Source organism: Vicugna pacos, chromosome 12 (assembly GCF_048564905.1).
Source record: "Vicugna pacos chromosome 12, VicPac4, whole genome shotgun sequence".
NCBI lineage: Eukaryota > Metazoa > Chordata > Mammalia > Artiodactyla > Camelidae > Vicugna > Vicugna pacos.
Window position 1 is genome coordinate 1,300,800 of NC_132998.1, and position 867,993 is coordinate 2,168,792.

At 44.3% G+C, this 867,993-nt stretch overlaps 10 protein-coding genes, 6 long non-coding RNA genes and 2 pseudogenes across 25 annotated transcripts; 6 read left to right on the forward strand and 12 right to left on the reverse strand.

Annotated features, from left to right (window-relative positions):
• Positions 1-2,358: 2,358 nt before the first annotated feature.
• On the reverse strand, positions 2,359-17,644 carry LOC140700010 (DNA primase small subunit-like). Its single transcript, XM_072972470.1, has 13 exons — positions 17,470-17,644; positions 16,667-16,824; positions 12,044-12,150; positions 11,903-11,976; positions 10,731-10,867; positions 9,912-9,970; positions 9,161-9,270; positions 8,574-8,665; positions 8,263-8,404; positions 7,013-7,082; positions 6,488-6,576; positions 3,985-4,083; positions 2,359-2,469 (listed from the first exon to the last, which is right to left on the reverse strand). Exons 1-13 carry the CDS (start codon positions 17,570-17,572, stop codon positions 2,450-2,452), a joined length of 1,260 nt encoding a protein of 419 aa, XP_072828571.1. The 5' UTR covers positions 17,573-17,644; the 3' UTR covers positions 2,359-2,449.
• Positions 17,645-41,177: 23,533 nt separating this feature from the next.
• On the forward strand, positions 41,178-51,489 carry LOC140700361 (integrin alpha-7-like). The gene is made up of 14 exons (XM_072973872.1): positions 41,178-41,309; positions 43,030-43,179; positions 43,796-43,911; positions 44,472-44,664; positions 44,747-44,827; positions 44,934-45,013; positions 45,153-45,227; positions 45,361-45,463; positions 45,974-46,150; positions 46,311-46,448; positions 48,257-48,370; positions 48,579-48,677; positions 48,766-48,891; positions 50,944-51,489. Exons 1-14 carry the CDS (start codon positions 41,178-41,180, stop codon positions 51,172-51,174), a joined length of 1,815 nt encoding a protein of 604 aa, XP_072829973.1. The 3' UTR covers positions 51,175-51,489.
• A 148-nt stretch (positions 51,490-51,637) lies between these two features.
• TMT1B (thiol methyltransferase 1B) lies at positions 51,638-54,223 on the reverse strand. The gene is made up of 2 exons (XM_031683410.2): positions 53,424-54,223; positions 51,638-52,366 (listed from the first exon to the last, which is right to left on the reverse strand). Exons 1-2 carry the CDS (start codon positions 53,919-53,921, stop codon positions 52,130-52,132), a joined length of 735 nt encoding a protein of 244 aa, XP_031539270.1. The 5' UTR covers positions 53,922-54,223; the 3' UTR covers positions 51,638-52,129.
• Positions 54,224-75,628: 21,405 nt separating this feature from the next.
• On the forward strand, positions 75,629-139,897 carry LOC140700022 (integrin alpha-7-like). Its single transcript, XM_072972491.1, has 15 exons — positions 75,629-75,880; positions 113,818-113,956; positions 131,392-131,541; positions 132,158-132,295; positions 132,809-133,001; positions 133,084-133,164; positions 133,271-133,350; positions 133,490-133,564; positions 133,698-133,800; positions 134,310-134,486; positions 134,647-134,778; positions 136,588-136,701; positions 136,910-137,008; positions 137,097-137,222; positions 139,256-139,897. Exons 6-15 carry the CDS (start codon positions 133,147-133,149, stop codon positions 139,484-139,486), a joined length of 1,155 nt encoding a protein of 384 aa, XP_072828592.1. The 5' UTR covers positions 75,629-75,880; positions 113,818-113,956; positions 131,392-131,541; positions 132,158-132,295; positions 132,809-133,001; positions 133,084-133,146; the 3' UTR covers positions 139,487-139,897.
• Positions 85,195-89,732, reverse strand: LOC140700377 (olfactory receptor 10P1-like). Its single transcript, XM_072973887.1, has 2 exons — positions 89,662-89,732; positions 85,195-86,230 (listed from the first exon to the last, which is right to left on the reverse strand). The coding sequence occupies exon 2, from the start codon at positions 86,212-86,214 to the stop codon at positions 85,276-85,278; it is 939 nt and encodes a 312-aa protein (XP_072829988.1). The 5' UTR covers positions 86,215-86,230; positions 89,662-89,732; the 3' UTR covers positions 85,195-85,275.
• Positions 94,167-95,042, reverse strand: LOC116279502 (olfactory receptor 2AP1-like). The gene has a single exon (XM_031675741.2). The coding sequence runs from the start codon at positions 95,040-95,042 to the stop codon at positions 94,167-94,169; it is 876 nt and encodes a 291-aa protein (XP_031531601.2).
• LOC140700378 (olfactory receptor 2AP1) lies at positions 104,672-105,601 on the reverse strand. Its single transcript, XM_072973888.1, has one exon. It carries the CDS (start codon positions 105,599-105,601, stop codon positions 104,672-104,674), a length of 930 nt encoding a protein of 309 aa, XP_072829989.1.
• Positions 115,677-119,529, forward strand: LOC107035142 (olfactory receptor 6C2-like; annotated as a pseudogene).
• A 52-nt stretch (positions 139,898-139,949) lies between the features above and the next one.
• LOC116282789 (uncharacterized) lies at positions 139,950-141,075 on the reverse strand. The gene is made up of 2 exons (XR_012078221.1): positions 140,739-141,075; positions 139,950-140,660 (listed from the first exon to the last, which is right to left on the reverse strand). It is a non-coding gene; the product is annotated as an uncharacterized lncRNA (long non-coding RNA).
• Positions 141,076-155,463: 14,388 nt separating this feature from the next.
• On the forward strand, positions 155,464-348,636 carry LOC140700343 (mitochondrial inner membrane protease ATP23 homolog). Of its 7 annotated transcripts, none has more exons than XM_072973847.1 (7): positions 155,464-155,761; positions 331,910-332,139; positions 334,944-334,989; positions 335,657-335,738; positions 339,366-339,503; positions 345,673-345,756; positions 348,257-348,636. In XM_072973847.1, the coding sequence occupies exons 2-7, from the start codon at positions 331,953-331,955 to the stop codon at positions 348,503-348,505; spliced, it is 786 nt and encodes a 261-aa protein (XP_072829948.1). In that variant the 5' UTR covers positions 155,464-155,761; positions 331,910-331,952; the 3' UTR covers positions 348,506-348,636. The 7 variants fall into 7 exon arrangements, with proteins under 7 accessions (XP_072829948.1, XP_072829943.1, XP_072829944.1 ...); XM_072973848.1 differs by lacking the exon at positions 155,464-155,761 and adding an exon at positions 331,803-331,818; XM_072973846.1 differs by lacking the exon at positions 155,464-155,761 and having other exon boundaries at positions 331,741-332,139.
• LOC102528168 (small ribosomal subunit protein eS8 pseudogene) lies at positions 191,357-191,983 on the reverse strand (annotated as a pseudogene).
• On the reverse strand, positions 205,422-215,872 carry LOC102527912 (17-beta-hydroxysteroid dehydrogenase type 6-like). Its single transcript, XM_006219468.4, has 4 exons — positions 215,560-215,872; positions 211,324-211,582; positions 207,971-208,134; positions 205,422-205,639 (listed from the first exon to the last, which is right to left on the reverse strand). The coding sequence occupies exons 1-4, from the start codon at positions 215,870-215,872 to the stop codon at positions 205,422-205,424; spliced, it is 954 nt and encodes a 317-aa protein (XP_006219530.1).
• On the reverse strand, positions 326,060-328,551 carry LOC140700023 (uncharacterized). The gene is made up of 3 exons (XR_012078222.1): positions 328,403-328,551; positions 327,854-327,937; positions 326,060-326,273 (listed from the first exon to the last, which is right to left on the reverse strand). It is a non-coding gene; the product is annotated as an uncharacterized lncRNA (long non-coding RNA).
• Positions 348,637-379,440: 30,804 nt separating the features above from the next.
• Positions 379,441-412,985, forward strand: LOC140700346 (uncharacterized). 2 transcript variants are annotated; one of them, XR_012078758.1, is made up of 3 exons: positions 379,441-379,548; positions 411,115-411,305; positions 412,535-412,985. It is a non-coding gene; the product is annotated as an uncharacterized lncRNA (long non-coding RNA). The 2 variants fall into 2 exon arrangements; XR_012078759.1 differs by lacking the exon at positions 379,441-379,548 and adding an exon at positions 410,953-411,028.
• LOC140700345 (uncharacterized) lies at positions 401,040-596,094 on the reverse strand. Its single transcript, XR_012078757.1, has 5 exons — positions 595,954-596,094; positions 595,675-595,774; positions 570,214-570,410; positions 536,214-536,423; positions 401,040-402,005 (listed from the first exon to the last, which is right to left on the reverse strand). It is a non-coding gene; the product is annotated as an uncharacterized lncRNA (long non-coding RNA).
• Positions 596,095-596,158: 64 nt separating this feature from the next.
• On the forward strand, positions 596,159-848,687 carry PPM1H (protein phosphatase, Mg2+/Mn2+ dependent 1H). Of its 2 annotated transcripts, none has more exons than XM_072973841.1 (10): positions 596,159-596,897; positions 685,404-685,569; positions 703,155-703,499; positions 712,340-712,452; positions 752,123-752,207; positions 766,614-766,732; positions 789,815-789,878; positions 793,729-793,836; positions 806,432-806,583; positions 846,483-848,687. In XM_072973841.1, exons 1-10 carry the CDS (start codon positions 596,653-596,655, stop codon positions 846,511-846,513), a joined length of 1,428 nt encoding a protein of 475 aa, XP_072829942.1. In that variant the 5' UTR covers positions 596,159-596,652; the 3' UTR covers positions 846,514-848,687. The 2 variants fall into 2 exon arrangements, with proteins under 2 accessions (XP_072829942.1, XP_072829941.1); XM_072973840.1 differs by lacking the exon at positions 846,483-848,687 and adding an exon at positions 819,556-824,153 and having other exon boundaries at positions 596,165-596,897.
• On the reverse strand, positions 765,481-773,491 carry LOC140700348 (uncharacterized). The gene is made up of 3 exons (XR_012078763.1): positions 773,423-773,491; positions 766,811-767,019; positions 765,481-765,751 (listed from the first exon to the last, which is right to left on the reverse strand). It is a non-coding gene; the product is annotated as an uncharacterized lncRNA (long non-coding RNA).
• LOC140700347 (uncharacterized) lies at positions 797,695-867,656 on the reverse strand. 2 transcript variants are annotated; one of them, XR_012078761.1, is made up of 4 exons: positions 867,474-867,656; positions 799,279-799,379; positions 798,171-798,788; positions 797,695-798,075 (listed from the first exon to the last, which is right to left on the reverse strand). It is a non-coding gene; the product is annotated as an uncharacterized lncRNA (long non-coding RNA). The 2 variants fall into 2 exon arrangements; XR_012078760.1 differs by having other exon boundaries at positions 797,695-798,788.
• Positions 867,657-867,993: the final 337 nt, after the last annotated feature.

Consider the following 867,993-nt stretch of genomic DNA (forward strand, 5'->3'; position numbering starts at 1 on the left):
TTATTAAACAATACCAGATGCCACAGAGATTGTGTTTACACCGTTTGAAGGTAGCCGTGACCAAGGGCAACCCTCAAATTATTTTGCTCTTGGAATACAGTTTAGACTGAAATTATTATGAAGGTTTAAATTCCCCTCCTCAGGAAAAGGAACATAGGCACGGAAACAATTCCTTTCCCCTCTATTTTGGATGCGATATCCTGAAACTCAACTGTTCTAGGGGCCCAGGATTCCAGTTTATACAGCAGGATTCTTGAAAAGGCTAGGAGTCCTGATTCCCATATCCTCCCTACAAAAGAACCTAAACTAGCTAACGATATTTGAGCTACTTACTGGCTTTAAAACAGTTGTGGCCACCTTTTAAGATAAGCAGGAACATTTAAAATGTTTTGAAAGCTACTTTAAAATTTGTTGTGTCTTTACAAATAGTCAAATGAATATTAGTGAATTAAGATTAAATGAGATAATGGAGTTTCACAGCAATGAAAAATTCTTAAGTTCTCTTCAGATGGGAGAGGCAATATTGTGGACTGATACAAGAACATGGATTTTGACTCCAGACTTTGTCTGAATCTCAGCTTGGTTACCTAATGGTGACCTTAGGCAGTTTAATATACTTACGACTCTGCTTCCTTATCTGTAAAATGGGGATAATAGTAGCTACGTCATAGGATTGTTAGGAAGATTAAATTATGTACAGAAAAAGTTTTTATTGTTATTATTAAAAACTGTTGATAGAATTTCTACCTAAGTAAATAAGGATCTGGAAGATTTGTCCATGCTATCCATTTACCTTCAGAAGGAAGGGCCAATGATAGCCAATCAGCTCCTTAGACAAAACTACATTTTGACCATTTCCCTTTCTTTCCCAGCAAGCCCACTGATTTTTCTAATTCTTGTTAATAATTAGCTAAGGAAGGATATATTTTCTTTCTTTGGGTTTCTTCATAAACTGGGCAAGTGTGGAGATGGAAACCAGCTCTGTGCTGTTAGTTTCTACAATTCTCATACATGGACGTGTTGGCAAATCAGTAGTCTTCGAGCATCTTTCTGCTGTCTTCAAGGATTAAACACTCTTACACAACCAAAAATATTCCATAATTTATTATATGGGCTAGTATACCAGCTTTTATCAAGAGCTATAATATTAAAGCATTAAAAATGCTTCAGTGCTAAACATACTGGATGCCTAAAACATCTCTTGTTGAAAGCGTAATACCAGTCCTTCTGCTCTTGTTCTGAGTACTTAAGATGGACTGATGAGTCTGTAGTAATTTTGTATTCAGGAGTTTTAATTGACCAGTCACCATTTTCCAAACCTGAAGACTGAATAATACATAGAAAACAAGCTCAAAAAATGAGGAATTTTGCACAATCATCTTTAATATTTTTTTCTTAAAAAATTGGAAAAGAGAAGGAAATGCAAGGCATTTCAGTGGGCTGACTGAATTATGGAATCTGTTTTATATAAACCAAAAGATAAAAAGAGACTGGCTGTGGAGAAAATAATGTTATAGGAAATGCAAAGGAAGGAAAATTTTCATAAATCACAGCCTAATAGCTTGCTTCTCAGTGTTTGTCAAAAGACTGAATGTAAGCCAGAATGACTGTTCTGTTTAGACTGGCTGTAAAACAAGGCAAAAAAAAAAAATCTGACACTTCAGAATCTGTCACACAAAATCAAATACAGAAGAAATGAAACCTTTAAAATTAAACAAGTGGCTGGAGATACAGAAAATCCAAGTGTTTTGACAAGTTCGAAAGGTTTTATGCTGGTCAAGTTGGTTATTTTCTCTAGGTTGCTTAGAAAATTGTTCTCTGAGGGAGGAGTTAGGAGCTATAATTGCCAACAGTTGTAAAAAATACTCTACTAGTTCCTGATATTGTAACATAATAACTCATTAGTTTTGAATTAAAGTTTTAGGTATGGATGACCATTTAAAAATGATTTTTAAATGACAGGCAGTGGAGTGTGACCTGACCAATAAAAATATCAGTAAGCAAAATTAGGAAGTGACTGAATACATACTCCAGGTATAATTAACTTAAGCATCTTAAGACAAAACCCTCATTCACCTAGAAATATGGAGGCTGTATCCAGTGAGCTGAGGTTAAAGTCTTGGGCATATTACTGCTCACTTACCTCTATATATGGCAACTGTAGAAGTGAGTATCTATATCAGAAATCTTAGAATTATAATATTAAATTTTGCAAATTTATCTGCAGTCCACTTATATCCTCCCATTATCGCTCATTCCAGGAACTTAAGACACTCTTCTTTGGTGGTCTCAAGAATATTTTAACGTAATTATTTTTCAAGGAAAGGAAATTTTGCTTTGAGCATTAAGACACATACATAGTTCTGCTATATTTATTAAATGGCTTCTGAAGTATTTGATTCTTGGTTGAAGATAGAAGATATCCATGTTGGTATGAAGGGAGTTATCTTCAGAAGTCTTTTTGTAAGTCTAAAATAGAAAAGATTTTTATCAAAGGACAGTAAAGGAAAATAAAACAAAGCCCATTTATTTCACATTCTGATTTGCTTAATGCTTCTATTAAGTTCACATCATGCATAAAGATCTGCTTTCACATTTGCTGAAGCCCACATTATAGGCTAAGCTAGTACAGAAGAATACAAAGGACTTAACATGGCCAGTTGGAATGGCAGCTTCAATGAGGCTTTCCAAGTTCAGAGTCATCATTGTTCATTCAGTAAGCACATATTTGAGTGTCTACTGTGAGTAGAGAGCATTATCTTAAGCACTACTCTTTAACCATCAAAAATGAAGTAGAAAGGGAGTTTGTATTTCTATAATGTTGCCAGTTTTCTATGGTATGTATCAATCTCTTGAATAATATTCATTACTGATTTTTTTTCCTTTTGGCTTACACACATGCTCAAGGAGACACAATATGTCTCCTGCTCAAATGACTCTGACACTGCTATCCTCTTAGCACCTCCTTCTAGTTCTCAGATCCAGCAGGATTTTATCAGTTCCCTACTGTGTTTGACACTTGATACATCTCCTTGAAACTTGCCTTTCATTTGGCTTGTGACACTTTTACTTTCATCTTTCATCTCTCCAACTTCCAAAAAATCATTTCTAAGTCCCAAGGATGGCTCCAGTATTTGCACTTTTTGGAGATCTCCAATGCTGTCCTAATGCTAATAGCTCAGCTGACCTCTCGGGCTCTAGTCTATCCCCCACCTCTCCTCAGATACACTGTTGCTAGATTTATTTTTCTAGATAAAACTACAAATCATGACACTCCCTTTCTCAATCACCTTGAATAGCTTCCCTGTCCCATTTGAATTAAACTCTCAAGACTGGAATTCAAGGCTGTCTATACTCTGGCTTCAGACTGTCTCTTCAGATTTCCATCCCATCACTTCCTCACACATCTTATTCCTGATTAGCTGTACTACTCGATGGCCTCTAAAGTGATCTGATACTTTCCCTGCCTCTATGCCTTTGTTCCTTCAAGAGGGAACAACCTGTCTCCTTTTTCCACTCATGTACTTTTATTTCATCAGATCTCTGCTCGCAGAAATCCTACTCATATCTCAAGGCATGGTATATTGGCACTGGGGATGAGAATTTGTACAGCAGTTCACTGAAAAGAGTTCGAATACCATCCTTTTCATAAAAAATCTTCTTAGGTTATCTCAGTCAGATAAGATCTCTTTCTTAGCATTTTGTACTTTGTTTTATACCAGTTAGTGCTCTCTAAAGGTAGGGAGCTATGGTATGGAATTCATCTTTGTATTATTTATCTTTGTTTCCCTTGTAGTACTGTCACACAGAAGGTTGTTATATGAGTATGTGCTGAACTGAATTAAGGGGCTTCAGTATTCAGAATACTGAGGATAATAAGATAAATTAATAACTTTGTGGGATGGCAAAGACTAGAGCTCTAAAAATTGTTCACTGCCCATACTAAGATCTAAATATCTAAAAGGGAAAGGTGTAGAGCCTTACCACTCTTCTTGAGAAGTTCTCCTTTTCGGGATTTATCCAGGTTTTCAAGAAACTGTTCAAAAACTTTTACAAAAGGAGCTAGACTGGTCTTCTTGTAATCTAAATTATGAAGACCATGCATTATAATTAGCATTTTGACAGCAAGAATAACATTAAAGTATAACTTTTAAGTTTCTTGTAAGAATTCTTTAGAATAGTGGTGTCCAATAGAAGTATGAGACTTGTAATTTTAAACATTCTAGTAGCCACATTAAAAAGGTGAAATTAATTTTAACAGTATATTTAACCCAGTAGATCTAAAATATCACTTCAACATGTGATAAACATTGAAATATTTTACATTCTCTTTCCTTCTAAGTCTTTGAAATTTAGTATTTTGTACTTAAAGTACATCTCAATTTAAACACCATATTATCATTAGAAACACTTGATCTATGTTTAGATTTAAATTATATAATATACAGTTGAAAAGGTAGGATACACACACACACACACACACACACACACACACAATACAAAACAATACATAATTAAAGGCCAAACAGGCATATGGATAATAACAAGTCCAAAGATTGACCAATGAAAGTTGACTGAAGTGGCTGTGAACTGGGTCTTAGAAAAGAGATATAATTAGATAATCAGACAAGAGAGTGGAGAACATTCTAGGATTTGGGAAGTAGAAGAGAAGGAGCAAATGATACTAATTTGAAAAAGGGCAAAGGTTTAGAATCACAGAAACTAAAGAAATCATAAGGAACTTATATATCATCTATTCCAGCCTCCCACCACCTCTAACACATTTCTGATTTACTGATGGCTACTAGCCTTTATGAACACTTGAAATGATAGGCAGGTCAGTTTATTTTTGAACATTTTTATTTATTAGAAAATTCCTCCTTATAGGGAACCAAAACTTGCTTTTTAAAACCTCTGAACATACAAAAATGAACATATGTATACTTATGTATGACTGAAGTACTGTGCTGTACACTAGAAATTGACACAACATAGTAAACTGACTATACCTCAATTAAAAAAAAATCTTCATCCTCTTGAATAGCAACTGCTTTTTTCTTTTCTAGCACTCATTTCTAAAAATGAGTACTTCCATTGTTACTTAGAAATCTAAGGCCATTCTTCCTAGTTCTATGGGTTGTTTTTTTTTTTGTGGGGGGTGGGGTAGTAGGAAGGGGTCTGAAAGCTCTTAAGATCTTCTGTTAATTCTTAGTGTTAAATTTCAAAATGCTGTGCCTTGGTGTAAGTCTGTTTTATTATGCTGAGCCCTTTCAATAAAGGGCTGATTTCTGGGATATTTTCCTATATAATTTTGACAATTTTTCCACCCTGTTTTATTTATTTATTTTCCTGAAACTCCTGTAGTCAGATATTAGATATCCTGAACCAGCCTTCAATTTATCTTTTTCCTCCTTAAAACCACAACAAACTTGTCTCTTTTGTACTTTCTAGGAAATCTCAACTTTTCTTTTCCAGCTCTTCCACTGAACTTTTCATTCTAATGATTATCTTTTTGATTTCTAAGACCTCTTTCTTCTTCTCTGAGTGTTCCTTTTTCATACCATTCTGACCTTGCTTCAAGGATACACTATCTTCTCTTGTTCTTTGAGGATATTAGTGTTTTTAAAAAAGGTTTCCTTTGTTCCTTGCACTGCCTGTTTTCCCTGAGTTCCTTTTTCCAGTTTATTATGACTTTTTTAGTTAGAGACTTTTTTCCATTATTTTAAACAGAATGCTTGTAAATCACTCTACAGACATTGATGGTGGAACGTACTATATTTAGGTATTATGGTAGAGCTGGAATATACGAAGTGAAAGGTCGTTCAGAGATCTGCACTGTTCATTATAGTAGTTACCAGCCACATGAAGCTATTAAAATTAAAATTAAATGAAATAAAACATCTAATTCTCACATTTCAGGTGCTCAAAAGCCACATGTGGCTAGTGATGATCATTTGGGCAGTGCGTAACATTTCCATCGTCACATAAAGCACTATTGGATTCTATCGCTATAGAGCGTCTCTTGGTGTTGGTGTAAGAAGATCTGACTTCCATGAACAGGAAATTTTGTATTCCTAGCTCCTTCAAATTCTTGAATATACAATTCAATCACAGTTTAGACATATATTTAACATAACACTCATGTGGATGTAAAAACAAAGAACAGAACAGAAGTATTGCATACAGTTAAATAGCTGCTGAATCTAAGACTGTGAGAGTCAAATAACTATCGATACCAATCAACAATTTAATCTTACAGTATGGATCCAGATGTTACTTAGTAAATATCTGTTGGATTCAACAGCACCATTTGGGCAATTGATAAATAACAGAAACATTGCTGTAACATTATTTGTTACTGAGCTGGTTTCAGGATAAACATTGATCCATTTTGGGCTGAATCCAAGAAGAATCCATTGCTGGAGTGACAGAAGGATGTCCTTATAAAAAGCTTATGTTAAAGTGAGACTTCAATATGTTAACCTACCTCTGGTTCTACGTTTGATATCTGATTCAGCTCCATTCTCTTTTTCGTCTTCATTAGTGGTAATGGCATCCAATTCATGGCAGATGGAACTACAAATAATAGAATAAGAGAATTTTAAAGTTGGTTCTTGGTCAGCATTACTCAGTGTATGATAGCACATGAATCCTACAAGATTTTATGTGAAAAAATTATGTGGCCAACTAAATTTTGGAGATTCCAAAAACCACAGTCTCTTCTTTGAGTTTTCCGTGCATATTAGCATATTAAAGACTGGGAAAGACAGTAAAGAACTTTTAATCTGTTTAAGTCAGCATTTCCCAAACTTATTTGAACTTAAAATCTTTTTGTTTTTGCATAACAGCAGCTGAAAAACTTGTGTTCTGTGGAACTTACTGTGAAATGTTGCTCTGCTAGGGCATCAGCATATAGCCTCAGATAAGCTGCCTCTCTGGGAGGGATTTCATTGTATATATTGCAAATTTAGAACAATAATCACAAAGGAGTGATCAATGATTTGGAACATACCTTATGGTTGGAACAGTAAACGGATCAAACTGATCCACTTTCTGTAAATCAATAGGCACAGAAATGCGACCTGTGAGAACCAAAAGTTATAAATTGATGACTGTGAGATACAACTCATTATAGGCTGTCTCCTATGAATTATTTTTGGCTAAAATTTTAATCTAAGGCTTAGAAAGAGAGTTAGACTTATCTGTTAAGTACAATATTTAGAAATATAAATTAAAAGTATTTTCACATTAACTATGCCTTTTATTTCTCTCAACAAAATACCAAAAAAATAGGTGTGAAAGTCTGTTGAGATTTAACCTACTTGCTCTTATTTCTATTTTTATTTCTATCTTTCTCTTCCCTATATCCTCCTGTATTTAAGTACAGAACAATCTCAAATTTAGTGAGTCCTGAAAATGGAACAGAATAGATGGAAATAATTCATTTCATTACTTTGATTTATTTGCTGAGATCAAAACAGACACCTATATGTTGGACATCTTTGGAAATAAAATAGATGACATTGTATTACCCTTTTACAGTATCTACAACTGGGGCACCACACAAAATTCACCATATTTCAAAAATGAGATAATGAGTTTAAAGAATGCCAGGTGACTAACAAATAAAATAATAAGGGAATTGGGAGCTACTGTTTGAAGACAGAGTAAAAAGACTGCAGCTATTTAATGAGAAAAGGATATAATAAAAATGTACACACTTATGAATGAATGTAATTATTTACCCAAACCTTGAATATTAGAATAAGGGGATACTCACTGAAGCTTTAAAATTAAGCTTAAAACAAATATTAAGAGAATATCTAAAAGAAATGTGAAAGAGGAAAAGCTACGCCTATTGAAAAAGAACTGAGGGAAGCAGCATAGTGAAAAACACACAGAACGCTGAGTTTTAAGACCTGAACTCTGCTCCTAGCGCTGACACAACTTGTTTTAAGACTGTGGACAAGTCATTTCTTGGGTCAGTGTTTTCTCATTTGTACAATGAGAGCTGTTGTTCTGTGATTTCTAAGATCCTCTCCAACTCTAAAATGGAGCCTCAGAAACCCAGCTGCAAATTATTTACATACTGGAAACTCATCTGGTAGCTACTAATCGACAACTGAAAAATAAGTTAACAGGTATTAGCTGACAGAATAATTCTTCAACCTTTACTATTTCAGACATTCACCCCCAGTGACATGCTTTAAAAAAAAAACTTTGATTTTTCTTTTAGTTTTCCTTACTTCCTTTACATAGTACCTGTTTTAGGATGAACACTAAAAGGGCTCTTCAATAAATGATTGATTCCTTTGCTAACATTGACATCCAGTCGTGGAAAACAGTACTGGAGCATGATCTCCCACTCAAGCCAGGGTCCACATTTGTCATTTTTGTTGTTACTCTGAAAACAGATGCAAATCCAACATGAGGAGCAGTAGGAACTTTTGAGGATTTCGTTAAAGTGGTTAAAATATGACCTTCAACCATCTTTAACTTACTTAGCAAAATAATCAGAATTTGATAAAGAATTGTATTATTGTATTTGTAATACAGATTTCAGTGGATTATACCTGATATTTGCTGATTGCTTTTTTCAAATGCTCCCAACGCTGAAGTGAATTGTGATCCTTTTGAAAGTTCTGTTGAAGTTTATCATGCATTGGTGATGGGTCATTAAGGAACATACTCATTTAGGGCACATCAATGAACAGCTTATTTTCATATGCATTACCACAAAGATGTCTAAAGTTTAAAGTAATCAGTGTTTTGTAAAATGCAAATATTAAACACATATCCTTAAAAACATTCCCTGTAAGAATATATTAGTGATATAATAGAAAGAATGCCAAAAATAACTATATGGTTTAAGGTAAAACCATTCCCTAGTCTGTACATATTTTGATGATGATTCAGTATCCTTTAAATAGTCGTTAATTTTAGGAGGATCAACTTCCAAAATGAGGAAGTTTATTTACAAAATGGCCTCACTTCTTATTGTATTCCAGACTAGAGATAATAAAAATGCAGAATATAGATGTTTTGTATAAAAAAGATTAAACATAAGAATAAGTATATGGGAAAATGCAGGCAGAACATACTTATAACAGCATAGATCAATACAATTAGCTCTCATAGAAATGGTTTTGGGAAAGGATATTTTCAGGAACAAGGGCTAAAATCTTATCCCAGCTTTCTTTATTTCCAAGAATATCTTGATCAACCAAGGCATATCTTTCAAAGTCTCTTTCAATTATGTTTATAGATTTTCTGTAGGAAAAACAACAGTCCCAACACTCTTAGCCACATATACGCCACATAGCTTGCTTCAGCATCTCAACAATTATATGGTGCTTAGCAACTTGCAAATAGACTTCACATTTACCGTATCATTTAATCTTTGCCACAACTCTGTAAGATAGATGGAGTGGACTTCATTCTCCCCACCAAACTGATAAGAAACAGAGGTTCTGATATTTTGTCAGGGTTGTATTAAAGTGGCAGAATATGGGTTCTTACTCCTAATGCAGTGCTCTTTCCATTACCCCAGAGGAGTAGTGAATTCAGTGGAAAGAGTATGGTTTTTGGAGTCAGGCAGACTAGGACGTGAATCGGAATTTAAAAATTACTTATGTGAAGCCAAGCAAATTACACAATCTCTCCAAATCTCGCTTTCCTCATCTGTAAGTGGAGATACCATCATGTCCCTCATGAGGTTGTCGTGGAAACCAATGAGAACATTTATGAAGCATGTATCATGAATACTGGAGCATAAAACAGAGACTCAATTAACTCTACCCATTATTACTGTAAAATGCTACCCCAGCAGGGAAAATTGATAAGGTAATTCCAAAAGCACATGCAGGTAAATCAGACACAAGTTAAACTGCATGGAGTCTTTTCCGACAGACCTGACAAAAGGGTGAATTTTTTCACTTAGGTGAACTTTCTTTTTAACATCTTGACCACCCTGAAAAACAAGCCATCAAAAGAGAACTTCATGTAAATTATATAACATAAGTGAATGAAATAATTAAAAATTTCTTTAACATGTTCCAAGATATTAATTAAATTCTGTGAAAGTATAGAACCTTGGGTGCTATTTTATATGGTCTCAATAGCTGTAACTTTCTGGGTTAACTCTACTTGACATACTTGAACCAGAACATGCTCCTAGAGAATGTCATTCTAAGTGAAGTAAGCCAGAAAGAGAAAGAAAAATACCATATGAGATCGCTCATATGTGGAATCTAAAAAACATAAACAAAAACAAACAAACAAAAACAAAGCATAAATACAGGACAGAAATAGACTCATGGACAGAGAATACAGACTTGTGGTTACCAGGTGGGTAGAGGGTGGGAAGGGATAGACTGGGATTTCAAAATTGTAGAATAGATAAACAAGATTACACTGTATAGCACAGGGAAATATACACAAAATGTTATGATAAATCACAGAGAAAAAAATGTGACAATGAATGTGTATATGTCCATGAATGACTGAAAAATTGTGCTGAACACTAGAATTTGACACAACATTGTAAAATGATTATAAATCAATAAAAAATGTTAAAAAAAAGTAGCTACTATGATTTTAATTGACCTACTGATAAAACATCTACTCTGAAATGTGGATGCTATAAAAGATAGTTCAATTTTGTTACCAAACATACCAGTCTTGGTAATATCTAGCAAACAAAGAACTGTAAATTGTCATTAGGACCTTACCTTTACAAGACTCAAATATTCAACTATCCCAGAACGTACTGCAGAGGACAGTTTTCTGACTGATTCATCACAGACCCAACAATGAACACCTCTCCTTCCGGAATATACCCAGAGACGATGCTTAAATCCAAAGTCCTCTGAGGAGGGGAGAAATAATAGGTTTTAAAACAAATATATAAACTTCTGGTTCCTGCTTACTTCCTTAGCTTCATTTTTTCACCTCCTATCCACATGTACTTAGCTTAAGTAGACTACCACTGACCCTTGAACAAACTGGGGGGTTTAGATGCCAACCCTCTGCAGATGAAAATCTGTGTATAACTTAGAGTAGGCCCTCCATAGAAACAGTTGCTCTGCACCAGCAGATCCTCTTTATTCTCGTTCTATATCCGTGGACTCAACCATCTGTGGATCATGCAGTACTCTAGTACTTACTATTGAAAAAAAATCTGTAATACGTGGACCCGTGCAGTTCAAACCCATTGCTGTTCAAAGATCAACTGTACGTTACTTGTAGCTCTTGCCTTCAGCTATTTACCTATCCTGGTCTCTCTGCTAAGAATTTCTTCCTGCCCGAGTACTTTCATTTCTCTCTCTGACCAACTGCCAGATATATCTTCAAAGACCTAGTCTAGGGATATTAAGAGTTGATAATTTTAAAGTGTTTAGAACAGAGCCTGGCACATAATAAGCCCCTATATAAGCGTTAGCTATTATCATCATCATCATCCTTTCATCACCTCTTCTAGGAAGCCTTTTCTGATCTAATCTCTTCCCATTCCAGTATGTACTCCTGCTGTTCTATATTCCTATAGCAGCCTGTGCATAATAACACAAATGTAACCCTCAATTTTCTTATTTGTTTCCTCCTCAGATCGCATAACCTACGTGAGGTAAGAATTATCTTTCACTGTTTCCCTCATCTGGGACAGTACCAAGCATACTGAGTTGCTCAAGAGATAAATGAGTTGGGGAAAAACTCAGTGATCTGATCAATAGCTTTACTGAAGTTTCAAGTACAACTTTATTCTAATCTTTCATTTTCCTATCACGTTTCAAAGAAACATGTTAGATACTTATGAGATTTGATTATAAAATGGTACAGATAGACTAATATTCAGCAAAAAACAGATTCTTGCATTTGACCCCACTCAGACACCGTCAATACTTGCCTTTCAATGCTCGGTCGATGATGTGTATGGCCATCGTCATGAGGGTCCAGCACTTAGAACATATGTCTGCAGAACTGGAACAGAATCATCATTACCTACTGTCATATTATCCAACCTACCAGTAAACCATGCGAAACTCACCTACAACATCTCCTCACATCGTCATAGTCTGTCATGTCAATGTCAAATACCAGTTCTTTTTCCTGAGCCTGGAAAGCTCCCAGCTTCACTGTATTGTGCTGATTGGGCTACAAGTACAAAATATCAGTCAGTTTGTATAAGAAGTGCCATGCTGCCAAATATGCTTATCTTCTTCCCACACGGAAAAAGTGGCCAAAGAGAAGTGAAGAAATCATATAATGCTAAGTCCATGTCAGGTGAAGCTCATTCATTCAGATCCTATACATCCAGAAATGATGACAGTGTAACTTTCATCTACTTAAAAAAAAGGGTTTGATAAATACATGTTACCATAAATATTTAGTTTTTTCTTGTTCTACTGAGATATAATTGACATATGACATTGTATAATAAATATTTGTTGATCTATAGAAATCATAATAAAGATTTTTTAGGTTTCTGACATGGAAAAGTACATACAAATAATTAATGACCTATTACAAGGTGTTTTGAAGACCTTTAATTGTTATTGGGCATATAAGTAATAAAAATGTATTTAAAAAGTTTCAATAATTCAAAGAGATCTCCCCAGTTAGTTTGGCTCAAACTGTAAGTAACCTCCTTTGAGGCTATGGACTACTAGGTAAAGAAGGCGGACTGAATACAAATACTTGGTTCTTTCCATATCTGTGCAAAAATAACAGGTTCATTAAATTAATAAATATATTAATTAATTAAAGAAAGGCACAAACTTTTTAAAAAAGAACCAGAGAGGAGACAATACCAGAATTTTTATAAGGAGGCCTATAAAAGCTAAATTTTCAGCTCTCAGTAAAGAAAGATTAAGAAGCAACCCAATTTACATCTCAGCATCCCTAAAAGTCTCAGGAATAAGTTAACAACTGGTATCTCTGCAGCTGGGATTAAAAATAGGAGGATTGGTTAAAAATCTATTTATGAAGCAGTTAGTTCCCATAATCCTACACTTACTCTGCAGAGGCAGGTGACTATACCTCCATTTCCCTGGCAAAGACACCTGAATTATTATCTGGAGAGCATAAACAGATGGTCTCTGAACTGAGGGAACAACAGGCACAGCTGAAGAAGGTTGTATTGTACTGCTACTCAGGGGATTAATTAGACATTTATGTGTAGAATGTTGAGCTCCAGCCTTCTCCTCTATACCCTTCCACTGCCACCCCAGGCAGGAGACAGAAGATTCCTTTCTGAAGGCTCTGACTGGGTGTGTCAGGCACTATTATAGGCTCTAGGAATAGATCAGTGATCAAAACAAAGATCTCTGTATCAGTGGAGTTTTCATTCTAACAAAGATCTAGGGAAACTGACATCAGAGCTTGTCTCCCCAATAAAATGGTCCAGCCAGATCACTCTATAAATCTCAGCCATGTATACAGAGCTTCCAATCAGCTTTTTAGTACTCTATTTTTTTTAACATTTTTTATTGAGTTATAATCATTTTACAATGTTGTGTCAAATTCCAGTGTAGAGCACAATTTTTCAGTTATACATGAACATACATATATTCATTGTCACATTTTTTTCTCTGTGAGCTACCATAAGATCTTGTATATATTTCCCAGTACTCTATTCTTAAATATAAGCCACAAGCAAGAAATTACCAGACATACAAGGAAAGCCTCTGATATAAAAGAGGAAACAGAAAAAAAGCAACTTAGAGAAAACAGACTGTGTAACAAAAGAAAAATTAAAAAACTATCATTGATATCCTCAGTGAGATAAGACATACCAATGAGAAAAGTACAGAATGCTTTAAAAAAAAAAGTTCTTGGAAATTAAAATATAATAGCCGAAATGGAAACCCAAGGAAATTCTCCAGAAAGTAGAGAAAATGGAAATAGAAAATAGGAAGAAAAATATGGAATTAGAGGACCAGGCTAAGACATAACATCTGACTTTAGGGTTTTTAGAGAGACAAGAGAAAATAAGTAGGAAAAATTATATTCAAAATAAAAAGGAGAGGGGAGGGTACAGTTCAGTGGTAGAGTGTGTATTTAGCATGCCTAAAGTCCTGGGTTCAATCCTCAGTACTTCCATTTGAAAAAATAGTAAAACAAAATAAAAAAACCTAATTACCTCCTCCCCCTAAAAATTTAAGAATAAATAAAGTAAGATTTAAAAATAAATTTAAAAAAAAGCTTAAAAAAAAAAGAGAGAGCCTTAAAAATAAATAAATCAATAAAAAGGAATATTTCCCAGGATTGAACGACACAAGCTCATGATCATAAAGGCCCATCAGTTATCCAGCACAACAGATGAAAAAAGATGTACACCAAGGAACACCACTGTGGAATCATAGAACGCTAGGGACAGAGGGGATAGACAGAAAATTCTAAGAGCTTCCAGGTCCAACACAGTGGGACAAGAATCAGAATGGCATTAGTCTTCTTAACAGCAATACTAGAAACTGGAAGACAATGTAGCAGTGTCTTCAAAATTCTGACGGAAAATGATTTACAAACTCAACCATTAGTTAAGAATAAAGGTAGAATGAAGACATTTTCCAGATGAAGAAGATGTCAAATATCTTGTCTTCCATGCACCTTTTCTTAGGAAGCTCCTCAAGGATGTGCACCACCAAAACAAGAGCATAAACCAAAAAGGGAACGTAGGATCTAGGCAACAAGAGATCATAGGAGAGAGGTGAAAGGAAACCAAGGTGACTATAAGATCATATTTACCCTTCAGGCTTAGAGAGCAATCAATCCAGACTGGAAGTCAGAAGGCAGCAGGAGAAATTTCTTCAGGATAAAACTGACAAATTACCTGACGGGTCTGAATACATCAGGAGATTTAGACAATTGGCAGAGTTTGGGGTTGAATTAGTGATCTAACCCTAATTCTTAATCTAACAAACATACTAGGAGCATGTGGGAATAGGAAGGTTCTATGTGTGGTGAGGGTAGGGGGTAAGATTAAAAAAACCCCTAAATCCTCATCTGCTAGAGTAGAAAGTTAGTAGACAATGCTTAAAATTGAAGAAATTTTATTTATTATTGTTTTTTTGGGGGGAGGTAATTAGGTCTATTTAATTAATTACTTCTTAATGGAGGTACTGGGGATTGAACCCAAGACCTCATGCATGCTGAGCATGCACTCTACCACTTGAGCTATACACTTCCCTGAAAATGGAAGAAATATAAGCATGTTATTTAGAGACATGGAGGAAAATATCTTAAAAATTAACTAAAAGAAAGTGGTTGCCTCCGGCCAGAAACTAGGGGAAGAGTAGGAGACCTTAAAAAAAAAAGCCTAATTAATAGAAGTAGTTGATTTTGTAAACTATGTGCATATATAACTGATAAAAATCATAAAAAAAATACACAGAAAAGGTCTATAGATGCCTCTGTCTGGGCCCAATAAAAAAAACGAGAATTTTCCCCTCTTCAGTGTTAGGGGAAAGTTGCAGAGTGACACCTTGGCTGGTCTATAGACACTTCAGTTTTAACCTCCACCCCTAAAAAAGTAACTGTTCCAAAGCATTTTTCCTGCCTGCCTTTTCTCCTTTTTCTCATCTGTTCTCCTCTTCCCCTGAGTCAGAAAACCCAGGTTCAGGTCCCATCTCCCTTGTTTAGAAACTGTGTGGCCTAGGGCATATTTATTAAAAGTTCTCCAGTCTTGTTTTTCCCTTTGTAAAAAGAATAATGAGGATGGATATGAAAAACAAGTTATACAACATAAGAAAAAGCTCCATAGAAAAGCCATTATTCCACGTGTGTATTTTTCCTCCTTGTGTGTATCTTTAAGAAGAGGAAGAGGGTGATTTTGGTATGTTCATTCATTCAACAGATATTGAATGTATTCTAGGTATTCTAGGCACTTAGAGTATATCAGTGAGAGGCGGGGGTAGGAGGAATTGCAGGCTGCAACAGGCCTTATTGAGTAAGGACTTGAAGGAGGTGAGGGAATGAACCAAGAAGATATTTGGGGAAATGGGTTTTAGGCAGTGGAAACTGAGCAAGGGCCAGTGTGGCAGGAGCGGAATGAGTGAGGGGGACAGAGGGTCATTTATTGAGTGAAATGGGGAGCCACTGGAGAATGGTTTTGAGCAGAGGAATCACAACAATCTTACTTGTTTTAAGAGTCCTTCTGGCTGCTGTGTTGAGAATAGAGTCTAGGGGTCCACAGGGGCAAATTGTTAGGAAGTTTTTACAGTATTTCAGATGAGAGATGATGATGATGGTAGTAGCACTGGTAGCAGTGGTTGGATTTTAGATATTATGGTAGAGCTAAAAGAGATTTCCTAATGAAACAGATACAGGTATGAGAGAAGTAGAGGAATCAAGAACGACTCTCTCCAATGCTGGGAGAAAATGTAATTCTTTCCCTTAAATCATGCTGACTTCCTCATTTAGTCTTTTAGTCAGATACTCAATTTTTTTGTCCTTGTAAGAATACAGTTCACTTCCGAATGATTTCCATTCAGTAATGTACAGTACCAAAGAACAAAAAAATTACAATCTACTTGCAAAAACAGTTAAAGAGTGGCTCTTCAACTAGAAAAAACTCTTAAAATTTATCTCAAAATACCCGGGACACCATTCCATTCTTAGTTTAAAAAACAACAAACGACATTAAAAAAAAAAAACAAAACAGATTTCTTACTCTGTGCGAATATACCGCGCCTATATCAATCTTATATGGATTCATTTTCTGCATCTCCTTTTCCAGATCACTCTGGTTGTTGAAGGACTGGTAGCGAATGTAAATATCATCTTTCAATGTGAATGAAAATTCACGGTGTTGAAAGTAATTCTTTACCACTGCAAAATAAATGTACATTTTAAAGTTAATTTAGTACTTTATCCAGCTCAGAGCATTAAAACATTAACTACTGAGAAGATATTTTTAATGAGCTCTCCGTGCCCAACACTGTGCTACATGTTTAAAACAAACAGAAGACAAGAGCTCGTCCCTACTTCGAAGTTTACCATCCCGCATCTAATAGGAAAAAATAAAAATGAGGAAACAGGTGCTGAAATATTTTCAATATGTAATACCACGTCTCTTGGTGGGCACTAAAGAGTTCAGCTGGGAAGAGTTAAGGACCTCTTCTCTTCTGGGAGCTGCCCCTCTGACCCTGATACAGATCACGCGTCTGCAGCTTCCTGCTACGACGCAGTAACTTCCCATGGCTCAGACACCGCGGCAGGTAAACACTGCACCTACTAGGTCGTGGTAGGAGCAGCGGCTCTGCCTTTCAATGCGTGGCGCAGACTGCTCATTACATCCTCTCGGCTTATTTACACCTCGGAGGTGGTGGGGAGGGCTCGAGATAACGCACAATGCCTGGCGCACAGGAGGCACTTCATACTGTCATCCCAAGTTTCCCTCCCGGAATCTCCTTATACTCCCCTCGCGACCCACTACTCCCCCCCGCCCCCACTCCCGCTCCCGGCCTCCATCACCTCCGCCATAGTTGAGCCAGCGATAGTACTGGGCGTAGGGAAAGAGCCTCCGATAATAAAGCTTAAGCAGCTCGGGCAGCTCGGCTGGATCAAAAGTCTCCATGAAGCGCGGAATTCAACTCAAGTAACAATACCGCAAGAATTGGCGGGAACCACGCAGCCCGAGCCCCCGCCACTGCGCAGGCGCGTCGTGGTCGCGGCCCGCGGTTTGCAGGGGCCGCTGGGAATCGTAGTTCCCATTTGGAGACCGGCCTGAGCGTGAGAGGCGCTCCCGGGGTCTCCGCCCACCCGCTTCCACACTAGGTCCACCGCTCCCGTCGTCAGAAAGAGGGCGCGTTCGTTCCTGGAAGATCTGCGGAAAGGTGAACCTAGAGTATATTGATTTAGGTTATAAGATGAAGTAAAAAAGATGTTCTCCACTAACTTTATGACTGTTTTAGAAAAAACATATTCAAACATTGTTAACCAATACCTGTTTAAGAGGGTTTGGCAATTAGTTCTTCATAGAATTACTAGGTCCAATATGTGGAAATTAACCATGACCAACCAACCATGAGAAAAGCAAAGACTATTTATTCAAGAGCTTGCTATATAGAAAGGGAGTCTACCACCGTCCCTTGCGTTTTGGCAGAGACTCAAAGGCAGGCAGAGAAGTACGAAACCTTTATAGTGGAAAAGGGAGGCTTCCGGTATGTCCGGATTCAAGACTGTTTGCATGGGGAAGCCGTAGGTGGACCAACTCCTATGTGATTGGTTAGGGGTGCATATTTGACTTTCTCTTGTTGATGCTAAGTTGGAAGTGGGGACAAAATTAGGAAAGCTGTCAGTTATTTATTTATTTATTTATTATTTTTATTTTATTTTATTTTTTTACCATGGATATCATGAAAAATTTTTTACAATGTCAGTTACAATGTGTCAATTTCTGGTATACAGCACAGTGTCCCAGTCATGCATATACATACATATATTTGTTTTCATTAAAGGTTATTCATTAAAGGTAGTTCCCTGTGCTATACAGAAGAAACATTTTTAAAATCTATTTTTTTATGTAGTAGCTAACATTTGCAAATCTCAAACCCCCAAATTTATCCCTTCCCACCCCCTTTGTCCAGTAACCATAAGATTGTTTACTATGTCTGTGAGTCTGTTTCTGTTTTGTAGATTACTTCATAGTATCCTTTTTTTTTCTTCAAGATTCCACATGTGAGTGATATCATATGGTATTTTTCTCTTTCTGGCTTACTTCATTTAGAATGATGATCTCTAGGTCCATCCATGTTGCTGCAAATAGCATTATTATTATTTTTATTTTTTGTTTTGAGGGGAGATAGTTAAGTTTATTTATTTATTTTGGGGGAAAGTAATTAGGTTTGTTTATTTACTTAAATTAAATTATTTAAATTAAATTAAATTAAATTATTTAAATAAATATTTATTTAAATGGAGGTACTGGGGATTGAACCCAGGACCTCATGCATGCTAAACACACACTCTACCACTGAGCTATACCCTCCCCCCTAAGCTGTCAGTTATTAATCAAATCCTGGCTATATTGGGCCAATTGTTATAGGGGTCATTGTTTGGTTTCCTAGACTATCGCTAGAGACAGCAGTCTGACTTCTTACAAGTCTGACTTAAGGTTAGCTTCTTGGGCTGTCTATTATAGACAGGGGGTTGGTTTCCTGGGTAGGCTTCAGGCAGATTGTGGGTCAGTTTTGTTTTATATGTGGTCAGGTCATCGATTATTTGTATATTCAGTCTCTCAAATAGAACACCCAGGAATATGAAAATCTGAATCAGAGGAATATTGTAGAATCACAGAGAGCTTTACAAGTATGAAAAGAGCCTGTTTGGTATTCATGTGCAGATCTGCCAATAATTCTTACCAAGTAAAGATACATCCCATTGCAAATGTGGACTAGGGTGGGCACTCTGATAATCACATTATGTCACTTGAAAAGTATCATTTTCATGAATTTTATTTTTACAGTAATAGTAGGAAAGCAAGGAGAAAGTAGTCTCTAGTAAGTTATTATTAGCCAAATCTTGAAAGTGATCATGGTCCCTTAGTTCCTATGGGCAAAGTGGTCAAAATGGGCTCTGGGCAGTTCATATTTATTTGAATATTCCTAGAAATGTGGTTTCCTGCACAAATTCTAGTTGATTTTCACAGTCCCCATGCATCCTGTTTTGGGTAGGATGAATTTCATTGCTGGAAAGTTCTTCACTCTAATGACAGTAAAAAGAGTGCACTGTAGAATTTTCTTCTCCAGAGCTACATGTCCTTGGACACTTTAATGGAGGAGTCTCAGTTTCTTTAATGGAGGTTCCTCATTGCTGTGCTTAGGAGCTGACTTCTTTGGACTTTTGGGAGTCCCCCACTTAAATTTCAGGACTACCAAGAAGGGCAACACTTTAAGGAACTGAGACATAAGGGGTGAAAGCAAAGTAAGTTATATTTATTGAATTCCTACTGTATGCTTGATTTACTTAACATTAGTTTTCTCATCAGGAAAAAGGGCATAATAATAGCTAACACATATAACACTTGCTATGTCATCAAGTACATGCATGGTAAGCACTAATATTATCCCTATTGTACAGATGGGGAAATATGTAGAGAACTTAAGTAATTTGTCCAAGGTCACAAAGTTAGTAAGTGGGAGAGCCAGACATCCTGGCTGCAGTCTGGGTGATTAACCCCCGTGCTACATGCTATATCTCTACAAGGGACTGTTGTGAGGGTTAAATGAAATAAAGAAGGAGGTGCCTGGCACAGTCATAGCCCAGAACCACTCAATGTGAGAAAGCCATTATTTTGTGGAAGTGCTCTGGTACAGAGAGTTTTATACCAAGTGCCACTGGGAGGCAGTATTGCCATTCAGTTAGTTACCCCTTGTGATTTCATCCTCCTGGGTACAAAATCTCTTTGTCCTTCAAGCTTTACACTATCTACCATCCTCTTTACATTTACTACTTATATTTACTATCTACCTCTTTGTGTAATCTGTCAGGCCTAGGTCTCTCTCCCCAAGTTCTTTGCAGACTTGGACACTTACAGACTTCATTATTCTGGATATTTTTTACCATGTAAAAGAATGATCTGTTTTCTTGTAGTAGCTCACAGTGAAAAAGAATATGAAAATGAATATATGTATATTCATGTATGACTGAAAAATTGTACTATACACCAGAAACTGACACATTGTAAACTGACAATAACTCAATTAAAAAAAAAAGAATGATCTGTTTGGTGAAGATATGGTTCATTCAGTCACTCTAACTTACTCATTTATTTCACAAACAATTAATGACAATTTGTGTTGGATATTTAGCAAGGCTCTGGGGAGAAATTTTAATGACATGATTTCTGCTTCCGAGAAATTAGTCTAGTTGGGGCAACTGACACAAATCAAAAAGTATAATGAAGTGTTACAGATGAATTTATAATCCAGCTGTCCATTGGTGTCAGCATTTGTTTTTAATGCTTGGACAAGATTGGCACAGGGAGCACAGACACAAAAGTGTAAATGGCGTGGTACTTTCAGGACGCTGCCAATAATAGTTCCACATGGTCAGAACTCAGACTTCAAGGGAAGGCATAGTAAGAGATGAGACTAAGAGGCAAGCTATGGCCAGAGCATTGCATGCCAAGCTAGAGAGTGTGGAAATAAAATTTATTCGTCTTACAGTTTTATTCAGCTTTGGTTAAAATTAAAATGAGAAGTCTTGGGAGTAAATATTCTTGAAACAAGTAAGTTGAAAAAAAATTTTAAATTGAAGTATAGTTGATTTATAATGTATTAGTTTCTGGTGTATAGCAAAGTGATTCAGTTATATATTCTTTTTCATATTCTCTTTTGTTAATGGTTTATTACAGGATATTGAATATAGTTTCCAGTACTATTTGGTAGGACCTTGTTATTTATTTATATATAGTGGTTTGTATCTGACTAATCCCAAATTCCTAATTTATCTCTCCTCCAACCCCTTCCCCCTTTGGCAACCATAAATTTGTTTTCTATGTCTGTGAGTCTGTTTCTGTTTTGTAAATAAGTTCATTTATATCTTATTTTAGATTCCACATATAAGTAATATCATGATATTTGCCTTTCTCTGTCTGACGTATTTCACTTAGTATGATAATCTCTAGATCCATCCATGTTGCAGCAAATGGCATAATCTCATTCTTTTTTATGGCTCAGTAGTATTCCATTGTGTGTATGTGTATGTGTCTATCTATTATCTATCTATCTATATCTTCTTTATCCACTTATCTGTCAGTGGACATTTAGATTGCTTCCATGTCTTGGCTATTGTAAATAATGCTGCTATGAACATTGGGGTGCACGTATCTTTTTGAATTGGAGTTTTCTCCAGATATACACCCAGGAGTGGGATTGCTGGATCATGTGGTAAATCTATTTTTAGTTTTCTAAGGAACCGCCATACTGTTTTCCATAGTGGCTGCAACAGTGTCGGAGAGTTCGCTTTTCTCCACACCCTCTTCAGCATTTATTATTTGTAGACTTTTTGATGATGGCCATTCTGACATGTGTGAAGTGATACCTCATTGTAGTTTTGATATTCATTTCTCTAATAATTAACAGTATTGAGCATCTTTTCACATGCCTCTTGGTCATCTGTATGTCTTCTCTGGAGAAATGTCTTTTTAGGTCTTCTGCCCATTTTATGATAGAATTGTTTGTTTTTTTGTTATTGAGTGGTATGAGCTGTTTGTATATTTTGGAAATTAAGGTCTTGTCTCATCATTTGCAATTATTTTCTCCTAGTCCATAGGTTGTCTTTTCATTTTGTGTGTGTGTATATATATATATATATATATATACATACAGTGGAATATATATATATATATATTTTATTGAAGTATATTCAGTTTACAATGTTGTGTCAATTTCTGGTGTACAGCATAATACTTCAGTCATATATGAACATACTCATTTTCATTTTCATATTCTTTTTCACCATAGGTTACTGCAAGATATTGAATATAGTTTCCTGTTCATTTTGTTTATGGTTCCCTTTGCTGTGCAAAAACTTATAAATTTGACTAGGTTCCATTTGTTTATTTTTGCTTTTAGTTCTTTTGCCTTGGGAGACTGACCTAGGAAAACATTGCTATGATTTTTGTCAGAGAATGTTTTGCCTGTGTTCTCTTTTAGGAATTTTATGGTGTCATGTCTTATATTCAAGTCATTACAACATTTTGAGTTTATTTTTGTGTATGGTATGAAAGAGTGTTCTAACTGCATTGATTTACATGTAGTTGTCCAGCTTTCCCATCACAACTTGCTGAAGAGGCTGTCTTTACTCCATTGTATATTCTTGCCTCCTTTGTCAAAGATTAATTGACTGTAAGTGTCTGGGTTTATTTCTGGGCTCTCTATTCTATTCCATTGATCCAAATGTCTGTTTTTGTGCCAATACCACACTGTTTTGATTACTATAGCTCTGTAGTATTGTCTAAAGTCTGGGAGGGTTATGCCTCCAGCTTTATTTTTCCTCAGGATTGCTTTGGCAGTTCTGGACCTTTTATGGTTCCATATAAATTTTAGGATTATTTGTCCTAGTTCTGTGGAAAATATCATGGGTAATTTGATAGGGATTGCTTTGGGTAGTACATCTATTTTAGTAAGTTGAAGATGTGAAGCACTCCTGTGCTAGTTATTTTCCTCTGCTGTAAGATAAGAGAAGATTAGAGAATATATGTTGACAGAGAGCATAATAAACAAAGGGAGACTATCTAGGTGGGGCCATGGTCATATTTAAGTTTAATTAGGATAGGTTTTGTCTCTTGTTATCATAAACTACTGAAAAGTAGTAAAGAGTACCCTCATATTTGTTTAAATGCCAGTGTTTTAGTGTGCTCTGCTGTCTGACCTGAGCCTTCGCGAGCCCCGGCAGCCCTTGTGGCCGAGTGGAAGTAGGTGCCGGGCTCCAGGAGCGGGCTCTCCCTTTGCTACCTGCGCCCAGGCTGAAAGTCAGCAGCCACTTTCTCTTTCTTTAGATTTCTGTGTATATGGAGACACTCGGGCTGAAAACACCTTAGACTCAGAAACTAATGCTGTGTATAGCGTGCTTTATTTGTACAGTTTAAAACTGGGACATGTAGATTACTTACACATTATGTCTATTAGAGGCCGAGATTTCTGTTTCAGAATTCTTTATAAGAAATGAATCTACTGTGACTGTACTTTTTTTTTGGTAATTCAGAAGTTCATTTCTGCAAACTATACATGTTTTTGAGCCAGGCAGTTCAGTTACTATAGCATCATTGTGGTTTATGTCACTGGTTGTCTAATCTCCCTGAAAGTATTTTTCTCTTCATCTCTAAAGAGTTAATTTTAAAGATTCTTTTCTTGACGAGATTGATATGGGAATAACTGATGTCAGTCAATTTTACTTGCCTTTGTGAGTCACTGGAAAATACTCTGTGTAACTCAAGAGTCCATTTAGGAGTTTAAATGTTCTTGTGTCTGTTTTTTTGTTTGTTTGTTTACATATTCTTTTTCATTAAAAATAATTACAAGATGTTGAATATAGTTCCCTGTGCTGTACAGAAGAAATTTGTTTTTATCTTTAATATTTGCAAATCTCAAACTCCCAAATTTATCCCCTCTCCCAACCATAACATTGTTTACTATGTCTGTGAGTGTGTTTTCAGATAAGTTCATTAGTGTCTTCTTCATTCCTTTTTTAGATTCCACATATGAGTGATATCATATGTTATTTTTCTTTCTCTTTCTGGGTTACTTCACTTAGAATGACAATCTCTAGGTCCATCCATGTTGCTGCAAATGGCATTATTTTTTCTTTTTTATGGCTGAGTAGTATTCCACTGTATAAATATGCCACAGCTTCTTTATCCAGTCATCTGTGGATGGACATTTAGGTTGCTTCCATGTCTTGGCTATTGTAAATAGTGCTGCTATGAATATTGGGGTGCATGTATCTTTTCAAATTAAAGTTCCCTCTGGATATATGCCCAAGACTGGGATTGCTGGATCATATGGTAAGTCTATTTTCAGTCTTTTGAGGAGTCTCTATACTGTTTTCCATAATGGCTGCACCAAGCTGCATTCCCACCAACAATGTAGGAGGTGGTTTTTTTTTTTTCTCCACACCCTCTCCAGCATTTATCTTTTATGAACTTTTGAATCATGGCCATTTTGACTAGTGTGAGATGATATATCATTGTAGTCTTGATATGCATTTCTCTGATAATTAGTGACATTGATCATTTTCTCATGTGCCTGTTGGCCATTTGTATGTCCTCATTGGAGAATTGCTTGTTTAGGTCTTCTGCTCATTTTTGGATTGGTTGTTTTTTTTTTTTTAATTAAGTTGGATGAGCTATTTATATATTCTGGAAATTAAGCCTTTGTCAGTCTCATTTTTTACAAATATTTTCTCCCATTCTGTAGGTTGTGTTGCTTTGCTGTGAAAAAGCTTATAAGTTTAATTAGGTCCCATTTGTTAATTTTTTATTTTATTTCTATTGCCTGGGTAGACTACCATAGGAAAACATTGCTAAGATTTATGTCACAGAATGTTTCTCCTATGTTTTCTTATCGTGTCTTGTCTTATATTTAAGTCTTTAAGCCAATGTGAGCTTATTTTTGTGTATGGTGTGAGGGAGAGCTCTGACTTCATTGATTTACACGCAACTGTCCAGTTTTCCCAGCACCACTTGCTGAAGAGACTGTCTTTTCTCCATTGTATGTTCTTGCTTCCTTTGTCAAAGACTGTAGGTCTGTGGGTTTATTTCTGGGCTCTTTATTGTGTGCTATTGATTCATATATTTGTCTTTATACCAATACCACACTGTTTGGATTACTGTAGCTCTGTATTATTGTCTGAAGTTTGGGAGGGTTATTCCTTCAGCTTTGTTCTTTTTCTTCAGTATTGCTTTGGCAGGTCTAGGTCTTTTGTGATTCCACACAAATTTTAATATTATTTGTTCTAGTTCTGTGAAAAATGTCCTGGGTAATTTGATATGGATCATATTAAATTGGTAGATTGCCTTGGGCAGTGTGGCCATTTTAACAATATTGATTCTTCCAATCCAAGAGCATGGGGTATCTTTCCATTTTGTTAAGTCATCTTTAATTTCCTTAATTAATATTTTGTATAAGTCTTAATTTGTATAAGTCTCTATGTATAAGTCTTTCACCTCCTTGTTCAGATTTATTCCTGTTTGTTTTTGATTCAATTTTAAAAGGGATCATTTCTAAACTTTCTTTTCCTGCTAATTCATCGTTAGTGTAGAGATTTCTGTATGTTAATCTTGTATCCTGCTATCTTGCCAAATACTTTCACCATCTCTAGTAGTTTTTGTGTAGAGCTTTTAGGGTTTTGTATATATAGTATCATGTCATCTGCATAAAGTGACAATTTTACATCTTCTCTCCAATTTGGATCCCATTTTATTTCTTTTTCTTGCCTGATTGCTGTGGCTAGAACTACCAAGACTATGCTGAATAAAAGTGTGTAAGAGTGGGCATCCTTGTCTTGTTCCAGATTTTAGTGAGAAGGCTTTCAGTTTTTCACCACTGAGTATTATGCTGTCCGTGGGTTTGTCATCAATAGCTTTTACTATGTTGAGATATGTTCCCTCTATACCCACCTTGTTAAGAGTCTTTATAATAAATGGGTGCTGAATTTTATCAAATGCATTTTCAGCATCTATTGAGATGATCATGTGGTTTTTGTCCTTTCTTTTGTTGATGTGGTGTATCACATTGATTGATTTGCTTATGTTGAACCATCCTTGTATCCCTGGAATGAACCAACTTGATAATGGTGTATGATCTTTTTCATGTGCTGTTGGATTCTGTCTGCTAATATTTTGCTGAGGACTTTTGCATCTATGTTCATCAATGATACTGACCTGTAATTTTCCTTTTTGCTTGTATATTTGTCTGGTTTCAATATCAAGGTGATGGTGGCTTCATAGGATGAGTTTGGGAGTACGCCTTCTTTTCAGTCTTTTGGGAGAGTTTGAAAAGGACTGGTATGAGTTCTCCTTTGTATGTTTGGTATAATTCTCCGATGAAGCCATTTGGTCTTGAGCTTTTGTTTGTAGAGAGGTTTTTGTTTGTTTGTTTTTATTGCTGACTCTATTTCATTTGTACTGATTGGTTGGTTCAAGTGGTATATTCTTGTTTCAGTCTTCATGGACTGAATATTTCCAGAAACTTGTCCACTTCTTCTAGGTTGTCCAATTTGTTTCCATGTGGTTGTTCATAGTATTCTTGTATGGTTTTTTGTATTTCTGTGGTATTGGTTGTGATTTCTCCTTTTTCCTTTCTTATTTTGTTCTTTCTCTTTGTTTCTTGGTGAGCCTAGCCAGAGGTGTGTCAATTTTGTTTACTCTTTCAAAACAGCTTCTTGGTTTAATTGTTTTTTTTTCTGTTTTTTAATCTCTATTTTATTTCCTCCCTGATCTTTATTATCTCCTTCTTTCTGAGGAATTTAGGTTTTGTTTACTTTTCTTTTTCTAATCCTTTTAGATGGCAGATTAGGTTACTTGAGATTATTCTTGTTTTTTGAGGAAGGCCTGTATCACTATGAACTTCCCTCTTAGGACTGCTTCTGCTGCATCCCATAGCTTTTGTGTGGTTGTGTTTTTCTTGTTTATTTCAAAGTATTTTTTAATTTCTTCTCTGATTTTATCATTGACCCATTGTTTTTTTAGTAGCATGTTGTTTTATTCCTCCTTTGCTTTTCTGTGGTTGATTTCTAGTTTCATGGCATTATGGTCAGAGAAGATGCTTGAAATAATTTCTATCCTCTTGTCTCAGTCCTAGAGTCTAAAATACTGAGATCAAGGTGTCACCATGGCCATATTCTACCTGAAGGCACTAGAGAAGAATGTGTTCAAATCTCTCTCCTTGACTGTGACAGTATAACTCCAATCTGAACATGGTTTTATTTCTGTGTTCTTAACTAATTATTTCTGTAATGACCCTATTTCCAAATATGGTCACATTCTGAGGTACTGGGAGTAAGAACTTCAACACATAAATTTGGGGGGTCACAATTCAGCCTGTAACAGTAGTGTATTAATTAAAATAATTTTCTTCACAACATCTGTTCAGATGCCTCCTCTGCACTAATGAAATACTATCATATTTTATTTGTACTTGTTAGTTTTTAATGAGCTTAGTGAACTCTGCACTTGTGATAGGCACATTTTATTATATATAAATTCAACAAAATATATTGGGAGTACATTTAAGAAAAAAGAAAGACATGGTAAGAACTTTGAATAAATATATGTAGAACTAAATTTCTCATCTTCCTAGACCCTCAAAACTCTAGACTTAAGTGCACTTTAAAGAATGTATGATAGTAATTTTGTGAGCCATTTACCATCACTGGGGGTCAGTTTCTTTTATTTCATTTCAACAAACATTTATTGAGTTCCCACTCTGAGAAAGACTGAAGGATAATGGTGAAACAGACAAAAGATTTCCCATCATCAAGTAATTGTCTAATAGAGTTTGAAAGACTCCAGGAAAAACTATTTCAAGGGCAATTAAAAAATATAAAAAGGTTCGCTAGGACAGGTGACGAAGTATAATCATTATAGTAGAACCTAATATTGTGCCTGAGATATAGGGCAGAAGAAACTTGTAAAAGTGTTATTACAGAGTAATTAACACTTGAAGGCAAAATTAGGAAAAATGGGTACAAACTGAGCCCCTTACTCCTATTTGAGTCCTTTAGTACAGCAATGTATCCAAAAACTGGTGGCTGTAATATTTTAAAACAGCTGTGAGTTTGGACACTAAATGCAACACACTAAATGCTCTTGAGGCTTTTTCTGTCATAACTAGTAAAGGAAATGGTGTGAAAGAGGGATTAAATTTCCTAAGTAAATTTCTAGGTAAACTTTGTAGGCAAATGGGAATTTAAGTGCTTTTCTTCGGAGGACTTTGATCTTTCATTTGCTTTCTAGATAGTAAAGCAAAATATACAATGACAAAAACAGCAATACCTACCAAAAACTGTAGTAATTAAGAGGCTTAGAATCCTGTCTCTGCCACTTATTATCTGTGATCAAGTCACTTAGTTTCTTCTTAGCCTTAGCTTCTCATCTGAATATGGGAATAACTGCAGTGCCTACATCACAGAGTGTTTCTGAGGATGACATGCGTTCTTTATATAAACAACGTTGAAATTCTTCAGGGCATAAATAGTCAATGAATATTTATTATTATTAGCTAAAGAGTCACATGTCCTTTTGCATACTGTCTAGCATTTGGGACAACTTAATATACATTGTTATAATAATATTCATTACTTTAAACTTCACTTTAATTAATAATGATTATTATGATTTTAAATTCAGCACTGCCTATGAGTTCTGATATAACAAATATGTACTCAATAAATAAGCAAAAACACACATCAAAAAAAGAAACTGAAATTGTCAAGTGACCTGACTTTTTGTAAAGCAAACTAACACTTTTCAAAATAAATTTTGGACATATAATTCAGTATTCTGCAAATGACATATAGACTAATATAAAATAAAAACATTTTATGTGGTAAGAAAAAGAAAAATTCTCATGCAAAATGATATAAATTGATCAGGAAGTATAATGGAATAGAGGGTCTTTTTTGAAAGCAAAATCAATACTCTGCTGTAAAAGATTATGGCTCATTTAAAGTGAGACGATGCACAGAAAAATACACTAGAACACATGTGAGCGCTGGAAAACAAGTCAGGACTTGTCAAAGGAAGGAAATATCAGCAATTCAACTTGTAACAAAATGGCTCATTTTCCCCCCATACATTTTAATTTAGAGCAAAATGACGTTAAGGAAGCCAACAGAATGCTGAAAGCAGCATCAGTAGTAGGAATGTGAGATGTAAAAGCAAAACATGGTAAGTGAGGTTTGTTTGATGTCAGATTATCCAGTTTCAGTTATTGACCTTGACTGTCTGCCAATTGTCAATCTACATCTTTTCTGTTTGCCAGCTGATCCCTGCAAACCATGTACCTACACACACACACCCACCCACACACCCACACACACACCCTCGAATAGAACATGAAACCCAACTCACTTGAAGGGAGAATCCATAACAGAGACCTGGAAACCACTCTGTGGACAGCAGAGTTGTGAGAAAAGCAGAAAGTTATCTCCCTGTGAAAAAGCACCTATTCTGGAGGCGACCAGGGGACTTTGTCCTGGTTATTAGATTTTTTTTTTTAATTTAAAAGAAGTGTTTTTTTTTCTTGTTTTTTTCAATTTCTTGTGTATAACACAATGTCCCAGTCATGCATATACATAGATATATTCATTTTCATATTCTTTTTCATTAAAGGTTATTACAAGATATTGAACATAGTTCCCTGTGCTATACAGAAGAAACTTTTAAAACTCTATTTATATGTATAATGGCTAACATTTATGAATCTCAAACTCCCAAAATTTCTTTCTGGATTACTTCACTTAGAATGACAATCTCTAGGTCCATACACGTTGCTGCAAATGGCGTTATTTTATTCTTTTTTATGGCTGAGTAGTATTCCATTGTATACATATACCACAACTTCTTTATTCAGTCATCTGTCAGTGGACATTTAGGTTGCTTCCATGTCTTGGCTATTATATATAGTGCTGCTATGAACATTGGGGTGCAGGTGTCTTTTTGAATTAGAGTTCCTTCTGGATATATACCCAGAAGTGGGATTGCTGGGTCATATGGTAAGTCTATTTTTAGTTTTTTGAGGAATCTCCATACTGTTTTCCTTAATGGCTGCACCAAGTTACAGACTCACCAGCAGTGTAGGTTTGATAGCAGTGGGCCTCGAGAAATTTTCAAAATGTTTTCAGAGGCATGAAATGTTATACCAATTTATGAAACTGTGAGTGTTAGTGATTGGAAACACAGAATTCCCTCAGGAGTATGAGATTTGAGGACAGAAAGGTCTGCACTGGAATGAGATGTCACTTAATAGCTGAATGACCGAAAATTAAATGGTCCAACGTATTTAATTTCAGAGATGTTGTTTCCTTTTCTGTAAAATAAGGCTATTCATTTTACCTGAAAAAATTCTTGGAAGTTTTAAATATTATAAAATTCTGGCTCAATACTTCACCTATATATGTTCCACATTTGTTATATATGGAACATGTATTATAGAAGATAATTTTTGCATTATTTTCCCAAAGAAACCTATTACAGTTTTTGTTAGAATGTCTATCTTTTTTAATTACTTTTTTTTTTTTTTTTTTACTATTTTGCACAATGCCTGCAAGGGAGAGAAAGCCAAAGAAAGTGGAGAAGTGCAGAGGGAAGAAAGGGAAAGAGGATGAGCAAGAGAAGAATGATTTCTGGCACCCCAGGCACACAGAGCTGCTTAGCCTTTGGGTACAGCATGAAGACTTCTGCAGCTCTGAACTTTTGAACATTTTGGAAGGGTTACTTTGCATTTAAAAGTGCAAATATGACTCAATAACTCTGAACTGTTTTGTGTAGTTGAATACTTCATCCACTGGATAAAGAAGATTTATCTATCTATCTATCTATCTATCTACACACACACACACACACACACACACACACGCACAATGGAATACTACTCAGCCATAAAAGGGAATGAAATAATGCCATTTGCATGGATGGACCTGGAGATTGTCATTCTAAGTGAAGCCAGAAAGAGAAAGAAAAATGCCAAATGATATCACTTAAATGTAGAATCTAAAAAAAGACACAAATGAACTTATTTACAAAACAGAAAAAGATTCACAGATAGAGAAAACAAACTTATGGTTACAAGGGGGGGAAGACATCTTCATGTGCCCCTTCCAAACAACAAAGATTTAGCATCTATTTACAGACTAAAGTGCCTTGAGAGAGTTATGGGATCCAGCACCATATGCCATGGGACCCAGGAGGAGCCTTGCCCACCTGCACAGTGAGTAATAGGCTTGTAGACCTTGATCTTGGCTGTTGACCCTGAAGTGGTCCATGAACTAGCTCCCGTTCCTCCCAGCCATGATCCAGGAGCCCCTGGAGAACCCTGTCTCAGACAATCACTCACACATGAATGAGCCTATCTGGAAGTCCAGGTTTCGAATGGAGAAGTGTGCTGGAACAAAAAAGTATGAGTTTGGATGCATTGGAGATAGAAGAAAATTTTGACTTGACCCACATCAACCCTTCCCCAAGGTGGCACAGTTCAGGGCCAAGAGAGATCATTTCAGCTCATAATTTCTCCTACTTCAGTACTTCACTTTCAATAATGAATAAATCATCAAGATCGAAAAGCAATAGGAAATATTGGACTTGAACTATACTTTAGATCAAATTGACCTGACAGACATAAAGAGAACATTCCTTTCAACACAGGCAGAATGAATATTCTTGTCGAACACACACAAAACAAAACATTCTCCAGATAGATATTATAGTTTTTTTTTTTTACAACTCAGCCTCATTTTTTCAATTGAAGTATAATTTATGTACAATATTACATAAGTTACAGGTTTACAACATAGTAATTTAAAATTTGTAACGGTTATACTCTATTTATGGTTATTATAAAATATTACCTATATTTCCCGCATCATACAATATATTCTTGTAGCTTATTTTATACCTAATAGTTTGTACCTCTTAATGCTCCATCCCTATATTGTCCTTTCCCCCTCCTCTGTTCCCACTGGTAACTGCTAGTTTGTTCTCTATATCTGTGAGTCTGATTCTTCCTTATTGTCTTCACCAATTTATTGTATTTTCAGATTTCACATATAAGTGATATCATACGCATTTGTCTTTCTCTGTCTGACTTCTTTTACTTAGCATAAGACCCTCCAAGTCCATCCATGTTGTTGCAAATGGCAAAATTTCATTCTTTTTTATGGATAAGTAATATTCCATGGAACTTTCAGAGAATTAGAATAATTTTAAAATTTGTATGGAAATGCAAAGACCCTGAATAGCCAAAACGATCTTGAGAAAGAAGAACAGAGCTGGAGGAATCATACTCCCTGACTTTAAATTTTACTACAAATCTACAATAATCAAAACAGTATAAAACTGGCACAAAAACAGACACACAGATCAATGGAACAGAATAGAGAGCCCAGAAATAAACACACACACCCACAGTCAACTAATCTTTGACAAAGGAAGCAAGAATATACAATGGAAAAAGACAGTCTTGCAGTAAGTGGTGCTGGAAAACTGGACAGCTACCTGTAAAAGAATGATACTATAATATTATCTTAACACCATATACAAAAATTAAAAAAAATTAAAGTGGATTAAAAGCCTAAATGTAGGAACAGAAACCATAAAGCTTCTAGAGGAAAACATAGGCAGACTATTCTTTGACATAGATCATAGCAATACTTTTATCTGTTTCCTAAAGCAAAGGAAATAAAGGCAAAAATAAGCAAATGGGACCTAATTAAACTTAAAAGTTTTTGCACAGAAAAGACGACCATCAACAAAACCAAAGACAATACTGAATAGGAGAAAATATTTGCAAATAATATGACTTATAAGGGGTTAAAATTCAAAATATACAAGCAGTTCATACAACTCAAAAAAAATTTTTTTAAATGAGCATAAGTTATGAACAGACTTTTTTTTTTTTCTCCCAAAGAAGACATGCAGATGGCCAACAGGCATTTGAAAAGATGCTCAGCATCACTAACCATCAGGGAAATGCAAATCCAAGGCACAATGAGGTACCACCTCACATCTGTCAGAATGGCTGTTATCAAAAATCACAAAAAACTAATGTGGAGGATGTGGAGAAAAGGGACCCCTCACACACTGTGGCCAGTGAGCCTGGCCGCCGGGACCTTGAGATGACCAGTCCCTGGGCTCCCACTGGGGACTGCCCCGTGGAGTGACTGCCCCCCTCCGCCAGCCCCACCTCCACACCCCTTCCCTGACATCACTGAGCTGAGCCTGCCGCCCCCCACCCCCGACCCCTCCCGCCAGCCAGTGAACCAGCCCCTCCGAAGAGATCTCAGACAACACCAAGGCAGCCCTCAAGGCTGCCCTGCTCAAGTCTTTGAGGAGCTGGCTCCGGGTGGCCCCAGCGCCCCCCTGGAGGCCCCTGAGCCTCGGAAGCCGGTGACACCCGCTGGAGCGGGAGGAGAAGCGGCCGCGGCGGCGGCAGGAGCAGGAGCGCAAGGGGCCTCCTTGGGCCCCTCCGCCGACCCTCTGGCAGGGCTGGTGCTCAGCGACAATGACCGCTGTCTGCTGGAGTGCTGGACTTGCATGGCCCGGCCCCCAGCCACCCTCCCCCCCCGCAGCCTGGCGCACCCCTGCCCTCCTGCCTGCCCCCCACCACAGCCTGCCTGACCTATCCCGGCCTGCGCCTGCCCTTCTCCAGGCCACCACCACCTCCGGCCTCCTGGCCCCCCAGTCGCTGGTGCCATCCCATCCCCCCGCCCGGGCTACCGGGCCCCAGCGCCCTGAGTGTTCTGCCTTACTTCCCCTCTGGCCCACCCCCTCAAGATCCTGGGGGCCCCCTCAGCCCTCCGCCTCAGAGTCACCCGACAGTCAACCTGGTGACCCAGCTACTGTCTAAGTCGCAGGTGGAGGACCCCTTGCCCCTGTGTTTTCGGGCACACCAAAGGGCAGTGGGGCTGGCTAGGGTGTTGGCCTTGACCTGGAGGAATTCCTAAGCTACTTTTTCGGTGTGGGTGTGGCTGATGGGCCCTAGGATGGCCAGGCCGACTCGCCGGCTCTTGGCCTCCCTCCTTGCTGACTGGCTTGAGGGCCATGGCATGATCCCTGCAGACGTTGAGTCCCTGCAGCGTGAGATCCAGATGGATGCCCCTATGCTGCTGCCTGACCTGCCTGTCCTCCAGGAGCCTTGAGGCCCACAGTCTGTGCCTTGCTGCCAGGGGTGGACCCAGCTCCAAGACCGCAGGAACGTTCCCCAGGGCACCAGCCCGGCAGGGGAAGCTCATCTCAGAGCCACCCTGCAGCCTTAAGCAGTCCCCTGAGCCATCAGCGAGCCATGGGCAGGATTGGAAGAGCCCTACCTCCGAGAGGGTATAAATTGGTGTAGCGACTATGGAAAGCTGTATGGAAGTTTTTCAAAAAACTAAAACAACCATATGATACAGCAACTCCACTTATGGGTACATATCTGAAAAAAACAAAAATACTAAACTGAAAAGCTTCATGCATTCCAATGTTCACGCTAGCATTATTTACAATAGCCAAGATATGGAAGTAACCTAAGGGTCCATCAACAGATGAATGAATAAAGATGTGGCATATACACACAAAATAACTCTTAGAAAATTTAATAAGATTGAAATCATACCAAGTGTATGCTCTAAGCACAAATTGTGTAAGACTAGAAATCAGTGATAGAAACTAAACTGGAAAAGTCCAAACATGTAAAAATTAAATAACACACTCCTGAACAAAAGAAACACACTTCTGGGTAGAAGAAAAAACAAAAAGAGAAATTAAAACATGTCTTGAAAGAAATGACAATGGAAATTCAATATAATAAAACCTGTAGGATGCAGTAAAAGCAATTGTAAGAAGTTTATCACAAACTAAGCAACAAACAACAAAGTAAGTAAGTAACTAACTAAATAACAAAGAAACTAAGCACAAATTTAGCAGAAGAAAAGAAATAAAAAAAAGATCACAGTAGAAATAAGTAAGAGACCAGAAAACAATAGAAAAGATCAATGAAACTAAAATCTGGTTTTATTGAAAATATTTCTTATATTGACAAAACTTTTAAGTATAAGAACTAAAAACAGAGAGAGAAGTCTCAAATAAATAAAATCAACAATGAAAGAAGAGACATTACAAGAATACCACAGAACTACAGTGATCATAGGAAACTACTGTGAGCAGTTATACACCAACAAAGTGGTTAAGCTAGAAGAAATAGATAAATTCCTGGAATCATACAATTAACCAAGACTAAACCATGAAGAAACAAACAAAAAAACAAAAAACAAAAAATGAACAGATAAATAATGTCTAAGGAGACTTAATCATCATTAAAGATCTCCCAACAAAGAGAAGTCCAGGACCAGATGTCTTCACTGGTGAATTCTATCCAAAATTTAAAGACGAATTAATACCAATTCTCCTCAAACTTTAAAAAAATAAAGAGGAGTGAACATTCCCAAACTCATTTAATAAGGCCAGCATAATCTCGATAGTAAAGTCAGATAGGGTAACTACAAGGAAGCAAATTCCTAGCCGGAGCAATTAGTCAAGGAAAAGAAAGAAAAGGCACCTGAATTGGAAAGAAAGAAGTAAAACTATCTTTGTTTGCAGATGATATTATCTCATATATAAAAATCCTAAAGATTCCACCAAAAAATGGTACTAATAAACAAAGATTAAAATTGCAGGGTTGAACATCAGTGTACAGAATCAGCTGCATCTATATACACTAACAGTGAGTTATCTGAGAAAGACACAAATAAATGAAAAGATATCTTGTGTCCATGGATTGGAAGAAATAATATTGTTAAAATGTTCATACTACCCAAAGTCATATATAGATTCAATGAACCCTTTATCAAAAATTCCAGTGGCATGCTTCACAGAAGCATAAAAAAAAAAAAAGAATCCTAAAATTGATGTGGATCCACAAAAGACCCTGAATAGCCAAAGCAATCATGAAAGAAGCTGAAGGCATCACACTTTCTTTCAAACTGATTTGAAGCTATACTATTTGAAACCCTGTGGTACTGGCCACATGAGACCAATGGAACAGAATGGAGAGCTTGGAAATAAACCCTCTCACATGTGATCAAGTAATATTTGACAGTGGAGCCAAGTTTACTCAGTGGGGAAAGAATAGTCTATTCAATAAATGGTGTAGAGAAAACTGGGTAATCACATATAAAAGAATAAAATTAAAGCCCTACCTTATACCACTCAAAAATAAACTTGCAATGGATTAAATACTTAAATATGACATGAAACTCTAAAACTTCTAAAGTAAAAGAGGAAGAAAGCTTTTTGACTTCAGTATTGCCAATGATTCTTTTGGATATGGCACCGAAAGGAAAGGCAACAATAACAAGAATAAATAGGGAGGCTATATATTAAAAAAAAAAAAACCTGCACAAAGATACAACCAAAAAAGTAAAAGACGAATTATGAACGGGAGAAAATGTTTGAAAAGCATGTATCTGGTAAGGGCTTAATATCCAAAATATATATGGAACTCATATAATTCAAATGGAAATAAAATAATCTGTTTTTAAGGTGCCAGAGGAACTGAATAGCCATTTTTCTCCAACAACTACGTACAAATTGCCCAGATTTGAAGAACTGCTCAACATCACTAATCATCAGGGAAATGCAAATAAAAACCATCATGAGATAGCTTATCTATCATGTCTTACCTGTTAGAATAGCTACTTTAAATAGGAAAAAGATGAGTGTTGGCTAGGATGTGGTGAAAAAGAACACTTGTGCATCGTTAATGGAAATGTAAACTTTTGCAATCATTGTCTGAAAAAGAGTATGGCTATTCCTCAAAAAAGTTAAATATAGAGCTATCATATAATGCAGCTAAAAGTGTTCTGTACCCCAATTTCCAATGTGTGTGTGTGTGTGTGTGTGTGTGTGTGTGTGTGTGTGAGTGTGTTTGTTTACAACAAGCAATTTGCCTATCCCAGCTGGATGTCCTACAATTCAACTCAGTTCTGACTACCAATCAACAGACAGCATCGGATTCCACTGATTAAGAGTGCAGACCCACAAGACTGTCCAATTTAGATGCCAATAACTAGCTGATGTTTTCACTTGTGCTCCTGACCAACTGGCTACTGATTGGAGGGTCCCATGACCCCTCCTTGTATTTAATTAATTTGCTAGAGTGGCTCACAGAACTCAAGAAAGTCATAGATATATTTATTACAAAATATATATATATATTAAAGAATACAAATCAATAGCCAGATGAAGAGAACAAAGGAGTTTCTGTCCTCATGGAGTTTGGGGCCCACATAGCAAAAGAAAGAAAAGAAAAAGACAAATGAACATAAATACAAAACAGAAACAGACTCATAGACATAGAATACAAACTTGTGGTTGCCAGGTGGAGGGAGGTGGGAAGGGACAGACTGGGAGTTTGAAATTTGTAGATACTGACAGGTATATATAGAATAGATAAACAAGATTATACTGTATAGCACAGGAAAATATATATAAGATCTTGTGGTAGCTCATGGTGAAAAAGAATGAGACAATGAATATATGTATGTTCATGTATAACTGAAAAAACTGTGCTCCACACTGGAAATTGACACAACATTGTAAACTGGCTGTAACTTAATTTTAAAAAATGTTGTGATATATTTATACAATGGAATACTACTCTGCCATGAAAAAGAATAAAATAATGTCATTTGCAGCAACACAGATGGACCTAGAGATCATCATTCTAAGTGAAGTAAGCCAGAAAAAGAAAGAAAAATACCATATATCACTTTCAATTTTTATTTCATATGTGGTTCAAAAAAGTGTAATGAATGGATGTTGTTTGATCCAGGTTTATGTGTACTCATGCATAACAGCACTGCCTGTGCGAGCAGTACAGGCCACCGAAAAGGCCATAGGAAGGAGGTTATAAGTGGAACAAGTTTCCTTCCGGTTCAGCTGTGGTCTTCAGGCTGTTTTGCATTAAAATTCTCTAATGAATTTTGAAAAACTATGAACCTCTTTATTCTTTATAAAGTGTGGCATATAAATATTTTAATTCAAGATTAGATACTTGCTGTCTATTTTTTGCTCTTCTAAAAGCATCCATCCATAGAAATTCAGTGTCCGGGATCATTCATATAAATAAGCATATGATTAGCTCTTGCTCAACAGTTGAATGTTTAGCATCTTTCCTCTCTCTGAACTCCTGTTTCCATTCTCTTTCCCTTATTGGTATTTATCAGGAGGTAATTTATGTTTGAATATCTTTATGGGCAGAGACGTCACCTTATCATTTATTTATAAATCATGTGTGTACATTTCATTGCGGTCTAATCTAGAGATCGCTAACCTCTAATCTTTTTAAAAAATCTTATTTTTTCTAATCTCTAAACTTCTCTTGCTCTAATAGTAAAGATTTCTATTTTTATTTAAATCTGGAAGCCACTGACTCTTTCCCACTAATCTGTGTTATTTTCATGAATAACTGTAATATAAATTAACTACAAGTAACTGCTTTTTGAAACTGCATTAGGTGCTGGGCTATTATTTATACTGGCATAGAAACTGTGTACTGATGTATGCACAAAGGACAGTGATATATTTTGGTGACTAGTTAGACTCATGTGTGTGAGTAAGACGTTTTGTCAACTCTGTGAAACTCAGTGCTGTTTCGTCCCATTATGACCAACCTCAGGTTTATGTCAGGCCCTGCTGCGTGGAGTGCCCGGCCAGGTGGGCCGTGTTGCCCCCTCGGGATCAGAGGACACTGACTCGGTCACTCTCTGGTCTCGCAGCTGGTCGAGGACGTGAGAGGGGACTCTGCTGGGGTGGCTCCTGGGAGCTGGATCCCACCCCACCTGAGCTGCCGCCCCGCAGTCCCTCAGTGCCCTACTAATCACCGATTCTCAGCTCCGCCTCTTGGAAGCAGCCACTTCCCTCCACGTCCGCCAACACCCTCTGGTCTCCCAGTTCCCACCTGAAAGCTGCTCTGCCTTGCTCTGTCCAGCCAGCCCTGCTCCTCCAACCTAGAGCAGCCAGAGCAAGTCCGCCCCCAGTCCTGTAGGTCTTCTGTGGCTCTAAGCGCATGGCCAGCTGTCTGCGCCCCCTCTCCCCGTGCCCCCACCCAGCAGCAGAGAGTAGAGCTCCTGCCTCTGGTCCCTCCCCCGTGATCGATCATCCAAGGCCTGCCCCATGCAGGACCCTGGGGTGGAGGGGCACTGCCGCCGTGGCTGGAGGGCAGAGCCAGAACGTCAGGTGGAAACCTAAGTTTTGCGACCAACTGGCTGCCTCAGGCCGGAAGCAGTCTTTGGAGAAACACCGGGAGCAGACCTGCCAGCTGGTTTCTCTCCGTCCAAAGGCACCCCGCTCGGCGCTGGCACCAGGAGGTCGGGCAGGGTGTCGTGGTGCTGGCTCTGTAGTTCACAACCACGGAGGCACCTGCCTAGTGGACACCAGCCCGCTGAAGGGTGTGAGGACTCCGTGCGATGCGGTTCCTGGGGCCCCCATCACTCGTGGACACGTTTTGCATTCCAACACGTTATTTATTGACAATCCACATACATGGGAAGCTCTCCTCCCATGCCCCCCACCCCCTTCCCCCCCAACTCACCCCCCCACCCGAGGGGAGAGTTAAAACACCTCGTGGAGCAAACCCTCCAAGGCCCTTTTGATCTCATTGACCTCAGCCTCCTGCTTGCACCACCACTCCTGCTGCTGCAAGGCCTCCGCTTCCCAGTCCAGCTCATAATTCCTCTCCAGCAGCCTCTGGAGCTCAGCCAAGGACTCCTCCATGCTCAGGGCCAAGGGCTCCGATGGAATGTGCCCACGCCCCTCCCTCCCTGCCACGACCCGGGGCTCCTGTTCTGCTGGCCCCTTTCTCCTCCCCAAGATGACTCTGAGGACAAAGATGACCCCGCAGGTGTTATGGAACCAGGACGGTAGGTGGAATGTGGCCCCAGCCCAGGGGCCTGCCGGCGCCTCGGCCCAGTGACCCATGAGGAGGAGGACCACGCTCTCAAGGGTCCCGGGCACCGAAATGGTGACGTTGGAGTGCCTGCCCTTGCCAAAGCCCGTCGCCGCCTCCTTGGACCGCCACTGACGTGACTGCTCTGGCCACAGCAGTGGTATATCGAGCCTGGCCTGGGCTGGTGGCCTGGGATGTTTCCAGTCCACGTCAGGGACAGGACGGCCTTTGGGTCCAGGTTTCCGTTTCCGGTCTGTGTCTTGGGCTCCGGTCTGGCTGGCTGGCTGTAGGGCAGGCTGGACTGGTGCTACCCGTTCTTCCCTTCGTGGAAGAGGTTGGGGCTGAGAGTCAGGGAGGGAACCAGGGCCAAGGGAGCCAGGGCCAAGGAAGGGGACGGCACGCGTGAGGACCGGCAGGATGTCTTCCTCATCCACTGTATAGCAGCCTCTTCCTGCCAGCTGACCCGGGACCGGCAGAGGTGCCGACGGCCAGAGGTAAAGGATGACGCGCACTGCGTCCACATGAGGCTTGGGGCCGGATACCCGCAGCTCAGTTGGAGGAGGTCCTGGGAAGTGCGGCACAGGAGTCAGCAGCTGCCCTCTGTCCAGTGTGTCTCCGTGGTCACTCGGCTGGCTGGTGTAAAGCCGTGTTGGGACAGCAGAGGCCTGGGAGGGACAGTCCCAGGATGGGCAGGGGTTTGCTGTGGTCTTGTTGGTGCCCGATCCCCCACCATGGGGCTGGAACCAGGAGAGGAGCCAGGCCAGCCCATGCAGGTACAGGAGGCGCCGGCTGCGGGTACGCGGGCTTGCTGGCCCGCAGAGGGGCCCGAAGGCGGACCCTAGCGTGGGAGTAGGGTGCTCGGTGTGGGTGAGGGGCCCGGGGCAAGAGGAATGGGCATGGAGTGTGTCAGAGGTGGGTGTGGAGAAGGCGGTCGAGGACGTGGCCACAAGTAGCAGGAGAACCAGAAAGGCCATCTCTGCTATGGCTCACCTTGGCAGCGGCGCCGGCTTTTATAACCGCCCGTGGTGCATCACAATGCCTCCCTGTGACCCCTGCGTCCTGTCCGGCCAATCACCAGGCTGCTCTCAGCAGGCCACGCCTCCGGCCAACTGCCAGGAGGCTGTCGCCGTGTCCCTCTGTAACGGAAAAGAACAAATGGGACTCCATGTTGGATCTGTTCCTGTGGCTTTCACCACTGTGCCTTGTTTTCCAGGCTTCGTCTTGCTAGCTCTGCACCTTTTGTAAAGCAGTGTTGCCTTTAGCCTGAAATGTATAGGAGAGCCTATTCTCGGGACTCTGACCTTTAAGGATGTTAGCATTTCTGCATTTATGTAGAGATGGTAAATTGCAAAACAGAAAATAACCTTTGTTTTGTTGGAGGTTTACAGGGACACCATGGCCTGACCCACATGGACGGCTGCAGGAACAAAGACTTCCTGCAGCGAGAACTTTGCAACATCCACACCGCCTCCCCTATTTTTCTGTATAAAAGGAGACTGTACTCTGACTGGAGTAGGATGGTTCTCCAAGACATTAGTCTGCCAACCTCTTGGTTGGCCAGCTTACCGAATAAAGTCGCTATTCTTTGCCCCAACACTTTATCTCCCATTTTATTGGCCTGTCGTGTGGCGAGCAGAACGAATTTGGACTCAGTAACAATTGGGATTTCTGGTCACTGAAGATGGGCACCACGGGAGGTGCAGGCTTTAGGGGCGGGAAAGCAAGGGCGAGCTTTACCTCAGACGAGCGAGGTTTGAGGTGCTATTACACGTCCGAATAGAGCTGTCAAAAGCACAGTTGGAGATATGGGTCTGGAGTTCAAGAAAAAAGTTAGAAGGACAAAGATGGTAACTTGGAGGCTCCCGAATTTCCCTTCTACCACAGAGGCACAGAGTACATGGCTTTTCATGTAGCAATTGCCTCTGAGAGAAACCCAGATCCTGGCTCAGTGGTTCCTACACATCGCGTAACAGAAAACACCCACATCAGAAGGGGTAGGAAAGGCACATCCCCACCATCAACCCCACCCCCAGCGCAGTGCCCTGCAATTGAGGGGCCCCCCAACTCCCAGCTTCTCCCTGTGGAGCGAGGGGTCTAAACTGAACAACTCACACCCTCCTCAACTTTAAGGCTTCCATCCAAGGGGTGAGCTCCAGGTCACTGAGCTGTGAAAGTCAGCAGGGCCTGTGTCCACCATTCCCACAGGAATGTGGCAAACAGGAAACCAGTGGGAGCACCAGCACCCGCGGGGCTACTCCCCGAGGCCCCAGCTCAGAGGTTGCAGGTAGAAATGTGATCTTCCTGCTTCCACTTGCCTGGAAGGGGTTTGGTTGCAGACTTTGCAAAGGGCCGCCTGGGGCCCAGCATCTAGTTAGCACACACCCTGGTGCCAGCTGTGACCCTCCCCAGACCCCTGCCTTCTCCCTCTGGCTCACCCCAACAGTAAAACCAAGCATCTCCCTGGGAGGAGTCTGTCCACACAACTAGTGCCCCAGCTTTTACAGCTGCCATTCGAGGATTGGGCCCCCAATCACCCAGGTTTGGTAGCCTGCAGGACTTACACTCCCAAGTCCCACAGAGCTGAAACAAAGACACTGACCACCCCCACCCCCCAACCGCTGCCTTCTTGCCTCTCCTGTTAAGCTCGGTCCTCCCTGCAGATGGTGACAGCAGGTTGAGTCTTCACATCTGGTTCTCAAAGCCCTGCTCTCCTCCCTTATCCACCCCAGTCGTTCTCCCTCCGCCTTGCCCAGTTCTCCACCTCTCTCCTGCACCTCCCTGAGCCTCTTTCCGAATTTCGGGATCTGTCTCAGGTCTGGCTGGGGCTTTGGGCAGGGCTGGGGCTGGGGGTTGTTCTTGTATCCACGCCTGTCTTTTCGCTTCCCAGGAGAATGTCAAAGACAAGCTTCGGGCCATTGTGGTGACCCTGTCCTGTAGTCTCCCGACCCCTCGGCTCCGGCGACAGGCTCCTGGCCAGGAGCTGCCCCCAGTGGCCCCCATCCTCAATGCCCACCAGCCCAGCACCCAGCGGACCGAGGTGAGCATGGGTTCCAGCTTAGCCCAGGAAAAGGAGCCGTGGCCCCTCTCCAGTGACACTCACTCACAGCTTGCAAGACTCTTTCACCTGTTACCCCAGTATTTCCTCCTGTTTCTAGATGCTGTAACAGGGTGGACCCCAGATGAAACATGGCCCAAGTGATCATGAGTTCCTAGTTGGAGGGGACAGGCAGGCATTCAGGGGCCCAGGGTTGTGGGGCTCTGCCGTCTTCAAATGTGGTCTCCAAGGCCATCTCTATCCCAGCCTGCTGGAGGGGAGCGTGGCGCTCCTTGCATGGGATTCACGGCCGGTCTGGCAGTGGCGCTCTTCACTTCGCGTTCTAAGTCTGGGGCTCAGTTACATGGGAGAAAGGCCGAGGAAATATGGCCTTGCTCTGGACTAGCCTGCTAGCCTCTACTGCGACATCGTAATACTCCCATCATTTTGCTGATGGGGCCCCAGCTCAGAGTGGTTGAGTGACCAGCTCGATATCACACAGCTGGGAAGCCGCAGATCTTTGAGTTGAACACAGGCTATTTACCCCTGTGATCCTCCACCCCACCTAGGCAAGGCACATTCACCCCCTAGTAATGACCCTCCTCGAATCTCTCCTCAGATCCACTTCCTGAAGCAAGGCTGTGGGGAAGATAAGATCTGTCAGAGCAACCTGCAGCTGGTCCACGCCCGTTTCTGCACCCGCATCAGTGACACCGAGTTTCAGCCTCTGCCCATGTGAGGCGGAGCAAGGGAGCAGGCGGGGTGGGAAGGCAAGAGCTCCAGGATCGAAGGAAGTCCCCTCAGGAGCGCCAGTCTGCAGGGAGAAAGCGGAAGGCTGGGGGGGACCTGCTGATAATTCAGAAGTTTGCAGATGAGGGCAGTGGTGGACCCACAGGGGCTCCCCTGGCAAGGAATGACAGGCCTTCACTATATATATACATATATATATATATATATATATATATATATATGTATATATACAAACATGCAGTTCACATATCATATCTCTCTCTTTTTAGTCTTCACGACCCTGTGAGATAGGAATTCTTGTAAATCCCACTTTATAAATGGAAAATGGAGGCCTAGAGAGGTTAGGTTACTTGCCCAAGGTCAGTTAGTGGTGGAGCTGGGACCAGAATGGAGGTCCCCTAACTCCAAGTCTTGATTCTCCTAAGCCTGAGATTTGGGAGACCCAGGCGGGAGGAGAGGGGGCATGACCTGGGGGAAGGAGGCAGGAGAGGGGGAGGCGGGGGGAGGTGTTCAGATCTTAGAGTGAGTGGGATCTGACCCTCCAGGGACGCGGATGGGACGACAGCCCTGTTTGCACTGAGTGGGCAGCCAGTCATTGGCCTGGAGCTGAAGGTCACCAATCTGCCCTCGGACCCAGCCCAGCCCCAGGCCGACGGGGATGACGCTCACGAGGCCCAGCTCCTGGTCACCCTCCCTGCCTCTCTGCACTACTCAGGAGTCCGGGCCCTGGACCCTGCGGTGAGGACCTGGGCAGGGTAGGCGTGGGGTGTTCAGGGGCTCCAGCAACCCAAGCTGACCTCTCCTTCTCTCCCGACTCCAGGAGAAGCCACTGTGCCTGTCCAATGACAACGCCTCCCACGTCGAGTGTGAGCTGGGGAACCCCATGAAGAGAGGCGCCCAGGTTGGCACATCTGCCCCTGTCTGTATCCAAGTGGCTCTCTATCCCCCGATCCTTCCTCAAGCCCCTTGCCCTTCTGAACTCTCATCCTGCTCCGTCCTTGGTCCAGGTCACCTTCTACCTCATCCTTAGCACCTCGGGGATCACCACTGAGACCACAGAGCTAGAGGTGGAGCTGCTGTTAGCCACGTAAGTCTGGTGGGACCAGGGTGGGTGATGGTGGGGGAAGTTGGCTGGAAGTCCACCTAGAAGGGGCTTCACTGTCCTCACTTGACCCCTTGGGGTGACGTCTGTGCCCGCTGCCCACGCCCGCTCTGCCACACGCCAGGATCAGCGAGCAGGAGCTGCGTCCGGTCTCTGCCCGAGCTCGTGTCTTCATCGAGCTGCCACTGTCCATCACGGGGTAAGCCCTGCCCAGGGGGGCACTGCCGCCAGAGGGGTGGGCACTGCTACTCCCAAACCCAGGCCTAGGCTCTGCCTCACCCTCCATCAGGCCTCAGGCCTCCTGAGCCCCCGTTTTGACCCCTCCTTGCCAGGGTGGCTATTCCCCAGCAGCTGTTCTTCTCCGGTGTGGTGCGGGGTGAGAGTGCCATGTGGTCTGAGCGGGATGTGGGCAGCAAGGTCAAGTACGAGGTCACGGTGAGTGTCCTGGTGAGGCCCCTCCTTCTTGGCACAGAGGAGGGGCTGAGGTCTGCCCCAGGAGCTGTGGCTCTTCTCCCATATGGCCGCATGGTGGTCTAGCAAGTTTGAGGCCTCGCTCAGCTCCTGGGCCTTGGCTGTGGGCAGGTGTTTGTGCTGGGGCCTCAGTTGGCCATTTGCTGCTCAGCCCTGGCCGGCCGTCTCACCTGCTGGTCTGGGGAGCCCATGAGGGCTCAGGGCAGCTGCTCTGCCTAGGGCCTCAGCTGGGGGCTGGGGACTCAGAGGCAGGGCTGCTGTCTCTCTCCCGGACTCTGCCCTGGCGCGGCTGGGGCCTTCCCACACCTCTAGTGGCATCTCTAGGTTTTCCTGGGCTTGGCGCGGGCAGAGACTGGCTCCTGGATCTAGGATCCTGGGTCTTTGTCGAGACTCTGCTCTCCGAGGCCTCCCCGCATCCCGCGTGCTCTCCATCCCCAGGGATTTAGTGGCCTTCACGCTCGCTTGTGCCCACAGGTCTCCAGCCACGGCCAGTCACTCAGCACCCTGGGCTCTGCCTTCCTCAACATCATGTGGCCCCACGAGATTGCCAACGGAAAGTGGCTGCAGTACCCCATGCGGGTGGAGCTGGAGGGCGGGCAGGGGCCCAGGCAGAAGGGGCTCTGTTCCCCCAGGCCCAACGCCCTCTACCTGGTGAGGCTTAGGCCGGGTGGGCGGGGCTGCTGAAGCAGGGTCGGGGATGGGGGGTAGACTTGGGGAAGGACGCTGTGGGCTGGGAGTGTGTGGGTAGGAGATGCCAACTCAGGACTGCTGCGTTTGGAGGGACCCTCACTGGGCCCCCTCCCCACCTCAGGATGTGGACAGCAGGGACAGGAGGCGGCGGGAGCTGGGGCAGCCGGAGCAGCCCGGCCCTCGTGAGCAGCCGGAGCCCAGCACGTCCTGGTGGCCAGTGTCCTCTGCCGAGAAGAAGAAAAACATCACCCTGATGCGGGCAGGGCAAACTTGGTGCAGCCAGGATGGGGGAGGGGGCGCGTGGTATGATAGAGGATGCGGGTGGTGGGGAGGGAATGGTGTGTCAGGATGGTGGGTGGTGCGTGTGGAGGTGCGATGGTCTGACACCAGGGCAAGTTGACAGGACAGTGCACAACACACCTGTGAGGCAGCTGCGGACGCCAAAGTACCACCCCTCCACGCTCAACAGGTGCTTACTCCAGGGCAGGCACTTACCTATAGCCTTTTCATCTTGTGGATGAAAGTTCACGGTTTATAGAGGTGGGATGGTCTTAGCCACCTCTGAGATCTCTTTGTTCTTCTTTTGAATTCTTTTTCGACAAAAAGTCAATTTGCATAAGGAAACCTGCTTGATTTTCACAATTTCAAGGACACTTTAGGTTTTTGACAGTTCTAGCAATTAAATTGGTAGTATATTTACGTGATTTATTGTCTCTCCTTTTTGAGCAGTGTTGCCCCCCCTTTTCCTACTTGTGTCACCTAGCTTTGTTCCACAAGCAGACTTATTGAGCAGATTAGCGCATGCTCTGTGCTGTCCCTTGTAGGGCCGTGCTGGCAGGGAGAGTGAGCAGGGGACATAGGTTAGCGGGGTACTTGGTCTGGTGGCAAGGGGGTGAATCCCAGGTGTGGAAGGAAGGACAATAGAGGCAAGAAGAGTCAAAGAGGCCTTTGCAGGGGAAGCTAAGCGGCAGGGCCAGCTCTGGTGTCAGCTGTCTGGGAGGGAGTTCCACTGCCACACCCCATCCCTCTCGGGGCTTCCTCAGCTTCTCTGCTGGCCCGAGAGCATGACCTGAAGCAAACGAAGGCGCCTCAGGGATAGTAAGAGCTTGTGTCATCGCTGTTTCCCTGACATATGGCTAGTCCTGGCCTTCCCCATGTGGCTGGTTTCCTCGGAAAGCCCTCCCTTTCTGATAAGAACTTTGAAATGGATTCTTTTACTAGAAATGGCATTTAGACAGATTGACCAAGGATTCTTGAATTGCACCAAAGCGGCAAAATAAAGGATGACGCAAGGAATTCAAACACTGTCAAAGCCAGTCTTCTGTATATGAAGTGTGATAAATAGAATTTTAATCTTAGAGAAATGGGCCATTAGCTGGGATTGGGCCAAATGGTTTTAAGTCAGGCCTGGAAGGAGCAGGGCCTAAGTCCCCTGCCCCCCAGCGGCTCTGGGGCAGCCTCATCCTCCTTCAGTGAGTCTGGGCTTAGCAGAGGAATGCGGCTTTGCCCGCTGTGGACCTGGGTTCAAATATCTACTCCACCTCTTAACAGCTTTGTTAGCTGTGTGACCTGAGGGAGGTCACCTGGCTTGTTTGAACTTGAATTTCCTAGTTTGAAAGATGGAGATGATGGTAATATGCACGTTGCAGAACAATAGCACATTTAAATGGGGTAAGTACCTCGCAGATAGTAGATGCTCAGTAAATGGGACCGTCATTAGGTAGCAGAAGCGGCACCTGGGGAAGCTGCTCTGCCTGTTGCTGTCCTCCCTGCTGTCCCCCCCATGCATCTCAAAGCCAAATAGCCCAGAATTGGGGTAGGCTGCTGTTTTGGACCAAGGGTTAGTTTGGGAAGACTTCCTGGAGGAAGGGGGCTTGAAGCCAAGTAAGGAAAATGGGATAGATATTGAATGAGGAGCCAAGGGAAAGGGGGGCTCAGGGAGGGATGGAAGGAAGGCTCTGGGCAGACTCAGTGTCTGTGTGAGCACGACTGTGAGGGTGCTGGGCCCTGAGCAGCTCAGTGGGGTGGGGCCACGCGGCTCAGAGCCTCACCTGTCCTGGTCCCCAGGACTGCGCCCAGGGCACGGCCAACTGCGTGGTGTTCAGCTGCCCTCTCTACAGGTTTGACCGCGCGGCTGTGCTGCACGTCTGGGGCCGCCTCTGGAACAGCACCTTCCTGGAGGTGAGCGCACGGCCGGGGCACCGGACTGGGCGTCCTCTTCCCCAACAGCCCCTCGGGGACTCACTTCTCCTCCCACCTCCTCTGTGTCCAAATGCAGCAGACTGGGCCCAAGACAGGCGGAAACACCCTCTTCCATTTACAGCTTCAGAAGCTGGGGGAGGGGGGCCTTAGGCATTTAGGAGGAGGGTCTCCTTCCCTGCTCCCCTAGGAGTACTCAGCTGTGAAGTCCCTGGAGGTGATCGTTCGAGCCAACATCACCGTGAAGTCGTCCATCAAGAACCTGCTGCTCAGAGATGCCTCCATTGTGGTGAGCTGCAGGGCTGGGGAGGAGGGGCTGGGGCGTCTCTTTTCTCCTGCCGCGCCCGCCCTCATTCTGTGAACCCCTCCCTCCCCAGATCCCAGTGATGGTATACTTGGACCCCGTGGCGGTGGTGGCAGAAGGAGTCCCCTGGTGGGTCATCCTCCTGGCTGTCCTGGCCGGGCTGCTGGTGTTGGCGCTACTGGTGTTGCTCATGTGGAAGGTGAGGCTTGGGGAGGGGGAGGCCGGCAGGGGCTGGGCTCCTTATCAGTCAGGTGGCCTCTCCAGGTGTGGTTCTCTCACCCACACTTCCATTTCTTCAGCAGATCTTCACTGAGCCCTTACCCTGCACGTACCAGGGACCCTGTCGGGCCCTGGACCATTCGGAGATAAGGCAGGCGCAGATCTTGTCAGAGGTTTTATAGTCTCGTGGGGGAGGGGAGCCTGTGGTGAAGGACAAGGCAGTGGTACTAAGTCAGGAGAGTGCAGGGGGAATTCAAGACGGGAGCGCTTGAGAGCCGGGGGCCTGGAGCTGGGCCTTAGCAGGTGGGGTAGCAGGGTCTGGATGTGGGGAGGTGAATGGGTGGGTCTGCGCCTTTCAAAAGGACCATGGGAGGCAAAGCCATGGAGGCAGGGAAATGTGGGCTGATTTAACTAGAGCATGGCAAGTAAGGCTAGGAAGGAAGCTGTGGCCAAGATAGCCAACCAGTGTGGAGAACCGCCTCCAGGGAACTGTCTCCAGGACCGAACTCGGATCCTGCACATTCCAGGCTCCACGTGGAACCATGCTCGTGCACAGAGTGTAGCCAGAACCACGTGTGCATCTGGGGCTGCACTGGGAGCACATAAGAGCACATGTCAGTACAGTCACACCCGTCACCTGCGGTCATCCCCTGAACCACATGCTACGTTTGCGGAACCACGCACGCCCTTGGGGCTTTACGGGGAACTGCCCCTCCCCTCCTCCCGGGGACCACAGACCAAGCACACGCTCTGGCACATGGGAGTCATCAGGGGACCAGGCCTCTGGGCGTCCAGGCTGTTGGGAACCTTGCCAGCTCTTTTTAGGGGAGATTGATGCCTGGGAGAAACTGGCTCCCGGATCTCTGCTTCCTGCTCGCACGGAAGAGGGGCCGAGCAGAAGTGGGGGCCCCCATCTTTCTCCAGTCTTCCCATCCTCCACCTCTTCTGCTCCCCTCTTCCCTTACATCCCAGTGTGGCTTCTTCCATCGGAGCAGCCAGAGCTCATCTTTTCCCACCAACTATCACCGGGCCCATCTGTGCAGCCCTCGGCCATGGAAGCTGGGGGTCCAGGGACTGTGGGGTAATTGTGTGTGAGCATGTGTGTGTGAGCATGTGTGTGTGCGTGTGTGGGGATGTATGTGTGTGAGTGTGAGATACTCCCAGTAGTCACGGGAGCGGGAACGTGCAGGGTGAAGGAATGAGATTGCACGGGGGCCGCGTGAGTTCTAGGAGCTGGGGTGGGAGGGCCTTACCAGGGTGAGGTTATGAGGGTGAGTATACACAGCCAGGGGCACGCACCAGGGTTGGGTGGGCTCCTGGGGTGTGAGCATGTGGGAGTACAGGGAGGTGCCATGCATGTCTTCTGGGGGCATGAGTGTGCAGACAGTCGTGCAAGGAGGTGCCGTGCAGTCTGAGCATGTAGGAGTCTTGGGCAGTCCTGAGTGTGAGCAGTCCTGAGAGTGAGTGTGCAAGGGGCGCATTTCCATCTTGGTGTGGAAGGGCCAGCATGTTCATGATTTAGGGAGGGGCCAGGCCATTTTATTCACAGATGGGAGGGCCCAGCCCGAGGTGGGTGCTCCCAGCGCATGAGCACACAGGCTTGAGAGGAATTATTCCGGAGCTTCCACGGGTCTCGGAAGCCATGTTTTCCCTCCAATCTCGTTTGTGTTCCTGGGGATGCTACTGGGCCTCTTAAAAGCTTCGGGGGGTGTGGGAACCTTTGGGGTCAGCGGTCCTGATGTTCTACCTTCAAGCCCCTCTTTCAGGTGCCAAGGGAGATGTCCTTGGTCCTGCACCTCAGGCCACCTCCTGGTCTTTCTCTCGCTGTGAATGAGGACCTGGGGACCCAGTATGGATGGTGGCTCTTGTGGGGGCTGCTTGCTGTGCTGGCTGCCGCCCAGCCTGTCTCCTTCCTGCTGCCGTTGGTCCTTTCTGTCCCAGGGACGGTGGGGGCAGGCAGCTGGCTGTGCTGAGCATCTGCCCCAGGGACCAGCCCCGCAGGCTCCTCACGTCTGGCCTGGTGTCCTTCCAGATGGGATTCTTCAAGCGAGCGCGGTACCCCGAAGCCACCGTGCCCCAGTACCACATGGTGAAGGTCCCGCGGGAAGACCGGCAGCAGTTCAAGGAGGAGAAGACGGGCATGATCCTGAGGAACAGCTGGGGCAGCCCCCAGCGGGAGGGCCCCGAGGCGCACCCCATCCTGGCTGGGGATGGGCAGCCCGAGCTGGGCCCCGATGGCCACCCTATGCCAAGCACTGCCTAGCCTCCTTTGTCCCAGCTGGCCGGGGGCCCCCGCCACCCCTTCCCCAGAGATGGCTCCTGGGGGTGAAGAGGGGGGACCCGGTCGCTGGTGTCCCATCAGGATTTGGCAGGATCTGCTTCCTCAGGGCACAGACCTCTCCCCCCATGAGGACCATCCCCCAAACTTCCCCTTAGGATGCTGTTAGGTGAGAGGGGAAATCAGGGGTGGGTCATGGGGGAGGGTGAGGAGGGCAGCGATGTTTTTATGCAAAAGTGGGGAGAGGGGAACCTAATCCTTCCCTCTCCTATTCACCCTGTATAACGGAAACCCAAGGACCTGTCTCCCCAAAAGTGCCTTAAGCCCAGAGGGTGGGGAGGAGGTTATGTCGCTGACTCAGGGGCTCTTCCCTCCCTAGCTTCCCCTCTCCTCTGACCTTAGTTGGCTGATCCAATCTAGCAGATTTTGTCTATTTATTAAAAAATACTTGAGGATAAAACTTGGCTCCTTTACTGAGTCCGGCCGCCTCCTGCCCAGGGTCTGCAGGAGAAGGCAGATTTTCTCTGCACACACAGAGCTCAGGACAAAGGTGGTGACGGGAGGGAGTGCTGGGGGCCTGGCACAGACACACGTATCATGACTTGTGTGACCAGGTCCTGGGGCACTTGAGTGTGGTCTCAGAAAGAGGAAAGGGCAGCTGTCCTGGGGTGGGTGGGCAAAAACTGGGAGACCCAGTCCAGGAATTTGCAGCTAGGGGTACGGCAGGGTGTAAGTGCTCCCTCCCCGCGGTCAGGGGAGCAATAGCGCTTTTCCACTGAAGAAGGAAGGGTTGGAGATTCCCCTGGCAGAGGTGGGGGGAGGGGCAGGTAGGGGGAGGGGTGCTGGGGGATGGCTTCTCTCTGCCCAGATCCTCTCAGGAGAAGGCAGACTCAGCAGATGGGTGGGATCATTCCGACCGCAGGCAGGATTTGGGGAAGGCTTACTTCACGGCCTTCCCCATGATGTGCGGCCCAACAGGCAACCACTTTAAGGGAGGGGGCTGTCGTTCCATTTGGAGTTCAGAGAACTGGGCACTTTCCAGATCTTTCCAGGTCTCTCTGGTGAGGCGGCAGCCATCCCCGATGTGCTTCCAGGTGGGCTCGGCAACTTGCTGCCACAGGAAGGCCCAGCTCCCACGCGGCTCAGCCACATGCTCCCAGAAAAAGAACAATCCTCCCTGGGAGAGAAGAGCGTGTCACTCACCTGCTCCTCCCGCCGCCTGCCTCTAACCTCACCTCCGTCCCGCCGGCCACGCCTGGCCGTAACCTCTCGGTGAAGAGGGAGGTGCTGGTCTTCAAGTTCGGGGAGCAAACTGTCCTGCTCCGTGACGCCTCCTGCGCCCCGGCTCCAGCTGCCCGCCCAGAGCATGTGACGAGCCTCCCGTGACTGAGTGGGGATGACTGGTGAGACATTCTCAAAGGGCGGCCAGAAGGACAGCATAACCGAGGGCAGACAGACGGGCAGGTGGAGAACCAGGAGCATAGGTCTCACTGGATACAGAGATGCTCGCCCAGAGCCCGACACAAGTGTCCTGGACATCTCAGCCAGCATTTTGGGGAAAACTTGCACTGGGCTTCTGATTAAACTCAGCTTCCTCCAGCGCTTTGCTCCTCGCTGTGCCTTCCCTAGGTGATCTCATACACCTGTGTGATTGGAATTTACCAGCTAAACCTGGTGACTTCCAAATCTGTATCTCCAGGCTCCCTCTTTTTCTGACTTCCAGATCTGGACCTCCAACTGCCTCTGGGTTCTCTCTGCCGCCATGGCACCTCAGACCTAAAGAGTTCAAAGCAGGTTTCTCCTGTCTTACAAAAGGCATTTCCCTCTACCGTCCCTCACTCCATCAGCTGGTCATGCCAAAAACCTGGAAACTGTCCTAAACTCCTTTGTCTCCACACCCAGTTCCCAATCTTACTGGGATTCTACTGCCCCTAATAGCTCTACCTGGAACACTGTCACTTGTCCCACTCCCTCCAGCCCCTGCTTAATCCCTTGGATCTCAATGTAAGCATCCCATCCTTAGGTGTCCTCCCCTCTTCCCCGACTTCACTGGGTAGCTCCCTTGTGGGCTTCCGCATCCAGCCCTGGTCATCTTTCCTTCTCACCAGCAGATGGGGGCGGACGTGTGTGAGATGCACTAGTTCACGGGATTCCCCGTCCTGGGCGCCCCGGGCACTGGGGTGGCCGGTGCTACGTTTGCTGCCCCGCACCCATACCCTTCCCCCTCTGCTCACCGGCCTCAGCACTCTCTGGACCTCCTGCAGGACCTTCCTCGGGCTCTGCACTGAGCAGAGCACCAAGGTGCAGACCACCACGTCCATGGAGCCATCGGCCAGCTGCTTCATGTCCTCTCCGAAAGCCACCACAAACCGTTCATATTCGAGGTGTCTATTCTTGGCCATACTTTTTGTCAGGAACTTCTCAAAGTTGGGGTTCGGGTCCAGGCAGGTGATCCTGCATCCAGATGGGTAGAACTGGAAGTTGGCACCAGTGCCGCAGCCCAGCTCCAGCAGGGCCACCTTGCCCGAGGCCCCCGCAAGCCCCTTTATCTGGCTGAAGAGCTCCCGCTTCTTGCCCTCCATCTTGCGGTTGGTCTTGGCCACCAGCACGGCCATCAGGTAGGGGAAATAGCTCTTGCACAGGGGCTCCCAGAAGCCCAACAGAGCCATGATGTGCAGGGGCAGGGTCAGGAGCAGCACCAGCAGCTGCAGGAGCCGGACCAGGGCGTCCATGGCAGCCCGGCTCGGAGCAGTGCTTCCCTGGGGCCCGGTCTTCCCGCTCTGCCCGGCCGCTGCAGACGCGCGTCTCTTTTTGCCCGGCGGTAGGACTTTGCTCCCTGTCTCCTACTTGGCAGTTTCCTCCTCGCCGGGTGGAGTGGATCTGTGAAATCCCTCCAGAGGGCACAGGTCCCAAGCCCCCACAAGCTCTTCAGCAGATTTTACGGGAGGCGAAGGAACAGGTGGCGCCAGTGTGTCCTGAGATCGGGGCACTCTGCCCACTTGAAGAGGATGGTGTGTGCTGAGCATCTCAGAAGGGAGAGAAGGGGGAGGGGGGTATGTCTCTGATCACAGTTTGCGGGGGCCAAGTGCCCAGGCAGAGCTGACTCATGCTGGCCCGCCCTGGCCTGATTCTGTTCTCAGGTTCTGCTCGGTTTACGCAAGCTGGAAGTTCTGGTTGGGTGCCACTGGCACACCCCCAGGGCTTTGTAAACGGTAACCTGCCTCTGCCCCAGATACGAGCCAAACACAGAGAAGAATGTGTCCTAACCAGGGGGTGGGGGTGGGGGTGGGAAGGGTAGGGGTGTGGGGGTGGGGGGTTGTCACAGGAATTTTCTGCTGGGCAGCGGCACAGGGGCCACTCAGGCTCCAGTGGCACAGTGCAGGAGACGCCTTCCTGAAATAGTTCATCCCCGCCTGACTCAGGGTTTGTCCCCAGACCTCTTCTCTGAGGCCCCCAATGGCCGGGATGGTGACATCAGTGGGTTTGACCGGTAGGACAGAGGCAGTGGACTTTGAGCTTCCGTCCCAATCAGGGACTTTGTTTAAAATCAGTCCTTCCCCAGAGGTCATCAGTGGCCCTGGAGAATGGTCCTTGTGAGATTTCAGATTGTTATAATCCCCCTCTTGTATAATGCTAATGCATAATGGTGAAGGAAATTTTACTTAAAGAAAATCAACAACTTGGCATTCATTTTATTGCTGAATAGTATCTCATTTTGTGGATACACCACAAATTATATGTCCATTCAGCTGTGGATGGGCCTTTGGTTTGTGTCCAGTTTTTGTCTATTACAAACAGAGCTGCTACGGACATTTATATACGTGTCTTTGTGTGGACAAATGTTTGCATCACCTGCTTGTGGAATGGATATTTATTCATTTATTTAAAATGTGTAACTATTCTTTTGTTTTGACTGTGTCATTGAATTTTGTTGTTGTGGTGGTGGTTAGAGACACATAACATAAAACTTACCATCTTCACCATTTTAAGTGTACAATTCAGAGATATTAAGAACATTCACACTGTTGTGCAGCCACCACCACCATCCATCCCCTTAACTCTTTTTATCTTGTAAAATGGAAACTCTGTGAAACAGTAACTCTCCATCCTCTCCTCCCAAGCCCCTGGCAGCCACCATTATACTTTCCATCTTTGTGATTCTGACTGCTCGAAGTACCTCATTTAAGTGGAATGATGCTGTGTTTATCTTCTCGTGACTGGCTTATTTCACTTAGCATAACGTCCTCAAGCATTGCAGCATATTGAAGAATTTCTTCCTTTTTCAGGCTGAATAATGTTTTGTTATGTATATACACCACTTTTGCTTACTCATTCATCTATCAGTGGACACTTGGGTCGCGTCCATGCTTTAGCTACCGTCAGTCATGCTGCTCTGCACGTGGCTGTACAAATGTCTGTCTGAGACACTTCTTTCAATTCTTTTAAAGAGCATGTACCTAGAAGTGGAATTGTTGGATCATATGGCTTTTTTTTTTTTGGTATTCTATTTTTGATTTTTCTGAGGAACCACGGTACTGTTTTCCACAGCGGCTGTACCATTTTATATTCCTACCAACAGTGAACAAGAATTCTGATTTCTCCACATCTTTGCCAACACTTGTTGTTTCCTGTTTGTTTTTTTTTTCTTTTGATAGCAGACATCTTGATGGGTTTGAAGTGATATTTCATTGTAGTTTTTTAAAACTTATTTGTTTATTTATTAGTGGGGGAGGTAATTAGGTTTGCTTGTTTATTTATTTGGTGGAGGTACTGGGGATTGAACCTGGGATGCTAAGCAGGCACTCTTACCACTGAGCTATACCCTCCCCTCTCACTGTGGTTTTGATTAGCATTTCCTTAATGCTTACTGATGTTGAGCATCTAGCATCTTTTCATATGCTTATTGGCCATTCGTATACCTTCTCTGGAGAAACGTCTATTCAGGTCTTTTCCCTAGTTTTGAATTGGGTTGTTTGTTTTTGTTTTTGAGTTTTAGGAGTTTTCCATGTATTCTGGATAATAAGCCAGTAACATTTATGATTTGCCTTTTTACTCTGTGGATAGTGTCATTTGATGTACAAAATTTTAAAAATTTCACAAAGTCCAATTTGCCTATTTTTCCTTTTGTTACCTGTGCTTTTAGTGTCTTACCCAAGAAATCATTGCCAAATCCAATGTCCTGAAGATTTTGTCTTGTTTTTTCCTAAGGTTTATTGATTTAGGTCTTACATTTAGGTCCTTGATCCATTCTGAGTTAATTTTGTGTGTGTGTGTGTGTGGAGTTAGGTAAGGGTCTAACTTCATTCTTTTGCATGTGGATATCCAATTTTCCCAGCACCATTGGTTGAAAAGACCGCCCTTTCCACATTGAATGGTCTTGGCACCCGTGTCAAAAATCATTTGACCATACAGTTGAGGGTATATTTTGGGGCTCTCTACTCTATTCCATTGGTCTATACATCTGTCTTTATTCCAATATTATAGTATTTTTTTCTTTCGTTTAATTGAAGTATAGTTGATTTACAAAGTGTTAGTTTCCAGTGTACAGCAAAGTGATTCAGTTATGCATATCTAATATCTAGCTACCTATATATCTATTTCTCTGTCTATTCTTTTTCAGATTCTTTCCCATTACAGGTTATCACAAGGAAATGAATATAGTTCTCTGTGCTATACAGTAGGTCCTTGCTGTTTATCTGCTTGATATATAGTAGTGTGTGTATGTAAATTCCAAACTCCTAATTTATCCTCCCTCCCTCCCACCCACCATGGAGTTTTGATTACTGTAGCTTTACGATAGATTTTGAAATCAGGAAGTGACAGTGTTCCATTTTCAGGTTTTTTTTTTTTTCAAGATTGTTTTTGCTATTTGGGGTCCCTTGAGATCCCATATGAATTTTAGGTGAGTTTTTCTATTTCTGCAAAAAATATCACTGGGATTTTGCATTGAATCTACAGATCACTTTAGGTTGTGTTATTGACATTTGAACTATGTAAGTCTTCTAATCGATGAATCTGGGATGAATTTCCATTTATTTATGTCTAATTTCTTTTGACAAAGTTTTGTAGTTTCATTGTACAAGTCTTTAACTCCCTGGTTAAATTAATTCTTAAGTATTTTATTCTTTTTGATACTGTTGTAAATGGAATTGTTTTCAGATTGCTCATTGTTTGTGTATAGAAATGCAACTGACTTTTGTCTCTGCCACTTTGCTGAATTTATTAGTTTTAACAGTTTTTTCCTGGAGGAATCTTTAGGGTTTTCTACATGTAAGGTCAAATCATCTGCAAACAGAGATAATTTTACTTCTTTTCCAATGTGGATGTTTTTAAAGCAGGCTTCCTCTTGTTCCTTATCTTCAACGAAAAGGTTTCTTTCTTTTACCATTGAGTATGATGCTTGTTGTGAGCATTTTATTAGGATTGTATTAACTATAGTTTAGAGAGAACTGACATATCTTTACTTTTTTTTAATTTGTGAGATATCTTTTTATACAAGAGTATATCTTTCCAAGTATTCACATCTTGTGTCCCCTCAGCAGCATTTCAAAGACACTGAACATGTCTTTGGTGATTTCTAGTTATTTTACTTTTTTGGTTAATATAAGAGGGAGTCTGTATCCTCTAATTGGTTGCTATTTGCGTATGTGTAACATCCTTTTTGATTTCTGTATATCCATTTTGTACCAAGTCATCTTACTGAATTCTCTCATTGTTTACAATAATTGTTTCTATTTAATTCTTTGGATATTCTGGGCATAAAATAATCTGTGCAAATAAAGATAATTTTACTTCTTCCTTTCTAATTTTTATATCTTTTCTTTCTTTCTTTTGCTTATTTGCTTTAACTAATGCCTTCAGAACAATGTTAAATAGTAGTTTGGATACTAAATTCTTTTTCTTGCTCTTGGGATTAATGGGAATACATCAGTGCTTTCCCCGGATTATAACTATTTTCTCTTAGCCTTTCCCCCGCCTTTTTATTCTTTGCACTATATTGCTGGGACTAGGAGTCTGCAAACTACATTTACTTGGCTTTCATCCTTGTGAGTTCTGCCAATGGTAAGCATTTGAGGGAGATCAGACTGTGGGAGGCACAGGGCATCTTCCTGCTTCCAGCTGGACAGCGTGGCAGTTGCTGGTAGTGGCGGTTCTGTAGCAGCAGTGAAGGTGGGTGAGTCAAGGCTCCATCAGCCTGACCCAAAGGCTGCAGTTTTTCAGCAATTCCAGCTCTGCCCTCTTTGGCAGATGGAGAACACGTGACAGTGTTGGCGACAGGACAGCAGCGGGGGTTTGTGGGATCCAGCTCAGGGCTGTACACAGCTGGTGATCTGTATTTCATTTATGCAGTGGTCAGTTGATGTTCACTTGGGTTGCTACCACTTTTTGGGTATTATGAACAGTGCTGCTGTGAATTCTAATCTTAGTTTTATCTTCTCTCTCTCCTAAGTCATCAGTCTCTACCTCTTCATGGATCTTTCAGCATACTAATATGCTTTCACATATGTCAGGTTAACAGAAACTCAACTCTCGGGGGGAGGGTACAGCTCAGTGGTAGAGCACATGCTTAGCGTGCACCAGGTCCTGGGTTCAGTCCCCAGTACCTCCTTTAAAAACAAACAAACAAACCAACCTAATTACCTCCCCACCCCCACCAAATTGAAATTAACTCACTTAAAAAAAACCTTCAACTCTCTCTTGACTCCACATCTCCCTTTGGCTACCAGCTCACTTTGTAGGTTGATGTTGGAGTCATACTTGCTGAGTCTGTACTCATGTTATCTCAGTTTCCTCGCCTCCCATGTACTTTTCCTCTCTCTGCAATCCATTGCTCTAATAAAAACTGTTCTCATCAAGACCGTCAGTGATCTCCACATCGCCAGATCTAGTGGCTGTTCCCTGTTCTTGTCTTATTTGACCCCTTAACAGCTTCAGAAATGCTGGCTAATACTTCCCCCTTGGAAGTCCCATCTAGGCTACCCCAGCAACACAATCTTCTTTCCACACCATTCCCGCGGCGTTCCCTCTCAGACTCCCCACCACCCCTCCCTTTAAAGGTCTTTCTCATCTACTCAACCCTCTAAATTTTTGTTTCTTTGCATTTAACAATTTTGTCTATGTTTCAAAATCTGCTGTTTTTGCTAGTGAGTTCGCTCCACGATGCCAGGCAGCACATGTTCCTCCTCGTTGCTGTGTCCTCGGGGCCATTTCCAGTTTCTGTCTCAGGGACCACTCCACATAGCTTTATTGGATGGATGAATAAAAAGTCCATATCGTTGAGGGCCTGATATGCCGACCCAATGGATTTGGATCTTTTCCTACAGGCGATGGGAACCAGTCATATGGTCTGATTGGCTTGTTGGAAACATCTGACAACTGATTTAAGGAAAAAAGACTGGAGGCTGGGACACCAGTTGAGTGATAATTTGTTATAGTCTGATGAAGGGATGGAACACCTATGGAACAATGGTGGTGGGGACAGACAGGAAGAGATTTATCTCAGAGGTGTTAAGAAGGTAGCACTGATAATTACTTTTTTCATTAAAAAATTTTTGTTAAAATATGCATAACACAAAAGTAACCATTTAAACCATTTTTAAGTGTATAGTTCAGTGGCATTAAGTTCATTCTTGTTGTGCAACCATCACCGTCATCCACCTCTAGAACTTTGTGCTCTTCCCACCTGAAAGTCTGTACCTATTAAACATTAAGTCCCCAGTAGCCTTTGGCAACCACCAAGCGTTTGTAATTCTTAGCAGATTACTTTAAGGCTTCTAACTTGGGTCACTGGATTCAATTTATCAGAATAAGAGATTTGTTTTTGAAAGATGGTGAATTTGGTTTTGGCATGCTTCAGGTGATCTGTCCAGTGAACAGTTAAATATAGGAATTTGGAACTTTGAAGAACATTTTAGGCTGGAGATTTGAAACTCATTAGCTTAGAGGCTAGGTTTGGTCCTGAACTCCGAACAAGCAAGCCTTCTTGTCCTCTCTGACTTGGGTCGAAACAGAAAATACCCCAAGCCAAGCGCTGGGAGCCCTTTGCCCTGTGTTATCCCCCTGTTGCCATGCAATAAAGCACTAGATCTTGCCATGCATTTCCAAATGCCTTCTAAATAGATCTTGAATCTGTCTCCTCTTTTCTTTTTTTTTGGTGGAGGTACTGGGGGTTGAACCCAGGCCTCGTGCATGCTAAGCACCCGCTCTGCCATTAAGCTATATCCTCCCCCGTCTCATCTTTCTCAGCCCAACCACCAGTGCTTTAGTTCAGGCCCAGGTCATCTGGTTTCTGGACCCTGAAAAAAGCTTCCTAATGGGTCCCCTTGTTTCTAGTTTTGGCACCTTGAAGTCCATTCTCCACACAGTCCCCAAACATGCTTTACCTAAAACCCAAACATAATCATGCCACACCTTTATTTAAAAATCGGAGTTGTTTCCTCGTTGTCCACAGGATGTAGCCCAAGCTCCTTAGCGTGGCAGACAAGGCCCTGTGTGACTGGCTCCCGGTGGAAATCTCAGCCTCTCCTCTGAGGCTTCCCCCCTTGCTGACTGTGGTCCGCCAGCCCGGAGCGTGCGCGGCTCCCTCCTCTCCGGCTGTTTCACACCAGAACCTGTGCCAGGCGGGGCCCCTGCACCTCACTTGGCTCACTCCTGGCCTTTGTTAGATTCAGCTCAGGCTCTTCGGTGCCCAGAAAGGCTTTCCTGATGACTCCCTGACCTGATGGGCTCTAGACCTCTTCTCCCTCACACTATATACAGGCACTATATTCATACTCACTACATTGTGCGGAAATACCTGTTTACATATCTGTCTCCCTTAATGGCCCGTTGAGCACAGGGACCATGTCTTATATCTTCCTCTAGCCCCAACACAGGAATACTCGATAATGTCTGCAGAATGGATGAATGCTGTAAAGGAACCAGGTGCCTGAGTAGTAAACGAAATACACCTGTAGGAAACTATTAAGTGAAATGCAAAGCAGAATTGCATGTGATTAGCGCCAAGTATGCAGGGGCAGGCTCCGGACGCTGTGGGCAGGAGCGTTCTGTGAGGGAATGACTCCCTCCCCTTGGTGGAGATTAGGGCTCTTATTACTATGAAGTGGGGTTTTTTTTCTTTCAATTTTGCAAAACTGTAGTAATTAGTATTCTGAAATCTTTCTCCTCAATTGTGTTCCCTGGACCAGTGATGTTGGCTTCGCCTGGGCATTTGTTAGAAATTCAGGGTCTTGGGTCCCACCCCAGAGCTGCTGAATCTGAATCTGCATTTTGAACAAGACCCCAGGTCATTCATATATGCATCCATGTCTGAGATGCTCTCTCTGGAGAAAACATTTTGTTGGCTGGAGCTCCACTAGATGGAGTTGTGAGCTCAGGGTCCTTGGGCCCTCTCGTTCCTCTGGGAGGCAGTGCTCTGTGTGGCTGGCTGGAGGTTCCAGGGCCTGACTTCAAGGGGTGGGTGGTGGCAAAGGACTCAATCTAGCAGCTGTGCCCAGGTGGGCAGGTCTGCAGACGCAGCCCCTCACAGGCAGGGTCAAGCAGGAGCTGCCGGGGGCCTGGGACTGGCTTCGGCTGTATCGGCCCCAAAGGAGTCCAGCAGGATCAGGCAGGGGCGGTGTGGCAGGAGGTGGACCTGGATGGAACTGGTAGGCGAGACAGGCAGAGGCCAGGTCAGTGAGCGTGGGTCAAGGCTGGAGGATCAGATGAGAGTTCCTGGGACTGAGGCAGGGGCTGGGGTCGGGCCCTCAGCTTCAGGAATGGGGCGAGGCTCAGGGCTGGAGTAAGGGTCAGAATGTCTGGTGTAAACATCGTTCCTGGTGATCCGAGGCAGCCTTTTCACCGTCTGAAGGCACAGCTGCGCTGAAACGCCTGCTCTGCGCCGCAGCTGGCCGGCTTTCAGCTTAGGTCTCCTCCGGTCCCAAGGACACTCGCAAGGCGCGGGGAGGGGAGGGAAAGAAGAGTGTGTGTTCTCCGGTGACCCAATGTACACTTCCTGATCCGTAGGTTTGTTGTGTGACCTCTGCACGCACCCTCTTATGTTCAGATGTGGTGTTTGGTATTTCATAGCAAAAGTAATGGAAGCCACTGGATATGAGTTAGAATGGGAGCTATGACATGTGTTAAAATGTACTGAGATCTCTTTTTCCCTTGTGTCTGGGAGGAGGGTTGTGGATTGAAATTTGAAGGTGGCACCTGACCTGGGAGGGGCTGAGGAGCCCAGCAGAGTGAGTGTGGGCTTGGGAAGAAGGCACGTGTTCCTTAGGACAGTTATGTTAGGGTTATCATTTTTCAAGGAATAGCATCAAAATCTTATTAGGGATAATGTGTATTTTTTTAGGAAAAAAGTTTACTTTTTATTAAAATATAATCTTTAAAATTTTTATTATAGTATAATTGATTTACAAATAATACTGTGTTTTAGGTGTACAGGAAAGTGATTCAGTTATATGTATATTTATGTATATATGTACATTTTTTCACATTATTTTCTATCATATGTTATTCTAAGATATTGAATATAGTTCCCTGGGCTGTATAGTAAATCTTTGTTGCTTATCTATTTTATGCATAATTTGATCTGTTAATCCCATACTATTAATTTATCCCTCCCCCTCTCCCTTTCGCCTTTGGTAACGATGTTTGTTTTCTGTGTCTGTGAGTCTCTTTCTGTTTTATATATATATTTGTTTGTATAATTTTTTGGAGGCCACATGTAAGTGATATCATATAATATTTGTCTTTCTCTGTTTGACTTATTTCACTTAGTATGATAATCTCTAGGTCTATCAATCTTGCTGCAAATGGCAATATTTCATTTTTTATGGCTGAGTAGTGTTTCATTATACACATAATGAACATTGGGGTGCATGCATCCTTTTGAATTAGAGTTTCTGTCCTTTCCAGATTCATGCCCATGAATGGGATTGCTAGATCAAATGGTAGCTCTATTTATATTTTTTAAAAGAAATCTCCATACTGTTTTCCATAGTGGCTGCACCAATTTACATTCCCACCAGCAGTGTAGGAATATCTACACCCTCTCTAGCATTTATTGTTTGTAAACTTTTTGATGATGGCCATTCTGACAGGTGTGAGGGGTGATACTTCATTACAGTTTTGGTTTGCATTTTCTAGTAATTATTGATGTTAAGCATCTTTTCATGTTCCTGTTGGCCATGTATATATCTTCTTTGGAGAAACGTCTATTGAGGTCTTCTGCTTGTGTTTTGATTGAGTTGTTGTTCTTTTGATATTGAGTTGTATGAGCTGCTTGTATATTTTGGAAATTAAGCCTTTGTGGATGGCATCAGTTTGGGTTTTTTGTTGTTGTAGTTGTTGGGGAAGTAATTAGGTTTATTTATTTATTTATTTTTAGAGGAGGTACTGGGGATTGAACCCAGGACCTCATGCATGTTAAGCATGTGCTCTACTACTTGAGCTATACCCTTTCCTCTTGGGTCGCATTGTTTGCAAATATTTTCTCCCATTCCATAGGTTGTCTTTTCATTTTGTGGATGGTTTCTTTTGCTGTGTAAAAACTTTTAAGTTTGATTAAATCCATTTGTTTATTTTTGCTTTTATTTCTTTTGCCTTGGGAGACTGATAAAAGAAAATACTGCTATGATTTACTGTCTCAGAATGTTTTGCCTACGTTCTCTTTAAGGAGTCTTATGGTGTCATGTCATATTTAAGTCTTTAATCCATTTTGAGTTTATTTTTGTATATGGTGTGAGGGAGTGTTCCAACTCCACTGATGTACATGCGACTGTCCAGCTTTCCCTACACCACTTGCTGAAGAGACTGTCTTTTTTCCATTGCAGTATATGCTTTCTCAATATGAAATCAGAATTTATGGACTTGGGAGAAAAATTAATCCCTGCTATGGTGAGATGCGCTTGCTTTTTAGATAACTTGTGGGGAAACTGGCTACAGCACACAACATCTACTCCATTTATGAAATCAGGGAGCTCCTCTCCACTTTGGATCTGGTAAAATCTGGACAGAGGAAAACTTCTATTAGCTTTTGGCTAAAATCTGAAGTTTGAACATGGGTTGAGAAAGAAGAAGGCGCCACAAGAAACCCTTTCCATCTTAAGATCTAGGTCTACAAGCGCTCCTTTGCTCGTGTGATGCAGGGAAATGAGTTATTTAGATAAAGCAGCACGTCTAGTCCTTTTATTCTCGACCGCTCTGCCATAGTTCCCCGGCCAGACAGCAAGGAATGGTGCAGATCTCCACTGTGGCACCGGGAGTGACCTTTTCCCCTGGGGAGGCCTGGGGGAGGGCAGGAGGATGCTGGCAGGGGCTGAGATACTGCTCTGTGTGGAGCAGGATGCACTTGTCCCCACCTCCTTGGGTTTGCTGGGAGGAGCCACCACGTTGATCTACTGAGCTGCAGGTGCTCTCCTGGCAAGAGAGAACTTGAGGTTGATTTATCGAATTCTTGTTCCCTTCCTCCCATGGAAGCAAAGAAATCGCCAGCAGGACGGAAAAGAAGGGTCGTGTCACTCCAGCAACCGGGTGAGCTTATTGACCTGGGCTTTGCATTCGCGACGGGCTCAGCTGTAGACTGCTGTTACTGCTACACAAGGTCGCCGTGCCTTTGTATTTACTGGCTGTATTCAAAGTTTGGGTGGTTAAAAAAATACCTAAAATACAACAACATTTTAGTAACTCTGTTCTGGCATTTCTTCATTTCCTAATATACCCACAGTCTGAAAAGTGAGAGACTAGTCCTCTGTCACCCTCTGGGGGGCCTTGCCTGCCACATGCAGGTTGTAGACAGAAAGTGCAATCATTTGTGACAACTGTAGAAAGTTAACTTCTGGTTCTGTATGTTCTGAACCACTGTCAAAATTGCATTTCCTTTTTCAAGAAAGGCACTAAAAACAATGGAAAAACGTATTCGTATCACAAAAACTTGTGACCTCGCTCCTCACCCAAGCAGCGCCAGTCCTGCTTGGCTCCTGAGGCGGCCCCAGAGAGCTGACCCCCAGAGAGCTGTCACGGGTTGACCTTTCTGGGAGATCCCCGGAAAAGCCCGCTCGCAGGGCTTGTCCTCATTTGGTCAGTGAGGAGAGCCCTATCCTCAGGGCACTGGTCAGTCAGCGACACTCGTGCTCAGGGCTGCACACCCCTCACTTCCGGGGGAACTGAGGCTGCACGTGAGCAGAAGGGAGGGTTAAGGTCGAGCTGGAAACTGCTCCAGCCCACGCAACAGCCCCTCGGAAGGGCTGGGACACGTAATGGTCAGAGGCATGTAAGGAAATCGCTCTTCAATTATTAGCTGACTCCTAAGCTAGCCAAGTGGCCTCACATGGCACAGAATACAGACTTTATAGAGTTACTTCTGGAAAGTCACAAACAAACGAACAGCAGCAGCAGCAGCAACAAACGGCAAAACTAATCCTTGAGGGGATGACACTCTGAGCTCCAGGGCTGCTGTGTATATTATTTAAAATGTCGAGTTTAACGAAATATTGTGAGACATGCAAAAAAATGGCCCATATACAGGGGAAAAAAAGTGATCAAAGGATGTTCCCCCAGGAAGGCCAAACATTGGACTTTCTAGACAGAGAGCACTCCCTTACAATCCTTTTTTCCCCCTGTAAGTTTGGTGGTGATGTCCCATCTTTCATTTCTCATTTTAATACTTTGATTCTATCTTGTTCAATCTAGCTAGAAGTCTGTCGATTTTGTCTTTTCAAAGACAACTTTTTGTCTTGAACTTCTCAATGTTTTTTTTCATTCTCTATTTCATTTATTTCCACTTAATGTCTATGATTTCCTTCATGATATACTGAATCTCTCATCATTACAAGAGCCTTCTTTATCTCTAGTATTAACTTGTGTCTTAAACCCTTTTGTCTGATGTTAGTACAGCCACCCAACAACAGAGCCTCAAAACACAGGAGACAAATCCAGACAGAATTGAAGGGAGAAACAGCCGATCATCAGTGACAGCTGGAGGCTCTGACACTCTGCTCTCATTACTGGAAGCTGAACAAGAAAACAGGAGAGAGACCAGAGCAACACTGTAAACCAACAAGACCTAACAGACACCTGCAGACTGCGTCCCCCAGCAGCAGAACACATTCTTCTCAGGTGCACATGAAACAGCCTCCAGAACAGACCACACAGTAAGCCAGAAATAAGGTTCAATCAATTTAAAAGGATTAAAACTATACAAAGTGTCTTCTCTGACCACAATGGAATTAAATAAATCTATAACCGAAGGAAATTTGGGAAATTCACAAATATGTGGAAATTAAACAATATGTTCCTAAATAACCAATGTGCCAAAGAAGGGAATTTATAGATGTAAACACCTGTACATTGAACTTCATCAAAATTAAAACCTTTTGTGCTTCTAGGGGCACCATCAATGAAGTGAAAAGACAACCTATATAATAGGAGAAAACATTTGCAAACCATTATCTGATAAGAGACTTGTATCCCAGATTTATAAAGAAGTCTTATAACTGAACAATAAAAAAGCTAAATAACCCAATTGAAAAATGGGAAAAAGATTTAAAGACATTTCTCTAAAGAAGATAAACAAATGGTTAATAAGCACACGAAACAGGCTCAACATCATTACTCACTAGGGACATGAAAATCAAAACCACGAGATGCCACTTCACACCCACTAGGATGACTGAAATAAAAAATAAAGAAAATAGTGAGATGGATGTGGAGAAATTAGAACTATCATTCATTGGTGCAGGTATTTTGGAAGACTGGCAACTGGTCAAAATATTAATCTACCACACCAACAATTCCATTCCCAGGTATATGCCCAAGAGAACTGAAAACACATCTCCACTCAAAAATTTGTGCATGAACGTTTATGGCAGGGTTATTCACAGTAGTCCCAAAGTAAACAAACCAACCCCCTTAAAACTGATGAATGGATAAATAAAATATGATACATCCATACAACGGAGCATTATGTGCCAATAAAAAGGATATAAATACTGATGCATCTACAACGTGGATGAACCTGGAAAACGTCAGGCTACGTGGAAGAAGTCAGGCCCAGAAGACCACATACTGCATGACTCTATTCATGTGAAACGTCCAGAAGAGGCAAACCATGGAGGAGACACTAGGGGGAGGGACGAATGGGAAGTGACTGCTAAGGGGTAAGGAGTTACTTTTTGAAGTGATAAAATTGTTCTAAAATTAGATAGTGGTGACGGTTACACAGTCCTGTGAATATTCTAAAACCCACTGAACTGCGTACTTTACATGAGTGGATTTTAAGGGAAGGGTGTAGCTCAGTGGTAGTGTGTGCTCAGCATGCATGAGGTTCTGGGTTCAATCCCCAATACCTCCTCTTAAAATAAATAAATAAACCTAATTACTAACCCCCCCAAAAAACCCTAAAAAATGAGGGGATTTTAGGGTACATAGATTATACTCATAAAGCTGTAAAAAATAATAAAAATGCAACCAAGTTCCTCTTTGCCGCTCCATATTAAAAAGGAAATAAAAGGAATGATTTCTACCCTTGGATCAGTGGTTCTCAACTGGGGGTGATCTTGTCCCCCGAGGGACGTCTGGATACTGCTGACTGCCCTGCAAGGCGAGAACAGCCCCCATAACAAAGGATGATCTGGCTCCAAACGTCAGTCACACCGAGACGGGGCGCTCCTGCCCAGATGCGGCTCCGGCAGGACAGAGCAGGGCGCGCGCTGCCTCCCGTCGCCCCCACACCTGCTGAGGTCCTCTGGTGCGACGGCATCCCCTGGGTCGAGGACCGTTATGAGAAGCCATCCCAGGAAACTCACTTTTAAGGCAACGGTAAGGACGTGAGGCACAGTCGTCTCTCTAGGGGTGTCCTTGGGAGAACCTTCTGTCCGGTCTTGGCTCCGAGAATGGCTGTCCTGCCCTGAGCAGCCTGTCTCTGCTTTGTCTCACGGACACCGTGAACTCTGGGCCTGACCGCACTCTCCTTTTTGGGTTCGCTGTTGAGCCAAGCTTGTAGCCCACCCTTAGGAAGGGCGTAGGTCTTGGTATTTTGCCTGTTTAAGTTTTATTTCTGGTTCCATTTTATACCCCGAATTTCTTTTTCCTTTTTTAACATTTATTTTCTCTTTATTTCCTTTGTTCCTACTTTTAATTTTTACCATCTTTTTGTTTTGTCTCGTTGACACGTCTTGGGTCAGCTATTGACACTGCTCAGCGAAAAACAAGGCACGACTTCGACACGTGTAAACGGCGAGTCTCAGCGCTGGGAGGGGAGTGGGAGGCAGGAGAGGCAGTTTATCGGGCAGAGTTGGGGGGTGTGACGGAGGCAGTGAGGGAGCCCAGTGACCTCCCCATGGGGTGCCCTGGTTCCTGCTCCAGAAGCCCGGCTGGGGGTGCGGGGGGCAGGGGGTGATGGAGTCAGGGGACCCTCGGGGGAGGCCGGCTGTTCCTGGGCTGCTGTGTAGGACACTGTGGCCTCTTGGTGCTGGAAGGAGCTGCGCTTTCAGAGGATAAGTCACAGACGTGGGGACAGAGCTGGTAGGAGAGGGGCCCCCGAGACGGGCAGGACTGGGTGGTGTATCAGGGTGTCCTGGACCGGGAGCCAGGAACTTGGCTTCTTGGTCTGAAGTCCCGGCTCCACCCTCGTTGGCCAAGGGGCTTTGCAGCCACGTGGCTCCTTAGTTTTCCTGCCACTGAAACATGGTGGTCACGCTTGCGGGGCCTGTCTCTAGGGTTGATGTGAGGACCAAGTGAGATGATGAAAGGAAATTGCTGAAGTGCTCTATTCATTGCTAGGCTGAAAACTTTTTCTTTTCTTGTTTTTTTTTAGTGTTGTGGGACAAAAATAATGGAGGCGTTACTGCGGCTGTGATCGCCGCTGCACTTGGGGAGACGTGTCACTGGGAGGTCATCACTGTCGCGGGCGCCCTGGGGGTTCCAGCTCCACGGAGCAGGCCTGGGCGAGACCTGGCTGACCCTGGGGAGCTAGGACTTACTCAGCAACCCTGGGGAGGAAGTTTTTGTTAGTCATTCAGTTGCGTGTGGACGTCTGCAAGAGAGTGCCGAGACTTTCAGAGCCGACGGGATCTCAGGGGCGTGGAGAGGCCGGCCTCCTGCCCAAGCTCTCTCTCCGGAGCTCTGGGAGCCCCGAGCGCTGCGCCCTGTGTCCTCCACGGAGGGAGCTCGGCCCGCGAGAGTCCAGAAGGGCTGGGGTTCGGGCACACGGATTTCCTGGCCTCACGTGGTTTTTGTTGTTGTTGTTTTCATGATCTCTGGGGTGGAGGCTGCTACAGTTCTGGCTTCCCGGGTCTAATCCTGCTGTTTTCAGCGCAACATGGGACCAGCTTCATCTTTGGGGTTGGCTGACAGCCACGAGGCCCCTTTCTCTCATTTTCATGTTATTCTTCAGTTCGTTTTCCCTCTCCTTGGCTCCCCACAGGTTCCCCCATCAACACACACCCCAGATATTGCAGCCGACCAACTTCTGTTTTCACCTGAGTAGAAGTGTTCTTCGGAGGAAGGTCGCAGGATGTGACCAAGGAAGACGGCTCCTTGCCCTCGAGGCTGGGTGGGGGGGGCCTCCTAAACCTTCCCTCCACTCAAAGTAGTAACTTTCAAGGTACTTTTCCTTCAATCCTCTACTTTCTTCGACCTTGGTATCCTTTGGGTAATTTTCTTTGGCTTTGAAATCTTGCTGTCTTCCCAGACCAGGGTGGACATGGGCTGGTGAGCTCGCCTCCTCTGTCTCCCCCGAGCCACGTGACGTGACCCTGACCTTCGTCACACCCCAGACGTCGTGCTGAGCGCTCCTCCTACACTGCGTTACTTAATTCCTACAACAACCCAATGAGGCAGGAATTATCTTCGTTTTGCAGGTGAGAAGACCAAGTGTCTGAGAGCTTAAACCACGTGCCCACGGTCACACGCTTGTCCGTGGTGAAGCCCGGAGGCTAGCTGGGGAAGGGGTCAACGGCACACAGCTGAGGTAGAAGCGGCATTGGCCTTGGGGTCAGAGGCTTGGGTTCGCATCCTGGCTGGATACTGACCAGCGGGATCTCGGCAAGTCACACCCATCGCACCCCTTGGCCTCAGCCTTCTCATCTGCAAAGAGCTAATTAATTGGCTCACTAACTAGGCGGAGGATGAGAATTAGCCGCAGTGATTACCCAGCCTAGGGCTAGACTCAGCAGATGCTCGGGCCGTGTCTGCGTCACAGGGCTGCGCACGTGTGGCAGGCAGCCCCTAGCCGGCCCCCAGACACACTGCCTCCTGATGCTCTGGCCCTCGTGTAATGCCCTCCCCTTGAGTAAATGGATACGTCACTTCTGTCATGTGGGGCTCACAACATGACAGGTGCCTTCCCTCTGTGTAAGGGAGGGAGAGAGAGAGAGGCTTTTTTTAACCTGGACCTTCTGGGTCTAGAAATAGGGACTTGCTTCTGAGTGTGCAGGGCCGATCCATGTAGAGGCCCAGACAGTGAGTTCTGCTGCTGCGCGGGGGCATGGAGAAGGCTTCTTGGTTGAGGCAGGTCCTTTTTTGTGTCCCTGGGCTTCTTGTCCTGGGGGCAGCAGGGGGTGTGTGGCTTGAGCTCTGACTATTAATAGGATGTCTGACCATCTAGTGGCTTCTTGTGTCCCTCTGAGTCTTGCACACTGGACTTTTTGGCAGTAGGTCCCTGACACTACACCCACTGAAGCACCCTCCATCCCTCAGGGCCCCAGCTGTGGAACCTTGCCCCACCCACGGCCCCTTTCTTCCTTTAAACTCTTTCATCTCTGACTCTGACTTCAAGGCTCTGCAGAGGGACAGGTGCTGATCTGAGAAGGTCCTGGTACTGGTGGGGATTACCCTGGGGCTTTCTTGGCTACCCTTCCCACTGTAGGATGGTCCCTGCACACACACGTATGTAACACACAGGGACACATGCACACACATGCAGGCACACATGTGTGTACACAGAGCTGCAGTAGGACAGAGGCCCAGGGGCGGCACTGGACGAGGAGCCTGGAGACGGGGGCTCTAGCCCGGGCTCTGACCCTTGGTGACTGTGGAACAGCACATCTCCCTTCCATCTGTTTCCTCTTTTGTAACATGAAGGAATTAGAGCCGGTATTTCCAAGGCATCTTTTTCTGTGATTTAGATGAAGACATGTTATAGGGACACTCAGGGTGGGTGTTGGGTTTAGAGGCTGGGAGGGGGTTTATACTGTTCAGTTACACTGGCCCTGGGGACAGACTGTGTCTGAGTTCTGGCTCTGCTGCTGCCGGGCTGTATGACCTTGGACAAGACACTTCACCTCTCCCGTTTCATCAGTAGGGTGGGGTTAGTTAAACCTCATTGTGTCAGGATCAGGTGAAGTGATTTTTGCCACAGCACCATGCACTGTGAGTGACGCGTGTTATTACTGGGCTCAGCTCTGCCTAAAAGTCACTGAGCGATCTTGTGGAAATGGAATGAGCTTTTCTAGACCTCAGTTTCCTCCTCTGTAGACTGGAGTTTGGACAAGTAGAAGATCTTCAAGGCCCCTTCCTTTCACCATCTCCTCACCCAGAGCTCAAATAGAGGGGATGACATTGAAAGTGGCTATTTAGAGATTCACCACACGGGGGCGATGAGATCCTATGCCTTGTATCCTTGCCACCATCCTCGGCGTCGTGACATCCCAGGGACGTCGGAAAATCTTCTCTACCTGTTCCTCCCAGACCTATTTGTGGTTGTGCTCTTTTTGGGACGGGGACAATTGCCAATATGAGGCCAGGCGCAAGCTCCTCTCAGGACAGGGACCAGATCCTTGCCCTCTTCCACACGGTTGTCACTCCCATGTTCAACCCTTTCGTCTACACTCTGAGGAACAAGGAGGTCACAGTGGCAGTGAGGCAGCTCACGAAGAGATACCTTTGGAGCTCTTGACCCCTCAGGTTCTTGGAGATAAGGGCCTGATCCTTGGGGATTCTCAAGGAGGAGGGAGCAGCTGGCGGCTGCAGCCCTGGCCCAATCGGTGTGGTCTGTGTAGGGGCCCCTGCCTGCCCAGCTCAAGGACCCAGGGCTCTGACATGCTGCTCAGAACTCAGCTTCTGGGGCCTGTTCTTACGGCCTTGACCTGACTTGTTTGCAGGCAGAAAGCTGGAGAGACAGGCACTTGAGGGGCGGTTGAGGAGGGAAGGCGCTGTGCCCGTCTTGTGTGATGACTGAGCAATTCCTGGTCTTCCCTGTGGTTTGGGGCGCCTTCCTGGGCCTAAGATTCCTGGAGACACTGCTCTTCCTCCTTCTCCCAGAGTCCTCACTGCAAACCTTTCTTTTTTGCATAAGTCACCCCTGATATGACATGAGCACCTTTGCTCCAGGTGGGAGGTCTGACCAGGGTAGGAACGGGGCAGGGAATAGGTGGTCTGGCTTTGGCCATTCAGGTGCTGAGTCTTGCCCGATGCCGCTTTAGGTCTGGAAGCTTCTGTCTAGTCACTTTTCTCCTGACTTACAGCTCCTCTCCTGGGATCCCTGAGATGTTGATATTCTCTCCTGAGCTTCTTTCTCACCTGCAGCCTGGCTTGCTGGTCATCTTCTCGTGTGGTCCTAGGGTAGAAATGCACCTACATCTCTCACTCTGACTCTGATCAATCAGAAGGGCTGATCTGGCCCCTGGACTCCCAAGATGATGCTTTTGTTTCTTGCAAACTGTCCACTCGTTCTACTTGAAGCCACCTTCATTTGCCTGCACCATTTTACTTTCCCTGGGAAGCCCATTCTTGCTTGTTCATAAACTCTCCCTTAGCAATAAGCTGCCAGGGGGAGAGGATAAGCAGGGAAATCACTCAAAAGGCACAATAAACGAGGGCCTTGAAAATCGCATTGATTTTCTTTTCCAATTTACAAAAGTAACACTGTTAATTGCAGAGAATTTTGCATTCAGAAGAAATGAAAATAACCATTAACATTTTGGTGTTAATTATGTCTGGTTTCCCTGTGTGTGTGTGTGTGTGTGTGTGTGTGTGTGTATGTGTACACACATCTATACATATTTTTAAAAACTAAAAATGGGATGATATTGTCTAAATTGCTCATAACTTTTGTTTTCCACATTATTAAACTATATTGTAACATTAAGTAGGCTTCTAAAGCATCATTTTAATATCCATATAGTAGCCTACTATAGGAATGTACTAATTTTAAACAATCTTAACAGACTCACAGACATAGAAAACAAACTTATGGTTACCGGGGGGAAAGGAGTTGGGGGTATAAAAAGGGAGTTGAGGATTCACAGATACCAACTACTGTATACAAAACAGATAAACAACAAGGTCCTACTGTACAGCACAGGGAACTGCATTCAATATCTTCTACTAGCCTATAATGAAAGAGAATATGAAAAGGAACATATACATATGTATAACTGAATCACTATGCTGTACACCAGAAACTAACACAACATTGTAAATTGACTATACTTCAAAAAAAAAAAAAAACAAAACCAAAAACTAAGGACGAACCCCACAATCTTCTATTATTAGAATTAAAATTTTTTGTTATAAATATTGCTGAGAGAGATGTCATTGCGCTCATATCTTTGTATGTTTATGCTTTTCTGAGCACCATCTTCTAGGAATGGAATTGTTGGGTGAAAACATATGCACAGTTTAAGAGTTTTTGAAGCATATTACCAAACTGTCCTCCAAAAGAATTTTTATAGCTTTACAGTCCAACTGAGGGCAGTCCCATTTGCAGGGGAAGGAAATGGACTAAGAGTCAGGAAGGAGTTAGGGTTAGGGAGCCCGGGGAAGAGCAGGACTGGGGACATATGGGATAGTTAATATTCTTGTAGTGCAGAAAAGACCTTACAAGGAGGACACGAACTCATTTACCCCCAGTCCACCAAGCACTGTGTGAGACATACTTGGACTGAGAGTGCAACGTGAGGCATCAAAGTTAGACTCAGGCAATGACTTCCCTATAGAGTTGGTATCTGAACAAGACAGGGGGAGAGGCTTTTTCCTCATTGTTGTGAGCTGAGGGCGGGGGCAGGAGGAGGACATGAAATCCGACTGGCTTGTCCCTAAGTGGGTTTGTGCGTCTCTCACCTGAGATGGTGACCATCAGTTCTTGAGGCTGAGGCTCCCTATTTATGGGGTCCCTAGACAGAGTTGCCAGGAAAATACTGGATGTTCAGTTAAATTTGAATTTCTGATAAACTACAAGTAATTATTTGGTATAAGTGTGTCCCATGAAATATTGGCCAGAAGGATTTTGCACCACTTTATCTTTCTGGGGAAAGAAATGTTTGAAACACAGATACATTAAAAATTATTCATTATTCATGAGAAAATAAAATTTAACTATATGTCTTGTATTTTTATTTGCTAAATCTGGCAACTGTATCCCCAGGTGCTATTCAAGCAGGGCTGGAACTGCAGTTGGATGTGAGGACCTAAGCAGAAAGCTCTGATCACCTGCATTCAGGAAGAAGGAAACTACCTGGGAAATAGAGCAATTTCCCCTGATATGAGTCCTTTGTTGGACCAGAGACTCACTCTTGTTACTTGTGTGAATGTTGGCCATCCTATAAGTGCAAAAGAGGATATGGGAGGCTAGGGACGGAGGAGTCCATGTCTATCCTTGGGAATAAGGGGCATTAAAGAGTGGAATAGTGTCCCTTATTGTATTGGAAATTATAGGAGTGGGGAATATGGAGCTGCCTAAGAAAGGTTGACCAGAGGACTGGATACAGATGGCACTATGACACAGTGGTTTACAGCATGGCTGTGGTGCTAGGAGGCTCCAAAATCGAATCCTTGGAGGTTTCTTACCATTTTTATGCCTGAATTTCCTAATCTGTAGAACAGCAGTTACAATAGTTTCTATGCTTCACGGAATAGTTGTGAGAATTTAATGTAGACCCTCTCCAGGCATTCTTTGTTGCACAGTCACTTAACATTATCGGAAATCAATTTGTTAATGGTTTCTCATCTCTCACTACATGTCCCGTAAAGGCAGGGTTGCTGCCTGTCTTGTTTACCAGTGTTTTCCTAGTGCCTGGCACATACTAGATGTTGAAGAAATAGTCGTCGAATAGATTACAAAAAAAACTGCTTGGCAGTGCATGGCAAGTAGTGAAGCGGTAGTTACTTTTGATTAATAGTAGGAGTGCTACTGCTATCATTTGCATTTCTATGAACTTCAGTGATAACTTTCATTGAGGTTTTTAGATGTCTTAAACACTTCGGGGCAGCGTAGGCCTGAGGCCGTTGGCGTATACGCCTCTTCCCGGGACCCGGACACGCGGCGGCCGGTTGAGCGGCCGAGCGGGAGGGCGGGGGCGCGGGGCCCGCGCGCGGGGAGGGCAGGGCCGTGCGCGGAGGTTGTCGAGGGGCAGCGCGGAGTCGGGGGCGGGAGGCCGGCCTGCCGGGCGGGGGGGCGGGGCCGCGCGGAGTTGGGGGCGGGGGGGCGGGGCCGCGCGGAGTTGGGGGCGGGGGGCCGGCCTCGGGGCACACGGGCCGCGGCCGCTGGCGCCGGCGCGGGGGCTCCGGGCGCGGCGGGCGGTTAGGGTGAGCGCAGAGCCCGGGGGCCGGGGGTGCGTGCCTCGCGCCCACCCGCCTCGGTGCCGCCGAACCCGGCCTCTTCCGCGCGTCCCCGCCGTTTTAAACGGCACATCTCCTGCGAGCGGGAAGCGTCGTCCGGACAAGAAAGCATCGCCGCTGTTAAGGCCTCCTGCGGGCCTCGGAGGTAAGCGTGGGCGTGGTTGGGGTTTCGGTGGTGAGAAGAAAGCCCCGCGACCCTCGACGGGGCCCGGCCGCCGCGGGGGGACGAGGGTTGGTCCCACTGTCCCCGCGCCTTCCCTCGCCCGCAGCCGCGCGTTGGGGGTGGACTCGCCTTGGGACGTGTGTACTGCCCGTGTGAGTGGGCCGAGGATTAACTTGACAAAAACGTTGGGACCTTCTCCGCTAAGGAGCCTCCCAAAGTTGCAGGAAAGCCGAAAATGTGTTATGTTGTGTTACGTCAGGCGGAAGCTGTGTGTGGACTTTTCGAAGAGAGGGGATTTGGAAATGCGGAAATCCTGGTGCAGGCTGAGTGCAGGCAACTCCGCAGGGGGCATGTGGGCCCCTTCCTCTGGGCCTTGGGAGGAAGGGAAAGGGGTAGCAAGTGAGCAGTTCTGGGGGGAGAAAAAGTGACTCCGCTGGTCGCAGAGCTGATAGGAATCCTGGAGGACCAGGCTTGGGGAACGATCTGGAACCAAGAGACACCCAGAGACGGGAGCCAAGTCAAGTTTTTACCACAGGGGTGGTCTGGCTAGGATGCTGCTGGCGCGGCCACCATTGGTTCTTGGTGCTTCTTTGGCATGTGTGGTGCTGCCGCCTCTAGGTCCTGGGTGCCCCCACTGCCGTCACCAAAATGAACTGTGAACTTTCCTCTACTCTCTGCATCACTTGCACCTGATTGAAAGTCTTAAGCAGATACATCCACGGGGACTAGCTAAGGTCACAGGCCTGTGACTTGGCTGCTAGAGTTTAGGGAAAGCCAGTATTTTGGCCGTGTTGGCTTCTGTAGAGGATGGGGGAGTTCTGTCTTCTCGCAAAGCTCTTAACCACCAAATAAAAGTAAATGTCAGAGAAAGAAATATTGTATGATATCACTTGTATGTTGAATCTAAAAAAAAATACAAATCAACTTATTTACAAAAAGACTCACAGATGTAGAAAACAAACTTATGGTTACCAAAGGGGGAAGGGGAGGGGGAGGGGTAAATAAGGAGTACGGGATTAACAGATAAACACCACTATATACAAAATAGATAAGCAACCAGATTTACTGTATAGCTCAGGGAGTTATATTGAATATCTTGTAATAACTTTTAATAGTACAAAAGAATCTGAAGCTGTACACCTGAAACTAACACAATATTGTAAATCAACTATAATTAAATTAAAAAACCCACCAAACAAACAAAAAAACACCAAACCACAAAATGTATGAAAGATTTTTAATGAAACATTTGAATAAAAAAAAAAAAACCAAAGTGGAATCTCAGCGGTGGGGTCAGTGGGTTGGCTGGTGAGGAGAAGCTGCTTTTGTGGAGTTCATGCCCGGCCTCCTTTCCTGCCATTATGGCCGTTCTATTCACAGGCCCATTCAGAACGAACTGAGTATGATTTGTTGAGGAAGGAGGTAGATGCAACTTTCTTGTGTCTTTAGGACGTGTGCTTGGGCCCTGTCTGAATTCAGCACTTCTGCTTGTTGGTGAAGTGCAACTGGAAATTCCTAATTTTAGGCTGGATGGATCAGCTATGTCCAATCTATGGTGACCAAAAGAGTTCAACAGATGGTCACCTGGTCTTCAGTGGTCAGATGTTCAGTATGTACTGTTGCCTACAACGAGCCCAAGAACAGTTTCACAAAAGGATACTGATTATTTGCCCCACAGGCCAGGGCTTGGCTCTCAAAACCTGGGTTTGGTTCCCAAACCTGTGATTTGCCTCTTGGACTTACTAGAGCTTCCAACGCCATGATGTTGAGCATCCTAAGGTGTGCTGGGTGTTCAGGAGGTCCAGATGGCAGAACTGCAGCCTGGACCAGCTAGAGAGCGTTTTCTTGCTCTGACTTGTGAGACATCTGCTAGAGGGTTTGAAGCAGCACACCCAAATGGGCTGTATGTTGCTTCCCAAATCCAGAGACCCGCAGGAGGTCATTTTCTTACCCTACAGAGAAAAAGGTGAGGCAGCTTGTCCTTAACATTTGAGGAGATGTCTTGACATTTCCAGAGAACCTTCACTGAGGTGCCAGGTCTCTGAATTTGATGGGGCTTATCTCCTCCCCTCTGGTATGAGCGTACACCTAGCATACCTGCTGTGTGCTTCTCTCCAGGTGCTGTCAGCTTAGTCTTATCAAAATAATGAACTGGTGTGGTTCCTAGAGGAAAATGAGATGCTGAGGTTGGTGTGGATTAAATGATGGTGCAGAGTGAGAGCTGGTGTGACTCTGAGGCAAGACAAGAAAGGCTAACTTCCGTCCCTGCACTGATTCTGGAGTGTTTTCCACTTACAAGGTAGTGAAGAAATGCATTTCTTACTCAGTGTTTGCACATCTGGTCCAGATGAGGAGAAGTGGCTTTCTGGTGGCCCAGGCTGTCCTGCTCCTCCTCCTCTGTGCCACTAACCTCCTTCCACCTGTCGTTCTGCTTATTTTCATCAGCTCTTTGTTCTCATCTTTCTACTTTCTCTAAACTCACATTATCAGAGGGAAAATTAATAATGTAGAGAGTGAAAGTGCCAGCTGTAGAGTTGGAAACTCTAGTCGTTATTTCCTAGCTGTGTTACCTAGGGAAAGTTGTTCAACATCTCTGTGCCTTGGTTTCCTCATCCTGTTGAGATTGGTTTAATAATAGAGCCTTCTTAGAGGTGAACTTACTGTGAAGCTTGAATTCTGGGGACTCCAAACTTGTATGGGCTCCTTAAAAGGGCCAGGAATTGCTAGCAGTTATGTTCCTATGGTCACATTTTAAAATATAAATTGCCAAGTTTTATTAAAAATTGCAAAGTGATCTATTTTAACTGAAGTCTTTTGTAGCTTCTGTCTTTCTCCTCTCTGACTTTCTCTGTCACATTTCCCCTTGTGATGGGTCATGTTGAAGTGACCATGGATACTTTCGGATCTAAGTCTAAGTTGAGTTGGTGATTAAGTTTAAGTTTTATGGGATGGTAGCATCTGGGTTTGTGTGGTTCACAGTCACTTTTGCCCATAGTTAAGTCATTGCCAGCTGTCTTGATGCAGGAATGACTTCCAGGAACACACCTTCTACCCACGGTGCCGTATCATCAGCATTATGACACAAAGTTTAGCACCGGATGTTTAATACAGCAAAAATGTGTCTGATGGTGCCGGGCACTGAAAATATGTGGTAAGTGGAGGAGAAACCAGGCTGGAGATCTAGGGATTGATAAGTGAGTTTCTGGCAAAAGACCTTTCCAACCATGACATGTGTAAAGTTGTCAGCAGGATTTGATTTTCATCCTCTAAGTAAAAAACAAGTTCTCTCCTGTCAGAAATATCCTTGATGATGCAGGAACATATACACTTATAAACAAAGCATTAATTTTACTCTTTTTTAAAAAATGGGAATGGGGTATTTGATTAAACTTAAATACTTCATTTTAACTGAAATTTCAAAAGATGTTTTGAGTGTTTCAGTTAAAAAGTGAGAAATTAAAACCACCTTTAGAGTGCTGGGTATTTGAGCTTAGCCACCTGTTCTCCTTGCCTGACCCTGAATAAACCTGTCTCTGCTCAAAAACAGAACAAAACCCAAAACAACTTTTATGGATTTGGATGTACATGAAGGTAACTGCTTTGGTCATCCTCAAATTTATTTTTAAAAGAACTAAGAGATGAAAATAATGAAATATGAAACAAAAGCAATAACAATGAGTGATGAAGTTATTCTTACATTCAGGAACGAATTATAATGGAAATTTCAAATTGTATTAAAAGCTGAAGTTTGTTAAGAGGAAGAGAGAGATTCTGCATGAAGTATAGGCTCGTGGATTACTTGATAATCTGTCTCTGACATAGTGTTTTCCAAAGATGGCAGCAGCAGTATCTCCCGTCCCACATGCACGTTTGCAATGTGACCTTGTCACCCTCCTATATCAAGAGGCGGGGTCTAATCCCCCTACTCTTAAATCTGGGATTGTCTTAGTGACCCACTTGTAACCAACAGGATGTGCTGGGAATGATGCTGTGTGATTTCCAGGGTTAGGTGGGAAGAAGCCTTGCAGCCTCTGTCTTGGCTCTGGGAATGTTTGCTCTGGATGTCTTCTTTGGGGACACTCCCTCTTGGAATCCAGCTGCTAGGCTGTGAGAAGGCCGAGCCACATGGAGCGATCACGTGTAGGTGTTCTGGTCAGTAAACCCAGTCATTACAGGCACCCGACATGGGAATGAAGAAACTGTTAGATGATTCTGCTCCCAGCTGTTCAAGTCACTTCTACCTAGTGAGTCTGATGACAGAGACATTGTGCTGCAGAGACGAGAATCCTTGTGCTCTGTCTAAATTCCTGACCTACAGAAATTAAGAGCACAACAAACTGATCATTGTTTTATGCCACTGGATTGGGGTGGTTTGTTATGCAGCAATAGGTCACTTGAACACCATCCAATTAATGAAGAGAGTGAATCAAATGAACACATTGGGAAAAGATTTAGATTTCTTGCTGATTAGACATAAATACTGACATCAAAGTAGGAAACATAAAATTTAATATGCTACTGCAGTGAGACCCTGGAGAGCAAAATGGCTAATGAGTGAGGTCAGTTCAGAGACTACTTAAGATAATTCATTGTACAGGAAAACTTGAAACATTGTGAAAATTTACAGCTAATATATGAAAGAAATTTGATACAGGTTTGATCAAATTTGACAACAGTCCTAAAATCTAACATAAAATTGCCAAAAATGAGTTGTGAAGTTAAAAACTTTTCCCCTAAACTACCAATTAAAACAATACATTTCAGTCAACCATGCAAGGGGTAGGACAAATCATCTCTCTAATCTCTTTACAGAAAGTATATAACAAAATCATTGTCCTGTGAATAGGAAGGCAATCAAAGAGTGCACAGCAAAAAACATAAGAAAAAATGAATTCCAGAGGTGAGCAGGGAAAACAAAAATATATTGTTTTCCTGGATTGTATCATTTGTGGCATCTGCCAGTTTAAAAAATTTTCTAATTTTAGTAATATATTTTTTCCTTTAAATGAACATTGTACTTAATTTTATATTTCTGTCTTGTTTTATTAAATAGGGCTGTCTCAAAGGATATAAGCTTTAGGCCCCACATGTCTGGGATCCATCCCTGCATCTACCACATAGGGTTTTTATGGGAGTTAAATAAGATAATCAAGTCAAGGGGTTTGTATTGTATGTATTATGCTCTCAAACAATCTTAGCTGTTGCTATTGCTGTTCATTATAGCTCAGATGCCCTTCTGTGCTTCCTGTTCAGGCCCTAATCAGTTACTTTTTGCCTCGAATTCCCACCGGCCCAGTGTGGATGGCTCTAGGGGGCAGCTGTGACGTCTTGTCCCGAGTGCCATCAGTGTGCGCTGGGCAGTGGCATATGAACCGAGCTCCTCGTGTCAGTGGTGTGGGTCCTGGGCTGTTGAGTGTCATCTTTGCTGCACCACTGAGGACCTTGGCTCTCTGTCCCCACCTTGGAGATTCCGTGCACTGTTCAACCTTCAAATAATTCCCCTCTGCTTGAGATGAGCAGATTGGAATCTGTTGTTGGCAACTGGGCACCATCGCTGATAAAATGGTTAATGATCTCCACGTCTCTTTTTCCTGCCACTGTTACCTACTTTTCACACCACTAGAAAGATTTTTAAAAAACCTCACATCTGGTCTTGTCACTCAGGATGAGTCCCCAGATTCTCAACTGACCCCCACATCCTTCATGATCTGTACGGGGTGGAGGTGGGAGCACAGCTGTTACCTGGCTCCTTAGGTTTTCCATGAGATGAAAGGATTTTTTATCCCACTCCCAGAAGGGAACAGGGCTGGAAACACTTCCTGCCTTTCTCTCTAGCCCCTCACTCACTTCTTCAGGGGAGGAGGAGTGAACAGCCTGGTGATGCTGTAGAAAGCCCTCTTTGGCTTTTGTCTCGGGCTGGCCTGTCTTAGGCTGTACACACTCTTCTCCTTCAGGTGGTGAGCTGGGGGCCGGCCCGCTGGGGTGACCAGCAGTTTGTACAGAACCCCTGCCTGTAACTGGGGGTGGTGGTGAATGTGGGGAGTAGGAAGCTCATTTTGACCTTGGGTTCAAGCCGTCTCCCCCAGCTCAGCCTGCCTGGTAATAAAGCTGACCTTGTGCTCTCTCCCTAACTCCAGTGTATTCTCCTCGTTGGCAGAGAACCCAAAAGGGCGAGCTGTGAGGTTCACTGGGCCTCTTCAGACCCCAGCAGATTTGGGCACTGCTTACATTTCCCTCCTCTCTTGTCAGTTCCCCGTTGCCCACCACACACACACACACACACACACACACACACTCGTAACTGTAATAATCGCCCTGCGGTTCCTGGAGTGTGTGCCATGCTCCTTGTCACTGATGGACCGTTGCACATTCTATTCCCTTTCTTACTTCTTTCCCTGGATAACTCCTCCCTGTTATCTAGACTTCAGCTAAGATATCTCCTCCTCCATGAAGCCTGCTCCATCCTCTCAGGCTGGATTAGGGACCTTTCCCTTGTGCTCCTCACCGTCCTGTCTTGCTGCTGTGTTTGGCACATGTCTCATATAAAATTGTGAGACTGCAGTCGACTGTTGGTCTGTCTGTCCTGTTTGGTTGTGTTTTATTCCCCTTTGCCCCAGATCCCTGGCACACTTCCTGATGTAGTATTTTCTGAGTGAGTTATTGAACTTGAGCATTCCAGTGGGTGCATCATGGCACGCTGGGGGACCACACGGATTGGAGTGATCTTCTCAGGCCTTGGTTTCTGCACGTGTGGACTCTTGGAAAGGATGGAGCTCCCAGGCCCACTGCATCTGGTCATAAACAGCCTTGCCTGGGACCCTCATGGGGAAGCCCAAAAGGAGTGGGGTTTGGCATTAAACTGAGTTTCCTGAGGTCGCTGAGAAAAACGAGCCATAGCCACTGCTTGGCCTCGGTAGGAGGAGGCAGCCCATGAAGTGCTCTGAAGCCTTCACGTCTTCTCCTGGGGCCAGCTCCCCGCTGTCCCCTTACCCTCTGTGGGCGAGGGGCCTGTGGAGCTGTGGAGGAGGTGGGCTTCCACGTGCCTGAGGAGCACAGTGCACAGCCCAGCGTGTGGCCTGCGGGGGTCGGAGGGTGGGGAGTCCGAGGGGCGTCCTGAGAGTTCAGCTCTCCGTAGTGGACCTGAATCTTGTCTGCTGCCTGCTCACGTGCCCTGTGGCGGTGTCTAAGCCGGCCCCGCGTTCTGCATGTTAGCGCTCCAGCAGTGCTGCACCGAGGCACTTGACGTGAAAAAGTATGATTGGATATGAAATTCTTTTTCATTATTAACAAGAATTTTCAACACTACCTTTGCCCATGAAAGAAAAGGAAGATCTAGTAAATATAAATATATATATATTTATGTATAGTTTCAACTATTGCAAAATTTCGAATGACTTTGTAAAAGGTTTTACATTTTTTATCACCCATTTCTGTGAGTAATTTTCATTCACGATGACCATAGTTATTTTAAGAAATCAATACTTAAAAAATCTTGATCAGGAAGTGTTTACTGTGTCAATTTTTAAACACAAAACCTAGTATAATATAAAAATTATGTTTGCAGAAGCAAGCTCAAGTTTCTTATAAAAATTTAAATTTTTATTTGTAACTTTTATGTAAAACCAGTATTTAAAAACTTCCACAGTACTGTATACTTTTTTTCTCTTATGATTGTATTATAAGAAGTGCAATGAATTTTTTCCATGAATTCCTGTCTAGATGCCTTCAAATCCCCTTCTGTTTACCCTGGTGTGTCACTCAAATCTCAGCACTTCCTATGTATGCCATAATGGGAGGAAGGTTGGAAGTACTGCACTGAGTCACTTCTTCCAGGAAGCCCTCCAGAAACACCTGCGAACTGTAATCGACCATTAACCTTCTACTGCATGATTGCACATTTTGTAGTTACTCATTACATGTTTCTGCTGGTTTGTTTGTTTTCACTCTATTCTCTCCATGGCCACCCCCATTAGATTAGGAGCCCCATGAGGGAAGGACCTTCTCAGTTTTGTTCTGAAGATTAGGAGAGCTGTATAGCTCTTGGTTCCTTGACTCTGTGTCTGTCTGAGGATGTTCTCTGACCCAAGTTCCTTTGAGCTGTTTTCTCTAAGCGGGGGCTAGACGTTTCATTCCTAGGAAACCAGGGTTAAGGTTTTCCCTCTGCTGCCTCCAGCCGCTCAGCTGATGGTATCAGTCAGAATTCTTGACGGCAACAGAAGCAAGCTGTCTGGATGATGAAACTGAGAAGTAATTTATTAGCAAAATATAGTGTTGGGAGGGTTGAGGACCATGTCAGAGGCTAAGCTTCCAGGAGTAACTCCCAAACATGAACTGGCCAGTGGAGGAAACCACTGGTGCTGCCACTAGGGACCAGATGGCACTTGTATGCCAGAAACTTGCTGCTGCTGCAGCCTTCTTTGCTATTGCCAGAGAGACAGGGAGAGAGCGAGAGCGAGAGCGAGAGCGCTGCTCTCTGCCTCTTGTGGGCCCGGGCTACTCAAGGTCAGGCAGCAGTGCATCCAGTTGGTGGTACCAGCTCCCATACGTTGGAGGGGTGTTGGAAATGTTCTCAGCTCACAGAGGGAGGTGATTTTTTCTCCTCAGCAGACTTGTAAAGTGGAAAATTCTCTGAACATTGAAGGAGGGTCAAATGCTGGGTGGCCACAGTGACTGTTAAGTGTCCACTCTCTGGTTCCTATCCAGGACGGCCTCAGGGCTTCGCCTAGTCTAAGAATGCACGGGATCCGGCTGATGATGCATGTTGGAGAAGGACAGGGAAGCCAGGGAGATGCTCTTGTCCAGTTGGACATGTTATCACCAGTTAAGGATGAGGTCAGAAATCAAGGATGGGGAAAGGCAGGGAAGAATATTCACATGGAATGTCTCAAGGAGGTAGCAGTTCCCTCTCTTCTAAAAGGCATCAGGGCCTAAGACTGCAGTGTGTTTCTGGGAGAAAACTAGATCAAAGGGCCAGGTAAACTCCGCCAGGGGTTCTTGGGGGGGTCACTGAGTTGGATGTCAAGTTCATAGACATCTGCCTTCATGACTGACATGGACCTCCGACTGCTGGTATACCATGGCAATCAGCTTGCTCAGGGATCCGGAATTATCCAGAAGATGTTAAATACTCTTCCCCCTAGGCAGTATTCCCTTCCATTCTCCCCTGGTCTAATAACTCATGCTCTGATAGTGAGGCTGGAGTGTGGGAGAGGAGATAAGATACACATTTATCTCTGTTTTAACTCCAACACTTTCTGCAAGGAGGCCTCATCTCTTTGAGGTGCTGCATGGTTTCTGTTAGGCTAGGGTTTAAGTCCAGCACCTGAAGGCTGAGAGGAGGAGCAGGCAGTGAGTCAGCAGACAACCCCTGAGTCCCTTCAGGGTGAGGGGACCTGCCTCTTCACCACGTGCCGCAGGGCCCTTGTCACCTCCTTGTTCCGAAGGGTGTGGATGATGAGGTTGAGCATGGGTGTGATGATTGTGTAGAAGAGGCTGAGGATGCGGTCTGTGGTGACAGAGGAGCCTTCCCGGGGCCGGATGTAAGTGATGCTGGCCGTTCCAAAGAAGAGGGAGACCACAAGCAGGTGGGAGGAACAGGTGGAGAAGACCTTGCGGCGGCTCTGGGTGGAGGCCATTGCCAGGATGGCACCCAGGATGTGGGCATAAGAGGTGACAATCAGAGAGAAGGGGACCATGATGAAGACCACGGTGGCTGTCATCACAGAGATCTCACTCCTGTGCTTCCCAGCACTGGCCAACCTCAGTACTGGCAGGATGTCGCAGAGGAAGTGTAGGATGGTTGGGCAGCTGGGGAAAGGCAGGGTGAAGATGAGGGAGGAGTGTGTGGTGGCCATGATGATGCCCACGAGCCAGGAGATGCCTACCATGGCCACGCAGGCCTGCTGGCTCATGAGGGTGGAGTAGTGCAGGGGCCGGCAGATGGCGACGTAGCGGTCATAGGCCATGGCTGTGAGCAGGCAGCACTCTGAGATGCCCAGGACAATGAAGTTGTACATCTGGGCTGCACAGCCCCAGAAGGAGATGGCCCGGGGGTGCGGGGAGGCCAGGTCAGCCAGGGTCCTGGGCATGATGTCGGTGGTGTAGAGGACCTCCACCATGGAGAGGTGATGCAGGAAGAAGTACATGGGCGAGCGCAGGGCGGGGCTGACCTGTGTGAGGAGGATGATCAGGAAGTTGCCCAGCAAGGTGACCAGGTAGACCAGAAGCACCACCCAGAACGGGGGGCCCTGCAGGGCCTTGAGGTCAGAGAATCCCAGAAGGAGGAATTCAGGCAGAGTCTGATTCGCATTAGCCATCACTTCAGGCTAGGACCTGTGGCACAACCAATAAAAGAGAAGTTTATAGAGGAACAATCAGCATTTCTGTAACTTAGTAAAGCACTTTTCATATAGTCCCTCTAGAATCAACGGAGACAGTTAGGGTCCCCCACTTTATGGATGAGACCATGGGTCTCTGAGGGGTTAAATAATTTGCTGGAGGTAATAGGCAGGGTGTGGCAGGCATGACTTGAATCTAGGTTTCTTGACTCCAAGTTCCATGAATTTGCCACTGTTCCCTGTGCTCTGGGTCCTGTGTGCAGGGCCCGACTCCCATGTGTACTTGGGCCTTTCTCCAGAGCAGGGATGGAGCAGCTGCCATGTCTACCCCCTTTGTACTCCTGGGACAGAAACCCCAGTCTGGAAGAAACTACCCAGAAACCTCTGCTGTGGACTGAGCCAGGGACTGTCCCAAGCCTATCTCTAGTGATCACTGCGGTGGGCTGTGGATTTCGAATGCCACGCTATGTTGTGACTGTGTGTGATAATACTGCCCAGTTGTATCACACTTTGGGATTCTACAGACTCTTTTAGTAGGTTATCAGGTTCTGTCACCTGCCCTGTGAGCGGAGTTGGGCAGAGACTGGCCATGTTGCACGTTGTCCTTTGCTCTCCTCTTATCTGGGCCCTGTGATCAGCTGTACCAGCTGTCCGCACTCTGTTCTCCCAGGTCTCCATGCATTCCCTAGAGACTGCCCCCGACAGGGCATGTTACTATGCATTCTCTTAAAATCCCACTCCTCCTTCAAGCTCAACTCAAGGTCTACCTACCCCATCGCAGCTTCTCTGCTCCTCATGGTTAGAAATAACTACTCAGGACAATTCAGGATTAAAAGTGACCTTAAAGATCATACAGTTCAGCATGACAATGCTCCAATCTTATCTGCAACATCTTAGAAGGTTGCTGTCGTGTCTGTTTGAACATCTGCAGGGACAGGAACTCACCATCTACTGAGGTAGCCCCCTTTAGCTTTGGCCTCCTCTGCCTGTAGGAAGAGTCTTCGTTATATAGATCTTGGCTAAATTCTTAGTATTTTATAGAATGTCTAAGCCCTTTTGCACCAGACAGCCCTCCCAGTATTTAAAGAAAGCATCTTCCTGCATGCTCTCACGAGACATTACTTGTGCCTGGGTGCAGAGTCTCCACTGTAAGATCCTGCAGGGCAACTTGGATTCTTCTTTCTTTCTTTTTTCTTTCTTTGCTATTTTAGATAATGGTGCAAACAGTATCTTTGTAAATGCCTCATTTTGCTTCTGTTAACTTATCCCACTCCTGGAAGTTCTGCCCCAGGGAATAAGTGGCTAAGGGCATGGACTTTTTAATGGGTCTTGCCACGTGCTGTGTGTTTTTGGCTTTCTTGTAAGTGGACGCTAGTGGCAACCCAGCCGCCTCTCCTTCCCCGAGTAAAGCTGCGGTTCCTCTTCAGCCTGCCCTGGGCCTCCTCAGCCACCTCATCTTTGCCGCACTGTGAGTGCCTTTCTCCTCTGTCCCCTAGGTACGTTCTGCCCAAGATGCCGTCTGTGAGGGTGGACAGAGAAGTTTCTCCTGGGTCGTCGACTCTTCCCTTCTCTGTTCCTCAGCTCCCATCACCCCTGTTTCCACTCTGCCTCCGTTAGTTTCCCTCTTCAGCTTCCCTTTACCTCCTACGCATCCTGGCAGAGTTGGGACGATGTTCAGAGAGACACTGGCCCTGAGGCCCCAGGTATCCTTTTCAGTCTCGCAGAGAGACAGGGAGCCCTTCTGGGTCATAGAGAGGGGCTGAGGCTCTCTTTAAAATAAAATTTATTTTTTATTGTGGTAAAAAATACACGTGGTGAAATTTATCATCTTAGCCATTTCTTCACATATAGTTTGGTGGTGTTAGTACCTTCCTTGTTGTGTAACACATCTCCAGAACTTTTTCCCTATTGAAAAATGAGTATAACTCTATGCCAGTTAAACAGCAACTCCCCATTTCTCCCTTCCCGTGACCCTTTTTAATGCAGACCCTCCTCCATCTCCAAGTATGCTTTCAATAAGTCTTAATGAGACAGGGAGATGGAGATGGATAAACTGGTCAGTTAATGGGTATATCAATGGAACAACAGGTAACTTGTGGATAAATGGCCAGGTGGGCAGAGGGTGAGCGGACGAAGTTGTGGCTGGCTAGCTGTGCTGCTGGTCGCTCGGAGAGCCCTGAATGCAGGGGCTGAGGCTCCTAAGGGGCCCAGGAATAGGAAGCGGCCCTTGAGGGGGAGATTCGTCATCTTGTGGGCGAGGGAGCTGGGGTTCTGGAGCCTGCTGGGGGATGTGGGAAATGGGGGGAGGACAGCCTTTATTAAGTCAGGGAGATCTTGGGGAGCACAGGCAGACAACTTATCATCGTTCTTTCAAATTTCGTGGTTTTCTCTGAAGTATTAACGGGAGCTGTGCATGGGGGAGTGTGTGTGTGTGTGTGTGTGTGTGTTGGGGACTATATGGAACAGCAAAGGGGGAAACAGCCAGCTCTCTGTGGGCTCTGAGATGAGGACCATTAACAGGAACCTGAAAAGACTGTCCTAAGTTTTCATCAGACACTGACCATAGGCAGGATGGAGGCTATGAATGCCTAGCTGATGTACATACCACTTATCATCTCGCAGACCGGCACTCACTATCCACTGCCTCACCCCGACCACGTCACCACACACACCCCACCCTACTAGACCCACTTCACACCTGCATATCACATGATCGCCACACTTATCACACAGGACGGCCAATCCCACAGCACAGCTGCTCGCTCATGTCATACCCAGGTTTGCATGATCTGAACATATATGCACTTGCTGTATTGTGTGCAGTTTTATCTGGGAGAAATTGTCCTAGGCTCCCTGTCTCCTCCTCATCCCTTCTCCCTGTCCAGCCAGGCTGGTGGCATCTGAATCACATCTTTGCACATCTTTTTACGTGTCTTTGCAGTCGTAGGGATTTGGGAACCCTGCCCTGGACTCTTCTCCCATGACCAGGTGCCGTTATTGGCTTCCAGCCCAGAGAGAGAGGTTGTAGGCCCTAAGTGGGCCCTGATATACCCACTGTTCCTTTTCCACTCCTGTCCCTGGACGGCCCAAGGCTGCCCAGCACTGTGTGGGCCGCTTACCTGGGGCCGATGGAAATGGCCACCCAGCCAGGGTGGGGCCTGAAGGGCGCAGGTTCGGGCTCTGCCGATTCCCTCCTCCTCTGGAAGACTCAGCCCCGGTGGTGCCCACAGTTATTCTCCAGCTGCTGCTGTAACTCACCCTCTGGGGGCCTAGGAGGCCCTGACTCTTGGGGGTTCCCTGAGTATCTCTGTGCTGAGGTGTGTCATGGGCTGGTGACTCTGTCGGGGTCCCCCATGACTGCTGTGTCCCCTTCCCTTTCACTCATTTTTTCCTGGCCGACCTGTGTCCTTCTCCCTTTCCTCTTACCTTTCTCCCTCTCCTGCCAACGTTTGCTGCCTCACTCATTGTAGGGTCTCCTTGGTCACAAATGGCAGGAGATTTGAGAGTCCTCCTCCCTTATGTCTAGAATCTCACCATGGGTAATTCATTTCTCTATGTGAAATCTTGGCTCCCTTTTAAATGTAGAGGCTTCTGGAAAATTCTAGAAGTTAATGACAGTGAGATGTGGTTAAGTCACATTGATTTCCATGCCTGGTTTGCTTTTGATGAAAAGTGTTTCCAGGGAAGACACTGCCTGTCTGGTTACCCATGGGCTCATGGCGGGGGTTTCAGGGTTCCCATCAATCTCCAGGTATCTCATGCTCCTGCAGATGTGCTTAGTGGGGTTCTTTACAGAGGGTTAGCCTTCTGAATGGCTTTAGTCTGGGGAGGGTGGTGGAATTTGGGAGTAGAACAGAGGTGCTACCTGGGATAGCCTGGGCCTTCCCCTCAGCTCCTGGTATCTTCTGGTTGACACGTGCTGTCTCTACTTTTTACCTCCCATTTTCTCCATTTGTCCCTATATCAACACTGACTCTTTCTTATCAAGGTCACCAACAGCCCTCATGTTACCAAGTCCAATGGATAATTTTCAGTCTTTATCTTATTCAGTCTCTCAGCAGCATTTGAAATATTTGATCCCCTCTCATCCTTGAAACACTTCCCTTTTTAACTCCTGTGACTCCCAGATATACATCTTTGGCCCTGGCCTCTCGTATATAGAGTTAAGTATTGCCCCTTAGATGTCTTAGAGGTATCTCATACTTACTTTGTCTCAAACAGCTCTCTTGTTCTCCCAAACGTCCTCATCAGCAGTAAGGGCCCTGTTATCACCCAATTGCTCAGATCAAAAATCTGGCTGTCCATTTAAATTCATATATTTTCTTAATATTCCATATGCAGTTTCTCAGCAAGTCCTGTTAGTTCTGCATCAACAATTGAATCCCAGGCAACCACCTCTCACCTTTATTGCTGAATTCCCAGTCCAGCAAATTGTCCTTCATCAGAGTCATTCTTGTTCCATATCTTGTCTCCACCTAGCTCATGTGATTTTTCTCCAAGTGTAAGTCAGATGATGTCAGTCTTCTTTAAATCCTCCAATAGCTCAATAGATTCTCATTGTAGGTAGAATAAACTGCAGGCTCCTTCACTTGATCTATAGAACCCTAGTGATTTGGTCCCTGTGTTTAAGCGTGTCTTTTTATTCTGATGTTTTGACATGTAGAATCCTACTAACCCTGGGTAGACTGTCCCTCCCAGAGTCAGCTAATTCCTAGAGGTAACAAATGACTTACCTGCAAGCATGCCTTCTATATGCAGATGAAGCAATCCAGAGTCCATACCCAGAGCCACCACCTTTACCGAGTTCTGATAGTCTGGGCCAGTATCCTCCTGCCCTAATCATCCCAAAGCCAGGTACCAGACAACCAGAGACAGCCCCTAAACCCAGAGCCCACTGAAATTCAGATTAGCTAGTCCTAAACCTGCCTACCCTGCCTCACTCAGTCCTTCCCATGAAAAGCACAAAAAAGTCTCTTGCCCACATCATCCCCTAGCTCCCTCTGCCTCCTGACTGACTGTGGTATTTCTTCATGCAGCTCCACGTGGTGTGGCATGCCCCCTCCTCTTGGGAACTGTGAGCAACAGACTATCTTTTCAATGGCAGTTATCTCCTGATCTGTAACCCTCACTTGTTTTGTGGCCTAGCATGTGATTGCACATATTTTTGAATGTTTGATACTGTCTCATTGCTCTAAAATAGTCTGCTTTTTTCTCACACATTTTCCTCTTTGCTCCTAATTTGGATAATTTCTGTTGACCTTTCTTCAGTTTCATTGATTCTTTCCTAAACTCTGTCCAGTAGGCGTATGAGCTCACTACAGAAATTCTTAATTTCTGTTGCTGTGTTTTCTAGTTCTACCATTCTATTTTACTTTAAAAAAATGTTCTGTTAAAGTTCCCCAGCTGATTCTTCATGTTGTCTGCCTTGTTCATTAGATATTTTAACATTGGCCTCATAATGATTTTATAGTCCCTGTAGGATAATTCTGATACATGTGTCATTTCCGAGTCTGGTCTAAAACTTTATGTTTTATTAATGGGTTGTTTCTTCTGGCTTTTTTATGTGTCTTGTAATTTCTGAATGCAGGTTTAATATCCTGTGTAGGCAAACCATAGAGACTGAGGTAAATAGTATTTGTACACAGAAATGGCCATGCATTTTGTTGTGTAAGGCTGGTGGTCGATAGCACAAGTCCACTGAGTCAGGAATTTAGTTTCAGATGTTTAGTTAGTTGTTTAGTTGCTGAGTTGAGTTTCAGTTGTTGCTCTCGATAGTTTCAGCTCACTGCAGACTTCAAAATCCTTCAGGTGTGGGCTGGTGTTACCTTGTGTGTAGTGTGGTGGCTCAGTTTCTAATTGAGATTCCCTTGTGTTGATCTGGAGAAATGTCCCAATGGAGAGGAACACAGTGGCAGATGTGATGTTGCAGGCATTAGAAAAATACAGAGGAAAAATGTCCAGAAAGACAGTAGAGTTGACTGGTTGATGCTAAGTTGTATTGATGCCTCGAGGAGGGACGAGAGTCTAAGTGCTGTTACCAGTCAGTTCCTGGGTAGGTATGAGAGCTGGGGGCCTACCTCTGCGGTGGGTTACAGAGAGGCCCTTATCTCTGTAGTGGGAGGACAGACATAGTTGAGTGGCATGTTCATCTGCTTGTTAGAGGCACAGAGCTCCAGAGGCATTTGAATGCTTAGCCAGGCAGGCCTGTTAGGAAGCTCAGGATCCTGATGGTGGAGACATGGAAAAGGCATATCTGGATGGATGCTTCCGAGAATTTTAACTTATCAACTTGTTACGAACACCTTGGATTTGCAGAGGTGGCCTCCCTTCCTTACTAAGAGCTGCTGGAAGATGCTTAGGAGGCCTCTTCCCCACAAGGAACCAGGTGCTTCCCTCAGGAGCTGTCCCCAGCTCCTCTCTGAGATGCCGGGCTGATGATTAGGGTTAAACCCAGCATAATCCAGCTGAGTACATGCTGGGCTTGGTAAAGGAGGAAAGATCCTGTACACTGAAGGAATGAGGGAAATGGGCTAGCTTGACTGGCTCAAGTCAGAGACGTGTTCGAGGGATTGGCTTTTGATGAGGGCCCCAGAATGTACTACTGGCTGAGCAAGAATTTACTGACTTGGGAACACGTTCTCAGGGTGTCGGATTTAACACCCTAGCAAGGATTTCACCACTGCTGGGGGGGACTCCTAGTGCGTGAAAAAGTGACGTCCAACACTCAGTGACACGGAAATACGTGAGTTGCTCTGGAAGGTGGTAAAGGAAGGAATAAAAAGGCTGAGGGAGGTGGGAAAGATGGAATGAATATATGAGGCAAGAATGTAGGACCTCCTAGAAGATTGTTCCATAGGAGGGCCCGAGGACGCATCTGTCACCTAGGCCAGGAGAAGTGTGTTGTGGAGCGGGACACCAGCATTATGAAAATGTTCAGTGATGGCTCTCACTTACCGGAGATGCTGACAGGACAGATAGTCATGGAGACGGGCTTGTTAGTATTCACAGGAATGATGGGGCCTGAAGTAGTAAGGCCAGGTGGCTCCACTGAACTGTCAGATGCAGTTACCACATGATTGGCAAGGTCAGAGGGGCAGTCAAGGGGCTTCAGGTGCAGGAAGTTGTGGAGGAATTTGATAGACCACAGCATCCTAGGTTTCCCTAAGAAGCGTCTGTGTAACACTCCTAACCTCCTCAGGTCCGTCTGTAAACGTAGCTGCTGAAAGTCAGGTGTGCCTTGCCACACTCTAGGTTCTACAGATTTTGGTCATTGCCAACATGGCCTAAGATATCTCTTCACCTGAATTTTCCTTTAAGTGAAGTCCAAATGATTCCTTGATAATAGTTTTCATTCTAATTTCAGCCCTCAAATGAGAGTTAGAAATACTCTTATGAACAATCACAAGGTCCCACACTGTGCCTTACAGTAGGAAATATTTTCTGTAGGAGATGCCAGAGAGATGCAGTCTTTAAGAGTTGCTGGAGGGAGAAGCTTGAGAAAGAAAGTTGTTTAAAACCTGAGAAGTTTATATGAAGTAGACTTCTTTTGTGTATGTGACATCATGTATAATCTCTTCTGAGATAGCGATTGGTAAGATTAAGAGCCCTTCATGGGAAGGTGGACTTAGTCACTCAGCTGATCACCACAATTATGATGAGTAAAATCATTTTTAATCAGACAGTTCTGTTTTTTATGTACTCTAAATATATTACTTTCCTAATTTGCCTTCTTTATTAAGAGATACCTAATAGAAAAAAAATCTGAACTTTTTTGAATACCTCTCTCTTGCTGGCAGGTTTGAAACTAAATTTCCAAATGCGATCACAGTTTATCTGAGAAATAACTTTTACAAAAGCAGATATCAGAAGCTCAAATTATCATTTGGAGTAACTTCATGAATCATTCAGAATTTCCATTGATTTTGAGGCTATTAAAATGAATAAAGATGCCCTATTTTTCTGGCCATATTATTGAAGGCTTGTTTTACTTGCTTATTCCTTAGGGTGTAAATGAAAGGGTTGAGTAAAGGGGCAATTAGTGTATTGAGCACAGCCACTCCCTTATTGAAGGTAACTCCTTCTTTTGCTGAGGGTTTTATGTACATGAAGATGCAGCTGCCGTAAGAGAGGGAGATGACAATCATGTGGGAGGAACACGTGGAAAAGGCCTTCTTCCTTTGCTGAGCAGAGGGGATCTTCAGAACGGTCCAGATGATGTTTGCGTAGGAGAGAATCACCGTCACCAGGGTGACCACCAAGGTCACAACTGCTAAGATAAAGTCAGCCAGTTCCAGGAGTCGTGTGTCTGAGCAGGATATTTCTTTGAGAGGTCCATAGTCACAATAATAATGATTCAGCATGTTGGAGGCACAGAAATCCAGTTGACTGGTTAGGACGATTGGGGATACAATGATGAGGAATCCCCCCAGCCAGGAGCAGAGAACCAACTGGATGCAGACTCTGTTGCTCATGATGGTCGTGTAATGCAGGGGTTTGCAGATGGCAAAGAAATACTGAGTGAAGCAGCCAGCAAAGCTGATGCTCCTGTTTCCGGTTGAGATGCTGAATAGTAGCCTAGGAGTAAAAGGGGTTGTAAAGAAAATTTCTAGGAAGGAGAAGTTCCAGAGGAAGAAATACATGGGAGTCTGGAGATGGGAGTCCAGTAGCGTGAGGGTGATGATTGTCAGGTTACCTAAGATGCTGAATACATAGGTGAGGAAGAGAAGTATAAAGATTACAAATTGAATCTCTGGAATGTCTGTCAGTCCCAGCAGAATGAATTCTGTCATATAGGTGTGGTTTCTCATTGCTGCCCTTTGCTGCCTATGAAGGTACAAAGGAAAGAAGTCAGTGATGAGAACGGAAGAGGAGCCCAGGAGCATTTAGAAGAGGTTAAGCTTTTCTTGTTGAATTGGTTCAAATGCCTTTTTTTCCTGTCATTTTGACGTGGATGAGGTTTTCTATGGGACAGAGGGTGACTCGTCACGAGAATGATTTCCCTGAAGTCTCACGTGGGAGGGTGTCCTCCACGGCCCCTTCTCAGGCTCCTCCTCAGCTCTCCTAGCCTGTCTTCTAAACCAGTGCCTACGTGATCTTTTTCTGTTTTCTATTTTTATTTCCATTTTGAATGATAGCCCTAGTTTTGCTCTTTCATTGCTTCTGCTCATTTGGCAGTGACACCTCATTCCTGTAACTTTCTTGTTCTCTGTGTGAGAAGGAAAGCTCACCTGTTAGCTGCAGTTGAGGAGCCTTTAGGAGGGAATCAGCAATGCTGTTGTAACTGTGGTGACCAAAGATGGCCTAACTTCCCTTTGATGTTTTTGAATTTGTGGACCATTGTAACTAATATTATCAGTCTGTAAATCTTTGCTGCCAGTGTCAGCTTTCCCTCAGGCCCTAGTTCTCCTGTCTTAGATGGTTTTAGCAGAGAAATAGATGGTACCTCTCCAATCAGATCCCTGCTATAATTTTCTTCCGTATCCATGTCTGTTATATTAATAAGTATGTGATATTCCTCTGGCTAGAAAATATAACTGGAATCAAAAGTTGCAAGCCTCATTTACAAGTTTCTCATGAATAACTTGAATGATTAGTTAGCCATTTATACCATACTTTGAGAATTCAAGTAATTAGTTTTTGCTTATTGATAAGGAACAGGTTTCTGAATATTTACATCTTTTTATTATACATTTTACCATAAATTTATAATAAAAGTTACTTAACTTCTGTTTAAACTTCTCCACAATTCTCAAGTTCTCAAAGCCATTTTCAGCAGATAACTTATGTACAATATTTGTCTTTTTGTGACTGGCTTATTTCGCTTAGCATAATGTTCTCAAGGTTAATCTATATTGTACCATGTGATAGGATTTCCCCCCTTTTGAGGTTAAATAATATTCCATTGTACATATATATTACATTTGTCTGCCTATTTATCTGTAGTGGATGTTTGGGTTGCTTCCATCACTTGATTATTGTGAAAATGCTGCTGTAAACATGGGTGTGCAAATATATCTTCAAAATTCTACTTTCATTTCTTTCGGGTGTATACCCAGCAGCATATCTTGCTGGATCCTATGATAATTCTATTTTCAGTTTTGCTGGATACCACCATACTGCCTTCCAGACTGGCTGCACTCTGTGTGGAATTTTTACATCAAAATGAGTATCTGAAAATCTGTGACACAGAATAAATGCAGAGAGATGTCTGATTCTAAGATAAGAATTAACACATAGGATGCATTCTTTTCAGGCATTGACCATTTTCTGTTTTCTGTGTATATGTCACCTTTCCCCAAAACAGACTGTGAGTTCCTTAAATGCAGAGGAAAGGCAAGAGAACCAACACCTGCTGAATGACTGTAGTGTTGGTTTTATGCCAGGCTCTTCATAAATACATTCTTTCTCTTTTGATGTTCTTTTACTCCTCAGTAACATTGGCAAAAACACACAGTATAATCAAAATACATGGTTATTAAATAAATGAAAAAAGGTGGTGCCCTTCTCTTTCTTTTACCCCCTCCCCCCATTTTGTTCTCTGTTTACCCTTTGTCCATATAAACTGTGCATTTTCCTAGCTTTTTTTGGTCTAACAGTGAATAGGAACTTTCAAGAGTTAGTCTAGGGTAAAGTCTCTTCAGTCTTTAAATTGATGTTACCACTTCCCTTCTCTCTTCCACTGATGAATGATCAATGAGTCATGTCGTCTCTGGTGAGATTTTAGGAGCTGAGAGCCAGGCCTCTGTTAGCAAGGCTGTATTTTGAGATTTTCCATGTTCATAGTTGGTGCTCCTCTATCCCCAAAAAAGAAAAATCTGTATTTCTGTTATGTGTTACTGAGGGTGAAGGGGGATACAATAATTTTTAAATGACTTAATGCATGTAAAGTTTGTTTGGGCACAGAACTCCTTCATGCTTTGTTTTCGTAATACTGACCTGTGACTGATGGAAAGAGAAACCTCAGAGAGCACATGATTTCAGGAGGGGCTTTCAGGAACTACTTTAAATTCTTACCCCTGACACTTAGAGGGAGGTGTTCATTTGTACCTGGACTCCTCCATCTGTGCTCCCTAAGCTCCCTGGATGGGCTGAGTCACTTTCCATAAGATACAGGTACAGCCCGAACACAGAACCAGGAAGTGGGCTACCAGATTATGTGGTCATAATATTCTTTTTCAGAAATGTTGGCATTTATTCCAAGAAAGAAGCTTTGAATTTTAGAATCAATTAGGCATTTTCATATTGTTCTGATTTTTTAACTTTCCTGAAATAAAGAAATCCTTAGCCCCGCTCCGTATATCCCTGGCCCATGTGCCTATCTGGAACACCAGAGAGCCATCTTTGCCATTGTCCCTAAGAATGTCCCAATCACAGGATGTGTGGAACCTGGAAATGTCATCCAGTACCTGAATGTCCAGGTTCTTGCACTTCCTGGTCATTAATTGTTGGTCTTTGGTGAACAGATATATGTTATCATTCAAAATTTCACATCCATATTCTATATAAATTCTATGATAATTCTGTTTCAATCATTTTACAAGGACGTTCATTATAGCCTTGTTTATAAATGTAAAAATTTGGAAACAGTTAAAATTTCCATCAATATGGAAGCGACTAAATAACTTTGGCACATCCAAACTATAAAATGCAATACACCAATAAAAATAAATGGGAAATATTTATGTGAACTCACTTGGAAAGATATATTTGATATATTGCTAAGTGAATAAAGCAAGCTGCTGAACAGTAGTGTATTATCCCATTTGGGTTAAAAAGTATATATCATACATGCTCTAAAACTATATTTTTATGTGCGTGATCACATAGATCTGGAGAAATTTTCAGTATTGCTTTTATGGAGTTAGATGAGGAAGTGGAGGACATAAGGGGAGCTGTCTCTTTTTACTTTATATTTGTCTGTGTTCCATGAATACTGTAAAACAAGAGTGAGTTACTTTTTAATTAAGAAAAATCACAGTAATATATTTCATGCTCTATAATCACAAACAGGTAACACTGATTTAACTGGAAGCTGAGAATATACTTACACTTGACTTTCAGGGCAAGTTCTGTAGGGTTTTACCCGTGCACCTCTATGGAATGAATCGCAGTTTAGAAGTCAGATGTGGAGGAAAGGTGGCATAAAACTGAACTTGTCTGCTTTCCCACCGCTACTTACTGACCTAATTCATCTCAAAAGTTCACAAACTTATGACAATTTGGTAGAAAAGCTCCTACTCCTCCTGCTGTATATCAGCTTAGCTGTCATTTGCCACTTGTTATCTCCACATTAAATGTAAAATGCCCCCCAGCCAGCAGGTAATCCTTTGAGGTGTGATTTATTTAAGTTAAATGTGTTTATGGTAGTGATAATAGAAACCACCCTCCCTTCAAAGTCTTGTTTCCTCCATTCTGACTCATCTGAGCCTGGATATGTGCTGCTTCTGATTTTACACCAGATGGAAGCATATTTTAAATATTCTGTTCTGGGGAGACCTCAGCATAATCAGATGAGGAAGGAGAGAAAAGATCCCAGGAGACCCCATTCAGAGCGTGCTAGTGAGCCCTATTTGCTGAGAACTCTGGAATTGAACTTTTAATAAGGGACTGGGGAAGAAGTCCAAAGAGACGCTGAGGAAGTTAGCAGGAGAGCATCAGTATAGTTCAAAAGCCTCGTGGAAGCTGGAGTAATGACAACGATGAAAAATAATCGTGGGAACTAGAACAGTATATTTTTTGAGCCATTTACCATGTGCTACGCATAACACTACACAACACACCTTCATTATATTGTGCATAATGCTGGACAACATACCTTAATTATTTGTTTAATGTTCCTAACACCATATGCCTCCTAAAGAACAAGGTGTAGGAGGCCATTTGCCTTCTGTTGCCTTAGTAATCTTACATTGGTCAGGTAACACGAGCTATGTAGAGGGTTTAGTGTTTTCCCCATTAGCCCCTTTCCCTTCACTTTAGTCTTCTGTGCCCTGAAAAGGAAAAGTCTACCAAGTTTCTGATGTGCGTGGTGGATGTGTGTGTTTGCTGAAGGAGACTTACGGCGAGCACTCAGTCATAAGGTATTACAAGTGTCCTCAGCTTCAGTCACACTGTGAGAGGTCCATCCTTGTTCCTCTGCCCCAACTTTTTTTTCATTCCAAGTCTCTGATTATATAGACAAACCATTATCTTCTAAGCACTGAATGGTATAGGTCTAACCCTCTAGACATCTCTCCTTCCAGACAGAGTGACAACTGTTAATATCAAAGTTCTGCTGGTGGGATGATTTCCCTTCCCAACTACTGTTCATGGCCATGCCTAATTGGTGTTGTAACACCATGCTAGTCCACCGCTGGCTCATGTCAGTATATTGCACAGAGCCATCTGTAAAGAAGGCTTTATTTTCTCTTCCCTAGTCCATTAGTCATTGGGAACCCGCCTCCCTGACCCCCACCAAACATGAAGTTACAGGTGTGGTTTGAGGTAGGAGAGGCACCAGAGGAAGAGTTAATACATCAGGAGTGCGAGCCTTCTGCTTGTGCACGTTGCTTCTGCCTTGAAGGGTCTGCATGAGCTTCATCTCCTATGTCTCACTTCCACTTGAAGCTGGGGCATTTTCAGACACTTCTATTTTTATGACTTAGTGAAAAATATTCACTCAGTTCATGATGAGTAGTTCAAGGTGCATGTTTTTAGCTTGCCCCATGAATAGACATTCAGTCTGTGCTAGGCCCAGTAATGAGCAAAACACTTATTTCTCAAAACAGCAAGTTAATTGCTAAAGATGGTGTGGATTTATCTTAGGGGGTTTGTATTCAGACTTACCTACGGGAGCATGCCACAAATTCTACACTGTGTCCTGATCTCCCACTGACACTTTGAATACAGTGAAATCCACAGAGTCATAAGGACTCTGCTTGCATCAAAGTCTGGGCCATCTGGAGAGCTTTCCCTTATTATGAGCAGTTTTATGGATTACTTAGTACGTGGGCCAGAACAGCAGTCACCAATGTGGTGTATGTTACCTCATCAATGTAGTGTATTGTACTTTTTGATTCCTCTTAGGAGGTACAAAATGTAGTAATTTTTATTCTAATTTGAAGGTATACCCTGATATGCCCTTAGACACCCGGAATCCCAGAAACTTCACTGAGGAAGCAGGGAACGACAGTGTCTTGGAATTTATCTTCTTCCCCTGGGCAAGCGTGTGTCTTACCATGGAATCCAGCTACTTGTTTCTTAGGTCCTCTTGTCCTCAGTGTCGTGAACAGACCCACAGCTTGAAGTAGAGCCAGCCAGCTGAGCCAAGCTGAGTTCACCAGCCCACAGAACATCACACTGGTTCAGTGCATCAATCTCTGTAGCTATTCAAGTCACCAAACAATCAAACCAGGAGTAAGTGGTAGAGTTGGGGTAAGCCAGTTGCTAAATTTATCAGTGAACCAACAAGATACCTGTGGGAGTAATTGAACAAGGAGTGAAACAATCTGATGACATGTGCTTTAACGGAATTACAGGTTTTGAAAATAGAGGACGATGGTCTGTAAGAGGCAATGGAGAGAATGGAAAAGAATCTGAAAAGAAAAAAACCATGTATGTGTATGTATAACTGAATCGCTTTGCTGTATACCTGAAACTGACATTGTAAATCAACTGCACTTCAAAAATTTTTTTTAAAAAGGAAAAAGAAATATTAAATTTCTCTTCTCTCTCCAATAAGATAATTAGTTTTAATATCATCCATGTGTATGATAATGAATGGGAATATGACAAAAGAATGGAAGAGAATTAAGGATAAGAGAATACATATATGAGATGCTCCCTAACTTCTCCAGGTGGTAGTATCTGCTCTGTCCTCTCCCTTTTGATTGCGTTGGTGTATTTCTGCTATAATACTTACCATGAGGTCTCCTACTGGTTATAAGGGCCTTGAGGGTAGAACCATGACTTTTCACCCATTTATCTGCAGCGTTTTTTGCAGTCTTGGTGTAAGTATACCATCAATAAATGTTACTCTACTGACTATCTCATGAATTAAAAAAAAAAGGCAGTGGAGAGGCAGGAGGGTACCTGCCTCCTCTCCAGGATCAGAAATATGTGAAGGACAGGTGTGCTGAGAATTTTCAGAGGATTTTGAAGATGACAGATCACTCGGGGGTAATGAAGGATGATCTAGAGAGTTTTCTGGTAGTGATTAAGTTGACAGGGAGGAAATAACAGGATGTAATTCGTTCTGAAGTTCTCTTAGGAGAAGGAACATCAGCTGTAATTGTTACCTCTTCTGGGCCTGTCAGTCAGTGCCGAGGGCAGAGTGTTGAAAGAGCTGGGCCAGAGCTAGTTGAGGTAGTGCCTTGTGGACTGTGGTGAAGAATTTGGAATTTAAGTAATGGGAAGCTCTCAGAGGGTTTTAAGAAAGAAAGTGACATATGATTTCTATTTTTAAAAGATGAAACCATGAGACATTGTTTTCCTCAGTCTGTCTCACTACAGTTTTTGTTGTTTTTGTTTTTTTAACATTTTTTATTGATTTATAATCATATTACAATGTTGTATCAAATTCCAGTGTAGAGCACAATTTTTCAGTTATACATGAACATATATATATTCATTGTCACATTTTTTTCTCTGTGAGCTACCGTAAGATCTTGTGTATATTTCCCTGTGCTATACAGTATAATGTTGTTTATCTATTCTACAATTTTGAAATCCCAGTCTCTCTCTTCCCACCCCCACCACCTTGGCAACCACAAGTTTGTATTCTATGTCTGTGAGTCTATTTCTGTTTTGTATTTATGCTTTGTTTTTTTTTTAAGATTCACATATGAGCGATCTCATATGTTATTTTTCCAGTTTTTGTTTTTAACTGAAGTATAGTTGATTTACAATGTTGTGTTAGTTTCAGGTGTACAACAAAGTGATTCACTTATACATAATATATATGTATGTTCTTTTCAGATTCTTTTCCATTGTAGGTTATTAGAAGTTATTGAACATAGTTCCCTGTGCTATACAGTAGGTCTTTGTTGTTTATATATTGTATATATAGTAGTGTGTATATGTAATCCCAAAATTAATTTATCCCCTGCTGCTCTCCTCTTTGGTAACTATAAGTTTGTTTTCAGTGTCTTTGAGTCTATTCCTGTTTTGTAAATAAGGTCATTTGTATCATTTTTTTAAGGTTCCACCTATAACTGATATCATGATTTCTCTTTCTCTCTCTGACTTACTTCACTTAATATGATAGTCTCTAGGTCCACCCATGTTGCTGCAAATGGCATTATTTCATTCTTTTTTATGGCTGAGTAGTTTCCCATTGTATATATATATGCCACATCTTCTTTGTCCAGTCATCTGTTGATGGACACTTAGGTTGCTTCCATGTCTTGGCTGTTGTAAATAGTGCTGCTGTCAACACTGGGGTTCATGTGTCTTTTTGAATTAGAGTTTCCTCTGGATATATGTCCAGGAGTGGGATTGCTGGATCATATGGTAAGTTTATTTTTAGTTTTCAAAGGGACCTCCATACTGTTCTTTATAGTGGCCACCCCAGTTTACATCCCCACCAACATTTCACTACAATTTTCATGGCGGTAATTTGCTCTGCCAAATTTCTTTAGCCAGTTTTGTTTACAGGACTTGGCTGTCATTTGGAAAGAAAAGGTAACATATCCTAGCCTATAAGGTGTTTTCATCTTTTGCTCACAAGTTCTCATGTTCTCTTTTCCTTCTGTATGTGTGGGGAGATCACACTGCTTGGATCTTTTGCATTTGTTGACACGTTTCGGCCAGTGGGTTTTAGGTGGAGCTTTGAATTGCAGGTTTGAGACATTTCCTGTTTTGTGTGTTTCCTTCTGTGACCCTTGAAGCATCTCATGTGGGGATGGCAGCATTATAAGATGATGCAGAAGTTACCATGTGGAGCAGAGTTGGCTGCTGACCCACACTGAACATATAGTATGAGAGGTTATAAACTTTGGTTATTTAAGTCACTGAGATTTTGAGGCTGTTTACTTCTATAGTACACTGGTACACTGCTTCTCTTGATTGCATTTTAATAGGAAGAAGACTCAAAAGAAAATAATTTAATTCCTAATAGTAGATCGTAGATATAAGGGATAGATTAACGGGGAACACACTTTTATAAAAGGGTATGTGCGTCTCTTAGACTCCTGAAAACATGCTTAGACAGCTTTTGTGAAAATCTGATTCTCCTTTTAATTTATTTACCTATAAATATCCCTGAGAAAAGGAGAAAAAAACTCTTAAAATAATGTTAAACAAGGTGACATTAACAGAGGATTTGTCTGTGGATATCTCTACAAAGAAATAACTATGTGGTTCAAAATAGGCTTTAAAGTGTTCAGGAGAGAAAGAGTTTGGCCCTTTAAAAAACTAGTAGATGATAAAAAGGCTTATGAAAGCTTACTTGAATCCTATGTAATAAAGACATCATTTACTCATTTTTTAAATTAATTGAGCATTTATTGAGTGCCTGTTATAGGCGTGGCACAGTGTTACATGCCCTCAAGTCTAGGAACCAAAGCCTCTGACCCATACTCTTGAAATTCCACGTTACCATTTCTAGCTTTTCAGCTCCTAACCACCAGTATCCCACTGTAGTCTGACTTCTTCCTACCCCACCCCCAAGTTCCACATTTTCTGAAAATGGCTGTGATCAATAACAGTAGCCTAATTGTCAGTTCTCACGCTTTCATTCTTCATATTAATTGCTCTCTGCAGCATTTCACATTGCCAAATAACCTGTGTTTCTTGAGACATTCTCTTAGGAATCGCACAGTTCTGTGGACTTTCTTATCTTCTGCCTCTTGTGCTCTTCAAATTATGAGAGGATGCTAAAAGTTTAGTATTTGAACTTCTGTACTTGCTTCTATTCGTGGCCGCCTCTGTTTCCACATCAGTTGCCATCTACATGGTAAGGATTTCTAAATTCACAGATCTTGTCCCAAATCCAAATGGCTTGACATTTTGAGCATTTTATTTATTTAAAATGGGATTTAACTTAATTCAAAACTAAAACTTTTATCTCCACAACTCTTTTCCTTCTCTGTTTTATTTAACTGAAATGAATGACAACATTTCCTCAATCTTGTTGGACTGAAAATTTGTGCTCCCACCCCCAGTATTCTTTCTTCCTGTTTCTTTCTCTGTTGTTGCTTGCTTAACCTATTCCTACTTGTTAAGACTCAATTTAAATGGCACCTGCTCTGAAAACTTTGACTCACTAACTCAGATTGAGCTGCTTTTTCATTAATAAAACCTAATCATTGCTTTATATGAACACTTAGGTTGTACTTTTTTAATTTCCAAGTCTCTCTCACTGTCCTGGAGTTTAACTCTTCATTGAATATCTAGTAACTGGCAGAGAGTTTGGTACGTAGTAAGGATTCACCCATTCAGGTTTTAATTCTGAAATTCTTTAAAGTTTCATAAGCTTCTTGACTGTATCCTTGAAGGCTTGTTTTACCTGTTGGTTCCTTAGGGTGTAAATGAAGGGGTTCAACCAAGGTGCAGCTGAAGTAATGAGTAGAGCGGCTCCCGTGTTGAATGAATCCGCTTCTTTTGCTGTGGGCTTAACGTACATGAAGAAGCAGCTTCCATGGGAGAGAGAGATGACAATCAGGCGGGGAGAACAAGTGGAAAAGGCCTTTGTCCTTTGCTGGCCAGAGGGGAGCTTCAGAACAGTCCTGATGGTGAACGTGTGGGGGAGAATCACTAGCACCAGAGTGACCACCAGGGTCACTGAGGCCACAAGGAAGACAACCTTCTCTATGAGGCTCGTGTCTGAACAGGAGAGTTCCCGAAGGGGCTCATAGTCACAGAAAGAATGATTCAGCCTGTTGGAGGCACAGAAGCCCTGCTGACTCATCAGAGTGATGGGTGGTATAATAACCATTAACCCAGCCAGCCAGGAGCAGAGAGCCAGCTGGGTGCAGGCTCTGCTGCTCATGGTGGTCGTGTAGTGCAGGGGCTTGCAGACGGCCACGTAGCGGTCATAGGACATGGCGGCCAGAAGGTAAAAGTCTGTTGACCCAAGGAATATGGCAAAGAAATACTGAGTGAAGCAGCCAGCAAAGCTGATGCTCTTGTTTCCTGTTGTGATGCTGATCAGGACCCTAGGAATGAAGATGTTTGTGAAGGAAATTTCTAAGAAGGAGAAGTTCCGGAGAAAGAAATACATGGGGGTCTGAAGGTGGGAGTCCAGCAAGGTGAGGATGAGGATCGTCAGATTCCCCATCATGCTGAGCAAATAGGCAAGGAACAGAAAGGTGAAAACCACCCCCTGGAGTTTAGGGACATCTGTTAGACCCAGCAGGATGAACTCAGTCAATACGGTTTTATTTTGCATTGCTGAAAAAATTTTGAGTCTCAAGGTAAAATGGTAATAATAAAAGGTGAGAAAGGAAGAGGTATTCTGAAAGGGACGTGAAATCTGAAGAGAACAAAAGGAGAGGGACCATGAACTTTTCCTCTGATGACATGACCCAGCCCAGCAGCCCATTTGAGTGGTGTTGGGTTCTTGCCAGTCCTGTTTGCCTTATATAGAAAGTTCTTACTATGATTTCTCCAAATGTACTCCCCCCAGTGCCAATATGAAATAATCGCTTTGTAGATGGTGTTTAAATAGTTTTTGAAAAGAGTTAATAAAGGAATGCCTGCAACAGCTGTCTCCTCCCAGAAGTTACTAACTTTCTTTCCCCTGTATTCACTTTCCTTACTTCTCACTGGTTCCACTTATTGCCCTGCTTCCTTTGCCTGCCTAACTCTTCTTAGATGAGCTCGTTTTCTTACGCTTCTCTGCCATTTTTGTTTTATTTTTCATACAATCATATCAGCCTCTCATTTTCCTTCCTGTTCAACTCCCTCAATTCCCTCGATGCCAAGAGTACCAGCTCCTCACTTCTTCTTCAACAGACCCTCCTTCTCTGTCTGTTAGAATTCAAAGATTGTGTATTAGAATGAAAAGTCTTCTGTCCTTTGAACCATTCCATATACCTGTCTACAGTTCAGCAAATATTAGATTAGAATAAAAATCTCCATTTACGCAAATGCATTCAGAATCTTTAGATCTAGAACTTTGCTTTCCTTTAAGGACAGGCAGATGCTATTACATTTCAAGGAAATTTTAGGAGCTTCAGAATATTTCAAGCAGGAGTTCTAAACTAGGGATCTGTTAATTCTAGATTGGATTTACCATGTCTATGAGCCCACTAAATCGTGTAAAACATTTTGGGTATGTGGGTATAGAAATTTTACAGGAAAAGTATATAAAAACTATGATCCGGGGTTTTCTAAGGAGTCTTCATGTTTAAGCACTTCAAGAACATTTCAAGTCTCTACTGATTTGTGAGCTCATGTTGTTTAAGAATCACATTATATGAGAGCATCCTTGCTGGCTTATTCAAGATTTTCTTTATGTATTGTTTTTACAAACATTTATAGGGCAGCTGCTTTCAAGCATTTTGACCATAATGTATTCTGCATTTTATATCATTTTCTGGTGAACTTGTATATGTCTAACTTAAATAAAGATTTTACAGAACACTCCTTATTACTGCATGTGGTACAACATAGTATTTTAAATTTTATTTTACTAAAAATTTTTTTTCAAATGCTGATTGCAACCCATTAAATTGATTCCATAAGCCACTAGTGCGATGCAGTCCACAGTTGGAATCAGGGACCAGGAAAAGTTACACAGTGCTCTGGATGCCCTTGCCCTCCTGGTTACCAACCTGAAATCTTCAGGGAAAAATTGAATATTCACATCTGCATTGGTTTCAGGCTTCGCGGCCACAGAGAGGTAAAATCAATGAAGCTGTAAAGAGGAAATATACCTCCTCACTTGACTATCCAAATGGCTATAGTGAGGTTTTAGTCCTAAATATTCTTAGAGGTATAGAAAAATTATAAGGGTATATTATTATAAGATAAAATAAAATGTATTGCATTTTCAATGTTATCTGCCACCACATCCTATCCAGCATTTCACAGAAGTTACAAAAACTTCCAGGGCTTCTCTTGGTAAGAAATAGTCTTTTCCACTTTCTTACCAGTTTAGTGGGGATTTGCCCATTTCTGTTTTTCCACTCATTAAGACTGGGACTGCATCAGAGTTTTTGGATAGCCTGTCTTTTAAAAGTGGAGCCAGTATAAAGGTTAAAAGAAGGACTTTGAGGAGCAGAGTAGCCCTGGATTTTTCTGTTCTAGGAAAAATGATGTTAATGACCTCAGAAGGCAGAATATAAACTCCCTCTCCCACCTCAGCTGTCCTTTACCCAGAGTGACAAAGGTGGTATTTGCTCTATTGAGAGAGTGCACTGGGGGAGTCAACTGAGTGAGGAAGCACAAGTTGCCTTGGGGATTCTTGTTTGGAACAGGCTAATGAAAGTTCTTTGTCAACAACTCTGGGAACAAATTTTAAATATATGGCTAAGCGATGAGATCCACAGAGACTAGCTTGGAGTGGGGTGGGTGGTAGCCAGAGAGCAGGGAAGACTGTGGAGTCATGACATTTGCCTTTCGCCTTGGGTGGGCAGGGCTGGACTTGGCTGTAGACCAACAGCTTAGGTAGAACTGTTTGCAGGTCACAAATGTCCTGAAAAGTCACATTTGATAAACATTGTTAACCTGGTTGTAATTAGCCCATTTATAGACTACTGGCTAAAGACAGTAAGCAGTGATTTTCATTTTTCGAAGTATGTGCATAAATGAAACATAGAACATATAAAAGGGGAATGCTCAGATTGAGATAGGGGTGGGATCCCATTTGACTTGTGAGTCTCTTCTGAGAAAACACTTGCAAATTTCCAGTTTAAGGTAGTGAAGAACTTAAGATATGTATATATTACCTGGGAGGGCTAACCCTTTGCTACCCGAAGACATCTTCATAGCAGTTAATTTATCAGATTCATCACCTGTTTTTCAATAGAATTCAAGCATCAGAAGAACCAATGCTAGTGAACAAAATGCCAGAATTAGGAACAAAGTACCCACCGTACAAATATCTTATAAATGGCTTCCTTATACATGGCTGCATATAATTCTCATAGCAGTGGTGGGGCCCAGAGAACGAACATGGTCTCACCAAATTTAACACAATAATCACCTCCACCTTGAGTGACACAGGAAGCTCCATCTCTCTGGTTCTCACTATCCTCTCCTATAAAATGGGGACCATGGTGCCCGTCAGATAGGCTTATAATTGCTAAGTACCAGCTACACAGTATGCGCCTCACAGACGTTTCCCACTTTCTTTTCTCCAATGAGGGAATTACTATACAACTGTATTTAGCAATTTTCAGTTGTTTCTTTCAAATGTGTTTACAGACAAGAAAGCCAAAGTTACCAGTGGAAACTGCTTGAGTCTGACAGATTGCGAATGGTCTATTTGGGTTAGAGTGAATCTCTTCTTTAGAAAGGGGAGGGAGAGGAAGTAAGTTGAGTGACAGGTCATTGATGAGTCAGTCTAGGCTGCAAATTGGGCAGGCTTGGAATTTGGGAACAAAGATCAACATAAAATAAAACGAGAGCAAGAGGTGGAAATCTGCTTAAGAAGTGATTCATGGAGGAAATTATTTGATAATGAATTATTTGGAAAGGCTACACTTTTTTTTATGGCTACCCTTCTTTTTTCTAAAAAATTGAATACAATTTTAAATCTTAGTCCTTAAATTAAAAGAATTTATTTCCTCCATGATCTTTATTATTTCTTTCCTTTTGCTGGCTTTAGGTTTTGTTTGTTCTTTTTCTAATTTTTTTAGGTGGTAGGCTAGATTGTTTAATTGAGATTGTTCTTGTTTTTTGAGGAAGGCCTGTACCACTATGAACTTCCCTCTTAGGACTGCTTTTACTGTATCCCATAGATTTTGTGTAATTGTGTTTTCATTGTCATTTGCCTCAAGGTATTTTTTAATTTCTTCTTTGATTTCATCATTGACCCATTGGTTTTTTAGTAGCATGTTGTTTAGTCTCCATACAGTTGTTTTTCTCTCATTTTTACCCCCAGTGGCTGATTTCTAGTTTTATGGCATTGTGGTCAGAAAAGATGCTTGAAATAATTTGTCCTCTTAAATTTGTAGAGGCTTCTTAATACAATTTTTTATAGATTACTTTCCATTTACAGTTATTACAAACTATTGGCTGTCTTCCCTGTGGTGTACAGTGCATCCTTGAGCCTGTCTTACACCCAGTAGTTTGTACCTCCTGCTTCCCCACCCATACACTGTCCCTCCCCCGCTTTCCTCGCTGGGAGCCACTAGTTTGTTCTCTGTGTCTGTGAGTCTGCTTCGTTTTTTGGTTATATTCTCTAGTTTGCTGTATGTTTTAGATTCCACATATAAGTGATACCATAGAGTATTTGTCTTTCTCTGTCTGACTTACTTCACTTAGCAAGGTGTCCTCCAAGTCCATTTATGTTGCTGCAAATGGCCAGATTTTGTTCTTTTTGGGGGGCTGAGTAATATGGAAAAGCTACGCTTCTTTCTAAAGTTTAGGAAGTACCTCGACTGCATGATAAGGAAATGACTAAGGTAACTGTGACTGATGGAAGATGGTTATTTTGGAAATGATGACTTTTTTTCAGGAAGCATTCTAATGTCAATAGTTTTTGCTTGCTGATTTTATAATTAGTATATTTATGATGAAGAAAGTAGAACTTAAATTTTGTGCATGAGATGCTATAATAAGAATTAGTAAACCTTTGGTCATTTCTGATCTGATGTTGGAATATTTTAGTTCATAATGTTACTGTTTAAAGTATTTAAATCACTTGAGCTGATCATGATTAGTGCCTTGTATCTAAAGGGCAGATCTTGATAGATAATAGGATAACACTTTCATTGATGAGTAAATATTTGAGTACTTACCCTGTGCAGGTACTGCTGTGGGCACTGAGTATATAACTGTCAACAAAACCACTGAAGTCCTTGCCTAGACATGGCCTAGGGACAATAAATGAATGCACAGGTAAATGTAAAATAGGTGAGATGATCATAAATGTGACAATAAATAAAGCAAGGTGGGTTCCTGGTGGAGCAGTCCTTTTATCATTACGTAAATGTCTCTTGCTTCCCTTTTGTAATTTTCTTTGCTTCTGTCTACTTTATCTAATACTAATGTAGCCTTATCTGCTTTTTTTCTTGATTTTTCATGGCATAGCTTTCTTTATCCTTTTACTTTCAACCTCAGTATGTTGTTGATTGTGAAGCAAATTTCTGATAATATCATACAGTTGGGTTGTTTTAAAAAATAAATTCACTCTGCCAGTTTCTTCCTTGTAATTGATGTATTTAAACCATTTACATTTAAGATAATTATGTGTACAGATTTGTCTTTTTATCATTTGTTTCTTTTTATTTTCTTTGTTTCTCTTTTTTTTTTTTTGCACATGTGTAGGTTGTTTGAACACTTTTTAGGATTCTATTTTGACTAATTCATTAATTTAGTATTTTTTAAAAAGTACTATTTATTTATTTAGTTTTTTCCTTCCAATCCCCAGGAGGTACTGGGGATTGAACCCAGGACCTTGCGCATGCCAAACACATGCTCTAAGCTATATACCCACCCTCATTCAGTAGTTTTGATTGTATCACTTTGTTTGATTTTCTTAGTGGTTGCTCTGGGTATTACAACATACATATATTATCACAGTCTATTGGCATAGATGTTTTAGCATTTCAGGTGAAATGTGGAAATCTTACTACTATTTAGATCACTTTACCCACCCCACTTTTAAATATCATTGTCTTCAGTATCAGATGGTGTTAATTTTTGTTTGTCATCATACATGATTTGTAAAACTCACGAGGATGAGGATAGTCTATTTTACTTACCCATATTTCTTCTTCCATTTTTCTTTCTTCTTTCCTGTTGTACCAGGATTTCTTATCTTGTAATTTTCTTCTTCTTTGAAGAACTCTTTTTACCTATTCTTTATAGTATGTCTGCCATGGATAATTTTTCTTTGCCTCCCTCCTTAAATTATGAGGAGAGAATTGCTTGCTGACATTCTTTTTAGAATTTTGGAGAAAAATAACTTTTTGGCTTATTTCAGCTACAATACTTTTAGGTCTTGTTTTTTCAGCAGTCTGTCCTTCTATAAGACTAATATAAAAGTTCATACTATAAGTGAAGTCCTGTCATAACAAAAAAGAAAATATATGACATTAACTCAGTGGATGGATAAGAGGTGGTAAAGAAAAATATATTGCAGCCTTGGAGCTGGAGATTCTTTTTTTTTTTTTAACATTTTTTATTGATTTATAATCATTTTACAATGTGTCAAATTCCAGTGTTCAGCACAGTTTTTCAGTCATTCATGGACATATACACACTCATTGTCACATTTTTTTCTCTGTGATTTATCGTAACATTTTGTGTATATTTCCCTGTGCTATACAGTATAATCTTGTTTATCTATTCTACAATTTTGAAATCCCAGTCTATCCCTTCCCACCCTCCACCCCCCTGGTAACCACAAGTCTGTATTCTCTGTCCATGAGTCTATTTCTGTCCTGTATTTATGCTTTGTTTTTGTTTGTTTGTTTTTGTTTTTGTTTTTTAGATTCCACATATGAGCAATCTCATATGGTATTTTTCTGAGATTCTTAATTTGCCACAATACAACATTTTATAAAATTGTTCCCTGTAGGGACTAGTCTGCTGAGTCTCTGGCTCCGAGAGGCATTGCTGGCGTGGCTGAAAGAGTCAGTATTTGTTCGATGTTCTCTGCTAGGTTCAGCTAATGGTTTCAAGAAACATTTGAACTTGGGCAGTAAGTGGTTGGTTTGCAACTAGATTAGACAGTAAGAGATTGCAAACATTAGGGACATCATAGGTTTTTGCAAAACCAGCTGGTTCTGGACCTCAAACAGTCAGAGAGAAGGTTGCTAACTTCCCACATGAGCCTTCTGTTTTGGATGGTCCCTAGAAGTAGATGCCATTAATGTAGAGAGGCGTGAGGAGAAGTAAGTGAAGAAATAAAGCAGGTGTAAGAATTTAGTCTGGAAAGGGTTTTTGGTTTGGTTACTGGTGCAAGGCACTGCCTGGAGGCAAACAGATCAAAAGCTTCCTATGCTACTTTTATTGTGAAATACGGAAAAAAACAAGTGTCCAAGGGCAGTGCATAGAACACTGCCAGGACCCCACAGGTGCCTTTTGTGCCTCTCCCAACCACTAAAATCCTTCTCGCTCCCAAAGTTAACCACTCTGCTGACTTTAATAGTAACAATTAAAAAGTTATAATTTTCTTTGTAGTTTAACGAAGTAAGCAAGCATTCCAAAATCTGTCATTCAGTTTTGTTCCTTAAATTTTTTTTATACAGGCAGTGATACCGTATGTATTCTTTTTGTGTCTGGATTCTTCTGCTCAGGACTGTGTTCGTGAGATTTGTCCTTTATTTGTGTATAGCTCAGGATTGCCTGCTCTTGTTGCTACCCACTTTGCCATTGTATGAACATACCAGAATGTGTTCATTCCTTCCCTTGTTGACAGGCATTTGGGCTGTTTCCATGTTTTGGCCACTATAAATAAGGCTGCTGTGAACATAATACACAACTCATTATATATGTGTATCAAATTCTTTGTGTAATTTAAGATGGAGATAATTAATTTCTATCATTTCTTCTTTTGTGGTATGATATTTTTCCCTTAATTTAAAAAATTGTGGTAAAACACACATTTAAAAAAGGAAGAAAATTCTGACATACGGTGCAACGTGGATGAACCTTGAGGACATTATGCTAAGTGTAATAAGCCAGTCACAAAAAGACAAGTGCTATATGTTTTCACTTACATGAGGTATTTAAAGTTGGCAAAATAATAAAAACAAAGCATTAATGGTAGTTGCCAGGGGCTGGGGGATTGGGAAATTGGGGATTATTGTCTAATGGATACAGAGTTTGAGTTTTACAGGATGAAAAGAGTTACAGAGATGGGTGGGCGTCATAGCTGGACAACGTTGGGAGTGTATTTATTACTTCTGAACTACATATTTAAAAAGGCTAAGATGGTAAAATAGTATGTGTATTTTACCACAATAAAACAAATTGGAAAGAAAGCATGCAGAATGATAACATTTATGCAAAGTTTAAAACACCCACATACAAGCAGTATTACATATAGTTTGCATTTGCACAGGAATGCAGTCAAGGCAGAAAGGAGCACAAGAAAATCAGAAGTGCTCAGTTCTAGGTGAGAATGCTTCTGGAGCTTGGGAGACCATGGCCATGATCTTTATAACAGGGACTCGCGTTGTATTGGAAATGTTTAATAAGCTGAGCTTCCGGTACATCATGTGTTTCTTTGTATTATTCTCGGTATGTTTCAGTTATTTTCTAACAGCAATTCAGAATCTCACACAACTCCAGGCTGTACATTTCCCTAGGATCCTACTATGGGCTGGGCTGCATTCTCCTCAAATTCATACGCTGAAACCCTAACCAACCCCCATTACTTCAGAAAGTGACTATATTTGAAGATAGGATCTTTAAAGAGGTAATAGGTTAAAATGAGGTCATTAGCGTGATCCCTAATCCAATTTAATTGTGTCCTTCTAAAAACAGGAGATTAGGCAGATGGTGCACAGAGGGAGGATCGTGTGAAGACACAGGGAGAAGACGGTCATCTACAGGCAGAGGAGAGAGGATTCAGAAGAAACCAACCCTGCCGGCACCTTGATCTTGGACTTCTAGCTTCCAAACTGTGAGAAAACATAGTTCTCTTGTTTAAGCAAAAAATGAAAAAGTGTCTTCTTCATCTTTTGGGTGCATTTCTACATATATCTGTTACTCTCCTTATATACTATAGTGGTCAGATCTTCATTGCACACGCTCATTTCTTTTTCTGCTTGTTCTATTAATTAAGAGAAGGATACTGAAAAGCTTACTGCTCTCTTGCTGCACCTGCACTTTGTAAATATATATGTCATAGGAAGTATGTGGTCTTTGTCCCTGTTCCTGGCACAGCGCTCCTAAAACTCTCGAAATCTTCTGATTGATAGGGGTGTCTTTTGTTACCTTGTGTTTATGCTCATAAGGAAACTTAGGGTGGGGACCCTAGGTAGCCTCAGAATGGGGCTGATCTTTAGAAAGACCAAAGGACTAGAGGATTGAAGCTGGCAGCCCTGTCCACTGACCTCTGGGGCGGGTGGGTGAGAGATGGAGATTAAGTACCACACAAACTCTTGAACAGGGAGGTGAGGGGAGCTTCCAGATTGGGGAGCACATCTAGATGCTGGGAGGGCTGAGCATGGAGACTCCACGCTGCCCCATCCTCCATACTGCACTCTGTGAAACTCTTCCATTTGGCTATTCCAGAGAAGTGTCTTTTATAATAAACTAGTAATAGTGCAGCAGTCACATGTTAATGGTAGGCAGTATTTGGAAGGAGAAACACCAAAATAATAATGTTTATTCTGGATGTTACAGTTTCTATGGTTTTCTTTTTTCAGCTTTTGTATCTATTTTTGAATTTTCTATATTAAATATTGTTATGGGTGTAATTTTAGATAAGAAGGCTATCTTGTTGCATTGCATAAACCATGTGTGAACAAATAATTAGAAACAGGTTTCTGATGGGACACTGGAATCTTCCTGTTTTTGATGCTTGGACTGAGCTTGTTACTACTGCTGCATCTTTTTCTCTCTCAGGAAATTATCTTTATTTCTTGGCTTAGGATTTTTTTTTGTAAAGTGAATTACATTTTTAATTCAATGGAGAGTTTTGAATCAGGTCCTCCTAGGAATTTTTTATTCACACTTATTTTGTGCACACCTGTTGGAAATGATGGAAATAAACAGGGTCATAAATGTAAAAACGTGTTTGAGCAGAAAAAATCAGAACATCCACTTTCGTAGAGCCAGAGTGTCTTCCTAACTCCTCCTTGCCCTTTGGACTTTATCTTCCTTTCAGTTACCCAGAGTGCACAGAGATACATTTTAATTTTGGAGTAGGATGGTATTATATGTTTAGTAACCATGTGTATATATATGGTGACTGTAGGTTCCCGGGTGAGGGGCTGGGAATGCACTTAGACGATCCTACTAGTAACTTTTTGTTTAACTGTGAAGCTCACTGAGGTCATTTGAGGTGTAGCCTCCTGGCGAAACGATGAAGAATGTCAGAGGTGAGTACTGGGGTGTTTTCAAGCCAGGCCTGTTTCAGCAAATAATTTATAGAGAAGGCGTTTGTGATTATGTTTCACTCTAGTAAAACAAATGATTACTAGTTTCAATATTTATTTGTCTTTGATGTTTTATTGAGAAATCCAGTCATTTCTGAGGTTATTTATAGAGCTCATGAACCTTCACCAGTTGGAAACGTGGGCAGGACTCATTTAATGCATCGTTAAGCTGGTGCAACACCATGTGCCGTGGTCTGACTGACACACAGGGAGCCGTTCCTGATTCCTCTCTCTCTGCCGGTCTTTTTAAAATTTTTTATTTTCATTGAAGTATAGTTGATTTACAATGTGTATTAGTTTCTGATGTACAGCATGGTGATACAGCTATATATATACATATTCTTCTTCATTATAGGTTATTACAAGCTATTGACTATAGTTCCCTGTGCTATACAGTCAGACGTTGATGTGTATCTGTTCTGTACATGGTAGTTTGTATTTGCCGATCCCAAACTCCCAATTTATTATCTACCTCACTTTCTCTTTCCTTGTCTGTCTCTGTCTCTTGTTTATCTATTTTGTCTCTATGTGTTTATATTATATACCTCAATTACCATTGGTAAATGCTCCATTTTTAACATCCCCCCATCTTTCAGTACCTGTATCACCTCTTTGCAAACTATTTGTCTTATAAATGCAGGTTAATGTCCCTTTTCTTTTGCAATGTCTGCAACCTGGCAATGCACAGCAGTAAGTCTGTACTTGGTGGGAGTTGATACTTTTCACCTCCCAAAGACAAAAAAGAGCCTCATTTTTTCAGTTTCAGGGAGCATACGCTTGAAAGTTACTTGAGGGTTATATTAAAAAAGAGTGAAAGCCATTTAGAAAATGAACTCATTTGTCTTAGATCCTTTTTTCAAAATTCCACAATGTGAAAGAATTTGAAAACCTAGAACAGTATAGTGCAACAGAAACATAATGTGAGCCTCATTTATAATTTATAGTTTTCTGGTCATATCATTCAAAAGGTAAAAAGAAGCAGATGATCTTGATTTGTAATAATGTATTTTATTTAACTCCATATATATGCAAAATATTAACAGTTCCACTTGTATTCAGTATAAAATTATAAATGGTATATTTTACATATTTGTATTCTAAGTCTTGACATCTGATGTGTATTTCACGGTTATAATACACCTCAGTTTGAACCAGCCACATCTCAAGTGTTAGATATATGGCTGATAGCTATTGCATTGAACAGTGGAGGCCTGGAACATTGAATGAAGAGAGAACATTGAATGAAGACAAATAGCTGAATAGACCAATATAACTATTATTATGGGCTAATGCCCAGATCTTGAATTACCACACACTTAGGCAGTGGTCTCAATATCACATTGAAACATAAACTGAGTAGACAGAAATTATATTAATAAAGAGGTCAGTTACCAGTTTGGAAGATATATTTTATTTTTGAATATGTAGATTAACACGTTTCCTAAAGTAAAAACTATATAAAGAGTATAGTGATTGAAGTGTCACTCCCTACGAGTATTTTTATGGTTTTTTTAAGTATAGGGTCATACCAGAGAATGTTTGTATGCTGAGGAAATAAATCTAGAAAAGTGGAAGAAATTGATGATACTGACAGAGAGAGAGAGAGAGAGAGATGTGCTCCTAGTGGAGCTAAATGCCTTCTTGAGATAATGAGAAAGATTGGCTTCAGAAAAAAAAGTGTAATATTAATCATGTGCTCAGTACTATTGTAAACATTCTGCGTGGTTTATCTCATTTAAACATCATAGTAACCCTGTGATGCAGTATGCATTCCCGTTGACTCCACTTTATAGATTAGGAAGTCCGAGTACAGAGAGATTAAATAATTTGCCGAAGGTCGCTCAGCTAGTAGATGAGAGAGAGATGACTTGATCCCAGACAAACTGTTCCAAGGTCCATACATTAGCCCCTGTGAAACATGCATCACACTTCTGCTGTCATGGAGGAGGGAAAGCAAAGTATATCTTGATATCCTTCAGCTATTTATCCTTTTTTACCTATTTCTTCAAATTGCATTAAAATAGTCATGCATTAAAGCTCTGCTGAGGACAGAGATGGAAAATAAGGAAATAAGAGGAACTTAGAGAAAGTCCGGAGAAAGGGGCCATCGAATGACTATTTTCTGGGAGAAATCTAACTTGACCTTTAAATAATGCTTCGTTCACTGGAGGAAAGATCTGGAGAGACTCTGCACTTCGGGCATAATGCCATCCTCCATATATTTGCATTTTATCAGGCACCATAACTTAAAGCAAAGGAATTTTAGGGTTTAGCTTTTGAGTACAAATGCTTTGGAATAAAGAGACTCAATGACCAGTCAGAGTATAGCTCAAAAGTGGCCAACTTCTGATCCAATAGGAGATGTCTCAACCGAAGTATGGACTTAAAAAAAAGAGAATTGGAAATAGTGCTGTGAATTGGGAGATCCTAGAATATTTAAAACAATTTTAGTAGCAGTAATTTTCAAAAGAAATTTCCCCGAAGCTTAAACTCCCTGTGGCACATTTCAGTGGATTTGAGGGAATCATCTCACTAAAATCGGATTGTTAAGTTCCAGGACATGCATGTGACTGGGTTTGCTTGGTATTGTAGATGCGGTCTGCTTCTGTCATATTTTGACATTGCTCTTCAGATCTAATTTCTGTGCCTTTTATGTGAAGCAGTCTTGAACCAATGGCCATAGTATGAAGTCAGTGATGAGAAACCGTTCGGCAGTAACAACGTTCATCGCCCTGGGTTTGACGAATGACCCACAACTAGAGATTTTGGCCTTTAGCTTTCTGTTGATCACATATATGTTAAGTGCAGTTGGGAACCTGACCATAATTTCCCCCATCTTGGTGGATTCTCATTTAAAAACAGCGATGTATTTTTCCCTTCAAAATTTTTCTTTCTGAGAGATCTCATTTACAACTGCCTGTGTCCCCACGTACCTCTACATCATATCAAGTGGGAACAAAACCATCACCATCAATGCCTGCTTCAGCCAAATATTTTTTATTGTCCTCTTTGGAGCTACAGAATTTTTCCTCTTGGCTGTGATGTCCTTTGACGTCTACGTGGCCATCTGCAAACCCCTGCACCACGTGACCATCATGAACAGCAGAGTCCGCAGGAATCTCATCGTCTGTTGTGTATCTGGCTTATTGATTATTCTCCCGCCCCTTGGCCTGAGTCTCCACCTGGAATTCTGTGACTCTGTTATTGACCATTTTTTCTGTGATGCTTCTCCAATACTGAAGAATTCATGTTCAGATACATGGTTCATAGAGCAGCTGGTTATATTCTGTGCTGTGTTGACCTTCATAATGACCCTTGTGTGTGTAGTTCATCAGGATGGTCCTAAGATTACCCTCTGCTCAGCAAAGGAAAAAAGCCTTTTCCACGTGTTCTTCCCACATGATTGTGGTCTCCATGACCTATGGCAGCTGCATTTCGGTGTATCTCAAACCTCCAGCTAAGGATGAAGTGGCCCTTAATAAGGGAGTTTCCCTGCTCACTGCATCTGTTGCTCCTTTGTTGAACCCCTTCATTTATACCCTGAGAAATAAGCAAGCAAAGCAGTCTTTCCATGACGTCTTGAAAAGACTTGCATTTCTTTCAAAGAAATATTAATTGAAATATATTTCAATTTTCATATTGGGAATTCAAATGAAAACAGTAAGTTACTGGCATCTGGGTGGAAACTGAGGCATGGCTGTTGTGGATGTGGTCTTCTAATGCAGAGGAGCAACCCGGAAGTTGAGAAGAAAGTCTAAGAAAGAACCGTGAGGAACCTAGCATCATGCAGAAAGGTAGTTCTCTACTTTTCTGAAACTTCTTTCTAATCTGTATTTCAATCTTTTTTGTTTTTAGTTTTCTCAAATACACGTTATTTGTTAATCTTGCATATTGAATCTGTTCTTTCCATGTCATGCTTCCCCTCTTTGTAACACAGCCTCTTTCAAAGTACTTTCCCTTTTCAAGAGGATAAAAACATTGTTTCTTAGGAAATATAAGCTGCCTTTATCTTCAAATCCAACTCATTAATACTGTCTCAGAATAAGTATGTGGACTTTCACAAAATTATAATATTCCTTGCCCCTCCTAATAGGGATTTATTAAAACATATGCCTGAAAAACATAACCAAGTGGTCTTTAATCATAGTTGATAGACTTTCTCTTCTGACTACAGGCATACCTCATTTTAATGTGCTTCACGTCTGTGCTGAGTACTATTGTAAACGTGTTATGTGGTTTATCTCACTTAGACCTCATAGTAACCCTATGATGCAGTATTCCTGCTGACTCCGTAGCTTATGGAGTACAGAGAGGTGACATAATTTACCCAAGGTCACTCAGCTAATAGATGAGAGAGAGGTGACTTGATGCTTTGCAGATACTGCACTTTTTACAAATTGAAAGTTTGTAGCAACCCTTTGTTCTCAGATGATAGCGTTTCTTAGCAATAAAGTATTTTTAAATTAAGGTAGTACATTGGTGTTTTAGATATAGTACTATTGCAAACTTAAATTACAGTAAAGTGTAAATGTAAGTTTAATATGCACTGGGAAACCAAAACATTTCTGTGACTCACCTTGTTGTGATATTTGCTTTATTGTGTCTGGAGCTGAACCCATAATAGCTCTGAGATATGTCTGTAATTGTCTCAAACAACCAGCAAATACGGGTAAAACACAAAAGTTACTGACTTACAGTCAGACTGTGTTTGAAACAATGAGGGTCAGAGGGGCTGAGATCCTAGAAAAGACAGAGCTGTGGGAGGAGGGGCTGACGTAGACGGCTGCTTTGCCTCTTGGCCCTGGTGGCCCTTGAGGTCCTTTGCAGCTTCATGACTGTGAGGGGTAGTTTCTTCCCTCCCCCTTTTCATCTTGACTGGCTCTGTGAATTGATTTTGACATTAGTTATAGAAGTGAAGTTGTGTCATTTCAGAGTTTAGATCACTGGAGACTTGTAGCTTCTCCCTTCTGTTTTGGAACATGTGCTCTGTGGGGATCCAGGAGTCATGAAAAAGTTCAAGGGGGAGAGCATAGCTCAGTGGTAGAGCGCATGCCCCGCACGCACAAGGTCCTGGGTTCAGTCCCCAGTACCTCCATTAAAAAACAAACAAACAAAAAAAACCAACTATTACCCCCCATCTCCCAACAACAACAAAAGTTCAAATACTGTGAGATTGCCGTGCAACGAGGACGCTCAAGCCAGCCTTGCTGAATAGAGAGATACTTGGTCAGCCCCCGCCTCATTCAGCCGTCTTAGCTGTAGTGACCTGTGACCTAAGTCATCTTGGACATCAGCTCAGTTGAGCCTTTCCATGATTCCAAATGCCGTCACCACCAATTACAGCTAAATGAAAGGCCCATGTGAGAGCCACCCAGCTGTCCCGTCTCCTCTCAGAATTATAGTGATAAAAATGTATCTTTTCCACCAAAATTTGGGGTGACAGTGTTACACAGCAACAGATACTAACGAATAAGATAGAGTGTTTTGCCCGGGTGGTGGGCCGCAGGGACCTGGCAGGACACGGTTGGTCTTGTGAGGCCGGGGAAGCTGTGCTGGTCATTTGAGAGACCTGAATGGAAAGTCTTAGGCTTTAGAATTTTGAGATTTTTTTTTCCTTTCTGTAGGTACAATATGTTCAAAAAATCTTGAAAGAAAACAACAGTGTCAGTGTCTCCATCAGGGCACATGATTTCTTTTCTCTCTCTTTCATTTGGCTGGGCTTATAATTTACTTTTGATCATCAGAGCAGAGTAGAAATAAAGTTGCAAGATTTAGGATGTCATTCAAGAACGGCCCCCACCACTGGGGTCCTTGTAATTAACTGATGTTTGTCAGCATTTTGGACCATCTGCAATTTTGTGCACCTGTTTTCACAAAGCCTTCCAGCAATGGGCTGATAGTCAAAATATTTATGGGCATTTTATATATCCAAGTGGTTGTAGCTGCTACTCTGAATGTATTTTGGAACTAGATGTTTTAAGCATGTGAAATACTTCTCCTGTTCATGTGGAATGTTTCTAATAAGCAACTGCTACCATTAGGACAGTGGCAATGGGATGAGTGCATCACCTGTGTACCTCTGACCTCCCCTGACCCAGACATGTGGTCAGTGTAAATCCGTGAAGGATAGTAGGGGCGAAAGAAACTACTACATTGATTATAGAGATGGTAGAAGCAGGTGTGCTTAAGAAGATCATCCAAATAATTTTACAGAGCACCCTGCAATCAGGTCAGTTAGTCTTTTTCTAGGGACGGGGGTGGTGTTTACCTATCATTTACTCATTGTGATGAGTAAAGTCCAGGTATTTCCTTAGTGATAGGTGGTAGGAAATCCTGGGCTCTAGACAAACATAGCACCAAATTAACACTTTCTGTCCATTCCATTTCATAAATTAGTTACATTCAAGCAAATGACTGCTTTAGCATACAAATAGATATGAATGAAATTTTGCATTTTCATTAAAATGTCTTATTTTTAAACAACTTTCTGAAACTTTAATAGTAGCCTCTAACTCCTGTAGACCCAAAGTGCTATTTTCAGTTCAAACCCTTAATTACCAGAATACATGAAAGTAAAATTTATAATTTTGGTAAAATAGACTTAAGTGTGTCTATTATATATGATACATTCCTGGATTTATTTATTATTGCTTTTAACCCAGTTTGAGTTCTGTGTCTTTCATTATGGGATTCACTGATATGTTCTTCCCATGATGACTGTTATATAATTGGACTGATGTCTGCCATCTTATTCTATATATGCCATTTATTCCACTAGTTACTACTATTAAAAATCCTTTCCTGTCTCTCATTGGGTGGGTACTTTTTGTTTTGTTGAGTTGTAAATTATATTTTATTTTTGGGATTGATACCTTAAGATTCAGTTTTGTTTATTTTCATCTACTGATTTCTTAAACTTAGGCATTTCTATTTCTTTCTTGGATCACAACAAATATATTACCATTTTTGTATGTTACTTTGGTCTTTCTTCACAACCCCACCATTTACATGTTTTCTAGAATTTTAGTTCTGCTTTGGATATAGATTTTCTTTTATTCACCTTTGAGTCTTCTGCCGGGGTCCAGCCCCAGCGGGTTCAGGAACCTGAGGGAGGAGTAGCGTCGGCGCGAAGAAAGACACACTTCAGCAACTCATGGTAGCAGGTTCTCCGCCAGTTTTATTCATGCTGTGATATTTATACTTATGCTTACAAGCACTTGCGGTTGCAAAATACAGAGGGGGAAGTACAGTACTAACAATTTCAGCCTTTGTTACGCTTCCGCGGTTAGCTCTTCCGGAACAGTTCAAACAATCTGCGCCTTCACTGTCCTTTTACTTGTTCCACTTGGCCGCTTCAATGTTCATGAGGATCTTGATTTAATCTTATTCTCTTCCCATTAACTCTGTTGTACCAGAACGTTTAGACTGACCAATTTCCCTTTATTCTTTTTGGCTCTGATTAACAGGTTGACATCAGAATTCTTTGAAGCCTGATTTAAACTTTACTTAACCCATTCAGTTAGAGTCCTCCCTTCAAGATACGCAACAATAACTATAGCAGCACCACGGAACATTCGATGGTCCTCCAACCCAAGCCCAATTTCCTCTAGGTATCCTTTTCGCCCTTACTCTGGCTCCTAATAAAAGAGACAGCTCTGCACAGATTTCTTGGGACACATTTATATGGAATTGCCCCTTAGTCATGTTTGCCCCAGTCTTCCCCTGAAATCCCCCATCTTGTCCCCGTAGGGACTCCCTAGAATCATAATTCTTAATATATCCACATAGCAAAGCAAATATTGAGCAAAATCCCAAGAAGATGCAGAGAACCTCGCCACAACTTTTCTTACCACTGCTGTGCAGTGGCCCCCTCATAGGCCTCGCTGTGCGTACAGCCTCAGGGTCCGGTGGCGTGGCTCCCGACAGTCTTCCTTTTTTAAAAGTTAAAAATAAACATTATGTAATTAATATGTTATATTGTAATTTTTATGTTTCATATTATTTGCATCATCCTTCTGTTTATTTATCCTTTTATTTGAGTATTTCTTTTAGAAGTGTTTTGAATTTGTTCTTTGTGCAGTAAGCCTTCTAAGCCATTCTTTTATTTTACTATCACATTTAAATGTCTGGTTTCTTGAGGTGTAAATTTTCTCTATCTAGCTTGTCTCAGCGTACTCAGACATACCCACCTTTCTCTAGTATAGGAAATATATTATTATTTCATTTTTTCTCTTCTCTTCACCTGCAATGCTTATTCTCTGGATTTTGGCATCTACAATGGTCTTTTGGTGCCTATTTATCTACCTACCTACCTAATTTAATATCTTTATTGTTTTATGTTATCTACCTAATATCTTTATTCTTTTCTGTTGCTTTTTGGGAGAGTTTATCAGGTCTGATCTTTTTGGGGGGCGGAAGGTAACTAGGTTTATTTTATTTATTTGTTTTACTTTAACGGAGGGCCTTGTGCATGCTAAGCACGCACTCTACCACTTGAGCTATACCCTCCCTCCTTATGAGGTCTGGTCTTCTAGCTCAGTTTTAATGAATGTTTTAGTTCCTTCTCTCTTGGTATTAGCCTCATCTTTGTTTCATTTATTAGGTTTTTCAGCCATATTTTTTACCTAGTTATTTTTATAATGTCTTGTCCTTCATGTTACCAGTATCATTCTTATCTTTTTGAGATTATACTTAGTAAAAAAAATTTTGTATATGTATATATATATTTTTTTCATTGAAATATAGTCAGTTTCCAGTGTGTCAATTTCTGGTGTATAACATAATGCTTCAGTCATACATGAACAGATATATATTCATTTTCATATTCTTTTTCACCATGTTACTATAAGATATTGAATATAGTTCCCTGTACTATACAGTATAAACTTGTTAAATTCTTGATGTTTCTGTTCCTATAATTCTTCCCTTCCTCTGTTGTCTTGTGTGTAATCTTGCTCCCCACCCCAGCCCCCAATTCACAGTGGCTGTATTCCTCAGATGGGTGGTTATTGTGGCTTCTGAACTCATAACCCCTGCAGAGCTTCAGCAATACTGTCTAGTGATGTGTAAGGGCTGAAGCTTAAGCCCTGGTTTGTGACCTTCTGGGTGAATCTAAAGAAATGACAAAGATGATCCTTAGGCTGGAAAACCCAAATCATTATAGAACTGTTGTTACCTTGCTTGACTTCTTAAAAAATTCTCTCCTTCCCTTTTGAATTTTATTTTAAACTCTTTGCAAGAAGTGGCTTTGGGTTTAGATTTATAATTCATAAGCCCACAAGCTCTGGGGGCTCAGGGAGAGAGGAGAGAGGAGTGAACGCTTGGCGCAGTAGGTCCGGTCTCACTTGCTTTTATTCTCCCCTCACCCCAGCCCTGCTGATACTATCCTGGGAATATGAGGCTGTAGAGCTGTTTCTTTTGATTCTTTCAACAGCGGTGACAGGAGGATGAAACCCATCAACTTAATTAGACCCTGAATGCCCTAAAGGTTCAGCTGCAGAATTAGTAAACTCATTCCTTTGCTCTTCTGTGACTTGGGTTACATTCCAAGTCAATATTAACATAAAGATAGCCAGGTGGACAGTTTCAGAAGAGCATGACTTGTCTTTTTCTTTTGTCTTCTGGGCAAGCTCTTGTAGAAGGTGACACATTCCCTCCTGATTTCATTTCAAAATGCTTTTATTATGAAGACTGGGTGGAGCCCTGGCTCATATTCCTGGACTTTGACTTGCACAAGTAGTCTTCTTCTTTCTCTTGGCATACTTGGCGTCTGGGGCGCGGGGAGTCTGTGGTAGCCCAGTCCTAACAGTCCGCTGCCGGGTGTTCTGATTGGCTTTATCTGAAGCGCGGGTTAGACCTTCACTGACCTGGCTAACCGAGGATGCAGCTGGACAGAAGAGGAATGGAAACAAGCTGGCCTTGCGGCAAGTAGAATGGCCAACATCTTTACAGTCTCGGGTTAAACCAAACAATTTAATACTTATTCTTACCAGTTAAGCCTGAGTTTCTTGAAAAGGACATTGGTTATTATTACCATACTGTTATAATGGATATCATTTATTAAACACTTAATAATGGCTTTAAATTTTTTAATACTTACTATCTCTTTAATGCTCAAAACGATCCTAAAATATAGACAATATTATTATACACATTTTAGAGTTGAGAAAAGTAAGCTTTAGAGAGGTGAAAAACTGTTGCAAGGAGACTTGGGTAAGAAGGTTGAGAATCCGGGATTTGAGCAAAAGCCTGTATTTTCAATCACAATGTGGCTTTGTCTCCCACTTCATCATAGGATTGGTAGAAATGTCGATTTGGGGGAACTTAATGATTCAGGAGTGGCTGTTTAAAAACATTTCTCTATTTATTAACAGTTCAGTGAAGTTGGAATAAATTGAAAGTCACCACTAATCTCTTAGCTTATCCATCAAGGAAACCCAGATATTCAAAACAGCAGTGGCTTTATATAAAAGGCCATTTATTAAAACTACTGTACACTCTTCAGTGCTTTCTGGGGTTCTGGGAGTTTGGTCTCACGATCAGTCCAGTACAGTTTGCTCCTTAAGTGCTTGAGGAGCATTGTGCCATTCAGTGTTCCTACCACGTATAACAGGTGTGAATACATCAGATGATGTTCCATTTGTACCCCAAACAGTAATCAGCATTCTGCAATGAATTAGGATAGTACCAAACAATGTACAAATACTCAGATTTCTAAAATGTCCTGTTCCACTGACATTGATTCAAATTCAATTTGCTCTCCCTTTGACTCCATGTAGAGTTCTTGGTAGGGTAGTCTATTTCCAGTTGGTTGCAGAGACTCAAAATTTGGAACATTCTAGACATAAAACTGTATGAATACCTTATATTCTTCTCTACTTTATGAAACAGTTATCCATGGCTTATGCTTTTTTTAAAAAAAAGCAAAAATTTGGGAACAAGTTAAACAAATGAAGTCATATCACAGAATTTGTCCTCTATAATACCTAACAAAATAAACAAAAAGATCAAAATAAAATCACAATAGAAAAAGAATTATGCGAGACTACAAAGAGGGAGAGTCAGTGATTCATAACCTTAAAAAATGTCAGTTTATGAAAACCACCAATAGGAGAAGTGAGAGGATTCTAACCTTCCCTCTAGAAACCTAACCATAACTTCTAGAAAACGGATGTGTAAGTTGACAAAAATCTTGAGAATTTTCACCTCATTTGGAGAAAAGTGGATCAAATGTAAAGCTTTTTTTCTTTATGGGAGGATGGAAGTTGCAATGGCTACAGTTGAAACAGAAATGAAAAAGGAAAGGAGAATAAAAAATTATTGACACTTTGATAGAAGCATGGTCTCCAGCGCTCCACAGTGAAGAGCAGTGCCCATGCCAGACCGCCTTGCAGACAATGCTGATAACATCACCTCCTTTCTTAAACGTCTCTTGGCTCACCGAGATCCAGCTAACTCCACACTTTGTAATAAATACCTTTATGATCTGGCCTCTCTTTCTTGCTCTAAATTTTTACTTTCCCACTCTCCTAAATAAGCAGGATGTTTGCCTCTTAAATTTCAAGTGATTTCCAGAAAGCAGTTAATTCTTTCCAATTGTTCTTTTCAGGGATCCTCAGTCAACTTTCTCTAATAACACTTGCCATGTTATTTTTTTTAACTTATGACATCAATTTACAGTTTATACACATTTCTATCACATTAGATCGTAGGTTCCTTGAAATTAGGGCATATTCCCTTTATACTTTTGTCCTCAAGTGCTGGTTCAGCACTTGAAATGTAGTAGACATTCAGTACATATTTATTAAGTGGAATGTATTTCCTTGAGATATAAATATATAAATATATATATTTAAAGCTTCACGGTCTTTTTGATGTTGTCCTTGAATGCTTGCTTCACTTGCTGATTTCTTAGAGTGTAAATGAAAGGGTTTAACAAGGGAGTAATTGAAGTAACGAGCACAGCTATTCCTTTGTTGAAAACACCTTCTTCTTTTGCAGAAAGATTAATATACATAAACATGCAGCTGCCATAAGAGAGAGAGATGACAATCATATGGGAGGAACTATGGAAGAAACCTTTGTCCTTTGCTGTCTCAGGCCAGAAGCAGTCTTTGGAGAAACACCGGGAGCAGACCCTCCACCTGGTTTCTTTCCATCCGAAGGCACCCCGCTCGGCGCTGGCACCAGGAAGTCGGGCAGGGTGTCATGGTGCTGGCTCTGCAGTTCACAACCACGGGGGCACCTGGCCAGCAGACACCAGCCTACTGAAGGGTGTGAGGACTCCGTGCGATGTGGTCCCCAGGGCCACCATCACTCATGGACACGTTTTGCATTCCAACACAGTATTTATTGAGAATTCACATACATGGGAAGCCCTCCTCCCATGCCCCCCCACCCCCTTTCCCCCCAACTCACCCCCCCTACCCGAGTGCACCCCCTGCTGCCGAGGAAAGAGTTAAGACACCTCACTGAGCAAACACTCCAAGACCCTTTCGATTGTAAGGACCTCAGCCTCCTGCTTGTACCACTCCTCCTGCTGCTGCAAGGCCTCCACTTCCCACTCCAACTCACAATACCTCTCCTGCAGCCTCTGGAGCTCAGCCAAGGACTCCTCTATGCTCAGGACCAGGGGCTCCCCTGGGATGTGCCCACGCCCCTCCCTCCCTGCCACGACCCGGGGCTCCTGTTCTGCTGGCCCCTTTCTCCTCCCCAAGATGACTCTGAGGACAAAGATGACCCCGCAGGTGTTATGGAACCAGGATGGTAGGTGGAATGTGGCCCCAGCCCAGGGGCCTGCTGGCACCTCGGCCCAGTGACCCGTAAGGAGGAGGACCACGCTCTCAAGGGTCCCGGGCACCGAAATGGTGACGTTGGAGTGCCTGCCCTTGCCAAAGCCCGCCATCGCCTCCTTAGACCACCACCAACGCACCAACGCGACTGCTCCGACCACAGCAGCGGTATATGGAGCCTGGCCTGGGCTGGTGGCCTGGGATGTTTCCAGTCTGCGTCAGGGACAGGACGGCCTTTGGGTCCAGGTTTTTCTTTCCGGTCTGTCTCTCGGCCTCCCGTCTGGCTGGCTGGCTGTAGGGCAGGCTGGACTGATGGTACCCGTTCTTCCCTTCGTGGAGGAGGTTGGGGCTGAGAGTCAGGGAGGGAACCAGGGCCAAGGGAGCCAGGGCCAAGGTAGGGGACGGCACGCGTGAGGACCGGCAGGATGTCTTCCTCATCCACTGTATAGCAGCCTTTTCCTGCCACCTGACCCGGGGCTGGCAGAGGTGCCGACGGCCAGAGGCAAAAGATGACTTTTGGCGCGTCCATATGAGGCTTGGGGCTGGATACCCGCGATTCAGTTGGAGGAGGTCCTGGGGAGTGCGGCCTAGGAGTCAGCGGCTGCCCTCTGTCAAATGTCTCTGCGTGGTTGCTTGGCTGGCTGGTTGGAAGCTGTGTTGGGACAGCAGAGGCCTGGGAGGGACAGTCCCAGGATGGGCAGGGGTCCACTGTACTCCTGTTGTTGGAGCCCGATCCCCCACCATGGGGCTGGAACCAGAAGGAGAGGAGCCAGGCCAGCCCATGCAGGTACAGGGGGCGCCAGGTGCGGGTACGCAGGCTTGCTGGCCCGCAGAGGGGCCTGAAGGTGGATCCTGGTATTAGAGTGGAGTGCAGCATAGGGGTCAGCGGCTGCCCTCTATCGAATTTCTCCACGTGGGCACTTGGCTGGCTGGTTGGAAGCTGTGTTGGGACAGCAGAGGCCTGGGAGGGACAGTCCCAGGATGGGCAGGGGTTCGCTGTGCTCCTGTTAGTGCCCGATCCCCCACCATGGGGCTGGAACCAGGAGAGGAGCCAGGCCAGCCCATGCCGGTACACGGGGCGCCGGCTGCGGGTACGCGGGCTTGCTGGCCCGCAGAGGGGCCCGAAGGCGGACCCTAGCGTGGGAGTAGGGTGCTCGGTGTGGGTGAGGGGCCCGGGGCAAGAGGAATGGGCATGGAGTGTGTCAGAGGTGGGTGTGGAGAAGGCGGTCGAGGACGTGGCCACAAGTAGCAGGAGAACCAGAAAGGCCATCTCTGCTATGGCTCACCTTGGCAGTGGCGCCAGCTTTTATAACCTCCAGTAGTGCGTCACAAAGCCTCCCTGTGACCCCTTTGGCCTCTCCAGCCAATCGCTAGGCTGCTCTCAGCAGGCCACGCCTCTGGCCAACTGCCAGGAGGCTGTCACCGTGTCCCTCTGTAACGGAAAAGAACAGGTCGGACTCCATGTTGGATCTGTTCCTGTGGCTTTCACCACTGTGCCTTGTTTTCCAGGCTTCGTCTTGCTAGCTCTGCACCTTTTGTAAAGCAGTGTTGCCTTTAGCCTGAAACATACAGGAGAGCCCGTTCTGGGATGTTAGCACTTGCACACTGATGTAGAGATGGCAGGTTGCAAAACAGAAAATAGCCTTTGTTTGTTGGAGGTTTACAGGGACACCAGGGCCTGACTCACATGGACAGCTGCAGGAACAAAGGCTTCCTGTGGCAAGAAGTTTGCAACAACCATCCACGCCGCCTCCCCTGTTTTTCTGTATAAAAGGAGACTGTATTCTGACTGGAGTAGGATGGTTCTCCAAGACATTAGTCTGCCAACCTCTTGGTCGGCCAGCTTACCAAATAAAGTTGCTATTCTTTGCCCCAACACTTTATCTCCTGTTTTATTGGCCTGTCGTGCAGCAAGCAGAACGAGTTGGACTCGGTAACAAGTGGGATTTCTGGTCACTGAAGATGGGCACCACAGGAGGGGCAGACTTTAGGGGCGGGAAAGCAAGGGCGAGCTTTACCTCAGACGAGCGAGGTTTGAGGTGCTGTGACACATCCGAACAGAGCTGTCAAATGCACAATTGGGAGATACGGGTCTGAAGTTCCAGAAAGAACATAAAAGGACAGAGATGATAATTTGAGGCTCCTGAATGTCCCTTCTACCACAGAGGCACAGAGTACATGGCTTTTCATGCAGCAATTGCCTCTGAGAGAAACCCAGAGCCTGGCTGAGTGACTCCTACACATCAGGTAACAGAAAACAACCACGTCAGAAGTGGTAGGAAAGGCACATCCCCACCATCAACCCCACCCCCAGCGCAGTGCCCTGCAATTGAGGGGCCCCCAACTCCCTGCTTCTCCCTGTGGAGCGAGGGGTCTAAACTGAACAACTCGCACCCCCCCTTAACTAAGGCTTCCATCCAAGGGACAAGCTCCCACGTCACTGTGCTCTGAAAGTCAGCAGGGCCTGTGTCCACCATTCCCACAGGAATGTGGCAAACGGAACCAGTGGGAGCACCAGCACCCGCGGGGCTACTCCCCGAGGCCCCAGCTCAGAGGTTGCAGGTAGAAATGGGATCTTCCAGCTTCCACTTGCCTGGAAGGGGTTTGGTTGCAGACTTTGCAAAGGGCCGCCTGGGCCCCAGCATCTAGTTAGCACACACACAGGTGCCAGCTGTGACCCTCCCCAGACCCCTGCCTTCTCCCTCTGGCTCACCCCAACAGTAAAACCAAGCATCTCCCTGGGAGGAGTCTGTCCACACAACTAGTGCCCCAGCTTTTACAGCTGCCATTCGAGGATTGGGCCCCCAATCACCCAGGTTTGGTAGCCTGCAGGACTTACACTCCCAAGTCCCACAGAGCTGAAACAAAGACGCTGACCACCCCCACCCCCCAACCGCTGTCTTCTTGCCTCTCCTGTTAAGCTCGGTCCTCCCTGCAGATGGTGACAGCATGTTGAGTCTTCACATCTGGTTCTCAAAGCCCTGCTCTCCTCCCATCTCCACCCCAGTCGCTCTCCCTCCGCCTTGCCCAGTTCTCACCTGTCTCCTGCACCTCCCTGAGCCTCTTTCCGAATTTCGGGATCTGTCTCAGGTCTGGCTGAAGCTTTGGACAGGGCTGGGGCTGGGGGTTGTTCTTGTATCCACGCCTGTCTTTTCGCTTCCCAGGAGAATGTCAAAGACAAGCTTCGGGCCATTGTGGTGACCCTGTCCTATAGTCTCCCGACCCCTCGGCTCCGGCGACAGGCTCCTGGCCAGGGGCTGCCCCCAGTGGCCCCCATCCTCAATGCCCACCAGCCCAGCACCCAGCGGACCGAGGTGAGCATGGGTTCCAGCTTAGCCCAGGAAAAGGAGCCGTGGCCCCTCTCCAGTGACACTCACTCACAGCTTGCAAGACTCTTTCACCTGTTACCCCAGTATTTCCTCCTGTTTCTAGATGCTGTAACAGGGTGGACCCCAGATGAAACATGGCCCAAGTGATCATGAGTTCCTAGTTGGAGGGGACAGGCAGGCATTCAGGGGCCCAGGGTTGTGGGGCTCTGCCGTCTTCAAATGTGGTCTCCAAGGCCATCTCTATCCCAGCCTGCTGGAGGGGAGCTTGGCGCTCCTTGCATGGGATTCACGGCCGGTCTGGCAGTGGCGCTCTTCACTTCGCGTTCTAAGTCTGGGGCTCAGTTACATGGGAGAAAGGCCGAGGAAATATGGCCTTGCTCTGGACTAGCCTGCTAGCCTCTACTGCGACATCGTAATACTCCCATCATTTTGCTGATGGGGCCCCAGCTCAGAGTGGTTGAGTGACCAGCTCGATATCACACAGCTGGGAAGCCGCAGATCTTTGAGTTGAACACAGGCTATTTACCCCTGTGATCCTCCACCCCACCTAGGCAAGGCACATTCACCCCCTAGTAATGACCCTCCTCGAATCTCTCCTCAGATCCACTTCCTGAAGCAAGGCTGTGGGGAAGATAAGATCTGTCAGAGCAACCTGCAGCTGGTCCACGCCCGTTTCTGCACCCGCATCAGTGACACCGAGTTTCAGCCTCTGCCCATGTGAGGCGGAGCAAGGGAGCAGGTGGGGTGGGAAGGCAAGAGCTCCAGGATCGAAGGAAGTCCCCTCAGGAGCGCCAGTCTGCAGGGAGAAAGCGGAAGGCTGGGGGGGACCTGCTGATAATTCAGAAGTTTGCAGATGAGGGCAGTGGTGGACCCACAGGGGCTCCCCTGGCAAGGAATGACAGGCCTTCACTATATATATACATATATATATATATACACAAACATACAGTTCACATATCATATCTCTCTCTTTTTAGTCTTCACGACCCTGTGAGATAGGAATTCTTGTAAATCCCACTTTATAAATGGAAAATGGAGGCCTAGAGAGGTTAGGTTACTTGCCCAAGGTCAGTTAGTGGTGGAGCTGGGACCAGAATGGAGGTCCCCTAACTCCAAGTCTTGATTCTCTTAAGCCTGAGATTTGGGAGACCCAGGCGGGAGGAGAGGGGGCATGACCTGGGGGAAGGGGCAGGAGAGGGGGAGGCGGGGGGAGGTGTTCAGATCTTAGAGTGAGTGGGATCTGACCCTCCAGGGACGCGGATGGGACGACAGCCCTGTTTGCACTGAGTGGGCAGCCAGTCATTGGCCTGGAGCTGAAGGTCACCAATCTGCCCTCGGACCCAGCCCAGCCCCAGGCCGACGGGGATGACGCTCACGAGGCCTAGCTCCTGGTCACCCTCCCTGCCTCTCTGCACTACTCAGGAGTCCGGGCCCTGGACCCTGCGGTGAGGACCTGGGCAGGGTAGGCGTGGGGTGTTCAGGGGCTCCAGCAACCCAAGCTGACCTCTCCTTCTCTCCCCACTCCAGGAGAAGCCACTGTGCCTGTCCAATGACAACGCCTCCCACGTCGAGTGTGAGCTGGGGAACCCCATGAAGAGAGGCGCCCAGGTTGGCACATCTGCCCCTGTCCGTATCCAAGTGGCTCTCTATCCCCCGATCCTTCCTCAAGCCCCTTGCCCTTCTGAACTCTCATCCTGCTCCGTCCTTGGTCCAGGTCACCTTCTACCTCATCCTTAGCACCTCGGGGATCACCATTGAGACCACAGAGCTAGAGGTGGAGCTGCTGTTAGCCACGTAAGTCTGGTGGGACCAGGGTGGGTGATGGTGGGGGAAGTTGGCTGGAAGTCCACCTAGAAGGGGCTTCACTGTCCTCACTTGACCCCTTGGGGTGACGTCTGTGCCCGCTGCCCACGCCCGCCCTGCCACACGCCAGGATCAGCGAGCAGGAGCTGCGTCCGGTCTCTGCCCGAGCTCGTGTCTTCATCGAGCTGCCACTGTCCATCACGGGGTAAGCCCTGCCCAGGGGGGCACTGCCGCCAGAGGGGTGGGCACTGCTACTCCCAAACCCAGGCCTGGGCTCTGCCTCACCCTCCATCAGGCCCCAGGCCTCCTGAGCCCCCGTTTTGACCCCTCCTTGCCAGGGTGGCTATTCCCCAGCAGCTGTTCTTCTCCGGTGTGGTGCGGGGTGAGAGTGCCATGCGGTCTGAGCGGGATGTGGGCAGCAAGGTCAAGTACGAGGTCACGGTGAGTGTCCTGGTGAGGCCCCTCCTTCTTGGCACAGAGGAGGGGCTGAGGTCTGCCCCAGGAGCTGTGGCTCTTCTCCCATATGGCCGCATGGTGGTCTAGCGAGTTCGAGGCCTCGCTCAGCTCCTGGGCCTTGGCTGTGGGCAGGTGTTTATGCTGGGGCCTCAGTTGGCCATTTCCTGCTCAGCCCTGGCCGGCCATCTCACCTGCTGTCTGGGGAGCCCATGAGGGCCCAGAGCAGCTGCTCTGCCTAGGGCCTCAGCTGGGGGCTGGGGACTCGGGGGCAGGGCTGCTGTCTCTCTCCCGGACTCTGCCCTGGCACGGCTGGGGCCTTCCCACACCTCTAGTGGCATCTCTAGGTTTTCCTGGGCTTGGGGCGGGCAGAGACTGGCTCCTGGATCTAGGATCCTGGGTCTTTGTCGAGACTCTGCTCTTCGAGGCCTCCCCGCAGCCCGCGTGCTCTCCATCCCCAGGGATTTAGTGGCCTTCACGCTCGCTTGTGCCCACAGGTCTCCAACCACGGCCAGTCACTCAGCACCCTGGGCTCTGCCTTCCTCAACATCATGTGGCCCCACGAGATTGCCAACGGAAAGTGGCTGCAGTACCCCATGCGGGTGGAGCTGGAGGGCGGGCAGGGGCCCAGGCAGAAGGGGCTCTGTTCCCCCAGGCCCAACGCCCTCTACCTGGTGAGGCTTAGGCCGGGTGGGCGGGGCTGCTGAAGCAGGGTCGGGGGTGGGGGGTAGACTTGGGGAAGGACGCTGTGGGCTGGGAGTGTGTGGGTAGGAGATGCCATCTCAGGACTGCTGCGTTTGGAGGGACCCTCACTGGGCCCCCTCCCCACCTCAGGATGTGGACAGCAGGGACAGGAGGCAGCGGGAGCTGGGGCAGCCGGAGCAGCCCGGCCCTCGTGAGCAGCCGGAGCCCAGCACGTCCTGGTGGCCAGTGTCCTCTGCCGAGAAGAAGAAAAACATCACCCTGGTGCGGGCAGGGCAAACTTGGTGCAGCCAGGATGGGGGAGGGGGCGCGTGGTATGATAGAGGATGCGGGTGGTGGGGAGGGAATGGTGTGTCAGGATGGTGGGTGGTGCGTGGGGAGGTGCGATGGTCTGACACCCGGGCAAGTTGACAGGACAGTGCACAACACACCTGTGAGGCAGCTGCAGATGCCAAAGTCCCACCCCTCCACGCTCAGCAGGTGCTTACTCCAGGGCAGGCACTTACCTATAGCCTTTTCATCTTGTGGATGAAAGTTCACGGTTTATAGAGGTGGGATGGTCTTAGCCACCTCTGAGATCTCTTTGTTCTTCTTTTGAATTCTTTTTCGACAAAAAGTCAATTTGCATAAGGAAACCTGCTTGATTTTCACAATGTCAAGGACACTTTAGGTTTTTGACAGTTCTAGCAATTAAATTGGTAGTATATTTACGTGATTTATTGTCTCTCCTTTTTGAGCAGTGTTGCCCCCCCTTTTCCTACTTGTGTCACCTAGCTTTGTTCCACAAGCAGACTTATTGAGCAGATTAGCGCATGCTCTGTGCTGTCCCTTGTAGGGCCGTGCTGGCAGGGAGAGTGAGCAGGGGACATAGGTTAGCGGGGTACTTGGTCTGGTGGCAAGGGGGTGAATCCCAGGTGTGGAAGGAAGGACAATAGAGGCAAGAAGAGTCAAAGAGGCCTTTGCAGGGGAAGCTAAGCGGCAGGGCCAGCTCTGGTGTCAGCTGTCTGGGAGGGAGTTCCACTGCCACACCCCATCCCTCTCGGGACTTCCTCAGCTTCTCTGCTCGCCCGAGAGCATGACCTGAAGCAAACGAAGGCGCCTCAGGGATAGTAAGAGCTTGTGTCATCGCTGTTTCCCTGACATATGGCTAGTCCTGGCCTTCCCCATGTGGCTGGTTTCCTCGGAAAGCCCTCCCTTTCTGATAAGAACTTTGAAATGGATTCTTTTACTAGAAATGGCATTTAGACAGATTGACCAAGGATTCTTGAATTGCACCAAAGCGGCAAAATAAAGGATGACGCAAGGAATTCAAACACTGTCAAAGCCAGTCTTCTGTATACGAAGTGTGATAAATAGAACATTAATCTTAGGCGAACAGGCCATTAGCTGGGATTGGGTCAAATGGATTTAAGTCAGGCCTGGAAGGAGCAGGGCCTAAGTCCCCTGCCCCCCAGCGGCTCTGGGGCAGCCTCATCCTCCTTCAGTGAGTTTGGGCTTAGCAGAGGAATGCGGCTTTGCCCACTGTGGACCTGGGTTCAAATATCTGCTCCACCTCTTAGCAGCTTTGTTAGCTGTGTGACCTGATGGAGGTCACCTGGCTTGTTTGAACTTGAATTTCCTAGTTTGAAAGATGGAGATGATGGTAATATGCACGTTGCAGAACAATAGCACATTTAAATGGGGTAAGTACCTCGCAGATAGTAGATGCTCAGTAAATGGGACCGTCATTAGGTAGCAGAAGCGGCACCTGGGGAAGCTGCTCTGCCTGTTGCTGTCCTCCCTGCTCCCCATGCATCTCAAAGCCAAATAGCCCAGAATTGGGGTAGGCTGCTGTTTTGGACCAAGGGTTAGTTTGGGAAGACTTCCTGGAGGAAGGGGGCTTGAAGCCAAGTAAGGAAAATGGGATAGATATTGAATGAGGAGCCAAGGGAATGGGAGGCTCAGGGAGGGATGGAGGGAAGGCTCTGGGCAGACTCAGTGTCTGTGTGAGCACGACTGTGAGGGTGCTGGGCCCTGAGCAGCTCAGTGGGGTGGGGCCACGCGGCTCAGAGCCTCGCCTGTCCTGGTCCCCAGGACTGCGCCCGGGGCACGGCCAACTGCGTGGTGTTCAGCTGCCCTCTCTACAGGTTTGACCGCGCGGCTGTGCTGCACGTCTGGGGCCGCCTCTGGAACAGCACCTTCCTGGAGGTGAGCGCACGGCCGGGGCACCGGGCTGGGTGTCCTCTTCCCCAACAGCCCCTCGGGGACTCACTTCTCCTCCCACCTCCTCTGTGTCCAAATGCAGCAGACTGGGCCCAAGACAGGCGGAAACACCCTCTTCCATTTACAGCTTCAGAAGCTGGGGGAGGGGGGCCTTAGGCATTTAGGAGGAGGGTCTCCTTCCCTGCTCCACTAGGAGTACTCAGCTGTGAAGTCCCTGGAGGTGATCGTTCGAGCCAACATCACCGTGAAGTCCTCCATCAAGAACCTGCTGCTCACAGACGCCTCCACAGTGGTGAGCTGCAGGGCTGGGGAGGAGGGGCCGGGGCATCTCTCCTCTCCTGCCGCGCCCACCCTCGTTCTGCGAACCCCTCCCTCCCCAGATCCTTGTGATGGTATACTTGGACCCTGTGGCGGTGGTGGCAGAAGGAGTCCCCTGGTGGGTCATCCTCCTGGCTCTCCTGGCCGGGCTGCTGGTGTTGGCGCTACTGGTGTTGCTCATGTGGAAGGTGAGGCTTGGGGAGGGGGAGGACGGCGGGGGCTGGGCTCCTTGTCAGTCAGGTGGCCTCTCCAGGTGTGGTTCTCTCACCCACACTCCCATTTCTTCAGCAGATCTTCACTGAGCCCTTACCCTGCACGTACCAGGGAACCTGTCGGGCCCTGGACCGTTCGGAGATAAGGCAGGTGCAGATCTTGTCAGAGGTTTTATAGTCTCGTGGGGGAGGGGAGCCTGTGGTCAAGGACAAGGCAGAGGTACTAAGTCAGGAGAGTGCAGGGAGAATTCAAGGGGGGAGAGCTTGAGAGCCGGGGGCCTGGAGCTGGGCCTTAGCAGGTGGGGTAGCAGGGTCTGGATGTGGGGAGGTGAATGGGTGGGTGTGCGCCTTTCAAAAGGACCATGGGAGGCAAAGCCATGGAGGCAGGGAAATGTGGGCTGATTTAACTAGAGCATGGCAAGTAAGGCTAGGAAGGAAGCTGTGGCCAAGATAGCCAACCAGTGTGGAGAACCGCCTCCAGGGAACTGTCTCCAGGACCGAACTCGGATCCTGCACATTCCAGGCTCCACGTGGAACCATGCTCGTGCACAGAGTGTAGCCAGAACCACGTGTGCATCTGGGGCTGCACTGGGAGCACATAAGAGCACATGTCAGTACAGTCACACCCGTCACCTGCGGTCATCCCCTGAACCACATGCTACGTTTGCGGAACCACGCATGCCCTTGGGGCTTTAGGGGGAACTGCCCCTCCCCTCCTCCCGGGGACCACAGACCAAGCACACGCTCTGGCACATGGGAGTCATCAGGGGACCAGGCCTCTGGGCGTCCAGGCTGTTGGGAACCTTGCCAGCTCTTTTTAGGGGAGATTGATGCCTGGGAGAAACTGGCTCCCGGATCTCTGCTCCCTGCTCTCACGGAAGGGGGGCCGAGCAGAAGTGGGGGCCCCCATCTTTCTCCAGTCTTCCCATCCTCCACCTCTTCTGCTCCCCTCCTCCCTTACATCCCAGTGTGGCTTCTTCCATCGGAGCAGCCAGAGCTCATCTTTTCCCAACTATCACCGGGCCCGTCTGGCTGTGCAGCCCTCGGCCATGGAAGCCGGGGTTCCAGGGACTGTAGGGTAATTGTGTGTGAGCATGTGTGTGTGCGTGTGTGGGGATGTATGTGTGTGAGTGTGAGATACTCCCAGTAGTCACGGGAGCGGGAACGTGCAGGGTGAAGGAATGAGATTGCACGGGGGCCGCGTGAGTTCTAGGAGCTGGGGTGGGAGGGCCTTACCAGGGTGAGGTTACGAGGGTGAGTATACACAGCCGGGGGCACGCACCAGGGTTGGGTGGGCTCCTGGGGTGTGAGCATGTGGGAGTACAGGGAGGTGCCATGCATGTCTTCTGGGGGCATGAGTGTGCAGACAGTCGTGCAAGGAGGTGCCGTGCAGTTTGAGCAAGTAGGAGTCTTGGGCAGTCCTGTGTATGAGCAGTCCTGAGCGTGAGTGTGCAAGGGGCACATTTCCATCTTGGTGTGGAAGGGCCAGCATGTTCATGACTTAGGGAGGGGCCATTTTATTCACAGAGGGGAGGGCCAGCCTGAGGTGGGTGCTCCCAGCGCACGAGCACACAGGCTTGAGAGGAATTATTCCGGAGCTTCCACAGGCCTTGGAAGCCATGTTTTCCCTCCGAACTCATTTGTATTCCTGGGGATGCTATTGGGCCTCTTAAAAGCTTGGGAGGGTGTGGGAACCTTTGGGGTCAGCGGTCCTGATGTTCTACCTTCAAGCCCCTCTTTCAGGTGCCAAGGGAGATGTCCTTGGTCCTGCACCTCAGGCCACCTCCTGGTCTTTCTCTTGCTGTGAATGAGGACCTGGGGACCCAGTATGGATGGTGGCTCTTGTGGGGGCTGCTTGCTGTGCTGGCTGCCGCCCAGCCTGTCTCCTTCCTGCTGCCGTTGGTCCTTTCTGTCCCAGGGACGGTGGGGGCAGGCAGCTGGCTGTGCTGAGCATCTGCCCCAGGGACCAGCCCCGCAGGCTCCTCACGTCTGGCCTGGTGTCCTTCTAGATGGGATTCTTCACGCGAGCGTGGTACCCCGAAGCTGCCGTGCCCCAGTACCACATGGTGAAGGTCCCGCGGGAAGACCGGCAGCAGTTCAAGGAGGAGAAGACGGGCATGATCCTGAGGAACAACTGGGGCAGCACCCGGCGGGAGGGCCCCGACATGTACCCCATCCTGGCTGGGGATGGGCAGCCCGAGCTGGGCCCCGATGGCCACCCTTTGCCAAGCACTGCCTAGGCTCCTTTGTCCCAGCTGGCCCGTGGGACCCTGCCACCCCTTCCCCAGAGATGGCTCCTGGGGGTGAAGAGGGGGGACCCGGTCGCTGGTGTCCCATCAGGATTTGGCAGGATCTGCTTCCTCAGGGCACAGACCTCTCCCCCCATGAGGACCACCCCCCAAACCTCCCCTTAGGATGCTGTTAGGTGAGAAGGGAAACCAGGGATGGGTCATGGGGGGGGTGAGGAGGGCAGTGATGTTCTGATGCAAAAGTGGGGAGAGGGGACCCTAATCCTTCCCTCTCCTATTCACCCTGTATAACGGAACCCCAAGGACCTCACTCTGAAAAAGTGCCTTAAGCCCAGAGGGTGGGGAGGAGGTTATGTCGCTGACTCAGGGGCTCTTCCCTCCCTAGCTTCCCCTCTCCTCTGACCTTAGTTGGCTGATCCAATCTAGCAGATTTTGTCTATTTATTAAAAAATACTTGAGGACAAAACCTGGCTTCTTTACTGAGTCCGGCCGCCTCCTGCCCAGGGTCTGCAGGAGAAGGCAGATTTTCTCTGCACACACACAGCTCAGGACAAAGGTGGTGATGGGAGGGAGTGCTGGGGGCCTGGCACAGACACATGTATCATGACTTGTGTGACCAGGTCCTGGGGCACTTGAGTGTGGTCTCAGAAAGAGGAAAGGGCAGCTGTCCTGGGGTGGGTGGGCAAAAATTGGGAGACCCAGTCCAGGAATTTGCAGCTAGGGGTACGGCAGGGTGTAAGTGCTCCCTCCCCGCGGTCAGGGGAGCAATAGCGCTTTTCCACTGAAGAAGGAAGGGTTGGAGATTCCCCTGGCAGAGGTGGGGGTAAGGGTGGGGGGATGGCTTCTCTCTGCCCAGATCCTCTCAGGAGAAGGCAGACTCAGCAGATGGGTGGGATCATTCCGACCGCAGGCAGGATTTGGGGAAGGCTTACTTCACGGCCTTCCCCATGATGTGCGGCCCAACAGGCAACCACTTTAAGGGAGGGGGCTGTCGTTCCATTTGGAGTTCAGAGAACTGGGCACTTTCCAGATCTTTCCAGGTCTCTCTGGTGAGGCGGCAGCCATCCCCGATGTGCTTCCAGGTGGGCTCGGCAACTTGCTGCCACAGGAAGGCCCAGCTCCCACGCGGCTCAGCCACGTGCTCCCAGAAAAAGAACAATCCTCCCTGGGAGAGAAGAGCGTGTCACTCACCTGCTCCTCCCGCCGCCTGCCTCTAACCTCACCTCCGTCCCGCCGGCCACACCTGCCCGAAACCTCTCGGTGAAGAGGGAGGTGCTGGTCTTCAAGTTCGGGGAGCAAACCGTCCTGCTCCGTGACGCCTCCTGCGCCCCGGCTCTGGCTGCCAGCCCAGAGCGTGTGACGAGCCTCCCGTGACTGAGTGGGGACGACTGGTGAGACATTCTCAAAGGGCGGCCAGAAGGACAGCATAACCGAGGGCAGACAGACGGGCAGGCGGAGAACCAGGAGCATAGGTTTTGCTGGATACAGAGATGCTCGCCCAGAGCCCCCTCCCAAGAGCCTGAGACACGTGTCAGCCAGCATTTCGGAGAAAACTTGCACTGGGTTTCTAATTAAACTGGGCTTCCTCCAGCTCTTCGCTCCTCGCTGTTCCTTCCCTAGGTGATCTCATACACCTGTGTGCTTGGAATTTACCAGCTAAAGGTGGTGACTTCCAAATCTGTATCTCCAGGCTCCCTCTTTTTCTGACTTCCAGATCTGGACTTCCAACTGCCTCTGGGTTCTCAATGCCGCCATGTCACCTCAGACCTAAAGAGTTCAAAGCAGGTTTCTCCTGTCTTACAAAAGGCATTTCCCTCTACCGTCCCTCACTCCATCAGCTGCTCATGCCAAAAACCTGGAAACCGTCCTAAACTACTTTCTCTCCACACCCAGTTCCCAATCTTACTGGGATTCTACTGCCTCTATTACCTCTACCTGGAACACTGTCAGTTGCCCCACTCCCTCCAGCCCCTGCTTAATCCCTCGGATCTCAATGTAAGCATCCCATCCTTAGGTGTCCTCCCCTCTTCCCCGACTTCACTGGGTGGCTCCCTTATGGGCTTCCGCATCCAGCCCTGGTCACGTCTCCTGCTCAGCAGCACACAGGTGTGAGATGCACTAGTTCACGGGAATTCCCCGTCCCGGGCGCCCCGGGCACTGGGGCGGCTGGTGCTATGTTTGCTGCCCCGCACCCATACAGGGGCGGTGTGGCAGGAGGTGGACCTGGATGGAAGTGGTAGACGAGACAGGCAGAGGCCTGGTCAGTGAGCGTGGGTCAAGGCTGGAGGATCAGATGAGACAGTTCCTGGGACTGGGGCAGGGGCTGGGGTCGGGCCCTCAGCTTCAGGAATGGGGCGAGGCTCAGGGCTGGAGTAAGGGTCAGAGAGTCTGGTGTAAACATCGTTCCTGGTGATCCGAGGCAGCCTTTTCACCGTCTGAAGGTACAGCTGCGCTGAAACGCCTGCTCTGCACCGCAGCTGGCCGGCTCTCAGCTTAGGTCTCCTCCGGTCCCAAGGACACTCGCAAGGCGCGGGCAGGGGAGGGAAAGAAGAGTGTGTGTCCTCCGGTGAACCAACGTGCCCTTCCTGATCCGTAGGTTTCTTGTGTGACCTCTGCACGTACCCTCTTATGTTCAGATGCGGTGTTTGGTATTTCATAGCTAAAGTAATGGAAGCCACTGGATATGAGTTACAATGGCAACTATGACATGTGTTAAAATGTACTGAGATCTCTTTTTCTCTTCTGTCCGGGAAGAGGGTTGTGGATTGAAATTTGAAGGTGGCACCTGACCTGGGAGGGGCTGAGGAGCCCAGCAGAGTGAGTGTGGGCTTGGGAAGAAGGCATGTGTTCCTTAGGACAGTTATGTTAGGTTATCATTTTTCAAGGAATAGCATCAAAATCTTAATATTAGGGAGAATATGTATTTTTTTAGGAAACAAGTTTACTTTTTATTAAAATATAATCTTGAAAAATTTTATTATAGTATAATTGATTTACAAATAATACTGTGTTTTAGGTGTACAGGAAAGTGATTCAGTTATATGTATTTTATGTATATATGTACATTTTTTCAGATTATTTTCTATCATGTTATTCTAAGATATTGAATATAGTTCCCTGGGCTGTACAGTAAATCTTTGTTGCTTATCTATTTTATGCATAATTTGATCTGTTAATCCCATACTATTAATTTATCCCTTTCGCCTTTGGTAACGTTTGTTTTCTGTGTCTGTGAGTCTCTTTCTGTTTTGTGTATATATTTGTTTGTATAATTTTTTGGAGGCCACGTGTAAGTGATATCATGTAACATTTCTCTTTCTCTGTTTGACTTATTTCACTTAGTATGATAATCTCTAGGTCTATCAATGTTGCTGCAAATGGCAGTATTTCATTTTTTATGGCTGCATAGTGTTCCATTATATATATAATGAACATTGGGGTGTATGCATCCTTTTGAATTAGAGTTTCTGTCCTTTCCAGATTCATGCCCATGAATGGGATTGCTAGATCACATGGTAGCTCTATTTATATTTTTTAAAAGAAATCTCCATACTGTTTTCCATAGTGGCTGCACCAATTTACATTCCCATTAACAGTGTAGGAATCTCCACACCCTCTCCAGCATTTATTATTTGTAAAATTTTTAATGATGGCCATTCTGACAGGTGTGAGGGGTGATACTTCATTAGTTTTGGTTTGCATTTTCTAGTAATTATTGATGTTAAGCATCTTTTCATGTTCCTGTTGGCCATGTATATATCTTCTTTGGAGAAACGTCTATTGAGGTCTTCTGCTTGTGTTTTGATTGAGTTGTTGTTCTTTTGATATTGAGTTGTATGAGCTGCTTGTATATTTTGGAAATTAAGCCTTAGTGGATGGCATCAGTTTGGGTTTTTTGTTGTTGTAGTTGTTGGGGAAGTAATTAGGTTTATTTATTTATTTATTTTTAGAGGAGGTACTGGGGATTGAACCCAGGACCTCATGCATGTTAAGCATGTGCTCTACTACTTGAGCTATACCCTTTCCTCTTGGGTCGCATTGTTTGCAAATATTTTCTCCCATTCCATAGGTTGTCTTTTCATTTTGTGGATGGTTTCTTTTGCTGTGCAAAAGCTTTTAAGTTTGATTAAATCCATTTGTTTGAACTAAGAAAATACTGCTACGATTTACTGTCTCAGAATGTTTTGCCTACGTTCTCTTTTAGGACTTTCATGGTGTCATGTCAGATTTAAGTCTTCAATCCATTTTGAGTTTATTTTTGTATATGGTGTGAGGGAGTGTTCCAACTCCACTGATTTACATGCGACTGTCCAGCTTTTCCTACGCCGCTTGCTGAAGAGACTGTCTTTTTTCCATTGCAGTATATGCTTTCTCAATATGAAATCAGAATTTATGGACTTGGGAGAAAGAGTAATCCCTGCTATGGTGAGATGTGCTGGCTTTTTAGATAACTTGTGGGGAAACTGGCTACAGCACACAGCATCTACTCCATTTATGAAATCAGGGAGCTCCTCTCCACTTTGGATCTGGTAAAATCTGGACAGAGGAAAACTTCTATTAGCTTTTGGCTAAAATCTGAAGCTTGAACATGGGTTGATAAAGAAGGCTCCATAAGAAACCCTTTCCATCTTAAGATCTAGGTCTACAAGCGCTCCTTTGCTCGTGTGATGCAGGGAAATGAGTTATTTAGCTAAAGCAGCACGTCTAGTCCTTTTATTCTCGACCGCTCTGCCATAGTTCCCCGGCCAGACAGCAAGGAATGGTGCAGATCTCCACTGTGGCACCGGGAGTGACTTTTTCCCCTGGGGAGGCCTGGGGGAGGGCAGGAGGATGCTGGCAGGGGCTGAGATACTGCTCTGTGTGGAGCAGGATGCACTTGTCCCCACCTCCTTGGGTTTGCTGGGAGGAGCCACCATGCTGATCTGCTGAGCTGCAGGTGCTCTCCTGGCAAGAGAGAACTTGAGGTTGATTTATCCGAATTCTCATTCCCTTCCTCCCATGGGGGCAAAGAAATCGCCAGCAGGACAGAAAAGAAGGGTCGTGTCACTCTGGCAACCGGGTGAGCTTATTGACTTGGGCTTTGCATTCGCGACGGGCTCAGCTGTAGACTGCTGTTACTGCTACACAAGGTCGCCGTGCCTTTGTATTTACTGGCTGTATTCAAAGTTTGGGTGGTTAAAAAAATACCTAAAATACAACAACATTTTAGTAACTCTGTTCTGGCATTTCTTCATTTCCTAATATACCCACAGTCTGAAAAGTGAGAGACTAGTCCTCTGTCACCCTCTGGGGGGCCTTGCCTGCCACATGCAGGTTGTAGACAAAAAGTGCAATCATTTGTGACAATTGTAGAAAGTTAACTTCTGGTTCTGTATGTTCTGAACCACTGTCAAAATTGCATTTCCTTTTTCAAGAAAGGCACTAAAAACAATGGAAAAACGTATTCGTATCACAAAAACTTGTGACCTCGCTCCTCACCCAAGCAGCGCCAGTCCTGCTTGGCTCCTGAGGCGGCCCCAGAGAGCTGACCCCCAGAGAGGTGTCACGGGTTGACCTTTCTGGGAGATCCCCGGAAAAGCCCGCTCGCAGGGCTTGTCCTCATTTGGTTAGTGAGGAGAGCCCTATCCTCAGGGCACTGGTCAGTCAGCGACACTCGTGCTCAGGGCTGCACACCCCTCACTTCCGGGGGAACTGAGGCTGCGCGTGAGCAGAAGGGAGGGTTAAGGCCGAGCTGGAAACTGCTCCAGCCCACGGAACAGCCCCTCGGAAGGGCTGGGACACGTAATGGTCAGAGGCATGTAAGGACATTGCTCTTCAGTTATTAGCTGACCCCTAAGCTAGCCAAGTGGCCTCACATGGCACAGAATACAGACTTTATAGAATTACTTCTGGAAAGTCACACAAACGAACAGCAGCAGCAGCAGCAACAAACGGCAAAACTAATCCTTGAGGGGATGACACTCTGAGCTCCAGGGCTGCTGTGTATATTATTTAAAATGTCGAGTTTAACGAAATATTGTGAGACATGCAAAAAAATGGCCCATATACAGGGGAAAAAAAGTGATCAAAGGATGTTCCTCCAGGAAGGCCAAACATTGGACTTTCTAGACAGAGAGCACTCCCTTACAATCCTTTTTCCCCCTGTAAGTTTGGTGGTGATGTCCCATCTTTCATTCCTCATTTTAATACTTTGATTCTGTCTTGTTCAATCTAGCTAGAAGTCTGTCGATTTTGTCTTTTCAAAGACAACTTTTTGTCTTGAACTTCTCAATGTTTTTTTCATTCTCTATTTCATTTATTTCCACTTAATGTCTATGATTTCCTTCATGATATATTGAATCTCTCATCATTACAAGAGCCTTCTTTATCTCTAGTATTAACTTGCGTCTTAAACCCTTTTGTCTGATGTTAGTACAGCTACCCAACAACAGAGCCTCAAAACACAGGAGACAAATCCAGACAGAACTGAAGGGAGAAACAGCCGATCAGCGGTGAAAGCTGGAGGCTCTGATACTCTGCTCTCATTACTGGAAGCTGAACAAGAAAACAGGAGAGAGACCAGAGCAACAGTGTAAACCGACAAGACCTAACAGACACCTGCAGACTGCGTCCCCCAGCAGCAGAACACATTCTTCTCAGGTGCACATGAAACAGCCTCCAGAACAGACCACACAGTAAGCCAGAAATAAGGTTCAATCAATTTAAAAGGATTAAAATTATACAAAGTGTCTTCTCTGACCACAATGGAATTAAATAAATCTATAACCGAAGGAAATTTGGGAAATTCACAAATATGTGGAAATTAAACAATATGTTCCTAAATAACCAATGTGCCAAAGAAGGGAATTTATAGATGTAAACACCTGTACATTGAACTTCATCAAAATTAAAACCTTTTGTGCTTCTAGGGGCACCATCAATGAAGTGAAAAGACAACCTATATAATAGGAGAAAACATTTGCAAACCATTATCTGATAAGAGACTTGTATCCCAGATTTATAAAGAAGTCTTATAACTGAACAATAAAAAAGCTAAATAACCCAATTGAAAAATGGGAAAAAGATTTAAAGACATTTCTCTAAAGAAGATAAACAAATGGTTAATAAGCACACGAAACAGGCTCAACATCATTACTCACTAGGGACATGAAAATCAAAACCACGAGATGCCACTTCACACCCACTAGGATGACTGAAATAAAAAATAAAGAAAATAGTGAGATGGATGTGGAGAAATTAGAACTATCATTCATTGGTGCAGGTATTTTGGAAGACTGGCAACTGGTCAAAATATTAATCTACCACACCAACAATTCCATTCCCAGGTATATGCCCAAGAGAACTGAAAACACATCTCCACTCAAAAATTTGTGCATGAACGTTTATGGCAGGGTTATTCACAGTAGTCCCAAAGTAAACAAACCAACCCCCTTAAAACTGATGAATGGATAAATAAAATATGATACATCCATACAACAGAGCATTATGTGCCAATAAAAAGGATATAAATACTGATACATCTACAACGTGGATGAACCTGGAAAACGTCAGGCTACGTGGAAGAAGTCAGGCCCAGAAGACCACATACTACATGACTCTATTCATGTGAAACGTCCAGAAGAGGCAAACCATGGAGGAGACACTAGGGGGAGGGACAAATGGGAAGTGACTGCTAAGGGGTAAGGAGTTACTTTTTGAAGTGATAAAATTGTTCTAAAATTAGATAGTGGTGACGGTTACACAGTCCTGTGAATATTCTAAAACCCACTGAACTGCGTACTTTACATGAGTGGATTTTAAGGGAAGGGTGTAGCTCAGTGGTAGTGTGTGCTCAGCATGCATGAGGTTCTGGGTTCAATCCCCAATACCTCCTCTTAAAATAAATAAATAAACCTAATTACTAACCCCCCCAAAAAACCCTAAAAAATGAGGGGATTTTAGGGTACATAGATTATACTCATAAAGCTGTAAAAAATAATAAAAATGCAACCAAGTTCCTCTTTGCCGCTCCATATTAAAAAGGAAATAAAAGGAATGATTTCTACCCTTGGATCAGTGGTTCTCAACTGGGGGTGATCTTGTCCCCCGAGGGACGTCTGGATACTGCTGACTGCCCTGCAAGGCGAGAACAGCCCCCATAACAAAGGATGATCTGGCTCCAAACGTCAGTCACACCGAGACGGGGCGCTCCTGCCCAGATGCGGCTCCGGCAGGACAGAGCAGGGCGCGCGCTGCCTCCCGTCGCCCCCACAGCTGCTGAGGTCCTCTGGTGCGACGGCATCCCCTGGGTCGAGGACCGTTATGAGAAGCCATCCCAGGAAACTCACTTTTAAGGCAACGGTAAGGACGTGAGGCACAGTCGTCTCTCTAGGGGTGTCCTTGGGAGAACCTTCTGTCCGGTCTTGGCTCCGAGAATGGCTGTCCTGCCCTGAGCAGCCTGTCTCTGCTTTGTCTCACGGACACCGTGAACTCTGGGCCTGACCGCACTCTCCTTTTTGGGTTCGCTGTTGAGCCAAGCTTGTAGCCCACCCTTAGGAAGGGCGTAGGTCTTGTATTTTGCCTGTTTAAGTTTTATTTCTGGTTCCATTTTATACCCCTAATTTCTTTTTCCTTTTTTAAGATTTATTTTCTTTCTCTTTATTTCCTTTGTTCCTACTTTTAATTTTTACCATCTTTTTGTTTTGTCTCGTTGACACGTCTTGGGTCAGCTACTTACACTGTTCAGCGAAAAACAAGGCACGACTTCGACACGTGTAAACGGGGAGTCTCAGCTCTGGGAGGGGAGCGGGAGGCAGGAGAGGCAGTTTATTGGGCAGAGTTGGGGGGTGTGACGGAGGCAGTGAGGGAGCCCAGTGACCTCCCCATGAGGTGCCCTGGTTCCTGCTCCAGAAGCCCGGCTGGGGGTGCGGGGGGCAGGGGGTGATGGAGTCGAGGGACCCTCAGGGGAGGCCGGCTGTTCCTGGGCTGCTGTGTAGGACACTGTGGCCTCTTGGTGCTGGAAGGAGCTGCGCTTTCAGAGGATAAGTCACAGACGTGGGGACAGAGCTGGTAGGAGAGGGGCCCCCGAGACGGGCAGGACTGGGTGGTGTATCAGGGTGTCCTGGACCGGGAGCCAGGAACTTGGCTTCTTGGTCTGAAGTCCCGGCTCCACCCTCGTTGGCCAAGGGGCTTTGCAGCCACGTGGCTCCTTAGTTTTCCTGCCACTGAAACATGGTGGTCACGCTTGCGGGGCCTGTCTCTAGGGTTGATGTGAGGACCAAGTGAGATGATGAAAGGAAATTGCTGAAGTGCTCTATTCATTGCTAGGCTGAAAACTTTTTCTTTTCTTGTTTTTTTTTAGTGTTGTGGGACAAAAATAATGGAGGCGTTACTGCGGCTGTGATCGCCGCTGCACTTGGGGAGACGTGTCACTGGGAGGTCATCACTGTCGCGGGCGCCCTGGGGGTTCCAGCTCCACGGAGCAGGCCTGGGCGAGACCTGGCTGACCCTGGGGAGCTAGGACTTACTCAGCAACCCTGGGGAGGAAGTTTTTGTTAGTCATTCAGTTGCGTGTGGACGTCTGCAAGAGAGTGCCGAGACTTTCAGAGCCGACGGGATCTCAGGGGCGTGGAGAGGCCGGCCTCCGGCCCAAGCTCTCTCTCCGGAGCTCTGGGAGCCCCGAGCGCTGCGCCCTGTGTCCTCCACGGAGGGAGCTCGGCCCGCGAGAGTCCAGAAGGGCTGGGGTTCGGGCACACGGATTTCCTGGCCTCACGTGGTTTTTGTTGTTGTTGTTTTCATGATCTCTGGGGTGGAGGCTGCTACAGTTCTGGCTTCCCGGGTCTAATCCTGCTGTTTTCAGCGCAACATGGGACCAGCTTCATCTTTGGGGTTGGCTGACAGCCACGAGGCCCCTTTCTCTCATTTTCATGTTATTCTTCAGTTCGTTTTCCCTCTCCTTGGCTCCCCACAGGTTCCCCCATCAACACACACCCCAGATATTGCAGCCGACCAACTTCTGTTTTCACCTGAGTAGAAGTGTTCTTCGGAGGAAGGTGGCAGGATGTGACCAAGGAAGACGGCTCCTTGCCCTCGAGGCTGGGTGGGGGGGCCTCCTAAACCTTCCCTCCACTCAAAGTAGTAACTTTCAAGGTACTTTTCCTTCAATCCTCTACTTTCTTCGACCTTGGTATCCTTTGGGTAATTTTCTTTGGCTTTGAAATCTTGCTGTCTTCCCAGACCAGGGTGGACATGGGCTGGTGAGCTCGCCTCCTCTGTCTCCCCCGAGCCACGTGACGTGACGCTGACCTTCGTCACACCCCAGATGTCGTGCTGAGCGCTCCTCCTACACTGTGTTACTTAATTCCTACAACAACCCGATGAGGCAGGAATTATCTTCGTTTTGCAGGTGAGAAGACCAAGTGTCTGAGAGCTTAAACCACGTGCCCACGGTTACACGCTTGTCTGTGGTGAAGCCCAGAAGCTAGCCGGGGAAGGGTCAATGGCAGACAGCTGAGGTAGAAGCGGCACTGGCCTTGGGGTCAGAGGCTTGGGTTCGCATCCTGGCTTGATCCTGACCAGCGGGATCTCGGCAAGTCACACCCATCGCACCCCTTGGCCTCAGCCTTCTCACCTGCAAAGAGCTAATTAATTGGCTCACTAACTAGGCGGAGGATGAGAATTAGCCGCAGTGATTACCCAGCCTAGGGCTAGACTCAGCAGATGCTCGGGCCGTGTCTGCGTCACAGGGCTGCGCACGTGTGGCAGGCAGCCCCTAGCCGGCCCCCAGACACACTGCCTCCTGATGCTCTGGCCCTCGTGCAATGCCCTCCCCTTGAGTAAATGGACGTCACTTCTGTCATGTGGGGCTCACAACATGACAGGTGCCTTCCCTCTGTGTAAGGGAGAGGGAGAGAGAGAGGCTTTTTTTAACCTGGACCTTCTGGGTCTAGAATTAGGGACTCGCTTCTAACTGAGTGTGCAGGGCCGATCCATGTAGAGGCCCAGACAGTGAGTTCTGCTGCTGCGCGGGGGCATGGAGAAGGCTTCTTGGTTGAGGCAGGTCCTTTTTTGTGTCCCTGGGCTTCTTGTCCTGGGGGCAGCAGGGGGTGTGTGGCTTGAGCTCTGACTATTAATAGGATGTCTGACCATCTAGTGGCTTCTTGTGTCCCTCTGAGTCTTGCACACTGGACTTTTTGGCAGTAGGTCCCTGACACTACACCCACTGAAGCACCCTCCATCCCTCAGGGCCCCAGCTGTGGAACCTTGCCCCACCCACGGCCCCTTTCTTCCTTTAAACTCTTTCATCTCTGACTCTGACTTCAAGGCTCTGCAGAGGGACAGGTGCTGATCTGAGAAGGTCCTGGTACTGGTGGGGATTACCCTGGGGCTTTGTTGGCTACCCTTCCCACTGTAGGATGGTCCCTGCACACACACACGTATGTAACACACAGGGACACATGCACACACATGCAGGCACACATGTGTGTACACAGAGCTGCAGTAGGACAGAGGCCCAGGGGCGGCACTGGACGAGGAGCCTGGAGATGGGGGCTCTAGCCCGGGCTCTGACCCTTGGTGACTGTGGAACAGCACATCTCCCTTCCATCTGTTTCCTCTTTTGTAACGTGAAGGAATTAGAGCCGGTATTTCCAAGGCATCTTTTTCTGTGATTTAGATGAAGACATGTTATAGGGACACTCAGGGTGGGTGTTGGGTTTAGAGGCTGGGAGGGGGTTTATACTGTTCAGTTACACTGGCCCTGGGGACAGACTGTGTCTGAGTTCTGGCTCTTCTCCTGCCGGGCTGTGTGACCTTGGACAAGACACTTCACCTCTCCCGTTTCATCAGTAGGGTGGGGTTAATTAAACCTCATTGTGTCAGGATCAGGTGAAGGGATTTATGCCACAGCGCCATGCACTGTGAGTGACGCGTGTTATTACAGGGTTCAGCTCTGCCTTAAAGTCACTGAGCGATCTTGGGGAAACGGAATGAGCTCTTCTAGACCTCAGTTTCCTCCTCTGTAGGCTGGAGTTTGGACAAGTAGAAGATCTTCAAACCCCTTCGTTTTACCATCTCCTCACCCAGAGCTCAAATAGAGGGGACGACGTTGAAAGTGGCTATTTGGAGATTCACCACACGGGGGCGATGAGATCCTATGCCTTGTATCCTTGCCACCATCCTTGGCGTCACGACATCCCAGGGACGACGGAAAATCTTCTCTACCAGTTCCTCCCACCTATTTGTGGTCGTGCTCTTTTTGGGACGGGGGCAATTGCCTATATGAGGCCAGGGGCAGGCTCCTCTCAGGACAGGGACCAGATCCTTGCCCTCTTCTACACAGTTGTCACTCCCAAGTTCAACCCTTTTTTCTACACTCTGAGGAACAAGGAGATCACAGTGGCAGTGAGGCGGTTCACAAAGAGATACCTTTGGAGCCCTTGACCCCCTCAAGTTCTTGGAGATAAGGGCCTGATCCTTGGGGATTCTCAAGGAGGAGGGAGCAGCTGGGGGCTGCAGCCTCGGGGGTCTGGTCCACTCGGTGTGGTCTGTGTAGGGGCCCCTGCCTGCCCAACTCAAGGACCCAGGGCTCTGACATGCTGCTCAGAACTCAGCTTCTGGGGCCTGTTCTTACGGCCTTGACCTGAGTTGTTTGCAGGTAGAAAGCTGGAGAGACAGGCACTTGAGGGGCGGTTGAGGAGGGAAGGCGCTGTGCCCATCTTGTGTTATGACTGAGCAATTGCTGGTCTCTCCTGTGGCCTGGTGCTCCTTCCTGGGCCTAAGATTCCTGGAGACACTGCTCTTCCTCCTCCCAGAATCTTCACTGCAAACCTTTCTCTTTCGCATAAGTCACCCCTGATATGACATGAGCGCCTTTGCTCCAGGTGGGAGGTCTAACCAGGGTAGGAATGGGGCAGGGAATAGGTGGTCTGGCTTTGGCCGTTCAGTTGCTGAGTCTTGTCTGATGCCGCTTTAGGTCTGGAAGCTTCTGTCTAGTCACTTTTCTCCTGACTTATAGCTCTTCTCCTGGGATCCCCGAGATGTTGATATTCTCTCCTGAGGTTCTTTCTCACCTGCAGCCTGGCTCGCTGGTCATCTTCTCGTGTGGCCCTAGGGTAGAAATGCACCTACATCTCTCGCCTCTCGCTCTAATCAATCAGAAGTGCTGATCTGGCCCCTAGACTCCCAAGATGATGGTTCTGTTTCTTGCAAACTGTCCACTCTTTCTACTTGGAGCCACCTTCATTTGCCTGCACCATTTTACTTTCCCTGGGAAGCCCATTCTTGCTTGTTCATAAACTCTTCCTTAGCAATAAGCTGCCAGGGGGAGAGGATAAGCAGGGAAATCACTCTAAAGGCACAATAAATGAGGGCCTTGAAAATCGCATTGATTTTCTTTTCCAATTTACAAAAGTAACACTGTTAATTGCAGAGAATTTTGCATCCAGAAGAAATGAAAATAACTATTAACATTTTGATGTTAATTATGTCTGGTTTCCCTCTGTGTATGTGTTTGTATATATATATATATATATATATATATATATACACACACATATTTTTAAAAACTAAAAATGGGATGATATTGTCTAAATTGCTCATAACTTTTGCTTTCCACTTTATTAAACTATATTGTAACATTAAGTAGGCTTCTAAAGCATCATTTTAATATCCATATAGTAGCCTCGTATAGAAATGTACTAATTTTAAACAATCTTAACACACTCACAGACATAGAAAACAAACTTATGGTTACTAGGGGGGAAAGGAGTTGGGGAGGAAAGATGGGAGCTGGAGATTCGCAGATACCAACTACTATATACAAAACAGATAAACAACAAGGTCCTACTGTACAGCACAGGGAACTATATTCAATACCTTGTATTGGCCTAAAATGAAAGAGAATATGAAAAGGCACATATACATGCGTATAACTGTGTCACTATGATGTACACCTGAAACTAACAACATTGTAAATTGACTCCACTTCAATAAAAAAAAAAAACTAAAGATGAACCCCCAAATCTTCTATTATTGGAATTAAAATATTTTTTGTTATAAATATTGCTGAGACAGATATCATTGCGCTCATATCTTTGTATGTTTATGCTTTTCTGAGCACCATCTTCTAGAAATGGAATTGTTGAGTGAAAACATGTGCGCAGTTCTGGAGCTTTTGAAACATATTGCCAAACTGTCCTCCAAAAGAATTTTTATAGCTTTACAGTCCAACTGAGGGCAGTCCCATTTGCAGGGGAAGGAAATGGACTAAGAGTCAGGAAGGAGTTAGGGTTAGGGAGCCCGGGGAAGAGCAGGACTGGGGACATATGGGATAGTTAATATTCTTGTAGTGCAGAAAAGACCTTCCAAGGAGGACACAAACTCATTTACCTCCAGTCCACCAAGTACTGTGTGAGACATACTTGGACTGAGAGTGCAACGTGAGGCATCAAAGTTAGACTCAGGCAATGACTTCCCTATAGAGTTGGTATCTGAACAAGACAGGGGGAGAGGCTTTTTCCTCATTGTTGTGAGCTGAGGGCGGAGGCAGGAGGAGGACATGAAATCTGACTGGCTCGTCCCTAAGTGGTTTTGTGCGTCTGTCACCTAGATGGTGACCATCAGTTCTGGAAGGTGAGGCTCCCTATTTACAGGGTCCCCAGACAGAGTTGCCAGGAAAATACTGGATGTTCAGTAAAATTTGAATTTCCGATAAACTACAAGTAATTATTTGGTATAAGTGTGTCCCATGAAATATTTGGCCAGAAGGATTTTGCACCACTTTATCTTTCTGGGGAAAGAAATGTTTGAAACACAGATACATTGAAAATTATTCATTGTTCATGAGAAAATAAAATTTAACTATATGTCTTGTATTTTTATTTGCTAAATCTGGCAACTGTATCCCCAGGTGCTATTCAAGCAGGGCTGGAACTGCAGTTGGATGTGAGGACCTAAGCAGAAAGCTCTGATCACCTCCATTCAGGACGAAGGAAACTACTTGGGAAATAGAGTGATTTCCCCTGATATGAGTCCTTTGTTGGACCAGAGACTCACTCTTGTTACTTGTGTGAATGTTGGCCATCCTATAAGTGGAAAAGAGGATATGGGAGGCTAGGGACGGAGGAGTCCATGTCTATCCTTGGGAATAAGGGACATTAAAGAGTGGAATAGTGTCCCTTATTGTATTGGAAATTCTAGGAGAGGAGAATATGGAGCTGCCTAAGAAAGGTTGACCAGAGGACTGGATACAGATGGCACTATGACACAGTGGTTTAGAGCATGGCTGTGGCGCTAGGAGGCTCCAAGATCGAATCCTTGGAGGTTTCTTAACATTTTTCTTATGTTGGGGGTTTCTTACCATTTTTATGCCTGAATTTCCTAATCTGTAGAACAGCAGTTACAATAGTTTCTATGCTTCACGGAATAGTTGTGAGAATTTAATGTAGACCCTCTCCAGGCATTCTTTGTTGCACAGTCACTTAACATTATCGGAAATCAATTTGTTAATGGTTTCTCATCTCTCACTACATGTCCCGTAAAGGCAGGGTTGCTGCCTGTCTTGTTTACCAGTGTTTTCCTAGTGCCTGGCACATACTAGATGTTGAAGAAATAGTCGTCGAATAGATTACAAAAAAAACTGCTTGGCAGTGCATGGCAAGTAGTGAAGCGGTAGTTACTTTTGATTAATAGTAGGAGTGCTACTGCTATCATTTGCATTTCTATGAACTTCAGTGATAACTTTCATTGAGGTTTTTAGATGTCTTAAACACTTCGGGGCAGCGTAGGCCTGAGGCCGTTGGCGTAGACGCCTCTTCCCGGGACCCGAACCCGCGGCGGCCGGGTGAGCGGCCAAGCGGGAGGGCGGGGGCGCGGGGCCCGCGAGCGGGGCGAGCAGGGCCGGGCGCGGAGGCTGTCGCGGGGCCGCGCGGGGTCGGGGGCGGGAGGCCGGCCTGCCGGGCGGGGGGGCGGGGCCGCGCGGAGTTGGGGGCGGGAGGCCGGCTTCTGGGCGCACGGGCCGTGGCCGCGGGCGCCGGCGCGGGGGCTCCGGGCGCGGCGGGCGGGAGGGGTGAGCGCAGAGCCCGGGGGCCGGGGGTGCGTGCCCCGCGCCCGCCCGCCTTGGTGCCGCCGCCGCTTCCCCGCAGGCTCGCCCCGAACGCGCGGGGTCGCGACCCTCGGCGGCGGCGGCGTCAGGGCTGCGGGGCCGCCGGTGCGGCACATCTGCGAGCGGGAAGCGTCGTCCGGACAAGAAAGCGTCGCCGCTGTTAAGGCCTCCTGCGGGCCTCGGAGGTAAGCGTGGGCGTGGTTGGGGTTTCGGTGGTGAGAAGAAAGCCCCGCGACCCTCGACGGGGCCCGGCCGCCGCGGGGGGACGAGGGTTGGTCCCACTGTCCCCGCGCCTTCCCTCGCCCGCAGCCGCGCGTGGGGGGTGGACTCGCCTTGGGACGTGTGTACTGCCCGTGTGAGTGGGCCGAGGATTAACTTGACAAAAACGTTGGGACCTTCTCCGCTAAGGAGCCTCCCAAAGTTGCAGGAAAGCCGAAAATGTATTATGTTGTGTTACGTCAGGGAGAAGCTGTGTGTGGACTTTTCGAAGAGAGGGGATTTGGAAATGCGGAAATCCTGGTGCAGGCTGAGTGCAGGCAACTCCGCAGGGGGCATGTGGGCCCCTTCCTCTGGGCCTTGGGAGGAAGGGAAAGGGGTAGCAAGTGAGCAGTTCTTGGGGGAGAAAAAGTGACTCCGCTGGTCGCAGAGCTGATAGGAATCCTGGAGGACCAGGCTTGGGGAACGATCTGGAACCAAGAGACACCCAGAGACCGGAGCCAAGTCAAGTTTTTACCACAGGGGTGGTCTGGCTAGGATGCTGCTGGCACGGCCACCATTGGTTCTTGGTGCTGCTTTGGCATGTGTGATGCTGCCGCCTCTAGGTCCTGGGTGCCCCCACTGCCGTCACCAAAATGAACTGTGAACTTTCTTCTACTCTCTGCATCACTTGCACCTGATTGAAAGTCTTAAGCAGATACATCCACAGGGACTAGCTAAGGTCACAGGCCTGTGACTTGGCTGCTAGAGTTTAGGGAAAGCCAGTATTTTGGCCGTGTTGGCTTCTGTAGAGGATGGGGGAGTTCTGTCTTCTCGCAAAGCTCTTAACCACCAAATAAAAGTAAATGTCAGAGAAAGAAATATTATATGATATCACTTGTATGTTAAATCTAAAAAAAAAAACAAATCAACTTATTTACAAAAAGACTCACAGATGTAGAAAACAAATTTATGGTTACCAAAGAGGGAAGAGGAGGGAAAGGGGTAAATTAGGAGTACGGGATTAACCGATAAACACCACTGTATACAAAACAGATAAACAAGATTTACTGTATAGCTCAGGGAGCTATATTCAATATCTTGTAATAACTTATAATAGGACAAAAGAATCTGAAGCTGTACACCTGAAACTAACACAATATTGTAAATCAACTATAATTAAATTAAAAAACCCACCAAACAAACAAAAAAACACCAAACCACAAAATGTATGAAAGATTTTTAATGAAACATTTGAATAAAAAAAAAAAAAACAAAGTGGAATCTCAGCGGTGGGGTCAGTGGGTTGGCTGGTGAGAAGCTGCTTTTGTGGAGTTCATGCCCGGCCTCCTTTCCTGCCATTATGGCCGTTCTATTCACAGGCCCATTCAGAACGAACTGGGTGTGATTTGTTGAGGAAGGAGGTAGATGCAACTTTCTTTTGTCTTCAGGACGTGTGCTTGGGCCCTGTCTGAATTCAGCACTTCTGCTTGTTGGTGAAGTGCTACTGGAAATTCCTAATTTTAGGCTGGATGGATCAGCTATGTCCAATCTATGGTGACCAAAAGAGTTCAATAGATGGTCACCTGGTCTTCAGTGGTCAGGTGTTCAGTATGTACTGTTGCCTACAACGAGCCCAAGAACAGTTTCACAAAAGGATACTGATTATTTGCCCCACAGGCCAGGGCTTGGCTCTCAAAACCTGGGTTTGGTTCCCAAACCTGTGATTTGCCTCTTGGACTTACCAGAGCTTCCAACGCCATGATGTTGAGCATCCTAAGGTGTGCTGGGTGTTCAGGAGGTCCAGATGGCAGAACTGCAGCCTGGACCAGCTAGAGAGCCTTTTCTTGCTCTGACTTGTGAGACATCTGCTAGAGGGTTTGAAGCAGCACACCCAAATCTGTATGTTGCTTCCCAAATCCAGAGACCCACAGGAGGTCGTTTTCTTACCCTACAGAGAAAAAGGTGAGGCAGCTTGTCCTTAACATTTGAGGAGATGTCTTGACATTTCCAGAGAACCTTCACTGAGGTGCCAGGTCTCTGAATTTGATGGGGCTTATCTCCTCCCCTCTGGTATGAGCGTACACCTAGCATACCTGCTGTGTGCTTCTCTCCAGGTGCTGTCAGCTTAGTCTTATCAAAATAATGAACTGGTGTGGTTCCTAGAGGAAAATGAGATGCTGAGGTTGGTGTGGATTAAATGATGGTGCAGAGTGAGAGCTGGTGTGACTCTGAGGCAAGACAAGAAAGGCTAACTTCCGTCCCTGCACTGATTCCGGAGTGTTTTCCACTTACAAGGTAGTGAAGAAATGCATTTTCTTACTCAGTGTTTGCACATCTGGTCCAGATGAGGAGAAGTGGCTTTCTGGTGGCCTAGGCTGTCCTGCTCCTCCTCTGTGCCACTAACCTCCTTCCACCTGTCGTTCTGCTTATTTTCATCAGCTCTTTGTTCTCATCTTTCTACTTTCTCTAAACTCACATTATCAGAGGGGAAATTAATAATGTAGAGAGTGAAAGTGCCAGCTGTAGAGTTGGAAACTCAAGTCTGTTATTTCCTAGCTGTGTTACCTAGGGAAAGTTGTTCAACATCTCTGTGCCTTGGTTTCCTCATGCTGTTGAGATTGATATAATAACAGAGCCTACTTAGAGGTGAACTTACTATGAAGTTTGAAATTTGGGGGCTCCAAACTTGTATAGGCTCCTTAAAAGGGCCAGGAATTACTAGCAACTGTGTTCCTGTGGTCACATTTCAAAATATAAATTGCCAAGTTTTCATAAAAATTACAAAGTGATCTATTTTAACTGCAGTCTTTTGTAACTTCTGTCTTTCTCCTCTCTGACTTTCTCTGTCACCTTTCCCCTTGTGATGTGTAATGTTGAAGTGACCACAGATACTTTTGGATCTAAGTCTAAGCTGAATTGGGGATAGATTAAGTTTAAGTTTGATGGGATGGTAGCATCTGGGTTTGTGTGGTTCACAATCACTTTTGCCCATAGTTAAGTCATTGCCAGCTGTCCTGATGCAGGAATGACTTCCAGGAACACACCTTCTACCCACGGTGCCGTATCATCAGCATTATGACACGAAGTTTAGCACCAGATATTTATTACAGCAAAAGTGTGTCTGATGGTGCTGGGCACTGAAAATATTTGGGAAGTGAAGGCGAAATCAGGGATTGAGAAGTTAGTTTATGGAGAAAGACCTTTCCAACCATCACATCTGTAAAGTTGTCATTGGGTTTGATTTTCATCCTCTAAATAAAAAAAGTTATCAACTGTCAGAAATATACTTGATGATGCAGGAACATATATAATTATAAACATACCATTAATTTCCTTCTTTTTAAGAAAATGGGATGGGGTATTTGATTAAATGTAAATACTTCATCTTAACTGAAATTTGAAAAGATGTTTTGAGTGTTTCAATTAAAAAGTGAGAAATTAAAACCACCTTTAGAGTGCTGGTGTTCTGAGCTGAGCCACCTGTTCTCCTTGCCTGACCCTGCAGTAGACCTGTCTCTGCTCAAAAAAACAAAAACCCAAACAGCTTCTATGGATCTGGATGTATGTGAAAGTATCTGCTTTTGTAATCTTCAAATTTATTTTTAAAAGAACTAAGAGAAAATCTAGATGAAAATAATGAAATATGAAACAAAAGCAATAAAGATGGGTGATGAGATTATTCTTACATTCAGAAATGAGTTATAATGGAAATATCAAATTGTATTAAAAGCTGAAGTTTGTTAAGAGGAAGAGAGAGATTCTGCATGAAGTATAGGCTCGTGGATTACTTGATAATCTATCTCTGACAAAGTGTTTTCCAAAGATGGCAGCAGAAGTATCTCCCATCCCACATGCACGTTTGCAATGTGACCTTATCACCCTCACATATCAAGAGGTGGGGTCTAACCCCCTACTCTTAAATCTGGGATTGTCTTAGTGACCCACTTGTAACCAACAGGATGTGCTGGGAATGATGCTGTGTGGCTTCCAGGGTTAGGTGGGAAGAAGCCTTGCAGCCTCTGTCTTGGCTCTGGGAATGTTTGCTCTGGATGTCTTCTTTGGGGACACTCCCTCTTGGAATCCAGCTGCTAGGCTGTGAGAAGGCCGAGCCTCATGGAGTGATCACGTGTAGGTGTTCTGGTCAGTAAACCCAGTCATTACAGGCACCCGACATGGGAATGAAGAAACTGTTAGATGATTCTGCTCCCAGCTGTTCAAGTCACTTCTACCTAGTGAGTCTGATGACAGAGACATTGTGCTGCAGAGACGAGAATCCTTGTGCTCTGTCTAAATTCCTGACCTACAGAAATTAAGAGCACAACAAACTGATCATTGTTTTATGCCACTGGATTGGGGTGGTTTGTTATGCAGCAATAGGTCACTTGAACACCATCCAATTAATGAAGAGAGTGAATCAAATGAACACATTGGGAAAAGATTTAGATTTCTTGCTGATTAGACATAAAAACTGACATCAAAGTAGGAAACATAAAATTTAATATGCTACTGCAGTGAGAGCCTGGAGGGCAAAATGGCTAATGAGTGAGGTCAGTTCAGAGACTACTTAAGATAATTCATTGTACAGGAAAACTTGAAACATTGTGAACATTTACAGCTAATATATGAAAGAAATTTGATACAGGTTTGATCAAATTTGACAACAATCCTAAAATCTTACATAAAATTGCCAAAAATGAGTTGTGAAGTTAAAAACTTTTTTCCTAAACTACCAATTAAAACAATACATTTCAATCATCCATGCAAGGGGTAGGACAAATCATCTCTCTAATCTCTTTGCAGAAAGTGTATAACAAAATCATTGTCCTGTGTATAGGAAGGCAATCAAACAGTGCACAGCAAGAAACATAAGAAGAAAAGAATTACAGTGGTGAGCAGGGAAAACAAAAATATATTATTTCCCTGGATTGTATCATTCGTGGCATCTGCCAATTTAAAAAATTTTCCAATTTTAGTAATACATTTTTTCTTTTAAATGAACATTGTTCTTAATTTTATATTTGTATTTCTGTCTTATTTTATTAAATAGGGCCGCCTCAAAGGATATAAGCTTTAGGCCCCACATGTCTGGGATCGATCCCTGTATCTATCACATAGGGTTTTTTTGGGAGTTAAATAAGATAATCAAGTCAAGGGGTTCGTATTGTATATATTATGCTCTCAAACAATCTTAGCTGTTGCTATTACTGTTCATTCTAGCTCAGATGCCCTTCTGTGCTTCCTGTGCTGCCTGAGAGTCTGGGCAGAGGTAGTTAAATCCGGGTATTTCAAAACTTTATAGGAAGAGGACTAAATTATTTAATTTAATAATTTATTTGATAAACTGATTTAGTGATTAGCTTATTTAATTTTTGGAAAACTAAGTTTTTTTTTAACTGCTAGAAAAAAACCCTGTACATCTAAAGTAGAACACCACTAATAACGTGTGATTCTCAAGTTAGTAGCTGTGACCTTGCCCACATCTTTTACACCATGTTGTTAAGAGACCCCATAACCCTTTACATTTTAATAATTCTCTCAGTGCAGTCATCATCCCACACTATGGAATCCAGCTAGAAGGTAAGTACCATCAGGCAGGGGCCCTGTTTGGTGTACAGATGAATCTTTAGCACCCAGAACTCTGCCTGGAATATGGGAGATGCTCACCGAGCATTTTTTGAGAAAATGAATATGGAAATTTGTGAACTAAAATATGGCATGCTCCCTGTTGAAGTAGGGAGCTACACATTCCTCTGGTTCTTTCTCCTTTCAAGAGGAAAATCTGACTTGTTGCCCCCATGTAGCATCAAGTGTTTAGTTTGAAACTGTAGACTACACAGCATCAGCAGGCCTTACTGAATTTGAAGTAAGATGAAGAATGAAGTCTGCCACTGGTGTTGGTAAATAAGACAGAGGGAGAGAAGCACTTGGCGTCCCAGCGAGCAGAGTAGTGGGTCCGAGGCTGAACAGTGGTCAGGGCGTGCTCCATGCAGTTAGTGACCAGGCTCAGATTCTTGTCCTTTAGAAACAAGTTTATTAAAATACTGGCAATCTGTTATAGAGGGACAATGTTAGAGCTGTAAAAACACGTTAACATGAAAAGAAGCAGGATAAAATACAAGGTACAAACAGTATTGGAGGGGTGGGAGAGTGCAGGACAAGAAGAGGAGGGCTCTGTGTTCCAGGTCTGATGGCTGGGTGGTGGCTGCTGGAGGGCTCTGTGAGAGGAGGCGGGCACAGGGCTCGGGGCACAGGCTTGCGGCTGTGTTGTCCCGTACAGCAGCCGCAAGCCACATGTAGCGATTTAAAATAAATGTGGCCAGTGTGATTGAGATGTGCAGCAAATATAAAATTCACATTGTGTCTCAAAGACTTAGTATGAAGAAAGAATGTAAAATATCTCAATTGCAATTTTCATATTGATTATTTGCTGAAATGATAGTATTCTGGAAATGGTCTGTTCTGGATTAAATTCACCTGTTCATTGGTTTTTGTTTTTTTTTTTTAATGTGGCTTACGTTTGTGGCTAGCATTCTATTTCTATTGGGCTAATGTCTAGAGCAACATTGCCGGGGTTCAGTTCATCACTTTGCACTGTTTTGCTGAGTGATCTTGGGAAATCACTCAACATTTCAGGCCTCAATTTCCTTATCTGTAAATGAGGACTAGCAGCAGCACTTTCCTTCTAGGGTTATGAAGACTGAGTTAATCCTTCCACAATGCCTCGTGTGTGTTGAGTATGTGTTGGGGCTCAGGGGAAGCCGGCAGCCTGGGCGAGGCAGGAAGGGCAGCAGCAAGTGAGCCTAGTCTCGGACTGGCATGGAGCAAGCAGTCAAGAAGTTTTCTCAAGTTAATAACTTTGCCATCCTTGCTCTGTGGGGACCTAGGAACTTACAGCCTTCAAAGTACTTGTCTCGGTGACTCTCCTTCACCTCTGGGGACGCTTGACCCCAGATCCCCTTGAGTACACCCTGTATATTGTCATGGCAAATGGATGTTTTAAATTTCCCAGGTGCTGTGATAGCAACATGAACACCAAAAGGACAGAGCTCCCTTCTGAAACACAAGGCAAGGGACTGTTAACCAGGGAAACAGCATCATTTTGTGACCTAATCAGTCCCACCCCTTCTTAAACAAAGATTGCTCCAGGCAGTGTTTCAAGAAAGGCATTTAGGTCAAGGAAGAAAATGAAAGAGTACACCCAAGCATCTGGGGAAGACGTTCAAATGAAATTCAAAGGGTCAACACCCATAGACTGCATTCTGAGAAGCTTCAGATCTGGGCTGGAGGCACTGGTGCTGCCTCTTCCTGCCCACCTCACACCTCTCTCTCACAGACCCACCCTCTGTGACAGCTCCTTGAACCCTCAAGCCCCTTCCTGGCCCCTGCCTCTTCCTCTTTACCTACTTGCTCAGTTCTTTTGTGAGGCTTAGGCCTCCTTTGGCCTCTGCTGCACAAAAAGGTAAGTCACCCCCTCATCATTGCCTCAATGCACCTGCACACACCCGTGTCCATATTTGCTGTATACCCACTACAGAAGATTTTCTCCCACAGAACTGAGTTCAGATTCTGGTTTGACCTCATACTTAACCGTAGAGAATCACATTTAACACGCAGGTTTTCTGTAAGGAGTAAATGGAGCACTTGGCACAGAGCTTTACCTTTAAATTAACCCACCAATGTTCATTCTCTTCTCCTGAGAACCATCAGTCAGCTTTAGTGACTTAAAGCACTTAGCTAATAAGGCAAATAATGTGTTAGTAATAAACTCTTAACATTCCCATATGGGATATACATTATATACATAATATTCATATATATATGAATATAATATATATATATCTTACAGAAATACATTAAATTTGTTTGAAACATATAGACATCTTACGGGAATAGCAATAAAACAAAGTAAGTCAAAAGAATATGAAAAGGAGTGTATATGAATATATATGTATAAATGAATTACTCTGCTATACACCAGAAATTAACACAACATTGTAAGTCAACTATACTTCAATTAAAAAAAGTCCTAGTATATTTTTCACATTCTGTAATGTATGACCTTATATTATCAAAAGATTTAGACATTCCATTCCCAAAGTCCTTCATTTCATTCAGCACCAATATATCTGGAACCCAGGCCCATCACTCGCAGATACACTCCCAGCCACAGTCAGGTCTTCTTCAGAGGCTGGTCCTTGCCTCAGGCTGTCAGAAGAGGCTTCTACACCATATTTAGAAATGCAGTCCACCACCCAACACAGACATTCTCCTAGTTGGGCTAGAATCATTGACTGTTCTTCCGCTGGCCTTTCTGACCAGGGGAAGAAAGCTCAAGGTCACCTCGATGAGGCCAATCAAGTTCACATTCAAGATCTTTAAGAAGTCGTCTTTGGTCAGCCATTGATTTGGGACAATAGGCAGGGCAATGCCATCATTGTTCACCAAACCCAAGAGGCCTGGTAAAAGCCAAAGAGTATTAGTTAGAAATAGGAAACTCATTTAAGAATCATTTCAGTGTTCAAATTACATTCTCTTCAGGAAGATAAACAATAAACTCAATAAATTGGTAAGTTATAAAGTATATTAGAAAATGAAAAGTCATAATGGATTAAAAAAAAATGAGCAGGTGAGGAATGTGTGCCATCATACTGAGTCAGCTGTACAGGACAAGCTTCCTTGAAAAGTTGAGAACTGAGCAAACTTGCAGAAGGAAAATGGGTCAAAGGGACAATCTGGAGCAGGTAGTTCCAGGGGAAGAACAGCTGCAATAAATACCTTAAGGCCGGGGGATGCCTGGCCTGTTGGAGGAGCAGTAGGAAGACCAGTGTGTCTGGGGCAGTAGCAATAGTTGAGAAATTGTAGAGAACTGGTCAGGGAAGCCATGGGATGCCAGGTCATGCAATGCTTTGTACGCCATTTTAGAGTTTAGCTTTTACTTCAGGTGAAAAGGGAAACCACTGCAGGGTTTTAAGTAGAGTTGTGACTGATCTAATTTATTTTTAAAAGGTCGTCTGTGTCTGCTGTGTTAAATTGACTGAGGGTAGACAAGAGTAGGTACAGGGGCAGCTAGTAGGAAGTTACTGCAGTGATCCAAGCATGAAATGATGACCGTTAGAACTGGATTGGTAGCAACAGCAGTAGCAAAAAGAAGTCGAACTCTCAACAGATTTTAAAGACACAGTATAAATTTCTGACTTTTTGAATATGGTGAGGGAGAGGAAGAGTGATTTTGCTGAAATGAGCAACAGAATAGAGTTACCACTAACTGAGATGGGAAAGGTTTGGAGACGGGCAATAATCAGGAGTTCAGTTCACTAAGGTTAAATCTGAGACGTCTCCCAGATATTCAGCTGGAAATATGGAGGAAGCTTTTGTATATTTGAGTCTGAAGCTAAGGAGAGAGTTCTGGGTTGGGGTTGGAGGTACAAGTGTAGATACCTTGGAGATCCAAAAATTGAGGCCTGAGGGCATTCTACATTAAGGATCTGGGGGAAGTGGAGGAACCAGCAAAGGAAGCTGAGTGAGAACATTGAGGGAAGAGGAAATACGTTCTAAGAGAGTGGTGTCCTGGAAGCCATAGAAAGAAGATATATATCAAGAAGGAGAGAGAGAGAGAGAGAGAGAGAGAGAGATCAAATGTTGCTATGGCAAGTAGGGTGAGGCCTGAGAATTGACCTTTAGATGTAGAAGGTGAAGGTCATTGGACACCTTGTTAAAAGCAGTTTAGGAAGAGTGGTGGGTGTTGGTGCATGATTGGAAATGCTCCAGTAGAAAATAGGAAGAGGGTCTGGAGGCAGTGAACATAGATCCATAGAGGAATTTTGTGGCAACAAGAAAAAGATTTCATGGTGGTGATGGAGGTGACAGTCAAGGGACAGGAAGATGGGAGAAATAAATAGTAGAGAGTAAAAAGTTAATGATTAAAAAAAAAAACGAGAATAGAATTGCTGGAGGGCTGTGCTGAACAGGCTGAAAGGAGTATGCTCTAGAGCACAAGTAAATGGCCTGGGTTTACACAAGGGGAAGGTAGGACAGGCTGTGCTGGTGCAGGTGATGGTAGGCAGGTGGAGGTGGTAGGAAGAGTCCTGGGGAAATTATCTTCCAGTTGCTTTAGTTTTTCTCAGTGAAGTTGGTCATCAGATCAGAGCTAGGATAGGAGAGAACAAGTTGGAGGTATGAAGAGAGGAAAGATTTGAAATGGTTGTTTGGAAATTAGGACAATGAATGGAGTATCACCATATGACAGTAGCGTAAAAGCCCACTAAAGGTTTGTGGCCATGAATTTTTCATAAGACTAATCATGTGTGGATTCAGGTTTCTCCATCCGCAGTCAACTCCGCAAGGTCAGGCGTGGGGAAGTGAGAGGTGGTGGTTGCAAGAATAAGTTGCCTCATGCTTCTAGGAGTGAGACCAGTAGGCCTCAGCTCCACTGCCCTGTCTGTGCTTTGAAAAACTTGCAGAGCTCAAAAAGTATTTATTTTTATAATTATTAAGCTTTGCGTGCAATATCCTGCAGCAGGGTGGTATCATGCCTCAGATACTACCTTTCTCACTCTCCCATACCTGAGAGATAATGGTACTACCCTTCCCTTCCTTTTAAAAACCAATTGGGATGTGATTGGCCAAAAGAGAGTGAGGTCATAGATAATTTCAACTCCTTTCCAATCTGTCTTGAACCCCATACATCCTTTGTAACTCAGATTTTAAGTGTTAATAAATTGCTGCACTGTTCCCATGACTTTTGACACAGCCTGGTAATTTCACACACCCTGACTAAGAATTGCTGATATTAGGCAGTGTGCAGAGTGATCTGGCGCAGGCAACAGGGTCCTTGCAAAGGGACAGTGACTCAGGGAAAACAGATAAACAGATTGCAATTTGCAAAAATAAACATTCATTCATTATCTCACAATTCCTGGTCTTCTTCCCACTAGCCTCATAACCCAAAATGACTGGAAGGAGAGGGATTTTCTCTCTTGCTTGGTGAAAATGGCCCTCGGGTGCTGACTTTCCAATGTCAGTATTACTTTTTCTTTGACAATAACTGTATTCCCTATTTTCATTTTTTAGAACTTTGCGGGGATGTGGGGAGGTGTGACTAGAAAAGAAGTGACATCTACCACAATTTACGCCCTTGGCTTAAAATCCCAACAGAAGCCACTTTCCGCTAGAGAGAGTCTATGCTCAAAAGGGAGAGGGTGAGGGATCCATGCTGTGTCTGCACGGGCAGACACCTCACAGGGAAGGTTAACTGAATCTTACGTACTGATGTCTTCCAGTCTTATAGGAGACCATATGCATAAATAGGGCATCTGTAAATGTTTTTTAAGACATCAGTCCTTCTCTGAAAGGGATTTAAAACTTGTGATAAAAGTTATGTTGGTAAAGGGGAATACATGAATAATTATTTCAATCAAGATTAAATACCATAAGAGTCAGAAAAGTATATGTAACTAGATTTATAAAGAAGGCTTTATGCTGGGGGGTGGCCTTTAGAGGAAAGACTCCAATTCAGCATTGCAGTAAGAAGAAAAGGGGACCACAGGAAACCATGGACATCAGCAGTCCCCAGACGCATCAGATTTAGCTCCTTAAGTGTAAGAGGCTTATTTCTGAAATGTTGACCATGTGAGGTCTTGTGGCTTCAAACTGTCATTAACACATGCAGACTTGTCTCTGGAAGGGCCAAGCCCCTTTTTCATTTTTCTCCTATTACCACTAGAGAGAGAGAGAAAAGTGTAACTTCAAAGGAGACACGCATCCTGGGGCCTAAGGAAGTTTTAGGTGTTTTTGGAAACGCTGGAGGCAGTAAAAGGTCTTTTATTCACAGTAGGATCTTGAAGTAAAATGACCAAATAGAACCCTTATTGAACTAAATGATTAAAAAATGTGCGTCAGCCTCGTTGATGGTTCACTGTTCTGTAAACAATTCAGGAGTTAAAATTCCTTACATCAACAGATTTCTGAGTGTGTGTGATGATTGCTGTAGAGTCACAGCCAATCACCAATTGAAATGAATTGTGAGTAGTTCCGGTAGGTAGTTTCACTTTTAGCACTAGTTTATTTTCAAATAAAACTTTATTTTAAAATTTATTACTATCTAAGAGAAAATCTTTTTTTTCTACGTGGGTATGGATGCATTTCCATGCATTTGACTTGGTGTGTGATGCATGGCCTCCACGGTAACCTGCTGGGCATCCAGGCTGAAGCGAGGCAATATCTTACCCTGTTTTATTTGGCCTCAGTATCTACGCAGCTCAGACAGAAAATTTAACCAGTTTTCATGTCATGAATTTAAACTGGAAAATAATGCTGCTGTCAGTAATTGTGAACAAGCATTGTTGCAAAAGCCCCAAAGGAAGACATTTAACTCCCCCACCCCAAAATGGCCCCAGTGCCTTATACAAAAATGGTAATAAAGTGTTGTTGTCATCCTGCACGGCCAGGACTGGAGCCCTTGGGAGTGGGAGGACCACACAGCGTGGGCAGAGGGGATTAATTCTTGATCTCCTTCTCAGAACTGGGAGTGGGAGGGCTCTGCAAGGAAGGAACATGCAGGAGAATCTGAGAATGAATTACAGAGAAAGCAGCAGTTCCTTTATGGATAGCGCAGCACAGGAGGAGGGGCCGACAGCATGCCTTTCCTTGGCACAGCCTCTCCCTCGGGGATTCCCTGTGCTCCCACTCAGAGTTCTTGCCCAGGATGCATTTGGGCCAAGGCCAAGTGAGTGCAGGAAAGGGAGAAAGAGTCAACACCTAAAGCTACTAGTCTACTAGATGCTCACTTAGCTGTCCTTGGTGGTTTCTCTGCTTCCAGTTCCCAAATGGTCCACCCTGGACTTCCTTCTTGAAGACTGGGAAGTTTGTCTGCTCCCTTGTCAGAGGTCAGGCACCTGCTTAGGCTCACAGGAAACCCTCTCTGCTCCTTGCCTGAGTTTCCTCAGAACCTCGTCCCAGGACTGATAAGAGGGGATAATACACAGAAAGATGTTGCTCCGGTCTTGTGATCAGAGTTTCGGTATAACTTGATCTTACTCATTTTCTCAAATTACCTCATCATAAATTCACCTGTGGGCACCGGTGAGCAGTAAAGACATTCCCAGAAACCCTCCTGGATGCAGTAGGTTTTTCTGATTTTCATCATCTGCTGAGTTTGAGAAAGGTTTATACTGTTCTCAGGAAAAGACATATACAGTGACATGTCGGCAGCCTGCACTAAAGGAACCAGAGTTGACATTTTTACTCTGGATTTTCAGAGTATACTACATCTGCTAATTAAAGTTTCTACACCACAGTCACTCTTTCTTTTCCTTCATTGCCCTTCTACACTAGAAGGAATCAGTAGAAAGTATTTGAAGATGTGATAGCCAAAAACTTACCTAACCTGGGAAAGGAAACAGACTTCCAAGTCCAGAAAGCACAGAATTTCAAACAGGATCAACCCAAAGGGGAACACACCAAGACACACTGTAATTAAAATGGCAAAAAATTAAAGACAATATTAAAGGCAGCAAGGGGAAAGCAAAAAGTTATGTACAAGGGAACTCTCATAAAGCTATCATCTGGCTTTTCAGCAGAAATTCTGCAGGCCAGAAGGGAGTCACATGATACACTCAAAGTGGCAAAAGGGGAAAACCTACAGCCAAGAATACTCTACCTACCTAGGCTGTCATTCAAATTTGATAGAGAGATGAAAAGTTTTATAGACAAGCAAAAACTTAGAGTTCAGCACCACCAAACAAGCTTTACAAGAATTGTTAAAGGGACTTCACGAAGTGAAAAGAAAGACCACAACTAGAAATATGGAATTACAAAAGGAAAAAGGCAGATATACAATAAAGGAAGTAAATCAATCATATCAAAGCTAGTAGGAAGATTAAAAACAAAATAGTAAAATCATTTATATCTACAGTAAGCAGTTAAGAGGTATACAAAACAATTAGATGTAAAAATGATGTCAAAAACAATCATGAGGGAAGGAGAGTACAAATGCAGGGTTGCTAAAATGCATCGGAAATTAAAAGATTAGCAACATCAAACAATTATCTATCTATCTGTCTGTCTGTCTATCTCTCTATCTCATGGTAACCACAAACCAAAAATCTGTAGTAGGTACTCACACAAAAAAAGAGAACAAAATCCAAACACAGCATAAAGGTAGTTATCAAATCTCAAAAGAAGGGAACAAAAAAGAACTATAAAACAATCCTAAAACAATTAACAAAATGGCAATAAGGACATACATATCAATAACAACGTTAAATGTAACTGGACTAAATGCTCCAATCAAAAGTCACAGAGTGGCTGAATGGATATGAAAACAAGACCAGTGTATATACTGCTTACAAGAGACTCACTTTAGATCTAAACGCAAACACAAATTGAAAATGAGGGAATGGAAAAAGGTATTCCATGCAAATGGAAATCAAAAGAAAGCCAGGGTAGCATTACTTACATCAGACAAAAGAGAAAATAAAGACTGTTACAGGAGACAAAGAAGGACGTTACATAATGATCGAAGGATCAATCCAAGGAGATGTAACAATTGTAAATACGCATGCACCTAACATAGGAGCACCTAAATACATAAAACAAATATGAACAGACATAAAGGGAGAAATTGACAGTAACACAATAATAGGGGACTTAACATGCCACTTACATAAATGGACAGATCATCCAGACAATCAATAAAGAAACAGTAGTCTTAAATGACACATTAGACCAGTTGGACTTAATAAATATCTACAAGGACATTCTACCCCAAAACAGAAGATTACACATTCTTTTCAAGTGCACATGAAACATTCTCCAGAATAAATCACGTGCTAGGCCACAAAACTAACCTCAAAAAGTTTAAGAAAATTGAAATCATATCAAGCATCTTTTCCAACCATAACTCTACAAGACTAGAAATCATTTAAGAAAAAAACTGCAAAAAAAGAAATACAAACACGTGGAGGCTAAATAGTATGCTACTAAACAACCAGTGGGTCACTAAAGAAATCAAAGAATATCAAAAAGTACCCACAGACAATTAAAATGAGAGCACAATGATTGAAAAGATATGGGACACAACAAAAGCAGTTCTAAGAGAGATTATAGCAAAATAAGCCTACTTCATGAAACAAGAAAAACTCAAACAACCTAATCTTACACCTAAGTAACTAGGAAAAGAAGAACAGAAAAGCCCAAAGTTATTAGAAAGAAAGAAATAATAAAGATCAGAGCATAAATAAATGAAATAGAGATTTTTAAAAACTAGAATAGATCAATGAAACTAAGAGCTTTCTCTTTGAAAAGATAAACAAAATTTATAAACCTTTAGCCAGACTTACCCAGAAGAGGGCTTGAATAAATGAAATCAGAAATTGGAAAGAAGTTACAATAGACATCACAGAAATACAAAGGATAATAGAGAGATTACTATGAACAATTACAAGTCAATAAAAGGAGCAACCTATAACAACTGGACAAATTCCTAGAAATGTGCAATCTCCCAAGGCTGAGTCAGGAAGAAATAGAAACTATAAACAGACTCATTACTGGGAATTAAGTTGAATGAGTAATAATAATTTTTAAAAACTCCCTAAAAACAAAAGTTGGAACCAGCTAACTTCACAAGTGAATTCTACCAAACATTTAAAGAAGAATGAATGCCCGTCCTTCTCAAACTATTGCAAAAATTGCAGAGGAAGGAAATCTTTGAAATGTTTTTCACGAAGCCAGTATCACCCCAGTACCAGAACCAGACAAAGACACCAAAAAAAAAAAAAAGAGAAAATGGCAAGCTAACATCACCAATGAACATAGATGCAAAAGTCCTGAAGAAAATCTCAGCAAACCAAATTCAACAATGCATTAAAAAGATCATCTACCATGATCAAGTGGGATTGTACAGTGATGCAAAGGTAGTTCAATATCCACAAATTAATCAATGTGATACACCACATTGGCAAAATGAAGAATAAAATCTTATACAGTTATCTCAACAGAGTAGGAAAACCTTTTGCCAAAACTCAGAATCCATCTGGAGAGATAAAAACCATTCAGAAAGTAGGTATAGAGGGAACATAGCTCAACATAATAAAAGCCATATATGACAATCCCACAGCTTACACCATACTCAATGGTGAAAAGCTGAAAGCATTTCCTCTGTGAGCAGGAACAGGACAATGATGTCCACTCTCACCACTTTTATTCAACACAGTCTTGGAAGTCCTAACCACAGCAATCACACAAGAAAAAGAAATGAAAGAAATGCAAATTGGAGAGAGAGAAGTAAAACTGCTACTGCTTGCAGATGACATGACACTGTATATAGAAAATTCTAAAGATGCTACCAAAAAAAAAAAAATACTAGAACTTATCAATGAATTTGGTAAAGTTGCAGGATGCAAAATTAATATACAGAGAGTGTCTTATTTCTGTACTCTAGCAACAAACTATCAGAAAGAAAAAATAAGAGAATAATCTCATTTATAATTGCATCAAAAAGAATAAAATGCCAAGAAATAAATATAACTAAGGATGTAAAAGACCTGTACTCAAAAACTATACGACAGTAATGAAAGAAATGGAAGACAACACAGATGGATATACCATGCTTATGGAGTGGAAGAATTAATATTGTTAAAATGACCATATTACCCACGATTTATAGAGTCAATGCAATTCCTATCAAAATACCAATGGCATTTTTCACGTAACTAGAATAAGTAATTTAAAATTTTGTATGAAACACAAAGGGACCCCAAATAACCGAAACAATCTTGAGAAAGAAGAACAAAGTTCAGAGATACTCCCTGATTTCAAATATACTACAAAGCTACAGTAATTAAAACAGTATGGTACTGGCACAAAAACAGACACATAGATTGATGGAACAGAATAGAGAGCCCAGAAATGAACCCACCCTTATATGGTCAATTAATCTATGACAAAGAAGGCAAGAATATACAATGGGGGAAAGACAGCCTCTTCCATAAATGGTGTTGGGAAAACTGGACAACTACATGCAAAAGAATCAAACTGGACATTTTTCTCACACCATATACAAAAATAAACTCAAAACGGATTAAAGACTTAAATGTAAGACTTCTGCACAGCAAAGGAAGCTATCAACAAAATGAAAAGTCTCCTTACTGAATGGGAGAAGATATTTGCAAACAATATATCCAATAAGGGTTGTTATCCAAAATATACAAAGAACTCATACAACTCAACAACAAAAATACAAACAACCTGATTAAAAATGGGCAGAGGACCTGAATAGACATCTCTCCAAAGAATACACACAGATGGCCAACAGGCACATATAAAGATGCTAACGTCACTGATCATCGGGGAAATGCAAATCAGAACCACAATGAGATATCACCTCACACGTGTCAGAATGGCTATTATCAAAAAGGCAGTAAATAGTAAGTGGCAGGTATATGGCAAATCATTATTCTCTGTACCTTAAATTTACACAGTGCTGTATGTCAATTAAAACTCCATAAGCCTGGAAGAAAAATATGGATAAATCTCATAAACACAATATTTAAATGAAAGTAGCCAGACCTGAAGAAATATATACTACATGATTCTATGTATATAAAAATTCAAAAATGGACAAATTAATCTATGGTAGTAAAAGTCATAATATATAATTTCTTCGAGGGAAGAGATTGGAGAAATGACTGGATGGGATAGTAAGAGAAGCTTCTAGGATACTATTAATGTTCTATCTCTTCATCTGGATTGTAGGTAGCATTTGAAATAATTCATGAATTGAGTTCTTTTGAAAGTGTCTTTTCCAATAGATGAAATCTCCAGGTTGCAAGTTGTGATGCTTAAGGTCTTCATCTCCTGAAAGTCCACTGTGAAAAGATTGCTCTACCAAAGCATAGTTATTTTTAATGGAAACAATTCAGCCTTGGCAATACTGGAGTATCTCTCCTTTTCATCAATTGTAGGTCAAAAGAAGCAGAAGCCAAATGCATTGGGTGTCCTGTGTCTCAGAGGGTAAGAGTTTGTAAGTTCCAGAAGTGGTAGGTCTGAGATATAGAAGGACCAATAGCAATGCTTTCTGCCAAGGTATTTGAAGGCCTCTACCAATTTTGGCAAATGAGTCTTAATAATGTCATTAGTGCATTCAGCTAAACAGGAGAATTGAGAGTAGTAAGCGCAGTAAAAGTGTTACAAAAGTGTCTAAACAGTGCAAACTTGTCAGAGTCCCTGGCCAGCAAAATGGGATCCTCAGTCACTATGAAGGAGTTCCCCAGGCAAGGAGGAGTTCCCCAGGCAAGGATAATCTTTTCCAAATAGACTTCAGTAACAGAAGAGGCAGTAACCTGCCTGCAGTAGAAGGCTTCACTCCAGTGTGGAAACATGCAGACCATGACTAAAACATATTTATATCCATTAGACAGAAGATGTTGCAGGAAATCCACTTGCCAGACCTCCAATGATCCATTAGGCAGTTTTAAATGTTAGAAAGCAGGCCAAACCCACAGCCAAATGGATATCCAATCCCACCCACCAGCAGGCCAGCACCAGCGCCAGGACTTCCAGGCCGTACAGCCAACTGTGCCAGAACCCAGTCCTGCTTACCAGATGCCCACATTAGTCAGCCCTACCTCAACAGGAGGGCCCATGCAGCCCCCATGGGGGGCAAACTTAGAGCATGTAGCTCTGGTGACTAGGAGGGAGTGTAATAAGACCACTTCTCCATGATTGGGAAATAAAACCAACCTACCTAATACATAGAAATAAAAAGAATCAGGCAAAATGAGGAGACAAAGGAACTTGTTCCAAATGAAAGAACAAGACAAAACCCCAAAAGAAGAATTAAGCAATATTGTGAATTTTGCCAATATCATTTGGAGATTTTGTCCATAAGGAGGATAGTAGCTGATTCAACAGGGACAAACAGAATCAGCTAACTAGCTACAGTGTTTCCAGATTCATCTCTAATACCATCAGAGATGGAACAAATGAAAGATGTCAAAGTGTCGTTCAATTCACCTAGTGGTTTACTGTGATGATTATTGTCAAATTCTAAAAATTTTTTCTCCTTTTGAAGGAAGAAAATTCTAGCAGAGTACTTCTCTAAGAAGCTTTGACCTGATAAATGGACAGGGGCAGAGGAACTAAGGGGAAAGGGGTGTTTATCTCCCAAAGGGCCTAAACAAAGAGAACAGGCTCAGAGACGAACCTCCTGAGGTTCATTAGAGATCCCACGTTTGAACTCTTAGTTCTCTGAGGCAGGGACCAGTTTATAGCAGTGGGGTTGAGCACCAAGAGTGTGGCCCCGGTGTCAGTTAGGACTGCAAGAAATTCATCCTCAACCTGGATAAATGTTTCTCAAAGCTGATTAAGAGGAAGTACTGGGGAGAGCCCCTTTAGTTCCTTGGAGCCCTGCCATTAAGAATTGGGAGGAAGCTGGAAAGGCTGGTTAGAGGGCCAAAGGCATCTTAAGTGCTTAAATTTGGAACAATCTCTTTTCCAAAGTCCTGGCTCTTTGCAATAATAGCAGAAACTAGGAGAGTTTGGGTTTCATTTAGGAGTCTTCATTTTTTAGAATTGAAGATTAAGAATTGTGATGATCTTCCTTGGAGGTGACTCAGGTACAGTGTAAGAAAGCTGGTTTGCCAGATTAAGTAAATCTGGAGTGGAGTTTCTGATTCCATCCTGGTCCTTTTTACTAAGTAAGGGAAAAGCATCCCATTGATAAACATAGAATTAAAACTACCTGGTTGTAATCAACATCTGAAGGTAGGATAGTAAAGAGAGTTAAGTAGAGGAAGTGTTTTAGACCAGAATTTTCTTTAAAAACATTCTGAAGTTGATTATAATCGTTATGAACAGGTTAATCAGATTTTTGTGTGCAAGCGTGAATTTTGTTCCAATCAACAGGCTTTGGAAGAACCCTAGGAATTTCTTGATGAAGAAAAATTTCTAGTGATTGCCTGAGCCTGACAATATAAAAAGCAGGCTGGTCTCCTGGTTGTAAGTCTAGAGAACTTTCAGGACTTTCCCAATTAGCAATTTTCATCCAATGCTGGGCCTGCCCTTCACCAATAAGCATATGAATTAGCTGATACAAGTCAGAGAACCCAGGTTGATATGGTTGAATGACTATATTAAATTCCTCAGCAAATCTATGAGGATTTTCAGTTACTTTGGGAAGAACTTTGCCTGTGGCTTACAGTTCAGCTTTAGTTCAAGGAATCTGAGAAATTAATTTGGTTACCCTCTGGATCCTTAAAAGGCTTAATTTTAAAGGGACAGGTTCTGACAAGTTCAGAGGAAAAGGGAGTGGGAAGAATTTCAGAGAAAAGGGGAAGCTTGTCAAGACAGTATGGGAGATTTGAGGGTATAGAGGAGGCATAGGGCGGGAGGGAAGGAGGAAGGCGGTGCCGGAGGTGGAGTCTGAGTCAGAGATGCCAAGGAGGAAGAGCCTGAGTCTTTGGGCACCATTTTACCTTTCTCTAAACATTTGTCTGCCTCAGTTAGTCATAAAATCTTATTTTGCATAGAGGTAACTTTAGACTCCTAATATCATTGGGAAGCCTCAAAATCCCAATCAAAATAAGCATTCCACTCGGTTCTAGAAATTTTTGAGCTATTGTAGTCCAATTCAGTTTTTAGGAAATTAGGTTTGGAGGTTTCAGAAGTTCCCTAAAATGGCCATTGATATTCTAGGTCGCCTTTGGTCAGGTTGGTCCATTTACTTAGAAATGCACATGAGAAACGACCATGTTTTTTAAACATAAAATCAGCCAGACTCCCTGTAGGGAAGGTGCCCTCAAAATATTTCGATAACTGGGCTCCCATTTCTCAGAGGCCTTTCCCTGGAGTAAAAGAGCGATTTTCAAACAGCTTAAATAGCTTACAGCTCAAACAACTCAATTCAGTTTGTGAGCTAATCTTAGCCGATTCTAAGGAAACAGCTTGGTCCCAGAGGAGCCAAGCCAAAGGCCGGTTTCCAAAGGATAGCCCCCTTCCAAAGGAATAGGCCAAAGGCTGAAAAACTCCTGTTCACAAAGGAATGAGCCAAAGGTGCTTTCAGCCAGCTTCAGTTGAAACAATCTGATCTAAAAATCAGACCAAAATGCCAAACAGGTACTTGCATAGAAAACAAGACCTTAACCAGAAACACAAAACCTTAAAATATATCCCAGATAAAACCTGAAGAACTTCAAAAACAAAGAGAGCATAAGTCTGGATCCAGGTGAAAGATTTATCTTCAAACTCCAGCATCAGCAAGAAATGCAGTGAGCACGATGGGCTCCATGTGTGGGTCCTGCCCCTATTTGCTCACCAGTCCTAAGGCCTTCCGGGGCCCTCTCTGGTCCCTGTTACAGTCACCAAGTGTTGACCTAAAACAAACAGGCTGCCAGGTATTTCTCTGGCAAAGATGAGTTTATTCAGGATCAGCATAGAATTACAGGGCGACAACCGTGGTGAGCCACATGCAAGTGCCCACATGGCAAGGGAAGGAGAACACTTTTATAGACAGGAAAAGGCAGTTGGGAGGGCTGTAGTAAAAAATGAGTGAGTGGCTTTTAACTGGCTGAGTTCTTGCCAGGAAAAAAGAGGAATCTTTTCTTCTTCCTGTCATGCTCTGTTATCTTTGCAGGGCATGAGAGCTCCCCATTCTGGTCTCCTGCCTCTATTTAATTGAGGTTTTTGTGTATTAATTTTTAATATAATCTATAGATTTTTTAATGTTTACTTTTAAATGTTTAATATTTATACTTAGTTCATCTGGATTTTGTATGTTGTATAACATATGGATCTTATGTTTCTTTCCAATTGGATTCAGTTAGGAGACAGAAACCACACAGGTAATAGAAGGAAGCATTAAGCTGTCATAGAAGACACTGTAAGTGTGTATAAGTTCATTAAGATAACTCCAAAGGCTAGCTGGGGCTGGGGGAGAGTACCCAAGGAAGGATGAACTTGGAACAAGGGCTCTTTCTCCGGGGCCAGGACTCAGGTGTTCCTGCAGTCCATTAGATGGCAGATTTCTTTGGGTTACCCTGGCTAGAGCTGGTCCACAGTTGCCAGGTGAGCAGGAACACATATTGTCTATTTCCAAGAGGGCCATTGGAAACAAACCTCAGAGTGCAGGCAAGCAGTGGGTGGTTTGAATAGACAGAGGGAGTTGGAATGCTATGGCCACAGGCTCAAGGCCTGGGACAAGAGCTGTCTGCATGGAAAAATAAACAAATGGGGCCTAATTAGACTTAAAAGATTTGCACAGTAAAGTAAACCATCAACAAAACAGAAGACAATCTACTGAATGGGAGAAAATATTTGCTAATGATACAACTGGTAAGGGTTAATATCCCAAACTATATAAACAGCTCATACAACTGAAGATCAAAAATACCAGTCTGATTTAAAAATGGGCAAAAGACCTGAATAGACATTTTTCCAAAGAAGACATACAGATGGCCAACAGATTTATGAAAAGATGCTCAACATTGTTAATCATCAGAGAAATATAATCTAAAACCACAATGAGATATCACCTCACTCCTGTCAGAATGGCTGTCATCAAAAAGAATATACATAACAAATGTTGGCAAGGATGTGGAGAAAAGGGAACCCTCGTATAGTGTTGGTGAAAGTGTGAATTGATGCAGTGTGGAAAACAGTATGTTAGTTTCCCAAAAAACTAAAAATAGAACTACCATATGACCCAATAGTTCTACTCCTGGGTATGTATCTGAAGAAAACAAAAAAGCTAATTCAAAAAGATATATGCACCCCCAATGTACATAGCAGCATTATTTACAATAGTCAAGACATGGAAGCAACCTAATAGTCCATTAATAGATGAATGGATAATGGTACAGTATATATGTACACAATGGAATACTACTCGGCCACAAAAAAGAATGAAATGTTTCCATTTGCAAAAACATGGATGGACTTGGAGGGTATTATGCCAAGTGAATAAGTCAGACAGAAAAAGGCAAACACCATTTGATGTCACTTATATGTGGAATCTAAAAAAATAAAACAAAGTGGTGAATATAACAGAAAGGAAACAGATTCACAGATATAGAGAACAAACTACTCCAGCGGGGAGAGGGAAGGGAAGAGAGGCAAGAAAGGGGTAGAGGGTTAAGAGGTACAAACTGTTATGTATAAAATAAATAATCTACAAGGATATATTGTACAGCACAGGGAATACAGCCAGTACTTTATAAGTGAAGTATAACCTTTAAAACTTGTGAATCACTATGTTGTACACCTATAAATTACATAATATTGTACATCAACTTTATCTCAATTAAAAACAATTTTTAAAAAAGAGCTGTCTGCATTGAGAGAGCTGAGGTAAGGTGGTCACCAGGCCTATACTAGGGCTGTGAGGTCCGAATAGCCATGGAACTTATACACACACACAAATCAAAGAGGGACCCCTTTCCCCCTCCCCCTCCCACTTCCCCTTTGGTAACCATAAGTTTATTTTCTATGTCTGTGAGTCTGTTTCTGTTTGGTAAATAAGTTCATCTGTGTCTTTTTAAGATTCTACATATCGTATGGTATTTTTCTTTCTCTTTCTGGCTTACTTCACTTAGAATGACAATCTCCAGTTCCAAATGACATTATTTTATTTTTTTATATAGCTGAGTAGTATTCCCTTGTTTAAATATACCACAACTTCTTTATCCAGTCATCTGTTGATGGATATTTAGGTTGCTTCCATGTCTTAGCTATTGTAAATAGTGCTGCTATGAACACTTTGGTGCATGTATCTTTTTGAATTAGACTTCCCTCTGGATATATGCTCAAGAGTGGGATTGCTGGATCATATAATATCAGTCTATTTTTAGTTTTTTAAGAAATCTCCATACTGTTTTCCATAATGGCTGCACCAAACTACATTCCCACCAACAGTGTAGGAGGGTTTCCTTTTCTCCACAGCCTCTCCAGCATTTATCGTTTGTGGACTTTTTAATGACGGCTATTCTGACTGGTATGAGGTGATACCCCATTGTAGTTTTGATTTGCATTTCTCTGATAATTAGTGATATTTAGCATTTTTTCCATTTGCCTATTGGCCATGTGTATGTGTTCACTGGAGAACTGCTTGTTTATGCCTTCTGCAAATTTTTAATTAGGTTGGTTTTTGTTGTTGCTGTTATTAAGTTATATGAGCTGCTTATATTTTCTGGAAAGTAGGCTCTTGTCAGTCTCATTTTCTGCAAATATTTTCTCCCACTCCATAGGTGGTCTTTTTGTTTTGTTTATGGATTCCTTTGCTGTGTAAAAGCTTATAAGTTTAATTAGGCCCCATTTGTTTATTTCTACTTATACTTCTATTGCTTGGGTGGACTCCATGGGCAATCATTTTAATCACTTTCTTGTTTATACTCAACTCGCTTGCCTAGCTCTAGGAAAATTGTAGTCACAGCCAAACCTCAACCCTGGTTGAATCCAATTCTGTGTCTGTTCCACACAGCTGAACATTACTGAAGAACAAGTAAGCTGATGTACATTTAAATTGACAGACTTCCGTTGGGCCCTGAATGCTGTCCATCAGGCATATTATACTTCCCTAGTCTGTTATCTCCCTCTTCCCTAGACAACTAGTTTATACCTTCTCCTGGCTCCTTGCACCTCTAATATGTCCCCCACCTACTTTGAGTTAATGATCCTGCTTCCTACTTGACAAAGAAAATCGAAGCATTCTGAAGAGAACTTCCACCACTGTCAGCACTACATCACCCACCCACCAGTGTCTTCAAGGACATAGCCAGACTTCTCACCTGTCCCTGGAGATGAATTCTCTGTGTGCCTGTCTAGAGCCAATCCTGCCTGTGTAGCAGGTCCTCCCCTCTGTCACACTCAGTATCTTCTCTCGCCCTTAAGCCAGGACTTCTGTACAGAAACATGCTGTTATTTCTCCCAACTTACCAAAAAGAAGAAGAGGAAGGGGAAGAGAGGAGAAGGAGGAGGAAACAGTAGCAGGAAACAAACAAGAATGAAAACTTCTCTTGACTTACTCCCCTCCAGGTAACACCTCACTTCTTTGCTCTCTTACATTGATCACTCCCCCGAGTAGTGGTCTATACATGCTACCTCTGGTTTCTTTCTTCCCATTCTTTCTTAAGCACATTCCAATCAGGCTTTGCCCCACCACAGCCCTGGAAATGTTCCTGTTGAGGCCACAAATGACCACAGATAAATCTAATAGTCCGTTCTCAGTCCCCATCTTACTTGACCTATCAGCATTTGACATAGCTGATCACTCCCTCCTCAATGTGCTTTGTTCCTTGGATGCCACACTTCACATCGTTTTCCTCCTTCCTCCCTGGTTCCTCCTCAGTCTCCACTGATGGCCCCTTCCCTTCTCCCCGTCTCCCAGTTGGGTTCAGTGCTGCTCCGTAATGCAAGATGTTCAGCTGGATGTTTGGAAAATGAATCACATCCATGAGCTTGAGGAGTTCGAGGCCTGCAGAGAAGACAGGCAGGTCAATGGTCAGTGACAATGCAGCAAGTCCTCACTGTCTGAATCCAGTGGGCACTGGACTCAGGGAAAAAAAAAACACTGTGGCTCAGAAGGTAACTGTGTTTTGTGATTTCTGACTCGTTAGTCACTGAAATCATCTCTCTGAGACTGGGTCTGTGCCTTTGGCCCAGAAGCTGGCCCAAGGCCTAGCACAGGAGTGTACAACAAATATTGGTTGAAGAAATGCTGATACATGTATAAATATCAGACCATTAGAGAATCAGTAAGGAAGACACGTGATTTCCTTTGGGGCAATAGATCAAGGAGAGACAATGGATCTGAGCTGCCAACTAAGAAGTAGGTGAGGAGAGTGGCAACAGCCTGTGCAAAGGCGTGGAAAGAGGGTTTACAAGAGCTCAAGAGTCGAGGGAAGTGAGTGGCATACAGCATGGCTGTTGCTGAGGGCAGGTCCACAAGAGAGGCGTGAGACTGGGCTAGAAAGAGGCAGCGCTCTCACCTTCCTCTGCCTGAAGTATCTTCAGAGTTTGTAAGGAAACTCATTTCTGTCTTGTGCCTTTGAATTGCAATCTGGACATCTTCCCCAGCTGCCTGGGGTTTACTCTTTCATATTCTTCCCAAAGCACATTGCCTTGGGCATCTTTGGGGGATAGGGCAGGATTGTTCACAGGCATTCCTAGGTTTCCCATGGTTCATACTCTCTTGCCTTGTGTTTCATGAGAGCTTTCTCCTTGTGAAGTTCATGTGGCTATCACAGAACCAGGCAGCTCTAAAACAGATCTTCTGAAACCTGACAACATACAGAATATGCTCCAGGACTGCAGGGCCCCAGCAGCCGCAGCGGGTGAAGGAAAGCTAGGAGACAAGTTCTTTGAGGGCTACAGTTCCCTCTTTGATCGCCCAGGAGCAGGACGGCAAGCATATTTGTTTAAACAGCATTTGTTGAGCACAGTTTCCAGGCTTACTTGCTGCTCCTCCCTTGTGCCTTGGCAGGTCTTTTCCCTGAGTCTCAGTGCTCAGTACACTTGAGTTACATGTTAGGCATTGTTCTAGCCACTTCATCAGAGTAACTCAGTACATTTTCACAGCAACCCAGTGCTGTAGATGCTCTAATTATTCCCCTTTTGTTAGATGAGAAAACTAAGGTGAGAAATGTCAAGTTATGTGCACAAAATAACCCAGCAAGTTTTGACAAATTTGGGAATGGAATCCAGGCAGTTGCTTTAAAAAGTTAGCTTTAAAGATAAACTATTCTCCACTCAACAAACTGGGAATAGAAGGAAAGTGTCTCAACACAATAAGGCTGTATATTGAAAGTCCACAGCAAACATAATACTTGATGGTGAAAGACTAAAGCCTTTTCCTCTAAGATCAGGAACAAGGCAAGGATGCCCCCTTTCACCATTTCTATTCAACACAGTAATGGAAGTTCTAACCAGAACAGTTAGTCAAAAAGAAGAAATGAAAGGCATCCAAATTGGAAAAGAAGTAAGATTATCTCTGTTTATAGATGCCATGATTTTTATATATAGAAAACCCTAAAGATTCCACACAAAGAACTGTTAGAACTAATAAACAAATTAGCACAGTTGCAGAATACAGAATCAACACAAAAATATCAATTGTGTTTTTATACACTAACAATAAATAATCTAAAAAGGAAATTAAGAAAACAATTCCATTTACAATAGCATCAAAAAGAATAAAATACTTAGAAATAAACTTAACCGAAGAGGTAAAAACATTTGTACAGTAAAAACTATAAAATATTACTGAAAGAAATTAAAGAAGACACAAATAAATGGAATGGCCTCCTGTGTTCATGGATTGGAAGACTTAATGTTGTTAAGATGTTACTACTACTCAACGAGATTTATAGTGTCAATACAATTCCTATCAAAATCCCAATGATGTCTTTTACAAAAATTTTAAAAATCCACCCTAAGACTTACTTGGAATTTCAAGGGACTCCATATAGCCAAAACAATCTTAACAAAGAAGAATACAGTTGGAGGTCTCACACTTCCTGATTTTAAAACTTGCTATGTTAATCAAAATAGTGTGGTAGTGGCATAAAGACAGCCACATAGACCAACTGAATAAAATAGCCCAGAAATAAGCCCTTGCGTATATGGTCAGATGATTTTTGATGAAGATGCCAAAACCTTTCAATGGAGAAAGGACAGTCTTTTCAGCAAATGGTGCTGGGAAAATTGAATAGCCACACACAAAAGAATGAAACTAGGCCTCTACCTTATCCCATATACAAAAAATAACTCAAAATGAATCAGAGAGCTATAGAACAAAAACGATTAAACTCTTAGAAGAAAATATAGGGGGAAAATTTCATGACATTAGACTTGGCAATGATTTGTTTTGGATATGACACCAAAAGCATAGGCAAGAAAAGGAAAAAATACATTGGGCTACCTCAGAATTTAAACTTGTGTGCACTTTTGGCTTTCTTATTATATATTTTGCTGCCAAAACAAAGAGTTTGGGAGCTCAGTGTATCCTCTGATGGTTGGGTGACATTGGCAGCTGCTATGTCTATCACAAACACATGACTTCCTCTGAAAAAGAAGAGTAATTGTGCAGCCAGTTATCCACAGATGGCATGAACTCCTTCCTCAATATTTCTCCTTCAGATTTTCAGGGACAGTTTTGATTCATTTGCTTAATAATACACCAACTTTATAATTGACACTATAACAAAAGGCAAATACCTTAAACCATTCCTGCAGTATGTTGGCCAGTTGATCAAAGCATAAATGGAAATTGATGAATCAAATCCTTCATTGGGGTAGGGGGAAGGTATAGCTCAAGTGGTAGAGTGCATGCTTAACATGTGTAAGATCTTGGGTTCAGTCCCCAGGACTGCCTCTAAAAATAAATAAATAAACCTAATTACCTCCCCCGACCAAAAAAAAAAACTGAACAAAAAAAGTTTGACAAAACCTTCATTGGGGAAATTATTTTTCCAGAGATTACCAGTAGTCTAGACAAAATTCTGTTTCCCTAAAAAGTAGTCAACTTACAAGATGTAGTTAAATTAATAGTGATCAATATTGTTGTTCCTAATTGTCATGAATGTTTTCCCATGTTCCAAATACAGATCTCCATGATCTCTCAGTTCACTCTCAGCCTCCCTCATCTCATTTAAACAATAAAAAGATTATGACTGCTTTTATTATCTAGGTTAGGCAGAATGTCCCCTGAGTTTCCACCAAGTTTTGATTTTGTCAAAGAAACTTAATCACAGTTCTTTTAAAAGCCCATCCAAAGTAATCATTCTTCTATGCTGAATTTTCTGACTGCCCAGTTATCTTACGGTTTAACCAGAACAGGCAGATTTCTTTGACTCATCCTTATTTACATTTAATGAAGAGTCATGCTGTTAAGTTCCTGGTAACTGATAAGAGCTGAAACTAGGCTCCACTGAAGGCCATGGATGGTGCAACTGGTTGGCCCTGAATGACCTCTGAACACCAGTGAGAAGGCAGGAGGAAGCAGGCCCAAGGCTAACCTAGAAGAACAGCCTGTACCTTGGAGCAGGCAAGTCAACAGATTATATGTAAATGGCTCTATACTGAAAGACAGTCACTTCTCCAGGGTAAATTTTCCCTTTAAAAGAAATATGCATTTAAATGAATTTTGAGATTGGTTTCCATCATTAAACAAAAAAAATTAGAGAGGGAAGCAACAGTTGGGCAGTGTTTGCCTATGAAAAGTTAACCTGATCTTAATGTTTTTCTTCCACTTTTTCTAAAGTTGAATTTCTCTGCTGTGTAGCACAGCAGGCCTTAAGTGCAATTCTGTTCAGATTTGTAAGTGATGTTTTCATTTTTAAAATCATTTTTTAAAATTAAAGTATAATTGATCTGGACACTGTGTTCACTCCAGGCACACAACATAGTGACTTGATGTTTTTATAGGTTACAAAGTGATCACCACAGTGAGTCTGGTCCCCGTCTGTCACCATACGAAGTTACCACATTATTGACTGTAGTGGGGAGGGTGTAGCTCAGGGGCAGAGAGCATGCTCAGCATGCATGAGGTCCTGGGTTCACTCCCCAGCACCCCCATTAAAAAATATTAAACAAACATTATTGACTGTAACCCCCATGCTGTACATTTTATGCCCGTGACTCCTTTATGTTGTAATTTGAAGTTTACCTCTCAATCTGCCTCACATATTTCTCTCATCCTCCCACCCTCTTTCCTTCTGGCAACTACCAGTTTGTTCACTGTATCTATGGGTCTGTTTCTGTTTTGTTATGTTTATTCATTTGTTTTGTTTTTTAGATTCCACACACAAGTGAAATCACACATACGTTGTCTTTCTCTGTCTGACTTATTTCATTTAGCATAATACTCTCTGGGTACATCCATGTTGCAACGAATGGCAAGATTTCATTCTTTTTAATGGCTGAGTTATATTCCTCTTCTTTATCCATTCATCTACTGATGGACACTTAGATTGCTTCCATTTCTTGGTTATTGTTAAATCATGCTTCAGTGAACACAGGGGTTCATATATATATTTTCAAATTTGTGTTTTTATTTTCTTCAGAAAAACACCCAGAAGTACAATTTCTTTATCATATGGTAGTTCTATTTTTAGTGTTTTGAGGAACCTTCATACTGTTTTCCGTAGTGTCTGTACCAATTTCCATTCCCACCAACAGTGCACAAGGGTTCCCCTTTCTCCACATCCTCCCCAACACTTGTTATTTATTGGTTTTTGATAATAGCCATTTTGACAGGTGTGAGAATATATCTCATTGTGGTTTTGATTTGCATTTCCCTGATTATTAGTGACATTGAGCATCTTTTCACGTGCCTATTGGCCATCTGTATGTCTTTAGAAAAATGCCTATTCAGGTCCTTTGCCCATTTTTTAAATCAGATTGTTTATTTGTTTGGCCTTGAGTTGTATGTGTTCTTTGTATTTTTTGGATATTAAACTCTTGTCAGATACATCGTTTGCAAATGATAAACTTCTCCCATACAGTAGGTGGCCTTTCCATTTTGTTGATGGTTTCCTGGCCCACTGGTGGGCAGGGCTGGGACCTGGCATGGCAGACTGCACTGCTCAGGGAGTCCTGGGGATGGTGCTGGTCCACTGTGGGTGGGGCTGATTTCCACATGGCTGGCTCCTTGGCCTGAGTTCTGGGACTAGTGCCGACTGGCTGGTGGCAGAGGGGGTAAGCCCCCAGCATGAGTAGGCTAGAGAGAGGACTCCAGAATGGCACTTGCCAGCATCAGTGTCCTCATGGTAGAACAAGATCCCCAGAATGGCTGCCACCAGCATCCATGGTCCCAGGGGCATCCCAGTTGCCTCCTGCCTCTCTGGGAGGCACTCCAAGATCAACAAGTGAGTCTGACCCAGGCTCCTTTCAAATTACTGCCTCTGCACTAGGTCACAGGGTATGTGAGATTTTGCATGTGTCCTTAAAGGGCTCTGTTCCCTAAGCCCTCTAGTTGAGGATAGTATTCAAGCCCCACTGACCTTTAAAGTCATACGTTGTAGGGGCTTATCTTCATGGTGCAGAGCTCCCAGGCTGTGGAGCCCAGTGTGGGGCTCGGAGCCCCCTCCTTTGGGAACACCTCTGCAGTTGTGATTACCCTCCCATTCCTCAGTCACCTACCAGATAGTGTGGCTCTTGACTATTACAGGTCTCTACCCCTCCTACCCATCTCAGTATGGTTCCTTCTTTATAACTGTAGTTGTGGGAAATCTTTTCTGCTAGTCTTCATGTTATTCTCATCAATAGTTACCTGTAAATACTTGCAGTCTCAGTGAATGTGAGGAGGTGAGCTCAGGGTCTTCCTACTCTGCTATCTTGGCCACTCCTCCCATCCCAGGGGAGACTTCCTTCTTCTGACTTTTTCATTTTAGGTTTCAAATCTTCAAATGGGATATGAGATTTTGGATTTAAAATGACATGGACTAAAGACAGAAAAGTCTTGCCCCTTGGGAAACCATAGGCAGAAGTAACTAGACATCGAAGACAGGAGTTTGGCCTCACTGGGAGGGAAGAGGTACAGAGAAAGAATCCAGTCATGAGAAGCTCCTAAAGACAGCTCCACCTCAGCCAACGTGGGGTTAGAAAACTTAGTGGATGAATTTAATATACAGCTTGTGGCTATGTTAGTCTTAATCACATTGATGCTTTGGAAAGTTTCTTCTCAAATCCACTCCTTTTCTGTTCCTAAAGTACATTATTCTGAAATAATGTGAAAACATTAATCTGTGAAAACATTAATTCTGAACATTAACCTGCCCACTCAAGATAAACATCTTGATATTTTAAAAGTCTTTTTTAATTCAAATAGTGCATGTGGTATCTCTGCCCAGAGCAATGTGACCCATGACCTATGTTATCAAAACCACCTATTTCAATACATTTGTCAACATATCATGTTTGTAAAAAAGTGTCAGTGTTATGTAAGTGTTACATAAGTTGAGCTTGATGTTTTCCTAACTGGAGTTACTGAATTTTGTCAGATAGTTTATATTCTAACCTAACTCCAAATTACTTTATCTTTTATGAAATAGAAGCAAAGAAACTTGTTTGCACTTATACACACTGAACAATTTACAAAAGTGCACAAATCATATCTTATAGATGAGAATGATGATATTGGTAAAAAGAAACACCTTTTCACCTTTTCATAGAAAAGTATATGGTAAGTGCTCAAGATAATTACACTTGGTCCATTTTAAATCACTGGAATCCATCCTCACCACTTTATATAATGTCACCAAACCCCACTCATTCTTTCCTTGCAGTGCCTCTAGGATGCATTTTTTTCTATCTGTTTTGATTCCTCTTTCTCCAGTCTTACCCTCTTCTTTTCCCACTAATTTGACATAAAAGACCTTAAGTATCTTGGTCACAAGTGTATCTCTTCTCTGGGACATGGAAGTGATAAAAAATATGACAAGCAAATACTTAACAGCTATATCATATAAAGATCCACGCATGTTGGTAGACAAAAACATCAGAACACCATTAGATAAAGGGGCATAGAATTATGTACCATGGGACAGAAAATAAATGGATCTATGGAGACCTCAGGCTCCTTTACTATAATTTAAAGGAACTTTTCTATCTTCAGCTACCTGTTAAGAAGCTATAAAAATATTTATGCTCCCTGACCTCCTCCCAAGAAAATAATACAAAAGACAACAGATCTATAGTCCCAGTGTTGCTAACTGCAACATTATTTACAATCACATATATTTTTTATGTCCTAATGTCCAATTACTAGAAGTTACATGAACTATGAATTATACTACAGTTCATTAAGACATGTAAAGATTGTGTAGAATGATAGATTATTAAGTAAAAATAAAACATTATTTTGACACTATAATTAAAACATTAAAATTATGTCTATGAAGTGACAAGAATTAGAAGGAAATGTGGAAAACTCAAACTCTGATTTTTGGGGGTGTTAAAGTGGCTTCTTCTCTTTCTTTTATTTTCATTTCCATGAATGCTGTTCATGCAAAATTCTAAACTGCTTTTTTTTAAAAAGAATCTAGCTATTGATTATTTGAAAACAAAGTTATTTTGTTATTTTACCTTCTGTAAAATAGGGATAAGAACAATACACACCTCACAGAGATATTGAGGCTTAAAATTAGACTTTTTTTACCAGCATTTTGGAAACTGCCCAATAAAAGGCAAATGTAGAGACTTACTACATGCCACTGTGCTAGGAGCTGTCTGCATTCACGCACATACACACACGCATGCACACAAACACACAATCTCATTTATCTTCATTCTGTTCCTGCCCCTTGCAGGCCCCATCTTTTCTGTTCAACCTGATGTCTCATCAGGGTTCCCCAGCATAAACTTTCTTTTTAGGGAAAGTTCCTTCAGCCCGCACACAGCCAGCTGCACAGTCCTGCTCAAACACTTTGACACGTGTTGTCCAGTCTAACAAGTACCTATTGAACAGCCACCGAGAAAAATGATACAAACATATAAAGATTGAGTTCCTTGCCTAAAAGAGTTGTCAGTCTCATCTGAGAAACCAGGTAGACTCTAAAAACTATCTACTTAGGGAGAAAAGTTATCTACAACTTGGAATATATAATTTATCATCCAAACCAATCCATTTTTGAGAGTATGAAGGAAGGTATTAATAGTTATGCTGAGGCAATAGGAGTAAACTGGGCAAAAAAAGGCATACAGACCCCATAAGGAGATCAGATCTGGGTAACTGAAGGACCCTTTGTTTGCTGAGCACCCAGAGGGACCTGGGTTTGCCACCTGGGGCAGGAAATGGGACCAAACTAAATTAATCTACATGATGGAGAAGTTGATGTTTCCAGGGGGAAACCCAGAGCAATGGGAAGAAGTCAAAAGGCTGGAAGCAGGGGGAAAAGCTTCAGGCCGAGAAGCCCCTGTGATGAAGGTAGCAGAGGAGAGGTTTGGGGGAATCAAACCAGCCGATTATGGACTTTAAATTGCTTGCTTCAGGGCATGTGAACACCTTCCATCTTCTCCCCTACAAAATCCTCAGTAAAAGCTGTGTTGCCCACTCTACTCTTTTGTAAGTGGATTCTTTGGGAGGAAACTAGCAAGATTCTGAGTTCTGCTTTGGGGTTTATGTGGGGGCAAAACCAAACATTCCTACCAGAGCTAGGATACAGAGCTAGATCAATCAATGAAAGCAACTCTTTTTGAGTTTATCTTATGTTTTAAACACTAGGCCCTTTATATACATTTTTGTTCATCTTTAAACAAGCTTCAGTCCTTGCTTGCACAGTGCCAAAGTGCATCTTATAGACTGTGAGTTCCACAGGGAGCAAACTAGGAAGGAAGGAGTTGGGGTGAGAAGAGTTAGAAAAGGCTTCCTAGAGGCCCACAAAAGAAAAGGGAAGGGAAGACGATCCAGAGGGGATGGCGTGAACAAAGATGGGGATAAGAGTGAGCTGGCATATACAGGGAAAGCGAGGAGGCCAGTCTTTTCTGCTAAGGAGTGGGGAGCCATGTGAAGGAAGCTGGATAAAGGCTTCAGGATCTTCGGTCAGCAGAGTTAGAGAAGGAAAAAGCACCTGCTACAGCCTGTTCCCCAAATGCCACAGTGCCTCCTTTTATGGCCAGGATGCAGCTCCTCCGTTCCAGAGTGTTCCAGAGCCTGAGATTCCCTGAGGCTTTCATGTTCTGTAGCTTGGCTTCAGCCTCTTAACCCTCAGCTACCCCTGGCTGCTGGCGGTGCTGCCATGGCAGCTCAGGTGAAAGTCTCAGGCAGGGGGGGTCAAAGAAGCAGCAAGTCAAAATCATTTTCAAGCAATGTATCCCCCCACTTTTTAATTATAATTATTTGCATATGCAAGAGAATATGTGTAGTGTGCATAGGTAAGTTCAGAAGCAAAATAACTAAACAGCCATGAGGCCTCCACCAATCTGAGAACTAGAATATTACCAGTATTATTGAAGTCCCACATGACTCCTTCCCATCCCAAGCTCCTTCCTCTTCCAGAGGTAACCATCATTCTGAACTTTATATTTTCCCCTCTTTTTCTTTGTATACTTACCCCCCACACACATATATACACATTCCTAAACAACATATTCTTTCTGTTTTCTTGTGTTTAAACTTGATAGAAATCTTTTCATACTACTGTCTTCTAAACTTGCTTTTGTCCCTTAATCTTATATTTCTAAGATTAATCCACTGATGTTAGACAGGACAGTTCATTCATTTTGACTGCTAAATAGTTTCCATTTTATGACTATACTGCAATGTATTTCTCCATTTTTCTACTGATGGTCACTTTTTGTCTTTTAAAAAATTTATTGTGAGATTACAAATGTAAGATGTATTTGTTGTAGATAATTGGAAAATACAAAAGATGATAAAAATTGTTTGAAATCTCGCTACTGTCAGCATCTTGATTTATATGTTTTCAGTCATTTTGGCTCATTTTTTAACAAAATATGGATTATACTGAACATAATCCACATTTTACTTAACCATATGCCAGGAATATCTCACTATTCATTAAGCTTCATCCTTCTACAACTTGATTTTTTTTTTATTTAGAATAAACATCTTTATTACATGGCTAAGGAAGGATTTATTTGCCTTTCTCGGCCTTGATCTTCCTCAGGTAGCACTCCAGCTCCTTGCCCTCTAGCACGCAGCCGTCTGCTCGGCCACACTGGCCCGGCCTTGAAGCTACGCATGCAAGAAGCTTGCCCTGCTGGAACTGCTCCTCTAGAAGACTTCTGAGTTTGGCATTCTTTTTCCGTTCATCATATTTCTTTTGAATTTTCTTTGATCGTTTTTTGTTTAAGATCTCTTCCTCCTCAGGAGTCAGCTTGGCCCCCTTCCTGCGGCCCAGGGGCAGTGCATAGTGGGACTTGTACCACTGTCGGTACGGTGTGCTGTCAATGAGCACAATGCAGTTCTTCACCAGGGTCTTGGTGCAGACCGGCTCATTGCTGGATGCATTGTAGACAGCATCTATAATCCTTGTCTTGCGTGTACAACACTTGGAGCCCCAGGAGAAGTTCCCCACGTCCAGCCTCAAGGCCCAGTACTTCCTGTTGCCTCCCCGCACACGGACTGTGTGTATGCGGTGAGGGCCAGTCTTGGTGTTGGCCGCGGGACGTCCCGGCTCATACTTGTGCTTCTTGTGGTATGGCTTTCTCTTGCCCCCAGTCTTGCTGTGCTTGTGCTAGTTGTCCCGAGAGGTGCCCATTGCTTGGCGCTGGCTAGAAAGAGTACAACTTGATTTTTAATGACTATTTTTTACTCTCTCACAGATAATGGACACCTGAAATTTTTGAGGAAGACAGATGAGGTTGTCATGAAAAAGTATTCTGAAAAGAAAATTGGGGCAGAGGAAGCTAAATGTAGAAGGCCACTTCAGAGGCCATTGTAATTATCTGTGCCCTGGCTGCCTTCCCAGTGCCTTGGGAGCTCTGGGAGAGACCTTGAGAAATGAAAACAGGTCTTAGCCCTCAAGGGCAGCAAAGCAGGTGTGCACAAGAAGATGTACAGTGCAAAGCACCACAGGGGCGAATCCAGGAATAAGTACTGTGAGAACTCAGAAGAGGGTAGGAGCCGGGGTCTGGCAGGGCCTCCCAGAGGAAAGGGACAGGGGGTGGCAAATGGGACAAGAGGGCTCAGCAAGTAAAGACTCTCTTGAAAAATTATGTGTGCACTTAGGCCTTCTCCCTTCTGTCCATCATCTGTTAGTCATCATTTTCTACTCTTTCAAATGAGAGTAGGAAGTCCTCTTCCTTACTCCTCTTTCCATATGGAGACTCGTTCTCATTTATTTTCTCACAACTCCTTCAGAGAAAGACCAGCCTGAAGAACCTACAGCCACAAGGAGGGTGATTCAGCATAACTTTTAACTGATTTAAAATCCTTGAAAATGGTCTTTGGCAACTTCATATTTGATCCATCACCTGCTTCATACTTTGTCAATTGCTACTTATAAGCACACACAAGTCGCTGCTTATAAACACATACAATTTCCTTGGCAGCAAATTTCTGCTTCACTTCCATGGCCTAGCTCATCTCTCTGTTACATTCGCTGAGAAACCTTCCCCCAAGTTCTTTTCTTTCCTCCTACCCCTCTAAGTAATGGCTCCTTTCTCTGAGCCCCATTGTCCCAGTACCAGCCATTGTCACCCCACCCAGGGTTATAGTTGCTTGCTGTAGTCTTAACAATATGTTCTCCCAAAGGAGGGATCCTGCCTCCTTGGCTCTGTGCTCCCAGTGCCTGGCTCCAAGAAGCTTAGTATTGTTAAATGGACACTACTTCAAAAAAAATAAAAGCAAAAGGCATGTAAGAAAAATTTAGGGGGCACAATATTTCCTTGGGTGTAGACTAAATAAAGAGACGTCTCCTCTGGGTAACTTTGTTACATAAGCACATAGAAGTTTTTCATGGCACTATTTTCCATCAAATTGCCTCTGTGTCCTGCATGTTCCACATAAAACCACCATCTTATTATCACTTGCACCCATGCCAAAAACCTGCAGCACGTCTCAATAAACAACCCTTCATATCTGCAAAGCTCTGAAGCGCCTGTCTCTGCTTTCTCATTAGATGAATATTTATTAAGCAACTATTATGTTCAAGGAACAATCTCTTTTGATGTACCCTGCAGCCCCATTGAGACCCACTGCAAGAGACAAACAAAAGTGCTATTATAAAGGTACACCCAGACACTGAATAATGATGGATGAGGGTGCAGCCAGCTTTACTTCTGCAGCTCATGTTCTCAAAGTCATTACATGCTGTACTTCCTGTGTCCCAGTTTTCCCTGTGTCTTTTAAACTTTAATAACAGGATGGCAGCATGATACAAGCCATCTAGAAACAACTTTTAAAAGTAAGGCTGCTAAAGTTTAGGAAAATTTTATTGTATACACTGTATTTTCATTTCAGCTCCTATAGCTAGTGAGAAGTGACTAGAATACATAAGAAGTAAAGTGTGTCCTCAGACCAGCACAACTAAAGAACTTGTCTGCTGTAACAAAATGCATCGCTCTTCCTCCTAAAATGAAATTGCACAGAAATGGAAGTTCAATTTCTCACTCAATAAAGAAGTTTACAAAGTCGGTTCTTTGTGGAGAACAAGGTTGGTGTGAGGTGAGGGGAGCCTGGGGACACACAGAGGAAGGAGCTTTCCTCAAAAGAGACTTCTAAAGATGTGATGTTAAGGAGAGGTCTCAGGAAGGAGGGGCCAGTCAAGAGACAAATACTATAGCAAGGTCAGTTGAAGTCAAAGCTGATTAGCATCCATTAATCTTTTAATTTGGAGGTTACCAGAGCAGCTGTGGTGCTGGCAAAGAAAAGAGCTAAATTAGACTAGACTGAGGTGGGTATGAGGGTGAAAAATTAGAAAGGAGAGAAGAAACTCCTCCTTTTGAAGAATTTGACTTCGAAGGAAAGAGCAAGACAGGGCAGTGTCTAGAAAGAGATACCAGGGTACAAAGGAAGTGTTTTCAAGATGGCACAGATGGAAGTGTGTATCTAGACTTGAGGAAAGAGCCAGTGACTGGAGTGGTTGAGAATAAGGCTAGGGAAGGAGTAATTGCTAGAGAAAGAATGCAGGAAGGGACTGGATTCACAACACAGGAGAAGAAATCCTCCTTACATAGGAGGAGAGACACTTACTGCATCAGACTGTAGGGGAGGAAATTATGTTGGTCAGCAGGGAACTCAGGAAATGGAGGGATTTCTCATTTAGTACCCTCACTTTTCTCTTAGTATGACAAGAAGATTGTGGGATTCAGGGCATTGAAAACTATGGTGAATGTTTGAAAAAACTTCTAGGGAAGTGGGAGGCAGCTGATTAGGGACACAGAAGCTGCTGCAATAGCTTGATATTAGACTTCAAACTCCATATTTTAGTAGCAAGAGACTGACTAAAACAGTGACCCAGATGTCTGTTCTGTCCTGGGAAGAGGTGAAGGCAGCAGCAGGTTCACAGATTGGAGAATATAGAGAAAAGGGTCAAGGAACCTGCAGTCTACATGAGATCAAAGAACAAGAATTTGGGAGGATAGAAAGGAGAGTTCTGGAAACACAGGACCACGTGATCAGAAAGTTGGTACTGAAGTTTAAGACTTCAGAGAAAAGAGGGGAAGGTATAGGCCAAGTGGTAGAGCGCATGCTTAGCATGCATGAGGTCTTGGGTTCAATCCCCAGTACCTCCTCTAAAACAAAAGTAAATAAACCTAGTTACCTCCCCTTTCAAAAAAAAGCTATGAAGAGAGGTGGGGAAAAGTCTCTTCCCCTCTTACACCTCCTCTCAATAAAAAAACAGAGAAGAAATGATCCTGACTGTTAAAAAATCCAGAACAAGATTATGACCTGTAGTTGCCTGAAATAGAAATGGCCACTGAAGTTAGGAAGATCAAAAAAGTGTTAAACTAAGATATCTTCATGAGCACCGAAGGCACTGAGACTGATGGCAGACCAGAGGCAGAGAATCATGTGACAGAATGTTCTGGAAATGGTGGGCATTTGGTTTCTGACTTCCCAGTCTTCCTCTTTTAATACAGCACCTTGATTTCCTTTGGGGGAGTTACCTCTCCCATGGTCTGCAGACTCAGTGGATGTGCACATCCCAGCTCCTTGCCCTCCTCTACCTGAGGGACTGGTGCAGCACCACAGTTAGACCAGTGGGAATCCCTCTCTCTCTGTCTTCTGTCTTTGTGTCTGTCTCTCTCGCTCGCTCGCTCGACTGTGAGCAGTACAGAGCAGTACAAATGCAAAGGACGGTTGGGACAAATTATTTCAGAGTGGTGCCCTGACAAAACTGACAAGGAGTTCTTGGGGCCGAGAATCCTTCTCCAAGGCTGGCTTTTTAGCTTTCAGTCCTGTACCCACCCACCCTGCAAATTCTTGCCGTAAGTTGTCTTCTTGTTTAGTTAACCGGAGTTGGTTGCTGTTGCTTAACGTCTAGAGAAGCCTGTGAGACGCATTCAGTCCTGAGCTGTAAGTCTAGGGGGCAGTGAGGAATGCAGGTTAGTGTACCTGATAAATGTACAGGAAGCGAACTGAGTGGCGCTGCTGGAGTCCGAATGCTCTTGCTCTCAGTGATCTTGTACGATATAAACCTACAATTTAAAAATTTTTTTTCACTTTTATTGAGGTACAGTTGACATACAACACTGTAAAAGTTAAAAAATTTTTTTTCTTGTGAGAATTCTTAGGATTTACTCTCTTAACAATTTTCACATATAATATACAGCAGTTAATTGTATTTATTGTGTTGTACATTCTATCCCTAGTACTTATTTATCATATAATTAGGACTCTGTACAGTGACTGCCTTCAGCTAATTCCCCCTTCCCCCACTCCCATCTCTGGTAACCACAAATCTGATCTCTTTTTCTATAGGTTTGTTTGTTTGTTTATTTGTTTGTTTTAAAAGTATAGTTGACAGGAACTATTACTAATTATATTTCCCACACTGTATATTTCATACTCGTGAATCATTTATTTCGCACCTGGGAGTTTGTACCTCTTAATCTCCCTCACCGAATCTACAAATACTTATTGTATTGTTTGATATTGCTTTTTTATTTTGCAATTAAACCTTTGGCAGCAGTGAGCTTTAAAAATTCATATTTCATTTAAAATTAAGGGGGGAGGGTATAGCTCAAGTGGTAGAGCACATACTTAACATGTGGTCAGTCCTGGGTTCAATCCCCAGTATCTCCTCCATTTCATTAAACAGTTAATGTAACTTGCAAATATTTGTTAACAACTGGGAGCCATACTAATACCACTGACCAAGCCAGAAAGGCAAAAGAAGCATCTCCATCTACTTCAAAAGTAAGTCCTTCTTTTAAGAAGACTGCACCCAAAGACATAGATTTGCCACCTGCAGCTACAGGTGATACATTTACATTTCACTCTATGAAGAGTCACTTTTCATTTTGAACAAATGACAATTTTGATTTCAAAATTTTTCTTGTGGACATGTGATGAGGCCAAAGTTGTTAATGTGTCAACTCCTTTAGCAGAAAAACATTATAAACAGCTAACTAATGCCATTTTATGTCAGTATTAACATGTGATTCAAGTAGAAAATGAGTTAATTTCAACAATGCTTTGTTTTTTATCCAATTATTAAAATGAAAGTAAAGTTTTTGAGTTAATTCTGTCAAAGTTAAAAAACTTTGTGACATTGTAAATGTAACTGTAAATTCAACTTAAAAGTTCAACATTGAAGGTAAAGTTAATTAGTTTGGGCAGTAATAGTTACAAATACAAAAGTTGATAGAACACACTGTCATAATGAGAGCAAAGTCCTCTCTGAATCAAAAATTATGGGGAAAAAATGTACTTGGCCTTGGTTGTAATATACATAATGTTAATGATTGCTTCCAAACAAACTGTGATCTTCTACCAATTCAAACTTGAGGTTATATCTTTCAAAATTTATAAATATTTTAATCTATATAAAGAATAATTGAACTATAAAATTGTATTGTGGTAGAACTGATATTAAAAAATAAATGCTCTGTATAAAAATTAACCACAGATTAGGCCATAAAGCAAATCTCAGCAAATATCAAATTAAAGAAAATAAATAACTTTGAATGGGTACAGGTTTTCTTTTTAGGGTGATGATAATGTTCTGAAATTAGGCACTGAAAATAGTTACATAGCTCTGTGAATATACTAAAGTGTATACTCTAAATGAGTGAATTTTACGGTATGTAAATTATATCTCAATAAGGCAGTTTTTAAAAAATACTTTAGCGCAGCAAGACACCCTTCTTCTCTTTCCTGCCTGCCATTAATTAGATTTAAGAGATGTGTGAGCTTTTGAAGAATTACCTTGTAAATCAGTCTGTGCCCTACATTTTTTGCTTTTTTAAAAATGAGTCTTCTCAATTTTATTGAATTTTGTTCAAAAAACATTTGGAAATATGTATTCAATATTCAACAAATGGAAGAGTGTTATTAAAGCATTTAGTAAACTGCAGCTATTGAAAACACTGTAAAGAGCAAGACTTTTTTTGAATATATATGTTTTTACTGAAGTATAGTCAGTTTACAATGTTGTGTCAATGTCTGGTGTACAGACAGCATAATGCTTCAGTCATACATGAACATACATATATTCATTTTCATATTCAAAAACAAGACATTTAAACTCATCCTTGCAAAACAAAAGAGGAACAAAACAAGTTAAAAGTAAGAATCCAAACAGCATGTAAGTTTTACTTTTGAAAATCTATATTCCATAATTATATTTTGGACTCTATGGATTTATGGGATGAATCTTTTACAGAACTCCAATTTTAATGGATGAACTTATTATATTCTGTACTGGAATGCAAAAAACTGAGGTTATGATTTTGCAGCATCTAGATTTGGTGGAACCATAGAGGCAAGTTTTTGTCAAAAATAGTTTTTGAATGTAGCCCAAAAGAAGTATATATGAAATTATTTGGGCTGAAATACACATACTTTTCAATACAAAAAAAGATTGAAAATAGATTCCATTTAGTAGAATTTCCTCCGAAGTTACTAGTTATGCAGCACCTATAGAGAAAGTATTCTCTCAGTTTTATGAACTACACATCACTAATTACTAGAGGAATATGAATCAAAACTACAATGAGGTATCACCTCACACTGGTTAGGATTGCCATCATCAAAAAGTCACAAATAATAAATGCTGGAGAGGGTATGGAGAAAAGGGAACCCTCCTACACTGTCAGGGGAATGTAAATTGGTGCAGCCACTGTGGAAAACAGTATGGAGTTTCCTTATAACACTAAAAATAGAGCTGCCATATGATCTAGTAATCCCACTCCTGGGCATATATCCAGAAAAGTTGAAAACTAATTTGAAATGATACATCCACCCTGATGTTCATATCAGCACTATTCATAATAGCCAAGACATAGAAACAACCTAAATGTCCATCAACATATGAATGGATAAAAAAGATGTGGTACACACACACACACACACACACACACATACACACATATACACAATGGAATATTATTAAGCCATAAAAGGAATGAAATAATGCCATTTACAGAAACATGGACGGACATAGAAATTATTTGTGTGAAACTAACACAATATTGTAAATCAACTATAACTAAATTTGAAAACCCACCAAACAAAAAAAAAACACCAAACCACAATATGTATGAAATATTTTTAATGAAACATTTGAATTAAAAAAAAAACAAGTGAAATAGGAAGTGAAGCAAGTCAGGCAGAGAAAGATAAATATTATGTATCACTTATATGTGGGATCTAAAATAAAATACAAATGAACTTATTTACAAAACAGAGACTCACAGACATAGAAAACAAACCTATGGTTACCAAAGGGAAAGTGGGAAGGGGAGGGATAAATTAGGAATATGGGGTTAACAGATACACACCACTATATATAAAATAGATAAAGAACAAGGATTTACTTACTGTCTAGCACATGGAACTATATTCAGTATCTTGTAATAACCTGTAATGGAAAAGAATCTGAAGCTGTACACCTGAAATTAACGAAGTATTGTAAATCAACTGTAGTTAAATAAATAAAAATTTTAAAAAATATATTCTGGACTACAGAAGTCAATGTTTGTCAACAATTTCAAATTCATTGACCAATTATGCGCAATTTTATGAAAAGTTTAAAGTAATAAGACCATATGGAAAAAACATATTCTTCAAAAACAATTCCAGTCATTCAGTAGAGACAGACATAGCTGATATGCTGATTAAAGAATGTGAATAAGTTCCAAAAATAAGAATTCTGGTTAGGCCATTTTAATGTTTAAATAATCAATATAAAGAATATTTTATGCTTTAATATTCACAGACCTATATTATTACATTTAGAAAAAATATTTTGAGAACAGATTTGACTACAACTACTTATGACTGTATTTGCTCCTTTTGCACTAAGAAGCTGTACAGGTGGTAAGAGCATCAACCTGGCCCTTAAATTACTATAATCTCCCCAACCACCACCCCATCGTCTACTCCTAGTGTCTTTCCCCTGTTCCCTAGAAGCAAAACCCCACCACACTGATTAGCAGACTGGTTTTCTGGCCTGCCAGGAATGTGTTAAATATAAATATCCTCCCACCACAAACACAATATAAGTTACAGAAAACTCAAACAGTATAAAAATGTACAATGCAGAAAGTGTAGGTCCAACCTCCAACCCATCTCTGAGATAAACATCAACATTTGGGATTATTTCTCACACACACCCACAAGCTTGCATATAGTGTATGCACATATATTTATTTTTATGTAGGTTTCATACTATTATAGGAGTTCAGAATAGGCCTCCCCAAAATGGCGTGTGGATTATTTTGAGCTAAAGGCAACGGAGGCCCTGTGAGCTCAAGATAAACTATTGCTCCTCTTAACTACCTAGAAGAATTTAAATTTGGGATTTTTTTCCCAGGGAAAAAAAAAGGAGTTATTGTCAGATACAACTTTTGTCTAAGTGGGCCCATGTATATGGCAAAGAAAACATCTAATTACTAAACATCTGCTCTTCTTACCATCCTATGAATGACCCTCCTGTCCTTGGAAGTGTGAGGCCCCTATCTCATTCCTTAGGTCAGGATGGCATATCTGCCTCTTTTTACTTTCCTGTCTGATCCTCTCATGTCTCTGGGGTTCCCATACATATGAAATTAAATTCAGCTTTCCCCAGTTAACCTGTCTCGTGTCATTTTAATTATTCGACCAGCCAAAAAGAACCAAAGAAGGGAGGGTGTAAGAGAAATTTTCCCTTTCCCAACACTGTATGTGCTACTCTGTATTTTTTGCTGAATAATGTATGTATCTCAGATGCAGCCTTCCACGTAGATAAGAAGTTAATGATTTGGAGATTTTGCTCAAGTAATTCATTAACAGGAAGATCAATGTTTCGTTTATCCTGTCCAGCAGATCTAAGTGAATGTTTAGAGGCTTCTAGCATTGCAAAACTGTCTAATCTATGGAAGAAAACTCCTAAATGTGCATAGAGCTCTCTCACTTTTTTGTGTTCCAGTCAGCAATTTAAATTGTGATTCTTGTTTCTAGGATTGCTAACTTCTCAAGAAAACCTCCCTCCCAAAGCATGAGAAAAACAGCATTTACACGTTATATAATTTTGTATTTCCTGTATTTGCTGGATTCAACAAATATTTATTTAATAACTACTACGTGCAAGGTCCTAGAGATTAAAATTTTATTGACACATTTATTGATGATTTCCTTCCCAAGGACTAAGCTATTTTGTACTGCTGCTACCCTCTAAATATTCTACACTTCATTTACATCATTTGACAGGATAAACCGGTCTTCTTGTTAGTGATCTACTTGAACAAATCTTTCAAAACAGTGTCTGGCTGCAATTAAATTTCCAGCAACATCCACTAAGAAGAACATAGCAAGACAGATAAAAATTACTACACTTTATTGAAAAACTATGGTTTATTTTTTACGTTCAACAAGTGTTTTTTACTATTTACTATACACAGGGCATAGTAATAGGTATTTAAAGAGGTCATTCCTACACTTCGAGATTACACAGATTATGGCGTTTTTAGATTTAATTTTTATTATTACAAAATAGTGTAAGCATTAATTAATACCTGCACCTATGTATCTAACACCCAACTTAAGAAATGCAACAGTATTATTTCAACTGACATCTCTAATATACTCTTAATAAATCATCAAAGATTATTACCATCAGGAATTTGGTGTTTATTATCCTCATAAACTCTTTAGTACTTTTATTATGTAGATTTATCCGTAAACAATATATAGGACTTTCTGTAAGTTTTAATACTTTAAACAGAAGATATCATACCACTATTCATATCTTCTGCAACTTATTTTTTTCAGTCATTGTGTTCTTAAAATTTACCCACGTTAGTATATGTAGCTTAATTTTGTTCACAGTAACCATCAAATGGACGGATAGATTGATAGCTAGCTAGATAGATAGATACAGACAAGCTGGCTGACGATTATATGAACATACTACAGTTTATCCATTCTCCTGTGAATGGACAGATAGGTTCTTCCCAATTTATGATGATGCAGACAGTAGAGCGATGAAGATTCTTGTACAAGTCTCCTTTTGTACATGTATGATATTAATGATCTGTATCTGGGAGTGGAACTGTTGGGTCATAGGGCAAATGTATTTCAACTTTATCAGCTATTTCCCAAATAGCTCACCAAAATGATTGTACAGATTTACTCTTGCACCAGAAGTGTATGGTCTCCCATTAATCTACAGCTTCAATTTTGGTGTTAGCTTTTTAATTTTGGGCAGTATGATGAATGTGAAACTGTATCTCGCTGTGGATTTACTTTGCATTTCTCCAGTTATGAGTTAAAATGAGCACATTTTGCAGTCAAATGCTCTACCACTGAGCTCTACCCCCTAAAATGAGCATATTTTGTATGTTTATTGGTGATTTAGATTTTCTTTTCCTCTATCCATTTTTCTACCAAAGTTTCTTTTGCTTACAAATTTTGAGGAGTTATTTCTATTCTTATTAAAATTTGTGGTTGTCTCTGGTGTTAACATATCTCCCAACTGGTGGCTTGTCTTTTGACCTACATAAGGAGTGTATTTGATGTAGAGAAGTCCTTAATTTTACTGTAGTCAGACTTAATACTCTTCCTTTATGATTCTGTTTGTGCATGTATCTTGTTTAAAGAGACTTGCTTATCCCAAAGACGTAAGTAAATATGCTTTCAATGTTTTAGTTTGATATGTTTAAAGTTTTGCTTTGCACATTTAGGTATTTGTTCCTCTGGAATCCATTTTTGTGTGTGGGATGGGGTAAGGATCTAATTTTATTCTTCTCCATAGGAAAAAACAGTTGTCTTATCACCATTATTGACTTGTTTCCCCACTACATCCTTATGATACCACTGTTAGATCTAGTTCTGCGTCTCTCAGCTCTCCACTCTGTTCTTTACATCTGTTTGTCTATCTTTACTTTCCATCTATTTGTTTATATTATTACAGTTTTATAGTAAGTCTTGATGCTTGAAGAGGCAAGTTTCTCTCACCCTGTTTCTCAAAGTTCTCTTGGTTCTGCATGCCCTTTTGCTCTTCTAATTAAATTTAAAAACCATCTTCTCAATTTGAATAAAATGCTGTTGGGTTTTGACTGGTTTGGAATTATTCATAAAGTATTCAGGGGAAAGTTGATGTATCTTTTTCTGATATTGAGAATACCTATTCAGGAATATTGTATGTTTTTACATTAACTTAGGCCTTCTTTAATGCCTTGCAATAAAATTTTATAATTTTCTATGTGAAGATATTGCTTATCTTTTGTTAGATTTATTCCTAGGTACCTTATTTTTTATAGTTGCTATTGCAAATGGTAACATTTGAAAAACTACAGTCCCTATATGATGTCTGAGATTTCTTCAAAATAATTTAGGTTGGACTTAGGATCATGTTAATGTTTTATATATTCAAAGAATAAAATTAAATCAATAAGAATATGGGAGCAGGGGAGGAGGCCAAATTAAATACTAACAGAAGTAGAATGAACCAAACTATATTTCAAATAAATAATAAAAACACACTGAATGGGAAGAAAAGACCCAATTTTGGAAGTTCTGTATATATTTTCAGTTTAAAGGCAAAAAGAACCACAAGTAAATATTGAACTTCAAATAGTAGATTGGATTTTTTTAGTGCAATAGGTATAGGAATTATAAAAATATGAAGCATTTAATGACAGAAATAGCTTATAACCAGTTGAATAAAATAAGAATCTATGACTCCATTCTTAATAATAATTTTTTAAAAGGAGATGGAAATTTCAACTTGTAAATGTAGATGAAATGATGGAGTTAAAAATCACCATTTGCAGCCATCATAGTAAGAACTGATTTTAAAAAGAATTATTTAATAATTCTAAGATTAGTGAGTACAAGTTTAATGAGGAACAAGACATCCATATAATGTCAAAATATCCTCACAAGTTACTTATTAATTACAAAGGAAAACATATTAACCTTACAGTAGAAAAACTTGGCACTCTACTTTAACCAAGGGTTCTAACTTAACATCACCAACAATGAGATAAACTTGCATTCTGTGCCTACAGGTGTAATGGCCTGAGAGGGACACTCTATCACTTCTGTGGCGTTTCTGCCAAAATGCGTAACCTGGATATGATCATGAGAGCAGGTCATACAATCCAAATCGAAGGCCACTTTGCAGAATAACTGGCCTATACTCTTCAAAAATGTCAGAAGCATAAGAGATTTTTTAAGTTTAGAAACTATTATAGGTTAAATGGGAGTACAGGGACATGAAAAATCAGTGTGATCCTATATTGGATCAGTTGACATGCAGTGGGTAATTCTATGCTCCATTTAACTGTCGAGAAAATACTACTGGTAGTGTTCTAACACCAGAGAGAACAGCTGAAAAACAATACATACACACACACACACACACGTATATACCACATCTTCTTTATCCATTCATTTGTCAATGGACATTTAGGTTGCTTACATGTCTTGGTTATTATGAATAGTGCTGCTATGAACGTTGTGGTACATGTATCTTTTCGAATTAGACTTTTCATCTTTTCTGGATATATGCCCAGGAGTAGGATTGCTGAATCATACAGCAACTCTATTTTTAGTTTTTAAGGAACCTCCATATGTTTTCCATAGTTGCTGCACCAATTTGCATTCATCCCAACAGTGTAGGAAGATTCCCTTTTCTCCACACCATCTCCAGCATTTATTGTTTGTGGACTTTTTAATGATGGCCATTCTGACTGGTGTGAGGTGATACCTCATTCTAGTTTTGATTTACATTTCTCTAATAATTAGCAATATTGAGCATCTTTTCATGTGCCTATTGGCCATCTGTGTGTCTTCGGAGAAATGTCTGTTTAGGTCTTCTGCCCATTTTTAATTGGGTTGTTTGTTTTTTTGTTACTGAGTTGTATGAGCTGTTTGTACATTTTGAGAATTAAGCTTTTGTTGGCTGCATCATTTGCAAATATTTTCTCCCAGTCCCCAGGTTGTCTTTTCGTTTCGTTGATGGCTCCTTGGCTATGCAAAAGTGTGTACGTTTGATTAGATACCATTTGGTTTATCTTTGCTCTTATTTCTATTGCCTTGGAAGACAATTCTTTTCAAGTTAAGAAGAAATATATTCAAAAACAGCTGGCAAATAGAGAGGAGAAAACAAAATTAAATATTTAAAAAAATTACCAAGTACACCCATTTCAAGTAAAGATAAAGAGACCCACATACTTCTTAATGGTCCCTGAGCAATAGTTCCTCACATCATGAACAGCTATTAATTTACATAAAGAAACAGTATCAAAACAAATTAAATTGTTTTTAGTCACTCTGTTTAATAAGACAAGGAAGAATGATGCATTTTGAAAATATTGTCATCAAAAACTGTTTAAAATAGTAAAGATTCATCACCTATAAGGAATAAACTTTGAATATCTGGAATATAAACATGCTGTTTCTCTGATGATGCCAGATAAATGAGTTTAGGCAATAAAGCTTATTGTTGCCGAAAATATAGATTTTAAGTAAGGATTACTGGAACACTAACACTCAATTTCAGATTTTTGCCTTCTTCATTTCAAGAGCCACAAAGCAAGTTTTCTTTAGACTGCCTGGGCTGGTTTGGGCCAAGATCTAGTCAATATGTAGTCTGCCAGTGATGTAGGTAAATAAGATAGAGGGATGAAGAAAAATTGAGCATCCCAGCCAGCAGAATATCGAGTGCGGGGATGCACAGATGTCAGAGCGTGTTCCATGCAGTCAGTGACCAGGTTCAGGTTTGTGCTACTTTGCAACAGACTGCTTTTCACGTTCTCAAAATCTGTATACAAAAAGATAAATTGTGGTCAGCAATTTTATTCCTTATATTTTAAGATCCTATTGCACTCAGCCACAGAAGTCTAACTATATGTAATTTCCACAAGCATTAGGCCGATCAGACCCGTACTTCCCAATATAACAGTCACTAGACACGTGGAGGTGTTGAGCACGTAAAATACAACTACTATGACTGAAAATTGAACCTTTAAATTTTAATTAATTTTAATTTTAAAACTCCATTTTGTTATTGGAATACTTTTAAGTATCTTTGGAATAATGTAGGTATGTTAATCTACTTTTTCAACTGGAAATTTTTTGACGTCTCTATTGAGACATAATTCATACATCATAAAAATCATCCATTTATAGTGTGCAAGTCAATGACTTTAAGTATAATCAGAGTTTTGCAGCCATCACCACAAACTAGAGAGCATTTTCATCATCCCCAAAGGAAACCCTGTACCCATGAATAGTCACTCCCATTTCCTGCCAACCCACCCAGCTCTAGGCAACTGCTAATCTATTTTCTGTCTCTATGGATTGCCTTTTATGGACAGTTCATAGAAATAGAATCATACATTGTGGTCTTTTGTGACTGGCTTCTTTCACAGAGCAAACTGTTCTCAAGGTTCATCCATGTTTCAGCATATATCAGTACTTCATTTCTTTTCATTGCCGAGTAATATCCCATTGTACGGCTATACCACACTTTGTTCACCCATTCAACATTTAATGAACATTTGAGCTGTTTCCACTTTGGGGCTATTATGAAATAATGCTGCTGGCAACTATAAATTGTATGAATCTAAATATAGATGAAGTATGTCCTGGGAAAGTTTGGCATCCAAGTTGAGGTGTGCTGTAAGTGTAAAACACATACCAATTTTCAAAGACTAACGGGAAAAAATATGTTAAATATCTTATTAATAATGTTTATATTGGTAATAAATGTAGAAATGGCAGTATTTGGGGGTATATTGGTTTTAAATGAAATGTATTATTACAATTAATTTTACCTGTTTCTTTTCCTCTTTTTAAAAGTAGCTATTAGAAAATTTATTATATATATGACTCTTAGATAGCTATTGGACAGTACTGACCTACTGACCTAGATTATTCTGATTCACTGACAAATAAATGAATAATGTCAACTCCTTTTAAATCATGAAATAAATACATCCCTCCTCTTACATATAGTCACTTCTTAGTAAATTCTATTTTGCTTTGATTTCTGTTGTAAACTATATGTACCCATAAGGGGAAACAAATTCCCTCTTAGTTTAAAACTTTAGATGGGGAGGAGCTTAGAACAATGACTGGCCTCCTGGCATGGTAGGAACCATAGTTCCCTAGCTTGAGTTCTGAGAAGCTCGCACAGTTTTTTGTCAGACTTTCCTTGATCCAATTTCCCTCCCCCTGTTGGTGGTGACCCTCTTAGGCCTGATGAACCCAGAAGACAGGGTTGTAGGTCGGAAATCTTCTGTCTGCGCATTGCCCTTCACCTTTCCTCTGTACTAAGACATCGTCCAAGGCCAGGGACAGGGCTACTGCTACCCACCCCACGGCCTTTTTGTGAAATGGAAAGGAGAGCTGCTCCCTTTGGCCTTGGCAAGCTGCTGACTTCCTTGTGTGGGAAAAAAAGCATCCCTTCCCCCAGGAAGGTGCCCCACACCGGTGTGCATGACTTACTTCTACTAGGAAGATTGCCTTCCATCCACCCCCAAAACTGCCTCCTCCTCCAGGTCATCAGAATGATATTCTTACACAAAATTGAACCATCTCACTCTTACAAGCCTGCTGTGGCCTGCACATGAGGTCCAGCCTCTGGGAATGGTCAACAGGGCCCTGCAAATCTGGTCCCCACTCACTTACCTCTGCCCACCTACATACACCCTCTGCCCCCTCACAATGAGACATGGAGTTTGTGGCCAGGCCCTGCTACCAAAAGGGTAGGTGATACTGCAGGCTGCGCTTTCCCTGAGCAGGCCTCCCATACCAGTCTGGCAAAACAATGAAGAGGCACATCCCTCTCAAGACCCAGAGACTCCATGCCTCTAACCGTGTAATACCTCCCTGTGCTAGGCGGCCAGGCCCACAGGTGACAAGGCAGGGCAGGCCCTGGCCCTAGGCTGCCTGTATAGTCTCTTCCCCAGCCGCAGCAGCCATCACCAAGTCAACCATGAGGGCAGTGGGCATTTCTGAGCCCCTCCTATCTTGGGAAGGCTCTGTTTAAGGAGCTTTATTCTCAGAGGATCTGCCAATCAATCCCCACCAACCCTCTTTGCCCTTCTCATGCGAGACTTTCCATGATCTCCTCAAAAGAAAAACTCACAGGCATCAAAAAACTTCTGTCCGTAGGTCTCCTTGATATGAGGAGGGACTTCTTTCCAGACTTGCTTCACTATCTCTGAGGCCTTCTGCAGATCTGTCATTTCTGTTCTGAAGTAGCCAGGTTCAACTATGCTGACTTTCACCCCAAAATGCTGAAGCTCACGCCTAGGGAAAAAACCCTGAAGTTAACGCCTCTGATTGGAAGATACCATAATTTCAGTGTTCTCAGGGAGGAAACAAAACATAGTCATGAAAAGCACATTTACTGAATATTTTAAGGAGAGGAAAAAAAGAAATTTTAAACATCCCTAGATGCAACAGCCGGGACATGATTATACAAACTACCAGAACCATTCAACAGTTCTCAACACATCCACTCTTCTAACAGAGTTATTAAGTACCTACCATGTGCTAGACACTGGAAACATGAAGAATATAAGGAATAATAATGAAAATTAGCATTTTCATGGTATCTACTGTGCTACATGCACAATCTCAGTAAATTAAGACTCTGCTCCCCACCTCAAAAAGCTCACAGTGAGTGAGTGCGTCTAACAAGTAAGCAAATAATTGCAATATAATTCAAAAGAAGTCTAAAGGAGAGGTATTCAGAGGGCTACATAAGTAGAGCAGGGGATGCAGACTTTCTGAGGGAGGCAGAGCAGGCTTCAGGGAAGACAAAATGTTTCAGTTGAGCCTTGAAGAATAAGGAAGGACTTTCCCCACGAAGAAAGAGGAGGAGTGGAATATCAGGCAATGGAAACTGCACACAGAGAAGCAGGGGGCTGTGAAAAATTACAGTGTATTCAAAGACTGCAAGAGACCATTAATGGAATAGGATGTGGGCCTTAAAATTACAAGTCATTGGTCATTCCAGAATATTCAAGGCAGTTCAAAAAACAGTTCCAAAAATACTTATCAGAGGTTGTGCATGTCCCAGGCACTGTGCTAAGTGCCGCTTTTGCCAAGTGAAGTAAGATGATCTTGTGCACCATGTTAGACGCATACTGTAGGCACTCCAGGGAAAGTGATGAGGCTCCCTAAACTAGAAGTTCAAGCAGCCTTGCTAGGGAAGATGAGCCCAAGCTGATGTCAAAGAGAAATGTTTGGAATAATGGTCCGTAAGAATGTAAAACACAAAGCATCATGACCCTCTAAAGCAATGAATGGTTCTCAGAGTGTAGACCCAGGACAACGGTATTAGCATCTGGGGGCTTGTTAGAGACGCACATTATTGAGCCCCAGTCCAAATCAAAAACTCTCCAGATGAGAACCAACAGTCTGTTTGAACAAGCCCTCCAGGTGGCTGTGAGGCGTGCCAAAAGTAAAAAACCCCCGTTCCAAAGGAGAATCCTCCCTCATTGAACCAAAACATAAAACCCTCCAATTTAGAGCTTCAGAAAATGATTCTCCAGGTGCTTGAGTGTGCTGGGGAAGGGGAGGGGCTGTGCAAGCCAGGGGCGCTTCTGCCCTCTACATTCCCTTCCCCTTGCAGCTTGCTCACAGATTCCCAGCACATCACAACATCTCCATCCCCTGTCAAACTCCAACTCAGATGTGGGACAAAACTTCCTGTTTCTGTTGATCCCTAGCACAATTAAGGCAAATTGGAACTTTGTAAAGGAATTAGTGATTTGAATGCTGGAAGAGCATATCTTTGCTCTTGGTCTGGGAATGAGTCAAGGAGTCCAAGAGTCATGAGTGGTGGTAAATCAGCAGGGAGAAGCCCTGTGGAGGTGGACAGGATGTCGGGCAGACAGGAAGCCAGGCAAGGTGCCTGCCACATAGTAACAACTTGTGCAGTGTCCTCGGTTATTTCCCTACTCCCTTCCTAAGCAGATAATGTACTTTGCACATTGTAATTGATACATACCAATCATGGTATGTGGTGGTAAATAATGGCTCCCAAAGATATCAGGTCTTAATACCTGGAACCTGTAAATATTTGTTACTGTAGGTGGCAAAGACTTTGCAAGTGTGACTGAGTTAAGGATCCTGAGATAGGGAGATTGCGCTAGATTATCTGGGCATGCCTTGAATGCAATCACAACTATCTTTATAAGACAGGCAGAGGTAGATTTGAAGGCCAGCAGAGGAAGAGAAGACAATGTGATCACAGAGGCAGAGATTAGAGTGTTGCGGCCACAAGCCAAGGAATGCTGGCGGCCACCAGAAGCTGGAAGAGGCAGGCAACGAATTCTGTCCGAGAGCCCTCAGAAGGAACACGGCCCTGACAACAACTGACATTGTCCAAATGATACTGACTTCAGACTTCTAGCGTCCAGAGCTCGAGAGAATAAATATGTGGTGTTTTAAGACACCATACACCATAGATAAATTACTTCTGGTAATTTACTATGGCAGCCATAGGAAGTTTATACGTGGTGCCTGTAATATTTACAGCTCGTTTCCAAATGGAATTGCCCTAAGGTCAGCCGCTGCTAAAGGGTAGTTTGTGCAGCACCCTAATGTCTACAGCTGACTAGATCGGGAAGGGTGCTTGATGGGAGGGGCGTCCCTCCCAGGCCTGGACAGTGACTCTGCCTGTTAATACCTATATGGCTATGAGAAATTACTGAACCTCTGTACCTTGGTTTCCCTAGATGTACAATAAGGATAAAAATAATTCCTTCCTCACTGGGTTGCTATGAAAATTAAATGATTTAATAGATGCAAAGTACTCACAACAGTGCCTGACACATAATAAGTGCAAAATAAATCACGTGATGTGGTGTCACCTGGCATACACAAAAGAATGAACTCAGCTAACAGGATTCTCTCTCTCAGAAATTGAAATATCAAGGGAAATACAAAAAAAAAAAAGCAGCTGATAGACATGAACCTGAAATGATGTATTAAAAAAGATCCAGGAGGTAGAGGCACAGCCATTAAGGGTTGTGGCAAACTGAAGTTATAAGATAGAAAAGAAGCTGTTAGATAAAGAAAAGATACAAAAAGTAAAGCAAAGGAATAAGTTAGTTGGAAGCAGATAAGCACCAGAAAGAGTCGCCATGAAGAAACAAAGACAAGTGGAGGAAAGAAGACAGTCATCCTCTCTTCAGAAATGAAATTGTATCAAGGGTAAATCTTGAATTAAAGTGTGATGTGGTTACACGAGACAAAGACTGCAGACAAAACACAGGTCTACCAACTCCTGATTGTGGCAGGTGAACGTTGATAAAGATACTAAAATCTGAGGCTCACTTTCCTGTGTGAAATAGACCAGTAACAATATCTACAGATCGGATTTTGAGGGTGATGAAATAAGATAACGTAGGTGAAAGTGACGAGCATGGTATCGGAGACATGTTTAAGTGCTCAGTCGTTGCTTCTGTTTTAACTTAAGAGTGTTACCTCAGGACATCTGAAAAGGCTTCCACTCCATATTTGGAGCAACAGTAGACTGTTCCAAAGAAAGCAAGCCTTCCCAGAATGCTGGAGACATTGACGATCCTCCCCTGCGCTCTCTTCACCAAGGGAAGCATGCTCAAGGTCACCTCTATCAAACCAATGAGGTTGACTTGGAGGGTACTCATGCAGGCGTCAATCTTCAGCCAGTCAGTGTAGCCAAATGAGTGAAAAGTGCCTGCGTTGTTGACCAGACCCCAAAGTCCTAAAACAATAAAGGCAAAGCAGGAGTTTAGTTTCAGACAAAAATGAGAGACTTCTACCTTGATCATTCTTCCTGCTGAAAACAAAATGCTAGACAAAATATAATTTTTCAATCTTCTTAAACACATCTATCAGTAAGAAAGTATAGAAAGGTCAGGCTAAAAACTAAAACAAGGTAGGAATCCAGGGAAGGTAAACAGAACACTGATGCTAGCTTTTTGATTCAAGAAAATTTGCCAACCAGTGTGAAATTGAAGTTCAGTACCTATAGCCTCAAAAAACATACACATTAAGAAGGTATGAAGTCCAGGGCCCACCTAAGGTAGGGAATCTAATGAAAGACACTTTCTTCATTAAACTGGGATGCTAACTGGCTACACTGTCACATAAGGGTGAGATAGAAAGTCCTTCCAAAGGACTGAAAGTATAACTGCCTGTCTTGAACTCTGGTGTTGGGAGAATTGGCCCTGAGGAATCATAACCACAGGTCATCCCTCATAAGAGTTTGTGGCTGAATTCACACTGAGAGGCCGAAAAGGCAAAAAACAAAAAACTTCAAGACAAGAACTAAGTTTAAGGTGGCCAAGTGCCCCCTGGCACCTGATGGAAGCAAATGTAGATCCTCTCTGAAGGAATCTTTACGTCAGGCCTTGAAGAATCACTGAGAGAGTTACTAAGAAAAATAGCAGTTCATTGTCATCAGTCACTACATACGCAAGGTTAACAAAGCATCACAGGCAAAAAAAAGCAGAAACCATAGGCAACAGAGAAAGGCTCACAAGGACTTTAGATACCAAAATTTATAAGACACATAAAGTAAAATATGTTTGCTAAATGTGAGTTTTAAATAAAAGGAATTGAAAATATTAATCAAGACAAAATACTATCAAATTGATCAAGAAGATTTAGAATGAACCAAATAGAAGTTCTAGAAATAAAAGTTATAATAGCTGACATTCAGTGGACGGATTAATAGCAGACAGAAAGAGCAGAAAAGAGAAAATAGTGAGCTGCAACATAGAAAAAAGGAGACATTTAGAATACAGTCCAAAGAAAAAAGAGATGGAAAAGAGCGAAAGAAAAGAGACACAAGAACAAATTAAAAACATCTACCGTGTATCTAATCAGATTCAGGAAGAAAAAAGAGGGAAAATGGAATAAAGGCAATATCTGAAGTCACAACAGATTAGAATTTTCCAGACTCGACAAAACACACTAACCCATAGAGTCAAAAAGCCAAAGAAACCCCAAGCAGTATAAATAAAGAAATTCACATCTAGACAGACTAAAACAAAGCCTTAGTAAGACCAAAGGAAAAGAATATCCTTAAATAGTCAGAAAGAAAAGACAGATTTACAAAAGGTGAAACAGGCTGACAGCTGACTTATCAATAGTAACAACAGAAACCAGGGGACAGTGGAATGGGATCTCCAGTGGGCTGAGAAAATAACTGTAAACTTACAAATGCTTATCTAGGCATGAAGGTAAGGACATTTTAAGAAATGTAAAAAAACAAGAAGAAGAAGAAGGAGGAGGAGGAGAAGAAAAAGGAGAAAAAAAAGAAAATGAAAGGAAAGGAAGAAAAAGAAAAAGAGAAGTTTTACCCCTAACAACTTCTAAATTCTAAAGAATATACTTAGTCAGGAGGAAAGTAGTTTTAGATGAAACATTCAAGAAGGAATGATGAAGACAGAAAACAGTAAGTAGGGAATAAATCTAAACATCGTATATTGTAGGGCCAAAAAACAGAACTAAAATACATACTAGCAATAGCATGTATGTCAGAGGAGGTGATTGAAGTTCAAAGTGTTCTGAAGGCCTTAGATTAATCAGGAGAAAAAAATAATAAAATGACAATTGGTAGAGTAAAGATTCAGTTAAAATTTCTAGAGGAACCACTAAGTACATAGGAATAGAATATGTTACTTTCAATTTAGTAATGGAAAATGTGTAATAAAAATCCAGTCAATTCACAAGAGGGAAAGAAACAGAAAAAATAGGACAAATAAGCACAAAATAAGATGATAGAAATAATTCAAACATACCAATCATTAAGTAAGTGTAGATGAATGCAATGTTCTCGTCAAAAAGGCAAAAACTGTCCAGCTGAATTACTTTGTATATCTAGCTGTATGCTATTTACAAAAGACTCATATAAAATATGGAGATATAAAAAGTTTGAAAGTGTAAAGTCAGAAAAAGGCTCTGAGGCAACAATCTTTGTCAGTGAAGGGATGGTAGCATACTCCCCTGAGAGAAGGGCCAAGGAGAAAAGCAGGTGTGGTGAAGAGAAGATAAAAAGACAGAGTCCTCCTTTAGATTTTATGAATTTGAGGTTCCAGCAGAATTTGCAGATGAGAAAGCCAGCAAGCAGTTGGGAGTTCAGGTGTGAAGAACAAGAAATAACATAGAAATCAAGGGCGTAAAGGTAATGGTTAAAACTGTAGGTAGGTGGGGTCCATTCAGCGTTGGTTGAGCCCGTAACATGTACCAGGCAAGATGTCAGAAACTGGAGTTATAGCAATGGGTAAGAGAGGTCTGTGTCCTCAGGGAGCACACGCTCTAACTGATGGGAAAATAATGACAACAACAACACTGTGGAAATAAACTGCTCCGAACAGCACAGCACAGAGGCTGTGACTACCTGTAACTCCTGGTTCTGCCTGGGGGAGTCAAGAATGAGCTCAGGTGGGAGTAATAGTTTAAAGTGAATTTTCATATTTAAAGTACATTAAAAAAAATTAAACATTCTGCAACCCAAGCAAAACAATTTTATTGCCAGTTTGCAACTCCTAGGTTGAATAGACATTTAGGAGGTCCAATTAATAAGATGTATTAAATCATAAAACAAGGGGGAGGTACAAGAAAGAGGTTAAAGAGGATTTGGATAATATCCAAAGAAAATGCAACTTAGAAAAGAGGATTTCTCATAATTGCCAAAAATTGAAAACAACCAAGATATCCTTCAATATGTGAATGAAGAAATAAACTGTGGTAACTACAATAGAATATTATTGAGCAATAAAAAGAAATGAGCTGTTAAGCTACAGAAAGACATGGAGGGACCTTAAATGCATATTGTTAAATGAAAGAAGGCAGTCCAAAAGGCCTTACACAGCATGATTCCAAGTATATGACATCTGGTAAAAAACAAAACTATGGAAACAATAAAAAGCTGAGGAGTTTCCAGGTTTGGGGGAAGCTGGTGACGGAGGAAGAGATGACTAGATGGCTCACAGAGGATTTTTAAGGCAGTGAAATTATTCTACATTATGCTATTAATGGTAGATATGCAATAATTTCTATTTCGCAAAACCCATAGAACTGTGTAACACAGTGTGGATCCTAATGTAAACTACAGACTTCAGTTAATGATGATGCAGCAATATTGAGTCATCAAATATAATAAATGTGGCACGCCAATGCAAGACGTTAATAATAGGAGAAACTATAAGGTGAGGGCTGTATATGGGAAATATGTACTCTAGGAACCACTCTAGGAAATGCAGTTTACTAATTAGAAAAAATATAAAATAAAAACTTTTTTTTAAAAAAGAAGAGGACCAAAGGCTGACTTTAGTGAATGTCTATATTTTAGATGGCAGCCAAGGGAAGAAGAATTGATTTCTAAACAACACTTTGAAAATTCTTCAAGCAAAGAATTGTGGTTGTAAACATTCCAGTTGCAAGGTGGGATAATAGCATCAAATCCATTGGGTTCATTTTTCGACGTGAAATTGTTAAGAAAATGAAACAGCACAGAAGATCAAGACTGTCCTTCAAATGACAAAGACAGCATTTAAGCTCTTCTTTTGAGATTTTATATATATCTAAAATATGTGATATAGTATATATATACACATTATATATTTGAGATATATATATATATATATATATATATATATATATATATATATATATATATAACTTTAACATCTTCATGCCTAAGTAATGAAAGAAGAAAATAATTCTCTATACCTCTGTCCCCCACACGCTCTTTCACCCACTGGGTGGCCGCAGCGATGCTGTGTGTGTTGGTGACATCCAGGATCACCGTCTCCACTCTATCTGACGTCTGGCCCTTCAGCTTCTGGGCCCCCTTCTCCGTCAGACACGCAGCCAGCACCCTGAGTCCTCGCAGGTCCAGCTGCCTGGCCAGCAGGTTCCCGAAGCCCGAGTCACAGCCCGTGATGAAGACGTACTTGTCCCGGAGGTGGCTCACCACCTGCCTCTCCCGGTACCAGCGTAGGAGGTAGAACAGGCCCACCAGGGCCGCCAGGTACAGCCACATGGTGAGAAGATCTCCTTCCCTTTCAAAAGAAAAAGAACAGTTTTATTTTATTCCTTCCTTTTTTCTCTAACCAGTATTGAGTATTTACTATGTGCCAGGCATTGCACGAGGTGCTGGGACTCTTTATTAACTAATATTTAGTCCAACCCTCTAGTCACAGTCCAGGGAGGGAGTCAGGGAAGTAACCAAATAAATGCACTGCCTTGTGATAGGTGCCAACAAAAGTGTACACACAGTCTAATGAGGCTGCAGAAGAGGGCCAGTGACCCACTGCCTGCAGAGTTAGAAACAGCTCCACAGAGGCGGTGATTTTGGAGCTACTTCCTACAAGATAGTTGAGTTCAAAAAATGGACAAGGATGAAAGGACACTCCAGGCAGCAATAATGTGCATGTGAGTGGAGTGGTGTGCAACATGAAACTTTCTGATACCGACATGCAGCTCAGCACGGTGAGGCAGAGAGCACACAGAGGAAGACGTGGAAGGTAAGGTAGGGAAGAGTCGGGCCAGGAGGGGCCCGTGGGCTGCACTAAGGCATCGGGATGCTGTCTTGCAGGCGACAAGGGTGTGCTACTAGAAGGTATTCAATGCAGGAGTAAGATGGCCAGACTTAGCTTTAGAAAGCTCTGCCTCACAGTGGGGAAGGAGGAAAGATTAAACAGGGGTGTGGTGAAGGCAAAGAGATTAGTTAAGAGACCCACAATTTTGGTGAGAGATAGTTTATAAATATAGACCAATCAGTTGCATTGTTCAGAGATGAGTGCTGGGTGTCCAGAGATGCCTACCTGTCTGTATGTAGTTCTGGAGAAACATCTACCACTTTGGGGCAATCTACAGTTGTTGGCTGAACTAACACATGATTCGTAAAGTTATAGGTAGAGGTCAAAGGCGGGCTTGGGCCCACTAGGACATCATAAGGCCCACACAGTGCCTGCCTTAGCTTGGCTTTACGGCCTTCCCAGTGCTCTGGCCCTTGACTTCCCCCTTAGCCTTCTCTTTGACCACACTTCTTTTACACCCTACCCATCAGTCATAACACACACCGACCAGTACCCTACACACTACAGGCTTTTCATGCCTTGGTACACAATTCTATGTACAGTTCCTTCTTTCCCAGCTCTCATCCCTTTGAGAAATAACATTCGTCTGTTCAGGCTCCACTGAGTCATCATTCTCATTCGGCAGACGTCAGTTCAGCAACTACTATGAGCCAGACACAATGTTAGGCACTGATATGTGACAGTGAACAAAACAAGGTTCCATTTTCACTGAACTCACAGTCTTAAGTGTAAAGACTGGCAAGAAAACAATGCGGTATACAGTCGTCCGTTGGTATCCACAGGGAACTGGTTCCAGGACCCTTCGCAGATACCAAAATCTGAGGATGTTCAAGTCCCTTATGTAAAATGGCATAGCAGTTGCATTTAACTTATGCACATCCTCCCATATACTTTAAATTACCTCTAGATTACTTATAATACCTAATGCAATGTAAACGCTCTGTAAATAACTGCAAGTACAATGTAAATGCTATGTAAGTAGTTGCTGGCCTGCAGCAAATTCAAGTTTTGCTTTTCCGGAATTTTTTCCTAATATCTTTGATCCACAGTTGGTTGAGTCTGCAGGTGCAGAACCTGTGGATATGGACAGCTGACTGTAACTGAAGTAAGGGAAGGATGCTGCTTGAGCACTCAGGAGAGGCTTCCAAGCCAGTCTAGGGAGATCTGAGAAGTTTCCTAGTGAGAAGTAAATATAACTTGGGATCTAAAGCACAATCAAATGGCAGTAAAGGGAGATAACACTTGTGTAGCACTTGGTATGATGTCTGTACCTGAAAAGCATTCAACCTACTCAGTAAAATCTAAGTCATCTAAATCCATGACTGGGCCTCAGCCTTGTCTCCCGCTGCTCCCACTCACACAGCCTGTGTTCCATGCACACCGAGGAGATTCCTGCTCTCCATTTATTCGTGCGCTGCTCTTTTCGTGCTCCAGATCTGTGCTCTCACTATACTTTTGCCTGTAATGCCCTTCTTGCTCATCTACGCATGTCACATACTACCGATCCTGCAAAGCTCAGCAAATCACAGTTCCTCCATATAAAGCCTTCTCTGAATTATCAGCAGTAGATCTGCTCTCCCATAACAATATACTCAAACCGCTCCTGTGTAAGTCATCACTCCAACTGGGCTGGTACCCCTGGGGCAGTTCTGTGACTGATTCATCTTTGCAACGGACGAAGTACCTACTTCGGGGCTTTGGTCCAGCATATAACTAAATTGGATAATGACCACTTCTGAAAGAGCCTGTTAGTAACACATATTCAGCACATAAGGCTACTTTGCCCAATTGATGGGCTATAGTTAAATGTCACTGATTTTTGGGGGGGGTAATTAGGTTTATTTATTTTTAATGGAAGCACTGGGGATTGAATCCACGACCTCGTGCGTGCGGCGCATGTGTTCCACCACTTGAGCTGTACCCTCCCCCCATATGTCACTCTTACGCCCTGCATTCTTTTTCTTTTTCTTGAAAGTAGCAACAACAATATAATACATAGTAAGTGTTTTTACAAATCTTTTACTTTTCCAAAGATGTTTAGAAAGTGTCTAACTTCACAAAGACACACAGAAGCAAATGTAAGCTAAGACTGTGCTTATTCAACCTGACCATTCCGCTGGTACCTGGGGACAAAAGCCTTTGACTAGTTTTTAGCATCTCCATCTTCCTCATTCTTCATTTTCAGGCACATTCCAAACCCTGCAGATTCATTAATATTCTGTCTCACATCTCCGCCCTTCCTTATGTTCTAGCTTGGTTTTCACCTTCACTCTGCTCTCCTGGCCTAAAGCCTCCTACATGGTCCCCTCACCTCCCACTCATTCTGCACACGACTGCTGGATTAATGTTTCTCGGGCCCAGTCTTAGTCAGGCCATTCCCTCCAGCAGTCCCCACTGTCCACCAAAGGGCAAACTGACCAGGTAACTCTAGGCCCTCCACCTGCAGTCCACTCACAAATGTCCGCTTGCAGTCAAGTTGGGAAACTCGCCATTTCTCACACCTGCCAGCACATTTCGACCTTTGGAGCTTTGCTCTTGCTATTTCCTGTGCTTGTCCAATGAATCCAATATTTATTAATTACAACCGTGGACCAAGTCCTGGGTCAGCGCTGCGAGTACAAAGATAAGTAGAACCCAGTGCCTACCGTTAAGGAGCTCACAGAACTAGTGGGGGATATACAAACAGAATTTGACACAACAGTGTAAAATGACTACAACTCAACAAAAAATATTTAAGAAAATAGATAAAAAACTGTATTTCTTCTGTGCAGCACAGGGAACTATTTATAATACCTTGTAATAATGTTTAATGAAAAAGAATATGAAAACAAATATATGTATGAATATGGATGCCTGGGACATTGTGCTGTACACCAGAAATTGACACATTGTAACTAACTATACTTAAATTAAAAAAACGCACAATAATTAAAAAAAATTATTTTTAAAATGTGGAAGGGCGGAGGGTATAGCTCATTGGTCGAGTGCATGCCTAGCATGCATGAGGTCCTGGATTAAATCCCCATTACCTCCATTTAAATAAATAAAATAAATGTAATTACCTCCCCCCGAAAATTAAAAAAAAATTTTTTTAATGTGGAAAGGACAACAAGAGAAGGTGCTTATTTTTGACTAAGGTGTCATGGAAAAGGTCGCATTAGAGGTGAACAGAAGTTCAACAGCCTGAACAGGGTGAAGGGGAGCACAGCCCAGGCAGAAGGAGCAGGATGCGAGATGGCGCACAGGTTTATAAGGAAACATAGGCCACGGAGTCGCAAGAGGCAACGCTAGAAAGACAGGTAAGGGCCTGATCAGGAAAGCCCTTGGATGGCATGCTGAAGAATGTGGACTGTGTCCTGCATTTTGTCATTCATGCATTCAGTGAACATTTGTGAGCACCCCCATGTGGTAGGCACTGTGTTACACTGCTGGTGGGAAGGTAAAGTGGTATAGTTGCTTTGGAACCTTGCCAACATGCTCAGTTACAAAAGACCATATATTGTATGAATCAGCTTATATCAACTTTCTAAAATAGGCAAATCTATAGAGACAGAAAGTAGGTGACTGACTGACTAGGGAAATCAGGGTTGGGGGAAATTAGGGAGGGTTACTGCTAAAGTGTAAGGAAATTGTTTGGGGGTAACGCAAATGTTCTAAAATTGATTGTGGTGATGGTTACACAAGTCTGTGAATATGTTAAGATCTACTGAATTGTATACTTTAAATGAGTGAAGTGTATGTGTAAATTATATCTCAATAAAGCTTTTAAATAAAATAGACATAATAAATGTTAGAAGAGGGTGTACACTTTGGACAAAAGAAAAAGAGCAGAGTAAGGGGGATCAGGAGGGCTGAAGAGGAGGTAGTTTGCAGCATTAAATAGGGTGATCAGAGAAGGCCTCACCGAGAAAGCCACATCTGAGTAAAAATATGGAGGATGTAAAACAGTTCAGCATAACAACAGGTATGAGAAGAAGGGAAGAATTTGAAATATACAAAAGGCAGGTGCCCTCAGACTCAGTGATTAGATGAGGGAGTCCTAGAATAATTCCCAGTTTCAAATCCCTGAGATACAGGATGGTTCAGTATACATTCTTATGTGTCAAGAAATGTGATGCAGCACATTAATAGAAGGACAGATAAAAATCATATGATCATCTCAAAAGATGCAGAAAAAGCATTTGACAAAATTCAACACCCTTTTAGGACAAAAACTTGCAAGAAATTGGGTATAGAATGAGCAGATTTCAACATAATAAAGCCATCTATAGATCTAATACAATCCCTATCAAAACTCCAATGCCATTTTCCACAGAAATAGAAAAAACAACCCTAAAATCCTTATGGAACCACCCTGAACAACAACGCAATTCTGAGAAAGAAGAATAAGGCTGGAGGCATCGCACTTCCTGAATTTAAACTATACTACAAAGCTATCGTAATCAAAGCAGTATGGTACTGGCATTAAAAACAGACACACGGACCAATGCAACAGAATCAAAAGCCCAGAAACAGACTGACACATAAGTGCTCAAAGTAATATTTGATAAAGGAGCCAAGAATACTCAATGGGTAAGAATAATCTTTTCAATAAATGTTGGAATGTTCACATGCAAAAGAAGGAAACTGGACCGTTTTCACCACTCACAGAAATTAATTCAAAATGGATTAAAGACTTAAATGTAACAACTGAAACTGTAAAACTCCTAAAAGAAAGCATAGGGAAAACTTCCTTGGCATTGGTCTTGGCAACAAATTTTTGGATATACTATTAAGAGCAAAAGTAACAAATGCAAAAATAAGTGGGACTACATCAAACTAAAAAGCTTTTGCACAACAAATGAAACAATAAAATGGAAAGGCAACCTATAGAATGAGAAAAAATATTTGAAAACCATGTATGTGATAAAGAGTCAATATCCAAAATATATAAGGAACTCTTACAACTTAATGGCAAAAAAAAAAAAAACCAAAACAACAACAACAACAAAAACCCTAATAAAATCCAGAGAAAAATGGACAGAGAATCTGAATAGAGATTTTCCTGAAGAAGACATGTAAATGGCCAGCAGGTAGATGGAAAGATGCTCAACATCACTAGTCATAAGGGAAATGCAAGTCAAAACCACAATGGATATCACTTTAGGCCGGTTAGTATTAGCTGTTATCAAAAAGACAGGACATAATAAATATTTGCAAGGATGGGGGGAAAAATACACCTGTGTCATCAGTCTCCAGGCAGAACAACTAGAACAACCTGAAGGAGATTAGGAGAAAGGAAGGGAAAGGCTGGGAGGAGCTTCAGGGAAGTGGGTACTACTGAGGGCTGGGCTCTGCTTAGCAGGCATCTTCACTGAGCCACCTTCTTGGGCTGAAGGTGCTCAAATCCAAACATGTCTCTGTAGGTGTTACCCTTGAGCCTTTTCTTCACCAACAGGGAAGTCATTGGCCCATTCCGTCTTGGAGACTTCATCCTGAGACTATCTGCAAGGAACTATCGAGGTCATCTGGCCATCTGCCAGCCTGAGATTCCCTTTCTGCTCTCCCCACTTAGCAGAGTGAGCGCTTCTCCAAGGGAAGATCATTGATTTTTGTGGATGGGGCAATGTAAGCATGGGGGAAAAGAAGAGTAAGGTAGGGGAAGAAAAAAGAAAAAAAAAAAGTGTGAGGAAGTAGAAGGTGTCCAGGAGCTCCAGAAGGAAGGACAGATGGCTTAATCTGCCTAAGCACCCACCAGGTTCTCCCTTCTTTGTCCCTCCCTCCGCATCATCAGTCTCCAGATCCCATCCTCACCAGCCCCGGTGGTGGAGAGTGACAGGGCCCCAGGGCGGAAACAGGAAGGTTTGGGGCCCCATGAATTGTCCTCTCTGGATACCTTGGAACCTGCGGCAAACACAGGGTCCCAAGCCACTGGTGTGAATATTAGAAATGTCGGTACTGACTACTACCCATGACTGTTTTCTCCACAACCAGGAAACCCAATAGAAACTAACCATGATACCATGTCATCTGTCCCTCTGCAGAGCAACCATAAAAACCTGGCACAGGTGTGGGGGGAAAAAGGGAAAACCAAGGGAAAATCCTAGGGAGACGGTCAATCCTTAGTGTGAGGCTCTCTGCTAACCTGGGCTTACTCCTCCAGCCATTGTGCTTAACGTGTGCCAAAGACTCTCACATCCAAACCTGGAGGTGTTGCAGGCTTCTGTGATGTTCCTCTTCAGCAGCAGTGCAGAATGTATTCCATTTGTCAGAACGCTTTTGTCTTTTTTTTCTTTGGAAACTTATGATACCAGTGAGACTACCTGCCTAGGTACCTGCCTACTCTGCCTTTTCTTCCTTTCCAAGACTCTCTCTGCATGACTTCCTCTGCCCCCAACACCCTGATCTTGTGATAACACAGAATCATGAAAATGGATTCTAAGGCCCGATTACCCGGGTTCAAATCCTGCCTTTACCATATACTAGTTGTATGGCCTTAGGCAAGTGAATTAACCTCTCTGTCCCTGTATGCTCATCTTCAGCATAGGGAAAGGACACTTCCGTGATCTGGGGGGAGAGTTAGGTGAGTTAACACATGTAAAGCACTACATAATTGTTAGATATTAGTATTATTTTGGTGGTGGTGGTTTTATTATAGCCATTCTAGGTCTGTAATCCCTGAGCCCTACCTCTTCCTCCAGGCTTTAACAGAAGGAAAATTTCACCAAGGGAACTCACGCTATCTGGTGCATTCAGCCACCACTTTTTCCCCATATGTGTAACTGCAGGTATTGCAACATCCTTAATCATGTCTGTGTGCCTTTCATCACTGCACTGGTCTGTGCTAGCTCACCCTGACTTCTTCAGTTTCAAGCAGAGGACCTCTCTCTCTGTAATACAGTGCTTGGCAAAGTAAAGAATAGCTTTTATTCCCTTCTTTTAAATCTTCAGACCTGGGCTTGTGTATAAGCTTCAGTCAGTCTAGTCACTGATCCTAAGAGTGAGTCTACAAACAGCAGATGGATTCATGGACTGATCAGCTGTGACATTCTTTGTTCTCACACTGGGCATACAAACTAGGTGTTACTTGTAAAAGAAAGAATGTTGCCCATGGGCCAGTTCTACAGGGATCAAGTCATTAACCCCTGCAGTCGCTGGCCAACAGCACATCCTGAAAGGAATTCAGGAGGAAAATGGGATAAGGCATCTCTGCGCTTTGGAAAAACAGACACCTTAGATAGTTAGAGATATCTAAGGGAAAAAAATTTAATGAACATGTATTGTCGCATTTTCCGATACATAGAAAAGCAGTAAAATCATTACCTGAGATACCTGATCCTCATGACTAGTAGTAACCTTTTACTGAGATGTATGCTTGACTCCACACACTCTCTAGCCAAAATCACATATGTACTGGCTTCTCTCTCTACCTCTTTGGAGCAGTTCCTCAGAGCTGCCTGAGAGGCTGCCTCCCAGGCTATAGCCCTCAGTAGGGTCTTGAATAAACTCAACTCACAGCTCTTACATTCCGTGCTTTTCTTTCAGTTGACATACTTAAGCCAACAATTGTTTATCACAGTTAGATGCTATTATGCACCCACCATAATGTTTAAACTGAAAAAGGCTGACAGTGTCTGTTGTTGGCAAGAATATGGAACAACAAACATTAGTACTGAAAGTGAGTTGACGCAATCAATTTGGAGGCAAAAATGGTCGGTCCTTATCCACCAAAGATAAAGATCCACCTTTTCTATACTCAGAGATTTCACTCTAGGTATATAACCACCACAGATACGCACATGGGTACCATAAGACGTATTTGCGGCAGCATTGCTTGTAATCGCCAAAAGCTGGAAACGACTGAGACGTACACCAACAGTAGAATGGATAAGATAGTTGAGATATGTTCATACAACGAATGCTACACAGTGACAGAAATGAACAAACTACAGCTACACACAATTACACAAATGAATCTCACAAACAGACTACTGGATACAAAAGAACGCATACTATGTGATTTCATCTACACAAAGCTTTAAAGAGACAAAACTAATCTGTGTTGCTACAAGTCAGACTGCTGGTTGTCTTTGGGAAGGAGGTAGGGCTTAACCAATGAGTAAGGTATTAGTGGGTTGTCTGTGGTGCTGGTAATGTTGTATTACTTGACAGATGTGGCTGTACAGAAGTGCTAACTTTGTGAAAATGCATTGAACTGTCCACCTATGATCTGCATGTTTTCAACTCAAATCAGAAAAATTAAAGTACCTCTCTGATTAAAAAAGAAGAAAAGAAACAGTGTGAGGAAAATCCCTTCTGAATTTATTTGCTGTAAAATTCTTACCAAGAACACTGTGCATCTATATAAATCCAGTCATGCATTTAGTACTAGGAAAGAGTTTGTCTTTTCTAAGTAAATAGTATACTATGGATTATTTTGAAACTATCTAGTTTTTCATATTATCTTAGAAGTTCAAGGCCAAATTTAGTTTTCAATCATAGTAATTCTCTTAGTCCTCGAAACAACTTTTTTTCTTCTCTCTCCTCTTACATCACTTTGATTTTTCTATTTCTTTTTATATTGCATTTGCATTTCAATAATCTTATTGTATATGTGTCATTTACTTCAGGTAACCTGAAACTCTTTTGGAAGATGCTACACTTGTCCAAGAATTAAAACTTAACAGATTCTCCAATCTCAGCCTTATCCCAAAAGCTGCCTCACTCAATCCCTCTGCCAAGTGACAAAAAATGAAAAATTAGCAAATATTCTGGAAGCGGATGCTTTGTACTGGCATTGAGATATGCATCTATATCTCACTTCATGTCATATCAGTATATAACATTCAACATAGAGAAAGGAAAAATGTTACCTGAGGAATTCTTGTTTGGGAATATCTGTCAGATTTCAAATACTTCTTGTTTAACTGCCTTTGGAATTTTACTTCTCTGTTCTCCACAGGATTATAATGTTACAGGTGAGAGGGAATAACGGGACTATTTAAACCGTTGCTTACTGGTCACGTGGGTTAAGACCAAAATAAAAAAAGAAAGAAAGAAAAAAAATCACCATTCCCACTGCAAGGACCTTGTTCACAGTGGGAGATGGGGGTAGGGTTAGGGCGGGACCCAAACTGGACCATAGAATTTCAGCAACACAATTTTCATGGCTGAATTACATAAGGCCCCATTTGCATACCCAAATTTTCACAAACTTACCCCACAGCTCTCAGCATTAACCATGAAAGAGCTAATTTTCCCCACTGTCAAGAATCTCAGTTTACAGAGCATACCAAGGAGGTCCTATTTGTAAATATAAAATCACCCCCAACTTCTATGCAGTACTTTCCCAAACTCCAAAGAGTAAAGATCAAAAAAAAAAAAAAAGAGAGAGAGAGAGAGAAAACAATGGTGATGAAATTTCTTTCAGGAATCAAAGTTGAAGGATCTTTTAAGAAAATTGAAAACCATAATCAAGACCTCTCTCTGAACAGATCTTATCCCCAACCAAACACACACACACAAACACACACAGATTCATTTGCTCGGGAAGAATCCAGTCCTGGAAACTGAAGAGGACTTCATGAATCCCCACCGGGCAGCATCCCCTTCTTTTCCCCCCATGCTTCCCAGCCCCACCTTCCACACCGCTTTCACAACACCTTCCTCTTGTGGTCAGAGTCCAGGCTGCTCCCCTCCCTTGTGCTAAGTTGGCAGTTCTCACCAGGGTCATCCTTGCTCAGCTGGAGAATCATATCTGATATAGCCAAATTAAAAAGCAAAAGAAAGGAAAGAGCTGCCCTAGCCAGCCAAGGCGTTGCACCTGCCCTTCAGCCCCCATCCTCCGAGTTGGAGCCTCTGCTGGAGTCAGGGAGCAGAGAAGCAGAACCCACACTTAGACTGCCAACCTGAGACCAGCCTTTGCAAACTGGGACTCTCAGCCTTAATGCTGTCAGACACCTTTTCAAAAGAGCTGCAGCTGCTTCGTGTCCTAGTCCACTCTAGCCAATTAGGCAAACCCAAGGAGGGGGTCGTGGGAACCTTTGATTTATAGCCAGTCAGTCAGAAGCACAGGTAACAACCTGGGCTTACAACTGGCTTCTGAAGCGAGAAGGGGAGGCTTCTGGGACTGAACCCTTAACCTGTGGGCTCTGACACTATCTCTGGGTAGATAAGACCTCCAGCTGGTGTACAAAGAACTGGTATGGATGTGTGAGGAAACACACCCATACCCAACGTTGGAATTGACATCAGAATCCTTCAGCACCCTTTCATAACTCTTCTCGGGGCTCCTGTGAAACTCTCTCCTAGTTCTCCCGCTTCTATTCCTATTCATTCTCATTGTCCTTTGCTGGCTTCTCTTCCTCTACTCAAGTTTTTAAAAGTTATTTTCTTTTTTGGGAGGGGAGGGAGGTAATTAGGTTTGTTTATTTAATTTAGAGGAGGTACTGGGGATTGAACCAGGGGCCTCGTGCGTGCTAATCATGCACTCCACCACTTGAGCTATGTCCTCTCCCCCTACCCAATTTTTAAAATCAGTATCCTGAAGATGTCTATCCTGGCCCTTCTTCTCTTCTCACTGTACACACGCTCTTTGTTTGGGGACCTCAGTCATCATCAGCTTCAACTCTAATCTGAGTGGTGATAACTTGAAATCTCTTCCTTCAGTCACGATCTCTCCTGACGACTAGCTCCTCGTATCCAACTGCCTGCTGGACACCTTCCACCCGAATTCATCCATTCATTCCATAAACATAGGCCGCTTACTATGTGTTAAGTCCAGTACTCGTTACTAGAGATATTAGAGATGAGTAAAGTACACATGATAGTTGAAATCTTAGAACTTACAGTTTTAGTGGGGAAAACAGACATTGTGTAGTCTCACAAATAAATATGTAATTATACACTATCATGAAGCTATGAAAGAAAAGCATGGAGAGCTTAGAGAGTATCACAGCAGTAACTCAACCTCAACTTTTCAAAACTGAAATAATAATGATTCAGTACAATCTGATCCTTCTCCTTATTGTCACATTATTTCCTTGTGAGAACAGGGGGTGGGCGGTGGGAAGTAGTGGGCGGGCCTAGTGGGAACAGGGGGCGGCCCGTACGAGGCAGTGGGCGGGGCGGGAGCGCCCAGGGGCGGGACCGCGTGGGGCGCGGCCCTTTCCCAGCGGGTAGGTCGAGTCCTTTGGGCTGCGCGGTGGTCCCGGTGGCGACCTCGAGAGAGATTGGCGGCGGTCCCGGGCGGTGCTCCCGAAGGACACCGCGCTCAGTCGGGGTCCCGGAGTTTGGGTTCGGTGCCGGCGGGACCGCGGCGTCAGGCAGCGCGGAGGCCAGGCGGCTGTGGCGGGAGCGCTGGTTCTGGGAGAGCGGGCGCTCCGCGCCGGTACCAGGCTACCCATTATGAATTCTCAAAAATAATCCTGAGAGGTTGAGTATTTTGAAGAAAACATGTAATGCGACGATTTGACCGGGCGGAGCTGAGTTTACTTCCTTTTGGCAAACACGTGGACCCCCCCCCCCAGCGTGCCAGTGCGCAGTCCAGGACCCCGGATCCCGCGCCAGGAGCCCGGTTCCCAGGACAGGACGGGAGCTCTGCGGTGTGGGGCATCCTGACCTCCCCCAGGGTGACCTCTGACCCGGAGCTGGGGGGTGTCCAGCATTACCCGGTGGACATGAGAGGACAGAGCACTGCGATGTGGGACGTCCTAACCTCCCACGGGGTGAGCTCTGTGACCTCTGACCCGGAGCTAGTGGGGTTTCCAGCAGTAGGTGGTGGCGAAGATGCAAGAAGTGTGAAGCTGGAGGTGTCCGTGGCCTTAGTTGAAGCGGAATGAGGAGGGGGGGATGAGGAGGAGGGGGGATGGTGCAGGGTCAGCGTTTGTGCCCAACAATTCGTTTTATCCCAGGTACCTCGGAGCTACTGTGAAGGTTTCTGGGTTTTTTTGAGTGGTTTTTCCTCCAAAAATTTTGTTTTGAAAATTTTCAAACCCAGCAAACCTTGAAAGTATGAAATCAGTTCATTGCATATTCATATATTGTTTTTCATTTCTTCATGGTATGTGATAAATACTGTAAAAGTCAATATTTTAAAAGGCCAAAGTCAACTTACTCATGGTACCTGCATAAGACATGGAAACATTTTAACTATGGGCATGATCAGGTCAGTCATCTAGATTCCAAGATTCTACTATATTAGCTTCATCTATACTTGGGTATATTTTTTCCCTGCAGCATGTGAAAGTAGGATGCAGAGATTAGGATACTCAGATACTTCAACATGCAGCTCCTTAGAATAACACCATCTCCAACACACCAAGACAATCACAATACCATTATCACAGCCAGGAAATTAGCAACAAATCCCTGATATCATCTGAAAATTAGTTCATATTTAAATTTTACCAGTTGTCAACAAAAAAATCTTTTGCTGATTTTTTGTTTTTAAACCAGGTTCCCCCTTTGCTTCCCTACCAGATTGTATTAAACTCTATCACACACTAATGCTTTTGACTATGTCCACTTTGGGGGCTTCCAGTAAAAGCACGAGAGAATAATGAACAGCTGATTTGCATATATGTATTTTTTTGCATCTTAGAGGCACATAGCGGTAAGTATTAAGATCAGCATTCTAGACCTAACTCTTTTTGATAGCTGCATATGACATAACACATAAAAGGGCTTTAATTGGGATCCTATTAGGACTGAGGTCCCCATTCCATTGCTTTCTTGATGGCTGTTTACCAGGGACTACTCAGCAGCTAGAGACGGTCCTCAAGTCCTAACCACCAGGCCATCTCACAACAGAGTAGCTTACTGCTTCAAAGCCAGTCGGAGAATTTCCCTTGCTTTTCCTTGAATCTCTCTGACTTCTTTTAAGAGGATATGTAATTAGTTCAAGCCTAGCTACCTTAATGTCATTGTTCATGAAGGCAAAGTCAATTGACCAATAAGGTTATCACGGAAGTGAAATCTTCGGTACTCAGAGTCCAGCCCACACTCAAGGAGAGGCAATTATACCAGGCACATTCATCAGGGCCTGGGAGTCTTGGGGCCCAGGGGTTTGCTGCCACTTCCCGCTGTCGCTGCTGCCACCCTCTGCATGCCCACAGCACCGCACCTGCCTCCCAGCAGCAGGCTGACCTGTACCCAGCAGCCTGTGAACCTGGGGCAGCAGAGGCCACCACCAGAGAAAGCTGTGGGGAAGATGGGAGCAAGATGACCAGAGTATAGCCTCCGAGGCAGGCCCCTTACACCTGCCTCCGTCCCCGCCCCCTCGACCCGTGACCTCACCGCGCAGTCCTCCCAGGAGCAAGCTAACCAGGAGACATGCGTCCTACAAACCTAGGGAAGCAGATGCTGCCCCCAAAACAGGTTTCGGGGGAGACTGAAACAAATCCAGGGGCTCATACCGGGCAGCACCGCCTCCAGCCACAGCTACCGCCGCCCCCTGACCACACCGCACAAGGCTCCGGAGGGGCTGGCCCACCTGGTGATGTGCCTCTGGTGAACCTGGGGCCAGGCCGCTGGGAAGGTGGGAACATATCTCCCGGCTCTCACAGGGCAGTCCCCATTGTTCCATCTCCACTGCTGCCACACCTGCATCGTCCCCGCTGCTCCCTGACTGGACCACACAGGCCTCTAGGGCGCAATGTGACCTAAAGACAAACCCGGGGCAGCAGAGACCGCACCCCACCAGGCCACGGGGGAGATGGGGGCAAATGACTGGCTCCCACAGGACAGCCCCCCTCCCCACGCTGCCACCACCAGGGCTACGACCTCTGCCATCTTCCCAGCCCCCTGGCTGCACTGCGCTCATGCCATCTTCCCAGCCCCCTGGCTGCACTGGCTAAAGTGGGTACAGAGGGAACATGTCTCAACATAATAAAAGCTATTATGACAAACGTACAGTCACAATACCCTACAAGACAGCAGAAAGCCTTTCTGCCAAAATTTGGAACGAAACAAGGATGCCCACTCTCACCACTTCTATTCAATATCATTTTGGAGTTCCTAGCCATAGCAATTAAATGAGAAAAAGAAATAAAAGGGATCCAAGCTGGAAAAGAAAAGGTAAAAGTGTTATATGTGGGTGACACGATGCTATATATAGTAAACTCTAAATGCTCCACACAAAAGCTACTAGAGCTACCTGTCAAGGTAGCAGCACACAACATACACACAGAGACATCAGGGGCATTTCTTCACAGGAAAGTAATAAACACTTTAAAAATTGCATCCAAAAAAAGACAACACTTACGAATAAATCTGACCCAGGAAATGAAAGACATGTGGAGAACTACAAAACCCTGGCAAGGGAAATTAAAGAGGACTTCAAGAAATGGAAAGATATCCCAGGTTCTTGCACTGGAAGAATTAATCATGTTAAAATGGCCATACTGCCCAAAGAAATCTATAGATTTAATGCAATTCTGATCAAATTACCCAGGACATTTTTCACAGAACTACAAGAAATCATCCTAAAATTTACATGGGAATCACAAAAGACCCGGAATTACCAAAGCATTCCTGAAGAAAAAGAACGAAGCTGGAACAATAACCCTCTCACACTTCAGACAATACTACAGACCTACAACCAAAACAGCATGGTATTGGTACAAAAACAGACTTATCGGATCAATGGAACAGGACAGAAAGTCCAGAAATAAACCCACGCACGTATGGTCAATTAATCGATGACAAAGGAGGCAAGAATACACAACGGAGGAAAGACGGTCTCTTCAATAAGTGGTGCTGGGAAAACTGGACAGCTACCTACAAAAGACTGAACTTAGAACATTCTCTGACAGCATGTACGAAACTAAACTCAACATGGATGAAAGACCTTGATGTAAGACCAGACACTGTAAGACCAGCAGTCAAAATACAGAACATCTCTCTCATCCCAGGAAGTTCCCAGCGGCCGTTTGCAGTTAATCCTCCCCCTCTGCCCTGGCTCCAGACAGCCTATAATGATTATGCAGTCACTATAGGGTTGTTTTGAGGATACTTACTTTTAAAGAAGATCACTTTTGCTGCCACTGAGGAATGAATTGGAATGAACTGGATTGGAGGGGACAAGAGAAGCAAGACTAGAGATGATGAGAGAGATGTGATAATACAATTATAGAAATCAGAATAACTAGCATTTGTTGGGTATCTATTCAGTCGCAAGCACTGTGCCTATTGATTTCCATATGTAATCTACTTAATCTCTGCAATAAGCCATGTGGGTTTTACAGAGGAGGAAACCAAGACTCAAAAAAGTTAAGTAATTTTCATAAATTACATAGCTAACAAATGGCGGGGTCAGAATTCCAGCCCTTGCAGCTCACTGTACACCACAATAGCCAACATACAGTGCTTACTGCATGCCAGGCACTCTTGTAAATAAGAGAGAGACATTATCTAGTTATAAAATGTGCTCTGTTTTTAAAAAAAAATTGAGGCATAGTCAGTTACATTGTGTTAGTTTCTGGTGTACAGCACAATATTCCAGTCATACACATGTATACATATATTCATTTTCATATTTTCCATTAAAGGTTATTATGAGGTACTGAATATAGTTCTCTGTGCTATACGGAAGAAATTTGTTTTTTTTAATCTGTTTTTATATATAGTGGCTAACATTTGCAAATCTCAAACTCCCCAGTTTATCCCTTTGCACTCCCTTTCCCCCTGTAACCATACGATTGTTTATTATGTTTGGGAGGCTGTTTCTGTTTTGTAGATGAGTTCATTAGTGTCCTTTTTTTTTTTTTTTGAGTTCACGTATGAGTGATATCACATGGTATTTTTCTTTTTCTTTCTGGCTTACTTCACTTAGAATGACAATCTCCAGGTCCATCCATGTTTCCACAAATGGCATTCTTTTATTCTTTTTTGTGGCTGAGTAGTATTCCATTATATAAATATACCACATCTTCTTTATCCAGTCATCTGTTAATGGACATTTAAATTGCTCCTATGTCTTGGCTATTGTAAATAGTGCTGCTCTGAACACTGGGGTGCATGTATCTGTTTGAATTAGAGTTCCCTGTAGATATATGCTCAAGAGTAGGATTACTGGATCATAGGGTAAGTCTGCTTTCAGTTTTTTAAGGAATCTCCATACTGTTTTCTATAATGGCTGTACCAAACTATATTCCCACCAACAGTGTAGGAGGGTTCCCTTTTCTCCACACCCTCTCCAGCATTTATCATTTGTGAACTTTTAAATGATGGCCATTCTGACTGGTGTGAGATGATGCCTCATTGTAATTTTAATTTGCATTTCTTTGATAACTAGTGATATTGAGCATTTCTTCATGTGCCTATTGGCCATTTGTATATCTTCACTGGAGAAATATTCTTTTAGATCTTCTGTCCATTTTTTGATTGAGTTGTCTGTTTTTTTGTTATTGAGTTGTATGAGCTGTTTTTGTATTTTGGAAATTAAACTCTTGTCAGTCACAACATTTGCAAATATTTTCTCCCATTCTATATGTTATCTTTTTGTTTTATTTATGGTTTACTTTGCTGTGCAAAAGCTTATAAGTTTAATTAGGTCCCATTTGTTAATTTTTGCTTTTGTTTCTATCGCTTCAGTAGAGTGCCCTAGGAAATCATTGCTACAATTTACATCAGAGACTGTTTTTCCTATGTTCTCTTCAAGGATATTTATGGTGTCTTGTCTTATGTGTAAGTCTTCAAGGCATTTTGAGCTTATTTTTGTGTACGATGTGAGGGAGTTTTCTACAGCTGTCCAGCTTTCCCAACACCAGTTGTGAAAGAGGCTATTTTTTCTCCATTCGATATTCTTTACTCCTTTGTTAAACATAATTTTTTTATGCACTGGAAAACCCCAAAATTTGTGTGATGTGCAATGTTGTGGTGGTCTGGAACTTGAACCTGCAGTATCTCTGAGGTTTGCCTCCACTAAAAAATACCAGATAGCTATAGAGTGTTTCCAAATTTAATTCAAAATAGTGATAACTCAGCATTTGATTTACTTGACCATCTGTATACTTAATTCTAAATATTCCTGGACATCTAAGGAGGAAGAAGGAAGTTGTTTCCTCCAGGTAGTTGCCAATGCCTGGTTGTGTAGCTGAGGTTGCGTGTGGCCCTGAAGCCTTGGAGTAAGGATACTTATAGCTGAGGACGCTGTCAAATGATGAAATGAAAACAACTTAGTAATGAGTGTAATATCATTTATTCAAGGGAAAACAATCCATGGATTGGGGGAGTGCAGTGGAGCACCGTTCTCAAGAGATTTGGGGCAACAATGAGTTTTGCAAAGCATTACAAGTTCCAACGTGGCAACAGGGCATGTTTGGCTGGGGTTGCATATTTGCCCAAAAATCAGTGGATAAGGAAATGAGTACAGACTCCTGAGCTGGCCTGGTGCTTGGGAGTGGCTTACTGGGTTCACCGTGTTCCTGGCCACGAGGAGCATTTACAGAAACAGAAAAGTTCCCTTTGCTGATGTACACCCTTCCCACTCCCTGCCCTCCTCCTTGACAGGAGCAGCTCCATCTTGGACCTCGAAGTTTATTTCAACAGCATCTAGGATGAGTTTTCTCACAGTGATGGAGGGCAAACATTACTAGAAGCCTTTTTTAATGTCCCTATTGCCAGATAAGGGGATCTCGCACAATCCCTTGACCCTGCATTTGAACGTGTGACCCCTAATTTTCACATCTGATTGATGCCTACAACTCTCACCCACATGGGATCCAGTGAGTCATTTCTGATTATAGTCTAATATGAATAATTTTCATATTCTGCCTATCTGTGGTGAAACAAATCTTAAAGATATTAAAATGACAACTGTTTGGAATCTGTAAAATCTAGGTCTGTCTGATTCAAAGTCCCAAATTCGAAGGTCATTCTTGTAACAACAGATAACACTTTTTTTTTTAAACCAAGGCAAACAAAATAAGTACAAAGTTTTAAAGTTACTTCAATAAATAATCACTGGTAGATGGTTTTTGGCCAAGTCTTTAGATGGGATGGTATCTGTACTAGACCAGAAGGATGGGATACCCAGGCTCAGATGCTGAGATCCCTGAGACTTTCTCACTGAAGAGGTTGAGGGCCACTGTCAGAAGCCCCTGCAGTGCCCTTTGGGGGAAGTTCCAGGGATCCTAAGCTGCAGACCCAGGAATCCATCCAAGTGCAACCGGAGTCGATCCCTGATCCCTGTCGCTGCTTCGCATCCTCCAGTGTCATTTGAATGTTATGGCGAGGCATCCTGCCTTAGGCTTCGTTTTCCAAACCTGTCACTTAATTCCCCCATTACTCAACCTCAGATTTGTTTTGGGGGGAAATTCAGTGTCTGGGTGCTCATGTCTTTCAGGCCATTGTGTACAGTTGTTTGTATGTCACTTTTTCTCTCTGGGACGCGCTCACTCTCACACTGCTCTGGCAAACTTGTACATGTACACACACACACACACACAATATCACATACAGACAATATCTCATCTGGCTAAGGTTTTCAAAAATTATGAAGATAATCTGTTTCATCAGTTGGAATGAGTTGCAACTAAGATTGTTTGCACTACTGGATCTGGCTCTGATGGTTTGGATTCCTTTCGGCAAACTCCCGGGGTTCAGCATGTTTATTTACACTAGTGTGACAGCACATTAACAAAGATGGAGCCATCTGAATTGTAAAAAGTGAACTAAAGAGGAAGAAATATGGACATGGATATATTTTGGAAATATCATATTAATTAAAAAACAAGTATGATTGATTTTTATTGCTTTAAAGTGGGCATTCTTCACTGTTTCCAGATCGTTGTATGTATATTTTTATCCATTTTGTTTTGTTTTTGCCAAATAAGGTGTCACTTTGCTCCTTTGTTGGTAGAAGTTATGTTTATATAAAACCAGTCAGGCCCTAAGTGCAAAAAAGTTCCATCTTGATGCTTATCACTGTTATAATGATTATTTTTGCTTTTCTAACTTTGCTCTTAGAAGCATAAATGTTTGTAGCTTTATGGTAATGGAAGATTTCTAGTCACATACTGTCAAAAATTTTTTTACATTGTACACGCAAAGAATGTTTTCAGAGTTAAGAGATTGGTATTAATGTATATAGGGTAGAATTATTGCAGTATTTAAAAATGATTTTTCTCAACGTGGTGTTCTTTTAATTCTTTGAAAAATATATGAAAATGATAAACCTTTAGTCAGAATAATAAACAAACAAACAAACAAACAATCAATCACTGGTAATTAACCAGGTTTAATTCAACCACAGATTCCTCCTTTCCTTCTTTTCTCCCCTCTTCTGCAAACCACCACAATCGTATCTTATCACTTCCCTTGTAAATGTAGAATCCCTAGTTAATTGGCGCTAAGTGGGGAGATGATCTCAGAATCTGGAAATAAATTTAGAAATAATGTCACTCTCTGAATGTGAGGTGAGTCACTTTAGAAGTTACCCTACCCAAGAGATAGTTTGCTAGAGTCACTGTGAAGCGTTACAAGAAACTAGTGAGTTTTATTTGGGTGAGACAAGTCCCCAATAAAGCAAGCCTGGAATGTGATTTGTGTACATTACATGCAGACATTACAGAAGCTGCCACAAGAGTATGGCAGGGTTCTGACAGAGGAGTGACAGGTTACATGGAGCCTAGGAGAAGACAGCCAAAGAGGAGAGCCATTCCAGATGGTCTGCTACCCTGCCCTGGAGAGAAGCTGCTCTGGCTCTGAGGGCTGCTGCTGTTCATCAGGACCCCAAAGTCCTAGGATGGAGAGAGGGAAGTTCACTTAGTGTACTAATTTATTGGAGATATTCTTTAAAAGCATCTCATTCCTTTGGTTCTGAAACTATCATCACGAAACATTCTCTGATCAATTATAGAGACTCCAGGTGTTCTAGGTCTTACCCAGAATCAGTCCTATGATAATGCCCTCCATAGCTTTAATACCCAGAAATAGCTTCCCCTGTAAACTGGGTTCTTGGTTTGTAAATCAGCCTCTTCCCAGAGTTTGATCTTCTTGGGTAATGGCTGGAACTGGATATAAGGACCAGCAAAGCAGAAATACAGAACTGACTGAGGGACCCTTTAGCATCAGAGCCCACCAGTGAGGTTCAGCCTGAGGCAGGAGTCCAGTTTACCTCCCTGCTGATTTTTCTTTGCTATACTTTGGCTATGAATCTGGTGAATGTAGAATTCAGAATCAGTAGGTTTTGATCTTTCGATGGAATAAAACTAATTTATATGGAAGTGGAAAGGAAAGTTCAGTTAGGGAAGAAGTTGATGACTGGCGAATGGAGACGCCATCATATCGGGAACTGGTGAGTCTTGTTGAGGCTTGGGGAATAACTACTTTATGTTCATAGCAGAGACAGAAAGAAGATGAGTAGCATTTAAAGTTGCATGTTATTCCTAACACAGCATGCTGTCTGAGGGGCTGCCCATTTTCATGGTGAAGCACGTGGTGCCTGGAGCTAGCTTATCCAGAACTGAATCCTCGCTCCAGCACTTACCACCTATGTAACATTGGGCAAATAACTTAACTTCTCTGTGCCTTGGTTTTCTTAACTGTAAAATGACTTCTTGTGAAGATTAAAAGAGATGATGTGCACAAAATGAGTAAAACTGTGTCTAACATCTAGTAAGATATATTGCCATCTAATAATAATTGTGGAGTAGCTTATTTCTCACGGATTGGTTGGGAAAGAAAGCCAACCAGCAGCTTGTTAAGAAGGTAGCATAAAGAATGGAAAAAATGGTTCGCTAACTCTTAAATCTGTAATCTTAGGTGAGTAGTAAAGGGCACAGACTTTGATTTGAGTCCATTCAAACAGGATTTATTTCCATTAACCAGGAAATGCACCCATCAGGTACATTACAAACACTAACTCATTTAATCTTCCTTAACAACAGTTTGCTGTTATTAACATTCCCATTCTACAGATGAAGAATTGAGTGAGAGGAGAACAGGGTTTCAACCCCAGCTGTCAAGCTCCAGAGACATGTAGGATGCTGCTCACCACCCTTCTTCACACAGGATTGCAACTTCAGAGTAGTGGACTCAAGAGGCTGGAGTCCAACCCCAATAAACAGCTCGAGGGAAAACATTCTCTCAGCTGTTTGCCTTGTTTAATTTTTTCCTTCAATCAGATTGGGATAAGTCAAAGCTTTGGCTTTCTTGACACATTTGGGTTTAAAATGTGCAGGATTTAATTTTCTTATTAGGATTATAAAGCTGGGAGAAACAAACCACCTGGGGTCATCAGGTCATTGCCCTGCCCCAGCTTTGTAGTGAAGCTGTTACCCACCCTCTTGAGTCAGTCCGCGCAATAAGGATTCTTCTGCCCAGCGTCTTTAGAGCGAACAAGACGAGACTGAGTTTGGTTCAGAAAGTGGAGGGGTTGGAGCTTTTCCTCTAGCATGCATGCGCTCCCCGACAGGCCGAGGGCAGCGAAGCTGTGTGATCTCCTGGCGGGGAGGGGCGGAGCTCCCGTGGGCGGGGCGCAGCGGCCCTGCCCACAGCTCCGGGCCGCGGGGCGGGGCGCCGCCGCTCTGCACTCAGCCCGCTGCCGCCATCTTGAGTGGCGGAAGCCGGGCGCGTCTGCGCGCGGCACACGGAGCGAAGGGCCGCGCGTGGCGTCTGTGCACAGTCCGCCCTCGCCGTCTTGAATTGCAGGTCCTCTGCATAGTCTGCCCTCGCCGTCTTGAGTTGCAGGTCGTGTGCCCACTTCTCCACACGACCCACCTCCGGCTGAGCTGTCAGACGCAGGTGTTTTGCACTAGAAACTCTAGTCTGAGGTGCCGGCTGCAAGGCCTCTGCCTGTGACACCCTCTGAACAAGTGAAACAAGACGAAGCTCAAAGGGCGAAAAAAAAAGGTTAGACTTTATTTTATTATCCAGATTCTGTTTTTATTTCCTGAATTGTTCATGGGCTTTGCCAGTGAGAAAACCGCAATGAGGATAACGGTCACCCTTAGTTACCTCAGCCCAAGTAAGGGCTGTAAGCACTTGACGTTTCATGCTGGTGGCAAATGTATAATAAGAATTAAATTTGGTAGATTCCTGATTAGGCTGTAGTGTGTTTCGTTTTGAAGATATGTTACTGGCCTTGGCAAAGTTTCTTCTCCTTTTAGAACTTTTGGAGCTACAGAGATTAAGTTTAATAAATTCAGTGTTGGTTTGTTAATATGAAGCAGAGGGACTTCTCGAGGCAATTAAAATACCATGTTCCTTTTACCTCTATTAGAGTAAGTCTGACCTATGAGAGAGTTAAAGAACAGGGATTGTGTATCTTTGTCTCCATGTTCTTAGTACCTAATACCTAGCACATAGTAGGTGCTCAGTTCATGCTTGGTTTGTTTAGTTGAATCTTGGGCTGCCACAGAAATGTGCTAGGTTAAATGCTCAGCTTGGAGGAATTACACTGAATCTCAGCTGAAATTTTAATAGCAATTATCTTTGGGTGGTGAGATTCTAGTGCCTTCTGTTGTTTTCTTTATCCTTCTGATAATTTCCCCCAAACCACAGCTTTAGTCTTTGCAACAGACGGCTACTTACAGAAATAAGAGTACCCTCTCCCTATGTCATTCCTTTTTAAGTTGTCATTTTTATTTTTACAAGATTGATAATTTAAAAAAAAATGATTTGGGCACAGATATAAAGAGCTACTGAGGACAACCTTTTGGATTCTTTTAGTCAGTTATTGTGGTATTTACTTCTGTTTATCTAAATAACTTGCTTACGTTGCTTGTTTTTGATCTGAGTATTTTCCATTGGTTTCTCTATGGGGGGTTGAGATGAACCAGTTTCAACACCACTCCGACTCCATCCCCAGGTACATTCCAATCACCCCCATCCTGGCAGAAATTTGGCCAGATTGATACTCAGTGTTGGCAGTATGCTGATTTGTGTAAACAATTACTCTTGATGTCTTACACATTTTATTTTCTCCAGAGTTAATAATTACCTTTGCTTAGTTTTTGATGTGTTACCCCTACATTGACCTTTCTCCCTCTCCACCCCCTATTTTATAAGTCACCCCCCAGTATGTTAAACATGTTAGGCAATCTGTAGTTTCATCTTCCAGCATGATTACCTGGAGCCTCTGGACTAGCTCCAATCTGAGAGCTATTTGCTCACACGGAAGAGTGGGGAACTAAAGAACTGCAGATTGGTGCTGCTTTTCAGTTACCCTCTTTGCTATTTTTGCTGTGACTGGACTATTTCAGTGGATACCTGATATCAGTGTTCTAGGCTGTTTTTATTCCCCTCCTTGGCTTTGTCAGATTCCCTAGGGAAGTTCCTCCAGTCTCCCACCTGGAGGGCATATGCCTGGCTGCCACCATTTTGGTTGCTAAATGCAGGAAGAAGCCTGGGCCCACCTTCTGTTTTATGAGTCTCTTTATGATGCATTCCGTACACAATATACGTGCCCTCAGCTCTGCCAAATGCCTGATCCCACTCTCATCCAGTTACTCATTGCTGTATATTTATATTGTTGTATCTACACCCCCTCTTCCCTGTTGTGAGAGGAACAGTTTCTGTACATGTTTGGGAGGGGATTCAATGGTCTGTTTCTTGAATAGGCTTTCAAACAATCTTTTTCTCAGTCCCTTGTTTACCCCTAATTCCAGAGCTATCTGGTGCTTCAATTCTTGAGCCTTTAGAAACTCTTCAGCTAAACTGAGTTGCTTCTTAGGTTCCTTATTGCTGGCTTGTTGCTCAACATTTTTAATTCTGTTAAATCATTCACCTCTTTGCATTTGCTTTCTGTCTCCTAAAATTACCCACAGTGCGGTAGAAATCTTCTCATAGCACTTGTGGTTTTAGTGTTTTATTTTAAAAGGTATTTACTATCATTTTAGTGGGTTGAAAACAACCTAAGATCTGCTTATGGATGAATGGATGAAGAAAATGTGATGTATATACACACATACACACACACACACAGCACATAGTGGAATGTTATTTAGCTATTAAAAAAGAAGGAGATCCTGCCATTCATGACAATATGAATGGACCTTGAGAGCATTATGCCAAGTGAAATAAGTCAGACAGATAAAGACAAATACTATATGTTATCACTTACATGTAGAATCTAAAAAAGCTGAACTTAGAGACAGTAGAATGGTTGTTGCTGGGAGATACTGGGAATGTAGGAAATGAGGAGATGCTTGTCAAAGGGTATAAACTACCACTTATAAGAACAAATGAGGGGAATCTAATGTACAGCATGGTAACTATAGTTAAAAATACTGTATTGTATACTTGAAAGTTGCTAAAAATAGATTTAAAATATTATCACACACACACAAATGATAATTATGTAAAGTAATGGAAGTGTTAACAAACTTTAGTGGTAATCATTTCACATTATATACATAATTAAATCATGTAATGCATCTTAAATGAACACAGATGTGTGTAATGAGTTATATCTCATTAAGCTGGAAAAAATTTTTAAATTAAAAAGCAAGAAGCACTGCTTAACAATAAATAATAAAATTAATTAAAAATGAAACAGATTGCTCCACACCAACAGTTAAAAGATTAACAAATTATACAATTTATTAATTTAGTAAATCGAGGAGTCTAAAATTAAAATAACAAATACTCTGAACAATAAAGGTAAAAGAAAGTGACATTAAAAGAGAACTAAAATGGTAAAAAATATTTTTTAAATCACAGGGAAAATAAAATACAAAAGATTACATATATAGAAGTCAAAGCTTAGCATGTTGATCACAATTACGATGAATAAAATAAAGGTAAACATAAGATTATTGAGAGCAAAGAAATTGTTAAATGGAAAAAAACAGTTAAAATGAAGAAATGATTATGAAGGAAATTTATGCTGATTAGACATAAAATATACAATACAATCAGAAATATAAAAATTAAGTAGGCAAAATATGTTTAAACAATGCAGAAACAGATGAACAATTTTAGAGTTTAAGAAATTAAAGATGTAAAACTTTACTGAATTAAAAGAGATAGCAGCTTACGTGCTTAAGGTTAACACCTTGCTTCAAGGCAAACAGGGTTTCTGGATAAAGCCAGCCTCCTTAGTTGGGACTGAGCAAAGAAATCTTGACATTCATCTTCCTCAAAATGGCAGCTCACAGTGCCTTTATCTCAAAGATTATACAATACCTATGGGAGAGGGATGAGTGTTCACTGCCAAAAGGCTTTGTTAGAGAGGTTACATCTAGAGCTGAGCTTCTGAGAGCAGCCCATACGTGCTATCTACCAGGCTGTAATTGACACATGAGGCTCCAGATTGGCTGGCAGGCTAGCTGGCAAAAATATCTCTGTTCTCTATAACCTCTGGAAATAAAAGTCAAAGGTTGCTTAGATAATAGAATCAGTTACAGAAGAAATATGATGATGATTTTTAAATGTTTGATGTTGACATGGAATAACATGTGGTTTAGAAAAGACTATTTTATACTCATGTTACAGGAGAAATGAGGTCAAAGTCCACTATAGAAATTACATAACTGAACAGAGAGAGTAAACAACCAGAAAAATGGAGGGTAGTAAAAAAAAAAATAATGATTCTAATTCTGTCTCATCCATTACCTATAAAGATAAGAGTGCGTATTTTCTTAGGTTAAGAATTGCTAATTTTTCAGATTGAAGATCTTTTAAAAATCAAAACATTTGCAGATTCCCATAGCAAAATAATTCAATAGACATTAATCATGACTTTTTTATCATAATCTATATTTGGATAATGCATTTAATTATATTTATCCTTTATTTGTCTGAAGAATTCTCTTTACACTTTAAAAGATATAATATACATGTGTGCAAGACCTAATATGCCTTCAACCTAGGGGGAAAAACCAGTATATATATGGATTTTTGCATGTATTCTTTGCAATAACACGAAGATCTCTATGAGTACATGTCCCTGTGCTCTAGAACCACTGATTTAAACTGTATATTTTGAGTAATTAAAAGTATAAAATCCAGGGTATGACTGTATTGTCCCTAACAATGTTGTACTCATTATTTAAGTGAAAAAGACCTAAGATCATACCTTTGCTTTCCCACTATTGTTGTCTTCATACACTGATACCAAGAACTTCTCCTGGTGTCATCCTTCGAGTATCTTTGTTAAAAAATGTGATATGAGACAAAGCCCGAGTGTCAGCCTTTGAAACATTCTGCATTATAAAAAAGACCCAGGAGAATTAAAATAGCAGGGAATTTCATCTGTACTACGGATGAAGCAAATCAAGTAGTTGACACAAGATATTATAGACAATGTAAGAGAGTAAATAGACTCTCCAGCTCTAGTCACTGTTGAATGCAGATTAGGATGTATGACGGATACTGATGGTCACAGCTGCCTCTGCTCTGCCTAGCATTGTAAAGCAGGACATCTGGATATGGACCACGTTGCCTGTCAGTCCTTCTGGAGGGCCATGGATCATAAACTCAGAGGCTGATGCAGCCAGCAATAATGACTACTCCACACAAAGAAATACACAAACAGTGCCTGCCCTGGAAGGATTTACAATTTTCTTAATCTGATAAAACAGTTAGGAAATAGAATTTTTAAAATAATTACATTTAGATTGTATGTTTGAGCTTATCACTTTTGTGTTCTCTACTAACTGTATCCAAAAAAGAATATTAATGGAAATGAGCTGCTCTGGTTTGAAATTTGAGAAGAGAAGTTTCATCCACCCCGAGGATGGGGCCTGGCAAAATGAAATGTCAGTTTGGAGATAGATCTTCCAGAATGTTGAGCAGAGCAATCAAGATAGATAGATAGATAGATAGATAAAATATATTATGCAGATATATTAGTCCTTGTTGCACAGAGTGTGGCAGAGTCACGGTGAAGGGCCTTCATCCTGTCTTTAACATAGACTCACAATAGGTTCAGTAGCCTGGGTCTGGAACCCTATTATCCTATCTGGCAAAGGAAACCAGAGTGGGAAAGAAAGTTATTTCAGGCACAAGATATAACAGAGGTACTTTCTCAGTAGAGTTTTCCAACAATCTGGATTCATCTGGCGTTCTGTTCTGGGCTAGTTAGGCAGGGAGAGCCGCCTCAGTCACTTGGTAACAAAAGGAAGTTGGCAGGTGTAAGACATTTAGAAATTACCTTCGTTTTACAGCCAAAGGAAAGAGGGGTAGGGAGATGAAAGTAGAGATTAGCTGTTGTGCTATTAATTCGCACCTTAAAGTTGCCCCTAGGCAGGTGATCTGGGGAAATACTAATACTTCAGATGAAAAGTATTATGGGAGGACACAGAAGACAGTTAATTTGCAGGTGAGGAAGTCTGAGAAGACAGCGCGCAAGAAAGAGGCAGGGTAGAAGGTCAGCCCTGTAGGACACTGATGACCTCCCAGTCAGTCTCCGTGCATCTGTGCCTTGCCAACTGGACATTCCTTCCTAAAGAAATCACAGAATAAGCAAGAGGGTGAACCACAGGACTCTTATTCTCTAGGGTAAATCATAGCACACTGCATTTGACTTGTAACTGAATGCTTACCAACCATCTTCTCAGTTAAATTGAGCATCCCTGAGTCTTGGTGATCTCTGTATCCTCAGTGCCTAAGACTGTGTTTAACTGTTGAAAATTCCTGATAAGTATTTGTGGGATATATAAAATACTAAATTGATGAAAGGGTAGTTTAGAAAAATCCTGCTTTCTCACTTCTCAGATATATTTTTAAACTAATTTGATACCAAAATTTATTTTTGCTCATTAAGGTTATGAGCATAGGCATTCTGGCATCCCAGCATGTTTGAATTAAAAAATGCAAATATCTCATTCTCTGACTGTAGAGACCACTCAGGCCCTTAGAGGCTTCTACACTACAATGAATGGGGTTTTCAGTTTGCACAAAAAGATTGCAAAACTAATAGTTCTTACTTCTGCCACTTCTCTTGAACTCTTTCAAGTTAAAGAGGTTCTGCAGAAATAAATAAATAAATAAATAAATAAATAAATAAATAAATAAATAAATAAATAAATAAATTGGATTTACTACAGTTTAAAGTAACACTTGGAAATCTGATTTGTCAGGAAACATTAAAAGTCATGGACTAGACATATACAAACATAGCCATGTCGTTTTTTGAATCTATAGATAAAGAGGCATTTTTCAAATAAAAGCTTTAAAGGAACTGTGGATTGCCAAATGTGATATGTGAAGTCTCTCCTTGATTGGTGATGATCGTTCTATTCCATGTACAGTGAATACTAGTTCTCATGGCTTCATCCCATCTAATTATTACATGGCCACCACTTAAGCTTACCTGTGCTCCCGTCTCTCCGCAGTGACATCCCTCATAATGTTCCAGATTCCCTTGACTCTTTATGTTATTTATTTCTTCTGCCCGAGTAGGCATTGGATTATCTCACCACTTCACAGAAGCTAAATTGGAATGGAAGTATTCAATGAACTTAGACCTCATTAATACTAAAATATATTTTTCTTGCAATGCTGTTTCACTAATGAAAGTTTGAGAGGTTAATACTTAAAAATCAATACTGCTATTCTGCTTCAACTTGCTCTTCTATTATTCATTATACACTGTTTTCAAACCTTTTTTTCTCCCTTTTAAAATTCTCTCTCTCTCTCTCTCTTTTTTCTAAGTTTTATTTCTACATAGGCATTAGATAGATAAACTCCTTAAGGACCACAATAGATAACTGATACTCCATAAACCACAGTGCCAGAGAGGTATGAGCAAGATGAAGAAGCAGAGAAACCATTCCCTATTAAAAGAACAAGAGAAATCCCCTGAAAGAACAATCAATGAAATAGACATCGATAGCCTACTAGATCAAGATTTCAAAAAAGGAGTGATCAAAGTACTGAAGGAACTAAAAGAGATAGTGTTTAGAGATATAAAATATGTCAAAAATGAAATTGAAGCTATAAAGAAGAGCCAAGTAGAATTGGTAAACTCATTGGCAGAGATGAGAATGGATCTAAAGGCTGTGCAAAGCAGACTAGCTAATGCAGACGAACAAATTAGTGACCTAGAAGACAGGACACTAGAAAGCAACCAATCAGAACAGCTACAAGATAAACAAATAAAAACAAATGAAAATAGCATAACGGACCTATGGAATAATATAAAGCGTGGCAATCTTTGCATAATAGGGGTCTCAGAAGGGGAAGAAAGATCAAAGGGGATTGAAAAGGTTTCTGAAGAAATCATGACTGAAAACTTCCCAAACTTAAAGAAGGAATCAGATATCCAAGTACAGGAAGCTCAGAGGGTCCCAAACAGGAAGAACCCAAATAGACCCACACCAAGACATATCATAATCAAGATAGCCAGAGTCAAGGATAAAGAAATGATCCTAAAGGCAGCAAGAGAAAAGCAAAGAGTGAGTTACAAGGGAACCCCCATAAGGCACTCAGCTGATTTCTCTACACAAACACTACAGGCCAGAAGGGAGTGGCAAGATACATTCAAATTCCTGAATGAAAAAAAGATGCAGCCTAGGATACTGCATCCATCAAGGCTATCCTTTAGGATAGAAGGAGACATAAAGAATTTCACAGACAAGAAAAAGCTACAAGAGTTTAGCAACACTAAACCCATGCTAAACGAAATATTGAAAGGTCTCCTCTAAATAGAAAAGCAGCAGGATGCTACAGAAATGAGGAACTCACAACTGGAAAGGTGATAACTCATGAATTACAAATAAAATAAACACAAAATTATAAAACAAGACATACAAGTCAATGAGAGTGGGAGAGGGAGGCAGGAAAATATAGAACTTTTTCTTTCTTTTTTAAATTTTTTGTTCTCGGTAGGATGGGTTTGAGATCATGTTACTATCAGTTTAATACAGTAATGGGCTAATAGACTTACAAAAAAAGGGTAACCACAAGCCAGAAACTTACAAAGGAGTCACAAAAACTAAATAAAATCCATGATAATACAAAGGAAAGTTACCAAACCACAAAAGGAAGAAGAAAGGAACAAAGAGGAAATACCAAATCAACTGCAAAGATAAGTTCAAAATGGCAGTAAAAACATCTATCATTAATTACTGTAAATGTCAATGGACTAAACGCTCCAGTCAAAAGACATAGAGTGGCAGACTGGATAATAAAGCAAGAACCTTCAATATGCTGCATGCAAGAGACCCACTTTAGGGAGAAGGACACATATAGATTGAGAGTGAAAGGATGGAAAAGGATATTCCATGCAAATGGACAAGCCAAAAAAGCAGGTATTGAACTACTGATTTCAGACAAAATAGACTTTAATAAAAACAAAGGCCATAAAGAAAGATAAAGAAGGACATTTTATAGTGATTAAAGGAGTAATACAAGATGAGGATATTACACTCATTTATATATATGCACCCAATATAGGAGCACCTAAGTACATAAAACAATTACTAACAGAGATAAAGGGGGATATTGATGGGAATACAATCATACTTGGAGATTTTAACACCACATTAACATCACTAGACAGATCTTCCAGACAGAAAATAAATAAGGCAACAGAGAAATTAAATAATGCAATAGAAAAATTAGATTTGGTGGATATTTTTAGAGCATTACAAACCCCCCAAAAATAGGATATACATTCAAGTGCACATGGAACATTTTCCAGGATTGATCATGTACTTGGGCACAAAAGAAACCTCAGCACTTTTAAGAAGATAGAAATTATCTCAAGTATCTTTACTGACCACAATGCCTTGAAACTAGAAATCAACAACAGAGAAACAAAGGAGAACAAAAGGAAAGCATGGAGATTAAACAATATTTTATTAAAAAACCAATGGGTCAATGAGGAAATCAAAGCTGAAATTAAAAAATACCTTGAGACAAATGAAAATGAAAGCACAACCACACAAAATTTATGGGACACAGTAAAGGCAGTGCTAAGAGGGAAGTTTATAGCAATACAGGCCTTCCTCAAAAAAGAACAATCTCAAATAAACAATTTAACCCACCAGCTGAATGAACTAGAAAAAGAAGAACAAAAAAAATCCAAAAGGCAGCAGAAGGAAGGAAGTTATAAAGATTAGGGAGGAAATAAATAAAATACAGATTAAAAAGACCATAGAAAAAAATCAATCAAACCAAAAGCTGGTTTTTTGAAAAAGTAAATAAAATCGACAAACCTCTGGCCAAACTCACAAAGAAGAAAAAAGAGAGCTCACAAATTAGCAAAATAAGAAAGGATAATTGAGAAATTACAAAAAATAAAATAGAAATACAGAATATCATATGAGAATATTATGAAAAACTATATGGAACCAAATTGGATAACCTAGAGGAGATGGACAAGTTTCTGGAAACATACTGTCAACCAAGACTGAATCAAGAAGAAACTGACCACTTGAACAAACTGATCAGTAGAAATGAAATCGAAATAGCAATAAAAAACCTCCCTACAAATAAAAGTTGAGGACCAGATGGCTTCACCAGGGAATTCTACCAAACATACAAAGAAGAAGTCATACCAGTCCTTCTCAAACTCTTCCAGAAGATTGAAAAGGAGGGAATACTCCCAAACACATTCTATGAAGCCATCATCACCCTGATACCAAAACCAGGCAAAGACACTACCAAAAAAGAGAATTACAGGCCAATATCACGGATGAACATAGACGCCAAAATCCTCACCAAAATATTAGCAAATAGAATCCAACAACACATAAAAAAGATTATACATCATGACCAGGTGAGGTTCATACCAGGGACACAAGGATGGTTCAACATACTCAAATCAATCAATGTAGTACATCACATCAACAAGAGAAAGGAGAAAAATCACATGATCATCTCAATAGATGCAGAAAAAGCATTTGATAAAATTCAACACTCATTTATGGTAAAAAAAAAACTCTCACCAAAGTGGGTATAGAGGGGACATACCTCAACATAATAAAAGCTATATATGACAAACCTACAGCCAGCATAGTACTCAAGGATGAAAAACGCAAAAGCTTCCCACTAAAATCGGACTAGACAAGGATGCCCACTATCACCACTACTATTCAACATAGTCTTAGAAGTCCTAGCCACAGCAATCAGACAAGAGAGAGAAATAAAAGGGATCCAAATTGGAAAAGAAGGGGTGAAAGTGTCACTATATGCCGATGGCATGTTACTATATGTAGAAAACCCTAAATGGTCCACACAAAAGCTACTAGAGCTTATTGAAGAATTCAGCAAGGTAGCAGGTTACAAAATTAATGTTCAAAAATCAGTTGCATTTCTTTACACTAACAATAAATCAACGGAAAAAGAAAGTAAAGAAACAATCCCCTTTAAAATAGCACCCAAAGTAATAAAATATCTGGGAATAAATCTAACCAAGGAGGTGAAAGAATTATACACAGAAAACTATAAACCATTGATGAAGGAAATTAAAGAAGGCTTTAAAAAATGGAAGGATATTCCATGCTCTTGGATTGGAAGAATCAATATTGTTAAAATGGTCACACTGCCCAAGGCAATCTACAGATTTAATGCAATCCCTATCCAATTACCCAGGACATATTTCACAGAACTAGAACAAATCATAATAAAATTTATATGGAACCATCAAAGACCTAGAATTGCTAAAGCATTACTGAAGAGAAAGAAAGAGGCTGGAGGAATAACTCTCCCAGACTTCAGACAATACTATAGAGCTACAGTCATCAAGACAGCATGGTATTGATACCAAAACAGACATATAGACCAATGGAACAGAATAGAGAGCCCAGAAATGAACCCACAAACTTTTGGTCAACTCATCTTCGACAAAGGAGGCAAGAATATACAATGGAATAAAGACAGTCTCTTCAGCAAATGGTGTTGGGAAAACTGGACAGCAGCATGTAAATCAGTGAAGCTAGAACACTCCCTTACACCATACACAAAAATCAACTCAAAATGGATCAAAGACTTAAACATAAGACAAGATACAATAAACCTCCTAGAGGAAAACTTAGGCAAAACATTATCTGACATACATCTCAAAAATGTTCTCCTAGAACAGTCTACTCAAACAATAGAAATAAAAGCAAGAATAAACAAATGGGACCTAATTAAACTTACAAGCTTCTGCACAGCAAAGGAAACCAGAAATAAAACAAGAAGAAAACCTACGGAATGGGAGAAAATTTTTCCAAATGAAACCGACAAAGGCTTGATCTCCAAAATATATAAGCAGCTCATACAACTCAATAAGAAAAAAATAAACAACCCAATCCAAAAATGGACAGAAGACTTAAACAAGCAATTCTCCGAGGAAGACATACAAATGATCAAAAAGCACATGAAAAAATGTTCAATATCACTAATTATCAGAGAAATACAAATCAAAACTACAATGAGGTATCACCTCACACCAGTCAGAATGGCCGTCATTCAAAAATCCACAAATGACAAATGCTGGAGAGGCTGTGGAGAAAAGGGAACCCTCCTACACTGCTGGTGGGAATGCAGTTTGGTGCAGCCACTATGGAAAACAGTGTGGAGATTCCTCAAAAGACTAGGAATAGACTTCCCATATGACCCAGGAATCCCACTCCTGTGCTTGTATCCAGAAGGAAATCTACTTCAGGATGACACCTGCACTCCAATGTTCATAGCAGCACTATTTACAATAGCCAAGACATGGAAACAGCCTAAATGTCCATCAACAGGTGACTGAATAAAGAAGAGGTGGTATATTTATACAATGGAATACTACTCAGCCATAAAAACCGACAACATAACGCCATTTGCAGCAACATGGATGCTCCTAGAGAATGTCATTCTAAGTGAAGTAAGCCAGAAAGAGAAAGAAAAATACCATATGAGATAGCTTATATGTGGAATCTAAAGACTTATGGACAGGGAATACAGACTTGTGGTTACCAGGGGGGTAGAGGGTGGGAAGGGATAGACTGGGATTTCAAAATTGTAGAATAGATAAACAAGATTACACTGTATAGCACAGGGAAATATACACAAAATGTTATGATAAATCACAGAGAAAAAAATGTGACAATGAGTGTGTATATGTCCATGAATGACTGAAAAATTGTGCTGAACACTGGAATTTGACACAACATTGTAAAATGATTATAAATCAATAAAAAATGTTAAAAAAAAAAAAAAGAATTCATTGACCTCTGTGGAAATACTCATGATTTACTGTTAAACTAAAAAAAGCAGGTTGCAAAATAATATGTATATTATGATCACATTCTAAAAGATATTACTAATATCTATGCATACAAGCTCATTTATGTTTTTATGATCTTAAAGAAAAGTATAGACTATTTGCCTAAAACGGTTAACTGTGGCTTTCGGGGAGGAGTGAGCACAGGGTGAATTCTGGAGACAGACTGTGGGCCTAAGAACCTTTGTATGCTTGTGTTAGATTGGGTTGCAAGGACAAAAACATTTTTTGGTGTTTGAAAGAAAAATCCAATAAACAATTTAAATAAAAAGAAACCCAAACACATTCCTGTGAAGGGGGAACCTGTTTAGACAAATTAACTCCCAGAAAGGCGTTTTGTTTCAAGAGGATTAGGTGAGTCAGCATGTAGGGGTTGTTGAGAAGTACTTAAGTGTTTGTTTGTTTTTATATGTGTTTATTTGTACCTACAAGTGCTAGCTGTGAGAACTAGGCATGGTCATTTGGTGGCATATTCCAGTATCGCAGTCATATTTCTATTCTAGTTACCACCCTCTTTGGTTCAGTTCCCATCTCATGCCCCGTCTGTGGTAATATTGTTATGTGTGTAATAGTTGTTGTGTCCTAGTGTGTATGAATGTGTGTAAATACATATTTAAGTAAGTGACTTAATTATTCTTTGTAACTGATTGATTACTCTGTATCCTGTCAGTCTGGCTTACTGCTGGTGGACCGTATCTTCCTGAAATGTGGCTTTGCCAGGTAACTCCAGCCCTGGAAGCCTCACACTGGCAACTGCATCAGATCTAATCTTCGTTTTGATTCCAGGGATCTCTAAAATATGCGCCCATTCTATCTACATAGCCTGGTTGTTTCCTGTTCCCTAACGTGCACCTTTTTCATTGATGTAAAGGATGTTGCTCGTGCATGCACTTTGTGGTCGGCACTGGGGCACGTTTACACCTCTCGTTCTTCTTCCTGTGTATGTGTTCTGATTATTTATTTTATTTTGGTAATACCTCCCACCCAGCCCAACTCTGTTACTAACATTCTGCCTTTTTTTTTTTTCAAAAGCTCAACTTCGGTCTTAGCCTTTTCTTCACATTTCTTGTAGGTTCTCTGATCTTCTGTGATCTTTTTCTTCTCTGAATTCCTGTTGTGTTTCTCATTACCACCCACTCTTAATTTTGCTTGTGTGCTTCTACATAGGGGAAGGGAGGGAGTGCTGTGCTGGGAGTGGCATACTTGTTGTCCCATTTAATTCTGTAACCCCCCTGAATTAGCAGACTGTGGTTTCTCTACTTATCAGATAAGAAACCCAACGTGAAGTAGCTTGCCCCAAGTCACAGTTTGGTATTTGAACCTACTTCTGTCTAACCCCGAAGTTGATAAGATCTTCTTTTTATATGATTTTCTTTTTTTATAAGATGTGTCTTTTTGGAGACTTAAATTGTAAAATTATTCAGCGGTTCGGGGGTGGAAAGCGATCTTCTCCCACTGACTTTGGTTTGGGGTCCTCCCAGACTTCCTTGTTCGTACAGCACGTGTAAGTGCGTACACCGAGACCCAGTCACAAATGGGGTCACGTACATGCCTTGCTCTGTTTTAAAAAAGTATTTTCATTGAAGTACAGTCGGTGTACAATGTTGTGTCAGTTTCTGGCGTACAGTGCAGTGTTTCGGTCATACATGTTATTGCGGGTAGACCGCCTGCAGTGAGACGAACCTGAGTGTGATCATCATTCTCTTTTGCCCTTTTCCTGACCGCTCCCTGGTGGAATTCATTGCACTCTCAGTGCACATGCTGTTAGAAGACGGGTGCATTTCCTTGTAGGTATTCGTCTAAAAGTATATTCCTACCACCTCATGAGCTCAGGGGCAGAGAACTGTGTTTCATTCTTCTACTTAAAATGCCTTACAGGAACATGGGAAGGAAGTTAAACATCTGTGTAGTCCTCAGTAAATACCTACCGAACTGAACTCAGAGGTTTGGGGGTTTTTTTAAGTAATTTAAAAATTAATTTTAGGTTACTTTAATGTAATATTTGCTTTTTAAAAATACACTAGAGAGATAAGAGGAAAAAGTAAAGCTGGTCACTTTCATTCTTCTGAAAATCCACTTCCCTGAGGAAGACACTGTTAAGAGATTGGTCGCTGTCCTGTGTGTCCCCTACACATGCCACACAGTCATAGTCACGGAGAGTTCAGGTGTGTGATGGACATGAACATACTTTAGAGAAAGGAGTGCTCCATGCATGCTGTTCTGGGCCTTTCTTCTTTCCCTTCACTGTGTACGCACGGCGAGGTCCTTTGTTCTCCCTGGCGGTGCGCAGTATTCCAGTGCTGCCAGCGGTGACCTCTGACCAGGGCCCTGGATGGATATTTAGGTGTGCAGGTTTAGATGGATGAGCAGTGCTGGGGTAAATATCCCTGTGCATCTCCGTTCATGTTCATGACACTTTATCTACAGGATAAATTTGAAATTGCAGTTGCTCTTTCAAATGGTAGGTGAGGATAAAATTTTTACATTCTTTGCCAAGTAACTGTAATCAGCTTTCTCACAAGCAGGGTGTGCAGAGACTGGCTTCCTCACATTGACCAGCACTGTTTATAACTTCAGTTTTGTCAGGTTACCATGGTACCTTGTTTTAATTGCTTTTTTTTGATTTGGGGGAGAGTCGTGTGTGGTTTATGTGTTATCGGCTTCCATTTCCTCCCTCACTTCCCTTGCCCATCTTCTGTCCACCTCTTACTCTGGCTGCCGGTGTTTTTCTCAGTAATTTTGAAGAACTGTTGTATCTCAGAGAACTAATAATCTATCAGTTTTGTTGCAGGTATTTTCTCAGATAATCATTAAGCTTAATTATATGTTTTGCCATCCAGCTGTTTTAAAATGTATATAGTCACCTTTCCTTGTGACTTGTGGGTTTCGTATCATGTTTTGAAAGTCCTGCTTCAACCAAAGAGTATAGAAAATTGCCCTGTGTTTTCTTCCTTCATTTTACAGTTTCATTTTTGCATACTTAAAAATGCTGTCTACTTGGAATTGTTGTGGTGTTAGGAGTGAGGTGGCTATTCAGCCTTTTTACGTTCAAGTGGCCGGCTCCCGAGGGTGTGTTCATATGAGATGAATGGGGGGAGAGGGGAAAGCCAGAGATGTCGCCCAGATTTCCAGCCTGACTTTTTCCTGTCATGATTTCTACTTATAGAGAAAAGTTACGTTTAAAAACAAAGGAACGTCACTCATCGTCATACTATACTAAAATATGAAGTATTTCCATTTTTGACTCTTCTCGGGAAACTTCTTTCCCTGTGCATTCTGACTTGTAGGGATCCTTCAGTAGCAGCGTCCTCCGTTCAGTCTTAGCACGGGCACCGCACACGGTATGTACGTCAGTTGGCCTGAATATCTACTTAATGTTAGTCACATTAATTACCGTGAAATTAAAAATTGCAGCCTAATTATTTTAAGGATTTAATTCTCTTTGTCCCAGATATTCCTGAATCCTTTTAATGATCAAGGAAAGACTACTGTGAAAGGTAAATTAAAAAAAAATAACGGATCTGATTCACCCCCCCTAGATTTTGGATGGGTTTGTACAGATGTTTGGCCCTGAAGCATGTACACGACATAAAAATTCTTCATTGAGACATGAAATCACAGACATGTTGATTCTGTCACTGACGCCTTCTAGGCGGTCGTGGACGTGGGCGTTGTCTCGGGCCGGACTGGGTGGGCTGGATGGCGTCTGGGTCAGACTGTCTCCCCATCACTGCCCCCTTCCCTGTAACCCAGGAATCCTCCTCGCAGGCAGCCTCCTCTTTCTTGGTTTCCTCTCTCTTTAGGATGGAAAAATCCTAAAAAACGGTTGTGTGGAAGGTGTATTTTTTGTGTGTGTGAAAGATTATGTATTCGAAGATGACTTTATTCTCTTACCTTAGTGATAATTTGGATATAAACTTCTAAGTTGGCAATTGTTTTCCTACAGAATTTTGAAGATGTTGCTCATTTGTCTTTCGGCTTCTTGTGTTGCTGTGTAGGAATTTATGGCTTCTTGCCCTTGTTTCTTGTCTCTGGCTGACTGTAGGATATCCTCTCTGTCCCCATTGTTCTGAAATTTCGCAGAAATTTGTGCGTACCTGAGGCTCCGTTTTTATTCATTGTGCTGTGTACTTTTTTTGGGGGGGAGGGAAGTGGAGCTAATTAGGTTTATTTATTTACTTCTTACTTAATGGAGATATTGGAGATCGAACCCATGACGTGCATGTTAAGCTTGGACTCTGCCACTGAGCTGTGCCCTCCCATTCTGTGCTATTTTGAGAATGTGCATTTCCTTTAGAAATGTTCTAGACAATGTTTAGCTGTATTTTTTCAGGCAGTATTCCTCAGTGGCTACTTTCACAGTCATCTTCTGGGTTTTTTTCTAGAGAGGTGCTGGAGCCTCTTAATCTGTCCCTTCAGATATCTTACTTTTTCTTTCACATTCTACCTGTTTCTCTCAGTTGTATTCAAGATCAATTTTTCAGCCTCCTTCAAGTTAACTAACTAAGCCCCTTTCTGATTTTGTGTCAACTAGTGCTTATCTCATCTCTTTCCCTTTCTATTGTAACGACTGTGTTTGTCTCTCCAAGATGTCTAAATGGCTTTTCATATATCTCTGTTCTTACTGTAATAGGTTTTTGTTTCATAATGTCGTGTTCTTCTCAAATGCATCTTTATTTCTTCATTTGTTTCTTTGCTATTATATAAATATATTTACTTGAAAGTTTTAATTGTATAAAATTAATTCTGGAGTGACTTTTTGTTCTGATTATTTTGTTGGTTGTTTTTCTTTGTATTCGATTTCCTCATGTGTATTGGATTTTGCTGGGGGGTAGGGATGGAGGTGGATGTCCCCACAGCTTGCTCATCTTTGCATCAGGATTTCTTTCACTGCTCCTGGCTGGGGCTCTCAGTCCCCAGAGTTTGGGTGCAGGGGCGTTGTCTCCTGGTGTCAAGGCCATGCATCTGTCTTCCTTCCTCGGTAGGCCTCTTCTACACCCGGATAGCCCAGGATGAGTGGTGGGAAGAAGAGGAAGAAATGAATATGCTGTCTCCTGACCTCTGCCGCTGACTGCCGTTTCAGACCATTTTAGTGCCTTTGACTCAGCACCCCCTTGGCCATCTGTGGCTGTGTGTGCTTGACTCAGACCCCCTGCTGACAGCGAGAGTCGGTTCATGTTGCCCAGCGAGTTCCTGGCTGCACTGTTGGATGATGGAGCCTGGAAACCGGGAGCACACTTTCTGTTTGTGGATGTGCCTCTTCTGGACGCTCTGTGTAAGTGGGTCATGTGGTTTGTGACTGCCTTATTTGGAGTTCTGGGCTTCCTGGGTCAGGACGTCTGCCTCTCTCCCCAGTTTAGGGAGGTTTTCACCCTTATTTCTTCAAATAGGCGTTCTGCCTGTTCTCCTCTCTCCTCTCCTCTGGGACCTCTATAATGTACATGTTCACCTGCTTGATGGTTCCTGAAAGGCCCCCTAGTATCTTCACTCTTCATTCTTTTTCCTTCTTGTTCTCTGCTTGAACAAATTCTACCGCCCTGTTTTCTAGTGTGTTGATCATTCCTTTTGCTCAATTTAGTCTACTATTGAACCTCTCGACTGAATTTTTCAGTTCAATTATTTTTATTCTATTTTTTACTTCTATGATTGCTGTTTTCTACTTTTCAATATTTTCTATCTCTTGTTCAAGTTTTCACTTTGTTCATTAATTGCTCTCTTGATTCAGTGAGCATCTTCATGACTGTCATTTTGAACTCTCTCTCTCTCAGGTTGATCATTCTGGTGAGTTTCTGGAAATCTAGCTTGTCCTTTTGTTTGGAATCTATTCCCGTTTCTTCATTTTCCTTGACCCTCTCTGTTGGTTTCTGCACATTAGGCAAAACCGCCGCCTCTCCCAGTCTGGGTGGAATGGTCTTCTGGGGGAGCTGAACCCAGCCGTCAGCCAGCCCTGAGCTCCTGGTTGTCTGTCTTACACCTCTGCCATTGTCCAAACTGCTCTCTTTGTTTTAGTGGCTCCCTAGACCCATCAGTTTTCCAAAGGGGAAACTCTCAGGCAGAGCCTAAATGTGGGTTGATAGGAAGTTGGACCCTCAGACAGGACTGAGAAAGTGTGTAATACAGCCCTTTCTATAGAGAAACTGGGAGACGAGTGTTTTGACTTCCTCACCCGGTGCTGAGCTGAGGGGGGGTATTCCTGTGTCCATTTAAAAAGCGCACCTTTCTTTCAGTCCTGTTGGACTCGGGAGTGGAAGTCCTACAGGCTACCAAACCTGGGTGACTAAGGGCCCATCTCTCGAATGGCAGCTGTAAAAGCTGGGGCACTAGTTGTGTGGACAGACTCCTCCCAGGGAGATGCTTGGTTTTACTGTTGGAGTGAGCCAGAGGGAGAAGGCGGGGCTCTGGGGAGGGTCACAGCTGGCACCTGTGTGTGTGCTAACTAGATGCTGGGCCCCAGGAGGCCCTTTGCAAAGTCTGCAGCCAAACCCCTGCCAGGAAAGTGGAAGCGGGAAGATGGCATTTCTATCTACATCCTCTGAGCTGGGGCCTAAGGGAGTAGCCCAGCGGGTGCTGGTGCTCCCACTGGTTCCGTTTGCCACATTCCTGTGGGACTGGTGGACACAGGCCCTGCTGACTTTCAGAGCACAGTGACGTGGGAGCTTGTCCCTTGGATGGAAGCCTTAGTTAAGGGGGGGGTGCGAGTTGTTCAGTTCAGACCCCTCGCTCCACAGGGAGAAGCTGGGAGTTGGGGGGGCCCCTCAATTGCAGGGCACTGCGCTGGGGGTGGGGTTGATGGAGGGGATGTGCCTTTCCTACCCCTTCTGACGTGGGTGTTTTCTGTTACCTGATGTGTAGGAGTCACTCAGCCAGGCTCTGGGTTTCTCTCAGAGGCAACTGCTCCACGAATAGCCGTGTACTCAGTGCCTCTGTGGTAGAAGGGACATTCAGGAGCCTCAAGTTACCATCTCTGTCCTTTGAAGTTCTTTCTGGAACTTCAGACCCGTATCTCCCAACTGTGCATTTGACAGCTCTGTTCGGATGTGTCACAGCACCTCAAACCTCGCTCATCCGAGGTAAAGCTCGCCCGGGCTTCCCCGCCCCTAAAGCCTGCCCCTCCCGTGGTGCCCATCTTAGGTGACGGGAAATCCCACTTGTTACCGAGTCCAAACTCATTCTGCTCGCCGCACGACAGGCCAATAAAACGGGAGATGAGGGGCTGGGCAAGGATAGTGACTTTATTCGGAAAGCTGGCCGACCGACAGGATGGCAGACTAATGTCTTGGAGAACCATCCTACTCCAGTCAGAACACAGTCTCCTTTTATACAGAAAAACAGGGGAGGCGGTGTGGATGGTTGTTGCAAACTTCTTGCCACAGGAAGCCTTTGTTCCTGCAGCTGTCCATGTGAGTCAGGCCCTGGTGTCCCTGTAAACCTCCAACAAACAAAGGCTATTTTCTGTTTTGCAACCTGCCATCTCTACATCAGTGTGCAAGTGCTAACATCCCAGAACGGGCTCTCCTGTACGTTTCAGGCTAAAGGCAACACTGCTTTACAAAAGGTGCAGAGCTAGCAAGACGAAGCCTGGAAAACAAGGCACAGTGGTGAAAGCCACAGGAACAGATCCAACATGGAGTCCCATTTGTTCTTTTCCGTTACAGAGGGACACGGTGACAGCCTCCTGGCAGTTGGCCGGAGGCGTGGCCTGCTGAGAGCAGCCTGGTGATTGGCCGGACAGGACGCAGGGGTCACAGGGAGGCATTGTGATGCACCACGGGCGGTTATAAAAGCCGGCGCCGCTGCCAAGGTGAACCATAGCAGAGATGGCCTTTCTGGTTCTCCTGCTACTTGTGGCCACGTCCTCGACTGCCTTCTCCACACCCACCTCTGACACACTCCATGCCCATTCCTCTTGCCCCGGGCCCCTCACCCACACCGAGCACCCTACTCCCACGCTAGGGTCCGCCTTCGGGCCCCTCTGCGGGCCAGCAAGCCCGCGTACCCGCAGCCGGCGCCTCCTGTACCGGCATGGGCTGGCCTGGCTCCTCTCCTGGTTCCAGCCCCATGGTGGGGGATCGGGCACCAACAAGACCACAGCAAACCCCTGCCCATCCTGGGACTGTCCCTCCCAGGCCTCTGCTGTCCCAACACGGCTTTACACCAGCCAGCCGAGTGACCACGGAGACACACTGGACAGAGGGCAGCCGCTGACTCCTGTGCCGCACTTCCCAGGACCTCCTCCAACTGAGCCGCGGGTATCCGGCCCCAAGCCTCATGTGGACGCAGTGCGCGTCATCCTTTGCCTCTGGCCGTCGGCACCTCTGCCGGTCCCGGGTCAGCTGGCAGGAAGAGGCTGCTATAACGTGGATGAGGAAGACATCCTGCCGGTCCTCACGCGTGCCGTCCCCTACCTTGGCCCTGGCTCCCTTGGCCCTGGTTCCCTCCCTGACTCTCAGCCCCAACCTCCTCCACGAAGGGAAGAACGGGTAGCACCAGTCCAGCCTGCCCTACAGCCAGCCAGCCAGACCGGAGCCCAAGACACAGACCGGAACCGGAAACCTGGACCCAAAGGCCGTCCTGTCCCTGACGCAGACTGGAAACATCCCAGGCCACCAGCCCAGGCCAGGCTCGATATACCACTGCTGTGGCCAGAGCAGTCACGTCAGTGGCGGTCCAAGGAGGCGGCGACGGGCTTTGGCAAGGGCAGGCACTCCAACGTCACCATTTCGGTGCCCGGGACCCTTGAGAGCGTGGTCCTCCCCCTTATGGGTCACTGGGCCAAGGTGCTGGCAGGCCCCTGGGCTGGGGCCACATTCCACCTACCGTCCTGGTTCCATAACACCTGCGGGGTCATCTTTGTCCTCAGAGTCATCTTGGGGAGGAGAAAGGTGCCAGCAGAACAGGAGCCCCGGGTCGTGGCAGGGAGGGAGGGGCGTGGGCACATTCCATCGGAGCCCCTGGCCCTGAGCATGGAGGAGTCCTTGGCTGAGCTCCAGAGGCTGCTGGAGAGGAATTACGAGCTGGACTGGGAAGCGGAGGCCTTGCAGCAGCAGGAGTGGTGGTGCAAGCAGGAGGCTGAGGTCAATGAGATCAAAAGGGCTTTGGAGGGTTTGCTCCACGAGGTGTTTTAACTCTCCCCTCGGGTGGGGGGGGGTGAGTTGGGGGGAAGGGGGTGGGGGGCATGGGAGGAGAGCTTCCCATGTACGTGGATTGTCAATAAATAACGTGTTGGAATGCAAAACGTGTCCACGAGTGATGGGGGCCCTGGGAACCGCATCGCACGGAGTCCTCACACCCTTCAGCGGGCTGGTGTCCACTAGGCAGGTGCCTCCGTGGTTGTGAACTACAGAGCCAGCACCATGACACCCTGCCCGACCTCCTGGTGCCAGCGCCAAGCGGGGTGCCTTTGGATGGAGACAAACCAGGTGGCAGGTCTGCTCCCTGTGTTTCTCCAAAGACTGCTTCCGGCCTGAGGCAGCCAGTTGGTCGCAAAACTTAGGTTTCCACCTGACGTTCTGGCTCTGCCCTCCAGCCACGGCGGCAGTGCCCCTCCACCCCAGGGTCCTGCATGGGGCAGGCCTTGGATGATCGATCACGGGGGAGGGACCAGAGGCAGGAGCTCTACTCTCTGCTGCTGGGTGGGGGCACGGGGAGAGGGGGCGCAGACAGCTGGCCGTGCTCTCAGAGCCACAGAAGCCCTACAGGACTGCGGGCGGACTTGCTCTGGCTGCTCTAGGTTGGAGGAGCGGCGGGTGGACAGAGCAAGGCAGAGCAGCTTTCAGGTGGGAACTGGGAGACCAGAGGGTGCTGGCGGACGTGGAGGGAAGTGGCTGCTTCCAAGAGGCGGAGCTGAGAATCGGTGATTAGTAGGGCACTGAGGGACTGCGGGGCGGCAGCTCAGGTGGGGTGGGATCCATCTCCCAGGAGCCACCCCAGCAGAGTCCCCTCTCACGTCCTCGACCAGCTGCGAGACCAGAGAGTGACCGAGTCAGTGTCCTCTGATCCCGAGGGGGCAACACGGCCCACCTGGCCTGGCACTCCACGCAGCAGGGCCTGACATAAACCTGAGGTTGGTCACAATGGGACGAAACAGCACTGAGTTTCACAGAGTTGACAAAACGTCTTACTCACATGAGTCTAACTAGTCACCGAAAAATATCACTGTCCCTTCTGCATACATCAGAACACGTTTCAAGTGAAGTAAGCCACAAAAAGAAAGGAAAATACCTTAGATTGCTCATATGTGGAAACCAAAAAAAAGAAAGGACACTATGAACTCACCTACAAAACAAAGAGATTCGCAGACACAGTAAACAGTCTTATGGTTACCAGGGAAAGCGGGTGGGAAAAGAGAAATTTGGTCGTTAGAGCTTTACAAATGTAAGTCACTATATATAAAGATAGATTTTTTAAAAGTTTCCTCTGTATAACACAGAGACCTCTGCTCAATATCTCATAATAACCTATAATGGAAAAACACCACAGCCACCACCTGAAGAAGCAAGTGAAAAAAGAGGAGAGTCAGTTATCCTGGGCTGGAGCCCAGTCCTTCACAAGTCCTTGCCTGGCCCCCCACTCCACCACCACTGCCCCCTGAGCACACTGCGCCCTCCTCCCAGGAACAGGCTGACATGAATACATGCACCCAGTGAACCTGGGGCGACAGAGACCACCCCCAGGACAGGCCACAGGGGAGGTGGGAGAAGTCCACCTGCTTTCCCAGGGCAACCCCCATCCACTGGCTGCCACTGCCCCCTGATAGCACTGCGCCCGGCCCCCAGGAGCCACCTCACCTGGAAACAAGTTTCCCAGGAATCTAGGGCAGTGGTGGGGAGAAGGGTGCTGCCCTTGATGAACGGTATATTTGCCCCCATCTCCCCTGCGACGTGGCCTGGGGGCGGCCTCTGCTGTCCCAGCATTTGTAGAACTGAATCATTATGCTATATGCCAGAAATTAACATGACATTGTGAATCTACTATACTTCAGCTGGAAAAAATGACAATACCAATCACTGGTGTAGGTGAAGAGCATTATGAACTCTCATTCATTGCTGGTTGTGGATGCAAAATGATATAGCCATTGTGGACCAGAGTTTGAGAGTTTCTAAGAAACCAAAAAGTAATCTTACTATTGAGATCCGGCAATTACAGTTCTAGATATTTACGCAACCAATTTGAAAATCATAGCCACATAGAAACTTGCACACGGATGTTTCAAGCAGTTTTATTCATAATCTCTAAAAACTGGATGCAACAAGCAGCCCGTCAATGGGCACACAAATAAACGTACTACTATTCAATACTGAAAGAAAATGAGTTAGCAAGCCAAAAACATGAGTGAATGCCAAATGCATACTTGTAAGTCAAAAAAGTTAGTGTGAACGGGCTACATACACACTGTATGATTCCAATAGCCGGACACTTGGCAAAGGCAAAACTACAGCTACAACAAATTGATTACTGACTGCCAGGGGTTCACATGGAGGGCTGAAGCTTGAAGAGACTGAAGCACAGGGAAATTTTTAGGGTAGTTAAAGTATTCTATTTGATACTGTAATTGTATATACATGACACTATGCACTTGTCAAAACTCACAGAAGTTTGCAGCACAGAGTGAACCTTAATGCATATAAATTTTAAAAACATTTAGGAGTTAGGGGGGAATCCCAATATGGAAAGAAGAATACGACAATTTAAGTGTATTAAAAATATAGTTGACTCTTGAATAACATGGGTTTGAACCATGCCGGTCCACTTACACTCACATTGTTTTCAGCAGTAAATGCTGCAGTACTACATGATACAGGGTTAGCTGAATCTAGGAATACAGAACCCCAGATACAGGAGAACCACAGATATGGAGGGCTGACTATAAGTTATACACAGATTTTCGACTGTAAGGAGGGTGGACATCATAACCCACAAGTTGTTCAAGGGTCAACTGTATATGACATACCTTCACTAATGTGACATGGGGGGAGAAGCTGGTGGCAGTAGTAACTTTGGAAGTGAACAGAGTCTTTCATACTAAAAGCAAAAGGAACTATACATACTCACTCTCCTCTCATTGATAACATTGTTCCCCAAGAATATTCAGGTAAACAATGCTGATACTGCTATACACATACACTGGAATTAAACAGCTAAGGGATGGATGATGCAGAGTGGGAGGCAAGGATCCATTGCTAGAGTGGGAGGTCAGAGACAAGTAGGGGAGCATGCTATGATGATCCACGTAAAAATGGGTAAGAGATAAAGATGTGCGTCTCCAACTCACGTTCGGTTTCACATACATACGGAGGTTTCCCTGTAAGGCAGTCACATGTACATGTATACATTTGTCTGTTCCTATTAACTCTTTAAGATCATTTCAAAAAATTTTTTTCTATCTTGCCAAAAATAAAAACTAATAAGTTCAAAACCAAACTAATTTGTGAGTCATCGGCCATGCAAAGTTATTTCTTAGGTTTAGATTTCCTTGCTGGAGATCTACATGTACAAAGGCTTAAATTTCATGTACTTCTTTTTCATGTAAAAGTCAAGGTGTAGGCAGTTCTGGGCTAGTCTGGTGGCCTTGTTCCATGAGGTTTCCAGGAATACAGGCTTTTCTCTACTTACTACTTCACCAACCGTAGTGGGTGGGTATCGTTGTTGTAATGACTGAATACGGCAGTTAGGGTTTAGAACACATTGTCTACATTCAGGCAGCATATGGGAAGAAAGGGCCTAGGAAAATGGAACAAAAGTGAATGTGCACTGCTTTTCAGGGAAAACTCCAGGAATTTGACACACAACACTTCCATTTACATCTATCTTTGACCTAGCTGTAAATTAGGTTGGAGGACATGGCCTTTATTCTGGACAGTTAAATGACTAGCTAAAAATTGTGTGAAAAGGAAAAATAGTTATTAGGAATGCCAACTTTCACTCAGCTGCTTTTTAAAAAAATTTTTTTTAGGGGGGAAGTAATTGGATTTGTTTATTTATTTTAATAGAGGTACTGGGGATTGAACCCAGGACTTCATGCATGCTAAGCAACCACTCTACCACTAGAACTATACCCTCCCCCCTCACTGAGCTTTTGATCCCACTTCTCCATTCCCCCTCCCCCCACCCCCAAAGACCAGTATCTCTCTGTTTCAAAGCTGTATCTCCAGAAGCGATCTTCCTGTCTCCTGCATGAGTGGGGAAGGGGACACAATAAGTCACTTGATTGCACTGGGGACCTCTGAGTTTCCTGACTATCAAGTTGCTCTTTCAGTAGATCTTCAAATAAGCCCCCAGTTTTTAGACCTCCGCCTTCTAGTTTCCTTGCTGCTTCTAATTCCTAGCTTTGCTGGGGTTCTGAGGGAGGGGTCAGCTTGCTTCTCCTGGGCACATGCCTCTGGATGTTCTGGGCCTGTCTTTCCTAGCCACTTGCCACTCTCCCATCCACTTTCTGTTTTCGTATGACGTGGTTCAGGATTCTTAATGTCTCCAAGTTTAGTTGAAGATGGAATTTGGGCTTCTGTTTCTGATTCTCCTTGTCATTTTGGAGGTGATTTTTTGAGAGAAAAAGGGGACAGAAAGGGCTGTACTCCACTATCTCGTGACCAGAAGTCTGAGATGTCCTCCTGAGGTGGACAGAAGTGCCGTCTGTGCCTGAAACTCCTGCTCCTGCTGACAAAGAGGGAGGAGGTCACCTGTAGGAGGAAGGTGAGCAGGGGAGGAGAGGAGCTTCAGGAGCTTAGAAGAGCTGCTGCGGGGATGTGATTGGCGCCTCCCAGAGATAACAAGGATTGCTGGGCCCCAGTGAGGCCTAGCTGAGGTGAGACAGTGAGAATCCGTGGTGAGGACACAGGGAACCGGGTGGGAGGTACGGAGAGGCAGAGAGTAACCCCCAGCTCGGAGAGAGCAAGACAGGTGGGGGACATTCTAGAATGGGGCAGGGCTAAAGTGGCTGGCTTTGGAGCAGCACATTTGCCACAAGGCAGAAGAGAATGAGGCAATATTGATAACGACTAACGGGATGTCCATTACATGCCAGGGACTGGACCAAGTTCTTCAAAGCAGGCTCAGGGGGAGTGGGCAGCCGAGAAGAGGTGAGGACGGAAAGGAGTTTAAGGTCAGAGACAGAAGGTGTGAGTCGCAGGTTTGAGGATGGGGCAGGTCTGAGAGACTGTGGAGTCTTGGGTCAGAGATGGGAGAGCCACTCAAGTGCAGAACCACAAAGCAGCATGTCCCTGAGGTGGGTGAGCCATGGGGGAAATGGCTATGTGATTGCTCAAGTCTACTGCAGGAAAGGCAGTGGGTAGGAAAGGCCAGTCATCTACATGGATGGCCTCTTGGACACCAAGGAAGGATAGAGATTTTAAAAGAGAGGCTGGCCACTTCAGTCCACTTCAGTATTTACTGAACGTCCATATGACCTCCTTCCCCAGGTTACATAGCCTGGGGGTGTAATCACAGTACAGTCACTTTAAATACACAGCCTCTGGCTCTAAGCCCTAATAACCCAGCTCTCAAAACCTCACGAACTGTTTCCGGGGTCTCGGGGCTGTTTCACGTCTGCTCCTTGTGTGGCCCTTCTGTTCCATCTCACGGCTGTGTGCTGACCTCACTCCTCCTGGCCATGAATGCCGCTCCTGTCACTCCTCACTGTGCAGCCCCAGAGCTGCATCAGCCAGAATTCTGTGGTTACAGGCCACAGAAACCAACTCTGGCCAACTTAAACAGAAAAACAATTTATTGAAAGCTTATTGGGCAGCTCATAGATTCTGCAGCCACTCCCTACCTTTTTCCTGTGCTGGTGAGCCTTGATTTTGTTCCAGAATTTACCTGCCCTGAACTCAGGGAAGGGAACCCCCCTCAGCTGCAGGAGGTGAAAGTTGGTAAGTCTAAGCAGCCAATCAGGGTGCTTCTGCCTCCTTGCCAGTGATTGGTTTAGACCTAGGCACGTGGTGCAACCCTGGCCAATGAGACGCAAGGGGAAGCCCACCAGGCCAGTGGGCCGCCACAGAATGAGGAGCTACCTGGAGGCCTGCCTTCTTCGAAGGTGGAATTAACTTTTTCTGCCTCTGAACAATGATATGCTTGTTTACTGTTTGAGCCGCTTTTAGTTGGTCTTCTGTTGCTTTCAACCAAAAGAGCCTAACGCATAAGACACTGCCAGATATCTTTCCTTGATAGCTGGTGGGGTAAAGGAGGGGAAAATAAGCTGACAGCTGAAGAGTGGGATTAGTAAGTTTTCAAAATAAAGGAGGCTGATGCATAATTTGGAGATACAAGAATTACCTTATAGGTAAGAACTGACTAAAAATGCTAGAGGGAAGGGGAATAACTCTGGAAGGAGGCCACCGGCCATTAAGCAGAGACTGACTATATACCAGGCACTGTTAAAGGGGCTAGGATATGGTGATGAGCAGGAGCCAAGACCCCCTGCTCTTAGGGAACTTTCAGTCTGGGTGGAGTGGAGACACAGTGAACAAAAGTCACAGGGTAAAGTAATGGAAGGTAGTCTTAGGGGTGCCGTTAATTGTGATAGATGGTGGTCAAGAAAGCCCGCTCTGAAGAGGAGACCCAAAGGGTGGGAGTGAGCCAGCCACCCAAAGAACCATATGGAGATTCCAGGAAGTGCCTCAGGGCAGCAGCAGTTGGCTCTGTCCTGGCTGGGAGTCCAGTGCCTGTGCCAGGAAGGGAAAGACGTGGCAGCAAAGCTTGCCTTGGGGGCTCACGCAGGCCAGGAGTGACAGAGTAGCTGAAGACATGTATTTTCCCAGGTCTGCCATGGACATTAGCTCCTTTGTGAAGACAGGTTGGGAACTGAGATGTCACTGACTTTCTAGAAGGTGGGAAAGTTTGAATGGAGTATTTGGAGGGAGAGCCTGTGGGTTGAAGGAAAGACACTTGGGGCAAGCAGATGACCCTCTGGTCCCTGAGTGCCCAGCTACCTCCTGTCTCCCTTTGTCCAACCAGTCTGGAGTTCTAGCCCATTCCTCTGTTCTAACATGTCTTGGTTCAGACTGCTACAACATGATACCATAGACCAGGTGGCTTATAAACAACAGAAATTTGTCACGTTCCCGTTTCCAGATCAAGGTGCAGGAAGAGTCCGTGTCTGCTGAGGGCCTGCTTCCCAGTTCATAGATGGCTGCTTTCTAGCAGGGTGCCCACGCGGCAGAAGAGGCAGGAGAGCTCTACGCAGTGTGTTTTAAGAGAGCACTGATTCCATTCATGAGGGCTCATGACCTAATCGCCCAGAAGTCCCACTTCCTAACACCATCACACTGGGGTAGGAGCTCAACAAATGAATTTGGGGTGGGACACACACGTTCAGTGTGTAACAAACAGCTCAACCAAATCAAGAAGCATTTCCAGAGTGCTTACTTTTTGTGTAGCCTCTCCTGGGAGTGTGTGTGTGTGTGTGTGTGTGTAAAGACACAGCCTGGTCTCAAGGAGCTTGCTGGTAAAGGATTAAGAACTCTCCATCTTAAACAATTAGAAAACAGTTTATCAGCAGAAAAAAGGACACGCAATAGGATTATTTACCTTGGTGGCCGTCACAAGTTCCTCATTGTCTACTGCACTGACCACAACTTCCCAACCTAGCACCAACAGACCCCTCTCCTCACCCACTGCTCCCTTCTTCCCCCAGGGTTAAGGGTGGCCCCTTTCTTACTGAGCCCCCCAGATTCCTTCTGGGTGATTGATCAAGTTGGAGCCTGATGCATGATTCCTGCTTATCCTGTGCTGCCTTCCTCCAGTCTCCTGGGGATGTGAAGGAGGACAAGGGAGGGACCAGTTAGCTGGATTGAGATCCGTTTGCCCAGAGGTGCCGGTGCCACAGTGGGGCTCTTCAAGGATCCTGTACCCAAGGAAGAGGTCCTAGTTTGGAGGATCCTGTAGCTGAATAAATGAGAAAAATATTAAATGCTTACCTTTTCGGTCTGTTGAAGATGCAGACCACGAGGGGTGGGGGGAGTGTGGGACTTTATTCCATTTTACAGTGGAAGAAACTAAGGCACAGAGAGGTAGTCGCTGTCCTAGTCAAATGACTAGTAAGTGGTGCAGCCAGGACTTGAACCCAAGCAGCCTGACTGCGAGCATCCCCTTTTTGACACCACTGTACACGCTGCCAAATTGGCTCATTCTAGGAATTTCCCTTCTCCTTGCCACAACGCTCCGAACCGAGCTAGAGGCCATTCTGAGCAAGGACCAGTTCCCTTCCTCCCTGTGTGAAGAGAGGGAGTTGGATCCAGGAGAAAAGGAATTCCAGACGACACACTGCCATTTTGGCTATTTTTCTTAATGTTCCCCAGGCAGCGAGCTCTACCTTTTGATTTGCGAGGTGTCTCTGTTCTTCTAATTAACACCAGTGTCAGCCTTTAGCCAGAGCCCTGCCTATAGCTGGAATCCATAACCCTGAGGCTCAGGGGCCAGTCCTCGTGAGAGCGGGAGAGGACAAAGGGAACACCAACTCCGGGTGGAGCTTCCTGTGATGATGCTCCCTTCGCCTCATCTATAAAAAGCTCCAATATGATCTATCCCATTTCTGGTGGAGGCCAGCGTGGCAGAATGTGCGGGAAGAGGAAGAATCAGGCTGAAAGAGCTCCTCTTTGCCTCCCTGGATTCTCTTCCAAAATGCTGTCAGCACTGCCAGTTGGAAAATATTTTTCTCCCTCCCTTTGTCTTCTTTCTTATTTAAAAAAAAAAAAAAGCCATCTGGTGTCAGATTCACTCCTGGCACATCATAAAGGGTAGCACTAAAAATGTCCCTGAAAAACTAAAAGCAAAACCACAGCAGTACACATGGGATTTAATCTCAGCATCCTAGAATTTCCGAGTTGCTAGGGGCCTCAGAGATCAAACCGTCCGTTGCACCGAGGAGGAAACTGAGGTCAAGAGGCGTTAGATCACGCTTTCAAAACTGTTTATTGAGTGCCTACTACGTTCAAGGCACTCTGCAGGCGTGGGACAGAAAAGACACCCCCCTGCCTTCCTGGGGTTCTCGGTGGGCGGTTCTTGCCTCTGCCCTTGGCCCTGCCTCTTCCCAGAGGCCCAGAGGCCCAGAGGCGGGGGCCTGCGCGTGGCCGTCGCCTCCGGGCCGTGGGCCGGCCGGGCCCTCGGGCCGCCGCGCTCCCTGCGCCGCACCCGCGCGTTACGACGGGGCCGAGCGCGCCACGCGCCGCCCCAGCGCGGCCCCGGCCGGCGGCCGCTGTGGTCTCCCGCCGCTTCCGCCCGCCGCCGCGGTGGCTCCGCATTCCTCAGGGCTGAGCAACAACTTTCCCTCCGAAGGCGGCTGGGCCCGCGCCAGCCGGGGCCGCCTGTGCCGGGCCCCTCGCGGGGCGCGGCCCGCGTCGCCAGCGCGGGCCTCCTAAGGGGTGCGGTCGGGCTCCGGTACCTGGCGCGGCCCCCTCCCCCGCCTCGGCGCGGGTCCCCGTCCGGGGCGCGGCGCCACCGCCGTCGACCCCTCCCCTGGGAGCGAGGCTGGCGCGGGCGGAGACCGCTCCGAGCTTCCTGCCCGCGGCGGCGGGGCTCCCGGAGGACCAAGTCGCTGCGTGGGCCTGCCCCTGGCCTTGGTCATCGAGCTGGTCCAGGCTGCCTGCCCAGCCTGGACCCCTGCACGGGGTGAGCGCACAACGTTTGCCTCGGTTTTTTCCTTCAGTTCTTTGACAACGGAAAGAGGAGGGTTTGTAGCAACTACAGAAGAGCGGTCCTAAACCATTCCTCGTCTGAATCTAAATATTTACAACCGTCCTATTAATACAAGCACTTTTATCCTTTGAACACACTCTCATGCCCACTGAACTTCAGAATGTCTCTGGGCCAAAGTTGGTTTCTTACTACTTTGCTCATCTTACAAGTGAGAAAGCCCGGGCACGAGGGCTTCCATGACCGCTCGGAAGCCTGGAGGCAGTGTCTAACCAGGCGCAGCCTGGAGCCACCTCAGGCCTCCTGACTTGCAGATCAAGCACAGCCCCTTCCTGGATCCTGACGTGACCCGGGGAGGAAATGACCCAGCTTTCCAGGCCTGGGAGCTGAGTGTGTAGGATGGAGTGGTGCTAGGCAGACAGATTAAGCTCTAGACTCACTAAAATGTAAGCTCCAGGGTGGCAGGGATTGGCTCTGAAAACAACACTTGGCACATAGTAGATACTCAGTAAATATTTGTTGCGTGGATAAATGAATACAGCAAAGGGCTTCAGATTTCTAACTAAGAATTAAACATGTGTCCTTCTTTTTGCTCCTTTACCTTCCGTTTAAACTTTTGCTTTCTCTCTGAATTTAGACTTACAGAAAAGTTGCAAGATAGTATGGCGTGTTCCCAAATACTCTTCACTTCTCTTCACCTAAAGTTAACATCTTCCCTAACCATGGTACGTTTGCCAAAATGAAGAAATGAACATTGCTGCAATACGATTAACCGAATGATTGACTTCTTTTGGATTCATGTTTTCCACTCGTGTCCTCTTACTGTTCTAAGACCCAGTCAGGGATCTCACGTTGCATTCAGGGTGTGAAGCCTTTAAGTATGCAATGTAGACCTCACTGTATAGGGTCTCACTCCTTGGCAGAGAGGCAGCAGGCAGTGTCCCTGGCACTGGACTGAGCTCCTTGTCCTGGGGGCCAAGGAAACACCTTGAGCCCTGGATTGCCTGAGAGGGCTTTTAAGGTATTCCTTCCAGGTCTGTCTGCTGGCTCTGGTAGCATCTGTTTTAAATTCTGGCCCTACTGGGTCTCCCCTCCTTGTCCCTGTCCCTCCACTGTGCACATACCTGCCAGGGAATATGGCTATGCCCCCCCTGGTCTGCTTTTCCTTTGGGACCTGACTTCTCTGTGCCCCTCATCACTTGGCTGCCATTCCTTGGTCTTCATGAGGGGCAACCTCCCATTTGCCCCTCCGCAGCCTCACTGTTCCTCTTTCTCCATCCTGGAATCGTCTTCCAGCCTGAAACCCTCAGGGGAGACCTTTCTCTTGAGCTATGTTACTTTGGTCACAGCTCACCATTGAGTGAACCTTGGAATTGGAGATGAGCGAAGTGAGGGACAATCCATTTATTCGGTCAACCAGGATTTACTGAGCATGGCTGGTCACAAAGATGAACACAGCTGATCCCTGCTTGCCAGGATTTTACCATCTGGAGGAAGAGAAAATGTGACCAGATAACTGCATACATGGGGGACATGTCCCGATGGAGATAATGTGTGTACACAGTTGTGTGGCAGCACAAGGGGCAGAGCCCAGCTGGGGTTGTGGAGGAGCATGGAGACCACTTCTCAAATGAGGGCATGCTTGAGCTGGGTCTTGAAAGATGGACAGGAAGTAGTAGGTGCCCAGGAAGCAGGGCAGGGAGAGGGGAGAGGGGCATTGGCAGGATTCAGAACAGGTGTGACAGCGCAGGGGCATTTGAGAACAGGGCATCTTTGGGGACCTTCAGGCTAGTCCAGTGCGGCTTGATGTGAGAGGGTGACTAGAGAGATGAATGGGACAGGTGGAACAGTCAGGTCTTAGGTGCCAGGACAAGGCATTCGAACCTTGTTCAGCAGCACGTGAGGGCTGCTGGTCAGTTTACTTCTTGGAATGGTCACTTTGGCCCTCTGTGGAGCCTGGACAGGAGGTCGGGGCACCTGGTGGGCGGCTGCAGTGAGAAACCAGAACAGAGGCAGTGGGGTCTGAACCAGGGCAGTAGGTAGGTTTGGGGCAGAGGGGACAGACACCAGAGAAACTTAGGAGGCAGGGCTTGCTGACTGGATGGTCAGGGGGAGGTGAGAGGAGTTCAGGGTGACTTTGGATTCCTGGCTTGCAGGAGGAAGGGCAGGGAGACTGAGGGGGCTGCAGAATGAACGGAAGGTGATCCTCTTCTCATACACATGAGCATCTTGAGTGGGGGCTGGGGCCGGAGTGGTGCTTAGATGGGCTGGCTGGGCCCCCAGCTTCACTGCCCGGAGGAGACCTGGCTTAGGCAGCGCAGGCAGCTGCAGAACAGGCTGAGTGAGGGTTGTAGCTCCAGGGGAACCTGACCTGGGAGATGTTGGTGGGAGGGTGGGGGCGTGGGGAGGAGGGGCGCTGGAGGAGATGGAGTGGGGGATGGAGAAAGAGGGGCAGTTTGGTTCAGGGAACTGAGAGAAGGTCACCAAGTCACTCAAGATGCAGAAGCCAGAGCATTTAACACCCTTCTGGAATCTTTGAACTGACTACACGGGAAGAAGGAAGTCCGCGGGGCCCTGAGAGAATGCCCAGAGGTGAGGAGGCGAAAAGGTGTCTTAGCACCCCTGTCTTTGGGCATTTCAGGCCCTGCTAGAAGTCTGGAAGTGGCTGGAGTTCCACCTGAAGGCTGTGCCCTTTGTTTGGTTGTGGGAGGGGCAGAGGCACCTGAAAACACCTGTGTGGACAGTTTATGTAGCTGGAAGGGACCTGTGGTAGATTTCTAGTAAACACCCCTGCAGAAACCCTGATTCTTAGCTGAACGCTGTCAAGAACTGTGAAGGTCTGAGACTTTACTTACTCCCTGTGATAGCTGCTGGGAGCTGAGACTCCTGGGTCAGAGATGGACAGTTTATTACTCACAGCAATAGTAAGAGAAGAGTATCAGTCCTGCTTCCCACAGGGCTTTACAAAGACTACTGGGTGATGATGCCCGAACACACAGTGTGTTGCATTTCAGGAGATGAACTGGAACTTGGGGAACCCAAATCTTTTATAACAGGCAGTTTGCCTGCTCTTTGCTCTGGAGGAGGGTACTATATACCTTCCATGGATCTTCATTATATCCTGATGATAATCTGGAACAAGTGACAGTTACTGCTTCACTTGCAAGATGTGGAGAAGTGGAATAGAACCATGGAGAATTGTCTGCCAGGAAACACACGGCCATAGAAAACATTTCCCAGCCTCTCTTGGAGCTAGATGTAACCATCTAACTGAGTTGTGGTCTATTAAGCGTAAGCTTTTGTGTGAAATTGAAAAAACAAAAAGAAAAGAATAAAAGGCTGGCATGTGCCCTAAGCCCCTTCTTCCCATCTTTTCTCCTGATGGTTGGAATGTGGATGTGATGTTGGAGTGTGAGCAGCTATGTTGGGCCAGGAGTGGCATGTAAGGACTAAGGATGGCAGAATCTCAGTTGCAAGGGACCTGGGTCTCTGATTATCTTTGGACTTCTTTACATGAGAGAAAAAGAAACATCTGTCTTAACTTCTTTTGTATGTCCATCTGAACTTGATTCTAACTGATACAGGCCTAGCACAAAGGAGGACCAATGGAGGGTTAAACTTGTAAGCAGAGAGAAAGATTGGGGCACATCTCCCCTTCCTCCTGCCTCAGCCTCAGCAGGGACAGGGGGAGGGGATGGGGAGTCACCTCTGGCTTGTTCACCATCCACCGGTGATGCCCCATTCACAAGGGGGCCCGGCTGGCCACGCGACCCAGCAGCGTCCATTTGAAGGCAGCAGGCAACAAGCTGGCTTCATTCACAAACCCTGTCCTCCTTTGAAAACCAATCACTGTGCAAAGCGTGACTGGGTGGTGGCCAGCGCTGGCCCATCTGTCATGCCCTTTCAGAGAGCCAGGCGTCGGCAGCCGGCCTGGGCCGAGCCAGCCCCTCTCCCTTTGTACCCCAGGGACACGCACTGTAACGAGATCACAGTGCCTACTGAATTATTCAGAGCCGCCCTGAGTGTCAGTGTTATTATAAACATGCAGATTTCTCCAGGCTGCAAACTCCCAAACCTCCAGCAGCCACCTCCCTCCAGGAGTTTTCATTGGCTGCTTTGTGCCTGTGATTTCAGGTTCCCCAGGCTGTGATGGCCTAATCTGCCTTTGACTAGTTCCTACCTGCCACCAGACATGAGGGCCTCCTTGTCCTTTACCCACCACTTCCCCAGGCCTCATTCTTTGCTCAACAGTTGTCCTCACTGCCACCCCAGCAGTCCTGCCCCTTCCCTGTCTCCTCCGGGCTTCACTGCCCAGGTTGGTGACATCAGTCTCTCCCAAGTGCCTGCCTGATGGGGACACATTAATAACAGGATCCTCCGCTTCTGTAGGTCTCTGTCTGATCTCTGTCCTCATGGGGCTTTAAGCCTGTGGGTCTCCCTTCCCATCCCCATGTTCCAGCCCCAGCTCGGTCCTCCCCTTCCTCGCAAGTCCCAGGTTCCCGGTTCTCTCCGGAGTTGGTCTGAAGAATCCCCCCCAGCTGGTAATGAGGCAGAGATGGTAATGCACATTTAAGAGTAATGAAATGCAGTGATATTTCAGGCCTGACAGACCTATTTCTGGCAGCCTTAGAATTAAAGTGTGAGGCTTTGTACTGCAGCTGCTACTAGGCGCCTTCAGAGTTTTTCTAAAGATGTGAATAAAGCTTGCAGGGTTTCAGCTCAGATCACTGTGGCTATTTATCCTGCCGCTGCTTTCATTGTACCTTTTTATTTGAAATTTTAGAGCTTTTAGATGAAGGAAACGCAGCAGCAAGTGCAAAGCATACAAAATATCCTGGTGGGGGAGAATGTCCCGGTTTTTCTCTCAATTGTCCGTGACAGCTCTGGGGAGGAAGAGGGCTCCCAGGGCCTCCCAGCGTTGCCTCCATCTCCCCTTTGAGTGGACCCCTCCTGGATCCTTGCTCCGCCACAGCAGGAAGCAGGGCCTCGGGAGAAATCTCTAGGAGGGAGTCCCTGCCGGCAAGATTGGTGGGGCCGGGCGCCACCAGCCCTCCCCACCCCTCATCGCTGTGAGCTGAGCCTACGGGACATGTGGCAGACAGGAGTAGACCCACTCTGGGCCAACAGTGAGAGCCCACTCTCCAGACTCCAGCCAGGAAAGCCGGCCTGCTGATCTCCGTCTTGGCACACAGCCCTATCCCGCCACGGCCACCAGGAAGGCTGGAGCCATCCAGGAGGAGAGGTCATGGAAGGCAGGGGTGCAAAGTGGGGGCTCTTTTGGTTGTCAGACCAACCTGGGGGTGAATCCTGGCTCTGCTCACTAACTGCAGTGCCACGGGCAAGCCACCTACCCTTTTGGGCCTCAGTCTCCCCACCTGTAAAATGGAGATAATGATGCACCTATCATTTAGATCCTTGTGATGTATGCAAGGTACCGGGCACGTCCCAAGCCACAATGTCTACTGTTAATATGAAAGTTGTCTCAGGAGTCAGGGTCGCTCGGCTTCCTGCCTGCCTGCCACTCACGGGCCGAGCCTCTTCCCCACTCCGGGGCAGTGGGAAGAGAAGGGGTTTGGAGTTAGACGGAAGCAGGTTCTAACCTGGCTCCTTTGTTTTCTGGCTTTGTGAGCTGGGCAGGTTGTTTAACCTCCCTGAGTCCCAGTTTCCTCATCTGTCAAAGCAGCGATGATGAGTGCTCACCTCGAAGTGTTCATGTGCGGCTTAACTGAGATCATCTTCATAAAGAGCCCGCCCCGCGCCTGGCTCACAGCAGGTGTTGCGTACATCGTGGCTCCTTTCCCTACTCTCTTCTCCTCCCTCTGCTTCTGTTCAAAGGGGAGAAGTTTTAGATCCGGCCACCAGCTCACAGGAAATGCAGGAAGAAGACAAGCGTGTTAAATGACAGCAGGGGGATTCCGTTGGCAAAATCCAGAATTTGGGAAATTCTGTGGGACAGGTGACCCAGAAGCCTCAATTGCTAAATGACAAGAGAGAGAGAGAGGGAGAACCAAATATGTGGACTTGGTTTGGATCCTGATTTGGACAAACCGACTGGGAAAAAAATAAGAGCAATCATCAGGGACATTTTGCTATTGGCTGGATTTTGATAATGCTAAGTAATGATTGCTAACGTCTTAGGTGTGGTAATGGTACTGTGGTCACTCTCATAAAGAGTCTTTTTTGAGGGGGTAGGCAACTAGGATTACTTACTTATTTTGATGGAGGTGCTGGGATCGAGCCCCAGACCTTGTAGATGCTAAGCACGCGCTCTACCACTGAGCTCCTCAACTCTTATAAAAAGTCTTTACCTTTTAGGACATATATTGAAGAAATTACAGATTAAATAATACGGTAATTGGGATCTGTTTTAAGACAATATTTAGTGGGCTGAGTGGGGACTGGGGCACAGATGAAGCAAAATCGGCCATGTGTGGATAACAATTAAAGCTGGCTGATGGTGTATGGGGGGGTTGTTAAATTATTTTCTCTGCTTTTGTATAAAAAAGGCAGCGATCCTTTCTAGATGGGAGGTATCTCTTCCGTCTGTCTGCCCTGTACGTCCTTCCTAGCCCCGCCTCTGCTTCGGCTCCACCTCCTCCCTCGCCTGGACTGTCACAGCAGCATCCTCCAGTCTCTCAGCCTTTGGTCTTTCTCCCAATCTCCTTCTCGTTCGGCTGCCAAAGTTATCCTCCTAGAGCACAAATCAGATCATGTTACTAACCTGCTTAAAAATCTTTCGGTAGCTCCCTATTGCCAATAACCTATAGGAGTATAAAACCCTTATTATGATACTCAAAGTCCTTCACAGCCTAACCTCAGCCTTCTTGTCCAGACCCAGTCCCAGCCAGATCCTCGTCCTCTCATGAAGCCTGGCCTTGGTCTCACTAGCCAGGCACTTTCAGACCTCCATGCCTTCTCCTACGTAGCTCTCTGTTTGGCAGGTCCTCCCCACTCCCCCTTAACTTCATCTATTAAAGACTAAATTATTTTTCAAAGCTCAGTTCAAATGCCTTTCCTCCTTCATGCTTTCTGGAAGTCTTTACACTGTTCACCAAATATCTCTGCCTCTCTGCCTTCTGGCATATGGTAAGCTCTCACTTCCTTGGCTCTCTGAGGTTGGATGGGGCCATGTGACTGGTTTTAGCCAATGAGTTGTAAGTGGAAGTCACACATTTCACTTCTGGGCCAAGAATTCAATTGCTAATTCAAACCCCTCCCAAGCTCCCTTTCCCTCTGGCTCAGCAACATCCAGACATCGGCTGCTTTGTCAGGCTGGGTTCTGGTGTGAGCATGATGCTACGGAGTAGAGCCTGCTGTCCCCGGGAGGGCTGCATCGTGTGGGATAAATAAATCAGAGGGGGTGTTTGTTTCTTCAGCATAACTCAGTCTATTCTGACTGATAATTCTTCTGTCTCTGATTTAGAACCAACTGTGCTGTTCTCTGCATGTTTGCATTACAGTACTGTGTGTGTAATATGTCTAGATGAGTCAGCCTTTCAGACCTGGAATTTGGTTTTGTGGTGCTTATATTCTGGCCCCCAGCACTTAGCATGGTGCCCTGCAGAGCAGAGGTGTGAACTGAACGCCCAGCGGTCTGTAGCTGTGGTTGGTGCAGGTTGGGGGGAAGTACAGGGGCTAAGATGTGCCATCCTTGTGAGGGGCCCTCACACTAATTAGTCATGGGAATCGTGATGGTTCGGAGACAGCTGGATGTTCTCAATGGATGCTGCGCCGAGTCCCAGGGAATGGGTCACGGCTGGACTAAGCCAATCATAATCATCCCCTTCCCTTGTGCTCATGGTTAGTTTACGTGGACCAGATCTGGACAATCAGACGGAAAGGAAAATCTCATTCTCTCCTTGAAAAACAGGAAGAGAGATGAGAAATGCGACTAGTCTGTATGAGTTTGGATTCCACTAAAAGCAGAGCCTGAGAAAGGATTCAAATGCTAATGGTTTATGTGGGAGGGGATCCCAGGAAGCAGAGGAGAGGGAGGGTAGAGCAGGGAGAATGAAACTGGAAAGGAAGACCGATCAATAAAGGATGTTCTTTTCAGCTTGTTACACTGGGGCTCAGTCCTGCTTGAGACCTTCTGAGGGACGTCGGAATTGTCCCTCCACGTGGCGGGAGGCTGACGCATTTATCTAACAACATTCGTTGGTTGCTGGTTGCCCTTCTTTTTACAGGAACTGGATGTTCCCGGATAACTTCCTGGTGACTGGGCTCCAGTGGGCACCTCTCTGTTCAGTTGACTCTTTGCTGCGCCTGTCCACCAGCCTGCCCCTGAGCTCTCTTCCGCCTTGGTTTCCAGGGCAAGTCTCCCTCCAGTGTATCCTCCGCAGCCTCTCTGGCCACTTCTTGGTTTCCTTCCCAGGCTCCTTTCCCTTTTCCCCCTCTGTAGACATCTAGATTCTCTTCTGGTCCTCCTTACTTCTCCCCACGCTCACTGGGCAAACCGATTCATGACGGCTTCCAACTGCTACTGCTGTGATGTCAGCTCCCAAAGCTACATGCCCCCACCCCCAGCTCTCTCTCCTGAGTTCTGCAGGCATATACCTATTCAGCCAACCAACAAATACTTATAGAGCAGCTTGAATATGCCAAAAGGTGGGATAAAGCAGTAAACAGAATTCACCTCCTAGCAGTGCTGGACAATATGGAGCAAGTGGACGAAATCCAAGTTAACCGGATAATTTTAGATAGTGACACGTACTATGCAGACAATAAACCAGGTCTGTGCGATTGAGCTTTGTGTGCGTGTGCGCACTATTTTAGAGCGACTGCTTGAAGGAGGTGGCATCTGAGCAGGGATCATGTTGTTTGTGGCTGTGCAAGTGCAAAGGTCATAGAGAACTTACCAGTGTGTTTGAGGACAAACAGGAAGGCCAGTGTGGCTGGAACGATGTCAGCACAAGGCAGTGTGGCATGAGATAAGGTCAGGAAGACAGCAGGCCGGGGCGAGCAAGGCTTTAACCAGATCCTCAGGTGATGCTCACATGCACTTTTGCCTGCTTTTGAGAACAGCTGTGGCTGATGGAAAAGGGAAGAGATGAGAAGAGAGCCTTCATGTACAAGTTATTCTTAAAAACTATTTTGGAAAGTGTAGAACACACAAAAGTATATAACACGACCACACCCTCTCAAGGGCCCCTCGCCAGCTTCAACACCATTAACGTAAGAAAGGAAACTGAAAGTTGTGGCCAGGAACGTAGGAGGAAACCCAGGGAAGCGCTGTGCCCATGAGGCATGTCCAAGGGAAAGGTCAACAGTGACAAATAAAAGCAACATGGTCCTCTAGGTTCATTTTTACTTTGACCTTTTTATTGAAGTATTGTTGACTTACAATAATGTGTAAGTCTCAGTGTGCAGCATAGTGACTCAGTATCTTTGCAGATTATACTCCATTCTCGGTATTACAAGATAATGGGTATGATTCCCTTTGCTGTACAGTGTATCCTTGTTGCTTAACTATTTTATGCACAGTAATTTGTATCTGTTAATCCCATACCCCTACTTTGTCCCTCCCCACTTCCCTTTCCCCTTTGTAACCACAGGTTTGTTTTCTATATCTGTGAGTCTCTTTCTGTTTGCATACACTCACTTGTATTATTTTTTAGATTCCATTTATAAGTGAAATCATACAGTATTTGTCCTTCTTTGTCTGACATTTCACTAAGCATAATATTCTCCAGGTCCATCCATGTTGCTGCAGATGGCAATATCTTGTTCTTTTTTATGGCTGAGTAGTATTCCATTGTATATATACTGGATTTTTTTAATCCAGTCGTCTGTTGATGGGCACTTGGGTTGCTTCCATGTCTAGGCCATTATAGATCATGCTGCTCTCAACTTTGGGGTGCGTATATCTTTTTGAATTAGAGGTTTCATATTTTCCAGATGTATGCCCAGGAGTAGGATTGTTGGATCATATGGTAACTCTGTTTATAGGTTTTTAAGGTATTTCCATACTGTCTTCCATAGTGACTGCACCGGTTTACATCCTCCAACGGTGTAGGAGGGCTCCCCTTTCTCCACATCCTCTCGAACACTTATTATTGGTAGACTTTTCCTGTAGGTTTAGCAGAGGTCATGTCTGTGTGGTCCCATGGGCGCCTCACTGTAAACACAGTGGTTAAGGTTCTGGCTTCACCCAACAGCTTCCCTTCAACCTGCTTCTCCTCTTGTTTCCTCTGTCAGACTGTCTTCATTAGCTCCTGGATGGGCTGAAACCAGAGGCTGAGACTCAGATGTGAGTTCAGGGAGCGTCTCTGGGAGGTGATCCCGGGAAACAGGAGAAGGGGGCAAGGAGAATGAGGCAGGGAAGGAGGAAAAGCCATGAAGAGTGAGTTACTGAGCCAGTTGCCACTGTGGGCAAGTGGGGCTCGATCTGGCTGGGCCCTCGAGGAGCTGGGGAGAATGTACCCCACACTGTCCCTGAGAAGCACAGGAGGTGAGAGCATCTGTTCAGGGGTCTCCCGTCCCCATTTCTGCAGGTTGTGCTGGGAATATGAACCTCCCTGTACTCCTGGGTGCCCTGCACGCTGGCTGAGGGAGCTCCCCGGGCTTCAGAAAGTGATGTGGTGGCCACCAAGGAGGGCTGCTGCAGCCACACTGGACGTGGGCCGAGGGCATGTAGTTCAGCTGCGCTCCCATCACCTGCTTAGAATCTAAACTCCTGTGTGACTGTGGTGTCCCTCTGTCACCCAGGCCTGAACCACGGGAGTCATTCTAAAGTGATGGAGCTGACTCTAAGTTGTGGTAAGATCACTTTGGCTTAAGCATGAAAAAAAAAATTAATGGATCACGTGCAGCTAGAGGAAGAGACAGCAGCTAGAGGAAGAGAGAGCAGCTAAGGGGTCACAGCTGACCCGGCAAGAGAGGACAGCGTCTGGACGAGGGCAGTGGCGGCTGGGATGGAGAGACATGAATGAACTGGAGAGACATCTAGAGGCAGATTCAGAAGGACATGGAGGTGGGGAGTGGGAGCAAAGGAGGAGTCTGCGATGAAGCCCAGGTTCTGGCATGCCAAACGGCTGAAGCATGAGTTAGGATGGCTCATGTTATGCTGCAGCAACAAACAAGCTCCACGTCTTGGTGGCTTAATACAGCGAGTGTTTACTTCTCATCCTTGCTGGACGCCTGTCACAGATCATTAGGAGGGCCTCTGGTCATCAAGAACCAGTGTGATAGAGGCTGCATCTTGGCACACACCCCCATCATCAGTCGAGGCAGGGAAAGGGGATGCGGCAGACCCTTTAAAATGAACACTCAGTGTTCGTTAGCCAAAACAAGTTTCGTGGCCTCCCCTTACTTCCAGGGAGCAGGGAAGTACCATCCTGCCATGGACCTGGCAGGAGGGAGAACTGGACATGTTAGGTGAACAGCACTAACAGAGACTGACAATGCCAATCACTGAGATGGGGAAATGGGTAGGACCAGGCCTGGGATCTTGCACCCCCTTCAACACTGCCCTCTGTGGCCAGAATCCTTATTCTGATACAAAAGTCTCATGTCATCCCTCTGTTCACATTCTCTTTAGAAGCTCCCCGTCACCTACCTGATAGCTTCGTGAATCCACAGTGTGGCTGTGGAGCCTCTCCTGGCTTGGCACTCGCCTCCCTGTCCAGCTCCGTCTGCTGGCGGCCCTTCTCTCCTAGCCTCTCCCGTCCTCTTTATTCTCCAGCAGGACTCAGAGTGCCCTGAGTTTGCCCGACTTTCTCAGCCTCCACACCCTTAGGCATTCTTTTTTCTCTACCTCAGATGTCCTCCTTCATCTTTCACCTCCTTATCTACCTGGAAAGCTTCCACTTCTTTGAGAAGCCTTTCTAAATTTCCCCAGGAAGACTTAGGTGTACCCTTTTTTATTCCCCTGGTTCACATTGTCCTCAGTTCTGTTACAGTCCTAACCTCCTTCTGGCTATACCATTTAGGTGTCTGCTCCATTCTACATTTGGCTGGTGACATTCTATGAACTCTTAGATCAAGCCTTGCTCAGTGCCAGCTCTTCCTCTGGACTTTAGAGTCATGTGAGCCAATAAATTCCCTTTATTGTTTAAGCCTGTTGAGTTGGATTTTTGTTTTTTTCCAACCTGAAGAATCCAAGTTAGAATAAAAATTAGTACCATGAGTTGGGGAGGGCTTCAAGAGGGAGGCCCCCCAAATGGACCTGATTCAACCGAGGAGGTAAGATGAAGGGCAGCAGTGACCCCTGTGGGTAGGGAAATTGGCGACCTGACATAGGTGGTTACACAGTTTCCTGTCGCATCTCAGGATGCAGCTCCCGTGCGGCCGTGGTTACAGCAGTGCATCGCTTAGTAGAGACATTTAGACTGTTGGGTTGGGTTGGCTCCTTCTTGTTGCTATTAGTGAGGTCCTATACAAAGTTAAACCTATGTTCAAACTAAGTTTGAACTCCAAAAACTGAAAAGGAAGAAAACAGAGCTTTGCTAAGAGAAGCTCTTTCTGCCTATGGTCAAAAAATGGTTGAGGTTCTGGAAAAAGGCAGGACAGAAAACCCCCAAAACTTTGCTCCGAGGAATGTGAGTATAAGCAGAAGCAGGGCTGGGGGAGTACCTTACATGAGACAAGACTGGGGCGCACATGCAGCCTGGTCCCCAGCACCTTCCTAAGTACCTCCTGGTTTTCACTCCCTCCAAGACAAAGGGAGCCATCCGGCCCATGACATATATAGGTGGGATGTGGCCTGTAGGCAAGGATCAGACTTGGGGCACCTCCTCAGTTGTCCTAAGGTGTAGCTTGAAATTACATGTAAGGCTGAGTGTCTGGGAGAACACTAAGCCCTGTGGCTTAGAGAAAGAAGTGCCCAAACCAGACTCCAGACCCAAAGAGTTGTCTCAGCAAGATCTCTGGTTTTGCATACCAGCTCACAGAACGCACCAGAAGCACGCAGACTGGAAGCTCACCGAGGGGGTCCAGTGCCAAAGGAACCCGAAGCACAGCTGACGATGGCCAGAGACTTGGCAACTCCTAATGCAATTTCTTAGGTCTCCAAGCACAGTGAATCAGCTTTCACAGGGACCAAACATTAAAGCAGCATTTCTTACACTTTTTTGTCCATAAGAAGTATTTTTATTAAAAGTATCGATTTGGGGGCTTTGTTCCTAAAGAATTTGATTCCTTCTGTCTGGGACTGAGCTCAAGCATCTGCATTACTCATAAATGTCCCTGATTGTTCACACACAGGTGACTAAGGAACCCTACTTTGGGAGACACTGCATTTAGGGAAATTATTAAATTCCTTAAGGACAGCAGGATTTCGTTTGTCCTCAGAGCATCTAGCACTGTGTAGGGCACAGAATGGGAGCTGGCAGAGCCTTGCCTACTGGACCCGAAAAGCACGGGCGTCCAGAGCCAAGGTGGGTTTAGGAGGTGTGCAGACTGTGACTCCAGGGGCTGATCGGCCCCGAGTCCCCGTCCCCCTGCTCCTTGGTCCTGCTTTTCCTGCTTTGCACCTAAGGGGCTGCCTTATCCAGACACCGAGCTGGCAACGAATATGCCTGGATCCTCTGTCAGTGCCCTTGTACAGGCAGAGAGCTCTGGCCACCTCCGTGGGGGTGAGGAATGCGCCCAGCGTCAGAGGGTGTTTACTAGCCTTCCCGGTGTTTATTTTCTCCCTCCACCACACCTCCGGGCAGGGAGTGTTCTCCCCGAGAGCCTCCGCGAAGCAGCTACACTTTTATGGCACCTTGGGTGACTCATGTGTCTCAGCTCCACACACCCTCCATCAAAGGCCTTGGAATTGTCAAGGTCAGGATATTTAAAGCCACATTCTTGGGAGTGTTCTGGACACTGCCAGCTCAGCTCCGAAAGAGGGACGTGCCCAGAGGACAGCTGTCAGAGTTAGTGCTCACTGTTCACAGCAAGGCTGTAGCACATACCAGTCGTGAGTGTGGCCATATTGTTCTGGTTGGTTGTGGCCGAGCGATCATAGATTTCTCTTTATTCATTCTCCTAAATATTTAATTCAGTACCTACTGTGTGCCAGAAACCAGGGAGGATACAAGATAAATAGACACAACCCTGCTCCAAATGAGCTCAAAGGTGGGAAGTGACACCATGGCCCTGCAGAGAGACTCATGAACAGGGACCATATTTACAGGTGGGGTGTTTATTATAAGCTCACTAAGGAAGGGCATACAGCTTGGAGAGATGGAGATGACGGTGGGGTGTGGGGAAATCTTCTGGGAGCGGGGTTGATTTCAGCTTCTGGCCAAGATGGACCGACAGGGATGGAATTTGCCCTCCCACCTGAGGCAATGGAAGAGTTGTACAAAAAATATGAAGCAATGGTTTGGGACATCAGACAGCACAGGACAGTGATCCTTGAGAGAGGGAGAACAAACGAGGTGAGCCCTGTGATTGCTTCAGCCCCTTCCTTGAGAGAGTCTCCAGCTGTGGCACAAAGAGGAGGGCCACAGGTGGAGTCGGTGGTCTCTCTGAGTTGGGGAGTTGGGCCAGGGAGTCCAGGGAGGCCAAGGCAGCAGAGTTTTGGGTCCAAGTACCAGAGAGGAGTGAGATGTGGAAAGAGGAAGGAGGAGGGAGGAGAGAGAGCCAGAAATCTGTAGAGGGTTCCTCCAAGTCTTCAACTGAGCCCTGATCAGAGCATGTGTGTGAGGAAGCTAGCTGAGTCTAGAGAAGCAACCCTCAAAAGGAGCAGAGGAGGCAACCCCTGGAGGTCACATAAGGCAAAGAATAGTTTATGTTCCCACTAGCCAGAATGGCAAACCTCATACATCACAAAGCATCAGATAGAGTGCTCAGGAGGGAATCACCTCAGTACTGGGGGAAAATTAGCTCTAGACTAATGGATATTCTGGCCCCAACTAACAAAGCTTAAAAGCAAGCCTCAAAAGGATGAAACTGTTCCCAAGTAACTTAACTGTGTCCCAGAACAAAGTTCAAGAATATTTATAGAAATATAAAAACATCCAGCACCTAACACGGTAAAATTCATCATGTTTGCTATTCAGCTCAAAATCACCAGACAGTGCAGCCATTATGGAAAACAGTATGGAGATTTCTTTAAAAAACTGAAAATAGACTTACCATATGATCCAGCAATTCCACTTCTGGGTATATATCTGGAGGGAACTTTAATTTGAAAAGATCCATGCACCCTGATGTTCATAGCACTATTTACAATAGCCAAGACGTGGAAGCAATCTAAATGCCCATCAACAGATGACTGGATGAAGAAGATGTGGTATACATATATACACAATGGAATACTACTCAGCCATAAAAAGCATAAAATAGTGCCATTCGCAGCAACATGGAGAAACCTGGAGATTGTCATACTAAGTGAAATAAGCCAGAAAGAAAGAAAAATACCATGTGGCATCACTTATATGGGGAATCTAAAAAAATGAGACAAATGAACTTTTTTTTTTACAAGACAGAAACAGACTCAGAGACATAGAAAACAAACTTGTGATTACTGGGAGGCAAGGGGTGGGGTGGAGGGATAAATTGGGAGTTTGGGGATTTGCAGATACTACTATACGTAAAGTAGATAAGCAGCAAGGTCCTGCTGTATAGCACAGGTATATTCAATACCTTGTAATAGCCTCTAATGAAAAAGAATATGAAAAGGAATGTATAAATACATATGTATAACTGAATCACTGTGCTGTATACTCGAAATTAACACGTTATAAATCAACTATACTTCAATAAAAAAAATCACCAGACATGCAAATAATCAAGAAAATATGCCTGTAACAAGGAAAAGAAATCAATGTCAGCAGGCCCAGAAATAACACAGATGTTAGAACAAAGATATTAGTAGACAAAGACATTACAACAGTTACTATATGTTCAAGAAAGTAAAAAAAAATTAAGTATGTTAAGTAAAGGCATGGAAGATATAAGAAAGATCCAAATCAGTCTTCTAGAGATGAAAATTATAATGTGAAATTAAAAAATACCCTGATGGGATTAATATCAGGTTAGACAGTGAGGAAGAAAAACACTAGTGAACTTGAAAATACAATTATTGAGACTATTCAAAACAAAACACAGAGAAAAAGACTGAGCAAATTAAAAAAGAACAGAGTGTCAGTGATTTGTGAGAAAACTTCTTGGGGCCTAATGCGTGTGCAACTGGGGTCCCAGAAGGAGGGAGAGGGCAGAAAATATATTTGAAGAGAAAATGGCCCAATATATCCAAATCTGGTGAAAGCTATAAACTCACAGATCCAAAAACCTCAATGAAACCATAGTACACGAAGCTGAACTACACCAAGGGACAGCATAATTAAACTTCTTAAAACCAGTGCTAAATAGAATATAGAAGGGGAAAAAAAGGCATTTAATTTACAAAGGAACAAAGATAAAAAAGACAGCAGACTTGTTTTTTAAAATAATGAAAGCCAGAAGTCAGTGGAGCAACCTCTTTAAAGTTCTGAAAGAGAAAAGCTGCCACCCTTGAATTCGACACTCAGCAAAAACATCTCTCAAAAGTTATGGTGAAATGAAAACTTTCTCAGACAAAATATGAAGAAATTCATCACCAGCAGACCGTCACTACAAGAAATGTTGACAGAAGTCCTTCAAACAGAAGGAAAATTATACTCGATAGAAGCCTGGATCTATACAAGACAATTAAGAGCAGTAGAAATGAGGTGTTCCCACTAATAAAGGAAGAAGCAATAATATAACTAGCACATCACAGTTGTGAAACCCCTCCTGTGTTAATGGATCTAGGCAGTGAGGAACAATGGCTGACAGTCGACAAAGACAACCAGGCCTCATGCACAACGGCAGAGGCGGACTTCACCATCTACACGAAGAAACAGAAACAGAAACATGATAAACAGAAACAAAAAGAGACACAGAAAACAAACAGGAAGAGAACAGCAATCGAACCTGAATCTGGCCTCTAGATCTAACCACCAATTTGTGGCATATAGAAGGGACAGAGAAGCATGTTAAACGACACCACCACTGCGTTTTAACTTAAAAAACATCCAGACTTGGGAAATTTTGTAAGATACACAACCAGATTGTTTTCATCAAATTAAAAAAAAAATGTGAGGTAAGAGAGAAGAGAAAAGACTGACCTTTACCTGGATGGGGAACTACAAACTAAAAGAGACTTTTAAGAGCCGTATCAATCGATCACAATGTACAGATCTTTAGATCACTAATTCAAACAATTAAAAGGGAAAAAAATAAGACATCTGGGGAAATGTGAACAGAGACAGGTATATTAAGGAATTACTGGGGACAAATTGTCAGCCAGGCCAAGCGAGGAGGAGGGTCACAGGGCGGGTGGGGACAGCACTGGCAGAGGCGTGCCCTCATTGGAGCCGGGGTGGTTAGGGCTGCTCGGGTACTCACTCTGGTTTCTGAGAAGGGAAAATGCAGAATACTGACACACAGACCACTGTTGACCTCTTCTGGCCTCCTGCGGTGTAGGGGCCAACTCAGGGAAGAAGTTTTGTTGAGGGCTTTCAAGGCCACTCAGCAACAGAGGACAAGGACCCCGGCAGCGCAGGGGAGACGGAGGCTTATCCATCCTCTCAGCTCTGCCTGGGGTAGAGACCTAGGAGGGAGGAGAGACCTAGCTTGAAGGAGAGGAAGGAAAAGAGGGAGGAGAGACAGAGAAGAAAAGGTGGAGAAAAGGGAAGAGAGTGGGAGAGGCTGAAAGAGAGCTCAGCACGCACTCAGTTGCTTCTGAACCAGTTGCCTTCAGCCTCTAGACATGACAGCTGTGGGCCAGTCCAGAGGCAAAGCTGCATGTAAGGAGGGATAAAGGGCACACTCCGGCCACAGAGATTAAAGGAGTTTACTTAGGTCAACGGGCAAGTTGAGATGATGAAAATGGCTGATCCTCGTTTATCGAGGATTGCTCAGGGCCTGGTGCCTCTGTCCTGTGGTTCCTTGCTGCACCAAGTGCCCAGTGAGAAATGATAACAGGAATCTTATTAGCGAACATTACTGGGTGCTCACCCTGCCAGACCCTGTTCTAAGTGCTGTACATATTCATTTCATCTTCACAACAACCCTTTGAGGAAGGTACTGTTATTAAACCCATCTGATAGATTGTCACTGGGCTCAGAGAGATTAAGTGACTTACTTAAGGTCACACAGACAGTAAGTGGCCCTGCTGTAACTGAACTTAGGAAAAACCTAGTTCAGGACTCCATGCACTTCACACACCCTCCCCACCCCCCCATCTCTGACAGTGGTGGTGACCTCAGTGCACTCCCCTAGACAGAGGCTCCTCCTGGCTCCTCCTTCCCTCCCAGAGCAGCCCAAGGCTGGAATGAAGGCTTCCCAGGGCTCTGGAGGAGAACCTGGAGCCACACTGGAAGGGCCGCCCCGTTCCGGACAGGCTGAGGGGGCCCCAAGGCTGGGGAAGTGTTTGCCAAATACAACAGCGCGCCTGCCCTAAACCGTTCTCAGCTGCACAGCCGGGACCCAGGCTGCTGATCGGTGACTCTTATCAGCTCTCCAAGAGTGAACTCTGATCCTGACATTCTGAGCCCAGGATGTGAGGACGGAACTGGGGAAGGGGTGTCCGAGATGCGCTGTGTCAGGAGCTGGGAGGCCCCGCCCACAGGCGCGCTCGGCGGGGAGCTGGGTCCCCTCCCCACACCCTTGAACGATTTAGCCTGAAATAGCATAAGAACTTCTTTCCCATTTTTTCCAGGCTTTTGGATGAAATTGTATTTTACAAATGACTCATTATTATATTTATAGCTTCTCTCCAAATGATTCAAATTGTGCTTTGTCGCCTCCCTGTCTCTCAACTCCCCCCAGCTCGACAGGAAGAAGAGCTGTTTACTGTACGGCCAGGTGTGGCCGCTGAGAGTGGCTTTGCCCCCTGTAATTAGTTCGCCTGAGCCCTGACAGGCACTCCGGCACATTGAGTCATGTGCAGCCTTTGTTCCAGCACGTCGTCGGGAACTCGGCTTGGAATCCGCTCCCGTAGGAAGTGCATGTGTGAGGTGGGGGGAGTGGGGGGGAGTGGGCAGGGGGAGGGGGAGGCCTGTTCCGGGGAGGCTGTGACAGAGGGTGCCTTTGTGAGGGCAGAGGCTGCTGGAGCTGGAGCTGCAGTTCCTCAAAGCCTCCAGTGAGGAGGCCGGGGTGGGCGGGCCAAGGTCGGTGAGCCCCCTCCCCCCATCCTCCTCCTCCTCCCCCAGCCTCCACTGAGGAGTTGAGAGCTGGCTGGTGGGGGAGGTGGCGCGCAGACATTTCAGGTTGTGCTAGTGTCTGGTTAGTGACACGTCACTGTTTCTTCTGAGGAACCACCCTGGCTCTTTAAGGAATCGTCGGGGCTGGGGGGTGGGTTTCAAGCTCCCTCCCCCTTCCAGGGAGCTCTTCCACCTACCCTCCTGCCCTGCCCCCCCTGCCCCCCACCCAGCACCTAGGAAAGTGTGGTCTCTTAAACCGGCCACCTTGGAGGTGGAAGGTAGCAGGGAGGCCCCATTTGCAGTAACTGTTTATTCTGTCAGGTGCCCATGGGATCAAAGTCCCCTTGGTCTGCCCTCCTGGGCACTGAGTAAAGTTAAAAGCCCACAGAATGGGAAAGAAGGACATTCTGGAACTCACAGTGACATTCTCAGAGCCTCGCAACCACTCCTGACCCTCGGGGTCCTTGGACTTGGGGGGTGGTGACCTGTGGACGCCTGTGGTTGGCTGTGGGGTGAGGACTCTGGGGTCAGGATGGGCCGTCCCGGGCTCCCAGAAGGCCCAGAGGAGGGAAGGGAACAGGCCACCCCAGAGGGAGCCGGCTTCCTGGGATGTGTCCGCAGACCCCTGCCTGTGCTCTGAGGGCAGAGCTGGCTCCTCGGTGTTGCAGCGGCTGCTGCGCGGGAGCCTGGGCCGGAGGCGGCGGCGTTTGTGAGCTAAGCCTGGGGCTCCTGCTGTGTCCCCAGCTCGTCCGCCCGGGCCCCTTCAGGTTTGCATCCATTTTTACTTCTTGGCACGGGGCCCAAGTGAGTGGGAAGGGGACGCGGGAGGAGGGGATGTGGGAATGGGTGTGGACGAGCATAACGTAATTATTGGTGAAATCAGTGTGAAGCCTTAACCAGATGACTTCCGCCTGGGCAGAGCGGGCCCCTGTGAGGTGTGTGAGGCGTCCAGGGGTATGGCCTGGGGGGCCCTGGGCTTGGAACCCTGGGACCCCGCCACCCTCTGGGGTGTTCCATGGTGGGGTAGGGCCTCGACAAGTCCCTTGTCAGAGGGAAGGGAAAGCTGAGAGGAGGACCAGAGGGGGCTTGGTGAGGTAGGGGTGGCAAAAGGGAGGAAAGGGGAGGGCCAGGTGTGGACTTACCTGGGCAGGGGTGCCCTGAACATCCTCCATGGGCCGAGGGACAGAGAGACGCTTGTAGGGAAGTGTGGCTTCCACTTCCTGTGTGGAGCCAGGGCTGGCGGGCTTCACACCGCAGCAAACCCGGCTAGTGGTCAGACTGAGGGGCAGCCAGCTCTGGCTGCTGAAGCTACCTTTGGACAACCTTCCTTATGGGATTTGTGGTCCTGCAGCTGCTCAACTTGCGTTGGCACCTTTTCACCCGTCCTCTGACTGCCACATCAGCGTATCAGAGGCCTTGAACATGGGTAGAAGGGGTGCTGTGTGAATGTGTGCTTGTGGGATACAGCTCTTCTCCCTGGCCTTGCCTGTAACCCCTCCTACACCTCTGCTTGGAGCCCCACTCCACGCCTCTTGGAGGCAATGCGATCAATGGGCAGCCTGTGGGCAAAGCTGGATCCTGGCTCTGAATAAGAGCTAATCATGGAGAAAATAAGTGTCTTGACAAAATGAGTTTTTGTGGTGGAGACCAGACTATGAAGGATTTGGCTTCATTCCACCTTTGATGAGGATCACGGTTTAGGGATGTTGACGGAAGATCAAAGTATTATTTTTCGGTTGTATTTATGGAGTGATTTGCTGTCTACCTCTTTATTTTCAGGTACCAACTTCCTTCTTATGTTCGAGATGTTTTTAGCTTGACAAAGTGGAATCAGATGATGAAATCAGCTTGCACGCACTCCTCAAACTGTGTTCACATCCATTATCTCATTTGGGGCGGGCTATTATCCTCTCTACTTTCTTTTAAGGATACTGACAGAGAGAGATTAAATAACTTGCCCAAGAGTGCACAGCGCATCACTGACTCGGCTTAGACCCGGGGTCTGGAGACCGGTTTCTCTGTGGCTGTGCTTTCTGCTAGTTTGAGAAGGGAGCAGAAGCCCGCAGCCCGCGGGCGGGGTCAGCAGAGAGATGACCGAGGGCGGGTGAGGGCGCCCTCCTTGGCCCCAGGAATTACGACAGGTGTTCACAGAGCTGCTGGGATCCAAGGTGGCAGCGGGAACAGCCCCCATGTTGAATTAACTGCCGGCATCCCTTTGGGTCAGAGTGAATGTCACTGACTTTATTTCTTACCGTGGTAAGATATCCATTACATACAATTTACCACTTAACCGTTTTTAAGTGTGTAGTTCAGTGGCCTCAAGTCTGTTCACACTGTTGTGCAACCATCACCACCATCTTCCAAAACTTGTTCATCTTCCCAAGCCAAAACTCCGTACCCACTGAACAACTCCCCGTTCTCTCCTCTCCCCAGCCCCTGGCAGCCTCTATTCTACTTTCTTTCTCTCGGAACTGGACGACTTTGGGTACCTCATGGAAGTGGAACCATCCGGTATTTGTCCTTTGGAGTCTGTCTTATGCTGACTTATTTTTAATTGGATCATCATTTTCAACCACAACAGGGACACTGATTAGCATTGCTTCATGCCCAAAAAGGAGTGAAAGAGACAGGGAACAGGAGTGATTCGGGGTGGATTTCTCAGCTGTCAGGGGTACCAGGTGTAAGGGGGCGGCGGGGGGGGGTGGAAAGGAAGAAAGTGTTACATAGAAAAAAACTGCTGTGCGCGCTCATTCCAGGGGAGGGGCGCATCCCCCCTGGACGTAGATGCCTCTGTTCTGAGGACTGAGCTGTGATGACCCCTGATGGGGAAGCTGCTCTGTCTGGTGAGAACAGAGTGACCCTCTGGACATGCTGAAGGCTAGATGGATTGTCCTGCAAGAGAAATCCATGCACAGGAACTTGGATAGGAGGGTCTGGAGGAGAAGAGAGAGGCTGGAGAAGATAGCCTAAGCTAGGACTTAGGAAATAATGAGAGACTTTTCAAGACGGGGGAATGGCTGACGGATGTTTAGGAGAGTAGTATCTGTTAGCAGATTGTAAAGGGCTTACTGTGATTCCCCTCCATCACCCCAAACATTGAGGAAAAGTCTGCTACTGTGCCTGCTGGCCTTGTGCGAGTTGGGGGTGGCTGGGGGGAAATGCAGGAATGGAGCAGTAGGGAGGGTGATGGGGGTGCTGGAGAGGAGGGCAGCTCCAGGAGGTGAGAGGGGAGATGCAGAAGCAGGGCAGAGGGAGAAATGCAGGCAATCGAGCCAGAGGTCACCTGAGGAAGCATAAACCCTCTGAGAGTCTTGGGCACACAGTTGGTGGTGGGGGCAAGAGGGACTGTGAGGCTGGGGGGACACGGTGATGGGGTCCCCACAGCTGGGATGGGGCTCAAGTCTTTTCTTGAATATTAGGGGCAGGCATTCCTGTCAGACAGCCTGAAGGAGGGAGTGGATGTGGATTTCTCTTCGCAGAGACCTGGCAAAATCTAGACAGGAGGCAGCCTGGGTCACTTAGGGAGCAGAGGCTCCCTGCGGTCCCATCAGCTCAGCTCACTGCCTCCAAGAGGCCCAGATTCACAGGGAAGAGAACTGTTTTTTGAGAGATGGAGATGGAGCTAGAACCAAAGCCAAGCCCAGAACATGTCTTGAGCTTTCAAAACATCCCTCTTTTTAAAATCGTCTGAAAGCAGAGCCCTGGGGCTGTGACTGTCTCTGACGGAGACAGATGTTTCTGGACCTCCCAGACTTAGCAGGAGCCCAGCAAGAGGGTCTGGCTGCTCGCACGCAGAGACCCCCAAGAAGCCTGGCATGGAACACGAGCTATGTGTTACTGGGAAAGCTTGGAGATTCCCTGATCAGGTCCCAGTGTGGGCTGGGGATGGAGCCCTGCCTGGAATTACTGATGCATCCTGAGGTCTCGGGACTAGCCTGTGTGGTGGCGGTGGGGCCGACCGAGGACATTTCCCTCTGGTCCTCTCCAGCCTTGGCTCAGAGAACCAAGACTCAGGGCTTGTCTGGCTGGACCCCATTTTGATCCCAGCCCAGCATCCCTTCGTCAGCTGGGTCCTGGGGAAAAGGGCCTGGCTTGGATCACACCGTGAGGAGGTTTGCCAAATGTGTTAGTTGCCACTAAAATCTTGTAAACTGGGGTGCAGGGTGCTAAGGGGCCTGGGCTGGCCTGAGGATGTGCTGCTCAGAAGTTCCCTGCAGGTTGGGAGGGAGGAATGTCCCTGCAGAATCACAGACAAGCCTGTCCTGGGGCTGGGCCAAGATTTCCCTCTGGCGGGCCCCCCTGCTCTGGGGGAGCTGTGTGTTCCCTTCGACTCTGGCAGCTTGGGAAAGACCAGAGGCCCTTTCAGGGAAAGGAGAGAGAGAGAAACAGGCCTGAAAACACTGTAGTGAAGGCTTAATTCTGAGCCTCAGCTGCGGACCCAGGCCCACAGCGCAGAAGCGTTTCTCGACTCCATTCCGAGAATGTGGAGCGTTGTAAAACAGGCTGTTGTGGGGAACGGCAGAGCTTCGGAGACTGGGTGCTGGGAGGGTCTGGAAGACCAGCTAGCACAGACCCCTCGTTTGCTGGGAGGCTAATTTGAAACAGAGTGGAATCTGGCAGGGGGTGGGATGCCTTTTTCCTTCTGAGGCCCCGTTCCCTGAAAGAGCAGTGTCCGAGATGAGCTGATTTCACCCATTCACTTGTTGCCCTCCTTGGTGCATTAAAAAAAAATTTTTTTTAAACCCTCAGAGGTCCAGATCTGGCTTCTTTGAAAGTAACAGAGTTTGTGGCTTCCAGGGTGTTTTCGGTTTGGAGCCATCTTTTCTGTTTGTTCATTTAAAGTGTTTGTTCACCACAGGCTTCTTGCCAGGTCTTTCTTTGCACGTTATTGGGCTGTGCTTGTGAATGGCCGAGCGAGGCCAGGATCCAGCTCAGGAAGAGACTGGAAGGAAGCAGGGGCTGGCGTGGTCTGGGAGGGTTGGGAGGTGGAGGTCCACAGGTTTGTCCTCTTGCTATAGACATCTGAGCACCCTCAGTGAGGAGCCTTACAGCAACAGAAGATGCCTTGGCGAGACATCTGTGCAGGGCTGGCCGCTTGGCCCCCCCATGGGAGTGCAGGGGCTGCCTGAGAAAGATGGTGCCCAGATTTATCAGGGAGGACTCTGAGAACGGGCAGGCCCCTAGCCCAGGAAGCTTAGGAAAGAGACCTGGATGAGGGCAGCCAGGCACCTCAGAAAAAGAGCAAAGAGAGAAAGCAAGGGGCACAGAGTGAAGTGGGACCCGAGCTGAATTACAAGTTTTGGGTGGGGCCCAAGAGGCTGCCAACTTTGAGCTCACTCTCTGGAAAGGCCTTTCGGTTACTACTTACACCCACCACCCAATCACCAGAGAGCTATCGCCTTCTGATCGAAGCAGCTCTTGGCAGACAAATGGGACATACGCAGCTGGAATTGGGGGCCACACATGCTGGGTGTGGGCTAGGGAGGGGACATACATAGGCTGGTGGGGGAAAGTCTCAGTCTCCTGTCCTGGGAGGCAGAGTGAAGAAGCAGAAAGTTGGGGCTCAGGGCAGCAGTGTTGTTCTGTCCTGTTCCCACGGTCCCCCCAGGGCCCAGCTCAGGACCAGGCACACACAAGTTGCTCACTGAGTGAGTGAATGAATGAAGTAGCTATCTGTCTGAATGCATGCAGTGCTATTCTCTTGAATCCCTACGTTAACTTCTATTTGTCTCCTTCAAGGTTTAAAGAGTAATTGAGGGTATTTGCCTAACTTGAGCTTCCTCCTTCAGGAAGGGTCTTCTTACCATCGGTGTGGCAGGGGGCACTGAAGCGCTGTTCTGAAAACTATCTCATACAGGCCCTCCATCTGGGGTGGAGGGGAAATGGGAAGAGGGCCAGAATGACCTCTCAGGGTCCAGCTGGCTCTGTGGGATGCAGAGGGCGGACCGGAATTCGCCAAGCTGTGCTGGAGATGGCCGAGGTCACCGCAAGATGATGCATTAGCAACTTCGTTAATTGCATCATGTTTTTCTCCACGTGACAGCACTGGGCTTATGCCTCAGCCCCAGCAGATGACCGACGGAGGAAAATAAAATGGAACTCAAACCTTCTCCCTGACAAGTCTTATCTCCTGGAAGTGTAACTCTGTGAAGCCATGGGTTTCCTTTCCTGGACCATCTCAGGACCCATCACTGTGGTTTATGGAAAGACATGCCACTGGGAGAGGTCCTTCCTCTCCTCCCAGCTCCTTGCCCTGAGGAAGCCCCCTAACTTCTTTTGGGCTTGGTTTTGGAAGCAGCGGTTAATCCTCTTCTGCTGTAAGGACTTCCTGTGGGGGTTTGGTACAGTATTCCTCCAGAGACGGGGGAGGGCTGAGATGACCTCTCCAAGTCTTGCCCACTCTACAGTTCCTGCGTCTCCGGAGGATCCAAGCACTTCCTCTCCTTCAGAAGTTGTCAGAGTTAACTCCGCGTGGGTGTGGGCTCCTTGTAGCTACACCTTCCCTCCAATATTTGAAAGGTCTGTGCTGGCTCTTAGGGCCTCCAAATCATGTATTTATTTTCCTTGGCTCTGGCTGAAAAGGCCACATCGGTGTTTGTTTGTTTGTTTGTTTGTTTTCTTTTTTTTCCCTGAAAGCTAGGTCCTTTGGGCTAAACAGAGCCGCCTGTAAGCTTTAGAAATGGCTGGTTTTCATCATGCCCTTTCTCGACCAAATTATTTCTTAAATTGCTCTCCCCGTGTTGGGTGGTTGGGTGTTCCAGGACACAGAAACCAGTCCGCGGGGGTCCCTGGCTTTTTCTCCCCGAGGAGTTGTAGGAGGGCCTCAGTTTCTCCGTCGCACACTTTGACCCGAAGAGGGCAGGCGCCCCGGCCCCGGGGAGGGAGGGGACGGGCCCCGGGGAGGGGGTGCTGGAGCAGCGCGGGCAGCAGTGGGGGGCGCAGACCGCGGGGGCCAGGCAGGGGCGCCTCCTGCGCTCCCGAACGTGACCCCCCCCCGCCAGACGGCTGGGGAACAGTCCGCAGCGCCCCGAGGCCGGACGCCTCCCCTCCACCGGCGTCTGGGGCCACTGGGCAGCGCCGCAGGGATGAGGCACCGTGGAGCGAGGCCCCTCTCGGTCCCCGCCGCGCTCCGGCTCGCGGGGTTCGGGCGCTCGGGGTGGCTCGGGGCACCCCTGGCCCGCCTGCCGGGCCCCCTCCCCTGCAGCCCAGCCCGGCGGCCGGGGCCCCTCTGGGAAGGACTGGAGGCGACTCGGGTGGGGGTCGGGGAGGGGGAGGAGGGAGCGTTCCTGCAAATCACATGATTTTCCCGCTTATATAAATCACAGCTTGTTTTTCTCAACTGGCTGCAGACTTAAAGGTGCAGTGTCTTCTTTCTCTCCCAAGGGCAGGGGTGCCCCGGGGTGCTTCTGACGCACCTCCCCTGCCGGCTGGCTGGAGGTGGCTTGGCCAATGAGAGTGTCAGGGTTCAGAATTTAGGGAGCCCTCTGCACCTCATAGTTGGGAATGTTTTCTTTTTAGCTTGAGACCAGGGAAGGACGTGGAAATAGGATCACCAGATGAGCAGACAGAGCCAACCGGGTTGGTGGTATTGGTGTTGGTGTTGGTGTCGGTGTCAGAGACCTCTCCGGAGACCAGCTGCCCCCGAGAGCCGTGGACACCCTGGATGCCCCCGGGGCACCCTGAGCTGAGGGCTCAAGATGAATTTGTCCTGTGGGAGATCTGTAGTGGCCAAAATCAGGCTTCCAAGGCTGATGCTTACTATTGCGACCAGGTCTGGTTGTATGTTTGAGGCCAACCTATCTGGGAAGAAAAAGAAAATCAACACGTATATTAAGCACCTACTATCTGAGTATTAGTGCAGAGAGAAACTAAGACCCATGAGACAGTCTTCTTCGAGCGGTTTATGCTGTTTGCAGTGATGAGATACAGACTTGGGAGAGATTACACAGCACTAGCGTGTGTCAAAGCTTGTTCTAGGCTAAACAGAAGAGTTACAAGGCAGTGCATAATTACTGCCTGATGAACAGTACAGATAATGAATCCTGCAGGCTTTGAGGGGAGGGCTGGCAGGAGGGAGGAGGGGACAGCCTCCTGGGGGCACTGGGAGCCACAAGTAGGTAGGAGAGGGAGGGAAAGGAGCTTGGTGTTGGGAGGGATGTGTGCAGCGAGCAGTCCTTTCGCTAAACTCAGGAACAGAGGAGTGGAGGATGGGGTGCGAGGCTGGAAAGACACGGGACCAGATGCAGGCAGCCTAGAGTACAGGGCTGAACATGGACTTGATTTGATGAAGGCAGGGTGCCAGCCAGTGGAGGCGCAGGGCAGGTACGTGTGTGGTGTGATGTATCTGGCAGTCGTGTACAGCCATGAGCTGGAAGTCCTTAGGGAACTGGCTGGAGGCTTCTGCAGGGACCAGGCAGACCTAAGGTTCACAGTGCTAGGATGTGAAGAGAAAAAGTAGAAACAAAAAGCCAGGGGTAAGAGAGATTTTGAAGGAAGACTTGAGATCACTGAGTGAGTGTGTATATGGGGGACGGGGAGAAATGACCAAAAGGGGTGGTGATTTTTGAGCTTGGGAGGCAGGAGGAGGGGGGGTGTGAGTGGTGAGGTTAAGGGTTCCTTTTAGAAATAATGGTGTTTGTAAGGACTGTGGGATCCTAACTGGGCACTGTCCAGGGGGCTGGAAATCAGAACAGAGGATCTGCACGGAGGAAACAGCCCAAGGGATGAAAGAGACACCACCAATTTACAGGGAGACAGCAGAAAGGGAGAAGGAGACACAGGGCCTGGGAATACTCACATTTAGGGGAGGAGCCAGCAGCGAGGCTGTGGAGGGAATGCGTGGCCTGGGTGAGCAGTGCCTGCCCAACTTCTGCTGGGTGGTTTATTTTCTCCAATCTGTAAAATGGGAAAGCACACTTGTATCATATTCTGTGCGGATAAAGGGAAGTACCTGAAGCATCGAGCACACTGCACAGCGCCCCCTCCCCTGCAGCCCAGCCCGGCGGCCGGGGCCCCTCTGGGAAGGACTGGAGGCGACTCGGGTGGGGGTCGGGGAGGGGGAGGAGGGAGCGTTCCTGCAAATCACATGATTTTCAGCACAAAGCAAGTGCTGAATTCCAGTGTCCTCCCCCTCCTCACCCCTTCCCGCCCCCCCCATTTCATGTAAGTGACAGGCACTGGATCAGTTTCTCCCTTCTTAAATTGTAACCGAGCTGTTGCTGGTGGTGCTTTTCTTCTTCTTACCACTCCCCACCCCACCTCTTCGTCTTCTAGAAGAAACAGTCTGGCTTGCATGACTAATTATTTGAACCGGATATAGCCTCCATTATAGAGGAAGGAAATAATAAATTTGTTTCCTAAGGGCCTCTTAGTTGGAGATGGCGATTACCTCATTTGATCCTTCCAGGGGCCCTGCAAGGTTTGGAGGTTGGGGGTGGAGGCAGGTATGATCAGGCCTTCCCCCCACTGCAGCTGAAAAAATGGAAGAAGGTTTGTAAAAAGTTTGATTATTATGTTTGAGAATCACATGTCTGTCAGTACCCTCTAGTTCAAAGATTTCCAAACTTTTATTTTTAGCCCTTTATTTTTGGAAATTAATTTTACCAGGGAGTCAGATACAGGCAGGAGTTCTGGTTTCAGTGGAGCTGGGAGGTTCTGAGTCTCAATCTCTGGGATCCGCTCCTACTGCCGGCCCCCAGGCCAGGCTGGGCAGTGGGGCTGTGCTTCTGGGGTAACCCCGCACCCAGAGTCTCAGTTTCTACACTCAGCTTCTTTCTCCTTGTCGGCCACAAACTTCCTCACTTCGAAGGCCTGGCTGGGGCCCAGGAAGGCTCCGCAGACCCCTGGGTGTACCCGTTGTGCGGGCTGAGTGTTGTCTCTGGTGATGCCGCTGCCTGGGGTGTGAACCAGCGCGGCTCCCAGGCCGAAGGCCGGGGGCGCTGTCTCAGGGCAGACCGGATGGACAGCAACATCTGATGTCACTGGTCCCAGGAGCCCCCCAGGCTGGGGTGTGCTGGCCTGCTCTGCTCACGTGCTTTGGGCTCTTATTTCCTCTTTGAATATGTTTCTTGAAAAACAAACCCTTTGAGGTCAGAAAACAGTTTATAATTTTCAGAACGGTGCTTTGAAATAAAACAAATATTGTAACATGTCCTGTGGATAGTTCTATAAAGCTGTGAAGGAGCCACACATAATATACTCTATCTGCAGTACTATTTATCATCCTGTTCAAAGCAGCCACATTTATGAGTCGCTTCTTTGAGTGGTATCAATTCCCCAAAGAGATGAGCATGAGAAAATGATTAAAAGAATTCCATGTGAGTTTTGCTTTTAAAATAAAGTCTTGGTAAACCAGCATCCTAATCCTATGCTATCATTTATTCTTCCACTGATCTATCTATGTATTTATTTGCATTAGAAATGTAATACACACCAATGATAAAAGCAGAAACAGATCATTCTGAAGGGTGTAAAATGAAAAGTGGAAGTCCCCTCTTATTACCCAAGTTTACTCCCCTGAGATGATGGAAGTTAATGGTTTCTTTCTTTCTTTTTTTTTTTTTTTTTTGGTGGTGGGAGGTAATTAGGTTTTGCTTATTTATTTATTCTTAGAAGAAATACTGGGGATTGAACCTAGGACCTCATGCATGCTAAGCATGCACTCTACCACTTGAGCTATACCTTCCCCCCATCTTATGATCGAGAAAGTTTTTGTTGCATGCGGGGTGTGTGTGTGTGTGTGTGTGTGTGTATACATCTAATCTAATATTTTTCCACAAATGGTCTAGTTCTGTGACTTCTTCCCTCCACTTAAGTATATATCTTGGCATACAGGTCTATCTCAGTCTTTTAAATGATTACCTAGCCCTGGTATTTATATAATATTTTATACAATATTCCCACATTTAGGTTGTTTCCTGGTTTTTCCCCCTTATAAACTGCTACAATAAGCATCTTTGTATATATTGTTGCATACTTGTATACATGCTAATATGTATGTGAGATAAATTCTTAGCAGTGGAATGAGGTGAGTGTATACGTACACAAATTAAAAATCTTTTATCCTGCACTACTTAAGACATAGGACAAGATATAAAGAATAAAAACAGCTTAGGAAACATTGTCAGCACAGGTAAGTGTTCTTTGTACAACCCTGATCGCCATCCCTCTTGTGTCACCCCGAGGATGCCAGGATCCTGAATTTGGTATTTATCGTCCCCAGGCAATGCCTTGAACATTGTTACATTTTACATAAATGGTACTGGCTGTATATGCTCTTGTGAGACTTCCATCTTTTCCTCAATATTATATTCCTGAGATTCTTCTATGCTGATAATCATTTTTGAACTAATTTCTCTGCAGTACTGAATAACTTCAGATTGTATGAATATGCCACAAATTATGTATTCATTTCCTGGTTAATGAACATTAAAGTTGTACTAGTTTTTTTTTTTTCTGCTATGAAAAATGCCATGGTGAACATTCTTGTGTACATCTCCTGATTGTCCCTGTGTGGGGATTTCCCTCGGGTATTTGCCTGGGAGGGAATGGCTGGTTCATAGAACACGAGCATCTTCAATGATATTATAAATTGTTCTCCAAAGTGGTTTTACACTCTCACCTGTAGTCAGTTACTCCACATTCTCGCCCACACTTGGTGTTGTCCAACTTCTAATTTTGCCAGTTTGATGTGAAATACCTGTGGTTTCCGTTCATAGTTCTTGGATAACTAGTGAGACTGGGCATCTTTTTACGTATTTTGTGGCCATGCGTGTTTCTGTGCATGTGAGTTGCCTTTGCCCATTTTTTTTTTCTGTTGGAGTCTTTGTCTTTTCCTAATTGATTTATAGAATGTCATTATATTTTGTGCTTGCTGGTCTGTTACAGTTTCCATAGTATCTTTTCCCAATCTGTTGATTCTTTTCACCTTTTAAAGGGTGACTTTTGATGAACAGAAGCTGAGTTAGTGTAGTTGTTCTGTATTTAAATTTTTGATTTTGTTAATTGCCCAGGTTAGATGTCTGTCAATAGAGTAAGAGTGCCTGTTTCTCCACAGTCCTGCCAACACTGGGCACTGTCGGTTTTAATTTTTATTAATCTTGATAGGTGAAAATGGTCGCCTCCTGGTTTTGATTTGTCTAAATTGTGAGTAAGCCTGAGCATGTTTTCCCAGGATTACTGGTCGTTTGCATTCTTTTTCTGTTTTTATGCTTCATTTTTCTTTTGGGCAGTTTGCTTTGTCTTAGTTGATTGTCCTGATTGATCTGTAAGGGCTTCTGGACGTTAAGGAGATTTGTCCTGTTCGGGCACGAGTGCGGCTCCGTGTTGTACACAGCCCTTCACTGCCGGCCCCTGACGGTGCGGAAAGGGAAGCAGCCCCCATTACACATTTACCCTCTTTGGCCCTCGACCACGTGGCCGTATTGAGTGATAAAGAAAAAAGTTAGAACTGGAGGCTTTGTGGGGGCGGCAGGGGGAGCAGCGTGGTTCTGTGTAAGGAGGGGGCGCCTGGCAGATTGTGTGTGTGTCCTGTGGGGCCCATATTGACACGGATTTAAAAATGGAGGCTGGAGGGAGCGTTTGAGTTGGGGCAGTGGTGACGTGGCCTGCATTCTTACTTCTTAAGCTGAGTGTTACTAACGCCCAGAGGAGGAAGTCTGAGGTGTCCTGGGGTGCTTGACTCCTCTTGGCTGGCGGCAAGAGTGGGGAATCGAATGGTTCTGAGGGTCCAGGATGTGCCAGGAACACAGCCTGAGGGGAGGTGTTACTAGGTGGGGAAGTGGAAGCTCAAGAAAGCTGCTTTGCTCCAGGTCAAACGGCCATAAGTGGCCAAGCTGGGTCTCAGCTGGGACTAGCTCACTCCCCAGGCGAGCTCTTTGCAGCATGCTAATGGTTCCACCACGATTAGGCTCAATTAGGGGAGGACTCAGCTTTTATAAAGAGATTTGTCAGGAGAACCTTCTAACAAGAGAGTAAAATTAGGACATAGTTTAAATAGATTGCCATCTCAACAGTGAAATTTCACATTTCTGAGTTTTAATGTTAGTAATTGGCTTAAGTAGTGCTTCCAGAGAACACAGGTAAATGAACAGTAATTATAATTGGACTCGACTGAGAAGAGTAGTAGTCTTAATAGTCCTGTTCACTCCTGAAAGGATGTTCGAAACCAGCGCGGAATCCGTTCTCCCCCTCCTGCATTTAGTAGAATTTGGATGACACTAAACTTTCTCTTCACTCGTGTTTTCATTCCACGACTGTTTACGAAACGCACACTTTGTGCCATTTTGCTGAGAGCTGAGGAAGTGGCGAACTGACTCAGGTCCTGCCCTCTTGGAGCCTAGAGGAGACGATAATCAAAAAACAAGTAAATAAACAAAAGAAATAAAATACTTCATGGCTGTCATCAGTGCCATGCAGGGCACATGCAGGTGCTGTGACAGAATAACATGGGGCCGCCTTTCGACAGGGAGTCAGGGAATGTCACATACACTTCGGGGGCGACCGGGTACTAACATTTATGTTTGGGGTAAAAATACCGCCTGTATTCAGCCTCCCTATAAACAGTGTTCTTTCAGCACACTTCTGGGGGCTTCAAAACTGAGAGTCACCAGGCTCCCCAACAGCCTCTCCTCCTGCTCAGTTCTGAAGGGAAGCCCCCTGCACTCGGGGGGGGTGCAGTCTTTTTTTTTTAATAACCGGGTGTGAATCATGATTTTTAATAAAAATATCTTCCTTGAGGTAAATAACTCCCACTCCTCCTTAATGGGAGGACCTGAAGGCATCCAAGGAGAATATAAATTCCGGAGGTCTGTCCAGAACCAACACGACAACTTCCTCTCCTGGGTTTGCTGCCCTTCAGGAAAGCAGCTCCTCCCAGGAGGTGTGGAAGGTTTGCTTTCTGCACTCTGTCCCCACGCCCCTGCCTACCTGCCAGCCCACGAAGGGCCAGGTGGTGGCTTAACCATTTTCTTGCCTCCCCCCGCCCCCCCGCCAAAGTGAGGCGCTTCCTGAGTTCACACACACTTCCCTGTTGGTCGTTTGAGCCCTGCTAAGAGCACTAAGCTTCCAAGAGTATGATTTGATGGTTGTGGTTAGGATTCACCACCCATCTCCCAGGACCTTCTGGGAGGCTTTTAGTTTGTTTTGCCTGTAGTTATGTCTGTGTAGAATCTGTATGACATTAAACTTTCTTTTCACATGTTCGCTCAACAGCTGTTTATTAAATGCACATTTTGTGCAATTTTGCTAAGAACTGAGAGAGTGGTGACTAGAGACCCAGTCTGCCCTCAGGGGCAAAACACATACCACATCTAAACAGATGAATGATACACCTTCGGGTCCACCTATGTCCTCAGTCCAAACTCAAATTTCTGGGTCTTTTATTTGACTTTGAAGAGGGCCTCTCTTTCTAACCAATTTTTATAAAGTTCTTAGCGTTGCTCCTCTTTCTTCCTACCTGCCCTCTTCCTAAGTAAAGTAGTATGTAGCTCTGGGCAATTTCCAGGCATTTGTCTGGTCACCTGTGGGAGAGATCTCACTTTTCAGGGAGAGGGAATAAAGGAACGCTGCTTCTGACACGCACCTGAGGAAATGAAATCCTTACCTCCGTTAAACTGGTGTTTGGGGTCCATCTAGTGGCCAGAAGGGTTTTAACACAAACCTGGACTCTTGCCCTCTCGTGGCAAGAGGCAGTATGACACCACAGGAATCCTGCCTTGCGTAGGATGACAGAAATAAAGATACAGATCAGGAAGGAAGTGAATTATCAGCTAAGGTTTGCTTAACACGCATAAAGCAGATAGGACTCCGAGATGGGCCAGGAGAGTGCCAACACTGGCTTGGCACCTGCAGTTGCTGCCTGCTGTCCAAAGAATATTAAAAAAAAAACCCAAATGTGAAAATCCAAATTTACAATCGTGTGTGGCTGTGGTGTGAATATATGACATATTCTCAATTATTATTTTTTCATCTTAATCCTGTGCCAGAATTTTAGCGCTGGAAAAGAAATTTAGAAGTTAGTAGACAAAATTTTATTCAACTTTTACTATTAACCTCTGTACTAAGAGCTATTAGGGGCCTGAGATGAATTAGGTACGCATAAGCCCAGTCCTTAAAGAGTTAAAAGTGTAGGGGTAAAGTCAGAGAAACCAGCAAGCAAATGCCATGTAGTATGTGGTGACGGTGGAAGAGCATGCGTGCTGTCGGACGGCGGTGCAGAATGGCCACCTCTGTCTGGAGGTCAGGGGAGGCTTGAAAGAGAGGAGGTAGCACCTGATTTGTGTCTTGCAGAGTAGGGAGTTCTGCAGGTGGGCTGGGTGAGAGAAGAGTGAGGCCCAGGCGGTTGGAAAGCGCGTGCAGGGAGGCCGACATGGCATTGGGCGTCCAGGAGCTGCAAATGTGGCGGTAGCATATGGTAGGAGGTACACTGTAGGTGCTCCGTAAATCCTTGCTGAGTGAATGAATGAACGAATGAATGGATGATGGTGGGAGTGGTGGGAGAGGAGGTTGAAGAAAGGTTATGTGGGGGACAGATCATAACACTAGGGATATGAATATTACGCTGGAAGAGGTGAGGGAGGGTGAGGTGGAGGACCATTGAAGTTGTTAAGCGGCAGAGTTACAGGATCAGGTTTGTTTTAAAAATAATTTGGATAGCAGTGAGAAGGAAGCAGAGAATGAATTAGCAGGCTACTGTAATAATTTAGTGAATGATATGGGCCTAAGACAGTGGAAATGGAATTGTGGAAGGAACAGATTTAAGTACTATTTATTAATTTTAATTGTATTCCAGTTTGAAATACAGTTGACATATAATTTTGTATTAGCTTAAAGCATGAACATAATGATTTGATAATATGTGTATATTCAAAATGATTGCCACAATATATTTAGTTAACATCTATCACCACCCATAGTTACAAGTTTTTTTTCTTGTGACGAGAACTTTTAAGATTCACTCTCTTAGCAACTTTCAAATATGTAATGAAGTATTGTTAACTACAGTCACCATGCTGTACATTACATCCCCAGGACTTATTTATGTTACAGCTGGAAGTTTGTACTTTTTGACCACCTTCACCTAATTCCCCTGCCTCCTACCACCCCCATCTCTGCTAACTATCCATCTGACTACTATTTCTGTGGGTTTGTTTTTTTAAGATTTCACATATAGGTGAGATCGTGTAGTGTTTGTCTGCCTTCATCTGAGTTATTTCACTTAGTGTAATGCCTTCAAGATCTATCCATGTTGTCACGAATAACAGGATTTCCTTCTTTTTTATAGCTGCATAATAGTCCATTGTATATGTATACCACATTTTCTTTATTCATTGTCCATGAACACGTAGGTTGTTTCCATGCCTTGACTATTGTAAATAATACTGCAATGAACATGGGGGTGCAGATATCTCTTTGAGATAACGATTTTGTTTCCTTTAATATACATACCTAAAAGTGGAATTGCTGGGTCATATGGTAATTCTGTTCCCAGTTTTTTTAAGGAACCTCCGTACTGCTCTCCAGAGTGGCTGCACCATTTTACACTCCTACTGACAGTGCACAAGTGTTCCCTTTTCTCCACATCCTCCCCACCACTTGCTATCTCGTCTTTTTGATGATTGCCATTCTGACAGGTGTGAGGTGATATCTCACTGTGGATTTGATGGATTTGATTTGCATTTCTCTGATGATTAATGATGTTGAGCACCTTTTCATGTACATGTACAAGAACTATGGAAAACTGTTTAGTATTCAGTTCATCTGCCCATTTTTTAATCGAATTGCTTTTTGCTATTGAGTTGTATGAGTTCTTTGTATATTTTGGATATTAATCCCTTATCAGATATATGGGTTGCAAATATTTTCTCCCCTTCCATAGGTTACCTTTTGATTTTAGTGATGGTTTCCTTTGCTGAAACTCTTTAGTTTGATGTAGTTCCACTTAGTTTTGCTTTTGTTGTCTTATCCAAAAAAAATCATTGTGAGGATTGATGTCAAGAAGCTTATCTCTGTGTTGTCTTCTAGGATTTTTGTGGTTTCAGGTGTTACGGCCAGGTCTTTTGAACATCAATCAATCAATCAATCAAAAATCAATCCATTTGGAATTGATTTTTGTGTGTGGTATAAGATGAGGGTTCAGTTTCATTCTTTGGCATGTGGCTGTCCAGTTTTCCGAACACCATTTATCGAAGAGACTATCCTTTCCCCATTGTATATTCTTGGCTCCTTTGTTGTAATTAATTGGCCGTATGTGCATGGGTTTATTTCTGGGCTCTCTATTCTGGTCCATTGATCTATGTATCTGTTTTTAGGCTGTTACCATACTGTTGTGATCATTGTAGCTTCATAACATAGCTTGAAATCAAGAAGTGTGATGCCTCCAGCTTTGTTATTTATTCCCAGGATTACTTTGGCTATTTGGGTCTTTTGTGGTTTCCTACAAAATTTAGGATTGTTTTTCTATTTCTGTGAAAAATGCCGTTGGAATTTTGATAGGGATTACATTGAATCTGTAGGTTGCTTTGGGTAGTATAGATATTTTAACAATATTAATTCTTCCAATCCATGATCACAGAATATCTTTCCATTTATTTGAGTCTTGTATGTCTTATAGTCTTCAGCGTACAGATCCTTCACCTCCTTAAATTTATTCGTAGGTGTGTTACTCTCTTTGATGCAGTTGTAAATGGGATTGTTTTCTTAACTTCTCTTTCTGATAGTTTGTTATTAGTGTATAGAAACACAACTGATTTTTGTGTATTGATGTTTTTATCCTGCAACTTTACCTAATTCATTTACTCTAACAGTATTTTGGTGGGGTCTTTAGGATTTTCTACATATAATGTCATGTCATTTTCAAATAGAAGCAGTTTTACTTCTTCCCTTCTGATCTGGATGTCTTTTACGTCTTTTTCCTGCCTAATTGCTCTGGCTGGGACTTCCCGTCCTATGTTGAAACAAAGTGGAGAGTGTAGTGGGGAGGGTCTAAGTCAGTGGTAAAATGCATGCCTAGCGTGCACAAGGTCCTGGGTTCAATCCCCAGGCCCTCCATTAAAAAGAAATAAACCTAATTACCTCCCCGCCAAAACAAAACAAAGTGGAGAGTGTGGGCATCCATGTCTCGTTCCGGATCTCAGAGGAAAAGCTCTCAGCTTCTCAGCGAGGAGCCTGATGTCAGCTGCGGGCTTACCGTGTATGGTCTTCACAGGCTGACGCTCATTCCCTCTGTACCCGTTTGGCTGAGAGTTTTACAATGAATAAAGCATTTGAATTTGTCAGGTGCTTTTTGTTTATCTATTGAAACAATCATATGACTGTATCCTTCATTCTGTTAATGTGGTGTATCATATTGATTGCCTTGTGGATGTTAAACAACCCTCGCAGCCCTGGGATAAATCCCACTTGATCACGGAGTGCAGCCCTTTTAATGTACTGTTGGATTTGCTTTGCTAATATTTTGTTGAGGATTTTTGCACCTATGTTCATCAGGGATATTGGTTGTAATTTTGTTTTCTTGTAATGCCCTTGTCTGGTTTTGGTATCAGGGTAATGCTGGCCTCGTGAAATGAGTTTGGAAGTGTTCCCTCGTCTTTTAATTTTTGAGAGAGTTTGAGAAGGATTGGTATCAATTCTTCTTTAAATGTTTGGTCGAGTTCACCAGTGAATCCATCTGATCCTGGACTTCTGTTTGTTGGGGGGTTTTGGATTACTGACTTTATCTCCTTACTAGTAATTGGTCTGTTCAAATTTTGTTTCTTTATGATGCAGTCTTGGTAGGTTGTATGGTTCTAGGAATTTATCCGTTTCTTCCAGGTTGTCGACTTTTTTGCCCATAGTGGTCACTTACGATTCTGTACTATTTAGGATATAGAATTGGTAGAAGGAATGAGAGGGAGGGAAGAGCCTAGGATGGCTTGGGGTCTGGGAGGAGATTTTGAGAGGAAGGTAAGAACGTAGTGGTGTCTGTGGATGTCCAGGTGGATGTCTAGTGGACACCTAGATGCGTGGGTCGGGTTTAGGATCACAAGACTGAATGAAAGTAACCCAGAGTGTGTGGAGGAGTGTGTGATGGGAGGAGAGAGCTGAGGAAGAACTACGCTGGCAAAGGAGTGGCGGGGAGCGGGTGGAAGGGGAGCAGGAGAGAAGCAGAAGGAAACCAGCAGAGAGAGGAGACGGCCGGAGGGTCAGGGAAGGGCCGATGAACTCTGGGCTGGAGTCGGCTCTACAGGATCAGAAGCCTGGGCTGGCTGGGCTTAAAAAAAAACGACTCTGGCGTTTTCTTGCCTGTGTATTTATTTATTCAATGCTCACCCTAGTATTTAGTAAAGATTTTTCTTCCAAGAGCTAGATTCCCAGAGTTTCTGTTCCATAAGCAGACACGGGCTGCAGTTGTAGGGGAGATGGGTTCCCTACCCGCTTCCGGTCCGTCTCGCCGCCGCCGTGATCTCTCTGGCTTGTTAAATGCACAGGGCTGGCAGCTTTTCCCCATCACAAGCGCTCATTGTCCCTTTCTTCACCCCCTTCTCCAGGGCTCCCCACTGCCCACGTAAAAACTTTCTAGCCTGGCACTCAGGACACCTAAAATCTGACCGGCTTCTCTTTCGGCTTTCTCTCTCAGACCTCTTCTGCTCACTTCCACCAAGCCAGAGCCTTAGGCACACTGGAGCACGTTTCCCCTCCCTCTGTGTTGCCACCAAAAGTCCTTCCATCCTGTAAGATCAAGATGCAACAATCTTCCGTTCAACATTCCTTGATTCTTCCACCTCCCCCTTTTCTATAGCACTTAACACATACTCTATTCTTTTCTTTTTTTTTTTTTAACAATTTCATGTTTTAAATCAACCTTTACAAATATGAGTCGATTCTTAGGAGTTATTTTCATCTCCAGGAATTAAAAATCCTATTTCAAAATGAGATCTTCCAGGGGTGGTACACTTGAGTTATTTTAACATTTTCATAGGTGCATTAAATATTGTCTGTTCAGTCCCTTTGACTGTCAGGTTTTTTTTTTCATACTCTATTCTTTCATAGTAATTTCAAATTCATTTTATTTCCTCTAAGCCTATTAAGGTAGAAAAGTCTTATTTCGCTTGTTTTCTCCCAAGAGCCTAACAGAATGTTTGCCTGTGTTCTCAGTGACTGTTAGAGGAATAATGGATCACACAGACATCCTTGGGAAGTAGCTTAAGGGGAGGTTCTGTGGTCTGAACGCAGCCTCAGAATTCGTATGTTGAAATTCTACTGCCTGATGTGATGGTACGAGTAGGTGGGACCTTTGGGAGGCCCCAAAGCCATGAGGGCGTGGAGCCCAGGGGCCGCAGGGAGCTCCCAGCCCCCACCACCGTGTGAGGGCGCGGTGAGGCAGGGAGGGGCCCTCGGCGAGCCGTGCTGGCGCCTTAACCTTGGGCTTCCCGGCTCCCAGAACTGTGAGCAACACGTTTCTGTTGTTAATAATCTGCTCAGTCTGTGACATTTTGTTACAGCAGCCCTAACAAACCAAGACGTGGAGGGAGCAGCAAAATTAATGTGTGTTCCAAGCTGGAGAAAGAAAGGGTTGGGGCAGAGGAGGAGCAGTCCTCTGAGGGAGAGTCTGGTGCCTGCAGAAAAGGACAGAGAAGTAGGTCTGCAGACTCACAGGAGGCACCCGGGATTGGGCCCCAAGGTGGTTAACACGAGGGCCAAACCTAAAACAACATTCTGTTAAGAGTGTGAGGAGGTAAAAGTCATGACAAGCAGGTGTCAGGACTAGAGCTATTCATGGGCTCACCGGGCTCGAGAGTGGTTCGTGTTCCTCAGCTCCACGCAGTTGAGAGTCTTCGGTGATATAAATTCAGTGCCTGGCCACCCCCAATACATGACACGCACTCTCAATCCATTATTTTTGACTCTCAAAAATAACCCTTCAAGACAGGGATTATTGTTACCCACCTTTTGCAGGTGAGGAATATGAAGCTCAGGGAGTTGAGACATCTCCCTCAGGGCCACAGAGCTAAGTGCTGGAAACAGTATTTAAATTGATTTCTCACCCTTGCAGTTCCCACGGTCGACGGGGGGTGGGGGTGGGGGCTCGGAAAGAAGGAAGAGTGGTTGAGACCTGGGGATGCAGTGAGGGATGGTGGTGAGGTGGGCAGCGGCACAACCAGGTTCTGTGAGGCTGAAGGTTTTACAATTGGGGGGGGCTCTTAAGAAAAAAATATATAAAAGTATGTATAAAATTGCCTATTTAGATGTTTATTTAGGATGAAAAAATAAATTGCAACAGATTATCGATGCTTTGGAGACTCAGAATGCTTTCTTCTGCTTCTTTTCAGGCAGTTTGGTGGAATTGCTCACATCGAAATGCTCTCTGATGGCTTTGCCTCCCCACCTGGACCCCTGGGCAGCGCCCAGCACCCCCAGAGGCCCGTGGGTAAGGGGCCCTGAGGCTGAAGCTCCCTGAGCCGCACCATGACTCACCTTTGGAGGTGACCGGGGTGTGGGGTGAGAAACTAGGCAGAGAGCAGAGATGGGCTATAGGGATCAAGAGAAGGAGGCGGATACTATGTGTTTCCAGTTAAAAAAGTGAAGGGGGTGGGAAGACAGTGTGAGGAGAAATGTTTTGTCTTAAAGACCCTGAAAAAAAAATTGCTCCACGGAGATGAGCAGGTGTGGTGCTGGAGAGGCCCGCTATCTTGTCTGTCGTGTCAAGGACGTGGTTTAATGAAAGGGACAGCTGGAAACTTTACGTTTTGAAAGCGAAATGGTCTATCAGCAACCAAACATTTTTAATGTTTTAGGTGTGTGTGTGCGCGCACACTTGTGAGAGAGGGAAAGGGGGAGGGGGAGAGAGAGAGAGGAGAGGAGAGAGTTTTTAAGCAAACCAGGCTTCAATCTCAATATTTCTTTTTTCCTTTATAACTTTTTAGGTTGGCTGTTAAATCTTGTTTTAAACTAAATATTAAAAAGACCGTCAAAAAAAAAAAGACCATTTATACTGATGAAGACAGTTATTCCCGACACCTTTTTACACTGATGATTTCTGAAAAACAAGGATGCTATGAGGAAACATCTAGGGCAGATCTCCTTTACGAAGGAGACAGCTGCACGTGGTCTCGGCCGAGAAACCTGCTTCCCTCTGCAGTGCAGCCGCCTTCCCCGCCTGTCTGTGATCTTAATAAATAGGCAGACCCGCGGCGTTCTCTTGGAGACCTGTGGACTGAGCTGGGGCTGAAGGGCTGGTGCGCAAGGTGCCTCCCAGACAGGAGAGGGATGAATGCTGGTCCCCCAGCAGCCAACCAAGTGAGCGGGGCTGACTGCTGATCATAGGACGAAAGCAAAGAGAATGTGGCTGAGCAGAAGTACTTAACAAGCATTGGACACAGCTTAATTGCAGTTTACCAATATTTAGTGATACATTTTCTACGTGATTAAAATTTTTTTTTTTTGCACTCTGAGAGTATTAGGGAAGGGTTACTGCCTATTAGTCTTCAACAATTTAGAGTAACATTTTATTATATCCCTTCTGGACAGTAAATGTGGAACTTTTTTAAAGGAGGAAAGGTAGAGAGATGGTGGTCACAGCCTGGTCTGAGGAGCAAGAGGAGTCGGGTGCTGTTGGGGCCTCAGTGCATTGATTCTCTAAGGGGGGACTTGGGTGGTACTTCGCTAACTAGTAACTAAAAGAAGACCGTGGAAGCTGTTGAGGACAAACGTTGCCTCACACACTTCTTGCTGAAGGACACCTTGCCCGGTGGCTAGTCACCAGCCTCTTTCCCGGTGTTTGGAATGTAGCAAGCAGCAAAGTGTGGGTGGAAAGATGTGGTAGACAGAATAATGGCTCCCTAATCCCTGGTGTCTGTGAATATGTTAAATTATTTGGTAAAAGAGACTTTGAGGAGGGAATTAAGGTTACGAACCTGAAATAGGGAGATTATCCTGGGTTATCCAGATGGGGCCAATGTAATCACACTGTAATCACATGAGCCTTTAAAAGAGGAAGAGAAAGGCAGGGAAACAAGTCAGAGAGACGAGACTGAAGAGGAGGCAGGAGAGACCCAGAGCCCGGGAAGGACTCACACCCTGGCTTTGAAGGTGGAGGGCAGGCTCTAAAGCTGGGAACAGCACCCGGACGAGAGCCAGCAAGGAAGTGGGGACCTTAGTCCTGCAACCACAAGGAGCTGGAATCCGCCAACAACCTGAATGAGCAAGCAAACAGATTCTCCCCTAGAGCTCCCAGAAAGGAATGCAGCCCGGCCAACACCTCGTTTTTAGCCTGAAAAGACCATGTCAGACTCCTTACCTACAGAACTGTAGGATAATAAATTAGTTTTAAGTTTCTAAACCTATGGTGATTCGTCACTGAAGCAGTAGAGAACTAGTGAACTAGTGCAGAAGGCAGGGTACTACTTAATTTCTTATGTCAATGGGCCTCCATTTTTTTGAGGGTCACAGAGACCTTTGGGAATGTGAATCTTCTTTCTAGAAGAATTCATATGCACACAGAAATGAATACAATTTCAAGAGGCTCATAAACCCACCAAATCACATCGAATAGAACAGGTTAGAAATCTTTGCAGATGGTGGTGTTCGGTGCAGACAAGCAGGGCAGAAGGAGGCTTCCTAGTGATGGCCTTGTTACTCCCACCGCAGGCTGTCACAGCACCCAGGAGGGCGCCTAGCTGGGTTGCACTGAACTAATTCAGTTTCAGTGAAATGAATTTTCTAGATACTGAAGCTAAAAGGAAACCATCTTGCCCTGATCTTTCACTGACGAGCTTCTTGGAAATGAGACCACACTGTTGAGTGTGACAGTCAGTCTTCATCAGATAGCCACTGACATCTAGTGATCTGAGGACCATCCAAAGGTTACAGAATAAGGAAGCATTAAAATCAAATTTTTGAAGCATCAACATTATTTAATAACTCATACGTACCTCGACATAATAAAGGCCATATATGACAAGCCCACAGCTAACATCTCATATGCAGAGGTCAAAAGCTGAAAGCACTCCCTCTAAGATAAGGAACAAGACAAGGCTGCCCACTCTCACCACTATTATTCAACATAGTTTTGGAAGTCCTCACCACAGCAATCAGAGAAAACGGGGAGATAAAAGGAATCCAAATCAGAAAGGAAGAAGTAAAACTGTCACTGTTTGCAGATGATGTGATACTATACATAGAAAATCCTAAAGGCACTACCAGAAAACTACTTGAGCTCCAGTGAATTCAGTAAAGTCGCTGGATACAAAATTAATATATGAAAATCTGTTCCATTTCTATGTACCACCAACAAAATATCAGAAAGAGAAATTAAGGAAACATTTATCATCACATCAAAAATAAAATACCTCAGAATAAACCTACCTCAGGAGGAAAAAGACCTGTACTCTGAAACCTATAAGATGCTGATGACAGAAATTGAAGATAACAGACAGATGGAAAGATATATCATGTTCTTGAACTGGAAGAATCAGTATTGTTAAAATGACCATACTAACCAAGGCAATCTATGGATCCAATGCTCTACCTATCAAATTACAAGTGACAGTTTTCACAGAACTGGAACAAAAAAATTTTAAATTTTGTATGGAAACACAAAAGACCCCGAATAGGCAAAATAATCTTGAGAAAGAACAGAGTTGGAGGAATCACAATCTCTGACTTCAGACTATACTACAAAACTGCAGTAATCAAAACATCATGGTACTGGCACAAAAACAGACACATATATCCATGAAACAGGGTAGAAAGCCCAGAAATGAACCCACACACTTATGGTCAATTAATCTATGACAAAGGAGGTAAGAATGTACAACTAAGAAAAGACAGTCTCTTCAATAAGTGGTGCCGGGAAAACTGGACAGCTACCTGTAAAAGAATGAAATTAGAATATTTTCTAATACCATGTACAAAAAGAAACTCAGAATGGATCAAAGACCTAAATGTAAGACCGAATGCTGTAAAACTAGAGGAAAACACAGGCAGGACACTCTTTGACAATAACTCACAGCAATATTTTTTGGATTTGTCTCTTAGGGTAATGGAAACAAAAGCAAAAATGAACAAATGGGACCTAATTAAACTTAAAAACTTTTGCACAGCTAAGAAAACCATCAACAAAATGAAAAGACAATCTACAAACCAGGAGAAAATATTTGCAAATGATGCAACCAACAAGGGATTAATTTCTAAAATATACAAACAGCTCATATAGTTTCAAAAAAACAAACAACTCAATCGAAAAATGGGCAGAAGACCTAAGTAGACATTGCTCCAAAGAAGACATACAGTTGGCCAACAGGCACATGGAAAGATGATCAACATTGCTAATTATTAGAGAAATGCAAATCAGAAGTACAATGAGGTATCACCTCGCACCGATCGGAATGGCCATCATCAAAAAGTCCACAAATAGTAAATGCTGGAGAGGGTGTGGAGAAAAGGGAGGGGAGCCCTCCTACACTGTGGGTGGGAATGTAATTTTGTACAGCCACTATGGAGACAGTATGGAGATTCTTTAAAAAACTAAAAATAGAGTTACCATATGATCCAGCAATCCCACTCCTGGGCACGTATCCAGAGAAAACTCTAACTTGAAAAGATACATGCACTCCAGTGTTCACAGTAGCACTATTTACATAGCCAAGACATGGAAGCAACTCAAATATCCAATGACAAATGATTGCATAAAGAAGATGTGAGTAATATATATAATATTACTCAGCCACAAAATAAGAATGAAATAATACTATTTGCAGCAACACGGATGGACCTAGAAATTATCATACTAGGTGAAGTAAGTCAGAAATAGAAAGACAAATATCATATCACTTATATGTGGAATCTAAAAAAAATGATACAAATGAACTTACAAAACAGAAATGGGCTCACAGACATAGGAAACAAACTTATGGTTACCAAAGGGGAAGGGGGTGGGGGAGGGATAAATTAGGAGTTTGGGACGAGTAGATACTAACTGATGGATAAAACAGATAAACAACAAGATCCCCTTGTAAAGCACAGGGAATGACATTCAGTATCTTGTAATAACCTATAATGAAAAAGAATATTAAAAAGAATAGATTACATATATATGTGTAACTGAATCACTTTGCTGTATACCTGAAACATTGTAAATCAACTGTACTTCGATAAAAAAATAAAAATAAAGAACCTTGTATGTTTCCATAGATGAAAAGAGCCTCAGAGCCTGGAGTATTTGTTATGTAGAGGAATGACTGTCATTGCTGCTCCTTTTGATCATATACCCAGCAATACATTGCAAGGATATGTGAGGGAAGGAAGAAAATGAAAGCCTAAAGATTAGTTTTTCAGCAGATTTTAATTTAACCTAGTTCACCTAAGGAAATCTTATGTGACCTCTATACATAATAGGCCTTTAATATACATCTGTTTCAATGTTTGCCATTAAAATATAATTTTAATATTGGAAAAGATCTTTAAAATTATTTCCTGTTCAAAGTGAGGAAGCACAGATAAAAGATGGAAAGCATATGAAGTCTAAGGGCACCTCGCCGGCCTTCCTTCCATGGTGCTTTCATGCAGGAAGCTGAAGTTCTTCCTTCCTGCCATGACCACTACCACTATCGGCTATTATTTATGAAGCAACTAATGTGTCAGGCACCAAAACCATCATTATTAATCCTACAACAACTCTACAAAGTAGATTTTATTATCCCCATTTATAGATGATGAAGCTGAGACCTAGAGGGACTCCTATAATGTGTCCAAGGTCATAAAGATCGTAAGTGCAGAGCCAAGAGTCAAACCTACCCCCATTTTTTTTTTTTTAGTTCAGAGCCTGTGCTGTTTGCAGGGTGCCACGCAGCCTCTGTCACGCCGGGGAAGGAGGGGACCACAGTAGGCTTGGTGAAGTACTAGTGGATGGATGGTAAGGCGGCCAAGGGAAAGAGGGGTGAAGGGTAAGAGAGAAAGAGGAAAGGACAGACAGAAGAGATGTGGTACACGTGAGGAGCGGTGGCTGTGAAGGGTTGGAGTTAGCAGGGTGCTTTTTTCCACCATTCGTATGTCGGTGGCTTGGAGGTCCTTCCTTGACACCAGCCGGGCAGGTGGGCTTTGATGAGCTGGAAGAGGGACACATTCGTGACTTGCTTGACTCCTTCAGAGAGGAGCTGTGCCTTATGGTTGGTTCCACAGTCTTTGTGCATTAACAGATGTGGTTTTTCCTGCCTGGGATTCTGCAGATGTTAAGAACCCAGTGAGGGTTAAAGGCATGTACCTTCTGCTTACTCTGTTCGCTCAGCATGCTTGGGCTTGGGATTTGGAGCGGGCGTTCAGTCAGACTCAAGAAACGGCTGCTGCCTGCTGGCTGCTGTCTTCTCCTTGCATGTATCTCTTTGTGACATTTAGTTTCACACCCATAGGCTTAGTGTTTCCCTGTTTCTTTGTGCCAAAGTTTCCAAAAGTGGAAAATTATTTTCTTACAGGATGAAAATATGTGAATGAAACTAAGACACACTATGCAGGTAAAATAAACAACACCCCGTCTTTGAGACAATGGTAATGACGGGAGTGAACGTGCGGGCGTAAATGTGAGTGGTTATTCTCAGGGCATATTTCTGCTGTCGCCTGCTGCAGTGACAGCCAGACTGACTGCAAGTTTTGGGCCTGCACCAGGCCTTTTTCCAGGTTCTCAACCACATTGTTGCAAAGCATAACTGCCAAAAGAAAAAAAAATAATAAAAAGGGAAAAATCCAAATAGAAAACCAAACACGGTTTAAAGCTGTATGATGAAAACCATGAATGCAAGGGGTGCTTAAAGTTCTACAGACTTCCACCTAAAATTCTTTTGGGAAAAGTATCAGTTTTAGGATATAAAGATAGAGATGAATGATGGTTGTGGTTGTTGTATTTATAAAGTTTTAATATTTATAAAAATCATCAGTTACTATTTTTACCTTTTATTTTTTTCTTCCAGTTTCATTGAGATATAATTGACATACAGTACTATATAAATTTAATGAGTTGACTCATATACATCATGAGACGATGATCACAATGATTTTTGTGAACACCCATCATCTTATACAGGTACAAAATTAAAGAAATAGAAAAAAGGAAAAAAAATGTTGTTGTGAGAACTTGTAGGATGTACTCGCTTAACAACTTTCATATTAACATTCAGCAGTGTTAATTATAGTTATTCTTTGGCTTAGAACTGGAAGTTTGTAGTACATTTTGACGTCCTTCATCCAATCCCCCCTCCCCCTTCTCCTGCCTCCGATAACCACGAATCTGATCTCTTTTTCTGTAAGTTTGTATGTTTGTTTGCTTTTGAACTGTAATTGACCTACAACACCATGTTACTTCCTGTTAGACAACATAGTGATTTTTTCTATATATTTCAAAATGATCACCACAGTAAGTCTGGTTACAACATACAAAGATAATTTCTATTTATTAACGATATTCCCCACACTGTACATTTCATACTTGTGACTCATTTATTTTGCAGCTGTGTGCTCCCTCGCCTATTTCTTTCTTCCCTCCACCCTCTTCTCCTCCGGTAACCATCTGTTTGTTCTCTTTGTAACTCTGTTTCTGTTTATTATGTTTGTTCATTTGTTTTGTTCTTTAGATTCCACATATAAGTGAAATCACACAGTACTTGTCTTTTAGAAGGGAATTTGGCAGTATCTAAGACAACTACATACGAATTTACTCTCTGGCCCAGTTCTGCAGGGATTTATCCTGAAGAAACATCTCCAACAATACAGAAGCACACATGCGTAAGATTGTATGTTGCAGTGTATTTGTAATTGCAAAATGTTGGCGATAACCTAAAGGTGTGTACACAGGAGGCAGACTGAATACACATTTAGAGTGCTCTACCCACAGCACAGTGCCAGGCAGCTTTGATGGAGTGATTTTCAGGATTTACTGTTCAGTGGAAAAACCCAAGAGTGAAAAAGAATAAATAGTATGCTACATTTGGGGTAAGAAATAAAGGGAAATAATATACATCTATCTGCTCATTTTTTTTACAAAAAGATACATTGGAAGAATAAACCAGAAACAAATGAAATTTATCTATAGGAGGAGGATGGGATCAGATGGAAGGGATACAAGAGGAAATGACACTTCTCTGGGTAAGCATTGCGTATCGTTTTGACCTGAGAACCATACATGTGTATTTTTTGACTCCTTCTTTAGTTTGTCATGGGGGTAGCTAGACAGGTAAAATGCGATGTAATGCATCTATTATGCTGTTTAGGCTGAAGGTGACAAGGTCTATATCTTCCTTTAAGGAAGTGGGGTATTTCCTAAGGCACTAATTTTCCCAAATGGCTTTAGTCAGACTCACCTGGTTACAAGAAGTAGACACTCGAGCTAAAGGTGGTAATACACCAAGGGGGAGAATTTCTGGCATGCTACGAATAGGGCACAGACTGGGATTAGGCCTCAGAGAGACGGGAGCTGAAGAGTGGGTCAAGATTTAAGCAGAAATGTGGGACCCTTAACTCCATTCTTGTCATTAATGTGATTAAGTGACACCTTGTACTTTTCTGTGTCCAGCTGGTCCCAGTAACCCAGGGATTGGCTGCTCTTGGGTCAGAAATATGCGTTTATCAGTTGTGATGCTCTTGGCTGAAAGTACTAGCAAATCCAATGACAAGCTGTTTAAACATGTATTATCTTATGTAAGGATAACATGGAGATAGTGCCTGGCCTCAGTGACCCCATTAAGGACCCAGGTTCCTTCTACCTTTCTGTTTTGTCCTCCTTGGCATGTTGGCTTTTCCCCTGAAGTTGGCTTTTTTCATGATTCTAAGTCTTTTTTTTGGCACAGCTTCAGGGGCTGACAACACCAGGAGACGGGAAATGAAAGGTGCCTATCATGTATTCTTTGTTTGTTTTTTGGGGGGAGGTCATGAGGTTTATTTATTTATTTAAATGGAGGTACTGGGGAATGAACCCAGGACCTCGTGCATGCTAAGCATGTCCCCTACCACTGAGCTAGACCCTCCCCGCATCATGTATTCCTTTTTAAGAGCAACTTTCCCAGAAGGCCTCCAGCAGACTTCCCCTTGGCATCTCATTGGCAGAGTTGGCAAGGGAAATGACAGTTCTCATGACTGACTTAGACTAATTAAGATTAATTCTCTTAGGCTGAGGAGGACCATGCCATAATGCATTTGGACACAGATGCCTAAACGAATAAAACAAATACCTAAAACGAATAAAAATTTTCCATTACAGTGGAAGAAGGGAAAAGGGGGACTGATACTGGATGTAGTGCCACATCCCTTGGCCCAGTCAGTGATGGTGATGGTAGGCAGCCATATGATGCAGTAAATGGTCCTTTAGAGAAAGAAAATCTGTGCAAGAAAAAAGCTCCCTTAGAGGAAGATGTGAGCTGGTCGGCAATTATTGGTATCACTCATATATTAATGTTTGCTACATCTATTAACTAGTGATGAAGGTGATTATCTGATGGGAGCATTTTAAAAAACATATTCCAGAATAAATAACAACTTTTTGTTAAATTATACAAATACATAACCCTTGTGAAAAATTTAAGCCATAAACTAAGAAAATAATGTGCAGTTGTAAAGATGAATGAGGAGTATGTTTATTTACTACAATAGAGTGATTTTTCAGGTCTACTGGTAAGTTTAAAAAGCAAAGAGAAAGAAAAAAGCAAGGAGGAATTTGACATTAAGAAAACAATTCCCTTCACAATAGCACCAAAAATAATAAAATATGTTTAGGAATAAATTTGAGAAAAAGTGTAAAACTTGTACTCTGAAAACTATAAAATATTTAAAACAAATTAAAGAAGACACAGCTAAATGGAGCAACATCCAATATTGGTGGAATGGAAGAGTTAATACTGCTAAGATGGATGGCAGTACTCCCCAAATTGACCTACAGATTTAACGCAATGCATATCAAAATCCCAGTTGGGATTGTTTCAGAAATTGACAATTTATGTGGAAATGCAATGAATCAAGAATAACTAAACAATCTTGAAAAAGAAGAACACAGTTGGAGGACTCACAGTTCCTGAGTTCAAACTTACCACAGAGTTACAGGAATCAAGACAGTGTGGCACTGGCATGAGGGTAGATATGTAGATTAGTGGAATAAAATTGACAGACTAGAAATAAACCATTATTATATCTATGGTCACTGACTTTCAACAATGGTGCCAACACAATTAAATTGGGGAAAGAATGGAAGAGTCTTTTCAATAAGTGGTACTAGGAAAATTGAATATTCACATGCAAAAGAATGAAGCTGGACCCCTACCTCATACCATACATAAAAATTAATTGATAAATATGAATCATAGATCTAATTGTAATAACTAAAACTATAGAACTCTTAGAATAAAACAGCAGAATAAATCTTGTGACCTTGGATTAGGCAAAGCTTTCTAGACACGATGCCAAAGGCAAAGCAACAAAAGGACAAGTAGATAATTAGGCTTCATCAAAATAACAACAATTAAAAAAAAAAACTTGTGTGCTTCAAAAGACATCATCAAGAAAATAAAAAGACAACAGAATGGGAGAGAATATTTGCAAATCACATATTGATTAGGGACCTGATAAAGAGCTCTTGTAAACAGCAATAGAAAGACAAATAACCCAACAGATAATTGGGTGAAGGATTTGAACAGACATTTCTCCGAAGCAGATATACAAATGGCCAATAAGCACATAAAAAGATGCTCTACATCAGGCAGGGTATCATTTTGGGATAATTAAAGTGTTCTAAAATTGTGGTGATGTTTGCATAACTTTGTGAATATACTAAAACCCATTAAATTGTACATTTTAAGTGGATGAGTTGACTGCATAGTAGCATATCATTAATTTTATAAGAAAGAACATAATTGCTAATATATCTAAAAAGTAGAAGGATAAACAATACAATGAATGCTTATTTATCTAGCAAGGGAGGGATATGCACAGAGGACAGGGATAGAAGCTAGACTTTTCTAATATCACTTGTCTTATAGACTTGACTTTAGAACCATGTAAATATTTTATGTGGTTATAAAACAAAGTTAAATTTAAAAATATCATCCCTAAAAATTAAAATCATGAATAAACAAATTAACTTAACTATGTATTGAGTTGGTGACATAATCACACATGAGGAATCTTTCCAAGTGACTTTAAAGCACAATAATTGACTATACACCCCTACTGGAATATACCCTAATGACAAAAGGAGCTGCAAAAAGGCCCTCCCCGCGCTGACAAACAGCAGCAGCAGTTTTCAGTAATCACATTGTGGTGGTAGTGCCAAGGCTGTTGTTCCGAGACTGCTGTTTGTACTTGGTGGGTTAAAGCAAATGAGTAATTATGGTGAATTTTAGGCAGGAGTAAAAGGAGATACAGACGTGAGGCTGGTGTGGGTAGTCCTGATTTTGAATTGAACATATTAATATAAACTCATGTTGTGTTATTTATTTAAATAACTAGACACATTTCCTAGCTCCACCCACTGGAAAGGTCTAGAAATAATGAACCACCGGGTAGCAATAAACATCTTTAGAAGACTGTGGTCTCTAAATTACCATTTCCTACTAAAAAGAACCAGGGTTCCTTGGAGAAATGGCTGGTTTCGTGTCTGGGGCAGGAAATGCTGAAGATAAGCCTGGAACTTCCTGTCATTTAGAAGGCACGGAAGACATCAGAGACTTAGAGAGTTGTGTCAACTCAGGAGCTAATCAGAAGAGATCCCACCAGCTGAAGACAGGACAATTTGAGTGTCAATAAGGATGATAATTGAGAAGGATTAAACACATCAACTATTTAAATGCATGAGTTTAAATAAATAAATAAATAATGATACTAAAATGATACTAAAAAAAAAGCCCTCTCACTTGATCTTTGTTGGATGTGAGAGAACCTAACTCACAATTCTGAAAACTGGTAAACAAAGCATTGTGCTAATCCCGCCTTTCCTGTATGAACTGCATTTCAGGGAAACCGATTAGATTTGAAGGGAAATTTCTTTGTCTTTGAAAGCTCCTCTTTATAGAAGCATTTCAGCGAACAAATAAATGATAGAATTAGAGTAACACCATTTTGTAGACCCCAATACATTAATGAGCCAAGGTAATGATTATCGAGAGTTGCTAACAACACAAAAAGAGAGACACCCATGAACCAAAAAGATTGCTAACACCAGATGTTGGGGAGGATGTGAAGCAACTGGAACTCTCATTCACTGCTGCTGGAAATGTAAAATAGCACAACCACTTTTAAGAGCTGTTTGGCAGTCTCTTTTAAAGGTAAACAATCATTTTCACTCCTAAGTATTTGCCCAGAAGAAATGAAATGCCCACGAGACAATATGTATAAGAATTCCTTAATGGCAGCCTTATTCATAATAGCTCCAAGCTGGAAACAACCCTAATATCTACAAACAGGAGAATAACTTATGACACATTAATGTATTGGAATACTACTCAGCAGTAAAAAGGATGAACCAGTGTGCTGATACATCCACAGCATGGATACAATTTTTTAAAATGTTAAAGAAAGACAGAAAAGAGTACATCAGTACAATTCCATTTACGTGGAGTTCGAGAACAGGCAAAACTGTCTGTGGGGATGGAAGTGAGAAGTGGTTGGCTCTGTGGGTGGAGGGGAATTGACTGCAAAGATTCACAGGATAACTTTCTGGGGTGGTGGAAATATTCTATATCTTGTTTTGGGAGTAAACTACATGAGTGTACACAGTTGCTTAAACGAATTGGACAGTGTACACAGTTGCTAAAACTAATTGCATTTTATCTTAATTATAACTGACTTGAAAGGAAAGGCAATCAGATTTTATGTGCCTCCTAATGAGTGTATGCAAGACTCATCTATAAAATATTCTTGACAAAAACATTGAGTCTGATCAAGCTCCTAGATCTAAGTATCACTTTATAGGAAATAGAGGGAACAAATCAACTTATTTAATAACATCCTGGGGATGTGACCCACAGAATCCAGACTATGGGGAGCTTTACTGCAGTGCTATCCTTTGACTCAGGCAAGGGGCCCTCTCTAGCTGTGTCTTTCCAGATGGGGTGCGAAGTCCATGGAACCAAGGGGATATGCCACCTCCCCTTCCACCTATGGCCTGGCTCCCTAGAACCTGGACTTCCAGTGTGTGCAACCCATGCCTGTTTTCAGGGCCTGCTTGGGCCTGTTCTTTAGTTCATCCTCCCGAGGTTGGACTGTTTAGCCAGTGGTGGCTATTTGCAGAAGGTGTAGATTCAGCTTGGAGATGTGGGCTGGGTGTCCTTGAGCAGGGGATGGAGCCAGGGGTGGGAAGAGAATGGGACAAGCTTATGAACTGTGTGCCAGCTCCTCTGTACAACCACAGTCTAGTGAGGAACTCTAAGAAGTCTGAAAATTCTAAATTCTAACTTGGCCTTTCAGGTCATTAAGAGGGTTTTTTGTCAAAGAAGGATCATAGAACATATTTAACTGTTAGCTGGAGTTATAGCATTTAAATATTTAGATATATGGTATTTGGGGTTACATCTGTACTATTGTCCCAGGTCTGTAAATGCTAGGGTCAGGCCTGCTCTCCAAACTCTAAATTAAGCTCAAACAACCCAGTTACTTCCTCAAATAAATTACAAGGAAAAAAAAAGAGGAAGAAGGGAGGATCTATAGATGAGGAAATACATGAGTCAGTTGGAGTGTATGGACCTCAGTCTAACTATGAAACAATGTATAAGACAATAAAAAGCTGGAACACTGATTGGATGTAGTTGATTTTATTAATAAATTGTTAGGGTTTGTTTTTTCGTATGATAAGGGTATTGAGATTATCTTAAAAGCATCCTTATCTTTTAGAAGTACATTTAAAAATATTTACAGATAAGATGTCTTTTATTCACTTCAAAAACTGGGGTGGGAGAGGGAGTGGGTTGGAAAATAGATGAAACAGGATTGGGTATGAGATGAAGCCGAGTGACGCCGGTACACAGGAGTTCATGCTGGTCTCTTTGTTGCGTAATCTTGAAATTCACCTGCAGTCCCACCAGAGATTTCCATTACTAACATTTTGTTAAATATTACTTCTATGTATACTTACTTACCTATTTTTATGAACAGGATCTCAGTGAACATGTTTTGTAACAAGCTCTTTTCATTCAAAAGTGTATTTGGTCTCTTGCTTGTAAAGCCTTTGTTTCCTTTTTAACTAATATTGTAACAAATCATTTTCTGATTTGTCTGATTATCACCTTTGAATACATTCCTAGAAGCATCACTGCTGGTTCAGATTAGACACATGTAACATTTTGACACACGTTGCCAAACTGCTCTTCAGAAAGGCTGAGCCTGTTTATATTCTGACAGTACCCTCTCACTTCTCTGCTAACGCCAACCTTTGTAGTTTTGCTAATCCGGTGAAAACATATTATCTCGTTGTTGGGATTGTGTTTCACTAGTAAGAATAAAAATATTTTCCTATGCTTATTAGTCATTTGGAGAGAGAGAGGGAGAGGGAGGGAAGGACAGGAAGAGTTACTTGTTCATGTTCTTTATCAGGTTTATCTGTCACGGTGTTGAACCTTTTTATTGACATGTAAGAGCTCTTTTTATATTAATGGCATACTTTTGTCATATATGTTGCAAATATTTTCTCTTGGGTTGTGCTTCAACTTTGATTATGGTTGTATGTGTGTGTGTGGGGTCAGTGGTTTTTTTCCTGTAATAGTTTTTTATTTTATGTAGTTTAAGCTTTAATAGTTTTGGGCTTTGGAGTCATGTTTAAAAAGTCCTTTATCATCACAAGATTATAAAACTACTCACTCTAATGGTCATTTATTTTTACACCTTATCTTTTTATTAATATGCTGTTGTGAAAATATAAACATAATACTTAAGATAGAATTGAATATTTCTTATAATTTCTACCCCAAAGATAAACACCATCATTACTTTATATATAATATGTAAAATATATATAAAATATAAGCATATCAAAATATATTATGCTTTATGTATATTTAAAACTTCATGCATCTTGGGTGTCCTGTATCGTCAATATACACACATTTACCTCATTCTTTTCAACAGCTGCATGGTAACAAATTGTATAGATCAATCTTTTGCAGTCTTTTTTCCATTACTATCCTCCTAAGACATTTTTTTCTTAATCGTCCCCCCATAAAATTTCAATGCCACATATATACTATGTATATATGTACCTTATGCATATTTGTGCTTTATACATAAATTTTTTTATCTCCTCAAGAACCAATTTTCATCTCCTTGGCTGTGATATCACCCTTTGAAAATGCATGATACAGATATTCCATCTCTGATTTATTCTACATGTGAATACCATTTTTTATATTCTAATGCTACATTATCCATATTTATTTTTATACATATATTTTATTTCTATAGGATAAATTTCTAGAATTAAAAAGCTGTGTCAAATGGTATTAATAAACAAGTTTATAACCGACAACATAATGCCATTTGCAGCAACATGGATGCTCCTAGAGAATGTCATTCTAAGTGAAGTAAGCCAGAAAGAGAAAGAAAAATACCATATGAGATCGCTCATATGTGGAATCTAAAAAACAAAAACAAAAACAAACAAACAAAAACAAAGCATAAATACAGGACAGAAATAGACTCATGGACAGAGAATACAGACTTGTGGTTACCAGGGGGGTAGAAGGTGGGAAGGGATAGACTGGGATTTCAAAATTGTAGAATAGATAAACAAGATTACACTGTATAGCACAGGGAAATATACACAAAATGTTATGATAAATCACAGAGAAAAAAATGTGACAATGAGTGTGTCTATGTCCATGAATGACTGAAAAATTGTGCTGAACACTGGAATTTGACACAACATTGTAAAATGATTATAAATCAATAAAAAATGTTAAAAAAAATAAACAAGTTTATACTGTAGAGCACAGGGAACTACATTCAGTATCTTGTAGTAACCTGTAATGAAAAAGAATATGAAAAGGAATTTATGTATGTATATGTATTACTGAAACACTATGCTGTACACCAGAAATTGACACATTGTAAACTGACTGTACTTCAATTTTAAAAAAGGTATTAACACTTAAAACTTTAGCAGATATTGCTCAAGATTTTTCAATTACATGCCAACAAATTTATACTGAAAACCTGGCTTCATTTTTTACATTTAAATCATAAATCCACTTGGAATTTTTCCTGGGATGGTGAATAAGGTAAAGATCTAATGATTTTTCTCTTCCAAATCTAACTCATTGTCCTTAAATCCTTTATTGAACAAGTCTTTCCTTGATTTGCCATATATTAAGTATGGTAATATGCCTATATTTACTCAGGCTTTGAATTTTGTTCCATGACTGTTTATTCCTACCCCATTACCATCCTAAGCTTATTATTCTTGCTTTATGTTTTAATGTCTGATTATTCAATTCCTTTTATGAATTCTCCTTCTATTTTCTTGATATTGTAATTTTTTTCTGTTAGTGAATTTGGGAGTAATTTTGCTTAGTTCTAAAACAAGTAAACATCAATTTGAAAAAAAGCTCTGAAAATGCTTTTGGGTTTGTACTAAATTTGGATTGATTCAGTGAAAACTGTAGAATACCTTATAGAGTAACACATTTGAAATAAGGGCATAGAAACAGAAATAATGTTGATTTAATGATGTATACCTGTATTAGGATGTTTTGAGTAGTAAATTATGAAAATCCAGACAAAACTCAAATTTAAGCATAAAAGTTTATTGACTCATTTAACTAAAAAGTTCAGTGGTAAAGCTTCTCTTTAGGCATGTCTGGATCTCTGGGCTCAAATAATGTCACCAGGACTTGGTTTCTGTCTCCCAGGTTGGCTTTTTCAGTTTCAGTTTTAGGCAAGACTCCATGTGGTAGCAAAGGTGGCCTGTCCTCTCCATGCTTATATGGTCTTCAGCACCTGCAACAGCAGAGGAAGGAGAGTCTCTTTTTCTTACTGTGTAGGTGAAAGTACTGATGATGGTTGTTACTGGCCAGATCTGGAGCAAGCACAGGAGTCGGGGCAGGTGGGGAGTTGGGAATCAGCCCTTTCTGAAATGTTACAAATAGAATAAACACAATAGTAAGAGCTGAATCTCATATTATTCCCTTATAAGGACCTTGGGAGAAATTTTTCTCAGGCTCCTATACCAAAACTATACTTAAGCAACTTAAAAAAATCTTATAGACCATGTGAAACTTTTAACTATGTTTTCCTTTGCCTTAGTTGCTAGTAACCCTAAGCCTAATTTGTGGTAGCACCCCTCTAGCAATTACACAACACCTTTGGTATGAATATTTTTTTAGTATTAACATACTCCTGCCTTTACTTTGTTTTCCAGTTACCTTTTGCCTGTTTCCGCTTCTAATCACTTTCTCTCATTATAGTGTATATGTCTTTCTGAGCATACTCAGTCTTTTGTGAGAGGTGGGGTATCAGTATATAATATGCATCTATAAAATACATTTAAAGAATAATTCTCAAATCTCATTGAAGCATCTATTTCTTTTGATCTCCTACTTCACAGAGCTATCATCTCCTCCAAGGTCATCCTACCCCACTTATAAACTGACTCCCATCTTTAAAAGAGCAACATTTTATTTGTCCTTACAAAACATATTTAACATGTAGAATAAAGATAAGCAAAAAGTAGAATAGCTAACAAACAGAACACCATGTGGTTAGAATCACAGACTGCTGCTTTCATAACCCACTTTCTCTCATAATCTTTCCTTATTATTAAATAGTCTTCTACATCGTCATTTTAAATGGTTCAAAGGATCCCACTGATTGTGTATCAGGGTAGTCAATCAGACTGCAGCTCTACATTCCCTTCCTAGAAATCCTGTGGATGCTCTTACACTAATATGAGTGAACCATATAATCCATGTCTAAGAAGTACAGGTGTCATATATTTAACCTATCTTTTTTGGTGGCCAAACTGAAATGTACTCCACTCAGCTTAACATATATATGCAGTTTTGATTATTTCCTTTTTTAGAACAGCATAGAAGTATACCTGGCTTATTCAGAGTATATACTTTAAGGATTTTGATAGAAGTTTCTAAAATGCCTGGGGAAGGGAGAGATGTAGCAATTTCTTTTCCCACCTGCAATGTCTGTTTCACTGAACACTTGCCCAGCACATATACTATTTTCTTTTTAATCTTTACCAATTTAATAGGCATTTAATATGCCATTTACATTTTTCACTAATGTGGTTTTCAGTAGTTTTAAAACTATGAACATGCATACCTACCTTGACATCCTCCTTCCCAGTTCTGCCTCCTATTTAAGCTAATTTATGTACCTGATCTATGGATGTCATCTCCTATTTCTTTAGGGAATCATTCAATCAGTTATCCTCTTTCTTGGCAGTATCTTTAACTCCTGACCACCAGTTTTTTTTTTTTTCTCTTGTACTAATACACATCACTAAGTCTCCTCTCCTTATAGAGAAGCTCTTTTTTCTTTCAGTTCATTCTTCTCTGGCTACTGACCTTTCTCTTTCCCTTTACAGCCAAACTTCTTGAAAGAATTGTCTTCACATGCTGCTTCCACTTCCTCTCTGTTTCTTCAACTCACTATAAACAGATTTACATTAAGATCTTCAATGTTTTCTTTGTTGCCAAGATTTTAGTAACAGAATTATATCTTATATATGTATACTTATGTGAGAAAGCAGGACATAAAATAGTTTTCCCTCCAAGTAAACTCAACTATGTAAGAAATTTTTATGCAGAGAAAAAAACTTGTAATACAAGAAAATTTTAAGTTACTTCTGGGTAGTTGGATGACTGGTGAGTTTTATTTTCTTGTTTCTTTTTTAAAAAATATCTTCAATTTTAACAAGAATTTACGTTGATATTAGAACACATTACAATGTTAATTAGAAATTCTCAACTTACATTTTCTAAGAGGAGAAAGGAAAGTTAAGAAATGACAGTCACGAGCCCCTGGGCCATTTCATTTCACCGAAAGGCTCAAAGAACTGGAGGGCGTAACCCAGATTCCCCAGGGCAGGCGCTCCCGCCGCCACGACTGGATACCTGCTAGGACAGTTTTCTCTTAAGAAGGCCCTCCTTCCCCTTTCGCTCATCCCAAATGACTTCTGAGCGTCTCAGCTCAGGCTAACGGCGCCAAGCTGATGATAACCGTCAACTGCCTCCGGTTGCCCTGTTAACAGGCGGCGACCCAACCAACCCCACGCCCGTAAGTCTTCCCAGAATGCTTAGCGCCTTCTCTCATTCACTTCCGGGCTCGGAGGGCTGACTCCTCCCGGAAGTAGATGCCTGTGGTTCGGGCTGCGATTCCCAGCGGTGTGGGATTACTGGACCGAGTGTGGCATATTCCTGCGGAGAGCGGTGGAGACTGTTTTCTTCTTTTCCAACATTCAGAATGATTGGCTCGTTAAGGAAAGGCTGTAATCTCACCAGATTTTTGGTGGCCCTCTAGAAGTGGATTAGAGGTTAGTTGCGACAAAACAAAGAAAGCACTTTAAAATTATATGCAACTTCATTTGTTGATGTGATATATTTAAGCGACTTCAAACAACTTCCAATAAAAAAGCAACTATTTTTGCTTTAGAAAATGAAGGCGAGCACACCTACACAACAGAAACCCCAAATTTCATCCACCAAGAAACAATCACTGAAAACACTTTGAAGCAGTCTTCGAGACCCTCTCTAGGCATATAATAAATTTCAAACTGTAATCACGTTGCATATGCTGTTTTGTAACCTAAAAAACTTTTATGAACATGTTTCATTAAGAAAAAACCAACATGATTGCATGTTTTCCACTGTACTTTTTGTTGGACATTTAAACAGTTTCTGTCTCTTTTGTTCTTAATTAGTACTGCAATGGAGAGATGAAAATCTTTCTAGCAAAATCATTGACCATGCTCTCATTTCTTTGTGGTGATTGTTTTTCTCTTTTTAACGTAGTCACTTGTATTTGCACTTCCTTATCTCTCCCCTAATGTCTTCCCATCCCACTCCTATTTTTTATACTGTAAATGAAGTTAAACATACGGCATCCAAAGCCTACTCAATTTTTTAACGTTTACCTTTTTGATTATAAAGATAATACATACTTATTGTAGAACATTAGGAAGATAATAAAAATATTCTAATATCTAGACAACTACTGATCATATTTTGGCATACAGTTTTCTGTCTCTGTTGCCTTGAATGAAAGAAAGCAATGAACAATGAAAAAATGTTTGCTAATTTGGTTGGAGGAAAATGACAGCTTTTAATTTGCATTTCTTTGCTTATTCATGTAGCTGAATAATACTAAGAATGTTTACAGTCTATGATCCATTTCAGGCCCCATCTTCTCTAAATAGGCTTCTCTGAGAATTCCAGACTAATTATACTAATTTGTAATGGTCTAGTTTTCCATATGTGTATATTTTGGTTCCCTAACTAGATTGAGAGCTAGTTGTGTGGTCCTGAATAAATTATTCAATTTTGCTGAGCCCACTATCTTTATCTGCAAAGTATAGTGGTAATAATACTTACTATGCACAGTTGTGGTAGGGATTAGAAATAGTGTATCTCAGATGAGCTCGATAAAAAGCAGCTTTTTTTTAACTTATAGCTTTAGTCTTCTATGTACATAGGAAATATTCATAATTTTATCATATTTCAAATGAATGAGTAATCCTAGTATTCCACTCAATTTCAATATTTACTGAGCACCTATGACATATAGGTACTGTCTTTAATCCTCAGCGTCTCTTGAGCCTTTCTGATTTAGACACATTTCTCACATAAATCGTACGCTTCTCTCAACCTCAGCAGTTCTCTTATTATCCTGTTTCTGCCACCACTATCTGGCCCATCATAGTAGGTGCTATGTGTGAGCTGAATTGAGTAATTTAGTGGGAAAGAGACCACAAATTATTTAAAACCTGTCAGGCAGTGATGAAGCCATAATAGGTACAGAGTACTTTATACATTGGGGAGGTCAGGAGAGATTATTTTGATTAAGGTTATCTTGGAATGCCTTATGGATGAGGCAGATTAAATCAGGACCTGGATCATAAGGACTGAGGAAAGGGGCTTAAAGATGGAAGTATGAGTTAAAGTTGGCGGTATAAATAAACAGGTTGTGTTTTGTTACGTTGACAAAAAAGCTAATCAATAGTCTGCCTAAGAAAGAAATGGAAATTATTATTTGAGCCAATTTGAGGATTATAACCTGGGAGGCAGTCTTTCAGAAAGCTCTGAGGACTGTTCCACCGGTTAGAGGTCATAGCGCAGTTATATATGTTTTTGAGACAAAGGGTTATACGGTCAAATGACTTATTGACAGTTTACACAGTAAGTACCAGGTCTGCAGGGTTAAAGCAAGTAGTAAATTACCCTGATCCTTTACGAGATTAAGGAGGAATGTTTTCGCCTAAGGAGGTCTGATTAATGCAGATGAGCAATACACTCTAAGGGGGAGGGAAGAGGCCCAAACTGGCAGAGAAAAATTTTGTTTAAATTTTTATTATCTTGCCATAAAATATGAGTTTTATTTCATCAATTATCAGAGAGTTATTTGGGGGTGGCAAAAGAGCAGGGTGGGCAAATGGGCCTAGATGAGGCATAAAAAAAGTAGTTGGGGGCTCAGATTTTTGATATGACCAGTCTTTGTAATTGTTGCTTTCAAACGTTTCTGAAAAGCATTTTTTCCCATACGGCTTGGGACATCAGTAGAGAGGTGGACCAGAGACTGCATTTAACCAGCTGGTGGACAAGGTAGGGACTGGGAAGATGGCGGAAACCATCAGAGGGAGAAGGGTATTTAACAGGCATTATTGGCCAGGAGGTAAGGAAGGAGTATCTATGACGAGGCGGGACTGCGGAACGAGACTTTTGGGGACCACACAACCACAATGAGGGACAAAGTCCACAGCAGGCCCGCTGTAGCCTGCGAAGGCACTTGCCAACCCCACCTCTGCCAGCCTGCACTTGACCCAGAGTCCTCTACGGGTCCGGACCTCTCACTCCGTTCCACGCCGCGCGGCCCGCCGCGGCCCGCCCACGCGTCCCGCCCAGCCCACGCGTTCCTTCCCGCCCCGCCCCGCTCTCGTCTCGCCCCGCCCCGCGCCTCCCGCCCCGCCCGCGCGTCACGTCCCGCCCACGCGTTCCTTCCCGCCCTGCCCCGCGCCTCCCGCCCCGCCCCACGCCTCCTATCACGTCCCGCCTCGCTCCACGCCTCCCGCCCCGCCCCGCGCTTCCCGCCCCCCCGCGCCTGCGCGTCTCGCCCCTTCCCGCGCCCCTCGCCCCGCCCCGCCCCTCCCGTCCCGCGCCTGTGCGTCTCGCCCCGCCCCCCGCGCCTCTTTTCCCCCACCCCGCCCCATAGCCGTCGCCCCGCCTACTGGCCTTCGCCCCGCCCCGTTGCCGTCACGCCCCCCAGCGCCTCTTGCCCTGTTCACAGTCCCTCTGCCGGCTTGAAGCCCCTTCCGGCCGTACGTCCTTGGCGCCAGGTCGGCCCGGCGGAGGGGAGGCATGGGCAGAGGGTAGGCTGGAGGGAGGTTACCTTCCCTGTTTCACTCCCAGCCCCCCGACGCGAGAGGAAGCAGCGGCAAGGTCCGCGGGCGGCATGGCAGGAGCTCCAGACGAGCGCGGGCCGGGCCCTGCGGCGAGGGAGCAGCTGCAGCAGCAACACGTCGGGTGCCGAGTCTTCCCCGAGCGGCCGGCTCAGGGGACGCCCCAGCAAGGGTTCCTCTCCAGTTTCTTCACCAGTAACCAAAAGTGTCAGCTTATGCTCCTGAAGACGCTGGAGACAAGTAGGAGCCGTGACCGGGAGGCGGGGCGTCTGGGGAGGTGGTGTCTGAGACCGGGTGGGCAGGGAGGGGCCTGGGCGCCCCTCGGCCAAGGGCTCTGGGTTCGGCCCCAGGGGTGGCGGGGGCTGAGTTCGGGCCCCTCGGCGCAGAGTCTAGGCAGATTGGGCACGTGAGGGCGGGAATGGGGGTCTGGGCCTCAGTTTCCCTTACAGAAGAGTTGCAGAGGGCCCTTTCAGCACTACACTTGTTTGTGGAATGAACGAGGAGTCGGGCTAGGAGTTTGCCCTTTCCTCTCACACTCATTGGTCTGACAGATCCTCTGATTTCTTAGGTAAATTATGCAGCAGTGTGGGGACTTCAGAGTGCAGGTGAAGCAGAGTTTTAGAGAGCCACGTTCATTAAGGCATACTGACTGCCGGCAGTGCAAAAGCAACAGTTTTACAATTGTGGCCTTCTTGGAAAGAGTTCTTAACCTTCACACATGGATGGACTTCAGGGTGTAGAAACTCCGACGTGGACTACAAAACCGTGTGTGTGTATGCTCCTGAATGCATTTTTCTGGGGAGAGAGTCCATAGCTCCATAATACTCTCAAGGAGGCCCGCGACCCCCCAAAGGTTAAGAACCACTGCTGTGGGTTAAATAGGAATACCACCTGCTGACCAACTTCTCTCCAGTCCCAGGGACGTTGTCCCAGAGATTCCTTAACACTCTTACGTTGCCATAGACGTCCTAAGTTTACTTTCGATACATTTAGAAAATCAAAGACTTAAACTTATTTGTCCCAAAGCAGCGTTATTATTTCATAGCTGGGGCCAGTCGCAATTCAAAAATCAACCACCCAAAGATTTTCCAGCCTTGCTGCGACTCTGTGCATCTAGGGAATCAAGGGAGGTGGGAGGAGGAAAGGAAATAGCGGAATGGTGACATTGTATTTACTTTGGAAGGATGTATTGAACGCCTCCTAGGTTCTGGTATGGGAGAATACAGAGATGAGTTAGGACTCTGCCTTTAAGATGTTTCAAAGTGGAATGCAGTGGAAAACATGGGCTGCAGAATTAGACATGGGTTCAAATTCTGGTCCCTTTCCTTGTTAGGTTTGGAAGAGTGATTTAACTCCATGATCTCCTCTATCCTCATCTGCAAAACAAACAAAAAACAAAACAAAAAAAGGGAGGAGGGAGGCTAAAAATATCTCTTTAAGCCTTGTCATGAGGAATAGAATTTACAAGTGTAAAGTGCCAGCATATCAGGAGCTGCGTAAAGAAAGGGTAGCTGTTCTTACAGCGGAGGAGCAGCAAAGTGGAGGAAGAGCTGAGACAGGATGTGAGGAGGGTGAGGGGCTAAACTTGAGCATCAGGAGGAATTAACCCACCTTATCCTCTCAAGAGGAGGGATGCTGGGAGAACCTGTTGGTATTAAAGCATCAACCTGCAGCTTTAAAATCCTATCCCTGGGGCGGGTATGGTGGGAGAACCCAGGCCTCATGGGAGATCTTTGTTTTCTTTTTCTCAAAATCAAATCAGTTCTAAATACTGCAGGTCCTTTTTGAAGTACCAAACGACTGTGCTTCCTGAGGAAAAAAAAAATTTTTTAAAGTGGGGGAACTGTAGACTTTTGGAGCCACTTCAACTTTGTAAAACTTTGTTGCTTGAATAATAATGTACTTGATATGGTGCCTAACACCCGATATACACTAAAAATACTTACCACTACTACCTGTTTTACTATTAACACTATCATTTAAGAGGGGGCAGACTAGTAAAGCAGTAACTATGCCTGGCTTTCTCATCCCGCACTGCCTTTTCCTCGTCTGTTGTTGCTTTTCAGCACTTTAAAAAAGCGAACAAACTTGGTTTCTTTCTTTTCCTATTTTTTCCCTTGTGTCATTTAAGTTGCTGTGCATTTGTACTCTCAGACAAGACTTCTGTATGAAAGTTGGTACTAGAGACATTTGGGTTTGTCGTAGTTTGCTGTAATTGTCCCAGGCTCATAGGCTCTTAGAAATGGAGGACCCTCGGGAGTTGTCCAGGCCTTTCCACCCCCACCACTGACCAGAGTGTTTGCACACCTCTGCTGGAACAGGTGTTCTGTTCTCTGAGGCTCTTTGGGGCTACCTTGCTGTTGTACCGACAGCTTTAATTGTTGGAAAAATCCTTTCTCACGCTGAGTTGAAATCTGCCCCATGTAACTTCTACCCTTTGGTCCTTGTTCTGTCCTCTGAAGAAATGCTGACTGACTCTGTTCCCCTAAGGCGCCCTTTCAAATACTTAAAGCTACCATTCCTAGTTCTTTCTCTTTTCCAAATCCACAAATCCCTTTCTTGCTTCCAGTATAGTCCTGTGCTCTTCCAGTCACTTTCCCCCCAGGAAGAGCTGCAGTTGGCAGGTCCTGTTTAGAGTGTGGTACTGTACTCAGAATGGGACGCTGCATATGGACCAGGACAGACAACCTGGATTCTATGCTGCTGCTTATTTCTGTGGCTGTGGCCCAGATTCCCTTAGTCTTTTGGTGTATACTTTAATACATTGTGTTTGATCATTTAACTGGAAGGTATATTTGATATTATCTAAGATGTTCGGTGGTACCCATCTTGGTATTTGTATTAGTGTCTCATTTCATTAAAGACTTGCTTTTATGTTAATTTAAGTTTGTCTTTTTACATTCATTTTTGTCAATTTTAAGATAGTATTACTTCACTAAGATTTGTGAGATACATTTTGGTAATATCTTTTACTGCTATTTGAATAACTTGGTTGGTGCTATTTGTTCTAAATAGCATATGTAATTGAAACAATATCTTTCTAGATCCATATGTCAAACTTCTGCTTGATGCCATGAAGTATTCGGGTTGGTAAGTAAATCTTTTTGAGGTGCTGCTCTATATTCTGGCTGCTAAAAACCAAAAAATAAAAAACTGAAACTACTTCAGACCGCCAGGCCCTTGCCATATGGTAGGTGGTGGTGAGTGGCTGCACTCTCTCCAGGCAGGCCTGTTCTTTCTAGACCTCTTGTGCCCTAACTCCATGTGTCTGGCTCTACCATTCACCTCAGGTATCTAGGAAAGACAGGACTTAACATTTCCTTGTAAGTAATTACCAAACCTGGCTCTTCCACCACGCCACCCCCAGCACTGTCCTTAGTGGGGAAGAAATCTCAGTTTGTTATGTGTGCAGGAGCCTTCCAGGTGTGTTTAACTTCGAGAGCATCAGAAGAGTGACTTCTGAGGTCCACTACTTAACATTCTGGCCCGAGGGCAGATACTCCAGTGTATTTCCAGTAAAGTCTTAATTAGTCGACCAAATGCTTTATGGAATCATGGCATAGAATTTGAACTGGGATAGAGTTTGCAGAGAGAGTTACCTCATTTTACAGACGAGAGACCTGAGTCCTGAAGGTGTTAAGTTGCTTTCCCAAGGTGTCATATGTGGCAGCAGTGGAGGGATGTAGGATCCGGGTCCCCTGTGCCCCGTGGACCCCACTTCTGGACGTTGTCTCTCTAATCCATTCTTGCCTTCTAGTGCTGTTAACAAAGAAAGGCACTTTTCTTGTGAAGATTGTAATGGGAATGTCAGTGGAGGCTTTGACGCTTCAGTGTCTCAGGTAGGCACTTTACTTGAGTTGCTTTCTTTCCTCCGGTTCTCCCTCCTGATATTTGCTGAGCGCCTTCCACAAGCTGGGCATTCTGTTTGGTGGACTTTGTGTGGGATTCAAAAAATGAGGTCGTGTGATCCTTACTCTTAAGGCGCCTGCATTCTTATGGGGGAGCCAAGACATGAATGCAGACAGTGATAAAAATCGAGGCAGGTTAAACTCTTAAATGGGTGTGGTTACCAATTTGGGACAGTGACGTGATTGACTGAAAGATACCAGTAGATTCGGCTAGAGGATGTAAAGCCTCTTCAGGGGCAAAGAGGGCAGAGACTGTTGCCCAAAGCAGGGGTAGCATGAACACAGGTGACGTGCTGGGAGCGCACAGGGTGTATGTGGGGAGTGGCATGTGGTGTAGTCCAGCTGGAGGGCAGGGATGCAGGGGAGCGGGGAGAGGCAGGATTGGAAAGAAAGATAGCTGTATGCTGGGAGGCTCTGAAGGCTAAGCTAAAGAGTTTCACCTTTGCCTGGTGAGAAGTGATACACCTTTGAAGACTGTTGATGAGGGGAGGGTGTTTTCTCATCCGTAAAATGTGGGTAATAATTGTATCTATCTTACAGAATGGTTATGAGAATTAAATGAGATTTCTCTTGTAAAGTGCTTACCATAGTAAGCAGAGTGAGCATTCAGTAAATGTTATTACTAGTCTTAAGTCCCTGGAGGGTTTTGATAGAGTCTTGAGGGGTAGATGGATGTGTCACGTGATGAGGGTAGATGAAAGTGTTATAAAGAACTGTTTCCGTTATGAATATGTAACAGGCGTTTGCACCTAACTGTTCCGTGCTGGGGGATTTTATGTGCACTTTGGTTGTGCGTAGCTGTTTCCCAGTGAGCATGGGAGAGAGCGCTACAGCAGAGGGCTGGGACGTCTGAGTGCTGGAGTCAGGCAGACTGTGAGTTCAAATCCTGGTTCCCCTGCTTGTTAGCGGTGGTGCTCGGGCAAGTGGTTTGTCTTATTCTCAGCTTCCTCATTTGTCAGTCGATAATCACAGCACCTGCCGCTCCCAGGGTGAGTCGTGGTAGCTTCATCCCCTTCTGGGCTTAAATAGAGTGGACGCTTTGAATCTTCAGCTTACTTCTCAACAGTGTTACACACAGTTGGACACTCTGTTCTTCTCTTTTAAATTAAAAATTTTGTTGTGAAGTATCTCATTCATATAGAAGAGTTAAAAAAAACCTAGACGTGCGCTCCCGGTCATAATAATAAAATGAACATCTGTGTAACCGCCACCCAGATTTGAGAAATGGAACGTTGCCAGGACTTCAGAAGCCTGTGTTGCCTGCTTGGATCACATTCGTCCTCCCTTCCTGATTCTGACCTCCGTGATAATCATCCCCTGCCTCTCTGTGGTCTTAGCATCTCTGTATACAGTCCGGCAACGTGTTATTTAGTTACCTGCTTTTCAGCTTTATACTTAGAGTCATACATAATACTTTGTCATTTTATGAAATCCCAGAAGATATAGTCTTCAACTTAATTCTTTTGTTCAACATTGTGAGGTTCTTCTGTGCTGTGTGTCCCTCTGGTTTATTTAGTTTCAATGTTGCATATTATTCTGTGCTATGTCTGTACTAGAGGTTAGCCCGTCTAATACCGACTGCTTCCAACTTTGTGATTGTGAACAGTGCTGCCATGAGCGTTCTTCGCCTTCTCCCCTGGTGCACGTGGGTGAGAGCTGCTCCTCGGAGTCCACCTGGAGTGGAATTGTGGGGTCACATCACATGCGTACCCATGACTTTAACAGCTGATGCCAGTTTCTTGCCTTGGTTTCCTGTGTACAACACTCTCGGGGTTGCTCCTTTGCTAGCTCACCTTCCTCTGCCAGCCCTTACGTGTCAAAGTCCCGTAACCCTTGCTGTTACACCCTCTTCTCTTCTTGCTCTGTGCTCTGCCAAGGGGACCTCTGTCACTTTTGTAGGTCAGAGCTCTCTGGAATGCCGCATCCACATAGCCAGGGCGTTCACTGAACACCTACACTTGGATGTCTTACAGGCACCTCAGACCTGACATGTCCAAGTCCACATTGGTGACTTTTACCATCCTCCATCCCCGCCCAACCTGGTCTTTTAGTTTTGTGTATCTCCGTGAATGGTGCCATTCTTCGTCCTATTACCCAAGCCAGAAATTTAGGGGTCATCCTTTCTGATTCCCTTCCCATATTCTATCCATCACCAAATTTTGTCCAGTCTCCTAAATAGTCTGTCTCCTCTTACCTTTTAAGGCTCCCATCGTCCTAGCTCGTGTACTGTCATCTCTTGTCTAGAATAGTTCCTTTGCCTTCAACTAGTCTCTCTGCTTCCAGTTTTAATCATCTTTTGCTTGTTTTTCCAACTGTGGTCAAAAGGGTAAAAACAAAATGAAACAAAAACACGCCTGTTTCACCACTTCCATTCAGTGACTTCCCACTGTTGTCAGAAGAATGATTTGGCCCCTGCTGACCTCACCAGCCTAACGTCTTGCCCGCCGCCTCCAACTCTGTGCTTCAGCATTACAGGCCTGCTTTCAGCTCCTCAAATGCTCTGTTCCCTCAGCTGTCCCCCGCCCTGTTGCACATGTTGTTCTGTCTGTCTGGAATGCTCTCTTCCCCTCTCCTCAAATGTAACTCCTATTCATCTGCTAGAGCCCAGTTCCCACATTCCTTCTGCAGAGAAACCTTTCCCAACCCTCCAGAGCGGGTCGGGTACTCTCACTGTATGTGCTCCTGACAGGCTGGCTTTTTCTTTGTGACAGCTGTCATTGCACGTGTTTACACATTTGATTAATGTCTATCTCCATTAGCAGATGATAAATCTAATAGGTCTGGGTAAATATTAGTTGAGTAAATGAATGTTGAATGAATGTTTATAAAGTATATGGCACATATCCTAGCATCTTCACACAGTAAATTCACAATAAGTGGAAACTATTATCATTAGGATCCCTCACGTCTGTATTATTCTTATAGGGTCCTGCCCCGTGTGCTGTTGGCTTTTTGCACTTCTTTCTGAAGTGAGGACTTTTCCTGGCAATTCTAGTAGAATGGGACAGTGGTGGTCATTCACTCTTGATTCATTCCTCATTCAGATACTTGATAAGGAGCATTTTACATGTATTCTCATTTAATTCTCATAATTCTGTAAGGTGGGTGCTTTGATTGTCTCCTTTTTGTAGTTGAGGAAACTGAGGCACAGAAAGCCTAAGAACCTTGCCCAAGGTCGCTGAATTAGAGAGGGGCGGGGCTGGGGTCTGAACCTCCCTGCTTCATTCCAAAGTCCGCTCTCTTAATTGTAAGGCTGTGGAGCCCAGGACAGACTGGTACGGTGAACCCAGTGAGGATGGTATGTGAATAAATGTCCCTAAGCCAAGTGCTGCGGAAGTCCAGAGAGCGGAGAAGGGGAAGTGAGGCACTGGGGAAGGCTCGACGGGGCCCCTTCGGTTAGGACCAGGCCCGGCTGGATGGGTTGGTGTGGGGTTTGCAGACAAGAGGGTGGAGGCACTCCAAGCGGAGGAGCCCCTCAGGTGAGAGAGAAGGTGGAATCCACGAGATGAGAGGAGACTTTAGAGATAATGGAACCTCTCTTGTTTCGGTGCCTCTTAGATTGTTTTGTGCCAGAATAATATCCGTAACCAGGCCCACATGAGCAGAGTGGTCACCCACGAGCTCGTTCACGCGTTTGATCATTGTCGCGCGCACGTCGACTGGTTCACCAACGTCCGACATTTGGCCTGCTCTGAGGTAAGTTCTGTGGTAGAAGATACCTTCTTTCCCCCGGAACACTGTGTGTTTGAACTTTTTATTCAAGTGTGATTTATTTAAATGCATTCCTTTCCTTGTCATAATTCCACATTAGTCTTGAATTTCCGTTTTTACTATTTTAACCATTTTAACTATTGCATACAATTTTTTAGATATAAGAGACATTTTAAGTATCTTTAGGATTGTCTTAAATGTAACCTTTAAATCCTAATTGTAGTGATGACTTTAATTATAACAATAAACTATTTTTCCTATGGAATAAACCATATAATATAAAAAATATAGTTAACATTTACTGAGGGCTGTGTGCCAAACCTGCTCTGTTTGTGGATTTTATGTAACCCTCACAATGGCCCGTTGAGGTGGCCACTGTGATCCCCGTGTTCTATGTGCAAGTGAGGTTGTTTCGATTCCCCGTAGGCAGTAAGTGGCAGAGGCAGGATTACAACCAAGGTTCTTGACTGGTTTGCTGTGCTGCCTTCCGTAGGTAAAGCTTCTTGCCTTCCCTGGAGTAAAACATTTAGTCTCAAAAAACACAGCATAGAAAGCTATTCATTACTAAGCATTTTGGATTGCTCTCCAAAGTGCACATGTATATCCTCCTAGAGAGACATTTGTATTTCATACTTGCATTTCATTGATTCAAGAGTACAGTGTCCTGAGAAGTTAAAAAAACTAATATAAATTCCAGGCTTATACTTGATAACTTAAGATTATTTTCTCTTTCCCTTGAAATTAATAAACAGCCCCACTGCATCTAATTATGACTCATTATTTGTAGAGAAGACTGAAACCTGACTTTTTAAATATTTATCTCTCTTGGGTGTTAGGAGAATTAATGCCGGTTAGCTAGTTAAAGTGTGTTAAGTCCTTCGAGCTCCTCAGAGGAACGCAGCCATGTTATTATAGAAGTAACAAGAAATAGGCCATTCTGATTGCAGTGAATGAGCAAAAACGTGGCCGGGTTGGCTGTAGAATCTGTGTGAGTAATTCCACGACATTTCAACAATTAAAGCTGCTCTTTTTTTTTTTAACATTTTTTTATTGAGTTATAATCATTTTACAATGTTGTATCAAATTCCAGTGTAGAGCACAATTTTTCAGTTATACATTAACATACATATATTCATTGTCACATGTTTTTGTGCTGTGAGCTACCACAGAATCTTGTATATATTTCCCTGTGCTATATAGTATAATCTTGTTTATCTATTCTACATAGGCCTGTCAGTATCTACAAATTTTGAACTCCCAGTCTATCCCTTCCCACCCCCTGCCCCTTGGCAACCATAGGTTTGTATTCTATGTCTATGAGTGTTTCTATTTTGTATTTATGTTCTTTTTTTTTTTTTTTTTAGATTCCACATATGAGTGATCTCATATGGTATTTCTCTTTCTGGCTTACTTCACTTAGAATGACATTCTCCAGGAACATCCATGTTGCTGCAAATGGCATCATGATGTCATTTTTTGTGGCTGACTAGTATTCCATCGTATAAATATACCACCTCTTCTTTATCCAGTCACCTGTTGATGGACATTTAGGCTGTTTCCATGTCTTGGCTATTGTAAATAGTGCTGCTATGAACATTGGGGTGTAGGTGTCATTTTGAAGTAGGGTTCCTTCTGGATATATGCCCAGGAGTGGAATTTCTGGGTCCTATGGTAGGTCTATTCCTAATCTTTTGAGGAATCTCCATCCTGTTTTCCACAGTGGCTTTCCTTGCTTCCCTCTCCCACTCTTAGTGATTTAGATGTCTTCTTTTACAATTCTGTGTTTATTCTATTTGGAATTCATGGCAGTTATCTCCTTTCCAGTTATGAGTTTCTCATTTTTGTAGCATCTTGGTTCTTTTCTATTTAGAAACATTTCTTTTAGAATGGGTTTAGTGTTGCTAAACTCTTTCAGTTTTTGCTTGTCTCTGTGAAGTTCTTTATCTTTCCTTCTATTCTGAAGGATACCCTTGCTGGATAGAGTATCCTAGGCTGCATCTTTTTTTCATTCAGGACTTTGAATATATCTTGCCCTTCTGGCCTGTAGTGTTTGTGTCGAGAAATCAGCTGAGAGCCTTATGAGGGTTCTCTTGTAACTCAGAATTTGTTTTTCTCTTGCTGCCTTCAGGATCATTTCTTTATCCTTGACTCTGGCCATCTGGATTATGGTGTGTCTTGGTGTGGGTCTGTTTGGGTTCTTCCTGTTTGGGATCCTCTGAGCCTCCTGTACTAGGATATCTGATTCCTTCTTTAACTTTGGGAAGTTTGCCGTCACGACTTTTTCAAATACCTTTTCAATCCCCTTTGTTCTTTCTTCCCCTTCTGGGACCCCTGTTATGTGTAGATGGGCATGCTTTATATTATCCCATAGGTCTCTTATATTGTTTTCATTGTTTTTCATTTGTTTTTCTTTCAGCTGTTCTGATTGGGTGCTTTCTGTTGTCCTGTCTTCTAGGTCACTTATTCATTCCTCTGAATTATCTAGTCTGCTTTGCACAGCCTTTAGTTCAGCTCTCATCTCAGCCAATGTGTTTACTAATTCTGCTTGGTTCTTCTTTATAGCTTCTATTTAATTTTGACATATTTTATAGTCTAAAGACTATTTCTTTTAGTTCCTTCAGTACTTTGATCACTCCTTTTTTGAAATCTTGATCTAGTGGGCCATCAATGTCTATTTCCTTGCTTGTGCTTTCAGGGGATTTCTCTTGCTCTTTTAATTAGGAGTAGTTCCTCTTCTTCTTCATCTTGCTCATATCTCTCTGGCACTGTGGCCGGTGGGCGGGTGGGTCACTCCCCCTCCCGATGCTGCAGTCAGATGCTGCACTCTGCCCAGCACCGTGGTAAGGTGCTGTGTTCCTGCCAGGAAGGTGGGTGGCTGCCCGCCCTCTCCTGGAGCCTGTCGGTCCGCTGCTCTGTGCAGCTGCCCGCTCTGCCTTGGGTCAGTGCTCTGTAGGCAGGCTTGGGGAAGACCGCGGAACAGCCCTGCCCCAGCTCTGTGCCAAATCTCAGCTCCTTGTTTGCCTTTGCGGCACAAGTTCTCTGAGGTGCCAGAGCAGAAAGATCCTATCTGCCTCGGGCTGTAAACAAGTCTCAGTCCTGCCTAGGAGGTTGCGGAGCCCCCAGTGCGGATTCAGGTCTCGGACCCGCCCCTGCCTGGGCATTGCACACAGGAGGAGATGGCGGCTGTGGCTGCGCCCGCCTCTCTTCTCACATGAAGCTCCAGTAACAGCGTCACGGGTCTGAGGACACAAAGGCTGTGGTGCTCCTCCCCCCAGGGCACACTAGCCATGTTGCTTTGCTTTTTTCACAATTTATGGGAGACCGTGGTTGTTCTGCTCTGTATCTCCTCCCAACCATGGCACGCAGCCCCCTGCAGTCCCCCGGGGCCACCTCAGTGCAGCCGCCCCAGTCCTCCGCCTGGCTCAGGCAGCCTGTCCCGGCCCCCAGCTGCTGGCTTGCGTCTCGGGCTGGGTGTCGTGGGGACCCTTTGTGCCCATTTAACTTAGTTCTGTTGGTCAAGGGGTGCTCGGAGCAGATCTGAGCCTTGGAGGCTCCCCCTCTGTCCTGTTGGCCTCTCCATTGGAGAAGGGAGACCCAGCGAATCAGCACTATTCCTCCTTTGCCATTCCCTCCCCGCGGGACTGGTCCCACACTGTTTTGTTTTTTCTTCATCCTTTTTTCCTTTTCTCCTACCAGATTTTTGGCATCTTTGCCTTTTGAAGAGGGCGATGTTCTGTCAGAGTTTGGTAGGTGCTCTGGTTGGCTGAGTGGGTCTATAGATGTGAGTTTTGGTGTATTTGTGGGAGAGGGTGAGCTACAAGCATCCTTCTACTCCACCATCTTGCTTCTCTCTATTCCTAGTCTTTTGAGGAATCTCCATAGTGTTTTCCACAGTGGCTGCACCAAACTGCATTCCCACCAACAGTGTAGGAGAGTTCCCTTTTCTCCACAGCCTCTCCAGCATTTGTCATTTGTGGACTTTTGAATGATGGCCATTCTGACTGGTGTTGGTGATATCTCATTGTAGTTTTGATTTGCATTTCTCTGATAATTAGTGATATTGAGCATTTTTTCATGTGCCTTTTGATCGTTTGTATTTCTTCCTTGGAGAATTGCTTGTTTAGGTCTTCTGCCCATTTTTGGATTGGGTTGTTTGTTTTTTTCTTATTAAGTTGTATGAGCTGCTTATATATTCTGGAGATCAAGCCTTTGTCGGTTTCATTTGGAAAAATTTTCTCTCATTCCATAGATTGTTGTTTTGTTTTACTTATGGTTTCCTTTGCTGTGCAGAAGCTTGTAAGTTTCATTAGGTCCCATTTGTTTATTCTTGCTTTTATTTCTATTGCTTGGGTAGACTGCCTTAGGAGAACATTTTTGAGATGTATGTCAGATAATGTTTTGTCTATGTTTTCTTCTAGGAGGTTTATTGTCTCTTGTCTTATGTTTAAGTCTTTGATCCATTTTGAGTTGATTTTTGTGTATGGTGTAAGGGAGTGTTCTAGCTTCATTGCTTTACATGCTGCTGTCCAGTTTTCCCAACAACATTAGCTGAAGAGACTGTCTTTATTCCATTGTATATTCTTGCCTCCTTTGTTGAAGATGAGTTGACCAAAAGTTTGTGGGTTCATTTCTGGGCTCTCTGTTGTGTTCCTTTGGTCTATATGTCTGTTTTTGTACCAATACCATGCTGTCTTGATGACTGTAGCTCTGTAGTATTGTCTGAAATCTGGGAGAGTTATTCCTCCAGCCTCTTTCTTTTTCTTCAGTAATGCTTTGGCAATTCTAGGTCTTTTGTGGTTCCATATAAATTTTATTATGATTTGTTCTAGTTCTGTGAAATATGTCCTGGGTAATTTGATAGGGATTGCATTAAATCTGTAGATTGCCTTGGGCAGTGTGACCATTTAAACAATATTGATTCTTCCACTCCAGAAGCATGGGATAGCTTTCCATTTTTTTAAGTCTTCTTTAATTTCCTTAATCAGTGTTTTATAGTTTTCTGTGTAAAAGCCTTTCACCTCCTTGGTTAGATTTATTCCTAGGTATTTTATTACTTTGGGTGCTATTTTAAAGGGGATTGTTTCTTTACTTTCTTTTCCTGTTGATTTCATCGTTAGTGTAAAGAAATGCAACTGATTTTTGAACATAGTTCTTGTAACCTGCTTCCTTGCTGAATTCTTTGATCAGCTCTAGTAGTTTTTGTGTGGACCTTTTAGGGTTTTCTATATATAGTATCATGTCATCTGCATATAGTGACACTTTTACCTCTTCTTTTCCAATTTGAATACCTTTTATTTCCCTTTCTTGCCTGATTGCTGTGGCTAGGACTTCCAAGACTATGTTGAATAGGAGTGGTGATAGTTAAAGCTGCTTTTTATCTTAAAGATATAGCAAATTAGAAAATATGGCCTAACTTCAGGCTGTCGTGTTCATAGCATGACCCGTTTGGAATGTTCTTGCTGCTTTGCACCACTTAATTTCTCATAGGCCAATCAGGCCCTGGCGGAAGGTCACAGAGTTACACAGGCTTAAGGGAAGGTCCAAGACAGTTTCAGTGACTTGGGCCAGGAGGCCTGGGAGGTTCATGTGCTTAAAAAGTGTCTTAGATACTGATATATTCAGGTTTTGGTGGGGAGGTGAGGGGTGGTAATTGGGCTTATTTATTTATTTGTAATGGAGGTACTGGGGATTGAACCCAGGACCTCATACATGCTAAGCACACACTCTACCACTGAGCTATACCTTCCCCACTGCCGTATTCAGTTTTACGCCCATATTGAAACTCAATTTGTAGATCTTTGGAAGAGTACTTTGCTGAAGTCCTCTTGGTAATTTCTAGAAGTGCTTGTATCGTATAGAGAGCACAGTCTTTGACTCAGAGGTCCAGCTGAGGTTCCAGAGGTAAGGCTCCAGCGTAAAGGTCTGAAAATTCCTTTTGGTAGGTGATTGCCACTTGTGTGTTTGATGTTGTCTAGCATAGCTCGTTGATATCTGCTCTTTTTTTTTTTTTAACTTAGGAACTACTTAAGGCAGTAGAGTTAAAAATTTAAGTCTTACAGATACTCTGCTCTCAGAAGAACATGCCAATTTTTTATTCTTCTACAATTAAACAAGTGCTTATTTTCTTTTTGTTTGCCTTCTGTCTTTGTGGTAGGTTCGAGCTGCTAACCTCAGTGGCGACTGCTCACTTGTCAATGAAATATTCAGGTTACATTTTGGATTTAAACAACACCACCAGGTAAAACCTAACACCTGAAATCATTTCCCCTCAAGAGTGCTATGAGTAGAAATAACAAATAGAGAAATGAGAAGTACATTTAGTACTTGAAATTTGACAAAACTGCTTCTATGAAAAGAATACAAAATGTATACCACTTAAGCCAAGTAGATGAAGTTCAGTTCCACCGTCAAATTGTAGGCGAGGCCATGGCCCCATGACTGAGTGAGAGGGTTTTATAGTGACGAGAGCGTGGGCTCGCTCTTGGGACACTTCTGGGTGGGGCAGATGAAGGACAGAAGTGAAGTCACAGCCGGTCTTTTATCCCAGCAGACCTGGCTTTACACATGAAACCAGCACAGCGCTCTCGAGACAGGAGAGCGACGCCCTTGAGAACAGACCGCACTCAGCTCCGGCTGTGCCTGTGTCGTAGCGCGCCTCCTACGGCTGTGTGACCTGACGGCAGAGCTTTGGGTCGGCGCAGACTTGATGATAATGAGCTGAGCTGAGGGACATATTGTAAACAACACAGAACAGAAACAAAAGCAAACTAGAGGCAAGATAATCCTGCTAGAAAGCTTTTAAGGTCCACGATCGATGGACGGGGGAGAGGGGGTTTAGAACGCATGGACTGATAGAGAACGTGGGCGGTCCTGCCCGCAGCAGCCCAGGGGCTCTGTGTTCACACGCAGGAGAGAGGCCGGTCGGAGGCTGTCTATGGCCAGAGGAGGCTGTCTATGGCCAGAGGTTGCCGGGCCAGTTTGTGAGCTGCATGGGCCTCAGGAGAGCAGGTGCAGCCAGATGCAAAAAGGACAGGCTTGGAACAACAGCAGGGAGGCCCTGGGTCCTCTAGAGGCGAGAGGAACTCAGCTCTGGGGAGGAAGGCCGACAGTCACAGCGAACCATTGGGAGAAACTGTGAGCTTAGTGAATGGGATCTGGAAGGCAAACCTGGGCCGGGGAGGGGCGGCTACTCAGACTGGGCTGTGAGGCCTTCAGGCTGTGCCAAGTCAGCGGAGTGTCACTGGCTTGTCTTGTGCCGCGTGTCTTCTGTGCTTCGAGTCCCTGCTCATCTGTAAATTCAGCCTGGGTGGCGTTTGAATGGGCTGTGTGTTCTGGCTGTCAGCGGGCAGGGTGGAAGTAGCGTGCCCATCAGCACATCCCAGAGAAGAGGTGAGGCAGGTAAAGCATGAGGTCCGAGGCGCAGAGTCTGAAAGAGAAGTCTGTGCTCCTTACATTGGATAGAGCAGCAGAAAACAAAGAGAACTAGCGCTGGACGGAGCTTCTGTGGAGGTGACGGGAGCCGGTGCGGGGAGAAGAGGCCCTGGGTTTGTGCAGCATGTACCCAAGAAATGCAAACGTCAGTTACAGTGACTCATTGTAAAACTGCACACTTTTAGCAGAAATGTATTTCATCTGGAAATAAGTTAATCTGAATTGTGACCTACTCTTGTGCCTCCTGACCTTGGAGGCTCAGCAGGCAGACAAATCTTTACTACCGTGTTACTGCCTGGAGGGGAGACCTTTCTTCTCTCCAGCAGTTGCTGTCATGGCTCTAGACAGTTCTTCTTCTCCTTCTTATTCCTCTAAACCTGGGGTTTATTTTTTAAATTGGCATTTGATGTCAGGCTGAGAAGCACTGATTTATAGTCCTATATTCATGAATGTGCTGATCAGGCTGGAGTAAAACTGGGCACATACAGAGAAAACTCAGTGATGGACAGGGTGCACAGCCATCAGAATCCATGTTTGGTGGTTTTTCAGGAACGGGTTGAATGCCATTTTGATTTTTAGTTTGGGCCTGTGGAGAAGGAGATGGATTTAAAGCTCTTCAAGAATTAGAATGGCCAACCTTACATTTCTTAAAATACTAGAATACTGAGAAATTCTAGTCTATCACTATGTAGCATTAAGTAAATTATTTTCCTAGGTAGAGAATTAAATACCCATGCAAAGAACAATCAGGATGAAAAAAGTTGTTTGATTTTCTTTTTTTCCCTGAAAAATGAGGACAGCTTCAAATTTTGTGTGTATGTATGTGTGGTTTCCTGTTCCCCTCCCAGGAAAAGCTACCTAGCATTGGTCAGCGCAGAGTTAGGGGAGAGAGGCACAGAGTAAAGTGTATTTCAGATTTATTGAAAGTAAAAAGAATTCAGCCAGAACTTTATTTATAGACTTAAAAAAATAGTTTTGTAAATTTGGAGCTATTGTTTGGCAGGCAGCATCTAGAACTTCCGAGAATGACGTCCGCTTATATTATTGGGAAAGATGAGGAGAGGGAGGAGGTCATCCTTACACATAAATACTTTCAGGTTGAGCTGAACATGCTCCATAATTTAATGTTGCTTCTTTCGAATGACAGAAATTAGTGAAACAATGTGAGAGAAAATTAATTTTGACTGTGGTTTAGACATTATATACAATGTTATATTTCATGATTAAGTTTTTTATAAAATTAAAGCCACACACTCCTCTTTCTCCTTAGACCTGTGTGCGAGACAGAGCCATTCTTTCTATTCTAGCTGTTCGGAACATCAGCAAAGAAGTCGCTCAGAAGGCTGTTGATGAAGTTTTTGAGTCTTGTTTCAATGACCATGAACCTTTCGGAAGGATCCCACATAACAAGACGTATGCAAGACACGCTCACAGAGACTTTCAGAACCGGGATCGGTACTACGCAAACATATGACGACAACGACGTGTTGTATCACGGAGCTGCAGCGATCATGAGGAAGGTACGGCTCCCCGGTGGACAAACGTGTAAAACGTGAACGGTCAGTTGAATCCTGAGGAGACACAGAAGATGCTGACGACAGCACATGATCAGAAAAGTAACTGTGCTGAAAAATGAAACCGCCTTGAACTCCAAGGCAAAAATTGTACCTTTGTAGTTAACCATTTGGTAAATTTGGTAAATGCAAATAAATTGCATTTCAGTATTTTCTACAATGTACTTGTTTTTTATTTGTGTTTTATTTTTTATTATCGTGATTTGTTTTTATTACACATGGTTCTTTTAAAGTTTGATTCTGAAACCTGTGAAGTGCACCCTCTGTACGATGTCAGGGTGACCACTGTTTACCTTACACGCAAAGACAGATGGACCGATCTCACGAGAGGGCATTTATTGAAATGTTGTGGTTGACCTGCAACATTATGTTAGTTCCTGTCATACCACATCATTTCTCCCCTCCCTCCCCCACCTCCCCTCTGGAAACCACCTATTTGTTCTCTGTATTTATGACTCTGTTTTGATGTTTGTTCATTTGGTTTTTAGATTCCACATATAAGTGAAGTCATACAGTGTTTGTCTTTCTCCGTCTGACTTATTTCTCTGAGCTGACAGTCCTACCACCAGTGCACAAGGGTTCCTTTTCTCCACATCCTTGCCAACACTAGTCATTTGTTGTTTTTTGAATGATAGCCACTCTGACAGGTGCGAGATGATGTCTCGTGGCTTTGATTTGCATTTCTGTGATGCTGAGCATTCTTCACGTGCTTGTTGTCCATTTGTATGTCTTCTTTGTGATTTGGGTTACATGCATGTATCTTGCCAAAGTGGTACAGTCAATATTTATGCATCTCAATATATATAAAACCTATCTTAAAAATAATTGAATGGTGGGTGGCGAGTGGATGGAGGTATAGATTAAACAAGATGGCAGAGTGTTGATAACTGTTAAAATGGATGGATGGATACAAGGATGTTCATTGTACTACTCTGTACTTTGTAAATGTTTGAAATTTTTCACAATCATTTTTTTTTAAACTGAGGGAAATGAGGTAAAGATTAATATGCACTGAAATCTAAATGATATAATCTTGTTTTTATGAGGACTGGTATAACCACACATTCTTTGCTAGGCAGAAAATTGAGTGCTGAACAATTAGAAAGTTATTGTTTTGTTCATATCTGCCCTTGGGAAAGAGAAGGAAGGGCAGACTGAAGAACGAAGCAGAATAATCTTGGTCTGCTGCAATCAGACCATGCTATTTCAACTATTCAACTTCCTCTTCTCAAGGGGATAGAGATATCCAGCCAAGATATTACCAAACCTAGTTATTTGTTAATTAAACTCACTTCAGAGCAATACCCTGAGTGCATAATTAATTAAATGTTAATTTATGTTGATGATAATATTGCACTTGAATTTTGAAACTTTTTCTGAATTTAAAATATTTGAGAACCAAGAGCTAAGCATTTCTGCTAATAACCTGCATTTTTTCACATTATTTTCTTCCTTCTTTCTCTTCCCAGCTGATTTTTACCTCCAACTATTCTAACGCTAGTGTTAGAGTTCCCAAGAGCAGAATTTGGTTCTACAGAAATTACCAGGGATACTATTTATTCAACAGGTACCAAGGCCAAGTTGAAAAAATTAATCATGTGACATCCTAAGTGGCAAGTGGCAGCTTCTCTGAGTACTAACTGTATTCATACGGTCTCACATCCAAGGTGGTAAAGTAAGGGGGAAAAAAAATCAAACTGGGTCAAGTAAACTCCCCTAACATAATGCTTCTTTTTCTGAAAATTAGTAAGTTACAGAGTCCCAGAGCAAAGGCCAAAGATGTACGTATGTACCTTCCAAATCTGGATCTTCAGGGTCAAAGCCAGTCATGTCTGGAGGGCCAGGCTGGCCACGGGAGTGGCCCTTATTACAGTCACGTGGCTGGACTCAGGGCTCGCTTAGGGAACCACAGGTCCCTGTCATTCTCCCAACCACTGCGTGAGGCGGAGAACCAATCTGAGGGAAAAAGTAGACTGCATTAACTCAATACGTATTTATTAAGCACATACTATCTGTCACGTACTGATGCGGTCACTAGGGATACTGAAATGACCATCAAGCACTGGAGCTTTATTGTGGCTATAATTGCACCAAAGAGGAAGAAGTGCGGGTGATTTGGGGACATGTAATTTCACACCCAACCTAGAGGAAGTGACATTTAAACTGAGGCTTGAGTATAAGGAGGAGTCAGCAAGTCAAGGGGGGTAGAGAAGGAGGCTTCCAGACAAGAGGAGACCCTTTGTGTGAAGGCCTTAGAAGGGAGCGGGGACAGTGTGGAACAATGTACCTGGTTCCCAAGGAAACTGGTACCCAATTCCCAGGGAGAGGAGGAGCTCTGTGGCTGAGTGTCAAATGAAAAAGGGAAACAGTGGGAAAGAACACAATAGTCTGTAATTGACTTGGAGAAAACTGGAGACATCTGGGAAAAATCAAGCTGAATCCCTAACTCATTTCTATACCAAAGTTAATCTCAGAGATATAAAAGATGTTAATAGAAAAAGCCATAAAAGTACCAGTGCATGGGAGAATTTTTAAAAATAATCTTAGAATGGGATAGCCTAAAGTAACATGAAAATTACAAAATCATAAAAGATGATATTGATACACCTAACAGCATTTTTAATCTTCAAAAGTTAAATAAAAGATAACTTTTCAACACTGTATCATGAAAGACGATGTTATTCATAATGAAGTGATGACTTTTTTACATCTGTATAAAAAATAAAAGAAAAATGAGCAAATAATGTGAACAGAAAATACAAACAGGTGCCTTTGAAAGCCTGACTTGTGACCTTGCTCATAATACGAAGTGTGTAAACTATGACCTACTGTTTTCACCTGAGAATTTTACAGAGGTCAAAAATGTGTTATACGTCAAACTAGAGAGCTTCTGCCAGCAAAGGGAGCCATTAACAAAGTGAAAGGCAACCTAGCGAAGGGGAGAAAATATCTGAAAATCGTGCATCTGATAAGGGGTTAATATCCAAAATATACCAAGAACTCATACAACTCAACAGCAAAAAAACCTGCCAAACAACCTGATTAAAAAAGTGGGAGGAGGATCTGAAAAGACATTCTTCCAAAAAAGACATAGGGATGGCAAACAGCTACATGAAAAGGTGCTCAGCATCACTAATCACCAGGGAAATGCAAATCAAATCCACAGAGAAATTACCACCTCACACCTGTTAGAATGACTATTACAAAAAAGACAAGAATAGTGTTGGTGAGTGTGGAGAAAAAGGAAACGTGGTGCACCATTGGTGGGAATGGAAATTGCTGCAGTCACTTTGGAAAACAGTATGGAGGTTCTTTCAAAAATTAAAAATAGAACTACCATATGAGCCAGAAATTCCATTTCTGGGCATTTATCTGAAGAAATGAGAGCTGAAAACATCACTGACCATACCTGTGCTCCAAGCAGGCCCTGCAACTTTGAAGGCGGTGGGTGGGGGAGACTGGTTGTCCAGTGAAACTGGAGGCACCATTTGTAATGCCTCTGCCTTCCCTACTGAATCCTGCAGAAGACCTTATAAAGGCACTGTCAAAGGCAAAATATAAGTGCTTGAGGAAGAAATATTTTAATACCAATTCTCATGACTAATCCTGGAGAGATTTAAAGGCAACACTGTATGCACTGCTTTCTACAGCATATCCCCCTAGAACATTGTTTGAAGGCATTAGAAGATGAGGGTGGCTGTTTCCATATTAAAGTGTTACTGTGCGAGTCAAATGGATGGTTTTCAAACCTGAAGGATCAAATAGTTTCATTTAATTGTATTCTCCAAATTGATTTCTAAACCAGCAGAATTATTTGCAGTGTTTAAGAAGTCATTATGCTCCACCCAAGAGAGGTAAATGGGTCACCTTGGGATTTGCAGCTGGTTTTCCTTTGACAATACGGTGGGAACCAAGTCATGTGTCCTAAAGAGACTTTCTCAGCAAGGTTCACCAAACCTGTCTTGATTAATTTTTCAAAAGCACATGAGGAGCTTTACCAATTACTTTCAAGGGTTGATTTGATCAGCTTCACACGGTTGTACAATCTGCATATTGCTTTAAGCTCCAACAGGCTAAAATGGTTAAAAAAGGTCTGATGGAAGTGAACTATGAACTAAATTCTAATATGATATAAACTTGTATGCTTTAAATTACTGCATATTTGCGATGCTGCATATAAAATGAGCTAATGCAAATTCTCATACTATTTCTGCAAAAGTAGCCTGGGAGCAAATATTAACTCCTTTTTGCCAGTAAGAGATACTGTGACAGAAAACAGGAAGATGACTAAAGATGATGCAGTAACCCAATGTGGAACTATTAAGGTAAGTTTTTCTCTCACCTTCCCTCCCTCCTTCATTTCTAGGGCAGTTACCATTACAGTAATGTGGTTGTAAGTTATCTGCATTTTCAGTTCACACAGGCATTTCTGTAATTCCTTATTGAAACAACTTGCCTTTTCTTTTGTGGCCTTTCTTAAAATCTTGCTCCTCAAAGTGTGGTCCTTGGCCAGGCAGCAACTACATCAGCTGGAAACTAGAAGCGTCCAGATTCTACTAAATCAATCTGCATTGATTCGCATGCAAATCAAAGGTAATAAACACCCTCTGAAGCGACTTGATGGCCCTAGGAGAAGTGGTTTGCCACCGTGGCTGCATATTAAAATTGCCTGGGCTGCTTTGAAACCATATGGTTCCTAGGGATCCCAGCCTCTGATTTAATTGGTCTGCAGGCAAGGCCCGGGTATCCTTGAGTTTTAAAGCTTCCATAGGTGTTTATGCTCTGCAGGCTTGAGATTCCCTGCCTTAGAATCATGTTGCATCTAGGTGCCCTTATTTTCAAATTTCCTATTCTGAAGACAAAGCAAAACAAAACATTTTATATGTTTTATATAGTATTTTTTCTTGCTACATAAAAGAAGACTAAGAATTCAGGATTTCTCTCATTCAGTCCATTCATTAGTTAAATAACTTTTTTTTTTTTTAAAGAACAAATGTTTTCAATCTCATGCCTAGCTGACCCTGCTAATTCAGTCTTTTGCTTTAAGCTTTGATATGTTGAAACCTGTTCAGTGTCTCAGAAAATGTGAGGGAAGAAATAAAAGACAGAGAGAGAGATGTTTTGCTTTTATTATTATGGTACGATAAGCACTGAATATCACAAGAGAAAACAATTTCAATTATAAAATTCAGAGCACACATGAAAATAGGTAAGGTCTCCAGATAAGATACAGGCAACCCAATTAAACTTGAATTTCAGTTAAACAATGAATTCTTTTTTACTCAATAATTTAGTGTTTTTTAGTATGTGTCATGCAGGTACATGGAACATATTTTTATTTGTAAAATTTGGCAGCCCTAAGCAATAGGCCACATAAAATGAGGTAAAAGTTATACCTGTAATTAATAAAAATTGAAACCTATATGATAGGCCACCAGGGTGCAAGTTACAGAGCAATACATAATACTCCATGTGTTACAGCTTAATAGGAAATCTGTTTTTGACCAAGACACATCTTGAGGTGGGGATTGAAAAGTTGAGATAATAATTTTAAATAATTCTATGCATTGTGATTCTATAATAAGTACCATTCTGCTAATACTTTTTACTAATCTGTGTAAAACTTTGAACCAAAATTGAACACGTCTTAAAGAAAAAGCAGTACTGAACAATCTGAGCTGTTGGAAAAATCTAGCCAGCAGAGGGCACCAGTGTACCACAGATGAATTTCAAGTCACAAAAAGCTCATTTTTGCAATGCTTTGTGTTACTTCCATTTTATTTAAATATTTACTTTGGTTACTTTGCCGTGCAGTGTTGCTAACACAGATTAGAAACTAAATGCAGTTCTGGTGCACCGTTCAGACTTCCATTGCCCTAAATAATGTATTTCTTTAGGCCAAGATCCTTGCAATTTGAAGCACTTGTCCTTAGTTTAGGCTTGAACGCTCGTGTCCCTGCAAGTGTGTGTAACTGTGTGAGTGATCATGGTTCTAATTAACTAAGACAATGGCAGTTGGGGTTTATCAGGTGAAGGACGTGAGGATCTCAGTTTGAAGTGGGAAATGGCCAGCCTAACTAGCCAGAATTCCCTGAACCAGAGAATGAGTCACATGCTGCAATTCTGTCCTCACATGTACACACCTCAAAGGTGTGTTGAGGTCTAGTTAAATTCAGGTGAATTTCATCACCACCGCCCCCGATCCGCCCCCGCCCCCACCCCCAAGTACTGTCTATGGAGGCAGAGACGGCGCATATATTCTGTGCCTGCTTTGTGCTAGGCTTGACGTTTTGTAGATTTGATTTCATTTCATTCTCATGACAGCCCTGTGCAGTGGGTGTTACCATCATCTGTTAACAGATTACAAAACAACAACAGCCAAGCCTGACAGAAAGCATGTGTTTCCATGGACACTCTTCTTGCATACAATGGGCACTCATTTAACATTTGTCTAATGTAGCATTTCTCAAACTTTGTTCTGAAAGACACTGGTGCCCTTCAAGGTTTCTTAAGTTTTCCTTTTTAAACAATTTTGAAAATGTCGTAAACTTTAACCCTCTCTCAGAGTTTCACAATGCACAAAAATGGTACAAAGTTTTAAAAGAAATTCTGTGGCAAGAAAATATCTTTAACTTTGTACAACTCAGGTTTTGCAATCTTAATTAAACTAAGAAGGCTTTCCTCTCCCTCCATTTTTAATAGAACAATCACCAATATTGCAAGACAGGTACATTTTGTGGAACATGTTTTGAGAAGCATGGGTCTAAGGAGTAAATATATGGACTATTACTCGTGGTAAGAATTAACGGGAGTTGGTTCATTACCATCATCATCATCATCATCATCATCATCATCATCATCAAAAAACATGTATTCAGCCCCTTCTGTTTGTAGGGCATTCAGTTAGGACCCAGAGATACTACGCAGACCCTGTTACGGAGGACTTTGTTTAGACGAGGAGGCAAAAATACCTTTAGTTTGGGAATGTAGCTTGAATTCCTGTGATCATATTTCTCCAATTTTTAGAGTAGGACAGTGTTAAGGGAAAACAGAGTTTCCAATGATTTCTTAATGTGGCATTCTGTTTTGTTCCCCAAGTGAACAATTACCATTCTCTTCCATTAATTTAGTATGGCTCCGATGTTTGGAGCATGAGACATTTAAACCTTTGATTATGAGTAAATCCAGGCAGAAGTCATTAAGAACCATGCATCTTTGACACACCCTGGGAAAACAGATGTTCTCCTTTTCACATGCAAGTGCACACACACGCACACACTCAATTTCATCTCCTCAGTGCATCACATCTTCATGTCATTTGTTAGAGGAACAAAAGCCAACGAAGGATGTAGATACCGACATCAGGGGACTGGCGAAAGGGCTTGGAGTTTAAAGAACAACAGCAAAAAAAAAATCGGGTGTTTTAAAATAATTTTGATGGCTGGCAAGTTGTCAGTAACCCAGAGATCTCTAGCCTTTCTTCTCCAGAGGTGTGATATTTCACACCATTCTGGCACCTTTTCTCGAAGACTCTTTTAAGGCCTCATCAGGCAATGTGGCACCCTACCAACAGGGAAGAAATCCATTTGTGGCTGCACCAGTCACACGGGAGTTGGCAGTGAAATATTTGGCTGTGATTACACCTGCAAAGGGAAATGGGAAAATGAGGAAAATTTATCCAGATAATTCTGTCTTGAAATATGTTTTCCTAAGGACTTCAGACGCCTATAACAACAAAAATGATTTCCCCTCTTGGATCACCTTATTTCAGCCAGTGCCATCACATCTCCCGGATGTCCCTTGGAAGAAGACTCCGTGTGGAAGGGCTCTCAGTGGATGGCCAGGCTTTTGGAAGTGTCATGACTTGCATGTCCACTGAATCAAATTCACCTTCTTGGAGAGAATGGACACGAGGTTTTATCTTTGCCTCCACATGTCTTAGCAGCCTTCTTACCCTGTTAAACCACTGGGCCTATTTATTCAGGTCACAAATCACTGAGCAATGTAGAAATAATAGGATACTGATGGCAAATTGTGTTTTTCCACATCATGACTACAAATAAATTACCTGAGACAACTGTGAGAAGCCAACTTCAGTATTATAGTTTAAACCCAAATCCAATGAAAGGAAGTCATTTTTTCACATAATGCAGTCATGATTTAGAATGATTATTTTCTCTTTACATTGATACCCTGTAATCCTTAATCCCCCTTATGAGATTTGCTTTAATATCTAAAAATAATGGACATTCCTGAAAACGGAAGTGGCATTTGCAATGGCACTACAAGCTCATCATGTCCTCATGGGCATTTTTCATATGATATCGGAAGTGGCTCATAACATTACTTTGGATGGCTTCCTAGAGAAAGAAGACATATCTGACGGTATAAATGGGTTGATTCCTGTCTTGGTCTGAACTGGCACCATTAGCAGGCTTTCTGCCTTGGCATCTCTTTGTTTCATGCCAGTACACTGTGGGGTTCTGGAAGAAACAGGCCAATTCATCATTTAAACTGTGTTTCCTACATTGAGAAATTGAGAATGCAAAACAAAAGGAGTTGAGCCTGAGAGGCACTGGTTGCAGTCTCTGCCAGCACCACTCTCCCCGTCCCAGACCTGATGTAAACTTGTTAGGGGAACTTGTTTATAATAGAGATCAATGTTTTTTAACCTCTGTGACTCCAACTGGGACATGAAATCATCACTTAAACAAACCCTTTCAGTTAACCCCAAACCTCTCTTTGATACTTTTATTCATTTCTTTAACAAATATCTATTTGGGTCAGGCATCATTCTGGGTACTCAGATACTGTGAAAATGTTGGATGAAGTCCTAGCTTTCTTAAAGCTTACTCTCCAGTGGGAATAAGGACAATAATCAAATTAACATAGAATCTATAGAGAAAATAAAATAGGATGAACGTAGTTGAGAGTGACGGGTGAGGAATGAGAAAAGGCCTCTTTAAGGATATGGAGTCAGCTAGGGAGGGAGAAGAGCATCCCAAGCATTGGAAACAGCAAGGGCAAAGGGCCTGAGGCAGCAGCAAATGTGGCAAGTTCAAGGCCCTGGAAGGACCCCTTGTAGCCAGAGCCTAGCGAGCAAGGGAGGGAGAAAGCAAGACAGGAAGGGAGAGGCAGGCAGGGACTGGGCTATGAGGTTCTCGTAAGGCCTGCTGAGGAGTTTGGATTTTATTCTACGTGTAGTCAGAAGAATAGTTAAGAAAACAATTCTGGGAGGTCACTGACCACGACTTGTGCAAGGTGCATGTGCTGCGGCTGCGCGAGGACCGCGCGTACCACGCTGGGCCGAGCCATGCGCTGCGTGGGCTGGTGCGGCGCCTGCGCGGACCTGGCGGGCGAGACGGCTCCACGGCGCCTGCGCGGACCTGCCGGGCGAGACGGGCTCCACGGCGCCTGCGCGGACCTGGCGGGCCAGACGGGCGCCGCGGCGTCCGGGCCGCGCTGCCGGACCGGTCCAGCGCTGTCGGCCCAGGGCCCGCGCGCGGGTAGCGGAAGCTCTGCCACTTCGTCTCGGCCTCGCCCTCGCCGCCGCCGCCCGACCGCCGGGCTCCCGGAGCTGCGCGTGGCGCCGCACCTCCCGGTCGCCGTGGCTTTCGTGGACAAGGGCCACGTGCGCGGGGGCCCGGACGCGGCCGCCGACCCCGCCTTCCTCGTCACGCGCAGCTTGGGGGGTTGGTCACCTGGAGTGACCCGTCCGAGATCAAGCGGCACGTCCTAGAGGGCAGTGAGGAGCCTGGTGACTTCAGTGTGGAAGCCTGGCGGGTCTTCCCTCGCCAGGACTGCAGTTGGTAGACGGGGCGGCTGAGACCTGAAGCCGGAGACTCTGTGGAGGCGCCCTCCCCGAGAGCGTGGCAGCCAGCCTTCAGGTCTTAAGAACCTGGCTTCTCAGCTGCGGGCCGCGCACGGAGCCGAAGGCCGTGCCCATTTCCCACGAAACTGTCTTAGCCTTTGGACGCTTGACCATGGAATGACTGCTTTAAGATGCAGCGGGAAGCACTTCTTGCTGCGCTGGGGAGTTGTTGGATTCCTGCGCCTGAAACACCATAGTGTGAAAGCAAGAACTTTTCGGGGGCACCCAGCTTTCCTTTCATCATCTTGTAGCAGGGCAGTTCGGCTCAATTTATTTAACTGAAATTCTTGCTCCCGTTCGTGATTAAGCTGTGTACAGATGATGGAGAGTTTAGTCTCAAGTTTTCACAAAATAGGTGAGGTTTTAGTGTTCAGAGTCCCCTCCCTTGTTGAAAGGAATGCTCTGGTAATGCCAATAAATGGCCTAACTGCTTAAAAAAATCATTCTAGCTAGAGGAATGACCGTGGTGGCGACAATGGGAGTGGGAAGACACCTCGGGCTATTTCAGGTAAGTGGATTCGAGTGGAAATAGTGGAAATAGAAGTGGTTGATAATGAAATACATTTTGGAGAGAGAAACTATAGGATATATTGGTGGAAGTAGATGTCGTGATGAAGGAAAGAGGTATTTGTCTCGAGCAATCTCCTGAGATGGGAAAGAACAGTTTGATTTCAGCGTAGTTCGTTTCAGATGTTTATTTGGCATCAAAACACTAAGACCAGATAAGTCAGCGCTACAGATATAAATTTGGGCATAATTTGCATACAGACGCTGTTTGAAGACCAGAAACTGGACCAGCTGATCTCAGGAGAGAGTATGGAACCAGGAGTAGATGTCCCAGAACTGCATCGTAGGCCACACCAACACAGAGGTTGGGAAGAGGAGGAGGAATCAGCAAAAGAGACGGAGAAGGAAGAGCCAGCACTGCAGAAGGAAGAGCCAGCACTGCAGGTGGAAAGCTGGAAAACCAAAATAAAACAGTGCTTTAGAGAGGAAGTGTCTGTGCTGCTGAGAGATACAGTAAGATGAGAGCAAGAGAGATGGTCATAGAGTTGTCTCTTACAGGTTCTGGGTGACCCTGGGAAGAATGAGGCCCTTGACCAGGATGACAAAGAGGATGAGACTCCATCTTTGTCTTCCAAGAGAACTGACCGTGCAGCCACGGAGACAAAGCCTGTCGCAAGCAGCACTTCATTTTGTGGCCACGTGTAACTTCTCAGAGGACCTGTGTACCAGGGAAACCCGGGTTACTTGATAGAACAGTGTCATGTCTAGATTTAGGGTCCCTGGAGGTCCAGCAGTCTGTATTTTCACCTTCGACCTTCCATGACCAGCGGACAGATGTCAGCATCTGTACAGACGTTTCCGGGGATAGACGTTCATGACGTTCATCTTACAAGAGAGTCTATTCTGTAGTTGCATAGCTTTGGTCTTTTTGAGAACATGGTGATTTATTGTGCCAGAATTTTAAATTTTATTTAAGTTTCAGTTATATAATTTGACATCTGTATACACCACAGAGTGATCCTCACCACGAGTCTAATTACCCTCCATCACCATGCGGTTAACCCCCTTCCTCCATTTTGCTTGTGTTCAGGATGTTTTAACATATGTCTGTGTATTGTCTATACATATGATTTCTCTCTTTTCTCCTCCTCCTGTGTGTGTGTGTGTGTGTGTGTGTGTGTGTGTGTGGCGGGGTGGGGACTGGAAAGAGCATTTTCTGGGTTGATGTCTTGGCTCTGGCACCTGCTAACTGTCCTATTTTAGGCGAGTTGTTTTACTTTTTGGGTGTCAGTCTCTTGATGAGTAAAGCGGGGCCCACACCATGTGTGTCATGGGGCTGTTAAGGGTGTAGAGTGAGATGATGTGTCACTCACTCAGCAGGTGCCTCGTTAGAGGCAGGTGTCAGCAGGTGTCCGTCCTGCCCCTCCCTTAGCTCCCCGGTGAGCCTTCCCTGGGGGCTTCCACTGTGAAACCTCCCCACGTCTCCCAACCACGCTCAGTCACGTTTTCTTCCTTTTTTTCTTCATGTGTACTGTTTAGCACATAGCATTGTTCATCTCTTCCCAACTAGGTGGTAAGCCCCCTGAGATTGGGAAGTGTCTTCATTTTTAGGGAGGAGAGCTAGCGTAGTGATTAGGGGTGCAGCTTGAAGCCAGATTGCTTGAGTTTGAATTCCAGCTGCATCCTTGTCGGCTGACTAGTCTTGGCAATTTCCTTAATCTCTCTGTGCCTGGTTTCCTCATTTGGGGACTGGCTGTATCCTAGCACTGACATACTTGGGTGAGGATTAAATGGAACAGTTCTGATAAAGTTCTTGAGACAGTGCCTTGCGCGTCGTCAGTGCTCTGTAAACGCTTGCTTATTGCGGGTGCTCTTTGAAGCCCCTGGGGATGGTTGCCCTAAAGCCTCAAGTGTGTGGAATGACTGAGTGAAGTGACTAAACAGAGAACGTGGGTCACTACCTGGACAGGCAGGCAGGCCACAGATAATATGACTGTAGATGATCCTTTACAGAATAAAATTTCAGAAGTTACATGTAAAAACATTCTTATTGTAAAAAATTCAAAAAATGTAGAATTCTGTTGAGGAACATCTCTATTCTTAGTCTTTCTCTTCCTCAGTGCCCTGCCTTCCTGTATTATTTTCCGAATTTATGGTTTAGTCTTCATGGTCCAGGTGTGAGTCCTCATGCCCACAGATTGGAAAACAAAATCGTCTACTCATTTACCAAAAATGTCAGAGATTAATTAAGCAATTAAAATTAATTAGAAATTAATTCTAAGTTAGAAACTTACTACGAACCATGGTTTTAGAAATAATTGCTTTATGCCCGAATTAAACCTTTTGTTTTCTCTTCAACATGATATGTGTGCAGAGTAGAGATTGCCCTTGAAGGAATATTTCAAGACACTGGAAAGATGTGCCTTGTTCAAAAGTTCTCTCCCAATACTCCCAATCCTATGCTATTTTCTTATTAGAGCTGAATTTCTCAGAGTTAAGGTATCATTGCCAGAGAGCCCCTGTGAAGTTGCATGTCAGCCCCGTTTCTAGACACGGCGGCTCATGGGGAGGGAGGGCCCTGAGGACCCGGGGATGCTCCGTCCGTGTCAGAGTCTGGCCCCTGACTTGCCCTGCCCAGGGGGTCAGAGACCAGCTCTGCCTCGAGAGCTTTGACGCTCTTGGCTCCTGCTCCGTGATTTTTTCGTCTTCTCGTTCTTCAGTCAAGGTGCCTCTCTTCAGACTCCTTTTATAATTTGAAAAAACAGTAGGAGGAGTTCTTTGGCTGGTCTGAGGCCGTAGCCATCCTTTGATAGTAAATTTTTGTTTCTAAGGCACTGTGCACAGACCTAGAGGCATTTTACTATGGTTCGTTTCTATCTCTTTTTAAAAAAATAAATAGAAAGGGACACATGATTTTTGATCAAATCATCAATCTAAAAATAAAACCCATGGTAGCGGAATGTTGTCCCATACTTTCTCATGATGCTTTATTGCTGGCATTTTCTTACTATCCTAAAAACTACTTACTTCTCTTGTGATTTTATGATGATATAAAATTATTGGCTGAAACATTATAGCTGTTTTAGATTTGATGATTTATTTTGGGGCTGGAGTCACATCTTTCAGAAAAACATGATTTTATATTCATAGATGTTATTGATTTCCTAACTGAATCTTTAAATTTTAAAGTAATATTTTAATTCTTTTATTTACGTAAATGTTCAAATCATCAATAAGCCAAGGCTTAGCACTTAACTGTCATAGTATTTAGGATGATACATTTCGTGTTGATAACTCAGGGATCCCCATCTAGTTGATAATAATAAATTGTGGAATGTCACTGATTGAAATCTGGGTGGACACTACTGTTGCAATTCTCTGTCTCCTCTGTGGCCAGTATTTTATGTGGAAGTTAGCAGCTATTAAACTCTCCCGCTGTGAGCACGCCTGTCTTTTCAAATGATTATAACGTTTTGCTGAAGTAAAAAGCAATTCTCACAAAGAAATGGTGTAATTGGAAAAGAAGTCCACTCATTCAGTTATGTATCAGCGAGCGAATGTTTGTTAAGAACTGGGTATCACGCCAAGTCACAGTTGTGTTGGCTCAGGTTCCCCCCAAAGCAGAGGCTTGCTGGTAGGGAGTGTTGTTCTGCGAAATAAACAAGAGTGGAAACTGGAAACAATGAAACAGGAAGGGAGCAAAGTGTGACTGAGCTGATTTACCACTGTGGGCAGCAAGGGTTCAGCTCCCCTGGGGACCCTCTAAGAAACCGTGTAGGAGGCCCCTTCGAATCGCCCACTCGAGATGTGGAAGTGGGCAAGGTCCAACGCCTCAGGTAAGGCTTGTCCTTGGGGATGTCAGCTCCCTCCACGTCCACGTCTGTGTAAGACTCAGAACGGCTGAGTGGCTCCTGCGGGCCCCTAGCAGAGGCAGAGGGCTCCCGGCCGGAAGCTAGAGATACAGGAGCCGATGAGGATGCATCATCAGTTTTCATCTGCTGGTGGCCGTGGCCCGGGCTGTACCGAAAAGTGGGCCAAGGGGGTGTGAGATGAAGCAGAAGAGGAGTCTGATAAAGCAGCCCATGGGCTCGTGGATCTGTTTGTCTAGCGGTAGACGCAGACCGTAGGCAACTACAAGCAGTACGATGTGATAAGTAGTAAGAAAAAAGGAGAGTTTATCAGCTGGAACTGTGTGGGTCTACGTATCACAGAAACTCCACAGGAGTGGTTTAATCCGATGGAAGTTTACTTTTCTCATGTTATAAGAAGTCCAGAGGAAGGCAGTCTGGGGCTGGGGCACGTGCTGAAGGAAGACGAAGGGCACCAGGCTCCATCCTGCTTCCTGCTCTTCCATCCTCAGGGTCTGGCTTTCATTCTCATGGATGGTGGTGCTTCTACTTCTGGGCGCTCTGACTGTGTGACTGTGACATTATGTGGAAGAACGTGGAAATAAGGAATATTATAAGCACTTAAGAATTTCAGAGAGAGACAGCATAGCTAGAGAACTGAGTGCAAACGGGTAGTGGTGAGGTACATGTCTGACAGGTACTCTGGAATCAGTCTAGACGACAAAAGGTCATAGTGAGGAATTTGGGTTTTATCTGGAAGGTTATGTGACATTGTCGAAGTATTTTAAAGACAGGACATGTGATAAAAATCTGTGTTAAAAAATCAATCTAAAAAACTTTGGAGACAGGATTAAAGGACTCCAGGCTGGCAATCATCAAGCACTTGCCGTAATCCAAGGGAAAGGTGGTGTGGAGTTGAACTAAAAAGGATGGAGAGAAAGGGACTGATTCAAGACGCATCTGGGGGACAGAACTGATAGGACTTGGTGGACATCCGTGTGATGCAATTTCTCTAATCCAGCAACACAAGAGGAGGAACAGACTTTGAGGGTAAGACGATGGACTTGCTGACGTGGAGGCTCCTACGGGACAGTCAAGAGGTGATGTCCAGTAGGCAGTGAGAACGTTGCAAGCTGGAATCATAGTTGGAGGTCATTGGCATACAGGCGGCGTTTGAAGCCTCGAGCATGGGTGAGGTCCTTCAGATGGCATGAGTGTGAGAAAGAAGAGCCTGAAGGGCAGTGCCGCAGGGCACACTAGCATTTAGAAGATGGATAGAAGGAGATAAGCCCACAGAGGAGACGGAAGGAAGGTGGGGGAGAGAGACAGGTGGCTCCGGGGGAGAGTGATATCCTGGCAGCCGGCGAGGGGAGAGGTTCAGGGTCTGGTGTGGTGTCATGGTGCCTCTCAGTCAAGTTTATTCCACCTGTCTGTGCCTCCTTTCATTTCCTCAAAGTGAGGAAGGTTTAACCAGTCTGTTTCCCCATTTTGAAAATGGAGATCATAATAGTACCTACCTCAATATCGCTTTAAAGATTAAATGAAATGATGTGTAAAAGGTGCTCAGGACTGTGCCTGGCACAGAGGAAGTCCTCAGAGAATGGCAGCTGACCTGCTGTTAGGATATTAGAAGTATCCTCTCAAGAGTGTCTGGAGATTCAGACAGACAAGAAGAACGCCACTGAAAAAGGCTGGGAAACATCCACTGGACTGTGGTTCAGGGAGGCCTTTGGGGACCTTGATGCATTTCAACGGCCTGGTGGAGGTGGAAGCCGGAATGAGTTGGGGAGGGGACTGGAGGGGGACAGTGGATTGTGAAGAGATAGATAATGGTGGTTTCATGGGAGTTCGTTGACTGTTCCTCTTTTTTTTTTGGATATTCGAAGATCTCATAATAAAAGATTTTTTAAAAAGGGCTTAGAGACCATTTATTACAAAAAATATCTTACTTTTCCTCCAAAATATACACATGGTAGAAATAGCAGAAGTCCTTGGTAAGCAGAGGACTCAGCCTTTGCCTGATGGAGAAAAGCTGTCTGTAGCCCAAGTAGGATGCTTTCCAGAGTTGGGATGTTGCCAGAGGGAAACTCCGTTGTTTGTAGCTGTCAGCCAGACTCAGATGCTGTCCGTCTCAGCCCCACACCAGCGTGGGCTCCGGAGTCAGACTGCTGCATTCCACCCCTGGCTCCAACACCTGGCAGACTGTGAGGTCTTGGTGACTTACTTAACCACTCTGTGCCTCAGTTGTAGAAATTTATAAAAGAAGGACAGTAACTCCCACCTCACACGGGGGTTATGAGCGAATCCATGAGCCAATGCATATAAGGTGCTTAGAAAGTGTCAGACACAGACTAAGTGCTAAGATGTTGTATTTCTTTCTACATATAATTGTCTTTCTATGTGATCTAGTGCTGTTTCCACTTGAACAAATCTTATATTGAGTAATTTTTTTTCCCTAAGAGAATTCGGAAGTTACACAGTCTTTCTCACCACTGTCCTGTGATATTTCTCATGACACACACGCTCATGCTCACCTACCGCTTATACACGCATCACAAAAACACGCTACCCTCCCCCGCGACTGTTATTGAGGCTATCAGTCTTGAAAAGTCTGTATTCCACCTTCACAGTTGTCAGGCACCTTTGTGGTGGGGGCACAGGGATAGGTCCATGCAAGCGGGAAGGGGATGATTTTGGTCCAGTTCAAGTCCCTTCTGGGGGACAGGCATTCACACAAGTCCTCAAGAAGCTGGGTTGATGTAGTCCAGTGTGGGAAGGAAGAAATTCTTTCTAATGAGTAATTCCATGGAGCGTCTCAGCCTGTGGTTTGTGACTGTTCATTCCCTCACCTGCGAAGGCAGGGTCGAGCTGAAATTGAGCATCTTTCCTTTTTATCAAAGGAATGTGCTTACGTCATACTATTTCCTGCGATAGTCAGAAGAACTCAGCGTGCTTCTCTGGTGTGGTATGCTCTCTCCCTTTTCTTCACCTTCCCAAATCTTATGTATCCTTGAAAGCCAAACTCAAGTCTTGAGTGTGAGGGAATAAGTAAGTGAAGGAGACTTTTCCCAGGAGGATTGAGAGACACATTGATGTAGGAGTCACACGCGGAAGAAAGTCCCCCGAGACAGATGTCACTTCGCTGAGACAGCTGACGCCACGTTAGTCAGGATAGACTACACCTCGCTGTGGTAACACACAGCTCCCAGATCTCAGCAGCCCACCCTGTGACGCTGTCTTCCCTGCTCAAAGTGCACATCCGATTTGAGTGGGCAGTGGTGGGGCAGGGAGCGTGGGGTCGGGTGCTGGGGGAGCTCAGGGACCAGCCTGCCAGCAGCTCAGCTGTCTGTCTCGGCAGCATAAGAGAGCGCAGAGAGAGGCTGAAGAATTGCAGAGTCTTGTCACTGCCTCGGCCTTTAAGTGACACAAGTCACTTTTCACATTTTATTGGCCAGAACCATTCATGTGGCCCCTTCTAACTGCAAGAGGGCTGGGAGGTATGATCTCCTGAATGTCCAGTAAGAAAAATAAGTCTGTCTATAGATGAAGGAGGGCAGTGCTTATCAAAGCACATAAATACTTAGGCCGCTGGGGTTGCTGTTTGTAAGTGGAGGGGTGATGTGAAGGGTCATGGGTTTCACCCTCAGAGGGAAAGGGAAGTCATTGAGACCTTTGGGCACTGGCAAGTGTACCTGGATGTATCTGGCTGTTGGATCATGAGGCAGACTAGAGTTAAAACCTAATCTTACAGTCCATGGAAGCCCAAAGCCTCAGATAGATGTCTGGAATGGGCTGTGCATACCAGACAGACTTTCTAGAGCTTGCAGCAGAGGAAAATCAGGGTCACCCAGTCCTCAGTCATGGACCACGGGAAGCGTTCCGAGCTCGGAAACCAGGGCACGGAGGCATTGTGTTTTTGGTTAGTAATTTGTCCTTTACCTTAACATTTGGCTTCAGTTGGCAAACAGTAACTCCGAGCAATAATAAATCAACTGCAGTCAGCTGTCCAGGAGTTTATATTATACAACTTAAATGTAGGCAAATGCTAATTTATTCATTTATGCCTGTCTGACTGCTGAGACATGGAGATATACCCTTCCTTCTAGACAGAAAAATAGCAACTGAAGTGCCCTTGGCATAGAAGTAGCTCCTCTCTTCCCCGAGAGGCAACTGTGAAATAGGGCTTGAATTGGCTGAGTGTTTACATAAAAAGTTTTTTTTTAAACACAAACAAACACAAGTTAAAAACATTATTTAAAAAATGAACCAGGAATGAGGGAAGTCTGATCAGGGTGGGTTGTGTGAGGAGAAATCATTTGGACAATTTCATTAGGTAACTGAGCTAGGAATTCTGGTGGTGCGGAATCTTCAGAGGCAGCATCCTTTCTAAGCAGGAGTCCCTGTCCTTTGAGGACACGAGTCCTTTCTGCTGTTGGAGAACGCTGTGGGGAGCACGTGCCTCGCCCAAGAGGAAACCCACACCCAGCTGGGGTGATGGGTGGGGCCTCCTGCAGTGGGTCTATAATGATGATAACACATTCATCCAATTTTTTTTCCTTTTAAATTACCTAGAGGCCGGGGCACTAGGGATCTACAGAGAAAGTGTCAAGGGGTCCATAGACCATTTACTGCTGAAATGACTGTGAACCGAATTTCTTTTTTCCCTCACTTTTAAGCATGTGAATTTGGAAGCAGTCTGTTCTAGGTGAGAGTCTGAAGCTGATCCCACACAAAAATGAGCTGCCAGCCCAGCTGACTGCACTTCATGTTTCCACCAGTGGTTTTCTTTTCTCGCAGAAAGAATGCGTTTAGCTGCGGCTTAATATTTGTGATCCATTTCAGTGTTCTTGTGGGCCTTAAAATGTAACGCCAACAACTGCCTGGGCTGCGATATCTGGGCCGGCAGGGGAGGCATTGGGGTCAGTCTGGCAGAAACTGGTCAGTTGAGAGAGGAGATGAAGGTTCTGATCTGATGGGCAGGAGCGGCCTCAGGGGTGAGGAAAGTTTGAACTGGGGGCTGATTTCACAGGTGACCAGTTCATTAGTAGATTATTTCCAGCTCTGACAATTTTTGCTTCCCTTATAACTGGGATCTGGAATGAATCCTTGGAAAGCGAGGACTCGGGAGGTCACCGTACGTCTGCTTAGGTTCCATTCCAAGACAGCTGGCTGTTCCCCGAGTGTGTGTAGCCCACATGGGGGAGGGCGGGAGTGCTTCTGAGCAACACTCTAAACCAGCGTTGAAAGGGCAGGCGAGGTGCAGGGAACGTGCCCCTCCACCCTCTCTGCAGAACAGAAGGTGAGTACGGAGGGGCACGCCCTGGGGGAGCAGAGGAGGGGTGGAGAAAGCCTCCTGGGGCCTCGTGTGGCCTGGCTGTTCAGTCGAGCTGGTCCCACACTCCAGACTGTAGTCATGAGCAGCACTTGGGGGAACCAGTTTTTAGTCCATGTAATAATAGATATTAATATGCAAAGGCTACATTTATGTAAAGGGACATCATTTATTGAGCCCCTACTATGTGCCAAACCTTGTGCTGAGTGAGTTTCATGCCTGTTTCAGAGATCAACAGACTTCTGTGAAGGGCCTGACAGGAAATTAATTAATTAATTAATTAACATTTTAAAATTGAGTTATAGTTATTTTACAATGTTGTGTCAAATTCCAGTGTAGAGCACAATTTTTCAGTTATGCATGAACATACATATATTCATTGTCACTTTTTTTTTTGTTGTGAGCTACCACAAGACCTTGTATATATTTCCCTGTACTAGACAGTATAACCTTGTTTGTCTATTCTACATTTTGAAATCCCAGTCTGTCCCTTCCCACCCCCTGCCCCCTTGGCAACCACAAGTTTGTATTCTATGTCTATGAGTCTGTTTCTGTTTTGTATTTATGTTCAATTTTTAGATTCTGCATATGAGCAATCTCACGTGGTATTTTTCTATCTCTTTCTGGCTTACTTCACTTAGAATGACATTCTCCAGGGACATCCATGTTGCTGCAAATGGCGTTATGTCATCATTTTTTATGGCTGAATAGTATTTCATTGTATAAATATACCACAACTTCTTTACCCAGTCACCTGTCGATGGACATTTAGGCTGTTTCCATGTCTTGGCTATTGTAAATAGTGCTGCTGTGAACATTGGGGTGCAGGTGTCTTTTTGAAGTAGGGTTCTTTCTGGATATAAGCCCAGGAGAGGGATTACTGGGTCATATGGTAAGTCTATTGCTAGTCTTTTGAGGAATCTCCATACTGTTTTCCACAGTGGCTGCACCAAACTGCATTCCCACCAGCAGTGTAGGAGGGTCCCCTTTTCTCCACAGCCTCTCCAGCATTTATCCTCTGTGGACTTTTGAATGATGGCTACATCTACTTTAAAAAGTGGAAAAAATATTTGGCATCAGGTCTGGTGATGAGTAGGAAAATCACTGGTGACAGGAAATGAACCCAAGGAACGTATGGTCTAGAAAGTCCATTGTGGCTTTTGAAAATTGAGATTAGATTAAATTAGGGGAAAGTTCTAGCAACTTGTTTATTGCAATGAGAAACTTGAGTCTGGGTTCATTCTGGTATTTCTCCCCAAAGTGTACAGATCTCAAGTTTGGGTTGTATTTTCACAGTCCTTTTAGGGTGGCACCTCATTCCATTTGGTAAACTATCAGCAGCAGCTGCATTCTATGTAAAGGAGCGCTTAGTTGTCCTGTAAGATGTCATTTGAACTTTCCAAGTTGAGAATGGAATTCTTACAGCAAGACACTTTTAAGTAGAAAGCAAATTTGACTTTTAAAAAACATCTGTCATGGGGGGAAAGAATAGCTCAGTGGTAGAGCATGTGCTTAGCATGCATGAGGTCCTGGGTTCAATCCCCAGTACCTCCATTCAGACAAACAAACAAACAAACAAACAAATAAACCTAATTACCTCCCCCTAAAATATAAAATAAAGTAAGTAAAAAATTAAAAAACATTTCTCATTATAAAGAATAACAAAATTCAGGGAGGGGTAGCAGGACAGCTAATGTTTCTGAGAATCTGTGACCCTTCAGTGTCTGTGCTCATTACGCTTTTTTTCCCCCAACAACTCTGGACCATTGTTTAGAAATTCTATGGTAATTAGTGGAACATTTTACAAAGCTTTATTTTCGGCTTCAGTGGCTGGCTGTGGAGTGAAGGTTCGAAGTAACTTGGCACGCTTGCAATGTTCACCATGGGCAGTTGAGTAAAATTCCTAGTAGATGAGAGAGCAGCGGGAATCACAGATCCAGGCCGTCTTTTAAAATAGGTACTCTCTCTGGGGCTTAGCAGATGCCCCAGACGGTCCTTTTAAACCCTGCAAGATGGGTGGTGGTGTCCCAAGTAGAGATGAGGAGACTGAAGCTCCTGGAAATTAAGTGACCTGCTTAAGGCCACACACCCAGCAAGCGATGGAGTCAGAATTCACAACCAGTTCTGCCTGACAGAGAGCCAGTGCTCTTTCCATCAAGGTCCCTTTTCCTGGGCTATTCATTCATAATACATCCAGGTAGGAGAGGACAACAGTTGTGCGCTTACCTCAGAAAGAAGAAACAGAAGCAAATGGGAAGAGGCAAGAATTCAAGGTGAATAAAATCAATTGAATTTATGAGTACATAGAACAGTGTGCACCCATACCTACACAGGGCACTGTTTAACAGGTGCACCCAGACCTTCAGTGCCCTAAGTAGACGTTCAGGTATTTTCTAAGTGTAGAATTTTCAGGATGGATAGACTATATTTCTCAGAACCTGGACCTTCACACATAGGCACGGCTTTGGATTTTGTGGGGTAGGAGGGTAGCTTGGGTTAGAAAGTAGCCACCCTAAGAAAAGTGCAATATTGCAGTTCATCAGCAGTTTATACTGTGAATACTGCATCCAAGTAAGAAAAGAAGGGGGTGCCAGTTACCCCTTTATTGCCTCTCAGCTTCAAATCCATCCGTTATTGCCTGCTCTTTGAAAATAGAGTCGGGTTCTTGAAATATTTCTGAGCCAACTAGCACGATGTTAAACCTTGTCAGCAGAGGGCGCTAGAGGGACACTTGGGGGGAGAAAGTTTTTTTTCTTTCTGGTTTGGCACCAGGGTTCCAGTGTGTTCTCTTGGCAGGCTCCTGCCCTCTGTGAGACTTCTGTTTTACAGGCTGGCAGTGCAGGGCATAGCTTTATTCAGCACTCAGTTTCTGTGGTGTGTGGCTTCTCCAGCATTCGGCTCCTTTAGTGAATGGCTCCTCCGCTGCTTGGCTCCTGCAGTGAGTGCATGGCAACCAGCAGCACCCAGCACCCAGCACCCAGCACCCAGCGGCCTCCCTGGCAGCTGCTTGTGCAGCTCTGCACCTCCCTGTGAGTGGCTCTCTCTGGCACCCCAGAGGGTGGGGCTCCAGCAGCTTCCCACAGTAACGGCAGCCCCGGGGGGCGGGGCTCTTCCTTGGGCACTCGGTCTCAGCCCTCAGGGTGGTCATCCCCATTACTCTAATCTTCTGTGATAATTAAACTTCCCTTGTTAGAGTTGCTGTGTGATTTCTGTCTCCCAGTTGGACGCTGACGTACACAGTCGGGTAGTGATCTTCTGGGAGTGAGGAAGTGCATGGACGTTGTAGAAATCTTTAGTCCTCCAGGCAGTGTACAGACAGGCTTTGAGAACTGGGGGGAAGAGGATGTTTTGTCATTTGATAGATTTTGGAATAGAAAGATGATTCAAGGGAAGGACGAATTCTTAGGTGGGAGCATTAATTCTCTGCAGTGTGGGTTTCCCGTCTCACTTAGAGGCAAAGCCGAAGACTTCAGAGTGGCCTACAAGGGCTGGTGCGGCCCGATTGCCCTCTTACTCCGACCTCGCCTCCACCCCCTCTCCCATGGCTCCCTCCAGTGTTCCAGCTACATTGGTCTCTTCGTGGTCCTTGAATCCCTAGGTGTACACCTGTCTCAGTGCCTCGCACCTGCTGTTCCTTCCTGGAGCACTTTCCTCCAGATACTTGCCTGCCTGACTTCCTTGCTCCCTCCAAGTCTTCGCTCCATTGTCGCCTCCCCGAGGCCTTCCCTGATCACTGGCTTTAAATTTGCAACCTTGACCTGGCGCTCCCTACCCCCCCATCAGTCTTCCCTGATTTCTTCTTCTCTATAACACCTGTCCCCTTCTCAGATGCTACGTAATATACTTATTTATTTTGTCTATTGTTTCCCCCCATCTGACGAAAATATAAAAATAAAATGCCCCAAGGATTAAAAACGGTTTTTTTCAGTTCCGTATCCTCAGTATCTAGAATTGTGGCCCAAATATTTGTGGACAAATGAAAGGATGAGCCCCTTACATTACTGGGCCAAATATGATTCAAATTTAACATACTTTATCTATAAGTTTTACTCATTTATGTGTGCGTGTGTGTGCGTCTTCAATTATACAGCTGGAATTAAAGAGATGGTAGACTTGTGTTATGGACAATGTCCTTGGCAGCCTCTATTTCTTGAGTGAGAAATCCCTCTGACTGATTTGCTTTTAAGTGGTATTTTGCCCTTGTTTTAAAGTTAACGTTCCAGTGGACGTTTGTCATTTTTGCCCCCATCTGCCCTCATCTCCCTTGTTAATAGCACCTGGCTTTGCTTTGATGGGACCGACAGTCAGTGACAAGCTGCCTCCTGACCCAGGTGGTGGCTGGAGGCGTCTGCACTCCTGAAGAGAGTGGTGTGAAGCCCCCTGTGGCCGGCACTGTGGGTCCTGCCGCACTCCTCGCAGTGACCATTCACCGGCCTTGCTTCCCCTTTTCTCTGGGGTTGCCCTAGTTCCTGCCCCTTCTGAGTCTGTTCTTTCCACATTTTGTTCCATTTTGTGAGTTACCCTTATCTTCTTCCCATACAGTCTTTTTCTGCGGAAGTTAGCCAGGCAATTTCTATTTCTTGCAACCAAATCAACTTAACTGATAAAATAATTCACTTTACCAGTGGAGGAGAATCTGTATCTTATTATACAGATTGAAGACAATATGTCTGGATAACTTATCCTGTAGAAAATACTCTTTTTAAGATACTGACTAGTTAACATAAAAACGGTAACTTTTGGTAGTAGATTGCAGTCCTGATAGACTAAAGGCATTTCAGCAGATCAGATCAAGAAGTAGAAGTGATGTAACCTCTGCTCACGTTATACGCTAGACGCAACGTGCTGTGTTCTGGACGTCTCCTCCAGAGCTCTCGTCACCGTCGGTCGTTTTAGAGCGAGAGGTTGATTTGCTTGGTCACAGGTAAAGAGGGCTCAGTCGTAAGGGGTGAGAGGCTCTGAAGTGAATTTATGCAACACAATGACGTGCTACAGACTGTCTTGCCACACGGAGAGCATCTTCGTCCTATAAAAGCTAGAATAAATTTTAAAGAATAATGGAGACAGGCTTCACATACCTCATCTCCAAAACAATAGTGAACTATTTGCTGGCATAATGAGAAGGTTAAAAAATCTGCTGGTGATGAGGTTAGGAAAGTTGGCAAATTTTTAAATTCAAATTAACTCAAGACATCAACATAATAAATATTGTAAATCATTGTTAAAATGTCACACAATCTGGAAAATAATATCTGATACTTGTAAAAAATGAAGTAAAGCACTAGGAAAAAATGTTGCTTTTTATCGAGGTATAATTGACACATATCATTGTATTAGTTTCAGGTGTACAACATGATTTGATATTTGTATGTATTGCAAAATAGTATGTTCTTGATGATAGAGATGTTTTCAGATCAAAGAGCTGATTTTTTTCCCCCTGAAAAACTGATAAAGATGTTCAGCTGATGGTACACATAAAACTTCTGGTGGGTTAGCTTCTGTTTTAATAACAATACTTTTTTTTAAAAGCCCAGGACTATAAAAAAAGGTGTGTGTGCTGGTCATTTGTTTTGAGTTAGGTAATAGGTCTAAGAAGGATTTAAAAAGAGTTTGTCTCATTTGAATTTTTAAATTCCACTGCTACAGCAACATACCACACACCTCCTAAAACAACTGTGTTTCCTAAAAGGGACTGCTTCTCTGGTATGGCCACTTTGGGAGTCAGACTGGGAGAAAACGCTTTACTATTCAAAATTTCAAACACATAGGCGAGCTCAGGGAGGGAGAGGGATGGAGGAAGAGGGAGAGAGGTGTGGAGGGAAGGAGGGAGGGGGAGAGGGGACGGAGAGAGAATGATGTTAGTGTGCATTAGAATCATCTGGGGTGCTTCTTAAAACTGATTACTGGGCTCCACCCCCCAGAGTTTCTGATTCAGTAAATCTTAGGTGGGGCCTGAAATGTGTTTCTAACAAGTTTCCAGGTGATGCTGATGGTCCAGGGACCACACATTGAGAACCACTGGTGTAATGACCTCCCATGGACCCATCCTCAGCTGATGATCAGCACATGACAAGCCTTGTTCCATTTATGCTGCTCACTCACATACCCTCCTCTCCAATCACATACCTTCATCCGTAAGCCCTTCGGTATGTGTCTCTAAAACAGAGGTTGACAGAATACATCCAGTTGTCTGTTTTTGTAGATAACACAGCCACAGCCACTTGTTGTGTGTTGTTTGTGGCTGCTTTCAGGCTGCAATGACATAGTTGAGAAGTTGCACCAGACTGTAGACCCACAAAGCCTGAAACACTTACTGTCTGGCCCTTTACAGAAAAGGTTGCTGACCTAAAATTTTAACGTAAATGTCTTAATATCAGCAAATATCTAGCAATATTCAGATTTCCTTGTGTGTCTTGTAATTTATTTTTGACTGTTGACTTTTTCAAATCAGGTCTACATATTGCATTGGTTATTATGTCTTTTATGACTTTTAATCGATCAATTTCCTATCCTTTATTACTTTCTTATAATTTATTTGTTAGAGAAAGTGAATTATGTGTCCCGTAGGCGTCCCCACTTTCTGGGTTTTGCTGTTTACATCCGGAGGGTGTCCTTGATTTCCTGTAAGTCCCTTGTACTTTCTGTAGGTGAGAATTAATGGAGGCTTGATCGCTTTCAGGTTGACTTTTTGACAAGTACATGCCCTAAGCGGTGTTGGGGGCTCTGAGTTACATCCCGTCTTTTTATGATGCTACGCATAAGAGATACCCCGCAGCATTTGTCTTTCTCTGTCTGACTTATTTCACTTAGCATAACACCCTCCATGTTCATCCGTGTGGTTGCAAATGACAGATCTTCCTTTCTTAAAAAGGCTGAATAGCATTCCGTTGAATATATATGTTCCACATTTTCTTTATCCAGCTTATCTGTCGATGGACACCCAGGTTGTCTCCATACCTTGGCTGTTGTGAACAATGATGATGTGAACATGGGAGTGCAGATGTCTCTTCAAAATATTAATTTCGTTTTCTTTGGATACATACCCAGAAGTGGAGCTGCAGGATCACATGGTAGTTCTACTTTTAATTTCTCGAGGAACCTCCATGCTGTTTTCCACAGTGGCTGTACCAGTTCACAGTTCTGCTGACCACGCATAGGTGTTCCTCTTGTTATCTTGCCCACACTTGTCACTTGTCTTTTTGATAGTAGCCCCTCTAGCAGGTGTGAGGTGATGGCTCGGCGTGGCTTTGCTTTGCATTTCTCTGATGGTTACTGACGTTCAGTGTCTTTTCATGAACCTGCTGCCCATCTGTATATCTTTTTTTTGAAAAATGTTGATTCAGGTCTTTGGCCCATTTTAAAATTGGATTATTATTATTATTTTTGCTACTGACTTGTAAGAGTCCTTTATACATATTTTGATTATTAGCCTCTTATCAGGAATACGGCTTGAAAATATTGTCTTTCATTCCATATGTTGTCTTTTCATTTTATTGGTGATTTCCTTTGCTTTTGTGGTTTGTGCAGAGCTTTTTAGTGGGATGTAGTCTCGCTTGTTAATTTTTGCTTTTGCTGCTTGCACTTGTGGGCATCACAGCCAAATCATCATTGCCAAGACCACTGCCCAGGGCTCCCTGCCCCGCCCCCGCCCGCCGTGCTGTCTTTTAGGAGTTTTATGGTTTCAGGTCTTAAATGTAAGCCTTCAGTTTATTTCAAGTTAGTTTCTGTGAGTGCGGTAAGATGGGAGTCTGGGTTTCTTCTTTTGCACATGGATGCCCAATTTTCTTCACACTGGGATTTTCTTAAGAACTTTCATCAGTGATTTGTCTGCTCTGCGATGCAGTTCATTTAGGGGAGGCAGAATAAATGCTTTATTTTTTCATTTACTAATTTGCAGAATAATGAGTTTGGGGACCATAATTTTGGCAGTAATGCTCAGATGAGGGTTCACCCACCTCCAGGGATCCTGGGTCTGACACACCCAGCAGATCTTTGGTTTGGGCCTTGTGATGGCGCTCACACTGTACGGCCTACGGTGCACACGAGGCCACACAAATGCGTCTTTACATTTCGATGATCTCTTGTTCCATCTCCATTTCTGGAGCACTCGGTCCCCCTGCGGATGCTCTCCCTCCGTTTATCCCTGAGGCCTCCTGGTGCTGTGTCTCGTCCGCCGGTCCATTCAGCAGGTGTTTGTTGCCTCTGCCGTGCGCCCGGCGCATGTGCACAGAAACCATCCTAGTTGTCCTGCCGCTGCTGCCGCCGCCTTGCCAAGGAGCCACTCCGAGGTGGATGCCTTCCTTGAAAACGCCAGCGTGTGTGCCAAGACCGCCGTCCGCCAGCTGCCAACCCGGTGACCCGGGCCGTGTCCGCGTGGCACTGGGCTCTGGGCGGCAAGGGGGGACTTCTTCCTCTTCTGTCTCCGTGGTTGTACGTTGTCATCGGGGTTCTGGAAAAGCAGCCCTTTGTGACCAGGGTCTCACTGAGTCTTTAGGGAAAAAGCACCTTCTCCTTTGGACATCGTTCCCTCTCCCCGCCCCGCTCCGCGCGCTGGGGCTAAAACGCCACATCATCTATCGTCCTCGTCTCCTCCTTTCTCTCCAAATACCCGGGCTAAACCACTTATTCTTTAGCAAACTAGACCAAACCACAGACAAAGCAAAGACAGCAATCCTTCCTACCAATTCATGAAAAGAAGTTTCTGGAGGGGTCCCTGGCTTGTCAGTCCCACAAACAGTGACACCATCGTTTCTCAAACTGTAATGAGCAAATACATTTCCTGGGAACATCTTGTTAAAATGCAGGTTCTGCTGCAGCAGGACTCCGGTGGGGCTGAGAGTCTGCGTTTCCAAGAAGCTCCTGGGGGATGCAGTGATGCCAGCGGCTGCTGGAGTAAGGGCTGTGGTTCGAGGCTCTAGATGTTACATCCCAATTTTGTCTCTTCAGCTGGGACACTCTACTAAATAATAAACTTAAAAAATCATATGTAACAAGCTGCATATGGTCAGAGTCGGGTTTTGGGACAAACCCCACGTTCCTCAGGAGGGGGCCGCTGCCGGCTGGCTGCACGGCAGGCCCTCCGCCTGCGCTGTCCCGATCCTGCTCGCCTTCCCCTGTCGGGCCAATCTGCTCTGGGAGTTTGTTTCTGCAGCCACAGTTCTGATCTCCAGTCCTGCTCATGAGCTTTCTGTACATCCTAAGCCAGTTATTCTCAGTCCCAGCTGTGTATCAGAGTCCCTGGTGGAGATTAAACACACACACACACACACACACAATTTCTGGGGGTGGGACCCAGGCATTTCTATCTTAAAAATCTCCCCAGGTGATTCTAATGTGCAACCTGAGTTGAGAATGTTTTGAACACTGAAATTTTCATTTCAATGTCACTAAAGAGATTTACTCCCTCAAAAACGGTTCTGCAAAGGGCCTGCTGTTAATCCTTCTGAACTGGGGAATTCCTGCCCGGTTTGCATAGCTTCACGGTTCTGTTCCCAGCGCTGAGTTCTTGGAGGGTCACAATTCTGCTCTCTTCATATACTTGCTGACCGAAGGGAAGGACTGTTTTATTTCACCCTCTTTCACAAGATGAATAACTTCCCTGATGTGGTCCAGGCTGAAACTTGGATACCAGGAAACATCCTGTGCTCTTAAATGGCTGGTTGTTTCTGTTCAGATGGCTTGTGCTGGTGGTGTTCCTGGTCTAGGCAGCGGACCGCGTTCCTAGGCCCCTCAGTACAGAGGCAGCGAAGTCCGTGCAGACATCAGCCAGAAGGAGGGAAAGAGGGATCGGAAGGCCAGTTGCTGTTCAGGATTTAAAAGGCTTGAAGAGGCTGCCAACTGAGAAATGAGCTGTGCTGCTGCCCAATTATCCATCCCCCTTCTCTGGCCCACTGGTTCCCTGGTATCGATGCTCTGAGAGAAAGAAACGGTTCTCGGGCAGAGGTCTGGAAAGCAGCCTTTAGACCTGTTTGCCAGATTCTAACACTAAATATGTCGGGGTCTGCCCCTCTTCAGTTTCTGGAGGCATCTCTTTGTGTACTGAGCACTTTGTTTAAACGCTTTTCTTTCTTTTTTTTTTTAAATGTGACATAAACACATTCCAACCCTCCTTCTCTCTCCTGGACCAAACAAATAGATATTGTTCCCAAACCTTTCCCTGGCCAGGAGAAAAAGAAACATCCTATCTTAAAAAAGGTAAAAAATATTGACTCTGAGACCCTACCTAATTTAAACTGTGCTTGTAAAAGTCTGTCAAGCAGGTCTGAAAAGAACAAATATGGAAGTCATTTTGGGTTTGAATCATATGATTCCAACCATGCTCAATGGATTCTCTGTTCCTGAAGAGGCATTTGGAGGTAAAGCGTTGAGGTATAAATCAAAGCATCGTTGAGCTGGACAGACCGTCTCCAGGCCTCATTTTGTTGCGTTGCTCAAGTCAGGACTGAAAGGGGTGGAACGCGGAGGAGGGGAGAGTGCCCCAGAGCAGAGCTGGAGCAAATCCTACGGCTCCCCCCGGAGACAGGGTCAGTGAGGTGCTCCGGGAAAGGAGCCAACACAGTGGCTTTCTTTGCAGGGAAGTGACATGCCCCTTGAAAACCCCTCACCTCAGAGAATTTCCTGGTGGGGCCTTCTGTTATTTACAGTCTTCAAAATCACCGGGCGAAGGGCTGTGGGTGTGTGTGTGTGAGACGTGCAGGAGAAGGCTGGAGGATGCCAGAGCTTGCACCAGGAGGTGACTTTGCTGTCCTTAGGGAAGGAGAAAGGACCAAGCATTTATTGAGCCTCTGCTATATTTTTGGTGCTTTATAAGTTATTGTATTAATCTTTATAATAACTTTCTGAGGTTGATATTAAGTATATTAAAGTCATTACTCACAAGAAATTTTAATATGAAACTAAGGTGGGACAGGTAGAAAATTTCGTCTTTCCCTCTGTCTTCGTTTTTCCCTAAGGATGTCAGAGCAGAGTGGCTTTGTGTGGCTGTGGAGGTCTGGGTGTTTGCAGAATGGCTATTCATTTGATCTTTCTGTTGCTCCAAGTAATTTCTTTAGGAAATCCTTCTCATTTCCTAACAAACACCTTCTCCTCCCTCTTCTCCCATTTCCCCGAGAGGAACCAGGATCTCTACTATGGAAGATGCTGATAACTGCCTTCTTCAAGCAGCAATGGAGAACATAAATGGGTTCTCTTAAATCATGGGCTGTCCAAGGAGATAAAGCTCCCAGACAAGACAGCCCTGGGAACCTCGTTTTCTTCTCATTTTGTTATGTGAGTTGTTTGGAGAAGACTTGGAAAATATTCTGGCTTATAAAACCTCTGCCTCAGATGTTTGGAATGTGATCTGACTCCCAAGGCTGGACTTCATTCCTTTAATATGATCCAAGGTTCCTCTTAACCGAAAGTTTTTGTCTCTTTTTAAATCCCCAAGGACTCTGACACCTAAAGGGAGGTCTGGACCGTGGGAGCTGTAAGTACTGTTTTTTAAACAGATGTGGAACTTGAGGCTCAGGGAGCGTGTTAGTTTGCTAGGGCTGCTGTAACAAAACGCCAGGACAGGGCGGCTTAAACAGCAGAAATGACCTTCCTCACAGTCGTGGGGACTGGGAGTCCGAGACCAAGATGCCTCAAGCCTGGTTTCTCTTGAGGCCTTTTGCCTTAGCTCGTGGGCGGCCGCCTTCTCCGCCCTCTGCGTGAATGTCCCCTGCTGTTTCTCTCAGCTTATCAGGATACCAGTTACATTTGATTAGGACCCACCCTTATGACCTCTTTTTAAAATTTAATTTAAAAAATTGAACTGCAGTCAATTTACAATGTTGTGTTAGTTTCAAGTGTACAGCAAAACTTTGTACAGCAAAGTTATACGTTTATACCTATCTATCTATCTACCTATCTATATATTCTTTTTCAGATTCTTTTCCATTATAGGTTATTACAAGATATTGAATATAGGTCCCTGTGCTATACAGTAGGTCCTTGTTGTTTATCTATTTTACATATAGTAGCGTGTACCTGTTAATCCCATATTCCTAATTTACCTCTCCCCCAACTCCTTTGGTAACCAGAAGTTTGCTTTCTATGCCCTTCTGGCCTCTTTTAACCTTAATCACCTCTTTAAAGGCCCTGTCTCCAAATACAGTCACACTCTAAGGCCCAAGGGGTGAGGGCTTCAGCGTATGATTTTGGGGGAACGCAGTCTAGTCCATAGCAGGAAGTCATGCAAAGTGGCCAGAGTCACATCACTGGTAAGGGGGGAGTCGGGGCAGGAACCCAGGTGTGTCTGCCCATAGAGCCTGTCCCCTTGTATCCCACCCCTCAGGTGGTAGGATCATCAGGGAGATTCCATTAATGTAGGCTTCTAAGTCTTTTTACTTTATTCTCCAGCAAGTTCCTAAGACTCACAAGGTGTTTTAGAGACAGTCAAGATGTCTTCCTGTACTTTGTTATTTTGCTGGTCTGATTCTGATGAAGATTTTATCTAAACTTACCCCACCCATAAATAAGTACCCCCCTCCCCAACCATACTCCCACCCCCCACATCATCCACTCACATATATTATGCAAATTCAGAAAGTACAAATCTAATAAAACTCAGCTGACCTCAGGCCACAGCTTTTCATTTGTTACACTTGATTACAGACAATTTGTTCAGTCAAACTTGTATTAGTTATCAACTGCTAGGTAACAAATTACCTCAAAACCCAAAGCCTTTGAACAATGATAAATTTTAATTATATTTTAGTTTCTGTGAGTTAGGAGTTTGGGGTGTGTCCACTTGGCTGGGCTAAACTGTGTCCCTCAGAATTCCCTTTCTAGTATGTTTGCAGATAGTGTAGGCTCCAAGAGATGTTGCCTTGTGAGAGCTGGGGGGTGAAACACAGCCATCTCGTAGCACACATATGCTTTCTCCCCATTATTTAACTGAACACAGATCTAGGTGCTGCTGGGAAGGGAGTTTGCAGATGTCATTAAAGTCGTCAATCAGTTGTCTTTAAGTTAGGGAGGTATCTAGGGTGGGCCTGGCTGATGCATTTGGAGGGGAGATTATCCTTTGTGGGCATGAGTTGAACAGTTGGAAGCCCTTTTAAAAGAGGGTTTAGGCAAGAGATGGGCGTTGGGGGAGAGCGAGAGAGGGCAGGAGAGAGAGGTGGCGTGTGAACGTGAAGGAGGCCCTGTGCCTGTGGCCAGCAGCATCTGCTGCATCCATGGAGTCCCGCCTTGCTTGCTTTGCTTGCTTGCCATTTGGTTTTGATCGTCCCTTCCTGACTGCCTGGGAACGACAGCCTCGGTCTGTGTCCTGGGGGTTTCAGCCTGCTTGTGACCTTTCCTTCCTGATGGCCAACCCTATGACCTGCTAAGCCGGCCCCCACGATTACACAAGCCAGTTCCTTGTAATAAAACCGTGTATTTCCTTCTGGTTCTGCTTCTCTGTTTGAACCCTGACTTATACAGAGTGGCCCAGCTGGGCTGTTCGGGCTTGCGGTTTCTCATGGGGCTGTAGTCAGGATGGTGGCCAGAGCGGCAGTCATCAAAGGCTTGACTTGACCAGAAGTGTCATGGCCTTGGTGTGTGGTGCGTGCTTCTTATCTGCAAGGCTGATTTTACTGTAATGAGGACATAGTGAGCAAAAGGTTACACTCAGATGCCGGAGATTCCTGCCGTATCCCACCTTTCTTTGTCTGCCCGGACACTTGTCAACCCATGGTGTATGGCTTCTTATCAGGCTGGAGGTTCCTGCTTTTCTTCGTCTGCCTAAGACCCCCTTGTTTGCAAATGGTTTCCTGCCATTTGGCCCGTACCCGCCTTTCTCTGCTCATATCTCGCTATCTGCCTGCTCTAAGAAAGTGATGGCCAACTGGAGGCAAAACCGGAGTTGATATTACCCTTTTCACACCTCCCAGCTTCCTTATCTGTGTCATTTCCCCTTTTCCTGAGTCTTCATTTCTTTTTGCTCAGTGTTTTCATGTACTGATTTCTTTCCTCTCAGGAAAAACCCTCACATTTACTTGTTAGTGACTACCCTCCGAGGGAAGCAGTGTGTGGTAGGGGCACGGGCAGGGGCATAGTAGCAGTGGAACTGGGTTTCAAACCTGGCCCTGCTAATTGCATTTGATAGAGACTGCTGGACCCCACCTACTGCATCATCAGTGGAGAACTTAAAGGCCTTCAGAAGGAAGATATTTCTAGGTCAAATATACCTTCCAGATGTCTCCCAAATTCTATCTTTTACGTCTGTTTAAGTCTGTTTGATAAAAAGTTCTACCCCAGAAAAGAAACCCTATTTCCCCCTTCTATAGGTGTTAAAAAAAATCTTAAAAATTTCTCCCAGTGTAGAAGGGCATTAAATACCTTTTTTGCAGAAGGACTTGGAAGATGGAAAACCATACATCCCATAATTCCAGGGATTAAAGCAAAAGGACTTTTTTTTTTGGCACCAGAGTAAATATGTCAAGTACAGCCATATTCGCATATGTTGTATTTTAAAATCATGCTTAAAATTGCCTCATTTATTCTGAATGTGGCAAGTGGAAGGCAAGGAGGTCACCTGTACAGCTGGTGCAAGTAATGGAATTCCCACCAGGCACATTTAGAAGCTCCAAAGTAATGTGACAGACAGAGCACTCCATCTGTTGGTGGCCCATTGAGATGGGCACCAGATTACAGACACTTTAATATGGGCAGTGTGTTTTGAGACTAACCACATACACTAATACCTTTAATTTCATTTGTCTTTCATCTATTTATTTTAGAAATAGTCACACATATGAACTCTATAGCAGTTCACGTGCTGGTGAGTGAATATATTTCAATCATAATTATACAACATGAAGAAAAATGGAGACATGTTTTGACACAAGTTGCTTTATAAATCATGCCTTCCTGAAAACCGTTTAATAAAAGCTGGGTAGCAGTTGATTCATGATATTCAAAATGACCGTGAGCAGCTACATGACGAATGTTTGAGATAAGAAATGTAATAAGCCATTTCTAAAACATGCTGTCCTTTTAAACACGTTGGATCATTGAAGGAAAAACAGGTAAATTAAACAGAAAAATTTGAGGAAAAGGGAGGGTATAGCTCAGTGGTAGAGCACATGCTTAGCATGCACAAAGTCCTGGGTTCGATCCCCAGTACCTGCGTTAAACAAAGAAACAAACAAACCTAATTACCCCCCCAAAAAAATAGAAAAAAATTTTTTAATGAGTTATAAATTATAACTGAAGGTAGTGATAGGATAGGTTAGGTTATTGCAACTTGCACTAATAACGCTTAGCATCAATATTTTAAACCAATTCCAGCAGCCTTCACCTGGAGCCGCAGTCCCCAGTTGAGATAGGTCCTTTGTGAGGGGTGTCACGAGTAATTTGTGACTAGTGATAGTTACCAATGTTTTTAAATGAATCACTAGAAATTAGAGCAGACATAAAGTGATCTGTACAGCGTGGTCATCGAGGACGTGGACTCACTGATGTTTCTGTGAGTGCTGGTGGGAGTGAGCTGGATGGAGGTGGGGGAAACACGGACAACCTGCAGCGCATTTCATCTGTGCCAAAGCCCTCAGTCTCAGCGCTGCACGTGGATGCCACCCATCCCGTGTGCGGCAGCGGCTGTAACAGGGCTGGGAACTGCCAAATACTTGCTGAGCAAAGGCTGATCATGGCACTAGAGACCCTTGTGGGCTGGCCTCATATGGTCACCCGTGCTTCTTGGTTAGCTTTTAAAAATATAATTAATTAATTATCTTTTAATTAAAAAAAATTTTTTTGGTAGGGGGAGGTAATTCGATTTATTTATTTATTTTTAGTGGTGGTACTGGGGATTGAACCCAGGACCTGGTGCATGCTAAGCACACGCTCCGTCACTGAGCTACACCCTCCCCCTCTTGCTTAGCTTTTACTGGCTCAATCTCCAAGGTACGAGATGCTGCTTAATGTTTGGAGAGGCCCTGTTTTTGATATTGGTTGTTAATTAAGCCTCCTTCTACAATACTTGCATGAAGAATGCTCTCAAAAGAGAGTGCTTGCCTGTCCAGAAATGCATTATTTTCCTGGATTATTGACTAGGGGTCTGAGAGAAGCAAAGTGTGATATGAACAAAGGTAAAAAGTAATTATGGGCTCTTTCCTGAGCCCTTTGTATGATCTGTCACGTTGCACATCCCTTAAATGTTTCAAGGATACAGTAATCCATACAACGCTCCTCTGAGGTCTTACTATGAGCATTATTATCTCCATTTTACAGGTTGTACAACTGAGCCTCAGAGAGATCAAGAGTCTTGGTCAGGATCCCAACTATTAAGTGACAGAGTCAAGTTCAAACCCATGTCTTTGTGGCACCAATGGCCACAGTCAAGTCTACTCTGTTCTATTTTTGCAAAGTAAAGGGCAGGGTCCCACACTCCACGAATGTGCCAGTTCAAGAGATGTAACAAAAGTGGTCATTCTATACTAGTATTGATTTACACTTTAAAGGCTTATTACTGATTACAAGACTTTTCACACATACTGTCTTACTATCAGAACAGCTAAGGAATGCCCTTCTCCGTGTGTAATATCTGTGCTTGTGTGTGTGCGTGTGTGTGTGCTGATGCAGAGAAATGCAACTGCATTCTATTCCTTGTGACTCAAAATGTGGAAACAACAATAAAAGTTGTTACAGTTTCAAAGACCCTCATTTAGATTGACCAGAAGCTAGACAGGTGTTTCCTAGTAAAGTAAGAAACAGAGCCCAGCACTGACTCTTTAGACATGACCCAATTCTTGGCTTCTTTTCAATTCTTGATTGAGCGTCTCTGGAGAACCAGGATTGTGCTCCAGGTGGTGTGAAATCCAGCACCTGTGAATCTTAGCCCCCAGATTATATTGCCCCCCCACCTGTGGACAGAAGGCATCAGAGGGTCCTGCTGTAAGGACCTGGGGTCACAGAAGCAGAGGGAACGTAGGGGAATGACAGTCAGGAACTTTCCAAAGTATCGCTTCAGAGGTCATACGTTCAGCATTCCACAAGTATTAACTAGGCCCTGTGTACGTACTAGACATTTTGGAGAACGAGAGATGAGTCATGAGCTAGACCTTCAAAGATCCGGTGGTAGAGGCATCATAGATGAATGCCTTACCTGTGGCATAACTTGAAACCCTGGACCACAAGTTCAGCTTTCCTTCCCTTGTGACTGCTCACCTAAGTGTGACCCAAATCCCCACCCCATGAGAGCGTGTCAGGTGTGAGCCAAGATGAGTTGCTCCCAGAACTGGCTCGGCTTCCTCCTGCCTGGAGGGGAAAGTATAAAGCCACCTGGGACAGGAGAAGGGACTTCTTACAGAGGACAGAGTTCGTAGAACGTATACTAGCGCCTGGTCCCTCCCCTTTCTCCCTTCCGTAGGGGCACAGAGGGTGCTTGTGCTGCTCTCTGCAAGCCCCGCCAGCCTAAGGGGTTCCCGAGAGTGTCCCTTGGGATCCGGAAGGTGATTCTAGAACACGAAGCTGTTCTTACCAGGAGCTCCCATGAAGACTCAGGGCTGACAGATGTGCCTTGCCACAGCTGGGTGTGAAAGAACCACGGAGCGGTGCAGCTGGGACGGATGGAGAGAGGGTCTGGGGCTCAGGAGTAATCAGACGACCTCCGGGAAGCCCTGAACAGGAATCTTTTACCATCACGCGAAATTGGGCTCCACTGGAGGGAGATGAGATCGGTTCTAGAAAATAGAGGGAGTTACTATTTGGTTTGCACGTGTGAGTCCTGGTGTGCAGGTGTCTCCCTGCTCACCGGCCCCGGCCCCGGTGGGAGGGTTGGGAGCTCTCACCCTGTTGACCTCAGGCACCGCCATCTGATGAATGAACCATGAGCAGAAATGGAGGGTGGCTCTTCCAGGCAGAAATCTTAAGAAACATGACTGGTCATGCTTCAAAAAAAATTTTTTTTTTAAACTAACTTTTACCACTGTGGAAACATGTGTTGGGGTGCAGCCTTACATCAGCCTGGACTCCTGACACTCTCCTTGTCAATTTATGACGAGTGAGAAGGAAGCTCCCTTCGTAGAATCTCTTGCAACTTTTGGCTTATTTGTTACTGTTATAAACTACACTTTTCTAAACAATACACGGAGTGAACGTCTTGTCCGCATGACGTCGTATACATGAATCCGTTAGCGACAGCTATCCTTAATTTGTCAAGAGTGTAGTTGGGTTAAACTTCAATCTGAGGAGGAAGCATGTGACCCGGGTTTCTGCAGGGCTCACTCACTGCCTTCTCAGCGGCATCTGTGACTTTCTCCTTGTGTCACCGTTGTCAGTGACATATTTTAATTCCCCTGGGATGGAGATTCCTTGAGGATAGGAAGCAGGTCTGCCTTGCTTTTGAGTGAAAGTTCATTCTTTACAAAAGCCATGTCAGCTAACAGTAGACGCTACTGATAGAAGCTGCTCAGTCTGGAACCACTGAAGGCAGAAGCACCACACGTTTCGGAAGTCACGGTTTCCTAAAATACAGACACATTCTTTTCGTTATATTACAGAGATAACTGTCATGTAGAAAAGGAGCCTGTCTCCGTGGGCTAAATGGAAGATTTTGCAATTGTAAACCCTTCAGATAAAGGGAAAATTAAAGAAAGATAATACTATTGTTAGCTCATGTGTATCTAATATTTACATGGGCCAAACACTGTTACACTTACACTTGAATCCTCAGAAAAATCCTACAAGTTAGGTGTTGCTATAAATCTCAATTTTTCAGACAAAGAAAAGTAAGCACAGAGAAGTTAAGTAACTGGCTAAAGGTCACACAGTAAAGTGGTGGATTCAAGATTCGAATCTAGTCTGGCTCCAGAAATCTTACTCATAAGCACTGTCCTGGGCTACTTAGCACGCAGCAGGAATGTTTTTGAGGCTCCAACTCTCAGCACCCTTGTGTGGGAGCTGCCTTTATCCATTGCTCATGTTAAAGAGTCAGGCTTTGGTCTCTTCTGTAACTGCATAGACTAGAGATACACTGGTCAATGATTTGTCCAATGAAATATTAGATAGTTTTCTCTAGAAAATTTGAACCAAGAGACATAGAGTGTGTAATGAGTTAGGGTATGTGTAAGGCAACAATGATACATTGAGGATCTTCAAACTGTATCTGTTTTGTTTGGCCCACAGAGTGTTTTTGAAACTATTTGAACCAAAGGTGAAAAATCAAAAAGGGAGCATGCATGGGGAAGGCAAGGGAAAAAAATCATAAAAAGTTGTCCATGATAAAAAGTAGCATGTATAATAGTTCACTTAGGTATAATTATGCTTGTGTGTGTGTGTGTGTGTGTGTGTGTGTAAAAAGAGGTGCATAAAAACACGGTCACCACGTGTTCACAGTGCCCGGAGCAGAGCAGTGGGTTTCACGTGATGACAGTGGCCAGGGCTGAGCCCTGGTCGCCTCCTTTAGACGTGGTGGATGCTCTAACCTCCACCACCGATCGTTCTTTACACTTGGCCTCATTTGCTCCTTCATATTCAGTACCTAGATCTGTTGGCACTTGAGGAACTGTCCTCTAGAGGAAGGTCAGACGGACTTGGGCTTGGCAGCCATACTGGGTTATGTGAAACCTACAAAAGCCACGTTGGGTAAGGTGAACCGTGCAAGCTTGGGATCTAGAGCCGTGCCATCTAATAGCACTTTTTGTGATGATGGAAATGTGGCTAGTGCAGCTGAGGGAACTGAGTTTTAAATTTTGCTTAATTGTAATTAATTTTAATTAAAATAGCAACATGTAGCTAGTGGCAACTATATTGGACAGGAGAGACAGAGAGAGAGAAGCAGAGATGAGAGAGTTTGCAGGGGCTGGAGATGTTCTGAAGAGAGTATCCATGGAGGACTTGCTCTATTAGCAAAAGAAAAAAAGCCCCCCCCCGCCCCCGCCCAAAGCCACTCATAGCCTCGACCTTCAAACGACATATTAGGAAAGAAGAGCGTGAGGAGGAGCGGGATTGGTGCAGGAGACTTCCCCTGGGCTGGCTGTCGGAGGTTCCGCATCTCTCCCCCTTTCCCTTCCTCTTTCGAAGGGGGATGCAGGAGGTCGGCACGGAGAGGTGCCAGGCTCCCTGAGCTTGCAGGTCTCAGAAACGGGTGCTCGGCTCTCTTTGGGAAGTGTCAAAGGAGGGACGGGCTGGGGACGCCCCTGGCAGCAGAGCGAAGGCAAGAGGCTGCAGGGGGACAAGAGTCTCCCTTGGGCGAGAGAGGACGCTGAGGAGGGGCAGCGGGGCCCCACCTACGAAGGGCAGCTCTCTTCAAGGGGAAGAATCTCTGTGGGGTTTACTTCCAGACACCGCTGCCGGAGTGAGGGGGTGGAAGACCCCAAATGTGCCCTGTGAAAGAGAGATCTGACCCCAAAGACAGGAGCACCATCACTACAAGGCCCTTGTCCCGCTGCTTTACGTCCCCCTCCTAAGCCCCCCAGTGAGGAGACGGGACGAGGGGAGCTGAGACGGGACGAGGGGAGCTGAGACAGGCCGTGGGTTTCCGCCAGGAAGGCCGGATTACCAGTCTCAGTTGGGGACTGCTGAGGGACATGTTTCACTTCTGTGGGGAGGAATCAAGAATTCGGTTTGGGAAGGTGGATAACGACTAGCCAGCCACGTGGAGATGCTGCGGGGAGAGTCCTGCAGCAGTCTGGGGCTCAGGAGCCAGAGGAGACAGAAACGTGAGCGTGGTCGGCACAGACGGCATTAAAAGCCCTGGGGCTGGATGGGCTCATCTGGGGCGCGAGTCCGGATGGAGTAGAGGGCCGAGGGCTGTGCCAGGGCCAGGGATGGGTGGATTCGTGTCAGGTGCTTCGGACAGGGCCTGGCACACGGTGAGCGGTCAGTAGCTGCACTCTTGAGTTGGGAAAGGACTAGTTGGGGAACAGAGGTTTTCTTATGGGGCTAAGATTCTTAAATTTGACCTAAATGGCTGTTGCAGCTACAAAGGGGGCCCGTGTTCACCGCAGGAAGAACAGGAGGCAGACTCACTTATTCACATCTGTTATACAGCCCTCTTCCCAAGGAACTGACTGCAGGACTTGTCCTGTTCGAAATGTGGCATCTGGAGTGAGAGGAGACAAGGGTGGCATCGGGGTGGCCCGCTGGTCACCCAGACAGAGCCTGGGCAGGCAGAAGCTGGGTGTCGTTGTTCTGTTCTGGAGTGTAGCCCTCAGCTTCACAGGGGCAGAATCTGTATTTTGACATTACCACTGGGTTTGGGTGTGGAAACCCTGTGCAAACTCGGGAAAGTCTGACGAGTGCACTGCAATGCCATTTTAACAATTTAGAGTTGACAGTGGTTTCTCTCCATCCCAGGTCCCGCCACCTTCCTCTCCCACCTGGACCCTCCCACAGGAGCTCCCAACTTGCTCCTCCACCTCCACTCTGCCCGCTTCCGTCCTCTCTCCACAGGACGGCCAGAGTGATCTTTAAGGAACACCAGTTGAGTCATGTCCCTCTCAATCTTTAAATCCTTCTGGGACTGGTCACTGTCAGCATAAAGTCCAAGCTGGAAGGCGTTTGGCCCTGCCTGGTCTGAGCCCTGCCTCCTTCTCCAGCTTCATCTCAAGACCCCCGCCCCCCTTTATCAAGCCCCTCCTGCCCCCAGGTCCCCCTGCCAGTGGCATTCTTTCTCAACTCTTTGCTTAGTTTCTGCATGTTTCAAATGTCAACTCAAACATCTCCTCCACACAGAGGCCTATTCAAAGCCAGCCCTTCTAGTTATTCTTTCTTACTTCGTAGCCCTTAATAAAATATATAATTACTCATTTATTTGTATGCTGACTTGGTTGATGTCTTCTCTTGGGCCAGACTTCCAGTCTGAAGTTCACTACCGTATTGCCCAGCGCTTGGCGGAGTTCATGGTACATAGAAGCTGCTCAGTTAGAGTTTGCTGCATAAGTGAATGTCAGGAGGACTGGAATATTATCTCTATGGTTCAACAGTAACTTCCGTCAGAAATTTACCTGGGAAGCCAAATTACGTCCCAGAGCATCAGAGCCGGGGGCTGGCTGGGGGACTCTGGTGTCTGGTGTCGTATTCTGTTTGTTTGTTACATTTGTTTGTTTGTTTTATTTTTTAGATTCCACGTCTAAGTGAACGCATACAGTATTTGTCATACAGTGACCTTCTTCCCTAAGCATAAAGCCCTCCAGGTCCATCCATTGAGTGTCTGTATCTTTTGAATTGGTGTTTCTGTTCTCCGTGAATGTACACCTAGGAGTGTAATTGCTGGATCACGTGGTAGTTCTACTTTTAATCTTTTGAGGAACATCCATACTGTTTTCCAGAGTGGCTGCACCAATTTACATTCCCACCAACAGTGCACGAGGGTTTCTTTGAATCCATATCCTCATCAGCACTTGTTATTTCTTGTCTTTTTGAAGACGGCTATTTGGGCAGGCGTGAGGTGATATCTCACTGAGGTTTGGATTGGCATCTCCCGGGGACGAGTGACGTTGAGCATCTTTTCCTGTGCCTGTTGGCCGTCTGTGTATCTTCTTTGGAAAAATGTCTGTTCAGGTCCTCTGCTCATGTTTAAATTGGGTTGTTAGTTTTTTTGATGTTGAGCTGTATGAGTGGCGTCCTTGAATTATGAGGTCCTGGTGCACCCACCTGTACTCTAAGGATGCGTCTGCCAAGCGGTCTGGGTACTAAGTCCTTTGCATTTTTCCCGGCATCAGGCTTCCTGTTCCACTAACACACCCTCTCACCACGCAGCCCACCGTGCTGCAAACAGACGCAGTCCTGGGCTTCTGAAGCTGTGGCTGGAGTTTGGGTGTACGGACACTTCTCAGCCATTTCTTTCAGATTACTGCTTAGGGTGGGTTACCTTTTCTGACGATTGATTTTAGTTATTGAAAGTTTTTTCCAGTTTCAAGTTTAGCCTTATCTTCAGTTTTGGGGAAACTTGTTGCCACATACGCCAATGACATAATGATATGAGACTTGAAAATACTTGCCAATTCTGGCTTTCTGGTGTAAAATTCAAATTTCCTTAATCTGTTAGTGGATTTAACCAAGGCAGAATATCTCAATTCATAGAAACCGACCATGACAAACTTTGAAAACAGAGCTAAATCGAGGCATAATGGTGCTTTTCTAAGCATTTCTACCTTGTTGTTAATTACCTTCTTAGACATACAAACAGCCGACAGTGAAAGAGCAAATCTAGTTAAAGTAGAAATTAGCTGCTCAATCGAGCGTGTGTCAAAATACAGAATTTACAGTGTGTATTTGCTTGAAGTCAGTTCTTCTTCAGGAAGTCATTTGAATACTGTTACAGTAGAGACCAGGAAAAAAAGTCTGGAAGGACCCAAACAAGAAAACCATCTTTAAAGAAATATCCTAAAACTATTATTTCCATAATTTAATACATTTTTTTATGAAAGATGCACCCACTAAGTTTGCTAGACCACAGTCCGTCGCGCACCCTGTGTGGCTAAGTCCTGCCCACGGCGTGTGTTGCGTGTGTGAATGATGGGAAGCCAAGTGACAGAACTTGTGCAACCTAAGGAAACATTCCGGAGCAATGTAGCATTTAAGCTAAGATATTTTAACGGAATGTGTTCAGACCGCTTAAGGATAAAAAGTGATTTCACAGGATTTGTTACTATTAATCACTGCAACCCTAGTATTTAGTAGATTCTAGGAGCAGGTGTTTTCAGGATTATCCTAATGACAAAGGAGAACAACAGACACGTTTTAGAGTCAAGTTATAATTAGAGACAGTTAATGTAACATTTTAAGTTAGAATAAAAGGGCAAGGTTAGCATATTATAAAGTATTATAATTAACGTGTTAGATGCAGACACAATAGCCTTCATCTTACAGTTACTCATTCTGCTTACAGTGAGTCATTGGTAACGGATTCAGACTAAACTTAGGAGAAAGTGAAAAGCATCATTGCTGAATTCCCAGTGTCTGCAGGGAGAAAGGATGAACCATATCTTAAGAGACCTCGGGAAAAAAAGTCCATTTAAAAAATGCCGAGACCTGGGTTTATTATGATTCTCCTGGGGCACACACTGTGAAATGCTATTTTCGCACAAAGTGGAATCTGAAATTTGAATCCTGTCGTAGCCACACAATGCTGAGAGTCCAGATCTCACAGGGAGTAATATTTAAATACTAAATGTCTCTGTCCAAGGCAGAGATGACAAGGATAAAAATGACCCCATTTCAAGTGGAATCTCTGTCCTCTTTGTTTTTTAAACTGGGTTAAATTAGCATTTTTGTTCCGATTGGCCTGGAAGAATACCAAGTAAATATGAGAAGAAGCAAGGAGTTTGAAACTATAATGTTCACAGAGTCAAAATGATTCTCCATCTCATGGAAGGCCCCTCCTTTTCATGGGACAATAGGATTCTTATTTACAGGCTGTGGGACCAAAATGACTGAGGGGTCCATCGGTCAAACTGGATGCCTAGTGAGGGAGGGGCATTTTAAGGGTAGGGGAGTAAGAGGTACCAACTATTATGTGTCAAATAAACTACAAGGATATGTTGTACAGCACAAGGAATAGAGCCAATATTGTATAATAACTATAAAATAATGAAAATTGTGAACCACAAATATTGCACACCTGTAACTTATATAATATTGTGCATCAACTGTTATTCAATTAAAAAAAAAACCTGGATGCTTAGTGCAGTGAAAAAACCCAAAGAGATGATTACCTGAGGTTTTTGCTTTGCAACAAACTGTTCTAGCATCAGAGAAGTGGTTTTGTGGTCATCCCTGCTTGGCCCTTACGTCCGTTTGAGGACCTGGGTCTTACACGGCAGTCACCGGGTGTCCTGGAGCTCTCGCCTCCGGGAGGCGCCCTTTCCTTGTATGTGTAAGTGAGAATCTCCAGGGTCCCGCGCCCGCCGTGTTAAGAGTATTGGAGGAGCGCACCATGAAGAGCCCCTTTCCCTTAAGTTCTAAATTAGCGGAGGACAAACACCAGGGATGTTTTAGCACGTGTATATGCAAGTGGTCGCAGAAATGGGCCAGAATACCGGCTGGCAAGAGCGAAGGCGTCGCGGCAGGTGCAGGCTGCTGTGCCCAGGGCTCGGTCACGTGAGCTGGCGCAGCCGGTGGTGCTTGGAGTGTCCTTGTAGACTGAGGCGTGTGCGGCCTTTGGCAGCCCCACAGGCAAATTACAGCATGGACATTCTTTAGGATTTTGGAGCAAAGCTCCGCCATCCCTGGTAGGTGGCCATTCTTTTGAGAAACAGCTTGCGGCTTGCTACTGGGTCTCAGGAGAGACTCAGCACTTGGCCACCAGCCATCGAATGAACCTGAGCTGCCTGTTGTGAACCGAGTGCTGGCTGGCCCACTAAGCCACAAGGCGGGGCACGCAGGACAGCTTGAGCAGGTCCTGGAGGCGCAGGCAAGCTGCACGAGCAAGTGGCCCAGATGCCCGCGGCCCCTCCTCCGGCTGCCTTGCCTCCTCTTTCTCAGCCTGCACGTGCGGCCTCATGGGGGCGTTCCCTCTGACTGATGTTGACCGAGGAAGAACAAAATTCAGGCCTGGCTGATGGAGCTGCATACATGCTGGCACATCCCAACGCAGAGAGCCGATGCTACTGCCATCTCTGAGGGGCTCTGATGTCCGGGGGTGCAGCAGAGTCCTGTTGCTGGACAGTACTGCAAGGAGTGAGTGCACCTAGTGACTTATCTTTCCTGGAAGAAGAGATGGCCTGAGATATGGCCCTCCACTGGTTCATAGGCAGGGGCTAATGGTTTGACTAGATGGTCAGTGTTAGGGACTGAATGTATCCACCTGAGAAGCGCAACTGGAAAGCTGGTCACAAGGAGGTGCATGGATGGGTGTGTCTGAGTGGTCGCAGAGCGTGGAGATGTTCTGTCCAGCAACGAGCAACCTCAGTAGAGAAAATCTTAACAACCAGGTGGACAAGATACCCTGCTCTGCGGACATCAGCCAGGCCCTTTCCCTCGTCATCCTACCCCTGCCCAGTGGGCTTGTGAGCAAAGTGGCCGTGGCATCACAGTTGGAGGCTTTGCGTGGACTTAGCAACGTGGACTTCCCACTCACTAAGACTGATCTATTTACAGCTGCTGCTGATGCCCAGCTGGCCAACAGCAGAGACCAGCTCCGAGCCCCATGACATGGCACCATCCCCAGGGGGACGAGACACACACCTGGTGGCAGGTTGATCGCGCTGGACCACATCCATCTTGGAGGAAGCAGTACTCGGTTCTTACTGGAAGTGACACTCTTGATATGGATTTGCCTTCCTTGCCCTCAGCGCTTTAGCCAAAACCACCATCTGTGGACTTACATGATACAATTCGCATCAAGGTGGTCCCACAGCACTGCTCCTGACCAAGGAGCTCATTTAGCAGCCGTTGCAGTGCAGCAGCGGGCTTGTGCGGATGGGATTCACTGATCCCACTGTGTTCCTCATCACCCGAGGCCTCTGGCTTGTCAGAATGCTGGAGCAGCCTTTTGCAGATTTAGTTTTCATGGCAGCTGGGTAGCAACACCTTGCAGGGCTGAGATAAAGCCCTCGAGGGTGCGGCGTATGCCCTCAGGCAGTGACCAGCATGTGATGCTGTTTCCTGTGTCACTAGGGCCCCCGGGTCCTGTGTGGGAGGGGGTGGTTCCTTCCACCACCACCCATGGTGAGTCACTGTTTATTGACTAGCGTGGCACGGGGTACCGGTTACTCTCAGAGTTCAGGCGTGTTGTCGCTGACCCACTGGCACATCCTGTTGGCGCCAGGCAGCAGCCACGCCCAGGGCTCCCCCAGCGTCTGCTGGGTCACCTTCCTTGGCTTCTCAGAACCCCAGGCTCCATGGTGAGAGCGCCAGCTCCTTCTGCGGGTCACCCGTGTGGCTGAAGTTGGAGGTGGCAGGAGAGGAGGCTCCAGTTTGCCCTTGCTCTCCCCTTTTCATGCTCAGCTTTTCTTCCCAACCTCTGGTCCTGAGGCTCTACAGAGACTTCAGGCGCACAGCCAACAAGGAGGCAGCAGCTCCCACAGGATTCCTCAGCAGCTCCCATGCTCGTCTGCGCTGTGATCCCTCTGGTAATTCCCACGCAGTGGCTCTGTGTGTCTGACAAAGCCGCAGTGACGCAGCATCCCCTGACCTCTCTGAGCATTCCCGGGGAGGACGTGGTCCCCTTAGTCGTTTCCTGGTCTAGTTCCCACTTCTCAGGATGTTCACATTCACTCTCACCTTGACTCCTGTGTCTGTGCCCTTGTCTATGCCCGAGTCAGTCAAACTGCAGAACTTCAAGTCTCCTCCTTCATTTGCCTCCAACACCACTCAGAAAAGCAGGGGATTTCATTAAGATTTCATGGTAGAAATGGGAGTTGCATTGAACAAAATACCTATAGCAGGTGACTTGAAGTTGAATATTCGTTGCTGCTGTTTTGAAAAGTGCAGTTGCCTGGCCTTGTGCGGACTGCCTGTGCCCCCTCCCTTCTTCTCTACTCTCTTTGCCTCTCTGGTCTGCAGTCCCCTCCTTGCTCCTGCAACTCAGCATTCCTTTCATTAAAAAAAACAAAAAAACAAAACGTAGAGCAATTGAGCTCTCTCACCGTCCTGTCCTTAGTCGTGCTTTCTTTTTTTTTTCTTTTTAACATTTTTTAAATTGCATTATAGTCCGTTTACAATGTGTCAATTTCCAGTGTAGCGCACCATTTTTCAGTTGTACACGAACACACACACATTCTTTGCCGCGTTCTTGTGTGCCTTCCCTTTCAGAGCCCGGGAGGCCGGCAGGGGAGCAGGGGAGCCTTGCTGCCAGTGTGTAGCCCCCGTGCCCCCGCCTCCACATCCTGGGCTCCCTTACGTCAGCCCTCAGCGGGAAAGGACACCGTGTCCTCTGTCATCCTGTCGCAGGTTTACTCTAAATCAACTCTATAAAACCAAAGCCTTAAAAGAAAGGTTGGCAAAATGATTGCTACGGGAGATACAGGTCCTGCTAGGAAGTAGCGTTGGGAACGGTCTGAGATACAGGCAGTTCGTACCGGCTGTGGGTTCCAGCGTCTCCCCCGTTGTGTGTAAGTTTCGAGTTACCCTTCTAGAAGCTTTCACTTCAAAAGCTGATATTTCACTTCTGTAAGCGTAAAAAGGACACCCCAGGCTGTGCCTTCGCATGGGAAATTCTGGGCAAATTGTAGCCTATCTTTCTCCCCTTTGAAGACGTGTGTATTTGCCAATTTTTAAAATACAATTTAAGAAAGCAACTGAAGTATAGCAAGGTGGGTATTTAAATTCAGAGAAGGAGGAGAAACTACAGATGGAAATTGAGAAAGATGGGGGAGTTATTTTTTTAATTTATCAAGACGTGAACATAAGCACCTTATTTTAGCAAAAGAATGGCTAGTTATAGCTATGATGAATTTATCATTACATCATCAATTTTTATATGGTCCCAGAGCTTTCCAGGATATTTGAAAAAAGACTCTCCAAATTGAGACTGAGAGTGTTTCATTGCCTCTTTGCTGATAGTGTGCTACAGGTCAAGTTATAACAAAGCGATAATAATGTTTTGAATTTTTAATTTGCTAAGTTAAAAAGCAAAAGGAAAACTTACTTCTTTTTGATTGGAGAGATTCTAATCACAGGTTTTTACATTCTCAGTGTGTGGCTCTCTTGCTCGCCTTTTTCTTCCGCTACATGGAAGGGTAGGAAGAGGAGCTCGGAGGGAGAGAAGGCAGGCCTGAAGGAAACGCCTTCAGCAGCCGCTGTGCAGGAGGCCAGATGCGGGGAGACCCGTAGGTTTGGTTCCCTTAGTGCCCTTGGCACCCAGTTGACTTGACGTCGCCCAGTGATGTGACCAGAGCCCCAGGACTCAGAATGCGATGCAGCTGCTTCCAGATTCTACCTGAGGAGTCTGCTCGTTAGAAATTGCTCTAAAGCAAGGGTTTCCTAACCTTTTCTGGTTCATGGAGGTCTGGAGATTCTAAGGAGGTTACAGACCCTTTCCGGAGACGAACGCACAGGCGCGTATGCACACCAAAATCTGCAAACGGTATCAAAAGATCTGTGGCCCCCATGGAGAGCTACCCGAGGAGCTCAGGTAGAGTCCCTAAGCTAAGCCGTCGTCTGCTGGAGAATTGCCAGGGCCTTTCTATTCTTGAACATCAAGCTACCCTTTCAGGCCTGGTCCTGGTGGCCCTCAGCTCATCTGGGACTCAGAAGAGGAAAATGTAGATTTATATAGCCTACAGGTGTTTCACACAGACCGGGTGAATTCCAAAGTGAGGGCGGCCACGGAGAAGCCACGTTTGTTTCTAACTCGGTGCTGAGTTCCAGATGCATAATGGGTACTCAGTGAGTAAGTGCTGAAAACTTTGGCTTTCGAGTATGAGGTTGTAGGAGAGGGAGGTGTGAGATCCAGGTGGGCTGTCGTGTGCTCCCGGGGAAGAGCTTGAACCGCAGGGAAGATGTACGACCAGGTGTCTGGCCCCTCAGTGACCCTGGGCTAAGCCGTCGGCAAGGGACTCCTGCCTGCCTGCAGCCTCAGCCATTACCGGAGGAAACCTGGGATTGTATGAGAAATCTGAGCGGTGGGTAAGGCTGCAGGGGGACCATGAAAACTGGCAGAGAGGTTGCTATAGTGATGGTCCAGGTGTTGAGGTAGAAAGGCTAGTCCTTGGGCCAGGGAAGCGGGAATGCTCCCTCACTAAGTGTCCGCAATGTGGAGTAAATTGGAAAGAAGGGGTTATCCGGTTTTTAATCCTTTGTCCTACCCCAGTAAAACTGGGCAAAGTTAGTGCTGGGCTTTCTGAGGGAGCAAGTAATTTACAACCCTTTCCATCTCAAACTCTGGACCAGTTGAGAAGTAGACACAGGAGTCAGCCTGGAAGAGCCAGACAGCTTTATTACCCTAAAAGCTCAGGAGTGTGGCTTGAAACATACACCAAAATGAATTTCTAAAAACTTGTCTTCTAGGTCCCCTCCCCTGCCATCTCCAGATCACGGAGCCCACCTGGGGAATATCAGAGCCAACCATCACAGTTAGAATCCCAGTTTTGCTACTTACTAGCTCATTTGCTGTGTGATCCTGGGCAAGTTACTTTCCCTTTCTGTGCCTCAGGCTTCCCATCTATTAAATGGGGATAGTAATCATATTTAACTCTTAGAGTGATCATGAGGATTAATAAGTGTGGGGTCAAACTAGGCTCTGATGATGATGAAGATGGTAATTATTGGGCAGAGAAGACACCCATCCAGCCAGCTGCATGGAGGACTGTGGCTTGCTTCAAGCCCAGAGGGACAGGTCATAGGTAAGCAGTGACGTGTACACATTGACTCTGTCTGGTAGGGAAATTTGAGCCAGTGCATGTCAGACTCATGTCATATCATCATCAGTTAGATGACTCTCTGAGAGAGCCTGTGAGAGTGGGAAGTCCCTGCTTCACGCATTGAGACAGACTCCCCTCCAGTGAGGAACAGCAGGGTGCTCACTCCCTGGGCCTCCAGACACCTCGTCCCTCAGGTTCTTTCCTTCTCACTGCCTATTCCTGCTTAGCCTCCTTTTCTTGCTCTTCCTCTTTCTTGAATCTCTAAATTTTGGAATTCTGCGGGGCTCAGCTCTTGATCTTTCCCCCTTTCTCCCCTTTCCCCTTTAAGTGATTCTGTCCAGTTGTATCTTTAAAAATATCGTCTATACCCTGATGATGCTAAAGTTTTTATTTCCAGCTCTGACCTTTCCCTCGACTTCCAGATTTACTTTCCCAGCTGCCCACTTGACAACCACACTTGGGTATTAAACAGTCGTCTTAAACTTATGATGGCCAAAGGAAAACTCGGTCTCTCCCCAGACATGCTCCTTCTCCAGCGTTCCCTGTCTTGGTAAATGACACCCCTATTTCCTGCTTAGGAAAAATACTTTGGCATTTGTCATCGCTTTTCCTTCACACCCTCTCATCCAGTGCATCAGCACATCCTGTCAGGGCTGCATTTAAAATACATTCTGAACGCAGGCACTTTCTCCATTTCTCCTGCATCCAGCCTGGTCCGCCAGCACCCCTGCCTCCCAGACCATGCTCCTCCAGCCTGTAACCGAGCTCCACTTCGCCCCCTGCAGTCTGCTTTATGCACTGCAGCCAGGGCGATCCCTCAGCATTGTAATCTGATCTGCTCATTCCCCTCTTTTGCTAATTGCCTACCTCCCCCACTAAGCAGAACAGCACCTGGCACCTAGTAGGTGTTTAATAAGTATCTGTTGCGTGAAAGAAAGAAGGGGGTAAGCAAGCAAGATGTCTTTATGCTCAGAGCATTAAATATCTTGTGATCAGATTCTCTCCAATAAAAAAGATTATTCTCTTTTTTGGTTGCACGAGGAGGTAGGTGTCCACCCTTTTCCTGACCTCCAAAGAGAGCTCTGCATTTTGTCTTCTCCTTAGATGGGAAACCTTGCCCCCAAGGGAGGGAAGTGGACTTTGGTAATAGGGAAAAAAAGAGAGTTGGGGCTGGAAGACAGGAGAAAAACTGCAGGATCCGTGTTTTGAAGAGGGGGTTTGGGGAGAAGGACACGGGCGAACACACACTCGGGAAGATGCATCTCAAATTACTCCTTCAGGACAGACTCCCCAGAGTGAAATCACTTGGTCACATGATCCAGATACTTTTAAAACTCTTGATAAAAAGCTGCTTTGGGGAGGGGTCATACCATTTAACCTCCTCCATCCTCTAGCCCAGAAACTTGAAAAGATGGCTGTATGTGTTGCTAATCTTCGCATTGTCTAGCTGAGGAAATGGCATTTTGGTAAAGGTAGGTGGTTGCACAAGTTGGTAAATATCCTGTCTGTCCATCTCCGTATGACGTGCTTTCCTTCACACGGCGCCACGGCTCAGTGTTGAGAACCAACGGATGTGATGAGGTTGGGCTGAGAGCTGGGTGTCCTAGGCGGAGAGCTGGGGACGAGGCGAGTGGGCTGGATTCAGGCATCAGGGATGCAGAGAGGGCCCCTAGCGCCTTTCTCTCGCCGGCTCGGGAACATCCAGGCCCTTCCCTGAGCGCCCGCCCCCGGTCTGCTTTTAGCTGACGTTCACGTTCTCAAGTTTAACCTTGTCAGGCTTGATGATCAACAAGGTTGCAATGAGTATTCATAGAAATCGGTACAGAAGTTAACGTCCAGATCCACATGAAATGCGGGCAGAAATGAAGACAGTGACACTTACCAACCTTGACAGGAGGGACGGAAGCCGAAACTCTACAAGGAGGCGTTTGCAGCTCTCATCAGCGTGGTGCAGCATACCGCACACAGCACACGCGCTGGAAATCGCAGGATCTAAGCGTTATGGAAATGACAATGACAACTTGAGGAGAGCTGTTGTCACTGTGGAAGACGCTTAGACACATGCACTGATTTTCAGTGTCCTCAGGAGTCCCTAAGTCCTTGGCTTTAGGTATTTCTTTTGTAAGTTTGCAAGGCATGTACCAAATTCTTCCCAAATCTTCTTAGTCCTTGGATGTTTATGGCCAATTATAAATAAGTAGAAAAACGAAAGGAGGAAAGGGGAGATGACAAATTTTACAAATACTTTTTACTTTTCTGTGCTTTCTGAAAAAATAGAAATAAGGCACACACTCATATAACCTAGAGGCTAATCTCTATTTAAGGCGCAGTGAAGAAGAGAGGAACTCATAGTATACGAAGTGGAAGGAAGTCCCCTTAATGAATATTCAAAATGTCCTCACTCGAAAATGCCCAGTTTTCTGGCTTTGGTTGGTTTTGAGTGCTTGGTGTTCACGTCATACCTGGGGGAGGGTATCCGCTCTTCTGTGCTTCGCCAGTCCCGGCTGCTGTGATCGGTGCGTCCCAGAGGCACTGTGTTATCTGTGCATCCGACCCATGGCTGGATGACTCCTTCTTAGGAGTCCAGTTAGAACTGAGCATCCACAAGAAATGCAGCTTCTGGCGCCTTTACTTTATCTCTCATCTGGAAATGGTTAAGAAGCTATCACCAAAATGATAGAAAATGCATTCAGGAAAGAAATTAGGTAAAAATGCATTTTTATTCATACGAAGACAAGACTCTCAGATGGTTATTATGGCCAGTAAAATTTGTTATTACTGTTCGTATGCGTGCTTTTTCGCTGGATGCTAACGGCAGCCCTGAGAGTAGACATGATTGCTGTCTCTAGTTCATAGGTGAAGAAACCGAAGCTCGGACAGGGTGAGGCGGCTGGCTCCTGGCCGCACAGCTAGTGAGTCGTGGTGAGAGGACGCACGCCTCGATCTTCTGAGATGAAGCGATTTGCCCTTTTCATTACTTCATGTTCCCTTGGTTTAAGCCGAGGTGTACAACTGACGTAGTCACGCTTAAGTATTATTTTATCTCGTCATTATTATGTGGAAGGCGAAGGGGCTTAAGCCTTGCGGGTCAAATATTGGAACGTGTTTCCAGCTAAACATGAGAAGCCAAGAAGTGTGAAAGTGCGACCCTCAGCTTTGACCATTAAGATGCGAAAATAATAGTCCAGTCTGGCCGACATTCCGCGGGAACAAAAGAAAGCAAGTGTCAGGGGGCATGCGTCTGATTAAAAGTGACAGAAAACTGGAAAAATCTGACCACAGTCCCTTAACCAAAGAGGGGTTTTACTGATTGATTTCCAATAAGGAAGAAGCCCGGAGCGGGGCGGCCCACGGCTGGGGAAGCGTCCCCACGCGCGTCAGAGCCTCGGCGTCTTCTGTCCTCCCTCTGTCATCCTGAGCAGGGCTTGGTCTTCGGGTTTGTTGCCTAATGATTGCAAATTGGCTTTTTCCACCTCTAGCTCCGTATGCACATCTCATACCAGAAGAAAGGCTCAAGCTGCTTGCCTCAGCCTGCCTTTTCGTTAGGGAAAGGATGCTTTCTCCGAGGACTTCCTTTTGCATCCGTAGTTCAGCGCTGGGTCTCAGGGCCACCCTAGCTGCAGGGGGGTCTGCGAAGGAGAGTATTTCAGCGAAGTGCACTTCCATGCTGAACAAAAACAACACAAAATTATGTTAGAAACAAGGGAATGGATGTTTGGTGAAAAAAAAAATCACGAAGTTCATACAGTTTTCTGATTTTTGTGTTCTTGGTTGGGAGAGGTTTGGAGTGAGAGTGTAAATGAATAGTTAGGATTGAAATCACTCAAGCCAGGCGCTCAGTTGGGAGAGGCGGCTGAGGAGGGCACTTGGGTGTGTTCCCGTGAATGGGGAACCGGGCAGGCCAGCCCAGGCTGGGCTCACTGGTCACTGGCACTGACAAGCAGAGTTAAGTGGCCGGCATGCTGGTGAGGGGCTGTGGAAACACGGGTGTGCCCAGTCAGGAAAGGATCCCCAGGGAGGGTCAGCACCAGAGAAAAGGCCAAGTCAGGCAGTCAGAGTGGCTTCGCTCCCTTCCTGAGAAGCAGTCTCTTGCCTGCCCTGAAGTGGTCTTGTTTACAAGCTGCCCACTGACACAGCTGAAGGATGTCTCAGGAAACTGGTCTGTTCGTCAGCAGAAGAGCCCCTCATGCTGCTAGTTTTTTGTTTTGTTTTGTTTTGGTGGTAACGTGGATGATTACAGGAGCAATACAGGCATGGTACTGTTGGAGCAAGAGGACCACCGTTATGCAATGCCCCCTTTCCTAGGATGAGTATATTCCGCTCCATTCCATTGCTTGCAGAGCATACATCTTGGAGTTGTTGGTCTAGCTGCTAATCACCTTTGCTTCCCCCTGTGTCTGTGGTGAAGAGCACCAGGCCTTTGTAGCATTGCTGGCTGGTCACTGGGAGGTATGCCTGTGGCCACAGAATGGCAAGGCTGCCTGGGGACGTGGTCTGTGGCTCTGTGCCCCTCAGCCCCATGTTCAGGCCATCAGAGGCACATGGAGTACACTACTAGAGCCCACAGCCACAGGAGCCGTGCCGGGGCCACGGGGATGCGGGCTGCCAGTAGGCTGGTTAGGGTCTGTCGTGTGGAGTGATGTGTGGGAGGTCACGCCTCAGGTGGGGCTGAAAGATGACCAGAGGCCCCTACGCTGAAGGAGAAGCCAGGAAGGAGAACTGAGACCCAGATATCGAAGTGAGGGGGACAGTCTCTTGGTTAGATGAGCTAATCCACAGGCGTGAGCAGGGGAGATCTAGCTCATAGAAGCCAAAGTCTAGGGAGACCAGAGCCATGAGGGGCAAGCCAAGGGGTGGGTGCTTGGCCCTGGAGGGTACAGTCCTGGGGCAGAGTCATGTGGCATGAGCACCAGCTTGGGTGGTGATGGCGGCTGGTCATGGGCTGGGAAGGTGCAGGAAATGTGGACGTCAGGTTCTTCCCCTCCCAGGGCTTGTGTGTCTTGCAGTGGCGGCCTGAGCTGCCCACTGTGCACGCGGTCAGCAGGGTCTGCACACTTGGACTCCCTCTAAGGGGATTGTTGGAAGCTCTGCCCTCATTAGGGAAGTACTTTCTAATCTATTTGGTGCAAGATGTGGTTCAATCTCTATATGCCTCCCCTTTTCCATTGTTTAAAATGGGGACATTTCCCACTTGGTGGCTCCTGGGAGAGATGTTATGAGTCTGAATGAGATTATGCAGTCCTTCCAATTCCACCGAGGAAATCGCTATGTAAATTCGATGTATTGTTATTCATGACATGTGTGATTGAGCTGAAAACTCTAGCTACTACCCAGCCATGCAAACCATAAAATTAGACTTCCTATACTGTGCACTGTAATTCTCTTTCTTCCAGCAGAAACCACAAACCAGTTTTGCCTTACAGAAATGTGCTCCCATCCAAAATTTTTAACATGCATTTTAAAGACAGGCTTAGTTTTACTGTGAAGTTATATCTGAGTAAAGCAATAGCACCAAGGAAACGTGTCTTACACACAGGACCACGTGTTTTAGGTGCTCACCGGGAGCTGGTTATGAAGATCAGCGATCCAGATAATCTCACAGCTTTCACATCATTAGTTCAATTAAAAACTAATTTTCAATAATATGATTGCAAATATGTTACATCCTGAACTTACATATATCCATGCTATGGGCATTATCTGATTTTTTTTTTGGATTACTCTTTAATTCTTTAACAGTTGCAGTTTTTCTTTGCAAATGCATTATGGGTAATTTATGTTGTTTTGACTGTTTCTTTGATATAATTTGTAATTCTGCACCCAGAGTTGTAATATACTACAGTTTAGATAAATGGCATGGAAATACAGAGGTTATCTATGTAAAATGATTCATATTTCAATATAGGGACTTCTGTAAAATGAAAAAATAATATATGTATTGCTATTAATCATTCTTTTTACGTTATTTTTTTCCTTTACTGAGATTTGTTGCATTTAGTATTGTAACATATTTCCAAAACACATTAGTTAAATGGAGCTGAGAATCATGCATGCATATTTTACGGAAAAATGTGCAGATATATTTTCAATTTTAAGCCATAAACTATGGCTTTTCTTGCATGATGAAAATATTCTGGCCCATTTAAAATGAGTTACATAATAAAAGTGATGTGCAATAGTAATTTTACAGTGCTTAATAACACAAAGTGGTTTATCTGAAAAATGCCTTTTAAAAAAGGTTTTATGCAAAATTCAAGCACTTCTGTTCTGTATAGAAAATAAGTGAGTGATACGCAGGTGATATCAGAAATTGAAAAGGATTTAAAAAATGATTAAAAAGCCAGACTTGGAGTTTTCTGCCTCTGTTTGCTAGAATTAGGAAGCAGTGACACATTAAACGGTGTTATGCTATTGACAAGCAGGGCAGAGTGACACAGTAGAAAACGTTAAATCCAGACTTTCTCTAATACAGGTTTTGTGGCTTCAAAAAAAGGAGTATAAAGGGTTATTGAAGCTTGTTGAGTATGCTTCTTATTGTCAATTCATGTCTCCGAAGAGAGTTTGCCCTTGCTCACACAAGAGAGGAGCATTTACATCTTCAACCAGACGCCTGCCGAAAGTACCTTTAACATGCAGACTAGCCAAGGGAGTCTGCCTGCTTCTAGTCACCATCAAAGCAGAGAAGCTGAGGAAAGTTTGCACACATCTCCGGCACTGGCCTTGAGCATCCCTTAGATAAAGAGGCTGGGAAACCATGTGAGAGAAGTGTAGTGTGTTTATTAATGAAGGTTGGTCTGGGATTCATTTAGAACGGTCCAAAAGATTAAAACAAATTTGAAAGAAGCTTCCAGTGTGAAAATAGGTGTGGAAAATTAGCTAGGATCAAATTAATTACTAATCCATTGGGAAAAGTATGACCCACCATTTTTTTTAACCTGAGGACATGGTAAAATAGTGGTGGGTTAAAAAAATTGCATACTAAATAATGATCAGATGGTCAGATGTAATAAGATTCCAGAACATCCTAATTGTCCCAGTGAGGAAACTCGGCATGGTTTTTGCGGGTTTTATCTACCTAGCGCCGTGCTTCGGTCTGGGCGAAGTTTGATTTGCACTTGGTGAAGGTTTTGGCTGTACTGCTTTGCCCTGGGCAGCCTTAGATCTTTTCATCCTGACTCAATCTCTCATCACCAAGTTTCTACAAGGACGCAGTTATAAATTTGTTGCTTCTCAGATGTCTTTTCCTTGATAATGTAACTTAAAAACAGGCGTAAATAAAGCACGAGCCCATTGAACACGGCACAGATACAGTCTCACCTGAAGACAAGGATTCTGTTGTTGTTGTTGCTATGTGTGTATGTGAATTACTCCATTAGAACCTTAGAAAACTTGGACAGAGCTTTGTAAATAGCGTCCAAAGCCCCGTTTGCAGGAAGAGTTGGTTGCTCTAGTTTCTATGGCCGTATTCTATCCCTGCTCTAAAAGCTTTAACGGGCACCCTGTCCTAATGGATTAAGTCTGAGCTTCACAACCCAGGTGACGGGTGGGAGAGATGTAGATAAAAGGACAGAGAGAAGAGGTGTGTGGATAAGCCCCTCTTTCCCTCCATGCTTTCCATCCTTCTGGACGGGGGCTTCTCCTTGACATCTTCATATTGAGGGGTCTACAGCCACCACTTCTTTGGGGCCATTATGACATTCTCTGTAGCTCTCAACACAAGACAGAGTGAATAGTGGCACTCAATAAATATTTGCTGGTTGATTTAACCTTAGAGAAAATGGCATTGTCCCTTTTTACTACAGCCTAAACGGACAAGCGTCTTTGTTGTATTGGAGTGTCAGCCACCACCACAAGAAACACACACACACAAAACAAACAAAATGCAGAAGGCTGCAAATAAGAAAAGCGTTTTCTTTGGGGGCTTAAGAATTGCAATTCTGGAGACATAGATTCGTGTAAAACTGAGAGTAATCTGGGGAAAAGAAAGAGTAGGAGCTTACAGAGGCAAAAACTGCGAGTCTCTCCTCTCACACAAGAGAGGAAACATTTGCCCTTAAGGGATGGCTGTCACGAGCTATTTTAGGGTAAGGGTCCGATAAGTATCTTGAGTTTCTGGAACCCTGGGCAGATGTTCTGGATGCCAGCGTTAAGATGATAAGTTGTCTAAAGGTCATCTGGGCTGATACATGCATAAGTCGCACTTCTCAGTGGCCTTCTGGCTCCATGTTAGAACTTTTGGCAATACCGACTCCATTTTGACTTTCTGTTCATAGGAGTAATATTTTACAAAGTGTCCAAAACGGCTTTAACAGTAAAAATATACTTTACTGTAGGTTGTCTTGGTCTATCCTTTTGTAAACTAACACTGAGAAAAATATTTTAGTTGAGAATCACTTTGTTCCCTCTACCCTTGACGTATGACACTCACACTTCCTGGGATCCTTGGCCAAGTTTAAATCAACTCTGAAAAATCACTTGTTCAATATTGCCTTTTGGCCATCTGTTGTCATTTACTTTTATTTATTTATAAAAGCAGCTCCCTGGGAGAGCATTACATAGGTAGGAACCAATAATTGTTGGTTGACTGATTATGATTAGAGTGTGTTCTGAATTCAGAGGTTGAATAAAGCCAACATCACAGTTCTCAAGAGGGCGTGTGAGGGCTGATCTGATGCAGGAGGAGCCCAGTCCACAGTGGAAGGGGCAGGTGAGATGCCTGCAGGGCTTCGGACTCCCCCTGATTCCTCATCTACGTAAACTGCTTTGGAACCGACTGTAAACTAGTTAAATGGTTGGCTGGTGACGAACAGATGAAGCAAATAATGAATGTGTACCAGGCGGCACAAGAGATTTAGAGGGATTTGTATCAGTTTTGTAACCAGACTGACACGTGGGAAATAAAATTTATTGTCGCTAAACATTGAACATTACTCTTGAGGACTAAAGTAATGAACACAAGTAAAAATGAATAGCTTTGAACTGACTAGAGCAGCAAGACTTTCAAAGGGGCACTCGAGAGAGAGGAATGAAAGGTTTCTCGCTAACACTCTAGAAAACGTACAGTCACAATTCACCTGTGCAGTAGCATTAGGCTGATTAGAACTGTCCAGATGGCAGGTCAAAGTGCCTAATTATACCCAATGCATTGGCTCTTTCCTCCCAAATTCCAAAGAAAGCATCACTATTTGTTATAATATACATATCAAGGTTTTATATCCCCAAGCTTTTGAGAGCGTAGCAAAAAATTATAATACAGTTTGGGTATTATTAGAAAGGTTTCAATTCAGCGTCTGTGTTGAGTGGTGAATAAACCCATCAGATCTGGAGATATTGCCTTAGAAAACCTGAATGACACCGAGAAGCATTAGTTTTGGGAATAGCCTCCCCAGGAAAGATTTGGAACCTCTCATCACTTGAGAGGTTCCAAATGGGCATGAAATCTGCCAAGTAAATTATTTTCTTGTTGATGTAATTTTAAGCCCACGTAATGAAAGACATTTATTTTTATTTTCTCAATATATTTTTCCTCTCTCAGTTTACCATTAAGTGCATCACAAATCAGTTTTGAACCCCATGGTAAATGTGTTTTTCAGCGCCTCCCCAAGAGGCCCATGTAAACATAGATTGCATGTCTAGGACAATGTCAGGTTTGTCACTTACCAGGGATTGAGTCTCAAACTGCACCTCTCTTTAGGAATAAGATTATTTTTGAACTTCCTACTAAATGCATTTGTCTGCCTTCATTGAGGTAAACTCTAAGAGCTGCGCCTTTGTGTCTTACGGATGCACAGAGGGTAATTAGTATGACAGAAGGAGAGACTTCAAAATGTGGCTTTATGCTGGCACCACCAGATCTGAGTGGTACGTTGCTGTGAGGATTCTAGTTTTGCTCTGCCAGTAACAAGCAGCTGGACTTAGGATCAGCAATCAGCACCTCTAAATCTTAGTTTTTTTCATTTACGAAGGAGAAAAGTGTCTTCCTTCTATTTAGGATGCTCTCTTAGAACCTTTTTACAAAAATCTATCCAACCACCAGCCGTCACTGGATCCAAGAGATTAAAAAAAAAGAAAAAAAAAAAAAAGAAAAAGCGGCACTGAGTAGTGCTGCCCCCTAGAGGTCTCGTCTGGAGCAAGGATTGGAAACCTTTTCCTAAGGGGCCAGAGTAAATGCTTTAGATTCTGCGGGCCAAGAGGCAAAATTGGGTAGTACATAGGTATTTATGTAACCACTTAAAATATAACCGTTAAAGAATGTAAAAACCATTCTTGAGGGGGACAAACACAGCTAGGGGGCTGGATCTGGCCTTGCAGTGGTTGCCCACCCCTGGCCTGGAGGAAGAACAGAAACAGGTGGTCACGGTCTAGTGTGCAAGCGGTGACGATGGAAGTGTGAGGTAAAGGAACCCATTTGGGCTACTCTCTTCCTCAGACTGAGCACACATGCTGGTTACGGTAGCCCTTCCAGCTTGTGGGGGAGCCCTCTGCCTCGCGGGGGACAGGGAGGCCCTCACTGGGCTGTCTTGTCGTTTCACCGCTTTCTCCTCCGTTCTCCCACCTGCCTTTTGCTTTGAGAGCTCTGTTTCTGGGGACCAGGTGAGGAGGCCTGGGGGAGGGAGGAAGGGGCGGAAGAGGCAGCCAGCATGTTCATTTCCCCTGCACCCACACGGTTACTGAGCGGACCCAGATCCCTCCGACTCTTTGGTGCTGCTTCATATGCATTATTTACCTCATCTTTTTGTCACCAGCCAACCATTTAACTAGTTTACAGTCGGTTCCAAGGAAATTTATGTAGGTTAGGAATCAGGAGCCTAAACCGAAGCCCCGAAGACATCTTATCTGTTACCACCTCGACAGATAATGTGTTTTAATAAATTCACTCTGTCTGTCGGGACCCGAGCTGCGCGGCCTATTATCTCAGAGGCCTGTGAACTGCCGTAAGTGTGAAGTGTGGGCGATCAGAAAGCCTCAGATTGTTCTGGAGTTTTTCGCCAACCAGAGTCCGTCATTTGGGGAATTCATTTAAATAGATCGAAGGAAAATATTAAGAGCCTAAAAAATGCATTTAACTCTGCTGCATTTTCCTGTGCTAGGGTGAATTTCATTTCCCCTGGGAAGTGTTACCCTCTGAAGTTGCGGATGACTCAGGCTTTTCCTTTGGGAATTATTAACACATACCATTCATAACAAGCAGTCAGCTCCCCGTGGCAGTCTCTGACTTTCCTCACATTTAAATGGAGTTAACATTGAATAAACAATCTGTTGTCATTATTATTGCTAATATGAATTGAATGCCAGCAACGCATGGCAAAAGCCTTGGAGAAGGCTTTTTCCCCTAATTACATTCTGACCCGGGCTGTGCACGTTATCAGCAGTGATGGGCTTGTCGCTTTAACGTCTAGTCAGACCAGCTCTGTTCAGGGAGATGAAAGCGGAACGGCTAGGCTGGTGACCTGTGGCTTGAGCCCACATGATGAGTGTTGTGGGATATCCTCACCCGTGTGTGGTGAGCTCATCTCTCAAACTGGCGGGGCACTGCTGTGAGGGAGCCTTTTTACGACTAGGTGAGCTGTCATATTGAGAGAGAGAGAGAGAGAGGGAGGCAGGCTGGCTTAATAAAGGTTGACCCACTATCAAAACCATAGTCACAGCAAGTCTGTGTGTGTGTGCGCGTTGTAGAGGGCACACGTCTGCCACGTAGCCTTAAACCTGGCCCGTCTCCCGTGGACTCGTGTCTGGGTCGTGGAGGACAGAGAAGCCGCTGGCTAACCTGCCTGGGTGTGGGAGGCAGCATGGTGTTAATTGGATTTGGGGCAGCCACCCCTCACCTTCTACTCCATCCCCAACAGCCGCGCCCTCCCTTTTGGCCAACGCAACCTTGTTTTTCTTGAGGGGGTGAGCTAGGGGCTAAAATCATGATTGGTAGACAGGAATGGCAACCTCATTCCTTTCGACAGAGTTTCCCTTTCCAGAGCTCTCCGGAGTCAGGGTGGCCGTGTCTGTGAGGAGTTCTGCCCGAGGCCGCGGAGGGGGGTCTGCAGGTGGGCTTCCGCGAAGATGCGCCCACCTCTCCGCCCAGCTGATGTGTGAAGATACGCTGCTTGTGGCAGTTATCTTTTGAGAAAGGGGTGGCAGGACTAAGAACGCAGGGCTGACGGACGAGAATGACGAAGTCAAGCTGGGAAGAGGCGGGAGGTTTGAGGGCGCCGTGGCGCCGCCGCCCCAGGGGGAGCTCCGCGCAGCCAGACCCCTGGTCACTGAGGCGAGGAGATGCTCTTACTGCTTCCGCCACCGTGAATCGCGCTTTCTCTTTCGGTTGCTTGAAGCCAAACGAGTCCAGCATCGAAGCCGAGAGAGACGCTCCCCCCGACTTCATCCCAGAGCTCGGGGGCGTCTCAGTGCTTCAAGGGCGCCAGCTGAAGAGGCAGCAGGTGCAGCACGGGCGGCCGTGCCGGCTCGGGGCGTGTGCGGCCCCCAGTGGCGGCGGCGGCTAGTGACCCCGGCAGACGCCCCGACTGCGGGCGGGGGCGGCGAAGCCCCGCAGACGCAGCGGTAGCGCCATCACACCGGATGCCTCATGTTGGGGGAACAGAGCAGAAAAGAGAGAGAGAAAAAAAAAAAAAGGCTCTGGTCCACAGCAGCTGACTGGATAGCCGACTTCACTCGTCCGTGAGGACATACACGCCATCTCTGGTATCGCAGGGAGGTTAACTTGCTGCAACACACACCCCCAAAATGTGTAATGGCGCCAACGCAGTGAGAATTTATATTTTGCTCAGGTACCGTCAGTGGTCAGTGGATGGTTGTCCACGAGGTGATCGGGGGCCCAGGAGACTGCCACCCGAAGATTCTGCAGTCGCCTTGGACTGAGTTGTCATTTGCATCGAGCTGGTGGAGGAGGGGAAAACAGAGCATAGAGGAGAGATGCCTGTCTTCTTATGAGCCTCATCACCCCTGCCCCCACTTCACGGTGAGTGTAAGTCCCGCGTCTCCACCTAACTGCCAAGGGGGTGGGCCCTGGGTTTCCCTGGCTGCGCAGCTGCTTCCCAGTTGCAGCTTCCTGTCATGAAACAGCAGAGTGGATTCCTATGGGCGGTCGCTGCCACATCCAGTTCTTTCTGGAGACACTTGTTAAGGGGTGGAATCGGGGTGGGGCAGATCCTTCGCAGGGGCCTTGGCGTCCTGAAGGGGCGGGGAGGGGGGTAAGTGAGTGACACATGGGTAACAAGGCCAGTGATTTGCCCGTTTGTCTTCTAAATGCAGAAGTGGCATTTCCCCCTCTTCCTTGGAATTACCTGCTTGACTACATAAAATTACCAAATAATTTAAGATACCCCTTTCTTTTGCCTAATTATTTAGGTCTGGTATGGCCATCCAGAATTTCATTTAAGATGTAACTTAAACCGTATAACAACAGTCTAAACTGTTAATATTTGCACCTGCCAAGTCCTTTCATTTAGGAACAAAGCCCTTAAAAGCATGTGGTAGCTCTTTTTTTCTTTTTAAAGGATTTTGATGACTGCCTGGCTTATGACTACCAAGAAATGGAATTTCAAAATGAGCATCAGACTTATTTTTCAAGTGCCTTGGCATAAATGCATTTCTACCCATGTAATAAAGTAATTTTCTCTTGTGTGACAAATATAGCACTAAGGAAGAATGAGGCTTGTCTGGCAAAATGGCTTTTATTAATCTCCTAATGTTTTTATTTGTTGTAGAATTATGATTAGTTTCAAGAGAGTAGCAAACAGGTTATGATCAGAGTTGAATATTATTGCTATCCAGATCCCTTTGGTTAATACAGGCTGTTTATTTCAAAAACAAAATGCTCCCATTAAGAAAAATCAGCGATAATGGCCTGACTTTATTATCAAGAAATTATACCTGTTATGTAAACCTTGCTAATTATAAGTGCTTGAATTCATTTGGGTGATATAGCAGATGAAAAAGGCCGTTTATTAGGAGAAGTACTTGGCGTTTGTACCAGCATAATAAAACTGAAATAATAAAAAACAATCTAAAGAAAGAAGAAATGTTAATGAGGAATGGAATTTGCCGAGGAATGAATTACACCAGGAGACAACATGGAGTGTGGGATTAACACCGGGTGCTTCATCTTGGAAACGGATTCCCCTCTGCCTCCTTGAGCAGCCGGTCCTCCTTTCCCCTCTTCTCAGTTTCCTCCTTAATTTTTCCCAGGTGACCTGATGCCTGCACCGGCGCCAGCTTCCACTGCCCTCTTGCTCAGGGTCCAGCGTGCCTTCTGACCATCACCGCCTGGATGTTCTGTAGGAACCTGAGCTTGACACGTCCACGTGGAATTGATCTCTTGTCCTCTTTTTGAATTGTCTGTCCTAACCTGACTATCACAGTGTCACCCTTGACCCTCCCTCCCTCCCCCCGCATATCCAATAAGTCACATCGTCCTGTTTCCAGCTGGACATTTCTCTCTCAAATCCAGCTTCTACACTCACTGCCACTGCCTTAGCCTGGGCCGTCACCATTTCTCGTTTTAATGACTATAATCTTATCTACAGAACCAGATTTAGGATGTAATCATTAAAATAATTTTATCTATATCTTCTATAGTCCTTTTATGTTTAAGTTGTTCCTTCAACTCTTTGTTTTGAAATTATTTCAAACCTACAGAAAAACTGAAATAAAAGAACAATGAATAGATGCGTAAGCTTCAACTTGTATCTCAGCAACTGTCGATACCTTGCCCCCTCACTCTCTGCTCCTTTCTCCCCCTCATGGTCTGTTCCCCACACCTCTGCACAGGCAGAGCCAGCCCTGCTCAGGCTCCCTAGGGCTCTGTGGCTTGGGATGGGCAGGGACACTGGCATTGCCGTCTGTTTCTGCTGGTCCGACTTGGATGGGACAGGGTGTTTCGGGCAGCAGTGGAGGGAGGCAGCAGAAGAGAAGGGGTCACTTCAATGCAGGATGTTGTGAGCCTTGGTGAACCAGCAGCACCTGCCCGGGTGCCCGGGTGCCCGCACCGGGGAGGAGACCATTCTCCCCAGGTGCAGCCTGGCCACCGGAGGGCTCAGGGCGGTGCCGGAGTGTCAGGTGAGATGGGGGCCCTCAGAGATGGGGTCCTTCAGAGTATCTTCGCAGAGGATCCTGGCAGCTGTGGCAGGGTCCAGACACCTCCCTCAGATGGCTCTTTGACAGTGGACATTTGGAGCAGAGGGGTGTGAGCAGACGTGTTTCTGAGCATAGAAACTTTGGAGAGTCTTAGCATGGGTGAGACTTTGGGGAGATGGAGGCAGCTGCATGAAAATGGCGGCTAGGAACCAGCAAGATGGGGGCATTGTTGTCACTGTGACCTCACAGGCTGGTGACGCTGGGGACAACTGGGTTACTCAAGGACAGAAATAAAGATATTAAAAGAAATAAAGCTGCAAGGGGAACATTTCCTTTCCCCTACAGTTCACCATGCCCTAATTATTCAGAAGTAACTCCTAGGGCAGACGCCATTCCACTCTTTCCTTTTGCTCGTATCCATGCGGTATAAACACATGTGACAATCTGCCTGCTTGGCCAGGTGATGCTCAAAGCCATTGAGGACTATTAGCTCTGATTTTATTTTAATAGAAGTAAAGTATTTTTGTCTGAATGAACTATATTGCTTTGCCTTTCAAGTCATTAAAGAAAAAACTCCTAAATCCTTTCTGCCTCAAAAATATTGCTGAGTTTATTTATTTTAAAATAAATCTGCTTTCTACCAAAGGCAATTAGGTACAAGCTGCAGACTGCATTTTCCAAAGATGGCAGTGACGATGGCTCCCACCCCAGGTGCTCTTACGGTGTGACTACCATCTAACGGTAAGCTCTGTGTCCCCTCTTCTTGCACCTCGGTCAACCTTTGTGACTGCCTTGACTAGTAGAGTGTGGTGGAAGTGATGCTCTGTGGCTTCCGAAGCTAGATCATTAAAAAGCCATGCATTTGTGCTTTACTCTGCTGAGACATTTGCTCTTGGTGTCAGAGCAGGCAGAGAGCTAGACGTGAGCAGAGAAAGGGGGACACAGACCAAATGGCAGGAACTGGGCAGCAAGGAGGGGCACAGGCCAAATGCAGGAAACCACACATCATGTAAGCACCGGGGGTCCCTGGGCAGAGAAAGAAAAGCAGGAACCTTTGGGCTGATAAGGGATCATGCTTTTTGAGGGGACAAGTGGCCTGGAGCAGAACAAAGAAAGGTGAGAAAAAGCAGGAATTTCCAGTGTCCAAATGTAACCTTTTGCTCATTATGCCCTCATTTCAATAAAATTAGCCTTGCAGATCAGAAGTACCCATCACGCACTGATGCCATGACACTTCTGATCCAGACTGAATAAGGACAAAAATCCCTCCCCTCTTTGGGAAGGTGGGGTTGGGATGACAATCAGGGACTATGACCCCAAGCCCTTCCCTCCCCAGTGAATATTCCGCCCATTCATTTTTACACCCTATGTAGCTAACTTGCCAAAGAAACTCAGGGCAGCTGCTCACCTGAGCCTGCCCGCTCTCCCCTGAGAGTGTACTATCCATCCTTTAATAAAGCCTCACTTTACTTTTTTTAACCACTACGTCGTGTCTCTGAAATCTTTCTGGGACGGGACAAGAACCTGGAACACCGGTTGCATCTATCGGCAACATTGGCACCCAGCTGCCATGTTGTGAGGAAGCCCAGTTAGCCGGCATGGAGAGACCGAGCAAAGAGCCCTGTAAAGGTGTTTCAGCCACCAGCTCGGCTGAGATCCCAGCTGACCACTTAGCATCAGTCACCAGTCATATGACGAGAAATCCTGCCAGATGAGTCCATTCTGCTGTTGAGTCAACCTTCAGCCTTTGAGGCTTCCTTGTTGAATACTCAGCTATCAGAGAGCAAAGGAAAGCCCTCCCTGCTGTGCTCTGTTCAAACTCCTGACCCGCAGAATCTGTGAGGCCAATAAAATGGCTGCTTTATGCTGCTGCGTTTGGGGTGTTGGCTTTGCAGCCTTAGTAGCTGGACTAGGACACACACACTTTGGGTCTGTTGATAACTCTGTGAATTTTGATCATCTTAACATCCTTTATAAGGAAGTCAAGTTGAAGGCATTTTCTTTATCCCATATCGTTGTGGTCTTAATTTGAGAACTGTCTCTGTGAAATTCTGTAGTTCAAACGTGCCTAGATCATCAGGAGAACCTCTTTGTGGGCTAATTTCCCCAGGAGTCATAGGGATCATGCGACAGTGACAAACCCTATGGTAGATGACATGATGTTATAATGTAATGACTTAAAAACCCCCAAAGCTCTGTTATGGTTTGTAGCTTACCTTCCCTAAAGTTATTTCTTTTATTTCCTGACTGTGTGAAGTAGTGCACATGAAAACGAAGACCCTTAGTAAGCAGGGGTACATACAGGTATTATTTGGTTATTATGATTTAAAAAACCATACGTCCTTGTAATCACTATTTTGAAATTTTCCTTTTTGATAGTAATGATGTAGGAGAACAGACATGGGGCGTGAGGAGGGCCGAGTCCCAGGTCTCGGTTGAGCCCCTGGGACGTGCCCCGCCAAGCGTGGGTCCTTGGCTTCGTACAGGAAAGGATTCCAGTGCAAGCCACAGTTGAGTGAAGGTAGATTTAATCAGAGAGATACACTGAAAGGCCATGAGGTGTGGGGGTTGGGTGCTCAGATTAAAAGTAGGTACACACTCCATGGACAGAATGCAGGCCATCTCTGAAGAGGGAGAGAGAGGGGCAGCCACGAGGCGCTGTGTTGCTGGTTTTTGTGGGCTTGGTGGCTTCACATGCTAATAAGTGGAAGGACCAGTCTAAGTAGCCTGGGGAAGGGGCTGGGATTCCCAGGGAGTTGTCCATTTCCCACTCTTTGACCTTTTGTGGCCAGCCTTGGGACCGCTGTGGTGCCTGCGGGCATGTTATTCACCATGTTAATGTATTACAATGGACGTATAATGAAGCTCCAGATCTGCTAGAAGTTAAATCTCTCCTCATCCTGAGCCTCAAGGCCTCCTGGGGGTTGAATCTTTCACCATTTTGATGTTAATTGCTGTGGCCTTCCTTGAATGGCTGTGCCCTGCCCTCTTCCTGTCTCAGTAAGACTGGTAACTCATGATTTTTAAAAGAAATCTGTGTTTTTAGATGGTATCTGACAACATCCATCACTCAGTCCTATCAATTTCACTTTCTGTCTCTTGAACCTGCCCAGTTCTCTCCATCTCTACTTCCACAATTTCTTGCTTACACTGCTTCTAACTTCTCTTTTTACCAGAATATCTGGAGTTAGCCAAATTAGAGGTTAAAGAATAGTTATCTACAAGAATGCCCTCATTTCAGACACCAGCTGCAAATTCAGAGGTCCCCAGTGGCCACCTCTAACCAAACTTTGGAGTTTGTCTTGAGGCTTCATTATGTAGGCATGGTTGAGGGAATCACTGACACCAGTCTCCAGTCCCCTCCCCCGTCTTGGAGGTCAGGCTAATAAAATGTATTTTAAAACCTCAGCCTCTAATCACACAGCTGGTCTTTCTGGTGCCCAGGCCCCATTCTGAGTCATCTCGGAGGTCTACCAGGAGTCACTTTGTTAGCACAAACAATCACTTGAGGTCTGATGCACCCCTTATGAATAACAAAGACACTCCTACCATCAGGAAATTCCAAGGGTTTAGGAGACTATCTCCTAGGAACTGGAGACAAAGGCCAGATAAAGTCTGTATTACATGCCACCTACCTTGGCCTCCCTCTAATCTATTACGTGTTTACCTGACCTCCTGAAAGGGGAACAGACAAAACTGATCACTAGGAACTGCAATCTTAAGACCCCAAGAATATCGTGTTATTGACTGAACTTAACACTTTTTAAAAGAGTATTCTTCCTTGCAGAAGCATGGCTGCCTTTGCAGAACTCTGGATCCACAAAAATTTTATGGTAGCAGTGGGCCAGCAATAGCTGACAAGATTTTGTGAACAAAAAATACTGCAAACCATATCAGTAAACAAAGAATGCTGAAGCCATCAAGTCATCAGCTGCCGCCATCCCCCAGTGAAGACAAGCCTGCAGCCTGGCCTCTGCAGCCACTCACAATGGTGCACCTGAGGGGACTCAATAAGAAAGGACAGGATATTGGCCCTAGGTAGCTAGGTGCTTGTGAAAGGAATGAATTCAGTGAGCCCAAATGTTTGCTTCCTCCCATACATAGAAAAGCATTAAATTCTTTAATTTGAGATGCCTGGTTTTCTCCAGTTAACAAGTAATCCTTTAATGTTCCAACTACCAGGTCTTTGTTGTGAAGCACCTGTATATCCTAGCTCCTCCCTACCTCTTCGGAGCAGTCCCTCAGACCCATCTGAGGGGCTGTCATCCCGGCTTGAGTCCTCCCGCCAAATAAAACAACTCTCAACTTTTAGGCTGCGCGTTTATCTCAGTCGACAGTTTGCAGGCTCTGTTTTCAATAAGACTGTTATATTACAGTGAGAAGCAATGGAAATGGCGATTGGTTAGACCCAGTTGACATTCTGCTAGGATAAGGGTGCCAGACTGAACCCCGGCTCCCTTGGACTATACAGGCCCTTGGGGTTCCTGAACGGTTTGCCTGGGATGGAGGGAAGTCTGAGGATCTCTGCTCTGGGTGCCTCAGAAATTTTTGTAAGAGGGCTTGTTCTGGGGTCGGAGTCGACCTGAGAATGCAGCTCCTCTGAATAGGAAAGTGGTTGTGTACTTTTTGGTTGACAAAGAGGTAGAAATACGCAGTGGGTGTATATTCCTACTTGGTTCTTTGAGTTCATGTTTTTGGTTAGGAAAAATTCCTGCTGGGCTCTTTAAGGTGGGTAGTATTCTTGATTTTTAAAGCTGTTGCAAGTTTTGCATTTTTGTTTAATGCTTTCCTGGGTAGTTCAGTAGGAAGAGGGGGCAATGTACTTGCCACTATCATAACCTGAAGTCTTCTAGGTCCTATTAATGATTTATTCATTTAGCATGTGCTTTTTTGGCCTATATTAGGTTCTGAAGATACAAAGATCAATAAGATGAAGTTTTTGCCCTTGAGAAATAGGATTTATTATAAAGAGGGTGGTGGACCCTTCTTTCCTTCCAGGTCATGGAAATTCAACTACAGCCCTTGGAGCAAAGGGAGGATAAGAGTGTACTTGAAATTTATTTCTTGATTTTGTGAGAGAAGTTGGGGTGTATCTTTGGATATTGTGTGTAATTCTAGAATTTTAGCTTGAGAAGGGTATAGAGAACACCCGGTTAAAATCTTCCTTTTTTTTCCTATTATAAAACTTGTAGTAAAATATATATGACATGAAATTAATACTAACTGTTTTTATGTGTACGGTTCAGTGGTATTAAACACATTCGTGATGTGCAGCCATCACCACTGTCCATCTCTAGAATTCTTTTCTTCTTGTAAAATGGAAGCTCTATACCTATTAAACAGCTCCCCTTTCTCCACCCACCCCCCTCATCCCCCAACATCCCCAGCTCCTAGCAACCAACATCCTGCTTTCTGTTTCCATTTTATTTCATTGAGTTATAGTCAGTTTACAATGTTGTGTCAATTTCTGGTGTAGAGCACAATTTTTCAGTCATACATGAACATACATATATTCATTCTCACATTCTTACCTTTCTGTTTCTATGATTTTGACTACAGTAAGCACCTCATGTAAGTGGAATCATACACTACTTGTCTTTTTGTGATTGGCTTATTTTATTTAGCATAATGTCCTCAAAGTTCATGTATGTTGTAGCATTTCTTCCTTTTTAAGGCTGAATAATGTTTCATCACGTATATGTGTGTGTGTGTGTGTCACATTTTGCTTATTTATTCATCCTTTGGTGGACATATGGGTTACTTCCTTGTTTTAGCTATTATGAATAATGCTGCTGTGACCATGGGTGTGCAAATCTCTCTTCAAGATCCTGCTTTCATTTCTTTTGGATGTATACCCAGAAGTGGAATGGCTGGATCATTGTAATAGTTCAATTTTTAATTTATTACAGAACTGCCACACTGTTGTCCACAGCCACTGTTCCACTTTACACTCCCAGCAACAGTGCACAAGGGTTCCAATCTCCCCACAGCCTTGCCAATGCTTGTTTTCTGTTTTGTTGATAGCAGCCATCCTAATGGCTGTGAGGTGGTAACTCACTATAGATTTGATTTGCATTTCCCTAACGATTAGTGATGTTGAGCATCTTCTCATGTGCTTATTGGCCATTTGTGTATCTTCTTTAGAGAAATGTCTGTTTAAGTGCTTTGCCCATTTTTAAATCCAGTTGTTTGTTTTTGTTGTTGAGTTTTAGGAGTTTTCTATATATTCTGCATACCATTCAGATATATGATTTATTGCCTTTTTACTCTGTGGATATTGTATTTTGATGCACAAAATTTAAAAATTTTTACGAAGTCCAATTTGTTTACTTTTTTTTGTTGCTTATGCTTTTGATGTCAGTCAGATCTAAGAAATCACTGCCAAATACAATGTTGTGAAGTTTTACCCTGTGCTTCCTTTTAAGAGTTTGAAGTCTTACATTATGGTCATGGATCCATTTTGAGTTAATTTTGGTACACGGTGTTTGATAATGTTCCAGCTTCATTCTTTACTGTGTGGATATCCATTTTTCCCCAGCACCATTTGTTGAAGAGGCTTTCCTTCCCCATTGAATGGTCTTGACACCCTTGTCAAAAATCATTTGACCATAAATGTGAGGGTTTATTTCTGTGCTTTCTATTCTATTCCATTGGTCTATATGTCTGTCTTTTATGCCACCACCACACTGTTTTGATTATTATAGTTTTGTGGTAAGTTTTGAAGTCAGGAAGTGAGAGTCGTTCACCTTTGCTCTTGTTTTTAAAGATCGTTTTGGTTATTTGGGGTCCCTTGAGATTCCATATACATTTTAAGATGGGTTTTTCTATTTCTGCAAAATATATTTTTGGGGTTTGATAGGGATTGCATTGACTCTGTGAATTGCTTTGTGTAATATTGACATTGTAACAATATTAAGTCTTCCAATCTGTGAAGTTTTCACATCCATAGGATGTGTTTCTATTTATTTGTGTCTTCTTTAATTTCTTTCAGCAATGTTTTATAGTTTTAACTGTACAAATCTTTCCCCTACTTGGTTAAATTAATTCCTAAGTATTTTGTTTTTTGATGCTGTCATAAGTGGAATTGTTTTTTTAGTTTCCCCTTCAGACTGATCATTGTTAGAAATGCAACCGATTTTTTTGTGTTGACTTTATATCCTGCTGCTTTGCTGAATTTATTTTGTTTATTAGTTCTGTTTTTTTTTTCCCCTTCTTTTTTTAAAAGTCCTTTCTAAGGTGAGAAAACAGAATCTCAGAATGAAGTGACTGGCCACCAAAGTCACATGCTCTCTGATGTCCAGTTCAGTCCTCCATCCTCTGCATTGGCAAAGACCTACTGAATGCTCTCTGTAGATGTGAATGTGAGTGTGGTGTGTGCAATCCATATAAACAGAAGAATCCAGGAATATTATATTCCATCAACAATAAAGATTCATGTAAAAATGACAATTTGATCTTGACATAAAATGCTTCCACAATTGTCTTTGCTTTTTCTTCTTTCCTTATCCTTTCAGGTCTTCTGATTGCATTATGATGTGAATCTTTACATTCTATCAATTCTCCTTGCTTCTAAGATAGCATTTCTATTTTTAAAAAAGGGGTTCACTGAGGGCAGCTGTAGCAGCAGTGGAGGGGCTGGGCATATTAGCCAGTACTCTATTGGTGGCAAGTGAAAGAAACTGAACTTGAACTCGGGAAAGCAGAAAAGGGCAGGGTCAGAGTTGGCAGTGGGGAGAACTGGAATCAGGGACCTGAGCTCTGTGATGGCTCCTACTCTTCATTGCTTGTCTTGGCTTCTTTGAGCATCAGCCTATTTGCTCCGACTGGCTTCTTATGTGGCTGGGGTCATTGCTGCTGCAGCACCAGCCTCACATATTTACAGTTCCAGGACCAGAGAGGAAAGATTCTCTTTCCTCAGCTCAAGCTTGGAAAAAACAGCCCAGCCTAGAATTCTGATTGGCTTGACTTGGGTCACACGTCTATTCCTGGACCAATGCCAGTAACAGGACTGAGACTATGATGGGTCCATTTTGGATCAGGTGCCTCCTCTTAGCACTTGATGGAAACACTCATTAGAACCACATGGTTTGAAAAAGCATCTACCTGCAGATGCTGTTCTGGGTGATGTTTTAATAAAATGTTTTGAAGTTCTCTTTTTCTCTGTTTCCTTATATTTATGTGTTTACAAAATGACAGCATGGAGAGAGAGGCCTCTGTTGGGCCCTAATCTCTCCCTGTCTCATGGCTGCACCTGAACATTCTTCTCCTTCTTCTTCTTTTTTAATCTTTTTTTTTATATAGTGGCTAACATTTATAAACCTTCAAACTCCAAAATTTATTCCTTCCCATCCCCTTTCCCTGGCAACCATAAGATGGTTTACTATGTCTGCGAGTCTGTTTCTGTTTTGCAGATGAGCTCATAGTGGAATTAAAAAAAAAAAAGAACACAAATACAAAAGAGAAACAGACTCATAGTCATAGAATACAAACTTGTGGTTGCCCGGGTGAGGTGTGTGGGAAGGGACAGGCTGGGAGTTCAAAATTCGTAGATACTGACAGGGATATATAGAATAGATAAACAAGATTCAACTGTATAGCACAGAGAAATGTATACAATTATACTGTATAGCATAGGTAGCTGACAGTGAACAAGAATGTGATAATCAATACATGTATGTTCATATATAACTGAAAAATTGTGCTCTACACTGGAAATGGACACATTATAAACTGAGTATAAGTTAATAAAAAAATTAAACAATAAATTAGAAATAAATAGAAAGAAAAAAAGTTGAGGTATATTTATACAATGGAATACTACTATGCCATGAAAAGGAATAAAATAATGTCACTTGCAGCAAAATGGATGGACCTAAAGATCATCATTCTAAGTTAAGTAAGCCATAAAAAGAAAGAAAAATACCACAGATCACTCATATGTGGAACGTTAAAAAAGAAAGGACACTATGAACTCATCTACAATAGAGAAACAGACACGCAGACTTAGTATATAATCTTACGGTCACCAGAGAAAGGGGGTGTGAAAGGAGAAATTTGGTCGTTTACAATCTACAAATCTAACTCATCATATATAAAGAAAGATTTTTAAAAATCTTCTTCTGTATAACACAGAGACCTCTGCTCAATATCTCATACTAACCTACAATGGAAACACTGCCAAAGCTACCACCTGAAGAACCAAGAGGAAAAAGAGGAGTCAGTTATCCTAGGCTACAGCCCAGTTCCTTCACAAGTCCTTGCCGGACGCCCCCACTGCCACTGCCCACTGACAACACTGCCCCCTCCTGCCAGGAAAAGGCCGACATGAATACATGCACCTAGTGAACATGGGGCGACAGAGGCCGCCTCCAGAACAGGCCACGGGGGAGGCGGGAGCGAGTCCACCTGCTCCCCCAGCCCCTGGCCACCACTGCCCGCTGACAGCACTGTGCCCGCCTCCCGGGAGCAAGCTCATCCAGAAACAAGTGTCCCGGGAATCTGGGGCAGCAGCGGAGAGATGGGTGCTGCCCTTGACAAACTGGTATATTTGCTCCCCCATCTCCCCCACATCCTGGCCTGGGGGCGGCCTCTGCTGCCCTAGCGTCGTGGAACACACTTCTTCCTGCCAGCCTGCTCCTAGGAGGCAGGCACAGTGCAGTCACAGGTTGGCAGCAGTGGTAACGGCAGGATTGGGGCTGCTCCGTGCCAACTGGGGGTTTGCTCGCACATCTGGCTGTGACTCCTGCCACCCCCCCACACCGACTGCACTGTACCTGCCTCCCAGCAGCAGGCTGACTTGTACCCTGCATCCTGCGAACGTGGGGCAGTAGAGGCCACCACCAGGCCAGGCCGCGGGGGAGACGGGAGCAAGATGACCAGAGCGGAGAATCCAGGGCAGGCCCCCTACACACATCTCGGTCACCACCCCCTCACTGTGCAGGCCTCCCAGGAGCAAGCGAACCAGGAGACATGCCTCCCGTGAACCTGGGGCATTAGAGGCCGCCCCCAGGCCAGGCCGCGGGGAAGGCGGGAACAAATCCCCCGGCTCTCACAGGGTAGCCCCCCTTATTCCACCTCCACAGCTGCCATACCTGCCATCGTCCCCGCTGCTCCCTGACTGGACCATACAGGGCTCTAGGGCGCAGTCTGACCTAAAGACGAACCTTCGGCAGCAGAGACCTACCCCGCCAGGCCGCGGAGGAGATGGGGGCAAATGACTGTCTCCCACTCGGCAGCCCCCTCCCCATGCCGCCAGGGCTACGGCCTCTGCCAACTTCCCAGCCCCCTGGCCGCACTGCGCCCGTGGTCTTACTAAAAGTGGGTATAGAGGGAACATGTCTCAACATAATAAAAACTATTATGACAAACCTACAGTCACCACAATACCCTACCAAGAGAGCGGAAAGCCTTTCTGCTAAGTCTTTTTTGTTATTTAACCTTCACACTAGATTTATAAGTGACTTCACCACCACCAGCATTACAACAGGAGAGTATTCGGAATGGAACACGTTTTTATTTTACCAGGGGCTTTTATGCTTTCCTAAGTTTTCCTGTTACTAATTTGCATCATTTCATTTCCTCTTGAAGAACTCCTTTTAGCTTCTCTCGTGAGGCAATGATAGTGGTGATGAACTTCTTTAGCTATTGTTTGTCTGTAAAACTCTTTCTCTCTCCTTTAATTCTGGAGGATAGCTTTGCCAGGTAGAGGATTCTTGGCTGATAGTTTTTTCTTTCAGCACTTTGAATATAAAACACCGTGAGAACTCTCTTCTGGCCTGCAAAGTTTCTGCTCAAAAGTCCACTGGCAGTCTTATGAGCATCCCTGTATCATAATAAGTTGCTTTGCTCTTGCTGCTTTTAAGACTGTCTCCTTGTCTTTAACTTGTGTTGGATTACAATGTGCCTCACTGTGGGATTCTTTAGATGCAGCTTATTTGGAGTTCTGCGCTTCCTGGGTCAGGACGTCTGTTTCTCGCCCCAGTTTAGGGAGGTTTTCAGCCATTATTTCTTCCAATAGGCGTTCTGCCTCTTTTCCTCTCTCCTCTCCTCTGGAACCTCTACAATGTCCATGTTCACCTGCTTGGTGGTTCCTGAAAGGCCACGAAGTATCTTCACTCTTCACTCTTTTTCCTTCTTGCTCTCTGCCTGAATAACTTCTACTGCCCCATTTTCAAGTTTGTTGATCATTCCTTTTGTTCAATCTAGTCTACTATTGAACCTCTCGACTGAATTTTTCAGTTTGATTATTTTTATTCTATTTCTCAGTTCTATGATTGCTGTTCTGTACTTCTCAATATTTTCTGTCTGTTGTTGAAGTTTTCACTTTGTGCATGCTTTGCTCTCCTGAATCAGTGAGCATCTGTATGACTGGCATTTTGAGCTCTCTCTCAGGCAGGTCATTTCTTTCTGTTTCATTATCGTGAGTTTCTGGAGATTCAGCTTCTTCTTTTGTTTGAATCTACTCCCCTGCTTCTTCATTTTCCTTGACCCTCTGTGTTGGTTTCTGCACATTAGATAAAACCGCCACCTCTCCCAGTCTGGGTGGAATGGTCTCCTGGAGGAGTTGAACCCTGGCAGTCAGCCAGCCCTGAGCTCCTGGTTGTGTCTTAAACCTCTGCCATTGTCTGAACTGCTCTCTTTGTTTTCAGTGGCTCCCTAGACCCATCAGTTTTCCAAAGGGGAAACTCTCAGGCAGCGCTAAATATGGGTTGACTGGAAGTTGGACCCTCAGACAGGACTGAGAAGTGTGTAATGAAGCCCTTTCTGTGGAGAAACTGGGAGATCAGTGTTTTGACTTGCTCACCCCGTGCTGAGCTGTGGGGTATAGCTGGGGGGCATTCCTGTGTCCATTTAAAAAGTGCACCTTTGTTTCAGTCCTGTGGGACTCGGGAGTCTAAGTCCTGCAGGCTACCAAACCTGGGTGACTAGGGGCCCATCTCTCGAATGGCAGCTGTAAAAGCTGGGGCACTAGACGTGTGGACAGACTCCTCCCAGGGAGATGCTTGCTTTTACTGTTGGAGTGAGCCAGAGGGAGAAGGCGGGGCTCTGGGGAGGGTCACAGCTGGCACCTGTGTGTGTGCTAACTAGATGCTGGGCCCCAGGAGGCCCTTTGCAAAGTCTGCAACCAAACCCCTTCCAGGCAAGTGGAAGCTGGAAGATCACATTTCTACCTGCAACCTCTGAGCTGGGGCCTAGGGGAGTAGCCCAGCGGGTGCTGGTGCTCCCACTGGCTCCCTGTTGGCTGCATTCCTGTGGGACTGGTGGACACAGGCCCTGCTGACTTTCAGAGCACAGTGACGTGGGAGCTTGTTGTTCAGTTCAGACCCCTCGCTCCACAGGGAGAAGCTGGGAGTTGGGGGGCCCCTCAATTGCAGGGCACTGCGCTGGGGGTGGGGTTGATGGAGGGGATGTGCCTTTCCTACCCCTTCTGACGTGGGTGTTTTCTGTTACCTGATGTGTAGGAGTCACTCAGCCAGGCTCTGGGTTTCTCTCAGAGGCAACTGCTCCACGAATAGCCGTGTACTCAGTGCCTCTGTGGTAGAAGGGACATTCAGGAGCCTCAAGTTACCATCTCTGTCCTTTGAAGTTCTTTCTGGAACTTCAGACCCGTATCTCCCAACTGTGCATTTGACAGCTCTGTTCGGATGTGTCACAGCACCTCAAACCTCGCTCATCCGAGGTAAAGCTCGCCCGGGCTTCCCCGCCCCTAAAGCCTGCCCCTCCCGTGGTGCCCATCTTAGGTGACGGGAAATCCCACTTGTTACCGAGTCCAAACTCATTCTGCTCGCCGCACGACAGGCCAATAAAACGGGAGATGAGGGGCTGGGCAAGGATAGTGACTTTATTCGGAAAGCTGGCCGACCGACAGGATGGCAGACTAATGTCTTGGAGAACCATCCTACTCCAGTCAGAACACAGTCTCCTTTTATACAGAAAAACAGGGGAGGCGGTGTGGATGGTTGTTGCAAACTTCTTGCCACAGGAAGCCTTTGTTCCTGCAGCTGTCCATGTGAGTCAGGCCCTGGTGTCCCTGTAAACCTCCAACAAACAAAGGCTATTTTCTGTTTTGCAACCTGCCATCTCTACATCAGTGTGCAAGTGCTAACATCCCAGAACGGGCTCTCCTGTACGTTTCAGGCTAAAGGCAACACTGCTTTACAAAAGGTGCAGAGCTAGCAAGACGAAGCCTGGAAAACAAGGCACAGTGGTGAAAGCCACAGGAACAGATCCAACATGGAGTCCCATTTGTTCTTTTCCGTTACAGAGGGACACGGTGACAGCCTCCTGGCAGTTGGCCGGAGGCGTGGCCTGCTGAGAGCAGCCTGGTGATTGGCCGGACAGGACGCAGGGGTCACAGGGAGGCATTGTGATGCACCACGGGCGGTTATAAAAGCCGGCGCCGCTGCCAAGGTGAACCATAGCAGAGATGGCCTTTCTGGTTCTCCTGCTACTTGTGGCCACGTCCTCGACCGCCTTCTCCACACCCACCTCTGACACACTCCATGCCCATTCCTCTTGCCCCGGGCCCCTCACCCACACCGAGCACCCTACTCCCACGCTAGGGTCCGCCTTCGGGCCCCTCTGCGGGCCAGCAAGCCCGCGTACCCGCAGCCGGCGCCTCCTGTACCGGCATGGGCTGGCCTGGCTCCTCTCCTGGTTCCAGCCCCATGGTGGGGGATCGGGCACCAACAAGACCACAGCAAACCCCTGCCCATCCTGGGACTGTCCCTCCCAGGCCTCTGCTGTCCCAACACGGCTTTACACCAGCCAGCCGAGTGACCACGGAGACACACTGGACAGAGGGCAGCTGCTGACTCCTGTGCCGCACTTCCCAGGACCTCCTCCAACTGAGCCGCGGGTATCCGGCCCCAAGCCTCATGTGGACGCAGCGCGTGTCATCCTTTGCCTCTGGCCGTCGTCACCTCTGCCGGTCCCGGGTCAGCTGGCAGGAAGAGGCTGCTATATCGTGCCTGAAGAAGACATCCTGCCGGTCCTCACGCGTGCCGTCCCCTACCTTGGCCCTGGCTCCCTTGGCCCTGGTTCCCTCCCTGACTCTCAGCCCCAACCTCCTCCACGAAGGGAAGAACGGGTAGCACCAGTCCAGCCTGCCCTACAGCCAGCCAGCCAGACCGGAGCCCAAGACACAGACCGGAACCGGAAACCTGGACCCAAAGGCCGTCCTGTCCCTGACGCAGACTGGAAACATCCCAGGCCACCAGCCCAGGCCAGGCTCGAAACACCGCTGCTGTGGCCGGAGCAGTCGCGTCAGTGGTGGTCCAAGGAGGCGACAGTGGGCTTTGGCAAGGGCAGGCACTCCAACGTCACCATTTCGGTGCCCGGGACCCTTGAGAGCGTGGTCCTCCTCCTCATGGGTCACTGGGCCGAGGCGCCGGCAGGCCCCTGGGCTGGGGCCACATTCCACCTACCATCGTGGTTCTATAACAGCTGCGGGGTCATCTTTGTCCTCAGAGTCATCTTGGGGAGGAGAAAGGGGCCAGCAGAACAGGAGCCCCGGGTCGTGGCAGGGAGGGAGGGGCGTGGGCACATTCCATCGGAGCCCCTGGCCCTGAGCATGGAGGAGTCCTTGGCTGAGCTCCAGAGGCTGCTGGAGAGGAATTACGAGCTGGACTGGGAAGCGGAGGCCTTGCAGCAGCAGGAGTGGTGGGGCAAGCAGGAGGCTGAGGTCAATGAGATCAAAAGGGCCTTGGAGGGTTTGCTCCACGAGGTGTTTTAACTCTCCCCTCGGGTGGGGGGGTGAGTTGGGGGGGAAGGGGGTGGGGGGCATGGGAGGAGAGCTTCCCATGTATGTGGATTGTCAATAAATAACGTGTTGGAATGCAAAACGTGTCCACGAGTGATGGGGGCCCCGGGAACCGCATCGCACGGAGTCCTCACACCCTTCAGCGGGCTGGTGTCCACTAGGCAGGTGCCTCCGTGGTTGTGAACTACAGAGCCAGCACCACGACACCCTGCCCGACCTCCTGGTGCCAGCGCTGAGCGGGGTGCCTTTGGATGGAGACAAACCAGGTGGCAGGTCTGCTCCCGGCGTTTCTCCAAAGACTGCTTCCGGCCTGAGGCAGCCAGTTGGTCGCAAAACTTAGGTTTCCACCTGACGTTCTGGCTCTGCCCTCCAGCCACGGCGGCAGTGCCCCTCCACCCCAGGGTCCTGCATGGGGCAGGCCTTGGATGATCGATCACGGGGGAGGGACCAGAGGCAGGAGCTCTACTCTCTGCTGCTGGGTGGGGGCACGGGGAGAGGGGGCGCAGACAGCTGGCCGTGCGCTCAGAGCCACAGAAGCCCTACAGGACCGGGGGCGGACCTGCTCTGGCTGCTCTAGGTTGGAGGAGCGGCGGGTGGACAGAGCAAGGCAGAGCAGCTTTCAGGTGGGAACTGGGAGACCAGAGGGTGCTGGCGGACGTGGAGGGAAGTGGCTGCTTCCAAGAGGCGGAGCTGAGAATCGGTGATTAGTAGGGCACTGAGGGACTGCGGGGCGGCAGCTCAGGTGGGGTGGGATCCATCTCCCAGGAGCCACCCCAGCAGAGTCCCCTCTCACGTCCTCGACCAGCTGCGAGACCAGAGAGTGGCCGAGTCAGTGTCCTCTGATCCAGAGGGGGCAACACGGCCCACCTGGCAGGGCGCTCCTCGCAGCAGGGTCTGACATAAACCTGAGGTTGGTCACAATGGGACGAAACAGCACTGAGTTTCACAGAGTTGACAAAACGTCTTACTCACGCAATTGAGTCTAACTAGTCACCGAAAAATATCACTGTCCCTTCTGCATACATCAGAACACGTTTTAAGACAAGTAAGCCACAAAAAGAAAGGAAAATACCTTAGACTGCTCATATGCGGAAACCAAAAGAAAGAAAGGACACTATGAACTCACCTACAAAACAAAGATTCGCAGACACAGTAAACAATCTTATGGTTACCAGGGAAAGCGGGTGGGAAAAGAGAAACTTGGTCGTTAGAGCTTTACAAATGTAAGTCACTATATATAAAGATAGATTTTTTAAAAGTTTCCTCTGTATAACACAGAGACCTCTGCTCAATATCTCATAATAACCTATAATGGAAAAACACCACAGCCACCACCTGAAGAAGCAAGTGAAAAAAGAGGAGAGTCAGTTATCCTGGGCTGGAGCCCAGTCCTTCACAAGTCCTTGCCCCGCCCCCCACTCCACCGCCACTGCCCCCTGAGCACACTGCGCCCTCCTCCCAGCACCAGGCTGACATGAATACATGCACCCAGTGAACCTGGGGCGACAGAGACCACCCCCAGGACAGGCCACAGGGGAGGTGGGAGAAGTCCACCTGCTTTCCCAGGGCAACCCCCATCCCCTGGCCACCACTGCCCCCTGATAGCACTGCGCCTGCCTCCCGGGAGCCACCTCACCTGGAAACAAGTGGCCTGGGAATCTGGGGCAGTGGCAGGAAGACGGGTGCTGCCCTTCATGAAGTGGTATATTTGCCCCCATCTCCCCTGCGACATGACCTGGGGGCAGCCTCTGCTGCCCCAGCTTTGCTGGAGGCACCTCCTCATGTCAGCCTGCTCCTGGGAGGCGGCTGGGGTGTGGTCAGTGGGCAGTGGTAGCTGGTAGGGGGACTGTCCTGTACGAACCTGTGGATCTGCTTCAATCTTCCCTGCATCCTGTCCAGGGGCGGCCTCTGCCGGCCCAGTTTCCCGGGACTCATGTTACAAGTCAGTCTACTCCTGGGAGGCTGGGGCCCTGAGGTCAGGGGGTGGCAGTGGTGGTAGAGGCGGTTGGGACCAAGGTCACCCCGTGTGAGCCCGGGGATTTGCTCCCACTTCCCGCTGTCCCTGCTGCCACCCCCCACACTGACTGCACTGTGCCTGCCTCCTAGCAGAAGGCTGACCTGTACCTGGCATCCCATGAACCTGCGGCAGCAGAGGCCACCACTATGCCAGGCCATGGGGGAGACGGGAGCAAGATGACCAGAGCAGAGCATCCAGGGCAGGCCCCCAATACCTGCCCCCGTCACTGGCCCCCAAAACCCCTGACCACACCGTGCAATCCTTCTGGGAGCAAGGTAACCAGGAGACATGATTCCCAAGAACCTGGGGCATTACAGGCCGCCCCCAGGCCAGGCCGCGGGGAAGGTGGGAACAAATCCCCCAGCTCTCACAAGAAAGCCCCCCCTTATTCCACCTCCACAGCTGCCACACCTGCCATCGTCCCCGCTGCTCCCTGACTGGACCACACAGGCCTCTAGGGAGCAGTGTGACCTAAAGACGAACCTTGGGCAGCAGAGACCGCACCCCGCCAGGCCGCAGAGCAGATGGGGGCAAATGACTGCCTCCCACTCGGCAGCCCCCCTCCCCATGCCGCCAGGGCTACGGCCTCTGCCATCTTCCCAGCCCCCTGGCCGCACTGCGCCCGTGGTCGTACTAAAGTGGGTATAGAGGGAACATGTCTCAACATAATAAAAGCTATTATGACAAACCTACAGTCACCACAATACCCTACCAAGAGAGCGGAAACCCTTTCTGCTAAAATCTGGAACAAAAGAAGGATGCCCACTCTCACCACTTCCATTCAATATCGTTTTAGAGTTCCTAGCCATAGCAATCAAATGAGAAGAAGAAATAAAAGGGATCCCAGCTGGAAAAGTAAAGGTCAAAGTGTCATTATATGTGGGTGACATGATGCTATATATAGAAAACCCTGAAGGCTCCACACACAAACTACTAGAGCTACTACCCGGCAAGGCAGCAGCACACAACATCCACACACAGACGTCAGGGGCCTGGCTTCACACGAAAGTAATAAACACTTTTAAAATTGCATCCAAAAAATAAAATACTTAGGAATAAATCTGACCAAGAACGTGAAAGACTTACATGCGGAGAACTACAAAACACTGACTACGGACATTAAAGAGGACTTAAGGAACGGAAAGATATCCCAGGTTCTTGCACTGGAAGAATTAATATTGTTAAAATGGTCATCCTGCCCAGAGCAGTCTGCAGATGTAATGCGAACCCTATCATATCACCCAGGGCGTTTCCCACAAAACTGCAACAAATCATCCTAAAATTTATATGGAATCGCAGAAGACCCAGAGTTACCAAAGTTCTACTGAAGAAAAAGACCGAAGCTGGAGGAACAACCCTCTCAGACTTCAGACAATCTTACAGAGCTATAGTCATCCATGGTATTTGTAGAAGAACAGACATATGGATCACTGGAACAGAACAGAATGCCCAGAAATAAACCCCCCAACCTTTGGGCAATTAATCTTTGACAAAGGAGGCAAGAACATACAATGCAGTAAAGACAGTCTCTTGAGCTAGTGGTGTAGGGAAAACTGGACAGCTGCATGTACATCAATGAAGTTAGCCTACTCCCTCACACCATACACAAAAATACATTTAAATTGGATTAAAGGCTTAAACATAAGACAAGATACTAGAAACCTCTTAGAAGAAACCATAGGCAAAACATGATCTGACATACACCTCAGCAATGTTCCCCTAGGGCAGTCTACCCAAGCAATCGAAATAAAAGCAAAAATAAACGAATCGGACCTAACTGAACTTACAAACTTTTGCACAGCCAAGCAAGCCATAAGCAAAACAAAAAGACAACCTACGAAATGGGAGAAAATCTTTGCAAATGTTTCGACTGACAAAGGCTTTATTTCCAGAATATATAAACAGCTCATACAACTGAATAACTAAAAAACAAACAAGCCAGTCCAAAAATGGGCGGAAGACCTAAACAAGCAATTCTCCAAGGAAGAAATACAAATGATCAATAGGCACATGAAAAAATGCTCAATATCACTAATTTCAGAGAAATGGAAATCAAAAATACAATGAGGTAGCACCTCACATCAGTCACAATGACCATCATTCAAAAGTGCACATATGACACATGCTGGAGAGGCTATGGAGAAAAGGGGACCCACCTACACTGCTGGTGGGATAGCAGTTTGGCGCAGCCACTGTGGAAAATACTACGGAGACTTGTGAAAAGACTAGGAATCGACTTACCATAGGCCCCAGGAATCCCACTCCTGGGCATATATCCAGAGGGAACCTTACTTCAGGATGACACCTGCACTCCAATGTTCATAGCAGCACTATTTACAATATCCATGACATGGAAACAGCCTAAATGTCCATCGACAGATGACTGGATAAAGAAGAGGTATATTTATACAATGGAATGCTATTAAGCCATAAAAACAGACAACATAATGCCATTTGCAGCAACCTGGATGTTCCTGGAGAATGTCATTCTAAGTGAAGTAAGCCAGAAAGGGAAAGAAAACTACCATGTGAGATTGCTGATATGCAGAAACCCCAAAAAAAAAAAAAAACCACACAAAACACCCCCAAAAAGAGCATAAATACAAAATAGAAATATACTCAGAGATATAGAATACAAACTTGTGATTGCCAGGGGAATGGGGGTTGGGAAGGGACAGACTGGGATTTTAAAATGCAGAACAGATAAACAAGATTGTACTGTAGCACAGGGAAATATATACATGATCTTGTGGTGGCTCACAGCACAAGAGAATGTGAAAATGAATGTATGTATGTTCATGTATAACTGAAAAATTGTGCTCTGGACTGGAATATGACAGAACATTATAGAATGACTATAATTCAATAAAAAAAAATTTTTAAAGAAAAAAAAGCCTACAAATAAGAAATTTTGGAGAGGGTGTGGAGAAAAAGGAACACTTGTAGACTGTTGGTGGGAATGTAAATTTGTGCAGCCTCTATGGAAAACAGTATGGAGGTTCCTAAAAGACTGAAAATAGAGTTACTATAAGATCCCACAATCCCACTCCTAGGAAAGACAAAAACTCTAATTTGAAAAGATACACGCACCCCAATGTTCACAGCAGTACTATTTGCAACAGCGAAGATATGGAAGCAACCTAAATGTCCATATGTCCATCAACAAATCAATGGATAAAGATGTGGTGTGTGTGTGTGTACACAGAATACTCAACCATAAAAAAGAAGGAAATAATGCCATTTGCAGCAACAAGAATGGACCTAGAGACTATCATACTAAGTCAATTAAGTCAGAGAAAGAGAATTATCGTAAGACACATAATTTACTTGTGGAATCTAAAAAAGTGACACGAAAGAACTTATTTAGAAAACAGAAACAGACTCACAGACATAGAAACAGTCTTATGGTGGCCAAAGGGGAAGGGGGAGGAGTAATAAATTAGGAATTTAAGATTAACAGATACACACTAATATACATATAAAATAGATAAACAACAAGAACCTACCATAAACCACATGGAAGTATATTCAATATCTTGTAATAATCTATAATGGAAAAGAATCTGGAAAATTTATACATACATACATACATATGTATTTATAAAACACCGAATTACTTTGCTGTGCACCTAAAACAACATTTTAAATCAACTATACTTCAATGAAAAACTTTTTAAAGATAATTGTATTTTTAGCTGAAAATAGTAATCTTGCAAAAGGTCTCTTAGTAATTAATGGTCTAGAGGAGACCTATGTAGTATCTAATACTCAGCTGCAATGAAAGATACAAAACAATGAACTTGACTTATTCATTTCTTATATATTTCAAAAAATATTTCTTATTGCCTTCCACCCTACACTTATCATTATGAAAATAATTTCACAAATACCTAAGAAAATCATCTGAGTACCAATATTTCTACACAATGTTTAAAGTAAAATTCTGTAATTTTTACATAAACAAATTTGTTATGTGCCTACAATCACTGCAACATATAAAAATATTTATTAATCATATAAGTTCAAGTAATACTTTAATTATAGTATTTACTTTAATAGAGCTGTTTGTGGTTAAAATATAATATATAAAAATCAAAATTCATAAATAACAAATTTTTAAAAATTCAAAACACAAATCCTCAAAATATAAGTAGAAGCATTAAAAAGAAAAAATACTAATATCTGAATTTAAAAAGTCATCTTCATTGCAGCATATTAATTTTTTTAACCTGATCTTAAGGATGTTCCACAGTCATATGGGCCCATTAAATATACAGCAGGTGTTCAGAGATTTGACTATTCATGATATAAAGTGCAAGAAGTACCTGTGTCAAATAAACCATGGGACTTGACTCTCTCCCTGACCATGGCCAAATTTGCCTTTCAGAGCAAAATTAACCCTAACCGAACCTTTTCAACTATACAAACTTGGATAAACCATTTACTAAATCAAGAATCCTAAACAAGTTGAGCTGCAGTTCTACTGAGGAGAAATAATGCCTGGCTTCTGATGATTATATTATAGGATGATCAGCTAATTCCTTTTGTGTATGTTTATTAAAGCCATGTCCATAGGGAGTTCATACTGCCATCTTCCCTGTGACAAGATTTAATATGGCAGTGGGGGAGGAAACGGCATTTAGAAGACTGCTCTGGTGGCTACCAGTTTCCCACAACCATCTCAACACAGTGCTCGCTTTGGCAGCACATATACCACAACCACTTCAACACATGACCTAGCCAGAGCCAAGCAAGTGCCCCAGCCTCTTTCATTCCAGGCCACAATGTAGCACTGGATCTGAGGTAGCCATAACCAGGAAGAAAACTCGACCCTGGAATGCAGAGGTGACCACGTCCTGGAGCAGAGCATGGCTGGGATGGTGGTGGCCACTGCTGGTGCTTACTCAAGCAATACATCAAAAGCAGCCCGGATCTCTGACAGTGGCCGCTCCACCACAGCCAGCAAAGCTAGGGTCAGTAATCAGCTGTAAGGGACAGAGGGGACTTGCACCTCAGGCTGCGTCAGAGCAGAGCCAGGGAAACGATTACAAGCAGCTGCACAGGCAGCACATCGAAGACAGCTCAGACTTCTCTCTGAGGCCGACAGGAGCTGAGAGCCTGCACAGACCCCCTTGCTTCGGCACTCTCTGACTCTGGGGCAAGGGTCCCAGTGCTGGGAGAAAGGAAAACACACACTTAAAGGGAACAGAGCCAGCGTAGCCCAACCCTGAAAACTTTTGCTCTAGCAACTTGGGATCAGTTGCTCCCCTGATAAGGCAGGGAAAGCCAATGAGCAGAGGGGGAAGACAGGAGGCTGAGGTCCTTGAATTAGAGAGGGTCTTCTTTAGGTTGTTCCCTAAGTGAGGCGTCTTTGTAACTCCTTTCTTGGCAGCAGGGGGTGCACTCAGGCAGAGGGGTGGGGTGGAGGGAGAGGGGGAGGGGGGCATGGAAGGGGAGCTTCCCATGTATGTGAATTGTAAATAAATAGTGTTGGAATACAAAACAAGTGTCCACGAGGGATGGGGCCCTGGGGGCCACATCACACAGAGCCCTCACACCCTTCAGCAGGCTAATGTCCACTAGGCAGGTGCCTCCGTGGTTGTGAACTACAGAGCCAGCACCACGACACCCTGCCCGACCTCCTGGTGCCAGCGCCGAGCGGGGTGCCTTTGGATGGAGAGAAACCAGGTGGAGGGTCTGCTCCCGGTGTTTCTCCAAAGACTGCTTCCGGCCTGAGACAGCCAGTTTGTGGCCAAACTTGGGTTTGCACCTAAAGTTCTGGCTCTGACCTCCAGCCACGGCGGCAGTGCCCCTCCACCCCAGGGTCCTGCATGGGGCAGGCCTTTGATGATCTATCATGGGGGAGGGACCAGAGGCGTGAGCTCCACTCTCTGCTACTGGGTGGGAGCACGGGGAGAGGGGGCGCAGACAGCTGGCCGTGCGCTCAGAGCCACAGAAGCCCTACAGGACTGAGGGCGGACCTGCTCTGGCTGCTCTAGGTTGGAGGAGCGGCAGGTGGACAGAGCAAGGCAGAGCAGCTTTCAGGTGGGAACTAGGAGAGAAGAGGGTACTGGCGGACGTGGAGGAAAGTGGCCGCTTCCAAGAGGCGGAGCTGAGAATCGGTGATTAGTAGGGCACTGAGGGACTGCGGGGCGGCAGCTCAGGTGGGGTGGGATCCAGCTCCCAGGAGCCACCCCAGCAGAGTCCCCTCTCACGTCCTCGACCAGCTGCGAGACCAGAGAGTGGCCGAGTCAGTGTCCTCTGATCCAGAGGGGGCAACACGGCCCACCTGGCAGGGCGCTCCTCGCAGCAGGGCCTGACATAAACCTGAGGTTGGTCACAATGGGACGAAACAGCACTGAGTTTCACAGAGTTGACAAAACGTCTTACTCACGCACATGAGACTTACTAGTCACCGAAAAATACCACTGTTCTTTCTGCATACATCAGAACACATTTTAAGTGAAGAAGCCAGAAGAAGAAAAAAAATACCATTTACCACTCATGTGTGGAAACTTAAAAAAAGAAAGGACACTATGAACTCACCTACAAAATAGAAACAGGCCACAGGGGAGGTGGGAGTAAGTCCACCTGCTCCCCGGAGGGCAACCCCCATCCCCTGGCGCCACTGCCCTTGACAGCACTGTGCCCGCCTCCTGGGAGCCAACTCACATGGAAACAAGTGTCCCGGGAACCTGGGGCAGCAGCGGGGAGAGGGGCGCTGCCCCTGATAAACTGGTATACTTGCCCCCATCTTCCCTGAGACATGGCCTGGGGGTGGCCTCTGCCGCCCCAGCTTTGCTGGAGGCACTTCCTCATGTCAGCCTGCTCCCAGGACACGGGCACGGTGTGGTTAGTGGGCGGCAGCGGCGGCGGTTAGGGGGGCTGCCCTGTGCGAAAGTGTGGATTTGCTTCAATCTTCCCTGCGTCCTGTTTGTGGGCGGCCTCTGCTGGCCCAGGTTCCCAGAACGCATGTCTCCCTGTCAGCCTCCTGCCCAGAGGCAGGCATGGTGAGGTTAGGGGGCAGTGGCAGCGGCAGCAGGTGTAGGGGGGCGGCCCCTCTGAGCCTATCAATTTGCTCCCATCTCCTCACCACCTGGCCTAGGGGCGGCTTCTCCTGTCCCAGGTTCACAGGACTCAGGTTACAGGTCAGTCTGCCCCCTGAGGTCAGGGGGCGGCAGTGGTGGTAGAGGCAGCGGGGAGGGGGGCTGCCCTGGGAGAGCCAGTCAAGTTACTCTCATCGCCCCCGCAGCCTGGCCTGGGGGCGGCCTCTGCTGCCCCAGCTTTGCGGAACGCTCTTGTCCCTGTCAGCCTGCTCCGAGGAGGCAGGCGCGGCGCGGTCAGAGGGTGGCAGCAGTGGCAACGGCAGGATCGGGGCTGCCCTGTCCAAGTCTGGGGGTTTGCTGCCACTTCCCGCTGTCGCTGCTGTCATCTCCCCACCGACACTGAGTGCACCGCGCCTGCCTCCTAGCACCAGGCTGACCTGTACCCTGCACCCCGTGAACCTGGGGTAGCAGAGGCCACCACTATGCCAGGCCATGGGGGAGACGGGAGCAAGATGACCAGAGCAGAGCATCCAGGGCAGGCCCCCAATACCCGCCATCACGGGCCCCCAAAACCCCTGACCACACTGTGCAATCCTTCTGGGAGCAAGGTAACCAGGAGACATGATTCCCACGAACCTGGGGCATTACAGGCCGCCCCCAGGCCAGGCCGTGGGGAAGGTGGGAACAAATCCCCCAGCTCTCACAAGAAAGCCCCCCCTTATTCCACCTCCACAGCTGCCACACCTGCCATCGTCCCCGCTGCTCCCTGACTGGACCACACAGGCCTCTAGGGCGCAGTGTGACCTAAAGACGAACCTTGGGCAGCAGAGACCGCACCCCGCCAGGCCGCAGAGCAGATGGGGGCAAATGACTGCCTCCCACTCGGCAGCCCCCCTCCCCATGCCGCCAGGGCTACGGCCTCTGCCATCTTCCCAGCCCCCTGGCCGCACTGCGCCCGTGGTCGTACTAAAGTGGGTATAGAGGGAACATGTCTCAACATAATAAAAGCTATTATGACAAACCTACAGTCACCACAATACCCTACCAAGAGAGCGGAAACCCTTTCTGCTAAAATCTGGAACAAAAGAAGGATGCCCACTCTCACCACTTCCATTCAATATCGTTTTAGAGTTCCTAGCCATAGCAATCAAATGAGAAGAAGAAATAAAAGGGATCCCAGCTGGAAAAGTAAAGGTCAAAGTGTCATTATATGTGGGTGACATGATGCTATATATAGAAAACCCTGAAGGCTCCACACACAAACTACTAGAGCTACTACCCGGCAAGGCAGCAGCACACAACATCCACACACAGACGTCAGGGGCCTGGCTTCACACGAAAGTAATAAACACTTTTAAAATTGCATCCAAAAAATAAAATACTTAGGAATAAATCTGACCAAGAACGTGAAAGACTTACATGCGGAGAACTACAAAACACTGACTACGGACATTAAAGAGGACTTAAGGAACGGAAAGATATCCCAGGTTCTTGCACTGGAAGAATTAATATTGTTAAAATGGTCATCCTGCCCAGAGCAGTCTGCAGATGTAATGCGAACCCTATCATATCACCCAGGGCGTTTCCCACAAAACTGCAACAAATCATCCTAAAATTTATATGGAATCGCAGAAGACCCAGAGTTACCAAAGTTCTACTGAAGAAAAAGACCGAAGCTGGAGGAACAACCCTCTCAGACTTCAGACAATCTTACAGAGCTATAGTCATCCATGGTATTTGTAGAAGAACAGACATATGGATCACTGGAACAGAACAGAATGCCCAGAAATAAACCCCCCAACCTTTGGGCAATTAATCTTTGACAAAGGAGGCAAGAACATACAATGCAGTAAAGACAGTCTCTTGAGCTAGTGGTGTAGGGAAAACTGGACAGCTGCATGTACATCAATGAAGTTAGCCTACTCCCTCACACCATACACAAAAATACATTTAAATTGGATTAAAGGCTTAAACATAAGACAAGATACTAGAAACCTCTTAGAAGAAACCATAGGCAAAACATGATCTGACATACACCTCAGCAATGTTCCCCTAGGGCAGTCTACCCAAGCAATCGAAATAAAAGCAAAAATAAACGAATCGGACCTAACTGAACTTACAAACTTTTGCACAGCCAAGCAAGCCATAAGCAAAACAAAAAGACAACCTACGAAATGGGAGAAAATCTTTGCAAATGTTTCGACTGACAAAGGCTTTATTTCCAGAATATATAAACAGCTCATACAACTGAATAACTAAAAAACAAACAAGCCAGTCCAAAAATGGGCGGAAGACCTAAACAAGCAATTCTCCAAGGAAGAAATACAAATGATCAATAGGCACATGAAAAAATGCTCAATATCACTAATTTCAGAGAAATGGAAATCAAAAATACAATGAGGTAGCACCTCACATCAGTCACAATGACCATCATTCAAAAGTGCACATATGACACATGCTGGAGAGGCTATGGAGAAAAGGGGACCCACCTACACTGCTGGTGGGATAGCAGTTTGGCGCAGCCACTGTGGAAAATACTATGGAGACTTGTGAAAAGACTAGGAATCGACTTACCATATGACCCAGGAATCCCGCTCAGAAGGAACCCTACTTAAAAAAGACACCTGCACCACATTGTTCACAGCAGCACTATTTACAATAGCCAAGACATGTAAACAGCCTAAATGTCCGTCAAGAGATGACTGGAAAAAGAAGAGCTGGTATATTTATACAATGGAATACCACCACTAAGCCATAAAAAGTGACAACATAAAGCCTTTTGCAGCAACATGGAGAATGTCATTCTGAGTGCAGTAAGCCAGAAAGAGAAAGAAAAATGTCGTGTGAGATTGATTATATGTGGAATATTAAAGATAAAAAAAAAGGAAAGAAAGAAAGAAAGAAAAGAAAATGACAAATAAACATAAATACAAAACAGAAACAGGCTCACAGACATAGAATACAAACTTGTGGTTGTTGGGGGGAGGCACGTAGGAAGGGACAGACTGGGAGTACAAAATTTGTACATACTGGCAGGTATATATACAATAGATAAACAAGATTATACTGCATAGCACAGGGAAATGCATACAATTATGTAAACATTGTGCATTACACTGGAAATTGACACAACATTCTAAACTCAGTATGAGTTAATAAAAAAGGAAACAGTAAATTCAGAATAAATAAATAAAAAGAAAAAAAGTTGAGGTATATTTATACAATGGAATACTACTATGCCATGAAAAGGAATAAAATAATGTCACTTGCAGCAAAATGGATGGACCCAAAGATCATCATTCTAAGTTAAGTAAGCCATAAAAAGAAAGAAAAATACCACAGATCACTCATATGTGGAACCTTCAAAAAAGAAAGGACACTATGAACTCATTTACAATAGAGAAACAGACACGCAGACTTAGTATATAATCTTACGGTCACCAGAGAAAGGGGGTGTGAAAGGAGAAATTTGGTCGTTTACAATCTACAAATCTAACTCATCATATATAAAGAAAGATTTTTAAAAATCTTCTTCTGTATAACACAGAGACCTCTGCTCAATATCTCATACTAACCTACAATGGAAACACTGCCAAAGCTACCACCTGAAGAACCAAGAGGAAAAAGAGGAGTCAGTTATCCTAGGCTACAGCCCAGTTCCTTCACAAGTCCTTGCCGGACGCCCCCACTGCCACTGCCCACTGACAACACTGCCCCCTCCTGCCAGGAAAAGGCCGACATGAATACATGCACCTAGTGAACATGGGGCGACAGAGGCCGCCTCCAGAACAGGCCACGGGGGAGGCGGGAGCGAGTCCACCTGCTCCCCCAGCCCCTGGCCACCACTGCCCGCTGACAGCACTGTGCCCGCCTCCCGGGAGCGAGCTCATCTAGAAACAAGTGTCCCGGGAATCTGGGGCAGCAGCGGAGAGATGGGTGCTGCCCTTGACAAACTGGTATATTTGCTCCCCCAACTCCCCCACATCCTGGCCTGGGGGCGGCCTCTGCTGCCCTAGCGTCGTGGAACACACTTCTTCCTGCCAGCCTGCTCCTAGGAGGCAGGCACAGTGCAGTCACAGGTTGGCAGCAGTGGTAACGGCAGGATTGGGGCTGCTCCGTGCCAACTGGGGGTTTGCTCGCACATCTGGCTGTGACTCCTGCCACCCCCCCACACCGACTGCACTGTACCTGCCTCCCAGCAGCAGGCTGACTTGTACCCTGCATCCTGCGAACGTGGGGCAGTAGAGGCCACCACCAGGCCAGGCCGCGGGGGAGACGGGAGCAAGATGACCAGAGCGGAGAATCCAGGGCAGGCCCCCTACACACATCTCGGTCACCACCCCCTCACTGTGCAGGCCTCCCAGGAGCAAGCGAACCAGGAGACATGCCTCCCGTGAACCTGGGGCATTAGAGGCCGCCCCCAGGCCAGGCCGCGGGGAAGGCGGGAACAAATCCCCCGGCTCTCACAGGGTAGCCCCCCTTATTCCACCTCCACAGCTGCCATACCTGCCATCGTCCCCGCTGCTCCCTGACTGGACCATACAGGGCTCTAGGGCGCAGTCTGACCTAAAGACGAACCTTCGGCAGCAGAGACCTACCCCGCCAGGCCGCGGAGGAGATGGGGGCAAATGACTGTCTCCCACTCGGCAGCCCCCTCCCCATGCCGCCAGGGCTACGGCCTCTGCCAACTTCCCAGCCCCCTGGCCGCACTGCGCCCGTGGTCTTACTAAAAGTGGGTATAGAGGGAACATGTCTCAACATAATAAAAACTATTATGACAAACCTACAGTCACCACAATACCCTACCAAGAGAGCGGAAAGCCTTTCTGCTAAGTCTTTTTTGTTATTTAACCTTCACACTAGATTTATAAGTGACTTCACCACCACCAGCATTACAACAGGAGAGTATTCGGAATGGAACACGTTTTTATTTTACCAGGGGCTTTTATGCTTTCCTAAGTTTTCCTGTTACTAATTTGCATCATTTCATTTCCTCTTGAAGAACTCCTTTTAGCTTCTCTCGTGAGGCAATGATAGTGGTGATGAACTTCTTTAGCTATTGTTTGTCTGTAAAACTCTTTCTCTCTCCTTTAATTCTGGAGGATAGCTTTGCCAGGTAGAGGATTCTTGGCTGATAGTTTTTTCTTTCAGCACTTTGAATATAAAACACCGTGAGAACTCTCTTCTGGCCTGCAAAGTTTCTGCTCAAAAGTCCACTGGCAGTCTTATGAGCATCCCTGTATCATAATAAGTTGCTTTGCTCTTGCTGCTTTTAAGACTGTCTCCTTGTCTTTAACTTGTGTTGGATTACAATGTGCCTCACTGTGGGATTCTTTAGATGCAGCTTATTTGGAGTTCTGCGCTTCCTGGGTCAGGACGTCTGTTTCTCGCCCCAGTTTAGGGAGGTTTTCAGCCATTATTTCTTCCAATAGGCGTTCTGCCTCTTTTCCTCTCTCCTCTCCTCTGGAACCTCTACAATGTCCATGTTCACCTGCTTGGTGGTTCCTGAAAGGCCACGAAGTATCTTCACTCTTCACTCTTTTTCCTTCTTGCTCTCTGCCTGAATAACTTCTACTGCCCCATTTTCAAGTTTGTTGATCATTCCTTTTGTTCAATCTAGTCTACTATTGAACCTCTCGACTGAATTTTTCAGTTTGATTATTTTTATTCTATTTCTCAGTTCTATGATTGCTGTTCTGTACTTCTCAATATTTTCTGTCTGTTGTTGAAGTTTTCACTTTGTGCATGCTTTGCTCTCCTGAATCAGTGAGCATCTGTATGACTGGCATTTTGAGCTCTCTCTCAGGCAGGTCATTTCTTTCTGTTTCATTATCGTGAGTTTCTGGAGATTCAGCTTCTTCTTTTGTTTGAATCTACTCCCCTGCTTCTTCATTTTCCTTGACCCTCTGTGTTGGTTTCTGCACATTAGATAAAACCGCCACCTCTCCCAGTCTGGGTGGAATGGTCTCCTGGAGGAGTTGAACCCTGGCAGTCAGCCAGCCCTGAGCTCCTGGTTGTGTCTTAAACCTCTGCCATTGTCTGAACTGCTCTCTTTGTTTTCAGTGGCTCCCTAGACCCATCAGTTTTCCAAAGGGGAAACTCTCAGGCAGCGCTAAATATGGGTTGACTGGAAGTTGGACCCTCAGACAGGACTGAGAAGTGTGTAATGAAGCCCTTTCTGTGGAGAAACTGGGAGATCAGTGTTTTGACTTGCTCACCCCGTGCTGAGCTGTGGGGTATAGCTGGGGGGCATTCCTGTGTCCATTTAAAAAGTGCACCTTTGTTTCAGTCCTGTGGGACTCGGGAGTCTAAGTCCTGCAGGCTACCAAACCTGGGTGACTAGGGGCCCATCTCTCGAATGGCAGCTGTAAAAGCTGGGGCACTAGACGTGTGGACAGACTCCTCCCAGGGAGATGCTTGCTTTTACTGTTGGAGTGAGCCAGAGGGAGAAGGCGGGGCTCTGGGGAGGGTCACAGCTGGCACCTGTGTGTGTGCTAACTAGATGCTGGGCCCCAGGAGGCCCTTTGCAAAGTCTGCAACCAAACCCCTTCCAGGCAAGTGGAAGCTGGAAGATCACATTTCTACCTGCAACCTCTGAGCTGGGGCCTAGGGGAGTAGCCCAGCGGGTGCTGGTGCTCCCACTGGCTCCCTGTTGGCTGCATTCCTGTGGGACTGGTGGACACAGGCCCTGCTGACTTTCAGAGCACAGTGACGTGGGAGCTTGTTGTTCAGTTCAGACCCCTCGCTCCACAGGGAGAAGCTGGGAGTTGGGGGGCCCCTCAATTGCAGGGCACTGCGCTGGGGGTGGGGTTGATGGAGGGGATGTGCCTTTCCTACCCCTTCTGACGTGGGTGTTTTCTGTTACCTGATGTGTAGGAGTCACTCAGCCAGGCTCTGGGTTTCTCTCAGAGGCAACTGCTCCACGAATAGCCGTGTACTCAGTGCCTCTGTGGTAGAAGGGACATTCAGGAGCCTCAAGTTACCATCTCTGTCCTTTGAAGTTCTTTCTGGAACTTCAGACCCGTATCTCCCAACTGTGCATTTGACAGCTCTGTTCGGATGTGTCACAGCACCTCAAACCTCGCTCATCCGAGGTAAAGCTCGCCCGGGCTTCCCCGCCCCTAAAGCCTGCCCCTCCCGTGGTGCCCATCTTAGGTGACGGGAAATCCCACTTGTTACCGAGTCCAAACTCATTCTGCTCGCCGCACGACAGGCCAATAAAACGGGAGATGAGGGGCTGGGCAAGGATAGTGACTTTATTCGGAAAGCTGGCCGACCGACAGGATGGCAGACTAATGTCTTGGAGAACCATCCTACTCCAGTCAGAACACAGTCTCCTTTTATACAGAAAAACAGGGGAGGCGGTGTGGATGGTTGTTGCAAACTTCTTGCCACAGGAAGCCTTTGTTCCTGCAGCTGTCCATGTGAGTCAGGCCCTGGTGTCCCTGTAAACCTCCAACAAACAAAGGCTATTTTCTGTTTTGCAACCTGCCATCTCTACATCAGTGTGCAAGTGCTAACATCCCAGAACGGGCTCTCCTGTACGTTTCAGGCTAAAGGCAACACTGCTTTACAAAAGGTGCAGAGCTAGCAAGACGAAGCCTGGAAAACAAGGCACAGTGGTGAAAGCCACAGGAACAGATCCAACATGGAGTCCCATTTGTTCTTTTCCGTTACAGAGGGACACGGTGACAGCCTCCTGGCAGTTGGCCGGAGGCGTGGCCTGCTGAGAGCAGCCTGGTGATTGGCCGGACAGGACGCAGGGGTCACAGGGAGGCATTGTGATGCACCACGGGCGGTTATAAAAGCCGGCGCCGCTGCCAAGGTGAACCATAGCAGAGATGGCCTTTCTGGTTCTCCTGCTACTTGTGGCCACGTCCTCGACCGCCTTCTCCACACCCACCTCTGACACACTCCATGCCCATTCCTCTTGCCCCGGGCCCCTCACCCACACCGAGCACCCTACTCCCACGCTAGGGTCCGCCTTCGGGCCCCTCTGCGGGCCAGCAAGCCCGCGTACCCGCAGCCGGCGCCTCCTGTACCGGCATGGGCTGGCCTGGCTCCTCTCCTGGTTCCAGCCCCATGGTGGGGGATCGGGCACCAACAAGACCACAGCAAACCCCTGCCCATCCTGGGACTGTCCCTCCCAGGCCTCTGCTGTCCCAACACGGCTTTACACCAGCCAGCCGAGTGACCACGGAGACACACTGGACAGAGGGCAGCTGCTGACTCCTGTGCCGCACTTCCCAGGACCTCCTCCAACTGAGCCGCGGGTATCCGGCCCCAAGCCTCATGTGGACGCAGCGCGTGTCATCCTTTGCCTCTGGCCGTCGTCACCTCTGCCGGTCCCGGGTCAGCTGGCAGGAAGAGGCTGCTATATCGTGCCTGAAGAAGACATCCTGCCGGTCCTCACGCGTGCCGTCCCCTACCTTGGCCCTGGCTCCCTTGGCCCTGGTTCCCTCCCTGACTCTCAGCCCCAACCTCCTCCACGAAGGGAAGAACGGGTAGCACCAGTCCAGCCTGCCCTACAGCCAGCCAGCCAGACCGGAGCCCAAGACACAGACCGGAACCGGAAACCTGGACCCAAAGGCCGTCCTGTCCCTGACGCAGACTGGAAACATCCCAGGCCACCAGCCCAGGCCAGGCTCGAAACACCGCTGCTGTGGCCGGAGCAGTCGCGTCAGTGGTGGTCCAAGGAGGCGACGGTGGGCTTTGGCAAGGGCAGGCACTCCAACGTCACCATTTCGGTGCCCGGGACCCTTGAGAGCGTGGTCCTCCTCCTCATGGGTCACTGGGCCGAGGCGCCGGCAGGCCCCTGGGCTGGGGCCACATTCCACCTACCATCGTGGTTCTATAACAGCTGCGGGGTCATCTTTGTCCTCAGAGTCATCTTGGGGAGGAGAAAGGGGCCAGCAGAACAGGAGCCCCGGGTCGTGGCAGGGAGGGAGGGGCGTGGGCACATTCCATCGGAGCCCCTGGCCCTGAGCATGGAGGAGTCCTTGGCTGAGCTCCAGAGGCTGCTGGAGAGGAATTACGAGCTGGACTGGGAAGCGGAGGCCTTGCAGCAGCAGGAGTGGTGGGGCAAGCAGGAGGCTGAGGTCAATGAGATCAAAAGGGCCTTGGAGGGTTTGCTCCACGAGGTGTTTTAACTCTCCCCTCGGGTGGGGGGGTGAGTTGGGGGGGAAGGGGGTGGGGGGCATGGGAGGAGAGCTTCCCATGTATGTGGATTGTCAATAAATAACGTGTTGGAATGCAAAACGTGTCCACGAGTGATGGGGGCCCCGGGAACCGCATCGCACGGAGTCCTCACACCCTTCAGCGGGCTGGTGTCCACTAGGCAGGTGCCTCCGTGGTTGTGAACTACAGAGCCAGCACCACGACACCCTGCCCGACCTCCTGGTGCCAGCGCTGAGCGGGGTGCCTTTGGATGGAGACAAACCAGGTGGCAGGTCTGCTCCCGGCGTTTCTCCAAAGACTGCTTCCGGCCTGAGGCAGCCAGTTGGTCGCAAAACTTAGGTTTCCACCTGACGTTCTGGCTCTGCCCTCCAGCCACGGCGGCAGTGCCCCTCCACCCCAGGGTCCTGCATGGGGCAGGCCTTGGATGATCGATCACGGGGGAGGGACCAGAGGCAGGAGCTCTACTCTCTGCTGCTGGGTGGGGGCACGGGGAGAGGGGGCGCAGACAGCTGGCCGTGCGCTCAGAGCCACAGAAGCCCTACAGGACCGGGGGCGGACCTGCTCTGGCTGCTCTAGGTTGGAGGAGCGGCGGGTGGACAGAGCAAGGCAGAGCAGCTTTCAGGTGGGAACTGGGAGACCAGAGGGTGCTGGCGGACGAGGAGGGAAGTGGCTGCTTCCAAGAGGCGGAGCTGAGAATCGGTGATTAGTAGGGCACTGAGGGACTGCGGGGCGGCAGCTCAGGTGGGGTGGGATCCATCTCCCAGGAGCCACCCCAGCAGAGTCCCCTCTCACGTCCTCGACCAGCTGCGAGACCAGAGAGTGACCGAGTCAGTGTCCTCTGATCCAGAGGGGGCAACACGGCCCACCTGGCAGGGCGCTCCTCGCAGCAGGGTCTGACATAAACCTGAGGTTGGTCACAATGGGACGAAACAGCACTGAGTTTCACAGAGTTGACAAAACGTCTTACTCACGCAATTGAGTCTAACTAGTCACCGAAAAATATCACTGTCCCTTCTGCATACATCAGAACACGTTTTAAGAGAAGAAAGCCACAAAAAGAAAGGAAAATACCTTAGACTGCTCACATGCGGAAACCAAAAGAAAGAAAGGACACTATGAACTCACCTACAAAACAAAGATTCGCAGACACAGTAAACAATCTTATGGTTACCAGGGAAAGCGGGTGGGAAAAGAGAAACTTGGTCGTTAGAGCTTTACAAATGTAAGTCACTATATATAAAGATAGATTTTTTAAAAGTTTCCTCTGTATAACACAGAGACCTCTGCTCAATATCTCATAATAACCTATAATGGAAAAACACCACAGCCACCACCTGAAGAAGCAAGTGAAAAAAGAGGAGAGTCAGTTATCCTGGGCTGGAGCCCAGTCCTTCACAAGTCCTTGCCCCGCCCCCCCCCCCCCATCGCCACTGCACCCTGAGCACACTGCGCCCTCCTCCCAGCACCAGGCTGACATGAATACATGCACCCAGTGAACCTGGGGTGACAGAGAGCGCCCCCAGGACAGGCCACAGGGGAGGTGGGAGAAGTCCACCTGCTCCCCCGGGGCAACCCCCATCCCCTGGCCACCACTGCCCCCTGATAGCACTGCGCCTGCCTCCCGGGAGCCACCTCACCTGGAAACAAGTGGCCTGGGAATCTGGGGCAGTGGCAGGAAGACGGGTGCTGCCCTTCATGAAGTGGTATATTTGCCCCCATCTCCCCTGCGACATGGCCTGGGAGCAGCCTCTGCTGCCCCAGCTTTGCTGGAGGCACCTCCTCATGTCAGCCTGCTCCTGGGAGGCGGGTGGGGTGTGGTCAGTGGGCAGTGGTAGCTGGTAGGGGGACTGTCCTGTACGAACCTGTGGATCTGCTTCAATCTTCCCTGCATCCTGTCCAGGGGCGGCCTCTGCCGGCCCAGTTTCCCGGGACTCATGTTACAAGTCAGTCTACTCCTGGGAGGCTGGGGCCCTGAGGTCAGGGGGTGGCAGTAGTGGTAGAGGCGGTTGGGACCAAGGTCACCCCGTGTGAGCCCGGGGATTTGCTCCCACTTCCCGCTGTCCCTGCTGCCACCCCCCACACTGACTGCACTGTGCCTGCCTCCTAGCAGAAGGCTGACCTGTACCTGGCATCCCATGAACCTGCGGCAGCAGAGGCCACCACTATGCCAGGCCATGGGGGAGACGGGAGCAAGATGACCAGAGCAGAGCATCCAGGGCAGGCCCCCAATACCTGCCCCCGTCACTGGCCCCCAAAACCCCTGACCACACCGTGCAATCCTTCTGGGAGCAAGGTAACCAGGAGACATGATTCCCACGAACCTGGGGCATTACAGGCCGCCCCCAGGCCAGGCCGCGGGGAAGGTGGGAACAAATCCCCCAGCTCTCACAAGAAAGCCCCCCCTTATTCCACCTCCACAGCTGCCACACCTGTCATCGTCCCCGCTGCTCCCTGACTGGACCACACAGGCCTCTAGGGAGCAGTGTGACCTAAAGACGAACCTTGGGCAGCAGAGACCGCACCCCGCCAGGCCGCAGAGCAGATGGGGGCAAATGACTGCCTCCCACTCGGCAGCCCCCTCCCCATGCCGCCAGGGCTACGGCCTCTGCCATCTTCCCAGCCCCCTGGCCGCACTGCGCCCGTGGTCGTACTAAAGTGGGTATAGAGGGAACATGTCTCAACATAATAAAAGCTATTATGACAAACCTACAGTCACCACAATACCCTACCAAGAGAGCGGAAACCCTTTCTGCTAAAATCTGGAACAAAAGAAGGATGCCCACTCTCACCACTTCCATTCAATTATCGTTTTAGAGTTCCTAGCCATAGCAATCAAATGAGAAGAAGAAATAAAAGGGATCCCAGCTGGAAAAGTAAAGGTCAAAGTGTCATTATATGTGGGTGACATGATGCTATATATAGAAAACCCTGAAGGCTCCACACACAAACTACTAGAGCTACTACCCGGCAAGGCAGCAGCACACAACATCCACACACAGACGTCAGGGGCCTGGCTTCACACGAAAGTAATAAACACTTTTAAAATTGCATCCAAAAAATAAAATACTTAGGAATAAATCTGACCAAGAACGTGAAAGACTTACATGCGGAGAACTACAAAACACTGACTACGGACATTAAAGAGGACTTAAGGAACGGAAAGATATCCCAGGTTCTTGCACTGGAAGAATTAATATTGTTAAAATGGTCATCCTGCCCAGAGCAGTCTGCAGATGTAATGCGAACCCTATCATATCACCCAGGGCGTTTCCCACAAAACTGCAACAAATCATCCTAAAATTTATATGGAATCGCAGAAGACCCAGAGTTACCAAAGTTCTACTGAAGAAAAAGACCGAAGCTGGAGGAACAACCCTCTCAGACTTCAGACAATCTTACAGAGCTATAGTCATCCATGGTATTTGTAGAAGAACAGACATATGGATCACTGGAACAGAACAGAATGCCCAGAAATAAACCCCCCAACCTTTGGGCAATTAATCTTTGACAAAGGAGGCAAGAACATACAATGCAGTAAAGACAGTCTCTTGAGCTAGTGGTGTAGGGAAAACTGGACAGCTGCATGTACATCAATGAAGTTAGCCTACTCCCTCACACCATACACAAAAATACATTTAAATTGGATTAAAGGCTTAAACATAAGACAAGATACTAGAAACCTCTTAGAAGAAACCATAGGCAAAACATGATCTGACATACACCTCAGCAATGTTCCCCTAGGGCAGTCTACCCAAGCAATCGAAATAAAAGCAAAAATAAACGAATCGGACCTAACTGAACTTACAAACTTTTGCACAGCCAAGCAAGCCATAAGCAAAACAAAAAGACAACCTACGAAATGGGAGAAAATCTTTGCAAATGTTTCGACTGACAAAGGCTTTATTTCCAGAATATATAAACAGCTCATACAACTGAATAACTAAAAAACAAACAAGCCAGTCCAAAAATGGGCGGAAGACCTAAGCAAGCAATTCTCCAAGGAAGAAATACAAATGATCAATAGGCACATGAAAAAATGCTCAATATCACTAATTTCAGAGAAATGGAAATCAAAAATACAATGAGGTAGCACCTCACATCAGTCACAATGACCATCATTCAAAAGTGCACATATGACACATGCTGGAGAGGCTATGGAGAAAAGGGGACCCACCTACACTGCTGGTGGGATAGCAGTTTGGCGCAGCCACTGTGGAAAATACTACGGAGACTTGTGAAAAGACTAGGAATCGACTTACCATAGGCCCCAGGAATCCCACTCCTGGGCATATATCCAGAGGGAACCTTACTTCAGGATGACACCTGCACTCCAATGTTCATAGCAGCACTATTTACAATATCCATGACATGGAAACAGCCTAAATGTCCATCGACAGATGACTGGATAAAGAAGAGGTATATTTATACAATGGAATGCTATTAAGCCATAAAAACAGACAACATAATGCCATTTGCAGCAACCTGGATGTTCCTGGAGAATGTCATTCTAAGTGAAGTAAGCCAGAAAGGGAAAGAAAACTACCATGTGAGATTGCTGATATGCAGAAACCCCAAAAAAAAAAAAAAAAACCACACAAAAAACCCCCAAAAAGAGCATAAATACAAAATAGAAATATACTCAGAGATATAGAATACAAACTTGTGATTGCCAGGGGAATGGGGGTTGGGAAGGGACAGACTGGGATTTTAAAATGCAGAACAGATAAACAAGATTGTACTGTAGCACAGGGAAATATATACATGATCTTGTGGTGGCTCACAGCACAAGAGAATGTGAAAATGAATGTATGTATGTTCATGTATAACTGAAAAATTGTGCTCTGGACTGGAATATGACAGAACATTATAGAATGACTATAATTCAATAAAAAAAAATTTTTAAAGAAAAAAAAGCCTACAAATAAGAAATTTTGGAGAGGGTGTGGAGAAAAAGGAACACTTGTAGACTGTTGGTGGGAATGTAAATTTGTGCAGCCTCTATGGAAAACAGTATGGAGGTTCCTAAAAGACTGAAAATAGAGTTACTATAAGATCCCACAATCCCACTCCTAGGAAAGACAAAAACTCTAATTTGAAAAGATACACGCACCCCAATGTTCACAGCAGTACTATTTGCAACAGCGAAGATATGGAAGCAACCTAAATGTCCATATGTCCATCAACAAATCAATGGATAAAGATGTGGTGTGTGTGTGTGTACACAGAATACTCAACCATAAAAAAGAAGGAAATAATGCCATTTGCAGCAACAAGAATGGACCTAGAGACTATCATACTAAGTCAATTAAGTCAGAGAAAGAGAATTATCGTAAGACACATAATTTACTTGTGGAATCTAAAAAAGTGACACGAAAGAACTTATTTAGAAAACAGAAACAGACTCACAGACATAGAAACAGTCTTATGGTGGCCAAAGGGGAAGGGGGAGGAGTAATAAATTAGGAATTTAAGATTAACAGATACACACTAATATACATATAAAATAGATAAACAACAAGAACCTACCATAAACCACATGGAAGTATATTCAATATCTTGTAATAATCTATAATGGAAAAGAATCTGGAAAATTTATACATACATACATACATATGTATTTATAAAACACCGAATTACTTTGCTGTGCACCTAAAACAACATTTTAAATCAACTATACTTCAATGAAAAACTTTTTAAAGATAATTGTATTTTATTAGCTGAAAATAGTAATCTTGCAAAAGGTCTCTTAGTAATTAATGGTCTAGAGGAGACCTATGTAGTATCTAATACTCAGCTGCAATGAAAGATACAAAACAATGAACTTGACTTATTCATTTCTTATATATTTCAAAAAATATTTCTTATTGCCTTCCACCCTACACTTATCATTATGAAAATAATTTCACAAATACCTAAGAAAATCATCTGAGTACCAATATTTCTACACAATGTTTAAAGTAAAATTCTGTAATTTTTACATAAACAAATTTGTTATGTGCCTACAATCACTGCAACATATAAAAATATTTATTAATCATATAAGTTCAAGTAATACTTTAATTATAGTATTTACTTTAATAGAGCTGTTTGTGGTTAAAATATAATATATAAAAATCAAAATTCATAAATAACAAATTTTTAAAAATTCAAAACACAAATCCTCAAAATATAAGTAGAAGCATTAAAAAGAAAAAATACTAATATCTGAATTTAAAAAGTCATCTTCATTGCAGCATATTAATTTTTTTAACCTGATCTTAAGGATGTTCCACAGTCATATGGGCCCATTAAATATACAGCAGGTGTTCAGAGATTTGACTATTCATGATATAAAGTGCAAGAAGTACCTGTGTCAAATAAACCATGGGACTTGACTCTCTCCCTGACCATGGCCAAATTTGCCTTTCAGAGCAAAATTAACCCTAACCGAACCTTTTCAACTATACAAACTTGGATAAACCATTTACTAAATCAAGAATCCTAAACAAGTTGAGCTGCAGTTCTACTGAGGAGAAATAATGCCTGGCTTCTGATGATTATATTATAGGATGATCAGCTAATTCCTTTTGTGTATGTTTATTAAAGCCATGTCCATAGGGAGTTCATACTGCCATCTTCCCTGTGACAAGATTTAATATGGCAGTGGGGGAGGAAACGGCATTTAGAAGACTGCTCTGGTGGCTACCAGTTTCCCACAACCATCTCAACACAGTGCTCGCTTTGGCAGCACATATACCACAACCACTTCAACACATGACCTAGCCAGAGCCAAGCAAGTGCTCCAGCCTCTTTCATTCCAGGCCACAATGTAGCACTGGATCTGAGGTAGCCATAACCAGGAAGAAAACTCGACCCTGGAATGCAGAGGTGACCACGTCCTGGAGCAGAGCATGGCTGGGATGGTGGTGGCCACTGCTGGTGCTTACTCAAGCAATACATCAAAAGCAGCCCGGATCTCTGACAGTGGCCGCTCCACCACAGCCAGCAAAGCTAGGGTCAGTAATCAGCTGTAAGGGACAGAGGGGACTTGCACCTCAGGCTGCGTCAGAGCAGAGCCAGGGAAACGATTACAAGCAGCTGCACAGGCAGCACATCGAAGACAGCTCAGACTTCTCTCTGAGGCCGACAGGAGCTGAGAGCCTGCACAGACCCCCTTGCTTCGGCACTCTCTGACTCTGGGGCAAGGGTCCCAGTGCTGGGAGAAAGGAAAACACACACTTAAAGGGAACAGAGCCAGCGTAGCCCAACCCTGAAAACTTTTGCTCTAGCAACTTGGGATCAGTTGCTCCCCTGATAAGGCAGGGAAAGCCAATGAGCAGAGGGGGAAGACAGGAGGCTGAGGTCCTTGAATTAGAGAGGGTCTTCTTTAGGTTGTTCCCTAAGTGAGGCGTCTTTGTAACTCCTTTCTTGGCAGCAGGGGGTGCACTCAGGCAGAGGGGTGGGGTGGAGGGAGAGGGGGAGGGGGGCATGGAAGGGGAGCTTCCCATGTATGTGAATTGTAAATAAATAGTGTTGGAATACAAAACAAGTGTCCACGAGGGATGGGGCCCTGGGGGCCACATCACACAGAGCCCTCACACCCTTCAGCAGGCTAATGTCCACTAGGCAGGTGCCTCCGTGGTTGTGAACTACAGAGCCAGCACCACGACACCCTGCCCGACCTCCTGGTGCCAGCGCCGAGCGGGGTGCCTTTGGATGGAGAGAAACCAGGTGGAGGGTCTGCTCCCGGTGTTTCTCCAAAGACTGCTTCCGGCCTGAGACAGCCAGTTTGTGGCCAAACTTGGGTTTGCACCTAAAGTTCTGGCTCTGACCTCCAGCCACGGCGGCAGTGCCCCTCCACCCCAGGGTCCTGCATGGGGCAGGCCTTTGATGATCTATCATGGGGGAGGGACCAGAGGCGTGAGCTCCACTCTCTGCTACTGGGTGGGAGCACGGGGAGAGGGGGCGCAGACAGCTGGCCGTGCGCTCAGAGCCACAGAAGCCCTACAGGACTGAGGGCGGACCTGCTCTGGCTGCTCTAGGTTGGAGGAGCGGCAGGTGGACAGAGCAAGGCAGAGCAGCTTTCAGGTGGGAACTAGGAGAGAAGAGGGTACTGGCGGACGTGGAGGAAAGTGGCCGCTTCCAAGAGGCGGAGCTGAGAATCGGTGATTAGTAGGGCACTGAGGGACTGCGGGGCGGCAGCTCAGGTGGGGTGGGATCCATCTCCCAGGAGCCACCCCAGCAGAGTCCCCTCTCACGTCCTCGACCAGCTGCGAGACCAGAGAGTGGCCGAGTCAGTGTCCTCTGATCCAGAGGGGGCAACACGGCCCACCTGGCAGGGCGCTCCTCGCAGCAGGGCCTGACATAAACCTGAGGTTGGTCACAATGGGACGAAACAGCACTGAGTTTCACAGAGTTGACAAAACGTCTTACTCACGCACATGAGACTTACTAGTCACCGAAAAATACCATTGTTCTTTCTGCATACATCAGAACACATTTTAAGTGAAGAAGCCAGAAGAAGAAAAAAAATACCATTTACCACTCATGTGTGGAAACTTAAAAAAAGAAAGGACACTATGAACTCACCTACAAAATAGAAACAGGCCACAGGGGAGGTGGGAGTAAGTCCACCTGCTCCCCGGAGGGCAACCCCCATCCCCTGGCGCCACTGCCCTTGACAGCACTGTGCCCGCCTCCTGGGAGCCAACTCACATGGAAACAAGTGTCCCGGGAACCTGGGGCAGCAGCGGGGAGAGGGGCGCTGCCCCTGATAAACTGGTATACTTGCCCCCATCTTCCCTGAGACATGGCCTGGGGGTGGCCTCTGCCGCCCCAGCTTTGCTGGAGGCACTTCCTCATGTCAGCCTGCTCCCAGGACACGGGCACGGTGTGGTTAGTGGGCGGCAGCGGCGGCGGTTAGGGGGGCTGCCCTGTGCGAAAGTGTGGATTTGCTTCAATCTTCCCTGCGTCCTGTTTGTGGGCGGCCTCTGCTGGCCCAGGTTCCCAGAACGCATGTCTCCCTGTCAGCCTCCTGCCCAGAGGCAGGCATGGTGAGGTTAGGGGGCAGTGGCAGCGGCAGCAGGTGTAGGGGGGCGGCCCCTCTGAGCCTATCAATTTGCTCCCATCTCCTCACCACCTGGCCTAGGGGCGGCTTCTCCTGTCCCAGGTTCACAGGACTCAGGTTACAGGTCAGTCTGCCCCCTGAGGTCAGGGGGCGGCAGTGGTGGTAGAGGCAGCGGGGAGGGGGGCTGCCCTGGGAGAGCCAGTCAAGTTACTCTCATCGCCCCCGCAGCCTGGCCTGGGGGCGGCCTCTGCTGCCCCAGCTTTGCGGAACGCTCTTGTCCCTGTCAGCCTGCTCCGAGGAGGCAGGCGCGGCGCGGTCAGAGGGTGGCAGCAGTGGCAACGGCAGGATCGGGGCTGCCCTGTCCAAGTCTGGGGGTTTGCTGCCACTTCCCGCTGTCGCTGCTGTCATCTCCCCACCGACACTGAGTGCACCGCGCCTGCCTCCTAGCACCAGGCTGACCTGTACCCTGCACCCCGTGAACCTGGGGTAGCAGAGGCCACCACTATGCCAGGCCATGGGGGAGACGGGAGCAAGATGACCAGAGCAGAGCATCCAGGGCAGGCCCCCAATACCCGCCATCACGGGCCCCCAAAACCCCTGACCACACTGTGCAATCCTTCTGGGAGCAAGGTAACCAGGAGACATGATTCCCACGAACCTGGGGCATTACAGGCCGCCCCCAGGCCAGGCCGTGGGGAAGGTGGGAACAAATCCCCCAGCTCTCACAAGAAAGCCCCCCCTTATTCCACCTCCACAGCTGCCACACCTGCCATCGTCCCCGCTGCTCCCTGACTGGACCACACAGGCCTCTAGGGCGCAGTGTGACCTAAAGACGAACCTTGGGCAGCAGAGACCGCACCCCGCCAGGCCGCAGAGCAGATGGGGGCAAATGACTGCCTCCCACTCGGCAGCCCCCCTCCCCATGCCGCCAGGGCTACGGCCTCTGCCATCTTCCCAGCCCCCTGGCCGCACTGCGCCCGTGGTCGTACTAAAGTGGGTATAGAGGGAACATGTCTCAACATAATAAAAGCTATTATGACAAACCTACAGTCACCACAATACCCTACCAAGAGAGCGGAAACCCTTTCCGCTAAAATCTGGAACAAAAGAAGGATGCCCACTCTCACCACTTCCATTCAATATCGTTTTAGAGTTCCTAGCCATAGCAATCAAATGAGAAGAAGAAATAAAAGGGATCCCAGCTGGAAAAGTAAAGGTCAAAGTGTCATTATATGTGGGTGACATGATGCTACATATAGAAAACCCTGAAGGCTCCACACACAAACTACTAGAGCTACTACCCGGCAAGGCAGCAGCACACAACATCCACACACAGACGTCAGGGGCCTGGCTTCACACGAAAGTAATAAACACTTTTAAAATTGCATCCAAAAAATAAAATACTTAGGAATAAATCTGACCAAGAACGTGAAAGACTTACATGCGGAGAACTACAAAACACTGACTACGGACATTAAAGAGGACTTAAGGAACGGAAAGATATCCCAGGTTCTTGCACTGGAAGAATTAATATTGTTAAAATGGTCATCCTGCCCAGAGCAGTCTGCAGATGTAATGCGAACCCTATCATATCACCCAGGGCGTTTCCCACAAAACTGCAACAAATCATCCTAAAATTTATATGGAATCGCAGAAGACCCAGAGTTACCAAAGTTCTACTGAAGAAAAAGACCGAAGCTGGAGGAACAACCCTCTCAGACTTCAGACAATCTTACAGAGCTATAGTCATCCATGGTATTTGTAGAAGAACAGACATATGGATCACTGGAACAGAACAGAATGCCCAGAAATAAACCCCCCAACCTTTGGGCAATTAATCTTTGACAAAGGAGGCAAGAACATACAATGCAGTAAAGACAGTCTCTTGAGCTAGTGGTGTAGGGAAAACTGGACAGCTGCATGTACATCAATGAAGTTAGCCTACTCCCTCACACCATACACAAAAATACATTTAAATTGGATTAAAGGCTTAAACATAAGACAAGATACTAGAAACCTCTTAGAAGAAACCATAGGCAAAACATGATCTGACATACACCTCAGCAATGTTCCCCTAGGGCAGTCTACCCAAGCAATCGAAATAAAAGCAAAAATAAACGAATCGGACCTAACTGAACTTACAAACTTTTGCACAGCCAAGCAAGCCATAAGCAAAACAAAAAGACAACCTACGAAATGGGAGAAAATCTTTGCAAATGTTTCGACTGACAAAGGCTTTATTTCCAGAATATATAAACAGCTCATACAACTGAATAACTAAAAAACAAACAAGCCAGTCCAAAAATGGGCGGAAGACCTAAACAAGCAATTCTCCAAGGAAGAAATACAAATGATCAATAGGCACATGAAAAAATGCTCAATATCACTAATTTCAGAGAAATGGAAATCAAAAATACAATGAGGTAGCACCTCACATCAGTCACAATGACCATCATTCAAAAGTGCACATATGACACATGCTGGAGAGGCTATGGAGAAAAGGGGACCCACCTACACTGCTGGTGGGATAGCAGTTTGGCGCAGCCACTGTGGAAAATACTATGGAGACTTGTGAAAAGACTAGGAATCGACTTACCATATGACCCAGGAATCCCGCTCAGAAGGAACCCTACTTAAAAAAGACACCTGCACCACATTGTTCACAGCAGCACTATTTACAATAGCCAAGACATGTAAACAGCCTAAATGTCCGTCAAGAGATGACTGGAAAAAGAAGAGCTGGTATATTTATACAATGGAATACCACCACTAAGCCATAAAAAGTGACAACATAAAGCCTTTTGCAGCAACATGGAGAATGTCATTCTGAGTGCAGTAAGCCAGAAAGAGAAAGAAAAATGTCGTGTGAGATTGATTATATGTGGAATATTAAAGATAAAAAAAAAGGAAAGAAAGAAAGAAAGAAAAGAAAATGACAAATAAACATAAATACAAAACAGAAACAGGCTCACAGACATAGAATACAAACTTGTGGTTGTTGGGGGGAGGCACGTAGGAAGGGACAGACTGGGAGTACAAAATTTGTACATACTGGCAGGTATATATACAATAGATAAACAAGATTATACTGTATAGCACAGGGAAATGCATACAATTATGTAAACATTGTGCATTACACTGGAAATTGACACAACATTCTAAACTCAGTATGAGTTAATAAAAAAGGAAACAGTAAATTCAGAATAAATAAATAAAAAGAAAAAAAGTTGAGGTATATTTATACAATGGAATACTACTATGCCATGAAAAGGAATAAAATAATGTCACTTGCAGCAAAATGGATGGACCCAAAGATCATCATTCTAAGTTAAGTAAGCCATAAAAAGAAAGAAAAATACCACAGATCACTCATATGTGGAACCTTCAAAAAAGAAAGGACACTATGAACTCATTTACAATAGAGAAACAGACACGCAGACTTAGTATATAATCTTACGGTCACCAGAGAAAGGGGGTGTGAAAGGAGAAATTTGGTCGTTTACAATCTACAAATCTAACTCATCATATATAAAGAAAGATTTTTAAAAATCTTCTTCTGTATAACACAGAGACCTCTGCTCAATATCTCATACTAACCTACAATGGAAACACTGCCAAAGCTACCACCTGAAGAACCAAGAGGAAAAAGAGGAGTCAGTTATCCTAGGCTACAGCCCAGTTCCTTCACAAGTCCTTGCCGGACGCCCCCACTGCCACTGCCCACTGACAACACTGCCCCCTCCTGCCAGGAAAAGGCCGACATGAATACATGCACCTAGTGAACATGGGGCGACAGAGGCCGCCTCCAGAACAGGCCACGGGGGAGGCGGGAGCGAGTCCACCTGCTCCCCCAGCCCCTGGCCACCACTGCCCGCTGACAGCACTGTGCCCGCCTCCCGGGAGCGAGCTCATCTAGAAACAAGTGTCCCGGGAATCTGGGGCAGCAGCGGAGAGATGGGTGCTGCCCTTGACAAACTGGTATATTTGCTCCCCCAACTCCCCCACATCCTGGCCTGGGGGCGGCCTCTGCTGCCCTAGCGTCGTGGAACACACTTCTTCCTGCCAGCCTGCTCCTAGGAGGCAGGCACAGTGCAGTCACAGGTTGGCAGCAGTGGTAACGGCAGGATTGGGGCTGCTCCGTGCCAACTGGGGGTTTGCTCGCACATCTGGCTGTGACTCCTGCCACCCCCCCACACCGACTGCACTGTACCTGCCTCCCAGCAGCAGGCTGACTTGTACCCTGCATCCTGCGAACGTGGGGCAGTAGAGGCCACCACCAGGCCAGGCCGCGGGGGAGACGGGAGCAAGATGACCAGAGCGGAGAATCCAGGGCAGGCCCCCTACACACATCTCGGTCACCACCCCCTCACTGTGCAGGCCTCCCAGGAGCAAGCGAACCAGGAGACATGCCTCCCGTGAACCTGGGGCATTAGAGGCCGCCCCCAGGCCAGGCCGCGGGGAAGGCGGGAACAAATCCCCCGGCTCTCACAGGGTAGCCCCCCTTATTCCACCTCCACAGCTGCCATACCTGCCATCGTCCCCGCTGCTCCCTGACTGGACCATACAGGGCTCTAGGGCGCAGTCTGACCTAAAGACGAACCTTCGGCAGCAGAGACCTACCCCGCCAGGCCGCGGAGGAGATGGGGGCAAATGACTGTCTCCCACTCGGCAGCCCCCTCCCCATGCCGCCAGGGCTACGGCCTCTGCCAACTTCCCAGCCCCCTGGCCGCACTGCGCCCGTGGTCTTACTAAAAGTGGGTATAGAGGGAACATGTCTCAACATAATAAAAACTATTATGACAAACCTACAGTCACCACAATACCCTACCAAGAGAGCGGAAAGCCTTTCTGCTAAGTCTTTTTTGTTATTTAACCTTCACACTAGATTTATAAGTGACTTCACCACCACCAGCATTACAACAGGAGAGTATTCGGAATGGAACACGTTTTTATTTTACCAGGGGCTTTTATGCTTTCCTAAGTTTTCCTGTTACTAATTTGCATCATTTCATTTCCTCTTGAAGAACTCCTTTTAGCTTCTCTCGTGAGGCAATGATAGTGGTGATGAACTTCTTTAGCTATTGTTTGTCTGTAAAACTCTTTCTCTCTCCTTTAATTCTGGAGGATAGCTTTGCCAGGTAGAGGATTCTTGGCTGATAGTTTTTTCTTTCAGCACTTTGAATATAAAACACCGTGAGAACTCTCTTCTGGCCTGCAAAGTTTCTGCTCAAAAGTCCACTGGCAGTCTTATGAGCATCCCTGTATCATAATAAGTTGCTTTGCTCTTGCTGCTTTTAAGACTGTCTCCTTGTCTTTAACTTGTGTTGGATTACAATGTGCCTCACTGTGGGATTCTTTAGATGCAGCTTATTTGGAGTTCTGCGCTTCCTGGGTCAGGACGTCTGTTTCTCGCCCCAGTTTAGGGAGGTTTTCAGCCATTATTTCTTCCAATAGGCGTTCTGCCTCTTTTCCTCTCTCCTCTCCTCTGGAACCTCTACAATGTCCATGTTCACCTGCTTGGTGGTTCCTGAAAGGCCACGAAGTATCTTCACTCTTCACTCTTTTTCCTTCTTGCTCTCTGCCTGAATAACTTCTACTGCCCCATTTTCAAGTTTGTTGATCATTCCTTTTGTTCAATCTAGTCTACTATTGAACCTCTCGACTGAATTTTTCAGTTTGATTATTTTTATTCTATTTCTCAGTTCTATGATTGCTGTTCTGTACTTCTCAATATTTTCTGTCTGTTGTTGAAGTTTTCACTTTGTGCATGCTTTGCTCTCCTGAATCAGTGAGCATCTGTATGACTGGCATTTTGAGCTCTCTCTCAGGCAGGTCATTTCTTTCTGTTTCATTATCGTGAGTTTCTGGAGATTCAGCTTCTTCTTTTGTTTGAATCTACTCCCCTGCTTCTTCATTTTCCTTGACCCTCTGTGTTGGTTTCTGCACATTAGATAAAACCGCCACCTCTCCCAGTCTGGGTGGAATGGTCTCCTGGAGGAGTTGAACCCTGGCAGTCAGCCAGCCCTGAGCTCCTGGTTGTGTCTTAAACCTCTGCCATTGTCTGAACTGCTCTCTTTGTTTTCAGTGGCTCCCTAGACCCATCAGTTTTCCAAAGGGGAAACTCTCAGGCAGCGCTAAATATGGGTTGACTGGAAGTTGGACCCTCAGACAGGACTGAGAAGTGTGTAATGAAGCCCTTTCTGTGGAGAAACTGGGAGATCAGTGTTTTGACTTGCTCACCCCGTGCTGAGCTGTGGGGTATAGCTGGGGGGCATTCCTGTGTCCATTTAAAAAGTGCACCTTTGTTTCAGTCCTGTGGGACTCGGGAGTCTAAGTCCTGCAGGCTACCAAACCTGGGTGACTAGGGGCCCATCTCTCGAATGGCAGCTGTAAAAGCTGGGGCACTAGACGTGTGGACAGACTCCTCCCAGGGAGATGCTTGCTTTTACTGTTGGAGTGAGCCAGAGGGAGAAGGCGGGGCTCTGGGGAGGGTCACAGCTGGCACCTGTGTGTGTGCTAACTAGATGCTGGGCCCCAGGAGGCCCTTTGCAAAGTCTGCAACCAAACCCCTTCCAGGCAAGTGGAAGCTGGAAGATCACATTTCTACCTGCAACCTCTGAGCTGGGGCCTAGGGGAGTAGCCCAGCGGGTGCTGGTGCTCCCACTGGCTCCCTGTTGGCTGCATTCCTGTGGGACTGGTGGACACAGGCCCTGCTGACTTTCAGAGCACAGTGACGTGGGAGCTTGTTGTTCAGTTCAGACCCCTCGCTCCACAGGGAGAAGCTGGGAGTTGGGGGGCCCCTCAATTGCAGGGCACTGCGCTGGGGGTGGGGTTGATGGAGGGGATGTGCCTTTCCTACCCCTTCTGACGTGGGTGTTTTCTGTTACCTGATGTGTAGGAGTCACTCAGCCAGGCTCTGGGTTTCTCTCAGAGGCAACTGCTCCACGAATAGCCGTGTACTCAGTGCCTCTGTGGTAGAAGGGACATTCAGGAGCCTCAAGTTACCATCTCTGTCCTTTGAAGTTCTTTCTGGAACTTCAGACCCGTATCTCCCAACTGTGCATTTGACAGCTCTGTTCGGATGTGTCACAGCACCTCAAACCTCGCTCATCCGAGGTAAAGCTCGCCCGGGCTTCCCCGCCCCTAAAGCCTGCCCCTCCCGTGGTGCCCATCTTAGGTGACGGGAAATCCCACTTGTTACCGAGTCCAAACTCATTCTGCTCGCCGCACGACAGGCCAATAAAACGGGAGATGAGGGGCTGGGCAAGGATAGTGACTTTATTCGGAAAGCTGGCCGACCGACAGGATGGCAGACTAATGTCTTGGAGAACCATCCTACTCCAGTCAGAACACAGTCTCCTTTTATACAGAAAAACAGGGGAGGCGGTGTGGATGGTTGTTGCAAACTTCTTGCCACAGGAAGCCTTTGTTCCTGCAGCTGTCCATGTGAGTCAGGCCCTGGTGTCCCTGTAAACCTCCAACAAACAAAGGCTATTTTCTGTTTTGCAACCTGCCATCTCTACATCAGTGTGCAAGTGCTAACATCCCAGAACGGGCTCTCCTGTACGTTTCAGGCTAAAGGCAACACTGCTTTACAAAAGGTGCAGAGCTAGCAAGACGAAGCCTGGAAAACAAGGCACAGTGGTGAAAGCCACAGGAACAGATCCAACATGGAGTCCCATTTGTTCTTTTCCGTTACAGAGGGACACGGTGACAGCCTCCTGGCAGTTGGCCGGAGGCGTGGCCTGCTGAGAGCAGCCTGGTGATTGGCCGGACAGGACGCAGGGGTCACAGGGAGGCATTGTGATGCACCACGGGCGGTTATAAAAGCCGGCGCCGCTGCCAAGGTGAACCATAGCAGAGATGGCCTTTCTGGTTCTCCTGCTACTTGTGGCCACGTCCTCGACCGCCTTCTCCACACCCACCTCTGACACACTCCATGCCCATTCCTCTTGCCCCGGGCCCCTCACCCACACCGAGCACCCTACTCCCACGCTAGGGTCCGCCTTCGGGCCCCTCTGCGGGCCAGCAAGCCCGCGTACCCGCAGCCGGCGCCTCCTGTACCGGCATGGGCTGGCCTGGCTCCTCTCCTGGTTCCAGCCCCATGGTGGGGGATCGGGCACCAACAAGACCACAGCAAACCCCTGCCCATCCTGGGACTGTCCCTCCCAGGCCTCTGCTGTCCCAACACGGCTTTACACCAGCCAGCCGAGTGACCACGGAGACACACTGGACAGAGGGCAGCTGCTGACTCCTGTGCCGCACTTCCCAGGACCTCCTCCAACTGAGCCGCGGGTATCCGGCCCCAAGCCTCATGTGGACGCAGCGCGTGTCATCCTTTGCCTCTGGCCGTCGTCACCTCTGCCGGTCCCGGGTCAGCTGGCAGGAAGAGGCTGCTATATCGTGCCTGAAGAAGACATCCTGCCGGTCCTCACGCGTGCCGTCCCCTACCTTGGCCCTGGCTCCCTTGGCCCTGGTTCCCTCCCTGACTCTCAGCCCCAACCTCCTCCACGAAGGGAAGAACGGGTAGCACCAGTCCAGCCTGCCCTACAGCCAGCCAGCCAGACCGGAGCCCAAGACACAGACCGGAACCGGAAACCTGGACCCAAAGGCCGTCCTGTCCCTGACGCAGACTGGAAACATCCCAGGCCACCAGCCCAGGCCAGGCTCGAAACACCGCTGCTGTGGCCGGAGCAGTCGCGTCAGTGGTGGTCCAAGGAGGCGACAGTGGGCTTTGGCAAGGGCAGGCACTCCAACGTCACCATTTCGGTGCCCGGGACCCTTGAGAGCGTGGTCCTCCTCCTCATGGGTCACTGGGCCGAGGCGCCGGCAGGCCCCTGGGCTGGGGCCACATTCCACCTACCATCGTGGTTCTATAACAGCTGCGGGGTCATCTTTGTCCTCAGAGTCATCTTGGGGAGGAGAAAGGGGCCAGCAGAACAGGAGCCCCGGGTCGTGGCAGGGAGGGAGGGGCGTGGGCACATTCCATCGGAGCCCCTGGCCCTGAGCATGGAGGAGTCCTTGGCTGAGCTCCAGAGGCTGCTGGAGAGGAATTACGAGCTGGACTGGGAAGCGGAGGCCTTGCAGCAGCAGGAGTGGTGGGGCAAGCAGGAGGCTGAGGTCAATGAGATCAAAAGGGCCTTGGAGGGTTTGCTCCACGAGGTGTTTTAACTCTCCCCTCGGGTGGGGGGGTGAGTTGGGGGGGAAGGGGGTGGGGGGCATGGGAGGAGAGCTTCCCATGTATGTGGATTGTCAATAAATAACGTGTTGGAATGCAAAACGTGTCCACGAGTGATGGGGGCCCCGGGAACCGCATCGCACGGAGTCCTCACACCCTTCAGCGGGCTGGTGTCCACTAGGCAGGTGCCTCCGTGGTTGTGAACTACAGAGCCAGCACCACGACACCCTGCCCGACCTCCTGGTGCCAGCGCTGAGCGGGGTGCCTTTGGATGGAGACAAACCAGGTGGCAGGTCTGCTCCCGGCGTTTCTCCAAAGACTGCTCCCGGCCTGAGGCAGCCAGTTGGTCGCAAAACTTAGGTTTCCACCTGACGTTCTGGCTCTGCCCTCCAGCCACGGCGGCAGTGCCCCTCCACCCCAGGGTCCTGCATGGGGCAGGCCTTGGATGATCGATCACGGGGGAGGGACCAGAGGCAGGAGCTCTACTCTCTGCTGCTGGGTGGGGGCACGGGGAGAGGGGGCGCAGACAGCTGGCCGTGCGCTCAGAGCCACAGAAGCCCTACAGGACCGGGGGCGGACCTGCTCTGGCTGCTCTAGGTTGGAGGAGCGGCGGGTGGACAGAGCAAGGCAGAGCAGCTTTCAGGTGGGAACTGGGAGACCAGAGGGTGCTGGCGGACGTGGAGGGAAGTGGCTGCTTCCAAGAGGCGGAGCTGAGAATCGGTGATTAGTAGGGCACTGAGGGACTGCGGGGCGGCAGCTCAGGTGGGGTGGGATCCATCTCCCAGGAGCCACCCCAGCAGAGTCCCCTCTCACGTCCTCGACCAGCTGCGAGACCAGAGAGTGGCCGAGTCAGTGTCCTCTGATCCAGAGGGGGCAACACGGCCCACCTGGCAGGGCGCTCCTCGCAGCAGGGTCTGACATAAACCTGAGGTTGGTCACAATGGGACGAAACAGCACTGAGTTTCACAGAGTTGACAAAACGTCTTACTCACGCAATTGAGTCTAACTAGTCACCGAAAAATATCACTGTCCCTTCTGCATACATCAGAACACGTTTTAAGACAAGTAAGCCACAAAAAGAAAGGAAAATACCTTAGACTGCTCATATGCGGAAACCAAAAGAAAGAAAGGACACTATGAACTCACCTACAAAACAAAGATTCGCAGACACAGTAAACAATCTTATGGTTACCAGGGAAAGCGGGTGGGAAAAGAGAAACTTGGTCGTTAGAGCTTTACAAATGTAAGTCACTATATATAAAGATAGATTTTTTAAAAGTTTCCTCTGTATAACACAGAGACCTCTGCTCAATATCTCATAATAACCTATAATGGAAAAACACCACAGCCACCACCTGAAGAAGCAAGTGAAAAAAGAGGAGAGTCAGTTATCCTGGGCTGGAGCCCAGTCCTTCACAAGTCCTTGCCCCGCCCCCCACTCCACCGCCACTGCCCCCTGAGCACACTGCGCCCTCCTCCCAGCACCAGGCTGACATGAATACATGCACCCAGTGAACCTGGGGCGACAGAGACCACCCCCAGGACAGGCCACAGGGGAGGTGGGAGAAGTCCACCTGCTTTCCCAGGGCAACCCCCATCCCCTGGCCACCACTGCCCCCTGATAGCACTGCGCCTGCCTCCCGGGAGCCACCTCACCTGGAAACAAGTGGCCTGGGAATCTGGGGCAGTGGCAGGAAGACGGGTGCTGCCCTTCATGAAGTGGTATATTTGCCCCCATCTCCCCTGCGACATGACCTGGGGGCAGCCTCTGCTGCCCCAGCTTTGCTGGAGGCACCTCCTCATGTCAGCCTGCTCCTGGGAGGCGGCTGGGGTGTGGTCAGTGGGCAGTGGTAGCTGGTAGGGGGACTGTCCTGTACGAACCTGTGGATCTGCTTCAATCTTCCCTGCATCCTGTCCAGGGGCGGCCTCTGCCGGCCCAGTTTCCCGGGACTCATGTTACAAGTCAGTCTACTCCTGGGAGGCTGGGGCCCTGAGGTCAGGGGGTGGCAGTGGTGGTAGAGGCGGTTGGGACCAAGGTCACCCCGTGTGAGCCCGGGGATTTGCTCCCACTTCCCGCTGTCCCTGCTGCCACCCCCCACACTGACTGCACTGTGCCTGCCTCCTAGCAGAAGGCTGACCTGTACCTGGCATCCCATGAACCTGCGGCAGCAGAGGCCACCACTATGCCAGGCCATGGGGGAGACGGGAGCAAGATGACCAGAGCAGAGCATCCAGGGCAGGCCCCCAATACCTGCCCCCGTCACTGGCCCCCAAAACCCCTGACCACACCGTGCAATCCTTCTGGGAGCAAGGTAACCAGGAGACATGATTCCCAAGAACCTGGGGCATTACAGGCCGCCCCCAGGCCAGGCCGCGGGGAAGGTGGGAACAAATCCCCCAGCTCTCACAAGAAAGCCCCCCCTTATTCCACCTCCACAGCTGCCACACCTGCCATCGTCCCCGCTGCTCCCTGACTGGACCACACAGGCCTCTAGGGAGCAGTGTGACCTAAAGACGAACCTTGGGCAGCAGAGACCGCACCCCGCCAGGCCGCAGAGCAGATGGGGGCAAATGACTGCCTCCCACTCGGCAGCCCCCCTCCCCATGCCGCCAGGGCTACGGCCTCTGCCATCTTCCCAGCCCCCTGGCCGCACTGCGCCCGTGGTCGTACTAAAGTGGGTATAGAGGGAACATGTCTCAACATAATAAAAGCTATTATGACAAACCTACAGTCACCACAATACCCTACCAAGAGAGCGGAAACCCTTTCTGCTAAAATCTGGAACAAAAGAAGGATGCCCACTCTCACCACTTCCATTCAATATCGTTTTAGAGTTCCTAGCCATAGCAATCAAATGAGAAGAAGAAATAAAAGGGATCCCAGCTGGAAAAGTAAAGGTCAAAGTGTCATTATATGTGGGTGACATGATGCTATATATAGAAAACCCTGAAGGCTCCACACACAAACTACTAGAGCTACTACCCGGCAAGGCAGCAGCACACAACATCCACACACAGACGTCAGGGGCCTGGCTTCACACGAAAGTAATAAACACTTTTAAAATTGCATCCAAAAAATAAAATACTTAGGAATAAATCTGACCAAGAACGTGAAAGACTTACATGCGGAGAACTACAAAACACTGACTACGGACATTAAAGAGGACTTAAGGAACGGAAAGATATCCCAGGTTCTTGCACTGGAAGAATTAATATTGTTAAAATGGTCATCCTGCCCAGAGCAGTCTGCAGATGTAATGCGAACCCTATCATATCACCCAGGGCGTTTCCCACAAAACTGCAACAAATCATCCTAAAATTTATATGGAATCGCAGAAGACCCAGAGTTACCAAAGTTCTACTGAAGAAAAAGACCGAAGCTGGAGGAACAACCCTCTCAGACTTCAGACAATCTTACAGAGCTATAGTCATCCATGGTATTTGTAGAAGAACAGACATATGGATCACTGGAACAGAACAGAATGCCCAGAAATAAACCCCCCAACCTTTGGGCAATTAATCTTTGACAAAGGAGGCAAGAACATACAATGCAGTAAAGACAGTCTCTTGAGCTAGTGGTGTAGGGAAAACTGGACAGCTGCATGTACATCAATGAAGTTAGCCTACTCCCTCACACCATACACAAAAATACATTTAAATTGGATTAAAGGCTTAAACATAAGACAAGATACTAGAAACCTCTTAGAAGAAACCATAGGCAAAACATGATCTGACATACACCTCAGCAATGTTCCCCTAGGGCAGTCTACCCAAGCAATCGAAATAAAAGCAAAAATAAACGAATCGGACCTAACTGAACTTACAAACTTTTGCACAGCCAAGCAAGCCATAAGCAAAACAAAAAGACAACCTACGAAATGGGAGAAAATCTTTGCAAATGTTTCGACTGACAAAGGCTTTATTTCCAGAATATATAAACAGCTCATACAACTGAATAACTAAAAAACAAACAAGCCAGTCCAAAAATGGGCGGAAGACCTAAACAAGCAATTCTCCAAGGAAGAAATACAAATGATCAATAGGCACATGAAAAAATGCTCAATATCACTAATTTCAGAGAAATGGAAATCAAAAATACAATGAGGTAGCACCTCACATCAGTCACAATGACCATCATTCAAAAGTGCACATATGACACATGCTGGAGAGGCTATGGAGAAAAGGGGACCCACCTACACTGCTGGTGGGATAGCAGTTTGGCGCAGCCACTGTGGAAAATACTACGGAGACTTGTGAAAAGACTAGGAATCGACTTACCATAGGCCCCAGGAATCCCACTCCTGGGCATATATCCAGAGGGAACCTTACTTCAGGATGACACCTGCACTCCAATGTTCATAGCAGCACTATTTACAATATCCATGACATGGAAACAGCCTAAATGTCCATCGACAGATGACTGGATAAAGAAGAGGTATATTTATACAATGGAATGCTATTAAGCCATAAAAACAGACAACATAATGCCATTTGCAGCAACCTGGATGTTCCTGGAGAATGTCATTCTAAGTGAAGTAAGCCAGAAAGGGAAAGAAAACTACCATGTGAGATTGCTGATATGCAGAAACCCCCAAAAAAAAAAAAAAACCACACAAAACACCCCCAAAAAGAGCATAAATACAAAATAGAAATATACTCAGAGATATAGAATACAAACTTGTGATTGCCAGGGGAATGGGGGTTGGGAAGGGACAGACTGGGATTTTAAAATGCAGAACAGATAAACAAGATTGTACTGTAGCACAGGGAAATATATACATGATCTTGTGGTGGCTCACAGCACAAGAGAATGTGAAAATGAATGTATGTATGTTCATGTATAACTGAAAAATTGTGCTCTGGACTGGAATATGACAGAACATTATAGAATGACTATAATTCAATAAAAAAAAATTTTTAAAGAAAAAAAAGCCTACAAATAAGAAATTTTGGAGAGGGTGTGGAGAAAAAGGAACACTTGTAGACTGTTGGTGGGAATGTAAATTTGTGCAGCCTCTATGGAAAACAGTATGGAGGTTCCTAAAAGACTGAAAATAGAGTTACTATAAGATCCCACAATCCCACTCCTAGGAAAGACAAAAACTCTAATTTGAAAAGATACACGCACCCCAATGTTCACAGCAGTACTATTTGCAACAGCGAAGATATGGAAGCAACCTAAATGTCCATATGTCCATCAACAAATCAATGGATAAAGATGTGGTGTGTGTGTGTGTACACAGAATACTCAACCATAAAAAAGAAGGAAATAATGCCATTTGCAGCAACAAGAATGGACCTAGAGACTATCATACTAAGTCAATTAAGTCAGAGAAAGAGAATTATCGTAAGACACATAATTTACTTGTGGAATCTAAAAAAGTGACACGAAAGAACTTATTTAGAAAACAGAAACAGACTCACAGACATAGAAACAGTCTTATGGTGGCCAAAGGGGAAGGGGGAGGAGTAATAAATTAGGAATTTAAGATTAACAGATACACACTAATATACATATAAAATAGATAAACAACAAGAACCTACCATAAACCACATGGAAGTATATTCAATATCTTGTAATAATCTATAATGGAAAAGAATCTGGAAAATTTATACATACATACATACATATGTATTTATAAAACACCGAATTACTTTGCTGTGCACCTAAAACAACATTTTAAATCAACTATACTTCAATGAAAAACTTTTTAAAGATAATTGTATTTTTAGCTGAAAATAGTAATCTTGCAAAAGGTCTCTTAGTAATTAATGGTCTAGAGGAGACCTATGTAGTATCTAATACTCAGCTGCAATGAAAGATACAAAACAATGAACTTGACTTATTCATTTCTTATATATTTCAAAAAATATTTCTTATTGCCTTCCACCCTACACTTATCATTATGAAAATAATTTCACAAATACCTAAGAAAATCATCTGAGTACCAATATTTCTACACAATGTTTAAAGTAAAATTCTGTAATTTTTACATAAACAAATTTGTTATGTGCCTACAATCACTGCAACATATAAAAATATTTATTAATCATATAAGTTCAAGTAATACTTTAATTATAGTATTTACTTTAATAGAGCTGTTTGTGGTTAAAATATAATATATAAAAATCAAAATTCATAAATAACAAATTTTTAAAAATTCAAAACACAAATCCTCAAAATATAAGTAGAAGCATTAAAAAGAAAAAATACTAATATCTGAATTTAAAAAGTCATCTTCATTGCAGCATATTAATTTTTTTAACCTGATCTTAAGGATGTTCCACAGTCATATGGGCCCATTAAATATACAGCAGGTGTTCAGAGATTTGACTATTCATGATATAAAGTGCAAGAAGTACCTGTGTCAAATAAACCATGGGACTTGACTCTCTCCCTGACCATGGCCAAATTTGCCTTTCAGAGCAAAATTAACCCTAACCGAACCTTTTCAACTATACAAACTTGGATAAACCATTTACTAAATCAAGAATCCTAAACAAGTTGAGCTGCAGTTCTACTGAGGAGAAATAATGCCTGGCTTCTGATGATTATATTATAGGATGATCAGCTAATTCCTTTTGTGTATGTTTATTAAAGCCATGTCCATAGGGAGTTCATACTGCCATCTTCCCTGTGACAAGATTTAATATGGCAGTGGGGGAGGAAACGGCATTTAGAAGACTGCTCTGGTGGCTACCAGTTTCCCACAACCATCTCAACACAGTGCTCGCTTTGGCAGCACATATACCACAACCACTTCAACACATGACCTAGCCAGAGCCAAGCAAGTGCCCCAGCCTCTTTCATTCCAGGCCACAATGTAGCACTGGATCTGAGGTAGCCATAACCAGGAAGAAAACTCGACCCTGGAATGCAGAGGTGACCACGTCCTGGAGCAGAGCATGGCTGGGATGGTGGTGGCCACTGCTGGTGCTTACTCAAGCAATACATCAAAAGCAGCCCGGATCTCTGACAGTGGCCGCTCCACCACAGCCAGCAAAGCTAGGGTCAGTAATCAGCTGTAAGGGACAGAGGGGACTTGCACCTCAGGCTGCGTCAGAGCAGAGCCAGGGAAACGATTACAAGCAGCTGCACAGGCAGCACATCGAAGACAGCTCAGACTTCTCTCTGAGGCCGACAGGAGCTGAGAGCCTGCACAGACCCCCTTGCTTCGGCACTCTCTGACTCTGGGGCAAGGGTCCCAGTGCTGGGAGAAAGGAAAACACACACTTAAAGGGAACAGAGCCAGCGTAGCCCAACCCTGAAAACTTTTGCTCTAGCAACTTGGGATCAGTTGCTCCCCTGATAAGGCAGGGAAAGCCAATGAGCAGAGGGGGAAGACAGGAGGCTGAGGTCCTTGAATTAGAGAGGGTCTTCTTTAGGTTGTTCCCTAAGTGAGGCGTCTTTGTAACTCCTTTCTTGGCAGCAGGGGGTGCACTCAGGCAGAGGGGTGGGGTGGAGGGAGAGGGGGAGGGGGGCATGGAAGGGGAGCTTCCCATGTATGTGAATTGTAAATAAATAGTGTTGGAATACAAAACAAGTGTCCACGAGGGATGGGGCCCTGGGGGCCACATCACACAGAGCCCTCACACCCTTCAGCAGGCTAATGTCCACTAGGCAGGTGCCTCCGTGGTTGTGAACTACAGAGCCAGCACCACGACACCCTGCCCGACCTCCTGGTGCCAGCGCCGAGCGGGGTGCCTTTGGATGGAGAGAAACCAGGTGGAGGGTCTGCTCCCGGTGTTTCTCCAAAGACTGCTTCCGGCCTGAGACAGCCAGTTTGTGGCCAAACTTGGGTTTGCACCTAAAGTTCTGGCTCTGACCTCCAGCCACGGCGGCAGTGCCCCTCCACCCCAGGGTCCTGCATGGGGCAGGCCTTTGATGATCTATCATGGGGGAGGGACCAGAGGCGTGAGCTCCACTCTCTGCTACTGGGTGGGAGCACGGGGAGAGGGGGCGCAGACAGCTGGCCGTGCGCTCAGAGCCACAGAAGCCCTACAGGACTGAGGGCGGACCTGCTCTGGCTGCTCTAGGTTGGAGGAGCGGCAGGTGGACAGAGCAAGGCAGAGCAGCTTTCAGGTGGGAACTAGGAGAGAAGAGGGTACTGGCGGACGTGGAGGAAAGTGGCCGCTTCCAAGAGGCGGAGCTGAGAATCGGTGATTAGTAGGGCACTGAGGGACTGCGGGGCGGCAGCTCAGGTGGGGTGGGATCCAGCTCCCAGGAGCCACCCCAGCAGAGTCCCCTCTCACGTCCTCGACCAGCTGCGAGACCAGAGAGTGGCCGAGTCAGTGTCCTCTGATCCAGAGGGGGCAACACGGCCCACCTGGCAGGGCGCTCCTCGCAGCAGGGCCTGACATAAACCTGAGGTTGGTCACAATGGGACGAAACAGCACTGAGTTTCACAGAGTTGACAAAACGTCTTACTCACGCACATGAGACTTACTAGTCACCGAAAAATACCACTGTTCTTTCTGCATACATCAGAACACATTTTAAGTGAAGAAGCCAGAAGAAGAAAAAAAATACCATTTACCACTCATGTGTGGAAACTTAAAAAAAGAAAGGACACTATGAACTCACCTACAAAATAGAAACAGGCCACAGGGGAGGTGGGAGTAAGTCCACCTGCTCCCCGGAGGGCAACCCCCATCCCCTGGCGCCACTGCCCTTGACAGCACTGTGCCCGCCTCCTGGGAGCCAACTCACATGGAAACAAGTGTCCCGGGAACCTGGGGCAGCAGCGGGGAGAGGGGCGCTGCCCCTGATAAACTGGTATACTTGCCCCCATCTTCCCTGAGACATGGCCTGGGGGTGGCCTCTGCCGCCCCAGCTTTGCTGGAGGCACTTCCTCATGTCAGCCTGCTCCCAGGACACGGGCACGGTGTGGTTAGTGGGCGGCAGCGGCGGCGGTTAGGGGGGCTGCCCTGTGCGAAAGTGTGGATTTGCTTCAATCTTCCCTGCGTCCTGTTTGTGGGCGGCCTCTGCTGGCCCAGGTTCCCAGAACGCATGTCTCCCTGTCAGCCTCCTGCCCAGAGGCAGGCATGGTGAGGTTAGGGGGCAGTGGCAGCGGCAGCAGGTGTAGGGGGGCGGCCCCTCTGAGCCTATCAATTTGCTCCCATCTCCTCACCACCTGGCCTAGGGGCGGCTTCTCCTGTCCCAGGTTCACAGGACTCAGGTTACAGGTCAGTCTGCCCCCTGAGGTCAGGGGGCGGCAGTGGTGGTAGAGGCAGCGGGGAGGGGGGCTGCCCTGGGAGAGCCAGTCAAGTTACTCTCATCGCCCCTGCAGCCTGGCCTGGGGGCGGCCTCTGCTGCCCCAGCTTTGCGGAACGCTCTTGTCCCTGTCAGCCTGCTCCGAGGAGGCAGGCGCGGCGCGGTCAGAGGGTGGCAGCAGTGGCAACGGCAGGATCGGGGCTGCCCTGTCCAAGTCTGGGGGTTTGCTGCCACTTCCCGCTGTCGCTGCTGTCATCTCCCCACCGACACTGAGTGCACCGCGCCTGCCTCCTAGCACCAGGCTGACCTGTACCCTGCACCCCGTGAACCTGGGGTAGCAGAGGCCACCACTATGCCAGGCCATGGGGGAGACGGGAGCAAGATGACCAGAGCAGAGCATCCAGGGCAGGCCCCCAATACCCGCCATCACGGGCCCCCAAAACCCCTGACCACACTGTGCAATCCTTCTGGGAGCAAGGTAACCAGGAGACATGATTCCCACGAACCTGGGGCATTACAGGCCGCCCCCAGGCCAGGCCGCGGGGAAGGTGGGAACAAATCCCCCAGCTCTCACAAGAAAGCCCCCCCTTATTCCACCTCCACAGCTGCCACACCTGCCATCGTCCCCGCTGCTCCCTGACTGGACCACACAGGCCTCTAGGGCGCAGTGTGACCTAAAGACGAACCTTGGGCAGCAGAGACCGCACCCCGCCAGGCCGCAGAGCAGATGGGGGCAAATGACTGCCTCCCACTCGGCAGCCCCCCTCCCCATGCCGCCAGGGCTACGGCCTCTGCCATCTTCCCAGCCCCCTGGCCGCACTGCGCCCGTGGTCGTACTAAAGTGGGTATAGAGGGAACATGTCTCAACATAATAAAAGCTATTATGACAAACCTACAGTCACCACAATACCCTACCAAGAGAGCGGAAACCCTTTCCGCTAAAATCTGGAACAAAAGAAGGATGCCCACTCTCACCACTTCCATTCAATATCGTTTTAGAGTTCCTAGCCATAGCAATCAAATGAGAAGAAGAAATAAAAGGGATCCCAGCTGGAAAAGTAAAGGTCAAAGTGTCATTATATGTGGGTGACATGATGCTACATATAGAAAACCCTGAAGGCTCCACACACAAACTACTAGAGCTACTACCCGGCAAGGCAGCAGCACACAACATCCACACACAGACGTCAGGGGCCTGGCTTCACACGAAAGTAATAAACACTTTTAAAATTGCATCCAAAAAATAAAATACTTAGGAATAAATCTGACCAAGAACGTGAAAGACTTACATGCGGAGAACTACAAAACACTGACTACGGACATTAAAGAGGACTTAAGGAACGGAAAGATATCCCAGGTTCTTGCACTGGAAGAATTAATATTGTTAAAATGGTCATCCTGCCCAGAGCAGTCTGCAGATGTAATGCGAACCCTATCATATCACCCAGGGCGTTTCCCACAAAACTGCAACAAATCATCCTAAAATTTATATGGAATCGCAGAAGACCCAGAGTTACCAAAGTTCTACTGAAGAAAAAGACCGAAGCTGGAGGAACAACCCTCTCAGACTTCAGACAATCTTACAGAGCTATAGTCATCCATGGTATTTGTAGAAGAACAGACATATGGATCACTGGAACAGAACAGAATGCCCAGAAATAAACCCCCCAACCTTTGGGCAATTAATCTTTGACAAAGGAGGCAAGAACATACAATGCAGTAAAGACAGTCTCTTGAGCTAGTGGTGTAGGGAAAACTGGACAGCTGCATGTACATCAATGAAGTTAGCCTACTCCCTCACACCATACACAAAAATACATTTAAATTGGATTAAAGGCTTAAACATAAGACAAGATACTAGAAACCTCTTAGAAGAAACCATAGGCAAAACATGATCTGACATACACCTCAGCAATGTTCCCCTAGGGCAGTCTACCCAAGCAATCGAAATAAAAGCAAAAATAAACGAATCGGACCTAACTGAACTTACAAACTTTTGCACAGCAAATCAAGCCATAAGCAAAACAAAAAGACAACCTACGAAATGGGAGAAAATCTTTGCAAATGTTTCTACTGACAAAGGCTTAATTTCCAGAATATATAAACAGCTCATACAACTGAATAACGAAAAAACAAACAAGGCTTTCCAAAAATGGGCAGAAGATCTAAACAAGCAATTTTCCAATTAAGAAATACAAATGATCATTAGGTACATGAAAAAATGCTCAATATCACTAATTATCAGAGAAATGCAAATCAAAACTACAATGAGGTATCACCTCACACCAGTCAGAGTGGCCATCATTCAAAAGTCAACAAATGACAAATGCTGGAGAGGCTTTTGGGAAAGGGGAACCCTCCTACACTGCTGGTGGGGATGAAATTTGGTGCAGCCATTGAGGGAAACAGTATGGACTAGGAATAGACTTACCATATGACCCCAGGAATCCTGCTCCTGGGCGTATATCCAGAAGGAACCCTACTTCAAAAAGACACCTGCACCCCAGTGTTCATAGCAGCACTATTTACAATAGCCAAGACATGGATAGAATCTAAATGTCCATCGACAGATGACTGGATAAAGAAGATGTGGTATATTTATACAATGGAATACTATTCAGCCATAAAAATGACAATATAACGCCATTTGCAGCAACACAGATGTCTCTGGAGAACGTCACTGTAAGTAAAGTAAGCCAGAAAGAGGAAGAAATATACCATATGAGATCACTCATATGTGGAATCTAAAAAATAAGAAAAAAAAAAGATAAATGAATGTAAATACAAAACAGAAAGACTCATAGACACAGAATAGAAACTTGTGGTTCCCCGGGAGAAGAGGGTGGGAAGGGACAGACTGAGAGTTCAAAATTTGTAGATACTGACAGGTGTATATAGAATAGATAAACAAGATTATACTGTATAGCACAGGAAAATATATACAAGATTTTGTGGTAGCTCACAGTATAAAAGGGAATGCAACAAAGAATATATGTATGTTCATGTATAACTGAAAAATTGTGCTCTACACTGGAAATTGACACAACATTGTAAACTGACTATAAGAAGAAAGAAAAGAAGAAGAAGAAGAAAGAAGAAAGAAGAAAGAAGGAAGAAGAAGGAGAAAGAAGGAAGGAGGAGGAGGAGGAGGAGGAGGAGGAGGAGGAGAAGGAGGAGGAGGAGAAGGAGGAGGAGAAGAAGGAGGAGAAGAAGAAGGAGGAGGAGAAGAAGAAGGAGGAGGAGAAGAAGAAGGAGGAGGAGAAGAAGAAGGAGGAGGAGGAAGAAGAAGGAGGAGGAGGAAGAAGAAGGAGGAGGAGGAAGAAGAAGGAGGAGGAAGAAGGAGAAGAAGAAGAAGGAGGAGAAGAAGAAGAAGGAGGAGAAGAAGAAGAAGGAGGAGAAGAAGAAGAAGGAGGAGAAGAAGAAGAAGGAGGAGAAGAAGAAGAAGGAGGAGAAGAAGAAGAAGGAGGAGAAGAAGGAGGAGAAGAAGAAGAAGGAGGAGAAGAAGAAGAAGGAGGAGAAGAAGAAGAAGGAGGAGAAGAAGAAGAAGGAGGAGAAGAAGAAGAAGGAGGAGAAGAAGAAGAAGGAGGAGAAGAAGAAGAAGGAGGAGAAGAAGAAGAAGGAGGAGAAGAAGAAGAAGGAGGAGAAGAAGAAGAAGGAGGAGAAGAAGAAGAAGGAGGAGAAGAAGAAGAAGGAGGAGAAGAAGAAGAAGGAGGAGAAGAAGAAGAAGGAGGAGAAGAAGAAGAAGGAGGAGGAAGAAGAAGGAGGAGGAAGAAGAAGAAGAAGGAGGAGGAGGAGGAGGAGGAGGAGGAGGAGGAGGAGGAGGAGGAGGAGGAGGAGGAGGAGGAGGAGGAGGAGGAAACGTGGCCAGTCAACTGACTGAAGGCTGAAGGTCTGGTGGGGACAGGGCATCAGAGAGAGTGAGCTAGAAAACCAGGATGTGGTGGTTGGAAAGTGGGTGCCAGAAACTGAGATTAAGGTAGGCAAGTAGCTTTTGGTTTTAAACGCAAGGGTAAGGGTATGACCGTGGGAGGGAATGAGGTGAGGAAAAGTACAAGATCCCTGGAGAAAAGGAGGTTAACGAACTAAGAGCACAGGGCATTGAAAAGATCATGTATCTGCATACTGAAATAACCAAAAATTGTCACAGGAATTTTAAGAAGAAAATGGCAATGAGCCAGGAGCTAAAAATATTAAAGAGAGGAGGAGGAGGGACCGGAAGTACATGACTACAGTAAGCAGAGGTTGTGGAATGGTCTGATGGCAAGGACTTCAAAGCTGTATTTTCAGGAGCTGGAAGGGAGCATGTCCAGGGATGGCACAGAGGAGCTGGCAGGCCCCTCCTGCCCATCCAGAGCAGGGGTAAGGAGAGTGCAGAGGGAGAGCATCATGAGAGAGAGGGTCAGGAGGCAAGGTCCTCACGCAAGAGCGAGGTTTCCACTGAGCAAAAACATAGAAGGAATGACATACATATTTTGCAGATGACAGCTCTTGAGTTCCGGGAGCACAGGGAAGGTCCCCAAGTGGAAAGAGGAGAGGAATGGGCCTGGTTAGCAGACGTACGAGGTCATACGAGCATCCAGGAACAGACTCAAGAAAGAAGACTTTAAAAGCAAAGAAATTCTGCCATTTGCAATAACATGGATGGACCTAGAGAATATTATGCTTAGGGAAATAAGCCAAGAGAAAGATGAATATGTATTTTATCACTTATGTGCAGAATCTAAAAAAATAATACAAATGAATGTATACAGCAAAGCAGAAACAGACTCAGATATAGAAAATAAACTAGTCATTACCAGTGGGGATAGGGAAGGGGGGCAAGAAAGGAGTAGAGGATTACGAGGTACAGACTACTATGTATAAAATAAATAAGCAACAAGGATATATTGTACAGCACAGGGAATGATGGCCATTATTTTGTAGTGACTTTTTTTTTCATCTTTTTTTAATTGAAGTATAGTGAGTTACAATGTGTCAATTTCTGGTGTACAGCACACTGTCCCAGTCATGCATATACAAACATATATTCCATATATTCATTTTCATATTCTTTTTCATCAAAGGTTATCTTGTAATGACTTTTAATATAGTGTAATCTGTTAAAATGCTGAATCACTCTGCCGTACACCTGAAACTAACATTGTAAATCAACTATACTTCAATAAAAAAGAAAAATCTAATAATTTAATTCAAATATGCTGCATTTTAATAATCTAATAATTTAAAGCAAATACACTTCCTGGGCCTTTTAACTAAGCAATAGGGAAAACTTCTTTGATTCTGCTTTCCTTTAGAACATGTCAGCGTAGTCAACATTCATATTACATTCTTTAAACACCATTTGACCTCTCATTTTCTTTCAAACAGATTTTTCTCATTCTTTAACAGCCTTAGTTTTTTTAACCCAGAAATAAATGCAATAAATTTAACAATCAAGTTGAACTTCCTAGAGAAGTCGAACTTTTCACTTGATACTAATCCAAGAACCAAATGATTTAAAATTTCTATTAGAAAGTTGTTAATCAAACACAAATAAATTCCAAACTAAAAAGGCTGAAGTTGGTACCAATTAATATACTTCAGAGAAAATCTAAAGTTATTAAGAGTTTCTGCGGAACCATCTAAAATTCACCCAAATACATTAAAGCATTCATCAAACAATATTTCAATTCCTGCTTTTTTGCCCTACGCCGCCATCAAAATGCAACATAGGCTCCACCCACTGGACAGTTTATGTTACTGCAACATTACCCTTTAACAATGGCCAATAGAGGTTTTCGTTCATTCAGTATAATTATTCATTAGTAAATTGATTGATTGACTGTCTTCTATAGACACTTGAATAGGGTATATAGATAATCATAATAAACTACTATAACAGTAATAGTATTATAGTAATAGCAAACACAAAAATGTAATAGTATTAAGTTCAACAGTAAAGACAAAAACGTCTGTCTTGATGAAGCTTATATTTTAGTGTATAAGCATAACATTTCTTATTTTGTTCCCTACAGTAAAATACAGGTATCTGTGTAATAGGTATCCTGGATAAGGCTGAACGGTAAGACTTTGGAAACTTGATGAATAAAAGCCAAAACAAAAAAGCCTTTTAATTAAAAGTTACCAACTTTTTTTTCTGTAGGGAAAAAACATAAATTCACCTTTAAGACAGTGTGTTCTCTAAGGCAACAAAAACACATCCTGTGTATTCACTGTCCCCCTGCATTCTTTTTATACAGGTTTACGAATCTGCTATATCCATCATTTACAAATTTTTTGTTATTTTCACTTTGCAAAAACGACATCATGCTATATGTGGCAGAGGGATGGCTTCATTTTTCATTTCATATTATATTGTTAAAATTCTTCACAGTGCAAGTGGACATAGTTCATTTACCCACTCTTCCACTGACAGGCATTTCCAGGTTTTTTCTATTGTAAATAGTACTTCTGTCATCAGCGGCCCACGTCCCCAGATGCATCTGTTAGAGATTTGCTTAGCTATATTCCTACAGTGGAACTCCTGTATCATGAACTACGCAAATGTTCAACATTCTGAGATAATAACAAGCTGTTGTTTTAGAGTGACAGCAACGAATTACACTCCCTCCAGAAATTTATTATGGATCATTTAAAACGAAATCCTAACACTTGGTATTTTCAGATTTTTCAATTTTGGGCAGTTGCATCAATGGATACAAAACAGTGCCTCATTGTGGTCTTGACCAGCACCGTGAATGACGTCAAATATGCCATCACAGCTTTCCTGGCCAGAAGTCCATCCTCCTGTGTGAAATGTTTGCCAGTGTCCGCCCCCCACAATTCGTAAGTTGTGTCATTTATGCTTTTCTTTTTATTTGTAGCAGTTCCCGGTGGACTCTTTTAACTCTTTCTAAAGCAATTTAATCTTACAGGAAAGATGAAAGGACAATACAAAGTGTGTTTATGTATCCCTTTCACCCATCCCACAGCTGTAACACTCTATGGCGTACCTCATCTGTCCCCATTCTCGTCTCCACCCTCTCTTCCTGCATGTGTGTGTGATGTTTTTCTCTGAACCATTTCAGAGAGCAAGCTTAGACATGACACTCCATTATTCACCAATACTGTAGCGTGTATTTCCTAAAAACAAAGACAGTCTCCTATGTAGCCAAATACAATCATCGAAATCAAGGGAGCAGCGCTGGCATATTACTGCTGCACGCTCCGTTCACATTTTGCAGACTGTCCCAACAGTTTCTTCCCTGGTCCTGGGTTCCTGGGTGTAATCCAAGACCACATGGTGCTGTCACTGTTGTGTCTCATGAGTCTCCAATCTGGAAGCGTTCCTTCACCTTCTGTCTTGCATGACCTTGACACTTTTGAAAAATACAGGCCAGTTCCTTTGTAGGAAGTCCCTTGTTTTGGGGTTTCCTCACAAATACCTTTAGATCATGCATTCTTGCCCAGAATACCGCAGAAGTGATTCATACCCCAGAACATTCTTTATGGAGATGCATGAGGCTGATTTATCTCATTACTGGTGAATTCGCTTTTATTAACTGGATAATTTGGTGTCTGCCTACTTTCTCTACCATGAAGCTATGTAAAAAGTATTTTGAGCTTATTAATTAGCACCTAATTAATTAGCATTTGGGGGTAGTTTAATCCTATGTAAATATCTACCCTGTGTCCAAACCCGTGCTGCTATCTCACTGTCTTAATTATAGCTTCACACTGAGTTCTTATACCTGGTACTTCAGAAATATCTGGGCCATTTTTCACGCTTTTGTCTTCCATATAAATTGTGAAAACAGCAGTTTCCATGATTTTGACTGCACTTGTGTGAATCTATAATTCAAGCTGGGGAGAACCGGCATCTTTATGCTATTGTCTTCCTTCCCATAAACACGATACGTCTCTCCATTTATTCAGTTTCTTGTTTATATCCCTAAGCAAAGTTTTACAGTTTTCTTTATGGCAGTCTTCTTGGAGAAATTCCTAGGGCAATTGAACAACTGGTTTCAAGAGATGTAGAGCTGAGATTTGGGATATAAAGAAAGGTATGAAAGCCTAATCTTTGCCTTGGACTGGAATTGAATCTAGACTGAACAGGGCTTGGTTCAGCTCAAGTTGAAGTGAATACTGCAGCTGCACCTACACATAACGAGTGTCTGAGATTGATGGTGAAATGTGTCTGACTGTAGTTACTCTGAATGGAGTTGGAGCCTCCACCACTTCCTCCCCCTCTCCTGCCCTGTGACGGTGCTCAGCCTTCCCTCTGCAGAAGTCAGTCGCAGTTGAGAGTGAATAAGACACTGTTAAGAGCCATGAGTAACCTGAGAAAGAAGAAGAAGCTGGGGCCAGGATTCCGTTACCGTAAGTGGAAGACTGCTGTTCTGTGGGAGAGGACGGCAGCCCTGAGCAATGAGGACTGTGGAAGGAGACCACGAGCAGGAGTGTGAGAGGAGATATTCAGAAACCCAGGCGACAACCAGGAGGGAAGACCTAGGAGTGGGTACTCAGAAAGTGATGGACCACTGTTCCACAAACATCCCACAGTCACCAGCCCCCCTCCATTGTACACTACAGCCAGAGAGGCGTCCCAGTCAGCAGGTAGCCACCCCGACTGAGATCGTAGGCAAGACCCCCTGGTTTCTGCTAATGGCATCAAAGCCAGCGTGGCAAAATAGGGTTTACACAAGATGGAGAGACGGAGCCTTGCTAGTAAGTTATACATTCAGCAGTGGCCAGCCCATGCAGTATAACAGCCCAACGAGCTGCAAGAGCACAGCGCCTAAGAGAGCACAGTCCTGCACGGGCCAGCACCACGTGGTCCCTCTGGCTTGACTCAGCATCACATTCAGAACCCTCGGGGAGTCAATGGGCACGTGGTGTCATGACACCCTTAGAGTAGGTCATCAGGAGTTTGCAGTCATTACTCTTGGCAAGAAATGTTCAATAAGATTTCATGATTCAGCCATAAAAAAGAATAAACTAATGCCACTGGCAGCAACCGGGATGGACCTGGGATCATCATTCGAGGTGAAGTAAGCCAGAAAAAGAAAAATATCATATGATATCACCTGTATCATAATCTAAAATAAAGACAAATGAACTTATTTACAAAACAGAAACAGACTCACAGGCATAGACAACAAACTCATAGTTACCAATGGGGGAAGGCGGTGGGAAGGGAGAGGTTGGGAGCTCGAGGTTTGCAGACACTAACTACTATATACAAAACAGATAAACAACAAGGTCCTACTGTATAGCCTGGGAACTATATCCGATAGCTTGTGGTAACCTATAGTGAAAAAGAACATGAGAACAAATATGTGTATGTATATGTATGACTGAACTATTATGCTGTACACCAGAAATTGACACAACATTGTAAACTGACTTTATGTCAATTTAAAAAAAAAGATTTAACGAGCAGCTGTAAAAAAGATAACAAAGGTGTTGTCCTAGGCAAAGCAGAACGCCTCACCGGGACTCGTGCCCTTGACGGAGAGCCACGAAGAGTCCCCGCGCGCAGGGCCCAGCTTTCTCCAGAAAGTGGTGCTGGTGCTGCTCGCTCCCACAATTCAACTATCAGAGCTCAAAAATAATTCCTTTAGTGTGAAGTTTTGAAAGTGTCAGTTTCTCACTACAGCCCTTAAAACACAGTAATGTATGCTTGAAATGTCAAATTTTAACCAATGTAACTTCCTGATGAGATTTTTCAACATAATTTAGCTGCAAAATGTACTCTCAGGTAACTAAATACATTGACCAATTATGCAAGCTAATTACAGGCGGCTGCCTAAGATGATGATTTGGCTTTAGAGCAGTGCTTGGGACATTTTCTGTGACAGAAATTAGATGCAGAACTAGTTTTCCGTGGAGACAAGTTCATGATAGCTCTCCTACACACCCCTGCCACAGTTATAATTCCATTTTGCTGGTGACTAACTTTGTGACCTGTGGAAGCATGCAGCAGAATGTGTCTAGATTTAGAAACTGTCAGATATGTTTTTATTTAATTTAAGCGTCTCAGAAACGACTGCCATAGGAAGACACCAGTTAGAACAAGTCTCCCAGCCATCAAAAGTTAAACCAAGATATCACAGTTGGTGGGGTGAGGGGAGGGGGATGTAATCCAAGGCAAGAAAGGAAAAACTGAAGAGAAATCCCAGAGGATTCAGTTTGAGTAGTTAGAAATCTGAAATGATTGACAACAGGCCCATCGGATGAAATATTTCTCCCTCCCAGTCTAGTCATATTTTCTGACATTTTAACTATTATTTAAGCTACGTTTTACAAAATGTGACATCCATGAATGCAAAGAAATTAAGATCTGTATTTATAAACACATAAGGACGTATACACTTAACAGTTTTTGTCTCTTTGGACCATGGTGAGAAAGCTCAGAATATTTAGCAAACAATACTCTGACTTGAGACCTTTGTCTTTAAGTTTAATAAATCCAGCCAATGACCTTGTAAGTGGCCCCTCACTGACCCCCACAAAGGCATTTTAAACATTTCAGGGTATATAAGATGTACTATACTGAACCTGGATAAATTCAGGTAAACAAAGATTGCATCCTTTTAATTTATCTGAAAGCATTTTCCTTCCTAGTAGAAGATGCATAATTTTGATTTCATTTATTCCATTTTCAAAGGCGTCCATTTGCTCCTCTCTGGAACAAACAAATCCAACATACACATGCCCTGCGGACCTCTGCCTTCCCTGTACCCAGCACATTCTTTCTTCCACGTGTGCCCTCTTGTGCAGCGAGGAAGAGCAGGGACAACCTGGGAGCCAAACCCAGCCCGCCGCCTCCGAGCTGCGTGATTTCCTCTCGGGAGAGCCACCTGTCAGAGTGCTTATGTGGATGTGAAATAACATACGTGCTGTGTCTCATAATAATACTCAGAAAGCTGCAGCTGCTGCTCATCACACGAGTGCTGTCCTCCATGAACAGACGCCGCCTCTCCCCCGCTACATTTGTTTTCTTCACTAACTTAACAATTTGGCCATTCCTTCTGACACACTGCTCTCATACCCACTGACAGCTACTATGTGACAAAATGAACCATGCGGCTCTTCGGTTTATTTTGAAATTAGGAATTCTCTTTAATTTGCTTCTGATGTTACCTGAATTTTAATGCCACCTCATTATGTGAAATGAGCACATGAAGGAAAAGGCATCCAGGAGGTCCCTGTAGGAGCACAGCCCTGAGATGCAGGGGCAGGGACTGGGAGGGGGGCCCTGGGAAGCAGGAAGCCTGGGGGCCCTCAGGGGCTCTGACAGGGAAGAGCCCAGTCCCGGGACCAGAGGAAGGACTTGACCCTGACACGTCACCTTCCTTCTCCAAGCCTCAGACGCCTCACCCATAGACCTGATTAATAACGCCTCCCCAGTGGGGTCACTGTGAGGACTGGACGGGCTAATACATACATCACACATTTAGCTGAGAGCAAACACTCAATAAGAGACGGCGGCGGCAGCAGCAGTCGTGGTCTTCATTTCTAAGATGCCGAAGGATACAAACCACATTTTTTGTTTGTTTCACTCAGTTCCCCCACTGAAATGTAGGTGATGGTGAGAATGGTGACATGCTCTCTGTGGGAGGCAGGCAAAGCCTGTATTCTGCACTGTGTGTTTGACACTGATGGAGAGTACTCAGTTCTACCGGAGCAGGCAAGGGAAAACAGGCAGGGTGGCTAACACTTGTAAGACGTGCTAAACAAAGATGCTGAGGAAGCAGGTGGCCCGTGAGACATGAGCGGAATTCACAAGGTGTGTGTTTAAGAACAGATAGCTGGCCATCAGGAAGAAGTGCTAAAGAGAGAATGAATGAAACATACGGTTTTTAAACAGATGGAACATTCAGATGGTTACTTATATAGGGAAAATGATGGAAGGACCAAATCATAAAATACAAATCTGGTCCCCTTCAGACAGACACATGTCATCTCTCAGCTGGAGTCCCACTCCTGCTTTGCCTGCGCTCTGCCCGAGGGACAGACCTCACAGCTGTCCAGCAAACTGTCGCTCGGGACAGAAGTGCTGAGGTTCACACAGACTGGACCGCACCCCGGCCAGGATGGAAACCACGCACTGACTGGCTTACACCTGGGGGCCTCTCAGCCAGTCCCTTGTGGCGCAGAAGATGAGGCGACCCTGCCAGCGATAGGCAGCTGGAGCGGGGCGTCCATTGCACCAAAACTGCAGGGCTACAAAACAAAACAAAACAAAACAAAAACTGCAGGGCTGCTTCACAACAGAAAGAACAGTGGTCTCCCGGAGCAAAAGTGGTACCATTAGAAGGACGGAAGAAAGGGAAGTGATGCTGCACAGACACCAAGCGTGCGGACTGCGCCCACAGCCTGGAACCTTCCGCAGCACACAGGTGCTCCGTACATCCCCGATGAATGTATTGTTCTATGAGGTTTTATCAGCTGACTTCCTCTAAGCCCACTATTTGCTTACTGACAGTTAATGTGACTGAAAGGCACTCATCTCCTGTTGCCTCATGGAAGCATTCATCCTTTTAAGATGATTAGATGGAGTCATTTCAGAAAGACTGACACAATTCTGCCTCCTGCTCCTTAAATGCAAGCCATTGGCGATGATTATTTAATGTTTGACTTTAACTGCAGGCTGTTGGGTTCAGACAGGCCATTCGCTTAAGCACAAGGTGTTTGCGCCATCTCGTCTTTGGTATCTTTCGCGCTCCATCTGATTTCCCTGCTGTGTTCCTACCAAAGCTAGTTTCTTGCTGTGACACAGCCTTCCAAACTTCAAGTCCACTTCCGACTGCTCTCCACGTTTCAAGCACACTTTTCTGACAGGGTCAAGCAGAATCAGAACTTGGGGGGGGTGGCTTTGTATTGTTTTATTATCATTCAACGAACCTTTTCCCAGCGTCTTTCCTCTCTGGGGGCTTCTGCCGCAGTTTTGGCCAGCTCCCAGTCAGAGGGTCTCAGTGTGTCCATCGGCAGTGTTACTTTCTGCTGAGTGGAATGCATGGCTGAGACAAATGCCCTGAAACCTGAATTCTAATTCTTCAACTAATTCACCATGTTTACCCAGAAGAAAACGTTTTGCAGAAAGCACTCTGCTAACCTTTAGGGTGTGGTCTGTGCTTCGGTAGTAAAAGCAGTGTGATTTTACAATCGGATACATGGTTAGAACCAGCTTTCTCTAAGGTAACCAAAGGTTTATGGTTGCCCTTGCAACCAAGACCTGCCTGAGCTCTGACTCCTGGCTGGAGCTGTCTGCCCATCTCAGTTTCTTGTGGGAGCTGAGGTGAGGGGGTAGAAGATGATGTGAGTGTGTTAAAATGTACCCAGGGTTTGTTTTTGATCAGGGGCTGGAAGGTAACAGACACAGAGACAATTGCCTTTGAGAAAGCAGGCAGGTTACTCACAGCCCCAAGAGGAGGGGCGTGCCAGGCAGCGCAGGGCCACGTGGGCCAACACCACTGACGTCAGGAGGCAGAAGGAGCGACGGGAAAGCACGGCCCACCACTGTCCTTTCTGCAGGAAGGAAGGGATGGGCAAGGCAGGGTAGGCAAGTTTGGATGGTTTAATCCTTTCAATGGGCTCTGGCCTGTAGGGTGGTCTCCAGTGGTGGAACCCGGCCCTGAGGTGATTTAGGGCAGGGGAAATATTGGCTGGGTGTGAGCCAGTCACAGGAAGGGGGTGGTTGGTGATACGGCCTTTGGATTGACTGGCTTGTGTGCGAAAGTCTCACAGGCAGATTGTTCACTCCATCTGCAGGAGTCAGCCAGCCCAGGAGGGGCAGTCTCTCCAGCATTAGCAAGACCCCAAGATGTCAGAGCATCATAACATACAAAATACAAAGACCACAATTAACACAGTGAGGTGAAGGGAGAAGATGTTAACACTTGCGTGGATCGTGGGAGAACCAGGGCCAGCATCGCACACGGGGATCACGGGACAGATGTGTCCTGGCTCACTGCTGGGCCTTCGTAACGTCCTTCCCCTCTGCCTGGCTGTTCGCCACCGCCCTGCACCCTGTCTTCCGCTCCAGGCCCCTCTCACAGAGTATGTCTCTTCACAACCAACTGAAAGCTCATGCGTGTGGAGGTTTCTCCAAAGTGGTTTGACCTGGAAAGCAACGGGTCTTGTGAAGGTGACTTCGCTGTCTTCCTCCATCTTTCTGCCAGTTGTACTGGACTGAGATAAATGAGAGCAAAAAAACCTCATCAGCCACCAATGGGCACGAGGAGACTCTCTGCCCCAGTGACGTGGAACGGGATGCAATGGGGATACGCAGCCCTCTCCCGCACTCCTGTTTTCCATCACCAGGTCCTGTGGACTGTAGCCTATAAACATTGTTTTAAATCGGCCTCCTGCTCCCCATCACCCCTGCTGCCCCAGCCCTAGGGCAGGTCTTCATTATCTTTCACCTACACTAGAGCGCTAACCTCGTAAGTGGTCTTCCTGCCTCCAGTCTTATTTCCCTCAAACTCACTCTCCACACAGCTAAAGAAACTGTTCGAAATGTCAATCCAGCTGTGGAATCCCATGGCTAAACCCCTTCAATGGCTCCCTTGTCTGTAGCAGAAGTTCTCAGACTCTTCAATTTGCAGGATAATTTTTTTAAATATTAGAAACTTCCACGAAGATGCCAAATTTACATTTAGCTAAGGAAGGACGACTTAAAAAAAAAACCCATCTTCTACAAGCTACTATATATAAAGCAGATAAACAACAGGGTCCTACTGTACAGCACAGGGAACGATATTCAATACTTGGCAATAACCTGTAATGAAAAAGAATACGTACGTATATGCATAACTGAATCACTTTGCTGTACGTGAGAAGCTAACACAACACTGTACATCAACTGTACTTCAATAAAAAAAATTTTTAAAGTCTTCCACCAAAATCCTTTCATAAAACAGAAGCTCATTTAAAACTACACACATATGTGCACCCAGTGTGGTCTCAGAAACATTGTCAGTATCTTCCATCAAGTAAGTTTAACTTTGTGAAAAACTACACATCCCCAAAGAAGTAGAACTGCTGCCTCCCGTTGGCTGCAGTCTACATGGTATACCAGGCCTCCGGCGAGCAGGCCCCTGGCTGCCGCTCCAGCCTCATCTTTCCCAGGCCAAGCTCCAGGAGTTCCTCACTGTTCAGAGCTCACCGCCCCGACCCAGCACCACTGGGCCGTGTCCCACCTTCCCCTGGCTCAAGCTGCCTCTGCAGACTGTGTCTGGATGGACCGCAGCCTCCCACCGCAGTGCCACTCCCTTGGGGGACTAACTTTGTGCGCCCTGCAGCACTCAGAAAAAGAGCTCCATCCTCCAGAACCACTTTCTCACTCCTTACACACTCGCGTCCCCATCCCTAGGGATGGGTTTAAATGAGCCAATAACGCCCTGTGCAGTTCAGGCCCCTTTATCCTTAGCACACCCGTCCACATGGTGCCCTGCACAGTCACCTGCCTGGTCATCTCTTCCTTCCACTAGTCGGCAGCTCTCCAGGCCAGGAGTCAGGGTTGGTGTGCTTTTATTTTTCTGTCAACAGTGACTCGACCCAACAAGGGCATTCAAAAATGTGCACTGACTGAAGAGGCACATGAATAGCTAGCTATTTTTCAGAGGAATACGTGATGACAAGGAATCTAATCATGCAGCCATCTTTAGTTCTTCAGGAGAACGACAATGTATAAATTAAGCTTTGTTCCGCATTTACTTTGGCCTTCTTTGGGCGGTGGACTCCCTTTACAAAACTAGGACAGCCATCTTGGTTCCCCCTCACACACGTCTCGTTTGATTAATTCAAGAGGTCAGTCAGTTCTCTGCCTATTCCCTAATCCACACATATCTTGTCACTTGGAAAAATCTGAGGATGGGAAAGTTGTGCATATTGTTCAAAGTTTTTCACGGTTAAAAAAAAAAAGACAGATGCTAAACATGTATTTTGTTGTCGTGATAACGTATGCCTTAGTGTAATGCTTATTCCCTGAAGACGGTGTCTTTAAAAATGATTTACCGGCCACAGGAGGATTATAATACCCTTGGTGGTAGTTACTGTGAAGACACGCATGGGCTGTCTCAACTGGTACAACATCCCATGTTAGGGCACCGCGAGCCTGATTCTGGCACGCAGCTCCCACGTGAAGCTACGGGTTTCCAACCCTGCAAATGGTGTCATCGCAAACCGGCTGCACCTAGTGAGTTTTTTTTTTTTTACCTATTTACCCTTAGGTTTCCCAACTTTTACAAATGTGAGGGCACGCATGGGGAAATGACGGAAAATGAGGGCTCTGGAATCACACTGAGATTTAAACCTGTATCCTTCACTTGCTGGACAAGTGACCAAGGACAACTTAAACTATCTTCTTAAAAGTCTCATCTAGAAAATGGGGACAAATTAGCATACAATTCTTAAGGTTGTTATAGGATTAAATGATATAATCTATCTAAAGTGCTTGGCTCACAAATATATTTTCACTTGCTCTTTTTCCTGCCTCCCCATGTGGGACTCCAGCCCCCTGAATCCTACCTACCAGAAGCTAATGAAGTGTACTCTCCATTTATCTGTTCTGAAATTGCCCAGCGTCTTCCCTCTGCTCCATCTCCCTGATAATGTACCCCCTCAACCTCAGTGCCCTCCAGGCATCACCGTCTCCCAGCAGAGAGCACCGTCATAGCTTCCGGGCACCATCACCCACCAGTGTCACACTGGAGCCCCTCTGGTGCTGAAGCTGGTTTGGGAGAGTGACATGAAGTACCAGGACATTAGTCTTGGCACCCTACAGTCTAACAGAGATTTGTGACACAGCTCTTTCAGATTTCGGTGATGATACACCATCACCACTCCACCCCCGCTGCACCCCACTGAGGCCCTAAGGATGGGACTAAGGAACCAGCAACACACAGCGCTCAGAATTACCCCTCACTTCTGCCTTTCCGGGTCAAGCTAGAGGACCAAGAGGAGGACTCACTCCCAAGAGATTCTCTAGTCTCTCTCAAAAAAAAAAAAAAAAAAAAAAAAGACACCTGGAACCTACACATTTTCTGGACATACCTAACAAGGCTGACCCCAGCTGCTGGGAAACCCAGCTCCACTCGAGAGGGGGCTCTTCCCCTTGACAGAAGGACAGCCCACGCCAAACCCCCTCAAAGTGCTAAGCAGCTCCTTCTTTTCAAAGGATTATAGTAAAGACACATAGGAAGCATCTAAATTGGTAGTTTGGAAATCAAATTCATCTTCCCGACGGAACGTGATAGAAGAGCACATTACCGTCTCTCGTATTCTGAGTCCTTGGCGAGTGCTCCAACGGCCTGGGCCGGGCTCCGTGGTGGACAGGGAGGCAGGAGAACCAGCGGAAGAGAAGGTATGAAGCGAAGCCTCCTAGCCCGTGGGTATTATTCCTTCCGGGAGAACCCCAGGCCAGGACAGCTCACTTCCTTCCCACCGCCTTGGTCCTGACTCAGGCTCCGTCCCCTCCGCCCACTGCACAGCCCCCAGCTGTCTGAGCATCGCCCCTCCTCCGGGAGGAGAACAAGTACAGCTCCGGTCTCAGGTTTCCCACAGCTGTTCACTGTTACTTACATTGACAAAACGGGGGAAAGGTAAAGGTCAGTGTACTTTTAAAGATACAGTCCAGTTTGCCACTGACATTCCCCCGAGAGCCAGGGAACACAGGTCTAAATCCTTTTCTCATAAACAACCCTGTCTTTATTATTTTTCTCACAAACTTTGTCCATCTCCCTCCAGACCTTGATTAGCCTGGCCTTTCCAAGCTCCTTTTTTTTTTTTTAACCTAAACTAAATAAAAATATAAGACTAAGATAGAGGAAAACTAACCTTAAATTCCAGAGAAAAATCTAAAACAACGATTCCACGCGTATCTTCCTTTACCACAGTATTTCCTTCCAGAAGCTGTAAGAGCCCCGGGAGGCAGGGCCGCACAAGGGCCCTGGCAGAGGTGGAAGGCAGTGTGCTGCAAGTGCAGCTTGACGAGTTTGGTGTTACTATTATTTCTGCTGCAGCTACAGCTGTCAGTGATGATGATGATGATGGTAATATTTCCTGTCGCCCTGTCACTGCTTATGTTTCCAGGACTGCTGGTGCTGTCACTGGCGTCACCTCCAGAGATACCAGGTTGTCAGGCACCTCCACTACACCCAAGGTCCCCGGGGCTGGGGGCACGGCCACTGCGATGGGCTTGTGAGGAAGATGGGCGAGGGGAGTGGGGAAGGAACTGGGGTCAGGGGTGTCTCCTCTGTATCCAGGGTTGTCAGGATCACAGGCACTGCAGCCACGGCCAGGGATGCTGGAGTCTTGGGCAGGAACCAGGGTTGTGAGCTCGGCCCCTACAACTGCCTGGTTCCCTGTGGCCACGGGTGCTACTGTGGCCAGGAGGTCAAAGCCATGAGTGCCTACTCCTCTGTGGCTAGTAGTCCTCTGGTCCCACGGGTGGAGGCCAGGACTGCAGACGCTGCCTCCACGGTTCCCCCAGTTCTGCCTCCTCTAGTGCTCCAGCCCACCCATCTTCAGCAATACAGCTGTGTGGGTCTGTCTGGCGTCCTGGTGGCTGGAGCACCTTGGTTGAGGAACCTTAGTTGAGTTATGGATGTTTAACAGCTGAGGACTGAATCAGAGAGACAAACGGAGTGTGTCTTGCCGCCATGATGCCGGTGATCCCTGTACCTACCATGTTTCAACCACTGATCTGACTTAAGAAGTTTTACAAGTTCGTGCTACTTAGCCCTTACTGTAATCCTATTAACTGTGAATCTGCAAGGGGAAAAATGGGCCTAAAGAAGTTAAATAACTTTTCCAAGGCCACACAGCCTGTAAGTAGTGAAATTGGGATTTAAACCCACATCTCTGATTCCAAAGCCCCTATTTTTTCATCCACAAAAAAGAGATTTAATTGGATAATCTCTGAGGTTCCTAGAGATCCAAATTTCAGGGAGTCTAGGGGTGGAATAAAGGATTATCTCTGCAGGCCTGGGTTGTCCAAATCCTGCACATTCCAGAGAAAAGTTTCCTTGTCTGGTTCCTAAGAGATACTCTCTATGACTCTGGAATATCCAGCCTAACAAGCGTATCTGTTTGTCTGGGGCCTTGGGCCACTCCAGACAGTTAATGCTAACAATGTTACCCATAGCGGGGCCGTGTGCCATGTGGTGTCCGCTTGACCTCTGGTGGGGCTGGAAACCGAGTAAATAAGGTCACCCACGTGGGCCATCAGCCACGCCAGTGTGACCAACCTCCAATAAAAGTCATGGAACGGACACCAGGTTTGGTTGGGTTTCCCTGGCAGAAGATACTCCGTGTGTGCTATGACATGTCACTGCAGAGAGAATTAAACGCTGTCTATGGGACTCTGCTTAGGAGAGGCCATTTAGACACTCACGTCTGGCCTCTCCTGGACTCTGCGTTGTGAGTCTTTCTCTTTTGCTGCTTTTCCTCGGTATCCCTTTGCTGTAACAAACCATAAGAGTGAGTATGACAGCCCTTCTGAGTTCTGCGAGTCCTTCTCGCTAATTATTTAACCTAAAAGTGGTCTTGGGGCTCACCAGCCATAGCATCACTATTCTCAATTGTTTGATGACAACTCAGTATTACCGCTTTTCTGCAATCCAGGGGAGAACCCGAGAGTGACATTTCTCAAAATTATTTTCCCCGTATGATTATGAGGGTTTGCCAGTGCGACACTTTCATTCAACTCAGAGAGCAGGAGAGAAAGGGAGCCAGTATTTGGCAGAAGTCCCTGCAATCAGACGCACAGACCAGTGATCAACAAACTTACACTGTGAAGGGCTGCACAGTAAATACTTTCATCTTTGCAGGCCATACATTTTCTGTCATAAGTACTAAACTCTGCCATTGCAATGCAAAAGTAGTCATAAACAATACAGAAACAAGTGAGTGCAGCTATGTTCCAATAAACCTGTATTTATAGACATTGAAATTGAATTCTATGTAATCATCACATGACACAAAATATTCTGCTGTGGGTTTTTTTTCTTTGACCACTTAAAAGAATGAATCTATTCTTAGCTCACACACCCGTACAAAACCACGTTTTTCCCATCGCCATAGTCTGCCAACCCCTCACACAGGGAGTCAGCAGACACAGGATTCACAGGGGTGTCTCAGTGAGGTCTTGAGATCCGCCACTTCAGTGTTTCAGGACGGGGCTCTCAGAAATGGCTTTTCTGATTCTGACCCCCTAGCCTTTCAGATGACATGTAGGTCTTTAATTTCCTCTTTTAAAACCCTTCATGCTTGAAACATACAAAATGAATTCTGCTTTAATGACCAAACTCTGGCTCTTAGAACATTTAGTATTGGCACAGTTTCAGTAAAACAGAAGCTCAAAGAAGGGAATCTGGGATGTGTTCCAAGATCTGAATGAAGTTATAGGAAGTAATAACCTCTTTGCTGGTAAGAAGTAAGAGTTCTTGGTGCTTAGCATGGAGTGGCAAAATAATTCCTTAAATTTCCACTCCTAGTTGCCTGGAATTAAGTGTCTAGAGAAAACTAAGTGTTGAAAGACTACCAGGACTATTGCAATAGAATGTTCTAGTAGGAAATCTGACAACAAGGACTATGGAGTTGAGTACGTAACACGGTAGCTTATAGAAGGCAAGCTTCTAAATTCTCAAGAAGTCAGAGAACCAAAGAGCCTTTATGATTGTCCTGAAAGAATCTTCTATTTCCTGTAGCTACAGGGTTGAGATATTTGAAAATCAGAACCAAAATGTGATCCTATAGTTGGCGGATGACAAAGAAAGTTGAACTCATAGTGAACTTTGTCAAGCCTCTTTTGTAAAAGGGTGTTCAGCGGGGGGGGGGGGGGGGGGCATGAGAATTGGGACGGGGCACTTGGGGAGACTCCAAGGGGGAGAAGAGGCTGTTACGCTCTACTGGCAGTTGCGGGCAGATGCTGAGCAGACAGCAGGTGAGAAGCATCCAGCAGGGCCTCTCCCGCCCTCGAGGACCACCCACTTCCGTGGTGCTGGCTGAGATTATTGGCAGTGGGCTTCTCGACCTGCCCTTGATCCCATCTGACAAGCAGGGAACCTCTGATTCCCTACATTCTTACACAAACAGCAACTTCTATTTGCTTGAATGAACACTGGCTGATACCGTGACTGAACATCAGTTATCCAAAGTATTAGAAGATCTGTGACTACGCCGTTTCTCAGCAATGCTAAACAAGAGGCCTGTGCCAACATGAAAAAGTGAGTGATGTTCCAAAGACAGGCAGGACCTGGGGGATGCTGGTTGCGTGCTCTTAGCTGTGTGTACCATATAGAACGTCAGGACCCATGTGTGTTTCCCAGACAGATACTGAGGAAGGAAATTTTCTCTGAATTAAGAGCTTTTGAGTCTTTTTATTGTTGTAGCTCAAGATTCTGTCTGAATGCCTGAGCATTCAATAAATATTTATTTAGCACTGGGATTTGCCTGAGCAGAATGAATCCCTCCCTGCCCAGTTGCTATTACCAGTTCAATAGTCAACAATTAATATTATCAGCAATACTCAACAATATGGCACTGTTACATTAAGAGTCCCAAAGGTGGCCTGTCTCACAAAGACCTTCAGATGGGGTTGTGGATTTGTTTATTTTGTTTGTTCTAAAACAATCCAACTTTCACCTCCTATTTGCAAAATTCACATCTTTCTAAATGAGGGAATTTTAGAACTCGGATGTATTCAATGAAACTATGACCTGTTTTCCAAAACTCAAGTGAATGTATTTTAGAACAAGAAGAACACCCTGTTTCTATTGTCAAGATTATTTTCCTTGTTTTAAACACAATATGCCGTGATTTCAACCTAAATAGATTTTTAAGGAAGGCATACTTCTCCATAGAATTTAGCTTTCTGTCCCAAAATCTCTGAAGAGACTTCTATTGAATATTTTAAAATCACAACTGTAAAACTGCAAGAAGAAGGAAATTTCTACAACATATTTTGGGTTATAAAGTTACTTTACACACATTTACTAAAAGCCTCTCCTTCTGACATGTTTCTTTACCTGGTGAGTAATATTTAGGGGGCTTTTGATGCTAATAAAGTTCAAGAAAGAACAGATAAAAGAAGAATACTTTATCAGTCAATGTTTCTGGATATATAAATATAAACATTTTATGGAAATCAACTAGCAAACTTATGAACTACTGGCCAACAGAGCACTTAGACAAAGTTCAACAAAATAATGGACAAAGCAGGATCAATGGAACACGTCTAAAAAAAAAAATAAATAAAACCAAACCCCAAATTTTATCTGTGTCTTTCTTTCTGAAGGCAGCACTGGCCATTTCGTCTCAGCATTCTGAATTTACTTCCACTGAGAGCAGAGACTTTGAGCGTAGGGACTTGAGTTCACCTCTTCACTCAGCACTTAGAATTATCTAGTGTAAGCAAAGCCTCAACTAGTATTCTTTCAGTGAATGTAGCGCGAGTGGATAATTTTTTAACCTTTTATTTTACCTTTTTTCTTCCACAATTTTGTCAATTATACCTCAATAAAACTGAAAAATAAAATAAAATATAGATTTCCTTGTGGGGAAAAAAATACTTTTCAAAGGCTTGTTTCCTTATGACTGACCTCTGCCTACATCTTCAGTCTCGTTTTGTGTCACCATCCCCTTATTCATAATCACTCTCCTGCTGTGTTGCTGAGAAAGACGAGAGAGAGATTCAGGATGCAATCTGAGGACATTGGATAGCTTTAAGGCTATGGCCTAGCCAGACAGGAAGAACTGAGAGGAAGCAGGCAATAAACAGATTAATTAAATTCAATCAACTGGTGAAGTAACCTGGGATGGGATTTTCAGACTCAAATCAGACAGAATTAGGTAACGTTCAGAGTGAATCTGGGACATTGTACTGTGAGAACACATTGTCTGCAGGGCATGGAATTGAAAAGAGAAAGAATCTCATACTGGTCAGTAGCAAGGAGAGAATCAAATCTTAGACCAAGACAAAATTCTCCAGCCAATCAGCAGCCTCAGCGTGCAGGGAATTTTTGCCTCAATTTGCTTGAAAGGATAAGCTCCATGCTCTTGGAATAAGGGCCACCATATGCAACTTTACTGGGTGTGCACCGCCCACTCTGGAGTCTGCCCCTTACATAGTAGTTGATGTGAATGTTGCCCCCAGAGTTGTTCAGGGAACCACCTAGGCAGCCATTAGGAGCAGTCTTCATGAGTAAGTATATTTTACCTCCAGGCAGAATATTAAAATTTTTTTGTGTTAGGTTCAAGAATAAAAATTTGTAATCAGTGGTTTGGTCTTGGTATATAGTTACATCTAAATCATTTGCAATATTGAAGAGAATTTGGCATATTAGAATATCTAAAAGATTAGATTTGTAGATCAGTAAGAAACATCTAGCTAGGGAAAGCCTGAGAAAAGTTTTCATAAAGAGACTGCTGAAAGGGGTTAACAGTACTCTGAAGCTTGTGACAGTGGCAGTTACCTCTCAAGGCCTGAAATACATGAAGAGGGGGTCACTGCCAGAACCCAGAGGCAGGGAGGACTGCATTGTATTGTGATCCTGAACTCAATCATTCTATTGGTCCCTCCTGCTTTCCGTTCCATCAGCTCTTTCAAGGATTTTGTTCCCTGTGTTATATCTCTTTCCACTTAAAATACGTAGGTTGGTGACTATTTCCTGCACTAAAGCTGGACTGGCACAGATGCTCCAAGCAGTTGCGGGGACTGGACTTCCAAGCGGACAGAAATGTGGAATTGGTTATCTGAAGACAGGGATTATCTAAACACTATGAAAAAGGAGGCATTTGTAGTTTATGCATTAGCAAAATGACTGCTTAAATTATCACCTGCGATTTCTTAGAATGGAGCACCTGCGGCAGGCAGAGCTTCCCGAGATTGCTTGGTAGTTCAAGTGGGAGTGGCTGATACAACAACTGTCTTGAAGAGCTTGGAGATTCTTCATTTTTATTTTAAAACATGGTCAGAAAACCAGTAGTCTCCTCTGATTGGCTTAAACAAATCTCCTGTATCTACTTAAACCATAGGGCTCATGTACCTGAAAATCAGAATATGACCCTGAAGAGCACAGAATTAAGATATAAATTTAATTCAGAGGAAGAAAAATCTAACCTTACACCTAAAGGAACTAGAAAAAGAAAAGCAAATGAAACCCAAGGCCAGGAGAAGAAAGGAAATAATAAAGATCAGAAAATAAATGAAATAGAGACTAGAAAGACAACAGGAAAAAAAATCAATAAAACAAAGAGCTGCTTTTTTGAAAAGATAAACTGACAAACTTTTAACTAAATTCACTAATAAAAAAAGAGAAAAGGCTCTAATAAAATCAGAAACAAAAAAGGAAAACTAACAAGGGATAGTACAGAAATACAAAGGACTATAGTAGAGTATTATTAGCAGCTCTATGCTAACAAATTGAACAACCCAGAAGAAATGGACAAATTCTTAGAATCATATAACCTTCCAAGGCTGAATCAGGAAGAAAGAGAAAATCTGAACAGACCAGCCCGTGGTGAGGAGATTGAACCTCCCAGTAAACTGAAGTCCAGGACCAGCTGACTTTGCAGGTGATTTCTACAGAACAAAGATTTAATACCTATCCTTCTGAAACTCTTACAAAAAACCGAAGAAGAAGGAATGCTACCTAACATATTTTAAGAGGCCAAAATTACCCTGATACCAAAACCAGACCAAACAATACATACAACAAAAATTATAGGCCAGTATCTCTGATGAACACAGATAGAAAAATTCTCAATAAAATATCAGCAACGCAAATAGAATAATAAAGTAAAAGGATTATATACCATCATCATGTAGGATTTATTTCAGGGGTACAAAAATGGTTCAACATCTGCAAATCAGTGTGATGCATTACATTAACAAAAAGAAGTATCAAAATCATATGATCACCTCAATAGATGCATAAAAAACGTGACAAGATTCAACACCCCCTTATAATAAAAACTTTCAATAAGATGGGTACAGAAGAAATGTACCTCGACATAATAAAGACCATGTATGACAAAAATCACATCTAATATCATACTAAACAGTGAAAAACTGAAAGCTCTCTCTCTAAAATAAGGAACAATACTCTCATCTCTCTTATTCCACGTAGCACTGGAAGTCCTGGCCAGAGGAGTCAGGCAAGAAAAGGAAGTGGAAGACATCCACATTGGAAAGGAAGACATCAAACTATCCCAGTTTGCAGAGGACATGATTTTGCATATAGGAAACCCTAAGACGCCACCAAAAAGCTATTAGAAATAATAATCAAATATAGTAAAGTCTCAGGGTACAAAATCACATACAAAAATCTGTTGTGTTTCTATACACTAACAATGAGCTAGCAGAAAGGAAATTTTAAAAATCATTTCAATTACAATTACAACAAAAGGAACAAAATACCTAGGGATAAATATAATCAAGGAGGTAGAAAGACCTAGACGCGGAAAATTATAAGACATTGTTGAAAGAAACTGAAGAAGACACAAATAAATGGAAAACTATTCCATATTCAGGGGCTGGAAAAATTGACTTTGTTAAAATGTCCATATTACCTAAAGAAATCTACAGATTCAATGCAATCCCTATCAAAATCCCACTGACATTTTTCTCAGAAATAGAAGAAACCAAAAACTCTAAAATTTATATGGAACCACAAAAGACCCCAAATAGCCAAAGAAATCCAGAGACAAAAGGACAAAACTGGAAGTATCACATTCCCTGATTCCAGATTACACCAAAGTGACTGTAATCAGAACAGCGTGGTGTTGGCCGAAAAACAGACACACACAGATCAACAGAACACAAGTGAAAGCCCAGAAATAAACCCCTGCATACGTGGACAATTAACTTACAACAAAGGAACAAAGAACAGACGATGGAGAAAGAATAGTCTCTTTAACAAATGATGTTGGGAAAATGGGGCAGCCACACTCCCAAAAACGAAACCAGAGCACCTATCTCATAACATATACAAAAATGGATTAAATTCAGCTCAAAATGGATTAAAGACTTGAAGATCTGAAACCATAAAACTCCTACAAGAAAACACAGGCAGTGCATCACTTGACAACAGTCTTAGCAATATTCTTCTGGATATGTCTCCTCAGGCAAAGGAAACAAAAGCAAAAATAAACAGATGGGACTATGTCAACCAAAAAGCCGCTGCACAGCAAACGAAACCTTAACACTGAAAGGACAACCTACTAAATGGGAGAAGATATTTGCAAATCGTGTAACCAATAGGGGGTTAATATCCAACATACATAAGGAAAACTCATACAACTCAACAACAGTAAAAGAACAAATAACCCAGTTAAAAATGGGCAAAGTATCTGAATAGACATTCTTTTCCAAAGACACAGCGATGACCAACAGGCACGTGAACAGATGTTCAACCTCACGAACTATTAGGGAAATGTCAATCAAAACCACAATAAGACATCAGCTCGTTCCTGTTAGAACTGTTATTATCAAAAAGGCAAGAAATAACACGTGCTGGCAAGGACGTGGAGAAAATTAGAAGACAAACCCAAAATCTGGGCAAGACTAAACTAAGACACTAGGGATGCACACTTGGATACTAAAACTCTATAGAAACACAAAGATGTGATTACTATAAAAATCAGCATAGCGGATGATTTCATGGGGAGGCCGGGGGTGTGAGCAGAATGAGGCACATGGATTTACTGAATGAGTGTCTGGGAGAGCGATGTCCTGACCTGAAACGGTGATTACAAAGGTGCTTACTTTATAATAATTAATTAAGCTACAAATGTATTCTGTGCAATTTTGGGCATTTGTGTTTTATTCTACAACTTCAGAAACTTAATAGTAAGATAGACATGTGGTCATGGACATGGGAAGAGTCATTTATTCAGCCAGTAACTCTTTGCTGATCACTCTCTCTGAACTAGGCACAAATTCTCTGCCTGCTTGGCGCTTACTTTCCAGTGAGAGAGGTAAACAGGCAAGTAGATACATGCAGGCTAAGTCCTGTGGGAAAAATGAAGCAGATAAGGAGGCTGGAGTGTGATGGAGGCTAATGTTTTAGAGAAAGAAAGTCACACGGGACTCCCATCTGAGTGACATTTGAGCAGAGATCTGATGGAGAAAGGAGAGTTGTCAGAGGTGGAAGAATATTCCAAGGCAATGGGGACAGCACGGCTCTGGGCGGGAGTGTGATGAGCAGGGAGGCTGGTGCAGTCAGACAAGAGCGAATGAGGGCAAAGGACAGGAGGTGAGGTCCAGAGATTCCCTGAGGCCAGATCTTACGCGGCCTTAAGGCTAACTTTCGAGTTCTGAATGCAGATTTCAAAGCAGCACAAATCCATTTTTAGAGGTATGGTGCAATCCATTTTTAAAGTATATACTTACTTACATGAAACAAAACATTAAAAAAAATAACATCACCATCTCAACTTCATTATTGCCAATTCCCCTTCTAAAATTGACAGATTAGTGGCGTTAACATAGCACAGGCTTCTTGCGCACAGAAAAAGGATGACTACATTTTAGGCTACCAACGGTGCCTACTAAGATGTCCGAGCAACCCCCAGCTAGCTCCAGCACGCAGAGAACAGGGCCACCTTCTAACCGCTCCCTAAATCCAGTGTCTTTAACCATGGACTTTTTTTGAAAGCTAACTCTGCCAGAAAAATATCTTGGTTGTGGCTAATTCACTTCTTTTATCTGTATATTCTGTGGAACCACGTGTAAATTATAACAGATGAGATTTGGGGTAAAAACTAGAAGGAATATCTTGATGAAATATGGTATAAAACATATGGAAAGAAATTAATAAAGCCGCTTTTGGAATAATTTCTTTTAAGTTTTAAGAATAAAATTGATGTCAGGCAATGTAGCCATTTCACAATTGTCAGTTTTCCTTCGATGATGTGATGCCTTCAGAGAGTAGAAGTGAGAGCTCTATGTCTCCTCCTTCATGACCTCGCCACCAGGCATACCAGGGTGAAGACACAATTTGGACCAAATTCTGCTCCACATACAAACATTTTTTGCCAGATTCTTATACCCTGTTCATGCAGAAGCTAAGATTCCTGTACAGTATCTTCTAGCTAACCACATATCTCATACACCACCAGTTCTCCAAAGAAACATTATTTCATATGTTTCTTTTGCTAATTAACAAACTCTAATGCAGATTTAGATAGTAGCATTTGAAATGCTCTAGTCAGTCATTTCTCTAATGTGGATTCCTGCATAGTCTTTCAAATGCTAATTAACCACTCATGGAGTGTGGACTTCTGATTAAAATACTTCCAATGTTCTAATCACTCTCATGATGTAGGTTAAACTGGCACACACTTTGACATCACTCTGACTTACACAATGAAGCATTTTTAAATGAATTACCATTGATTTAACAGAACCTAGCCAAGGCTGATTCTGCTTGGGAAAAGGAAGAATGACTAGTTGACATCTTGTGGTCTCCTTTTCTTGGCCAATGATTCTTAATGCTTTACAGTATATATTTGGGCTGCGTTCAGAGAGAGCTTTATATTGTCATTATATGCAGCATACTAAAAGCAGTAGTTTTTATGTGTGGCCACGAGAGGTCAGTAAACCCCTGCTTATTCAATATTCCCATTTGCCATCTTCTTTTTACAACAAGGAGACTTACGAATTAATTTACATTCTGCATGGGAGAGTTTTTCTGAATCTTTAAAGAAGTAAAAGAAATGACAATTTTCCAAAGAAATCAAAAAAATCCTTGACCCACAGGCAGAAAAGACTCTTCCCTACTTTAAACGCCATCTTATGTATAGCTCAGTATGAAAGATTCTGCTTAAATTCTAACCGAGTAATCCAGGATTTAAAGCACAGATCCAACCACCATCATTTCCATTTGCAGGGGGAAAAGAGAAAGGAAAATTCAAATTAAAACTTTTAAAAGAATGTAGATTTCTAAGCTAAAATATAGTTCCTATTATTTGTATACTTATGCTCTCACCTTTTAATTATTTTTTAACTTCACAGTGATTTTGAGGTATGTAGGGAGGCATTATTAGCTGCTTTATAGGCTAAGAAAATAACACACAGCAATGTAACCAGCCTGAGGTCCAAAATCTGGTTTCTAACCTAGAACCCTCAATATATTTACCTTCTCTAACCCCCCTCACAGACTCCCTCACATCTTTATTACCCCGTATGTGCGCTTAGTTATGTCTTTCTCTGCAGTGACAATGACATTTTAAGCTCCTTTGGGGCAGGAATCCAGGCCCTTCTCAATCACCCTACAATGACTTCAAAGTTAATCAAGAAATTGAATTTGCTAACTAAATAACTAATTTGAATTTGCCTGTCTCTGTGTCTTCCTGTAAACTCTGCAGGACACACACACACAATGGCGGGCATCAGCTCCAAACTGGAGACATCCCTGGTTGCGTTGTAAGTCTGAACAACATCAGAGAAACCACGTATTCAGGTATTTTTATTCACTAGGGCAGATCTTCAAACTAACTGACTTTGTACCCCAGCAGCAAAAATATATAGGCACATAAAACTAATATACAGATATGCATGTTTACAAATTATAAATATGCATATATATTAATATTTATTTACATTTAAAAACATACTCAAATACAAAAATAAATATCATGAAACAAAGATGAAATAAAAATATGTTTTGGTGATCATATGTTTTATTTCCTTTATAAGGGCACAAAAATATTTTTTGGTCTCTCTAAATATTATTATAATAATGTTTTATAATACCAATATGATTGAACTCTTACCTCCATGATTGTAATTATTTATAAATTACAAATATTTGGGAACATTTCAAAACACACACACAAGAATAGAATTTTTAAACACCTGAAAGATAAAATATTTTAAATGATGCCACATCTTTTTAGTGTCCCCAAAACAACTTCATGTTCTCACATCCTTTTTTCCCTCAGATTACTGCAGTTCGAAGGTTTGAGTTTATTTGGTTACTTAGTTTTAACAGCTAAAGAAGTAGCCCCATAAAAACGTGCTTTTGCATCCATTCATATTTCAAGTAACGTGCTTAATAATTTTACATTTTATTATGTAAGATTATACTATCCTGGTTTTTCATCTCATAATGTGAAAAAAAGTTCACACGAATAGAAACCACCCGCACTACCGTTTTCTCGCAGATGACTTACGCTTGTACGTTAGTGTTACCTTGTAGTTTCTTACGTTCTTTGAAAGAATCTCTTTAAACCACTGGTCCATTGGGGCGGATTACCTTCCTCAAGCGAGATACAATCACCTTAATTCCCCTGTAGTGTCGTGCGTACAGTGCGCTCAAAGGGAAGGAAGAGGGGAGACAGCCACTTGTGTGCGAGCCTCTTCCTGTGGACACCTACTCTGCTCTAAAGGCGCCTCACCGTCCTCCAGTTTGTGACCCTAAGACATGAACTGAATCAAGTGAGCATCAATCTATACACTGAATATTCTGGAAGCTTAAATTCCTTCTTACAATTTTAGGAAAACCCGAGGTAGAAAAAGTCACTGTGTTTGTTTTCTTTTGCTGCATAACAACAGTACCACACACCTAGTGGCTTAAAACAACATGCGTTATCTCACACTTTCTCGGGTAGGAATCTGGGCATGGCTCTGCTTAGGGTGCCCTGGTTGGGGTCCTCCAAGGCTGCAGCCGAGTTATTGGCCAGGGCTGGGTTCTCAGCTGGAGGTCTGGCTGTGGGAGGGTCCCCCTCCCCACTCGCATGGTTGTCAGCATTCTGGGTCCCTGTGATCGCCGGACTGAGAGCTGCCGGGCTTTGCTGGCTGTTGGCCAGAGGCTGCTCTCAGGTCCCAGAGCCTGCCGAGTTTCTTCCTCAACATGGCTACTTCCTTCCTCACAGGCAGCTAGGGAGAGAGAACCCAGCAAGACCAGAGCCACAGATTTATGCGAAGTAATCACATGATCACTAACTCATAATCACGCACCTCCATCACCTTTGCCCCAACATTTAGAACCAAGTCACAGGTGCCTCCCAAACTCAGGAGGAGGGTAAAGACACAGAGAGGGGATACTGACTGGGAGGTGGGGATCATGGGACCACCTTCAGGGTCTGCCTTGCCACCTCACTACTTACTGTCAAAGGGGGAAAGATGCAAAAATAAATGCTGAAAATACCTAGTTCTTTTAACGAGCTTAAGTGTCATATCTACGCCTCCTTAAACGAGCTACCAGCTGAAGCAACGTTTAATTATACACGCCTTAGAAGGCCAGCGTTTCACAGTTTTTTCAGAGCAGGGTCTTCTGCTGGCATCTGAGCACAACCCCCTACGTTCTCTGTGCTGTTTCCTGGAACCCTTGCCAACAGGATTGTGAGTTAAAGTTCATCACTGGGAGGCATTCAGTCGAGGTCTGGCAGGCAGAAGGGAGACAGAACCATCCTTACCGCCGCGCAGGGCGGCAGATATTCTGTGACTGAGGCGTCGCAGCAGCCTCCAAGCGTGTCTGCTGGCGCTCCGGGCACAGGGGAGCATCCCAAGTTCTTCCCTGCAATTCCTTCAACTCCCTCACTCTCTGAAAGGTCCTGATGCACTTGAGCTTTCATGTCAGCTTTCCTCACCTTCTCTTTTCCTGCCCTTTTTGCAACATCTGACCACCTGAATTCAAACCCCTCCTCCTTGAATCCACACAGTAACTTCTGTTTTCCTGGCTGAACCCTTTTGAAGGACCATCATGTTGAATCCTGCTTGACTTCCTTTCTGACTCAGACATAAATACTGTCATCTGTTTAGTGTTTGTCCTTCTAGATCACAGACACACACACACACACACACACACACACTATCTGGTAATATTATGTATGTTTTTCTAACACATTACTGTATTATATTGTGAATATTCTGGTCATCCTATTGGTGGTAACAAGTCACACAAAAACTTACTAGTGGAAAACAACTAACACTTATTATTCTCATAATTCTGTGAGTCAGAAATTAGGGCAGGGCACAACAGAGATGGCTCACCTTGGTTCACATGTCTCTGGCCTCGGCCAGGGTGGCTCAAGACTAGGAATGGCTGGGACAGCCTGACTGGGCCACATGTGCAGCCCCTTGGTTTTTCTCTGCACGCCATCTGCTGGGACTGCAATGTCCAAGATGGCAGCTTCACACACACGTCTGTTGTCTCGGATTAGATGGCTAGAGTGGGTGAAACAGTGAGGGCTGGGGCATCTTCCCTGCCCCACACACACCATTTTCAGGACAACTGCACTTCTTACACAGCAGATGACTTCTCCCAGAGCAAGCGTTATAATAACTAGCTCCAAAAGACCCAGAAGGGAGCTGCATTGCTTCTTACAATGTAACCCCAGAAGCCTCAGAATCAACTCTACCACATTCCACTGCTTAAGGAAGTTACTAAGACCATCCCAGATTCAAAGGGAGGGCAGGAAGAGACACAATCTCTTGCTGGAGGAATGGCCTGTGCACACAGAGGGAAGAATTGATGGCGCCACCTTGGATACAAGTTCCCACGGTGCATTCGGTAACTAGGTTTTCACTCAGCACTAAGTCTTGGAGAGCTACCCAAGTTAGTCCATATAAATCTATTTCATTTCTTCCAAGTGCTGCATAACATTTACTAAGACTACATGCAATTTATTTAGATTTTACAGACATTTACAGACATTTGGTGGTTTCCATTTTTTTAATTTTAAAGTCATTCTTGAATATACTTTTGTTTATATGCCAGTATTTCTCAGGTTAACACTGAGAGGTGCAGTTACACTTGTAGCATTGTAAAGCATAAACATATGCAATAGATACAGTCAACCTGCCTCCTAAACTGGCTCATTCACTCTATCCTCCCCCCATAAACGCCTGACAGTGCCACTTCCTCGCATTCACTCGATACGATCAGTTTTTTTTAAATGTGGGCCAATTTGATAGATGAAAAATGGTATCTCTTATTCATTTTTATTGTTCTGATATGATGAGTGCCTAGTCAACACTGGGTTTGTTCCTCTACGAGTTGCCTGTCTGTGTCTTTCACCCATTCTTCCACTGAAAAATTATTTGTCTAATCTGGATTCTCATCCTCCCTCTCTTACCCATTCAGAGACGGTTGTAATGGGAGTCAGGACCCTGGCTACATGACTGCAGCTCAAATGAAGAGGACGCTCAGAGCTCTGAACCTCAAGATCTTGAGTCACTGCACCTACTCCATCATTTAGCTGGGAGTTGAATTCCAGAATCCCGAAGTTCTCCAGGCAAAATCCCATCCTTCGGATTACAAATTATACCCTTGACAGTGTATCTTAAAGTATGGTTCTCAGCCAATGTTCTCAGGATCACCTGCGTGCCTATGAAAAACACAGATTCCTGAGCAATGCCCCAGGTCAGCGTCACCAGAAATTCATGGGGTGGCTCCTAGGAATCTGCATTTTTAACTAGCTCCTTACTACAAGTCACCACTACAGTTTGAAAAGCACTGCTTTAAGTCCAGGTCAGAAGGTTATTCTAGGAGTGGAGGAGAGGGAGAGGGAGAATCCTGTGCCACCTGGTTTGCTACGGGAAGGAGAAATACAACCACGGTATCCTGGACTCCCAGAGCTAGCGGCATCTCAGGGAGCACCCAACCTGGGGGCTCTTACACCTGCTTGGTGTCAGCATTACCTGCAGAGATTCGCCCACATCCGTTAAGTCAGAATCTCTGGAGGCTGGGTCAAACAACAGCATTTGTAAAAAGCTATTAGGTTCTATGTTATACACCCTGAGTCAAGAACCACTAGTCTAATTCAAACCCTTCACTTTGCAGAAAAGGCAACGCGGGCCAAGTGAGCTTCCATCCTTTGTCTAGGGTGTCCCAGACACTGGCCAAGACCTTAGCTGTCCTGACCGCATGTCCAGAGCTCTATTATTTAACAGTCCCTCTGGAAGGGCTGATTTCAGTGGAAAAGGGTTAATGTTGGAAGTACTTTGAGAGTAAAGTGTTTTCACAATACTGGTGAACATTCTTTTCTGAAAATCAATTCCGTATATAGGTCTGCATCTCTGTAAGAACGCGAAGGGAAATCCGCCAGACCTCTGACTGCAGCAGCACCACGGCAGGAGGCACGGCTAGCATCACACATGAAGCTCTTCCCATTACCTGCCTGCTCCCGACGTGGCTTTAAACACCAAGCACTGCACATCTACACATGAGGAACCGATCAGGACCTGAATATCTGTATTCCGTTACCACCTCAAACTAACACATTCTCAGAGACAGGAGGTAATATAAAACGGGGTCAAGTATTAAAATTTTCACTTACCCTTACTCACGTTTTCATTTTTCACTCTTTCCCCTGTGTTCCTGTTTATGTTACCAGAGACCCTAACAATGCCCTGCACCGCTGGGGCGGATGTGCCCAGGTTTGGAGGGAGGAGTCTAGGTTCTGATCCTTACTGTGCTCTAGTTGTGGCACACAAGAGAACTCTTTTAATGTCCCCATCTTTTTTTATCCTGCAAGATGGATGAGATAATCCACGCTCTGTTTATTTCACAGGATCACAATGAAATAAGAACTGACAAGGCAGTTTGCAAACGTAAGCACTGTACACATACGATCTGTTACCATCACAATGTTCTTGATAAGGCAGACGTAAGTGTCAGACAAGCCGGCTGGAAACATCCAAAGGAGCTTCCTGAAATTATATCCCTCAGGTGTGTTGTGTCTCATCCCTAAGTTGCCCCAAAAGCATGATTGCAGAGAGGCTACACAAAACTGGAAAAGTGAAATTCTCAAAGGAAATACAAATAGAGTTAAAAAGTCCTTGTTGTTGCCTGCTAATTCCATGTCTAATAATGACCACTTCTTTCTTATATTATATGCCTTTGTTCCAGATTTTAAAAGCCTAAATTTTTCTCTAACTCTTCCTTAATGATCCCTTTTAGTTTTGTTTCAATTCTGTCCTTCTTAACACACACAAAAAACATATTGTCCAAAAGGAAATGCAGAACGACAAAAAAAAAATTCAATATCTAAAGCACTCATTTTTAAATGTTTTAATTGGGTAACAAAATAGCATTTATCAAATAGGATGGTGTCCTACATGTGGCAAGAACTCTTGTGGGTGTTTTTCTTGTTTTGGGGGGAACAGGAAGGAAGAGTACATATCTTCATTCATTAAGAAAGCAGTCTGAGCTCACAGTAAATGGGAAGAAACCATGTAAAAAAGATAGTATCACTTATCGAGAGATAATCATGTTCAACATGTGCATGTATTTTCTTCCAGTCTCTCTTCCACATAAGTAGGCAAACGTACTGGTGTATGTTTCAAAATTGAGATGAAATTGTGCTGAATTTTTGGTACACATTATTCTGATTAAACATTTTATCATGAATACTTTTTCTATCCTTTTTGTTTCTATCCTTATTTTCCATAATCATAATTTTTAATGGTTTTATGTTACTCCACTGTATAGGAAACCCATACTGTAATTTTTATTCTCTTATTGTTAGATGCATTAACATAGTAATAACAATTATTTATTGAACATAGATGATGCCTATAATTGCGGCAATAAATTGATATACTTTTTTCCTTATAATGGATTTTATTTTTTCAGCAGTTTTAAGTTTATAGCAAAACGGAGAGGAAGGTATAAAGATTTCCCAAATACATGCCGCCTCTGAACATGCATAGAGACCCCCACTGTCAGCCCCTCCAGAGAGATACCTCTGTTACAGCTGATGAACCTAAACTGACACGTCATCATCACCCAAAGTCCACAGGCACTCTTGGTGTTGTATATTTTCTAAGTTTGGACAAATGTATAATGACACGTATCCACCATTAGAATTACATACAGAGTAGTTTCATTGCCCTAAAAATCCTCTGTGCTCCACCCACTCGTCTCTCCCTTCCTCTAACCCCCACAACCACTGATCTTTTTACTGTCTCTATAGTTTTGCCTCTTCCAGAATGTCATATAGTTGGAATCATACAGTACGAAGCCTCTTCAGATTGACTTCTTTTACTTAATAATAGGCATTTAACTTTCCTCCATGTCTTTTCATGGCTTGATAGCTAATTTCTTCTTAGCCCTGAATAATGTCTGAATGTACCACAGAGTATTCATTCATTCACCTACTGACCACATCTTGGTTGCTCCCAAGTTTTGTCAATTATGAATAAGCTGCTATAAATATTCACGTGCAGCTTTCGGTGTGAAAATGTTTCCAGCTTCTCTGGGTAAATATCAAGGCGCACAACTCCTGGATCACATGGTAATGGTATGTTTAGTTTTGTAGGAAACCACTCAACTGTCTTCCAAAGTGGCTGGGACATTTTGCATTCCCACTAGCAATCAGTGAGAGTTCCTGCTGCTCCACATCCTTGCCAGCATTCGATGGTCCATATTCTAATAAAATGAAGTGGTTTCTCATTGTTGTTTTAATTTGTATCTTCCTGATGATGCTGAGGCGTCGAGGATCTTTCACATGCTTATCTGCCATCTGTATGTCTTCTTTGCCGAGGTTGTCTGTTAAGATCTTCGGCCCATTTTTTAAATCTGGTTGTTTGGTTTCTTATTATTGTGTTTTAAAAGTTCTTTGTATGTTTTGAATAACAGCCCCTTATCAGATGTGTCTTTTGCACATATTTTTTCCCAGTCTGTGGCTTTTTTTCTCATTCTCTTGGCATTGTCTTTCATAGAACAAAAGTTTTTCATTTTAGTGAAGTCCAGCTTCTCAAGTATTTCTTTTGCTGATTGTGCCTTTGGTGTTGTATCTAAAAAGTTACCGCCACACCCAAACTCATCTACATTTTCTCCTAGGTTATCTTCTAGGAGTTTTACCATTTCTTCTCTGATATTCACTGTGAGAACCAGGTCAAACCCCTGGAAGTAAAGCTCACAAAAGTTCAGGGTCGCTCCAGTAAGGGGGCCCCCTTGGAGTTTTTAACTCCCAAAGTTTTTCACAGAAGAATTTCCAGCAATTCATCAATTACAGTTCAGGTTTTCCCACCCTGGCCCTGGTCCCCTCAGGGTTTTCTGCTTCTGGGGCTCTGCTCCCCTAAGTTGTGATTCTCTGCACTCACCTCTCTGTCTCTCCAGTTTTAGGGGCAGTGCTTTGCTCTGCGACCTCACCTTTCTTCCAGCTCTAAGAACTGTTGATTTTTTTGGCTTGGTCAGCTTGTTTCTTGTTGTTAGGACAGAGTGGCGACTTCTAAGATTCTTAAATACTTGATCGGAAGTAGGAAGTCCTAAACATTCGTATGTGATCTTTTTATTCCCACAGCTAGGTTAAATCATGTGAATTATCCGTTGTTGGATGAGTTCTGACACACAAAAACAGCAATTTCATATGATTCACCCTCACAGATGTTACCATTATATACAGATATAATTCAGAGAGTAGTTAGCTAGCTACCTGCGCACGGACCACAGCATGGGAAAAAGCTACAATGTGACCCCACACTTGTCTGATATCGAAGTCTTAACTATTGCTAGTTTACAAATTTTAAAACTTGGGTTGTTTTATTTATTTTAAAAAACCACCTCCATTTCTGCTAACATGCCTCCCTTCAATTAAAATAATGTCGCTTTTACTTCTTTGTGTTCTATAGCACCCTGATGATCAGCAAGATGCACTCTTTTCCTATTCACTTGTCTAAACTACTTTTTAAAAATCCACCCTAATTAAATGCATGAAATTACTTCAAAGACCAGCCATGGAAACATCACAGAACACTTCGCTTTCTATAGGTTCAAGATGTGCCTTCTTTATTCTTTTATTCTCTGACCTAACATTTCAGGTTACCCTCTTCAGACCAGTTATTTTTACTATCATAATGGTATGGAATTGGGCATACTTTCACACAGTCTTCATATGTGCAGGCAAGACCAGAAAAAGAAAACTCACTCATTAAGCATGTATAACATGCCACCCACAATGAAAAAAAAAATCACACGTTATATGTTAGTCTCACTGTTATCTTATGGAGTAAAAATCACTCTCTCTATTTTATTGATGAGAAAATAGAAAGCTTAATATATTAATTAACTTGCTTTTCAACGGAGAGGGACAGAGCTAGGATTTTAATCCTGGTCAAAGACCTGGGCAGGTATTAATTTTGTACAAAGTTGGACAGAAATATTCATGTTTGGGGGTAGACAGAAACCAAACCATGCATGCTGAGTTTCTGTCATCTAAATACATCTTAAATGTCCTGAATTCTTGCTCAGATGCTTCTCTGTCAGCAGAGTAAAATGCCTTCTAAATGACCTCCACACGTTTCTGGCTGGGTTTCCCTATTTACCAGTTCTCTTGCTAGACTGTGTAAGTTTAGGCAAGCCACTTAATTCACTGAGCCTTGATTTCTTATCTACAAAATTAAGTCCACTTAAGTTTTAAAATTCTAAAAGTCTATGTGTAAGACAAAGAAGATTCACTATCCATTAGGCAAAAGGAAACAAATGTAACTTCCCTAGTAGTCTGTAAATTACAGAAATGTCTCATGCTAAGAAAAATCAAAGACCCACTGAGTACAGCTGACTGAAGCATCATCTGAAAATATACAAGGTCAAAGTGAAATAAGATGAAACTTGTAATACAGAACTGAAAAATATGTAACGTATCTACAAGGAAACTATTGAACTGTATCAGGTATTTTTGCTATTGTTGGTAAGTGTTTTGTTCGTGTTGTTGTTTTGGGTTTTTTGGGAGGGAAGTGTTTGTTTTTGTTTGAGGCATACTTTGTTCTCATTTGGAGGGAGGTGTTTTGTATCAAAGAAAGAGCACTGACCTTGGAGGTAAATAATCCTAACTTCTATAATCAGATTCAGTCTGTTTCATAGTCTCACGGGAAACCTATTTTGTTTGCTGTGCTTTTAAGAACAACAAAAAATTACCTAGAAGGAGTGGATAAATTCCTAGAAACATACAACCTACCAAGACTGAATCCTGAAGAAATAGAACATCTGGATAGACCAGCTCCTAGAAAGGAGATTGGATCACTAATCAAAAACCCTCCCCACAAACTGAAGTCCAGGACCAGATGGCTTCACTGGTGAATTCAACCAAACATTTAAAGAATAATTAATATCAATCCTTCTCAAACTCTTCCCAAAAATTGAGGAGGAGGGAACACTTCCAAACTCATTTTACGTGGCCAGCATTGCCCTGACACCAAAACCAAAGAATCGACAAGAAAAGGAAATTTGTTTCTGATGTTTCCAATGAATTTAGGTACAAAAATCCTCAACAAAATACTGACAAAGTGAACTCAGCAGGCCAGGATCATACAACATGATCAAGTGGGATTTATTCCTGGGATGCACGGATGATTCAACCTATACAAGTCAATAAATGTGATAAATGTGATTAAGAAAATCAAGGCAAAATATCATATATCATCTCAATAGATGAATAAAAAGCACTTGACAAAATTTAACATCTATTCATTCACAAAATAAAACTGTCAACAAAATGGGTTGGTGGGAACACACCTCAACATAATAAAGGCCATATATGACAAGCCCACAGCTAACATCATCCTCAACAGAGAAAAGCTAAAATCTTTTCCTCTAAGATCAGGAGCAAGACAGGGATGCCCACTTCCATCACTTTTATTCACGTAATACTGGAAGTGCTAGGCAGACTAATCAGGCAAGAAAAATAAATAAATAAAAGGTGTCCAAATCTGAAAGAAAGGAGTAAACTGTCTCTATTTGCAGATGATATGACATTACATATAGAGAACCCTACAAACTCTGCCCAAAAAAAACCTCTTAGAACTAGCAAACAAGTTCACCGAAGTTGGAGGATACAAAATCGATATACAAAAACTAGTTGCATTTCTAACAATGAGCCATCAGAAAGAGACATTAGGAAAATGATTCCAATAGCAACTGCAAAGAATAAAATACCTATGAATAAATTTAAAGAAGGACACAGAAGAACTGTACACTGAAAACTATAAGACGTTGATGAAAGAAACTGAAGAAGACTCAAAGAAATGAAAAGATATCCCATGTTTATGGATCTGAAGATTCAGTATTGTTAAAATGTCCATACAACACAAAGTGATATACAGATTCAATGCAATTCCTCTGAAAATTTCAATGGCATTCCTCACAGAAATAGAACGAACAATCCTAAAATATGTTTGGAACTACAAAAGATCCTGATTAATCAAAGCAACCTGGAGCAAGAACAAAGCTGGAGGTATCACATTTCTTGATATCAAACTATATTACAAATGAGTAACAATCAAAACATTATGATAGGGGCAAAAAAACAGATACATATATCACGGAACAGAATAGAGAACCCAGGAATAGACCCATGCATATATACTCTATTAATTTTTTTTTAAATGAGCCAAGAATTACAATGGGGAAAGGACAGTTTCTTCAGTGAATGGTATTGGGAAAATGGGACATCCACATGCAGAAAGAATGAAACTGGACCCCTATCTTACACCATAAACAAAAATCAACTCAAAATGGGTTAAAAGACTTGAACTGAATGTAAGACCTAAAACTGTAAAAATCCCCGAAGAAAACACAGGGGATAAACTCGTCATCGTTCTAGGCAATGACTTTTGGATCTGACACCAAAAACAAAGGCAACAAAAGCAAAAACAAACAAGTGGGACTCTATCACACTAAAAAGCTTTTGTACAGCAAAGGAAACCATCGACAAAGTCAAAAGGCAACTTATAGAATGGGAGAAAACACTTGCACACCACATAGCCAATAAGGTGTTAATATCCGAAGTGTATACGGAACTCTCACAACTAATTAGCTAAAAAAAAACCTGATTTTAAAATGGTCAAAGGACCTGGACAGACATTTTTCCAAAGAAGACATACAAATGGCCAACAGACACAGGAAAAGGTGCTCAACATAACTAATCATCAGAGAAACACAAATTAAAACCACAGTGAGATGTAACTTGACAACTGTTAGACTGGCTAATTACCAAAAGGACAAGAGACAACAAACACTGACAAGGATGTGGAAAAAGAGAACCCTCGTGCACTGTTGGTGGGAATGCAAGCTGGTAGAGCCACTATGGGAAACAGTACGGAGGTTCCTCAACAATTATAAGTAGAAAAAAAAAGAATTGTAAGTAGAATTACCACATGATCCAGCAATCTCACTTCAAGGTACATATCCAAAGGAAATAAAGCCATTATCTCAAAGAGACAGCAGTACTCCAATGTTCACTGCAGCATTATTCACAATAGCCAAGATGCAGACACAACCTGAGTGTCTGTTAGTAGATGAATAGTTTAAAAAAATGTATATATACACAATGGAATATTATTCAGCCATAAAAAGAAGGAAATCCTGCCATTTGGGACAACATGAATGAACCTAGAAGGAATTATGTTAAATGAAAAGGACAAATGCTGCATGGCATCACTTATATGTGGAGCCAAAAAAAAAGTTGAATTGAAGAAGAGAGCAGAACAGTGGTTGCCAGGGGCTGGGGGTGGAAGAAATGAGGAGATGTTGGTCAAAATGTATAAATTTTCAGTTACACAATAAATAAGGCCTGAAGATCTAATGTTTAACACAATGACTCAAGTTGATAATACTGTATTGTAAGATTGAAATCAGCTGAGAGACTAGAACTTAAATGTTCTCACCAAAAAAAAAAAAAACAAAAAACAAAAACCAGGGTAACTGTGTGAGGTGATAAACATGTTAATGAACTTGATTATAGGAACCCTTTCACAACGTATAGATAGAGCAAATCATTATATTGTGTACTTTAAATATATTACAATTTTATTCATCAGTTTTACCTCAATAAAGCTGAGAAAATGTATATATTTTATATAAATATATTCTTTTAACAGAAAGTCTCTGGAGTTGCCATTTAATTAGCTACTTACTTCTCTGATGGCTCTGGGAGAGTAAAATTTACGTGGCACACCTTTACAAAGTAGCTCAGCATCGGCTTGTTTTATTATGCTTTTTGTATCAGAGCACAGTGCTTTATAAGGAATCCATTTCTATGTTTGCAAGACTCCTATTTTTCTCTAAAATATCAAAATGCTGTGGACATCCAGGAAAGCTATCTTCCCATCACTAAAAAAGGAGAGGCGGGAGTAAGAGTCTCCCGTTGCACATAAACCTTCCCTCAGAAGAGCCTCGAGCTACCTCCACCATCACAGCTACTTAACCATTGATAGAAATGAGGCCACCCGGGGCTCGAAAATAATGGAAGAGAGGGTTGGAAAAGATGGAAAACACAACCCACTTTCATCTTAGGATGGCTAGAATATTGCCTCTTAAATAAAAGAGTATGTGTTACAAAAGGGATGTAGCTATTGAGTATTTGATCTCTTAACCTTCTGACATTTCATACTGGAGAAACAAAATAGATGCCACGGGTGTGAGGCTCAGCTAACTCAGAGTGGTAATGACATGGAGCAAAATGAAACTGTGGAGTATTTATCGGGCAGGAAGTAACAGAGTAAAAAGGAATATGGCAATATTTTAGAAGGGACAGTTCTTAAAAAGAGTAAGATTGAATGGGTCTCCTATCATGGTGGGGCTGGCTAAATGCCCTGCACAGCCACCACATCAAGCTGCCACCGCAAAGCGGACTTTCTTCCTTTTTGGATGAGTGTATTCATGTTCAGTCTGCATTTAATCAACATAACCGACATACAACCAAAGAATATTCGGGGGCTTTTAAGAATAAGAAAAAAATTTTTAGAGAAGGCTCCTTGGAAAACCACTCTAACAGAGAGAACATGTTAATTAGCATACTTCCAAACAGCGTCTGGTGACTTAAAAGGAAACAGACATGGTTTACGGACAGTAACAGCTGCCCATCTCCAATGAGAGGCATCCAGGAAATTACTTTTTTGTTTGATAAGTAATGCTGTTTCTGTGATAAGGATCCCCACTGGTGAACAAACTTTAGGAGAGTTCATAAAAGGTAAGTGACAATGAAAAAGCATACTGACTGGAGATATCTGCGTTTGAACCACCTTAAGACTGGCTAACAGACTGCAATCTGCAGGGCAGGTTACATAAGTAATAGGGTGACTAAAGGAGCATCCAAGGGTCGAAACCGCAGAGAAACAAAATGCTCCTGAAAGGATTCAAAAATGGATTTTCAGGGACCCTTCACCTGAACTGCTTGCTTCACGGTGAGCAGTACCGTCTAGTGGAAAGAGCATGGTGGTCATTGGAATCACGCAGACCTGGGTTCAGGTTCCGGTTCTGCCACCTAATCACTGCTTAATTTCTTTGAACTTTTGTTTCCTCTTCTGTAAAATGGGGGTAATATACCTATTCTATAGGGTGGTTATATTAACTGAGGTAGTAACGGTAAAAAAATTAACGAACGGAAACCTCAATTAAATAGAGTGGGGAGACCAGCAGGGGGAGCTTTCACACCGTGTGATGATGGCAGAGCCCAACAGAAAGAACCCACTCCTGGCTCCCGGCAAGGACTCAGCCAATGAAAAGCCATGGACTCTGTTTACCACATTGCGCCCAACGTCCCTTTCCCCTCTACAAAGTCTTCTCCTTCCTTTACTGGGGAGATCTTGCATGTGGCTCATCACGGTTGCAAATCTCAAATAAACCCCTCTTTGCTGGAGAAGTATCTGACAGTCTATTTATTCCAGGTCAACATAATCATGGATGAAATGCCTAAGATATAGTCCATGCCCAGTAAACATTACTATTACTATTGGAAGCAAGAAATCACAGACTCAGGAAACATTTGAGCTGGAAGCACCTTCGGTGATCACTTAGCAGATCACCATCTTCTTCTAGAGAAAGCTGAGGTCCAGGGAGGTTTAGAGACTTGGCCCTACCACACCTGAGCCTCAGTGGTGCTCAAACGGCCTCTCAAAGCCCCCGCAGTTCCACAAAGTCTCCTCAGAAACTGCCCAGAGCGTGACGAGAAGGGACAAAAAGGAAGCACTGTGGACCTCCCAACTCACCGCAACAGAGCCACTCCACTTTTCTCCCTTTTATACGTTGGATGTTTATGTAAATGTTCACGTGAAGACAGAGTATCACGGTCAAAGAGGTGTTAGAGACACTGCTGCACTGGGCTGCCGGCCTGTTTGAAAAACCTAAGTGAACACTTGATATAAAAGAGGGAAGCGTGTGTCCCATTCCAGAGCCTCAGGACCCAGGAGAGCTTGTGTCACTGTGTGGTGGTGGTAGCATCTGTCCCAGCAGAGGCTGTGAGGGGCCTTTCCATGCCCAACATGGTACTGCAGACACGTGTGCACACACATGCGCACACATGCACACACACACACACCCCTCTAAAGCTTTCTCGGTGCCAGGATCACTTGGAACACACCTGTCTCCACTGACATTAATCAGGGACACAGAAGTCAAGAACTTACCTGCCAGGGTCAGAGGACACTAACACTCTGGTGGGGTGGGGGGGGTCTCGGAGACATAAGACAGCTAGAGGAAGTAAAGAGCAGAGACTTGAGTAAGTCTCCTCGCTGAGCCTGGACCCTGCAACCTCTCTGTGAAACAAGACTGGGAGGGAGATCTCAGGGAAAACTTGGTTCTTAAATTATGCAGGCTACCGTGGCCCAAGCCAGGTTTTGAGCAAAGCTAATAGTCTGAGAGTTAAATAATAACTTCCTCTTTACTGTATTAGTCAGGGTTCTGCAGAGAAACAGAACCAATCAGATGCACAGCAAGGGAGATTTATTTTTAAAAATTGGTTCATGAGAATGTGAAGGCTGGCAAGTCCAAAATTTGCTGGGCAGACCTGCAGGCTGGAAATTCCAGAAAGAGCTGATGTTGCATCTTGAGTCCAAAGGCAGTCTAGAGGCACAACTCCCTCCTTCAGAGGACCGCAGTCTTTTAAGACCTTCCAGTAATTAGATGAGCCCCACCCACGTTATGGAGAATAATCTGCATTACTCAGTATCTGCAGATTTAATGTTAATCACAGCTAAAAAAACACATTCACAGCCACATCTGGACTGGTGTTTGACCAAACAACGGGGCACTCTAGCCTAGCCAAGTTGACAGTAAAATTAACCATCACATTTACCATGTGAAGTCAGGAGACATCTGATTCGGGGTAGATTTTTGTGCTTTTTTAATGTTATTTGCCTGTGCGTGCTGGGCTTGCTGGTTGGTTGGTTGGTTTGGGGGCCTTGTCCACACCTGTTAAGGTAGCATTCGAATTAGTCCCAGTTAGCTGCTACCACATAAACAGGTCATTCTGAAACGTAGTGGCTAAAAGCACCAATCACTAGTTTTGTTCACAATTCTGTGGGTCTAGTCTTGCTTGGATTTACTCCTGTGTCTGTGGGCAGGTGCTGGGCCAGCCAAGTGCCCCGTGGGCAGGGATGGGCCATCTCTGCTCCCCATGGTCACTAATCCCCCATCAGGCTACCTCAAGCTTATTTACCCAGAGGACACAGGGGTCCTTAAGTACAAGCACACAAAGGCCTCCTGAGGCCCCAGCAGGCAAGGGCTGGAGAAACAGGGCTACCTCTTGACTGGAGATGCTGCGAAGTGGCATTGCAGAGGGCACAGCTGTAGGAATAATTGTAGCCATTTTTGTGAACAATCTTCCAGAGCTCCCCTCAAATACAGAATCAACTAGCCCCTCAATGCCCGACACGTAATACAAGGTCAATGACTATGCGCTCCCTTCCCAGTCCTTCTGGCCATCGTTTTGGAAGCAATTCAGATTTTCACAAATACAGGCAGAATGTTGTTGAACCGAAAGACGCAGACTGCCAGTTATTTCTCTAGCAAAGGGGTTTATTCAAGATCAGCAGAGAAATGGAATTTGAGACTTGCCACCATGGTGAGCCACGTGAAGTTACGCCCCCGGCAAAGGAAGGAGAAAGACTTCTTCAGAGCGGGAGAAGGAGGCTGGGAGCCGTAGTCCACAGCAAAGAGCCCACAGCTTCTCCCTGGCTGAGTCCTTGCCGGGAAAGAAGAGGAGTCTTCCTTCTTTCTGTCGGGCTCTGCTGTCGTCACAGGCTGTCATGCTCCCTTCTGTCCCCCCGGCTGGTCTCCTCACTGTATTTAACTGAGGTTTCTGTTTATTCATTTTTTACACTCTTATTTCTGATTCAGACCTTTATCCTGTGCTGTCCTCTCCACTGGGAATTCTAGAAAGGTAGGAGTGGGAAAGAACTGAGAGAATCTTAGTCTATACTCTCCCCTCCAGCCCTACAGCACTCCTTGGAGACATTCTATAAAGACGAACGCTTCCCTTTTAAAGAACAGAGATTCTTAAATTTAGTCATTCCTAGGCAGCTGAGTGCCTGCTAAACAACTGTTGCCATTCATCTAATATTTCTCATCTTTATTTCTTTATTGTCCCCACCCTGAGCCTTTCTAATCATTAACCTCACGAGATATTTTACCTCCACAGATATACTGTGCACCTGTGCTTTACACATAAAAAGAATAGAGTATTTTTTCGTCCCCAGTTTCGCTCCATTGGGGATGAGATGGCCCTTGCTGGGAATACTTGCTCAAAGTTCTCACAACAGCTACTTCTCCCGTCCCGACCAGCCCTTCCCTCCCGGCCGTGTCCTGAAATCAGGCCAGGATCTGACTATACTCAGCTTTAATCATAAGTCAGGGGCTGCTGACACCAGTGACTCTGTCTTCATATGACAAATAATAAAAAGAGGAAGATAGGGGAAAAAAGTCAAGTGGAATTTCATAATCAGGCCTTAACTGACAGGGGCAAGCCAAAGGGGAAAAAAATCACCAGTTATGACTGAAGACTGAATCACTGTCCAGAACCATCAAACCCCAAACCAAAATCCATGCCCACCCTTGGGGATGCTCAAGATACAAACTGCAAAGGAAATGGCTTCCAAACCAATGCTGTTCTATGTTCTCCTGCTCTTTCTTCATTTTAGTGTGTGTGTGTGCGCGCGCCAGTGTGTATTCATCATGAAGCAATTAAGCCTAAATTAGTTATTAGCTGGTATTTCCTCCTGACATGGGTTTAGAATCCTTCCAGTATCTTTTACTTTGCTAAAGTACTATGTCCCAGTCAATCTATTTCCAGAAGCAATGTTTTCACTGATCTCCAAGCTGATTAATTTTTTATTACCATGCTAAATCTCTGAAACTGATTGTTTAGGAAACAGCATACTGAACAAAACTTGTGCTAAATTTGCACTTGACAGTAATCAAGAAAATCTAGTACCTGGATGAGTATATCTGAAAATACAATTGTCATGACATAATAAAAAGAAACCTAACCATAGGTAATTTGTACGCTCATACTCTTGATTTTCTTAATAAAGCGTTTAAAGCATCTTCCCAGAATAAATTTCAAGGCAACTCTTTGTAGGGGGTTCTTTTTAGTAGATGTGATCATCTGTTTTACATTAGACATTATTTTCTCTTATTCTGGCATTTTAACTTGAATTAAATGATTTGCTGAATTTCCCCCCAAACAGGTATCGTTAGGAATTAAATTTAAAAAACAAAGGTAGATTCCGTCAGTGCGAGCTGTATCCTGCGGCCACTAAATAAGCTGATTCTCTGTCCCTTCAAAGACGGAGGACTCCTGAACGGGGAGCCTGAGATTTCATGGTTAAGCAGGATTAGGTTAACTGCTCTGAACTTTTTGAAGCATGAAGTTCTCAGCTGGCTTCCCCCGCTCTTGGGGCCAGCGTGTAAGCGAGGTGCTTGGTGCATCCATTGTGAAGTCTGAGCTTCACTGGGCTTTAAGCAGTGACTGACAGGGGATCAAAACTGGTTCTAACTTAAGTTGTTAAAAAAAAGAAGGAAGAAGAAAAGTAAATGGGGCAAGGAAACCAGCACCCACATCACAGATAGGAGTGGAATTTGCTACCACGTTTCTAGAGGGCAGGTGTCAATATACCTCAAAAGCCTAATGTGTGCGTCTGTGCATGCCCTCTGACCCAGGAAATGTATCTGTGCACCTAGAAATGTATTCTAAAGAACTAACAATGAATGTGCCTGAATGTTTACTATAAGGATTATAACTGCAGTGTCATTTATAATGATTAATAAATACAAGGTCAATGACTATGCGCTCCCTTCCCAGTCCTGGCCATCGTTTTGGAAGCAATTCAGATTTTCACAAATACAGGCAGAATGTTATTGACCCGAAAGACGCAGACTGCCAGATGTTTCTCTAGCAAAGAGGGGTTTATTCAAGATCAGCAGAGAAATGGAATAATAAATAAATAAAATATTTATATAATATATATAATAAATAAAATATTATCATAAGCCCCCAGCTATAGGGAAATGGTTAAACAGACCGTGGTGGATCCAAACATTTCCGTACAAAAACAGGTAACATAACTAGATTAAATGATCAATTTTAAGTGAAATTATCCAGTCACAAAAAGATAAATACTGTATGATTCCCCTTACATGAATGCCTAGAGTACTCAAATTCATAGACACAGAAGGTAGCTGTGGCTGCCAGGGGCTGGGACGGGAGAGGAAGGGGAGTCACTGTTGCACGAGGACAGAGTTTCAGTTAGGAAAAATGAAAACAAAAACTGGAGACTGGTTTCACAACAGTGTACATGTAATTAACACTACTTAAAGATGGTCAAGATGGTAAATTTTATAGTATGTATATTTTACCACCATTAAAAAGTTTTATATCTTGAAGATGGTATGATGAGTAGTATAATTTTGTCTGCATTTTCTAAATATTTTCTCTAAGCATGTTTTGCTTATAATAAAGGGGGGCTTAACTATATGGAAAAAAAAAGAAAACCCATTCTATCTTTAGTTAATATTATTTTTCGTGGTTAATAATTTTTTGTGATGATAAAAAAGGATGCCAGACATGTTTTCTTTACCTAAAATGTGCTTCCTGCCACCCCCCCATATTTGTCTACAAAAGACATACATGCTCTTCGAGACTCAATTTGAGTCAATTTTCCTGAGAAAGCTTCCTATATGACCTTAGTGAGAATTCATTTCCATTCTCATAGCATCTGTAATAATAATAATAATAATAATACTTAATGCTATTAGGTGCTTAATGTGTAACTAGCATTGAGATTAAGATATTATTCCACCTCCTAATAATGACATTTAAGTAGCTGTTATCATCCCCATTATACAGATGAGAAAGCAGAGGAAAAGACACAAAATACCTTGAATTGTAAAAGAAATTACAATCCACGTCTATCTGCTCCAGAACCCACATCCCTGCCCAGCCTCTCACAACTTGCAAGACTACGAAGGATGCTGTGCTGGCTTCACTCACTTTCTGAAACAGAGTTTTCAACACAATATCTAGCAGGACAAGATTGCTGAAATATTATTTTTTCCCTTTCTCCCATCCCATTTGTAGAGATGCTAGGTTCTGAGCTCCCAGCCCCTGGGGAGAGATACAATAGATCCAAAAGCAGAACTCAGCTGAAGACTCTTCCTGACGGCGACTTCTGAGAACTCCAGGGTAGACTAGATGTTTGCAACACGCCTTCCCTCCATCAGCACCCCATACTCCCAACCACCCGTCCTTTAGAAACGGCACTGAGGAAGAGGAGCATCAGGAGAAGGGGGAGCAGACACCTCGGTGGGTATCTGCGAGGGACCCAACATCTCACATCCCAGGTCGGACTTGGGGTCAGTGAGGGATTCTGGTGCCTATCTGGGGAGACATAGATCACAGAGAACTTCAGGAAAATTACTGTGCCCCAAGGGGCTATAAATACCTCAGTTATAGCACTAAAGGAGAGAGAGGCTTTGGTCTGAAGGGACCACAAAAGGAGAGGCTTCTCAGAGGTGACCAACATGCAACCAAGCCCATCCCTTGGGCTGGGCAACCAGGGCAAGGGCCCAGGCCTCGTACTAGAAGCGAGTCCAGGTCTCATTAAAATCCACTGTTATTGAATATTGTCTGGGACTCGCTTCAAAATAGTCTCTTATAGAAGGGATGTAGGTGAGATAAACACTTATGATTGCTGTCACTGGGTGATGCACACTTGGGGGTTCACTGTCCTCTATTTTTGCAGATACTTACAGTGTTTCATAATTTTTAAAATGTTAACTTTGAAATTCCTGCCTTTAACTGTATCTCAAAGGCCTTAGAAATACCAGCAACGAAGCTTCTTTCTAACTGCAATCACCTTGAGCTTGCCTGACCCACGCTGGCCGAGGTGCCCAGACCCTACACTCCTCCAAGGAAGGCCCTGTCCAGGTCAGTGCAAGGACTGGTGTAGCAAGGGATGTTTACTGGTGCCTGCATGATACTGAGCACTCAGTTCCTCTCCTCTCTCTCCTGCCAGTGCCTTGGGCCTTCCCCCATAAGCCCCTGGAACTTGTCAGATACACTACACTCCCAGCAGGCAGGAACCACAAATTGCCTGAGATTGCATTTCTACATAATAGAAGCAGAGTTAAAGGGAAATAAGGTTATCTTTCTTATACCTGAGCCTGTGTTTTGAAATTGTTATTTGCTAAACTATTTTCAAGGTGCTACAATACACTGCCACCTCATAGTAAGCTAGCCAGTATCTGATTCCACTGGTTCCAAACAAATATATAACAAGTATGCATGTGCCATATTTTACATACAAAGCTGAAGTCATTGACCTGTCATCCAAAGGGGTTTGGCATTAGTAGGGATTCCTCATTCTTGCAAAAATCCTTTTGGGTTTAAGCTCCACCGAACAAAAGCCATTTGGTAATGATGCTCATCTCACCTTTGTCATCGGACTGTTCTCTAAATTAGCTTACACTTTGAAGCCTTACTTGCAAAGCTGTCTGACAAAATCTGGTGATAACTTAACAGTTTGAATTTAAGCACTCAGTAGATTGTGAAATGAAAGAACGAGATGGTTTTCAGCCCTATACTTTAAAAGACGGATGGGTCATTTTTGTCTGGGCATCCCAGATTGTAAAATCCTGACTTCTCCTGAGGTAAGTCAGGACTACACTAACTATCCCATAAAGGAGGTCTTTCCAGGGCAGCCTGAGGCAACAGGGCACATATTCAGGGTCTGCAGCCGCTGCTGCACCTGCTAAGATCCACTGGAAGAAAAGCTGCTTTTCCTAACAGGATGAGGACCGACGGTCTTCCTAGTTTCCTTGGATACCCACCGGGAACCAAGATGCTGTGCGCAGGTGCTGATATCTTAGGGTAAGAAACCATAACCCTGTATTCCCGCTGCTAAATTTCCCCTTTCCTCCCTGCTAAAACTCGGGAGGATAAGAGGCAGCACTGAAGTTTGCTTTTGTTTCACTCATAATTTGTGAATCTGTACACTTGGTCTAAGGTTTATTCTTTTTTATAAGAGAGAGCTGCTCCTGGTCTCACTCTCGGACTCTGAATTGTGACGCTGGTAATGTCACGGGTTATACCCAACCACATGTACCTTTATTTACTTTATTCTCCGTATGACCATAGACTGAATTTACAAGGTGGCCAGCTTAGGTCGGGACTGTCATATTTCACAAATGAACAAATAAAGCTGACTGATAACATGGTTTTGTGGCTCTCTAGATCTGTGATCCTTGATAGGTTTTTTTTTTAATTGAGGTATAGTCAGTTTATAATACTGTGTCTAAATGCTAGTTATAATAAACAAACATGCCCAGAAGACTAAAGGCACCAAATCAAGTTAACAAACCCACATCTAGGGACATGGTCAAAACCAAAACCAAAACCCAAACCCAAACCTCTCAGATGGAGAAATATCATATTCTCTGTGTTGTTTCTAACTGACGCAGAAGGAGGGAGCCCTGGAGGGAGCGGAACAGGGAGCTGCAGCTGGCATGAAAGCTGAAGGTCCGACAAGTGAAGCACTTTAACAGGACCTAGCAGAGAAGAGGTACTCAAGGTTTATGAAAATCGAAAGAACGCCGAAAATACTGAATGGGGCTGACCTGCGATGTCTGTGTGTGTGTGTTAAGCTGAAATGAGTTGTACACCATTCTCACTACTTTACTATACAGTTGGCCCTCCATGCAGGTTCTGTACCTGAGGATTCAATCAAGCCCAGACAGAAAATATTAGGCAAAAAAATTCCAGAAAGTTCCAAAACTCAAGACTTGAATTTGCCCCAGGGGCAACTATTTATTTACATAGCATTTACATTGTATTACAACTATTTACATAGCACCTACTTTATGTAAATTCTTATATTAATCTAGAGATGATTTGAAGCATAAGGGAGGATGTGCAGGGTTGTCTGCAAATACTACACCATTTCATATAAGCGACTTGAGCATCCGTGGATTTTGGTATCCACGGGGGGTCCTGGAACCACGCCCCCACGGATACCCAGGGAAGACTGTGTAACACACCCAACCTTCATTCAAAAACCCCTTTCAACATCAACATCCTCGAAGAGTGGGAGCGGGATACAAACCCTTGGAGTGAAACACTTGAACTCACACAGCCAAGCCCTGGCCCCAGAGTTTTGCCTTATAGCTCTTACTAACTTAGAAGCTCCCAAACCTGGCCCTATTCATCCAGCAAAATGAATAACAAGGTGAGACCTCAGCCCACACCTCACCAATGCAAGAAGACACAAATGACCTGGCCGCCCCCTGCCACTCTGCTGGTGCCCTTGGTTGCTTTTGCTCTGGAGGTCAGTGACACCGTCTTCGAGACATACAGCATGACTCGGGAAGACCTCGAGCAGAAAGCAGCAGTCAGAGAGTTTATTTTCTGCCTGAAGGAAGCACAGGGGCCCCTCTTCCCCTGATCAAATTTTTATCAGCCAGCAGAAAGCTACACTCGTTTTCTCCAAAGAAGAAAAGGAGCTATTGAACTCCTACCTGCGCCTTTCATATGGAAATGACCGAGGTATTCTGCTTTCTCTAAAAGTTTCTGGTTGCAGTATCTGGAGCCTCTTCTCTTTCAATAACTGAATAGCATACGTCTGACCTGTCTTTTTCACTCAAAACCAAGTCCTGTTTGCCAGTTTCCACTGATGTTCAAAATGCACCAGTCCTCCAATTTCAGTTGGAAAAAAAAGTGGATGGGGACAAGTGCTCATTAAACAAAGACATCTTTATTTCATCTTAAGCGTGCATCCTGGTGCTACGGTGCTGGTAACAATTCTCACTGTGGAACAAAATAATCTTATTTGAAGAATAAATAATACATTAGTTTACTCTGTTGCCAGTAACTTCATATAGTAAATTTCTGACTGATAGAGCAGGTTCTGGTGCCAATCCCTGGCCCCGCACTACTCGCCAGTGCATGTCATTAGGTGAGACTGTCCTAGTCAGTTCCAGATTCCCCACCTGTAACGGGGGGTCTTGGTGATGAAGAGTGTTCTTAACACATAAGGTTCAACTGAGGATTAAACGAGACCTCCATGTACATGGCCTAACACAATGTCTGCAAAATTTCATGCTGGATATATATTAGCTATTATGATTCATCATTTGAGAAAAATTACCCCCCAAATTTGGGTTGTATTTCTTTTTCAGTTAAATCTACTATCGGTGCTTTGAGATGCTTGTGTGTCCCCTCTATTCAGACTTCTCTTTTGTTGATAATGTGTTCTGACTCCAAAATCATAGCCTTCCTCATTACTGAAGGTGCGGTTTTATCTATGGGTTTTGTACAATAATTGGTAAAATAGGACCCTTAATGACTATAATATTATAGTGAATTAAATTTTCTTGTTATCTGGAAAAAAATATTTCTGTTTCTGTCCATGTAACTTAAAACTTTTTTTGAGATTAATCAGTTTGTTTTTATTTCTAAATACTTAGAGTATGCCTAAGATGGCTGGAAAGTATACAGATTTGAGTCACACAGATCTGGATTTAAACCCCATGCTTATAAATTACCTTACCTACAAATAATCTAGAATTTGAGAGACATGGCTGTCGTATTTCTTCAAATGAGGATGATAAGACCAAAATAAATATCACAGTTTTAGAGGGTTATGGTTCTTTTTTAACTTCCAAAATGAAATATAGATCTATCCAAAAGTAGAGATTGGGTAGAATATGACTCCAAAAGCATCAGAAAGCAAAAGGGTAACATGCCCCAAAGTGAAAAGAAATTATATTGAATCATTTAGATTTTAAGCATAAACATTCTGAAAATGAATGAATAATTTAGTGGCAAAAACATGAATACATGAATAAATGAGCTCTTCCTATCCCTTACATCAGTAGAGGGGTAGATGTAACCTTCCTTTCCTTGTGCTCTGAAAACTGTAACATAGGAGACGCTAGCCTTACTGTGACGTCTTGAGTGCCGACGAAGAAGCCAAGAAAAAGAAATAAACAAATAAGCAAACAAACAAGTAAATTAAGTGACTGCCTGAGTTATCCGGAGGCTCCACACTCACGGATGAGATTAGTGCCCTTATAAATGAGGCTCAGGGGGCGCCCACCAAGTGAGGATACAACAAAACAACCTTCACCAGCCCCTGGCCATGCTGGCACTCTGATCTTGGACCTCCCAGCCTCCAGAACTGTGAGAAATAAACTTGTTACTTATAAGTCACCCAGTCCCTGGTATTTTGCTACAGCAGCCCAAATGAACATGTCATAAGTAGTCTTTTGTATCTGGTGCATTTCTTTTAGCATGCAGCTTTCAAGAGCCTGCATGTGGTCAAATGTGTCATCTTTTTATGGCTGCATAGTATTCCATTAAGTAGGTATACCTCCATTTTGTTGATCCATTTACCAGTTGATGGACATTCAGGTGTTACCAGCTCAGGGCTATTACAAATAATACTGCCATGCATGTCCACATAGCAGTGTATGTATAGACATGTTTTCATTTCCCTTAGGTAGACACCTAGGAGTAGACTGGCTGGATTATATGGCAGGTGTGTGTTTAATTTTTTAAGAAACTGCTAAACTTTTCTCAGTGGTTGTACCATTTTGTATTTCTGGACTGACATAATTCAGCATATTTTAACTATACAGACCCACCCTTTATTGTTTGTATTTATTTGTTTGTTTATAAAGTAAATTCTAAAATTGGATCTTTGTTCTGCATTCTGCAGTTTTTCTGAGAGTCTGCTTCTCAGTCACACACACACACACACACGCACACGCACACACACATGCACACACACCAGAGCCAACCAAAATCCCTTAAGCATCTCTGCCCTTGATCCGGGGTCTTAGAAGCTGACTGAGCAGTGGGGAAACCAACAATATATTGGATTTAACCATGAGTATAATTGATTATTTTCACTTATATGATTAGCTTCCTTTTCAAAGTCAGCTCTAGGACACAGAACAAAACCTCCTTCTGGACAAACAAACAAAATAACTAACAAATCTACATGAAAATGGAAGACGGCCTGAAGCAGCTTGGTCTTAAGTGACCCTTAAAATGAAACCAGAGAAGGAGCGATCTTTTCAAGGAGAGAGAAAACAAAACAACAAAAGAATTTTGCCGCAGCAGAAAATACGTACTAAATACACATTTCACTGTTTTAGAAAATGCCTGCATAACTGATTATCAGGCCCCTGAAAAACCTTGTAGGCTCTTCAGGGAGACATGAAGAAGAATGTTGTGCCAACAAGCATTCCCCACAAAGCAATAACCAGAGAATGGATTCCTTACGCTTTAAGACATGTTTGTGCCTGTATATAATGATAATAAATATAATGATTTCAACCATAGTCCATTATAAGAAGAAGCTTTTTCTCTGGAAAAAATAGGTAAAAGGGGGAGATGTAAGTCAATGTCACAAATTTAATTTATAAGAGCTTTTCCAAGCTCTTTTCTTTTAAATCAATTTGCAAGGTTGATTTGTTACACTATAAAATAAAAAACCAGATGGGAATAATAGAAGGCAAATGCGTTTTAAAAAGAATTAGCAAGTTTGTTTTCTTTACCAGGAGGGAAAGGGGGCTGGCGGGGATAAATTGGGAGTTTGGGATTTGCAGATACTAACTACTGTATACAAAATAGATAAACAGCAAGGACCTATTGTACAGCACAGGGAACAATATTCAATACCTGGTAACAGCCTATAATGAAAAGGAATATGAAAAGGAGTATATATATGTATATGAATGTACAACTGAATCAGTGTGCTCTACACCAGAAAGTAACACTACACTGTCAACCGATTATACTTCAATTAAAAAAAAAAAACTAACAAAAAAAATCAGAAAAATTGACACCCTGTCTCATTTTCTTACTTCACCCTTAGTCTGTTCTTTACTTTTAGTTCTAGTTCAGAAGGACCTTTGCTTTGTGTTACTTAAAAAAAAGGAATCACTGCCTTTCTTAAGCCAACAGTCATGCTAAAAAAAGTTGCTTTTGCTAAAAACAGGATTTAGTACTACCCTAAATTTTCAGTTCTTATTCAGGAACAAAAAAAATGCCTGTTTGCTATATTTTAAAGGGTCATTTAAATTATTGCAGAAATAACATTAACAGCCTAATAGCATACGATTTATCCATAACAGGAAAACTACCTTGAAAAATGTCCTCGGTGTGCATTTTAGGGATGGTGACTAAACGTCCTCTCACTTGCTTTTAGGTCGTCTGTTCTCTGCCAGCAGGGAGACGTAACTCCCATCAGTGGAACGTGTGCTCCGGGTTGCCTATGAATAGGACGGGCTTGACCTGAGCCAGCTCTACTCACCAAGCTCCTGGGACCAGTATCAGGTATTTACAGAATTCAATCGCCATTTCCTTGTAATTTTATAGACATTACCAACAAATAAGTCAAACTTTTTATTTATAATTGTACGTGTTATACCTGGAAAGTCTTCTGAATTCAGAACAGATTTAAGTCAGGATTTGGAAATTTCTTTGGGGGCGCTTGCCACTCCCTCCGCTATCTTTTCGCAGAACATACCCAGGTTTGTCGCTGCTGTGGCCTTATCATTGCCTCTGGACCTCACCAGATGCCGGCCCCAGCCGCGCCTCCCGATTACTGAATCACTCGACTGAGAGAAGTTAATCCATCAGCTGAACAGTAACCATATGATTTCCTCTCTGGAGAATCTGAACCAAGAGGCAGAATGGCTGCTGGTAAGTGGCAGTAGGATGTAGCATGAAAACCCAGGCAGAAACAAAGCCAGAGAAAGTAAAATAAACAGACAAACTGAGAAATCAGAGATGAGAGACCAGAGAAGAGAAAGTTCAAAGGGAGAGGTAGAATTTATCTAATTCTGACACTGTAATTCTCCTTTCCAGCTTACACAAGGTTTGGCTGTATTTTATCTGCAGATTAGTAGACCTTACATGACTTTAAGGTTGTTCATTAAGCTCTTGTGAAATGGGCATATTAATCAAAGCAACTTGAACTTTTTCTCCTGCTTCCCCCTTACATTTTATTTGGGGTGGGAGTGTTTTTTCCTTACCCCTATTTGAATTTTTTTTTTTTTTGCTCATAAAACATAACACCCTATGATCATTTAAATAGTGAAGAATAGTCTCAAATCTTGTTATTTATAAAGTCCCGTTCCATGCAAGGGACAAAGCTTCTAATTTCCCTCAAAGTCACAGCTATTTCCTATGGGAGGATGATTCTTCAGGGGTCTCCCATGTTTCTCCATATCTGCTAGAGAGGCGCTAACTTTCCTGTGTTCTGGACCATTTTTCAAGGATCTCTGTATAGTGGACAGCCTTAGACAGAGATCGTGTCTTCCTCAGGAGGAAAGAACTGACTGCTTGCTGTCCAGTACGAGAAAGATAACACCTCTCTTTGGAGAAAAGGGCGGGCATGTTTACTGCCCGTTAAAAAACATTTGTGTTCCCCAAGTTTAGGGTTCCTCTCCCACAGCAGAATCCACTGTGTGTGCAGGCATAATCTGGCCCTCTGTGCATTGTGGGAATTGAGAGTCAGGGAACCAGCTTAAAAATACCACGGCTGTGAGTAATAAACTATTCTTTGTCTCTGGCACAGAAGACTTCTGTCTTCTACCAGCCTCCATGAAACATAGCAAGCTAACTTGCAAATAGGGTGAACTCTCAGACCCTTTACAGTTCTTGACATTTCCTTCCCTCCAGGTAGGAAGTTCTACCCAGGGAAAGGTGTAATAGTTGCCTTTTCTTCGCTTCTCTCCACTCTTCTACTCCCTTGCTACTTTCTGGTTCCTAAAGGGCCAGGAGAGTGGTCAGTAAGAGGAAGGAGAGGCAACAGAAAAGGAGGTTCTGACTTATCACTGTCAAAAGCAGCTTTCTCCTTCTACGGAAGCCTGATAAATGTTTGCATTACCTGTATGGGTTCTTTGAAGAATCCATTGTGAGACATCTCTTCGAGAAGTTCTTCTAACTCAGATGAATGTATCCTTCACCAGGATAACACATTATTTCTATCACAACGCCAAAGTACCCTGTGGTCCTTCTTCAGCCTCCATCTGCTGCAATTCCATCTCCCACTCCAATGGCCCCACTGAAAGAACCTAATCCAACATCACACGGCCTCTCTGATACGTAGGGTCCACCTACGAGCCTCAGGAGGCACCTGTGCATCTTTGCCCTGGCAAGTCTGGGGTGGGCAGACTAACCCCAAAGCAACCACCTCTCAGTCTTCTCTGGCACCTCAGGTCAGACACCAGTGCTCCGTGTCCTCCATCTGCTCTCTCAGTCAATCCTGTTCACCTTTCCTAGGCTTGGAGGGGGAGAATCAGACTCACACACCTCTGCCCTTTGAAGGAAACGGGGGACAAAGCACACAGCATAGCTTTAAGAAATCTTTTCATAAATTCTGGCTCCTTAATCTTCAAGACCTTAACCCTTTTATAGCCTCCAGTCTCGGCATTTCCATTTTCATGTACTATCATTCTTACAATAACTGACCTCTTCACTTGCACCAGTGTTAGGGGATTTCTGATAACCAAATGATGCCTTAAAGAACAGATCAACTATGATCATTTACTACCTTTGTTTCTGTCTCCCCAAATTTATTTTGAGATGACACCCAGGTACTTTAACATGGACTTTCATGTGGTTTTGCTTCATTTTATGAAATGGTGTGTTGATAAAAAGCTATTTAACTACTGTAGAAAACAAAATGTATAAGTTTTATGCCAACAAATTAGAGAGCCTAGATAAAAAGGATAAATTCATAGAAAGACATGAACTATCAAAACTAACTCCAGGAGAAAGCCTGAATCGACCTTTAACAAGTAAGGGGATTAAACTCACCAGATATGAAGGCCCAGGACAAACTGGCTTCACTGGTGAACTCTACCAAACTTCTACAGGGTAATTAAAGTAAAGAACACTTCACAAATTCTTCCAAAAAATAGGAGAGTGAACACTTCACAACTCCTTTTATGAGGCCAGGATTACCCTGATACCAAAATCAAAGGCATCACAAGAGACGAAAACCACAGACCAATACCCCCTCTGAGTCTAGCTGGAAAAATCCTTCACAAATCCAGCAAATTGAATCCAGCAACAGAGCAGAAGAATTATATATCATGACTGTATTGAGCATGTCTTTTTATCCTTATGCTTTGAAATCTGAGACCCTGCTGACTCTGGAGAGACTGTCCCTCCCAGGGCAGCCAAATGCTAGAGACAATAAACAACTCATCTGCTCGTGCTCCTTTCCTAAGCAAACCCACCAATTCAGAGCCCATCTCAGCCGTCTCCTTCATCAGGCTCTCACTAGGTTCTCACAGTCTGTGCCACTATCCCCCTAAGCCAAACGTCCAGGGCCAGGTACCAGACAACCAGAGCCAGTCCCTATGCCCCAGAGCCCGCTGAAAGTATTCAAACTGGCCAGCCCTACACCTGCTTCCCCTTTCCGTCTCATGGAAACCACAATACAGATACTTGCCCCCATTTTCCCTCGCTCCCTCTATCTCCTGACTGACCATGGTGAGTCCTCCGTATGCCCCTTCCACCTCACATGGCATAATGTGTCCCCTCTTCTTGGGAACTGTGTGTAATAAACTATCTTTTCAGTGGAAACTGTTTCCTGATCTTTTGGCCTCAACATCCCTGAATAATAATAAAACCTACATTTTAAAACAATAACCGAGTAGAATTTATCCCAGGAAAGTAAGATTGGTTCAACAGACAAAAATCAATATAATACACCAATTATTTACTTTTTTTTGAGTTACAGTCATTTTACAATGTTGTGTCAAATTCCAGTGTAGAGCACAATTTTTCAGTCATACATGAACATACATACATTCACTGTCACATTCTCTTTCACTGTGAGCCACCAATAGATCCTGTATATATTTCCCTGTGCTACACAGTACAATCTTGTTTATCTATTCTACATTTTGAAATCCCAGTCTGTCCCTTCCCACCCGCTGTCCCCCTGGCTACCACAAGATTGTATTCTATGTCATGAGTCTGTTTCTGTTTTGTATTTATGTTTTTTTGTTGTTTTTTCTTTTAGATTCTGCATATGAGCGATCGTCTTTAAAGTGAGCTTTATTAGTGAGCTGACCATAAAGTTCATATAGAAATGCAAAGGACTTAGAATAGCCAAAACAATGCTACAAAAGAAGAACAAAGTTGAAAAAAATCACACTATCTGATTTTAAGACTTTCTTTAAAACTACAATAATCAAGATAGTATGGTATTGACGTAACAATGAACACACATATCAAAGGATCAGAATAAAGAGTTCAACATGACCCACATTTTATGGTCAATTGATTTTCAACAAAAGCTGTTCAATGGAGGGAGAAAAATCTTTTCAACAAATGATTTTGGAACAAATCAATACCCATCTGGAAAAAAACTGAATCTCTACACACTCACATTCAGTACACAAAAATAATCAGAGATGGAAAATAGACCCCATGCACAAGCTAAAACTAAAAAGCTTCTACTGTAAAACATAACAAAAGATCACTGCAAACCTAACATACATGTATTTCTTATATAGGACACAAGAAGTCTGAACCATAAAAAAAAAAACAGAAAAAAATAGACTTCTCAAAGTTAAGAAAGTTCTGCTCTTCAAAGGACACTACAAAGAAAAAGAAAAGACAACACACAGACTGGAAGTAAGTATCTGCAAGGTGTCTACAAAGATCTTATATTCAGAATATATAAAGTACCCTTACGACTCAATAATAACAAAAGTAGCGACCCAATCTTTTAAAAATGGACAGACGAACTGAACAGACCCCTCACCAAAGGTTACATTCAAATGTCAAATAATTACATCAGTAGGTGCTTAACATAATTAGTCATCAACGAAATGCAAATTAAAATGAACCTAAGAGACTACCCAATTACAGTGGTTAAAATTTAAAAGACTGGTAACCCCAAGTGCTGACAAATGTGTAAAGCAATTGTAACTCTAATACATTAATGATGAAAACGCTGACTGGTTATGTAACCACTTTGGAAAATAGTTAGGCATTTCCTTGCAAAGTTAACATACATTTACTATGTGATACAGCAATTCCACTTCTAGATATTCATTCAAGAAAATTGGAAGCATATGTTCATACAAAGACTTATACATAAATGTTCATAGCAGCTTTATTCAAAATAGCCAGAAACTAGAAACAACCCAGATATTCACCAATAGGTGAACTGTGGTATATTTATACAATAGAACACTACTTACCAATAAAAAGGAACACGTTACTACTGTGTACAATAATATACATAAATCTCACAATCATTATGCTAAGTGAAAGAAATCAGACACAAAAGAGTACGTACTTTATGTCCTTTCAAGTTAAACTGTTAGAAGGACAAATCTACATGATTAAAAGCAGATGAGACACCCCCCACTGAGGTGGGGATGAGAAGCGGGGATTGAATGAAAAGGATACGAAGGGTAATAGGGATGTTTTGTATTTTGGGGTGTTGGGTGTTCTTTATATTTCAATTTGGTGGTAGTTATATGCATGGATATACTGTCAGATTTCACCTGAAAATGTGTGTGCTTTACTGTACATAAATTATACTGCAGTAAAGTTGGTATGTGAGATACTGTACACCCACTCAAGTGACTACAGTTAAAAAAGACTGTAAAGATGTAACCTGCAACAGGTGTTAACGGGGAGAAGACACTGCCGGTGGGAGTGTTAAATGGCACAAACACTTTGGGAAATTGTTTGCCAGTTTCTTATAAAGTTAAGTAGATGCCTATCTTATGACCCAGGAATTCCTAAGTATTTTCTCAAGAGAAATAAAAACATGGGACCACCCGGAAACCTACACATGAATGTCCACAGGAGAGCAACTTTTAAACAGGAGAGCTTTAAACAGGAGAGCAACAAACTGAAACAACCCATATGTCATTCAACACGTGTAAGGATAAACAACTGTGGTGCCTCCACACAGTGAGACACTGCTCAGCAACAGAAAGGACAAACCGATAAGTGGAGCAACACAGATGTCTCTCCACACGGAAGAGAGGAAGCCTTACGCCACAAAAAGTACATACTGTATCATTCCACTTACATAAAGTTCAAGAATAAGCACCACTAACTCTATACGCTGAAAATCAAAACAATTCTTACCTTTGCGGGGAGGACTCATTGGCAGAGGTGCAAGGGAACCTTCTGAAGTGATGACCATGTTCCGTATCTTGATAGGGGTTTAAGATCTGTCCATTTCACAATAAGTAAATTATATCTCACTTAAAAAAAAAAAAGCCTCAGCCATGAAACTTTCCTCTTCTTTCCAATCTCTTTCATAATCTAATCTTCAGGAAGCACATAGAATAATACCTAAAAAAAAAAAAAAGTAAAAAACACATGTTCTTGGTTGGAAAGACAAAAGCATATGAAAATCATCACTTGTACAAATAACATTAAGTTGAATACATTTTCAATTAAAATCTCAACAGAGTTTTGTTATGGTTATTTCATTTTGATTTCAGAATTGAAAAAAATGGATTTAAACTTTATATGATCAAAACAATACAGTATCAGCACAGAAAATGACAAACAGATTCGTGGCACCAGCTAGAATTTATTTCCCATCCTCCCTGGTAGTAGGGGGTGGCCATGCATTTATGAGCTCAGGCTTATAAAATGAGCATGGAAATACTGTGTACCACCTCCAAGCGTGATCCATAAAAATCTTACATGCCTGACTCCCTGTGCACATTTCCACTTCTGGCTGACTGGAATAGTGATGACTACCCAGGCAGGCTTAGAAACCTCATGTTGAAGATAGGGAGGCCATAGGTAGGAGGCAGGGTCCCCAAATTACTGGTTAGAAGAGGTAACTCAGGAGGGTTTCCACTCAGAAACATCCACATTGGACAAATTAGCCAAAAGAAAATAATTTTTTTGTAATATTAAGCCCCTGAGCTTGCGGTCATATACAGGTGTAGCTATTAGTGATAAATATACAAATTCAGTTCAGAATAAAGAGTTGATTATAAAATTAATTTTGGCTATTTAAGTGTCTAGTCACTGAGGAGAGATCAAATTAGACCCTGATATCATACATAGTATTAAATTGCAGGTAGATTAAAGAGCTATTTTTTTTCAAAAAGAAAATAGAAGACACTAGTGAAACTTACCTACAAAACAGAAACAGAATCATAGACATAGTAAACAAACTTATGATTACCGGGATGGGGGAAGGGAGGTGGAAAGGGATAAATTGGGAGTTTGGGATTTGCAGATATTAGTTACTATTTATAAAATAGATAAAAAACAGATTTCTTTTGTATAGTACAGGGAACTATACTCAATACCTTGTAGTAACCTACAATGAGAAAGAATATGAAAATGAATATATGTATGTATATGTATGATTGAAACGTTATATACCAGAAATTGATACACTGTAACTGACTATACTTCAGTATTTTTTTCCAAAAAATAAAACAAATCTTGTAAGAACTCTTGATGAATACATATACACAAAAATGGTTACCTTTTAACCAAGCCTGGAAAATCTGAAGCTATTTTAAATGTAGTCATCTAAAAATCAATATAAACATTTTTACATTGTAACGTTACAGAGCCTGGAGACTGGATCATAAAAGGCACTGCAACTTCCTCCTCTCTTTCTCTGGGATCTTGCACTCTGGAGGAGGCTGGATGCCTCAGGGTGAGCGACCCTTGAGAGAGGCACAAGTGGTGAGGAACTGGAGCCTTCTGTCCGTGGCCAGTCCACATACGGTAGTCCCTCCCTTTTCTGAGGCTTCAATTTCCACATTTTCAGATACCATGGTCAACTGTGGTCCAAAGTATTAAATGGAAAATCCCAGAAATAAACAATTCATTTACAAGCTGACCCGAGTAGCCTGATGAAATCTCATGCCGTCCTGCTCCTTCCCACCCTGGACATGAATCATCTCTTTGTCCAGCACGTCCTGCTCATTAGTCACTTAGAAGCCATCTCCGTAATCAGATCGACTGTCATGGGATCCCAGTGCTTACGCTTAATAACGTTTATTTTACTTAATAATGGCCCCAAAAGGCAAGAGCAGTGATGCTGGCAGCTCAGATCTGCCAAAGAGAAGCGGTAAAATGCTTCCTTTAGATGAGAAGGAGAAAGTTCTTGAATTAAGGAAAGACAGAAAAAATCACGTGCCGATCTTCTATCTGTGAAATTGTGAAGAAGGAATAAGAAATTCATGCTGGTTTTGCTGTCGCACTTCAAACTGCAAAAGTTCAGCCACAGTGCATAGTAAAGTTTTAGTTAAAATTTGTAAAATATTTTGAGAGAGAGAGACCACATTCACTTAATTTTATAACAGTGTATTGTTATAATTGTTTTATTTTGCTATTAGTTATGTTGTTAATCTCTTACTGCATCTAGTTGATAAAATTCTTTATTATAGGTATGTATATATAGGAAAAACATAGTATATATAAAGTTCAGTACTATCTACAGTTTTAGGCATCCACTGGAGTCTTGGAACATAACCCCTGTGGATGAGGGCGGACCACTGTGTATGTTTAGAAGCAAGTGACAGACACTCTTCTAAGAGCTCTACACATATTAGTTCACTTAGTTCTCATAACTCTTTGATGTAGGTTTTATGATCTTGATTTTACAGATAAGGAAATTTATGAAACTTTCCAAGGTCATGCAGCTTAAAAGTGGTGGTGCTGGGATAAGAACAAAGAATATTTCCTCCTACATTCCTGGTCTTAATTACACACATTGTTAGGTTAGCAATATGATTTGGAGGTGGAAGCAGAGGACTGGAGGGCTGGAGGGTGGTGGGAGAAGGAAGCTAGGTGAACGGAGGAAAAAAATGACTGAATGAAGAAAACAATTTTACAGTATCATCACACTTATACATCTGTAAAATTAGCATATGTACATAAAATCATCTTTAATAAAAAGAAAATTAAGTACTATAAGAGAATATATTGGAAACTTTAAAAATTGGTTTCTCCCACACAAAGAGAAAACTGTCTTAACTGTAACTAATTCACTGTAGTTCCCATTTTTATTAATATTTCATTCAGGCAACAAATATTTAATGAGCACCTACTATGATGCTGGGCTAAACAGTGAGTAAGATAAAGCCTCGATCTACTCAAGGCATTGACAGTAACAGGAGATGGAAGTCAGCAAATTTGCCCTATAATGAAATTACGCGGCCCTCCTCACACCTGTAATCCCATCAGGACAGGCATAATTGGTTTTCAAGTCACACTGAAAAAATAATAATAACGTGTACATTGATATCTGTGCATCAAGTATGCTAACCGCTCGCTCGCCACTGCTAATTTTCCCCCATTCCTCCTACTAAACCTTTCTAGGCAGCCAGGCTCGGCTATGCTAGACTACACCCGCAGGCCCCAGTGAGCATAAAACCTACACCAAAAGGGAAGGAAAACAAGAAGAAAATAATTCTTGATTTGTAAGTCTTTTTGCGATTTCTCAGGCTCAGTCGTGATCAGAGCTTTGGCCAGAGCAGAAAAAGAGAAGTCATATATACATAGCTACATCTTCTTTGATCCAGGATTTAAGTTAAGTGGTTTGGATTTATACACAGCGGCTAAACCCACAAATCTATAAATGCACAAATCTATCCTGATCCCATTTGGATGGAGACCTTCTGCAGTGTCATTTACCAGGGTTCACGCAGGGATTGGTCAGAGACTCTCTTCAGAATCACTCTTCAAATTACTTTATACATCGAAGCCGATTATACTAACAAAGTATTTGCTGAATGAGTGTCTCAGAATACTAAATGCTGATTTTGCAAAAACCCCTCGCAATTAGAATCCCTTTGTGGAAGCCAAAAATCTGCCAAGCAAGGGCGCATTTGATTATTGGAGACTCACTGGAACAAACTGTGCTCATATTCATTCCTATTTCATAAACTGCCTTAAAAATGGGCCTGGAATCATGTCCTGGGGTTTTTTTCTATGAAAGTACATTAAGGCAAAATAAGGTCATTAAGCGCCTCACTGCAGAACAAGCAAGAGAGAAACAAGAGACTGAGGCCCGCAGGGCAGGGCATTTTCTCTCTGCAATTTTATATTTCTGGGGAATCTTGCAAAAGAGCCAACCAGAGAAAGAAGGCATAGAGCTTTCCACTGAAGCAGCTCCTAGGACATTGACTGGCGTGGCATATTCAGTCTCTTTTTCTTTTTTGAATAAATGACTGGTTCTCCAACTGCTTTTTCTACCACTTGCCCTCTTTCTCTTGACAATCCAGTCACACGGTTTCTTTCTGCCGGTCCTGCCCCTATGTGTCTCAGGCCTTTGCGCTTGCAGACCTCACCAAGAATCCATCCCCGGTTTTCTCCCAGCTCTCCACGCCTACTGCACGTTTGAAAGAGTTCTTCCCTGGCTACCTTCTCCGAAGGAATCCCACCCTCCGGATTCACATCCTTTGCCTTTCTCTTGCTCTGCTTCCTACAGCAGGCCCCCTCTCTGTGGCTCTCGTCTTCATTTCTTTTTGACTTGTTTATTGCCTGTGTCTCTCCCTGGAGGAGGTGAGCTCCGTGAGAGCGGAGCCTTGCCGGCTGAGTCACCCCCCACCCCCCGCGCTCTATCCCTGGTGCCTCGCGCTGTGCCAGGCGCAAATGGTAAGTGGTAAGACACTCAACCAATATTTGTCAAATCAATGAAGGCACAAATAGACACAGAGACTGCTCATGCCTGTCTAGCTCCAGTGAGATACACTTAACGTAGACTCAGAAATCATCTTTTTTTTTTCAATTAGGTGACTACATCATGCTGGGTTTTCCCACTTGAATATCACCAGGCCCACAGCCACTCTGTGCCCCAGTGCCTGCTTCTATTTCGTGCCCAGTCTGAGCCAAGATTTAAAAACTAGAAGAAAAGGTGAACGAGAACCTTTAAATCAACAAGGCTGGTTTTATTTCCCTGAGGGCTCTAGATCATTCCTGCTGCGGACAAGCCACTTAGGCACCCCGCCCCTCCCATTTCCTCTCCTCAGCTGTGGGGCCAATAGGGCTATTAGGGTTCATGAGATCATGTTTCTAGAATGCTGGCAGGTGCCATATGCATTTTTTAAGAACATAATTAAATGCTATTTCCTCTCTTCACCTTGGTTTTCTTTTTGCTTCTAACACAGGGTCCAGGGTTCCATCTCCTCCTTCCCACAAATTACAGAAAGTCTTTACCACGGCACAATTGCAGCTTAAACGGGCCTTTGAGATGAGGGTCTATTTTGTAAACACAGCTCTCCCTGCCTCCTGGCACTGAGCCCAAGGCCTGACGACATGGTGGTAAACACGGTGATGGTGATGGCTCTGACAGCCTTGTTCCTTGGGGCATCATGACTGCAGGAATCAGCGCCCCACCCCCACTGGGCCTTGGTTACGGAGGCTGATTGGATTCTAACCATCAACACTGCAATTATACAAATGCTCCTGATGACTTTGCCCTTCTAATCATTTTTATCATTTGGGGAATCATCCAAGTCTTTAAAAAAAAATGTTTTTAAGGATATCTGCTGAGGCACAATGCCACAGATTTTACTCTGTGTTCTCGGCTGCCTCCATATCGTTTTGCTGATTTATCGGGACAAGGACGGTGATGTACTAAAAGGTTTACACTTTGGTAAAATTCTGATAACCCCTGTGTCACTGATCACAGTAGCTATATGCAGACAGAGCACCCACTTCTCACAAGCATGATCATGAATGAAAATGAAAACTTGTGCCCTCAGTCAGCTGTGGGAGAGCGCTGAGTGCTGGGGCCTGGGACTTCGTGGACAGTTTACAGAGTAGTAGCAACAAGCTGATCACTACCCTCTAGAAAGACCAGGGTCAAGCCATCCATCCACTGGTGTATCCTACAGCCTGACGCCCGGGATGCCGAACACCTCCTCTGGTCTTCAGCACAGCCACTTCGGAATCTTAGCTCCTCAAACAATCCATGTACCTTCCTGATTCAGGACCTTCACATATGCTTATTCTGTATGTCTGGAACTCATTTCCTCTCAAATCTTCAAAAACTTGGTTCCTAATTAGCCTTTTGGTGTATATGAAATGTCACTTCCTCAGAAGAAATCTCCCTGATTACTCAGTCTAGATCAAAGCATCAGCTACGAAGTCTTAGGCTGTAAGCAACAGAACACCCGACTGAAAGTGTCTTTAACAACGAGAATGTATTTTTCCTCACCTAACAAGTGTTCTATGGCATACAGCTCTGGATGACACAGAAGTTCAAAGTTATGTTAGAGTCCTACGTGAGTTTTCTGCCACTTTCTTGACTTTCCCCTCATGGTCACAAGATGGCTACCACAGCTCCAAGCATCACGTGCTCACACAACAATATCTAAAGTAAGAAAGAAGGGGAGAGTTTTCTCCTTACGTGTTTCTCTCTTTATCAGGGAGCAAAATCTTTCCCCAAAGTGTCCTGTGCAACAGACTTTCACTCAGATATCACTGGACAGGATTTAACCACATGCCCATACACCTATATGCTAGGGAAGCCAGTGGGAGGGGGTGTCTGGAGATTTTTGTTTCTAAAGGAAGCAAATTTCATTAGCAAAGGAGAAGGGCTGTTGGGCAGACAATCAAAGATGCCCACACAGCAGTTTCTTCCATTTATATGTTCTCGTAACACCTTGTACCTTTCTTTATACCTCTTACAACAATCATTATTATGAACTAGCCCTCTGAACTGTATACTCCATGAAGGCAGAGTCTATGTCTTACTCGTCCATCATTCTATTCCTGTTTCCTAGCATAGTGCCTGGCCCCAGGTCTAGCTACATAATTTGTGGGACCCATGCAATGTGACAAGTGGGGGTCCTCGTTCAGAAAGCAGGATAGAAGTACTACTAAGAGTATTTAAACATAAAGTGTTTACCTCCCTCTTCTCTCTCTCCATGTGCTGTGGTATTTTTATTTGCTACTTAAGATTGTTCTAAGACAAATTTAAACTGTAATTTGTCAGGATGAAGTTTTACCATTCATCTTTATATTGTGTTTCCAGATCTAAATGCAAATAAGAGTGCATTTAACACATGTGTAGAAACATCGGAATTACAGTTTCTATTTTGTAGCTTGCACATGCATGCGTATATTCTTAAAGAACAGCAGATATGCTGCATACAACTAACTCAATTATTTAAATTCTCTCCTTTATATATACACAGTCTACCAACGCTGTCTACCTTCAGCGTACTGATGAGTACAAAATAGCTGAAAGGAAAATGAACTATCTTTCCCCTTCTGAATCATCATTTTCAATGCAACAAAACTAAGAAAGGATACGACAAGTTTCCTTGATCATCCATGTTTCTTAGAACACCAATGTCTTCTCTCTGTGTTTGAAGCAAGTTCTGGTTTGAATGGAAAGTGTGGTCTCTTGGGGCTGTCAGCACTCCTGCATACTTAGTCCTAGATGTACCACAATAATCTCATACTAGCTTTGCGTCTCACTGAACTCCTGCCCATCATGGGTCCACTGGAATCCTGTGCTCCTGGGTATCACCTGTGCTATATGGGAATGGGCAACAAAGAATACGGAAGATACGTACGCTGTGTGTATCTCCTCTGCTCACGCTCCACTGACCCGTCGGACTTCACTTTAAAAAATCACATGTTCAACCACAAAATTAAGAACTTCAAGATGGTGACAGCAAAGCATTAAACCAAGCACAGGGCCCTTCTGAGCAAAGGACCCTCTGTGACTGCACAGGTCACACGCCCACCAAGCTGGATGTGTCTAGTTCATCTAGGTGCTCTATAAATGTTTAATGAATGAATGAATCCCTGGCCTGCTTTCTCCTAACTCCCTTACGTTTCTGACATTTGCTCTGAATGAGATCCTCGGGCTCTTGAAACCTTTCCCTAATCATTCTACTAAGCTCAGATGGAAGGCACACTAGGCTCTTACATGTAGGGACATGAACTGCATACTCCATGGAGGGTATATGTAGGGACAACTTGGAGGAGGGGAAATGTTGAAAAACTGAATCAGAGGAGTTTAAAGATGAAATCAATAGTCCAGAATTCAGAGCCTAAATAGGCACATGAGAAGACGCTCAACATAGCTAATCATCAGAGAAATGCAAATGAAAACCACAGTGAGATGCCACCTCACACCTGTTAGAATGGCTATCATCAAAAAGACCACAAACAGCAAGTGCTGGGGAGAGTGTTTGTTCATTCAACTCTCGTTCATTGTTGGCGCAGCCACTGTGAAGAACAGTATGGAGGTTCCTCAAAAACCTAAAGACAGAACTACCATATGATCCAGCATATGATCTGGGTATATATCCAGAAAAAATACAGTAATTCAAAAAGATACATGCACCCCAATGTTCACAGAAACATTACTTACAATTGCCAAGATATGGAAGCAAACTGCGTGCCCATCAACAGAAGAATGGATACAGAAGATGTGGTATATATACGATGGAATACTACTCAGCCGTAAAAAAGAATGAAATGTTGCCATTTGCAACATGGTTGGACGCTGGAGGGCATTATACGAAGTGAAATAAGTCAGACAGAGAAAGACAAATATTGTATGTTACCCCTTAGATGTGGAATCTAAAAAATAAAACAAACTAGTGAATATAACAAAAAAGAAACAGACTCACAAACGTAGAAAACAAACTAGTGGTTACCAGTGGGGACAGAAAAGTGGTCAAGGGCAATATAGAGAAAAAATATATATATAAAACATATATATATGATAATATATATACGTATAACTGAATCACTTTGCTGTATGCCTGAAACTAACACAACATGGTAAATTAACTATAATTTAATTAATTATTTTTTTAAAAACCTTCCAACTGTTCAAAATCCTTGCAAAATTAGGTTCTTGCCTCAGCATTCAAACCAACGACAATATTGTCCCCAATTTATCCTCATATACTTGTTTCCTAACAGTCCCTTTGCTGTAGTCAGTTGTGGCTATCCACTGATATTACTCATGGCCTCCTATTTTTGATCAAGCCATCTAGATATTTGATATTTCCCCATTTCCTACTCCCCAAGTTTCCATGAACTTGCTATTGGCCCTACACCTGTCTGCACTCTCTACCTGCAGTGCCTCACTTTTGCCTTCCCTGTTCTATTTTGAAGATTTAACACACATTTTTTAAAATAAGTAAGTTCGCTTTATTTATTCTTTTCCCAGGGTTTGAATTTGACAGCTCCCTAAATATCTGCTTGTGAAAACACCCTCTTTCTTTTGCAAGTGTCTACAGTTCTACATTAACCTTTGAAGAGGACTGGAACTTTTCATTCTTTCTGCTCTCTGTGTGAAGAACTGTTTTATACTGTGAACTTTTAAGCCTCACCCCTAAAGTATGACTCTCACGAGGTATTTTTTGGCTTCAACCTGCTTGAGAACTAATAAACTCTCCAAATTTCAAAAGGAACAATTTCTTTCCACACACACAAATACAAAATCCCTTGTGGATTAACAAGAATCCACTAAGAGAGATCAAGCAGTATTTTAAATTTCTAAGTATTTCTACAAAAGCTATATAGTTCATTCTGTTTTCCAAATACTGACTTTTACTTCACACAGCCATTGGCTTACAAATGTACTCTAATCTCCTGACTTAAAAACAAACAGCTCCCTTGACTATAAAGTTCTTGGAAGAGTTGAACCTTCTTGGAAGAGTTGCTTCTAGTCCAGAACGCTACCTCCACATTCTTAATCTCTTCTGATACGCCTCTGCCTGCACATGACACCAAGACTGTTTTACTATCATCTCTGTGTTACTACATCCATAGGCCACTTCTCTTTCCTCAGCACGGCTGCTTACTCCATCCTTCCTGAAACACCTCCTTTCCTGGGTTCCACAGCATCACACCTCCCTGGTTCTCCTTTTATTTCACTGAGCTGCTACCTTTCAGACTGCTTTGCTGACGATCCGTCTTCTCTAAGTGTTGGAATGGCCTAGGGCTACCTAGCAAACTCTTTGAGATCTTATCCAATTCAACAATTCAGATCATATCTCCAGGTTTGTCTCAGTCACGAAGTGTAAGTCCTTGGACTTGCACATCCAATGGCCTAGTTGACATCTTCACGTACATGGCTCAGAAATAACATGGTTAAAAGAGCTCTTGACTCCACAACACTTTCTCAGTCTCACTTTCTTCCAGTTTTACTAATCCTGGCAAAAGGCACCCACATCCATCTAGTTTCTCCAGGTAAAATTCTGTAAGGTAAATTTGATTCGTTCTCCTCCTTCACCCTCCACATCTAATCTATCTGCCAGTCCTGTTCTCTGTAACATCGAGTCGTATCCAGAATCATCCATTTCTCTGTGTCTCCTCTAACCAGATCCCTTGTGTAAGCCAACTTTACTTCTCCCCTGAGTCACAGCACAGCTTCCGGGGCCTTCCTACCTCCAGTCTACTACCTTGCACTCCCGCAAAATACTCTTCGTCATATTTTCTTTTTAAAGTGTTTGATCTGATAAACTATATTTTAGTATGTGATCTTTCTAAAAACGTGATCTTTTAAAAATGTATAACAGATCGTGTCACCCCCTATCCTTACCCTAACTGAAAACATCCAGAAGGCTTCCAATCACACTTACAATAAAATCTGAACTCCTAACACCAGTTGGCTAAACCTTCCGTAATTTGGCCCCACTTGCCTCTTACCACTCTCCCCTCACCCACTCCACTCCACTCACAGAAACAGTCCTCAAGCACAGATTATTTCAACCCAAGGGCCTTTGCATTAGCTCTTTTCCTCTGCTTAGAATATTCTTCCAATCATTCTTTGCATAACTGCATACACTTTTGAGAATATGCACTTTGTTCTCAGCTTGAGTTTTACTCCCCCAGGGGACCTTTCCTGACCACCTAATCTAAAGGAATCCTTCCCTACCAGTATTTTTCTATCCCATCACCTTGGTACTTGTCATATCCAATACTCTTTCTTTTCTTTCTTTCTTTCTCTCCTCATTTCTATGTTTTGCCCCAATTTTGTCTGAGTATGAGCTCCATGTGAGCAGGGTCCTTGCCTACCTTGATTATCACTTGATTATGCACGGGCCCTCAACTGCCCTGGACACAGAGCAGGAGCTCGGGATTAGTGCGTCAGTGCTCCTCTGTGTGCACACACATGTGCGCGTGCACACACACACACACACACTCACAACGCTGAACCAGCAGGGCACATGTGATTCATGATTCGGTTATCACAAAGCAGACAAGCGAAGATAAGCTTTCAGAATTCAGGCCTGCAGTTACCGACCTGGTGGGCAATTATTCTGAGCCACGCGAAGCCTAAGAAGAAGCCAGCAAGGGAAAGGAGCTCATGATCACGGTCTGCAGGAATGCAGTCGGACACTGCTTTTCCAAACAGCCCCCGGGGCTACGTTCCAAAACAAGCAGGAAATGGTCACACTAGGGGCGTTCCACCCACTGGGTGGGAAGGAAGTATCTGAATCTCTCCTCCACTCCACCTGCCCCATCTTGTTGTGAGCCCTAGACCACGTCACATACTCAAGTCCACAGCTCTGACCATGACCAATCTGCTTCACATTTTCCTCCTCCTCTTGACCTTTTTTTTTTTTTCCACAAAGCTTCAGTAGGTTAGCAGAAAAGAAAAGGGATTTGTTCCCAGTCAAATGATGGCTGGGAAAAAAATCAGAAATACCTAAAGTCAAGCAGGTAGACAATGTCAGAAAACACAAAGGCAGTCAGAATTAGGTAGGAAAATACATTCACTCCAGTATAGATTTTATTTTCTTTTTAAAGACTTTGAACCCATTAAATCTTAGATCTTTAAAAATGCTCTCTTAGACTTGAGCAGTATTTGAGGAGCATCGATCAATTCTCCTCTTTAACTCTTGATGCAGAAAAACACATCGCTTCTATGGAAAAAATCATTCTGGGTAGGGACTGACATTCTTTCAGAAAATATGAGGGTGTGTCTCAGATAAGCTCTCCTTTTATTCCCAATAACTCAGGGGAAATTTTTCTGAAACATTTCACTTATACTACTTTACCAGATGCTCCAGGAAAAAAAAAAAAAGAGACAGTTTTAAAGAGTATTAAATATTTGAAAACCTAAAAAAGTAAGGCTGCCAGTTTTTCAGTATATTTTAAGCTGGTAAGTAGTAAATAAGGGCAACTATTGAATATGAAAAACATTATTTCCTAAAGTTTTGTTTGTCTGTTTTGACAAAATGCAAATGCTCTAACATTTTACTGTTAATTTCCTCCATAAATTCATTGGCTTAAAATATGCTTCTAGAAAAAAGGCAGCCTTCTAGCAAAATGAGTGGTAGTCAGACAGAATGTAATTTATGGACATACTTGTAAATTTCCATCTTTTTAAAAAATCTGAGTCATTAAAGCAAACACCCTAAGTGTAAGAAATGATGTTTAATTGTTTAGTAAGGTACCAAAAAACCCTCAATAAATGATAATGAACATTTAGTATGACAAAAATGTGAGATTCTTCAGCAGCTATTCATTCTGTTAAACTGTTTTCCTCTTCCTCTATTCATCTGTATTTCTATCACCTCTAATTAGATAACTGTACCTATTCTAGAAATTAAGGCCAAATATTTAAGTGGTAATATTAATATGATTGTTATTTTGCCCAGAACACTGAACATTTAAAATGTTAATTCGCATGTTTATATTCACAAAGAGGAAGGAATAAATACATGGCTTGGTGGGCTTTCATTTTTTATTGTTTTCATTTGCTTTTGCTCTTAAGGCAAACACTTTCATTCCAATGGAATACGAGCAGGACTGCGGTTTTGTAAGGGATCATCTGTCCCCGATGTTCACTCCTCCCCGGTAAAGCGTAATCCCATGTGGCAGCATCACGGCTTGTTATCATGGAAACAAGAGTCCTGATGACACAAAACGACACTTTATGCTGCTCTGGGTCACATTTTTAAAAAGGTGGGAAGGCACTATCTTTTTTAAAAGGGATATTGCAGGTGAAGAAATACAGCACACATAAGACTTGGCTTGTGTACGTCGTTTGGAGAAGATAGTGAATAGAGCTAAATAGGAACTGTGGAATAATCGACTACACGTGTCAGATCAGCATTAGGGGTTAACCAGTGGAGAATTATTCTGATTTGTAAAGGACTTCAAACTTTAATTTTATTTTAAAAACCACTGTAGATAAAAGAAAGGGTTAGGGAATCAAAAGAGTTCTTCAAGATGAGAACACCTGCAGCAACCAGAAAGCTGGAAGAGGCCGTGAGACTCCTCTCGGCAGCTGTACAGGACAGTGTAAGGGTCCATGCTCTGGACCAGACTCAGAAAGCCTACATTTGAATCAAGATCCCATGATTTTAGCTCTGTGAACGTGCCCACACTATTAGTCTCTCTCAGTCTCTTCTTTTTCTTTTGTATAAAAGATTTATACTTACGACATAGTACAGAGTGTCGCAAGGGTTCATTAAGCTCATGCATGTGATGTGCTTATCGATGCCCTCTATAGGACAAGTAGCCCCAAAGTCAACTGTGGTGATCTAGCCAGAAACGAAGCCCAGGAGACCCCGAGAGGTGATTTACCCAAGCAATTAGCTACAAAGATTTCACGCTGGACTTCCACTTCTAGACTATGGGATACACAAAGATTTGTTAAGACATAGTCCCTGAACTTCAGTGGCTAGAAAATGAGTATGATGAACTGGAAAGAGTGAAGTAGGTTAAAATTCCAGAACTGCTTCTGACAGCTATACGACTTGGGCCACGTATCTGAATTTTTCATAGTTCCAGTTCTTTTACTTATAAACTCTGTTTCATGGGGCTAGTGGATCTCTCCTGTACATACAGTGCCCAAGCACATGGTAGGTCTTCCATATATGGCTTCTATGGTCTTGAAGGAAAAATAAAATTGAGTTCACATCCCAACATTCTTTCATTCCTCCTCATCCCAGAAGAGGCAGAGAGGGAAGGTACTATAAGACATAGGGCATGCCTACGAAAACAAAGTTAATTTAAATCTTGTTTTGAGACTATTTTGCAGGATTGCGTAATCCCCCGAAGTTATAGGAAGCGCTCTCAGATGTCGCAGAACAACAGCTGGGACAAACCAAGATATAAGAAAGCTCTTCTCAGTGAATGGCGGGGGCGATCCATCCCTAAGTCCTGAACAAACACCGCCTGGTATGCAAGTCCCAGTTTGGCACCTCTGCCTCCAAGTGCCTCCTGTCATGAGCTCCACAGCCAACGTCAATAGCTGTGGCGTAAGGGAGCAAGTAGCAGTAGGTTTTAGATAAAGACAACCAAGTATTAAACCTAAGAGTAGTACTTAATAGTGATCCACCAGCTTCCACTACTTATGGTAAATGGGAAATACAATGGCAAATGTTATCAGACATGACGGAAAAATTTTAACTTTTATTGTCAGTTATCACCTCCTCCCCTTCAAACATGTACAAGTGTTGCTAACCCGGAAAAAAAAAAAAAAGCACTGATTTTGACTTTCACCTCCATCATCCCAGGCAAAAAGAAAAGAAGAGGCAACAAGCAGAGAGCACGAATCTCTAGAGCAGATACTAGCCCTGGAACAACGTAACACTGGCCGTGAGAGCAATCTGTTGTAGTCGGCCAGCTCACCAAGAAAAGAGAAAGTGACACTGGCAGCTCAGGGACGCTATCATTTTAGGGAGCAACTGCTTCACTCTGTCCTTAACATTTTGATCCAGGGAGCTTTTATGGCTTCTTCATATTCTCATTCTTTCTTTCAGCTTCTGAAGAGTTTCTTGGCAACTACACTTCACGTTAATGGTTCTTATTTTTTGTAACAGTAACTCAGGTGAACTGGAAAACATCCAACCACAGCTGCTTTTTTTTTTTTTCTTTTAGCAATTTTAATGGGTTCAACTTCTAACCAGCTCTCCATGGCTCCCACCAAGCAGTGAATTCAACCAAGACTTGTGCTAGTTGACCCATTTCCCATTATCCTTTAAGAGAATTTTTCAGCCATTCCTTCATTCCACTAACACGACCTTTGTCTCTTACAGAGCTGGTGGATCCTGGCCAGAGAGCGTCCATCCTCTCTTAGCCTGGATTTTGATCCGTACTACAGTCTACACTGATTCCCACGAGGACTGTCAATGTCCTAAGTGAAAGATTTCCAAACACCCACTGAAAAGCAGAAGACAGTCTGTGAAAGGGAACTGACAAAACACGGGGCAAGTCACAAGTGGCGTGCTGAGCCTGCTCGGGGCCCAGGTCATTTCAGTCTCTAGGGGCTGATGCAGGGGAGCCAGAGGAAAGGATATGGGTGACTCGTGATCATCATACAAGAAACGAACCAGCAAAATGAGTGAGCCATGTAAGGAGGAGCATAGGTCACGCGGGAATAAACATCAAGACTCTTTTAGCTGGAAATACGTGATAGGAGACCAATTCGAGGTGTTCTGGTGGATTTTGGAATTCTGAAAATATGCTTGTGTGTGTGTGTGTGTGTGTGTGTGTGTGTGTGCTGGAGACCTCAAGCTTCGTGTTTCACCTGTGATGGAATATTCTAAAAATGCAGGGTCTTTGCACTTCTAGAGTAAGTACAGGCAGAGGCTCAAAAAGCAAAGGCCTTTAATTTATATGACTTTTTTTTTTTTTAAAGAAGTGCACGGGAAGTCAGTTATTTTGGGAATACATGCTGACCAATCTTAATGACTAAGTTGTGGCAATAAAAAAATTATATAAGAAGTTTTCAAAATTAGTATTTTTTTAGGTATTCTTTTGCATTTTAACTTTGACTATTACTTGTACTCTGTATCCACCTATTAAGGAAACCACCAGTTTAGGAAACTATTTATAGCACTCGAAGGTACCTCTAAGTGATTGCACTACTTTGTTTTTCAAAAACAGTAATGTGTGCGTGTGCGCATGTGTGTATACTGACATGCTAACAGCCCATCCTCCACTGAATATGAATTTGTGTTTCTAATATCACACCTGGACATTGGATCCTGAAAGGCACGAATCACTCTCAGTTTTTCTGATCCTCCTTTCTGGCACCATGTTGACTATTGGATATTTACTGAATATTGCAGCTAAAATCAGTATTGAAAAGCCTGTAGCCATCTGTGACTCCTGGAGGTCTGCTTTTGCACACCACTTTCACTTAAAACACTGCTGCTTCCAACTCATAAAGAGACGCTGCTGGCCATAATTGTTTCCCAGTGATAGCCAGTTAGATTATGTTGCTTTCAGCTGTGTTTCAATGAATTTTTAAGTCATTTATCCCGCCCCCCCCGCTTTCAATGCCTTAAACTAGTGGCAGGACAAGTGAGAAAGAAATTTGGGAACAAATAATACCAACAACGCATGATTGCTTGCCTGGAGTTTAGGCGTCTGAAATAAACACACAACTTCAAAGAGGATATGGATAAGGAGGGAAAGGTTAGAGGAGGACAGGGGAAGGAAACACGTGAGGGAAAAATACAGAGAAATACAGGCGGCACAGGGCTCCTACTGTACTGAATCTGAGGAATTAAAAGTTTACAAAAGCAAAAATAAATAAATGGGGTTACATCAAACTAAAAAGCTTCTGCATGGCGAAAGGTACTATCAACAAAATGAAAAGGCCACGTACTAAATGGGAGAAGATATCTGCAAATGAGATAGCCAATAAGGAGTTAACAACCAAAGTATATAAAGAACTCATTCAACACAGCATTAAAAAAAACAACACAATGTCATTTTAAAATGAGCAGAGGAACTGAACAGACGTTTTTCCAAAGAAGACACCCCGATGGCCAACAGGCACTTGAAAAGAAGCTCTATATCACTCATCATCAGGGAAATGCAAATCAAAACCACAATGAGATATCACCTCTCACCTGTTTGAATGACAATCATCAAAAAGACACCAATTAACAGAATAAGAATCTTGATCTCAGAGAGGAGAAAGGGGGCTCAGAGAGGTTGAGTGATCTACCCAAGGTCACAGAGCTAGCACACAAGTAGTAGAGCTGATATATAGCCTCTAACAACATCACTGCCATCATCTTTGTTATCATCATCATGCCAGACCACCATTTTCCCTCTGGGTACATGACCAATTTCTATTCCATTCCTTTGCCCAAGTGTTTGTAGACACCACAATGAAATAAATATATTCAAGTACTACTTAATGAAGGACGAATGTAATCATAGGAGAAGGACAAACTTTCTACATACTAGGCAAATTATCATTACTTACTTTTCAACTGTAAGTTGTATATATGAAGAATAAGCTCTGATAAATAAATGGGGAGTTACTTTTTGAAATCTCTCTCTATTAATATTTAGGTTAACTTAAATACAAAATAACCACAACCATAGCAACAATAGTGATGGTGCATTCCTATATGCTCGGCCTCTTCTATGTTCTTGACACTCTGTAAGGCAAAAACTAGGACTATCCTTGTTTAACAGACGAGGAAACCGAGGCACATGTCCAGTAACGTGCTGGAGTCAGCAGGCTGGGAAGCAGCAGCACCCGGGCCCTGAGTCCTCCGTGGACCAGTACACTATATAATTATACGTACTGACCTCAAAATAAAGTAATTCTAAGGGATTTTACTATCAATTCAATAACTTTAACTCTCTGTATATATTTTATTATAAATCCATCCAATTTTATATTATGCTTTTGAAACTTTTTTCTTGAAAATGACTTAACAGCATAATTTTCCTCATGATAAAAAATACTCATTGTATGTGGTTTTTTTTAATTACTAAAGTAAACACAACCCTAGTGTGAAAAAAGAAACTAAAACATTACAGAAATATATAAAAAGACAGTTACAGTCCTATAGAAATGTAACTTTTTCCTTCATCCCTCAGCCTGCCCCGGTGTCCCCGCAGTGGAGTCCAGGCCAGCATCAGTACCGCTGTGCCAGGTAACTTCCAGGGTTTGCTTCAGTTGCACTCAGAGGAATGAGAAAGGAGGACAACTGAGAAGAGCTAAGCGGAGCAAAGGCAAGAAAGAAGGAAACAGCAGGCAGGACAAGATGCTCTGATGCTCCTCAAAGAAAATCAAGAAGACTATTCTCTTGTTGCTGGAAAACTGTATCTGAAGATCGTTCCAAAGGGGAAATATCAAAATACCTGGGCAAGGGTAAATTCATTTAGCACATACTAACTACCACTGTACGAGGTGCTGCAAATATACAGGTGAGCCATCTAGACACACTTCCCGACACAAGATTCCTACAACATGATAGTGAAGACAGACACATATCAAATAATCACATGAATATAACGTAAACTTAAAACTGTGGTAACTGTTAGGAAGGAAAGTTCTACAGTGATATTTTGAAAAGATCTGATTTAGATGACTAAATTTCTGTGTGCTATGAGTAGGGGGGAGAGTTACTTATTACTTTAAAGATGAAGTTCACATCTTTTTCCGTCGTTACTCAGGAATCAAGGGAAAAGTTGCGCTCTTGTGATGCATGCAGTCTGGTTAGAGACAGCATGCCAGACGTGTGACTGACTTGATTTTGTGGATCCAGGGCCACAAGCACTGCTGGGCACCTTTGAACTGGCCCACGCTTCAGCTACAGGTTTTTGAAACTGATAAATAGCAATTCAGAGAAAGATCAAAGGGTAGAAAGTGCATATGGCAAGTGAAGTTTGGAATCAGGCAAGTTAAGAGGCAGATATGTTTTGCATAGTATCAGAGAACAAGACGAAGCTGTTGGTATTTAAATGCAGTTCAAGAAAACAGTCACTACTATCAAAAACAGGAGACTAGCAATTTGATTTCCAGGGCTTAGATCTCACAAAAGGACACTTATGGAAAAGACGTCAGCAAAACAGCCAGCACTGAATCACCTTGGCAAAGTCCCAGCAAGTGGCGTTACCTCTCCTCTCAAAAGAAAAATCTTTCCAACAATAACTTAACAGTCTATTAATGACTGCTCAGCTGATGTGCTGCAGGAAAAATAAGACTTACATGTACTGATTTATAGAAGTTTATGGCATGATATTTAAATATAGCTGAGAATGAGTAATTCATTGGGCCATTTACACTTATTTGAATTAGCTGCAGAGAACGTTAAACCTGCCAGGTTTAGGTATTCCATCTGTATTTTAATAGGGATTTGTGAGCATTTTAATTTTAAAAAGCTGGCATCAAGCTGTTGGACAGGACAATAGCTCGCAATTTCAAAATTTTCTATAGGAAACTCTGCTCTTGCCTGTATCTGAGGTTCCCAACCCAGGGTACAAAGAAAAATCACTGACCTTCTAAAATTTCACATGATTGAGTCACTTTCCTAGGACAGGATCTTTAGCTTTCATCACATTTGCAAGGATGACACGATCCAAAGTATGTAGAATCACAAACAACATCATTTAAAACTTTCAGAACTTTTCTCAGTAATGTAATCTCTCACAAGTATGAAATTTTTCTTTTCATGTAGTAGGTAGAAGTGTTTGTAAATACACACAAATAAATCTCTCCACACTAGAAAATATTTCTACTAGAGTGCTATTGTTATGAATGTATGAGTAGATACCTATGTGAGTATATGCATATATATACACATATAAGCATGAAGAAATTTTAAATAAATGTAGATATGAATGTCATGTAAAATGTTACAACACAGCATACTTGTTTTTATGACCAAGAATAGGTACTCCCAAGGATTATAAACACCTTAAGAGTAAAACTATGTTTCATTTATCAGTTATATAAAACTTTTGTCTAGCATACAGTAGACACTCAATAAAACAAATGTTGAAACAAAGTGAATTACCCAGTAAACCCCGTCTAAAATAAAATATTTAAGAAAAAAATGGAGTTTGTTCGTGATTCTTTGATTACAATGTGAGAAACGTATGAGAACCCAGGATAGAGTTTTAGTTGTTTTGGAGGGTTTTAATGTTGAATCTTACTGAAATAGATTTATAAACATACACTCTTTATAACTGACAAAGAATTAATTTCCAAAATATACAAACAGTTCATACAGCTTAATATATTAAAAAAAAAAAACAACCCAATCAAAAAACGGGCAGAAGACCTAAATAGACATTTCTCCAAAGAAGACATACAGATGGCCAACTGGCACATGAAAAGATGCTCAGCACGGCTAATTATCAGAGAAACGCAAATCAAAACCACAGTGAGGTATCACGTCACATCGGTCAGAACGGCCATCATCAAAAAGTCTACGAATAATAAATGCCGGCAAGAGTATAGAGAAAAGGGAACCCTCCTACACTGTCGGTGGGGATGTAAATTGGTGCAGCCACTATGGAGGACAGTATGATTCCTTAAAAAACTAAAAAGAGAGTTACTGTATGATCCAGCAAATCCAACTCCTAGGCATATATCCAACGAAAATTATAGTTGGAAAAGACACAGGCACCCCAATGTTCACAGCAGCACTATTTACAATAGTCAAGACATGGAAGCAACCTAAATGTCCATCAACAGATGACTGGATAAAGCAGTTGTGGAATATACATTGGAATACTACTCAGCCATAAAAAATAATGAAATAATGCCGTTTGCAGCAACATGGATGGACCTAGAGATGATCATACTAAGTGAAGTGAGACAGACAAATATCGGTCGTGTGTGGAATCTAAAAAAAATGATACAGATGGACTTATTTATAAACTGGAAATAGACTCACTGACATAGAAAACAAACTATGGTTACCCAAAGGGAAAGGGGGGTGGAGGGATAAATTAGGAGTTTGGGATTAACAGATACACACTAGTATATATAAAATAGATAAACAAGGACCTACTGTATAACACAGGGAACTATATTCAATATCTTGTAGTAACCCATAATGGAAAAGAATCTGAAAGAGAATATATAAATATATATGTATAACTAAATTACTTTGCTGTACACCTGAAACACAACAACACTGTAAGTCACCTGCACTTCAATAAAAATAAATAACTTTTAAAAAGAGACATACTCTGGTTTCTTCTTTTAAAACTTATTTTACTCAACTATCTGAGAAATATATTGGGAGATTTAGGAGGTCAGCCATACAATTCCCTCTCCACAGTCCAGGCATATATGTATATATACATAAGCATGAAGAAATTTTAAATAAATGTAGACATGAATATCACGTAAAATGTTAAGACGTAGCATACTTTCAATATATGACTTTTACACCAAGAGGTAACAACAAATGCAGCTTGTTCACAAAACTTGACATGGGGAGTAGGAAGAAAGGAGCCCTAAAAAGGGGATATTCGCTGCAAAAAAAGGTCTCTGCCCTTACTGCAGTAAGTTTCCAACCCTCTTTCTGATGGAGCCCTTACTGCTTCTCCTAGTTTTCTGTAACCTCTTCTACCAGGCCTCCATCCTCTTCCTCTAGATTCCCATGCACATCAGAAATAAAATGTAAAAAAAAAAAATCAATCTATTGTATTAAGCTCATGGCAAAATTTTAGCTTTAAAAATATATCTATAATTGCATACTTGGGAGAGAGTTTAAATTTCTAGTTCATTCTAATAAACAGGTGTGGAGACTCAGTCTCATGGGCATGGCCAACCATCATCCAGCTAAAGGTATGAGAGCAGAGTTCTAAAGTAATCGAAAAGTTTTATCTGCACATGATACTTGCGTTTTCTATTACTGTGGGTAATACTGATTGCTCCCCTCCCTGATAGCTGTACAACATTTGACAGGTGACAGAAAGTAAGCTGACTGAGCTCAAGAAGAAAGAGCTCACCAAGGGCTGTATGCTCAGGGAAGTGGGGTGCAGATGGAGCAGGAGGCGTTGGGAAAGGTGACACTGTCAGCCTCATGAGGGTAAGGCTGCGCCTCGTTCGTGCATCAGCCGTGTACAGCACACATCTCCTGGCATGTGGTGCACTTTCAATCCCTTTTGGTTAAATGAATAAATGGAAGATAAAGAGACTGAGCATAAAAAAACCCCCAAATCATCAAAGTCAGAGGAGGGAATGTGCATGAGATTGAACAGAACTGCAAACAGATCAGTCTAGCACAGAGCCTGAATAAAGAAGTCATGGGAGGTAAGCTGGAAAAGTTGATGCCTTTCCTCTGAACTTTTCACAGTATCTGAGGTTGACTTCGACAACTTTACCACATTGCACTTTGAATGATGTTTGGTTCTCTGTCTCTCCCTCTAAAAAAGTAAACACTTTGCTTTCAGGGCAGGGACCACGATCCCCATGTACATGCCCAACATTTAGTATAGGGAGTGAGCCAGTAAGATGTCAATAAACCTATACTGAATGAGGGAATTAATGAATCAGCTTATATTACCTTGTTTAATGCGCACAATAATGGTAAAACTTGATGTCAGACTAAGATGTGGATTTCATCTGGAGGGCAATGGGTAATCAATATGTTCGTGTGGGAGTGGAATATTACCTAAATGGGGAGGATCAAGAGACCAGTGTCATCTCATAGGTAGGGGTTGGTGGGCTGGGATGATGGCAATGGACTGGGATGGACCTACAAATGTGGAAAAACACTGCATACAACTCCAAGTACACATTGATATGAATACTACGCTGCCCAAACACTAACGCTCTTGTTCTACTGATCTGTTTCCAGCTACCACCTACATTATAAAAATATCCCTATCAATTTTGAGTTCAAAATACTCTCAGCTCCTACCTTTCATTGTCTAGACCTTTTATTTTCCATAGTACAATTACCTAGGGCACATTCATACCATGTTCCATCATGTATTTGGAGTTGGACAAGTATACCACAATTTTATTGAGAGAAAAAAAGGAAAGAGTTCTACTACTTAACCCAGTTATTTTCATTGATTCTGTCAACAAAAGCATCATCAGACAATGCAACATGGATTAAATCAGGCCAAGAGACCTAGTTTTAGAATGAGAAAGCAGAATGTTCTAGCATTAGCTCACCTTAAAATTTTGATATGGAAATAAGAGAATGCTATTTTAAGACAGTGTATAGATACAGATTACAAACATCTAAAAATTTTTTTAAAGAGCCTTAATGGGCGTGTGTGTTTAATAACTTTTCTGTCCTGGACAACAAGTATTTTCATGACACAATTATCATCAAATTCTAAAGCTAACAAAATCTAAACGCAATTACTGTATCACGGTTTAGGAAACAGCAATTAGATAAAACCATCAATTTTGTTTTATATGCTGTACTTTCCACAGTTAACATGTTGTTAGTAAGTCTAGTCTTACCAAGTATTAAGAATAAAGAATTTTCTGGGAATTTATTAGTTAGTAAGACAATATTTATTGGGCATTTATTATATCCCAGACTGAGAAACTGGATTTTTTTCTTTTACTTAATTTTAATTCCTTTAAACTTAAATGAAAAAAGTGAAGCAGTGTAAAATATTTTTCTATTAAACATGAATTTATTGCTTTGGGAGGACTACAGTTCTCTTTAATCACTGAAAAATTAGCATCTAAATTGAAATTTATGCTGTAAGTATAAAACACGCTGAATTTCAAAGACAGTAGAGAAAAAAGTGTGAAATCTCAATAATTTTTATTTGATTGCATGTTGAAATAAAAAATATTTTTGATAGACCAGTTTAAATAAATTACCAAAATTAATCTTATTAACTTCTCTTTACTTTTTTCAATGTGACTACTAGAAAATTTAAACTTTCATTGTGGGGCTCACATTACAGTTCTTTTGGATGGTGGTGCCTTAACATCCTGTGAAGTCAGACCCCAAAGCCAGGTCCTACTTCCTCAGGTCAGTGATTATATCTTCAAATGCCTCCAGTGTCTTGTAAAAAAGCAATTATAAATAGTCAGTAAGGGTGTAGGGGATACAGCTCAGTGGTAGAGCAGCTGCTCCCCATGTGGGAGGTCCTGGGTTCAATTCCAAGTACCTCCATTACAAACAAACAAGCTAACCAGCAGGCTTTAGGGGAAAAAAAAGTAAACCAATTAGAAAGCCTATTAATTAGCATACTTCTAAACTTAAGTCATTTGTTTGAATCCATTTTTCTTTTGCCTTCCTCATACTAATTAGTACCTGTCAACAAAAGGTAATGTGTTAGAACTTCACAAGAATGCATAAAATTTGCATGCTGTGATTTCTCCAAAGGTAAGACAGGATCAAACAAACGTTCACTCAGAGAAAGATAGCTTAAATCAAGATCTAAAATACTTATTAAGAAGTCATTGCCCTTCCGGCTAAATCTTCAAATAGCACTGCAGTTATTTTGTTTGTTTCTATATTTAGACATCAGCCACATCTTATCTTTGGCTCTAGTGGTTACAATAACAATCCAAGAAAGAAATCAAGGAACTTGGAAAGGCTTATTTTGTCTAAACTTTACTTGTGAGCCTGACATATTAAATATAACAAGCATGTAACTAACATAACAAGTGTCATATTCTGTCTCAACACTTTGGGGACCTTCTGGGGTAAATGCACCCCTATGCACATGCCCCTATTTGTAGCCATGTTTACAGAACGTTGCTTAGTCTCTTCTTCACCACTGCTGATTGGACAAGGAATGTGTAGCTGACCAAAGCTGAACCAATCAGAATCTCTTCTTGGAATTAAGCCTCGGAAAACAGAAACTGGACTTCATTTTTCTGATGAATGCTAGAACTAGGACTTCAGAATAAGCAGAGGATGGGACCAACAGGTGCAGGCCACAGCACAGTAAGATAATCTACAGTAAGACTGAGGAAAAATGAAGTAAATGTGCTAAAAGAAGCAGAGCCAAGAGATTAAACATCCTAGGAAACATAAATTAAATGACTTTGGATTTGAATTTTCTAGTTCCTGGTTCCAGTGCCTTACGACATATCTTTGTAATTATTATTCTTCAGTTACTAGGGGTACCTTCAGACATTCAATAAATTCCTCTTTTTCATTTCTATCCTAAGCTAGTTTATAGAAGTTTCAGCTCCGACAACAAAATTGATCCTTGCTTTTGTCAGCCAGACACTGGGACTTATTTTGAAATTATTGAAATTTCTTAATAGGAAATTAATGAGTAAAACTAATATAGGAAATTAACAAATAAAATATTAATAAAATGATAGAAGTACAGTACCCTGAAAGAAAAAAGTGATTATCTAGAAAAGATATTTTTCACTGAATTCAAATAAACTGGTAGTCAAAATATAAAACTCTTATTACTTTATTAAAAGTAGGAAGAAAAGAAAACAAAAAAACAGGAAGAAAATAAAAGGAAGAAAGAAATCACCTCTTGACTTTCTTTTCCTTCAGTAATGTCTACTCTTCCCCCTTTTATTTGTATAAGATCCTCCAACAAAACATAAGCTTGGTGAGGATCTGAAAGTTAGGGATGTATGAATTAGCAATTAGTAAGTATCTAATGAGAGCTCAACATTATATAAGGTTCTTGAGGGAAGCAGCAGAAAAAGAGCACAGATCCTGACATGCAGGCAACTACAATCTAGTTATCAAGATGTCACCAACACCAGAGTCATTACTTGGACCTATAAAACTAGAGCAATTTCTCTTGGATCTGGGTCTCAGAAAAAGGGTAGGTCTCATGGTACTCAGGTTCCCTAGACCAAGAAGAAATGTGCACTCGGGAAGGAATCAGACCCACAGCCAGGTGGAGACAGACTCACAGCCAGGGATGTAATACTGAGCCTTAAGTCTAAAGAGAGAGGTGGAGAAGGAGAAGTTGATGTAAAGCTGAGAGGTTGCATATCATAGTAAATATGAAGGAGGAGGAGGCCAACGTAAGTAGATCAGAACAAGATCATGACCAGCAAGAGCTAGTAAGTGCCCTATTGTTGGGGCTGTGTAAGAGGCCTGGCTAGTGGATGGTCGCTCAAAATGAAGGTGACTGGTTCAGTGTTTGACACTCCTCACCAAGGCAAAAATCTGCCCCCAACCGACACCCTCCCTACCTTGAAAGCACAGCTGAATGTTTGCATTTTAGCCATTGTGTCTAGTGGTGGATCATCTAGTCCAGCCCAGTAATTTTAAAGACAGGTCTATTGAGGACCAGAGAAGTTACATAACTCGATCAAAGCCATTCAGCTAGTGGCAGAGTCAGGACTAAAATCCAAACTTCCTGATTCTTAGTCCAAGTCTGCCATGTTGAAAACTCTTTTTCTTTCTAAGCTGCTCTATCAAAAGTTCATTTTTAACTTTAGTCTCTCAGTAGGGAGCTTTCCGTACAAAATTCTCCCCAATTCTGCACATACGAACACTCTTCCATTCTCCCCAACAGACTGGGGTCTTTTATCTCTCCAGGTGCAGGAAGAAAGTAAAGAAGAAAAAAGGGGTAACAGGATTGGATTGGCCAAAAGAAGTTTCAGCAAGAAAATGGAAATTAATCTGAATTTTAAAAATTAAGTATGATTTAAATAAGAGGGAAGAAGGGAGGGTCTAAAGAAGATGGTCATTGAGAATGTGATGAATGGAAGCCCATGTCTTGCAACAGAATGAAGGGGAGAGAGAGAGAGAAAAAAAAAGTTGGGGAACACAGGGAGTGAGAGGCAGCAACAGAGAGAAAGGAAGATGTTTCAGTCCCAGGCTTCAAATTACAAAAGGATGCTAAGAGCACCCCTTCACAGGTATACCCTCCCCAACACCCCCAGCCATTGAGCTGAAAAACCATTTGAGACTACTTGAGAGGCTGAAATGTCAGTGGTTAACATTATTTGACCACTGAAATATATTTGGAATTATTAAGAGATGGAATCATTCCCAGTAAGAGTCCTGTTGAAACGCAGTAATGTTTCGTACTTTTCAGATTATTCATGTTTTTAAGAGTCTCAGAAAATCTTTCATACCCCAGTGGCTCATTCTGATGTTTGTGTCTTCTAGAACCCAACCCTACATCTGGTCTGTCTTTCCCTCTGTGGTAGCTCTGTCCCTCCATTCGCTGAAGGGTTACCTCAAACAGTTCCCCATAGAAGCAAACCAGACACTCTCTCCTCTTCCTTTTTAAAAATATTTATGTTTTATCAAATTAATATGTGTACATAGTTTTAATTCATAGGTGGTATCATAGGGACCATAACAAGAAACAGCAGTGCCCTGCCTCACACCTTCCCACCTGAGTGCTTGTCCACTCTCACTAACGACCTAACTGCCCACTTCTGAATCATAAAAATAGAAACTTCAGATGGATGGAGATATATATATATATATATATATACATATACATATATACATATATATATATATATATATATTCATACATACACAATGGAATATTATTCAGCCATGAGAAAAAGGAAATCCTGCCTCTGTGACAACATGAATGGACTTGGAAGGCATTATGCTATGTGAAATAAGACAAAGACAAATATTACATGTTATCACTAATATGTAGAATCTAAAAAGAAAAAAAAGGCAAATCCTTAGAAACAGAGAGTAAAAAGTGGTGGGTTGGGGCTGGGGCTGGGGGAAATAGGGAGAGGTTGGTAAGAGTCCGAACTTTCAGCTCCGCAGTGAACAAGGTCTAAGGAGTTAATACAAAACATGGTGACTATAGTTGATGACACTGGACTGTATAACTGAAATTTGCTAAGAGAGTACAACTTAAATGTTCTCACCAAAAAACAAAAGAAAAACGGAAAACCCAGGACTCCCCCAAGTCCCCACCACATCTCCCACCTACCATCATTTCTCCTATGACTCTGGACGAGCTTGGATGAGGCCAGGCCCCAGTCTGTTGCTCAATAACAACCACCCTCTCTCTCCTGCAGCATCCATCTTTTCCCTCTCTACAGAAACATCCCCATTAGCACATAAATACGCCATTAATCTTTCCATCTAAAAAAATTGAAGCTTATTTTGACGCCGTCTGCTACCTCCAAGTTCCACTGCTTTTCTCTGTTTTGGTCACACACACCCAAAAAAAACACCAGAAACAGTTGTCCATACTCACTGTCTCCCATTCTCTCCTGCCTCTCTTGAACCCAAATGCAGCCAGCTTTTTATGCCGTCCACTCCACTGAAATTGCTTTCATCAGCATAACAAGGACCGTCTGATGCCACATTCCTCTCCTAAATTGACCTGGCAGCAGTCTTCAGCACATTCGATCGCTCTCCTTCTGGAAACATTGTCTTCGCTTGGCTTCCAGGACACCACACTCCTCTGGTTTTTCTTCTCCCTCTCGGTCCTTTCCTTCTCAATCTCTTTTGCTGTTTGACATTTCAGTGTTGGAGTTCCTTCAGGTCCAGTCCCTAGACCTCCCATTTTACCTGCCTGCATGCACTTCCTGCATAGTCCCATCCAAGGCTTTAAGTCCATCTATGCATTGATGACTGCCAAATTTTTATCTCCAACCCAAACCTGTTCCCTTAAACTCCAGACTCATCTCTATCCAAACATCTACGTGGTATCTTCACGAGGATATCTAATAGACAAACTCGATTTATCCAAACCCGAGCTCCTGGCTTTCCCCTGCACCTGGTCCCCCAGCACCTGCCCCCCATCTCACTTGCTGGCCCCTATTCTTCCAGCTGCTCAGACAACCACAGGGTCATCATTAAATTCTTTTCTACATCTCAAATCAAATCCATCAATAACCCTCGTAAGATTTACCTTCAGATTATATCCAGAATTCAGCCATGTCTCACCATGCTGTCATCGCCTAGATTAGTTCAACAGCCTCCTGCCTAGAGTCTCCCCATCAATAGCCTCCCTCCCACACTTGTCCTTTCCCCTTCCAGTATAGTCTTAACAGAGAGGACCTTTTAAAGCACCACGCAGGTCACAATATTCTCGTGTTTGCAGCCCTCCAAGGGCGTCTCCTCTCACACAGTGCAAACCAAAGTCCTCACTAAACCATTAAAGCCCTTTCATCTAGCCCTCCGGTGCCTCCCTGCATCACCTACTTCTCCCTCCATCCCACCTACTTAAGCTTCCTCAACCACACTGGCCTTCCTGAACTTCTGAACAGCCCAGACATGATTCCACCTTAGCGTCTTTGTATTTACCACTTCCTCTGCTCTGACTGCCCCTCCCGGAACATCTGCACGGCTACTTCCCTTACTCCTCGTAAGCTCTGTGCAGGCATCTTCTGTGAAGCTTTCCCTGGCCACGCTGCCCAAAACACATCCTATTACCTTTGGCTGCTTTATTGTTTTCCTTGCCACTTACCTAACATACTAAATACTTTACTTTGTTCTCATGTTTATTGTAGGTTTTTCTGATTAAAATGTAAGCTCCTCATAGCAGGGATTCTCTGATTTTGGATTCCTGCTGCTTCTCAGGCACACTGAACAGTGCCTGTACGTAGGAACTCAATCTTGGTCAGAGTCACACATTACAGATATCTATTTTATAGACTGAAAAACTGGTGCACACACAAAAAAACAAACGATGCCCATGTTAAATGGCAAGGCCTGAACTGGAACATGAGTCCTGACTCCCAAGGCTGAGCTTTTTCCATTTTGCCAAGATTTATTTTCTACCATCACATTTAGAATTTTCTACTTAAATGTCATTTGACAATGGAAGAAATCAGTTGCAGTTAGAAGATGAGCAGTATTTTCCCTTCTGATTGGCTCCGTTCATACATTTAAATTGTTGCTTCACATTTGTACAATTACATGAAAACAAACACACACAAAGATGATCACCGCAACATTATACATAAGAGCAGAAACTGGAAAACCCTAAACATTCATCAATAGAAGACTGGTTAAATAAATCATGCTATTTTCATGTAGTGGAATATTTCTGCAGACACGAAAAACATCGAGGTAAATCTACAAGTACTGGTTTGGCAATCATACCTCCAAGGTATATTACACGTGCTAGCAATTTCTTATCCACAATTCCAAAATCCAACACACACATGGGAAACTGAAAGGTTTTCTTGCAACTTAATTGGGGGCAAAACCTGACCAGTCCAAAACTCACTTGACAGCAAATATTCACCTGCCCTGATGTGAAAATATGTAAAGTCTTAATTGATCTCACTTCGTGTGCATAGAGTATTCATACTTTCCAGTGCAAAAACCATTTAATGTGTTTAATTATGGGGTGCTGCCTCAGACCAGCTGTATTATATGATCTTTGGTGTGAGCACTGTATCACGACTCTAAAATCCAAAAGACTCTGAGCTCCTAAACCCAACTGGCCCCAAAGGCTCCCAACAAGGAATTACAGCCTACATGAAGTGAACACACAACATGCAGAAGGGTGTCTATGCAATGGATCAATTTGTAGAATTTTAAAAAAGCACATACACTGGTTTATGCCTGGAAATTCTAAAATGAGTATCTTTTTCATAAAGAATTGACATTGATTATGTCTAAGGATTGGAACAGAAGGAAGTGCTGAACATCAATCATCACAGAAACCAGCTCATCGCCTGGGGCCTGGGGCAGCAGGAGGGAGCTTCGGGGCTTCTCCCTGCAGGCCTGCTATGAGATGACTTGACTACAAGCGCCTTGTGTCCCTGTGTGTCTCCACTAAAGATGGAGGCTCTAGCAACAGAAGCTGATGGAACAGACACTAAAGATCTGAGGCTCTAGCAACAGAAGCTGATGGACCCATCCTCAGTCACACCCCCTGTGGCTGGGGGCAGGGTAGAGACGTGGGAGGAAGTCTCCTTCGACTGGTGGTGCAGTTGGTACCTCCCTGAATGAGGCAGTGATAAGGCTCTTACAGAAGGGAGAGGAATGACCCGGTGGACAGACAATGAAAACAAAGTCAGTAACACAGGGGGCAGGGCCTGACCGGACTATATACCTACCACTCGCTACTTGCCTGTTAGCCACTGGGTAAACTTAATCTCTCCGGGCTTTGTTTTCTACCTGGGGAGGAAGAGAGACCTCCACGCTCTAACAGTTCGCTGATGGACTAGACATAAGGTCTCTCAGACTTGAAAAATGCCTACAAACCACCTAGGGATCTTGTTAAAAATACAGATTCTGTCTCAGCAGGGCTGGAGTGGTCTGCACAAGCTCCCAGGTGATGCTGAAGGTGCTGGTCAATCAGACTACACTTTCGGCAGCAAAGCCCCAGAGGACTGTGCCGTGGCTTGCAGGTGACAAGACACTAAACCCAAGTGAGCAAAATTGGAGCTTTGAAGGGTCTACTTGATAGTAATGATACACGGTACAAAACTTCCTCTGTGGCCCAGTTTATTGCAAATATTGAAAGTAGGGACAGAGCCACTAATGGGGTTAGTCCTTTGTGAAAGCAGGCAACTTTCATTATGATTCTAATCACTAATCAACAAACCAAGAATCTGTCCACATAATAATACTCTGAAGCAGAACCTAAGAGCTTTACCATCAACCATGTTAGGTACTTAAGAAACGAATGATTCTAACTTTGGCATAGAGCTAATACAAAAGATAATCACTTTTCAAGGTTTTCATAATTAATGTAAGCTTCAGAGAATTTTTTTGCACTCTGGACCAATCCATCCTCCAATCATACCAGGATATTAATCAACAGAATTTAGCGGGGGAGGTCCCTGGGAGAGGCCTAGGTTTTTATTTATGGCTGTGTAGAGTCAAGTACACAGATGGGTTTCAATAAATAATTAAATATAATGGAATTGGGGGGCTCTGAGTTGCGTACAAGTCCTAAAGGGATCACAATGAGTTTGTGTAAGGTTCTGCCTACATTACGAAGTCAAATTCCCCTCTGACAGGCTTGATGGTGTTTACTCTACATTAGGTATAATTTTAGAAGTCAAGTACTTTCATGTTAGACATTTCCCAAACTACACTTTCAGACCAGAAACCACATCAGAAACCTGAATTGACTGCAACATCAATTACCCCAATCAAACACTTCCCTCCTCTGCCGGCTTCCTTTCATTTTGTGTCCTCTCACTGGCAGGACACTGGCATGCCCAGGGAACACGAGAGGCTGAGAAAGCCAAATAAGATAATTATCTGTGAATTATTGAATAGGATGGTGCTCTGGACATTTCCAGTTATAATGCACCTCAAAGACATGAAGCAGTTGACATTTAAAAAAAAATCCTCAACATATATCCAGAAGGAACCCTACTTCAAAATGACACCTGCACCCCAATGTTCATAGCAGCACTATTTACAATAGCCAAGACATGGAAACAGCCTAAATGTCCAACAACAGATGACTCGATAAAGAAATGGCGGTATATTTCTACAATGGAATACTACTCAGCCATTAAAAACCGACATTAACGCCATTTGCAGGAACATGGATGCTCCTGGAGAATGTCATTCTAAGTGAAGTAAGCCAGAAAGAGAAAGAAAAATATCATATGAAATCACTTATATGTGGAATCTAAAAAAAAAAAAAAAAAGCATAAATACAAAACAGAAACAGACTCACAGACATAGAATACAAACTTGTGGTTGCCAAGGGGGCGGGGGGTAGGAAGGGATAGACTGGGATTTCAGAATGTAGAATAGATAAGCAAGATTATACTGTATAGCACAGGGAAATATATACAGGATCTTGTGGTGGTTCATAGAGAAAAAAATGTGACAATGAATGTATGTATGTTGATATACAACTGAAAAATTGTGCTCTACACTGGAATTTGACACAACATTGTAAAATGACTGCTACTCAATAAAAAAAAGTTAAAAAAAAATCCTCAAGAGGCAGTATTTTGTCCCAAACAGACAACTTAAAAGCTCGGGTGCTCTGGAACACTAGACAGGGAGAGCTAAAAATAACTATAAGGAAAGGGCTTCTAAGTAATAAGAAACAAAAATAAATAAATGAATAAATATTTAATTTGACAAATGGTCACAAGAAACGTCTGGAAGCACTTTTCCCAGTGCTTTTCCCAGCAAACCTTCTGTCACTGGTTACAGCAGGTGTTTCCAGAAGGCCATCAAGGTAGCCAGAGAAACACAGCAGAGTCCACCGGAGAAGCGGTGCCCCGCCAGCAGGCGAAAAGTGGAGGGGCACTTAAGGTCGCCTCACTTGTCTTTCAAGAAAGTATTTGTTAACTCTAGTCCCAGTGCTGTGCATCACATCCCCAGAACCTATTCATCTTCCCGCTGCAAATTCGTACCCTTTGACCAACCTCTCCCCATTTCTCCCACTCCTCCCCCAGCCCCTGGTAACCACCATTCTACCCTGTTTCTATGAGTTTGGCCTTTACCTTACAGGATGGCAGAGAAGGCAGCAGCTTGGTAAAGTCGCCTCCGCTCCTAACACGATAAAAATTGCCGAAAGCAGCTGGGACCCGGAAGGCTGACTGGAGTCTGCGCAGAACTGACTTGCTCGTCCCGTGTTTCATACCGCCGCCCACCCAAGGTGCACGTGACCCATTGACGCTGTTTGCGCCTGCGCATAAGAACCCATCACTCTCTCAAACTTTGCGACCGACCGCTTTCTTCCGCCTTTTCTTCACCACCCCAAAACCCTAGAACTTAAACTACCTGCCTCACCTTGCTGTCAGGGAGACAGATTTGAGCCCTACCTCCTGTCTCCTTGCCGGTGGACCTCGGAATAAAGCTTTTCTTTTCTCAAAAGCTGGTGCCAGAGTACTGGCTTCTATGCACCCCCGGCAGTGAGCGTTTTGCTCAGTAACAATAGGGTGTTTGTCTCTGACTGACTTCACTTAACATAGTGACCTCCAGGTCCATCCATGTTGTCACAATGGCAGGATTTCCTTCTTTCTCGTGGCTTAATAATATTCCATTGTATATGAAAACCACTCTGTTATCCACTCATCTGAAAGTCATTAAGAAAGTAGATCTTTTTAAAAAATTTCTACTGTATAGCACAGGGAACTATGGTCAATATCTTGTAATAACCTCTAATGGAAAAAATATGTAAAGGAATATATATATGTATGTGCATGACTGGGACATTGTGCTGCACACCAGAGACTGACACATTGTAACTGACTGTAATTTAAAAAAATAAATAAATAAATAAGTAGATCTTAAATGTTCTCACTACACACATACACACACACACACACACACAAAAGGTAATTGTGTTACATAATGTGATAGAGGTGTTAGCTCACACTGTAGTGTGTTGGTTCAAATCCTCAGGAGTTCCTCACATCAAATCTGAAACTGGCCCCCATACACGGATGGCAAGGAGAGACAGAAGGAAGAGGCAAACCACTCTAGATTGGTACACAGAAGGCTTAACAAGCAAGGGAACTTACACACAAGGCTTGTCTTGGGCGGCTGCAAGATGAGTAGATCTCCATAACCATCCACTAGAATCTTAAAGTTTTCTGTAGAGGACTTACCGGGATTCAGACACGTATTCAGTCCAGGTGGCCTCAACAACACATTGCTTTCTAAAGGCTGCATCCTTGAAAATGTCTCCTGCTATGGGCACAGTGGACAGAAGGTACATTCCAAGGACAAAGGAGGCGGTGACAAGCCCTCGATGCCTGGGTCCAGCTCATGGGTCACACGGCAGTCACGTCCTCTTGATTACCTCCTACAACACAGTGGCAATCATCTTGTAATACACAAGTGTGTGCCTTAAGCTTACACAATGTACTATGTCAATTATAGCTCAATGAAGCCAGAAAAAAAGTTTTAAATCAAATATGTAAACAAACACACAAACATTCTACAACCCATAATTTCCATCTCCAGATAGATTCTTTTCTATAAACTGGAGGAAACTGAACACATCTGCCTAAGGAAATGTGTACAAGGAAGTTCACTGAAGCTTTCATTATAAAATATGGAAATTATCCTTATTGCCTATAAACAGAAGATGGATGAAAATCTAAGGCATATTCATGTAACGGAAAGCTATTTAGTAGATAAAATTTATGAAATACAGCCACGTGAATATATGTAGAGAAATCTTTGAAACCATATGGGGCGGGGGGGAGTCTCCTGCTATGGAAAACACTGAAAACATCTAAATCAGTTCCCTACCACCACTCATGGCCTTTCTCTCGCCTTTTGAAGCAGCCTATACTCTATGCGGTATGCATCGCTCTAAATAAATCTACCTTTACTCAATAAATAGATAAATAAATAAATTCCCTATATTGATGAAAACACACAGAGATAGTGAATGGGTAAAAACATTGGTGGAAAGAGGGGTCATCAACCTAGAACAGCTGTTACCTCTGGAAAGGGAAGTGGGGGATTGTGTCAGTACGTACAAGTGTAGCTACGACTGTGTCGTTAATGAGTTTTTACTTTAAAAGATCTGAAGCAAAGATGTCAAAACACCAATATTTTAGGGCTAGGGCTGCTAGGCTCCCACTTCGTTTTGGTCCTTCCCCTATCTTTCTCAGTCTTTAGGATCTGCCACAAAAACAAGGGAAACTATTATTATGAGCTTTGGGCAGCTGTTGGTACTGTTGGGGCCTTAAGTAAATGGGTTTGGTTTTCTTTTTTTCTTTTTCTTTTCAACTATTTTTTTTTTAATGGAGGACTGGGGATTGAACCCAGGACCTCGTGCATGCTAAGCATGTGCTCTACCACTGAGCTACGCCCACCCCCTTCTGGGTTTGTTTTTTGGTTTTGTTTTTCATATGGTTGTGAAGACTGAACGTTAGTCACAGTGGGGAGTGTTAAGAGTAAAAGAGTGTGCTGAAAGTCAAGGAATGCAAATATCCAAGGAACCCTACATGAGAGAAACTTTCCATTTAATTAGGCAGATGCTATGTATTTGCCTCTAGGGAAATTTCCAACTCACATTGAGAGTGTCCAAAACTATTGGAACCTTAGAGAAGAACCAGGAAAAGTATCATCAGCAATATAACATACCTTATTTAGTAACCTGGACGTAAAATGTGTATGAAAGAGCGATAAGAAGAATTAAAATACTTTGAAGGACAGAAAATGATTTAAATGCAAAATGGTTCTAACTGTAGGTGAGTGTAGTTTTAGTAGCATCTAGCATCATGTATAAACAGGGTACTATTTTAAAACTTCTTTGTTCCATGTCCATTCAAAAATGTAGAGAATTCGCACTTTGGTTTAACAATAGTAAGCAGTATTACTAAATCCATGGCACTCTTGCAAGAACAATCGTAGAGATTGGGGGCTGCAAAGATAGAAAATGGCTTTGGTCAAAATTGTATTTAAATCTCACTTCCGCTGCTTACTGGTTGTGTGACCCTGGTTGAATCATTAACGTCTCTAAGTCCCAGTTTCTCATCTATTTAAGAGGAATGCTTAATTAGCTAATCATTTCCCACATTGTTGCTATAGGATTAAATAAGGTAATTCTATGAAGTGCCTGGTGTATGAGGTATTATTTGTGCTTAATAAATGATAAATACTTTGGTTATTATCAGCAAGAAACAGAGGTGAAAATTCTTCCTGAATATCACACAGTATTACAATTAGTGGGAAAACAAAAGTCAGCCAAGTGTTTAACTTGTGGGATGTACCACTAGTCTGACTGCATTTACTAAATTGCTGAACTTTTACAGAATTTACTGAATTTTGTTTTGTTGTGACATAGGAAGAATCTGTGTCCCTGGATATGTTAAAATCAGCCTGATGATAAACTCATCAAAAGCACCTCTCATATTTTGTTGATTCAACAAAAAAAAAGTTTAATAAATGTTAATCTATTGAACTATTCTCAGTGTCAGGAAAATACCGAAGTTTTATGATCTTAGGGAAACTCCTGAACTATGATTGAGTCAAAAAAATTAGCAGTAAATATTTAATTAGTCCTCAGAGGGTACGTGGCCTTTTACCAGGCATTTCAGAGAGCTATTAAAAGAAAGTCGTGATTTCAGCCTTCAAGGGGCTGAAAATTCTTTTAATTAACTTTCTGAGGTACAGCTGTCATACAGTAAATTGCATGTGTTTAAAATGTACAATGTAAGTTTTGACACAGGTATACACCTTTGAAACCATCTCCAAAATCAAGACAGTGAACCCATACTTCACCACCAAGAGTTTTTCCTCCAGACCCTTCGTAATTCCTCCCCTCTACTCCTCCTGATTCTCTGGCAACCATTGTTCTGTCTTCTGTCACTATAGGTTAGTTTGCATTTCCTGAAATTTTATATAAATGGAATTATACAAAATGTATTCTTTTATGCCTGGCTTACTTCATCAGCGTATGATTTTGAGATTCACTCATGTGGCTGTATGTTATCAGTAGCTTATTTTTCATTGCTCAGTGGTAGTCCATCCATTATCTAGATATACTATAATTTGTTTATTCCTTCACCTTGTGATGCCATGTGGATTGAATTCATTTATGGACTATTATGAGTGAGGTTGCTATGAATATCTGTGTGCAAGTCTTTATATAGACATATACTCTCATTTATCTTGAGAAAGTACCTGAGAGTGGAATGGCTATATCAGAAGATGTATGTTTAACCTTTAAAGAAATTGCTCATCTGTTTTTCAAAGAGGTTGTATGTATCATTCTGCATTCCCAGGAGTGGAATAGAGGAGTCCCATTTCCTCTATATCTTCATCAAAACTTGATATGGTCAGTCATTTATTCTGATAGAAATATAGCGCTATCTCATTTTGATTTTAATTTTCATTTCAAGGGGCTTAAATTTGAATGATCAGATACAAACTTGTCATAAACTTGAATATATGAAACTACATAAACTAATTATGAGTGGCCATTAAAAAGGAGAGTGAGTCAGACTTACTTTAGAGGACAGCAAGCCAAGGGAAGAAGACTTCCTAGGGAAGACTAGTACAAGTTAGTTATTTTAAAAATTCAAGAAACCTCTGTTTTCCGAAAGCTTAAAATCTACTTTAAAAACTGGGTATATAGGCAATAGATGAGAAAGTTCACTTCATGCTGGAATGATCAAGTTTTCCAGAAGGATGGGATTTGAGTTGAGTAAGATTTCAATATGTAGAAATGTTGGAACTGCAGTATTTTCAGGCAGAGAAACTAAAATTAATACAAGAATATAAACAGAAGATTAGAATCATTTGAGGTACTACAGAAATAGTGAAAGTCTCCTTGCCTCTGAGATTTAGGAAATTGCCTTGAATACCTTTGATTTCAAGACCAGTGGTTCCCAAAGCTGTCTCCTGCCTCCTGTGGGCTTGGTTCTGTCTCCTTCGCACGATGCCCCTGTATCACACCGTGAAGACCCTTAACCTAAAACTGAACCTCTTTTTTCGACGCGTAACAAACCTCATGGACATCAAGCCCCCTGGGGACAAGCAGATTTTGAGGGTGACTGTAGACTGTGGTGGTGAAGTGCGGGGAGCCATACTGTGCCCTGAATGGCCTTCTTCTAATTGGATGGCTTTATCTTTCCTCTCCTCTGTCCTGCTCTGTCCATCTCTGCCTCTCCCCGCTTCCTCCTGCCCCCTGAACCGGGAGCTTCACTGTCTCTCCATTGTGCTGGGCAGCTCCACCCTCCTCGAAGACCCTCCTCTGACACCCCAGCCACTGGGGAACTCATCTTCTGCCCTAAGCACAAATCACACATTTCCACAGTTTACTCTGTAGGAGGAATTTCAATGCTAGTAGTTTTTAAGGACTACCATTGGCTCATTACAAGTTTGCTTGAAGCTGCAAAGGGAGATAAAAGGAGACAGTCAGTTGCTCGGGTTAAAGAAAATCAAACGTGGGAAAGACTTCCTGGAAGCCAGGTGTCAGTAGCAAACAGATCAGAAATTGTCCTGCGTGGAGGCCTCCAACCTGGTTGCTACAGCCACACCTTTCTCTCCCACCATGACTGGGGAAAATGTAGAGATCCCAAGAGGGTCACAGTCAGCACCGCTTTCTCTATCACACACTCCCCTCCTCCTCATGGAAAATCACATGGTTTTCATTTTTTTAAGTGGTCAGAAATCCATTAATATAAAGTGGGTCTAAGAGGACAAATATACTAGAAAATAGTTTCTGGAATATGAAGGTTTACCAACGGGGAAAACTTTCAGTAGAAGTCCAAATTGAGCCCAAAATGGTGGAGCAAATCAAGGCGATCACAGAAGCTCTGGTGGTCAGGCAGATTAAGAAAGTTAGCAACAGGCTTCAGAAGTGGGAGACTCTCAGAAAAGAAGGTTCTAGGGAACAGAAGTACAGTCACTAACAAACTAGGGTTTAAGGCATGGAAACATGTTAATGGAAACTGGTTTTCCAATAGGTATTAAGCAACCAGGAAACATACCTGGGATCAGTTTCTTGGAGCTCTAAGGTCAGATTTCACAGTAATAGACGCTATATTATGGTTAAGCCCAGGCTTCGGACTCAGACAGCACTGGGTTCAAATCCCAGCTCTGCTACTTACTAGCTAAATAATTTAAAGTTATTATCTCTCTAAGTCTTAGCTTCCCCATCTGTAAAATAGAGATGACACTATAACCTACCTCACTGTAAATATTAATGGAGGCTGTTAACTCTTAAAGTCATCCTTGACTTCCCTCTTTCTCACACAGCACTTCCAGATAACCCTGTTGCTCTGTGTTCAGAACAAACATTCAGTATCTGATCAGTTCTCACTAACTCCATTGTCAGTATTTGGCCTGAGTCCTGGATATTTGCATTATCATATAGGAGTTACCACCTCCCAACCCACTACCCTAATTCCATGCTTATCGCCCTTTCCAGACTGATCCTTTTAAAACATAAGTCATATATGACACCCCTCTGGTCAAATCCTCCAACCGCTTCTTATTTCATTCCAAGTGAAAGTCAAAATCTTCATCATGGTCCAAACGGCCTGTAGGGTCAATCCTCAAGCCCCAACACCCAGCTACTCTGACCTCTTTACTGTTTCTTGGACCAACAAACACATTCTTGACTTGGAGCCTCTAAGCTGATTATTCGTTCTGGTCAACATGTTATTTGTCCATATATCCACATGGTTAACTTGCTCCAGGCTTCATATCTTTGCTCAAATATTACCTTCTCATTTAAGATTACAGCTGACCTCCCATTTCCACTTTCCCTGCTCTACATTTTTCATGACATTTACCACCTTCCTACATACTACATAACTTACTTATTGGTTATGTTCATTATCTGTCTCTGCTTGCTGGTATATAAATTCCACAAGGCAAGATTTTCTGTCTGTGTTATTCATTGATGTATTCCAAACACCAAGGGTAGGTCTGCTTGGCACACAGGAGGAACTTGAAAAATATTTACGGAGTAAATGAACATGAAATGCACTTGGTGCATTGCCTGATACACAGGAAGCATTTATTTAGTGATAGTCCTAAAAGGGGGGTGAGTATGCCTTTGATATTGATATAGAGGTGGAGAATGACCAGCGGCATAAGTTCTGGAACCAGAAAGAATGCTGGACTTGAAGGGAGACATTAGATGGGACCAGCCTCGGGGCTTATAGAGGCACATGGTGACGACAAGCCCCACAGCCTTCACACAGACCTACTGCATGTAGCAGGCTACTTCGTGTTTCATCAGGTCTGTCCTTCCTTGGGATTTTTGTTTCCTTTAAATACAGTTACTTCAATTATTTAACCTTTCTTCAGAGACATAGCATCCAACCTTTCATCCTTATTATTATGACTCTGTGAGCCCTATGAAAGAGTTCTCTCACAGTCCTTTTGAGTAAGTGTGAAGCTCATAGCTGAATACTGGAGACAAACTGAGCCTCCATCAGGCAGGTTACTTGGAATAAAAGCCTTCAATTGTCATACACTGAGGAATCAGAGCACAGGGCGGACTCCTTTGTGCAGAGGACGAGGCCACCTCTGGAGGGTATCATCCTGGCTTCCACCTTTTAGAATTCACAGTCTTTTCGGCTGGAAAAGGATCAAGAAGAGAGCACACTTCTTGAAATACAACATTCAGATTCCCACCCCCCCAAATGGCTTTCTTAAGAGTGTCTGAGCAATAGTGATTTCGCAGAATGTTAACAAGTGTTCTCAGGGAAAAGAGGGGAGGTGTGGCTCTTCACAGTCAGTTTTATTTAAGCAACGACATAATCAATTTTAAGCAGATTTCTTGACTGCAAGTTTCTTGGAGATTTCATTCGCTGATTTGCAACTGTGCTTTATCCAAAAGGATGGCAGAAGAGGCAGCTTTTCCTAAGCTCATTAGGTGAAGGAAGCCCTTTTTGAAAGAGTTTCTTGAGAGGTCTGTTTTATTCATTCAACGAATATTAACTGAACACCTACTACGTGTACACGTTGCGAGCACCCAGGATTCACACACACAACACACACACACAGTCCTTGTTCTCAGGGGATTTACAGTCTAGTAGAGACGACTCTCAAGAAACTCATATTTGAAAGTTGATGAGTGTGACGGAAAGTAAAATACAGGCTGCCATAAGGACATTTAAGAGCGAATGGCATTTACTAAAATTCACTTGCAGAAAATCTGATTGAACTGTTTTCATGAATAAATTTTATCTTAAGGTGACATCACAAATAGCTTATCATTTACTGTTTGAGAAAAACACTGTGCTAAGTGATATTAGGAAATAGAGATGCATAAGATGTTAACCTTGTTTTAAAAGAACTTCTCTAACTGAAGTGCAGACCAATAAAAATAAAATAAAATAAGCAGTGAAAGCCAGAATAAAATTACAAGTAAATTTAAATGGTTCAGATACCCATTAAAATGGTACCTATCTTTCAAAGACTAAATTATCATAGCTTCTGGGAAGCCCTTTCCCAGTTCCGAAACTTTAGGCTGATTTTTTTTTCTCAGTACTTTCACACACTGTCTTATAGGATAGTGGTTTGTGTGTATCTCTGATCCACTGAACTGAATAGTTGACTGTGTGGTGCAGACGCTGGATCTTTTACATCCTTGCATTTCTCATAGTGCTCCATCATCTGTGGGAACCAGCAAGGTATCAGAGTCAAGACCAAAAGCTTTGGTGTTGGAAATCAACTACACTCCAATAATAACAAAAAAAAATTAAAAAAAAAAAAGCTTTGGTTGTATCCTGGTGTTGGTTAGAAATCTCGGGGGCTTCCTGGGTGAAATCAGAGACTGGCCTCCTACACGAAGGGCAAGGAGAGACAAGACAAGGAAGAGGCAGACCATTGGAGATTGGTGGGTGGCGGGTTTAACAATCAAGGGAACTTAGTCACCAGGCTTGTCTTGTGTGTTGCAAGATGAGCAGAGATCTCCACACTCCCTGGCCAGAATGTTAAAGTTCAGAGAGAGATCTTAACTGGGTTTAGTCATATATCCTGGTCTCAACAACACATTACTACCTCAAAGCTGTGTCCTTTGGTCAGCTTCTAGTGTGGGGAAGGCAAGTGGATGCTACATTCCAAGGATGGGGGAGGGGTGGTTCTCCAATTCTCCTTGTCCCACTTCCAGCTCGTGGGTCAACCAGCGGTCACATCCTCTCAAAGACCTCTTCCAATACCTGGCTCTCGCATTCACTAGCTGGATGACTTTGTGCAAATCTCTCAATTCTCTGAGCCTTGATTTGCTCATTTGTAACATAGAGAAAACAATATCTGCCTAATTGTGTCATTGTTTTGGCAGAGATCTGTTAAGCAGAGATGACGCATGTAAAATAATTTAGTGCCCACATAGTAAGCACTCCGTAATGGAAGATGTTGTTATTATGTTTGTTGTATTGCATGTGCCCTGTGGTAAGTGCTTAGGCAATGGAGGAGTTGGGAATAAGGGAGAAGGGGGTCAGGCACTAGAGGACATGGCCCATCTCCTCACTGTCTCTCACAAAGTTCCAGTGCAAGTAAAGATGGAAGAGGTTTGAAAAGATCCCCTTGGTCAGGCTAACTAGCTACTACAGACTGGGGCCAAAGGGCTGCAAGATGGCAGAAATGATGTTGAACAGACACGGAGAAGCCTGATGGTGGGGGTGGAGGGGACTTTGAAAGATGAGCTGAAATGTTCCGATCTATTGACAATGGATAAAACTAAAGACTAATGAAGTTGTTTTCAAGAAAGATTAACCGGCCCACCGTGATCAACAAGAATAGATGGAAATAGCATCTAAGAGACCAGTACCAATAGCCATGTGAATTAGTACAGTTGCCAGATCTAACACGGAGCCTTGCACTCTTCTCCACACCCAGCGATAATTCATTAAGTGAATGAGGACCTATATAAAAGGGGAGTTAGGGGAGAAATGACAACATACGTTCAAGGATGGTTCCTTGTCATGAATTGAATTGCCTAGACCATGACTCTGAAAGATGAATTCCAGGATGACATGGGGCCTTTATGGGGCCACCAAATAATTCCTCATGGAAGTACACGTTTCCTTAAAAAAGTAAGTTTCATCACATGATTAATTTAGTCACCAAATACAGACATCAGTCACCTACAGGATTTCCATGGCTCTTTAATAATGCCACTTGAATTAAATTGGGGGAGGAGGGTATAGCTCAGTAGTAGAGTGCCTGTCTAGCATGCACAAGATTCTGGGTTCAATCCCCAGTATCTCCATCAAAAATAAATGAATAAAAACCTAATTATCTCCCCCCAAAATAAAAAATAATAATAAAAATGTGCAATTATTAAAAAATGGCTCAAAAAACAGAATAATTGAAAAAAATTTTTAAATATTGTGGGAAAGGCAAAGAAGGAAGGAGTAAAATCCTTTCCAGGAGTCTCTTTGAAGATTACTTATTTTTTTTAAAGAATTTTTAACAGGCCATTTTCTGTCTTGTATTTGACAGAAGTAAATACTGAAAATAGTTATATGAGAACATAATCATATAATTAGCTATTTTAAAAGACCTGTTTCACCTTCTTGAAATAATAAAAAACTCAATTTGACCTTATTATATGTTAATGACCTTCTGGATCAAGATAGAAATCTGAAGTTACAATGTCTGATTTTTTTTTCAGGTATTGCGATCAAAGTCTTGGGAACATAGTATCCCTTTTTAGTCTCTCATTCTCCTTCTTTTCCATGCAGTAATCTGGGGAGCTTGGTTCTTGAAGCTCCTCGTTAGAATTATGAATGCATTTTCCCGTAGAAATAACACTATATGTGAATATACATACTTGGAATATTATTAGTTCTATATACAAGGTGTTTAATTTTGGGCTAAACCACAGAAACTAGTTCAACCATAAAACACTTAGTATGTTACAAATTAATTTTTGACACACAATCTGGTCATAATTTCAGGACTCTCTGAACACTTAAACTTGGGCCATCAACTACATTTAGCCAATTCCTGCTAGAATGACAAGTGGATTCATAGCAGCATGACATTCTGTATAAATATATTTCACAATTCATAGACTCTCAGGATGGTAGAGCTGTAGTTATCGTCAGAATCACTCCAGTCACTGCCTCATTTTACATATAAAGGAACTGAGGGCAAAGAGGTGAAATGATTTATGCAGTCACTCAGCTACATTAGCAAGCAAGTTAGGACCTGAAAACCATTCCCAAATTTTATAAACTCTGTTTTTAACTGAAAAAAAAATGCCACTTGTTTATTCATTAATTAATTTATTAAATTACCATTTGCTGCATGTCTCCAATGTGTAGAGTCCTATGCTAGCTGCTCAGAGAATTCAAAGAATACACATTGGTTTTTGCTCTTAACTAATTGGGCATAGAGACAGAGTATTAGAAAATTAAATTACTGGATAAGAGTTCCATGAACATAAAAGTTATGTCAGCATACATGATTAAATGTGAATTGAGTTATTTAGATAATGTGTTATGAATTCAGAGGATGTAGGAATCCGAGTAGATCTGAGGTGCCGAGAAAACCTTCATAAAAGAATTTAGACCCACCTACCCATTCAATAGACACTATTGAGTACCCATTAATTGCCATGTACTAACTCAAACCCCAGGAACATAAGGGTGAAGACACTGTCTTTGGTCTCCAAGATTCATAGTCTAATGGGGAAGACAAAGAGAAGAGGGTAAGAAACAAGAGGCAGAGGGTTCATGTGGCATAAGGAATGAGCAGAGGCAGGATTGGGATTGGGAAGGCAAACAAGACAGCCAGGGCACAAAATTTAAGGAAGCGTTCCCTCTCAAGGCACTGCAAGTGCAAAGTTAGCACTTATCCAGACCCAAAAGGTAGTGCTTCCTTAAATTTTACACCCTAGACATCTTACTTGCCTCACCCTAGTCCTGGACCAGTCGCACTCTTTAGCCATCATGCAAAGTGGCAGAATGGTATAAATCACACACACACACAAAACCCTGAATTGAGTTTGAATAAAATTTGTCACTAATCACTACTTGATGTAGAGAGTTTTTTCGTATCTCTGGGCCTCAGTCCCCTCTTCTGCAAAATGAAGAGGTTGACCTGGGTTAGTGTTATTCAGACTGTGACCAGCACAGCATGTGGAGTCTTCAGAAATAACTCAGATAAGGAGGGGCTGAGTGAGTAGAGTGCTAGATCCCTCACCCTTGCTTCAACCAGACATCTTTTATTGGCTTTATTTGAGATGATTCTTATACATTCATTTTTTAAAAAAAAAGGTTTCAGTGATTTTTTTAAAAAATCAGTTAGACAAATCAAACATCAGGTTGACCCTACATGGTCTCTAATGCTTTTGATAGCTATCCGTTTGCCTTTCTATGAGGGATCTGGTTTCTGCCAAGGGGGAGTGAGAATAGTTACAATCATAGCTGCAGCGACTGGTGGTTCTGAGTAGTATCCAAGGGCACTGACCGCTTGTCAGTCCTGTGGTGAGTACAGGAATCCTGCTCTTCCCACGTGAAATGCTAAGTGACTCTTGGTGAGTTGGATGGAGAAAAAGAAATGATTGACAGGAGGAAAAACTGGATCAATTTGATGTTACTCTAGGGCTCTGGTGAAACTTAACAATCCATGAGTCTGATGGTGATTGGGAGCTGAAACTAGGAAACACTAATGCAATCAAGTTTCATGTCCTTAAAACGATGCCCTATGACTCTCACAGCACTTTCTAGCTCCCCTTCAGAAATACCACTTAGTCAGTGATTGACTGGTCATAAATGATCACACATGAAGTGCTTGTTGAGCAAATCCTGGACTAACTTTGTGATTAACAGCTAAGTATATTATTTGCCCCATTCTAAGAAGAAAGTTAATGATCTCTAAAGATCTGTGGGTCTTCACAAGCATCCTAAATAATCAGGGGAAGAGGTACAGTAGGAGAATGGATGAGAAAAAACACAGTAGTCTGGCCTGTGCCTGTGAGGTGGCGCAGTTGTTAAGGGAGTTATTTAAAATGTGAGTAAAAGGCATAGCTGTTATCCTACTGTGTAAAGCAAGAGTGGATAACCTCATACTCTAAGTGGTAAATACGAAGAATGACTTTAACTTTTAAGAACATATGTTCTTAAAACCAAAAAATTGGAAATTTCAGTCCTGCACTCGAACTGGGAGAGGTGCGCCCAAAACAGGATGAAGAGAAAGGAAGCTCCTAGGAGGATTCACTTCGGGAACATTTATTTCATGTCAGCACTCTGAAGACATTACCTCAGTTAATAAAACAACTTTAGCTGGACAGTGTTTAATCCTACATGTGGATAAAAAAACCAAGTTTCAGAGAGATTAAGTTTCCCAAGTAATAAAGCTAATAATAAATGAAAGAGTTGGTCCTCAAATCCAGGTCTAATTCCGAAGTGAGTGTTTTTCCAATATAACCCCAAGGATGGGAAGGAATATAAAAATACAATCATTTTCAGGGTTAGTCCAGTATGTGAGTCGTAGTTCCAAAGAAAATACAACATGAGGAGGGGCAGGGGTGTGTTGGGGAAAAAAGTCAGAACTTTGTGAAAACCCATTCTAGCCCCTTAAGAGGACTCTCTAAGTGAAAGATGAGTGCAGAGGAAGAGGACACGAGAATGTGACCAAATCTGACACACACTCAGGGTCTCCTAGAGCTTCTAGAAAGTTGGGGCCATGATTGTTTAGTTCACCACTGTGCACCCCAGCACTTAGCACAATCAGTCAACAAAATCAAAGGGAAGTTAAGGAGATGGAGGCAGAGTTGCAGGTACCACCCCAAGCCCATGACTAACGTGGATTTTTAATGTACACATATATTCATCGTATGTGTGTGAAGGAAAATTTTTGCCTTTTGTTGAAAAACAGCCATATTCATGAAGCATCTGCCTTTATTTCAAATCTAACTTTATTCCTTGACTGAGTGGGTAACTGCTTGTTTGGTGTGTTTCAATCTCAATACCCTCCCCACCCCCCACCCCCACCCCCGACAGGGAGAGACATCCCTCCTGTGTTTGCTTATTTTCAATAAATTTAAGTGTAAATGAAACAGGAAATTAGAATGAGATTCTTTCTAACTCCATTTGACTGAGGCAATAATGAGAGCAACAAAGAAAGTCTGAGATGGTGCCTCGCCTCCCACGCCATGTGCAGATTTACAAAAGAAATAAATCTGAGAAATTACTCCTCAGCCCTTGATCCCCTCAGTCAATTGAACACATATAAAGAACTTGGAGAGTGGGCAGGATTGAACCGGTGAAGAGATTGCTCTGGAGAGGCCAGAAGCCTTGACCTCCCCTTCCGCCTTGAACGGAGGTGTAAACTTTCCACAAGCTTACAGACAACCACTCAGAAAACTGTTCTCTAAATCTGGAGACACAGAGTGGTAGTGCCTGGTTCACATGTGAGGAAACTTAAAGTGCTTCTAGCCAGGGGCCTGGGTCCCCCCTGGGAAATCTAAACAGTGAGAGCAGATGCCAACTACTTAGGGAGGCAGGAAAGGACTGCTCTTGTAGGAGCACCCACATTCTCAGGGACCAATGGTCTTGCCCAATAGAGCCATCTGGAGTGGACTGAGATCTTTTCTAGAAAGAAACCGAGGTGGATCTATTACCAAATTAAACTTGGGTCCACCCACCTGTATGCAGTAAAGCCATCTGACACCAAGCTGTGGTGAAGGCAAAACACGTGCAGTGTTTACTGCAGGGCGCCAAGCAAGGAGTCTGGGGCAGCGAGTGCTCAGAACGCCCAGACTCCCCAGTGGGTTTCAGCAAAGCAGTTTTCAAGGCCAGGTGAGGGAGGTGGGGGTTGAGGGTATGTGATCAGCTCATGCACAGTTCTCTGACTGGTTGATGGTGAGGGCACAGGGCAGCATCAGCGGGGTTAACACTGTCAGTCCCCAGGCTCCAGGAGGATCCTCATTAATCCTCAGGCTCCTTTGGGGACTTTGTGCTCATGGCCATCTTAACGTTAACATCTTCCATTTGGTGGGGGTTGCCTCATCTGTAAAACAACTCAGGAAGTCTGCATCAGATACTGTTACCTAGGTTTTTTAGAGAGGAGTTAAAGCAGAGACTATGAATGGGGGAGGGGTCTCTCCCAGGAAGCCCCATAGGGTTCTGCTGGGTTACAGATCTCCTGGTTGCCCAGGGTCTGATGAAGGAATCCAGCAAATTCTCTTCTGCCCAGCTCAAGGGTCCTGCTGGAGAGGACCCCACAGAGATGTGTTCAGCATGAACTGTTATCCTCGGGCACAAAGTACGAAGCCACTGAGCCAAGCAAGCCCTGGAGGACTGCCTCATCTCTTTCCATATACCCCACTCACCTCTGACCCTGGTGGGGCCCAAAACTGCAGTGCATCTGATGAGTAGAAAAACAATGGAGCCAGAAAAACACACTCCCTTTACCCACTGCAGACCTCCATCCCGAGGCCGGCCTGGGCTGGAGGAGAGGGGTCCAGAGTTTTGATAATTAAACAAGATGGGACATTCTAGTTCCTGAGATGAAACTGTTTTTACTAAAAGTGACCACGGGAGTTTTATTTTCTGAGAGTGACCACAGAAAAGATACGCCTGCCTAAGACCTCATTTAGGATGGGCAAGTCTAATTTTCAAAAGATAAAAACACAACTCTTCTGTAACCATGGAATAAACACGTCAACATGTATTTAACTCATGGGCGAGAGCCAGAGGGATATTAATGCTGGTTCAACGAGCATCTGAGAAACTAAATATTTGTGGGAATTGAATAAGGGATAGAATATTGGAAGACTGAGAGATTAGAAACTAAAATGGCTAAACTCCTCCAGGGCAATACAACCATATGTAACCTTTGGGTAATTTTTGTCTATCAGAAATCATCTGCATCTCAATTGGGCAAAAATCTAAAAGTTAACATGTAACCTCACAAAATGTGGGCCCTCATTAACAATAACTAACCATGGCATATTCCCCTAGAAAATTAAGTAATCCCTGGGTGGACCTGTGAGACAATGCTCCAATATGGTAGAGAAAGAACATTTAGCCAGCCTCTTGCCTTAGTTCCAAGTTTTTAATAATTTTCCTTAATAAAGATCAGGGGAAATGAGCCCGCCTCTCTCCCTAATCAGTTCTAAAGAACTGTGGGAGACAGAAATAAGGCTGCATTTCAATCACGCTCTGTGAGATACGGTTAGTCAACCATACATCATTGTTCAAATAGATACTGGATATACATTTCCAGGCCTGAGAAGATGGCTCATGACTTTCTTTCCCGACTGGAAGAGCAGAGAGTTGGTGACCCAATCCTTCAGCAGGGCACAGGACTCAGACGGCTGGGCTTCAGGAAAGAGGAAGAAAGACTTGAGATGAATGTTTGAATAATAGGGAACCACGAGAGGGCAAAAGCCTGGGAAAGGCTAATCTTCAAGCACAGTGTTTAGAGTGGTCTCTGGGGAGAGACGTGGTACAATTAGAGAGAAGGCGTAGAAAGTAAACCTGGCTTCTTGCACAACTTTTGTTTCTGGCATTCTCTGGGGCAAAGATAGGACCTGTTTGTTTTCAACTGTACCCTCCATTAAGGCTCCGTATTTTTCCAAGTAACGAAAGAAAAACAGGCACAACTGTCTCCTGGACCAAAACGTTGATGCATATTTAGTTTAATCTAGTTGCTGACAGGAAACTTAAAAAAAATAACCCAGGATTCCGTAGGCTTCGCTCTTTGTAATTGAAGGCAGCCAAATGGTCTACAATTCAAACTTATGTTTTGTTCCTTGTTACCAATAGACTACACAAACCAGTAATTCTTCTCAGGAGTGCTCTGACATGACAAATGTTTGCGGTGGCCAATTCAAAGGAACACAGTGGTTGTTTAAGAGTGTGATACTATCTCCTTTGGTCAAACATTGCAATTTTGTTTTTTGCCTTCTAACAAGCAAAATGGCCTATCAGAGCCAGAAACGCCTTTGTTTTGTTTCTGCAGAAAAGCTGATCGACCATGCAGAGCTTTTGCCAGGCTGTTGTTGTTCGTGCTCTTTCTTTGAACGTGGCCTTAAAGAGTTAGCTGCTGCCTATTATGGTCTGTCATCCTGCTTTAATCCAGCCCTGGACCTGGGCAGCTGACTAAGCAGTGAAGACTTTCTTACAGACCCCCAAGCTAAAACAAACAAAGAAGCAGATATGTTTGCAAGGAAAAATGCTTCTACCATGAAAGTGGTGGGACAGCAACTGGAATAATAGAGCACTGAAAGCAAGGAAAAACCCAACACTGTCCCACAGGACAGGAGGGAATGGACAAAAGAGCTCCAGGAAGGAGAGGAATGGGAAATCCAATGTTAGAACGGTGAGCTTTCCTGACACAGAGGGTGCTCAGGACATAATTTTTGCAGAATAGAACCTCATCCCTTTTTCTCTAAAATCATGGGAAAAGAACCAGTCTGGCTTGATAAATCAAAACATTTAAAAGAATTTGTAAAAGGAGGAGCAATGGGCATAGCACTACATGTAGACTTTTCAAAAGAATTCCTTAAAATCACAGATAAAAAAGTCTTTTAAAAACCCAGTACTTGTTTATTTGAAAAATCAGTAAATGTTGGGAAAAAAATTTTTTTTTCAAAATTCCCTTGTTCTTTCCACACTGTGCATAAGGAGGAAGAGTGACTTTGCCAAATACTAATCTTGCACTAAAGAGAACTTTTTTAAGGTTAAAAGTGAATGTTTTGATTCCCAATAACATATATCAAGAGATGAAAATCAGAGATCTGTAGTTACACACAGCCCCAGATTACTTGCACGTGCTTTTGGAATGAATGCATCTATACTTCTCTGTGAATCTAGTTCAGCTAGGGGATTAGAATCTTTCCAGAAAACAAGCAAAATAACACTGAAGCCTCAAGAAGGAACTGCGGTCCACTTCTCCCATCGCTTCGAAGACTTAACTCAGATCTGAACGCTTGCCTTGCCTCTAAGTTCCTTTCCAGAAAACACCTTTCATGGAGTGAGATGAAGAGAGAAGGTGGTAATTAACCACTTTATTTAAAAGGCTTCTCAGGGTAGTTGAGACAGAAAAGGTGATGTAAGCTGCTGAATTGAAATGTGGAACTGGGACATATTAAAAGGAACACTTTGACTTTCAGATTTTGAATGTCCAGCTCCTGCTATGATGCAGAATGTACTCAGAATGAAAAAAGAGAGAGAGAGAGAGAGAGAGGTAGTGAGAAGGTCAGCAGAGGATACAAAAGTTCTCTAGCTTTTCCTTTATGGGAAAGAAATGAGTGATATTTTTGTATTTTTGTGGAAATCTAATTGTAAAGTCTTTTTTTGGCAGAAAGAATGAGGAATGAGTAGCCATCTCTGACTGCATAATTACAGTTTAAATCTTATCCACCTGTTATGGGGTAGTGGTGAGTGGTTCTTGGTATGTTTAGAGGCTAGAAACAAGCTCCTAGCTGCATTTCACACAGGGAGCTTTTAGTAAAAACAGTAGCTACCACTTATTAAATGCCTACAGTGTGCATTTTACGTATGTTATTCTAGAATATCTCAATGATAGAAAATTCTGAATTATTTTACAAAGTTCCAGTACCTAATATTGATGAGCCTCACTGCTGAAAAAGCACAGAATCGTATGTGCTTTGATACATACAAACACTAATTGCTAATAAGCTTCTTCAGACTTGTCATCCTACTACATTTGCGAACAACTCAAGTCAGTTTTTAAAAAAACTAAGTTGATTTTTAACTGTCATGTTTTACAAACTTCGGTAGTTTCTGGAAATATTTTTCTATCGCTTTCAGGAACAATAGCAAAACAATGAACACCAAGCGCATGCTAGGAAAGAAAACACTGGTGGATAACACAGTTATTGTCAGACACAAGAAGGATACTATTCATGAAAAATCACAAGATTTATGAAAATTGATCCTGAATTTCAAATTGAAAGTTCAGTAACAACAGACATCTCCCATGTTGACCTAAAATAAATAGGCTGCCAGTTATTTCTCCAGGAAAAAAAGAAAAGGGAAGAAAAGGTTTTATTCAAGATCAGCAAAGAATTGCAATTCCAAGTCTGCAACCATGGCAAGTTGTCAACAACCCCTCTCCCTTCTTCTCAAGAGTGGGCCTGGAAGTTGGGAAGGCTACAGTAAGCAGGAGCCCCCTGGAGGAATCGAGAGTTCTGAAACACAGCAGCTTTGCACTGGCTGAGATGTGACAGTGTCTCACTGGCAGAGCTCTTGCTCGGCAAGCAGAGGAAGTCCTCCTTCCCTTGGGCGTGGCCATTGTCGGAGACTATGACAGCTTCCCCTTCTAGGCTCCCAACTCTATTTTAACTGAGATTTTTATTTATCAATTTTTACACTCACGTATTTTTTATAACTTAATAGAAAGGCCAAAGGGGTTAAGTATAGAGGCATTCAAAATACCTTTATATTCAAATTTAGGATGCACTTTTGTTTTCCAGACATATTAAATAAAATGCTTTTTAATATGCGTAATCACCTGATTTGCATACTGAGGACATTTATATGAAACCTGGTAACTCCTGGATACCAAAACTAGGACCCTATAGATACTGGCCTAGGTTTCTGAACCTTTTACCTCCATCTTCTTTTATTCTAGAAAGTACTATAAAACCTTCTAATTTGGCCTTTAAGTGAGACATTTATTGTTGCCAGTCCCTCTTTGCCATAGTCTTTTACTCATTTATTAAACCTGTATTTAATACATGGAATATATGGTTAAATATTGTAGATTCAAAGCGAAAAAAGAAACAGCCCCTCTTCTTCAATTATCTTACATGGAAGGAATCAGATAATTTTGACACAATATGATGAGCTATAATTATTGCGAGAGTTATGTAAAGGTGTTTTGGGAATATAGAGAAGGAAGCCCTTAACTGCTGAAAGGATGTGAGGGATAGAAAAAAATTTAGGAATTATCCACAGGGTGCGGGTGTAGGGGCAGGGAAAGGGCTTGCAGTGTTTCAGGCAAAACGAAATGGCCTGTTCAGACAAGAGGGTGGGGGACAAGGACATCACATCCTAGAAATGACAAGTAACGAGTAAGGCTGCAGCATAGAGTTGCTGGGATGGAGGAAAGGTTAACCTGTAACAGGAGGGTAATCAGGACCAGATCGCGAAGGCTCATGGTGAGGTCTTTAACCAAATGGCCAAGTGAAGAGTTTAAAGTGGAAGGAAGTAAAGCTGTTGTGTGGAAGATGGCTCCACCTGAGCACCAGCAAGGAACTGCTGAGAAGTCTGAATATAGAATAACGAAGATCTAAGTAAAATTAGTAGCTATGGGACAGTCAAGGGGAGAAAGACTTGGGAGGTATCTGGAAGGCAGAATCAATCAAAACTGGCTCAGACCCATATGGGAAGGTGACAAAGGGGAAGAAACAGAGGCTACCTCCCAGGTTTCCACACTGGGTCCTGATGTCATCCACTGAGACTGTCGTCTCAGGAGGAGGAGAAGCAGAGCCATGGGCATGAATTTTATTTGTGATGTTTATTTTGAGGTACCTGGGAGACATGCAAGTGGAGAATTCTGAGCCACAGGAAAACCCTATGAAGCCTTGGGCATCAAAAAATTATATCTAGTGCTCTAGTCCCAGCAATCAAACTGAAAACAGTACAAAACCATACATCAGATATAAGGATGGCCAAAAATGTTTTGCTTTTTCTAATAATGACCACTTTGGTACTTTTTAGAAGACATCATCCAAAATGAAGATTTAAAAAATATGTATTATACATATTTATTTATATGAAAATCTATATTTATATAAATGTACTTGTATATGTAAGTATATTTATAGATTACTGTTTTTCCTGCCCCTGCTTGGCACCTGATAGAAACATGTGCATAGACGGACGGCCTGTTGGGTAATTCAGCCTGGGCGGTGATTAGCAGGCAGTGGCCAATCCTGTTTCCTTCTCTACAATTTCCCATATGCTGAAGAATTTACAGATCTGCCCACAGCAAATGTATGTGGGGTTTTCCACTAAAGTAAGCCCGTGGAAATCAAGCTAGAGGGACAGTTCTTATGTATCTGAATAGAACAAGTCGGTGAGTCTCATTCACAGCTGTTCTTGTTCTGTATCTGTTTAGAGTCAAAGTCACTGCTTGTTTTCTTATTTGATATATTCCGTCACTTCCATGTCTGCCTATCCATTAAGTAAACAGCACACGTTTCTCGTACACCAGTGTTTCTCAAACGGTTTCTATCGATCTCCTGGAAGGCTTGTTAAATTAGATTGTTGGGTACCACCCCCAGGGGTTCTGATTCAATAGATATGGGATGGGGCCAGTGAATTCACTTTTCTAACAAGGAAGTGCAATCTAATAGGCCAATTTCCCACAGCCAAAGCAATTAGAAGACAATGGAGACAATAAATTCATTTTTTAAAATTCACTGAAGTAGACATAAGGAGAAAGTTGGTAAACATAGGATGTGTTCATTAGGAAAGGATAATCAGGGTAACTGGGGTGGGTGGCCTTGGTTTTGAATGAAATATGAGATTATTTGCCATGACATTCTTCTGTGTTTTGGTTTTGGAAAGCTGATAAAAATATTTACAGGCAAGCAGCAAAAGTCTCTCTACTTTGATTCAAAATGCAGTTTGATGACAAAAAGGACAAAGCAACTAATTCTGCGTTTCAAGACATTCTTGATAGCTGTCACATATACTGCCATAGAGCAAGATATCCTTTGAGGGAGTAAAAAGCAATTTGAGTTCATAGCTCTTCGTTAAGAAGCTGTCTTTATTCCTTGATTTCTGAAGTTCTGTGAACCACATGCCCTTCTCTGAGCAAAAACTGACCTTCCCATTGAGTAGACAATCTCCTTCGGCTACCTCACTCAGACCACTCTAACTTTGGCAAAATAATCCCGGTAGCAGGAATTTTAAAATGGCAGGAGAGCGGCAGGATAGAACACGTTTTAAAAGAGAAGTTTATGTGGTAAGGCTTGGAAATAGATCAGTAATACTATAATTTTTAAAAAAGATATTTTCAGTATAACAGAATTTAGAATTCTCCTACAACTTTAGTATGACCGAAGCAGCTCCCAATTTAGAAACAAGTTTTATCCAAAAACCTCACTGGAAAGTAATTTGTTTGGAATTTGGAACAATTTCCAAATGACATTATTGTACTTATAACCTTCTAGGTTATAAGGTTGCTAGGAAAAATTTTTTAAATTTCCAAATCCATAGAAAATTTATAAAAATCCTCAAGATAACTGAAATACCAAGTCTTTACTTAGAGAAGGCAGGAAAAAAATCTGTTGTAATGTAAACTTTCTACTTGATGGAATATGAAATAAAGTACACAATGGGACTGGGTACTGTTTCATTACTAGCTGTGTGGTCTTGGGCAAGTCATTTCCTCTCCTCAGCTTCAGTTTCTTCAAGAATAAACGGGGGGTGTTGAATAAGAGCATCAGAAATACTGTTTAACTTTTAAGTGCTGGTTACCAGCATTGGAAACAACATATGTAAACTCTCCACCCTTCACGGCACACGGTGCCATCAGGATGTTAATACTAATTACGCATTTATTAACCATCCACTCTATGTCAGGAAGAATACTAGGAATCTACATGTTATTCCATTTAATCATCAAAATAATCCTATGCAGCAGGTGCTTCTATTTTCATTGTTGTCAGTAAAAATCAGAAAGAGGAAATGGTTTAAAATTTTCATTTTAAAAACTAAGAGAAAAAATAGATATACGTAGAGAAGGGTGATAGCCCTGGGTCAATATTACTTATGTCGTGTTTGTAACTATTTTCTCCCTTATCCTCACAGCTACCCTGTGAGTTTGGAAAAGTTTATTTTTTCTCCCATTTTATAAATATTCTGATAATCAGCACATTTCAGACTCTAATCTACAGTAGGTATTATGGGACCAGGGATTCAGGTTTATACAATTCCCTCATCAGGTACAAAGCAGTAGTTTCAGTCTAGGGCAATGTGGGCACGGGACAGAATAGTCTATAGACGGTGGCCAGTAGGAAAGTAACAGGAAAAGTCAGGTGTAATCCATTCTTTGAATGTACCTGAGATTCCAAAATCAAACGGTTGTAATTGAGAGAATGTCTATACTTGACACATGTAAAATCGGTTGAGACTCTGTAACACTGTCCTCAAAAATTAGTTATAAACCTCTTGGTTCATAAGGAAATTGTTATTTACAAATAAATGGTTTTGTTTACTATGAAAAAACAAATCCCTCCCAGTAAGTCAGGGATTTTCAGCCAGTATATTTCTACACATGAAACCAGAATATAAACTATTTCTGAAGCAAAAACTAGTTAATATTAATTATTTTAATGTCATATCTTGGTTGATATACAACAGATTACCAGTTTGGTGTGAAGCAGAGACCCATATGCCTTGATATCCATATTATTACCAATCTGGAAATTGACTTATCAGATGTCACAGGTTAAGGAAGGTCTGCTTATAGATAAGACAAATCTTAAGCGATAACATGAGGGGAAAATCTTTAAGAAAACAGAGGGCATAAAAGTAACAAATTTGGTCATTCAATCAAGTTACACTCTTCTCTGAGTGGAATATTTTTCTTAAGGAATTAATTTATGTGTATGCATGACTGGGACATTGTACTCTATACCAGAAATTGACACATTGTAACTACTGTATTTCAATTAAAAAACCAATTAATTTACCAACTGAGCCCTATTACCTGTTAAGCACTAGGCTAGGTGCTGGAAATACAAAGATAATTAAGAATGTTCTTGTCCTATATGATTTCACTGTCTAATGGGACAACGTAGATAAACTGCTAGTTACAATACTAGGAGGCACGACCCTACAGCTGTGAGAGGGCTGAGTCCTAGAAGGGCATTATGCATCTTTCTCCTGGCCTGATTTCCAAGTAAGCATTTGCTTTCTACTTGAATCCCAAATCTCCTTGATCGTTTTTAATATTTCTGTTCCTGTATACCCTTCACCTGGTTTTCCCCTAATGCTGATATCAAAACTGAGATCAGCACTGTAGTAGGTTGTGCCCCTTTTATCCCCAGTCTGACAGTTCTTTGGACTCGCCGTGACTTTCAGAACCCTCACACCTTTGAAGATACCTGGCCAGGTATTTTGTAGAATATCTTTGGTTTGCGTTTGACTCCTGTTTTCTCATGATTATACTGAAGTTAAGGATTTGGGGATGTGTTCTTTTTAATGCATAATGTCAGCAGGTACAGGATGTTAATATATCACTGCTGGTGATGTTAACCTTGATCACTTGTTTTAGCTGGTGACTGCCAGGTTGTTCCACTGCAAGGTATTAACTTTTACTTTTGTAATTAATTAATATTTGGGGGGGGCTCCCTGATGTTTTGACTGAAGAAGTTATCCAGACTTTTTTTTCCCCTTTTGAAAATAGTCTTACTGATGGCACAGAGTCATTGAATAGTCAAAACCATAGTATTATAGGCCTAGAAGTGAGATTATATTTATACAAAGAACATTTAAGTATAAGGTCTATGTTTCTATCTTATAAATGAACGTCCTTTTGAAGTCTTCAAACTCACATTTTCCAGAGGAAAGAAAACACAAGAGAGACAAAAGAAGGATATCTTTTGATGACCTGAGTGCACACACAGGGTGTAACAAATACGTTGAGGGTCTCTCAATTTTTGATTACTACATCATTTGAATTTAAGGAATAAATAATTCTAAAGCTGAGAGCGCAGGTACTGGCAAATTCGCATCTGTAATAGGTATGGAAGGTACTTTTTCAGGGGCTTTCCTAAAAGCAATGACCACACCCATTTTAATAAGGATTTACGTCCTACCTGAAGCACTGATCTCCATGAACGACATAATTGAGGAGTAAATTACATGGGAAATCTCTCTCTGGAAAATCTAGGATGGGACACTGACCTTAGAGGTGGGTATAAGGACAAGGCAGTTGATTCATTAGTTAGCCGTGAACACAAACTACAGGCATAGTCAAAGGAGAAGAAGCACGGAATTTCTGTTTTGCCTGCCATTAGCAGAACAAAGTCTGCTGTGCAAAGTGAAAGATCTGCCAGCATTTTCCCATGATGGATAATAACTAGGTTACAGAGAAACTGTAAAATAACTTCTTACAAAACACTGGTTCACAAATATGGCTAACATTACCAAATTTAATTATGCTAAATGTCCTATTTGAGAAAAATTTCGAGAGGCTACAGAAAATATTAACAGCAGTGATCCTCTGGGGAAATGTTTTGGAGTCTTTTCCTTTTCCCATTTACAGTTCTGTACTATTGGACTTTCTTTCTTTATTGATCATGATCTAGTACTACTTTTAAATTGAAAAATAAATCCTTTTTCTGGTAAATACTAAAGCTTTGCCATAAGGTGAAATGAAGGGAAGAGCCTAGTAAATTCATCTCAGTAGTTAGTTACTGAAGTATTCAAAACGCATTAAAATTTTTTCTCCTTAATTTGTTTTTGCTTTTTTTTGTGTGGGAGGGGAGTAATTAGGCTTATTTATTTATTTTTGGAGGAGGTAGTGGGGATTGAACCCAGGACCTCACTCATGTTAAGCAAGCTCTCACTTGAGCTATACCACCCCCCACCCTCCCCCCAAAGGCTATTGCTAAAAGGTAACTGTCCTACAACAAAAGCTTGAGAAGAGGATTCTAAGTTTATATAAAACTCAGTGGATTCCAGAGCATGTGGTTGGCTGTTTAACATTGATATTTTGCATTCAGAAGGAGTTTATAATTTAACAAAGGTTGAGAAAACTTTTGGTGGACTTATTTAGATTTTACATCTTTTAGAATCCTGCCCCCAATTTTAAAATTAAAGAAATTTTAAATTAGAGAATCACTGTTCTGTGAAAAGTAATAAGAGAACTCATTGACTGGAATGGTATTTCACTGAAAAATTCAATGCTGTATGTTCATATGTGTGTGTGTGGGTATATATAAAATTATTTGGTGTATAGTAGATCAAAGTAACTATTCATGAAAAAGCCAAAGGGGAAAATGCCTTAAAATACATTATAGATACTGAATAAGAGGGATCAGTGAAGTTTATTTAGGCCTCCCCTAAAAGCGAGGATTCCAATTCCTCTTCAAAGAATTACCTTTGAATCAAACCTGGGCTGCTCCCCGCCTCCCACTCACTGAGACAGAGGGCCTGTATTCCCTCCTGAATTCCAAGTAAGCCATTCAGGGCACAACTCCACAAGTAACACAGAATCTTGGCAAATTAAATGGTAGGTAAACAGGAACAGGATACAGAATAAGTAAACATGAGCAGGATACAGCTCTCTTGCAAACAAAAATTTTTAAGCCAGTAATTAACGACTGTTACCTTCTGAAGCAGCACATTCATCGGTTTTTCGCATTTTGTTTTAATATAAGAGTACCACAAAATTTTACTGTTCCAAACATACCATTTTTACTTCAGCATTTGAGTTGCTTAACTCTATTTAAATTCCTTTAGTTTTAAGGTGCCCTTAGATAATTTCACAACAATATTTCAAATTAAGACAAGGCTGCATTAAGTGTTATCAACAGCAAACAGCGTCAGCTTTGAAAAGATACTTTGGTTTTGTTGCTTTGTTGGAGGAAAATGCTTGTATCAATCTAGCAAGCAGTTAATTAACTAGGTGAAATAAGTGCTTACTTTCAATTCCTTAGAGCTCTTCTGTTTTCTTCGCGGTTAAGCTTTTATTCTGGGGTTCGAAGTAAGTTTTACTCCGCAGATAATAATGCGTGTGGTAGTACTGAAAAGAAAAAGAAAAGTAATTCTAGATATACCTAGGGGAAAACTTTTAATGATTTTTATGCAACCACTGTGGGTGTTTTTTTTTTTTTAAAGCGCCTTAGTCTCTCACACCAGGTGTTTCTCCTTCCACTGCAGGCCTTGAGGCCGTCCGCAGGGTTTCCACCTGTCTCCTCTTACCCCTCCAGCTCTCGAAGTTTCCTTTCCCGAAGGCGTAGGCAGCATTCCTCCGCGAGTGGATTCCTCAACTGGCTTTTCCCGGCGGCCCGGCTCCACGTGACCGCCGCCAACACCTGCACCGCCACCAGCTCACAGCGCCCCCATCTCCTCCGTCAGGTACCGACCCGGCCTGGCTCCCCCTCACCGAGGAGGTCACCGTCCGGCTGTGAGCCTCGCTCCGCCGGCAGGGGAGGGGCCGAGCTACGGCCCCAGCAGTCGCTGGAGCCCTTGCAGCCGGATTATCACATGACTCCACGGCGGCGGTAGCCCTGGCAGCAGCCGCGCCGGCTCCGCGGGCTCGCCGGGTGGGCTCAGTTCCGCTCACGCAGGAGTCGAGCGCAGCGGGCGGGGAAGAGACCTGCTGGCGCTGCGGCCGCCCAGTCGCTCCCGGAGCGCGCAGCATCTCCACCGGCGCGGCCGGCCCGCTCCATGCCGCTGGGTTGCGGAAGTGTAGCGGGGGGAGGCGGCGGCGGCGCGGAGCGCGGGAGGCCGGGGCTCGGCCCCCTGCAGCACTAGGCTCTGGGAACCGCGCGGCGCGCCCAGCGGCCCGGTTGCCCGTGCGCCCGGCGCCCGCCGCAGCCTGCATGCCACGCGCTGCGCCTCGCCGGGCCCCCGCCGCCGCCCCCTGCTCGCACCGCTGCTGCCGGGCTCCGGAGTAATATGCTCACCCGAGTGAAGTCTGCCGTGGCCAATTTCATGGGCGGCATCATGGCTGGCAGCTCAGGCTCCGAGCACAGCGGCGGTGGCTGTGGAGGCTCGGACCTGCCCCTGCGCTTTCCCTACGGGCGACCCGAGTTCCTGGGGCTGTCTCAGGACGAGGTGGAGTGCAGCGCCGACCACATCGCCCGCCCCATCCTCATCCTCAAGGAGACCCGGCGGCTGCCCTGGGCCACTGGCTACGCAGAGTGAGTGCAGCGACACCGGCGGCGCCCCTGCTCTTCTCGCGGCCCTTCCCCGCACGGTTCCATCCCTCCTCTCTCCCTGTTCCTCGGCCCCAGGGCCCTCCGCTGGCTGCCGGCGTCCAGGCCTCGGCGAGCACTTCTTATACTGGCCATTTCTCTCTTCTCCGACACCCCCTTCCCCCAACCCCAAGGACGCGGCATCTCCAGCCCGGGTTTGGTTGGTAGATGGGTGGGTGGCAGTGCTGGACCGTGGGAAAGCTAAGGCTAGACGCGGCTGTGAATCTGGGGGTTGTGACACTTGGAAGAAAGTGCGTGGAACTGCTCTGCTGAAGTTTGAAACACTGCAGGGAAATCTGATATCTGTGCGCCCATCCCCCCCAAATCTTTGTGCCTCCGCGTGAAGTTTGTTGGGTAGAGCTTGGAGGAACTATCGCTGCGCCCGGGGAGTCGGGGGTGGGTGTCCGAGCCCTGGAGGTGGCCGTGGTCGCGTGCGTGGTTGCACAGTTCAGGAGGTCTCAGTTTCTCTGACTTAAGTCTAAGGGCTCGTTCATTTCTCCTTTACTAGGTAGTAAAACCCTGCGCCTTTGGTATATGCCAATACTATTCCCCCCAGTCCTTGGGGAGGGAGAAACTTACTCCAGGTGTTTAATGATAGCGTTTTGGTAATCAGCTTTGGTGATTAAGCGAGAGTTGGAGTGCTTTACTATTTCAAGAACCGATTGAGTTAGTTGAGGACCTGGAATGGAACTGGGAAAGGAGAGAGGGAGGATTTTAATGGCCTCCCTCCAACTCTACGGTTACTCTTCCATTGACTACTAATGACCATCTTATGAATGATAGGATAAGTAATGTTTCTTTTCCTATTCGGCGTTACTGGGTAACTCAAGGTAGAATTTAGGAAACCAGAGTTGCGGGGTTAATAATAACCCTGTGGGTGCAGAAGTGCACGCTAAACCTTGGTGCCTGGCACACCTGACCCTTTTCCTTTAACTCCATCCGCTCTGTAATCCTAGCCCTCCCCTACCAGTGCACAGCCTCGCTCTCTGATTGGTTCATTGGGGAACTAATCAGCTCTCCCGACGCCTGGGCGCTTTGATGCTGACCCGGTTCTGGTGGCCCCGATACCCCCGAGAAGGCATGGTTCCCGAAGCTCCGGGTTCCGGGGCGAGAAATAGCTTGGGAGACTCTCTTCTAGGATCTCATATTCTCTTTTCCTTCCTCATTCATTATACAGCCGTTTCTCCATGGGCTGAAACAGAAAATGTTTAAATGGGAATAGATGACTGGAGTGTGAAAGATAGGAAACAAGTGAGAGTGTTGGATGCCAAAACAATAAAAATTAACACGTAATAAAGGACAAGCATGGTGGAGAACGTTGAGGGTAGGGAGGTACAAAATAGCAGGGCACCTTTCAGGAGAAAGCCAAAGCAAAAAGAAACACCCTTGGGAGCGAAAAGCGCCTGCCAAAACACCAAGTATTGTTTCTTGACTGCAATAAAGCAACAGGCAAACATAAAAAAGCCCCCAAACCCTACCTTGTTTAAAAGCCCATTTGGACCCTTTGCGAGGCAAAAAGCACGTGGGAGGAATACCGAGTCCTGCAATTGTGAAGGTGGAGGCCCTTGTGTCTGTCAAAAACCTGAATGTGTAAGGCCCATTGTCACTCCAGTGCGTTCCCCAGGGCGAGGGCACCTGTCTGAGAGGCTGAGAGACAGGTAGGCAAGTGGTGAAAGAGGAAGAAAAAGGCTAAAACATGGAATGTGGAAGCTACTTAAAGGAGTACCTCAGACAGCAGGAAGGAAAGGAAAGGGGAAACAACAACCAATTTAAAAATGTTGGGATTCTCAGCAGGCATGTGATGTGCCAGGGGCTGTGAAGAATATAAGGGGATCCGAGATGAGTCATGCCGGGGAGGTACTGCTGGGAGAGCTCTACCTGCTCTTAGCGGGACCTCAGTTTCCTTGTGTCTAAGAAGCTTGTCTTTTCCTAGACTGGGATGAGAAATTCAATTTGAAGATTAGAAAGACCACTGTAAAATGTTCAATTTTTAAAGCCAGTTATAAAAGTGGTACATACTTGTGAATTCAAGCAAAGACTTATGTACAAATGTAAGTGCAGCCCCTCCCCCTCCCCACGCCCCTGGGCCGCGTGACAGTTCAATGTTTGAGTGGTGTACCTGCCTTTCTAGACTTAACTTGGATGCACCTATAAATATGTATCATGCCTTTCTTTTTTTTCTTCCCCAAATAGATTGAGACTAACCATGTTTTTCTGTAGCATTTTGACAAAACACTGTCACAGACTTTATTCCAAGTCAATACTTACAGAATTACCTTACTCTTTCAGAATGTATACCTAGTACTCAAAATAGCTAACATAGTGCTAACTGTTTAGTGCTCACACTGTTTCCAGATTTGTATTATATGATTTGATTCTCACAACAACCCCATTAGGTAGGCACTAACATTTCCGTTTTATAGATGAGGATACAGAAGCACTGAATAGTTAAGCAACTTGTCCAGAGTCATACCACCTTAGCAGGGCCTGTGTTTGAGCCGGAGCAGTCTGACTCGAGAGCCCACAACACCAGACTACCTCCTTACAGTGTGTCAAACTCTGGCTCATCCATCTGTACCCAGGATTCACCACTAACATTCTCTTGCCACTTCCCTCTGTGAGATGTGGTACCACTTCCCCAAACCTTGAACTGTCATTTATCTTCCTGAAAAAATACATCCTGAATGATCAAAATGGCTGAAATAGGCAAGGGGAGAAAGAAAAGTAGGAATTGTGGTTCTGGTCAGAGACCGCGACTGCCCAGGACCTACTTGGAGGAGGAATTCTCTTTGTTCTAGAAGGTACCTGAGAGGGCTAGACTTGGCAGGAAGGTTCCTCAGAGTGGGGATGAGCGGGGTGCTAGTGAGTCAAGGACTGAGTCAGACATGGTTTGCTTACCTTTCTAGAAGGTGAGCTACTCTCTAAGCCTTCCTGGGAGGAAGAATTGGCATCACTTGATGATGGAGGAGTTAGAGAGTTTTCTTACTTATTGTTAATTCCTTTCAGAAAGAGATACTCATAGTTATAGAACTAGAGAATTAGCTTGAATGATCCTTGTAAGATTTGGGGATACAGAAACGGAAGACCCTCATTTATTAATTCAATATTATTGGCATAGTGCTCGGTGGAATTTCTTGGCTCCTATTGTGGCTGAAATTTCTCCGTTTGATTCAGGGCTATGTGCTGGGTTGTAAAGCATTGCAGTTACAGATGACATCTTTCCAACAACATAGATTAGCAAGTTTTATTTTTTAGTTTGGTGTTGAAATCACTGACTTAGCCTGTTCGACCAGCTGGGAGAGAGTCGACAGGAAGTAATAGTCTGGCCCAGAGACCCCACAGGTCAGCGACTTGCTTTCTTTGTCCACAAGTTTAAATTCTACTCAAGTGCTTCAGGGACCTGAAAGTCCATCCAGTTTTTAATGGGTTGTGAACATATTTTGACTTTTCTTCTTCTTTACCTGTTTGCCCAACCTCTCTCCTACTGATGGTCAGTTGGACTTAGAGATACTAGGGGATATGGAGTTTGTGCCTGAAATGACAACAATAGATAATGCCAGAGAATGTGCGGTGCTCTGTGTGTGACAGCACCATATTCAAGTTTTATCAGAGATAAATTTCTTTGCTTGGACAGAAAGAATAAATAATAATTATAGCATCATTTTACTTAGGTTATAGCTGTAACAAAGCATTTTTTTCCCTACTACTTTTCTTATGTGTCCCAGACATGGATATTTAAAAAAAGCTGAGAGTTTATGTTGAAAGTATTATTAAGTTCTTTCTGTCTCACGAAGTTCAAAATTGTGAAAATTTTGATGAAATAACCATATTTAACTCCGGCAAACAGCCCACAAATATTTGGATTTATTTTGGAAACTCTAGGCTATTTCATCCTCCCCCCCACCCCCTCATTCGCCCTAATTAGCTATCACCAATAAATCACATTTGTTGGCTGTATAGTGGTGATGACAGAAAAACCACTGTTTCTCTCTTGCCTCAAACGCAGAAATCCCCTGGCCTTTTTTTTTTTTTTTTTCCTTTTTCCTCCCTTTTAATCTCCTCTAGCACACCCACCCCTTTTACACCTATTTGCAGAGCTCCTGCCTGGGGACTTCAGTTTGACTTTTGCAACTGAAGAACCTCGAGGTTCTCCACTTCTTGTGGAATACAATGAAAAGGAATGGGTGGGGTGTAGTGTGGGAGGTTTCATTTAACAGAGTTCTCCAAATCACTTATTTGCAGATGAGTCCAAAGTAGCCTAAAATATTTCATCTACTGTTCTGGTAACCTGCAGAAGGTACTAATTTCTTATTTTAAAGCAAGTGGCTATGCTCTCCTTTATTTTTTCAGATTTAACATTATAATGAAGTCATCCCCTGTGGGGTGGAGCTCCTGGGCTGTCCCTTTTCTGTGGAAAATAGCTCAGCTTCCTTCAAAGACTAGCGTTTCAGCCCCTGTTGTATGGACCCCTGTGATATTGCCCCACCACATGGTGCATCCTTATTGTGGTTACAATACCAACTGATAACTTAAAACTGACTGCATACTAGAATTGTTTTCTAAAAATGTATTATTGAAGATAATTTTTAAAATTGAGATATAATCGACATAGAACATATTAGTTTCAGGTGTCCAACATAATGACTTGATATATGCATATATTGTGAAGTAATCACCACGATAAGTATAGTTGACACCCATTAACACACAGTTACAATTTTTTTTTTGGGGGGGAGTGATAACTGTTAGTCTTAGCAACTTAAATATACAATACAGTGTTATTAACTGTAGTCACTATATTATATTTTATTGTGATTTTTATTTGCATTTCCCTGATATTAGTCATATTGAACACCTTTTCACGTACCTGCTGGCCATCTCTACATCTATTATATCTTCTGCCCATTTTAAAAGTCAGATGGTTTGTTTTTTTGCTATTGAGTTGTATGGGTTCTTTATATATTTTGAATATAAACCCTTTATCAAATATGTGATTTGCAAATATTTTCTCTCATTCAGTAGGCTGCCTTTTCCTTTTGTTGATAGTTTCTTTTGCTGTGCAAAAGATTTTTGGTTTGATGTGTCCCACATGTTTATTTTTGCTTTTGTTGCCTTTGCTTTTGGTGTTAAATCCAAAAAATTCAAGACTGTCAAGGAGCTTACTGCCTGTGTTTTCTTTGTAGGAGTTTTATGTGTTCAGGTCTTATGTTCAAGTCTATTCCATTTTCAGTTAATTTCATGTATGATGTAAGTAGCAGTCCAGTTTTTCTTTTGTGTGTGCTGTCCGTTTTCCCCAACACTGCCTGTTGAAGAGGCTGACCTTTCTCCCTTGTATATTCTTGGCTCCTTTGTTATAAATTAATTTACCACATAGGTGTGTGTTTATTTCTGGACTCTGTTCTGTTCCATTAATCTATGTGTTTGTTTTCATGCCAATACCATACTGTTTGGACTATTACTTTGTAATATAGTTTTAAATCAGGAAGTGTGATGTTTCCAGCTTTGTTCTTCTTGCTCAAGGTTGCTTTGGCTATCTTGAGGTCTTTTGTGGTTCCATACAAGTTTTAGAATTATTTGATTTATTTCTGTGAAAGATACCATTGTAAGTTTGAAAGGGATTGCATTGAATCTGTAGATTGCTTTGGGTAGTATGGGCATTTTAATGATATTCTTTCAACTCATGATCATAGAATATGTTTTGTTTATTTGTGTCTTCAGCTTCATCAGTGTCTTACAGTTTTCAGTGTGCAGGTCTTTTCACTTCCTTGGTTAAAATTATTACTAGATATTGTAAAAGATATCTTTTTGATGTAGTTGTAAATGGGACTGTTCTTGGCATTTAAGCTTTTAATATGTTACCTTAAAAATTAATTTTTTAATAATGTTTATATTTTGTAATTTTCTCTTATTTGGCTAATTTGAACAGAGGATTAAATTTATGCCATTCTGTCTCAGGAAATAAACAACATTCATCTGCTTCTATTACTCTCATTCAGTCAATGAAATCATTGCATTCCTATGCTGGGTGCATAATGTAAGACACAGCTGGCACCCTCAAGAAAATTTTATTGCATAGTTTTTACCCCTTTAGTGTCATTCTCTGAAGTTAAGTTAAAATAAAATCATGGACTCATAAGATTACAAGAGACCAACACTGGAGGGTGTGGGAAGTTGTTTGTTTTGTTTTTAATGTCTTAATGCTTCTGGGCAATTTAAAATTTCAGTATTTGGAGCCATTTAAGGAACACTAGGGAAGCAAATTGTTCTTTTCAGCAAGCATTGTGACTAGCTGCCAACTTATCTGTACCTGAAGGTTCCAAGAGCTTTATAGTACCTGTATAAAGACATGAGTAAAGAAAAAGCTATCCTGACACTTGTTAAAATGGTCAGAAAGACTTTATTCAAGACTATTGCAGTAGGGGCCCTGTAATAGGGGAGGGAGATCAGACTCAACTCCAAGTACAGTAAAGACAGCTGGAAATTTATAGCCAAAAAGCAGAGTGATAAGCTCAGTGGATGGAAAATTACTGTGAGGAAACATCAAAGGTAGGGGGATTTTGCTGAAAGTAGCTCAAGGAGTTGTACATCAAAGGTAGGAGATGAGGAAACTGATCAGATATCAAGGGTGATCAAATTTGACTGATAAGCGGGGACATAAAAAAACAAATTTATTATCTGCTATCACCAGCATTTCATGAGATAAGGGATATTTCAAAACCAGAAGTGTAGAGGCATATAATCTCAGCAAAAAAACCCCAAAAAACAGCAACAAAAAAAAAACCATAAACAGTTTTTAATTTTTTCAAAATGCTATGCTCCTATTTTTCTAATTTTTCACAAACTCAAAATCATATATTTTTACCTGTCCTGGAGGATTCCCAAGACACTTTCCAGTTTTAAACTCTGTGAGTTCCTGGGGTTAGGCCAGTGTCTTTCTTTCCAGGCTGAGGTTTTTCCCAATGGGGCCTGCTGTCTCCTTAATTATGATTACAATTGTGCATTATTTTTCCCAGCACTTTATTATGAAAATTTTCAAACATCCAGAAAAGTTGAAACCATTAGACATTTAGCGCCCACATGCCCACTGTCTAGATTCTAAAGTTCCCATTTTGCTTTATTTGCTTAATCATTTGCCTATCCATCAACACATTCTTGTTATTTTTAAGTGGATATTTCCTTTAGTCCAATGGCTTTGATTTATGTGATTGTTATTTTCCTCAGTAAATTAAAATTAGGTTTTGACTTTCTCAGTTGAGGAACGCACCAGACCATTGGGTTCCCATCCATGTGGGTGGGGGGCACCTTAGATTGAACTTTTGCAACATCGGCACCCTGCAGGTGCTCACTCAGGCCATTCGCTTCCCGTAACTTCGCACTCGTGTAGCTGAGAACTTTGCATGGGGTCAAACTGAAAAGTAGAAACAGATGACACAGCTCTTTGGTCCCCTTCAGTGAAATCAGTAGGAAATTTGTTTAAAACATGAGTCACTCCTCTTTCCCGCTGGTGGCCAGTCAGGTGAATGCTATCTGAGGAGCATTCTGTTTAGTGAAGACTTCAGAATGTGTTGCCTGAAAAGTGCTTGTGAAGAACAAAGACCATTGTGCTGTGTTCATCTTACTTCTGAAGCACACGTTGTCCACTTGGGGGCTGAGGGAAATTAAAGTACCTGCTTAATTGCCCTTTTTCTGGTGTGGAATGTGCATCCATTGTGCTTCCTTTGTTACGCTCTTTCTAACTCGGTTTTCTCCAAATGACGGTAAAATTTAAATGCTTTCCTGTATCTTCTCTCTGTGTGGCCTTTATGCTTATTTATGAGGGAAAATAATGATGTCACCAACTTACATCTGTATAGCTCTGGATGATTATTCCGTCCCGGCCATGTGTACTTACATATAAGCATGTATTTAATACGAGGAAAATGAGGCCCAGAGAAACCCGAAGTGACTTTAGAATGTCACACAGTGCCATGATCCTAGTGACTGTCACTGAATCATTGAACCTGGCCATTCGTTGTGTGAAGTTATTCATTAATAAAGGGACAAAATATTCTCATAAACAAAATGCCACAGAAGAGAATGTTATGTATTTTATGAACTCAAAGGAAACTAATAAACTAATCTCTAGGTGACTTTAGATTACATAAAGGCATATTAGCACTTCAAGTTTTGTGTGAAAGGATGCTTTGCAAAGCTTTTAAAAAATAGTTCTATTGAGTATAATGGACTTAAAAAAATAACTTTCTTAGTATATGTGCATTTCCTAAGGGTAACAGTCTAGACCTTTTCAAAATTGCCATCTTCTCTTAACTGCAAATTGCTTTTTTTCCCCCCTTTTTTAATGCTTTGGGAAATCCTGGAAATCTTAAAACCAGTCTGTACATTTTATGTAGTGGTGCTGTTCTAAAGTTCATAAACACATCATGTGTTTTACTGTTAGCAGCTCCTTAGATATGAAGAAAAAGACTGAGGAATTCTGAGTGAGGGGGCTCAAACCCTGAGTCAGGCTTCACAAGTCCCTTTTAACACTTACTCTGGGAGTTCTGTTACCTAAGTTCTTGCTTTTTACTTTAGCACAATCAAGTCTGAATGGGAATGTTGCAAGTTAGTGAACTTTGGGGGCCAGCGAGGCCAGCAGCACTCAGAGTGAGCGGCTTGCGCGTGCCATTGCTTGGCCTCGCGGGCTCCGGCAGTGGCCGTGGTGGGCGTGTGTGCCTGGGCGTCTTGCACTGTCAGGTCTCATGGAGCCTCGCCGGCTGGCTGGGCCGTGCTACTCATCATTGCGGGGCTGTGAGTCCAGCGGAGAGAGCAATTCTTGGCCAAGCTGAGAGGACACACGTGATTCGAGCACTATACTGTCCTTTCAGGGAGGTGACAGACAGACGTTTAAGCTATTGAACAATGATGCCTCTTCTGCGAGATAACCTTTTCCATATAAGCATAGGAAAGAAAAAAATAATCTCAAGTGCTAAGTTGATTTTTTAAATGGAAGTGCTGTGGGTTATTGAGTTACTGTATTTAAGTGGTTGGCCGTGGTGCACTAATACTCATTGTTTGCCTTTTTGAAAAGGTGAATGTTGACAAGTTATGTTTAGAACACCCAGCTGGCAAAAATAAAAGATAGAAAATAAATGTTTAGTAGGAAGCAGATTTTAAGGTATGCTCATGAGAGGATGTCAGGGGACGGAGGGAACCAAACTGGTATTACTATAGAAAGAACTGTAAAGAGCTTTTCTTTTTTCTTTCTTTCTTTCTTTTTTTAAATCTAGAAGAGGAAATAACTATAGTATTTTGTTGCAAATAAATGGCTATGAGGATGAACTGTAAAATACATACTTGGGAAAAAAACGAGCAATTTTTTTCAGCCTTTTAGAACAGCTTTTACCCTGTGAAGCAGGGTTCAGAATAGAGCCAAAGAGCCAGATTAGATGGCCTCTTGGCGCCTTTCCCTGTGATTATTAATAATGGAGCCATGCTGCCCGGTTGTTAGAACCAGGTGTCCAGAGCTGGGCTGGTGACTCAGGGCAGCAGCAAATGGGAAGAAACGAAGAACTGGCAACTCAGACTACAGCAGCTGGTGTTGATTTTTAAAAAATATCTAGGTGCTCAGATGGGAATTGCAGGGGCCCATAGTTGGAGGCCTGCCTCTCCTCCTCACTCTCTGGCCCTGGTCATCAGGTCAGGGCTGACACCTGGCCACGCTGGCCCTTTCCCACCTCGCATGCCACCTGAAGCCCTGTCTCCTGCCTTGCCGTCCTCAGGGGCAGCACGGAGTGTCACTGGTCTCCAGTGGCGTGTGGATTCCCCCCAGTCCCGCTTCCCAGCCTTCTGGCTATCATGGACCCTTTTATGTACTGATTTTCTTGGATGGATCCCTTGTGAAAGATTTTGTCCAGGAAGCTGTCTGAAATAAGTATTGTTGCTCTTTAAAATTTTTTGACCAGATGCAATATTTTCTAATCAGTAGGAAGGGTGGATGTGGTGATAATCGCATTGAACTGATAACACTGAAGCCAACCTCAAAGGATTCACTTTTATTTCAGTTAGCGTGTGAATCCTTATTGCCCACAATCTACCTTCTCATTGGCTTTTTCCCCTTCAGTACTTCAGATAGCTTAAGTCTCTTACTGCTACCTTCCCTGATTGTTAAGGAGCCTGGACCACAAGTTGGAACTCTGCCCAGAGGCTTGGCCTTTGTACCACTCCTGGGTTTTCAGCTCAGCTTCATGTCAAGATCATTTCGTTTGGGATTCGAACATGTAACACCTCCTTAGAGCACGTGACTGTAAAGCCCCAACGTCCTTTTCCTTGACGAACAACTACGTTTTAATAGTTTTATTTTCTTGGCTCGCAAAGTACTGCAAGTTGCCTGAGAGGCCTGATGCTTGTAAGTTTAATTAAACTCGTGCTGAGAATATATATTTTTTTTCTAGCAGAGTTTTGACCCTTGGGCAAAGATTATCTTACAACAATTTCTGTCTTCTGACTGTGAGTGAGAAAAACTTAAAAATGTCTTTAGATGTCTTTTAACCTGCCAAGGAAGAGGAAGGCATTGGTCAGTCAGGAACATAGAATCAGTTTTTTTTAATGATATACTTTTTTCTCTCGTCCCAGAATTGATTAAATGTCATTGTAGACACTTTCAAATTCTCATAAGCACTATGAAAAACATAAAAATCAGTGTAAATCCTATCACTCATAATTGCCTTCAATGGATAATTTGTGTCTCTAAGTACATTTATATTTGTTTACAAAATTGGATAATTCTACATACTGACTAGTAGTTTTTTTTTTTTTACTTGAAATAGTGACTGGAACGACTTCTTTCCGTGTAAAGAAATATTGAACTCTGTCATTTTTAATAGCTGCATTATATTCCATTTATGGCTTTAATATACTTTTCTTTTTTTGGTGATAACCTTTTTTTTTCCCCTTAAAAATAGTGAGATGAATATCCTTGTAGGTAAATTTTTGTTAAACCATAATTTGAAAACTGACATTTTTCTGGGAAAAATGTTCAAATTCGACTTCTTCAGTGTTTCTAGTGACATTATTCAGTAGTTTGCAAAGATGAGTGTTTGAACATTGTTTTGAGAAATGTCAGTTGTGTGCTTTATTTTAAAGTAGTTTACCAAAGTAATGTTTTTGGTGAGCCAGGCTTCTTTTTTATATTTAGGATTAAATAATTAGGGTTAGAAAAATGACCCTTAAGGACTAGTTTAAGACCCTACTCAGAAGAATTGCCCAAAGAGTCTGTCTGTCTGCAGAGCTAAAGGCACTCATGGGCTGTTGCATATTTGAGAGATAATTGGTAACATCTCTTGTTTTTATTTAACTTTGAATCATTTTGAGGGTGTGGGCATTATCATATAAATTTTAATTCCTCTAATTAATATAGAGCTATATATATATATTAATGCTCAAATATATAGACCTGAAATAGTGGGGACATAATCAATACAGTTTTTAAAATTTCAAATGAAGCAAAAAAAGATCACCTTTATTCTATAGGCTGATTTCAAAGTATGAGCTGAGCACCTGGGAATACAGCAGTTATCATAGTATTTACAAATTTCAGACATAAAAGTCTGAATGTCAGTAAGTGTCTGTTAGAGGCACTGCATGATATTCTCTGCATCTGGACTGCCTTGTGGGGGAAAAAGGGAAAAAATACTTCTAGCTTTCTGATTCTTAACTGGAGGTAAGCAGTGGTGGAGAGTCTACTAGGAGAGGTAGGTTTCTTGGAATGTATTAATGAGTGGCTGGGAATGGAAGTCTGTCTGTATGGCTAGTGAGTCCAGAAACCCACTGAAGTTTCTAAACATCATCAGTCCTTTCTCTGCCCTCTCACCTGCACAGCTTTTTTTTAAACTTCTTTTTCTTTCCTTTGTAGTTTTTTTTTTTTGAGAGGGTGGTGGGAGCATTGGTATATTCATAAGGTGCCTGCTCATTAATCCTTTCTCTGTGCACAAGCTAAAGTATTGAATTGAGCGCAAGCTATGATTTAGTTCACCTATGGATTAGGTTACTTGTACTAAAGCTTGCACTTTTGTTCTGACATGAAAACCCAAAGTCACACGAGGTAATTGGTTCATTTCCCTCTCTGTCCAACCCCAACCCAGTATCTTCTGATTTAAAATCATGTACACGGAGATATGTACCAGTTAGAATAAAGAAATTCTGTATTAAAATTTAATTTCATTGAATTCTCCTCCTAAATTGTTGACGTTGATTCTCCAGCCGATCCTAAAGAGTTTTTGTCAGCAGTACAGATAGATCTCAGAGATGCTGTGGGTTTGGTTTCAGACCACCATGATAAAGTGAATATAACCAATAAAATGAGTCACATAAGTTTTTTGTTTCCCAGTGCATATAAAAGTTATGTTTACACTGTATGGTAAGTAGTCCATTGAGTGTACAATAGCATTATGTCTGAAAAAATTGTATATACCTTAGTTAAAAACGTATTTTATGGCTAAAAAATGCTAACCATCATCTGAGCCTTCACTGAGTTATAATCTTTTTGGTATAGTAACATCAAAGATCACTTACCACAGATCACCATAATGAATATAACAAAATGAAAAAAAATTTATTGTGAGAACTGCCAAAATGTGACAGAGACATGAAGTGAACAAATGCTGTTGGAAAAGTGGCACCTATAGATTTGCTTGATGTAGTGTTGCCACAAACGTTTAATTAAAAAGTATCTGTAAAACACAATAAAATGAGCACAATAAAACAAGGTATGCCTGTACATATGTTATATTTACTGTATTGGAAATTAAAGCTGAGAAATTTTTTGAAAATTTATAAATTCAGTTAAAAATAAACATGGAAATATTTTAAATGAAAAATACCCATATTTTCCCAAAACAAAACCCAATTTAGAAGAGTTGGCATCACTCTACACTTACAAGTACCTTTAATCTACCTTAATAGAAAGTAGCTGGATTCTTAGGCGCTTCTGCGTTTCATCTGTTGTACTATCGCACTCGAGTAAACTCTATTCCTCCTCATGCGAGAAATGAGAATCAGAAAGGAAAGTAACATCATAGCATGATGATGAAAATAACTTTGACCTCATGCATCCCTTGAAAGGGTCTTGGAGGTCCCCAGGGGTTCCCAGACCATACTTTGAGAACTGCCAGTGCGGAAAATAATCAGCATAACTTTCTATCTTATTTTTGGAACTGTATTTTACAGATGGAAAACTGTAGACCACTTTAAAAAAGTTACAGTGGAATGTAGTCCTTCCACTTGAGACATGAATGTCTGTATTAATTCAGGAGCATGCTTTCCCACGTTCTCTGTGGTCTTTATTCCAGATGCTAGAATACTTTTTCTCCAAAGGGCCTGCGTGTCATCACGTTTGGGCTATTGAAGACCACTAAACAATCGAGGGGGGGTTAGTATTACCCATATTTAATAGATAGGAAAAACAAAAACAATAGGGGCCAGAGAGTTTTGCTAGAGTTAGGGCTAAAAGTACACATTTTTTGAGCACTTTAGGTTTATGGAAATTCTGGGATTATTTAGTAGAAGTATTTGACTGGCTTTCTTTGTGTCATGATCATAGATTTGCTGTACACGGCACATGGGCCAAGGGACAAAAGGTATAGAGCTTTTAACTGTACGAGGCGTACGTTTTCGTCGGGAAGATAAATTCATGAAAAGATGAAAACCTAAGCATAACAGAGTGACTGAGTAGCCTGGTGCTGGGGGAGGAGTAGTACCTGGAAGAGACAGCTTGAGGTCATCCTGGCTCTCCTAACCAGCCTTGGCTTCAGCAAGCTGGTTCACTTTTTCAGTTCTCAGTTACACAGTTAAGTCATTGACTGAGTCCTTTCCAGCTATGAGGTGCTGAGGGAGTAAGAAGCGTAACAGAAATTGTGAACTGATTTGTTCATTTCTCTGACTTGAAAGATATGTATATGTTTCATAAAAATGAATGCTATTTCATTTGCCGTATTTGTTTTGTCATAAGTAAAATCTCTGGAGGATCTGTTGCTAATACGCATTTTAGCAAACGTGGTAGTGAGTTGAAAATCTAGTTGCATTTGATTTAATGATATAAACGTCTAAATTTAGCAGACTGGTAAACCCAGGATGGTGTAATGGTGGCTAAGCCTCATGCCTGGAGGCTGCCCTGCATCCTGTGCAGCAGTGACTAGTGAGCACCAAGCACAGGTTCTAACATTGCTTCTAAAACAAACAAAATTTAAATAAACAGCCCATCCTGGGATTAAAAGGGACTAAACTTTTAGATGCCCGCCCCCCCCAACTCCTTGAGAGCAATAATGCGGTTACTGTACTGTCCAGAAAATTTGTGATTTGAAGTATTTGTCTGGAAGGACATATATCAGTGACGCAGGTAAAATTTAGGGTGGTGATGATTCCACCATAACTGGCTCCTGTGGGTTCCACTCTGGGATGTCCTTTTTAAAGGCACTGATTCAGTTATAGCCTAAATATAATCTGTGAAGTATGTAGGTGTCTGAATAGTGTATGAGGACTTGAAAAAAAATGTGAAATTGATTGAAACCTATGAATCCTTACAGAACAAAAGATTACAAGCAGTGTGGAATTTAGTCCCTGCGGGTAGCCCCAAGCCGCCTGAGGGCGGGTGGCCTGAGGACATCGCCAGTGCTCTCAGCTCTGTGCTGTCACTTGGTGCAGAGCTAATGTCCTCTACATTGGCAGTTAAATTGCTGTGGAAAGCAGCTGCACTTGATGGAATTTAAATCAATACCTTGTACTTCTGTGTGGCCCTGCAGCCGCTGTATCGCTACTCTTGTCAGCATCTCTGACCTGAGTGTAAAGGACGTGGTATCTTGTTAGAGATTTGGTTTTGAAAACTCATCTAAGTCAAATTATATTTTAAAAGCACTGGGCAGCTTGCTACTTAATGTATGTCACTGTAGGACATACACTCACAGTGACCAGTGGCTGCTAGAATCAGCTGCTCTCTGAAGGTCATCAAGGGCAAGTGGCCAGGGATGGGTGGTTAGGTCTCTGCCTGCTTCAGCTTCCTCCTTGTGGTGCTTTTTGATGCTTTGAGGGGATTGATTTATTTTACTCTTCAGCATCTTTGTTCCTACCAGAATTGCTTGAGCATCCATTTCTATAGCAGGGTTATTCCACTTTAAAGAGGAGCTATTCAAAACAGTAGGCTCCACTAGCTTTTCTCACAAGAAACACATTCTCTTAGTGTTTAAACTTAAGTTACACGTCCTTTCCTGGGATATATTTATTTTTACCGTATCTCAAAGCAGGGATTTACCTCATCTGTAAATCTAATTTTGGAGTTTTATTACAAAACTAATTTAGTTGTTTTGCTCTGTAAATATGATGGGTTAGGCATTTATAAATTGGAGGGTGAGTTATCTCCATTTCATATCATATGCCATCCAAGCTTTTTGGAATATGTTATGGGACAGACCCCCAAAACAAAACAGAAGGTGTTTAGATTGTGTTATGTTAGTAAAATAAACAATTTGATTATTTTCCTTAATAAACATAATTCTGACAATCTGATCAATAAATGCTCACTTTTAATAAGTCATACTGGATGCAAGTCAAATTAGATTATTTCAGCTAGCTTGGCAGAAAACCTTAAGTTAATTCAGTTTTCAGTCAGTTAACATTTGTTAAACCTCCACTGAATATTAGCCTCTAAAGGTTGAAAAAAGTATATTTCCTATCTTCAAGAAGTTCACAGGTTAGCAGGGGAGACAGTATGTGTATAACTATAATACAGTGAGCTCCTGAGATAAAGGAATTGATCAAATAGAGGGGAGTGGGGGAGGGACTTAATTCTGGTGAGTTTGGGGAAACGGGAAGAGGGTTTGCAAAGCTGACGGTGGTCTAACTACGGAGCAATGAATACTGGACCGAAGAGACATGGGGAGACAGAAGCATGAGTAAGTGCATGATGGTATGAAAGTGGTAATTTCTGGGAATTAGAATTATCTTTTGTGACCGTTTGTAGGTATATGTCTTCAGAAAATCTCCACCCAGAGCCTGAGCCACCTGGCAGTAGCATGAGTCTTCCTTCTTACTCAAAGAGTGGGTGCTGATAAAAATGTGACTGCTCTTTACGTCTGCCAGGCATGGTCTCTGGAACCGCCCTGCAAGATTTGTGCTTTCCTTCACAATGGTAAAAAGTATCATGTCTGAATGATGCTTCTGTGTTTAGAAATCCTGCCCGGCTGCTCTTGGGATGTGTACCTCTGTATTACGTACAGAGGAGCGGAGGGGAAAATGGGAGATTAGACCTGGTGGGATTTGTCATGGTTGGAGGTCTAAGGGGAATTCATTATGGACCGCAGCTTTTGCTGCAGGAAAGGTAATAATGAAGGGGGCATCCTCCCAAATTTGCAGGTAGGATCACCTGGATATGTCCTGCAGAAGCTCTGCTACAGTCTGTGCCAAACCCTCCCCCCCCCCGCCCCCAACAGACCTGATTGAATCACCCAGGAAGCAGAGTGCATTCTAGAAAATGGGACTGTGGAACTGAAGGTCCTGCCTGAGCCACGGGGCTGCAGACACTGTTGGAACTGCCTGATTGACAAGACCTTAGAGGGCCACTGAAACCCTAGGCCAGTTTTTCTTTACCCTGAGATTTCTGACTCATTGCAATTAAAATCAAAGTAAGACCTAGTCCAGAAAGTGTCAGATCTTAAAAAAACAAAACAAAACAAAAAACCCACAAAGGCCAGGGTCAGGGCTGAAAAGGTAGATTGAGATGAAAAGTGTGAAGGTCCTTGTTTATCATGTTAAGGACATTTATACCATAAGCAGTGAGTAGCCACAAAGGATTTTTTTTTAATAAGCAGGTGTTGGGGGTGACATGATGAGATAGTTGGGAAAAATAACTGGCAGGCACAGGAGAGAAGCAGAGGTGAAGGTGAGGTATGGTGGTGAGACGATGAAAGGAGGAGGGACTGTTAGAGGGCTTCTAGAGGTGAAACCAGCAGACTGGGGCTGACTGGGTACGTGGTGGAGACACTGAACGCTCACCCTTCTCTGAGTTGCTTCTTGTCAGGACACATGGGAGGCTTACCATCTTCTCCCTTTTCAGCCAGGTGAGCCCATACGACTAATTCTGGCCAGTGTGTTGTGAACCGAAGTCACATGTTGCTTCCAGGCTGAAGCATTTAATTGTGGCTGGAACACCTTCCAACATCATCTTTCTCCTATGCAATAATGAGAAGGCTGTGTGTTTCAGATGGTTCAGCTACAGGTTGGCAGAGCCTCAGTCCACTGAGTCCCTGTGGCGGGGCAGATGCCCTGTAGAGTTGTTCAGGTCTATGGTGATCAATGTCTTGTGTGAAATTACCAAGATTTGGGGGATATTTGTTACCACAGCATAGCCTAGGCTGTTCTGACTGATGCATGGTGATACTTTGTAGCCTACATTTGTAGATGACCCTGCAGTGAGAAAATAGGTTTTCCTTATCGTATTCCATTATGTATTTAGTACGTGCCACGTGAGAAAAAAACCTGCACCCAAGCTGGGTTAGAGTTAGGTCGATTTCTTTGCAGGATTTCTTAGAGGTTTTCATTCACTGTGGAGATTTGAAACTCCAAGCTGAGGGAGAGTAGATATTGCTTCCTCACCTTATCTGGCTGAGAAATCCATTTCCCTTGCCTCTTTTGGTAAGTGTACTTATGAACATTTTGAGGAACACAGTTAAGGAAATACAGAGTTACACAATCATAATGGTCTAGGCATGAAGCTAATTTCAAAAACCCAGAGAAGTCCTCACCTGGAAAGGGAGGATAGATTCGAGGGAGAAGTTGAAAGAAGAATTGACAGGAGTGGGAGTGACTGGATACTTAAGGGAAGAGTGAAGAGGTTCTGTTACTTCAGTTACCAACACATTTCTGATTGATTCCTTACCCATCTGCACAGTTGCCTTTCCAGACTTTATCTTTTTCCCTCAAACTTCCAATCCCATTCCTGCCTCCCTTTGTGTTTTCAGAGGCCCTCGCTGTCCCACCTTCCTGGTTCTCTGTTCAGCACGAGCTCTTCTTCTAGGCCACCTTGGGTCCCTTTAACATCCCTTTTATTCCCTGCTGTCTCAGATGGGGGAATGTTCTGCCAGAAGTGTTTAACACCCCTCCTCCTGCCACATACACTCACATGTGCCCTGACTTCCGTTCCCCATATCTTTCATCCCAGCATCTTGAGTCTTCTCCATTGCCTCCCTCTTTGCTCAGACACTGGTGTGCTAAGTCCTTGTTCTTGAGTCAAGCGGCATATCCCCTCTTCTAGTCCATATCACCCCTTCAAGTTACTGGACACACAGTTGCTATCTTTTTGTATCCCTTTTATTTCCTTCCTTACAGAAACACATATGGAATGCCTACAGTATGCCAAAAACTCTTCTGGGTGCCAAGGACACAAAGATTAGAGTGACCTCTTCCCCCAAGTTGTCAAGTGGCAGATCCTGTCCAGCTGAACAGCACAGGGCATCTTGGGTAGCGTGGAGCTCAGGGTGGGGACATCGGAGAAGGCTTCCTGTAGGAGGTGAGGCAGGAGCTGAACCTTAAAGAAGTCAGCAGCCAGTGGAGGGGCTGGAGAGGAGAGCAGGGGTGGGTGCACAGACGGGTGGGAGTAGGATGCAATTCAGCAACTGTGGGTGCTTCTGCTTTAGCGCTGCCCGAGGTCGCCAGTGACTTTTTAGATTCAAGTGGTCACTTAAATTTGTTCACCTTTCACATCCTCACCAGAGTGGTCATTGTTGCTGCTCACTCTAATCCGTGAACTCTTTCATCTGTTAATTTCTGGAGACTTCTTCCTTCTGGTCCTTTTGCTAATTGTCTGACAGTGCTCCCTCCTCCTCTCAGAAATCTTTAAGTACTGCTGTTCCCAGGCTCTCCCGACCCTGCCTCTGTTCTCTTCACCCTCTAGCAGTTTGGCTGTGACTTTGTTTGGAATTTGAATTTATCGTTAGCCTTGCCTCTCTTCTGAATGCTTCCCGTGGTCCCTTCTGCTGTGATCCTCCCTTCACTATGCCTGCTGATATTGTATGCTTTGCATGCACCTGAATTTACATTTGTTTGAAATGTGAGTGCAAATTATAGGCGTTGTAAAGGACGCGGTGGTACTCCTTGCTCATGCATCATTCACAAGCTAATGGTTTGTGACAGCGCCAGGTGGAGGCAGTTGGTATGCAGAGGCCTCACTGTGCCAGTACCTGTGAACAGCTGGGGAACAAATCTGCCTTTAGTTTCTAGAGCTACATTGGTCTGTTAATAAAATTCTGTTGTATCGGTTTTCTGGGAACATAGATTGTTCTCTGTTGTTCAATTGCATTATGGCAGTTTTTTTTTTTTTTTGGTGAATTGCCATATAATGAGGAATAACTTGCATTTGTCTTGTTAATTTTATTAAAGCAAAATAAAATTGAGTGTGTGTACTGATTCTGAGTTAGTTACCTTTTGGGATGCCACAGGTGGAAAGTTAACTACTCTTGTAGAGTGTTCACATTTCTGCCAAACTTCCTCTGGTGCTCGCCAAGGATGTTCACTAGTTATTTCCAGTTCTACTGGGGACGTGGCTGTTCGGCGTCTTCCCTTCCTTGTCACCAGGGGCCTTCTAGACTGTGGAGCCTCTGTCCTCTCTGATGAAGAGATGTGGAGCCAGCTTGAAATGGGCATGCAGATTGTGTGACAAATCTTTGTGGTCACAGTATAATATGAGCCCATCTGTACTGATGCACCTTTGCAAATTTTGTCACTCCTTGGAAAATTAAAGTCAATGGTCACCTGGGGTAGGAGAGTGGTTTGAGATTTTTCTTTCTTTTTTTCTTACTTTTATTTATTTATTAAATCAAAATACAGTTGATGTACAAATTCTAGATTTTCTTAATATCATAGGCAGTAAGTTGGTGCTGTGAAAAAAATAATTCTGATAAATGAATGAGGTGTCTAGCTTATAAAGTGGGTTTCACGACGTTATCTGAATTTCTAATTAGAATCCTTTAATATAATCAGCATTTTGTGGCATTAAGGCTGGCAGGAATATTGTGAAATAGATGTCATCTTTTCCTTTTTTATTGAGAAAGGGAAACAGGTGAGTTACTCAAAAATATAATAAGGTTAGTCAACAGATGTTCCCAGGTGCTGTGGAAGACTTTGGGATTGAACTGTAACCAAGATAAAGCCTAGGCCTTCAAGAACGTTATCTAGCAGAGAAGACAGACAGCATTTAAAACATCAAGTGATAAGTGCTGCTATGGGAGGAGGCTTAGGGTGTTGGGACAGGGAGGGAGGACTTCCTAATACCCCGAGCTGTGGTTGAGGAGGTGACGTGGGTTCCGCTGAGGTTAGACACCCGCTCTGCACCAGGGAACATGATAGGGACACAGCAGAGAAGAAACGCAGGGTCCTTGCCCTTGCAGAGCGTGTAGTCAAAGCTCAGACTGAAGGATGAGTGGTGACGTGTGGGAAATAGCCGATGGATTCCCTGAAAATGGAATCCTATACGCAAAGACCTGAAAGTTAAGTAAATACTAGGGCTGTAAGATACAGCTGGAGAGGAGCCAGGAACCAGAGGCTGCTCAGCCTCGCACCCTGGGAGGGCCCCCAGTGCGCCTGGGCGGGAATCTTGAAGAGCCAGCGCAGGTAATTAAGGTCAGAGAATGAATTGTACAAGGTCACACACACATTTCCTCAAAATATAATATCTTATGCAAAAAAACAGACCAAAAAAACCCCCAAACCCCAGAGATGGTGAATGCTACATTTGATTAAGAAACTTGTTAAGTTGAAAGTTCCCTCTTGGGAGAAGAAGGAGAATTTTTACATAGTCTGGTTTAAAAGTTGGACAAACTAGTGTAGTTTATGGCTTGTAATATTGTTAGGGGAGAAAAAGAAGAGTCAAGAAAGAGTCCGGGGGAAAGGGGTTGGGAAGGGATAAATTGGGAGTTTGAGATTTGCATATACTAACTGATATATATATAAAATAGATAAACAGCAAGGTCCTACTGTATAGCACAGGGAACTATATTCGATATCTTGTAGTGACTTATAATGAAAATGAATATGAAAATGAATACAGTGTGTATATGTATGACTGAAGTATTTTGTTGTGCACCAGAAATTGGCACATTATAAACTGACTATATTTTAATTAAGAAAAAAAAAAAAAAGGAAAGAAAGAAAAAGAGATTCCAAAGTCTGAGGCCTGAGACACTGGGTGAGAAAACGGTGGCTCCATTTTCCAGTAGTAAGTCAAAGGGGCCGAGCAAGGAACCAGTGTGGTGTTGTCCTTAAAGCACTGGGCTCCCTGTGGCCTGAGATCCAACCCCAGACCCGCTCCTTCCAGCTGACCCTTAATGGCAGTTTCCACATCGCTCAGCCAGAGATAAGTCCTAATTTATAGGGTGCGTGTGAGGATTAAACAAATGTGGGAACAAGAAACACGGTAAATATATTTTTTTGGTACTTATTTGTTTAATATATACTCCGCTCTTATTGGAAGCTCCATCAGGGCAAGGTCTGCATGTGTTTTGTTTGCTGCTCTGGCCCCAGTCTGAGCTCATGAGTGAGGCGGAACTCCCCATAATGATACAAGGGGTCCTGCAGTGGAGGAGAAATAATTTTCTCTCTACCCTATTCTTGGCTGAGACACTGCCCCCTCCTCCCGTAATAAGACACATTAGCAGGAGTAAACAAGAAGTTTAATCACATGTACACCTCCTGTATACATAGAAGATACCCAGGAAAACTGATTAACTTCCCAAAGTGATCCAAGTATCACCTTAAATACTTTCTTCAGTAAAGGCAAAGGAAGATATGGAGGGGAAGAGACACTTGGGGGAGGTTACTAGGAAAAGCCCAGTAGACATGCAGATTTGTCATGCAGATTTAAGTTGCTGATTTCTCCATTGATAATAGTTTCTAAAGATGTAGTCAGTCTTTTCTCCCTGGTGCTGAGAGAGCGAGGCACCCTTAGAAATGGAGATTTCCCTCATATGTGTAAATGTCTCTTACAAAGGGTAGCTTCTACCAGGCTTTCAGACTTTCTCTTGTGTTTGCTATTTCATAAAAATAACCAGCTCAAGATCAACCTTACGCCAAAGAGGCTTATTTAGGGGTGGCATATACTACTCCTCTTTGGTTCCAAAGAAATTGAATTGCCCAAAATCAAGGCGGCATTATTGTAAAGGTGGAGAAATAGCTGGGGCAGCTCTGTGAAGCCAGCTGGCTGGGAGCCCCTGCATCGGGCTGCAGATCCCAGCCCCCACTCTGGCTTGGTGGTTGTGCACGCCAGTGCTGAGGCTGGATCAGTCCCGTGTCCTCTGCCAGGCTGACTGTGAGCCAGAGAAGCTGTATCTTGGAGCTTTATTGTACATTGAAAGTCTTTGTTAGGTAGTGCCTAATGTATTAGTTTCCTAGGGCTGCTGTAAACAAACAAACAAACAAACAAAAAAACACACACACACAAACTGGGATGCTGGAAGCAAAGAGAAATTTCTTTTCCTGCCATTCTGGAATCAGAAGCCTGAAATCTAGGTGTCAGCAGGGCCAGACTCCCTTGCGAGGCTCTGGGGAGAATCCGTTCTTTGCCTCTTCCTGCTTCTTCAGGTGCTGCTGGCACTCCTTGGCTTGTGGTTACATCACACCAATCTCTGCCTCCAGGGTCACATTGTCTCCTCTAGTGTCTGTGTCAAACCTCGCTCTGTCTCCTAGCATAAGGACACTTTTCCTGGTTGACCATCTTATATGTGGTATTTAGGAAGTCTACAAGGGCTTGGCGTTAATTTTGCCTTGATTTCTGTTAGTGCTCCCAATTTTCATTCTTGGGACTTTTAACCTCTGAGCTGTTTTCTTATATTGTACTTTTTATTCTCAATTTTGCTCTGTTGGCTCTCTTATACATTTATGCATACATCTATGCATCCTTGGAAAATGTGACATTATAACAAGTATCATTTACTGAGAAAGCCAGGGGTGGACGCCAAGAGTCTCTTTCATTTGTATGTGAACCTTTATCTTTATAGTTTCTTTATTGATTTTCCCTATGTTCCGGGATAGTTTCTCAAGGTTATCTATCCCCTGTGTTACTGTAGGGAAGGAAGAAATTTTCCTCTACCCTTCTAGGCTTTTGTGGCTGCTCTAAGAATTAAGTTGATATGAGACAGATTAACAGGAGAAAATCAAACAAGTTTAATAACATGCATACGTGGCAGAGACCCAGGAAGACTGAGTCACTGGCCAGAATGGCTGAAGCCCTCCCCTTGAGTACCGCCTTCCGCAAAAGACAGAGGAGGATGTCCACACAGAGCAAGGCAATTGACCTGAAGAAGGAAAAGTAAGTGTTCGCTGGTCCTTGCAGAGACACTGGGACACAGACTGGTCTCTGACCTCTGAGTGTCCCCCACCACGCCCAGTCCTTATTCTTTGCAGATATCTCTGGTGATAGCTCTGTTCCAGGAACAGGCCTTCTGTGCAGTTAGAGGAAGTTAGAGGGAAGACCAGAGTTTCTCCCTGAGTCTTTTGGGCCTTGGTTGTTTTCAACTCAGAAATAATCCACATGCCAGAGACATTGGTGGCAAAATTTTACTCCCTGACAGTACTAATTTAGTATGTTGTGGTATTTGCTTTTCACTACTGAAAATGAAGGCTTTTATTTCAGCAATTGCACTCAGTTTTTTGTTCTGTCTCGTTCTCATGTCTTAGAAGCAATGCATTGTTTGCTTAAGAACAAAAATCATTTTTTAAAATAAATTGGCTTTTGTTTCAAGTGTGAGAGTAAAAGAGGATGGTTCTCAGTCTTGCTTGTAGTTATCCTTGTTTAGTATAAGTAAGAGCAAAGCAAGGCCATCAGGTGATCCTTTTTCTGTGCTGTATGCGTGGTCAGGGCTGCCACTAGCTCGGTCGCAGGTCTGCGCCATGAGGGAGCGACTCGCACGCAGAGGAGAGTCCTGTTCTTGGTTAAATGCTCTGCCGGTGCCTTCTTGAAATTCTTTTAATTTTTAAACAAGGGACCCCTCATTTTCATTTTGCAGATGGGCCTCATGAAAAATGCAGCTGTTCTTGGCTCTGTGGAACCTGTATATGTGTTTTAAAGAGAAATCTATTCCTCCAGGTGGATGCAGCCCCTGCTGTCGTGCACACCGTGGCCCCTCGGCATCTTTGTGCGGTGGGGAGATCCTGCCCAACCTTAAATGGCGTTCTTGGTGGTTTTCCTCTACTTGTATGTATTCAGAATGCAGATAACCGATAACTTTTGATTAGTAGAAATAGGCTTTTCTTGCCCCTTCAGATAGGCTTTTAAAAAAATGAAATAAAAATAAACAGGACTCAGTTCCTGGTGACCTGTTAGGTATGCATGATTGTGACTGTAAGCAAGTCAGGGGGCAGCTTGGCCTCTGCTTGTCCTTGACGCTGACTTTTCATTTGTGCACTGTATTTTAAAATAAATGGAATGTTAATTTCTCTTCTGCCCCGAGCTTTAAAAAATGATCTTAATTAATGTTGTCCTAACAGCTTCAGAGGCTGGTTTGGAATCCATTGCCCTCTGTTCTGATTGAATATAGAGAGAGCACCTCTCGAGGACGGTCATGAAAAGGAGGGAGTATGTCTCTGTCAGCTGCTGGGAGCTGCGTGTTGCCGGGCCCCCATTTCCAGACCTGGAGCTGACGGGCAGGTTGGTGTGGAGAGCTCGTCCCACTGTGTCTGGCTGATAGAAAGCTTAGAATGAGTATTTCCTTCCTTTCTTGATAAAGGTGTGCATTCCTGTTTTCCAGGTCACGCAGGGAGCTGTTGAGATCCGGGCTGGGGTGATACAGCTCTTTGTGTGAGAAATACTCCTTGGATGAACAAGGGAGAATTAGACCAGGGGCTTATTTAAAGTGCTTTGTTTTTGACTTGGCAGTTTGTCTGAGGAAGCACTGTTGACAGGCGGCCCCAGTATAAAGAGTGGGGCAGAGAACGCACAGGGCACAGAACAATGAAAGAGCGTGCAGGTTTTGGCTGCAGGCCTGGACACTCGGTTCCTCTGAAGAATTGCCGTTTGCTTATTTCCCTGCAACTCCAGCTACTCCATCTATAAAACTAGGGTGATGATACCCAGCTCCTGAGATTCATGGTAATGAAATGAGATGATGATGGAAATCTCCCCGCGGGGCGCCTGGCACGTCGGTGCTCAGTGAACACCATTCTCTTCCTAGACTTTCTCCCGTTTGTGAGCATTTAGAGTGCATGTCTTAGGTAGGGGGAGGGGCAGGAAAGAGAGCTGTAGAAAGACTATCCAGCCTTTCAAAAGGAAAACATTACTTTTGTAAGGAGAGTGGTTGTCAGGGATGAACAGACCCAAGGATTAGGAGGTGATCTGTCTGGGTTTAACCTCTTCTTCAGGGAGAAATGGGTCAGTGGAAACTTCTGAGCCTTTCTCTGACTCACCCTCCTCCACATCTGAATCTTCACCATGGTGTTTAATTGTTCTAGGCACATTAGCATTCCTAATCATTTCAGGCTCATTTTATTTGAGAGCTGAAAGAGAAGGGATGTGTTGTTATGCTGTACATGTCTGATTAATTTACACAACACTGACGCTGCAATCTGTTGTTAATTTCCAGTTATTTCCATGTCCTACTTTTAATGGACAAACTATGGAAGAAGAACTCTTATCAACTGTGTAGCATTTCTCTCTCCTGTTTTCTTCTATTGTTGCCTTCTCTTTTGTTTCCCTCGGGCCATTGTGGTGGAAGAAGTAGACTGCCATATTTCTGAATAGTCTTTCGTGTGGAGAAGTTCAGTTTACACCCTCTGGACCTTCTGTTGGTGACTTACTTTTATATTCTTTACTGCCCAAGGGTTTTTGTTCATGGAGAGAAGCACCTTCTACTATGTGTACTTTGGGGCTCAAACTACGAAATTTATATCCAAAATCAGACTTTAAATATCAATGTCTTAAGCAGTTCTTCAATCTATTGAAACATGATTATAGACTTAATTTTTTTGAAAACAACCCAAACTACAATGATTCTTTTGAATACGCCAGACACTGTAAACGGCATACAAAGATGCCAATGATTATGAAACGTTTAACACACTTAAACCTATTCTGAAATACTAATGCCATGGAGGGTCATTTATTATCCTTAAACTTGTTTACTGTCTGAAGTTTGAGCAACATATATTTCGATAACTTCTAATGTCAGAGCAAGGCCCACTTGGACACTTTCTTAGGGACATTAGGAGTACAGTTGTACAGTTCCACAATTACAGAAACCTTATCGGAGTCAGAGCAATAGTCTGACAGGATCTAGTTATCAGCTGATTGATTTTTTGGTCATCTCTATTCGTCAACTCCAAGCCACTGGTCATCTGGCTAGGCCCCTTTTTATGCCTATCCCCTGTTGGTTACATTAAGATTTTGGACACATGCTTTCCATACAGGTCCTAGTTTTTTGCAGCATGGTGCTTCCCCCAGAGTGTTTTATTCTCCAAACTTTGCTCATCTGGCATTTTATGGGCCATTGCCCTGTCACCCTGATGTTTGCCGGGTCTTTGAGCATCATTGGAAGCTTACATGTGCTTTATTACTACCCGACTCCAGTTAGCAGGACCTCTAGCAGTATCATCTCCTAGAACGTGAGGGATGGAGACTGCAGCTAGTGTACCTAGCTAACAGCTACATTAGAACATTTAGCTAATTCGTCATCTTGGCACTCAGTTTTCTTCCTCCGGTTATAAAATGCACCAATGCTTTTTTTTGTTATCAGGTGCACTCTACCTTTGCTAGGACGAGTATTGTAAAGTTCCCTGTATTCACCCTTCTCTGCTTAAAAAGACACAGGCACACCTTGGAGATACTATAGGTTCGGTTCCAGACCACCACAAAAATGAATATCGTGAAAAAACGACTCACACAAATTTTTTGGTTTCCCAGTACATATAAAAGTTATGTTTACACTCTATTAAGAGAGCAAAAGCACTTTGTCAAAAAAATATATATATATCTTAATTAAAAAAAACTTTTGGGAAAATGAAGTTAATAGACTTGCTTGATGTGAGGTGGTCGCAAACCCTCAGTTTGTAAAAAATGCAGTATCTGTGAATCACAAAAAGCCAACTGCAATAAGATAAGTTGTCTATTTAATAGAAGAAACAAAACAGCTAGCACTTGTGTTATTAAAAATCAACAACGCACTGAACTGCTACTGTCCTCCCTTCTTTAGCATGATAGCACCTCGTGTATTTAGGTGCATTTTCTTGTGTGGGTATCATTATGGAATGGTGCCTTTCAGCTCTGCATTGCATTACTACCCGTGATGCCTGTGTTGTCCCATCTCGGCCAGAGATTTCTCATTTTAGCACTACCCCGACCTCTCTGAATGTCTTCTTGTGTTTCTGGCAGTCACAGGTTGGGCCATGCTCATCCTTAAGATGTAATTGGTATATATAATTGGTTATCCTCCAAGAATTTTTGGTTCCTTCCTTTGGAGAATAGTTGGAAACCAAAATCTGGGTGCTAGTTTTATATAACAAGTACTTATATGATGTTAACTATGTGGCAGGTATTGGTCTAAACTTTTTACAAATATTGTCTTGTTCCTTTATTTTAACAATCCTGTAACCTGGGTGCTATTATTCTCATTTAATAGGTGAGAAAACCAAGCCGAGAAAAGATAAGAAGCCTGACTAGGTCATACAGCTAGTTAGTGGCCAAGCCAGCATTTGAACCAAGGAAGTCGGGCTCTGAAGTCGTCTCTCCTGCTTGGGGCTGAGTGGATGTTGCTGGAGGAGCAGAAAGCTGTGGGAGCTGTTGGGCTATATCTGGGTCAGAGCTGGAACATTTTTCTTGTAAAGTTTATAGGTTTAATTGATTTTTCCAAGATATTAACATTTCGTGTATTAAAACATCATCGATTTTAGACACACTAGTAGGGAAAAAAACCAAAACACTACAGACTTTGCTAGGACACGGAGCTCACCTGATGATCTGGGTGACTCCTGAACAGACCACACCAGCAGCCTCTGTGGCTTTGAAATCTGTCCTCTGTTACCAGGGGAGGCAGCTTCTCCCACCTTTGCTCTTGTTGCTCAGCATCTGACGGCAACTCTTTTGCCCGTTTATCATGGCAAAATGTGCAAGGCTCCGTCTGCTGGTGGGTTCCTTCCTTCCTTCCGTCCCCTGAAGCAGCTGGTTATAGCACTGCAAGAAAACAGGGCACGAGAAATGTTTGCCCTACTCGTAATCAGTTTTACACCCCACAGCCGTGTTGTGGGTCTGTGTGTGCACACGACCACTTTTTGTTTCAGTGCTCAGTGGAGTGAAGCCTTCTTGAAGGATTTTCCAGTAGCATCTTAGATCCACAGGACAAATACCAACAGTGCATATAATTCAGTTGAAGTGGTGGTGGGAAGAACAGTTTGAACCAGTTCAAGTTTGTATTATGTTGCAATACCCTGTTCTTACGGTAGCAGGTTTCATCCATCACTAAGACTTTGTGTTACAGGGTGACTCCAGGAGAAGTGTACTGCCCAGTAATTAGGTTGAGTATGAACATGTTAAGTGTACCCCAAATTTTAGAGTTGCCCTTACATTTCTCTGTTCTCTTCTAGAAACTGACGGTCCCCTTACACATCTGTTTTGACTTAATATTCATGTATTACCTAGTTCTGAAGTCATGTTTGAAAGTGTTCACTCTCCCTCCCTGCTCCCTAGAGCGACTACCCATGATGCTGGATATTTGGTACTTATTAAGTTAGCAGAGCTTAAGTAAAATTGGTGATGTTTCATTTTTCTCTGCAACTGGAGAGATTGGGCTGCGTGAGTATTCTCAGTCATTTTCTATCCTGCTGATTCTGAAAGCATGGACAGAGTTCTTACCCCCGATGGCTAAGTGACCCCCAGCTCTCAGGCCTAGTTGCTACTTAGCATGAAATCCATTTTATCCATCATTGTTATTTTCCCACCTTCAACTGTCACAAAAGCACTAAAATATGGAGGATGAGACTGCATCAAGGGTGGAAGGCTCACAGCAGTATTTCAGGGTATTTCTGGACCATGCGTGTGCTTCCTGTCGCTTTGTCTTGAGCCAAGCTCCTTGCTCGCCTCTTAGCATCATTGCCACTGACATGCTTCCACCCCTTCACCAGCTGTTTTTAATCTTAATTTTAAAGCATGGAAGAGGCTTTCAGACTTGAGGTTGGTTGATGGAGGCGTCTCCAAAAAAATGAATCGTGCTGGTTACTTTAAACGGGAAGAACCAGGGTTCTGATGGCGTCTGAAGCACGGTGGCCGTTCATGTGTTCGATGCAGCCTGTCTGTGGGGCACTCAGGAGGGGGTCAGCAGTAGCTTTCAGAGCTGCTTTACAGTGTGAAATAGCTGATGGACGGTATGCTGTGTCTGCCCCGAATACCCCAATTTGGTTGCTACCTAAGTACCCCTGAAAAAGCAGCGGTCAGATATCTAGTCTGACTGGATTAGTTCAGCCCACTAAATAGAGAGACACCGCTTTCTCCACAGGAGACAGACCTGTACGGTTATCTCTGAGCTGTGGCTGGCGTTTCGGGCCATGAGTGGGTCTTCCATCTACAGTAGATTCTCACCTATTCTATTCCCTCTATCATTCTGAGCAGTAACAGCGTTTACCTCAGTCATGAGAATCTCCAGTATTGAGTCCTTCTGTTCTGGGCACCGGGTTAAGCATTGTATGTGTATTATCTTAGTTAATCCTCACAGTAGTTCTGTGCTGTCAGGAATGTTACCTTGTAGATGAAGAACTGATTCTCACAGGATAAGTGACCCAGGCTGGTGCCACCAGGGTGGGGTGGGGGCACCGCCCTAGCTTTGGTCCTCACTGGGCTGTGCCCGCGAGGGCTGGGAGAGAGCCCTGAGGTCGTGCCCTCGGTCTGGGAAACGTTCGAGTGTTGGGCAGCCACAGTGTCGAAGTATCTTGGCTTTGTACGGTTTTAAAAAATCCTACCCTTAATAAAAGTATTTTATATTTGGTTATTCAGCATTCTGAATTGGTTTAAGAGGAGCCCTCCAAAGTAAACCACAGTAAGTTATATTATTTGTCACTTGTTTTTTAATTTTATTTCCCCATTTTATTCTAAGGAGCTCATGTCAGAATTCGTGGCTTATTGAACTTCCCTTCCTGGCCTTGATTTTGGAACCAAAACCTTGTACTTGCCCATCCGGCTTCAAGGGTGAATGACATTCAGGAACCTCAGGGATGCCCGGAGCAGAGCCTCTGTCTCCTCAAACCCACTTCTCGGGGGCTTCCTAACATGTACCTTATGGCGTGTTAGTTGTCATTAATTGAACTGTGTGTGGAAGGGTTTCCTCTGCCTGTTTTAGGAACGGTCAGGGCGCGTCTCCCTTGGAGCACAGCTGCGCTCTGCAGCCTGAACGTTGTGTCTGTGTGCTGCGCGGCTGCGCTGCTGTCAGGCGGCTTCTATAAAGATGTGTATCGTTCTAGAGCAAGTACCATTGGCAGTTCCCGTCAGCACAGAAACAGTTTTCCCCAAACGGCCTCTGTTGCCTGAGGGCAGAAACTGCCATGGTTTCTCTTGGCGGTGCTTCAGGTTGTGTCTGTGGAGTGGCAAGCTCTTTATGACACCAGACCACGAGTTCCATTATTAATGACCCTTAGTCATTTCCTCTAGCTTGAGTAACTTAAAAATAGAAAAATGGGAACTAATTGGATTCGGTTGCTGATCGTTGTCATTCCTTCATTGTAAACGTAAACTCACCTCCTAAGGGTTTTGAAAAAGTGGCTTTGAGGACCAGGCAACGTATGGTTTCAGTGAAAAGTCATCCTCACTGTGTAGCACTGCGATTAGATGGTACCAAACGTGCAGGACTGGAATCCCTCTGCTGTTCTGAGCAGACTGCCCGCCACCCAAACTTGTCAGGTGACGTGGAAGGAGAGGTGGGTGACCCTGATGTTCTGTAGCCTCCACATCCTGTGTGTTTGTACATGTGGGATTTTCACTAGCCCTGAGAAAGCCAAGGGGCACCTCTGGGTTTAGGTGGTGCCGGTGGCGGTGAGGGGGAGGGTAGAGAGTCTGCTGGAGAGGATGCGATCTGAGGTGAGACTTGGAAATGGCATCACAGCCCAGGGAGACACAGAGATGTGGGAGCCCAGAGAGGGCCCTTGCAGGTCTTGCCCTCACTCTGGAAACAAGAATTTGCAAGCTAAGCATGGCCATTGGGCAGGAGGGCTTTGAAGCCAGGGTTCAGGGTTAACATCCCATCTGTCCCCTGGCCTCACCGCGCTCTTTGTGAAGTCCAAATCTGGTGTGAGAATTAGATGAGATGTTGTAAGGTTGATGCCGGCCCTTGAGGAGATGCTCAGAGGACATCAGCTCCCTCCGGCTCCCCCTGTGCCCTCCACACGTCTTTCCTCTCGTTGGATGTGAAATCAATGTTGGGAGAAATTAAATGGCTTGCCTGAGTGACACACCGGGGCTGCACTCGAATCTTTTTAGTCCTGTTGCCTCTTCCTCTTCAAGACGGCCGTGTGTACTTTACAAATGTACATACAGGGCGCTGGGCTGGATGGGGTGCCGGGCAGTTTGAGCTTTGTCTTCCTCATGGTTGTGTCTGGTTGTGTTGCTTTACATCCGACAAAGCCTGTTGATTTGTCTCAGCAAAGCTGGCCTGTCCCTGTGGTTCCCTGTGGTTAGTGGGAGCCCCCACAAAGCTCTTCCAACACCGAAGTACTTGGATGTTGAAAATGTAATCAAAATGGGTCTTTTCAAAAGAGGCGTATCTGTCAACTTCTTGTAAATGTAACCATTTCTCCAGTGATTTACATTCTAGTATCTGTTGTGCTGGGCTTTTTTGATCTTCAGTTGTCAAGGGCCCCTGTTACCTTTTTGTTTCTTTCTGCAGGCTGTCGGGTCGTTAATAAACTGTAAACAAACACCTAAGTACACCCAGGAGTTTTCAGGGAAAGCGTAGTCTTTTGTAGTACCACGGTCGTGCAGTTTATAGGTTTAACAGTATGATTTGCTGTATGCCCCAATTTCTAAATTAAGGAGCAATTATTGTTACAACACTTACTACTGTTAATATGTGTTGTCTTTCCCAGCTGCATATGCTGATGCTTTGGTTACAGTTTATCCCTAATTGTGGCCAACCTGCCTCGAATGCTCATCAGGAATTAGGATGTGTATACAGAGCCTTCCTGTGACCTCCTCATTGTCTTAAAACCAGTTGAAGGCTGTTTCTCCTTCAATTGAAGGTGACTTTCCTGTCATTTCCCCTTTGGTAGAGAGTAAAGTGGTATCACAAATTTGAATGTGTGCTATACATAAAGATAAAAAACAAATTTCTTCTGTACAGCACAGGGAACTATATTCAATATTTTGTAATAAGCTTTAGTGAAAAAGAATAAAAAAATGAATATGTATATAAATGCATGACTGGGACATTATGCTGTATACCAGAAATTGATACATTATAACTACTTTAATAAAAAATAAGCAAATTTTAATGTGTATAAACTAAGAAAGTCACATACCTGGCAGTGATAAATACTGAAGTGTACATGAGTTATCCAGGCACTTGCTAATATATTTCAGGAAATTGGAGAAATGTGGGTTGATCACTACCAAATAAATTTTAACCTCTAACTGGCTGCCTTTTTGAAGCTTCTTTGCAAGTCGCTTGTTTTCTAAATTTGGAAAAGTCTGTGTATTTAAGCCTTGAAAAAGACAGTCTCTTAGCAACATGGAAGGACAAAGAGGAACAAAGTTAAGAAGTGTGCTATTATTTGTGTATGTTCTCGCTGATTTTTTTGAAAATCACCCTAAAGGTAGGTATTCTTTAAGCTGTTTATAACATTTGATAAATTTAAAAAGTAGCAAACTCTGTGCCTTTGTTTGTCTCCCCACACTGTATATTTTTGCCCACTTGGAGAACGTACGTGGGTATCCTTAATTAAGAATTAATTGAAAGTGTCTGCATGGAGGACTTTCTGCTCCATACTTAATTAACTTAGAAAACATTGCCTTGATAAGCAGATGGACCAGGTTTAAAGGAAAAACAGAGTTTGCCCTCATTTTAGACATCTATAATTCATTTAATTAACCTTGGAAGCAGTTTGCATCCATTATGAATCCGTAAATAAGGAAATGGGGAAGTGGCTGCTGCCCCCCTTTAGGGCTAATTATGTGCTCTAGCTTGGCTCCTCTGCTATGGAGAATAGTTGGGTGGCGGCAGAAGGAGAGGTGTTTTTTTTCTTTTCTTTCTTTTTTTTGTAGTGAAGTTGTTCCCTGGGCTGGGCTGGGCCGGGCAGTCCGGCAGGGACCCTGGCTGCTCTGCCTCGTTCTGTTGGTGGAAGCACAGGGCCAACCCAGACTGCAGGGAAGGGAAAGGAGTCTGTCTCCGAGGGAAGGGGCAGCAGGTGTGCGTAAGGCTTGGGAGGAATTTCTGGTGTCCATTCTGGAACTAATTTTTTACATACATTAAAGGAGTATTCATTTATTCCTCAGTTTCTAAGTTCCAGCGATTCTGAGACGTACATGCCAGCGTCCACACCCACACTGTTTAGTGTCTTACAGCGACAGCCTCTCATCTCCACTGGCCGGACAGCACTGGAACATCGCTGTCATTACATCTGATTGCGCAGATGTGGACACAGCAGCCATGTTGATGTATATTGTTGGCAATATACAAGACGAGATGAATTGCATATGAAAAGTCTTCAAAAATATTAAATCATGATCCAACACTGGAACAAAAGGTTTTTATGCAAGAGAAAGCTATAGACCCAGAGCAGCAAGATGTAAATTTAGTCCCAGTGAAACAAATTTTTGTTAGAGAAATGATCGCAGTTACTATTTTTTTTTTTTTTACCAAAAACAAAACACCCCCCCCCCCAAAACACTAACGAAGAGCTTTGGGAGACTTGAGACAGAGGATAAGTAACTGAAGTTGTATTACAGAGTTAGGGCAAGAGTATTGCCTTCCAGATAATAAATTACACAACTTGAAAACAGGAGAGATTGGTAGATCCCTTCCAGGAGATGAAAGGAACTTCAAAGCAGTAAGCAGCTGGTGTGTCCAACTTATAAGTCGTCCAGGGCTGTTGCTGAGGTGTGGAACATCAATTTATCAAACTTTCTTCCAACTTAGAACTGTAACTGCTTATTTTCTAGTGATTTGGAGAAAAATTGAGTTTAGACAGATAGGAAATGCTGATAAAACCCCCAGTGTTCTTTAAAAGGCTCTGAAGTTTTCCTGTGAGGGTTATGGTGCTAAGGAGATGAAAGTCGTGCACATGGGCTCTGAGCAGCCGTTATGCTGTGGTGCTTTGCACAATTGCTGATGGCTGAGAGTTGCAGCTTTAATTTAATCTTAAACTAAAAACAATCCCCAAGAACGAGTTCTTCCCCCAAACATTATTGTGCACAAGGACACGTGTGTGCAGCACGTCTAGTCACCAAAGATACACGTCCTAGTTATCTGAAAAGCCTCCTGCCGTGACACCCGGTAAGAACAGGAAAATGCCAGACTCAGAATTGGCATATTGGGTGTCTGGCAGCTGGAAGAATGTTCCAGAGACAACAGTGAGGCGTTAGGTGGAAAAAAGCGCACATTGGCAACCGAGTTAAAGTGATTCAGAAGAGTCAGGAAGATGTGTCAGGAACATCTTAACCAGTTTTGTTTCTTTTCTTTTTTTTTTTAAATGGAGGTACATGAGTGATAGATGATAAATCTAATTATCTCAAAGTTTTTTTAGTTATTATAAGATGGCTCTAAGTGACGAGACAGCTTTATGTCAGTTTATGGCAGCATTTTTCTCAGTGTGTGCAAACTGTGGGTTCATATGATTATCGATTGCATCTTAGACTCAATAAATATGTCACAGGCACTGAACCTAAACTACTGCTTTCATGGAGTCTCCAGTTTTAGGGATGATGGGAGTATATCTACTCAAGCCCCAACAAGCATTTCAAAATGCATTTTCATGGAGTATGTAGGAACAAAATTATTAAGCACTTCTGTCACTTTTATGGAAAAATAAACTCCAAATTCCAAACAGCCAAATCTTTTGTTGTTGTTTAATTTTTAAAAATTGAAGTATAGTCTATTTACAGTGTTGTGTTAATTTCTGGTGTACAGCATAGTGATTAATTCACACACACACACACACACACACCTTTTTATTATAGACCATGACACGATATGGAATATAGTTTCCTGTGCTATACAATAGGACCTTGTTTAGCTCCTTTAGTAGGTAGTATCTGCTAATCCTGAATTCCCAACTTATCCCTCCCCTGTCCTTTCCCCACTGTAACCATAGGTTTGTTTTCTGTCTGTGAGTCTGTCTCTGTTTTGTAAATAAGTTCATTTGTATCCTTTTTTTGTTTTTTTTAAGATTCCGCATATAAGTGATATATGGTATTTTTCTTTCTCTTTCTGGCTTGTTTCACTTCGTATGATGATCCCCAGCTTCATCCATGTTGCTGCATATGTAAACAGCCAAAGCTTAAAGAAATTAAGTGTTAGACTTATTTTCTTTCTGTTTTATATGTGTATGTTGTGTATTCCCAGCTAATCAATAAGTTCTGAGTGCGTTGCACAGACTCCATGTGTAACTATTGAAAGATTTAAAAAATCCAAGCAAGATGTGAGACCTTCAGTTGTTAAAGGCTGTTGGTCTTCCAGGGGCTTCTAAAACTCATCCTCACTGTTTTCACAACCATACTGCAGGTGGTAAACGTTCCACAACCTTTCGGTTTTTAGAAAAGTAGACCTTACTTTTTAGAGCAGTTTTAGGTTCACAGCAAAATTACGAGAGGTACAGAGATTTCCCCGTAAGCTCCCTGCCCCGGAACATGCATAACCTCTTCCATTATCAGCATCCCTCACCAGAATGGTGTGTCTGCTTCGGTCCATGAACCTACACTGACACACTGTTGTCGCCCAGAATCCATAGTTACATTAAGGGTTCAGTCTTGCTGTTACACATTCTTTGAGTTTTGACAAATGTGTAATGACATGTATCCACCATTGTACATGGTGACAAATGTATAATGACATGTAGCATCCTACAGAATAGCTCCACTGCCCTGGGAACCCTCTGTGCTCTGCTGATTCAGCTCTCCCCCAGCCCCCGGCAACCACTGATCATTTTACTGTCTCCGTAGTTTGACATCTTTCAGAACGTCGTATAGTTGGAACCGCTCAATATGTAGCCTTTCCAGATTATCTTCTTTCACTTAATAAGATGCATTTAAGATTCCTCCATGTCTTTTGAGGGCTTGATAGTTCATTTCTATTTAGCACTAAATGACATTGCATTTTCTGGATGTACCATGGTTTACTGAAGAACATCTTGGTTGCTTCCAAATTTTGGCGGCTTGAATAAAGCTACTATAAGCATCTGTGTGTAGGTTTCTGTGTGGGCATATGTTTTCAGCTACGCTGGTACCAAGGATTGTGATTACTGGATGGTATGGTGAGATTATTTTGAGTTTTGTAAGAAACCATCCAATAGTCTTCCATTTTGCAATGAATGAGAGTTCCTATTGCTCCCCTTTCTTACGAGCATTTGGTATTGTCAGTGTTCTGGATTTTTGCCATTCTAATAAGCGTGTAGAGGTATCTCATTGCTTTAATTTACCTTTTTCTGATATTACCTAATGTGGAGCACCTTTCATGGGCTTATTTGCCACTTATATATCTCCTTTTGGTAACGGTTTTTTTTAAGGCCTGCAGCCCATTTTTTGAAATCGCAATGTTTGTTTTGTTTGTTTTCTTATTATTGAGCTTTAAGAGTTCTTTGTATATTTTGGATAATAGTCCTGTATCAGGTATGTCTTTTGCAAATATTTTCTCTTAGTCTGCGGTCTGTCTTCTCATTATCTTGACAGTGTCTTGTGGAGCAGAGCGTTTTCATCTTAATGAAGTCTAGCTTTCCAGTTCTTTCTTTCATAGGGTGTGCCTTTGGTGTTGTTCTTAATGTCATTGCCAAACCCAGGGCCATCTAGCTTTTCTCCCATGCTACTTCTATGGGTTTTATAGTTTTGCATTTTATATTTAGGTCTGTGATCCATTTGACTTAATTTTTATGAAACATGTAAGATCTGGGTCTAGATGGGTCTAGATTTTTTTTTCTCTTTTGCATGTGGATGTGTACTTGTTTCAGCACCATTTGTTGAAAAAGCGACCTTTGCTGCATTGTAGTGCCTTTGCCCCTTTGTTCAGACTTACTTGACTGTGTTTATGTGGGTCTCTTTCTGGGCTCTCCATGCTGCTCCAGTGATCCCTTTGTCTGTTCCTTTACCAGCACCACACTGTCTTGATCATTGTAGCTTTTATAGTAAGTCTTGAAGTCGGATAGTGTCAGTCCTCCAGGTCTGTTCCGCTTCAATGTGGTGTTGGTTGTTCTGGGTCTTCTGCTTCCCTGTATCAACTTTAGAATCGGTTGGTTTATATCCACCAAGTAACTTGCTGGGATTTTGAGTGGGGCTGCACTGAATCTGTAGATCAAGTTGGGAAGACATGACATCTTGATAATGAGTCTTAAATATTGAGACCCCTTAGACTTTGAAATTTTGAAATTCTAGCCCTGGAATGGATGTAGTTTGAGGCCGCATGTGTGGCCAGGCAACCAACTCCTGTCAGCAGTTTGGGCCATGATTTCTAAAGAGGCATTGCTAGAAATTCTGGTTAGGTTGGTTTGAACATTTATGGACATAAATTAATACAAATCCTCTTCCATGTTGCATGAGAGTTCCTGATGTTCCATGTCAGTGTTTAAGAGTGTAGGCTCTGGAATCTCATTGTGGGTGTCTAGTCCTGGCTGCGTGACTTACAAGACTTCAGGCAAGTAACCTCTCAGTTGTGAAGTGGACTTAACTGCAGGCATTAAGTGAAACACGTAAGTATCTCAAAAGTTGTTTGCAATTCCTGATTTTCCACTTGCTTATATTCCATTGTCTCTTCTCCCCATCCTCCTCCAGACTTCCTCCCTAAGACCTGCCTTTAAAACTGCTTTTCACATGATGTCACTCATGACTTCCATACTGCAAAATACAACAGCCCCTGTAAGACTTCTTACCGGGCAGGACGTGGCTTAGTTGGACCACGCCCTCCTTGACACTTTCTGTTTCTACATCAGTGTCTCTAAAGAAAGCCTCCTGGTGCCCTTCTCTCTTACACTGAGAGACTACTTCTAAAATTGCCTTTGGTGACTCTTCCTCTTCTGTTTGACCAGCCAGGATTTGGTTCTAGATTCCAGTCTTTCTACTCCATTGTGTCTAAACACCATTCACGTGCTGAGAACAGCTAAATGCTCACCCCCAGGCCAGAGTCCCAGACCCAGGAAACAGCCACTTGACTCCTCTTGGCTTCCTCATCATGGGCTGAACTCTTGCTTTCCAGTGTCTCTGCTTCCTTTCCCCTAAAGTTGCCCCTCCTATAAATTCCAGTAAATGACACCACCATCCACCTGGAGGATCAAGTAAACTATTCAGGCACTGTGTTCTGTCCTTCTTTCCTGCACCGTCACACCCCCAGTCCCCTATCAGCACATTCTCCTGGCTCTCCTTCTAAAACACGTCCCCAGACTGTCCCCTCCTCTCCGTCTTCATATGTTAACCTCTCTCTCTGGACCCCTAACGTAGCTTCCTCACCGGTTCCCTGCGTCTACTCACATCACCTTTCTTCATACAGTTCCCAGAATGATCATTAAAAATGTCAATTGGATCATGTTGCTCTTGCTTGAAAGCCCACCAGTGGCGTCCAGGCCTCCCGTTGTGTGGGCCCTGACCACCTCAGAGGTCCCACGCTCCAGTCTGTTCTCTGACCCCATTACATCTGCCTCCACCTTGGCCTCTGTGGTTGCCGCCCCTCAGCTGGGACCACTGCCTCATTGTCACCGGGCACCATCTCCTCATCTTGCAGGTCTCGGTTCAGATGCCCCTTCATGGCCTCTCATGACCACCACGAACAATTAGCACAGCTCCCCTCCCCCAGCGCTGCCCCCTCTCCCCGCCTATTGTAGTCACTGCCCATAACACCCCTGTTTGATATCGCCTTGTTCCTTTGTTTACTTATTGTCCGTTCTCTCATAAATAGAATGAGCACTGGGAGAGCAGGGTCCCTGTTTGTCTCATTCAGTGGGACATTTCAACACCTGGAGCAGCCCAGCACTTAGTAGGGGCTCAGTAAGTATTTACTGAGTTAATAAATTATGAAATAAGGCTCCTAACACAGTGCCTGGACATTAGTAGATGCTTAGTAAGCACTGGCCATTATCCTTTTATTTGTTTTTATTCTCTGATTACTATGGCTAGGACTTCCAAAATTACGTTGAATAAAAGTGGTGAGTGTGGGCATTCTTGTTCGCTATCTCAGAGGAAGTGCTTTCCGCTTTTCCCCATTATGTGTGTCTTTAGCTGTGGGTTTGTCGTACATGGTCTTTATTACATGGAGGTATGTTCTGTCTGTGCCCACTTTTGGACAGTTTTTATCATAAATGGATGTTGAAGCACTGGCTATTATCACCTTGAACATTAAACCTTGGTGTCTGTGCCTGCCTCTCTAGCCCAGCTAGCTTAGAAAGAGCACAAGACCCACTTCTTGGGCATCTTTTAATTCCAGAATCTAATACAGTGACTGGCATGTGGTAGGTGTGTAATAGAGATTTGTTCCATATGCAGACTTCTTAGAAGCAGCCCTTTTGCTCATTAGAAGCTGTCTGTGTGTCTGCGTAACGACTGGCTCCTTTACCAGGTGCCGCCTTGCTTATTTTCTGCCTTCATCCTCCTTGGCCTGTGTGTGGAAGTTTGTACTCTTCCCTCACGCCTGCCGAGTGACAGACAGGATGCTTTTGCCGCTCTCCTGGTAGACAGCCTCGTAAGTGAGCCCCTGCTTCTTGGGCCGGTTCCGGGTCTCACCTCTGCCCCCTTGCAGAGCACGTCTGCCTTGTTTCTGGCCAGGCCCGTCGTTAGCGGGTAGGCACACTGGTCTTCCCGTCTCTTTGTCCTTCAGTCCACTGATGGTTGACCTTCCCCTTTCCCAATGCCAGTGTGATTCCTCACATCAAATCACTGTGACAGACCCTCTGTTTCAGTGGCTCCCAACCTTGCCAGTCTCCCTCTGCCTCTAGCTCTATATGAATGGAATTTGTGACGATGAGGAAATCCCAGATATTCTGTACGTTACAACAGTTTTAAAACATTGCTGTGATGAAATATTTGGGATGAGCTTTTGCGCCTTAATTTGTCACTTCCGATAATACAGTATTTGGGGCAAGAGGAGGTTTTAGGAGGTCTGTGAATTAGTTGTTTCTTCTGTTTGACACTTCTAGTAACATAGAAATATAAAGTAGTAACATAAAAACATAAATGGTAATGGGAAGTAGCCAGAAAGATTAGAAAATGAGCTTTTATGTTGTAAGGGGGTATGGACACTTCCCACAGTGACTATGCTTCTAGTGATACTGTTCCGTTTCTGTTATTTAATGTTAAAAAAAGAAAGCAGCACTTTACCAAACTTAAAACTTTAATCAGACTACTCAGTTAGGTGAAGCTGTGTGTACCCAAAACACACAAAGTTAACTCAGATTATTAGCGTGTCCTTTGATGGCACAGTTTACGTGGTTGTATATGTCAAGTACAGCAGGTGTTAATCTCTACTTAACAGAGACTTGGCACTCAGAAGTTTCATATATATATAGCAAGAGACAATGCATGTGTGTATAATAGACATTTTTCACATAGCCTTTTTGTAAGCATGACCTTAAAATCAGGGCATTCACCTTTATTTGAAGATGAAAAATTGCATTGTGGTGTTTTGTAATTCTTATCCCAATAGTTTGAAGTGGTTTGCAACTTTAAAGAAGTTTCATTGCCCGGGTGTAAATCTTTCCTTTTTGGGTAAATTCAACAAATTAAGACGGGCCAGAGAACAAGGTAGTCTAGATTTGCAAATTATTGTGTCATTTCAAAGCACATGATTTTCATTCCATTTAAAAAAGTTTTTCCTTTTGAGTTAAAGAAGAATTGCAGAAGAACTTCAGTTTACCTATTTTTCCCTATTGTTAACATCTTACATAAACATAATACAATGATCAAAGCTAAGAAATTAATACTGGACCTGTGGTAGGCAGAATTGTGAGATGGCCGTAAGACTCTTGCCCACTGGTATACATGCCCTGTGCATCATCCTTTTCTTTCAAGCGTGGGCAGGACTTGTGAATATGATGGGATAGCACACTATAATAATGGTACATTACAGAGTAGGAGGGATTTTGCAGGTACCTTAACTAAGGTACCTAATCAATTAAACTTTGAGTAATTGAAAGGAGATCATCCAGGGTGGGCCTGACCTAATCAGTCGAGCCCTTTGGCGTCTTCAGCAGCAGCAAACACACTCTTGCTGGTTTAGAAGAAAGCAGACAGCCCTGCTGTGAACTGTTTATGGAGGGGGCCTTGTGGTTAGGCCCTGAGAGTGACCAGCAGGAGCTGAAACCAACCTTGGCCAATGGCCAATGAAGAAATGGGTACATCAGTCCTACAGCTGCAGGGAATTGAGTTCTGCCCACAGTGAGCTTGGAAGAGGACTCTGATCTCCAGAGGAGAACCACAGGGTGCCAGCACCTTGATTTCAGCTTTGGGAGATCCAGCCATAGTGTGCCTGGGCTTTGGACTTATGGAAACTCTGGGATAATAAATGTGTGTCATTTAAATCTTCTTATAAAAATGTGCTTTGTGGTCAATCGTTATGTAGCAACAGAAAACAAACACAGTACCACCCTTTTAACTAGAGTGTGGGCTTTGCCGGGATTTCACCAGGGTCCCGCTCACGCTCTTCTATTCCAGCATCTGACCAAAATGTGATGCTTTCATGCTCTCACTCCTTGAGTCAAGAGGAAGTTACACCTCATACATCATGATAAGCAATTATCTTGTGCAAATTGAACGTCTGGAAGGGATTTCATCTCAGTGATGTGGTGGGGGTTGTAGCTGAACATTTGAGTTCAAGTTTTGTCACATTAACATTGGGTGTGGCGTGATTTGCACCAGGAATTGCTGTCCTTTTGTCTGTTGGGTTCTGCCCCTGTCCGAGGGGCCTCCCAGTGATGTGTCTCACATGTTCAGAGCTGCAGACGGATGCTGAGCATCTATGAAACAGGCCTCAGATGCTGTGGTCCCTTGTCCTGTTCTAACTGCACAGGGTCCAGCCGTCTGAGAAGGACGCAGTGATGTGAAGACATGCCTCCTGCCAGCTCTCGGTCCTGAGCTGTGACTTGGTTTGGCAGGGTATTTTCAAACGCTCAGATCTCTGTATCATCATGGTAGTGCCCCTGTACCCCGTGCATTCACTTCGCCGGTGACGGAGTGGAGACTGTAGGTTAAAGGTGCACCAGCGCTTTGTGGTTTCATGATTGGAATCCAGGCCTTCTTGTTCCTGGCATGTTGTTGTTCTCACTGTCAGCACATTAGTCTTTTCAAACTTAAGCTACCATCCTGCTCATGTCAGAGATCAAGGGTGACCTTTGGGTGCTGTTTTGATGGAATTTATCCAAGAAATGCCCGTATCTTGCCCTGCAACCCCCCGTGTCCCACGGTGAGGGTGGGGAGCCTTTCCATCACAAAAATCAGAATTCCATTTTATCAGAAGTTTCAGAAGCATCCAGTGCCCCAGTGCTGAGTCCAGCTAAAGGCCCCTACCTTCACTTTAAAGGTTGGGACCAGCCCAGGCAGGTGTGATGGTGGAGAGAGATGGCGGAGCTCCCAAAGTGGTCCTGAATCTGTTTACCCATGTGGAAACTGGGTAATGGGATGGGACAGCACTGGTTCAGCTGAGGGTCATGAAATCCTGCTTCATAAGACCCAGTGACCCCGTGACTGGCAGTGGTGGCCTGTTGTTGATGCGTGTTTGGAGGAAACGGATTAGCCAGGTCCCCTCCTCCCTTGTGTATCTGGGAGGGGAGCTGGAACGGAGAGGGGCAGAAGTGAGCCTGATGGACAGAGGGAGATGGTAGTAAAATTTCCTTTCTTCTGTAGTCCCAGGTGCAGGGCTGAGTGATAGGATTTAAAAAACAAAAGAAAACAAAAACCAAACCAGTTCCTGGCTTGAAGCAGTATGAGTTTTAGTGAAGGTCATTCATAGAAATGAGTATAATATGGAAATTCTGAGGGGTTAAGAATTCCACAGAGAAGCTACTTAGGCTGAGTTTCAGAGGGAAGATAGGCATTTTGCCAAACAGATAGGGCTGGAGAGTGGTAGGATGGGGTGGAAGGTGGGCATGAAGCTGTAGTAGCCTCACGTGCAAAGGCACTGAGGCCTGAAACTGTACCGGGGTATGTCTGTGAAAGAGAGTTGAGGAAATTGTTTGGTGTTTCTGATTTTTTTAAACACAAGTGACGTCAGACTTGCATTTCAAAAATCAAGCATTTTTTTTTCTATTATAAAAATATCAGTATAGAACACTATAAGAAAGAAATAGTTGCCCCACAGTTGGGTTTGTTGTCTCCCGTAGTGCCCTGCAGTGCCCTGGGCCAGAGCCCTGCTCTCCCCACCCCATCTGTGGCACCTCTTACACCTCTCACCACACGGGATTGACATTGCACCATTACTTAATCGAGATGTAAAACTCCTAACGTGGCAGGAACCAGGACTGTCCAGTTCACTCCAAAATCTAGCAGGGCACCTGGTACATAGTAGGTGTTGAATGAAACGTAGTCTCAATACACAGAGAATTGCTGTAAACAGCTTCCCTCATTTTTACATATGCATATTTTAATTTTATTTATTAGCATTCAACATTTTTTAATATTTGACTCATTTTGTTTTTGAGAAATGTCTGTTATTTGTGTCATGTTTGCATTTTTTAGAACAATAATCTGAGTTGTCTAGAACTGTATTTTTAAACATAATAGCCAGTAGCTGCATGTGGCTATCTACATTTAAGTGTAAATTAACAAAAAATAAAATGTCAGGTCCTCAGTCTCACTGGCTGTATTTCAAAGATGCAGGTAGCCACGTGTGGCTAATGGCTACTGTATTAGGTGGTGCAGGTCTAGAACTTCCCTGTCAAATTTCTGTTGACCTAGAGGCTGGATTGGTGGGGAGAGAAGCCAGAGGCAGGGAGCCCAGTTACATGGTCTTTGCGTTATGACGGGCAAGAGGTGACAGTTTGAACTAGGCGGTGACAGTGTTCGAGGACAAGGCGGGTGGAATCAGAACTATTCAGAAGAGAGAATCAACTTGGTTTGGGCCGAGGTGTGAGGCAGAGGAGGAGGTAGGGCTGAAATCAGGGTTCAGCCAGGGCAGGTAGGTAGGCTGTAGGTAGATGTCTATCTCTGCATGTATAGAAGGGATTTATTACAAGGAACTGGCTTCTAGGCCAGCTGGAACCCCGCAGGCTCAGGCTGCAACTTGTTGCTCACAGGTGGAGTCCTTCTGCCTCCCTTCCTTCTTTTCTTCCCTTTCTTCCTCTATACTTCCCCTCCCTTCATCCATTCCTCCCCCACATTTCTCTCCCCTCCCCTCTTCTCTTCCCTGTCTCCATCCTCCCCCTCCCTCCCCCTCCTCCCCCTCCTTTCTTCCCTCCTTCCCCCTCCTCCCTCTCCTTTCTTCCCTCCTTCCCCCTCCCTCCCTCTCCTTTCTTCCCTCCTTCCCCCTCCCTCCCTCTCCTTTCTTCCCTCCTTCCCTCTCCCTCTCCGTTTCTCCCTCCCACCATCTCCCTGCTCTCTATCACCGGCCCCCCAAGCCTTCCACTGATTAAGTCAGCCCACCAAGGATAATCTCCTTCAAGGTCAACTGATTAGGAACTTTACTGATGTCTGCAAAGTCTCTTCACAGCAGCCTGAAGATAAGTGTTGAAGAGTTGGGAAGGTGCACACGCTGCAAGGTGGCTGTGCCTCCTTCACAATCCTCCTGCTCTCAAGAGAGACTCTTGTTGCACGTGTTAACCAGAGACATACTAGAAAGGGAATGCAGAGGAGTGCATTTTAGCCTAGCCACATTGACACCACAAAGCCATCACAGACCATGCCAGTTTGCTGATTAGGCAATTGTGTAAATACTGTGTTAGATGAACTGAGATGAGGGTTACAAGAGGAGCACATAGAGGTGGAGGGAGTAGCAGAAGAATTCGGGTGTGGTGTGCTGAGGTTTCAAGTGCTGTAGACCATCATGCATCCTCATAGATCTGGGTCTGGAACTAAGAGGGGTCTGGGCTGAGGACACCCATGGTGGGTCCTCAGTGCAGGCCTGGTCATGAGAACCAGGTGCTGCGCTTGTCATCTGGGGACAGCACGGAGAGAGCCTGGGACAGGGATGTCCGCACTTAAGGGGCTGAGGACAGATGTGGAGCCAAAACGGAAGCTGAGCTAGAATTGTTCCAAGATGGGGGCTGAGCATGGACAAGGGAGAGGATCGAGGTGGCTAAGTCTGCAGAGTGGCTGGGTGTTCTGTCCCCAGCCTGGGTGGAGAAGCAGGTAAGGCTGACCTCACAGCTGACCCACTGTCTGGGGAGGATGTGGATGGAGTGGAATTGAGCCTGCTGACCTGTGATCACTAAGGGCCACTGGGGAAGTCAGAGTGGGTCGTTCAAGTGCACTAGGCATACCTGTTCCGTGCTGCCTCCAACCCAAGTGCCTGCCGGGCTCTGGCAGGGAGCAGAAGCCCCTAATCCAAACCTGGGGCTCAGGGACAGCTTCACAGCAGAAGTAGCAAAAGTTAAGATCACTGGGATGGGTGGGAATTAAGCCAAAGGAAAAGCGGACCTAATACTCTGCTTCCCTAATAATCCTGGTCAAACATGATCTTTACAAAATCTTTTTTTATTTTATTTTATTTTTTTACTTCTTTAGAACAGTGTTTCACAGACTAGTCTGCTCTCTACTGGGAAGATATCTGTTTTCTACTAAATTACATCTGCATTGTATCACAGAAGCATATTTTGTGTATATAATTTTGTGTGTGTGTAAAATTGTTTTTACAGACCTGTGGACATTGGCCTCTAGCAGAGAAGATTTAAGAACAGATACCTGACGTGGGATGTCCTCCCTGGCCGCCCGCTGCAGGCATCTGAGGGCTTCTGCAGAAATGCCATGAAGGGAACACCCTCCCCAGAGGCTCCAGTTTAGCTGGTCCTCAGAGGAGCCTGGCCATCAGTACCATTTTCAAACTGCCCTAGAACATTCCAGTGTGCAGGCAGGGTTGAACCCCAGGTTTAATCGCAGCATTTTAATCTATTTTAGACAGAGAAGAGCCACCACCGTCTCTGGAGGAGGAGAGGGAAAGAAAACAGTGAAAGAAACACTTCCTCCCTAGCGGGCACCCCTTGGAACAGCCCATTTTCCCTCCGTGTCCCTCGCCCAGTGGGCAAGGCACTGGCCAGGATCAAGCCTGTCAGATGGAAATCAAGATGTGTAATTAAAGACTCAACTTCCAATAGAACAGGCCTGCTTGCCACCCCAGGTGATACAAGTAAGAGAAAAATATCCTGATTTTGAAGATACCTTTAAAGTCATGGTTTCCAGGTTTTTGTTTTGTTTGAAACAGCAGAACCATGATTTCAAAACAAATCTTTCTTTAAACTCTGTCCTCCACCCATCACCCACCACCTTCCCCCGAGACCCTTCTTAGAAACACTCGGGTTCCTCAACACCATTTAAAAACCAAAGCGTCAAGTGTTAAAGCTACTCTGGTCTTGAGTAGAAGCTAAAATAAGCAAGAGCATCAAATTGAAACCAGCTGCTCCATAACGAGCAATCAACCCGTGGTCTATTATTTCCGCCTGAGGTTCCCCCGCCGCTAGAGCCTTGAGAAGATTATCTTTCCATCTCAGCTGTATCTGACACCCGGGTGGGGCTCACCAACGTTTTTCCTTCAGCATAGATAACATCTTAAAAAGGAAATAGTTACTGGAAAGTAAATGAGATTTAGTTTTAGACATTAAAATTGAATGCATCAGACCTACTCCTTCCTTCCTCATTCTTTATTTCAGGCATCTGGCCTAGCATCCCAGCAAAGACAAAGTGATAGTCATCACTGTGTGGTCTCGACTAGGAACGTCCTGTCTACTGGAGCAAACCTCTGTTAACCATTCTCGTGGGTTCTGTGTGGTTTCACTCTGCGAGTCTGAGTGTGAATCATTCCTCCCCTCGGTGGCTGTATAAGGTGCAGGAGCAGGCGAGGTGCTTTAAGATTGCAGGTAGTCTGCGGTCTGGGACTGGACCTCTGCTGGGCCGCTTACCGGCAGCGTGACCTTGGGCAAATTCCTTAACCTCCCCAAGACTCCATTGCTTCATCTCAAAATGGGAATAATCATATATTCATATATATATATACACACACAATGTCATGAGTGGTTGGGAGAGATCAAGGGAGACAGTGCATCTGAAGTGTTCTGCAGAGTGTTGGACACATGGAAGTCTCAACTCATGTTACTATTTTATATGGTACCTTGGGACAAAATGTTTTCTGTCCTCGGGGAACTCCTCTAGGGCAAATGAGCAGTTGGGAAGTATTTTTTTGTGCAGTAAATTACCTTGCTCTGGTCCAGCTTCTGGTTGAGCGGCTGGGGATGCAGCCATGGCCTGAGACGGAACAGAGCTCTGCTTGAGAAGCCTGAGCTCTGCTGGAACGTGTGCACAGGGAGGCCGGAAGCAGGCGGGGGTGCGTTAGAATGGGGGGCTGGCTTGTGAATCCTGCCGCTCAGTACGATGGGAGGAAAGGGGCAGCAAAGGCATTTTAGACTGTCAGGCATGACCACAGTTGCAGGAGGAGGTGAGTAGAGTTCATGAAAGGAAAATCTAAGAACAGGTCAGTTGTGGGGGTGAGGCTGAGAAGTAGCTCAGGCAGTGAGGGAAGCCAAGGCTGAGAGCATTGGCCACTTTGCAGGTGGGGGACAGCCATTCTCTGTGAAATGTGCTCAGTGCCTCTTTCCATGAGGACTTGCTAATTGTATCTCCTGGTCTGTGTTCAATAACCAGGAAGCCCAGTGCATCTGCGAACAGCAGCCACAAGAGTAGCCCGTAATAGCAGGCTGCTCACACAGTATGTTAAGTCCCTGGAGGAGGGCGCTGCCAAGATTAAAAAGATTTGGCTAAAAATATGCCTCCAGAATTGTTGTCTCTGACTGAGCATAGACTGTACGTCTAATCAGAGTGAAATATTCATAGTGTAGGTCAGGAAACACCATACACCCATTTCTGAGATAAGAGACTGCAAGAGATAAACTGGGCAGCAGCGTGTTTCCAAGAGCAGAAGGAAGTTAAACTCTTACTCAAGATGGCATAAGGGTTGACTCGAGCTTCACCTGATGCTGTGCTAAAGGAAAGCCGTGGCATGTGAGTGTGTGCTAAAAAAAAAAAAAAAGGTCAGTGGCAGTTGTTACATCATTGAACTTGGTGCCTAGGGGCAACTGGGCACAACTTAGGAACTGGCCATTGAACTTCCATAGCGGAATGTCTCCTGCAGGGGACTTCTAAGGGTGTCCACATGTGACCAGGCTTTCTACATCATTTCTGGTGGGTGGCACCCAGCCTCCAGTGAGCCCTCAGACAATGGTGAACTCGGACATGGGGGCAGCCCCACTGCAGCTGCGGTGGGTGATTCTGCTCCTGGGTCCAGTTGCACCTTTTGGAGGCTTCCAGGTGAGGTGCTAGCCCCAGCCCTCCCCCGTGACAGCACGTCATCCCAAGGCAGCTCCCCTGCCTGCTCGTGCTTTCTTCTTCCTGAATTGAAAGTCTTAAGTCTTTTCACCATATTGATTACTTGCCTCTGTACATGAGGCTTTTTTTTTTTTTTCACTCTTTTTATGGGTGGCTGTTTAATGGGCAGGCTGCTATCACAAAAATACCATAAACTGGGTGGCTTAAACAGCAAACACTGATTTCTCACACTTGAGGAGGCTGGGAAGCCCAAGACCAAGGCCCCTGCAGACTGTGCCCCCAGGAGGAAAAGATGGTGGACCATCTTTTGCTCTGTCCCCACAGCAGGAAGGGACAGGAGAGCCCTTGGGATCCCTCATGAATGGAATTAGTGCCTTGTAAAAGGGATCGCATGACCTAATCACCTCCCACAGGCCCCACCTCCCAATACCATCACCGTGAGGGTTAGGATTTCAACCTATGAATTGGAGGTGGGGACAGAAATATTCAGCCAATAGCAGTGGCATAAGGCATTGAACGCGTTATTCAGCAAATGGCCTGATTTGTCTTGAATAGAGCGAAATCATGGATAGCCACCTCCATCTTCCTAGACCGTGTATCTGTCAGCGGAGCTTAAGGCCCCACCAGAGGTTTTTGGGCTGGCATACTGAGCTTACTTGTCTGTTAAAACCTGTAGAGGTGGTTTTGTTTTGGTTTTTGATGATAGAACTAGCATCTCCTAAGTTTCTGCTCTCCTTCCTGTATCTGTACTGCTTTTGACAACCCAAGTTCAGAGCTTTTATTGACCCTTGTTTTATTTCTCCATTTAGTAAAGATGATCAAATCCTCATTCAATGGGACAGGAAATTTACTCACACCTGCTTCACATGTGATAACCTTGCCTTCTGTGTTGCTATTCGGGTCAAAGATCGTGTTCATCCGGTTGAGTGAAGAATGAATTGGTCCTTCCCCACCCCCGGCTGGGGGCCCATTGGCATGCTTTGGACATGCCCATTGTTCTTCATATTGTTCCTCCCCAGTTAACCATCTTGTCATTGAGAATATCATGAGAACCTTCTCAGAGGTCTTAGTGAAGCCCAGTTCTCCCTGAATTTGTCCTCCAGCTGGTCCAACAGTGGATCAGCAACACAGTTTCCAGGTTGTTGGAATAAAGGATAAAACTATGCCAGGTGACTTGAACCCATTTTGAACCAGCTAACCTGCTGTTTTACAATTTTATTCATCTTGGACTTTCATTCTACCTTCCTAATGTTAATTCTTTCTGTCTAAAGAAAATTTTTTAAAGAAGTCAAATGCAAATGCCATTAACCCCAAGCACCAGAAATACCCTTTCTTGATTTGCTATATAAAAATATTCATGACATTTTAACAAAAGGGCCCACTCCTAAACGCCTAATTTTGTCTATAAAATTTCTTTAATCCCCAGTTCATTCTGGCCTTTGGAATTTCCCACTGGACATACCTGTCCACGCCACCCTCCTGCATTCACCCTCTGTGGTTGTGTGCTGTCCTGACTTTTAGCGTGATCTCTTAAGATCTGAATATCCTCATTGGTTTCCATAGCAACAGTCACTTTTCTTCTCATTAGGGTTTTCTGGAAATTGCCTAATCACAGCTTTGAGACTTCATGAACACTCTTCTCTTTTAAAACTTCATGCTCTAGAGTCATGTCTGTGTTGTCTGAGAACTTCCAACCTAAGCTTTGCCTCTCATTGGGTGTATGACCCAAAATGGTGCCTCTAAGCAAGAAACAGTAAGATACCTTCCAGGCTTGAATCTGTGTATAAGTAAAAAAGAGGATCCCACCGATGCTTGGGTACTGACTGGCCATCACCGCTCTGAGGGCAGTGCCTGTGGGAACTGGGCGGTAGCCAATAGGACCCTTGTCCGTTTGCAGAAGACAGATGTGAGAATAGTTGTAATCTGGCTGTGACCTTTTGTGATTCTCCCTGTCCTCCTCCATGTTCTTTCCACTCCTCAGTTCTCATCATTTAGAAATCCAAGGGTGCATGTTCAAGTGTTGCACAATTCAATATTGGAACTGAAAATGGCAAGGCAGTATATTTTTCATTCTTTAATTAACATAAAGCACAGATACTATATAAATGTGCTCATGCTGTTCCTAAGATAATGTCATCTGAATTTTCTTTGAAAGAAAAAAACATTTGAAAGCATGCCTCTGTGGATGAGAATGTTTCTCAATTTGGTCTCGGACTTTCCCAAATGAGGAGTGATCTCTGACCTTAGGAAATGGTTCTCAGCAGTCTGGAGTCATCTGTATCCCAGTTTCTAAGGTCACAAGTCTTCATAACAGCTTAGAAAGGTTGTTGCAGTCTGGGGAGTGCCTTCTATATGTAGCTCAAAGTAATATGGAGACAGCTAACTATATTAAAGATAGCCAGCTTCCCCAACCATCTAGAGAACTTGACTGTCTCTTCACTTTAGAGTCATGCCCTGCCTTTAAGATTTATTAGAGGTTAAGATGTTATAGATGCATGCTTGGACTTTCAGAGCTCCAGTTCCCTGGTCCTTTGGATTTGCCTAATCAAACTTCATTATCTTCCCACAGTCACGCCTCTCCATCCATGCTGCCACCACCCTGTACCAGCCACCATCTTGCCATAATCTAAGTGGTCTCCTCACTATCATTCTTATCTCCCTCCAGTTCATTTTCTAGAGCGGACAGTGGCCAAAATGATCTAAAAATTCAGATGAGCATTCCCTTGCTTAAAATCTTTTAGTGAATGCCTCTTACATTTCGATGAAATCAAAAATTCTTTACACTGAGGCCATGGTTTTCTGCCTCAGGGCCTTTGCACGTGTCTCCTACTGCCTGCTTCCCTCTGCAAGACCTACTCTTCTCCCTCCCTCCTCACCTGGCTGATTTCATGTCTCAGCTTACAGGTAACTTCCTCAAAGGAGTTTTCTCTACCATTTTCATCTGAGTATGGGCTCCTTGTTACATTCTCTTATAGTTCTTGATTATTTTCCTCCTGAGTCATCACAATTTGCAGTTGTGTCCTTATATCTGTGTCTTCACAGACTGTCAAATTTATAGGGCTGGAGACCATGTTTGTTTTGTTTTCTCCTCTCGCCCTCCACAGCCTTTTACACATCCTGATGTGTCCCGTGCTTGTCAATCTTTGTTGAATGAATCTATAGATGAATGGATAAGTGCTATGTCATCTTACTGAATGTGGTAGAATGGAAAAATGCTGTGGCACTGCAATAAAAAGGTGTGGGTTCCAGACCCTGTTCTGCCACTTAGCAGCTTCATCTAATCTCTCGACCTCCTTGTGCTCCAGTTGCCTTTTGTTTAAGTTGAGGATACTGCTCTTGACCTAGCTGCCTTGGGGAGATGTGATACAGACCAAATGAGTCAGTTTGCAGGGGGACGTTCTTGTGAACGCTGCGGTACCATACCTTTTCATCCATAATGTCATTGCCTTGCAAATGACTAGCAGAGAATACAGGGAACTGAGGGACTCAGAACTGGGCCAGTGTGAAGACCCGGGAACAGAGTAGACGCCAGGCACAGGAAGTGTGCATGTTCGCGGATAGTTGAGGAAGGTGCACAGAGCCAGCCAGGAGGGCCCTCAGGGCCCCTCTGCCTGCACACGTGCGGAATGTCAGAATGGCACTAGTGCTTAGTCTTGCCAATTTCCACACCATTCCCACTTGGAGACCACATGCCGTAATGAAAAGGCACTCAACTCAGAGAGACATGTCTTAAATTACAGTCCTTACCCTGCCACGGACTAGGTCTGTGACCTCAGAAACATATTTAACCTCTATTTCTTTGTTCCTTTACTATAAAATAGATTGGCAAGAAAGATACAACTGTTTTTATGTCTTAGAGGGTTGTTTTGGGGGAAGACTGAATGAAATAATGTATATAAACGTGCTTTGGAAATGTATTAGGTATTATATGCAGAAAGGTATGTTTAAATTCAAAATTGTGGAAGAATTCATTCAATAACTGCCTAAAAGTACCTCCTTTGCACATACCTTATACGTAGATTTCGTGGTAATACATGTTGGTTGAATAACTTCATTTGCAGTCAGGGTGCTGAGGAATGCAGTGAGTATTGCATGTGGATTTGTGGACCCCTTTGGGAGAAGAATTTTCATACATTCTAATCAGTCTAAGTGCAGTATATTTTGATCAACATTTGCTAGCAACAGAACAGCTCACACTGTTTTTTTCATGGTAACTGTTAAAATGTATGTAAGTAGATTCTTTTTTATAGCGCAGAGAAATCATGCATGTAGAGCATAAAATATCTGACAGAGAGATTGAGCTGGGGAATGTGCCCCCAAGCTAACACCATCTGAGTAGACTACCTCTTGACATCAATTGATTTTAAACTGTGCCAAAAATTTAATGATATTGTTTTAACATTAAAGATACCATCACATTCAATCTAGGTCGTATGTAAAATTCATCTTGATTTCAGAAGAATTAAAATATTAAAATCAGATCTCAGAATCCGGAAGATGCCCCATCCTGTTACCCCTCTGGCTGGTGTTGCATCTTAGAGACTTGGGAGTTAAGGGCAGGCTGTAATTAATCTCCGAGAACCAAGGGCACTACCCACTTGTCTCAGAACCCCTCTGTGGATGGTGCTATGCCCTAATATTTCTGACATTGTAGCACTTCTGTCTCTTATTAGGAATTAAAATGGCTTCCTCGGATCTGGGAGTTTTTAGGCTAGCACAGAAAATCACTGAAGTTATGTTCTTCCAATTAACATGTTTATACTTCATCTCAGAAATTCTGATGAGATTGCAAAAGCTGCGTATAAGTTTATGGAGAAACATTTGGCAAGAAACTAAATGCTGCATTTATTTCCATAGACCTAAGTTTTAAAAGCCGAGCAAGAGCTTATAGCATGATTTTGCAAATCTTGGAAATGAATATTCAATTCTGTGCCTCACAGTGAAAGTTATAGGTGCCACAGGTGTGCCCTACATCATCCTTAAGTTCTCTTGTTGTTGTTTTTAAACATATAATTCACATACCATACAATTTATTCCCTCAAAATGTACAATTCAGTGGTTTTCATTATATTCATAAGGTTGTGCAACCATTACTATTGTTTAATTCTAGTTAATTTTCATCACTCCAAAAAGAAACCTTATTCCATTAGCGTGATTCCCCATTCTCCCTTCCTCACCTGGCCCCTGGCAGCCGCTGTTTGCCATTTCTATGGATGCGCCTATTCTAGAGATTTCATATAAATGACATATGATACATGGTCTTTTGTGTCTGACTTTACTCAGCATAATGTTTTCAAGCTGCATCCACATTGTGGTATATGTTAGTTTTTCCTTTTTATGGCTAAGTAATATTCTGTTGTACGGATAAAACACATTTTGTTTATCCATCCATCAGTTGATGAATGTTTGGGTTGTTTCTACTTCTTGGCTGTTATAAATAATTCTGTTGTGAACATTTTGTATACAAGCTTTTACAGGAACATATATTCTCAGTTCTCTTGGCTACATACTCAGGAGTAGAACTGCCAGGTCTTATGGTAACTCTGTTTAACTCTTTTAGGAACTGCCAAAATGTTTTCTGAAGCGACTGCACCATTTTACATTCCCCCCACCAATGTATGATGATTCTAGTTTCTCTGTGTTCCTGCCACAACTTGCTGTTTTCTATCTTTTTGATTATGACCATTCTAGTGGGTGTGAAGTGGTATCTCATTATGGGTTTGATTGACGTCTCCCTAATGACTGAATGTCGAGCACCTTTTCCTGTGCTTATTGGCTGCTTGTATACTTATTTGGAGGAATGTCTATTCAGATCCTTTGCCCATATGTTCTTTAAGAACCTAACACTGACTTTAGGCTCCTGAGTGGTCCACCAGCCTAGGAACCACCCTGTCATCCTCCCGTATTCCTACCCGATAACATGAACAGAACCATGCTGTTCAGTTGTCAAAGCCAGGAACCTGGAAGTCTTCTCACCCATTCAGCACATCTGATCCACTAGTATGTCCTGTAGATTCTTCCTCCATAATATCACACCCATCCTTTTTCCATTCCCACTGTCACCACCTTGCCTTAGGTGTGTTACTGAGCAGAAGGCTCACTTCTTGGCACTCATAGAAGTTAATACTGTGGTGCCGGCTTTTGAGAAAAGAAAAGGCTTTATTGCAAGGTTGACTGGCATGGAGACAGGAGGCAAAGCTCTCAAATTGTCACCAAACTGAACCTGGGTCTGCTTCCTGCCATGTAGCAAAACCAATTTACTGACACCGGGTTGTGGGGAAGAAAAGCACAGTGTTTATTGCAGGTGCCGAGCAAGGAGAACTGGGCGGCTTGTGCTCGAAAGACCCATACTCCGTAGGAAGAGAAGAGCTTTTAAAGGCAATATTTGGGGTGAGGATTGCAGGGTGTGTGACTTCTTCTGACTGGTTGGGGGTGAGGTAACAGCATGGGGTTTCAGGAATCTTAATCATCAACCTTCTGGTTCTAACCAGTCTGGGGTCTACCCACTTGTGGCCATCCCGCACCTGGGTGAGAATTCTCAGTTCCTGCAGAGAACTCAGAGAGATGTGTTGGACTGTTAGGTCCATCCCTTGAGGAGAAACTCAGACTCTGGTTTGTAGCTAGCTGAACAATTGCTTCTTGACTACTTTTTTGTTTGTTTGTTTCTGCATTTCCTCACTTCCCTAATTAGTAACTACTTGAGTCTGCTCTTTGGAATCCAGGGAATGCCTGGGAGAGTAAAGTCTTTCCTGCAGACAAGAAACAAGGGACATAGAGGGGCTTTTGTACCCAGGAGGGCCCCTCAGGATCCTGCTCTGTTTCAATCCCTGATTTTAATACTCCTCAATCTTGAAGGGAGCAGCGGTGGGACAAGAAAAAGAACAGTTTTGAATAGAGAGGTTAATTGTAAACTCGGCAAGGGGACTTGGTTTTAGGAAGGCTCGGTTTCAAAATCTGTCACCTCAATCTGGGGTTCAGTCGAAGTTTTGAAAGTTGTGGGGAGGGGAAGTTTTCGACAGAAGGGCTCTGGAACTTTGCCCAATGTAGTTAAGTGTGGTTAAGGGGCTTCAGCACCAGACCTTCCTGGACAGCGGACGCTTCCCTTGTGAAAGGATTCCGGGGTTCAGGTTCTGTCATGTTCTGGTCCTTTGGTTCATGATGGGGAGAAACTTCAGTTCTGGGTGTCGTTTGAGGTCAAAATCTTCTCTCTGCATGTTTCGGCTGCATGACTTGCGGTTTTGTTCTATCGTCTCTGGAAACAACTTGTATCTTGTTAGAAACAGGATAGGGCCAGTTTGAGGCTCGTTCTATGGTTACAGGCTCTCCTCCCGTCTCTCCTGAAAAACTGAAGTGACCTCTTCCCCTACCTGCAACCTCTTCTCTCTTCTACTTTGTCTGCAGGAAACCTGCTGAAAGTCCTTCCAGAGCTCTCCAAATCCTAGGCTAACAGCCAGAGCCCGAAGGTGGCTGCACATCCTGGGCTCCTAGCCTTTCAGAAGTCCAGGATTCTTCAGAGCAGAGTCAGTATCAGCTGTGTCTCTGGATGCCCTCCTGACTCAAGGCACCTCCAGTCTTGGTTTTGCTTCTTTTCCATCTCCCTTGACAATACCTGCCCATGTTTTTGTCATAGCATTTATCTCACAGCACTATGTAATTACTGTGGGTTCTGGTCCCCGCCTCTCGCTTTCTCAGTCCTTCTGTAGTTTCTGGGAGAAGGTAACCCCTCAAATACTTATTTTACACAAGGTGCCAGGCCCTGTGCCGGGTGTTCATGGCATCCAGTCATGGTCCTGCCTCCACATAAAGCTCTCTCTGAGGCAGTGCAAGGAGGCTTGTAAAGACTGAGCAGAAGTCAGCGCAGAGGAGAATCAGGGCAAGGGCGGTCCAGCATTCTGCACAGACTGTGCGGAGTGTTTAAAGGCCTGACGTGAAAAAAAGATCCTGATGTGTTTGAAGAACTGGAAAAAAATAACTCCACAGAGATTAGAGTCAGAGAGACACTCCTGAAGCTGGTAAAGGAGGCAGGGGTCAGCTCAAACTAGGGTATTAGGCCTGGGGAAGGGACTTTAGATTTTATCCGAAGTTTCCTGAGAGGCCGTTGAAAGGATTTTGCTCAGGAGACCAGATCCTGTCACATTTCTGTTTTAAGTTAGAATATCCCCAGAGAGCTCTTTCATGGGGTGGTTGTTGCGGAGGGTGTTGAGGACGGGTGTCGGAAAGGAGCTAACCATGCTGCGGAGAGGAGTGTGGTTAGTGGTTAAGATGCGGACTCCGGAGTCACAGCGTCTGCATTCAGATCCTGCCTCTGTTACTCTGTGACCTTGCAAAGGTACCCAGTGTCTCTGTGCCTAATTTGCACGTGTATGAAATGGGACCATTGATATTACATGCCACTTTGAGGTAATCTGTGTAAAGCATTTAGAACAAATTTGGGCATGAGTCGCCAAATAAATGTCTTGTTACCACTGTTGAAAGTAAAATATTTTAAAAGTGTGACTTTAGGAAAACTGCCAAAACATTATTTGTAATATACTAAAAATAGGCGATTCATTGTAAATAGTGTGAAAACATCAGGAGAAGCACTAGGAAGATGGTTATTTTCGTTTCACTGTGCTCCGTACCCTTGTTCGTAACATCTACAGCCAAACAGACTGTAGTGGTGAAGGCGTGGGTAAAGTCGGTGTGCTTCAAGGTGCAGCGGGGACACGGGTCACATTGTTCTGTGGGACCTTTGGCAGCGGTGGTAGGTGGTCAAGATACAGTGAGTGATTAAGACTGGGGCTGGGAGGCATTCACATCTGGCTTTGATCCAGATTTTGCTGTTTTTCCCTCTGCAGTCCTGGGCAGGTTTTTCGGGCTCAGGCGGCCTCAGCTCTGTAAGTGAGAAATGGAGTCTCGTCAGGAACTCACTGGGCGTTGTGGGTGGTGCACGGAAATGCACAGAGAGCACTTGCCCGGCGTTTGCCAGCGTGGGAGCTCGTGCATGTGCTGCTGCTACTTTTTGAATCATCTCTGGAGCCATTCTTTTCCCCATTTCCACTTCCCGTAGCTCCAGTATTGCATCTCTTCCTGGTAATACACGCACTGTATAGGGTAATGTTTAAAAGCAAAAGTTAAATTGCAAGCTCATTATCTGCTGAGATTAGTCACTACAGAAACAGTGAACATTGCACAACAGTAAGTCAGTGTTGAGTGGACACTGACTCAGTTTTTAAAATTCAGCTGTGGGGTTTTTATTTGGGAACAGGGGTGGTGGAGGTGTGACTGTGGCCCCTTAGCCTGGATTCCCCTTCACTGCCAAGGCAGTGAGAGCTCAGCCTGACTGACAGGGCAGGGAGAGCCTCTCTGGTGGCAGTGGCAGGAAACAGGCGCCAGCCTGGGACCCACAAGTTCCGCAAGTTCAGATGTCACTTGTTCCTTACAGGGAATATATCGTGAATGCCTGAATTTCTAGATTCTGTTGAGGGAATATATATTGAGCAGAGACCCATGGTCTCATATATTTGGCTTACAAGAAATTTGACTGATCTTGAGCTGTTCTTGGTATTAGGGCAAAAAACAAAACCAAAACCAAAGCCACCTTCAGGCCCTTGATACCACACTGCAGGTTTAGGTCAAGCCAAGGTTTAAGGCGTCATCAGGCAGACTTTTGGTAACCTACCCTGCTCCTCACCTCGTCAGAGTCCTGTTATTTCTTGTTAGAATAACCATTATGGGAAAATGAGAACAGAACCAACCCCCTGGAATGACCCAGGGCGTAATGTGGGCGCACTACCCCAGCTTCTTGCAGCCTGGGGAGAAAGCAGTGCGTTCCGTCTTGCTTCTGACGCTGCCTTTCGGACATCCTAAGCAAATTCCGAGAGAACGTTTGCTTCCGTTGTTGGATAAATGTACTCCTAAGACCTCTCTGGAAGGGGAAGCTGGTTTAAAGTAATTGTAACAGCTATGATGGTGTCACAGAATGTTTTGTTTCCCTGGAGTTATATTTGGCACTAAATGTGGGTCTGTGGGAGAAGGCAGGAAGGTAAACTCAGGAGTGAGGTAGATAAGAAGGCAAAATAATCAAAGGGCAAAGCTTAAGGATACAAAATTTGAAGGTCCCTTGATCCTGGTGTAAAGTAGATTTTTCACCACTCATAACGTGTAGTACATCATATCTGATGTGAGCACCGCGCGGGATGAAGGCATGAGAGCTAGGATTTGGCATTCAGTTAGCACAGACAGATTCAAAGTCTGAGCCAAACGGAATGCTCCAAATTCAGAGCCTATATTAATAATAAACCCCTCATAATTGGGGGCAGATGACAAATTACCGTGCTCTGCCGTAAGTTCTGTGAGCACTCGAGGAGACTTAGCTTTTTGGTGCATTTTTCTGGGTCGTGATTGAGCTGCAGGCAAGCCTGGAACTGGAGGTGTTTTTCGAGTAAACATCTGTGGAATGCCCACTGTCTGTGCAGTGCTGAGGCTGCAGGGGGATCGTTGGGAGAGCGGAACAGGGAAATACTGGTGAAAACTGGTCTCCGAGGAACTTGTCCCTTACAGGTGAGAATCCCTGGTTCAGTGCTGGGGGCAGGCTAGAGAAAAGAGAAGACTGCAGGTATGTATCGATGAGCAACGAATTACACCAATCTGAGTGGCTTAAAATAAAACTGTATTATCTCACACAGTTTCTGTGGGTCTGGAATCTAGCAGCAGCTGATCTGGGTGGTCCTGGCTGAGTCTCTCAGGAGATGGTCAGGCAGACACTAGCTGATACCAAAGTTATCTGAGGGCTTAACTGGGACTAGAAGACCCATTTCTAAAAAGGCTGGCTCACATGGCTAGCAAATTACTGCTAGTTTTTAGCAGGAAACCTCGGCTCCTTTGCCACATGTCCTCAGTACAAATGATCCCAAACAACGAGTAAGTAGTTTGCTTTGATGCCTTTTATTATCGATTCATATGCCATTGTTTCCACCACCGTCTCTAGGTTAAAAGAAAGTCATTAAGTCTTGCTCAATCCAGGAAGGAGGGAATTAGGCTCCACTCTTCAGAGGGAACAGGTGTCAAGGAATTGGTAGACAAATTTTGAAACCATCAGAGGCGTTAAGTGGGTCCATGTCAGGAAGTACCGAAATCAGTGGTACAAACTAGGGCGCTGGAGGGACCAGGCAGGTCGTTTACATCCTGGTGGGACAGGAGGACGTCAGAAGGACTGGGTCAGGGTGCCTTGCTGAGATCAAGAGACCCAAGAAGAAAGAGAAAAGGCTTTTCACGGGCTTCTCTTGACTTCCTCCAAGCAGCCCCGTATTTCGGTGCCACACCACCCTATCTGATATGATAACTAGACTGCTTGGAAGGGAGTTCACCTTTGGCTTATTTGAGTATGTAATGAAGAAAAGCTCTTGTGCTGAGTCGAAAGTTGAGGGGATTTACAAACTAAGCTGTGGCCCAGTAGTTGTGACCATCCTGGTTCAACCCTCTTCCAGTTCCTTATACATGAAACAGCAACTCGTCATCAAGAAAGAGTTTGGATGTTCTGCTGTACTTTATAGGGAGTCTGAAAAATAGGTTTTTTTTTCATGTTTAAGCCTAAGTGGAGAGAGATGCCTGTTAGAAGTGAGGACTTTAACAATCAGAGGGGAAAAAAATGATCAAGTTCCAGATTAAGTGATCCAGAAGGCTGCAGTAGGAATTCAGACAAGGGTGAGAGCCACGTGGGAAGGTTTGGGAGGAGGAAGGTTAAAACTAGAAGCTGAATCCTAAAGGGCATGTGGGATTGGGCTAGATCACCAGTAGAGGGGAGGGCTCTGTACGTGGGAGGGGTGGGGGAGAGGAGCCGCGTGAGTAAGTGTGTCTCAGGCTGGCGATCTGTGGGAAGGTTGGAGGCCAGCTGGCTTGGCAGAGCAGTCATCCTGGGGAACAAGAGGGCTGGGTGAAGCCCTCTTGAAGGGCTGGGACCTGACCTTGTCAGGCTCCTAAATAAACTGAGACAATGGCATGTGGTCAGAAGGGGCTTCTTCAGTCACCCTCCCTAGTGACTGGCAATCTTAATTGGAGAAAATGAACCAAAGGGAAAACAGTCATGCATAAGGTTTGGCAGGTCAGCTGGGCGTCGCCGCCTCCGCTGAGACACCATTTCACCTAAACGAGGAGTGGGCGTTTTTTGGAAACACGAGCATCGTGTTGCCAAATACTTTGTGCTATGGAAGTTGATGATTTCCTGTTAAGAGTGTTCACATCATCTGGAAGCTTACCCGTTAAAAAAAAAAATCTTAAAATATTCTGTTGAGGCTTTTTAGACTTAGAAATTATTTTCAAAGTTCATGTAGGGAAGGGAGACTGTTTACTTCAGTATGTGTCCTTTCTTGTCAGCTTAACTTCCTTGAGTTGCACATTCAAAGCATATTCCTCAGCAATACACAAAATTACTTTACCCATATTGCACCAGGGTACAGAAATCTGTTCCACTATTATGGTTTTAAGAAGGGTTACTTTAAGAAATTGTTTTTCAATAGAGAAAGAAGAGGGTTAAGGGCTAAGGAGAGGGTTAAATCTTCAAAATTAATTTTCCTACCTGAATTTCAATAAGAAAAAAATTTTCATATAATTCTAAGTATATTTTCTTATTACATAAGAAAATATAAACGTGTTGATCTAAACTGAAAGAAGAATGTTGCTAAATATCATTGCACAAGTTCTGAGCAGCACACCCCACCAGATAAAATCAGGTGTTGACCCCAGATCCTGGCGGTGTGTGTGAGGCCGTTAGCTGAGTGGCCAGACACTCTCGGTTTGCATTATCTTATTTCTACAAGTGTAATGCCTGTTCTGGATTTTTTTTTCTTTAACCAGCCTTGGTCCTTATCATGTGCCATGCTTTAACAGCAATGCCATAGCCAATTTTCTTAAGGCAAATTTGCTCTGTAGAAGTGTCTGCCTTTTGTTGCCTCTAGACCCAGGTTTTGGAACCTTGGCACTATTGATGTTTTGGGCAGGGTAGTTATTTGTTGTGGGGAGCTGTCCTGTGAATTGCAGGATGCTTAACAGCATCTCAGGCCTCTCCCATTAGATGCCAGAAGCACATCCCCTTACCTGGTTGCTACAACCAGAATGTCTCCAGAGTTCACCAAACGTCCCCTGGCAGAGGAGTGTGGAAAATGAGATTGTCACGTTGATGTGTATGAATGGAGCAAGAAGAGACCCTTGTGCCCTTTTTTTAGGAGCCTCATTAGGGGAAAAGCTTTGGGAATGATTTTTAAGTGCCTGAATTCTGTTGGCTAAGTGGGCAATGACCTTTGTCATCTTTTATTGACTCTGCTTCCTTTCTCTGTCCAAGAACAGAATATTCCTAACCCCTTTGCCAGCTTTAAAATTACACCTGTTTCTTTCCCCAAGTCTCAGTTCTCCCTTTTCTTTCATTTCGGCTGAGGCTACAGCTCACAGCAGCAGTACCAACGGCAGCTGCAATCCCCTAGTGCCGCATTAATTTCTACTCAACAAGCAATTCTGAAAATTTCTAAAGTTGGGTTCATAGAGGATGACAATATCATTTCCACGTTTGCTTTCTTTGGAGCATGTTTGTGTAATGAATACATTTCTTTAAGTATGAAAATGAATCAGTTGAGAATTTGCCTCTGAATGCATATACTCAGCAATTTAGCCATAGAATTAGAAACTCCTTCTCGTTTTAAATGAGTATCTCTGAATAGGAATATTTGGGTTATAAAGTATACATATATGAGTAACAGGGTGGTTGGAGTCAATTATTTTTATTTAAATAGCTCTGTAGGTGGAACCCATTTTGTATAATGTAATTTCAATGAATTTAAAGCCTTGAGTAATTCTTAGGGTTGTATGCTACTGTTCTACCTTGGAGGACAAAATAGCTTCATTAAAAAAACTGTTGAATTTTCACTAAAGCACTTTCAAAAGATTGAAATGATGTATGTTAAATTAAACTGAAAACGGTAGATTGGTGCTTTCTATCTCTGCCTTTTATAGAGAGAATGATGGAAATCTCTGATTAATGGCTATTCTCAGCACACTTCATTTTTTAAATTGAAGTATAGTTGATTTACAGTGTTGTGTAAGTTAAAGGTGTACAGCAAAGTGATTCAGTGTATGTGTTTGTGTGTGTATATATATATATATTCTTTTCCAGATTCTTTCCCATTATAGGTTATTACAAGATATTGAATATAGTTTCTGTGCTATACAGTAGGTCCTTGTTGTTTATCTACTTTATATATAGTAGTGTGTATCTGTTAATCCCAAACTCCTAATTTATCCCCCACCCTTTCCCCTTGGGTAACCATAAGTTTGTTTTCTATGTCTGTGAATCTGTTTCTGTTTTATAAATAAGTTCGTTTGTATTATTTTTTTTGGTTCCACATATAAGTGGAATTTGTCTTTGTCTGACTTACTTCCCTTAGTATGATAATGTCTAGGTCCATCCATGTTGCTGCAAATGGCATTATTTCATTCTTTTTTATGGCTGAGTAATATTCCATTGTATGTGTACCACATCTTCTTTATACAGTCATCTGTTGATGGACATTTAGATTACTTCCATGTCGTGACTGTTGTAAGTAGTCCTGCTGTGAACATTAGGGTGCATGTATCTTTTCAAAATAGAGTTTTTTGTCTTTTCTGGTTATATGCCCAGGAGTAAGATTGCTGGATCATACGGTAACTCTATTTTTAGTTTTTTAAGGAACCTCTATACTGTTCTCCATAGTGGCTGCACCAATTTACAGTCCCACCAGCAGTGTAGGAGGGTTCTCTTCTCCATGCTCTTTCTGGCATTTATTATTTGTGGACCTTTTGTTGATGACCATTCTGACCGGTGTGAGGTGATACCTCACTATAATTTTGATTTGTATTTCTTTAATAATTAACAATATTAAGCATCTTTTTGTGTGTTTGTTGGCCAACTGAATGTCTTCTTTGGAGAAATCTCTAGGTCTTCTGCCCATTTTTTTTTTATTGGATTGTTTGTTTTTTTGATATTGAGCTTGTATGAGCTGTTTGTATATTTTGGAAGTGAATTCCTTGTTGGTCACATCATTTGCAAATATTTTCATCCCATTCCACAGGTTGTCTTTTCATTTTGTTTATGGTTTTCTTTGCCGTGCAAAGGCTTTCAAGTTTGATTAGGGCCCATTTGTTTATTTTTGCTTTTACTTCCATTACTCTAGGCGCTGGTTCAAAAAAAATATTGCTGCAACTTGTATCAAAGAGTGTTCTGCCTATGTTTTCCTGTAGGATTTTTATAGTATCTGGTCTTACATTTATGTCTCTAATCCATTTTGAGTTTATTTTTGTATACGGTGTTAGAGAATGTTCTAATTTCATTCTTTTACATGTAGCTCAGCACACTTTCTAAAGTTAACTATTTCATGAGTCAGATGTTTCTAAAGAAAATACTGCTGGGGCTGGCTTTCTTTACTGCCACTAGATTGATTTCATCAGGGAAGGTAGCGTCTGTACATATTTACAGAAGCTGTACATCAAGCTGGCTAAGGTTTTTTACTTTTCTTTTTATTCTAAGTTCTTTTTAATTTTGCCCTCACAAAAATGACATTTTAAAAGGCATGCGTTGTTTCATGAAAATGTCTTTGGTAGAGGGCTAAAGATCATCGTCACTCAGGTATCTGAAAGCCTTGAAGTCTTGGGTAGGGCTCAGAAGTCTTCATACCATCATTCACATTTACTCTTGTACTTGGAAGCCCTTATATCTGTGCTTTTGTGCAAAAACCTCTCTCGAAGGTCTTGTCTTCCAACGAATAACTCTCCCCGTCCTCTCATCACTGTCATCCTCTGACCGTGAGAGCTCCGCCTCTTGTGGGGGCAGCATGCGTGGCCAGCAGCTGTCTTACATCCTAACCCCTGATTTCTTGGTCTGCCTGATTTCCAGTGGATTCTTTTTAAGATTTTCTCCTTTTTATCTCAGCAGCTTACGCTCCAAGCCTTTCATGATCTTTGCTTTCTGATCACCTTTCCAGGTAGGAAACTTCAGAGCAGAGTTTCTCTGTAGTTTGGTATATCTCAGAAGGCTTGAAGGCAACAATTAGAAATGTTGGTGAACCATGGACCCCACTTGCTCATAAGCGTATTTTATTTGGCTCACACAGTGTTGTCAAAATCTAGAAATTTTCCGTAATATAGATTCTTGGCCTCTTTTAAAATGCCAGGCAATTTGACAATACTGAACCATATTCCCGTAATCAGCTGGAACTGGCTTCAGGCTGCTGGCCTTTCGTGGGACACATACTCCTCAGTTTGCTGCAAGTACCACCATGTCCTCAACGTAACCTTCTGGGCCAGGAAGCATTTGGGTCTGTGCCCTCCTCTAAGGAAAATGAAACTTTCCTTCTAAAAGTCTTAGCAGTGAGAGTTCACTTTCTCATCTGCTTCTTGCTACAACCATATGGTTTCTCTTCTGGAAATAAAACAGCTACTATCCGGAGTGAAATGGGGAGTCATAAGACATACGTTTGGATACACAAATGCCCCAGGGAGGAGAAGACAGCTCATAGCAAGCAGTCACAAAGTCAACACAGCAAGAAACAATTTCACAAATAGAGAAGGGGAGGCAACAAACCTTAGCTGTGGCTGGTCAGCTGCTGTCAGCTCCAGGGCTGAAGAGTTGTAGTTTAAATGGAAGTTACATGATCTAATCATGGTTTCCATGATCTGAAACTCGTAATTTGTTAGAATGTTTCATTTTAATGTTTCGTAAGGATAGCAGGTGTTCAGTGAGAGACGCTGCTGTCCTGGGCACTTAGCAAAAGTTCTGTCTAATCCTTATAAAAGTCCAGAAAGAAGGCAGTTATGGGAGCCCCAATTCACAGAGGAGAGGCGTGAGGTTCATCGTTTATTTTGCTCATAAGGGGCAAGTGGGATTTTTAGCCTAGTCTACTTTGGTTTTTAAATTGTTGCTGTTCTTCACAAGACTCACTGCCTGTCTTAGTAAGTTTCTACTGTCATCTTCATCATGCTGTATTTTGTTGTGATTTGGCAGACCTGAGACTCAGTTTTCTTATCTGGAAAAAACAGGTGTCATGCCTACTCTTCCGGTTTTGCAGGGTGTTGCAGTGTTCATTGAGAAGATGCATGTGGAGGGGATGGGTAAATGGTGAAACACTAGATCACCAGAAGAGGCGATGCAGTTCCATTTTCTCACCTCTGTGTTCACATTTGCTGGCCCGGAAACTTAGCAGCAATTCAGATTGCTGTGAATTGGAGATGGGGATGTCAGAACATAGTCCTTTAGAAGCAAGGGTTGTGCTCTTGTTTTAAGTGTAACCTCCATGCTTTGAAGGAGCATGAAGCCTGCCAAATGTTTCAACAGTGAGTTGTTGGAGACGCATTAGATAGGGATTCAGTACTTCATAATCAGGGTTATGGCCATGGCACCTTGAACAACTTGGACAATTTTCTGTGTGTAATTCAGTTTCCTCATCTGAAAATTGAAGCAGTTCACTCAAATCATTTCCAACGCCCCAGCTCCAATTTCCACCATTGTCCATTTAAGTGACATTGAACTGGGTGCCTGTTTTGTTAGCTTCCTGTTTTTTTTATGCTGAATATTTATCAAGGTTTTTAGCGTTATAAGGAATACTTTCAAAGGTTCCCATCGAGAGTTCCTTCCCCCCGCCCCATCTCATCTCCCAAAGGACCAACACATACTTGCATTCTTTTCGCCTCCTGTGTTTATGGAGATCTCTGTTAGCACATGTTTTATTCCTTTTTAAATCTGTGCTTTTGAGTTTTGAATGTCATTTAAGAAGTGACAGAGAAGCCTATTGAGAAATCCTGGCCAGAAAGAAGGTCTTCAGAGTCAAGATGGAGGTGGTGGGCCTGGTGCCAAGCTTGGGTGTCAGATGACAAGTTTGTTACTCTTTATTCAGGTGACTTCCTAACTTCAGTTTTAAATTAAAAAAAAAATTTTAATGCAAAGTGTTGAAGGCTTTGCATCTGTGATTGTTGCGTAAGACAGTGAGCAGTGCAAATTTGGAGGAGGAATGAGGCCTTTACTTGGCTAACGATGGGCGTGAGCAGCTATTCAGGGCTTAGATTACTAGCTGCAGTTGCAAAAGGATCATTTTCTGTCATTTGCTGAGACAGTTCACTTCCTCCAAGATGTGGCCAGTGCTGTTATTAACGATAATGCATCACGCTGTTTAAAATGCAAGTCATTGCAGGGTTCATTTTGAAAATAGAATTTCAAGGGTCTTGGTTTACCTCTGGAGCGAGAGGAGGGATAGACATGTGAACACATGCCTGATCGCGTAGCTGGCTGCGAGACTGTGCCCTGCATATGTTTAGAGATCTGACCTCGCTCTTTATACCCTCTTCCCGCCGCGTTTTCTGGATGAACGTTGTTGAGGAGCTGCTGCAAGTCAAGATCACATGCTTCCTGGAGGCTTGTTTCCTAATTGAGTCACTTCCTTGAGAGGCACCTCCAGTACCTCTTCCAGGGATGTGTTTCCCTCTATGGTAATTATCAGCTTATTGCTACTGACTTAGCCTTTGATTTTATAGGATTTTGGCTACTTTGTGTTTGTATATAATTTGAGGCAAATAATGAAAAATTAATGATACCATTTTCTGCATGAAGATTAGAATCAAGGAAGACAGGAAAGCCTTAAACTGGCCTTTCAACTATTTTCTCCTTGAAGTTCTATTAATGAAAAGAATGTTTTGTGCCCCTTTACTATACATCTTCCCTGTCAGGCAGAGGGTGAGGGTTATCGATTTTACCAAAGCACTTAAATTATAAAGGTGTCACTGCTGGGCAGTAAAACCGTCAATAAGCATTATGTATGAACCTAGTAATTTTTACCCCAATCCCTTTATTTGTGTAAGACCTTAAGAAGATTTCATTTTTCCTTCCAGTTGAGAGACACAGAACAGAATAAGACCAGCAAAATCAGGGGCCAGCTTTTGAAGGGTAGGCAGACCTGGCTGGAAAGTGTAGAGATGGCCCAGAGGGAGGAGGGCAGCGGGGGAGGGAGATGGCATATCCGCAAGTGGGTTCTGAAATGCCGGCTTCTGCAGGGGAGGTCGTGTAGTCAGTTAAGAAAAATGAACAACAACAATAAAGAAGCTCACCCACTGCACAGTTACCCACCCCAGGGCTGATGAATGAGCACAAGATAGCCAGCTGCGTAGGAAGCTCCAGGAAAAGGGGCTGCCAGTCTCCATCGGTGCCTCTAATAACCATAACGTCCCTTTGTACCTACCTACCAATCTCTGAGCCACATCCTGGGGGAAGCACAAAGATGAATAGTGCTGAGTTCTTACTCATTGGGCTCTTGTCAAGTTTAATAGGGTAGGAGGATTCCTGAGTGTGTGGTTATAATACAAGGTGGTCTCTGGTAGCCCCTGAAAGGATCAGAAAACCAATGGGAGAGATTCTCGGGGGCAAGCTGAGAGAACTGGGAGGGTGTTTTTTCAAGTGGTTTTAAGTGGGCCTTGAAGAACATGGGAGTATATTGAAAATGTTCAGGGATGCAGTCACTGTGACATGTGTTTAATATATGGAACATGTTACATTTGCCCAAACTGTGGGCTTTTTTAGTATGAAAACACACTGGTTAATCTTTAATAGCGTGCATTCTCAGTAGTGGTGATAAACCCCTAAGTGTGCAAAAGTGGGTTCTTGGGAGGCAGAAACGATCTGGATGTTACATTGGTTTGTGGCCTTCCAAAGCACAGTTCTTCCTGAAAATTCTTCTTCCTTAATATTTAATCTTTCTCCTTGGGGAAGCAGTAGTGAGAAGATTGAGAAACACTGCTTTAGAGAATCATTACTTTTCATGCTTACACAATAAATGGCACTTTATTTAAAGCATCACTCATTTTATGATAATGTGGCTTCGCATATGAAATGTGGTTTGTTTCTCCTCATTCTTTACATCATTTTACTTACCAGAAGACAGTTGATATGATCCGAACTCTGGAATAACAGTGCCCTGGTGAATGCTGTATAAGAGATTCTGCAAAGACTATTGATGAATGTAATTAAATCTACCCATTAGGATCTGTTGTGCTTAATACCTGGTGAAGGAAGAAAATCACAGAACTGTTTCTATCTGTGATATCTGAATGTGTGACATAACTTTGGAGGAGTAAAAGTTTTTCTAAAATGTGGGAACTCATGAATTTGCTGATCATTGTATTCTTTATTATAAAAATTAATTTAAAAGATTAATAATTATTTTCCATGAGGATAATGGTCTACTTGGAGATCTACAGCAAATGTGTACTGAGACTTATTTTTAAAGATAGGTCAAATGAAAGCAAAAAAAAAGGAGTCTGAAGACTCGTGACAAATGGATGAGAGTGTGTCTAGTCACTAGTCATTACGTAAACACTTTGTTTATGCAGTGACTTGCCGGGTGCATGCCTGCCCTGGTGAAACCCTCATAAAGGGGGCCAGGCATGCATTCAAATAAGAACGATAAGATGTAGCATGCACAGTATGATCAGTGTTTTGTGTAGAGTTCAGAGGGGTGTGGGCGGGGGGGAAGTACAAGCAAAGACGGTCTGATCTGGAGAAGAGAAGGCAGAGGAGGACCTTCAGTGGCAGCAACATAATAAAATGAATTTGAGCTTCAGCATGAAGGATTTAAGTAAAGCTCAACATGCAATGGTGTTGAACCCAGAGCGGAAATGGCTGAATCTGTGTCAATTCATCATCTTGAAACCTTCAAGAGAGTTTTCAACTTGGAGTCACTTATAAAAAAAAAAAAAAAAAGCTTTGTGAGGCTCTTTAATGAGCAGATTTTCTCTCTTGGATTTTAGAGTCTTCCCTTTTACGGGGATAGGTTACAGCAATAAAGTACACCTTTTTAAAACAACTGAGGTGACTTGGGTAACAGCTGTAGAACCCAGTCATCGTTGCTCCCACTGAACACCAGCCACCATGCCCCTTCCCTTTGCGCTTAACCAGACCAAGAGAGGAAGTGATCCATTTTGTCCAGGATGCCTTGGGACCACTAAAAGGAGTTTGCATTATATATATTTAGTTTTTCAAAGTAGTGGCATTCCTTCCTTCCTTCATTTGCTAAATATTTGGGTGCTGTCTCAGTGCCAACCCTTTCGCTGGGTGCTCAGGGATGCTGTAGTAAATAAGACGCTTGTTGGAAGGCGGAAATACTGAATAACACCCTCCAAACTCAGAAGGAATTTTAAAGCTGAAAAATAAAGCAGGCAACTCCATAAAGTGCAATTGTGAAGTTTATTGTGAGTAACTCAGGTACAGGCAGGCTTGGGCGGACGATACTCCACAGGTATTGGCCACTGCACCTCACACTACCGTAAGGAGCACAGGTGGACTTAAAAGGGGCGGAGCTAAAAATAAAATCTGACTACTAAGGGAGAAGCAACAGAAACCGAGGGTTTTCCTCCCTCTGGGGGTCTCATGTCTACTAACCATCTGTGTCAGCAAAAGGCAGGCACTCTTCCAGTTTTCGTAACAGATGAAGGCAAGGGTAAAGGTTGATAGGGAACTTACCTGGCTTGGGTGCATTCCTTGTGAGTTAGCATAAAGATCAGTCACGCAGAGAGGGGACAGGTCGGACTGCAGGCCTAAGATGGAGCTGACACATGGAGTCAGTGTGGTCCAGCCACACCACTTCTTCCCCTTCGTGCTCTGCCCCTCCCCTCCCCCCACCAAGGGTGTGAGCATGTGCACACGCGCTCACACACACAGAGCTTGTATCTTCATTGAAGGTGGAAGCAGTAGGGATTGATTCCAGAAGACTCTTCCACATCTTTAAGCCCAATTTGTAAATTGCTCTAATGATCACGTAAACACATTGGATTTATATGTAGCTCAATTTAAGATAAGATATAACATAGTTCTTAGGTAATTTAAATCTAGCCTAGCTGTGGAGGTGAGATAAACTATGGTGATGCAATAACCAGGTGCATAGTAACCGATAAAGCTGCAGGACTCCCCAGGTCTTGGGATCTCCCAGGCCATTTTTTGATACAGATACTGCTTCACTTCACAGAAATTATAGTTTTTGATGGGATGCCAGATGTGATGTCAGATTCTACTTAGCATCAGTTCATTGTAAAATTGTGGACAAAGGCTTCTTCCCTTTTGAAAATGGTCCTGGGACATTTTTGCATCCAACTAACATGGAGGCATAAGGATTAGATTTATCTACAACCTGAAACAAACAAAAAACAAAAGACTAACCAATTATATATAAACAACAATTTAAGGGACACTTGTTGCCTGATGCCCAAAGTTTTCTGTTCTCTGGGAGTTGGGAAACCAATGATGTGAGCCTTCCTCCTATCCCAGCTTTGAGAGAGGGGAAAAGCCCAGTGGAACCAAGCCAGGTTTCCGAGTTGAAGATGAGCTGAGAGTCCGAGGAGACCAAGGAAGCTAGACTTCCCAGAACAGCATACTGAAGAGGAGATAGCTCTACAGAGGAAGTGTCCCAGAGATCTGCAGAGTGCCCCTCCAGTTTCAGCAGAGTCGTTCATGTGAGGTCAGCTCATTCACGTGAGGAAACTGTCTGAGACTGGAGAAGAAGCCCTTCACAAGGATTAGAGGAGCAGCATCCAGTGCTCACACCGAGCCGGGAACAGTGCCTGTTGCCATCAGCGAGACCAGAGAACGCTATCACTCGTAGGAAGGACGTCGGGTAGTTCTCAGCAGGGTCTTGCCTTGAACAGTGGGGAATAATTAGCCCTAAACTAAATGCTTTCTCGTCCTGCCTGGCTAATCTTTTTTGTTTGTTTGATTTTTTGTTTGTTTTTATAAATTTTGTTTTTTATTGAAGTGCAATTGATTTACAATGTTAGTTTCAGGTGTACAGAAAAGCAATTCAGTTATATGTATACATACGTACTTTTTTTCAGATTCTTTTCCCTTATATGTTACTATAAGAAAGTGAATATTGTTCCTTGTGCTGTACAGTAAGTCCTTGTTGTTTATTTTATATATAGTAATGTGTGCCTGTTAATCCTAAATTCCCAATTTCACCCTCCCCTGCCCTTTCTCCTCTGGTAACCATAGTTTGTTTTCTGTGTTCATGGGTTTGTAAATAAGATTTGTATCATTTTTTAGGTTCCACATATAAGTGACATCATTTGATACTTGTCTTTGACTTACTTCACTTAATATGATAATCTCTAGGTCCATTCACATTGCTGCAAATGGCATTATTTCACTTTTTTTTTCTTTTTGTCCACCTAACAAATCTTAAAGGGAAAATCTGCAAGAATCAGATCCTTAACAAGTAGCTGTGTCCCAGAGCAAGTCTCAAGAATACTTATAAGTATACAGAAATATCCAGTACCCAACAAGGTAAAATTCAGCATCTGGAGTGCAATAAAAAATTACCAGGCACTCAAGGAACCAGGAAAATAAGACTCAGTTGTTAACTTTGCTTGACCGTCCCTCACAGGCCCCGAGACCTAAAGTGATTTGAATGGAGAAGTCTTTAACTGCCAGCTGATATCTGGAAGGTTGGACTCTTAAAGCTTTGAAATCTCGGGGACCCAAGAAATTGGCCCCAAATGTAAAAAAAGTTGGCCTTTTGAGCGTGGGGTCCTACATTGTCTTTTCTCACTGCTCATTAAAACCGTACACTTTTGCCGCTGCAGCGTTCTAAGTCTGCTCTGCCGCTTGGGCTCTGTGCCACGGCAGCCCGTTTCTGTTCATTGTCGCAGAGAGGATCCTGACTGGGTGTGTCTTTGAGGTGTAGTGTTCCCGGTTCCCGCCTTTCCCAACTTCAGGTCCAGCGGTTCATTTGACGTTCTAACATCTTTGCCAGTTTCCAACTTAGAAAATCACCAGTCTCTATTATTGGGCCAATATTCTACATGAAGAAGAAGTGGTCTTTGGGAACATGACCAACCTTCCTGAATTTGGCTCTCAAGAGGGCAATACGTTGAGTGCTAAAAAAAACCAGGACAGCAGGTCCACCCCAGCTTTAGGCCCACTTACTCTAGTGACTTGAATTAGTACATATATTCTTTGTCATGTGGAGAACGTTTTAGGAACATCCTAACACAGGACTCTGGTTGACCTTTCTTCTGTGTTTGGCTGTGGGCAGGGACTGGGTTAGAGGAAGCTCTGTTCGTTTAGAGGTGCCTGATCTCCGAAGCGTGTGCAGGTCCTACATTGTGATGAGTGAGAGCATCACAATGTGATGAGAGAGAGTAGGAGCTGTCTCTTGACCATTATAAGATTTTAGTCCTCCTTCCACCCACCCACATACTTTTAAAATTCTTAATTGTTTGATTATGCTTTTGCGTCATCTTGCCTTCCAGAAGAGAGAGAGACAGACAGACAGACAGATAGATATTTACCATTTCTGATGGATCCAGAATGATTTAGGAGGCCCTTTACCTCGGTGTCTCCTAGATAAAAGTCAAGTTTCCACGTGATACTTGTGACTTCATGAACTTTTCTTCAGGCCTTACAGCTGGCCAGGCTTTCACTGGTGGTTACGAAACCAGTTTTGTCTCCATAACACTGAGAGGTTAGGTACTAAATTATCATGTTTAGGTGGAGAAACTCAGCTTGAAACTAAGTAACTTGCCCAAGTTCACTCTCCACCCCCGTAAGTACTAAAAGTGGTGTGTGGATAAGGCAGAAATTGTGACTCTTGTAGAGAATGATCAAAGTTTAGGATACATTGCTTTTTGCCACTGAATGTTAGCATTTTCTAGATTTAGGTCATTCCTGGGTTGCAGCAAGCCAGCATAGTTTTTACACAAAGCTCTGGCCATGTGGAAGTAGAGTGGCCATTCATTAGGGTACCAGTTGCCTGAGCTCCCTTGTTGTCTTCGAAGTCTGCTAGTTCTCCTGTGCTCCACGTGTCTGCTACAGCATAGCACTAAACATCCTGCTGCTCAGCTTTTTGAAAAAAAATGATCTATTTCTGTTTATTTTTTCAACATAAGACAAAAATCAACTTTACTTCTGTGTGTGAGCAACAGAGAGAAAATGAAATTTTGTTCTTATTGGCTTGTTCAATTTTTCGGCTTGTTTGCTGGGCACCTTTTTATCAGAAGTCCTTCTAGACCAAGTGGCATTTATGGAGGTTAATGTGAATGACATGCAACCTGTCCATTTTTGTAAATACTATGTGAACTTCGTCCATATTCCTCATATGCACCTTCTGCTCCCCCCCACCCCCAACTAGGGCTTTCCATGCACTTGACCTTGGAGCCAACTCTTAGCTGGGCAGACAGTAGTGGAAGGAGCACCCTGGTACTGACTGTGGGAGTGACGATGAGGACATTGCCTTTGTCAGTGATCTTCCCTGTAGGAAGACCCACGGCAGGAGAAATTTCCTTCTGAACCAGCTCTGGTCTCCCTGCAGAACCAGTAACCTTGACCTGTGCGTGATGGGAAAGTGTGACAGCCACTGTTCCCTTTCTGGTGTGGCAGCCAGGAAACTGGGAGCTACCTTTGAGGCTTAATTTTAACTGTGTCTGAACTACGGTCACCACATGGGCATTTAAACTCTTCCTGTCTTTGAACTTTTATTTTCTCTCTTTTCTTTTTATCTCGAGTTTTACATTTTAAAAAAATCATTTATTGTATGCATTTGTAAAAAGTTTCATTTCCTCAGAGGGTTAAAGCCAGATACAGATTCTTCTCACAACTTTGTATTACAATAAACATGATAAACATACAGAAATGGTGAAAGAATAATTCAACAAATACCTGAATCCTTTTCCCTCAGATTCGAAATTTATTAACATTCTGATAGCATGCTTCCCCCCCCTCTCTATATATAATATATATATTTTTCTTCCATGAATCTTTGACTACAAAGACACATTATTAAATTTTTGAAAATTTTTGAAATGTCTATATAGCTTTGGAGTTTGGAGCCAATTAAAAAGGTGTCATTTATTGTTCAGTTAGTCTATAAATTGCTATTATATGTTTGGGAATTTGTGAGAGGCTTTAGAGCAGCTGTTTCAGTAGGTCACCTTTGGATTCGAACCAGAGTCTGTTTATGGAGAGGTATGGTTGCTATTTTAAGTTCCTTTCCTTGCTTATTCATAAAAACAAGCAAAGTGACAGACTTCCCTGGAAACTAGTCCATTCAGTCACAGTGCATTGTGTCACTTAAAACTCCCCTTCCTCTGGGAGGGGAGAGGATTTTAGTACTTTGGATTTTACAGCCCTTACCAGTGACCACGAATAATCTCTTAAGTGCCAGATCTAATAGGCACTTGAACTCTTCCTGGCGCCTGACACTTTACCTTCTTAAATCCTCACCTCCTTGGCTTCTGTGAAACTGTCCAGGAGGTGGATTTGTCTTCCGAATCTGCAAAGGTTCTCAGCTTCCTTTTCCTGAAGTGATGGTGGTCCGAGTCTGGGCTGAACCACTCGGTGGCTGTCTGAACCTGGGTTAGTCAGCTTTCTGGGTTCAGTTTTTATGCAATGGAGCAAGTAATACCTCTCCTGTCTGATTGTTGGGAGACTCGAAAGTGATAACATACAACTAAATTATGAAGTATTGACAAGTGTTAACGTTAGTCATTTTCCTTAATAGTAGAAAGTATCTTGTAGTTAATAATTTGGAATACAGATGGTGTGTAATTACTTAGATAGGAAAATAGTTACCCCTGACGGTGATTTACCTCCTAGGCTCCATAATGCTGAACAGGCAGGATGGCCTCTTCGCCCTTGTTTGCAGCCGCTTCCACCTCTGGAAACAAGCTTCCTGTGTATAGCCTTTCCCTCCCTTCCCCTCCTCTGCCCATTTCTTGTTTATTGCCAGCATGAGTCCCAGGTGTGGCAGACTCCCGACCGCCGCTCCCCAAACCCCGTTCCTCCAGCTAGTGACCCCCTGGAGCCCTGCCAGGACTCTCATTCTCACCTCCTCCCAGGGGAGTCCTCACTGTCCCGGTCACGCTCCTGCCACTCACAGCGACTGGCCCCCCTCAAGGTCCTGTTCCTGCCGTCGTAACGCCATGCCTCACCAGGTTCCTCCTTTCCATCTCCAGAAGCCCCTTGAGCTTCTGGCTCTAGGAGCACCAGGGGCGTATGAACTAGGGGTGTCACGTACTATTCTCTAGCTTGGTGGCATGAGCCGAGGCTGCCTCATTCCCTCACTGAAGGGAACTCTAGTCCCTGGCTCAGTCAGAAGGACCGTGTCTCATCTAGGCCAGTGCTGCGCAGTGTCAGCAGTAAAGCAGAAGCATCCCCGCTACTGGGGAATTGTTTTTGGTCCTACCTTAGATCTACTGAGCCAGAATCTCGCAGAGCGGGACCCATGTTTTCAGAAGTTCTCCTGGTGACCCGTAGGCACACAAAATGTTGAGAACTATTATGAACAACAGAGGTTGGAATTCTAAAGGTACTTTTCCGTAGAAACAGTGTCACAAACCACATTTGTTGTCATTCAGTATTGTGCTTTATTAGGTTATGGATTAGTAAAATTTCCAGGTAAGCCTGTGAACGGATCTAATGTTGTTTTGGTCAAAACGTACATCAAGTCATCTTACTCAGGAACTTTGAGCTGTAGCCCTGTAGGAATGCATTAATAAGTTAGAAAGTATTTTGAAAATGTAGGATGTGAGAATTTTGTACTGCTTTTATTATTTACTGATGAATTCATACTTCGTGTCAGCGCAGAAAGGATATGTTGCAACCAGCATATAAAAACGTGCAATTTGGAAAGGTAATGAAGTGAGAATCACCCTCATGGCCCTTTTTATGAAGAAAAATTCTTCCTCCTGATTTCCTCTCATGCTCCTGGTTCCGCTATTAAAATTCATTCTCAGACCTTTGGAGCCTGTTTTTTTTACTCTAGCCAGGATTCTGCAACAATGAGATCTATTTTAATCTCTAGATTGAAATGCAGTAAGGAAGGTAAACAGTTACCTCATTTCGAGTCTGTGGAATTTCCAACAATTTCTGAGACTTACGTAAGTCCCTCCGTATCCCAGGGTGGTGGTTGGGATTAGTGGTGATTAGTTCTCAGCTGCTAAATTTCTAATAATTGAACATCCCACTCTCCCCTGATGGTAAACGTCAGGAATAATTCTCTGCATTAGTTTAGCATTTATTCATAGACTGCAATTTTAAAAAATGTCTTCCCAGTAAACTTTGGTTACTCAGTTGATAACAAGTTAAAGATACTCAGGGACTAAATATACCTGACTGGAGTACCTCAGTGTCTCTTTTTGGTCCTGTCAAAATTTTACTGTTAAAAAAAAAAGTTTCCCTTTTAATGCTTAAGATAAGTATCTAGAGATTCTTGAGCTTATGATAAGACTTTCAATCCCAAGTTACTGTTTCTCCACTGAAGTCAACAAACATTTCATTCAGTAGCTTTCTGACCACCTGCTGTATTGCCTGGCACTGGGCTGGTCTTTGAGAATTCAGGGTCAGATAGGGTTCTACCTCTGTCTTCATGGTCCCTACTTATTACTTTCATAATAGTACAAAGGGATGCGTAGGAGAGTTGGGTGTTGTTGGACTCCTTAACTAGCAGTTGACAACCACCTGAGGGGAATTTATTATAGGATATTGGGGTTACCCAGAGTTTACAAAGATAAATGAGTCTTGGAAACAGCTAAGTCTGAGGACTGTTTGCCTAGGGACTTGGACTCCACTGAGATTCTCTTTATTTCTAATCCATACTCCTCTTTTATATAACGCTTTATTTCTCCTTTGTCTCTCTCTGTCTCCATCTCTCTCCTCTGTCTCTCTCTTTTTTCTCTCTCTCCCACCATTTATTTCTTTCATTTTCCATGGAAGGGCCCTAATTGGCTCACCCAGAGTCAGGTGGCCATCCCTAAACCAATCAGCTGGATGGAGGAGGGTAGGAAGGCAGGACAATGTCTAGAAGAAAGTGTGTCTGGACATGTAAGACATGGTCTCTGCCACATCTTTGCTAAGCACTTTACATTTGTATTCATTCTCTTAATCCTCACAGTAGCCCAGTTTTATAGCTAGAGAAACTGAGTTGTAGGAAGGTCAAGTAATTTACCGAAGTCACACAACTAGTATGTGGCAGAGCTAGGAAACCAGTCCAAGTTTCTGGTCATTTCCATCAGTGTCACCATCGCACTACTTACCGGTCCGTTGCAATGATTAAGAACGACAGTAAAAATGTGCATGTGAAACAGCCTTTGGATGATGTGGTCCTTAAACTGAGTGTTGAGAGCCAGAGGGCATGTGTCAGACGGGGAGGAGGACAGATCATTCCAGGCAGCGGGAGAGGCGCATGTGAGGGAGTTGTGGCATGTGGCTACACTGTGTTCTGTAAACCACAGGCTGGCTTTCGTGGCTGAGAACAGGTGTGAGGAGAGCAGATGGGAAAGCCGAAGATACGGACGGGGCCGGACCAAGAAGATCCTTGTGTGGCAAGCTAAGGAGTTCATGTTTTACCCTGATGTCTTCAGAGTCCATTGGAAGGACTTGGAACATGGGAGAGACACGGCCATACTGAGGGCTGAGAACGGTCAGTCTTGCTACGCTCTCCAGGATTTACTGGAGGAGGGGACATCTGGTTAGGTGGTTTATGCAGTGGCGCCTGGAGGATGCTCTGAGGGCCTGAGTCGGAGATCTAATCACGGTTGTGAGGTAGAATCTGCAGGGTGAGGGACTAGATGTGGGTGCGAATCAGATGCTAGGAGGGCAGGGACATCCTTTGGAATTCTTGGTCTGCTAAGACCAGACACCAGGAGGAGGATGGTATTTGAGACGGAAATAGACAGCAGAAAGAAGGAGAAAATGTGTACAGGTTTGGGTAGCTTGAAAGTGTGCCATATGCAAATGCCGGTCTTCTGAAGGCAGTCGGAGATGCAGGTCAGGCACCCCAGAGATCTCTACTGTAGATGTGAAAAAGGCACTACTTACTGCTGAGATCTTAAATGAAGCCTTGGGAATAGCAATCTCCAGGGCAAATTTGGTAGAATGAAGAACCAAATGGGAGCCCTGGGGAACAGCAGCCTTTGAGGTTCACTCGCACCCCCCCTCCCCCATTAAAGGGCTGGCTAGGGACGTTGGAGTTAATCAAATTCCTCTTGTATAGAGACTTAACATATGTCAGATTTGGTTTACTAGGTATCAGAGGATTATCCTAGTACTGCTCTGAAACCATGTTTCATAATAAATTAATTTTGGCTAGTAAAGCCTTTTAAGATTTATCATTAACTGGAGGTGGGGGTAGGGATAGATACACACTCAACAGTTGGAAACGAAGTCTTAAAAATCCCCATTCAAGCAGAGATCCTCCAACTATCCCTGAAAGGTGATCAACCAACTTTTGGATCTTTCCAGCAAAGGGAATTCCTACTTTCTGACGGAACTCACGACGCTGCTGGGCAGCTTTAAACTGGTTGTGTCAGAACTGCCGTTCTCCTACTTTCGGCTCCCTCTTCGGCCTCTGGAGTTTCCCTCCTGCACGGCCATCCTGGCCAAGGCTACCTTGGTGTAGGCTGTCCCTGTTAACAGAGCTGGTGTGCTGAATTAAGAAGATGGAGATCATGACCCGCTGAAGGAGGAGGCACAAGTCACACCCACTGGAGCAGCCAGTAGCTCCCTCAGCATCCAGTTCCCACTTTGGGGAAGTGAAACCCTTGGGTTGTTTTGATGGAAGACAGTTTCAGGAAGTACAGTCACAAGATTAATAATTTACAGATTCCAGAGTCAAGGAGGCACCATGAGCTGGGGGAAGGGCGGTCCTCCATCCCAGGTCACCAGCAAGCAGGAGATTCAGAGCAGGGGAGCCAGTATCTCTGACAGTCATCCCTTGGGGATTGGTTCCAGGACCTCCCATGGATTTTAGACTCTGGATGCTCAATTCCACAGTTCAAGGAATACAGCCGGTCCTGGGTATTTGCAGATTTCACATCTGTGGATAAGGAGGGCTGACTGTAACGTATAAAGTGATTAGGGTGGAGGTCACTAATTTTCTTGGGCTCAACTCTATGTGGTTATTTTTCTAAGTGCCCTGGGACAAGCAAAGTAGGAACTTACAGTGGGCATCCTAAACTCAGTCCCTTTTCTAAATGTCCAGTCTCTGGATGTGAGCAGGGTTGCCACACTGTGAAACGCCTAGGCAGCAATTCAGAACAACAGAAGTTGTCTTTCTCATCACAGCTGCCATTTGGTTATAAGGCCAGCAGTCGAGCCCAGGTTAAGATTCCACCTAGTGGTGCTCTAGGCTCTATTTTATCAACCACTTCTTTGCTGGAGATGTTTGGGGGACACTTGACATGTCTTGCTCCCAAGTTCATTAGCACTCAAAATTAAATAATTTTTTTCTTTGGAACATAGATTTATTTTCCTTGAAGCAAATTGATGGGAAACCCCAATAAAAGTATTCCAAGCTTTAAGAAACAAATAGGCAGGCTGAGAACTCATCCATTATCCTAGTGTCCCCCGTGGATGTTATGGAGAATATGAGTTTACTTGTTTATTCAGCGAACATTGATTGCCTGCCTGCTCCCTGCTGTGTGACTTGAGATGGGGCAGAACGTGGCCAAAAGCAACATCCAGCTTTAGGAAACATCTCTGTCTTTAACAAAAAGAAATAATGTTGGGAGCCCACCTTGTCCTTTTTACTTAAAGGTGATGTTGGGCACCTGATTGTAAATAGTTGACATTCTTGTCAGTGCGTTTGTCTCCTTCAAGGTCATAGCAAAGTCTCATGGTATTTTCTAGTTTTTGAGCATAGAGAGATCAATTTGTCTGAAATGGAACACAGACTGGCCCTTCTAGGGCCTCAGGGCTTAAACTAGCATGTTCTTTCCCTTGGAAATTAGAGAGGCTTGGATTGCTGCCTGAGTTTTGCCGTGGGTCTGAGCACAAAGGTAAAAATGTTTGATCAGATTAAAATCTGCTTTCAAAGGACTATTTTTCTTTCTTTCTTTTAAATTCAGGCTTTAATCTGGAAACAAAACAGACTTTCTGTACAAGTTAGGTAACACAAAGGTGAAGATTTCCCAAAGCAGATTATTTTTGGTTAAAAATAAATGTGTTTTTTAAAAAACAATGTCTGAAGTAATGAGGGGAAGATTAATTATTGTTCTTAATGTACATTTGCAGTAATACTGTGCTTGCCTGGGAGGAAGATACGTTGGCACGCTGAAACCACGTGCTGTCGCAATTCCTTCTTGCAATACCTGTGTTCTATTTATAGGCTGTTGTGCAATTAATTACAAGAGCATCATTCGTGTGAACACAATGCATTGCTTAAAACCTCAGCTGCTCTGAGAAAATGCCAGAAATGGCTCGTTTAGGACATTTAACTGAATCATGTTCCATGTGATATTGGTGGGCCAATTAAATGAGGATAATGGCACACCTCTCTTGTGCCTGGGGTTACAAGCATGAATTCAGTTGTGAGCTGGAAAGCGCTTTAAACACTTCTGTTTTCCAACAGTCAGACAACTACTCTAGGAAAGAACTGCTCATTGTCCCCATCTTACTGATAGGAGACCAGGCAACTTACTGAAAGTCATGCAGCTACTTACTGGCCTCGCTGGTATTTAGAACTGGAGACTCTGGTTCCAGACTCTCTCTGCTCTTACCTGCTCCACCCAGCTGCCTCCCAGATTTCTAGCAGAAACCTGTCTGCCTGTACCCCACATCCTCACCCCCACCCTCGGTGTTTCCTGCTCCTTTGTGTGTTCAGGTGTCACGGCCAGCGTATTTGAGGAAGGGTGGACAAGTGGCCTTCACCTCTCCAGTGAAGGACAGAGCAGCACAGTTTTAAAGATCTTTTCTAAAGTAGGAATTCAGAACTCCCAAGTTAGAGATTTATCCTGCTGACCACCAAGCAATCCTCTTCTGTAGAAAACTGCTCATCCTGTGTTACTTTAAGATTAAGAAGGAAAAAATCAGAGCTCTAGATGGCCCAGAACTTTCTTTATCCCAGAGCAAGGGAAAAGCCAAGGTGGGATCTGGGGTTTCTGAGAAAACTGCTGGTTAAAAATGTATGTAATTTATTTGATGTCTGTTGAGATGAGAGTACTTTCATCTTTTAGTTTCATTGTAATAGTTTCGGGCTTTTTAAAGTTCACTTTTTTTAGGTTACACATTTGAAATCGACTTTCGCTTTGTTTTGGAAAAGACATTTCTCTAACATTGCTCAAAGTACTGATGTATCTGGTCAAATAAAGAGAAAAAAACCTTATCTTTAGTAATGAAATGGCTTCAAGCACATTGCTTTTTTTTCTTAATTGCCAACAGAAGCTAATGGCTTTATGCAAGTAATATTGTTCTAAACCTGCAAAGAATTTTTTTCTGCTTTATTTAATGCAGAACTTCCCAACTTGAAATCCTTTTAAGGTAGGCCTTCATTTTGATTTCGCTGGGCCCCCTGCAGAGCTGCTCTGTGGCCTAGTACGGGAATTGCTCCAGCATCTGACAGAGCGCAGACTTCCTTATTTAAATACGGAAGTTGGACTTCAGTAACATTAATGGTTTTGCCAAGAAGGACACAGAGAATAATTGAAAAGAAATGCCCAATGGCAGCTGTCTGATTTTTACCTTTATTACATTGAAAGTTCATTTCTTTTTTTCCTTTTGTCTGTGTATATGTTTTATTTAATTTCATTCAGCCACGTTTATAGTTTTTCACATTCAGGTTTTTTTTGCCTCCTTGGTTAAGTATTTTCCTTAGTATTTTTATATTTTTGATACTCTGGCTAGTGCTTCCAATACTGTGTTGAATAGAAGTGGTGACAGTGGGTGTCCTTGTCTTGTTCCTGATCTTAGAAAACGAGCTTTCAGCTTTTCCCCATTGACGATGAGTTAACTGTTGGCTTTTCATATATGGCCTTTATTGTGTTGAGGTAAATTCCTTTTTCTTTTTTTTTTCCCAAGATAATTGAAGGTAGTTCCCTGTGCTATACAGAATAAATTTGTTTTTTATTTATTTTTATCTATAGTAATTAATATTTGCAAATCTTGATAAAAGTTTATTTCTGAACAGCCAACGTGAAGACAAAAGCATTGACGTTTACATGGGAAGATCTACGGGAAAATATGATACCTACTTTTGATCCATAGTATTTATTTTTTAATCATCAATTGTTTAATTATGTTAGTGAGAGTGTTGGAACCTAATGATGACCCTCCAGTGCTAGCAATTGAGTGTATCCAAAGCTAACGTTACAGGTAACACAAAGACGCACACTAAATTCTATCCAACCCCATCTCTCTCTCTTTGCTTCACTTATATACTAGGTATAGTAATATAAAATTGTCAGTATTCAACTGTTCTGGACCTCCAAAAATAATTTCAGGTGCTCAGTCTAAGAGAATCCAGTGCAGAATCCAGTGCCTTTGGGGCCAGGCTGGTGACTTAAATGGCAGAAGCAGACAGAGTGAGGTCTGGGGTTAGCCAACGAGGACATGGACTGTCTCTTATTATTGTCACACAAGAGTGTGATAAGTATAGCCTGCTGTATTGTTTTCTAAGAGAAAAGTAAAAATTTTAGTGTAAATATTCCAGTTTTTAAATACAGGCAGGTAAAAATTCACCTTCTATAAAATACTTTGTGGGCAAAAAATTTTTAAATTCCAACCTTCTTTGGGCTGAATGTGGCCCTTGAGACCTCAAATAGCAGCCCTGATTGATCACATCCCTTCATGAGCCAGGGACCGGCCTTGGGGACCAGGTGTCAGGTTGCATGGTGGGAGATCAGACCTGCATGTATGTGCCCTTTTCCAGCCTGTGTTCACCTTCCAACGTGGAAAAGCCAAGGAGGTGGACAGAGAACTTCATTTCCTTCCATCCTGTCTTCTTCCTGGTAACACCCGACTGGCTGTTAACGAAATGGATGGGGGTGATCTCCTGTTCCCCCTCCTACCCAGAGGTGGCAGAAGCCCCGTGGGAGAAGCTGTTACTCTTAATGGCTGTTCTGGCTGTTGTGGCTGGTGGCTGTTACCAAAGGCTGAGGTTCCCAGTCAGAGCCACGGTTTTCCGAACACCAAGAATGAAGGGTTATTAACTCCCTTGGAGCTAGGAATTAAGTTGTCCTTATGTTCCAGCCTATGTGGGTGGTCAGCAACCACTTCAGAGAAATCACATGGAACATTGCCTAGGAAGTTACCTAGAAAAGGGAATTTTAATAATTAATTGCTCTATTTGGTCCTCCATCAATGATTGATTTCCGGCCCTGCCCCCCGCCGCCTTTTGCTGTCTGCTTCTCAGTTGTATACGAATCAGCAGTGTCTCACTTCACCCAATGGCTTTTCTGAAATGCTTGCTCCTTCTTACCCAGTGTAATTACTGCCTGCTTAGTCGTGTTAACACTTCATGCCGACTTTTTAGCCAAAACTGTTCAGGCTTTTATTTCCTTTAAAAACAAAGGAAATTAATTAATTAATTAATTTTAAAAAAGCAATAGAATAATACTAAAAAAAAAAATCAAATGAAGCCAAATTCTCTGTTTGGTCTTTTTCTGTGGGTCTGGGCCCTGAGCTGCTGAGTCTGGGGTCAGGGGGCCAAGAGGTGGCGTCTGCGGGCAGGCCTGGGTGGGAAGGCAAAGGGGCGCAGCCCTGGCTGCTCTCCTGTGTGCGGAGCGCCGTCACATCTGTGCCTTGGGTGTTGCTGTCATTTCACGAAGAGGCCTCGGAGGAGCAGGTGGCCTTGCTCAAGGTCCTTGTTTGGGCAAATGTCCTGCTGTGCCACTTGTAGGCTCTGGGTGCCTGGAAGTGTCCCTGTGTCCTTGAGGCCAGCAGAGGGACACTGACAGAAAAGAAGAGGTTCCCCTCAAACTCACACAGCTAGAAGTCCCTGGGCCCAAAAGAAGAGGAAGCTAGCTTGGTATTTGATGTCTTATTAGTCAGTAATAGTCCTGAGTACTCACTGTGTGCCAGGTGCAGATAAATACTATTCATGCTTGGGCATAATTAGTCCTCAACAAATGTAAAATACTGTTACTGTTCCACATCTAGGAAGTGGCAGATAATGTTATCATTCATTCATTCAACAAACGTTTGTTAAGTACCTGCTGTGTGCTGTGTTCTGGGGAGATAGGCCCTGTTCTTAACCACTGTGCTTCAATACCTCCAGTTTAGTTTCAAGGAAGATGTTTTCCTCCTTTGTAGGAAATTGGAAAATCACGGCACCAAAGAATTGATGATTCATGGCCCCTCCCAAAACATTTTGTTTTTAAGTCTTCAAAATAAGCATCACGGGTGGGTATTGTGTAGATAAAGAATGGGCATCTTATAGTCGTTCCTGTTCATCTCGAGATGGTGCTGACTTTATGCTGGAGCACAAGACAGGAAGGGAACAGAGCTACTGATACAGCTGCTAACAGGAAAAAAATGATTGAATCTATTAACAGCATGAGGCTTCTCAACTCAGGAAACAGTTTTCTCATTTTATTTTTAGAAGAATTGGAGGGTTTATTTACATTTGGTAAACAAAGCATTTGCCTTTGAAGAACAAAATGAAATATTTAAGGTGATAGAGGTCGAGCTTTATAAAGCCAAAGTAAATTGAGAAGAACTAGGGCTTTCTCCTAAAGCTGTATGGGGTCAGGAATTTGAAATAATACGAAATACGGGACAAGAGTTGTGTTTTTTAAAAAAAGACAGTGGCTTTAAACTAAGATGCCTTTGTCATCTGGGTAATAACCAGGTATCTGACCCAGCAGGCTCCTGGGCTTGGGGCTGCTGTCTTCCCTCTGGGCTGACGTTTCTGACCCTTGGCTCATGCCTTAGTGCCACTCACAAGCTGTGTTCACGTGAAATGGCCAGGGAGGTTCACCAGCGGTTGCTCTTTCCGGTTCTCTGGCTTCGACGAGTCATTGCAGGACAGCCCTCCCAGCCAAGGGCCGATAAGAATAGACACACAATAGGAAAGTTAAAACAACCGAGAGCTGAAGCAGAAAGAGCTGGCGACTCGGAAGTGTGTCCTCAGCTCTGCTGTGTTTAGCTGTGTGATTTGTGAGAGTCGTCGTCTTCCCAGGCCCTGGGTGTCTGTCTCATGCAGAAAGTCAAGTTTCTGGGGTCTCTTGCTCAAGTTAGGTCAACTTTGGAGTTTGATATCCACCAAGAGAGGTAGGAGATAACAGCACATTGAGGAGACAGTGATTCGTGACTTAGGTAATTATAGTAGCTTTGTTGACTGTTGGAAAACAGCAGTGGCAGATGAGTCAGCCTGGCACGTAGCTATTGGAGATCAGTGATGCCCTTTTTTGTTGTTTTTTTTTTTTAAAAAAAAAAAAAGACCTGACTAAAGCGTAAGTTTAGGTGCCAATGGTCAGGGTGATGCCAAGTTCCAGAAATAGCAACTAGGACCTTGCACAGAGGACAGTATAGAGGGGACGGTTGTCATGAGCTTGTTTTCCCAGCTGAACCTCCACTTCGGCTTTCCCAAGGGCAGATGCTTGTGGGAGACCGTGGGGGTATAACATCACCATCCAGCAAACCATCCATCCAGACGTGCTCCTGGGGGAGTCACCATCCACGACTGAGGAGAGGAAGGTGGTATTTCGAACCTCCCTCCTCTGCCTGGCCTGGTTCTCCAAGGATAGGTGTGAAAGGGAGACTCCAGACAAAGGCGTGTTCTGCGTTAGGAGCTCCAGCTGCAAACCCCTCGACTCCACCTGGGCTCCTCTAGAGACAGGCAGGTCTGCACCATCCATCCTTCCTCCTTCCCCTGAGCACTTTCTCCAATAGCCAGAGAAGCTGCGAGTCTCAGGTGTGGACCCGGGCTCGCCTGGTCTGCTTATTCCGTGCTTCCCCCCACAGTCCAGTGTGCACTCCACAGGTGGACGCAGATCCCCACATGTAACAGGAAGAGGTTGGGTTGGAGATCAAGGGAGGCCTTATTCAGAATCCCAGCTGCCCCACTTCCCGGCTCGGGAACCTGGAGTGACTTAACTCAGCTTGGGCAGTACGCGTGGTGGTATTAATAGTCTTGCACAGGTGGCGTGTCTTCACTGTGTCTTTAAGAATTGCATTTGATTCTTAAACCATATGAAAATGCCTCCTCAGAGAAGGAGAGAGAGTGAAGGTGGGGCTGAAAACTAGACCTTGAGCTTTCCCTACCCCTCAATCCCTAACATCCCTTCCTCCCCAAGAGGGTGTGATCAACCCCAGAGGCAGATTTGACCTCACAGAGATAAGCGGGGATTCCCACCTCTTTACACGGGTGCCAAGGACAATGATTTTCAAACTCTGTCAGCAGCAGTCTACTTTCTTAAAAAATATCTCACAAAACTGTAACATGTAAAATAAGTAAAAGGCTTTTGTTTATAAAAAATGCTTAAATTGAAAGTTATAGTAAACTCAGACAGATGAAGCGGTTTTGATTAACACAGAAATTTGAGAGAGAGAGAGAGAGATAATAGAGGAGTCTTTTTCCTGTAACACATAGATAAGTAATTGCAAATTGAATTTTAGAAAATAGTTCTCCTTCCGATTAAGGGATATTGCCCAATAAAAGAGAAAAAGATAAAAGACTAATTATGCCAAAGCTGCCCCAAATGTATAGACTAGCATGTATTTGTTCTCTTGTAACAGATGCGAATGAACTTTTAAATGATTGCATTTTTTCCCAAAATGCTTATACATTTAAAAAATAAATTTAAAGTGAATGTTGAAATTGGATTACAATTTTCAATATTGAAAGCCATTTGATACAAAAAGCGGTGGAATTTGAATAGGGCCTGCAGTCTGGTTGCTAATGTTGGATCAGTGTCAGATGCCTGTTTTGATAGTGTACTATAGTGATGAACAGTGTTGCTTTGGGGTGGACGTTGGGTAAAGGGTGCATGAGACTCTTCTGTACTATTTTTGCAGTTTACTCTGAGCCTGTAAGTATTTCAGAATTTAAAAGTGTTTTAAAAAAAAGTTATTTGAAAATGATCATCTCCTACTTAATTATTAGGAGGGAATACAGCCAGATTAATAGAGTGGTGTGTATACCACACTTTTAAAGTGGATTTCCATCAATCTTAAAAAAAAAAAAAGCATCCTTCTTCCCTTGCCACTGAGTCTGTATCCTCCACACTCAGTGTCACCTAATATGACACGGCTGAAATTTTGGAAGGAAAACACGGCCAATGGCAAGTCAAGGAGAGCTCTCTTTCGGGAAATCTATTTTAGTTGCTGCTTAATTACCTAATAAGAAAATGATGCTGAAATCCAAAAGTTCAGTCTAGAGTCAGCTGATACAGAAAAATGTCTATGAATGATGCAGCATATTTTTCTCAAACATTCCTACGCTCAAAACATTTAGTAATTTGACCAAAGCAGTTTCCACATGCCATGAGATCATAATGGCCACACTGACAAATCCAAGTTCCCCAAACCCAGTGGGACGATGCAGTTCTTCTACAGGAGGAAAGATAAAGGAGTACAGATAATTTGAAAAGGATAAACCTTTGATCCATTCACTTCTCTGTGTGTAAAGTAAATAGTGGTCATGGAATACAGTCCTCTGTCCCCTTGGATTTTACAGTGTGCTGTGAATGACTGCCTTGTTCTTAGATAAGATTGATGGTGGTTTTGCTCTTTATCACTTGGAGAAATGCGACAGAATTCCCTGAGCCAGCCATCTGTCTTCATTGTAATTGGCAAAAGAGTGACTGTCTCGTGTGTTTTGACTAGAAATGGATTGGTGGGGTTGATCGCATCTATCAGACACCTGCAAAGGTGAGCTGAGCTCAGAACAATGCTTTAGGAAATGTTTTAACGTGTGTTAATAGAATTCCATTTTTAAAAAAATTCCGCTTACTCCACCGGGACTGTAAGGTCCTGTGCATTCAGTTTGGCATATCATTTTATGCCTGGGCTGACCAGGGGGACTCTCTGCTTCCCAGACATCACTCTGTCTGACCTGCTTTTCTGGCTCTTCCTCCAGGGTTATCAATGCTGGGAAGAGCACACACAATGAAGACCAAGCCAGCTGTGAGGTGCTCACCGTGAAGAAGAAAGCAGGGGCCATTACCTCAACTCCAAACAGGAACTCAGCTAAGAGACGGTCCTCCCTTCCCAACGGGGAGGGGCTGCAGCTGAAGGAGAACTCGGTAAGACCCTCCTCCCTCCCCTGCTGTGACTCTGCCCCTCCTCCCCTTGCCTGTCCTTTCGAGTTGCCCCATTGGAGCCTCTGCTTGATGCTTTTCCAAATTAATACCTGTTTCAATTGACCCAAAGCCCTCGCAGCCTGCGGGGCGGCCCTGCAGACTGAACGCCTTGTTGACAAACCACAAAGCATTGCTCCTCTCACTTGTGTCTGGAGAGTAAACAGACATCCTCAGAAAGTTTTGAAGAAGTTCTCAGAAAAGTATAGCAAATCATCAGCGCTCTGTCCATCAGCAGATTATTTCGGCCTCCAGAGAAGAGAAATTGAATAGAACGGCCCAAATGTGACTACTTATTCTAACGGTCTTGAGGATGTATGTAAATTTTTACAGGATTGTAAAGAATCTAGTCATCTCTTCTTAGTTGAAGTCATAGTGTCTTGTTGCATTTATGCTTAGGGATTAAGAGTACTAATTAGTTTTGTTAGTGTTAGTTCAGCTCAGGGTTAGAAAACACCGTGACCTGCGGAAACTCATCAGTTGTTCATGTTTCCAGGACTGAAAGGAAGCATTGACTAGGCTTTTCCCAAAACGCCAGAGTCAGGGACCCAGACGGGCAGGATGAAGTAGTCGTAGTTCAGTGCGCAGGGTCTGGGGTAAGATGCTTCAGAATGGTCCATTGCTTAAAGCTGTTTAATTTTGGTATATTTATATACTCCCTGAGCCTCAATTTTCTTTCCATGATAAGGAGTAATAGTAGCAGTAACTGTTAAGTACAATGGAAGAGGCGAGTTGAAAGTATGAAGTCCAATAGTCCACAGAAAGCCTTGAGCCGGTGGCATTAGAGAATCCTTAATCAGTGTTAGCGATTATTATCCTCAAGTCAGCCCCCCTTTTGTTGTTCTCTGTGGATAATGTCCACTGAATTTTTTATGTTCATTCATTTGTAAATTGGAGATCACACAATTGCTTTCATACCTTCTTGATGGAATTATTTTCAGGATTGAGTTATTATGAGAAAGGGCTCAGAAAATGTGAGACATTAATGATAATTGCATGTGGGTCCCCGTGGCTTAATGTTGCTCTTTCCCCTGATAGTTCTCCTCTGCCACTGGGATATCGAGTGGTTTCTGTAAAAACACGTCCGTGTTGACATGTGGCGGAGGGCGAGCTGATGATCGCATTTTCCCTTGTTGCTGAGTTCCTCCTAGAATAGAGCCAGGAGTAACTAGTAAGAGCCAGGAGTAAATAGTCCTTTCCTTAAGTGAAACCGGTCATAAGCACTTTAAGATGCAGCCGTGACCCTCCTTTGTGACGGGTCTGTGTCTCTGTGGCGTCCACGGTCCAGGAGGCAGCAAGGAGGTGCCAAGCGGGGCGGACACATCTCAGCCCTCCGTTCCTGCTCCAGCCACAGCAGCGTCCCTTCCATCTGCCGTCTGTATTAGGCTTCTTATTAGAGTTTAAGGCCAAGGTTGTGCTGCCTTTTTTAAAAAAAATTGTGGGAAAATATACATAAAATAAAGTTTACCATTTTGACCATTTTTAGATGTACAGTTCAGTTGCATCACATACATTCATGTTGTGGAACCATCAGTATTATCCATCTCCAGAACTTCATCTTCCCAAACTGAGATTCTGTATCCACTGAACACTAACTCCCCGTTCCTCCCTCCCCTCGGCCCCTGGCAACCACCTTTCTGTCTTCTGTCCCTGTGAATTTGACTCCTCTAAGCATCTCATATAAGTGGCATCATAGGACATTTGTCTTTTTGTAGCTAGCCTATTTCACTTACCATAATGTTGTAGGATGTGTCGTAATTTTAAGGCTGAATAATACTCTATTGTATGTATACAGATCGTTTTGTTTATCCATTCATCCGTCGATGGACACTTGGTTTCCTCGTTTGGCTGTTGTGAATAATGCTGCTGTGAACGTGGGTGTTCGGTTACCTGAGTCCCTGCTTTCACTTTTTTTGGATATATACCCAGAGTAGAGTTGTTGGGTGACATGCTAATGCTGTTTAATATTTTGAGGAGCCACCATCCTGTTTTCTGCAGCAGCTGCACCGTTTTACATTCCCACCAGCAGTGATCAAGGGTTCCAGTTTCACCACATTTTCACCAACATTTGTTTGTGTTTTGGAAATTCAAGAACACATTTAAAAAAAATTATTTTTTTGGCTTTAACTTCTTTTTTTTTTTTTTTACCAACACTTGTTAATTTCTGCTTTTTAAAAAATAATAGCCACCCGAATGAGTGTGAAGTGGTATGTCATTGCAGTTATGTATTTCCCACGTTTAGTGACGCTGAGCATCTTTTCAAGTGCTCCTTACTGGCCAGATATAGATCTTCTTCAAACAAATGTCTATTTAAGTCCCTTGGCCATTTTCAAATTAGGTTGTATGTTTGTTGTTGCTGTTTGTGCTGCTTTCTCAAAGCTTGAAAACCGTGCTCTAGTGTGGCAGATGGGTCGCTGAGCGCTGGCTGTGTACCGGGAACTGAATGCTGAGGGATTAGCAGGGAATAAAACAGACAGACACCCCTGCCTACGGGGAGCTTGCGTTCCTTGAAGGAGACAAGCAGTGAAAATGTGTAGCGGGGCAGACAGACGCTATGGCGGAAAACAAAGCAGGGAAGCAGGAATCATGGGAGGTGTGAGGTTTGGTTAAAGAGGTGTCAGAAGGGGCCCTTTGGGTGAGGACCCGAAAGGGCCGCTCTTGGAGGGAAGAGCCTTCTAACGCCCTCGGCAGCTGCAAAGCCCCCGGGGCGGGAACAGGCACGCGGTTCTCCGGAATCCGCCAGGAGACCCACGTGGCTGGAGCGGGCTTAGGAGAGCCTGAATTGCAGGCGACCTTGTCAGAAAGGTAATGACAGGGGAGCAAGGCAATCCAGCAGGACCTCAGGGCTGTTCTCAGGGCTTTGGCTGCTACTCTGAATGAACAATTTGCTGGCAGAGGGAACTGAATACACTGCTTAAGAGAGACGAGCGACTTTATTCCCACCTAAAGACACCCCCTGACTCCTGTATGGTGGCACGTAGGTAAGGGTAGTGGCAGACTGGGGCCCAGGGCAAGAAGACATGTTCAGGAGGTAAGTTAGCTGGACCTGCTGCTTTCCCCCTGTGAGTCTCCGCCTTCACTCAGCAAATGTGTACTGAGCTCTGAGTCCACAGCCTGGGCCTTGGGGATAAGGAGGTGAACGCAGTGGAGTTCCAGTCGGCGTACAGCGGAGTTGGAGAGGGAGAAAGAGTCGATAAGCACCACAGTGGAAGGAGTTTTAGGAGGAAGATTAAAAAAAAAAAAAGTCCAGTTTGTCTGGAAGCCTAACTCAGATTGATGGCTGGTGGTTTGGGAAACAACAGAGCACGGGGGCTGGGTCAGATGAGGGAAGGCTTCCTGGAGAATGAGACATTTGAGCTGTCATGTTGAAAAGTGAGTAGGAATTAGCCAAGCAATTTCCTGACCGAGGGAATGGGCGTGTGTAAAGGTGGCCTGGCGTGAGAGCACATGGGGCATGTCTTCTAGTGTTTCAGAGTATGTGTCATCGCTGGGAGGGTGACGAGGCAGGAGCAGCAAGCAGGTGTCACATACAAGAGCCATTTAACACCCTAGTAAGCTGGAATTTTAACCACATGACTTTATTGGGGTTTTTTGGGGGGGGTAATTAGGTTTATTTACTTTTATTTTTTTTTTAGATTGAACCCAGAACCTCATGCATGCTAAGCATGAGCTCTACCATTGAGCTATTACCCTATCCAACCATGCAACTTTAGACAAGGGCATGATGGAATCCCAATAGTGGGGAGTCTGACTTGGGAAGACAAGGGGAGCAAACCTAGAGGCTGGCTCATGCAGGAATCTGGGTGAGAAGTGATGAAAGCTTGAAATAAGGCAGTGATGAGAGCAGGGGACAGGCTCAGAAGAGATGGTGCGAGAGATACCAAGGAGGTGACCAGGTGACCAGCTGCGTAGGACGGGAAGGAGTAGGAAATGCCAGATTTCAGCCACTGGGTGCTGGTCCTTGAAAGTGGACCCCTGAAACAGGCTCAGGTTTGAAGATGAGGGGATGGGCAGAAATGGTGACCTGAGTTTTGAGGATTCTAACTTTCCAGGGGGAGTGCTTTGTAGAAGTTAGAAATAAGGGTTTGACACTGCTATATGTAACAGATAAACAACAAGGACCTACGGTAGAGCCCAGGGAACTATATTCAATATCCTGTAATACACCCTATTGGAAAAGAAAATGAAAAAGTACATATATGGGTATCTATAACTGAGTCACTTGGCCATACACCTGAAACTAACACAACACTGCAAATCAACTATACTTCAATAAAAATAGACAATAAAAAAAGAAGGGTTTGGAGCTCAGGGGCAAGTCTAGGAAGGCTTAGAATTCAAGAGTTAACAAGCCCAGAGAAATTCCAAGAAGAGAAGAGGGTTGCCAGGAGGGGAAGTTACTCTGCCATGAGCCGCAGGGAGGTCAGGAAAGATGAGGATGAAAAAAATGGGCAAATACTATGATAAGCAAGAAATGGGACAACAGGATAAATAATGGCACCATTATTTCATTTGCAAACAGAGTTGACAGGCATGAAGGATGGTGATTGGGAGATGCGTGGGCTCTCTCCAGACCACATGTGATGAAATTCTCCCTCTTCTCTCATCCTCCTCATCCCCAGTCAACTTAGTAAAGTCAAAATAAATATTTCCACAAGACTTCTTTCATGTGTAGTATAACCTTCATCTTGGAAATTGAAGAAAGCCTAAAATTTCCTGTAAAATCACATTAGTTTCACCATGAAAAGAATTATCATAGGAATATTTTTAATATGCCAGAAGCATTGGTGATGTTCAGAGGAATTCAGCAGAAGTGTAACTTGACATTTGATGGCATAGGGTCATCGGGTAGCTATGAGATGATTATCTCACTACAGATAATCATTGATTGGTATAAAGATTCTCAGCCAACTTTAAGCCATCCTTCATGCCAATTTATAGAGCATTATTTTGCCCTTTTAGTACAAGTACTCTTTAAGCCAAAGGAGTCAAATTAATCCTCCTGTTTTAAAACAAACTTTAAAAAATTTTTTTGGTGGATAAAATAATATTCACTCTATTTCACCTCTCCTGGCTTCCATGAGGCATTTCCTGAAGGAGCGTTGTTACCTGTATTTGGCTGAGCTCTTGACAGCAACGCCTTGTAAGAAAGAAAATACAAATTAATTTCAAGTTCCATCTACATATAGAGGAAAATGTTAGGAGCAGAAGAAGCCATATTGGAAAGAAGTCATAAAACTTAAAAGGGATGGAAATAATAAAGAGTTACGAGGTGTTCTACCCTGTAGTGTTCAGCCTGAAAAAATGCAGCGGCATATAGTGAATTATTGCATTCTCCCTTAAAAAGTACACAGTAATGGACCCAGTTTTTTTTAAATTTAGAGTTATTGATGTAATTAGTGAAATAAAGAAATAAATGTTTCTCTTGGGAGGAATGGAGATGTCTTGAGATCTCTGATGAAACAGATACGAAGGGGAGATGAGTCAGGGCTGGAACCTGGCCGGTGCCCGCAGCGCACTGGGTGGCTGGTGTGTGGAGAACCATTAGCCCAGTCAGACCGGTAGGAGGTCGGTACTCCAGGCCAGCTCGCGGTCCTCTCAGCACTCCCACGCCTCTGATTATTTGTCACGGGATGTAGGGCGTGCGGCCAGGAAAGAAGAGAAACTAGAACTCCAGCATCTCTGAAAGATGCTGTTGTAACGTCACCCCCCAGGGAAGGTGCCGTGAGCTTGTTGAGGACAACGCCCTCTCCCCAGCGGCCTCCCGCCCGCCTCCCACTGAAGCTTTTTTAATTGACCCTGATCATGATTTGTGGGAGCCAGTCACCATGACGAGGCTTTCTTTCCTTTGATTTGAAAGGTGCTAAGGAGTCTATGGAACTGATTGCCTCCTGCAAGTGAAACACAGCTTTCCTAGGAGCTTTTGCTCCTCAGTTCCCAAGCACCTAGTCATTCTAGGAGTGAGAAGAGGAAGGAAGCAGGTGACGTCTCTGAGGAGGGAGAAAGTTCACTCTCCAAGGCACCTTATAACCTTAGTGTTAAGATAAGAAGCGCCTTCCTTTCTGTAAGATGTCTGGGCGGGAGACGGGGCGTTGTGACAACAACCAGGACATTTCCACCCCCTGCATCTGACTCCCTGTTTTGGAACAAACTGTTTTTGCCTTATGACGAGACTCGCGGACGCATGCATTCCAAGTCTGATTTCCTTCAGAGCCCCTCGTGTTGTTTAATTTAGTCAAAAACATCAAAGTTTGTGGTTTCAGTATCTGTTAGTTCAGCGTCTAATTACAATAACAGGAGACGGCTGTGTCCGCGTCGGGCCAAGTTCATCCGCAGGGGCGAGGGGAGCGGGTTATCTCTCCCAGCAGAGGATGGGGCGGCACTGTGGGAATTCCAGGCAGAAAGGAGCCAGCTGGGGTGGGGAGAAGTAAAAAGGAAGTGAGAAGGGGCTATTCACCTCTCGGGACGGAAGATGCCAGTCTTTTCATCTGTTTTCTGTAAGAAGGGCTCGTTCACCCGTAGAACATTAAGTGGAGGTTGCCTGTGGTTCCACAGCGGCAGCCCTTCTGGAATGTTCGGCCACGTTTGGCAGTCTGCTTCCTGCAGTGGTGTCAGCTGTAAGAAAACAACAGCAGCGGCCTTTTATTTCTCTCACTGTGTTTATTACTCTGACTTTTCCCTCTCAGTTAAGGTCTTTGTTCTGTGCATGTCAAGGAAATCTTATCTCTTGGTTCCCGGGATTAGAACTCTTGCCAGCGATTAAGAAGAATGACTTTACAACCAGGAACTGTCCTGGCTGATGTCAGTTAGAATGACTTTACAGTTTGCTCTTAGGCGAAGACCAGGTCTGACCAAGACGTACAGTAGCTGAGAAGGCAACTCAAACTTGGTTCCACGAGGGGTTTTTCCCACTGTGGCCAGTCTTCAGGCCAAAGGAGAAGAAGTGGTGCTGAGATGGACATTTCCCCCCGGTCCCCTTGTAACTTGGTTTCTCCACAGCTTTAGGTGGGAAGATGCCGTTGGCAAGGGCAGTGTGCTCTTGAGATTTTCTTTTCTTCTTATTTTTTAAAACCTAATACTTGGCATTCGTGTGCCAGACACGGCACTGATCTTAGTGCTTTGCCAGTGTTATTGATTCATTTACCCTCAAAGACAAACATAAGGATGTATTATTATCTTTATTTTACTGATGAGGAAATTGAGGCCCAGAGCTGGGAAGTGTGGAGCTTGGATTCAGCCCAGGCAGTCTGGCCTCAGAGTCTCTATGTACTGGCCATCTGCTGCCTCTTCAGCCGTGAACAGCTGGGAACTGTGGCAGGAAAATCTCTTTGGAAAAACGGGAAATGAAGGAAGGGTAACTCCTAATGTTGATACGTATGATTTCAATATAATTTGACGCCGAACTTTTTCCCGTTTCCATTATGACTTCTCTCTTGAGTTAGCGGTCTCCCTGGTCAGCTCAGAACCTGGATGACTGCTCTTACTGACTCGGGTGAGGAACAGAATGGAAATGAAATTGTTCACCGTCTTTTTGTCCTTATAGTCCATTTTTTTTCTGCTAAATTACAGGAGATCACTGTTTGCTTGAAACCACAGCAAGTAGAAAAAGCCTTCTGATGGAATAATAATGAGTGTGTGAGTGTGGGTTCCAGCTCTGCCGCTCACTCAGTGTTACCTTGTGACCTCTCAGTGCCTCGGTTTCCTCATCTGCGTATTCGGGATAACAGTTCCTACCTCACAGGATTATTAGAATTAAATGAGTTAAAAATATGAAAAGTGCTTAGACTAGTGCCTGGCGTGTAGTGTGTGCTCAGTTAATATCATCTGTTGTTATTCTGGAGTTTGCAGCTGCGTTTCAATATTATGTCACGTTACTTATGTTTCTGCTATAAACTAATTTAGGGAGATGTTTTTGATGGCTAAAGTAATAGTTTGAGAATGTTCCTGGGCCAATTTTTGAGTCTAGCATAAACCACAGCACAACTTAGCCAAAACTGTCACACACTTTATGCTTCCTATGTCTCAGAAATTAATATTTATTTAATGATGTTTTAACATACGGGACTAAACTGCCATTTAAAACCCAAAACCTGGGAGGAGGGTATATCTCATTGGACAGGCACAAGGTCCTGGGTTCTATCCCCAGTACCTCCATGAAACAAATCCAGAACCAAACTTATCCTCCATCGTACTGTCTCATGAAGGGGAAGAATCGAACCAAAGAAATCTGCATTCATGTCGTCAGCTCCTGAGAAAGAAGCAGTGTTCTTTCAAGTATATGAGAATAAGGGAGCTTTCCCACTGGGGAACCAAGTATCAGAATAATTTAGCCAGAAAGACAAGTATGGTAGAAGCAAACAAATTAACTCTGCTGTGTGGGCCTGGTTCCACGTGGGCAGTGGTAGGACACGGGCCCCGGGAAGGACTTGTCGCTGAGTTCCTCAGGTCCCCCCGGGTCCCTGCCTCGTCATCTGTCATCTTCCCCCGTGCGGCTGTGAGGTCAGATGAAGAGCTGGAGACGGAAAGCCCTGTGGATGAAATGCCCCAAACAGATCCTCTTATTGTGCGTTGTCGTCCTCGCTGCGATACCTTGAAACCTGGCCAGACACATGGTGGAAATCAAGCCATGTGATAGCTCGTGGTGGGGGTCAGGGGAATATGCCAGCTCTCTGTTTCCCCAGTGGGAAATAAGTCGTCCCTTTTCTTTGGCAAGAAAAGAGGGAGACAGGTGCCTCCCGTGGTCATACTGAGGCTTTTGTAAAACCGACCGTGGGATGGACCCCACAGTGGGGTTTCTGCATTTGTGCTGTTCCTTTCATGCTGTTGGTCCCGCCCCTCCTCGGCTTACCTGAATCCCTGACGGGTGGGGGCAGGGGAGGGAAGATGAGGGTCAAGTGACAGAGAACTTGTGTCTTCAGGGAAGGACACCACTTTTTCCCATAGGACAGCTGTTTCTAGAGTTGCAGTCCCTAAACCATCAGTTAAAGACAATTTTGGAGGTGGTATGTACCCCCGATATATGTGTTCATTATTGATATATAACCATACCACTGAATATTCATTTAGTATATATTTAATAATTGTAAAAATATATTAAATATTTAAAAAATAACCTAGAGGCAATAAAGATAAAAAGACAATATCTTAAAATAAATAACAGCTGACGGTTACATGATGTTTGTTATACGCCGGACATTGTTCTGAGTGCTTTTCACGCAGTAACTCATTTACCGTCTGGCTCAGAGCAGAGCGACTTCTTGCTTCCATTAGCTGATACCTCAGGGCACAGTTCATCATTAACAGGAGCGAGTATAATTCCGTTTTTCAGCTGTCTCCCTGAGCCCTTCAGATACTTCTGGCCAGAAAGGTTATTGTTATTGTCAGATACGACCGGTGTCATTACTTGGAGTGAGAACCGCCCGCTGTGGCATGTTTTTATTTGACCTGTTTTCTATCACAGGTTCTTTGCAGGAATTTTTAAAAACCTGTGGTCTACTTTGTGAGGGATCGTTTAGTTAAAATAATACAATGCACAAGACACTCAGTTGGGGCGCATGGACCCAGCAACAGGCAGAGCTCCCGCGCCCCCCCGCCCGCCTGCCTGCCCGCCCACCTGCCGTGGGGCTGCTGACTTCCCCACCGCGGGAGGGCGCCAGCGGCAGCCTCTATGGGAAATACCAGCCAAGCGTCATTTCTTCTTCCGTGTTAGATGAAGAAATATTTAGAATTACAAAAAGAATCTCTGCTTTGAATTTGCTTCTTGCATGCTGACGAAGTGTTTTAAGCTCTCCCTCGACCTTGCGTGCTCTCTTGTGGAAAGTGTCCCACTGGGAGGGAGAGAGCGATGAGGGGGTTTGCAAACCAGTGGAGCTTGTGCACTGGGCATGAGAATGCCAAGGCCGGTTCCTTTGAACTAGTACAAATGTGTCAGACCTCATTGTTTGGTTTTGTGTTTCCTGCAGAAAACATACCGACACCTCTGTTGGGATCCCCAGGAAACATTTGAGCTTTTCTCTAGAATCGCCCCTTCTTTGTCAGCTCATGGCAAGAGGGACTGCCTCTTGCCTCCCTGTTGGCTCATGAAGGCTCTTTCGCTTGCGGGTGCTCCAGAGATAAGGGACACGTGATGTGACTTCTGTTTCAGTGGGGCTAAACTTGAGGCTACAGAGTCACAGAAGCCAGGGAGATAAATGACACAAAGTTGTGTGTGTTGGGAAGATTCCCTGACTTGGCATCTGAAGAAATGGGTTCAAATCCTGGTATTGCTACTCACAGTAGAGTGACTTGACTGTCTGTGCCCCACTTCAACTATTGGTGAGATGGGATAATGACGCCCATTTTGTGATGATGGGGGTGGGGGAGATGGATTCAACACGGTAGTACTCAGTAGATACTGTTGGAACTTAGACTTTCCATAGGGGAGGTAACTTAGGAGGAATGGAAGTGACAGGCGTTGCGCCGTGCAGGGCGATGAGGGTCCTGCTGGCAGGGTTCGCAGTCGGGAGCTGAAGTGTGCAGCATGGGCTCCTGGGTGCGGGAATCCTTGCTCCCGCCCTGCCATTTAATAGGTAAAACTGTTACTTCCAGCTCTGTTGTTTCTCTTACATGCTGGATGTAATGCTATACCTCTTATTTATTTATTATTTTAAAATTATTACACAGTATAGTTAACCTTCTTTGTGTAATAGTTTTATGAATTTTAACACATGCGTGGATCCGGATGATCACCACCACCATCGCGGTACGACCTTTCCATCACTCCCAGCTGCTCCCTCGTGTTGTCCCTTTATCCCCGTTCCCTTCCCCCGTCTCCCATAACCCATGGCTGTCTGCACATTTAGTGTGTGTTCCTGTGACACCAGGTGCCTCTCTTTTCTGACACACTTGTACTTATCTGCTCATAATCTAGGTCGTTACTTCAGGAGCTTGGGAACCATGCTTGTCTTACTCCCAGCTACACCCCCAGTGCCCAGCCTGAGTCTGGCACGTAGGAGAGGAATGAATGAATCCTTATGGTCTGTGTCCTAATTTCCTATTGTTCTTTAAATAAGGAGACAGTTGAGAGAAGTTAAAGAAACTTGCCCAAGATCACATAGCAGTAAATCCCAGAACCCAGGTTTGTCTTGGTCTAAAACCTGCGCCCTTTCCATGCTAAGATACATCATGGCAGGTAGGATCTTCCTGTTAACTCATCTGAAAGTGCAGACATAAATCACCCAACTTTAAAAATAACCACGGTGTGTTGATGTGTTGACACCAGTGACAGAGGGTGACAGAGTTACCCTTGGACTATTAGATAATGTAAAACCTGAAACCCAGTTTGTTTACTGTATAAACTGAAAGTCTTATTCTCTGAGCTAATACCAAACTGAGGAGGTGTTCCTCCTTCGGACCACATGAGGGGTGGGATGGGGCCCTTGGTCGTGAGCAGGTGGTATGTGGGGCAGGCTGGGCAGAGGACGTTGGATGCAGCTGTGGACTTCCCTTCCCTCCTCTGGTACCTTTGCCTGAGCCAAACAGGTGGAGAACACAGCTCTCCAGCTTCCCGTGCACATGCCTTAGCCCTTTAGCCCCTGCATCAAAGGGTAAAGCAATAGCAGATTACAGCTCCCAGCAGGGCACGAGAGCTGAAGGAAGTCTGTGGTTTTCAACGGTTCAGCCCTCCTCGAAGAGGAATCTGGTGGGTTGTTTTGTTTCTTAGATTTTCCTTTTTAAAAGATACAGGCCTTAGCTTAGAAGAGAATTGTGTGCGTGCGTGCGTGTGTGTGTGTGTGTGTGTGTATTTGTGTGTGTTTCCAACTGGTCCTGTAGGGCCGTAAGGCCTAGCAAATGAAGTACAGCCAGAGGAGGCAGTATCCCCTCTCTCTGCTTTCCATGGAGCACCTGGAGGTCCCCAGGGCCCGGGATCGCCTGGCCTCAGGCAGCCGAGAGGTCACAACTAAAGTCAGATCAGCCAGCCCAAAGTCTGGAGTAGGTCGGGCTTATTATAGTCTGTTGGTTTTACCAATATGAAGTATCTTGCATAAAATTCTTATTTCTTAAGCTGATACATTGCTTCAAAAAGTAAAGACTTATGAAAAAATCCATTTTCTCCCTTCCTTTCTCTGTATGTTTTGTAAGTATTTATCGAGCACCTGTTGTATACCAGCCCCGCCCCCCCAAATGCCGTAGTGAGTAAGACACACGTGAGTCTCTGAGTCGGCTGATACGGACACGCCGGGCAGTTCCACACCAGTGGGATAAACATGGCTGTAAGGGATGTACAGGGGCTGAGGTGGTCCAGGCAGGCTGGAGGGGAAGTTCATGCTTCCACTGAAGACTGAAGGATAAATAGTTCTCCAAGCAGAGGGCAAGGGGTGAGTGATGTAGGGCAAAAGAAAAGCATATTTATATTGCCAGAGGTGATGGGGAATTAAGAGAAGAAATGAGAGCATTCAGGACCACTGACCAGGAGCAGGAGAGGAGTAGCCGCTAGATCATGCAGGGCCCATGAGCCACGTGAACATCCAGGAGACTGAAAGGTGTTTTAAGGGCAGTGGGGAGCCATTGAAGATTCTATGCAGTGATGGAATATGGGTGTATCTGCAACGACATCAGGTTTGAGATGCTTTGAAAGCACTGTGTTCATAGAACTTGGGATTTTTCAGGCCTCTCGTGGGTTCACAGGTCCACCCTCAGTTGCCCTGTTCCCAGCTTAGACCCCTGATGTTGATGTGGTCCCTCGATGCTGTATGACACCGAGGAGCTATTCGTTCCTCGAGGTTCTCGAATCAGACTTCATGTGTCAAACCACACACTCTTACCTGACAGCAGCTGATGACACCGTCTTGAGTAGAGAAGAGTGTGGGAGCGGGTCCTCGTGTCTGTTTCAGAATGAATGCAGGGCACGTCCTGTTTGGTCACGCCACTTTCAAAAGCAGATTTTGATTCTCAGTTAAGGTCTTGGTCCCATTTCAAACACTGTAGCACCCACTCCAGTCTCGTGTTGTTTCTCGAAATGTTTCATGAGGCCATTCATCTCTCCAGGCGCAGTGGTTCCACCCTGATGACCTGGGCCCTCTGTCTCAGGACAGACCTCTGTGACAGGACAGGCCCCTTCAGTTCTGGTCCTTCCTTCTCACGGTGCACCTGCAGGACGCCCGGGATTAGCGCTTCCTCAGCCCAGCTCCCAAGGCTCCCGGGGCACGGGCATCTCATCACTCCTGAGGCCCCAAGGCAGCGCACTGAGGCTCTTGGTCTGCCACACCCCGACCTGACCTAGCCCTCAAGGTCGGCCTTAGTCAGGCCACTGTCCACATGGGCCTCCATATATGTATGTATAGCCCTCTTTTCACCCGCATTGCCTATGAGTTGCTCCCTTTTCATCCCAGATCATTCTTTCTTTACTCCCCCGTTGCCCGAGCAGGTGAGCAGGCAGGCACGCGCAACACGATGAGTGCAGCAGCAGGGTGGGTGCAGGTGCAGTGGGAGCCCCAGGAGGGCTGACAGTTAAGAAGAGTGTGAAAGACGGGCGGGTGGTGTGCAGAGGAGTGTGGGGTGGGGCGTTCAGCCTACCGTCGTCGGGGCTGGTGGCTTACAGAGTGGACTCTGGTCCCAGGTGCATCACTGAAGGCATGGTGACCTGAAGCAGTTAACACTCTGTCCCTCATTGTCCTCCTATGAAATGGGGTTAGTAACCACACCTCATAGGATTGTAGTCAGGATTAAATGAGCTAATGTTTGTAAAGCATTTAGAACTTCACCCGCTATGTACGGTTTGTTAAATAAAGGGAAGGGGGCTCTGGACCCGCGACTGGTGTGTCTGTGCCTTTGTGGTCCCCTGGACATTGAAAGCTGAGCTGGACTCTGAGCACGTGATGCGCGCCCACTTTGTGGTCCTCTCCCCACAGCGTGTCCCTCGCTGGAAGTTGCCTGCCATGGGAGGACGCTGGAGGCTATGAAATCTCTTGATGAGCTTGATTTTATCTAGTTCAAAGGCTTTCAACATTTTAAGCAATCGAATCCTTTTGTCCAAAATCTCTTACAAAACCTTGTTGTTTATAACTGATAAAAATGCTGCTCTGGTTGGAAAAAGTCAGAAGGACTCATCACTTTGACACCCACTTCTCTGAGGAAACCAAGGAACGCAATTTAGACACCAGTGGTCTGATCAGTTCAGGGAGATGCATGTGGTTCATCCAAGGTCATATGGTGAACTGATGGCAGACTGGGGACTAGAACGCTGGCCTGATTGCTCAGCTGCCCCCCTTCCATTAGACCGGGGTTCACATCTGTGGCTGCTCATTAGAACCCCCTTGGAAGCTTTAAAAAAGACGAATAGTGGGACCCACCTTTGGAGACACTGACGTCATTGCTCTGGGCTTGGGCCCTGCATCAACCAGTGGTAGATTTATTCAGTCTACCCTTTCTTCGTGGAAAAATGATGTCTTACAAGTTTTAGCTGTGAAAATTCTTCATTACATTTAAAAATCCACTGTACCACCTTCTGGCACCGCTGTGCAGAGGTGTTCTCAGGAGAATGTGGAGCCCCTCTGAGCCCCACGTCAAAAGTCCTCCAACCAAGTTTCCTTGTGACTTTGAAAATTCCCCAGGTGTTTTGTCAGCTGGTGGCGGTTGTGGTAACTGCAGAAAGCTTTGCCTTGTTGAAGGAAATGGTTGGATTACTTGCTAGAAAAATTTCAGAGTTGCTTTTTTTAAATGTAGCATTCCCTGGCAGTGTGGCTTCTTATTTCTTGGGGCTTGATCTTCTTTGGTTCAAATCATGACTCTGGAAACATGGTAAAGTTTGATGTAACAGAATCTGTGCCCAGACACTGACTCAACTGCTCCTGCCCCATCCCTCGCCTGCCCTGCTGCGGCATCCTCAGAGACGTTCGCTGGGTGTTCACTGGATGTAGAAGGACCTTGTGCATGTGTTTCACTCAGGTGGCCTTGGACCCTTTGGGGAGTTAGATGTGATGAGCAAGAAATCCTTTCCTTTTGCCACTTTTCCCTAGTTGTGGGGGTGTAATATGGCGGTGTGTACTTTACTGACGCAGCAAGTAGCGAGAGTGAGCGGTGGGTTTAATAATCATTGCAAAGTAGTGATGGGTATAAACAATAATTCAAGATGTGTGGGTGGACCATGTGTTACTATTTCTTTTGGTGGCCAAGTCACAGATGCCACTAATACTGCAGTGATGTGATGCCCCACGTTCACAGTAGGCGGAAATGGGCAATGTTAGAGGTCTGTGAAAGTAAAGATGGATTCATGGACTTCCCAAATTCTATCCACAGATGCCCTAAATTAAGAACCTTTTCCTCGGGGTTCAGGTTCATTCCCATTTGAGTGGTGTTGGAGAGGCCATTTGAATCCAGTTCTTCTAATCCTCGGGTTGCTGTTCTTTCCACTTAACTTTCCTCTGAGTTAGCGTGCTTACTCCTTCACTTGATGGCGCTTTTAGTCACTCAGAAGTTTCTTCCTGGCAGGATTAGACTGAGTGTCTTTTTAAGGTGGTATTTACCTCCCATCTGGTATTCTCATTTTCAGTCTTCCTTCTCTCCTAATCCTCACAGGGTAGCTTGAATGATCCTTTAAAAATAGAAATCAATTTTGTCACTCCCTCCTCAGTCAATGGCTTGTTGTTACTCTTAGCTAAAGCTAAGATCCTTCATGTGTCCTGGAAAGACTGAGTAATCCAGGCACTATCTCAGTCTCCAGCGTCATCTCACCCCTCTCCCTCCCTGCCTCACTCCCCTATTCAGCCATGTGGCCGTGGTTCAGTCTCATGCTCATCGCACACCTTCTACCACAGGGCCTTTGCCCCTGCTGTTGCTGCTCTCCTCTCCCCTCCTAATCTTGTGAACTTCCAAGCTGCCCTCAGCCTGATCCTTACAGCTACAGAAAGCCTCCTCCAGTATGCCCCCTGCTGGCCTCAAATCATCAAGCATGTCTCCTCATCACCCTCACCAGAATTATGATCTTATGTTTATCTGTGTGATTATTTGATCACTGTCTAACTCCCCCACTGGATTCTTAAGATCAGATCATGTCTGATACTGCTTTCATCTAGTCTGATAGCTCCACTGCCTACTTTTGTGCCTGTCACAGAAAGAGTGCTCAGTAAATACCTGTTGACCTATATATATAATCTCTAAGCATCTAGCACAGAATCCAATAAAAACAAGTTTTAAAAGGCACAAATAGAGTACTGGTATATGTCACCGTAACTATACAGTATCTTCCAGCATCATTCTAAGATGGACCAAGAATGGTGGTTACCAGGGACTGGAGGGTGGGGCGATAGGAGAGATATTGGGTACAGGTACAAACTTGCAACAAGTGGTAAGTCAGTCCTAGAGATCTAATGCACCATATAGTGAACAGTAGACAATAATATTGTGTTATAATAATCAAAAAACATTTAGATCCTAATTATTCTAACTACATAAAACAAATAGTTATGTGAAGTGATTGAGATGTTAACTCCTGCTCTGATGGCAACTGTATTACAATATATGAATATATCAAATCAACATGTGGTGCACCTGAAATTTACACAATGTTAAAGGTCAAATCTATTTCAGTAAAAAAATAGACCAAAAGAACTTTAATGGCTTCAACGAAAAAAAGAATTCAGCATTTATTGCTGCAGAGTCAGGAGTGGGTGTTACATGCGCCATACATACTTAATCTCAGTGTTTAATACCTTGCTCCTCCAGATGCACCATAATTGAGCTCCTTTTTCCCCCCATAGCTAATAAGATCTTAGGCATGTGTGATGCAATCACGGTTTTTTAAAGTGTTTATCTTGAAACAGTCTCAAAAATCAAGCAGCAGGTACCAAATCCATGGCAGATGAAGGAACAGGGGCTGCACGTAGCTTTAGGGCAGGAAGAGGAAGCCAAGATGCTGAGTGACAGCTGGGAAACTGAGGGAAGTAGGAAATACGAAGAGATTTGAATTGCTTGCATCTTTTAAAGGCTGGACTAGACTGGGTGTCTAAGGGGGAAACATGCTCTAAAAATTCAGGATGTAGACGTAGGCAGATGGGGCAATTATCTGAGAGCGTAAAGCCCAGAGGGAGGGGGAGGGGAATGGGTCTACTTATTTCTCCTTGAAAAGCCTGCAAAAAGGGCCAAACTTCCTCCAAAGACTGCAGGCCAAACCTCCTCTGGGGCTGCAGTGGAAAGGAGGTGAGGAGTTAGATGTTGAAAAAGTACAGACTTTACCTGTTTGTATGGAGCTGTAACCTCTAACTTCTATACATCGCATGAAAGTAGATCTGGACCCAAGTAGTAACTGAGCAGATGGTGACCTGGGCTCCTCCCCTGGGTGGACAGGCAGGGACCGCTTTATCCCTTGGGTGATGGTGACAGTAGTGCCGGATCCGGGGACCCTTCCCTGAGTGTTTTGCCCTGTTTTGACCCTCCTTGTCTGCAGGCCCGAGACGGACCGTCAGGGGGGGTGCCGGGAGCCCTGGAGGCGTCCCCTCCCCCTGGGGCCGTGGCCACTGGGGTTCTCACTCCTCCCTGCCACCCTCTCCCCGCAGGAATCAGAAGGCATGTCCTGCCACTACTGGTCGCTGTTCGACGGTCACGCGGGGTCCGGGGCCGCCGTGGTGGCCTCCCGCCTGCTGCAGCACCACGTCACGGAGCAGCTGCAGGACATCGTGGAGATCCTGAAGAACTCGGCCGTGCTGCCGCCCACCTGCCTGGGCGAGGAGCCCGACCACGCGCCCGCCAACAGCCGGACTCTGACCCGGGCGGCCTCGCTCCGCGGAGGGGTGGGCGCCCCGGGCTCCCCCAGCACGCCCCCCACGCGCTTCTTCACCGAGAAGAAGATCCCGCACGAGTGCCTCGTCATCGGGGCTCTGGAAAGTGCGTTCAAGGAAATGGTAGGTACCGCCGAAGATCCCCGGGCGCCAGGGGCCGGGCGGTCGCGGAAGCCACAGCCTTGCTTCTTAGGCAGTTCCCGGGAAGGGCGTGTCTCTGGCCTGTCCGCTTGCGGCCTGGTCCCCTCCGCCTTCTCCCTTTCACAGCGGGGCTTTCGTTCTCAAAAGAGGTGGGCAGCACGCGAGTTCCAGCATCCAGTGCTGGCAAAAATGGAGGAGAGGGGAGAGGCGGAGGGGCAGTGCATGGGGTGGGCGTGCTACTGCGGCTTTCTGCCGGCGCTTCTGCGGTTCCACTTAACTGAAATGTGAGCGTGCTTGCCACCTGTTTTACATGCGCGTATGAGTTCCAGGTGTTTGGGGAACCAGAGCTTGTAGCAGAGTGCTCAAAAGTGCGCCTCCCGTACACATCTAATCTGAGAACAGGTTTCCCCCGTGATTGACAGTGTGGTTCCCACTCCTTAAAGCAAGGGGGGCCGGTTTCTAAGAATTGCTTGTTTTACTTGGGGACATGGATTTGTTTGGACATTTAAATTTGAATATGTCTGGTCCAGGGATTCAGCCTCGCCTCTTGAGAACTCAGGGCACTCAGCTGCCCCCCGCTGTGTGCCCTGCTGTCCGTCTGCCTGGTGAGAATCACACAGAAGGTCTGTTCTGCGCCATCTCCTTCCTGCTCTGAGCTCACGTTCTACTGAGGCAGTTATTTAGGCTCCAAAGATTTTTCTCTCCTGAGCAGCCTGTGTGCAGATAGAGTAAGAGATAAGTACAGATGCCAGGAGGACTAGAGTCAAGCGAGTGGGCAGTATTGTCGTTAAAACCTGGAGATGAAAAAGAGATGACGAGCTCTTAAGCAAGAGCAGCTACAAAGGTCACTCCAGAACTGAGGGCGCCCACCAGGCACACTCCAGACTCCAGCCTCTCACCATGCCAGGTAGAGTGCTCATGAGAGGAGGAAAGTAGATAATACTGAACTGCATCTTCTGACTGATTTATAAGGCAAAAATAGTTCATGTATTCGCACCTCTAATCTGCCCTCTCTCCTCACTTTAACTCATTTCTCTTTTGGTCCCAGCATTTCTCTTCTTGTCACATAGATATTTACCCTTTGAGTAGCAGGTGGTTTAAAATGCATCTCTGTCTCAGGAGTATCTGGTCGCCTTCAATCCCAAGAAAAATACCAGGAGCCTGGAAAAGATTATTTAGGAAAAAAGGATGAGGGTAGTGAAATTGACTCCTACTCAGGCTTGGTATAAAATCCTCTCCAGCTTTCTGATGTGAACAGCTGTAAACACAGGTGCTCAGAAAGCTAAATATTCATTCGAGGTGGAAATTGGACAGTGGACTGTCCTCCTAGTGGGAGAAAAAGTCAGCTTACGTGATAGAAGTGAAAAACAAAAGAAACTTTGGGTTTTTCCATTTCTTTCAGTGATGACTAGTGAGTGTCATGGGACATCATTTACTTCCAACTGCTGTATTCTCAGTTTCATCCACTAGAGGGCAGTGTCACATTGAGTCAGGCCTCCACACCCGTCTCAGGCTGTTTCTGCCCATCAATGGCTCAGGGTAAAACTACCTGACGTGGGAGTCTCCCTCAGAAAAATACTTAGTAAAGAGCCTCATTTTTCGTTTTTGAAAGTTTTTCAGCTTTTCACAAACTAGTTCACTACCAGAAAGTTTCTTAGTTGCCAGCGAAAAGATCATTTCACTTCCCCATGTAATTCATTCCATCAATAAGTATTCATTAGGATCAAACTATAACGCAGGCCTCATTGGGAAAAGAGCATTGAAGAAATTAGGCAAAGGCGGGTATTAAACAAGTAAAATGTAAATGGGATGAGCCTTGAGAGGAGGAACTGCAGGGTGAAGTAGGACTCTGTTAAAGAGATGAAGCGAAGGGTCCTCGGAGAAGTGGTGCTCGGGGAGTAGGAATAAGGCAGACAGAATGTGGGCGCCTGGAGAGCCTTCTGGGGAGAGGAAACCATCTATGTGAGAGAACCCACATGGGCCAGAGGCAGCAAGCTGATGTCCACTGTGGGCAGAGGACAGATTTCAAGGGCAGGAATGATGTAAGGTGAGCTGGAGAGGCTGTCTGTAACCAGCCTGTGCTATACTAGAATTTTGGGGTTTTAAGCCATATCTGCTCTTTTCCAACCCATTCCACGTTACAGCTTCCTCTTCAAGCTTACTTTTTCCCCAGATTGTCTCTCTAGCCCCCAGTGTGACACAGGCCTGCCTGGACTTTGCACCGTGTGCTTGGCCATATTAAGTGAGAAAGCTCACCATTCCTTGGTTCTCCTGTTCCTGGCAGGGTGGCCCTACCTCCTGCTCTGCTCGGGACTGAGCCAGTCGATGCCTGTTGGCCCAGAATAGTTACGAATATTGTCCCCTTGTACTCTCACAAGCGTCCCTGTCCAAATGATGTCTTATGTCTACCCTAATTATAGAGAGATGCTCTCATTTTTTTCTTTGCTTCATCAGGGACTTCAGGAAAAATCTCTCCCGCATCACAGAAATGTGCCTGACTTAACCATTAAATAGTCTGGGCTGAGGTTCAGAACTTAAAGCACAGTTACACAGCGTACTCTTGATTGAATGATCCGGAAGGCCCTTGCCAACCCGTAAAGAATTCGTTTTCTTTCCTCCCTCTCTCAATATCAGGTTTTTGAGAGTCAGTGTTTGAAGGTCAGCGTGAGTTCTTTGCCATGCTTGGCACACGGCTGACGTCCTTACGCTGTTGGCCTGACCTTGGTAGTTCCTCCTCAGGCCTTTCAGGGAGGGGCAGGTTGGGAATTGCCGAGTCATTCCTAATTTTTTGCCTTACACAGCCAGCCCCTTTGCAACGTTCCTGTTTCTAGCTGTTCTCTAGGCATTGCAGGTTGTATGCCGTTCGGATCCTCTGTGATAGGAAAACTCAAGATTGGATAAGATTCAGCCTTTTCTGCTTTGTGGCTCTCTTGCTTCTTTTTTACTTTTAATCCCTAAGAATTCCCGAGTCCCAGCACCTAAGCCTCAAATTTGCCTCACTGATGCTTTTTTGCAGCTGCCCCTCCTGAGATTCAGAATGTAACTTCAGATACCTTTAAAGGCAAAGCTGGCCTTTCGTTTGGGGTTCTGCTTTATTTACGACAGTTCAGCAAAATCCAGTCAGAGGTCTTTGCTCTCTCTTTCTCCCCACCTCCCACCAATGCCCATCTCAGTCACTAGTGTTTATTGAGCTTATATTTTATAGCCAGCGTTCTTCTAGATGCCATGGGGGTCCAGCAGTAAAAGATTTGATTTTATATCTGGGAGCACTTGTAGTCACCTTAGAGGAACATAGAGGTATATAATATCTCATTGGTTTCAGTATTCTAAGTGGCATTAAGGGAAATGTTGCTATCTGTCTCAAAGAGAGAATTGATTAAAAAGATTCAGAAACACCAGGCCAGAATAAATAGTACTTTTTTCTAGGAAAAAGTAGGGACTTGTTGAAAAATACTAACGCAGCCGGGGGGAAGATGCCAAGGATGAGGGGAGATGATAGGTTTCATCCAATTCTGGATGCTTCTTTGAAGGCACTGTTTTCTCTTTCTCTCTGATCCTTGGGGTGCCTGGCACAGTGCGTGGCTTGTGAGAAGGTGACCTCTGGCCTCTAACACGTGCTGGCAGAGGCAGGGGTGCCCCACGGCCCCTATTGTGTCTCCTCCTGGAACTCCCTTCAGCGTGTGAGAAGCTTGCATCGTCCACTCCTCCTGTGTCCACCGTGGAAGATGAACCCTGCCTTCCAAAAAGGCCAGCATCTTAGGAACTTTCCGCCTTCATCTCTGCTTCCCAGTCGCACTTTTGTACCAGCACCTGCTTTCCTGGCTGAGTTTTCCCACAGCTGTGTTTAGGCTGTTGCCTGGCCCGGGGTGACCGTTGTGAAGAAGATAAATGTCTTCTAAGTCCCAGTGTCGGTCGGCACCCTGCTGCCCCACGCGCCACAACAGGGGTGTCAGCATTTCACGCCCATGTCGGGAGTCACTTCCGGTGTAGGTGTAGTTGCAGCGGGCCTTTGCCCTCCTCAGAATCAGAACCAAGTCCGCAGTGGTGAGCCCTTGACCTCCCACCTACGGGAACTGAGTTCTGGACACAGGCAGAAGAATCTCAAAATTCTGCCCTGCTGCTTCTTCAGTGTGGTCGTAGAGTCCTCGCCACGGTGAAGAACATTTGGAAGTCTGGTTGTGATGAAGGGAGAAAAATGGCAATATTTTAACTTGTAAAACTGCCGTACATCTTCCTATCACTGAGTAATGGTCGGAAATACCACTCAGCTTGGCTTTGTTGGTTAAAAAAAAAAACGAAACTCCATATGGTGACAAGATGATGGGAAAGGAGGATGAATGCAGAGCTTATTTATAGCTTATAAATCCTAGTGGTCTTGAAAACTAGGATATTCGTCGTAAGTGGACCTGTATGTCTGTATTTAAGCTAGAGGGTTTTTTGTCTTTGTTTTTGATAGAACAGAAAGTTCCTCCAAGAAAAAAAAAAGGCATGTGATTCCACTAGTAGCCAGCAGGTGGCAATATTAGGCAGTACTGTTTTTTCCCTTTCCCATTGCCTGGCTGACAGATTGGCTTGTCCTGAGAATAAACCAAAAGCAGGCCCAGATACTAAAACCATGCAGAATCTTATTATTTGTGACTGACACTATTAGCAATGTGCTCAGAACCATGTTTAACCCACTTGGGCAGCTGCCAAGCCCTATTGAAACTACACAACACTCACTCCCTTCTGTTGTTTGATACTGCTTTTTCTCTTGCAACCTGAAATTGGTAGGAGACAAAGAATGACCCTGGAGTTGCACCATCTCTGAGACTTTCAAACCAAATTACAGCGATCCTGAGCAACATATTTTCTTTCTTGCAATTATTTCCCGCTGAATTAGTCTCATTTCACACACACCTCTTTTTCCCCTTCGTTGCACTCACTCTTCCTTGCAACAAAAAGGAGCAAAATAAAACCCCAGGCCTTAGACATTGGATCCGTTCTTTGATTTAGAGATAAACCTCACTTAAATGTAATATTTAGACATAACACGGGAGAAATCAGTCCTGCTGAGTAGAAAGTAGCCTCGAGAGGGACTCCTGATTGAGCAGATAAATCAATTATCTTGTCAATTGAATCTTTGGAGTCATTTAAGTTGATCCTTTTAGACCATACTTACAAAGGAATGATAGTATGTGCGTGTGTTTTGTGGGTAATTTATTCTAGACTTATGTCTTGGGGCTCGTGACAACTAAAATGGAGGAAAATACTCCAAATCGGACCTTGTTGAGCACAAAAGCCGTCGGCAGTTTTTCTATGATTTCCTTGATCGTTGGGAAAAATACCCAAACTTTCTTGAGGGTTTAAAAAAAAACTACATTTTTATGTACTTTTTTAAAACTAGCATGTGAAAAGATTAAGCTAGTTGGAAAGGTTGAGGGTTTAAAGAAATTAGGTAGTTAATTCTACAGTAAATATATCTTTATTGACTTCATTTATTGTGTTTGATCTGGTAGTAAAAGAACCACCCAGATGGTCCTTTAATGTTCCTCTCAGTACTAAGATTCGGTGAAACATCTTTTCAAGAGGAGTAGGTGGTGGAGGAAAAAATAAATGTGCTATTTTGGCTTCTAGGGAGGGGAGGGGGAAGCACTTATTTTTAGAATATGCTCTAGTTACACCCAGTTTTAGAAGAAATGGAAGAGCGTATTTTCATGTCAGTGAGACCTTGCGGGTGGGGGGTGAAGTCTGCGGAAACACATCTCTCAAATTCTTGTCACAGTGATCTCAGCGAGCACACATTGTAATTACCGTGGGTGCGTGTGTGTAAGCGCACACACACGTGTATTACCACACAAAGAGGGAAGGTGATGAACGCCTGAACACATTAGTGGAGTTTCTTGGATAAAAAAATAGCTAGACTTCTGTGGAAGTGTTGCCAAATTTAGCATTCCTTATGCCGGGGGAACCACGGAGGGAAGGTAGTTGAAATGTAGGACCAGATGAAAGAAAGGAGGAAATCAATTAGAAAAACACTGCCTTACGCTGTGAATGGAATAGCAAGGGGGGGTCACTGGGCCAGCTAACTGCCACGTTTCCCCCCAAATTAAAGGCAAATGGGGACTTTGCTGAAGCAGGAACTCTTAGTGTCCGACACTCTGGCTTGATTTTTTTTTTAAGAATTAAATAATTTTATAATCAGATTTTCTTGTGATGTAAACTGTGATAAATAAGGCACCAACGATGCAGAAGAAGCTTGAGTCTGGGCGGAATCATTTACAGAGATGGTTCTTTCTCATGGACTCTGTGTCCCTTTCGGAGCACACCCAGTGGTGTCAGTCTGTTGAGCGCCGTTCACATTCCAGGCCGTATACAGCACGCAAGCCGTGGGGTGTTTAAGGGACTTTTCATCAAATTTGTCTTTCCTGAAAATAAATAAATAAATAGACCTAATTACCTCCCCCCACAAAAAAATTTTTTTTTAATTTTTAATTCAGACTTTAGGTGTTCAAACAAAGATGGGTTCTGGATGTGAAAGAATAATTTCTGGAGCTGGAGCAGTTCTTTCCAGTGTATTAAATACAGCAGTGCTGGGTGCGGACTTTGTAGACCAGTTTCTGTGTTAATTTGATGAAATACGTATCTATCATAATATAAACTTTCTATCGTTTATTTAAATGCAAAAATTTTTGAATAAATCTACCCACAAAACCCTTTGTGATTAGGGCTCTTGGTTCTGTTTTGATGCATTGTTTGAAGGTTAAACACACGGAACTTCTGGAACTTCCGATGTCTTGATGTTTTCTTTCTCCTCTTTCACTTCCTTGTGACAGTCTTTCCCTCCTGACATCCATGCCCCTAGCCCCCGCCGCCCCCAACCTCCTGCCATCCCTGCTTGGGTTCTGATAACCATTCATTTGTTCTTGTCAGTTGACGGCATTTGATCAGAAGCCTGGGTTCCTGCTTCATTATTGCCTCAGCATTCATTCGTCTTGTAAGCTTTCATTTGTGAATTGTGGGACACATGTCGCATGTTAAGGCAGAGGTGAAGTGACAAGGAGATCACTGAAATGTAACAAACATTTATTTAACTACCGCTTACCTGACCCAGGATAGGTGTTGAGGGTCTAACAGTGAGCGAGAGAGGTCTCTGCTCTCACCCATGGGGTCCAGGCCACGGGAAGGGTCTCGATGGTCTGCCCCGCCCCTCCCCCACATCATCTAATTTAATCCTCATCTCAGTCCTTTAAGCTAATTTATACAGAGTTTGTAACTAACTTTTAAAAACTCAGTGTGGTCTTTTTTTTTTTTTAACATTTTTTATTGATTTATAATTCAGCGTGGTCTTTGAAGGTGGTCCTCACACGTGACCCGTCTGCAGCTCTGATACTGCCGTCCCCTCTGTCCCTTATTGGAAGTTTTCTTCACTTGCTTCTAAGCCACCACATCCCACAGCACATGCTCTTACCCCTCTCCCTGGGTCCTCTGCCTTCCCCTTCTCCCAGCTCATTCCCACTATCGTCCTTTCTCCCAGGTCTTTGCACTTTTTCTCTACTTACTTTTTGATCAGTATCCTGTGCTTAATCTGTATCCACAGCTCAGGCTTTTCTCCTGTTCCCAGTTGCTCACTGGCAATTTACCTAACCTCTTATTACCACCTCTGGCCTCTGGAGCTGTTGCCGGTAGATACAGAATTAATGATCATCTCCCCTTCCCATCAGGAGGCTGGCAGAAGCAGCTGAGTTCTAATTCTGTGGTTTCTCAGAATCACAAAGCTGCCCCGGCCCTCGGTCAGCCAGGGCACCAGCTCCTCCTCCCCTGTACCCAGCCCTCCTTCTCCCTCCCTCGGCCCCAGCAGCAGGTGTCATTGGGGATGTTTGGCATTATTTTAGCGAGCATTCAGTTTATGTTCGTAACTCAACTCCCATATTTCTGAGGTCTCGGAACCCTGGCCTCCATCACCGGCACAGAGTCTCACAAGGACGTCTGTCTTGAGGGTGACGTACGTCTGTCAGTAGAAGTGTGGGTCTCGTTCTAGTTTTCTTGGGGAGACCTCATTAGGCGGCAGGTAATAAGTACTAGACTTCAGAGGAGGAGAACTAGGTTGGAACCCAGACTCCAGCCCCGTCATTGTGGGCACCTCCCCCACTTCTCTGCATCTGAACGGTGAGGTTAATAATACGGTTGTGAAGATGAGGTGTGATTCTACATGTAAAGTGCCTCGCGCACTGCCTGACGTAGAGGAAGTGCTCACTGAACGTTGGCTGTCACTGTGCGTGTGTGTCACTCTTGCGAATTAGTCCCTTGGGAAAAGGAAGTCAGGTCAGAGTTCTGAAGCTTCTGTCTGATCGGGAAGACAGGGGGTGGAGTCCTGCCTGCGTGGAACTGAGGACACTGTCCTTCAAGTCGCCTCTCTTATCCAGGTGTAAAGGAAATCATTAACTGGAGCCTTGGGGATTAAAAACGCTGATCAGGTCCAACCGCTTGGTGTTATCAGCCTCTCCTTTCTGTTTTGCACATGGCAGCTCAGGCCATCCATGCGAAGACTAAATTTTCCATAAGCCATGATATCTGTTGAATAAATTGGTTTTATTCTTCTCATTTTTATCTGATTAAATCTGTCTGCCTTCCCTTGTTTCCTGTCTCTGGTCCACAGATGGTCTAGTCGGTGACACTTTTGTGCCAGTGTCTTCCCCAGAAATGAGCATCAGGCAGGGTAAGGGCCAGTACCAAGGATGTTCCTGTCTGTTCTTTGAAGCACAGACTCTCAGAGCTGTGCTGAGGAAGTCTTTGATGCGAGTCCCTGTACAATCCAGCACTGTCTTTGTTTTCTTCTCCAGGACCTACAGATAGAACGAGAGAGGAGTTCATATAATATATCTGGTGGCTGCACAGCGCTCATTGTGGTTTGCCTTCTGGGGAAGCTGTACGTGGCAAACGCTGGAGATAGCAGGTAAGCAGATCCGTGGCCGGTTCTTCCTAACATTTGATGCCTTCCTGTACTTTGTATCTTTTTAGAGAAGTTAAATGATTAGAAATAAGATAGTTCTGCTTGGGATTAGATATTGAGGAAGATAAGCCTTCTACATCTGATTAAAAATGCCTTTAAGAAGCCTCCTCAATCAAAAGGTACAGATCGCCTTCTGCTTAGCTGCCCGCAGTGGCGTTCACGGGTACACCTGGGATTTACCTGCACCAGTGGTACCCAGACGTCCTTTGACTTCAGAACCTGGTGTTTTTTTCAGTGAAAGCTCAGCAGGGGCTAAGTATATGCAAGAGACAAGGAGGGAGGAAAGGGATCTGAATGAAGTGGGTATCTGGGGGGAACCAGGGAGGGCTCCCCGGCTGGGGCTGGTTTCGCGTCCCCTCCAGGAAGCCTGGGCAGTGCCCCTTTTATGCGCGTGCGCCTGCGTTCTCCTCGCTTCCCGGTTCAGCTGAAAGGAACTTTGGCCACGAGATTACGGTTAATCCTTACTCTGTTCAGCATTAACAGGAATAAGATAAATACGTGTTTTTTAATTGTCTTTTAAATAACCTATAAGTCCTCACTTTAGGTGGGAATTTTTAAATTACAGACTTTGTGAAAAGTGTTCTGATAGGTGTTACCGACTTCTCTGCCCCTTTAGTAACGAAATATTTTGGCTTTATAGCAGGGCTTTTTGCTAAAGGCCAACTCTATTCTGACAGCAAAGTACTGGCCTCTAATCGTGATGTCCTCAGAGGACGAGTGATTTCTCTACGTGGTCTTGGGTTGCTGCCATTCCTCCATCTCCTTCTTCTGGGTCACATGCCTCTTCTCAGCACCGCTGCTTGGCCTGACCCTCCTCAAGGTGGGGCCCCACCCCCTTTTCTGTCTCTGTCAGGTTGTAACTGCCTTGCCTGGAAGGCCACCTCCCTCGGGCAGTCGAGGAATTCCAGTTACAGAGCAACAGAGCGTGAGGAAGCTTCCAGATACCCTGGTTAAGCATCCTCTCCCAGTCGTCTCACTAAAGGTTCCCAAGACCAAAGGAGAGTGACCTGCCAAGGCAGCAGTGTTTATGGGGTTTGAAGATTGATGTTTTTTTGAAGGCCCGTTTATTTTTATTGTTTATGTGGATTTCCATTCTGCTATACAAGATACTTCAGTTTCAATATAAAATATTTCCAGGTAAATGGAAGTATAAGATGCCGTGTTTAGTATCTCAGGGCTTCATTTCTAGTGGTCCTGGCAGGAGACAGACTCCCCCTCATATGGATCAACTGAATGAAAGAGGGAAGGGGAACCAGCTAGGAGTACTGAGACCCAGGAAGGCTTTACCATCCTCGGCTGCAGGGTCCAGGGAGAACATGCTACCGCAGAGCCCAGGAGAGTGGGCCACTGAGGAGGGCCCCTGCGCAGGGAGAGAAGGGGAGGATGTACCCTGACTTCTGCCTCTTCTGTGCTCCTTTCTCTTGCCAGGGCTTCCTATTGGAAGCCAGGCGACAGGAAACCCAGGGAGTGCAGGGTCATAGATGTCGGTGAGCCAGGGTGCAGACACAGGCCAAGACCACATCTCGAGGGTGGGGGCAAGCAGAGAGTCACCATCACATCTGCTCCTCTTCCATTCCTGCACTAGGGTTGGAGCACCTTAAAAAAAAGGAATCCCCAAATGATACAAATGAGCCTATTTACAGAATAGAAACAGACTCACAGACTTAGCAAGCAAACTTACGGGTACCAAAGGAGAAAGGTGGGGGGGATAAATTAGGAGTTTGGGATTGGCGGGTACAAACTACTGTGTATAAAATAATCAACAAAGCCCTACTGTATATCATAGGGAACTATGTTCAATATCTTGTAATAACCTATAATGAGAAAAATTATGAAAAAGAGTATGTATGTGTAACTGAATCACTTTGCTATACACCAGAAACTAACACAGCATTGTAAATCAGCTATATTTCAATTAAAAAAAAATATATAGGAATTCTTGCCTCCAGGGGCCTTGTAAGGCACACACTGAGGAGCCGGCCTCTGGGCCCTTGTTGCGTTCTAGGTCTTGAGCTTGCTGGAGACAGATGAGCATCCCCGGAGATGATCCGTTTCTGTTCTGAGCAGGGCTGAATTGATGACTCAGCTTTTGCACTCATACTCACCTTTGGTTTTGATGTCTAGTTCCGAGTTTTTCGAGATGAGTTTGCTTCTCTGACTCTTCCAGTGACTAAGACTGAACGCTTTGTTCCCTGGGGCCAGGCCCACCCCTCGTCCCAGGGAGGTGCCTTTCACCCGGTGACCCCGGACTCAGAAGGTAACCCAGCTTCCAGGCCCAGAATCTCTTTTTGTTGGATTATGCTTTTCAGAGAAGCAGCTCCTCCCCGCTGCCCTGTCCTCATTTTTGAAGTTTCCTTCAAAGCCCCGAGCTCCTTAACAGAGCCCCCTACCCAGGCAGTCAGGGCTTCAGGCTCGTTTTCCAGAAGCTCCTGTCTCCTGTCCCCTGTCCAGGACTAGCCAGTCCCAGCTGTTCATCTTCTGGACTTTTGCCCCACTTCCTTTTTAAGATGCCAATTTCTAGCCTAGATCTCAATTTCCGCAGCTATAACAATGGTGATATTGGACTAAATATTAATTTCTTAAGTTTCTGGCATTCTAAAGATTGTCACTAGGAGGAGTGACACTTTTGAAAAGTTAAGCAGTCCTTTAAAGGTTAATCTTTTGGTAATTTTATCTTTCTTAGAGTCAGTTTCTAAAATTTTCAAGTAACTGAAGTCCCGATGTTTCTGAGTCCATAAAAGTGTGATGTTTTACATGTTATTCCCAGTAAACCCAAAAGCTTAACTGGTACTTTATGTTTATTAAAACTGTGAAACACCCCCTCCCCCATTACCTACGAGAAAATAGCACCTCTAAAAACCTGATCAGCTAAATTACATTTATAGTATTCTGGCCCCAGTATCCAGATAGGAATTTGGGTTTTGTGGCTGAAAGGTTGGGTTTGCTGTTCACATAGGGTCCTCTGTCATACAGAAGCCTGAAAACAGTATGAGTTGGTGTTTGTATGCACCGTCCAAAGGTGACTTACGGGACACTTACACACTAGGGTATTTTCAGCTCTTGTGTGAGCAGTAGATATTTGATACCATCTTCTGTATGGTCATTGCCTAGTTTATGTGCTAATAACATAATAGAGGTGTCGGAGTTTACAAATATACTCAGTTACTCCCAAGAAACAACTTCATGGACTTCGATCGGACCTGTATAAATGTAGGTCCATTATCACTTCTGGACAAGTAGTCATTAATCTGAGGGCTCAATTTAAACAAATGATCCTTGCCGACAGAGGATTCTGGCAACAGGGCCCTGATTAAGTGCTAATTTTTCTTCTTTATTACAAGATACTGGCTGGCTGTATGTTTGCTTTAAATCTTGAGAATTTTGAGAGTGAAGCGAACCTTTGTCATAAGCGCACTGCCCCATAATTATTCACGCTCAGGAAAAGAGACGCTTTGCACTGGTTTGGTTTGGAAACTCCTGGTGGTCAGGAACTGTTTCCTGAGCTGCTTAGTGAGCTGTGAATCATCTGATTTACCGTCAGGCGCATGTGTGCTGGGGGGTTGTGTTCAGGAGAAGCTGCCTGGTGCTGGATGTGGCTTACCGGTTTCTGAGTCAGCGACCACCCTTGTTGTAGGATGGTCCACAGTGATGCCAGGTGGTGCAGCCCGGGGCAGACGTGCCCTTCCCTCCACAGCCGAGGTAGCCAGCCACGGGGGCACGGGCACTAATGACTTGATGCACGCCAGTTGCTCAGTTTTTTCCAAAGCAGCCATCTCAACACCTAGGGCATCGTGAGGCACTAGGAAAGAAGCAGATGGTGGGCGGATTTCCACTTCAAGCAGAAATGAACTGGTGGCATGCAAATGCCATGCAAAGCAATATGCAAACTATCACCCATTGTATTTGAGTCATCCGCTCTGCTCAGCAGGGCTCTGATCCTTCGGTTTAAGAAGACGCTTCAACTCCATTTTGGAAGATTATTTCCCTTTATTTCTAGAGTGCTAGGCACTGAGGACGCCAAGCCGTTACCACTTATTTCAAACAATGTCTAAAGATTTGGCAACTGAGACTAAATAAACCCATTCAGAGTAAAGAGAACTGTTTAGGATTTGTTAAGTTCATGATTCCATGCTTGCCAGATTTAAGTGACAGCAGGAATAAGACAGCTGATAAGTGCGGGGCACATGTTAAATACTGTAACAGGGAATCATACTTAGTTCTGTCAGCAGTTCAGTGAGAAGTAGGCATTGTAGCAGCACAGCGAAGGGCAGGGCCCCACAGCCACTGCAGGGCTGGGCTGCCATCCCACCCAAGACTGGAAATCCGAGCCCCACGTTCTCAGTCACAGTGCCATCCCCTGGGATGTCCCACCCAGGCTAAGACTCGCAGGGTGTTTTTGTTTTTCACATTTTAACATCTCTAAAATCACTAGTTTCTAATTGACATTTTCTTTCCTATTTGGATGTAAAATGCTGACACATCTTACAATCAATGGCATCTTTAATTTCACCTAAAACGGGTTTTGGGGTGCAGCTGAATGGATGGGTGCACTTAGAAGCCATTTTGAATGCATTGCTGTCATGAAGCATAGTAGCTTTGGGGGGCCCAGTTCACTCATTTATGATCTAGGCAGTGCTGCTTCCTCAAACGCAGGGCCGCCACCCCCTTCCCAAGGTCCCAAGGTTCTCTGAGGACATTTGAAATTTTGTGTTTTCATGTTGATGATAAAGTAACAGTGTTTTCTGGGTGATAACTGCCACAAATTCAGCCCCCCCCCATTTTGTTGTGGGTACAGTTTCTCTGTCAGCAAGGATCTTGCAGACTTTTTCAAGATGAGTCATAGGCTCTGAGGAGTATGAGGTCATCTTTGTGATCTTGAAGGTCCTCCTTGGAAAAGATCGAGAAGGTTGAATGTGTCCACGAAACAGCTGTGTTAACAGGTGGCCCAGGAATCATCCTTAAAACAAAGCCAGTATGTCCAGCCAAGATGATTTCCTTTCTTATCTCTTTCCTTCATTTTTAATTTTGCAGAATTAGCCTCATTTAAGTTGAAGTTTTCCATGTGCATTCAGAAGTGAATTCCTCAGGCAAGTCGAAATTTTCTTGAGGACAGGAATTAGGTATAAAAACAACTTAGATCTCTTGATTTAAAACCAGTGACACATCTGCCGTATCTTCTCTCTCAGGCTTCTCCCCTTTGCTAGGAATAAGGTGCTGAAACTATGTTACTGCCTCCAACCCAAGGGAATGCAAAGAACTATTCATTTCTGAACTGTCTTTCCTTTTAATGTTCATGGACGCCAGTGGCCAGTACAGAACCTTCCTGAAACTGCTTGTTGCTAGAAAGTGGTTCATCTGCCCACACCTGCCAGGGAGCTCTTGCTTTGATAGTAGGCTTCCTCTGAGTTCAGAAATAGATTTGATCTCCTTCCATCAACTTCATTAAGTTCACCACAGCTCTCATTTTCTTTGACAAATGTCTAAAAAATAGGAAAACACAGTTAACCACCATTGTCTACTATGAAAGATGAATTGTTTGGACCTTTTTTTCTGCATCACCCCCCCCCATATAACCCCTTAGCTATCCCTGTAACCTATAGAAGGGATTAGCAGAAAGAAAATGCAACTATCAGATGATCATAAATATGTATCTGCAAAGGCATGGAGACCACGTGATGGCTCAAATCAGTCTTTGCTCTTCCTGTCAAACTGCTCACTGTCTACGCAGAGGGCACCGGAGGCCCTTCTCTCGCTGGACTTCCTCCTTGTCTCTTCCCTTTGGATTTTTTGCCACCTTCCCCCGGTCACCCTTTGCCCTAAGTCAGTGGTTCTCAAAGTGTCGTCCCTAAACCAGCAGCAGTGGCAACTGTCAACGAGAAAAGGAAATTGTACGGCTCCACCCCTGACCTACTAAACAGAACCCCGGGGGTGGGGCCCAGCGCTCTGTGTTAGCATAAGCCCTACGGGTGATTCTGCCTTGTGGAAGAACTACTGCTTTAAAGTCTACCACTGGGCATCTGAGGGAGCAGGGAAGGAGCCTGTGTGTCCTCAGGGTATAAAAATTACAGCTCTTCCCAGCCTGAGGCTAAAGCATCAAACTTGGAACCCTGTCAGCATCTAGCTGCCTCGGCTGCAGCCCTGTACCGCATGCCGGGGGCACTCCTGTGGCAGCGTTTCACCCCTGATGCTCTGCAGTGTGGCTGCCTGAGGTGGGGGGCCCCGCCTGCTCCTCTGTCAGTGGATTCCTTCTTGCCAGAATGATATTCTGGGATACAGGTCCTTTTCTTCGAGAAGTGGAAGTTGGGGTAAGGATTTCTTGCATGATATAGCTCCTCATCTCAGACTCCTGCTGACTACGGGGTGGCTCTGAAACCCACCCCATCCCACCCTACACTGGGCTAGGATTCCCTTACCTGAAATAGATCAGACATGCCCCCCAGAAGTGTGGACTTCTGGTCTCTTTTCATTGGGCCTTTGGCTGTGGTTCCCCATCCCAACCAGGGATGCGCTTAACAACTTCACTGTGCTCCTAGGGGCTGGGAAGTCTCGTGGAGTTTGTAGAGGTGGAGCATTTGCAGCTACAAACGTTGGCATGAGATGACTGTGGTTAGGACAGTGGCCTTATCTATCCCTGGCTGCCAAGAAGGCAGTGACAGGAAGGAACTTTCTGGTGGCCAACCTAAGGCTTTATCTTTGGGCCACTCTAACCTCCACCAAGATTTCCAAGAAATAATCATCTAATTTGCTGATGATGTGAAACCAAGATGAAATAAGATTCAAAAAGACCTCTCATGCCTGGGAAGGTGGGCCAGACCTAACTAGGTGAAGTTTAACCGTAGTCAAGGTAGAGTGTAATTAATACCTCTTGAACAGGGTCAGGTGGGAAACTAGCACAGTCGGGGAACAAAGCTTATCAGTGGTTTCAGCTTATCCATGGTTAAAAAACATTTAAAAATGTATTTAAGCAGACAGTGAATTCAACCTGGTCAGTAGTGTGATGTAAACACCAGGACCTAATGTAACCATAGGCTGTAGCCTTTGAAGAATAAGGTGGATGACAGCTAGGGATTGGGGTTGCCTTACTTGGCGCTGAGCACTGGTTCTAGTTCCTAGGGCTTTACGTGAATAACCTAACTCATCCTCACACCAACCCTTTTGGGGGAAGTGTTACTATTAATGTCATTTTGCACATGAAATCCCTTTCTAAGTGACACAATCCAACCAGGGCATGAAAGAACAGGACCCTTCCACAGAGGAATCCAAGTGGTGGAGGAGTTTGGGACCACGTTTGAAGGGATGAGGAAAATTTAATGAACCGGAGTTTTTTCAGCCGTGTGAAAGGGCAACTTGTGTGGCTATAAAAGGTCTTTAGGTGTTTGTCAGATGTTGGGGAGAGCAGTAAGGCTTGCTCTCCGTGAGTCTGGGACTGAGGTGACAGCCACTGGAGGACAGGGTGGTGGTTAACAGCGGGGACTCAGACCGCCTGAGGTGGACCTGGCTCTGCCACTTTTAGTTATATTTGACCTTGGGCTGGTCTCATGTTCTCCATGCCTCCATTTTGCAATCTGTAACTGGAGGTGGGGGTTAGATGTGTAGATGAGTGGGAAGCTCTCAGCACAGGACAGGCCACAGGAGCTGCTCATTCATAGTGAGCTGCTGGCTTTGTCATGGTAATCGGCATGAGCTCAGTGATAGCTGACCAGAGATGCAGTGGCTGCCCCAGAAGACGGTGCGTTCTCTCTCTCTCTTTTTTTTTTTTAAACATTTTTTATTGATTTACAAACATTTTACAATGTTGCGTCAAATTCCAGTGTTCAGCACAATTTTTCAGTCATTCATGGACATATACACACTCATTGTCACATTTTTTTCTCTGTGAGTTATCATAACATTTTGTGTATATTTCCCTGTGCTATAAGCGTTCTCTCTTAAGGAAGGTATTTGTGCATCGCTGTGTAACCTAGCAAGAATATTGGACTAAGTAATTTGATTTTTCATGGTCTGCATTAAGCACTAGGTTTCTATGACTTTAGGAGGATCTAAAAAATACTGTGACTGTTTTCATTTTTCCTTCTTTTTTGTAACAGTTTACTCTCACACTTTGTGGAAGGAAGGGGGCAAATGTTTGCTGTTATACGATGTTCTGTCAGATAGCCTGAGTGTGGAAACAATAGACCCCGAAATTCACTAGCCTAGAGAAGCAGTGGCTTTGTCTCCTCTTGGTGTCGGAGACCTGGGATGAAGGAGGCTCTGTCATCTTGAAGTCTTGGTTCCAAGGTTCCTGGGGGCATCTCCCCCGCAGGAGCATGGAGGGACCACTCAAGGAAGGTTAGAAGGGGCGCGCATCACATCTGCATGCTTTCCATTGGCCAGAATTCAGGTCCATGGCCGACCTGAGGAGCAGGTCTGCTGGGAAATGTAGCAGCGTATAAGTTATGTCTTCAGGCGCAAGGGAATTTATTTTGAGCAACATCTGGCAGTTCTAGCCACCATTGGGCATTGAGAAGGGAACTCATGCTAGGTTCCATAAGTGATGGTGTCTGTATTCATTGTTGTTACATTTTTTTCCCCATGGAGCTTATGACATACAACTTCGGTGCCGTTATCTTCAGAGCCCAAACACCAGTGACCTCTTCTGTTACTTTAATTTTATCACTGTCAGATTTAGAAGAGATGCCGTAAGTTCAGCTTAAATTATCAGACAGTGAAGAAATAGCTGTCTCTCTGTGATCCCCTTTCATCTTGGAGAAGAACATATTTGAATAATGGAGAAGCCTGCAAGTGAACAGCATAAAATATTTGTCTTTAGAAAGTTCATCACAGAATGCAATCTTCATTTTGTGCTAAAAAAGGAAGATGATATCACCCAGGTAGGATATGATGGTACAGAGGTGTTAGTACCTTCTGTTTTTTTGAGATTATTTTTACATTGTCACAGTTATGCTGTCGAGGTTTTTAAGTGACATACCAGTTCAGTTGAATAGCTGAGCCTCTATTCTGCTCTCAGACTGCAGCTTTTTGGTGTGGGTCTTATTTGAGCACATTTCCTTTCCTTGATGTCATCCTTAATAGAGTCGAAATAATGACTGTGGATGGATCAGTAATAAATATGTCTCAATCCATCTTCGGTTTATTTATGCTTAACTTGTACAATTCCTTGTGCATGTAGTATACAGTCAGAGCCCCGAAGTGAAGATACGGTCAAAGTGAAGGGAAGTGCCACGGGAGGAGCAACAAATATTTGGGTGCCTGCATGCGCCAGGCACGAGCTGGGGAAACGAGGTGAATGGGGCAGGCAGGGTCCTCGGGGTGCTTGTGGTTGCAGGCGGAGGGCAGGCGGTCAAGCCTCCGTTTACAGTGCGGTGTGAAGGGCAAGAGCAGGTGTTCCCGGAGCTGCCCCCCGCTTTAAGGAGTGGAGGCTGCCTTGGTTGAACGGGGGGCGCTCCAGCATCCATGGGGTTGTGCTGTTTGACTTCGAGGATGACAGTGACATGACGGTCCACGGTGTCCACAAGATTGCGTCACAGGTCAAAATCCATTACCACAGAGCGCTGCAGGCTGACCCCCTTGCTGGATTGTTCCACGGGGTCCCCGTTGCGGTTGTGAATAGCACTTGACAGCTTGGTTGGCAGTCAGGGGCATTTTGTGGTTTGAATGTTTTGGGTGGGACCAGACTTGTTTTTTGTGAACTGTGAGCCTCGAACTGTCGTCTGGAGGAAATGGTATCTGAAGGTTTTTCGTGTTTTATGGGAGGTTTCCCTTGCAGTCCCTCTTGGGGTGTAGTATATGGTTGTCAGATGGTTAGTTGGCTCCGGGGAGTGAACTGGACAAGGTGGGCAGTTAATCTTCAGCCTTGCCCTGGCTTGTGTGAGCAGGTGAACAAACTCCCCAGGGCAAGAGGTGGTTTAGCCGTTCGTGCCAAGAAGGAAGGAAGGGAGGTGTCAGCTCCTGGAAATGAGTCGGTGTGCTGGCGATATTGCATGGTGAAGGGGGATGAGCCTGTGATGCGGGGGATTGGCAGGAGCGAGACTTCACCCCAACAGATAACATCTCTGCTCTCCCATCATGGAAGGGGCCGGTTCCCACTCTTCCGGACCCCATGCAGGTCAGAGATACTGAGTGTGGGGCACATGGACAGAGTATGGCAGGTGGTAATTCTTTAATTCACCAAATCTGTATTGCGCCCCAGCCTCACTGTCCTGGGCATAAGCCAAACCCCCTGCCCTCACGGAGCTTACAGACCAGTCGGCCACACAGGTAAAAAGCAAGGCGAGTGAGGGAAATGCTGAAGACCACAGATGATGATGATGGCTACGGAGAAAAACAGGGCAAGGGAGGGGCTCAGTGGTCCCAGGCGGGCTTGCAGTTTCAGATGGAACCAAATAAGGCATCGCTGGGGATGCGGCCTTTGAGTAGAGGTTTGAAGGAGGTGTAAGGCACCAGCCAGAAAGACACCTAGGGGAACGCGTGTGGCAGACAAAACATCAAAGGCCTTGGCCAGGAACGTGCCGTTTAGAGTTGAGGACTGGAGAGAAATGGATGGAGCAAGGGGACGGGTAGGAGAGGGGCCAGGGGGGTCGGGGCCCTCCCAGTAGCAGCTGGTGCTGCTGTCACGATGGCCATGGCCACGGGGCCTTTGCACAGGGGCCCCTCTCATTGAACTCTTCAAATATCTGAGCCATCTCCCTGGCTCTAGCTTTAAAGCCTCCGTTCCATCATGCACATGAAGCCCTAAGCGATTCTGTAAATTCATAAACAGCTGGAGCTACACAAGCCCCTTAAAGACCATCTTCCAGAGCGGTCTACACGGCTTTTAAAAAGAAAAAGCAGTGGAACCATTGCTTGCCTGTTTTCTGGTAGACTCTTACACAGGTTCCCAATACATGGAAACAGGTGAATGTGGGGGCTGTTCCGACGGACATCTGGAACCAGGCTGAGTGCTCACACCAGCTCCCCTTCCCAGGGTGGTGCCAGGGGCTGCTCTGTGGGGCCCGAAAGCCACCAGAACTAGGCCTGAAGGTTGATGACTTGGACCAAAGATGCAAAACTTGCTTGCACACATGGCTCACCTGGGGGATTCCCCCCCCCCTTTTTATTTGCTTTTCTTTCACCAGTTTATTATGAAAATTTCAAAACATACAGAAGAGTTGAGAGACTCACGGTGCACTCTTATATACTTGCTACTTAAACTCTGCAGTTACTGTCATAACATTTTCCTTGCATATCTGTACATCTGTATGTCTCTGTTGATTCAATGCGGACATCTGTGTAGCCACTTGGGGGATTTTGTTTTTTAATTAAATATTTTCAGGCCTCTATTCTCAGGCTTACTAAATCAGGATCATTGACGGTGGGGCCGGAGTCATTTCAAAAGGACTCCCGTTGATTCTGGTGTAACCACGGTGGAAACCACTGGTCTAGTCTAAATCTTTGTCTCTGATAAGGAAAATGAGGCCCAGAGAAACTGCCTTTCTCAAGTTCCCATGGGGAGCTGGTGGCAGGGATAGAGTTAGAACCCAGGTTCTATGGGGTCCTGCCTCCTCCCTTCCAAGATTTTGCTGTCCCTGCTCAGCAACTTCAGCCCTTTCCAAAATCAAATAATATTCTCACCGTACTGTAGCAGTTTGCTGAGCCACTGTGATCTGGGGAGTCGTGAGGAATGCTTCGTTTTCTCATTGGTTGGAATTTTCAAGCATTCTTGAGATGCAAGAGCGTAAGTGTGGAGCCCTGAAGTGCAGGATGAAGGTCTCCAGAGTGCAGGTGTCTGATGCCACCCTGGGTTTCCTCAGTGAGATGGTAGGAGAAAGAGGCTGGACTGGGAGCCCAAAGACACGGCGAGAAATCCAGCCCTGTCCCCCACTGAAACAGCCGAAAATTCACGTCCCTCTCTCAGCCTCACTTACCTGCTTTGAAACAAGCAGAGTTAAAAAGACCTTGTTAGCTGATCACAAAGATGTCTTCCAGCTCTGAAATTGAGTGGCCATGAAATGAACATCCAGCCAGATGACCTGGCCCGTCCACTCCCTGCACTCCTGAGGCCCTGATCTATGTTCTTCCCCTGTCTTCCTGGCCTAGATGCCAGAAGACAGATGAGACGCCTCAAAGCAGCTTTCGCGTTGCCACCTCTGCCAGCCCTGACGGGGCCCCCAGAACCACCCTGCAGGGCTTTCCCAGGGTCCTGGGCTCCTGGTGGCTTCCAGACTGCCCTGTGCTGACCTCCACTTCCTTCAGGCCCCGGGGGCCCTGATTTGCTGGTTCCAGCACTGTGTCTGCCACCCAGATATTGACTGAGCATTTTCCAAAGCTTAGCTTGTCTGACTCTAAACTAGCAGCTCACAGGTTGGCGGGAGCATGCAGGTCTGGGTGGTGGGCACAGCCCTTCCCTTAGTATTGCCTCGTGCCCTCCACAGGAGCGGCAGGCTCTCCTCTGCCCTTTGGTTGTAATCACTGCCCTCCCGGGGCGCCACCCACTCCTGCTTGACCCCTACCACCACCATTACCGTTGTAACTAACATTACTACCGTTCTCGCCACAGTTAGTTACCACCGCTAGGAGTCCTGCTGTGACCATTACCACCAGTGTTACTACTAGTACAATGTGACCACCAGGAGCGCCGCCACCGTTAACACTGCCACTGCTAAGACTAGTCCTACCACCCCCTCCCCCCACGACTGCTGGTAGCGCTGCGCCTCCCACCGCCGCCGCTGTCGCTGCCCACCCACCTCTCAGCCCGTGGAGTTTCAGGTCTCCACCCTCTACGCTCCGCACGCGTCCAGGTTCCCTTTGACTGCTCCCTCTGGTCCCCACCCGCCACCAAAGGAAGCAGTTTTCTTGAATCCTGCCTTAGGGAGTTCACTGCCTCGCTTCCCCTTCCTCCTGAGGGAGCGGGAGGTTTTCTCTTGGTCACAACTCCGTATGGTTTGGATTCAGGCTCTGATTCAGGCCAGCTCTGCGCCTCCGACAGGTGGCGCTGCTGTTGGACTCAGCAGTTGTGTGAATTGTGTGAGTTTATGTGGGTTATGGAAAAAAAAGATAATGTGAAATTTAAAGTTAGGTATAAATCTAAAATAAGATTTTCAGGGCGTGGCTAAGGCAGACCCATACCTAAAGGGCACGTGTGGGACTCTGGGCGGAGGAAGGTTCAGGACACAGAGTGGCATGGCGTTCAGCGTGTGCTCTGGGAACTCCCGCGGGCCTCAGTTGGGATTGTTACAGCTGCGCAGCTTACCCCCTGACTTTGGGCAAAGTACAGGATCCCTCTCAGATGAAGTTTGCTCGTCTATATGATTAAAATAATAACAGCCTCCGTTGTGGAACCATTAAGATTGCTTGAGCAAGTGGCTGTAAGGTATTCATCTCCTGTGCCTGGTATTAAAATAGAAAAGCCGGAAACGCTAGATGTTGGTGAAGATGGCAGTGTTCAGAGCCAGGCAGCCTGGGTTTGAATTCAAGCTCTGTCACTTACTGTGTGACCTTGAGCAAATTCCTTAACCATCCTGTGTGTGAGTTACCTCATCTGTAAAATAGGGGTCATAACAATCTCTCAGAGAGTCCTGTGAAGATTAAATGAATGAATTCAATAAAAAAATATTTGCATGTCCACTGTTTTCCAGGCACTATTCCAGGAACTAGGGACTTAGTTACTGATGGAGCCTCTTGGAGCTTGCAATTTAGTTGTGGGTGGAGGTGGGGGAGACTGGTAATCAATAAAGTAACAAAATGTTGGAAGTGTTTAGACAAGTGCCTGTCTGCCAAATGGAAAGCATTTAATGAATGTTAGTTATTAATATTGATTTTCAATATATTATTATTGCTATTACTACTGATTCTACAAATAGAGTTTGCCACTTTAATATAGCTTCATTTATATTTTTTAAAAAGATGCAAGGTAAGATACATTTCACATTGCAGTATAGATGACTTGAATGTGAAAGGGCTGTGTTAACTTTTGGGCTGCTGTACAAGTGTGTGTTATGGACTTTTTGGATAGCATCCCTGAGCTGTTTTAGGATCCCAGTGTGGAGTACAACTTAGCCAGCGCTGCCACCAGGTATCAGCTCTGGACTCCAGAATTCTGTTCTTACCAGATTAGATCTGGACAGCAGTTCAAGTCAGCGTCCTCTCTGAGACACTGTGCAGTGTGGGCTGGGGGTCTGTATAGTTTACAGTTATACTTTAGGTACTTTGGGGGCACACTAGGCAGCCTCTAATACTCTTTCCAGCTCTCAAGTTTGGGGATTTTTTTTTTTTACCCTAGTGTTTTGGGCAAGCAGTGGTTGTCTCTAAGTAACACAGAAAAAGTCCTTTTTCAGCAAAGCCCTTGAAAAAGCCTCCAAGCTCTCAGGCATTTCACAAACACACACTTTTTCTGCTTGCTAGACTTAGCTATAAAGTCAAGGTCATGCTTCCCAGGGAGCTCAGCATCACAGAAGCCCTCACGTGCCCTCAGCCGCCCCGCTAGACCCCGAGCCTGCCAGACCCTCTGCCCCTGGCTGTGCATGGTGCCCAGCGCTTGGCCCCTTGCTTTTCTCTTCCAGGCAATAAAGAGGCTTTTGAGGTTGCAGAGGAGGAACTCATTCCCTACCGTGGGCCACTGGGCCTGCTGCAAAAACTGGATTCATGCAATTAATTTTCACACTGATTCAGCTCTCTGCCTGCTCACTGCCCCTCCCACTCCCTCATTTTGGATCTCTTCTGTGTCACAGTTTGTGTATTGTTTTTTTCCCTCCCCTCTGTCTTGTTCTTTGTGAACTGGAGCTGGCAGGTCATAGCCATAATTGCCACCAGTATTTCAAGGGCATACGTTCCCTCTTCCAAACGGGCTGCTCTGGTTCTCAGTGTTGATAGGTCATCTGAAAAATGGCTAGACTGTATTAGGCTTTTTTTCAAACCCTTCATGTAGATAAAGTCTTATAACAAAGGCCCAGTATATGAAACAGATAAGAACATTTGTGGTAGAACACGCTATATGGCAATTAATGGCACAGATTCTGGAGACAGCCTAGCTGGGTTCTGGGCCTGGCTCTACCATAGTGCTCTATGACCTTGAAAGAAGTTCTCAGCCTCTCTGTGCCTTTGTTCCCTTAACAGTGAAATGAGGATAATAAAAGAAGATTGGTAGAAGGATATTAAGTGTAAAATGCTAAGTATAGTTCCTAGCACCTAGATGAGTGTTTGTTTTTATCAGTATAATAATAATGATAGTTACCGTTCCCATCATCATCATCGCCCGTAAACAGTCCCTCAGGTTTTCCGTGGGGTTGTTAAAAGCCGTCGTACAGTACTGTGCTTTCAACACTGTACTTTTCACGTGGTGCTTTTGCCTATAGAAGGCATCGAATAAATGTCAAATAAAATGGACCCAACAAACCAGTCTTCATGCTGTGTTCCAGAAGGGATGTTTAATCATTTAGCTTACGAGCAACCTCCCAGGCAGGCTGACTTTGTTCAGGCCGCAAGACTGGCTGTGTTGGTGACTGGGCAGTGACGCCCTCTCGCGGCTCTGTTTGAAGACTGAGTGCCGTCTCGTGGGATGCTGCACCTGGCTTCCTGTACGTGTCACGGCCAGTGTGACCTGTTGCTTGGAAGGCTGCAGTGTCTTCCACATAGGAACACCCACATGGTGTGGGTTACCCGTAGAGCCTTTGCGGGTGACGGTGCCACACCAGGAAGAGCTAAATGCTGCTCTTTTGCAGGGCCACTATGCTTTCTGCAGCAGATACGTAATTACACCACGACAAAGCATTGATTACTACTCAACTACATTTCCAGCAGGCAGGCTTCTGGTTGACCTAACATTTCTGTAAGAACTCTCGGGCTTACCACCCTGGGGAGGCCTGGCGGCAGCACAGTTGTACACACGTGTGTAGTATGGGTGGGTGAAGATGCACGATGCATTCTGCAGATAAGTATGTCCAGGGTTAGGCCTCCAAGAAATCAGACAACGGGCTTAAAAAGCTGGACAAACGCCAGCTGTCTTCTCTTTCATCACTTGGCATCTCACAGGAGTCCACACCTTGCCGCATTTATCTTCAGGGATATACTGACTTCCTCCACCAGTGTTCTCGGACCCATGTCCCCCCAAAACAGACTCTACCCATCCTCTCCGCGCTCCCTGTCCTCATCAGCCCCTTCCTGCTGGCTGCTTCCCCTCTGCCTGCAAATGTGCTCACAGCTCCCTCATCTTCCACAGAGTCTTCAGAGGAAGCAAGGCCCCGCCCACCTCTTGATTTCAGACTTTTGGCCCCCAGAGCTGTAAGAGAGTAGATTTCTGTTGTTTTAGGCCACCAAGTAGGAGGTAATCTCCGCCATCCTAGAAACACACACCACCCTCTCTTCCCCGTTCTGCCGGCTGGAGGTTGACAGACCAGGGTGGCCTGAGAAGCGTGTGCCGAAGCAGGCTGGACACCGGCAGCCTGGTTCCCCAGGTCGCCCCTGCCCGTCCTGCGCCCCGCACCCTGCACCGTAGGCTGGATTTCATAGGTCACATTAACACACGGTGTGCTAAGCCGCTGAGACGTGGAGGGTTTATCTGTTACAGCAGCTAGTGTCCCTTGACGGAAACCCCCACTTACAGAAGATATGACCTTTCCTTCCTGGAAACAATCCCTCTGATGCTTCTGGGATTTCACCACCTCACTTCCTCTCTTCTTTCATTGCTGATGGGTCCTCTCCACACCTGCCCCTGAATGTAGCCCACCCGCAGGGTTTCCCCTCCTGCCAGCTTCTCCGCATCCCACTCCTGAGTTCTCTCATGCCCCTTCGCCTCCCACTTACCCCCGACGCTGCCGAAGTACGTCCGCCCAAACCAGCCTCTCTCCCCTACCTTGGCCCATGGCCACCTGCCTCTGGTCGTCTCAGTGTGCCCCCTTCTCTGCAGTGTTGGGCGTCTAGGGAGGCGGCGGCAGGTTCGGCCTTCTTACTCTCCTCAGATTTTGTCATTCCTCTTCCCTCCACGTCCCTAAACCTAACTGATTTCCCAAGCCTCGGGCTTGGCACGTAGGGTCATGGCTGTCCGGGTCTCTGTCGGGTCAGGTAACCACGAACTTGCTGCCTCTCAGTGTTTTGAAAGGTTCTGTTGAGAGAAACAGTGCAGAGGGAGGATTTCCAGTCCTCACGTCCCTCTGGAAATTCCAAGTCTGTTCCTGGGTGCAGGCTGACCCCGACACGTGGGCCTGCCCAAATGGTCCTCTGCACTGCTTTCTGCTGCCGCGAGCTTGGACAGGGTCCCAGGAGGCAGCTCTGGGAAACGTGCTGCTGTATTTACTGCAGGGACCCTCTTTCCTAAGTACCTCAGAGGACTTCTCTCTGATGTGCACTTTAGGGAAAGGCCTGGGGTGAAGCAGGAGGGGAGGGACTGTATTTCTGGACCCTGAGGTGAGTAGACCTATTGTGATGGTTTAATTGCTGCCTGTCAGGAAGTATTTGTGACTGCTTTCCGGACACTTAAGCGCCTTACAGCAGATGTTTTTGGTATTAACTTAATTCCATGTTTCCTCTGATCTTCCTTCATTTTATTTTCCACATTATTTATTTTTTGATTTGTATCTCGTACATACTCCTGTAATCTCCATTTAAGTCCTTTCTGGAACAAGGTAAAGTCTGAATAAATAAGGTTTCCTGCAAACTTAAAAAGTGTCTGAAACTAGAGGAATTATCTTTAACCAAGTGGTACCCTTTTCCTGTGTTCTCAATTTTATGGTGCCACCAAGCAGCCCATTTCTTAAACTAGAAACCACTCTTTCTCTTTTTCCTTCTCCCCACCCTTGGCTGCTACCAGTTCTTGTCAGTAGCCAGCAGCTTCTTTGGTAGACTCGGGACAGGAGGCTCCTTACAGAGATTGCTGCCTCCCCGATGCCCAGTGAGTCAGCAGACCACGAAGACACCAGTGGGCACGCCAGTTCCCTGCTGAAAGCCCGCCAGTAATTTCTCATCTTCAGAATCAAGTCCAGATTTGTTGAGCTTTTGTCAGCCTCTCTGCACTTCCCCCTCCCCCTCCCCCCCCGCCCCTGTCACTTCCTAGCCTCGCACCCCAAGCCCTGGCAGTACCACAGCACACACTCACCTCCCTGAACTGAGCCATCCTCTGCCCCGTCTTTACAGCTGCTGAGCGGCTCCCTGGGATGTCTTGTGGAAGATTCCGCGTGGCATCCTGTCTTCCTTGAGGTCTTCCCTGTGTCCCCGGTGCCTTCCCAGCAGAGACCTGCCCTTGGCGCCCTTCTGTGTGCCGCGTCCCCAGGGTCCCTGTGCTGACGCTTCTTTCCTTTTCAGCCTGCAGCATCATTGCACGTCTCTCCCTCTTCCCTAATAGGCCAGAGCTCACCTGTGGCAGGAATCAGATGTCATCTTTGTGTCCCCTCCAAAGTCTGCCAGGAGCAGGCTCAACTCTGCTTAGTCTCTTGAAAAAAATGGCTTATAAATAGTATTGTTGTTTGAAAAGACCGTGACAATGCTGATACCATCGTGGGCTTTATCATAGTCTTTAAAGGGGCCTAGCAAGTCGGTGCACTTAGACTGGAGGTGACACGTGGTGGTGGGGACCTGCAATACGAAGGAGACGGCCAACTGGGGGGCAGCACCCCAGTCCCAGGCACATGGAAGCACCTAATGAATGTGGCCTCCCCACACTGTCCCCAGTTCCCAGTCCTGTCTGACCCAGTCCTGTGCTTCTCACTCCGGATGACACCGGAGATAACATCCCTTCTGTTTGCTCCATTGCCCCACCTTCGGGCAGGACCGGCCCTTCCCTTGCTGAAGCTTCAGCGACAGACTCCTGTTTCCCTCAGGAAGCTCCTGTACCGTCCACTCTCCACACACAAGTGCCACCTTTGTAAAAGATAAACTCTCTGCTCTAAGTCCTTCGGAGCTTGCTGATCTCCATTGGACTCCTTCAGCGGCCTGCCGGGTCCTCCAGTGGTCCAGGCCCGCCTCTCCAGCCCCCCAGGCCCCTCTGGCCTTCTTCACCGAGCTTCCTCCAGTCCCTACACGTGCTAGGCGTCCCCGCCGGTCTCTGCACATGCACTTGCTTCTGCCCACACTGCTCACCCCCAGCCCCCGGCTTTGCACGTGGCTCCTCCTGCCAGTCCTTCAGGCCTTGTTGTCCCCTCCCGGCCCCCCTGTCTGAGGCCCCCACCTTCCTACTCAGATCACTGCTCCTCCCAGGGCCGTGAGGGCCGTGCAGCCACGATTATTCTCTTGGGTCCCCTGCCAGATCCCTGGGTCCGGCACAGGGTAGGCACTCGGGGAATATATGCCCAAAGACAGACAGCAAGGGAGAGGAAGGAAGGTCCTGGAAGCTCCAATTTGATCAGCCAAAGTGTGGTGTTACCGGGGCTCCCATGACACTCAAAATCACGTAGGTTTGATCTTGGCCAATTTTTAACAGTTGAAAACGTCCAGCTTCTTTGGAGGCCGAGCCATGCATATGCACAGAACGTTGGTGTTCAGTGGAGCTCTGGCCTGATGGTTCAGACGGATTGGCTTCAGATCGGGAGTCTGGCTCTGTCTGGCATTGGCAGCCACGATCTCTTCTCACGAATTCAGGGCATACCTACATTTCCAGTGCACATTCCCCCCTCTCGGTAATGTAGGACACAAGCCGGGGGACTTGGCTGTCCCCAGACTGCACCTCCCTACACGCTGGCTCCAGAGTGAGCCATCTCTCCGGGCGCACACTCTCTCTCCTTCTGGGTCACTCCCATTTGTTCTCATTTCACTATTTTTGTCCCTGGTAATTGTCTGGAGGGGAATTCACTGGAGTTCGACATTTTTTGTACAACTGGATTTTTCAGAGGAGCGAAGTAAAGAGGTGGTCGCCACTGCCATGGAGTGAGAAACCCAGTGCAGGTGAAAAAGTTGGCAGCTGCTTTAAGGCAGGGATCTGGGACAGGGAGGACCCCTCAGCCTTGTTAGGGGGCAGCAGAAGGCACCAGCAGGGTCTCTAAATGTCCCCAAACCACCAGGAGTTTAGGGGGGAAGTGACGGTTCTCCACGGGCAGGCGGGAGGACGCACAGCAGGTTGAAGGAAGAACCTGCTGTGAACGTTGAGACCTGGGTTTCCGTTGGGGCAAACCACTCGCCTCCCTAGATCTTGGGTTCCTCATCCCTAGAATGAAATGACTGAACTGATAGGATCTCTAAACTCAAACAATTTCTGTGAAGAAGCCTCGTGTATTGCCTCTCCGCACTGTGCCCCTCTGATAAGCGTTGAATGATCTGCGGTAAGTTTTGGAGTCACAGGAGTGATGTCAGCTCCTCGTGTGTGACAAGTGTTCTCTCCGGTTCCCCCTGAGCGAGGAGGTTCGGAAGAACTGGGCTGGGGGCTGGGAGCGGTGGTGGTAGTTCATCTGCTTTGTCACATCGTGAACACTTAGACTTGCAGCCGAAAGGTGATATTCTGCACGAGACGCAGGTGACCGAAGTCAGGTCCCTCTTGGGAGCATTTACGCTGGCTTCCGTGCTCAGCCCTTGGCTCAAGCCCACACGTGTACTCCCATAGCACACCACGCACGAAAACATAGGTTTTTTGGTCTAGCAGAGTCAGACTGGCCTGTGGTTGGAACATCACCTTCCACCCAAGACTCAGTGCTTATCTCTCACAACTACTCTAGGTCATTTGGCCATTTTACCACCTATTACAGGAAAAGTCGGGTTTCTTTTAAGTCATCCTGGGGCATGGCCTCTCCACCACAACTTTTCATGGAGAAGCAAATCCACTTAGCTTCCAGGTAGTTCCTGAGTGTGTGAAAATTCTCTTGGGTCTAATGCCCCCTTTTTCCCTCCACAGTTTAAAGATATAAATAAAATGTAGCCAGTGTGAGGAGAGAGATAAGAAGTTTGAAGCTTTGGCAAAGCTTAGGTCCCACTGCTGAGGCAGAACAGACACGGATTCGGTCAAGAAGCTGGGTTTTGGGGGTTAACTGTCCCAATAAATTCTCCCACATTCGTTCTCTGAGGATCATGCATTATAGATCATCTTTAAATTCTTTAGACCTCAAAAACTGGCAAGAACAATTTTAACTACAAGTAAACATATAGGCCGTATAAATACAGAGACCCCTCCCCACAAAGGGACCTCCCTTTGATGAGAACGCTGTAGGCTCTGATGAATCATGCTCAGAGAGTTTTCATCTGTGAGGTTTATGTGAATTCTGACGCCAGTAGACCTCAAGGCAAAAATAGATGCCCTTCAAAGACTTTGTAGCTTCCAAGAATTATTCACGTGGAAACCAAATGAAGATGTTGTTGCTGGTGAGATGGAGAGAGATCTCACAGCGACCACGAACACTGCTGAGCAATCCCAGCCAAACACAAGAACGTGTGAACTTTTTCATCTGTGATTGATGGGATGCGGTTGTGACTAGGATGCTTTACTTGAGGATTCTGGGGCAGTTCTAAGCACTTAGCTTCAAGCACTACAGTTTCGCCTTTTGAACAGCAAACTCATGTTTCAAATTACAACAAACATCTCTATTAATCCTCTCTCTAATTGCTTCTGAACCTCGCTCCTACATTGCGCCAGGCTGAGGCTGGAAAGGTTTGCGTGTGGAAAGCCTCCATCTGCCTTTCCCCTCAGAGGGGGTGGTTGTGAATCAGACCAGGCCAATGGGAGCAGGACGATTGTGCTCCAAGAGCCTCTTGTGCTGCGCAGCGTGTGACTTGCGGTCTGATGCTAAACATTTGAGATGTAAAATTGAATAGGTCCATGGAAACTGGGATTTGACGGCTTGTTTGTCCTGAGTGTTTTGTGGAGTGACGTTACCGTCAGAAGTGCCTCTCCATCAGCGTTATTTGTTACAAGAACAGCTTACGACTTGAACCTTGCTCCTAGAAGAACGCTGGGGAAGAGTGAGTCTATAGTGACATCTTTCTGCTGGATTTACTAGGCTGTGTTTTTCTTCCTGTGAATTTACCTCTTCATTAATTTGTTTTCTTCATTCCTGTGAGATCTAGAAAGGTGAACTGGTTTATTTTTAGTTTATATTTTGAGGAAGAAGTTAAGCTATAAGTAATGAGTTTATCTAGAGCATAAGATTTTTTACAATTCACCTGAAGATTTTAATTTTTCCAGTGCATTAGCCCATAGTATGAATACTTCCCATCCGTTGTGGGGTGGAAGATGGGAATGGCGCACCTGGACTTTCATGGAAGCTAAGTTTCTACTTTTGGCACGACGGATCCCGGCAGAAACCGGAAGTGGTTTATCTGTTGAAAATCATGCTTCTGAAGTTGTTGGTGATGTTCTTTTTCTGTCCTGTGAGTACTGTCTGCACTCAGATAATTCAGATTCATAACCGGACCTCAGCAGAGTGGGAGGGCGAGCAGGGATTACAGGCCGTGCGGCCGAGGCCCCTCACACAGGCAGCCAGAATGACTCAGTGGCCAAAATGCTTGAAGAACCAGACCGTGCCCATCGCTCCCTTGGGCCACAGGTCTGTCTTCTGGGCCTTGCCTGTGGGATTGCTTTCTCTGGTCACTCACCCTCCCCCATATCTCACCTCAGCTGGGCCAGTGATGGCATTGTGAACTCTGGAAGGAGGAGGTTTTTCTTCTCTGAGTTCTTGGAGATACTCTGGGTGAATCTTGACTGACATCTCAGCCACCTCTTAAGCCATTCCAGCTTAACTGGGTCCAGCTGGTTTGTGGTGAGAAATCCTGGTTTCTGTCTCCCTTGTGTAGCAGTGGTTCCTGGCAGGGGTGGTTCCCTAGGTCTCCAGCCTTTTACTTATACTGTCCCTATCCTTTGTTGTCAATCAAAAGATCGTCAGAGATTCTGTTGGTTTACGACAAAGGCTTGATCTCCAGAATATATAAGCAGCTTATACGACTTAATAAGAAAAAAAACAAACAACCTAATCCAAAAATGGGCAGAAGACCTAAACAAGCAATTTTCCAAGGAAGAAATACAAATGATCATTAGGCACATGAAAAAATGCTCAATATCAGTAATTATCAGAGAAATGCAAACCAAAACTACAATGAGGTATCCCCTCACACCAGTCAGAATGGCCATCATTCAAAAGTCCACAAATGACAAATGCTGGAGAGGCTGTGGAGAAAAGGGAACCCTCCTACACTGCTGGTGGGAATGCAGTTTGGTGCAGCCACTGTGGAAAACAGTATGGAGATGCCTCAAAAGACAGGGAATAGACTTACCATATGACCCAGGAATCCCACTCCTGGGCATATATCCAGAAGGAACCCTACTTCTAAAAAACACCTGCACCCCAATGTTTATAGCAGCACTATTTACAATAGCCAAGACATGGAAACAGCCTAAATGTCCATCAACAGATGACTGGATAAAGAAGATGAGGTATATTTATACAATGGAATACTATTCAGCCATAAAATGACAACATAATGCCATTTGCAGCAACATGGATGTCCCTGGAGAATGTCATTCTAAGTGAAGTAAGCCAGAAAAAGAAAGAAAGATACCATATGAGATCGCTCATATGCGGAATCTAAAAAAAGAAAAAGTGAACATAAATACAAAACAGACTCATAGACATAGAATACAAACCTGTGGTTGCCGGTGGGAAGGGGCGTGGAAAGGGAAAGACTGCGAGTTCGAAATTTGTAGACACTGGCAGGCATATGTAGAATAGATAAACAAGATTATACGGTATAGCACAGGGAGATATATACAAGATCCTGTGGTAGCTCACAGCGAAAAAGAATGCGACAATGAATGTAGGTAAGTTCATGTATAACTGAAAAATTGTGCTCTGCTCTGGAAATTGACAACATTGTAAACTGACTATAACTCAGTAAAAAAAAAAAAAAAAGTATTTGGGGACCAGAAGAAAAAAGATTCTGTTGGTTTCTATAGTCCCAAAAGGTACTCTGCCTCTGGCATTTCTTTTACGTGCACAAGTAAAAAGATGGGGGGGGGGGGACTAGAAAAGGATGTGCTGTCCTCTCTTGGCAGACCACCAGGGACCACTGCTTTTCTTCACTAGCTCTCAGGAGCCTTTTCTTTAATGACCTACTCTAGAATCTTCTTCGAGATTGATATCAGGTCCTCCTCCTTAGTTTACAGACTCCACTGTCTCCTTTGTTGGAAAGGTGGACCTGGTTTGCTGGTCTCTGATCGCTGGGCACGTCTCTCCTTCACTGCCATCCTCCCGACCCCGGACAGAGCTGGGGCAGCTTCATCTTCCAAGACTCTTTGGGCCCCAAGATGTCTTTTGTTGAAGGTGGAAGACTCAATTCCATTTATCACAGCACAGTTCCCTTCTGTAATATTTTCATCTGTCTTGGGCCTTAGATTATTGTTTTTTAAAATTCGTGGTTATTTTCTCCTTCTTCCCACATGACAAGTAAAATGGAAATAGAATAGCACTTCTCCTTCTTCGTCATCTATCAGTTTTACACCTTTGGTCTCCAGCAGCCAGTTAGTCTCTTCCTCAATCACCTCAATTTTTCAAATCTAATTATCGAAGGTCGTTTCTGCTGTCTTCACCATGTTCTGTAAACATAAATCTATTCTGGGCTCTAAGGATGTGAACACTTTTGATTGGGGGGTGTTACTGTCCATCCTTGGCCAACTTCCTATCAGAAATCATGTCATCTTAAATTAACCCCATATTGATTAATTTAAAATGGGAAAAATAAAAGGTCCAAAATACATTTCTTCACTCGTACATGTCAGAAAGATTCCTGGGCTCGAAATAAGACCTACCAGATAAGCCGTTGAGGAGCAATGACATTCTGCAGAGATGAATTAAAACAACTCGATTTCTGGAAGGTGCTGGGGGGCAGTTAGAGGCTATAGAGCCGAGACCTGAAAACTCTAATTCACAAGTCCTCTTTTGGACGCTGCCGGCCAGTCCCCAAAAGCTGAACAGGGAAAGACTCGGACAGAGGAGAAGGCAGAGGAACACATTTTGTAAGTAATACATTTTGACCTTAAATTACAGTGCAGCCCCTGCATGTGCCAGGCTGGAACATGCTGGAGTCTTCTTTTGTTTAAGCTGGAATCAGGACTAGAACAGTCTGCTTGCCTCTTTCCCCCAATCCTGGTGGTGAGGGGACGTCATTCCAGAGAAGCTGCAAATACGAAAATAGAATGTGAACCAGAACAAGAGAGCCCTCAAGCTCCCAGTCAGAACTAGTTGAAGTCAGGGTAGCAGGAGCACACCTTGAGCTCTGCATACCTGGCGAACTATGTAAGAGACGAGCTAGAATGGAGAAGACCTAGGGGTGGGGAGATAGCTTAGTTTTCCTCCAAGCACCCCTGTCCTGGTCTGAGCCCCCTTTATCTCTGAAGCTTTGTGAATGAAGTGCCTCTCAAAAAAGAAAGTGGAATCAGAGATGGAGGAATGGTGGGGCCTTTTCCTAAGACAGAGCAGCCCTGATTTTTCACCTGACAAGGTTCTTGAGGGTAGAGGGTGGGGCTCTCAAGAGTGAAGCCCGCTGTGTTGCTGTGTTCCTAGGCCAAAGCTCAGCCAAGTGCATCCAGCCCTGAACTTGGCCTACGCTTGGTAGAAAAGTGAAGATACGTTAAGAGATGTTCTTCCCCTCGTGAGATTTGGGGATTATTGCACAGTTATCTGGTCTTGGAGAACAACGACACATTTTAGTATATTAAAGGCTCAGGAAAGTCCTGGGACAAAGGAAAGTGTTTCCCAAATTCTTCTGAGCATGAATTTTGGGGGGGACTTCCTGCTATCACTCAGAAGAGTCTTCCAGGGAAAACACTGTAGAGGCCAACTTCAATTCATTGATTTATTCTGTGAAGAGGGTTGAACAGGTAAATGATGGAATGGACCCATTTTTTATATTCTCACTTAATACTTATCGCCACATTTTCTACATACATTCCCTGGAATATTTGCTTCAATCCCATGCTTTTAACGACCGTATACACGTAACTGTTCCCAGCTCTGTTTTTCTAGCACTGATCTCATTCCTGAGCATCGTACCCATATTACTCACGAGCCCTGTTCCCTGGGCGTCAGGCATATGCCCCAATCAAAATGCAGCGTCATCGCCTCCGGACTGGCTTCTCTGCCCAGCTCTCCGTCTGTTAATGGCATCACCACCCTCCATTGTGCAACCTGGGAATTTCAGCAGATTCCCAGACCTTTTCATCTCCTTTACTTGGGAGAATGTATTTTAAAGTTGTATACATTTGATAAGTACACATGTAATGTACAAGGTGTAACGTATTATACCACTGAGACTTTCCTGTTTCCACAGACATAGTCCAGAATCTCACTTTTCTTTTGGACAATTGCAATAGCCTTGGGTAAATTACGGGCTCAGTGGAATTTTTTCAGGGAAAGGGGATTTTGCACGGAACATTTTTTTATATCTGCTTGTCAAAATACAATCTTAAATTACAGATATACTTGGAAAAATCTGCAGGAAATTATGGCACTAATATTAATGAACAGTGTGGGGTTTTAAAGCTAGCGATCACTCCACTACTGCCCTGTCAGTCTCTCTTTTCTGCTGAGTTCTGGGGGTATCTGAACACGTGACTGGAAATGACAATGGGAAGTCAGCGTGCCATTTTATCATTAACGCTTAAGTGAGGTCACTAGCTGGTTTTTTCCTTCATACTGTTCCTTAGGATCCCGATTGTGGACAGCTGTTGTACAAAGTAACAAAAGTTCCAAGTAGTGACTGTTCTAGTTGGACTTGTGGATATGTACCTTTCCTGTAATGATTCAAGCAGCTGTACTTAATTAGCCATGCTTAAAGTCCTTTTACACATAAACTCACTTAGTCTGAAGAAAGAGGTATTGTCCCTTTTTCAGACAGGGGAATTTGAGTGTCAGAGTGGCTAGCTGATTTTCCTAGCATAGCTAGTTCATAGTTTGAGCTAGACCTTGAACTCTGAGCCCTGATTACTTTCCACCACACCTCACCTGGCTCCCCAAACCCACCTGATGGTTAGATTCAGTGGATGAGAGATGGGCTTCCCAAGCCTTTGCTGTGTGAGGAACTGACACGGGGTAACCAGCAGCAGGTGGAGCCAGGAGGCCCTACAGGTGAGGCATCCAACCTGTTATCTAACCGTGGGCTGCAGGTAAGCCACCTGCCCTGCCGGATGAAGTCGGGTAGCTTATTTTGAGCAGGGTCGTGTGGCCCCGAGGATGCTCTGTGTATTTCCACAGTGTAGGTTATAAGACTTTCTAAGCATGTTATACAGTATTCAGTCTCGAGTTAATTGTTTATGGATCAGGCTTTGCCCTCACATCACAGATGTAGTTCCTGATTTATAACATCATAAGGAAGCAACAATAAAGGATGCCTCAAGATTCTTGCCAGGAGAATATATAGACAAAGCTCCCTTATGTCTTTTTGAATTCCAGGGACAGAGACCCATGGGCTTCGATCAGTGTATATTGGGAAGATCAGGAAATTCTTTTCTTGTTTCCAACCATAGAATCTTACTGATTTGATTTAAATAGAATTTCTTCTTGTTTGTTTTCTTCTGAGCATGAAGAACTGGTCACCCTCCATTCTGTCAATAAAACTATTTCAAATTGCGGGAAGGAGAGTGTGATCAAATCACTCCTCATTTTTTCCTTCCAGCTAAAATACCACAATTGCTTTAACCTCCTTCAGAGCGTGTGTTTTCCACCCCTTGCATTGTTTTTCTTTCTTTTCTTGGAGGTACGTTCAGTTGCTCCGTTGCATTGCCCTTTTAAAATAGAGAGACTGGAACTGGACACAACTCTAAAGAGGGTGTGACTAATGCAGAGCATTGGTAAAGAGATTACTCCCTAAGCTCTGCATGTCCTACCTGCCTTGGCACATAAACAGTGAGCTATTGTAGTCATCAGTTATTAAAAAAGGGGAGGGGGGAGAAGAGATCCGCCCTGTTCCAAAATTGACTATAGTAGAGAAAAAAATACATGCCTTTGGTGGCCTCACCCAGTCTGGCTACTTGTTAGGGAGAGAAACATGTGCTCGCCTTGGAGCTTGAGGCGTGTTTGTATACATTTGTGCTGGAGGACCGTGCAGTGGTGTGGGTTATAAGTACTGATCCTGCACTTGAGAAGAACAGAATATATATCCCCTGACCCAGATGGAAGAGGAACCACTAAGTGTTCAGTAGGTGCATTGAGATCAAAGCATACAAGGAAAACTTGGCCGGCCAAGTGCTTTTAAAACTGTGCAACATAAGAAACCATGGTGGGATTTTCAGAAATAAATTTAGTTGAAACTCTGCGGTCCTTCAAGAGAAAGTTTTAAAACCCAACAACTGGGAATGCAAAACGGTGCTGCCACCACTTTTGACAACCGATTGGCAATTCCTCAAAATGTTAAACCTGAAGAGTTACCATGTGAACCAGCAATTCCACACCTAGGTATATAGCCAAGAGAATTGAAAACATATATTCACACAGACACTTACTTGTACATGAATGTTCATAATGGCATTATTCATGATAGCCAAAAGAGCGGAAACAACCCAAATGTGCAACAAATAACGAATGGATAAACAAAATGTGGGGTATCCTTACAGTGAGATATTCACTCAGTCGTAAAAAGGAGCGAAGTACTGATGCATACTGTAACATGATAGACCTTGAAAACATTATTTTAAGTGAAAGAAACCAGGCACCAAAGGCCATATATTATATGATCTCATTTATAGGCAAATCCATAGAGACAGAAAATAGATTGGTGGTTGCCAGGGGTTAGTGGGGAGAATGAGTGTTAGGGGAAGGGAGAGTGACTGTTAATGGGCAAGGGGTTCTTTTGAGCTGATGAAAATGTTTTGGAATTAGTAGTGATGGTTACACAACCTTGTGAATATACTAAACACAACTGAATTGTACCCTTTTAAAAGGGTGAATTTTATGAAATGTAGAATAATTTCACACACACACACAAAGAACAAACCCACCATTAATTTATAGATGGACCCCTTGTCATGTCGTAAGAAATAATAAGCACCTCAAAAAGTTCTTTCATGACTATAAGGCTTTTTACCTTGTGCAGGAAATACGGTGCTGGTGCATTTGGTTTCATGAATGTAGAGCAAGATCTTTGTAGAAAGTGGCTGAATTATGATATTGAGAAATTATTCTGGGTGCTATGAACACAGCCTGGCTGGTGGTGAGGAAAATGGGAACATCTGACTCAGTTATTGCACTGCAAGTGAGCATTTATTTTTGCTGCTACTTAAAGATCTGACTTTTTTTCCTGACGATTTTTTGTGAATGTTTGCTGAGAAATGTGCATATCTGAGGTCCTATTAAATGAATCATCGTATTTGCAAACTTTTTCTCTAGTATCCATTCTGGAAATGGAATGATTAAAAACACACCCAAACTAATTCCAGGCTCTTGGGATTATTATTTCCCTTCAGCTATTTTTTGACACCTCTAATTAGCACCGGCAGCCTGGCTGTCCTCTGACGGTGGTAACCCCGCTTGTTCCGTCAGCTGCCCTGCTTTCTTTTCCATCGACGCATTTCTAATACTTCTGAAGGAGACAGACGCTTCTGCTGCACCCGAAGAGAATTCACAAGGTCTGATGCTTTTTGACAAAATGGGTGCCTCCTCCCGGACTTTGGAATTGATACACACTGTCAAAAAGGGTTTTCCGAATGGTTTCTCTTTGTCACCTTGTACCAGATTTTCTCCTCCATTCTGGAAATGTGCAGTTTAATGTTGCGTTTCGAATCACTTTCAGCCGAAAAAGTGTGTAATGGAATCAGGGCATCCGTGAATACTGTTAACGCTGTCAGAGATGCCTTTTGTTTGCAGCTCTGCGTTCCAAGGGGACTGGTTGACAACAGTGAAATTACAGTGGGGGGCTTGCTTGATAATGGGCTCCTTGTCCTTCATGATTTCAGGGAAGCACTAAGGGTGACTTCTTCCATCCTGGCACATCTGTATTGGTTTGTATTTATTAGAATCTAAATTGTGGTGATCACCACCTCCTGAGAAGGAAAGTAGTAGCTGCAGTGGTTTGTCCGTATTTTTCCGCTCAGGGGATACTCACTTAAATTTAGACCTGGGAGGTGCCCGAGGTGCCATGATCTGGCCCTGCCCCTGCGTTTTATAGGCGAGGACACAAGTCTAGAGCCAGTGAGTGGCCGAAGGTGGGGCTGGCGCCTGCCAATTCTGGTCCCCAAGCCCCGCCCCACCCGGCCTCGCCACCACCGATTGTGCGCATGTGCGAGCATCTCTCCAGGGTCGTGGACCCTCTGAGCTGGGAGAGGGCGGTCCCTGGCCAGCCATGGCCCCATAGTGTTGGTCGGGTGGTGCTCTGTCTTTCCCATTATACTCTCCCGAGTAAACTGGCAGAACTTACAACAACCCAGAAAGGTTCCTCCTGCACATTTGCGCGCCACAGGCTTACAGCCGCTTTACCACACACGTGGTGGTGGTGGTGCGGGGGGGCTTCCCTGCCGCGCGGCGGGCCGACCCCTAAGCTGTTAAGAGACGGGAATGCGGTTCTGTGCCAGCAGGACGCTTTCATACAGGAGCCTCGGAGCACTTTGCCTTGCTGTCAGGCGGTTCCCGCGCTGCAGGGAGAAGCAGCGCAGGTGTATGGCACAGTGAAGCAGCTTGGTTTGGATTTTGCATTCAGGAGTGAGCTTGAGCTTGAGCTTTATCCCTGAGTTTTTCGTCTTGCTTCACCTTTCACGCCATGGAAACTGGACTGCTGGACACTTAACTGCTTCTCAAGTCAGCAGCCTGGTGACTTTTGGGTTCATTTTCCATTTGTGCTCTACAGAGAGATTGTACCTTTATTGTTAAGCTTGGAGATTTTCATAAGTATATAAACATATGTATTTATAAATGGAGATTTATATATGGAGATTTTTTATATAAATATAGATTATATAATCTACAGCTATAACTGTAAATCTGTGTATCTATATATCTATATCCCTTTTCCCCCATTCTTTGTGCCACTCGGACAAAGCCTTTTATTGAGGCTGAAAAATTATATACTCATTAGTTATCCCTATACCATATTTACATAGCACCTATTTGCAAAATCATTTGATTGGGAATTTAGGATTTTGTTTAATGCCAAAGGTTTTACCTTGAGGAGGAAGAAGGGCTAAAAAGTGGTCTGCTCTCAAGTGTACCTGGCAGAGCCTGGCTTTCAGACTCCCCGAGGCTCACAGAAAGCAGGTGCTGACCAGAGTTCTCCTGCCTTTGTCTTAAGTGATTCTCCAGACTTCATCTTCCTCTTACAACTTCGACGTGTTACTCCTTTGCTTGAACCTGAAGCTTTCTGTTACAGCCAGAGACAACAGCGTAAGAGCTCTGGGATATCCTGAGGTAACATCTTCTCATTTCGGTGAAGGCTGGACATGAGGGCACATGAGTGAGTCCCTGCTGTCCCAGCCCAGTGTCAGCCTGGGGCAAGGGGAGACTTTCAGAAACACTCCAGGAGGGGAGTTCCTTGTCCTGCACAGTGAGACTCCTCCACTGTGCACCTGTGGACATAGCTAATGGCACATTGCCCACAACACACACCGGCATGTGTTAAGTTCTGCCTGCCCTGGAAAGAGCGAGATGTCTTCTAAGCGATAGAAAGTGTAGCTGGCCGCTTGCTGACTCCCAGCAGGAACATCTCCTACCCCACTTACTCTCAGTAGTGATCTTTCTCTCTCTCCCAGCCTGCGGCCAAATCCAGACCCCTGGGTGGCTGCCTCGGGGCCTTGAACTCTGAAAGTTGTTTGGTGGTAGGTAGCCCACCGGCAATGGATGCAGTAATTGAGCTGGGGGTGGATGTGGGGGATGTTTTGTTCTGTTTTTGGTTTATCAAAGTGTCACAGATTTAACACATTGAAAATGTCCCTCTGGACTGAGAAAGTCATACACATATGCGTGTTGTCAGTGCCTAAAGGGCATAGTTTCAAGTTCCTAGGTGCTCAGAGGAATGTGTGTATCAGACCAGCATGGGATGCCCGAGCTGTGGATAAAGGAGAGGATTGCACCTGCACAAACCCTTCTATGTGCCTAAAATTAATGGGATCTCAGCATCCAGAGGAGGGGCTTATGAATCCCCAGTCACCCCGCTCATTCCTCATACAGAACCTCTCTTTATCCTTTTTATTGGTGAGCGTGATTGGCAGTTCTGAACCTGCCTCTGTGGGTCTCCTTCTATAAAACAAGTGATGGAGAAGGGTACAGACATTTTCGGCCTTAACTAGTTCTTATTTTTATAACAAAATTCAGCCACTGGCTTCTCAGTCAGTGGCTCCTGACGCAGCTACAGGATACTTTCATGGTCACGCCTAAGCTCTGAGATATGACTGGGCCCCTGGAAGGATTCTGTGGACACTGAGTGCTTGGGTCACACAGGGTTCATGCAGCCTGGAGTGTGACAAAGATGAATCAGCATTTAGTAGGATTCGAGGTCTTTTGTGAGTGCAGGGCCAAATCGAAGCAAAGAAATTCCTCTTCAGAATTTACAAAAGGGACATTCCACGTTTGCTGTTACGTTAAATGATACAGAGATGTGTAAAGGAAATTTAAGTCTTCCTTCCACTTCCATCCCTTTCTTCCTACTCTTTCAAACATAATTTATGCTATCAGACAGCCTGGTGTCAAGGTGGCCAGTTAGAAAAGTGAGCCAAACTGAAAATAAGATTGAAACCTTTATTCACTCACTGTGATGGTGCAGGCAGGAGGCAAAGAGAAAGAAAGTGCTCCGTGTTCCCCACAGAAGGACACCGGGCCAGGATTGGGCAATGGCATGCAGCAGAGACAGGAGGAATTTTCTCAGGGCTGGTGCTGGCAGGGGTGGAGTGGCAGGTGGGTGGTGGAGAAGGGGAAGGACTCAGAGTGGAAAAGTACTGAGTCAGAGTGGAGGGAAGTGTCTTTGCCAAGACTCCCGGTGAAGGTGCCTAGGCGGGGAAGGCAGAAATGTGTGTACAGGTGACCTGCGGGGGACGGTGGGGAGAGGGAGCCCTGGCCTGCAGCCCACCCCCTCTTCCTCCCCAGAGACCGCAGAGCACTGGCTGAGCACCAGGTATGGGGAGGGCAGCTTCCCGGCAGGCCTGCCCAGGAAAGCCTTTGCAGAGTCCGAAGGAACACACACAGGGTTCTGGCCTGGAATCAGACACCTCATGTGTATAGGGCATCTGTGTCTAGTTTTTGTTTTTACAAAAATGGGGTTATACCACACATTACTCTACAACATGCTTTTCTTACTTAAAAGTACACAAAATGTAGACTCAACTCTTGGTTTCGGATTTGTGTGTGTGTGTGATTGTGTAATATCTCACATATTACAAACCATCCGCTCAACAATTCCCCTATTGATAGACATTCACACTGTATCCAGTCTTTGCCACAACAAATAATGTTAAGAATGAATCGCTGACTTGTACTGAGCCTTTTATTTCTTTAGGGCATATTCCCCAAAGTAGAATGGCTGAGGCATTGGTTATGTAGTTACAACTGAAGGAGATTTAAAAGGGGTCATGATTCACATCCCCTTTAATTATGAGAATGACTTTTTCCCTTCACCCTAGGAGAGCTGCTGTATGTTGTTAATTTTTGCAATAAATGTTTACCAACCTGATGAGCAGAAATTACATAATTTTTACTTTAAGTGGCCTTTTCCTGGACGAGTGAGGCGGAGCTTCCTTTCACGTGTTGATTGAATGTCTGCATTTTCCCTCCTGTCACTTGCCTGATCGCATCTTTTATATCTGTTTTCTTTTGCTTGTTTGTCAGATGCCTTTTGGAGAAGGTCCCTCCTGCTCTGAGATGGGTTTGACAGGAGTGAGTGTGATCTCCTGAAGAGAAGTTGTACAATTGATCAAATACCTGAAACGCGCATCCCATTCGGTCCTTTATTTTTCTCTTGACCAGTTAACCTTTTGACAGTGTGTGGAACAAAAAGTAGGTCTTTTTGACCCCATATGGTGACACTGGTGGATATAAGTAGCAGAATTTTCTAGAACCTGTTTTCTGAGCTCAGAATTCTCATCAGTTAGGAATAAATTGTTCTTATCCTCTCGCGCGCCTTATCTTATCTTGTGCAGCGAATGTGGGGAAGTGAGGGCTTAAAAACTGTTAATGTTTTTGCTTTACCTCCTCTTCTCCCATCCTTGCAGTTGACTCACAAAATGCGTTAAACCTTATCACTCACTGTGTCACGAATGCTGCCCCTTCTGTTATACTGGATAAGAAATGAAAGCATGGAAATATGAATCACAGTGTCTGTGAATGAGAGGCTTAGCTTTGGGGAATGTGTTCAGGAGCCGCCCACTCTGTGTGGTGCTGGGTACCAGGTGGGAGGTGGTTACATCACCTGGTCTCTGGCCAGACACTGAGTAGGTAAACGCAGTGTCACCCTGACCACCGTCACATCCCCAGATCTGGACCCGAGGCCCCAGAAGAAAGGTCAGCCTGTACCTAATTCTCCTTGATGCGCATTGCTGCCGTGGCTTTCTTGTTTTCTGTTTAGGAAAAACATTTCGTAAGATAGTGAAGTAGAAGATATGACGTCTATAAGGATCCTATGATGAGAGAATGTGGCTTTAAAGGCATCTCTCTACTTTATTGGTTGTTTAGTACAGGGTTTGTCAGCCTTCACGTGCACTCTGTTCCCTTTGAAACCCCTTCCCTCTCACTGCCCTCCCCCGAGGCGGGAGACTATCTCTCTGACAAATTGATCCCAGGATCAGAGGGATGAGAGATCGAAAGGAAGCTGGAATCACGTAGGAAGAGACATCATGATGTAGGGACTGGAAGACTTGGCTGCCTAGCATGCTGCCATCTTTACTCCACGGACGTCTCATAAAGGAGGAACTTGGCAGTTCAGACCAAGTGAAGACTGTCCTGTACATAGATGGATTCAGACACAATGACCTATTTATGCAAGTAGTTAGGTAGGGTTACCCTAGTAGTAAATATCAGAACTGAATGCTGATACCTTACTGTGTGTGTGAATTTGGAATTGAAAACCAGTAACCCTAGTGGTGGCTGTATTCTCCCCGCTCCCGCTAAGGACAGGGCCCTGCCTAGTTTCCCTTTATCTTTCAAGTCACTCTTCAGTGGTCCTGCAGCCAGAACAACATCCTTTTAGGCCCATTTGTAAAACCAATGAAAACACGTACGGATTTTTGAGGGCTCAGACTGTAGACAGACAGTTACAGATCTTGGTATTAAGAAAAGTCTTCTTTAGGGTCTTCTCTTCCGGGAGCCTCTCTTAGCCCATCCAAGTCCAGCTTACTCTTCATGTATTTAGTCACTTAACCCTCAGCAAGTAGTTACTGCGTGTCTGTCACTGGCCAGGCACTGAGTGCTGGAGATTCAGAGACCACGGCTTAGACTCTGCCTGGAAAACGTCGCCAGGTGGTTAGAGACAGGCCACAGAGGCCGGCCGTCGCCGTGACGACTGGGACGGGCTGGGGTACACCGAGCATGTGACACTCTGGGTTCTCAGAGAAGGGGTGTCGAAGGTCGACCGGGAGGGCATTCTCCTGGGCTGACTTGGAGAAGGGGTTAGGTTGGCCAGAAGAAGGGAGAGGTAGGGCGAAAGGAATAGCTAGCGTGACGCTCGGACCAGAAATACAGGTAGAACCCGGGGTGGAGGAGTGTGCACAGCTCAGTGGTAGAGTGTGTGCTTAGCATGCGAGAGGCCGTGGGTTCAATCCCCAGTGCCTCCTCTAAAAATAAAGAAACCTAATAAACAGCCCACTTCACCCCTAAAAATGGAAATATAGACAAAACCCAGATGATGAAGGAAATAGGGGAAGGCTGGGACAGCGCCCCTGGTTTGAGGTAGGGGATATGACGTGATGAGAGTAGTACTTTCAAGTCACCTTGGTGACCCTGTGGTGCCGGGGTCAGAGGAGGGCAGACCAGGGAGCAAGGAGAGCAGAGGAGAGCTCCTGAGGCAGGCAGACGAGCCCCGGAGGGGACCTGAACCCAGGCACCAACAGAAGGAACCAAGGACAGGGACAGATTTGCATGCTGTGGAGCGGGCGCCAGCCCCAGGACCCGCTGCCTGCGTGGATGTGTGTAGGGTGAGAAAGGTGAGAAGGCTGAGATGGCGTCTGAAATGAGCCCTGTGTGGAAAGGAACGCTGTTCCCTGAGACAGAAAATACTGGAAGGGCAGATTTGGGGGTGTGGTGGGGGTAGCATCATTAAGTTTGAAGCATGTTGAGTCTGAGATGCCAGCGAGTATCCCAGCGCATATCCGTTGGCAGTCGGCTGCTCCCGGCTGGAGCGCAGCAGGGATGTGTGGGCTGGAGAGCATATTTGGAATCATCAGCATATGTTGTTGTCGAAGCCATTGATTCATTCAGTAAATATTAAGGGCATGCAGGCAGGGCCAGCTTCACGAGGGTGGGGCCTGTACTGTCACACAGGACCCCCCACTCAGGAGACCCACGTTTGGCTTAGTGCGCTGCTGTCACAGTCGTAAAATTCTCATTAATTTTTAAGCAAGAGGCCTTGCATTTTCAGTTGGCACTGGACCCTGGAACTTAGGTAGCCAGTCCTGCTTGTAACTGCTGGACACCGTATGCAGTAGTGGGGCCCCGGTGTTGAGCAGGACAGACGTGGTTCTTGCCTGAGGAGCTTACAGGCTAGCGTGGAAGGCAGACAGTTAAGTGATGAGCAACAGGATGGGATATGTGCTTTATTAGAAGGAATTCCAGGCTCAGGGAGCATGTGGGAGAGGCTTCTAAACCAAATCCCGGGGACTTGGGCATCAGGAGGTGAGTGCCCAGGGAGCAGGGTAAAGAGACAAAACGGCAGTCCCCCGGCACTAGAGGAGGAGAGGAGTCTGGGAGGGAGAGTCCTGGGAGGTAGGAGGGAAACCAGGAGGAGCGGTGTCCCAGAAGCCAGGGCTGGGAGAGACCATCAGAGGCTGCCAAGGAGATAGGGAATGAGGTCATGCCCAGTGGGTTGAGCAGCAAAGAGGCCGCTGAGTGTCGAGTGAGAGCAGTCGGGTGAGCAGAGGGCTAAGAAGTGAATTTACCTGTGTCTGAGGGCTCAACAAGAGGGGAGGAAGTAGAGACCCGAAAGTGGATTATTAAGTGTAAACCTTGGCTGAGAAAGAACAGAGAACAGCCCGAGAAGGTGGGTTTCGGATTGGAGAGTGTTGTTCATTTGCTTTCAGTTTCGGTTTCAATTTTGTTTGATTTTCAACAGTGTTTTGTTTTTTAAAATTGGTGTATAGTCAGTTACAATGTGTCAATTTCTTGAGCATAGTTTTGAACTCTGGGTAGAGAGCGCCAGTAGGGAGAGGGGCTGGGAATACAGAGGGAATAAGCGACGTAGGGGAGACCTCTGGGGTTGGAAGCGACGGGTGGACTCGCACTGGTCAGGAGGAGAAGGTGAGGGAGAGGGGGGTTCGCAGATGAAGGCTCCTCTCGCCTCTGTGAAGTCCGCCCCACTTTCCTTGTGTAAGTGGACTCCTGCCACCTCCTAGTTCCACTCTCTTCCTTGCTCAAATTCAAGGCAAAGCTTCTCCTAAATTCTCTCATCTGTTCTTATATTCAGTTATAGTCACCAGGCTCCTGCTATGTGACAGGCGTGATGTCAAGCATTTGGAATTGAAAGAGTGAACAACCAGACCAGGCCCCCGACCTCCTGACACTCCGGTCCTGGAGGAGGAGCTCCTGTCGCTTGGTTGGGCGTGTGACGTCTCCTCCCGACAGGCCCACTCTGACACCCCATCCTCCACCTTCCCTTTCTTCCTTGTCTTACTCACTGTCTTTTTCTTCCCTCCTAATATCCAACTTTCTAAGCCTGGAAGCTGGAGTTCAGAGACCATGAAGGAAAAAGGAAGAAAAAGAGTTAAGAGTAGCTTTAAGCAAAATTTTGAAACAGAAGGTTGCCTTGGGAATTTATGGCATGACTTTGCTCTAGCCCCCCACGTTCTCAGGACCCTTCTTGCTGCTTTCAGGTTAGGCCCCACCCCGGCCCTTCCTGACACCGCCCCCTCGTTCAAGTTCCCCCAAGTTTCTCTGTCCTCTGCCAAAACCCTGCTCTATCTTACTGAACTTAGTCTCGGCTGATAAATAGGACAAAGACAATTTCAATTAACTTACAGCGATTTGTGAATGGTGGATATCACCATTTCTGGGGGTTGGGAGATGGTTACATTTTACAAGTTTACAAGAAAGAATCTTTAATTTGTCCTATTTTCAGCAGGATAGTAAGTGATATGACTGTTCCAGCAAGAGGCATCCTCTTTCCAGAGTCAGCCCCCCAAACCTTTCCATTTGCTCACAGGTCGTTTTTCTCCTAGATTCATAAATTCTTTAACGCCCCCAAGATTTGTGTTGTCACCTCCTCCCTTGCCTGCCCCCTCCACCAGTTTCTATGACAGCAGCAACGGGCACAGGCGGCCAGGGGGTGGGGGAGGGGTCAAGCGGCTGCAGCCATTTACAGGGATAGTTTCTAAGTCAGGAACTGCCTGCCTCTCCAGGGGGAGGGAGAGGTGCCGAGGGTTTCTTGGCACAAAGAATACAGCCCCCTAGGCAGCGAGGCGTCTACCCAGAGCTGAGCCCATCGATGGTATTTCCCGTGTTTGTGGGTCTTCACAGAGAAGTGCGTTGGTTCCCCAGGTCTCTGCGTCCCTGACACCAGGGAGCCTTGAGGTTTGAACAGAATGCAGTTCCCCAAGCCGCTTGCATTTGTCGTAGAAATGGTAGCCTTCGACCACAACAGGTCGATAACAGGGAGGTGCTGTCAGGAGCCACTGCAGAACAAGGGCTGAGCCCAGGAGGTTCCACCGGAAACAGGCTTAGGAAAGGTTGCTCCACACTTACCCATCCTGAAGCCTCTCCTTTAGACGTCTGCTTTGGGGAGCTCCGTTCTCCCAAGAGTCCTGGGGTCGGTGGTCACCCTTGGGCACGTTTTGGGGAGTGTATGGATTTCCTCCCTTGAAGATGAGATGAATGGTTTCTCCTGGACCCAGGATATGACCGTAGAATCTCAGGAGTCTAGGTCAGGTGCTCTCAGATGGTAATGTGCCTGTGAATCGCCAGGGGCTCTTACGACAATGCAGGTTCTGATACATTAGTCTGTGGTGGAACCTGGGAGTCTGCATGCCTAGCAAGCTCCCTGGGGAGGCCTGTGCTGCTGGCCCACAGTAACCAGTCACCTGGAGCTCTGCCTTCTACTACTTCAAACACTAGCCCACTTACGACTGCTTAACTTAAAGCTGAATTAATTAAATGTGAATAAAATTTAAAATTCAGTTTCTTGGCTGCGCTAACCAGAATTCAAATGCCCAGACCCAGATGTGGCTGGTGGCTGCCATACTGGACTGCACAGATTGAAGCACAAGTTTTAATGATCACAGAAAGTTCAATGGGAGAGCACTAGTGTAGAGTGAGCCTCTGTGCATGAATCATTGACCCAGCCATTTATTCACTGAGCATCTATTACGTGCCAAGTAGCATGCTTGACGCTGGGCGTTAAGCTAGCAGGAAAAGTAAATGTCAGCTAATGAGAATGTCATGCTCTTAAAGATACCTACAGTGTGGTGAGGGATCCAGAGTTGGTGACGGTGAACTGGTGCCTTGAAGATTGGAAGGAAGACTATCCCCTGAGCATGCATGTGTATTCTGACCTCGCTGTGGCGTTATCGCGGAATCCAGGTGCTTACGACATTGGCCGCTGACATGCATTTTCACCATTGCAGGGCTATAATCATCAGAAACGGAGAAATCATCCCCATGTCTTCGGAATTCACCCCCGAGACTGAGCGCCAGCGGCTTCAGTACCTGGTAAGAGTCCTCTGGGTTTGGCAGACACCTCGTGGTGTCAGGGATGGTGTCGGAGCTGTTGGGGAGGAATGTGTTGCTATTAACATGAGTGCAGGCCCACAGCAGTAAAGTGACATATGGTGTTAACTCCCCCTCACGCACCTCCTGGATCACACATCCCGGCTCCGTGTGCAGCGACCCACTCCGTCTCCATGCATTTATTACCGTGGCTGATTTTCTCCCATCTGTAACCAATCAAAGACCATGGTACGCTCTGTTTCCTTTAATGGCTTAACACGTACAATATGAAACGTCGTGTTAAAGAAGGCAGCTATCTTCTTCCTAGGCCTGCTACTCACTTTAACTCAAATAGAGGGTTCAGACGAGGCTGAACCTCGCCACGAGGAGGGTGGCAGCCCAAGAGGCTGATGATACACCCCTGCTTTGTGCTCAGGTACGAAGTCTCCAGGGCTCTCGGGCAGAGATGCAGGTGGCAGAAAAGTCTGTGTGTACCCTGAAAACACATTCATGTAGATCCCCCTCTTTGGAGCAAAATTACGAGAGGGCTATAGGAGGGCTGTTTGGTTTTTCAGATCTTAGAAGTTTTGCTTCACTGAAGATTTGAGTTTTCTGGGAAACAGAATAAATTCCCTGCCCTCAAACCAGGGGATCGGGTGTTAGGCAGAATCTCAGTTCCGTGACTATGGTCATCGTCCTGGATTACTCTGGGGTGGGCATCTTTGGGGATTATCTGTAAAGAGTAGTTCTGTGGATGAAATATTTCCTGCCAACCAGCTGTCTTCTTAGACAGTGTGGCTAAGTTAGTGACCTTCTGCTCCTAGGAAAGAATTAACCCAGCCTTCTCCAGAAGGACTTGGTTCATGTCTCTAAATTCTGGCCTTTGGGAACAGCTGGGCTTTGAGGACTTTGGTCAGTTTAGAAAGTAGCCGTGCACTCCCCTCAGTTCCCTTCTCTGTGTTGTGTTGGTTTTACCCAGTAGCTAAGCTGTGTGGTTTTTGGTAGTTACCTGGTACATAAGACAGCAAGAATTTAGAACCAAGGTAAAAACGTTTCTTTAGGCTTTGGCCAACAATTATTTTCAAATTTATCTTGCTGTTTTCAAGTGGATAAACCTGGAGCCACTCTGGGGGGCCCAGGATTAGAGCCCTCCCTGTGTTTGGCAGTCTCGGTGGGAGGAAGGGAATTGCAGCCCGTGGGACCCCATCCTCATCCCACTCTTACGCACCAGCTGGGCAGCTTTGTTAGCTTTGTTGCAAGTGTCTTAACCTTTGCAGACCTTGACCTGTCACTTATAAAGGAGAGAGCTACAGGGTCCTTGCAAGTAGAGTTCATAACCTCCAGCCCCCTTGCTACCTGCTTAACTTTCTCCAATCCACCTTACACAAAGCCCCATGTGACCTTCACATGGACCTTGTCATGGCTTTGCCTAAAAACCATTGGCTCCCATGGTGGACAGAAGGCTGGCCACACTTGGCCAACCCAGAATCGGGGTTCCCATCTGCCTCTCCAGCATCATCTCACCGTTAACCCTGCCAGTGCCACCGTGCATCCTGGGCTGCGGCTTTGATCTTTTGTTCTCAGGACACATTGTGATCTCTCCGACCTCCATGCCTTTGGAAATATGCTCTGCCAGGATGATCCTTCCCCTCTTCTCTGCCAGGAAGACTCCTTGTCCTTTGAGACTCCCAACAGAAATGTCACTTCCTCCAGGAAGTGTCCCCTTACCTCCCAGGGGTCCGTCCCCAGTGCTCACACAGCACCATGTAGAAGCCCCCAGCGTGGGGTATTGTATTGCTTCTTCTGAGCTCTGTCTCCCCTTCCAGACTGAGTCCTGGAGGGCAGGCCCCTCCCTTAGACACTTGATAGCGTCAGTAGCCAGCACAGAGGAGACACTGAATCAGAATTTGTTGACTGGAGGAGCCAGTTTGTCTTGATGTCTGATCATCACCACACAGGACTTCCCCGCTCCCTCTCCTGAAACCTCTCATGGAGGCACCAGGCCTTTGCCTCCCCAGCCTCGACTGCACCCTGTCTTCATCACCTCCGTGCCGCTTAAGAGAAACCATCTCCTGTTTACTCTGGCTGAAGGCAGTGAGTAATAGCAGATGGACTTCTTTGTTTTGAAACACTTTCACATTTTCATGTGGCAAGAACGGTACCAAGAGCTTACAGCATGAACTTTTTGGGAGGGAGGAGAGGCTGGCAGTTTTCAGATTCACATCCCAATACTGGTGGTCTATTTGGAGATGGTTGGAATAAGAGGCGTGTGGCTTCAGAGCTCAGCTTCGTCACACGACTGTGTCTGTGATTTCTACCGGGCCCCTGCCCGATTCCCCAGCGGCACTGTCGGTAACGGGCACAGAGAACCCCAGAAGGCAGCTGTGAGGATGAAGTGGCATAACATGTGTGGACTTCTTTGGTGCCGCATAACACTCACTTGGTTATTGGAGAATGAACCAGTCTTGCCACTTCAGATTCTGCTGGCCTGCAAACCACAGTGGCATTTTCCCTTTATTTTTATTTAAGAATCACTCCTGATGTTTCTAAAATTAATGTGTATTTTGGTGTCACCCTTGCATAATCAGCATGGACACCATGAACCCACAGAACTGAGCCTAATATCTGAATGTCTAGAAGGTAAAAGCACTGCCCCCATTCTTTTTAACCCTGACTCCTAAACTACGTAGGTTTCTCTAATTTATAAACAAAAACTTTTCTCCCCAGGCAACAGGAGTATAAATGACCAAAACATAAGATACCCTGGCTGTCCAGCCTCCTGTCCTGTTGGGCGTCTAGGAATGTATGCTTTGAAATGGATAATTCCAGTAATAATATTCACATGCTCTGTGATGTGAATCTTTGGGGTGAAGTATTTGAGAGAATTAGGGGATTGACAGACAAAATAACTTTGTGGTGAAATCTTTATGTAAAGTTTTTGAGAGTTAGGCAGTTTATAGCCTAAAATCTTGAAAATGATATCAATTATGAAAGGAAAACAGAAGTGTGATGTGGATTTCTCCCGGCCCCGCCCAGGCAAGAGCTGTGTGACCTCAAGTCCCTCACACGATGTCTCTGAATCTCCTTTTCTCCTGAGTGAAATGTATAGGAGAAATATTGAAATACTTATTATATATTCTGAGATCAAAATAAAAAGTAATCTCATAATGACATCAAATACAGGAGATATCTTACAAATTTAGGTGCATCTAATCCTACCAGTTCATTTTTTGGAAACATCAGTTCCCTTGAACTAGTTGTGAAACAGTTCTGTTTAATGATAGCTGTAGTCTCCTTTACGCGATCTAAACGAGTTAGGACATCACTGGAAGTTAACAGTGTACTCTTTATTCTGAGGTCAAATCGAGTTTTATTCTCATGATGTCTCAAGAAACACTTGTGAGAGATCATGAAAACTTCTGGGTCCCCAGGGACTTGCTTTGAGCAGATGCCTGCAGTCCCAGGGCTGTTTGACTTGCAGAAATGGTTAATGATTTTCTTGGAGGTGTGGGGAGAGGGGTCAGAGCCCTTTGTACATGAACCGTTTGATCCACGTCAAGCAAGAATGTTCTTGGTATGCACAGTCCAGACGCTCAGGGATTACAGAGCTGGAAGCAGATTATAAAGTGATGGATGTGGCAGGCACGTTAATTTTGTTTGGTCTTGAATCCTGACCTCAGAGGGCCCTTCATAACAGCTCTCCGGGTAATGTGAACTTTGTTCTGTAGATTCTTGTGCTGGGTGATTAATCAAGCAGGCTTGAGGGTTTGACATGTTCACATGGCCTGTGGCAGGTGTGCGCTGAGAGGGTCACGGGCCATGCACTTGTGCCCCAGCACCCGGGGAGAGCTGATGGTCCGATAGTCACGAACATGCCTTGTTCTTCTCTTGCTGGGTTTTAGGTGACTTTATTAACGTTTCCAGGGTGATTGAAATGAGATATTTAAGGGGTCCACCAAGCTCGATGGCTGTTTTGATGGAGTCAAGGCCCAGATAGGAGGGAAAGCAGTCTGGTTTGTGGGTGTTTCTTGGCAGAGTTTACTGCTCTGATACTGTGGCCTCTAGAAAAATCATGTCAGCCTGGAGTGATGTGCTCCAAGTGACAGCCAGACATGGATCTCCCTTGACGGGGAACCTTAGAGCCCCGAGGTGTGGGAGTAGCGGCTTCCCCTCCGTTCTGCCGAGACAAATTTATAAACTCTGATTGGATTACATGAGGATGTGCCGGGATCATCCAACCTTCAACTAATGCACGTCTGTCCTCGTAGATAACTCAAGCCTGCAGCTGTTTATCATCAAGGGCAGTGGAGAGAGGGGATGAGAGTGGGTTTCAAATGCGCATTTGATACCCGCACGTGCTTCGTTATCTGAGGTGCCGTCTTGCGTTGTCCTTGGGACCGCCCCCAGCCTTCTACACTGCGTCTGGTTTGGTTTGTCTGCTGTTTCCCTGGTGCCTGAGCTTGGAAGGGTTTCGAGTGGACAGTGTGTGCCTCTTGGCTCTTCGGGAGTTTTTCATTCTCAAGAATTATCTCCCAAGAAGAATATGCTTTAAGCCTAAACCTGCTTTTAAGACAGGCAGCTATGATCGAGTGTGTGAGTGAGTGAAAACAGCGGACCCTCCACTTCGACCTCACCCCTGACCTTGGGAGCAGGTTGTTAAGCCCGAGAGCCTGGCTTCAGTCACAGGGAGGCAGCTTCCCCACCACTCTGCTTTGCTTGATGACGCAGTCTTGGACAAATCCACTCCAATCGCACCTCTTTCCCCGTTTAACCCCTTTCGCAGAACTGCGTATGAGTCTCAAAATCTTGAATTAAAAAATGGCAGGCTAGAGTGGTTGACATTTTTCCTATTTACTATCGGCTGCATCAAGAAGAAGCCAGAAGAATTTTAGTGTGAAACTGGCACTGCCCAGGGCTTCAGAGGCAGAACTGACACTTGGCTGCCCTACGAGCACTGCCTGGCTTTAGGGAAGACTCTGAAGACATTAGCCTTTATAATTGAACCTCACCACTTCCAGCGCCTTATTTTGAAAATGAATATAAATGCGTGTTTCGTTTATTCCAGATTGGGAGGGTCAGAGACTTGGCGTGGAGGCACTCTAAACCTACTGTGCAGACCTAAGAAAATGCATTCCACACAGCGGAACAAAATCATTATGAGAAGGAATTCCTACTTATTCTCCTTTAAAAAAAAAAGAAATCAGTCTTTCTGTGCAGTTGCTACACATATGGAAAAGCCCTGGTCCTACAAAATATTCTGAATAAAAAGTTGGGCGCATAAGCTGGAACCATCTACCCACAGGGTCCCTTGAGAATTGATCTCAGTGTGAGGAAACAAGATAATGTCATACATCCTTTAAGTATGTTGAGGCTAAATATGCTTTGAGAGAGGCTGGTAGGATTCACTGAGGTTTACTTGGGCAAAAACTTATCCACAGATTGTCTTCCGTGCTTCAGCTGCTTTATCTGTGAACTAGGGTAATTACAGGACCCTCACAGGATTGGGATGAGGATTAACAAGTGAACACTTGTAGTGCTTACAACAGGGCCTGGATCGGAGACAAGATAAAACTTCGTAGTTTTCAAATATAACTATATATGAAGAACTTCTTCATGGCCATCCTGCCATCGGGACTACTGTGGCCTTTTATAAAATTTCTCCATCCCACTTGCAGAAGCAAAAAGAGATTGAAGATCTGCAGGCGAATCCTTTCTGCTGACTTGAGTTATTCTCTCTACAAATGAATACCTTTCCCCAGATTTTCACTTGGAAAGAAGCAGCATTAGGCATATGAATATGGAAACCTTATATGTTTTATGTAAATGAACACTTTTTACCCCTTATTCTATACATTAAACTGTTATAGAGTTGACAGATCTAGGCAATTTTGTTTAATATCTCTATCAGTATTCTGGTTTCCATGTGGCTCCTTTATCTTAAGATCTACATTTTACCATTTTAAAGCTGTTTTGGGGGGGCATGCTCCTTCTCTGGCAAATGAGCGCCCCCGTGTAGAAATTTAAATGTGACTCCTCCTTGACATCCACAGAAACCAGACGGAATTTTATTTAATATCCAATTCTGTAGCTGCCTGTATATACAGGCTTGGCTTTTGCTGCTTTGAGATTTTTTAAGGAGCAATTAAGATGGAGAGTATTCTTTATGAAAGACTCTGACCCCTACATATTTAGGCCTCAGCCATTTCACATTTTTCCTTCATTATTGTCTTAAACCCAAACCAGAAAATTCCGCTTCTGCACTATAAATCAGGCAGCCAGCCTTGGCTCTGGAAGAGCCGTCTCATTTGACCGTTAGTGTGACCGTTAGTGATCACCAGTGGCTTGGCTGACATTATTAATTTCATTTCATTCATGACCTTAGACTTCTATCATGATAAATCATCTTGAAATGCAAGGCTTCCAGTCCTCCTCTATAATCTGATGAGGTTCTCCCCCTCCCAAGGGCAAGAAAGAGGAGAGATTATTCAATTTTTAAAAAAGATTTACGTTGAATGCTGAAAATCCTCATTTTGATAACTTCTTCTCGTGTACTGAGAGGTCTAAACATTAAAACAATTAATTCATATACAGTTTTTCTAGTTAGAAGATTTTACAAAGCATTTCCTGCCCTGGAGTGTGCCTTCTCGTTTCACACAAGAATATTTTTACTTTCTGTATTCTGCTGATGGGAGTGGAAATGGGAACAGCTAACTACCTTGGAAAAGGATTTTGCCCAGCAGTTCCCCTCCAGGGTACACAGCGAACGAAGTGTGGACCTCTGTTCACACCAAAAGGCTAGAATGTGTGTGGCAGCCCTGTTTGTAAGAGCCAAATCTGGAAGCTACCCGAGTGCACATGGAGAGCAGGATGATAAATAAACGTGGCACAGTCACAGGGTGAAATAAACAAGTTGTAACTACGCGCAACGACGTGGACGCATCTCGCAGAGTTAACCTCCAGCCTCTGGATTCCATGGGAAGCCTAGAAACAGGCACGCCCGACCGGGAAGTGTGGGGACAGTGCTTCGCTCGGGGGCAGCAGCAGGGATTGAATGGAGTCCCGACCCCAGGGTGCTGGTGATGTTCTGGTTTTTAATCTGGATGCTAGTTCCGTGGGTGTGATTAATTTGTGAAAATCCATCCCCCTGCATACATGTGGTCTGAGCGCTGTACTGTACATATAAAATACTTCATTGAAAAGCTGTTGTTGTTTTTTTTAAGTACATTGACTTCATTTAAGTGTATATCACCCTCTGTAGGAGGGGCCTTCCTGCGGGAGCTCCAGGCCAAACAGCAGGACAGGTTCCCCAGAAAGCCACGCCCCTGCTGCCTCTCTGTCCCGCTCTGCTCTCTCCCCTAAGAGTAGCTCCAAAAGACCCCGCACCTCGCCGCCCCCTGCTTCCCTGCCTCTGCTCTTGCCGCCCGTGCCCCAGCACCCTGAAAAGCCTTTTCACATAGAGGAAAACATAGGCAGAACACTCTTGGGCATAAATCACAGCAATATTTTTTTTCGGATTCATCTCTTAGGGGTAATAGAAACAAAAGCAAAATAAACAAATGGGTCCTATCTAATTAAACTTAAAAGCTTTTACACAGCAAAGGAAACCATCAACAAAGTGAAAAGAATGGGAGAAATATTTGCAAGCGATGCTGCCAACAAGAGCATAATTTTTAAAATATATAAACAGCTCATACTACTCAATATCAAAAAGCAAAACAAAACAAAAAACAATCAAAAAATGGGCAGAAGACCTAAATAGGTATTTCTCCAAAGAAGACATACAGATGTCCAATAAGCACATGAAAAGATGCTCAGCATTGCTAATTATTCAAGAAATGCAAATCAAAACTACAAGGTATCACCTCACGCTGATCAGAATGACCATCATCAAAAAGTCTACGAATAATGAATGCTGAAGAGAGTGTGGAGAAAAAGGAACCCTCCTGCACTGTTGGTGGGAATGTAAATTGATGCAGCCACTGTGGAGAACAGTATGGAGTTTCCTTAAAAAACTAAAAATTGAGTTACCATATGATCCAGCAATCCCACTCCTGGGCATATATCTGAAAAAGATGAAAACTCTAGTTTGAAAAGATACATGCACTTCAGTGTTCATAGCAGCACTATAATAGCCAAGACATGGAAGCAACCTAAATGTCTATTGACAGATGAATGGATAAGGAAGATGTGGGGTATGTGTGTGCACACATGCACACACATATGCATGTACACACAGTGGACTATTACTCAGCCATAAAAAAGAATGAAATGATGCCAGTTGCAACAACATGGACGGACCTAGAGATTATACCAAGTGAAGTAAGTCAGACAGAGAAAGACATGATACCACTTACATGTGGAATCTTAAAGTAACACAAACGAACTTTTACAAAACAAATAGATTCACAGACATAGAAAACAAACTTACAGTTAACAAAGCAGAAAGGAGGGGGATAAATTGGAAATCTGGGATTAATAGATATTACTATATCTAAACTAGATAAACAAGGACCTCCTGATTAGCACTGTATTCAACATCTTGTAATAACCTATAATGGAATCTGAAAAAGAATGCATATATATATATATACACACACATACATACACACAACTGAATCATTTTGCTATACATCTGAAACACTGTAAACCAACTATACTTCAATAAAAAATTTAAAAAGTTAAAATTAAAAAATCTGTTTAAAATAATGAAAACAAATCTTTCCCATTCTCTCTGACCCCACCCAGTGACCCCACTGGGCATAGCTCCTTGTCCGCCCATGAGCCTTCCTCGTTCTTGCCTGCTAGTGCGTGAGCTCCGAGCGGAGGGGCATCTTTTTTGTTTGAATCCCTAACCCCTGATACCCACACCTGCAGGAGTTCATGTGTTACGTGCTTGAATTCCATTGGCTGGCTACCCCAAAACCTGGGACAGTCCCCTCCTTGGCTGGAACTACTCACTGGCAAGCTGACGACAAGGCAGCAGTAGGACATTTTATTGAAAGGAGGAAGCAGTTTGTGTTCCCCAGCAGGCAATTTTGAGTAACCTCCAGAACCACGGTCTCAGTGTCCACAGGAAACCTGGTGCCCAGCCTCCTCCCAGAACCAGTACGTACGTGTCACTGCCTGGGGTCTGGACTCCTGCTTCCACTCCCTGGTTTCTTCCTGCCTGGCCAAGAAGCTCAAAGCTCTGCACAAGCCCAGGAGGATGGGGCTCAGATCCATGTGCTCTGGAGCAAGACGACCGGGGTTCAGGTCAGTCACACATTATGTGCTGGTGAGAGACTTCCTAGGGGATCCCAGGAGGCAGCTCTTCTTCAGGCCTGTCCCCTCCTGTTACGGCTCCATCAGAGACTCTCAACAGGATGGATGGCTGGGTTTCTTCAGTGTGGTGCTCACCTCCGGCCCCTTCCCTTGAAGCTAGCTTCTGCTCAGGGCTAGAGAGGAGAGCAGCTAGAAGACGTCTGCTCCTCCTCTTCGCTGTCCCTGGTGTCCCGCCACTTCTCGGCATGGCAGAGTATTCCCGCGTCCTTTCCCTAGAGAGGATGCCTCTTCTCGTCCCTGGCTGAATGTAACCATATCTGGAAGTGTGTTCTCATCAGCTGCCCAGACACCAAGTGGCAAGGATACATCTTACCCTCATGTTAGCAAACCTGCACCCTCCAGAGTCCTTAAAAGACTCTTGGTGACCTGCCTTTGGTTTTGCCGGGGCAGTGGTGACCACGCTTCCCCCCCAGGTGCCCTTTGTGGTTCGCACCTGACCCTTCCCTCCCCTTAGTTATGAGCACTCTGTATTCCTTGGCAGAAAGTCTCAAAATTTAGGTTAAAAATGGAGGTACAAAAAGAGGTCCAATTTTTCTTTACATGGGGCAGGTCAGCACACTTTACATTGGATCTTAGAATAAAATACATTTCTCGGTTTCCAGTCAGCATGCTTATTAGGCAAAGAAGAGACATAACATTCTGTAGACATTGTCAGGACTGCAAAGTTATCATGGGTTTTTTAATGGTGTGACTGCACCCACACAAATGTGGTTTTACAGGAAGGTGTCTATCGAATTATGAAAGGTTAACTAAATCCAAAATATGTTAACGTGTGTCCAAGATTGTTTTTATGTGCCATGGGCTTTAGTTTTAATTTTTTCTAAAGATTGAAAGCTATGTTGTATTATTTTGTAAAGTTTAAATAAAAACTAAAATGTAATTGTGGAAAGCAGGTCAAAATTTCTATACTCATTCTTCCAACAAATACTTACTTAAAGCCTTTGCTGTGTTTGGTGCTAGCCAGGGCATTAGAGTGTAGCTAAGGTCTTAAAAATCATTAATGAACACACTCAAGTGTAGCTAGTATTACTTGTGTCACCAGACAGATGTTTCTAACATACATATATCCAAATAGCAGAAAGAAAAAGCTAAAATACACCCCCCCAAAAAAAAATCTAAAAAGAAAGGAAGCCAAAGATGAGGATGGAGATGGTGATTTTCAAGCGTAGTAAAAATACGTCCTGAGGGGTATGTCCGAGGTACACAGGGAATACATATAGATTCTATGGTAGGCATGACTGTAGCAGAAAATGTCATGTGACATGTGAAATGTGCTGTGGCAATTAGCCAGAGGAAGAAAAATAACCTGAAAGAGGGAGAAATCCAAGGGTGTAACATCCAGATCAGTGGGGGATGAACATCACAGTACTTCCTCAGAGCTCAGGCACTTTTTTCCTTTTACGTTTTGACATATCTAAAGTGGGGACATTCTACAGTTGGCTGGGGCTGTCAGCCAGGTGGCAGGCAGGACACGGCTGTTACCCCCCGGGCGTGAGCAAACATGAAAAGAGCAGCTCCCGACTTCAGGCTGGGCGTCCAGCGCTTGGAGGAAACCCCTGCAGACAAAAAGCGAGGCGCCCTTTCAGCCTCTTTGGATCCAACAGTCACACGGCGGGGCCGGGGGAGGGGGACCAGACTTGCTCAGCCACGTTCCCGAAGTGGAGTCACGAGTAAGTGGGCTCCGGATGACTGCAGTTTGGCTTCAGAACGTCACACCCCTGCCTCCGAGGCTTGGGGCTTTTGTGGCTCGTGCAGGAAATGCTGCGTCACCCACGCGCCCCTGAAACACAGGCCGCTCAGGGGGGAAAGTCACCAACGCGGAATGATTCGGAGTCAGAATGTGATGGGCGCCGCAGGAGTCTAAATGCCAGAACGTTTTGGAACAACCATAGCCAGCACCTCACTTACATATCCCTTCCTAAATATGCATGGTAGTAACAGAATTTTAAGTCTACAAGGAGTTCTTTCAAAAATAATAAAAAATTGAAAAAGGCAAGAAAGCATTCTGCCTAGTTTAATTGGCAACTTTTTCCCTTCTTCGAGTACCAAAATAATGGCACAATTATAAAGGGCGTCGTAGAACCGATGAAATACAGAAGCCTGTTGTTGGGACAGGAGAAGCAGGTGGTTTGTGGGAACCTTGAGGGGCTCTGCATGTGAAGGGGCGATGGATGTCACAGGTGACACAGGGTTCCGGGTCCCTTTGAACCTGCTTATGCTCAGAGGAAGAGGCGAGGTGGCCCCTGCAAATAGCAAGTTGCTGGGGAGTTCCCACTACCCTGCGGACTTCTGGTACAACTGCCCAGGCAAACGTATACCAGCGCAGAGGGCACAGGGCTGCAAGATGTACTTAGGGATGGCTCTTGGATCCAAACCCGTTTGTTGTGCAATATATACGTGTATCGTGTGTCTGTATTTATACATGCGCCCTCATGTTTGTATACGTGTGTGTCACATACAGATCTGTGTATATATGACCCTGCTCACATAAGCTCGTACACATGCACATGCACAGATGGCACAGTGTGATAACCTGCTTTTTAGAAATACATCAGCACTTTCATGTGATTACATATTCTCTCCAGCACCTTTGTTAGCGACAGCGTAGATTCTTTTGGATGGATTTATGCTAGTTTAACCCCTCGTATCATTAAACGATTTCTCCTTGCTACTTCAGGAGCATCCTTGTGGCCAAGCTGTGTGCAGATCCGTAATTTTTTTGTTGACTGGATCCTTGTGGGAACTTGTCTGTGGTTCAGACTTCTCATGGCCCAGGAGCAACAGGACCCATTGTTGTCCCGTCGTTGCCCACTTACTGTCTGTCGTAAATGTGTGTGCAGGGTAAGGGCCAGCCTGAGGGTTAGGATGGGCGTTACGGGTGGGCTGTAGAACCGCCCAGTCCTGGCTGGTGACCTTGGGCGAGGGGTCCTAAGCTCTCTGGATCTTAGTCCCCTCATTTGGAAATTGAGTCGATGACATGTGCTTTAGTAGGGTTGTTGAGGTGTATCAAGTACCTGGTGTGTGGTGACCCCTGAATCAGTGTTAACTCCAGCTTGGAAGGTGGGGGGAGACAGAAACGCCATGCTCGTAGAGCCCCACAGTTCTGCGAGGTGATAAAGGGTGCGTAAAGGTGCTGCTGTTTGTTGGCTATTGATGCCTCTGGTCCTTAGTTTTTGTGGGTGGACCAGAATAAAGGAGAGGAAGAAAATCATGTCTGCTCTGTAGGCACAGCTGGCTTCATGGATGTGTGGTTCATGCCTTTGCCCAGGGCCCTGCACCTGGTTTAACGCTCTGCTTGTCACCATCTTGAAATTTTTCATTTTGAAGACAGGCTTCACATTCTCCTTTTTACACTGGGCCCCTCAAATTAGGTAGCCAGTCCAGCCCATGAGGTTGTTGCGGGGTGTGAAACGAGAGCTCACGGAACACTGACTGCAGTACTCAGGATCCAGGAGGACTCAGTAATCAGTGGATGGATAAATTCTTCTCTTTTTATGAGCAGAGACAATCATGATAAGTGCATTATAGATGTTGTTTCATTTCATTATCAAAACAGTGTGAGATAAATCTGCAGGTAATCTCATTGTACAGGTAAAGAAACTGGGTCCCAAGAAATGAAATCACCCACTAAAATCACGCAGCTTATAAATGCAGAGCTTGGATTCAAACCCAAGTCCATCTCACCCAAAGCCCACCCCACTGACCTGCTCTATAAATATTAGTTCCTTCCTCCTCATTCCCGGGGAGCCATCTGTAAAACCCAGTGTTTAAGTGTCCTTGAACCCTCAGGCAGCTGAAGCCTCATCCCCAGCAGAGGTTTCAGAGCGCCTCGAAGATGATCCAGAATCCTCCCCCCAACCCTGAACTGAAACCTGCTTGAGTGACAGCAGACAGGACAGCTCCCCTTCTCTCCCTCAGTCCTGTCCCCAAGCCTGCTGAGCATCACTAGCTCAGAGTTCCATTAGCCATCCCAGTCTGTCCAGCCTGGGGACAATTCAGCTGCTTCCTTTGACTCCTGATGCGCTTAGCATCTGATAACCAGCATCCAGCTACACCTCTGAACCACCATGAGAGTCAGTGGGGGATCTGCCGGTGTCGGGTCCTGGGAAGGAGGCTGTGGGAGGTGCTTGTTTGCAGTAGACTGAGGACGTGGCCATCTGTCCTGTGGCAGGGATCCCTCGCTTCCCTGCAGTGCCAGGCCGTGCTTTCTCTGCCCGCTCTTTTCCCTGCCAGAGAGAGAGAGAGAGAGAAACCCATTCCACCACACCACTAATAAGCAGGTGTACGTCTTGTACAGGGAAGCTCCGCTGCAGGTCTGCTTATGGTGTGTGGCCTCTGAGCAGGGAAGTTGATACTTGAGCAGTCCCTCTCTTGGAGAGCTGGATATGAATTTTGAATGTGACAATGAGACTGTTTGTTGTTTCAAAGCAATTCCCTAAGTGGCTGTTTGCTCAAGACTTTTGCAGTGTGAACAGAGATTTGGGGGAGGGGAAGAAGCCATCTGCTCTGGAATAGTCTTCCAATTACATGATCAAATTACTGCAGAGCAAAATGGAGGGAGTCCAACAGAAAGTTCCTGTCTGATGTAGCCAGCCCCAGCTCGCTTTCTCAGGCCATTGTGTTGACATTGAGACTCACAAGCAGCCTTCGGAGGAGGCAAGGCTGCGATGACTAGGAGTACTAGCAGGGGGAGCGCAGAGAAAGCCGGGGGGAGAGAGTCAGGGCAGGGGGAGTGTTCCTGCCTCCTCAACATGCCGTTCAGCAGAGCAAAACCATCTCAGATTTGAATCAAAAAGTGAACCTTTTCCTTACTTGAGAGAGGCATGTCTCTGATTCCAATTCATTTATTATCTCAAATGAAAAAGTCACATCCCTTTACAAATTGCATTCATGATGTTTTTACTTGTTGATATTCTCTTTGTGTTTAGATTCTTAAATCTATTTAGCGTCCTTAAATATGAGAACCATTTTTTAGTTTTTGAAAGTGGCCTGTCTCAATTTGCAAAACATCCTTGGGTTGTGTTTTTTTCCCTCTAAATATGTGTATGTGTTTTTTTTTCCCCCCTTTTCTTTTCTTTTTGCTCTTAGGCATTCATGCAGCCTCACTTGCTGGGAAATGAGTTCACACATTTGGAGTTTCCAAGGAGAGTACAGAGAAAGGAACTTGGAAAGAAGATGCTCTACAGGGACTTTAATATGACAGGCTGGTAAGACTGTGTCCCCCCTGCCTCGGCACGGCCGCAGCGTGTGTGATGGGGGCATCACCGCCATAAAAAGCCACTTACGCAGTTTGGATCAGGAGGGGCAGCCAGAGACCTGGGTTTGCGGGAAAGGAACAGGGGCTGTGCCCGCTTCCGCTGCTTTCGCCTGGGCGCCAGTCCTCAGATCGTGGCTGTTGGTTTGCCTCTCTGCTCTCTGAGGCCCTCCTTGGGGACTCTAGACTCACGAAGCTGTGTAACTCCTCACTTCACGTGGAGCAAGCGTTTGGGAGCTTCTGAAACAGTGAACTTGGTTATTTTAGGTCAGGGTTACTGAAGAGGTAGCGAGGCTCTAAGGAATGTGCCGAAGCTCTATTTGGCCAGAGTGACTTGGATTTGAATCATGACTCTGACCTTTCTGAATAGGCAAAGATGGATAAACGACTTAACCCCTACGAGTCCAATTTCCATGAATAAAGTGAAAAGAATACTCTGTGAAGGGTGACTAAGGACCGCAGGCGGTGAGCTAGCCTCATTATTGCATCACATGCAGGTTGCAGTGAGAGCTCTTGGCAAGGGGCATCTTATTCCCAAAACACACCTGTGTAAGACACAAAACCACTTCTGTGGACCAGCAGTAGCACTGATAAGACCTCATCTATTTCTCCCAACTGAAAAGCACAGCACTTCTACCTCATAGGGCTGGGGTAGGGATGCAGTGAGAGAGCCGTGCCTGGCGCAAAGAAGGGTAAGTGACGATCTGCTCTTAGGCTCTGTGATGCTGACCAGGGGCCTCCTGCCAGTCTGGGGACAGATGAATGAGACAGTGGCCTCTTTCCTTGCCGTATCCCCAGCGCAGGCGGAGCAGTAGATTCCGTTATCTCTACTTCATTGACCAAAATAGCTATAACAGATGGTCACAGCCCAGATTCCCATGGTGATGACTTTTAGGCTGGAATCTACTCCCAGGGTACATACTGTCTTAAAGGAACAGTTGAGTTTCTCCGGGAAAGGTAGGAGGCTGATCTAAGACACTTCCGATTGTACTTTGCCACCTGAAAGAGAAGAGTGGATACTGGCAAGTATCCACTCTTCTTGGATAGAACAGGCCCAGCAAATTATGGCCTGAGAGCCAAATTCCACCCACCACCCCTTTCTGTAAATAACTTTAAAAAATACAGCTACATTGGGTGGTGGTGGCGGCGGTGATGAAAAAAAATACAATCACCTTCACTTGTTTATGTGTGATCTGTCGCTACCTTCATACTACAGCAGGGCAGTGGAGTATCTGTAGCAGAGATGGTATGACTCACAAAGCCTAAAATACGTACCCCTGCTCAGAAATGTGATCGTAATTATTGGAAAGGGTTCGCCGTATTTGCAGCTCTGGGCTCTGGAGTTTTGCTGCCCCCTGACTAGGTTTTCTTGCAAATTCGCTTTTATTCAGTCAGCAAAACCAGCACTTAAAGAAAAGTTTCAAGTGACAACTAGTGTAGTTCAGAAAGCCATGGTGGAGTTTGGTCTGGTTTTGGTGGAATTTGGCAAGATGGAAGGAAAGGCATTCCAGGTTAGGAACCCACATGGTTGTAAACAAACAAAAAGAACAGATCAAAGAGACGGTGAGGAAGATGGCCAGATAGAGGGGGAGAGGCTTTCAGAAATCAGGCTGAGTTGGTATCGAGGGAACATAGTTAAGAATACAGGAAGCCGGGTGGAGAAATTGAGATTTTTCTGTGGGAGGCTACCGGTTACTCTTGTGTGTTTTTGAGGAGAATGAAATGATGAAAGCAATGTTTTAGGGAGGTTGTTGTCACAGTAGTTTGAAGGAGACGGACTAGGAGAGAAAAGAGATTCAGGTACCCAGAGGAAAACAGACATAGAGATACGTACGTGAGGTCTCTAGAGCCAGACAGAGAGATGGAAGCAGAAACAGAGAAGGCAAGGAAATGAACAGGACACCGGGTCATTTAGGCCACGGGATAAAAGTCAGGGCTAAGTCATCACTTAGTCCAATTATCTTTTAAAGAATGTCTCTTCAGCTAGTCTGTAAGCCTCCTGAGGGGCAGCCCAGTGCCTCACCCTGTGCCCGACAGGTAGTCGACAGGATGTGGTTTAGTGGATGAAAGGAAGAAAAGTGTGATTGACAGGAGTTGCTGACGGGCAGGCTGACGTTGTGGATGGTCCGTGAGAAGCATCGGAAAGAGGAGCTTTATTATGCACAAGCCCGGTGGAGTTTGCGGCAAGGATGTTTGCCTGTCCTGTCTGTGCCAGGAAGGCAAATCAGATCTCAGCAATCAAAACAAACTTGGTAAACAAATGGCTAAAGATTACCCACTTCTTACCATTTTTTTAAATGTAGATAAATTCAGGGATTAGATTACATCCAACTTTACGCACACACAGTTATTCTCTTTTGCTCTCTTTCTTGCTCACGTGCGCACTGTGCACACACACACACGCTCCATTAGCACGGTTAACAAGTAAACAGTCCATAAGTGGGCTGTATTTAATTGCACGGAACTCCACAGAAGGTCGCTAATAACTGAGGAGCCAAGACTGAGAATGGCTTCAGTTGGACATGATTTGCTCATTTGTTCCAGCAAAGTTCCCTACGTGGCTGTTGGCTCACAACTTTGGCTGCGAGCAGAGATTGATGTACATCTTTGGATATTTCCTACCTGGTGTTACTTTTGATTGGGAAATGATGCTTAAGAAAAGGAGGGCTCTTTCCATCTTCGTTGGAAGAAGTTGGGAAGCTTAAAACCGTTTGAGACCACTGCCTGTGTAAACTCCCTCTCCCTCACACCGACCCCCCAATGTAATAAGTTCTTTTTAAAATGTTTTTAGTCTCCAGAACCCCTCAAATCTAGCAGCTATGTTTTAGGACTTAAGAAACGTGGGCTCCCAGTTTGCTGCCTTTGTGGGTTGTCTATAGGAAGAGAAGGGCTGGCAAAATAATTCAATGGAAAGAGAGACAAGGATCTGCTGCCTCTTTTCCCACAAAAGCCTTCAGTTACTACCAAGGTGTTGGGTTTGGTTGAAGGTGGACTGGTGAGTATTTGGAGTGTGTCATGCTCAAGGGGACAGATTAGGCCTTACCTCCTCCCTCCTTCATGTTTCTTGGCTTCAGAATCAGCTTTGGCCCATGAACCTGCTTCTCTGAAACCTTTCTAACAAATAAGGGTGCACCTTCTGCCAGGCTGTTGCTCCCTTGTAGCAAAGACCTAGTTGTGAAAATTTTTATCTCCCCACTGTCCTCCACTAATCATGAGAGTCGTGGGCAGGCTGACAGTCAGTGGGAGAGCTAAGGACCAGACCCTGCAATGAGAGCTTTACATGGTTCCTCATGTTGAATAATCCTCTGTTTTACAGATGAGGTCTGTTTTACAGATGAGGAAGCCGAGGCACAAGGACTAAGCTGCTCAAGGTTACACAGCCAGTGAGCGGAGAAGCCAGGATGTGAGCCCAGGCAGCGTCACTTCAGGGCCTCCACCGTTTACTGTTTGGCGGTGGACTGCCAAATGCCCCATGGTTTTTCCTCTTGCTCCCATTTTGCAGTTGGGCAAATGGAGGCTCAGAGAGATTAGGTGGCTTACTCAGCTTCCACTAATGCACACATGGTAGAATAACGTAGGTTTCTAATTCTCGGTCCAGGACTCTTTCTGATACAATGCATCAACTTTGCTTCAGCGTAAGATGAGGCATAATTATTCAGTTTTGAGCTGCAGCGGAAATGTAAGCGGGGACCGCCGCCTACCAGGATTGGTGTCTCCTTGGCCTGTCCTTTGGAGGACAAGAGGGTGGAACAGAGCATTCCAGGGGCTTCTGAGGTAGGAAGCTTTCTAGTTCCTGATCTGACCCTGTGGACTGTGGGCCACATTAAACCTAGTGTTTCACGCTCATCACTACAAGTCTGTGTGTGGTTTGGGGGTTCTGACGGTGGGGAAGGTCCCCCAAAGAATGAAATCTCCTCTGCTTGGGAAAATTGACTCCTCTCCTCAGAGGAGCGTCCTGCCAGCCTTCTGCGGTGCGTCTGCTGCCGGGAGGAAGCGTGGGAGAGGATGTCAGTGCCGGGAAGCCTGTCTCAGCATTAGGGATGCGTCTGCTGCCTCCTGATGGGGATCCTTTCTGTCCTGCCCTCATGCTTTCTCGGAGACTGGGGAGCAGCTTGGCAGGCCCAGATTGTGTAGCGGACAAAAGGTTATTGTCACCAGGACTTTGCTAATGAAATCCATCTCTTCCCTGGTCCCCCACCGCCCTTTCTCCCTTTCCTCAGATAGCTCACACAGTGGTTTGATCGACAAAGGGGTTTTCTACTGGCATCCTCCAGTGCTGAGTTGGTCTCTGACGTGCCCCAGCTCTCACTTTCTCGCCTGGTGTCACTGGTCCTGGTGCTAGAACCCCGGCCTTGTGCTCAGGGCCAGCCGGTGCCCCTTGGGGTCGAGCTGGTTTTGCATGATGCTCACACACTGGCGCTATGAGCTGAGTGTCCAGCCCACAGCCCTCTGAGCCGTCTCAGGCCGTAGATGGCTAGCCAGCATCTGTTACCAAGTTGAAACAGCAGTTTCTCACAGCTGGCTCTGTGGCACCAGGTCCCTGCTCCTGTGACCATGTTCTTCATGCTCTGCGGGGTGACAAGCATGCTGGGGGCCCAGGAGGACGTTGATGCGGGAGGAGGCTGTAGCTTCACCTCTGGCATCGGGCCAGATTCCCCAGCAGCTGTTCCTGCACTGATGGGATTTGTAGAGATAGTGAGGGCCAAAGAGGACGAGACTCCATCGTGTGAATGCAAGATTGCTTCCAGATGGTTCTGGTTAAGAGTAAAGCACACCAGAATTCTTTCTTTAAACAAAGCCTTTTTAACATTTATGATGGTCTAATTTCAGGGGGCAGGCTGGGCTGGTAACCTGAGCTGGCATGGCTTACTTCTTCTTAGGAAGAGAGTTCCGCCTGGGGAGACACGCTCCTTGCGTCCTGGTCCTCACTCTGCCAAGGTTCTGGGGCCTTGGGCAACTCCTGGGCCTACGTCTGTTGTTTATAAAATACCTCCTTTGCTCCGCACTGCCAGCCTTCCTGTCTGGTAGGGAATGGGCTCTGCTCTGTTCTTCAGAGCTTCTGGAAAAGACAGATTCCATTAGGAAGATTCTGCCTCTCATTTTTCTCTCTTGCAGCCCTTAACTCTTTCTGATTCTAACTTGATGACGCATCTGGGTAATTGTTCCCACCATCTATTTCCCTTAAAACCAAGAGCAAATGAGACTCTTTCCCCCCGGGAACAGAGAGGAGTCCACCACCATTTTCTTCTCTCGGAGCTCACTGCTTTTCATGAAGGCAAAGGATATCTTTTCTGTTCTGTGTATGCTCCACCAAAGTGACGACTAACCACCTGTGGCCATTTAAATTAATTAAAATTAAATAAAAGTAGAAATTCATTTCCCCGGTCACACCAGCTACATCTCAGTTGCTCCGTAGCCACATGTGGCTAGCAGCTCCTGAAGTGGACAATGCAGACATAGGGCAGTTCCATCATCACAGAAAGTCCTACCAGCTGGCACTGCAGTCTAGGTAATGTAAGGGTGCGGGGCTGACTGGGATGGAGCTCGGTGCCAGGTGCTGTCTGTAGCTGAATGTCCCCAAAGCAAAGAGTTTAAAAAAAAAAAAAAAAGACAGCTGAGCACAGAATGGTGTGAACACTTTCTGTGGCTTCTGGCCCCAAACTGCTGGACTCTGAATCTGAAAGCGGGGAATGGGCCTCCCTCCACTTTTCAGATCTTCCGGGGCATCGGTCATTGTGTTTAGGGGTGACTCCTCCGCAGCGTCCCGCAGTGGCAAGCCTGTGGGCCAGCCTGGAGGAAGCCCCATTCCATCTGCGCCGTCAGTAGCACTCCCCTCTCGCCCAGCCGCCTCCCGGGCTGGTGCCAGCCTTTGGCACTTTGACTCCCCTTGCTTTTCCTTTCACTTCTTGGAGAGCATTTCAGACCTTGAGGATTGGAATAAAAAGCAGCTTCACTTCCCACCCTTCCCATTCTGTTTGCGGTGACCTTTATTCTCAGTCTGCGGTCTGGAGCCCAGCTCGGGGGTGGAGCCCCACAGCCCCCCAGGCATTGGGCTGCTTCTGGAGAAGCAAACGTTTTCTGGAGAGAATGTCACTGGAGGCAGCCCCGAGCGAGCGGGGTCTAGAGCGGCTGGGTGGAGTTTCAGAAATACTGTAGATCCGGCTTCTATCTTATTTTTTATTGCTCTTTTCAATGCCCTCGACAGCGCATTCAGCAGGCTCACAGGGAAGTGTATAAGCAGATTGAGAAATGCCACAGAATGCTTTATGAAGCCAGCTCTAGAGCTGTACCCACATTTAATATAAATTGATTTATTGAACCAAGCACAGGAGCACTGTTACAGAAACCCCAGGCTTTATCCCCAGGAGGACCACCTAGTAAAGCAGCCCCAACTGACACTCCTCATTAGCTTTTCCACTGGTCCCCAGGCAGTTTTTAAAGGGGCAGTGTCCCTCCTTTGGGCTGAATTTATATGTTGGCCGAACCTGTGGGTCTAATTAGCTCAGCATTATTAGTCTTACTTGGAAAGCCTGCAGTTTCTAACAGCTTGACTTTTGAGCTTGAAAGAGGACCTGGGAAATGCAAACCCTGGCCTGTTCCTTCTTGATTTTAATCACTTTTAACCCAGTCTTTGGAAATTTACCTGCAGATGTCCCTGACTCTCATCGTTGTGGCGCGGAAGGATTTCCCGGTCCCGCCTCGGCGCAGATCCTGATGTTGCTGTTGGGCCATAGGCTTCACCGAGGAGTCTTTTTATACTCACCAGAGAAATAGCACATTTTAATTTTGTAATTACTTCACAAGAGAGCGGGCCATTCCTGATTTAAACCTGGGATTAATTTCCCCCTAGCAACTTGTATTTTCATAATTTAATGATTATGGGCCACCTTGGCTGCAGTCTGATCGCTGAAAGCAATCTGGAAATCTGACTTTGTGGAGAGAGGAAGGGCTTGGCTGGTATTTCAGAGAATTTTAACCCCAAACCTCAGGAGATTGTCCAGGGCAGGGATTGGCCGGGACAGAGATGAGGTGCCTGAGAAGTCCTGGTGTTCCATGCTCCTGTGGGGCCCAGGGCTGAAGGCAGACTGGGTCAGCCTCACATCGGGAGGGACTGCTCCCGGGTTCCTGGAGCCGTGATGATGAATGGTTATTGGCGATGTGCATGTTCTGCATCTTTTCAAGACCTGCAGCTCTAGCTGCAGGAGCAGCAGGGAGGAAAGCCGGCCCTGCTGTGTGTAGCACATCTCCCGACAGTGATAAATGACTCCGTGCTCCCTGCCCTCCTCCCTGCTGCTCTGCCCATGAGGCCAGCGGAGGCTGTGACGTCTTTACAAATGGTTGGAAACCAAGACAGACAGACATTGTCGGGCCACAGGGAGGAGAAAGAAAAGAGAGGCCCAGCTGGCTTGCTCCCTACTGATCATCCAGGCACCCTTTACACACTCGCATGCCTCTCTCCTTTAATGATAGGTGTAAGCATATTGTCCTTAAAGTGGCTGAACTGCTTCTAAGCCTTTCTTTCCGCCTCAGACCCTCTGAACAGTCACACCACTCACCCATACCGGTTCATGTACTTCTCCGCCACTTCTCCCCAGTAACCATCGTTTGGGGTTGTACAGTCCATGTGTGAGGGTGACTTAGCTCCAAGTCATCTGGGGGAACTTTTAGGATGTCAAGTGCTTGCACAAATCCCTGTTAAAATAGCTAATGTCCTTTTAGCCAAGGAACCCCAGGGGACACTGGCTTCTGTGTTTGACAGACCTTTATTGCACACCTGCAGCATATCAGACATTAGAGTTGTAGTTTAAGAACAAGGGGTGTGAAGCCAAACCTCCTGGCTGGGACAAATCATGTCACCTCTCTCTGCCTTGGTTTCCACATATGTCAGTGGGGCTAATGACAGAACCTAATAATGGGCTGGCATGAGTTAGTATGTTCCAGTGCATCAGACAAAGCCCGGCTTGTCGTAAATGCTCTACGTGTCTGTTAATGCAGTCATCAGATGCGATGGAGGGTGGAAGAGTCAGCAAGGTCTGGTCCTTGACTCGGGAGGTTTGCACCCTCATAGTATGTGTTGAGGTGCTTGTTCCTCAGTTGTAACGAGGGGCTAGAAACTTAAAAGAAAAAGGGAGGCAGTTTATTTATTTATTGAAATATAGTGGATTTTCAATGTCATGTTTGTTTCAGGGGCACAGCAAAGTGATTCAGTTATACACATATGTATTTCAGATTCTTTTCCTCTATAGGTTATTACAAGATATTGACTATAGTTCTCTGTGCTGTACAATAGATCCTGGTCGTTTATTTTATATAAAGTAGTGTGTGTATATGGAAGGCAGTTCAAGAGAAGCAAGACACTGAAGCAAGGTCAGGGTGCACTGGCCACTTCTGCCGGGCAGCTGCTGTCCCAGGTGAGCACAGGTAACGGGGGCCCTTCTCTGTGAGAAGACACCCCCTTGGTACAACTGGAAGCCCTTCTGTCCCTAGGGGCTGCTGGGTAGGGTGTTTTTATTTTATTTGTGGTTTTTTTCTTTGTTTGTTTTAATTTTTTTTATTTAATCCATACACAGATTTTATGTCTTCCTCTATGCTGGGCACCTTTTGAAGCACCACTGCAGCCCTACTGAGCCATAGCCGAGCAGCTGGGTTACCCAGCCCCTCAGTGCCCGAAGCGTGTCCTCACAAAGGAAGGATCTTATCAGAAAAGACTGCGTCCACTTCATAGAGATGGCCAGCTAGCCCAGGGACAATCCCATTTTTCCTATAAATCTTTTCTTAAAATCTCAGGAGCGAGGAAGGTAGAGGGTTGGAATTTGTGCATTAATAACTAAAGCAAGACAGAATAGAGGGCTTATGAAAAGGGGGTTTGAAGAAGAGACCGTTGGCTCACTTGGCTGTGGAAGAGGGAGCAGAGGCTTTGAGGAGGGGAGACTGGGACTGGGGAAGACTACATGGGGGAAGTTGTGTTTGAACCAGAGGTCTGAAACAGAAGAGTTTCAGGAGGGAAGGACATGCTGGGCAGAGTGCATAGCGCAAGTGGAAGCCGAGAGGCATGAAGATAAGTGTCGTGTTCGGGGAATGTGGGAGGCAGAGGTACCATTCAAAATATTTTGACAGTCAGCATGGAGGAATCGGCTCCATCTGGGTCCTAGAACCCCCCTGCTGTGCCAGGCATTAATTTACATCATGGGGATTCCAGGGGAGGGTCCGGAGCAGCAGATGTGGGCAGTCAGGGGCTTGGGATAGTCATTACTTGTCAGCCAGCACAGAAGGATGTCGGGGTTTGAAACCCCTATACGCACTTATTAGTAGGTATTGGCTAGATAACGTTCCCGATGGCAGCCTAAGGCGTAAATTAGGGAAACTCTGAATGCCATGCTAAGATGGCAATAACATAATTTTATTTTTCCACCCGTAAGAGCTCTACACCTCTGTAAGGTCTGAAAATGACACACAGCGGGACAGAAATACAGAGCTAATAGTGTATTTAGAAGGACATATAGGCCAGTCCTCAGCCTACTTCTAAGATCCTGTTCTTAAGGAAATTCCAAAGAAGTGAGTGCTACAACACTCTGACAAAGTGCCAGGTACTTTGCCTCCCTGCCAAGGAGACGTTTCCCTGTGTCTGCCCTACGTGGCTTATGTTATAAAATTCCTCTCTTACCAGAGATAAAGTTTTTTCTTTTCTCTGCCACTTCTTCTCCGCTCACTAGGTTTCAGAGTAGGAAATCAGTGTTGCTGGGTTCAAGGTGACAGTCCCATAAAGGCACTAACCCACCGTGGCCTGGGGGCATCCTTGTCAGAAGCAGCTGGGGTGCTGGTTTAAAACCCTGGGTTCCGGGCTTACCTCAGGAATCCATATAAAATTGGAGGCCCACCACTCCACACCCTGAAAGATCTCATCCTGCCTTCATGTTCCTCTGACCCTTAGATGAATCAATCCAAGACTTATTCACAGCATGTGTAAAGTTTTAGATCTGTCCCTCGGTGAAGCACTAAACACACATCTTTTATAAGGACTCAAAATGCTGATAAGACATCTACTTTTTATTCTTCACTGTATTAATACTCTGCCAATTCTGGCTTCAGATTCCCCTGGGATTAAACCAGCCTTGTCAGTCTCCCGGGGTGAGCCAATGCTGTTCCTCCTGCTCAGTGGCGTAAAGGACAGAGCGCTGGGCGTCTTCTCTGCCAGTGACTGGTTTTAACCATCACTTACTCATTCAGCGAACTGAGTATTGTGTTGGGCTTTGGGGAAACGAAGATGAAAACAGTGCTTGCCCTCATGGTGCTTACAGTCAAGTGCAGGACAAACCCAAACCCAAACTGTCAGAGGAATGTTTCCCCACAGTGAAGCTTTTTCATCTGGGTTGATTATTAAACTTTCCAGAATCCCTGAAGTTCTGGAATCTGTTTTGGTTTTTTTGTTTTTTGTTTTTTGTTTTTTTAAAAAAAAAAAACCTCCCAAGTGATTCCTGTATATTCTTAAATACTGACTTTGACCGGCCCCAGGTGTTCTAACCAGGCCTGTGAGCAGCAGCTGTCAGAAACTAACCAGCACTGGGCAGGCTGGCTCTTCAGCAGGTTTGTGGCTCCAGCCCCCTGCTGATCCTCCTGCTGGTGCTTGGGAACCTCTTTGTCCCCTTCGCTTGGCCAAGGACTGTGCCCGGGAGGGGCCTGTGGGTGGGACCTGAGAGGGGGATAAGGGGCGATAAAGCCCATGGCGCTATAACAGGGAGTCAGATTTGAGTTGAGCCTTTCTTTTTCCTTATTGACGCTTGTGCCCGTAACCCGGCTCAGACTGAATACCTGGGCTAGGTCTGGAGGCCATGCTCCCAGGGCATCGAACTTGCTGGTTTCTCATTCCTGTTCATCCTGAGTAAGTGATACTCCCCCCTCCCCCGCCTAAATTTTTCTAACCCTCTGGGTGGCCTTGGGTCACCCTGTGAGAAGCTGAGCATCTAAGTGTGAAGACTGAAAGTCTCTCAGTTTATCATCAACAGAACTCCTTGAGAGCCAAACCTCAGGTTAAACCTAATTCTGCACCTCGAACATCCATCTTACTGCCGCGAAGCAGCAGCCTGAGCAGGTGGTGTGTTCAAACTTCCATGAGCCTGACTGCTGTCAAAACTTGGAAAGGAGGTAGACTTTAAAAATTTGTGTGGTATACTCTGAGGATGGAGATCAGTAATTAAGCAGTCCTGCTGCATATTATGCCACTTTGTGGTATTTACGCAGATTCACAGCTTTCCAAGAATGGGCAGAGAACCGTGGGCAAGAGCACAGGGCCCTTTGCAGCGGATCTGGCCGTGAGCGTCACCTCTGTTGTTTCCTAGCTGTGTGACCTCCATTTTCTTCCTTAGGTAATGGGCTTAATGTTAATGCCTGTCTTACAAGGTGGTTCTAAGAATCGTAAGAGTTGTTATAATAGAAGCGCTTAGAACCGTGCCTAGCGCGGCGCGAGCACGCCCCACGTGGTGGGCGTATTTGAACTCTCTACGTGTCGGGTGAGGTGATGGCAGAAACCTTAACAGGTCCTTTGCAGGTCCACCTCCTAAAGCAGTAGGACCACCCTGATGCAGGAGCCGAGGGTGCTGTGTGGTCCTCCCACCGCCAAGGCTGGCAGCCATCGCCCAGGCCTGTGCTTCTTACCCTGGGGCTCGAGTAACGTGGGGCTTAGCAGAGGATTCTGGAAGAGTATAGAAATCCACAGGATAAGCGTCAAATTTCCCAGAAGGTTTGGGAGGGGAGACGGTATTTGTGTGTATTGAAATAAATGATGGTGTGTGTGCATTTGCAAAATTCTCATGGCTTTTTAAGATAGAACAGAAGAGCGGGGATACTTGAGCTCTGCCCAGGGCGGTGTTACTGGCTCACAGGCGCTTGAGTGGAAGTACTGCCAGGACGTAGCACCGGTTGGAGGCCCCGTGTGGAAGGGCTTCTCCCTGGGGTGCTGCAGGGCTAAGTGCTAGGGACACCAGTGCCCGTGCGGCCGGGAGGGGAGCTTCGTAAGGCAGGGCTGCGAGCCGGCGTGGAGGACTGGCCTCTGCACTGAAACCCTCTTTGCAGCAGTTTGCTATTTTCTTCCCACTATTTGTAGACACGGAGTCAGTTTTGGTTATTTCCTGATTGGTGCATACTGACATGGTCTCATACAGCATAAAGGCCAGTGTCGATGAAATTCATGTTTGTTTCAGGATGAGTGGTCCCTGAGGAAGCGGAAATCATTCCATATTTGTGTGCTCATAAAACAAGGATCTCGGATTCGTACCTGTGGGAGATTTAAATGTTATTGATTAGAATATGAAGCTCTCCTCGCCAAGTGCTAATGCACACCAAGTGAATGCTGCCTCAGACAGAATTTCCAAACCTAAAATTTCCTTAAAAGTCATCCAGAATGTTTTACCCTGATGTATCATTGATCCTGTTTTGCATGTATGCATGATTGATTATATTTTCAAGACTGATACACAGCGTTGTCTTCTATGTGAATCCTTCTCCGCTGCTAACTTTGGGCCCGCAAGTCAAGAGACGGCCCTTCGTTTATTTAGCTCCCTCTTCCCAGCAGCTGTGCTAGGGCCCGGCGTCGGCGGGTGCTCAGTGAATACTGCTGGACGAATCCAGTGGAGCCTGTCGCGCTCATCCGGTCAAAGCCTGAGCTCCTAGGAGTGGGTTCTTTCCCTCTCCCCACATTTCCAGCTGTGAGGAGGGGCTCGCTCGAGGGTGGTGAAATCGATTTGGTGTATGGAGATGAGCATTTTAAACAAGTTAAGCAGCACAGGGAGAAAAGAAAATGTCAAAGTGGCTGTCACACGGTAAGGGTGGATACTGACTTTTGTGGTGTGTCTGGGTGGACACTGGGTTAGCAAGACTGACAGTGTCTTTGTAAGTTATGAAGTGTGAAACCTCTAACCCAGTGGAGGTTCCCAGGGAACAGGGAGCAGTGACACGCTCTGTTGCCTCTTGCCATCACCCCGAGGCCTGGCAGTAGGAAGAGGAGTGTTTAGGCCAGCAGAGAGACATGGTTACCACTCCCAGAACTCCAGGCAGGATCCGGTTCAGGGATGCTGAAGGGAGCAAGGGGAGAGGCAGGCTCTCTCCCAGGGCTTGTGGGCCGCCCCTCCTCATCGGTGGGGAAGGTTTCCTAAAGGTCAGCTGCAACAGCAGGAACAGAGCTTGGGCCCCAGCACGGAGAAAGTTTCTCGCAGAGAGGAACAGAAGGTTCCCCCTTTCTTTTGTTTCCCGTCACAGCTGGACAGACCCAGGCTAGGCTGCACTGCACCTGCCTGCTCTCTTCAATGGTATCACCAAACATGAAGCACACCCTTATAATTCAAGCATGCTGAGTGTGCCTGAATCCAGACTGTTGCACTGTGTTAGTGCTAGCACATCAACTCGTCTGTAGCTCAGGGCCTGCAGGCATCAACTAACTTAAATGACAGTCCAACGACCAAAAGGAGGAAAGTGAAGTAGCATTTGTTTGTACAGCCTTGGCCTCACAGGGGCCTTTCCTAGGAATCATGGAATCCAGATAACCCCTGATGACAATTCCTAGCACTTAAATCCAGGGACCTAATGCATCAGAATATGACCTCATCCCTCAAAACTTTGATTTACAAATAAAGAGGGCCTGCTGCCGCAGTGGCGAGCCCACGGCAGAGATGATTCTAGACCCTCAGACTGCCTGCCGGGTAGGGGACGCTTCTCAGCCTCCTCCAGCTCACCCTGGGACCCCACTGCCTGGCAGTTGAGGGGCATTTTTCCAGCAGATTAAGATTTGATCCAAAGACAAATTTAAGAAATTTGAGGTTAGGGAGGGTGTGCAGATTTCTTAACTTGAATCTTTAAAACCAGGAAAAGGGGCCTCTTAAAAGAAGACATAAAAAACGTAAGAGGAAGACCTGACAAAATACCAAAAGGTTAGAGGAAACGCACGCCCAGCGTTCCCGCAGCGAGGGGCAGAGGGGGCCGCCCGCCGCAGGGTCGCCCGCGGGAGCGGGAGGCAGCCCCCGCCAGCTGCGCTCTGTGGTTAGGCTTTGGGCTTGATCCCTTTGGCAGTACAGATGGCTGTCAGGAAAGAGGAAGCATGAGGTGACTGCCAATCCTGCGCTGCTTTTTCCAGGAAGGTCTGGGGAGGATGGGTGCAGAGAGAGGCCAGTCGAGGGAGAGCCTCAGCGGATTCTGTGAATTGCATAATTGGGGTCATGCCAAGCTCTTAAAAGCCACGAGTAGCATTTGGGCTCCAGGCATGTGTCTGTTCCTGACCAGCTAGGCTTGGGGGATGCTGCATCTCGGGTCTTCTGGGATTCAAACTTCTGCTGAGATTTGGTTGTAGGAGGGCAGTCATGGGGACCAGAGACCAAGACGCCATGTCCACCGTCCTCCATCCGAACGCGCTCAGCCCCTAGGAGATGAGCCTCTGTCTGCCTCGCAGTTGATTTCTGCTCTGGGTCAAATGAGACTTCCTGGAGCTTTTGCCTCCCTCTGACAAGGGCGAGAAGCTGAGGGAGGAAATTCTCCAGTTATGACTATTTTGGACCAAACCCGAGGCACGTGCTTTAGATTAGGAGCCCTGAGATATCCTTCTGAGTCTGAGTCTTCGCTCTGCAGTGGAAGCATAGACCTTTCTGGACAAAGTTGCACAGGGGCTGTCCTTTATGCTTTGCTGTCATTAGCGACAGTAGGGAAAGCATGAACTGGGGTGTCCTGGGCGCTCTGCAGGAAGCAGCTTTCCTGGGGAGATGCCTGTGGTGACCAGTTATCCACGCTCTACCTCTGCGGTGAGGAGAGAGGCTCCCAGGACCCCAGCAGCCGTGACTTAGAGCTAAATAGCACCTTAGCCTTCCCCAAGGGCTCTCCCAGACATATTTGCATTTAATCCTTGCAAACTTCCCTGAAGAATAAGAGCTGAAGAAGCAAGTTCAGTGCGGTGGTGTGGGACTTTCCCAGGTTCACAGGGCTGGTCCACGTGAGGACTGAGCTGTGACTTCCGAACCTCTGACTCTCCACCCACAGTGGGCGCTGCCAGGCGGGGAGAATCCAGGAAGAAAGACTCTCCGGGGAGGAGAGACATCCAAGACTGAGTCGAGAGGTCAGCGAGTGGAAGAATGTGACTCACTGGTGTGTGTCATCAGAGTCACACGCAGGGGTGGTCGAGAGGAGTTGGTCCCCGAAGGAAGAGAGTCCATCACAACCCTAAGAAGGGGTCACATTCGTACATGACTTTGAAGTCCCACTCAGGAAATTAAGACTGAGGGAAACAAGTGGTATTTCTATCCCTTTTTCTAGTTTAAAGTCATGACTGAGGAGAGAAGGGAGATCATGAGATGTGGTCTGTGTGGTTGATGCCAAAGCACGACCTTGGGGTCCGTGGTCTGTGGGTTATGAAGTCAGAGTGGGGGCTCTGGCTGGGAATGGAGGAATCCAGCAAAGACGAGAGAGAACTTTTCTAAGTGGGGGACTTGCCTTCACAAGTAGCCTTTAGCCTGAGTTCATATGAATGAAGAAGGTGTCTAGACAGCACCGTAGACCCTGGAGGACCACTGCAGCCAAAGCTACCATTTTGGAGGTGATACTTGGGAATTATCAGAAGGTAATAAACAAGAGGATCATAAATGCCATTTTTTATAGCTTTGTTGGTGATAAAAGGGAACCTAAAATTTTAATATAATGGGGTGAACAAAAATCCAAGGTATCACTGATAGGACTCAACTGCGAATTTCAGCCATAGAAAAGCTTTCTGTTAAGGAAAAATATACAGGGGAAGCCAAGACTCCAATGTATCTTCAGGGGGAAGCTCATGTGTGAAGAAGGACGCCTTCAGTTATTCATCCTTTTAGTTAGCATCTCCTTGACATCCACGATGTGCCTGCACGGCTGTCGATGTAAGGATGTAACAGTGAGTAAGACAAGGTCCCTGCCTTCGCGAAGCTACTGTTCTAAAGGGGGAGGCAGAATATCAACAAGCAAATTAATAAGTAAGGTAGTTTCAGATTGTGCTGTGTACGTGCCATGAAAAACTGAAGCAGGAGCCGGGAGCACCATCCTTTTAGAGGAGCAGTCGGACAAGGCACTCTGAGTGATGCCCGGGAACTGGAACCGGCGCTGGGAGGAGCTGGAGGAAGAATGGCCCAGGCAGAGGGAAGGGTGAGGCCCCATGGCTTGTTAAAGAAACAGCAAGAAGGCGAGCGTTCCGAGCATGTGGCAGAGCACAAAAGGCTTCAGAGTGGCGTCACAGGTCAGACCGTGGAGGGCCTGGTCGTTGGGCTATATGTTAAGGTGCTAGAAAGCCAATGGAGAGTTTCAGCCAAGGAGTGATGACTGGATTAAAAGAGAAACCACTGGGGAAGATGTGCTGGGAAGCCTGGCGGCCAGTCTGAAAATACAAGCAAGGGGTTTTCTGATAAAAATGACAAAACTGACACAGAGACAAGAGGTGTTCACCCTGGAGGAGTCCTATGATTGCCCCCCATCAGGAGGGTGAAAGGACATCGGTGTGGCTGCGGGGGGGGGGGGTCTCTCGGGTACAGATGTTCAGAGAATGTGTCAGAAGACTCCAAGGAGCAGCACACAGCCAGCCACGCCTGGGGCAGGAAACGGGTGCGCCTGTGAGTGAGCAGGGGCGGCGGCCAGCGCCAGCGAGCCTTAGAAAGCAGTCATGGAAAGCCAGAAGACTCTTTGCTTTTGTTTTTTAAATACGTAAAGGACAAGAAAACACATTAAGGGCAGAGTAAAGCCACTGCCTGGGATAAGTAGCATTCACTGATTTGCTCACTTAATCGAGTATTGTTGGGCTCCTGTGATACACGGGGCACTCTCTCAGGTACTGGGGATACCACAGGTAGCAAAGCAAGAATCTCCATCCTTGTAGAGTAAAGCAGAGGAGGACGGGTGCCCAGGGGAGCAGTGGAGAAAATGAACAGAGAAGGGGCATAGGAAATCTGGGGGTGGGGAGCGAGTTTTCAAAGAAGGTCATCCGATTACTTGGCTTTTATTTCAGGTATGATGGGAAAGCCGTTGGAGGGTTTGGGTAGGGTAATGACGTTACCTGACATTTTAAAATAATTACTCTGGTTGCTGTGAGAATAGAGGTAAAGGACAAAACTGAACAGTTTCCGACAGCTTCACTGCCGTCGCTCCAGCCCTGGCACCGCCCTCTCTCGCCCAGAGTATTGCAGGGAGGCCAGGTGGGCGGCTGCAGTCCTGTGGGTGGAGGAAGATGCTATGACATTTGTAAACAAAATACTCAGTTCCTACTATGCTTCCTTCTTATGAGAGGATCAAGAAGGTGAGGAATTCTAGGCTGTTAGCAAGAAGATTACTTTAAACATTTGCCACAAGTGGAGGCTGGGTCCCGAAACAGGTGTAGCCAGAAGGTATTTAGAAGGGGTAGGGGGAACCAAGCAGGGGGCCTGGCCTGAGAGCCCCAGCAAGGGAGTCCGAGGGGAGGAGGCTCAGAGTGTGGATCTCAGGGGAGAGGGTGGTCTCGGTGCAGCCCACGTGACCAGGTGCCGAGGCAGGTGAAGAGAGCCACCGGGAGGAAGGTGGGATTTGTAAAGTCGCGATTCCAGAAGCACCATCAAAACATAAGACTGCTGAGAATAACAGCAGGGGCAAGAGTGGGACAGCAGCCTGTGCGCCCAGACCCAAGTCCTCAGAGAGGGCGGGAGAGTGTGCTGAACGGTGAGAGGCGGGTGTGTGAGCGGATAGAGGGGCCGTGAGCGAGCCTCAGCCTGGAAGGGTGGGTCTGAAGGAGCAGCAGTCACTGCCTCCCTCTTGCCTTAGAAGTAAGAGCAGTTGGAAGGATCAGCATCCACTGGAAGTGGTATCATCTGGGGAACCGCTTGGATTCACTAACAAGCCAAACTCAGTTAGCAGTCTCCACCTTTTTGATGGGGTCCCGAAGCTGGTTGATCATGGCAGTAGTGTCCATGGACGTATTCTGACTTTGTAGGAAACTCAATGGTTTCTTCTTTTAGTCTTTGGACAAGATGGAGAAACACTGTGTTGATAATAGTTCAGTTAAGTTGCTTCATAGATGGCTTGAGAGCTGCACCCAAAGGGTCTAAATTCATGAGGACAGTGTCTCTCTGGATCAGTGTTTTCAGGTTTTTTAAATCCTGAATCTCCCCCCAACCCGCCACCCACTAATTAAAACATGAATATCTCATTGTCTCCCCTCTAGTCTTGAATGCTGTCTTCTGTGCCTTTCCACCAGACAAGAGCAGTTTTTTGAATTGCACTTCCCTTCATCCACTTGCCTTCAAGAAATGTTGGTACTTGTCTGATTAGCCTGGCCTGGAGGAAGGTCTCTAATGGCTTGGTTCTGCTTAGCATTTTTTTTTTTTCAATGACCCAGATAAGAGTTGCTTATCAAGTTTAACGTGACATAGCGTAGAAGGACAGGTGATTTTTTTGGATGAAAAGATACGAATTCAGACATCCCTTGGTGGGTTGGAAAAATGGACTGAAACTTGCAGGATGAAATTAATAAAGGCAGTGGAGTTTTCCATTCAGAGTAAAATCTTCATTGTCTAAGTGTCAGCTGGAGGAAGACGATGAGTCAGGAAATCTCAGGATTTTTTTCTTGTGGGCTGACTGGGCTTTTGTTTGGTTGGAGTTTTTGTTTGTTTTCACGCATTGTTTCAATCTAGGACCCTAAACCACACAGACACGTGTATTGCGCATAACGCCAACACGAGCTGCAGTCATTTTAAAGAGAGCAGGGTCCAAGCCAAAGAAGTAATCATTTCATTCTTTTGTGGACCACATTTTAAGTGTTTTCAGTTCTGAGTGCCATTCGTTGAGGATGCTGACAAATGAGGAGGCTCCCAGAGGGCCCCTCCCACAGCATTTGGTGCTCAGTTAATAAATATTGGCTGAATGGATGGTGACTTGAGTGATTAGGGATGATGCCTCAGGTCCTGTGAAGAACAGTTGACGAAACTGGGAAAGAGGAAACTTGGAGAAAAGAAAAAGGAAACAAATGTCTGCAGAGCTCTCAAAAGAAGAGAGACTAGATTTATTTCATATTTTTCCGGAAGACAGCCCCAGGGTACCATAAAGTCGGTCCTGTAAGCTCCCAGGACGACGACTGTCTCCAGCAGCCCATCCGATGACAGCGGTCAGGACCAGCAGGAGGGGTGTTGCAGGAGGGAGTTGGGGCACAGCTGACTTGGTGGCCTTGAGGTCTCGTCCAGGGCGCAGCATCTCCTAGGAGGCCCAGAGCAGTGGGGCCTTGTTTTTTCAGCTTTGCAGAATCAACACTGCAAGGGGAACTATGACACGTGCTTTAAAAAATGTTTAATGGGAACTGCTGTGGATGCTGCCTGGAATTAGAGAAAGCCCTTTAATTTATTTTAGCCCTTTTAAGCCTTGCGTTTCTTCTTTCACATCTCATCCTTTCGTCAGTTGGCCTCCTAAATATTCATAAAGGAATCGACTCCAAATAAGAGTTAGTCTAAAACTCTTTCCTGAGCTTTTCAGCTTTACTTTCTTGTAACGAGTAATTATTTGAATGCGGTGTCTGGTCAGTTATGTCGCTGTAAAACTCGTGAGTAATCTGTTTGGGGAGGTTTTTAAAAAATTAATCAGGATTTTAGACATAGGATCTGTTGTGGAGGAATAGACATTTTCTATTAATCTTGGGTCCCAGGGCCCTCTGTGTCTAGAGCTCTCTAGCTGCAGCCTCTCTGCCTAGCCTCTCACCTCCCCCAGCTGGGGAGAATGGACACTCAGGATGCGTTGGAAGCGGACATTAGAAGCCCGCAGCCTAGACATACATTATAATGTCATATGAGGAGCAGAAGCTGTGGAGGCCCCTTAAAGCATGAGGCCTGCTGTCTGTGGACAGGGCTCTGTGGGCCTCCGGGCCCCGGCAGGGAGGACCCGGGACGGGCTGGCAGGGCGGGAGCATGGACTGCTGCTTCCCCGACTTTCCTCTGTGCTCGCCTGTGGACTGTGTTGCAGGACAGCTGCTCACGGTCACCTTCTGCCCTGCCCCTTCCTCTTCTGCCAAGTCCCCCGTCATCAGAGGCCTGCTTTTCACCCACTGAGAGGTGGACAGGAAGGGTCTCATTTCAGACTCTTTAATTAGAATGACAAACCCCTAGACCTAAGTCCTGACGTCACATTTCTTTGGTGTGTTTTCTGGGACATTTGGGGTTTAGCTTTAGGGCCACTCACATGGGATACGATCTTGGGAGAGTAACTTAACCTCTCTGAGCCTCAGTCTCCTGCTGTGTAGGACAGGACGTTGCAGGGTCCCTAAGAGATTTTAGACACAGTACACGAACAGCCAGCCCAGCGTCTGGCCTGTAGAAGGGGATCAGTAAGTCGCAGCTTGCTGGCACTGTTACTAGCTGTCATTAATTTGCACAGTCTAATCACCTTGCCAGTTTTAACTCTTGAGTGTTTTATTCTTTATTCAAGACTGAAACTGTGGAGGGATGTCCACCTACCTTCACGTGCTGAACTGTGCTCAGGGCTCCAAAAGCCCGAGGAGGGGGGTGTGCGGTTCCTTCTCTGTTTATAGTTATTCATGCTGGTCACTTGTTGCGGTGGGTGGAGAGGGCTCATGTGGAACCAAATAAACCTTCCTTTTCCAGAGTTGTCTTTTCAATTTTTATTTTTGCGTTGTTCTCAAAAATGCAGAACCAGAGGCTAAAATAGAATATTGGAATTTGCAGTGGTCTTGCTGCTGGGCGTGACAACTCCAAGGTGGGCGTCTGCCATTCAGAGCTGTGGGGACAGACTTCACTCTCCTGCAGTTCTCCACCCTGAGAGAGCTGGGTCCCCCGGGCTGGTGGTGGAACAGAGGACGGCTTGTTAAGAGTGCTCTTAGCCTGTCTCCGCTGAGCCCTAAGTAATTTCCAGCCAGTGATTCTAGAGCTGCAGCCATCTGCCTCCTGCGTGATTCCAGACTCCTGTGCCTGGATCTCCTGGCCCCAGCCCCTCCCCGGGGACAGTCCCCTCCGTGTCCTCTCCCGGTCTGAACCGTGTCCTCTCCCGGTCTGAACCTGTCTTCTAACTCTCCTCTGTTCCTTCCGAGCCCTGTTTATGCGCATTTCACAGCCTTTCTCAGGCCATTACCCCCCTCTCCTTTCAGGCCTGTAGTCTGTTATCTTTAGGGTCAAACCGATGAGGGGCTTATTGCTCAACCGATTGTGAATGTCAGTAATGACCTTGGTCTACGACAGTGGTTCTCAAGCATGGCTGCCCATTAGGATCACCAGGGAAGCTTTTTAAAAATTTCCTGGTGCCTGGGTCCCAACCCCAGAGGTTCAGATTCGATTGCTCTGGGGGGTGACCTGAGCATCAGGATTTTGAAAGCCATCCCTGGTGATCCCCTGTGCAGCCAAGACTGAGACCTGCTGGTCTACAAACTCATTCAGTCACCAAGCTGAGTGAGTTCTAATAATAGCTCCGTTTGTCCCGCGAGTGACTCGTGCACCACAGTGTTTGAAATAGTTCATGTGAGTACAGAAACATCGAAGTAGCTATTTCCACTCTGTGTTAATTTGGTAGATTAAGGGAGGGAAATAGTACGGTTCCTTTTTTGAAAATTCCATTCATAGCATTTGAATGGAATGGGCTTGCTTGACAGTAGCAGCAGCAACTAGCTTTTATCAAGCCTTTGGCATGTGCCAGGCACGGTGCTAATTACTTCCTAAGCCCTTTTTAATCCTCACAGCAAGGCCACGAGCGACCCCCACTGTTTGCCCTCTCTGATTAACGAGGATCCTCCGGAGGTCCAGAGAGGCTTATCCACTCCCCCTGGGCTGCACAGAAAGCAGTGCTCAACTGGGCACTGCCGGTGCCAACACCTCACTGTTCCTCTGTGCACCAGGAAAGAACCACTTAACCAAATAACTTCCCGGGAAATAAGGACGTGCCTGCTTTAGCTTTGGAGTCGAACCCTTTTTCGATTGGGTTGCATTCTTCTGTATATGAATCACCTCCATGAATTTGATGTCAGATTCACTCCCAGGCTGCCTAGATAGATCCAGAACCAGGAGGCTAGGTCACAGATGAGGTTTTTCCCATGCATTCAGGAGACATTATTTTAGTGTATATGCTGCCAAAGTGAGCACAGGAGGCATTGTTTTAGAAAGCATCTTGCTTCTAGCCTCTCATCTAGCAGAGCCTTCCCCATCTTTTACTTGTCTTCCTACTACGTCTCTGAGGAAGTGAATGGGCAATGCTTTCCCCATTTTGCAGAAAGATGTGCCAAGTATTACTTACCTACTGAGTATGATAGCTACCACTACGTGAGTACTTACTGTGCTAAGCTCTTTGCATCCTGTGTGGTTATCTTCACTTCACAGATGAGGAAACAGAGACCCAAAAAGGCAGAGCTGCTCGCCCAGGGTGATACTGCTAGTAACTGGGTCCCATGTTGTTTGCTTGGTTTATTTATTTATATTTTTAAACTGCCTTGTGAGTAAACTTGCACGACGTGGCCTCCACCTGCTCTCTCGCCGTAGCCTGGCCAGCCTCCGCTGTGTATGCACTGGCATCTGGACAACCATGTCTGGAATAAACCACTGAAGCATAAACTGGATTTTCTTTCTGTGTGTCGAATAGCCATTTAACAGTTGTCATGAAACAAAGGATTTTCTGCCAACCTTGAATATCATACTGAGGTCAAGTGGGCCCTACATATTCCTTCTCCAGCCATCCCAGCGTGGGGCTGCTTTGGCGTAAACAAGCCGGGAGGTGAGACCTGGCTGCTGGCTTTCGACACGGGCACTGCAGAAACGCTCAGGACAGAAAGCTCTCTCCCCTTCTCACTAAATGTGAATATGCCAGCTCATTTCCTCTCTCTTCAAGCATATCAAGACTTGGTATTTTCTGGCTTGTTAAAATATGTACATGCACACGCACAATTCTGTAGGGAGAATAAGTCTTTGTACAGGAAGAGACTGGCAGTGTGCTGGGCGGATCGCGTCTCGGGGAAAGCGGAGTGCCTGGCGGGGCAGCAGGTCACGGACTGAGTGCAAGCCTTTTTTTTTTAATGTTGTTTATCCCCCTACAGGGCATACAAAACCATTGAGGATGATGACTTGAAGTTTCCCCTTATATATGGAGAAGGAAAGAAGGTAGGCGCTGCCCTCCCGGGGCTGGGAGAACGGGGCTCCGTCTCTACGGAGCCCACGGCAATCTGTGTGTTCCCCTCAGCAGCTTGCGATTTTCCAGCCCTGACAGCTTGAAAGAATGTCCCCTCCATCATCCTTCAGGCCTCCTGTCCTGAGGGTCCCAGGAGAGGCAGGGTTAGGGGGCGGGGGTGGTGAGCACAAGGGACTAAAGTCAATTTTGTGAAAGTAACGTCCCCCTTCCCCATCCGTCTGAATAAGTTTTTACAGTGTTTAAACACGGCCACTTTCACATACATCATCTCATTGTGTATCTGACAACAAGCCACGAGGCAGGCGGAGCTGGCTGTCTTGTATCCCTGTGGTGGATGAGGCAGCTGGGATCCCGAGGTTAAACCCGCTCAGGCGGAGTCACACGGCGGGGAGGGCTGGGACCTGATGTGGAGCCACGCCCCCCCACTAGGGTCCCCACACCCCCCGCCGTGGAAGCTCGGACTTGGCAAGGCAGCTTCTCCACCCGCCAACAGGCAGGGATCCTGAGCTTCACCCTGATGAGACTCTCGGGGCCCACGGACCAGGTTCCAGACTGGGATTGCAAAGACCATCCATCACCAGCTCCCCGGGCCCCAGTCAGAAGCGAACATTGTTGAGCCCAAGGAAGGCTGGCGATCTTAAAGTGGTCTCTGAGCAGGGTGGGAGGGGGTTGCAGTCCCACAGCCGAGACAAGGAAGCTTAGAAGCCATTTCCCAGGGAGAACAGATACCTTCTGAATCATTGCATTCTTCCTCCAAACACAAACACGTTTCATCTAGGTGCTGAGAGTTCCAGTTAGAAGTGAAAAATGTGGCCATGTTAAGAATCTAAAACTGAAATTCTTTCAGTATTTGATAGCTTTTATCAGAAAGAAGTGACTCATAAGAAAACTGAAGGATGCCTTCATGGGCAGATCTTGAGTGTGTAGGGGGGGCATGTACGTGTGCATGTGTGTGCGCGCGCGTGTATGTGTGTGTGTGTGTGTGAGAGAGAGAGAGAGAGCACACAGCATTAGGTTCTGGGCTCAGTGCAACCCAATAGTGATTTCACCACAAAGAGACACTTCACAGAGGGAACTAAAACATGAATGTTTGACCAATATAGGCGTCACTTTTCAAACTAACTTGCCCCTGTGCTGGAGATGGACACCTTTGAGCTCTCCATCCTTGGCTGAGTCACGACAGGGAAAGGCTCTGTTCCTGGTGGGATTACGTGTGTTCCTCAGCCCAGGGCGCACCTTCAGCCCAGCGATCTAGGTCCGCAGCTGCCGTTCTTTGTGGTGCCGAGATTCTCAGTATTGCCCTGCTGCTACTGAGTGCGTTCCAGTCAGCTCAGGACCACATCCTGTTGCCCTTGTACCCCTCGTACCTGTCTAGCCTGGTGCTTGATGCATGGCAGGCCGTCAGTAAATGCATAAATATTTAATAAGCTATTCAGTTATGTTCATTACACTCTCCTCGGTTCAGCGGAAAAGTGGATAAATGTGTTCTTCGAGGATTCTCAGCAGTGAGATTTAAAGGAGCGTGAGTGTTCCCAGTTCAGCAAAAAGTTCAGTTCCCCAGGACATCATGTTCCTCCAGCATTTCAGTTAACTGGGGCTTGACATTTCTGGCGAATTCTGTCGCTGTACCTGTTGACCTATTTAAAAGCCAGTGCGACTCCAGATGTGCCCTATGCCAAAATGGCACACCACCTCTGTCCCAGGACTCCGTGATCTCTTGAGATTACTTTACAACTGCCACACATCAGCCCTGTCCAGATCCTTTGCAGGGCTTTCCTCCTCCTTCTCTGCACACACCTCCCCAGAAGTTTCAGAACACTTCCACAGCTGTTAGTTTTCATTTGAGTTCTGCCAGTGCTTTGAAGGACTTGTGCGGGCAGCACCTCTGGGCTTTGTCAACAAGTGCAGTAACTAGCAGAAACGGCAGATTTCTTGGGACTACAATGCCCCCCGTGCTTTTTCCAGCCGGAGAAGGCGCCCCAGCAGGGAGGGGAGCAGGAAGGATGCAAGGGAACGTTCACGTTCCGAGTTGAGCGCTTCTCAGCTAGCAGGCAGCCGGGCCAGCCTCCCAGCAGGGCAGAGGGTTTCTGCCGCTGGCCTGACCAGCGGTCCCCAGGTTTCACATCTTGTGTCTACATTTCACCGCTTTTTATTCTCGCCTTTCAAAAATGTGTTCTGGTTTCCTTTCCACTTGAATGTAAACCTTCCCACCTTCCGATGTGAAACGAGCTGCAAAATCCACAGGCTTTTGGGGAAAGTAGGATGAAGATAGTGATAATGCGTTAGATTGTACTGTTTCTTAGCACTTATGAGTTACCCTTGGTACCCCCGCATTAGAGTGAGGATTCAAGTTCATGTCTTTGAACCACGATCCTACACCAGCTTTGGTGTTTATGATCCAAGTGTTCAGTCAGTGGGCTTCATTCTACCCAGAATGACTTTCCATCTATCCTGCATTTACCTGTCCGGATGCTGCCCATCCTTCTGCACAAAAATTTAGTGCCACTTCCTTCAGGAAATCCTCTTAGCAGAATTTTTACCTCCTCTGACCTCACGTAACCCATTGTTTACGTGTCTTTCAGCACTTGGCCATATTCTGTGTATGGTTAATTAGACATATACCTCTTAATCTCCCTTACCAAGTTCCTTTATAGTAGGGACACGGCCTTAGATATTTGTCCCCCACAGCGTGGTGTCTGCACATAGTAGGTACTCAGTTAACGTTTGGGTGAAGCAGTTCTGTGGCATCCCAGGTGGTAAGTCGGCTGATGGTGTGGGCGTTAGTTATAGCAGTGTTGCTTCCTTCGAGCATCTGGGAAGTGTTTAGAGAAAGCTGCAGGTGATGTGGCCTCAGCCGTGAGGTCCCTGTGTACATGCAACAGAATGTTTTGTTCCTTTCCACCCAGAGGGCGTTCGTGCGGATGTTAACAGGACAGGTTACAGAGTCACTGACCGTTAATTTTCTTCAGCCATAAACTGTAGCACAGGAGCTGTGGGAGGGCAGGGGCTGCCTCTGACATTCTTACATCTTTTATCACAGAACTAGGGACATAGCTGGTGTTCAGTAAATATTTGAAGAATGAGTGTATTAAAAAAGAATGAGTGTATAGAAGATGGGGGACTAGATGGTTGGGATGGATGGATGGGTGGGTGGGCTGGATAATGGGTGGTTAGATGGATGGATGGGATGGATGATGGGTGGTCAGATGGATGGATGGGTGGGCTGGTTGATGGGTGGTCGGATGGATGGATGGTGGGCTGGATGATGGGTGGTCGGATGGATGGATGGGTGGGTAGGATGGATGGTGGGTGGTCAGATGGATAGGTGGGTGGGTGGGCTGGATGATGGGTGGTTAGATGGATGGATGGGGTGGATGATGGGTGGTCGGATGGATGGATGTGTGGGATGGTTGATGGGTGGTTGGATGGATGGAGGATGGATCCTGTTGGATTTGGTGTGAACTGATTTCAGTAGCTGCAGACATCACGGGTGTATTGTATTTAGTTTATTGGACACCATTGTCTCCAGTCTCTACAAAAGACATCTGAAAAGAGATGGCAGCAACCCATTAAACTCAAGATAATTGCTAGAGAAGCCAGTTGTCAAGTACATAAGTGACCTTGGTGGGCCCTTCCTTGGGAACAGCTACCCACAGAAGTTAGCAGCCTGGGGCCCAGAGAGGGGCAGGAGGGAGCGGAAGATGATCGCTTCTGTCTGCCCTGGCAGCTGTATGGTGGCGGTGTACAGATTTATATATGTGTGCTGTACATGTTTCTCTGTATGTGTGAGTGTTTCTGATGACCCTCTGCTTATACTCCTAGGCCCGAGTAATGGCAACTATTGGAGTGACCAGGGGACTTGGGGACCATGATCTGAAGGTGCATGACTCCAACATCTACATAAAACCATTCCTGTCTTCAGCTCCAGAGGTACCACATGAGGTTTTGGTTTCTACTGTGTACAGTAAAATGTTTTCTACATTATTCCTCCCATGACTCACATCCCATTTCCAGACGGTAGCCAGCTGGGGTCACATGTATTTCTGCGGTATGTCCCATGGCTGCTGCTTTTCCCCACTCCATTCTCTCATTGAGTGTCCTGCTTCCCACCCTCCTCGCCTCCTGCCCAGATGGCTGCATAGCCCCCTAGTGGCATCTCTTGCCTCCTCAATCCAGCCCACATACTACCATCGGGCCAATTTTCCTAAACAACTACTCTGACACCTGTTTGCTCAGAAAGCTTCAGTCACACTCCAGAGCTCAGAGAATAAAGCCCAGACTCCTTCATGGAGCATTCAGAACTTATAATTTGGTCTAACTTAAAAAAAAAATCTGATCTTTGTCCCTGTGCACCAGCCAGAATGAACTTGTTACTCCTTGTATATGACCTTCAGTTTCCTGTATCTGCTCAGACTATTCTTTTTGCCTAGAATACCCTCCCTTCCCATCTCCAAACATCCAAATTCTTTTTCTTTTTCTAGGGCTTAATTCAAATGCTTCTCCTGCTTCCCCTTCCCCAACCACAGTCATGTCTCCCCTGCTCCAGATGCACACAGAGCAGCTGCCTCTGCACTGTTTCCACTTTCTGCCCGACGGCATAGCAGCTCACATGTGGGCTTTCTCCCCTCTTGGATTTTAATTGCCTGGAAAGCTTTTATCATTCAGTTGATGTTTGGAGGAGTTTGTTGAAAAACAAGGTGTCATGTATTTGGTTAAAATTTTTTCTTCTTATAATACAGAAAACAAGTTCTGTTTTAGGTTATATTATTTAAAAAAGATTTTGCTTCTGAATTATAGAAAACTCTAAATAGTAGTCGTTTAAGGGTATAGTTTTCTCACAGAACAAGGAGGCTGGAATTTGGTGGCTGTTTATGGTGGTGTGGCCCCTCCAACATGCCAGGGCTGGCACCTCTGCTTTTTGTCCTTCGTGGTTGTAAGATGGAGGCAGCAGCTCCAAGCATAACAGTTTCTTGCCAGGCAGGAAGGAAGGACAGCCTGTCTGTCCCCGCACATGCTCACTTGCATCTCGTTGGCCAGAACCGTGTCATGCAACCTCCCCGAGCTGCAAAGCAGGCTTGAGGAGAGAGAAATGTTTCCAGTTTCTACAGCAGAGGAGAGCCAGGGAGGGGTGAGTTGGGAACCAGCAGTGTTTGTATACTGTGTAATTAATGGTTAAAGCAGTGCCTTGCACCGGAAATGCCCAGGATGTTTAGACAGAGCCCCAAGGGTAGGTGCTGTGTTCTTAGTGAAGGTTCTTTCTGTTGGAGGAGACAGAAACCCACTCAGGCTGACTCCAAAAAAGGAGGTGTTTATTTTAATAATATCAGAAGAGATGCTTATGGTGTCCACAAGAAGAACCCTTGGACAGCCAGGCTTTATGGGAAGGAAGGTGGTTCTGGAATCAAGGCAGCCTTAAGAACCCCAGCAGTGGGTGTCCACCTGCATGAAGTCATTCTGCCACTGAGGTGACCCGCCACCTTCCATATGTCTCTGCTACCAGACACCCCGGTTTCTCACTCTCCCAATTGCACATTACCAGAGAGGACTCTCCTTGGACCAACTCCCCCTTTCTGCTAGGTCACCAGTGACTTCCCAGCCTGTAGACTGCCCCTTCAGATTGCACGTCCGCTCCAGAACCACCCAGCAGACACCCAGGCGCACCCCCTTGGCAGGGCTTGGAACAGGGCTGGTTCCTTCAGGGTCCTTTATTCCTGTGGCCGGCGTCCAACAGGCATCCTGCAGCCACAAGAGGTTAAGAAGCTGCTGAGAGGGAGCGCCTAGTCGAGAAGACAGCACACTTCCTGGTATCACCCAGGATTCCGAGTGAGGCCGGCTTGGTGGGGATAGTAATCACTGTTTGCAAGAGCCTGCGGAAGTCTCTCTCACAGCAGTTGTGCGTGCTGACAACCATGATGACATAAAGTGTGCGAGGTTCCCTAGAAGCTGGTAGATCCCTGTTCCCTCTATTCTGGCCAACGAAAGGATCCCTGAATAATGGCTGAAACCCCTCCTGGCCAGAGAAAACCAACTAGACTCATGCATGTCTGTATTCCCCACCTTGGGAAAGAGGCATTTATCAGGCATATTAAATAGTACTGTCACCTTTCTACTTTCCAAAACGGACAGATGAAGTGTGACTTCCGTGGGGGGTGGGGGGAGATGTCTCAGGAAATCAATTAGGCATTTTGCTCCTTAAAGTAGAGTGAAAACCTTCTCACCCTGTACCCTCCTCACCTCCAACACACACACTCTCTCTCTCTCTATGTATAAAGTGAGGAGTTTGGCCTTTCAGGAGAATGATATCTATGCAGACAGGTTATAGATCTTCCAATCACTGAGCTTCTGTGGATCCCAAGAAGAGACTGTGTAGGTTTAAAACTTGGGCCTGTATGGCAGACTCCCCAAGGACTGATCAAAAATCCCATTTGGCTGATCAGAAATTTCATTGCACCTGTCCAGAGTGATGCTAATTTGCAGGGAAATGGGTTGGTCGTTTCCGTGTTGGTGAGGGATGATGGGGTTGGATTGAGAAGGAAACTGGCAACCTCTAGAAAAATTTAAGTGCTCTTAGGAAAGTTGTAGAGTTGAATGAAGTATGGAGTTTTTATAATAACAATAACAAATAACATTTATTAACTACTTAGGCCAGGCCAGACAACATACTTTATATATATATATATATATATATATATGCACAGCATCTCATTTAACTCTCACAACAGCTCTGTGAAATATGTATGATTATTATACCCATTTCATAGATTGGGAAACTGAGGCCCGAGGAAATGAAATAACTCCCCCATGATTGTACAGTTATTAACTAGCAAGATGATTCTTGTACTCAAACTTGTCCAGTTTGGTCTGGCTCCTTAGGGTACAGAAGCTGAGTTCAAGGAAATTTCTTTGGACAGTGTCTGAGGGACCCACTGAGCACAGGTTCAAGGGGCCCTGAAGAGAGTACCTTTGTCTTGGGACCTTAGTGACCAGAGTTTCTCAGAGAAATGTGGCCAGGCTCAGACTGAAGTTGTAGGAAATGATGGTGTAGTAGAAAAAGTAATTGGGAAAGACAGTAATGGCCTTTAGCGTTTGCCAACCTAAGCCAGACAGAATTGTGCAAAAAGATGTTGCGCACTTATAATTTAGCTTAATGGGCGTGTAGTGTAGATCTCAAGATTCCTTTGCATGAGATTAAAATTGTTGTACATTTTAAATGCTTCCAGCTGGAGAGGACTTAGTTGGAGCCAGGAGAGGGGGGAGGAAGGTTAGAGGGAAGAGGGGGAGCAGCTTGGATCAGCTACAGTGGAGGAGGGCAGAAGAAACAGGATGGATACAGGGGACCCCTCTTCGCCAGTCTTGGGGCAGAAACTCCCTTCTCCTGGGTGGTCGTGGTCAAATCAGACCCTAGAGAAACAGCTAGGGGGCTTCTGTTGAGAACCCACAATGCAAGGTAAACTTACGTAAACCATCTAATGCAGAATAACTGACCCCCTTCCTGACTTCGTTCCCCTACCCCCACCAAGCCTGCCCCGGCTTTCTAACCGTGACTTCCTGAGAACATCCCCTGCTGTGCTTCGTCTTTGCCAAGCATGCGTCTTTATTTCACATTTGGGTTCTAAATTTCAAACCCAGATCCGTCTGGTAGTTTGAATGGTCGGGGTGGAGGGGGCCTGGAATGTGATTTAGTTCTAAGAAAAAAGGCTCAAAAATCTTCTTGGAAATCAGCATTGTTCCCATTCATCATTATAGCTCCTAATTCGATTGGATGAGTTAAATAAAAATAAATCAGAACCATGTGGATCAAATTTACGTAAAAAATGCACAGGGGTTTAAAAATTAGACAAGGGTTTCTAGCCAAACACATTTTTGGTTTCGCTGAACACAAGGCGTTGGAAAAGTCTCGAGTTTGCCAAAGCCGGAGAGCAACCGCCAGGTTTGCTGAGCCCCCCTTGTGTCTTCTGAGGTTGAAAGCAGGGATTTCTGGCCAGGAACTGAAATCCACCAGAGGCCCCCACCAACTGGGCGCAGGCCAGTTCCTCGAGTCTAGGAAGCATCTTGACCCTCCCCTGGTCCACAGCCTCTCTGCTCCGCGTACAGCAGCCTCCCCCGGCCCCCAGGTCTCCATCCTCTTGCTCAGTGAAGTTCATCACCGCTCAGCTTTTTTATATCATCCTAAAGAGTTCAAGTGGAGAAGGAAAGAGTTTGTGAATTCAGAGCCACCCCGCACCTTCTCTTCCAGCAGCTCTCCCGCCCCGTCCAGCACACACCCTGTGTCCTCTGACTCAGGCAGCGTGGCCCAGGCCTGCAGCCTAAACCTCCAGATGTTCTGCACTCTGCGCCCCTTTCTGGCCTCCACTCCAAGACTGGGCTGTTGACTGCAGGCCCCTTTGGGCTCTTGGGAGAACAAGGTCTTTTTCTGCATGGGGCTGGTTTGCAAACCCCACTGCGTCTTCTCAGCTGGGCTGATGCCCCCTTGGGGACTCTGTGCTCCCCTCCCATCACCAGCACCACTTTGAAAATGTCTAGGGGAAAATAATCACATGTTAAGAGTGTATAGACACTGTTTTCTTAGATTCTGGTACCATCTGACTTTACGCGCAGGAAAGACTTCCTTACCTAGCCCGTCCGTCTGCACCTCTAACTCTCCAGTCTCGCTTAAAAATCACTTGTCACACACCTGTGTGTGTCAGTCACGTGGGTGGTTCCCACTGAGAAGTGTCTTGAGATTTGCTAACCAGCTATTTAAATAAAGCCAGAATTTGAAATTTACTTTGACACCCACCAAAAAAAGTTAGCTTGGCAACTCATGAAGTTTGTGGTCACACAAGGGGAAGCCAACCTGCATATGTGTCAGACATTTCTTCTCATTGGAGATTATTCCTCTCCTGAAAAATAATCATTTCCCTTGAATGTTTCGGCTAAATATGCATATATCTGTTTGATGACATTAATGCATGTAAGAGGAGTTTGTTAAAAAAAAAAAAAAGCCAAGTCCCTAGAATCCACTTCCTGACAATCTGAATCACCAGGTCTAGGGTAGGTCCTCGGAATTTTCATGTTTTTAGATAATTCTGAGGTTGTTGATCCAAGGACCACTCTTTGAATGACGCTGTGGTAAGCTGTTCTTCCCTGTGCTTCAGGAACTTTAGTCTTATAATCCTAAAGTGGGTTTGTGGTACATCCATGCTCCAGTCCTGGACTGCATGGTTCGTGGTCACAATGCCTGGGGCTCTGTTCCAGGCTGGTAGGTTAGGGGTGCTACACCCCTCATTCTCCTCTTGACCACAGGTCTGCCAGGGCCGGGGCTGCTCACCACCAGGACAACTGCAAGCAGTGGGGTCGACCTCACCACACGGCCGGTGTCCCGTCGCTTACCAGGGGTGACTGGGTCTCCTCTTGGAAGGCAGGATACAAAGTAACTGGCTCTCTTGCTTACTTGAGATCCCTGAAAAGCTGCCATTATGAGTCCCTGAGTCCTGTGGAGGAAGGAACACACTGAGGTTATGTTCAGTCCCAATGGCCAGAAGTAGCAGCTGTAAGGATAAAGAATAGTAGTCATTTCATTATTTCTACACCAGGAGGCCAGATAACTCACGGATCCTCTCACCCAGAACATTTCTGATAGTCAGTGGGGTCACCATTAATAATTATGCTGGGAAAGCAGCACCAACCAAAACCGTCTCAGCCAAACAGGGATGTACGGCCGCTCTGTGTGTGCTTCCCCCGCCTCCTAAACCAAATGAATTTGACACGACCCGGTCCATCTACGCTGCACCCACGTCCTGTCACTCACAGGCTGGGACTCCTTCTGAGCCTGATCTCTGCAAATGGGCATCTGATGAACAGAAGCTTATTCCTCAAACGACTAACGAGCTAGACTCAAGGTCATTTGTTCGCTGATTCATTCAGTGAGCCTCTGATGCAGTGGTGAACAAGCCCAGAGAAAGGACCAGGTCACAGAGGTGCCCCCCCCCCCACGCACGGAAAGGAAATTCCTTCTCCGAGCTTCCCTCACTGAGTTGTGAAGTCCTGGCTTCCTGTGGAGAAAATAAAAGCCCTGCGCTTTCTCAGGGCCAGGCGCTGGCGACAACGTCAGGCTGTCTCCGTAATTCCCAGTATTTTAGCTGGTTGGGAAACTTTCAGGTATTAGATTGTATCCACCCTCAGAAGTCAAATGTTTATTTTGTCTGAAGTCTCCAAAAGTAAAAGCCAACCCTCAAAAATATCTGTGGTGCAGTTCAAATCGAAAGTTACACCCACAGCCAAAACAACCAGCTCCTTCTGGGGTAGCAGGAGCTGCCAGCATATTTGTCATCCTTAAATGTCCCTTGATTCATTTGCAGTCAAATGTCCTGGGGTCCTGTGGTCAGTCACAACCAGGTCTAATTCATCCTGTGACGAGAGAGTCAGGGAGCGTTAGAGCCGTGAGCCTCCCCAGGGGCCTCGCGTCCTAACCCTTCATTTCACAAGGGGAGACGCTGGAGATGGGAGAGGCTCAGCCCTCACCACTCCCCAGTGGAAATCCAGTCCTGCAGCCAAGCCAAACCAGGTAGCGCCGCCCTCACACACAAGTTCTCTCACGTCCCGGGGCTTTGGCCCCCACAGTTCCCTCTACGTGCCAGGCATGGGGTGCCCAGACCCCTCCCTGACACTCCCCATCTCATGAATCAGTACTTCATTTCACGTTCCCAGCAGGTGGTCACGGGGCTTTTAAACGGGAATGAACGAAGTGGTCTTGCCTAAATACTGAGGGGCAGAGGTGGGTCTCAAAGCCAGGTCTTCTGCCACCAGGTCCAGCGTGTGTTTCACGACATCGTCTAATGTAGACAGAATGACAACAGGGAAGCTGGGTGCAATCTTGGTGGCCTGCCAGAATGCCAATATTGAAATAAATCTACTCGGTTTCCTGGACCACAAGGCAGTATGCTGGAATTTTGTTTTCTTCTGGTACAAGTGCCGTGTTCAGAGCACTGCAGGTTGGCCACAGACGGTACAGAGGACTAGAATCCCTGCTCCTCTTATTTCCCACCATCTGTTGGCAGCCTTGACCTTGGGAACCACCTGGCTTTTCTGCTAAAACATGACTGAGTGTCCCGGTCACTGTCGTTTCAAGTGAGACTTGGAACTGAACCCCAGATCCCTCAAGCGCGCTCTTCACCCCCTCCTCCCACCCGCTAGCTTACTTCACGGTGCTACTGCCCTGAGATCAGAGCCATAAAAACAAACAAAAAACCTTGCTGTGCACGAGAATTTATCATTTCCTTCCACATCATCTCATTTGATCTTTGTAACAGCTTTGTGAGACAGGTAGAGCAGATGTTATAATATTTATTTTTCTGTTTTCAATTTTTTAACAATGATTTCAGGGATGAGAAAATTGAGAGCTAAAGAAAATAGATGACTTGTCTCAAGTCCCGGGTGGGTTAGAGGCAGAGACGGGACGTGCGGGCTCCTAAGGGCCTGGGCGGGGATGGCTCCTGCTCCCGTAGAACCCCAGGGCTCAGCTGCAGGGACCCCTCGTCCTGCCATGAGGACTTGAAAGGGGCAAAAAGGGTTTGGGGAATTTGCTGAGTTGATAAAGATGGGAGAGCTGTGAGGACATCCTAGAGGAGCAGCCAAGAGTTGGCAAATGGAAGAATTGATGGATTCTTTTGAAAAGCAGCTTCAAGAAACAGCCTCAGCTTACTGTAGTATGAGCTCTCCAAAGAGGCCACTGAAATTTCATCAGTAGTAGAGCAAGGAGGCCAACAAGCGTTAGCCAGACGCCGGCGGCTGAGCGCTGAGTGGACGTGCTGAATTGAAGAGTCGTTTGTCCCCACTCCTGTGTGAAGCAGGTGCCCAGGGACGACGGGGAGGGCGTCCCTAAGTGCCCTAGAGGGCACTTGGCTCATTTGGAGGCACGTTAGCTAAGACCCTCCTGTGCCCCCGGGCCCCTTCCTGCCCCCCTTCTTCCGCCAGCACCGAGCTTTTGTTAGCGGCTCCACGGAGGGCAGGGCAAGAAAAGGCAGGAGGCTGCTGCTACTTTTAAATATCCGTGCATCACATTTTGCTGCCTGCCTGTGAGCGTCGGAGTTTACATGCTAAGGCTGCTGGGTCACCAGATCGGGGGGGTCCTCTGAATGGATCTCATATGCTGAATTCTTTTTCTTCCTCCCTCCTTCCCATTTATTCTTTGTCTCGGCAAGTATGGCTAAGAGGGATTTACTAGATCTAGTGGGATGTACTCTATGAAAGACACGGCAAGGCCCACAGAAGAAATGCAGAATGAGATCTCCAGCATCCAGAAGTTGAATTTGGGGTGGGGACGGGGTGCAGGGAGATAAGGTGACCAGTTCTCGAGTGTTTACTGTAAACAGGACAGGGGTCAACGTCCCGCAAGGGAAATGCTTCCCGTGGTGGTTTATTACATGGTCTCCAGGTGCTAGGCTCTGCGCTCTGTTCTGGGGGCAGAAACAAACAAGACAACTCAGACCTTGTCCTGAGGGGGCCCTACTGCCTGGGACAGTGTTTTCAAGGCAAGGCTCCCCCGCCACTTGTAGTAGAATTACCCTTGTTTAAATAGGCTGATGCCTGGGCTCGGATCTACACAATCTGAATGTGTAAAGGTGGGCCCTCGACTCTTCAGTTAATTAGCTTAAAGAAGTTAAAGCTGGAGAATGACTAATGATGGGGAAGTGCAGCCAGTCTGGGGCCAATAGGTGAATACTGTGTTCCTGGATGTGGAAGGACCGTGACTGCAGAGGACCCGGGAGAGGAAGGGGAGATGGCTGCTCTTTGGGCTTTCTCCTCAGGGCTGCACTGTGTCCCCCTCAGCCTCTCTTCATCACCACCACCAGTCTGACGCTGTGTCCACACATTCTTCATCCAGAGTAGTGACAGGTCCCCAAAGGAAGAGGGGGAGGCCCAAGAAGGGGCCTGTGGAGAACCGCTCACCCGTTCAGTCTCTGTCCACAAGGTGCCTTCCTGGAGAGGCCCCCCCTTAGCCATATCTTCCGAAGTGGCTCTCTGGCCACTCTCCTTAAACCCTGCCTGACTTTTCTTCAAGCACCTGCCGTCTTCTGGCCTTTGTGTGTCTACCACATCTAGTTCAGAGGTTGTGAGGGACACGGTCACGTCTGTGCACCGCGGCTGGCACGCAGTGAGCGCTCAGTAAACATGGCATGAAGGGTCCAGCAGGGCAGACGGATGCACCCTGGCCTTGTCTCTGTGCTGCTCAAATTTCTGCTGCTCTCAGAAACGGCAAGCAGCTCAGGATTCCCGAGAGACCCTCCCTTTCTGGGCAGGTGGGAAGGCGGGAAGGAGCCCCTGGACACCCTGCCCGTGCTCTCCGGGCTCCCTCCAGCCCGAGGCCTTTGCAGATCACGCCTCTCCCCTCCCAGAGACGCTCTTCCTGACGCCTGAGTCCTGGGGAGCCTCAGAACCCACTACTTTTGATGTGAGTCTTCCCAGAACATGAAGAAACCATCTGAGGAACTGCACAGGGAACTTTGGGAAGGCGAGTGTGGTCTGATGGAGGAGGGCCCACACCAGCGTCGGGCAGGGCCGGGCAGGTCCCCAGCGCCCGCTGGAATCCTTTGAAGCCCTTGCCCTGGGAGGATAAGCGCGCAGTGGGCCGTCTTGCAGGGCCGTCCAGCTTTCCAGAGAGCATTTTCACAAAATGTTCTGCATTGCAGGTTAATGTACAAGACACGAGTTATAAGTGGAAACTTGGCAAAGTCCTTTGGAAATTGGCTAAAAGGCAGGAAACAAAGGGTGGCAGTAAAAAACCTAAAAGGATGTTAATTGGGGAGGGCCTCAGGGAACAGGGTTGAGACCAGCTTTTTATTATTTACATAAAAATTGCTTGGAGAATGGTATTGAAAGAGGTTTCATGCTGGCTAAGGAAGCTGCATTAGAGTTGTGTGTAGACACATGAATAGTGGAATTAGGGAAGGATTCAATTTATTGATGGAACTGAAGAGGAATATTTTCTAGTGTCTTCCAATTTATTAACCCACACCCATTCAGTTGGCCAGATTTCCATTTGAGCAGCGGGCAGGACAACTTCAGCTTAAAACAACTCAAATCTCCATATTTTGGGGGCCAGCAGAAAGTGCATGAAGAGATTTCGGCACCCTACACCCAGGGCCGGGCCTGAAATGAAACAGACGTTATCTTCAGCCCTAGAAATCACTCTTTTTAAAAGGAGCTGAAAGGCAGGTGGCATCTCCTGTTTGGCTACAAGCATAAGATTGGGCCACCTGACATCCACATCGCCCCACCTCCCTTTACAGGTTCTATCATATGGAGCTCAAATTATCACAGAAATTTATTGTCAATCTACCCCAGCAGGAAGCCAGCAGTCTCTCGTAAGCAGTCATTGCATACTGGACGTAACAACACAGCAAAACAGGACTTGAAATTGGGAGCCCAGAGGCGACATTTGCTGCCCTTGCTGCATCCCCCCGAGGGGATGGTCTGTACAGGCATCACGGAGGCCCACTGGGCCCTTGGTCTCCTTGGTACAAACTAGTCGGAATCCTCTCCGCCTTCGGTGTTCGAGGTGTGGTCCGTGGACCTGCAGCACCAGCGTCACACAGGAGCAAGTTAGACACGCAGGCTCTCAGGCCCTACCCCAGAGCTGAATTAGACTCTGCATTTTTGGGCGGTGGGTATAGCTCAGTGGTAGAGTGTGTGCTTAGCATGCATGAGGTCCTGAGTTCAATCCCCAGTACCTCCATTTAATTAATTAATAATAAATAAGCAAACACACACACAAACAAACCTAATTACTCACCACCCCCCCAAGAAAACCCCAACAAACAAAGAATCTACACTTTAGTAGGACGCAGCCTGATTCCCACACGGAGTAACGTCTCAGAAGCACTGCTCTGAGACACCCGGGAACCACAGAAGGCGACACAGAGGGGATCTGGTTCCTGCTATAGAGTAAAGATCGAACCACATGAGTTCAGTGGCCTGAGGACAGGACTCTGGCATTTGGGACTTCCCAGGCTGCTATAAACTTAAGATTCCCCCCTCCTGTTTTCTTTAATTGGCCTCATAAGGCACAGCGCCTTCTCTGGAATGTAAGCTTGCCCTGAAGTGAATGTGCCTTTTGAGAAGATGTTAAAAGCCAGTCTGGTCTACCCCTGAGAGCTCTACCCCCCCCCCCCCCAGCGTGGTCCCTGTGCTGGGCCATTAGCTAATTGTTACCATCCTGTTCACCGGCCACAGGGGCGGCTTTTCATTTGAGCTCATTTTCCAAAAGCTCTGCGGGCAGGTATGAGTCTTTTTGTTGTTTTCTGCTGCTAAGTGTCGGCTGTTGGTCCCCATGACCGGCCCTGTGGCAGGACATCACTGGCCTGGGCAAACCTTTCTAAAATGTGGGAGGCTTGGCTTTTAAAGCTGTGGATTTGAACACTCTGTGGGCCTCTCAGAACTGTATTCTCCCTGGATCTGAGATGACATGACAGTGACTGTGATGGGACGCGGGAACAGCTAAATACACACCACCCTCCTCCTGCCCCGCCCCCCCTTCACTCAGACTTTTAGAAAATAGGATAATGAGGTGGGGTTGCTGAAATCGACCTGCCTCTGCCCTCGGCTCACGAGGTGGTGCAGGCAGGGGCTGGTTCTGTCACACTGGTAGGGAATAGCACTGAAATCCCCAACCCCCCTTCCCCCATCCTGCCCGGGTCAGGTGAACACAGAGTTGTGGCCTGACGGAAGTAAGGCTGGATTTTTATTAGCAGTAGCTTTGCTAAGGTTACTTGGTTCTTTTCCAAGAGTTGAGGTGGGTGTTGGAAATATCCAAGTCATTCCAGGTACCAGAGACGAGCAAAGAAAGTTTGCTGAGACACACTTTGGAAATTGAGACCTGGCACGTGTCCTCTGTAATTTAGGCTAGATTGAGGCTCCTCAAACCTGAGTGTAGCATCAGAGTCCTGTCCTAACCTGGGACGAGTCCAGCCCCAGGGGCCTCAGAGCAGATAAGCCAAAAGGTGGCAAGTGAGTACATTAAATAAAGTGTGTCTCCTTCACCTAAGACCAGTACATGCAGGGCAGCTACTGTGGATCCTTACCTCCCCCACAGACTGAGAGCTCAGAAGGAGGGGAATCTGCTGTTCATCCTTATTCTTAGAGCTCCTGGCACAGAGTAGGCCTTTGAGACACATCTGTGGGGTGGATGTGCAAAGGCAGGCAGGCTGCAGGCTCCAGCTGCAACACCAGCTCCCTCCCGCTCAATCTATTGTAAGTCATGGCTCAGCCACATCTCAGGCATTGTGCTTCAGGTTGATTTCTTCCTTGTCGACTATTAATCTTTTGGGCTCATTCACAGTTGTGTTTGGGGCCCTTTATGTCTGTATAGCAGGTCTCCAAAGGGTACCTCTGGCCACAACGCTCACTGCATCACCAAGTGCCTTACAGTGCAAAGCTAAAAACCGCTGGGCTGGGCAGGAAGAGAGAAGGGAACTCAGGAGCCAGTCCGTCAGGAGGGATCACATGCTCCCACCTTCTTAAGCAGGGGTATTCCTGTTCTTTTCAGGTAAGAGTCTACGATCTCTCCAGATATGAGCATGGAGCCGATGACGTGCTGATCTTGGCCACTGACGGACTCTGGGATGTTTTATCGAATGAAGAAGTGGCAGAAGCCATCACTCAGTTTCTTCCTAACTGTGATCCAGATGACCCTCACAGGTTTGTGCATTTCTAGGATTGCGGGGTTGTTCCTCAAGCAGTCTTCCACGCTGGGGATGAAGTAAATGGTAACCGTGCAGTTTTCATCATTCACGAGCTGCTGGGGACGGTTTAGTAACCAAACTGCAAAAGGGACTACCTTTCTTAGGAGGGGTGTTTTCACAGCCAAATGAAAATCCGTCTTAAGTTAAACCTAGATACAAGGGGTGCAGAATTTGATTTGTGAGATATTTCAACAGGCTGTCTTCCTCACACTGTTACTTCCTATCCTGCGAGGTGGGACTGATCCCATTTGTGATGCTCCTAAGAGTGATAGCAAATGCTTCCAGCATTGATTCCCCTCTGCTGGGAAACTTTCTTTCGGAAACATTGGGAAAGGGGAGAAAGACTGTAGTAGGGATTCCTTCCAGCATGACGGCAAGCTAACTATCCTGAATAACCCTCGCTGACTCAGAAATATCCAGCCCCTCTAGAGAAAGGCAGCTGCCACTTAGAGCACAGGGAAATAAGTCCCCCTGAGTAAAACCAGCAGAAGCAAAGGATAGCAGAGTTCGACTTGTAAATACTTCATTACTGGATATATTAGCCAAAAATATAAATAAATATTTTAACATCCTTCAGAAATGTTTTTAGAAGCTTTGAAAATACGTATAAGGACAAGAGACTATAAAATGACTGCACAGACTTTTTAAATTAGGGAATGAAATTTCTGGAGATGAAAAAATATAGAAGTAGGAACTAAAAAGTCAGTGAATTGAACAGATTGAGGCAGTTGAAGAAATACACTGGTGCACTGAAAAAGTAATCTAAATAATCCAAAATATGCTCAGAGAGACAAAGAGAGGGAAAATATGAAATGAGACTGAGACTAGGAGGATGACCTAAGATGCTGTAAAAATAATTGTATAAAAGGAGATGTTACAGAAGATGGGAAGAAAAAGAACACGCTCCAGTCCAGAATTGCTGAATGATAGTAAACTTCAGATCCAGAAAGCCCAACAGATCTCAAGCAGAAGAAATAAAAAGTTGTAAGTAGAGATTCAATAATTAAACTGAAGAACTCGAAACAAACAAAAAACATACTAGAAGAAGCCAGAAAGAAAGACAAAATAGACACATAAGAATTTAGACTGATAGCTGACTTTTTAAAAACAACCACAGGAGCCAAGATAATGGAGTTTCACCTTCCTCACTTCTCATATATTTTCCTGCAATACATACATGAAAGAAACACTCAACTTCAACAGTCAGAGAAGTACAAATAATTAAAAACCTGTAGAACAACTGCAGATGGATTTGTGAATTTGTAGCAGGACTCTGAGGACAGCTCAGCATATGCACATCCTATACCCAGAAGCTCCACTCCTAAGTCTGTTCTCTGGAGCAGTGGTTCTAAAAGTGTGGTCACTGGGTCGGTCACATGGGATCAGCATCATCTGAAAACTCGTTAGAAATACAAATTCTCAGGCCCCACCCCAAGATCTACCAAACAAAACTCCAGTGGTAGGACCCAGGGATCTGTGTTTTAACAAACAACCCAGGTGATTCTGATGCTGGTATAATTCAAGTCATACAAAAAGATATGCACACAATTGTTTTTATTATAAAAACTGGAAGCAACCTACATATCCAGCCAGAGGATGGATTAAACAAATAGAGTATGTTACAGCCCCCAAATGGAATGAACCAAAGCTGTGCTCTTTAGCAGGAAAGAATCTTAATAACACAATGTTGAGTTTAATAAGCAAGTCATAGAAGAATGCACATATTATGATTCTATTTATAGAAAGTAGAAAACTAACAACATTTGACTATGACATATGATATAGATAATAAAATTATAACGAAAAAGCAGGACAGTTAACCCAAAATTCAGGATAATTGCTACCTTGGGAGGAGAGGTGGCAGAGGGGGATATGTGCTTGAGAAGGGGCCCACAATGAGCTTCTAAGATATTTACTGGTAATGTTCTGTTCCTTTAGTTACGTAGCAGGTACGTGATTGTTCATATTATTTTTAACCTTTCATCTGTTACGTATATTGGTTTGTATGTCAGCTGTGAGGCACTGTAGTCCAGTGGTTAATGGCATGGATCTAGTTACACTGCTTGAGGTTAAATCTTGGTTCTGCCCCTTCTAGACTTTATGACCTTGGGGAAGTTTCTTAACCTCTTAGTGCCTCAGATTCCTCATCTGTAAAATGGGGATTCCAGTAGTCCTAACCTCCCGCATGTTTGTAAGTGGAGCGCCTGGGATGCAGAAGCACTATTGGGTATTTGTGATTGTTATTCTATGTTTGTTGCTATTTTTATGTTTCAACATATTTCATAACAACCAAAAAAATCCCTTCAGGAAAAACTTAAAGCTAGTTATTCTTTCTAGAATTGTTTGGTGTAATTTGGCTCAGGTGCAGAGGAATGGATGGTACTGTAAACAATAAGATTCGTTTATTTGAATTTGAACGAATTTTTTTCCTGTTGAGCTATTAGTTTCAATCTGTGTTTTATGTCCTGCTTGTTAGCAACATTCTCTTGTTGATTTTCTGTACTGTATCATTTGCATAAAGCTTTGCAAAGCCAGCAGACAAGTATGAGTGAAAAGGAACCCAATGCTTTTTTTTTTTTTTTAATCTCTCCAAGCTGGCTTGGTTTTGCTTACCAGCCCCTGTCTCTCCATGGCAACAAGTCTGCCCTCCAAGGGTGGGTAACCTATGGGCAGTGCTGTCGCTGGGCAGGTGCATGCCAGGTCAGAGTGGGTTCCTAGGTTCGTGAGACCTGTGACCTGCAGTGGCAGGGCTTACAGGGATCTCCATGGAACAGAAGGGCAGGAAGGAAAAAGGTTTTGAATTTGCCTTGTAGGGAAGATGGCAAACCAAAGCCTGAGAAAGAATCCTGTATCTGAGAGATGAATGAGTGAAGGGGAAAGTTTTAAGATGGGCACAGTTTCGTTGCTAAGAGATGGAATATCCAGCTGGAGAGTCGAAAAATTCTGGTTGGTTTTTGAAATCTTGAGACCTTATGTGGGGGGGGGGGAGGTGCCTTCTTTGCCAAATAACTCCCACTTAGATTGATTATCTGGGAAATACTGAGGACCTATTTTACAAGCCTGCTAGACACTGGGGAAGAATCTGTGAAGAAAACAGACGAGGTCCCTGCCCTCTTGGAGTTTAAAATCTAGAGGTTACGGAAGCATATGGAAGTTACAATATGGATGATTAAGTAGGCAGCACAAGGGACAGCCAAGAAAGCTTCCCTCCAGAGGGGACATCTAAACTTAAACCTGAGGAACAAATGCGTGTGCGCCAGGCAGTGCGGGCTGGGGAGGCCTCAGTGTTGCCTTCAGAGAACGTGTTGCCTTCGAGGAGCCCAGCAGTCAGTGTGGCTGGCTGGGCTTCCAGTGGGCTAGTGTCAGCGGATGACGTGTGAGATTAATGGGTCAGCTCACATTGGACCTTAAGCCCTCACAAGATGAATAAATGCGAAGACTAGCTGGAGGACGGGGAGTCTGTGATAATGATATGGACTCTGTGTGCTTCCTTCATTCTGATTCATAATCAGAAAATAGTCTGTGCAATCCGATGATGAAAACATGAGATGTGGACTGCTTCTCTACTCCTGGGCTCCTTAGTAATTTAAGCCATACTGGGAAATCAGAGAAACTTAATTTATTTGAAACTCACGACTTAGGAATTATGTCATTCCTGTGTGTGACGTGTTTGCACGTGTCTGCATGTAACTGGGAAGGAGGGCACCACGCTCACGCCCAGGCCTAGTGTGTCTCCTTGGGAGGCCCGTGGGGAGTTCAACACCAAAGTCGTGGCAGTGGGTTCCCTGGCGGTGCCTCCTGACTGGGAGCTGTTCTGATCTTGTCATGCAGAAAAGAAATAGGAGTAACATTTTAGCCTGAGGCATAACTTCTGTGATGACGAAAGCCCCGCCATCATCCCCGAGGCTCTGTGAGTTCCTTCCCAGCCGGAAGGATCCACTTGTCCGCTGTGGCCAGGACCACAGGTTTGCCTGCTGAACACACGAGTCGGGGAGATGGAGGGAGCTCACCAGGCCAGACGACTGTTTGATAGAAACTGAGAATGGGAAGGTGTGCCCCCCAGGGTGGGCTGCCTGGGGGAGACACAGGGCAACAAGGCGAGAAGAACAAAATGTGTCTTCATCTGACACTCTGAATGGGCCTGTTCCCCCTGGAGTTTTGCTGAGTTTGCCCGGTTTTGTCCAGAAATTCAGGACAGGAGGAGGCAGGGCTTTAGCCCTGGGACAGGACGTACTTTCAGGTTTTGCCACTTGATTATGTGGCTTTTGTTGATGGTACGGGTAGGTTTTTTCTTTTTCTTTTCCTCTTCGTGGCAGCCATTCTCGACAGATTGCTAGTATTGTTGTTCCCTGATGACGTCCTTCCCTATACGAGATTTAAAACAGCATCTCCCCCTCCAGGGTGCTTTGTGAGGGAAGAGGTGATTCGGAGAAAGATGATGCTTGTGAAATCCTGACCCTCACACCGTCCTCTCGGGCAGAGGTGGGGTTCAAATGAGCTGTAGGGCCTTCCTGACCTCAGGGTGGCTTGTTAAGTCCTTTTGCTGTTTTGAACTGTCTTGACAAAGGAACCAGAAAATTAAAAGGAGGCTTTGTGGACAAGCCAGAATGTGAGTGCAATTGGGTCTTTTCTTTCTTTTATTTTCCTGAAGTGTAGCAGAGGTGACGGTTCTGCACAAGCTTTGTGGGGTCATGAAATGAACCGCTGAAATATACCAAGCTAACACCCTCGAGTGGGGTGGACGGAATTCATGGAGGTTGGGCTGTACCACGTGTCGCTCTCTATACTAATTCCAGTAAGATTCTTTTCTGAGGCCTAAATGTCCTGCAAAATTTAAGGAGGGTCCTCAGAGAAAGGCCTGGAAGGGGTCTTCTGAGGCAAAAAGTCTCAGATTGACTATCCCCTCTGTAAGGCTGGAGGTTTAGTGGTAGGTCTCCTGGAAAGACTGTTCAAAATGGAGGCAAGTATGTAAACATGCAAAGAAGATGCTTAATAATTTGTTGGGAAGAAATAAACTGAATATTACTAAAGGAGGAAAGTGTGGGCAATGCTGAGTGGACCCCGGGCCAAGGAACAGTTAACCACATGTGAAGACATGGCATGGAGTCGCATTCCAGATGCCCAGGAGAGGCTTGGCAAGGCTTCTTTTGCCTGCTCTTCATTTCCCAAAACCTGTCTGTGGAAACCTCGTCGTGGTAACTTGGACCTAACGACCCTTGGTCCCCCTGCCATGACTGGAGGGGCTTATCACGGGGCATTACTTCTAAGCACCAACATCCTGGAAGCTCCACGGAGCTTCTCCCTAACGAGGGAGCCTTGACAGCCGGGCGTCACTTGTCGTGCTCCGTACCCATGCTCTCCTCAGCTCGGATAACCGTGGGCCTTGCTAAGGAAGAGCTTGTCAGTGGAAAGTTACTAGTAAAACACCCACAGCACTGACAGCAGGAAACTAATGCGGGTCTGAAATGCTCGTTTGTATCACCTTGATAACATATATGAAACTCACTTTGGCAGAAGACAAAGGTTCTTTTAATGAAAACTTTCTGTGAGCTAGCTGAACTAATTTCTCCCTGTGCTGTGTGGTTTTGAAAAAGTATGCCTCAGATGCAAAAAGGAAGGGTTTGCCCCAGCCCCACCCTCATACCCATTACAGGTTTTAAGAACAAATGGGTGTTTTAGCTGGTGTTCCAAGACTAGATAAAATCTGTATTTTTGTTTCTTTTGCAATATTTAGCATATTCAGATCCACGGGAATGTGGAAGTCAGCCACCACCCTGCCCTTGGCAGCCTCAAACAGCCCACTGCCAGCCCCCTCTTTCCTTCCTTGGGGCCGCTGGAGCAGAGCTGTGTGGCCACTTAGTTGGAACATGAGGGCATTTAAAGGGCTTGCCAGAGAGGATGGAGAAGAAAACTGTTATGCCCCCTCATATTGAAATGTTGCTCTTTGGGATTTGAACTAAAATGAACATGCACCACCTAAGAAACCAGGGAGCTGGTGCCGGGGGCCTAGAGGTGGAGGACCCCTGGTGGGTGTTCTAACCTTCTCCAGGAGGGGTGGTGAGCCCTCCTCACCTGTGGCCTTGTGCCCGCTGACTCCCAGTGGACACAGTGACAGTGTTACAGACAGCAGCTGTCATTGTTCCAGTGTCTGCCTGAGTGAAGTCCCTGCGCAGAACCTGCTGTGAGCATCTTCAGTGGCTTCAGAGCCAGACAAGGGGCACATGTTGCTCAGCTCCCAGCAGTGCGCCTAAGAGGTGCCTCCTCCCAGGACAAGCTGCCTGGTTCCCAGCAACAGAGAGCCCCCTCCAAGCCGCCCCCCAGCTACCCAGTCACCATAGATCCCTGCCAAGGTTCCGAAGCTTGGGAGAGCTTTTCTGCCTCTTAAACGTAAGAGGCCTGCTCAGAATGCAAAGAGGATTCTTTCTCCTGTTCCCATCACTCTGTTACTGCCCCGCTCCGCAGATGGAGTCTGTCTTTAAAATGCAAATATTCGGAACCCATTAATTCCCCAGTTCCTGCCACCTACCCTCCCTCTTGTAAGACCCTGTCTGTACCATCCAAATGGCAAACAGAAGTTCCCACCCAGCTAGAACTGTTGGGAGACTTTCAGGCATGGTTACAGCTTAAGGCCTGAAACGGACTTATTTTGACATTCCAGTGCTGATTCAGCTGTGGTCTTGTGGAAACAGACTCTCTAAAAGGTGGATGACTTCTGGCAAGGGAGGCAGGGAGAGAGGAAATGAAGTCAGAAACAGCATTTAGGGTAAATGAAGCCACATGCAGGGAGATTTCCTCATAAAGAGGAAAATGATGGCTAACGTGTACTGACCCCTGACCAACTAGGGGCCGCTGAATGTCAGAGGAAGAGTCTCCTTTATCTCGGCGCTTTGAGGCCCGCACTGTCCTTATCCCCAGTTTACAAGCAAGGAGGGGCTCCGAGAGGCTCAGGAGTTTCTCCAGGGCTCCCAGGTGGGCGCGGTGCAGCCGGGGGTCCCCGGACAGCCCACGCCCCCAGCCCGAGCGCTTCGCAGGCCCCGCCGCAGAGGCGCGAGGGCGAGGACGCGCCCCAGACGGCCGGGACCCCAGAGGCCACTGAGGAGTCATGCTCCTGTCTCCTTCCACCCTGACTCCGGTGTCGGTGGCTGTGGAAAGAGCCCGTAGCCCTTCCATGGTCCCTCAGCCCCTCTTCCTTTGCGGCTTTCCCTCCCCCCGCCTCGGCCCGAAGAAGCCCAGGGCCCGGCTCTGCGCGGCAGCTGCCACGTCAGGTCCCTCCCGGCGGCCGTCCCTTCGGCAGGGCTCGGCCTGTCAATACTGAAGGCCTCAGCCAGAGAAGAAAAACGCTCTCCAAATACAAAACTTGTCTCCCAGGGAGCCTCTTGGCTGGGAGAGCGTGAGGAACTTCGCAGCCTCCGCCCTTCTGTGCCGCGGTCTGACCCACGTTCTGAAGGAGGCCTTGGGTCCGGCCCGGCCCCTCCGCGGCCCCCGGTCCCGTTCCCTGCCTGCCGCTGCGCCGCCGCCCCCCCGCGCCCCTCCTCCCTGCGTGTTCCGTGCCTGTGTTCGGTGCCGCCGCTCCCCGCGCCCCGCGGGTGTGGCTCACGCACGGGCGCCCCGGTGTTCGGCCTCAGGCCTGAGCTCGGGGAGCGCGCCTGTGGCACTGCCACATGAGCAGTCTCGTCCGTTGTCACCGCCCCAGGCAGCCCTTGTCAGGTAGAAACTGGAGGAGGAAGAAACGGGAGAGAGGAGAAGCGGTTCTTTCCCTCCAGAGAAGACGTTTCTGCTTTTCTTCTGGCACCAGTCTTGACGGAAAGCAGCCTTACGAGTGGCTTCATGCCTGGAGCAAGCCGGCGCTTGACAGGGATGAGACGAGGTCTAACGTGGCCCCCGGCCCGGCTGAGACTGGAGCTGGGGTAAAAGCCTTCTTGGACTGATCTGCGTATGAGGAGGAGCTCCCTGCACGTGGCCTCATTTACCCGAAATGCTGTTTCTGGCTTCATTTCAATACTGGGTCTCCTACAGCATGAAGGAGACAGGAAACCGGTCCTAGGGTTCAGCAGCACTGTTCAGTTACTGAAAGCATCTAAATCAGTGCCCCCCAGTTGTCCACGCAGGCTGCTCTCTCACAGGGGGACGTCCCCTTCCCTAGGGAAGCCCGGCAGAGAGAAGTCACAGGCAGGACCCCGAGCTCCGGGCAAGTGTCGGGGGCAGTGCTTCTCGCCTTCTCCCTCAGCTTCCTGCTCAGTCCGGCGGGCCTTCCTGTAGCACGTGTGTGCATGGATGAGAGTGAGAACCTGATGAAACTGAGGTTCTTGGAGGAGTGGGAATGGCCGGTAGGCCCACCATGCAGGGCAAGTGTGGGGTTAGACCTCACCCCACTCCTGTGGTATGGGGATCCTAAGCCAAGAAATTCACATGAAACGTGTTCTAGAACCGGAAGAACCCGTAGTGTGCCCCCCAATCAAGGCAAATTTAGAACCCTTTGTAGATACCCTAGGGTCTATAACTAGAAATAACAGCCTTCCCTCTATCCCCCACAAAGAAAACCTAACAGAACAGATTGAGAGGAACTTTTAACATGCACAGATAGGACCATACGGTAAGAAAAAGGAGATGTGGAAAAGAACCAAATGCAATGGTGAAATATGTCACTGAAATAAAGTCACTCCTTGAATGGATTGAATAGTAAACTGCTAAAGTGTGAATTAGTGAACTGAAAGATATTACTGAGAGATTTAAAAAAAAAAAACAGGGAAGAAGTTAAAATGTGGAAGGTAAAATGAGAAAGACCTAATAGGAGAAAATACAAAAGTATGTAGAAAAAATAAAAAATAGAGGCAAGGCAAGATTCAAGAAGTTCATGGTTGAGAATTTTTGCAGAACCAGAAATAATCTTCTCAGTTTGAAGGAGTGAAACTAATTTCCAAATAAATAAAAAGAAATCATTGTTACATCTTGGAGGAAGTTCATACCATCAACAGTAACAATTTAATAAGTGATTGATGAGAAAATACAGTGTCTTATTAAAAAAATGAAATAGGGCACACTTCTCAGCGAGAGAAGTCAGAAAAGATGGAATATTATCTCCAAACTGCTAATGGAAAACAAAGGTCAGTTTAGAATTCTGTACCCAAGAAAGCTGTGATCCAAGATTAAAGGCAAAACCAAACATTTTTGTGGCCCCAAAACTTGGTGAGTTTATCCCTCAAAGACCATTGTTAAAAGAATTACTTTAAAAAAAAAAAAGTACTAAATATGTACTTCAACAGTAGGAAATCAAACCCAGAAGGAAGGAATGGACTTCAAAAGGCAAAGAAGTTAGTATGTTGGTTTATTTACATTAAATATAGATTATAAATTATAATAATGACTAATAGGAACTTAAAAATAAGGTGAAATTAAAATACTAGGCAATTACATGAAAGATGAAAGAAGGCATTCTAAGATCCTTTTATTTTCAAGGACACAATACTGATTAACTTATATATTAAAAGCTTAAACTGCTGAAAGAGGAGAAATAATCACTTCTAAACCAGTAGAGGGAGGAAAAAGGTATTAAGAAAGCAATCAACCTGACAGAAAGCAAGAACAAAGGAAAGAAAAGCATAGTAAGTAGAAAATACAAATAAATTTTATGTGTATGCATGTGTGAATGATGGCAAAAATAAATTCAGAATAGCAGTTTTTACAATAAACAGATTTAATGTGTATCTTAATAACGACAGAGATTAGATTTTATTTTTACTAGCCATCTACCAATAACGAAACACACTTAAATGAATAGCGTTTAGAAGTCCTACATTGCCTTGTGGATTTTATCACTGGTGAATATCAGGGTGTGAAGGTAGCATTGAAAATGGCTATTACTTGCCTAAGAGACTGGGAGCAGCATTAATTAAGGATCATGGATGGGGAAGTCCCACCTTGGAAGTGAAAATAAATTAACATTTATTGACTGTCCCTGAGTTTTAATTGGGGACTACCAGGAAAAGTAAGAAGAACTTGTACCACTTGTCATGTAAGGTCAGACATTGGAGGAGAACTTGAAGTGTATATAGTGGTGTGGAACCCCCTGCCCCGGCCCCACACCACTGCCAAAAAAAAAAAAAAGGAGAATTCAAGAAGAAAAGGCAGGAGATGCCACGGATAAAGGAGATGGTCCACAGTGTAGCATTTGTGCTGGAGAAAGGCTGAGCAGAATGAGTTCAGAGAAGCAGCTTTAGGTCAAGGTGTAGGAGGCCAGATTAGTAGAGTACTGGGCTTACTGGTAAGAGATTCAGGAAGGAAAATGGAAGTAAGAAACTGAGGAAGCAAGAAAGGAGTTCTCTCAGGGAGTTCAGCATCTAAGAAAGAGAGAATGGATGGTAAACAGAAATGCAGGCTTAGGGAAGCTATCTTGGAATAGACAGTAACCATTTTTAAGAATAAAACCTTAATCTTCCAGAGCCCTTGGGTTTCCTGGGTAACCATGTTTTCTGCGTGACCTAATGCTGCTTTTTAAAATACCAAAGCTAAAGGAAAAAAAAAAACCAAAACACCAAAGCTAATTTTGACGATTTTTATTTTCGATACCCAAAGCCACCAGTAATAGCAGTATCAGGTGGTCTCTTGCCTTTAACTATGGACAGTACTCCTATGTGATTCAAATAAAACAAGGTAGGCATTGTTTTGATTTTAACTTTTTTTATTGAAGTATAGTTGATTTACAATATTGTGTTAGTTTCAGGTGTGTAGCAAAATGATTCAGTTAAATATATTTTCCAGATTCTTTTTCATTATAGGTTATTGCAAGATACTGAATATGAGTCCCTGTGCTCTACAGTAGGACCTTGTTGTTTATCTATTTTCTATATATAGTGTGTCTCTGTTAATCCCAAACTCCTAATTTATCCCTTCCCCTCCTTTCCCCTTTGGCAACCATAAGTTTGTTTTCTCTACCTGTGAATCTATTTCTGTTTTGTAGATTTCATTTGTATCATTTTTTTAGGTTTCACATATAAGCAATATCATATAATAATTTATCTTTCTCTGACTGCCTTACTTCACTTAATAAGATAATCTTTAGGTCCATCCATGTTGCTGCAAATGGTACTATTTCATTCTTTTTTAATGGCTGAGTAATATTCTATTATAGATATATTCCATGTCATCTTTATCCATTCATTTGATGATGGACTGTTAGGTTGCTTCCATGTCTTGGCTATTGTAAACACTGCTGCTACAAATACTGGGGTTCATGTATCTTTTCAAAGTAGAGTTTTCATCCTTTCCCAGGAGTAGAAATTGCTGGATCATATGGTACCTCTATTTTTAGTTTTTCAAAGAACTGCCATACTGTTTTCCTGCGTGTCTGGACCAATTTACATTCCTATCAGCAGTGTACAAGGGTTTCCTTTTGTCCACACCCTCTCCAGCATTTATTATTTGTAGACTTTTTGATGATGGCCATTCTGACTGGTGTGAGGTGGTACCTCATTATGTGTTTGATTTGTATTTCCTTAATAATTAGAGATGTTGAGCATCTTTTCATATGCCAGTTGGCCATCTGTATGTCTTCTTTGGAGAAATGTCTATTTAGGTCTTCTGCCCATTTTTTGATTTTTTTTTTTTAATATTGAGTTGTATGAGCTGTTTGTATATTTTGGAAATTAACCCCTTCATTTAACCTTGTTTTCACCTCTTAGTCGTCCCATGACTGTGGGACCTGTTGAAGCCTATAGACTGATCTGCTTCTAGAGTTGCCACAGAGACCAGTCTTGAGTTCTTTTTATCTGTTTTTTAATATCTTTGAGTAACTTCTGTTTGCTGTCAGCCACCTTTTCTCATAACTTGCTATAATTTTGTCTGGTCTGCTCTTGAGCTAGGTTAAGGTGTGTTCAGCCCTAACAGATGAATCTATGAATTCACTGCCTCAGCCAGCTTTCTGAACATTAAAGGCTAAGGTCCAGACCCTGATCATTCACCAGGATAATAAATGTCACTGGATATTGCTGGTAGCCTTTCCCTATGAAGTTATATCTCAGACATACATTTTTTAAAAATTTTTATTGAAGTGTAGTTGATTTACAATGTTTTAGTTTCAAGTGTACAGCAAAGTGATTCAGTAATACATATATATATTCTTTTTCAGAGTCTTTTCTATTATAGGTTATTACAAGATATTGAATATAGTTCCCTGTGCTGTACAGTAGGACTTTGTTGTTTACTTTATCTATGGTAGTTTGTATCTGCAAATCCCAAACTCCTAATTTATCCCTACCACACCCACCCTCCACCCTTTCCCCCTTTAGTAACCATAAGTTTGTTTTCTATGTCTGTGAGTCTGTGTTTTGTAGATAAGTTCATTTGTATCTTTTTTTAGTTTCCACATATAAGTTATATGATATTTGTCTTTCTCTTTCTGATTTACTTCACGTCATTATTTCATTATTTTTTATGGCTGAGTAGTATTCCAATGTATATTCCACAACTGCTTTATCCAGTCATCTGTTGATGGACATTTAGGTTGCTTCCATGTCTTGACTATTGTAAATAGTGCTGCTGTGAACATTGGGGTGCATGTATCTTTTTGAATTAGAGTTTCCTCTGGATATATGCCCAGGAGTGAGATTGCTGGATCATATGGTAAGTCTATTTTTAGTTTCTTAAGGAATCTCCATGCTTTTCCACAGTGCTTTCCACGATTTACATTCCCACCAATAGTGCGGGAGAGTGAGGAGGTTATTTAATGTATCTTGTCCATCTACCACCTAAACAGTAATTTCACGTTAGGCATCTCACATTTTGGGAAAAGATTGCCTAGACCTTTTGCCAATTTAAAGGTCTTTGAAAAGTGTTTACACAGTTGTTGTAAATTCTCTTTCCCAGCCTCTCCCAACCCCAGATGCTGCCCGATGCCACCCTGATGGCCTCCTTCCTGCTTCTCCCTGCACAGGTACACACTGGCAGCTCAGGACCTGGTGATGCGTGCCCGGGGTGTCCTGAAGGACAGAGGATGGCGGATATCCAATGACCGACTGGGCTCAGGAGACGACATTTCTGTATATGTCATTCCTTTAATACATGGAAACAAACTGTCATGAAAACGGCCCAGGGTTTTGGGAGGACAGAAGGGAAGAAAGAGGGGCTGCCTCTTGGCAGGGTGGGGCTGGGAAGTGCTCCAGCCAAGTTCCAGGTGATGCCACCTCTTCCCAGCCCAGGTGGGGAGCTTGCTGCTCGGAGGCCTCTGGCTGTGCTACAGGAGGACCCTTGGGTTTCAGTTTCCTCTTTAGTAACAGGTCTTGATACTCAACAAGAACAAAACATAAAGGCTGCTACTGAGTGTTGGTGGCCACCGCCCAGCTGGGGGCACATACATCATATTTATTTTATCCAGAGGCAGAAGACTCTTCAGCCTGCCAAGCTGCCAGCTTTATGGGTTAAAAGTGCCACGTTGGAAAGCTGGGGTCCTGCTGCAGAAGATGTACGTGCCCACCCTCTAGTAAGCCTGAGCTTTACTTCAGGGAACACTGTGTGTGTGTGTGTGTGTGTGTGTCTCTCTCTCACTCTCTCTTCTTTTTTGGTGATGGTAGGGTGCGGCAGGGACCTCTTTCTTTTTTGATATTCCCTGAATCTTAATTGTTTCCCTTCCATAGAACAGCCTGGGGCTTTCCAAGCCCTTGGCGAGGGATTTGTGTGTCCTAGTCCAGCCAAGACTGTCCCCATAGCCTACACCAGCCAGGCAGCCATCTGGAGCGGTGCCTGGGCCGATGGAGTTCAGCCTTTGTTATGTAACAGTTTATTCCTGAATTGTGTTTTCTCACCAAATCAGTGTGTTTTCATGGAAATACAGGTGTTTCTTTGGGTCAACAGTTCCTCTGTTGTCTTCAAGGGTCCCCCCCCCACCCCGGTGTGGCTTGCAGTTTCTCTGTGAGAGTCTGGGCTTTTATTTCTGGAATGGCTGGCTCTCCCCCACATGCTGTGCTGGGACACACACAAAGCAGTGTTGAATCGAGCCGTTTAGGAAGCTCCTCGTAGCATTCGGTTCACCATACCTCATTTGAGGACCATTCCTCCACTGGGATCCATGGGCTGTGACTGTCCCCAGGCCCACTCCTAGTAACGTGTGAGTATCAGAGCTCTGTCAGGGAGCAGCAGGCTTAGCCCCCCCCCCAATATCTGGGCAAGGCCCCCCACTCCGAATGGCCATTTGATGAAAATGATTTTGAATTGGTTGACTGGTCATTCTCATGCTGTGCACCCTGTTCCTCCTCCAGGGAATCATGTCCCAGTGGCCCAAGCACTGTGACCCTGATGATTCCCACTGTCGCCCCACTTCTGAGTGTTCCGCACAAGAGCAGGATCAGAAGCAATGGACAGATCAGGTCTACCTGCTGCTTCTCTGTCAGGAGGAATCGCAAAACTGATCTTTAGAAATCACTTCTCTCTTAGGCAGACCGCTTCTCAGCACCGGGGGTCCTTGGAGAGCAGTGTCTAAAGACTGCATCTCCTTCCGGCAGCCCTCCTCTGGTATCATCACTGTTTTGACCACTTTGTAATAAAAGCATTCTTCCCACCCAATAAAGAAAAAGGTCATTGCTGTGAACCCCCCCCCCCCCAAAGGCTAGAAAGCTAGTTCCAGTTCTCCTGTTTGTGTGAATCCCTCCCCCAGAGAGGAGGATAAGGCACCTTTCCTCTGGGCGAGGTAATCACTTGTATTTGTGTTCCTGGAATGTAGCTGTTTTTTAGGGATGGCCTGGAGCCTTCCTACTTAGGAATGGATTCACCTCACAGTGTGGAAACCAAGCCTGGTCTGGCAGGTGAAGTATGGTGGGCATTTACCCCCCAAGTGTTTGCCAAATGCTGCCTGGGAAGAACTGGATGGCTCCCTAGTCAGGGGTCACCTTCATCTGACAGCTCCCCTCCCCCTTCAGTATCTCTTAGCTACCGGCAACATCTCTGTTGGGAGGGGTCTATGGTAAACCATTTGCTTCTCTGGCAGAATGTGATGCTCTGGGGACACATGCAGGTATCCTACAGCAGTGTGGTCCACTTCCTGTTCCTGCGCTGTTCGACTCTCAAAATCAGGTACAAATGCAGAAACTTGGGGAAGTTTTCCATGGAGGACTCTGAGCTGCCTTCCCTGGGAAGCTGTCCTCACAAGCACCTCTTCCCCCACGCCCCCACGGCCTTTTGTTTCTTTTCCCTCCTGGGCTTTTCCCTGGACCCTACCTTGAGCCCCTCTCTTTTTACTCAAGGCTCAGGAGCCAGTTTGGATGTGCGTTTCATGTACATGTCATGACAGCCCTCCACTCAAATTCTTCAGTTCATTTCCTGCCAAGGCACGTCTCAGGAAAACCTCTGGAACCCCCTTATTATCCTACAGTCTTGAGCATTTGTTCCACTGGATTTAGTTAGAAAGGCATCTAGGGATTCTTTTCATGAGCCCCTTGGGTGGAAGGACCTTAGCAGCAAGCTGAAGCCATGTTTCTGTCTGGGGGGTGGGAGGGAAACCACAAATGAGGCGAGCAAATCATGTGGGAAAAAGTGATTTGTTCCTGCCTGTGGCTGAGCTGCACGGCACTGATACTGCTCTGCGAACTGAGCTTCCCTGGTTCTGGCCTTGCTTTCCACCCGGGCCCCGTGTCGTCCCATCCCAGAGCAGTGACTGTCTACGTAACGATCAGCCCTTGGAGCATTTTTTTGTAAGGTCAAAAGGCAACACACTTACACGTGGTTCTGATATCTCATGTGTCTGACTTACAGCCAAATCTGCTTGCCCTGGCAGCCTCAGAGGGAGTCTTCTCTAAATAAAAAGCTTCCGAATTCCTAGCCAAGTCTCTATGGCCATCTGAGTGGAATGTGTGGCCACTTCTTTAAAGAAAGGCGCTCTCAGTTCTAAATCCCTCTGTTGGGCTGGCCCCTGGTCTTCAGAATATCTGGTGACACTCTTTTTCCCTAAAGAGAGCAAACTGACACTCCATCCACACGGAGGCATTTGGCCGGGTGATACACCAAGCCTTGTTCTGCTCACACCTGAAATCGGCAGCGATCCTGTTGTGGGTGCGCCTCCCCACCTGCTGCTCTTAGGGAGGGAACAGAGAAGTGAAAGTCAGGCGAGGCCAGGTACTCAGCTGTCTAACAGGACAGAGCCCCCAAAGTGGGAGTCCGTTGTTTCCCACAGTATGCAGCTTTGGGGAATCTGGGGTGTTTAGTGCTTTAATCCCTAACAGTTTACCTCCATGGGGCTGTGTGAAGTCAGCTGTGCTCGTTCTTTTTACTCTTCTAAGTATTCACTGACTCCTTGGGAAGAACCACAGCTGTCAGTAGATCCTGGTGGGCAGGGATGGGTCCCAGCGTCCACATTTGGCCTTTTTGGCAGAGTTTTCAGTTTACCAAGAGCACTAACGTGGAAATACTTGGAAAAAAATCTCCCACATCTTTAAAACTCCGGTCTAACCCCCTTCCTCATCTGCTAGTCAGCTTTATCCACAAGGCCACAAGTGGTCAGTGATTTTTCTTCCTACCACAGTCTGAGGCTCTTCTTACCTTTCCTTAAGTGACCCAACAGCTCCACTGTTTTCAGAGGGAACATGTTAAGCTTTTATGAGATTCTATTTTCGGTAAGTTCATGCTACTGGGACACTTGGAGAAAGCAGTGAGAGTTGTCGTCTATGCAAAAAACCACCAGGCTGACCCTAAGTTAGCAGATCTAAGAAAAGAGTGAAACAGTGTCCGGCTGCCAGACAGAATCTTACATCAGGAACTTGGGTTTTTGAGGACTTAAAATTGCAGAGACGTGCCATGGTCTGCACACCATAGCCCCCCACTGAGCGTACTGTGTGGATGACATGGCTTATGTGTGTACACTGGGGGTTTTCAAAGGACACTACATGAGCAGCCAGCCCCACCTGCCTCTTCTGTAAGTACTGTGGTGGCCCTTTGTCAGATCTGAGTGCCAGTCCAGGGAGCACTGCTCTTTCTAATCTACGATGTGATTTGTGTAAATAGTTTTAATTTTTCCTCTGTGTCTTAGACGAAGTTTTGTTTATGTAGCGACGAGGTAGACAGTGACCAAATGAGGCTGTAAACGTGCTGTTTTCTACTGTGATGTACTTGAAGGAGAATCTCGTGTCCTCCACTTTCCAATCTTCCATTGTATTTTGTGTTTGTTTGGGGAGTCTTGAAGTGGTTCTTTTACTCCTATTTTGCCTCTATTTTCTTTGTTTCTTCTGGAAACCCAGGGAAGCCCACAGTGGAGATCATCTGCAAGGAATGTATCATGGTCTGGGTTTCCAAAAAAAAAAACAAAAAACAAAAAACCAACCCTACGTACAGTGAATGAGAGGAATCTGCCTGAAAATGGTTTCAGAACCATGTACCTTTATGATTTGTGATTGTGAAACCCTGACTTTTGTAACCCAAAAATGAATACTGTTTAGTAAAGGGGACCTATTTTGTGTGTTTTGAAACTTAGGTGCAATGTTCCCTGGAAAAAGCTAAGGAAATGCATATGCTCAATGCCATTTTAAAATAAAATATTATATATCTGTATATAGGACGCCTTTAGCAAAACTTTTTGTGTCTTTTCTTTTAATGCACTAACAAGTTTCTTCATATCAGGTAATGGAATGAGATGAGTGTCATGGCCTCATGGGGGAGTCATCAACTGAACAGACTCAAAAGGAAGTCAGAAGGGAGTGGGTGCCAGCACTGTAAATCTTCACAGGAACTAGCAGTAAAGGCCGTACTTTTCACCAGTGCTTCTAGACCTACCATGGATATTACTCCCAAGAATTAGTTCCAACAGGTATTCTTTTATTATTTTTTTTTGATTGAGGTATAACTGACATACAACATCATGTTAGTTTCAGGTATACACCATAATCATTTGATATTTGTACATATTGTGAAATGATCACCACATTAAGTTTAGAAAACATCCATCACCATACATAGTTATAAACTTCTTACTCTTATGATGAGAACTTTTAAAATTTACTCTCTTAGCAACGTTAAAATATGCACTCAGCATTATTAGTCACCATGCTACACTTTACATCCCCAGGACTTACTTATAATTGGAGGTCTGGACCCATTTCACCAACTCCCCGCCCTCTGCCTCTAGCAACCACCAATTTGTTCTCTGTATTTATGAAATAGTTTTGGTTTTTTTTTTTAATTAACTTTTTTTCAGATTCCACATGTAAGTGGTATCATATTTGTCTTTCTCTTATTTCATAAAACATAGCATCATGACTTGGCATAGTGCCTTCAAGGTCCATCCACGTTGTCACAAATGGCAAGATTTCATTCGGCTGAATGATGTGAATACACATCACAGCCTCTTTATCTGTTCATCCTTTGATGGACATTTAGGTTGTTTCCGTATCTTGACTACCGTAAATAATACTGCAATGAATACGAGGGTGCATATAACTTTTTAGTGTTTTTATTTTCTTCGGAGAAATACCCAGGAGTGGAATTGCTGGATCATATAGTAGTCCTATTTAATTTTTTGAGGAACCTACAGACTGTTTTGCTTAGTGGCTGCACTAAATTATATCCCCACCAACACTGCAGAAGGGGCTCCTTTTTCTCCACATCCTTGCCAACACTTGTCATTTCTTGTCTTTTTCATAATAGCCCTTCTGAGGGGTATGAGGTGGTATCTTTTGGTTCTGGTTTGCATTTCCCTGATGACTGGTTATGTTGAGCATCTTTTAATGTACCTGTTGGCCACCTGTATGTCTTCTTCGGGAAAATGTCTATTCAGATCCTCTGCCCATTTTTTAATTGGATTTTTTGAGTTGTATGAGCTCTTTATGTATTTTGGATATTAACCACTTATCTGCAAATCATATGCATGTGTTTGATTTGCAGATATTTTCTCCCGTTCACTAGGTTGCTTTTTCATTTTGCTGATGGTTTCCTTTGCTGTGCAGAAACTTCCTACTTTGATGTAGTCCCTCTTGTTTATTTTTGCCTTTGGTATCCAATCGAAAAAAATCTTTGCTAAGATCAATGTCAAGGAGCTTACCACCTACATTTTCTTCTAGGATTCTTAAATGGTTTTAGGTCTTACACTCAAGTGTTTAATTGTAAGTAGTGGTCCAGTTTAATTCTTCTGCATGTGACTGTCCAGTTTTCACAGCACCACTTATTAAAGAGTGTCCTTTCCCCATGGTACATTTTGGCTCCTTTGTTGTCATGACAACAGTTAATTTACTAGGTGCATGAGTTTATTTCTGAGCTCTTTGTTCTGCTGCACTGATCTGTGTGTCTGTTTTCATGCCAATACCAAGCTGTCTTGATTACTATAGCTTTGTAACAGAGTTTGAAATCAGGGAACATGATGCTTTCAGCTTTGTTCTTCCCGCTCAATATTGCTTTAGATGTGCAGCAGTTTTGTGGTTCCATACAAATCTTAGGATTTGTTTTATTTCTGTGAAAAACGTCATTGGAATTTTGATAGAGAGTGCATTGAATCTGTAGCTTGCTTTAGGTAGTATGGACATTTTAGTACTACTAATTCTTCTAATCCGTAAGCACAGCCTGTCTTTCCGTTTATTTGTGTCCTTAGTGTCTTTCATCAGTGTCTTAGTTTTCAGTGCACAGGTCTTTCACCTGCTTGGTTAAATTTACTCCTAGAAATTTTATTATTTTTGATGCAACTGTAAATGGGATTGTTTCCTTAATTTCTCCTTCTGATAGCTTGTTATTAGTGCATAGAAATGCAGCAGATTTCAGTATACTAATTTTGTATCATGCAACTTTACTGAATTCATTTATTAGTTCTAACAGTGTTTTCGTAAGGACTTTAGGGTTTGGGGGGGTTATACTACCGTATCATTTACAGAGAGTAACAGTTTTACTTCTTCCTTTCCCATTTGGATGCCTTGCGTTTCTTCCTCTTGCCTGATTGCTCTGGCCGTGACTGTCAACACTATGTTGAGTAGGAGTGGTGAGAGTGAGCAGCCTCATGTTGTTCCCGGTCTCAGAGGAAAAGCTTTCAGCTTTTCACCATTGAGTATGAGGTTAGTTACGGCTTGTTATATAAGGCCTTTATTACTTTGAGGTAGGTTCCTTCTATAACCACTTTACTGAGAATTTTTTTATCATAAATGAATGTTGGAATTTTGTTAAATGTTTTTTCTGTATCTACTGAGATGATCATATAATTTTTACCTTTCATTTTGTAACTGTGGTTTATCACATTGTTTGATGGATGTTGAAACATCCTTGCATCCCCGGAAGAAATGCAACTTGATCATGATGTATGACCCTCTTAATGTAGTGTTAGATTCGGTTTGCTAGTATTTTATTGAGGATTTTTTTTATCTTTGTCTATCAGGGATATGCATGTATGTGTGTCAGTGATAAATATGGCCTATAACTTTCTTTTCTTGTAATACCCTAGTCTGGTTTGGGTATCAGGGTAATTCTGGCCTCATAAAATGAGTCTGGAAGTGTTTCTTCCTTTTTTTTTTAAAAAAAAAAAAAAAAAAAAAGAGTTTGAGAAGGAGGAGTATTCATCTTTGGAAGTTGGTTGGAATTCACCAGGGAAGCCATCCAGTCCTGGACTTCCGTGTTTTGGGTGGGTTTTAACTGATTCAGTCTCCTTACTAGGTAGGAGTCGGTCTCGTCGGATTTCCTATTTCCTCATGATTCAGTCTTGGAAGGCTGTATGTTTCTAGGAATTTATCCATTTCCTCTAGGCTGTCCAATTTGTTGGCATGTAATTGTTCCTGGTAGCTTCATGATCCTTTGTATTTTTTGTGGCAATGGCTGTAATGTTTCCTTTTTCATTTCTTTCAGCTCTTTCTCTCAGTGAATCTCACTAAACGTTCGTCAATTTTGTTTGTCTTTCAGAGAATCAGCTCTTGGTTTCATTACTCTTTTCCACTTCTTCTCATAGTCTATTTATTTCTGCTCTGATCTTAGTTATTTCCTTCTTTCTACTAACTTTGGGCTTTGTTCTCTTCTAACTCCTTGAGCTATAATGTTAGGCTGAGAAGTTCTTGTTTCATGAGGTATGCATTTATCACTGCTTCTGCTGCATCCAGTAGGTCTTGGTATGTTCTATTTCCATTTTCATTTGTCTCACGGTGTTTTTGATTTCTTCCTCGACCCATTGATTTTTTTCAGTAGTATGTTGTTTAATTGCCACATATTTGTGAATCTTCCAACTTTCTTCTTGTGATTGTTACTTTCACAGCATTGTTGTCTGAAAATATGCCTGATAGGATCTCAATCTTCTTGAGTTTAAGACTTCTTTTGTGGCCTAACACATGACCTATCCTCAAGAATGTTCCATGCGCACTTGAAAAGAATGTATGTTCTGTTGCCTTTGGGTGGGATGTTTTGTATATGTCTGATAAGTAAGTCCCTCTGGTCCATGTGCCATGAAGGCCAGTGTTTCTTTATTGACCTATATCGGAGTCATCTATCCATTGATTTAAGTGGGGTGTTAAAGTCCCCTACTATTATTGAATTGCTGTCTATTTCTCCCAGTAGGTATGTTAATATTCGCTTTGCATATTTAGGTACTCGTATATTGGGTGCATAAATATTTACAAATGTTCTATCTTCTTGTTGAATTAACCCCTTTATCCCAAGAGGTATTCTTAAGTGAGAGGGGTAGTGACTAATATTCTAGCTGAAGACAGTAAGACTCAAGACCCTCCTTAGTTGCTTAAGCACTTTAAGTAATTACCAAGTACTAGTAAAATGTACCATCTTACAGAGAAAAGTGACCTTAGCATTTTTTTAAGTCTTATCCCACCTGTTAATTCTGCTTAGTTCTAGAGTCCAGTAAGTTAAAGTAATGTAGAATATATCAACAAAATGTTAAAAAATAATCAAAGTATTGATTCACAAAAGAAAGCTAAAGCATATCTGAAGCTTAGTTCAGAAGCGCAGACTAGACAGAACACATTCCTATTAGAATGATTTTATTGTGACATCTCCCCATTTCACCTGCCCTTTCACCCTAATGCTGATGACACCTCCTCCTCCCCCACTCAACGGTGGAAACTCATGAGAAGAGTCTTTGGATTAGATACCCTTAGACTGAGACACTTTGTCCCTGTGGAAGGTGGAGGAGTCGTCTAGCATTCTCTGAGTACTGCTTAGCATTTCGGATTACCGCTTGAGAGCTGTGGGAGAATGTCTCCAAAGACGGCTGCCAACTATGCCTTCTATGTCTGAAAATGCTCCTTTTCTCACCAAGAGGTGGTATTTGTTTCCCCATCCCTTGAATTGGTCTGGCCTGTGACTGTGTTAATTAACAGAAGGCAGGGATGACATCCTGAGAATTTCAAGCCTGGGTCTCTAGAGGTCTGTAGCACCTGCTTTCACTCTTGGAATCCAGCCACCCTGAAAATGTCAGACTAGATTCTGGGTGATGAGACTACCAGGGAGAGAACCTAAGTGCCTGGGAATTGGGAGTGAGGCCATCTTTGATCCTCAAACCCCTCAAGACTCTAGGTGATAGCCTAAGAAGAGAGAGGCCCAGCCAGCTCTCAGCTGTTCAGGCCATTCCAGTTGAGGTCACAGAGCAGAGAGGAACCATCCACACTAAGTCCGAATTCCTGACCCACAGAAACACAAGCAAATAAAATGGATTTGGTTTTGAGCCACTACGATTTTTAATACAGCAATAGATAACTAAAACAAGATACAAACAACCTGGGTCTGGGGGATTTAGGTAAAGTGGTTAAAAATATAAATTAAAAAAAGAAGAAAATGGCATTAACAAAGTACATTTATGGGGGGAGGGTATAGCTCAAGTGGTAGAGGGCATGCTTAGCATGCATGAGATCATGGGCTCAACCCCTAGTGCCTCCTCTAAAAATAAATTAAAAAAATAAACCTAATTACCTCTGGCCCCTGCCCCCCCCCCAAAAAAGGAAAGTACATTTTTAACTTGGAGAATAATCCTCCTTTTGGAATCTGGTAGAATGAATGAAATGGGAAAACCAACTTACAGCAATAAGGCGGAGGCGCTGATGGCTGTGATGGTATCTTAGCAAGAATTCTCCATGCCTATGCTGTTGCTTCTTGCAGCTTATAATGATCATTAGTAAGCCAGGAAAATTATGACTGGTGCTACGAGCCTAGAAGGGGAAAATAAAGGTCTTTGACCCCTCACTTATAAGACCATCCCATGTACCATGTCTGACCCTTGGGAGAGTCAGGTGATCTTTGGCTCCCAAGACTGTTGCTTAAGAATGTCAGCTTACATCAGAGGGAAAACACAATTTTTAAATTGTGAGTATGAGAAGTTTTAAAATTCTCATCTTCATTTAAAAATCCCAATCTACAAAATACTTCAGACTTGTTGCCATCCCAGTTTTTTTTTCTTTCAATTAAATGACAGGCCAAAGAGCACATTATATATCCCAGCAATGAGTCTGCCTTTTTAATTGCTTTTCTATCACTATGCTCAAGAAGAATGCTGCTCTCTGAGTGTCTCTCTCTCTACATTTTTGGCCTCATGTCTCAGTTCTGATGAGGTTTGCCGACCAGCTAACCTCCTTTGCTTTACTGATTCCACTTAGGCTGCCTGCAAGAGATTCAGATTGTGACTGAGCACATGATGGAGACAGGGTGCACCTTGACTGCCCTGCAAGGACTGGGTCTGATCAGTTTGCTGGTCCAAGGGGACCAAGGACAGGTCTTTGGAAGGTCTGAATGCAGACCTGGAGGATAGCTCAGTGTGATAAATGATGGGTTAACATCCTTCTTAGAAATTAAAAAGAAAAAATTTTAGCTGCTTTGAGTTGGTGGCAGAGATAGATAGGTGCCCTGTCCTCTGAAAGGGGCATACAAATATGAGCTTTCTCTTTTACCCTCTTTTTAAATTTTAATTTACAAATCTAGTCACAAAAAAAGTAAAAGTAGATAAGCCCCTTCAGAAGGCACTGTTGTGAGGTGGGAGTGGGGAAATTGTTGACGTAAGGATGGAAGAAAAGTGAAGTCGCAGCAAGAAGATGTCCCAGATCGAGTCATTTCACGTGCTTTAAGCATTACTAGTATATTAGTAACCAGTCATCACTGACTAAGGAACTGTGGAACCTGAAAATAGCAGTCTTAAGAGTTCTGAATTAGACATCACCTCCCTTTTGAGTTTGGTCAGTGAGGAAAAAAGTTGGGAGGACATTCTGGAGAACTGTGAAATTTCTACTCTCACTGTCCTAGGTGAAAATATGAAATTTCTGATTCCTAGAAACTCTGGGTGTTAAGTCAGGGGACATGTGGCCAGCCTACCAGTTGCATAATAGAACCTGAAGGAAAATTAACAGTTCAGTTGTTTTCACACTTAGGAAAAATATAAGTGTTATCCTTAGTAGTAGTATATGCCTTAAAATACAATGCAAATAGACTCAAATGCACACTACAACATCATCTACAGACACCTAGGAATTGCTTCAAACATTAAGTGGGGGGGAGGAATTGACAGCATACAGACAAAAACAAGACTGGCCATGTTGAAGAAAGTTAATGCATATTTGGAAATAAAAGGGTGACTGTGGTTTTTCAATGTCTTTCCTGGAATATTACCTACCAGGTCCACCCAAGGATTATTTAATTCTTAGGTTAGGGTTCAGCAAGCCTTTTCTGTAAAGAGCCAGGCAGTAAATATTTTAGAGGCCATTTCGACTCTGTTGCTCAAATCTGCTTTGTTGAACACCAGTAGTCGTAGACAATCTGAGCTAGGATCTGTTCTAAAATGGTAAAAAGTCAAGCTTAGTATCTTGATCGGAAGAATTAACTCATGAAAATATGGCCTGATCTTGCCTCTCTGGTGTGAAATGAATGAAAAAGTCAGACATTAATATACACTAATGGCTTATCATTAAGAAAAAACAGATCAGTAATCATTTACCTTGTTTTGAGTTACAAACAGAATAATTTATAAATTTGTCAGGTTTTTATTGCTAAGATAGTCTTTTAGTTCAGCTTTTAGCCACGATGTGGTGGACGCACCAGGGCTGCGATACTGTGTTTTCTCAGTACTAAGACACCATCAGTTACATTCTGCCACCAATTCAAAGCAGTTAATTTTTTTTAATTTCCAAGGAGGATGTTTACCTATCACTTACCACACTCCAGCCATGATGCAAAGAAAAACATACATGTATTATGTTCTTATTAAGTATTATATATTTACTAGGCCTTTTGCTGAGTGCTTAAGATCTGAGTTTTTATCCCCTTCTCAGGTATCATATTTTATAGATGAGGAAATAATTTCATTCCATTATGATCAGAGGGCCTACTTATAAAGAGAATATAGTTAGATAATATTTTTAAATTCATTCTGGCAATCTCCACCTTTTGATAGAAATGGTATACATTTAATGTAACTATTGATAATGTAGGACTTAAGTTTTGCCCTTTTATTATTTGTTTTCTGTGTGTCTTACGTCTTTTTTGTTTCCCTATCCTTCCATTACTGTCTTCTTTTAATTTCTAGTACTCCATTTTAACTCCTTTGTTTCTTTACTATATTTTTTAAGTTATTTTCTTAGTGGTTTCCCTTGAGATTACAATTATCATCTTAACTTAAAGCAATCTAGTATGGATTAATACAAAATTAATTTCAATAGTATACAAAAACTTTGCTTCAATAAATACTTCCATTCATTTCCTCTTTGTGCTATTATTTATCATAAAAATTACATCTCTATACAATATAAGCCTCTCAAAAGTTTAGTAATCATTGTTTTATGCAGTTGTCTTATAAATTATATGGAATGAAAAGGTTATAAGCAAAAGTAAATCTATACAGTATTTTATAATTCTCATATATATTCTTTATTTCTTCTTATGGATTCAAGTTACTATCTAGTAGCCTTTCATTTTAGTCTGAAGGATTCCTTTTAGTATTTCTTGTAAAACATGTCTGCTTGGGACAGAGTCTCTTAGTTTATCTGGGAATGTCTTAATATCTCCTTCATTTTCTGAAGAACAGTTTTGCTGGATATTGAATTCTTTTCTGACAGGTTTGTTGTTTTTTGTTTTGTTTTTTCCCTTTCCACACTTTAAATATATCATCCCACCACCTTCTAGCTTCCATGGGTTCTTCTGGGATACTACTCTTACCTTGTATGTGAGGAGTTATTTTTTTTTCTTGATGCTTTTCAGAGATTGACTATGATGTGTCTGGTTGTGATCTCTTTGAGTTTATCTTACTTGGAGTTCATTGAGCCCTTGGATATGTAGCTTAATGTTTTCCATCAGATGTGGAACACATCTTCAGTGCTGCGGAAAGCAATTTACAATTCTACCTTAGCCTTTACTTCATGCTTTTGCAGAGACTCAAGGTCAGCCAGGTCCTTCCTGGGCACGCACACTGTCCTGCACACGTGCACAGACCTCTAGGTCTTCGGCGATGTGCTGTAGCTTTTCAAAGCCCTCTATGGACATTTTCACCAGTTTTTCCCTTTTTCAATTTTTTGGTCAGCTTCTCAACTGGTATGACTGCCTTAGACAGCTCTGATGTTAAATATTTGTTGCTGATTGTTTTTGACTAACACCTTGGGGAGAGAGTTGTTCACACAGAGCTAGTCAAGTTAAAACAAGCCCTGAGAATGGGGCCTTTCCAGAGAGTGAGAGTCAAACAGTGACAGTTCTCTGGTGCTGGGGCTTTTTGGGGAGCCACAGATGCATTCTGCCCTTTTCCCTGGCTGCTTGTCTGCTGGATCTCAGAGATACTTTAGTTTCGAGGCTGTTGGTATTCAAGGCTACAACATTATCTGGAGAAAGCATAAGGAAATTGGTCTCCTTAAAATGCCACTTTGTTCCTGCCAAGATTCAGCTGTTTTTCTTGAATAAACACTCCTTGGATTGTTGTAATCCTTTGCTTAATTTCTAGAGTTCTTAAAAAGGTGATTTTTGGCAATTTTTCAGGGGCTTTTATTCTGCCATTCCAGAAGCACTTCTCCAGATGAAGTGAAGTTTTCAGCAGGTTAAGCAGTTGTCCAAAGACCCAGAGCCAAGCAGCACCAAAGCCAGAATTTTAAATCCAAAGTTCTCTCCTACACTCCCGTACAGTTTTCTGAATGTCTCATCAGAGAATAAGCAGTAGTTACAAGACCTCCATCGCATACATGTTCATTTAGACAGCATCTTTAACAAAGCCCTTCACATCAGTCTCCATCCCTGAATCTTTAACTTTGTACTAATTAGGCAGTATCATCTGACCCACCAACACCATCTTCAGTAAAATGTATTTCTTCCACAGACATTTTATTTCCCTCTCGCTCTAGTTTTGACTCTGACTCAGCTGGAGCTCTATGCCAGCATCTCCTTAGCCCTTATTATGAACGCTGATGTTGGCAAGGCTTATTTTCAGGATGAAATTGAGTACCAGAGTCAAATATAAGGCCCTTACCCAAGCAGAAAGAATGGTGTGCTAGCCCAGGGGTATTAGCCTCGAAACCTGAACTTTCCACAAATTTTTCAGTAACAAGTAAGCAGCAGATAAGCTTTAGCTCTCCATACCTGCCAATTAGTAGCCGAAGTCCGAGAGATACCGAGGGTCTGGAAGAACTGAACAAAATTATGTTCAAGTTCCTCTTGAACTAGAAGTGTGCTTAAAACAGGTCCTACATTCTTGAGCACTGAGCTGTGATAAAAGCAATGGTAAAAGGTAAATCTTTGACCAGGGTACCCAGCTGCACTTATTATAAGACCTCAAGTGTCGGGATGGAGAGTCATTTGCTGCAATGGTATCAGTATTACAGCTCCTGACACTTCTCTTTGTGGGCTCAGCTGACCTGAAATAAGACCGTTTCACATACAAACAGGGCATTTTTCGATGATCTACTTGACCTCTGCCTCTGGGCTTAGCAACAAGAGTGATAAGATGACATTTTTTAGCAGAACAAAACCCAAAGAGTTTAAGCTGGAGGGAACCTAAACCCAACAATTCACTAGCCATGAACATTAAATTAGCTAATACCTGTCTTCCTGCAGGGATTCTATTCCCTGCCTGCACATTAAAATCACCTGGGAGCTTTAAAAAAATCCTGACAAGGCCTCAAACCAATTAAATCCAAATCCCCCCAGGGAGGGACCCAGCCATCAGTATTTTTAAAATGTTCTCCAGTTGATTCTAATGTGAGAACCACTGTGTAAAGATATTGGACATACACATCTGAACTAGCTGGCAGATTTCACAAATAAAAAATATAAGACATCTAGTCAGATCTGAATTTCAGATAAAGAATTTTTAAAAACAATTTTGTCCCATGTGATATTTGGGACATACTTAAAAGATTATTTGCTGTTACTCTGAAATTCAAATTTAAATGAGTATCCTGTATTTTTTACCTGGAAAACCTACACAGGACAAAACTGAAAATTAAACAGAAAGGGTATGACTAAAGCTCTACTGACCAAAATTCCACTGGTTGGTAGTTTCTTATCAAAAAAACAAGATCACCTAGAATATACCAACAACAGAAAAGGCCATGCCAGGCCCAAGCCATCCTGAGGGAGCTTCCAAGTCCTGGAGGAGGAGAGCCGGCTTCTTTAGTGCTTCTGTCAGTTGGCTTGGGCTGCCCTGACAAAACGCCACAGACTGGGGGGGCTTCAACAACAGAAATTTATTTTCTCACAGTTCTGGACACCCAAAGACCAAGTCCAAGGTCAGGCTGTTGGCAGGTTAGGCATCCCCCTGAGGAGTCTCTGCAGGCCTGGCGTGGCCTTTCCTTGTCCTCACAAAGTCTTGTCTGTGTGTGTGCATCCCTGGTGTCTCTGTCCAAGTTTCCTCTTAAAGGACACCAATCATATTGGATTAGGCCTCACCTAGATAATCTCATTTTACCTTATTTACCTCTTTAAAGTCTCTACCTCCAAGTACAGTCACATTCCGAGGTGCTGTGCCTTGGGACTTTTAACACATGAACTTTGGGGCTCATAATTCAGCCCTGAACAGTGCCCCTCACTGGCTTGCAGGCCTGTGGGGGAGCAGCAGTATGTCCAGCATTATTGCTCTTACGTCCTCTTCCTAGTGCCACTGGAGCCCAGAAGAGTGACTGTGCCCCCGAGCTACCAGGAGAGGGAATTACTGATCAAAGTGATAGAAATGAGGGTCAGGAGGGCAGAAGAGGACCCACTCTTCTCTGGGAACAAAGGGAAGGAAAGGAGAAGAGTGATGCCATCAGATGGGAGGACGGTAAGAGGAAGGGAGGGGGAACAGGTAAACCAAGAGGGACCAGACACAGGAGAAAAGAATAGGATGCTCCCCACTCCTCCCAGGGCTGAGGACTTCTATAGGCAAGAGACAGACAGTAGAAACTGACACCCCCTCCCGCCGGCAACACTCCCTGTTTCCTTTGTCCCTTTGGGGGGTGAAAAATTGCCTCAAGTGTTAATGACAATTTGCACAGGACTCAGAGAGGAGACTGCCCGTCGTCATTTTATCGAATTCCTGGGCTTGGTCAGCCTTCAAGAACACAGTTCATTGTCTCCAAGTAGCTGACCTGGCTTTAGCTGCTCTTGGGTATGAATATGCATGGTTAGGAGCCCCAGATGTGCCGAGAATGCTGGCGGGTTTTCAAGACATGCAGGCTCACACGCACAGGCGCCGGCTGGCTCGGGGCTTTAGGCGGTGCCAACGGAAAGAACAGCCGGGAAGTTTCCCTCCTGGGAGTCGTTACAGTCCATCCTCACTGGATGCGTGGGCTACACCCGGCAGGGGAGGTTCGGGCGGGTGGAAAGCGGTCTGGGGGAGGATGGAATCTCGACCTACGGTTTTGGATGGGAGTTAAAGCACACCACTCTTCGTCTTCTCACGTTCCACGTTTGCAAAGAACTACTTCCCCGCCCCCTTGCCCGGCCACGCTAACACAAGGAGAAATTCAGCCACAAAGCCACTGAACTTTTCCAGGGTGGTGGTGAAACGCTGAGGTGGCTGCGCCGGGGCTTCAGGCGCCTTCATCCCCGCGCCCACCCCGCGCTCTGCACGGAAGGTCGCTGGCGAGGGCAGCCCTGTGGCTCAGCCGCTCCAGATCCGCTGGCTGGCCCGGGGCCAAGCTCGGCGCAGCCACTCGCTGCCATTCCGATGTGAATGAAGTCTCCCTAATAAGAGTGTAAATAAAAGCCGGGCTGAGAAATGAGTTTTCCAAGCCAGCAATCACTGGCCGAACCCCGGCTGTAAACAGTCTGGCGCAGCCGTGCAGATGGAGTCCCCGCACCTGGGGGATCGAGCCGCGCCGTGGCCACAGCTGGGCGCAGCCCACACGCCAGTCCTCCGGGAGGCTGCGCGCCCGGCTGGGGTTTGCCGTAACCGCGGATACTCGCCGCCCCTCCCCCGCCGCGGGAACCTGCATCCCCTCACCCCAGCGCTGGAATAATCTTAGCCTGCCGTGTCCTCCGGAGGGACCCACCGCCAGGCCCCCTAATTTATGGTCATTGGTGTAATAGCTTTAACATGATTTATTTGACCGCAGAGGAGACGGCAAACGCTTGGAGAAGAGTGATTGGCCGGCGGCTTTTGTGCATTTCTGATTGGCTTTATTAATTTCGAGCAGAGCTGGGGGGCAGCCTCTGGACTGAGACAGGGAAGTCAACTTGGCAACAGCCTCCACGTAGAGCCGGCTGAGACCTGGCAAAGGTTTAGCTTTGGCAGAAACTGAAGGAATAATGCATTGCTTAGAAAGTCGGGGAGTTGGACAGAATGTGCTAGCATACTGATTAAAGCAGATTTAGTTTCAGAGAGAGAGAGAGTAAAGATCTTTTGATTTGACAGATTCCTTTTTTTCCCCCTTTATGTTTGTATAGGCCTCAGGGAGTGGGAAGGAGAGCAGGAAGAGTGATTTCTTGTTTTTATTTGTAATGTTTAATTGAGGGGTGGGGGGGTAGGGTGGGAACACAACACTTACGGCTCAGAAGGGAAGGAATATGGGGTAAAAAAGTATCCAGAACGTGCTTCTAAAAATGTATTTCCGAATCACTTGTGTGGGAAAAAATATTTCTTGCCTTTTGGGTTCTCTTCAGACATCACGACTAGTATTTATGGGATATGAAATTACTGGATAAGCACACCAATATACCACACTTCACAAGGTCATTACTCTGTTACTGTAGTAACTGTCATTTAAATGTCACCCTTCAGTGATGCAACTTAGTCTCTTGAATAAAAGGGACTAAATAAGAATATTGGGGAAGTTACAATATTTAGCGGAAAATATTTCCATATGAATGAATTACAAATACAGTAGGGGTGAATAGGCAATTCAAATGTACACATTTATATTTGTGTGTGTAGGACTCAAATGTAGACAGACAGCACTAGGCAACCCCCCAAATACAATCCTTAACACTCTGTTCCTCAGGGGGGACCAGAATAAAGCCTGAAAGCGAGTGAGAGAATGTGATTGCCTAGGGAGGGGGCAGGTTGGTGTCACACGTGCAGTGGCACAATCATTTCTTTTATTTATAGCTCCAACCAGAAAAATAGACTAGGAGCAGCTGAGTACCAATTTATTTTGCTGCCTGAAAGCAATAGTGGTTGCCTTAAATGTCACCAAATTGGAAGGTTGCACATTTCATTCATTGTCAGGTTATGGGAAGCTTTCAAGCCGGTCGAAAAGGCGCCTAGGAGTTGTCCTGCCACCTCTCAAGGTGGGCAAGTGCGATCCTGCCAGGTAGAATTGGCCCAGTGGGGGCTGAGGGCTGCCTGTCATCACTGACTAATCTCATAAAATGCTGCTTGAGTAGAAAAGAAGGTGGCCCATTTAGTCCTATTACCAGACCTAAGCGGAATGGAAGGGAAGGGTTACCTCCCAGAATGACAAAAATGGATTTGGAGGTTAGTGGGCAGGATCTGTTGGGGCAACAGGCCACACAAAGCATGTGCACATGACACACAGGTCCTCCTGCGTCCAGCTCCCTAAATGTAACAGAGGTATGAAGGACTGCTGTGGAGATTCAGAGTTTAAGAGTTGAGGAAGGGTCAGGGAGAGTTTTCTGCACCTCTTGACCCATTGCACTGGGTCATGAAGGATGAGGAGGAGTTAGTCCCAGAGGGCAAAGGTCACACTAGGCGTGGGTGATCACCCAGCATAAAGGAGGCAAAGAACAGCCCTGCTTTGTGTCTGATGAGGACCCAACACATGCGAGTTCAAGCTGCATCTCATCTCTTAGTGAAAGTAAATGTTTGTAAGATGCCAGAAATACCACCCCCAAAACAGGTGAGCAGTCAGGTGTCTCCTAATTTTCTCAAGAACATAATGGAAAACTGTGTGTTTCTTCAAGCACATCTGGCCATGACTGCAGAGCAAGCCAAAACCACAGAAGAGAACTCAACTCCAAGTGAAATTGTTTTTAGCTTAAAATAATCCTCCTCTTCTAAACGTGACACGTGACACAGAAACTACTACGTGCTATCTCCCTAGCGTTCTGTCTCAAGTCTGGCGTGTTTTCTCTAAGGACAGATGAGCTGGCAGCGAAGCAGCAGCATCCCCTAAACCCACACAAAGGTCTGGTTCTGTCCCTCGGCCCTTCCCCGGCCCTTCCCCCGCCGGGCTGTTCTTAGGACGCCGCAGGAAGCTCATCTGTCACCACCACCAAAATCAGCTCCATGCGTTTGCATTCTTTTGCTCACGAGGAAGCTCCCTCCCCGGCCACTCCGTAGATGCTTCTCTTTCTCCCTTCCCTCTTTCGCCTCCCAGCCTCCTCCTCCTCCTCCCTCTGAACCGCTCAATGTCAAGGATCAGAATTACGACTGCAGGACTGACTGCTGGCCTCAGTTAAAGAAGAAAGGACAGCACCTCTTCTGTCTTACTTCAGGCAGCCTCGCAGGCTGTGCCTCGCAGCGGTTCTGGTTTCCTCTGTAAGATGCAGCGGTCCCGACCCCGTCTCAGAGAACACACTCCCTCAGCCGTGGGCCCTGAGCCCTCGCAAGCGGCGGGCCGAGTCCTCTGTCTCCTGTGCTGTGCGTTTCCTGTCTTACCTGAAAGCACCTCCTTCCCTCTTCGGCTGTATTGTTTCCATACCTCCCTGCGATGTGGATTTGAGCTTTTTCAGAGGCTTCCTTGAAGGAATCACAGTGCCTGAGTACCAAGGACAGAAGCTGTATAGCCTAGGGGCGTGCCAGTGGGTCTGGCCCTTGGGAATAGCAGTTCTGGGTGACTGACAGGCCTTGGGGTTTTATTTATTCGTTCTGCAAACATTACAGTAGCCCTTTCACCTGTCTTAGGGAATGTGGAGATGAGTAAGAGACCTGTGGTTCCTGGCAGCAGACCCTAATATGCAATGTGCCTTTGAGAGAGCACAGTGATCGAGGTATGCAGAGAGAGCTGCGAGAATCAGAGAGTGTGTCTAAGCACCTGCAAGGCTCAGGGAATGTCTCCCACGCCTGTCGATCACTCCATGAAGGACGAGGGGAGAAGAGGTGGAAGGTCTTGCCAGCCGGGGTGGAAAACAAAGCTTAAGTGAGAGGAGGAAAACTCGGAGCAGTGGAGAGAAGGGGGGCTGATTAATCAGACAAGAGAATAAACAAAAGGGAAAGATGAACACAGACGGGGTGAAAAGGGGGAACCCGTGACCGTCTCCACTACTACTTAGCTGCACCCACACCTGGAACAGCCAGGCTCACTCCCAGGGAAACACCATTATGACAGTGCTGTATCCATTTCACCGAAAGATGTTGAAGCTTCCGGAAATGAGTGAATGGTCACAGTATGTTACAGTAAGAGCATAAGGCAGATATGCAGAAAGGAAAAAAGACCCAGACATTAATAAGTTTGGAAGAAATTACATTGAAATGACATTGGCTATAATTATTATCTATGGGTGGTGGGACTATAAGTGATTTTAACTTTCTTTTTACTTATCTAGATTTTTCCATTCTACAGTCAGCATGAATACTTGGGTATGCATTATTGAAAGGCCTACTAACTGAGTGATCTTTAATAAAACATATCCTAATTAAAAGGGTTCCTAAAACTTAATGAAGTTCATGATAATGGCATCTGATCCACACACAGAAAAGTGAAGGTAAAAATCTAGGACTATCTCATTCAGTGTGCAGGTTTCGTACAGGTAATTTGGGGTATGTCTCATTTCTGTGTATGTAAATACTACGGCCACCATCGTCCCCCCTCAACACACAAGGGCAGAGGCGAACCTACAGTCATCTTAGTATCCCCCGCTCCGAACGCAGTACCTTGCACGAGTAGGTGCACATTTAATAAATGTCATCCTAGACCTTCTGACCTTAAAACTGCGATTCTTTCCACGACGAGAGCAATGCTCCTACTTCAGCGTGCATCAGAATTATCTGGAAGGCTTGTTAAAACACAGAATGCTGCGCCCCACGCCCCAGCAATTCTAATTTCGGAGGTCTGGGGGAGGCCCGAGAATCTACATGTCTAACAAGTTCCCAGGTGATGTTGATGCTGCTGATCCAGGGTCAGACTTGCAGCACCCCTGCTCTATCCCATACTGTCTTCAGGTGGAAGAATCCTAAGGGCCGCCTGCGGCCACACGTACTTTCTTAACCACGACTTGAAGGAATGCTCCAAAAGATACCATGAGGAAGAGTCACAGCCAAAACAGTTGGCCGAGAGCTACAATGATCAATGCTTTTAATTTAACTCAACAGCTTATTAGTTACATTGCTGTCCAGCACTGGGACTTGTCGAAGGGATTGCAAGAGACATATTTCCATTATCTGGTGTCTTCAAAGATCATGGAGTTTGCTCATGCTGTCTAGGTTAGCATAGAAGAAGTGGAAAATAATATGCGTGGTTGGGTAACAAAATGTGTGGTACTGAGAGGTTCTACGGCAATCAGAGAAGGGACCAATGTCAGCTAGACTAGCGAGGCAAAGCTCTACAGAACGTCCAGGGTTGGGACTTTGAAGGATGGTATTTAGGGTATTTATTGCTGGACAGCAAATTACCCCAAAACTTAGTGGCTTAAACCTATCACTGCTATCTCCTGATTCGGCGGGCTGGCTGAACCCCACTGACTGGCCCTGCCTGGGATCGCCCACGCAGTAATAGCCAGACAGCAGCTGGGACTGGAGATGCCTGGAGGCTCAGCCGGGTGGGCTGTCTGAGAGGGCTCCTTCACTCACATGCTGGCACCTCAGCCTCCTCCACGTGGCTTGTTCACCTGGACTTATCAGTGACAGTTCAGGGCTCCAAGAGAGAGACTGCATAGAATAGGCCCAGAATTGGCACAGTGTCACTTCGCCATCATCTACTCGTGAAATTAGTCACAGGCAAGCCCAGATTCAAGGGGGCAGAGGAACAGGCCCCATGTCTCTGTGGTAGGAGGAGGGGACCATGCATAAAGAAAAGAAACTGAAGGCAGCCATCTTTGGAGACCAGCTACCACAGATGGGCTGGCAGAGCAGACAACCCGCAGCACGAGGACGCAGGAACCAGATGAGGGCCAAGGGGAGAGCTGAAAGCTTGTAGTCAAGAAAAATCAAAGGAGTGGAGAACTGAAATGAAGAGTCTGGGTTTGATCTGATAAACAATGGGGAACCACTGTAAGTTCTTAGGTCTCAAAGTGGCTTCTACTCAACACGCCCCCAGGTACTGTCTGCCTCCTGGCATCCGGGCTGAGTGATGGACACACAGACAGACACATGAGAGGTGGGGGCCAGCTGCCACAGGTCAGTTTAGCGGGAGGTGCACGAGTGAGCAGGCGATTACAGTCTGCTGTGATGACTACTGACAAAGGAGAAAGTGTAGGGTGTTATGAGAGCATCAAACTCAGATAAGGAGGCAGGAGGGAAGAAGAGGGGTGGCTCAGTGTTTTTTGAAAAAGATCTCCCACTAACAAAAGTTCCTGGGCAAGACTGCAGGGAAAGAAGCCAAGGAGATTGGTCAGCAGGCTGGAGCAACACAGGTGATTAGAATGAGACACCGTCAATCTCTTCCATCTCTAATGAAGATGCGGCCCTGACAGGGGTACGCCTAGAGCATGATGGGAATTAAGTTGTCACATCGTCCCTTTTAAAGATTTGGTTCTGCCCAGTATATAAAGTCATCTGATAAAAGTTTTACAGTGACAACAGGTGGTTGGAAAGACACCCAGGCACTATTTGGCACACCTGGGAGATCCCATCAGAGTAGTGGAGTGTTCTTTCCTCGTGCCCCAGAAGCACCTCCCAGATTCCAAAGAAAGCGCTTACTGTGCTCTTGGAGACGTACAGAATCACTGACCAACCCTCAGGGGAGGAACTTTGATTTTTCTGTTTTCGTCTAAATTAGATAAGCTCATGTCTTTAGGACAACACCTGCAGTAAATTGCTTGTATACTGTGCCTAGGAAACAGAGCTGCTTATGGTGATCCCAGAGAAATCATTCTCCTCCAGAAAGCAGGCTCCTTGCTGCCCACCACCGCTTCCTGTACCCACAGCATGGCCAAATGCACGTGGAGGAGCAGTGAATATCTGACCAGCGTGAAGAGCGTATCAAATTTTGTATAGATCACAGATGGCAATGGGCTAGGGACACTCAGAGCACTCTGCATCCTAAACTACCCAGAGCGCGACGTGTGCAGTCAGCTGTTTAGAGAACCAGCGGAGGGTCTGCTGTACCACCAAGAGCGCAGAGACGGCACACACGCTGAGCCCTGGTAGAGAATGCCCTGGAATTACTGTGCTAAGGAGACCGGTGACAGCTGAGTCAATGAGATGAGGTGGCAGCTCCTGGTTGTCACTTTTCACATTACTGGTTCCAGCCTGACTGTTTTCAGGCACCTCTTTTCCTGTCTACTCCTCTTGTTCTTTGCTTCCTTTCCTTCAAGACTCTTCCCCAGGGACTATGCAGTGTGGAGGGGCAGGGGGGAACTAGTAGCAATGTCCATTTCCCTCCTGGGCTAGCTTGGGCCACTGCTACCTCCAGTCAGAGTGAGAAAGACAACGGGGAGAAGGCGAGGCCACGCGAGGACCGGGGCAACGTGGGGAAGAACCCGCCTGGCCCACGTCAGGGCGGCAGAGGATCACTGAGACAGGGAGAGAGGGGAGACCAGTCTAACCAGCAGGCTGGGCCCTCTGCAGACTTCCCTCCTTGCCTTTGCCTGGTCATTTCACTGGTAATAGCTCCTTTCTTGGAAAGAAGAGAGGAAATCTGGGTTCATCAGTTTGAGATATTTAGTCATTCAGAGTTAAATGCTGTATTAATTTTCTAGAATATAAGTATTCTAATGACTTAACACAGATGTATTTATTATAATTCTGGAGGTCAGAAGTCTGAAATGGGTCTCACTGGGCTAATATCAAGGTGTTGGCAGGGCTTTCTCAAGGTTCAGGGGAGACAGCACTTCTTTGCCCTTCACAAGGCTCCCTGCATGCCCTGGCCCATGGCCCTTCTGTCCTCTTCACAGCCAGCAATGGCAGGCTAGGTCCTCAAGTCACATTACTCTAACCTTGAGTCCAGAGTCATAGCTCTTTCTCTGACTGACTTTTCTGCCCCCCTCGTCCACTGTGATTGTATTGCACCCACTGGGGAATCCAGGATAATCTCCCTGCTTTTTAAGGGCAGCTGATCAGCAATCTTAACTCCATCTGCAATCACGATGCTCTGCCATGTAACCTAACATATTCATAGGTTCTGGGGATTGGGTCATGGACACTGGGGAGGGGGGCGGTTCTGCTGACCACGAACTCTGTGTAACCTTACTGTTACACAGTACAAAGTACACTGTTTCACAGTTTTCCTAGTGTTCTTGGAAACCAGGAACTCTGAATGTCAGTTGTTTGTTTGTCCTCTTATGGGTTTGCTGGAAACAGAAGTAACTGTCCCAACCATCTGTCATTTAAACAAGGGAAGAGTTATTGCTTCTAACTAAAAAGACACATGTCACAACAGCAATACTATACACTTCGGCAAAGACAGAGCCCTCCCTCGCAGGGCTGCCGCACGCTCCCAGCCTGTTGCCGGGCTGCACGGTACTCAGGGGTCTTGCATCTTTGCCCTGAAGGGCAGCCAGGAGGATGTGGCACTCACTCAATGAAGGTGCAGCCTGCAGGTCCACCGCCCTGGGCCTGGGGGCAGCCATTTGTGTGGGTAAGTTTTATCGTTTCTGTAGAGCTGAAAGGCCACATGCAGAATGACTCCTGGCCATTCATCTGTTGATCCAAGCAGTGTGATACAATTGCTGCTACAAATGCTAGCAGGCTACAAGGGGTTCTAGACCCGACGGGCTAGGCTTCCGTCAACAAGACGAGACTTGGATTGGCTATTGTTTTTGACGGTGTTGGCAGACATCACAATGAGGCAGGGAAGATAAAGAGCTAAAATTACCAAAGCATAATTTTAAGAAAAAAATACATTTGTGCTTTTTATCCTTCTCTGAGCCATTTCCTGAGTATTCCTTTAAACTGGCAATACGACCATTTGCCTGATGACAGAAGGCCACTCTTAAAATGGTAAGGTGCATATACAAATTTCAGGAGCTTAGAATGGTGACTGCTGTGTGTGTGTGCGTGCGCGCGTGCGTGCAAGCGCATGTGCATGAGAGAGACAGATTAAGACTGAGATTATATGGGTGTGTGAGGAGTGTGAAAGAGACCTTTTAGACTACTTCAAATAACTACTTACAAACACCTTCCTTGTGTCAGGACTTTGCCAGGCACTTTGATTATGATTCTCAAAACGACCTTTCATGGTAGGTATGACAAACAAGGAAACTGAGGATAAATGAGATAAAGAAATTCACCTGAGGTCACAAAGCTATTAATTAGCAGAGAGAGGAAATAACCCTCTGGCCACCTGATCTAAAGCCCTTGCTGCCTCTTGCACAAAATAACTCACTGCTGGGTCATCCAAGCCCCTAGGTGAGTGGTGGCAATGGGAACAGTGCAAGTTCCACTGCACAGGCCCTGAAGTCACCAGCTTGCGTCCCCGCCTCTTCAGTCAACCACCTACCTAACCAGCACTGACTCCCCTGGTTTCCTGATTAGTGACTTTCCTAGTCCCATGATGAGTCAGCAGGATGTGACTGTGTGTGTACCCTTTGTTTCTAGTGCCATGTCACTTCTCCCCTCAAACAGTCATACAGTACTTAGAAATGAGGCAACGAAGGAGAAGGAAGAAATGAAGGAACTAAGCAAAGAAGGGAGGAGGGGAAGACATAAATCAAGCACGTTCATCTGTGTAGGAATGAACAGCTCACTTTTGTAGCTCACTGAAAAAGTCACATACCCTGTTTGCCACGGGAAGACTAGAGAGCATTGCTCTGCCAAACTTGGAAACAGGTTTTCCATTATTTACTTGGCCCTATTAGACTCCATCCTCAGAGGAGATGTGTCTTTGAACTCAAATTCAGTATTTGACTAAACAACTACAAATGTTAATAAAAAACAAACAAAGCGAAAACCAAAAAGACCCTAAATATTAGGGAAAATTCCTCTTATGAATTAAATGCACATAGTAATAAATTCATTTTTATGGTTAGATGGTTTCTTTTTTACTAAGGCTCTGGAAGCTTTTGGTTTATGGAAAGTTATTGTTAATGGATTCTCAGTCTTCCTTAGAACTCAGTATTATTTTTAAATCTGAGAATGCATATGCATGCTAGTATTATGCAGAAACCTCCCCTAAAGATATGGGAAATCAGAGCATCTCCCAGGCCCCACACAGTGCACCGTGCCCAACTGTTGTTGGAACCAGTCCTGCAGAATCCGTGGTCTCTCTATCTTATCCTCATAGAAGCTCGTGTACTGGAGGAGTCACACCGTGATATTCAGTAATACTGGTTAAATAAGGAAGTGTGTGTTTATGCACACATATTCACTGACTCACAGAATTACATGAGCGTATTTATTTTCCAAGGCAAAATATTTCAGCTAAAAACTCCCCTCTTCTTTTCCAGTACCCCTTTCTAAAAAATTTTTCTTCCTTTTAGGTTTTCCTCTTTAACATTGCTATTGATGTGAATTTCAATTGGATTAGAATCCTGTACAAAACGCTGGGGAAAAGGAGACAGAAGACGCATTTGACCTAGACCCCAAGCTACACAGATGGCCCCCTACCTGGAGAGGCACCAGGACAGATTCTAGCAGTGTTCTACACTACAGTGTACCCCTAAAGACAGCAGCTCTCTGAAAAGAACAGGAATGTCACGACGAGCATCAACTCAAGGGTCCTTACCCCACATAGGCTCAGGAGGCCTACAAAAGCGCTTCAAATTTCAGCTAACTCCACAGGGAGGTATTGAAATCATCCCAGTAAAATTTTTGTGTTAACACTTTAGTATTATTCATGTCAATTAGCCAGTCACTCTGTTAAGTTTTTGAAAAAATAAGGTAGGCAAGTTCAGACTTTGGATGACAGTAAAAGGCCAGAAAAAGTCTGGAGCAAATGCAGAGGCCTGGCTGGGGGTGGGTGGAGGAGCTGCAGGAGCAGAGAGACCTGTGAACTAGAAGTTAGCATGAGACAGCTGGGTACCATGAGTAAAGACAATGTCACCGACAGGAAGAGAATGATAAAGGAAACTAGCATTTGCAAAAAGATAATTACACGTCAGGCAAGCCCTGTGTTAGGTACTCAGCATATACTAACCTATGAGATTCAGTAGGAAAGAGAATTTTTGTGCTTATTTACAGTCATTCGAGCTACATTCAAACATATTTTCTGTTGTTTTATAATGTGATTTTAAAATAACAAAAAAAAAAAAAAAGAAAAAGAAAAGGAAGAAAGAAAAGCAATGAGAATAGTAACCTTTTCCTAGAGGAAAACTACCTTTCCTCTAGGTCTGAAAACCTGTGAACTAGACAGACAAATTATGTGTCCCTCACACATGCAATTTACACGGTAGGGTAGACCGCTGTAGGATAATCAGTATAAACACTCCCATTCAAAAAGGGAGGGGAGAAAAGGCACGTGGCAGTCTCTGGTCCACAGAAAACCCAACTGGGCACATGCTGCCAGTTCCTTGACTAGGGTTCACTTCCACTGCCTGCAGTGATTCTCCTCAGCTCTTGGCTCCATCCTCCGGGTTATTCTCCCTAGTACAGCCCATATTTTAAGCTCAGTAGTTTGATAAGCCTGCTTCCTGCCTGTAAAAGTTCCAGGGCCTAAAAGTTTCTTTTCATTCTGAAGACATCTCTGTTCCTTATAGTCCAAGTTGACAGTATTTCTACAAGTATAATTTCCCTAAAAGCTTTGTACGCTTCCTATGAATCTTGATCTTATTGGGGTTTATTTCATGAGACAAAAGCCACATCAATAAATCTTGTCTACCTGGGGCTCTCCATAAGGCAGCACATTTTTTCTGGGGTCTTAATAAAGAATTTCACAGTCAAATCCATAGATGCACCTTTACCCTGATAACTTTTCATCATGGAGCTGTGAATTTGATTTTTGCACTGAGGCCTTTTTTTACTTGGGGAATATTCTGCTGGGAGAGACTGGCCATCATAAATGGGAAGTCCTACCTCCTATATATTTCCTCTAAATATTGCTTGAAAATAGTAACTTCTGCTCTAGCTCATCATTATCTGTATTCTATGGTATCAGCTAAAAGAAACCAGATGAACTTTGAAACTTTAGCCTGAAAACTTCAGGATGATTCATCAGTTCATTAGGCGCATTTCCTATTTCTGTATTATCACAGGCAACAGCTTTATTAACAAGGGCTTTTCTGCTAGCTTTAATCATATTTTCTCACTTTCCTTTAAACCCTACTGATAACCTCAAGATCCGTCAGACCTCGGCCACTGACTTCAAGGCCCTTCTGACTTATGCAAGCAGCTCAGCTGCAAAGCCTCTGCCATATGTTTTAAGTTTTGTTATAGTAACACTCCATTTCCAGGTCCCCAAACCATTTCTGGTTATCTACTGCTGTGTAACAAATTACCCCAAACTCTGCCTTAAAACAACCACAATTTTATTATTAGCTCTCATAGTTCTGTGGCTTTAGCCTGCCTAGATGATTCCTGCTTAGGGTGTCTCATGAGCTTGGAGCCATACGGTAGCTGGTGCTGGAATCATCTGGGACTTGCTCATTCATATGCATGGTGCCTGGTCTGGGAAGACTTAAAATAGCTGGGGGCAGGAACAGCTGGGTTTCTCCCTGTCTGTGTGATCTCCCCATGGTCTTTTCAGCATGGAAACTTCAGGGTAGCTGTTCCTACAATGGCAGCCTAGAGCTCCAAAAGTAGATGAAGGGAGGGAGGGAGGGGGAAGAAGGGGAGAGGGGGACAGAAAAGTTGTATCACCTTTTATAACCCTGTTTTCAGAAGTCACAGAGTCATTTCTGTCATATATTATCTGTTGAGACAGTCACAAAGACCATCAGGTTCAAGAGAAAGGGACAGACTATCACCACAAATCTGAGTAATGATGGTCAAAAGCTGGTGAGTGGTCACATACAATCAAATGTATTAAATTATTCAAACATTTTACTCTCCAAGAAAGGCCTATTTCTTTATTCACTAATTAAGAGGGTAGGGGCATGGAGAACTAACCAAATGTTCCATCAGGATAGCTAAGTTCCAAAGCAGGGATCAGCAAACTATGGCCTACAGGCCACATCTGGCCTACGGCCTGTATTTTCTATGGCCCATGAGCTAAGAATGGTTTTACACTTCTAAAGAGGGAGAAGAAGAAAAACAAGAAAGTGGAGGAGATGCAATAGCACACACAATAAAGACCACATATGACCCACGAAGCCTAAAATACTTAATGTCTGGCCCTTTAGAGGAAATGTTTGTTGATCCCTATTCTAAAGCACTTTCAAATGTGTTTTCAGACGTTACTATAGACAGAACAGCAAAACATATTGCTAGGATGCTTTTAACATATAAACTGGCCTCACAAAATAGAGTAGATACTATAATAACAGAATCTTATTCTATCAACTATCCCTTTTCTATTATATATTCAGTCTTGAATCTCCAGATTCCCTCTCATTTTTCCTCTGTCTTCCTACCAACATTTTTATCTCCTCTATTAATAAACAATCCTTCCCCTACTACCTCCCTCAAGTTTTGTGTGTGCAATTTTCTGTCCCCCTTGTGAAACTTCTCTCCTCCAAAGACTAAGTGTTTCTTATTCCTAAACAACAATCCAAAAAAGCAACCTACCAAATGGGAGAAAATATTTGCAAATCATGTATATGATAAGGGTTAATATCAAAAATAGAGAAAGAACTCATGGGGAGGGTACAGCTCAGTGGTAGAGTGAGTGCCTTGCATGCACCAAAGTCCTAGGTTCAATCCCAAGTATTTATTTAAAAAATAAACCTAATTACCTCCCCCTACCCCACACAAAAAAAGACTACCAGTCTAAAGCAAACAGATACAGTAATGGGTTTACATACTTGAAAAACAGGGTAACCACAAATGGAAAGCATACAAGAGTCATAAAAACTAAAAAGAAACCAAGCTGATACGAAAGAAAATTATCAAACCACAAAAAGAAAAACAAAAATGAAAGTAACAGAAGAAACACTAAATCAACTGGAAAACAAAGTTCAAAATGGCAATACACACACATCTATCAATAATTACTATAAATGTCAATGGACTAAATGCTCCAATCAAAAGACAGAGTGGCAGACTGGATAATAAAACAAAAGCCTACAATATGTTGCCTACAAGAGACCTGCTTTAGAGTGAAGGACATACATAGATTGAAAGTGAGAGGATGGAAAAAGATATTTCATGCAGATGGAAATGACAAAAAAGGGGGAATGCCAATACTCTTATCAGACAAAATAGACTTTAAAACAAAAGCCATGAAGAAAGATAAAGAAGGACACTATATAATGATCAGAGGAGCAATATAAGATGACACTATTATACTCGTTAACATATATGCACCCAATATAAGAGCACCTAAATATATAAAACAAATACTAACAAAGGGTGAAATTGATGGGAATACAGTAATAGGAGATTTTAACATCCCACTAACATCCCTGGCAGGTCTTCCAGACAAAAAATCAATAAGGCAACAGAGATACTAAATGACACAACTGAACAGTTGAACTTGGTTGATATTTTTAGGACTTTACATCCCTGAAAAACAGAATATACATTCTTTTCAAGTGCTCATGGAACATTCTCTAGGATAGGCCATATACTCGGGCACAAAAGAAGCCTCAGAAAATTTAAGAGGATAGAAATTATTTCAAGCTTCTTCTCTGACCACAATGGCGTGAAACTAGAAATCAACCATAGAAAAATAAATGAGAAAAAAATGACAGCATGGAGCCTAAACATGCTACCAAAAATCCAATGCGTCGATGATGAAATCAAAGAAATTAAAAAATACCTTGAGACAAATGACACTGAAAACACAACCACACAAAACCTATGGGATACAGCAAAAGCAGTCCTAAGAGGGAAGTTCATAGTGATACAGGCTTTCCACAGAAAATAAGAACACTCTCAAATAAACAACCTAAGCTACCACCTAAAAGAACTGGAAAAAGAAGAACAAACAAAACCTAAAGTCAGCAGAAGGAAAGTAATAAGGATCAGGGAGGAAATAAATAGATTTAAAAAAACAATAGAAAAAAATCAAATCAAGAGCTGATATTTTTGAAAGATTAAACAAAGCTGACAAACCTCTAGCCAGGCTCACCAAGAAGAAAGGAGAGCGAACACAAATAAACAAAATAAGAAATGAAAATGGAGAAATTACCACCAACAACACAGAAATACAAAAAAATCGTAAAGAATACAATGACCAACCATATGGCAATAAACTGGACAACTCAGAAGAAATGGACAAGTTTCTAGAAACATACAGTCCACCATAACTGAATCAAGAAGAAACAGATCATTTGAACAGACCAATCACTAGAAGTGAAATACAATCAGCAATAAAAAAACCTCCCTGCAAACAAAAGTCCAGGACCAGATGGCTTCACTGGGGAATTCTATCAAATATACAAAGAAGAGCTCATACCAATCCTCTTCAAACTCTTCCCAAAGATTGAAGAGGAGGGAATAATCCCAAACTCATTCTACAAATCCACAATCTCCCTGATACCAAAGCCAAAGACATCACCGAAAAAGAAAGCCATAGGCCAATATTGTTGATGAACACAGATGCAAAAATCCTCAACAAAATATTAGCAAAACAGAATCCAACAACACATAAAAAAGATTATACACTATGATCAAGTTGGGTGCATCTCAGGAACACAAGGATGGCTCAATTACAGAAATCAATGTGATACACCACATCAACAAGAGAAGGGACAAAAATCACATGTTCATCTCAATAGATGCAGAAAAAGCATTTGACAAAATTCAATACATACTTATGATAAAAACTCCAACCAAAGTGGGTATAGAGGGAAATATCTCAACATAATAGAAGCTAATTATGACAAACCTACAGCCAGCATAGTATTCAATGGTAAAAAGTTGAAAGCCTTCCCACTAAAATCTGGAACAAGATAAGGAAGCCCATTCTCACCACTTCTATTCAATATAATATTGGAAGCCTTAGCCATAGCAATTAGACAAGAGAAAGAAATAAAAGGGATCTAAATTGGAAGAGAAAAGGTAAAGCTGTCATTATGTGGGGATGACATGATATCATATATAGAAAACTCTAAAGGCTCCACACAGAAACTACTAGAGCTGATAAAAGAATCTGGCAAGGTAGCAGGATACAAGATTAATATACAGAAATCAGTGGCATTTCTTTACACTAACAATGAAATATCAGAAAAGGAAAGTGAAGAAACAATCCCTTTTGAAATTGCATCCAAAAAAAAATAAAATACTAAGGAGTAAATCAGACTGAGGAAGTGAAAGACTTCTATGCAAAGAACTACAAAACACTGACTAAGGAAATTAAAGATGACTTAAAGAAATGGAAAGATACCCATGTTCTTGGACTGGAAGAATCAGTATTGTTAAAATGGCCATATTACCCAAAGCAATCTACAGATTTAATGCGATCTCTATCAAATTACCCAGGACATTTTTCACAGAACTAGAACAAATAATCCTAAAATTTATATGGAATCACTAAAGACCCAGAATTGCCAAAGTAATACTGAAGAGAAAGAATGAAGCTGGAGGAATAACGCTCCCAGACTTCAGACAATACTACAGAGCTACAGTAATCAAAACAGCATAGTATTGGTGCAAAAACAGACATATGGTTCAATGGAACAGAACAGAGCCCAGAAATAAACCCACAAACATTTGGTCAATTAATCTTTGACAAAAAAGGCAAGAACATACAGTGGAGTAAAGAGAGTCTCTTCAGCAAATGATGTTGCTATAACTGGACAGCTGAACGTAAATCAATGAAGTTAGAATACTCCCTCACACCATACACAAAAAAACTCAAAATGGCTTAAAGACTTAAATGGAAGACAAGACACTACAAAACTCTTAGAAGAAAACATACACAAAACATTACCTGACATAAATCTTAGCAATGTTCTCCTAGGGCAGTCTACCCAGGCAACAGAAATAAAAGCAAAAATAAACAAATGGGACCTAATTAAACTTATAAGCTTTTGCACAGCAAAGGAAACCATAAAGAAAACAAAAAGACAACCTATGGAATGGAAGAAAACATTTGCAAAAAATGAGACCGACAACGGCTTAACCTCCAGAATATATCAACAGTTCATACAACTTTATAAGAAAAAAAAAACAAACAACCCAATCCAAATCCAAAAATGGGCAGAAGACCTAAACAAACAATTTTCCAGTGAAAAGATACAAATGGCCAATAGGTACATGAAAAAATGCTCAATATTGCTAATTATCAGAGAAATGCAAATCAAAACTACAATGAGGTATCACCTCACACCAGGCAGAATGGCCATCATTCAGAAGTCCACAAATAAATGCTGGAGAGGCTGTGGAGAAAAGGGAACCCTCCTACACTGTTGGTGGGAATGTAGTTTGGTGCAGCCATTATGGAAAACAGTATGGAGAGTCCTCAAAGGACTAAAAATAAACTTACTATATGGTACAGCCATCCCACTCCTGTGCATATATCCAGAGGGAACCTTAATTCAAAAAGACACATGCAGCCTAATGTTCATAGCAGCACTATTTACAATAGCCAAGACATGGAAACAATCCAAATGTCCATCGACAGATTACTAGATAAAGAAGCTGTGGGATATTTATACAATGGAATACTTCTCAGCCATAAAAAAAATAGGAAAATAATACCATTTGCAGCAACATGGATGGACCTGATATGTCATTCTAAGTGAAGTAAGCCAGAAATAAAAAGAAAAATACCATATAACATCACTTATATGTGGAATTTGAAAAAAAAAAAAAAGACTAACTCATTTACACAACAGAAATAGAATCACAGAAATAGAAGACAAACTTAGGGTTACCAGAGGAGAAAGGGGGTGGGAAGGGATAAATTGGGAGTTCAAGACCTGCAGTTACTAATATATATAAAATAGATAAACAACAAGTTTGTACTGTATAGTACAGGGAACTATTTTCAATGTCTTGTAGTAACTTATGGTGAAAAAGAATGTGAAAATAAATATATGTATGTATGTTTCTATATGACTGAAGCATTGTGCTGTACACCAGAAACTGACACATTATAAACTGACTATAATTCCATAAAAAATTTTTAAAAATATACATGCACCCCAAAGTTCATAGCAGCACTATTTACAATAGCCAAGACATGGAAACAACTTAAATGTCCATCAACAGATGACTGAATAAAGCAGCTGTGGGATATTTATACAGTGGAATACTACTCAGCCATAAAAATAATAAAATAGTATCATTTGCAGTAACATGGATGGACCTGGAGAATGTCATTTAAGTGAAATAAACCAGAAGCAGAAAAAAAAATACCATATGATATCACTCATATGTGGAATCTAAAAAAAAAAAAAGAGAGAGAGACAAATGAACTTATATATAAAACAGACAGACTTAGACATATTTATGGTTACTGGGGGGAAGTGGGTGGGAAGGGATAAATTGGGAGTTCGAGATCTGCAGATACTGACTGGTACATATAAAACAGATAAACTACTTTATACTGAATAGCAAAGGAAAATATATTTGATATCCTGTAGTAGCTTATGGTCAAAAAGAATATGAAAATGAACATATATGTATATTCATGTATGACTGAAGCAATGTGCTGTACACTAGAAATTGATACATTGTAAATTGACTATAGTTCAATTTAAAAAAAAGACACTATGATCCATTAAAAAAAAAAAGCCACATGCAGCCCAATGTTCACAGCAGCACTACTTACAATAGCGAAGACATGGAAGCAACCCTAATGTCCACTGACAGATGACTGGATAGAGAAGTTGTGGGATATTTATACAATGGAATACTACTCAGCCATAAATAATAATAAAATAATGCCATTTGCAGCAACATGGATGGACCTGGATAATGTTATTCTAAGTGAAATAAGCCAGAAAGAGAAAGAAAAGTACCATATGATACCACTTTTATGTGGAATCCAAAAAAAAAAGACAAACTTATTTACAAAACAGAAACAGACTCACAGACATAGAAAACAAACTTATGGTTACCAGGGAGGGGTAGTGGGTGGGAAGGGATAAACTGGGAGTTCGAGATTTGCAGACACTAACTTATGTAAAATAAACAACAACTTCCTTGTAACTTACAGTGAAAGAGTATAAAAAGGAATACATGTATGTTCATGTATGACTGAACCATTAGGCTGTACAACAGAAATTGACAACAGTATAAATTGACTCTACTTCAATAAATATATATATCTATACATACAAGAAAAAAAGAACTCATATAACTCATTAGCAAAAACAAACAATTTGATTTAAAAAATGGGCAGAGGATCCAAACAGACATTTTTCCAAAGAAAACAAAACAGATGGCCAACAAGTACATGAAAAGATGCTCAACATCACTAATCACCAGGGAAATGCAAATCAAAACCACAATGAGATATTACCTCACACCTGTTAGACTGGCTATCATCAAAAAGACAAGAAATAAGAAGTGCTGGTGAGGATGTGGAGAAAAGGAAGTCACTGTGCACTGCTGGTAGGAATATATAAATAGATATAGCCACTCTGGAAAACAGTACAGAGGTTCTTCAAAAAATTAAAAATAGAACTACCAATTCCAGCAATTCCATTTCTGGGTATTTATCTGAAGGAAAGGAAAACACTCAAAAAGTTATACGAACCCCCATGTTCACTGCAGCATTATTTACAATAGCCAAGACATGGAAACAACCTGTCTTCATTGATGGATAAACGGATAAAGAAAATGTGGTATATATAAATGCAATGGAATATTATTCAGCTGTAAAAAAATGAAATCTTGCCATTTACAACAACATGGATGGACCTTGAGGGCATTATTCTAAGTGAAATAAGTCAGAGAAAAAAAGAATACCATATGATCTCACTTATATGTAGAATCTAAAAAGCAAAATAAAAACTGAATTTATAGAAACAGAGAACAGACTGGTGGTTGCCAGAGGCAAGGGGTGGAGGGTGGCCAAAAAGGGTGAAGGTGGTCAAAAGGTACAAATTTCTAGTTATAAAATAATTAAGTCATGGGGGAATGTAATATTCAGCACAGTGACTAAAGTTAACAATTCTGTGTGTTATATTTGACAGTTGCTAACAGCATAGACCTTAAAACTTCTCATCACAAGAAAAAAAAATTCTAATTATGGGTGGTGATAGATGCTCACTAGACTTATTGAGGTGATCTTTTTGCAATATATATATATATATCATATATTATGTGGTATACCTGAAACTAGTAACATTCCATGTCAATTATATCTTAATTAAATGCACAAATAAACAACTGTTTAAAAATGACTGAGTGGGTGATTCTTGATCCTTTTTCATTTTTCCTGAAAACTCACTCTTTTCCCAAATTTCATTCAGGGGTGCACTCTGGTGTTCAACTTGATCTCTTCTTGTTCTTGCTCTTATGGCTTTTCTATTCCCTGAGCTCTGAAATTCTGGAATTAGCCTACAATCTTTTTAACAATTTTATGATTCAGTAAATCATTTTCTTAGCACTTCAAAACTCCATCTGTCCCGACATGACTTTCCACTTAGCCGAGCTCAGCCACATGGATTTCATCAACCTCCAAAGGTTGCACAAGGCACAAACCACATATACACCTGTAACACCACCGCCTTATTTTTTCTTGCTTTACAAGAAAAAATGTTCTTCCTACATTAAAAAAAATACAGAAGGCCTGACATCTCATCACTACCAATTTATACTTTTATACTCCATCCAAATGACCATGACTTTTGGAGAAGGGGAATATTATTTTTTTTGCCAGAGTCACCTAGAAAGACATAAAAAATTATTCTACTAATTGTAAAAAAGAAAAAGAGGCACATGATAAGGAAAAAAAGATGGATGTTGGACCAAAATGCCCAGATTGCATTTTGGAATTTGCACAATGTATTTTAGGATTAGATTTTTTTGGATGTGTGGCTTCCTGAGAGTGGTGGAGGAAAGCAGGTGGAGGAATTTTCTGCTTCTTGAATCCCTGTTTGTTGTCAGACTTGACTACTGGGGAATGCCTAACTGGTGAAATGGTGGTTTGATTCCCTAAAACAAAATGGTAAGGACCAACTCAGCTAACAAAGAAAAAGTCATAATGCAGAATCAGGGAGAGTTTAAGGAATATTTAGTCAATTCAAGCAAAATGAACTCCATAGGGCTGACAGACAGTCACAGAGGGTATTAAAGACGTAAGTAGTTGTAACATCTACAGGAGACAGTAATTATCATTAATTGAATAACTGAAGTCCCAGGGCTAAAATAGAAAACGCCCATGGATGCAGCAGATAAGGTCACAGCTCAGTTCAAAGTCTAAAACTAATGAGCCCAGATACAGGCACCCACGCTTTTCCAAGGTTCACTTTACCCTACTTTGCTTTTATAGAGCCCTAAGTTAGTACTTGTTTTCGCTAACTGAAGGAAATCCAAAGAGGATTTTTGCTTTTACTCAAAAGAAAACTGTTTCTTCGCTTTACATCATTTGGCTTAGGAAAGGTTTCGGAAAGCTCTATCTTTGGAAAGCAGGGGGAACTGGTAGTGGTTCACTAAGTATTCAGAGTAAGGTACTAAATTAAACAGTCATTAGTTTTTATTTTAAAGTATACATACTATTTAAATAGCGATGATATTCCTAAATTTTAAAAGAATTCATATCAGCAATAATGCTTTAGTGAACTTTTCCCTTCAGTATTATTATTTATATACATGTATGTGTCCCTGGCACATAGTAGGCATTTAATAACATGACTTCTATGCTAGTGAAATGCAAAATCATTGTTTTAGACCCAAAGCAAATTGTTGGTTTATTAACCTTTGCAAGTGTGCTAATATATCCAAATCAATAACAATTAAATATTCAAATTATTAGATTGTGCTTCTACATTTGGCACTATTATCAACTAATTGCTAACAGTTAACATATTAGTTAACATATATTAGTATACAATATTCTAAAACATACAGTGACGGTTAAGAAAAAAACTAAGGAATAATTTAAGTTGAAACACAAAAATCTAATAAAATGCTAGAACAATTATAGCTGATCACTTAAGATGAAAATAGAACTAAGTTTTATAGAAAGTAGTTCAAGGCAGAAAAAAGTAAGTTTTTTTCAGTGGATTTCTTTAGCTTAGAATACTTGTTTTAGAACTTTTTAAAAAGTACACTAATAATAAGGCATAATTCTAGGGAAAAAGACTACAGAACTAGGAAAACACCAATATTTAAACTAGAATGTTATTAACAATTAGGATAATATTGAAGCATTTTACACATACAAAGTACTTAATAGTGCAGGTTCCAAGCACATCCCTAATAAATTCTATTCTAATTTATTAGTTTTAATTATAATAGATATATTTAAACCATGGTATCCCTGCTGTAGGCATATGTGAACTTCCACTGTATTAGTCAACAATCTAATCTGGATTATAAGGAAAGTGGATTGATCCTGTGGTAGAAAGAGTTCAAGGTGGTCAGGAAGGACACCCTAAGAACAATTATTTATCCTTTTAATCTGTGTGATTTTGTATGGGTTCTCATTCTTCCCTTTGGTTCCCCTTGTTTTGTCATCTTGTTGTTTTTAGTTTTTATTATGGAACATTCTGAATGTATGCAAAAGTAGAACAGTATAAAGATCCTCCACGTACCCATCACCCAGCTTCAACAAAAACCAACACAAAGGCAACCTTCCTTCATGCATACTTCCCAACCACGTAACACGCCCCCTCCAGACCATGGATTATTTTGACATAAAGCAATTTCTATACATCATATCTTTTTATGGATAAGTATGCATATGCTAAAAGATAAGGATTTTTTTTAAAAAAACACAACCATATTACCATTATCAAAAATCAACAGTTCTTTAATTTCAAATATTTTCAGTATTTAAATTACTCCAGTTGTCTCATATTTTTGCAGTTTGCTTTGATCAAATCAGGATCCAATTTCTATACGTTGCAATTGATTGCTAAGTCTCTTTAAGTCCTAAACTTTAATGAAAACAAAAACATAATTCAAAAAGATATATGCACCACCATGTTCACTGCAACATTACTTACAGTAGCCAAGATATTTAAGTGCCCAACAATGGATGAATGGATAAAGAACTGGCGAGGTACATGAATACAATGGAATATTATTCAGCCATAAAAAAGAATGCAATCTAGCCATTCACAACATGGGTGGACCTTGAGGACATTATGGTAAGTGAAATAAGAGCAAGACAAATATCATATGATCTTGTTTATGTGTGGAATCTAAAAAAGCAAAAAACAAAACCTAAGCTCATAGATACAGGGAACAGACTGGTGTTTGCCAGAGGCAGGGGGTAGGAGTTGGGCAAAGCAAGCGAAGGGGGTCAAAAGGTACAAACTTCCAACTGTAAAAGAAGTAAGTCATGGGGATGTAATGTACAGCATGACTATAGTTAATAATACTGTGTTGCATATTTGACAGTTGCTAAGAGAGTAGATATTAAAAGTTCTCACCATAAGAAAAAAATCCTGCAACTATGTATAGTGATGGATGTTAACCAGACTTATTGTGGTGATCATTTTGCAATGTATATAAATATCAAATCATTATGTTGAACACATGAAACTATTATGTTAATATGTCAATTATATCTCAATTTTTTAAAAAAGCAAACAGAATGGACTGAATATACAAGGTGATAACTTGAACTAATAAGACGAAGGATAGAGAAAAATGGAAGTCATAATTGGTGGGCTATTAATTAAGAAAAAGATATGGGAGTGAGGGTAGAAATCACCTCAAATGGCTACAATGAGGTATCACCTCACACCAGGTAGAAGGGCCATCATTCAAAAGTCCATGAACGATAAATGCTGGAGAGGGTGTGGAGAAAAGGGAAAGCTTCTACACTGTTGGTGGGAAGGCAGTTTGGTGCAACCACTGTGGAAAACAGTAGAGAGACTCCTCAAAAAACTAAAAATAGACCTACCACATGATCCAGCAATCCTGCTTCTGGGTCTATCTCTGGAAGGAACTCTAATTTGAAGATACATGCACTCCAATGTTCACAGCAGCACTATATACAATAGCCAAGACATGGAAGCAACCTAAATGTCCACTGACAGATGACTGGATAAAGAAGTTGTGGTAAAATTACACAATGGAATACTACTCAGCCATAAAAATAATACAATAATGCCATTTGCAGCAACATGGATGGACCTAGGAATGCTATGAACTCATCTACAAAACAGAAACAGACTCACAGACATAGTAAACAATCTTAAGGTTACCGGGGAAAGGAGGTGGGAGGGAATAAATTTGGGAGTTTAAGATTTACAAATGTTAGCCACCATATATAAAAACAGATTTCAAAAACTTTCTTCTGTATAGCACTGGGAATGATGTTCAATATCTTGTAATAACCTTTAACAAAAAAATACGAAAACAAATATATGTATATGCATGACTGGGACATAATGCTGTACACCAGAAGTTAACAGATTACAACTGACTGCTTCAATTAAAAAAAAAAAATCACCTCAAATGGTCCCCTAGGTACTGATTTCAGCCCAGAATATCTTAGATGCTATCCAGAGAGTTGTCAGTTATGGGTAGAAGGAATCAGGTGTTGACACCAGTCATCTCTTCATATGGAACATTTGAAGATATGCCCCTTAATTCATATAGGTTTTTACTTCAAGAAAAAAGTCTGTGTGGATACAGAGGGACCAGAAGAGAAGCACCAGAAAATAACAAAAAGTACGTAAAAGCTGGTTATTCTCCACAGCTTGCCCATTTAAGCTCTTCTTGATGTTAATAATAATTATTTCCTATGTTGTATGTGTATTAGAGAACTATAATGAACTACTACAAGAGCTGTAAGTTTTTTAAAAGCCCATGTTAACTCTGTAAATTCCCCTCCCTTTTTCTTGCAATTTACTTTTTTAAAAAAGATCAGTCATTTGTCTTGTAGAATTTTCCAATGTGGATTTTGCTAATTGCATCCTGTGGTGGTTTAACACGTTCCTCTGAATCTTACATCTCTTATAAGTGAGTCAGATCTAGAAGTCTGAGGAGTGAAGTTCAATTATGTAACTTCATGGATGGTGTTCTGCACTTCTACAGGATCACCTCAGGATGCAGCTGTCTCCGGTTTTGTAATGTTGAAACTGATCACTGGGTTCAGGTGGTGTCAGCCTGATCCATGCCTTAAATCACTCCCCACCAGCACTCACTTAATAGTTTAAATAGCCACTGAGGATGCCTAGCTTGATTATTTCATTACCTGTTGGAAAAGGTTGATGTCCTATTTCTATCATACTGGCTATATTTTTAAGCTGGAATTATTTTATAATGAAAAAAAAATCTCCCTCACAAACTAGTTACCCTAAGGTGTCATTTGTAAAAGGCAGGACTAAATATTTGACTCTCTCTTGTACTCATTCCCAGCAAGGCTCACAGTTGGCTCTCCATGGCCTGCAGCACTACAACCCCACACTCTGCTCTAGAGACGTGCGTCCTATGGGGCCAACACCCAACTCACAGCACACTCATCTTTAAACTCATAATGTTGAGAATGTTCATCACAAAATGCAATGTCTATCTTATGAGAAATCTAAAGATTGTGCATAGCCAGATGCTAGTCTGTGCTGCACTACCAGAACTATAATAATTTTTTAATGCAGCTACAATTACACCAAAAATCAATGGGAAAATGGCTTACACACACACACACACACACACACACACACAAACCACTAGTGGTCCTGGAGCAAGGGTTTAGAGTGGGTACCTGAGTGGAACGTAAGTTTGAAAACAACCCAAGTGGCCCATGGAGAGCAATCACTACATGGCTATTATTGTTATTTTAGACAAATGTATTCCCATTAGAATGTACGTTCCATTAAAGGCAGAGACTTGCTCATTTTAGTCTACTGAGTATCCCCGTGCCTGCTACATGGGAGGTACTCAACATACGTGTTAAACAAAATGAATGAATGGATTTTTCTGGAACACATTTATTCTGTATGAGTTTCAGTCACTAAAAAAAAATTAAAGGCAGGTAGGATTCTTATTCTCATCACTGTTAACCTGTCTTATTAAATAGTATGCAAATTTGTTTTTTTAAAAAATAGGGGAAAGTTTCCATTTGTGTACTTGCTTTCAGTCAGCTCTTTCTGCCATGTGGAGTAAGTCAGCATTACTATTACGATTCGCACACGCCATGTTATCTATATAGTAACGCTTTTCTGTTCAATAAGGGCTTTAAAATACACTGCGTGAAGAACATTGCAATAGCAGCCTCTGAATCTTAACACTTTTTTGTTAAAGTTCAAAGTGGTGTGAAACACACATAATTGTAGTTTGTTGCTCAGAGAGCACTTAGAGACTTTTCACTTATAACAGAAAACACAGCGTAACGACTACATGGATGATCTAAATTGCCAATGTCTGTGGACACTTTTTAGTCCCTAGTTTACTTTTCTTCAACACGATTTGGCCTTCTGAGAAACCATGACCTCCATGATAAAACATTCTCAATTATATTACAATGGAACTAACAGAATTTGAATTCCAGCTAAAAGCAAATGGTGTATTTTCAGCAAGTGGTGTTTGAGGTGGAAAAAGGAGTTTGAGGTGGAAAAAGGAGTAAGAACTATGAACTTACCCTGTAAAATCGACAAGACTCCTATCTTAGGTTTGTTCATAACCAAATTTGTACTGTTGGGTGTCAGTGATGCAGTTTAAAAGAAGCCTATTCAAATTTAGTGCCCAGATGTCTATGTAAGAGGTCCAATCCCACTACATGTGAACAAAACAGTACTTTTGAAGAAAGGTAACTGTTAAATGAAAATCTAACTAAATAACTCTCAACTTGAGCTAAAGAAAAAAAAAGCACAGTATATGCCATGTGAAACATTTCTTTGTGTGTGGGGAAGGGCAATTAGGTTTATTTATTTATTTAATGGAGGTACTGGGGATTGAACCCAGAATCTCATGTATGCTAGGCACCTGCTCTACCACTAAGATATAGCCACGCCCCTCAATAGTATTTCTCTTAAGCAAACTCAGGTAATACCTCAACATACCGCAGCAGATAACAAGACTAAAACATAAGCCAGCCACAGTATCATTACAAGTGTGACTTTCATCTGCAAGACTCCGATTCCACTTTTAGAATGACTACTAGAGGCAAGAAACATAATCAAGACATCTGTGTTACAGGAGCTGTATTCTAAATGTTCCATACTTACCCATTCAGCTCTTTCACCCACTTGTTTCCTGCCAGGTCTCAAAGGTAACCTAGGTCACTGCCCACATTTTGATTCTTAGGCACTTTATGTTCTGTCATGTATCTGGGGCAGTGACCTGACCATACAATTATTCTGCTTTCCCCATGGTACCTAAAAGTGATATTCTAACAAGAACACTTAATGAATTGTGTTAGACAATCATTCAAGTGATTTTAATATTTCTGCCTCAATTATCTAGACATCAGTGGCTCCAGTGGCTTTTTAGACTTTGACAATGGCTATATTCTTCTCATGGGTATTACCAATCCGGCCTAATTCACTTTTGAAGACAACTGTCCTATTTTCCTTTTGTTGCAGAAATTAGACAGGAGTGTTCAGTGGTACCTCTTTTTTTTTATTTTTTAAACTATGGAGGGGGTGGTGTGTAACATACAGTAAGGGAAAAGAATGGGTAATTGTGAAGAAATTTCACAGCCTTCTTGGCACCTTATTCGCATACACTGAAGAGCTAATCATCTCTGCTGTCAGGTTCCTCTGGCAAGAATTCTTTTGGGGCCACCCTACAAGACAGTCTACCCTGGCCCACATGCCAAAAGGCAATTTTATGTTTAAATAGCTTATAAACAAAGTTTTTATATATAAGATTAACAATTAGAAATTCTGACTATGGGGCATGAAGTAAAACTGTTACCCACACATCTTCCCTAGGTGTCCCATACACAATAGCATCCGTATTTCCAGTAACTGAGGGTAACACTTATTAAAATGTTATTACCATAACCCAGCTTTCCTTTGGTCTGCTACTTACTGAAAAGAACACCCAAAATACTGCCTTATTCTTTCTCATTAGTGGCTTTTTGCTACTACAAATTACTTAAATGCTTGACAACAGGTCAACAAAAAAGTTAACTGTGCCAAGTAAATGTCAAAGATTGGAAAGTTGTACTGATAAGGCAAACTCATCTTGTAGGAAATTGTCAACAGTAAAAATGTTCAGTAGGTAATTTTCACCTGTGTGTAGAGAAATGTAAACAACAAATGCAAAAGTGAAAGGCTAATTTTTTAAATTGGAGATTAGAGCAGAAATATAACTATGGTACTAAAAATACATTGGCTGGGGCAGTATTTTCTCTTATAATTTAGCAAATAATAATAATATATAAAGTACCTCTACATTCAAAATGTTCCTACTATGTGGGCAATATAGTCTTGGGTGAAATTTACTTTAAAAGCAGGGGATAAACTGAATAATTTATCTACATAGCACAGCTTCCTATCCTTAAAAGTGCAGTAAATTACTGGCAGAATCTGTAATACTTGGGGTACAAATTAACAACTGTTGATCCTCTATAAACTGTTACATAGTGTAGTGGGAAAGATGACCTCTGTTGGGCGAGGATTAGCTTGGCTGGCTAAATGAAGTCCTTTGGAAAATGAAAATTATACACTAATTAGAATTTTATTAGTTTCTCCATAAATCAAGACTTGACAGAGCACCCAGATCTTCACCATTTAAAAGAACTGACACTTAATGAAGTCCTGCATTTACTTTACTCTTTGATATCAAGAAAGCAAACTCAAAGAGCCAACATTCAACTATTTTCTGCATCTTAAGATTCAACATAAGGTTCTGCACTGTCCTTCCCACAATGAGGCAGCTCTATCCAGATGAGATCAGCCTGAGCGAGCTATCTCTCAAAGCTAAACCAAACCAAATCAAAGCACTCTTATTAGATCACTTCTGAATTATGAAAGCATCAAACTCCTGCTGAAGGAGACAAAAAGGATACAGTTGGCTTTCAAATTTTTTCTCCTTATATGCACTTTTTTCTTAGCAGACGCCTTTTTTTAAACTGTGCATCAAAAATTAAGCCATAGGATGCTTGTGATTGTATCACATTCAAAGCTAATTATCCTGCACAAATCAAAACCAGATCAGTTTTCTCAGTGTTAAAATTTACCATCAGTTTCTCACTGACATTAAAATTTCAAAAATACAATCATCTCTTCCACCCAGACTTCAGAGTATTTAAAATATCAATTACCCAAACTACACTTTTCTTTGTAAGAATGGTATTTTCCTATTTGTAGTGGTACTTCACGAATCAAAACAGGCATTATAGGTTTTAAATTCAAAACATCCAGAAACCATACTTTTAGCCTGTACCTAAATCCTTTCCTTCCACACTAAAATACGATGTAATTACCATATAACATGACAATCAAAGGCCAAAAAACCCGACCACACCAGCAGAATGAGCCCCCAAAGTTAAACTAAAAAGAAAGAAAACACAGCACACTGTAGAAAGAGTTTATTTGCCTCATACATTATAAAATCTCAGAAGTGCACTGAACTATAAATTCAATCTTCTCATTCAAGGAGCTGCAACAAAGTTTAAACAAACTTTTAATTGCTTTGGATTTACATCTTTACAACTCTTAAACTTATCGATGAAGTGTATCAAAAAAAGATTTAAAATGTTAAGGCATAAACTTTATAATTAATGGGTCTACTATTCTGCCCCCAATGCCAGTTCTGCACAAGATACCTCACTCCACTCTGACCTACAGCTAAGAAACGAGATGAAAGAGGTACAAACTCAATTTTGCATCAACTACTGAAAAAAGCGTTAAAATTATTTAGGGTGAAAAAGTTATGTGTCAATATCGCACACAATTTCATTCCTTCCTTCATAAGCAAACAGCGAATCCAAAGATTTAGCTCTTCCCCCGTTTAAAAACGCCCCGGTCCACCCGGCTCCCGCAATCCCTTCCCTCTCTCCAGGAAAATGCAAAAGTAACGGTTTCCGTGGCAGCAGCAGGGCCGGGGCTCCGAGGGTTGCCCCTGCGCCCCGGAAAACAAAGGGGATTCCCAGTCATTGTCCTCCGCGGCGCTGAGCATCACCAGCACTAGCAAGGCAGTAGCTTGCGCAGTTATCTCCACAGCGGGCAATGTCACAACCCGACCAACAGCACAAACTACTACCTCAGCCAGGGCCATGGTGTCGGGAGGCACCGGACCACGCTGAGGCGAGCGAAGCGGCTCCGGCGCTCCTCCGTCCTTCCTTGGCCGCCGACGTCGGCCCGGCGCCCCTGCCCTTCCCCGCCGCGCCCGGAGACCCCGCCCAGCGCCGCGCCGCTCGGCCGCACCGGGCGCGCCCCGGGAATCACCACGGCGCCGGCGCCCGGGGCAGGCAGGGCCGGCGTTCTCTACGTAACCCGCCGCTCTGGAAAGAGAAAAGGTGTGGAGGGCTCCTGGCGGAGGCAGCCGCTCCGTCCGCCGCCCCGAGGGGACGCGGCCCCCCGGGCCACTCGAGACCAGGAAACGGGCGGCAAAAGCGCAGCAGACGACTAGGGGACCCGGACGGCCCCGAGAGGCGGCGGGCAGCGCTCCCGCACTTCGCCCGCCGCCGGCCCGGCCGTCCCCGCCGCGCTCCCGCGACGTCCTAGGGCTGTGCCGCCCGCGCCCCTCCCTGCCCGGCCGGCGGTGGGGGCTGGGCGGCGGCAGGGCCCCCACCGGCGCCGCGCTCCCTTACACCCGCCGCGGGGCCGGCTCTCCGGGCGGGAGAACGCCCGGGGCGCTTCCCGCAGAGGCGGACGCCGGCTCCGGCGCCGGGGTCAGAAACGAAGGCACAGCCCGGAAGTCCCCAGGCGACCTGCTCCCCAGCGCCCTGCGGGGAAATCCCGTGCACCCCGCAGGAGGCGAGAAGAAAACAAAAGAAAAACCCCGTCAAACTGAAACCGGGCCGGGCGGCGGGATGGGTGACGGCGGCGGCGGCGGCGGCGGCAGCTCGGCGCGCGTGGACACACGCCGCGTCTCGCGCTCCGCTGCTCCAGTGAGTCCGGACGAACCATAGAGATCACTTAAGGAGGCTCGCGCGCTACTCCCCACCACGTGACCGCCCCGCCAGGCCACCCCCCGCGCCGCCATCTTACATCCGGGACAGAGGCGGCGTCCCTTTTCCCCGCCTTGGCAAACTTCGACGTGTCACTAGAAATAAGCCCCAAAGGGGGACCCCAAGTCCACGTCACCGGCGTGCTGAGGCCGCGGGCCATGCCCCCCATCCACTTAACGGGGCAAAGTGGAGCCCCTAACTTCTCCCGCTCTCTGCCCGCAAAGAAGATGGCGGCACTTACCGCCGTCTAAGTGGACACGTTGTACTCTGGCGGGGCTGAAAGTTTCCGGCACCTCCTTTCCCGTCCGGCGAGGACACGGCCACATGCGCTCCACCCCGCGGCGTGGCCGCCGAGCTGCTGCCCGCAGAAAACCGGCGGGAAAGCTGCTGCGCGGCTCGCTTTAATGCGCAGGCTCCTGGGATTTGTGGGGGGGGGGGGGTTTGTTTTTTTTTTTAAAGGCCAAGTTTGGAGGAAGGCCCATTGATTGCTATGAGCCTCACCTGCTTTTAGGTTAGGCCGGTTACTTTGCCTCCCATTTCGCGATTCTTCTGGAAAGTTAAATCATTTGACGAAAAAGTAAGCAGGTGTTGTCAGTTAAGATACAGAACGTCCTGTTAAATTCGAACATCAGATAAACAAGTTTTTAGTATATGTATGTCCCCTGTAGTAAAAAAAAAAACCAACAACTTTATCTGAAGTCCAGACTTAACTGGTGTCCTATATTTTTATAATCCAAACCGTATAACAAAGGGAATGGAGG

Bases quoted from the DNA above. Each gene is read 5' to 3' on its own strand.
- LOC140700377 (XM_072973887.1), bottom strand. From the start codon at position 86,214: ATGGCTAATGCGAATCAGACTCTGCCTGAATTCCTCCTTCTGGGATTC.
- LOC140700343 (XM_072973842.1), top strand. From the start codon at position 258,375: ATGGCCTTTCTGGTTCTCCTGCTACTTGTGGCCACGTCCTCGACTGCC.
- LOC140700378 (XM_072973888.1), bottom strand. From the start codon at position 105,601: ATGCAAAATAAAACCGTATTGACTGAGTTCATCCTGCTGGGTCTAACA.
- LOC102527912 (XM_006219468.4), bottom strand. From the start codon at position 215,872: ATGTGGCTGTACCTGGCGGCCCTGGTGGGCCTGTTCTACCTCCTACGC. The intron at 211,583-215,559 runs GTATAGAGAATT...TTATTGTTTTAG, and splicing joins AGAGCGTGTGGGGGACAGAG to GACTTTGGGGTCTGGTCAAC. The intron at 208,135-211,323 runs GTAACACTCTTA...TTTTTTCCCTAG, and splicing joins GCCTTTTCAGATGTCCTGAG to GCGTGAGCTTCAGCATTTTG.
- LOC140700010 (XM_072972470.1), bottom strand. From the start codon at position 17,572: ATGGAGACTTTTGATCCAGCCGAGCTGCCCGAGCTGCTTAAGCTTTAT. The intron at 9,971-10,730 runs GTAAGGTCCTAA...CTTGTTTTTCAG, and splicing joins AATATTTGAGTCTTGTAAAG to GGTGGTCAAGATGTTAAAAA. The intron at 9,271-9,911 runs GTCTGTCGGAAA...TTTTTCCTACAG, and splicing joins AAAATTCACCCTTTTGTCAG to AAAATCTATAAACATAATTG.
- LOC140700022 (XM_072972491.1), top strand. The intron at 133,565-133,697 runs GTAAGCCCTGCC...CCTCCTTGCCAG, and splicing joins CTGCCACTGTCCATCACGGG to GGTGGCTATTCCCCAGCAGC. The intron at 133,801-134,309 runs GTGAGTGTCCTG...TTGTGCCCACAG, and splicing joins AGGTCAAGTACGAGGTCACG to GTCTCCAACCACGGCCAGTC.
- LOC116279502 (XM_031675741.2), bottom strand. From the start codon at position 95,042: ATGAGAAACCACACCTATATGACAGAATTCATTCTGCTGGGACTGACA.
- TMT1B (XM_031683410.2), bottom strand. From the start codon at position 53,921: ATGGACGCCCTGGTCCGGCTCCTGCAGCTGCTGGTGCTGCTCCTGACC. The intron at 52,367-53,423 runs GTGAGCAGAGGG...CTTCTCTCCCAG, and splicing joins TCCAGAGAGTGCTGAGGCCG to GGAGGATTGTTCTTTTTCTG.
- LOC140700361 (XM_072973872.1), top strand. From the start codon at position 41,178: ATGCCTCCCTGTGACCCCTGCGTCCTGTCCGGCCAATCACCAGGCTGC. The intron at 44,828-44,933 runs GTTGGCACATCT...TCCTTGGTCCAG, and splicing joins CCATGAAGAGAGGCGCCCAG to GTCACCTTCTACCTCATCCT. The intron at 48,371-48,578 runs GTGAGCGCACGG...CTGCTCCCCTAG, and splicing joins GGAACAGCACCTTCCTGGAG to GAGTACTCAGCTGTGAAGTC.
- PPM1H (XM_072973840.1), top strand. From the start codon at position 596,653: ATGCTCACCCGAGTGAAGTCTGCCGTGGCCAATTTCATGGGCGGCATC. The intron at 712,453-752,122 runs GTAAGCAGATCC...TCACCATTGCAG, and splicing joins GCAAACGCTGGAGATAGCAG to GGCTATAATCATCAGAAACG. The intron at 766,733-789,814 runs GTAAGACTGTGT...ATCCCCCTACAG, and splicing joins GACTTTAATATGACAGGCTG to GGCATACAAAACCATTGAGG.